This window comes from Triturus cristatus, chromosome 3_2 (genome assembly GCF_964204655.1).
Source record: "Triturus cristatus chromosome 3_2, aTriCri1.1, whole genome shotgun sequence".
Lineage (NCBI taxonomy): Eukaryota > Metazoa > Chordata > Amphibia > Caudata > Salamandridae > Triturus > Triturus cristatus.
The window spans coordinates 897,569,788-898,723,220 of NC_140584.1; the positions used below are offsets into that span (position 1 = coordinate 897,569,788).

Below are 1,153,433 nucleotides of genomic sequence, written 5' to 3' on the forward strand. Positions count from 1 at the left end.
CAGGGGACTTTAACTGCACATTTGAACCTCTTGCTGTAGATGATGTGTTGGGCACTAGTGATGATGACGCAAGGAGAGGTATTCCTTTGCTGTCAATTGCTCCAATTAAAAAGTGGACCCAAAACGCAATTGAACTTAATGCCCTTTGTCTGGAGTATGGTCTTAGAGCAACCAATGGTAGATCCAAATCAGATCAAATGGGGGCCCATACGTTTAATAGAATTGGCCATTCCTCCAGGATTGATTACATTATGTTGAACTTTCGGTTGTGGTCTTTCCTGATGGATATGGAGGTCCGGCCGTCCATCGACAGTGACCATAACCCTTTAGCTCTGTCCTTGTCCCCTCTGTGGAAGGCCAGTTACCCCCTCTCAATCCCCCATGTGTGGAAATCAACACACGAAGTGTGCCCCTCCAATTGTGGCAGGCGCCTGAGATGGAAGAATATCATCGGTAACGAGGGTAAGATGCGGGAGGTACATTCTATAATGGCTAAGCTTACACCCCGCTTAGTTTCTCCCTCTTCAAGTTCGCTGGAGATATCCGCAATTTTTGTACAAACCACAAAGGCCATAGGAGAGTTATTTATAGCCAATAATGCGGGAAAGGGGGCTAACAAGAGAGGTGGTAGGAAGGTTCCTGCCGGGTGGTTCTCAGCTGCATGTCGAGCTGCCAAATCGGAACTACTAAAGGCAGTAAAATCCAAGAATAGACCCCTGGTTTGTACCACAAGGGGCATCTATAGGAGGGTCTTATCAAGGGCAAAGGCAGAATGGGAAGACCAGTTCTGGCGGGACCTGATGGCTGCAAGTTTAAAGAAGGACGCAAAGGGTTTTTGGGACCTACTAAGATCTAGGGAGAAACCTGTGGACACATTGATTACGTGTAACGTACCAGAGAATGCTTGGGTTGACCACTTCTCCCAACTATATCTAATGGTACAGGATGAGGGGGAAAGTATGAGAGCTCGACATTCTCATGTCTCTATCCAGTTTGAAGACGAGTTTCTCTTTACATCTGAGGAAGTGGTGGGGGCGATTAATAGCCTGGTGCCCAACAAAGCAGCAGGTCCGGACGGTATACCTGGAGATTTGCTTCGTATTAACCCGGAAGAATGGGGAAAACTCATCTCCGCCCTATTAAATTCCAGTCTCAAAGGGGCATCATTCCCGACCTCATGGAAGGGTGCTGAGGTCGTCCCAATTTTTAAAAAAGGCTGTCGGAACGACCCAGCCAACTACCGCCCAATAAGCCTTTTTGACACTTCACAAAAGGTGGCTGGAAAAGTGATCCTGACCAGAATATTGCAATGGGTAGAGGAACAGGGCATCCTCTCAGACTTTCAGGCTGGTTTTAGATCTGGCACGGGAACAATAGAGCAATCATTTCGACTTATGATGCTATATTGGAAAGTGGTTCTACTGGGCAAGGGCAGTCTGTATCTCGCTTTTATAGATTTGCGGACTGCCTTTGACCTAGTTCCCCGCAGCCAACTATGGAGTGTGCTTGAAGAACAGGGAATTCCACCCTATTTGTTAAGCATGTTGAGAAATCTTCATGCTGACACTTTTGCACAGATCAGGTGGGGTAACCAGGGGCAAAAAACAGCACGCATACCTGTAAATAGAGGGGTACGCCAGGGATGTGTCCTTGCTCCCACCCTGTTCTCATTATATGTCAATGGAGTGGTGGAGCACCTGCTACAACATCCTGCAGATGCACCATCCCTGGCTGGTAGAAGAATACCTACCCTTCTATTTGCAGATGATACCCTCCTGATTTCTAAAACCCCGGCAGGCTTGCAGAGTCTACTAGCTAACTTTAAGTCTTTCTGTGATGCGAGAGGGTTAGTTATCAACACAGCGAAGACCAAGTATTTGGTCCTTAACCCCCCGAAAAAGTTGGCCAAACCACCGATTCTGGATTCTGTTGCCCTTGAGAGAGTCTCAGAGTTCGATTACCTCGGTATTCGTCTCTGTGACTCTATGAGCTGGAAATGCCACCACCAAAAGATGCTGTTGACACATAAGAGGGTGGTGGGTGCCCTCCTCAAGGAACATCGTGCCTCATCTTCGAAACCCATTGCTCCTGTTCTAGACATCTATAGGGCAAGGGGTGTTAGTGCTGCTCTATATGGGGCTATATGGGGCTGAACTTTGGGGGGTCTATAAGGTGGATCATTTATCCTGTTCTGAAAGTAAATTTCTGAAAGATCTAATGGGGCTCCCCTATAGTACCCCAACCCTCCCACTGCTTCTAGATACAGGAACTCGGCCAATTAGCGACCAGGCTAGGCTCCGCCCTCTTCTTTTATGGGCGAGAATTTGGAGAACACCAGAACTATCCAGTTATGCAGACGGCCTAACCGATGTGTTGGGGTCTCCAGGCTGGGCCAAGATCGTCTGGCTGAGGGAAGTCAAGCGTCTTCTCTTCAGCCTCGGTCTTGGTGAGGACTGGACCAATAGAACTGCGCCTCCTAAGTCTGAGCTGAAAGAGATTTACTGGAGCTGGGTAGCCGGCATCAGAAGTAGCAATGCTAATCTGTGTAGGTCCACTACGGATTTTCTCTCGATTAAGGATGTGCACTTCTGTGAACCTTTCCTGGATGTCATCTCAAATCGTAAGGACAGGGCTCTATACTTCCAATTCAGAATAGGCTTACTCCCTCTTGGTGAACTGACTTCCAGGTGGAAGGCACCAATTCAGACAATTTCCTCTTGCCCTTTTTGTGAAAAAAGGATTGAGTCTGTTGTTCATTTTCTGTTTGAATGTCCGGCCTATGCAGCCCCCCGGAGTAGATGGTTAAAGCCACTATGCAGAGAGCTAGGAACCAGACACTATCTAGAGGCTCTACGAATTTTAAAAAACGATCCACGGCCCCTTTATGCTTGTGGCTTGGCGTATCAGATCAACTAGGCTTTTGTATCTTGTTTAATTTGTTTTTTAACAAAATATATATGGTTTTTAGCTAATTTATTGGCACCTGTAGCAGTATGAAATGTTTGTTACTCTTCCATGCACTGGTTCCTTTTTATTATTTTATTATCTATTACTGTATTTCTGCTTTTTAAGATATATTCATATCGAAATAAAGCCTTTGACTGACAAATGAACATTGTGTACCTCAATATAACAGTTGGAAGAACAGAAAAAACTGGAAACGGTGATGGGTAAAATGCAGCCTCGGCTGGCATGACTTGCAGGTGGGGGGGTGGTTGGAGGGGTTGTGTGGGTTCACAGGGGAGGGGGGAGGTTGGGGGTTTAATAAACATTGTTAAAAAACTTACCTTACCGGGTCCCACGCCGCCTCAGCTCGTGGCCATGTCTTGCGTTTTCCCAACAGGAAGCAGCCACAGTCAGCCTCCCTCCCCTAAGCCAATCACAATGCTGCAATGGCAGCTTTGTGATTGGTGAGAACAGCGCCCCACCAGGCGCCTATGGGGAGGCTATGTTCTCTATGTAGGCAGAGAAAATGGAGAGTGCGCATGACTGGTTTGGTCGGCCCCAAAGGGCCGACCAAACAGGACCAACAGCATCGGGCAAACCACTCCTCCCAACCCACCCGCACCGAACCAGGCATTCCCCTCTGCTTTCTCACTGTGCGAGAAACAGAAACATAAAATGGTATTTAAAATACCATTTTATGTTTCTGCTTCTCGCACTGCGATAAAGCAGTGGGACGATGCTCCTCTGCCACAATGGAGGAGCCGCCCCTGGTGAAATGATGGGTGGCGAGTGGTCATGTATGTAAGGGTGTGACAACAGGATGGCAAGTGTACTTTTAAGTTGGTGTTCTTACACGTGCCACTAAAAGAAAAGGGGGAGGTGCAATATTGTGCCGCAGTATCTCCAGCTGTGTTTCCTTATGATGAAAGAGGCAAAAAGAAAAATTGATGGACAGAATGTTGAACTATGTCAAACATTCACCCCAGTACAGAGATCTGGGCTTAAATCCATCGCTTTTTTGCTCCCCATGCCATTCCAGTTTAAACCCAGCCATATGCGAATCAGTCCTGACCCTGCTCCCTATGGGAACAGTCCAGCCCGAACTGCTAGGCCAGGTCATCACTGGACTGGAAACAAGCATCCTGGGACTAGTTTCGGAGTTTTGCCCTTCATCAGCCAGCCCAGCTTCACTACAGTGGCATGGAGATCATGGGACCCACGTCTGGGCATACCTGTCCCACTTAGGATGACAAATGTAAAAAGAACAATTGATGGACAGAACGAAACTGGTCCCGGGATGCTTGTTTCAGGTCCAGGGAGAACCTGGCTTGACTGTTCTGGCCTGACTGTTCCCATGAGGAACAGGGTCAAGACTGATTTGCATATGGCTGGGTCTAAACTGGGTTGGCACGGTGAGCAAAAGAATGATCGATTTAACCCAGATCTCTTAACTGGGGGTGAATGTTTGGATTTGTTCCGTATTACGTCCATCATTTGTGTGCCTTTTGCTTATGATGAAACAGAGAAGTGTACTGGCAGCGTGGAGTCATGGGCCGAGGTCAGTGTCGTACACCTCCTGTTAAAAGTATGTTAGTATTGCAACGCATTGGGGGATATCGCAAGGTAAGGCACTATAATGAGTGTCTAATGACTGACTGTGCACAGGTAGGAGGAAGGAAAAGATGTGAAAAATACAAGACTATCAGTAGTAGGTTGGAGCATGGCTCTACGTTCAAGCCCTGATGTGCATTGCTAAAAGGCGTGTGCAGCAGGGGATAGCTCACAGTAGGGGTTTGGGCTCTGTTCCATACCCCCTTGCACATGGTCAAAGAGTGTTCACTGGAGGGACTGGATGTTTTTAAGGGGTGTGGCATACCCTCGGGCCAGCCCCCTTTGCACATGGCAAATGTCTAGCTGAGGGTCGAAGTTAGGTACAGCATAAAAACAATCACATTTTATTGAATAAGACAGTTAAAAATTGAGTTATGGTACTAGCTCAAACATGCATAACCAATTAAATTCACCAGTTATGGTTAATAATATCCCCATAACTTGCATAGGCCACCATGCCCCAAATGCTAATTTGCCAAAGCTACAGAACCAAAATAATAGTTATCAATAGAGCAACATAGCCTTTGGCGCTAGTTATGGTATGTGTTGTGTGCATTTGGTAACCATATCTGGTGAATTGCATTGATTTTGCTTGTTTGAGTCAGAACCACAGTAAAATACACAGATATATCTCTATGTATGAAATCTTTCGATAGTGCAGACCGAGCTAAAAGGCAGTGGAGTACTATACCGGGTAATAGACAAGCACAAAGTTAATGGGTAATAGTAGAGGTAGCTGGTTTGTGGACTGTTAATGTATTCTGGTGTTGTTTTCTTTTAAGAGGTATTTCTTCAACTCTTTCTTAAATTGAAGCAGTGTTGGGCAGTCCTGAGGGATATGGTGATGTTGTTCCAGTTACTGTGTGCATAGATGGAAAAGGCTTGCTGCCTTGGTTTTTAATTTTTACGCTTCTTAGTCTGTAGTCCGATGAGTTGCTGACTGTGGTTGTGCAGAGAACCTCCGGAGATGGTCAGCTGTAGATTTGACATAGTTTGTGTTGACATTTCTACTTTCAGATAATCATGTAATAGAGAACCCTTGTGCAGCACGCCAAAACTTGGCAATTGTCAGTATCATATGTCCCTAGGTAGATTTTATTTCTTTTTGACACATAAGTACTATTTACTGCCAAGAAAATGTTACAATTTTGATGAGTAGATTGGAATGTGTTATTGTTGCATCTGAGTTGAGAGCTGTGCCAGTGCTAAGAGCTATGCCAAGAGCTTACCAGAGTTTGTACATGTCAAGCAGAAGGAGTGATGTACATGCTCTCAGGCAGCATATTGCTGGATGCCACACTGAGAGTCTGGTTAAGCAGCCACTGCCAAGACATTACTGTGGGTCTCACGCTTGTGATCACCCTGAGGGCTGTTCCCTGAGCTACTTATACCAACGGGCATGAAGGGGTGTGGTGGTACTGTGGAATTCAATGCTGAGCAGAGGATATGAAACTTGGGCTTTTTCTTCATTGCAAAACAGTCACCAGTGAATTTTGTGTCTAGCAGTTGGACCTTCTGCTGAAATTACTTTAGGATGGTCTTGCTTGGCTCCCTCCTTTTCCCTGATAACTTTGTATTAATCTTCATCTTCATTAAAGAGCTACAATATTGTCAAGGCGTTTTTTAGGTCTCGCCTGCGTTGCAGCGCATGCGTTGCTCGCTGGCGAGAAATTTTGTGAGAGAGGGATTTCAGAAAAGGGCTTTAAGCCCCGCCCCTCATTTCCATTGGCTGGCGTCACCGTTTATGCTAAACGGTGGCCTGCCATTGGAAATGAGGGTTTTTTGTGGACACCCTTTTACCTCCAATCCGACTGGGTCGCCTGCTTTGCTGCTGTCGCAAAGCACTTTCTTATCTTTATGGGGCCATGTGTTTCTAATTCACGCTAATTAGAAACACATGGTCCCATAAAGCTAAGAGATTGATGCTTGTTTTTTTATACGCCATGGCGCCCACGATTCATCATTATCTCCGATGACGTCACCTGCGTGAAAGAAGTACCCTTGTAACCAAGAGCTAGCGGCAAAACAATATGTCGGCGCTATACAAAATACTGCCGGAGTATAAATGTATTAGTGAGACATGCATGCAGTGGTGTTTTTAAAGGGGCCCTAGCGGGGACAATGTGATTCGCTCTTGAGAAACAATGCCCTCTGTACGTGACTTTATTTTCCTATAGATCCTCTTACCCTGGCCTATGCGTATAAGCAGCTTTCCATGTTACCACAGTTTGAGCAGCAACATCGCTGTTCTCTGTAAATTGTAATCCCAGGTTTTCAGATCTAATCCTCTTGAGCGCCTTCCGCGTGGGCTGCGGTAACATTGCAGGACTCCACATTTCAACGGGGAGACAGTTCCAAGAATAGTACAGTGGCTTCTCTGCCTTGTCAGCCATTGAGTGACCAATTTGGGCCACATACATTCATTCATGTAACTGAGGTTGATAGGTTGCACATGAGGCTCGCTGATCAGCTCTACAACAGACTGATTCTGCAGAAAAAATAATTGCCAGCTCAGTATATTGTTTTCTGTAACGCAGTCTAATCACAGTACGGGAAACAAGCATTCATTCAATTTAAATATCAAAGTTTTGAGTCCATGGATCAGTGTCTCAGAAGTCAACCAATACCTGCAGTGTATGCCCAAGTGTACGGAATATGTAGGTCCAATACCTGCCGGTCTTGCAACAGGTCCAAGCCAGGTGCGCAAAATCTGCATGTGGGGCTTTGCATTTTAGACAACAGTGGGGTCTGTCTGGGTCTATTTTGTGTGTCATCTCAGGTGTTATGTAGAATCTGCATAGAAATTTGAAGTGGATAAGTTTATGGCGGCTGTTCAGTGAAACAACCTTAGTTTGCAGACAGCATGCAGCCCACTGGTCATCAGTAATAGGGTAACCTAGATCTGCTTCCCAAGCGGCCGTATCTTGGCATCATGGACTGGAATTATCTCTACACAGGCTCTGTACAATTTAGAAACCAGATGGTCCCCCGTGCTGCTATCTATAGCTGTGGACAGAGGGGTGAGTGGTTCCGGTTCAATAAGGAAGCCAGGAATCTTAGCTCTTAAGACTGCGCATAGTCGGGTAAGCACAAACTTGTTCATGAACGACGCCTCTTGAAACTTATTCCCGTCAGAGACAGAGAAAGCTTGTCCCTCAATATAAAGGTCACCTATAGTGGTCACGTCAAACCGAATAAGAGTGCGCTGCACTATCCTTTCCCCAGTTATAGGTATCCAGCGTTGATTCGGAAGCGGTAAACTCGTGGAATACATGATCGGAGACCCCAGCACTCTTACCAATTTTGTTAAGCCCAGCTGTAGTGGAGACTGTCTGAATGTCTAGAGGGTCGCGTGGGTAGCCCAGAGGCAACACTGTGTTTAATGAGTGCAGCAGGACCAGATCTGCCTCAGGTCGTAAATTGGGGATTCTGGCTTCGGGGTGGAACCAGGAGTGAGCATAGCTGCACTGAGCGATCAAATAATACAACTAAAAATTAGGGATTCCCAACCTTCCCCTTTGCTATGGTAGAGTCATAACCTCCCATCGGACCCTGGGTCGTGTGCCCCCCCAAGTCAGCCGAATAAGATGGGTGTGTATGGATTTGAAGAATCGATTCATAAGCGGGATAGGTATATTATTAAATAAATACAGGAATTTGGGCAGGACGATCATCTTAATCAGCGCGACACGCCCCGCGATCAAAAGTGGAAGCCTTAGCCACCTATCCACTTGCTTCTCCAACGTGTGTATCGCCGTGTATATAATTCGATAGTAAAATTTCGGTGGTGTTTAAGTGTATGTGTTAAGTGTATGTGTATCCTCAGGTATTTAACTGAGTCAGAACACCAGGTTAGTGGGTATTCACATTCCCATCTGACCGTGCCTGTGGTTAGGGGAAATATCATAGACTTATGCCAATTTATACCAAGGCCAGAGGAACTGCCAAACCGGATTATCTCTCTAATTAGGGGGGCCAAATTGTTTTGGGGGTCCCTGACATATAATATAACGTCATCTGCGTATAGTGACACCAATTTTGGCCCAGTGTTAAATTGGATCCCTCTATGTAGATGGCGCTCCTGAAAGTGTCTAACAAGTGGGTCCATTGCTAGTATAAAAAGCAGTGGGGACAAGGGGCAGCCCTATCTGATAACTCGGGATAACGTAAAGGAGCAGGAGAGCGTGCCATTTAAGCGCAGTCTGGCAGTGGGGACCGAGTACAGTGGCGCCGTTAGATTGACAAACCCAAAGGGCATGCCTGACCTGCGCATAAATGTCCATATAAATGTCCACTCCAGAGAGTCAAATGCTTTTTCCGCATCCAGCAGCTGTGGAAATGTGCCTTTTAATAAGCACACTGGTGCAGGGGTCACCCTTATCTTGTCCACTGGTCCGTAGACCAACAAAATAGAGATTGGCACTGAAGCTGGAATTCAAATAAAAAGTTTATTAATTACTCATGAGTGGGAACACCCTCAAGTGTTCCAGGAGGTAGTTCATTGAATACACAGACCATGGTGCTCAAGCAGAATAGAAGGGCAAGCAACAGTGAAGACGGAAGAATTACATAGCTAACAAAATGGATGCCACAACCAAGATGGCTTCAGCTTATGCTAACAGAAATTATTTCAGACTTCCACACAGTACTGCCGCTTCCGGATTGATTTGGTGCAGGACTGCAAAGGGAGTGCGCAGGTTTAGGGAGGCAGATATATGGGGTACAAACCCCGATTGGACTAGGGATAATATTTTGTCCAGTAGCAGGGCAAGTCGCACTGAGATCGTTTTCGCCAATATTTTATAATCGAAATTTAACAGTGACAGCGGTCTATACAATGCTCACTGTAAGGGATCCTTGCCAGGTTTGGGTAATAAGACGATCACCGCTACTCTCAAACTTGATTGTGTTCCAAAGATTCATGATAGACTTCTAGGAGTTTAGGAGCCAGTATATCTTTGTATCGTTTATAAAAGTCACCTGTGAAGCCATCAAGGCCTGGGGCGGAAGCACCGTTTAATGCATCAATTGCGTAGATTATTTTGTCCATAGAAAATGGCTCGGCAAGGAAGTCCTGCATATATTTATCCATATATACCAGCGCAATCTTCGCAAAGTATTCGTCTCGCTCCGTGGAGGTATGCACAAGTTTGAAAGTGTACAGTGTTTCATAATATGCTAAGAATGTGTCCCGGATGTCGGACGTTTCCGTTAAAGTAATCCCAGAGTCAGACCGGAGTTCTGTGATGTATGATTTGAAGTATGGGGGTCTCAGCAGTTGTGCTAACGTATGCTAACATACGCCCTGGTCATTTGCCTTCGCCATACCTGCCGCTCTCCCTCAGAAGTGTCAGGGTAACGAAGCATAGTGGCTTCTAAAGCAATCAGTTGTGGCTAGTATTTTTCTCAGATCTTTCAGATCTTTCAGTACCCCTGCGTGTTTGGAGATGGCAATACCCCTGATGTATGCCTTGAAGGCCTCCCAAAGCATTGCCATGTGTCCACGGACCCCGTGTTTAAATCAAAATAATCCTCAATTGCTTCCTTAATTTCTGTGTCAAATAGGTCATTATTTAATGCCCTGCCCGGGAATCTCCTCTGGCGATCATGACCCTCTGGTCTGGGAATGCATCGTTTAAGCAGGACGGGGGTGTGATCGGAATATGTCCGGGGGAGTATTACAATCATGTTGTACCATGTGAGTGGGTTTGGAGCGAGCAGCCAGAAATCTAGTCTGGTCCAGGTGTTGTGTTGGGCTGAGTAATGGGCATAACCCGGGTTCGCCGGGTTGCGGACTCTCCAAACATCAGAGAGCTGGAACGCCACACATGTGCCCAACAACACCTGACGAGCCAGGGGCTTGGAGTCTGCCACCCTAGAAGAGCAGTCAATAGTACGATCAAAGAGCAAGTTAAAATCCCCACCCATTAGCACACTACCAGTACCAATGTGTAAAATTATGGCGTCAAGCACATGGAAAAATTCAGGGCTGTCAATGTTTGGGGCATAAATGCATACTAGAGTAACAGGTGACCCATCAGTCTACCCACTACTATTGTGTATCGACCCTCCTGATCATTGTGGCAGCAAGTCAAGGAGAATGGGAGTCTCTTATGGATTATAATTGCTGTGCCACGGGCACAGGTACTGTAGTTGGAAAAGAAACGGTGAGCACCCCAGCCAGCTGCAAAATGTGTAGTGTCGGACCTGGGTAAGTGTGTCTCCTGCAAAAAGGCTATTATGCCATTGCAAATAGTGTAGCACGTGTTGACATTTTTTGGGGTTGTTGAGTCCCCTTACGTTCCAGGTGATAAGAGACAGATTCGAATGGTCAACTAAATCAGGGGCAGTTGTCATTTATATCGTGGAGTAGTACAATGAAAGTGTGGAGAGTGTCGCGTATCAACTGATTGTCATGCTTGAAGCTGGTAAAAAAACGACATCTAACAATTCGGGAAACTTCCCCTCCCTCCACCCCCCACCCCGCGTCCCAGTACGCAAGGCAAACACCCAAATAACCAATAACCTAATGCATCCTGGAAACATCCCACTTGGAAATACAAGGTCGTAGACTGATGCATTCTAGTCTGTGAATTCAACAGTGTTCTACGCACCTAGGCGGAAGGCAAAGCTCTGGTGGCACCCAGCATAGCTAGAACAATGTCAAAGAATGATACTTATGCTGTCTCGATTACCACATTAGCACAGTTATTACATAATATTGATGTATTTAGAATGTGAAGTCAGAAATAGATGCAGAACAGCTCGAAGGTCATACGCGAGAAAAGAGTTCAACAATGGCAACAGAACCACTGTGGGGAGGGGAAGAGTCATTTCCAACATCTCGCCTCGGTTGTCGGAGCTTTTATAGGACTTGCAAAAAGCCTCAGCTTCAGTGGAGCTGTCGAAGATGCAGGATCTCCCGTTGACGTCGATCCGCAGCCATGCCATGTGCAGCATGCCATATCAGAGGCCCAAATTCCGCAGTGCCGCCTTCACACCAGTAAACTTACGGCGGGCTTCTTGGACCATGATTGTAAAGTCCGGGAGCAGCGACACAGTGGAGCCTTGCCATGTAAGCGCACCACGCTCTACGGTCAAATGTAGCGCAGTGTCCCTATCTCATGATTCTACAAAGGTATCCATTCTTCCCGTATTTGTCAACTCCGGAACCCCAATGATACGGAGGTTGTTGTGGCGACTGCGTTCTTCTAAATCTTCTTTTTTAATTGCAATGTCTTTCAAGATTTTTTCCATGCGTGCAGTCGTTTCGTTGATTGAGCGGCTCCGTCTTCAAGGTCGGAGACACGCCCTTCTGCTGTGTCTAACCATCGGTCATGAATGTCTAATTTGGCCACAAGGAAGTCCAGGCACTTATCAAGCGTGTCTAACCTGTTATCAAGTGATTTGAACCCAGCCCTGAGTTCCACAAGTAAATCGGGGTGGGAGGAGATGGTTCCTGGCACAGCAGCCGAGCCCTAGTCACCATCCACCATAGTAGCGCTGCTGTCCTGTGCTTTGTCTGTGGCGACGGGAAATGTTAGCACCCTCTGCTTGGGGTCTTTTTTGCCCATACCTGTGTGCCCTTAGCCAGGTGAATTGTTCACCGCTATTGATAACAGCGAGTCCAAAGTGAGAAATGGACGTGTGGCAGTAATGCCAAAGTGATGTTGTAGGGGCTCCGTGGCTGTCAACTTAAGAGGTGTGGAGTACTAGCGTGTTATTAAGAAGACGTTCACAATATTGACAAATTGACACAGACGGCCCCAGACGTATCTGTGGTTTTGAAGTGTCCACGAATCTGAGGGAGAGCCTCACTGTAGAGGATGTGCCTAAATGGGAGGGTCAAACAAGAAAGCCCCAGGCAGTGCAAGGCATTAGACCTGAAGCAGTGATTACACACTGCGTGGGGAGGGACAGCGGCGTCCCGGCGATCCCTGAGGCCTCCCTCGGCGTAGTAGTGGGCGAGCTTGCCCTCTGGAGCGGATGATAACGCTCGGGTTCCCACCACTTCCATGTGACGCAGATGGAACAGTGGCTCATCTCAGCAGCGCCTCGAGTCAAAGGGCGGGTCCCCTTTGTAGCCACTATATCGCCATCTCCCTGACAGTGCACTATGCTAGCAGGAGTGGGCTCGCGGTGTTTCAAGATTTCAAACCCTCCCCCACAGCCTCCGCACACAGCCGGATGTCTGCCTCCCTGGCGGGCCCGAGGACCCTGTCTTCCCGGGGGCCTACGGGCGCATCGGCGGTGTAGTGCGCGGCCCCCACGTAAGCTGGAAAAGGGGGCCCGCTGTGACGGCCATAGAGGGTCGAGTGGTGGGGGGGATAGCACGCGATGCACTCACTGCCGCCTGGACTTAGGCCGGGAGTTCCGTAGCGGGCTCCTCCGTATGGCGCCGGCGTGCTCTTGTAGTCTTCAGCCCAGGAGCTCCAGCAGGCCGCGTCGCAGGCCGCCACAGGCTCCGCCCCCTCAGATCCCAGAGCAGTTTTCAATGGGTTGCGGGTGGATTTAGAAGATGAAAATGGCACCACTGCCACCCCATCATGAGAGGATTAAGGTCCTTATGTTGTGGTTTCGTGGCGAGCCATATTATTGGAGACAGGCGGATTGTAGCTAGGCCACCAGTCGGAGCTTCAATGCCGCGTGACCATCTTGGTCCGCGGCTTGGCCACGCCCCCAGAGACTGGTTAGTTAGAAGTGATCTTCCTTTTCATTTGTTAGTAAAAACGATTGCCACCAGTTGAGGGGCAGTCCCAGCAGTACCGGTTTCTCGGTGGCAGCATATTAAGATATCAAGGTGTATGGTATAAGACGCTGCTACTAATAGCTCTAACCGTATTACTGCAGAAACACTGCCAGGATTGGTCTGTATCATTAAGTCTCAACACTCAAAATGTGAAAAGACTCAGTAACTCAGTGCGGTCAGAAGACCACTGGGAAATCATGCAGTTATCCAAACAATTCAAGGAAAACTCAACTATACTGCTGCCATGGTTCCATGTACTTTGATCTATATATTTATTACTTCCCCCCCCCCCCCCCCAATTTTTTTTTTTAGGGCATATTTAATGCACCCTATACCTCTATCAATATCTTTAATCTACATATACTTACATCTTTTAAGCATCTATAAACTTTCCATGTATTAATGGATCCAAATATTTATTACTTTCTTCTAATTCAGAATATCCAATACACTACCCTATTTCTCACCCTATACCTCTCTCAATATATCTTCGACCTCAACTCTCTGACCCATTCCAAACCTCTTTCTACTACTCTTTCCAATGCACTACCCTATTTCTCACCCTATAGCTCTATCAATATATCCTCAACATCCACTCTCTCATTCATCTCAAACCCCATACCACAACTATGATCCTCAAAATAGCCCTTTCTAGACTCTCCCCTACTCTACCACTCCTTACACTATCTGACACCTATTTTACTATACTGATCCCCCAAAACAATCCTTTCTGCTCTTCCCTCTGACTGTTTCCCTCCGCATCCCATTTTACTCATCCCAAGCATCCCACTATTGCTATGACCTCTAAAAACAAAAGTCTAAATCCTTCACTCTTCTATCCCTCCACTATCCTTTTCAATCAAAATAACAGACTAACCTGTCCACTTCTCAAATTCCATATTTCACTATACTAATTCAACACTAATCCTTTAATGGGTTCCAGAGTAGCGTGCTACTTGCCAAAAAAGGGCTTTAACGCCCCATTGGGGGTAACAAGCACAATATAACTGCAAACCTTTTACCCTCTTCTATCCCTCCGCTATCCTTCTCAACCCAAATAACTGACTAATATCCACCACTCAAATTACTTTCATATTTCACTATACTAATTCACCATACTAATCCTTTATGGGTTCCGTAGTAGCGTGCTACTAGCTGAAAAAGCACTTTGATGCCTCGTCAGGGTTAGTAAGCGCTATATAAATGCAATTACAATACAATACAGTGATTGTATCTGTTACAGACAAGTATTGGTAATGCATCAGTTTTGCCTATGTAATGAATAGGAGCTGTTTTCTTCAATCATTGTCTGGAATAAGGAAAGAGCTCCCTGACAGATAAGACGGGAGTGGAGAGGAGATGGCACAGCGGCCAGGGCTGCTGACTCAAGAGCCAGGGATCTTTGTTGAGTCTCGAAAGCACCGCGCAACATCCTGTGATTCTTTGCAAATCACTTAATCTGTTTGGTGATACATTGGTATATAAATGTGCAGCATTAGTACAATGTTAAAGTTTATGAAAATATTGTTCCACCAAGGCGAGGGTTAACCGTATTTTGGCGGCGGGAAACTGATAAGAGAAGCGGAAGGGAACAAGCTTTGGTAAATGCAGGAAAATATGCTACAGCCAATAGAAATGGAGTAAAGGTAAGTGGCACGTACAGGAACCAATAAGAAGCCACGAAAGAGAAGAGGCAGGGTGTCAGTCCCTTTTAAGTTTATATTGAAAACAATATATTTCTCTAGGCGAAACCTAAATAAGGGAAAATAGGCAGGCATCTTGTCAGTTGATCGGGATCTCTGGATGTACTTCGGATGTTTGAATGTTGGGGAAGAGCAAGCAGGAGTCCACACCACTGACTGCATTTGCCTGATATTTCAACAAAAAATCTTAGATGATTTCATCACACGAAGTCTCTATGTAAAATACGCCATCTCATAATTCTGATGGAACTGTAAATGAGTCCTTAAATGCGTAGCCTAAAGTTTTCTTATGAAACAATATCTGCTGAATTGTTGTTGCAACTAAATTGCTTTCTGATACCTAAACATATTTAGTGGGTGCCAGTGACTCCATATCTCAAATGTAAGTAAATTTGTGACTACATTGAGTCAATAAACAAATCCAAATCTAACACAGTAAATATTACATTGCTTCATAGGTACTGCTCCTTAGAGGATGTGGCTTAATGGCTAGAGGGGCTGACATTGAAACTGGGAACCAGGTTCGAGTCTGGCAGGGTGGCTCACACATCGTGTGATTCTGGGCAAATCACTTAGGGGGCATATTATCAAGCCAGGCGATAAAATTATCTGGGCTTGATAATATGCTCTATGGAATTCCAATTGAAGCCCATGTTAGATGTCCTTCACATCTAACATGGGCTTCAATCGGAATTCTATAGAGCATATTATCAAGCCCATCATCGCCGTTTTAGCTGCAGTTTTCTGCCGCTAAAACGGCGATAATTTTATCGCCTGTCTTGATAATATGCCCCTTAATCTCCTCTGCCCTAAAAAAATGAATGTGTATGTCTGTAATGCATAAATAATCAAAAGAGGATGGATCACTTGTTGTTGGCACCAGGGTTCAGGTGGTTGTCTCCGATATAGGTAAAAAACCCTCAATCACGTCAAGATATGTATGGGCGGTATATCTTGGTTCTCCGCCTTTAGATACGTGATAGCATCATCATTGGGTTTATTCCATGCATCCTCCAACCCGGAGGGAACCACTGAATTCTCCAGTAGTGATCAGGGAAAAAAATGATAAAATAGAAAAGTGAGGAGTGCTCAAGTGTGTGATTAAAAAGAGTTGTTCCTCATGCTACCTATAAAAAAGTCTTTATTCTGATAGGTGCTGGGGAAACGTTAAAAAAGGTCAAGTTGCAGGTAGGATGTATGATGAATCCTCTGCGACATTAAACGTGGTGATTGGTCGACATGTTTCAGCTCATGTAAAGCCCATGGGAGGGTCAGGGAGCTTTCTTCAGGACCACAGGTGAATAAAGTGAATTGAAAAATTTTTTTGTCAATTACATGTAGAAGTTCCAATGTCGATTCAGATGGACTTCGTCAGGACTAGTACCTATATACAGAGAAAAACGGGGGAAACTCCTTAATGATTATAAGGGGTAGAAGGGTAAAAATGCCAAAGGAGCTGCAAATTGACGTAAAATGAACAATATGAAAGCAACTATAAATGGCAAGTCTTTATATACTTTTGGTATACATTTTGATCAGCAAGTGAAGTTTTGAACCATCGCTCTTACTTTGGAGAACTCAAAACGCAATGCCCTTAGGAGACATCGATTGGTAGAAGGATGTTCGACATACAACAGATATTTAGACATACAACGAATATTATGGCATTCAACAAAGGTATTTTTGCAGCGGAGGTGGTTAAGACTGCTCGTAATGTATAATGTTAATGGTTGCGTGTTGGTCCGCAAGGAGACTATTGTTGAGCCATTCCAAGTGCGAGTTAGGGTTAAACTGTCTGCATTAGTCTAAAGTGGCGGCTATTAATCTAAGAAAAAATCAATAGCGAAGTATAGCGCGCTTTTCAGAAGGAAACATAATCAAATGTGCCTCTCGTCCAGAATAGGCGTGCAATTTTAACTAAAGGAAAAATACCTGATAGTTTCAATGTACGAGCTCCGTACGAGGATACAGGCAGCGTTAATACTAAACAAATGAAAACAAGAAGAAACCGCACATTACAAGGGGGATTCACCCGGTTAACGTTACGTGTCTTCCAGATGGTGTTGAGGTAGAGGGCTCCGTACCGCAATGGTCTGCTACGACTTGTGCTGACTCTGGTTTCCTGTATGCACACGTAGGCTGTGGGTGTGTCTTAAATGGTGAGTTTCGTTGAAATAGAGAGGGGACTGGTGCGGGCCGTGTCAAAGCCTGGAAAACTTTATTAAATGATGTAAAGAGATAAGGTTGGGGAAGTGTAAAAGGAACCGTTATCTTGGTATGTAGAGGGTCCCGTAAACTGATTGCGAGCACTGGTTTACACGATTGTTAAATATCGTGGAGAACAGGGGGGGGGCAGCGGCAGGGTTGGAGTCTCAACCCTGGTCCTAAAAGGTGAAGTGTAGTGCCTTTGCAACTTAGATGGACACAGATGTTTAAATAGCCATTATTGTTGTAATTACTCGTAGGGTACAGAGAGTCTAATGAAGGTGGGCTCTGGGTATCATATGAAGTGCGGAATCGCCCTGATATTATAAATACCATGGAGAGTATGGGGCTAGTGAAGATTCTTTACTTAGCCTAGTTGGAGTATAAAATAAACCATATCTCTATTTAAAATGACATGCTTAGCCATGGAATATCATCATTCAGTCCTATGATGTTAGTTTGGAGGCGGTGGACCCATCTTTGTTCTTTCTGGAAGAGTAATTTCTCAGCATTGGGTGTTTTGGATACAAGTGTTTCAAGAACTATCCATCTCAGCTCGTTGACAGTGTGTGGATGTTCGATGTAATGTGAACTCAATTTGGTCGTTCCTCTTCCACATTTGACGTTGCTTCGGTGTTCACATATTCTTTGTTTAATCTTCCGGCAAGTCATTCCAATGTACCGAAGAGCACATGGGCAGGTTATCATGTAAATTACATGTGTCGTGTTGCAGTTGGTATGTTGTCTCATCGTCCAAGTCAATTTTGGTGATAAGATGACACTTTTGGTAATTTCAGTCAAGGAACACACAGAGCAATTGCCACATGGAAAGTGGCCAGTGACTGGGGGTAGGGACCACAAGGTGCTCTGGCTTGGATTCGGTTTTACGTCAGGTGGACGTGTGTGTACCAAGATGTCTTTGTAGTTTCGAGTTCGTCTATTGGCAAACATGGGTTTGGGCCAAGTGAGGTTTCCAGACGTAATGATACGCCAGTTTTTATTGATGATTTTCTTGACAGAGTTTGTAACAGTACTGTAGGTAGTGACACAGGTCAATTTTTCGGTAGATGTGATTTGCGGTGTAAGTTCTAGGAGGCTTTCTCTAGGCTGGTTACGAGCCCGCTTCTGGCATTTTTTGATTATTTTTTCAGGGTAGTTCCTTTTCTTGAGTTTGTTCGAAAGGTCTTGTGCTTGTTTTTTATACTCACTGAGTTCACTGCAATTCCTTTTGAGACGAAGGAATTGGCTGTAAGGCAGATTTTCTCGTAGTGGACGCGGGTGAAAGCTATTGAAAGAAAGCAGGCTGTTCTTAGCCGTAGTCTTGAAGAAGGTCTTAGTTTTTATGGTGTCATTTTCAACGTAGATGGTAAGGTCTAAAAAGTCCAAATGTTCCTTATCTGCGTCAAAGGTAAACTTGAGGCAAGGGTCTTGGATATATTCATCCAGTCATGAAATGCTTGTAAGTTGGTTTTGGTACCTTCCCAGAGCATGATGACATCATCTATATACCTTTTCCAGAAAAGGATTCTTGGGAGGAAGGGATTGGTGTCATTCAAAATGTATGTACTCTCAAAATTGCTCACGTAGAGCCCTGCCACGCTTGGAGCAAAGGTACTTCCCATGGAAGTACCGTGGCGTTGTTGGTAGAGAGTACCTTCGTATTCGAAAAAGTTTTCAGTCAGGGCCAGTCTGCAGCATTCTAAGACAAAGTGTCTAGGCGTATGGTATAGCCATTCTTGTTGGAACAGTAGATCTTCCAGGGTGTCTAAGGTGGCTTGTTGTGGTAGGCTCGTATAAAGACTTTCTATATCGAGTCCTACCAGAAGCATTGTTTCACTGGAGAAACTTTTGTCTGTTAGATAATTCAGAAGATCACGTGTATCTTTGAGGTAGGTTGGTGTCCGTTGGACCATAGGTTTAAGAAATTGGTCAGCAAACTGGGACAGGGGTTCCAAAACTGAGCCGATCCCAGATACTATAGGACGACCAGGTGGAGGTTTTCTTGCTTTGTGCACTTTTGGAAGAGAATAAAAGTATGGCGTACGTGGGAGAGTGGTACGTAAAAAAGAAGCTTCGTTCTTTGAGATCCACCTATTTGTCTCTGCTTCCTCAACCATTAGATTGACAGTTCGTTGTAATCTAGGTGTGGGATCTTCTGTTATTATTTTGTAGAATTTCTCATCAGATAGGAGCTCTTGACATTGTGCGTGGTAACCTTCTTTATTGAGGATGACAATGCCTCCGCCTTTATCGGCGGGTTTGATGATGATGTTAGGGTGTGATTTTAGTTCTTCCAATGCTTTTTTCTCCTTGTTTGTAGTGTTCATAAATGGTTTTCTGACTGTCTCACCAAGTTGATTGATTTCCTTCATGACTGCTTGCTCAAAAGTTTGAATCTCAACTGGGACTTGATGTTGTGCTGGACAGAAAGTTGACTTGGGTCTCAAAGAGGTGTCTCCTCTGTTGGTATTGTCTTCTTTACCCTGAAAGAAGGCTTTCAGTTTTAATGTTCTGCAAAAATGGGCCACTTCACTTTGTAGTTTGAAAATGTCCAGTGGTGGGGTGGGGACGAAGCCAAGACCTTTGTTTAGTACAGATTCTTGTTCTTCTGTAAGTAGAATATCGGAGATGTTGAAGATTAGTGAGTCGTGCTTGTGCTCGGTTTGTCTTTGTTCAAGTTGGACATGCTCCTTGTTAGTATTTGCCTTTCTTGGTCTAACCATGTCACACCTCTCCTCCTTCCTCTCTGGTTGGACCGGCCTCTCCCTAAAAAAGACGGTGGTTGTTGAGGGAAGGGTCCCATATAGGGACCTAATGGAGGTGGTACTGTTTGGTAAGGATTCATCCATCCTTGGTAGTTTTGAACAAATGGGTGAAAAAGAGGAGGTGGATGTTCACCAAAGGTTGGGTTACGCCAGGTGTTTGGTCTTCGTCTCTGTTGACGTCTGTTGGAACCTCTAAAGTTACGTTGTTGTGTGGTATCTTCTCCACTGTAATCTGAATTGTTAGAGGAGTTGGCACTGGATTCGTTGTCAGATTGGTAGTTGGGTGCTACAAAATCGTCTCTACTGTATGGATGCATTTTCTCTGTGGAAAAGCGTTTCAGATCTTTACTCAGTTTTTGAATTTTGTTTTGTGTCAGATATTCCTTCGTCTCGTTCATCTCACGGTTAATCTCTTCTAGTTTCTTTTTGTACACAGTAATATGTACCATATTTTTGAGTTTCGCCTCACTCAGTTGGATCTTGATCGTGAGGGCTTCAGTTAGTCTTGTCGCGGTCTTAATTATGAGGATGAGGTAATCTCTGGTGCACTTCCATGAGATGGCTGACCAGTCTTTTCTAAAGGCCAAATCTTGCAGAAAAATTCTTGGAGCATTGTGAACCCAGAGGCCTCTGGGTGCAGCGTTTGCGCGCAAGTACTCCGTCATGATGACACCATGGATAGCAGTTTTTACCTGTTCTTTCTTGTCTTCTGATAATGTTTCCCAGTCATTGTTTTGTGCTAGGGTTTGCGTTAGGTCTCCATCTTGTAAGAAAGATGAGGGGGCAGCAAGGATGGCGTTGATTTCATCCAGAGAGTAACTTAAGCCTAAGTTCTCTGCCATCTTCGGTGGAAGGGAGGGGTTCGGTAAGATCGAGGTGAATAGTAACCGAGATCTGGTTATTCCTTGTGAATACAGGAATAGAGGAAAGATTCCCACAGCTGTGCGCTGCTAAATATGATACAATCAAAGTGGGGAAAGAGAAGCTGTGATCCTACCGGCTTCCAGCTAGTCATAAATAATCAAAAGAGGATGGATCACTTGTTGCTGGCACCAGGGTTCAGGTGGTTGTCTCCGATATAGGTAAAAAACCCTCAATCACGTCAAGATATGTATGGGCGGTATATCTTGGTTCTCCGCCTTTAGATACGTGATAGCATCATCATTGGGTTTATTCCATGCATCCTCCAACCCGGAGGGAACCACTGAATTCTCCAGTAGTGATCAGGGAAAAAAATGATAAAATAAAAAAGTGAGGAGTGCTCAAGTGTGTGATTAAAAAGAGTTGTTCCTCATGCTACCTATAAAAAAGTCTTTATTCTGATAGGTGCTGGGGAAACGTTAAAAAAGGTCAAGTTGCAGGTAGGATGTATGATGAATCCTCTGCGACATTAAACGTGGTGATTGGTCGACATGTTTCAGCTCATGTAAAGCCCATGGGAGGGTCAGGGAGCTTTCTTCAGGACCACAGGTGAATAAAGTGAATTGAAAAAATTTTTTGTCAATTACATGTAGAAGTTCCAATGTCGATTCAGATGGACTTCGTCAGGACTAGTACCTATATACAGAGAAAAACGGGGGAAACTCCTTAATGATTATAAGGGGTAGAAGGGTAAAAATGCCAAAGGAGCTGCAAATTGACGTAAAATGAACAATATGAAAGCAACTATAAATGGCAAGTCTTTATATACTTTTGGTATACATTTTGATCAGCAAGTGAAGTTTTGAACCATCGCTCTTACTTTGGAGAACTCAAAACGCAATGCCCTTAGGAGACATCGATTGGTAGAAGGATGTTCGACATACAACAGATATTTAGACATACAACGAATATTATGGCATTCAACAAAGGTATTTTTGCAGCGGAGGTGGTTAAGACTGCTCGTAATGTATAATGTTAATGGTTGCGTGTTGGTCCGCAAGGAGACTATTGTTGAGCCATTCCAAGTGCGAGTTAGGGTTAAACTGTCTGCATTAGTCTAAAGTGGCGGCTATTAATCTAAGAAAAAATCAATAGCGAAGTATAGCGCGCTTTTCAGAAGGAAACATAATCAAATGTGCCTCTCGTCCAGAATAGGCGTGCAATTTTAACTAAAGGAAAAATACCTGATAGTTTCAATGTACGAGCTCCGTACGAGGATACAGGCAGCGTTAATACTAAACAAATGAAAACAAGAAGAAACCGCACATTACAAGGGGGATTCACCTGGTTAACGTTACGTGTCTTCCAGATGGTGTTGAGGTAGAGGGCTCCGTACCGCAATGGTCTGCTACGACTTGTGCTGACTCTGGTTTCCTGTATGCACACGTAGGCTGGGGGTGTGTCTTAAATGGTGAGTTTCGTTGAAATAGAGAGGGGACTGGTGCGGGCCGTGTCAAAGCCTGGAAAACTTTATTAAATGATGTAAAGAGATAAGGTTGGGGAAGTGTAAAAGGAACCGTTATCTTGGTATGTAGAGGGTCCCGTAAACTGATTGCGAGCACTGGTTTACACGATTGTTAAATATCGTGGAGAACAGGGGGGGGGGCAGCGGCAGGGTTGGAGTCTCAACCCTGGTCCTAAAAGGTGAAGTGTAGTGCCTTTGCAACTTAGATGGACACAGATGTTTAAATAGCCATTATTGTTGTAATTACTCGTAGGGTACAGAGAGTCTAATGAAGGTGGGCTCTGGGTATCATATGAAGTGCGGAATCGCCCTGATATTATAAACACCATGGAGAGTATGGGGCTAGTGAAGATTCTTTACTTAGCCTAGTTGGAGTATAAAATAAACCATATCTCTATTTAAAATGACATGCTTAGCCATGGAATATCATCATTCAGTCCTATGATGTTAGTTTGGAGGCGGTGGACCCATCTTTGTTCTTTCTGGAAGAGTAATTTCTCAGCATTGGGTGTTTTGGATACAAGTGTTTCAAGAACTATCCATCTCAGCTCGTTGACAGTGTGTGGATGTTCGATGTAATGTGAACTCAATTTGGTCGTTCCTCTTCCACATTTGACGTTGCTTCGGTGTTCACATATTCTTTGTTTAATCTTCCGGCAAGTCATTCCAATGTACCGAAGAGCACATGGGCAGGTTATCATGTAAATTACATGTGTCGTGTTGCAGTTGGTATGTTGTCTCATCGTCCAAGTCAATTTTGGTGATAAGATGACACTTTTGGTAATTTCAGTCAAGGAACACACAGAGCAATTGCCACATGGAAAGTGGCCAGTGACTGGGGGTAGGGACCACAAGGTGCTCTGGCTTGGATTCGGTTTTACGTCAGGTGGACGTGTGTGTACCAAGATGTCTTTGTAGTTTCGAGTTCGTCTATTGGCAAACATGGGTTTGGGCCAAGTGAGGTTTCCAGACGTAATGATACGCCAGTTTTTATTGATGATTTTCTTGACAGAGTTTGTAACAGTACTGTAGGTAGTGACACAGGTCAATTTTTCGGTAGATGTGATTTGCGGTGTAAGTTCTAGGAGGCTTTCTCTAGGCTGGTTACGAGCCCGCTTCTGGCATTTTTTGATTATTTTTTCAGGGTAGTTCCTTTTCTTGAGTTTGTTCGAAAGGTCTTGTGCTTGTTTTTTATACTGTAATGCAACTGGTGCTCATGTAAAGCGCTCAGATACCTTTGGGTCGAGTTCCCACTATAAAAAACTGAGAAAAAAGAAATAGTGAATGCTTAACTATACTGCTTTGCCTAGTGTCATATAGTGGCATGTTGTAGCCATCAGTTTGTTGCAGATTGTGTCATTTTTCTCCACTCTTGAAAGGGTATTCCTGCAGACAGTACTTCTATTTTGATATATTTTATAATTTCTATAATTCTTGATACATGGAGCATGTACATTAACCACATGTTTTCATCTAACTCTTTCCAGGTGAGGAAATATGTGGTATCCAGTTCCTTGCAATGTGTTGTTCATCTGTGTATCTAACCCAGACCCTGGCGGGATAGAAGTTGTACCTGTTAATCATCAGCAGAATAATTTGTGGTTCTGAGAACGTACCTGGCTTTCTTGTCCCATAAATAAGGCAACACAGAATGTTTTTTTAATGAATAGTATTAGTAGTTTGAATTCTAATGCAGTTGTAGAGAGCCACTCGGCCGGAAGTCCCGCTGCGTGCCGCCAGCAAGTCCCGCTGTCGCCGCGGCATCATCGGAGCCCACCCGAGACGCTCCATCGCTGCCGGCGCTCCCAGCCGGCCGCGCCCCTCTGAAGAGGCAACCCTGCCGCTCTGCCCCTCCGCGCCGCCCGCGTGTCTCTCCCTGTCGGGGACACGCTCCAGTGGCGCGTCATCGTTGGGGCCCGCGCGAGCTCCAGAAGCGCTGCCACAGCGCGCCTCCGGTTGCTGCTGCTACACTTAATTTCACCCGGAGAAGAGTGCTTCCCACGTGGCTGCCAGAGCGCCCCGCCCCCGCTGGCAACGGAGCGGAGGCTGCACTTCCCAGCGCGCTGGGGATTACCCAGAGGGGAAATAAGAAAGGCCGGACTAAGTGGTGATTGGCCCCACATAAACAAGCATTGGCAACAGCAAGCTCTCCTGCCCTCAACAAGCATTGGCAGCAACAAGTTCTTTTCGTGTGCTGTGAGGCTCCTCCGGTTGCTGAATTCCACCGGCTAGCGGCAGGAGTGCACTCTCTCCCCCCCCTGCTGCCAGGAGCCAACAGTGGAGAGCGGGTAGGAACTTCCTGCGATGGAGTGAGTACACCGGCCACGCGCTCTGCGTCCACAAGCCACTTACCCGTCCCAGCCCAGCTGCCCCACGTGTGCGGCGCCAGGCGCAGGCGTGACTGCCTGTCAACATGAGCAACCCACCACCTGCTGCCAACAACGCCCCGCCGCCCCAACAAGCGGCCCAGGGTGGAGGGGGACAGGCGGCTGACCCACGCCGCCACCACGCATCAGTTAACCCACTCCCGCCATTCAGCAAAATGGCTGATCCAGCCACTGCAGCACCCCGATGGAGGGCGTGGGTCAGTCAGCTCAACAACTATTTCACGGGGACCCGTGAAACGGACGGCACAGTGAAGCGCTCCCTGCTAATCTTCTACGGGGGACCAGAAATATATGATCTCTTTGAGACCCTTCCGAACACAGGTAACGCGGACAATTACGATGCAGCAGTGGCGGCTCTCAATCAACACTTCGATCCGCAGCTGAATCTGGACTTTGAGAGATTCAAATTTCCACGATCCCTCCAATTAGAGGATGAGTCCATTGATATGTTCCACGCGCGCCTGCGGAAGCTGGCTGCTACATGCGAGTTTGCCGAGCAAAGGGAGGAGATAAGGAGTCAGATCATACTAGGATGCAAGTCGATACTGCTCAGGAAACTGATACTGCGTCAGCCGGGCATCACGCTGGACCAGATCCTGGTGCTGGCCAGGTCACATGAACTCTCGGATGTCAGGGCAGAGGAGATGGCAGCCGCCCTACACAAACCGCACCCAGTACAGAGCACCGCACGGTCTCCTCAAATCAAAGAGGAACGCGTAGACGTGATCCGGAGGCGACCAACGCCTGCACCAGTCAGAGCAAGACCGCCACCTGGAGGACCCTGCGGAAATTGCGGGGAAGATCACCCTCCCACGGCCACGTGCGGAGCAAAAGGGCGCGAATGCTCCCGCTGCGGGAAATTGAACCACTACGCGAAAGTATGCCGCAGTGGCCAACCACGGCCTGCCCCAAGAAGACCAAGAGGGTTCACGCAGAGAGTCAGGCAACTGTCGATTGCTGAGTCAGATGGAGCAGAAAAGGGGGTAACGCACCACCAGAACCTCGACCTGGAAGATGAAGACGACGAGGTGTATTATGTGTCGTTCGTAGGCCAGTCAGGGAGCCGACGGAGGCCGCCACCCATGTGCTCAATCAGGATACTTGGCACCGATCTCCGAGCGCTCATCGACACCGGGGCAACGGTGAATGTCATGGACTCCCAACAGTTCGAAGCACTGGAACACCGACCCCCTCTGCTACCGACCAAAGCGAGGATATATGCATACGGAGGAGTCAACCCCCTTCCCTTAAGAGGTACTTTTGAGACAACGGTCGCCAGCGGTTCCCTCACCACTGCGGCCAGATTCCACGTGACGGAGGGAAGAAAAGGCACCCTCCTAAGCTGCCATACGGCCGAAGACTTAGGTCTCGTGTTCTTCACAAACGAAGTGCACGAAGCACACGCCGAGGACATGTTGAGAGAGTTCCCCGAGCTGTTCACAGGGTTAGGGAAGCTGAAAGGAAAACTATTCAGGCTCCACATAGACCCCACAATCAAACCGGTAGCCCTGCGACACCGAAGAGTACCCTACAACTTGAGACCCCAGGTTGAAGCGGAGTTGGCAAAACTCGAGGTACTGGACGTCATCGAGAAAGTCACTGGTCCCACGCCCTGGGTATCCCCGCTAGTTGTCACCCCGAAGCCAAAACTGCCAGGAGCAATCCGACTGTGTGTAGATATGAGGCTACCCAACGCAGCTGTTAAGAGAGAGCGCCATGTAACACCTACCATGGATGACATCGTAGCGGACCTTAACGGCGCTAAATGGTTTCCGAAATTAGACCTCAACGCGGGGTACCATCTGTTGGAGCTGGAACCGAGCAGCAGGTACATCACGACTTTCGCGACACATGTGGGCCTCAGAAGGTATAAGCGACTCAGTTTCGGAGTATCTTCGGCGGCGGAGGTATTTCAGAATGCCATCAAGGAAACCCTGTCAGGCCTGACAGGAGTAATCAATCTAAGCGATGATATCCTGGTATTCTCGTGTACACTTGAAGATCACCATGCCCAGTTGAGAGCAATACTCCAACGGCTCAGAGACCATGGCCTGACACTGCACAAAGAGAAGTGTGTGTTCTATCAGGAGTCGATCGATTTCTTTGGTTACACATTCATGCGAGAAGGCCTTAAGGGGGACCCAAAAAAGGCACTCGCCCTGCGGTCAGCGAGCATCCCCAAGTCGCCTACCGAAGTGAGAAGTTTCCCTGGGATGGCAACATATTGTGGGAGATTCATCCCAAACCTAGCTGCACTGTCCGAACCTCTCTGTGTCCTCACGAGAAGCGACCAGTCCTGGCTATGGATGATAGAAGCCAATGCAGCGTTCGTAAAAATCAAGGCGGCATTGCAAGATAAGACTGTCATGGCGTACTTCCGCCCAGGGAGACCGACTGAGCTCGTCGTGGACGCAAGTCCGGTGGGTCTCGGAGTAGTGCTGCTTCAGGAACACGAAAGAGGCACGTGGAAACCAGTTGCATATGCCAGTCGTGCGCTATCGGATACAGAGACGAGGTATGCACAGATTGAAAGAGAAGCTCTAGCGATAAAGTTGGCATGCCAACATTTCCATTTGTATTTGTTCGGACAAGACTTCAACGTGATCACGGACCACAAACCGTTGGTCCCACTGTTTGGAGGCACCACACGGCTAGCTCCGCCCCGGATTGAACGGTGGGCAGTACAGCTGCAACAATACCGGTTCACAGTACTTTTCCGCCCAGGAGCACACAACCCTGCCGACTACCTGTCCCGGCACCCAGAAGACCTTCCCCCGGCATGCGTCCCCGTGGACGTCAGGTACTCCGACGCCTACGTACAAATGATCGGCCGGGACGCCTGCCCGGATGCAATGACCCTGGAAGAAGTCGGCCAGGCCACGGACCAGGATGGAACTCTGACCAAAGTTAAGGAGGCCCTGGCGTTCCACAACTAGAAGAGGTTCCTGGAAGGTAACTAGGCGCTCACAGGGGAAGAGAAGCATGCGCAGCAGCAGATGTGGCAAGTCCGTCACGAGCTAAGCATCGGGGAATGCGGCTCGGTGCTAAGAGGCCATCTCTTGGTCGTCCCACGAGCTCTACAAGAGCTTTGTTTGCACCTAGCACATGAAGGCCATCAGGGGATGGCGAAAACCAAGGTACGTCTCAGGAACAAGGTCTGGTTTCCGACCATGGACACAAAAGTCGAGGAGCTAATACGGCGGTGTCGAGCTTGCACAGTTGCAGGAGGTGACCCACCATCAACGCCGGTCATCACGGAGGAGCCATGTCATCACCCGTGGTACAACGTGAGAGTGTTATTTGAACTGTGCTCCTACCCGCAGGAAGGGTGGTCTCTCTTGTACATTCATTAGTATTGACTTGTTGACGCCATTGGACAGGGCGTATTGGTAGTGGAGCACTATTGCTAAGATTATTTGCTGAAATGTTTTTACTTTAAAACATTATTGAACTTGAGTGCACGTTGGCAACTTTGTTGTCTTGAACAGAGTCTGTCTCAGGATGCCTGTGTGAGAGGACAGCTCTGATGTGGAATTATGAGGCACCGGTTTCCAAAAGGAACTTTTAATTCACACCAGGGTGTCTAGGTATTAGACCAGTCAGTCAGTCAGTAAATTCTTTATTCGGTGGTTAAAAACCATCATAAAAGAGTACACATTATATACAATTAAAATAATATTAAATCATCATACAGAAACATTGACTGAATCTATGTATATAAAAATAATTCATTATTCACAGTGAGTCCACCTTGGTAGCTTAATGGAAATAGCGGGTGAGGAATCCTGCCAAGTTCACAAATGATTCTAACCTCTGGTCACCCTTAATCTTAGTGCAAATTTCAAGAAACTTATGCCAGAACACAGTGTTAACGGGTCACTAGCCCTTTGTAGGAAGGTCAATGCCTATTTGGCTCGGGTAAACCTGGCCTTTTTTAAGATTTCCTTTAAAAATCTACGTCTTGGGGTAGCATAAAAAGGACATAGGAGTACAAAATGAAGGGTGTCCTGCGGAGACCTATTGTCGCAGCCGCAGGCACCCTTCTGCTCAATTAAATGACTAAAACCAGCTGGGTCAGCTAACAAATATGATAAAAGATTGAGCCTAAAACGTGACATTAAAAACCTTTCTTGGGCATTGTACATAACACAAAGATACGGTTCCATCCCTTCAGTGGTTTCAAGCCTGCTATAAGCACTCACTGATCGTTTGGCCCCTTCCACTGAGGTTCTAACAGACGATCTTTGGTCCAAAAAAATTCTCTTGAGTTTAAGCTTATCCTGTGGCGTAATCACTGAGGGGTTTGAGTAGAACTCCTTATAGCCCATATTTTCCAGGCTAGTTTTAACATAGTTAAGCCATGGGATGTTCAGGCTTTTATCTCTTCCGAGGCAATCTTTTAGGATCTGCCTACTCAACGCAGCTTCAGGGTTTGTCCAGGTTTTGAGCCAGGCCAAAATTGGTCTGAATTTGATCATATCCTCTATGTAAGGTCTTCCTAATTCTCTGTGTACTATGACAGCTGGAGTGCTATTAGGAACTTTCAGTGTTGAACGTAAAAATTTGTTTTCCTTCCTTTGCAGTGAATCAAGATTTATGAAATCCCACACTTCTGAGCCGTACATGGCTTTGGAGCAACACATTGAGCCATAAAGGTTCATTGTTTGTTCCGGACACCAACGGCCAACTCTCCTCCCGTAACCCGCTATAGCACCAGTTGAGGCCACCAATTTGCCACACCTTTCCTGTACCAAAGGGGCAAATTTCAGTGACTCATCAAAGAGCAAGCCTAAGTACGAGAACGATTGCACCCTTTCTAGTGTTTGATTTCCAATTCTATATGAGAAGCTGGACCGTGGATTGTGACCTGCCGTCATTACATAAGATTTTTTTAGATTGACAGACAGATCTAGCACGTCCATGAATTTGACAAACCCATCGATTAGAATCTGCAAGCTTTTGGGGGTTCGCGCCAAGAGAACCGCATCGTCTGCGTACAGCAGCACCGGGATGTTGCGTGTCCCCACCCTAGGGCAATCTGTTTTTAAATTGGTCAGGGACTGTTCTAAGTTGTTAATGTATAACGAAAATAAGAAAGGGGCAAGTATGCAACCCTGCCTCACACCACTTGTGCATCTAAAAGAATCAGTCAACCCCCCTTCCTTATTGTAGCGTACTCTGGCAGAAGTCTCTCTGTGCAGTTCCCTCAGAGTACAGATTAGACCTGGGTCAATTCCCAAATGATTCATCATGGCCCAGAGCTTGTTCCTGTTAACGTGGTCGAATGCAGCAGCCAAGTCCATAAACCCCAAATAGATGGCTTTGTTGCTGGATTTAATATACTTTGCGGCCAACATATAGAGGTTCAGGCATTGGTCGCTGGTAGACCGTCCTATCCTAAAACCGTACTGGACGTCCGAGATGATATTATTATCCTCGGCCCATTCAGTCAGGCGATTCAGTATTGCTCTTCCTAGGATTTTAGCTGTAACGTCTATCAGGGAAATTGGACGATAACATTGGGGGTTATCTCTGTTCCCCTTTTTAAAAATGGGTACTATAATAGCTAACGACCAGGAACGGGGCAGACCAACCGTAATGGCCGCATTTATAACTCTGGTTAAAATGGGGGCCCATAGCTCCACGTTACTCAGAAACAAGTCCGGTGGGGTCCCATCTGGGCCCGGGGCTTTGTTTTTGGTAAGTCCCTCAATGCCCATAACAATTTCTTCTAAGGTAAACTCCAGTACCTGTCCCTGAGTAACCAGCCCCATCTCCTCTGTCCGGTCTTCCTCCCCATGGTTGTACAGGCCCTCAAAGTGGGCTGTCCACTGCTCCGGCAAGATGTTTGTGCCAATCTCGGGGGCGTTGTTATCTTGAAAACAAGGGGTATTTATTAGTCTCCAAAATTCCGTGATATCCCTTTTTTCGGAGGCCTCCCTCAAGGCCACCCACGCTTCCCCCTGCAGTGCTACTTTCCTTCTCTTCAGCTCCTTCCTATAATTTAGTCTACCCGTTGTGACTTTCACAGTATCCCTGGGTTTACTGCTAAGGGCTTTTTTTAGCTCCCTCAAGGCTCGTGTGCAGTCCCCATCGAACCATCTCGGGGTATTCGAGTTGGTATTCTTTGGGGCCTTGGTCCACAATAGCCCCTCCACCAGGCTAGTTATTTGGCCAAATCCATTTGTTAATCGATCCCCTACCACAGAGAGATCTAAACACTCATCAATGAGTGATTTACCTTTATCCATTAAGGACCGGTAAAATCTTTCCCCGTCTAATTTCGCCCACCTCAGTCTTCTACCTTGGTCCGTCACTCTCTCGGTGATGCCCCCTACTGGATTGGACTTTTGCCAGGTACAGAAACTCCATTACCAATGGATTGTGGTCACTGAAGGGGCTCCACTCAATTCCTACTTCGGTGATCCGATTCTTTAAGCACCTGGAAGCAAGCAAGAATATAGTCTATATAGGAAGAGCACCCTCTCCCTTTAAAGGTGGGGGGGAGAGTGCCATCTGGCCCCAGTGGCATCAAATCAACCGTGTGCTCCAGGTCATAAGATTGAAGGAGCTTACCCAGGTCTATACCCCTCGATGAGTGAATAAAATGAGGACCTTTTTTCACTGGGCATTGTGACCAATTCACATCAATCGGAAATAACAGGGGGCATAAGTGGCAGTTCAAATCACCCATTACTAGTATCAATGAGGCCAAGGCCCCGTTAATAGGCGCAAGCTCATGGCTCAGTCTGGAGTCTAATTCCCCCAGGATGGGAATATCATCTCCGGAAGGACCTGTGTTATACACATTAAACAAAACGAGCCTTAACCCTTTACTCCTAAACCTCAGAGCCTGGATGTTCCATGAGAACCAGTCCGCACTGGTCCATTTGCCTTGTATTTTTAAATCTACATACATGGACAATCCTCCCTTAGCTCTACCTGAGGTGGTTTTCTGTGCTGGGATAAAAAAACATTTATACCCAGCCATGTGGAAGTGGGTGTTGTCTATTACCCAGGTTTCTTGCAAGCAAATTATGTGGAAATGGGCCACGTACTGCCGCCAGTCCTCGTTGTCAAATTTACTTGCAAGACCTGCTATGTTCCAAGAGATAGTTCTCAGGCCCTCTTCCGCTATTTTATCTTTCCCTGGCCCAGTCATACCTTGAGAGATATTAACCAGCCCATCTTGGTTCCTAGCATGTGGCCTCAGAGATTCCATACCCTGCAATGTTGAAGCTGGGGCTATAGCTCCTGACCCTGAGATTACTTGCGATTGTCCCTTAGCGATGGAGTTAGAGGCTTACGGAGTCTTTACTAGGCTCCTACACCTGTGCTCCCCTAATGTTGACTGTCTATCCTCTTTGACCAAGAAGTGTGTGAGTGGTGTCCCCCCTCGGTTTTTCGAGCCTCCCCCAATCAATGCCTCCAAGTCAAGATTCTTATATTCTATGTCGGCCTGCTTTTCCGGGGTATGTGGGGCGATTAGTCAATCAGTCTCCTCTAGAGTCCTTAGTGGGCTTAACCTGTTTACCCAGCATGGGTGTCCCCCTGCCCATATCCCTGCCGTTCCTCGTGTGCAATCTGGGGTCCTGTTTGAGTACGAGTTTGGTCCCTCCCAACTTCTCCAAGTGTTGTACTGTCCCTCCTGTATTTCATGCTGCCTTGGGTAAAAATAACTAAGTGACAAAGGCCTTATACCGCTCACACGATTAAGTGTCCCCTTCTGAGGATATGCTCACCAACCCCCCTATCCCTAAAGTTAGCGATAATACAATTGCCTACGATGTTTTTGGGTCTGGTTCCTATCCAGTTCACTCTTCTAACCAAAAGGATTTCCCCATCTTGGTTATCCGCTAATGGTCTATTTTGGGTCAGCCAATGAATGAGTTTATTTTTTAACTCCTGGTGTGTTTCTCTCTGCTCGTGTTTTAATTCTGGGACCCCAGCAAAAACTACCACCAACGGGCATGACTCAGGTGGTAGATTAACAGTTAGTAGAGCCTTAGTGGAGTTTATTGTAGTAGCCCTCTCTACATTGTGTACTGTTCTTACATTGGGATCAGCAGATAGTTGGGATCGCATGTCCAATTGTTGCACACCTGGACCATTAATTGTGTGTAATCCTCTATCATTTGGGTTAGTGAGCTTATCCGCATGTAGCTGGGGAGCTGGGACTTTGTGGGTCAGTACAATTATTGATTGTGCGTCCCCTGTATTACTAGTGTTCTTATCACTTGGGGACACTAAATTGGTGTCAGGGGTATTTATAGCGTTACTTGATTCCCCTACTGGACTGCCTTTTTTCTCCCTATTTTTTAATTCACTCAGGATTTTGTCCAACCTACTTACTAGCGGCTTCATCTGATTTACAATAAATGTTTCTAAGTGAGCTTGTAAATCTGACGTAATTTGGGTCAACCATATTGGTGGGTCTACCTGATGAGATGTCTGTACTGCTCGCTCTACCCCAGTATTGTTCCTGCTCGCAGGGTGGGAGGAGCTCTCTATGCTATTTTTGGTCCTTCGCTTCTTTAGGCAGCCTTTCTTCTTTCTTTGCATTGTGACGCTTTTGGCTGCGACTAAATCCTCCCTTTTCCTTATGGTGGTCTGTTGGGCACACGAGATATCCTGCTCGCTGGGCTCTGAAGGGCTGGGCGGTGAGATTAACACGACCTCCTGGTCCTGATCTTGGGTAGCGACAAGTGGGTCAAATACTGGGGTTAGGGACAGACGTCGCTCTGTGCGCTCGATTTCACTGGACACAGCCCCTAGCGCTCTTTTAAGCATACAGTCAATAGCTGTTGGCTGCTTAATTACAGGGAAAGGTGTACTAGTGTCAGCTTTATGCGCCTGGGGAACAGAGGGAGTGTTGAGCTTTGCTCTTGTCGAGCGTGTAACCGTTTTGCCTGCCATGCTCCCAACAACAAATAATCACTCCCCTTGAAGGTATCGTAATGGTACTTATTCACCCCACGCTAGTCCTAACCTTCACACCCAGCCTGGAATAGCTACAGTTTTATCCCCTCCTCCCCTATCACAGCATGCGCGCAATACAATACAGGCAAAATGCCGTAGCACGTGGCAGAGTCTCGCGACAGACAGATATGTATATAATTTAACAATCCCTGAGTCAAACAGTCATAACTCACTGTCAAGTCTCCAGATGTAGTAACCAAGAGGGGTGGCCCGGCCCGACCCCCTCTGGCCCCTGATGGCCACAGACGGCCCGCCCTTTGCCAGGGCTTCGCCCGGTGGCGCCCGCGCGTGTCCCGCGACGCGGAGGGAGCCTGACCATTATAAGCGCCTCCGGGCGCGGAAGCGTGTTTGGTTGGGGGCTGGGCCACGAGTAGGAATTCTGGGGCTGTAGTCTGCTGCCTGCTGCCTCCTCTCCCCGTGCTCTGCAACCAGGAAGTGAGGCGCCGGCGGGGCAAAGGAGTCACAGGGAACGCCGCAAGCGCCCAACGGACAAGTCTCTCCCCCGAAGTCCGCAGGTAACGCTGCACAATTCTAGTCACCAGAAGATAAGATAAGACCAGTCATGAAATCCTTCTTCAGAATTGTAAATGCTTCTTCTTGTTCGGAGCCTCAAACAAAAGGAGCTCCTTTCTTAGTAACTTTTGAAATAGGTAACAGAATGCTAGAAGAATCCTGTATGGAATGTCTATAACAGTTTGCAAGGCCAAGAAACCTCTGAATTTCTTTAATGGTAGAGGTTGGGCCATTTTATGCAAGCATTAATCTATTCTCTGGAAGGGGAAATCAGGAATCCCTAAAAAGGCATGTTGGATTTTTTGAAACTACATTTTTCCAGGTTAGCATACAATGAGAGGGTAAGACATTCTGTTATAATAAAAACTTTCTACATGTGTTTTCTGTGTTCCATTGGAGTCTCAGAGAAAACCAAGATATTACCCAGATAGATTAATTCATAAGTGTCAATAATATCCTCAAAGTAGTCATTGGTAAAATGTTGAAAGGCACATTGCACCAGCCAAATAGCATCAGAAAGTAGTTTAAATGTCCATAGCTTCTATTAAAATTTGTATTTCATTCATCTCCCTCTTGTATGTAAACTAATCTGTATGCATCTCTCAAATTCTACTTGGTGATTACCTAGACACTTTTCACTTGATCCATTAAGACAGAAGTCAAAGGAAGAGGATATCTGTTTCTGATAGTAATTTGATTTATTTCTGTATAATTTGTGCAAGGTTGAAAACTGCAGTCAGGTTTTTAGTATAATGAAAAATGGTGTCCCTTGAAGATGTTGAATGACAAATTAATCCTCTTTTGAAATTTTCCACAATGTATTGCTTGAGAATTTTGTCCTCCTTCACTTTTAATGGATAGCTCTTCCATAAGGATCTTTGCAAAAGGAACCAAATTGATTCGGGCTGTCATAACTCTGGTGATGGGGAAGCTTTTTAGCCTCATGGGAACTAAAAATGTAATCAAACTTTGGCACATAGGAGCTTGAGATGCTGGAGAATGGGCTAGTGGAAACTTATAAGGGTTGTAAAACTAGAGTACTAACCTCAGTTCAGACTTACGCTACCTTAAGACTCCTTCTGGGATCTATTCTTCTGCTTTCAATAAGTCACTTAGTTGCACTGGTTTCTGATTTTAACACAGTTCATACTTCTTTGGTTCTCTTTAGTGTTGTTTTCCTCCCTCTTGGTTCCCTAGTTACTACTTTCAAACATAGTCGTTTGTTGTGCTGTCACTTGTATTGTTAATTTTTTTGACAAGTGAGGTTGCTGCCACACCCTGGGGCCTTCCTTGTTTTCCTGGCTGGCTTACAGCTCCTCGCAGCACTGTCTGGCATTACTTCTTTACTTCTATGTATCAGACGGTCCCTGAGCTAACCTTTTGATACACATATCTTTGTGGCTGACTTCCAGGTGTGTGAACTCTAGTTACCTGCATGGACTGTGTGGTGGGACTATCCGCTTTGGAGTGACTCCTGCTGTGACAGACTGCTTTCAAGAGCAGAGAAGTATATACTTCAAAAGTGCAGGCCCCTGACATAACCGTCAAGACTCACACTCTTTTTATATTTGGTGTCTCGAGATTGACTATAAGAAAGGGAGCTTGAGATACCAAAAATAATCATTTGCCAAGCAGACAGGCAGGTTGTGTGAGGAAGGGAAGCTCTGCAAGATTTCTGCCTGTGACCAGGACTTAGCGCCAAGGCCTGCTAGGTGAGGGAACATCACCCAGGGAGTCAAAGACCACCCGCCCTAAAGCCTGGAGCACCAGCATCTGCCTGCTTACCAAGACCAGTGTGCCCTATGAGTCAGAGAAGATCGTTATAGGGAGCGAGGTCCAGTGGGGAGCCCTGTTGGGTAGACTCCTTTTGCGAGGTGTGAGGAGATGGCTGCTGCACCAATTGGTACACTAGCCATGGGCACGACGAAGTACAAATCCCTCATATGCCAGAGGAGGGCCGCCGTGAATTGAGCCATGTGCATTGTTGCACTGATTGGATTGGAGCCTGTGTGTAGTGAGGAGCCGGTGACCCCGTATGCCAGGAGGGGCTGCCGCAAAAAGATTGTCATGTTGTGAGGGACTTAACTCTTGTGCCATGGTGAACCTCCCTCCTTATGTCAGGAGGGGCCGCAGCTGAGGACTTTGCTGTGTCAACCAGATCAGAGCCCAGGTACAGAGACGATACAGTGACCCCATATGCCAGAGGGTTGTCACCGGGAGCAACAAGACATGCAACCTGATCCACACCCTTGCAGGAGCAGTGAGGCCACCGTGGGAGCACCTGTGCACCGCCATTAGAGCAAGGGACCCGCTTCAGGAGCATCATATCAAACCTCCCCTTCCCCTCATCAGGGAGCGGATGTAACATAAACATAACATAACATTTGCATTTGTAAAGCACACGTCCACCCCCAATGGGGCATCTTGGTGCTGAAAAACATATGTTTATGGTTACCCTACTCAACGGTACTCATTTTATCGACCTGAGAAAGGATGAGAGGGTGAGTGGACCCACCGGGATTTGAACCCGTGACAATGAGGTCGAACACAGGCCCCTGCAGTAAATGCATTAGTCCACTGAGCCACCAGACACGGATATCAGACACTCACTCTACAAGGAGGAGCTGCAGGGTGCAGTCCTTCTGGGCCATGTGTGGTGAAACTCACCTGATTCAGCTGCCGCCCCTCTGAGCGCCTGCGGATGGGGCATGCTCAGGAACTCCGGACGCTTCAAACCTGCAGGTGCAGGCAAGACTGATTTCAAGCCAGTCGGCCCTTGGAGAACTTGCTTACAGTTAGTGCTGCGGCACCGCAACACTGTTGATTTTGAAATAGACTCAGAGTGGACTCTTGGGACTCGGACTATTAGTGGGGCTTTAGTGAATGGGGAACAACCACTATAACTAGGGGCGAGGGGGGAGTGGGCCCCGGGGACCACTTGAAGAAACGCTAGAGCCCTGACCTTTAGGGGACTGAGCAGTTGTTTGTGAATGTTGTAGTTTTCCTTTGTGTTGTTAGCAATAGAAATAAAATACACTTTTTTTCATAAAACTGCATATTTTGTTGGACAATGATTTAGTGCTACTGCTGCACGCGTGTTTAGTTGTGAGCCTGCCTTCATTTCCCTGTATCCACCTGACCCCCGAGGGAGCCTTGGACTGCTCGGAGCATAAAAGTCAAGTGCTGAAGGTGTACTTGGGCCAGTTGTTCAGGATCCATAGTAGGTTGGGCCAGAGACATCAAGAGTAAAAGGCCTCAACCCCTATGGTTGGGCCCAGCAACCCCTGCTTGCTCTGTGGCCATCTGAAAAGGGTTCTGATAGGTACTCTGTTATAAACTTGACAGAGTATCCTGTACACCAAACCCTCTACACACCTCAGTTAGGGACAGACCAATCTTAAGTTCCATCAATGAAAAACTTCCACTGAGGGCCTCACAGAGTAGGGGCTTATGGAGGAAGGGCATTGCACTGCCCACCCTTTTTATGGTGATGTATGTTTTTCCCTGGAGAAACCTGGTGGTGAGGGGCAGAGAAAAAATGAATGAGCCCCTCACCCTAGATGAAATCGTCCAGGTTGTGGGGGGTCTTTAATTTTTATTTTTTCTGAATCCAACTCCTGCTTTGGGAATTTGTTTCAGAAAGCCAAAGCTTTTGAAAAGTTTAATCAACGGCCATTAAAACCAACTGTGGCGTCCACCAAAATATTTGTACTTTGAAAGGAAACGCCATCGCAGCAGTTCCTTTTTACTTAGAGAGATGACTGCTCGGCCACAAATTATCCCTACATTTTGGGGATGGAAATTCATGAGGATGGTGAAGGTAAATCTCTCGCCACAAAATGGACAGAGTACCGTCTAACAAAAGCGAAATCAGACCCTCTGTTTATATTGCAGAAAAGTGGGACATTTGGTGAGAGCTTTCCCGCAGCTTCAGGGAAATAAGCCAGCTTGTATGACACTAACAGATGCAGGGAAAGATCACGGAATACTCAAGTGTGCATTGCAAACCTACCTCATTATTTTCTACAAGTACTGATAACTTCTCAAGGCCCGATCATAGTATCTGCGTTGTTAGATATTAGAACATCCCGAATGTGGTTGGATATCCGTTTCAAGCCATACAACAAATTACAGTCACTGAGAAAGTACCCGTGAAGGAAGAGATTCAAAGAAATGATGGAACTGCACTAACATTTGGAACAGTGTGTTATGACTCTTTCTGGGACAACCCAGCTTGGACATGTGGAAAAAATCACTGCAATATTGTTTCCAGTCTCAGTGCAGAGGATGAAGTTGATGTGGCATCACAGAGACAAAACAACACCTTTCTTCCCCATAACATTTATGATTCACGCTGATAAACAATACAAGATAACACCACACGTCGAACAGAAACAATTTATTGATAAGGTACAGCCACTTCTCAAAAGGTCTGCTAAATGTTTTTGATGGGCCACTACTAGTACTTCTCAGCTGTTCTCACATATCTTTTTAATAATTCCATGGCAGTTATTGGCATCGCCAACAGAGAGACCACAGATTAAACTGGTATAATTCTAAACTCTCCTCCTACCCTCCTGAGTAGGTATGAAGAATACAGACATGTTTCACGAACAGCACATTTCACAATCGAATCTTCTCCTATACCTGAGAAGTGTGGGACACTTGTGCAACCTTCCCCACATTGCAACATAGGCGCAGTAAATAGGGATATGGGTGCTGCAGCACCCCCAAAAGAACCATGCTGAAGTTACAAGGTGGATGAGCAATACAAATGCCTTTACAGTTTGTTTTTATCTTCTGACACTTGCTCTGCGTTTGTCTATACTACAGTATGTCACCCTTATTGGGACGGGTATGCCCAGATGTAGGTCCTGTGCACACAGTGCCATTAGAACCAAGCTATACCTGGCAGATGAGTCCTAATTAGGGTCAAAACGGTCCTTCCTGGGTTGCTTGTATTCAGGCTGAACTGTTTCCATTGGAGCAGGGTCAAGACTGAATTGCATGTGGCTGGGTTCAAACTGAGGTGCCATGAAAGCAAAATAAGAATGTATTGGGATGCAGGCCAGAGTGATTACCAATGGCTGATATTAATTAAACCATTACATCTTCACTTTTTTGTATACTACAGTGAATCTAACTGAGTCAACCCAGACTGGACATGTGGTAAAAATCAGTTTTTACCTTATTTGTGCTCCATATTTTCCATTGTTCTGGGCACTCCATGGTTGCGGCATCACAACCCTCAAATAATATGGAAATTCCAGAATTTAATTTATTATACTGGGCTGGGTATTGCTTTCTAAAACTAACAGCGAAGACTCAACCCTTGACTTGTTCTGCTCTTAAACACAACCGGTTGGCAGCTACTGACAAGACCAGGACTGAAGAATTTACTATTCCACACTAGTATAGAGCATTTACAGATGTCTTCAGTGAAAAGGGGGCTGCTTCCCTTCCTCCACTTCAGGAGAATGACTGCCAGATTGACCTGAAGTCTCGGTATACCATTCTCCAATGCAAGATCAACCCCTGACTGTGAAGAGGCCAATGCTCTTCTACAGTATTGACAGAAAAACGTAGAAATGGGCTTTATTAATCATTCAACATTACAATTTTCTTAGTGACGATAGCAAATGGAGAACACAGACCATGCATTGATTATAGAGAGCTGAGTACCGTTGCCAAACAAAACCAATATCAAACCTCTTCTCATCATCGTACTATTTGACCAACTAAAATCAGCAAAAATCTTAGCGGGACCTAAAATTTAGTATGGATTTGTCAGGGGGATGCATAGGAAATAGCTTTACTCCCATTATGGACACTTTGAGGAGCTGGTTATGCCATTTGGCTCTGCAATATCCCCTGCCTTCCAGCATTTTGTGAAAGGATATCTTCAACCTGTTTATAGTGGTATAATTGGACACTATCCCAGTCTACGCCTTTACTCTGTAAGAAAATCAATGTCAAGTATCAGAGGCACCCACAGGCCTAAGGGGACACTCTTTGCATACCAAAGTAGAAAATTATCTTTTTGAAGTAACTTCCATTTGCTTTCTATGTTTTGAAATCTCTGGGCAGGGTATTGGTATGGCTTCCGACAGAGCCAAAGCAGTTGTAAAATGGTCATCTCCACAGAATGTGAAGGAAGTATAGAGATTCGTTGAATTTGCCAAGTTCTATTGGCAATTTAAACAGTTTTTCAAACATCCATCTAACGTCTCGTCGTACAGTTGACTAAGAAGGGTGTGGAATTTGTATGGTGTAACGAACTGAAACAAGCATTTAAAAGACTTAAGAGAACTTAAATATCTGCTCTGTTCTTACAACATTACCATGATTTGTTTCTTTTGTGGTAGAGACAGATGTCTTCTCCTTTGCCATGGGGCATTATTATCGTAGGGAGATTCTAAAATCATTGAGCTTCATATGGTGGTCTACTACTCCCGAATTTTAACAGACACTGAGAAGAACTACACTATACACAATAGGGAACTCCTAGCTATCAAAGAGGTATTTTCTCATTGGAGACACCATCTGGAAGGCGCTCAGAATCAGATTACGGCATGCATATAGCATAAGAACTTGCTATAACTAATGTCAATGAAATGTTCTGATGCCTGCCATGCAAGGTGGAGCCTGTTCTTTTCTCATTTTGATTGTGACCGACCAGGAAATCAGCATGGAAAGGCAGACGCTCTCTCACGACAGAAGGATTTGATCCTGAGACTCAAGATGATGCACCATATATTCTGTCTCTTTTCGTAACACCCTCTAAGTACATATTTGATCTCATCAGGCAGGTACAAAAAGACGCACCATTGCAACAATGGACTGAACAAGGACCTTAGAGATGATTCCTTCCGAATGGCCTATTTTATCAAACTGAAGCCTTGTACCTTCCATATAAGTTAACGCAGTTCAACATTCTAAAGTGGCACCATAACTTCCCCGCAACAGGACATCCAGACCAGAGGAGAATGTTGCAAATAATCACAAGAGACTTTTGGTGGCCTGGGATAAAATCAATAGTCAAAGAATATGTCGAGACATGTACAATATGTGCTAAGGCCAAAGTATCAGATATGCTGGCAGCTGGAGTCCTGCATCCTCTCCCAGCCCCTTATCATCAATGGAACATGATCACTAATGTCTTTAAAGTTAATTTACCTTCCTGTCAGTGATATATTCCAGTGTTTGTAGGAATAGACTACTTTAAGAATATGGTCTATGTTATTCCATGAAAAGACTTGCAACAGCAGTTCTTATCTAAATTTTCCACCTCCATGGTCAACTTGAGGTCATCATCAGAGACGCAGAAACACAATTTGCATCTTTATTTTGGACAGATTCGATGGAAAGGATTGGTTGCAGACACTTTAAGTCAACCAGTTATCACTTGCAAACCGATGGAACAACATCTGGGATGTTTTCGCTTGGATCATGCATGTGCCTGGTACTGATGGATTGTACTAGCTGACTTTGCATACAATAACTCTTTGCACCTGTCTTTGAGAAGATACCTTTTGTTATGTTCCTATGTTTACCATGCACACATGATTCCTCAAAATGTGTCCACTTTAACAGTTCCCTTTGTGGCCAGACTATCATGTAGACTAGGGGGCCGATTCACAAACTGCATTTTGTTGTACATGAAGCAATATTACTCAAGTAGCACAAAATGCTAGGCACTATCTTACATTCAGCGACCTCTGCCTCTATCACTAGCTGCGGCCACTGCAGGTAAGAGCGGTGGGGCGGTGGGGATGTCTGGGGGGGCTTTCGAGAGACAACCACAAGGGATAATTAAATAAATAATTAATTTTCCCTCATGGTCGTCTCTCGAAATCCCCCCTAGCTGGCCCAAAGTCGAGCTCTACTACAGATGTGCAGGCACCATAGCCACCTGACTGTCAGAAAAAAACTGGCTTTGCTATACTTGATGATTCCTGCGTCTCACAATAAGTTTCCACCTCAATGTGTGGTGCCGATTACGATCACAGGGAAAGTAGGAAAATCTATCTTCTAGTTAGCACTACCTTTCCATTGGCACATGCATCCTCTTTTGAAGTGTCCCTAGTTAAGTCTAAGATTGCTGACACAATCAATAAAACCACCACCAGTGCTAGTCGATTGGTCACCAGAATATGAGGTCGAAGAGATTATTGATTCTTGTCTCTTCCGAGGCCAGTTAAGAGCATATGGTGGTCTGAAAGGGATATGATGTATCTTTTTAAATATATTCGTTGTTAAACCTGTTTCTAATGCTCAGGGTCCCCTTGATTTTCCATCTCTCTAGTTTTTTCAAAAAATGCTTATTTGAGTTGCATATTCGATTTATTTCTTTATGAGTTTTTTTTAAGTGGCTCATCATTGTGCAAGCCATCCAGATTTTGGTGGAAGCTTAAACTAGATGGCTGGAAAGGAATTAACTATTAGCATTTCCAGTTGATGTTGTGGGCCAAGCATCCATGAATAAGTCAATGACAGCATGATAAAGGGGGAAAACAGTAGCACTAGCTTCTCTTTACAGCAGTGTTAGCGTCTTTCTTATTTAGCTTTTATTAATTTAGTTGGAAGTATGTTTTGCTGTTGGTTAAATTCCATTGTATCCTAAGGGTAACTGCCTTCAAATGAATGCTACATATTTCACAATGTCAATAATGGTGAAGAGAAATGTTAAACATTCTTACTAAATTTCGAATTTGATTTGTTATAACGTATAAAATGATTAAATAATAGTGATTTACTTCTTTTGAAATATATTCAAAATGCCGCCTTCAACATCAGAATAAATTACGGACAGAAAGACCTGTTTCAAAGATAATCTGAGCGTTTTATTATTTTAAAAGAGAAACATGTTCTGACATATTAGCCAGCTGAACCTTAAACCTGATCAGTGTTTTCTTTAAGGCAAATGGTGCGTTTTTGTGAAATGTTGGCGCCAATGTAGTTACCATTAACATAGTTCTATGACTGGAGTTTACAAATGTCACAAAAAGCATCACATTCATGTTAACATATTACTACAAGAGAGATTTCTAGTTTTGTGGACACTTTTGATGTATTACATATGAGGAAGATGGGCCATGTATATTATTAACAAATAGGTGTTTAAGAAAGGGTTTACTATTCTGAAATAGGAAACGAAACAATAATGTGTACATAATTAAAAAACATCAAAAAGTGCTCTGCTTAATCAGCTGTAAATTACAATTTTTTTTATCAATATCCTTACATTGAAAAACATGTTCGAAATGTTTGGGTGTCTATATACAAACGTGTAGCAGTTGGCAGTTCCTACTCACTTTTTCGGCACTGATGAAGGGAATGGCTGAGGGTCACAAAACGTAAAACCAACATCATCATCAGAAGTAAAATTATAAGTAAATATAAGTGACGAGACACATTTTACAGGTGTAGATATTGCTTATAGCAAATTGTTCCAAAAGGTGATGTAGGGTACTGCTATTGTTCAGTTATATCACAGCACATTATCATAAATATTCTCATTTATTGTGACAAGTTTTTTAAATCACTATTTCATAAATATATATGGCTCAAGTCAACATTATTGAATGTTATCAATTGGCAGCTCGGCTAGCAGCCTCTTCAGAGGGGGGCTTGATTTAATGCCTTTGGAACCGTTTTTTCCAAGCCAGCGTATTAGTCCTTCTATGTGACTTATGGCCATGCTCCTTCCCCACCATGATACCAAACCTGCAAGTTCAACAATTCTGCAATTTAGGAATGTAGTTGTAGATTATTTCAAGGCTTTGAAGAAAAAAAATTCACATGTTTATTAGTACAGTCATATTGGATAGTGAATCAAAATAGAACCAAATCTTGTAAAATCTGTTCCTTTTTTTAATCAACTGGGGGTCTATGTAGGAGGTAGAGAGATGCCTCAAGCAGAAACCAATACTGAACAAAGCCACTGAAAGGCAGTAGTTTTTCAAATCACTGTTAGAGCTAGCTCTGCAATCCGCATCCTAAGTCATCAGCTTGCCATGCACAAGGAAGACTATGAGTGCACTTGCAGCCTTTGTGAGATTGGTTGTTCTGTTCAGAAGTGCAGTCAAAAGTACAGAATTCCAATGCTGCGCGTCCATTGCATTAAGACAAAAAAGTTTGTGAATTAAACATTAAGAGCAGACTATAGAATGGTAGGTATTGCCGTTGGAGATGTGTGCTCTCTGGGTGCATATTTTGCAAAGAATGGCAAAAAAACAGCCAGCATGACTCCAACGATCGCCAGCATGTAACCCCATCCAATCTGACAGTCTCCGGCATAATAGATGCTTGAATTTTCACAGTACTCTTTCACGGTAGCAGAGTTGAGACCAAAAGGATAAACCAGAAGTCCGGAAGCCATGATGAACACTGAGGAGGGGAAAAAACGTTTATTAGACATTCACTTTAAGGGACATCATTTAAAATGTAGCTTATGTATGGAGTTTATTGTAAAAAGTGCTTTTGAACAATGCATGAATCATCTTTAATCAAATGGTTCAATTTAGTCAGTCAGTCAAAATAACTTTATTTCGCCGATACATATCGGCATAAAAAGTATTCTACAAACACATATGCATCATTAGTTAAAACAATCATTAACATTTGAACTAACATGCAATAAAACATGATTTAAGAGAAGATGCTAAACAATTTGTGTTTAAAAAATAGTAACAAGTAAAAGAAACAGTAATTCATACATATCTGCACAAATATTATCCAAACCAACGTCTTGAATTACATTTTAAATATCAGGATAATGATTTATTCTGGTTTTACTTAGTGCAGATAGAAAAAACGAGGCCATAGAGAAACATGTAAAAGGATCAGACAGTGACTGAAGATAATGTAGAGCTAAACAACATTATCTATAATTCATTTTCCGGATAAGCGGGATAGTGTATCTTTTTCTTTCATTAATATAACATTTACAAAAGAATACAAATTGCAGGTCATTCTGAGTGGATCGCTTGTCACAGAGACAAGGTGGAAGTGCAGTAATCGCATAGTTTTTAGACGGGTGGCCTAACATGAGAGGAATATAATTTAGACGAAATCTCAATAAAATATACCTGTGCTTTAGATTCGTGACAAATGACAACTGATAGATTTTCATGTTAATTATTATAGGTGCAGCATGGTACAGTCTGACTGTGGGCAGTTTAAAACTAGAGTCATACCTCCTTGCATGTAAATGGGCCAATAAGCGAGTTTTCAGCTCCTTCTTAGATATTGAGAGGCACAGCTTCGGATCCTGGGTGAGGTTAACTAGCCCAACAGCCTGAAGGTTAGACTCAATATATCTTAGTCATCTTATTTTACATACACCATCTAGTTTCAAGGCGCCGTCTATAATATCTCTAGTTAGTGAGAGGGTTTCTTTCCGCCAAACTGAATGTAACATCAAGATCAGTGCAATACGAATCTTATCAGTAATATAAGGAACTCTCAGCTCAATGTGGCAGTTATAATTAGAGCATGATTGGGGAAGGGAAGACACATTTTTTAAGAAACCATCCTCTATGCGCTGGAGTTTAGAGGTATCAGAAATGCCTAGACAGCTGCGCCATAAAGGCTGCAGATATTGTTTTTGCCTCGTAAACCTTTTTTATCACTTCAATTGGCTTGCAACCATTTTTTTTCACGAATCTAAAAAGGTCTCCAATATTTTTCTCCATCGTAATCCTCTGTTGGCAACCATATTTCTCCAATTAATATCGCTATCAAACAGGATCCCTAGATAGTTACAAGAATCTACAACATCTAGCTTTATCCCTTCAAGGTACATTTGAAGCTGTTTCTGTTGCTTTGTACCTGCCACAAGGATATAGGACTTAGCATAATTAATTTTCATGTCCAAAATATTCCTAAATATTGCATACTACTCTATGAGCCGTCGCAGTGCGTTGCCTGTACATGCAAGGATCACCGCGTAGTCAGCACAGAGGAGTATTGGGACAGGAGAGGAATTAAGAAGCGGAATGTCTGTGGTAGACCCTAGCATAGTGGATTCTACGGCATTCGTATATAAAGCAAATAAAAAGGGGGCGAGCACGCACTCGTCTCACGCCCCTAATGATTTTAAAGTGTCTTGTGCACTCTCGTCCCTTCCAAAATAGAACACAGGCCGTGGCATCAGCGTACAGTTCTCGAATTACATTAATTATCTGGATCTCAATTCCCATTGCCTCTATGATCAGCCACAGCTTAGATTGTACCACGCAATCAAAGGCTGCTGACATATCCATGAAGGTAAGGTATAAGTGGGCATTCTTAGCCGCCGTATATTTGTCTATTATTACATTTAAGTTCAAACACTGATCCACTGTTCCCTTTCCTTTTCTAAAGCCAAATTGACATGGAATAATCATATTCTTTTTGTGAGCCCATTCCTCAAGCCTGTTTAAAAGTAACCAGCCCGTTAGTTTGTCTGTAGAGTCTAGTAAGGATATGGGCCTATCATTTTTTGGAACTGCTTATCCCCCTTTTTGTAGATAGGTACAATCACTGTTGTCTTCCATGTAGACAGCGCACCTATTCGGACCATATTATTGAAAACGTTGGTAAGGAGTGGCGCCCAGAGATCTTGGTTGTCTAAAAAGAAATCAATCAGGGTGTCATTGGGTCCAGGTGCCTTCGATCTTTTACACTGGCTAAGTGCATTTCTTGTTTCTTCCAGAGTAAAGAGCAACCTGTCTCCTAAGCTAGATGAGGACAGAGAGGGAGGTTGGACAGTTGCCTCCTGTGAGCTACCAAACAGTCCTTCAAAATGTGTAACCCACGCCTCCTCATCCACATGGGTATCAGTAGTCATCATTTTTTCGTCTCTCAGAAAAGGAGCATTGATTAAGGACCAGAAATCCTAAGAACTGTTTAATACAGCAGCCCTTTGCAACATTTCCCACATCTCCTCCTTTAAAAACTTTAACCTTGCTCTTTTATAAAACTGTTGCAAGGACTTCACCATGGTCTCTGGGTTTTGACTTCAAGGCAGCATGAAGGTTTTTAAGTGTTTTTGCACACTCATCATCAAAGCAAGAGGGACCCGTGCAATGCCTGTTAGATATAGAAGCTCAATATAGTCATCCATTCTTAACCCACATCTCTACATTTTGGCGTTGTGGTGGTTCAGAGTATCTCTTAAGAATTGGATCACAAAGTGCGAAGTAGTTGGATCCTTTATATATCTTTATCAGTTCCAGCCCATAATGTGAATGCGCAGAGGGACGTGTATACATGCGCACACTCACTTCCAATCATCGTCTTACAAGCACACACATACTCACACCCACCCATCCACATGCACACTTACTCACACCCATCCATTCCCAAGTGCACACACATACACCCACCATTCACAAGCACATAAAGTTGTGCATACTCATTTTACGGCATACATGCACAAATACACATACAGTCATTCATGCACATATGTACCTAACATTCAACAAACATGTCCCTGGCTGCAGGTGGAGAAGCAGAAAGGCCTCAGTCGTTCCTGGAGGCTTCAAGGAAAGGACTGATGGAAGATCCCTCTGCCTCCTCCCATTGTCTGAACTTGTAATAGGGCAGATGATGAGAGCAGGGCCAAACTGGGAACCCAAAGCAGCCCTGGCAATTTTCTCGGTGTAGCCCAAGGGGAGGCACAGCCTGGCTCCGGGAGGCTGAACCTTGCTTGTTGCTTTTGTTACTGGTGGCTGATATTGCAGCACCGCTGCAAAACCAGCCCCCACTGCTGCAAAACCAGCCCCACCGCTGTAAAAACAACTGATGTGGCCAGTCCAGCCCTGAATGAGAGGAGGACCATCTTCCCTAAATCATCACAGACTGGGATGGTGTCAGTGAGATTTGCTGACCCCTTCCGGCTCTGCTAACAAGTGGTAAAGTGCCTGTGCTCCCCTTTTAAACATGGTTGATTTGGCATATTCCTAATTGGTATATTTAACTTGTCTATAAGTCGCTGGCATGTGGTACAAAGTGCAACCAGGGCCTTGGAGTTAAAAGCCACTGGTGGACTGCAGCACCTACTGTGCCATACACTATAGGGGCAGTGCAAACATCGCTTCAGGCCTACCATTGTAGCCTGACTGTAGCTGTGTAATACCTGCAATTCGACCTGGCATAATAAGGCAGAGAAATAAGAGATACACAGCAATTCTGAAAATAAAAATCATAAGACGTTGCACAGCTGAATTATATTTACATCTGTTGAACCTTATTAATCTGATTGATTAATCACAAGGATCGCAAAGCAATCCACCTAAAATGTAAGCGAGACCACATACTAAGCATCTGAAACCCTGGAGATACATATCCCTGATGTGTAGCAACTACTTGGCAAGACATTTACGGCATGGCCAATCTGCAGTAACCTTCTGATTCTCCTGTGTACAACTTTCCAACTTACCTGGGCTGGTGCCCTTGCCATGTCCTGTCTCAATGAGGCAGGCCTGATGGGCTAAGAATGTACTGTGTACAGAGTGTTTCCTCTGTCCAAGCCTGCATTGAGCAGATTAGGCGGGTGAGAGTTTAGTTATTTTTTTTTTTATTTTTTTTTAAATGAAAAGTTATAGAAGATCAACATCCTTCTGGTAGCTAAAACCCCAGGAGTGTGACACGTTAGGCTCCAAGATGTGACAAGTACACTCAAAAGTATTTTTTAATAACAATAGGTCAGACATATCGTTGGCCAAGTTGCAGCATAGACTGAGTTTGTATAGCATCTGTGACTTGGTCTAGTCTTCTTTATGTGCTTGATGCTCCTCAAACCTGCAAACGTGTATAAAAGTGATGGAAGAAATGCTTGAATTAATCTCAGCCACTGGTAATTACTTTGGGCCCAGTTCATCGTTCTTTTGCACACTCTGCTACCTCAGTTAGGACCCAGCCATATGCAAATTATTCTTGACCTTGCTCCAATGACTACTTCTTCCATGTACTAAACACCCTTTGTATTTACAATTATATAATTTGTGCTGGCGCTGACAAGGCATTGAAATGCTTCACAGCAGGTAGCATGCTATTCCGGGACCCAGGGATAGGGTTTAGTGCAGTGTTGTGATATTATTTTTGAATTAAATCTTCTACTACCAAGGAAACCAGGTGTGGACAATTTGCGGACAAGTCTGCCCAGTACACAGGCACACAGTCATGCAATTTAGAGCACGCTTTAATCAGAGAAATGAGACATGAAGAGTAAGTAGTGGTTAATACAATAGAAGGAAAGGTGAGAGAACTATCAATAGTTTTAAATCAAGGTTGATCTTTCATGCACAATTTTGTGAATGTAGAGGGAGAAGTCTTTTTTTGATAGCATACAATCACATGGTGTAAAGCCGTCCAGGGAAACATTATGTGCATGTGAAAAAGTGTTTTGTAACATTTGTACACCGCCCACTACCCATATGATAGACAATCAAATCCCTATACAAGCAAATAGCACACCACTATTAGTTATATAAACTTTTGTAGACGAAAGCCTGCCCTGTAATGAACATTGAAATGTAAACCTGCTCAAGGCACTTACTTAGACTTAGAAATAATGAAAACACAATGTATGACTATATAAAGAGGATGTGGGTTTGGTACTGTCTGCTACATGTTCAAAAGTAAAGTTTTATAAATAGCATGAAGATAGCAAAATGTTTATGGGTTTTTTCCCCGAGCACATAATAAGCCTAGTTACATAAGAGAGCAGGTCCGGAAAGGCATTTATTTCACTTGCATTTCCCTGTTGGGCTTTGGCCCTTGGAGGCTAGTTTGGAAAGCTGAGGGTCACTCCTGGTACCTCTATCACTGCCCTAGCTCCCCAAGGGGAAGTGTCATAAAAACACTTCTCTTGCTTCTTCAAAATGCCATGCAAGGCCCCTCCACAGCCTGACAGACATGGATTGGAAGGATGATAAAGGCAATGCTGTACTAGCATTTGTCTGAGTGCTCATGCTCCTGAATATTTGTAGCGACTGCCACGCCCAGCTTAGGGCTATATGCATGTGTTTTGCATATGACGTAAGTGCTTAGTAACACACTAGAGGCACCAAAAGGCACATGATTAGTGGAAACCCTTACCAGCAAACAAGTAGCGCATCCTCTGAGAAGTCCTATGGTAAGAGATATGTCACCTGGCTGACACACAAATTATCCTCTCCCTCTCCTAAGATACCACAAATACCCAGACCAACTTCCATAATTGCATGACGGACGTCATCAACTGAATGAAGGACAACTGCCTGAAGCTCAACACGGGCAAGACAGAGGAACTGATTTTCAGAAACAAAAGTGCCCCAAGAAGCGCATCCTAGCGGCCCTCAGAACTCGTACGTACTCCTACCCCTGAAGACCACGCTAGAACCTAGGCATCATTCTGGACAACAAGCTAGACATGACAACCCAGGTTAACTCTGTCTCCTCCTCCTCCTCCTGCCTCTTCATCTACTGCATTCTTCATAAGATATTCAAATGCCTAGCCCAAAGCTCAAGATGCATCTTCACCCAGGCTATCATCTCCAGCCGACTGGACTATGACAACGCCCTCTATGCAAGGACCGCAGCCCACCTCCTACAACTATAGACCATACAGACTGCCGCAGCCAGACTCGTCGTGGATCTCCCAAAACAATCCCACATCACCCCATACCTCAGGGAACTCCACTGGCTCCCTACACAGAAAATATGCCAGTTCCATCTCCTGACCCAAGCATACAAGGCCCTACACTACTGCGGACCCACCTACTTGAACCATCGCCGAACTTCCATCAGCCCATCAGACGCCTCCACTCTATGCCCCTTTCTCTAACCCTCACCCCCCCTCATCCAACATAGCAGATGCGGAGGTTACTCCTTCACCTACCTAGCAGCGAAGACATGGAACAAACTACCCTTTTATCTACGGACCTCCCCATCTCTTTCAGAGTTCCGAAAGTCCCTGAAGGCCTGGCTATTTGGCTAACCAACTGTAACCTGCCAGCACCTGGATACCCTCACAGGTGACAAGTAGCACTCTGCAAATGTGCTGCTTGATTGATTGCCCTGGCTTTAAACTTTCAGCATATTCTGTTTTTGCCCATCAGTGAGTTGTAAATAGTCACGCTTACATATATTTGTATTGCCCACTGCACTTATCTTAATTTTTTTTACTTTTGGTCTCCAGGTAGCCGCTCTGCCAAATCGGTCTCCCATTGAGACAAGCTACCCATTCTCGAACGTCCTTTTTAACACATACCATAATGTAAAACGTGTCTGGATTTTGAACGTCTGCAGAATTATGGGTGTCTTGAAGAGTAAAGTTCTGAAATATAGGCAATGCGTGTTAAGAGATTTTTCCTCTGGCCCGTGACTGTCGCTTTCTGCTACAATCAGTGTTTGTCAGCTTCAAAATGACATGGATTGGTACCGCCCTGTACTCGCATACAGACTTGGCCATCTCACCTACCCTCATGTCTGACACAAGACTGTCAGAAGATTCAAACTTTAGTTTGTGTAGAAATGTCGACAGCAACTTCTTTAATATATTCACTGGAGCATCTCGGGTTTGGGTATGCTTATTTAAATACAGGCTAGAGATATCCAGTTTCATGTTTTATTTTTTAAATAGACTTATTTAAATAGACTTATTTAACTTAGTTAAATAATGCAAAAAAAATCACGAGACAAAGTTGTACTTCACAATAACAATGTCGGGGACAAATGATAAAAGATTTGTAATAATTACTGCTCCTAAGCATTGCAGCTGATTATGGCACTAAGTGATTACGAATTCAGTACAGAATGTATCCTTCCATGAGAAGAAATCAGATTAAAATCCAGTTTCCATTTAACAAGGAATCATTTACATGTAAGTGTATGGACGTGTTAAGGGGCTAGAATGGGACACAGGAAATATTTACTCTGTTTACATTGGTATCATGCGTCATCTAAACAAAATGACCTGATGATATTGCTTGCAAGAATAAGTCCATCAGGTAATGATTAGCGGGTTAAGAGACAATACTTAGAGTAATTGAATTTGTAGTTTTGTTGTATAATGTAACATAGTATGACTGCAGCAATTAGGTTATTGCAGCAAATAAAATAGGATTTTTCTTTGTTTTCAGAAACATGTTTGACAGCAATAATTTGATCAGCCAGTCAGCTGAGGTCCAAAACTGCAGTCGTTATAGATTCCTAGATTACGTACTGGTACTCTTCATTACTTCATCGCCTGGCCTTGTAAGGCACAGGCCTTGGTATAAGATAGATACACCGGCACACTGAAACCACTTGATTTTTCTTTTGTAAAACAAACATCTCTTTACTCCAACCTCTCTCCCTAGAAATCGTTACAATCTTCGCTTTTACCATGATTCTTTTTCCTCTTTCTTGTGTGTCGGAATCTGGTTGCAGAGGTTCTTTCTGAGCTTGAACCTCTAGTCTTTCCTGAAGTCCCTCTCACCCGCTTCACACCCTGGGCAGGGAGATAATACCTCTGTCTCACCCATGAGCATTTTGGTCTTAATCATGCCCTATGTGACCAAAGACCTTATATGAGGCAAGGGCTGGTACATGGGACCTAAAGACTATGACAAGAAAGTACTAGACTAAGAGTAATTATTATTATTAGGTAGTCTGGGTATTACCCCTACAAACTTCTTCCTACCAAAACCATACCAAGAGGAATACCAAAAGGGTTGGAGTCCACTGTTGAAGAACGATATCGTCAGTTCAACAGATGCTACACGCAAAATGACTTCATTACATAGCTCTGCAAAATTCATAACATCTTCTCCCACAAAAAATGAGAAACGTGTTTTTTCAACAGTCAAAATAAAATATTTGCCAATTGCCAGGGGCGTAACACAGGTCCCTGCATCCCCCGCAGTGCGGGGGGGGGGGGGGCTGAGCTGCAGGGGGGCCCTCAGCACTGTACACACGCCGGAGAGCTCCGGATTAAATCCGGAGTTGGGGCCCCTCCTTGTACCTTGCAGAGGGGCCACTTCAACTTTCATTACGCCAATGCCAATTGCAAGGGGAATAGGTCATGCAGCTGACCTGCATATGTCTTCCAGCTGACGTGGCCGATCTTCCTTTAATTCCCGAGTACCTTTGAAAAGTGGTGCTTCAGTCTACAAATAGGCCAAGGAAATAATAGAATTAAAACACCTGCTGATGGCATGAGGGAAATCATAAAAACCTTTTATGAAATCCCAAATAAATAAATAGACTGTCAGAAAGCCCTCGACCTTTCCAGAAAGACCAGCTATGTTCTTTCTAAACAGTACAACTATTACTCATAGGGCGAAGCATGAATTTGAAAAAGAGAAGAACTATCTCCTGGGAGAATCACTCACAAAATATCGAGTACCACAATATCGAGGTACAAAAATATTGTGACAAAAATATCGAAGTCAAGAATATCGACATCCTATCTACATCATAGTAAGTACAAAAATGTCGGAAAAAAATATCGATGTCTAAAATATCGTTGTTAAAAATATCGTTTTTAAATACTGTAAAATAATGTAAAATAAAGTAAATAATAAATTAAATTAAAAGAAACATACTTAAAAATATTTTAAAATGTTTAAAAATCATACCTAATACATATAATTCTAAAATAAATTAAACATATACATATAAAATATAATATATATACTTGCTTAATAATATTCATAAATAATTAATTTAATTTATAAATTGTTTAAAACATTTTATAAATTATAAATACATATATACACATACAAAAATACAACACAATGGTCCAGCACTCCACTCAAAGTAAGCAATAATCAAGTTCAAAAGAATTGAGATCCCAGCAGGTCTTTGTATAGAGGTTCTTTATTCTGAATCTTCTTAAAAAGCATACGACCGAAGCCAACGCGTTTTGTCCCTGAAGACTTCTTCAGAGCAGATATAGTATCAGTAAATTTTTCGAAAAGTTCCTCAGGATAGTGCTGGCGATCAATTGCTCTCTCTTCTAACAGCCACCTAGTACCTAAGTCATTTTAAATATCGTTCTCCCTACAAGTAGGGGATCCAATTCAAGTCAATGCTCACCACGAGTGTTAGCGGCATAAGCCAGTCACAATTATTAGTGCGGAATCAGTCTGTTCCCATCACTGCACATCCGTTTATAAGGATAGTATTGCGGAGTCGGTAAGCACTCGTCCTGCAGTTCTTCGAAAGTGTTGTCCAAAAAATAATATAAATGCAAAATTTAAAAAATATATATAACAAAATAAAAAACGACAATATTTGTAATATTTTTTAAATAAATTATACACAACATTAACTAAAATAATACAGAAAAATATTGGATAGCGGAGGGAATAAAATTACTATTCCAACTCCAGAGAGTGCAATAGTAGGGAAAGTGTTGGATAGCGTAGGGATAAAAATGACTATTCCCACACCAGTGAGTGCAACAGTAGGGAAAGTGTTTGATAGTGTAGAGCTAAACATTACTATTCCTACTCCAGAGAGTGCAACAGTAGGGAAATTGTTAGATAGCGTAGGGGTAAAAATTACTATTCCCACTTCAGAGAGTGCAACAGTAGGAAAAGTGTTGGATAACGAAAGGGTTAAAATTTCTATTCCCACTCCAGTGAAACATCAATTACCAATTAATAATAATTAACAATAAATTGATTAGCAATACCAATAAATATTAATTAATAATTAATTAATCATAATAAATTACTTCCCACCCTATTACCCTATAAAAACACAACTAGCTCCTGAACTAAATTAACACAATTAATATATTTAGCAATTAATCAAAATTATTTACCAATTAACAATTAATAAACAATAAATTAACTATCAATACCAAAAAATAAAAAATATTTATTAATTTATTATAATTAATTTACTTCCCACCCTATACCCCTATAAACCCACAACCCACTCCAATAATAAATTAACACAATTAATATAAGTATCAAGTAATCAATTAATAAAAATTAATTACCAATTAATAATTATTTAACAATAAATTAATTATCAATCCCAATAAATAAAAATTATTCATTACTTAATTACAATTAAATTACTTCCCACCCTATTCCCCTATAAACCCACAACCCGCCACAGAACTAAAATGCAAAATTGAATTAAAAATAATTAGCAATTTCTAAAAATTATGATTTAATTTACTATAATTAAATGACTTCCCACCCTATTCCCCTATAAACCCACTACCCACTACGGTACTAAAACACAAAATTAACTTTTAAAAAAATGATTAACTTCTAAACATTTAATACATATATTTTTTTTTAAATACAAAACATAACAAAACATGTGAAACACATACATATAAAATACATAAGACTAACATAAACTTCGATATTGTTAACATCGATATTTTTGCTATCGATATTACTAACTTTGATATTAAAAAAACAATACTTCTTACCATCAGGTCGATATTCTGGTCTTCGATATTCTTGATGTCGATATTCTGTCCCTACGATACTTAAAACTCGATATTTATGTAGGTCGAAATAAAAAACTCGATATTATGTCTGTGCACCCTCCTGGGAGCAATGTGTTGTGGAAAGCACCTCCAGTCCGAAGCAGGGATTGGAGTGCAACAACACAGATTCCAATACTACAGCCAGGCAAAACAGCCTCTCTACAAAGAATGACAGAATTTTTCACAATCTTTTTGCTGAAGTTAATGCACTTAAAATGCTGCTTTCATTGGAAGAAATTTGATGTTAATACTAGTGGTCGAAGGGGATGCATATGCAAAATCAAATGTACTAAGAATGTGACCAAGAGCTTTAGCGTCCTGACCCACATTGATTGCTGGAATGTCATAGAAGAGGAAGACCCCCCTTTCACTTATGTTGCCTAAAGGGCACACAATGTCTTCCTGTCCTGTGTCACTTCTCAGTTAGAACCAGTGGTGAGTTATTATAGGTGATAAAACTGGTAGGCCAGGACCATCCACTATAACAAAGCATCCTGGGAGCTTGGGAGCCTGTGTACATGGACATAGCCATCTGATGGAGACAAGCACAACCATGGCACACAAACACACTGCCCCCATGATACTCAGGAACTCTAGCAGCTGTCTTGCTAGAACCTAATGAGAGACGGGTGATACAGACTGAAAGCCCCATTTATCTGGAAGAAACCCTTCACCCAAGTTTAGATACAGCCTTGCCCCAAAGAAGGTTATGTGATGAGAAATGTCCCAGCTGATCAGCAATCCAATGCTTTGCATGGTTTTGCAAAATCCGCAGCCTCAGATCCGTGTATGCGGGGATAGTTGTCACTGATGCTGAGCAGTTTTGTCCTTTTAAAATGATACGTAAATTGATGCACAGCTTTGTGTTACTTTGCGTCACGTGAGCACCCAAACAAAGCTTTAGTAAATGACATGCTACTAATCTCAGTTGTCCTACCCTTTAGATGCTATATACAGTAATCCAAAGAATAAATAGTTCATCATGAAAGCATACATTATTTGCAATTCTTTTGGATTTTATGATGGTTTTTGTATTTTTTTATAATGTTTGGGTTTTAATGTAAGTGTTATTTGTTGAGCAATTAAGAGTATTCATATGCAGAGGAAACTACTACTATCTTTTACCTATACAGTATTATGAAATATAACATATTTAATATATAGTAAGCTGTATTATTTTATATATATTTATAAAATTCAGCTTATCTATATTTCTCAGTCACAGAGTGGCGGTAGGCACTTTATAGTTAGGATTCCGAGAGATAGGAATTCATCAGATTTGTGATTGGTGATTACTTTGCCACTGTTTGACGAATTTCCAAGGAGCTATGCCGACCCATTCCTTTTTCTACATTGGCCGATGATGCAAATTTTTGTGATAATTAGTTAAGGAGGTGCAAATGAAAAAGGGTGGTCCCAAAACACGTTTTGCCATCAATGGATTTTAGATAGACTTTTTGCACAGATGTATCGACAAACTGACTGAACGGATTTACATGAAATTTGGCAGAGTAGAGAGATTATGTTGTGGAAAGGTTTATTTTCAATTTTATATAGTAGAGTAAAAAGGACAAAAACTGAGCTCAGTGATATACTGGCCATGGTATATCATGGTACCTTTGCAGCATACCGCTGTACCTGGTGCTGATTGGTTAATGGAAACTCTTGCAAAATGAGAAAGGCAGCCATATTGTTTAGACCACACTTGGTCTTTGCTCTATGTTTAATTTGAAATATAAGTTATTGTTTTAATGTAGAGGAAGAAATTATGAAGTTTTGCAAACTCTGTAGAGGTAGCCTAAAGTTCTTTTATTGATTTATATATTTTTTAAACCGTTTCCGGTGTATCAAACTACTGTTTTGATAGTATCTAGAAATTAATGCAGTACTTACTGAACTGTAAAAAAATGACATGACAAAATACAATTGCACATATTATAGCATGGCTCTTATAAGAGCCTTTGTTGTTTTTTAACTAAACTTATTTAAGTTTGTTTGTCAAGGCATGTTTTTAGGTTTAAAATTAAAAGATAGTTTCCATAGGTTGTAAAATGTACACCATAATGGTGATACAGAACTGCATTGGAATATTTATATTCAAATGAAAAACGGAGCACATTTCATGATCTCAAAGGAGTGCTGAGATTGCTTTTTTGAGTCTTTCCAAACTTATAATATATATTTGAAAACACAAAATGTGTTTTTGGAAACAGACATCAAGATGGAAAATGTCTCCTTAATCTCAATTTCCAATCTAACTCTAGTTAAATGTCTTATATCATTGCCACTCAATCACAGAATCTAAAATGCACAGGACCCCATTCTCAAAGGGCCCGATTCAAAGAACTAACTTAAGACAAAATCCTAAACTTACTACCATTTTGGAATTCACAGAAGGCACTTACTCATTTCGGTATTCACAGAAGTTAGTAGTCCTAACTTTTGGACTCCTAAATGCCTTCTGTGAATACCGAAAGTCTTAAAGTTAGGATTTTTCTCAGTTTAGGAGTAGTAAAGTTAGGACTCCAGAACTCAACTTTAGTAGCTTATTACAGGATGAGTGTTCTGGTGTGCCCACCACTCTAGTTTGGAACTCTCTGTTGTCATGCTTTCTTCATTCTTTAGTCATGCCTATGTCACATTGGAATGTTACATATGTCACAGTGATTGATGTATTAACCTGTTGACACTTGAGGTGGTGTGTCAGTTGATGCTGTTGCTGCCATGGCTGTTGGATGGGATCTTCTATAAGGAATAAACCTGCAATTAACTGCTTTCCTGAATCCAGCGTCTTACTTCAGGAATGCTACAATGGCGTAGTCTGCAGGATAAGAAGATCTCAACACAACGAGGTTCCTTCATTGGAAATCCGGTGAGAGATAACCATCTAGTGTTTGTCTTTGCGCACTAGGAGAAGTCTTAATCTAAGACTATAATTTATGACTTCTCTTCGAATTTAATTTTACTTTGGCGGTGGCATGCTTCGTTAAATTCAATTCTCCACTCTTTGACTTTCACTGGGATTGGGAGATTTTGCCGCTAACCAACCCCTTTCATTCTAATTTGGGATTGGGAGGTACCGATGCGGGCTCATCCCTTATCTTATTGGAATTTCAGCTCAATTTAAGTACTTGGCTGGGATTAAGTGTGTTATTTCAGGAGCGAGCGTTTGAAAATAAATGTGGCTGGTACAGCGCGTGTGATCTCACGAGCAACTTCACGAGCTAGCGCTTTAAAAATAAACTCTTCAGCAGCCTACTGCTCCATTGTTTCATGCGCAAATGCTTACCTTTAATGAGTGTGCTCGCGTTTTCGCTTCACATGCCATAACACTCCAGTTCCAATGTTCTCTACATGCGTGACATTGACGTCAAGTCACCTACGCTTTCACGCTGCGTAAGTCTGCGTGGTGGTCATCTTGAAGGAATTGTTTTCGTTTTGTTTCGTCTTTGCCTGGAGACAAGTGTAGACACGCACACTTTTTCAATTCTTCCTGTGCATTTATCTATTTTGGTCTATTATATTTTCAACTTCCACTGCATGTCTTCCGTGACAAGCACACGATAAAAGAGGAAAGTGATCGGTCAGAATACCGTTCAGTGACACACACATTTTAATATCCCTTGTGCATTTATCTAATTGTGGAGTGTTGTATCGTCAATAAACACATTTATCCAATTGTGGTGTTTTATATCTTCCACTTCTACTGCGTGTCTTCCATGACACGCACACGAGAAAAAAAAACATACCTACTTGGTTGTGTGCTACTTTTCAGACATATACAAATGTACTCATAATTTGTATGTAATTCACACATTTGTCAGTTTATCCTCAAGTTGTGCAGGGTGGTGTTATTTTTCGCCATTCACTGATGAGTTGATTTCCACATTCTTAGGTACATGTGTTTCATAACAGAGTACTGCAACTGATATAATACTCAACATTATTATTTCATTCAATTGGGTGATTTATCAGAGGCTGCAATATGCAAAAAGTTACTGCAGCCCTTTTTTTCTTGTCGAGTCCTCGGATACCACCCATAAAATGGCAAAAATAGAAGATATTATTTGAGAGATATGCCAGGGTATGTGGGGCTTCGCTTAGTGCTGAGAGGAAGTCCTCTCTACTACTTCATTGTTTGGGCCCAGAGGGCCAAGATGTGTTTGATCATCTTCCTGATCTTTCTCCTGCAGAAGTTAGAGACTTAAATGATTATTAGATTTGTGTAAAAAACTTGATGAGCACTATTTGCCTAAGGTTAGTACTATCTTGGAAAGATACCAATTTGCAAAAAGAACACAAAAGGATGAAGAAACTGTAGAAGGATACGTGACTGATCAGAGAAAACTTGCCTCATCTTGCAAATTTGAAAATCTAATGGATGAACGCATTCGTGATCAGTTTATGTTTGGATGCAATGTGGAAAAAGTGAGGAAGGAACTTTGGTTGCGAGATGAACCGACTTTAGATGAAGTTCTCACTGTAGCTAAAAGAATTGAACATTCATTGGAATGTGTTTCAGTGTTAAAAAAGGATAGTGGAAAAGATGCCAAGGTAAATGTAGTTAAAGAGAAAAATCAGAAGTGGGTTGAAAAAGGTAAATATTAATCTTACTTTGAGAAGGAAGGGCTTAAAGGAAAAGTGGAAGAGCACAGATGCTACAGATGTGGTAGAATTGGTCATCTCGCTAATGATAAAAGATGTCCTGCATTGAGTCAAACATGCACCAAATGTAAAAGGAAAGGTCCTTCTGCAACAATGTGAAAAACTAAACCAGAACCAAGGGTCAAAAGAGTAGAGGTTTATGAGGGAGATAGTACTGAAAATTATTTTGATGATTTTGAATGTGGGCAAACTGTCATACAAGTAAGAAATGCAACTAGCAAAACATCTTGTCCCTTTGATAGTATTACTGTTGAAGGGGAAACCACTTTTGTCTTATTTGATTCGCGTGCGAAGATCACCATTGTCTCCAATGAATTTTATCACTCAAAATGGAAAGACAAAGGGGTCTATTAGGATGGCAACTGCCGGGCCTGCGGCGGACATCCGCCCGCCATCGCAACCCTGAAAACTGCCGGCCCCATTAGCATGGCGGTGACTACCGTGCTGGTGAGAATCTCTGCCCGTCACTTTTCCTCCGGTACCAGTCTGCACGCATGCCTAGCGGGCGGAACTGGACTGCTACAATGATGTTGGTGCAGGGCCAGGCTCCGCCGGCATGATTATGATGCCGGCGGTAGCCAGACTTTCCGCAGTGGTGGAACCCCCATGGAAAGGCATGCGGAGAATGTCTCCTGGGGCTCATTGAGGGCCCCCAATGTGTTGGGGGGGTGTGGGTGCACTAAATGTCCATGTACCAGGTGGCAGGCACTGTGCAGTGCCTGCCATGCAGTGCAGTGACATGCATGACATGCTCCCTTTCACACCGTGGCGGGGCTGCTGGCAGCAGCAACCGCTGCAATGTTAATCACCAGAATCCGCCCGCAGTGGTCGAATTTCGACTGCGGAGCATCCTAATTGGACCGGCGGTTATGCCGCGGTCCTTGCGGGTGGTATTTTCCCGCTACCATCGCAGTCGGGAAGAGTTTCCGACCGCCATCCTAATAGGCCCCAAAGTCTCACTCTTAAAACCTGACATTGTTCCTTTAGCTTATGGGGGTGAGCCTATCAAGTTACATGGTTATTTCATTAGTCTGATTGAGTACAAAAACATACTGGTGTCCGGGAAAATTTACGTATCCAAGAAGGGAGATAGTATTATTAGTTGACTTCACCAGGGTGACTTAGGTGTATTTCTTGATCCTAATTCTGATCCTCCCATCCAGATTAAGGAAAGTGTGTACTCTGTGATGAAATCTGGAGAGAATGAGTTTCTACAGGATCTCAAAAAAAAAATTCCTGGAGTTTTCAAACAAGAGTTGGGATGTTTGGTATGGTATCAACATAAGACTAAATTAAAGAATGATGCTGTGCCTGTTTGTTGCAAGGTAAGAAATATACCTCAATCAGTAGGGATGATATGCAAAAAGAAATCTCAAAACTCAAAAGCAGTGGAATTATTGAAGAAGTGGAAGGAACAGACTAGTTGGCTCCAGTAGTCGCTGCCAGAAAACCTAATGGAGACCTACATCTTTGTATAGACTGGAGACAGTTAAATAAGTGCGTAATTGTAGATAGATATCCACTGCCAAATATTACAGAATTGTTGGTTTTACTTGGTGAGGGCGAAAGTGTTTAGCACTATCGACCTCACTTCTGCTTACTATCAGATTGAGTTAGAAGAATCGTGTAGAGATCTTACACGATTTATAACACCCTTTGGCACGTTTCAGTTCATTAGAATGCCATTTGGCTTAGTTTCAGCTGTGTATGTTTCACAGCGTGCCATGGAGAATGTCTTAAAAGATCAGGCAGGAGTGTGTATTTATCAGGATGACATTCTTGAATTTTGTGATAAATAATGTGGGTGAACATGATGCTCGATTGAAGTTGGTTTTAAAGAAACTGTGTGACTGCAATCTTACGATAAAAATGGAAAAGTTTAAATTTAGATCTGATTCAATAAATTATTTAGGGCACAACATAACCGGTGATGGGGTTTAACCAAAGTGTGATCTAGTTAGTACTATTCAAAATATGAGTTCTCCTACCAACAAGAATGAATTGATGAAATTCTTGGGTATGGTAGAATATTATGCTAAATTTGTAAGAAATTTTGCTGATTCTACTACAAGCATGAGGTGCCTGTTGCATAAGGGTGTTGACTTTGAATGGTCGGAACTTTGTGAGAGAGCATTTACCAGTGTCAAAGAAAAATTAAGTGCTGCTCCCTCTCTTAAGAATTTTGACCCCAAAATTAAACCAGTTCTAACCACTGATGCGAGTGAAAGAGGATTGGGTGCAGTTCTACAGCACCATGGTCCCTCCAGTATGCAAACTGTCATGTTTTTATCTCGTAGCTTAAGAGATCCTGAAACAAGTTATTCTGTTGTGAAAAGGGAATCCCTTGCAGTTTTTTGGGCCATAAAGAAGTTAAAGAAATTTCTTTGGGGAATTGATTTTGAGGTCTGTACTGATCGCAAACCTTTAGTTGAAATCTTTAAAAAGAAAGGGTTGGATTTGATTTCCAGCAAGATCACTAAATGGGTCATTGGCTTGCAGGAATATAATTTTTCACTCAAGTATATTCCCAGTTTGAAAAACGGAGTTGCAGATGTGTTATCACGTCTCATCCCTAGAGAATCTTTGGAGGATGAAGACTAGATGGAAATAATGAATGGGTGTGAGTGGTGGATCATGATATCATCTCTGAAAAGAGGTGGAGTGAGGAGTTAGTCATTGACTCTACCCTTAAAGAGGTAAAGTCGTTTGTTTAAAAGGGTTGGACTAGCAGTAAGGAGGGATCTGAACTCACAAGACCTTTTTGGTACCTACTGGATGAACTGTCAGTGGAGAATGGTTTGTTGTTTTGGGGTACGAGATTGATTCCACCCAGTAGTCTCAGAAAAGAATTAGTGGACATAGCTCATTCTACCCATGCGGGTCTTACGAAATGCAAGGAAAGATTGCGTATGTCTTATTGGTGGCCCGGCATGGACAAGCTGGTGGAGCGTGTAGTGCATGACTGTGTCCCTTGCACCTTAAGTGATCAATCTAAATGTTCTCGGGTACAACCCATGATTGTGAGAATGCGCCCTTCAAGTCCTTGGCAGGATATCTCTTTAGATATTCTAAGACCTGTACATTGTGGTGGTTTACAAATCTTTCTGTTGGTCATAATTGATATGTACTCTCATTGGCCTGAAGGTTTTTTTTGTCAGTGATTGATTCTGCACATGTCATCAAGGGTATCATTAGGATGGCAGGCTGACTTTGCCCACCCGCCATCCCAACGGAAAATGGGACCGCCCGCCATTAGTGCGGCAGTCCCGTGGGGGAAATCAGGATGCGCCCGCCACACTGGCGGGCGCATTAAGCATTTTTAACATTGCGGCGGGCGGTGCTTTCAGCAGCACCCGCCGCAATGCCAAAAGTGCATGCTGTGCATATGCATGTACAACGTGGCAGGCACCGCTGCCATGTTGTGCATGCACATGCTGGGGGGTACCATGCACACCCCATGCCCCCTCAACATCTTGGGGGCCCGCAACGGGCCCCCAACTTGAAGATCCGCATGCCTTTCCGTGGTCTTCCCGTCCACGGCGGTCCCCCTGCCATACTGATATGGCGGGGGAAATGGGTGGCGGGCGGGGAAGGATATAGGGTGGATCGCCACCGCCAAGCGAGCGGTGGCGATCCGCCCTACATCCTAATGGGCCCCCAAGTGTCTTAAAGAATTATTTTCGAAGGAAGGTGTTCCTGAGTCTATTGTAACTGACAATGGGGTCCAACTGACTTCAATAGAAATGGAAGAGTTTTTATCTTCTAGAGGTATAGTTCATAAAACATGTTCTCTCTATCATCCCAAATCCAATGGGATGGTTGAGAGATTCATCAATCAATCAATCAATCAAGCCATTTATAAAGCGCACTACTCACCCGGAGGGTCTCAAGGTGCTGGGGGGGGGGGGGTGCCGCTACTGCTCGAACAGCCAGGTCTTGAGCTTCTTCCTGAAGGAGAGGTGGTCTTGGGTCAGGCGCAGGTCGGTCGGGAGGGAGATCCAGGACTTGGCGGCCAGGTAGGAGAAGGACCTTCCTCCTGTTGTCGTTCTTCGGATGCGGGGGACGGCGGCGAGGGCGTGGCTGGCTGATCGGAGATGGCGTTTGGGAGCGTAGAAGTTGAGGCGGTTGTTGAGGTAGCTCGGGCCTTGGTCGTGTAGGGCTTTGTGTGCGTGGGTGAGGAGGCGGAAGGTGATTCTCTTGTTGACGGGGAGCCAGTGCAGGTCTCTCAGGTGTCCGGAGATGTGGCTGCTTCGGGGGATGTCGAGGATGAGTCTGGCTGAGGCGTTCTGTATCCGCTGGAGTCTCTTCTGGAGCTTGGCGGTGGTTCCGGCGTAGAGGGCGTTGCCGTAGTCCAGTCGGCTGGTGACAAGGGCCTGGGTGACCGTCTTCCTGGTCTCGGTGGGGATCCACCGGAAGATCTTCCGTAGCATGCGCAGGATGTTGAAACAGGACGAGGAGACGGCGTTGACTTGTCTGGTCATGGAGAGGGAGGAGTCCAGGATGAAGCCCAGGTTTCGTGCGTGGTCTGTCGGTTTGGGTGCGGTGCCCAGGGCGGGGGGCCACCAGGAGTCGTCCCAGGCGGAGGACGAGGAGCCCAGGATGAGGACTTCCGTCTTGTCTGAGTTCAGTTTCAGGCGGCTGGTCATCATCCACTCGGCTACGTCTTTCATCCCTTCGTGGAGGTTGGCTTTGGCGGTGGCGGGGTCGTTGGTCAGGGAGAGGATCAGCTGGGTGTCGTCGGCGTAGGAGATGATGTTGAGGTTGTGTTGGCGTGCGATGGCCGCAAGGGGGCTCATGTAGATGTTGAAGAGGGTGGGGCTGAGTGAGGATCCTTGGGGGACGCCGCAGATGACTTCGGTGGCCTCTGACTTGTACGGTGGTAGGCGGACTCTCTGTGTCCTTCCGTCAAGGAAGGAGATGATCCATTCCAGTGCCTTCTCCTGGATTCCGACGTTGCTGAGGCGCTGCACTAGGGTGCGGTGGCAGACAGTGTCGAATGCCGCGGAGAGGTCTAGGAGGATGAGGGCCGCTGTTTCTCCGTTGTCCAGCAGGGCTCGGATGTCATCGGTGGCAGCGATGAGGGCGGTCTCGGTGCTGTGGTTGGCTCGGAAGCCAGACTGTGAAGGGTCGAGGGATCCATTCGTCTCGAGGAAGGCGGCCAGCTGCTTGTTGACGGTCTTCTCGATGACTTTGGCTGGAAACGGGAGGAGCGAGATGGGCCGGTAATTCTTGAGTTCGGTGGGATCCGCTGTTGGTTTCTTTAGTAGAGCGCTGAGTTTGGCGTGCTTCCAGCTCTCAGGGAAGGTGGCGGTGTCGAAGGAGGTGTTGATGATGTCTCGCAGGTGGGGTGCGATGACAGCGTCGGCCTTGTTGAATACGTGGTGAGGGCAGGGGTCGGTCGGAGATCCGGAGTGGATAGAGTTCATCGTGTGGATGGTGTCTTCTGTGTTGATCGGGGTCCAGGCGCTGAGGGTGGTGGTGGGGGGCGTTGGTGCGGTCGTGGGGGGCGTTGTTTGTGGGGTGAAGCTGTTGTGTATGTCAGCGATCTTGTTGTGGAAGTAGGAGGCGAGGGAGTTGCAGAGGTCTTGCGATGGGGTGATGTCGTTGTTTCCGGCGTTGGGGTTGGAGAGCTCTTTCACGATGTTGAAGAGTTCCTTGCAGTTGTGTGCGTTGTTGTCCAGCCGGTCCTTGAATGCAGTTTTCTTGGTGGCGTGGATTAGTTGATGGTGCTTCCGGGTGGCGAGCTTGAGGGTGGTCATGTTGTCCGGTGTTGGCTCCCTTCTCCAGGCTTTCTCGAGGGCTCGGCAGTTCTTTTTGGAGCTCTTGAGTTCGTCGGTGAACCATGGGGCCTTCTTGCTGCCGGGTCTGTTGGGCGGGGTCCTCAGTGGGGCGAGTTCGTCCGCGCAGGTGCTGATCCACTTCGTGAGGTTGTCGGCGGCCTGGCTAGGGTTCGCTGAGCTGGCTGGAGGGTGCTGTCTCAGGGAGGCGGCGAGCTGGTCGGCTGAGATCTTGTTCCAGCTTCTACGAGCCTCTTGTTGCTGGTGGATCGTGGTTCTTCTGAAGGTGAAGTGGACGCAGCTGTGGTCCGTCCAGTGGAGTCCAGTGGCGTGGCTGAAGGCGATGTCTTTGCTGGATGAGAAGATGGCGTCGAGTGTGTGTCCGGCGAGGTGGGTGGGGGTGGACACCAGCTGCTTGAGTCCGAGGTTGGCGAGGTTGTCAAGCAGGGTGGTGGTGTTGCGGTCGTTGTTGTTCTCCAGGTGGAAGTTGATGTCCCCCAGGAGGATGTAGTCAGCGGAGGGGAGGGCGTGCGGGCTGATGAAGTCGGCGATGTCTTCGCTGAAAGTTGTGCGTGGTCCCGGGGGTCGGTAGATCAGGGTGCCTCTGAGGGTGGTCTTGGGGTCGGTGTGGATCTGGAAGTGTAGGTGTTCGGCGGTAGTCAGGGTGTCGTCGGTGTTGGTCGTGATGCGGATGGTGTTCTTGTGGACGATGGCGATGCCTCCTCCAGTCTGGTTGTTGCGGTCTCTCCGGGTGATCTTGTATCCCTCTGGGATGGCGATGGCGATGTCGGGCGCTGAGGAGTCGTTCATCCAGGTTTCCGTGAGGAAGGCAACGTCTGGAGATGTGGTGTCGAGGAGGTTCCAGAGTTCGATGGCGTGTCTGTGGACGGAGCGGGTGTTGAGCAGGATGCACTGGAGGTGGTTGCTGCTGGTGTTCGGCTTGGCGGGTGCTGGTACGGGGCAGGTCCGGATGCAGGTGAACTTGCAGGCGAGGCAGCTGAAGGGTCCGTGGGTGCGTCTCGGGGTGGCTTGGTGGCATCCCGGGGTTCGGCCGGTGTTGAGTGCGTTGAGGGTGGCAGCGTCGTACGTCCGGCGGGTGGGGTGGGGTCCTCTGGGGCCAGGGGTTCGGGCGCTGGGCGCGGGCCAGGCACGGACGGGCGCAGATGGGCTTACCTTCGGCGCACAATCGGCGCGCCCGCTGCGCGTTGGCCACTCTGCCATATGAGGAGAGTGGGGGGGCGGAGCGAGGGAGGGGCAGCTGGGAGGGGGAGCGGGGTGGCGAATGGGGAGTGCGTGCGAGGGGAGGGGGCGGGGCTGCAGGGGGGCAGCGGCAGGGAGGTGGCGGGAAACGCGGCCGGGGCTGGGCGAGGGGGGGGATCCCAGGGGCTGGGAACACGGGAGGAACGATCGGCGGCGAAGCAAGCAGGGGGCACAGACAGGAGATCCGCAAGCCAAGCGGAACCGGCGGTCAGGGCACGGCAGAGGGTGCAGGGCCCAGCACAGGGCAGAGGTGGCACCAGGGGACGGGCTCACTCGCGGGGAGTGTGCTCGGGGGGTGACCTGTCATCAGAGTGCTTAAGGAGACTATCACCTTGGCAAAGTCATTATCACTGGAGTGGAAAAGTGAAGTTGTTAAGAAAGTAAAGGAGTACAGGTTTACTCCTCATGGCACCACTGGGAAAACCCGATTTGTATTATTTCGCGGTAGAGTGCCTAATACTTGTTTAGAAACTTCTTGGGTTAACAAGTATGAATTAGCCAAGGGAAAGTAATGTGTATGTGATGGTAGTGATGTGCATCGGAGGGAAGAGAGGAAAGCCACTGAAAGGAAAAGTTATTTTGATACAAGGAAAGCTGTAAAAAAAACTGTGGTGAATGTAGGAGATTGGGTTATGATTAAACGTCCTGGTCTTGTTGGTAATTCTCTCTCTAAGTTCATGAAGCCTTAATGGTTATTAAAGTTTTCAATAATGCTATTAAAACTCAAGACCATCGCATTTGGAATCTTAACAGAGTTGTGGTTGTGAAGGGGAAACCCGATGGGAGGTTTAATGCATCTCCATGTAACGACACTTCTCCTCGTGTTTGTCCCTCTCAAAAAATGGATAAAAACACCAAGTTGATGGGTGATACTCGTCATTCCTTTAGGGTTTGCAAACGTCCTAGTTATCTTGATGATTCTGCTTAATTTTCTTGTTTGTTTATAGTTTGTTAAGGAAGGGAAGTGTGTGGTGTGCCCACCACTCTAGTTTGGAACTCTCTGTTTTCATGCTTTCTTCATTCTTTATTCATGCATATGTCACATTGGAATGTTACATATGTCGCAGTGATTGATGTATTAACCTGTTGACACTTGAGGTGGTGTGTCAGTTGAGGCTGCCTCTGGCTTGGCTGTTCGATGAGAACTTCTATAAGGAATAAACCTGCAATTACCTGCTTTCCTGTTTCCAGCAGTCTTACTTCAGGAATGCTACAGAGTGCTTACGTCACCATGCCCGTTGTTATAGCCAGTGGTCTAGGGGAAATTCGGGTGGTCATGAAGCATAATTAAAGCAGCAGTTAAAAGGACAAAACAGAAACATGGTTTTTCTTTCTCCTGCTCTGTGTTCCTAGCTGTACATTACCAAGAAGAAATTAAATATTTATGGCAACATATTTATTGTTTGCTCTCCTTTGGTAATTATAGAACAGTTCGTTTTTTTTTTTTTTTTTAAACCGTTTATTGCAGTTTATAAAAGTTACAGGTATGGGCCTACAACCACACGGCCGGCCGCTAGAGCATCAAAAGCATATTACATACATACAGCAAAAAGTCTCTCAGCGGTGCGCAGTAGGAAAACAGGAGTAATCAATGGTGCAGGCCTCATAGCTCCATGCCCACAGTACGGTTCCATTTTCTTAAAACAAAACAACATCAACAAACCACAACCGCAAGGCAACCCGCGATCCAAGTGACAACACGTGCTCCATAAGTGGGGGATCCAAACCAGCAGCAAAACTCTGAAGAGGGGGCCGGGAGTAGATCAGGGACTGGGGGACCGCGCGCCCGCGGCCGAGGGAGGGGGGCCATCTAGGGAGACGGAGCAGGCGAGGCAGCCGGTAGTAGTGGCGGCTCACAAATACCCCCGCGGTAGGCGTTCCAGGGGCCCCAGAGTTTCATCCACGCCCCAGGCTTACCCCTCGCTACATACACCACCTTTTCACGAAACATACACCAATCCATATGCTCTTTCCAGGCCGACACCGCAGGGGGCCTCTGGGATCCCCACAATTGAGCAATATCACGCTTAGCTACCATGTATCCCAGAGTCACCCACCGCGTCTGCGGGACCGAATAGTCATTAGGTTCCCAGACATTCAGCAAGCATCTCCTCGCTTCAGGCAGCAGCGCGACACGCGTAACCACTCGTAGAACCTCATGCACACCACGCCAGAATCGCTCCACCTTCGGGCACTCCCACAGTATATGCATGAAAGTCGCCAACGCACCACAGCCACGCTTACACATTCCATCACCGGCAAAACCCATACGTAGAAGCCTTGGCCCCGTCACGTAGACCCGGTGAAGGATCTTGAGCTGGACGAAACGAAGGCGAGCCGGGATGGCCACCTCTTTCGGAGAGGCCACCGCGGAAATCCAATCCTCGTCGTCCAGCTCCAGCCCGTCGGCAACCCAAGCCTCGCGGAGACTAGTCAGCAGGCACGATCTATCGTTAATCAATTTTTTGTATATGAGGGAGATCGTGCTGTCCGGGACATGGCCATCTAGCACTCTATCCTCCAGGGGGGAAGACTCCGGAATGGATGCAACATCCGGGAAGACGGAGCCCAGCGCATGGCGGACCTGTAGGTACCGAAAGTACTCACTGCCCTGCAGCTGAAACTCCGCCTGCAGCGTCTCAAAAGTTTTGAATCCCCCCCTCGTCCAGAGATCTCCCACCGTGCTGATTCCGATCGTGTCCCACTTCTCGAAGCCCTTCGACGTCCACAGGAAGCCCAACCTCTCAGATGCATACAGCGGAGACGCTCGGGTCAAACGGTCCTTCCACCCCATAGCTGCATTAGCCGCGTGCCAGACACGCACCATGACACGCGTCGGTCCCGTCAGACGGGAGTCGGGCGCGCCAGAGTAGAGCGCTCGATTATAATCGCCACCGGGCAGGAGCATCTTGTCCATCTCAAATGCCGGGTTCAAGGCGGGCCCGTAAAGGCCATGATTAATTGCAGCTAGTTGGGAGGCCCAGTAATACCGTTTAATGTCCGGGAGGGCGACCCCTCCATCGTACCACGGGAGCGTCAATTTAGCCAGAGCAATACGCGGCCTCCCGTCCCAGAACAGGCGCCGCTGGAGGCCCTCCACCTCACGAAAGTAGCGTGCCGGGACCAAGTCCATGGTATTCTGGAGGGCGTAGAGGAAGCGCGGCAGGGACATCATTTTAAATAAGGCCGCTCGGCCGAGCGGCGAGAGCGGCAGACGCCGCCAGCGCACCACGTCCTCCTTCAAACGCTGGAGGGGGGGCAGCAAGTTCCGCTCATAGCGGGCCTCCGGGTCAAGAGTGATATATATACCCAGGTACCGGAAACCCTGGGAGGCAATCTGGATCGGACAGTCCCGTGGCAGGACCGGAGCCTCCCCGGAAAGCACATAGACACAGGATTTCGCCCAGTTGATGACCAGGCCTCAGTTGCGACCGAAGGAGCGCAAGACATCAACCAGGACGATCAGTGATTTGCGTGGGGAGGCGAGATACAAAAGGATATCGTCAGCATAGAGGGACACGCGGTCCTCATGCTCGGGGGTCCAGCGGAGACCACGGATAGAAGGGTGCCACCGCAGCCACTCCGCCAGGGGCTCCAGGGCCAGGGCGAACAGGAGAGGCGACAGGGGACAACCCTGTCGCGTGCCCCGCCCCAGCGCGAATGGGGCCGATACTCGCCCATTCACCACCACCTGCGCCAACGGGCCCGAATATAGCAATTTGACCCAGCTGACGAAACCCGGGCCGAACCCAAACTTCGCCAGCATCGCCCAGATATATGGCCATTCGAGCGTATCAAACGCCATGGTGGCGTCCAAGGACGCCAAGATGGCCGGCTCCCGCACAAATGGAACACGCGCGAGCACCCCGTGTAAGCGCCGCAGATTAAGCGCCGTGTTGCGGTGTGGTATAAAGCCCGATTGGTCTTGGTGGACCAAATCGCCCACCACGCCAACCAACCGGTTGGCCAACACCTTGGCGAGGATTTTGGGCTCCGCGTTCAAAAGCGAAATCGGCCTATAGGATGTGACCCGTTCACGGGGCTTCCCCTCCTTGTGGATCACCACAATTGTAGCCAGACGCTGGTCCGGCGGGAGGGAGCCCTGCGAGTGGGCCGCAAGGAACATCGCGCACAGGTGGGGCGCCAACACATCCGGGCGTAGCTTGTATAGCTCAATGGGAATACCATTGGGGCCCATGGCCTTGCCGGATGCAACCGAGCGAATAGCCGAGGCAATTTCGTCCGAGGTGGGAGGGGCGTCCAGCGAATCCCTGTCCTCCACCGTAAGGGAGGGCAGTGCGATGTCCCGAAGCAAGGCATGGGAATCTTCCTCCGAGCAGGGAGAAACCGGGGAGTAGACTTCGCGGAAATAGTCCGCGAAGCAGGAGACAATGGCTTCCGGCTCGGTGACACACACACCATCCACGCTCTCAATCAAAGGCACCACGCGGCTCGCTCTCTCCCTCTTATCCAACCACGCAATCAATTTGCCAGCCTTGTCACCCACATCATACAATCGCCCCTGCTGCTCTCTACCGAGGCCCCTGGCCGCCTCCGTGACGAGGGCCCGATAGGCCGCCTGCTTTAAATGCAAAACATGCAACTTGGCGTCTGTTACCCCGCTCCCCAGGTCACCCTCCAGTTCTGCAATCTCGGCCTCAACCCGGGTCACCTCCTCCCGCTCACGCCGCCGGGCATTGGAAATAAGGGAGAGGGCCTCCCCTCTAAGAACCACCTTGAAAGCCTCCCACAGGGAGATGGCAGACGGGACCGACCCCACATTCTCATCGAAATAGCGCTGTAAGGATTTGATCAAGTCGGCACGAATGGTGGGGTCGCGCAAATACCATGCATTAATCGGGGCCACCCTGCCATCCCCCCTCGGGAAGACATCGAAATGCAGCAACAATGGGGAGTGGTCTGAGATACCCCGTGCCAAATGGCGCACCTCCCCCACCCTCCCTGCATGGGCCGCCGGGACAAGGATGTAATCAAGCCGCGAGAGGCTACCATGGGCCCCCGAGTGGAAGGTGTACTGTTGCAAAACAGGATGCTTTAAGCGCCAGCAATCCACCAGGCCCAGCGTGTCTAAAAGGCCGGGCAGCCACGCCTGTGCCCGGGGGAGGTCCCTAGGGGGATGGCGATCCATAGACCCAGAGGCAACCGCATTAAAGTCCCCTCCAACCACCAACAGGCCACTCGGAAGGTCCAGAAGGAGGCGCCCCAGGTCCGCAAATGTAGTGGCTTGTAACCCAGGCGGGACGTACACTGATATAAAGATAAACACTCTACCCTCCATTCGTCCCACCAGAACAGTGTAGCGTCCCCTCTCATCATGGCGCACCTCGTCAATCTCCAACGGGAGCGAGTTCTTGACCATAATACCCACCCCCCGCGAGCCCGAAGTGAAGCCGGAGTGGGCCGCCAAACGATATCCCCGCCGATTCATTGCATGAAAGGTGTTACCTATAAGGTGCGTCTCCTGCAGGAAGACAACATCTGGTGAAATACGTTTTAAATACTGCAGGACCACACCACGCTTAATCCTATCCCCCAGGCCGTTAACATTCCATGACAACACAGTCAAATCCCTACCCCCCATCATACGTCGAAACAATCAGTCGTCCCCCACCGAGCATCTTAAAAACAACAAAACAGTTGCGGGTTTGCCTTGCGGTGCTAACAAACAACACACCCCCCCCACCCCCCGGTCCCAACAGAACTCCCCCCTCCCTGCACCCCTGCATGAGCCCAGACAGCCCCCCCAAAGTGCAGTGTGCCTGTCGCCCCATAGCTAAATAGTAACTAGTCCCCCAGAGGAGGAGGGAAGCCCCCAGCAGACCCCACCCGACCTCCATGGGAGGGGAACATACGAAAGCAAGATGTGGTAAAGGAACAACATCCAGAGCAAGGCCTATACAGTCACCCCTCAATTCTGATCCGGCGGGCCCTCCTCGCCAGCCGCGCCCCCCCCGCCCCGATCTCCAGGCAAAGTGTCTAACCAGTCCCCAGCCGCCTCGGGCCGGTCGAAGAAGTGCGTACGGCCATCCACCTCCACCCTCAGCTTAGCCGGAAAGAGCATTGAGTACTTGAGGTTTAGGTCCCTTAGGCGACGTTTAATACCAAGAAAGCTCTGTCGCTGCTTCTGGACCGCCGGAGTAAAGTCTGGGTAGAAGTGTACATCCATGTTGTCCAGCCTGACCGGTCCCTGTTGCCTGGAGGTCTGGAGGATGGCATCTCTGTCCCGAAAATTAAAAATCCGGGCAATAAGAGGCCGCGGCGGGGCACCGGTCTTAGGGCGGCCCCCGGGGACCCGGTGGGCACGCTCCACCGCAAAAAGCTTACTCAGCCCCCGGGGCTGGAGATGGGTCAGGATCAATTCTTCCACGAAGAGATCCGCCGCCTCCGCCTCTCGGCCCTCCGGCACACCAATAATACGGACATTATTCCTCCGGGCCCGACCCTCGGAATCCTCTAGTCGCCGGTCCATCAGGGCGCTCACCTGGCCAAGCCGGCGCACCTCCTTCTGGAGGGCCACCACGTCCGTCGTGAGGCTCGTTGTGGTGTGGGCCAGGGAGTCGACTCGGTCGTTTGTTTTTGACAAGTCTGCCCTCACAAGGCCCACATCCACCAGGACCGAGTCAATTTTTTGCGCCAAGGTATCGAAGCGCTGGTCCACTGAGGCCTTCATCTCCGCGATGGCGCCCATGACGTCCCAGAGGGTCAGATCCACCGGATGGGCAGGTGCCTCCGTCGGGCCCACCGGGGATGTCCGCGATGTCTCCGGAGAACCCTTCTGGAGCGTGTAGCGATCCATACTATTGGCCTGGTGCGCCGTGCCACGGCGGGTTTTCTTCATCTTCGCCCGGTCGCCATCTTGTTTGGTGGACATGCTGGCCCTTCCACCGTCGTGCCAAGATCTCCAAACGGGCCGCCACACCAAATCACGGGTGTCAGGGGGGGGGGCGGGAGCGACCACCGGGCCGCGGGTCAACCCACCGCCGGCGGGTCAGCCGGGCACCTGGACAAGGCCACACCACCGCACCCCGCTCCGCAGCCCGACCCCGCTTGAAGCAAGGAGGGCGCAAAAGCGAAAGTGAAAGTGCGGGGTACGCGAGTCGCCCAGCCCCGCTCGCCGCTGTTATTCACTTTGTCCCCGGATCGCCCCACCACTCCAATCCGGGGGGCCGGCGAGGAGAAGGCCGCAACCTTCGATCGATGCTCCCACCGGTGTTCGGGGTCCGATTCGAGCCCAAAAAACGGGTGGCGCCTCAGCTCGGGTTCCCCGACACAGTCCCCTCAACAAGGACAGGATATCGCCAGGATTAATTCAGGAGGTCGCGGAGGTCCTCGGGAGCCTCGCACCTACGCGGCCATCTTGGTTGCGCGCTAGGCTCCTCCACAGTTCGGTTTTTTGCATGTTTCTACTGCACCCTTTTTCTAAAAACCAACGTGTATTAAATTGTTTCTGATTTCTTTTTGCAACACATTTGTAACAGCTTTTTTCATGTGTTTACTTTTGCACTAGAGATTCTATTTTTATTATTTATGTTAGCAAACATACTCTCTCTATCATATGAAAGAGCTACACACCAAGGATTTAAGTGGTTTGTGGGAAAGGTGATGATGTGACCATGTATTATGAGAAATAAAATACCCTATGCCGTACACGACAAGGATATTTCAAGTCACCATGGAGTTCCATAAACTTATAAAGGAAATTGGTCTTTTGTCTTGTCACTCTATATAGTCATGGGTTCCTTGGTGACTTACAGTATCCGTAACATGTATGGAAGGGGCTACTTTATCCCATATTTACAATACTTTGAATAATCCCTTCTTCTCTACCAAAGGCGCTGACAGAATTTTACCTAAATCAGGAAATTATTCTATTTGACCTCAGGTCAAAATCTCATGCTTCCTTGGATGGTTCATTTGCATTAAATTTTCCTCTAGATAAAAAAATCTAATTTCAGTCTTCTGGCTGTTTGTTCATCCTAATAGTGGACTACAGTAAGTATAAAGCAAAACTCATGATTGCCTGGTGGACAGCTCCTCCATTCTAAAATCATCCAAAATTTGAACTCATGGGGGGCGGAGCTTGGCTCTCGACGAACATGGCCGCCTGAGCCCGGAGCTCCTCCACACTGGCCTTTAATCCTTCATTTATCCGATCACCCTTCAACAAACACTGACTTCTGGACGGCTAATTCTGGGTCCGAAAGCCTCGGCGTCCGGGATCTGGAGCTCTGGGCTCCCGAGACCCCCCCATTCCGGAGCTGCGGGGCGGAGGTGTGAGCGGAGGGCTGGGCCTCGCATCCCCGAGGTGTGTTGGACAAGAGGCGTGGCTGCGTCGCCTTGCGTGCGGCGGAGCTCCGTCGGGACGGGACGGTCCCCGGAGCGGTCGCAGCGGGACTCGTCTGGCCCTCGGCCGACTCGCACCAGGGCGTAGACGGAGCATTGGCAGGTCTGGTGAGAGTGCGAGACTGCCCCACGGAGCGGGCGGGAGACCGGAGCCTTCAGACAAGCATCGTGGAGAGGGGGCCTCCGTGTCCATCCGCCCACCCCCCAGCCTGAGTTGGGATCCGCGCCGCGCAGCAGCCTGCAGCGTGGAAGAGGAGCGGTAGCTGCGCCTTCGATGCAGAGGTCAGTGGGGGATGGGACAGCGCATTGATCTGGACGGCTCGGGCAGTGCCTGGGTGAGGTTCGCTGCGGCCTTTCTGCGGCCTACTGAAGAGAGTGTGTGCGCCTGACCAGGTGGGGGACCTCACGCAGGAACCCCCGGATAACACTCCCTGTGGACTGACGGCCGGGGCCTGGAGCTTTGATATACGGGGCATCGCCTTGGGAACTGGTGCTACTTCACCCTGACTCCTGTGCTGCCGAGTTAGGAGAGGCGCTCTCACGGAGGTACGGCCGAGGCTGTGTTTCCCCTGGGACGATGGGCCCTTGGACGCCACGAGCAGCGGCTGTCGCACCATGGGGGCGTTTTGAGCATCTGGTGACCTGGTAGGGGGCGGCTTCGCGGCCTTGGTGCTTTGGGGACTCTGAACTCGGTGCTACCTTCAACCTCTGGTGCTTCCTAGCGACGAGGTGTCGGTGCCCCTGGGTCTAGCAGCGGCATCTCTGGGCCCACCCTACACGCAGGTCTGACACTCCTGCGATAGACTGGTACCTTGATCGACCGGGCGCAGCCGCGGTGACGGCCTGGCACCATGGGAGGGAAGGGCCACCGTGGTGGGGCACAGGCAAAGCTGGAAAAATTCGCATTCCTTCAAGATCGGAAACAGTCCCCCCCCTCTGACAAGCCGGCGGAGTTTACCCTGGCAGACGTCATGGCCACGTTGACGCAGATGCAGGCCTCAATCGGCACGATCTCCACTGATGTGGCGCTCCTCCGGGCGGATGTCGCTAAAATTAATTCTAGACTAACTGAGGTCGAGGCCACCGCGGCGACCCTCACGCAGGGCACGGCAGACCATCACAAACGCATACAAACTCTCGAACTGATGCAAAAGCAACTGCTGGCCAAGTTGGAGGACCAGGAAGGCCGGTCCCGACGCAACAACGTGCGGGTCGTTGGTGTGCCGGAGAGTGAACGCGGCCCGGCATTAGACCTCTTTGTTGAAAAACTGATTACCGACCAGCTCAAGCCTCGTGGGCTCTCCAAGTTCTTCTCGGTGGAAAGGGCACACCGGGTACCGGGTGGGAGGCCTCGGCCTGGGGCCCCCCCGCGCCCGATCCTGGCCCGCATTTTCAACTTCCGTGACCGGGATGCAATCCTCCAGGCGGCGCGTACCGCCCCCCCACTGAGGGTGGACAACAGTACAGTCACCCTATATCCGGACTACACAGCGACTGTGGTGCGACAACGGAGAGACTTTATGGCGGTTAAGGCGGACCTCCGCTCTCGAGAGCTTAAATACTCAATGTTATTTCCTGCGAAGCTGCGAGTGGAAGCGGAGGGGCGCACATGGTTCTTTACATCGCCGGCGGAGGCCTCGGAGTGGCTTGAGGGATGGCGTCCGGCTAGATCGAAGGGCAGGGGGGAGCGTGCCCCGGGCGGCCTTTCCGCCTCCCCCGGGGACCTAGATGTCGAGGAGTCGAGAGCAGGCGATGGAACGCCGTGAGGCATGGCGGTATGGAGACGATCGGACTTGCGGACACTCGGCGATCTGAGGCCTTGATGCGCCAGACGGCCCAGTGGGGCCTTGAATTTGCAGGAGGCTGAGGACTTGGGGCCTTTTACTCGTATCGGACATTTGGCTACTTGAAGGGACAAGCCTATGGTGTGGGGATTGGCGGCTGAACAGTGAGCGGCTTCCCCCCACACGCATGTTACAAGTTTATGGGAACTAAGCACTCTGCTGAGTTGGGGTGGCGGGTAGTTTTAAATCCGCAGGGCAGGGAGGCAGGGAGGGGGGTGGGGGGATGGGGATATTGTTGTTACGTTGTTTTGTGTTTTGTTTCAGGTTCACCCACCACTCACAGGCGTTTCAGGCTGACTAGGCAGGTACAGGTGCACAGGGGTGGCATACTACAGTGCGCATTTCACGTATCCTTCCCTGAAGATGGCATCACGTAGCACGACCCACGCGACCACTGACACATTACCCAGCGTCCATACACAGCAGCGGTGTCCTTCATTTGCAGTCCTATCCTGGAACGTTAATGGTTTAGGAGACAAGATCAAGCGGGGGCTAGTGCTGCAATACCTCAGGCGTAGGGGGCCCGCGGTGGCACTCTTGCAAGAAACGCACCTAGTGGGTACTACCACCAAGGCCCTAGATAGGTGGGGGTTTAAGATGGCGACCCACTCAGAGTTCACGACAGGGTCCCGAGGGGTGGGCATACTGGTCAACAAACGTTTCCCCCTGATTCTTCTTGACTCCCGCAGGGACGAATATGGCCGCTTTGCGGCACTCACCTGCCAATGGGAGGGGAAGGTGTACAATCTGGTGACCGTCTACATCCCCCCGACACTACACCATGTCTCCTTTAGGGCACTGGGTGAATTCCTGTTGGCACTTCCACATGGGGAGCTCATCATGGGTGGGGACTTCAACGCAACCATGGATCCTACACTTGATAGGTCGTCACACAGGGCGCACGGAGGCGACACCTCCATTCTTGCAGAATTCACTGCCGCGCTTGGCCTGGTAGACACTTGGAGAGAGTATAGGCCCAGTGAGAGACAATACACCTTTCTTTCCGGCGCACACAATACCCTTTCACGCATAGATTATATCTTCACTTCACCTGCCGGTTTCAATGGGGTGACCGAGGTGTCGCACCTTCCGAGGGGCATCTCGGATCACTCGCCGGTGGTCATCACGTTTGCGACCAACGACCCGTGTAAACGCACTATGTTCCCGGTCCATCCCGGATATCTCAAAATCCCTAAAATCAGCAAGGCCCTTAAAACAGCAACCAAGAACTATTTCACCGACAATACTGACTCCGTCAGGAGCTCAGCAACCCTCTGGGAAGCCTTTAAAACCGTCCTCCGCGGACAGGCCATCTCCATCATCACGGATCACAAGAAAATCCAGCGGCTGGCGGTGCTGGAGCTGGAGCGGGCGGTAAATGAGGCGGAAACATCCCATACACTACAAGGGGATGAAGATTCGGCACATACACTCCGCATGGCGCAGCAGGAGTATAGGTCCCATCTGTGGGAGGGAGCACGTGCTCGGCAGGTAGCGACCCAACACACGATCTATGAACTGGGGGACAAGGCGGGCAAACTGCTGGCGTGGCTGGAGAGGGGGGACCGAGCGGACGGTGGGTGGCTCGGATTCGGCTAGGCGAGGGGGAATTTACTTCGGAGCCTCAGCGCATAGCGGGGGCTTTCGCGGCCCACTACCAATGCGTCTATACACCTGAGGCCTCCTCTACCGTGGCAGACAATGAGCTCTTCCTTCGGGACATCGCAATGCCAAGGCTGACCTCTTCGGAAACGGAGGCCCTGGAGGCGGATCTGGCGGCTGAGGAGATCACGCTGGCAATTCTGGCCCTTCGCACTGGGAAGGCGATGGGGCCTAATGGACTCCCGATCGAATACTATAAGCAAAACTCCTCTCTAGTGGTCCCGCACCTGCTGGCCATGTATAGGGACGGTCTATCGACCGGGATCCTCCCCCGCGATCAGAGGATGGCTACAATAGTGGTGATCCCGAAACCCAACAAACCGGCGCACGAGTGCTCCTCTTATCGCCCGATTTCGCTGCTTAACGCCGAGGCGAAGATTCTAGCAAAGGTACTGGCAACACGACTGCAGCCTTACCTCTCAACCCTAATTCACCCTGACCAGTCAGGATTTATGCCTCACCGGAACACCGCTCTCAACATACGGCGTCTCCATGGCATCATTGCTTGCCGCTCCTCGATAGAAGAAGATGCGGCCATACTGTCATTGGATGCTCGGATGGCGTTTGATAGGGTGGAGTGGCCTTTCCTGTTCGCCGTTCTCCGCCACATGGGGCTTGGCCCCAAGATTTGCGCGTGGATTCAGCTTCTGTACACCCAGCCGCTTGCGCAGGTGGTGGTAAATGGCCGTGTCTCTGACGCCTTTCCTCTGGGCCGAGGGACGAGGCAGGGCTGCCCCCTCTCCCCGCTCCTCTTTGCCATGGCTCTGGAGCCCTTGGCAGCATGGGTGCGGCAGGACCCGGTGATCCGTGGCCTCAAGTGGACGCTGGACTGGGAGGATCGTATCTCCCTTTATGCGGACGATGTTCTGCTTTATCTTGCCTCGCCGGCGCGTTCTATCGCCTGTCTCCTCGACATATGTGAGTCGTACGGGCGGCGGTCAGGATATGAAATCAATTGGGAGAAATCCATTTTGTATATGCTCCGAGGCTCCCCGCCTCGGCCTCCGAGGGGCTGTAATATTCTAGTGGCCCAGGACGGATTCAAATATCTTGGGGTGTATGTCACTGCAGATCGGGATAAATTTGTGGCTGAAAATCTAATGAAGCCCCTCCAACGGCTTCGCACCGATGTCAAACACTGGCGCGCCTTGCCCCTGACTTTGCTTGGAAGGGCCTCGCTCTTTAAGATGCTCGCCCTCCCTAGATTCCTCTATGCGCTACAGAATACCCCCTTCCCGGTTGCGCCCTCTTATTTCTCGGCTGTCAATGCTGAGATCACCCGTCTCCTCTGGGAGGACAAGGCGCCTCGGATTGCTCTCCACAAGCTTACCAGTGGCTGGTACGACTGAGGTATAGCCCTCCCAGATATCAAAACCTATTACTGGGCGTCGCACCTCATGATTATAAATCAGTGGCTCCATGTGCCGGGGGATGACCCTGCATACCGTATGGATAGACAACTGCTTGCTCCTGGAGGGGTGATGGGAGCCCTTAATAACCCAAAAAGAGGTCGCGTCCAGGCGGGGCCCGCAGCACATACCCTCCAGATATGGTTTGCGGCACAGCGTACGATGGGATGGACGGGGAGGATTACCCAGGCAACGCCGCTATAGGACGCTAAACAGCTTGGGGTACTGCGCACTACCAAGGGATTCCACCAGTGGGATCTTATCGGCATTTCTAGGGTAGGGGACCTCTGGCAGCGGGGAGAGGTGATCACTTTTCCCCAATTGCAGGCAGAGTACGACTTGGCCGACACCGAACATTTCCGCTATTTACAAATCCATCATGCACTTCGGACGGCGATTCCACTTGGGACTCGGCTCCCTGAGTCATCGTCCTTGGAGGACCGGCTCCTCGCGGAACATCTGATTCAAAGAGCGACGTCCCTAACGTACCGGAAAATAATAAATAATCGCCCTGACCCCTTTTCGGTCCTTAAGGGGAAATGGGAGGCAGAACTTGGGGACTTCGATGAGACGGAGTGGCAGGCCGCGCTATCGTCCCCCAGGGAAGTGGGCATATCGTCCAAATTAAGGCTTGTCCAACTTAAAATTCTGCACCGCACATACTATACCCGTACACTTCTATTCAAATTGCAAAGGGCGGAGTCCCCGCTGTGCCTCAGGAACTGTGGCCTCGAGGGAACCTTCCTACACACCCTTTGGGACTGCCCTGTCATAGCGCTTTATTGGAATGGGGTGTTGCATATTCTTTCCCAGGTAACCAAAATCCTCACGCTGCCGGAACCTCGGCTCTGTCTCCTCAATATCTGGGAGCAGACGGACCACGTGAGGGTAGCCCAGCTTTGGGTGACATTGGGGCTCATGCTCGCAAAACGTAATATAGCCCAGCGATGGGGATCGGGGCAGGCACCTACCCTGGCACAGTGGATCCGAGACATGGACCTTGTAATGGTGACTGAAAAAGCTGTATATGTACATAGAGGATGCCCCAAGAAATGGTCCCAGGTGTGGGGTGGCTGGAATGTGTACAGAGGGAACATCTGTGAGCCCCCACCCGATGCATCAGAATCTGACCTCAGCGACCATGACTAGTTGCCCTGCCGCTCATAATGGTTGGGGATGGGAACGACTGTATTGTACCTTTTGCCTGCCTCTCTGTCTCTGTGATGCCTGTGCTGAATTGTTGAGATACCTTCGAATCTTATGTGTCCTAAGCCCTGCACTGAAAGAGTGGTTTTTACTTTCTGTTTTGTTGATAAACTTAATAAAAATATTTCAAAATTTGAACTCATGAACTTCATGTTTGCTTCACCAAATTGGGCAACCCCTCATTCTTTATGAAAGCACTGGACCTTTAGTTCTCTTGATCAATATTTATAGAAAAGATGCAGGTTTTGGGTAGAAAGGTCTAGACATGAAGCTTGATCAAGTTACCCCCTGTCAGCCACTTCATGTTGTGCAGTCAGACCCCTCACTAATTGGAAAGAAACGAGAACAGGGTGACAGAATGTGATTCCTGTACTCTTGGGGCCAGATGTGGGTAAATTTGAAATACCGATTTCTTAATAGCGAATTTTACCGATTCGCTATTAAGAAATCGGTATTTCCTATGTAGGTAAAGATTCTGTAAAAAAATACTGAATCCTTAATATTCCTTATTACTGAATCGGTAATTGAGATTCGGTAATAAGGAATACCGACCCATTCATTTCTATGGGCTTGGAGGCCCATAGGAATGAATGTGAAGACATTCACTATTAGCGATTCGGTATTATCGAATCGCTAATAGTGGGAGCACTTTCAAGGGTGCCAGGGTGTCAAAAGGACACCCTGTTGCACCCCTGAAATGTGCATTTGTGCACATGTGGCGCACATACATGCCCTAAGGGCATGAATGTGTGCCACATGGCACTTAACAAAAAAGGTATTTTTTAAAGGAAATCGGTAATTACCACCAACTTGAAGTTGGTGGTAATTACCGATTTCTTAAGGCTCAAAAGCACTCTTTAATGTGCTTCCTACATTGCATTTAAGGAATCGGTATTAGCGATTCCTTGAATGCAAGAGCAATAAGGAATCGGTATTTACCGATTCCTTATTTACCGATTCCTTACCTACATTACGAATGGCTAAATACTGGTCGGTAATGCTGAAATTTACCGAAGTTTGGTGTTACCGACCGGTATTTAACTACCTACATCTGGCTCTTAGTTCTTGCTCACCCCTTCATATAATACATCTTGCCGTCTGCTTGAAACACATGCTCTAATTTTGTGTGGCAGGAACACAATCTGGCACATGCATCAATATTGGCTGTTGCGATTCCTTAATTGCGATTTTTAAGGAATCGCAATTAAGGAATCGCAAAAGCCTATGCATGTAGAAATCGCTTGAAAAATAGCGATTTCTAAACATTCCTTAACCCCTTGCGTGCGCATGACGGAACCACGCCGTCATGAGCCACGGGCGGCGTGTGCTCATGACGGCGTGGTTCCGTCATGCTGCGGCCGCTCCGCCCATGCGTCGCTGATTCCCCGCCTGTACGGGCGAAATAAAGAGTGGGCGGAGTCGTGACGGAACCACGCCGTCATGAGCACAGCTCGCCCGTGACTCATGACGGCGTGGACAATACTTTCCATGATGGTCACCTGATTAAGAGGATGTGGCCACCTGGCTTGTGACACGGTGCAGATAAAAAGAAGAGCAAGCAAGTGGTGAGCTGTATTATTCTCTAAAAAATGAAAATAAAATAGAAGCAAATAAATGAAAGACGACCTATAGAAGGAGAAAATGGGAAACTAAAGGACTGGCCCACCGACTGGCACATAGTTTTAGGTGGATGTGCACCTATGATCAGACAAATGCTGTTACTTACAGGGCCAGAGACCTGAAGTGGGCTCCAGGATGTAAGCATAGTGTAAAAACAGACCAATGGCAGAAGAGAGATGACCTAAACACCCCATATGTATTTATATGTATTTATATGTATCTGTATTTATACATATGTATGTATTTTTGTATTAATTTCTTTGAGTGTCACATCTTGGGTGATGCCTAAGCATGTCAGACCTTCTAAACGGATTCTAGATATTTATTGGTTTTCAAAGTGGTGTTCAACACCAAAATCCTTGCCCTCAATGGTAATCTGTGCATTACATTCAACAAACTACAAACTACATGGCTGGGGGCATTTTTTATGTTTCTTTTTTCATATAAACATACAAAACTCCATTTGCAGAGGGAGCATACAATTGTGTATATCAACAGTACAGTATATAACCATGTGGCGACAGTGATAGGGACATAATACAGTAATAGCTCGGTGTAGGATGATGCCACACACTCGGACGAGTAAGCAATCCAGAACGTGAATTATAGGGACTACAGTACACAGCAAATAATGTTCCAAACATAAACTAAAAGAGGGTAACGATCCTGGTGTGTATCTGATTACCAACGTTTCCCAAGTGGGTTGTATCAAACCTTTGCTATGAATGACCTAAGTGAAGATGTGGTGTAGGGACGCCGGTGCATTTACGTATCATGAGTATGCCTTGAGTGGAGAGGTGATGCTGAGAAGTGTAGGGGTGAAAAGTATGATAGGACGACAGGGTGGTTCTCGGTAGCTCATGTTGGCGGCCCCTCTCTAGTCCTGTGGCAGCACCTAATAATTTTGTCTCAAACAATGTAAGGTAGGTCTGCCAATCGGGGGATTCGGTGCGATCGGGCACCTGATATATTCCCCTAGGCGATTACAAGTTCGGCTATAAGGACATTGAGCAGGTCAGAGAGCCATAATGATATGTGAGGGGCCAAGTGTGATTTCTAGCACATGGCTATCCTCTGCTTAGCTGTCACCAGTGCCAGATCTAAGAAGCTGTTTAAGGTCTTGCGTTTCGCCGTTCGTGAGATGATCCCCAACAAGAAGTGTGGGCCATCCAGTGCGACCACTTTGCCCCTGGCCTCCATGAGTGTGTTGGTTACAGCCGCCCAGTATGTTGCCAACCGCAGGCATGTCCACACGATGTGTAGAAATGTGGCCTTTGTGTTGTTGCAGCAGGGGCAAATGTCTGGTGAACCAGGGTACATCCATGCAAGTCTATGGGTAGTAAGATATATATGATGGAGGAAATTGAATTGTGTGTATTTGAGCCTAGCGTTTACAGAGATGATTTTTGGGACTCCCAGGCATTGCACCCATTGCTTATCAGTAACATCGATAGTGCGCCATCTCAGTAAGCTTTGAGCGCCGTGAAAGGGATTGCAGCGTCTTGATGTATTGAATTGTATAACATTGTTATGGCTCTGTGGCCAGAGCCATGTACTAGCACTGTCTGAAGGAGTCTGGCTGTTTCAGGCTATCATGTGTCTTGCCCCTTATCTTGTGCAATTGGTGTGTGAGAGATGCATACAAAAGAAAGGATCCAAGAGGGATCATGTAATCATCCATTAAGTTCACGGATGTACAGAGAATTGAGACAGCGAACAAGTCTCCTCATGTCTTGACACTTGTCCAGACTGCTCCTGTAGAAGGAGGGCCCAGTGCTGTACCACCTGGCACTACCCAAAGAGGTAGTTCAGGGGCATAAGGAGGGAATGGGTATTTTTTAAGCACGTAACGAGAACAACAGGTGCGGGCCAGAAACATTAGGATGTTCCCCAGTCTCCCGGCAATTGTGGTCGTTGAACCCATCAACCATCCCAGCACAGCATTCAAGTGTAGTCCAGTAGCCCAGCGTCCTAGTTCTGCAACATTATGACCATCTAGCCAGCACATTGGCCACTGCAACTTCGCGTCTACATAATAATATTCATAATTTAAGTCTCCTAACCCACCTTCAGACAGTGGGGCTCATAGTTTTGTGAGAGAAACTTGTTTCCTACTGTTACCCCATATGAGAGATGTCAGCAACGACCTAAGGTCTCTGAAGATTTTCTGCCATAGTACGAGACGGAGGGTGGCAAAAAAATACAGCAATCTGGGCAGAAGCAGCATTTTAGAGATGGCTATGCCCCCCTGATAGATGATAAGGATAACTCCATCCAGAATGATAAAGAGGAGCGAGTGCAGGCCATTACCTCACCTAGGTTTCTGTCTAGTAAGTCCTCAGTCGAGTGATACACTTGTACCCCCAGATATTTAAAGGTGTTTCAGGACCAGGGGAGCATTGTGCATGGTAGGTCCCTCCTCTGGTCGGGAGTCAGGGAGATCAATGGGAATAGGAGAGATTTGTTCCAGTTCACCTTCAAGCCAGATATCCACCTATACTGCTTTAACAACATCATCAATTCCGGTAGGGCCGTCGCATTCCCGCGCAAGTATATCAGCGCGTCATCTGCGTATAGGGAGACTACGTGCCATTTGTCATATGCCCTAATACCCCATTCTGCCGCCCTCCGTCGAAGCACGCAAGCAAGTGGTTCCATAGCTAGCGTGAAGATAACTAGTGACAGGGGGCATCCCTATTGGGTGCCCAGCTCTATTAGGAAGAGATCCGAGATTGTGGAGCCGGTTTTTACCCGTGTCGTTGGAGAATTATACAACAAGGAGATCCACTTTAAGAACCTGGGGCCTATCCCAAAGCTAGTGAGCACTGCTTGTAAGTAATGCCAGCTCAAGGTGGCGAATGCATTCTCAATATCTAGGGAGGCCACCCAAGACTGGTTGCCCATAATGCAAGCCCAATCCTTCAGCAGAAAGAGGCGGCGTAGATTGAGTAAGGTGTTTCTGCCGGGCATGAAGCCGTTCTGGTCACTGTGCACAAGCTTTCTGAGGTACTGCAATCAGTCTGTTGGCCCGAATTCTCCAAAGAATCTTATAATCGGAATTTGAGAGGGACAATGGGCAGTAGGACCCATGGTGTAATGGGTCTCTGCCCGGTTTGGGTAGGACCACTAGCATGGCCTCCCGGAGAGAGGAGGGTAACACCCCTTTTTTTAATGATTCTATGTACACCCGCAGACGTGGGGCCAGTTGTGTGTGGAAGGACATGTAGAACTCCAAGGGCCAACTGTCAGCCCCGGGGGTACTACTTTTCACCAACTGCTGAATGGCAATGAATGGGTTTGGCTGGAAGGTTCAACCGTACCCTTAAAGGCATGATTATGGGTAACCCCTGGCGGAGCAGGTGGAGTTGCTCCACGTGGAGCTCTATGGAGTTGGCCATAAACTCCGTGGAGCTCGGCTCCACTCCGCGCCTCGCACAATAAGTATTTTTTAAATACAATTAAAGTGAAATAAAAGCGCACTTACCTTATCACGGCGTCCCGGGCTGCCCTCCTCCTCCTCGCCAGAATCCCGGACGTCATGGTAGGACTGTGCATGAAGGAGCGTGCGCAGTCCTACCATGACGTATGTCTGACATAGGGTATTACAGCGAGGAGGAGGAGGTCAGCCGGGACGCCATGATAAGGTAAGTGGGCTTTTATTTAACTTTAATTGTAAATGTTATTTAAAAAATATTTATTGCAGGGGGTGGGAGGCGGGAGGGTCCGGGGCTGACTTCCGCTCTGCTGCGGAGTCGGATGTTTTGCAGGAACTTCACATTCTCCGCTGAACGCGGAGTATGCAAAATTCCGCAAACCCTTCCAGCGGAGTGAAGTTCATGCCCAGGGTTAATTATGGGTCTCTCAGAACCCATGCAGCGTAAATGGGACATTCTCTTGCCATGCCTTTTATTCACCTACAGGGAGGTGCCACAGAAAGCTGTTGGCTTCAGCCCTTTTGAAATTCTGTGTGGGCACCCTATGATAGAACCCCTCATTTTGGTAAAGGACGGCTGGGAGCCACCGCAGGATGTGTTCAGTTACATGCTGGCCTTCTGGAACTAGACAGCTCGCTTCTGGAAATTCACACAGGATAATCTGGAAGCTAGCCAGGAGGACATGAAATGCTGGTATGACCAGAATACCGCTCTGGTTGAGTTTCAGCCGGGTCTACAAGACCCCTGGTATGGCCCATTTGAGGTGAAGAAGCACAAGTATGACGTAACCTACCTGGTAGACTTGCAGACTGTTAGGAACCCTTTTAGGGTCCTGCACATGAACCACCTCAAGCAACATTTTGAGAGGTCTTGAGTTGACCATGCTCTAGGTCACTGATGATGGGGAGGAAGAAGAGAGTGAACCTCTCCCTGACCTCCTTTATTCCAAAGAGCTGGATGGGCCAGTGGAGGATGTCATCCTCTCCCTACACTGACTCCAGAGCACCTGAGAGACTGTCACCGGATACTGAGACACTCTGGTTCTGTGTATACTACAATGGGCTTCATGCAGTCACAAAGATTGATGCACATCCCACCCCCAGAACTGATGAGCTTGTCAATTGACTTGGAGCTGGCAAGCTCCTCAGCATGTTTGATTTAACATCAGAGTACTGTAAGATTGCCTTGACCGAGGGGGCACAAGAGAGGTTAGCATTCTCAATGCCAGAAGGGCACTTTCAGCTCCTTGTCATGAATTTTGGGTTGAAGAATGCCACTGCCACCTACCAGAGGTTGGTCAACCAGGTCCTGACTGTGTTAGAGAATTTCAGTGCCGCCTACCTTTACGACACTACAGTCTTCAGCTCCAATTGGGAGGACCATTTGTATCACCTCCAGGAAGTATCGAAGGCTCTGTAGAGTGCAGACTTCACTATCAAGGCCAGTAAGTGGCAGATCGGGCACGGCTCTGTGGTTTACTTGAGTCACAAAGTAAGGGGTGGCAAGGTGCAGCCCCTTCAGCCACAGATTGATACCATTCTGGCTTGGGCACCGCCTCAAGTCCCAGACAGAGGTGAAAGTCTTCTTAGGGCTCTGCGATTACTACTGGAGATTCATTGATGGATACGGCACCATTGTTGCCCCCTTGACAGAACTGACTTCCAAGAAGCAGCCACGCCAGATGATCTGGACAAAGGATGCCAATGTTGTGAATTACAGGTGGTCCTCGCGTGATCACTCCCACTCACAAATGCTTACTCAGCACTGCCACACAGTGTGGCAGGTATCAGCCAGTCCATACGGACATGTGCACTCAGCACCCTAATGCAGTGCCACTGGTACCCAGCAGGTCTATTGTTCATACTCTGCAGACTCAGCGTCCCAAGCCTTCCTCCACCATCTAGAATACCCCAATAGTCCTATACCCCCGGATGGAAGCTAGCCAACCCCGCTTTCCGCACACATCCAAAGTCACACTTAGGGTCTGATTGAGATGTTTGCAGGACCATGAAGGAGTTGTTTTTTTTGGCAGTCTTCCTGTCCAATGCTCTGATGGTCCGCCCACCCAGTTTAAATGCTGGCTGGCAATGGGAGAGAAGGCCAGCGTGTTCTCGCCGACTCCGCCAGGACTTTGATCCCCGCCCCTACGGTGGGATGGCCTGCAGCAGGTGGCGGCAGGACTCAAGCCAGGATTCCTGCCTTCTAGATTTTGATGTGAGCTGTTTCAAAGGGAATTCCCTGGAGAATCCCTCCTCCTTCAAGCTGGCAGAATGGGACAAAAAGGGGTGAAAACTCACCTTTTTTCGAGGTATAGCCTGTAGTTGTGTTCTTTACTCCTTTGCCCAGGGCCTCCGTTACCTGCTACACCTTGACCGTGATGCACCCCGTTTTGACAGACCCGAAGATAGGTGTTTGTGGTGTGTGCGGATACACATAGTATGGTGTGTGTAGTTTGGCGGGGTGCAATGCAGAATGTACACAATATGCTCACTACACATAACCTACATACACATATGTACACAAACACAGCATATATGCGTTTTACTTACAGAAGCATTCCTTCAACCCAGTCAATCTCTTTCTCGCTACCACCTGGCTCCAAAATGTCTTCAGGAGGTGCCAGGTGCGGAGAGGGCTGTTGGTCTGCCACGAAGAGGGTCAAACGGGAACAACCGATGAATGGGAAGTAACACAGGGCGAGCCTCTCGATAGGAGGATGCACCCCGATTGGTATACGATGATCTGGGTTGTGCCCAGGCAAACCGGGCCTAGCATCTGGTGCACATTGGGATGAGTCGCACCAGGCACTTCAGATTTCAAACACGATGAGCTGTGAGTTCTGCACCTCCCTGGAAATGAGGCACAATGACCAGTGATGTTGAGATGGGTTGAACCAGGCAATTACGGTCACACACAGTGAAGAGCTGAAATTCCGTACCTCCTGGGAGATGAGGCACAACATCCGGTGCACAATGGTACAGGTTGCACTAGACCAGTCCGGTCAACAATGCGCGCAATTTCAGCAGAGCCACATGAGGCAGAATGAGGCATTACTGCGATTACACCCCCACCTCTGAGGGCCGCATCCTGTGATTTGGACAACCCATGTAACAAGCATGCAGTCGGTGTGTCACGCGAGAGAGATGTGCCGCAATCCTTAAATGGGCCACATTGGGTCCCACAAATAGTAAATCCTCGCAACACCAACTAGAAGCTTATAAGTGTTAGGGTCCCCGCAATACAGGAACCACACGCCTTAGATGCAGGCAAGATTTCTGGGACTCCGCACTAGACAATCCAGTCTCCAGACGCAAGTCTTAGCTCCATGATCACACCACGCTACCAGTTGGGATTCAGTAGTCGATGTGGGCACTTGAAAGGGCACTGCACTCCAGACATCACAGGTAGATGGTGTAGGTCCATCAAAAGAGATCTCCGATATCCCTGAGATCTCTTGGAGAACAGGAGGCCGACAGATGGACCCTTGGAGAGCACACTTCAGGGTGCCACACTTCATTAAGTCCTCGGCCCAAACCAGCCACTATTCAGACAGTTATCCTCCATGTAAACAACAGAGTCCTCTGGCAATGTGCACCACGTAATCCAGGTGGTTTAAGGGGTTTCCTTTTGAACCAAAAATGTATCCCCTAAAATATAGACCTGTCTGCCATGGGGCCATGGAATGGAGATCTTAATCTTTAGTAGGGCTATGATCCAGCCCCTAGAGGCTAAGTGTCACAACCTCTCTCCCTAATCTATCTCACTGCAGCACACAAGACTCTTCAAGTGACATTTCTATGCGAGTTATGCCAAAACCGCGTTTACCAATGGAAAGGGTTTGGCATGGGGAATCTATTGATAGGAAACATCATGAGGCTGATCCACTGCAATCCACTGTTGCAGCCTGAAGTAATGTCAACCACTTCCCCATGTTAACTTATGTGAAGAGCAGGCCTTATAGGTAGTGAATACACACATAGGTATTCCTCACTACCTGGGCGCACGTGCCCTATTATGCACACATACCTGCATCAGCAGGTTGGACACTGAGTCCCCCGGCCTAGGGGTGCAAGTGCACCCACTAGAGTCTGCACAAGAGGTTTAACTAATACATGTGTCTGTGCTATTACAGAAGCCTGTGATGGCAGGCAACACACACAATCACGGGCACCGGAGGAGCAGGTGTGCACATACAGCGGCCATAATGGCAAGCTGCTCGTGAGTTTACTCATCATAGCTGTCAGTGAGCACACACCGGTCTACAATGGCAGACCGGGCCTTGGGCTTACCCAGGCTCTAGCCAGGTGTGAGTGCATGCTCACCAACCTGCCCAGGCCTGCCAGACTTGTGTCAACCCCCTTACAGGTACGATTGTGCATACACAGCCTGCGACGGTGGGCCAGGCAGCATGTGTGGCCTGACCCAGGTGTTAGAACACCAAGGATACAGGTATGCACTCACTGGCCCTCGTTGACAGACCTTGCATCTATATAAAATGCCATAGGTGACTGGGTGCATCCTCTACCCTGCCACGGCAGACTGGACAATGTATTCGAAACATGCAAAAACAACAGTTGATGGACAGAATGCAGAACAATGTCATACATTCACCCCAGTACAGAGATCTGGGCCTAAATTCATCGTTTTTTTTGCTCACCATGCCACCCCAGTTTAGACCTGGCCATATGCAAATCAGTCTTAACCCTGTCCCTCATGGGAACAGTCCATCCCGAATTGCCAAGCCAGGTCCTCCCTGGACCGGAAACAAGCATCCTAGGACCGGTTTCGGGGTTTCACCCCTCTTCAGCCAGGATAGCTTGATTCCAGTGGCATGGAGAGCATGGGACTCACGTCTGAGGTAGGTGTGGTATGTAGCTGGGGGTGCATTTTGCAGCACACTGTCATAAATATATTAATAAAGCATGGTGTATTAGCACACTGTCATTATAATTAAAATGGTCAATAAATTTACTCATCACATCAGTTTTACTGATCAAGCTATATACCCCACAAAAGATATTGTGTAGAAATCGGGTTTCCATAAATATTTGTCATTTGTGCTTCAATGAATAACGTGTCTTGAATTGTTTTCATCCCATTAAAACCTTTTTCCATCACACTTCAGAGTTGCAAAAAATGTGTTTAAATTGTGCTTTCCTAACTGCTGACATATTTTGAAATATTTATACAGTTAATTATAGGTATTTAAATGTTGTTGCGTTAGAAAACATTTGACTTTTTACTGCCTTTCCTTTCACAGTATACCACAGTAAGAGTGCCATATTTCACTGCATAAAATCCTCACACTTTCCAGTCAGAGAAAGAAAAGTAAACACCATTCTCCATGTTGAAACACTAAGCAGCATTGTATCAAATGACATAACCAGACATTTGACCTTTCTTTGAACACACAGCAAATGGGACAAGATAAAACATAATTTAAAGGCATCTTTATTCAACATTCTGAACTCCAGCAAGTTTATTTTGGGGGCGCTGCAGCACCCTCCACATCCCTATGTCCAGTGCCTGTGTCTTGCTCTCCTTTGATACACTGCTTATGCACTTAGTGCATCAGTACTGGCGGTAGTGAAGCATGCTCTTTATCAGGGGCAATAAAAGGATAACAAAGGGGACATTCGTATCTGAATGAAATGCTGTTTTTTCCAGAAACTAATCCAACAAGACTCTCGCCCACCAAAAACATTTTCAAATAATTGATAAACAGGCTAATGCCTCATACACTATAATAATCCCACAGGTTACACAGACGTGAGGTCTGTGGCTTTAGACAGCACAGCCATTCTTTAGGTGACACAGAATTTGCAAACTCAAGACTCATGCAGCAGGGCTGCCCACCAGCCCATAGACTTCACAGGGGTTCACTTTAGACAGAGCTACTCCTAAAGTTACAAAGGTGTTACGGACATTAACTTTTAGACAGCATAGCTCTTGCACAGGTTTCTTGGCTCATGTCTCACACAGCAGAGATATCCTTCATTTGATACAGTATTTGGCTGTTATCTCTCAGGTTAGACAGATTATAGAGGGATGTTTATGCTTATTTACCGTACCCTGGCAAACTGCTCGGCCGGCCCCCCTGTGGGGTGGGAGGGGTGTTTGCAAGGGCCGATTTCTGCCGATTTTGTTACAGGGGGCCGATATTGCCGGCCCCCGTAAAAAAACGGTCCCCAAGGGGCCGAAAACCAGCCCCCACCCTGGTAGACCACCGGGAAAACGCCCGGTGCCCGCTATGGCCCGCTATGGCCAGTCCAGCCCTGGTCAAAGGCAAACGGAGTCAATGAGTGATTAGGGGTAGCTGGGTTCTGAGAGAAGATTACTTTGTGATATGGATGTCTTTATATATGTTTGTTCTTTCAACTCTTTCCCATGTTGAAGATGGTTTGTAGGAGTCATGCTGGGTTTTAGGATATTGTTCCTGACAATGGGTGCTTCGATGGCATATGCCTGTTGCCTTATTTATTTATTGTGCTTTTCTTCATCCCCATTCTGAGAGCGTCCTATCTGCTTCTGATCCGAGAGCCACCGGAGATGGGGCTGCTTGGGGATGAGTTTTAGATAAGCCAGCTGGATTATAAGTCACAGTGAGAGTGATGTTTTCATATTTCTTCCAGTCCTTTTTGTGACATGCTTTGGGATTTAGGATGCCCTTAATATAGCCCATTAATTAAAACGAAGACTTTTTTTGACCTCAAAAAGCCAAATATACAATGAAGAGTGTAAAACTTAATGTTAAACTGACACACATTTGAAATGTGCTACTTCGCAGTAGGGAGTCATAGTTATCTGTGTAGGCCATAGAAAGGTTATAAAGTAAGCTTTCTTTAACTAGACATGGATTTAATATTGCTGAAATGTGCACAGCATGATTTAGGAGCTTCACCTTAAACAACATACTCTGAAATTATTTCATAACTTCAGAATATTCCGGTTTAACAAATGTATTACTATAGAAGCAACGTTTTATTCTTGAATGTCATTAACTTCCAATTTTCTTATGTTTTATATAGCGATTGGATAAAATAACGTATGCATTTTGAATAATAAAGTTTGATTCATATTAAGAATACATTACCTAACTGTGATTATGCTTTAAGTTAGTAGTTCATTGTTCTCGCAGTTAAACAAATTGAGATGTAGAAGGTTGATTGGTGTTTAAGGCCTATGGGAATCAAGCCTGATTTTTCCAGAATCTAACCATGCAAGACTGTCTCTAGCTAAGCTTGTAATAAAAAGTATAAGCCGCATGTATTGCCGTGAGAACGGGGAGCTGAACCTGCTTACCGAAGAGCCCGGCTATCCTATTGGTCCTTGAAGAAAGGAGCCTGTTACAATGTTTTTGACACGATTACTTGACTTTTATATTAGTGTGTGTCCCTTGGTAGAGGGGACTTGCTCACTCTCTCACCTATTGCGGATTCTTTTGAGAACTGTCCCAGACCCAGACCCTTGATGGTTGTGGCTACTGCTGCTACTGTTTTCCCTCTCTGCATTATTTTTCTATTTGACTTGACAGATTCCTACTGCAACTGTATGCTGATCTAATTGGATTTATTAAGAGTTGGCTGAGTCTTATAAACTACTCTCTATGGGGAGTTCAGCTACATTGTTTTGGCTTTGAAGCTTTATGCTCCTTTGATTACACTTGTTCCTTGAATTAGACCTCTACATGGGTTCTTGAAATCTACAGCTCTGAGTCTGATCTTCAGAATAGGGAATGCATTCTTTTATGTAATGCACATGATTCATTTTTATAGTTTGATGCTTTATTCTAACCATTTTTCTTTGATGAGGTTTCTGTAAACTTTTTGATTTTTGGACTAACTGAGCTAAAGAGAAAAATAAAGGAAAGAACTTTACTAATCTCTTAATGTGAAATAAAGCTTTGAAAATACAATACTACTCTCACCATTGACTGAACTAACTGTTAATGAAACTTAAGTTTAAAGTGTCTCTTTTGCTCCTTGACTCCTAATAAAACATTCAAAGGTCCATCACTGAGAAGAAGAAGAAGAAGAAGGATTTAGCGTGGGAAAAAGGGCTTAACCCTACAGGATGGTACATTAGGGTTTACTATTACTATTAAAATTATTAAGGGCCCAGTAGAGCCCTATCATCCTTAAAGAATCTTGGTTTTCTTGAAAGTATGTTCCTTGAATGTGAGATCTGCATCCAAGGTGAATCTAAGTGACTGATCGTAAGTGAAAGTTGGGGTTTGAAACCATCACGGTTCCTGTCATTGAGCCAGGTGTGAACTCGTTAATTGCATTACAAGAACCAAGGCTACATTATGCATAATACTTTTAATGCAGTCTCCAAGCAGCCGCATACATCACAAAGTAAAGGTTCCAGAACATTAGCAACATACAATAGGTATGAGCCAACAACTATCTTCACTAATATTTGTCTCTAACTATTACTAATATCTATTTTAAGGAAAATTTGCTTGATCTGTGGACTTTACCCCCACCCCCCTAACTCCTGCCTCAAAACCAATCTCCAATTTACGGAGATTTCCCTCTAAAACCTCTCCCTAACCCCGGAGCTCTCTCTCCCCCACATGGGCACCCCTACCCTTCTCTCTTTTCTCCATCTTTACCAAAACTAATTCTCTAATCGCCGTATTGCTTTACCTTGAAATGTCTAGCCTCGCGCTTATTGTCTAACATCGCGCTTACTTCCTAAAAACTTGCCAATTCCCAACAGCATATACATGAGGTACACTCTACCTCAACCAACGCTCGCCACGCATAAAGGTACCCGCTTCAAACCGGGAAAGCTCTCCTCTTTCAGGCGAGACACAGGCCTTCGCTCCTCCAAAGGCATTAGAGGAAAGACCCTTGGCAAGCGGGACACTAGGTCCCCCGTGTTGCCAGGGGCCATTCCTTCTGACTTTCCTTGCCTCCAGCTGATCGTTAACACGATCAAGCTTGAGGCATTTAATCTCCATGGAGAGTGGCGGCAGCTGTTCGTGGGGACAGTTGCTCGACTCCCGATCAAAATCAGCTGCTGCCAACCTCACCGGATCCGCAAGTAGCCCTCGATTTTTAAAATTTGCATTAAAAAAAAAAAAGGGGGAGATAAAAAGGCACAAATCTGTTCAACCCCACCAAGACATAAGAAGGCATAAATCGGTCTAGTACCATCAACCCTAAGCATAAATCTGTCTAGTGCCATCAAGCCTTCAAATCCGCAAATCCCCCTAGAGTGGCTTCCACATTATAAGGCTTATACCAATAAAGCCACCTTAAGTGTGTCTGCGCAATGTCTGACATTGATTCAGACGACGCTGTCGCTCCCATCCCTAATATGGATAATGAAGCGGGGGAAAAGACATAAGAAAAATAAAAACATCGAGCCTCCAACCCCCAAGAGCACAATGGGAGGTCCTAGCACCTCAATTATCCCAGGAGGTCTTAGCACCTCGACAATTAATGGAGGCCATCATGCCTCAAACTCCCTGGGTGTCCTTGGCGGCACAACTTATCTTGGTGTCCTTAGCGGCACAACACATCTTGGTGCTCATCTTGAAATGGGAGATAATGATAATGATGACTGCAATAATGATGAAGAGGCTTCCGACATACTGGACGAATATATCCTAGACTTGTACGATGACAACGACCAAGAATTTTACACACAACCCACCGATGAGGAACTCTCTTCCTCATACAAAGACAGTATCATCAATCCCTTGGGGGAAGAAATTTTCTCTCCGCTTAACATCAGACATCTGAGAAGCTCGGAATGGTGGCCACGGGAGCATGTGGCAAAATTCTTAAAGAAATGGTTGAGAAACCTTTTAGAAAGAGATACCAGAAACTTGCTCAGAGCTGATTGCTCCAGACCTTCAATCCCGGACAAAACCTGCCAAACACCTCATTTTAAACTCGGCAAAGACCCGAGAAAAGGCATGGAGAGATCCCTCAAAGGATGCCAAGATCGCCTCCTTGATATCCTGGGTCATCTAGCCAGGATCATCAACTCTACAAAGGAGAGCCATATTAATGGCACACCCCTGGACACTAATTTAATTAGGGTATAGAGCCAAAGGGTGATGATTCTACTGGTAACGCCAATGCCAGCCTTAACGCCGAACGGAGAAGGGTGGTTCTCACCAAAATTAGCCCAAAACTCTCCGATATGGCAGACAGAGAACCATCTCAGAACCCCAAAGGGTTACTTTTTGGAGAAGACCTAATTAATTCACTAGGCAAGTGCGTGTCAGCGTTCCCAGCCCTGGATAAAGCACATAAGAATATGAAGAAAGTCTTCAACCCTAGCCTTTTTGGACGGTCCGGAAGAAGGGGCTTCTTTTCCGTCCGCTTCAACCAAAGGCCCTACTCAAGATTCCGTTCGTATGGAAGAGGCTACCAACCCTCCAATCCTCCCCAGTTCTACCCCCAAAGACGGAGAGGCCCTCGCAACAGAGGCTTCAGGTCCCGTTGACCCACCAACAGCAACAACCCCCAAAGTGAGTATTCTACCCCCTCTTCCTGCTCCTTCTTTCCCCAAAAGGTGGGAGGCAGACTCAGATTCTTCTATCAGAACTGGAAGTTGATTACACAAGACCCATGGGTACTAAATACTGTGATGGGCTTCACGATAGACTTTGTAGAATCCTCTACACAAACCTTCCTTCCAAGAGATATCCCACACAATTTAGGCCAACAAAAAATAATAGAAGAAGAAATATCCTCCATGTTCCAGAAAGGAGCAATAATAGAAGTTCCTCTGGAAGCGCTGAGATTTATAAGTACATTCTTCCTCGTAGAGAAAAAGGACAAGGGCTGGAGACCTGTTATAAATTTGAGGCAACTAAACAAATATCTGGTCTACAGGCACTTCAAGATGGAAGGCATACAGCTCTTGAGGGACCTACTACTAGAGGGAGACTGGCTAGTCAAACTATACTTAGAACATGCCTATTTTACTATCCCAATGGCCAAAATCCACCAACCATTCCTTCAGTTCATGTGGAAAAACCACCTTTATCAGTTTCAAGCCCTACCTTTCGGCCTGTCCTCTGCCCCATTGTGTTTCACCAAGGTCATGAGAACTGTCGCCTCATCGTTAAGAAAAAGAGGCATTCGTCTGATTGTATACCTAGAAGACATCCTTATAATGTCCCAAGACTACTCACAGATACTCCAAGATCTGAAGACCGTAATGGATTTATTATAAACAAAGGAAAATCGATTCTGTCCCCCTCCAGAACTATGGAATTCCTAGGCTTCGCCGTAGATACAACAAAGTGTCTCCTTCTTCTCCCATCAAAGAAAATAACCAAGATCAGGAAGGAAATAAGACATGTCCTGAAACGAGAAAACCTAACTCTAAGGGAACTAGCGAGATTGCTAGGTCTACTATCCTCCTCCATCCAAGCCATCTTCCCGGGTCCCTTAAATTATCGAGCTCTTCAAAGGGTAAAAGCGAGAACTCTGAGATCTGGCCTTTGGTACGAAGATCACATTATCCTAGATCAGGAAGCCAGATCAGAACTAGCCTGGTGGCCAGAGAAACTAGACGCGTGGATTGGCAAAGCAATTTTAGGCTCAGTACCAGAGTTTGTTTTAGAATCAGATGCAAGCCTTCATGGCTGGGGATCCTTTCTCCTCGATCAGAATACGGGCGGTTTCTGGTCGCAAGAGGAGTCCTCTCACCACATAAACTACTTAGAACTGACAGCTGGTCTTTACGCATTTATGAGCTTCAGACATTCACTCCAGGGCAGATCAGTCATCCTAAAGATCGACAATACGTCCGCGGTAGCCTATATAAATTGTCTGGGAGGTACCAAATCACGGGACCTGTCAAATTTAACCAGAAAACTTTGGATGTTCTGCCTGGAACACAAGATCGCTCTGAGAGCGGAATACCTCTCAGGGAAAACGAAAATTTCTGCAGATTGGAACTCGAGGTTCCTTTTGGATCACAGCATTTGGAAACTCAATGTTTCCGTTTTCCGGTGTCTCAACAAAATTTGGGGTCCCCTAGAAATAGACCTTTTTGCGAGCAGACTGACCTTCCAGTTGAAGAATTACTTCAGTTGGATGCCCGACCTGGGTGCTCTGGCTGTGAACACCTTTCTCCAGTCTTGGAAAGGAGTCAAAGTGTACGCCTTCCCTCCATTTGCCATGATCCAGAGAGTTCTACAGAAAGTGAGACAGGACCGATGCTGCCTTGTCCTATTAACTCCCTTCTGGCCATCTCAAGCCTTGTTCCTCACCACTCTAGAACTAGCTTGCAACCCTACCTTCTTAATTCCTACCCAAGGGAATCTTCTTACAGATGTAGATGGAGGAAATCAACCCCTAATAGAGATCAGGAGTTTGAACCTTCTTGCCTGAAAAGTGTCAGGAGATCCAACGAAGTATCAGGACTTTCGTCGACAGCTGCAACTCTCCTCGGTGAGTCTTGGGCCCCAGGCACTCACTACAGATATAACAACATATGGAAACGTTGGGTACATTGGTGCCTGGAAAGGAACAAGGATTCCGTCGAGGCACCTATTGTTGACATAGCAAACTTTCTTGTAGAACAATTTGAAAGGGGTCTCACCTAAAGAACAATCAACTGTTATAGATCGGCTATCTCCGCAGGCCATACCCTTGTCAATGGTAAAACGGTAGGTAAGAATGTCATTGTTTGTAGAGTAATGAAGAATATTCGATTGAGGAGACCTCCTAAGCCCAAATATGAATCTCTCTGGGATGTTAAGCTAATTCTAGACCTTTTCTCTAATTGGCCCGTTAATTCTCAACTGAATAGGAAACTACTATCCTTAAAGCTCGCTACACTGCTATGTTTAGTTTCTTGCCAAAGGGTTTCTGATGTCAAAGCCCTTGAAATCACCAATAGATCCTACAATATGTTCGGTGTCAAATTTGAGCTAATTAGAAGAACCAAGACTATGTCTGATTCTATCTTTTATCCACGCTTTGATTTATTCCCTAAACTTTGTGTGGTAGACTGCATGAGAGAGTACGATCGCAGAATGAATGGTCTTCGTGCTGAAGGTGTGAATCAGTTACTTATTTCCTTTGTTAAACCTCATAAAGGTATAACTTCAACTTCTATTGCCAGATGGGTTCAAACAGTCATGAATTTATCAGGTATTGATTTAAAGAAATTCCAAGCCCATTCTCTCAGAGGTGCTATGGCCAGTAAATCTTTCTGGTCTGGCGGTAAATTGGATGATATTCTCAAAGCTACTGACTGGTCTAACGCCTGCACATTTGCAAGGCATTACTGCAAACTAATTAAACACATGTCTAACGTAGTCTTACAAAGCTACCATTATGCATAATGTAGCCTCCGTTCTTGTAATGAAATTGCGATTCTCCTATTACACTGACTAGAGAATCTGGATTTCATTAAAGACACGGAGGCTGACATTATCCCACCCGTCCCTTCCCTTGGATGACAAAGACTTACTTTATCTCATTCTGTAAATGTCTTTTATCTTTGATGAAAAAAGTTTTATAATGATTCTTAGATCGTTTAAGAACTGTTTTTATAATAATACTGATTAAGCTGCATCGTGCATTGCTTTTCATTCTATTCTTTCTGCAAATACTCATTTCTCTCTCTCTTTTCAGGTAACCTCTCATAATTTCATGAAGTTTGGCCTTTTGGCTCCTCCCTTGTTCTTCGTCATTCATTTTACTTTGGATTTAAGACAAACGTTTGGAAGATTTAAAGTTTGGAGTTATGCTCTTCTTCACCACATTTAAAAGAGGCAGATTGTTGTTGGCTCATGCCTAGTGTATGTTGCTAATGTTCTGGAACCTTTCCTTTGTGATGTATGCAGCTGCTTGGAGACTGCATTAAAAGTATTGTGCATAATGTCAGCCTCCTTGTCTTTAATGAAATCCAGATTCTCTAGTCATGGTAATAGGAGAATCGCAATTCTTCTTGTTTTAGGCAACTAACAGTAATTTGATTTTGGTGGGGTTAAACTTCAGGTAGACGCTGTACATCCATGCATGGATTAGGTGCAGACAGTGCTCGAGGTGTCGGTTGCCTGGAGTAGAGGAGTCTTTCAAGTAAAATTTTGTGTTATTGGTTCACTGATGAGTTTTGATGCTGTAAATGGTGAGTAGAGTCACAAGCAGCTCTATTTCAAGGTTTAAGATGACAAGAGAGGATGGAACCATGGGGAACTCCATAGGATTTTCTGGGACCTGGAGGTACTCATGTGAATAAATGTGGGACCTGGAGGTACTCATTTGAATAAATGTCCATTGGTTAGAAAGGTAGGATGAAGACCAATGAAGGAAATGTCCAGTGAATCCTGAGTGAGACTTCAGGTTGTGGATGAGGGTATAATGCTCAACGGTGTTGTAAGCAGCTCGGAGGTCGAGCAACATCAGGAGACAGGGGCATCTTTATCTGTGATCAGGAAAGTGTTGTCTACAGTCTGTTAGGTAATTGTGCCTGTGTTGCAGCACAATCTGAAACCTGAAGCTGGATTCATAGTTCTGCAGGAAATGTTAAGTATTCTTGATGTTTTGATCAGTTCTTTTTATTATCTTTCCACTCAAGGGTATCTGAGTGATGGGCCAATAGCTGGTGATGTCATCAGGGTGTAGAGTGGGTTTCTTCAGTAGTGGAAGTACTATGCTGTATTGAGAACGCCTGCGAAGATGCCTCGGGTGAAGTAGGCATTCCCAATGGTGAGTAGAGGTGAGATAGCTTCTCCAGAGTTGGCTTTGATGAATGCCTAGGATAATTCGACATTTTTATAGTATGTGGCTTCGAATAGACGTAAGAGTGTCATTGAGGCCCGCAAGAGACAATGGTCTGAAGGATGACTGTTGTGGTACCCTTTGTAGAGGGATAGGTGTAAGTAAGGAAGCAGGCTTAGTGCAGTAGGGTCTTCTGCATTTTTCAGTGAAGAGATTGATAGCATGACTGTTGTCTGTGGAATTTATGATAGAAGGGTCAAACAGTGAGCTGAAGAACATTATGTTTCTGTGGGCAACTTCAATGATAGCTGTGGTGTGGAGATCAGAGCTACTTTTAGGCTACACTGAAAATGCCAGCACATGCCTCAGAGAGTAGAGCTATCTCACAAGCTCAGGCCTCAGGCAGCTAAGTTATACCAGTCTACACAACATCCTATCATTGAATCTTCATCATTATATCATTATTTCTAAGCATTGAGCGTTTCACAACATAAAGTGGGGGCTCTGGCTAGCGGTACATTTATGCAGACAGAAACCCCTGCCTTGGGGTCCTCCTCAGACCCATGGAGGAGCTGTAATATACCCCCTCCACATGGAGGGATACAAAACTGGCCACAGATGGTTGTTCACATTGACGTACAGTCCTGTGGACTGCTGGGAGGTAACAAATGGCTCGACTGGAAAGTTGTTTATTTTTGTTGGATGGTAGAGCGTACACCAAATGAACAAACTTTGAAATCTCCTTCAGAGGTGTAGATGGCTTCTTTATTCGTTTCAGCACACAGCATCGAAACTCGTAGTGGTCAGCTCCGGAGGTCTCAGCACAACTGCCGAACCTCCGAACCTCACCGCCAGAACATAGAACACATATCCGCACAATTCTAAAGAGTAATCGAATGGGAAGGACCAAAGGTAAACACAACACATCTTCCCTCTTTAATCAAAAAGAAACAGAAGTAAAGGAAGGAGAAAAGAGAATTACAAAAGAGAGCACAGAAAAGGAAGATAAAAGAAAAGGAGGAAAGAAGGAAAAGGTGAAAATAACACCAGAAGAGAATTCAATGTAAAACGGAATCTTTCAAATAATAAGGAGCACGAGTAACTCTTGTGCTTTCTCTAGGGACAATAGTATTATTATCAGAAGAAGAAGACAATTCCGACCCCCCCCCCCTTTTTTCTGAAAAGTACAAATCAGTAGTAGTATTCACAACAGATTGATCATTATTGACAACATCCTGTGAGATAACAATATCGTCACAACCTGTATTAATAGGTACGATGGATTGATCAGAATCAGACAAATTGAGGTTGGCAGAGAAGTCTTCATCAGAATAGTTTCAAGATTAGAATTAGCATGAATACCATTGTCTACCAGAACCACATTTCTTTTGCTCCACCACTTTCCATTTTCTACTAATACTGCATGTTTGGAGTCTTTAGTAATGCGTGTCAGAGGAAAAAATTTAGATTTTCTGCTTTTTAAGCCGAGTGGTCTCCTAATCTTAACCAAATCTCCAACCAAGAATTGAAGATCTTTAACTTTCTTGTTTGCGTCATATGTCAATTTCATTTTATTTTGAGCTCTTTCTACAGAAGAACGCACTTGTTTGATGTCTGGAATGTTACTAGTAGAGTTGGTATGTTCAAGAACCCAGAAAGGTATGAGTTTAGAGGAACCATAACGCCCTTTGAGGAGAACAAAAGGTGGAATCCCTGTGACAGAATGGGGAGTGAGATGATGACTCCAAAGTCTTTCTTGCAGCGCTTCGTGAATAACCTCTCCTTGTAAGGATGCGAGTTGAATAGTTTCCTTAATCATTTTGTTGACCCTCTCTACCATGCCATTACCCTGGGCACTGTAGAGAGCAACGGTCAAATGTTTAGTCCCCAAATTTTCCAGAAAATTTAGCACAATTTGAGATTTGAATTGGACACCATTGTCCGACACTATGGTTTTGGGGACTCCTTCACGTCGGAATAAATCACGGAGCAAGTCAATCACAGCCATGGAAGAGGGTTGGGAAAGAAAGTTGCATTCTACCCATTTGGAGAAATAATCAACAACAACTAAGGCATATCTTAAATTAGAGTGAGGATTATACATGGGACCAATTAAATCAATGCCTAATTTTTCCCATGGACCATTAGGAAAGTCAACAGGATGGAGAGGTGTATTACGCACTTTCAAGGACTTCTCAGACATGGAACAACTAACACAATGACCAACAAACTTTTCCACCTCAACATCCATACCAGGCCACCAATAAAAGCGTTTTTTAGTACCTGTCATTCCAAGGTGACCCTGGTGAGCAAAATTGATAAGTCTAAGCCTGAGCTTCCCAGGTGGAATTAATAAGTTACCTCTTAAAACAATATCACCTTCAATGGTGAGATCGTCTTTTATTTTGTGAAAAGACCGTAGGCCTTCGCACAGAGTTCTTTCTTCAGGCCAGCCATTGACAATTAATTTTTTAATGATACACTGTAAGTTGTCTGCTTTAGAACATTGAATCCATTCAGGGTAAGTGATGGCCCCTTCTAGCACCACCAAACCATCCACTAAACCCACTACACATTCACTATCATCAACATAGGTAGATGGATTTTCCTCAAGTAAGGGACATCTAGAGAGAAAATCAGCACGAGTATTTTTGCCTCCAGGAATGTGCCTAATTGAAAAATTAAACTCGAACATTTTTTAGAGTAGTCTAACCAGTCTAGGGCTAAGTTTATCATGATCACTCTTTGATAAAAGAAAAACAAGAGGTTTGTGATCGGTAATTAAAAGAAACTTCCTTCCCCAAAGAAAAGTCTCAAAATGTCTGACAGCTCAAGCACAAGCCAACGCTTCTCTTTCGATTGTACTGTAATTTCGTTCAGGTTGAGAAAGTGATCTAGAAGCGAACCCTATGGTGTGTTCAGTACCTTCAATCAATTGTGTAAGGACAGCACCTAAACCAACACCACTTGCATCCACTGTAAGAATAGATTGAACATCATCCCTGAATGAATGTAAGGCAGGGGCTTTTAAAATTAGATTTTTTAACTTGGAAAAGGCTGAGGATTGGATTTCACTCCAAGTGAATTCTGCGTCTTTCCTAAGATGTTTCCTCAACGGTTCAGTTTGCAAGGAAAAACTGTCAATGAATCGCGAATAGTATACGCACAGTCCAAGGAAGGATTGAAGTTGATCCTTATTAACAGGTGCAGGGCTGTCCAGAATTGCTTTGACAAGATCAGACTTGGGTTGAATGCCACCACCTGAAATATGGTGTCCTAGATAGTCAATACTATTGAGAAGAAATTTACACTTTTCTTTTTTTACTGTAAAACCCTGATTTTCAAGAGTGTTAAGGACATTGCCACCACCTGAAATATGGTGTCCTAGATAGTCAATACTATTGAGAAGAAATTTACACTTTTCTTTTTTTACTGTAAAACCCTGATTTTCAAGAGTGTTAAGGACATTGCCACCACCTGAAATATGGTGTCCTAGATAGTCAATACTATTGAGAAGAAATTTACACTTTTCTTTTTTTACTGTAAAACCCTGATTTTCAAGAGTGTTAAGGACATCACGTAAAATTTGAATATGTTTGTCAGACGTTTTGGAAAAGATGAGGATATCGTCTTGATAAGCCAACACATTTTTGGATTCACCAAAAAGTTTGAACATCAATTTTTGAAAGACCGAAGCGGTCGAAGCAAGGTCGAAAGGCATTCTTAAAAATTGAAAAGCACCATTTGGGTTGTTGAATGCTGTGAGGGAACTTGATTCTTCAGCGAGCTCTACTTGGTGGTATGCTGATCTTAGATCAATACAGGAAAATAAATTTGCATCACCTAAGCGAGCTAACATTTCTTGTGTTTTTGGAAGAGGAAAACAGTCAATCAAAATGTTCTTATTCAGGGATCTCAAATCAATGCAGAGCCTGATGTCATTTGAATCCTTTTTCTTGGCTACGACGATAGGAGAAATCCACTCTGATGAGTCGAATGGTTCAATAACTTTCTCAGAACATAATTTCTTCAAATGTAGTTTTCGTTGGTCTCTGATTGATAGAGGAACATTTCTTACTTTATGGATGACTGGTATTGCGTCCTTTTGTAATAAAATTTTGTGTTCAGAATTATGCACCAAACCAAGTCTTTCTTCAAAAAGAGTGTGATGATCAAGTAACAGTTGTTGAAGTTCTAGATTGGAATTGGGAAGATCAACCAATGAGATCGGGCAAGTGGTGCCAGGTCTTAAGATCATGCCGAATTTTCCTTGGTCTCTCCATCCCAAAATATTATATCCTTTCTTTGCCTCATAAATTTTGGTGAAAATTACTCTGTCTCGGAATTTGATGTTATCAGAGAAAAAACCTAACATGTCGATATTATGTCCACCAAAGGCAATGGTGTGGATATCCGGAGGATTAAGATGAATATGATTCCAATGTTCATAAAACAATTAATCAGTAATGAAAGTAACAGGGGATCCAGAGTCTACAGTCAATTGTAAGTTAATATCACTAATAGAAATGTCACATAAAGGACCGCCATCAGTAACTTCAGAATCAACAGCAAGAACAATTTTTTTTGTATTTCTAATAGCACAAACGTTGGAATCGGGATCTTGTTCAACATTTTCAACAGTTGCAATTTTGCGAGGCACCTTACACATTTGAGAAAAATGGCCAACTTTGTTGCAATTTACACAACGTTTTTCCAAGGCTGGATAGTTTTTTGCATTGCCCCAATGAGAAAAAGACCCACATCTATAACAAACATTCTGTTTCTTCACATCATGAGTTTTAAAATTGTTGGTTTTAGGTTTGGTACTTATGGCAACAACAGGTTCACTGAGTGTTTCATTTTTATTTCTGTTTAACTCCTTCTGTGCAACAACTGACCTCTCAATGCCTCTGGCTAATTCAAATGTTTCTTCTAAGGAGGGATTTCTACAACAGAGGAGTCTTTCTTGTACCTTTTTATTAAAACAGTTAACCACTAATTGATCTCTTAAGTAAGAATCAATATTCCCATCAAATTCACATGTGGCTATTAAAACTCTTAATTCAGTTAAGAAGGTGTCAATTGTTTCAAATTCAAATTGGCGTCTGGTATAGAATTTGTGCCTTTCAACGACAACACTTGTTTCATCTTTGAAATGATTGGAAAGTCTACAAACAGCTTCTTTATAAACATCCCAATCACTTTCACTAGTTTGGTTAATGACTGGTAAATGGTCAAAACTGCGTCGCCCCTCGGAACCTAAATTATTGTAGAGAAGTGCTAACTTCCTTACAGGATCAAACTTTGTCCAATCTGAAGCTATGATGTAAGTAGCAAAACCTTTGAACCATTGTTTCCATTTTATCTTAATGATTCCAGGGAGGAAATGAGGAGGGCAGGAAATATTTTGCATGGTGGCCATAGTTGAAACAAGAAAGAAAAAATTAAAATGGAATAAAATGTATTGAAACAAATTGTAAAGAATGTGCAAAAAATTGTGCGCACATCACAGTGAAAAACGAACTTTAAACAGTAATGAACTTCAGAATGAATGGTTAGGGTGTGCGCATCACCGAAGCTGCTAGAAAATCGAATGCGCCAATAATGTATTGTACATGCGTTTAAAATGCTTCAAAACAGTACCTTTAAGGTGTGCGCATCACCGAGGAAGCCGGAAATCCAAATGCGCTAATTATATGCAATGCGCGAGTTTTAACGAAAGTACGGCTTTGAATAAAGTGGTGTGCGCGTCACCGCGCTGAGACTGGAATTATAGTTGGTGCCTATTGAAATGGAGGCACGTAAGGTTGCGTAAACGTGACCCCGGCGTACGTGCTTACGTTGAATCCTTGAGAAGGAAGGAGAGGAAACAGTTCCGTGGAGAAGGAAGATTCCAGTGAGAGCGCGAGCAGGGGAATTCTCACGCAGGCGCTCGCGGCGTGGCAGTTGAGGGATGAAATGAATCTCCAAAACTCATATTAAAGCAACGAGATATTCATACAACCTGCCGCAGAAATCTTCGAAGAAGGTCGGCTACATTTCCTTTATTGTTGATTTTCAGGACGTAAACTGTAGATGCCAAATCTTAGATATGGAATGGATGCTGTGAGAGTGCTGCACGAAATCCCGGTCGTCGCCAAATGTTGGAAGGTAGAGCGTACACCAAATGAACAAACTTGGAAATCTCCTTCAGAGGTGTAGATGGCTTCTTTATTCGTTTCAGCACACAGCATCGAAACTCGTAGGGGTCAGCTCCGGAGGTCTCAGCACAACTGCCGAACCTCCGAACCTCACCGCCAGAACACAGAACACATATCCGCACAATTCTAAAGAGTAATCTAATGGGAAGGACCAAAGGTAAACACAACAACTTTCATGTCAGATGGAGTGGGATTCATTTGTATAATATCCTTCTCTGTCAGTGTCAAACTAATCCGTACCTGTAGACAGTTTTACTGGCAGCCTTTGGCTCACACAGGTAATGGCATTTAGGAGATAACACTTTCACCAAGATGTGCTTTAGTATGCATGTACCAATGAGTATTGTCTGCCTGGTGCACCTGTGTGGTGTGCAATTGCTGTTAGAACAATGACTACTGCTATACATAGAGGGCTGAATCTGATTATAATGCTTCAACAGCTTTCAGTATCATGAAGCTCCTGTTTCTCATGTTCTCTCATCTTCAGCTTTAGTTATTTGCCTCCAGTCCTATGCTGCTATCCCTTCAGTGGCCTTCTTCCTTTCTATTCTTTTGCGACATCTGCTTCCAGTGTTCTGTCCTTCTAGTAGATTCTCAGTATTCAGGTCTCTGGACAATACTGCAATTCTTCCTGCTTTTCTCTTGGCTCCTTATTGGGCATTCAGTCTGCTCCAGAGTTCTTTTCCTTCTGCTTCAACTCCAAACTCAGTTTGGTTTCCAGTGAATCCCAACACCATCTTCTGAACTCTTCTCACTGGAATCCTTCCAAGTCTCTACCGGGCCTCTTCTTCCCCTTGCAGTGCTTCCCATATGGGCACTGTTAGGGACCAAAACCATTTAAAGATGACGATCTGTGCATGCACCACATTTAGATGGTTCTTGAATACTTTATTTCTGGCCAGCATCATATCTTCTCATTCTCTGTAAGAGTTCGTTCTCCCGCTCTCTTTTTTGGCATTTCCAGTCTATTTTCACAGCAAAAGTTTCTGTTCCAAGATGGCCAACAAGCTTTCAACTTTCAAATCTTAGTTGGTACAGGGATGAAAGATCTGGAGGATAGTACACCTTACAAGTAGTTACTACTATAAAACCCCTATTAGTCTAAGTTAACCTTGTAATTTGCTTAGAAGCAAATGAGATGATTAACTCATGTCTAAGACTATTGGGGCCCGATTCACAGAACTAACTTAAGACAAAATCCTAAACTTACTACCATTTTCATATTCACAGAAGGCACTTACTCATTTTGGTATTCACAGAAGACACTTAGGGGCATATCAACAACAACCGGCGATAATTATCGCTCAGCGCTCTTAGCGTGAGGATAATTATCGCCGGCTAGCGTAAATTTTTATCGCTGAGATAGCGTGCTATTAGCAACACTTATCTCAATAGCGATAAAAATCTACACGCTAACAGGCTAACGTGTGATTATCGCTGGAAACCCAGTGATAATCACACGTTACCTTGTTGATAGGGACAGGCAAACTTAGCCATGATATCCTCCTTCCATAGGATATCATGGCTAAGTCTGAAAATTAGCAGACGTAAAAAAGCAGCGTTAACCGCGGTTAGCGCTGCTTTTTTTGTCTCTAACAGGGTTAGCGACATTCTTGATAATAGGAGAAATGTCGCTTAGCGACATTTCTCCTATTATTTTACTCTGGAACGCCCCCTTTGCATCTCATTAGAGATGCAAGGGGAAGCGTAGAGTAAAAGGGTGCTAACATGCAAATTTGCGTGTTAGCACCCTGTTGTTGATAGGGCGCTAGTTTTATCTCTGCTTTTTTGGCTTTTAAAGCCAAAAAAGCAGAGATAAATCCCTTGTTGATATGCCCCTTACTCACTTCGGTATTCACAGAAGTTAGGAGTCCTAACTTTAGGACTCCTAAATGCCTTCTGTGAATACCGAAAGTCTTAAAATTAGGATTTTTCTCAGTTTAGGAGTCCTAAAGTTAGGACTTCTAACTTTACTACTACTAAACTGAGAAAAATCCTAATTTTAAGGCTTTTGGTATTCACAGAAGGCATTTAGGAGTCCTAAAGTTAGGAGTCCTAACTTTACTACTAATAAATTGAGAAAAATCCTAATTTTAAGGCTTTCGGTATTCACAGAAGGCATTTAGGAGTCCTAAAGTTAGGAGTCCTAACTATACTACTACTAAACTGAGAAAAATCATAATTTTAAGGCTTTCGGTATTCACAGAAGGCATTTAGGAGTCCTAAAGTTAGGAGTCCTAACTTCTGTGAATACCGAAATGAGTAAGTACCTTCTGTGAATACCAAAATGAGTAAGTGCCTTCTGTGAATACCAAAATTGTAGTAAGTTTAGGATTTTGTCTTAAGTTAGTTCTGTGAATCGGGCCCTTAGTTCTTAACCTTTTGAGTTCTTTGCCCCCCCCCCCTCCCCGTGTTCATTACTGGAATCCAGGGACCCCCCAATGACACATTAGTAGTACACGGGGATCCCAGCGTAACCCATTAAATGATTTCAATGGCAAAACAATGCACAACAACTATAGACATGCATTCATCAAATGCACAAATGATGAAATATTGTATAGGATAAGCAAACAAAGATTAAAAAATCTAAATATTAACTTTATAGGGCAGGTTGCAGCTTTTCTAAATTCGATTAAAGCCACCCATCGTCCATATTATATTCTGCTTGGTGCGCTTGCACTGCTCCCAGGAATCAGTCCGAGAATACCAACTTAATTGTCAACCTCCAAATTCTTTCACATTCACAGACCATTTAGAATTTAAATTTTTACATTTTGTTTCTTTATTTATATTTACTTTATAAATATGTTAATATTATTGAATTTTCTACGCAGTCATGGACCACCTGAGAGGGTGTCGCGTAACCCCAGGTGTCCCCTGAACACAAGTTAAAAACTGCTGTCAAAGGCTCTTTCGACTGATCAATATTGTATGTATTTTCTCAAAGTATCACTTTATTCATTTAGCTGTATTAATGCGCTGTTGAGGACATATTAATCAAAACTACTGCTGCTAAGGAACATATACATTAACTCTGTCTTGTAGTGACACAGTTGTGGTAAGCAGGAGCCAACGTTTAATATCAAAAAGCTATGAGATATGTATTAGGATAGAATTTTAAACCATGATTACCACTGAGGGTTTACTTTAAATCCACGACAAGAGAAGTTAAGCATATCTCATTTTTTTACTTCACTGTTCACACAGTAGCATTTACTAATTTTAATAATCACTGGTTGGTCTGTCAACGCTCTTCAACCAATAGCTCCTTCTGAAACAAACAATCCCAGTTATTCATTACAGACAACTGGGAGGCCCGGTTGTACCTATGCAAGTCTGTCAGAGCAATACTGCCATCATACACACAGCAACATAAGGTTGATCGAGAAATCCACGGAGTACCTCCATCCCCCAACAGAGTTCAAAACACTACATCAAGCCTTCTGAAAAAATCCTATGGGACCCAAAATCAGATATTTCGTATTATGTACAGGAATAACGAGAAAACCAACATTTTCAACAGCTCCATTCTGACCAAGAAGAAAAGTGGGAGCCCCCCTCCAAATCATCACCCGTATCTTAGATTTTGACAGGACCTTCAACACATTAACATTCAGAACTACATATGCCTTTTAAAAAGAACGTGCTCATGTATCAGAATCCCTCCTGGGAGATCTGCAACAGTCACTGAAATCCCAGGGCAGGAATTTAGCTGGTCAATGGATAAAGGTTTGAAGTAGAGCAAATACAATGGAAGCCTGAATTTTAGCCTTAAATCCAAAAAGTCCTTCAACCCATAATCCTACCTTATACCTCTCATCAAACGGTCTTTAGGTCAATGGGTCCATCCACGATTAGGCACAGGGGGCAGCCCTTTGGAGTAACTCTTTCCAACTTGAAGATCAGGGGAAACCCCCAATATCACCTTACTCTGACCATCAGGGATCTGCACAGCAGCATTTTCGCTGTTGTAGGGCCACACCAGCTCTTTTTCAGGACAGCAAACATAAAAAGTCAATCATTGGAACTGATTGATAAGAACACAGTTGGCTTCCTTATGGTGAAGCACGGTCCAGACAATAGTTCAGGGAGCCAATATTTAGTCTAGTGGCCGTTGCTGGCATAAAGCTTGACTGATCTGGATATATCAATTTAGCTATGATGCCATAGAATTTCTAGGGTAAAACATTTGTCAGAATCTTGGGGGCATATCATCAAGGAGGCGATATAAAATTATCGCCACTTTTGCGTCCGTTTTCGGATGAAAAGCGGCGATAATTTTATCGCCTTATCAGCAAGGTCACGCTATCGCGTGAATCCTTGCATTAGCTCCCTTTCCCGTAACGCCCACCTTTGCATCTCTAATGAGATGCAAAGTGGGCGTTCCGTTCCGTCCCAAAATAACTGGAGAAATGTCTCTAACCGACTTTTCTTCAATTATCAATGGGCACGCTAACAGGCATAGCGATAAGAAAAGTAGCGCTAACCTTGGTTATCGCTACTTTCCTTACGCCTGCTTTTAGTTTGATTTAGCCATTATATCCAATGTGAGGTGGATATCATGGCTAAGTCTGCCCTGCCCTGCCCTATCGACAAGCTATCGCCAAACTTTGTGAGATTATCACTGGATTTCCAGCAATAATCTCACATTTGGCAGTTAGCGCTTGGAATTTTATCGCTTTTGAGATAAGCGTTGCTAATAGCACGCTATCTCAGCGATAAAATTCCACATTACCCGGCAATAATTATCCTAGCGCTAAGTGCGCTTAGCGATAATTATCGCCGCTCCTTGATGATATGCCCCCAAGTCTCTATATTCAGAAGAGAAATGGGCTTTCACAAAGCACAGTCGTCTGGTGGTTTATTGGCCTTATTGATCAGGGCAAATGTAGCCCTACATATATCAGCTTGGTGAGACTTCTTATTTCTGGCACACTCAAGGATATATATGATGTGGCCAGTGACATTATTCAACAGTCTTTTTATACAGCTCTGCCAGAAAGCCCTTAAGTCACTGCCATCAACATTTCATCTTCGTTCAGTGCCTTTTCCAACAATGCTCGATCTGCTGCATCCAGGTTGGAATTTGGCAAAAACATCCCTCAGCTCAGTCGCACGATCTGTCCATCTGGAGTCTTGTAGCAGCTGAAAGTGTATGACCAAAGAGATTTCTACTGACAGAGCTCCCTCCACTGTTGTGTGTTCCACATTCTTAATTTCTTCCATCCACTTGAGCCCCTGATGCCATTTATTAAGTCAGCCCAGACGTTTCCCGGCTATAACATAAACAACATAAAGCTGTTGTTTACTAAGAACATCCACCCAAGCATTTATTCTCAACCAAAGAACTCTATCCTTCTGTTTTTAGTGTTCAAAGGTGATGGGTTGCTAGAGAAGATATATCATAAACTGACATTCTAATATAAGTTCTTCCTTCATCTCATTCACTCTCTTTGCTCTAGCTTTCCTTTCCTTGCCACTTTAGAGATCGCCTGGCCCCTTATCACAGTCTTGCATACCTCCCATAGTGTCACCAAGACCATATTGTCTTTACAATCAAGTGCTGTTGTATAAACAAAGCATGCCATTACTTGCCTATCCAAAGTTTCCAATGGTCAAGTCTCCAGTTATCGAGCCAGCATGTATGTTTGGGGCTAAGGATAGGCACCAAGCGGGAGTGAACTGATTTTCCCAGGGCCACATAGGTTGTATCACCAAATGTGGGACATCAGGCTTTTTGGTACCACTGTGTAATCCAGCCAAAAGAGTGAGCTGTGTGCATTTGAATAGGAAGAGTTTTGAGCCTCCTCTCAGCGTGCCTCCAACCATAAGTTCACTACACTCATGATGGAGTTGAAGCCAGATGATCTTGTCTGTCCATTCTTTCTATTTACATTTCACGTAGATCTATCTAAACACTCGTCTATTGCTAGAATAAAATTGTTTTCAATAACAAGGTTTTCCTTATTAAGTTGAAGGACTAGCTTGCCAAACCTTTCGTTGGTGGGACTCTAGACCTTAGATGGGAGAAACATTGATACTACAGCCACTTTCTCGCCATGCTAATCCAACAAGAAGGTGGCTGCTTGAAGGATAGCATGTCCGTCCATCCATACAAAGATTGCTCTTGTGCGTGCCTCGGGCCTTGTAGGTGCTACAGAGAGCGTGTGTGCCCTCTCCATTGAAAACATAATCATGACGGTCCTTTAGGGCGAAGTGATTATTTAGGCTTCCAAAAAAACAGTTCTGTGCGCTGTCCTTTGTCACACTCTGAGAAACCTACAGTCTGTATATTGGTGCTGTTAGGGCACCGACCTGCCTCCGCCACCCTAGCAGTGAGGCACTGTTTGTAGACTGGGAACCAAGTCGCTGGGGGTCCTCACCTCCTCTGAGTTTTTAGAGAACTTTTTCTTGACTTGCCCACTTGAGCAGATTCCTTGTTAAAGTTACCACTCAGAAGATCCAGATCTATGACTGCATTGTCAATCTTTTGTTCCAACTCTGCCCAGGAGTCTTAAACCACTGGCAAGACGTCTATCATTGTGCTTCGGCCCCAAATCCGTGCCTGGCTGAGTTGAGGAGGCAGTGTCCGGGGTTGGATTCAGCTCCACCCGTGCAGGAAAGCATACTTCTTACATGTTTACTGTCATTGGGAGCATGAAGCATGGTCACGTTGTATTCTAGCACCTTTCGGGCAAGTGGCCTAAGCACACGCGAACAGCCCCACTCAGCAGTTTTCTCAGGGGCAGGAATGAAGTTAAGAAGCAGTCATCTAGCACTCTGCAACACCACTACAAAGGAAGAGCATTCAGTATCCTGTGAATGCCTCAGGAGAAAACTAATCCTGGATGTTGCGGCACATGTAGGCTTCCCAAATGTTGTTCATGCAGGTAGATGCACCAAATGTCCAAGTATGGGCCAGTCAAGCAGTCCAGTGGTCTACAGCCCACTCCTCCCCCTCACCCCCCAGCACATTAGAAGCCGCTTAGTGCCCCAGGAAGAAATCAAAGAAACCCCACAAGTATATACATCCTCACTTGAAGTATTTACCGTCTACCTGGAGGAGGCACCTCATTGGGTAAGAAAAGTAAGCACTCAGTAGGGGTCCTTGAGCAACACCCATACCTCGCTTGCGATCCCCCTCGCGACCTACCTCGCTCACTACAGCTCACCAGAACAAAGCCCTTCTATCGCAGTAGTCCCCAGATCCTTCACCATTGCTCCATTTCTCGCAGGGGTAAAAGGAAGTGCATGTTTTGATCATGGGGGGTGGCTCCCCTAGACCACCTCCCACTCATATGAGTCTACATCACCCCCAACCAGGACGCCACAACAATTCAGTCCCAATTGCTCCCTCGTAGTGAGCTTTCTGAAGCCTGAAAACGGCAGCAGATATCACCAGCCTGCTGCCGACTACAGCCTTTTTTATCCCTCAGCTGCCCAGCACCCGACTCTCCACTCTGGGCCTCCCAGACCCCTGCCCAGCAGCGTTCAGACTATCCCGCCCTCCAGCACCGCAGCAACATGGCCTGCAGGGAAAGCACAGGGGACCCCATTGGTCCATTCTGTACACCACAGAACCAGTTGATAGCCGTCCCCGGGCCTCTTCGAACATTTCTGATCCGTACAATTAGATGTTGCATAACTTGTGTACCTTGTCAACAAGCCCTGGCATCTGAGTTTGCTAATTTAATTTTGCAACAAAACGTAATATTTAAAATATTTAAAATAAAGAATACTGAGAAAAGCGCAAGCGACAATGAAGAGTCGTAGTAACATAAACTGGAACATAGTATACTATGAATTAAAAATATATGATGGCTGCTGCAATGAAGAAGGGAGTGAGGGGCACAAACGCCCGGAAAAAACAATGCTGACAACTCTCAATCCACAAATAGTGGTCAGCAAACTGTGGATTAGGAATATAGAGTGAAGGTCAATACAGATATGTTGAAGAGGGCCAGGTGGAAGGACACCAGATGGAGGTGTAAACGAGAAGCCCGAATACACTCTTAGTACTGAGTAACATGCCACTTTCTAATGTGTGTAGGAAGGGCGCACGCACTTTCACACTGCATTTACAGTGCACAAGTGCCCAGAACCCTAAGGCCACTGAAAGAGACTCAGCAAAACCCATGACAAAAGAAAAACGTTTAGGGAAACGCTACTCCAAGCGTGTCAGGTCTAACAGCAATAAAACCTGGGATCAATTAAAGTCTGATGCTTCCTCTTGGTCAAGAGATGACTCCCATTATAAATGGTAGGTGTTGGACTAGGCCCTTTTTGCAGGGTCATCCCTAAACTTTTTGCCTTTTTTTTCTGACATTGTGTTGCAGGCCGTGATTTTTCCTTCCAGGCCGTTCCTGGCCTGCAAGGCATTATGGGGCGCTCCTTCACTTCAACAGACCTTAGTTTTATTTAATTCCTGTCCTCATATTTTCAGAATGCAAGCATTTTCAAGTCTAAGTATGTATAGTAAAATCATTGGTACTCTTTTATCTGAAACAGCTAATAAGCATTGACAAAGCCAATAAGTCTGGCTTATTTTAGGTGCATGACTGTAATGTGTTATATGTCTGGATGCAATACCAGAAAGCTTACAGAGAGGTACGAGAATACAGGTTGGGTAGCAGCGGTGCTTAATTTGAGCTTGTGGTTTCCGGTGGTCGGAACTTAATTATCAACACCAGAATTTATGACAGTCTGCTACATGGTTGCACTGTCTGTCTAATTTAATGATGAGCACAACAACAGTGCTTTAATAATGAAATATACAATAAAAATGACTGATGCCTGCCGCCCAAGCCATTTTATAGCCTTGGGGGCCTGGAATAGTCTTAATTGTGACACTTATAAGAGTGTCGCGGTTGGAAGTTGCATTAGTATTGTCGTTGGCAGGGCTGGCAGGGGCAATGGATGGTGCAAGCTGCGGTGGTCTCCTGATGACGACTCTGGCACTTAGGGGCCGATTACGATCTCGCTAGGAAAGCCCTCCGTATGACTCTGATCCGGAGGGCTTTCTGAGCGAATCATGCTCCAGGAGTCCGAACGAGCGAGTACAATGCATCTGTATGCTTACGGACTCGGTTCGCTCAGACTCCCATTGAACTCTATGGGAGCCTGTATACTGGACGTGTACACAGGCTCCCATAGCAAAAAGGGGTGGGTGGGGAAAAGCGCACATCCTGTGAAGGGCACCCCATGGTGCCCGCCACACTGTGCATGCTTGGATCGGGGGACCCATGGGCACACCCGTGACAGATTCGGAGGGCCCCGGGTGAAGGGGGGCCTGCTACAGCCCCCTGAAGTACGATTCCGACAGCCGTTTCGTCTCGCTGACACCGAGTCGATGTGGTTATCCAAATCGTGCATTGTACTCGGTCAGAATCTGGCTCCATTGCGCGGCACCATTCGCTACGAACGAGTCGTACGGAAAGGATCGGGTTCGGAAACGATTTGACCGACGCGTACTCGATCTTCGCATCGTACTTGGTTGTTCGGGGACCTGTGTACGATACGGTTGAAAAAAAGGGCTACGAATCGGATCCGGGAAAGTCAAATCTGATTCGGAGGCCTTCCTAACGACATAGTAATCGGGCCCTTAACGTTTTGCAACTTAAGCACTCGGGCATGCTATAGGAAGTGTACAATTTTGATTTAAATGTTTAAAGCCACACCATCATTAATGTAGATCATGCCTCTCCTGAAGAATTCCTAGTTACACATCTTTGGCCACACACATTTTTTATACCCCCCATCACTCTTACCATCCCATTTAATGCATTGATTATGATCAAGTAGTAGAATGTGTTGAAATCCTGTTACTGCACACTTTGTGTTGATTTGCCTGGCAACATAAATGAGTTTGTAGTAGAATCTTGATTTCTGCCTTTTTTATCTTTTTCTGTGGCCACCAAAACTCTTGATGTACACGACAAGGGATGATCGGTCAGTATCTTAAAGTGTAATGTAATCAGTTTCTTCTACACCCACACATGTGAACTTCTTAAAATGTACATATAAGATTCAAGTTTAAAAGAGTTTTTTTCATATTATATGTTTTGCATTTTATCAACAGTATGATGTAAACAAATGCTATTAACTGTGTATTATCCACATGTAGTTTTATGTTAGCTAATGTAAGTCTGTATTTAAAATGGCTAATGTTTGGGTGCCATCTTGTTTCATGTCACATGTGTATTTTATTTCTAGGCAGAGCTGTAGGGCCAATTAACAAACGAGATGCGTCTTTCTCATGTGAAATGTGTTCTTTCATGTGATAACTGTGGAATGTTCTAAATAATTGCACCAGTATACCTGCAGTGTATGGGCTGGCCCAGTGTATCTTGTCTTATTGCAGATAACTGCAAGTTTGAACTAAGAAAAGTTGTTTTCTGAAGGATCATGAGAAACTAATGGGCTGTAGATTGTGGGCCTGATTCACCAAAGGTCTCTGCACTGGTGATGGAGGCCCCGCACTCATGGGGGAGTCTCCGTATTGGGGCGCAATCTCCGCAGTGAGAATTCTCATTGTGGAGATTCCGCTTCAAGTGGGGAGACTTTCCCACGACTTCAGGATGCCTGATTCATAACTGGCTCCCCTCGCATGGTGGATGCACTCACTCGTGGGGGAGTCTCTGCACTAGGGGCACAATCTCCGCAGTGAGAATTCTCATTGCGGAGATTCCGCTTCAAGTGGGGAGACTTCCCCATGACTTCAGGATGCCTGATTCATAACTGGCTCCCCTCGCATGGTGGATGCACTCACTCGTGGGGGAGTCTCTGCACTAGGGGCACAATCTCCGCAGTGAGAATTCTCATTGCGGAGATTCCCCTTCAAGTGGGGAGACTTCCCCATGACTTCAGGATGCCTGATTCATAACTGGCTCCCCTCGCATGGTGGAGGCACTCACTCGTGGGGGAGTCTCTGCACTAGGGGCACAATCTCCGCAGTGAGAATTCTCATTGCGGAGATTCCACTTCAAGTGCAGAGACTTCCCCGTGACAGCCGGAGGCCGGATTCATAACTGACGTCCCCTCACATAGTGGAGGCACTCACTCGTGGGGGAGTCTCCGCACTCAGGCAGAATCTCCGAAATAAGAATTCTCATTGCAGAGATTAGTGCATTGACTCCCCCACATAATATAGCATGTATAAAGTGCACGTTCACCCAAGGGTATCTTGGCGCTGAATACCAGATGTTCATTGTTACCCAACTCAATGGTACTCATTTTATTGACCTCAGAAGGATGAAAGACTGAGTGAACCCGGCGGGATTTGAACCTGTGACCATTGGGTCGAACACATGCCCCTACCTCGACTGTGGGACCCCCGCCTCAAGTGCAGAGGCCCTTTGTGAATCACGCCCTGTATCTTCATACTTTGACCTGATCGCAGCGGTTTATGGGACCTGCGCATAGTTGTACCAATGTTAGAATCGTGTTCTTTTGGCCAGTGCAGAGGTGGTTACAGTACAGAATCCTTTAGAATACTTGCTGAGCACAGCAGAGTAGAAGATTGTCTTTATTGGAGAATGACTTTCCATAATTGATCCTTTTGAAGCGACTTTATGATAATTCGTCCTCCTCCTTATATGCTTTTGATTGATTTGAACTTCAGATTTACAGATACATTCATGTACTGGTTACAGATTGACACTACATTACTTACCCACTCTGCCGTCCTCGTGAGCCCGATGTGCTTCACGTTATTTAATGTATAAGTGCACGAAAAGAAGCGCTAACACTGCCAGAGGCCGAGGTCTCCCAGCCCCTTACTTTTCGCATATTTTCAAGATGTCTGATGTGAGACAAGGAGAGTCAAACACCCGCGGCACCGGTGGAAGGGTCGCGCCAACTTTCGTTCAGCACTTTCACATACACGCCAGATCCACCAGCATATTTCCACTGGCTGCGCTTCTAAAACGAATAATGCATTGAGGGCATTAGTGTGGCTCCGCCTAGACGAGGGAGCCACAATTATCGAGGCATCCACGCACCCGGCAAAGTCTCAGCACAGTCTGTGCAGGTGCAGGGAACCTGAAAAAGAACAATTCATGACTGTGATCTCCTCCTGTCTCTCTCGTGCCAAGCCTGGGTCTGGACGAGGAGCGAGAGATGTGGGGCCTCACCAGGTGCGCATCTATGGAAAGAATGCCATAGCTGCGTCCCGGGAGAGATGCTGCCTCCTCTGGTGAGAACGGGAGGCTGCACAGCCAGAGACCAGTCCTCGCCATCAGTAGGGCACACGAGAGGCGCTCACTGACAGGCCTGATGCCCAGTGGAGGTGCCCGCTGCTTCCTTTTCAGCGCTGCGTGCCCAACAAGCCGGCCTTCAAGGCTGCGCCTATGCAAATACTGTGCCAGCTTTATTGTTGACCCTTCAACCACACACCTGGCACTTGAAAATACAGGAACTGCACACTCCCTCGAGCCCACGAGTAGCTTTCCAGCAAATCATAATGGAATCTGCCACATTCTCTAAATATGTGCAGAAAGCAAAAGAGGTACCTGTCAGGGGCAGAGAATGCCTGCAGTGAGGGCATACAATTCTAGAACGAGGGTGAACGCGGTTTACGCGAAATGTAGTCTCATTTTTAAGATAACAAGCATTGGCAAAACCTATAGGCCGCGGATTGAAACGCAGAGCTATTGACTCCTCACAATGGAACTGGCTAAAAATAAAATTAATTGACTAATGCACACTCGTACGTCCAATTTAGTATAATTATCTGCACCGACTGAATGATGTGTCGGAGCGATAGCGATAGCGATGCTCTTGATAGTCCTCCTCTGGAACCTGTCCCCGTGTTCTGTATACTTTGGCAATTGGAAGCAAGTGAATGCCCGCAGCTCTTCTGTGTCTACAAAGGAAAGTGCCCCCCCCCCCCCAGCACGAGATGGGACTACATCAGTGCAGCTTTGTTGGATCGTTGCCACTGACTCGACAAGGAAGCAGGTGCCATGGAGATGTTTTTTGTTTTGTGGCAAGGCACTTTATTGCTCAGAACGGACACCCAGCCGTTGCTCCCATTGGTAGGTGGACGCAGTGATGCTGGTACTAAAGGCAAGGGAACACCCCCCCCTCACCCCATATTATGGAGATAGATACCGTGAAACTAGACAAAACGCTATATTTTAAAAATCTATGTTCAAAAAAATATCTTAAGAAATCAATTGCCAGGCATAATTAAACCTCAAATGGGGAAAATATTTTTCGAATTGCAGCTATTTTGATGTGATGATACACATTTGCGTTTGCGTCTAAGAACAATCTAAGGCTTGTGTAACTTGAAACTAATAGTACTCTGACATCTCTTCTTCTCTCGCGACTGGCCAGGATAGGAGTGTCGGGGTCGGCCTGGAATTGGCTTAGGTCCTTTTTTGAGGGTCGGGCCCAGCAGATATGGCTGCCTCCATTGGCCTCTCTCCTTCAGGCGGTTACAACGGGAGTCCTTCAGGGGTCCTCTCTTAGTCCCCTTCTTTTTAATATCTACATGACCCCCCTGGTTTATCTGACTGAGAGCTTAGGGGTAAAGGTGATGGCTTACGCCGAAGATACGCAGTTACTCTTCACCTGGGACAGGGATGATAATTCGGTCACTGTAGTCCATCACTGTCTCTCTTCCATCTTTGGGTGGCTCTCAGGAGCTCAACTAAAATGTAATGAGGAGAAATCGGAAATTTTGCTGTTTGACAAATTTCCTCCTAAGTTTAGGGAAACTTTGTGGCCTCCTGACTTTCCCCTGCCATCCTGTGATGGGAAGCCGACTAACTTGGGGGTCTGGTTTGACGAGAGTCTTTCCTTTTCTGTCCACATTTCAAAGATGGCGTGCACCTGCTTTGGCCTGCTCAAGACTCTGAGAAAAGTTTTTCCTCTCTTGCCTCAAGCAGCAAGAGAAACGGTTACCTGTGCCCTCATCCTGTCTCTGCTGGACTATGCCAATGCACTTTACATTGGTATCCCTGGCTACCTGATCAAAAAGCTGCAGGTTGTCCAGAACTCGGCAGCCAGACTTCTGTTGGGCATCTCCGCCAGACATAGCGTTCGGCACCATCTGCGCTCACTTCACTGGCTTCCCGTAGCAGAACGGATTAAGTTTAAATCACTGGTCTTAGCCCATTGTGCCCTTCATGGCACTGGCCCATCTTATCTGCAAAAGCGCTTCGCATTTCACATGCCCTCAAGACTGTTGCGATCTGCATCTCTCCGACTAGCAACGGTCCCCCGTTTTCAATTTCAGAGGCTGGGCGGCAGGTCTCTGACACAGAGGGCGGCGGTAGCATGGAACACCCTTCCCCTGGCTCTTCCCACTATTGAAGACCTGGCTGTTTTTAAGAAAAATCTCAAAACTCATCTTTTCATCTGTTAGTTTTCTGCTCCCCCTTAAGTACAATTAACATAACATAACATAACATCAGCACGTCAAAAGATGAAAGGAAAGGAATTTCAAAAGTTTCTTAAATCTCCCATATTTTTATAATATAATATAAGTCTGCTTCTTCTTTTTTAAAGTTTATACCTATTTTTTTAGACACATCTTTTTAGAAGTGCAAATAAGGCATGATACCTCTTACTAGTGAAGTGTGAGAGGACCAATATTTTTTTTTGAAAGGTCAGATGACCATTTGAGTGATGCACAAAGGTTAAAAGTACCCTGCTACCTTTTGACTAGGTTCACACTATAAAAATACCATGTACATACACATACATACATGTTGTGCTTTTTAGATCTTTCTCAGTGGAAACTGACATGATTACAGATCAATACATTAATGTGTTTTGTACCATGATATGTTGAGTCAGGCCCAATACCTTCCTTGTGTACATTATATTTTGCATCAAACATTTTTCTACTTTATCACATTTGAGTAGACTTTCAAATGTGCTGTTGCCAGTTTCCTCTATTAGAGGTTGTGGTATCTACACATCATGTGCCTGAACTAATTTAACTGCACTAAACTAGCATACCATTTAAAATATTGGTTGGCAAGTAGAATCTTTCTGGTGTAGCTATTAAAATTTAGTTTACACAAGTACTTTCCAACGCATAGGGTGTGGGAATCAAAATGCCTCTTTACTCAACATATTTGTAAGTACTTACAAATTAAGCAAAATGCTGTCTACAATCTGATAGCGAAACGTTTGGAAAATATTTTTAATAATGTGCTCTCAGGCCAGAAGCTTAATCACACAAGTACTGGGTGACTAAAAGTTTGCAATTGCATCACACATGATTAATTGTTATCGCCAGCAAAGTAACATACATGTATCATCTAGCTGGTGATACGGCTCTGTGAGTTAAGCAGTTGTCATTTGAATACAGCAGATCATGAAATATGAATCATGGCAAGGCCATCTCAGCCATTCAGCCTTCTAAGATCAATTTATTGAGAAACATTCTTTTTGGTATGAGATACACATAGTATTTCCAGAGATGAGGAGCAGCAAACATACAGTATTAAGAGATATAAAATGCTTTACTACAAACGCCTTAATATTTAACTTCTAAGCTGACGTGGGGAGATAGAAGGATATCCTGGGATGGCATGAGGCTGGCCCAGCTCAGCTCTTCTTCCCAGTAAAGGGGGCCTACCAGTGGCCTATAAACTCTCCCTCGCATAGACAGGCTCCCAATCTAGTTAAGGTGCAGATTTGAGGTCTCCGTTCGCATGAGCCCTGTGGGGTGATCAAGAGTGCCTGATAAGGGTGGTCTCTGTCTAATGTGTTACCCTGAGCTAAAAAGGATGACCTGTAATGCTGCCTCTGAATAATTACCAGTGACCAAAAGCACAAGCGTTCCATGCATCACATTTTGTATCTCACAATATTTTCAAGGCCATTAAACGATAGCTTAGCACTAATATGGGGCCCTGTTTTATAGGCAGCACCGCGTTCCTTCATGGTATGTTGTTCCTTACACAGTGTGAAGGCTTGGTATTATACCTGCAGTGGCGCAGTCTGTCACTTTGACAACTTTTCCGCTGTTGCACAAAAAAACGCATGTTTATTGTTTAGGGTTGTATTTGATCACACAATGTTTTAAACTGACATATTAACGTAAATGAGCCTACATGTCATGAAGGACAGAAGCATGGATGAATGAAGGAATCTGGCTGTTGTCAGTGACATGTCTGTGAGTTTGGGGTGTTTTCAGGGGGGACTATGAGTCAATTATGAAGATCATGCCATAGAAGCAGTGCGTGTATTGTCACTACAGTGGGACTAGCAGAGGTGGGTATTCTAAGGAGCACATTTCTGGGGGGCCAGTGTATCCCGCTGTGAAGAGCACAGCACTGCACGGACCTGTGTACCCAGGGTTTCAGCTGGGTACAGCAACTTTCAGACCTATCTTTAAATTAAGTGACTTTCAGCTGATTCATACCTTAATAAGGCTTCATGTTGGATTCCCACTGATTGCTTGTATTGATTTCACAGGATCAGCCGGCATTTACAAAACAAGCTCTATAGAAGTGCTTATCATACCATGCTGAATTCAAGTTATGGGGAAATGAACTTTTACACTGTCATTTATACTCAATTTCTTTCCAAGCATGTCAAACGGAAGATGATAAAAGAACAGCCACTCTTATTCGGAAAGGGTTTGCATTTTCTACATTTACTTGCTTGATAGCACCATCCTTGTTTAACATTCACAGTACTTGAGTGAAGTGATTCCACTGGCAGCACCCCTAATAGGTCCAGTACCACTTTATGAACAGGCCAAGAACGTATTTTATTTCGCAACACCCAGTTTTTTATCACTGCCGCCCTAGCAAGGCCCTTAACTTAGAAATAGTAAGAGATTGTATTTTTTGCCTGGATCAGAAGCAGGCAATATATGCATTTCCCAGTGGCCCTTGTATCTGAATGCTTGCACTTTGCTCTTTTTCACATTTGTCCCCTTTTCTCCATTCCTCGCTAATAATGGCTTAGAGTAAATCCTGTTGATTTTTTTTGCAAATATTTTTCTAATTTCCTATAAAAAGAACACAGCAGATTATCCTATCCGTGCTTTATTTACCATGAATGGTAGACATTATGAATATATTTAAGTGTAACAGCATGTTTATTTATTTGTTTATTTGTAGAGTTTTATATAGGGCTACCTAGGCCTGGAGGTATCAGAGCGCTTTACATAGATGTGGAGTTAATATACAGATACACTAGTTGAGTCGGTTACAAGAAAACAAAGAAAAACCACAAGAACAAGTCAAAAAGAAACATTGAAGGTGGTGGGGGAGGGGAATTGAGCCCGTAGCGGGAAATCGGAACAAGTCAGGCATACCGGCACGGAAGACGGTTAAATAATCAAAAAAAGGAAAATAAATATAATAAAAAACAGGAATAATATTTTTACATAGATGCGGTCACCACTCTGTGATTATAGTTAGGTCAGAGTTCCATTGGAAGGGTGTTTTTTGCTTTGGCAACAGCTTTGGCGCCGTTTGACGAATCTTCACCTAACTTTCCAAAAAGAAAGATCATCCACCTCAGCTCCTTCCTGGAAACATTTGGGGTGATCCATCAAACGGGGGCAGAGAAAAATGGAGAGCACAAAGTAATTTTCTCATGTATATTCCAATATGAAATTCTGGGAAACAATACAGACAAAACGGTTGAACAGAATTACGCCAAAGTTGGTAGAATGTTAGAACTTTACTCAGAGTGCATGCTTTTAATAATTTGGTGCACATTTGTGAAGCTGTTTGAGAAATTTGTGTTTAAAGTGCTGCTCATGGTGGTCATGAAGGGGTTAAAATTATAGTCATATCTGGATGGTTGCTGGGGCTGGGGGGGGGGTCGTTTCACGGTACCTTCATTTTAAAGATTAGTGTGATCTGATGCACTTCTGAAATCAGGGGAATGCAGTTCAAAACAGTTTGCACCTCTCAAACTTCTTGACCTCCACAGTGTTTGAAGCAGTGGATGTTTACCATTAACTCTACCTACATGGGCTCTTGCTGAGTGGAATAACTCAGAATAACTCACGCAAACTCACTGGGTGAAAGAACTTTCCCCAACAGAACAGCTAAAGCATCACTTAGCCCTGATTGGGCAAGGAGTGAAATCACATTTGATGAACAGATGTAATCGGCAGAATGACCTTCACCACGACACATCTTGCCTCAGACATTTGGAGTGATTATCACTCACTTATCCAAAAGGATGACTACGTACATGAAACGTCCAGGCGACCATCTTGTTCCCCCTGTAAAGTGCCCTTGAATGTGGCTGAAAAACATTCCAAACTGCAATCCTCCGTGAATATGTTACTGATCAGAATCAAATATAGACATCATAGCTCCATATGATGATTTGTACTATAAGAGTACATCTACAAATGAACGACAAGAGCCTATCACACACCACAAGCAAACATATTCAACCACGTCCATTCCAACGAATGAATCAAAAATAGTGTGCAAACAGTACCACACGGTGATAGAAAATTCATAGGGGTGATACACCTGTAATGGACCATGTACATGTGCACACAACGAGCACTAGAACCAGTTAGAACAGCTCGTGTGCCGTGTATCCCAGAGACAGAGTGCCAGTGAAGGCTAAAATGACACTCTATCACAACAAGATATACAATGTCCTGCACTTACACAGACATTTGAGCAAGTGTGGAGAAATACACTACTAGAGTGTTTCATACTGACGGAGCGCAGAAATCTGAAACTGAATCTCTTAACCTAATCATCAAATATATTTACCCATTGGTTGTATAGACCTTTATTATTCAACTTGAAGCAGTGTAAGGCAGCTAACGTCAGAAATACATTTCCAATTTTGTGAAGCCAATGTTACTCCACAATGAAGACCAAGAATCTGCTATTTTGACTGTAAAGGTTTATTTTAGGACATTAATCCAACCAGTGTATATGGAAAGCAGAAATTAATTCGAAAGATATAACTATACAGCCTGGAGACCAAAATGCGTTAGTTAGTTAAGGCATAATAAAACGAGACACACAATAGTAACAGCCACTACGCAAAGGAAACAAGTTGATGCAATCAGGTGTCCCTTTCTAATCTAAACATAGACCAAGCCAATTGTAAAGGTTATTTATAAAGGGGAGCATAGATGGTGTCAACATAAGGTCAAACTTCAGTAGAAGTACGAAGAAATAGAGTGTTCAGCATGTAGCTTTGCTCTCAGAGAAGCTCATCAGAGAGAGAGAGATCTGTTCCCTCTTGAAGTCAGGATGAAGTCTGCCTAACTAGCAAACTCGACACAAAGGTATTGGAGCACTTTTTATGAGCACCAGTTAAGGGCACATTCCTTTCTGGTAGGCATGGGAGATTAAGTGATTTGCCCGTAATCTCAGGATGTTGAGCCTATGCCGACACTCAAACCTGGCTCCCCAGCTCCAAAGTCAGCAGCTCTGGGTGTTACACCACATCCTCTCCCCACTTGTAGGGTATCATCATTAGTAGTTGGTTCTGTTATAGGTGATGCTAATGGGAGCAAGGAGCTGGTGCAAGCTGCCTCCTGAAAAGAGCCCAGCACTTATTTTTTCCCAAACTAACCACTGGTTAAGTCCTAATGTTAGGCTAAATTAACTTGAGAATCAAAATGGATGCACATTGCAACGTTATAAGTCAATGGAAATAACCAATCATCATTAAACGTAAATATGAAAAGGAACATGATTACGTCATTTTATTGCTCACTCTAATACACTTGTGTATAAATTCCTAGTGATTACAATCATTACACACTATTAATTCATTTAGATATGTCAGACATGTTAATGAGGTAAAACCACATGTTGAATATAATGTTGGATATGAGTGTATAAATGTACATACATGACGTAAATAGGGTGAAGCCTAAATTAAGCTGCTCCAATACTCACTACATGGGTGCTTGATACCTATCACTAAAGAATAAAGATGCAGAACAAAGCAGAACACAGAAAAACTAACATTGAAGGAGATACCCAGCCCCAGGAGACAATGGGCCCAACTCCAAAGCTTTATCGAGAAGTTACAGCTGACTAATTAGACCTTTGACACTAAAAACTGCAAATGGCCTAAACTTGGTGATCATTAAACTGAACTGCTAATGCTCAGACCCATCAGCCATACACCAGCATCAGCGATGAGAAAGACTTGCGAAGTGTGCCAGAAACTGTATTAGAAATGACGTGTGCGATTTGGACGCATGCACCCTGCCGAATATGCATTGATATTTGAAAGAAAAAAGACATACCTCAAAGGGGCGGAAACACACCTTCATTTTATTTTTAAAAACAAAACAGCGCAATGTTTGTTGCCTACCAATGACTGCTGCATCAAATTTCTTATGTGTATGTTTCATTTTGTTTGTATTGCAACTAGAACAAAATGAAGGCACATCCAGGGCCACTGGAATGATGGGATTCTGCCGCTGCAGCGTTGTGCCTTAAATTACAGATTTTCCACATTTGCTACATAATCCAGCATCTGCTGCAAAATCTGCAGATTTGTATTAAAAAAAGCTATTTCTAGCTGATAGAAATTGAGGTTTCTGGTTGGCAGAGTATACACCCTGTCCAAGCATAAGCCATAATCCTAGTCATGGTAAATATGCCGGGGCAGATTTACAAGCCACCTGTGCCTCTTTTGCGTCACTTTTCCCATGTTAAAAATGACGCAAAAGTGGCGCAAGAGGCTTGTAAATAAGCCCCGCCATGCTTAAAATACGGGGTACATTTTGAGCATGGTGCAATGACACATTTATCTAGCATGGAATATTTTCCTGTTTTCTGCAAATATAAATGGTGATTTAAAGTGAGCATGAATTTTGTGGTGCAGTAGGTTGCAGTATGAGTTGGTGATGGTTTTAATGTAATTACTTTATAGACTGCATATTCTGTATGGTTCTATGGTGTGTTTATGTTCATGTTTATTAGAATATTCATGGTTGCTGATGGGCCTTGATAGTCCAGGCTTTTTCAGTGGGTTTATCCCCAGACTTTTTGCATTTTGGCCTCCTATTTCTGACAGGTTTTGTTGGTTTTATGACTCTGGTCACTTTACCACTGCTAATCAGTGCTAAGTGCATATGCTCTCCCTGTAAATTGTTTTCAAGGATTGGTGTTCCCATGATTGGCCTACTCTGATTTACTAGTCAGACCCTAGTACAGTGCACTGTTTTTTGCCCAGGGCCTGTAAATCAAATGCTGCTAGTGGGCTGCAGCACTGATTGTGCCACCCACATAAGCAGCCTGTAAATGTAACTCTGGCCTGCCATTGCAGAGCCTGTGTGCAGTCTAGTACTGCCATGTCGACTTGGCAAGTGTACCCACTATCCAGGCCCTAACCTTCCCTTTTCTTACATTTTAGTCACCCCTAAGTTAGGCCCAGGGTTCCCTTGTGGGCAGGGTGCAGTGTATGTGAAAGGTAGGACATGCCCTGGTGTGTGTGGCATGTCCTGATGGGGAATTACTGCCAATTTCGTTTTTCACTACTGCAAGGCTACCTGTTCCCATAGGATGGAATGGGGAGTTGTTTATAACATCTTATAAACATAACTACCCCTGGGAGCAAGGTAGGAAAATAACGTTTGGTATGTCTGAACTCAGAATGTTAAAATGCATCTTTTAGTGAGGGTGATTTTTACATTCTGTGTTTGAAAATACCACTTTTAGAAACTAGGTATTTTCTTGCTTAGCCATCCAGTGTGACTTTGCAAGGTTTGTGTATTGCATGTCTGGTTTTGGATGACAGGGGCTGGGAGGAATTCACAAAATATTATTTTTCAGATCTAAAATAGTCCCTCAGCGTGCAGTATTTCTTCTTTACTTAATCAGTCCTCATTACATCCATGTGGATATCCCGATTTGTGTCCACACTTTTGTTTGGGCTTCAATGAAGATTGTGACTTGCACAAACACCTCCCCCTGCAGATAATTATGTGCACAATTTGCAATAGGTGAGCAGAGAGTGCAAAGTTACTAGCTGATAAGTTTGGAGGACTTCAACTTTAAGATGCTGATTAAAACAGGTAGCTAGAAATGGTCCTGCAATGGTAAAAGTCAGCAGAACCAGACAGGGGCATATTTACTAGAAAATGTCAGAGCACACTGCTGCGCCAAATTTTGCAGCGCCGCACTCCGACATTTTTACTAGCAATGGCGCTAAAATCAGCTGCCTAGTACCAATGCAGGCCCCCTTGCACAATAGTGCAAAGGGGCTTGCGTTGCAGGGAATAATTGTTTATGTGAACATAAACAATCCATAATGGCTATTTGTCACTTCTATGTGTGCTGCATTCTTCAGCACACATAGAAGTAGCATATCGTCATTATTTAATGATTGTTTATGTGCAGGAAGGGACTCCGTTTTGTTTATGTGCAGGAAGGTGTCCCTTCCTGCACATAAACAATCATTAATCGCCTTTTGCTCTTTCTATGTGTGCTGCAGAGTGCAGCACACATAGAAAAAGCAAAAACGAGGCGAAATAAAGCATTTCGCCTTGTGCGCCATTCTAACGCCTGCCTGCATGGCGTTAGTTTTTGGCACTGCCTCAGGTTTACAGATCCTTATTAACCTAGGGAAGCGTCAAAAAGCAATGGGTGTTGTGGTGGAATGCCCACAGTAACACTGATTGCATGCCCCTTTGCCGCAGAAAACTGCAGCAGAAAGGGGCATTTTTACAAGGTGGCGTTGAGCCAAGCTAAGTGGCTTACGCCACCTTGTGAATATTATAAATATGCCCCAAAGTGCTCAGGCATGAGGAAAACTAAACTGAGACTTTGCGACTAGCCTTGAAAAAGAGGTGAGCCATTTCAGTTTCCCTAAAAAGTTCCTACAGCGCCCCAAGGCCAGAGTTCTTGGATGAACAAAGCAAACAGAGGCTACATCTCTCAGAGCAGACGTGAGCTGCTGTGCCCAGCAAAGGCAATAAACCCATTTTTCGGGCTGGAACTCATTTTTCGGGCTGAAGCCGGCAATCAGAGAGGCTTGAAAAAGACATTATCTAGAACAGCAAATGGCTACTATTGTTTGCTCTAAGCCTCTTGCTAGAGGTGAGGGCAGAAGTAAACACTGTGCCTGGTAGTACCAGTGTTTGCTGAGAGCTCCATTATCACCTTGGATTGCGGGGCTGATATAATAAACTCTATTGCTTTTCTGTACATGTTACATAGATGTGTGAGTGTACTTGCACAGTAGTTATCAGGCACTATAGTAAGGCATGGCATGTGACCCTGCATTGAACCTTTGCTGAAAAAAGAAAGCAATTCCATTTCTAGTGCCATCAAGCCAGTCCCTTTCAAGAGCACTTATTATAAACAAGTGCAAAAAAGCAATTATTTATAGAATAATATTGCCTCTGCTATCCTGTAGAAGCTCCGCCCATACCCCATCAAAGGGGCGTAACTGTCAATAATGCAGCAGGTGCTGTGACACCGAGGCCCACTAAGTGCCTTTTTTTTACTGCCATATTTGTGGGTTGGGGCCCCGATTTCCTTGCTTCCATTAGGGACAATGTAACCCTTTGTTATGACACTGCTCCATCCCAATTCCTCCTCATTACGCTATCTAGCTGAGCCCGGCTTGTATCTCCTTGCAGCCAGGGCAATTGAGTCGGACTGGCTGCGCGCAGGAGGGGGGAGGAATGTGCACGTGGAAAACACTGCAACTGCCTTTGTTACAGGGGGCCGATATTGCAGCTATGCTGCAAAACCAATACCTGTAAAAAACAGCCCCCCCAGGGGTCCAAAACCGGCCCCCATCCTGACGGCCCACCAGGAACACGCCCAGTACCCACTCCGGCCAGCCCGGCCCTGCTTGCGGCCATGTAGGCCGGAGAGGCCATCGCGTCAGTGGATGGAGAGGAGATGGCACCTTAATTCTAGTTGCTCAATGAGGCGGTGCTCCTTTCGGTGTTGTCAGGACTGTGGTAGATTGCAGAGGCAATGACCGGTGTCAGGTAGGCTTAACGGTGAGGAATGAAGCCCTGATCTGCTTGGATGTCTCTGTCGCATCGCGCTGATTTTCATTCCAACCATTTACAACCCAAGGATTATTACCTCCTCTGCCCTTTCTGGAAATCACATATTTTACATAAATGGCTGAAGGTGATTAAAGTCCATGACGGAATTGCTTTTTTTTTATCAAGAATGCAGCCATAAAAACAAGTGGCTATGAAGCTCGAATGATCATACATCCTTTCCGAAGTGCTCAGATTAAACCATCCATCTTCCCCAATCGTCTGACCGCCTCTCCTCCCTCCTGCTGCCGCCAGTGGCGCAGGTTTAACTGGAAGCGGTCGAATAGCAAGGAATCCCGCCTTCTGATAAACCCCTGATGGGGTCAAGGCCAGGGTTTCTATCCTTCACGTGGCCAGCCTCACTCAAAGACCCCTTCAGCAAAGACTAGAGTGCAGCCTTCCAGCTTGTAAGAAAAGGCGTCTAACAGCGCTCACCCCCCTCCGCGTGCCCAGATGAGCCATGCATCAGACACTCACTCCAAAGGTGATGAGAGAGAACAAATCCGTACCGCCCCTGAAACATATCCATACCATGCACACACTTTCACTTTTCGATGTGTAACACACATGGTGCCTGTACAATGCGAGGTAAGCTAGGTGGCATGTGCTAGTGCTTTTTGTGTGCACATTTCTGGGCCTATAAAGCGCTATCTGATAAATCGAAATTCACAACTGAGGCTAGTAGACAACATTAGGCTACAACTACACAACGTTCTCACAAGACGGTCCGATTAGTTAAATCAGAATGATACAGTGATGTGCGTATTAGCTTCTCAGGACTTTTCACAATAAAGCTTCTCTCTATGGTCTTCAAACCTACACAATTTGCAGCAAGATGAGATACAGTGACCAGCCTCTACCCTGCAGATGTCTGCATCATTGTGTTACTCATTAAAGCATTCCATGATTATTGCAAATAGAAAAACACATTTCACATGGGAAAGAAAGCAAAAGCACATTCCGGAATTAGGATACTGGCTTCAACTGGAAATTAAAAGTTAATGTGTCACAAAGCGAGATGGCAACCAACATTAGCCATTTTCACATGCAGGCGGCGTACGTTAACTATCATGGATCTAAATGTGGACAAACATCGTTAATATTATTCATGTGCTCATGAGCTGATCTTGTTTAATCCAAAACATTTAATAATAAAAACGTCACTACCATTGACCAGCATCGTTATGCTGTCATTGTAAAGTGCATTATAAAATGTAACACTTTAGAAACCATTCACTAATTTACTTATCTGAAACCAGATTTTGATCTAATTGAACATGACAGATTATGGGGCTTCTTTCTAAAGGAGCCTCCAAGGTCGCGCAAAGGTGCACACCTTTAGGCGCTTACACATCAACATTGATTCATCAAAATATTAGGGCTAGGGGAAGTGACATCATATGCCCTTTGACCCCAGATGACACCACAGGGAGTGACTTCACATGACCTTTGAACATGGTGACATCACAGGACCATGATGACATAACTAGAGCTGCCTTCACTGGAGTTAAAAAGCTACAATATGAGATAATGACCTAGTCCCGTGAACCATATGGACCTCAATGTTTAATGCGCGGCTAGCCCCATCTCGTCTACGTGCATGTAGCGTGGTGACATTCCATGTGTGGGCACACACATAGTTGCTGTGATCCTTCTCTCACCCTTATGAACTGATTACTCCCACACTTATTTGCCCACCCCCTTACCTCTTTATATCTCGACTCCACTAACATTGAACCCTCTGCCACCTCTCAGAACACTACACACAACACACACACGTTTTCCTAACATGGTTACAGCCACTATTCTTTACACACACAGGCACACATTCTTGACACAACACATGTAACACTTCAAAGAAGATTCCTAACACTGGCACAGTCAGACACACATTTCTAAAAAACACATTCAAAGATGAACATACTTTAAACAGACAACTAGACACACTGGTCTACTCACACATTGTGAAGACTCACAGCATGGCACACTTTCCAAATAAACACACATTTGTTACACACTCGGAGCAGCCAAACATAAATTCTTAATACAAAAAGGCACATGAAAACACAGATCTAATATGTACATATTCTTGACACACACACACACAGTCATTAATATGACCCTAACCCACACACATTTCCTGCACTGTCAATATGAAATATTACTTTCATACAGCTCTGTGCACCCATAGAATAAAAGTCAAAAATACATTCTGTCTCTTTATTTCTCTCATTCGCACACACATACACACGCACTCTTTCTCTATCAGCCTTCAAGTTTCCCTATTCCATGTGTGAATAGTTCATTCATTCCAAGTTTTTTACTCTTTTCATCCTGTAATTGTACTCATGGATGTCGACAGGAGAAGCTGGGTGTGTGCCGGAATGTCAATAATAAATCCTGGTCTGTATCTGACACACACACCTTTTTCACAGCCATACACAATAAACCTATAGACATGCCAGACATACACACTTTGACACACACACAAAGCTAACACATTACCTACAAACACTACTAAACATGTTACCTACACTCACTGTCAGACGCATATGAAACGTATATACACAGACACTCCCTCTCTCTCACACACATTCAGACACACAAACAGAAAGGAATTACTTGTATCAGGGCCGTAGCCAGGAACATGTTTTTGATGGGGCGTGGCCCGAGTAATGGTCGCAGTATGAAAGAAGAGTCTGGAGGTCTGTCTAGCTCCAGGAAATATTGAGCAACATATTGATATTTTCAAGCACACAATGCATTTTTTTAATGAATTCTTCGATAAGGAATAACAGAACGTATGTATTACAGAAGGTGCATTTAAAAGCATATTGGACAAGTATCATTGGCAAAGCTGAATGCAATGTAAATTGTGTATTTCATCGGATTAGTTGCATTTGTCAAATATACCTGCGTTTTTAATATGACTCACTTAGGCTCTAGCTTTAAATTAGACTTCTCAAAGAAAATCAAAACTATTTGCAATCATCTGAAATAAACTTTAATCACTGAGGTGGAAGTGTTCGGGATTCAAGTATAGGAAAGGCCTTTTCTCCTGTCTCTCTGTATCACTCTTGCCCTCTCCTTTTTCATGTTTCACTTCTGTGGAGTGCATTTATTTATTTGTGCCTCGGGGATATTGTTGGTTCCTAGACAACAGGCAGCATCTTCTAGCTGAGCAGGAGATCAGCCGCCAGTGTCTCGCTGCACACCCTTTAGGTCTTCCTTGGCTCGCAGATAAACTCACCTTCAAAGTTACTACACGACATTTGAGGGCCTTGCCACACTTGGAGGTGGGCTTCGGCAGGTTGCCTTTGCTTTCTCTTTGCTTTGCTGTGCCACATGCTTTGTGACTGACTACACATGAAAGATGCTCACCACTTCCTATTCCCCTGTACATCTGCATCAAATAGGAGGCCCACCCGATGGAAACCCTGGAAAACAGGCAGGACTTTTCAAAAGGGACATTTGCCCACTGTTTCCAGTTTGTCTTGCGATCTCTGAGTCAGAGGTCACAAGGATGGCACCAGGGGTCACAAAGCGGAAGCCAGGGTTCACAGGTGCGACTTGCAACCCCTAAATGACGTAGATGCTCCTAGACTCTAGCAATAGCTTGCTTAATCGCTTAGTCGAGCTCAGAGAATGGGCCACGGACCGGTAAGCAGACAGGGGTGTAGGGAAAAGTTAACTGCTCTTTTCTTGAATTAACAATACCATCCTGGAGGTTATCAATTGTGTTAATTACTGTGACATATGGTATTGTGGACATTTAAAGCGAGGCCTGCTGCTGGAGAAATCTCAACTCATGTTCAAGAGTTAGGTGGAACTAAGTGCTAGGGACTAGAATTGTGGAGCGTGTGCCAACGCAGCATGTTTTAGCATTTCTTGGTGGCCCGATGTTTGTGACTTTAGTCCTCGCTCTTCACCAGAGATGTTCGGGATAGCCAGGCCGCTCTACAGCGGCCTCTGCCTCACCGAATGAGACGTTTCCAGTATTGTGATCATTGAACCACCTGCTGGATAACACACAGCAGGAATCAACACCAACATTGCCATGAGACCTAACCCGGTGTGTGCGTTATCATGGAGTTAAAGCAGAGAAGATGCATGGGACCTCCAGGAGTGACCAGGGTGGGAGCAGAATAGAGCATGGGGAGAGGGTTAAAGGTAGACACACATCCCTGCGATCGCAGAGTGACTAACAGAGCCACTGACGCTTTTGTAACATCATATGAAGAATCTCATAAAGTTGTATTCTTGTAAATGTGTTGTACGAGGCAATTAACAGTAACTTCTCCACGCCCTCTGCCCTCGGTAGAGGCTTTACGAGGTATTCCCTCCTTACAGTAGGAGTCACTGAACGAGAGAACAAATGGGGCTGTGAGTGAGTCTGACCCTCACTCTTCCTCCTCCCATGTCTGTCTCTGTCCATGTCCCTCTGACTCTGTATGTGTATCACTCTGCCAGTATGTCTGTCTTTCATTATATATCTAGGGTCCTCTGCCATCTTTTTGCCTGTTCCTCTCTCTGGGTCTGTCTTTCTGTGTTAATCCCAGTTCTGTCCCTCTGACTATTCATGCCCCTGTTTTTCTCCCGGCCCCTTCCTGCCTGTGCCTTTATCTCCATGGCACCCTCTACTTCTACAAATCCTAGAATCTTTGCCTCTTGCAGCAGCAGGGCACCCTGTAGCAACTTTACACTCTTAATCAGGAGCTACCTCGGAGCACCCCCAGCAGCTGGCGAAACTGGAGCACCCTCGGCATCTGGTGAACTTACCACCCAGGAGCTCCCACAGTCTTTTATGTAAAGTTAATCTTTCACTCAGCAAGAGTTCAGATGTGTTTGTAGAATCGAAGATCAGAGCCAACTGCACTCACTTCGAGAGTCAGGATTCAGCAGTTAAGACAGCTGAGTTGTACAAAGTTAAACCAGAAAACCTGGGCACATTGTGGCTTCCTCGCTTAAATTGTATTACTAAGTAAATTATTAATTTACTAAAATCTTTTTTCCTTCATTATTGCATATGAAAGCACTACCAAATATGTGAGTTCAGGCTACCAGTTGTACAAAAATAACATTTTAAGTACTTCTCAATGCAGAGGCATAATGTACCTTTTAGTGTCAAAGCTTACACGTTAAAGAACAGTAGATGTTGTAGCATCTAGTATAAAGTGCTGCATGGCTAAATACTTGCAAGGTCCCAAAGGCAAGACCTATTGGATTTAACAAGGCTTGATTTTTTTCTCCACGGGGACAACATCTTCCCTGTGGAGATACCCCTTCTGCTACACCCCGTTAAATTTGAAGGTGATTTGTTCCAGAGTGGAAATGGCTTGGATTTAAATAAGTTGACTGTGTGGTCCAAAACTGGTTTAAGGTGTCATCCAGAGACAACATATATTATATATATAAATAAGTCCAAAAGGGATTTATGGTGCGTTCCTGGAGGTAAGTGGCAGACACAGAACATTTTTGGCTATTATGTGAATACTTTGGATCTTCTTAAATACTTGAATGTAGTATGGCACTCTCGGATCTAGGAGAAGGAGAATATTACAAGACCACCACAAATGAAGACATCACCCCAGTCATGGAACACCTCAATTTCTGACTCCAAGCAGACAGCATAGCAACCATCACGGGCACCCTAGCCTACCGTCCTCCAGGACCATTTACAGCCTTCTACAACTTCATAGCTGACTTCATGGCCCTCTTCCCCACAGACTCCAACAGCTAATTTTCTTCAACAACCTCAACTTCCATTTTGACGACCGCAATGACATCAACGCTACCACCCTCCTTGACTGACTGATCAACATCGGACTCATCCAACTCATCCACGACTCCATGTACACCTTGGGACACATGCTAGACCCCATCTTCACCTCCAGTGACCACATCAGATAGAGCTGCACCACGGAACTCAACTGGACTGACCACACTTTTGTCCACTTCAACATCACCAGCTCACCGACCTCCACCCTCAGTTTGCCCAATGCACCCCACTGCAGCTGGAGAAAAGTCTTAAAGGACACATGGATCAATGCCCTAAACACCACCCTCCCAATCCCCTCAAACAACCTTGACCAAAACATCAGAAACTTCTACAATTGTATCACCAACTGCACTGACAGAGTCTCTACCATCGGCAACAACACTCACAGAAGGTCCACCAGGCAGGCTAGCTGAAGACCTCAGAACTGCTAAACGACACTGTAAACAACTGGAAACGAGATGGAGCACCAGCAAGGACCCTGTCAACAATACCACCTTCAAGACAGACTCAGCCTCTACCACAGACTGTTGGGAGAATCAAAGAAAAAGGCCTTAGCCATGTGCATTGAATCAAGGTCCAATAACAGCAAAGAACCTTTCAACATCGTTAAAGAATTTCCCAAACCACTCATCTGCAATTAACAACATTACCCACTCACAGGAACTCTGCTACAACCTTACAAACTACTTCCTCGACAAGACCGCCAACATCTACAAAAACTTCAAACCCCAGCCCAAGGTCACCGACTTCGTCAAGCAAGACAATGACCCCACTACCACAACAGACACCCGGCTAACCGAATGGAGCCACCTTGCCCCAGAGGACACTGCCTTCATCATAAACTTGGCCCACTCAGGGGCCTCAACCGACCCATGCCGTCACCACATCTTCAGCCTAGTCAAAGTCAGAATTAGCCACATACTCACCACCTTGTTCAACACCTCAAGTGCCGCGGCCACCTTCCCCGAGCACTGGAAACACACAGAAATCAACGCTCTACTAAAAAAAAATCTGCAGACCCCAGTGAACTCAATAACTATCGACCGATCTCACCACCAAAGTATTAGAAAAAGTCATAAACCAACAACTCTCCTCACATCTATAGCAGGACCTCCTACTTGTCTCCTCCCAATCCAGTTTCCGCAGCCACCACAGCACCCAGACAGCCCTCATTGCAGACAACCGATGACATCCAAGACCTACTCGACCAAGTACATACTGCGGCTCTGATCCTCCTAAACCTCTTGGCAGCCTTGGTAGTCTCCCCCCACACACACATCACAAGCTTGCCCAACATAGGCATCCAAATAGTAGCTCTCAAGTGAATCACCTCCTTTCTCACTGGAAGAAAGCAAAAGGTCCACCTTCCCCCTTTCACCTCGGAACACAAGGAAATCATCTGTTGAGTACCCCGAGGATCCTCACTCAGCCCCTCCCTCTTCAACACTCATATGACGCCTCTGGCCACCATTGCCAAAACCCACAGACTCAACATCATATCCTACACCGACGACACACAACTCATTCTCCCTCTCTCAGAAGACACCACCAAGACCAACTTCCACAACTGCATGACAGAATCACCAACTGGATGAAGGACAACTGCCTGCAGGTCAACACGGACAAGGCAGAGGTTCTGAAATTTGGAAACAAAAGCTCCCCTTGGTATGCATCCTGGTGACCCCCAGAACTCCGACCTACTTCTACCCCCTCTAACCACACTAGGAACCTAGACATCATTCTGGACAGCAAACTACCATGACAACTCAGGTCAACCCCGTCCCCTCCTGCTTCTTCATCCTCCGTATGCTTTGTAAGATATTCAAATGGCTACCCCAAAGCTTGCGATGCACCGTCACCTAGGCACTCATCTCGAGCCGACTGAACTATGGCTATGCAGTGATCGCAGCTCACCTCTGATGACGATTACAGACCATATGGAACACCTGGGCCTGACTCGTCCTGGATCTACCTAGATGTACCCACATCATCCCCTACCTCACGGAACTCCACTGGCTCCCTGTACACAGAAGATGCCAATTCAAGCTCCCGACCCATGCATTCAAGGCCCTACACAACTGTGGACCTGCCTCATTGAACCACTGCCTGAACTTCCATCAGCCCACCAGACACCTCTGCGTCCCTTTCTCTAACCCTCACCCCCTGCATCCGACGTAGCAGATGCAGAGGTCGCTCCTTCTCCTACCTAGCAGTGAAGACATGGAATGAGGTAACCTTTCATCTACGGACCTTCCCCTCTCTTTCAGAGTACTGAAATTCCCTGAAGACCTGGCTATCAACTGGACCCTTCCTGCACCTGGATACCCTCACGGGTGACAAGACGTTCACCACAAATCTACTGATTGATTGATTGAATGTCACAGCAAAATAAAATATTGCTCACAATAATGCTGTTCTGTACAAGGGTCGATATTCCTGACTACGGATTCCTGCTAAATATCCCACCACAAATAATGCCCTCTTCCCAGTTGTGGCTGCAAGACACCCTTCTACTGGTTTAGGCAGCAAGTTTGCCTCATGCAGTTTGCCACATGAATTTCATAGGGACACCGGGCGACCTTTCACTTTATGTTCAGTGTAGGTTGACTTCTTTTAGGTGCTCCACACACCTGGAACTAGGCAGGTCTTCTCCTCCTGGACAGTCTATTCTCTTGCTGGGCCAGGCACGCTCTTTCTCTCTCAGAGCAGGCAGGCTTCTAGGTGCTGGGAAAATGTTCAGCTTCTCCAACACGATGCTCAGACTTAACATGATGTCCCCTGAATTCTAGGAGACTAGCTTTTGAATGTAAACACTAGCCCTAGTCTCACAGTAGCATAACAGTACTCTGCAGTGTTCCCTTTCTTGGTCAGGGAAGCTGCTGAGAAATGGAGCAAAATGGGATGGTTTGGATCCCAACTTCATACTTGTTTTCCAAATGTTGTCCAGATGTTGTTCTGGAACAGGTTTGATGTGGTTCCCTTTCAAATATAAGTTTCTGGCTGCAATGTAGACACAGCCTACGGAGAAGGAGATGGATCTTACAACAGGTAGTGATGATGCTGTCTCTAAGTATGGGTATCCAAAACATGGGCACAATAAAGCATGAAGATTCTGCCCCTGGCTGTCATCAGCCTTCCTGAAGTAGCAATCAGGGACAGACCATGACTAGGAACTGCCTCTCCCTGAACAACAGAATTGGCTGACTCACCTCACCATCGCTACCAGTCACAAAATGGGGCGCTCAGAAAAATCTAATCAGCAATCCCTTGCTAAAAGGTCTTTATTGAATTTCTAAGGGCAGCCCTTTCTCCTTCCCCCCTCACTTCAATGTCTGGATTTGCAAACTGTAGCTGCAAGAATACATATATATACACTTCCGAGGTCTGGGGAACCTGTACCCCATCCTCAATTTTGTGCCATGCTAAACTATCAGCCATTCAAAATGGATTCCACAGTTCCACGTCGTCAGACTCTCATCACACACTCAGGGTCATATTCACAAGCCCCTAGTGCCACCGGATCATCACTTTTTTTGACACTCTGGTGGCACTCTATGCAAACCCATATTTACAAGCAGTGCTAACCCACTGTGCATGGCTTAACACAGTCTTGTAAATATGGCCCTCTGCAACACAGTTTTCTGTGGCAAAAGGGCATGCAATGGGTGTTGCTGTCGGCATTCCCAGCAGCACACATGGTAGTTTGACACTACTTCAGAATTAGAAGGCGGCGTTAATGTGGCACAACGAGGATATATATTTTTTATTTCTCCTTGTTTTTTTCTCTTTCCAATGTGTGCTCCATTCTGCAGCACACATAGAAGGAGAACAATGTCATTAATGATTGTTTTTGTGCAGAAAGGTGTCCCTTCCTGCACAAACACAATCATCCCTGCAACTCAGGCACCCTTGCACCATGGTGCAAAGGTACATGTGTTGGTGCTAGGCAGGTTTTGAAGCACCAGTGATGGGGGAAACACAGGGATGACTTGTTACTACGGCACATCCCTGCGTTTTGAAAATGACACAGCTCGGTGCAGAAAAATTGCTTACAGCACTTTTTCATGTATGTATGCCCCTGAATCTTGCCACCATACATGTCACTCATGTACTTAACACACCCGGAATGTCAGTGCTAAGGTCTGGAAGTTACATCTCAGAGGAACTTTACATGAGTTGGGTTGGTAAGTCACACTCTCACAGACACCTCCCTCAAACAGAAAAAAGATCAGCTTAGGATCATTAATTTGCAAAAAAAAGCGATACGCTGCCACCGCTGCGTTATGTCAGCCCACGACATAGATAGTAGTCCAGAGTAATAAAAGGGGGCATATTTGGCACCCTCTTCCAGGTCTCAAAACAGGTTTTGAACCATCACTTTGCCATGGACAAGCCTAGGTTTGAACACACACATTAAATTAACCTGTAATCTAGGCCAACAAAAAGTCAGTGTACCAGTTTCACATGCAGTCTGGTAGCTCAAGGCAGGGGCGCACACTTGTATGACAATTCTATTCCCTGGGCCGTATGTACACCCCAATCCGGATGCACAGCCATATGCATGACAAAAATGCCTGAAGTTGTTCCATTTCATCAAGAGATTTATTCACGTTTATCACTTGTTATACGTTTCACTCATATTCCTCAGTCACATGTAAACCGCTTATGAATACATACATTTCTGACAAGAAAAAGCGCGAAATGCCTCCTTTAAGGTACAGAGTTATGTTTAAGTTTAGAAGATGTTATTCACATTCTGGGGAACGGAAAATGTGGGTGGTAAAGTCGTGTTACTCTAAATTTATAAGAATGAGAAAATTGGGATATATCGGACTCAGCATTTATTTAGTGTTATTTGAATTCAGTGGGCTAAACGTTGAAGGCGGGAAGAGGGGAAGCTGCTTGGATATATCAATTGCATTTGTTTTTTAGAACATAGTTAAACTGGTAAATATCTGTGAAAGTACAGTCTAACGCACATGTTTTACATTTGTAGATTTACCCCTGACGAAGAGCAGAGTGGCTCGAAATGCATTGGGTGACACAGGTTATCTTTGGAGAAATACTTGTTACATTCCATGCTTTAGGAATAAGCTACGTGCATACCTACAGCAGTTAAAGGAAATTATGTATTCATAAGCGGTTTACATGTGACTGAGTAATATGAGTGAAACGTATAACAAGTGATAAACGTGAATAAATCTCTTGATGAAATGGAACAACTTCAGGCATTTTTGTCATGCATATGGCTGTGCATCCGGATTGGGGTGTGTATACGCCCCAGTGAATAGAATGGTCTTACTTGTACGTGATGGGCAGTGCACGATTCCGGGCTTGCACCCAAACAGGTTAAAAATGAATCCACAGCGGATAAACTGGATCAAAAGGAGTGTACTCTGTCATTCATTTTTGGCGCACACTTGTATGTCATGCAAGGGATATTCCTATCCCAACTCAGGTCACAACTTAAGGTAGCATTAGCAGAGGTGGTTGTGAATTGGCGCATGTTATAGCTGTGTTGAATTTGATGACAATGTCAGGGAGAATAGACAAAAATCCTTCTAGAAAAAACAAGACTCCACCACATACTCCCCAGGCCATCTCCCTACTCCCTATCCAGCTTTTATCCCCGAGTGAGGAGAGTCCCCCATGACTGCGGGGCCTCCCCCACCGGAGCGGAGGCCCTTTGTGAATCAGGCCTGAGTATGTGAGCAGTAGATATGCTGCCTACAAGCAGATCAGTAGCCAGTCTTGCTACTTCCTTCTGCAGGGCTAATTTTGCTAAAGGCATGGTGTCCCAATCATCAGCAAAACAGCATTTACATTTCAAAAAGAGCCCAAATGATACTTGCCTGACCATTGTCTGGAGTGCAATTTCTCCAACTTCTGATGGTTGCAAAACTGAATGGAGATAGTTGTGAATGCAGTCAGATGAATTCAGGAGCAGACTGCTTTTACGTGTTGTTTTTAGCTTTGATGTGTTTGCCAGCATCTCGAGGGCTAATTAACAATTACACCCCTAGATCGCTTAACTTAGTTAAATAAAGAGTGTATTTAGAAAAGGCTTTTGCGTCCGGGCATCACCAGTCACAGGATCAGCACGAGTAAAAAGAAGAACATAGCTGAGCATCAAGGAAATTATTTTAATGGTTGGAGAACAGGGCTCACAAATGTGCTAATAATATACACAAAGTAGATACTGGAGTCTTATGACGCTTCTGTGCCAGACTGATGCCATGCAGTGGCAGCTAGGTCCAAGCAAGGGCTAGTTATCCTATCTATCCAAGCCAGCAGGGTCTGGCTGGTTACAAATAGTTATGAATTGGGGTTAGACAAAGGTGACACATCCAGTTCTCAAAGGTGGGAGAAGCTTTTAGATGATGGACATGGCAAGTAATAGTTCAGTCCGGTTTTTGCCAGGGCATTTTTTCATGTGTACTTGCTTTCTCAAAAGATATTTAGCTGAAACCAGGATGCACGGTGTTGCATTTGTGCAGTATGGTTAAAGAGACCTCATGACTATTAGTAGGGTTGTTTTGCTGTGTAAAGTAATTGTTACAAGCAGTCTTTAAGGCAGAAAAAGTAATTTTGGTTGCGTTCATTTTGCTGTGCTTTGGTAATAAACTCGATTTTGATCTTTGCATTGTTACAATACATTTATAAATGTTAGTTTATTAGTACATTTACTCGAAATAATAAGTGCTGTTGGGGCACATTTATTTTCACCCGCAATGGACTTATATTACACAGTGGCTGTCGTCACTGTGTTTATAGTTAGGTCAGAATTTCCATAGGAAAGGTGTCTTTTGTTTTGGTAAAAACTTTGGTGCAGTTTGAGGAATCTGCGTGAAATTTTCTGAAAAATGCATCCTTCCTGGAAAAGTTTGGGATGATGCATCAAGAGGAAAAAGGGAGGGGATACCAAAAATGAATTTCTCATATTAATTCCCATTGGAAACTAATGTTACTGTTAATGTTAGATTATATTTATAGAGCACCAATCGCTAAAGGTCTCTAGGCGCTAGTAGCATGGACCGGAGTCCCCTGGTCCCAAGTGTACTCAGCGCACTGTAGGTGGATTTTACTGAATGCCTCAGTAAACAGTATGGTTTTGAGTTTTTCCCTAAACGGAAGTAGCATGGGTTCCCTACGCATATTTTCCGGAAACTTGTTCCAGATCTGGGGGATCACGACTGAGAAAGCCCGTCCCCCCAAAGTAGTTCTGGTAAAGCGCGGGCAGACCAGCAGGCTGGCCTCAGATGACCGGAGGTGGCGTCTAGGCACATAGGGCTTAAGGCGATCTTTGATGTATTTGGGCGCCACTCCATGTTTAGCTTTATGTGCGATGTACAGACCCTTGAACCTGACCCTCTGCTTGATAGGGTGCCAGTGTAACTGTTTTAGCAGGGGGGGTAGCATGTGCTCTTCTTGGTAATTTAAAAATCAGCCTTGCGCTTTCATTTAAAACCACCTGGAGTTTCCCCAGGAGTTTGTCAGGGAGCCCTGTGTATACTGCGTTGCCATAGTCCAATCGTGACAGTATTAGGGCCGTCACAACGGTGCGCATGGTAGAGAATGACAGCAGGGTACCGAGCTTTCGGAGCTGCCGCAACAGACCTGTGCAGCTCCCCACTACCACTGACACCTGATTGTTTAAAGTTAGTTTGGTGTCTAGTTTGATGCCAAGGCTCTTTACAACTGGTACTGGTGTCGGGGTGGTACTGAGCTCTTGGGGCCAGAAAAGATTTGACCACGGTGAGGCCTCTATGGTTAGAGCCAGCACCTCTGTCTTATCCGGGTTCACTTTCAGTGAATTAGAGGTCATCCAGTTCATAGTGAGCCGGAGGATGTTCTGGACGTTGAGCTGTGCTTGGGGACAGTTATTAACTTGGACAATTAGCTGGGTGTCATCAGCGTAGTTGAACACCAGGCAGTGTGATTTTGCCAGTGCTTCAACCAGCGGCTGGAGATAAATATTGAATAGCAAGGGGGACAGTGCTCTTCAACAGTGCCTCTCAAGTCTCCATAATCACTGTGTCTCGGATTCATTTCGTTTTATAGCAACATTCATACCAGTGTAAGGTGTCTGAACACTTTACATCACACACACATTGCACACACACAATCAATCATGCATGTGTAAATCACTGTATAGGAAATGTAACATCAGACAGGACTACAAGGTGTAGTGTAGGAGTGACATGTCATCGATTCTGGTAGGCAATATAGTTTGCGTCCTTAATCTGAAAAAGCACATTCAGAACTTAAAACGTAACATCTTTGTTAGGGGATCTCTTTAATAATAAGAATTGTTTTCTACCCAAATGAACCCTTTTCACAAGATTAGGATGATGAAAGACTAGGCAAAAAATCGTATAGCTCTAACATATACCTTGCAGTTTGCAGCAGCTCTTTGATGACAGTTAATAGCTCAATGTTCTATATTAGGATTTTGACTTATAAACGACAACTAACAAAAAGAGCTCTCTTACAGAGACAGTAACCTACTGACCTATTTACATTATTTTTTAATTTTTTTGTATTGATTTTTAAACATATTCGATACAGTTAAACATCGGCAATGGTTTCAATCTTGAGGTACATTCGTAGGTATACAAAGGTATTGTAGGCTTGTCCGATGTACATTTATAGTTGCAGTCTCTCACAGTTGTGGGTCAGTATAGTCCCTGCGTTGTGCATAGGCGATGATGTTCTATGTGAGACTTGTGTGTTCTTAGTTCGGTTTGGTCATCAGAACCTTGGTGACGGGGCTTTGTCTACTCTTTGTTACCATGAGTACTTAGAGCTTATTGTTCTAATGTGTGGCCGTGTGCTCAGTCCCTCTCTGGTGTTGGTTAGGTAACTGATTTGTATCCGGACTTAAACCTGGGGGGTGAACTGGGGTATTGATGTGGGATCAATAGGGGAAATGATGGGGGGAATGAGTGCAGACGGGAGGGGGTCAGTGACCTATTTACATTATATGCATTTCATTATCCGCATGGTGCACGTTCTTAGCAGCAGGTATTTTAACCCTCTGCATTAGCTTAGTGAAGAGGGTTAAAACTTCCACTAGACAAACCTCCGGTCTCTTTGCAGGAAGACAATTAATCACGGGAGTTATCTTGACATTTTAATTGATGCCTGATAATTGCTGAAGGCCAGGAATGTGGCAGCAGGTGCTTTTATAATGATAAGATACTTTCAGAAATGACGCCTCCACCCCAAGTCAACGCCCGGTGCGGTCACACCGATCGCACCGCCCTAGAGCCGGCCCTGAAACTGAAACAGAGTTAAAGATCTAAAAAGGCATGCAAATAATGGTCGTGAGGAACTAAAACAAATGATGAAAAACCAGGTAAGAGCATTTGGTGATTACAAAATTATCATGCCAGGCCTGATAACGCCTAATGTCCACAAGTCCTTTAGTTTTGCACTCTAATAGCATTTCCTGTAAGTTCTTCAGCCTGCTTGTGCGATAATCAGTGGTGGCTCGCAGAGGAAGTGCTGCGGGGCGGTGGGGCGGGGCGAGGATGGGCAGGGTGAGGGTGCAGTGGACTCTGACATATGGCAGAACGGAGTAAAGTAAGTAAATAAATAAATAAAACAATTTACCTTGCGCGAGCCACCACTGACGATAATGCACATCAATTCATTAGTCGTGTGTGCTATTCCCGCTATGCAAGGATGTTCTGACATTTTCCAGTGGTATTACCAACGTTTCCCAGCTTCTCATCTATCCGTGCTAAAACTTTTATTAGCGCACAGTTCATCTGAGGATTGTCTGATTTAAAACAGGCTATTACAGCTTGCCTCCAAGTTCGGATCCCTCACTGGTTGAAGTAATACTTGAGCAGGCTCGATCTTTCTCTTGTTAGACTGTTGCTTGTGCATATCAGGTGAGCCATGTCCTCGACTCCGTTGTTGCACGGACGGCAATCTGGAGACATTTGCCGCCGCAGCCATGTTGGTAAGTGCTGAATGGCTGGCAATATTCCTAATCGATGTTTCAGGAAATTCTCCTCGATGGTCCTGGAGTGAAGTATGGTTGTGGACAGAGACATGCATAACTGACAATTGTCATCCAGGCGTGTTTTCTCTGTGCAAAGGTAGCTGTATCTTCTACCAATGACATGCTCCTTAGTGCCTTCCGCATGAGTTTCTTCATGCCGGCATGTGTTATCGGGACTTTCCAGGCCAGGCTGAGACCGGTGTTGATATAGATGTTTACTTGCCGGAGCCGCTGTTCTCTGTTGAAGCTCTTGCCAGAGTAGATGGCTTAAACTTTCACGGTGGCGTTCTTGATCTTATGTCCGCAGGTTATATACGACCCCTGCCTTGCCAGCTGTTGTTTGATCAAATCAAATCAAATCAAATCAGGGGCCTTTATTTAGCGCACAAATCACCCGAAGGTCTCATGACGCTAGCGGACAAAACTCCAGGGTCGGCTCAGGTAAGGGGAGGCAGTTAGTTATCGAACAATCATATCTTTAGATTCTTGCGAAAACAATTGTGGTCAGTGATGGTGCGTAAATGTAGAGGTAGTTTGTTCCAGAGAGCTCGTGCACGGAAAGAGAAGGACCTCCCTCCGTTTCTAGTAGTGCAGATTCTGAGGGGTATGAGATGTCGTTCATTACTGGATCGCAGGGTCCTGCGAGGCTGGTATCAGGTTAGCTTATTTACCCAGTACCCTGGACCTCTTCTGTACATACTTTTATGTGTTAGACAGAGAGTCTTAAAACGAATTCGCTTCCTCACAGGAAGCCAGTGAAGAAGTCTCAGATTAGGGGCCGAAGGAGATCTTTGCGGGAGGTTGAGTATCAACCTAGCCGCCATGTTTTGTAGACCTGAAGCCTAGACAGGAGGTCTTCATTTATTGAAGACAGCAGGGCATTTCCATAGTTTGATGAGGCCAAATTCCAGCTGGATCTGGGCAGCGGATGCAGATGTTAAACCTAATTCTGCAGGCTCTGATTAGGGTGCTGTCCACGGTATGTGCGTCTCTTCCTTTTAGTGCTTCGCTGCCGTATATAATCGTGGACAGGATTTTGACTTGCGCAATCTGAAGGAGTGGAGAGAGCCTCAGGCCCGTAAGCTGGTATTTTATTGGCCTCAGAGTTGTCGCAAGGGCGGCTCCTTTCCTTTTTATCATCTCTAGATGGCTTGTGAACTGGCCTCTGTTGTCAAAAATTACCACTAGGTATTTTTAATTTGTTGTATTTTGTATATGGGTGTTCCCTAAGTGCCAGTGGTGGGGTTTTTCCCCTCGTCTTTTGATCGATATTGACTTCGTTTTTTCCAGGTTTACTTCCAGAAGGTTGCCATTAGAGAATTTTTGAAGAGAGTTTAAGAGGCATTGCATGCCCACGTGTGTGTGGCTAATTAGGACTACGTCATCGGTGTACATGATGCTGGTTAGAGCCTTGCCTCCTAACCTTGGAGTGTGTGTGTTGCATTGGTGTAGAGTGTTCGTCAGGTCTGCCATATAAAAGTTAAACAGTTTAGGAGAAAGCACGCAGCCCTGTTTGAGTCCTTTGGTTGTTGGGATATGCCTTGACAGGCGTATGCCGTCGCCCAGCAGTGCCTGCGGGATCTTCTAATTGGCTAGCTTTTCCCAGAGATTGGCTCTCTCGATGTAATCAAAGGCAGCTTTGAAGTCTACAAAGCACAGGTGAAGTGACTGTTTTGATTATGTTGCCTTGTCCATGAGTAATGACAGTATTCAGATATTGGTGAAGGTCGCTGTGTTTGTGGAGAAATCGGTTTGGTTGAGTGGTATAATTCCTTGTTCTGCTGCCCATAACTGAAGTTCTTCAAGTAAGGTGCCCACAAAGAATTTGGCTTCATTGTCTAGTAATGCGACTAGACAATAGTTTTTAGGAGCCTTTCCAAGAGGCCGGTAGTTGCCCCAATTGGCTGTCGGCCTGGAATAGTGGGTCTAAGGCTACTACCCAAAAGTCAGCGTCCTGCTTAAAAAGGGCTGGGGGGATCCCGTTCGCACCTGGAGCTCCTTCTCTCCAGCATTTGGCTATCTGGCGTTTGATTGTAGTGATGTCAGATGGCTCTTCCATTTGCTAGTATAATGTATCCATTTTAGAGATGTCATTTGACTTGGTGGCTTCTTTGACCTTTGGGACCCATATTTCAGTGCACCGCCTGTGCGCGTACTGATGGTTGAAGTGAGATGTCAAAAACTCTGACCATGCCTCTTCTGTGATGTATGAGGTTAAGCCACCATGCTAGGGATGCTTTATTTTATTCACTGTGGATCAAATGCGTGCGCTGTTATGAGGTTTGGAGTCATGTAATAGTTTCGCCCATAGTTTATCGGCAGGATCCGCGCAAGCCTAGGGGATCAGGGTGTTTCTACCCTGCCCCCTTTTTGCGTTCTGTGCGTTTTTTGCTTCTCTTTTCTTGTGCCTCGGTTCTACCGAGGCACAAGATGGCTGCCAACACTTCCTGGTTTGGAGCCTCAAAAGTCTCAGCGTTTTGTTTAAACCTTTTTTTATTTCCTTTAGTTGCTTGTTTTGGGCTCCAGAGAGCCCGCCAATTTCCATGGGGTTGTTTGACGGCTGGTATTTAGCTACTGTTGAGAAGGTACTTGATAAACTGGAAGTTAGTTGTTTCCAATTGGCAATTGGACATTTTGTATGAGCATTTGGGTTCTCTAATAAATCTTTTGTGACCTGGAGCACCTCCCTAGTATTTATAAGGGATGATTTAATTCTTTTGAGATTGATTGTATGTGTACCCTGTGCACAAGTTATCACAGAGAGTAGACCCTCTTCATGCAACCACCCCCAGTAGGTGGCCACAACACTAGAACACACAGCTGTCACTCTGTGCGGAACTCTTAAAAGAAATTCCGCACTCAGCAATCATCCAACCCTCTTTAGGAGGCCAAAAATGTTGCAAAAAATTACACTGATTAGCACAACAAAAGGTATAGAAACTTTGCTATAGATCAAGCTCAATAAATACTTTTCAGTGTGATAAATGTATAGCAAGCTCTCATACTCATTGGCTGAAGTCAGTGATGTCATCAATGATGTCATCAATTATATAATTTAAGATGTCATCACTGATGTCATAAATGATAACATTTACCATGAAGTGATGTAATATGTGAAGTCATAAGCAACGCATGGCTGGAGCACAAGTTCTAGTTAGCTCGCTGAACTATAACTGGCTAATTCCAGTGTTTTTTGGGGTTTTCAAGCATTACTCCCTTAGAACTGAGGACTGCAGAAAGAACAGCATTGCCCATTCATCAAATGAAACGGCTCTACGTGTTTCGGACTTGCGTCCTTGGTCACGAGCCTCACCAGGAAAGACAGCAACCAGTATGTAAGACTTCTGCCACATTTAATAAAACGCGCCCAGGTGGGCGTGTGCCCCGCCCTCAGGAGCGAAGCACTATGGTATTCGCAGTTCTTACAAAAACTGTATACCCCAGTGGCTGTTTGTCCATCTGCTAAGTTCAGTGCAAATAAAGTCCCCAGTGGGTTGATAAAAAGACACGCGCTGTACTTGCTGCAAATAAAACGTCACTCCGTTTGAGCCCTCCGCTCCAAACAACAGCCAGACCTCCAGCTGCTTAGGATCTGCTGCGACGCGGCAGGTCGTCCCCGCGACTGGCAAGGCCGCTAAAATACCACCAAAACGAGTTGCCTCTGTGGGGACATCCTCCCGGAAGGTGACTCTCTTAGAACTGAGGACTGCATAAAAAACAGCACTGCCCATTCATCAAATGAAACGGCTCTACGCGTTTCAGACTTGCGTCCTTGGTCACGAGCCTCACCAGGAAAGACTGCAAACAGGATGTAAGACTTCTGCCACATTTATTTAAACGCGCCCAGGTGGGCGTGTGCCCCGCCCTCAGGAGCGAAGCACTCTGGTATTCGCAGGTCTTACAAAAAGTGTATACCCCAGTGGCTGTTTGTCCATCTCCTAAGTTCAGTGCAAATAATGTCCCCAGTGGGTTGATAAAAAGACACGCACTGTACTGCAAATAAAATGTCACTCCGTTTGAGCCCTCTGCCCTGTGGTATATATATATATATTACCTACTGGCGGTCGCCAGTAGGTAGTTATAGTTAGGACCCTGTTTCCATAGGAAAACCGCAACATTCTATATTTGGAATAACTTTGGCGCCGGTCGACGAATCCTCGCGAAATTTTCAAAACTAATGGGGCGCTCTGCTCCGCTCCTACCCTGAAAGTCTCGGGGGGATTCGTCAAGCGGGGGCTGAGATAAAAGGGGGGTCCCAAAACGCGTTTTTCCCATGCATTTTTCCATAGGACCTTTAGACACAGCTACAGCCCGAACGGCTGAACAGAGTTCCTTGAAATTTGGCAGAGAGGTAGTCTACAGGTCAAGGAAGTGCCTTTTGTAGGTTTGGTGTAAATCTGTTCAGTAGATTCTGAGAAAATAGCCTTTAAATCAATATATATATCTGAGCCAGCTTACGGTGCGCTTACGGGGCGCTTACCGTACGCGCACGCCGCCGTGCGCGAGCGCGATTCTGATTGGCTGTTAGATCTTAGTAAACATTCGAATCGGTCGAAACCAGGAAGCGGCGGCCGCCATTTTCTCTCTCGCAGTCTGAGAGGGGGTTAAAAAACAAAGGCCAAAAACATGTAAAGGGGCTGTTTAGACAGCTCCTAAGCACCCAGCCATGTTGAGGGAGTCCTCAAAGACCCCCCAAGGCCAAAAACGGAATTTTAAGTTTTTCGATAATTTCGCCGATTACGCTTACCGTACGCGTACGGTAAAAATTAATAAAAAAAAAAAAATTATCCATACTCTCCCCACCCCATGTGCAAATGGTGCCCAAAGGGCACCATTAGTGTATGGCATATAACAGATGTGAAAAAATAAAATATTACCTTTCACAACGAAGCGCATCATATGTCCTCCATGTGCGCACGGTGCGCGAAGCGCATCGTGCGTACATGTCCCATCTAGCGTAACGTGGGCACGCGGTGCGCGTAGCGCACCGCGTGCCCACCGTGCGTGCACGGCACTAACTGCGTAAAGTGGGCGCGCGGTGCGCGAAGCGCACCGCGTGCTCACTGTGCGCGCACGGTGTGCGAAGCGCACCGTGCGCGCACGGACCGAACTGCGTTAAGTGGGCGCGCACGCCACGAATGGCGTAAAGTAACTTAGCATTTAAAAAACCGTACAAATTCACTGAAAAAACCATAGGTTTCACACACGTTATAGTTAGGAATTAGCATTTAAAAAACCTTGCAAATTCAGTGAAAAAACCATAGGTTTCACACATGTTATAGTTAGCTGGAAATTTTACTGATAAAAAACCAATGAAATTCCCCCGTTATAGTTAGTGCAGGCAACTATAACTCTTTATATATTAACGGTGTAGTTGAGCATCTATTGAAAGACCCCTCAGATGAACCATCCCTGGCGGGGGAACGTATCCCCACCCCCCTCTTCGCGGATGATACACTCTTGCTCTCCAAAACCCCAATGGGCCTCCAAAAACTCTTAAATAATTTCCAGCTCTTCTGTACAGAGCGGGGCCTGGTAATCAATAGAGACAAAACAAAGTATCTTGTGTTGAATCCCCCTAAAAAATCTATACGCCCCCCAAAATTGAATGACGAACCTCTGGGGAGGGTGGATGTGTTTGATTACCTAGGGATTCGTTTATCCCATAATATGCAGTGGGGCCCCCATCTATGCAAGATGCTGTTATCCCACAAAAGAGTTACAGGGGCTCTTGTGAAGGAGCAGCGCTCCTGTGCTATAAGACCTATAGCCCCCGTTATTGATATTTATGCAGCAAGAGGAGTTAGCTCTGCCCTTTATGGAGCCGAGCTTTGGGGCTCTTGTGATATTGGTGACTTGTCAAGAGTAGAGAGGAAGTTCTTTAGGGCCATTTGTCACTTCCCCAAGGTACCCCCACGATTCCATTAATGCTCGATCTTGGTTGTCGCCCCATCAGTGATTTGGCGAAATTTCGCCCTCTATTGTTATGGGCCCGTTTGTGGCGGGTCCCGGAATTAGCCAAATATGCCAAAGGTCTCTCAGAAATCATGTCTCTTCCAGGTTGGCATAGAATAAAATGGTTGCGTGACATGAAAGCCCTTTTGTATAATCTGGGGCTTAATGCAGCATGGGAAAATAGATCTTCCCCTCCGAAAGCCACGCTTAAGCTCCTATATTGGAACTGGATTGCGACCCAACGGATCACGAACACGTCATTGGGGAGACTTACAGAGGACTTCCTGAATTTTAAGGATCATCCAATCCGGGAACTATATCTCGATATCATCGAGAGCCCTTTTGACAGAGCTTTGTATTTTAAGTTTAGGACCGGGACTCTCCTACTCTATAGTTTTACATCACGTTGGAATTCCTTTCCTCAGACCTCTGATCTTTGCCCCTTTTGCACATCCAGACGTGAGTCTGTGGCTCACTTTTTATTTGAATGCCATGAGTACGCTCTCCCAAGGAAAAGATGGCTTAAGCAACTTTGCCGCTCCTTGGGAACTAGACACCATATTGTGGCACTCCGCATTTTAATGTCAGACGCTCGCCCATTGTACGTTTGTTCCCTTGCAAAATTCTTATCTTGGGCATGGCGTATTAGAAGTAAAAGGCTCAAGGAAATTGTTTAATTCACTCTTAACAATTATTTATGACCTGTTTTGCTCTTTATTGTAAAAATAGTTTTTTTCTTTTTAAATGAAATTAACTTATTCCATTTTTAACTGTTATGCTTTTATGATATGTTTTTATCGAAATAAAGCCTTTGACTGACTGACTGACTTAGCATTTAAAAAACCGTACAAATTCACTGAAAAAACCATAGGTTTCACACACGTTATAGTTAGGAATTAGCATTTAAAAAACCTTGCAAATTCAGTGAAAAAAACATAGGTTTCACACATGTTATAGTTAGCTGGAAATTTTACTGATAAAAAACCAATGAAATTCCCCCGTTATAGTTAGTGCAGGCAACTATAACTCACGCGACCGCAATCTTCTGCTGATGCTAATACTGTATTTAGACACTTATTTGCCCATGTCTTCTTCCATTAAATTTTAGCTATACATATATTACAAATATTTTTTTTTCATAAAGACACATATGTCATCAGCAGAGGATTGCGGTCGCGTGAGTTATAGTTGCCTGCACTAACTATAACGGGGGAATTTCATTGGTTTTTTATCAGTAAAATTTCCAGCTAACTATAACATATGTGAAACCTATGGTTTTTTCACTGAATATATATATATATGTATATATATATATATATGTATAGATATTCACTTAAAAAACCATAGGTTTCAGGCATGTTATAGTTAGGAATTAGCATTTAAAAAATCTTATAAATTCACTATTTATTGTTTTAAGAATACACAAGCCCCGGGGAAGGTGGAGGTCCCCGGGGCAAATTTTTTCACAAAGCCCCGGGAGAGGCGGGGGGGGGGGGGGTTGGGGGGTGGTGGTCTCCAGGGCTTTGGGGGGCCTTTGAGCCCCCCCGCCATTAATTTTTAATCCCTGGGGGGTGGCGGTCCCTGAGGCTGGGGGGGCAGTGAGCCCCCCCACATATTTACATAAAGCCCCAGGGGTGTCGGACCCCGGGGCTCGGGGGCCCCCCAAGCCAATACATGCATAGCCCCAGGGATTTGTCCCCCCCGGGAGCAAATTAGCAACGAAGCGCGGGAGCCCGCTTTTTTTTTTTTTTTTATCGCCAGGATCTGCGCAGGCCCAGGGGGTCAGGGCGTTTCTACCCTGCCCCCTTTTTGTGTTTTGCATGTTTTTTGCTTCTCTTTTCTTGTGTCTCTGTTCTACCGAGGCACAAGATGGCTGCCAACACTTCCTGGTTTGGAGTGTTGACAGCCAATTAGCATACATCTCGTGCTCGGCAGGGTGCGCAGATCCACCGCGCCCATAGATAGATATATCTATGATTTTACTTTTGATTTTCTCAGGAACTACTGAACGGATTTACACCATTTAAGCAAAAGGCACGAGTGTGAACCAAGCTTTACCTTTCTGCCAAATGTGGTGTAATTCCGTTCAGCAGTTCGGGCTGTAGCTGTGACTAACGGTCCCTATGGAAAACTGCATGGGGAAAACACGTTTTGGGACCCCCCTTTTTTCTCGGCTCTCGCTTGACGAATCACTCCGAGACTTTCAGGATAGGAGCGAACCAGAGAGGGCCACAGGTTTTGAAAATTTCGCGAAGATACGTCAATCGGCGCCAAAGTTATTCCAAATAGAATGTTGCGGATTTACTATGAATAATAGGTCCTAACTGTAACTACCTACTGGCGACCGCCAGTAGGTGATATATATATATATTTGAAATTGGTACACAATAACGAGCTTAAAGATCTGAAGTATTTTGTTATCTGCTCAGTGCCCAAAAATTTCAGGGGAGGCAACAGAGAAAAAAGACTACGACAAGTAGAATCTGAATTTATTATGCTACTTGATTCGAAAATGCCTAATGGACTTAATAACAGTGATGATTTGCACAATTTTTTATAAGATAATGAGTTTTATAAAATGGTCTCATCATTGACAAGTAGCCGGTAATTTTAGTCTAAATTTTATCTATATAGACTGGGAATATTGCCGAAAACTCAAATCTAGAGACTTGTCTAGTACAACTTCAATAATTGGTTTTATGATCTATAGTTAACATATTTATTTATTTATGTATTTTAATGAGTAAATGTTTCACAGACAACATTATGACAGGATCGGTGATAGTCCCATTGTACTTGGTTTTATCTGATATCGGATTTTATTAGGTTTTATGGGATATAGTTACCGGCTAATTGTACTAAACTATAGATAAACTATTTATTATTTAATTCAATTATTGTATTGGCCAGATTTTTAGGTTTGAATGTCTTGACATATTAAGTTATATTCTATGATATCCTCCTGTCTTTCTTTATTAGATTTACCCGATGACTCATTCTTGGAACATAACAAAGGAACGCGATATTAGAAAAATGCTTGAAACTATTGATTTGAAACAAAGGAAAAATAATTTTTTTCGAGGGAACTTTACAAATACGCTGCTACCCTTTGTATTTATACTGTTATCCAATGTGTAAATAGATTTTTGGAATGTCTTGGCACTTGCACATATGCACTTTATTCTTTAATTATTGGGCACTATTTAATGTACTGTCAAAATCTTATTATGAGATAAAAAAATATATTTTCAATGCTCAGAATTTTAATGAGGGTAAAAACCACAAAAAGATTACATTATGTATTTATATAGATATAAACGAATGAAGATTGATTTTAGAACACTTTATTTGTAATAGGAGCACTATGCTCTGATTCTGTATTCCATTGTGGATTATTTATATTCTTTTATGTGGTATATGTTCAACACAATTGCATTTGAGCATTTTGGCCCTTTAAATAATTTTTGAGCATTAGGTTTATTTAAACCAATGAGAAGAGCAGTAATATGTGCCTATTTTGTCTTTCACACTATATATTTGCACTGATAGGTCCTGCGCGTCATGTGATCAAGGCTGCCGTGGGGCAGTCGAAACGCGTCAGGCTGGGCACTTGCTTTGAATAGCTACGCTTTTTATCTGCAAAAAATAAAGGAAAAACTTGTTCTCCTCGATTGTGGTCCGTACCTGTTTCTTGCGCCCGTGACTGGGGTAGCTCAGGATTGTGGATTCTATATATATATATATATATATATGTATATATATATATATATCGGGAAGATTCGTCAAACGGAGCCAAAGTTTTAAGCTAGTCAAAAAACGCTTTTCCTGTGCAAACCAAGTCCTAACTATAACTACCTAGTCGCTATTAGGTAATGTTTACATATATCACCGACAGGTGGTTGCCAGTAGGTAGTTATAGTTAGCACCTACTCTCCATAGGAAAATCGTTTGTTTACTTGCGTATAACTTTAGAGCCGTTTGACTAATCTTCACGAAATTTTCCAAAATAAGTGGCCCAGTTTGTCTAGTTCTACATGAAAAGTTTCTGAGTGATCCGTCAAGTGGGGGCTGAGAAGAAGGGGGGGGGTCAAAAAATGTGCATAGCTCATGGTCCAAAAAGAGCCCTTTTGTAATTTGGTGCACAGTTATCAAAGGAAAAACTAAATTGTATATCAAGGAAAGCGGACTCTCCGCATATCACCCGTAGAGGATCTGTGAAGTCATATATCACCATCAATGCCGTGATTGCCTGACTAAAACCTGACCGGGAGATTGCGGCCTCCATTTTAAGTATTGGGGAACGTTCCTGGGGCCTTAAAATGTATCTGCAAAATTAGGGTAGAGGTATCCTGACCCCAAGGGACCTAAGTTTGGCACTAAATTGAGTTGAAACATTTCTTGTTTCCACTTTGGGAATCTGTAGATTCAGCGCAGGGTTCAGCGCAGTGCCCCATGTAAATCTGTGATGGATTTGCAACTCTTAGATCACATTGGGGGGAAACACACTTGAAGACCCACTCAAACACTCACAAAGGCACTCTCACACCCATTTACAGACCCTCACAAGCAGTTGCACACCAACTCACGGACCCACACAGCCACTCACACAGCCACTTAACAGCCCACACAGGTGCTCACAGACCTACATAGTCACTCACGCAACCACTGACATACCCAAGCAGGCACTCACACACCCACTCATAGACCCACACAGGCACTGACAGACCCACGCATCCACTTACACACCCACTCACAGACCCATGCATGCACTCACACACCCACTCACAGACAAATGCAGGCTCTCAACCACTCACTCACAGACCTATTGTTATGTTTTACGTTGTGTTTATAGATCGTGCTCCCTCGAGACGCTGTAACATAATATTGAGAACTTTCAAGAGTCAGTGTTCCTTGATGGATCTTCCAAACCTTGGAGGTAGATACAGAGGTCTGGAACTGTCAACAGGCTCGCCTGTGCACTGTCTTGCTGTCTCATAAGAAAGAGAAGACATTTCCTCTTTGGTGTGTCTTCTTTCTGTCAGCTTACTACACCTATGCAGGTACTCACAGAGCCACTCAGAGTCCCACAGAGGTACTTTCACACCCCCTCACAGACCCACACAGGCACTATTACACCCACTCACAGACCCCCACAGCCACTCACGCACCCACTCACGGACCCACACAGGCATACAGACCCACTTCAGGCCCATACATCCACTCACACACCCACTCACAGACCCACACAGGCACTCACACACCCATTCAGAGAGCTATAGAACCACTCAGAGTCCCACAGAGGCACTTTCACACCCACTGACAGAACCACACAGACACTCACAGACCCACTCACATACACACCCACTCACAGATCCACACAGACATTCACACATCCTCTCACAGACCCATATAGACACGTACACACCAACTCAAATACCCTTATAACTACTCACACACCCACACAGGTACTCACACTGCCACTGACACACTGAGAGAAGCTCTCACATACCCACTCGCACACCCATACAGCTACTCACACAGTTACTCACACACCTACTACCACACCCATTCAACCAGTCACACCCCCACTCATATACCTGCAGAGTTACTCACACTCACTCACACATGCATACAATGACTGACACAGCCACTCACACCCATACAACTACTGCATACCCACTCACACACCCATACAACCACTCACACAGTGAATCACATGCCCATATTGCCACTCACACAGCCATTAACATAGCCACTCTCACACCTATCTAGTCTGTGACACACCTACTCACACACCTACACAGCCAGTCAAACACCTACTCACTCACCCAGTCACACACTCACAAACTCACTCAGCGGCCCATGCCACAAATCACACCCCAAATAGAGACCAATATAGCCTCTTATACACATACTCACAAAACATAAAACACACTGATACACCTACTCGCATACCTATATAGGCCCTCCCACACTCTCTTATATACCCATGTAGCCAGTTACACGACTACTATATTAAATTTGTTGTTGGTATACATAAATGGTTTTGGTTGAGGAAAACCCGTTGATATAATATGTTGAATGTGTGCTTTTAGCTTGGGATCTGCAATGCTCAAAACACTAAAATATGACCCACAATCTGCACTATGACCATTTTGGAGGGAATGAGGAGTAGCACAGAGGAGAAGGCTGCAATAGAATGCAGCAGGTTTAAAGATGAAAGGGAGCTAAAATGGAGGACAGCAAGTAGAATATAAAAGAACATATTGGATTGGATGGTGGAGATGTGCTTGGAATAAAAATTAGGTGGTGATTTGGAGGGAAAAAATAACTACATCTGTGATTGGTTTTGAAAAATAAAGTATGCTGTTAGGGATGTGCTTGAAATTGCAACCAGTAAACCACACGTGCTACACTTTAATTTGAAGCTAGTAGGCTGCTTACAGAAAGTAATATGTACTTTTGACCTAGTGGTAGGTAGGGAATGCTGCCAACATGGTTACAATGGGCATGGAGATAAAAGAATATGGGGGAAAGGAACAAAAACTACTGCACTGTGAAACTGAAGTGGTGTGGAAGCATTTGTAATTAGGGAGTGTTTGGCTTTAAGTAAGTCGTTTTTACAAAGTAAAACATAAATGGAAACTATTATTAGTAGATTTTAAATGCTTCTATGGTCTTCCGTGTGGATTTATGGATCCACAGCAAAGTTACACAGGGCCACAGTAAGCGTCGAGGTGGATCCGCAGGGAAAAAAAAAAAACAATTTGGGCTTTTTCCCAGAAAACATGGAAAGGGTTTAATAATTATCATTTGAAAGTGGTATAACAAAAATAAAAGATGAAAGGAAGCGTATGATTTGTTAACTATAGGAGAATAAGTAAGAGCACATGGTGATGGGTTGCCATTTTAGCTGCTTTTGTACTGAGAGTGGAGGAGGATTACCATAGTTGTGACTTGAGATTTCCAATGAAAACAGATGTTAACAGAAATAGAAATTTAAGTTGCAGAACAGCAAACAGCTTTTACAGGTATATTAATTAGTTTGTAGTACAAAAAAGTATATTTAGATAAACAAATGTGAGTGCATATAAGGTGAAAGAAAATGTGTAGCTTGTAAACACTATAAGGCAAAACAGAAGGGATCTTAGATGAGAACATTAACTAAAAAATAGAGCGAGCAGGAAAGGAGAAAGAGGAATTGGTACACTGAAAATATAGTAATATTATTAAGCCAGTTTGAATTAATGTGTTTGAAATTAGATGTGGGTGTTTGCTTATAGTATGTAATTTAATAGTATGTAATTTCCACCCACACACACAGTCAGGCAGGCACTTACACACCCAGTTACACTCTCATAAAAACACGTATGTGACCACCACTCATATAGCCAGATAGTGACTGCCATACTAAGTCACACACCCATAAAACCATTCACACACCCATCTACTCACCTATACAAACACCTACCTAATTATTTACACACTCATGCAGGAACTAGCACACCCACTCACATACCTGTGCAGCCATTCATGTACCCAGTACTTGGGAAGTCAGTTACCCATGCACTTACACACCTATACACCTTATTAAACACCAAGTCACCCATCCATATAGCTACTCACACGCCCAGTGAGAGAGCAACAGTGGCATTTACACATACATTCATACGCTCACATAGCACTTATGTATTCACGGCTAACAGAGCCACTTTAACACACAGTTACAGAGCCAAACACTGACTAACACAACCAGTTAGTAATCCATACATATTACATATCCATTTGAACGCCCATACAGTCACTAAGACACCCAGTCACATGCTGAGACACCCAGTTTGCCTTAGGACTCTGAACAGTTTACCACTGCTAGGTAGCGGTAATGTGCTTGTGCTTCTCCACTAAAATGGTTTGATTGACTTAATCACAATTAGGATATTAATTTATCTGTAAGTCTCTAGTAGAGTGCACTACCTGGCCCATGGACTGTAAATTAAAGGTAGTAGTGGACCTGCAGCACTAATTATGCCATGCATACAAGTAGCCCTTTAAACCTGTCTGAGGCATACCACTGCTGAGACTGTGTGTGCAGTTTTACTGTCATGTTGATTTGGCATATAAAACCCCTTGCCAAGTCTTAAACTATCCTTTTATTACTCATAAGTCACCACTAAGGTAGGTCTTGCATAACGCAAAGGGAGGAGTGCTGTGATTAATCCAAGTTTTCTGATTCCACTTTGTACAAATCAGCCACTAAATGGCTATCTATTTGTCTCTCCTTTGTAGGTTTCGTCTCTCTTTCCCGGCTTTTCACTGGTTCCTGTTTGTGCCACTTACTTTTCCTCCATTTCAATTGGCTGCAGCATATTCTCCTGCATTAGCCAATGTTTGTTACTCGTCTGCTTCTCTTATCAGTTTCCTGTAGCCAAACTACTGTTAACATCTGCTTTGCTGGAACTATTTTTTAATAAAGCTTTCCCTCTTTTTGCTTTTTCCTCTTGCAGCAGATTTATATAGCAACTTAGAGAGAGATTAAGTGATTTGCCCAGAATCACAGGATTTTGCGCTACAGAGACTCGTACCGGGATCCCCACCTCTCGAGTCAGCAGCCCTGGTCGCTGCACCACATCCTCTCCACTACTGTGTTACTTGTCAGGGAGCTCTTTCCTTGAAAACAGCTTTTTATTCATCACATAGCAGGAACCGATGCTTTACCAATGTTTGGTACTTCAATTGTTTATGCTTTGTTTTTTGTTAATGCTTTGTTTTTACCTCTTTGTGCCTGAAGGTAGGCGAGAGTGGCAGGCAGAAGCCGTATGAAAGCTCTTTATGGTCTCAACATTCCACCGGGGGGCTCGAGCTGAGACAGACTTCAGGCTTAATACTGGCTCGAGCTTTCAGCAGCATACCTACCTCTTGTGCAAACACAGCAGAAAGGACACACATCACCTCAAATCCAGCACCTCACAGACTGGTGTTGGTACTGTCTGTATCGTATTTTCTTTCTGCTACAAGGTGAGCCCCCAAAGTCCAGCAGGACAGTCTTGGGGTGACCGCATGTGAGTGTAAAATGGTGCTTCGGCTTACTCTGAAAACCCAACCAACCCCGCCCAGGCCCAACCTTCCACGTGCATAGATGAATTCAAGTGGCTCCTCCTAGAGCACATGTACTGCACAGTGTAGCCCTCCTACTGCCCAGCACAATTCTGTTTTGAGGTGAAATCTATTATTTTAAGTCTATCCTTATTCTGAGGCATTATGTCATGTCAAATGTGACCAATGACGACCACGGTGTAACAAAGTGGCAGGGGTAGCAACAGGTTGCCTATGGGGTTTTTGCGGTTATGACCACTGGCGATCAAAATTGATCGTCCATGGATATTTAGTAGCTACTTATTTTTTAACCTAGTTCATGACCTCCCCCCAATCTTTACTCACTGACTTAATTGTCTTAATTATTTATTAACGTCTGAAAGGTTTATATATTGCACATCACTGCCAGTCCCTTGCATCAGACTGCTGAGCAACACGAACTGTTTGCATAGCTAAAGGGGAGAAACAGGCCACCCTTAATGCAACAATATTAATGTATAATTGAGAGAGGGGACGAGACATTGTACGAATAGAAACTAAGACAAGCATTTCACTTGGAGCACACAAGGTCAGTATTGGTGAGAGTGTGTCTAGAAATTGGATGGTGCTGTGGGTTAGGTAAAGTGGAAAGCAGGGCTTTTAACAGGGATTACATTTCGGAGCTTCAAGGCACACTTTCCTCTGGTATGAATGGCAAAGCCTTTTCTTCATGTCTCCTCACCATATGCAGATGAAGTGAGCTGTAAAGAAGATCCTGCTTAAGCAATTCCACCGCAATCATATCCTACCCAGACACATTATGTGTAGTGTTTTGAGAAGCTGAGATCCGATATGTGTTGATAGATGGTTGTAGTCAATGTGCCTGCCTCATTTTCCCCTTTCAGCAGTCCTGAATAGGTGTGGTAATGGCTTCTCCTTACGATACACCCGCTTATCATCAGAGACCTCAATGCTCATCAGACAAAGGTGAAGAGATTGGCAGCATTGACTAGATATTGAATATACCACACACTCCGTAGATGCAGAATTTCCTCCTTGTCGTTGGGCCTTAGAGGCCCACAATTCTAATTGGTCTGAGCACAATCAATCTCATGGAAATGCCTCTTTCTTTCTCATTCGAAAAAGACCCTGATGGTTGGCTGTTGGTTTGATAATGGAAACTACAGTTTGGCATTCCTGTTTACGCATGCTGAAATAAATGATGTTGCCAGCCTCCCACATCCCAGGCTGATTTTAAGATCAGACTCTCCTGCCAAAGGCATTCTGTACCTCTCCTCTCATTGACCTGCATCCTTTAATTCAGATATGTATCACAGACACTAGGAAATGAAGCAGGTCAATCACTGTCGCAATGCATCCCTTGTACAGTTCGGTCTTCTGAGCTAAGGACTATTATTATTTGAGGATCAACACCTTCAACTTGCAAGGTCTTAAAAATACCTCCACATATGCAGGCCTTGTTTTCCTCTCTGTTCTTTTTTCTTCCATGTTAAGGGATTCCTCTGTTGAGAAGGCTGCACTGGCCTTTACTCAACTCTTTCCTGGAACCTTTACTTTTGCATCAACTAACCAGGATACTAAGGGGCATATTTTGACACTGCCCCCTATTTACTAGGGTGGCGTAAATAGGAGGCAACACCAAAATTGAAACCAGGGAAAATGTGGTCTTAAACAGGCAAAACAAAGACAAATGCTTTATTTCTCCTCATTTTTGCTGTTTCCATGTGTAATGCGTTGTGCAGCACACATCGAAACAGCAAATTGCCATTGATTGTTTATGTGCAGGAAGGTGACCCTTCCTGCACATAAACAATACAAAAAAAATGTTTTGCAACTTCTATGGGTGCTGCATCATTTAAAGATTGTTTATGTGCAGGAAGCGATACCTTCCTGCACATAAACTATCTTCCCCTCAACGCAGACACCCTTGCGCTATGGTCACCCTTGCACTATGGTGCAAGGGTGCCTGCGTTGGCGCTAGGCTGCTAAGCTTAGCGCCAGGGCAGGGGGAAATGCAGGACTGCACCATATTGTTGTAAATATGGTGCAGCCCTGCGATTCTGAAGTGGCGGCGTGCAGCGTTAAACCAGGAAGGCTAACGCCGCACTCTGTCACTTCGTTGTAAATATGCCCCTCAATTCACCCTCCACTATTCAGTCAAAATATTGTGACTCGCCTATGACTAGAAGAGCTCTAGCTTTTCTCCATGAATTTCTAAGTCCTTCAATTTGATATACATATAGCCCAATATTTCTTCTCCTTGGGTCACCACCGGTGTCTCCAACAGCTGAATTGCCTATAAAAGAGGAAAAGGTTCAAAGTTATGCCTGCAGGAGAGCAAAAGCTGCTTCTCTGTAATCTGGTACTGTGCTTATTTTAAGATAGAGGGCCGGAGGGAGTGGAGGGGGCCCTGCTAGGGACCCCAGTGTCACTTTCCAACAGCCTTTTCATGTCAGAAAGGCTGACATGGAATGGCTGTCGTAAACCGACATCATAATCTAATCCCGACAGCGGAACTGCCGTCATTAAGGAAATATGCTGTCTTTACGATGCACCAACGGGCCTCCTTGAGCCCATTTTAACCACTGCGGAATCCCCGCCCAGGTTTAGCTCCGACCGCTGTCATTCTAATATGGTGGTTGGACGGTAAACCTACCATATCGGGTGGAAAGTCTCCGACCGCTTGTAGGAGGCTTTCCACCCGACATAGGGGCATATTATCAAGCCAGGCGATAAAAGTATCGCTGCTTTAGCGGCAGAAAACTGCCGCTAAAACTGCGATAATGGGCTTGATAATATGCTCTATGGAATTCCAATTGAAGCCCATGTTAGATGTCCTTCACATTTAACATGGGCTTCAATTGGAATTAATTCCATAGAGCATATTATCAAGCCCATTATCGCCATTTTAGCGGCAGTTTTCTGCCGCTAAACCGGCGGTAATTTTATCGCCTGGCTTGATAATATGCCCCATTGTTAGGAGGCCCTAAAAGTGCAAGTTTAGCCGCCTACAAGTGATTTAGTTGTTAGATGCATTTTTACAAAAACACACATGAAGACCAGGAAAATTAGTCAAATACTGGCATTGAGTACTAATCGACGTGCAGTGTCCTGGAGGGTCTCCAGTGCATATCCACAATGGCTAGAATATTTGCGACGGTGGAGTGAGCACGCAGGCGCAGAATTCAAACTAGGGGGCAGATTTATGTTTCCTGGCGCATCCCTGCAAATCAGCAGGGATGCGCCAGGAAAGATGCGTCACGCAAGTTTACCCTTGCGCCACCACAGATGCGCCGCATTTACAATGCAGCGCATCATGGCCCAAGGATAAACAGATGCGTGACGCATCTGATGGCATAAGGGCGGCGCATTGCTGGAGTCGTGTCGCAAGCACAACGCAACTCCAGCAATGCTCAGGGGCTGCCCATGCCTAACATGCTGCGTCGTGCCTCACGCCTGCTTCAAGCAGGCGCAGGGTTTTGACGCAGCAGCGTCGGAAAAGTGAATCTTGTAGATTCACTGCGTCACTTTTCCGAGGCTTTTCCCGACGGAACGCCCACCCTGCATACATTAAACCTGACACAGGTTTGATGTAGCGCAGGGCTTTACAACGTGACGCATCTCCCTAGATGCATCACGTTGTAAATAAGGCGCAACATGGCGCATGGTTTACGCCGCCGCTGCGTCACAGAAGTGACGCAACGGCGGTGTAAAGGTCTCGCAAGGGGCTTGTAAATCTGCCCCTCGGGTTCTCTCAGTGGGGTAGGATAGGACCCTAGTTCCAGGAGAGTCTTATATCTCATGATAGGTTTGAAGAATTCTAAAGTCCTTGTTTGTTTTAGAGGTGAGAAGCCTGCGTGACATTTGAGGAGCCTACACGAAATTCTGCAGCGAATGCCATCCTTTTGCGTTGCACTACTGTTTTTTGTTTTTTGTCAACTGTCGTGGACACTGGACAGACATAACGTTCATGCGGTCTCTGACACAGTGGCCAGAAGCTTCTCTAGTGAGACATCTATTGACCTGTCGTTTGACAAGGTTGTAAATATCATCACGACAGTGACGCCTTACGAGCACAGCTGTTCTGGGTGACGTGCCCTGCTGATTGCGCGCATCCTACACATTCCACTTCCAGTAATAAAGCTCTGCCTCTTTACTGCTGAGAGAGGCATGTCCGTGCATTCACTCACTTGAAAGCCACCTCTGGCGTGGCTCAATTAATCACTCCTTATCTCTGAAGAAGCCCCTAGCTTTCAAGGACATCTGCAATTGAACCTCTGTCTTATTAATGCTGCTGGCCTACCCGTGACATGTGTCTCTGGTGCAGGACTTTTTTTTTATTTGACCCCTTTTCCTCGGAAATTAAACGACACTGAAGCCAACATTGTACGAGTGGCTGTATGCTGGAATATCATTAACAAAAGCACAGTCCGCCAAAAATAGTGTGTCCTAAATATTGTTTGCAAAAATAGGATCCCATTGGGTGTAGGTTTTATATTATTAACTCGAGTGGGGCAGTATTTTTGTAAACAATATTTTGGGAACAACATTTTTGGCAGGCGATATTTAGTGCACGATATGTTACCGGCGGCAGCTATCGCCACTGATAAGTGGTTGGACTAAGATGCTGGGCTTAAGGCCATTGTGTCAGCATTTCTTTCGACCAATACCTGACTTTCACTTGTGTTGTGATGCACCATCTGCGTCATAATAATACATGCATTGCGAATTGCCTTTGTACTTAAGGATGTCCGTCATTTTCAGTTCCTTGCATTTCCCTATTTCTTTGAAAAGTGTCCCTTTTTCTTTCACCCTCTGACGTGCCAGCATTCCATTCTCCGTTTTTTATTTTCTATGGTATGTCTTGACTTCAGCTTTCTTAGAAACCATGGGGCAGATTTACAAGCCCCGTACGCCACATTTGCGCCGCCGTTGCGTCACTTTTGTGACGCAGCGGCGGCACAAAGCCAGCGCCATGCTGCGGGGTATTTACAACATGACGCATCTAGGGAGATGCGTTACGTTGTAAAGCCCTGCGCCACATGTGGGCGTTCCGGTGCAGGGGGGGGCGTTCCGGCGCAGGAACACCTCCTAAAAGTGGCTGGGTGAAATCTACAAGATTTCACTCAGTCACTTTTACGGCCATGCTGCGTCAAAACCCTGCGCCTGTTTGAAGCAGGCGTAAGGATTGACGCAACATGTTAGGCATAGGGGCACCCCGAGCCTTGCTTGAGCTGCGTCGCGCTTGCGATGTAACTCCAGCAATGCGTCACCTTTACGGCAGCAGATGCGTCACGCATCTGTCTATTCTTGCCCCATGGTTGCGGCGCATCAATGGTGGCGCAAGAGGTGTCTGCCGTGATGCAAAATAACTGGCGCATCCCTGCTGATATGCAGGGATGCGCCAGTTATTGTAAATCTGCCCCCCAGTTTCTGCCCCCTCTTACCAGCACTACCACCTGCGGTTGAGTTTTTCATTAGCTGCTTTCTTTTCCTGCTTGCTCTGTTTTTAATCTATGTCTTTCTCCTGGTTTACCTTCTTTTTCTTCATAAGTGGATCCTTCATAGGCACACTTGTTCTGCTGTATCCAGCACTACAGCAATTATGCGGTAATGGAGGGCCAAATTATGCAGCAGGGTTGAATGAATTATGTGGCAAGAAAATGCAAATCATGCTATGTAATACAGCACATTCTGTGACACTATTATTTTACTATTTTGTCATTTTAACACATATTAACATTACTGGGCAAGGTTTCACCTTATTAATACTAGTTTAACATCTGGTGGCTATAGCAACTAAATGAGTCCATTAAAAGTTTGCAAAGTGTCTGCCAATGCGCAGCTCAACATGTGGTGCTTTTGTGTTTTTGGTAACTATTCGTCAGTTTGAGCTAAGAACAACGGGGCTTATTTACAAGCCCCTTGCGCCACTTTTGTGTCATTTTTAACATGGGAAAAGTCACGTACGGGTGGCGCAAGGGGCTTGTAAGTAAGCCCCAAAATGTTTTGTTGGAATCTGCAAATTGTGTATTACGTGGCAAGAACAGTAAATTCATATTTTTTTTGTTAAATGTTCCACAGCAGCAGAATTACGAGATTCCAGCGGCTCTGGCTCTTTCTTCATTCATCGGCTCAATTGGTGGGTCTTCAGCAGGACTCAGCGGTTTCTTTGGTTTTTATACAACAATAAAACCTCAACCTTAAAACCTTTAAAGGCATCTCAGTCTTTTTGTAAAAACCCAGCTTGTGTTTTCAGTATTGATTTATATTATGCCTGTTTTGCAGATATCAGTTGTCTCACTAACATGCTGGCCAGTCTTCTTAACCAGGACTTGTCTTACTACTAGTCAAGAGGCAGCAGCATCACTCTGTTTACCCTCTGACTATAATTTACATTGAGTCAACAAACGTTAGGAACGAAATTGGGAGATGAGAATACATTGTGTTTTACACTCCTGTATCCTTACTCAGTCAGAGAGGAAGGCCACATGCATTTAATTCCTTCCACCCAAAGAAGAGCATGCTCAGAGACAGCTGCCTGGAGGCATGTTACCCGTTGGGTAGAAGTGATTACCTGCTGACCAAGGGATAAGATCTTCACAGCTCTGTAGAGGCTGCCAAGATCTACCCTCTTCTCTACACACATCCAGTGATGTATGCTAAGCAACGCGGCACCATGCCTGGTGTGCCAGCACCCCTAATGGGATTTCTCTGGGTTTTTAAAACAAGGCAGTAGTGTTGAGCGATAGATTCCTAGTGCTCTTTGAAGTGGGGCCCAAGTCTTCCGGGTCGAACATCTGGCAAAGAGTTGACATGTTCATGTGTGCCAGGCATCCTCTCATAGGTCCAGTCAAGCAGGAATCTCCAACCAGTAGCTTGTGAGTTAATGTAGCTCTCCAGCTACCTCTGAGTAGCTCACCTTTGTGCAGCCCAGCGTATTAAATTCGAAAGCTTTTGCTTGGTTGAATTAAAATAAATATAACAAAATTGAGATTATACAACACTATTAATATAAGTAGTGCACAATGGGTTTCATTGAGCATAAGTAGCTCTCAGTACGGAAAAGGTTGGAGACCCATGGCCCAGCGCAACACGGTTTTAGACTGCAGCACAGTACTGAGTCTGCAGTGAATGCCGCCACAGAAGACATACATGTCCAACTTGACCGGGGGGGGGGGAAGCCCTACTGATTCTACTTGACTTACCGGCCGCTTTCGATACAGTTGATCACCAGATACTTATCCAGCGACAGGCCGAAATAGGGATCGTAGACAAAGCCTCAGACATTCTTCGGTTGACTTAACCAATAGAGAACAATCTACAATGATGGAAGAGCACAAATCGCACCCCTATGCTTTGCCTTGTGGGGTGCCCCAGGGATCATCACTTTCCCCAACCCTGTTTAATGTGTATGTCACCCTGTTGACCAAACTCATACGCTCTCATGGCTTCACTGCCATTTGCTACGCTGACGATAGGCAAATAGTCATTTCCTTATCCTCCAAACCGGAGATTGTGGCAGCAAGTTTTAATGTTTGCATAATCTATATTATCAGATGGATGCAAGATAACTGCTTGAATTGAACACCGGTAAAACAGAAGTGGTTATGTTAGGAACATCTCCCCAGACAGAACTCCACCTCCCCAGATGTCGCCTTCCTGGCGGAGACCTGGATGAACCCCTCCTCGGCACCCGATATTGCCATAGCCATCCCGGATGTCTACAAGATCACCCGCAGGGACCGCACCGACGGAACAGGAGGAGGAATCGCCATCGTCCACAGAAACACCCTCAGAATCTCGACCAGCACTGATGACACACTTATCACCGTCGAACACATGCACTTCCAGATCCACACCGACCCCAACACCACCCTCAGAGGAACCCTCATCTACAGACCTCCAGGCCCCTGACCGCAGTTCAGCGACTCCATTGCCGACTTCGTCAGCGCGCACGCCCTTGCGTCCACGGACTACATCCTCCTCGGAGACCTGAACTTCCACCCCGAGGACAACAACGACAGCAACTCCACCACCCTGCTCAACAACCTCGCCAACCTCTGACTCAAACAGCTCGTCATGACTCCCACCCACTCTGCTGGACACACGCTCGACCCCATCTTCTTAGCCAGCAAACACGTCACCTTCAACCACACCACCGAACTCCACTGGACCGACCACCGCTGCATCCACTTCTCCTTCGAGAAGCCTACCACGCACCACTGCACACAATGGGCCCTCCGTCGCAGCTGGAGCAAAGTCACCAAAAACCAGCTAGTCACCACCCTCGCCCAAAACCCACCAACAGACACTACCAACACAGACTCCGGCGCCCTCAACCTCAGGCAATGGACTGCGCCAACACTCTCGCCCCGATCAAGAAACCCTCGAACGGACGCACCAACAGAAAAGCCATCTGGTTCACCGCCTACCTCCAAGCAGGCCTGCCGCAGGCTTGAGAAGAAGTAGCACCATGAACAGACACCGGACAGCAACGCAGCCTACAAGAGCGCCATCCGCAGAAACCACCAACTCATCTGAACCGCCAAAAGGACCCCCTTCAAAGAATGAACACAACAGCAAAGAGCTCTTCAATATCGTAAAGGAAGTCTCCAACCCCACCTCCAACTCCAACGACATCCCGCCATCACAAGACCTCTGCAACTCCCTAGCTACCTTCTTCCATTGCAAGATCGCAGACATCCACGACAGCATCAACAACCAGGCACAGAGACCTCAGACACCTCAGACTCACAGCCCCCCAGCCACATCGACTCCCTGCTCTCCTGGACCCACATCAACAACGAAGACACCATCAAAATCATGAACACCATCCACTCCAGTTCTCCATCTGACCCCTGCCCGCACCACATCTTCAACAAAGCAAGCTCCACCATCTCACCCCATCTCCGCAAGATCATCAACAGCTCCTTCGAGACCATGACCTTCCCGGAGAGCTGGAAGCACGCCGAGATCAACGCCCTAATCAAGAAACCCAAAGCTGGCCCCAAGCTCCTCAAGAACTTCCGGTCCATCTCCCTCCTCCCGTTCCCGGCGAAAGTCATCGAGAAGATCGTCAACAGGCAACTGACCTCCTTCCTCGAAAAGAACAACATCCTGGACACATCCCAATCCGAATTTCGTAGCTACCACAGCACCGAAACAGCGCTCATCGCTGCCACCAACGACATCAGGGCCATGATGGACAACGGAGAAACCGCGGCCCTGGACCTCTCGGCCGCCTTTGAAACTGTCTACCACCACACCCTCCGCACACGCCTCCACAACGCAGGGATCTGAGACAAAGCACTGGACTGGACCACCTCCTTCCTTACCGGCAGAACCCAGAGTGTCCGCCTCCCCCTTTCCGCTCCGAAGTCACCAAGATCATCTGCGGCGTCCCTTAGCCCAACAGTCTTTAACATCTACATGGCACCGCTCGCCAACATCGCCAGATCACACGACCTCTATATCGTCTCATATGCCGACGACACCCAGCTGATCCTCTCCCTCACCAAGCCTCCACCACTACCAAATCCAACCTCCATGAAGGAATGAAGGCCATCGCCGAATGGATGACGAACAGCCGCCTGAAACTGAACTCGGACAGGATGGAGGTCCTTATCATCGGCTCCACCCCCTCCGCCTGGGACAAATCATGGTGGCCAGCCGCACCGGGAGCTGCACCGACGCCCAATAACCACGCACTTAACCTGGGAGTCATCCTGGACTCCGCGTTGTCAATGACCCAGCAAGTGAACGCCATCTCCTCCTTCTGCTTCAACACCCTCCGCATGCTCCGCAAGATCTACAGATGGATCCCCAACGGTACCAGAAAGACAGTCACCCAGGCCCTCGTCAGCAGCAGATTGGACTATGGCAACACCCTCCATGCAGGAACCTCAGCCAAACTCCAGAAACAACTACAACGCATACAGAACGCCTCTGCACGCCTCATCCTTGACATCCCCCGCCACAGCCACATCTCGGCCCACCTGAAAGACCTGCACTGGCTCCCCGTCAACAAGAGGATCACCTTCAAGCTCCTCACCCATGCTCACAAAGCTCTTCACAACAGCGGACCAGCGTACCTCAACGAACGACTCAGTCAGTCAGTCAAAATTAACTTAATTCGGCTAATTAAAGCCATAAAAGTACAACAACAAAAAGGAAAGCGGGACATTCTGCAAACATTATAATACATGGATATATGGTCCATAGTCAGATAAGGTCCCACCGTTTTAACAACCATAAAACAAACATATAAAATAAATAAGTAAACAATAAAACCAAAAAACAATTTACAATCATCATAAAATCCTACTCAACACAAAATTCATGGTCTGCCGCCCCCTTGGGGAACAACAAAATAGGATACACACCATCGTATAATGTGACAATTCATACAGAATTAGAACACACATAATAAAAACCATGACAAGAAAAAAGAATACATAAGTAAGAGATCAGCCCACCATGACATAATTAGACCTAAGAGTAAAAAATAAAATTGGCCCAGAATACACTTGCTCGTATTTACAATTAAAAATAAGAAGAATTCATATTAAACAAGACTGCAACATACAGAAAATAAAAACATGATTAGGAACAGTATCCGCAGGCTGACTCAATGGCAGCCTATTCCTATGTCTAATCAACCCCATTAGGAAACTAGCTACCCCAAAGCAGACCATAGGTGACGCTATTGTTTGTAAGTAGACCAACGCCGGCCTAACCTGTACAAAATTGCAACCTCTAAGCAAAGGGGGGATAAACTTTCTGCACAATAGATTGTAATAAGCGCAGAAAAACGTTATATGAAGAGTATCTTGATCCGAGAAGTTGTCACAGGGGCAGGGATTTAATGTGCCCTCTTTAAAGTAACCTTTAGGAAGACAAGTAACCAAAGAACCATATTCAATCTAAATCTTGTCAAAACAAAAAGATGATAAGGTTTATTTATATAAGATAGATATGGTTGCATCTGTTGGCCCGAGCTCATTGTGAGAAATCTTCTCACCATAGGTTTTTTCAATTTGTTCTCCTCCCTTAATCCTTTTCGTCTATCTAAAAACTGCTGCTTGAGGTCTCTAATGGCTAGTTTACCCAATGCTATAGGACTCAAGAATAAGTCAGGGCAGCCAAGAATTTCCATCTGATCCTTAATATATTTCATCCAAGGAATGTCTAACACCTTTTCTAAGGTAAGACAGTCTCGGATGATCAGTTGATTTGAGTTTGGGGTCGATTGGGCCCAGATTCTCAGCCAACGTAATAGAGGCGCAGCCGCAATCTGATCAGAAATAAAAACCGCTCCCAGTTCCTCATATATGTTTAAGATTGGGGTGGATGCGGGGACCGAGAGCAGTTTACGCATAAAAATATTCTGAGCCCCTTGAATTTCTTTCACATCTGTATAACCCCAGATGTCACTCCCGTAGGTCGCCATGGGAACACACTTATCATTATAAATCTTCATAAGTGCAGGGAGTGGTTTTGATCCTATTCTTTTTGCAAAGTCTAGAGTAGCCCCCGATGCTCTAGCTAACACGTTCTTTTTATGTGCACGCTGCGTGCACCATGAGCGTTGATCATCAAAAAGAACCCCTAAATAGGGAAATGCGGGGACTTTTACTATCTCAACTCCCTTGCAATAGAATTTAGCCTTCGCTGCCCTCCTTGAGCTTATGGTCATGGCAAGCGTTTTTTTAAAATTAGTAATTAAATCCAGCAACTCCATAAAATCTATAAAACAATTTAAAAGCAGTTGCAGCCCCCTTGCAGTTCTGGCCACCAAGACCGCGTCATCGGCATATAGAAGCGCCGGAATCATTTTGATGCTGGCTCTAGGTATATCTTTACAACAGGAAGCCAGAGAGTCCCCTAATTTATTAATATAGAGGGTGAACAGCAAGGGGGCCAATATGCACCCCTGCCAAACCCCTCTTTTCACTGCCCAAGAATCAGTCAGGGTGCCGTCTTCATTAAAACGTACTGCCGCTGTAGTGTTTTCGTGGATGGCAGCCAGAAATGAAATCAGGTCAGCATCTAGCCCTATATCTCGAAGAATCAACCACAGCTTTGACTTATTAACAAGGTCAAAGGCCGAGGTTAAATCCATAAAGGCCAAGTAGAGATCCCCGCGCTTTGCGACTGTATACTTCCCTATCACCAAATGGAGATTAAGGCATTGGTCCAGAGTGCCATTCCTCTGCCTAAAACCATACTGGAGATCGGAGACTATGCTTGCTTGGTCAAGCCACTCTGTTAGACGTGCCAAAACAACTTTCCCCATGATTTTGGCCGCGGAATCAAGGAGCGAAATGGGCCTGTAACAAGCCGGATCATCCCTTGCCTCCTTTTTAAAAATTGGTATAATAACCGCCTTTGCCCATGATGGGGGAAAACCAGACACACAAGCTGCATTAAAAAGCTGCATTAAAAACATGAGTTAAGATCTTAACCCAAAGCTTAGGGTCTGCCTTGTAGAGATCAGCCGGTACTCCATCAGGATCTGGAGCTTTCCCCCCAAGAGTTGATGTAATCGCTTTATGAACTTTATCAGTTGTAAAAACAAGAGGGGAGCCTACTAGACCAAGAACTATACATTTTTCCAAAATGTTGCACCCACATCTCAGCGGAAACTAGTGAGTCTTTACTGGAGTTTGGTGTATTGTCAAACAAAGGACTGTTTACAACAGACCAGAATCTAGAACTGTTGGCCAGCACACTGGCTTGGCTAAGCTCCTCCCAAGCCATCTCCCTTAGTTGCCTTTTCCTACTTTCTACTGCAGGTTTATAAGCCTTCCTTACATTTTTGACCCGTGATGCGACCCTTGGTTTTTGCTTAAGCTCTTGCATGAGTTCCTTATGGGTGGTCATACAGGTTTCGTCAAACCATTTTTTAAATTTTGGGCACCTTGGTCTACTGGTTATAGTTAAATTAGTGACAACTTGCTTTACGATTAGGTCAAAGGCATTAAGAACGGATCTTGGTTGGGAATCCTGGTCTGAGCAGATCCTAAATTCCTGGGTGCAATTAGTGAACACGCTATCAATAAAACTTTCAGGGGTAATCCTTTCCCACCTCACTCCATGAGCTTGATCTTTAGGAGCAATATTAGCGTTAGTGAGCTGAGTCATGATCCTTCCCATATTGACAGCATTTATGTTAAGGTCCAATATTAGTGGGTTATGATCACTAACTCAATTTTTTGTTACACTTAGTCTACCTATTACCGACAACAACGGAGATGACACCAAAATATGGTTGATTATACTTTGACGACCATGACCAACATACGTAGGTATGGGAACTGTCCTGTCCGATTGTTCGAGGCAAGTCAAGTTATAAGCTGCTAAAAGACTTTCTAAGAAAATACCAGACGAGGTATGTTCAAAATGGTTTAGCCCCTGAGGGCCATATTCCTCCTCCAGCCTGGCTGAACAGTTAATGGGGCAAGTATGAATGTTAAAATCTCCCAAAACTAATATGTCATAGTGTGCTTCTGAGCTATCTCCATAGTTTTCCAAAAAGGCCGTAAGAGCCCTAAGATGCTCTGTCTCTTGAGTTCTAGTAAAAGAATTGTAAAAATTAACCACTAGGAGGGTTAGTAAATTCTTCCCTGACAATTCTACTGCTAACATGTAAGGAGAACAGGAATCAATCAACTTTGCATTATGAGAGAGCTTAAGATTGATCATCAATAATAGCCCCCCCTTGCTCTGCCCATGCTGGAAGGTATAGCAAATTTACAAAAAGATATAAACCCATCCAGGTTTCCTGTAGGGCTATAATGTGGTGTGTAGCAAGAAAAAGTTCCCAAGAGACATCACCCTTTTTTGCCCTTAGGCCGGCAATATTCCATGTTAAAACTCTCATTATGTCATCACCAGTTATAATCGGGATAAAACCGGAATTTACTGTATTAGCTGGGATAGCATGAGGTTGTTAATTCAAGGAGCAAGGAATAGTGGAATTTGGCAAACTGACCATGGGAACAAGAATTTCTTTGTCTGGTGTTTCAGAAAAACTATCTACGATAACAGGTGCTACATCAGGAAGAGGTAGTCAGTCTTGGGCATCCATACCAGAAAAGGCCTGAAACCTATTAAACAAAGAAATAGGGGAATCAACCAACGACGAGAATCTTGAAGAAGGCTTATAAAAATATCCCAATGGCAAGGCCCAGATACAGGTAGAATTCTTAAAACAGGAATCCTGGGCCCTCAAAATCTATTTAACAACCAATGCGTTACAGAAATTGATGACCACACAATCCCCATCGATATTCTTTGGAGATTGTCCCACCCACCCAATTCTGAGAACCATAATGATGTTGTTACTTATAGGTACCCTAAACCCTTTGGGCCCGATTCACAGAGCTAACTTAAGACAAAACCCTAAACTTACTACCATTTTCGTATTCACAGAAGGCACTTACTCATTTTGGTATTCACAGAAGACACTTACTCACTTCGGTATTCACAGAAGTTAAGAGTCCTAACTTTAGGACTCCTAAATGCCTTCTGTGAATACTGAAAGTCTTAAAATTAGGATTTATCTCAGTTTAGGAGTTCTAAAGTTAGGACTCCTAACTTTACTACTAGTAAACTGAGAAAAATCCTAACTTTAAGGCTTTCGGTATTCACAGAAGGCATTTAGGAGTCCTAAAGTTAGGAGTCCTAACTTTACTACTACTAAATTGAGAAAAATCCTAATTTTAAGACTTTCGGTATTCACAGAAGGCATTTAGGAGTCCTAAAGTTAGGAGTCCTAACTATACTACTACTAAACAGAGAAAAATCCTAATTTTAAAGCTTTCGGTATTCACAGAAGGCATTTAGGAGTCCTAAAGTTAGGAGTCCTAACTTTACTACTACTAAATAGAGAAAAATCCTAATTTTAAGACTTTCGGTATTCACAGAAGGCATTTAGGAGTCCTAAAGTTAGGACTCCTAACTTCTGTGAATACCGAAATGAGTAAGTGCCTTCTGTGAATACCAAAATGAGTAAGTGCCTTCTGTGAATATCAAAATGGTAGTAAGTTTAGGATTTTGTCTTAAGTTAGTTCTGTGAATCGGGCCCTTTATGTTTAGATAACCAGTCTACAGTTTTGTTACGCAGTTGGGTCCAAGATTCAGTTCGATCTTGCCTAAGAGGGGGCACACCAGCCAAGACCAACACATAAGGACATGCAGCTGGGGGTAAGTCTAATATATCTCCAGAACACTTAACATTCTGAGGATTCATCACATTGGGACCACCCCTGCGGATATTACTGTCTCTGGTAATGGGATTGGCCTGAGCAGTGGGTAATAATCTCGGAGGTCCCGCAAACTGGGACAATATCTGATCAGATGGATTGAAGGAATTAACCATCCGCCAGTCCCCAATTTTCCCGGGCCCAGATTTGTGAAATTCCCCCCGGGACCAGATGCCACAGGTAATGAGTGAGATGTGGCAGGAACCCCATTACCAATGCTAGCTTTGCCTGCTATGTGGGCCAATTCCCTGTTGTTACCCCCCACAGACCCATTCACTTCAGGTATTGCCGGAGCCATAGGTGCTTTGGCTGCCCCTGTACTACACATTGACACCCACATACCTCCTGATTAACTGACGCATTGCTAAACATTTGAAGGTGCAGCAATTGTTCCTCAATCGCCCCTAATTTACATAACAGTGGCGCTAAGAGAACAGTTATTAAAGTCTTAAGCGTTTCCAATGATCAGGGTCACTCCCAATGTCCGCCATGGTATGGAGGTCACTATATGGAAGATGGGCCATACCGCCATCGGCTTCTAGGATCTGATTCTCATGTAGCCCTGTGTCTTGGTGCATAGATTTAGGTTTATGCTTATTCCTCTGTGCCACACTTCCCCTTGTGTGTTTCGCAGGCGGCTCACCATTGCCTCCCACCAAGGATTTAAAGGAGCGTACCGTGCTTTCCCTAACAGCGCTTTTGGGTCTGGTAGCAGGGTCACCTTGGGCTGAACAGGTTGTGGTTAAAGTATGGGCTAGAGATGTAATCGGGGGTGCAGGGGATCTACTATCTCCGAGGATAAATTAACTATTGACTCCTGAACTTGACTCATTACCGGATTTTGGGCAAGATCCAGATTACTTGAGTGGCCCACCTCCGGTACCCCCAATATAGCAACTGAACAGTCAACTAACTCCCCATCAGAACTTGTAACTGGAATATCAGAGCTTAGACGGTCCAGAATTTGCAGTGCGCCCAAGGGAGATTTAGCAATGATTATATCTCCCATAGATGACCTTTTTTTGTCCTGAATATGTTTCCAGGGAGAGTCGTTTTTCAGTGATCTGAATTTCATGTGTTAAAACTGACTCTGCCCTTGTAAAAAATGCATCCAGTGTTCCCACAACCCCCCCACCCGTGCTCCTGTAGCCTTACGTTTAGTCGTCATGGCCTTTGCCTGGGAATGTATAGCACAAACTTCTGGGCAGCCAAACGTATTAGAAGAATATATAACAACCTTATGTGGCAGCTAATGTCCAATTTGCCTCGGATGACTAAGAGCGGTGGCCCAGCCCCGCCTCCTCCTGACTCGGACGGACTCAGACGGGCCCGCCCTTGGTCCGGGCTTCGTCCGCACGCGTCCCGTGTTGCGGGAGCCGGTGGGCAGTTTTGAAGCGCCCCTGGCGCTGCAGACTGACGTTGTGGCCGTGCGCGGCCGATGAGAGGTCTGGAGGCTGTAGTCCCAGGGCGGTCACAACAAAAGCAGTCTTACGGCCAGGAAATAATCAGGAACCCGCGCTGCGGGAGTCGTCGGGCAGTTTTGAAGCGCCCCTGGCGCTGCAGAATGATGTTGGGGCCGTGCGCGGCCGATGAGAGGTCTGAAGGCTGTAGTCCTAGGGTGGTCACAACAAAAGCAGTCTTACGGCCAGGAAATAATCAGGAATCTTCTTCACAATACTTCATTCATTTCGATCCATGTCAATCCGCACTTCACTCCTGGACTTCTTTATGGTCCCTCATATCTGCTTGACGTTAAATGATGATACTGTAAATAAAACTTTCCATGCTTATCTGATAGAATGGCTTTTTGTGTTGCTCCTGATGCTGTGATAGAAGCGGACGTAGTGTTTCCGACCTCCTGTACCCAGTCTGTTTCAACTAACGACTCACCTTCTACACCCCGAACCGCCAGCTTCGCTCCGCTGACCTTGCCCTCGCCACCGTCCCCCGCATCCATCGAGCAACCACCGGTAGCAGATCATTCTCCCACTTCGCCGCTAAAACCTGGAACACCCTCCCCATCCGCCTACGACAGACCCAGGACCTGCTGGCCTTCAGGAGACTCCTCAAGACCTGGCTGTTCGAGCAGTAGCAGCACCCCCGCCCCCCCAGCGCCTTGAGACCCTCACGGGTAAGTAGTGCGCTCTCCAAATGTATTGATTGATTGATAGGAAGGGATACCTGCCTTTGGAATTCTACTTGGTGGCCGGAAATAGCAGGGCTCTGCCCTCAGCCGGTAACATTTTTTAAAAACCTTGGAATAATGATAGATGACCATCTTTCACTATCAGATCAGGTCAATAGCATTACTTCCTTGTGCTTTCACACTTTAAAAATCCTTCGAAAGATTGTACTTTTCATTCCCATGCGCCTCAGAAAAACTGTTATCATTACTTTGATACTAACCAAAATTGACTACTGTAACTCACTCACTGGGAGCAAAAAATAGTATAATACGTAAGCTGCTGACTTTACAGGATGCTGCTGCCTGTCTACTACTTAAGATTCCAAAATGTAGCCCAATAAGTCAAGCCATTCGGGATCTGCATTGGCTACCAGTCCAGGCAAGGATCCAATTCAAATCTATGTGTATTGTGCATAAGACTTTGTACGGGGTTGGACCTGTCCACCTTAGTCAACATATCAAGCGCTACTCTCCACAGAGAAGCCTTAGATCGTCATCGGTCTCTCTACTTGTAGTTCCTAGGGTAAAGACTTTGAAATGGGGTGGCAGAAGTTTTTGCTACCTGGCCCCTGAGTTATGGAACTCTTCGCCCATCCGTCTCAGAAATCAAACCAATCTACTGTTGTTCAGAAAAGAATTGAAAACATGGCTATTTGTCCCTAAACCATAGCCGCTCCAAACCCTGTTGCAAAATCAATGGCAGTTAGTGCTAAGACGCCACGGCAAACACGCGCTCTACAAAAACCCTCATTTCATTTCATTTCCTTTGTATGTGTCCCAGAACCCCCTAATGCATTTTAAGTGCCAAAATATTTCATTTTATTTTTTTCCAGTAAGGACATGATAAACCCATGTGACTGTATATGTGTTTGTGTTAGAGTCTAATCACTTTCTAACCCAGTCCTTCATTGTCAACTCCATTGAAAGCATGCCTGCTCTGGTATAGGGTGTTAAGGTAAGCTTTGTATACTGCACATCGGTTGCTGTCTTTCAGAGAATAGACCCCTACCGCAGCGATATTGCGCAGCTCGCTTGAATGAGTAGTCGGATGTTACCTGCTCCAAAGGCGGTAGATGCCCCACTGGTCATTTGGCACATGCTTCCATAATGTACACGGTTTCATAGCAGAAAAACTATGTGCTATTACCAAGTGTCTGTGCTGGACTAAACACAATTTAAAAAGAACACCTGCCTATGAGGCACGCTTGAGAAAAGCGATTACTGCAGCAGCAGGACCCGGGTAAACATCACCACATGACGCTCAAGCATTACAGAAGCCCTTAGCATGAAAAGAGAAACACAGAGGAATTTTGCTTCTTTTTAGTTTCAAAAATATGTTTTATGTGTTTAGAGAATACCTTACATATTTACCATACAGCTATATGGTGTGACCCCTGAGCATTGAATCAACAATGTTGATGGTACAGAATACTGAGGACACAATATAGAAAATAAAATATCGACAGGTAAGTAAGTCTAGGTTTTCTATACCTAACCCCACATAAATGTACCTATGCGGTACATACATCTTCAAGGTGCGTAGGAATAGTAAATCTATACTTCCCTAAATGCACATACATTTAGATATTTTGTCCCTGGATATTCTGTGTTTGATAGTAGTATACCAATGTTGGTGTTGATGTTCAGTAGTACAAAGCATCACTATTTAATACATCTTGTGATAACTGAAGGATTGTGTCAAAGTACACAGGAAAGACATAGGCAGCCAAAATATTGCCACAGGTTATTCCCCATCTTTTCTGGAAGTCTACAACATTTTTCTAATGCCCCCTTAAAATGGTATTACCACCGCTGTATATTACCGCTGAATTTACCACCACGCCCCTTGATATAACCATCCTTTAATATTGCATGGCCTGTCTATAAGTTGTTGGGCTTTTCCTCACCAATGCATACTATTAGAAACAGCATGAGCAGAGTCTGCAATGAGTGACTGAGATGTGTGGTGCATGTTCCCGATGGGTCCATGCACATCTTTACAGGTAGGCAATGCAGGCGCGGGAGAATTACTGAAGATGGCTGATCACTGTGTGGCTTTACTTTAAAGACACACAGTTATTGGCTATGTTTTTCTGTTGGTTTGGCTCAATTTGTATGCAGCACCAGCGAGGGCACTGTGCTGGAGGCAGTACAGGCAGTTGTAGGCAGTCTGCAGTGTCTTGTCTTCTCTTCCTCCCTCACCTGCGACACTAGAAGTGGGCAAGCCACTGAAAGCTCACGCCAGAAACCTGGCTCTGGCTCAGCTTGAGGTCCTGATGGAACCTCGAGCCTATAATGAGCAGATCTTTCATGTGACTTCTGCCTGTCTCCCTGTACCCAGGATGTGCCGTCATGGTCAGCGCTGCAGACTGTGGGTCTAAGGAACCAGGGAGTCTTGGGATCGAATTAACATCCTGTGATTCTGGTCAAATCACTTAATCTTGTGTGTGACCTTGTGCAATGTAACCAGTGCTCATGTGAAGTGGTCCAATTCCTTCGGGTCGGGTTTGCGCTATATGTACACAAAAAATACACTAAGAGGTAAAAACAAAGCCTTAATATAAAGAGAAATAGACATCCATCTACTGGCTGATTTGTACAAAGTGAACCCAAAAACCTGGATATATCAGGATTACTCCCCTAAATTGTGTGATCTTAGGAAATTATTTTATTTCAGCAAAACTCTTTATTCTTCATTATCATGTGTGAAAGCACTTTAAAGTATTGAATCGAGACTACTAGATGTATAAAACTATCACTTTTAATTAGTACTTCTCAGAATAGTGCCTTAGTAAGCGCTATTAATGTCAAAGCAGCCACAAGATACAGAAATACACTTTTTTGAATCTGAAAAGAGCCTCTATCATATTTTACATGGTTTATTTTATGATTAACTTAGCAAATACTTTCAAGGGCTTGGCTTGTGCATGGGCTCTAAGACATGAGCTAGACCCTTGGCTTGGCTCTGGCTTGGCTCTCCCTATTAATTTGTTGGCTTGCCCAACCTCTACGCACCACTGACACTTGTGTGCTTTCCCTGCCCGAGGCAGTCCCTGGTCTTGGCCAAAACTTTGGTTGGAGTTTGAGTGGCAAGAAAACATCCTGCACCCCAGACACAGCAGTGCAAGCTCCTATTAAATTCAAAAGAGGCTCATCACTGGTTTCAGTGCAAGAGCACTGGAAGCAATGCCAGTCTCCTACACCGATGACACCCAGCTGATCCTCTCCCTCACCAACAACCCCACAGTTGCCAAAAACAACATCCACGAAGGGATGAAGTCTGTCGCAACCTGGATGAAGGACAGCTGCCTCAAGCCCAACTTAGAGAAGACCGAATTCCTCGTGCTAGGCTCCACCCCCTCCGCCTGACACGACTCCTGGTGGCCCACAGATCTTGGATCCCCCCACAGACCACGCACAAAACTTTGGCATCATCCTGGACTCCTCGCTTACCATGAGCCGCCAGATCAACGCCGTCTCATCATCCTGCATCCACATGCTACACCTGCTTCGAAAGTTCATCTAGTGGAGCCACACCAAGTTCAGAAAAACAGTCACCCATGCTCTCATCAGCAGCAGACTCGACTAGGGCAACGCACTCAATGCCGACATCACCCAGAAACTCCTCAAGAAACTGCAGAACATTCAGAACGCCTCTGCCAGACTGATTCTCAATATCCCCTGCCACAGTCACATCACCAGCCACCTGAGAGACCTCCACTGGCTTCTAGTCAACAAAAGGATCACCTTCAAGCTCCTCACACATGCCTATAAAGCCCTACATGACGCAGGACCTGCATACCTCAACCACTGCTTAGCATTCCATGCACCCACCAGAGACCTCCGCTCCGTCCAACTGGCCCTGGCCACTGTCCCACGTAGCCGCAAGACCACGGCTGGAGGAAAACACTTCTTCTACCGTGCATCAAAGACCTGGAACACCCTGCCTCCCCACCTTAAGCAGGCACTGTCACTGCCTCAATTCAGGAAGGACCTCAAGACCTAGCTCTTCGACTGAACCACAGGGCCTTTGATGGATCAGCAGCCCCCTCTGTCCCCCGCCAGCGCCTGGACACCCTTACGGGTGAGTGGTCATGCTTTAAAAGTCACTTGATTGATTGAGGGAAGCCCAGCCTTCCACGGGTTCTCTTTGACTGAATCTGAGAGGATGGGATGGATTGGTGCGGTGGGTTACTCCAGGGCCTTAGTGGCTCTCCAGGTGAGGTCTCCTGTAGAAAATACCTTTGTATATAGGTTCCAACCTTTGCTTATAAAACAAATTCTTTATTAAATTTGCTTTAAAATTCACCACTTGGCCCACTTGTCTAAATATTTTCTTGGGTGACATCCGCCTTTATGTCACTCGAGTTCGCTCACAAAGTCAAATATGTCACCAGGTTTTAGTCCCCACTACTTTCAGAAGTTTACCAGCTGCCACCGGTAAATATACACTTGATGGAAGTTAATTGCTTGTCCCAGTAAAGGTAGACAGGGGGTGTTGGTGAGTGAGTCTCCTTCCTCCTGTCTTCCTGTCACTGCCTGAATGCATAAATTCAGGTCCTTCTGGTGAAACCGACCTAACCCCAGCAACGATTCTATTCATCGCAGCACTTACTGCAGTGTTAGGGCACTAGCTATTAGGAAACTAACAAACCTAGGCCAAAAAAACATCATATCGTGGCACAAAGCAGTGCACAGTTGTCTGGTGGGCCAGCCCTTGCAACATTACTGATTGTCAGATTGGACTGTCCAGGCCTGCAGCTTAGATTGAATGGGTGCTCAAAAGTGAACATGGTTTAGAAGACCGAAGGGATGCTGAGCAATCATATCAAGCATGATGTGGGTGTCAAAGCACCTTTTAAAACCTTGAGGTGCATTTGATGGCATTAATAGTTGCTTCTCGCTTTCTGATATTCCATTGCATTGTGGATCTTGCGGTTAGATCTTTAAACTACCACATCATTTTTGTATCTGTTCTTTAGCATCAAAACCATTTACTCCAGCCCCAGAGTATTTTCGCCACTATATTTACTGAAAAGGTGAAACATTTCCTTACAGTTTTGTCAATGCAACTCTTTACTGTTATTATACATATGATAATATATTTTATCTCCTTTGTTCATCAACACAACCCCTGATGCATATTTTACTCTATTTTTGTAAAAGCGTCAGTTTAAAAGTAGTATAGAGGTCCCAATAAAAACACTTAGGGCTCGATTACGACTTTGGCGGTGCTGCACCGGCTCTCTGCTGGCACAGCAAGCCAAAGCTTCAGAAGAACCGCCTTCCTGATTATGAGTTCAACTCGTGGAGGTGGACAGTCCTTTTGCCTTTCCCACGGCGGTGCCCTGAAAAAAGTCACCGCAATGGGAACGGCAAAAATGTTCCAGCACGGCATGGACTGTGAATTCCATGTAATGATGGAAATGGGGGTGCAAGCAGACAGGGGAGCACACGTTGGTCCCCCCTGAATGCACCCCCCATGGCGGGGTGAATGGTGGCCCAAATTTGTTTCCCTACCGCCAGCCTTTTCATGGCGGGCTAACCACCATGAAAAGGCTGGTGGTGAGAGGAACCCGTAATAGGCTCGGCGGGACTACGCCAGTCCTGCTCAGCATATTGCATTGCCCCTTTGCCGTGCCACCACCAGGGAATAATGGTTCCCTGGCGGGCCAGTGGTCCACCGCCGGAACAACTCTGAGAGTCTTAATCCGGCAGATGGAACACCGCCACAGCGAGTCTGGCGGTCCATGGACCGCCAGACTTGTAATCAGGCCCTTAGATTTTTACAGTATGCCTCAGGGAATATATTATTTTTTCTTTGCTAAAGGCCTTTAATAAATCAAAATTGAGATGCCAAAACACATAACTAGACAGGCGGTGCGATCGGTGCCACCGCACCAGGCGCTGACTTGGGGTGGGGGCGCCAAGTTCATCCTTTTAAAAGCACCTGATGCCACGTACATTGTCCCAGAACGTTTCAGGCATCAATAAAAATGATAACTCTGGTGATTAATGTTCTTCCTGGAGAAAGACCGGAGCGTTGTCTAGTGAAAGTTTTGACTCATTATAGGGCAGAGGGTTCATTTGCTTGCTACAAAGAACGTGTCCCATTCACATCACAAAGTGCATCTAATATAAATAGGTCAATGGGTTACCGCTTTTGTCAGAGATCCTTTTGTTACTTGCAGTTTAAAAGTTAAAATCCTAATATAGAGCAGTGAACTATTAACTGCCACCAAAGGGCTGCATGCAAACTGCAAGGAAAATATTAGAGCTATATATTTTTTGCCCAGCCTTCGTTGTCCTAATATTGCAAAAGTGGTTCATTTGGGAAGAAATCAATTTTTATTACTAAACAAAAACCCCTACATTTTAAGTTTTGAATTTATGCTTTTCTAGACCAAGGACTCTTAAACTATACTGCCTATAAGTATGGATGAAATGTGACTCCTACTCCTTGTAGGCCTCTGTTTTATGTAACATTTCCTGTATACTGCAATTGCGTGTGAGATGTAAAGTGTTCTGGCATCTTAAACTGGTATGAGTGGCGCTGTAATACCAACTGAATCTAAGAAACAGTGGTTATGGAGACCTGGGGGGCACTATCAAATGGTGGTAGTGAGGGAATGCGTGGCAGAGGTGGTCATGGTGGGGGGCGCCTACAAACATTGTTGCACAGGGCGCCACCAGTGCTAAAGCCAGCCCTGTAACTAGAGAAAACAAAACTAAATCTAGCCAGTCACCACCTGCCCCCAGGAAGTAAAAATCTTTTGCATAAGATTCAGGGATGGGTCAATGATAATGAAATTGTAACTCCCTACCATGCAGGTTTTAGAGAAAAGACTGGGACAATTGGGCAGGTGTTCTGCCTTTTTCTATTGATTTGGAAAACTGTGATCATCGGCCAGGGAAGTCTCTATGTCGCTTTCATTTATCTAAAGACAGCCTTTGTTCTTGTCCCTATAAAGAAACTGTGGCAAACTCTCAAAGATATGGGTCTGCCAAATCTAATCCCGGTCATTGACTCCACTCTGCCAGGGTACGGTGGGGCACCCAGAGGCAACTCACTGACCCAATCCAGGTTACCAGGCGAGTACGCCAAGGGTGCACATTGGTACTCACCCTTTTTTCTCTTTATATGAGTAGTGTTGTCCAATTTCTATCTTTTAAACCGCGGATGCTCCCTCCCTAGGAGGGGAGGAAGTAGTGACCCTCCTTTTTGCAGATGACACCTTATTGGTGTCCAAAACTCTGGGGGGTGCTCCAGTTGCTCCTTAATCGACTCAAAGACTTCTCTGACATGAGGGGTCTAGTGATAAATACGTCAAAAACTACATTCATGAAGGAGGAGCCTAGCGCGCATCCAAGATGGTCGCGTGAGCACAGGGCTCCCCGGACCCTTTCTGCTCCTCGGAATATATCCTGAGACTATCCTGATTTGGTTTATGGAATCTGGGAGATGAAGACCAGCTGATCATATATCTCTTTTCAAAACTCTAATCGGACCTGGGAATCCTGAGTTGTCGTCGTCGGAACTTTTGGGACCCACCCGACGGAGGTGGCCGGGGTGAAGGTGACCCGTGGGGCCGGGCTGCAATTGAACAACAGCGGCCTCAGCGCGGTGCCAGTTGCCGATTCAGCACTTTTGGTTTCGGTTTTGGCCTTCAGGAGATCAGCTGGCGTGCGTGCTCAGGGTGGCGAGGTGCCTCCTGGGCCTCTGCCCGAGGCTTGCTTCCATCTGCTACTGGTGGGCCTAACGCCTCCGACCCCTACACCGACACTTTGTGGTCCTTTCGCTGGCGCCCGGCACACCTCTTGATCGGAGGTCCCATTGAGAGACTGCGCTCACATGGCGGGCAAAGGGGGTCCGGAGGGGCGCAAGACCAAGGCTTCACTGCGCGGGGGAGCGGTCCAGAGCAACAACATGGACCGCTATACCCAGGGCAGGGGGTCCACTGGCGCTGCTGGCCTCTCCCTGGATGCTGCAGGGGGAGGCACGACCGTCTCTGCGGAACCTTCCCTACAGGACATTATGGGCGCCATCGAGGGCATCAGGGAAACCATCGCGACGCAATATGAGGCCCTGGCCCGTAAGATCGACACTGTCGCGATCGACGTCACCCTGATTCGGGCCGACCTCTCTAAAACCAACGAGAGGGTCCAGGCCCTTGATACACGGACCTCCACCCTGGGTGCGGAGGTGTCGGATCTGAGGGCCGCGCTCGGGGACATCAGAGTGGTCAACGACCATATGGCCCGGCGGCTTGAGGACTTCGAGGGACGGGCCCGACGCAACAATATCCGTATCATTGGGGTACCGGAGTCCTCCGACGGCCGCCCGGTGGACCTCGTGGTCGAGGAACTTATCCTGCAACAGCTGTCCCCGGTTGGCCTAAGCAAATTCTTCGCTGTGGAGCGGGCCCATCGAGTTCCGGGCGGCCGGCCGCGGCCGGGGGCCCCCCCGAGGCCTATCGTGGCTAAACTGTTCCACTACAGGGACCGCGATGCTATTCTGCAGGCTTCACGGACCCGTGGCCCGGTCCGCTACGAGAACTCGACCATCAACTTTTATCCGGACTTCACACAACTGGTCCAGAAACAGCGGATGGGATTCCAAGGGGTGAAGCGCCGTCTCCGCGAGCTAGGCCTGAAGTATTCGATGATCTACCCGGCGAAACTTCGAGTGGAGCAAGGAGAGCGGACAGCCTTTTTTGACTCTCCTGTGGCCGCAAGTGACTGGCTGGACTCGCTGCCGGACGGGGGCGGCCGGCCCGGGCCCTCTGGGGGCACCGCAGGTGACGGGTCCCCTTAGACTGACCTTTGGTCCTTGCTTCTGCGGTTTTGCACTGTACAGTTGGGTCTTACTTCTTTTGCATACTGTGTCTTACCAGGACCCGTGAGGGGTGCGGGCGGGTTTGGGTCCCTTTCCTCCTCCGGGGTCTTTTTGTAGAATGGGGTTAGTGGGGCGACAGGCACACTGCAAGTTGGGGGGGGTCTTTGGCCCGCAGGGGTGCAGGGTGGGGGGCGTTGGACTTGGGGGGGGGTCGGGGGGGAAGAGGGGTTGTTTTGTTGTGTGTTTTTTGTTTACAGGGCGAGGTATTGATTTTTATCCATATTTGGGAACAGTGCTGCGGGCTGGGGGCCTCTTGATCTATTGGAGGGGATGGGGGGAGACGGGTTGAGGCTTATGTCGTGGAACGTCAATGGGTTGGGGGACCGTATTAAGCGGGGTGTTGTACTGCAATATTTGCGTCGTTTGACTCCTGATGTGGTGTTTCTCCAGGAGACGCATTTGGTCGGCAATGTCTGCCATGCGATGAACAGGGGGGGATACCGCCTCGTAGCCCATTCTGGTTTCACAACTGGCTCCAGGGGGGTGGGCATTCTCCTGCGAACCTCCCTTCCGGTGGAGATCACGAGGATAGTCTCGGATGACAGAGGGCGCTATGTGTGTTTGATTGGGAGGTGGGAGGGGCAGCCCCTTACCCTGGTTTCAGTCTACGTCCCCCCGGGCCTCCAGAACTCCACCTTTACTGACTTGGGTCGAATGCTGCTTGACCTTCCGGACTGCCTCCTGCTCATGGGCGGGGACTTTAATTCTGTTGTTTCGGGTGAACTGGATCGTCACCCACCGAGGACCCTCCCCGCTGCCCAGTCATGGCTGGGTGGGATGTTGGAGACCTTCGGCTTGGTGGATAGTTGGAGACTAATGCATCCGACCCAGTGTCAGTTCACCTTTCATTCGGGGGCGCATGGGAGTCTTTCCAGGTTAGACTACTTCCTTATGCCCGCGGCGCAGACTGGTCGGATTCGAGAGGTCAGACACCTGGCGCGTGGTATCTCCGACCATTCTCCGCTGTGGCTTCTCTTTGACACCGGGTCGCGGTCCGCAGGGCGGATAGCTCCCATTAACCCCTGGTACCTGCGGGACCCTGTGACTCGTGACAGCCTGGTTAAGGCCATGGACCAATACTTCAGTGAAAACGAGGGGTCGGTGTCGTCTGCGTTGTCCCTCTGGGAAGCCTTTAAAACTGTGATACGCGGACACGCCCTCGCCCAGATAGTGGTGGCCAAGAAGGTTAGGAGCGAGGCGGTGGTGAAGCTGGAGACTGACATCTCGGGGCTGGAGTCGGCCTTGGAGGCGAATGTTACTCCGGACGGGCTACATGCCCTTAGCCTGAAACAGTTCGAATATAGGTCCCTGGTCACTGACGCGGCCAAAACTATGTATAGGGAGCAGCAGGGCCGATTGTATGACGCGGGGGACAAGGCGGGAAAGTTGATTGCGTGGCTGGACAAAAAGGAGAGAGTGAATCGTGTGGTCCCCGAGTTGCGTGCTGCGGATGGTGTGTGTGTGACTGAGCCGGATGAGATTGTGGAATGCTTCGCTGACCACCTCCGGGCGGTGTACTCCCCGGTGACCGACAGGGATGAGGATGACTCTCGCCTCCTACTGAGAGATATTGCTCTGCCCGGCCTGTCCGTTGAGGACCGGGAGCGGCTGGACGCCCCCTTATCGTCGGATGAAATAGCGACCGCGATTCGTTCCCTTCGTTCGGGCAAGGCTATGGGTCCTAACGGTCTGCCCATTGAGCTATACAAATTGCGTCCTGATAAGCTTGCGCCCTTCCTCAGCCGCATGTTCCGCGACTCTCTTGCGGCGGGTTCCCTTCCGGCCGACCAGCGCTTGGCCACTATAGTCGTTATCCCCAAGGAGGGCAAGCCGCGTGACCGCTGTACTTCTTACCGGCCTATTTCACTGCTCAATGCGGAGCCCAAAATCCTGGCGAAAGTCCTGGCCAATCGATTGTTGAGTGTCGTGTGCGACCTTATTCATCCGGACCAATGCGGCTTTATCCCGCACCGCAACACCGCTCTTAACTTGCGGCGTCTGCACGGTGCCCTTGCCAGGGCGGAGTTCCTCTCCGAACCGGCCGTGCTGGTTTCTTTGGATGCCACGATGGCATTTGACACTATTGAGTGGCCATTCCTCTGGGCCGTCTTGGATAAATTCGGCTTTGGAGAGGGATTTATTGGCTGGGTGAGGCTCCTTTACACGGGACCCATGGCTCAAGTGGTGGTGAATGGGCGGGTCTCTCGGCCCTTTGCCCTTGGCAGGGGCACGAGGCAGGGGTGCCCGTTGTCCCCGTTGCTTTTTGCTCTCGCCCTGGAGCCACTCGCTGCCTGGCTCCGTTGGGAGCCCTCGCTTAGAGGGATCCGGTGGGGCCCGGGCTTCGAAGATCGGGTCTCGCTTTATGCGGACGACATTCTCCTGTATCTCACCTCACCGCGGCAGTCACTCAACGTCCTCTTTGACGTTCTGACCTCCTTTGGGAACAATTCGGGTCTCACGATCAATTGGTCCAAATCCTGCGTTTATCCCATCTCTGGTGGTCTTCCTCTCCTGCCGCCTCGGCTCCCGATTCAAATATCTCTGAGCGGCTTTAAGTACCTGGGGATATACGTTTCGCTGGACCCGGTGGCTCGCTATGAGCAGAATCTCCTGCGTCCACTTCGGCGACTGCGGGAGGACACGGCCCGGTGGTGCAGGCTGCCCCTGTCCCCGCTGGGTCGGGCCGCGCTGTTTAAAATGATGTCCCTTCCCAGGTTCCTCTATGCACTCCAGAACTCCTTCGACGTTATCCCAGTGGCCTACTTTCGAGAGGTGGAGAGCCTGCAGAGGAGACTGGTGTGGAACGGGCGGGCGCGTATTGCTCTTGCCAAGCTCACTCTCCCCTGGTATGACGGGGGCATCGCGCTTCCTGACATTCGCAGGTACTATTGGGCCTCGCAGCTATCTGCCATTAACCACGCCACTTATGCGCCCGGCCTGAATCCGGCGTATGAGATGGACAAGTTCCTGCTTCCCGGCGGGAACTACAACAGGGCACTTTATTCTCGCCTGGCTGGCCGGACCCTTACGGGTCCTACTAAGATTGCTGTGCGGACCTGGAGGGCTGCCACTGCGGCCATGGGCTGGAGTGAGCGATTAACATGTGCTACTCCCTTGTTTGCCTCCGACCGCCTGGGCAGCTTGTGGACCACCAAGGGGTTTGACCAGTGGGACACGATTGGTATCAGCAAAGTGGGAGACCTGTGGCACAAGGGCGCGGTCAAGACTTTCGCGGTGCTCCGGGCCGAATACGAGCTGACCGACAGGGAGCTCTTCCGCTACGCCCAGGTTCGACACGCCCTGCTCTCGGTCTTCGGGGAGGGGACCATGATCCCTGTTTCTTCGCCCCTCGAGGACCGCATACTCGACGGACATGTCCCTGATAGTACTATTTCTTTAATTTATAAAAAATTGATTAATCACCGGGCGGACCTCCTGGTGCGCCTTCGGGAGGCTTGGACTGGGGATGGGGTCGAATTGGACGACGAAGATTGGCAGTCTGCACTGTCGTCCCCCAAGGAGGTTGCCATTCCGGCTCGTCTCCGGTTGGTACAGCTCAAGATTCTCCACCGGGTGTATGTGACGGGTCCGCGCTTGGTCTCGATGGGATTTTCCGACGACGGGCTCTGTAAGCGAGGCTGTGGGCTCAGCGCCACCTTTCTTCATATCCTTTGGGAGTGCCGCGAGGTGGCGGACTACTGGCGCCGGGTCCACACGGTTATGGGACAGGTCACTGGGGTTGTGCTGCTGCCGGAGGTGCGTCGCTGTGTCCTGAATGTGTGGGAGCCCAATGACTACAGCGCGGCTCAGACTCGGTGGGCGGCCCTAGGGAACATGATTGCCAAGAGGGATATAGCGCAACTTTGGGGCGCTCAACGGCCGCCCACCGTGTCAGTATGGAAGGAGAATATGGACTGGTGTATGTTTAGGGAGAAGACAGTGTATGTGGCCCGTGGCAAGCCGGGGGCATGGGGTAGAATTTGGGGGCAATGGAACGCATATCGCGGAGGCATCTGTACGCCCCCCCTGGTAGACACTGATATCGCCATGTCCCCCTGACCCTTGATGGCTCCTGGCGCTTTTTGTAACAACTACATTTGGACGTTCATCTCCCTTGACCCCCTGCCCCCCCCCCTCCGTCCCCGGCCTCCCGGTACTCCTCTCTTTAGCGGATTGCTCAATTGTCCTGACTGGAGTCTCCCGGGGGGAGCCTGACCCGCACTGGTTTCCCTCATAACTCGCCTTTTGTTTTTATTGTCTTTCCCTTTGTTTTTGTTATTGTTGGACTGACGCTTGCTGTTCTTCGAGAACTATCTTGAGCCACTGCGGGGCAGTGCCCTGGGAACTGATTGTAGCCTTGATATGTGTGTATTTCCTTATGTACCTAGCGGCCGGCCCGGGTGGTTGTAGGCCCATACTTGTAACCGAATTATTGTTCAATAAAAACTTTTTCAAAAAAAAAAAAAAAAAAAAAAAAAAACTACATTCATGACACTGAACCCACAAAAGACCCACAGGGGAAGGCCCACCCTTGGAGGAATACCGCTTGAGAGGGTCAGCACTTTTGACTATCTAAACCTTAAACAATCTGAGAATATGTCATGTAAACCCCACGTGTTTAAGATGACTTTGAAGCACAAGCAGTTGGTCGGGCCCTGGGAAAAGACCATCGATCCTCATTTAGTAAACTGGTTTCCACTGCTTTGCAGGTTTGCGATCTTAAAGCGGTGAGCTCTGCCCTGTATGGGTCCGAGTGGTGGAGACAGAATGGAAGAGGCCACTTATTTCAAGCAGAAATTTCTAGGAAGTCTAGTGATGTGATGTTTCCCCAAAGCGCCACTCTTCATCCCCTAATGTTGGACATGGGAAGGCATTCTATTGCTGGCAAAGCTAAGCTTTGCCCTCTGCTGTTCTGCTTGAGGATCAGGTCCACACCTGAATTACTCCCATATGCAAATGCACAGCTGCTTGGATAAATTCAACAAAATCAGCTGGTTCGGTAATGTGAGGGGGCTTTTATCCGATATTGGGCTAGGAGACCCCCAAAAAGCCAAGTCAACGCACTTTACTGGGACTGGGCCGCACAAGCTGAGTTATGCTGTGTGTCTTGGGGTAAGTTAACTTTAGAATTCATGGCCCATAAATTGCATAGGTCCTTGGAGGCCTACTTGCATTTTATACAAACACCAAAGGACAGGAAACTATACATCCAGTGTAGGTTTGGCACTCCTTCCCTGAATGAATTTATAGGTGGATGGAACAGCAACCCATTGCCATCACAGTGCTGTCCTGGCTGCAAAGCCCCCACACAATCCATCATCCGTGTAATGTTTGCTTGCCCAATTTATACAATCCCAAGAACTAACTGGTTAAGCCCCATTTGTAAACAGCTGGGAACTTGCAACCACACGGAAGCTCTATGTATACTAGGATCGGACGGCAGACCATTGCTCGTGTGTGCGGTTGCCAAATTCCTCAGCCATATGTGGGGCAGAAGGAAAAGAGCTCAGAGGGTGAGAGAAAAGTGATTTCCAAATATGTGTTTATTCATAATCTTGCGTTGACTGGATATTTGAATAAGGCTGAGACACATGTACCCGCTCTGACACTTCTTAAACCATTACATTATTTTACTAACTGCACTTGGATGCTCTTCAAACCTTCTAGATAGCTAATCTCCCTTCCTAACTCTTGCATTTACCTTGCAGGTTTTTTTTCTCTGATTTGAAACCTTTTAGAATACTTTTTATTTTGGGTTTAAATTATGAAATAAGTCATTGTATTATAATGATTAATTTTGCATGCTTACTTTTGGTGTGGAACTTTTATGGCATATATGCTGAAATAAAGTATTTACATTTAGTTAAAATGTATAAACTCACACTCCATCAAATCAGCCTTGGAATGTTTGTTTCTAGACTAACGAGCTAGGTGTGATTTTATGTTTTAAAATAGGTCTAAGGATATTTGTAAAAGTAAAAGTATAGTCATCATTTCTGAATATGCGTTTGTAAAATATTTTCTTAATGTATTGAACAGATTTAAACCAAACAACAACAAAAACAACATATTCAGGTACAAACTCGCTTTTCATGCTAACCTTTGGTTAAACTTTTCAGTAGTTCTTGCTGTTGCACAGAAGAAGCAGTAACGGGGGGATTTCATACCCACACACACCCACAACAGACCTTGGACCCATTGAACAATGTGTCAGATTTGGAACACACAAAAAGTGAATCAGATCCCTCCCATTCTTGGTGCCAATGTGTCAAATGAGTGCAAGGAAACGCTACAAAATAAAGACTGAAAATCCCAATATAAAAAAACCCCTTCTCACTAAAAACCTGTTGCGCAACCAGGATCCTCAAGCATGAATGTTCACTCCAGGGATCTATTCTATGCCTTTCGCTTTAGTAAATACAAGCACCAGGTAAAGCCATATGGTCCGTATTTCACCTGCTTTTAATAAGTTGTCTATGTTTTTGTTTACCCAGAGTTACGGATAAAAAAATGGGAGTTACCAAAGGAAAGCAGAAGGAGAGTAATGAGTGAATATCTTTGGAATCTCTAAATCAAATTGACCAAAACAAGTTTGGAAGTTCATTAATGATGTTGATAATCCAGTTTCAATTGTGTGTCCATAAATTGCTGGGTTCAGCATATTCAATCCTTATATGTCATGAAAATTCAGGTGGCCGGTAACCCCTCAGGACACATTTCCATTGTCAATATATAGGCACTAGGTCCAGCTTAGGATGGCGGTCAGACGTAAGTCCTATAGGTAATGCACCGTTACTACGCGGGCATTACTACGATGTGCTTTTTCTCCTCATTTTTTAGTGCGCATTTACCATTACCACGCATGCTGCTACATACCATGCTTTTATTTCGCAAATGCTTTTAGTACGCATTACTTTACTACAAGCTGAGGGAGTAACAATGAGACGGGACGTGCAAAGAGGAGAGAGAGGTAAGAGGGACTATGTATTTTTTAAGGGTTGTTGTTTGAGGAGTAGTTTTTTTTAGTTTTAGGGTAGTGCAGGGGGTAGTGTTTTAGGGTTTAGGGTAGTGTTGTAGTGTTTGTGTAGTGTAGGGTAGTGTTTTAGGGTTTAGGGTAGTGACAGAGGGTCGTGTAGGGTAGTGTTAAAGTATAGGGGATGGAGTGGGAGTAGGGGTAGGGAAGTGCTGGCAGTAGTGTTTTAGGGTTTAGGATAGTGTTGTATGTTTGTGTAGTGTACGGTAGTGTTTTAGGGTTTAGGGTAGTGTTGGTGGTTTCTGCAGGGTAGTGTTACAGTGTAGGGGACGGACTCGTAGTAGGGGTAGGGACGTGCTGGGGGTAGTGATTTAGGGTTTAGGGTAGTGTTGTAGTGTTTGTGTAGAGTAGGTTAGTGATTTAGGGTTTAGGGTAGTGTCGGAGGGTTATGCAGGGTAGTGTTTCAGTGTAGGGGACGGACGGGTAGTAGGGGTAGGGTTGTGCGGGGGGTAGTGTTTTATGGTTTAGGGTAGTGTTGTAGTGTTTGTGTAGTGTTGGATAGTGTTTTAGGGTTTAGGGTAGTGTCAGGGAGTTGTGTGGGGTAGCGTTTCAGTGTAGGGGACGGACTGGGTGTAGGGGTAGGGTCAGAATGGGGGTAGTGTTTTAGGGTTTAGGGTAGTGTTGTAGTGTTTGTGTAGTGTAGGGTAGTATTACAGGGTTTATGGTTGTGTCAGGGGGTCGTGTAGGGTAGTGTTTATACCAGGGGGGGTACGGACTGGGAGTAGGGGTAGGGTCGTGATGGGGTTAGTGTTTTAGGGTTTAGGGTAGTGTTGTAGTGTTTGTGTAGTGTAGGGTAATGTTTTAGGGTTTAGGGTAGTGTGAGGGAGACGTGTTAGGAAGTGTTTGAGTGTAGGGGCAGGACTGTGGCACAGGGTATTTTTGTGCTAAAGGTAGTGTTGAAGGGATTAGAGTAGTGTTGAGAAGTTTGTGGTGTGTATGGTAGGGTATTGGCATTTACTATTTTGCGTAGTGATGGGGAGTTTATTTATTTATTAATTGAATACAAAAAATACCTTTCTAGGTGTTTGGGTGTTAATTAAAAGAAAAAAAGTGATGTAAAACTATGCGGTGCATTAAATTATATACACGAGTATTAATTTTCTAAATATATTTTAAATTACTCTCCCAACCAAAACCCCTATTTCAGTGCAATCCCGTCCCAGCGTTTAGGTAACTTTAAAAAATGTTTTATTAAAAATGGCGCATCTTTGCGTAGTAGTGGTATGCAAAGTAATTAACAGTGCATTAAAAGCATATTATTATATTTTAAATGCTTTTGCGTAGTACTGGTTTGCGCATTAATAATATGCGGAGTAATGGTAGTTGCGATGTAAAAACATTGCACTAAAAGCATGCATAGTAATAGCATGCTAATTAGCGTCATATATTCGTCCTACCGTCATCCCTTCGGAAACGGTGCCTGCCCGACAAGCTGCCAGCGGCCCCTTCAAGGCGGTCGCAGAGTGTATATTTTATATTGCGGCGGGTGCCACGGGCTGCAGCATACACCGCAGTACAAAATGTGCACTGATAGGTTGGGGTCACCATAGGTGCCCCCCAGGGGCCGTGTCAGAGGAGCAGGGAAAAAGGGGGGCCCGCTATGGACCCCCAATGTCCATTTACGCCTGCCTTTTCATGACACGGCTGGCGGGAAGGGACATTGTGATCCCTATGGCAGAGCCTGGCAGGCACCGCCACTGTTGTAGGGATACAAGTCCCTCCGCCCGTCGGATCCGTGGACGTCGGTCTCTCTGACTGCCAACCATACGCCCGCCATCCTAATGTGGCGGGCAGTAATCAGTATTACGCTGGCGGTGGGACCACCGTCCTCGTAATCAGACCCTAGGTTCTTTAGAACCTAGGCACTAAGATTTTTTTGAAGACTGCAAGTCCTCGTCTCATCTTGCCCTAACGGGGTTCTGATGCCTCCCTTTAAACGTTACCTGTGATGCTGAGCATACTTCATAACAATCCTGTATAAGATTCTGTGGGACACATCAAATATCCTTGACTCTTGGCTTCGCTTCATTCTAACCTAGTGTAACTATAGTATTATAGCTTGGACAATGAGGAAAAAACCTGTGTCCTCTTGAAAGATCAGCACGGTTGAGCATGAAGTCAAGCATTCGGCCAATCTATCAACTTGGGTTTAGAGTGGAAGTGAGACTACAGGAAATTTTCCTGCCCTCCTGCAGACTGCATGACAGGCCTCAGTCAGTATGGGTACACAATTTAGTGCCTGCTTTATCGGTTTTATGGGGGCCTTCAATGCATAATGCTCTCTTCCCTATCTTTTATAAGCATATGACTTTCCTACATTAAAACTGGGAATATTTCAATTACTCTGGTAGTAGTGTTATAGTCTGGAAGGATTGAAAACTGAGTTGGATTTCGTAGCATTCAAAACTTTGAACATGCCTTTTCAGTAAACCTCTGCAGCCCATCTGCAAACTCTAGGAACGGGAAATAGCCAATTTAGTGAAGGAAACTGAAATTCTACAATGGAAATGTGTGTGAGGCGGAGGTATGTGGTGGTTTTAATAGGGAAGAAGGGGAAATGAAAATAGGTGAATAAATTAGCCTGTTTGCACATGTAAAGTCAAAATGAAAATGGCTATGCACAAGCTTCAAAAATGAGGTTGACCATCCAGAAAAAAAAGCATTCCATTAATTTCTCCTCATCTTAACCCGCCACTTAACAACTCCTAGCCCTACTCCTAAGGTCCAAGACCTGCTGCTTAAGGCAGTCCCACCCTGGTCAGGCGATGGAGAATCTGAAGCGCCTGCCGGACAAAGTGCTCCACCTTCAGTTCCTCTCACGACCTCCACTGGTTGAACAGAGGACCCTCTGTCCTCCTCCTGCTTGAGGGAAGCCACTCGCACACCCACCATTGTTTGCCCAATCACAGCCACCTCTGAATCAATGCTGTGCGACTTCAGTGTTCTACTCGTCATATGGGAAGGGTCAGTTCTCTTTCCTGGTATTCAGGCCATCAGCTGAAAACTAGACGGAATCCCCTGTTGCTGAGTGGAGCTCCACCGACGAACTTACTCTTCTACTAAATAAGAGAAATGCATGTCTGCTTAGAAAGCTCTACTGGTCCGTTACCCTGCAGAGCACGTGGAGTGAGAACAGTGAGAGCGGCTCCTGCATTGGAGGGTGTGAGCCTCGTGGGCCCTTGGAGTGACTCGTGGCCTTTTTGTAGCCTGCCATGCAGCAGGTACACACCTGTGTCCAACTGTTTTTAATGGTGGCTGTGCCCTTTCTTTTTCCTATTGGCACCGTGCTGTGGCTGGGGCCTGCACATTAGAAAGAACCCATATGAGCGTTCCACCGCCTGGTGTTGTATGCCATGTGTCTGTACCATGGGAGAGGACCTACAAATTATCTGTGCCTTTGTGTATACCTCCAGTAGAACCAGGGTTGGATTGGTAAGATGGGCACTCAGGCAATGGGTGAAGGGCCAATATCAGTGTTGCAGCTGTGGGCTGCTTTTTTGGCCAGCATGGTGGCCGATTTAGGCTATATCTGTGCTGTTCAGACGCCACCAGCAACTCAGTTGGAGCCCGAGCTTCCTTTTGGAAGGCACATGGGTCCCTCTTATGTCCCTTTCACCAGCGGGCGGAGGTGTCATTCCCAGTCTCTCTCTGGGTTGGCCCATTCATGTATGCAGATTGAGCAGGGGCAAGGGGCCTGAGCAGAAGTAGCCTCACTTATATTCTGATGCGGTTCACCAGTGTGAACTAATCCAAACTAGTCCTGGCAACAGTTGCATTTTTTTTTTATCTCAGTGAAGTTAAGAATGTCTCTTTTAGAGAAACTTTTATAACACTTAAAACACTGAAGCAGTGTTTTGCAAAAAGTCGCAGTCCACAAATGTGAGCCACTTAATTTTAGGGTGCCCAGGCTTATTTTTTATCTCAATCCAACCCTGAGTAGAACCAGTGACGCCGCCACAATGAAGAGGTGGTGGGGCAGGTGAAGAGGGCATGGGGAGCATGCAGGAGGGGTAATATGTAAAAAACAAACACTTACCTAGAGCTGCCGCCCACCTGCCACGCCGCGCCTCGTCCTTCCTGGTCTCTGCAAGCCCCGGGGCAGCGTCACGGACTCCTTGTGTAATTCCTGCGCTGCTCCCATACTATGAGAGCATTGCAGGGTATGGTCTGAGCGGGCTGGAAAGACACTCTGCTCAGGTCACGGAGCCTGTGGGGGTTTTCCAGCCCAGCTGGTCAATGCACCTGGGCTGGAGACACCTTAATGCGCATGTGTGTTTTGGTCGGCCTGAGACAGCCGGCCAAACACATGTGCGCAATTAGGGAGTGCACATAGGACTCCTCCTCCCACTGCCCCGCCCCTCCCTGCACAAGCCGGCTCAGAGCTGGCAAATAAAAAATAAAAGGATGCTAGTAGATTGTTTTATTTTTAATTTGCTGACTCTGAGCCAGGCAGTGGGGTGACGCTCCTCCGCCATTGCGAAGGAGCCGCCGCTGAGTAAAACACCTTCCAGAGGCCTCATATTTTTGATAGGAGAGTGCAAATCACCTATTCTCATGCTTGTTTTGAACCAAACTAAACAAATTAGCCTGCGGCTGTCACCGAGCCTGATGGATGACATGGAAAAGCAATATCAACCAAGTGCCCACAATGAGACAGTGTCAAAAAGTGGGGCACGCCTGGGGAAATATGGCTCAGCTCTGACAGTTCAAGTACACAGCTGCAATACAGCAGGCCTGGAGACTGACATGCACTCAGTGAAATCACAGAGAGGGACATTTACCAAGAGTTCCAGCTGTCACTATGCAAGAGTAGTGACCCATGTGAACAGATCAGCATGGGCAGGGCATCTACACCTGAACAAAATGGAGGCTACTTTCCACAGCCACGCACTGCAGGATGGGCGTTGACTTCCAGGGCATCAAAAGGCCTATATTAACTCAAGCTTGTGCGCAGGCGATTCCACAGTTTAAAATGATGAGTAAATTAAACTGTGCTTTACGTCGTGCGATCACCAGCATACGACTTTAGCAAATACATGTTTTAGTTGGGTGCAGTAGTAAAACTGTTAGCAATCATGCATTGTCTATATTTCTATTGCTATGCCTGAGAGGCGTGCCGCAGAGTTATCTCGATTGGATTTAGAGATCTGTTTTACCATCCGCTGTTACTGGGCGGTAAAAATAGAGGGGAAAACAGGAAAAAAGGGTCCATTACCAACCTGTGCCCATTTGTTGTATTGCATGGTAGCATTTCTATAGTGCTTACTATAGCTATGGGGGCACTGAAGCACTTGCCAACTTAGATCAGCATGCTACACTGCATTATGTTGAGTTGAAAGAGTGTATCTTTGATTTGAATCCATGTAGGAAGTGTTTCCATGTTATGTGTGATTATTGACAAAGTGCGGTTATCGTGTTAAAGTGCAGAGTGGTTAGCAGTGTGATGGATGAGAAAGTGTGAGAGATAGGCACCAGAGTTTATGTTTTTCAGTAAGCTGGCAGCTTTGAGCAGCTCAGTAGTTATTTCTCATGGTCACAGGGCACTAAGCTGCTTCCTGCACAGGGTGGTCCGGTCTGAGATTTTGTTTATGAAGAAGGCCAGGCATATGTTGGAGGGAGAGATGGCCAAGAGATCTGCAGGGATGGACTTCATTACAATAATTCCTTATATGCTTGTCAGTAGGAGATGCCAATAAACAGTCATAGTGTGTATTTAGCAGGGACCTGCAGTGGTGGACTGAATTAGAGTGCTCGGTTCCCGCAGTATAAGGCAGATCTCTTCAGTTACCCCATGTCTGATCAGATGGTGATGTGTGGTTTGTTTGCTGAGGACCGTTACTGTACTGGGCGATAAACATGACCTGTAGTAGTTCTCTTTTATGAGAGTGTAAGAGATCCACGCAGGACAAGGGAATTATCGTGCAGCCTGCTTAAACTACAATTGAATGCACAATCGCTGAGTGTTATAGTATTAGCGAGGGCCAAAGGGGTTACGTACGAGTTTACATTAGTATATGATACACAGGCTAGCCATAAATAAGCCATTGACAAATTACCTGGACATAGAAAGTTCTTATAGTGTTTACAAGTGTGAATAACGGGTGCTGGTTGGGGTGTTAAATATCTATGGACAGTAGCTAAATTTGAAGAGGTGGTATTGTTCTGGGGTTCATCCCTGGGCTGTGGGTTGATGTAGTTATATTGGAAACAAGCAAACATGAAAATTTCCCTTAGATATCACAATAACCACAGCAAATTATTCATACACTGTATTTACTCACCCAAATCGCAGATATGAAAAAGAAAAGAATAGAAAAATAGAAGCCCAAACAATGAACTCAGCAAAATAGTCACCAAAGTAGATCAATACAAAATGTATTAAAAGTATCACAATAGAAAATAATTCTTGCATAAAATCATTTGCATAAATGCACAGTGAACATAGACAATAGATTAAAAAGATGTCCCTATTAAAAAACAATCAAATACATACACAGGAATGCTATTTCTATATAAACCAATTGCCAAAAAATGTAAATGCACCAAACCGCAGAGAGAGAATACACTAGACATTGAAATTTGTCATAGTTTTAAACACATTCAGGGCTTCAACGGGGTGACCCAGCTTTTGGTCACCCTTGATATTGAAGCCCTGTACACCAATATTCCCCAGAATGACACCATTAGGGTCATCTCAACCATTTTAGAAAATTAATATCTTAATGGGGGCAACAAAGATTTTATTCTTTCATGCGTCTCTATAGTACTTAAGAACAACATTTTTCTTGTCAGAGATGAGTTCTTTCAACAGGTGACGGGCACCAGTATAGGGGCCCCCTGTGCACCGAGCTTGGCATGTCTATATGTCAATACTTTTGAGGAAAGGCACATCTTTAATGAACTGGCACCCTTTTACGAAAATGTTGCATGCTGGCACCGTTTTATAGATGACATTATTTTTTTATGGAACGGTGACAGTATTGGGATTGTAGAGTTTCTTGAATGGCTTAACTTAGGAGACTCGAATTTCAAATTCACGACCCAATGGAGTGACACTAGTGTTCATTTTTTGAACATTTGTGTTAAAAATACAGAGGGTACATTGCAGATAGAATTATTTACCAAACCTACAGACAAGAACACGCTACTGCAATTACGATAGCAATCACCCTAAATCTCAGAAAGACAATATTCCCTTTGGGGAATTTCTAGGACTCCGACGTAACTGCACCACGTTTACTGACTTTCACATCATTCAGAAAATGTAAAGAAAAAATTCAGAGGATACCCGAAAAAGCTCATTAAACATTCATTTAAAAGTGCACATTTTTACGACCGAGATCATTTATTGGATACGTCCAAAGAGAAAAGCCATATAAAAACAGATCGGATAGTATTTGTTAGCCAATTCTCCGATACTAGCAATAAAATCAAAAATATTATCAATAGGAATTGGGAAATTCTGAATGATGGACGCACAAACTAAATTGAAAAACCTCTATTTTCCTTTAGACAGAATAAAAATCTCTGTAATTCTTTATTCAAGACCTATAAAAATATTAACGAGAGCAGTCAGAGAACACTTGATAATAAGAAAGTGACAGGAAATTATAAATGTGGGACATGCTCAATATGTCCTCTATGTATTGAGTCCAAGAGCTTGGAATTTAATGGTAAAAAACTGATACCTACTACTTTTAATAACTGTCATAGTAAAAATCTGATATACCTCTTGATCTACCCATGCGGTCTTGGTTATGTCGGGGAAACTAGTAGAGAACTTAGAACACGTTTAGTAGAACATAAGTCTGATTTAAGAAATAAGAAAGAGAATGCGCCCTTGACAGAACACTTTATGGCGGTGAACCACGACTGTACGCAGTTTCAGTGGTTTATCTTAGAGAAGATCAGAGTTGACATGAGAGTAGGTGATACGGACCTCAAAAGGAAAAGGAGAGAACAGTGGTTCATGTGTTTCCTTGGAACTATTGAAAATGAACTTAATTCAAGGGAAGAATATATTAAACTAATAACGTGATCTATTTCATCCATATTAAAATAAATCCCCAGTATTCTGTCCTTAGGTTATGTATTCATTGTCCAAAACAGCAGACTATGTTGATATAAATTTGAAATTTGATATCCCTGATACTATGAATAAAATAATCGGAATTATGGATTTATAAGAGTGAGCAGTAGATCTCAGATTTAGTGCGGTTAATTTGTGGTTGGAATAACAATTGGAGATTTGGATGATATATCTCCCAGTATAGATGAAATTTCCAATACCATTCATCTCTATACAATACCCATGATTGGTAGGGATGGTTTAGATTGAATATATAAAAAGGCGCGAGCATATTAGGGATACACTTTTGGGTAAGTCGAGGCAGTACAGCGCTAGACAATGAATCTGGTAGTATATACTTCCGGGGGGCTATGTGAGAAGAGCCAGCACCCTAAGGGATCAGATTAGATGGGAAGCGTGGCATTGTGGGTACGTCTGGTGCTCATTTAGTCTTGAGTCCTGAGTGGGATCCAGCAGAGCATGGTCTGTTGAGGGGCGGCCTGGCTGTCTGTGATGATGGCAGGTGTGGCGGCCGGGTCTAGGGTGTTTGAAGCTGTTGTAGATCTTTTTGATCTTTTGGTGGGAGTAGGTGCCAAGTTTGTTGCAGAGGTCTTGGTAGGGGAGAACATCTGAGGTCTCGCTGTTGGGCTTGGTGAACTCCTTGATGATGGTGAAAAGTTCTTTGCTGTTGTGTGCGTTTGTGATGATTCTGGCCCAGATGGCCGTTTTCTTAGTGGTTTTGAGGAGGAGTTGGTGTGTGTTGACGACAGATTTCAAAGTTGCGTGAGTCTCTGGAGTTTTGTTGCACCTCCATTTCTTCTTGAGACGTCTGCAGGTGCGTCTGGACTCGTGGAGGGTGGGAGTGAATTAGCTGGCCCCTTGGATCGTTGTTTGGCTGGTCTTCTCTTGGGTGCCAGGGTGTCGGTGCAGTTGGAGATCTATTGGTGGTGGTTGCGTGCTGCGGTGTTGGCGTCCATGGTCATTGGTGGAGTGGCTGTGCTGAGGGAGTTGACAACAAGTTCTTCAGTGGCCCTGGTCCTGCTGTGTTTGGGCGGGTGATGGTGGTGTGCAGTGGGCGTGTCGAAGGTGAGATGTACGCAGTGATGGCCGGTCTAGGAGAGTTCGGTGGTTTGGCTGAAGCTGGTGTTCCCGCTGACAGAGAAGATGGGGTCGAAAGTGTGTCCGGCTGTGTGGGTTGGTGCAGTGACTAGCTGCTTAAGTCCGATGTTGGCGAGTTTCTCCAGGAGGGAGGCGGTATTCTGATCGCTGGGGTTGTCCAGGTGGAAGTTGAGGTCTCCGAGCAGGATGTGGTATGAATGAATGCCAGAGCCTGGGGTGCGATGAGGTATACGATGGAGTCGGTGAAAGGGGGTCGGGCGGGGGGCCTGTAGACAAGGGTGCTGCAGAGGGTGGTGTTGGGTTTGGTCTGGATCCAGAAGTGGAGGTGTTCCATGTTTTTCGTGGGGTCGTTAGAGTGCGTGGTTAGTTGGAGCGTGTTTTTGTGGGCGATGGTGATACCTCCTCCAAGGCGGTCGGGTTGGTCCTTGCGGGTGATCTTGTAGCTTTTGGGGATGGCGATAACAATGTCCGGTCCGTAGTAGGGGTTGGTCCAGGTTTCCGTGAAGAAGATGATGTCGGCAGCGGTGGTGTCAAGGAGGTCCCAGATTTCCATTGTGTGTTTGTGGAGGGATTGCACGTTTAGGAGGATGCAGTTAAGGTGGACGGGTGCACTGCCGGTTGGCACGATGGCATGGCTGAAGGTGTGGTTGCAGTTCCGGCAGGCGAATGGTCCGAGGGTCTTCTTTAGTGAATCTAGCTGGCAGGCGGTGTGTCATCTTGGGTAGAGGGTGAGGAGGGTTGTGGCATCATAGCAGTCCAAGAGGCAGGGTCCCTGGCGCTGGGCGCTGTACAGATACGGACGGGCACAGATTGGCTTGCTTTTCGTGAGCCAGCAGCGCGCCCGCTGCATGCGGCCGCACAGTGGCCACCATTAAGTAGTGCTGCGGGGCTCTGGACAGCTGGGAGGCAGGAAATGGGGGAGCCGGAAAAGGACACTGAAGGGGGTGGGCCGCAGGAAATCTCAGCAGCAATGGGGGAGAGGGCAGAAAACTGAATAAACAAGGGAAAAGTAAAAGCAAAAAAGCCTGAGGAATAGAAAAACAAAAGCAGAGGCAAAAAAAGAGAATTAACAGAGAGAGGTACAGATGCAGCGAAGAGAGGGACAGGAGGGCAATCAAGTAGCAGAGCTGTGATGCTCTACTACTCGACCACCAGAGATGAGGCGCAGGCAGGAGTCTGAGGGTGGAGGAGGGCCTCGAACTTCTGACCTAAGGTTAGTGGCGCTAGCAGCAGCTAGAGGGAACCGCTGCAGCAGCTACCAGACGGTGATGCGTTGTGAAAGGAGCAAGTCCACTAAGGATAGTGGTCAGTCCCCTAGTGAAGGGCTCAGGTATTTATCAGTCACATGCCAGAATAATCTCTAAAGACATATTTGGCTCTAAAATGACTTGTAGGGCTGGTTCATATTAAGTGAAATGTTAGACTAGTTACTGAAAGATAAATAGTGTGTTCATAGTCAGCCCCATGTCATTATCACTTATTATATGCCAGCTGGACAGACATAAAGTCAGTTATTTTCACTTTGGAATCTGAAAGGAAATTAAATCATGGCAATATTAGTCACAGTCTTTGCAACCCTTAATCTGCCTGATTCTGCTTCAGCTCTCCTGATCAAAAGTCCATATAAATAAAAGTACCTATGATTAAAAATATTAATAAATTGCCTAAAATATATTGTACTCTTACTGTAAGAAAAAAAGGTAAATGTTTTGGGGCTAGTACTGAGATGCTCAGCGTGTGAAGCTAGTGATAAGATATTGATTCTACAATCCCTCTATCTAGAAAGGCACAGTGATCAAAAATATAATGAAATGTTATGCAACCCATAGTAATGATCAGGGATTCTAATCAATTTAAACCTTTCAGTCATCACTTTTTGTTTTCCCCACTAATGTTATAATCTCCCAGAATGGATATACAGCAATATAAATATAATTGACATATTTGTCTAGCATAATTGCTTCATTTTCCTATGATTTGAGGGAAATGAATCTATAATGTATTGAAGAATGCTCCTTGATCTACTCATACAGGCTACGTTACGTGCTATTTAGTCTCCAAATTCATATTTGTTCTTAAATACATCATTTTGTCTTAATGTTTCTGACTCTGAGGCCTAGATTCACAAAGGTTTGGCATTAGGTTTGCATTACTTTTCTAATGCTAACCTGATGCTAAACCTATTTGGGGATTAACAAGCCAACTCTAATTGGTATTAGCATTGGTTTGTATGGAAAAGTAATGCAAAGCAGGCCCAAAACGCTGCTTTGTGTTACTGTGCATTAAGCAGGTGTTATATTGGTGGTACATGGCATTCCCATGCAGCCACCCATGCTTTTTTGACGCTAAACCATATCTACTACCATTAGTAGACAGGATTTATCACAAAAAAATAACACAGCTGGAAAGCAGGCATTAAAAGGAGAAATGTTTTCATTTCTCTTTTCTTTTCCTACTTTGCATGCATCCTGCACTGTCCGGCACCCATACAAAGTAGGAAAATGTTTTAAATTTGTCTGGGGGGGCCCACAACAGCATTGGTTGCAGCAATGCTAGACAGGGGTGACAAAGAGGAGCAGGATGACAGGGACACAGAGGGGGATATGAGGCGGGGGAGAGGCACAGAGTTGCAGTAAGGCCGCCTCATAGGATATATATGCGACAGGGTACAGTTAGGGTGCAGATCTGGCGCTGCAAGAGGGGCACTCGTGGGAGTCGGTCACGCCAGGGCAGAGGCAATTTCTGCAGCAGGGCGCCAAGCACAGAAGGGCGAGGTAAATGTGGTATGTCAGCAGGTACAGGGCAGTAGGGGGCATTGACTTTGTGAGCCGGAACAGGTAGATATGGACACCAACCTCAGCATGCAAAACTTTCCTTTTATATTCCAGGCTCAGCACCACAGCTGAGGTCGATGTCCCTATCTACCTACTCGTCACTCTGTTTCAGCACCCAAAGTCAACGCCCCCGACTGCCCTGTCCCTGCAGACCTACCACATTTACCTCTCCCAAGCTTAACGTGGCTCACAGACCCCGAGGGGAAGAGATGTCAGGGTCTCGTGCAGGGAGCCGGATGCCGACGTGGGACAGTAGATTATGAGATCAAGTGGAGGAGGAAAACAGGTGGTGGCAAAGCAGGGGGCAGGTGGGGGGAGGTTCAGATAATATGGTTGTTCATAGTATTTTACAGCAGTGTTATGCCGGACGTACAGCACCTCGGACATTAGTGGTTGGCGGTACCCCTTCTCAGCTGATTAGGCAGGTGGATCCAGATCAGAGGCCGACATTGACACCAGGTATGGGTACTGAAGGATACAGAGCTAAAGCAGTAGATACAAAGAAGGTGTCCAATGGGGTGAACACAGGAGGAGGAAGGGGCAGCGGGTAACTACGTTTATGGAAAGGTTTGTATGTCATGGATGCCGGAATAGGTACAGAGGCATATCCTCCTCAGAGTAAGTTTGGGGTCGGCCACGTGCAGACAGACGGGGTAGTTAGGCAGGCACCACAAGCAGAGACGCCTGAAGCAGGAACAAAAGGAGAACAGGGCACACCACAGGCAAACGGAGAAGGGGCGGATGGACATGGTAAGGCAGGAGCACAGGACATGGTAGTGAAAGAGAGTATGGAAATCAAGTTGCCTTTTATGGGGGTGACTAAGCCCCTTGGTGCTTATTTAATGTTTGCAACCAAGGAAAATATATGGAAAGGGGAGTACATAGAGATGCTGAACTCCCCCATAAAGATCTTAGGGGCATATTAACAAGGGCCAGCGATAATTATCGCTGGCCCCACATAACGGTAGACATATTATCGCCGGCTATTGCTGAAAATTATTGCCATGATAACGCTATATTAACAATACATAGCGCTATGGCGATAATATTTCAGTGATAGCGGTGTTTACCATGGAACATCGCTGGTTTTCCAGCGATGTTCCATGGAAAACAGCGATAACATTGCTGATACGACCTGTGGTCGTATCAGCATAATCCACCTACCATTATTAGTATGCCTTAGTCTGGAATTTAACAGACGTTAAATCACAGCGTTAAGGCCGAAGTAGCGCGATTTTTTTTATCGCTGCACCTCCTTGTTAATACCGCAAAGCTGCCGTCCCGATATTTTCATGTGTTGTTTTCACAGCTACGCCTTCTTTGCATCTCATTAGCGATGCGAGCCGAGGCTGTGAAAAAACGGGCTCTACAGCAAAGAAACACGCGCTAGCGTGTCCTTGATGATATTACGATATAATTATCGCCGCTTATCGCCCGAAAACGGACGCTAAAGCGGCGATAATTATATCGCCAGCCCTTGCTAATATGCCCCTCAGGGCAAGAGACAGCTCCAACGAGGAGGAATTGGAGTTGTCGAAATGGTCTAAGATGCCTAAGACTATGCAAAAACTAGATGGGGGTATTCTTAATTTTGCAAGCGTATACTGCAGAAAAAACCCTGACTGGTGTGTCCCTTTTTAAATACATGGATGTGATCAGAAGAGTACAGATCTCATATGGTGGGGTGGATGACCGGGCACATTATAATGAGGAGTTTCGCGCACGGCTGGCATGGGATCCGGCGGCAAAATGGGGAGAGGTTGACACTGATCTTACCAGCTGGCGATGGGTTCAGTTAAAGTTGGTAAAACCGCATTTACAGCAAGTGGTCTAACATTGGTATACCGGCCCTTTCAGCCCCGCTCAACCCAAGGATGGGTGAGGACAGTGGCCAACATGCAGGGAGGAGCGCTTAGGACATGCTGGGATTTTAACAAAGGCTTATTTACAAGGGAGTGCTGTAAATTCCAGCACGAATGCTCCAAGTGCGCAGGCAGACACGCCCTCGTGCAGTGCTATTGGTCAAGGGGCTCAAGCAGGCCAATGGAACCAACATCAGCGGTCGTACATTGGCCAGCAGGGTAATCAGGCGACAGGAAACAGGTGGACGCGGTAAACATGCAAATCTGGGCAAGGGCTCATATGCCAATTGACACGGAATTCTTGGAATTTTGTCTGGCACAATACCATGGCAAAACCAAAGGGAATGATGAACATTGCAAGCACTCACCCCCAGTCAACTGATCTGGGTTTAATCCATCATCATTCTTTGGCTCACTCCGACCCCCCAGTTCAGGAGCTGGCATGCAAGAAGGTGTTGTTCTGAGTTGACAGTATGGCAGTAGTACATGTGCTGAATAGACAGTCTGCAAGGGATGAGCAGGTGCTCAAGCTGCTGTGCTTCTTTGTGATGGGTTGTTTGAGACATGATGTAGCGTTCAAGGTAAGACATGTGCTGGGGTGGACAAGACATTGCAGATGCTCTGTCTTGTTCTCAGGGAAGAGGTTCCATGAGTTGGCCACAGAGGCAGACAAGGACAAGACAGCTGTGCCGGCGGACCTGTGGGCCATAGGCCAGGAAATCTTATTCGCAGGCTTGGAAGGATTTTCTATTGGGGGTCAAATGGAGGTCATAGATTAAGAGTAGGGAGAAAGACGTAGTACAGTTCACCCTGACATAGATTGACAAAGGTTTATCTTGAATCACAATAGCAAGGAAACTGGCTGGAATTGCCTTCATTAGTAAAGCTTTTCTGGGGCAACGTGCCATCAGCCGGGGAGCTGCGAAGGAGGATGCTGGAGGGGTGGGCGAGGGAACGGGATCACTGGCTATGGGTGAGGAGGCCTTTATCACAGCATTTGCTCGGCAAGCTATTGGGGGTGCTGGCAATGTTATGCAATGTGGAGGAGGAGATGGTTTTATTCTCAACATTGATATCGTTAATGTTTTTCGGGGCTTCCACGGTGTTAAAACTACAAGGGAGGAAAAGGGTCCCTGGGTTGGACTGGGCGGACATGGGGGACATGAGTGGCAGTATAGAATGGGCATTTGTCAATCTAAGACAGATCAATGGACCCCGGACAAGACGGCGGTGTTACAGGCATTCCCCGTTACGGAATTGTACCCGGTACATTGGAGCACAATGCTGAGAATTTTAACGGGGTCTATCAGTGAGCAGTTGTTAGCTGCCCTAAAGGGGCGCAGGTTACTTCGTACCAGCTGTTGTGGGTGCTGCGAAAGGCATTGTCGAGTCTGGGGTAAGCCCCAGGGGATTATGGAACACATTCTTTCAGGATTGGTGTGGCCACGGAGCCAGCACCTTGGGGATGGGGCAGGGTAGGTTTATGCAATTAGGGCATTGATCGTCAGGAGTGCTTTCGTCGGTATGTACGGTTGGGGAAAGGGGGTGGTAGATGACACGAGACATTTTGGTTATATCTCACAAATATTGTTCTTTTCCGAGTCAGTTGCTAGGCAGGAGACAATCGATTTGTCAATTTGGATCATAGGACATTCCTTTATTAAATGGGTGTAAAGGCACGACCTCCAGAACGGCCGAGACACTAATTTCTGGCCTGACGAATGCTTCTTTAAAGTTACTTGGCATGGGAAAGGTGGTATGAGATCGCAAGAACTGCTACGATTCATGAATAAGTTATTGAAGAGGCATAGATGTCCAGATGTTTAAGTCCTGCACCTGGGTGAAAATGATTTGGTAGTATGCAAAGGAATGGCTTTGTTAAGAGATGTAGAGGGATATGTTGGAAATTAAGAGACGGTGGTCAGGAAACTTCGTCCTGTGGATGGAATTCCTTCAGAGGATACAGTGGAGGGGGAAGACGAAGCCTGCTGCCATTTATAAAGCCAGGCTCAAAATAAATAGGGACATGCAAGTGTCCTGTAGGGATTTTGGGCGGGTAGAGCATTTGGAGTTGAGATGATTCCCCGGAATTTTTTAGGGGGTGTGGGGTTCATTTCTCTTGTTAGAAGATGGAGCTCAGAGGTACGACAGAGGTTCCTGGAGGGGGTGGGGGTCAGAAAAGTCTGGGGAAGGCCTTTTCTCAGTGGTAGTTGGCAGTTTCAGTTGCCACAGTTCTATATTAAGAGTATTGTTGTGAACATATGTGAACAATGGTGGGTGGCAATAAAGTTACACTTGGCGGAAGCAACAAATTAAAAGTTAAGATTTAGGATACTTAGTTAGATGTTAATAGATGTAGGTTCAAGTGTTAAGGAATTTAAAGGTCAACAGATCAATAACAGGGTAAGAGTCACACAGTTGCAAGATAAAAATGTAAAGGGGGCTGGAGTTTTAGGGGTGGGGTAAGTGAAAGGAAGTGAATTATTGAATAGTAAGGTTTAGTTTTGTGAGGACGAAGGCCTAGCGTTTTTATTGCTCTGATATGCAAATACCTTCAATAAAGTGACTCTTTTCAAACAAGAAGCGAGTATGTGGTCTCTGCTGCTCTCCTTTGGTCCAATCATGTGTTTGTCTGCAGATCGACTCTTATGTCATACTTTTTGGCATCATGGTTTCCTGTATCTTCCTGGATTTGGATTTGAAATATCAGTAGAACCATTCTGGGGATACTATCAAATTGATTCCTAGTCATTACTAGTCTCAGTCAAGTCCTACTGGTTTAAGCATTTACCAAGAAATTGCTCCAGGTTGAGCTCTTTTATCAATCTTACATTAAGTCAATCTTGCAATCGATATGTTTCTGTATGGCGGGATTCTAACCTGTGTAAGCTGTCTATGAGCATACATTCAAACTCCACAAAGACCCTTTAAGCTAAGCAGAGGCTGCTTCGTTTCTGCTGATCCATGTGATGCATGGTTGAGATCTTAATTGCCATCACAGCCAAATCCGCCTGGAGTGTGCTCAATTTCCCGGTACAATGATGCCATGTGAAACTGCTTCTCGGGTTTGCATCAGAATGTCTTTATTAAGGTTTCACATCTGGTAGGCAACTGACAGCAGGCAGTCTCCTGCAAGTGGTTTTAAATGAAATTTTCTGTGGGATGTCCCACAGATGGATCTTTTTGCCATATGCGTAAAGATGACCTGAAATTTGTTCTAATTGAAAGGGTCTGCCCCTAAAGGTGATTTAGAAAATGTAGTTACCTCCAGCTATGATGTCCTTTGCATTATGCCTTCCTCCTGCCAGTCCCCCAATTCATTTGATCCTGAGGAAGTTGAAAGTAAAAAGAACAATCGAGGTCTTTGTTGGTGCAGTTGGGCGAGGAGGAGAAGAAAGTGTGAAGCATTACTGAATCTTATACTCTTTTCACTTTACCACTGCTCGAAGGAGGACTTTTTTCTTGCACATGGGTCAGATTCTCCATCCAAGGCTGGTTGGTCTGTATACAAATGCTTAGATGTTGCATTAATATGGAGTCCAGACTGCCATAAAACGTTGGACACGGGTTGCTGGAAGAAGCTAACAAGTTGTTGCCAGATAAAGGGGACATCCCATTGTGTTTAATTTCTGGCCACAGTTCAGATTCTCATAAATGTTGCCACATGATAACACAAATGTTGTTAATATTGAAAGCTACATAGCAACTGGTGATTTACTTAGAACAACAACACAAAAGATTATTTTATTTCTTTATCTGGACTGTGTTTCAAGTTCTCAAAGATCTTGTAAATTATGTTTCCTCCAAAAGCATTTGTGATTCAAGCACGGGATATGAACTTAAATGTGATATTTATGATCGCGGTTAAGTCCAGGCACTCTGGTACCCTGACATTAGCCCCCTGTAGTCAGTGTTCTTGCCTCAGCGAGTGAAATGAAGGACTTCTGTACTGAAACCTCTTTCTTGGTGTTCTCAAGGATAAGGGGAGTCTGTACCTAAAACCTTTCATTTTATGTGATGTTCATATTCCATCTTAATCATGCTATTATCCTTCTGATTTCTTTTCACCTCCTCACCCGTCCAAAATGGTGAAAAAGTTTCATTGACAAGGCATAACAACGCAGTTTAGAATGGGCAACCAGCCCTTTGTGGGTTTTGTTGATGTCAAGAGCGAGCGGCCATAGGAAGCAGGGCGTCTCCGAATGGATCATGTGCATCGTCAACACCCGCTGCGAACCAATAATGAGGCTGACCCAGACGCTATCAGGGCTTACCCGACCAGAGGCAAAGTGCCAACCTCTGGACTCTAGAGAGGTGTTTCTGTTTTTGTACATATGCTTAGCTGTCTTGTATTCTGACAAACCCATAGTGTTGGGGAGAACAGCGAGTTTGGAGGCTCGGATTAGTCGGTGAGTCTGCAGAATAATCTGATTTATGATAGCGAAATTCATTGCTTCTTTTACCTATTTTCTGTCTAGATTGTATTGCTTTAGGAGTAAGGCAAACAAACAGCAGGAGGACGGTATCCATTAGAAGAAATAAGTGACTTGCCTGTGGCAATGGTCTTTATGGTGGACGGATATATATATAATTCCCAGCTCAGATTCCTCATCAACCTTCTCCCTTCACTCTGGGGTGCTACTGAATTGGTTTATGCCCTAAATCTGTCACATTTGTCAGTTCCACCTTTATCTGACCTTCATGGTGTGAGGAAATTGCGTTGGATTGTATGTGAGGCACAAAGGCAGCTCTGTTTATTTATCAAGAATTTCAGGTGCCTGTATGTACTGTTTCCATGGAGATAAAATCGCAGGGGCAGTTTTGATGCTCCATGGTGCAAAGCTTTCTGCTTGCCAGCCTCTGCCTGGAGCTATTTGCAAAGCCGAGGAAAGTGCAGGTGAAGAATGTATCCATCAGCCTGGACATTACCAATGGAAAGTCATCGTTTTTCGGTTCCTCCAAACTATAAAAAGGAAAGATGTCCGAACTATTATAACATTTTATCAGAATACTGTAAAACTGCATGTGCATAGTTACGAAGGTAATGTCAAAAACCTTTAGGTGCATGCAAGAGTTCATAGCACAAGAAAATAAATATTTCCCAATCCTAACCATCCCTATCTACAAGATACGACAGTTTATCAACTGTCTTACTAGCTTTGTGATCTACGTCCTTATATGTGGGTGCAACAAGATCTACGCGGGTAGCACCCCAAGGCAGCTCAAAACACGCATTCAAGAACATTGCAGGGCAGTACTCAAAGGCGACACAACATATGCACTAGTTTCTCACGAGTGCAGGAGTGGAGTAGACAGAACGAAGTTCCGTTTCCATGGCACAGAAGATGCCCTTAATAACAGGAGGTGGGGACAGAGTACTTGCACTTAGACAACTTGAAGCAAGATGGATCTGTTCTAAACGCTCCTCCACGCTGGGTCTTAACACTGATAGGGAAAGGCATTATTTCCTTCAATGATCTACCCTATCTGGAGTCAGCCTGCCACTGTACCAGTCTACCGGTCATTGACTGGGTTCCTTGACATCGTTAGGACCATCCTTAACCACATAGTCCATAACTGAACTTGATTCACATACATACTTCCTAAACACCCCCACACCTCCAACACTCCCAATGTATTTGCTTTCTAAAATTGGATTTGGTAGCAATGTAACTCTATTGCCAGCCTAGTCTGAATGCTGACATCAGCCAATAGTTGCAAAATGTTAACCAAGTGATGTTGTTTTGGAATCATATTCACCTATGTTAGTTGGCACAGCACTTTACTACCTGTTGAGCTGCGCTGCGATGCTATTACTCGTGCCACAGAACTGCTGGGTGCGTGACACTGTAACCTTCTGTCCGCAACAGACAGTTCTTGTAAGAAATATGTTTTTTAATTATGTTTTTTAATTATGTTAGATTCGCCTGTTTGATGCTATAAGAAAAAGCTGAGCAAATTCAAAAACGAAGTGAATACGTTTGCCCAGTTATATGGAAAGCCTTGCTATCCACCAGCCTCAGAGTCACTCAGACCAGGCACAATAGAATATTTATAATTTGAAGAATGCGTGAGCTCAGCTGAGCAAATTAATTCTCATCTCACATAATAACTCCTTCGAACAGAAAACAAATTGCTTAAAAATCAACAAAACTTCACTTAATGTTGCAGGAGTCGCACTAAGCCTAACACCACTGATGAACTTGAAGAAAAAAGAAGTAACAAGAATATTCAAAGTGGAGAGAAGGTTCTTCAGGGAATAGAACCAAACATGAATTAGTGTATTAGAAGCAATTTATTTTTTGTTGTTTTACAGAACCGAACCAGTCAGAGTTCGAAACACATCGATGGACATACTTGGGGAGCATTAAATTAGAACTAAAATCCTTACAGCAGGCAATTATATAGCATTAGAAGGACTACTTTCATAAGGAGATCCCTCAACCCCCAAGAGACATTCAAAGCAAGAGGTTCATTTCTCAAGCAATATTAATGATCATAACCTCTGCATAACGTTATTATATGACTGATTTTAAGAGAAAAGCACTTTTAGAGCACTTTGGAGTTTTGAATCTAATGGTTTAATGTATTTTAAGTTTGTAATGTTGTGCTTATTCATGTTTGTCTAATGCAATAATGTGCTTGATGTTTGAATTGTGGTCTGAAAGATATGTCAAAGACCACATGAAATATTTGCAGAATAAGAAGAAATATATGTGAATAAAATCACACAGGCCAAGGAAATGTCCCTGAATACAAAATGCTGCTTTAATAATTTCTGCTTGGGTAATTTGTTCATTCATACTTAAAAGAGGCCTACACCAGATAGTATGAAAAGGGTCAACCCCTTACTACGTACACTTTTTAAAAGTTGGCATTTTCTTGTCTCAGCCATTTGGTGTCTGCAGCCTGTCTATGGGTCACAAGACTGGGTAAGGGTGACAATTGGGCTTTGTGCATTCCTCCTAGACAGCCACACCCCCTGGGGATCTTAGGTGTGACTGGATAAGCCATCACTGGCAGAATTGGTGGGAGGAGCTGGGCCCAGCCCCACAAATACTTGAATATGCTGTGTCCTGCCTCCACTCAAAGGGCTGCATACCCCCTGTAGTTGGTCTAGAGCCAAGACCAGTATGGCAGGGTGATGGACCTCATACCAAAAATACTGTGGGTCTAAAGTTCTGTGTGAAAACCTGATATATTCAGTTGAGTGAAACAAAAACCATCTGGGGCTTACCCAAAAAGGTTAAGTTCCCATCACCCACCAGAGGTGGCTATTCATCATCTGGGAACTATGGACTTAACCATAAAGACCAACCACCTAGGTGATTGTGGTGGTTATGTGGTAGTCCCAGTCGTGGGTGCCAAAGATGGGGTGATGGTTTGCAGTGCCAAGAATATAAAAGGAAAAAGTGCTATTAAAAATGGCTATCAAGACACAATCAATTTTATTCTGGTGCTGTCTTGATGCCACTTTAAAAACAGTGCGTGGACAGCTTAACCCGAAAATTGACGGGTAAGTGCACAAGCTGTTTGTTGATATGATTATCACTCTGTTTAAACAATACATCAAGTAGTATTGTGTTAATGGTCGCTAGCACATCATATCTAGCCTTGTTCTGTGATTAACACTGATATTTTTTATAAATGAGTTGATTTTCTTTTCTCCATTGTAACTAGGTCTCTTTCCCTTAAAAACCCTTGGGGAACGTACTTGAACAATCAGGTTGTATTGGGTATTCACCCCAATCTTTAGTGTACATAAGTTTCCTTTCTTCACACGTTTTTGCAGTAGCGCAATATGGTCCTGATGAGAGCTTGGACTTCCTAGTCCAGTAGCCGAAACATGTAGACCGACACCCTGACAGTTATTTGTTAAGCTGTCCACGCACTGTTTTTAAAGTGGCATCAAGACAGCACCAGAATAAAATTGATTGTGTCTTGATAGCCATTTTTAATAGCACTTTTTCCTTTTATATTCTTGGCACTGCAAACCATCACCCCATCTTTGCCACCCACGACTGGGACTACCACATAACCACCACAATCACCTAGGTGGTTGGTCTTTATGGTTAAGTCCATAGTTCCCAGATGATGAATAGCCACCTCTGGTGGGTGATGGGAACTTAACCTTTTTGGGTAAGCCCCAGATGGTTTTTGTTTCACTCAACTGAATATATCAGGTTTTTACACAGAACTTTAGACCCACAGTATTTTTGGTATGATGTTTGTTGATTGGGGATTTATACTGTAGTTGGTCTTTAAACCTATCCCTCGGACCCCCCCACCCACACCCTCCCTTCATGTGTAGGGTCTTTTTGTACTGAGGGTGATGGACCTGTCATCTTTAGGGTGTTCTTCCCCCAAATGTTTTGCCTGCTTATCTCCTGTATTGCCTATTCTTTTTGATGGCCTCAGGACTCTGAGCACTTTACCACTGCTGACCAGTGCTAAAATGCATGTTCCTCTCTCCTAAACATGGTAACATTGGTGTATACACAATTAGCATGTTTAGCTTACTTATAAGTCCCCTGGAAAGTAGAATACCCTATACCCAGGGCCTATAACTTAAATGCAACTAGTGGGCCTACAGAACTGATTGTACCACCCACACAAGTAGCCTTCCAAACCTGTATCAGACCTGCCATTGATGGGCCTGTGTGTGCAGTTTACTGCCATTTCGACCTCGTATTTAAAGCTACTTTCCGAGCCTTAAACCCCCCTTTTATTACCTATAAGTCACCTCTAAGCAGACCCCCCAGGATATTGTGGACTGGATTAGGAAATGTTGCATCACAAAAATTGACATTTTGTAGCGCACTATTGCATTTTTTGCTGCATATTTGCAGCGCATTATTTTAGTGACATTTAATAGTTATGTCCTAACAAAAATGGAATCTGCAGGAAAAAGCTGTGGTGTATGCCCTCCTAATCACAACAGTATTCTGCCTGTCATCAGTGCTCTGCTTTCATCCTCCAAGACTTAAAGACAAAGCAGTATCGGGCAGTATCTGCCCATTTAAAGCACTGAATACCCATCAAGTTGTTGAATTGCACAGCATGAAACTAAAAAAATGAGGGATCAGTCCCAGATTCCTGCTTAACCAAATTGTGCGAACTTAGACCAATAGATTATTTCACTGATCCTCCTTTTTGTTCATTAGTACATGTGAGAGAGCTTTGAAATGTGTGAGCACATCCTGAGCTAACGTATTGTCAGGCGCTCCCATGTGTGTTAATGTCCTCATCAGCACATATGAGAGCACCTAGAAATATGTGCGCTCTGGAGTACGCTGTATTACACCGTAAGGTGATATGACACGTGTGTCAAATTATTTAAGGATGCAAGTTCACTTTTTGCCAACACCATCCATGTGTTTGCCAAACTATTTGCAGGTGCAAGTCAAACTTAGGTGCACAAATGGGTCTGAGAATTGACGGATATTAACCAGTTTAGAATTTAGCGTGATAGCTTAACAAGCAAAGTTCACACCCATGTCTTTGTAGAAAGAAATGCATTAGCCGCAGGGAAGGAATACTAGGCAAGTATCGACTTTTTTGGGGGGAACTTTCTCCCAATATTTTTGTTCCAGTGAAGCATGTTGAAATGCAGTGCTACTTTTGATAGGAAAGCTAACTCAGTATCATTGTAAAAACTGCTGTGTTCTGAATTGAATTGAGTTTACTAATCTAACCCCCAAACAGTCTGGCGAGTCACACCCAATGTCTCCCTTCAGTTCACGTCAGACCCCCACAGCTGCTTGAGCACTTAGCAGCAGGGACAAACAAAGAGAATGGCAGGGCCGGCATCCGCCACGCCAAAAGTATGGCGGTCGTGCTGGCCCCCTCCTGACATGGAGGCAAGCCTGTCATGCACCTTGGTGACGCGACAGGCGCGCCTCCCCAAACAATTGGTCTCGGGCCCTGGGCGTGACTCGGAAGTGATTGGAATCACTTCGGGTCACACGATGGGCTAATGCCAGGCTGGTTAGAACCGGTCTGGCATGGAAACCCCTGATAAAAGGCTGGGGAGTGCAGGTGTCTGTCTCTTCGCTCCTCGCTCCCCAGCCTGCCACACCAGCCTCGCTAGGAGGCTGTAATTTGATTTTCTTTTGTTTTACAGGTATTCTTCAGACTCTGACATTGGAGGAAGTTCGCAGGCAGAAAAGATTACAAGGGCTCGGCGGGCGTCGGACCGCACGGACTGCCGCGGATTAGCTTGGAGTGAAGCATCAGTTGATCGTTTTTTTCAGCGCGGCGCTCAAACGAGGTTTCGGCGGTGGTGGCGCATTGGTCAGGTATCGCTCACCGTGTGCTGTTGTTTAAATATATTTTGGCAGCGCTTCAATAGGGGGTAGCTCTCACCGCATGCTGCTTGCAGAAGGCGTGTACGGCTATCGGAAGCGCGATCGGCGCTCCGGTAAGGTGCTCTGTAGTCAGCTATTGTGTTCGAGTGGGTTGAAAGATCTCGTCACCCTGGGTGCGTGTGTTCAAATCCAACTGCTGCAGTGATATATTTTTTAGCGCATTTAATAGCGAGCGCTCAAGGCTTACGGTAATCAGTCTCTGCTCTGTGCAAGCGCGTGCTGCACGGTAGGGGGAGTCACTGTGGCCTAATGGTTAGAGTCTGAGGCTCTTGCTCTCAAAGTTAAGGGTTCAATCCCCAATGTTTCTGTTCTGTTAGACTTCTTTTGGTCGGCTTTCTGGCAATTATACCATTTTAGGTTTTGTGGGACAAATTAAGGGCAGCGCTGTTTGTGTTGGTTCCTTTGCCACCAGTCGCATTAGGAGTACTGAGGGGTGCCAACAACATATTTTGGGGGTCCAATTGTTTGTCTTTGTTTTCCACGATGTAAATTGAAACAACAGGTACTCAAAGACAACGTGTTTGCTCAGCCTCATTCAGAGACATCACTTGATTATCTTTAGTCTGTTACAGTTTACAAGAAGCGGTGACTCCAGCCTTACGTGATTGCAGGAGGCCCACAAGGATTTGGTGCGGACGGTTGGCAGCTCACGGGATCTTTCTGGGACACGGACAGGCCCACATTCCAGCGCTTACGGGAGCCGCACAGATTCAAGTTTACTCACCTGACACACTGGATTAGCTGGTGGTGGGCTCTGGTTGCGCGGATGCTTACGGCCGTTTGTGTACCTCCAGCGTGGTAAGGTAAGGGCCTGGACTGTGATCCAAGTCATTCCCATACGTGGGAGTGTTTAAGTTAGGCTATTACACGGTTCCCCATTTTTGCTTGTTATATGAAGCCATTGTATGTGCTTGGGGTAATAGCCTGCACATTACATTGGTTTTAGAGTAATGGCTGGAAAAGCGAAGACGGGTGATCCGTGCACTCGTATGGAGAAGCTGATGGAGGCAATGCTGAAGAAGGTGGACGAGTTAGGGCATGGTCTAGCTGATCTCAGGGAGAGGGTAGATGGGCAGGAGGGGACAGAGGAGAGGGCTAGACGTAGCATGGTGCCCCCAGGGCGGCATTTCCTCCCCTCCCCAAAACGGTTAGGGCAAAGAAGAGGGGGCAGAATGAACCAGTTACGCCAGTGCCCCCTTCCCTTTAGGGGAAGTCCCACCTGTGGCACCTGTACCTCTGGGGGATGTCCCACCTGCCCCAGTACCAGTCCCACCTGTTACACTAGTTGCCCCTGTGCCACCTCCCCAGCCCAGGGAGGAACCCGTGCCCGCAGGGGTGGTACCTGTAGGGGTTGTCCCGCCGGGTATACCAGGGGTCCCTGTGCCAGTTCCCCAGCCCAGGGAGGAGCCCGGCCCTTCAGGGGTGGCTCCTTTAGGGGGAAGCCCACAGCTTCCGGTAGTCCCTTCGGCGGGGGGAAATGCGATCCCACAGGATATAGTGTCCCATTTGGCATCAATCCTTCCATGGTTGGGGAAGGCAGGCATCTTGTCATCAACAGTGGGGGCAAAAGACATCGGTAATGATGCACTCGCAGAGACAAAGCGAATTGTTGCTCAGTTTCATGGTGCACCAGTTGAAAAAACGGTTGAGGGCCCGGGTGCACCTTTCCCTGTCATTGCAGTGGGTGGTGTCAACACAATTGAAACCAGCAAGGGATTACCGGGGAGCAGCCTGACAAAAGAGAAGCCGACGGAGTCAGCTGTGGCCGCCCCAGTAGGTAAGCAGCAGACATTGCCAATGTTGGATGTAGGGGAGTCCCGCACAGAGCGGGAGCATTTGGCGAGGCATGTTACACAAGAGGTAAAGGGCAGGATTTGGTCTGGGGAGTTCATTAATATGTTCTCCTTGCTTATTTGTGAAAAGGATAGGGAGGATGCCAGGAGGAACAAAGACTGGATGCACCCTAGGGAATGGCAAATGAACTTATGAAGTACATGGTGGAAGAAAACTTGATTAATTGGATCAGAGGTTTTTCCACATTCATGGCAGTTATGGCTGAGCGTTTCCCTATTATACAGGCAGGGATGGCGTGTTACCAGAACAGGATTGTTCAGGCACATGATAAATTTGGGGGGGGGGGGGGGGGGTTGGATGGAGTATGACAAAAGTTTCAGGAGACCTAAGGCATCTGACCCATCCCTATCTTGGGATCGTATTGACACGATCGCATGGTTAGATCAATTTGGCGGGGGAGCACAAAACAGTGCCAAGAATCAGTCCCCTCAGTCCTTTCAGTCCTTTCGATCACAGGCAAACACAGGTTCCGCCAATAATACAAATCACGGTGGAGGAAGGAAGGGGACATGTTGGGATTTCAATAGACGTACATGCACTAGACCCCAAGGCATGTTCAGGTTCAAACATGTGTGTTCCATCTGTGCCAACCCGTCTCAACCTGAGTCAAAATGTCTCAAGAAATCAAGGGATAAGGGTAAGAAGGAGCAGGAGTGAAGCGAATGCACCTCACAAGGCACGGTCACCCATTGATGTAACGGCTCTGACACCCTGGCTCAACAAATATCCTTGCCATTCCATCGCTAAAACCCTACTAGATGGTTTCAGGTACGGTTTTAGGATACCAGCACCTGATTATGTGAGAACACCAGAGTGCAAGAACCAACTCTCGGTGCGGGCCAATCCCAGTGTAGCAGCAACAACAATTGACAAAGAATTGCGCCTAGGCAGAGTAGCTGGCCCATTTGATTCCATCCCTGTGGAGAATTTTGTCTGCTCCCCTTTGGGGGTGGTCCCCAAGAAAGAAGATGGTGAATTCAGACTCATCCATAACCTGTCAGCGCCCAAGGGAAATTCATTAAATGATGCAATTAATGATGAGATTTGTAGTGTGAAATATGCTTTCTTTGGTCAAGCAGTAAAGATGCTCAGGGGTGTGGGCCCAGGAGCCCTGCTGGCTAAATCAGACATAGAGTCCGCTTTTCGTTTGTTGCCAGTCCACCCATCTGATTTTCATCTACTTGGCTTTCAGTTTCAAGGGAAATTCTATATGGACATGTGTAGTAGGGGTGGGCGGAATTTGCATTGTCGCGCTACACAATGCTCTGCGAAACAGTAAAAACTCTCCCCGAGCACGCAGAAATTCCGCGAACACACAGAATTGCTTGTTTGCAATGTTTTTTTCCTGTTCACGAACACTGTTTGCGTGCTCAGGGGGAAATATCTCGCGAACACGCATTTTGAGAATGCAAACAAGCAAAATATTCCGCGAAGCCATGGAACGCAGAATTTTGGCCAATTACGCGTTCTCCGCTGAACGCAAAATTACACAAATTCCGCAAATTCCGCATGCGGAACGGAATTTACCACCCAGGCCTAATGTGTATGCCAATGGGCTGCTCGTCCTGCGCGTATTTTGAAAAATTCAGTTCATTTTTGGAATGGGTTTTTAGACAGGTGACAGGGCATCAATTTGTCATGCACTACCTTGATGACTTTCTTATCTTGGGGTCACCGGGCTCCCGGGAGTGTGTGTGGGCGCTGCAGGAATTTTGCGCGCTCATGCGGGCTATTGGGGTTCCCTTGGCCCTGGGAAAGATGGTTGGACCAGCAACAACGATAGAGTTCCTAGGGATTGAGTTAGATTCCATTCAGGGGTGTTTCAGGTTGCCTGCGGACAAGATCACCAAGTTTAGGGCGGCATTACAGCAATGCTTGGGTATGGAGAAAGTCACATTGTACCAGTTACAACAGACAGTAGGACAGTTGAATTTTGCTCTGAGGGTCATACCTATGGCAAGGCCATTTTCCCGATCCATCTTACAGGCCATGGCTGGTCTCAGGGAGAGACACCACCACACCAGGCTGTCAGCTGAGGTTAGGCAGGACAAGCGGATCAGGATGGCAATCCTGCAGGACTTCAATGGCAAGGTAGTGTGGCCCGGTCCACCCACTACTTCCGCGGAGTTAGGCTTAATGACTGACGCTGCGGGTAGTGAGGGATTTGGTGCCATACTCGGTACCGAGTGGGTGGCACAGCGGTGACCAGCATGGGCGGTGGAGACTGGCTTGACGTGTAACATCGGTTTCCTCGAACTGTTCCCCATCTGGGTAGCATTGACGGTATGGCCAGAACAACTGCGTAATCAATCAGTGGTGTTCTGGTCAGACAACATGACTGTGGTTGAATGCATCAATCAACAAGCTGCACGGTGTAAAATTATTCTCCGTCTATTGAAAGAAATTGTCCTTTTATGCATGAAGCTAAATATGCAATTTAGAGCTAAACATGTGCCAGGTGTTTTAAACCATGCTGCTGATGCACTTTCTCGCTTTAAGATGCAGGTTTTCAGGGCACACCTATGCCACCCCCTTCCCAGAACTACTTTGGCAGATTGGTGCCTCCAACTACCGGACCTTGTGGCAGCTAGCCTAGCACCCAGGACCAGGAAAGCATATGGAGGGGCGTTTTGGGCATATTGTTCCTTCTTGGGAAGGGAGTGGGCTGAGAAGTGGCATGACACAGGAGCACTCCTTCATTACCTGGGTTTTTGGGGTTTTTTAAGGGGGAAGCACGTTCAGCAGCAGCAGCCAAACGGCATGTGGTGGCAATCTCTTTCTTTGCCCAAACTAGAAATAGAGGGGATCCTACCAACAGTTTTACAGTTAGGAAGGCATTGAAAAATTGAAAGCGCCTCCAAGGGTCTGCCCCAGATACGAGACAGCCAATCGGGGTGGAGCTGTTGACATCCTTACTAGGGACCCTCCCCTTGATTTGCACCATCTCAGGGGAGGTTCTGTTGTTCACCGCCACCTTTTCGTTGGCCTTTTATGGTGCTTTTAGGATTGGGGAATTGGTGGCCCAAAACAAACAGGATGTACATGGCGGCCTGCAGTTTGACCGGTTCAAGGGGATGCTCCATTGATATCAATTAGGAAGTCCAAGACGGACCAAGAAGCACGTAGGGATGGGGTAGTACTGCATCAGGTACATGGTAATCCTTGCTGCCACCTCTCACATGTGGAAGCGTACCTACAGTGTAGACCCAGTAAAAAAGGGGGGTCTTTACTAGTACATGCAGATGGTATTCCATTCACACGTTTTCAGTCTAAGAGGATCCTGGACATGGGACATTCAGAGGGCAGGTGTGAACCCAAGCTGTTTTGGTACTCACTCTTTTAGGATAGGGGCTGCCACTGAAGCAACGGCTAGGGGTTTACCTAGCAACAACGTCCAAAGGATTGGGAGGTGGTCCTCCAATTATTATAAGCGCTACGTGCGGCTACATATGTTGTGAGTGGGATATTTGCCAGATGCTGATGCATGTGTCCTTCTCTGCTTTCATTTACAGTTTCTCAAACCTATCACGCAGGGGGGAAACTGGAAACGCCACGACAACAAAATCAGGCAACTCAAGGACTGTCATCGCCAAATAAAGGATCACATGTTGTATGGATTATTGGCCATTCGTATGTAAGGCGTTTGTCTAACTTTTTTCTTACAGGAAATTATAAATCTAGGGCACAGCAGGCAGGTTTTCAGGTATTATTTCATGGGAAGGAGGGGCCTCCGCTTTAGTCAGTTTAGGGGTTTCATACTAGACCTATTGAATAGGGGTGGGGCTCTTCCCAGTATTATTATTCTGCACCTGGGAGTGAACGATCTGGCAAGTCTGGGTAGAAGGGGCTTAGTGGAAACCATAATCTCAGAAGTAGGTTGGTTAGCCAAGACATGCCAGGGGTGTACTATTGTGTGGTCTCAGATGATACCACGATTCCAATGGAGGGGAGGGGAATCTGTAAGAGCACTGCATCACTTGGTGAGGAGAATAAATAATAAAACAGAGAGGCTCTTCAGGGCTCCTCATCTGCAGACCATCGCCCACGGGTGCATCAGGGAGAGCCGTGCTTCTTAAAAGACGGTGTCCACTTGTCATGGGTAGGCAATGAGTTGTTCCTAGAGAATCTGCTAGCTTGGTTTGGTGGCTTCAGAAGCAGGGCATGACCTCCTAGGCAGCGCGGGGGGGTGCAGATAGTCGGTTAACTATGCTAGCCTGTGGCGGTAAGGTCATGATTGGTGAGCAGTAAATTTAAGCTCCTTAGAGGGCGGCGCCATTCTTGAATGGGGTCGCCCAAGTAGGAGGGACAAGTGGTCTCTCCTAGAACTCCAGGGGCAGTTGGATGCGGGGGAGGGGAGAGTCACGCTTTCTCTAGGCTGGTTGGCCATCCCGCACGTGCACAATGGCGCCAGTAAACGGCGCAGAACTGCAAGGACCCCTTTTATGGAGATAATATACAGAGCGTACGGGGGTAACCGGGGGGGGGGAAGTACCCTCACGGTAAACGGGCCCTCTGCGCATGCGCACTCCGGCAGGAGGGCGTGGTTAAATCGATAAGGACCTGACACCAGTTAGTGACCTTGCCGTAGGCCCAAATAGGATACGCAGAAAAGTAAATGCTGTGATGATTATTAAAGATATGTTAGATTTGGGTAGGAAACCTTTGTATTAGAGTTATGTTAAGGTTAGCCATCTGACATCTGTACTTATCAATTGTAATCAATGTAATGTATAATTTTCTGCGTAATTTTTGTAAATATTGTATATATTAATAAGGGTTACTAATTTTGTTTAATAAATACGGTCGGGGTTTTTTACGCCCCCCACATCCAAAACTCCTATCATGTCATTATCTGGGTCAGGTTAAGTGAGGAGGTGGTGTAGGTAGTACCTGGCCATACAAACAGTGTTGTGGGAGGGACTGCAGGCCACATGATATGGCCATGTCCCGCCCTCCTCACCTACTGGAAAGGAGTACACGATATGCTACGTGAGATCACCAAACTCCCAGATATATCTGCCTGGGACGCCTGCGTGCTTGGTATTTTTAAGCGCAAGAAGAAACCTTCAGTGTGCCCTTGTTTTACTGGGTTAGCCTTGTTACTGGCCAAACAGACACTTACACTACAACGAAAGGACTCCACTAGATGCATGGCAGGGAGCAGTGCATGAATGGGGGCGGTGGAGGGACTGCCCTCCGTTATAAAGTAGCACAACAGCTTTGTATTTTTCAATCTATTATTGTTTTTATATATATCACAACACTTTAATAAAACATTTATGAATAAAAACAAAAAACTTGAATAATTGGGCTTGTTTATGTTTACACTTTGTTTTCAAGTTCTTGGCTGAGGGGATTAGTCTTAGCTGGTCTTTTTTGTTTTCTCTATTCTCTGGGATATTCTCCTGTCAACACTCTCCTGACTCTCTCTCACCCCTGTGTGGAAAAGTGACAATGTCACACACTTTGCTTGGTAGAAATGCCAAGCGCTTTCTCCTTGGTGCCCCTCCAGCAGCCGCAGCGTGTCAAAGTAGAGCAAAGTCCATCTGGTGAGTCAACGGCATGCGTCAGTGATGAGGTCAGACAGCGTTTGGGAAACAGATCATCTTGGTAGGTACCACATTGGCTCAGGGAAATGCATCCTAAGGAAATAATTATACTATCTGAAAATAAGATTTTCAGAAATTATGCTTTTTTTTTCATGTCACTATTTTTTTTTTTATTTCAACAATACTTGTAAGGAAAACATCCTTCATGTTTTGTTTCTGAAATACAGCTAAAAAGATAAATCAGTTTGAAGTGATGTTTGGGTTGCACTAGCTCTACACAAACGCAATAAATACATTAAGAATTGAGGGGTATATTATAAAGAAACGGGGTTAGAATTCTCGCCGCTTTAGCGGCAGAAAACTGCCGCTAAAGCGGCGATAATGGGCTTGATAATATGCCCTTGGGAATTCCCATAGAAGCCCATGTTATAGTGTCAACATGGGCTTCTATGGGAATATTATCAATCCCATTATCGCCGCTTTAGCGGCAGTTTTCTGCCGCTAAAGCAGCGATAATTTTAACGCCGTGCTTGATAATATGCCCCAAAGCAATTTATTTGTATTTCCATATTTAGTTAAACAAAAGTACTATTTGTTTCAGTGTTCCTTTTTAACTGGTTTCCCTTTGAAGAAAACATACTTTGTTTGAAAAAATGGATCGAGTGCTTGTCATATGGTGCAAATTTTTTAGTCATCTCACAAAATGCATTCTTATATTGATATCTGTGGCCAGCAATTACCTCTTTAGACTTAGCGGCATTAACCTCTATCCTTCCACTAATAGAATCATCTTCAAAAGCTGCTTGACATTGATACAGAGCGTTTTCGGCAAAGACAATTAAAAAGTGAATTGTTTGCACAAAGCAGACATGGGGTGGATTTTCCAATAATTATTAGGGATTCCACACCACACTTGTGTAGGCAGTATGACAGGTTGTTAAAAAATATATCATATCTCAATAGGGCTTAAAGATAGCTCTGTCTGACCCCCTTATTTATTAGAAACTATTCTGTTTGTTCACTTCCTGAGCCATTTTGCACCTATGCTTTATTATCTTTGTATAATAAAAAGATAAGTTCTGTTGTGGCCAGCTTAATCTGGTGATGCACTGATGCACTGCTGAGTGGGAAGAAACACTTTCGTTTTCTTTGCGGCACACAGGCATTTAATTGCGGCCATCACGCTTCTTGCCTAATTTCGCTGTAAAATTGCAATTCACAAAATTGCTAAAAGCTAGGAAGTCTGCCTAAGGTAGGTCCTAGGTAGCCCATAGGGCAGGGTGCGGTGTAAATAAAAGGTAGGGCATATAGTGTTAATTTTGCATGTCCTGGAAGTGACAAACACCCAAATTCGCTTTTTACTACTGTGTGGCCTATTACTCTCATAGGTTAACATTGGGAACTCCTTAATAAACTTTTTCATTGTAATTGGTGATTGTAAAGTATTAGATGCATCATGTGGTACATTTTTGGAATGATAATGATAAATCCTTTTTACTAGTAAAGTTGAATTCAACAATACTATTTTAGAAATGCCACTTTTAGAAAGTGGACATTTCTCTGCTCTTACTGCTCAGTGTGCCTGCAGCTTGCCCCCAGTACACGTCTGGGGTTGGTGATAGCTACACTTTGTGCATTCCCTCTAGACAGCCACAAACAGAAGAAGGTTAGGTTTGTGTGCATACACATCTGCATTCCAATGTCTCTTCCTGAGCAGGAAGGGAGGGGGGAGCTGTCACAACTGAATAGGCAGTGTCCTATTTCCCATACAACAGGCTGATTACCCCCCTAGTCTTAAGCCAGGGCTGGGAAGAAAGGACCTGTGTGCAATTCAAAGACCCTTTTTTGAAGTCACCCCCTCTTCAAAGACACATTTGGGTATACGTACTGGGTCTCTGACCCCACCAAATCAGACACTTCTAGACCTACAACTGGACTCTGTTCGAAGAATTGCTGTGCTGCATCAAGGACTACCAGTCTGCTGGACTGCTGACCTGGAAGGCCTGTTTTGTCTTCTGCTGCCCTGCTGCCTGCTGCTCTCTGACTCTGCTGAAGAGAGCTGGACTCTGCCTTGCACTAATGTGATCTCCAAGGGATCATTGGCTTGTCACCTGTTGCTTGAGACTCAGGGATATCAAAGCCTCTACTCCTGCTCCTGTGCCTGGTCCATAGGAAGTGGACCGAGATACTTGCATCACGGAAACCAACACATCTCCGGTCTGCATGTAGCAGAACTGGCGCATCAAACTGGTTGCAGAAGTATGATCAGCGAGTTGCTTTCTAAACCAACGCATTGCCTTGAGAGTCTGGAAGCATTGGAACCACTCATCTCCGCCACAGCAGTGTGAAGAGATCAACACACCCTTCAACTGCTTGGAGAAACCTAGCGCATTGTACTTCAGAACCATTGCATCTTGGCGCTTCGTCTATGGCACCGTTGAATCACCACCCCAGCGGGATCGACATTGACGCATTGCTCGACACATCGCACGACTGCGCCTTGCATCTCACTGTTGCAACCAGGATCAGGTACTTTGTTCACCAGAGCCTGGGTGGGTCATGTAGCCGGCCTGCGCTCCATTGCGGTTGGCCCAAACTATTGACTTTGCCCTGGTCCAGTGCGACTAGATAACCCCATAGGCACTTATTGCTTCTAAGCACTAGAACTCTTTTTAATCTTAAAAAATTCATAGGTCGACTTCAATGCACTGGATTTTGGTTGTTTTGGTCTTGATTTATTTATAACATTATTGTCTATTTTCTAACCTATGTGGAGTCTTTTTGTGGTGCTTTCATTGTGTTACTGTGTGTGTGTGTGTTGCACAAATACTTTACACATTGCCTTTTTAGATAAGCCTGACTGCTCTGTACCAGGTTACCAAAGGGTGAGCACAGGTAATATTTTAGTGTGTATTTGACTTACCCTGACTAGAGTGGTGTGTAGGAGAGTAGGGTATGCAATCCTATGATCACCCAGATTTTTTGCTTTTGCTTCATTGGTTTATGTCTTTCCCCGGCTGTGGGCCTGCCAATCAGACCCACAGCCTAGCTGTTCTCTCTCGAAATTAAACACATGTACATTAGGTGCATCCACCAATTGGAACTGGGCCGCCTTGTCAGTCCCTGTCTCAGCATACCACAGGTATCCAGGGCATCGGTGGACCCAGGGCCTACCAGGGGCTGCAGCATGTATTATGCCACCCCTGGAATGGCCGCCCAAATCTGACACAACTGGCTGCATGACAGCTGGGGCAACGTGGTGTAATCACCCGTTGCTGTAGGTGTAGTATTCCTACACCTAACCCTAAAATGGACACATGGATTCCTATCGGTCACTCCTATTGCAGGCCTTATCAATCCTGAAGGCAGAGTGCAGGGAATCATGTGGGACGGTGCTCTGGCGCGAGCTGAGCCCGTCGACGGCTTGCGGAACCAAGTCCCAATAGCCGTTCCATGGTGACGTGGGCCAACTACTTTTAAATGCATTATAATCCTCGCGGTTATTTGCTAACTTTGGCATCGCATCACCTACACATGTCGAGTAAGGTGTCATACGAATCGGAAGACGAACCCCTCGCCAGTTCTGGCGACGGGGTTAGCATTCCCCCCTTTTAGAGGGGCACGACATGGAAGTAACCTTGAACCCCGGTTAAAGTTGACTCAAGCCTCAGCATCACAAAATGGATGCTGCCACCAGACACAAGTCTGGCCTCCTGCTGCTGGGAGACCTTCCAGCGAGGGGAGCTTGGACAAAGGGTTTCCTGTCGAGGGCGGTGTTAGCACCATCCCAGACAGGGTTTGTGTATCCCAGGTAGGCAGGGCTGAAAGGAAGGTGATTGCCAGTGGCACCCCGGTGCTCACTGCGCATAGCCCGGCTCAAACCAGTTTCGGGGGCACACCAGCCCCTGAGCTGGGGCGAAGCCGGACAAAGGATAGGGGTGTAACCACCCCCCTCCTGGCTCCACCCATAGGTAGAACCTAGTCACGGGCCAGCCCCTTTTTCTTAGAATAAAGGTAGGAGCGAGTCCCCTTCCCAAATTGGATAATTCTGAATCTTGAACTACTTTCCACGAAAGGAACTCTTGACTATTTCTGAAGACTCTCCCTTGTGGCTAAGGAGTAGCCACCCTGCACCAGCAGGCACCACCTAAGCGCTTGCGGTTTGCTGTAAGTCTCTCCCACGGATCAAGACTGCCCAGCTCGACGAGACCCGAGTTCCCTGCCATCTCTGACCTTTTACCTCCCTCATCAGCCCAGCTGAGAGTCGTAGGTGTGACGAGACCTGCGGGACCGGCCATCTTCAGAACCTGCACGACGCTTATCTAGCACACCTACCGAGGGACCCTCGAGTGAGTGCACCTAGGGTTTGAGAAGCCCTAACCCTGAGCAGCTCCAGCACCGAAATCCGCCTCCCCAGCATCCCCGAGATCTGCGTGGGGGCCCTTCCGCTCCTTGCTGTTCACCGCGTTGTTCGACCACTTGCCGACCGGCTTGTGGCCCTCTTCACGACGCACCACGTTTGTTTCATCACTAGTCTGGTTGCTCCAGACTGACTCTTGCTCCCCTTCAACAGAGGAGTACCACGGACCCTCCTGGTCCACTCCAGACGCCATCTTGACTCCACCGCGTGGGCTTGCCACTGCCAAGATCCGCTGCCCCATTCCTGGGCCCAGCATCATCGACAGCAGACACCTGCGTGGGACAGCTCGCCCTCCATCCTGGTCGCCGCCGCGCCTCCTGGTCCGAGGAACAGCCGAGTCCGACGTCATCCACTCACCTGGTCGAGGTGACTTCAGCCGGTACCCTCCTGGTGCCCACACGATCGCTGGCTAGCGGTTGAGAACTGAGTCCCCTCTGCTTTCAGGTTTCCTTCATCACCGATCCAGGTTTGGATCTCGCTGAACCTCGACACTGGTCGCCTGCCAGCAACTCTTCTTTCAGGCTCCTGAGACTACAACGAGGACTTCCGACATCTGGTCGAACCTTCCACAGCCGCAGCCTCTGGGCTAGGTAACTCGAGCATTTCGGTGCTCCATCGCAGGTTCGCTTTACAAGTGTCCAGTTCCTTTTTCGTTTAGTCCCACTGATCGGATCACTCCGGAATCAGTAACTTTAGACTTTCTAACTTCTCCCCTTCCACTTGCAGTGTAATGGTTTCGTGCCCTCGGGCATTTGTGTAAATTGTGCAACCCGAAGTATTTTCCTAAGAGTTTTGTATTGTGCTTAGCTCCCTGACTCATAAAGAGCCAGGGTAGTCTTGTTATAAATAAATATCCTTTATTTTCATAACAACTTGTGTGGTGTCCTTTCACTTGGTGTTCAAGGGGTATATGTGATGGTAAACAGCTGGCTTAACACGCCCTCTAGAGTTTAGCCTAAGACTGCTCGTATCCACGCTACTAGGATAGCTGGTCTATAAGGTTGACTTACAACCAATCATCAATAAGGGTTGTTTGGAATGATACACAGTGATCACTAGAATAGTGAGCACTACATATCAGGCCAACTTCTCACATTGGTGAGCAGCGGTTGGGATTTGAGCTTGCTGTTGTTTTACCACACACGTATCCTAAGAATATCACAGTGAAAGATCACATAAGTACCCAGGTACATATAACTTAACTTAGAATACTCCGAGTTCTACTGAACCGGCTGTTGTAGTGTAACAGGGCTTAGCACACCCTGACTACAACTCTTAGCAAGGGATCAGTAGGTAAACACATAGTGTAGGTAGGTGCATCACTTACACCGCACTAGAAAAGCATGTCGGTCCACGGCGAGTCCTCGCAGACTCCCTTAGTGGTCAGTGACCCTCCACAGGTCGTGTCACGATATGCAACTCTTAGCTTCAAGGAGATGAGACAACTGTGTGCCTCCAGGAAGCTAAACCAGGGTTCTAACCCTACCATCGCAATTCTGATAGGTCTCTTAGAGGCGTACGATGCTAGGAGGTCCTCTAATACAGGTCCCCCCAGTGCAGATGGGAACATGCCTCCCTTAGAGGGAACCCTCGGTGACCCTGACCTCGACCTCCACACAGAGGAGGAGGACGAGGAGGAGTTATCAGGAGACGAGGCAGACAAAGGTCCAGTGGTAGTCGGCAGGCTTACAAGGACCAACTTAAGCAGGCATGAGAATGGAACTGGGGGAGCCCCGGGCCCACGCTCAAGCAGGCCTAACCTTGGGAACGGACGAGCTAGGTCTCTCTCCAGAGGCTCTGGCAGATCGGTTCACACACATGTCTCTCAGGCATCTTCTCAGAGAGGAATGACGTCCCCTCAGAGAAGGGAGCATGAAGCGAAGATGAGGGAAGTCAATCTGAGGATCGAGCGGGAAGAACTTGCCCTCGCCAAAGAAAGACTTGCCCTGGCCCGAGAGCAGAAATTAAGTGGGTTAGATCCCACTGGTGGCAGCATTCTCAATAGAGAGAAAGACAGGGGTATAGACACTAGACACCTGAGTAAAATAGTGCCCCCCTTTAAACAAGGGGACGACATCCACAAGTGGATAACTGCCTTGGAGAGGGCCTGCACTGTCCAGTGCGTCCCCCCAAGTCAGTGGGCAGCTATACTGTGGCTTTCCTTTGAAGGTAAAGGAAGAGACAAGCTCCTCACTACTAGAGCTGAGGATGCTAACAACTACCAAGTCCTGAAGAACACACTGATTGATGGGTTCGGCTTAACCACGGAACAGTACCGGGTGCTGTTCCGGGACACCCAGAAGATTCAGTCTCAGGATTGGACTGACTTTGTCGATTGTGCCACTAAGGCTTTGGAAGGCTGGTTGCTGGGTAGCAAGGTTACTGATTACACAGGATTGTACAATCTTATCATGCGAGAACAGATTTTAAACAACTGTCAGAACCAATTGTTGCATCAGCACCTTGTCGACTCGGATCTGACCTCTCCCCAAGAATTGGGAAAGAAGGCAGACAGATGGGTCAGAACAAGGGTCAAGCAGAACCAGAACCAGAACCAGGGTGGTCAGAAGAAAGCAGACCAGAAGGGTAGTAACAAAAACGAACAAAATGACCAGAAGTCTTCGACAGGTCCCCAACAAACCAAAGAGGGTGGGGGTCAGGCTTCACAGAAGAAGAAGACTCAAGAAGGCCAGTCAAAAAGGTGGTGCCAATACTGTAAAAGTAAGACTCACTGGTTTAGTGAGTGCACCAAGAAAGGAGGGCAAACTCCTGCCACTGCAGCCCCTAAGGCACCTGCACCCCCTAGTACAGTCAGCAGTGGTAGTGCGCCTCCCAAGGCATTAGTTGGGTTAACCTTGGGAACCGAGGGAGGTGACGACTTAGTCGGCACACTCACTCAGGCCGTCCTTGTCTGTACAGGGGATATGGATATGTCCCCTGATGCCAGTCCCAATACTTTGGGCAAATACAGACAGACACCTTTGATTAATGGAAAAGTGGCTCAGGCCTACAGGGACACTTGTGCCAGTGTCACCATGGTGACGCCTAACTTTGTGGACCCTGGACAGATCATGCTAGGTACCAGTTACCTAGTGACCAATGCCAGCAACGTCACTACCAATCACAGTATGGCAGTTGTTGATTTCTCCTGGGGAGGGGTAAGTGGCCCGAAAAAGGTTGTGGTTAGTTCAGACCTCCCCGTAGAATGTCTGTGGGGCAATGATTTGGAAACGTCACAATGGTCAGAAGTGGAGCAGAGGACTCACATGGAAATGTTAGGCTTGCCAGCACATGTCCTTGCTGTGACCAGGTCACAGGCCAAAAGGTGCCCCACTGAACAGGTGCTGGATCCTGGAAGAACGGACCAGACACCTTCCAAGAAGAGGAGCAGTAAGGGTAAGGCTTCGCCTTCCCCCTTGCCCCAGGTCGTGGATCAAGTCTCCGAGGAGGCTGACCTTGAAGAACTGAGGGAAACTGAGCCGAAAGAGCTTGAACCTGGTCAGGTTGAGTTTCTGGGCTCAGGGGGACCCTCCAGGGAAGACCTGGGGAAGGCACAGTTAGACTGCCCCTCCCTTGAACCCCTCAGACAGCAGGCTGCTGCTGAGGCTGCAGGGAACGCCACAGGTACCCACAAAGTGTACTGGGACGATGGACTCCTGTACTCCGAGGCAAGAGACCCCAAACCTGGTGCGACCAGGAGGCTGGTCATCCCCTTGTCTCTGAGAGGTTTCCTTCTTACCTTGGCCCACGAGATTCCCCTTGCAGGTCACTTAGGCCAGAATAAGACTTGGGACAGAATTGTTCCACACTTTCACTGGCCCCACATGTCCGAAGATCCGAAGGAGTTTTGCCGCTCCTGTGTCACTTGCCAAGCCAGCGGTAAGTCAGGTGGCACGACAAAGGCCCCCCTCATACCACTACCGGTGGTGGGGGTACCCTTTGAACGGGTGGGGATCGACATTGTCGGACCAATGGAACCCCAGACAGCATCAGGGCACAAGTTTATACTGGTGGTGGTGGACCACGCCACTAGGTATCCTGAAGCTATTCCACTTAGGACCACTACAGCACCTGTGGTGGCACGGGCCCTACTTGGAGTGTTCTCCAGAGTGGGCTTCCCTAAGGAGGTCGTCTCAGACAGAGGTGCAAACTTCATGTCGGGATATCTGACTGCAATGTGGAAGGAGTGTGGTGTCAACTACAAGTTCACCACACCCTATCACCCACAATGCAATGGGCTTGTTGAGAGATTCAACAGGACCCTAAAAGGGATGATTCCCGGACTACCTGAAAAGCTTCGGCGGAGATGGGATGTCCTGATACCCTGCCTCTTGTTCGCCTACAGAGAAGTCCCGCAGAAGGGGGTTGGCTACAGTCCTTTTGAGCTTCTGTTCGGACATCCTGTAAGGGGACCCCTTTGTTTGGTAAAGGAAGGATGGGAGAGACCTCTCAGAAAGCCGGCATCGAACATTGTGGACTATGTACTCGGTCTCCGCTCGCGGATGGCGGAGTACATGGAAAAGGCGTCTAAAAACCTTGAGGCGAGCCAAGAATTACAGAAAGCTTGGCACGACCAAAAGGCTGTCCTGACTGTGTACCAGCCTGGACAGAAGGTGTGGGTGTTGGAGCCAGTGGCCCCAGCAGCACTCAAAGACAAATGGTCTGGGCCCCACACGATCATTGAGCAAAAGGGAGAGGCCACCTACTTGGTAGACCTGGGAACTCCCCGGAGCCCCCACCGGGTGCTCCATGTAAACAGGCTCAAGGCATATGTCGACAGGGAGGGCATGGGCTTGCTCATGGCCACAGACGAGGGACAGGAGGAGGAGAGTGACCCTCTCCCGGACCTGCTCTCTCAGAACCCTGACGATGGGTCAGTAGATGGTGTTGTCTTTTGTGGCAGCCTCTCTGGACATCAACAAAAGGATTGTAAACAGGTTCTTCAATCCTTTCGACATATGTTCTCTCTGACGCCCAGTCAGACCAATTGGTGTACCCATGAGGTCGACACTGGGGACAGTCTGCCCGTAAAGAGTAAAATCTATCGGCAACCTGATCATGTCAGAGACTGCATCAAGACGGAGGTGCAGAAAATGTTGGAGCTGGGAGTTATTGAACCCTCGGACAGCCCCTGGGCTAGTCCCGTAGTTCTCGTGCCGAAACCTCACACCCAGGGCGGTAAGAAAGAGATGAGGTTTTGCGTGGACTACAGAGGTCTCAATGCAGTCACTAAGACTGACGCCCACCCAATACCAAGAGCAGACGAACTTATCGACCGGTTGGCTTCGGCCAGCTACTTAAGTACGTTTGACCTGACAGCTGGGTATTGGCAAATCAGGTTAGCTGAGGAGGCCAAGCCCAAAACAGCATTTTCTACCCCGGGTGGGCATTATCAGTTCGTGGTAATGCCCTTTGGTTTGAAAAATGCACCTGCCACCTTCCAAAGGCTGGTGAATCGAGTTCTCACTGGGTTGGACGACTTCTGCGCGGCGTATCTGGACGATATCGCTGTCTTTAGCTCCACCTGGGAGGATCACCTGGTCCACCTGAGGAAAGTGTTAGAGGCCCTGCAAAAGGCAGGCCTCACTATCAAGGGCACTAAGTGCCAGATAGGGCAGACACAGGTTGTATACCTGGGCCACCTTGTAGGTGGAGGCCAGGTTCAACCATTGGAGAGCAAAATACAGGCCATCCAGGACTGGGCTCCTCCAACCACCCAGACTCAGGTTCGAGCTTTCTTGGGCCTGACTGGTTATTACCGGAAGTTTGTCAGAAATTATGGATCCATTGTGACCCCGCTAAACGACCTGACAAGTAAAAAGATGCCAAAAAAAGTTCAGTGGACAGCAAGCTGTCAGAAGGCATTCGATGACCTAAAGCAGGCCATGTGCACAGCACCTATCCTAAAGAGTCCAGACTACTCCAGACCATTCATTGTCCAAACAGACGCTTCGGAGCTGGGTGTGGGAGCTGTTCTATCTCAACTGAATTTTGATGGTCATGACCAGCCCCTAGCTTTTATTAGCAGGAGGCTGACCCCCAGAGAGAAGAATTGGTCAGCTATTGAGAGGGAGGCCTTTGCTGTGGTTTGGGCCCTGAAGAAGTTGAGGCCATACTTGTTTGGCACTCACTTCAAGATTCAGACCGACCATAAGCCCCTCTTGTGGCTAAATCAAATGAAGGGTGAAAACCCCAAACTACTTAGGTGGTCCATTTCCCTACAGGGGATGGACTTCACAGTGGAGCATAGACCTGGCACTGATCATGGCAATGCAGATGGGCTCTCCAGGTATTTCCACTTAGAGCAAGAAGACTCACCTGGTCAAGGTTAGCTTATTGTCCCAAAGTTTGGGGGGGGGTCATGTAGGAGAGTAGGGTCTGCAATCCTATGATCACCCAGATTTTTTGCTTTTGCTTCATTGGTTTATGACTTTCCCCGGCTGTGGGCCTGCCAATCAGACCCACAGCCTAGCTGTTCTCTCTCGAAATTAAACACATGTACATTAGGTGCATCCACCAATTGGAACTGGGCCGCCTTGTCAGTCCCTGTCTCAGCATACCACAGGTATCCAGGGCATCGGTGGACCCAGGGCCTACCAGGGGCTGCAGCATGTATTATGCCACCCCTGGAATGGCCGCCCAAATCTGACACAACTGGCTGCATGACAGCTGGGGCAACGTGGTGTAATCACCCGTTGCTGTAGGTGTAGTATTCCTACACCTAACCCTAAAATGGACACATGGATTCCTATCGGTCACTCCTATGGCAGGCCTTATCAATCCTGAAGGCAGAGTGCAGGGAATCATGTGGGACGGTGCTCTGGCGCGAGCTGAGCCCGTCGACGGCTTGCGGAACCAAGTCCCAATAGCCGTTCCATGGTGACGTGGGCCAACTACTTTTAAATGCATTATAATCCTCGCGGTTATTTGCTAACTTTGGCATCGCATCACCTACACATGTCGAGTAAGGTGTCATACGAATCGGAAGACGAACCCCTTGCCAGTTCTGGCGACGGGGTTAGCATTCCCCCCTTTTAGAGGGGCACGACATGGAAGTAACCTTGAACCCCGGTTAAAGTTGACTCAAGCCTCAGCATCACAAAATGGATGCTGCCACCAGACACAAGTCTGGCCTCCTGCTGCTGGGAGACCTTCCAGCGAGGGGAGCTTGGACAAAGGGTTTCCTGTCGAGGGCGGTGTTAGCACCATCCCAGACAGGGTTTGTGTATCCCAGGTAGGCAGGGCTGAAAGGAAGGTGATTGCCAGTGGCACCCCGGTGCTCACTGCGCATAGCCCGGCTCAAACCAGTTTCGGGGGCACACCAGCCCCTGAGCTGGGGCGAAGCCGGACAAAGGATAGGGGTGTAACCACCCCCCTCCTGGCTCCACCCATAGGTAGAACCTAGTCACGGGCCAGCCCCTTTTTCTTAGAATAAAGGTAGGAGCGAGTCCCCTTCCCAAATTGGATAATTCTGAATCTTGAACTACTTTCCACGAAAGGAACTCTTGACTATTTCTGAAGACTCTCCCTTGTGGCTAAGGAGTAGCCACCCTGCACCAGCAGGCACCACCTAAGCGCTTGCGGTTTGCTGTAAGTCTCTCCCACGGATCAAGACTGCCCAGCTCGACGAGACCCGAGTTCCCTGCCATCTCTGACCTTTTACCTCCCTCATCAGCCCAGCTGAGAGTCGTAGGTGTGACGAGACCTGCGGGACCGGCCATCTTCAGAACCTGCACGACGCTTATCTAGCACGCCCACCGAGGGACCCTCGAGTGAGTGCACCTAGGGTTTGAGAAGCCCTAACCCTGAGCAGCTCCAGCACCGAAGTCTGCCTCCCCAGCATCCCCGAGATCTGCGTGGGGGCCCTTCCGCTCCTTGCTGTTCACCGCGTTGTTCGACCACTTGCCGACCGGCTTGTGGCCCTCTTCACGACGCACCACGTTTGTTTCATCACTAGTCTGGTTGCTCCAGACTGACTCTTGCTCCCCTTCAACAGAGGAGTACCACGGACCCTCCTGGTCCACTCCAGACGCCATCTTGACTCCACCGCGTGGGCTTGCCACTGCCAAGATCCGCTGCCCCATTCCTGGGCCCAGCATCATCGACAGCAGACACCTGCGTGGGACAGCTCGCCCTCCATCCTGGTCGCCGCCGCGCCTCCTGGTCCGAGGAACAGCCGAGTCCGACGTCATCCACTCACCTGGTCGAGGTGACTTCAGCCGGTACCCTCCTGGTGCCCACACGATCGCTGGCTAGCGGTTGAGAACTGAGTCCCCTCTGCTTTCAGGTTTCCTTCATCACCGATCCAGGTTTGGATCTCGCTGAACCTCGACACTGGTCGCCTGCCAGCAACTCTTCTTTCAGGCTCCTGAGACTACAACGAGGACTTCCGACATCTGGTCGAACCTTCCACAGCCGCAGCCTCTGGGCTAGGTAACTCGAGCATTTCGGTGCTCCATCGCAGGTTCGCTTTACAAGTGTCCAGTTCCTTTTTCGTTTAGTCCCACTGATCGGATCACTCCGGAATCAGTAACTTTAGACTTTCTAACTTCTCCCCTTCCACTTGCAGTGTAATGGTGTCGTGCCCTCGGGCATTTGTGTAAATTGTGCAACCCGAAGTATTTTCCTAAGAGTTTTGTATTGTGCTTAGCTCCCTGACTCATAAAGAGCCAGGGTAGTCTTGTTATAAATAAATATCCTTTATTTTCATAACAACTTGTGTGGTGTCCTTTCACTTGGTGTTCAAGGGGTATATCTGATGGTAAACAGCTGGCTTAACACGCCCTCTAGAGTTTAGCCTAAGACTGCTCGTATCCACGCTACTAGGATAGCTGGTCTATAAGGTTGACTTACAACCAATCATCAATAAGGGTTGTTTGGAATGATACACAGTGATCACTAGAATAGTGAGCACTACATATCAGGCCAACTTCTCACATGGTGGTCCCTACTTTGACAGGGTACATACCTCTGCCAGCTATAAACTCTGGGGGATATGTACAAGGAAGTGGAGGAGAGAGGCGTTAGCCTTCATGGCTTAACGCCTCTCGCCTCCACTTCTGAAACACAAGGCTGCACCATATTTACAAGAATGTGGTGCAGCCTTGCATTTCCCCCTGCGATGGCGCTAAGTTTAGCAACTTAGCGCCAATGCAGGCACCCTTGCACCAATGTGCAAGGGTGTCTGTGTGCAGGGGAGGATTGCTTATGTGAAGGAAGGTGTCCCTTCCTGCACATAAACAATCCTAGAAATGCCATTCTGTCACTTTCATGTGTGCTGCTTCATGCAGCACACACAAAAGTGAAAAAATTGCATTTTTTTAAAAGTTTTTTTATGTACAGGGAGGGACACCTCCCTATATATAAACAAACCAAAATGAGGCAAAATAATGCATTTCTCGTCGTTACGCCAACTTAAGACCAGTTGTTACTTGGTCCTAATTTTGGCGCTGCCTCCTACCTATGAAACCCTTTTACATAGGGGGCAGCATCAAAATGAATGGGTGTTGCGGTGAACGCCCAGCACAACACCCAATGCCCATCCCTGTCATGCTAACCATAGCGTGAAAGGGGGCCTTATGTACAAGACAGCATTAAGCCACGTTAAGTGGCCTAACACTGCCTTGTACATAAGGCAAAGCCCCTATTGCCAACACAACGCCAATATAGGTGACGTTGTGGTGGTGATAGGGGCTTGTACATATACCCATACATTTCTAACACAGAACATCTGTGCACTTCAAAGGCCTGCCTCTAGAAATTTCTCCCCACTTCAAACGCACAACAAATACTGGACCTCAGACACCACCACTTCAGTACAATTCTGGACATGTAGATACTCTGCCAGGAAGAAGGACTGCCGTGCTGCTACAAGGACTGCCACTCTGCCAGGAAGAAGGACTGCCGTGCTGCTACAAGGACTGCCACTCTGCTGGACTGCTGCTCTAAAGGAACTACTGCCCTGCTGTGCTGACCTGCTGCCTACTGCCCTCTTGTCTGGGGAAGGAAAACTGGACCGGCAACCTCATCTTGAACCTAGGGCCCCAGATTGACTCCAAGGGTTAGTCTGCTGGTCTGCTTATCTGAGCCTCAGGTACATAAAAGGCTCCCAACCAGCCCCAGGGCCCAACTGCAGAAAATTATTGACCCCAAGTAGTACCTCTCGGGTCATGGACCATTGATGAGGCTCACTGGCTCCTAAATCAAGCTTTTGGGCTCTCCGCATTGGTGAACAGACCCGTTCGCACCAAGACTGCGTTGCTCGCACCGAAAACCAGCGCAAGCTGCCTGCCAGCCCATCTCTTTGCACAACAGTATCGACCGCCCGCTGGGCACCGTTAATTCCAAGCAATATCCCGCCTGTCTTCAACAGCCAGCCTACCCTTTCATTTGCACGATGCCGATAGCCTCCTGTGATGCTCTTCATGCTCCTCGCAATCCTCTCCAACACTAACTGTACTCTTGCCATAAAACTTGAGAAGGTAAGGTTCAGCGGGACTAACCTTGGACTTTATCCGACCTGCTCTCCATCGAGGTCGGCAACCTTTTGATTTTGATCTGGTCCAGAGCTGCCAGACAGCTGTGTGTGATGCTTTGTGCTTTTTAGGTGCTATTTTGCACTTTATTGGTGCTGAGTTTACTCTGAATGTCATTTCAGTCTCACCAGCATTACACATTGGACCTCTACTCTATCATGGATATAGTTTTGGGATGATTGACAAAGTGCTTCCCCTTTGAGAAAGATTAACGCTAGACCACATACAAATTGTGTCACTTCACTAGATACTGTTTTCTCTTGGTGCGTTTGGATATAGAAGATAAAATAATAGGTTAATGGGGTTAATAGTCTATTCTGTAATTTCGCATCCAAGTTGCATGTGTCTACTCCATTTTCCTCCTCAACCATGAGAAATTTAGAATGAAGTAGCTGTACTCCATAGAGACTCCGTTCACTTCAAGAATATTTAGAGTAACTGCTACTACACCTTTTTATTGATAGGCAGAGGACCTCACATTAAACCCATCTCATTCCACCAGACTTACATATTTCTCTTACGTTGACAACATGCAGCTCATGCTAACACTGAATGGTGGCATTCTTTCTTTGATATCTCTGTATTAGGTTTGCATGACTGCGATTGCCAATCGGATGAACCTCAGTCCCCTATGTCTTAATTCATCCAAGACCGAAATCTAGGTTTTTAGTCTATCTTCTCTGTGGAATACTGACTGGTGGACAGCAGAATTTGGCTCCCCTCTACTCCCAGTCTCTTATATAAGGAATGTAGGCGTCATCTTTGACTCCAAAGTAACTTTTGAGCTTCATATTTCAAAACTTTTCTCCTTTTGTTTCTTCTATCTTGAAAAGTATTGAAAAAAAGGTTCTTCCTTTTCTCCCTTTGGCTTGACTGAAATGCATTGCTTATCACCTTACCTAATATACCTACTTAATCACCTCCAGATTATGCAGAATGCAGCACCTATCTCATTTCAAATATTCAGAAACACTGCCACATCTCCCCTAATAATGGTTCATTCCATTGGCTACCCATGCATAAACAATGCATCTTTAAGGCTTTTTGCAGATTCCATTGCGCCTTTAATCAATTTGGCCCAGTCTATTTCCAAAAAACTCCTTTCCAAATATGCCCCCTCAAGAAGGCTAAGTTCCACCCCAACCAACCTCTTGGTCATACCCAAATCCAGGAAAGGTGCTTGTTCCTTCCAGTTTGTTACAGCCCAAGCTTGGAACAATTTCCTACCATCGCTGCGGGCCACTATTACACAGACCGCCTTCAGAAAGCTACTTTAGGCTCATTTGTTTGTTAAGTAATCTTGCCCTTCCCTCACACCCCCACCTCTGCATCCATTTGCTTAGCAGTAGGACACTTATTTTTCGGAGGCAGTGCATTCTATAAATCTGAAATTCATTAATTCATTCATGGTCATTTAGATCACGACAGGCGGCCCACAATCCTGCCATGATAGCAGAGATCTCTGCCACTGCTGGCCTGGTATAAGACCCTCTGCCATTAATAGAGGTCCCAAACATCTTCATGTGGATCTTTTTATTTTTAAAGTGCTCCCACCAATATGGCATGAGCTCTTTTCCTGTAAATGCATGTTTGGTTGCCCCCCTCGGCATCTTTTTTGCTCTTCAGATATTGAAAACCATATAATCTCGACTGCTTTTGGTGCAGATGAAACTGTATCCTTTCTGGTATTCAGGGGCTTCAATAAAAATGACTGATATGTTATGTATTTGTGATCCCCATGGGATTGTGCCAGCTTTTAAATTTTCCAGGAGAAAATGGCCATGTAACTTAGTTCTGATGTGTTTCTCTTTTAGACGTAACCACCTCTCAGATTTGTTTTACTTATTGGCCGAAGAGCTTAAAGTAAATGAGAACAGATTAAAGAAGGGGTGGAGATAAGTCTTTGTATGTACTCTTTCGTGTATGTCAGTGTGTCTTTTTCAGATAGTGTTTTTGTTTGTGTGTGGCATAAATACTGACCACATTATCTCTATGATAAGCCTGACTGCTTTGTGCCAAGCTGCCAGAGGGGTAAGCACAGGTTAATTTAGTACCTTTTGTGGCTCTCACTGATAAGGATTGTGGTTGTGGCCTGAATGGGGCTTACACCCCCGTCAACCAATAACCCAGTTTCTTACAATATATGTGTCACTCTTTTTTTTATAAATCTATAGTTGATGCTGATTAATATGACTAACTGTGGCAGTTAATTGGGTGACTATCCTTTCCACCATCATTAGGAAAAATCATAGAACCGGAGATCAAGGCTCAGCACAAGTTACTGGGCATGCTCCAGAGGAAATGTAATCTGTAACAACACATCCTAATTTGTGGGTTGAAAAATGTAAAGGCCATCTTGTAGTGGCATCTCTGAAGTGTTTTGTGGTACAGGTTCTAGGTTCCCCAAAAATCAAACATAAAAAAGAAGGCAAACATACTCTTCATTGATAAGCATATATTTTAAAATGGGAGCCTCCATCACGCCCTCTTTTTTTGTGAGTCTCCAGTTGTACTCCGGTCAGTATAATTATTTTGCTTTAATTGCTTAAAATGTATAATTTATAGTCGCGTATTTCTTAAATAACAGTCTTTTTTACTTTGGTAGACACACCTTCTGACGTGTTTCACTCTTATTAGAGCACAACAGAGTAGTAGTACAATTTCTAACTTTTATGCAATTCTTCACATTCAATATCACATGAACAAGTAAATGAATATTGAATGTTGTAAGAAACAGAAACTAGGATGAAACATGATGTGGTCAATCAAGATGCTTCAGACAGGAACCAATGTTCTTCCAGATTTTTTAGTCAGATCCCATTCCATCCTCGTCGCCAAAACCTTGCTGTGGTTAATGAAGAAATACCAGATAGGAACTAATCTTCATTCTGATCTTTCACACAGGTCACAGCAACCACCAAAGTGACTCAACACTTCAGACACCAAACTGGCAATGATCACATTACATTTCAACTCGGTGATATTATAACTTATATGTGATGTAGCATCATCTGTAGGAATTTCTTCGCTACCATTATTAAGAAGCAAATCCCTGTGCTCAGATCTCGGCAAGGGATATCTGCCTTTCTGCATCACAGTCTAGATTGTGGTCTTCTCCAAATTTAAATGTAAATTTGAAAGTAACAGACACACTATATCATTGTTTACAGGGGCGCAACTAGACCCAAACTTCGGGGGGAGGGGCTAACACTCCCAGCCATGGCTGGCCCTAGCACTAGTCGCACATGGTGCAAAAGTCTTTTTTGGCGCTCCCTCCCCCATTTCCTCCTTCTCCATGAATTCCCTCGCTGCCATCCAAAACAATGCACCTCGTCTTTCTATAGCACAGTAGGAGAGTAGGATCTGCTTTCATGGTCACCCCAACCTTTTGCTGGTGTCATTATGTTTTTCTGACTAATCTGACAGGGAACCTGCTAAACAGGACCCCGGTCTCTGTGCTTCCTCCCTAAATTGGACATGGTGAGTATTTAGGTACCCCCTAGATTGGCTACTTGTAAGTCCCTAGTATATGGTACTATGGTACCCAGGGCATAGATACACAATGGGTCCCCCAAGCATGGACCACACAAATTGTAACTACAGGCCTGACATTGCAGCCTGTGTAAGTTGGTGATTGCACCACTTACGACAGATATAGTTTTACCTATATCTGAGGTCACTGCACCCAAAAACTATAAGTCACCCCTAAGGCAAGCCTTTCAATCCTGAAGGCAGGGTGCTCGGTTCTAAGTGTGAGGGTACCCCTACATGAGCAGGGCACCCCTACAACCTGCGGAGTCTATTCTACTGGGTTGTGAGTGCATCAGCCATTACGATACATAGAGTGGCCATGCGTCATTACGCGATGGCCATCTCTAAACTTACTGTAATGAGCCCTGTTGTGTTTGGTATCAAACATGTTGGAATCATGGTGTTGGGGGTAGGATTCCATGCACTGTGGGGCTCCTCTGGGAGGCCCTCAGTGCTCCCGGCACCAGTCTTCTAGACCCGGACAGCAAGCTATGGCTGCTGCCGACCAGAGGCACGATTCTGCCTCCCTGCTGCCAGGCTCGGGCAGGGGAAGGTAGGAAAATAGGTTTCTTGTCACAAGGAGGAGTAACAACCTCCCAGACAGGATTTAGTGTATTGGTACAGGGTGGGGGCGCTTGCCAGCGCCACTGAGACTGCTTCAAGGGCACATTTGGTGCCCTCCTTGCATACTCCAGTTCAAATCAACTCAGGGAGCTGTTGGCTCCCGCTCTGGCGTGAAACTGGACAAAGGACATGGGAGTATCCTTCCCACTGTCCAGCCCCTCCCCTGGGAGTGGATCCCTGAATCGTCCAAACCCTCTCGTTAGGGTACTTAAGTGCTTACCTGTGGGTGGGCCCCTAGATTCGTCGTGGGACAAGATTCAGATCCAAATCCACTTCATCTTCGACTCTCTGGGCACTCTGGACTTAGCTGGACTTCGCGTTGGGAGCCGAGACTGCAACTGGGCAGACTCCTGCTGCTCCTGGTCTCGTTCTGCAAGTCTTCTTCAATGTCTGTGCCCGTGTTCTATACAGGTTCTTCACAGGGCCTGAGGACATCCATGACACCCAAAGGAATCTCCCTTGGAGTGAAGGAGTCACTCCCCTGCATCCGCAGGCACTGCAACACAGCTGACTGGTCTGCTTCTCCTGGGCTCCCACGGACTCCGAACTCCCTTAAGGACTGACCTGTCTTCACAGAAAGTTTGAAGCTAGTATCCCACGTCGGAACCGCTGGAGCAGTACCCCTGTGCACCTTGTCAACTTGCCGTTGCCAAGGCTTGTTGACTCTCTCCTCCAGAGATCTGCGGGCTCCAAGAAGCTCCAGTCTCAAGCATCCCCTGCAGCCAAGATCTTCCTCCTCACCACATCCTCTGCACCGTGGGCCTTCATCCCTGACGAGCTGTTCGAGGTCCACTTGTGGCTAATGTGCCTCCGGCCTGTGGGTCTTCTTGAGGGTCTTCTTTGGCTCCAGTGGGCTCCCATGCTTTCTCGGGTTCTGTTCTGACTTACCTGATCGTGGTGAGACACTTGGACCTTGCTGGTTCCAACATTGCACCTTTTTCCGAATACTGCGCCTGTTGCCAAGGATTGTTGGTGCCCCCGGTGGACACTGAACTCCTGGCTCTCGACACCCAAAGTGGGACAGCTTGTAACCGGATCCTGGTTGTCCTCAGCATTGCCTGGTCCCCACAGCTGCAATTTCAAGGGCACCGTCAACTCTCCTGCATCTATTGACATTGGTGGGCATTCGTCTTCCGTGCCTCCTGGTCACTCCTGAGTGGCATTGACTCTGTCCCTTATGTTTGCAGGTTCTTCTCACCTTGAATCCACCTTTGGGTTCCACCGGACTCTTTCACCTTCTTCGCCAGCAGCATCTTTACTGAGGTCCTCCATTGTGGTCTACGATGGTTTACGTTATCAGTTCACACCTATGCACCTGGCTTCCCTGATGTAAGTATCCTGGTTCCTGGGGTATCAACAGGAGGGGTGACTCTCCAACCTTCCATCTTCCACAGGGTTTCTTCAGGGTCCACTGGGAAGGGTCCTTCTTCTTTCAAACTGCAACCGCAAGTTACCCATTGACTTGTATTGAGCACGTGGTCGTGTTCCTAATCTGCACATGACCACCGTGGGGTTCCTAGATACTCTTCTACGTCCTGGGTCTCAACTTAGGTCGTGGTTCGCATTCCACTATTTTAGTATAAGATTTGGTCGTACCCCCGGGGACCATTGTGTATTTGGGCTACTTACCTGTTGTATTACTGAAGTCTTGTGTGTATTGTGGTTATATTTCCAGGCAGAAGATATTGCAATGTGTCAGTGAAGTATTATAATAAATACCTATTTTTGTAAGTACACTGTGTGGTTCTTTTTCACTTAACTAACATCATAAGATTACGGACTGGTAAAACAAGCTGCTTTACACTTCTTCTGGACTAAGCCCGAAGGCTGCCCTCCACAGCTACCATTTAGAGAGCTTTCTTTGGTTGTCTAAGACCATTTTTATCCCCAGAAGGGTTGTCTGGATTAGTGCAGGGTGCTACACTTACATAAGTGAGCACCATATACTAAGCTAGCCCCCTACAAGCACATTTCTGACAAACATTTCATTTTTTATAGCGCTACTCATAGTTTACTCACACTCAGTTCTGCGATCTGCATGGTACACGTTTTTTGTAGTGGGCACATTAACCCTCTGCGCTGTGTGGGTGACAGGAGTGACCATGTGAGTGAACGGTGAGTGATGCAACAGTGTGAGAATAGGGTAAGAGGAGTGACTGCAGGGTGAGTGAGGTGACCATTTTAATTTGGGTGCGGATGTAAGTACAGAATGGGACGATTGAGTGCATGGTTAGTATTGGGCTTGTTTGCGTGAGATTGCAGATTTAGCAGTGAGGGGGGCAGGTGAGTGAAGTGTCACATCAGTGCAGGGTGAGTAGTGTGCTCGTGTGACTGTAGGGTGAGGTACATGGTAAACAGCGCAAGTGCATTGTGAGTGCAGAGTGATTACTGTGATTGTAGGGTGAGCGGGTGAATGATGTGAGTGTATGGTGATTAGTGTGAGTGCATTGTGATCACAGTGAGTGCAGGGTGAGCGTGAAAGTGAAGGGCGAGAATGAGGAGTGAGTTATCTGAATGCAGATTACTTGAAGTAACTCAGCATGTTATTGATGGCGGTGTAGGGTTTCAAATGTAAATTAAACTATTGCTACTACGGCATTAATTAGGAATCGAGGTGGAGGAAATAAATAATGTGCTGATCCCGCAACAAACTTTCAGTCTTATGATTGGTGTTGCCAGCTCATTATTTTGATGTCCCAGACTGTACAAATACAAGCAGTCACCTAAAGCTGTATTTTCAGCACGTATCTGTGCATACTTCAAACAGCAAATAGAAACAGAAAGCACTTTTAATTGTGCTCTAAGGCTGCCTGAATGATCCATGACTGATTATTAAAGGGAGAAAAGACAAAAAAGGCACATTACAAATGAATACAAACTTTGTTATTTTTAACCCTATTTAGTGTCAAGACGAGGTCTTTGCAAGCTCTTTAAATTACACATGGCTGGCATTTTTCTTTTGGTAACCCTACTTTATATTCCTTTTCATGAAATGCATTCTCAAACTACGGCAGTAAATATAAAATGCAAATCTAAGGAATAGGCAGAGTGGGGGTCAAGGGGGTACTGGAACCAGAAAAAAATCGAATTCTCCGTAACCGGTTTACAAAGGTGTGTAAATATGCAAATGGTCTTTAAAGACCTGTGAAAAACTCGGGTGTGCCGGAGATAAGACTCCAGACACTGCCCAGCGGAGCCCACAGCAGCTCGACCTGCAGCAGCCCGGGCTAAGACACACGAGGTGGGGGAGCCTTTCAGCCCTATGGGCGTTGCCCGCCTGGTCGCTCATTTAAATGGCCCAGAAAAGAGCGTACATTGAGTGCCAGCAGAAAAATAACTAGAAATAATGCTGTAAACTATAAGGATCCAAAGAATTATCCACTGTCTGTGTGACAGTAGACATTCCCTCAGTTTGCCTGAGGACACAATATAACCTCATGGTTTATTGCAGTACAAATGAAGGATCCGCAGAAATAGCAAAACAAAAGGATTGAAGAGTGGAGACACCGAAAGAGAAGCGAGGAAAAGAGAACCGATGGAGAGAAGGAGGAAAACACGCAGATAAATGATGGAAATGTTTGGCCAGTCACAGATCTGTAAGCCCCTGCACGCCTCCCTCGGGTCACATTGACACCTGCTTTAACATGCAGCCCCAGTCGTGTTTTTACTGCCTTTCCAATCTGCGCAGTAGATATGCCAGACTAATCACACAAGCTGTCATTGCAGCCACGGGTTTCAAGGACTTGTCCCAGAAAGAGCTACTCCAGTGAAGGCGCCTGTTGGAATGCCACTATCCCGACTGTCATGATAAGGAGCATCGACGTGCACTTTGTGGGCACAGCAGGAAAGAGCGGGGATGGACGGGACAGAAAAAAGGAGCGCGTCAGCTCTGCATCCCACATCTCATCAGGGACATCACCACTGAGGATTGTCCTCACTCTCAGAATGTGCAACAGCTCTCATGTAGTCTATGAGAGCTGCAGCAAATCCAAGCCTACACTACACAAACATCAGTCTTACATGCCCCACAGTGATGGTTCCAGGGACAACGAAGGCTGCAGGGACATCTACTTTATAATGGCAGATCCGAAGGAATCTACTGCAGTAATCTTCATATGCACTCAGTGTTTTCACACCATGATATTGTAGTATTAACAATGCCTGCATGGCAGCACTTCTAGAGATGGGTTTACTTTTATTAAGAATCTAGAAAACATACATTACGTATACATTTCATATAAATATTGAAGTGAGTTACTTAATATTAGGTGCACGCAAGGATTAAGGAACAAGAAAATAAACAATTCGCAATCCTAATCATCCCCATATTATACCTTTGAAGGAACAATTATGAATTCCATACCTAACAGCACCTACTTGGTAGGGACTTACTCAGCAAATCAAACACCTGTTGCACATTTTTGTGGTCCTGTAGGTCACAGGTATGAAACCCATATTTGCCGGTGTGCACCCTGAATATCGAACCCACAATATATTTGTGGGACAGGATATTGAGGACAAAATATTGAGAAAAAATATTGACAGGTAATTAAGTCTAGATTTTATATATAATCAAACTATATCTGCACTGATAGTGATCTCACACCGATATCTGCAGTGATGGTGATCTCACACCTATATCTGCAGTGATAGTGATCTCACACCTATAGCTGAAGTAATGGTGATCTCACGTCGATATCTGCAGTGATGGTGATCTCAAACCTATATCTGCAGTGATAGTGATCTCACACCGATATCTGCAGTGATGGTGATCTCAAACCTATATCTGCAGTGATACTGATCTCACACCTATAGCTGAAGTAATGGTGATCTCACACCGATATCTGCAGTGATGGTGATCTCAAACCTATATCTGCAGTGATAGTGATCTCACACCAATATCTGCAGTGATGGTGATCTCAAACCTATATCTGCAGTGATACTGATCTCACACCTATAGCTGAAGTAATGGTGATCTCACACCGATATCTGCAGTGATGGTGATCTCAAACCTATATCTGCAGTGATAGTGATCTCACACCAATATCTGCAGTGATGGTGATCTCAAACCTATATCTGCAGTGATACTGATCTCACACCTATAGCTGAAGTAATGGTGATCTCACACCGATATCTGCAGTGATGGTGATCTCAAACCTATATCTGCAGTGATAGTGATCTCACACCGATATCTGCAGTGATGGTGATCTCAAACCTATATCTGCAGTGATACTGATCTCACACCTATAGCTGAAGTAATGGTGATCTCACACCGATATCTGCAGTGATGTTGATCTCACACCTATATCTGCAGTGATAGTGATCTCACACCAATATCTGCAGTGATAGTGATCTCACACCAATATCTGCAGTGACGGTGATCTCACACCTATATCTGCAGTGATATTGATCTCACACCTAAATCTGCAGTGATAGTGATCTCACACCTATAGCTGAAGTAATAGTGATCTCACACCTATATCTGCAGTAATGGTGATCTCACACCTTTTTACTGTTAGCACATCACTACAGCAAGGCCAAGCGAAAGGAGCCCCTTTGGCATGACGGGGCGTCTTGAGACCTCAATAAACAACAAAGGAAGGCTGGACTCTGGTGTTGAGCAATGACTGAAGAGTTGAAGGGAGCCTCGGCGGCTGACAGAGGCGGGAGATGGTGCACAGGTGTGCTCTGGAGGCAGAGGGGGAAGATGGTGTATGTATATCAGCACAGAAATCTGTTTAAACTAAACATTAGATTTAGGGTGAGGAAAAATACAGTAGCGTGAACGTTTATTTCGGTGTAGAATGTGCACGGTGCTGTTTTGTAATGTCGTCCCTGGCAGACATAACCACATTTAGAAAAAAAAACAGACTTCGGAAACATGATCCGTCACTACATGCCTCCTTTAGAGAAGAAATACCTTCATGACAGCCGTTAAGCAAACGATCCAGTCTGGATGGGCCGTCCCAAAAGGAGACAGGGCGGTAACAAAGAAGCTTCATTTTCAATCGGAGGCCACCGTTTAGCATAAACGATGATGCCAGCGAATGAAAATGATGGGCGGGGCTTCAAGTCCCCTTTTGAAATCTCCTGCACCACAATATGTCTCGCAGAGCACGGAGCGCATTCGCGCTGCAACGCTAGGTGAGACCTAAAAAGGATGTTTTCCAACATGGTGCAGGGATGTTTAGAGGAGCACCATAGGTGCCCACAGACCCAATAGGTGAGGTCCAGGTGGGAATGGGCCCCTGCTAGGGGCCCCCAAATCACTTTCCACCTGCATTTTCATGGCAGGTGGACCGCCGTGAAAGAGCAGGCGGAAAGCAACATTGTAATCTTGATGGCTGTCTCTGCTATCATTTTGGGATTACAATTCTGGCTGCCTCCCCGACGGGCTTTGTGAGCCGGTTGGAAGCAGAGCGGAATACCCCCACGGTTTTCCCTTTGACCCCCAGTGACATAATACGGCGTTCGGGCAGAAACCTATGTAGTCGGGCGGAAAGCCTCTTGCGAGCTATCAGATGGCTTTCGGCCTAACATCCTAATAAGGGCCTTAGTTCTGACAATACAATTTCTTAATTTCTAAACTTTATTATTTGGCTAATAGTGCTGTCATACCATAAGCATAATGCCATACTTCTTGCGCCAACCTAAGCAGACTGATCTAAGAAATCCTCCCCAGAAACCAGTTTATTTTTGTGGGTTAAATTGTTTGGGCCACTTGCAAGTGTAAACACAGCCCACATTAAGACTGAGATCTCCCTTCTCCATAACCCAACACTCCAGTTCCCTAAACAAAACACCTGCCTCAACTTTAATCAGAATCTTCATATGACATTCTCTATTACTTTATTAGGACAGTACCATCTGAGGCTGGTACCAGCGCTTATGTTAGCTGTGGTGATTAGCCTTCAGCCTCTTTCTTGTACAGGAGTGCCTTTTGCCTCAGCTTCTGCCAGTCCTTGCAGCACTTCAGATAATGGGGACATGTGCAGATAACGAAGTAAAGAAGATCCATTAGTCTTGGAATACATGTTTGGATATTAATGGAGTCAGAGCTTTCGATTTGAGAGGAAAAGTATTTGACGAGGGAGAACGGTATTTATTGAAACTTTTGGGGAGATTTCTGGACATGAACACAAGATGGATTGCATATCATATTAGGGGAAAGTTGTTTAAGCAGTGTCTCCTCATAAACCTCACTGTTACTTCCTCAAACACCTGATAGCTGGTAAGATCTTTAAAAAATTCTCACCGCTTGCAAATTACCAAGCATATGCATAAGTGTGGGCCAACTATGGCTCTTGACCATGGCTTTATCAACACTGTATCGGATTAAGGACTTTGGGAACCCCGGGCAAGACACATTTTAGGGGCTCCTGCATGGAATAAATTTGCATTTTCTTTACCCATTTCCTGCTAGTTCATGCTGTTAAATAATACTAAAACATATGTTAAACTTTAACAGAGTCACACAAAACAGTTGAAAAAGGTCTTGTCCGGGACCCCAACAAATATTTAAGATGACACTTGATAGGGAGAGAAAGTCGGAGGTAAATGTTGGTGAAGAGAGAGAGAAATCTATATCACCAAATAGAATAGACAAGGTTCAACTATAGATAACGTGGGGGCTGCAGGCAGTTGCCAATTTTGCCCATGCCTTTTAACATCTCCTTGCTTACTGTAACAAAGATGTACTCCAGAAATAGGAAAACACTGCCCTACTACCTCTTCGTTCCCGATCACCACAAGTGCTTTAAAGCAGCACAGAAAATTGGCAGAGCACACTTATTATAAACATTGTAAGTGAATAACATTACATATTACAACACAAACTTACATTTATGCCATGCAAGTGAAAATAAATGTGGCCTAATACAACAGAATATTTGGAACAAGAATACTATTAAATGCACATTAGCCCATATATTACTATGGTGCAAAGATCAACTCACATCTCAGTACCATTCTGAAGGTTCATTCATGCGAGAAAACATGATGTCTCACACAGTGAGCGTTCCTATCATTTTAAAGAGAAAAGCAATTTTGCAAACACTCATAAGGGCTTTGTAATGTGGTTTTGTCTTGCTGCAATAGTTTAACGACTTGTGCCCTGGTTCTGGGTAAATGATTTTGTTTATACTACTACACGCATGATAAAAACAGCACGGTATGAACAGCAAGGGCAGATCAGCAGAGAGTACTATGCCATTACAGCTTCATCAATATCCTTGTCTCAATCTTTACTAAATTTAAGGTGACTGTCTCAGGAGGATCCCAACTACCAGTATGCATCCCAAGCAGCTCCTGTTTTTCTGCAATACATGGAATAGTAATTAGTTGAGTTCAATGTTTTTCCCAGAGGATTCCTACCTATCTTGCTTTAAAGCAGAATTAATCTGGGCATGAACTGTGTGATGTTTGAGTGATTCTCCAATTGTCTTGTGGGTTGAGATGTCCAATGGCACCAGAGGCCATTGGACGAAGACATATGGGCAGGTAAGTGTTCTTGTATATGTTGGTGATGGCAAAAAATGTCTTTGTAAGGAGATGGATTGACATAATGGTTTGTATGCTCGACTTATGGTCCATCTGCAGGTAAACATCTCCTCCAATTCTAATTTTATGACTCAGGATCTGTCATTTGCGCCTGAGACGGCATGTTTTGTACACCTAAGATGTAGTTTGGTGTGCAAAACATTTTCTGTATCAGTATCTTGGAAATAAATTGTAGAACTACTGGAAAATATTTGTATTTGAGTCTCTGCCTGAGTGTACTTTCATAAGTTTTTCCTTTTCGCTTACATTCCTAGAAGTATGCCTAGAAAGCTGTGATAGGTGCAGTTATCTAGGTATATTTCTGGGAATGTCATCTTACTTCTTCCTCCTGCATACAGTTTACAATAGTGGAGAAGACTGCATAAGGGAAATGGAACCTCCTGTGTAAATGCACATTTAACATGCCTCATGTTTTACAAATTGAATCAGAATAAAAATCCATCCATGTATATACACACAGTGGGGCTTTCGATCTACCCTCTTCAGCCATTGTTCTGTTCAAGTGCCAATTAAATGTTGCTTCCATCCACCACAGCCAATAGCATGGGGCAATGTTTTAGGACACTTCAGCAACTGGTTTCCTTCACTTTGAGTGACAACATTTATTTTTGGCATGGGTGCACATCCAGAAAGAAAGTAGTTGTTGCAAAGTCATCCTGTGCCCTGGGCAACCCCATTTTTTGCTGACTGGTATTGGTGGTAACTGACTCTGACTGTCACTGGGCTCTGCCTAGCCAGGCCCAGGGCCAGTGCTATGCTGAAAACACACTTAGAGTAGTGACAACACTTACATACACCATGGTACACTATGGTTAGGGTACCTCTATGATTGGCATGACCTCCCCTATAAGGCTGTAGTACATAATATGGCAGGGGATCAACACTACCTTTAAGTCCCTATTATGTAATAGGGCATGGCAGTTTAGAGTCCAGCAGCCCTTTCTGCACTTGCATGTGCACACTGCTGAGTGCTGAGGTCAGTTTAAAGCAGCCCTCTGTTGCAGCATTGCTTTTAACATATACATTGTGCCCAAACTCGACTTTGGTGTTTGGGGCACTTACAAATTAATCAACTACAATTTTTTGGCATATTTGGTACCGCCAGGGTCTCCCCTATGTGTCACAGTGGTGGGGGATCAGGTGGGGGATAACCCTCATAAAATCGGTTTTATATGCCTTGGGTTTAATGGAATTGCCCATTTCACTTCTGACATTGTAGTAAAGGGCTTCCCAAAAACAACTTTTGTGCTAGGAGCACTGTGGAGTGAAATTCTGCAATATTTTTACATATTCAGAACCCCTAAAATCTCCCCTAAGTTTTCCGGGGTGGCGGGTCCTGTAGATATAGACAGGGTCCTTTTAACAAAAGTTTTATAAGCCCTGGTGCTGGAGAAATGGCCCAGTTCATTTTCCACATTTCAGATCCCTAGCCACATACGTTAACATGGCAAGAAGTTATTAATTAACAACTCCCACCAGGAAACCCCAAAAAATATAATTCAAGGACTTATTAGAATGGTATTGATAAATCCAACAATATGCTATTGTTGAACTTATCCTAAAATGTACAGACAGGAAGTTATGAGACTTTCTTGTCTGTAAGCCAAAATTCATCCTTCCAGTGATCTGCCCTAATTGGTCAGAGTTAAGTGGATTAGTCAGGCTGCTTTCTTGAGGTGATAAGTAACCCCTGGGGTGAAAGAGTCGTTCTGGGAGGAGAGGGTTCTGCTGCATAGGAATGCCAGAGCAAGGGGAAGGGGTCGTAAACAATTATCTACAAAGGAAGGTGGGGACTGGCAGAAGAACTCAATTTCATTTACACCCCTACCCTTTTAACCCAGCCAGATGGCAGGCTTAAGGAAAGAATTGTGGGTGCAAGGGGAAGAGGGAATATGGAGATGAGCCATCCTAGAGGTTTGTTTAACCAGCTCTTGTCTCTCTGCTGAGACTTCAGCCATATTGAATTTTGGAGAAATAGTGTTTTCTGGGAGACCATTGTGCCACGCTCTGGGGTGTAGCCCTGCACCTCATAGGACAGGAGTGCCCTACTGTGTGACCCCAAAGAACTCTGAAGAAGTATCTGAGAGGGACAGTGGCTCTCGGATCCTCTGCTTGAAACTAAAGGAAGAAGAGGGATCCATGCTGAGAAGTTTGATTTGCACCAACTAGGCCCTGCACTCTGATTGACTGCACCTGCTTCTCAATCTGGAACTACAGCCCTGTGGACCAAACCTGCTTCAAAAGGACTAAAGAGTGGACTCCCTGCCAGCTGCAGGTTAACTGAGTTCACCTGGACAATCACCACCAAGAATCCCCAGCCTGGAGTACTACCAGTGTATTTGTTAGGGTTTTGTCAAAGTGGTTGTGGGAATTGAAGTCCCAAAGTTTCAAGAACCATATTAGAGCTTCCAGACCCTAGGAGTACGTTTTGGACTCTTTGGGACCCTCAAAGGAACTTCAGGAAGAAGTTCTAGAACTTTGAAGAACTGTGGAGAAACTTTGGAAAAAAGCTCCATAAGTGGACTGACTCGACCATGCCAGCCAAGCTGCCGACCCTCAAATGCGCGATGGCCTGCCGTCCAGGTTTGTCCTGCTGAAAAGCTCCGGAGGTCAAACTTCCAGAGAGGGGCGTGGCCGACCGGCAACTGAGATGATGGCGCTCGAGTAGAGCTCTGCATCCAGCCGGCCTAAAAGCCCTGAGAATATCCACCATACCATCCTGAACAACCCCAGGATTGTTGTACTTGCGCTCTCCGAGACCCTGAGATACCCAGAGCGGGAAGCGCCAATCCGGTGACTGCTCAATGTTTGTAATTGGCACATAGGCGGAGCCGATGGTGAGAGGCCCATGAAGCCGGGGCCTCGATTGAATCTGCGTTGCAGAACGACCGGGTGAGAAATCAGCCAAGCATGACTGGAGGGCGCCCGAGGCATTCTCCATGCAGATGCCTCATAGCAGTGACTGGCAGTGCTATGGAGGGCCCCCAATAACATCGGGGACGGAAAAGACTTTGGCGTGAAGAACAGGGAGGCAGCGACGGGTGTTGAGCGGCAGCTGACGTAGCACCATTACTTTTGGAGCGCAGCCTTCGCGTTGCGCTGCCTGACACACCTCTCCCCCCCTTTCTATTCTCCTGCGATGCCCTCATGAGGTGGTGGAGTGGGTGCTGGCACTGCCTCTGAAGAATTAGGTATGAGTCCTCCTTTATCATCTTCCCCCGAGATCAGTGCACTGTGATGCGCGTTTGTGGGCTGCATTGTTAGTGAATGGCGGTGCTGAACAAACTGACCTGTGGTGTGCTGCTGTGACCGGCAGTGCCTGCCTGTGCCTGACTGCAGACCCCTTGTCCAGCACTAGATGTTGAGATAGGGAAGAGCCTTTCTTCGTGTTGTCTCCCTCGCAGCGGACCTTTTTGGGCCTGAAATTTTTTCAACACCTTCTTTGACCGTGCCGACGCCCCTCTCGGAACTAGTCCGCGGAGAGAGCCCACTATATTGGTGCCATAACCTTGAGAATTACATGGGCCCATATTGCTTTTGAACAACACGTGAGGAGGAAGGGGGCGCAATCTTCATAGGTGCGGAAAAGTTGCAACCTACATCTCAGTTGCGGCCTGGTCGAAGGAGGTCAGGGGTGACCTTGCGTGGAGTCAGTACCGAAGACTGCGATATGGCGGCTGCCAAGGGATCGTGGCAGTTGTATCGAACTAAGCTCAACAAATTCACGCTATCCAAGACGGAGTGCCTGGAGGACCAAAATGTGGACCCAGGTGCAAAGAAGCAGGCAGATGGTGGTGCCTCTACCCTCCAAGACATCATGGAAGCCATACAAGGGGTCGGCACAGCCTTGGAACTTAAAATAGATCCAGTTACTTCTGAGGTGAGCCTAATGCACGCTGATCTACAGTCGTTGGGAGAAAGGATGAAAACTGCAGACGGACTTGGAATCCTCCACGAAAGTTTTGGAACAAGAGGTCAAGCAACTTCAAGCCGCAACAAGAGAGATGGAAGCTTGGCTGAAGGATCAGGAAGGGAGGGCACGCAGGAACAATGTCCGCATCCTGGGGGTGCTGGAACGGGCAGAGGGCCCGGCTGTTGACCTCTTTGTTGAGGATTTGATTCTTAACCACCTGCAGCCACGCTCGCTGTCCTGCTATTTTTCTGTGGAAAGGGCCCATAGGGTGCCAGGTGGCCCCCCCAAACCCCGGTGCCCCACCGCGCCCTCTTATAGCTAGAATTTTCAACTATAGCGATCGGGATGTAATCCTGCAAGCTGCACGGACCTCCCCCCCTACGAAATTCGAAAACTCTACAATTACCTTCTTCCCGGACTTTACTGTTAAGGTCCAGAAAATGAGGAGATCCTTTTTGGAGGTTAAGAGGGCGCTTTGTGAAAAGAACATTAAATACGCCATGCTCTTTCCAGCAAAACGTAGGGTGACGGCGGGAGGGAAGGTCTGGTTCTTCTCATCTCCGGAGGACATGTGGGACTGGTTTGAACAGTGGCAGACACGTGGCCCCTTGCAGCAGGACTCGAGGCGTAGGGAACGTGAGCAAGGTGGTCTTCGTGAGGCATTTGATTCGGCGGAGGGCCCCCGATAGAACCACTGTGGCACTCATGGATCTGCTTGTATGGAGGCCTCCTCATCGAATGTTATTTCCTGAGGCCATGATGGGACACTGTTCAAGACTGTAGACCACTCGGAGCTGATACTGTACTTCATCAAGTAATTTTGTTTTGAAAAGGGTGGTGCGTTGTTGACTGTTGGGTCCGTGTATATTTTGGCTTCTATTATGTTACAGGTTGCAGCCTTTCACCACGAGTTCCGGACTGCTTCCCGGCAGGAGTGGTCGGAAGTTATCCTATATGGGGATCATATTCAGAACTGGGGTAGTTTAAGACCATTGGCCGGGGTTGGCGCGGCCACATTCCCTCTACAATAGTTTTATGGGGTGGAGTAAACAAAGGCTCTGCATTTCTGGGGGGGGGCAGTTTGGAGTCCACATTGCAGGGAGGTAGGGAGGGGGGAGGGGGTGGTTGATCTCTTAGGGGGTTGTTGTTTTGTTGTTGCATGTTTAAATTCTTTTGCAATATTGTTCTTTGACAGTGCAAGAAAGGTACCTACTTTGCTAATAGAATGTCCGACACTAGAATATGTGCCTTTTTTGCCGATGTTGCGGCTTTTCTTACTTGCTAGAAAGGGCACTATATTACTGTGTCAGTCCCTGATCTTGAGTCTCAACACCCCTCCCCCTCCCCGAGGTGTCACATAAATGGCTAGTCAACTGAAACAACCAGGGCAACCAGACCGGCTTAAATTGCTTTCATGGAATGTTAATGGGCTCGGGAATAGAATAAAGAGAGGGATCGTCTTGCAATACTTAAAGAGGCAGGCCCCTGACGTGGTCCTGCTGCAGGAAACGCACATACAAGGCACTGTGTACTGCGCTTTAAATAGGAGGGTGTGTAAGTTGGTGGCACATGCAGGCTACACCAGGGCTACAGCGGGGTAGGATTTCTTCTCCGTAAGTCCTCCCCTTTTCAGGTCCAAACTGTTACACGCGACCACTTGAGTAGATTTGTGACGCTGACGGATACCTGGGAGGGATGACTAATTAACATCACTTCATTGTACATTCCACCCTGACTTCACCTCCCAACACTTTCTGATCAGGGTACACATCTGCTCAATTTGCGGGAGGGTGAATTGCTACATTGGGGGTGATTGTAATGCCGCACTAAATGGTGAAATAGACAGAAGACCTGCCAGGCTGGATGAGCCGGAGGGACGTGCGCTTGGAGCCTGTCCCGCATAGATGATATATTTTGCAAAACTGACCAACTTTCCCTGTTTAGCGTGGTGGGCCATCTCTCAAGAGGCATTTCTGACCACTCCCCGGTGATAGCTATCTATGGGGACTGCCCCTCTGAACGTTGTAGTGAGATGCAGCTTAACCCCTGGTATTTGTGGCTCCCTGCCGTTTGTGAGGGCCTAATTGATGCAACAGAAAAATACTTCATAGAGAATGTGGGCTCAGTGGATTCTGCCTCCATGCTGTGGGAGGCATACAAAACTGTGATCAGAGGTCCGGGTGTATCTATTATAGCGGGGCATAAGAAAGAAAAGCATAAACAACTGTTGGATCTAGAATTTAAAATAACCCAACTGGAAGAGAATTTAGTGATTGTAGGGACACCTGAAAGTAAACACAAGTTGCTTCTTAAACAGAAGCAATATAGAGACGTCGCCGAAGAGGGTTTACCATCGGGCCACGCAGTGTTGAGTATATGAAATAGGAGACAAGGCAAGCAAGCTTTTGGCATGGCTGGACTGACGTGAACAGGCCTCCAGGTGGGTGTCTGAGATTGTCACGGAGGGCGGGGTTCGCCTCACGGACAGCAGCAGTATAGCAGGGGCGTTTGTGGAGTATTTTAAAACAGTATACACCTCTGAGAGTGCATACTCAGGGGTTGAAGTGGGGGAACTGTTGTCTACCCTACGACTCCCAGTGTTGGCAGACACAGAGGTGGAGGAGCTTGAGTTGGACTTGACTAGATAAGATATTACCAAAGCAATCGGTGCCTTACAATCCGGAAAGGCGATGGGACCGTGTGGTCTCCCAATCGAACTGTTTAAACTCAACGCGTCTACTATCGCCCCCTATTTAATAGATATGTACGAAGAGAGTGTGGCTACCGGCTGCCTTCCTGAGGCCCAAAGATTAGCAGATGGTGGTTGTGATTCACAAACAGGGCAAGCCTCCAAACCAGTGTGGGTCGTACCGGCCAATATCATTATCAAATCCGGAAGTTAAAATACTAGCAAAGATTCTGGCCACACGTTTGTCACCCTTGCTCCATAAATTAATTAATCCCGATCAGTCCGGAGTTATGCCGGGCAGGAACACGGAGCTCAATCTGCGGAGGCTTCATGGAGTCTTAGGTAGAGCCCAGACTATACAAGAGGACGCTGTAATTATGTCACTGGATGCCAAAATGGCCCTTTCTCTTTGCGGTGTTAGAGCACTACGGTTTTGGCACAAAATTCTTGTCTTGGGTGTGACTGCTTTATTCGGGACCCTTGACAAGAGTGATGGTCAATGGGGGTCACTCTACGCCCTTAACCCTGCATAGGGGGATGCAGCAGGGGTGTCCGCTCTCACCTTTGATATTTGCTTTGGTCCTTGAGCCATTGGCACTCTGGATTAGAAAGGACCCTCTCATTAGAGGCTTAAACTTGTAGCCGGATTGGGAAGATAGAATTTCCCTTTACGCAGATGATATCTTATTGTATCTGGACCGGCCTTATCACTCCATTCACAGAATACCTCACATATTTACCCTGTTCCAGAAATATTCGGGGTACACCATAAATTGGGACAAGTCCTCAATCTATTTTCTAGCTGAGAGTGATATCAGGCTACCCACACATTGCGGTGCCAAAATGGTTACGGAAGGCTTTAGCTACTTAGGGATCTTTGCCACGACGGATCTGAGGGTCTTTTACGATAATAATCTGATCCCACCTCCACGCCATCCGCAGGCAAACGTACAGCACTGAAATTCGTTGCCCCTCATGCTCTTGGGCAGGGCGGCTCTTTCTAAATTGATGGTGCTGCCTCACTTTGTTTACACGTTACAAAATACGCCTTTTCTTGTCCTTTCTCAATACTTTCAGACTGTAGAATCGGAGGTCAGGACCCTGCTCTGGAATGCTGGAAACACTTGTATCTCTTTGAATAAGCTCACGAAGAGCTGGTATGATGGGGGGATCGCTCTTCCGGCACTCAGGAGTTATTATTGGGCATCACAATTAGCAGTCATTAATCATTGGGTGCACTGACCGATTGACGAGCCTGCATATAGGATATATAGGAACAATATGGCAAATGGCTCTTACCAGCGAGCTCTCTATGGGGGGGCGAAGGAATACCCCGGTATTCACACCGACTGCTACCACTGTGGCGCTGTGGCACGGGGCGACCGCTGCCTTGTGCTTGAAAAATAAGATTACCCTTGTCACCCCTCTCTTCGACCGATTAGGAATTTTGGCTCATGGTCCTGAGTTTTGTAAGTGGGATCTCATAGGGCTCTCAATGGTAGGTGACATGTGAGCCAAGCGTAGAGTGATCCCATTCAGCGACCTACAACGTCAGTATGAACTTAACCCAGGGGAAACCTTCTGATATTTACAGGTGCGTAGCGCATTAATAAGGCCGTCCTTAAGGGATCGGACCTACCAGCAGCCTCGCCCCTAGAGGATAGGCTGTTGGATGATTTCTTAAAGGAGAAAGTGATCTCCTGGACCTACAGGAAAATTTTAAACAACACTCCTGATGCTTTGGGGAAGGTCCGAGCAAAATGGGTGGAGGATGTGGGAGATCTAGATGATGAAGAATGGCAAGAGGCGTTGGCATCTCCACGAGAGGTCGGGGTGCACTCCAAGTTTAAATCGGTCCTCCTTAAACTCCTCCACAGAGTCTATTACACAAGCGTTGCTTTAGCTAGGATGGGCATTGTGGGTTCCCCCAATGCCCCCGGGGTTGTGGGCAAACCAGCATGTACCTCCATCAGTTGTGGGAGTGCCCAAATATACGGTGGTATTGGAATAAAGTGACCGCAAAAATGTGGGAAGTTTGCCGGAAAAGTATGGAGGTCACCCCCCGAATTTGCCTTTTTAATGTATGAGACGCAACTGACCTGATGGCTAAGGGAAGGATCTGAGTAACACTGTAGCAAAACGGAATATAGCCGGGACCTGGAAGGGCGACGCGATACCCAAACTCTGTGATTGGAAAACGAATATGGACTGGTGTATGGTGATAGAAAGGGTGGTCTATGAAGGGAGGGGTTGCCCCCAGAAATGTACCAAGATCTTGGGTGAATGGAATAAAGCGAGGGGAATGTTATGTGAACCATTTCCAGGTCCCTCTGCACACGAAGATATGGCTTAGTAATATTATTGGTCAGGATGTTATGATTGAAGGACTGTATTGTGATAGAGATGTTGGGCTGCAAAGATGGTTCAATGTTGTTATGGTACTTATGAACTATGTCACTTTATTATAGAGTGTTTCATGTTGCTTTTTCTTGTCAATAAAAATATTTATAAAAAGAAAAAAAGAAAAAACTTCCAGAGTTTGACCGGAAGTTGGTGAAAACCCAAGCCGGGCGAACCCTCACCCAATCCTGCTTGGTGAAGAGCATCGAAGGACCTCGGTAGAAAAAGCATCATAAAAGTATCTACGTCCGATTGTAGAAAAGTGACCGGGACCAACCGCGAGAGTCAAGTCACCCACATTCAACCGCGAGCCGGCCTGGATCTCTAGTTCGTCCCCCTGGAAAGCTTCCATTGGTTTGACCAGGAGCTTGTCACAAGATAATCCGGTGAACCCTCACTGTATCCGGACTGGCTGAGAGCTTCGAGGGACCCCAGGAAGAAAAGCTCCAGAAAACTGTGTAAGTCAGAAGGCACAAACTTTGACCGAGACCTACCACGAGGAGTAGTCACGCAGGGCTCCATCGTGGTCGACCTGAAACTTTGGCTTTGTCCCGGTCTAGCACAACCAGATGTCCCAATAGGTGCTGTAGGTTTCTATGTGCTATAAAGGGCTATATCTTTAAAACAATCATATCTTCAGGTTCCTTCTTTGGATTTTTTTCATGTTAGTGTCATTTTAAAGATAAAAATATGTCCTATTTGTATAAATTGGTGTTGGATTTTTATTGTGTGTTGTGTTTTAATTATTTACTGAATTGGTGTTTTTAAATACTTTGCATACCTGTCTATGAAGTTAAGCCTGCCTGTCGCAGTCTAGCTAACAAGGGTTGAGCATGGGAATTATTTCTGAGACCTATTCTGGGCCTTAAACTGGGTTAGTGGCCTTATTTCCAGTGGAAGATGCATATTTGCCACTCCTAATAATCCACTTTCCAACAGTTGTGCACTTCAGTTTAAGGGCTGGTAGGTCAGTCTGTGATTTTACGTCTCCTTTCATTTCATGTTTCTTGTTTACTTTTTAATTTTTTACTTACTTTTTTTGTATACCATCATATCATATGCACACTACCTTTAGACGGTGGCATTTTTAGTTCTGGCATCAGCCAAGATCTTTTGATTTTACTAAAATTATATTCATGATACTTATAATATTCTTATATACAGGGGCTTTTAGCCATCTCTCTTCATCCGCTGATCTAATGTTGAGCCATCTACATATTTATTCCACCCACTACAGCATATAGCATGAGGCAATGTGTCAACCTACTTCAGCTACTGGTTAATTTACAGGTGGCAGTCGTCCCTTTCAGAAGGAGGACGTCTGCACGTAAAGTTGTTCCCTTCTGTGTCGCAAACTACTATAGCAATATGTGATTTTTGACAACCAAAAGCATATTTTTGTTCTCAGCGTACTTTTATATATATATTTATATAAATATGAATAAAATACAAAACATTTGGTGTTGCCAATTGCGAGAAATTGGGTTATTGGTTGAGAGGAGCGAAACCCTAGTCAAGGAACAGCCACAATCCTTGCCAGGGTGAACCACAAAAAGTCACTAAATTAATCTATGCTATTCCCCTCTGGTAGCTTGACACAAAGTTAGTCCCGCTCAATTCACAGGCAATGCGCAAAGTATTTTTGCATCACTCAAGCAGTAATAAAGTGATAACAAAACACAAGAAAAATCCCACACTCATTCTGAGAAATAGAGTAAAATGTAATAAATGATTTGGCACTAAAATGACACAAATCCAATCAGAAGAACCGGAGTTTTTGAATTTTTAAAGTGAAGAATAGCATGTAAAAGATCAAAGTGCCAACTGCGGTCATCCAATCTTGTGACACCAGGGCAAAGTTGAATGTTACTGCATATGCAGCGCGGTTCAGATACACGAAGGCCCGGTCTCCGCTTACCTTCAGACTTAGAAGACTTTCTGAAGAAAAATGTCTGAGAGGGTAAAGTTCAGTGGGGTAAGGCAGCCTGCGGTGTCCGAAGAGGAGGCATCATCATCGGGGAGCCACTAGACGAAGTCACAGTGAAGATTTCTATATTAAGACTTAGGGCCTTGATAGGATCTTGGCAGATGAGATACTCTGTCACATATTCTGTCCACCATAGTACCATGCATGGGATATAATGGAATTGAAATTTGGCAAACTGTATATCTGTCATGTTTGTGGCAGAGTAACCCTGTCTGCCAAACTCGTAATATGGCCCTTAGTCTCTTTATTGTAAGTCGAACATCTCCAGTAGGACAAAGCTTCAGGCTGCAGCAGACGAGGGCTCCATGAGGCCGGATGCCCCTAGCTGAGAAAAGCCACTGAACAGGATTTGCTGGTGCGGAGAAGAACGTGTCATGCCACAGCAAAGTCTGGCTCAGTGCACTTTTTGGATGAAATGTTTCTAAGTCCCACGTTTTGGATTTGAGATATCCAGTCACCTTTAGCACAACTTCCAATGGAAGGAACGGGCACCATTTGGTGGGACAGAACTAACTCAGGCTGGGAATAGGTGCGTGTTCAAGATGGTTGGAGCTTTCTGTGTCCTGTAACTTTGATCAAGAGGCCCTTGGAGTCACTTCTTGAAGTTTGGGGTGCAATCAGAAAAGCAGGTCTCAAGCAGCAGAGAAATCCTCTGAGGGGAACAGTGCAGGCTTCAGGCAACAGGGCAGTCCTCTTGATGCAGCAGGGCATTCTTCTGAAGTTCAAAGCAGGCCACAGGCACCAGGGCCATCCTCTAAGAGTCCCCCACAGGTCCAGTAGTGAACTGACGATGTGAGTCTGAACGCCCTAATTTCCCCCCTAGTTTTCCCCCCACAGATGTGTATGGAATTTCCTGCCTCATCACCCTGGTCCCAGGATGTCTTGGGACGCAAACATCTAGTGTGGTGCTCTTTGTGCTGGGGCTGAAACATCTGCTTTGAAGTGCAAGTGAGGTTGTGCACAGCTCCACCCTCACATCCTGCCAGGATGGCCCATCCTGCCAACACTCAGTCCCCCTTTTGTGCGGCTTTCTGGGAGCAATACACAAAGTTCAACTGCCAACTACACCTAGAATGTGACCCAGGAAACAGGCTGCAGGCACCATATAGTTAGGAGAAGAAAATGCCAGCTTTAAAAAAGTAATCCAAAAGGGCACTTTCCTCGCGCTCCAAACTGTCACACTGCAATGTGGGAAATAATCCCTTGAATATAACGATTCATCCAGGTAATCCATAGTACACACACAATACCACGTGTTAAACAGTTCCTTCTTCCAAATTTTTACTCTACTCTTTTCAACACTGCGGAGACAACGTGATTGCACTCAAATTCTTTACTCAAATCTTCTCATGCGCTGTATGCCCGTCCAGGCTTCAAACAACAACACGTTAAGGTCACTCATATCGTGGAATAGACACGTGTATTCATACCCAATGCATTTCGAGCCTGTGTGGCTCTTCGTCAGGTGTCTCAACAATAAATAAAAGAAACCACTCAGCCAACTGCCCATTGGACACCCACTGTATTTAAACAGTTCTGCAATTCCCCAAATCATCCCCCTAATCAGAACACCGCCATTGTCCCCCCTGTCCCAGAAACAAATAATATACTGTGAACCAAATACAAAACCCAAAACCTCTACCAATTTAACCCCTAACACTCCCCTAGAAAACGTAATCTGTAAAGAAGCTGCTGCACCAACAAGTAAAAACCTATAACTTCTCCCAATATACCTAAGTTCGTTTTTCCACCCACAGACCTCCCATATTACCTGAAGTTTTACATCATTCACCCCCTCCCTGTGTCCCATTTTATTCTTAGCTTAAAAAAAGTGGCATTTTCTGAATTGTGACTTAAAATCCGACTTTACCATTAAAAAGTATTACATATTGCAATTCTTTAGACACCAAACATGATGTTTCCACCTGCTCCCAAATAAACTTTATCACTTATGATATGCAATAAAGTAACCCAATGTTATCCTATTGAAATGGTAGACCTCACAGTAGTGAAAAAATGAATTTGTGAGTTTTTCACCAGCAGAACATGTAAAACATAAACGTTTTCGGCATGACAAAAGGTAAGTCAATTTTGCCCATGTTTTAGAGAGTGAGCATGTTAGATCCCTGGTTGGCTGAGGTAGGTACCTTAGGCCAAATAGGGCCCCACGTTTCCACGGCAGGGAAAGGAAGGACACCTTCTGAGATAGCCCCCGCTCACCCCCTGGTAGCTTGGCACGAGCAGTCAGGCTTATCTTCAAGGCAAATGTGTAAAGTATTTGCAACCATGCTCACAGCAACCCAATGATGACACCACAAATGGACTCCACACGAGTTTTATAAAAACAAGTACAAATTTTATATAAAAAGATATACGATAAGACCACGCGATATAAATCCAACATATGAGTATGTGTAATATTCCTCCTGGCTGGTTGTTAGGCCAACCAGCCCTTGTAAGTTCTGGTGATATTAATGAGCACTTCTAAACATTCCACTGTAGTCCTAATAAAATGTTATGCAGTTCGTAATGCTAAAATCAGGCACTTTGCAATGGCAAAGTAATGCAATGCGTAACGCAACAATCAGGCACTGTGCAATGTAAAAATAATGCAATGCGTAACGCAACAATCAGGCACTTTGCAATGTAAAAATAATGCAATGCGTCATGCAACAATCAGGCACTTTGCAATGCAGAAATAATGCAATGCGTAACGCAACAACCAGGTACTTCGTTATGCAGAAATAATGCAATGAGTAATACACTAATCAGGTAGTTCGTTATGCAGGAATAATGCAATGCGTAATACGCTAATCAGGTAGTTCGTTATGCATAAACTGCAATGCGTCATACGACAATCAGGTAGTTCACTATGCAGAAATAATGCCATGCATAGTACACTAATCAGGTAGTTCGTTATGCAGGAATAATGCAATGCGTAATACACTAACCAGGTAGTTCGTTATGCAGAAATGATGCAATGTGTAATACAACAATCAGGTACTCCGTTATGCAGAAATAAGGTAATGTGTAATACACTCCAGCACTGATCACGGTGCCTTAGGCGGTCTCTTCGCCACTCGTGCTGACTCGCAGTCAGCCTCTGTCAACAGTTGCCCCTAACACGTTTATGGTATAACAAAAAGTGCAGTTCCGCACTCTGGACCCGGTACTGCCACTACCTTGGTACGGGCATGGATATGAACCGAAGCAGAGGCTCATGCTGCCAGAATGGGAGAGGCCGAGAGCGTCTCCCTCCGAGCCCGCACCCCGCCCCAGGCGTCGACACACGTTACCTGGAGGGTGCGAACTCACTCTCCTTTTCCAGCGACTTGGGCCTCCGATGCAATCTTTGTGAATTGGCAAAGGCAGACTCGGGCCGACGGCTCAGCTCCTCCGGGTCTGCTGGTCCGGGCCGCTACTGCTTCGAAGATCTCAGGCTGCCACAGGGCACACGCACACAGCGTCGCTGAGACTCACTTGAGCTTCGGGTGCATGATCACCAGGAACTCCTCACGAAGGTCTCAGGCTGCACGAAGAACACGCACACAGCATCTGTTAGATCTGGGGGTCCCTAGTTGGCAGAGGTAAGTACCTTAGTCCAAATAGGGACCCTTACTTCTAGTCAGAGCAAAGGGGACACACACTGTTGATAACCCCTGTTCACCCCCTTGGTAGCTTGGCACGAGCAGACAGGCTATCCCCAAAGCAATGTGTAAAGTATTTGTACCAACACTCACAGTAATATAGTGAAACACTACAAATGGACGCTACACAAGTTGTTTATAAAAATATAAATCACTTTGTATAGATTAGGCAGATCAAAACGGCATAAAAATCCCCTACACAATTAATCTTTTCTTAGAAATGTTCTCTTGTGGAAAAAGTTAACTTTAGTAATGTTCTCTTTGTCAATATTCTCCTTAGAAAACGTATTGGGAATAATAAAGACACTCGTAGGCTCAGTATGTCTGTGAGCCCTTTTTTCTAGTGTGTGGAAATTCACCAAAGGCAAATAAAATGCTCCTTAACAAGGACGCTCCTGGCGTAGGGAATATTGCAGGAAGAACGGTGCCCTTACCGAAAAGAATGCACCCGCTGTAGCACGGAATGTGCTATACGTGTGTTCTCAATTTAGGATCAGGAGGTCACGCCCTCCGTTCATGCGCAGGCATGCGCTAATCACAAAAAAGGACGCTGTCCTTAACTATTGCCTTCGCTACTTGAAATCGCTGAAAGGACGCTGTCCTTGAACCATGCTTTCGCAACTTGAAATCACTGAAAGGACGTTGTCCTTGAATCTCGCCTTCGCAACATGAAATCACTGAAAGGACGCTGTCCTTGAATCTTGCCTTTGCAACTTGAAATCACTCCCTTCGTTTAATGCGCGGGCGCGTGCCAGCTACCAGCGGATTTACACGCTGTTCAGGCAAGCCACCAGCAGCGCGTTAATACACGGTTTCCCCCCTTTTGCAACCTCCGGTTACCTTGTGAATGCGCAGGAGGCTTGGTAGTTCGTGCAGATCCTCAGCGGGGCAGCTCTTTCCACGGCGGCACTCCCTGGCTTCCAGGATGGCTCCGCCCTTGATGACAAGTGTGGGGAGGCCCCGGTTGCTTGGGGACGCCTCGCGCTGCCCTCTCCGTAACGCAGCTCAGCCGGGATCAGCTTCCTTGTTATCAAGGATAACCCTCGATGCTGGAACCAATCCCTGCGCGGCTTCTCCTTCACATAGGCGGGGAAATGGAAGTGATGCCGGCGAGGCCCCCGGGACAGCGGTGGTGATTCTCCCTCGCACAGCACTTCTCTCCTCCATCGTACCGGGCTGGCGGCGGTGATTTCGGCCGCTTGTTGACGGCCTCAGGTAGTGCACTGGCACGCACTCTTGAGCACCGAGACAGTAGTTCAGGAGGCATGGCAGACCTCATGCAGAACCCCACTGTATGCCGACAAGTACACCGAGTCAGATAACACCCGGGCAGGCAGTCTTCACAAAGGGCACAGGCTGTGCGCAGAGACACGCACACAGCAGCTTGAAGGATGTTATTCTGAGAACTTTTGTATCCCTGAGTTCCCAACAGGAGGCCAGCTCTGCTCAGGTCTTTGGAGATAGGTAGGCTTCAGAGGGGGGGCAAAGCACACAGCACAGCTCCTCTTCAAGCAAGGGGGATACAGCACACAGCAGTCCCTTGGTCTTCTTCCTCAGCAATCACAGCAACTGCAGGTCAGCTCCCAGACACTCAGCAAGGCAGACCTTTTCCTCAGTCTTCCTGGCTGTTCTTCTTTGGGATTCCTTCTTGATCACGAAGTCTTTCCTAATCTAATTTTGCAGGGGTCTCAGCTCTACTTTTATACCCCAAAAGTCTTTGTTCTTCTTGTGTGAGGGGTCCTGGACCCAGTCCAAACCAGTTCTGGGTGCACTCGGCCAGTGCACATCTTCTTCCATTGTGAGTGTGGGCCAGGGCCATCAGACGCACCGCAGGTGGTGGAGCCAGCATTGTGGAAGGCAGGCACAACCCTATTGAGACCCAGGTGCTACTCCTCCCACCCCTCTACATCCAGATAGGTATATTCAGCCTAGTGCTGACTCACCCAGTCTCCTGGAGCCACCCCAGTCCCTGTTACTCACAAACCAGACAGTCAATCCACAAACAGGCAGAGGCACACAGAAAGGCTGACACGAAAATAGCCACTTTCTAAAATTGCTATTTCCAAACTTAGAATTTAAAAACCATCTTGCCTAAAAGATGTGTTATTACATTCTGAGTTCAGGGACACCAGATTCCATATGTCTATCTTGCCGCTATGGGAAGATATGCAGGTAACATGTTACACAGCATTGCCCATGTTATCCTATGGGCAAGATAGCCTTTCAATAGTGAAAAAACTAAATTGGCAGTATTTCACTCTCAGGACATGTTACCCACACTAGAACATGTCCTACCTTTCATACACACTGCACCCTGTCTAGGAATGTACCTTGGGCCTACCATAGGGCTGTCCAATGTGTAAGAAAAGGGAAGGGTCGGGGGAGGAGCCTAGCGCGCAACCAAGATGGCCGCGTAGGTGCGAAGCTCCCGAGGACCTCCGCGACCTCCTGAATTAATCCTGATTATATCCTGTCTTTGATGAGGGGACTGTGTCTGTGTACCCGAGCTGAGGCGGCACCCATTTTCCGTTTTCGAATCGGACCCCGGACACTGGTGGGAGCACCGATCGAAGATTGCGGCCTTCTCCGCGCCGGCCCCCCGGATTGGAGTTGTGGGGCGATCCGGGGACAAAGCGAACAACAGCGGCGGGCAGGGCTGGGCGACTCGCGTACCCCGCGCTTTCACTTTCGCTTTTGCGCCCTCCTTGCCCTCAAGCGAGGTAGGGTTGCGGAGCGGGGTGCGGTGGTGTGGCCTTGTCCCGGTGCCCGGCTGACCCGCCGGCTGTGAGTTGTCCTGCGGTCCAGTGGTCACCCCCCCCCCGGAACCCGTGAACTGGTCTATCGGCCCTTTCGAGGAGATTGGCACGACTTTGGGAGTGCGACATGTCCACAAAGCAAGATGGCGACCGGGCAAAGGTGAAATCGACCCGCCGTGGCCCGGCACATCAGTCAAACAGCATGGACCGCTACACCCTCCAGAAGGGATCCCCAGAGGCACAGCGTACATCCCCCGCGGGCCTGACTGAGGCGTCTGCTCAGCCCGCGGATCTGACCCTCCGGGACGTCATGGGCGCCATTGCCGAGATGAAGGCCTCGGTGGACCAGCGCTTTGATACTCTGGCGCAGAAGATAGACTCGGCCCTGGTGGATGTGGGCCTGGTGAGAGCCGACTTGTCTAAAACAAATGACCGGGTCGATTCCCTGGCCCACACCACCTCGAGTCTCACTACAGACGTGGCGGCCCTTCAAAAGGAGGTGCACCGGCTTGGCCAGGCGAGCGCCCTGATGGACCGTCGATTGGAGGACGCCGAGGGTCGGGCCCGGAGGAACAACGTTCGCATTGTCGGGGTGCCGGAGGGACGGGAGGAGGAGGCGGCAGATTTGTTTGTGGAAGACCTGATCCTCACCCGTCTCCAGCCCCGGGGGCTGAGTAAACTTTTTGCGGTGGAACGTGCTCACAGGGTCCCCGGAGGAAGACCTAAGGCCGGAGCCCCGCCGCGGCCTCTCATTGCCCGGATTTTTAACTTTCGGGACAGAGACGCTATCCTGCAGACTTCCAGGCTACAGGGACCGGTCAAGCTCGATAATATGGACGTGAACTTCTACCCTGACTTTACTCCGACGGTCCAAAAGCAGAGACTGAGTTTTCTCGGAGTTAAACATCGCCTACGGGACCTGAACCTTAAGTACTCAATGCTTTTTCCAGCTAAGCTGAGGGTGGAGGTGGATGGTCGCACGCACTTTTTTGACCGTCCCGAGGCGGCTGGGGACTGGTTGGATACTCTGCCTGGGGATCGGGGCCGGGGGGGTGGGGGGGGTGCGGTTGGCGGGGAGGGCTCGCCGGATCAGAACTGAGGGGTGAATAGTAGGCCTTGCTCTGGACAACATTCCGGTTACCATTCACTGATCGTGTATGTTCCCCTCCCATGGAGGTCGTACGGGGTCCATTGGGGGCTTTCCCTCCTCCTCTGGGGGACTAGTTAGTTTTTCATCTATGGGGCGACAGGCACACTGCACTTTGGGGGGGCTGTCTGGGCTCATGCAGGGGTGCAGGGAGGGGGGAGTTCTGTTGGGATGGGTGGGCGGGGGTGGAGTGTTGTTTGTTTGCACCGCAAGGCGAACCCTTTACTGTATTGTTGTTTTTGAGATGCTCTGTGGGGGACGACTGATGGCTTCCATGTACGATGGGGGGTAGGGATTTGACTGTGTTATCATGGAACGTTAACGGACTGGGGGATAGGATTAAGCGTGGTGTGGTCCTGCAGTATCTGAAACGAATTTCACCAGATGTGGTCTTCCTGCAGGAGACACACCTTATAGGTAATTCCTTTCATGCCATGAATCGGCGAGGCTATCGCTTGGTGGCCCATTCGGGCTTCACCTCGGGCTCGCGGGGGGTGGGCATCATGATTAAGAATTCGCTCCCATTGGAGATTGATGAGGTGCGCCATGATGAGAGGGGACGTTACACTGTCTTGGTGGCTAGAATGGAGGGCAGAGTGGTCGTTTTTGTATCAGTGTACGTTCCGCCGGGGTTGCAATCTACCACGTTTGCGGACCTGGGGCGCCTCCTCCTTGACCTCCCGGGTGGGCTTCTGGTAGTTGGGGGGGACTTCAATGCGGTGGCTTCTGGGTCTATGGATCGTCATCCCCCCAGGGACCTCCCCCGGGCACAGGCGTGGCTGTCCGGCCTTTTAGATACACTAGGATTGGTGGATTGCTGGCGACTAAAGCATCCCGCGCAGCTGCAATACACCTTCCACTCGGGTGCCCATGGTAGCCTCTCGCGGCTTGATTATGTCCTTGTCCCTGCGGCCTATGCTGGGAGAGTGGGAGAGGTGCGCCATTTGGCGCGGGGTATTTCAGATCACTCCCCACTACTGTTGCACTTTGATGTCTTCCCGAGGGGGGAGGGCAGGGTAGCCCCAATCAATGCCTGGTACCTGCGCGACCCCACTATTCGAGCCGAATTGATCAAATCCTTGCAGCGGTACTTTGAGGAGAATGTGGGGTCTGTCCCTTCGGCTATCTCCCTTTGGGAGGCTTTTAAGGTAGTTCTCAGGGGGGAGGCCCTCTCCTTTATCTCTCATGCCCGGAGGCGCGAGCGGGAGGAGGTAACCCGGGTGGAGGCCGAAATTACTGAACTAGAGGGTGACCTGGGGAGCGGGGTGACGGATGCCACGTTGCATGTTCTACACCTCAAGCAGGCGGCCTATAGGGCCCTCGTCACGGAGGCGGCCAGGGGCCTCAGTAGAGAGCAACAGGGGCGACTGTATGATGTGGGTGATAAGGCTGGTAAATTGATTGCGTGGTTGGACAAAAGGGAGAGAGCGAGTCGTGTGGTTCCGTTGATCGAGAGGATGGATGGTGTGTGTGTCACCGAGCCGGACGCCATTGTCTCCTGCTTCGCGGATTATTTCCGCGAGGTGTATTCCCCGGTTTCTCCCTGCTCGGAGGAGGATTCCCATGCCCTGCTTCGAGACATCGCGCTGCCCTCCCTTTCGGTGGAGGACAGGGATTCGCTGGACGCTCCTCCCACCTCGGACGAAATTGCCCTTGCTATCCGCTCGGTCGCATCTGGCAAGGCCATGGGCCCCAATGGCATCCCTATCGAGCTGTATAAACTGCGACCGGATGTACTGGCGCCCCACCTGCGCGCGATGTTCCTGGCGGCCCGCTCGCGGGGTTCCCTTCCGCCGGACCAGCGTCTGGCTACGATCGTGGTGATCCACAAGGAGGGGAGACCCCGTGAGCGGGTCACATCCTATAGGCCTATCTCGCTCTTGAACGCGGAGCCCAAAATCCTCGCCAAGGTGCTGGCCAACCGGCTGGTCGGCGTGGTGGGCGATTTGGTCCACCAAGACCAGTCCGGCTTCATACCCCATCGTAACACGGCCCTTAATCTGCGACGCTTGCACGGGGTGCTCGCGCGTGTCCCGTTCGTGCGGGAGCCGGCCATCTTGGCGTCCTTGGACGCCACCATGGCGTTTGATACGCTCGAGTGGCCATACATTTGGGCGATGCTGGCGAAGTTTGGCTTCGGACCGGGCTTCATCAGCTGGGTCAAGTTGTTGTATTCCGGCCCATTGGCGCAGGTGGTGGTGAATGGACGAGTTTCGGCTCCATTCGCACTGGGACGGGGCACGCGACAGGGTTGCCCCCTGTCGCCTCTCCTGTTTGCACTGGCCCTGGAGCCCCTGGCGGAGTGGCTGCGGTGGCACCCTTCCATCCGTGGTCTCCGCTGGACCCCCGAGCATGAGGACCGTGTGTCCCTCTACGCTGATGATATCCTTCTATATCTCGCCTCCCCGCGTAAATCACTGATCGTCCTAGTTGATGTCTTGCGCTCATTCGGTCGCAACTCAGGCCTCGTCATCAACTGGGCGAAATCCTGTGTATATGTGCTTGCCGGGGAGGCTCCGGTCCTTCCACGGGACTGTCCGATCCAGATTGCCTCCCAGGGGTTTCGGTACCTGGGTATATATATTACTCTGGACCCGGAGGCCCGCTACGAGCGGAATTTGCTGCCCCCCCTCCAGCGCTTGAAGGAGGACGTGGTGCGTTGGCGGCGTCTGCCGCTTTCGCCGCTCGGCCGAGCGGCCTTGTTTAAGATGATGTCGTTGCCGCGCTTTCTGTACGCTCTCCAGAACACTATGGACTTGGTCCCGGCGCGCTACTTCCGGGAGGTGGAGAGTTTGCAGCGTCGCCTGTTCTGGGACGGGAGGCCACGTATTGCCTTGGCTAAATTGACGCTCCCGTGGTACGATGGGGGGGTTGCCCTCCCGGATATTAAACGGTATTACTGGGCCTCCCAGCTGGCTGCGATTAATCATGGCCTTTACGGGCCCGCCCTGAACCCGGCATTTGAAATGGACAGGACGCTCCTGCCCGGTGGCGACTACAATCGAGCGCTCTACTCTGGCGCGCCGGACCCTCGTCTGACGGGACCGACGCGTGTCATGGTGCGTGTATGGCACGCGGCTAACGCAGCTATGGGGTGGAAGGACCGTTTGACCCGGGCGTCACCGCTATATGCGTCCGCGAGGTTGGGCTCCCTGTGGACCTCGAAGGGCTTCGAGAAGTGGGACACGATCGGCATCAGCACAGTGGGAGATCTCTGGACGAGGGGGGGATTCAAAACTTTCGAGACGCTGCAGACGGAGTTTCAGCTGCAAGGCAGTGAGTACTTTCGGTACTTACAAGTCCGCCACGCGCTGGGCTCCGTCTTCCCGGATGTCGCGTCCATTCCGGAGTCTTCCCCCCTGGAGGACAGAGTGCTGGATGGCCATGTCCCAGACAGCACGATCTCCCTTATATATAAAAAACTGATCAACGACCGATCGGGCCTGCTGACTGGCCTCCGCGAGGCCTGGGTTGCCGATGGGCTGGAGTTGGACGACGAGGACTGGATTTCCGCGGTGGCCTCTCCGAAGGAGGTGGCCATCCCGGCTCGCCTTCGCTTCGTCCAGCTTAAGATCCTCCACCGGGTTTACGTGACGGGGCCAAGGCTTCTACGTATGGGCTTTGCTGAGGATGGACTGTGTAAGCGTGGCTGTGGTGCTTTGGCAACTTTCTTGCATATTCTGTGGGAATGCCCAAAGGTGGAGCGATTCTGGCGTGGTGTGCACGAGGTCCTGCGCGTGGTTACGCGTGTCGCGCTGTTGCCTGAAGCGAGGAGATGCTTGCTGAATGTGTGGGAGCCGACTGACTACTCGGTTCCGCAGACGCGGTGGGTGACTCTGGGATACATGATAGCCAAGCGTGACATTGCTCAATTGTGGGGATCCCAGAGGCCCCCGGCGGTGTCGGCCTGGAAAGAACACATGGATTGGTGTATGTTTCGTGAAAAGGTGGTGTATGTTGCGAGGGGTAAGCCTGGGGCGTGGGTGAAAATCTGGGGCCCCTGGAACGCCTATCGCGGGGGTATTTGCAAGCCGCCACTGCTGCCGGCTGCCTCACCAGCTCCGTCCCCCTAGCCGCCCCCTCCCCCAGCCATGGGCACGTGGTTCCCCAGTCCCTGATCTGTTCTCATTCCCCTCTTCAGAGTTTGGCGATTGGTTGGGGTCCCCCACTTAAGGAGCGCGTGCTGTCACTTGGGATTGCGGGTTGCCTTGCGGGTGTGGTTTTTTGTGTTGTTGTGTTTCGACAAAAGGAAACCGTATTGTGGGTTTGGAGTTATGTGGCCTGCACTACTGATATCTCCTGATATACCCCTTTTGCACCGCCAAGAGATTTTTCTGTATGTATGTCATATGCTTCTGCCACTCTAGCGGCCGGCCAGACGGTTGTAGGCCCATACCTGTAACTATTTGAGATTGCAATAAACGGTTTCAAAAAAAAAAAAAAAAAAAAAAAGAAAAGGGAAGGGTCAGGCCTGGCAAGTGTGTGCACTGGCCACGACAACATGGCAGTTAACAAACTGCGCACAGGCACTGCAGTGGCAGGCCTGAGACACCATTTTAGGGCTACTCATGTGGGTGGCACAATCAGTGCTGCAGGCCCACTAGTAGCATTTGAATCACCAGCCCATTAGGGACCTACTAATTTAACTAGAGAGCACTTGCACTTTGGCACTGATCAGCAGTGGTGAAGTGCCCAAAGCATCTAAACCAGCAAAAATGAATTCCAGCACAGTGTCAAAAATATAGGAGGCAGAGGCAAAAAGTCTGGGGAAACCACGCCAAGGATGCCAGGTCTAACACGGTCGCTGAGACTCACTTTAACTCCGGGTGCACGATAACAAGGCAATCCTCACAAAGGTCTCAGGTTGCACAAAGCACACACTCACAGCGTCGCTGAGACTCACTTGGATTCCGGGTGCACGATGACAAGGCAATCCTCATGAAGGTCTCAGGCTGCACAAAGCACATGCACACCACACAGCGTCGCTGAGACTCACTTGGATTCCAGTGCACACAATAACAGGACGATCCTCACGAAGGGCTAAGGCTGCAAAAAGCACACAGCGTCGCTGATACTCGCTTGGACTCCAGGTGCCCACGATCACAGGGGTCTCAGGCTGCAAAAAGCACACGCACACAGCATCGCTGAGACTCTCCTGGAAACTTTTGTGTTCCTGAGTTTCCACAACAGGGAGCCAGTTCACCTCGGGCCCTTGGGAATAAGTTACTTCCGGACACAGCACACAGCAAAGTCCTTTCAAGCAGGGGGACACAGCACACAGTAAAGTCCCTTTAGTCTCTCGTTGGTTAAAACAGCAAACTGCAGGCCAGCCCCAGAACACACAGCAAGGGTCAGTCCTTTACTTCAGTCTCTTCAGTTGTTTCTTCCTTGGCAAAGGTTCCTCTTGACCACGAAGGAGCTCCAGTCTTGTTCAATCTTGATCAAGCCATTCTCCAAAGTTCAGGGGCTTTAGCTCCCATAGTTATACCTCTAAATGTCTTTGAAGTCTTTGTGTTCAGGGGGGCACTTACCCCTGTTCGAACCAGTTCTGGGTGCCTCTCTGCCAGTGACACCTTCTTCCTTTGATTAGTGGGGGTCTGGATTCTCAATGACTCAGCAGGAGATGGGACCATTGTTGTATGGCAGCAACCTAGGCCTCTTCACCTCTAGGGGCTACTCCTCCCCCTACACTCCAGATGCAGGTCAGTCTGTTGCTATCCCACCTCCTCCCCTACGGAGATTCATTCATTACCTAATAGGATGTGTAACCTATGACAAAGTGCACTGTCTTTTATTGTTCTCTGTTATGCGGGCTCATAACAGGTGGTGAAATGTACTTGAATTAATGTTTGTTAAATTGTGTATGATGTGAATTATTGTGCTTTTTAAACATTCATGCAAATGTCGAATTGATTTTAGGAAATACATGTATAAATAATTTTTTATATAATAAATGTGATTAACATTTGATGGCTTATTGAGTGGAATAGAATTGATTGTTGTGTGATGTTATATTAGCATTGTACCATCGTGTCCCAGCTGAGGGATTGCATTTTATTTGGAAGAAATATTACACAGTCTCCCCATTCTGTCCTACGGGCAAGATGGACTTTCCACAGTGAAAAACAAAATGGAGATTATTTAACTGTCAGGACACGGTACAAACCTTAGTACATGTCCTACCTTTCACATGCACTGCACCCTGCCCAGGGGGTACCTTGGACATACCATAGGGATGTCTGATGTGCATAGAAAGGGAAGGGTAAGATCTGGCGAGTGGGTGCACTTATCAGAACAACATGGCAGTTTAAAAAACTGTGCGCAGGCACGGCAAGGGCAGGCCTAAGTTCCCTCTTTAAGGCTACTGGTGTGGGTGGCACAATTAGTGCTGCAGGTCCACTAGTAGCATTTGCATTACCAGCCCTAGCACACATAGTGCACTTTACTAGTAAGGCAAACATACCACTCATGGACAACAAATTACAATTATACTTTATACAGGGAGCACTTGCACTTTGACACTGATCAGCAGTGGCAAAGTGCCCAAAGCATCTAAGTTGGCAACACCATGTCAGAAAAAAGGTCCAGGCGGAAAGCAAAAAGTTTAGGGAACTTTAGCCAAAAAGGGCCAAGTCCAACAGAGCACAAAAGCTTTAGCACTAATTAGCAGTGGTAAAGTGCACAGGGTCCTAAGGCTAACTAAAGCAAATTCACCACAACTGGAGGGGAGAATGCAAATGGATTAGGGGAAGAGCACCCTAAGGCTGTCAGATCTAACACCAGTGCTTTGTTTTTCTCTGCAGGGAAATCATTTTTCTCCCAAAGGTCTTTAATTCACACCAGCAGCAGGTCTGGGGGTGATTGATTTCCCTTTCCATCCAGCTCCTGAGCTGCTGAAAATATCTAGGCTGGACAGGGGGTAAGAGAATGTCCACAAACATACATGTTATAGGGCGTTCTCAAACTCAAAGACAAACCACACCTTGGAATGCCCACTTCCACCACTTGTGTAGTATTTACTAATGTAGATTTCTCTGTACTAGTGGCAAAAAAATCCTCAATAGTTATTGAGCTTAAGGGCACCAGGAAGCTATTTATGGATTCCTAGCAGGCATAAAAAAGGTAATTTCAGCCATAAACCTATGATTATGACAGAGATTATATTTGTAAATAGTGGCCAAAGTATTTTACTTTCTTTCTATTTATTTAAGGATTCATAAACAAACATGAAAAGAGATATTTTGCACTTTTCCACTCTATGGATTCAAGACCGTTTTCCATTTACACATAATTTCTTTATGTATTTCAACTAATCTGTAAGGGGTATTTTTGCCTGTTTGGAATCTAGAAAAGACCAGACAAGGATTACATTTCCCACAAAGCAACTACAGGGGAAAAATCTGAATTTCAGAAAGAAAAAAACTTTCGTTTTTTAATAAGGGCTTTGCAAGTGAAATTCGTCTGCCCCTTAATGTCTGCTAGCGCAGCAGGAGTGACAGCTTCTCACTTTGCATATGATATCCTTAATCCTGGATAGCCAATTCATTTCCCTTCGGCTTTGTGTATGGGATTTTGTGGGGTTACAGAAGATGCACAGACGAAACCCTGCACCGATTTAATTTGAAACCGTTCAGCAGCAGAAAGGACAACCCGATTTGGAGTCAAATACGGGGGCAGGGAGAGGTTGTTTGTCTACATATACTCAGTTCATGTTCTGTCCCTTTTTTATGTTCATTAACATACCATAGTCATTCGTAGCGAGCTTCGGATGGCCATAGTTTTTCAGGCAGCGTTTTAGGGTTAATACAGAACTAGGAGCGGAGCTCGCAAAGCAAAGATTTAACCGGAGCAAAACTCCCCACCGAGCGAAGAAAGCGAAACGGATAAAATGGATTACGGGCGCACCGGGTGATGTCGGCTGCATATCAATGACGTGTATCCGTGCAGAATAGTAAGACCAGCTTTTGAGACAGACATGTGAGGACAAAGACATCCATCTGAGCAGCTCTGTTTGCAAGTAGTTCTGGGTTTTATCATTATTAACTAAGTACCAGCTGTTTCTTGTGTGCGTTTTATTATTACATGATAGGATTTTAGTAATTTCGGATATACCTGTATTTAACTCTGTCTAGGACGTAATCATGCTCAGTGTGGTAGCCAGGGTGCCATGGTCCCCAATGCAGTCACCGTAATTGCCCCCTCCCAGTTAAGTAGCAGTAGCCACAATAGGGTGCAGTGGGGCCCAAATCCATCTGGGCCCTGGTGTCACTGCAACTGCTGCACTTAAAATAGCTGTGCGCGTGCATGCCTTTGCTCTAAATAAAACGCATATTGATCTCTCTCCAATGTGGCTGTCAAGACAAGTGAGCCAGACATTATTAAATGAGACAGGGCTAGACTGGGAACCCAAAGCTGCCCTTGCAATTTTGACGGACCATCTCCCTGCTGCTTTTGTTACCTGGGGTAGATATAGCAGCACAGCTGCAAAACCGGCCCCCAGTAAAAAATAAAAACAGCCCCCACTGCTGCAAAATGGGCTCACACCCTTCCAGGCTCCTAGGGAAATGCCGATGCCTGCTACGGCCAGAGTTGGGCAGAGTCGGTCACATGTCAGGCCCTGCCTGACTGTGCCCCGCCATGGCGTCCTTTCATATGTACCCAGTAATCATTTTTGCTGGTTGTGGGTAGCACCAGTAATGGGGATATTTCAGCCGAAGTCTAAAGAGGGAAAAACCATGTTCACCATTCAATTAAAACCTGTCTCTTAACCTCAAGCTCTCATTATTAATATGGATTCGACGATTGGCAAGTGCCAAGAAACATTTGGGCATACATATATGTATTCACTGAAGAAGGTTAATGTAGAGTTATATGTAAGTAAGGTTGTAAGATTTTAACATACCTTAAAATTTTACTGAAAAAACACTACCTCTTAAAAACCAAAATAACACTGAAATTCACCTGCTATACTGTATAACTTGCACCGCCATACAATTCAGATGTCATCAGTGGAGTAATATGTAATGCCATAAGCAGTGCATTATAGTGGTACAAGTTATATGTAGGTCATTTACATATAACTGGTGAAATTCAGTGGTTCATTTTGGATTAAAAACTGTTGCGCTTTTTCAGTGAATTTCTAAGGCTTTTTACTTAATGTAAGTTAAAAATCTTACTACCTTACATACGTATAACTCCACTTTAACCTTTGTTTTGGCAGCCAGGCTCTGCGCACAAACCATGGCCAGCCCTCCATTTCGCACGGCCTTCTTTTTATATCATTTATCCCTGCTATTTTCTAATCTTTGATTTCTCAAAAACGACTGAAGAGATTTGCTTGGAGCGATCAGTGGTGGGTCCCATGGAGCCAAGAGGTTTTCAGATCCCACTGCATAGGGTTTGGAATAATACATTCAAGCAGGCATGAGCTTTATATCCCACGCCTATAGGCTCTTTTTTAACTTCTAGTAGGAATGGAAACATAATAGGAAAATTATTCTAAGCTACACACAATTTTAGCAAGATTAAAACCCCCAAAGACATAATACTAGCACCTACTATTACCTACTATTCCAGTCACTGTAGAACACTTCTGTCGGGGTGCAAACCTGTGTCTCATTTACTCGCCCAATGCCCCAACGGCTTGGACCAGGAGCAGTTTAGTCCCTATATGGATTTTGGTGATCCTTGATGGACCTCTCTCAATGAAATTAATCAATACATTTGAATAAGGCTATCAAAATTCTCAATAAAAATGACAGACAAAGAGTAAAGTTTAAAAGTTTACTTAAAGAGTATTAGTACAGGAATACATAAGCTGTTAAGCATATAATTGAAAATACATGGAAAACTCAGTAAAGTTCCACAGAAAATCCAGCATAGATTCGCCTGCTAAGAAAAGTGGACACTACAGTAGAGGAAAAGCATTTCCTTTATAGGACTTTAATCAAAGGACTTCATACATTCACTATACAAGTACGTGGTTCACAGAGTATGCACCAATAAAGAACAAGCAAGGAGAAACTATTTACTACAGAATACATTCACAGATTCTCTCATAATTCTACTACATTAGACTCAAGCATTCCCAGAGTCTGTTCAGGTGTCATGACTGGTTACATAGGGCCCAATGAGGATGTTGGGAGGGCCACCTCCGACAGGTCGTCAGTGGCAGTCTGCCCAACAGCCAGGATAGCGGTCCGACTGCTGCATTTTAGTCAATATCTACAGGGGATTAAATACAAGACAGGGCCAATCAGGCCACTGTCAGAACCATCACAAATCACAAGTAGTAAATATAAAACAACCAGTCATGACTGGCACAGACACTTTGCATCAATCACATCAGGCATAAGCAGTAGCACAAACACATTATGCATCATCCTAAAACACATAAGAATAAACACATTATGCAGTAACACAGCAGTGCATCCTAGTAACACTGCCACTGGTGCCCTTTAACCATCACACAAAAGGGGCCCCCAGCCAACTGGCCTTTCACTGGGGCTCAATTCCCTATAGCTAGAAAGTCAAGGCTCCTACAGGACCGTCTACTTGGCCCCCATGTTGCAGCTGCCCACGTTCTCGCGGTGCAGCTGGGAAGATAAATGAGGCACTGTCACTCACTGTGCCGGGAGAGCCCCACTTGGGACTCTGAACACAAAGGTGCCCCTCCGTTGCAGGGAAGGCACCGACAATGTGCCTCGAGAAGGGCCCCACTCACCGGGCTCTTTCCTTGCCTCCTCCAGATCGCATTCAGGCCAGCTCACAAGACCTCTTAGCTCCACCCGGTCCACATTCTGGGACACGGGACTTCTCTGGGGACCCTGCGAGGCTCCGGACGGTCTCGGCTGCGCGCGGGGCTCTTCACATCAACACGGCAGGCCCGCCTCCAATCCGGCAGCCTTCTCCTATGTCCCGCTTGGCCACGCTACCACCGCTCGTGTCTCTGCATAAGCGGGACTCCCACCAGCTCATGGGAGCCCCGCTCGGGTCAGCCACGACTTCCTGGTTTCGGTCCCGGTCCACTGACGGCAGGCCCCCCCCCACATTCAGGCGCGGGCACCGGTCTTCCGGTTTTGGTGCTCTCGGCGGCGGCTTCACTCGGGGGCAGAGTGCAGGGTAGGCTCCTGGCTGGAAACGATGCCAACGCGGGGTGGGCACTCGCCAGAAAGGCACAAATGCGGGTTAGGCTCCAGCTTCAGGAAAGAGCACAGATGCGGGGTGGGCACCCGCTCTTGCTGGCAAAACGCGGGGGAATCTCACATGCCAGGATTCCCTTGCAGCCCATCTGCAGCCCGTGCTGCAGGATCTATGCTCTCCTCTTCTCCTGGGCAACAAAGATATAGCGCTTACGAGGTGCTAAGCCCCCCCCCCAAAGTTCCTGGGGCCAACCTGGCTAAAGAATCCAGCAGGCAGGAATTAGAAGTCCTTGGGGCCCAGCTGGGTCCAGGCAGGCCAGCACACAGGGCCCTCCAGCAGGAGGCAGTCCCTCGTGGCAGTCTCCTGCTGGGGCCCAGCAGCAGTAATTCTCCTCTAGACGAACAGCGGCCCAAACACATGGGGCTCTAATACCCCTCCAAGCCTTTGAAGTCTTTGTGTCCAGGGGGCACTGACCCCTGTCTAAATCAGTTCTGGGAGTCTCCCTGCCAGTGGCATCTTCTTCCTTTGATAGTGGGGGTCTGGCTCCTCAATCACTCAGCAGGAGATGCAGCCATTGTTTTATTGCAGTAGCCCAGGCCTCTTCACCTCCAGGGGCTACTCCTCCCCCCTACACTCCAGATGCAGGTCAGCCGTGGCTGTCTCACCTCCTCCAGTGGGTCAAGACATTCCCCAGAGCCTATCACATTCAAATTCAGACAGTCAATCCACAACCAGGCAGAGACACACAGAAATGTTAGAACACAAAAACCCAGCCAATTCTAAAAGAGTGGTTTGTAAACACACAATGCAAAAACCACCTTCACAAAAAGATGTGTTATTAAATTGTGAGTTCAGGCAAACTAAACTTCACCTCTCCTTCTTAAGCCTATGGGAAGAGATAGGCTGGAAAAATATTACACAGCCTCCCCCATTCTGTCCTATGGGCAAGATGGCCTTTAAACAATGAAACACGAAATGGAGAGTATTTCACTGTCAGGACATGGTACACACCTCTGTACATGTCCTACCTTTCACATACACTCCACCCTGCTCAGGGGGGTACCTTGGTCCTACCATAGGGGTGTCTGATGTGCATAGAAAGGGAAGGGTAAGGTCTGGCAAGTGGGTGCACTTGTCAGGACAACATGGCAGTTTAACAAACTACACGCAGGCACTGCAGTGTCAGGCCTGAGTTCTCTCTTTAGGGCTACTTGTGTGGGTGGCACAATTAGTGCTGCAGGCCCACTAGTAGCATTTGCATTACCAGCCTTGGCACACATAGTGCACTTTACTAGGGACTTTACTAGTAAGGCAAACATACCAGTTATGGACAACCAATTATCATTACACTTTATACAGGGAGCACTTGCACTTTGACACTGATCAGCAGTGGCAAAGTGCCCAAAGCATCTAAGTTGGCAACACCATGTCAGAAAAAAGGTCTAGGGGGAAGGCAAAAAGTTTAGGGAACTTTAGCCAAAAAGGGCCAAGTCCAACAGTGCCTGGCACACGGTGCATTAATGTTTGCAAAAATCCTTTTTCTATTGCAGCTTGTGCAGCGGACCTTTTCCGGGCGTCAGCACAAGCCGCAATGGAAAAAGGCATTTTCCTGACCATCTACACAGCAGTCGCATCGAAATTAGGTGGGTGAAACTGCCGACTACATGTCGGGCGGTTCCATTCTAGCCGCATTGTCATATGTCAGTAGAAGCTGGATATTAACTACGTAAGAAACCACTTGGATACCAAAAGATTCAATCAGATATGCAAGCAGGGTCATGTAAATATAAAAAAGTATGGGGCTCAGGGCCAAGCCCTAAGGTACCCCACACTAGTTTTCACTTCCAAAAGGAATGGCTTAAGTCACACAGCCTTTTCACTATGGTACAAAAATGAACCTATCCATGCTAAAGCTGACCCCTCCACCCCAATCGAGGCCAGGTGCTTCAACAGGATCTCATGTGAGACCATGTCAAACGCCATGGAGATGTCTAATAAAATCAGGGCGGCATTATTGCCAGCATCCAAAGTTAGCTTAATAGAGTCAATTATTTCCATAAGAGCTGTCTCCATGCTATGGTGAGCTCTGAAGCCTGATTGTGATGGATGAAGATTAAAAGGAATACAAAAATATAGGTAATTATGTGTTCCCAATCTTCTCAAGTAGCTTTGAGATCCCTGGGAGCAAGGAGATGGGTTTAAAGTTAGACAGGATTTCCAGATCAGCATTCGGTTTTTTGAGGAGATGGATAACATTCACCCTTTTCCAAGAGTTGGGGACTATCCCTGATTGCAATGAAGCAGCAAAGAGATCCAGATATATTGGACTTAAACTGTCCCCTAGCTGTCTCAAAATATGGGGAGGAAACTGATCCAACGGGGAGCCAGATTTGCATTTGTATAGACAATACTTCAGTCCCCCTTCGATGGATGGAATAAAGTGCACCAGTTAACCCTGTATACAGGGCATGATTTGATTTGAAGCTACACTTATAGACTCATTACCATTCAGCCTCAAAAGGTTAGACTGATTCTTTAAAATGTTGTCCTCGAAGAACACGCTCAAACTCGCGCATACATTTGCATTAATCTCAAATTGGGGGAAGTTACTTACGACTGGTAAAATCAGACACAATTTTGAATATTTCTTTGGCCTTATTATTAGCTTCACTAATTATATTGGAATAAAAAATGAGTCATGCAAGATTTAAGTGTTTGTGTTATGTGCTCAGGGCTGCTTTGTACTGGGTTTTGTCTTTTTCAGAGTAGTTTTGTCTCCACAGACGTTCTAATTTCTTACAATATTTCCTTTCTCCTGCTACTTTGTAAGTAAAAGTAAACCAGCAGGCAGAACGATGGCGTCTCGTGGTCCTAGAGCTAGATTACGGAGCGACTGTGTTGGAGTCGGCTGTAAGCCATTTGTTAACTGCCACATCATCTGGCAGAACGTCGATGGTTAGGATAGGTGTGGAAGATCCTAGACTCTCTTACAATATGGGGATATCTACCTTATTCCAAGCACGGTTCCTAAGGGTCAGGCCAGCTCTCATCTTACCTTCGGGAGCAGACAAGGGTAAGGAGAAAGGTAATAGGAAGTGGTCTGACCAAATGACTTCCCTAGAGCTTTCAAGACTAATCGAATTGTTGGAAAATATAGCATCAATTATATGACCAGCTCTGTGCGTAGGTCCCACTGGGGTCAAGAGAGGATAAAAGCCACAAGTGCATCAGACAAATTCAGGACTAAGCTATTTGTAGAATTGTTCATCTGAATATTGAAATCACCCAGAATCGTAAAAGTTTGCATCGTTAACAAACTTATGTGCAAGTGCCTGGGTGATGGAATGAATAAAGTCTCCCGCATAATCAGAGGGTGGAGGGTAAAATAAAACTCCAGCGAAAGAACATTGAACGGAAGGTGAGATGCAAAAAGTGGTAAGTTACAATGTCGCGTCTAAATGGAACAGAGTACAAAATCGACCTAAGTTAGCGTTAGCTTAATTTCTCGCACATTAAACACTATAGTTCAAGAAAACACATCCCACACTTCCAAAATCAAAATGAACCTTAGAGCTCGTGGACAGCTACCTAGCAGCAATAAATATTGGTGAGGGGCGCCCAGATAATGAAGGGTTTGCATCCCTTCTTTAGGAAACCAAAACACTTTTCTAGTACTTTTAGACATCACAAAATTACTAAATACAAGACAAGTAATACAACTTTCAAGGGTTTAGGCCAAACTAGATATTGTTGTTTATTGCAATGCATTTAGAGTCAACAAGAAAGTTGCCCCCTTCCACGATGGAAAGGAGGTAAGACTCACACTCATAGGTTTTAGTGGAATGAAGGGAAGTCTTGGAGGCACTGCAGAAAGTGCAAAGATTAATTAGACTGGCAGTGTCAAAGGCAAAGAGCACGCATGGACTCAAATGAAATTTCAACCTTCCATGTTTTAGTGCGGGCTTCATAAAACAGCTTGCCTCGTTTACTGTAAATGCAAAGCAATCTGAGGGGACCCGTAACACTGCTCAACTGCACAGATTCTGCATTCCTATGCACGTGCCAATATGCTTCATTTGAACAGATTACCTTAATGATATTCTTTTCCCGGTCTGGCGGGAGAACTTTAATTGTGTGTAACACATGCCGAACTATTGGAAGCGTTACACAATTAGCATAAATATCCCCTCTGGTAACACCTCCTACCTCCCCTTTGCGTTTCTCTCTCCCTTGCCTCGGGCAGTAGAGATAATAGGTAAAAAAGCCTTATGGTCTGTTCTAAGGCAATCCCTTCCGAGTCTGGAAAGTCAAAATGAACTTGCTGCGAAACGTGTCAGTCAAAGCTGTCACTGAGCCCAAAAACCTCCTGTGTCCTGGTAAGCTAGAAATATACTCCTTTTGCGAAAGATTACTTCCATGCAGTGCCAACTTCAGGAGGCCACGGCAGTTTGCTCAACCCATTGCCCTACCAGCACTGCCCATAACAGTACCTGCACAACTAAAAACTGTGAGACCTGGCATCCTTGGTGTGGTTTCCCATGTCTTTTTGCCTGTACCACCTGTATTTTTCACTGTGTCGTGGACTTCGTTTTTGCTGGTTTATGTACTCTGGGGACTTTACCGCAGCTGATAAGTGCTGAAGTGCAAGCGCTCCTTTTGTAAATTGTGATTACAATTGGTTCTCCCTGATTAGCATATTTGATTTACTGGTAAGTTCCTAGTACAGTGCACTTTGTGTGCTCAGAGCCTGTAAATGAAATGCTACTAGTAGGCCTGCAGCACAGATTATGCCACCCTCATGAGTAGCCCTACAAACGTGTCTCAGGCCTGCCGTTTCAGTGTCTGTGATTGCAGTTTTTAATTGCCATGTCAACCTGGCAAGCGCACCCACTTATCAGGCTCAAACCTTCCCTTTCTCTACATGTAAGGCACCCCTAAGGCAGCCCCTGGGCAGGGTGCAGTGTGTGTGAAAGGTAGGACATATACTGGTGTGTTAGGTCTCGCCTGACCCAGCGCATGCGCTGGTCTGGCAGACTTATTGAGAGGGCTCCAAAAAGTGCTACCAGGCCAGCCTAGTGCTAATGCGGGCGCGCGCGACGCTTTTACCGCAATTACTTTTACTTTGGCCGCTTTGATGTTTGATCACGATCGCGATCACTTTCACTTTCACGGCCGCTTGGCATAGCCAATAGGTCTCGCTTTTGGGACCTTATAAGTATTTAGTTATGCAACTGTTCCATGGCTAAACACTTATCAGGTCCCAAAGGCGAGACCTATTGGCTATGCCAATGCTTGTTTTACATGTCCTGATAGTGAAATACTGCCATTTTCAATTTTCACTATTGTATGGACTATCTCTCCCAAAGGTTATCATTGGAACTGCCTTGTCACATCTTTCTTACAAGTGTAACTTTCAATTGGGAAAAGATATAGATTTGAAGTTAGGGTTCCCTGAACTCAGGATTTATAAATACATCTTTTAGTGAAGTAGGTTTTCTAATTGTGTGTTTGGAAATGGCACTTTTAGAAAGTGGGCATTTGCTTGCTTTACAATTCTGTATTTCTGCCTGGCTGTGTAATCAACGTCTCGTTTAGACTGCCAGCTGGGTTGTTTGTGCATTCACTCTAGGCAGTCACACAAAGGGAGCTGAGGTGTGCCCTGCATATCCTGATGGCCCTTCACCAGGCTGATGGGCCTTCCTGAGCTAGAGTGGTGGGAGGAATTGTCACTGAAACCTGAATATGGATATGCCTGGCCTCTAACATTGCTGTTTCCACCCCTCTTAAGTGTGTCTGGAGATTTTGTAGACAACAAAGACTCTCTTTTGAAGTATGCCTTCCTCAAAGGCCCAATGGGTTATAAGTATTGGACCTATAACCACACATCTTTAGAGCATTTCTGACCTCAGGACCCTGCCAAAAAGAAGAGCTGAAGAGCTGTCAGAAGGAGTACTGCCCCTTTGCTGTGTTTTGAATGCTGAGATTGCCTACAGTTGCCGCTTCTGTCCGTGGGCAGTGAAAGAACTGGACTTTGCTTTATTGTATCCTGCTTTACCAACGTATTCCAAGGGCTTGTGCGTGCTTACCTCCTGTTGGAAGTCTCAGGGACATCAAAGACTTAATTTGCAGTATCTGTGAAATCCACTGCTGGGAGTTCTGACATGCCAACCGGTGCCAATTCCAGTCCTGGGCCGCTGGAGGTGGTTCTGCTGCTTCAAGACTTGAAAATTCACACATTGCACTTCCACCACCATTTTTCCCACCGCAAGCTTGCCATATGGTTAAAAAACGAATGCACTGTCACAGCTGAAAAATCGATGCAGCGCCTGCTCTCAGCCTGAAGAACCTTCGCAGCCCAAGTCCAGGGCACCGAGAGTCCGACGTCTGAGACCCCCACTCCGACATTGACGCAGGGTCTGCTGTGCTGTGGAAGAAATCTACGCATCACCTGTCTGCGGCGGTGGAAATCGACACAGTGCCTTGATTTTCTCAGGCATCACACCTATGCACCAAGTTTCCAAGGCATTGTCCCGCCAAAAGTAGTCGCCTTCGGAAATCGACGCAGTGCTTCTCCTCTCCTAGCAGTAAGAAATCAATGCAACACTTCTCCTGCGTGCAGCAGAACTGACGCCTCCATTCCCCTGAGACTCAAGAATCAACGCATCGCTATATTTTCTGACACTTTCCTCCTATGCGGCAGTATTCGAGTTGGGTTTTGATGCATCAAAGTTACTTTGTGCTAAAATCAATGCATTCATAGTGTGCTATGGACAGAATTGCGTAAACCTTTTAACCCCTTCCATGCGCATGACGGAACCACACAGTCATGAGCCACGGGCGGCGTGTGCTCATGACGTCGTGGTTCCGTCATGCTGTGGCAGCTCCGCCCACTCGGCACTGATTCCCCGCTTGTGCGGGCAAAATAATGAGTGGGCGGAGTCGTGACGGAACCACGCCGTCATGAGCACAGCTCGCCCGTGATTCATGACGGCGTGGTTCCGTCACGAGCATGGCGGCAATTAGCGCCACGGTAAAGGAGTTGATCACCTACGTAAACTACTCAGCCCCAACAGTGCAAACCACCAATCTTTCTATGTGAAGATGCATTTCATTGTTAAAACTCTCACTGGTATCATCAACATTCAGAAGAAGCTCGAGTCATAAGAAACACATGCCCACCAAATATATTCAGCCATAGTGGTTGACATGGCTGTGGCATTGGAGCAAGGCTATACACAAGACCCAATGATCACCAGTCTATTGCAAATGTTACCACCCAAAAAAGCAAATGCCCTAACAAAAGAGATGATTACTTTCAAAGATGCACTGAAAAACAAGTGGGATGCTGTACTAGCTCGTAACATAACTGGGCAAATGAGTTACAGCTCTTTTTGGAAACGGGTTACAATCCTGGACCCATTCAAGCAAGTTCAGTTTAGTCAGGATTTCAAGGATTACAAAGATTTATTTATATTGGTTGGAGCTTCTAATGATGTAATGAATGTTGTAGAAGAAGAGTTCAAGAAATATGTAATGCACCCTATCCCACAAAAAGACATCAGTGCAATGACATACTGGCGTTCTCAGAAGCAAGAATGGCCAACACTGTGTAATCTTTCTTTGAATCTTTTGGCCATTCCGGTATCATCAGCAAATATTGAACGGGTTTTAAGTGGTCTTCACTTCATTAACAAACCAGAAAGAGCCTCAATGTCCTCAAAGTCTCTTTAAATGCACATGTGCTTGTACTACAATGGCAAAGTTTTCAGCTGAATGTATTGTGTTGACCAATAACAACCGGGCGCAGGTGTGCCTTGTCAATGTGAATAAATGTGGAAAAATACTAGCTGTAGCGTTGCCTTTTGCTTGTGGCAAAAATAAATATGGATAAATACAGAAAAAAAGCCCAAAAAATAAATATGGATAAATACAGACGGAAATGGCAAAAAAATAAATACCATAAAACCGGGAGCCCTATTTATAATGGTGCTTCCCAAAAACGTATGCGACCCACTTAGCTTTAAGGGACAGAAGGCAGGTGATTTTTTAATGTAACTTAACCATGGTGTGGAAGGGCACTGACATCTGCAGCACTTTTTCTATTGAAATGACCATTAAATGTGTACAGACATGCAGTGTTACTGATAAAACTATGGGGCATATTATCAAGACAGGCGATAAAATTATCGCCGCTTTAGCGGCAGAAAACTGCCGCTAAAACAGCGATAATGGGCTTGATAATATGCTCTATGGAATGCCAATTGAAGCCCATGTTAGACGTGAAGGACATCTAACATGAGCTTCAATTGGAATTCCATAGAGCATATTATCAAGCCCATTATCGCCGTTTTAGCGGCAGTTTTCTGCTGCTAAAGCAGCGATAATTGTATCGCCTGTTTTGATAATATGCCCCTATATTTCACTAAAATGATAATGTGTGGATATCGGGTCTCAGTGAATATTTATAATTTGTGCATCATTTCCTATTCACCTATTAAAATCTTTGTTTCAATCACTCTTCAGAATTACACACAATGTACTTCATTTTTGCATTCTTAACTGATAAATGTGTACAGTTTATTTACAGGTATTTACAGTTTGCTGTATGTTACAAAAAATGACATCCTGCAATCTTTCCTTGCACACTTCCTGTACCCCAGTAAGACTATCACATTAATCACTTTACATCTCTTTCTCCAACTGCAAAGCGATAGGAGTTTGTAAACACCAATCCCCATACTAAAAAAACAAGCAGCAATTTGTCCTAAGACATATCCTGATATTAGACCTCTGGGAAGGGCAGCAAATGTGACAAGATAAATACAGATTTTAAAGGCCTCTTAATTCATTCTTTGAACTTTCGACAACCCATCAAACATCGGCTTGCAACCCGCTAGTGGGTCGCAACCCGCAGTTTGAAAAACACTGATTTATAACACAAAAAGAAAATTAATCTCAACAATACAATATATAAAACAATATTATATACAACTATACTAAAAAAAAGATATTAAACTCTTAAACACGATATTCTTTACCTGCAATATTCTGTCCCACAATATTCTTGACATCACAATATATTTGGCATGATATACGTTTCCAACAATATTTTTGCAACAATATTAAGGTTGTGGGATCATCAGGTTGCACTAAGTGTGATTTAAAGTGTGGGAAATTGTCTTTTTTAGGTTTGGCACATTTGTTACCGTTTTTCCAAGGCTTCCTGAGTTATTTAAGCACTGAATTTTATTTTTGGTTTAGTATTGTCAGTTTCAGAGTTGACTGTGACATTTTAGCTTCTGTAATTATGTGTTGTTTAATAAATCAGGGTGGATGCATACTGTATAACTCTTTAATAGAAATGATGAGGCAGAAGAGCACTTTGGGGGGTTTCTAGAACAAGGCACCAGTCTGGATTGCCAGCTTCAGGATTTTATTAGGAGATGACCTGGAAGCTCTTTAACAAAGAAGCTGCCAATTTTGGAGTCGGGACACAATAAGCAGAAAGCATTCTTAGAAAAAAAATTATGCACCAAGAGTGTGCATTGTTCAGCATACTCACACAAATACACCAAAACCCCATTTTAAACAAGCAAAGGCAAAGACAGTAAATCTGACTATAATGTGCTAACGAATGCAAAGAGTATTTGTAGATGTCTGAGTTTGCATGTGTTAGTATATTAAAGCCAGATCAATTGCTTTTGCCAATGCTTTTCTATGATATAAATTCCGCTTACATTCACAAATGTTATTAGATTATGGGCCAGATGTACAAAACACTGGTCAGAAAATAGTGGTCCAAATTGCGACCAGTAATTTTGCAACAAGTGTAGAACAGTGTGAACCAACCTAAGTAATAATAGGTCGGTTCCCAAAATTACGAATTGAGTGAGTCTCAATCTGAACTACATCATCAATATTCATGAGTTAGGTCGATTGCGACTCACTAAGATTGGTAGTTATCAGCAACCTACCATGTCAGTGATGGCTTTGTAAATATATGTTTTTGAATTGCAGCTTAAAGGAAATGGCAGTGTTGAAAAAATGTTTAAAACGTTTATAAAGTATGTTTGAGAGTAGACAGTAGGTCCCTGCATCTCTGCCTACTACCTAACACACAACAAACAAGATCCCTTCCCCATTGAGAATGGCCTACCACCCAATGTTGGTAGTCTGTAAAATGTCAATGTTTTGCTATTGGATTTCATCACAGAACAATCATACATGCCATAAAGAATAGCTATCGGTAACAGATGCCCTAAACAATTTCCTTCTAAACAGTGATTTGTTATGCCGTTCTAAACCTATTTTGCGATTTGTTAACCTGTTACCAAATCTCAAAATGGATTTAGTACATCCTAAAAGCCATTTAGCAGTCTCAAATCTTGTGATTTAGCTAATAGTGGGTTTGCAACCTCTAAATGCTTCATGCATCTGGCCCAATGCTCTTTGCAGTTTAGGCAGACTCGTGAGAGTACAGTGCAAATGCCATTGATGACAGTGGTGAAGTAGGTACCAGAATTGTAAAATTTAAATTTCAGGGTAGGATACTATGGCCCTGAATATATGAGTTCAGCATAGCGGTAATTACCATATGCCAGTGTAAATATTGCATGATTTTACTGATTTGTCTGATTACGAGTTTAAAAATTCTTGTAATATTTATCACATTTGTTAAGTGCTGCATGTCTGTTGTCCACATGCACTATTTATAGCAAGTACTATGTTCCTCATGTGAAATTTACAGCATGTAAAAAATAACACGTCTAGTAAATAACACCCACTTGCAAGTATGAAAAGTCAGTGAAAAGAAACCAGTGGAAAATACCACAGTAAAATACCTACAGTCAAAGGAAGGTGGTAATAATTCTTGGAGGTTTATGGAATGTAAGAAAAGCTTGGATACTCACACTGCCAATAACAGCAAAGCAGACATCTATGCTGCTAGAGGATCCCCGGACACCCTCAGGCTTATTGCCTGAACTCATGTGAACCGAGTGGCCCCATGTAGACAGGAACAAGCATGTTGCAACCGTAAAATGAAGCACATTATTAGTTTGCAAATTGTGTGTGATGTGGACCTGTGCATACTGAATTAATGTGTTAAGTGACCTGGATCAAATAACAATTTCTTGCTCTTGCAGAGAAGCAAAATTAGTCATACTGTGGTCCCCCCTCACCCTTAACATACTGGGCATAAAGGTAAACCCTTCATCATCAAAATCCATCATCAATATTACAATCCAGAATTTGGGGTAGGGGTTCATCGCGGGTGGCCCTGAGGTCCTACTTCCAATTTACCTACTCCAGCGGTGTGGCCACTCCCAACGTTCAGGCATACTACATGGCCTCCCACTTACTTGTCCTCAATGATTGGTGGTATGGCAGCCGCGAGGAGCCGGCCTATGCTGTGGAACGCTGGCTGCTGGGAGATAATGCTCTCCACATAGTTCTGTACTCAATGACGCTGCTTTGAGACCTACCGCCCGCTACAGTTGCGGTCTTCAGGAATTGGAAATCGGTGCTCGGTCAGATGGGTTGGTGGGGGAGACTCACTAGAGAAACTCCACTATGGAGTAATGGACAATTGCCACAGCTGACACATTTGTCCGGCTTTCAGGGCTGGGAGGCCATTAGGATAGATACGGTGGGGGCAGTAGTGCGTGGATGCACTCTCAAGTCCTTTCTTGATCTGCAAACAGAAAACAGCATGCCTGGCACACAATTCTACCGCTATCTCCAGTTCTGACATGCCTTTAGCCCATATATATCCCATCTAACCACATTCCTGAATTCAATCCCATTGAGGCTAAAGTCTTCATGGGCGACTTGGTGGACCATAAAATAACTAAAATATATTGCACCCTTATCAACAACACCCCTACTACCATATACAGAACTAGAGAGACATGGCAACAAGACCTAGGTCCTTTAGAGGAAGATGACTGGGTGGAGACATTTGAAGTCCCTGCGCAGCGCAGCAATCGCAGCTCGTCTGCGTCTTATTCAGTTCAAATATGTACACCAACCTTATTTTACAAGGCACAGGCTGTGGCATGCTGGACTCATAGAATCCCTGCATTGCTTTCATTGTAAATCCATGGAGGGTACCTTCCTGCATACTGTCGGGTCCTGTCACACGTTGTCGAGATTCTGGAGAGGAGTGTTCACGTGCCTATCGGAGGTTTTGGGGTGGGACATCACACCCTCACCGTGGTGAGCCATGTTGCACATTACAGAAGACATTGGGGGGAATAGATACAAGTGTCACCTCCTCTTTCTGGGTCTTACACTGGCAAAGCAAGATATTGCCCGGTTCTGGAAAGACGAGTCTCCACCGTAGCTTGGGGTGTGGAAAAGGGGTCTGGACTTCTGCATGGGCCTGGAACTCTCGGCCTTTGAAGCAAGGGGCTGCCCCCGAAAACACTACACAATTTGGAAAAGGTGGGATGACTACAGGGGATTATATTTGGAACCTCCTCCCCCGTCTCACACTGGCGAACAGTTGTTATGATATTAGTCATTTGGCATCTGTGTAGTGCCCCTATTCAATGTGACTGTGAGTGGAAGAAAATCTCTCTGTATTCAAGAATGTTGCATTTATTAACCAAAGGCAATATGACACAGTTGTTTTTCATTTTCCCTTTCTTTTTTTTAATCTATGATTTTCCTTGTACTTTATTTTTTGTGCAACAAATACTATATTATTGTTGAAAATGTTGACTCTCATATGTATCACCCTGTCTACATACATTGGATGCTTTGTATTTTTCGTGTACTGTGGTGGCTGTCAACAATAAAAATATGATGTGAAAAAAAAAAGAAAATCCTGAGGATTGTTGTAGTACAATCTCCATACATGTCTGCGCACCAGAACGTTGTAAGCCCCTATTGAAGCACATACATGGATCAATGTGAACATGTGTGACAAATTACATCAGTCGCAATGTTTATGATAATTCTCCTCTAAGTCAACTTTTTAACTACCAACTTTCATGGCTCTTACCTTCAACCATGAGACCTTCTTTTACGTCTTTCACTCTAGACATGTTGAGCATGGTTATAGTTTTGTTTCACCTTAGCTTTAGGCACAGCTGAGGTGGAGAACCATCACCAGTTGCCATGTTTTAGTGTTTGAGCAAGGCACCTCATTTAAGTACCTTAGTAGGCTATTACTTATGATGATTGAATGATATCAGAGGATGGCAATGGATTTTGTTTCTCTTGTTTCAAAGTGCCTTGTCCACAAACAATAATTATACACTCCCACACAGAAATGAGTTGTTGGTATACTTTGGGGTGTCTTAACATAAATCAGTGTGCTGTTATGGCTGTTTGTGTTCTCTAGGGATTCATTTTTTCACTCAAGAAACGTCTAGTGCCTGAAAATGACCACATCCTGAAGTTTTGTGCATGTGCTATTTATCAGGTGGGGTATTTATCACATTTGTTAAATGTTATGTTATTTTTGTTAAATTAATTTTATACAGTGCACAGCTACCCAACAAGGGTTTCCCAGCGCTAAACCTGACAGAGGACAAAAGAAATAAAGGAAATCAGAAATGCAATTCAAGATGAATTATTGGTTAAATAACCAAGTTTTTAAAAGTTTACGAAAATTCATATATGAAGTTTCATTACGAATTGCAATAGGAAGGGAATTCCAAATAGATGGACCAAGACAGGCAAACGAACGACCTCCCATTCTTTTTAGTTCAACTCTGGGCACCAAGAATTTACCCTGAGTGGCTGAGCGAAGTAAACGAGGGGTCTGGTAAGGGTGAACTAAAGTTTGCAAATATTTAGGAGCAGAGCCAGCTTTGATTTTATACATATAACTCATGGCCTTAAACTTTACACGGTTTTCAACCTTAAGCCAATGAAGATTGTGCAAGGCACTGGAAGTCGAAGAAGTTTTAGAGAGCTGGCATAGCAGCCTGGCAGCAGAGTTTTGGACCACCTGTAGTTTCCATGTGACATCCTTATTTGATCCCAAATAAAGGATGTTTCTATAGTCCATTCTAGATGTCACAAGCGCCGGACTACGGTTTTCTGAGTGGAAACCAGAAGCATCCAAATCATTTTCTTCAACCATTTTAAGATGGTGAAACAGGTGGTTGCCACCTTTACTGCCTGCTGCTTCATAGATCATTTATCGTCAATGAGGACTCCCAAATTGCGAACATAAGCGGAGGGCTGAGGAAGATCACCCATTTCACACGGCCAATGCTGGGGGCCCCAAAGATTTTTATTTTTACCCAAAATAAGGACCTCAGTTTTTTCGCCGTTAAGCTTAAAAAGATTAGCTTGGATCCAAGATGCAATATTCCTCAGACCAGTCTGAAGAACTGAAGGTCTAAGCGTCTTTTCCGTAGAAAGGGAAAAGATGATCTGGATGTCATCAGCATAAGAGAACAGGCACAGCCCCGCCTCCTCTGCTATTGTCGCCAGAGGTTTGACATACAGATTAAATAAAAGAGGACTTAGAATAGAGCCTTGGGGTACCCCATAAGAAAAAGAGTACATTTTAGAAGTGTCTCTGGATGAAAAGACTTGAAAGGTCCGTTTAGCAAGAAAAGATGAAAGCCTACCAAGTACTGAGCCAGTAATGGCAAAGGATTGCAAAGATTTAATTAACACAGTATGGGACACCGTGTCAAATGCAGCGCTCAGGTCGAGCAATATAAGGGCCACGGTGTCCCCAGAATCCAATCGCTGACGTAACATTTCTGACACTCCAAGCAGAGTTGTCTCAGTAGAATAACCGGCCCTAAAACCGGACTGAGAGGAGGTTAGTAGATTCACAAATTGAGTTAATTGCTGGTTAACATGCTTTCCCAAGATTTTGGAATAAGTAGGAGGCACAGAAATAGGCCTAAAGTTAGATGACTGAGATGGATCAGCATTGGCCTTTTTTAAAAGAGGAAGAACCATTGCATGCTTCCAGTCTGAAGGGACAACGGCTTCTTGAATAGAGGCATTACGCAGCTGCATAATTAACATCAAAGAGGATGAGTCCAACTGCTGCAGCACAGATACAGGGATGAGATCACAAGGAGAACCAGATTTGATACTATTTAGAATCTTTTTTAAAGAATTGCTATCAAAAAGTGTCCAGATTTCAAGTCTAGTGGAGTCTTTTGCCCTGTAATCAGACTCGGTCGTAGGGGGTGACATAGCAAATGCCACAGTCTGAGTATTTTGTAATACAGAGTATATTTGCTCTACTGTATCCACAAAGTAGTTAGCGAGGTTGTCGCATTGTTGTTCATTTAAGATAGGTGGCATTGACTGTGTATCAGAGCCAGCAAGTTTTTTTACCATAGTAAACAGGGTACGCGAACATTTCTGGGCATTGGAAATAGCGGAGGAAACATATTCCTTCCTTGCTAATTTACAAAGGGCTTGGTAATGTTTTAAAGCTTGTTTATAATTAAATTTAGAATCCTGCGTGTAGTTCCTCCTCCAGCTCCTTTCCAGAGCTTTACATTTGTTTTTTTCAGTTTTTAATTTCTCTGTAAACCAAGGGGCAGGAGGACGGTGATTATGTTTTTTTTTTATAGATAGTGGAAGACAGTACTCAACTGCATCAGAAATCCACTCATGTATTGTACTCAATGAATTAGTTGACATATGCTCAATAGTAGGGGCATTATCAACGAGAGTCTTATTAAAGATTTCCATATCCAATTTACTCCAGTTCCGAAAGCTTTGTGGACTACTAATAGAGGTAACAGTTGAAGTCAGTGAAAAAATACACTGAAATGTAACTGCAAAATGATCTGACCAGCATAAAGGAAGAGCAGGATCACACCGAAGACAAGTTAAATTGGAAAAATGGGATCCAACAAATGCCCAGCAATATCTGTAGGGCCAATATTACAGAGTAAAAGATTTAATGCTGCTAAATCAGCAATCAGTGTACTACTGACCATACATTCAGATTTATCAAGATGTAAGTTAAAATCACACAATATAGTGAAGTTCGACGCTTTAAGAAAATGTGGCGTAACCAGATCTGGCAGTGAAGAAGCCCAGGAACTAGAAGGTCCAGGGGGACGATAGACAAGAATGCCTGAAAAAGTAGTTTGCGGTGTCATTGTGATTTTAAATAATCCATTCCTTATTTAACACATGTGGTCAATACCAATTCTGCAGTACACAGTAAAAACTCATAATCAGTGTTGTTTAACACATGCTGAACCAAGTGGAATCAGTATTTCATGCAGGTAGGTGCATGCAGGGGGGCACATGCCGTGCTGGAACGTGATGTGGTGGTCCCACGGTGGGGTAGTATTAAAGGCTCATTGAGCCTTTTTACTGCACCACTGCGGGACCGCCACACTGTCTGCCCAACATGGAACAATGATTTGTATCGTAATCTATTGGCAGGCAGCATTCGGGTTTAGCAGTGTGGGAGCGGGCGGTGGTGAACTGCCCCTCCCGCACCGCCAAACTCATAATGAGGCCTTTAGTCCATAACACTTGACATACATGGGCTTTCACAGGGTAGGAATACATGACAAATAAACATAGTTGTAGTGTACATATAATCAAACATAATGCCACAAACAGGTCCATGATATGGTTTTGAAGATATCAGAACTAAAAACTCTAGTCCAAGAGAGCTGTGCTAAAAGAGACAGAGAAACCCCTACTTGTCAAGAGAGCAGGGCTTACAAATACAAGCCTGTAATTCACAAGAGCAAACTTTAAGTAAGAAGTAGGGGGGAAAAATCCTTGCCTTAAGGGCAAAGAAGTCCATGTTGGGAACCAATAACAAGGTAAATAAGTGGACCTGCAAGTGGTGATAGGTGATCTGAAGCTGGATTTAAGCAATGTAGTCGCATTTTGATAAGCTTAACACTTTGTTTAGTGATTTACCTATTTGTCCTACTTTTGAAAGCAGTCTTTTTTAAATTTCAAATCTGGTTATAGGATGACCTATCCCCAGCAGCAGATTCACAGATCAAGTCTGTAAATTGCTGCCCAAATATTGCCACAATTCTATTTTGAGAAATTAGGATTAACAAGCGTTTCAACTGTACGATCTCAATGTAAGAAGTTTTAGAAGATTTTTTTTTTACCATTCAACCATTTGACCTTTTTTTTTACATAAAAAAGGAACAGTGAATAAGAAAAAAGGGGACAAGCAGATACACAAAATGATCACATCATTAAAGTGATTTTACAATTATAATCAAAATGGTCATCGTAAGGATGGGCAAACGCATTGTAGGACAGAATAGAGAAAAGGGAGTATTGACAAGGAAGGGAGGATTACTTTAAAGAAAGTCTCACATTATATTTGATTATTAGCTCATTCTCCATTTGAACATGCCGTTGCTAATAGGGACTTCTTAGTCTTTACTGCTCCGTCTGTCTCATTTCAGGCTTTTTCCCTCTGCTGACAATAAGACTCTTTAAACTCTCCCATATTCTCGTATCCAAAAATAACCCTTTTTGCAAATAGATGGCAAATTTCCATGTGGTTTCGTCTTATTTTTCCACCAATGGGTAACTTTAGATATTCTCAGTTTTGCATTATTCCCCTTAGTGAGGATGAAAATCATGTCTAGAAATGTTATATATGTAGCATTTAACGTAGTACATGTTCAAGTTCTCCAACCGAATGCCTAATTTGCAAGAAAGCGAATGAGGCTGGGAGGTTTTCAGCATTACTTCCTCGACATGCTCTGATGTTCTAGGACACCTTAAGTAAAAGGGAATTTCTCACAGAGCAGGGCTGTCTTCTTGCTACAAGATCTGCTTTTAGCTCATCATTGCTGATGCTGAGACACATTATCTTCTACTAAGAGATAAGGACATAGTGGCCAATTACGATGCGGCTCGTAAAGGCTCCGACCTATGGTCAGAGCCTTTATGAGCTGCATCGTAATGGGCCGTTCGGTTTCCTTTCCGACCGCCTCATTACGATGGTGGCAGTCAGAAAGGAAACAGGCGGTTCATTCCGGCTGACTTCCGAGGGGCTCAGAGAGCCTATCCGCCAGTCGGAAACTGGCAAGTAATATCAAGGGCGAGCTTTCACGCCCTTGAGATTACAATGACGGTGTAAACCATCTCAGAAAGCGTCTTTGGGGGCCCCAGCAGGGCCCCCTTGGGTGCACGGCCCCGGTTGGAGAACAAGGGGGCACCGTAGTGCCCCCCTGTTGATGCTTGTACCTTGTGGCCAGCACCTTGAGGTCCTGCCACGTGGTGCAGGGATGAACCACACATCCCATTTTACTATGGGAGCATGCATTAAGGCCAGTTTACGGCCAGAATGCATGCTTTCCTAGTAAAATGTAAGCATGCGACCGAACAGTGTTCGGTGGCATCCCAATGAGGCGGTCAGGAATACCGACTGGGCGTCACTTGGTCCCATGACCGATGCGGTGTCGGCCGTAAATGATTCCGCCCAACATCATAATGAGGGCCTTAGTCTGATATGCCCAATTGCAGATCTCAGGAGCAGCACTACTGGCCTGTCTGGGCAGCTGATGCAAAAAAAAGCTAACATTATATTTTGTCACAATTTACTTGATTTTATCTTCAACATGTCTAAAACTACTAGCTATACCAAAATGTCTCTCTTAAGTGTTGTTAGACTACTGGGACCAAGAGGATTTTTTAGATGATCTGTATGCACTACATTTCATGCCACACAAATGTATCATCTGTAAAAACGTGAAGCACAGAGAGAGATGTTGGATGTTTTCCTTGAAAGGGACACATTCTGCAGAGGGGAAATCAGTATGCAGAGTACTACCTCCTGCACTGGCACAAACACTCGAAATGAAGAAACACATCGATGTGGAAAGGACAGGTTGATAAAGTGGAGGTATCAGAGGAAAGATAGCCATGGTACCAATAAAGCATGTCCCATAGCCACCTTGACGATGAGGATGAAAATCACCTCATCATGAACAAAGGAATCATTGACAGTCTTGTTATCGAGCACTGAGTCCACAAGATCTTCCTCAATGGTAAATGAAATCGTCAATGCCTACAACATGTATGACCAAAACTACTGCATGATCAGCAGCACATACTACACATTCTCCACTTTTTTATTTTTTCTTCTTTTACTGGGAGCACCTGGAGCCAAATTACGAGTCTGGTATTCCGAGGACCGCCAGACTTGCGGGGGTGTGGCAGTGGCAGGCCAGCCACCGCCACATTGGCAGTCCAACTATCCTATTGTGACTTTGGCGGTAACTGCCATTGCATCGCTGCCACCAGGGAACTGCCATTCCCTGGTGGTGGCATGGCGGTCAGGGTCTAAGTAATATGCTGGTGCCACTTCTATGCATATTACGTGTTACAGGACCACCAGGGGCGTCATGGAGGTCTTTCTTCCATGAAAAGGATAGGAGTCCTGAAACAAAGATGGCCCTACATGGCCCCCTGTTGCCCATGGGGATACATGGAGGGGGCCCCTTGTGTACATGCAGCTCAGTTTCTGCACAGCCACTAGACCCGGCTTGATTATGTCAGCAGGGCTACATTTGTCATTTCTTGTTCTCTGGATTTTTTCCAAGATAGATATAAACTGACACGTAACTGCATTGCCGCATGAGCCTGTGCCGTCATTTGTTGCGTGACTTTTTTTATGTCCTGGGCCATGCCCTGCTGGTACTTGCCAAGTGCTTTTCTTTCTCGCACGCACACATTGGTGACCATGAAGTGTGCCTCTCCCATTTTCTCTGGGCAGGTGCCCAGTCCGAAGGCCTCAATATCAGTCTTATCCTGTTTGGGATTACATTGCACTCTAGCAGACGTCGTAACTGGTCAGCTTCATCTTCTGTGTTGCTGCTGGGTAACTTAACCCCTGATACTAGTTGCTATGCTCAGTGTCGGACGGTCCTATAGGGCAATCAGGCAGTGCCCAATAGAAGAACAGTGTGAGGGCTGCTTTGTAGTAGTGTGTGAGCCTGTTTTTGGCCAGGTGGGCCAGTTTTACTGTTGATTTCTACCGCACCATTTCCTGCAGCAAGTACAAACGCATGCAGTTTATCACACCTTGCAAAATACCCATACAGTGAGTCTTACCAAGTTCAAAACTGGCCTGATTTGCAAATATCTGCCACTTTTTTAGCTATCTGGTTCGCTAATGGGGGCCAATTTTATTTTGGTGCTGGGTCTATTATTTGTACCAGTCTGACCCTAGCTGTGCTCACTGATGGATTATTTTTTTGAACTGATTACCAAAAGGAGTGTCTGCCGATAATCCATGCTCTTAGATTAGCCATGAGAGCAGAGAACACATATGGAATGTCTGCGTGGGATTTGGGGGCTTTTCCTATCCCTCTTCTGCTAGTCTGGTGTAGCCTGGCATTGTTCATGCCATTAGCAAAAATTGCTGGCTTGCGTTAGTGAACGGTCTCTCAACTTTCCTGCTCAGTGTCGCATGCCACTCATCCACTCCCCCAGTTCTCCCTGCAACACGAGAAGCACAGAACACAACATAAAATGTATGGTAATAATATACTGTGCATGGAAAATAAATTCATGCCAACACCAGAGGGCCCAACATACTGAGTATCAAATTACACTGTGCACGCTGAAGCGAGGAACAGGCCGGTTCCACGCCTCGTCTGCCACTTTTCTTCTTTTCTCTCACCCTCACACCAATGCCAACTTCTCTGCAACTAGAAGGATTTACCAATTGTTGAATTTGTGCCTGTGTTTTCCGGTGTTTGGCACTAGCACTTAATTGTCAACACCGGCACTTAGGGCTGTCTGCCACATGATGTCGCTGTTTGCATAATTTAGAGATGGGCACAACAATAGTTGTTTATTAATTGAAAATACATTACAAATGACTAATCCCTTGTGTCCAAGCTAGTCCTATGGATTTGGGCCTGGAAGAGTCGTCAGTGTCAGGAGTACGATTGTTAACCCTTTCTGTGCTTATGACGAGCCCAGCTCGTCATGAGGCACAGTGGAGCTGTGCTCATGACGAGCTGGGCTCGTTAGAACGGTCGCGCTCCGCCCACGCGCGATTGATTCCCCACCTGTGCGGGAGAATCAATTAGTGGGCGGAGTCGTGACGAGCTCAGCTCGTCATGAGCACAGCTCCACTGTGCCTCATGACAAGCTGGGCTCGTCACGAGCACAGCGCCGCCGCCCCCTCCCCCCCGTGCCGTGGGGGAATTACCCCCGCGGGGAAGGGGTTAATTGTGTTGGTACTGTAAATTACAGCACTGGCAGGGGCAATGGGTAGTGCGACCTGCGGTACCCTTCTGACGAGGGCCCTGGCACTTATTGTTTTACAAATTAAGCACTGGATTTGCCAATAATGGAATGGAAAGCAAGGCTTGTTTCAACCCCAGACTAGGGGTGCACAGCTATCTATGGTGCAGTGGCACTGGGCCCTGTGGTCTGAGTGGCGTTCTGATTCAATATTATTGATATATTTTACTACTGAATTAGCTGTCAGGCGTCCCATTTTCCCAGCTTGCATATTGTCCCAAAGCACCCTTGCTGCGTCACTGCCAAGACCTAGCCCAAAACTGGTCTGAGCACGGAGTGGACGCCTAGGGGAAGATGGGAGGGGACAAGCACAGGGGTGCTGAACTAAAGATTGTGAGGTGCTGCAGCACCCCCAAAATAATCCCGCAGGAGAATGATGAATAAAGAGGCTTATCAAATTTGTTTGTATCTTGAAGCATTTGTTGTACATTCAAATATAGAGGTCAAATACCAGGCAATGTCTTCCGTAAAAATGACTCCTTATTCTTTTTTAAGATGAGATTGGCATCTACTTGTTCCTTCTCTTATTGCTGCGGGGATTTTGCAGCTAAATGACAATCCTCCTGGGTACTCGAGCGAGACAGGAGAAGGCTGCAGGGTGTCAAAATTGAACTACTTCTAAATGAACTTTGCTAATATTTCAAAATATATCAGCAGCAGATATGGTGTATTGTTTTTTTCTAATTCTGAATTGTGATGGGGACAACATTTTAATAGGATCAAAACAAACCAAGAAACTTGTGTGAAAAATCTGCACAAAAACGAATTTGCATATTATATCACGTTAGCACAAAATTGACGAGAACAACAGCAGAGAAAGTTCATTCACTTTATTCCCATGCCGCAGGGGATAGGATTTTTGCCTGAATTAAATCTCAGTTATAGAATGTAGCGTAATCTCGTACATTTCGCATAACAAGAGTAATGCGAAATGCTAGAAATTAAACCATAATATGCTTGTATAAATGAAATTTTATGCTGGCTGAGTTTTAAGCCAGACCTCTTGGTACTGTCAATGCTTGTTGTTTTTATGTTTTTTTTATGACCAAGCAGTGTGTGTACAACTCAGATATTCCAAACTCAAAGAAAGGATTGTGCTTTGTGGATATACATTGTACAATTACTGTGACTTAAACAACACAAGCACAGGGCTCAGCCTTAGTTGCAGAACATACGGGTGTGTGTGCGTGTGTATGTGTGTGTGTGCGTGTGTGTTTCTGTGTACCACTCACTACAATAATGCAACCAGCAGCATTTTGTATAGTGTGTACCATTTAGATTCAGCAAACTCTTGCAGATTCCATGTCTTTCCATTCAGATACACGAAAAAAAAACTACTACCTTCGACACATTGAACATAGCCCATTCTTTGGCTGTGGTTTGTGTTTGGTGCATGTGTGTATAGTCAACGTTATGCAGGCTCTGACCTGCAGATGGTGCTTTGTACACTTTGTAGGTCTTAATCCTAACACAGCCAGCTGCCTTCCACTGTTAACTGTCTTTGTTCATGATTGTAACACACCAAGCGCCTGACTCACAAAGGTAACCTACGCTTTTGAGTACATTTACTCTTTTAAGTAATATTACTACTTCTCAGGATTCACAAAGGGAACTTTTGTAGTAACTTACACTTTTGTAGTAATTTACATGAGAAACTTACACTTTTGTAGTAACTTAAACTTTTATAGAATTTACACGTTTGTAGTTAGTCCAGCACTACACTAGCCAATAGCTGGTACTGCAACACCTGCCCATAGAAAATAATGGACTTAGGGAATCCAACTAAACCCACATAGAAAAATATTTTAAATTAAATTATATTATTTAAAATAGTAAAATATATAATTAAATATAAATTAATATAAAAAATAGATAGCACATATTTCTTATTTAATTATAAAATACACAATAACCTATTTTTAATTTCAAACATATTATACCATAACATTTTATAAAATATTATTAAATTAATGTTAAGTAATTATATACATCCCTTTTACTAAATATGATTGCATGAATAAAAAAATAAAAAATCTTCAGGTAGGTATTTTTTTTAATGTAAACTTCAGAAAAATAATCGTAATTTAATATATTTCAATTCATTAAAGTTTTAAGTTAGAATTAAGTTAATGGAGCAATAGCATATTTCTATTTTAGTAAAGTATATAAAAAATGACTTACTATAAACGTAATAATTTAACTAAAAAATAAATATTAAAAATATCTTTATGGTAAATATTCACTTTAAATAATTGTATATGTTTACTTTCAATGCAGAACAAAATAGAGATATAAATACGGACTATTTATATATATTTTTTAACATTAATTTATATTTATTTATATTTTAACTATTTGAAATAATCTAATTTAATTTAACTTTATTTCCTAGGGTCTTATTGATTATTGTCATTAATTCTCTATCTCCATTATTTTCTAAGTGAGGTAGTTGCAGTACCAGTAGTTGATCATGTATAGTGCTGGACTTACTACAACAGTTACAAATTCCTGCAAAAGTGTAAGTGCACGTGTATGCTACTACAAAAGTGTAAGTTACACATATAAGTTACTACAAAAGTGTTAGTTACAAGTGTAAATTGATACAAAAGTGTAAATTACTACAAAAGTGCAGTTTGTGAATAGCTCCGTAGTATTTTTTGTCTAGAACTACTAGATTAGATGGCATGATCCTTGACTGGGCACCAGAGTTCGATGGGGGAGCAGGCACTGGTCACTTGCCTAGAGAGAATGGTGAAATGGTGAAATTGATGAGGACATATCAGAGTACCTAAGGAGGGACATTTGGGTCCTAATTTAAGAGAACAAATGTGATGTTTGGGGGGTTATCGGCATGCTGACACTGAGTGCACATGTCACATGTCTGCCACTTCTGTGTTACATTTATATCACTAACTATTACAAGAACCGTTTTAATGCTAACAGTAAGGTTCTCTCTCTTGTATATGCTATGGCCTGTCAAATCCTGAATGTTCTTTCACTTAAGGAAGAGTTTCCATTAATCATTGCACCTATTTATTGTGGATTTAATTATTTCTTCTGATCATCTGCATGATTGTAAATAGTCCTGGATGAACGAAACACTTCAAACTCGCCACAGTTTCAGGTGACTTAAAGTCTGTGAAACTAGAAAACTTTTTCACAGATAATCTGGGGTTCATGGGTGAAGGGGGTGTTGCAGGATCGTGGCCCTTTTTTAAACCCCTTGGGGTAGGCCAGGCTCCAGTAAGGCAGAACAGCTTTATAAAAATAAAAGATTGTTTCTCAGGTTGTGTTGCTAATTCTTAGTTTTCTGATTGGGTCACAGTTTGAGGAGGGGCAGCTTCTGCAGGCGTCTGTGCCTTTAATATTGAAGAAGTGCGGCTGGTACAGGTAAGAGTGGTGGGGCAGGGCAGGGGTGGGGCGGCGGGAGAAGTCAACATACGACGGGATAGGGAAACTCGCGCATTGCCGACTCAACAAGCGAAAGGTAAGTGGTTTTATTTATTTATTTTCCCTATCCTGTGTATATGTCAACCTACCCCCTGCTCCTGCCCCACTGCCTCCTACCAAACTCTTACGTGTACCGGCCGCGCCTGAAGTACTCCCGGTGTTATTAAAAGGGACTTTCTAGGCTGCCATTCTTTGTTTTTCAGTTTTAAAATTATTAAATTCAGGGTAAAGCTGTGTTATTAAACCTGTAAGACTTCAGTTTATTTGTCAGTTGTTTTGCGGGATCACTGTAGAGTGTGATGCAACAGTGATGGTGTGCCATGATTCCAGAGTAGTGCCTACAAGTATATCAAGGGTAGAATATTATTCTACAATAATATTGTGGCCTAAATATTGAGACGATAGGTACATGAATAGGTAAGTATACATTTACTATATTTAATTCCACATATGTGTATCCTGTTGATATATTTCTTCAAGGTATGTAGATGTGTAGTTAAGAATATAAATCTGTATTTATCTGTATATACTTGCCTTCACAATAGTTGTGTATTGGATATTTAAGCTATGATATATGTAGAACATTCTCTCCCTTGATATTCTGACGTACCACCCTCAGGAGATAAGGTATTCAAAATGGTATTCTACCTTTACTACGTGGTCATTACTTCGTATTACCATTACTACGCATATTTTAGTTCGCAGATGCCATTACTTAGCATGCATTTACTTAGCATGCATTTATTTCGCATGTTCCATTACTTAGCATGCACTTACTACGCATAATGGAGTTACTGTGAAAATTAAAGTTTTGGGGTACAGGGGTATTTTTAGGGGTCAGGGTGGGTTAGGGTTTTGGGGTGTAGGTGGTATTTTTAGGGTTCACGTGCATTTAATTATTTGGGGTGCTGGGGTATTTTTGGGGTTCAGGGTGCATTTAGGTATTGGTGTGCTGGGGTAATTTTAGGGGTCAGGGTTGGTTAGGGTTTTGGGGTGTAGGGGTATAATTTTAGGGTTCATGGTGCATTTGAGGCTTTGGGGTGCTGGGGTATTTTTGGGGTTCAGGGTGCGTTTAGGTTTTGGGGCGCTGGGATAATTTTAGGGGTCAGGGTTGGTTAGGGTTTTGGGGTGCATGGAGTATTTTGAGGGTTCAGGGTGCATTTAAGGTTTTGGGGTGCTGGGGTATTTTTGGGGTTCAGGGTGCGTTTAGGTTTTGGGGTGCTGGGGTAATTTTAGGTGTCAGGGTGGGTTAGGGTTTTGTAGTGTAGGTGGTCATTTTAGGGTTAAGGGTGCTTTTAGGTTTTGGGGTACTGGGATATTCTTAGGGGTCAGGGTGAGATAGGGTTTTGGGGTGTAGGGAGTATTTTTAGGGTTCAGGGTGCGTGCCAGGGGATAGGTTACTATTACGATTAATTTTTTGTTTTAAAGTACCAATAACGCATTGTAACGGTATGCGTAATAATTAACTGCAAAGTAAAAGCATTTTTAATGTATTTGTATATATTTGCGAAGTAAATGCATGCGCACTAAAATCATGCGTAGTAAAGGTAATTGCGAAGTAAAATCTTTGGAGTAAATACCTGCGGAGTAACGGTATGCTAAGTAACATCATATATTCACTGGTAGGATGAGCAGGCATGTTGAGGGGGCATAACTCCTAATCGTTGAGTATGGTGTGTGAATTTTTGCTGTTTTTGTATTTTCGACCCATTTCCCAAGGTCCCAAAATGTCACTCTCCTTGTGTAGCGTTGTGCTTCCACACCGCATCGTTGCCATGGTTCCCTCTAGGGTCGATGTTTAAAGTAAGACATCTGAATGCTTTGTTGCACTTCAAATGCTTAAAAAAAACGAATTTTGGAAATTGTTTCAAGTTCCCACTGCAGTGTGAGCCAGCGGTTCTCACTCACAACCGAGAAAATGCCCTGAACTAATGCGTGTTATTGTAATACTGCCTGAATGTTAAAATGTCAAAAGAAATCTCCAATCCGATCCTTTCCTGCTCCATTTACAATTTTATCAAGTGCGAAAATTCGGAAGGGTCACTTAGCAAAAGCATCGCTGGAGAAAGGTGGCTTTCGAGCTCTGTGGGGGGATTGGCAGAGCCGGCTTGGCTTTACCCTGCATCCGGCATGTTTTGCTTGTCAGAGAGGGAAACCCATGGAGACATGAGAATGAGTCTTTGAATTGTTCGAGCCTTCTGCCGCCTCACCTCTTGACCCCGCTGACTCTCCCTTTCACCAAAAACCGTCAATTTCAGAATTCACACAAAGGACTAAGAAGTATCCAAGACACTTCCAAAACAAGCATTGACAAAGCCAATAGTTATGTCTTTTGTATGATGCTCTGGTTTTCTCAAGCTCTTCAAAGAAATTGAACGTTTACTGAGAAAGCGGCGGCGCAAGCCTCCCTGACATGTATAATAGACAGCAGCAGTGCAGATTTCCACCCCCAGACGGCAAAAGTAGAACAGAAGCTTAACGTCCTTACACACAGAACAGCTAGAGCACAGGCAACCACAATGCAAGCTTCTTCCTTACAACACATAGAGCAGCAGTGCAAACTTTACTCATGGTTCTGGGAGAGAAGCTGAAAAGGGAAGTCTACACAGGCATGTGAAAGTGCAACACAAGACTGATAGGTGGTCATGGACACAGAAAAGGGGCATGTCTAACAGTGGTCTAAAGGAATGGAAACAAAAGTTAGAAAAGACAATACATTTGACCTCTGTATGGTGCACGCACAAAGACAAACACAGCAGTCACACATGCATACATATATGAAGGCAGAGCACGTTCCATGTATACACAGACCAAAACACCTGGGACAATCCGGACACATAGATCAGCAGATTAAACAGGCATCCTTACACACAGGCTTACAGGCACGCACACAGTCACCCATATAGATTGAGACATTTTGATTGTTTGTATAGCGTTTTATAGTGTACCTGAATTCTAGACATGATCAGAAAGTATAGAGGAAATGACAATAAATAGGGTTTAAAGAAGCAACCTTGTGAATGGAAAGAACAAAGGAAAAACAATTCTTCCTATTGGAGAAGGCCAATACTGATTTGCATTGGGCTAGCCTTTGCCTAGATTGCAATGGTGAGCAAAAAAACAAATGTTCTGGAATGCTGCTTAGAGTAAGTAGATGAAATACAGGCTGGGAATTAATTAAGCTTTCCACCCAGCACTTATTTGCTTTTTTAAACTGAGATGCTGTAATTGTAACAGCTAGCTATGCCTAGATGTGGATCATCTGCACATTGTGCCCTTTGACTTCCCCTACACCTCACTGATGGTATCCAAAAGGCAGCACCCGGTCTGTGGTTGATTGTATTTATGTCTGGAGGAGACCTGGTGTGGCAGTTCAGATTCAATGTAACTATTAGAGTAGGACCAAGACTGATTGACATATGACTGGTTTTTGCCTAGACTGGCATTTTGGGCATAGCAATGCTGGACTAGAATAGGTCTAGCTATCCGTAGATAATGTCGGAAAAATGTGGTGTTACCTACAACTTCACCACCCCATATCATCCCCAGACTAATGGTCTGGTGGAAAGATTCAATAAGACGCAGAAGGCAATGATCATGGGTTTGTCTGACAACCTCAAGAGGAGATGGGATATTCTCCTCCCATTCCTACTGTTTGCCTACAGGGAGGTCCCACAAAAAGGTTTTGGCATTAGACCCCTTGAACCATTGTTTGGGCACCCTGTAAGAGGGCAATTGCATTTGGTGAGAGTCTTGGGAAAAGCCTCTCAAGGAAGCCAATGACAATATGCTGGACTGTGTGCTAGGCCTGAGACCTTGCAGGGCAGAGTATATGTACAAGGCAAGCACAAACCTGGAGGCAAGCGAAGAGCTCGTATAGCATTGGTATTACCAGAAGGCTACCATTCCTGAGTACAAACCAGGACAATTGCTGTAGGTTTTGGAGGCTGTAGCTCCCTGGGCCCTCCAGGACAATTGGACGGGACCCTATCCAATCCTAGAAAAAAAAGTGTGAGGTTACCTACCTGGAATACCTTAACACCCCAGGGAACCTCCACAGAGTCCTGCATGTCAATGGGTTGAACCCCCTGCAAGAGATGATGACAGGCCCATGTTGATGGTCACAGATGAAGGAGGAGAGGAGGAGACTGAGCCATTGCCAGATCTCCTCTCCACCAGTGTGAAAGATGGGTCAGTGAAGTGAGGTGTACTATCTCCCAAACTGGCAGGCCAGCAGCACAGAAACTGCAAGCAGGTGCTGGAGCAGTTTGCTGATCTGTTCTTCTTGACCAAGGTATCACCGATTGGGGCATACATTATGTGGACACTGGCAACAACCTACCTGTCAAAAATAAGTTGTACAGGTTTTCTGACCAGGTGTTTTTTTTAGAGCAACCGTTCGTCAACTGCAGTTCGTATAAATAGAGTCATCCCGCATTGTCTATATCACAAGGTCTTGAGATATGTCCAGATACAGGATTCCCATTGACTATAAAGGGACACGTTGAGTGTTTTTCTTTTTCATTTTTAATTTTTAATTCTTTGTGCAATCCATTTTGATCAGTGTTGGCCACGGGATCTACTGGTGGCTGGTATCTTGCATTCCACATACACTACCAATCACAGAGTCTAGCAGTCAGGTTTTATGGAGGTTTTTTCTCCCTGAAACACGACATTGACAAATGTACTATTACAATCGGTTATTTCACAACACGGTGGTTGTTGGTTGTATAAATACTACATGTTAAAATGTCAAAATGCTTTACCTATTGTAATTTTGCTTGGTTACAGACATGCCCCTGCGGAAGGGACCTTGCAGTCCCGAAATGCACCGGGCACGGAATGAATAGCACGAGCAACTTTCTATATATAGCATCAAAGATTGTGTTTTTCTAACGTTCATGTTCTTTTCTACTGTTCATGTTTTTGTTGGAGCTCCTGTTAAAATGTATATTGGGTTGTATGTTTTTTTAAAAACAACTGATGTTTAGAAGTTTATGCTCGGTACAAAAGGTACCCCATATGTAATGCAATATAATTACAGAAATAAACAGCAAAGAAAAGAATACATTATGTTAAGTGTTGATTACATCATGCATAATTCAGTTTAGGACTTCTTTTGTCCAAAGTGGACAGTGCTCACCGCATCCAGGTTTGTGTACCTGTTAGAGTTACTAGTTTTTGTAGGGGCGTGTCGACAGCACGTGCAGCGGTGAAGTACCATTAGATAATTTAGGTTAATTCTGTGGTAAACAAAAGCCGAATAATTTGTTAAAGGTGTGCACCTCCACTCCCATATAAAATTTACTTAATCCCCTGACAGAACTCACTTTTAAAAAGCAACCCAAGAAAGTCAATTGGACTCCAGAGTGTCAGAATGCCTTTGACACTCTCAAGGGTGCTATTGAGCTTATTTACAAGCCCCTTGCGCCGCGGTACATCACTTTTTGTGACGCACCTGCGGCGCATTTTGCTGCCCCATATTTACAAGGACACGTAAAGTCACCCTGTGTGGCTTTTCGTGTCCTTGTAAATACGGCCGCTTTTCACGCAGCACTTTGTGTGAAAGGGGTGTTCCATGGGTGTTGCTGTGAGTGTTCCCACGCAACACCAATGGATTTGGCCACATTCCCAGATTTACAACTTTCCGTAAACTTGGGGATACGTAAGAAACCTACTTAAATGTTTTCATTTCTCCTCGCAATGAGGAGAAATGTTTTCATTTCTCCTTGTTTTCTCCTCTTTCTATGCGCATAGCAAGAGGAAAACACCTCTCTTGATTGTTTTGTGTAGGAAGGTGTCCCTTCATGCACAACTATGTCGTCACAACGCAGGCACCCTTGCACCATGGTGCAAGACTGCCTGCATTGGCGCATGGCATTCAATTGTGCACCAGCACAGGGGAAAGCACATGAATGAAACATATTATTGAAAATATGACTCATAACTGTGCTTTGAAAGTGACTCAGTGGGGCGCAGTCAAATGGCTTGTAATGCCAGGCTTTCTTGTAAATTTGGCCCTATGTATTCAGCACCAGTGTTACTGGTCCCTGACTACTCAAAGGAATTTGTGGTTTGGAGAGATGCTTCAGAACAAGGAATTTGGGCAATGTTGGATAAAGTAAATGAAGAGGGTCTTGATCAGCCAGCTGCCTTCATCAAAAGGTGACTTCTTCCCAGAGAGCAAAGATGGAGTGTCATTGAGAGGAGAGCCTTTGCTGTGGTTTGGTTCCTGAAGAAGTTGAGGCCATACCTGTTTGCCTCTCACTTCAATGTGGAAACTGGCCACAGACCTCTCAGATGGCTTATGCCAATGAGGGCGGAAAATTCTGAACTTTTGAGGTGGTCCATTTCCCTGCAGGGGATAGACTTCACAGTGGAACACTGACTTGGGACTGCCCATGCCAATGTAGATGGACTTTCCAGGTTTTATCTCTTAGCTGATGAGGGTGTAGGTTAGTTACCCATTACCTTCCGTTTGGAGCGACTGTGTGAGAAAGTCATCTTTTTGACCTGTTCACCCCACTTTTTTAGATTGATACTGGTGGTGACTGACTCTGATTGTGCCCTGGGCTCTGCTACCCAGACCCAGGGCCAGTGCTCTGTTTAAAAGGTACATGGTAATTAGGTGTAATTACAATTGGCATGACAACCTACCTGTAAGCTACTAGTATATGGTAGGGCTTGTAGGTCTAGAGGCCCAGTAGATTTAATGTACTTAGATGTGCACTACTGCAGTGCCTGCTGTCATTTTAAAAGCCAGCCCTGCCTTGCAGGCTGCTTTTAAAATAAATATATATGCAGATTCGACTTTGGAATTAAAGATACTTCCAAAGTCTCAAACTACCTTATTTTTACTTACGTCACACCTGAGGTCTCCCCTAGGTGCCCAGGGATATAGTGCCTTGTAACTATAAGCAGGGTCAATATAGAGGATGTTTTATAAGCCCTGGTGAGGGAAGAACAGCTAATTCTGTTTTTCCTCATGGAAGCACAGTGGCTCCATAGGCTAACATGAGAATACTTTTATAAATTATAACTATTGGAAGAAAGGAGCTAAAATATACTTCAAAGTATCAAAATGATAGAACAAATCCAACGATGTTCCATTGTTAGATTTATTATAACTGTCACAGAAATAAAGTTATAGAACTTTCTTTCCTGTGAGCCAATATCCAGCCTTCCAGCAGCCCTCGCTTGATTGGCCAGCCTCTGCCAGGCTGAGCCAAACTCTCTTAATGAGGTGTGAAGTGGCCTGACTAGAGACAAAGGACATCCTGTGGGAGAAGAACTGCAGCTGCAGAGCAAAAGGCAGGATAGGAGTGGAGTAGCCAAATTGGCCTTCAAAGAGGGAAAGACAGTTTAGCAGCACAGGCGCACCCCCTCATCCTGCACCCCCAGCCAGGCAGGAGCCCCTGTAATTAGATTTGCAGAGGGGCTAGAAGGGGGGTGTTAGGGAATCTTAGCCACACCGGTGGGATAGCTTAGCCAGAAGAATCCTCCTGAAGAAAGTTCCTTCACTATGGATTTTGGAAGAATATTGCTTTCTGGGTCAAGAATAAGCCACGTTTTGGATGAAGTGGTCATACACCTAGATGGCACCCTGAACCCCAGGGGTAATGTTTGCCCCCCTGCTTGATGTCCAGGAACTCTGAATAAATATGGGAGAGCTACCAAGCAACTCAGATCTCTGCCTGAAAAACAGGGAGAAGAAGGACTGCCCTGCTGGAACCCTGATATGCACCACAAGGATTGCACTCCGAAGGACTACACCCACTTCACAATCTTGAACTACAGCCCTAGGACTGTACCTGACTTCACAAGGTATAAGGATTAAGGAGTGAATGTCTTGGAAGCAACAGGTTAACAGAGCTCCACCTCCATTATCTCCACCAAGAAGGACCCATCTGGAATTCGTCCAATGGACTTTTAAGGATTTGGCCAGGTGCAATATGGAAAACGTAGTCCCAACATCCCAAAGATCATCTCAGAGCTTCTAGACCCTTGGTTTGGTGTTTGGACACTTTGAACTCACAAGAGGAACTTCAGGAAGAAGTTCCAGAAGTTTGGAGACTTTTAGAGCAACTTTGGTAAAAAGCTCCATAAGTGGACTTACCCTTCGTCGAGACTCAAGTCACCGACGTCGAACCGCAACCCAGCCTGGATTTCAGGTCCATTCTGCTGAAAGCTCCAGAGCTCAAGACTTCCAGGAGTTGACTGAGGGCTCACACTGGACCAAGTCAACGACGTTGACGTGAATCAGGCCTGTTGGAGTGCCTTGCTCAACGTCGAGAGAAAAAGCACAGAAAAAGTGCAAAGGTAAAATTTTGACCGAGGCCTCCCTGCTTAATGTATCTGACCAGCGCTCCTTCGCGGTTGGCCTCAAACTTTGAATTTGTCAGAGTCAAACACGACCAGAGTTTGCGCTTTTGTTTTTTAAGCACTATAAAGTGTTTATTCTTTAAAAGTTCATATCTCTGGTTCCCTACATTTTTGTCACTTTGGTATCTATTTGTACATAAAAATATAACCTATGTTTATAAATTGGTATTGAATTTTTATTGTGTGTTGTGTCTTGCATTATCTAATGTATTAGTGTTTTTAAAAGCTTTACACACTTGTCTCCTTAGTTAAGCCTGCCTGCTCGAAGCCAGTTATTAAGGGTTGAGTGAACCTTTCATTGTGTTTGTGGTCTATCACTAGAGGTAGGTTCCTACTTATCACTACTAATAAACCAATTTCCAACACGGCCCTTTTCAGCCTGCGGTTCTGAACAGCGTGAATCAGTGGTCACTGCTGACCTGTGATAGGTAGTATGTTACTTTTGGAATGCCATTCCTCCTTTTATTCGGACTCGTTTGACCATTTAATTTTTCGGCTGGCTGTACAGACCCATTAATTCCAGTAATTGCCGGGTTGAGATTATGATTTGTCCATTAGAAAAGTTAAAAACATAACAGCGTCATTCAAGACGTCTTCAGTCAGTACTTTTTAGCCAACTGCAGTTTCCATATATAGAGATGTTGGCCCATAGCTGGCAAGTCTGAGAATATGACGTAATTTTTACAAAAAAGTTAGAAGTACCTGAAGATGTAATAAATGATGTGGGACCGAGTTGCAGCTAGAAAACAGTTTCTTAGTTTCTAGTGCTTTCAATCTGGCGTGCTGTGTTATCACAAAACTTGTACAAAATTAAATAGTCATCATGAAAGCATTCCAACAGGCAATTACACTTAGAAGAGGCACATAAACACTTTTTAGTTACTCATCACAAGGAAATATAATAGAAACTCACTGGTGGTCCTCAACATTTTGATCAGGTGAATCTTGAAGGTTGGGATTGCAAAGCACCTGGTGCATGCTTATGGAAAACCTTTTTGAAGAGGTTGCCTCCTGTGTTTCTGTATAGAGCATAGTTACTTAGGTTATGGGTGGGCTGTTCCAAATAACATTGACCTACAATTTAAATCTACTTCTCAAAATGTACAAACTTGGGACTTTCAGGATGTTGATGTGGATTATAAACTAAGTGTAAATGGTGTCAGAGCTCGCATGTTCACTGACTCATCCACCAGCTCCAGAGATCACTCTGTAGCCTCCATGTCCCTCATGCCTTAGCTGTACATTCTTTGAGCCTCGAAACTGTGTACTTATCTGCCCTGCTAGATCTGTTCTGCTGGGAATAGAAGATTGTACCTGATGACGCCTGTGAGAGTGGGTAGGTTGCTTTGCTACCGCCATCCTGTGCCAGTTCTGTGAGGAAGTAAAACCTGCTCTTCTGCTGCTTGGCTTGTGTGTGTCCTGCTGATGTGCAGGATTTTCCCTGCTGCTGCCCTACCTATATCTGTCCTCTGCAAGAGCAATGCTTAAATATTTCTGCCCAAGGTGCACCTGTTCTATGAAGAAGTGATGTTTCCACTGCTGAATGAAGGCATCTCCACTGCTTATGAAATAAAAGAGGAGATGTAGAATGCACTTGCAAAGCATGCCCTATGAACATGGACTTTTTTCACAATGTTTGATGTGAGGTGCCTGTAGTCTTAAATAAGTTCCTATCCTCAAAAGGGCAATATTCGATCACAAAAAACGTGTTGACGGAAAAGAGAAGCAGGATCTATTGCTTTACTCTCTATTTTTAATCTTGTGGCTGGGAGACACCAATCACACAAAAATAGTATAGGTCTGAGAGTTTAACAAAGGGGGAACATAAATGTTAACATAAGGGACATACCCTTATGAAAACTAGGAAACCCATAAGGAGGAGATGAGGCAGCTAATGAACAGTAGTACTCTTGGATGATACTAGTTGTGGAACCCACTGATGAACCATACCACGGTAGGTAGGTGGGTTTCATCATCTTAAATGAGTAGATGAATTTATGGAAATTCTGTTGATGGTTTGGCTCTTTCTTTCTGATGTTTTGCTTCTTGCATGTTTAGGTGTGATTACGGAGAAACGGAGATCGTACAACGGTCCTTTAACTCATCTCACTGCCTCTTTAGAATATTAGTTACCTCTGTTGTACATGTCCATTTTTTGAATGAGAAAATCATATGATGTTCTTCCTGACACAACCACCTGCCCTTTATGTATTCTGTACATTAGTTAAAGCTGCACTGCTACAGATCATTTTGTACCTTTGTTATGTTGTGAATCTCAGCAGAAAACTTTTGACTGCGCCAAGTTAAAACAATACCAGGTGGCAATGCTTGTTTTAAAGCATGATGTGAATAAGAGTGACTCCTCACAAAATATATGAGCAGAGTTTACTTTAGTTTTATATGTGAAACAAGAAGTGGACTTTGTAACATTTTAAAACATACCCAAAAGTGGCTCCATGTCATGTATAACACCTTCAGGCAGTTTTAGCATTTTAGTCACTGTTACTTTGCATTCTGGGACTTTGCACCCATAAAAAAAGTGTTAAGGCAAAAATTCAAGCCTCATATTGCAATATGATCTGTCATATAGTGCACTTTACAGACTAGTGAAATGCTAAATAAAATTTTGTTCCAGACTTTCTGCTTTTTTGAGGGTTAAAGATCCCAGTAGGTGCAGCAGTTAATTTGTAAACGAATGAGTGCCGGTGCCCAAAGCTCTACTCAGAAGCCCGTGGCCGGTGAAATTGAATGTCAGCGCGCCGAATACCAAAGCTGTGTAGGCTTCAACTCACCTCAGGCCTCTTTGATCTACTACCAGACACTCTTTGCCACTGTTCCTGGTTTCTCCCTTTGTGAAGGTTTTTCGGTCTTTCTCTTCCTCCATCTTTCAGCTTTGTGTGTTTTTCCTTCTCTTGCTCTCGGGAAATATCTGATGCAGAACAATAAGTGCTAATCTATACTTATATGCGGTTGGCCCCCCTCCAGCAACCACCAGCTCAAATTAAGCACTGAGTAGGTGAGAGGACTGAGATAGCCTTTCATATGGAAATAGGAACATACCACTGCTAACAGCATGGGAGTGCAAAAGGCATGCTAAAAAGACATAGGGGCATATCAACAACGAGGCGATAGAAAATTATCGCCGCTTTTGCGGCCGTTTTCGGACGAAAAGCGGCGATAATTTTATCGCCTAATTAGCAAGGTCACGGTAACGTGTGAAACCTTGCTTTAGCGTACGAAATCTTAACGCCCAGCTTTGCCTCTCTAATGAGATGCAAAGTGGGCGTTCCTGACCTGACATGACAGGAGAAATGTCGCTAAGCGACATTTCTCCTATCATCAAACCCCACGCTATGAAGCATAGTGGCAGGAAAAGTAGCGTTAACCCATGTTATCGCTACTTTCCTTACGCCTGCTTCAGGACTGGCTTAGCCATGATATCCTATGGATGGACGATATCATGGATAAGTTTGTGAGTCCCTATCAACAAGCTAACGCCACATTTCGTGAGATATCTCACGTTAGGCAGTTAGCGCTAGGATTTTTATCGCTTTTGAGATAAGCGTTACTAATAGCACGCTATCTCAGCGATAAAAATCCACACTAGCCGGCGATAATTATCCTAGCGCTAACTGCGCTTAGCGATAATTATCGACAGTTGTTGTTGATATGCCCCATTATTCTTCAGAACAATGCAAGTAGCACAGACGCTATGAAAGAAAAATAAATTTCCTGCTACCTCTCTTTCTGAGCACCTGCCTTCAAATGGTACACCCCATGATGCAGTTGCTGCCCTGTAAAGGCCACCAGTGTCCCTAATGTCACAAATAACAAGCATTTACAATGCAACGGTCTCGGCATTGTTAAAGTTAGAGCTATTGGCATTGCTCATGACAATGCCGTTTCTTTAAATGGTTTAAAAACAAACACATAAACAAAAATAATGTCATGAGCAATGCCAATAGCTCCAACTTTACCAATGCCGAGACCATTGCATTGTAAATGCTTGTTTATTGCTACTTTGGCGCATTGAGAGCTAGTCACCAGTGAGCAGAACGGCCATACCGGCTTGGAAACACTGAATTCCAATGTTGCTCACATATTTTCCCAGGGCACTTCTGTGTCCTAATTCACGCCTTCCGCCGTCTTTCCTTCTCCCCCACCTCCTGTTCCTCTTTGCCTCCCCTCCCGCCCCCCACAAACAGTGAAACAGGAAGCGGCGCAGCGGAGCTCTCGTGGAATTGAATAGGAGGAAGTGAGCACGTTCAGGCAGAAAGAAATCTGGCAGAAGTCAGCTGGAGAGGGGACAGGCCGGAGCCCTCTGCCGAGGCTGCGAGGGGCCGGCCGTGCTTGGGCTCATTTCATGGACTGAGCGCCCAGAGGCGACCCGCGCCATGCAGGCGCTGTACCCGGGCACAGCGCGGTGGGGGTGCACCTGCTCGGGCGCATCCAGTGATGCTTTGGGGTGCAGGTGACGTCCGTTGCTGGCCGTCGGAGCGTGTCCCCGGAGGAGAGCTGAGGTTTGGAAACAGTATTTACTTCCGGCTTTGGCTGGTCTGATGCCCTCTGTTGAGACGGGGTTATCCTGTGCCCAGCTTTGCGGGGAAACAGCAGAGTGGAAATCAGAGGATGTGTTTGTGTGGCTCCACAGTATGGAGGACACTGATGCTTGGAGCTGCCAGTGCTTGGTGCCAGGTACCCTGTCTGTGCCCGTGGACAGTTCTTGGGCTCCAAGGAGCGGGTTCAAAAACAGATCTGCGCCCTTGCCCCACGGTAATATCGCGTCTCTTTCTTTAAGCGTTGACACTTCGAGGCGCTGCACCTTTGGGCCTCTAGGCCCCCTTCTGCTGGAAGGCCAGGCGCCAAGTATTGATCCTTTCACAGTCACACGCATGCTCCACCTCAGATCCTGTGTAAACTCACAGGATCCATGTGCATTCCGTCCAGTGCTTTCCACGTGCTTCGAGGCGCTGCGTCTACCTGTGAGCTGTCACAGCTGTGTCCGAGCATCAGACTAGGCTGGTTTGTTTCCAGGTACTCAGTGGGGGCCGGGAGTCCGGATCCTGTCTCCGGGACCGGCTGGGGTGCGGTAATAGGCTGGCTGGAGTCTTAGGTCCATGCTGCCCTGCAGACCACATGGCCCTTCTCTGCCCATAGCGGGTTGCACCAAGGCACATTTCATGGGCCTTGCCAGGGTGTGGGGTTTACAGTACCGCAAGACCAGTGGGTATTAGGCACACGTACACCGTCAGACTTTTCCCCTTCTACACATTCAAGGAACCGTTAAGTGTATAGCATTAAACGCCTTTACGGTGTTTTGATGAAACGCATGCCAAAGCCTTTTCGGGTACGATAGACGGGTGTTGTTTCTAGCCCTCCCTCCAAATGAAATTTGACTCGTTGCACCTGTGCCTTCTTCCAGCAAAGTGCAATTTAAGGTCTTCTAAATAATTATTGGGCTGTGCAAAGATGCTTGGTCATTGCGAAGGTCCGGATGTTTGTAAAATATCGAACATCAACGTCCAAAAGGGTTAACAGGGAAGCTAATTCTGTTGGCGCCGGGGGGCCCTTTGTTTGCTCATGTGTCACTTTGTTATTTCCAGAGAACTGTATGTGGCCAGTGCGGAATGCAGACGTTTTGTAAAATGTCATGTGCCCTTGTGTTAGTGTGCAGAACGAAATGCTGCGTGGGTTTTGCAGTTAGCTGTGTGATATTCCATGTTTGAACACAAGAGGGGGCTTTTCTTCTGTGTGCGTACATTGTTTTCAAGATAGTTGAAATTAATCTGGTATTGACATTCGTGTAGCGCTTTTCTAATCTTTTCGATGCCAATTATTTTACAGTGCAGCGATCGCCGATTTACATGCCCACATCTTCAACATTTCTGAAACTTCCACTTTGCAAACAATGTGATGAAAGCGATGCCAATTATTTTACAGTGCAGCGATCGCCGATTTACATGCCCACATCTTCAACATTTCTGAAACTTCCACTTTGCAAACAATGTGATGAAAGCGTGAGAGGCAAGCACAAACGCAGCGTCCTTTTCGGATTCGGGGGCGTGTTTTGCTGTTGTCTCCTCCTTGAGACTTCTCGCAAAAAACACGCCCCCCGATCCGAAAAGGACGGGGCCTAATCGGAGTGACTGACCTCTTCTCCAGTGGCTGGCCAGCATTTACGAGGCCAGCCAATGGAGAACAGGGGAGAAGAGGGGCGGCTTCAAGCCCCTCTTCTCCAAGTCATTAAATCTCCGACTTCCGGTTCTGCCTTTCGGCAGACCGGTAGTCCTCGACCTAAAAAGCCCTTTTTGGCTTACAATTACTTCAACCTAAAGACATAGCTGAAACTCAAAAAAATGTCTTAAAACATACAAAGAAAAAAGTGTAAAGAAAGAAGCATTGGCATTGGCTCAGCAGCCTTGACTCTTCACTTTAGGTAGATGTGCACGAGTGAGCTGGAAAATGCCATCACACATAGAGGAAGAGAAAGAATGGCTGAAGTGCACTGACACATTGCCCCATCCCTCATGGTTGAAGAGAACCAGTGGCTAAAATGGGCTGACACATTGCACCATGCTCATTGTTGTGGTGGGCAGAAGCAAGATATGAATGACAGTTGAACCAATGGATGAAGAGGGCAGGACTAAAGCCCCTCTATGTATTGTGTAGGTATTTTTATTCATGAATTTTTTATTGCGTGAGTCTGCAAAAAAGAAAACCTGTCTCTATGCCACATCTAAAAGTAAATACATCTTTTGGGAGGCGACAATTCTTTCATAACTATGGCCTATTTCATGGTTAGACAATGCGCTGTATTAACCTACATTTGAAGCATGGATATATAGGACTATGTAGAGTATTTCTTTTCCATCTAATTTGATTAATATGTGTAACCTGCTGAATGAAAAGGGGGGTTTGTATCCGTGCATAATTGTGACAATAAGAATTATAAAAAGCATGTTTGAAGGGCGGGGAGTGTAGGAGCAGGTCTTACTTAACACGTCCTCTGCCTCGCAATGTTTGCATGTCAGGAGCCTCTTCTTGGCTGTCGGGTCCTCTGGCCTTCTTTGGTACTACGTTATAATCGCAACCTGCAGGGAGACTTTGCAATGAAAGAAGGCACTTTTCTGTGCTGGTAATTACAAAAAAGTCCTATTCTCTTTTTTTAGTTTGGCCAAATATGCTACTAGCGTGTACCCAAAACATTGGCTTACACGTGTACCATGTAGACACACTGCCCGAAGGATGATGGGAAGGGTGGCCTGAAAATCAATTGAACCAAAACTAAACTTCTCCTCCTTTGCCACTGCTCACATCTGCTCTCTGCATTGATGCCTTTCATGCACCACCCAACTGTCTTCACCTTGTTAGATAAGAGTATTGGAGTCTACTTTCTCTCATCATAAACATCATTTGATGACACCCCCTATAGTGCCTTTTTCAGACACGGACACTGAGAAAGACTCTCCATACTACCACTGAATGACATCTAGTGGTCGCTGGCACCCTCCGCACCATCAATGTAGGATGGTATCCCAAAGTACCAAATAAAAAGATTCCAGAAAGTCAAGAACATTGCAGCAAGCCTTGACACGGGGTGTAAGCCATGACACCTTATTTTGCCAAATCTCAGCTCCTTCCACTGGTTACCATTCAGGAGGTTTGTCAACGTCAAGGTTCTTTGGTTGACCGACTGGTACCTTGAGACCGTTGCCCCCGATTGCATATGTAAAAATCTGTTACATACACCCACAACTAAAAGAGATTGAAATGTAAGTTTTCCAACTATGGACTTTGCAAATGTTGCAAAGTTTTCTAGACTTCGCAAAATATCACTTTTAGGTGATAATTATTATTTAAAAAATGATGGAGAATTTTTCTGCAAAAATATTATTGGGAGAGAACTTGGACACTAAAAGTAGGTGTTTATGGGAATTCGTTTGCAAAAACTGCTTTTGCAGATTATTTTGACAGGCACCCATTATATTTTGGGATTAGGTCACTGCAGCAGTGCCTTGCCACATAAAAGTACTCTGTGGTACTGCCACTTGGTCTGAAGCAAGAAAACAGTTGGTCCTAGACTTATTTATCATGCAAATAAGTCAAAAGATATTTATGACTTGAAATACAATTTAGGCATGCATACGATCAGCATAAGGTATCAAATACATACAAAGTTCTCAAGTCTGAAGCAGCATGCTGCCAGCAAAAACCAAAGGCAGAATCTATCTTACTGCTCCGTTTAACCAGACCCATTCTGTGCATGACCTAAGACACGAGTCATCCATTCAATTCAGTACCATTCCATAGACAAAAGACAAAGCTACCCCACTTCCTAGACATACCTTCCATGAGGGATGAGGGGACTATTGTGGAGAGAAAAATGGTTACTTAGACAAAAGTATAGAAAGTATAGAAAGCAAGTGAAATGTGTTGCAGAGCAGAACGAAAAGCCATATTAACTCTACAACAAATATTGTCCCTGTGGAATGATGCAAAATGGATTTGCCTAAGGCATGAATAAATCATCCTAGAAGTATAGCTGGACATAAGTCATGTAATTTGCTATATCGTAATAACGCGAAAGAACAGCAAAATTACACAAGATTAAGCAAAATTACACAAGGAGCATACTCCAGCATTTAGCGCTATTTTCTTAGTGGTAAATGCACCAAAATGGACCAGAGGATGTATTTTGCACTAATAAAATAGCTCTAAATGCAACAGAACACAGCGATAGCTAAAAGCGCTTTGGGGCATATCAACAAGGGCTTTATCTCTGCTTTTTTGGCTTTAAAAGCCAAAAAAGGAGAGATAAAACTAGCGCCCTATCAACAACAGGGTGCTAACATGCAAATTTGCATGTTAGCACCCTTTTACTCTACGCTTCCCCTTGCATCTCTAATGAGATGCAAAGGGGGCGTTCCAGAGTAAAATAATAGGAGAAATGTCGCTAAGCGACATTTCTCCTATTATCAAGAATGTCGCTAACACTGTTAGAGACAAAAAAAGCAGCGCTAACCGCGGTTAACGCTGCTTTTTTACATCTGGTATTTTTCTGACTTAGCCATGATATCCTATGGAAGGAGGATATCATGGCTAAGTTTGCCTGTCCCTATCAACAAGGTAACGTGAGATTATCGCTGGGTTTCCAGCGATAATCTCACGTTAGCCTATTAGCGTGAGGATTTTTATCGCTATTGAGATAAGCGTTGCTAATAGCACGCTATCTCAGCGATAAAAATTCACGCTAGCCGGCGATAATTATCCTAGCGCTAAGTGCGCTTAGAGATAATTATCGCCGGTTGTTGTTGATATGCCCCTTTGTTCTTGTCCTCTTGCTGTAGGCATTTTATAGTATTTCACGTCACAAAAGTAATGTAAAATTGATTAAATTAATCCGATCCGGTGGTCGCTCTTCGGATGTGGGGGACGGTGGCGAGGTCGAGGTCTGCGGAGCAGAGCTGGCGGTTCAGGGTGTAGAAGGTGCGTCATCTGTTGAGGTATGCCGGTCCAGTGTTGTGGAGTGCCTTGTGTGCGTGGGTGAGGAGCTTGAAGGTGATCCTCTTGTTGACGGGAAGCCAGTGCAGATCTCTCAGGTGGGGTATGATGTGGCTATGGCGAGGGATGGTGAGGATCAAGCGTGCCGAGGCGTTCTGTATGCGTTGTAGTCGTTTCAGGAGTTTGGCCGAGGCTTCTGCGTAGAGGGCATTTCCGTAGTCCAGCCTGCTGCTGACGAGGGCCTGGGTAACCGTTCTTCTTGTTTCGGTGGGGATCCACCTGTAGATCTTGCGGAGCATGCGGAGGGTGTTGAAGCAGGAGGATGAGATGGCGTTGATTTGCTTGGTCATGGAGAGTGTTGAGTCGAGGATGAACCCCAGGTTGCGTGCGTGGTCAGTGGGTGTTGGTGCTGCTCCCAGTGCTGTCGGTCACCAGGAGTCATTCCAGGCTGAGGGGGTGGAGCCGAGGATGAGGACCTCCGTCTTGTCCGAGTTCAGCTTCAGGCGGCTGTTCTTCATCCACTCGGCGACAGCTTTCATTCCTTTATGGAGGTTGGTTTTGGCGGTGAGGGGGTCCTTGGTGAGGGAGAGGATCAGCTGGGTGTCGTTGGCATAGGAGATGGTGTTGAGGTTGTGCAGTCGGGCGATGTGGGCAAGCGGTGCCATGTAGACGTTGAACAATGTCGGGCTGAGGGATGATCCTTGGGGTACGCCGCAGATGATTGGTGGCTTCGGAACGGAAAGGGGGGAGGCGGACGATCTGGGTTCTGACGGAGAGGAAGGAGGTGGTCCATTCCAGAGCCTTGTCTCGAATCCCTGCGTTGTGGAGGCGCGTGCGTAGTGTGTGATGGCAGACAGTGTTGAAGGCGGCTGATAGGTCCAGGAGGATACGGGCCGTGGTTTCGCCATGTGCCAGCAGGGCCCTGATGTCATCAGTGCCGGCGATGAGGGCAGTTTCGGTACTGTGGTTTCTGCGGAACCCAGACTGGGACGGGTCCAGGATGCTGTTCTCGACGAGGTAGCGGGTCAGTTGTCTGTTGAAGGTCTTCTCGATGACCTTTGCCAGGAACGGGAGCAGGGAGACGGGCCGGAGGTTCTTGAGGTCCCTTGGATCCGCCTTGGGTTTTTTGAGTAAGGCGTTGATCTCGGCGTGGTTCCAGCTTTCCGGGAAGGTCACGGTCTCGAAGGAGATGTTGATGACCTTGCGGAGATGGGGTGCGATGGTGGTGGTGGCTTTGTTGAAGATGTGGTGTGGGCATGGGTCTGACGGAGAGCCGGAGTGGACATCAACACTGATTACAAAGTGGCACAAACCGCAACACGTCCACAACAGAACACAGGACACAACTGGTGCCCACTGGGTGTAGACACTGGCCAATCACAAGTGGAATTGCAGGGAAATGTGGTTAGACAATGCACAAGTTCAAACACACATCTGTGATGTTGTCGTAATGTCCACTGTCCCGCAGCAACTAGGCATCCCCTCCAAAACAGCCACGATGTACACAGTCATGCAGTCTGTATGTGAACATGTACAATCCAACAACACACATGTGAACACATTGTCAAACTGCATATCCCCTTCGCATTGCAGAGGGAAAAGTCAACACCTCCTGCAGAGCAGCCCGAACCTCTCATTTCTGATGACGAAGAGGACCACCACAGCTTCGACTCCGACGCCCTCCAAAAGTTCATTAACAGTCTCCACAGCCCAACTCCAGGAGCAGGTCAGCCCAGCTGCAACGGGGACACCCCACCCCCTGCACAGACCACACAGTAGGCAGCACCCACCACCACGGCTGCCTCCCAGGACCCCCACAAAGAACACATGGCCTTCCAATGCTGTGTGTTGGGAAGCCAGGAGCAGCTGGCTGAACAGGTGCGGGTGGGCTTCAACCGCATGGCAGACAAATTAGATGCCATACGTGGGTGTCTAAGTCCCATCAAGGACCACTCACATTCCCTAACGGACACCCACAGTCCGCTCCATGCACTCCAATGAACCATGGCTGACATCGCCAGAGTCCTGACTCGGAGACAAGAACGACTGTCTAGTCAGAGTGGCTCCAGCGAGCTTGCCCAGGAGAACATGGAGTGGGCCAATGCGGAAAGAGCGGCTGCCATGGCTGCATACCAGCGAGAGGTAGCTGGATTCCACAGTGACCTCAAAACCATCCTCATGGCATTGCTGCCACCAGGCCTGATGCTGATGCATGCTGCTCCTACCACTACATCCACATCTCCGCCCCCTGAAGTGTCAGGGCCACACAGTGCAGAAGACATTCCACCTCCGGCCCCTGAGGTGTCACTGCCACAAAGTGCTGGATAAAGGCCAGCACCACCCACACATGAGGCACATGAAACAGCAGAGGACGAAGATGTGGATGAAACAGCCTTACTGGTATGGAGAAAACTGTAGCATTCATCTCCGCCACATGGCCAGTTTCAGCTTGGTTCTGCCCTCTGCATCATCACCTTCCACTGTCCCCCGATACACTCTGAGACACTCACCTTGGACCTCGCAATGGACTGCCATTTTCTGTATGATCGCCAATGACACAGCTATCAGACTGCGAACTGAACTCTTCCTCTTCCTTTGGACTTGTCATACCCTAAAGGACTCTGGCTGGCCCTCCACGGGCCAACATTTTAAAGTGGGGTTTGCATGGCCCTGTACTGCTCCAGATGCAACACTCCACTGAATGTGCATTAAACATTCCGAATCACACAGATGTGTTGTGTCTATGGTCTTTCAAGTGTGGTGGTATGGATGAATGTAGGGTCATTGATTTCCTCTTACGTCCATGTGGCTCATGTCGTTGATCTTGGGTCAAAGGGTGACACATTGCAGAATGTTGTCCGGGTGACGCCGACGCAACAACAGTGACACACGCATTTGTTACTTCCTTGTCCAGCCCCGTACAGAACAACGCCTAGAGCCCCAGGGTCATTGTTCAAACCCTTACGCTGGACAGGCATACGCCAGGCCAGCCCACTCCGCTTACGATCAAACGGGGGGACGACAACGCTACATGTCCCAGGTCTTCCCTGTAGGGATCTGCTGGTCACAGGTCTAGTTGTCAGCATGCCACAGCCACTCCCTCACAGCTGGTGTACACCCACACCACACCCATCCAGCACATGTGTCACAGCACATGTGACCCTGCCAATAAAAAAGGGCCGGGCGCACGTGCTCGACGCCATTTCCAACCTCTCTCGGGGTGTATTCGTGTGGTGTGCATGTAGGCATGGGGGCTCAGGGGCCTGCAACATCACATTCCGCAGGAGGTCCATGACTTGCGGAGCACAAACTTGGCGGCAGGCACAGGCACACCGCCACGGGACGGTGACTTTCGGTGCACTGAGGTAGGGGCACCGTAAGTGCTCAGCAGGTGTGCAGCCTGCGACGATGCCCCGTCCCGGCGGTCCGGGCTGCTCAGGTTTTGTGTGCCCTGCTGGACCGCAGTATAGGTGTGAGCCAACAGACAGCGGGGGCCTACTGCCACGTGGTGTGGCCTCGTGGGTCACAGAGTTAGTGGCACCTCAAGGGCTGAGCGGGTGTGCAGCATGCGATGAGGGCGGGTGCACTGGTATGTTCTCTGCCATGGCGAAATCAAGACCCAGCACCAAACGTGAGACCTGGTGGCCTGTGGAGTGGGGCTGCATGATGTGGAGGGTGCCATGTCCGCAGGCCCCGGGCTTGTGGCTTGCAGCGGCATGTGGTGGGCCCTCATTGCTACACGCCAAGGGTGGAAGGTTAGCAGTACGGCCTGGATGCGCAGGGGCGGGCATGCACCGCTGGGCAGCGGAAGGGACTGGGGTGCAGCTGCCTGGGTGTGCACTGGCTGGCATGCACCACTGGGTGGTGGGAGGGGTAGGGGTGCAGCTGCCTGGGTGCGCAGGGGCAGGCATGCACCGCTGGGCGGCATGAGGTGCTGGGGTGCAGCTGCCTGGGTGCGAACAGGCGATGATGTCATGTGTAATTGTATGTACTATGCCATTCATGTAGCTGGACTCTGTTACAGATGACTGGTCTGTCTCAGATATGGAGAACTGCACTACATACCGGCACGTGGTTGGAGACACACCGGTGGCAGCAGGTCAGCAGTGTGGCCTGGATGCACTCTCTCCCTGTCCCTCTCTTCTTTTCTCTATCTCTCTCCCCCTCTCTGTCCGTCTATCCCTCTCTCCCTCTCTGTCCATCTATCTCTCTCTCCACCTCTCTGTCTGTCTATCTCTCTCTCCCCCTCTCTGTTTGTATATCTCTCTCTGTCCGTCTATCTCTCTCTCTCTCTCCCTCTCTTTCTCTCTCTCCCTCCTCTGCTCTCTCTCTGTCCCTTGATGTGCGCAGGACACACCTTCTCATCATGGTTTTTGTCTTGCAGGCTGTGACCTACGGAATATCCCGAGGGTAGCCGCCATGTATCTTCATTTCTGTTCTGTGTTCATTTTAATACATTTTCATTTGTTTTTTTGAAGGTGAATGTGTGATGCTCATTTTTGTGACAACACATGCATGCCACCAGATGTGATTGTGCGACATCATGCGGATTATTTGGTACATGATTCCATGTAGTTGATGTGGCATGTCTTTGGCCAGGGTGGGTGCTGGGGAGGGGGGGTCCTGGGGGTGGTGGTGGTGGGTGTAGTGGACCTCTTGGGTGTCTGGCACGCATGTTCAGTGGCTCCATGGCATCTGTTGTTCTTCAGGTGTGGCTCTGGGCTCCCTTTTCTGTTGCAGGCCGCTGTCCGACTTTGCACCAGGTCAGAGCAGGTGTTCATTTTCTGCTGCTAACGCGCCTTATCGCATGTTTTGTGGTCTTTTCATCGATCTGGCTGGTCATTGAGAATGTTGTGGCGTGGTGTTGTCGCGGCTTTTTGCACGGGAACGCATACTCTGCATCTCATTAGCGATAGTTGCCGGGGTCATCTGTGGCGATGTTTTTTGCGGCTGCTATCGCAGGTAAACTGGTGCTATGGGCTGTTAGCACCAGCTTGTGAATGGGGTGATAATTTTATCACGTGTTTGGCTGCGCTAAAGTGCCGTTAACTCAGTGATAGCTCCTTGAGAATATGGCCCATAAAGTAGTATAGAATGTTAATGTGCCTGCTGAAAAACAAATCACGTTGTTGTATGACTTATACTTTCTCAAGTAAAACTGCGCATTTGTTGGACAACATAAACATCAGGATGGTGCAAGACTGATTCCACGCACCCCCTCATGATATGTTGGTCCTAAGTCCTGCTAGTTCATAGTGCACCATCTATACCCATAACCGACCTCGCAGTGTCAGCAAAATGCTCCTCTAACCAAACAAGCTGGAGACGCTGTTTATATAATAAACAACCCCCATGCTGCCATGCCGAAGCCCCAGTCATGCTGCAATTGTTTATTCTATTATGATAGCTCTGTCACATAACATACGTTAACAAAACAACAACATTTGAGCTTTGAATGTTATTCCTTGTACTGAATGTTCAAGTATTGTGATAGTGGAAGTGGAAATCTAAGCAATGCAGTGCCAGAGATTATTATCCTGCATAGATACACAAGTGTGTGAACTGTCACTTTGTGTCGAGAATGTACAATGTTGGTGCTTCTAACCGGGCTGATGCTGACCACTTGACAGTGTAACATGCAGGTCACAAATCTGAATTTTATGTAGATAGGTAAGTGGGCTATTGCTTTAGACACTGAGATCATTTTGTCACTTCCAGTTCATAAATTGCAATCCTTCTAATTGCACACAGTGATCTATTTACCAGCAATCAAGGAGCTGCCTGGAAACTGAAAGTAATGGGTTTAGGTCATTATAATGTGTTTTTTCAATCTGTTGTTATACTAAGATTTCAAAGTCTGCATTGGAAATAATAAAGTAATTTTAGTACAGATAACCCCAATCACTGTGTTATGTTTTTTAACCTGACTTTGTGTTTCTCCAGACTCTTCACTCTTAACATATAATGTCTACAAGTTTGAACAATATGTTGTCCGCACTCCTTCTAACCCTCATAGTCTTAAGTAACATTTCCTATACATTGATGTATAATGTATTATGTCCCTGTATGTGATATAAAGTGCCCTGTGACCCTATACTAGGATGAGTAGCTAAATAAAAAATAAATGAGTAGGTTCTATTTATAACTTTATTTGCGTAATTACTCATACACACAGATACATTTTGCAACAGTGCATGCACATCTCTTACATGGGGAACAACCTTTACAACGCAACTTTTACAATGCACTACACTTACAACGCATTTTTTACAACGCAAAATCCATTACAACGCATTCCATTACAACGCATGACACTACAACGCATTTTTAAAAACTACCTTTACAACGCATTCCATTACAACGCATACTACCTTTACAACGCATACCATTACAACGCATAATATTACACTACACTATCCAACACTTACCCTACTGTTGCACCCCCTGGAGTTATAATAGTAATTTTTACCCCTATACTATCCAACACTTACCCTACTGTTGCACCCCCTGGAGTTAGAATAGTAACTTTTACCCCTATACTATCCAACACTTACCCTACTGTTGCACCCCCTGGAGTTAGAATAGTAATTTTTATCCCTATACTATCCAACACTTACCCTACTGTTGCACCCCCTGGAGTTAGAATAGTAATTTTTACCTCTATACTATCCAACACTTACCCTACTGTTGCACCCCCTGGAGTTAGAATAGTAATTTTTACCCCTACACTATCCAACACTTACCCTACTGTTGCACCCCCTGGAGTTAGAATAGTAATTTTTACCCCTATACTATCCAACACTTACCCTACTGTTGCACCCCCTGGAGTTAGAATAGTAATTTTTACCCCTATACTATCCAACACTTACCCTACTGTTGCACCCCCTGGAGTTAGAATAGTAATTTTTATCCCTATACTATCCAACACTTCCCCAACTGTTGCACCCCCTGGAGTTAGAATAGTAATTTTTACCTCTATACTATCCAACACTTACCCTACTGTTGCACCCCCTGGAGTTAGAATAGTAATTTTTACCCCTATACTATCCAACACTTACCCTACTGTTGCACCCCCTGGAGTTAGAATAGTAATTTTTACCCCTATACTATCCAACACTTACCCTACTGTTGCACCCCCTGGAGTTAGAATAGCAATTTTTACCCCTATACTATCCAACACTTTCCCTACTGTTGCACCCCCTGGAGTTAGAATAGCAATTTTTACTCCTATACTATCCAACACTTACCCTACTGTTGCACCCCCTGGAGTTAGAATAGTAATTTTTACCCCTATACTATCCAACACTTACCCCACTGTTGCACCCCCTGGAGTTAGAATAGTAATTTTAACCCCTATACTATCCAACACTTTCCCTACTGTTCCACCCCCTGGAGTTAGAATAGTAATTTTTACCCCTATACTATCCAACACTTACCCTACTGTTGCACCCCCTGGAGTTAGAAAAGTAATGTTTACCCCTATACTATCTAATACTTACCTTAAATGCAATTTAATATTATGCGTTGTAATGGTATGCGTTGTAAAGGTAGTATGCGTTGTAATGGAATGCGTTGTAAAGGTAGTTTTTAAAAATGCGTTGTAGTGTCATGCGTTGTAATGGAATGCGTTGTAATGGATTTTGCGTTGTAAAAAATGCGTTGTAAGTGCATCCGTTGTAAAAGTGTGCGTTGTAACGACATACATCCCTCTTACATAGGGGAGTTGAATAAGTTCAAACATCTGCCTCCAAAAAATAGTTTATCTAAAGTACTTGTGAAATGATAAGCTATCTGCCTAAGTTTCCTTCCATTGCATTGGCATCTAGGTGTTAAGCTCAATATGGTTACCAGCAAGGCTGATACTTGAAGAAATGAAGGGCTGATGACCCTTTAGATCAGGCCTTTGTTTATGCCTGCCTGGAAGTGAAATTAAGAAAGACCCCTCACTGCCTGTAGGTTGCTGCAGTGAACGGAATACAGACAATGTGCCGGTGCTGCTTAATGGTGCCCCGGTGTTGAAAAATTACATCAGGACATAGTCAGCATTTTTGCCTGGGTCAGCCAGATCCGGCTCAGAAATAGCTGATCCGACGCATTCCTCCAACTCCCCTACTTTCCAGCACTAGTGCCGATAGAATAGGCAGATCATACGCCTATGACCGGTAGTCTTAACGGACATATGGAAACAGTGATGGGGCTGGTCTCCTTCTGACATATCCTTTTCTTTACTTGTTCACAATGAACAATAAAATGTATTAGGTCTGAGGGAGCTCAGGGAATCATATCTCCACAGCAACCCGTTATCAGCCTCAGAATTATATGGAAAATGATAAAATGTAATCCGGTACAATTTTCCTAAAGCCTTCTTCTAAATTGCTTGCTCCAGTTTTTTAAAAGTACAGTAATCTAATGAAATGGCCCCTTGCATCAGTGACCGAGCTCTTGATTGAAAGCCAAGAGAACAATTTTGCCAATTATGTTTTTTTTCCAGAAGGACTGCTGTGGCCTGGCAGATCCCAGCCTCTTTGCCGCACGCTTGGACATTGTAAGAAATGTTATAATGTGAATAACCCACACAGAGCAACAAACAGCAAAATATTGGCATAAAAGCCATTACATATAGTAGAACAGTTATTATCCCAAGAAACAACATGTCCACTCAGTAGTTGTCGCCTAAATAATAAGAACAGCTACAGTGGATTAGTGTTCCTCTCAGACCCCCAATGTGGAAAAAATACTAATATAGCGTACCCCCCAAAATAAAAAGAGAGCACTAAGAGAAAAAAAGCCTGCTTTGCTGGGAAAAAGAGAAAAAACAAGTTTTCTCCATGACTGAAAGCTCCATGCTGCAAAGGTGTCCACTCTGGAGTGGTGAAAACAGTGAGATACTCTTCTGCACCACTGCCCAGAGACGCATAGTTATGTCTCCATCCGTAAACAGGCAATATTCTCCCCATAGACTATTGCGTGACTTGATGGAGAGGTGCAAATGGGGCGGCTTTAAAAGATGTTACCTCATACCCTTACATTTTTCCAGGTACAGAACATTTTATACTATGAGGGCAAGTGGAAGACAACCGTTGGCCGGTGTTAGTCAGGGATGTGCACATGTCATTGACATCTCTAAATCTAGTTCCACCCTTGTGTTTGCAGGCTGCCTGCCAGGCTGGCATACAGGGCAGAAAGTCCAATGAGGGCATGGTACCTGTGGGTGTGTATGTTTCAGAGCATTCATGAGGTGCATGGACAAAGGTTATGAATCCTGCTTTGATATGATAAAGCAGGAGACAAAGTAGGGCATTGCTATTCCATGATAGGAGGAGAAAGGTGCAGACATGTTGTACTTTGTGGTCTTTTTCAGCTACTACTTTTGTAAGGCGACGACAGCAAGGTTATGGATGGAATACTTGAATTAATCTCTGCCACTGGCAATCGCTCAGGGCTGCTTCCCAGTCCATCATTTTTCTCCCATCATACAACCTCAGCTTGGACCTAGTCATAGATAGGCAAATCAGTCTTGAGCCGGCTCCAATAGAAACAGTTCAGGCCAGGCCAGGCTCTCCTGCAACCGGAACACAAACAAACCAAGACTGGTTTCCCCTGACTATGGTTCATCAGCTGGGTATCGCTTGGTTCCTGTGGCACAGTGAGCATGGGACCCACGTATGTGCATACCCGTTGCACCTAGGGCATCAACTACAATAACAAGTTGATGGATGACATGCTGAATTAATCGGAGCCACAGGAAATCGCGCAGGCTGCATCCCAGTCCATCCTGATTCGCCCACCATGCCATATATGAACACGCATATAGATTTAAGTGTAAGCTACCAACATTGCTCTGTAGTGAAATGTTGTTAGATAAAATTAATATGCAGTAAGGTGCCTTAAGTTTGTTTAACTGTGTCCCTCTTGGCACATTAAGAAACGTCTCCGGTGGGGCCCAAGAGTATCCAGGACAAATAGAGCTGTGGCATGGGCCCCATCTTGGCCCCCCTTCTAGACAATCCAGTGTTTAGCCGTAGCTCTCATGCTGATGAGCTCTGTGTCGTTCCTGTTCCCTCAAAAGTCTACATAAAAATGAATTGGTAAAAATTACAAACTAAATACACATTTGTTCACCACCGCATATCTACGAGTTTTCTGCCACTCGTCTAATCAGCACTAATATCCCCTGCCGAGGCCTCTACTTTATCCAGTCTCAGGTGAATTCTGACGCTTCAATTCACGAGGGAAGAATTTCCTTCAGGAATCCTTTTAGTCCTGCAGGAGGCGCACAACCACCCTTGTCCCATTTACTTCCGACGCAGCTCACAGATAATAGGGCATGAGAAGACGGGCCCCAAAGCCTTATTGTTGGACGGAGGGAGAGTAAGTGTTGTGCTGAAGCACCAGAAGTATTCGGCGGCTCGACAACAGAGCGAGTTCCGCGCTGCGTCCTCATGAATAAAGATGGCGGCCGCCACGTGCTCTTTCAAGCTGAGAGTTTCAGATAAATCATGCAAACTGAGTCTGAATAGCGCAGGGGCCTGTTTGTCGTGACAGTACTGGTCCCTTGACTGTTAACTAGAGGGGGGATAACAGACCTGGGTTTCTTTGTGCTTCCTGTATTTTAAGAGAGAAACCAATGAGGTGGGCAAGAGGCAGACTGAGCCCCCCAAGAAAGTAGCTTGATCCCAACATTGAGCCCTTGAATGAAGGAGCTAGCCTGGCTCAGCCGGTTGTGCGACGGCTGCAGCCCTTGCCTGAATGGCATTGCATTGGGCATAATGTTACTGGCAGGGCTGCGTACAACCAAGAGCTAGCCCATCACTCCGTGGGTTCACTTGGCCTTTGTTGGCACATGTGCTCCTTACTTGCTTCTCCTTGCATGGAATAGCTTTGAGAAGGCAACATTTACCTACTTTCATTTTGATTGAGAGAAATGCGTAGTATGGCATGAAATTCATAATGTACACATATGCAAATGAGTGTTGCGCCGGGGTATTCAACCAAACGATCGCTATGATCATTCAAATGAATCAAGAAAATGTTGCCAAACTTAAGATTTTTTACTTGTACCTTCCCTAAATCCATACAGAAAAACAATTTTATTTTAATTTGATGCATCTTTAACCAGTGCTCAAAGGATGGCACCTATGATTATGATCATAGCACCCACGTAGCTGCAAAAATAAATGTCCTTGCTGTCCAACGTAGCCCTATTTATTTGTAAAGTCCATCCCAGCAAAGGTACTGAATGACAAGGTTCAAAAGGCTTGAAGTCGAAGATTGTCCTCTAGTACTCTCCTAAAGTTTGCCAACTCCAAGCCGTAGACGGCACTCTCCAATGCTCCCAATCCTGGCATCTGGGACAATGATACAAGATGCTTGCCAATTGCTTTGTGCCACCACTTTGAGGTACAATACACCATTAAATTTAGATTATAAATACATCTGTCTGAAGTTGGATCCCTGAACAGATTCAGTATTAAATGTATTTTTTAAATTTTACTTTATGTATTTTTATTTTGTTTGTATTATGATATAACATCAATCAGTATCCACTATATATATATATATATATATATATATATATATATTATTTTTTTTGTCATCAATAAAATATTGATGACCTCTGTAGAAGTTTCAACTCCATCCTCCACACTGGCGCTAAAAATACCTTTAATCTGCTTATAGGAAAGTCAATTTCAACTTTTATTCTTGGTATGCAAAGGATTGAGTTGTAGCCAGGTTTTCCAACCACTGATGACACGAAAATCAGTCACTACTTCCGTCTACTTTTTTCCATCTCTAATGAACTGTCCATCTAGTGAAGGGGGTAACCTTTTACAATCCTCTAAGGTAGTTTTTATCTGAGTAACGGAAAGTGAATTACTAAAAATATACAACTCTCCTATTTACTAAAGAAGCGGTAGATTTTAACCAGACTTTCTTTAGAAAACAGATGCCTGGGTAAATCAAGGTAAGACTAAATAACACAAATGCATTCCAACATGAGGTTATCATAACCATATGCCCCATTAGAAAAAATATTACCAAATACAGCACAATAATACAGCCTGAACGTCACCATGCAAGAACATAATTTGGTCTGATTTATATCAGGAACTACAATTCTTTCCCATCCTTTGACATGGCCAGACATACATTTGCCCATTATTAACATAACAATTCATTCTCTGACTTCTCCAACCCAGATGGTGCTTATGATCATATCTGCCAGTCCTCATGATTGATCTTTCAAATCATCTTAGGTTGAAACATTGCTGACAACTCTGGAAATTGGATTCCTGAATTGGATTCCTATTTAAATGTGGACATTTTGGATATATTTGTACGAACATTTGCAATTCATTGTAAAGTCCATTGCCATTTTACAACATACACTCTGTGGGAATGTTTTTATTTATATGCTATGTAAGCAATTGAGCACTGAGTATAGAATTTGATTCATTTAATATATGCTTTGTTTGCATCAGATGTATACAGTTTTTTCTGTTGATAAGATGCTTTTGATGAAACACAATTCATGAAATGATCCTTTTATGATTATTATTTCCATAAGATGTCTCTGTTCTTCATTGTGTTTTTCTGCATGCAGTATAATAACTGTAGCTTGACCCTGTGTCTTGGAAAAAATATTGTGCATCAGTGGCATAAGTAGTTTTTATGGCAAGATTGTGTAACAGAATCAGTGCTTAATTTGAGCTGGTGTTTGCAGGTGGGAACCAGCAGATATTGTTCTGTATCAGCCATTTACTGGGAAGATGGAGGAACAGAAAGACAGAAAACCATCATAAAGGAAGAAAGAAGGAGTCTGCAACAGTGGAATATAGGAGCAGGGATTACTGGATTAAAGAGGCGTGAGGTCGATTCAAAACAATGCAGCCTTGATATTAGATGTGCTGACATTTAATTGTACTGACCACCGGCTTCTGAGCAGAGCTTTGGACACCGACACTCAGGGGGATATGTACAACGAAGTGGCGGAGCGTGTTGTTAGCCTCCTGGGCTTAAAGATACACTTTGCCACTTTAGAAACGCAAGGCTGCACCATATTTACAAGAATGTGGTGCAGCCTTGCGTTTCCCCCAGCGATGGCGCTAAGTTTAACAACTTAGCGCCAACGCAGGGACCCTTGCACCAGAGTGCAAGGGTGTCTGCGTGCAGGGGAGAATTGGTTATGTGTAGGAAGGTGTCTCTTCCTCCATATAAACAATCCTAAAATGCAATTTTGTAACTTTCATGTGTTCTGCTTCATGCAGCACACATGAAAGTTACAAAATGGCATTTTTTAAAAAGGTTTGTTTAAGTACTGAAAGGGACACCTTCCTGTACACAAACAAACATTGGACATTTTGCTTTTTCCATGTGTGCTGCATAAGGCAGCACACATGGAAAAAGCAAGAACGAGGAGAAATAATGCATTGCTCCTTGTTTTGCCAATTTAAGACTAGGAGTTTCCTGGTCTTAATTTTGGCGCTACCTCCTATATACACCACCCTTGTACATAGGGGGCAGCGTCAAATACAATGGGTGTTGCGGTGGAACGCCCACCACAACACCCACTGCAAGCCCCTTTCACGCTAAACATAGCGTGAAAGGGTGCCTTATGTACAAGGCAGCGTTAAGCCACATTAAGTGGCTCAACACTGCCTTGTACATAAGGCAAGACCCCTATCGCCCCGGGCCGCGGGCTTGTACATATGACCCTCAGTCTTTTACAAATTAAGTAGTGCCCAGAATCAACCCATTTTGGGTACTGTGTATCAAATCTCAGTCTGAATCCATAACCTATTACCTGCAATTGTATCAGTTTGTAAACCTGTATTGGGAAGGACTATCAGTCTAAATGAGCTCAGGTCCACTGCCTTTTAACGGGTTTCGAAAAGACCACCAGTATGTCCTGGTGTAAAGAGAATGGACTAGCGCCTCCTTCCAAAATATGATTAAAACCATTTACTAAGTATTTTTTCCAGTTCTCACATAATTTCCCAATAAATGTTCTTGAAAATTCAGGGCAGATTCTGCCTTCACCACTTTCTTTACCATTTGCCACACTCGCCGATAATATTTCAGCTAATTCTTCTTCAGTAACACTGCTGATTGTATTCGGACTCTGTTCCTTTGATAGATTTCCTAAACAAAAGTCCACTAACTTCCACAATTGATCACTTATCTATTACATTCATTTTTTGTCTGATATACTACCCTGTATTCCTTTATGAAAATCTGTTGTATTCTCTTCAAGTCCTCTTAATTTGATTCCTCATCATAAATCGTCTCTATTCTACTTTTACTCTTTGGCTTTTTCAGACTAAGGGCTGGATTACGATCTCGCTAGTAAAGCCCTCCATACGACTCGGATCTGGAGGGCTTTCCAAGCGAATCGCGATGTGCGAGTCCGACTGAACGAGTACGATGCAGTCGTATGCTAATGGACTCGGTTCGCTCGGACTCCCTTTAAACTCTATGGGAGCCTGTGTACCGACGCGTACACAGGCTCCCATAGCAAAAAGGGGTGGGTGGGGAAAAGTGTACACCCTGTGGTGGGCACCCCATGCTGCCTGCCACACTGTGCATGCTTGGATCGGGGGGACCCATGCGCACCCCCCTGCGACCGATTCGAAGGGCTCTGGGTGAAGGGGGCCTGCTATGCCCCCCAAAGTCCGATTCCGACAGCTGTCTCGTCTCGCTGAGACCAAGGTGATACAGCTGACCGAATCGTGCATCGTCCTCGCTCCGAATCCAGCTCCATTGCACGGCATGATACGTCTGCGAGTGAGTCGGTCAGACAGGATTGGGTTCCGGAAACAATTCGGTCAACGTGGACGAGACCTTCGCATCGTACTTGGTCGTTCGGAGCGGGTGATGACTCGGTCGGAAACATAGGCTCCAAATCGGATTTGCACATTCCGGTACCCGTCTGGAGGCCTTCCTAACAAGATCGTAATCAGGCCCAAAGTGAGTAGCTTCTTGTATTTGATCTAGTTGTAGCTTTGTTGGACTGTGGTGGTTTGGTTTGCCTTCTGATTTTTGTATTTGAAAACTTTCAGAGTACTTCTCTCCTTATCCCCTGTTTTTCTACTCTCCTGACAGCGAGGGAAAGCCATACCCTGTTCTGGTGATCTTTATCTCCATATCAAAAATCTAAGGGACATTTTTGCAACAGGCAGCGATAATTATCACTGACCTTGTATACCGTATTTTTTTCTATTGCTGAAATATTGGCTAGCGTTGTATTAACAACGCTTAGCACCATGGCGATGTATATTCCAGCTATAGTGCCCTTTTCCATGGAACATCGCTGGTTTTCCAGCGATGTTCCATGTAAAACGGCCATATGCTTGATGATACGGCCCTGTGGTCGTATCACATGAATCCACCTCCCATGTTAGGTATGCCTTAGTCAGGAATTTAACAGACGTTAAATTCCTGCGTTACGGCATACTTAGCGCGATTAAAATAATCGCTTCCCCGCATTGTAAATATCGCGATATTTACCCATGTTGTTTCCACAGACACGCCTACTTTGCATCTCATTAGCGATGCAAAGTTATGCGTGCTGGAAACGGGAGCAAAATCAGCAAAACACGCAATAGCGTGTCTTTGCTGATAAGGCGATAAAATTATTACCGCTTTTCGGCCGAAAACAGCCGCAAAAGCGGCGATAATTGTTTATCGACCCATTGTTAATATGCCCCTTAGACCTCACTTTTGATATTGCTATACTATAATAAGTAATATTTCACTGTTATGTAGGTTTTAACACATCAGAAACCATTGAAAAGTTGGCTGAGCTTACATTTTGCTAAAACATTCTCTGATAAACTCCCTCACTGTGTTTACCCGTTGCTTATTGTAAAGTAAGGTTTTAAAGAGTTACCTTATTTTAGAGAATCACAACAGACTTTCTAGATTTATCTCATGCTGAATAGCTGTGTGATCTGAAAAACATTTTAGAATTGTAATTACCTTGCTCCTCCTCGATGTGACGCTCACAATGAAAAAATCCAATAATGCAGCCAAACCTCGTAGAAAAATGGGTTACCTATCTAAATGAGAGGTTGCAATCCTTCCAATGGTTAATTAATAAAAACGAAGGTTTATGGTTTCATGTTTGGAATCATGTTAGCTATTTTTGGTTTATTCTGTTTCATATCTTCTCTACATGAGCCCAGGCAAACAGACTGTATATAAATGTAATTGCCCCCAAAAAAGTAAATCCCCCTTGAAAGTAACCAATGAAATAACTAACTCCTCTAAAAATAGAGAGATACCTTCTACTGGGCCACTGTAGTTCACTAAAGGTAGGAGCTTGCAATTAATTCAGAATGTAACCCATACCCAAAGGTCATTAAAGAAAATTTAAGAACTCTTATCACCAAACTCTTCCTAACTTAGTGGCCGATTACGATGGCGGAATGATCGCCACCGCCGGAGCGGGGGTGAAGTCCGCCGGCCCTGCGGACAGCGATTCTCCCACTGCCAGATTACGATGGTGGTGGGATCCAGACTGCGGCCGCAGCGGAGGCAAAGCCCGTCTGCCACGGAACCACCACAGGCAATCATTACGATTGCCCGGCGGAGCGGTCTGCATCCATAAAATGATGGCAGTGTCTAGCAAGTACCATCCGCCAAATTAGGATGAGGTCTCCAGCCAGCCTTACTGCGGCAGTGCAACTGCCGTTGAAAGGCATGCGGAGTTTGGTTTTGGGGGCCAGTTGCGGGCCCCCCTTGTGTTGGGGGGAGGTGTGGGTGCACTGGGGAATGAGTTGGCAACACGTTGGCAACACGTATATGAGTAACGTGTGCTGAAAATACATATGAAAAGCCAACCCAATAGGCATTGTCCCAGTTTAGTTTTTGTTCTGTCTCAATATGTTAGTATTCTAGAAGGGAACTATATGTGGGTTATGAGATCCCAGTTGGTTGGGTAGTTCTCCCAACTTTAAGCTGGGGGAGATGTTGTACATGTTAGACTTGTCAGCCTTAGGATGGTCTTCCCCCTAACATTTTGCCTTTTCCCTTCAGTTTTTCTGAATTCGTTTTGGTTGGCTTTAGGACTCTCTGCACGTTACAATTGCTAGCCAGAGCATACCTGCATTATGTTTTTGAGAATTATTGATTCCATTAATATTATTACAATTCTTAAAACTCTCATCTTTTTTTATAGACAGAGAGATATTTTACCAGACCCCTTGTGTCTCCTAGCTAATGCCTACCTGGCACTCCTTTCTGCTCTTGAGGGCCCTCCCCTCTGTAGTCCGCAGAAGGCCTTTCCCTTCCCCCTTTTGGCGCCACATTTGAGCACCTAGCCTATCCGTCCACATACCTTCCCTGTGTCGCAATGTGCTGCTTACTAAGGAAATGTTTGGACTTCATCCAAGCATGGTTCTAAGGGATGCCTTCAGACAATTTACTGAAGGGAAATTCTGCAGATTGGAGACAAAATTACTTCTTCGAATCCTTCGATTTTCCCAAAATATTTACACAGCTTCTACCTTCTATTTCTTGTATTTACCAATTGTCTCATATTAGCCTCCTGACGGTGAAGGCTAGGCACCCACTGACGAAAATGAAGGGAATTATCTACTTAAAACGGTTTCATCTTTTTGCAGTCTTGACTGTCATGTCAAAATACAGGTTCAAATTAAATTGATTATACACTTTATGTACCTTTGCCACTATGGCTGTTCATAATCGGATCAGTGGACCTGAAAGTAAAACAGACTTTAGGGAGATATACCTGCCCCGCTTGACCCCCAACACAGTTTCCCTGATGTCAGAGAATGCTCTCCTAGTCACTTTACACTCACTCTCACTTTTTTCCAGGATGCAGGTTTAGGTGCCTGCCATTCTATAATGGCCACCATGACAAATATTCACAGATGATACCAGCCAATCAGATCATCTGGATCATTGAATCATCCAAGACCCGCAAATCGTGCATTGGGCAAAGGAAAAAGAAGATACATCTTTCAACCAGGTTAATTAATTTTACAAATGTATTAACCTTAGAGGATATAAGGAGTCAGATCCACGACGGATCATTGAACCAGTGGTCCAGATGACCGTCTGCACCTTTTTAGTAACACATATTTCTCAAAAACTACTGAACAGATTTAAATGAAGTTGAGCATTGACCCCACTCATCTGAGTAACCTTCCAGTTTCTCAGACAAGTTTGGTTTAATTTTACTCATCTGTTTTTACTGCAGAAGTGAACTTGATGTGCTGAAGCTTATTCACTTATACTATTTGATTGGGAATTTTAAAGCAGATTCATCAAAAAGCACCAAAATGTTCGTGTTTTATAAAATAACAACTCACATGCTGGACATTTTTTAATTGTTGAATTAGTGTGCACCTGTCCTGTGCTAAAGGTCACTAGAAGGAAATGTGTTGGTGACTTTGAAGTAAGGAACCGCGTTAAGGTTCCATCAATCACCTACAGAGATGCAACTTGAGGATGCTTCAAGCTTGGGCAATTATTTTGCTGTAAAAAAACTCTTGCGGAAGCAACATGACTGTAGGGGACATTGAATAGCTGTAGCACAGGTTAGTGAGTGAGTTTCCTGACTGACACACTCGGACCTGGGACACCTTTTGGCTCTTGGGTGACTATTGTGTGTAGATCTGATGATCATTAAAGGTGCTCCAGAGCTGCAGTCCTCCATGGCAGTATCAGCCTCGGACACCAGGTCCACCAATGCACCCGATGCCTGCCCAGATGGGTCAAAGTTCAGACTCTTACATATTCAGCCCAGTTATCAAACTATGAAGATGCTGCCCATAGTGATGGTGATTTCATTTGTAGGAAATAGATCTGGATAGGAGATACATACCACTGACAGACGAACAGTGAATCAGGAACCAGAGACGTATGAAAAATGCCTAAAATGTCCATGAACTGTACAGGGAAATGTATCCCTGAGATGTATAGTGATAGAAAAAAGAAAGAAACACAAGGGGTAAGAAAAAGATTCAACCAATGAGTCCAGTAAGAGGAGGCAGGTACACAAAAATATCACCCCCACTCAATATATTTGCAACCACCATTGCCTCCCCACTCAACCCTTTCTTGTATGTTTTTGAGTAGGGGTGTACAAAATGTACTTTTGCATAATTATGCAAAATTCCACAAAACGTATGTAGAAACATGCACAAATACATGAAATTCTTAACCAACTTTTTCTGAAAAAAATATAGTGCAAAAAACACAAGTGCTACGAATAACAGCCACTCTCCTTCTACACAATTGTGTTGCTTCCGTGCTCCCATGCAGAAATGTTGACAAAAGGCATGTGGTGGAATTTCATGTAACAGGCGTAACACAAAATTATTCTGTTTAACGAAAATTTCACCTGGCCCTATTTGAAGGATTCAATTTGTCTCACCCAAAGGTAAGAAGGTTAATCTAAACAAACCCTCTCAAAAAGGGTGCAGCCCTTTAATACACCCCTTAGCACCCCTGAACAGCTGAAGTTGGTCCTGGAAGGTCTGTCCCAGCTCCACTACACTTGGTTGTTCCCTGAGGCAAAGACGCCTCTGCACCTCCAGGGAGTCCTCATGCATAAACATTGGCTAAGAAGAGCAACCATTTATTTCCCTTGCTTTTTGCATGTCAAAAGAAGGCGACACACAACTGAGCACTTCTGCATCCATCCGCTTTCCTCTCGAGGCAGAGATGGCAGCCTGTTGGCCGTGAACTCTGCGGCCCTGCACCTCAGAACACTGCGTGTCTCTGTACGGGAGAGGCTGCCCCATGAAGCGGCCTGGAGGTGTAGCAAGAAGTGCAGTGTGTGCGCCGTAAACAGCAGGGGCGTAGCTCCAGAGGGGCTGTTTGGGGTGTTCTACCTGCCTAAAAAATGTATTCTGTAGTAAATAGTTGCGTACAAACAGGTGCTTTCAATCAGGTAATGTGTCTGTCGGATTTCACTTGGGACTTGTGCATGCTCACACTGACAAAAACACACGCACACTCTCCTATGTTTTGAGTATATTGTGTACCACTAACAATCCACACTCCTTTCTCTTTCCACTGCCCCTGAAGCCCCTCTCAAGTCCTGCTTCTTATATAAAGATGTCCCAGTGTGATTGTTGGGGAATCTGAACCTCACACCCCCCCCCAAATCATACTGACCGAGCTCCGCCGCAGGTAAGCAGTCCCAGGGGTCTGGATCCCCCCGACACACTCTCGGGGCACAACATAAGCAGCGTTTTTCAGTAATACTTTCAAGGATACAAAGGCCATGGGCACGAGCGCTGTACATTAATAGGCACAAGGTGGCATGCCAAAGTCAGCAGGACTATGCATTTTATGTTTGCCATAAACCCTTCCTTTAGTTTGAGCTCTTAGGACATGTGCTGCTGAAGAAATACTACTCAGCATAGCAACTACTGAGGTGGAAAACCTCTGGACTTCTTTTCGCACAGTCAGGTAGAGACCTTGTGGGATTTCAACAGGAAGCTGTTCTAGGGTTGAGAACCTTTGCCATGCTCAACCCCTCCTCAGACTCAAACCACTCTCCAATCTGCTACAGGCATAATGTCTTCCATGGCAGGTAAATTACCTGAGTGGTTCGAACACACACCTGGGAAGCACCCTTTGGTGTTGTCTCTATAGTCAGTCTGGTGGGGGTTATTCTGGGGAATTGTGGGAAAGCGTGGCAGCATTGTGCCCTCAATGTCCCATGGGTTCTCGTCTTCAGGTGAAGCGTTCTTGAAAAGTAGTAGGAGCTTATTTACAAGCCCTGTGCGCCCTGGGTACTTCTCGCTTTCCTATATTAAAAGTGACGCACCGGCGGCGCAAGGGGCTTGTAAATACGCCCGTAGTTTGTAACTCTTGTAATTGTTTCACCTTCGGCGCTTACAGTGATTACTCTCCGTCAGCACGTCGCCCTCCCTGCCTACGACCACCCTGCAGTCCCTGGAGACCTTGTTCCAATCGTTTTTGCTACTGTAAAGACAGTCTCCATCAATCTTGCATCAGGCGCGAGGCTGGAACTGGCGTCGAATAATAATCTCTGCGCCTAATGAGGTCCTTAATAGGGCCCAGGATTCAAAACGACTCCCAGCGCAGCCTCTGATTCTATGTGTGTATCCGCATTCACAGCACGTTCTTTGGTTGTGTTTGTTCTTGTCAAACAGAAAAAACCTGTGCTTGAGCGGAGTACACCGGAGAGATCACAGTATGAGTACCTACTCCTGTGACTAAGTGGAACATTTACAAAAACACCAGGGTTACAGACCTCACTGCTTGTTGCCTTGACATGTTTTTCAGAAAAGGGCCGGATGAGGAGGGAACTAAGCAAGAGATTGAGGGGACAAACAAGAAAGGGTGAACTAACAAGAAAGGAGTGAGAAACGAGCATAACTGAGTGGGAGACAAAACAGGATGAGTGAGGTGACAATCAGAAAAGGAGTGAGGAGTGAGTCACAAAGGGATGCAGCAATAACTGATGAAGTTTTGAAGTGGCAGTCAAGGAAGAGTTGTATGATGTAAATACAACGTGACGGCTGGCAGGGAACGGGGGTGGCAAGGGGCTGAGGGGAGAACAAAACATGTTAAAAAACAACAACAAAAACACTAACCTCCTCACTGCTGCCTCTGCCTCTCCTCCGTTGTTGCTTCCTGACGAGTCCCGGAAGAACACAGGCTCCCCTAAGCCAATCACAACACTACAATGGAGCGTTGTGATTGGTCTGAGCGCCGTGGTTCGATGCTCAGATGGCAACAGGGAGTCAGTGCATGTTCCCCACCAAGCTGTGTATTACAGCCTAGTGGGGAACATGCAAAAGTGTGCAGGGCTGTTTGGCCAGGCCAAGACGGACGGCCAAACAGTCATACACACTTAGGGGCCTATTACGAATCTGGCCGTCCAAGGACCGCCAGACTCATGGTGGCACGGTGGTGGTGGTCTTGCTACCAGCTCATTACGACCCTAGTGGTTGTGCCTCTCTGAGATTGCCGACTCTGCCAGAGAACTGCCGTTCCCTGGCAGTGGTGTGGCGGTCCAGAGGCACCTATATACTCGGCCTGCCAAGCATATTACGACTTTCAACACCGCCTCTGTTTTCATGGAGGCCTTTCCTCCCTAAAAACAGTGGCGGTGAGGAAAGATAGGTGGGGCTGCAGGGCCCCCTCATGCCTTACGCCTTGTGGATGCAAACAAGGGGACATAACATGTTTCCTCCTATGTGAATGCACAGAGGATCCAGCACGGCATTGACTTATCAGTCCTTGCCGTGCTAGAACTTCCTTTGATGTTCCCATTGCGGTGCCTATTTTTTAGGCACTGCTGTGGGAACGCCAAAGGAAAAGCCCACTAATGATTTAAAAAGTGCTGCAGCAGGGCAGTCTCGCTGCTCCACTGTCTGACTTAGAGTGTGCAGGAACCAACCCTCCCAGGTCTCACACCAGCCCTGCCCGCCCTAACCCAGCCTTGTAGTGAAGAAAAATAAAATGATAATAACATAATATTATCATTGTATTTTTATTTTTTCCTGCTCTGAGAGCAGAAGCCGCTCCTTCAATAGAGGGGCAAGGGAAAATTGAAGGAAACTATGGGGTCAATTACGATGTCCGCCCGCCATCGCAACGGCAAAAGGGACCGCCCAACATACGTGCAGCGGTCCCGCCATCAACATTATGATGCTCCCGCCACACTGGCGGGCGCATCCCGCATTTTTCACATTACGGCTGGCGGTGCTGTAAGCAGCACCTACTGCAATGTGAAAAATGCATGTTGTGCATTTGCATGAACAACGTGGCAGGCACCGCGCGGTGCCTGCCACCTTGTGCATGCAAATGCATGGGGGCCATGTGCACCCCCCCAACATCCTGGGGGACCGCAACAGGCCCCCAACTGCAAAGACCACATGCCTTTCCATGGCGGCATCGCCGCCATGGAAAGGACTATTTCCGCTGCCATCATAATATGAATGGCAGTGTCTGCAAGACAACGCCACCATATTGTGTCCTTTTTCCGCTGGTCGACAAATCGACCGGAGAAAAAGCGGCAGACGGACTTTCCGTCCACCGCGGTACCCCTGCCATAATCATATGGCGGGGGTAAATGGCATGCGGGCGGTGTATTATAGCGGGCGGATCGCCACCGCCGGTCGGGATGTGGCGATCCGCCCGCCATTGTAATGACCCTCTATGAGGCTACTGCTTAAGTCAGGCTTGCATGGCAAAAAAGGAATTCCTTGAAATATTAGGAATCTTTCTGTGGAACCACCTTTAAATACTGTTGATTTTTGGTGAATTTGTTGTAGAAATAATGCTGCAAAATGAACAGCTTATCCCATTAAAAAAAAAAAGAAAATCTCAGTGTGAGCGCTTTTCAAATCTACTTCAGAATGTTGGTGCTTCCTGTGCTCGCTCGCGCATGCACATTTAATATTTGGTTTAATTCCTCACCACATTTACAGTTCACCGGCCACTACTGACCTAGGACCTATGTGCCTTTTGCCCTAATGCATTTTTGAGTCTACAGTCTTGAACACTTGCTGACCTGCCGCATGTTCTAGGTTATAAGCCTCCCAGATTGTTGCCCTAATGTATGTTACATGCTACAGTCCTCACTGCTTGGTGCCTAGATGGCTGTTTAAGGCTTCAGGCCACACTTGTTGTCTTGATATATCTCTCAGACAACAAGCCTTGACGCTTCATTTGGTGATGTATTTCTCAGTGGGTCTCACTGCACCTTTCTTATATTTGGCAAAATCAGATAGTTAAAACGTGTTACAAATGCATTCTCTCCCGCCTAATCATATCTGCTGGAGAAAAACTTTGAACTACACCTCCGTATTAAAAATGTTTAATTTGCTTTTAAGTGCTTGAGTTTAAGTGATTCCCTTTGACTTCATATATTTAAATATTAAATAGGCACATCATTTCCTGGTTATCTGTAAATGTCAGGCTAGCAACAATAAAGCTAACTTTTTTAAAGAGCCTCTTGTGATGCACCGACAATCATTCTACGGGGCATATTATCAAAGCAGGCGATAAAATTATCGCCGCTAAAACGGCGATAATGGGCTTGATAATATGCTCTATGGAATTCCAATTGAAGCCCATGTTAGATGTGAAGGACGTCTAACATGGGCTTCGATTGGAATTCCATAGAGCATATTATCAAGCCCATTATCGCCGTTTTAGCTGCAGTTTTCTGCCGCTAAAGCGGCGATAATTTTATCGCCTGTCTTGATAATATGCCCCTATATTCGTTTGTATTAAGTTATAAAACAAACATTGTGACACGTCGGAGAGTATTAGGCGATGTGACCCGTAAAGGCGAACTCACTTCGCTGTCACACATTTTCTGGTCATTAAAATTTTGTAAGTTTAACATTCCTCGTCCACCACTGCGATTACCCCACCTTCTACAATGTTGTTTCCTTCTTCGAGCATTATAGCTTGAATACAATATTTCTAAAGGCGATTACTGCAATAAGTTGGAATTGTTCTAGACTGCGCTTTGTCTTGTGACTTTTACTTTCCAACATACTTCTTTCATGGATGTGGTTATATGTTTTTTTTTTTTAATTTTGTTTCATACCTACACAGGCCCACTTGATTTCAGTTTAGTTTCCATTTTTTGGTCTGTTAACAAAAATGGCCTATTTTATTCAACATAAACGCAGAGTGGGCTTTGGTATGCCCATGCTCCTGATTTGATGGCTTTCCTCCCTATTCCTGTGTTTGCCTACACAAGTAGCATTTCAGTCTCACCATGCTCTGATTGGATGAGTGGTATCCCTCCACTGCTGATGTCAGAACTTTGCACTGCTGCTCACGAGGCACTGTTTCTCACCCCCAGAGTCTCTCTCCTTGCTCCTCTCTCACCTATCTTTATACATTTTTAGCCCCCCCCCCCCAATCCTTTGTGCTCTTACCACTGCCCACTTATGTATCTGTGGGCAGACATATGTAAATGGATTTAAAATCATTCCAAGATCAAATCACACTGTCCTATTACATAATTTGTCACATAACACACCTAACTTAGAACAAAATATAAAACAGCAAACTGACTTGGAGAGCGAGGCAAATCCACGCTTCTAAATTCAACAGCTGACAAAAGTGATGGACTGAAACAAAGGCCAAGTTTTACACAGCGCTCAATAACGCGAATAACTGCTTCAAAGAGCTTCTGGATGAAGCAGATAGGGGGCCGTAAACATGGCCGGACTGGCCGTAGCGGGCACCAGGCGTTTCCTCCCCGGTGGGCCTCAAGGGCGGGGGCCAGTTTTGGGCCCCTGGGGGAGGGGGGGCGTTTTTGTTGTTACCGGGGGCACCAATATCAGCCCCTTGTAACAAAACAGGTCGAAACCGGCTATAGCCAACAGCTCGGCCACACCCTCCTGGCAGTTTGCCAGGGCCGGCTTCGGTTCCCAGTCTGGCCCTGGCCGTAAGCAAGGAGGGTCACACAGGTTGCTACACTGGGTGAGCAGAGATGGGGTTCATCACTGAGATCTTGCCACTGACACATATTCTGCACGAGTGCAAAACGAATTAGAGTGCAAAACGAAGTAAAGAGCACACATTCATTTTCTTAAGCCACAGATGTCACCACAAACAGGGCCTGTGCCTTCCAGGGTGGGCTGCAAACAAACTGATGCTGCAAGTGGCAGTTTTCCTCCACATTTCCCGCAGCCACTGGTGTCTCAATAGGATTTTATCTTTAAGAAAAATATAACAAACAGGAACCCTTGCACGCTGGTGATTTGAATCAATTTGTAAATACGAAAACAAAAAAAAACATCCTCGATTAAATGGCTGCAAAAGATTGGGCACAACTCCCACTGTCTCCGTCGTGCATTATAAATATTTCCCCATAAAACCCCAGATAGAGCTCTTTACCCGTGTCTATACAGCGAGAAAGCTCAAATAAAAAAAAGTTTTTTATTGTCCGAAGTACAACGTTTAACATTCGCTGAAACCCGAAAGGCCAGCTGCCTGCTGCACCCGGACCCACCAACAAAGCACAAAGGGTCTTAAAACAGATATCAGCAACCTCGGCTGGCAAAAACAATGAAAACATAAGAGAAAGAAAACTAAGCACGGCTGGGAGAAGCATACAAGCGAAACCGCTGCATACAACATGCACCCTCATGGACTGCTTCAGAAGAAAGACAAAACAAGAAAAACAGTTCAACGATGCATTCTGCCTAGCAAGACACATTGTGAGCTTACCGATATAAGTGGCACAATTATAAGTGCACATAGAGTCCTTGCGTTTTGCTCACTCCGCTAGATGTTTGAATAGTTCCTCACTTTCTACAAACATTTATTCCCATGCAGGGGCGGCTCCTCCATGTGGGCGGAGGAGCATTGCCCCATTGCTTCTCGCAGTGCGAGAAGCAGACACATAAAATGGTATCATAAATACCATTTTATGTTTCTGCTTCTCGCCCTGCGAGAAAGCAGAAGGGTTTGGTTGGGGGCGGGCAGACGGCCCTGCCCTAGGGCAGGGGAAGAGTGGCTTGCCCACTGTTGTGGGCGCTGACTGTTCGGTCAGCCCCAGGGCCCACTAAACCAGGCAGTCATGTGCACTTTGTCCTTCTCTCCATGTAGGCTGCATGCAGCCTTCATGGAGAAAATGGCCTCTCCATAGGTGCCTGTGCGTTCGGCGTCCCAGCCAATCACAACGCTGCCATATTGCAGCATTCTGATTTGCTTAGGGGAGGGGAGTTAGGCTGCCTGCTTCTTGTGTGGAGGAGAGGAGATGGGACCGGACCTAACTGGACCACGAAGGTAAGTTAACATTTTGTTTAATCTATTTAAAATTAAACCCCCGCGTGACTGCCTCCCTGCGCAATCCCCCACCCCTCCACCCACAAGTCATGCCAGCTGCGACTGTTCCCATGTTTTCTTCTATTGGCATGTGCAGCAGACAGGGGAAGGGGGGGAGAAATAGTGCCTCGGTCAGGTCAGGAGCAGAGGACGGGAACAGATTAATTTGAATCAATCTGTGCTTACTTCCTACTTCACAGAGAGGAACAGATATGACGTTTCCAGTGCGCTGGCCAATTAGAAGGCTACAAAGAAGAATGGAACTGATGCCAACAATTTCTAAGCAGCGGGCGGGCTCTTTTTTGTAAACAACAGAGCAAGCGAGACTCATGCGCTAGCACATGCACTCGCAGGCTCGACCCTAAAAATCTGGGAGACATCCTGCAAAAAGGGCCGGGTCCAAAAATGTCACTTCCTGTAATGTCAGTAACATCAAAGGTTGCATGATGTCTCTACTCTGGCATTTTGTTGAATCAAAGTCCATGGATGGATGGAAATGCTTCAACTCATCTCATCCACTCGTACCTACTTTCTGTACACTCTATTCGTCATTTTTTGACTGTTGGCACCTAGAATAATTGGCGGCTGTTCTCCAGGGAGTCATGGGTGGGTAATGTCTTAGAGCCCTCAGATCCTCTTCTGAAAACACCGAATGCCTCTTAACTCCTTTAGAAGAGTCTGATGCTCCATTTGATCAACTTTTTAGAATCTGTCCTTATTCATCAAGGATGTCAGCTTTTTAATTCTGAGAAATGTACCCGCACTAAACAAGCAGGTGGTTTACATTCCATTCTCCATCTGTTCACTGCAACATTATTTTCCTGTATGCAATTTGAAAATGGAGAACCTAGCCTTGTTCTGGGTTCCCTCCAGACGGGAGATTGATTGAGCTGTGTGAATCTCCAGGAAAGAAACTGCCTACGTAAGCAGAAGGCTCAGCAGAGGTATTTTAATGCAGAGGATGGGGCACACATTACTAATGCACAGCAGAACCAGTCTGCCTGAATGCACCTGTACAGGAGAGAAGGCAAGTGCCCTCTTTAGGAATGCACGCGCCCCTGTGTGAATAAATGTGTGATTAGAGCTCTTTCTCCTCTTATCCACCTCTCAAGTCTGTAGCTGCATGAACTAATGAATTAATCAATGAGATATTTAATAGAGTGTTCTCTTACTTGGAGGTTGTGCTGGTGCTAGTTCAGACGGCTGGGGTAATGGTAAGGTTTTGGCATGTGTGCAAAAGAGAGAAAGATTAATTGAGTGAGGTGGGTATCTTGCTGGACATTCTAATGGTTATTCTAAAAAAAAGGAAATTGTATACCTCCAGGCAGGGGCGGCTCCGCCGCTCAGGCAGAGGAGCATCGCCCCACTACCTTTCAGCATGGCAAAAAATTAAAAATAAAATGATAATTATGCAATGTTATTATCATTTCATTTCTCCGTGCTCAGGCACTTTTGTGGGGTGTGGCTGGGCAGCGCAGTGGGGAGGAGTGGTAGCACCCTCGTAAGTGCGCATGAATGTTTGGTCAGTCCAAGAGGGCCGACCAAACATTCATGCACACTTTGCATCGGGGGTTGCTCCACCGCTAAGGCGGAGGAGCGTCACCCCACTGCCTTGCAGCACGGCAAAAAAGGACAAATAAAATGATAATTATTCAATGTTATTATCATTTCATTTTTCCAGGCTGAGGCGGTTTTGTGGGGCCGGGCAGCACAGGGGGTAGGAGTGGTGGCACCCTCCCAAGTGCGCATGAATGTTTGGCCGGCCCTCTTGGGCCAGCCAAATTCATGTGCCCTTTGCATGTTCTCCACCCAGACTGCATTACCGCCCGGGCGGTGAACATGCCCAGGCTCTCATTTGCCATCGAGGGCCGAATCACGGTTCTCAGACCAACCACAACATTGCATTGCAGCATTGTGATTGGCTTAGGAGAGCCTGGGTGCTTCCTGCTTCCTGTTCGAACAGAAGCCTGGAAGCGGACAGTGAGGACAGAAGAGAGGCAGCAGCCGGCCCGGCCGGCAGCTAAGTGATCTTTTTAATTATTATTTTTTAAACCTCCATCTTCCCGCCCCACTAACTGCTTCCAGGAGCAGCCACGACTGCCTCCTAGAAAACATGACCTCTACTATAAAGCACAAGTTGAGGTTCTAAGGCTCCCAAAAACATTAAGACCCTTCCCATGACTTGTAGAATGGCTAATGCAACATGCTTTGAAGAAGATGTATCCACTGGGAGTCAAGGCAACTTCTCCAAACTGGTGGAAATGGAAGTGCTGTGACTTTGACTAAAAATATGATGTGCCACCTCGTTTTGATGGGCGTCGCATTATCAAGACAAGCGGATCTGTCGGGTCATACGATTAACAGGATTATTTTCTTCAATGCCATTGAAGAAGGTAGATAGAGGCAACCTTTGTGACTTGGGGGCCCGGGATAAAGGATCATCAAAGACGAATCCCAAGCTGCAAACCCTGGGGACTGGTGTAAGTGGTGTGTCAAACGAAGAGGACCACCATACTGACTTCTAGGCTCTTCAGCTGTCACCCAAACCAGCACATGAGTTTTACTGGAATTTAACTTCAGGGTATTCTCAGTCATCCAGGTGGCGATAGAAAGCAGGAAGACTTGGAATTTGGTGATCATCTCCGCCACATTGCCAACCATTCGAGTAATAAATTGGATGCCATGAGAGTACGCAAAAAAAGAAACCAAGAGAACTAATAAGACCAACTAGAGATGCCACGCAACTGTCAAACTGACAGCGACTAAGGCAAGTACCTGAAGTACACTGCAAGTAAAGGAGTGAAAAACATCTGAAGGGAGTTACGAACAAGGGGTCCTGGACTTCACCGCCAGGGCACTTGTTCACAGCCATATTCAGAAACAACGACGTTCATCTAAGTCTCCTTTATGGTAAGTGGCATAATTCTGTAGGCACAGACACCTAATATATTCCTATATGCAGATACATTTAAGTTTGTAAGTGTGTGCGCAAGTCTGTGTGAGGGTGTGTGTATGTGAGTACATCTAGAAGCATTTGTGTTCCCACCATTAACTACTTTGTACATTGCATATTCTCATATCTGTTATTAGTGTCTGTGGCCCTCTCTTGAAGCATTTTGCAAATAATTGCACTTCCAAGGTGAACATGTAAGGTTTTTCACATTTGAATATGGTGCAATTTTCAAGTGTCAAAGGCACGGGAAGGATGCTTTTGCATTGGTGCCTACACCACCCGTTTTTCAGTAGATCTGTTGTCCACCATTGAGAGTCCCTCAGTGGTTCATTTGTAAAAAACATAAGTGCTGGGGCTCTCCTCAGGAGGCAGCTTGCACCAGCCCATTTCTCTTGTTAGTGCCGCCTAAAACAGAACCAATTACTAACAATGAAAGTGAGAGAGGATGTGGCGTAATGGCTTCAGAGATGGGGAACCAGGTTCGAGTCTCCGCTCAACATCCTGTGATTCTGGGCAAATCACTTAATCTCCCCGTGCCTACCAGAAGTGAATGTGTCCTCAACTGGTGCTCATGAAAAGCGCTGGTGTTGATGATGAAGTGCCAGTGCTGATCACCGGAAACCACCTGTTCAAATTAAGCCCTGGCGTCTCTGAAAAATACAGTAAAGGGTTGGACATTGAGCACAGGGGAGAGTGCCATCCCAAAATAACAGGAGTGTAACGTTGCAATGACTGCTGTTCTGTAAACAGGCTTCATTTTATCATCCTGAAGGGCTCTCTTCCCAACGCACACATCCTCTCCGCTCTGCAAAATCCAATTTCCGCTGGGTGAAGAGAAGAAAGGCTTCCCAGAAAGACAGCAATAAAAAAGTCCCTGGACTGAGTCCTTGTTCGCTGACATTCAAGTGAGGAATGGCTTCTGACTGCCACCGACACTGACACTTACCATTAACAATCTGATTACATGCTATTTTTTTCAACTCAGGAAACCATTTGCTGCTCTGTCTTGAGAGTTCCCATCAGATCTCTGCATTTCCTTCTGCAGACCTTGACTAATAGACCTCAGATATTAATGCTCCAAGTTGGGAGGAACTTTAGCTCAGTAGGCACCATGTCCCATATGAGATTGCTTGGCCTTATTTATTTTATTTGTTATTTATTTACAGTGTGATCGCTTACGCAGGGGGTGCCCTGTCGTTGGGAATCGCTGTAGAGCTTGACACTGATGAAAAACACAGGGATCCAAGAGGTATGAAGGGGTGAATCTTCCTTGTATCTGTCCTGACTGAGTAGTAGGGTGGAGCCTGAGTAAAGGCAGAGCAGACGTTCCCCGCGGCGCCGCTGCGCCTGGAGATAGCGATTCATGGACAGGGATGGCCCAGTCCCCTGTGGGAGCCATAGCTTACAAAACGAGAGCTTGTTGGAGCTAAACATTTTGAACCAAGCAAGGGAGAGTTGGCAGGCAAGATTCAGTGCAGCTTATTTCAAAATGCTCAAAGAGATAATGACTTAAGAGAAATAAAATGATAAACCTAATAAAAATGTGGTAATAAGCATTACTTTTTAATTAATAATAATTGGCTTGTCGCATCCCTAAGACAAGCAGGTCTAATTCATTGTTGGCTTCAGGTGCTTTAAGACCGTGTCACCCTCTGGACTACATTCAGTGTATGCCTCCACTCCTGATGGACTATTTGATTCTTTGCCGCCAGGTTCTGCAACAGATTGTCTTGCTGCACGCCATTATTGCATGCATCAAAACTCCAAATCACACTGAGGCCACCGCAGGATGGCAAGCAGCGCTTACAATACACGTTAGTGAAATAAATTGTGCAATAAATTGGTCATGCAAAAAAATACATTATCCCAAGTGGGATGTAGTATAGGTCACTGGCCAATATGAATTGAGTATTTTACCTTGTTTTTGTAGGAGTCTTAGTGGAGCGAGGTGCCAGGAAGGATAGGATCAGGCTGGACGGCAGCAGATGTTGGTTCCTCGACTAACAATACTGTGGTCCTTGGTCATTGGAGCTTGTTGAAGTTTCTGAGTGGGCTCCGTGATCTTCCAGGGATCTGATGAATGCCTTTTTTTGGTCTGCTCCCGGTTCATTTCTGTATACAGACTTATGTCAGGGATTGTTTTGTAAAGCACTCATAAAGTATTTTTTTATTGATATTTGTGAACTTTGGTCAAACTCTTTAGTTTTTGTCTCTTGCTTGACCACTCAGTTTTTGCACATCAAGGGCCTGATTTACTATTTGGCGGATGGCCTTCGTTCCGCCAGGGGGACGGAGTCATTAGCTAAATGTATACATGACCGCCAAGAGGGCATACATTTATAATGCATTGACAGGAACCGCCCTAATGGCAGCTCCTTCCGATGCATTTCAGTGGTTGGTGCGTCAAAGAGTTGTCTTAAAAAAAAAAAAAGTAAAATCAGAAATTGGATTTTCTGTTTGAAAATAAAAAATGTTGCGACAGAATCAGCAACATGTAAATAGGACAATTCGCCCGTAGTAAAATGGACACTGCCTGTTTTTCTTTTTACATGAACAGCCAGGTATAGTGGTTAATCTTTCTTTTAGGTGGATAATAATGTATTTCAGAGATGAAATTGTTATTATTTGTAATTCGTATTTTTATTTATTCAAAATGAACATTTTATTATCCAGAATGAAAAACGAATAGTTGGATTTGTTTGCACCGGATTCCAAATCACCCTTCTAGTGTGAACATTTCTCACACACAATAATTTGCAGTGTTCTTGTGCCGGGATATCTGCCTTTGAAAATGGCTCACGGAGCTGTGAGAATCAAATCACAATTCACCCAGCAGAGTGAGGCTCAGTCCTCAATTTGAGCTGGTGGTTTCCAGTACTCGGCACCGGCACTTCATTGTCAACACTGGGCATTGTAACAGTCTGCCACATGGTGGTGCTGTCGATCTAATGAAAAGATGAGCACAACAACAGTTGTTTATTAGTTCAATATACATTAAAAATTACTACTGACTGCCGCCCAAGCCAATCTTATAGCTTTGAGGGACTTAAATGGGCTGAACTATCATGCTTGTAGGAGTGTGATGGTTAGTAGTTGTATTGGTACTGTCATTGGTAGGGCTGACAGGGGCAATTGGTGGCACAAGCTTCAGTGGTCTCTTGACGAGAGCCCTGGCGCTTACGTTTTTTCAAATTAAGCACTTGGAGGCTAGCTTTTTTCCACCTATTGACACCTGTCCTGCACCAGAGTTTGCTTAGAGCAAGCCATGGTAAGTAAAAGCGGACCCAAAGTAGACATCTACCCAGAGCTTGACGCTAAGGGACTGAGTACTTTAGGGAGCTGTTGAGAGGAACATCTATGGATGACACATCTCAGAATGGTGAGCTGTTCTCTTCCTCCTGTCTCTAAAATAACATAGAACTACGCCTACAAACTTCTCCTGACATTTTTCCTAAGATGAAGCAGAAAATCACACTGGAGACAGGACTGTTAGCTTTATTGGTCTAAAGTAACCCTGTGTGCCCTTGGAGGGGCAGAAGTGTTCAGCCGGCATCTCGGTCAGTCTGGCACTCTGGCACTGCCCAATGGGCCAGCTTGAATGGGTTAGTGTGTGTTTGACGCGCTCACTTTCCCTTTGTTCCTCTGCTTCATGTGGGACTCCAGAGACCCGGTCATAGTTGCAGAATTACATTTTCACCCACCTTCTTCTGCTTCTCATGAATCTGAGAAAGGCAGGAGAAAAAGGCAGTACTGTGCCTGCAGTAAGCACCCTCCCCATCAGGGTCAGCTGTAGGGCAGTGCGACTGGTGCGTCCGCACTGGGCGCTGACCTGTGAAGGGGGCACTGAACATAGAGGGGGGGTGGGCGCTGTGTTTAGCAATAACTTATGATTGGAGAGATATGGGGCACATTTGGCTGGTGGTAGTGCGAGAATACGAGGAGGTGGTCATGGGATGTGGGGCACCAAAAAGGATTGTCACACTGGGCGCCACCAGCACCAAAGCCGGCCCTGCTCCCCAGCACGGGCTTCTACAGACCCTGACCTGTGGCTCAGACAGCATGGAGCTGGATCCTCTGGACTGGGTGAGGAAGGAAGGAGGTAGCAGGATAAGGCATATGCTGATGGGGGCAGGTGGTGGGAGACCAGGTATTCTTCCTTTTATTTGGATTTGGGCAAAGGAGGGCTGTTTTTAGAGGGCGGTGTGAATGTGTAGCAGGAGCCAGGTATTCATTTTTAAATTTGAGTGAGAAGGCTGTGGGTTTGTATCTGTTGGGAGTGGTGGTTTGCAGGAGGCCAGGTATTCCTATTTTGATTTGCCAATGGGTATTTTCAGTGGATGCGGGGATGAGTGGCAGGATGCCAGATTTTGTTCTCAGTGTGTGTGGGCAGGTGGTTGGAGGGTGTATGTTGATGGTTATGGGGTGGGTGGCAGGAAGGGTATTTTTTATATTTTGGACGGCATGCCAAGTTAAAAATGGCTCCCCCACTACTCCCCTGCCCCTGCTTATATGTTGGAAGCAGGGGCAAATGATCTGGAAGGCATATATAACATAAAACGATAGATGGCTAAAGTGTGACAACAGGAACGTTTTTCAACTCAACACATTGAGCTTGATTCTCTATAGGACTGAATGAGGCCACTCCGAGCCTCTCCGAGGCCATTGGTGATAAACAGCCCAGTTAGTCAAAGTTAGTATCAGTAATTGTATATCTTGTGCATTGCAGTACGGCTCTCACAGAGAGGCAGGAGCATGACGCCGGATTCGTCACATGTTTATTCACAGCGCAGTGGGAAACAAAGGTTGTTGCCCTTGTTCACCCGGTATCCTTCTGCCTCTCAAGGGTCTCCAGAAACCCAGGCCAAGCAACTGAATAGCAGCGGCAATCTCACTCACCTTCCCCTCTGTCTCCACAACCCAAGGGAGGCGGGAGAACACGGGTAGCGCTCTGCCTCTTCCAAGCACTACTTATCCCTGTCAGCTTGGGTGCCTGGCAGCGGAGTTTCATGGTCGCACTGTAATCACTGTGCCTGTGTTGCTGTCTGCCCCATGGAGAGCAGAGAGCACTGCTGGGAGGTGGGGGCATGGGGGGGGGGGGGGGGAGAGAAAAAGGAGGAGGGCGCGATTTAAGTGACGTGGAGATTATCGTTCCATAATCAGGTCACGTTTAATTAAACTCTATCCTCACCACAGTCCTTAGTATTAGGAGGAAACTGTAAACAGCACATCCTGTTTTAAGCTCAGGGTACAACCGCACCTTGTTAATTGCTTTAATCAAAACAGATGTCATGATTTTCCCCAAAATGTGGAATTTAATAAGGGATGACTTGTGGAAATGGTGTTTCTCTGTTTTTTCACATTTAAAAGCGTAGAGGTAGCATCACATCTTTTTAAGCTCCCCGACATGTATTCCAGGTGCAGTGACAAGCTATTACCACATTCTTTGATGTGGTAATGCCAATGAACTCTAAATAGAAAATCACGCTAAACCCAATTATTGTAAATTTTTAAAAGCACTGTTTCACAGTATATCATCGTCTAAATGAGAGCCTTAGTGAGATACAGCAGGGGCAAGGCTGATTTGCATGAGACTGGGTGTAATCGGAGATGGCATGGTGGGCAAAAGACCAATGGGTTGGAATGATACCCAGAACCATTGCAGGTGGTTAGACTTATTGCAAGCATCCTCCTGTCACCTTGTGTGCTTAATGTAACACCCTAAGTGACCAAGGGTATGCCAAGACGTGGGTCCCATGCTCACTGTGCCACTGGAACCAAGCTACACCCAGCTGACAAGCCTCAATCAGGGTGAACACAGTCTTGAGCTCCTTGAGTTCTGGTTCAGGGAGGACGTGACCTGGCAGTTTGGACTGGGCTGTTTCTATTGGCTCAAGGTCAGGACTGATTTGCATATGGCTCAGTCCAAACTGAGGTAGCATGGTGGGCAAATGAACAATGGGTTGGAACGCTACCCCGAGAGAATGCCAGTGGTTGACAAATTGCAAGTGTTCCTCCCATCACCTTTCATGTGCTTGAAGCATAGAGATATTGCCACAGGTTTGCTGTGTGATGCTTATCACGGCTCAGGCTCACAGGTCCTGAACCAGATGCATATCAAAGATAATGAATCTGCCTTTCACTGGAAATTCTCTGTTTGGTTTATGTGCTCATGATGAGATGCATGGGATGAAAGTTGAAAAACAAAATCTTCTCACTAAAAAGGAAGAAAAATGCTCCAGGTCTCACTTAAGACCTTTAGAATGATGCTACAGCCATCTGCCCTACTGGCGTAATTGTCTTACTGGTATCATCACCAGATGAGACCTTCATGGGCACTGGAGACCAGCAGCCATCTTCCTCAGCAGAGCAGAGTTACAGCAAAACAAGGTGCACTTCTAGTTAAAGGTCCCACCCTTCAGCCTTGACTCGGCCCCTTTCCCAGGTGCTTGGAAGTAGTAGCATTCTATCTCTAAGGGAAAGATTGAGTCATGGAGTGAATCCTCTACATTGAGGAAGCTGTTTACCTGTCTAAGTGGGTGGGTAGCCCTACTTTTCAAACGTTTGCTAATGACAAGGACAGCTGATAACTATGTTTGCTGTTGTTTTTCGAAGATTTCGAAAAATAATTTTGGTCTAAGTTAAGAAAGTAATAGGATGCTCCATAAAGAGCCCAACGGGTTTGTTTATTTGAACATCAATACTATAATCCTAATTGAAGCTCACCAATGGTGTACAGCAGTCTGTGTCCAATGCACTTTGTCAATCCTGAGATGGGCCAGTAGCAAACAGAAAGCAGCACATTTATATTTTAGTTTATTCTTCTGAGGCCTCCTATGACGTTTCATGAGGCAATGCTCTGCCCTCTTGTCAATCAGACTACCAGCCACAACATTCTGCTTGTTTAACATCAATCTCCTGTTAGAGAATCTTAATCTTCATTTCCATGATCTTTCGGACAAAATGGAAGGTACTTTAACTGAAACCATGCCATTACTTAATATGTCTCAGTTTGTAACTCCCCCCTACTCACTCTGCAGGTCATGTTATTGACTTGTTTTTTTCAAATTGTTTTCCCCCGGAAGAATTTCCATGACCAGATCATTTTCAAATTCCATTCAAATGGAGGTCTGACAATTTCATCCAACACGCTAGCCATGTTGCACGTGTAGGTTTCCGTGTGTGGAATAAATGCCAGGCCACTGACTGGTCAGAGTACTTAGCTAGAACTGGCCCTCCCCTTACTAATGATGTAGATGTAAGTGTGGAGGCTATCACTTCTTGACTGGACCGAGCAGCAGTTGAAGAAGGGAAGGGAGGGAAGGGTATCTGCCCTTGGTTCTCCTCCTGTCTGGCCGCTGAAAGAAGAGCATGTAAGACATAAGAAAGAACCTGGCATAAGGACTACTCTTTGGACAGTAAGAAAAGATATCGATCTGCCCCTAGGATCTATCTTGCCTCAATCAAACGGGCACAGATTCCATATTTTGAGGAAATACTTAGGGCTGCTTCTTGTAGGTTTCACACAATTTTTCGGGCCCGTAAATCATTTTCTTCCCCAAAGGCATGTAATATGGCGATTGTTCCTTCTCATGAATTGGGCAATGGGTTTGCAGATTTCTATGATGCTAAGATTGTTGATATCCAAAAGACTCTTCCTGCTTCGAATGCTGGTCTGCTCCTTGTGAGGCAGATGATACTGACAGGAATTTCGCTCAGTTCTAGGTAATTTCGCTGGAGCAATCTGAAATGCTGGAAAACCGATCAATATACAACTCTCAGACTGCTTAGAGCAGGATAAGCTGCTCCATCCTAGTCTTTATGTCTCAGCTGACTATAATGCTGGAGTCATTTGACTGCAAAAGTTTTCCTATGTAGACGATACCCAGGTGCTCTTCACCTTGGAGGGTGAAAAGTCTTTTAAGGATTGCATGTTGGTGGTCTTTGACTGGATGCAGAGTAGACAGTTAAAATGTAATTTGGAGAAAACCGATATTCTTCTCTGTGGCTCCCATTTGGACAACTAGTGGGAAGCTGTCTAGTCGTCTTCTTTGCTGGCACCCCGTCTCCAGCTTTAGTGGAAAAAAAATTGGGAGTAAAATTAGATAACCAAACTTCTATGCAACCTCAGATTTCTGCTGTGTTTGGCACGTGTTTTGGGCTACTTCACACCCTTAAAATATTATTGTATCTCTATTGTAGAAAGATGGTGATCCATGCTATGGTCACTTTTCAATTAGATTATGCTAAAGTTCTTTCCCTAGGGGTGTCCGAGGCTTTGCTAAGACGTCTGCAGGTGCTGCAAAATGTTGCTGCCCGGCTCATCATGATGCTTCCTAGATGGACATCGATCTATCCTTTTCTAAAATCTTTGCGTGAGCTGCCTATCACGAAGCGTATCCTTTTAAAATCTTTACCTTTGGTGCATTGAGCATTGTTCCAGTCTAGCCTAGGTTATCTCGTCAACAGATTCCACCCTTACCATCCCACCAGAGCTTTGTGGTTAGCATCTGCCACTTTGCTGATGGTGCCTCGGATTAAGCGTGCAAGGAAGGGAGGCAAAGAGGTAAAGCATTTTCATTTCTGGCAGCCAAAGCCTGGAATCAGCATACTCTGGACCTCCAGTTGCTCTCGTCAGAGGAGGTCTTTTGAAGGAAGCTTAAAACTTTTCTCTTCTGATCACTAGTGGGTTCTCTTGTGTAATGTGTGTAACTTTAGCTCAAGCTCCAGGACACTCTTTGAGTAGCTGTGCGTCTACAACTCATTCATTCATAATCTTCTGGGGTCACAACTGACCTCCACAGTATGTGCATAAAAGTAGGCATTGCCTCGCTACACCTGGGACAAACATATGAATGGTTGGGCAAGATCTTATGAAGCACCACAGGGTCTGTTTGCATGCTGTTTAAAAGTGCGCTTGATTAAATCTTGCTTTTCATCTGAACCAGCGTTAATAACGAAAAAACAATACCTCTTTGTACCGTAGAATAGGCCAAAAATATAGTCCAACTTAAAAGAATTTGAGAAAGGCTATTAATACTGTGAGTGGTTTTGTACTTATGTGTTGGTACAACTACTATCTGGAAATGCATGTCATTTCTCTCTTTACATTTGAAAACAAGAAGTGAGGTAATCAAAGGTAAGCTTAGCTCTACTACTGTGTACTTGGTGGAAGGCATTTACAGAACACAGGAGGTAAAAACAAGGGTTTGAAAGTATGTGAGTGGTGGGAGAGAAAACATCTTTTTTTCAGTGAATTACTTCTTTGCAAGAGCTAAAACAGGTTGCATAATTCTGTAGTGTTATTAGTGAAATATTAATATAATGAAAGACTGTGCCCTTCTGATCAGTATACAACAGTACCACATCTAAACTCCTAACCTTCCAGAGTTATAGATGTTGTCGGTAACCTCGAGCATGACTGTTGAACTTGGCCCTTTTTGGCAGGTTCATCCCTAAACTTTTTTGCCTTAGTTCTGACATGGTGTTGGTGGTTTTAGGCCTCTGAGCACTTTAGCTTTGTGGTCCAGTGTAAAGTGCGTGCGCTCTCTGTGAACATTTAGTAAGGTTGGCCTGACCTCCCATACGAATGCATGGGGGATTCCCTGATCAGTGTGTGTCAGTAGTAATTCCTGTTATGGGACGAGCAGAGTGGTCAAGTTTAGTATGTATGAAATTGTGAGAATAAATGCTGCGCAATGGTGTGCGCAGATTTATTGTGACTGTTGGAGAAATGCCCGTTTTAGAAGTTGGCATTTCTGTGTCATATGTGTCTGCCTGCCGGATGAGAATTGCATGTCTGGCCTGTGAGTGATAGGGGCTGGGAGGTGTGTGTGGCTCCAGGAGGGGCAGGGTGAGTCAGCACTAGGCTGAATAGGACATCTGTGCTGGGAGTAGTGGGAGGAGCAATCCCCTGACTCTGAATAGGAGTGTACCTGCCCTGTACAATGCTGGCTTCCCCCTTGTGGTGTGTCTGATCACCTAGCCCCCACCTGACAAAGGAGAAGCGGAGCTTGCAAAACAAAGTGTTCCAAATCCCCCCAGAACCAGTTGCATCTGGTTCCCCCATGCCCTGCACTACAGACAAAGGATTAGGTGGTATAAGTAGAGGGGCTGTGACCCCATGAAAGTGCTCAATTCTGTACCTGTTCCTGAACCTGCAGGGGCGTGCTGCTGCTGGGGCCCAGGAGGACCTGCCAGGAGGGCTGCCTCCCTGGGCCCAGCATTGCCCCCTTGATTCCGAAGGATCTTCAGGACTTCTTTTTGCCTTGGCGCCCTGTGAGCGCTATGCTTTATTTCCTGATTTTTCCCCGAGGAAGAGAGGAAAAGCATGGGCTATGCAGCGCTGAAGCTGCAGCTCCCTGTGTGAGGGAATCCCCAGTGTAGGGATTCCCCCCGTGATGCTGAGATCAAGCGGGAGCCCACCTCGCTTTATGCTGAGAAGGATAGTGGGTGCCCTCCCCGCTTCCGTGAGTTATTACTGAGCGGGTGCCCACCCCAAAATTACTATGGTTATGGCGGGTGCCCACCCCGCTTTAGGGAGAGCGAGTATTGCGGGTGCCCACCGCGCGTTTGCAGAGGAAATCACCGCCGCTGGCCCGGGCAGGAAGTCAGGCAGGGTGATGCCTGACGTGGGGCGGGACTACCGCCTCCCCGAGGGAAGCCCCGCTCCCATGGAATCGCCGGAAGAGAGGAGAAGTGACAAGGGGCAAGGGGAGAGCCCCGTGTGGTGCCGCATTTGAGAATACGGAGCCTCCACGTGTGGAAAGGAGAGCCCCGCGCGCAGCTGCCCTCGCCACACTGAAGAAGAGTCGGCGAGAGAAGGGAGACGGAGCTTGAACCCCGGTGAGTGGAGCTGCTGCTGGCCGGTGCCAATTTCTAGTCCTGAGCGACCCGCGAGAGAGAGCGGGTCGCTCCTACGATTGGGGGCCATTTTGTCTGCACAGTCCCAGAGTGGGGCTTGGGGGCATTTCGTGGCACAGTTTGTTGGTGCCAGTCCAGGCATAGTGCCAGTGCCATCTATGCATCGAGGGGGCAGTTTATTTAGAGAGCCCTGAGTGCGGCCCCAAGGGAACAGTCGTGTCAGGGCCCATGTGACATTTTCCTCAGTTGTGCTGCCGTAGCGGGTAACTGCAACGTTTGGCATATTTGCTACAGAGTCCCTGAGTGGGACCAGAGAGGGCACAGATGTGCCAGGGCCCCTTCACTTGGTGTTCTCAGCTGCGCTGCACCAGCGCGGGCAGCTGCCACGTTTTGCATATTGCTCAGAGGGCATAGTGAGTGCTCAGGCCCACGTTTGACATCACAGCTGCATGGCAAGTAGCGTCAGCTGCTACGTTTAGGCCAACAATTCTTTGGGAGCATGGGTTATGAGAATAGGAGTGAGGTACATTCCTCTGCCCCAGCGCAATGGCACACTTTGGATTCCGCTGCCTTGGCAGCCGCCCTGACATTTGGGACATAGGGCATTTGAGCCCCTTTGAGAAGGCCGGTTGGCCAGGGGGACTGTGAGGTTTGTAGGGCGCCAGGCCCTAATGTGATTTATGTGGTGCTAGAAAATGTGATTCATGTACTATGATTTACGCACCCTGTTTTATGCCTCTAACTGTGGTTTATGTTTATGAGGTAATTTGCATTCTATGATTTATGTTTAGGAGGTTATTCCTTAATCTAAGAGTTCTGTTTAGGTGCTGCTGCATAATGTATTTTTGCTGGTGAGGTTACTGTCTAATGCGTTTAGACTTATGAGAAGATTGCATAATGTGTTTATGCTGGTGAGGTTGGCGCAGAATGTATTTCACGCCTAAATGTGAGACTGTGCATAATATGGTTTATGTTGCAGGATAATGCTGAGTACAGTGTTTGCCAGTACTTACTGGTCGTGTTCTACGCTTATGATATGTTCTACATTTACTATGTTCACTAAGTGATGGTTCTGACAGTGGTCCAATTGGCCCTGTTATGTGTAAATAATCTCTTGTAGATATTACCTAGTGCCAGGTGGCACAATGTATATTATGTGATCACGATTCTAATGCGTTATGAGAATACAAAGGCTATTTTTGATATAACCTTGTGTAGAGTTCCTTTTGTGGTGTGCCTGGTATGTTGTTGCTGTGTGTGTGCGCAAACGCTTTACACATTGCCTCTGGGATAAGCCTGACTGCTCGTGCCAAGCTACCAAGGGGGTGAGCAGGGGTGAGCTTTGGCGTGTAACTCCTGTGCCCTGACTAGAGTGGTGGTCTCTGCCTGGCTTTGGCGCAAGCCTTAGCCAACAAGAGATCCCATTTCTAACAATGACCACTCTGATTCCCAAGGAATTAGTGGTAACAGATCTAACCCTTTCATTTTTCACCTTTGCATGCTCAAAGTTTTATAAAGAAAAGAAGCGATAATGCACTTTGAAATGTTTATTGAAAAGGTCTTATCCTTGTAAATAAAATCTGAACTTCGATTATCAAACAGATAAAACGCATCATTCTTATAAGCATTATTAAAAATGGTGAAAAACACAAACAATTCAACCATGTTAGTTGTTTGCAGTGTTAATCCTACCTATCAATGATACTTCTACTTTTGATTGAGAACGTAATATCCTTCTGCCAGACCAAGTTGGAATGATCTAACCCCATACTTTGGTGTAATAGATCAGGAAGCTGGCCGCAGTGCATTAAATGAATGCACGCAATCTGCATGTAAAAGCCTGCACACATTTCTGCATGTGCGCTTATCTTCATTCTGAGGATGAATGTCAGGGCCTGCAGGGCTGAATCTCCTTCACAGCTCTCTGAGCATTCATGGTAACTCCGGTGTGAAGTGCCTCTCACCGACTTCAACACAGGCATGGTTTAAATAATAAAACGCCGGTCTTATCACATTCTGCTAGAGATGCAGAATAACTGAGTTACTTAGTCTGAAGGGAAAAAGTTGCCTTTTACGACCATATAATAAATAACAAGGACATCTTGTTCTGATATGTGTGTTCCTGGTGCTAACAGAACAGACTATAGAACAATAATGTCTACTAAAAATAAATGCATACATGGCACATTATTGTGTTAGTAAAAAACACTTACAAACCACTAACTCAAAAAAAATGGAGACCACATGTAATCCCTACAACAGTCTCAGTAGAAGAACTGCTTTCAAATGTTTGCAATAGTGAATGCCTTGTAGGCTGATTTAGAGTTTTGCTGGTTAGATTTGTGACTGTCATTTTAGTGGATCTATATTGCCACTATGCTAGTCATGGGGAATGTGTTGCTTTTTGCTTCCTCGCTCCAATGAACGTCTCTCTGCCTTGAAGGAAGTCACTTTGGAAGAGGAATGTGTGGTAGAACTTCAAGGTGTATGATTATGGAATTTCATCTGCATGATAAGTGAAGCAATGGCTTCAAAACTAATAATATCGTCAGTATAAGTCCCCTGAAGGTGTGGGTGGTGTAAAGAAGTTGAACAGTCCACAGATGAAGGGGAGATTTCTAATAAATAAACCTGGAGAAGTTAATTATAAGTGTGATGGGCTATTAATTTGACATTTTTGCTTACTTGTCTGCACGGATGGTTTACAGGTGCCAAATGCTGGAGAAATACGATTTCTCCAGTCTTTGAATCCACAGATAGAGTTGAGATGGTGGACCAGGTACCGGTGGGTTCTTGGTAGTCCTTGCCATTGTAAAGAAATGTAAAACTCCCCAGATGAAGAGGAGATTCCTTTAAATGAGTATCACATATACACCTCAGCATCCATACACTTGAGTTCCTGCTTCTGCCTTCTCCAACTCCTCTTATTCAATGGCAACACTCTCTAACATTGGAATGTCACCTGACTAGCATTCCAAGAACCTTACATGAGGAAGATACTACAGGTGGGCAGCAGCCTACCAGCTTTATCAGCAGTGTAGCCTGTAACCAGCCGCTCGGCGAGGAAGCAGTGTAGAAGCGCCCTGGATCATAAACCATGAGCCACCCACTGCCAGCACCATTGCCATGCACAGCCATGGCCGCCACGTCGACGTGACGCCAATACCACACCAGGCTTTATTGACACTCTGGAGATGGATAGATCCGCCGGGAAGAAAAGTGAGGCGGCTGCAGCGTCCATGCGAGACAAGGTCAAGGGAACGAGCATCTGTGCCCGCGCGCCATCACTTCCCTTCGAAGCCCGCTGCATTCATTCACAGGGACAAGCCCTGCAGTCACCGCTGCAGGCACGCGCAAGCCTCACTGAAGGCATCACGGGAGAAACTTATGGGAAGTCTGGAATACCTTTTCCTCGAGCTGTCCTGCAAAATGTGCTTTAATTGTTTACTAATTTGTTATGTACTGACAAGACCACTGGCAGTGTGCACAGCTGAAAGGGTGCAAACTCAACAACTATACAAAATGCTTGGCTGAATTTAAAATTAGAGCCAGAAATCTGAGTATTTTGGTTTTGACTTGTATCCAGACGGTCATGAGGGTTGGATGCTACAGCATCAGGTGGAATCTCACGCGCTTCACCTGAGTGGGTTTTTGGGGCATCAGGTGTGGCCTGAACGCTGGCACAGACCATGAATACCATATTAGGTCAAGGTGATCTGGGAGGTTAGAGCACACCTGCGCCCCTGCGCTTGGCATGCTGAGTCAAACACGTCAACACTAGTTTACTGCCTTCGCGCTGTGTGTTACTGTTACAAGGGTCTAACATTTAACCACATCCATGCTCAGGACGGCAAATTCCCCGCCTGTGCGGGCAAATTAATTAGTGGGCGGAGTTCGGACGGCTCCCGGCCGTCATGAGCACATGCCCACCGTGATTTATGAAGGCCGGGAGCCGTCCTGAGTACCTGAGCGCCACGCCCAGCCCCGCACCCCCTCGCACCGCGGCGGAATTTGCCACGCGTGGAAGGGGTTAACCTTCCTCATGCAGACATGCAGATGATGCAGGGATCACTTTTGTCAAAAATGTAATACTGGGCGGGTCACCATGTTATATCAGCCGCTCAGCATTATTATTTTTTTAATTCCAATAGTGGGGTTTCCTCCTGAAGATCAAAAACTGATGACTCTGCCATGTAGGAAGTTTCCTGCTGAGCAATGGGCCATTTGTAATTTCTCCAGCACAGGTGTGCCATGCCTCACATGGCAGTCTCTGGCAGGAAATATTTACTCCAGAAGGCCAGCCCTCAACGGGGCGAACCTTCCAACTCATTAAACCAGAGGCCCGATCGCCGGTGGGCCACAGAGTTATAGGCTTAAAACACTTTGGGCCGGCTGAGGCTCTCATTGCCAGAAATATAGAGGTAATTTCACAATTTATATTTATTCAACTAAAGTGACTGTTGTCATGCACTGCATTTCTCACAATGCATCTGGGTGAATTGTGTGCTGGTATGCAGGCAGTGTGCTCCCTCCTCCCTTTTGTGATTGGCTCCTTGTTGAGTTGGTGAGCTGACGAGCTCTCGGGTGTACCTGTGCTCTGGGAGTAGTACAGAAACCTGAGAAGACTGTGAGCAGCATTGCCAGCACCCCCAAGTTGTTGCCCTCTACTGAAGAAGGACAAATATCCTGAAACACATTATTATTGACTTTATTTTGGGCATTGTACACCGATGATTCAGCCGTCATCCATGTCTAAAAATGAGTCATATCAGTTAACTGATAATATACATGATGTAATGTGCTAGTGTGTATGTGCGATAATATTTGAGGTTACAAAGATGGTAAGGCAGAAGTAGGGATTACAGTGAAGGTACCCCCTTCACTGTTTCATTTTCATGCCTTATTAGGTTTTTTAAATTTTGACACTGTTCACCTCTGTTCACCTTAAATAAACCTTAGCTATAGTTGTTTCCATTGCGAATATAGGCCACGGATGTCTTTTATAAGAGCCTTTGGGGGAAACAGAAAAGAAAGTGTACACTTGCCCTATCTCTCTTGAGGCCTGAGATTGACACACCTCCTGTATTGGCCCACTTCAGCCTGGGAATGAGGATTATGGGTTTAAACCTCACTAGTAGGCTTGGACTGGGGAATGAAAAGCAGCCTGGGCAAAAATGCTCAAACCAGCCTGCTCCCTTCATCTCCTCACTCTGCCTCTCTCTCATTCCATCTATCCCTTTTCTGTCTCTCTTTCTCCTCTCACTCTGTTTCCTCTCTGATCTCTTTCTGTCTATCTTCCCCCTATGTCCCTCTCTCAATCTCTCTCTCTCTCTCTCTTTCTCTTTCTCTCTCTGTCTCTCTCTCTCTCTCTCTGTCTCTCTCAAGAAACCTCCACGTACCAGGTGTGTTTAACTGTAGGAGCCTGGGGAAATCGACAGAGGCACCAGGAGCAGCTCTTGTCTTTCAGAACCAGCCCCCAGGGGCTCCAGCCCACTGGGGAAATGCCAGGAGGAGTGAGGCCTGTCCAGCCATGGTCACTATCAAATAACTGGATCCAGCCCCTGTTCACGTACACTCCATGGGTGACCATAGTAGAAAATCAAGAAGATGCCACCTTCGTTCAAGTGTACCAACACTTAAATAGGGGGTGGGAAGAGACTCATTGTTGACAGAAAGTTACCAGGGAGAGCCCTTCACTCACTGACTCCTGGATAGAGACAACATGAGCAGGACAGGTGCAGGATCATTTTAGCCCCATACAAATGCATTATTAATATAACTTCCCTGTACAGCAATATAGTATCAGTAACCCCCCAAAAAATTACAAACTCAAATATTAAAAGTAGTTACTGTTGTCTCAGGAAGTAAATAAGATACTTACCTTTGTCTGAACCTTGTTTTATTTCCAGCTGTCCACTCAGTGTCACTGAGAATATCTCTTTAAAAAAGTCCTCTGGGGCTTGTGTTAACCTTCCTTTTTACCTTCTCCTACACGAATGGCGACTGTCACTATCTGCTTCCTGCACAATTACATTTTCCATCAAAACTGCAATCCCTTCTTATTGTGCACAGACAGTGAGTAGCACAGGTACATAGGGTGAACATACTTGTACGAACATGGGGCCTGATGTACTAATATTCAAAATAGGTAATTGTAATTTCAGAATAATAACGATTCACAATTTGCAATTTCTTATTTGAAATATTCTGAAATGTATTCAGTAGAAGTGGTCACAATTCGCACTCCGTCTGCTGAATGCATTTCTTTTTTGCGAACCAACCTATTAATAGAATGGCTGACAAAATACTAAATAGTAATGGGTTGACTTACCTCATTAATATGGACAAGGTAAGTCGCAAATTGCTTGGCTAGAGTCACAGGCATAGCAATGTTTTAAAAAATGCAGCCCAATTGAATAAAAGGGAAGCAGAATGCTTTTAAAAAAAAAGAAAACTTTTAAAACTATTTATTAGGAGCAGACACTGGGCTTGCTTCTAAAAAAGATTTTTGGCAATATAGTCCCGAGGACCAAAATAAAAGTGGCGTCCATTAGTGAATTGGACTGCTAAAAAGGAGGCCCATGTTTGCAAACTGGGACTGTTTTGAACTTGTATAGACATGCTGTATAAGTGTTTTGCAAGCTATGGAATACTGCATGGTTTTGCGCTTGAACTGTTTCAAATGGTTACCACCTCCTTTGAATTTGTGGTAAAAAAATAAATGTTTTTGTGATATGCTGCCTTCTTTGCCCTCCGCGAGGCAGGCACATGCGGTCTCCATGAGACATATAAACATGTTGTTTAAGCTATGTTCCATGCTCAGAGGCAGACGAGTCAGTTGCGGCAGAGATCTGCAGGAGTCAGACGTTTTCGGTCACGGGTGCTTTGTACCTCACTAAATAAACCACTTTCACTCACCGTTCCTGCCACGGATTACACAGCACTTTTAATAGGGTCAAACTCATCATTGAGCAGGCTCCCGCATTACAACCTTTTCAAGATGCATGTAAATGTTTTTTAATGATGATGCAAGTTTGTCAGGGCTGGGTGCTGTACTTGGGCAATAGGTTGGTGGAAAGGAACACATCATTGCATTTGCTTCCACAGCATTACAACCTGCAGAAACATGATACAGCACTATCGAAAGAGAAGCACTTGCATGGGTCTGGGCAATACACAAGTTCAGATCATACATTGGGGTCGTGAATTTGATGTTTATACAGATCACAAACCACTAATGTACATCCTCAATGGTGGTGGAACAAATAAAGCGTCTGCCAGGTTAGTATGTTTACTTTCAACATTGCAAGAGTATCATTTTCTCATCAAACATCTGCCTGGTGGGAAGAACTTTGGTGCAGACTGTTTATCTCGCATGTCTCTGGAGTGTGAAGAAAATGATACAGAAGATACTGAATGTGTGGTGGCAGCAGTGGATGTTGTAATGGAATGTGGCCCCATTTCTGAATGTAAAGGCGAGAGGAGTATGCCGAAGACCACAATCTCAATAAAATCAAAGAATTTATTGTCAAAGGTTGGCCAAAGAGTAGAACGCTTTCAGGTGAAATAAAAAAAAATGATTTTGTGGGATCTGAACTTTCGGTTGTTGATGAGATAGTGATGCGTCATGACCTGTTCATTGCTCCAGAAGGTTTGCGCAAGGAAATCCTCCAGACAGCCCATCGTGGTCACTTGGGTATCAACAAAACATGTCAGCGCCCTAAACATTATTATTGGTGGCCTTCTCTAGAGAGTCAGATTAGATCAACCAATGAGAGTTGTGTAGAATGCTTACTCTCTGACAAAAGGTGGAAAACCATTAACAACCCTCTACATCCTGTACCCTTTCTAATGGGCCCCTGGGATAAAGTTGGGCTTGACTTTTCTCGTCCTTATGAGGTGTTGCCTGTGATGGTCCCACTACCGATAATGCCATAAAATGCTTAGAACATATCTTTAAATTGGAGAGACCACTGAAATCAATTGTCACAGACAATGGGACCCACTTAATTTCTCAATGGATGTGCAAGATTTTAGAGCACAATATTATTCAACATCTCAAAGTAGCTCTTTGCTCACCTTCTTCCAATGGCCTAGTCGAAAGGGGGGAACAGAATGACCAGAGAGGGTGTGCAAACATCTATATCGTCAGATTTGGATACTCAAGAGTTCTTAAAGAACAAGATTTGGTCATATAATATCACACCTGCTGCTTCTTTTTAAAATATCCCGTTTTTGTATTTTGTTTGTTTTAAATTGTGTTTGCCCTTGCTTTTAGTCCTCCTTTGTGCGCCCACATACCTGCACCTTAAATTGGGCCCCCACCGCGCTTTTTGCGGACCAGCTTCATCTTTCCTTGCGCCTTCGTGTTTGGCGCCGGTCGCCATCTTGGGGGTGGCGAGTAGCGAGTGTGCCACTTGTTTGAGCGCTCTAGCGCTCACTAGGACCACAGGTGAGCCCTACTTAAGGTGAGCTTGGTAGTAGCTCGTCCTTGGAGAAGGCAATAGCACGCACGCGCGCTAGGCTGCTGAATTGTAATATACAGAGCTGCTTCTTTTTAAAATATCCCGTTTTTGTATTTTGTTTGTTTTAAATTGTGTTTGCCCTTGCTTTTAGTCCTCCTTTGTGCACCCACATACCTGCACCTTAAATTGGGCCCCTCACCGCGCTTTTTGCGGAGCAGCTTCATCTTTCCTTGCGCCTTCGTGTTTGGCGCCGGTCGCCATCTTGGGGGTGGCGAGTAGCGAGTGTGCCACTTGTTTGAGCGCTCTAGCGCTCACTAGGACCACAGGTGAGCCCTACTTAATGCTCGCCTTCTGCGCGCAGCGGTGACGCGCAGCGGTAGCGCCGGACTCGCGCCGGAGTCAAGCCAGAGTCCTGCCCGTCTGCGCCCGTCAGCGTCCCGGAGGCGATCGGAGCGGCGGGTAGGATTCTATACACCAGGGATGTGTCCCCCTGGGACACCAGTGCTGCATTATTCCCCTGGGGAACTGCGCTCCTTTGACACCCTGGTCACAGGTTGTCGCACTGTTTTTCCCGGACGCCATCGCGGGGAACTCTGCTGCCCTGGCTGTGGCTGGCGCCCTAACCGCGCTCAGTTATCGCGCCCCAACAATAACATCCTCAATGTGGGTTATCGCTGCATGCTTTTAAACACCAGGTCGGCGTGTAAACATGCGCAAGACATATTTGAGCTTCTAGATACAGTGAAGCCACTATGTCTTATGCTCACTGAGACGTGGTGGGGTGAATTTTCCAATCCAGATGTCGCCATGGCAATCCCGCCTGATTATAACATCTTCAGGAAGGATAGAGCCGAGGGGAGGGGCGGTGGAGTGGCATTGGTGGTCAAGAAAGGCACGCCCTGTGCGATTCTGCCAGGGAAGGACATCCGAGGCTCGGAGACTCTCGCTTTTTCTATCACTCTGTCTCCACATCAATCTGTCAAGGGTTTACTTGTGTATAGACCGCCTGGTTCACCCGGTACGTTCTTTGAAGATCTGGACTCCGTGTTGTTGGGGCTGGCCCTGAAAGCGGAACACTGCATCGTGGCAGGGGATTTCAACTTTCGGTTGGATGATCCGTCTGACCCTGCTGCCATTAAACTTTCTGAGGCTATGGCCCCGCTGGGACTGATCCCTCATTTGCAGGAGCCTACGCACGAGAAGGGGCACACTCTTGACCAGGTGTTCTCGTCTTCCCCTCTTGAGATGATTGAGATTATACCAGTACTATGGTCTGACCACTTGCTTGCCAAATTTACGATCAAAGGCACTGTCAAATCGGTGGCTGCCTTGGCACTGCAACAGGGTCGTGTCCATAGGGCATATCATCGTGTGACCCCAGAGATGCTGGCCCAGGCTGCTGTGGATTACCCATGTTCCCTCTCTGGAGATCTGGATAGGGACTTGGAGACCCTGCAAGCTTGGCTTCTAGACAGGCTGAATGACCTTGCCCCGGATCTGACACCCCGTCTGACACCGAAACGGGTCTCTGCGCCTTGGTTTACCGCTGCACTGTCGGCTACGCGGCAGCAGTGTAAGGTGGCCGAGAGAGCGTGGCGGGCTCATTATGATACTGCAGCCAAGCTGACCTATAAAACGGTGGTCAAGGCCTATCACCGGGACATCCGCCTGGAAAAAAAGCATATCTAGCCAGGAGAATAGATGCGGCTCCTAACTCCTGCAAGGAGATTTTCTCCATTGTGAGAGAATTTATTTCCCCATGGTCTAACATCCTGGACGAAAAACCGTCTGGTACCTGGGCTTCGGACCTTGCTGACTTTTTTACGAGCAAGATCCAACGCATACAGGATTCTTTTCCATCGCCTGGGCTTTTGGCCCAGACTAATCCTGAGGCCACTTTATCCCCGCGGGCAGGGCCTGGTGTGACGCTGAGTGTGTTTCCTCCGCTCTCTGCCCCTGACTCTTTAGCGCTAATGGGCAATCTTAAATCGGGTTCGCCCCTCGACCCTTGCCCTGCTAAATTTTTAGCGAAAGTTGCGGAGGTGATTAATCCACTGGCAAACCCGCTGTTAAATCTTTCGCTGAGTCAGGGAGTGGTCCCGTACGCCTGGAAGCAGGCGATGGTGATTCCATTGCTCAAAAAGCCAGGCCTGGATCCGAAGGCCCCGGTCAATTATAGGCCTATCTCTTTGCTGCCGGCTCTCACGAAGATTTTGGAAAAGCACGTTCAGGTTGTGCTTTCCAATTTTCTTGAGACCAATGAGATTTTGCACGCCACCCAGTCAGGTTTTCGTTCCCATCTCAGCACTGAGACGGCGCTCCTTGAGGTCTCAGAAACCATTAAAGGGGTTCTGGACTCTGGGGGCAAAGCCATGTTGGTGTTGTTGGACTTGTCGGCGGCGTTCGACACCGTCCCCCACGATGGCCTTCTCGCAAGACTCTCTGAGATAGGTCTGCGGTGGACGGTGTTCGGCTGGTTTTCCTCCTTTCTAGCCGGACGCCGGCAAACGGTCTGGGCCTCGCCAGATTCCGCCGTGATGCCGCCTCTGGGAGTCGGGGTCCCACAGGGCTCTATCTTGAGCCCGACCCTATTTAACATCTTCATGACCCCGTTGGCGGCATTGGTGGAGTTGTATGGGGCCCGGATCGTATCCTATGCCGACGACACTCAGCTCCTCTTCTCATGTTTGAGAGGTGGAGACTTTAATGGGGAGAGCATTCGGGATTGCCTTGGGGCTGTTTTTCAATGGTTCCAACGGAACAGCCTCAAGTGCAATTCCGATAAATCGGAGGTTCTCTTCTTTGGGTGTGACACAGAGCCAGACTGGCAGGCCTGGTGGCCGATTAATATGTATCCCCCGTCTTGCTCCTCCCAAGTAGCCAAGAACTTGGGGGTCAAGATGGATAAGGGGTTAACATTGAAATCCCAGATCCTGGGGGTGTCGGGCATTTGCTTCGGCATCCTTAGGATGCTGCGGAGATTCCTTCCCCTGCTGTCGGAGGAGCATAGAAAGCTGACAGTGCAGGCTTTGATCGGGTCCAGGTTGGATTATTCGAACATTCTTTACCTGGGCCTGCCGGAGTATTTGCTGCAGCGGCTCCAAGTGGTGCAGAACGCTGCTGCGAGAGCTATCTTCGGATTAAATAGACGGGCCAGTGTATCGGGCCTGTTGAAAATTTTGCATTGGCTCCCGATCCGGAAACGGATTGTTTTTAAGGCTTTGACTCTGGCCTACAAAGCTCTCCACGCGGTGGGAGCAAAGTACCTTCAAAAGAGACTGGTCTTCTATCATCCGACCCGGTCTTTGAGGTCGGAATCCCTGTTCTTGGCGGTTGTTCCGCGTGTGAAGAGAGCTCGTCTGGGAGGCCGCTCTTTTGGACTACTGGCGCCACAGTTGTGGAACTCTCTGCCACTCACTCTGCGGGGAGCTACCAGCCTACTAGCGTTTAGGAAAGGCCTTAAAACCTGGCTGTTCACCCAGTAGCCTGTTTTTCTTGCACGTATTTGTCTGGCATTCGGTCTTTTTCTCTTCTTCTAACGTTGTTATGTTATTATGTTGCAGCCCTCCTTCTCCTAAAGCGCCGGGACACTCTTTTTGAGTAGCCGTGCGCTATACAAAAGAATAAATAACATAACATAAATAACATAACACCTCAAAGTACCACTGGGGTTGCTCCTTTCACATTGCTCAGAAGAAGAAAGGTGCACTCCAATTTGTGTCCCACTTGGCTTTCTAGCAAGGGTGGCCACGATATGGAATCTCTGAATTCAATTAGATCCAGGGTTGAGGCTAATCAAGATGCTATGAAACTTCGTTTTGATTCTGGCAAAAAATGTAAAAATGAACCTTACAAGGGTTTGGGTTCTAATAAAAAAAAAACGAAAAGTAATGAAAGGTATGTCTAGGTACTCTTCACCTGCGCTTGTCAGTCAGGTGAGCAAAGGTTCTGCCCTTTTAGAAAACAGAGGTTGGTGGAACAAGAGGAATTTGTCCTTCTCACCGATTCACAAGCAGACATCATTAAGAAACGTTCTGCTTCTAATGCGGATCGTATTCAATCTTATAGTTGGTTACATGATACTGTTGTTTCGAACTCACTTGCTGGCCCTATGATGTCTAAAAAAAATTCTGGTTCTCTCCAAGAAGTCTCGTCCCATGAGACTTCCTTGAATGAAATGACAGCCAACAGAGAGAATGTTTGCTCTAGGAAATTACCTTGTAAACTTAAAGATTATGTACTGGACTAACTATGTGAACTTACATTCTAGGCTGCAAAACATTGTTGTTACTTTTGTGTCCTCATTGTTGTACTCTGCAAATTTCTATATTGCATGACAAGTTATATAATTAACTATATTTTTGTCTTTCTGTTGTCTGTTGTAGGGGGAAATGTTGTGATATACTGCCTTCTTCGCCCTTCGCGAGGCAGCCGCATGCAGTCTCCTCAAGACTTATAAACATGTTATTATTTAAGCCATGTTCTATTCTCGGTGGCGGATCGGCTACTGTGGGTCTCCCGGCACCAAGTCAGTTTCAGCGGAAATCTGCAAGGCTGGGACGTCTCCAGTCGTGGGTGCTTTGTACCTTGACCACTTTAACTCACCATTCCTTCTTCGGAGCTATTTATTTCATCTTTACTACCAGATTGCGGTACATAACTTAAGCATCATTATTTAGAAGGATTTCCCGTTTACACGCCCCTTCCAAATACTGATTCAGTATTTACTCGCAAACTCAAATTGCAATTCGCTCCAATTTGACCTTTGCAACTGTAAAATGGCTTTACACATGAAGCCCATGTTTACAACTGGATCCCTCACCGTAGGATAGTCTCCAGCTTGTCGTACCTCCAACACAACATAAGGCTCCTACATGAGCAGCAGTGGAAATCTAGCACCTGACCAACGCTACGCTAAGAACACGTTCCCTGAGATTGTAAATGTACCGCCACCATTATCATTGCCACCACCTCTAGGTTTCAGCTTCCTTCAGGATTTTCTGAACTATTGCAAGGTTTTATAACGCCAATACAAAAGAAAAAAACAAAAACCACATTACAGAACATATCATAACACATTACAAAAACTAACAAGTCATAATAGAAATGCTTTTCCCCACTAAGTATACCTTAAGCTTTTGCAGAAATGGATCAGTGACACAACCCGAAGACATCTACTTATTCTATCATAGGCAGCCGGTCTAGGACCTTTTTAGCAGATCTTCCTGGCCGTCGCCTGTGGGAGAGCCCAAAAGACTCCTGGTACCCAAAACAAAGTGGCAGTATGGCCCACCAGCATTCACTGGCACATATTAAGCACTCGGTAAATCAACTCCCTTAGAGCAGAAGAACCAATATTATGCACACTCCTGTGATGTTCTCCTTCTCTCCCATGCAAGGTTCAACAGCAATACCTCCAAACTGTCAGTCACATGGAGATCTTTGGAAAGGGAGGAGTTGGTCTTAATGGTCACCCCCTCATGAAAGGTTTTTTTTTTTTTAAATATTTTTATTAAATTTTTCCATCAGTGCAGTGAAACCAACAACAGAGAAAAATAAAGGACTCAATCCTCAATGTATATATCAGGAGAAATCCGAACTTCCCGTGTTTCCCCCCTAATGCCCCAACCCTCCGCCCTCTCTACCCCCACCCCCCTCTGTCAGTGTGCCCGCGTCAACCCCTCCTTCACTGCTGCTGGGAGGGACCCGGGGTCCAGGAAATCTGAGCCCAGGGCAATCAAACGAGCCTGTCCACTGTTCTCAAGAGACCGGAGACCCCCCCCCGCCCCCCATCCAGATCCCAGCCGCCCACCACGACTATTCAACAGTTACCAATACATTGTGCAAACGCTGAGTCCTCCACAGGTGTACCTAAATGGCCCTATTCAGGGCGGTCTCCCCAGTCGCCCCAGGGGGCCCCACCCCGGGTTCCACACTCCCATCCCCGTCCACAGGATCCCTATCCTTCTCATTCAACTCCTCCAAGGATCTAAGCCCGTCCACTAGAGCTCCCCACGCCCGCGCCGCCTCCAGCGCTTTGTCATTAGACGTGCTCCCCGCCCAGGACAAGAAGCTCGCCTTCCATCTCCGAAAGCTCGGCCCAGATCTAGCCTTCCAGTGCATAGTGAGCTCCCTCTTCGCCATTATCAATCCTAGATCGTAAAACTTGCTTGTAATTTTGGTTTTGAGGGTGTGCGGAAACCACAACAGGCAAGTCCCCATCTCCGCCTCCAGCTCTCGCTCCGTCACTTGATTCAGGCACGCCACCACATCTACCCAATAAGAGCCCAGTCCCACACAGGACCAAAACATGTGACCAAAATCAGAACCCTCAACTCTGCACCGAGGACACGGCGATTGGGAGCCTCCGAAGTACTGAAGGAGTTTAACCGGAGTTAAGTAAGCCCTGTGTAAGGTATAGAATTGGACCAGTTGGAATCTGGCATTGCGCGTGCCCTTCCAGGCCCGCCGCACCAGCTGCGCCCACGTCGTCTCAGGAATGGGCCTACCCAGATCCCCTTCCCATTTACCCCTCAGGGCATCCATAGGCGGCACTTTCTCCGTGGACAGCCTTGAACGTACCCGCCGCCATAGTGACATACTGACACCCCAAAGAAGTCGGGGGCTCCGAAAGCCCCATCCTCCACTGTTTCTGGATCGCCGCCACCAAGGCGGTGTGCAGAAGATAATCCCCCCTCGGTAAATCATACGCCCCTTGCAAGTCCTGGAACGGCAACAATACGCCATCCCTATATAAATCCCCAATCATGTGCACCCCCCGCTCTTCCCAACCAGCCAACGCCGACCAATCCCGCCATGAGGGAGGGCCGTACACATGCCCAGTGGAATCTCCGGGGCATACGGGGCTGCGAAGCCTGCTCGCTTCTGACTCCGAATCCAGCACAAGCGGAGTGTACGCTCCTCGAGGGTAAGCTGATCCAGCCGGAGGCTCTGCCGAAGCACAATAAAGGACAGCACATGCCGCGGAATGAGCCTACCCCCCGGGCCCTCTGGGCCCTGAAACTCGCGCGCCACGGCCTGTGTCAGCCACTACAGCTGCGCCGCCAGATAGTACCATTCAAAGTCCGGGGCCGCCAGTCCCCCCTCCTCCCTCTGCCTCATCAGAGTGGACAGGGCCACCCGCCGCCTCCCAGTTCCCCATATAAATCCTGTCAGCAAAGTCCGAAGCGTCTTAAAAAAGGTGATCGGGATCCATACCGGCAGGGTACGGAAAAAGTACAGTAATCTCGGCAGCGCTATCATCTTCAGCAGCGCGACCCGCCCAGCTACCGATAGAGGAAGAGTGCGCCAGAACGCCATGCTACTCTTGAGCCCCCTCAGCGCAGCGCCCACATTCCCCTCGAAAAGGTTAGCTGGGGCATGGAATATACGGACGCCCAGGTACGGCAAGCAGGCAGGCTCCCACCTCAAGTCCGTGGGCTCCAAAGTCAGCCGGGCGCCAGGGGACAGAGGAAACAGGCAGGTCTTAGCCCAATTCACCTGTAACCCCGACAATCGACCAAACTCCCTAAGTAGGGTTCTGGTGCCCTGCATAGAGCCCCCAGCATCGGCCAGAAACATCAAGAGGTCATCCGCATATAGCGATATGTGATGTAGCTCGTCCCGCAGCCAGACGCCCCCGTAACACTGCCCCTGTCGGGCATGAGTCGCCAGGGGTTCAATCGCCAGCACGAACAACAGCGGGGACAATGAACAGCCCTGACGAGTGCCCCTCGTCACCCAACAGGCCGCCGAAATAGTGCGCGCCGTACGAACCCTAGCTGTGGCGGAGCTATATAACAGTCTGGTCCACTGCACGAAGTTATCGCCCAGTCCGAACTCCTTCAGCACCCGGAACAGATACGGCCACTCCACACTATCGAATGCTTTTTCAATGTCCACTGATAGCACCACTGCCTCCGGCATATCCTCCCGGTCTTCCCCCATTATCCGCTCCAACCGCCGGATGCACGTCGCTGTATTCCTAGTGGGGACGAACCCTGACTGGTCCGGATGCACCAGGAAGCACATGTGACCCAGGAGTCGCGTGGCCAGGATTTTGCTAAAGATCTTATAGTCAACCGAGAGCATGGAGAGTGGTCGGTACGCCGTCCTAGAGGTGGGGTCCCCGCCCTTCTTCAGCAACGGCACTATGATTGCCTCCCTCATGGAGGCCGGCAGCCTGCCCAGCACCCACGCCTCGCTATAAACTGCCTGCAACTGCGGCGCCAGCACATCCAAATAAGCGGCATAGAACTCCACCGGGAGTCCATCAGCCCCCGGAGTCTTTCCTCTGGCCATGTGTTTAACCGCTGCCCTAATCTCCCCCAAAGATATAGCTGCTCCCAACGCAGAACCCTGTTCCGGGTCCAGGTGGGGCAACCCCGCAGCGTCTAAATAGGCGTCCAGACCGTCAGGGAGGCCCCTCATTCTGCTCCGGTACAGCGACGAATAATAACCCAAAAACTGGTCATTAATCTCCTTTTGTGAGTAAACCAGACTCCCCGTCGTCGCAGCCAAGGACACCACCTGGGATCCCCGCGCAGCAGGGTTAGCCAGCCACGCCAAGAGTGTCCCCACTTTGTCCCGCTCAGCATGGGCCCGGACCATGTATTCTTTATAGTCATAGCAGCGAAGCCGCTCAACCTGAGAAGCCACCTCCTCACGCGCCGCCAGCAACTCCTCCCGCACGCCCCCAGCCACATGACCCTCCAACTCCGCTTGGCGCAGCCGTGCCTCAGCCCGGTCAACATCCCGTAGCAGCACCCTACGCGTCCCAACGACGGACGAAATGCAAATCCCTCTCACCACCGCCTTAAGCGCATCCCACTCCTGTGCTCTACTCGCCGCCGTCCCCGAGTTGCCCAGGAAGTAGCGCTCCACGCCCTCCCCCAACTCCGCATTAAACACAGGGTCCTCCAGCGTCACCGGATTCAAAACCCCCTCATGAAAGGTTGACGTTGGATAAAGTGTTGCAATTGTTTTTTCATGAAAGCACCCAACATATATACAGCACTATCCAACCTAAGGTGGGTATCCCAGTGTTGTGAACACCATGATTGGGCCCAATAAAGCCTCTACTGTTTTTATCAGTTGCTTGCCTGTAGACTCTTTTATCTCTATTAGTCAGTATGAAGTTTTAAACACACGCAGAAGTGTTAGCGTAATGTCTGCCTCCTACCTAGGATGACATATTTCTGTTGTTTATATTAAGGTCGCTGCTATAACATTATGGACTCACAGTGAGCTGACATGTTCCAATTGTTTTAGTTTTAGGGGCAAATTATCTACATGTAAATTGAGATGACATGCATTGACATTCTTATTTTGTCTTGTTGGGACTTTACTGTCTCCAAATCTATAAACATGAGGTAAAATCTGACTATTAATTGGACAGGCTACACGACTCAGGCAAGGGTTGTCAATAAGAATAGCTAAACAGCTATTTTTTACCAACAGAAGGTATGCTGTGCGATCCAACTTAAACGCAATTTACAGGCTTGCCATTTTCTACTTTTGTTAAAATTTACGAAAATGTTTGAAAGTAGTGATAGGGTGTTGGGATGCTGGGAACTTGCTAATCATGTTATGAATGTTCATCTTTCTTTCACTGTCCAAACATAGGAGTGAGAACTGACGTGTTTCAAATATGTTAGCTATAAACGCAAACTATCTATATGTGAATTGAGTAGGCGTGTTTATAGCCATACCTCTTTTGTCTTGTTGAGACATTAGTGGTGCCACATTTATAAACATGAGGTAAAGTTATTGACCAGCTACTACAAAAGCTCAGGTATCTGATCATCAACTGGAGAGGCTCCCCAACAGAACCTTCAAGGTCGAGGTCATGCTGGTGAGCAGCAACAAACCAGTTCCAGTCAAAGATGGCTCCAGGGCTCTGGGAGCGGTGCAGAGAAAGGGCCTTCTGCCTGGCACCGCTTATCATACATCGAAAGGGCTGTGATAGAGAAGACCTAGCCAGCTTTTTTAGTGAGAGAACATATGCTGTGTGATGCATCTTTAGAAACCTGATTTATAGGCTTGCTCTTTTCTACTTTTGCTGAAAATGTAGCATAGCGCTTAGGAGTAGTGATAGGGTGTTAGGATGCTAGGAACTTGCTAACCATCTGAGGAATGTTCATATTGTTTTCGCTGTATTTATTTTCACGTTCTCTGTGGGTACCGTTCATATTTTATGCACTATACTTGGGTTTTAGACATAACCATTTTGAAGTTGTATCCCTTGTTTCTTAATGCTATTTTGAGTGTTATTAATTTTTGAAAGAGGGATAGGAGTTCCATTGTGTCCCTGAATTCATCTAATGGGACTAACCGTGAACAAAAAACATCATCGGCAGAGTATGACTTAGTGGCTTGTGTATGGGTCGCAGTCCAACTGGATTTCTAATTTGTGTTGGTGCATTGAACTAGGGTCCTTGCACCAGGGGGTTAGAAATGCGAGACCTGGTGAAGCTTTAGAACAATTCAACCATTAAACGCCAGAGCAGAGCAGGTCGTGTGGTCTATGGTCGACTGTCTAGCGACACTGCTGCAGCATCAATCAGTCCAGGAAATTAGACTAGAGGCAGCTTATCAAGCGAACTCATAGGCCACTCTCCCTGCCATGTGAGCATCCTAGACTGTACAGCAGACTTCTAAGCTGATGGTCGTCACCGGGGTCAGTGACTCCAGAGCACCCCCTTTTGGCATGACAGGTCAGATAGAATAGATAAGAAAACCAGAAAAGAGGTGGCAAGCCGGACAGTGATTCTTGAGTGATCGCTGCATTCAGAGAACAAGTATATTCTTCTCGGGTCTTAGAGCATGGCAATTGATGATAGTCCACTGGCACAGAGATGCTTTTTACTTGGGATGTCAGACTGCACGTAAGGATATGTGTAAAGCATATATGCGGAAATGCAGAGTGTAAGGCACTATTTATTACCATTGTTGAGTGTGCAGAGAGGCCAGGATTCACAACCGGCGAAGTCGCGACAGGGTCATGCTGCCCCTCCACTCCTTCAACAATTGTAGTAAATAGAATATACACTAAGAGGATGCACAAGTATAATGCTGCTTTCTCAAGTGCAGGAGTTATTAAGAAAGGAATATAATCATGCCAAGAGCACAAGGGTTTTAACAGCACACAGAGACAGACTTAAACTAACTAAGCTTTGTGAGTATGGCTCCAGTTGGTTTCATCCACCAACTGATTCTGGGAAGGAATCTGTGAGACATAATCATTGTTTTATCATGTCATCCAAGCTGTGCTGTAGTATTAAATGAGTGAAAGTGTATTTATTAGCACACTTGATTGCCACTCATATGTTATTGGGAGATACTTATTTCCAGTGACACTGCATATGAGTGGGGTAAATTATGTGGCAAATGAACTATAGCCATAAGCGTGAAGTAAAAGCTGCAGCCACAGAACCTCATGCATGCACTAGCCATCACCAGTTTTCACTGCTCTATCAACAATTTATTTATGAAAGGTAAAGAAAACCTAAACATTCTAATTCCAATCTGTTACCATTCATAGCAGACTTTGTAAAGGACAGCTTTTTCAAGATAACTTTCTGAAAATAAACATGCAACATAGAAAATACATAATGGTTAACATGTAATATTGCCATGTCAGGATTCTGTTGACGTTCATAAACCACTTGGCCTTCGGTCTTTTGGTTTCTGACATCATCAGAATCAATAGATGCACCATGTAAGTTTGTGGCTACAGATGTTATTGCACAATTATGGATGTACCACATTTTTCACTTAATTGTTTGACTAATTTGCAGATATCAACACAAAATGTTGATTCTAACCGGGATGAAAATAATACTCGCAGTGCCTCATAATTAGTCTTTTTTCTCCAGCATAAGTTAGTACCTAGTATCCCTGACAATGGTGAGGTTGTGCAGAGTGATTTGAAGGCTGTCTTTATGATGAGGAAACCGAACTTTCATAAAGAACCATGACATATTTTCCACATTTCACAATGTCCTTTAGTGCTGTATTTTGTGCCTTAATAGCACCCCAACATATAGTGTGTGCGTGCGTGTGTGTGTGTGTGGGCCCAAATACATATGTACGAGAAACACACACTAAAAGATAGTATTCTGTTGTGATCATACACAAATTACACGTCTGACATTATTCCGAAGCTGTCAAGTTTTCCTATCTGTAACTGATTCTAACAAATAATTGTGCCACATGGAAAGCTTTGTCGATACAATTTATTAAAGCCATTACACCACCAATCAATAGTTCTTTATTATTCATCCTTAAAGAAGTAATGGTTGTTGTGTCCCATTAAATAGATTCTTTATGGCTGCCAATTTGTAGTGTTGAAAAATACTGCCCAAGAAAAGGAGAGTGAAAGAGGGGCTAGTCCTTGGGAATGACAGTCTTCAGCTGCTGTCTTCTGTCCTGGTGTCCTAATAATTCAAGTGTCCATTGGCAGGCTGCTACACCCTGGCCATGCTCTCCACAGCGCATACAGAACGCGCTCCCTGGGGAGGTCTCAATCCTCACACCACATCCCATGCATTAGGCCTGCCGGCTCATAAAGCTCCCTAGAAAAGTCAAGGAGGCTTCTAGGGCCAACGTGTACCATCTCAGACCAAGTAGTCGGTATCTAATGTCTCTACGATTACATTTAAGCTAACCTTTTATACTGCTAGGTAGTCTCTAGAGCATCTAAGGCCCTTGTTAGAAATGGCGATTTCTGGTTGGCTAGGGCTTGCGCCAAAGCCAGGCAGAAACCACCACTCTAGTCAGGGCTGGGGAGTTACACGCCAAAGATAACCCCTGCTCACCCCCTTGGTAGCTTGGCACGAGCAGACAGGCTTATCCCTGAGGCGATGTGTAAAGCGTTTGCGCGCGCACCCAGCAACAACACCCAAGGCCCACCACAAAGGAAACTCCACACAAGGTATTCTATAAAAATAGCCTTTGTATTATACACAACACATTAGATAAAAACACACACTCTACAATGTGCCAACAGGCACGGGCAGAATTTACAAGGGATTATATAGACAGGGGACAGGGCCACGTGGACCACTGTCAGGAATTAGCACTTAGAACATAGCACAAATCACCAATAGTAAACGTAGAACATAACACAAAGTAACTGTAGAGCACAACCAGTCTCTACTGGCGCACTAATGACCTCAGCGTCATCACACTAGCATCAGGTATAAAACCTATCCTGCATCTATCACAGGGGCATAAATCACATTATGCAATTCTCGCAAGTCTAACGCCTTAGACCTAGCCACCTAAGTATACCTACACTAGGGGCGTACATAACACAGGGAAGTACATTCTCCCTACCATCAACCTAAACAAGGTAAAACAACCTCCTAGGCAGAACTAACCACATTTAGAGGTACACAACACAGGGTGCGCAAAACATACTATACACAGTACATTTCCTAGCACCAAAAGCATGAACACAGGGTGCGCCAAACATACTACACAGTACATTTCCTGGCACCCAAAATCACATTATAGAGTCCAGGTTGCGCCAGAACCTAAACGTAGCAGCTGCCCACTACTTGCTGGGCAGCTGGGGACAAAGCAGGGCCTAAACGCTGCAGCTGGCACTAAGTGCTGCGCAGCTGTGGAAGGCAAATAGGGGCCTGGGCTCTCAAATGGCCCATGACACAATGTCACAACGTGGGAGCCCTCTAGGCTCTAGAAACAACATGTCCCCAAGTCCCCCTGGGACTTCTAAATATCAAATGGCCCCCTGAAACGTAGAGCGCACGGGCGCTTTAAACTAAGCATGTCCCCAAATAGCGTAGGAGCCTCGTGGGCTCAGAGAAAATAATGCCCCCGAAGTCGGAGCCATGCTAGGGCTCTAAACAATGTGTCACTGTTGGAGCCATCTGGGGCTCAAGAATGACCCGGCCCGCCTCGTTGGGCCTCTCACAACAATTGTGCCCCCCTCGTTGGAGCAGCTGGCTCTGGGAATACTTGGCCCCCAAGTCCCCCTGGGACTTCTAACTATCGAATGGCCCCCAAAGCTGGAGCCCCTTAGGCTCATAGAATACTGTTGCCCAGCGTTGGAGCCACTTAGGCTCATAAACAATAATGCCCCCTTGTTGGCCGGGGCGCGTGATCATGTCCCGGTTCTGCCTCATAACCCGGACTGCCTGGAGGCCTCGTGGGTACCCTGAACAGAGGAGGCAGCCTCCCCCTCTACTCACCGGGTCCGGTGACCTCGCCGTTCTGGATCTCCTCTGGGATCGGCGGCTTGCATGCTAGAGCCCCTACTCACCGGGCTCTGTCGGGGACTTCGCTTCTTCTCACCCAGTTGGCGCAGGGAATCCGCGGGGCACTCGGCGGTCCAGGCTGCATGCGTGCAGCACCGCCACGGCCCCCTCGATGTAGAGGGCCGACATCTCTGCTCTACTCGTGGCACCGGGGCTCCCCCTTCACCACAGGAGCCCCGGAGGAGAGGATGGACAGGCACTGCCTGCACCGGCCGCCTTTCTTCACCGGGCCCCCTCCGATTCTACTTTTCCTCCCGGAGCCTGCGAGGCTCCAGACGGCATCCCTTCTGTGCGGCGCGCGGGGCTTCCCTTTCTGCACGGAAGCCCCGCCCACAGGGACGCAGTCTCTCCTGCCTTCCGGGTCGCGTTGGGCAGCGGCCCGGAAGTGATTTCATTGCAGCTCGGGCCGCGGCGGCGATCCTTCACCTGGCAAAGTGCGGGGTGGGCACCCGCTCCCAAACAAAGCAGTCGGCGGCATTTTCAGCGGGGTGGGCACCCGCCAAGACATAAACTAAGGCCGCAATGCGGGGTGGGCACCCGCGCATAATTACAACAAGCCGCCAGGCGGCGGGGTAGGCTCCCACACGGTGCAGCCTTTACGGGGGAATCCCCACGCTGGGGGTCCCCTCTGGGGTCAAGGAGGGCAGCTGAGCGCTGCAGAGCTCCAGTGCTCCGTCAGGAGCCCGATTTCAGCGCTCCCAGGCGCTAGAAGGCTGTATCAAGCCTGGGCAGTGTAAAAGGACCAGCAAAAGGTCCAAAAAGGTCCTGAAGGCGTCCAGGGGGCAAAGCAGGGCCCAGGGGCCAGCACACAGGGCCCTCCAGCAGGAAGGTAGCCCCCATGGCGGTCCCTCCTGGGCCCCAGCAGCAGCGCGCCCCTGGCAGATTCAAGTCAGAACAAGAACATTTTGTAAGGGGACACAGCCCCTTTTTATACACCAAATCCCTTTGTTCTGGGTTCAGGGTGAGGGGGAAAACCAGTCGCAGCTGGCTGGGGAGCACCCTAGATGTGCTCAGCCCCTCACTCTATTCATTGGCAGGGCTAGGGTCGTCAGTCGCACCGCAGGGGGCGGGGCCAGCATTGTGTGTGGAAAACCCTGTCCTATTCAGGACCCAGGTGTACTCCTCCCACCCATCTAGCTGCTGATCTCCCCATTCACCACTGGGTGACTCATCCTGACTCTGGGGAATCCCTAGCCCGTCACATGACACGACCAGCCAATCACGCGACAGACACACTGCACACAGAAGTGCCCACTTCTAGAAGTGGCATTTCCACACTAGGTACATGCACGCCGCACACATCATCGCGCAGCATTCACTCCCACGAGTCCGCACATACCAAACTCGGGCCTGCACACCCCACGCATCAGGAACTACTAGGGACACATACATTCCCCATGCATTCCTATGGGAGGGCAGGCCTATCTCACCACATGCACTCAGAGCACGCACGCACTTTACCCTGGGACACAGGGAAAGTGCGCAGAGACCAAACAATTACCACACCAAGTCACCAATAAAGAGCAAAAAGTTCAGGGGTGAACCTGCCAGAAGGGCCAAGTCCAACACAACCCCCTTCCAGCCAAAACGCAGGGCAGACCAATCACCACCGTGATGGTCTTCCCTGCTTGGGGCGATAGAACACGGACGCAGGCCCGCACTGCAGGGACACTCTCCGGTTCTACGCCATTCTCAATCAACATGGTTCCATCTGAAAAAAACACAACCGAAAAGAACTCAGGCCCAACTAGGCTACCCCACTGGTACTACCTAGTTGTCCACGGCCAGGACCAGGCCCTAGGCCACCCAGATACCACTGGTCCTTGCCAAACCCAGAGTGGGGGGTAGTAACCCCTGGCATACAAGCCATTCTCCACTCTCCCTCTCAGTGTAGTTCCCAACTACCACTGATCCTTCAACCTAGGGTCCGCACCCTCAGGCTGACCAGAGGTCACGGGCAAGAATGCCCCACCCTACCTCTACTTCTGGGGTTCCGCACCCTCCCAGGGAAGCACCCACCAGAACACAACTCTCCCACCAGTTTAGGACCTCTCTCCACCAACTGGTCTACCACCTGGGATCCAAGGGGTCAGAGGCGAGGACTCCCTCCCTCTGCACCCCCTTCCACTGTAGAGCAGGGTCTCTTCACTTAAGATGAGCCCCACCTGCCCTCAGGACTACAGCCGCCCTTACGTCCAGATCCGGAAACACCGACTACTGGCTCCCCAACCGAGGGACATACCCTTTGGTCAGATGCCTGGCGAACCAGGACTTAACGAGGGTGACCCATAACTAATGGGTCGTGTGACAGTCTGCCTGGCGCTGATCTCACGACCTCCTGTCCATCTGACAGTGCGTGCAGACCCCCCAGGACAGAAGTGGCGACACCACGGTCACTCAGTGGCGACACAGCCCTCCCGGCTGGTCCCTGACCTACTGGTTCCCACTGGGGAATCCCTCCCCCTCTCACCCCTCCCTCTGGACTTCTGCACCCTCCCAACTGGAGCGGTACCGCCAGACACCAGGACTACTGGAGCTCTGATTACAGACGCTCCACGTCCTCTAGACACTGGGAGATCCTCCTCAAGTGACCTATTGGTACAGCCTAGGCCCCCGACCTGATGTTCCCTAAAGAAACCATCCAGGCCCTGACACTGGGTTTCGGGCACCTGGAGACACGCAGTCCCACCCACTCCTTCTCCGCAGAGACAGGCCGTGAGCCCCTACACCGAGACCTAGCTGGGCTACTCTGAACCTCTTCCACCACGCTGGGCTGGAAGACACCTCAGCCACTACTTTTGGAATCACTCCCCAATGCAAGTTCCCTATCCCAGAGAACTCACACCCAATCAACCAGCAAGCTCCTTATTTCAGAGAACTCACACCATTCATCCACACACACACCCCCCAGACTAGTAAGACAGTTTCTACCGCCCCTGATTTCTCAACCTGACCACCACGTGACACAGGTACTATTACTCTGGGAACTGGGAATGGGACATTCACATTCATCCAGCGCATTACACATTCATCCCCAAACCCCTCCCAAGACTGGTAAGACAGTTTCTACCGCCCCTGATTTCTCAACCTGACCACCACGTGACACAGGTACCACTACCCCTGGAACTGGGAATGGGAATACATGCACTGGACACACATCTGCTGCCACCACTGGATCCCACCCTCTGGTGAATCCAGAAAACACAATGCACTAAGGGGGATGATCTACCCTCCCGAGCTAGGGACACCTAACTCACAGTGCACAAAAACACATTTCCAAAGAAATGACAAAAACAAACTTAAAACAATAATCCCTATACCATGTGATTTATCTAAATGCAGAGTTTTGTAGTGCGGCCAGTTGCCGCTGCGGTACAGCGCAAACGCAAGTCCAAATCCCACCGCTGATCACCAATGTTAGAAATGGCGATTTCTGGTTGGCTAGGGCTTGCGCCAAAGCCAGGCAGAAACCACCACTCTAGTCAGGGCTGGGGAGTTACACGCCAAAGATAACCCCTGCTCACCCCCTTGGTAGCTTGGCACGAGCAGACAGGCTTATCCCTGAGGCGATGTGTAAAGCGTTTGCGCGCGCACCCAGCAACAACACCCAAGGCCCACCACAAAGGAAACTCCACACAAGGTATTCTATAAAAATAGCCTTTGTATTATACACAACACATTAGATAAAAACACACACTCTACAATGTGCCAACAGGCACGGGCAGAATTTACAAGGGATTATATATACAGGGGACAGGGCCACGTGGACCACTGTCAGGAATTAGCACTTAGAACATAGCACAAATCACCAATAGTAAACGTAGAACATAACACAAAGTAACTGTAGAGCACAACCAGTCTCTACTGGCGCACTAATGACCTCAGCGTCATCACACTAGCATCAGGTATAAAACCTATCCTGCATCTATCACAGGGGCATAAATCACATTATGCAATTCTCGCAAGTCTAACGCCTTAGACCTAGCCACCTAAGTATACCTACACTAGGGGCGTACATAACACAGGGAAGTACATTCTCCCTACCATCAACCTAAACAAGGTAAAACAACCTCCTAGGCAGAACTAACCACATTTAGAGGTACACAACACAGGGTGCGCAAAACATACTATACACAGTACATTTCCTAGCACCAAAAGCATGAACACAGGGTGCGCCAAACATACTACACAGTACATTTCCTGGCACCCAAAATCACATTATAGAGTCCAGGTTGCGCCAGAACCTAAACGTAGCAGCTGCCCACTACTTGCTGGGCAGCTGGGGACAAAGCAGGGCCTAAACGCTGCAGCTGGCACTAAGTGCTGCGCAGCTGTGGAAGGCAAATAGGGGCCTGGGCTCTCAAATGGCCCATGACACAATGTCACAACGTGGGAGCCCTCTAGGCTCTAGAAACAACATGTCCCCAAGTCCCCCTGGGACTTCTAAATATCAAATGGCCCCCTGAAACGTAGAGCGCACGGGCGCTTTAAACTAAGCATGTCCCCAAATAGCGTAGGAGCCTCGTGGGCTCAGAGAAAATAATGCCCCCGAAGTCGGAGCCATGCTAGGGCTCTAAACAATGTGTCACTGTTGGAGCCATCTGGGGCTCAAGAATGACCCGGCCCGCCTCGTTGGGCCTCTCACAACAATTGTGCCCCCCTCGTTGGAGCAGCTGGCTCTGGGAATACTTGGCCCCCAAGTCCCCCTGGGACTTCTAACTATCGAATGGCCCCCAAAGCTGGAGCCCCTTAGGCTCATAGAATACTGTTGCCCAGCGTTGGAGCCACTTAGGCTCATAAACAATAATGCCCCCTTGTTGGCCGGGGCGCGTGATCATGTCCCGGTTCTGCCTCATAACCCGGACTGCCTGGAGGCCTCGTGGGTACCCTGAACAGAGGAGGCAGCCTCCCCCTCTACTCACCGGGTCCGGTGACCTCGCCGTTCTGGATCTCCTCTGGGATCGGCGGCTTGCATGCTAGAGCCCCTACTCACCGGGCTCTGTCGGGGACTTCGCTTCTTCTCACCCAGTTGGCGCAGGGAATCCGCGGGGCACTCGGCGGTCCAGGCTGCATGCGTGCAGCACCGCCACGGCCCCCTCGATGTAGAGGGCCGACATCTCTGCTCTACTCGTGGCACCGGGGCTCCCCCTTCACCACAGGAGCCCCGGAGGAGAGGATGGACAGGCACTGCCTGCACCGGCCGCCTTTCTTCACCGGGCCCCCTCCGATTCTACTTTTCCTCCCGGAGCCTGCGAGGCTCCAGACGGCATCCCTTCTGTGCGGCGCGCGGGGCTTCCCTTTCTGCACGGAAGCCCCGCCCACAGGGACGCAGTCTCTCCTGCCTTCCGGGTCGCGTTGGGCAGCGGCCCGGAAGTGATTTCATTGCAGCTCGGGCCGCGGCGGCGATCCTTCACCTGGCAAAGTGCGGGGTGGGCACCCGCTCCCAAACAAAGCAGTCGGCGGCATTTTCAGCTGGGTGGGCACCCGCCAAGACATAAACTAAGGCCGCAATGCGGGGTGGGCACCCGCGCATAATTACAACAAGCCGCCAGGCGGCGGGGTAGGCTCCCACACGGTGCAGCCTTTACGGGGGAATCCCCACGCTGGGGGTCCCCTCTGGGGTCAAGGACGGCAGCTGAGCGCTGCAGAGCTCCAGTGCTCCGTCAGGAGCCCGATTTCAGCGCTCCCAGGCGCTAGAAGGCTGTATCAAGCCTGGGCAGTGTAAAAGGACCAGCAAAAGGTCCAAAAAGGTCCTGAAGGCGTCCAGGGGGCAAAGCAGGGCCCAGGGGCCAGCACACAGGGCCCTCCAGCAGGAAGGTAGCCCCCATGGCGGTCCCTCCTGGGCCCCAGCAGCAGCGCGCCCCTGGCAGATTCAAGTCAGAACAAGAACATTTTGTAAGGGGACACAGCCCCTTTTTATACACCAAATCCCTTTGTTCTGGGTTCAGGGTGAGGGGGAAAACCAGTCGCAGCTGGCTGGGGAGCACCCTTGATGTGCTCAGCCCCTCACTCTATTCATTGGCAGGGCTAGGGTCGTCAGTCGCACCGCAGGGGGCGGGGCCAGCATTGTGTGTGGAAAACCCTGTCCTATTCAGGACCCAGGTGTACTCCTCCCACCCATCTAGCTGCTGATCTCCCCATTCACCACTGGGTGACTCATCCTGACTCTGGGGAATCCCTAGCCCGTCACATGACACGACCAGCCAATCACGCGACAGACACACTGCACACAGAAGTGCCCACTTCTAGAAGTGGCATTTCCACACTAGGTACATGCACGCCGCACACATCATCGCGCAGCATTCACTCCCACGAGTCCGCACATACCAAACTCGGGCCTGCACACCCCACGCATCAGGAACTACTAGGGACACATACTTTCCCCATGCATTCCTATGGGAGGGCAGGCCTATCTCACCACATGCACTCAGAGCACGCACGCACTTTACCCTGGGACACAGGGAAAGTGCGCAGAGACCAAACAATTACCACACCAAGTCACCAATAAAGAGCAAAAAGTTCAGGGGTGAACCTGCCAGAAGGGCCAAGTCCAACAGCCCTTAAGAATTCCCATAGAAGCCCATGTTCTGGTGTCAACATGGGCTTCTATTGGAATTCTCTGCGGCATATTATCAAGCCCATTTTCGCCGCTTTAGCGGTAGTTTTCTGCCGCTAAAACGGCGATAATTTTAACTCCGTGCTTGATAATATGCCCCTGAGTTAGATCTTAGTGGATGGGATACTATGTCACTGTATTACAAGTACATCAAATCCTATGGGACATGTAATATGGTAGATGGGACATCTGCCACAGAGTTTTTGATCCTACAAATTCTAAATTAGGCCCTTGGTTTGCAGGCACAGGAACCCAACACTACTTTTCAAACATATTTAGACCACAAATCGAGCAATTTGGTACATTACAGAAAACAATTCCCAAAGTAGAATCTTGATTCATATGGGTGATCACAGCAAAAAAGCATAGTTTGCCACTCCCAGCCTCATCCTTAAAAATCATTTTATCCGCGGAGAAATGAGTCATCCTGACTGTAACCACGTAACAAACTGTATTCTGCTTGGTTGCTAGTAAGTAGCTCAGAGTGATGGAATGTCATGTACTAGTAAGGAAAATGTAGCCAAGGTTAAGAAAGTTAACTTAAAGATGTAAAAGGATTGGTTGGAACCAAAAGAAACCCAGTTGTTTTGATGCGCTGTTTATGATGCAAAAACCTAAAATTAATTGAAATTCACAAGTTAAGAAAGCTATGCAACCTTAACTCTCACCCCTGTGTGGTAAACAATTTAATTACCGGGACTTAATTTGATACAGAAAAATAATAAAAATAGCTCAATAAAATAAGAGGCAAAATCCGTGATATTAGAGGTTCAGAATGGGCTTTATTCCAATGGACGATTCAAATCGTGGACTCCAGGTTCCATCACCACGGAGGTTCAGGAAGTGAAGTACATACTTTATTGATAAGTAATCACTTTTATACAATAGGCATTACAGTGAAGCAAATGCAGGAGGCGTAACAATTGATAGTAGAGATAAAACATACATGCGTAGCAAAAGTGGGCGTAACTGGGTGTAACTAAAGAACGTCATCAGGTATGATGTCATAATAGGGTGGTTCCATGAAAGAATTTCGCAATGTCAGCAGAAATACTTGGCAGAAATGCGCGCGCAGCAGCATGACGTATGATTGACGTGCGACTAGGGGGTGAAGGGGATTTGACATTTAGCTCTACATGTGGCGACAGATGTCTGGAGGGTCGAGTCAACCTAATCCCAAATCATATCTAACATCCTATGTTTAAAGAACTATGGTATCACAAAAGAGAGGTCTCTTAGAGTAGAATCTTATTCTATACTGACTATACTGACTGTTAGTGCGTGTACAAGCGTCTAAGTGTCTACACTAGATGCGAGGGCAGAAGTCTTCCATAATAATAGGGCTATGAATTACTTGCATAAAGACAGAGAAGCCGGGCCTCTGCTCGGTAGCTGGAAGAATGTTTACTTAAACTACTAGACAGGAATGCATTGGGCAGGGAGCGGAGCAGATAATTTCGAAGGTGAAATGCAGTTTTTGGCAGGCAACAGGCTGATGTCAGGCACCGTGAGCCGCGCAGGGAATGAGACAAAGTTCATGGTCACAGATGCAGGCTCAGACTGGAGCTTTCAGAGGCAGAAGGCAAGAAAAGCTTGATGGCAGAATCAGGGCCTACTTGTCTGGACTGTAAAATGGCATAAGTGAACCATATAAAGCCGGTGGCCTTTCATACTTAGGAATGGAATATCCGGCCTATTCATGGCGGATCTGAAAGAGGACATGTTGACGGTGGACGCACATGTGTTTGCGTCTTCATAACTGGAACTGGAGGGAACATACATGTACTTGTGATTCATACATGAAACCGTTGGGGTCCAAGATAGGGGACATAACTGATCAAAAAAATCCATATTTCCACATTCCCTCCTTGTCCCCTACTTGCCCGTTAAGAGATATCAATCTTCATCAATCCGTTGATCTGTTCATATAGCATCATTTGTTCTTCTTTTCTCTTCTGGGATGAATGAAATCTTGGTGGTGGAATACACGATGTGGCACACAGACCACAAATCGCTGGTCCACATTGTAGGCATAAACAGCAACTGAATAGTATGAGAAAGCCAATACCTAGGAAGGATAGGACCTTCCATCCAAAGGTAGATAATACACTCCAAAACCAACCGGACCAAGTCCAGGTGCCTGGATTCTGATGTATCTGGCTTACAATCTTATGAAGGCGAGTTATGGCTTTATATACAGATGGCGAATTTTCTGGTATGAAAATGCAACAACTTGATCCGATGACCCTACAAGCTCCGCCCCTATCGGCCAGGATGACGTCAAGGACAAGACGATTTTGAAGCACAACAATCCGCATAGCAGACTGCTCTTCTGTTAAATTGCCTAAGGCGGAAATAGTTTCGTTCACTACTGCTTCAAGGGTTCTAGTTAATCTACGTATCAGGTTACTATTAGTAACGGTACCTATATAGGGAAAGAGACCTTTATTGAAATCTGTGTATTTTTCCCATGCTGTTTCAGTGTAATCGACTATTGGGAGATCTCTCCTTTCTCTATTGTGTACTAAATGAGTATTTCTGTGATAATCAGGAGGAGCTAGGAAAACAGGTGGCAAAAGGAATCCGATGTAGCAGGTACCATCCCAATCTAGAGGCAGACGTATATATGCCGTCCGACCACATATAAAATAGGAATGGCGGGAAGCTCTAAATGTCGACTTGCCTTGATCACTAAATTCTATTACAGTGGTGCATCTACTATGGCCCATATGTATGGAACCATTCTTTCTTACACATAATTCACCTTCTACTGGAAATATTGACATAGCGGGCAAAATTGGAGTAGCTTCGGATTCGACATTTAGGATCATAAGATTAAGCGTAAAATTACCTAATCCATACACTTCGTTTTCCAGATCAGTTCCTGTTCTTTTGGGAAGTCCCTCCTTGTTAGGGTAGCAGACTTTAAGTAAAACTAAGTTCAAATTTCCCCATACCCAGTTGTCTTGATAAACTGCATGTTAGAAAGGATAGACGGACCGGGAGGGTCGGCCGGGGTCAGGGGGAGAGGTCTCCGGGGAGAGCCGTCTCCAGCGATCGTACAGAACAGTAACTTCCCCCCCCACAGACAGATACCACACACGGATAAGGTTCAGTGTTCTTTATAAGCACTTCTTAAGGTACGGTTGAATGGTACAAGGAGGTCTGGACTCAGGGGTCCCCTCGATTCAAGTCTCTCAAAGCAGGGTAAGGGGTAGCGGGACAGTCTGTCTACCAGTCAGGTAGTTTGGATGAGATGATGATTAGCTCACAATCCTCGAGCTTAGTTGGTGCGGGCCGCGGCAGCGCCAGCAGGTCCCGGAACGATGGTCGATGTACGGTCCGCGGCAGCGCCAGCAGGTCCCGGTGAGGATGGTCGTTACAACGGGCCGCGGTGGCGCCAGCAGGTCCCGACGAGGATGGTCGTTACAACGGGCCGCGGCAGCACCAGCAGGTCCCGACGAGGATGGTCGTTACAACGGGCCGCGGCAGCGCCAGCAGGTCCCGACGAGGATGGATGTTGTAGAAGGCCGCGGCAGCGCCAGCAGGCAGGACGATGATTCACAAGAGCGGGCTACGGCAGCGCCAGTAGTCCGTCAAGGCTGAGTTCTCTCGGTGTCTCTCGACTCCAGGATACAACTGCCTTCCTGCTCCGGAGTTGCCCCAGTTATAGGGCAGGCGCTCTTTGATGTCCGGACCCTCGCACTTGGAGGTCGGAGGGCCCGGGATGAAGGTGTCCAGACACCCAGCAGGGGGTGGAGCCAGCGCCTGGGGGAGCTGGGGGCGATCGGCACCTGGCGGGGGAAGAGCTCTTGACACTTCGTCCTCCCATTGACCTGCCAAGTGGTCCGCTCACCTCCTGGGTGGATGGTGGTGCCGGGATGTCGGGGCCGGTCAGGCCCGGGGTTAGGGTCGGGGCGAGGCCACGCGGCCTCGTGGTGCAGGGCCCAAGATGGCGGCTTGAACCGGCCGGGGAAGCCGGTGGGGCTGGGCCCCGTGAGGAGTAGAGGTCCGAGGGCAGAAGATCCGTCGGGAGACGGGGTACGGGTGCTTTTCGTGGGTTATGCCTGGTGGGCCGGAGCTCGGGCCCTGTCGTGCGGGGAGGGAGCAAGCCCTTCGTGTGGCCTGTCCAACATGCGTCCCCCCCAGCTGAAGACGGGGAGAGTCACCCATCTCCTTGGGGACTCTCCTCGTCGAGGCGGAAAAAGCGGGACAGGCCATCCGCGTTGGCGTGGTCTTGGCCTGGTCGGTGCTCCACAGTGAAGTCCATTCCCTGCAGGGAAATGGACCAGCGCAAGAGTTTTGGGTTCTCCCCCCGCATCTGCATCAGCCACTGCAGGGGTCGATGGTCGGTTTGTACCCGGAAGTGGGTACCGAAGAGATAGGGCCGGAGCTTTTTGAGGGCCCACACCACTGCGAAGTCCTCCCTCTCGATGGTGCTCCAGCGCTGTTCTCGGGCCAGGAGACGTCGACTGATGAAGGCCACCGGCTGGTCATGACCTTCGGGGTTTAACTGAGAAAGGACGGCTCCGATGCCGTGGTCGGAGGCGTCGGTCTGTACCATGAATTCCCGACTGTAATCGGGGGCCTGGAGCACAGGGGCGGTGCATAGAGCGGCCTTCAGCTTCTCGAAGGCCGCTTGACAATCGGGGGTCCAGTTAATCCGCTTCGGCTGGTTCTTGGACGTGAGACCCGTGAGGGGCCCCACGATGCTGCCGTAGTCTTTCACGAACCGCCGGTAGTAGCCGGTGATCCCCAAGAAGGCTCGGACCTCGGTCTGGGTGACGGGGGGCTGCCAGGACTGGATGGCAGCAATCTTAAGTTGTAGCGGGGCCACCAGCCCGCTTCCCACTTGGTGCCCAAGGTAGGTCACAGACCCTTGGCCAATTTGGCACTTGCCGGCCTTAATTGTGAGGCCGGCCCGCTGGAGGGCCTGTAGGACCTCTTGGAGGTGACGGAGGTGGTCGGGCCAGTGGTGGCTGTACACAGCGATATCGTCCAGGTAGGCAGCGCTGAACTCTTCGAGCCCCGCCAAGACCTGGTTCACGAGGCGTTGAAACGTGGCGGGGGCATTCTTCATGCCGAAGGGCATGACCTTGAATTGGTAGTGGCCATCGGGGGTAGAGAAGGCTGACCGTTCCTGAGCCCTGGGTGTGAGGCCGATCTGCCAGTAGCCCGCTGTTAGGTCGAAGATACTGAGGTAGCGGGCGGCCCCCAGCCGGTCGATCAGCTCGTCTGCTCGGGGGATCGGATGAGCGTCGGTCCGGGTGACAGCGTTCAAGCCCCGGTAGTCGACGCAGAATCTCAGTTCAGGTGCGGTGCCGGGGGCAGCGGCTTTGGGGACCAATACAACCGGACTGGCCCAGGGACTGTCCGAGGGCTCGATGACTCCGATTGTGAGCATCATGGCCACCTCCTCCTGTATGCAGGCCCGTACCCGATCTGGTACGCGGTAGGCCCGGTGTCGGACAGGGGGACTGTCCCCGGTGTCCACGTCGTGCAAACACCAAGGGGTGACCCCGGGGGTGAGGGAGAACAGGGTAGCGAACTGCAGCAGGAGGTTCCGGCAGCCCTGGCGTTGCTCCGAAGTGAGGGTGTCAGAGAGCCGGACCCCGTCCACGGAGCCGTCCTTCTCCTGAGTCTTCAGAAGATCCGGGAGGGGTTCGGAGTCTTCCTCTGCCCCACTGTCCGTAGCCATCAGGAGGCTGAGTTCTGAGCGCACAAAGTGTGGTTTGAGTCGGTTGGTGTGGAGGACCCGAAGGGGGTTCCGGGAGGTCCCCAGGTCGATGAGGTAAGTACGGGGCTTTTGCGCTCGACCACTTTGAAGGGCCCCGTCCACTTATCTTGCAAGGCACATGGTTCGGTGGGGGACATCACCCATACTTGTTGTCCAGGCTCGAACTCAACGGCGGAGGCATTGTGATCATACCACCTCTTCATGTCCTCCTGGCTGGCCTCGAGGTTCGCCTTGGCCATCTTTCTGAAGCGCCGGGTCTGATTGCGTAGGGCCAGGAGGTATTTGAAGACGTCGGGAGGGGTCTTTAGGGGGGCCATCTCCCAACCTTCTTTTACTAGGCTGAGGGGCCCTCGCACAGGGTGTCCGTACAGGAGTTCGAAAGGGCTAAAACCGAGGGACTTCTGGGGAACTTCGCGGTAGGCGAAGAGGAGGCACGGGAGTAGTACATCCCACTGGCGACGGAGGGGCTCTTCCAATCCCCCAATCATCCCCTTGAGGGTGCGGTTAAAACGCTCCACTAGTCCGTTCCCTTGGGGGTGATAGGGGGTCGTGAATCTGTAGGTGACCCCGCATTGTTGCCAGAGGAACTTCATGTATTTGGATATAAAGTTCGTGCCTCGTTCGCTGACGACTTCTCGGGGGAAGCCTACCCGGGAGAAGATCCCCATCAGGGCCCGGCCAACCACCGGAGCTGTCACGGTCCGTAGGGGCACCGCCTCGGGGTAGCGGGTGGCATGGTCCACCAGTACTAAGATGAACCTGTGTCCTTGTGCCGTGCGGGGGTCCAGAGGCCCCACGATGTCTATCCCCACCCTCTCGAACGGGGTGGTGACCACAGGGAAGGGTTGCAGAGGGGCTTTCAGCTTCCGACCACTCTTCCCGCTGGCTTGGCATGTGGGGCAAGATCGGCAGTGGTTCAGGACGTCATTCCTCATCTTCGGCCAGAAAAAGTGGGTCACTAGGCGGCTGTACGTTTTATCTTGGCCCAGGTGTCCAGCCAGGGGGACATCGTGGGCCAGGTTGAGCAGAAAGTCTCTGAAGCGGAGAGGTACCACCAGTACTCGACCGGCCCCCAGCTCGGCGATTCTTTGCTCGCTGTATAGCAGGTCGTTATCCCAGTAGACCCAGTGAGTTCCGGTGGAGTCCCCTGCGTTCTGGGCGCTGGCTTGTTGGCGGAGTCCCTCGAGGGAGGGACAGGTCTTTTGTTCCTGGCGGAACTGTGCTTGGGTGGGCCCCCCCTCTTGACGCCACTGAGCCAGGTCAGGAAGGTCCTGGGGTTGCGCGTCCCCTTCGGCCGTCGGGTCTGGGAGGCTGGCCTCGTCGGTGTCTTCTACTGGGGCGACTGGGGGCGGAGGTGCTGGCCATTCTGGTTCTTCTGATCGAGGGACGGCACGGGCGGCCATGGACCGGGTGGTTATGCAGGCCCAGTCCGGGAGGCCCAGCATCCCCAGGTGCTCTCTTCTCTCAACGGTGGCCCACGGGGAACTCTCGAGGTCATTTCCCAGGAGGCAGTCCACGGGGGCATCGTCCCGGACCGTCACCTTCAACAGGCCGGAGACCCCTCCCCATTCGAATGGAACGCAGGCCATTTGACACATACTTTCAGAGTTGTCTGCCGAGCGGACGGGGCAGAGAATGTTCGGCAGGATCTGCTCGGGCTTCACCAGGTGACAGCGGACGGCCGTCACACTGGCGCCTGTGTCACGCAAGGCCTCGGCTCGCTGTCCATTAATGGTCACCCACTGACCGTATTTCCTGGTGTTAGCGGGTAGGGGAGCCCGCGGGACCATGTCTCTTCCCCCTAAGCACGCCAGGACCATGGCGGCCGGTTCCCACTCTTGCTGGGCCGGCTCATACTCCTCTGGTTCCTCCAATGATCGCTCTTCCCCCAGGGCGGCGGCAGCTACCTGGCGGGGCTTGGGTGTTTGGTTCTGCGGGCAGCTCGGGTCATTGGCGTAGTGGCCGACTCGCTGGCATCGGTGGCACGTGACGTTGGCTCGGACCCCAGGACGCCACGGGGGGTTGCCCCGACCGGCCGGAGCCGGGGTGCTGGCCACGGGTGTTGCGGGCAAGGCGTCTCTCCCTCGCCCCTGGCCCCCTCCTCCTCCCCGAGGACGGTGCTGGCCTTGGTTGTTTCTGTTCTGTTCGTGTGGCCCCCTCCGGCCCACTCGGGTGCTTTCCCATCGGTCAGCTTCGGCGGCGAGCTGCCGGGGGTCAGTCAGCTTACTGTCGAGGAGGTGCTGCCTGAGCTCGACGAAGCAGTTGTTCGACAGGTGCTCCCATACCATCAGGTTAAAGAGTTGTTCGTAGGTGGTGACCTGGCTCCCCTTTATCCAACCCTCGAAGGCACGGCTGAAATAGTTCACGTATTCTACCCAAGTTGTACCTGGGATCCGGGTGCAATCTCTGAACCTCTGGCGGTACATCTCGGGTGTGAGGCCGTAGCGGGTGAGGAGGGCAGCCTTCATGTGGTCGTAGGACGACATTTGGTGATCTGGGAGCTGCAGTAGGGCATCGCGCCCCTCGTTGATAAACCTCCCCCAGAGTCCGGCTCCCCAATCACTCCGGTCGATCCGGTGGGAGGTCATGGCGATCTCGTAGGCTTTAAACCACTGTTGTATGTCGTCTTCTCGGACATACTCGCGGACAACATCCTTGGGGATGTGGACTTTTTTCTCGATTGGCCCCGGGGTGTGTGGTCGCTCAGGCACCCCCAGTTCTTTATTCTGTTTCCGAAGTTCTATTTCCGCCAGTTTGCGCTCGTGCTCGAGCGTTATTTTTTTCTCCTCCAGCTCTCTCTGTCTCTGCTTCTCTTCTCGTTCATCTCGGAGCCGCATGTGCTCGAGGTTGAGTTTCTGTTCAGCTAACTTGAGTTCCCCATCCATCTTGAGTCGTGCCATTTCCAACTCGTGCAATCTGGTTCTTTCTCTTTCCCGGATCTCCTCCTGCGAGAGGCCCGTTCCCCGCTCCTCGGGAGCCGTGGCGTTCCCCTCTGGTGTGATGCTGCTTTGGTCGGAGGGTCCGGCGACCCCAGTTTCTGCCCACGACTCTAGGGCGTGCTTTAGATCCTCTTTGGTACTCAGGCCGGTGGTAGCAATGCCAAGTTCTATGCAGAATTGTCTCAGTTCGCGGTGGTTGTATTCTTCTAATTTCTCCATTTGGAATTTCTCGGTGGAGTTGCTATCTTTGGCTGACATCGTGTTGTTGTCGTGGGGTGAGCTACTCTCTGTACGATTACGCGTTGATTCGGATCGCGCCGCTGGCCACCAATGTTAGAAAGGATAGACGGACCGGGAGGGTCGGCCGGGGTCAGGGGGAGAGGTCTCCGGGGAGAGCCGTCTCCAGCGATCGTACAGAACAGTAGCTTCCCCCCCCACAGACAGATACCACACACGGATAAGGTTCAGTGTTCTTTATAAGCACTTCTTAAGGTACGGTTGAATGGTACAAGGAGGTCTGGACTCAGGAGTCCCCTCGATTCAAGTCTCTCAAAGCAGGGTAAGGGGTAGCGGGACAGTCTGTCTACCAGTCAGGTAGTTTGGATGAGATGATGATTAGCTCACAATCCTCGAGCTTAGTTGGTGCGGGCCGCGGCAGCGCCAGCAGGTCCCGGAACGATGGTCGATGTACGGTCCGCGGCAGCGCCAGCAGGTCCCGGTGAGGATGGTCGTTACAACGGGCCGCGGCGGCGCCAGCAGGTCCCGACGAGGATGGTCGTTACAACGGGCCGCGGCAGCGCCAGCAGGTCCCGACGAGGATGGTCGTTACAACGGGCCGCGGCAGCGCCAGCAGGTCCCGACGAGGATGGATGTTGTAGAAGGCCGCGGCAGCGCCAGCAGGCAGGACGATGATTCACAAGAGCGGGCTACGGCAGCGCCAGTAGTCCGTCAAGGCTGAGTTCTCTCGGTGTCTCTCGACTCCAGGATACAACTGCCTTCCTGCTCCGGAGTTGCCCCAGTTATAGGGCAGGCGCTCTTTGATGTCCGGACCCTCGCACTTGGAGGTCGGAGGGCCCGGGATGAAGGTGTCCAGACACCCAGCAGGGGGTGGAGCCAGCGCCTGGGGGAGCTGGGGGCGATCGGCACCTGGCGGGGGAAGAGCTCTTGACACTTCGTCCTCCCATTGACCTGCCAAGTGGTCCGCTCACCTCCTGGGTGGATGGTGGTGCCGGGATGTCGGGGCCGGTCAGGCCCGGGGTTAGGGTCGGGGCGAGGCCACGCGGCCTCGTGGTGCAGGGCCCAAGATGGCGGCTTGAACCGGCCGGGGAAGCCGGTGGGGCTGGGCCCCGTGAGGAGTAGAGGTCCGAGGGCAGAAGATCCGTCGGGAGACGGGGTACGGGTGCTTTTCGTGGGTTATGCCTGGTGGGCCGGAGCTCGGGCCCTGTCGTGCGGGGAGGGAGCAAGCCCTTCGTGTGGCCTGTCCAACACTGCAGAATTCGAATCTAGGGAATTGATTAAACTAAACCATGCTCCACAGGAGCCGTTGTGTGTGAACGGGTATGGAAAGAGAGGTAAAATTCCTTTATAATTCTGATAGGGAGGGAGTCGGCCACATATCCAACAATTTGTAGCATTGCTAACCTGATGGGAATGATGTAACATACTAATAAACGTGTTATTGCGCAGCGCAAATCTATAAGACAACTCATGCAGAGGTAATTCACTAAAAGAATGTTCAGCAGTAACCTTATAAACATGTCTAGAAATAGGATAATATATGTGCAACAATATACTTGCAGTAATTATTAAAAGACTTAAGAAAAACAAAATTAATAACGTCACTGTGCAATGACTACGCAGTGATTTACAGTACACCTGTCGTTTCAGTTTTATCCTTCTGTTTCTTTCTCTATACAGGTCTAAGTGATACATGTCAGAGACAAATTCGACCGATTCACCTTGGAGAGGACTTAAACAATCAAATTGCCTGACTGGTTAGACCTAAGTTTTAGTTTGTACTGTTCGTGGTTACTCAGTTCAACCAAAGGAAGTTTTGAGTCAATCGAGGAAGACACGCAAGGTGTGTCGTTTACGTCTGACGACAGTCCATGAAATTTCTTGATATGACTTGAATGTATTCAGCCTTTTCGACCTTCGATCTTTACGGCTGTCCTCGTCGTTAGCAATACGAGCTGAGGCGACCTCCACCTAGGATCCAGCTGAGACTTCCGATCAAAGTTCCTCACTAAGACCAAATCTCCTGGAATTACGTCATGGGGTTTCACCTCAGTGTTGTCGGGAAAAGCTGCAGCTACCTGTGAACGACAAGATTGTAGTGCAGACATCAAGGAAGCCAAGTAATCTGTCAGCATATTACAGTCAATATCAGTTATTTTGCGTGGTATAGGCGTCCCCCACATATTTGGTGGTCTACCGAAGATCACCTCATAAGGGGATAGCCCTGTTCGAGAGTGTGCTACCATTCTCATGTAAAAGAGTGCAACGGGTAAAGCTACTACCCAGTCGACACCTTTCTCTCTACAAATTTTGGACAATCTAATTTTCAGGGTCTGATTATGTCTTTCCACGAGACCTGCTGCCTCGGGGTGTCGGACACAGTGAAACTTCCACTGATAACCTAACAGAAGTGAAACGTGTTTCATTAGTTCGGATGAGAACGGCTGGCCGTTATCTGAGTAGACAACACGTGGTAAACCGTACCGTGGGAAGAATTCTCGAACTAACTGTTTGGCAGTAGTCGGGGCAGTGTAATCTGAAACTGGGTATGCCTCTGTCCAACGGGAAAGAGCACAGACAACTACGAGGACATATTTGAATCCTCGACATCGTTCCATCTGGATATAATCCATCTGGAGGACTTCAAAAGGGTGATCAGGAGGCTGAAATCCACCCTGTTCTACGGGAATGCTTTTTCCTGGGTTAAACTGACAACAGATCATACAGGTACGAACTTTTTGTTTAGCTGCTGCTCGTAAATGTTTGTTGAACCAAATGTGTTGGATGCTGTCTAGCATAGCTTTTTCTCCTAGATGTGCTGGACTATGTACAGTGTTAATAACGACTTGGACCATTGAATCAGGAAGGAACCACACAGATTTTTCCTTCGTCATCCATCCTTGATCCGTTTGGATCCCTCCTAATTCAGTCCATTTCTTTATTTCGTCTGGAGTAGCATGTGTCTGTATGTCAATTACGTCAAGAGCGGGATCCTTAACCATCATGCAATGTGTTGGTGTCGGGACTATTGTCTTTGTCATGTCGGATGTTTGAGTTTGAGCAGTCTGTTTAGCTGTTCTGTCAGCTAGATCATTGCCTTGAGAAATGATATCAGTAACTTTCGTATGAGCTTTACATTTCATAATTGATATTGCAGTGGGTAGATGTATTGCATCTAATAAGGCATGAATGAGGGGTCCGTGCTGAATGTGGGCACCGTGAGAAGTTAAATAACCTCTCTCTCGCCACAGCACGCCGAAGTCATGTACAACTCCGAATGCATAACGTGAATCAGTGTATATGTTGACTTTTTTATTTGTGGCTTGAATACAGGCTTGTGTCAGAGCCATGAGCTCTGCTGCTTGAGCGGACAAGGTATTTATACAATTTGTTTAAATGATTTCAGTGTCTGTTGTGACTGCATAAGCGGCCACTAACTCTCCTGTACCTGTTCTCATACATGAACCATCTACATACAATGTCAGGTCTGGGTCTGACAATGGGACGTCTGTCAAATCTTGTCTGGGTTTCGTCGTGATAGTGATAACTTCAATACAATCATGTGCAAGTGGGTCTGTTCCATTTACAGGTAACAGTGTGGCAGGATTCAATGTACTACAACGTCTGATTTCTATATGTGGCTGGAACAATGTTAATTCGTAACCAGTGAGTCGTGCTATAGTCAAGTGTTGTGTTTGTGTGCGGTTCAAGAGAACCTCTACTGCATGTGGTACTTGAACTGTCAATGGATGTCCTAATACTATGGCATCGCTTTGTCTGATTGCTAAAGCTGTTGCTGCCACTGATTTTAGGCATGCAGGCAAAGCCTGAGCTACGGGATCTAATGTACTAGAAAAATAAGCACACGGTTTGTGTGATCCTGCTTGTTCCTGAGTGAGTACTGACAAAGCAGTACCTTCGCGTTCTGTAACAAAGAGTGTAAAATGTTTATAGTAACATGGTGTTGCTAAAACGGGTGCTTGACATAAAGCTTTCTTTAGGCTTTCAAAAGCTTGTGCATGTTCCTGAGTCCAAGGGAGAACAGTCGATGTGGCTGTCTCCTGTGTTGTCAATTGAATGAGTGGTTTTGCTAGAAATGCATACTGAGGGATCCACTGCCTACAATATAAAGTGAGGCCTATGAACGCCCGCACCTCCTTTTGTGTCTTGGGTATTGGCATGTTAGCTATTAGCTGAATGCGGTCGGGTGTAAGCTGCCTTCCCTCCTTGGACAGCGAGTGTCCAAGATAAACAACTCGCTGGACACAGAATTGCAGCTTGGAAGGGGACACCTTGTGCCCCTTTTCGGCTAGACCTTGTAAAACTGTCAGTGATGCTTTCTCACATTCAGGTTCGCTTCTAGCGGTGATCAGCAGATCATCGACATATTGAAGCAGGGCAGTGTTGACTGGCATGTGGATACTGTCGAGTTCTCGTTTCAGTGCTTGGCTATAGATGCTGGGGCTTTCTGTAAATCCTTGAGGTGCGCGTGTGAATTTAAAGCTACGTCCATTTAAACTAAATCCGAACAAGTATTGGCTTTCCGGATCTATTGGGACGCTGAAAAAGGCATTCTTGAGATCAATTACAGTAAAGAATGTTGCTCCGGAATCAATAGCTGTCAGTAATGACGAGATATCTGGGACCACAGGGAATTGTGGCACAATGCATTTGTTCAATTCGCGCAGATCAATAACCAATCGATACACTGGCGGGGCCTTTGGATCTGTTCGTTTAAGAATCGGAATTATCGGGGAATTACATACATTGGAGTCTGTTTCCACAACCACTCCTTGGGCAATGAGCTCGTCAATGATTTGTAGTAAAGCCACTACAGCATCTGGTGGTAACTTGTATTGTCGCATTCGTGGTAGTACCACTCCTGCCTTTAGTGTAACTCGGTATGGTGTAATATTCATGCAACCAACATCAGTAGGGCCTTGTGCCCATAAATGTGTAGGTAAAGTCTGCAGTCGGGGATCCATGTCTCGAGACACATAGTGACCTTTGAAATCACGTAAAAACAATCTTACTCCTTCCGGAGAACAACATATTATAGCTCCTAGAGCTTTCAGTGTTTTTATACCTAACAAGTTTTCTGGACATGATTTAGTAAGCAATAAATCTGTAGTTCGGGTCAAAGGTCCTATCGTAAGTGGAAGAGGCTGTGATACTTCATTAACAATAGGTTTTCCTGAGAAACCAAGGGAAATATTCTGTGAGCCTGAGAGGGGTGCCCCTGGAACTTCACTACGTTTTATAGTTGTTCGACTTGCCCCTGTATCAAGTAAAAATTTTCTATCCTGGCCTAATAGTTCACTATGTACATAAGGTCCTTCTTGGTCTACAGGGACCTCGATAAGGGGTAAGTCAACTTCCCTCTCTAGGCTGGTTCATGCGTATCGTTGATAATCAGGATAGTCATACTGTGCGGTCTGGTACAGCTGTCGTGTCGTGGTTTGTGTGGCAGCAACAGGCAGCGCTGGTGCGGCTGGCACAAGCTGTATAGACTGTTGTGGAGCTGGCATGGACTGTGCATGCTGCGGGGCTCCTTGTTCATTCTGATCCTGTCTAGGTGGCCGTGGTCTTTCTTGTGTTTTACCTGTGGCGATATTACGCTTCAGGACTGGGCAATCGTGTATGTAATGACCTGGTTGTTTACAATAGTTGCATGTCCCTTTTACAGGTCCTGCTGAATCACCGGACTGTGTCGTACCCTTTTTATGACCTTTAGCTGGAACTGTCTGGGAGACTAGCATTTTCATTTTTGTGTCTTTCATGCGTCTCTGTTCATGTTCTTGTTCCTCTCTAATTCTATTGTAATGGTACTGTAACATTTGTAACATTTGTGATGGGGTATTACCTTGCCAGGTACTCTCGAATTTTAATACTCTATTCTTCACTTGAGGCAAGGAATTTTCAACTAATTTTGTCACAAACAGATGTGGGTATGACTCGCTACTTGCTTTTATGCCACTATTTATACCAAAACATTTTTCGAATCGGGCATAGAAATCACTAGTGTCTTCATCTTGCTTTTGTTTACAGGCTGAGATTGCACCCCAGTCTTCCTTTTTCGTGGTTAATAAACGTGGCAATACCTGTACTAGTAGACCTGGTAGTGCTTTAGGTTTATCCCCAAGCCCCGAACCTGGACCTCGGGCCTTTTCTTCATTTTCTAATGCTGTCCAGTCTATCTTTTGGTCTCCCACCTCCCACTCTTTTTCCTTGAGTTTTTCATAAATGCCAGCAGGCATTAATACCTTTAATATTGTCATAATGTCGGGATAGGTATACTCTCCCATGAGTAACATGTCTTTAATTTCTCGGTGAAAACCCGCTGGGTCTTTGTCATGACTGGGTACCACTTTCTTCATTTCTAACAATTCTATTTTCGATATGGGCGTATATACAAATACACGCTTAAACTGATTGTCCTCGCCCTTTATTGGGTGTACTTCTCGTAAGGGATTCTGTCTGTCCATGTAATACGTCGTTCTTTCCTTGATGGGCAGTGAGACATGTTCTGGGCATACAAAAAGAATGTACTGCTTTCTTGATTCTAGTATATCTCTAATTAACTTAGTACCTGAACCTCTCCATCTATTCGTGAGTAATTCAGTCAATATATTAGGTAAAGGACCAGGATCGGAATGTTGGCTTTTATAAAGTATAAGAAGTTGTTGAATCATATAAATCCCAGCTAGACGCTGTTCATCTGGGGTGAGGTTCAAAAATGTGTGTGCTACTGTATCATCACCATATTTTCCGGGACTGTCAACCCAATGAACGGCTGACCTGGCTAATTCTTGTTCATCCATAGAATCGAGTAAATGATAACCCCTTCGTTCTCGGAGTAATTTGTCAGCGGCTTGGAACGAATGCTCGGGGGACCTTATATTTATTATAGGTGTTTGGAAATTCCTGTTATTATCTGGACATATCGGACGTATCGGGTCAGTGAAACATCTAGTACTATTACAAGATCTTCCTCTACCTACATAGGCTACGGTTTCTGACTGTCCTGTGGGCAGTCCTGATCCTTCCTCCTCCTCGTTTTGTTCAAACTGGTCTACCGCTAATCTCTCTTCGTGTAGGCGTTCTATTTCTTTACGGATCTTTCGGCACATGGCTATTATACATTTTTGCCTATCATGTCTCCCCTCTGATATATTCTGGCTCCATCTGGTAAGAGTTTGCATTATTTCCGGATCAACCCCCGGTCGGTCTTGATTTCTGATCACACAGTTTATGAGGAAACGTAACAGTTCCCCCTGTATCTCCACTTTCTGGTATTCCATAGCTCTGTTAATACATTCAGAATCTCGCCCTGTTTGGACAAAATGATATATATTATCTAGATGCATAGTCATTCCTGGTAGCTTCCCTAAATACACCGCAGCTCGTCTGATACGTAATGATGCCAGGATCATTTCGTCCTCTTTGCCGGGCACAGGGTCATATCTACAATCTACAAGAAGTTCCTTAAGCGTGCGGGAATTTATGAGTTTGGGCGTACGTGGATGCGCTGATTCTTGAAAAGTAAGTTTATTTATTCTGGGTGGCGTAGAAAAAATGTTGGTAGCACCTCCGGTAGCCCCGTCTGGGCTATCGGGCGTGAAAGGATTCGTTGAACGCGATACAGCAACTATAGGTGTGGACACAGCTGTAGAAGCAGCTGTAGGAACAGATGTGGAAACAAATGTGCTTGCCGGAACTTGTGTCAGGATTTGATGCTGTAGGGATACAGATACAGGATCTTGGCGTTGAACCTCCCCGGCAGACGGTCTATGTGGGGCGGAGTTAGCATACTCGGGAGCTGCGTCATCTAAATATGAGGAAAGGAAAACATCTTCTGCTGTTCTAGGATGCCCCTTAGGATGCATTTTTATTGGGAACAATGGGGGTGGCAAGTCTTTTGGTATCTCCGGAGTAGCCTTAGGTAATCCCTCGGCCAGAAGGGGATACATACCATTCATAAGGGCATTTCTTTGTCTGTCTACTTGTTCTGATTTCACTCGTGTACCTTCTTCAATTAATATATTTTCTCGGACTTTATTTGAATTCTCCTTATTTTTCTCCTCCTGTCTGAGTGCTTTTTCTGTACGTCTATGAGATTCTTTACGCCATAACTCAACGGCGTCTTTCTGTGACTGTCTGGCTTTCCTTTTCCATAACTCTTCCTCTACTTTCATGATGCACTCTGCATCCCAGGTCCCAGCTGCGGGCCACCTCTGACTTTCTGGTAATTCCTTGGTGTAGTCTACCCATAAATCAAGAAATAATATAGCGTCTAAGCCGTGTTTATGATACATGAAGTACCCTGGAGTGTCCCTAGGAGGAATAGGAACAGCTTCTTCGAGTACCCCTTTTCTAGTTGTGATCTGTCTTAGTTTCGAAAAGAGCGGCATATTGAGAACTGATCTGATACTGGATCTTGAACAAACTTAATACAATAAACACAATAATGAACAGTCATTCACACCACAATATGCAGGACGTATTAACACATTTAACATTTAACGTTCAAATGAGCAACAATGATGATGACGATCTGAGAAAACTTAATCACTAAACATAATCCTCAGCATTAACTGAATTATTCTGAATTTATATACTTGATATACTAGATATACTGCTAAACAGTACAGATACACTGCTAAAACAGTGCAGACCGGATTTGTGTACCCAAACCCGTCTGGACCGGCACAACCTATGTGCACGTCAGAACGCCTCCCCAGTAATGGTACTCACCGGGTAGCTCGGAACGGAAGGCCTCGGAACGGAACTGAACTGAACTGGACTGGACTCGACTCGAAAACTTCGGAAACTTCGGAACATCGGAAACCTCGGAACTTCGGAACTTCGGAACTTGGTGGGCCTCTGTATACCTCGGATCTTGCTCTCTCAGCTAGGCTCTGGTCGGGATACTTCGCACTTCTCACCGCCTCGTCTGGGTGTTGATCGCAGCCTCAGTCGCCCCCGCTTGACCGGAGGGAGATACAGGAAATCCTGCTGGTACGCGTTGTTGTCCGTCCAGCTGTGGCAGGAGACCGGGCCTGCAACGCACCGCCGGCGCGTGAGATGAGAAAGTGTCCCTGTTCGGGCGCCATTCATGTGGTAAACAATTTAATTACCGGGACTTAATTTGATACAGAAAAATAATAAAAATAGCTCAATAAAATAAGAGGCAAAATCCGTGATATTAGAGGTTCAGAATGGGCTTTATTCCAATGGACGATTCAAATCGTGGACTCCAGGTTCCATCACCACGGAGGTTCAGGAAGTGAAGTACATACTTTATTGATAAGTAATCACTTTTATACAATAGGCATTACAGTGAAGCAAATGCAGGAGGCGTAACAATTGATAGTAGAGATAAAACATACATGCGTAGCAAAAGTGGGCGTAACTGGGTGTAACTAAAGAACGTCATCAGGTATGATGTCATAATAGGGTGGTTCCATGAAAGAATTTCGCAATGTCAGCAGAAATACTTGGCAGAAATGCGCGCGCAGCAGCATGACGTATGATTGACGTGCGACTAGGGGGTGAAGGGGATTTGACATTTAGCTCTACATGTGGCGACAGATGTCTGGAGGGTCGAGTCAACCTAATCCCAAATCATATCTAACATCCTATGTTTAAAGAACTATGGTATCACAAAAGAGAGGTCTCTTAGAGTAGAATCTTATTCTATACTGACTATACTGACTGTTAGTGCGTGTACAAGCGTCTAAGTGTCTACACTAGATGCGAGGGCAGAAGTCTTCCATAATAATAGGGCTATGAATTACTTGCATAAAGACAGAGAAGCCGGGCCTCTGCTCTGTAGCTGGAAGAATGTTTACTTAAACTACTAGACAGGAATGCATTGGGCAGGGAGCGGAGCAGATAATTTCGAAGGTGAAATGCAGTTTTTGGCAGGCAACAGGCTGATGTCAGGCACCGTGAGCCGCGCAGGGAATGAGACAAAGTTCATGGTCACAGATGCAGGCTCAGACTGGAGCTTTCAGAGGCAGAAGGCAAGAAAAGCTTGATGGCAGAATCAGGGCCTACTTGTCTGGACTGTAAAATGGCATAAGTGAACCATATAAAGCCGGTGGCCTTTCATACTTAGGAATGGAATATCCGGCCTATTCATGGCGGATCTGAAAGAGGACATGTTGACGGTGGACGCACATGTGTTTGCGTCTTCATAACTGGAACTGGAGGGAACATACATGTACTTGTGATTCATACATGAAACCGTTGGGGTCCAAGATAGGGGACATAACTGATCAAAAAAATCCATATTTCCACACCTGCCTTACACTGCTCATGACCTTACGCTATATACTAAAGAAATGACATCACAAAGAACACCATGATTGACATCATTAGTAGCATCTCATATGCGGGCACAACCTCCACCCACTCAGCCATTGACCTTGACTGTGTGCATCGTCCACATGGCCCAGGGTGTGACTTAAAGCAACAACCTTCTGTCTGGAACCTTTGCCTACAGTCTTCAGCCGAGGGCAGCACTGAGGGTGTGGCCCTGCCCATGCCCTGTACCCACGTGATCTCCTGGCCCTAAATCCACGGCACACATCCTCTGTCTGTTTACAATGGCCACAGGGTCAGAGTGTGGGTTATGTTCATACCAAGCACTCACTCCTGCAACCTGACTCAGTTGGGAATATTCCTTTGGCCATGCTCATTGGCCAATGATTGGAAGGTGTGGCCTTTGGCTTGGTTCTAAAATCATGTATGAGGAATCACTGTGCTCAGAGTTTGGCTGTGCTTACTTGTCAATGGGAGTAGGGTGTGGCCTTTCAACACATCATAGGTTTAAAGTGTGTATGTATGGCTTGCCATCCCAAGATGGCAGGCCAAAGAGACATGCACACTACAAACAGTGCACAGGCAGCCCTGTGCCCACCACTCCTCCCTGCTGCCACTCAGCAGGCCCCGCCCCATCCTGACACTCAGTTCAGGATGGGATGATGAAAAATAAAATTTTCCGGTTCAGGTAAGACCTGGCTTGGCAGTTTAGACTCGACTGTTCCAGGTAGAGCAGGGTCAAGACTGGTTCGCATATAGTTGAGTCCAAACTGAGGTGGCATGATGTGCAAAATAACGATGACTCGGATGTGACCTAGCGATTGCCAGTGGGTGAGATTAAATCAGGCATTCCATCCATCACCTTGCTGTTTCTGAAGTTGTCACCCTAAGTGCAATGGGTATTCCCAGACGTGGGTCCCGTACTCACTGTGCCGCTGGAATCAAGCTATACCTGGCTGGTGAGCTCATATTAAGGGTGAAACCAGTCCTGGGTTGCTCGTTCTCCCGGTGCAGGGAGCTCTAGCCTGGTAGTTCAGTGTAGACTTATTACCATATGGCTGGTACCAAACTGAGGTGGCATGGTGGGCAAAACAATGGATTGGGATGCATCCCGAGCGATTGCCAGTGGCTGATATTAATTCAAATATTCCATCCAGCACCTTGCTGTTATTGACCCCCAAGTGCAACAAGTTTGCCCAGACATCGGTTCCGTGCTTACTGTGCCACTGTAATCAAGCTATACCTGGCAGATGAGCCCATAATAAGGGCAAACCCGGTCCTGGATTGCTCGTGTTTCAGTTCAAGGAGGGCCTGAACTGGCAGTTCAGGCTAAACTGCTCCGACTGGAGCAGGGTCAAGGCTGATTAGCATATGGCTGGGTCCAAACTGACATGGATGGTGGGACAAAAAATGATAGATTGGTATTCAGCCCTGAGCGATTGCAAGTAGCCAGTCAAGCATTAAATCAATCACCTTGTTGTTGTTACTTTTAGAATGTTAGCATTTTCTTGCCCCAACCATTTTGGTGTCTGCTGCCTGTATCCTGGGTCACATGACTAGGTGTGGCTGGCAGTTGGTCTTTCATGATTGAACCCAGACAGTGAGACAAAGGGAGGATAGGTGTTAGCCGGATGGCCATCTCTGACTTGATGAGGGGGAGGAGCTGTCACCTACCACACATGCACCACATAGGCTCTTCTCGAGCACACTCACAAAGGGTTTGACAGTAGTCTATTGTGACCTCAGACAATCTGGAGCCAGGGCAGGGAGGTAGGAAATTTCAAGCACCTCTGGGGGTGGAAACCTCCAGAACCTTCTCCTTTTTCAAAGTGGGCACCAGGTATAAATATTGGACCCTCAGACCCAGCTCTTTAGGACACTTCTGGACACTTCTGGACACAGGAAGACTCAGAAGAACTACTGTGCTGCTCTGCAAGAAGGACTGCTACCCTGTTGCCCAGCTGCCAGCTGCCTGAGTGAAAAGGACTGGACCTGCATCTTGAATCCAGGACCACCAGAGTGACTCCAGGGGCCAGTTGGCTGGTCTCTTGATCAGAAACCTAGGGACAGAACAGGTTCTAACAACCTTGACCCCTGCACCTGGACTCTGCCAGCTGTGAGTCCTGTCACCCCAAGTGGTACCACCTCAGTCATGGACTATTGGAAGAGGGCCTTAAGATGCTCTGCCAGCCCATCTCTGGCCCCAGCAGAACCAACACAACGTGAAACATTGCTTCACAAGACTCCACATCAGAACCTCTGCACAAAGCAGCCCCCACACAGGACTTATATCGCAGGACACTATCTCCCCAAACCACCACTGTACGGCTCATCCCAAATGCAGGCTTTCACTTCGCAAGCCCCTCATCAATGGTACTCTCAACAGCGACACAGGGCCTCGCATTGCAACCTCACATATTCTCGGAGCAGCCACTGAACCAGTGGTGTAACGAAAGTTGATGGGACCCCCCTGCCACATACACGGAGGGGCCCCCGCTCCGGATTTATTACAGAGCTATTGGGCCTTAGTTGTGTGCTGAGGGGGACCCCTGCAGCTCGGGGGCCCTCCCACATTGCAGGGGCTTCGTGGGCATGTGTTATGCCCCTGCACTGAACTATGCATCCTTGACGCAGGATCTCGCAACATACCGCAACCAGGATTTAAGGTACTCTTCTTCAGCAGACCTAACTGGGTTCCTGTATCCAGCCCGCACTCCATCGCAGTCAACCTGAACTTGTGACTTTATCCCAGTCCAGTGCGACCAGATAACCCCAGTTGGGGTTTTGTGCTTCTAGGCACTGTTTTCACTGAAATCTTTAAAACTGCCTATCTCCAGTTCTACTGATTAGAATTTTGTTGTTTTTGTCTCAAATAATGTAATACATTTTACTCTATTTGTCTAATTTCTTGTGTTGTGTTTTAACTTTATTACTGTTTGAAGTGCTGCATAAATACTTTACACATAGCTTTGACAGGAGTAAAGGTTGGAAGACGTTGGTATTACTTCCCAACAGCTTTCGTACGGTGTCCTTAGATTGTAATGCAGTGAGGGCCAATGTCCATGAAGGCAGTAGGGACCACCACACTGCAACAGGAAGAGGTATGAGCCATAAACAAGGCATTTTGTGGGCACAGCTTGGTAGGAACGCACGTCAATGAACTATAAAGAGAAACATAGTGTAGAGGCTCTGAAATGCTTGGAATCCGAGGACATCTGTAGACACTGGAAGGCAGATGTTGATCACCTTTGCTTTCCAAGAACCTGACTCTCCTGAAGGCAATGCATATGAAAAATTACTGGATGCATAGGATTGAGGCGCTATGTTAAATAAGCTACATTTTGAGAACTGATAATTGTTGGGCAGACCTCGGTTGCAGCCATATTTCAGTTTTTTTGTGAGTCGTCAAGAAAGAAGTCTGCTTGCCCTGGAAAGAGATGATACTTTACAACTAGGAGCACAAGTGGCATAAAGAAACGTTATGCGACTTCACGGCCGCCTTGTCTGTGCTTTTAGCGCCGAAGATCAACAGCATTTTCTGCTCATGTGCCCGGCTTATAAATGTATTCAAAAAAGGAGGCCAGCAGATATGTATTTAAAGCTGGCATCCGGAACAGAGAGAAGAGCTCGGCTTTTCTTTTTGCTGACATGGAACATACATGATCCTGTGATGGGCGAAGCATGAGATATGAGAAGGAATACAGGTGGTTTCCCTGACATTCTCTCATGCAGATGTGTAGGACAGCTGTTGGCTTGCAGGATTGTTGATGAGTAAGCCTGAGCAAAGCACTACGCTACGCTCGCGTAGTTTGCGAAGTTTGCGCTACTTCGCACTACGCGAATTGCACGTAGCACAGTGCAAACATGCGTAGCGTAGCATTGCGTAGTGCAGCGGTCATTTTTTGCTAGCTCGCGGTCCTCAACATCAAGTTGGCGACCGCGAGCAAGCAAAATGACATCCCGGCGAGACTTTTTCCTTGTTCGCGATCAGCAACATCAAGTTGCCGATCGCGAGCATGGAAAATGAACATCCCGGCAAGATTCTCAACGCGAGGAGGTCAGGTTTCTCAATGCGAGTGGTCGCGTATGCTCGCGACCGCTCGCGATGAGAAACTACCAGTCCGCGTTGAGAAATCTGAAGCTCGAGTAAAAATCTACTCGAGCAGCTGAAAAATACAGCTCGCACTGCGCAAGATGCCGTTTTCAATGATTGCACAGTGCTGGATGCTTGTCCGCACTGTGCAATCGTTGAAAACGGCATCTTGCACAGTGCGAACAGGGTACTACGCAGTTCGCGAAGTGCTACGCGTAGCTCGCGTAGTGCGAAGTGCACTTTGCGTAGCTTCGCGTAGTGCAACTTCGCGAACTACGCCCAGGGTTATTGATGAGCTGCAGTGTTTTCCGGCTAAAAAAGCTGAAAAAGAGTAGGTGGTGTTTTGGTCCACTTGTGAGCTCAAACATGTTGTCCTTGACCACCTCATGCCTATCGTACGTCTTTCCAATTATCTCTGCAGAATGTTATACAATTAGTAATAATGTCCCCTACACCTCTCAATGGGCAAAGACTTTTATTGAGATATAAGATCAAATTACAGAAGTAACTGGAATCCCCAGCCACGAAGGGTATGTTTTTTCCCCAATCTATATCCAAAAGCAGCTGCGTTCTGGTGGTGAGGCGTCTTGGTGTGATGTTCTCTCACGTCCTTTTTAAGGCACATAGAACTCTTCATTCACTGTTTTAGAAAAACTGACCCTCTAAATGTGTACTCTATGGTGCTGAGTCCCTGTGTTTTGTGTCTCCCGTTTCAAGTCCTGGGTCCAAATGGCCTCCCCCACCCCCTCCTCGACTCACCCTCCCTTTTGGAATTCAGGAAGGGACTCAAGACCTGGCTGTTCAACTGAAGCCACCCATAACAGCAAAGCTCTCCATGCCTGGATAACCTCGTGGGTGAGTAGCCGAGCTTTATAAACCGTGTTTGATCGATTGATCAGACTCCCACATCTAATACATCCCCTGAAAAAGCAGACACAGTGTGTTATGTTCTACAAGTTTAGAGTCTACCTACCCCTTAGCAAAGGCAGCTGCTGTGAAATCACAAGCCATCAAAACTGAGTTCCTCAAAGAGAATCAGTGTAAAAATATGTTAGCTTACTTATGTCTGTGTTGTAATAGGCTGAGGCTGCCATGACACAGTGATGTTCTAAACGGCATGTTAACCGTTGGAAGCAGATTGTAACTGCGCCTGGCTGTGATGGTTGGGTGGTTCCTGTCTCTCATCAATAAAGCTTAAGAGAAGAAAGTGAAGGTTGTGACCCCAATATCTTTATGTCATTTTTGCGACGAGAATGGGACAGTTACAGGATAGCTCAACTGCTTGTCCAAACCCTTTCAGAATCAACTAGAATCCATAACAAGCTCAATTTAAACAGAGCAACCACCGCCCTGTCACTCTCTTCTCTTTATTGACCTCAGCTCAGCGATTAACCTTTACCCCGGAACAGATAGAATAGTTGGCAGCACCATCAGGAAATGAAAGGTGACAACTTCCGACCTGGAGCTAGCTTTGGCCTTCTCTCCCTCGTGTCCCTTCCTCCAGCCTCTCTGCCTGTCCCCTCCCTGTGCCGAGTTTGGTACAGATGGATGAGTCAATAAAGAGCAAAGTAACTGTAGACAATTGCTTCAGGAGGCATGAAATTCACTTAAGATCTTCGCTCCACTTAGCAGCAGCGGATAATCAGGTGCCCCCGGAGGACTGGCGGGAAGGCGAGGCGGACACATTTCTGCCAGCCTCCGTCGAAAACCAGCGTAAAGGGAATACAGACGACCCGCAGGAGCCAGTGAATGGAAGAACAGCCCTTGTGCAGCACTTAAAGGCAATCTGTTGCAAGTTTTTGGTTAAATGTGGGTATTTTTTTCTATTTGTTTAGCTACTGAAAACGAACAGCCATGCGTCCCCACCGACCCAGGCGTCTTTATTATCACTGGCACCATACTCTACTGTTGCCTTACTGCATCAGTGCATTATTACACAGGCTTGAGGAAATCCCTCAAGACCCACCACTTTTAATGAGAGTCAAAAAGTGCACAGCCGCCACATGCGGGCTTAAAGCTGTACAGAATTCACAAATGCTCATATTGTTACTTATGTCATGGTTATATCTTGATTTTCAACTTATATGCAGTGTTGACTGCTTTTACTTCCTTATTAAAGCAGTAAAGTTCTTCACAATGATATCTAACAGAGAATTTGACTTTGGACACGATGGAGCGGGATTTCGAGTTTATGTAGGCACATGTTTCCAACAAGCAGAGACATACAGGCAGACACTGGCAATGGGCAGATGTTGCAAGGAGCTTGTGATATATGGACAGATAGGCTGAGGAACTTGGGAAACATGTGCAGACAGTGTGAGGGCCTTGGTGTATGGTCAGACAGTGTGAGGAACTTGCGATTCCTGGCCAGCGAGTGTAAGAAGTTTAGGGGCATATTATCAAGACAGGCGATAAAATTATCGCCGCTTTAGCGGCAGAAAACGGCCGCTAAAATGGCGATAATGGGCTTGATAATATGCTCTATGGAATTCCAATTGAAGCCCATGTTAGATGTGAAGGACGTCTAACATGGGCTTCAATTGGAATTCCATAGAGCATATTATCAAGCCCATTATCGCCATTTTAGCGGCAGTTTTCTGCCGCTAAAGCGGCGATAATTTTATCGCCGGTCTTGATAATATGCCCCTTAGTGTGGCTGGACGAGCAGTGTGGGGAGATGAGTGAGTGAAGGGGCTTATATGGCTTACTTAGAGAGCCAGCCAATCACTAAGCATTGATACCCTATCTCAATTAGCCCCCCTGTCAAGTGCAGGGCAAAGAGGATGAGACAGACATCAGTTGCTTCCCGGAAGACAGAGTGACTCCTTCATGTAGCCACTTTGTCTCACCACTAATATTTTACATGGCAAAAACAAGTGTCTTCAAGAAAGAATCACTTTCTAGCGAGAACGCCAATATCAAAAACCCATAAGTGGCAAACGTCAATCTGGCATTAAGTAATTTGGGTAGAAGGTTAGATAAGGCAAGGCACTGAATAGCTTAACCATAAGTTAATCTGGTTCCTTAACCTTGAAAGTAGATCTTCAGAAAGTTCGAGAAAACTTCCTTAATCATGCAAAAATGGAAATGACCCCGCCGAAAAAATAATTCTCAATTGCGTTGAGTAGTATAGCATATAGATTTACTGCTCCTTTTGTGGTATCCTCCAGAGACGTGACTCCAACAGAAAAAGTAAGAGGTGGAATAGGAAGCATAGCGGCCATCTTGGATTGGGAAGTTTGAGCCATAAAAACATTTATTGACCATCTTGCAATAGTCTGATAAGGCATGTTTGCAGAACGCTCACTCAAAACATGGTATCAGGGAGGGGACAGTGTCTGAAAAGTAAATGGCATAACAGACCCAGAGCGCGCCAGGCTGAGGACTATGTCCCACCCAGCAAGTCATTGAGCAAAGCCAGCACAGGAGACATGGATTGTGAGCTCTTGCCAGCAGGAGCCACCTTGGAGCACAGCTGAGCAGGGGCTTGAGACAGGTCTGACTGCAGCTGGTAAGTGAATTCTCCCAGCTGTGCTGGTCAGACGTTGACCAGACAGTCGAGAAGGACCAGGAACTGGGTTGCATGCAAGTTGAGGCCAAACACCCCCTGGCTCACTGCAAGGAATGAGGTTCTTAGTTTCTTGTGAAACAACAGGTTATTGGTATTGCTGGATGTGCAATCACTTGTTTAGCCTTAGCCAGGCCTCAAAAGATGGAAATTCCAAGGAGTGATTGTGAGGCGCTTGAAGCACATGGTAGTGTGCCCATGAAACTAAACGAGGAACGTTAGGTACAGAGATAGCCATTATGAGTTGAAACTTGGGGCATATTGAAAGAGATTGCTGGTGCACTTTGAAGCAGGACGGAGTGCTTGGTGCGATCATATATCTGAATATAGGTAACAAAAATATTGAGGTACATTCAGAAGGAAATGGCGCAGCACTGCTGGAACTTTTGCAGTGTCATGCAGTGTCATTTAAAAAACGCAGGGATGCGCCGTATTCACATGAATAGGGCGCACCCCTGTGTTTTCCTTTGCGCTGGCGGTAAAATAGCTGCCTAACATCAACACAGACACCCTTGCGCCATAGTGCAAGGGTGCCTGCGCTGCCGGGATTGATTGTTTATGTGCAGAAAGGGACAGCTTCCTGCACATAAACAATCTTTAAAGGTGAATTGCTTTTTCTATGTGTGCTGCAGAATGCAGCACACAGAAAGAGCAAAAATGAGGAGAAATAAAAGTATTTCTACTCGTTGCAGCAATCTAACACCTGCTTTTGCATGGCATTCGTTTTTGCTGTTGCCTCAGATTCACACATCCTTCTAAATCCGGGGCAGTGTCAAAGAACAATGGGGCATATTCTCAAGAACGTGTGATAACCATCAGCAAAAGTTACTTAACCCAACCTACAACATCGCAGTCTATCGCGGAAAATGTATGCTGTGTTAACCAAGTATTCACAACACGACGGTACCATGCGATAGTCACCAGATAATGCGCCACATGGCCGCATTAAAATTAACGCCACGCTGCCAAAATGCGAAACACGAACGCCTAAAAAGCTGCGATGAGGCCAAGCGCGATACAAAAAGCTGCGAAAACCCAGCCAGAGGCCTGCAAATCCCACGCGTCTGTCGGGAAAATGCACTATAAAAGCAGAACAAGAAAAACACACCAGAAATAATCCAAAGTGCGCATCACCATGGACGTACCCTGACCCAGCGCAGAGGCCAACACGAACCCCACAGCCCCTACAGACCACCAGCAAGGAACAACGGGGAGGGCCGAGGAGAAGAGGGAGAGGAAGACTGGGTGCAGTCCGCAGCAAAACCAAATCAGTGTCACAGAGGTGACAGAACACTACCATCAACTGACCCACAAGTATACCACCTGGAATGCATTAGGAGTGCCGAGGAGGCCAATTGAGGAGGCCAAGAGGCGCTGTCATGATTTGACAACCTAAATCAGGCACAAACCCGCTGCAAACAGGAAAGCTGCAACGGTGACAGGAGGTGGCAGTCCTGCACCACAGGAGGAGCTGGAGGAAAGCTAGGCCACAGTCATCAGTGTGGAGATGGTACAAGGAGTAGGGAGTACGGACATAGCCCGAGAGGACCGGACACAACATCAACAGGGTGAGTAATGACCAGGGGCTGTGGGGACGGGGAGAGATGGGCACAATGGCACTCATGCCCAACGAGGTGTAGCACACTACACACTCACAATTACCATGGATCATGACCCTGATCCCCTTGGCACACTGCAGCACACACACATAGCAAGAACAGCACGCCCACATTGACAACAATGTGGTACACTGCAGAACAGAGGACACAACTGGCTCCGCACACACACAGAAACATGCCTACTACATCTGACAGAGCAGGAAACTGTGCAATGGAAAAGTACGCGTATGACCTCACATCCGTCATGTACTTCAAATGTACACTGTCCCGCAGCAGTACTCAGCACCTCCCAAACAGTCACAATGTACATTGTCAAACAGTTTTCATGTAAACCAGAACTATGCACCAACATACATGTCAACACAATGTCAACATGCATCTCCCCTTCACATTGCAGAGGGGCACACAACACCTCCAGGAGAGCACAGAAGACAACACGTCTGTGATCCCGGAGAGGAACACCACACCTTCAACACTGACGCAACAGCCCATGGATATCCCACGCATTCCACCACCAGGACCCGGGCAGCCAAGCTACTCAGAGGAGAACACAGAGCCTGCAACGGACCACACAGCAGGAAGCACCCGCAAGCACAGCTGGCTCACGACACTTCACCCACCCATGGCACCCCAATGCCATGTGTCAGCACGCCAAAAGGAGGAGGCCGAACAGGTGTGTGTGGGGTCCGAACCCATGGAAGGCGAACTAGACCACATACGCTGGTGTCTATTACCCTTCAGGGACCACCTACACCCCACAAAGGACACCCACACTGCCATAGACACATGCAGATGCACATTCACAGTACAGAACCACGCCCAGGGGCACGCAAATAGTAGTCACACACCCACGTTTGCTCTGCGTACGACGGCCCAGGCCACTTCCCTTACGAATTGAGTGGGTGACGACAAAGCTACATGTCCAAGCTCTAACCCTCTGCCTGCAGTGACATGTCTGCGTCCGCTGTACACAGCACAATGTAATGTTGTAGGGCCCGGGGCCCTCTTGCGTACAACAAGACCACAGGGACACACGCATATATCATGTTGAACTGGCTACGGGCACGTGCGCCCGGGCCCTTTATTGGCAGGGCCACATGTACAGTTATGCCTGTGCTGGATGTGTGTGGGGTGAGTGTAAGCCAGCATGCACGGAATGCTTGGTGCTGGCAACCACTTGAACAGTGGACTCCAGTGCAACGGAAACTGAAAGCGCCTGCATAACAGAGTCAACTGCTGAGCAGCATGGAGGGAGCCGGAGAAAGTCCAGAGGACACCCAACATGCCAACAGAAGTGTCCGTGAATTGCAGTGCACTGTGGTTGGGGCACTAGAGATGAGCGCGCTCATGTGAGAAAAAGTCTTGGATTGTGTCCCTTCGAGATATTCCTGATGCAGATGCAGTGGGGTGTGTTAGACCTGCCTCATCTTCCTCATATACATCCCAGGTCTCCCACACTGCTTGAGATGACATTGCTGCACAACCTCTCCACAGCACAAAACTCAATCAGTAACGGACGATGGCTTGTGGTGCACTGAGTTAGTGGCACCTGAAGTGCTGAGCAGGGTATCAGTCAGATGATGGCATCCACGACAGGTGTGAGCAACTCCGTAAGTCTGTCAGGACCACCGTTTCGACTCTGGCAGATGGCGGTTGGAGGTGGTCCTTGCGGTGGTGGCACGGGCCGCTCAGGACTCGATTTGATGTGTGAGCCCTGGTGGGCCGCAGTTGAGTCCGGAGGCAGTGGACAGCGCAGGGCCACAGACACATGGAGTTGATGACCCCAAGGCCATCGCCTCAGAGGCCATACAATATCTCAGAAGAAGGGGTCCTGGACCTGACCGGCACAGAGTTAGTGGCCCCGGATGCACAGCGGCCGGCACAGGCACCCTGCCACGGAACGGTGACTTGCGGTGCACTGAGTTAGGGCCTGGTGCAGTGAGCTGGTCCTCATCGATGTCGACGGTGAATGTGGCGGAGGCTTGGGGGGGACAGAGGAAGGTGTCCTCTAGGGCATGATGCGGAAGGTCTGATGTTATCCGGAAGCAGCAAATGGTGGAGAGGAAAGCGACAGCCCCTTTTTCACCACCAATTCTGTAATAGCTACATGAGGATGAAAACTACCCCCTAGTCCATAGGCTCAGACGCTACCAATGTACGACCAGAGAGTGTCCACGAATGTCGGGGAACAGACTTAGTGGCACCGGGGCTGAGAGGGGATGCAGTCCGCGATGATGCTGGTACACTGAAATGAACTCTGCCATCGCTAAATCAAGACTCTGTGACCTACTGAACCGCAGTGTAGGCCGGAGGCAGCGGTCAGCATTGGCCCACAGCCTTGTGTCATTGGCTCACGATGCACAGAGTTAGTGACACCAGGGCAGTTGTCGGTCGTGTTCGATCACCTCCGTAACGATGATCCTATTTCCTCTGGACTGCAACACGTCATCCCCTTACGCCTCTCCTTGCGTGCAATGATATGTATTCTGCCTTTGAATAATCGATGTTCAGTTCCAATTCTGTGACCTACTCGTGTGCAGCGTAGGCTGAGGGCAGTAGTCGGCGTAGGCATAGGCCCACAGGCATGTGTGGTTGTTATGCTATGCACAGGCTTGGTGGCACCACATCGATATAAAATCTGCCATGAACATATGTACTCTGCCATCGTGTAATCAAGACTCAGTTCCAAATGTGTGACCTACTTGACCATAGTGTAGGCCGGGTGCAGCAGTAGAGTACGTCAACGAGAAAGGAGTAAAGCGGACCTGTGTCGTGGAGGCCGTGATGGTCTGAGAGGCAGCCAGAGTCGCGGACCTTGGGCTTGGGCTTGGAGCTTGCGCCTGCACATGGTGGGCCCTCTGTGACACACGTTGGTGTCAGCAGGTGATCAGTGTGGCCTGGCTGTGCAGGGGCGGGCCTGACGGGTTTGGGGTCCAGCGGGCCGGGGAATGGCAGGCGCACAGGATCGCAGGCAACTCCGCTCACAAGGACGTCATCTGCCTCTTGGCGGGGTGAGAGGCGTCGCTCTGGCAGAGACGTTGGGCATTCCGGAAGAGGACCACGCCCAGGGCTACGTGCTTTTTATTCACTCCCCTACGCTGACCTGGCGTATGCCAGGCCATCCCACTCCGCTCACGCTTATGGGGGGGACGTAACAGGCAACATTTCCGCATACACCCCCACTGGCTGGGGTGACATGGTTGCGTCCACTGTCCACTACACTCCATATACCAGCGGTGTATGTCGCCATGGATATGGGTGTGTTCTGCATACTGCGGTCTGTCCAGCTTATCGCCGCCACTCTTGGCATTGTGTACTTTCCCATTCATGGTTCTCCTGCCTCCTTCACACATGCCTGGTTCCCACCTCTCCTCACATTCCGCTATTGTGTGGCTGGGGTGCCATGCCGTTGATGGCTCATGTTCACGGCTTGCCCAGGTTAACATTGTAAGTTGTTCTGTCGTGTCTGCTGGGTGGGCATGTTATTTTGCATGTTGTATGTGATTTTGTGATGTGTGTATTGCCAGAGTTGTGAGTTGCATGATTGTGGAGTTGAGGTGTGTGGGGTATTCATTTGGAACTTGCCAAGGGGTTGTGCATTTACCTTGGTGCCATCCAGGTAGCGCTGGTTGATGATGGACTGTCGGAGGATGAAGGAATCATGCACACTGGCTGGGTAGTTGGCGACGACATTGGTGAAGAGTCCCTGGTGGCCCACTATTGCCTGCACATTGATGGAATGCGTATGCTTTCTGTTGCGGCGATTGTGTGCTGTGTCACCAGGGGGCACAAGTCAGACATATGTGCTGTGGATTGCCCCCAACATGTGCGTGCATCCAGGTATGGCGTATGGTCCTTGCTTGGTCTCCAGCGGATCCTGCGCATTTTGGTGGACGTATAGATACTGGGGTACCAAGCTGATGATGACATCCAGGACAGGTGTGAGGGACTTGGATGCGGCTGGCTGTGAGACTCCTCAGACTCTTGCGGGTGTTGGTTCCCACAACCAACACCCGCCAGAGTCTGAGAAGTCTCACAGCCAGCTGCATTCAAGTCCCTCACACCTGTCCTGGATGCCATCATCAGCCTGGTACCCCGGTGCCAGATGCACCTGTTGGCCTCTGGTACCCCCCGTACCAGAGGCCAACAGGTGCAGCACAGCCAGCAGCTTTGTGTGGGGTGGGATGTTGGTTGTCCGCTGTGTTGGTGCCATCGGCCTGTTGGGCGATGATGGTAAGGATGCGGAGGATGGTTGTCCTTTTGAGCCAATAGTGGGCAATGGCATCTTCTGGTGTTGAGTTCGTGAGGCTGGTGGGTTTCCTGTGGGTCTGCTGTCTTTGTCCGTGCTGCCTCTGTGGTGGTCTGGAGGGGAGGGTCTGGGGGAACGGGTCCTGGGTGTGGTGGCGGTGGGTGTTGTGACCTATTGGGGCTCAGGGCTGCATGTTCAGTTGCCCGGGTGCATCTGTTGTTCTTCATGTTTGGCTTTGGGCTGTGCTCCCTTGTCTGGTGCCGGTTGTCGTCCGACTTTACACCACGTCAGAGCAGGTGTTAGTTTCCTGGTGCTACCGCGCCTTATAGCCTGTTTTGGGATCTTATCGCCGATGTGTATGGTCTTTGAGAATGTTGTGGAGTGGTGTTGTCGCAGCCTTTTGCTCTGGAACGCCTGCTCTGCATCTCATTAGCGATAGTTGCCGGGGTCGTCTGTGGTGATGTTTTTTGCAGATGCTATCGCCGGAAAACTGGTGATATAGGTTGTTTGCACCAGCTTGTGAATGTGGCGATGAATTTATCGCGACTTTGGAAGCAATAAAGTGCTGATAACTTGGCGATAGCTCCTTGAGTATGTGGTCCAATGGGTGTTGCGGTGGGATACTCATAGCAACACCCATTGCACACCCCTTTCATGCAGAAAACGGCATGAAAGAGTACCACATTAACAAAGCGGAATTAAGCCTTACCACTGCTTTGTAAATATGGTGCAGGGCATTGCGCCACAGGAACATAGAAACGTAAATTGAATATGCCCCATTGTATTTCAGAAATATCATGACCATAACATCATTTACAAAAGTATCATTGTGTTGCGTATATATTTTCTATTAATAACTCCAAAGGAGGCTCTTTTTTAAAAAGTTCTTTAGGACACAATAATTCTGTCGGACGATGTTTTGATTAAAATAATCTGGTGCCACTCCACTTGGTGCATGTGGAACAACAGTGTGGGGAGCTAGTGGCACATAACCAGACAATGTGAGGTGCTTGAGGGGCATGGACGGGTAGCTTGAGGAGCATGCACTGCCAAAGAGAACCTGAGCATCCTTAATCCTTCACCTTCAATAAGCCTTGAAGGCCACGCTTCTAGGACTGATTAGATTCACAGTGCGTGCTGGATGAAAAATTTCCTGTCGACCCCGGGATTTGGAATTGTACGCCATGCATTGCAGTCACACCGTTAGTTGGTAGTAGCACTATATAATCATAAAAAGCAGATCCATCACAAAATGGAAAGTCAGAAGCAGCTGCGAGGGGTGCACACCTTGTCAGACACTGGTTGGGGAGAGGCAGTAATTGGGGGAGAAAGCTTGGAAGCTGAGGATAGCTCACAGAAGACTGGCGAGGGGGCAGATGAAATGAATGGAACTAGGAGGCATAATGAAAAGGTGAGATCAGTGCTTAATTTGAGCCAGTGATTTCTGGTGCCTTGCACCGGCACTTAATCATCAACATGGGCGCTTTTCATGAGAACCCGTTAAGGACATTCATTTATGGTAGGCGGGGAGATTAGGTGATTTGCCCAGAATCACAGGATGTTGAGCTGACAGGGAGACTCGAAGTTGGTTTCCCAGCTCCAAAGTCGGCAGCTCTGGCCCTTACACCATATCCATTCCCCACTTTCATGGTTAGTAGTTGGTTCTGTTTTAGGCGGCGCTAACAGGAGAAATGGGCTGGTGCAAGCTGCCTCCCGAGGAGAGCCCCGGCACTTATTATTTTACAAATTCACCACTGGGTGAGATAGCGCTCGGGCACAAAGACCCCCAAATTGAATTAATGTTATTATTAGTCTTTATATTCCTTGAGCATAAGCTTGAGCAATCGGAGCACTCTACACAGGACATACATTGGCCTGTCATCTAAAAAACCAAGACGAAATAAAAAATATAAAAAACATAAAGGGTTTTAGTTGTTTTCCCAACAGAATCAGTGACATTCACTGAACATGTAGAAACAGTGGACCCAGTTAATATAAAAGTATCATTCCTAAAGGGCAGAAAGGATGGAGAGGCGAGCAATTACTTTAACAAAGCAGGTGATGTTGAGCAAGTAGAATGTAGTCACTTTTGTAACCCTGTAAATCAAGCCAGAGAGAATGTGCTCTGAAACATTACTGAGTCCAGGAACAGACACATTCATGGTTAAGTCCCTGCCCAATTATAGGCTGAGCATAGGAGGCGATTGAGAGGAATAACAATAGGTACTTACTCCATGACAAACAGGAAGTCATTACAAAAATAGATCTTTTGCCTATATGAGCAAACGTTTCAAACTGAGTCCTCGGGGTGGAGCAGCCCATGTGGAAAATGGAATAATTCCTGAAATGCCAAGACCTCTGAAAGGACGTCCGGGCTTTGGTAAAGTCAGTTGTATGTCCAACCCCTTTCACAACGGTTTACTCCACTAACGAGTTGGAATCAACCAAGGGTTATTCTAGGAACACAGGGAGGATACCCGACTGCGAGGAAAGACGCACATATCCAATCTCAAAACCACACAGAATCAATAAGAAGGCTCGCGGGGAGCCTCGAGGCACTGGCAGGCGCCTCACACCCCAGCAATAAACCAAAGACGTCATATCCCAGCATGCACCCCTCTCTCCCTGCTCGCGCAGGCTGGGGATTAGTCACGAGGCCAGCGCCCTTCTAGAGGACTGTGGGACAAGATGTCAGCGGGACCTGGAGCACACGAGTGACGAAGAACAGAAGAGCAAGACAACACGACAGTCAATGAACCACAACGATGACATCAGCAGGCACAAGTGCCCTCAGGATCAGGGTGATATTTCTTAATTAACTCCATATCTCAACATTTGCTTGGGATATACTGCTAGAACTTTCCCGTTGGCGTATTTAGCTTATTATATGTGGCTCCTGACAGAGGCAAAACACAACAGCTCTTCAAATTATAAGCGCCCATTTTTCTGGTAAACAAGTGTGGAAATATACGAGATACGGCTTCACTTATTCTCAAAACACAAAATAATTATGGAAAAACACTGATGAGATAAAAACAAATATGGATATATACAGACATAAATGCTAACAAAATAAATGCCATAAACCAGGAGCCCTCTTCATAAAGCACAACCCTACAGAGTACCCTGGTTCCAAGCACTGCCCTTCCTCACAGTCATCTGGAGAGGTGTTGAAGTAGTGAAGTGAGTGCAGAGACACAAGTGTTCACCTAGCACCCCTTGATAAGCAATCCACGGATGTCTCTTCTACAGGAACCACATGAAAAAATACAAGCAGATCCTGTTTGCAGTTTTGTGCATAGCTCCCTCCCCTCCTTAGTGCTGTTGGCGATCGTGAGGAAGGGCCCAAGAAATGTGTCTCCTTTCCAGAGCACTGCCCCTGACTGCCGTTGGCCTATCTCGGTTTGGCAATTTTGTCAGGAATTGGTAGCGGCCTTATTTGTTCCCACACATTGGAGCCTATTTACTAAGATTTAACGCCATGTTTGCTTAACGATGCTAAACTTTTTTTACTAATTTACTTTCTAGCACTGGAAAACATTCGAAAGTAGTACATAGCGCTGCTTTGCATTACTTAGCGTCAAGGGGGCGTACCATTGGGGGTGAATGGGTGTTTCCTTGCAACCACCCAAGGTTTTTGACGTTAAACCCGATTTACTTTAAAAAGTAGACAGGATTTAGCGTGAGAAAATTGCGCCCATTTCAAATCTGCTCTCATTTCTCCTTTCTTTTGCGACTTTGTATGTGTGCTGCACTGCACAGCACACATACAAAGTGGGAAAAGGTTTCAAGTTAGTCTAAGCATGGTATTTTGAACTGTAAGGGTTAACTTCCAGTGCAAAACCTATGCTAGACTCACAGAGACACTTTTGCACTAGCATATTTCTGCACCGATGCTAGGGAGAGGAGAGTGACATATTTCTGTAAATATGTCTCTCCCCTTCTCGCACAGCACAGTATTTGCGGCTGCTGCACTACACTGTGTGAGTAAGCTAGTAAATCTGTGCCAATGTCTTTTGTTAAGTGAAATGGTGCTGAGAAGTCTAGGGTGCGCTTCATTTGTGTGGCCTTGTCATGGGACATCAAGTGCGTGGGGATGAGAGGCACACTGACCTCTCCTGAACATTTATAAAACACACCGCCCCTACGTAAGCCACACACAAAAGACAGGCAGTTATTATACGCATAAATATTGGAATGTTACAAACAGCATCTAATTTTGAGTGAAAGACTGTGAGACGAGAGTGTGAGAAAAGGCAGCGGGGTATCTGTGTATGTGAGGAAAGCTTTTACTGTTTCTGCCTGTATTGTGCATGGGAAGCGTGCACTGCTGAGGCCCATTCAGTCCCTAGTTTTGTGCGTGCGGGGAAGCTTGCACGGCTGATGCTCATGTGGTACCTGTTCTGTGAGTGTGAAGGAAGCTTGCACTACTGATGGACAGTTTCTGTTCTGGGAGTGTGTGCAGATCTTATATTGCTGATGCCTATTAGGTTCCTGTTCATTGTGTGATATGGAAGCTTGCACCTCTATTGCCTATTCAATTCCTTTTCTGTGTGTACAAGGGAAGTTTGCACTCCTGATGCCCACTCAGTTCCAGATTGGTGTGTGTGTGTGTTTAGGGGGGGGGCAACACTACTGAAGCCCCTTTGTTACCTGTTTTATATGTCTGAATGAAACTTGCACCACTGATGCTTAGCACCTTGTCTGACAGTGTGAGGAAAGCTTGCTTTGCTGATGCCATTTTAGTTCCTGTTCTTTGCATGTGTGTGAAGCTTGTACCACCGTTGCCTCGTTGGTTCCTGTTCCGTTTTTAGGAATGCTGATGCCCACACGGTTCCTGCTCTGTGAGTATGAAGGAATCTTGCACTGCTGATGCCCATTCAGTTCCAGATTGGTGTGTGTTGGGGGGCAGAGGTGGCCTGCAATGTTGAAGCCCCTTTGTTACCTGTTGTATATATCTAAAGGAAGCTTGCACCGCTGATGGTCAGCACCTCTCCTGATGGTGCGAGGAAAGCTTGCATTACTGATGCCAGTATAGTTCCTGTTCCTTGCATACGTGGGAAGCTGGTACCACCGATGCCTATTTGGCTCCTGTCCCGTGTGCAGGAGAAACTTGCACTGTTGATGCCCACATAGTTCCTGCTCTGTGAGTGTGAAAGAAGCTTGCACTGCTGATGCCCACATGGTTCCTGCTCTGTGAGTGTGAAGGAAGCTTGCAATGCTGATGCTCACACAGTTCCTGCTCTGTGAGTGGAGAAGTGTGGCTCAATGATTAGAGCGGCAGACCCTGATGCAGAGGTCTAGCCCGGGACCAGGGTTCAATTCCCCGCCTCGGCGGGTCTTGGGCTAAAAAATTCCACGGACCTGATAATTCTCGCCTCGGTGCCATTCCAATCATGGAGTCCCACTCTGCAACTCTGGGCAATAGCTTGCTTAATCTCCACAACGGCCCCCACAACGCTAAGGATGCCTGGCCTCCACCTTGGGGGTGCCCAGGAGTGGACGCCTCACAGGGAAAGCCAGGATGGGTTCCACAGCGGTATTCGTACAAGCGCCTTGAGACCCTTGCGGGTGAGTAGTGCGCTATACATGTATTTACATTACATTTACATTACATTTACATTTACAAGGAAGCTTGCACTTCTGATGCTCACACAGTTCCTGCTTTGTGAGTGTGAAGGAAGCTTGCACTGCTGATGCCCACATGGTTCCTGCTCTCTGAGTGCATATTCATATGAAACACACCATAATTTAAAATGCAAACAAAATGCAGAGAAGCTGAAAACACAGAGAAACCTCTGTAGCATGCACACCCAATGGGAACGCCCTTAAAAATCAGCACTTTCAGGATTAACGAAGGGAAGAAGTGGCTTTCTGACAAAAGAGATTGCCATTTCTTACTCACACACTTCGCAGTGTGGAGTGTCCGCTGTCAAAGCCAAGTTTAAATACCACCAAAGGCTAATGCACACTTAACCTATGGCAGACAGCCCGGCCATTAGGACAGCTGCCAACCCCTCTCCTTTTACGATCAGGTTTAATGGCTGTCTCTGGCTGATGAGTTTAGCTTTACGAATAAAACTGTGCCACCATTATCTGACAATAGCATCCGTCACCATGATGGAAGCGCGAGCTGCACCCTGAAGACATTACCACCTTGGCAGAAGAGGAAACAACAACTCGGCGAGCTTAGAGTAGAGACATCGCTCATCTGCTGCCTTTACCTGGCTTTAGACGGATCAGACTCTACAGGTCGAAGACCTGCCCACACACACGTGCGTGGATCTGTGAGTGGCGCTGGGCGTATTTTTGTAAATGATATCTAGGACATGATATCTCTATCAGACGATATTCTGGTACCCTACACTTTCTGCAGGATGGTGGCATCTATTCCAGAGGCCCTGTTGACCAATCTTGCTTTGAGAAAATGGAGAACACACTGCAGGTCTCAAAGATGATCATGAATCCGAACATCTAGCAGACATGGTCAGGTCCACGCGAGGGATCGAGCTCCAAGCAGAGGGACGTAAATTGAATTTTTCCAACAATAGAGGCCTTAAGATCAGCGTGGTAAGAAATCTGACATTGACCAATATTATTAGGCAGACAGCAGAGTGTGGCATGGGCTGTTGGCATTTTAAAAGGTGTTTGGTCAAACCTAGGTGCAGACTATTTCGGGGAGCTAAAATAGAAGCCACTGTAATATTGGTAAATGTAGCGTTCTAAAGGAACGAACATCAGAACTTTCTATTGTACATTAAAATGGAAGCCTCAGGAGTTTGCTGTAGAGGTACTGCTCTGTTGTTGCACTACAGGAAACCATAAGGAAATGTCATGCAACCTTCGGTCGTTGTGGAAGCTGTGCCAGGGACCCCTGCCATGGCCGAACTGGCCATACCAGGCATCGGGCATTTCCCCAAGAGGCTGAAAGGATGGGGGCTGGTTTTGCAGCTGTAGGGACCGGTTTTGTTAATGGGTCAGTAACAAAAGCAGCAGTGCTTCACACTTGCACCTCCAAAGTGGGAGTAGGGTTGGCTTGTCTGACAAAATAGCCAGGGCTGCTTTGGGTTCCCAGTCCGAACCTGGGCCCTGCGGTGCAGAAGGTCCCCAACCCTTCAGGAGGCCCTCATTCAGCCTAAGAACAATTCATATTTGTGAGATACAAGAGACTCAGGGGCCCCTCTTGATATCCTGAAGGGAGGGCATCATTTGGCATTACCCCACTGTGCTGTGCCGCATATGTGTCTTTACTGTTTGGGAGTTTAGCGCTGACCTTTCGCTGAGGTCCACTGCAGGTGGCCATGCTGTGTGTGGCGTACTAGTCAGTGGATTCAGTGAAGCAGGTATGCAGGCACCCAGATTTTGCATTTGCAGTAGGTGGGGTTGTTATGTAGGTCAGTGTACTCCACAACTTCGGGGAGTCCGCACGTGCAGAGCTGTGGTGTGTGAGGGCCGTGCATGTTTCAGGATGGACGCTGACTCAAGGGTGCACACTTCCACACTGAGGCAGTCACCATTGTGTTACCGAAGTTTGGAGCATGCATTCTAAGGGGCTAATTTACAAGCGCCTTGCGCCGCGGTGCGTCACTTTCAATATGCGAAAAAGAGACGTCCTAACTACGCAAGGGGCTTGTGAATAAGCTCCTTCGACTTAACCTGCAGGCCTGCTACGATCCTACATGTCCCTTTCACTGTGCATGTAACTGAGCACTGGGCATGAAGGAAGTCCGGCTGCCTCGGAGTTCACTTTTTGTGCTTTCTTCTGCCCTCAGTTGGGCCAGTGAGAGTTGACATGGAGACTGATGGAGGAACTGATTGTAGGTTCTGGTGGGGCAGCTTCCAATGTATCTCCTTACATATTACGCTACCTTGCAAGTGAGAAAAGCAACCAAAGATGACTTCTATGAGCTGTGACTTATAGATGTATGGTTGCTCTTTTGTGCACACTGTACACCACACACAAAATTAACGTTGTACTGTAGCGCGGCCTGACCTATAGTCTTTGGGAGGCCTAGGGCTAAATCGTCACCACTTGGTCACGTGCAGGGTTGGAATGGCCATTAGGAACTCCGGGAAATTGGATGGTATGTTGGGGAAGGCAGGTGAATACAATGCGATGACCCAGCACAGCCTGCTTTTTTATGGTTACATTTATCACTTGATGTGGAGGAGAAGTGTTCCTGTGTACTGTTCTATACCCTGCTTTCAGTGCTTAATTTGAGCTGGTGGTTTCCGGTGCTCAGCACCAGCACTTAATTGTCAACACAGGCGCTGATGACAGTCTGCCACATGGTGGTGTTCTCTGGCTAATTTAGAGATGATCGCAACAACAATTAATTATCAATTGAATATACATTAAAAATTATTATGCCCTGCCACCTGATCCATTCTTATAGCTTTGGGGGCCTGAAATACTCCGAATTGTCACACTTGTAGGTAGTGGTTAGTAATTGTGTTGTTACTATCATTGGCAGCATGGCAGGGGCAATATGTGGTGCTAGCTGCTTTGGTACTTTATTGGGTCAAATTAGGCGCCGCCTGCTTTTTGGAATATTTCATGTAGTGGTCAATGGTCCCACAGCATTTACTGACAGGCCCTACTTGTAAAACAAATGGATTTGGCCGAGATACGCAGCCCTTGTGCTGCACTGACTGCAGTCGGGGGCTGGTGTTTCCCATGTTTTCCAGCGCTGCTCTCAGCTCCCAGCCCAGGTGGGAGCCTCCAGCACTCAGCAGGTTACACACACAGCAGCCAACAACTCAGAATCTATATATAGCAGCAGCGGGAATCCAGAGGCTAAATAAATAATGTGCTAAAAATGGCTCTGTGTTCTGCTAACCTGAGCAAGGATTCCCTGGGAGGGGCCTCAGGAAGAGGCCCCTATGGAGCTGTCTGCAGGCATCATCCGGGCTAAGAAAAGGCCAATAAAACAAAGAAAGTTCCACTTCGCACGAACCACCAAACCTCAGCCGAATCACATTGCCAACAAGCGCTGGCAAAGCCAACAGACCCGGGTTTAATAAATGTATTTTGTGTATACAAGAGCCAAATTGTATCTGACTGCTTTATATGAGAACAGTGACTACTGCATTGAAGTAGTTTACAAGAGAACACCTAAAAACAAAAGCAAAGTATTGCAGAGGGATTCAGATTGTACCAACGAAATATGCAGTAGGCAAGACAAGCGGGCGGACGTTTTTCCTACCAACATCATTGATGCATTAAAGATAGTGAGTTGCATGGTGAATTCCACTTGTCATTCTGTTCTTTTGTAATAAACTTTGACACCAATGCTGCTGTCATCTTAGGAGGAGCTACATAGGCAGTTATCCATCTAGCCATTAATATTCAGTGGTCATATTTTGGCGGCCTCCATGCGTTACCCCATTGTCCGAGACCAGATTTCAGGGCCTCTATTCTCTGGTGTCTTTACATCAACTCTCCTTGGCTTGGAAATCATCCACACCGCCATACTGCAGCCCAGCAAAAGGTGGGCCACCTCTCTAGACACAGCGCGGGTCGCCAGCAGGAGAGCGGGCCCACCGTCCCTTAGACCACCAACCATCGAATCACCACTATCCACGTCCGACAAGGGGTCCAGCAGAAAGAATCATGGTTAGAAGTCCCACCAGCGGGTCCAGCAGAAAGAATCGTGGTTAGAAGTCTCACCAGCGGGTCCAGCAGAAAGAATCATGATTAGAAGTCCCACCAGCGGGTCCAGCAGAAAGAATCATGGTTAGAAGTCCCACCAGCAGGTCCATCAGCTTTCACCACAATCTGTGCCCCAAAGAAAGCTATTGCCCCGGGAGAGTGCACAGGGCCACACAACACATGACTGAAGAGTGAGGGAGGGAGGAAATCATCCCACTTGCGGCCAGAGGCAGCACCAAACCTGCAATGTGGCAGCCCAGTCAAACCGGGGCTGCGGGCTCTCCTACAGAGCCTCTTCATCTTATAGTGGAGGAGCGAGTGGGGGTGGATGAAGGAGGGTCCCAGATGCAGTTCAGGATCAGAGGGCATGAAGTCACTCCCTCCTCAGCGCCACTCAATTAAGTGTTGGTTTAGTGGGAAAATGCATGCAAATGCAGGCAACAGAAATAATCTTCCCATGTGATAGTGCACTAAAATCAGACCTATTCGTTATGCCAATGCTTGGTAGTGGCAGTAGTAGTGGTTGTAGAGGTGTTGGTGTTGTAGTGTTGGTGTAGGAGGTGTTGGTATTGGTGGTGGTAGTATTGGTAGTGGTATTAGTGGTGGAATAGGTGGTGTGGTATTGGTAGTGGTCATATTGCGAATGGTACTGGAGGTGCTTGTGGTATTGTTGGAGTTATGCTAATGTCTGGTGGTGGTGGTGGTTTTAGTGTTAGTGGTGGAGGTTTTGGTTGGTTTTATTGTTAGTGTTATTGGTGGTGGTATTGGTTTTGCAATTGTGTTATTGTGGTGATGATGTTAGTGGTATTGGTATCGGTGCTATTGCTGGTGCTATTGTTGGTGGTGTTATTATTGATGTGGTATTTGTAGCGTGAGGTATGGTGGTAAACTCGCTGGTGGTTACACTGATGGGTGATATTGATGGCGGTATGGGGGTGGTGGCATTGCTGGTATTGGTGGTGGCAGTATTGAAATAGGTAGTGTTAACACTGGTTGTTTTAGAAAGAAAAGAAGGCCTTCATTATAGTCTTCTGTCTGGCTTCATAATATTCTAATCAACTGCCCACATAATAGAGTACAAGTATACATTTTATGCAGATCTTAATTCATCTTTGTTTATTACTTCGAGACAGCCTGACCCCAAAATGGTTGTTTGATGTAATAAACAAAATGCAATTACAAAGCTTTGTTAGTGTCATGCCTCCACTTGAGTCATGACTAAAACATTCAATAAAAGCCTGTTATCGTTTTTTAAAAAAAATGCATGTTTGAAACAAAGAGATGATGGGGACAAAACATGCGACTCTTATATGTACCTTTAAAATGTTCATTAGTCTCTTGTGCCTTGCAATGCAGGCACTTCATTACAGATGAAATGACACACCAGATAGCAACAATCCCCTGCTCAATTTAAGCTGGTGGTTTCCGGTGCTCAGAACCACCACTTAATTCTCAACACTGGCACTAATGACAATCAACCACATAGTGGCACTGTCTGTCTAATTTTGAGATGAACACAACACCAGTGTATATGTTTTGAAAAAATGATAATATCTTCTGCCTACGTTATTCTTTTAGCTTTGGGTGGCCTGGAATAGTCTGAATTGTCACACTTGTCCGACTGCGATGGTTTGTTGTTGCGTTGGTGCTGAAATTGGGAGCGCTGGCAGCAGCAACTGGTAATGCAAGTTGCATTGTCCTCCTGAGAAGCGCCATGGCATTTTTTATTTTTCTTTTCTTTTAACAAATGAAGCGTGCAACAGTCAATAGCTTGGCTGATCTAGGATGTGACTGACAAGTCTCAAGTAAATGGGTTAAAGAGGCTGACCCAAATTAGGCAGTGGTTGGAGGGGACTGACACAAACCCCATGCTATAAACATTGTAAACAATCGGTCTGACAGCCAGCTCCGATATCAACCAGAATCTTAGAAGGCTGCCTGATGCTGGTATCCACCCACTTGTTATGTTATGTTAAAAAGTTTATAAAGCGCATGGTTACTCCATTCGCAGTGTCCCAGCGCTAAGATTTCAAGGAACCACAAAATTCCAGCTGCTCGTCCCAGCATCTATTAACACTTGTCTAAAGAGTCTAGTCCTGTCTTGTTGATCATTCATCATCCTGAGTATAATTAGGCCCTCCTCAATCTATCCTTTGCAATCATCAACTTTAATGCTTCTATCTCTTTCACTTCTGAACCTTGGCAAACCCCCAGTTATTTGCTCAGTGGTGTAATGCACATTCAGGAGGAGTCTGTATTTCACCTGCAGGCCCAGGTCAGTCTCTTGCCCCTTCGAAATGAAAAGACATTTCACAAAGCACTAAGGGGCATATCAGCAACAACCGGCAATAATTATCGCCGGCTAGCGTGGAGTTTTATTGCTGAGATAGCGTGCTATTAGCAACGCTTATCTCAAAAGCGATAAAAATCCTCACGCTAACTGCCTAACGAAGTGATTATCGCTGGAAACCCAGCGATAATCTGATGCAATGTGGCGTTAGCTTAATGATAGGGACTCACAAACTTAGCCATGATATCCACCGTCCATAGGATATCATGGCTAAGTCAGTCCTGAAGCAGGCGTAAGGAAAGTAGCAATAACAGGGGTTATCGCTACTTTTCTTGCCGCTATGCTGCATAGCGCGAGGCTTGATGATAGGAGAAATGTCGCTTAGCGACATTTCTCCTGTCATGTCAGGTCAGGAACGCCCACTTTGCATCTCATTGGAGATGCAAAGCTGGGCGTTAGGAATTCCTACGCTAACGCAAGTTTTCACGCGTCAGCGTGAGCTTGCTAATTAGGCGATAAAATTATCGCCGCTTTTCAGCCGAAAACGGCCGCAAAAGCGCCGATAATTATATTGCCTCACCTTGTTGATATGCCCCTAAATGTGTACATGTGGCAGCAGTGCTGAGGATATCTGGTGAGTACAGTAGTTTACCACTGAAGTTGTAGGGCCGAAAATGTTACTGCAACGGTCTCCATGGCCAATTATATCCCATATGACAGTATTCACCTCTCCCCAGAGAGGGAGGGAGAAAAATTAATAAAATCACTTACCTTGCTGCCGCCAGATCCCACGTCTGTGCTCCTGCTCTCCTGCCTCCGACTTCAGGAACAGGAAGGAGGCAGCCAGGCTACCTCCCCAAAGCCAATCACAATGCGCCAAACACGGCGCTCAGCCAGGGGTTGGAGGGGTGGGGATGTTCTCCATGCAGGCTGTAATGCAGCCTCCATGGAGAAGTTGGAAAGTGAGCGTGATAGGTTTGGGCAGCCCGAGAGGGCCGATCAAGCAGTCACTGCGCACTTAGGAGTGGGCAAACCACTCCTCCACTGCCCTGCAGGGCGGTTTCTACCATTAGGCAAGACTAGGCGGCCCTAACTGGAAGTTATTACCATTTTATGTTTTTGCTTCTGCACTGCTTGAAAGCAGTGGGCGACGCTCCTCCGCCATAGGAGCCACCACTGATGAATTATTCTGCCAGTGAAAAAGGTAAGTCAGCCTGATCAGGCTGTGTTTTAATTTCCACAGAAGGAGCGGTGAGTACTGGGCTCTCCCGGCCACCGTTGACTTCTCTCACTTCATCCTCTCAGCTCTCCAACATAGGACACATTTCTCTAAACTAAGACTAGTGGGACACGCGCCAGTGAACGGATAACATTGGTGAACGCCAGTCAGTCTCAGCTAAAGTCTACGGTACGCTTCTTATCCTAGGAATCACTGTAGCTTTTAATGGTGTGGTCGGGCATGCACTGAACCCACAAGTGACCCTGCCATATCCAGTGGAAAACTGGTAACGTCATAGTCATGCAGATACTTTATACCACCAAAATTAACCCTTAGGCAATTGGAAGCGCAACTCCTACTTGACAATGTGAACATTTTACTTCTCATTGATTTTACTTGTCACGTTTATTTCTAGCAACTTTTAGCCCCTACTTACACTCCCTGTCTTTTACTCTTTATCCAATGACACGAGCTCACTGTGTAATACCTTGGAGAAGAGCCCGTCAAGCAGATCCTTGGCTGTCTGAAGATCTGATGGGTCTCAGAAAGAGGGAAATATTGCTCTGTTTTGAGAAATAATGCATAGGTTTATATTGATGACGTTCTCTGCCTGGCAAACCTCACTAGCACATGTATTTACATATCAGTCTTGGCACGCATCGCATGGTAATGTTATGCCCAGTCCTCCACTGAATGGCTCGTAGAAGCTTTGGAGGCCTGGTGCAGTTGCACGTGGTTTCATGGGTGGCATTCAGACCGAAGTCTGATTCAGGTTCTGATGATGTGTTGCAGATAGGGAACCAGATTTACTAAGATTTTACACCATGTTTGCTTCACAAAAGTGACAGAAATCGGTGCAAAATCTTTTTGTCCGATTTTGTTTCCAGCACTAAACTTGTTTAGCGCTGGAGAATAACGTGAAAGTAACACGTAGCTGCATATGCGCTGCTTTGCACTACTTAGCGCCAAGGGGACGTACCATGGGTGCTGCATGGGGATTCCCATGCAACCACCCAAGGTTTCTGATGCTAAACCCAATTTACTAAATAAAGTAGACAGGGTTTAACATCAGAAAATAGCGCACTCTTCAACCAGGCGCTATCAAGGAGAAATGCTTTTTTTCTCCTTTCTTTTCTGACTTCGCATGTGTGCTGCACTGTAAAGCGCACATACAAAGTGGGGAACATGTTAAAATTAATCTAAGCATAGTATTTTGTACTGGAAGAGTTCCTTCCAGTACAAAACCTATGCTTGACTCACGGAGACACCCTTGCACTATGGCGCAAAGGTGTCTCCGTGGCGCATTTCAGCTAATTCAGCGCTGGTGCTGGGGAGAGGTGTGGAGAGGGCCATATTTCAGTGAATTTGATGCTCTCGCGCAGCACAGCATTTGCGGCTGCTACACTGCGCTGCGTGAGAAATTGGTAAATCCGGCCCAGGGTGTTCTAGACATTTCCCTATACCTTAGTGATTGAGGCGTGACAGTAAGCTTGGGCACTAGATAAAAATGTGCACTTAGTCGAATGAGCGCAAGAACAATTGCAACACCAGTGAAAGATAGCGATAGGGCCAGAACCGAAGCAGCATTTGAAAGGCCGAGAATTCACTAAATCCTCTGAGGTTAAAAGAAGCCATTTTTAAAAAGGAGTTCACACCCCAAACTCTTCCCATGCCTCCATAGGCAGAAGCATTTTAGTCATGAGAACCATAGTTGGGTAATGACTAGTCAAATTTGCACCTTACACGTTTAAAGACTAGACTAGACAAGGTTGGCAGCTTACTGCCCTAGCAGCACATGGCTGACCAGCTCTGCCCCACATCACCCTCCCGTCCTCAGGCTTGAAGAAAACCCAGAACATCATGTGTCAATGAAGTGGTAGCTTTTCTACCTGCCAATTTTCATCCCAAACGTAACTTTTTTTTTGGTCATGACACCAGCCTGGCATAGATTTGGTAGAAGGCTTGTTTTATCAAACTTACCTAACCTGTTCTCTGGAACATTTAAGCTATGAGCCTTGTAATAAAGAAGTTTTATATTTTGAGGGAATAGCAGTGGCAGCTACCTTGACCACAGCGACTGACCCTCCCTTCCGCCCCTCATAACCTTCCTCACATACCACCCGGATGACTCTGGTCCCAATTCTATCTAGTAGCCTTGATCCAGACCACAGCAGCCATCTACCCACTGGGTGCTGCAGCTTCCCATTCCTGCTCTGAGTTATTTGTGTCTGCATCAACATGGCTCCAGCAAGCTGCATTCCAGCTGCTACAGTGAGCCCAGAGCAGGTGTCTACAACCTTTTCTGACATAAGAGCTACCCCATGTAAGATTACCCACAGTGACCACCTCAGTACATCAGGCTGGGTTGCCATCAATAATGTGAAAAAGGCTGCTTCATTTTGGACCGTCTACATGGGTAATACATGACAGCCAAAGCTGCGGTTACCCTGGCATCAGGGTAATAAGTCTCCCCAGTGCCTCATGAATCATCACTCAATATATATTAAATATATTTTAGAAATTCAACCATTTTTCTCCAAACTTCAGGATATGAGCTCTGTAAATACCCACATTTTCGAGAGAGAAAAAGGCACTGATTGAATTCCTTTAAATACAGAGTGGCAGCATGCAGTGTTCAATTAGGCCTATGAACAATCTTATTGACAATTATATAGCGCCTAGTTTGCCATTGGTATGGCCTGATCTGCAGTCCAGTGTCTTTCCCCATGGCTACCGTCACAGACCAGTATCCGAGTCAGCCTGTGATATTATCTCAGGGATGTTGTGTTTTGGTCGCATTCTCGGTTAGGCGGCAATGTCTAAGTCATTATGCTATGGGTGCATGATTTCGATGCTAAAGGCCGCATGGCTTTGCAAATGGTTTACGCATCTTCTGGTTTGAGTGACATGCCCATTGCTTAGAGTGTGGATATGCATGTGTGGTTCTTCTTGCTGGGAAGTGGTGTTGGGAAAAATAATAGCTATGTGGTGCATCTGTGCCCAAGTTGGATCAACCTCCCACTGGGCCCGATTCACAGAACTAACTTAAGACAAAATCCTAAACTTACCACCATTTTGGTATTCACAGAAGGCACTTACTCATTTCGGTATTCACAGAAGTTAGGAGTCCAAACGTTAGGACTCCTAAATGCCTTCTGTGAATACCGAAAGTCTTAAAGTTTGGATTTTTCTCAGTGTAGGAGTAGTAAAGTTAGGACTCCTAACTTCTGTGAATACCGACATGAGTAAGTGCCTTCTGTGAATACCAAAATGAGTAAGTGCCTTCTGTGAATACCAAAATGGTAGTAAGTTTAGGATTTTGTCTCAAGTTAGTTCTGTGAATCGGGCCCACTGTTTGTATGGCAATGTGCATGTGGCCCTCACAGGTGGATTTGGGCTGTAGTATCAGGAAGCAGCAGCAATTCTAGCCTAGCCATGCTGTGCTTGCACAGGTCACACTGACATCATGGGACATGCACAGCATAGAGTGTCTTCAATCCTCTTCTGAGCGGGGGGTTACTGAACGATGATGGCTGCGTTAATGGCGTGCACCGTTATAGCTGTGGCCAATAATGTGGCTCCCTTTCAGGAGCTAGTAAATGTAGGAGAACCATGTAGTGTGAAACTATTTAGAAATGATTCATGTAAATCGTTGCCTCTCACATTCCAGCCACCCCCAGTCTTCCTCCTTGCTGCTCTTCCCCTCTCCTTTCCTTAGCACCCTAGACATGCACAGACTCAATTTCAGTAAAAAGGTCATTGTAAAACCCTATTGATGGTCCCATGACAGCACCCAGAGGAGAAAAGAGTTCATAGCCATAAAAGCTGCAGGGCTGAAACTGTGCACTCGGCATAAGAAAGGCAAGAGGAGCTAATGCTGTGTTGCTTTCAGTGCACACCATCAGCGAGGCACGCTGAAACTCAGAAATAACACAATTACCATAATCCCATAATGATGTATGCAAAAAAAGGCACTAAGCCCCTGGGCTAATGTTCTCCCACAGTGCAGACGCATCTTACTTGTTCATTTGCTATCTAGCTTTTCCTGACAAATTGCTGTGTGTTCCTCCCCCCCACCCCTCTTTTAAGGTCTCGGTGACAGACAGCTTTAGCTATCTGTTTGTTGGTAAGACCTATTGTTTTTAATACAGAACATATGCTAAGTGGGGGTTTGAGCCTTGCTCGTGATTTGATAGCTTTGTTGTCAATCGCACGTCTTTGCTCCTGAATCAAACGCTTTTCTCCATATACCTGTGTTTGTCCTACCCAGGAGGATTTACATTTCACGGTTTTCTGATAGGAAGGAACTGTGGGGCATATCTGCAACAACCGGCGATAATTATCGCTAAGCGCACTTAGCGCTAGGATAATTATCGCCGGTTAGCGTGGATTTTTATCGCTGAGATAGCGTGCTATTAGCAACGCTTATCTCAAAAGCAATAAAAATCCTATCACTAACTGCCTAACGTGAGATTATCGCTGGAAACCCAGCGATAATCTCATGAAATGTGGCGTTAGCTTGTTGATAGGGCCTCCCAAACTAGCCATGATATCCACCGTCCATAGGATATCATGGCTAAATCAGTCCTGAAGCAGGCGTAAGGAAAGTAGCGATAACAGGGGTTATCGCTACTTTTCTTGCCACTATGCTTCATAGCGTGGGGCTTGATGATAGGAGAAATGTCGCTTAGCGACATTTCTCCTGTCATGTTAGGTCAGGAACGCCCACTTTGCATCTCATTAGAGATGCAAAGCTGGGCGTAAAGAATCCCCATGCTAAAGCAAGGTTTCACGCGTTAGCGTGACCTTGCTAATTAGGCGATAAAATTATCGCTGCTTTTCGGCCGAAAACGGCCGCAAAAGCGGTGATAATTTTCTATCGCCGCCTTGCTGATATGCCCCTGTATTCTTCCATGGCTTACTTGGCTCATTACTTTTTAATTTAGTGTTCTAACATGACTATCCCAGTGTTATCCCAATGCATCGTTCTATATTTGTGCGCATCGGTAGCCATCTTGGAATGGCTTCTCATAATTGGAACACTCATTCCCATATTGTCGGTCATTTGTGAGCATGCGAATTGAGGTTAGCGAGCCACTCAAACCTAGAGCCAGGCTTGAGCCAGCTGCCTGGCTCTGACGTAGTTTGATGTCCTCTTGGACACTTGAGCCTAAAACGAGCAGACCATTGATGTGGCTTTTCCAGACACCCACGCTCTGATCTAATGCACCGAGAATTAAAAAAAGATTTTGATGTAAAAAAGAGGAGGGAAATAGATACCCATCTAGTGGCTGAGTGGTGCAATGTGAAATCAGAAAACCTAGGCATTTTCCTGGCTTGTCTGCTTCACTAAACTGTGTGATCCTAGGCAAATATTTTATTTCACCGGACGTCATTTTTTTTCGTTATTGCATCGGAGAGCACTTTGAAATGTGTGAGCTATGGATGTGTGCTTTACAAACACCTCTCTAGTTTATGATTTAAAAAGACTAGAAGGTTGCTCCATGTGAGAATCTAGGCCACTTACAGGATATATATGACAAGTGATGGCTCTTTATTCACTAATGGCAGGTCAGGACTGGTGAATGTGAATATTTTTTTAGGTTCAGGTTAAAAAAAAAATCACTTTTAATAAATGCCTGTCAATGCAGTGATATAATCTAATGTACTATGTTGAAATGCTTCTGTATATTAATGAAACTCACTTTATTTTAATTTTGAAGAGTTTTTATCATATTACTATATGTGTTTATTGCACAGTCTACATGCCAAACATTTTCAGGGCTCAGCTAGTGCATGGACGCGACCCACCTCTAATGCCTTTTGATGAGTACGGTCCCAAAAAGCATCAGCCTCATAACGCCTATACTTATTGGCTTTGCCAATGCTTGTTCTAACTCATCTCTAAAAGCCCCTGCTTTGTTGCTTGTCTCTGCCTTCTTATTTACTTCCTTCTTAAATAAATATACTCTGTGGCCTTGTCAGGGGTAAGAAGTGCTATGTAAATGCATTTACAATATAATACACCACAAATTTGCACAGAGACGTTGGCTCCTCCAAGAGCATGTCCTTCCACCTTAGGCTTCCACTATTTTAGGCACCTATCCACAACCTCCACTTCTGCCTCCTACATATTGTAAGAAAGAGACAGTAGTGCACAGAAACATGGGAGGCAACTCACAACTGCACTCCACCCACCCCCATTTTTGTCCGCAGCTTTAATACCCTCATTATTTTGTGGGTCTTGAAACACAGACACCATCAAACCCTGTGGACCCAGTACTAGGTCACGTTTTGTAATTCATACTATTTAATTTAGATAACTGTTATGCAATTTGTATGGTACTCACTTCAGAGCATTAACAGTTTCTCACCCTCACAAAGCCTACAGTGAACTAAGAGGTGAAAACCCAAAATTTTTTTTTTGCAGTGTTATATGGCACAAACTCGACTTGAAGGTATTAAAGCGCTTTACATGAGCACCAGTTACGTTACACAAGAACACATTCATTTTTAGGTCGAGCCTGGGCAGTGCATGTGCTGCTCTGCGAGCCATGCTGTATTGGAGTATGTACTTGAAGCCCCGCCCACTCTCCGCCCATATTTGTCATTGGCTTGTGTCATTGTCCTTTGTAAATGCTGGCGTCTGATTCGTTATTAGGCTTGTTCGTCCATCCTTAGTACCGCCTTGTCTTCATTTGTAACCACCCGTGAGGACTGGCCCTTTTTCTTCGGTTGTTACACGGTACGTCTTCTTTAGTCTGTAAGCACTATTTCTTATGAGTTCCTCATACTGCAGGAGGGCAAGAGGGTCTCTTGTGCGCAGTTGTGACCACCGGCTTGTTTATTTAACTCGCGGCAAATGGGGAGCTCTTCAGAGGCCATTGGAGACAGAAGGGGGTAACTCAGCGAAGCAATATGTCTCGCATTTGCAAGAGTTTAAGCTATTGGCATTGTAAATAACAATGCCTTTTATTTATGTTTTAAAAACCAAAACAGAAATAAAAGTCATTGTCATTTACAATGCCAATAACTCAAACTTTAGTAAATGTGAGACCTATTGCATTGCAGATGCTTGTTTTGGTAGGCACGGGGAGATTACGTGATTTGCCCAGAATCACAGGAAGCTGAGCCACCGCCGAGGTTCGAACCTGGTTCCCCAGCTCCAAAGTCGACAGCTCTGGCCGTAGTTCATTCAAGCAACACTGTGAGTCACTAATGTCTTTGAAACTTGCAAAGTCAATGCTGAGATTCTTTGCCAATGGCAAGGGAAAGGGGTTGGCAAAAGGTTTTCTCCTCTTCCATGTGATTATCAAGGAAAGTAATTGACTGAATGTACTCTAATGATTGCAAAGCATAGAAAGGTTGCAGACTGCCCTTGTAAATCACTAGTCATTCTCACACTCAGTGCTCATGGGGGAAGATTCTTCTGTGCAAATGGGCTCTGTAGTCATCTAGGGTTCCACCATAAGTCCCAAGGATCACTGCTGGGTTATAATACCCACATGTTGTGGTTGCTGATGAGGAGATGGAGGCCTGCTCTCATTTTCAGCCCTCCATGTGTACGTTTTCAGGTGGTCACAAGGATTCACAGAAGCGGTCCTGCCTTATGAATATGGAAGAAACAAACTTTCATTAAATCCTTGAACCAAGACTCTGCGTTGTGTGCGATTCTTAAATCAGCACAACAAAAAGAATGGGCCATGGTGCAGCACTGCGAGGCAACCTGGGATGTGGTACACCTGGCATAAAGTGACGTACCTACAATTGTTAGGGCTTAGCTACAGACAGCCTCAGCTGTCTCCAGGCTGACCTATTGTTTCCAATATACTTAGAATGGGTTTGGGTCAGTCCATTGCTCATGATTGGATAGCTTTGTAGCCAAACTCAGTTATTCTGGTATTGTTTTGATAGTGTCCACCCTATTCCTGTTTATCCTGCTCAGGAGCATTTAGGTCTCTCAGTGTTCTGATAGGATTAGTTGTATCCTTCCAGTCCTACCTTTAAGGGACTTTTTTTGTTACCATTAAGCACTCCATGGGGGTGCATCTACAGTTGTTCAAATGTCTCCCCTGCTCTCTACACATTCTTGTTTTTGCTCTGTTCTCACTCTGCACCCCAAGTTTGAATTATTTTTGTTTGACAACATCACAAAACAAAATGATGGACTGAGTGTTGAAACTTTTCCAACACTCACCACCATTCACAGATCTAGGTTTAATCCATCGTTATTTTACTCATCCCGTCACCCCAGTTTGGACCCAGCCATATGCAAATCAGTCTTAACGCAGCTCCTCATGGGAACAGTTCAGCCCCAATCGCCAAGCCAGGTCCTCCCTGGACCGGAAACAAGCATCCTGGGACCGGTTTCAGGGTATCATCCCTCATCAGCAAGGCTAGCTTGAATCCAGTTTCGCAATGAGCAAAGCACCAACGTCTGGGCATACCCTTAGCCACTTAGGGCGCACATAGCAACATTACAAAACAAAATGATGGACGGAGTCTTGAAACTTTTCAAACACTCACCCAGTGTATGGCTGGGTCCAAACTGGGGTGGCTTAGTGAGCAGACGAACGATGATGGATTCAACTCAGATCTGTGACTCGGGGTGATGTCTGAAAAGTTTCAGCAATCCGTCCGTCATCTTATTGTGTTTGCTTTTTTTTAACAAGCTTATTTACCATTTTGGTAGAGACAAACAGGACACACATTTAAGCATCATTATAAGTATTGGAGAAGACAAAAGAACAGGAGGATTAGGCACTCGCGACTTCCCAGAATTCTACAAAGAGATGAAGCAGGGGAAGACCAACATCGCTCTTAAAGACACAACAGCCCCTATGCCCCACCTCAAGTTGCACATATGTTAAAAAAAAAAAGAAAAACGCATGCCATTCAGCAGTACAAGTGAAACAAAATTCTAGGATGGAGTCATTTAGCATCGTATTGAGGATAGTCCCAAGAGAAATTTAGGTCATGGTGGGTCACTCTCTGATTCTGAGACCCTCAATGTTTTAGACATGTAAGACGTATGCCCCCTATTCTTTTTTGTCAACATATGTGCGTGGTGGAAGGACGCAGTGTTGCGTCAAATTTAGCCACCGTGTCCCAGGGTATAGCTGTAAGCTTCTCCATGGCGTATAGGTTCCATACTTTTCCCCACCATAAGTTCAGCATAGGGGCTTGAGGCTGTTTCCACATTTGTGCTTTTGAATTGTTTTTAATATTTCTTATTTTTGCAAAGGTAGCTGCAAAGTTCTACCAGGCTACTTGTTTCAATTTTTTGTGCTCCCCAACTTTTCGTTTTTTTAAATTTAATATTTGTTTTTCTTATGTTCAACAGTTCCAGAATATTGTACATACATAATGTAAGCATCAGTACATGGAAACGATGTTTAACACTTTTTAATCTACATTTACAGATCAAATAGAGCAGGTGTGGCAGGCGAGACCAGTTTCTCCCCTTGTCAGTTTTCGTGTGTTTGCGCTGCTTGGAGTTGATTGCCCCCTTCCCCAAGTTCAATCCCATAGTGACGCATCCAGGAACCCCATATCTTAACAAATTTCCTCGGGCACCCTCGAGCCTTATGTCACTTTTTCAGCTGCCATGTAGAGGTCCATCCCCCTTTCAATCCTGCAGTGTGGGTGGGTCTAGTGCTCCCCAGAGTTTGGGCGTCTGAACTTTTTGATTTTTAATTTTCCATTCTAACATGGCCATACTGCATGTTAAAATGGTACATTAAAAATACATGAATGTCCACTGTGGGTCGTGATTCATGTGTGCCCATGTGTGCATCATGACGCATGTGCCCGCTTTGGTGGCCATCTTGGAACGGGCACAGCCTGTCCAGGTATCATCACGCATGCTCATATCAATCCAAAAAGCATTGGCAAAGACTATAGTGCAGCCTGGTAGAGCCAAGACCTATTGGCTTTGCTTATGTTTGTTCTGATTTATTTGGTTTGCAAATATGTTTTAGTGTTGAGTGGAACAGCGTTGTTGGAAGGAAGCAAGTAAGCCTGCAGACAGCAAACTGATTCTTCCCCATCTGTTCATCTCAATAACTATTGCAGTGTGAACGCTGGCGTCCATTTTGTTTCATTCACGGATAGGAGCGGCACAGAGACATCTTGTCTGGCAGTGACATTGGCCGCGAGCGTGCAGAGAGCATTGTGGATGCTGCATTTTCACTTTAGATATCATTTAAAACATTCTTTCAGTAAAATTATGTGCTTTTTATTCTGATTCAAAGCAGGAAGCTGAGGAGGAGAGGGATGGAAATTACTGGGAAGGCTCCACAGCCCTGTCTCAAGTTATCAAGTGCATCCTTTGTTGGAACACTCATGGCCGGCATTACAGGAAAGGAGGAAAGCAGCTGCTCTGGGCAGATAACCCTGGCCTATCATATATGATTACTGTACAACCACTAAGAAGTGAGGTCTCGTTCACTTGTGCTGCAGTTACCTTTGTGTGCTTCCTTCTGGATAACCAGGGGCAAATGAGCTTCATAGGCAGCTACAATATCCATAACTGAAGTATAACCATATCCTAGTGAAGGAAAATAGAGAGCCGGAAAGGAAAATATGTGCATGGCGTGTCATCGACATGCCCAACCTTTCTCTTCTTCAAGTACATGCTGTATAATAAGGTTTCTCTTCTTGGGGTCCCTGTCTCCATGCTGCCTCCCATTCACAATGCTCCTGGTATTGTTCCCGAACCTGGGGATGTTGGTGAGGTTACCAGGACACTGCCCTCCTCTGGAAGAAGCAATAAGAGATCACTCAGGGAGGCCAAAAAGTCTTGATAGTACGCAGAGATCTGTGCTCCAAGATGGCCGCAGGGCACGGGTCGTGACCCTGTTGCAGGGGACAGGAAGTCAGGATAGTCTGGGCATTGCTCCATTTCAACAACACAGAAACATAACAGTTGTATGTATATGAAACCCACAGATGCCTTTAGTCATCCGCCCCTTTCCCCACTATAGTTGTGGTGTGTTTCATGTCCGGGTCATAGAAGGTCATAGTGAAGGAGAAAGAGAGCTGAGACAGAGAGCCAGGAGGTGAAGTTAGGCATCACTACATCACAGTACATTACCCATCCTCAGCCCAGCTCCATCTCCTCTTACCTGTTGGTTTTACACTCGTCTTTGACTATGTACATTGCTCTGCTGCCTTTTGGCTGGGTTCACGCAATAGAAATATCATATACGTACATATGCACATACACCACCTATCCTGGGCATCTGGTGGCAGAGTGTGACCATCTGACTTTTATGCTCCCATTTTGTCAAGTTCCACATTTTTGCTTCCAAAAAGGGTTACAAATGTGTATGAAGGCGTAGTGGACTAATGCGTCTACTGCAGGAACCTGAGTTCGACCTCATGATCACAGGTTTAAAACAGGGCAGGTCCCCGCAGCCTTTCATCCTTCTGAGGTCGATAAAATGAGCACCAGTGAGTTGGGTAACAAAAACACATCTGTTATTCAGCACCAAGATACCCTTGGGTGAACTTGGGCTTTTCAAATATACACGTTATGTTATGTAAAGGTGCAGACTTTGGTGTAAGAAATGTATTGGAGACTTTCCAGCAACAAAGAATGAACCTAAACTTGAGAGATTCAAAAAGAGAAACCTGAACCACCATGTTGAATGCTGGCTCACGTGTCATAGGTTCACTCCTTATAGAGGAAAGATTAATTAAAACAATCATAATTGCTTTAAGGGAATTTTGAGGGATACAGTTATGTGTATGTGACTTTTTATCCTGAGTGTGTAGGTGTTTCGGTAATGGTTGTCCAGTTTAGGTAGAAGACGGCAAGATTCGCACAGATTTCCAGGATAACCACTGATATGCAAGGGAGTTACAACTAGAGTCATTGTATGTGTATTTAGCTGATATGGAAATCGCGGAAATCCAGGCTAGATGTGGCCTTCCTAGACAGAGCATATCTCAGGCACACTTGGTTTAGCCGTACAGACGGAGTATGGACTATAGGCCTTTGGTTTCAAAACTTTCGCTCCGTATTCGAAATCTCCTTAAAGAGCAGCCGCTGTTTGGTGAGGAACAGTGTAGAGAACGGCCATGCGTGTTGGTGCATTCTCTATCTAGATCTTCATTCAAAGGATTCCTCACCCCTTACAGGTATCGGTGCCATCCTCTCAAGTTTATAACTGGATGGGGGCTTAACTGAGGATCTTGTGTTGGGTTTCCAAGTGGTTCTCCGGTATCATTCACCGTGTAAAACCTAGGTCCTGATTTATTGTTGGGTGGGACCCGTCCGTCACGGTGGTGGAAGACAGTCCCTGGTGGTCCACAACAGAAAAAAGAGAGAATTTCAGACCGTCCACTCTAAATAGGGTGGTCTAATGTTCTGACACCAACAGCCCCTGCTCCATCAAGCAGTCTGTGTAGGTGCTCTTCAAATCAGGATAAGATGACAATGGGTTTTTGTAATTGTGTGAATGACGCGCCACCTCACTTCTGAGTGTGTCCACTTTGTATCCTTATTCTGTGTTATAAACCCCAGCCAACTCAATCTGGGAGTTTGTGCCTCCACTAAATTCACAAAAGCAGGTGTTAGACAAATGAATGTGACAGGGACGTAGCTTGGTCAGTAAGATTGGGGAGGTGAGGTTCAGAATTTCCAACAATTGCTCTGTCATATAATATTAAAACACATTATAGGACGAGCAGGGTGCATGAGAGGGGCTAAAGGGACAGTGCAAAGGGACACAAATGTCGATTGGTAGGGGTACGAAGTGAGAGAAAATACAATCATTTGTAAAATAACCAACATTCTGAAGACTTTTTGAACAGAGGGAGAATGTGTGGTCCTTTTTTAGGTCTCGCCTGACCCAGCGCATGCGCTGGACTGGCGAGACTTTTTGTGAGGGCTCAAAAAAGTGCTAGCACTGTAGCCTAGAGCTACAGTGCATGTGCGCAGGCGCGCGCGCCTCACTTTCACGGCCGCATGGCCACTTTTGATGTTTGATCGCGATCACTTTCACTTTCGCGGCCGCTTTGATGTTCTCCATGAGACAGTTTTATTTTTTTCCTGTTTATTACTTCTATGTAGTAATGGTGGCACCCGTGCACCGCCATTACTACAGAGCAGTAATAAACAGAAACAAGCATTGGCATAGCCAATAGGTCTCGCTTTTGGGACCTTATAAGTATTTAGCTATGCAACTGTTGCATAGCTAAACACTTATAAGGTCCCAAAAGCGAGACCTATTGGCTATGCCAATGCTTGTTATCAGTGTGTATGGAACATTTCCTGGTGAAATCCGACAGAAACCTCACCATTCCTGACTGAAAACACCTACACCAAACTATTTACCAGAAAATACATTCACACGGGGGTGTAACACCCCCTGAAGCTGCGCCCCTGGAATAGGCTCAGAATAATCTGTGGAATAAATGGAAAGTTTAATTGGATTCCATGTGTTAGTTTTTAGACTGCTTTAGGTCTAAAGCTGTTATCACTATCCTTTCTGAGGTGGTCTCGAGAGCATCCCCTGCCGTAAAAAAGGAACATCCAGGGTTTTAAGTGGGCCAGGTCTCACCGGGTCTGAGCACCGGCAGTTGTTTTAAGGGGGCCTCGAAACGGGTCTCTATCGGGCTCTGTTTTGTACCCTGGCACAGACGGTCCGTTTTTTTCCGGACTGCAGGGACAGCAGGCACATCCATGTGCGGGTGCTCACACTGCTCTCGTCTCATTAGTGGAGAAGTTACAGCACGACGTCATGCCAGGTGAGCGTTGTAGGGGAAGGGAAATCCTTTAAAGAGAGTCATTTTCTCTAAGGATTTACCTTCTCTTTTTGAATCTCAGAAGCAGCAACATTGTCGTGGTGTCACCACCAGCGCTTTAAGTGTAAGTGTTTTCAATATTCTATACACGCCATAGTTGCTGCTTATTTATCTTATGCAACTAGCAGCCATTGACAAAGCCAATAGTCCTGACTTGTAGGTATGATGTGACTTGTTGTATCATATATCTGGACGCAATGACAGGAACAGCAAAATACAAGTCGGGCGGCACACTGTGATAAACACAGATTTTTAGCTTACGTGTTTTAAGCCACGCTCTTAATTACATTGACCACGCCCTTTTGAGAGACCCTCAGTTTTTTCATCCCACTTAAAGCCCTGGGAACATCCACTTCCGGCATGCGAAGGGACATGAAGACAAACCTCATGTGCATAAAGGAGCATATCACCAACAACCAGCGATAATTATGGCTAAGCGCACTTAGCGCTAGGATAATTATCGCTGGCTATCGCTGGTTTCTAATGCTGAGATAGTGCGCCATCATCGACGCTTATCTCAAAAGCGATAGAAATACCAGCGATAGCTACATATTGTACGCTTTTCGCTGGAAAACCAGCAATAATCGCACAATGATTGCCAAATGTTTGTGATAGGGCAGGACAGACTTAACCATTATATCCACCTTCCGTGGGATATAATGGCTAAGTCAGATTAAAAGCAGGCGTAAGAAAAGTAGCGATAACCACGGTTAGCGGTACTTTTCTTATTGCTCTGCAGGTTAGCGTGAAACTAGATAATAAGAGAAATGTCGCTTAGCGACATTTCTCCCGTTATTTGGGGGAAGAACGCCCACTTTGCATCTCATTAGAGATGCTCAGCTGGGCGTTCAGGGAAATGGCGAAAATGCATGGAAACACGCGGTAACTTGTCCATGCTGATAGGGCGTTAAGAAAAAGTGCCGCTAAAGCGCCGATAATGCCCTTGCTGATATGCCCCAAGATATCATACTTCAAAGCATGTTTATTATCTCCTCTTGCTTCCAGGGGCCGAGTTACACATGATAATCATAAAATATCATATCGTGGTGATTGTTTCCTTGTTTGCCTCTTTATTGCATCTAGCCCTCGCGCCTGTGCTCGAGAGCACAGCAGGAAGGATGCAAGTGCCCGTTTCATGCATCACAATGAGGAAGAGAGGGCAGCGATAAATGTATCTTACGACTGAGTCCGGGTGCAGAATACAGCCATAGGACACAGCGTGGCTGGCAGTGGGTGGGGCTAGGGGGGGCTGGCATCTCAGATCCTCTGGGGAGACACGAGAGAGAGCTCTTTGAAGCAATACTTGCTTGTGCTTGCATTTTCAGGGATATGGTCTGAGGGTTAAAACAAATGCTCCATGAGGGGAATAAAGGCACAGAAAGTTCTGGCACAGTCCAGAGCCTGGTGATAATGCATGCAGGGGGTGAATACCAACACTCATTTTTGGCGAACGTGAGATTTCTTTTATCAGATTTTCACTCCGAGAAAGAGAGGGGAAGGAAGAAAATGGAGACCGAATGAGGAAAAGAAAGACAAGAAAACAGTGAGAAGGGGAGAAAGCAGGGGTGAAAAAGAATCTGCAAGAGTGAGTTTAAGAGACAGGAAGCATAGGGCGGTGGGAGACAAGTGAGGTGTGATAAAAACTAGGCAGCCTGGGCATTATAGGCAACGCTAGCGTTTGGCAGCGCTGACGGCAGGATCCCAAGAAAACATATCCTCTATACTTATTTTTTTAATTTTTTTATGTTTAAACAAATGACTCACCTGCAGGGTAATGTAAGTTCTCTAAACCGCAGCAGGTCAGCCATCTGGACATCTTCCTTGAAGATTTCAGCAAGACCTTCGGAGACCTTTTCAAGCCTGGAGAAGAGGAGAGTCCAGTGCTCGCTGGGGGACGACACCCCACAGGAGAAACATGAGCTTTCTTCCCGACAGCTCCAGCCACGGTATTTTCTGTCCCTTTGAATTAAGCAGTAAGGGCCTTAAGTAGAGGTAGGTGGACACAGCACATCCAACAAAAACTGGTGGCGGCGCCATCTGCTCACCTCACACATCCCCCAACTCAGTTAGAGGTCAAACACGGTGGTATTCCCGCCCGAAGACCGGTTTGGAAACATGAAAACAACCAACCGAGTGTTCTGCAGGGCTGGCCCGGCCCACGAAGGGGGCCCTCCTAAGAGGGCGGCCCCCCCTTATTGCCACAGGATGGCACACGAGTCAGCCTCCCAGTGTTTGGGACCCTCGAGGGTCCCCCATGCCCGCATCACTTCCTGGCAGGAGGGGGCGGGGGAGAGGTACATATACCTCTCCCGCCCACTGTTCGCCCTCTTTTTATGCTGCCTTGACGCCGTTTCCCTCCCTACCGCTTACCCGGCGTACAGGCGGGACAGGGGGGGCGTGTGTTTATCTAACTTATTATTTTGTGTTGCAGGCGGAGTTACAGGGCGATCCAGAGGCTGTAAGGTACAGAAGGGTACCCTCTGCAGGAGCACAGTAAGGGTGCTAAAGCCAAATAGTCCTAGGGAGGTCCTCGTGTTGGACCCTGGAGGAGCGACGGCGCCCCGTTAGTCCTACGGGCGGTTGTGGACCTGAGCAACCGGGGGTTGCCTGCAACGCTGCGCCCCCCTTAGCTGGGTGGGGCGTGAGTAAGGGGCTTGGACTGGCGGTCCACCGGTGGGAGGGGCTATCCCCTCCCCCAAATCTAACAAACACCGGTTGGCTAGGGCCACGGTGTAATTTGGCTCATCAGCCGGTCAGGCGGCGAGGGGCTGCCTGCACTGGGATCGCCCGTAAGATGATCCACCATTTTGGCATATTTGTTATGCAAATAAACCTGCAGCAATTTTCTCCACTAAGAATGTGTCTTGTGTGATCATTTCTCAAAGTTATTGCTGTGGGAGGGATGGGGAGTGTTGCCGATATTGGCACTAAAGATTGCTGCAGAGATCAGTGTGTAAACTGCATTTCTAGTGAGCACCTTCCAGCTGAGAGTCAGCGAGGGGACCCTCTAACATCCCGCCTTCAGCTCCGGGCTAGTAGCCCCAGCGCCTTAAGACCCTTACAGGTGAGTAGTCACGCTTTATAAAAAACTGATTGATTGATTGGTTACAACAACCCAAAAATGTTGTAAGAGTGTGGCAGAATGCCTAATATGAAACGCGATGGGCTATATTTTTTATTAATAGCAAAGACCGCTCTAGGCCGAGTGTTAGTAATCCTCTGTTGCCGGAGAAGGATCACTAAAAATAGTGCCATCTGTGAGGCAACAATGCCGAGCCCTTCCTGCACACACGCAAGCCCTTCCTCTCTTGGGGTTTCCACAAGGCGCAGTCCTCTTTCCCACATACTGTCCCAAGACAGCGCCAGCTGACCTCATTGTGTTTCCAGAGCCACAATGCTGTTAATAATAGGTGCCCAGACAGTATCTACACTGAGGAATTCCCGTTTGACAACAAGAAGGAATGAGGCGTTCCCACAATGGAGATAGAAAAAGGGCCTTGAAGCGAGGGACCGGCACCTACTACTCAAGAAGGGGCTCTGTCAAATAAAAGTAGAAGTTTGTAGACCCGCTGGTTTTTATTTAGCGCTATAGCTAGGCCCGGGTGAAATTTTAATCAAGCTGATGCAATTCATGTAAATTCAGGAATTTTGTGTTACGCTTGTTATGCAAAATTCTCAAAATGACACCATTAACATAAAAAATGTAGCACATGAACAACACGAACAACCAGAATGCTAGTAGATGTTGTTTGCGGCAATAAGGTTTTTTGCACTATTTTTAGCTCAAAATGCGTCCCCACGCAACAGATCGAGGCAGATTTGTGCGAAAGTATAGCGTTAAATAACGGAATTGTATTTTGCATTATCACACGTAATTGTAGGCAATTTTCCCAAAATTTTGAGTTATTACGCAAAAGCAAATAAAATTAATTCTGCTTACCCCAGCTATCACCACATGGGTGTTGTTACTTTTACAAAGACACATCACGAGCGAGTAGAGTGGAGCAGGTCATACCTGTCTGAATTCACAGCACTTTCACAATGTGTGTTAGAATCGTTGGGCTTTCCGTGGGAGAGCCTGCAGATTTGTGATGGTTCTGGAGAGGCTGGTCAATGTAGTTGGAGCATTAGCGTTTGGTGAATGAAGGAGGATTGTAGTATAACAAGGAAAAGATGTGTGTTTTTGCCACAATTCGAGCAATCAAATTCAGATTCACGAGGGCCACCTTGTAACTTACACCCCCGTTCAACCCACATGAAAACGCTCTAACTAAGAATGCGCATCTTCAACTAGGCATGTGTTCAGCAAATTCGCACTCATACTGAGGCTCCACCACAAGGCAGGCCCTAGATCAATTGGCATAAGAAGGTTCAGGAGAACAACTTCTACTGGATCAGAACTGTGTGCCTGGGTTATTATTTGACCATTGGAGAGCAGAGCACATGACACTTGCATTTCAATCTTTGCATTGGCTGCCACTGGGACAAAGGATGACCTTCAAGATGCTCTAGATGACCCTCAAAGCCTACTGCTGTCGGAGTCCCGGGCTCCTGGAAGTATGATTTGCTAAATGTAAATTTATAAACCAATCTGTAGGAAGGTGGATATCTGACTATGGTTACCCCCAACTTTTTGCCTAGTGTCTAGCTGGTTTTTCGACTTAGTTGGCCTGAGATCCTGCCATTCAGGGTCTCAGGCTGTCTGCTCTCTCTTTAAAATGGACTCCATGTACCCTAGGTACATAACCAATTGGTAAGGATCACCTTATTGGACCCTGTACAGTGTACCCTAGGTACCCAGGGCATAGGTGTACCCTAGGCCTACCAGGGGCTGCAGCATGTATTATGCCACCCCTGGCCTGGCCTTCCAATCAGACACAACTGGCTGATCACTCAGCTGGGGCAAGGTCGTGTAATCACCCCTTGCTTAGATATAGTATGCCTATATCTACCCTTATATATAGACACATGTGTACCTATCAGTCACTCCTATGGCAGGCCTTAACAATCCTGGAGGCAGAGTGCTTGGTAACATGTGAGATGGTGCTCTAGCATGAGCTGAGCCTGTCTGCAGCTTTCGGAACCATGTCCTTATAGCTGTTCTATGATATAGCCTACCATATACTCTGAAAGTGCCTTATAATCTTAAACGGTTATGGTAACTATGGTTTGGCTTTATCAAAACATGTCGTGTAAGGTGTCTAACACTTTGGAATAATACCCCCATACCATTTCTGGTGATGAGGATATTATTCCTCCCTTCTAGAGGGAGAGACATGTTAAAATCCTACTTTGCTGATTAACTCTAACCAAAGCCTCAGCATCACAAAATGGATGCTGCTGCCACAGACACGAGTCTGACCCCCTGCTGCTGGGAGTGATCCTGGCAAGGGAGGCTTGGACAATAGGTTTCCTGCATGGGGAGGTGCTAGCACCTCCCCAGACAGACTTTAGTGTATTGGGGCAGGGAGGGCTGAAAGGAATGAGACATGCCTGGGGCACACAAGGTGTCCCATGCATAGTCCAGTTCAAACCGGTGCTGGGGCACTCCAGCCCCAGTCCTGGCGCGAAACTGGACAAAGGGAAGGGGGTGTAACCACCCCTCTCCCAGGTCCCACCCAGAAGGCGTGACCTAGCAGGTATCCCAGCCCCCCAGATTAGTATAAGAGTGGGAGTTGGGCCTCAAGACTTTAGATTATCCTGAACCTGCAAACTTGAACAGAAACTCTGGACCTTCGACATTCGACGAAAGAAGAAGACTGAAGAATCTCCCTTGTAGCCAAGGAGTGGCTACCCTGTGCAAACAGGCACCATCAAGAGACTACCTTTGCTTTGCCCACGTTCTACGAGGAACCGACTGCAGAGCCCGACCAGAGCCTTGACTTCCAGACTTCTCCGACCCTGATCCACATCCACAGCAAAGCCGAGATCCGTGGAGGCGACGAGCGACGTGGGACCGGCTACCTGGGAAAAGTGGCTAGTAACTTAAAGCGCAGCTTCTGAGGCACCCTCGAAGTTGTGCACCGGGGATTGAGAAGCCCCAACCCCAAGCACCATCTGCACCGAAGATCAGCCCCCCACACTCCACGAGTCCTGCGTGGGGCCCTTCTGCATTTTCCTGCTTGCCGCGTCTGTCCGGTTGCTTGCCCGCTGGCTAGTGGCCTTTGTGACGACGCACCCTGAAATCTTCTGCGCTGGTTTGGCTCCTCCAGACTGGCTCCCGCTTCTCTGCAAAGAAGAAGCACCCCAGACCTTCCTGGTCTGCACCAGAAGCAAGTCCTCCGTTCTTCGTGGGTTCCGCTTGCCAAGGCTTGGTGAGTCCTAGTCCAACCTCGACGCCGCCGACAGCAAGAGCCTTCGTGGGACAGCTCGCCTCCTGGTCCTGGTGTCAGGCGCTGATCAAGAGCGCCTACCGAATGTACAGCCGGTTGAGGACTACGACACCCAGAATCCTCGGCTGTACGGAGGAGGGGCCAAACACCGAGTAAATACGCGGCTCGAGAGCCAATCGAGGCGCGTAATACTGGATAGTGATTCAAGCTGGTGCCGACGCCCAGCGCACAGCACGGAAGACGCGTGCAATAGCGTCTACGACTTACGGAGCATTGGGAGCTCGATTGCCAGGAGGATTGGGATCTTCGTAGGAAGAAGAAGACGCCGAAAACTATACAGCGGATGCTGTGGTTCCCTCATACAGGAACTTTAACGTGGGACGCTGACGTAAGCGTCGCCACGTCTTTCAGGATCTAAGGATTACCAGGGGGTGCCGTGAGAGACCGGAATGAAGCAGAGGATTTCGCGACTGGTTCCGTGAGAACTCACCAAGACCTCCGATTAGAGCAGAGAGATAGTTCAGCAGCCCGTGAGTAAGAGCGTGCGCTCAAAAGCTTGCAAGACTTTGTTGTGAGTACCCGTTAAGGCAGCGCTCAGGACGAGCGTGGTGCTTCTTTTAGGATGTACGAGACATTTTGTTACTAACGCTCTCGTTGTATTCAGGGGAAAGAGCGTGGGGGCTTCATTTGGAATTACGAGACAATTGGATGCCAGCGCTCTCGTTGTACTCAGGAGAAAGAGCGTTGTGCGTTATATTGATTTACAAGACATTTGGTTACCAGCGCTCGTTAGACTCAAGGGAGGTGGAGTTCACTTCAAACAGCGCTTAGTGATATAATTTGCAAAGAAGGGGCAAGGTGAACCGGGGGAGTGTTAGCTCATGTTGTGCTTAAATGCTGATGGTGCAGCGGTATGCCTGAATGGACACATTTAGTGAGACCTAAATGAGAGTAGCTTGGTTAACTACCTTTTGTCATTCCTGATATACCTGTCCCTGCTTTCCCTTCCCTGTCCCTAGTCCCTCGCCTGATTACTCTGGTACTCTGTGTTTCTATAACCAGAGCCGGGGGCATCGGGAGGTGGACCCCTTGTGCTTCACTCGAATCTACAGGAACGACGGCGGACGTGACAGAATTACACGCCCACGAAATATTCCCTGGGGATTCGAGTGACACACAGAAATGGCCTCATTAGACGAGGTGTTGCAGGCTCTCCTGGTGGTGCAACGGGAATTGGAGGCCTCAAGGGCAGAAACAGCCGCCCTGAAAGAAAGGTTTGACCGACAGAATAGGAATCCGTTTGACGCCACCTTATCTTCGTCACCCATACAGGTGAATGTGTCTCCACCCATTCCCCTGGCTAGCCCGGAGAGATTCTCAGGGGATCCTCTAAAAATCCAAAACTTTTTAACGCAAATTGCCTTGCACTTTTCATGTAAACCCGCTTCCTTTCCGTCCAACCATTCACGAGTGGCTTTTACAATTTCGTATATGACGGGAGACGCTGCCAATTGGGCGGTGCCCTTGGTCAAATACGACGATCCCCTACTGTCAGATTGGAATGCCTTTCGGACAGAGTTCGAGAGAGTGTTCGATAGAAGGGCTACCACCTTCTCGGCAGATAGAGAATTATTGAAGCTTCGACAGGGGAAGCAGGACCTCGTGACGTATCTGAACCAATTTAATCGGCTCGTTGGGGAAACCGCCTGGCCAGAGGAAAAAAGAATGTCCCTTTATTACCAGGGTTTAAGTGACGACATGAAGGACGTGCTGGCCCAAATTGACCCACAGCCCACCACCTACACGGATCTAATGAACCTCACATTAAGGCTAGATCATAGATTAGCGGAACGCAAGGGCGAAAGGGTGTATTCTCCTGTCGAGAAAACGGAGAGAGAATCCCGACGGGTCGGGGCCTCTTCAGATGGCCAAGCCGAACCCATGGAGGTGGGTGCAATCCGAGCCCCGTTGTCTAGGGCCGAAAGGGAAAGCCGTAGGATAGCAGGCTTATGCATGTACTGCGGAAAAAAGGGGCACTACGTGAGGGAGTGTCCCGTAAAGCCAAAAAAGAGTGGGTATGCCGGAATGAAGAGGGTGGCGGTAGCCGCGTTGCAGGAGTCTCCCCCAGAGGCTCCGATCCGAAGAGAGGGAAGCCAGAGGCCCGCTGATCATACGTTACAGCTGCCATCTTTGGCGATTATAGATTCAATAGCTTCGGAGTCACACGTTGTGATAAATATGCTCTTAAAGGTGGGTTCCTCGGAACACATGGTCAGGGTGATGATCGATTCCGGAGCCACCGGGAATTTCGTGGATAGTGGGTTAGTGCGGATGCTGGGGTTAAGGCGCTGCCCGAGACAGAGTCCGGAAAAGGTATGGGCGGTAGATGGGAAGCCTCTTAAATCAGGACCCATTACAGAAGTCACGGAATCTTTGACCCTAACGAAAACAGGGTGTCTTTGGGATCACGTGGAGGAGGTCGCATTCAACATCATAGAAGCTCCTCAGTATGAGGTAATACTGGGAATGCCTTGGTTAACCACACATAATCCCACGATAGATTGGAAGAGTAAAACAGTGGAATTCGAAACCACCTTCTGTAAAGAGGAGTGCGCGAACGCCCACCGAGCACACCTTCTGGCGCTTTCCCAGGGGTATCATGTTCTCACGGCAGCCGAGAAAGAAACTGTCCTCCCCGCAGCGTATGAAGAATATAGGGACGTGTTTAGCGAAAGCGAAGCAGAAGTCCTACCACCCCATCGCGTATATGACTGCCAAATAGACTTGATCCCAGGGGCACAAATGCCGGCGTGTCGAGTGTACGCACTCTCGGATCTGGAGACGGAACATCTGCGACACTATTTGGAGCACTATGTGGACATAGGGTTCATCAGGCCTTCTCGTTCTCCGGCCGCTTCTCCCCTGTTCTTCATCAAGAAGGCTAATGGCGATTTAAGAACATGCATCGATTATCGCGTTCTGAATAAAAACACCGTGAGGAACAGGTACCCTCTTCCACTCATCCCGGTCTTGCTGGACCAGGTGAAGGAGGCAGCCATCTACACTAGACTAGATTTGAGGGGGGCCTATCACCTGGTTCGGATAAGAGAGGGAGATGAGTGGAAGACGGCGTTCAAAACGCGATATGGTCTTTTTGAGTATAGGGTGATGCCGTTTGGGCTGTGTAACGCCCCGGCAGCGTTCCAATACTTCCTAGATGACGTGCTCAAGGAGTATATCGATAAAACAGCGGTGGTATACATAGATGATATCCTAATTTACTCCACGAACCCTAGCGCACACCACACTCATGTGGCCCAAATCCTGCAGAAATTAAGAGAGCACAAACTGTTTTGTAAGTTGAGCAAATGCGAGTTTGATGTGGAGAGGGTGGAATTCCTGGGGGTGGTACTGAGTCCAGCAGGGTTGAGTATGGCGGAGAGGAAAGTGACAGCCGTACAGGAGTGGCCAATCCCAAAGACAGTAAGAGACGTTCAGTGTTTTTTGGGTTTCTCAAATTATTACCGGAGATTCATTTCTCACTTCTCGCAGTTGGTCTCTCCTCTCACTCGGTTGCTGAGAAAAGGACACCCGTTTTCTTGGACTCCAGAAGCGATGCAGGCCTTCAACGAGTTAAAACAGGCGTTCACTACAGCCCCGATCTTGCAACATCCACGCTCCGAAGCGCCTTTCATCGTGGAAGCCGATGCTTCCGACATAGCAGTGGGGGCGGTACTCTCGCAGAGAGAGGCGCAATCAGGACAACTGCATCCCATCGCCTTTCTCTCTAGGAAACTGACACCCGCGGAAGCAAATTACACCATCGCGGAGAAAGAGTTGCTCGCCGTCCGAAAAGCATTTCAGGAATGGAGGCATTACCTGTGGGGAGCCAGACATCCGGTAACTGTGTATACGGATCACCGGAATCTGCAATTCCTAAAGACTGCCCGACACCTTACGCAACGACAGATGCGCTGGATGCTGTTTTTTGCAGGATACGACTTCGTCATTACCTTTCGACCAGGGTCGGAAAACAAGAAAGCTGATTCGCTATCTCGACAAGGCGGAGAACGCCTGTCTCCCAGGGAAGTCCCCGAGGCAATCATATCCCCGGCCAAAGTAATATGTGTCATCAGGGCGGATACGTATTTACAGGCAATCAGGACACATTACACCATTGAGCAGTGGCTTCAATGGGAAGACCAGGGGGTAGATCGGCGGATTGAGGGAGGTTTGCCGTTTTTCCGCAACCGATTGTTTGTGCCGTCAGGAGCGCTCCAGCGGCAAGCCTTCAAGTGGTGTCATGAATCTCTGATGGTAGGTCATCCGGGGTGCGCAAAAACCCTTCAGCTTCTGCAACGACACTTCTGGTGGGATCACATGAAGGAGGATGTCAGAAAATGGATAAAACAGTGCGACGTGTGCGCCCGAGCCAAGGGAGACCGCTCGAAAACGAAGGGCAAGTTGGTACCGCTACCTACTCCCGCTGGGCCCTGGCAAAACATCAGCGTCGACTTCGTGGTGGGCCTGCCAATGGACCAAGGATACGACGCGATCATGGTCGTAGTGGACAGCCTCACGAAGATGGGCCATTTTATACCATGCAAGAATCTTCCCTCAGCCAGCCAGACCGCTCAGCTGTTGTTATCTCACGTGGTACGACTGCATGGTTTTCCGAGAGTAATCGTGTCGGACAGAGGCCCGCAGTCTATTGCTCGATTCTGGAAATCCTGGTGTTCGGCTCTGCAAGTGGAGGTGGCCACGTCCACCAGTTTCCACCCTCAGACGGATGGGCAGACGGAGCGTCTTAATCAGACACTGAAGACGTATCTACGCTGTTACTCCAAGGAAGCAAGCGCCTCGTGGGTGTCGCTGCTTTGGTTGGCGGAGATCTCCTACAACAACGCGTGGCATTGTTCCATCAAGGAGGCGCCCTTTCGGGCTAACTACGGCTATCATGCCAAGGTTCTTCCTTTGTCCTTCTCGGCGGAGGTCCAGAATCAGCCGGCGTTGGCAGCCCAGTTGCAGATACTGGGGAGATTACATAAACGCCTACGGATGACTCTGGAGCATGCAAAAGCCGTATACAAATCCTGGGCAGACCGCCACCGGCAGGACGGCCCTTCCTACCAACCGGGCGAGCGTGTATGGTTGTCTACGAGATATCTCCGTTTCAAGTTACGCAGTATTTTCCATCCTCGATTCATTGGTCCATTCCTCGTGGTTCGCCGAGTGGGCGCGGTAGCGTATCGATTGGCGTTACCCGCCTCACTACGTATCCATCCGGTGTTCCATTGCAGTTTGTTGAAACCGGCGGCCGGGGCCCGGAGGATGGCGGCTCCGCCGATATGCCGCGACGGCCATCTGGAGTACGAGGTGGGGAAGATATTGGATTCCCGGTTTCGGAGGGGGCGACTGTGGTACTTGCTGGCCTGGAAGGGCTATTCGGCGGAGGAGGATTCCTGGGTGCCTGCCGCGGATGTCCACGCACCGGAGGCTGTGCGTACCTTTCACGCCCGCTTCCCGGCCAAGCCTGGTCCTAGGAGGCGCTCGGACGGGGGGCATACTGTCAGGCGCTGATCAAGAGCGCCTACCGAATGTACAGCCGGTTGAGGACTACGACACCCAGAATCCTCGGCTGTACGGAGGAGGGGCCAAACACCGAGTAAATACGCGGCTCGAGAGCCAATCGAGGCGCGTAATACTGGATAGTGATTCAAGCTGGTGCCGACGCCCAGCGCACAGCACGGAAGACGCGTGCAATAGCGTCTACGACTTACGGAGCATTGGGAGCTCGATTGCCAGGAGGATTGGGATCTTCGTAGGAAGAAGAAGACGCCGAAAACTATACAGCGGATGCTGTGGTTCCCTCATACAGGAACTTTAACGTGGGACGCTGACGTAAGCGTCGCCACGTCTTTCAGGATCTAAGGATTACCAGGGGGTGCCGTGAGAGACCGGAATGAAGCAGAGGATTTCGCGACTGGTTCCGTGAGAACTCACCAAGACCTCCGATTAGAGCAGAGAGATAGTTCAGCAGCCCGTGAGTAAGAGCGTGCGCTCAAAAGCTTGCAAGACTTTGTTGTGAGTACCCGTTAAGGCAGCGCTCAGGACGAGCGTGGTGCTTCTTTTAGGATGTACGAGACATTTTGTTACTAACGCTCTCGTTGTATTCAGGGGAACGAGCGTGGGGGCTTCATTTGGAATTACGAGACAATTGGATGCCAGCGCTCTCGTTGTACTCAGGAGAAAGAGCGTTGTGCGTTATATTGATTTACAAGACATTTGGTTACCAGCGCTCGTTAGACTCAAGGGAGGTGGAGTTCACTTCAAACAGCGCTTAGTGATATAATTTGCAAAGAAGGGGCAAGGTGAACCGGGGGAGTGTTAGCTCATGTTGTGCTTAAATGCTGATGGTGCAGCGGTATGCCTGAATGGACACATTTAGTGAGACCTAAATGAGAGTAGCTTGGTTAACTACCTTTTGTCATTCCTGATATACCTGTCTCTGCTTTCCCTTCCCTGTCCCTAGTCCCTCGCCTGATTACTCTGGTACTCTGTGTTTCTATAACCAGAGCCGGGGGCATCGGGAGGTGGACCCCTTGTGCTTCACTCGAATCTACAGGAACGACGGCGGACGTGACACCTGGTTGTCCTCGACGCTTCCTGGTCCTCCTGGCTGCAGCGACAAGCTTCACCTTCACCTGCAATCTTCACGACATCGCCTGGTTCCTTCCTGGTTCCACGTGGTCACTGGCTAGTGACCTTGACTGTGTCCCTTCTGCTTGCAGGTTTCCTCTCTTCTTGATCCCAGCCTTGGGATCCACTGGACACTCTTCACTGACTGCCTGTCAGCATCTTTCTTCAGGCATCCATAGGAGTCGACGACGAAAACCGACGCATCTTCACCCCTATGCACCCACAGCCTGTGGGCTAGGTAACTTGGGTACTCCGGTGCTCATCAGGATAGTGACTATCCTAGTGTCTAGTTTTCCAGTCTCAACTTCCTAGCTACTCCGGAAGTGTCCTAAATCTACCATTTTCTAAACTGTACTATTGCTAGTGACTTTTACGCATTACGCGTGAGTGTTTCCACTCTGCACACGAATCCCGTGGGCCTCCCACTTCCTAACTAACGCTAGTGTAGTGTAGCCCCAGCGATTCCCTAGGCCTAGGCCTATTCTATTTCCGTGACAGTGGTCCTTATACCACTTACTTAGTATATGGTTTGCGTGGCCCCTAGGGCCTAACTGTATTACTTACCTGTGTGATTTAATGTATGCTTAAATAAGACTGTGTTGTACTTACCTCTAATCTCATAAAGAGTGCTGAGGGTTTGACTAGAATAAATACACTTTATTTTATATATATATCTGTTGTGGTGTCCTTTCATTTGGTATTCCAGGGATTATATATGGTATCACAGCTGGCTTCACATGCCATTCAGAGTTTAGCCTAAGACTGCTCTTGTCCATGCTACCACTAGGATAGCTGGTCTATAAGGTTGACTTTACAACCAATCACCATAAGGGTATTTGGACTGATATAAGGTGTACACTAGAACTAGTGACATCATACATCAGGCCAACTTCTCACATTGGTGAGCAGCGGTTGGGATCTGTGCTTGCTGTTGTAATACCATTGTAATCTTGAGATACTAAATTGAAAGATCACACAGATATTGTCTAGGTACATATAACATAGATTATAATACTTAAGTCCTACTGGACTTAGTAGTTGTAGGTTGAAGGGAGTAACACACCCTGACTACAACTACTAGAGAGGTTTAGTAGAAACAACTAGTGTAGGTAGGTGCACACACCACACCCTCACTAGATCATGTCTCTGAGAGGAGATCAAGTAGATGCTCTCTCAGGAGGATCAGGTCTGCAAAAGACCCCCTCTAGATATGATACCTTAACATTCCAGGAGATGAGACACTTGTGTACCTCCAGAGGAATAAAACAGGGTGCAAACCCTACCCTCCTTCAGTTAAGACAACTCCTAGAGGAGTATGATACTCTTAGGGCATCTCAGGCAGGTACCCTAGGTACAGAGGAGGGTCTACCCACCACAGAGGAGTCAGATGGGGCTTCAGATGGAGAGGTAGACAGCCAGGGCCAAGTAGGAAGACTTAGCCAGGCTAACCTAAGTTTACATGGGAGTTTGCATGGGGTCCCCCCATACAGACCCCCAAGTGGGCTTAACCAGAGAAACAGGAGGGACAGATCCCCTTCAAGGGAATCCATCCACTCCCATGTCTCTAGCATCTCTAGTGTTTCCTCTCACAGGGGAATGACTTCCCCTGAGAGAAAGGAACATGAAGCCAGAATGAGGGAAGCTAATCTGAGGATTCAGAGGGAAGAACTTTTGCCAAAGAGAAGCTTGCTCTGGCTAGAGAGCAAAAATTGTGTGGGTCAGAACCCACTGGTGGCAGCAACATTCCTAGAGATAGGGATAGGTCTTATGACCATAGAAACCTAAGCAAGATAGTCCCCCCATATCAGAATGGGGATGACATCCACAAATGGATGACTGCTTTGGAGAGGGCCTGCAAAGTACAGCAGGTACCCCAGAGTCAGTGGGCAGCTATCTTGTGGCTCTCCTTTTCTGACAAAGGTAGAGACAAGCTCCTCACAGTCAGTGATGAGGATGCTAACAATTACAAAGTCCTGAAGAGTGCTCTGATAGATGGGTTTGGCTTAACCACTGAGCAATATAGGTTGTTGTTCAGAGACACCCAGAAGACACAGACACAGGACTGGTCTGATTTTGTGGATTGTGCCACTAAGGCTTTGGAAGGTTGGTTAACTGGCAGCAAGGTGCAGGACTATACAGGATTGTACAACTTGATTATGAGGGAGCAGATCCTTAGTAATTGTCAGAACCAGCTTCTCCATCAACACCTGGTAGACTCAGATTTGACCTCTCCCCAAGAATTGGGAAAGAGGGCAGATAAATGGGTCAGGACCAGGATTAGGCCTAAAAATCAGGGTGGTGACCAAAAGAAAGATACCACCAAGCCTCAAGAGAAGGGTGGGATAAAGCAAAAGAGAATTCTTCCTCAGGGCCCCAAAACGCCACACAGGGTGGTGGGTCCCAAGCTCCCTCCTCTACCACAGTTAAAAAGCCTTACTGCCATGAGTGTAAAACTCCTGGGCATTGGAAAACTGACAGCAGTTACCCAAGGGCTAAAAACAAAACTGTTCCTCCAACTACTCCTGTCACACCACCTATTACTGTCAGCAGTAATCCCCCAGGTGGTGGGAGTGCCCCCAAAAATTTGGTTGGGTTGTCTTGGGGAACACAGGGGGATCCTGGCTTAGCCAATTCCCCTACAGCAGCTACTCTTGTCTGTGATGGTGGCATGGGGTTTGCCAACTTCACTGCCTGTCCCAACACTTTGGGTAGGTACAGACAGGAACCCTACATCAATGGTAGAAAAGCTGAGGCCTACAGAGACACTGGAGCTAGCATCACTATGGTGGCCCATAGGCTAGTTGCCTCTGAGCAGCTTTTGCCTGGTTTCTCATACCAGGTAACTAACATTGATGGCAAACAGAACAGTCATCCCATGGCAGAGGTATGTCTCAGCTGGGGAGGGGTCACTGGCCCTAAAAGGGTGGCAGTGTCTCCAACCTTGCCTGTGGACTGCTTACTGGGGAATGACTTAGAACTCTCAGCTTGGGCTGAAGTTGAACAAGACACCCATTCTAAAATGGTAGGCCTTTCACAAAAGGGTAGTGGGGTTGTGCCAGCCACAACCCCTGTCCAAGTAGATTTCCTCCCTGAAAAGGTTGGAAGGGCAGTGGTAGCCACAGCCCAGGCACAGACAGACTTCCCTGTAGAGACTGGCAGAGCTGTGACAGTCACAGCTCAAACCCAAACTGAGTGCCTCCCTGAAAAGGTTGGCAAGGCTGTAATGGTTTCAGCCCATACTCAGACTGACATAGGTGTAGTGAAGCCTGAAACTATGGATCACTCCACACAAACAGAGAGTAGTGGGGAGGAAGAAAAGTCTCCCTCTCCCCAGACATTAGGAAAAGGTCAGCCTCCTCAGGGATCTGACCTCACCCCTTGTGAAGGAACTGCCCCAGAGGTAGCCAGGCCTGGCCTGGCAGAGCCTCTGATGTCAGTGGCCCCTTCCAAGGTGGGACCCAGTCGGGTGCAGGTAGCCTGCCTCTCTCTACCCTGCCTCAGTCAGCCCAGGGCTGCAGAGGTCAGGGAGGCCAGTGGACCCCAAGAGGGCCCCTGTCCACAAGAACCCCCCAATCAAAAGAATGAGGATTGCCTGGCTAGTAGCCCTAGCCAGGTGATGGGTAAAAACATTCCTGAGGGATCCCCTTTACAGGTAGTTAGGGACCTCCCCCAGAGGGATTCTGTTGGGCACAGGCAAACCTGGGACCTTAGGGCCCCAAACCTGACCTGTCCCTCCAGTAAGCCCACAAAAGGGACCCAGCCTCCAGCTTTAGGTAGCCAGAGGCTGACCCTGAGAGCACAGTGCAACTCAGTTAAAGAAAGAAAGGCATCCATGGTTGCGGATGATTGGAGGAAGCTGAGGCCTCACTTTGAGGACACTCACTTCAGTACTCCATCTCAACACCAGCCTTTTCCTTTGCAAAGACACACCCAAGGTAGAGATTCCCTATGGTGGAGACCCTATGATACCTTTAGGATGAGGGATTGCTTAGTGGACCATGAGACAGGGGGTAACCATGCCAGTGCTGGTTCGTCCTTATATGGCCACTTAGGCAATAGAGGCTTACATTGTCAAGGCCAGCCTTATCTCCTTTCGTTTGGGGGGGGGGTTGTGTAGGAAGGTGGATATCTGACTATGGTTACCCCCAACTTTTTGCCTAGTGTCTAGCTGGTTTTTCGACTTAGTTGGCCTGAGATCCTGCCATTCAGGGTCTCAGGCTGTCTGCTCTCTCTTTAAAATGGACTCCATGTACCCTAGGTACATAACCAATTGGTAAAGATCACCTTATTGGACCCTGTACAGTGTACCCTAGGTACCCAGGGCATAGGTGTACCCGAGGCCTACCAGGGGCTGCAGCATGTATTATGCCACCCCTGCCCTGGCCTTCCAATCAGACACAACTGGCTGATCACTCAGCTGGGGCAAGGTCGTGTAATCACCCCTTGCTTAGATATAGTATGCCTATATCTACCCTTATATATAGACACATGTGTACCTATCAGTCACTCCTATGGCAGGCCTTAACAATCCTGGAGGCAGAGTGCTTGGTAACATGTGAGATGGTGCTCTAGCATGAGCTGAGCCTGTCTGCAGCTTTCGGAACCATGTCCTTATAGCTGTTCTATGATATAGCCTACCATATACTCTGAAAGTGCCTTATAATCTTAAACGGTTATGGTAACTATGGTTTGGCTTTATCAAAACATGTCGTGTAAGGTGTCTAACACTTTGGAATAATACCCCCATACCATTTCTGGTGATGAGGATATTATTCCTCCCTTCTAGAGGGAGAGACATGTTAAAATCCTACTTTGCTGTTTAACTCTAACCAAAGCCTCAGCATCACAAAATGGATGCTGCTGCCACAGACACGAGTCTGACCCCCTGCTGCTGGGAGTGATCCTGGCAAGGGAGGCTTGGACAATAGGTTTCCTGCTTGGGGAGGTGCTAGCACCTCCCCAGACAGACTTTAGTGTATTGGGGCAGGGAGGGCTGAAAGGAATGAGACATGCCTGGGGCACACAAGGTGTCCCATGCATAGTCCAGTTCAAACCGGTGCTGGGGCACTCCAGCCCCAGTCCTGGCGCGAAACTGGACAAAGGGAAGGGGGTGTAACCACCCCCCTCCCAGGTCCCACCCATAAGGCGTGACCTAGCAGGTATCCCAGCCCCCCAGATTAGTATAAGAGTGGGAGTTGGGCCTCAAGACTTTAGATTATCCTGAACCTGCAAACTTGAACAGAAACTCTGGACCTTCGACATTCGACGAAAGAAGAAGACTGAAGAATCTCCCTTGTAGCCAAGGAGTGGCTACCCTGTGCAAACAGGCACCATCAAGAGACTACCCTTTGCTTTGCCCACGTTCTACAAGGAACCGACTGCAGAGCCCGACCAGAGCCTTGACTTCCAGACTTCTCCGACCCTGATCCACATCCACAGCAAAGCTGAGATCCGTGGAGGCGACGAGCGACGTGGGACCGGCTACCTGGGAAAAGTGGCTAGTAACTTAAAGCGCAGCTTCTGAGGCACCCTCGAAGTTGTGCACCGGGGATTGAGAAGCCCCAACCCCAAGCACCATCTGCACCGAAGATCAGCCCCCCACACTCCACGAGTCCTGCGTGGGGCCCTTCTGCATTTTTCTGCTTGCCGCGTCTGTCCGGTTGCTTGCCCGCTGGCTAGTGGCCTTTGTGACGACGCACCCTGAAATCTTCTGCGCTGGTTTGGCTCCTCCAGACTGGCTCCCGCTTCTCTGCAAAGAAGAAGCACCCCAGACCTTCCTGGTCTGCACCAGAAGCAAGTCCTCCGTTCTTCGTGGGTTCCGCTTGCCAAGGCTTGGTGAGTCCTAGTCCAACCTCGACGCCGCCGACAGCAAGAGCCTTCATGGGACAGCTCGCCTCCTGGTCCTGGTCATCCTCGACGCTTCCTGGTCCTCCTGGCTGCAGCGACAAGCTTCACCTTCACCTGCAATCTTCACGACATCGCCTGGTTCCTTCCAGGTTCCACGTGGTCACTGGCTAGTGACCTTGACTCTGTCCCTTCTGCTTGCAGGTTTCCTCTCTTCTTGATCCCAGCCTTGGGATCCACCGGACACTCTTCACTGACTGCCTGTCAGCATCTTTCTTCAGGCATCCATAGGAGTCGACGACGAAAACCGACGCATCTTTACCCCTATGCACCCACAGCCTGTGGGCTAGGTAACTTGGATACTCCGGTGCTCATCAGGATAGTGACTATCCTAGTGTCTAGTATTCCAGTCTCAACTTCCTAGCTACTCCGGAAGTGTCCTAAATCTACCGTTTTCTAAACTGTACTATTGCTAGTGACTTTTACGCATTACGCGTGAGTGTTTCCACTCTGCACACGAATCCCGTGGGCCTCCCACTTCCTAACTAACGCTAGTGTAGTGTAGCCCCAGCGATTCCCTAGGCCTAGGCCTATTCTATTTCCGTGACAGTGGTCCTTATACCACTTACTTAGTATATGGTTTGCGTGGCCCCTAGGGCCTAACTGTATTACTTACCTGTGTGATTTAATGTATGCTTAAATAAGACTGTGTTGTACTTACCTCTAATCTCATAAAGAGTGCTGAGGGTTTGACTAGAATAAATACACTTTATTTTATATATATATCTGTTGTGGTGTCCTTTCATTTGGTATTCAAGGGATTATATATGGTATCACAGCTGGCTTCACATGCCATTCAGAGTTTAGCCTAAGACTGCTCTTGTCCATGCTACCACTAGGATAGCTGGTCTATAAGGTTGACTTTACAACCAATCACCATAAGGGTATTTGGACTGATATAAGGTGTACACTAGAACTAGTGACATCATACATCAGGCCAACTTCTCACACAATCCACGACCTGAGATCAGCAACAGACTTTGCGATATCCTCCATAAACTTTGAAAAAAGAGAGATGCAAAACCTGAGGGTGTATGTCTGAGAAGAATTGAACAAAGGATTCCCAATACTGATGCAACAACAGGAAAATGACAGATCTTGGCAGAAACAAACCCAGCATCTGCTACCAGGTGTTGACGGCCCAGTACACAGGAGCTAGATTGCAAGAAATGCAAATAGGAATTCAGTGACCGACTTCGCTTCTAGAGTCAGTACTGTGACTTCGTGTCTCTCCAGTGGGATGTAAATCTCACTAAGGCAGTACTCTACATAATGACACTGTTTACGCCTACAAATGTGTAGTTTGCTCAGACATCTGAACCACTAGTGTCACTGTAGCATTCTTACTTCCAAGTCACTCCTCTCCCTGCACTTTCCTCGCGTGCGAGTCGCTCCTGTACCCTTATTAAACCATCTTGCGGCTGCTTATGATCCCATGCTTTATACGAGGGAAGTTTGTCCTGCTGCTGACCACCTAGTACCTGTTCTGTAAGTTAGAGAAGCTTGAGAGAATCTTTCCAAAACAATTGGCTTTGTCAATGCTGGGCGTACACACCCCGCGACGACCCTGAATACAGGCAAGTTCAGAAGGCATTGGGTCAACGAGGCTATTTACAAGTGTTGCATGGTGGTGCGGTGGAGACTGCTGTCCGCCAGCAACCGCAATAGAGATCGCTGCTCGGCGCTGACTCAGTAGAGAGATGGGCTGGGGTAAGAGATTGACACCAAAAATATCCCTATGGATGGGTGCGAAACTTGGCCCGGTGCCAAGGCTACCAGGGTTGAAATGAATGGATGGCATAGGACTCTCCTTGTTGGGGGGCGTCTGAGATGCACATAGTATTATCACATCTGAGCGCCTCAGAGCAGAATATGTAATGGCGTCCACACAAATATTTAAGTATCCTCAATTATGTCATGCGCTAGAGACTACGGTCCCACTGGATTGGAGAGGCCCTGCAATGCCCAAGCGAGGTAGCAATAAAAGCGAGATATCGCCTCATCTAAATAAAATACTGCACAGAATATACTACACTAGATTCCTGTTGCATAAAAATAGACAACGCTGGTGATAAGACATGCCTGCTTGCTTGTGGGCAAAGGGGTACGTTTCTGCATACGCTATGGGCTGGCCCAGCACTGCAACCATTCTGAGAGAAAGTAATACAAAGAATACAAGAATATTAATAGAGGCACAGGCCCCCCTGGTGTTACTAGGTATGTGGAGAGAGTGAGATGAAACCTCCTACCAGAAACTCCTCATTAACCTGGGTTTCCTGCTAGCATAAAGAGAAATGGCACTGCACTGGGGGACAGAATAAGGCCAAAAATGAACGAGTGGGAGCGAGAAATTAATATTTGTTATGCCAGGGAAAAGGTGATTTACAGTGGATAGATGGTGCCCCAGAAAGTTTGAAAAATGTGGGGGGCTGGTACGAAGAGGATTAAGGATAATGGAGGCGAGTGTATGGGTTACAGAGGTCAGTGATGGGAGGAACATGAGCTAACCTGTGGCTGTGATGGACAACCTTAAAGATACTGAGCCGGGAACAGGGACTTCCTGTTTCCCATTCTTTTCTAAACACATTTCTCCGTACAACTGCATGATTAGAATATAGAGGTGTCCCCGAGGGAGGGTGTGAAGAGGAGAGGGGTGGGGTGGATGTATTTTATAATTAGGAAACACTGTGGTTGTCTTTATTGCAAACAAACTAAAAATGTTAATTAACAAAGAGATGTTATGGATTGTGGAAAAGGCCAACATTGGCTCCGAGTATCTACAGAAGAGGGCCAGCCTACTTCAAACCCTCCTGTATCCTGCACTCCAGTAGCCCCTGGGTGATCTGTCAAGGCAAACTGAGAAGGATGGAACAAGCACCAAGGCAATGCTGTTTGGACATTGCTTCTTCCTTCGCAAATCTCTTGAAGCCCACAGAAGTCTGTGAATCCCCAATATCCTTTCCTCACTCGCCTTTGAGAAAAGCCTGAAAATGCCCGGTTCAAATCACTTGGTGATGATCATGTGTTATTTAGCTGTGTGAATGATGCTCATGCAATTCGGCTGTACAGAGGAGCTATTCGCGAGCCAATGGATGCGGATGAAGATGGAGCAGATGTGATCCCAGTATCAAAGGGCAAGAACTAGCCTGACAGCTGCACTTTGGAGTACCTACAGAGTATCTATGGAGCATGAATAACCAATGCTCGTAGGCGCTTAAACAAAGTTGCAGTAGATGTGCTGTAATATAGTAGGATTTTGTATGACTGCATGATTTTTTTTGTGCACTGAGAGGAGAGTTGAAGTCAAAACGAATACCCAGTTATTTCACTTGTGAGCAAATTTCTGAGATGGGTGATTATTGGGGCAATCATAAATTAAATTAGGGGTTTGGTCACATGTAAAGTTATAGAGTTTGTACTGGTCGCTTGTTGAGGCCATATCTACATTTAAAGTGATATGCTTAACTAACAACGAGGCCTGATCAATCTATCACAATTTGACCTCAGATAAAGATGACCCCTGGTTGAAGATACTGAAGGATCTCTTAGCCACCTTCAAAACCTCCAACCACCCCACTCACGTGTACGCTTCAGTACGATTTCAGCCTACATAGAGAAACTGACCTCCCTACAGGCACCCGGCTGGGCGTCGTCTGCACCAATCACAAAGCTGCCATTGCAATGTTGTGATTGGCTTAGGGGAGGGGAGAGATGATGCCTGCTTCCTGTTCCTGAGCAGGATAGCAGCAGGAAAACGTGGGCGCGGGACCCGTCAAGGAGCGGAGGCCGCACGGGACCCTGTAAGATTTTATTTTCTATTTTTTAAAACCCTCCCCTTCTCCGCTCGAACCCCCGCATGGCCCCCCCACATTCCCCTCCACCCACGAGTCATGCGAGCCGCGACTGCTCTCTTGGGGTCTCAATAGGTCTCATTCCTATTTTCTACGGACTGTACCAAGGCAGTATCTCTAAGGGTTCCAACTTGTCTTCTGTCATCTTTAATCTCTACAAGCTCTTCAAGCTCTACATGGATCCCTTCGAGCTTCTTTAGCATCAACATTAATTAATAAGCAAATGACACACAACTCTACTTGAAAGTTTACTCCTCTCCAGACATCGAATGCCTCAAACTCTGCATACACCTATTTCCGATCCGGAAGATCAGCACGTACCTGAAGCTCAACCCCACTGAAACAGAATGCATGCTCTTCAAGAAGAAGCAACAACTAGTCCGAACTTGGCTCAATCACATGAACCTGGACAGTGACGAACCCCAGCTTTTACCCTATGAGAAGTCACTTGGATTTACCCTGGACACCAACTTCACCCTCAAGGAACACATCAAGAAGAAAATGAGGAATGCCTAGTACCAACTCTCTTTAAAGAAGAAAGCAAAATTGTTCCTCCCAAAAAGTGACTTTTGAACTGCTATTCTAGCCCTTGTCTTGCATCTGGATGGTGGTAATTCCCTGTTCCATGGCCTCCCAGACTCCACACTGGCACCCCATCTAAGGCATCCCACATGCCACAGCACACCTCATTAAAGGTCATTAAAGGTCTGAAGAAATATGAGTACATCACCCTCACCCTAATGGAACTACACTTGCATACCACAACATCTTTCAAACCAGCTGCATAATTTCTAACACCATCACGACAAACACCCTGCTTATCTTACAAAGTCAATATTTTTGGTGGCACTTGGCACACGCATAGCGGGGATTCCACCAGACAGAAAACGAAGAAATGCAAAAAAAAATCAAGACAACAGGCTTCTTCATCTAGGTAACCATGTACTGAAACATTCTTGTAGCCACCAAGAAGGCTCCAACGCTGGCCAAATGTAACAAAGAGCTGAAGAATTGCCCACTTCAAAGAACACTACATTATGACGTAGCAATTGAACCCTTCTGCTTTCGGAACCCAGCAACCTCTCTAATCCCTCGCTGACTGTTTCTTTGAGAGTGATCCGCTACTGAGATCCACAGCCTCTTGGCTAGGTTCACGCAATAGAAATACTGCATACCAAGTACAGCAAGTAAGCTTCCAGTGATGGAGCAGGTCAGAATGATGAGAAATGCAGCATCTGCCAATGCAGGATTAGGGTCTGAATGCATTAGAAACAAGAAAGGATGGACATTGGAGCGTCACTCTGTCACTCTAACATGTCTGAAAGCCTCTGGGTCAGCAGAGCGCAGAGGAAGGTTTGGCGGTGCGCCTCGCGCCAGCGGAGCTCGGCAAGGCAGGGGACAGAGGTTGGATTGTCCCCCTTTCTGCCCCTGGCACTTCTCTCCACATCAGTCATTCTTAGCCTGTGCTGATTTATCCTGAGCCCTGCTTCCTTGGGAGCCAGCACACATCCAACATGTCAGTCAGCGGCAAGACATGGAGTGCGGCCAAGGGAATTTTCACCCCTTAACAGCACACAGGTCAGCTTTTGTCAGAGAATTTAAGTGACAGGCAAGACGAGGAGGGGGAAGCATTCTCCTTTCCTCCTCAAAAGAAAGGCTAGTGTTATTTAAGTTGTGGTTACGTTTCTCTGTGTGTGCCTGTCCGTTTGTGCGTGGAGGGGCATCTCACTGTTGGCGTGTGACTTAGTACACAGGAACATGGAGACATTGACACAGTGACAATCACACGTGTTAAATATTGCATTGCATTCTGGATTTAAAAAAATACACCATGTGGGTCTGTAAGGATGTGAGTATGCACACCTACTATTAAAAGTGGCCAGTTGCTGTAATACTAAGACAAGCATTGGCAAAGCCAATAGGTCTCGCCTATAGAAGAGCTATTGGCTTTGGCAATGTGTTTTTACCTAGTTGTACACCAGTGTGTCTGCTGTTCAGCGTGGCTAAAAGTTAGTGGTGTCGAGTGCTCTAGAGTTGATTGTGGGAAGTTGAGTATTGTAGACTTGATTTCTTGGAGTAGAGTGTCCTAGCGTGGAGTAGGGGGAGTAGAGTGTTGTAGAGTTGAGGAGACGGGGTAGAGTTCAGTGGCTGAATTAGAGTTAGGCAGATTGTTTTGGATTGAAGTGGGGCAGGTTGGAGTGGCGCACACTGGAGTGGGCAGATTGTTTTGGATTGGAATGGGGCAGATTGTTTTGGATTGAGTGGGAAACATTGGGGTGGGGCAGACTGTTTTGGATTGGTTGGAGTGGGGCAGATGGGAGTGGGGCAGGTAGTTTTGGATTGAGTGGAGCAGATTGTTTCTAATTGGAGTGGGGCAGATTGGAGTGTGGCATATTGTTTTGGATTGGAGTGGGGCAGACGGTTTTGAATTGGAGTGGGCCAGATTGTTATAGATTGAAGTGGGGCGGATTGTTTTGGAGCTGGGCAGATTGTTTTGAACTGGAGTGGGGCAGACTATTTTGGATTGGAATAGGGCAATTTTTTGTTTTTTGAGTGGCGAAGATTGTTTTGGATTGGGGTGGGGTGAATTGTAGTGAGGCAGATTGGAGTAGGCTGATTGGAGTGGTGCAGATTCGAGTGGGTGGGTTGGGAAGATTGGAGTATGGTGGAATGGAGTGGGTGGATAGGATTGGTCTGGGTGCACTAGATTTAGTGTGGCAGATTGGTGTGTAGTGAGGTGGGGTGCATTGGAGTGGGGTGGACAGGGGTGGACTGCATGATTATTAGGTAAAGGATCATTTCAGAAATTACACATAAGAAAGAAACAATGTCTATTTGCAATAAAACAATCCTCAACTTTTGAGAACCGTGCCCACGAGCAAAAACAAAAGTAAACATGAGTGAGAGGTGAGAAATGAAAACTTGGCAAAATAAAAAAAAAAAAACTATAGAAAATAAATCTTTGCAATGTTGTTTGTCCGCTGGGCATGTTTTAGCCACACACATGCCTTTTGTTTGCATGGCACTAAAACATACATGCTAACATTTTAGAGGAGGAAAGTGGGAGAATGAAAAACAAATCTGGAGAATGTTTTCCCCCATTGACTGTTATTGAAACAGAACCAATTTCATTTGGAAGACATCCAAAATTAAGCTATATTTGGATTTAAAAATCAGAACAGAAGTCTCCTGCCTGAACCGGGTCTACTGGCATGTATTCTAAAAGGTAAAGAGAACAAAATAGTACCTCAATCACGTCTGGAGCAGCAGGCGGGCACTGATTAAGTTGAATCAATCAGTGCTTTGTCCCTGCTCCACAGAGAGGAATGGAAATTATGTTAGGCCTGACTTTATGAATTAGAGGCTCTAAAGAAGAGTGCCACGAAAGCAAATGGTAAGCAACAGGCAGTCTCCAAGCCCATTTTGTAACAACAGTGTCTCACAAGCAAAATGCATGTGCTAGACAATGGTCTCGCAGGCTCGACCCTAAAAAGAACCTGCAAGAGTTTGTTAACAAGCATTGAAAATGCAATAGGTCTCGCCTTTTATTAAGTTAAAGCCATTTGCTTTGCTAATGGTATTGTTTAGCAAATTAAATGGCTTTAACTTAATTAAAGGCGAGACCGATTGCATTTTTAATGCTTGTTTTTGGAGGTTAGGGGGTTGGAAGGGGTGGAGGGGACTTGGGGGCGGGTTGGGCTTCAAAAGGGCCTCGTAGGTACTTCTCGTCACGAGGCCCCACCTCCTCCTCACACGGTGAGATTGTTCTTTAAGTTGGCATGTATGCATGCTTTATCAACAAGGGCAGTGCACACTGCTGAAAGCTTAGAATGCGGATACTGTTTTATGCAAATATTGCTTAACAAGGAAAGAAAACCTTTCTCGGGAAGTCTTGTAGAATAAAAACACATTCCGCAACAGAAGTAGCAGTACATACAGATAATTCTCACCAAAAACTAATATGTATAGAAGCAAAGTGGGGCTTGTCGATGTAAAATGAAGCAAAAAATAAATAACCCAAACCAAAAAAAAGCCACACATAAAAAAGCCACACATAAGCAGGCGAGCGGAGCTGTTTGTATTGTGCCGATTTATCTTCATAGCCAAAAGAAAAGAGGGCACTGAAGCTGGAGTGAATACATAACTGCACAGGTCAAAAGCAAGAACAGTAAACAAACGCTGGCAAAGCCAATTGGTCTCTCCTTTGGAATCCAAAGGATAAGACATCCGTGATGCTGTGCAAGACGGTTAATAGAAAAAAAAAGCATTTACGGCCGACTGCGTCACATTAAAGGTGAGGTATTCAGGTCATTATGGTATGATTAGCGCAGTATACCTAATGACGGTATGCTTAGCCACGGTGCATTGGAAGGATCGAAATCCCCGTTACGTTTAGCATGACAAAAGGGCCGAGAACCAAACTGCCTCCATCTTGGATTGCGGCTCTGGCTCTTAGGAGTCACGTGGTCCTCTTACACACCATCTGCCTTCCCTTTTCACGGTAATAATTAGGAGACAGACAGAGTTGCTGAGAAGCAAGGTCACATCTGCTAAAAGGGAGTATCAAGCGAATTCCTCTAGACCTGGGACGAGAAGGGAGTCACCCTTCCGACCTTCTCTGTAAAGATAGTAACCCTTTGTATGTGTAACCGAAACTAGAAATAGGCATGAGCTCATTAGGGGCACCAGGACTAACTGGTACTTTTCCACATATAAGGTTTTGTATGCTGTGCTGATAAATGTATAAAAGTGTGTTACTGTAAAGGAGCCAGCAGTCTTCCTCGGCGCACCTGATGGGTGAGGATCGACGAGGCTCCTCTATATAGAGATCTATGATGACAATAAACGTTTGAACCTTCCACGTTGCCAACTGCTCCTTATTTAATGGATATTGCGGGTCAATGGTAAGTGTGGCCCTTGGAATAATTATTATAACACAACAGTTGGCGACCGCGAAGGGACCCCGTGACAGGGTCAACCCCCCCCGTATTCGGGTGGTGGGATTGGGGGCGTCCTGATCGGTCGACGGGAGAAGGAGCCTGAGGATTTCTCCCACCCTGCGCGACTTTTCGGTACGTCCCCTGCTGCTAGTCACCCTTCACCGGGGTCCTACGGGCTTAACCCAGAAAATGGACTAAGTTGGTCAGGAGGAGTTGGCAGCGGAGAATGAACATTCGTATCTGGGTGCACCCGGTGAGTATAGATTAATTTGATTTGATTTGAAGCACGCGTTGAGGACGGTGTGCTGTTTGATCGATTTTAAGAGCATTCGTTGAGAACGATGCATTTGTCTTGACTTGAGCACTGGTTGCATTTGTTTGAAGCTCGCGCTGGACAGCGGTTCGTTGATTCGAAGACACGCACCGGAGAGTGGTGTCTTGTTTGATTAGGTTCACATTACAGTGATCTGATTCGAAGTACGTACAGATGATATTGGATTGATTAGAAATAGCGCGCCGGAGGAATATAGACGGATTGCACGTGGAAGGACCTGTGACCTGGACTGGGTAGCCACAGGCCATACTACCGACGGGGCAAGTCCTTGTTGGAGAGGGGTCGGTCTTAGTGGTGAGCCAGGAGGGTGACCGGAATCCCCGCGTGCAGTTTGAAACCTGGATCGTGAACCAGAGTCGACGGGCTTGGTTCTCGGATATTGATTGTATGTTGTGTCTGATTGTTGTTTTATGTGTACATGTCTAAAAACTAACCAAAATGTCCTGTTTCAGTAAATTGAATTGTTTTGGCTGCTGCTGCCGCACAAGTGACTCCAGGTTAGCTGAGAGCCAACCCGCCCCACCGGAAGGCAGTCCGAGCCATTTTATGTATGTCAAGCATGGAATCTCTCCTTTATTGTTTTGCACTCTGTGGCATAAGTATACTAAGGGTAATGAAGAATTACGGTGGCCCAAGACTGGTTCGTTTGATGAAAAGAAAATTGCGTTCCTACAGGAACAATTGTTTTCTAGGCGGAGAAGGCAAGGCATGTTCGATGCTCTAATTGCATGGCAGAAGGAGGCTAAACAGCGGCGAATAAGGGAAGAGAAAGTAGCTAGAGCCAAGGCAGGACAGAATGTTACTCAGAAGGCTATGGCCTATGACCGAGAAAGAGTAGAGAAAGGATTGGATTGCATGAATCGCGAATTCAGACTAAAAGTTGATAAAAGTTATGTGACCCGCCCGAATGCGGAAGATGAAATAGAGGATCTGTTGGACACCAGGCCACCGCCCCCTTATGTGCCCCAGAGACTATACCCCGAGGTATCAAGAGCCTCGGCCCCGACCCCAGATACGTCCCTGGGGGCCTCGGCTTCAGCTCCCCCGGCCAATACTACCTCTCCCTCCCTGCCAAACCTCTCCCAGTTGTCGGCATCTGTGTCCGACGTTATAGCCCTGTTACCTAATTTATTCTCGACAGCTGCAGCCGGGACCCCTCAGCTGCCGACGGGGTCAATGTCTTCCCCTTCTGTTCTACCCTCCTCCTCCGCTAGCACAACACCAGTAGCAGCTGTGACTACTTCGGTACATCCGACCAGTCTGGCGGAGGGGAGGAGGTTGTTCACTCGTTCTGCTTTGGGGACAGAAGAAAGGGCAGCTATTGCCACACAAGCATCCCAGTGGATGCGACATTCTATTTATACCCTTGCTGATATCTGGAGTACCATGAGAGACTACGAACCGGTAATGCAACAGCATGCCCTGGAACATATGGCTAACCGTCTCATCTCTGTATGGGAACAGGTACACCAGGAAGGGAAAGCTCCGGCCATATTGTATGATATTCTTGATCAGATTCACAAATCCCGACTGACACCTGAAGACGTGTATGGGAAGGTGCAGACTTTGGTTTCTTATAGAACTCGTCTGCAGTCCGCCCTTCCCGCCGGATCCTCCCAATTCCCTATGCGGGAGGTACACCCTATCTTCCATCCGGAAGTTGCCGCAGTGGTGGATGACCACGGTGTCATTACCCGTCCGGGAATAGATGCCCGGTTCCAGGAACAATGGGTCTATACCCCTTGGAAGCGGAGTGAGGTATTATCCTTGAAAAGCCAGTTGCCTGATCCTAGGAAAAACCCCACTGCCTATTATAAAGAACTGACCGAAGCCGCCTCGTCAGCAGTGATGACGTTGGCGGATATTGAATTATTCTTCGCCCTACTAGTACCGGTGGATATTTGGCGCCAGGTACATGACCAGGACCATGTCACGGAGTTTGGTGGGACATGGGACCAACTGAGAAACTGGGATAGAGATCGCAAGCCGGGGAATAAGCCCCGACCTGAAATATTGGCTCTACCTGAAAAAATAATAACATATATGCATTCCTTGATCCCGCCCAGAAAGGTAGATTGGGACAAGCTGACGGCCTGTAAACAAAAGAAGGATGAGAGTGTATCTGATTTCTTCACAAGGTTTGAGGGAGTATTCATTGATTTCAGCGGGCAGGACCTGGCTACGGAGGGGGGTGTACGTTTATTTGTTAATAGATTTGTAACAAATTTGCTACCCGAGGTATCAGCTAGGCTACAGGCAGCCGAGAGTACCTGGACGACCACCACGCCTTCCACGATATTAAGCATGGCTCAGTATTATGAACATCGGGAAAATGAGAGCAAGGATAAGACAGAAAGAAAGTCAAAGGATCTGAAAACACGAGTATTGTTACAGCAGGTGGAGAGGGGTAGAGGAAGAGGGAGAGGGGTACAGAATTTCGTTCCGAGAGGGGCGGGGCCCGTGCACCCGACTGGGCGAACGGATCTCGGCATAAATCAATATGCTTTCTGCAAGGAGGAGGGGCATTGGAGAGCTCAATGCCCGTTATTGCATGAACAGAACGCTGCTCCGAGGGGACGTGGAAGGGGTAGAGTAAGTGGACATCGAGGTGGATACACGAGACAAGAACAGGCGGTACGAGGTGAGAACAGTCAGAATTATTTCGATCAGAGTCAGGGTAAACAATACTACCATGACGGACGTGTGACGGAGGGAGACATTGGGTACACTCAAGCATAGGATAGCCAAGGGCAGAGTAAGGGGCATGTGTCAATCCCGATAGATCAGGCTGGACCTTATGTCCATGCACAATTGCTGGAGGCATCAGGTAAGTTTTTGGTTGACACAGGGGCTATGAACAGTTCTGTTTCACGTGCCTTGGTCCCGGGGGCTGCTCTGTCTGGCCAGACTAATGTGTCCGTGGGGTTCTCTGGAACTCCTGTGGTAAGCCCCATTTCAAAACCACTTTCCCTTACTGTGGGACCAGTAACTATTGAATCACCTTTCCTCCTCACCTCCCAGTGTGGGGAGAATCTCCTGGGTATGGATATACTAAAAAGATTACATGCACGCATCTTTTGCTCCCCCGATGGAGTTTACCTAACCATTAGGAATCCCTCTGTCCCCTCCATTCAATGTTTTGCAAAAACTGACTCCTTACCCCCTGAGCTTGCGACACTCCCGAGGGACCTTTGGGCCCTGGGGGACACTGATGTGGGGTACTTACCAATTCCACCGGTGTCCATCACTTTAAAACAGAATGCTCAATTGCCAAGGATTCCGCAATACAAAATAGCCCCCGAAGGTGAACGTGCCTTACTGGCCATTATTTCCGACCTGATTAAAACAGGGGTGGTGGAAGAAACGGCGTCCAATACCTGCAACAGTCCGATTCTCCCGATTCTTAAACGAGCCCCTGTACCCCAGTCCCCTGATTATGCTAATACCTATCGATTTGTGATTGACCTACGAGAAATTAATAAAATTATGGTACCCCAGTATCCTGTGGTGCCGGACATTAATTCCATCTTGACGATGATTCCTCCCACTGCCACATTTTTTTCGGTGGTTGATTTAAAGAATGCGTTTTTTAGTATTCCCATTCATCCAGATAGTAGACATTTGTTCGGTTTCTCATTAGGAGGCCGCAGCTTTAGATTCTGTCGCGCCCCCCAGGGGTACACCGAAAGTCCTAGCATATATAGCCAAGCCCTGAAAAAGGTATTGGACTCTTTGCAATTGCCGCCAGGTAATGTCTTATTGCAGTATGTTGACGACCTCCTTGTGGCTTCTGATACAGAACAGGGTTGTCGCGACGCCACGGTAACCCTGCTGCGACATCTGGCCACCCACGGTAACAAGGTGTCACTTTCTAAATTTCAATATTGTCGACCGGAGGTGACCTATCTCGGTCATCTCCTGTCGAAGGAGGGAAGGCGGTTGACTTCTGAGCGTATCGCAACCATAACTAACATGCCTGTCCCTCGCACGCAACGTGATGTCCGCGCTTTGCTTGGCATAACCTCCTACTGTCGCCAATGGATTGCTAACTATTCTCTCTTGTCTAAGCCTTTCCTGTATCTAACTACGAAGGATGTGCATGAACCCTTACCGTGGACTGACGAATGCCAGAATGCTTTTTCCGCTCTGAAAACTGCTCTTTGCTCTGCTCCTGTGCTTGGCACCCCTGACTACCGGAAGCCTTTTGTGCTCTACGTGCATGAGGTGGACGGTTGTTCTCTTTCAGTGTTGACACAAGCCTTTGGTGGTAAGCAAAGGCCTTGTGCATATTTCTCGGCGGTTTTGGACAATGTCGCAAGAGCACTTCCCAGTTGTCTGAGGGCTGTAGCGGCAGTTGCCATAGCAATCAGACAATCGGAAGGGCTAGTCCTGAATACGGACCTGACAGTGATGGTGCCTCATGCTGTGGACGTATTATTAAACAGGACGCAGACGCAGCACTTAACTAGTGCACGTCTTACAGGGTACGAATTGACCCTGTTTGCACCACACATAACGATCAAACGATGTGTTAATTTGAATCCTGCCACGTTGTTACCCCTCCCTTCGGAAGGCGGTGGACAAGACACACATGATTGTATCTTTCGAACTGAAGAAGAAACCAAGGGTCGGATAGACCTGACTGACACCCCACTATCTGATGCCCAAGGGGAGTTGTATGTAGATGGGTCATGCTTCAGATTACCGGATGGTAAGACAGCTGCGGCTTATGCGATCACTACTCTACAAACGGTAGTTGAGGCGGCGAAGATACCATACCGGTCGGCCCAGGCAGCCGAATTGGTTGCATTATTCAGGGCTTGCGAACTAGGGAAAGGCATCAGGCTGAACGTCTACACCGACAGTCAGTACGCGTTCGGTGTAGCGCACAGCTTTGGGAGGTTGTGGGCGGAAAGAGGATTCCTGACATCCCATGGTGAGAGAATAAAGAATGGACCACTAGTTGAACGGTTACTAGCCGCATTAACATTGCCCAAGACCCTGGCTATAGTCAAATGCAGTGCACACAAAGTTATCACTGATGACGTGGGGAGGGGAAATTTCTTTGCAGACCAGATCGCGAAGGAAACGGCCCGGTCTGACACCACTTCCATGCTTGTAGTGACAAGAATGATAGAAGCAGAGGTTTTTAATAACACCATAGATAGCGTGAAAGAGCTGCAGAAAGATGTGACCCCGGAAGAACTGACATACTGGCAGGAGCAAGTGGGGAGGCTTGATGAGAATGGGTGTTGGACCGATCTGTCAGAGAGGTGTAGATGGTTGCTGCCGAACGCTTTTGTAAATGCGGTGGTAACTATGGCACACGGACCTTCGCATGTAGGAGTTCGGGCCATCTGTGCCATATTGGATTCTGTTTGGTATAATGTCAATATCCCCAAGACAGCTAGGAACTTGGTCCAGCATTGTATAATTTGTCTCCAACATAATCCTGGGGTTAGTATCCCCGTCCTAGCAGGTAGTTTTGCACCGCCCACCTTGCCTTTCGAAGTACTCCAAATGGATTACATACAGCTAGAGCGAGTTAACAATCTGAAATACGTGCTGGTGGTGATTTGTACCTTTAGCAAATGGGTAGAGGCGTACCCCACGAAGGAGAACACTGCCTTGGCAACTGCGAAAGCTCTGGTAAAAGAGTTCTTTCCTCGATATGGGTTGCCACGGGTAATTTGGAGTGACAATAGGACCCAATTTAATGCTAACTTAGTTAAGTATGTATGCAAGGGCCTGTCCATCCGGCAGAAGTTTCATGCCGCTCGACATCCCCAGTCAGCGGGTCTAGTTGAAAAATATAATGGAATTTTAAAACTGCGATTGGCTAAGCTTCAGGACACGACGGGATTAAAATGGCCCGATCTCCTCCCCCTGGCCCTGTTGTCTGTAAGAACTACTCCCCATTCACGGAGCGGTATCTCCCCTTACGAAGTCATTTTTGGCCGACCTGCCAACGTATGGGGAGTACCCCGGCCCAAATCTTTCAGGGACATTGAATATCCTATGTTGACTGATTATTTGTATGCTCTGACTAAAGATCTTCGTTCCATTCATCAACAGATATCTGCCACACTGCAGCCCCTGCCGGAGGGTCCTGGACACGGCGTAGAACCAGGACAGTGGGTCCTGGTCCGAAACTACCAACGGAAATCGAGTTTGGATCCGCGCTGGTCCCGGCCTTACCAGGTGCTCCTGGCCACGCGAACAGCGGTGAAAGTCGAAGGGAAGCAGCACTGGATCCATATCTCCCATCTTAAGCGAGTTCCTCTCCCATTGCCAAGGGAGCAACTGGACCAGGAGGAAGGTCAGCCGACTCAAGGTGAGCCCAGCACAGGAGAGTCACTTTCCCTGGACACCCGCAGAGAGGTTGACGGGCGAGGGGAGAGTGCTGTGGGCGTTGAAACCCCTTTCTGTCGCCACCCAATCGTCCAAAGTGAAGCATCTGTTTGGGAGCCCAGCTCCTCATCTGACCCCACTGTGCCCACCTTGTTCACGAATCCTGAAACCCCTGGTCAGGATCGATATCACCTGCGGCCCCGGAAATAGACGAATCCCAGGTCTAGCCCCGGCAAGTGCAGCTGGAGGCCGCCGCAGAGACCTGAGGATTGTCGGAACACTGGACTGAACTCGTTGAGAGCATGGAACTTTAAGTAAAGCTCTGTTCAGAACGAAGATAGAGACATTGATTAGACGAATAGGGGCCCAGGTGGAGGTCTCTTTTCAACACGAGTTGCGTCAAGTGTGACTCCAACGCGAGAAGTTTTTACCCTTTTTTCTTTTTGTTTTTCTTGAACAATAGGAGTCTGCCTGTGAGGCTCTAAACGGACACAGGAAAGAAGCACCCTCCGGCAGGACGGACTGCTTGTAGACCTTTTTTTGCCCGAGATTATATTGGACTTTTAGTGAGGAAAATGTACCCTTTTGCTCGTTTTGTCCCCGAAGACGGGCGTCCCATAGTACCCCGTGCTGTTCCCCCGCATTTGCCAATGTTCTCTTCATGGAGCTTGCGTGTTAAAATTGTTTTCATTTCTATACTGATGGTATCATTTGTACTATGCTTAGGTTTGTTCATATATTTAGAGTTTCGTCATCCTGTGCACACCCTGATAATGTCTACTCCTGCCCCTAAGGAACATCATTTCCAGACTTTTACTCCTCATAAAGAAAGACACCGACAGACATATGTACATAATGCTTTTATCGAAATGCTGCACCAGACTCATAGCTCCACAAACGTTACTGATTGTTGGGTCTGTGGGCTTCTCCCGTCAGTGATGCATAAGCAAGATTTGTTTATATCAGTGCCTCTGTCTTACTTAGGTAGTTGCGAAGCTTGGTTTAAAATGTTATCCATGTTGTACGAACACTACACTATAGATGAACGTCGATTCTCAGAGAAGGATTACGCCTTGATTTTAGCATATATAGAGACACACCAAGGTTTTACCCCTAATGCTGAGGGAACGGATGGTACCCTTGACCCCACCGCCTGCATGAATGTATATACCGATCATGAAAATGATACCTGGCTGAGGGATGAAGTACTGGATTTCATGACCTTCAACTTTACTGAATATTTCAAATACTTCCAAGAGCGAAATGTCTCAAATGAGAAAATCATTCCGGTCCCGGTATTGAATACATCCTCCTCTTTCTGTGTGCAGGGGATGGGGCATTTGTTCGTAGGATATAGCAGATGTAATTACACTTATAGGTTGCAGACATACAGTAGCCCCCCTACACTCACCCCTCCCAATGTCTATTTTGTGTCTGGTGAAAACGCCTACACCTGGTTACCCAGGGGGTAGATGGGTAGGTGTTACTTGTCTTTCCTTTACCCACCGGTGTACATAGCTCCTTCCGATTATCATAAGTCTCATTCCTTAAATCGGCGGAGCCTAACAGCTGAAGTCGCCCGTAATGATGCCACTGATCAAACTGACACTCCAGCACAACATTTCGTTGATATTATAAAAGGGGCGTTGCCCATATGGGGACCCATCCTCAATAGTAAGGAAGTTAGGAGGTTATCCAGAGTGGTGGAAGGGGTGGTTAACACTACTGCAGGGATATTAACTAATATCACAGTAGAGCTCCAGGCGACCCGGCTCGTGACCCTTCAAAATCGTCTTGTTTTAGACGTTATCCTAGCAGATCGTGGTGGAGCCTGTAGGGTCATCGGCAGTTCCTGTTGTGTATATATACCTGACTCCGCCCCTTCCGTCCATCTAGCTATCCAGAAACTGCATCGACTAGCCTCTGAAATTCACACTGACACTGGTACTTGGTCCTTGTCCGGGTGGTTCTGGGATTTGGTGACCGCCTGGGGATGGAAGTTATTTATGATTCTCTTGGGGGTGGTAGGATTCCTTTTCACCTGTTGCATTTGTCTACAATGCGGGCCGGCCTATTGTGCATATTGTGCTACTCAGGTTCGCCGATCCATCCCTAAGCCCCCGTCCAACCAAACCAGGATCGATGCTCAGCGGACTCAGAAGGAGACGCATGATTTAATGCAGATTGATGAGGGTATTTTTGAAGACTGACTTCGTTATTAGTTATACTGCACTAAAAGGGCCGTTCTGAGGTATTCAGGTCATTATGGTATGATTAGCGCAGTATACCTAATGACGGTATGCTTAGCCACGGTGCATTGGAAGGATCGAAATCCCCGTTACGTTTAGCATGACAAAAGGGCCGAGAACCAAACTGCCTCCATCTTGGATTGCGGCTCTGGCTCTTAGGAGTCACGTGGTCCTCTTACACACCATCTGCCTTCCCTTTTCACAGTAATAATTAGGAGACAGACAGAGTTGCTGAGAAGCAATGTCACATCTGCTAAAAGGGAGTATCAAGCGAATTCCTCTAGACCTGGGACGAGAAGGGAGTCACCCTTCCGACCTTCTCTGTAAAGATAGTAACCCTTTGTATGTGTAACCGAAACTAGAAATAGGCATGAGCTCATTAGGGGCGCCAGGACTAACTGGTACTTTTCCACATATAAGGTTTTGTATGCTGTGCTGATAAATGTATAAAAGTGTGTTACTGTCAAGGAGCCAGCAGTCTTCCTCGGCGCACCTGATGGGTGAGGATCGACGAGGCTCCTCTATATAGAGATCTATGATGACAATAAACGTTTGAACCTTCCACGTTGCCAACTGCTCCTTATTTAATGGATATTGCGGGTCAATGGTAAGTGTGGCCCTTGGAATAATTATTATAACACAACAAAGGCATGTGGGCCAAGTATGTGCATGTCTGCCAAACCTACCAAATAACAGCGTTTTTTAAAATCATTTTAGTTTACCCATCCGAGTTGGCTCAGTAGAGACAAAGAAAGTAACCTGGGTGGAAAAAGAACGTAAAGAGGAGGAAGTAGGAATGCAACATGAGGGCAAGGGTGAAACGGGAATGGCAGGTGATGCAAAATGGGTGAGAGGGGTGGGGGGAGCAACACAGAGGGTGCGGTGGGGGAAGCAACATGGAGAAAGAACAAAGGAATGGTGGAGGCGAACGTACAAGAGAGCGCGACGTGGAGTTTAAATGCACAGGAAAGCGGTCTGAAGGGTGAAGCTTTATAAAAGTGAAATCGCACTGCACCTCGAAGGGCAAAGTTGAGGAAAATGTTTTTTTAAAAACGTTATGAAAATAAATATACTTGGAGAAGTGAGAAAAAAACGGGGAAAGCACATTCACTGATGCTTTAAAAAACAAGATGGGTGTGGGCGGACCGAATAGAAACAAGCGCGGCCCGTCATGGTGTGCACGCGGGGACTGCCTTTACTGGCGGCGAAAAAAAAGTCCCCAGTGTATCACGCCGCCAGTAAAGCATCCAATCCCCTCGTGCACATCTTCTGTCTCGTTTGTCTCCCCGCGTACTCCTTGGAATCGTATCAATTCCAAAAGGCCTCTGCATGGCAGAGCTGCGCATGCGCTGCTTTCGCCAGGCCGAGACCTAAAAAGGCATGGAGCATCTAATGGTGGATTAATGAAGCATCAGGTGGACTCAAGACTACATGGCCTTGGTATTCGCCACCCCGACTTTCTACAGCACCTGCTGTGAGTCTCTACACAACGCTTTGGGCCCCGGCACTTATTCTCTTACAAGTTAAACAGAAGATCTGCTCTTACCCCCTTATGAAGTTCACCTTGTTCCAGTCCTAAGCTATGAGGCGGTACACCTCCCTGACAGCCCATACACATGTTTGCCATAAAAAAAAACAAAGAGAAACTATTGCAAAGATTCACCATTTAGGTTTCTAATGACCAACCCTACAAAAGTACGTTTTTAACTTGAAAAAAAGGGCTTTGAGTGCAAGAATTCTCTTCTAAATACCTTACAAAATCTGTAATCTTTTTAAAACTTCGCATACGAAAAATATATTCCCACCCAGCTTTTGGGAAGGGCCCTAAGTAAATTTACCATTGGTGGCTGAAAAACAGCTTTGTGGATGATAAGGTGCTGTTATAAAACACTTTATCCTTCAGCCGGGATCGGAAAGCTTTGCTGTTTGTAAGAATTAGCAATAGTCCACAGAGGAGTTAAAAAAATTGACAAAAAAGCTGGCAGGGCTGGTTCAACATTCTACAGCGAAAATGGACATTGAATTGCAGATTGGACTGTGACTGCTGGGCGATGACAGATGCCGTGCAGATCTTTGGCCAGGACCGCATGAAACAACCTTTGGAGAGAAAACCTCTTCAAAATTCAAACAAGATCTTTTGTTTACCATCGTTACATCAGAGGTACGGTTTACTTACGGTTCACATGAGCTCCCTAACTTCTGAAATCAGCTGTCTATACTATAGCCTCACAAAAATGTCACCACCGGGGGGCATGGCCAAGATGGCCGGCGAGTAAGACATTTTATTTTTCATCTCCTCTGCCCCATCGCCTGCTGACGCCGTAACCACTACCCAACTTGGCCAGTGAAGCCAGCGATCATTCCAGCTGAAAGCGTTGACTGCCGGAGGCCAAACATAAAGCTTTTAGATCCGCCGGAACTGCTGCAACCCGAGAGTCGGCTGCCAGCGCTGCTTACGGGTGGCTACGGCATAGCCAGCCACACGGACCCCAGGAGGAGACCCGGCGCAACAGGTATACACTGCTGGTCGTGGAGGCGGCCCTCTGGAGAGAAGCAACCAAGCATGCGACGGAGTCACTCAGAGGGTGTCCTGGAGCCCCGAAAGGCCCCCGGTGTGACGGGAGGGGGGCTTGCTGGGAGACAGCGAGAGAAGGGCCAGGAACGGCAGCCCTGTTGGAGAGGGCTAGCCACCGCGCTGGAATGCTCTTACCACCGTCAACACCACGGAGGACCGGTGCTCACACAGGACCCAGCGGCCTGCAGAGAAGCCCCTAAAAGGGAAGTACGGCCACATACGAGAGTCCCGGAGGCGGCTGAGATTCTGGGGGCCCACGCGTTGAGGTCGCACAGCTGGAACACACAGGAATGTATGGACTCAGGGAGGTATGGTGAGCCAGCGCTGCTCCGCAATGACCCGATTGCTGCCCTGTCCTGAGTAGTCATAGCGCGAGGTACTGGACAAAGCTGCTGGACTTGGAGGGCCCACGCTGTACTCATCTAAGACCACCTGAAGCTAAGCTGCAGCTCAGCCATAGAGTGGGGGCCTGCTGTCGAACTTCACATCACTGGTGATCCGTCTTGGCACAACAAGGCCCTGTTTGAGGATTGCGGAGGCAGGAGGGAGTGTGCCGGAGCCCCTCCTCAGCACTGCTAAGCTGGCACCCTGGCGTTCTCCCTGGAGCACTAGGAACTCCAAGAGGTGGCCACCTCCCTTCTCATTGCTACTGGGCGGTCAAGACTTCAGGAGCACCCCCAGAGGTGAGAAACAGGACAGGACGGACCAGATCCAGGGTGCCAGTCCCCTCTGCACCCAGATGGCGGCTGCCAGAGCTAAATAGGAGCACATTCGGAAAGAAATGCTCTCGAGACCCCTAGGGGGCCAGGTGGGTGAGCTTCCCTCAGCACCACTTACACAACCCACATAGGAGAAAGAGGGCCCAGAATAGCCAGTCACCAAGTCGTTCCTGGAGTCCCTTTTCACTGCTATGAGGGATGACCAGCAAGAGGTCAAACGAGACCTTTCCGTGGATATCCGGTAGATCAGGAGAGATGTGGACTCTCTGGGGGACCGGGTTGTGGCACTGGAGGACCAAGGCAAAGGATACGCAGAAGATGTGGAAGCGCTACAGCAAGAAATCTTGTGGCTCCAGGACCAACAGTTGGACCTTCAGGCACACGCAGAAGACCTGGAGAACAGGTCCTGGCGGAATAACAGCAGAGGGGTACCACCCAAAACAGAAGGTACCGATCTCAGGGGCTAAGTCTTGGAACTCTTCCGCTTTGTGCTGGGTGACCCTCTGACTCTTGAGGTAAAAATCAACCAGATGCACAGAGTTGGCCCCAAGCCTGCGGGCTCTGGTCCACCAGAAGACATCCTGGTCTGCTTGCAGGATTTCCAGCTGAAAGAGGACATCCTACAGAAGGCACGGGAGAAGCAGCCTATCTCTTTCCGTGACCAGGGGCTCACTCTCTACCAGGACTTGGCGGCATCTACCTTGCCAAAGAAATGGGCCATCCGACCAGCAACTTCTCATCTCCGGAATCAGAGGGTGCCCTATGCCTGGGGCCATCCCTTTCAATTTGATCTTTCGACTGGAGGGGAGGCTCCACCAACTCTGCTCCTTCGAAGAATCGTGCAAGATACTAGGCATCGACCCAACACCTACTGACTCTGGCTCCCAACATTCTTCAACACACCTGACCGCTGGGCGCCTGTGCTGGCGCACCCGCAGACCAGGGAACCGGATCACTAGACCGGATCGCAAAGGTCCAGCAGGCCACCATCGATTCCATCCCTGACGAAAAAGACATCTCTTAACGTAGAAGGGCAAGTGTATATGCATTTAGCAATGCTGGCGGGCGGGCGTTGGCCACAACACGACCCCAAACTCGATTCTTGGTCTGTAGACTTTACGTTTTTACTATTTGTCTCAATGTTTTTCTGCTTCTGTTGGGTTAACACAGTTGGGGGTGGGTTTGTTTGTTTCGGGGTTCCACTCACGCTCACCACTCACGCAGTTCTTCACACACACATGGCCAACGTGACCCTGGGCTGCCATGGCAAGCCCTGGAGGCGACTTCTCTCACATGCCTTCATCGAGTCCCCTGAATGACTCATTCACTGAAGGTCATCACCCTAGATGTTAAGGGCCTCAATAGCCCAACCAAATGCAGGGCGGTCTTGTCCTACCTGGAGAGCACGGGGGCTGAAGTGTGCTTGCTCCAAGAGACGCATGTCCTTCCGCAGGACTACCAAAGGCTCAGAACCTGCTCTTTCCCACACCTATACTTCTCCTCTACATGCACTACAACAGCAGGAGTTGCAATTCTATTCTCACACACCTTCCGAAGGACTATAGGAACTAAAGCGACTGAGGTAAAAGGCCGCCTCCTCGCATGCCACGTTACCCTTGGGCATTGGTCCCTAGTAGGTGCATCAATCTATACCCCAAACTAGGGCCAAGAAACATTCATACAAGCTGGACTCATAGAGGTCCTCTCCTCCTTTGACCGATCTGTTCTCATGGGCGGAGATTTTAATTTAGTACTAGATAATGTCCTTGACAGGCCCACATCCAGATTTGGGCAGACAGGAGCACTCTCTAAGGAGGGATATCGGGAACTTAGGGAAATGGACCTTCACGATATTCAGAGAGAACTCCACCGACAAACTCGGGAATATTACTACCTATCACATGCACACAACACATATGCGAGACTGGATCTCTTCCTGGGTACAAAGGACATCCTCGGCCTCCCTTCTGATGTTGAGATGCTCCCGGCAGCCCTATCAGACCACTCTACAGTCTCATTGACACTCAACTGCCCACCCATTCGCTGTCCCACACGTTTGTGGCAGTTACAGATCACTCTGTTCCTGCGTCCCGAAGTAGTGAAACACATGGGGCAAGCCATCTCCACTTGTTTAGAGTTGATGACTCCCCTGAGGTATCCACTGCAACACTCTGGGAGGCCTTAAAAGCGGTAATCCGCGGGCAATGCATGGCTATCTCAGCTGTGGATAGCAAAATCTGTAAAGAGAAGAGAGTCGCCCCGACGAGGCGAGAGAAGGGACTTGAGGGCATTCACCAAGGCACAGGGGCGCCAAGAATCAGGCTGCAATTGACAAGCACACGCACACAGCTAGCAAACATCGATCTAGATAAAGCAGAATACGCTGCACTCCGACTACGTCACAATTACTACATGGTAGAGGACAAATGAGGCCGCCTCTTGGTTCCCAAACTGTGCGTTAGATAGCAAAATACAGGGGTCTGCTCACTTCGAGACACAAATGGGACCAATATCACAGAGGATGCCCTGATTGCTGAATACTTCCCAGACTTCCACGCTGACCTTTATACAGATCAGCAGCTGGACCCGGCGGTCGGCTCATCCTATCTTGAAGGAGCTCAAATTACACCGCTCACCTCAGAGCAGTCTGGGGCCCTGGAACAAGATATCAGAGTAAAGGCGGTCATCACAGTTTTAATTACAGAAACAGTTGAAATCCGGGGTCCCGATGGGTTCTGACCCCTTTTCTATAAAACACTTTGCCCCCTATTGGCTCTGAATCTGACCTGATTATTTGACTCCTTCTCGACCCAAGGCGCCATTCCCGCTTCGATGCTGACCACCCTCTTGACAGCCCTCCCCAAACCCGGAAAGGACTGGCAGCGGTGCAGCTCATATCGCCCAATTTCGCTTTTGAACGTGGATCTCAAACTATTCACCGGCATTCTCGCGGCTAGATCAGGCCCACGTGCCAGCTATCATAGACCCAGACCAAACCAGATTTATTCCTGAACACCAAACAGGCAATAATACAAAAAGGGTCTTGCACATCACAGAGAAAGCCTCACACACAGAAGACGAGTTCATGCTCCTGACGGTCGATGCCGAGAAGGCGTTCCGTAGGGTCCATTGGCCCTTTTTAGAACAATTGCTGACGCGCTTCCAGGGTCGCTGAAAGATTCCATACATGGATACTTAACTGCTACCAACTCACCTCAGCATCGTTAAGAGAACAGACACACATCCACACCCTTCTCCATCAACAGGGGCACACTGGAGGGGTGCCCTCTTTCTCCCCTGCTTTTTGCTCTTAATATAGAGCCTCTGGGCCAGAGGGTTCGCAAAACCCCGCAATTACTGGCACAACATTCGGAGGCGAACAACATAAAATCAGCCTTAATGCCGACGATGTGTTGGCGACCCTAGACAGACCAGCAATGGCCCTACCTGCATACCTCACTGAACTTGAAATGTTTGGTCTTCCTCGGGCTTCCGAGTCAATGTCGCAAAGTTCCAGGCCTGAGTCTCTCCTTATCTCACAAGACAGAATCCCGACTCGCAGCTTAGTTTCCTATACAGTGGACTATGTCCTTGATCCCCTATCTAGGCATCCATTTAGTGCAATTATGCCAGAAAACTATAGATAATACCCATCGATCTCTACATAAACATAAAAAAATAAGAACTAGCTTGACGGGGCCGCCTCCAGACATCATGGCATAGAAGAATTAAAATGACTATCCTCCCCAAAATTCTCCATGTGTTCCAAACACTCCCCTTACCGCCTCTGACCAGAATGCTACATAAGCTACAAGATAAATTCCACCACAACGTTTGAGCAGGAAACAAGCTCCGGATACGTAAGGAGGTCAGCTACCTCTCCCCACACGATGGGGGTCTGGGCATACCTAACCTCCAACTGTATTTCCATGCTGCCCTACTACGACACCTGGTTGAATGGAACAGGTATTAATCTGAGTGCCACTGGCTAATTCAAGACAGGGCAGTGGCCGGAACCTCCTTGTGGAAGATCTCTTTCCTGAAGAAATCTCACCACCCCCGGAACCTATATCTGTCACCCATCACTAAGGTGACTATGGACACCTGGGATTGGTGTGGTACATGCTATGGTCTGTCATCCTTCCCCTCTCTGCTGTCCCCCTTATTTAATAACCCTGATTTTTCCCCCGGGAATAACCTTGGTGCGTTCACGGCTTGGCGGCAGACCAGTTGCTGCTCCATGGAGCACATGATAGACGAAGAAGGGGTGATTCCCTTCCCCCAGCTACGCTCAGACTTCAATCTTCCAGAGACGGAAACGCTTGCACTACTTGCAACTCCGTCACTGGCTTCTATATCCCGATAATAAGGCTGCTACCCAGAGGCACCTTATGGTCTATGAAAAATGGTTGATCACGAAAACCTCAGACAATTTCTGACTTGTACGCTTTTCTACTCCACCCCTCGAGGCACACATACAAACCCAATCAAATGCAGCGGGAGAGCGAGATCGGGCAACAACTGTTCGAAACAGATTGGGGGCAGATTTATCAAAGAGCCCGTCACATGGCTCACTATACCGCCCTCATCGAAACATTTACTAAAGTAGTGAAATACTTGTACCTCACCCCGAGAGATTACATAGGATTGATCCATCCAGGCCAAAGAATTACTGGAGGGGATGCGGGACGGTGGGCTCTTTGACACACCTCTCTCCGGATTGCCCGCAGATTCAGACACATTGGGCACAAATTCTTAACGATACCGATCGTCATCTAGTCACCCAGCTTCCCAGATTCCCCTCTTATATACTGTTAAGCCTCCCTAATCCTCTCACTTACCCCTTGAAATCATTGCGAGGCACCAAATTGGACTTGCGCTGGGAGCTGCCATACAAAAGATTCTTTCGCACTGGGGAACAAATAACACACCCACCCACCCACTTAGGATGGATTCACCGCCTATGGTACATCCTTGGAATGGAAAGAAACAAACACACCACCACAAACTGCGAGGCATCCTATGGTGACCTATGGCAACCATTCCTTTCTCTTATGTCCCAAGATTTTCAGGAGATCATATGCCCTATATGCCTTCACATTCTGCGGCTTTCAAAACTTTCTGAAATTTCTGCTCAGGGACAAACCCAAGATGCCAATTAAAAACTGTATCAAACATGCCATGACGTGCAATGAGCGTCTTGGGGAGTGGGGGGTGGGTTAGGGATTTTTATTTGTTTACCTTTTGATTATCACACGCAGGGCTCCAGCCTGGCAGACCAGATGTATAAGTTGTATACTGCTTGATATTTACCCTGCTGGTTGGCTTATAAGAATAAAAAGATTTGAACCATAAACATTTCTCCTCCCCACATTTATTTTGTTTTGAACAGTGCCACACATCACCTGGGCCACTTCAGAGCGCTGGCATCAGTTATGGTGTCTGAAAGTGATTGGTACATTGGATCAATATGTGAAGTCCAACTGTAGTCTGAAAACTATTACCATCAAAATTCATGCCTCTTTATTTTTGAATTGCCATTATTTTTTAATGACCAAAAAGAAATGGTTTAAATTAATTGAAATAAAATACTATAAACTTCAACTTGTTTGATACCTTAGCGCTTTTGAAATCTGGCCGCCTCTTTCATGACGAGTGTTTGTCAGAGTGGTCTCTAGACATTTTATTTAGTTGTGGATCGTATTGTTTTCTTACAACATTATGGAGGGAAAAATAAAACAGGTACACCTTTCTTCATAAAACCTTGCTTTCAATTCAATGACTCTGGGTCAATTTAGAGCATATCCACATATTTCCTCATCTCTCTTTGACTGAGATATAGACTGTAAATAGTAGGTTTTAAAAGTCTTCAGATTTTAAGATTAAATTAACTGATTTTGGAAGGATCGAAGGTGGGTTTTGGATTGGATTTAAAAATCAGAAGCCATGACTTCCAGATCAGAGCAGATTTCAGCAGTGAGAATTTACCTCACTGGGCCTTTGTGCATATTAAGGTCCATCAACGGCACTGATGACAGACAATGATTTATAGCAGGGCTGGTCCTAGAACTTCTGGGGCCCCGGGCGAAAGGGAAGATGTGAGGCCCCTCTCATTTGCATGAAACATCACAAGAAGTGACATCAGAGAAAGTGACATCGCAGGACAATTGGTCTTATTTGGCATCACTTAAGAGACTTTGGGGTTCATTAGGATGTAGGGTTGGTCGCCACCGCCCGCATGGCGGTGGCGATCCGCCCTACATCCTTCCCCCCGCCATATTAGTATGGCGGGGGGGACCCCGGCGAACAGACAGACCGTCCGCCGGTCGACTAGTCGACTGGGCGGAAAAGGTGCTCAATATGGTGGCGGTGTCTGCATGACACCGCCATCTATATTTGGATGCAGGCGGAGACGTGCCTTTCCGTGGCACTGCCACGGAAAGGCATGCGAGGATTGCTGTCGGGGGCCCGTTGCGGGCCCCCAGGGTGTAGGGGGTGGGGGGTGCACATCGGGGGTACCTATGGTACTCTCCTGCATTGTCATGGACATGGTGGCAGGCACCTTGCGGTGCCTGTCACCTTGTGCATGACAATGCACACAGTGCATTCCCAGCCTTGTGGAGGGCGGTGCTGTGAGCACCGCCCGCCACAATGCTGGGAATGGAGGATGCCACCACCACTGTGGCGGTGGCATCCTAATTGCAGGTGTGGGGCCGCCGCACCACTGGCGGCCGGTCCCAGCACCGCTAGGGTGGCTAATGGGGCCCCTAATGTGAATATCAGTAACATGGACAAAAGATAAATATACAAATGAAATAAGTCCATATATGTTGGTCAGGAATGAATGTCTATTATACAACATGCATTTACTCCAAGTATTGCTATGGTGACGACATATACGAGAACCCATTGCGCAGCAAGTGGAGCTTCCTACATGTTTGATGTCATGTAATGTTTTTTTATGTATGACAAAATCATAAATAATTTTTTTTTTTTTTAAAGTTCCATATATTTTAAAACTGAATTAAATGGATTATATTTGTCACATTGAATGTAAAAGCTAGGTGCAGGTCTCAAAAAGATGGATATTTTTTCTCCATATTAACTGATTGTTTCCAGATGAGTGCATGATAAACATTCCAGAGCATCGCAGGACAAAAATTGAATGGCATCACTGGGAAAAGTATGCAACAGGAAATATAGCAAGATGAATTTGAGTTAAGATACATGTATTTTTCATTTTCATTTGAAAGCTACGAAACTTACTGACCAGAACAAAAATGGGCAGCGGAGAACCAAGAACCAACGCTTTTGTATTTAGAATACAGAATGAATACATTTTCCTCACAAGGCGATGAGGTGATGGAAAATAGGTAAGAAAATATAAATTTCTTATAAAAAACAGATAAAAGGAAAGATTGCAATCAAATAATGAGGAGAGAATGAAAACATAAAAATACAATTCCAGTGAAACATAAATAGAGTAACTCCAATGTTCTAGATTATTCTCGTTGAGTGGCTCCCTAGTATTGATTCATTAGGGAAGGTCAAGTATATGGGTGTGTTTAAAGTGAAAGTATGCTGCAGATTCTGGCAGTTTTCAAATCGTTTTTGATTTGGTGTTAGTACTGTAGGAAATGGAGGTGGCCAGCTTTAGCGCTGGTGGAGTCCTGTGCGACAATGTTTGTTGGTGCCCCCCAATGACTCCCTCCGCCACTGATTACCCTCACTACCTACCACCCTTTAACAGTGCCCCTCAAGTCTCCATAACCACACTCTCGCTCAGATGCATTTAATTTGATTTACAGCACCACTGATACCAGTGTAGGGTGTCAGAGCACTTTACATCAGACACATTACACAGAGACAATCAATCATACGTGTGTAAATCACTGTATAGGAAATGTTACAAAAGACAAAGGACTACAAGGTGCAGGAGTCACATGACATAATACTCAAATGGAGACACTGTTCCTGAGGAGGGAAAGGGCAAAAGAGGCCAGTTCGGAAAGAGATAAAAGAGACGAAAGGCCTAGGCTAGTATTAGGCCCAAATAAGTTTAGATCAGGTGGGGGGGCATACCTTAGTTTCTCTTGTTGCCCTCACACACCCCGAAGGATGTCATGCTTCATCATTGGGCGTTTGCTCCTCGTCGGGCCGGCGCTGCAATGCCCTACGGGTCCCCCGAAGGGTCACTTTAGCGGAGATCTTTTAGAGAAAACGCCGTTTGGTGCATGCGGGTGTGTGGTTTGGGTCCTAATAAAAAGATGTGTGGTGATGGGGTGTGTTAGTGACGTGGTAGCCTAAAAATGTCTAAGGGTTACTGGAATAAGGTTTAATGTAAATAGCACCCTTGACATACTAAAAAACCCGTAGGTTGGGTGTTACCTTATTGGAAATGATGTGCCGTTAGGTAACTGGTGTGTGGTCATGTGGTCGACATGTTTCGCGCCCCAATGGTCCAAAAAAGGATCCTTGGCGCTTCCTCAGGACCAAAAAAGAGTGAAAGTGAATGTGGAATGAGGGGTACTACCCTCAGTTACTATCCGGGCGTACAATTCGAGATAGTACTGCTCTCTGTGTGAGAGTCAGGTCGCTCCAGGATAAAAAGCCTAAAAACGGGGAGAATAATGCTCCATAGGTTAGGGGACGAGCGTACACACCTTCTAGTGAGTTTTGCTCCGGCGTGGCCTCTTCACCACCTACCCCAGTCGTCCTCCTACCTGGAATGGCCCTACATCCTTCCCCCCGCCATATTAGTATGGCGGGGGGGACCCCGGCGAACAGACAGACCGTCCGCCGGTCGACTAGTCGACTGGGCGGAAAAGGTGCTCAATATGGTGGCGGTGTCTGCATGACACCGCCATCTATATTTGGATGCAGGCGGAGACGTGCCTTTCCGTGGCACTGCCACGGAAAGGCATGCGAGGATTGCTGTCGGGGGCCCGTTGCGGGCCCCCAGGGTGTAGGGGGTGGGGGGTGCACATCGGGGGTACCTATGGTACTCTCCTGCATTGTCATGGACATGGTGGCAGGCACCTTGCGGTGCCTGTCACCTTGTGCATGACAATGCACACAGTGCATTCCCAGCCTTGTGGAGGGCGGTGCTGTGAGCACCGCCCGCCACAATGCTGGGAATGGAGGATGCCACCACCACTGTGGCGGTGGCATCCTAATTGCAGGTGTGGGGCCGCCGCACCACTGGCGGCCGGTCCCAGCACCGCTAGGGTGGCTAATGGGGCCCCTAATGTGAATATCAGTAACATGGACAAAAGATAAATATACAAATGAAATAAGTCCATATATGTTGGTCAGGAATGAATGTCTATTATACAACATGCATTTACTCCAAGTATTGCTATGGTGACGACATATACGAGAACCCATTGCGCAGCAAGTGGAGCTTCCTACATGTTTGATGTCATGTAATGTTTTTTTATGTATGACAAAATCATAAATAATTTTTTTTTTTTTTTAAAGTTCCATATATTTTAAAACTGAATTAAATGGATTATATTTGTCACATTGAATGTAAAAGCTAGGTGCAGGTCTCAAAAAGATGGATATTTTTTCTCCATATTAACTGATTGTTTCCAGATGAGTGCATGATAAACATTCCAGAGCATCGCAGGACAAAAATTGAATGGCATCACTGGGAAAAGTATGCAACAGGAAATATAGCAAGATGAATTTGAGTTAAGATACATGTATTTTTCATTTTCATTTGAAAGCTACGAAACTTACTGACCAGAACAAAAATGGGCAGCGGAGAACCAAGAACCAACGCTTTTGTATTTAGAATACAGAATGAATACATTTTCCTCACAAGGCGATGAGGTGATGGAAAATAGGTAAGAAAATATAAATTTCTTATAAAAAACAGATAAAAGGAAAGATTGCAATCAAATAATGAGGAGAGAATGAAAACATAAAAATACAATTCCAGTGAAACATAAATAGAGTAACTCCAATGTTCTAGATTATTCTCGTTGAGTGGCTCCCTAGTATTGATTCATTAGGGAAGGTCAAGTATATGGGTGTGTTTAAAGTGAAAGTATGCTGCAGATTCTGGCAGTTTTCAAATCGTTTTTGATTTGGTGTTAGTACTGTAGGAGATGGAGGTGGCCAGCTTTAGCGCTGGTGGAGTCCTGTGCGACAATGTTTGTTGGTGCCCCCCAATGACTCCCTCCGCCACTGATTACCCTCACTACCTACCACCCTTTAACAGTGCCCCTCAAGTCTCCATAACCACACTCTCGCTCAGATGCATTTAATTTGATTTACAGCACCACTGATACCAGTGTAGGGTGTCAGAGCACTTTACATCAGACACATTACACAGAGACAATCAATCATACGTGTGTAAATCACTGTATAGGAAATGTTACAAAAGACAAAGGACTACAAGGTGCAGGAGTCACATGACAACCATAGTAGTAGGCAGTATAGTTTAATAGTGATTGATCTGGAGAAACACAAACTCTGAATTTAGAATGTAATACCACAGTCGGGGGTTCTCTTTAATAACCAGAATTGATTTCTAACCAAATGAACCCTTTTTGCAATATTAAAATAATCAAAGACTGGGAAATTAAACCATAACCCTCCAATTCATACCTTGCAGTTTGCATGCAGCTCTAAGATGACAGTTAACAGCTCACTGTTGTATGTTAGGATTTTGACTTATAAACTGCAAGTAACAAAAGGATCTCACTGACCTATTTACATTATATGCATTTTGTGTTCTGCTAGATACATGTTCTTTGCAACAGGCACATTAATCCTCTGTGCTACCTTTCCATGAGGCAGAACTTCCACTTGACAAAACTTCACCTCTCTCTGGAAGGAACATTAATCACTGGAGCTATCATGACATTTTTATTGTTGCCGAAAATTGCTGGAGGCAGCAAGTGTTTTTAAAAACATAATATACTTGCAAACATAACGACCCACCCGAAGTCAGCACCCGGTGCGATCACACCAGTTGCACCGCCCTAGAGCCTCGCTGCTCAAGGGTCCTGTGACCGCAGTGACACAGTCATTGTTGTTCTGCTGCACAGACAGAATATCGAGTTTTTTATTTCGACCTACCATAGTATCGAGTTTTAAATATAGTGAGGTCAAGAATATCGACATCAAGAATATCGTGGTACAGAATATCGACAGTAAGGTAAGAAATAATGTTTTATTTAATATCAAAGCAATACCAAAGGAAATGATGAACGGAGTGTTGAACATTGCAAGCACTCACCCCCAGTCAACTGATCTGGGTTTAATCCACCACCGTTCTTTAGCCCACTCTGCCACCCCAGTTCAGACATGGCCATATGCAAATCAGTCTGACCCTGTGCCTCATGGGAACAGTCCAGCCCGAACTGCCAAGCCATGTCTTCCCTGGACCGGAAACAAGCTTCCTAGGACCGGTTTCTGGCATTTCAGCCGTCTTCAGCCAGGCTTGCTTGAATCCAGTGGCAAAGTGAGCAAGGGACTCACGTCTGAGCATACCCTGCCAACTTATGGCGAACAAAGCAATACCAAAGGAAATGATGAACGGAGTGTTGAACATTGCAAGCACTCACCCCCAGTCAACTGATCTGGGTTTAATCCACCACCGTTCTTTAGCCCACTCTGCCACCCCAGTTCAGACATGGCCATATGCAAATCAGTCTGACCCTGTGCCTCATGGGAACAGTCCAGCCCGAACTGCCAAGCCATGTCTTCCCTGGACCGGAAACAAGCTTCCTAGGACCGGTTTCTGGTATTTCAGCCGTCTTCAGCCAGGCTTGCTTGAATCCAGTGGCAAAGTGAGCAAGGGACTCACGTCTGAGCATACCCTGCCAACTTATGGCGAACAAAGCAAAAACCAAAGGAAATGATGGACAGAGTGTTGAACATTGCAAGCACTCACCCCCAGTCAACTGATCTGGGTTTAATCCATCACCGTTCTTTAGCCCACTCTGCCACCCCAGTTCAGACATGGCCATATGCAAATCAGTCTGACCCTGTGCCTCATGGGAACAGTCCAGCCCGAACTGCCAAACCATGTCTTCCCACCATGTCTTCCCTGGACCGGAAACAAGCTTCCTAGGACCGGTTTCTAGCATTTCAGCCGTCTTCAGCCAGGCTTGCTTGAATCCAGTGGCAAAGTGAGCAAGGGACTCACGTCTGAGCATACCCTGCCAACTTATGGCGAACAAAGCAAAAACCAAAGGAAATGATGGACAGAGTGTTGAACATTGCAAGCACTCACCCCCAGTCAACTGATCTGGGTTTAATCCATCACCGTTCTTTAGCCCACTCTGCCACCCCAGTTCAGACATGGCCATATGCAAATCAGTCTGACCCTGTGCCTCATGGGAACAGTCCAGCCCGAACTGCCAAGCCTATGCTCAGACGTGAGTCCCTTGCTCACTTTGCCACTGGATTCAAGCAAGCCTGGCTGAAGACGGCTGAAATGCCAGAAACCGGTCCTAGGAAGCTTGTTTCCAGTCCAGGGAAGATATGGCTTGGCAGTTCGGGATGAAGTGTTCCCATGAGGCACAGGGTCAGACTGATTTGCATATGGCCATGTCTGAACTGGGGTGGTAGAGTGGGCTAAAGAACGGTGATGGATTAAACCCAGATCAGTTGACTGGGGGTGACTGCTTGCAATGTTCAACACTCTGTCCTTCATTTCCTTTGGTTTTTGCTTTGTTCGCCATAAGTTGGCAGGGTATGCTCAGACGTGAGTCCCTTGTTCACTTTGCCACTGGATTCAAGCAAGCCTGGCTGAAGATGGTTGAAATGCCAGAAACCGGTCCTAGGAAGCTTGTTTCCGGTCCAGGGAAGACATGACTTGGCAGTTCGGGCTGGACTGTTCCCATGAGGCACAGGGTCAGACTGATTTGCATATGGCCATGTCTGAACTGGGGTGGCAGAGTGGGCTAAAGAACGGTGATGGATTAAACCCAGATCAATTGACTGGGGGTGAGTGCTTGCAATGTTCAACACTCTGTCCATCATTTACTTTGGTTTTTGCTTTATTTAATATCAAAGACATTAATATTGTTTGTAAAAATATTGTTTTTAATAATATCAATGTTTATATTAGTGTTATGTATTTTAGTATGTGTGTAAAAAGTATGTGAGGTAATTTTTCGGTATAAGTGTAGCTTTTTTTTAATGTATGTGTTGAATTTTTAGCAGTAAATATTTTTATGTAAAATAATTTTTTCGCGTAATTTAGTTCTGTTGTGAGTTTATAGGGGAATAGGGTGGGAAGTAATTTAATAGAAATAAAGTAATTATTAATGTTTATTTATTAGTATTTATAATTAATTTATTATTAATTGTATATTAATTAATATTCATTAATTAATAAACAATTATATAAATTGTGTAATTTGTTTTAGGAGTGGCTTGTGGGTTTATTGGGGAATAGGGTGGCCAGTAATTTAATAATAATAAACTGATTAATAATGTTTATTTATTAGTATTAATAATGAATGTATTAGTAATTAATTATAAATTGGTTATTAATTGTCATTAATTAATTATTAGACAATTATATAAATTGTCTCGTGGTTTAGGAGCAGGTTTTGGGTTTATAGGGGAATAGGGTAGGAAGTAATTTAATTATAATAAAGTAATTATTAATATGTATTTATTAGTATTTATAAATAATTTATAAATAATTTATTATTATTAGGTTATTTATGTTTAATAATTGTTTCATTGATAAGTATGTAAATTGTAACCCTCTGGTATCCAACACTTTCCCTACTGTTGCACTCACTGGAGTGAGAATAGTAATTTTTTCCCCTACGCTATCCAACACTTTCCCTACTGTTGCACTCACTGGAGTGGGAATAGTCATTTTTACCCCTACGCTATCCAACAGTTTCCCTACTGTTGCACTCACTGGAGTGGGAATAGTAATTTTTACACCTACGCTATCCAACACTTTCCCTACTGTTGCACTCACTGGAGTGGGAATAGTAATTTTTACCCCTATGCTATCCAACACTTTCCCTACTTTAACACTCACTGGAGTGGGAATAGCAATTTGTACCCCTGTGCTATCCAAAACTTTCCCTACTGTTGCACTCACTGGAGTGGGAATAGTACTTTTTACCCCTACGCTATCCAACACTTTCCATACTGTTCCACCATTTGGAGTGGCAATAGTAAATTTCACCTCTACGCTATACATCTCTTTCCGTACTCTTGCACTCTCTGGAGTGGGAATAATAATTTGTATATCTCCGCTATCCAATAGTATCCCTACTGTTGCACTCACTGGAGTGGGAATAGTAATTTTCACCCCTCCGCTTTCCAACACTTTCCCTACTGTTGCACTCACTGGAGAGGGAATAGTAAGTTTTACCCAGCGGCTATCCAACACTTTCCTTTCTGTCACACTCACTGGAGTGGGAATTGTAATTTGTACCCCTCCACTAACCAAAACTTTCCCTACTGTTGCAGTCACTGTAGTGGGAATAGTTATTTTTTACCCCTACGCTATCCAACACTTTCCCTAATGTTGCACTCTCTGGAGTAGGAATAGTAATTTTAACCCCTACGCTATCCAACACTTTCCCTACTGTTGCACTCACTGGAGTGGGAATAGTCATTTTTACCCCTTCTGTATCCAACACTTTCCTAACTGTTGCACTCTCTGGAGTGGAAATAGTCATTTTTACCACACCGCTATCCACCACTTTCCCTACTGTTGCACTCTCTGGAGTGGGAATAGTAATTTTTACCCCTACGTTATCCAACACTTTCCCTACTGTAGCACTCACTGGAGTAGGAATAGTAATTTTTACCCTTACACTAGCCAACACTTTCCCTACTGTTGCACTCTCTGGAGTAGGAATAGTAATTTTATTGCCTCCGCTATCCAATATTTTCTCTACTGGTTTAGTTAATGTAGTGTAAAATGTATTAAAAATATTGTAATAATTTATATATATTTTTTTATTTTAATTTATATTATTGCTGTATGTGTATATATGTATTTATAATTTTTAATATGTTTTAAAACAATTTATACGTTATTAAAATAATTATTTAGAATTATTGTTAAGTAAGTATATATTATTATACCTTATAGATATATATGTTTAATTGGTTTTTATATTATATGTATTACTTATAATCTTAAACATGTTTTAATATTTGTAACTATGTTTATTTTAGTTATATGTGTAATCAACTTTATTTTACATTATTTTTTATACATAAAAAAATGATATTTTTAACAATTATATTTTTAACAACGATATTTTTTATCAATATTTTTGTACTTACCATTATGTCCATATTGTTGCGTCGATATTTCTATAGGTCGATATTCTGACTCTTGATATTCCGTCAGTGATCCTGTTGCTCTAGGGAGTGCTTCTTTGTAGGCCTGCTCAAAAGACTGGAGATGAGCTTCAGTATGGGTTGTGGTGGACAGGCATTCAAGGTTTACCCCATACTTGTCACCGCTAAGGTCCACCTGCTGGTGCTAAGACACCAGGGCTTCTAATGTCTTGTGGGGCCCTTCTAAAATCTAGCACAGGAATGTTCTCCCTCAGGAAAATGGTCTGGTTGACTGGTCATAAAGGCTGAACCTGGTTCCTCAGTTCCGAATTCGGCAGCCCTGACTATAGTGCCACATCCTCTACCCCACCGAACACTATACTGCCTCACTGAAAGAAACTCGCTCTGCCTTCAGCTACAACCCAATTGTGCCCCGCTATAAACACCTCGTTGTGACTCAATTCAAACTACCCACTAGACAAGAGTAATATGCTGCCTAAAAACCCCCAAAAAAACAACATCCAGGACAAAGCAAACACTCAAGGGAATGCAAATTAAGTAGCGCATGTGAAATGTAGGAAGGAACAACATGGTTACCTTAACGCTTTTGATCATTTTATTCAGAAATCAGTGAATGCTTTTACCTGAAAAGTTAAGGACATGACTACAGGGCCCAGAAGGGACCCGTTTTAATGTCCATTGCTTATATCCTTAAAAAACGTAAGGAGTATGGTTTAAAAAGGCCAAATCCCTGAACACAGACCACCGGTACACATTTTGTTTTTCAATCCACCCATCAAGCAGGTATGGCAGTACCTCCAGGAATGGTGCACTTCCCCACCTGGGAAAAACAATGCTGTTCAAAGAAAGATGAAAAAACAAAAGTAGCGCTTCACTGGCAAACTCTGTGAAGTGGCGCTAATGTGTTTGAGTGAGAATAAAATCAATCTGGCCACTTTGCAACCCACTCTGTCTTGCTTTATTTAGTTATTTTTCACATTTTGAACCTTTTATTTCTCTCCATCACGAGGCTGCACTTTGGAATAGAAAAACTCCAGAAAAAGACGACATTTCCAGCAAAAGTGTTTTTCTTTTTTAGATCTATTTCACAGAGGAACAACTAAACGAAAGGAGAGAAAAGAGGGTATAATAACCGTTTCTTGAAATCACGATTTCAGTAAGTGAGGAGGAGCAAGACAGAAAGAGAGGGAGGAAGAGTAAGAATGAGAGGGGAAGGGGCAGCTGCCAGCAGCGGAGCAGGAGAAATGGACTCTGTCCTTGTCTTCTCTGGGCAAGGCGGCAAAGACAGTAATTTTCCTTCTCTGCCCGCCCACGAACAGCTAAACCATATCTATAGGCCCTGGCTATTTCTGCCCTCCTGGGATGCATGGGACGGAATCTAATACATTTTAAAAGTAGGTACACGCCCCAAAGACTCTAGACATGAGACCTTCTAAAGACAGGCCAAATATTTCTTAAGTAAATCTATAAGCCATCTTGACATAACTGGGGCCCACCTGCCTTGGGCTTCATAGCACTCATAATAGCTGCAAGGCCCAGGGTAGGGGGCTCCCATACCTGGACCTTGAAGCTTGCTCCAGTGCTTTGAGGCCCAGGGAAGGGGGGCCCCTCCTGTGGGCCTCGAAGCAGTAACGAGGCACTTCACAAAACACTATCCTTCCACAGCACATACATTTTAAATTTGCATTCCCGTAAAAAGAATCTTTGCTATGGGTGATGCAAAGGTTGACATAAAGCAAGTTTATCTGGCTGTACCCTCCTCCCCTCACCCATCTCTCCTTACCTGTATCTGGGAGGTCCTGGAAACAAATGGGCCTTTTGTCGCCTAGAAACAATATGCAGAAAGGGCACCTAGAATGCCCGGTACTTAACAGTAACAGAGGTGCTGCCCGTAGCTGACACTGTGAGCCAACATAATTGCTGGCCCAGCTGCTGTGCCCTCCCCATTCAGCTTGTCCCTTTCCCTCACCCCTGCACCCATAGGAATGCCACCACACCCTGACCAGCAAGGTCAAGACCTCTTTCATTTGTAATCTGATTGCGTGGGGCAGGGGGACTTGGAGAAGCAGGTGAACTAACGGTGAAAACGTGGCCTTTCACAGTGAAGAGGGCCCCCTGTGTTTTAGCTGAGCGCAAGTCCCTGGGCAGCTGACTGCCCATGCCTACGCCAGCCCTGGTTTATAGAATCACCACTCATTAACACCTATAGATAGAAAATGCGAATTTGAGCTATGGTGGTTTAGCTGCGGATTGAGGGGTAGAGAAAAGATGAAAGGGATTTCGACCACTTGGAAAAATGTTTTCCAGGCGGAGAAGAAAAAAGGAACTAGATTAAACAATCAGGGCTGGGTGCCCCACTTGAGGCTTCGTTTAAAATTACACTTTAGTTCCTGTCCCAACCAGTCACTTAAAGCTTTAAATAAAAAACAATAAAAAGACAAGCAACAGAGTAAGGGGGTGGGTGCAAGCAGTAAGGGACACAACTGCATGCAACGATGAAGAGGAACTGAAAACGAGGGGAAGCAAGCAAAAACCACTGTTGAGCAGGCAAATGGCAAAGGCAGAGGGAGGGGTTAAGAAATACATTTTAACAAGCATTTGCAATGCAATAGGTCTCGCATTTATAAGAGTTAGAGCTATTGGCATTGTAAAATTACAATGCCTTTTATTTATGTTTTGGTTTTAAAACAAATAAAAGGCATTGTCATTTACAATGTCAGTAGCATAAACTCGCATAAAAGCAGTGTGTGGAGTGCAGCAGTGTACGGCGTGCAGCAGTGTACGGCGTGCAGCAGTGTGAGGCGTGCAGCAGTGTGAGGCTTGCAGCAGTGTGAGGTGTGCAGCAGTGTGCGGCGTGCATCAGTGTGCGGCGTGCAGCAGTGTGAGGCATGCAGCACTGTGTGGCGTGCAGCGGCGTGCAGCAGTGTGCGGCGTGCAGCAGTGTGCTGCGTGCAGCAGTGTCGTGCAGCATGCAGCAGTGAGTAATGCAGCAGTGTGTGGCGTGCAGCAGTGTGCGGCGTGCAGCAGTGTGTGCCGTGCAGCAGTGTTTCGTGTAGCATTGTGCAGCGTGCAGCAGTGTGTGGCATGCAGCACTGTGTGGCGTGCAGCAGTGTTTCGTGTAGCAGTGTGCGGCGTGCAGCAGTGTGCGGCGTGCAGCAGTGTGAGGCGTGCAGCAGTGTGAGGCGTGCAGCAGTGTGAGGCGTGCAGCAGTGTGTGGCGTGCAGCAGTGAGAGGCGTGCGGCAGTGTTTCATGTAGCAGTGTGAGGCGTGCAGCAGTGTGCGGCGTGCAGCAGTGTGTAATGCAGCAGTGTGCGCAGCAGTGTGTGGCGTGCGGTAGTGTGCGGCGTGCAGCAGTGTGTGGAGTGCAGCAGTGTGTGGCGTGGTTTGTAAACAACAAGAAAAGCGGACATCAAAGGAAGGGTGGGAGGGAACGAGCATATGGGGTGTGAGTTATAACGAAAGTTAATTGTTGTAAGAGGGGATGCAGGAAGTGAGGCCGAGCGCCCGCTGGCGAAAGCAGTCTGCTGCTTTCAAGTCCGATGCCAGATGCCACCTTCGCGCTTGAATGCCTCACATGCACTGGCCATAAACCGCATTCCTAAGGTCTTGTGCCCCTTACTAAATCTCTCTGAATGCGTGAGGCGGCGCAGGAAGTAGCTGGTGGCAAATGGAATGCGCGTGGTTGTGTGCGTAACCGCCACCCGATCTGCCTGGGAAGCCTTTGGGAGCATTTTCTGAAGCCCCTACACATAAGTCTCGCTGAGCGATCGCTTACGTGATAGCCAGGAGAGACCTAAAAAGCCCGCTGAGTTAAAGAGGCATTTGCCCCAGATTATCCCACACAATACTGTCAGAGATCCTGACCGAGACTTCTGGGCTGGTGTGCTGCCACAACATTGATTCCTGCGCTGGAAGCCAAAGCCGAGCCAATTGCGAGAGGAGGAGGCCAGCCCAGTTGATGTGTGTTTTCCTTTCGAGGGACACTCTTTCCTGATTATCATTACAGCTTCTTGCTGCAAGCCGGTATGCAGAGCACAGAATCCCAAGAAACTCTGGATGCAAGCTAAACTACTCCATGCTCTCATAATATGGTACATAGAAGTAGTCTTCAGAGTATTAAACCTCCAAAAACATTCCAAGCAGGTTAGAAATGTTAATATTATTCCGGTTGTTAGTGTCATGCATCAGGTTATAATCTGTGTGCTTATTATTTATATGCTAAGCAACAGGATGAGTCTGTTGAAATAAACACTTTTACATATAAATCATCTTTTTTTTCAGTGCAGTACTTGTGTGTGAAATTTTAAAGAATGAAATTGGGTCTTAATTTCCACTGCAGCCCTGACCCCTTTTTTTGGGACTGTTGATAACCCATAAGGCATGGACAGCACATCAACAAGTATGGCAAGTGGGGTTGTTTGGGGCTACAACAACCTGGAATTTTCACACTCAAGCGTTAGTGCTCTAAACCAAGTTCAGGAGTCGGTGGGTGGGAAAAGTCGAACCTTGTAGAACTAAGGCAAAGCCTTAGTAAATGCAACACACTGGTGGTTGCCTCAGACCTAGGCATATTTTTACTATTGTTTTTTTACGAATTGTATCCGAGCACATAAATAATCACAGTATTACTTATGCTACTACAGTGCATATGTACGTGATAAACTGGTGGCACTTGTCTCATTCTTCCTATGTGTCATTGTCTGTACAGCTGGGAAGTCTGAAGACACCCCCACCGCACAAAGAATTTTAAGTCATGGGCAAAGTGGGCAAATGCCCCAGGCCCCCATCTTCTAAGGGCCCTCCTCTGAAAGTAAACTGTTTTTCACCGTTGCTCAACTCTGTCTATTTCTGTAACTCAGCCTCTCTCTTTATCTCTGCCTATCTCTTCTTTTGACTTTTTCTCTCTTTGTCCAGCGTAATGTTAATGATTTTTGAACCCCTGAAAAGGCATTTCAGCTGTTTTTGTGTAAACCAGGTTTCCAAAAGTTTGCCATCATGTGTACTTTAATTGCAGATAATGGGTAATAAAATTCAAAGTTATTTCAAATGGGGGTCCCAAAATATGTCTTGCCCAGGGGCCCTAAAAATCCTGAAGACAGCACTGCTACCACATCAATTGGCTGGACCCCTACTGCAAAATCCTAACACCAAACTTTGTGCTCAGTTGAACTCGTTCGCCAGATCCAGAAAGCTGGTACATCATTGGCACTTGAAGACTATCCTAAACTCTGTAAAGTCAGCAGAGGTGGTGAGTGTGTGGGCTTGAGAATACCCTTCCACTGCCCAGATTCACCACTCGCCTCTGGGATAATCCTAAAACTAATCTTGGTGCTTACCTGAACACATGCGCTTGATATGAAGCATCAGCAGTCGCAGCACATCGGCAAGCCAGCAGGTGGGGGTTAGAAATCTGGTCTGCCTTAGTACTTTCTTTTTCGTGTTTTATCGTACATACAGTAGACACTTTTAAATATGGATGAATCTGCTTCTAACTATGGACTCTGCAGCATAGAGTCTCTGTTCATAAAGACCCAGCAAGTGACCATTCAGCTACCATTGACACTTTCCGTAACCGCGTCCCACTAAGACAATATTTAGAGAAAATTCATCTAACAAGTATACTATTCCTGATTACTTGTCAAGGAGAATTAGTGAGCCGCTTGACACACAAAAAGAGCATTGTAAAACATCGCTTGTCTCGTTTAATGAGAAGGAAACTGTAGGTGTTTCATAATTGGGTAACACCTATTTTGGCTCTGATGCAAGACATTCAATATATATTAGCCTTAGTGTTACAATTATTGTCTAAAAAAAGGCAACACGTTTGACCACTTGTTACTAAAAGGGTTCTTGACGGGACTGCTCGCAAGACTTACATCCCTCAGACTGATCTTCCTTGTGTAGGCAAAGATTGAAAACGTGGTCTTTTTGGGCAAATGTATTGGTGAACTTCCAGCAAAATTTAAAGAGGATACCTTCCATCTCTACGAAAACCACCCACCCCAACCACACGTTCTCCGACTCACATGGTCAAAGCCCAAATTAAAGCCTGTCTTCAGTTTTCTTTGACGTCAGATGTTCACTTCGATGATTTTATGACTTTTGGTGCTGTCCCATTATTTTAGGTGATTGCAACCTAAAGCGGTGGACCACGCTTCTGAACCCAACAGCGGAAAAAAGAATCTGAAGATGGCAACTACACACTGTGGGCCTATTTCTAACATCATAGGGAGACAGCACTAGCCACCTAGCCGTTGACATCCAAACAGAAATAAAAATAGAGAAAATTGAAACATTCCCAGACCTAACTACTAGATGATGAAATAGTGTACAGCATGTGAATCCAGAAAAGATTCATGCTGCAACTATTGTCACAGCTGAGGCCAAAGAGGGTGAAAATTGTAATGTCTGCAGAGTGTTCGGTGTTCAAAGGGGCACAATACCCATAACTTCAAAATATTAGGTGAAACCTGTTCTGAAACAGCACGTGAAAGTTTACACAACTTCTGAGCAGCTTCTTAAGCAAACAAGCACCATGCACCAGGCATCAGAATGGTATTGTCCCAACAATTTTAGAAACATACATTCCTCTACTGTTAGTTTTACCCGTCAGTCACGTTTCGATCAGATTACCCATTTTCAAGTCTTTAGCCTTGGTCACACTTTACAAAAGCATGCTCTTCATTCTTTCCCAAAAGTAGTAAAAGCACCATTTCTCAGGCTAAATTATAATATTGTTTCATCTACCAGTTGGTTTCCTTCTCTCGCCCTCCCTACTAGCCACTTGTGCTCAATTTGCTTTAAGCCCAGTATGTGGCTGCCAGTTGTGAATCCTTCACCTCCACGATCAATCATACATTTTCTCCATCAAACACCCTTTTCTCATTCAATCAGTCTACGCTTTTAATCACTGTAGAGTGGAACAGAGGGCAGAAAAAACGAGAGGAGCAGAGGGCAGAAAGGCACAAAAAAAGAGGGAAACGAGTGGAACAGAGGACAGAAAGGTACAAAAAAAAAGTGGAAAACGAGTGGCACAGAGGGCAGAAAGGCACAAATACGAGTGGCACAGAGGGCAGAAGGGCCCAAAAGACGAGAGGAGCAGAGGGCAGAAAGGCACAAAAAAAGAGTGGAACAGAGGGCAGAAGGGCACAAAAACGAGAGGGGCAGAAAGGAACAAAAAAAGAGGGAAAACGAGTGGAACAGAGGACAGAAAGGAACAAAAAAAGAGGGAAAACGAGTGGAACAGAGGGCAGAAAGGAACAAAAAAGAGGGAAAACGAGTGGAACAGAGGACAGAAAGGCACACAAAAAAGAGGGAAAAACGAGTGGCACAGAGGGCAGAAAGGCACAAAAACGAGTGGCACAGAGGGCAGAAGGGCACAAAAACGAGAGGAGCAGAGGGCAGAAAGGAACAAAAAAAGAGGGAAAACGAGTGGAACAGAGGACAGAAATGCACAAAAAAGAGGGAAAAACGAGTGGCACAGAGGGCAGAAAGGCACAAAAACGAGTGGCACAGAGGGCAGAAGGTCACAAAAGAGCCGCACACCGAGCCACACACACACAATCCTTTGGTGAATATGTAGTGTTGGAAGGGGTCCACAGCGGCGGGGAAACCAGTGGGACAGAGGGCAAAAGGGGCACAAAAGGGGGAAAAAACGAGGGGCACAAAAAAAACGAGAGGAACAGAGGGCAGAAAGGCACAAAACACGACGGAAAAACGAGTGGCGCAGAAGGGCACAAAAAAACGAGTGGAACAGAGGGCAGAAAAAACGAGAGGAGCAGAGGGCAGAAAGGCACAAAAACGAGTGGCGCAGAAGGGCACAAAAGACGAGAGGAGCAGAGGGCAGAAAGGCACAAATAACCTGCCTCGGTGAGGAATCTAGCTGGGCGTGCGGGGGATGGTCCTCTCGTTCTCCGGATGAAGCTGAAGCGCCAGTTACAGGACATGCAGCCGGACCCCTACTCCGCGGCCCTGTAGAACACAGCGTGTGCAAGAGATGCCATGAGCGAAAGACTCGCCACGGCGTGTGCGCAACACTCAGGCGGCTAGTGATTGGCCCACGCCTGCTGCCGGGGTCTTGCAATTGGACTGTAGAGTCACACGTGACCAGGGGGAGTCACGCGCTTTCCGGGAACCCGCAGGTAGCAGGAAAGAAGCATGGAGGGTCCGGGGCAGCGGAAGCAGCAGCGGAGGGGGTGAAGAGCATCACCGAGAAGGGCAGACCAACAGCAAGTGAGTGCAAGGGAAACAGAAAATTATATTTTGGGAGGGTGCCGCCAACTAGACTATTGTTGCCGGGAGACAGACCTGGGCACGAGCCGATTCTGGTCCGGGCACACTGTGAAGCGCGTTCACACACCAGAATCGGCTCGTGCCCGGACCAGAATCGGCTCGTGCCCAAGTCTGTCTCCCTTGAGAGGCATCACGGCAACAATAGTTTCTCGTTGGCGGCAGCGCTTCGCCCTGCAACGCCAGCGAGACCTAAAAAGGGCCATCGAGGGAGCAGGAGAGTGGGAGGGTGCAAAAAATAGAACCTGAATCACTCCGGGAGCAGCGGACGAGCACAGATTAAGTTGAATGAATCTGTGCTTGGTCCCTGCTCCACAGCAATCATCGGAAGTGATGTTTTGGCTGCAGCTTCCAATGAAGACGGCTGCAAAGAAGAGTGATGCTGCAGAAGAAAAATGGTAAGCCAGAGGCGGGCTCCCAGTCCTTATATGTATACAGCAGTGTCTCACAAGCGAGACGCATGCGCTAATGAATGCTTTCGCAGGCTCAACCCTAAAAAGGACACAGTGAAGGATTTTATTATTAAAGTGAAGAACTTTCCAGTGTAATATAAATATTTTTCTTGGGTTTCAGAGGCTGTGCCCCCTGAATTTCGAAACCACAATATCAATGAAGACACAATATCGAGGACAGAATTTTGAAAATAAAGTCTTGAGAGGTAAGTGAGTCTAGATTTTCTATACATAACTCCACATATATGTACCTACGCAGTACATATATCTTCAAGGTATATAGATGGCGAGTTAGGAATAGTAAATCTATACTTCCCTACATGCACTTATTTTTCAATGTTCCGTCCTCGATAATCTTGTACCATGATATTTTTGCTGTTGATATTTAATAGACCAGTCGTCGCAGACATGTAATGTGTGCATTGTGGGGCCCCTCATTTTAACACAGCAACTTAAAAACAAGCCTTCTTCCGTGCTGCATAACAGTATTAGGGGCAAATTATCAAGAAACAGCGTTAAGATTATCGCCGCTTTAGGGGCAGAAAACTGCCGCTAAAGCGGCAATAATGGGCTTGATAATATGCCCTTGAGAATTCCCATTGAAGCCCATGTTCTGGTGTCAACATAGGCTTCTATTGGAATTCTCTGCGGCATATTATCAAGCCCATTATCGCCGATTTAGCGGCAGAACTGCCGCTAAAGCAGCAATAATTTTAACGCAGTGCTTGATAATATGCATTCACGTACTTCATCCCTCGAGGTTAGCACCCGAGGCGACCTTCTCTCTCTGGCACCTTTAATAACCCGAAGTGTATCCAAATGACCACATTCTTGTGATGCTCTTCTCTCCCTTTTTAAGATATTGAATGAATAAATTATTGGGACTGAATCTAGAAAGCACTTAATACTGTATACTGCTAATGTTAAAGAGGAAAGCCTCCCAGAGCCGACTTGACGTTGTTAATAAGAAGCCTAAGCTTCTCAAAGCTGGATGAGCTATGCATGCATAAAGGCTGCACTGCTGCAAAATGACTGCCAGGTGCAGAAGAGTACCTACCTCTCTGGTCCAATACCATTGATCATGAACCAGGGAGAGCAGAGTCACCATTTGGAATTCTGCTATGCCTGATCCAGAGTAAGCTGCTGATTCTGCACCCAGTTATCCAGGGTGTGGGAACACCGGACCCCATATTTCCAGGCAGTTGTTTTGCCCAGAAAACTCAGCTGGGATTTTAGACGTTGCCTGATTTCCTTTTTATTTTCCTGGTAGGGAAAGCATTTCTTCCCCTGCCAGAACTTACCCTTCCCTTCCCTCCCGTAAAGCCCACACCTCCCTCTCCACCTCACCCTTTGGCAAAAGCATATATTTACCACTGGGTCAGAGGAGGTGGTAAATGTGTGTTAAAACCCAAGGAATTGGAAATTGCATGTGGTTTACGACTGATAAATTCAATCCCAAACAGTAATTTACCATTCCATGGAATTCATTTGTAATTGAACAGTACACATCATATCAGGTTCCCCACTCCATCCTCTTCCCCCAGCCAAGCTGAGCACTTTGAGTCCTCATTGCATGTCTCTCCTGGTTGAACTGCTAAACTCTTGCCTATACGAGGGTCTTATACGCAAAGCCTGCCATAGTGCTCCCTCTGTTACAAAAAACCCATCTTGACCAATCATACTGGTCCAACTTTAGACCAATCTCTCTGCTCCCCTTCCTCTCCAAGATACTGGGGAAGCATGTCAACATCCAACTCACCTTATTTGTGGAAGCCCAGAATGCCCTTCCCCCCTCTCAGCTGAGCATAGCACTGGATCCGGCTTTCAAGGAGTCCCAGAACACCTCAGATGGCTCCTGGACATGGACGGCACAGCCACACTGATCTTACTAGACCTCAGCGTGCTTTCAACACTGTGTCTCACAACATTCTTGTCAAAAGGTTGGCACAATTGCGTCTCGAGGGCACTGCATTGGCCTGATTATCCTGTTTCTTGGTGGATAGCACGTTTCAGGTCTCTTTGACAAGTGTGGAGTCTGGTGCACACTTGCTTATTTCCAGAGTTCCACAAGGACCTTTCCTCAGCCCTAAGCTTTTCTACATTTATGTCTGCCCTTTGGCTGACATAACTTGGGGCCTAGAGACAAGAAGGAAAAGCTGCCCATCTGAGTGCGCCTAACTCTGTGAACTGTACACAGAGATCCGTTTCTTGAACTCAGACTGCTGAGAGAGGGGGAGGAGGGTGGTAGGGAGTGGCTAGATTTTCCAAGTTCTGAGGTTCCGAGTGCGAGTTGATTCTATACATGTAGCAAAATACCTTAAAATGATCAGACGCCTTCAGGTGATTCTTAACTCTGCCGCCAGGCTCCTGTTCCAGCTACCCAAACATTCTTGTGTCTGACCTTCTCCATGACCTTCATTGGCTCACAGTGGATAAGAGTATCAATTTTAAGGTATTTTGTTACAAGTATTGTATCAACTTGTAGTCGGTTGTCTTTTTCTCTCATATTCTGAGTGAAAGTCTGAAAAAAAAAAAAAAAGTACAGGATCCCAAAAAGGAGTGTTGATGCCCACCACCTTCAGCCATCATCACAAATTAAGCAAAGGGGACATGGTTTAATTCTGCCTCTTGCTGTCATTGACAGCCAATGGAAGAAGCACATATGTATTTCCAGGTCGTCTTTGCATGCCGCTGTGAAAGCATGAGTGTCACAGGATACACTCCACACTGCACTGTGCACCGCAGTTACCGCCTAAAGAAGCAGCCATGTTTTTTATTCCCATTAGAAAGGACCGCACATTCACATTTTGGACATTCGGTCTCGTTATCATACCTTTTTTACCTCAAACACCAATATAATGCCACCGGTGTGGTGTGGCCTGTTTAGCGCAGGGCAACCCCCTTGAGATATCTTCTCAGAACGTTCCATAACAAGGTCAATGGTGGAACAGCAATTGCCACATAAAGACGTATGTCCCTGCGGATATGTCCAGCTAGACGCAATCCTCATTTTATTTACACAGATTGCACCAGGGTCCGCGGGCAATTAGTCTCCTATTCTTCGTCTGGACTCGTCAGGTGACCATCCTGTTGCTTCAAGATTGTGATTGTCACTAATTGCATGCTCCCTAAATGTCACAGTAGCGATCAATATTAGACCGAAGAAAATCAATGTCCTCACTAAAGGGTATATTTACCCCCGCTGGACACGGCAATCTGGACGGAGCAGTGATCTGTAAGCTAATGTATCATTGGAACAGGACCGCCTACTGCTGAGAGCTCTAAGCACTTCATCAAGTAGGAGGGCAGAGGCAGGGTGATTGGCCACATTCATTCATCTCACAGACTTTGCGGTAGTGTCTGCTTGTCCATGCGAAAGGCATAACTCTGCCAACATGACTTTCCATACCATAGACCACACAAATCAACTTTCATCTTCCTTGAAGTCTAGACTTGTGTGCATATGGAGTCGTATTAACCACTCGCTCCAATGAGGCTTCAGTGGCCACCTCTTTTCTTGCACACTTCACCACCCATCGTCTTAGCCACTTACCGGCTGGAAAGGGACCTACAGGACATAATGCCTGTGCCAATGAAGGGCATATGATTAACTTCTGTCACCCTCTTGTGAATAGCCTGATCCTGTGTGCCTGCAAAGATGCAGTGTTTATAAGGCCGTGGAATATTCTGTGCCCACTGCTCAGTAGTGGCCTGGGGTCGGCATTGCGGAGTGTTCGGCCAGTGCTCTGTAATGACGATATCCACAAGTACACAGCTATATGTCATCTGTTTTTGTGTCTCCAACCAGCTCTTAGCTGAGGTTCACCAAGCTTTGACTGGTGAAATTATTAAAGATGTAGACATGAGAAATGGCTGGTTTATTTCAGCCTCGGGGTATATCACTCTCCTGGAGAGACAGATAGCAGTTCTCTCACTCCAAGAATTGCTGCAAACTGTTCTGTCTCGACTCCAAACATTGAGAGACCACCACCATTCTGACAGATCACAAAACACTCCCAATAATTTCAACTTTACTACATGTGTACCCTCTCCTGCACAGCCTCCCAGGCACACACATGTACGCGCACACACTCATACACTCACGCACGCACTCAGTATATCGCAAGATCCAGTTTCTAGCAGCTCCTATAGCACAACATTCAGAAATGTGTGGTAGGCAATGAGACAAGAGACTGCTAGGATGAACATTCCCAATAGACAGCTAATCATGCCCTGATGCAGGTGCTTGGCACGCATTCTTCGAAAGAGGGTCAGCGGTTCTCTGTTCTGTCTCCACTGATGGAATACATGTCCTCCCCTGTAGGCTCCTGCACGTCTCATTCTATGTTTAAGGATAGACCGAAATGATTTCTGCTCTAGGGTGTGTTTGTTCATAGACTGAGCTATGTATGCTAAAGAGCCTACAGACATTCAGGGGCAGATTTACAACCCCCTTGCGCCACTTTTGCGTCACTTTTAACATGGGGAAAGTGACGCAAAAGTGGCGCAAGGGGCTTGTAAATCTGCCCACAGTCCGCTGCATGATATGTACAATTCCCCATTCATCCCTTTTCCTACAATATTCATTTCTCGGGTTATGCCATTGCACGATGTAAGTCAAAACTCTGAGTTTGTTTCAGTGAAAAAGTTGTTCGAGCATGTTATGGAGCCTGGTCATGTCTGTGGTCACTGTAAAACGTGCAGCTAGCATTGACTCAAAAAATGCATCTCTTGCTCTGACTGTACGGGGCTCTTACATAAAGTCGTATTTTCTCATTTTTGTTGTCTAGCCATTCCCAACAAACAGAACCCCTTTATTTCCTCTTCACTCTGTAGCCGCCAGCCCTCTCAGCAAAAAAGACATCAGTGTGCAGCATCTCTGCTCCTGTGGGCAGATCAAATGGTGTCATGCGAAGAAGGCGCCTTGGGGGATACCCAGGGCTGACAGCCGGCGTGGCCCGCGCGGCCCGCGAGCTTCACGCACTGACAACTTATTCCAATCCCTGCGAGCCACGAAGGAGGCCTTCGTCGGATCCCTGAGCATCCCTGACAAACAAGTCAGGATACAGTACATTGCTTTTGCCTTTGAGGGACGAAAAGCCCAAATTAGTTTGGTCTGTCCGACAGCATTCGTCGAGCTTTCCCGCCTTCTTATGCTTATCCCGGAAGCAGGTTTGGCGGGAGCTTGAGGCTGTCAGACATCAGCTCTCGTCACTATCTCCTTTCTCAAATGCCCCTTTGATCCAGCACATTTTTGCCTTATCCTGGTTCTTAGACCCGACCTTTCCCATCAGTTTTTATCCTTCATCTGTTCTCAATTGCTCATTTTGTTTTCATTCCCCAGTAGAAAAGCCAGTTACAATTGGTTGCTAACAGATGCAGTTGCTGGTATGTAGGATTAAGTAGCCCCACGACGCATGCAACAAACATATTGTAACCAATAAATCAAAATTAAGATTGCATGGACACAAACCGGAAACTCGTCCATCCTTGTTACTTTGCACCTCTGAAGGCGGAAGCAATGACCAAGGAGACATACAACTTCGACTCCCCTAATGCTCCTTTCAACATGGCAGAGTTGCCTCCATAGCTGGTCCCATTTTTGCATCCGACTACATTTTGAGGTTCACTGAGTCTGGGAAACCATGTTACTGGCCACCAATTAATGAGTGGGCAAACTTCAACGCTTAGGAGAGCCCCGTGCCTGACTCACGGAGCACTTCACGAGCTGATGGCGAACTATCTCACGAGGGTTTTCCACCCTTGCCAGCCTCCAGATGCCGAAAGATGCTTGCCTGGGTGGCTCTGCTCTCCCTCCACAAGAGGAAAGGCAAGGAGTACGAAGGAACACCCTTCACACCTAAGACTCCACATAGTCTCCCTCTCTGACACCATAAGACTGTATCCCAAACTCCATGACACTGCATGCGCAGTCTGTAATGGTAACCTTGGACCATGGGGTAAGTCAGTAGACTGCCGGAAATGCTACAAGGCAGTACAGATGGAAAAACGTGCACTGTGCATGTCCTCGTAGCATAAGATAACACTAGGGGCTTTTTACAATCCCCTTGGCTGTTGGAACATCCCCTTTTCCCATTTAAAAGTGACTCATCGTCGGCGCAAGGGGCTTGCAAATAAGCCACCGAGTTTCCCTAACCCAACTTGCTTCAGTTGGTGTACTTGAATCCAGTCCCACCTGCCCTAGGCGCCCTGATACCGCCTCACACGAGTGTGGGCACTTCATAAATCGTATGTAGAAATACAAATTGTAGGCTTACCTTTTAAACGTATCTTTTGTAGTATTAGATGAACCTAATGTAAAAATATTTACAGAATATTAGTAGACTGTGTTGCTAAATTTCATTCAGATTTTTTTCAAAGAAAATATTTAAAGAAATTCTATCATTACAAATGGGCTGGTAATCATGAATCGGGCTCAAACAAGAGTTTGCAACTAAACTGAGATCAAAGCTGGGTCTGGTGGCTTAGTGGACTAATGCACCCCCTAGAGGAGCCTGTGTTTGACTGCATGGTTACAAGTTCAAATCCCAGTGGGTCCACTCAGCCTATCATCCTTCTGAGGTCAATAAAATGAGTACCACAGAGTTGGGTAACAATGAACGTCTGTTTTTCAGTGCCAAGATATCCTTCGCGGTGAACGCGCGCTTTACAAATATTATGTTAAAGCTGGTGGGTTAATGCCACACCTTTTACCTGCACAAAGTTTGTCTAGAGAAATATGTGCGGGGAAAGTGATGCGCACTCTGAGAGCAACGTCTTAAAATAGAGTAAAACCTGTACTATTACCTGGGTAGCCACATTCTAAGGTGTAGAACAAGGAATGGGAACGTAATGCCGCAAGAGTAATTTCCACACTGCGGCTTTATCTGCGACTGTGTTGTTACCACCTCAAATACTGCAGCCCGTTGAATGAGCACCAAAGGGTTTTATTATAGTCTGCCACAGAACAGTCAGAATAGTGCAATAAAAACCTTGAACTACTAAATCTCAATACACACACATCACTTTGGCAAACATGCCTTTGCACTGAATTTCCCTCTTTGATTGGGTGAACAATGCACCCCCTTTGTCTTCTGCCTGAGATTTTAAAGCTTTCAACTCAACATGAATGTTTCTGCTGCATACATTGTTCCTCCTCTGGGGATTTTCTGAGTCACGTGGTATCAGGGCAGATAATGGGTATTGTATAGCTTAACAGAAATAAAGCCTTTCCTTTGGTTTGGTTATCTGCCTCTGTTCAGCTAGTCCGCCACAAAGAAGGCTTCTAGGAAGTGATGTCACCCCTGATCCAAGTCACATGTCAAAGCTGTGGGTCTATAAAACAAAGGCCAGGTCTCTTTCAACTGAGCCTAAAACAGGCATTGCTCAAATGTGTCCAACAATCACGGATACATAGCAGCCTAACTGGGTCTTACAGTGTGATCCAGTGGATCCCATTTTGAGAGTTATGAAGGTCTAGGCTGGTTAATATCAAGCATCATAAAAGGAATAACGAGTTCTCCAAAACGGGGAAAATATCCGATGGAAAATGCGCGACATTTACAATGGCTGCGCCATAAATGTTGACAGCAGGCCCATCATTGGCCTGCTAGCAGACGGGGAGGAGTCTGAGTATGACGTTACATTTGAAAGGCTGTAGACTGGACGCATCACATTCTGCAGGAGGCCCCATCATTTTGCGTTACGTCACTGCCTTTGTCCAGGGCAGAGATGCCTCATATTTTTGTCTCTGCAGGTATTTTTAACCTGTCATGCTTCTGAGGTCGATGAAATGAGGCGGGAGCAAAGAACTTTGGGGCATATTATCAAGACAGGCGATAAAATTATCGCCGCTTTAGCGGCAGAAAACTGCCGCTAAAACGGCGATAATGGGCTTGATAATATGCTCTATGGAATTCCAATTGAAGCCCATGTTAGATATGAAGGACATCTTGATAATATGCCCCTTTATGTTATTTTTAAATGTACCTTATTAATAAGATGAGACAGACACCCAAGTCTTCTTAAACTCAATGAACCCTTTCTAGCTACCTTGTAAATCCTGATTCGAGGTGGGCAGGCAGGAAATTTGCAGGGAGAGCAGACCAAGAGGAGCTGAGTCAGAGATTTGGGGTGCTCTAAGAGCCGAAGAATGAACCAGGTGACAAAAGATGCATCATAAAAATGACTCCTGCATGTATCAAGTAAACTTATAGCAAATACCCTTAGAAATTACAAACAGGTTATGTCTTGAAACGTGTGCTACAGTGCAATGCAATGGATTTGCCCTCTGTGTTGACATTAGTTAAAAGCAGAAGTGGGCAAACCAGAAAATTACTGTGAGGAGCTGAGCCTGGGTTCCAACCTTGCTCTTTGAGTCTAAGGGGCATATTATAAAGCACGGCGTTAAAATTATCGCCGCAGTTTTCTGCCGCTAAAGCGGCGATAATGGGCTTGATAATATGCCGCAGAGAATTCCAATAAAAGCTCATGTTGACACCAGAACATGGGCTGCTATTGGAATTCTCTGCGGCATATTATCAAGCCCATTATCGCCGCTTTAGCGGCAGTTTTCTGCCACTAAAGTGGCGATAATTTTAACGCCGTTTCTTGATAATATGCCCCTTTATACGCGCCGACTCTGCAGTAAAAAATCAGCAAAAGAATCATATTTTTTTTTGTAAATCCCAGAAAAGACATACATTGTGCTAAATAGATGTAAATGAAGATCGGGATTCCTTACCTTTAAAAATAAATGTTTATTTACTGAGCATTTGTGTTCCAACTTTTTTTTTAGATTGTTCCTATCAAAGTCAAACATTTAGCATGTGAAGATTTTGGGCATGGTGTCTACTCTGCCCGCAACCACCCACATGTCCCAGTTGGCAATAATAATAAACATTGCATTCAGAGTGCTCCTTTCCACTGGCCTCTCAGAGAGTGTGTGAGAGTAGTTGTGCTTGCAAGGGATATTAGGCCTTGGTTTACAACTGTTTCCTTTTTTTTAAAGGTTTCATACAGCGTAAACAAGGCCTGAGAGCTTTAGAACACTGTACAGGGCACCAAAATATGCTACACATTTGTTTTTGTAAGCACAGGGAAATTAAATGAATTGTCCAGGATCACAGGATGCAGAGGGGAGGCTGAGATTTGAACCCGGAGCCGCACTTCCCAAGTCGGCGGCGCTAGCATGTATCTTCTCCAAATCTCCTTCTTCCTGTGATCCAAGACATGTGACTTGGCATTACCACTACCATGATCGTTAACTTCAAAACCATAACACACTAGGGGCAGATTTACAAGAACTGGCGTATCTCTGCATATTAGCAGAGATGCGTCAGTGAAATAGTGTGACGGAAAAAAGCCTTGCGCCACCATGGATGCATCGCATTTACAATGCGGCACACCGTGGCGCAAGGATAGAGAGATGCGTGATGCATCTTTTGACGGAAAGGCAGCGCATTTCTGGAGTCGTGTCGTAAGCACGACACAACTCCAGCAAAGGTCAGGAATGCCTATTCCTATCATGCTGCGTCATTCCTTACGTCTCTTTCAAGCAGGTGCAAGGTTTTGACGCTGTGGCATCGTAAAAGTGACTCTGTGAAATCTTGTAGATTTCACGGAGTCCCTTTTATGAGGCTTTCTTACGTGGAAATGCCCACCCTGCACACATTATACCTGACGCAGGTATAATGTTGCGCAGGGCTTTACAACGTGACGCATCTCTCTAGATCCATTGCTTTGTATATATGTCACAACGTGGCGCATTGTTTACGACGCCGCTGCGTCACAGAAGTGACGCAACAGTGGGTTTGCAAATCTGCCCCATAATGTTCAACCCACTGCACTTCGACGCACCGCAAAGTCACGGTGTAGACTGGAAGGGATGAAGGGTTGCTGCCTTTCTGCTTATTTTTCCATCAGGAAGGACCTAGACTTGGTTCATTTAGGGCTCGAGGGTCCAAGAGAACCCCAAGTTGATCCAGAGCCAGGCATATGACTCGAGCCAACTTCAAGCCTACGAGGGCTCTTCCACCTCTAGTTAAAAGTAAGGTTTTAAGCCTTAACTGTGCCCTACCTATGATTCCCCTGACAACACTGCCATGTGTGAACCAAGAGCTGCCAGTTTACCACGTGCACTATTAATGTGGCTACCTTACCTAACCGTGTTTTTTGAATAGCCCACATCCTTAAATGAATTTCTTCAAGGCGGTCTCAGATTTGACGCTCAATTGAATTGAGGTACAGTGAAGTAATTTGCATAGGATCGAGTTGTCTGGTCACGTGGGAAAGCCTCGAGTCCAGTACATTGGGCAGATTTAGAAAATTGTCTCACAATGCAGCAACCAAATGTGCTGGTCTGCTTTGCGTGAGAGAGAGAGAGCAGGACAGAACCATATATAATAATATATGGCACTGTTCTGCTCTCTCCATAGCTCTCGTGCACAAACAGGCTGACTATCGCCATGCATGGAACGTTGCATTATAGTGCAAAGGTGCCTGCGTCATGTGTAGCATAGGTTTTGTATTGGAAGGGTTCCTTTCCAGTACAAAACACTATTCCTAGACAAACTTTAAAGCTTTTAACACTTTGGATGTGTACTGTACCGTACAGCCTACATGCAAAGTCATAAACATTTGGAGAACTAAGTGCCTTTCTCCAAGGTAACTCCAACCTAAAAGAAGCATCATTGTTTGCCACAAAACACTCACTACTATTGTGAGTAGATAGGACTGAGCATGAAAAACAATGACTGGTTACGTGGAAACACCCATGTCCCTCCCATGATATGCCCACTGACCCAAAGTAATGCAAAGCAGTGCAGAACGCTGCTTTCAGTGACTTTCAGGCAACATTCCAGCTCAAAAGTAGGAAAGTAAATTCCCAGTGAACTTTTAGTTCTGGTTTGCATCAATATTGTGCTGCAAACCTTGTGCAAAATGTCAGTGCTGTAAGGAAACTTGAGGGGGCCACTCTACAAGGTACATGGAGGGACCCCCGCTCCGGATTTAATCAGGAGTTCTCAGTCCAGAGTACTGTGCTGAGGGGGCTCCCTGCAACTCAGCCTTCCCCCCGCACTGCGGGGGCTGCGAGGGCCCGTGTTACTTCAGTGCAAAATCTTAATAAATCTGCCCTTTGTGTTTATTTCAGGAACTAAATTCGTACAGTGTGTTAAACACAACCATTACAGTTTAAATCGAACTGGCACAAGAATTATTTCTATAAAAAGTATACTAAGTTAAGGAGAGCCTGGGCAATCATTAATTTTTTTATTTTGGTGTTCCTGGATTCCTAGGGTTTAACAAAGATGCCAATACCAGTACTTCTACGTACTAAAATTCTAGGGGGTATATTCACAAGAACGCGTGATAACTACCACATGAGTAGCGTAACACAACTTTCAATATCGCGGGAAAATAACCCCGTGACAATGTGGAATTCCCAACACGGCGATACCATTCGATAGTCAGCCGAAACCGCGGACAATGTCTGCGATAAAACCACCTTGATGGAGATAAAAACACAAACCACAACACCAAAAAACCTGCGATGGGCCAAAGCGCGATGAGGAAATCAGCGATAAGCAGCGCCAGGCCTGCAAAACACACGTGGCAGGTGGGAAAAATCTCCACAAAAGCAGAAAAAACACCCACACACAAACTGACCTACACCCACGCACCATGGAGGCTGCCGGAGCAGGCGCAGAGGACGAGCGCAACTCCACAAGCACCACAGATGACCAGCCTGGGACCACGGGGACAGGGAAGGCAAAGGACAAGAAGATGAGGAAGACGAAGTTCAGTCCGCAGGCGAATGGGATCATAACCATGGAGGTGATGGAACACCATCAACAAATCTTTGTCACCGCCAACGTGTCACTGGGCACCAAAACTGTAATATGGCGGAACATTGTCGACAAGGTAATTGCCGTCGGAGAGCACAAGAGGACAATGGACCAGGTCAAGAGGTGATGGAACGACATCAAGTGGAAGACCAAGGAGAAACTCTCAGCCAACCAGAAGGCAACATCGCAGACTGGAGGTGGGGGCCCAGCGTCCCAGCTGGAGCTGGATGACATGGAGGAGCTGATGTCGACGGTCATCAGCGTGGAGACTGTGGCCGGAGTCGGGGGAATGTACACTGCTCGACAGGACACAACACAATTGCAACAGGGTGAGTGACCACCAGGTACTGGGGGGACAGGTGGAGATGACCACGATGGCACACATGCACAATCAAGCACAGCACGTTGCACACCCAAAATTACTCGGGTCATCGCCCAGATCTACAGACTGTCACAATGTACAATGCCATGCTGCCTGAATGTCAACCTATACCATGCGTCCACACACATGTGGACACATAGTAATACACCATTTCCCCTTCACGTCGCAGGGGAACCGTCAACACCTCCTGCAGAGCAGTCCCAGCCACACTTCACCAATGAGACCCCACTCACCACCCAAACCACCCAGAAGGAGGCACCCACAGCCCCGGCACCCTCCCAAGACCTCCAGGAACAACACATGGCCTTCCAACGCCGTGTGCTGGAGTGCCAGATGGAGACGGCTGAGAAGGTGCAGGTGGGCTTTGGCATCATGGCTGCCAAACTGGACGCCATCCTTGGTTGACTATGTCCTCCCCATGGGCTCCAACGAGCCCTCACTGAAAACGCTGGAGTCATGCCGCGGAGAGTAGAACAGCTGTCTGCTCAGAGTGGCTCCAGCAATACCAGCCGTGAGCTGGCACACATACGGAGGCTCATGCAGGATATGGTGCGGATGGAGGCGGAAAGGATGGCAGCCACCGCTGCACATCATCGAATGCTGCTGCCCCCACACCATCCACATCCCTGCCCCCTGGTGTGTCAGTGCCTCCCAGTGCGGCAGCCAAATCCACTCAGGCCCCTGCTGTGTCAGTGGCACACAGTGTGGCAGCCGGTTCTGAAACACCCACAGGTGGGGCAGGGCACCCACCCGGGAACGAGGATGTGGATGGGACTGTGGTCAGAAGGACCAGGCACTAGCATTTATTACCGCCACCTGGCCTGTGTCTGCTTTGTTCCGCACATGGCCTCATGACCTTCACACTGACCCACGATACACTCCGATGCACTCACCTTGGACAGCGACATGGACTGCCACTTCCGGATTGGTGACCAATGACATTGCGACCAGACTGCGGATTGTACCCTTCCCTTCAGCAGGACGTGTCATTTACGGATGGACTCTGGCTGGCTCTCCACAGGCCCATAGTGTTTAGTGTGCTGGGCATTGCCCTAAACTGCTCTGGCTGCATAACTACACTGGATGTGCAATAAACATCCATTGACGCACTGCTGTGTCATGTCTATCATCAGTCATGTATGCATGTGTGGATGAATGTAGGGACAGTGATTTCCCTTGCATCAATGATGCTCATCCTGTGGGATGCCAGTCCGAGGGTGTTACATTGCATTTTGTGTCCCGTGTCCCGTGGACACTACTACTGGAACACACGCATCACTTACTTCCTTGTCCGGGCATGGACTGAACCACGCCCAGAGCCCACGTGTCATTGTGTCAAGCCCTGCGCTGGTCCGGCATACGGCAGGCCAGACCACTCCGCTTACGCTCCGAGGGGGGGTCCTCATTGCTCCCCGTCGCAGGCGAACTCGCTTGTGGTGTGCAGGTCACTGGTCTAGTTGTCAGCATGTCACAGCCACTCCCTGAGGTCAGGTTTGCACGCACACCACACCCATCCGGCACATGCGTCACAGGCCATGTGACTCTGCCAAAATAAGGGGCCGACGACGTCACATTCTCCTCTGCCCGTGGTGACTGGATGACGGACGCCACGGTTCCCAATCATGAAGGGCACATGAGTTTGGTTGCGCACAGGGTTAGTGGCAACCCAGGCCTGCCTATGGCACGGGCCGACCACCACGTGGCACTGACTGGGGTTGCACAGGGTTAGTGGCAACCCAGGCCTGCGTACGGCACAGGCCGACCACCACGGGGCACTGACTGGGGTTGCACAGGGTTAGTCGCACCCGGCACATTGCGGCAGACACAGGCACCCCGCCACGGGACGGTGACTTTGGGTGCACTGAGTCAGTGGTACCGTAAGCTGCAGAGTGGGTGGGCAGCCTGCAATGCTGCCCGGTGTACTGGTATGTCCTCAACCATGGAGTATTCAAGACCCTGCAACACACGTGGGACCTGGTGGCCTGCGGAGCATGGCTGCATGGTGTGGAGGGTGCCATGTCCGCGGGGCTTGTGGCTTGCAGCGGCACGTGGTGGGACATCCAGTCTACACGCCGGTGGCAGAAGGTGAGCAGTGAAGGCTGGGTGTGCATGGGCGAGCATGCTTCGTGGGCGGCGGGGCCCTTTGTGATGCCTCTGCCTCGGTGTGCATGGGCGGGCAGGCGCTGTTGTCTTGTGCGAGTGTGTGTACTGTGCCAGTCATGTATCTGGACTCTGTTTCAGATGACGGCTCTGACTCATATGTGTGACCTAATGGACTGCACTACATGCCAGCAAGTGGTTGAAAACACACCGGTGGCAGCGGTTGAGCAGTGTGGCCTGGGTGCACAGGGCCAGCTCTCTCTCTTCTTCTCTCACTCTCTCTCCCCCTCTCTTCTTCTCTCTCTCTCTCCCTCTCTCTTCTTCTCTCTCTCGCTCTCTCCCTCTCTCTTCTTCTCTCTCTCACTCTCCCCCGCTCTTCTTCTCTCTCTCCCCCCCCCTCTCTTCTTCTCTCTCTCTCTCCCTCTCTCTTCTTCTCTCTCTCCCTCTCTCCCTCTCTCTTCTTCTCTCTCTCACTCTCCCCCGCTCTTCTTCTCTCTCTCTCTCCCCTTCTCTTCTTCTGTCTCTCTCTCTCCCTCTCTTCTTCTCTCTCTCTCCCCCTCTCTTCTTCTCTCTCTCTCCCCCTCTCTTTTTCTCTCTCCCCTTCTCTTCTTCTCTCTTTCTCTCTCCCCCTCTTCTTCTCTCTCTCCCCCTCTCTTTTTCTCTCTCCCCTTCTCTTCTTCTCTCTTTCTCTCTCCCCCTCTTCTTCTCTCTCTCTCCCCCTCTTTTTTTCTCTCTCCCCTTCTCTTCTTCTCTCTTTCTCTCTCCCCCTCTTCTTCTCTCTCTCCCCCTCTCTTCTTCTACTCTCTCTCTCCCTCTCTCCCTCTCTCTCTCTCTCTCCTTCACTCTCTGTCCTTTGATGTGCGCAGGACACACCTTCTCATCATGTTTTTTGTCTTGCAGGCTGTGACCTACAGACTGTCCCGCGGGGAGCCGCCATGTGTCTCCATTTAATTTCGGTGTTTATTTTAATAAAGTTTTCTTTGTTGCTTCGAAAGTGAATGTATGATGCTCATTTCTGTGACCACACATGCATTCCAACTGTTGTGATTGTACGACGTCATGCAGAATGTTTTGTACATGTCTTTGTGTGGCTGATGTCTTGGGGGGGGGGGGGGTGCCAGGGAGGTGTGGTCCGGGAGGTGGTGTGGGTGGGTGTTGTGACCCTCTTGTGTGTCCGGGGCGCATGATGTGTGGCTCCATGGCATCTGTTGCCCTTCCGATGTGGCCCTGGGCTGGTCTCCCTTTTGTGGTGCTGGCTGCCGTCCAACTTAACACTAGGTCAGAGCAGGTGTAGATTTCCTGGTGCTAACGCACCTTATAGCCGGTTTTGTGTTCTTATCGCCGATCTGTCTGGTCGTTGAGAATGTTGAGGAGTGGTGTGGTCGCGGCTGTTGACACAGGAACGCCCACTCTGCATCTCATTAGCGATAGTTGCGGGGATCCTCTGTGGCGATGTTTTATGCGGCTGCTATCGCGGGTAAACTGGTGCTGTGGGCTGTTAGCACCAGCTTGTGATTGGGAAGGCATCTCCCGATCAGCTCATATGAATCCTGAGGGCATAATTAAAAATGCAGAAAGAGGTTAGCGCACCGCTGCTGGACAGCAGCTCATCGGCTGCACAGTTGGAAGGGGAACTTTTGTAGGCTTTGAGAATGAGGTGCGAGTACAGAAGGCTCAGCTAGTTTTGGACTCAAGATTTCATGAGGACCTCAATCTGAACCAGAGCCAGCTATATTGCTCGAGAGTGTCTCGAACTTTCAGTAGATTGCCCTCCTCTACTCTATTTAAATGTTTGGACATGCTTGGAACATAACATTGAAGGATTGGGTGCATTATTTGGTACGGCTGTGTGGCCTTACCGTGTAACACACTTGCAAAAACTGCCTTAGGTCCAGTTAGGTTTGTTTGTAAAACCTTAAGCTCAAGCCTGGGTAGCTATGGCTTCGAGGAGCAAGGCTTGGACAAAGGAACTCTTGTAAAGCATTTAACAGTACGAAACAATGAAAAAGAAATCCATGCAACATGAAAGAAGGACACCAATTTATAAAAATAAAATATATTTTTATGATTTTTTAAGTTCAAGATGAGCAAAATCCACTAAAGAGCTAAGGAGATACAGACTTTTAAAGAAAACTTAAATCTCAGTTTAACCACAAATAAGCATTGGCAACCATAAAATTTGTAAACTTTTGAAAAGTTTGTAAGACCTGAGTCTGACTAATCCAGCCCAGATTTGAGACCAAATCCAACAGACAGAAGGTGTGGGGGGCCAATAAGGAGTATTTGGATGGTTACCTGGCCCCCAAAGTGTTTTCTAGTCCAGTTCCAAGCTTTACAGCAGGACCTCCATAGGCGTCAATGGAGTGGTCCACTCCTGATGCTGCAGATGCAGGAGATCAAAGATACTCAAGAATGCTCTGGGTGCAGTGCGGTCAAAAGGGGTGCCTTTGCAGTTATTTCTCGGTCCGCGGTTCAGGTGGGGAACCTTTGGCCACAGAGGTAGGGGTCCCTCAAAGTACTCCTTGAGACAGTAGAAAACCAGTTACAGTTGGGCTACTGGTCTCTGTCCACAGCAGTTCCATCAATATCCCTTGGTAGAGGCTTGTGTTCCTTTTGGGCACCAATCTGGACTCAGAGGACACTCCCCGGCCCGAATGACTCAGGTGTAACTTTTGGCCATCTATTGGGGCACCCTGCAGCAGTCAGTACAGATTCTTCCAGGGTGGCCACTAACTTGCCGAGTTGGGCTACTTCAGTTTTCTTGGCCCTGGTGCAGTGCGGTCAACAGGGGTGCCTTTGCAGTTATTTCTCGGTCCGCGGTTCAGGTGGGGAACCTTTGGCCACAGACGTAGGGGTCCCTCAAAGTACTCCTTGAGACAGTAGAAAACCAGTTACAGTTGGGCTACTGGTCTCTGTCCACAGCAAAGCCGGAGTCCAGCAGACCGCAGTCCAGCAGAGTGACAGCCCTTCAGCAGCTTAGCACTCCTTCTTCCTGGCAGGGAATACACAGGTCCGGAAGTGTACTCAAGTGGTGGTGCCTGAGGTCCAGTATTTATACCCAGTAGTGTCTGTGAAGTGGGGGAGACTTCAGAGACATGCCTTTCAAATAAACCTGGGCAGAGTTCACGGAGAAGTGGCAAAAAAACTCTGCCGTGCTACGCGGAGCTCTGCAAGCGGCGGAGTTCCATAGAAAAATCCTGATCGCGGTGATTGCACAGTGCGGATGCTTGTCCGCACTGTGCAGTCATCGCGAACGGCACCTTGCACAGCGCAAGCGGTCCCTTCTTTCCCTTTGATGCCGCTTGAGTAGATTATTACTCAAGCAGCAGATTTCTCAACACAAACAAGCAGTTTCTCATACGTGACCACTCGCATTGAGAAACCTGATCACCCCGCGTTGAGAAATCTCACCGGGATGTTTATTTTCCACGCTTCCGCTCGCCAACTTGATGTTGACGAACGCGAACGAGGAAAAATCTCACCTGGAGTTTGATTTTCCTCGCTCGCGATCGCCAACTTGGTGTTGACGATCGCGAGCGGGGAAAAAAACTCCGCTCCGCTATGCGAAGCGAAGGTTTTTGGAACTCGGCGAGCTCCACGTAATGCGGAGTGTGGGAAACTCCACAAGCGGAGCGTAGTTCACTGCCCAGGGTTACTTTCAAAGTGCACAGAGGTCCTCCTTATGTACCCTGGCTCCAGACTCCCTACAGGGGAGGGTATGCAGCCCTTTGTGTGTGGACAGGACACAGCCTACTCAGGTCTAAGTGAGGCTCTGCCCAGCTCTTCCCTCCCATACTGCCAGAAGTGGCCCATTGAGACATACCTAAGCTCCCATTGTATCTGGCTGTCAAGGAGGAATACACAAAGGCTAACTGCCAACTACATCCAGTCATGTGATCAGAGACAGGCTACAGACACCAAATGGCTAAAACAAAACAAGAAAATGCCAACTTTCTAGTGGCATTAAGCAAATTGTAATTTAAAATTTGACTATACTATACGTTTGCATTTAAATTGTAATTCCAGAGACACCAAACTTGAACCAGTCATATCTTCCCATTTGGAAATTACACTTATAAAATGTAATAAGGTAACCCTAATGTTATCCTATGGTAGATAGAGGGCTTGCAGTAGTGAAAAATGAATTTAGGAGCTTTTTACTACCAAGACATGTAACATTTAAAAGTGCATGTCTTACCTTTTTTAATGCATTGAACCCTGCCCTCTGGGCTGTCCAGGGCCTACCCTAGGGGTGACTCATACGTATTAAAAAGGAAGGTTTAGGCCTTGAAAAAGGGTTATTTGCCAGGTCAAAATGACAGTTTAAAACTGCACACACTGGATCTGCAATGGTAGGCCTGAGCCATGTTTAAGGGACTACTTAAGTGGGTGGCATAATCAATGCTGCATGCCCACTAGTAGCATTTAATTTACAGGGCCTGGGCACATATAGTGCAGTGTACTATGGACTGATAAGTAAATTAAATATGCCAACTGGGTATGAGCCAATATTACTATGATTTAAGTAGAGAGCACAAGCACTTTAGCACTGGTTATCAGTGGTAAAGTGCCCAGAGTCCTAAAGCCAACAAAAACTAATTCAGCAAAAAGGGGAGAAGGAAGGCAAAATGTTTGGTGGTGATCCTGCAGAGAGGGCCATTTCCAACATAGTGCGACGGATTTTTTTCGCTGTACAGCCACTGCGCCTTTTATGGTATTCGTGAGCATGAAAAATGGATATTGGAAGGTTAGCCGTAAATGGGATGGGGCTTTTGATGCTCTGAAACTGCTGGCTCTAGGGCAGACAGGCATGTAGAGAAGTGTTTCCCATAACTTAGTAGTCTCAGGTTTCTATAGTGCCAAAATAAGACAAAGTATCTTCGAGTTTAGCAGTGTGGTGGAAGAGCTGCCAATTGATTGCTGTTCCCCCACCATGCTCTAAATGACCTCCAAGTCTTTGAAAAAATTAACAAAACAAGTTCATTGATTTTGGCCATTAAATTGGTATTTGAATTGGAATGACTGACCCTAAAAAGTCAATTTTAGAATGAAAGACAGAAGAGCTTACAGCTGAGATAATAATGTTTGGACTCTGATGGCAGGGCCTTTATTACATTTGGGTTAGCAAAATATTTTGTTTTGTACACAATTTCTTTGCACTTCAGCTACATTCATCCTGTGATGGTAATGGTTTCTGAAACACTCAGGATGGCAAGACTGTTAGAAGAATGAAGATGACATTTGTATGGTTAGACTTTCTGATATCTGAACAGGGTAGTAGTATATAATAAGACAACTCTCGGTTTGGGGTGAAAGTAATTGATTTGACATTGGAGACATTGTCATATTTTATCAGATTCAAGATGCTGATGCCAGATATGGACAACACAAGTCTCAGATCTGATGTCCGGAGGTAACTCCTTTGAGCCGTAAATCGACATATGTGTGGGATACAGTGTGGTCACTGGAATCAGTGATGTCAGTGGACTGATTGCCTACAGATATCGTTGAAACAGATAGATGGAAGACAGTGGACGAAGAAGAACAGTGCACTTTTAGCAATAGCACAGTAGCAAAGCGGTTCTGAGAGTACATGATACAATTGCTCTTTACCCATTATGGGATGCCATGATCCTGGTAGAGAAAGATATTTCCCCCACTAGAAGAAGTAAAATGATAAAACTGAAATGTAGTCGTTGCAATTGATGACAGGAGGTCCCACCACTGCACTTGCCAGAGTCTAATGCAAAAGCCAAGAGTAACCCAGGGTCACATGCCTTAAAATGGGAGACTAGAGACGTGACCCAACTCGGAAAGAAGATGGACCAAACAGCATGGTGAGCGATCTCCACTTCTGCTAACATAACATAAACCCTGGGTTTGCCAGTGTTTCATTTGTTTAAAAAAATACATAAATGAAAGGCCCAAAGTTTTTCTTAGAGGTATGCTGTCGGGGCTGCCGGATGCTGGAGTTGCAGAAAACCAAGGCTTCTAGTGTTGGTACCAGCTTATACCTCTTTCTTCCACTGCCCGGCACTTCCTGTCTCGTTATCGCTCACTGGTAGGTTCTTTTTCATCCCTGCTTTCTCCCTTTGTCAATGTTTTCCTATAATTATTTACTACCTTCTTTCTCCCTTCTCTGTTTTTCTCTTTCTTGTTCTGGGTCAAAAGTTTAGGTTGAACAATACGTTCTGGCTCCAAAAATGGGTGCCCTTCACATGCTCAACTTAAGCACTGGCGCTGTGTAATGTCCGAAAATCATACTTTTCACTTTAACAAATTTATCATTTCTTCCCTGATAATCAAACATGTATGCATACACAAACTTATAATAAAAACACTGGGGCATATTTATGAGTTTGTCACACAGTGCAGCGCAGCAAGTCTCCTTACTGCGCTACACTGTGCAACAGGTAGAGGGCAGGAATGTGCCATATTTCAAAGAATACGGTGCATTTCTGCCTTTTCCCCTGCTCTGGAGCCATTTTGTCTGGCTAGAGCCAATGCAGGAAACCTTGCACCGTGGTACAAGGGTGCCTGCATAGAAATGTTTTTGTACAGGAAGGGGCATCTTCCAGCACAAAAACATTCCCATGAGGCATTTTTTTTTTAGAGAGTTTTATATAGCGCAAACTTGACCCAAATTGGGTATCAGAGCGCTTTACATAGCACCAGTTGAGTTATATTAGGACACATTCATTTTTGTTAGGCAAAGGGAGATTAAGTGATTTGCCCAGAATCACAGGATGTTCAGCGTCTTTGCCAAGACTCGAACCCAGTTCCCCAGATTCGAGGTTGACCACCCTAGCCGTTAGGCCAACTCCTATCCTATCCTTTTTCTATGTGTGCTGCAAAATGCAACACACATAGAGAGGGGAAACAACAAGGAGGAAAAAGAACATATTTCTTTGTTGCACCTCACCTGGGGAGGAGTAGGGTTTTGGCATAATCCTAGGTCTACCACATCTTGTAAATCTGGGAATGAGTCAAAATCCATGGATGATGTGTGGGAATACCTATGCAAAACCCAAGGAACACAGAGTAAGGTGCAGAGTAAGACAACTCAGCCATTTGTGCTGCATTGCTTTACTCGAAATTTATGAAGCTACTAAGGGCCGCACAAGCTGGCCTTGTGTGGCTTCATAAATCTCATTTTTGTGTTGCGTCGCTCTTGCACCACATTGCGTGATGCACGTGCAACGCAACAGGGCTCATAAATATATCCCACAGTTTCCTGAGTATTCCTCACTCCACAAGCAAGAAACCAACCTTTTCCACCATTGGCTGGAGGCCAGAGACCCCATTCCTTCCACTGTTTGCTGGATAGGGCTCCGTTGTTGGTTTGTGGCTCAGTTCTCACTATAAACCCACGTACCGGTCCCATGGCCCTTGTTTTTCCCTATTCCTTAGAACTATGTGCCCCAGTTCACGCTCTCAAAACCTTAAAGCCAGTAAGCTGCCAATTTAATGTTACATTTACTATGTTTTGTATAGGAAAGGTAATGTCCTATCCTCAAACTTTTGTTGGTTGTCACTTCTTTAGGAGGACAAATCGGTGGATATGTGTGGAAAATGTTTCTGTTCTTACTGGTTTAATTCTATCCCTAGTGTTTTTGTGCTCAATGCTGGCGCCAAGGACGCAGTCTCAGCCACACTCCCCGCTTTGGCGCCTTGAGAGCCATGCGGGGTTCAGTAGGACCAGACTGTGCAGACAGAGGCCGAACAGTCGGGCCAGTCTGCATGAAAATGAATTCACCCACCCTGGATTCTGTTGACTCAGGCCATCTGAGGGTAAATGGCACTGACGGCAGAGCGAGCTGGAATTAAAAGGCAGCACGCAAAACGCTTACCGCGGCACAGCGGAACTGTAAGTGGCCCATTAGTTTGATCAAGTGAACCTACTAAATTTTAATTTGTCAATACTGCTTAGGCTCAGGATTATTTACAGCCTGCTCAATATCACTAAAGCCTCCCTGGATTCCCATTTTTATTCCGGTGTCATAACGTGGGTGATCCTCGCACATCTTTCCCGCGCTTGCTGACGGGTGCATGGAGGTTGCAGGTCCATCTGGTTCTCATTTAAGTATTTTGTCCCCAGCAGGCATGTAGCAGGTATTTCTCAATCACCTTGAAGCACCTGTATTAAGGGCGCCTCCTGTCTGCCTGACTTCCTCTCTGTGCTCAGCTATCTGTTGTGTCTACCAACATATCTACTTAAAATCTCACATATGGGACAAACCACCAGAATTATCCCTTTAACCCGGGCACCCTGGAGCCTCTGCAGGGTAAGAAGCACTATGTAAACTCAACAACAAAATATTTATTTAGCCATCTACCCCTTCAAAGGTCACCTCACCTCAATGTAACTCACTTCTTCCTTCTTCACACGTTGTTTTTCCCTGCAACTAATGTTAGGGTGTCTTGAACCACCTTCACTGTTCATGTCGCCAAGGTCCAAACTATAAGAGTACCCAGGGAAAAGAAAACATCCATCCATTCATTTATCCATCCATCCACAGATATCGTGTGATTCTGAACTTGTGTGATCATAGCGGTTGCGTAGGTGTGCCCCAGTTTATACCATCAGCTGCTGTAAATAATCACATGTTCCGTTTTTTCTTGGGGTTCCATCCATTGGTCTTCTCTCTTATACTTAGAGATCCATTTCATGGGACCGAGCACAGCAAGCAGCCTATGCGATCAAGGCTAGTCTGGGAAGCTCGCTGAGAGGGATAGATTTAAAGGAAAGGGTCACGGAGGCGCTAATGAAAGAGGGCCCTGGATGTGGGCAGGATATGGGCCGAAAGAAGACAGAGACAAGGACCTGTGACCACATGCAGCTCTCTGCAGCTGGACATTAAACTCCAGAGCGTCCTCACTGTTAATTTAACTTGTAGCTTGGGGTCGGGGTTACCTTCAGCATAAAGTACCTTTACCCATTGGACTATCTTACTTGAGGTTTACCCAGTGGTCACAGTAGATACATTAAGTAACTGAGGCATGATGCACATTTTCATCTAGTATTTAGAGCTTGTCACAGGCTTTCAGGAATGCCCTCCCTCGCTCTTACAGACTGCCCGGTCCAGTTTGGACTTTGTATCCACTGTTTGACAGACAGAGGTCAGGAGGAAGCTAAGCCAGTCTGGCCACTGTTATTGTGCCACGTCCCCTTCGCCCACAACCTGTCCCACACAAGACCAAGTCCTGCCCTCCTCCCCGGCAGAGCTGGACAGAGGCTTGAAGGAAGGGCTCTGCATGGATTCCGCGGTTCTACCACCCCTGTCTTCCTACAACACCACGACTGGGTCCTCGGCCTTGGGCTAGACCCCTGATGTAACCCCAGAGAAGACAGCAGAGGAAAAGCAGTGCTTAATTTTCGAAAAAATCAATAAAAAATAAGTGCAGAGACCAAAAGGTTTCTTAGGAGCATAGTGCTGCAGAAGGCCACGGTTACAAACCCAAGGCTTCTGACTCCTAATTCCGCCTCATGCCTCTTTTCTCAACCACCCTAGAGGTCCTGATTCTTTATCTCACTCTTGCAGGTTCTTCTTCATCCCTCCTTTCTCCTTTTATCAGTATGTTCCGATTTATCTTCTCCTCTTTCCTTCTCACTTTCCTTTTTCTGACTTTCCCTCTCATGCTACGAATCTGACAATAAAAAATTAACTCCAGGTTATTGCTGAACCCCTTATTGACTCCTTCCTTGTGGATATCCCTCCTTGCCGCCTCTCGGAGGAGCAGCGTGCCGTCTTGAATGAGCCCATCACTTTGGATGAGCTACGGGCCGCCCTTTCCAACATACATCCGGGACGTGCGCCCGGCCCAAATGGGTTCCTGTGCAATTTCCTGCAGCCCCACCTGGAGATGTTGGGACCTCATCTTTTGGATGCGCTCCACGATGCCTCAGAGCGGTGCATCCTGCCCCCTGGACGGGAGGCATGCGGAGATTGTTGTCTCACTTAAGCCGGGTCGCCCACCGGAGGAGCCGGGTTCGTACCGCCCCATTTCTCTGTTGAATTTTGAGCATAAGCTGCTGGGGAAGGTTCTGGCGGACCGACTCCGTACGTGCATACAAGATCTGGTACATCCAGATCAAGCAGGCTTTATGCCTCACAGGTCTACTTGACACAATATTAGGCGTGCCCACAATGCCGTGGCGGAGGCACACTGTTTGGAGCGCCCCGCAGCTGTCTTGCTTGCGGATATCGACAAGGCATTCTACTCTTTGAGTTGGAAATACCTTTTTTAAGCTCTTGGAGGCAGTAAATCTGGGCCCCTGCTCCAGGGCGTATGTACAGTTACTAAATACACGCCGCACCGCCTCGGTCCGTGTGGCTGGTCATTGGTCGGCCCCCTTTCCCATCCATAGGGACACGCGGCAGGGGTGCCCACTCTACCTGCTACTGTTCGCGTTGACCATCGAGCCCCTGGCTACCTGGGTTTGCATAGACGCTGTCGGGGTCTAGTCTGGTCGCCGGAGTGCTCCGACAAGATTGCGCTATATGCCGATGAAGCCTTGTTTTTTATGTCTGATCCCTGGGTCTCCAGGCCTAGGGTGCTCGAGATTCTGAACATTTTTGGAGAGACCTTGGGGCTCTATGCCAATCCCTCTAAGTCTATTTTGCTCCCTATCACCAGGGGTCAGCGGTCTCAGGCCTGGGCCTCGCAGTTGATTGTCGCAGATGAGGGCTTTCGATACCTGGGGGGTGTAACGCGCGGTGCCCGACAGTTGCGTGGTCATGTAACATCGTGCCATTGCGCCCCGTGGTGCGGGACGAGACGACGGTATGGTCTAAACTACCCCTCTCGCTCTATGGTAGATCTGCCACATTCAAAATGGTGTCTCTGCCACGTTTGCCATATCGGCTGCAAAACTACCCCTTTCCTATTCCTCCGTCTTCGTTCCGTCAAATCAACGCTCTCCTGAACAGGTTCCTCTGGGGGGATGTGGTTCGTGTGGCGCTAGCAACAATCTACTTACTGCGGTGGGATTGCGGCGGCTGACGTTCTGGCATACTATTGGGCTTCGAAGTGATAAACGACTGGTGGTATAGCTCTCAGGCAGATCCAGCTTATGCGGTGGAGAGACTTTCATGGGAGAAACCCCGCTGCTCCACCTCCTCTATAGTTCTTCGCCTTTGACGGAGCTCCCCCGGCCTGTCAGACTGTCATTCAGATATGGAGGTGTGTAGTCCGCCAGATGGATTGGTGGTGTAAGTTGACATGCGCAACTCCTCTTTGTCGGGGTTCCCATCTCCGGCCGGTCTCGTCCCTGTCCATGGTGGGGTTCTGTTGGTGGGATGACATAGGGATCTCCACGTTGGGGGGCATAATGCAGGGGTCTACTCTCAAGTCGTTTCAGAAGCTGCAAGACGACTTCCAGCTTCATAAGACACAATTTCATAGATATCTGCAGCTCCGTCAAGCAGTGTCTACCCTCATCAGGGATCTCACCACTGTTTCACCCGCTGGAAGGCCGGTTGCTTATGGGGGATTTGGGTGCCCATAAAATTAGGCAAGTATATCAAACAATCACTACACACTCCACTACCACTATTCACAGGACTCGGGCGGCGTGGGAGGCGGATGTGCCCACATTGACCGATGATGACTGTGCCGAGGCCTTGGCCAGCCCTCGGTACTCCGCTGTCTCCACTGGTTGATCCAATTTAAATACCTCCAAGGGGCTTACTATGCAAGTTTACGCCTCTACAAGATGGGGGCTATCCAGTCTCCCATGTGCCTTCGCTGTGGCTTGGAGGAAGGGTCGTTTTTACACACGGTATGGAGCTGCGGCGCGCTGCAACATTTCTGGTCTGGTTTTAGGTCTTGCGTGGGGCGGGTCCTTGCGTGGAACATCCCTGCCGATCCACGACTGATTCTTCTCCATGGGACTGAGGACATTGGTGGGAACAGATACAAAAGACACTTGCTATTCTTGAGTCTCACACTTGCCAAGCGAGACATTGCACAACACTGGAAGGCGGCGTCTCCACCTGGTATAGGTAATTGGAAGAAAGCAATGGATAGATGCCTGTCGGCTGAAGTGGCGGTGTTTCAGGCACGGGGTTTTCCACAAAAGCATGGGAAAATTTGGGCGGGCTGGGCCACATACAGAGGCATTGACCTGTCGCTCTTTGGGCCTCCGGTCTCCCGGGACCCAGTAGACAGACTTGTAGTGAGCAATTCAGCAGTTTAATGCCACGGGTTGGCGTGTGTGCATGGAGCATGTTTATGTAATGTTACTCTATGATGACTGCAGGGTGCGTGGTGCGGGGTTGGGGGTAGTGGTGGGGGGTTCTGGTCTGATGTTTTGCAGACCTTCCGGGGGTTACTATTGGGTGCCGAGAATTTCTACATTATGCCTGGCACATGTATAATGCTTGCTGGTTTTGCTCCTTTGGTAACTTTGAAAACCAATAAAATGTGTTGTTAAAAATAAATAAACTCCAGTTCCCGTAAATGAGTGCAGGTGCCCAGCACCTGCAATCACCTGCAGAAATTAAGCAATGAGGAACACCAATGGGCAAGGAGCTAAGAAACAGGCAAGACCTAGGGTCTGTCTGTCTACATTTGCTGACCTTGCCCAGTGGTGTGAGTCCTTGTCCAGGGGAGTGGATGTGCCTTAACGGCCACAGCTGCCGACTTTGGTGCTGGGGAACCAGGTTCGAGTCTCAGCGTCAGCTCAACATCCTGTGATTCTGGGCAAATCATTTCATCTCCCTGTACCTACCAAAAAGGAATGTGTCCTTGTGTAATGTAAGTGGTGCTCATGTAAAGAGCTCCAATACCTTAGGGTCAAGTTTGCCTTATATAAAACTACAAAAAAGTGGTCCATCAGATAAAGTTCAGAGACTTTTTCATGCTGCTCATCGGACCATGCAGCTGGTTCTTAAGTGACAGCATTGTCCATCCCAGAGAGGACTCTTGACATTATAGGAGGGCTGAGATATTGTAAATGACAGAAATCTCCATTCATTTAAGTGAGAACCCTAGTCTAGGTCACGTGACCATGTTTTAGGATGGGTTCTTAAACACAGTGACTGTAAGTCAGTCTGAGAGAGTCTGGCAGTCTGTTTCACAGCGTGGTGCCCTTCCATCTTTGCTTTCTGAACTTGGGACATCTGGCAAGCTGTGTGAAGCAGAGTACAGAACACTCTCTGGAGGGTATTTGGAAAAGCAGTTCCTAGGAAAACCACTCCAACGTGTCCGATGCGCAAAGAATTGTAGATTCAAATTGATTTCATCTCTAAATGGGAGCTATGGAGTTAGCAAAGTTTGGAGGAAATATAGTCAAATTTCTTCAACTCAGTGATTGCTCTTGCGGCCGCATTCTGAATGCGCTAAAGTTTTAGTAGGGACTTTTGATGCAGCCCATAGTACGCTCAATCCCCAAAGTCTAATGTTGACTGCAGTAGTACATTGTTGAGCATCACTCTTCGAAAGAGAGCGAGAGAGAGAGAGAGGGAGAAAATGGAGAACTCTGCTCAGCGCTACCAAGTGATCTTTCCATCAGTTTTACAATATTGGGAAACCTTAGAAAGACTCTGGGTAGAAAGTAAGAGCCATAGCTTCCCCTCTGACACTAAGGAACCACCAGCAGCAGTATGTCTTCAAATGATGTCTCTATTATCATCTTTAATCATATTTTGGAACTGTAATCATTTTATTCCCAAACATTACCTTACCAGTTTCAAAAAATATACACATTTTGCAGCTATCAAAAACAAGCTCTTCGTGTTGGATAAATAAACTCAATTCACCTCAAATAAAAGCTTATCATTTTTGTGAAATAAAATTATTTGTCCCAAAATATCAGCTTTGTATTTTTGTTGGATACATTTTTTGTCATTAAACATTAGCATGTATCACCTTCAAATACCACAGATTTCCATAATGTGCCAGGGATTTCTACCCAAATCGTGCCTGTGAAGGTGGCAGTTATGAGTAGGAATGTGTCAGTGTTAAAAAAAACTAGGCCCAGGCGAAACTTAATTACGCCAGGATAGTTCGCGTAACTGCAGGAATCTCACATTACACTTATTATTTGAAATTCCTGAAATTACACCATTATGCTGTATAATTACTTCTGTTCGCAGTAAAACTGTGGGGCAACTGTGCAGGATGCACTTCTTGTTTTTTACAGCCAATTGTGTCGTAGTGTCAAAAATTGAATCAAGGACACATTTCACACTAAAATATAGAACTAAACAAATAATTTGCATAATTACATGCAAATACACGTAATGTTGCATTCTTTTCCTAAACTTTTGTGCAATTCTGCAAAAACAAATTATGTGAATTTCGAACACCCCTACTTAAAACACTGTTTACCTTGAAAAAATAATCATTCTGAGGTAGTGATTGTGAGGTTTATACTGCTGTGAACTCAGTCCTGTCTCCAATAAAATATATCATTCTTCACAAATGCCATCTTCCTCCTGCTGCCCCAGTGAAGATGAAAGAAACCTTTCTCCATTAACCAGAAGTGAAAACACACGAAGCCACCCTGCGAGACAGAGGCGCTCTTCTCACCCACCCCGGGGACATCCATGGGGAGAGAGTGCTGAAGAGGGGGGGACAGGTGAAAGCTGGGGTAAGGCTGCTGGATCCCCCCGCATCCCTTACACGGCTCTAATTGCTCCGCGAGACAAAGCCCGCTTGTCCCTCGCGGATCCTTAAACAGCGCGGCGCGTGACAGACCCCCGGGCGCAGAGCTGTGGAGGTGATTACCCGCCTCTGCTGCTGCAGCTGACTGCCTGGCTCGTCTGTGGGGCCTATGGCTCCCATCTTGAAGCGGCAGGCCAATCAGCAGCCTTCCTTTCAGCCCTTTCTTTATGCAAGTGCGGAGAGCCAGGGTTCAAGCGCTATTTTTGCATGTTTTGAATACAGATTCGTCTCGGAGTGTAGAAATGCGTGTTTGTTGCTGCCAACTACAACCTTAAGGCATACCTGCGCTGTTTCATCCATTTATGTTTCGAAGGTGCCTGCTACCACATCCTCGGGGCTTCGTAGCGCTTTAAGCATGAAGTTGGATTACATATATGATACAGGAGCCCGAGTAGTTGTGCACATGGATTTGCGTATTACATAGATTGCACTGGTGTGGTTCGGCATTTCTGCTGCTATTTGCAAAACGAATCAGCAGAAAAACGAAGTGAGTGACTGCACCAACCTTCGGAAGTCTCCTGGACCCCTGTGCCAACCCCAATGTCGTGCACAGTCAGTGCACCTCCTGACAGCCTCTTTACCTCTGCACTCTGCATGTCGCTAATAGGTGGAAAGACAAGCTGCGGTCTGACCCTCGCTAGAGGCCGCGGCTTGGCCACTATTCTTTAGAGGGGGTAAAATTCCCCTGCAGTGAGTGGCCGCACCATCATTCGGGGAGATGCCTGGGAGTCTCTCGGACCCCTGTGCCAACCACAATGTGATGCACAGCCAGTACACATCATGACTGCCTCCTTGCTTCTGTGCCCATGTCACTAATATGGTGGAAAGACAAAGGATGCTATTCATCATGCAAATAAGCATATGCCCCCTTCCCTTGGGATCACGCTAGCTGACATTTAGCACCGGGTCACTTCATATAACAGAAGGGACCGCACAAGCATCTGTGGCCCCTGTAATTATGTAGTGCCTCGGGACACAAAAGGAGACACAAATCAACATTGCGCCCTGGGGCACTATGTATATGAGTGGCTCAGTTGGTCAGTGCAACATTACACTTGCAACAGTGCAGTCTATTTCATCTCCCCTGGATATCACAAATATCCGTCTCAGTGGTAAACTCTGATGAGCTTTCGGGGGACACAAGACTCATTCAACCTTCAACGTGTCATCTGCAAACGGTATACTGATCTTTGCACCAGGTGCACTGACACACTGATCCTCATGACGAGGCACTTAAGTAGAACCCTGTGCCAGTAAACCAATAGAGAAACGTGTCTTCTGGGCAAAAAAGCAAAGTTTAAAATAAACTATGATCCCCAAAAATACATTATAGTGAAGGAAGGTTGCTTAGAGTGCACCGTGCCACAGCAAGCGGCGTCAGTGCGCCTGAATCTGGGGAGGATGGGGCTGATTTACTAACTTATGATGCATCTGAAGCAACTAGCAGCACTGCATGAGGGGAGAGAGCAGAACATTGCCCAGGTATGGCCTTGTTTCCTCTTACCCTGCAGTGCACACCTTTGGTTGCCTTGCTCAAACAGACATATCCTTGCACGTGTGTGCGTTCTGGCAAGCACTGCTTTTGAACTGGAAGGGTCCCACTGTGCAAAATGTTTGCTTTGGACATGTACTGTACAATGCAGCACAGATGCCAGGTTGGAAAAATGTGGAGAATTTTAAAGCGTGCGCCACAATTCCACCTGCCTCAAGGAGGTGGGCGTTTTTGCCACAAATCCCTTGCTGCCAGTGTTAGTAGATAGGGATTTGTGTCAGAATCATCCAGGGGTGGTTACAGGGGAATGTCCGTCTGCCACTCATGGAACGCTACCCAGATGTAAAGTATCACAAAGCGATTCTTGGCTCTGTCTTTGGCCAATTTTCCAAGGCAAATCCGGATTTGCCTTGGAAAGTTCATCACACCACAACAGCTTGAGCCGGTTGAGCTAGCTTGTGTGTGCTACATAAGTAATGTAAGGTCGACGGAAAGGGTTAATCTGGGACGATATTTCAGAAAGGTCTAATCCTGACGGCAAGTAAAGACTTACAGGGAGTGAACAGCACAGCCCAAAGTAAGCATAGGGAAGCATAGGTCCATTAATGAATACATAATGGGAAAGGAACATTTCCTTGGACCAACAAAAGTCCTCACAGCCCACCTGCAGCATAGTACTAAGGACTTCAACCTGCATCTGGCCACCGGCACATCTGTGGCCATGCAGGGCTCCTCTCTTGGTTTCCAAAGACCTTAATTTGTCCCAAGACAGATCTGAAGAACTTATGCAATCCTGTTTTTAATTTGCATTTCGTAATATAGCTCCAAATTCACATTCAGAAGGGCAGAGTGTGAGATGTACTATTCTGTAGCACAGTCTTCTAAAACCCAAATACACACAAATGCAGCGGTGATCAGCATCCCAGCACAAAATATACTGTTCCCTGGAAAGGAGGTGCCGCAGAGCACAGCACGGCTTCGGGTCACACAGCACTAACTCCCTTCCTTGTCTTTGCAGAGGCAGCGTAACCAGACAGGAGCAGCACACCACCAGGTTTCTGGCACCCTCAGATCTACTCAAATAGTGTGACACTAGATGTGTGAATGCTTAACACTGTATTACACCAAACACAAGCAAGGGGTAAGTAAATATCGTGAGATAGACCTAATAATAAAAGGTGTGATTCTTGTGAAATGACACATTTTTCATGGCTTGCCCTTGGACGTTTATCCTCGCGTTGAAGTTGTGTGTTGGAGGGTGTATTCAAGTACACATCTCATGCAGGGCAGCGCTGGTTCCAGCTTGCGCGGTTGTAACATGGCACAAAAGCAGCTTTGAAACTCGAGTGTGGCAGACTGCACCATTGGCACGCACGGTGAATCTTAATTAACATGGCTCTGCTCAATCGTTGACCATAAACACAACTCAGGACTCCTGCTTTCACAAAGCACTACACGAAGTTTAGCAACTTTAGGTCCGGCCACCGTGACCAGTCTGAGATTCAAAGAAATATTCAAGGTTTCATAAGGTACTCACTTCTGACATGGGACAACTTCGTCCTGTGAGTTGTGCCCAAAGAAGCCAGAGCCCACATTTACTAAACTTGGTGCGGGGCAGCCCTTTACTGCACGAAAATCAACAGTGCTGTATTGCGTGAATAGTTGAAAATTGCGGAGCGCCGTGTTTATTGGAAGCTGCACGACAATGATGTCATCAGCTCTGCTCGCGCTAAAATCCTGTTGGCCTGATGCTGAGAATTGCTGTGTGGCACGTGGGGCTCCATCGGCCCTTGCATGAAATGTGTACTTGAGGCGCATTCAGGGACAACTTAAGGATTTTGGGGGCCCTGGGTCAAACGTATTTTCTGGGGCCCCTGTATGGAACCGCTTTGAGTTTATGATTCAATTTCAGCTCTTTCATGCCCTCTTTGGCCAAGTCTCTGCACAGTCACACTGGCCCAAATTCGAAAAGTGTTTGCATCTAATATTGGCATATAGTGACGTGTTTTCAATATTGTAACACAGCAGCAGCCCATTAATATTACTGCAAATAATTTATGTGACACCCTCCCATTTCCCATATGTTAAGTCCTATTGTGAGCTAAAAGAAACTATTTTTTATAGATTTTGCATGAAAAATAAACAACATTTCTCAGCAAAATATCTGTGATAGACTATCACACATCACCCACGTTACAAATAATTTAAAAGAAAATGGTAATTAAAATAATCTGTTTAAGATTTATTCAAGTCCATTAGGGCAAGATTCTGCAAAACAGAGCTGGCTCTACCAGGGGGCCCCCTGAAAGTCTGGGACCCTGGGCCAGAGCCCACTTTGCCCATGCCTTAAAACGTATCTGGGCGCACCCTGCCACACAAATTTCAATACAACCACAACTATCCACAGGTAACGCATTGAAAATCTGTAACTTCGTAGTAATTACAAATTTACACCTAAAAATGCTTGGTTTCACCGTATTTCATGTAAAGCCAGGTCACGCTTTTTCAATAGATTTGTCTTTCTGCGAAAACCTCCGCTATTCCCACCTCAATACACTCTCTTTCCATATGTAACAAGCTGGATTGGTGTTCTATGATGCACAGGCATTTGTGCTGCGCTTGCATCAATTTTTCCGCACAAATTAGACTGTTGCACCAGAAAGTTGATCATTGCTGCTCTTTGAGTCACATTGGTTTGTGAAGTGTCACAAGTGTCCGCGCTAATTAATAGTAAATTTGGGCCAACGCTTTTATAGAAGATGTGAAAGAATGGTGTATGAATTGTAATTATTATTTATATAATGCTTACTACCCCTGACGAGACATTGAAGCACTTTTCGGCGAGTAGCACGCTACTCCGGGACCCGAGGTGGATTAGTGGAGGGTTAATGGAGGAAAATATAAGTGGATGTATGTCGTTACAACGCACACTTTTACAACACATGCACTTACAACGCATTTTTTACACCGCAACATCCACTACAACGCATTCCAATACATAGCATGACACTACAACGCATTTTTAAAAACTACCTTTACAACGCATTCCATTACATCGCATACTACCTTTACAACGCATACCATTACAACGCATAGTATTAAATTGCATTTAAGGTAAGTATTGGATAGTATAGGGGTAAAAATTACTATTCTAACTCCAGGGGGTGCAACAGTAGGGTAAGTGTTGGATTGCGTTGTAATGGTATGCGTTGTAAAGGTAGTATGTGATGTAATGGAATGCGTTGTAAAGGTAGTTTTTAAACATGCGTTGTAGTGTCATGCGATGTAATGCAATGCGTTGTAGTGGATGTTGCGTTGTAAAAATGTTGTTGTTAGTGTAGTGCGTTGTAATAGTTGCGTTGTAAAGGTTGTTCACCATATAAGTTGTTAATTGGAGTGGTGGGCATGTGAGTCTGCTAGTTGGTTTGAAGAGGATAAAGGAGGGAAGAGCTTAGAAAGGGTTATTTGGGAGATCATAGTAGTAAAATGTGGTCTGGGATGAGTCTAATGAGTGATAGCGAAGGGAAGAATCCAAAAACGGCCACCCAGGAGACCATAGCAATAAAATTAGGCTTGGGGTGAGTAAAAGAGGGGTAGAGGAGGGAAGACCCCAGAAATGGTTGTTTGGGAGATCATAGTAGTAAAATGAGGCCTGGGGTGAGTGAGGGAGTAGAGGTTGAGGCTGCATTGAAAGCGGTAGAGGCTGAGATACAGATCAGTGATTTGGAGAGCGTCGATTTTTTTCCTTACAAACCAAAAGTTGTCCTACCTGCTGCTGTCTGCATGTATCCTGCCAGGGTGCAAGTCCTTCTCTCGCAGAGCCCGCTGGGCAGGAAGATGGTGATGATTGCCAGCAGGGAGCTGATGGCCAAAAGCAGGCACCCTCCGGAGCACAGGACAGCACTGGTCTGCAAGAGCACAGAGAGAGAGAGCACAGTCACCATCACAGTCTGCTCAGGTAACCAGGCACCGGGTCGCAAGGGAAGCGCAGCCATGTATACTATAAAACTCAATAAAAACTCTTCATGCATAAAACGCATTGATATAAAAAAAAACAGGCCTGGCCTACTCCTTCACAATGCAGGTAGCGTGGCCACACCACTAGGTGGTGGCCAATACTGTGTTTCTTTCACCCCCAGCGAACACTTTTTTTGCCCTCTAATTATGAGAGACCCTTGACTAACAAACCAGAGCGCCCTAAACGTGTTTGCTTCAGGCTCCGACACACCTGGCTGATAGCCCGATTCGAGGTTTGCCATAAGAAAAGAAACAGGGAAATTGACATAGGAATAGGGTGTGAGGCAACAAACCTTCCTTGAGCATCCATTAGTTCCTCACTATGGAGGCTACATCATGTCAGTTCTGCACTTGCTGTTAACACTACTGTGGATATTTACACCAATCCTGTTGGAGATCTTTACATTTAAAACCTCATTCTTTCAACAAACTCTTCCTTCTGTCAGTCCTTACCACTGACCCTGGCTCCCCAAGCAATCTTAAAATGATTGCACTTCCTAAAGGTATGGGGGTGAAATCATCACTAAATGCATGACAAAGCAGACTGCACCCTAAAGTTGTAAGTTTTCTCTTCTTGGTGGTTGTCTTTGAGGTGGGAGCACCCACCTCTTCCTAGCAGAAGGCCTCCCTGTGGCTGAGGTAAAGGGAAGTGGGAAGGTTATCTGGCAGGCAGTGAGGTGCCGGGCAGTGTGGGTCACATGGCACGGAATAGCATGCCTATGGTCAGCCCTCCCACAGATGCTGAGGTGACAGCCTATATCAGACACTGCTTAATTTGAGCCTGTGGTTTCCTGTGCTGACACTGGCACTTAATTGTCAACACCTGCACTAATGACAGTCTGCCACATGGTGGCGCTGTTTGTCTGATTTAGAGTGAGCACAACAACCATTGTTTACTAATTCAATATTCATTAACCCCTTCTGTACCACGCCCTTTCCCCCTCCTGTGCCGGGCGTTACATTAGTGGGCGGGTTTCATGACGAGATAGTCTTGTCATGGGCACAGCGCGACCGTGCTCCATGATGAGACTATCTCGTCATGGGCACAGAAGAGGTTAAAAATGACTAATACCTGCCTCCTAAGCTATTTTTATGCCTTTGTGGTTCTGGAACAGTCTGAATTACCACACTTGTAGATGTTTGATGGTTAGCAGTTGTATTGGTGCTGTCATTGGCAGTGCTGGCAAGGGCAATGGGTAGTGCAAGCTGAGGTGGCCTCCTGATGAGGGTCCTGGCACTTCTTTTTTGTTTTTTTTACAAATTAAGTACTGCTATCACAACATCTTCCAATATTGTGCCGGGTCAGTCTGCACCATGCCTGCGCCCTTATGTAGACTGCATATCAGGGGCGGCTCCTCTGCAATGATAGAGGAGCATCGCCGCACTGGCTCAGAGCCAGCACCTGAAAAATAAAACGATAGACTATCATCGTTTTATTTTTCAGTTGCTGGCTGAGCCAGCGTGTGTAGGGAGGGGCAGGGCCGGGGCCATGGGAGGTGGGTGTAGGACTGACTGTGAACTTCTAAGTGCGCATGTGTGTGTTGTCCGGCTGTCTTATGCCACCCAAATACACATTCCCAATTAGGTTTCTCCAACCCAGGTGCATTGAACAGCCGGGTTGGAGAAACAGCACAGACTCCTGTGCCTGAGCGGAGTGTCAAACCAGCCCGCTCAGGCCAATCCCCGCGCTGCTCTCATAGCATGAGAGCAGCGCGGGGATTGCACAGGGAGTCTGTGATGCTGTCCCAGTGTCTTCTGGGACCAGGAAGAAAACAGAGGCGCGATGTGGGAGGCGGCCAGCAGCTTCAGGTAAGTTTTCCTTTCTTTAAAAAAAATATAATTAAACCCTCCCTGCTATCCCACCCGCCTCACCACATTTTGTTTGTGGCAGCCGCCACTAATGCATATCAAGATTGGATATTGACCCACGCACTGGTGAGCATATGTGTGCCAGTGATTTCACCTCCACAGGTAATTGTCGTGAACGGGACGTCCAATACACATATTCTTCTCGTCAGCTACCTTTCTGTCATCTAATGTTCAATGCTCGCCTCTCACACTTAGAATGCACCATGATGAATCCTGGCTGGCTCTCTCCCATTTCCCTCCCACCCTTCCTGCCCAAAGCTAAGTCTGGACATTCCCAAGAGTTTCACTCTGAGATTTGTCTCTCTGGGAAACAGATGGTAGGTGGGCGATCAACGTAGAATTATTATCAGCAAACATCAAAAACATTAAGCCAGAAATACGTATCTGTCGATGCCAATTGAGTACCTACATATTGGTTGTGTCTAAAAAATAACAGACAATCAGTATGTTGTACTAGTTTACCTTAAATATATAAAAATCCAGTGGGTGCTAACATGTTCTGATCTTGTGTGTTAGAGTGGGATCAACCACGGAATAACATACTTACATAGCTGTATTTAAACTGTGCTTCATACACATGATTAGTGCAGAAGTTTATTTGCTGAAGGGTGGCACGCTACTTTCTTGTTGTGCTCAGAAGAAACAGTGTGGGTCTCTGGTGTGGCAAAGTATGAAGGGGCATATCTACAATGTGGCGATAGCAAATTATCGCCACTTTTGCAGCTGTTTTCGGCCGAAAAGCGGCGATAATTTTATCGCCTAATTTGCAAGGTCACGCTAACGCGTGAAACCTTGCATTAGCGCACAAATTCCTAACGCCCAGCTTTGCATCTCTAATGAGATGCAAAGTGGGTGTTCCTGACCTGACATGACAGGAGAAATGTCGCTAAGCGACATTTCTCATATCATCAAGCCCCACGCTATGAAGCATAGCGGCAAAAAAAGTAGCGATAACCCCTGTTATCACTACTTTCCTTACCCCTGCTTCAGGACTGACTTAGCCATGATATCCTATGGAAGATGGATATCATGGCTAAGTTTGTGAGGCCCTATCAACAAGCTAACGCCACACTTCCGGTGTTGACCAACTGCAGGACCCGGCCCACTTAAAGCCCCGAGGTTCTGCCTCAGCAGTCAATTGCATGGGGCACAGGTAGTGTGACCAGGCGCGCAATGCCCATTGGGATCAAAGGACTTCAGCCCCCCACCCCGTCGTGCGTGTCAGCTTCCCGGGCACACACACAGCCACACCCGAGTACTTCACAGGTCTTTAAAAGACCATTTGCTTGTAAATGAGGCTTTGTTGTTTTTTCACCCCTTCTAGAGCCCCTGCATCTCCACTCTAACTATTGCTGGAAGAGTCAGCCCCCCCCCCCGCAAATTTTTCTTATCCCCCCCCCCCTCTAAATTTGGCTCCAGCTGTGCCCCTGAGTGTGGCCCATCCCTCAAAGTGCTTTGAAACGTAGCGCATTGTGAAACAGACATAGGAGAGAAGGCTGCATCCATGGCGCCACCACTTACTCCTCCTAATGGCGGAGCCCATAGGTAACGAGGAAGCTGGCACAGACTGGCAGAATACCCTTTGGTAATCATTCCATGGCTGTAGTGGTCACAAAATAGTTGAGCTCCTTTACGGATCACATTAACTCCCAACCTCTTCTTGTGTCTCCGCCGTGAACACTTTGGGGAGAGTGGGCCCTTATTGGTCCATGAGTCTTCACCCCTGGTGGCTTCTGCTTGGGTGTTGTCGCGGGTGGACTGCCCTAACATTCACTAACCTGGCTTGCTGGGATCTGCTCTTAAGAGCTCCGCTAGTCTCAGCTCAACCATCACACATCAGCTGCCTGCATCAGCCCCACTGGCTGCCAGGGGGCAACTTTAAAGCTGGTTCTTAATACACAGAATTGTTTATGGCACCGAGGGTTCATATTTATAGGATCGTTTCATATTTTGGGAGCTGTTATTGAGTGTCCCCCGCTTCAGCCATTGTGATGTGCACCACGATTGTGTTGCAAGTTTGTCAAATGGGTGACAATTCTTGCTTCGCCTGAGTCCTGCCTGTATGTGCAGGTGACGTTGGCTGTTGTGGCTCCTGTATAATGTGCCAGGAAGTTGGGGTGGAGGTCCTAAGGCGCTTGCATCCATTTTTCTAAACATTTTTCTGGATACGCTTTGATTGTTAATGTGTGTGCTGTGTAAGATGGATGAATGGTCTTGACTGATTGGTCATGTAAATGAAGCCAGGCTCAGCTGGCATAATGTTTGTTTGGCTCTTGCCATGTGTGTCTGTCTGCTTGAGGGTGTGGGGAGACGTTGATGAGTCTTCGATCTGGGCCATTGTGGCGGTGCCAGAGGGCATCATTTTAATTATGTCAGTATTATTGGTTTTAGTGCAGCGTGCACCTGCGCGTTGCATTGTTTCAGCACTAGTCCCTTTTTCCTTTCTAACTGTACGTGGTCACGTTAGTGCGCCAATTATATATTAGATGATGTTATTTGGATCTCACATCCGGAACTGATAGCACCTTCTTTAGCTTTTCTTATCTTTACTTGAATCCCCCAAGGACTTCGACATTTTGTTCACTACTTTGTTGCTGACGTCAGCTTTTGGACTTTAGTGTATATTTGGTGAAGATCATCTTTAAGACTTCCCAATAAAATGCAATTTTTTGGCTTCTGTGTCTGGGCCACGGTTTTCAAGACAACTTAGCGTTTGGTCTGCTCTTCAGTCAGAGGCAACTCTCTTGTGTCCCCTCTTCTGTCAGCCCTCCCCTCCTTCCGCCCAGGGCCCCCACCTCTACCGCGCAGATCCGCTGTATCATCGGTTCCCTGTCACTTGGTCGCGCGCTCCCCAGGGTGATTAGCATGCAGGCTATGCTGATCATCACAAATGTATTACATGCATGGCGGCATTATGTAACCAACACAAAACCCATTAAAGGCCTCTGCCGTGTTCCAGTGCCTTGGCAGGCAGATAAAATGGTTCTGCTTACTGGTCACATGCCTGAGAGTTGCTTAATTGAAATGTAGTCGAGGAAGATATTGCTCAGTATTCAAAAACACGCGGCACGGGGAATAACCCGCTGATGGGATCAGGTGGTGCGTGCAGAGGCGATACATTGCATCTCTGAGGGGAGGAATAGTGGATTGTGGGAAACTCCCTCCAGAATTCACCTCCATGAGGCAACCACGTGCCACTGAGGTGGATGTAGCTTTTTTTCATGAAAAGATTGGCTGTTTGCCAGGCACTGCCACAGCTGATACGGTGAACAAAACACAGTTACATAGTAACAGAGCATCAACTAGAATGACAAGAGACAGGAAAAATCATAATTTGTCCACATGGGATTACTCCTAGGACTAGTCCTAAATGTGGAACATATCAAAACATTTTTCATGCATTTGAAGTGGATCGCTGGAGTAATCCTTCAAAAGCGAGACACTTATGGAATTTCAGGAGTACTCACGTGCCTTAAATGTATACAACTATGTTGGACCTGGTCCTTTTTCCAGGGTTATCCCCAAACTTTTTGCCTCCTTCCTCTTATTTTTTCCGACCTGTTTGTGTTGGTTTTAGGACTCTGGGCACAAGTGCATATGCTCTCTATCTAAATTGTATTGGTAATTTGTTTATCTATGACTGGCCTATTTGATTTACTAGTAAGCCCCTAGTAAAGTGCACCAGGCTCACCCAGGATCTGTAAATTAAATGTTACTAGTGGCCCTGCAGCACTGATTGTGCCTACCACATGAGTAGCCCTGCAAACATATCTCAGACCTCCTAACACAGTGCACCCACTTGCCAGGCCCAAACCTTCTCTTTCACTACATGTAAGTCACCCCCCAAAGTAGGCCTATGCAGCCCCATGGGCAGGGTGCGGTGTATTTTCAAGGTAGGATATGTACTGATGTGTTTTACATGTCCTAATAGTGAAATATTGCTCCTTTCATTTTTCACTTTTGCAAGGACTATATCTCCCCTAGGGTAACATGGGGATTGCCTTGGAATATTGTTTATGTCTAATTTCCGATTGGGAGCAGATAGAGATTTAACGTTTGTAGTCTCTAAACTCACAATTTAAAAATACATCTTTTGGTGAAGTTGGTTTTTAAATTGCATGTTTGAAAATGCCATTTTTAGAAAGTGGGCTTTTTTCCCCTTAACCATTCTGTGCCTCTGCCTATCTACAGAATCCACGTCTGGGCTGGCTGACAGTTGGGCTCTTGTGCATTCACTCTAGACAGACGCACAAGGGGAGCTGAGGTGTGCCTTGCATATCCTGATTAGTTACATACAACAGGGGCAGCCCTAAGACCTGAACCAGGGGCAAAGTAACACTGGAATCCAAACATGGGTTCGAGTATAACATTAAAAAAATTAAACCACCCAAAAAGGAAACTTATAAGAGAAAATGAGAGGAGAGAAGAAAAAGCCCAATATTATTTGGGCACAGGATACCCATGTACAGACTGTTTCAGTGAGATAAAAAATTTAGATTTTATTTTTATTAGTACCATAGTTAGACAATCAAAAACAATTGTAAGACAATAATGGCGCTCATGGGTTTACACAGACAATACAGAAAGTGCAATTAATACAATGTGTAATCAGACAAAGTGGCTGAGGGGCAGAAACAGCACCCAGCAAAAAAAAAGTCCTCTTCATTTACGGCCACATTAGAGTGTCGACGGCGTTTCGACCAAAAATGCACTTAGAAGGTCATCATCAGGACATGACAATAAACTTAGGAGCGTAAAAGCATTTTTCAAAAAAATATCTGACGAAAGAATCTCCAACAGAGACAGTGGAAACTGAATACACAGTAAAGTATTGAACTTCACTTCACGAGGGGGAAGTCACCCCTAAATGATTAGTCCAGAAACTAGTACAAATGCAAAATCACATGGAGAAACAAGACTCCGTACGGTCACAAATTGGACCGTTCCGTCAGAAGGATTAAAAAGCCTCACAGATTTATGACAATTCATGGGGCCAGAAATGATGAAATAGACCGAGGGACTTCAAAGAGCATTCAAGGAGACAGGGTTGGTTAGACTGTTCTCCAATTACCCAAAATTACGAAGAAGGAATATGAATAATTAAACAACCAAGCTGCTGTTTGAGAACACAGTCGATGGGCTCACCTAGATGCCCCTCTTGGATTTGCCCGGTTCCATCAGCATGATGGGCAAAAGCACCTCTGGACGATGTCCCATCATGAGGCTGATGGATTTTCCTGAGCTAGAGTGGTAGGAAGCGCTGCCAATGACACCTAAAAAGGCTGTGCCTGTCCTCACACAAAGCTGTCTCCACCCACCTGTAATGCGTCTGGAGCCAGGTCAGGGAATGGCAGGGTCTTGTGCACTACAACGACTTTCCTATGAAGTTTGCCTACTTCAAAGGCAGAAACGGGTATAAGTGTTGGACCTCTGACACCCCAATATCAGAGCACCTCCGGACTAAGGATATTCTGCCAGGAAGAAGAGCTAGATGCTGTAGGGGGGACTACTACTCTGCCTGTTGCTGTTTTTGGGCTCTTCGGCTCAGAGCCCTGAGTTACCAAGTGGTTCCAAATCCAATTCCTTGGCCCTTGGAAGTGTAATCTGGTGAGAAAATCCACACATTGATTCTCAGCGCCCGTTTTGTTGATTAGGCATCTGTAGTGCGGCTTAAGCATCAACGCAGCACCTACTTTGTGGCTGAAAAATCACCGCAGTGTGAGTCCCGAGCACTGTGTCACTGATGTCTGTGGCACATGCTCCAAATTCGACGCTACACCTGCTTCACCACTGGAGAATAAACGCAGCGCCTGCTTCATAGCTGTGATTTCGCCGCAGCACCTTCCTTGCCGCAGCATGGCTGGAATTTCAATGCATCATCCCTCAATGCAGACTCTTCATCGAAGCCGGGCCTCAGTAAGAAATGAGGCCGCATGCACAAAATTCAATGCATCACCTACCCTTCCAGTAAGGAACCGACTCATCACCTTCCCTGCCTAGCAGTAATGAACCGACGCATCACCTCTCCTGTAGAGTAAGGAACCAATGCTTTAGTTTGCTTTTCCAGTGCCTCATCTCCCCTGCAACTGTCTCATCTTTGATTTTTGATGCATCTAAGGTACTTTGTGCTAAAAAGAGCACATCCATTGATTTCTATAGACTACACTATATTTAACCTTTTAAAAGTGATATCTTGACTTGTGTGTGTTAGATTTTTGTCATTTTGGTCTTGTTTTACTCAGATAAATATTGGCTATTTATTTAAACTGGTGTGGAGTCCATTTGTAGTGTTTTCACTGTATTACACATTGCTTTACACATTGCCTCTTAGATAAGCCTGACCATTCGTGCCGAGGTACCAATGGGGTGAGCTGGTGTTATCTTAGCTGTGTCACTCCCTTACACTGACTAGAGCAAGGGTCCCTACTGGGACAGGGTTTAAACCACTGCCAACTAGAAACTTCTAACATAACCGAGAATTGTCACTAATTGGAAAATTCTGCATACATTATCAAGAAAAGATGGCCTCGCATTCCCATTCAAGATAGCGATGTTTCCTTCCAAAGCCCATACTGAAAACACATTTACTCTTTCTTCCCTTGGCAGGCATATATTTGAGTGATCCCAGGCCAGGACACTACCTTTAAGGGGTATCAGACTATCCCCAAATTCACAAGTCTGTAGGAATTCACATACCTTTGCCACCACCCATTATGGCCCAGAGTCCCCTCCTCAGCCCTAATTTTACAACTGTGGAAATTCCACGACGACTTGAAAATATCGATTTTTTCATAAACCTCATCAGTGAGGGTAAAATTGCAAAAATAATTATTGTTTTTAAAGGTTTGGGATATTACTTTCCCAAATTAAGTTTCTTGCATCTACGTAAACTTAGTTTCATAGTATGATGCATGCCTATAGTACACTACAGTAGGGTATGATTACAGTATGTTTGTTGTTGAATTGTTACATAGTTACTTTTGCAGTATAATTGCATATGCAAATAGTTTTAATAGTTCTATATTGCAATACTTAATGTACATGTAAAGTTCATGTGCTCACCGACCTACCCCTCGTCCTGCCGATACGTGAAGTGAGTAGTCCCAGGGCGGATGGGAGTTCTTATCGGGTTTCCTGAATGTAGACAGTCGGGGACTAAAACAAAAACGCTGTGCGGGGGAGTCACTGTTTGGGCGCCATATTGTGTATAGCGAGGTGCCGTGGTTCTATACTTATTAACAGTGAACTAGTGAGTAGTGGTTAGTTACAAAAGAGGAGTAGCTAATTACAACAGAGGGTATTACCCTGACTATTGTGGCATCAACCATGGTGGAGGAGCTAGGAACCTCAGGACAAGGGGAAAACCAAAATGGTTTCAAGAGATGGAGCTATCTTAGGCTGGTGATGGTAGTTGAACTAGGTGTGTGCTGGGCGCGGCAATAGTATATCAGGGTTATAACATATATAGGCTTTTTATAGGTCAGAAGTCACTAGGAAGGGTTCAGCAGGGTATATCGGAGTAGTACCGGCTCCTTCAGGATAAAAACCTGGGTAGGGGTCTGGTGAGACTGGTCACGGTACTCAGTATTCCAGGTGAGGACAGGAATCCTCCCTCTAGTAGACAGCTCTAAACCTAAGCCAAATATCAGGAAGGCATGCACTGCATGGGAGTAAACATTGGTGGTGAGATGGACTGGTCTAGTGAGTCTGGCTCTTGCCAAACTATTAAAGAGATACCTCACCCCATGGTATATCATCGTTTAGCCCATTGTGGTGTGTGGACAGATGGAAAAACCATTGTTGTACTTTACAGAAGAGGACATCCTTGTGCAGGTGTGTATGGGCCTCTAGGACTGTCCAATGCAGGTCACCCGGGGTATAGCCTGATTCTATGTAGTGGATACTCATCTTTGTTGTTGCTCTACTACACTTTACGTTGCAACAGTGTTCTATGATCCTAGTTTTCACAGCCCTAGTCATCATTCCTTTGTAACATTTTTGACACAGGCAGGAGATCATATGAATGCAGTTTTTGGTGTTATAATTTGTGTGAGACTTTTGGGTCAAGGTGCAATTGGGGCCAAGCTGAATTTCTTTGGAGGGTCGTGTCAATGGGCATACACTACAAGAGCCACAGGGCAAGTGACCTATCACTGGTGGGAGGTCCCAAAGAGATGGTTGGGGTGCAGGTCTATTGAATGTTGTTGGTACATTTGAATGCAAAGTGCGATATGGCTTGTTACAGAGACCCTGTGTGTAGTATCGGCCAATGTCCCTGAATGATCTTCTGTATTTGGTTTGACTGTGGTATGAAAGATGTGACACAGGTTAGGACAGCGTTTACATGGCGCCTCTGAGTTTCCAGTTGTCCTTCTCTATTGTTGTTTTTTGCTCTTTGTACCACGTGTGGAGGGTATTGTCGTGCTACCAGGTCAGTAGTTAGGATTCTCTGCTGGGTGTTTGTAGTCATCTGTGGCGCTTCAGTTGCGACTTAGTTGCAACAATTGTTCAATTGGCAGGTTAGTCGTAGGTGTTTAGGGTGTTGACTATCATACCTCAGTAAGTTGTTGCTATTGGTAGGTTTCTTGTATGTTCTAGTATATAGGTGACCTCTCTAAGGGAAATCAGCAGGTCTAAGAACTGTAACTTCATGGCTGAGATGTTCATCGTGAATCTCAGATATGGATTTAGAGTATTAATCCAATTGCAGAAATTTTGGCTTGTCTCTAGGGTGCCTTGCCATAGGACGAGAATGAAACGACACCAGAATAAGATGTTGGGAAGGATGGGGTTATTGTCCATAAAGACGTGGCGTTTTTTAAAGTAAGTCATGTACAGGCAGGCCAGACTAGGGGCAGAGATCCTGCCCATTGAAGTACCCTGTGTTTGGTGATATAGCTGGTCCTGAAATTGAAACAAATTTTCCTTTAGAGCAAGATTGGCGCACTCAATGATGAAACTCACTGGGGTCGAGAAAGTCCATTCCTCATCTATGGCTTCCAGTAGATTCAGTACATCTGTGGTGTCTTTTAGAAAGGACGGGGTCTTGGTCACCTGAGGCTGTAGGAATTGGTCGCAAAATTTCAACAGTGGCTCCAGGAGAGACCCTATTCCTAACACAACGGATCTGCCTGGTGGGGTTAGGGTACCTTGTCGATTTTGGGGCAGGTGTAAAAATATGGTATTCTGGGGTGGCTGTTAATAAGGAATTCAGATTCCTTCTTGCTTATTCAGCCCTGTGACTCTGCCGACAAAACCAGTGAGGTTATCTGCACACTACGTCATTTAGTGGGGTCTTCCATGATGGGGGTATAGTAGATATGGTTGGCCGATTGTCTTTGAAATTCCAAGATATAGTCTTTTGTGTTCATGATCACTATTGCACCTCCTTTGTCTGCGGGTTTAATTGTTATCATGGTGTCATTGCCAAGGGTCTGCATTGCGGTTGTTTCGAGTTTGGATATGTTGTGGAAGGTGGATTTTTTGGGCACCTCTCCACGTCCCTTAGAACTGCCTGCTCAAAGGTTAGGACCTCATGGGGAACCATTACTGCTGAATGGGTAAAGGTGGAAAGATTGTGTTGGTCTGAGTCCAGATTCTCAATACATGGTTTATCTTGGAAATAAGCGTATAGGCGGATTTTCCAAAAGAATTGTTAGAGCTCATGTGCGGTGCAGAATTTGTTGTCTTTAGGGGTTGGGACAAATCCCAAGCCTTTTGTAGGACATCCATTTCTACTCTTGACAAGGGTCTTTCAGGCTGGTTGACAATCAGTTTATCTTGGATGTTTGGCTCCTTGTCTGCCGGGAAGTTTACACCGGTGTTTCTTGCCATTGTACGCGTTTCTGTTGAGTGCCTCTTTTTCCTTTCCCTCTGCCCCAGCCTCTGCCTAAAAAAGGAGGGTAATAGGGCTGGGGAAATGTATGAGGTGGTCCTTGTGGATACATCTGGTAAGGGTGCCAGCCAATTGGGGGGCCTTGGTATGGAAGCATGCCATAGCCTATTAGGGGAGGAGGTTGTTGTCTACGCCAGGTCTTGTCACTCCCGCGGCTACTTGCACTGGAGTTTCTACTTGATGAGGAGTACTGTATTATGAGATGTATTATTTTCATCCGACGAAGAATTGTCCCCACCCAAGTAGTCCTCTCTTAGGTAGGGGTTGACTTTCACCTTCTCGAATTTCTTGATGTGTTTAGGGAGTTTGTTGATTTTCTGTTTCAGTAGATATTCTCTGCTTTCGTTGATCTCATTGTTAACCTCCATTAACTTTGTTTTGTTGACAGAGATTAGGATCCCTGTCTTAAGTGCATTTTCTGCTATGTTGATTTTGATGGTGAGGTCATCCACCAAACGTTTAGCAGTGTTGATTATTAGGACGTGCCAGTCCCTGGTGCATTTCCATGTTATCAGGGACCATTCTTTTTTGCAGATAGGATCTTCCAGTTAAATTTGTGGCATGTTAGTCACAATTAGGCCATTGGGCGCAATGTTGGCCCGTAGATATTCTGTCATCAGTATCCCATGTAGGGTAATCTTCACAAGTAGTCTTTTTATGGACAGTAGTGAGGTCCAGGCCTCATGATGACTGCCTAGAGAGGGAGTGTCATCCGCCCCTAAAAGCGGCTGAGCTTTTAGAATCTCTGAGACCATGTCCTCATCAAATGAAAGGCCTTGGTGTCCTTCCATGGTGCAAGAGGGCTGAGGGTATAGTGGCTCTGTGGTCAACTCGCAAGTAGTAGAAATTGCTGGGAAATAGGGTGGGGGCATGGGTAGAGAGATGGCAGGCAGACGTCCTACTGGTCTCAGCAGAGTCAAACAGCTGCCCTTAATTAACTTCTCACGGTTGAGCAACCGTACTAAATCAAGACAAAGAAACTAGAGGGACCGGGGCTTGAGGTAGGTGCTGCATACGTGCCCCTGGGTAAAACTGGTAAAACAAGAAGTATGCAGTTCCTAAGGGGGGAAAGGCTCTAGGTTTGTACAGAAGGGGGTCTCCTTTTAGGAGCAAGGGCCCCACACACCCCGGCGCTGCAATGCCCAACGGGCCCCACAGGGGGGCTCTTTGGCAGAGGTCTTTTCTTTTTACAGTGTGAGTTGAGTGGAGTCGTGGGGCGTGTGCTAAAGGAGTCTGAGTAGAAGTGGAGGGAGGGTATGTCAATAAAAATAACTAAAGGAATCCCAAAGTGCACAGACACATTCCAAATACTAAATGTGTTTACACCTAATATTTTGGGATAGTGATGTGTGTTTTCAATACAGTAACAAAGCAGTAGTTCACTAATATTACTGTAAATAATCTCTGTGACACTCTCCCATTTCTCATGTATGAGGTGGTCCTGCTTTGATCTAAAAGGAACTTTTCTCTGCGAAATGTCTGTAATAGAGTCGCACACATCACTCACATAAAAAAAAAGTTAAAGGAAAACGGTATTTAAAATAATCCATTTCAGAATCATTAAAGGTCATCAGGGAAAGACTCTGCAGAACAGAGCGGGCTCTATCAGGGGACCCCTGAAAGGATGGGGTCCTACGCCACAGCCCACTTTGGCCATGCCATAAAACGTCCCTGTACAGATTAGTTGTTGAACTGGAAAATGGAAACGCAGAATCTTGAGGGGTTAAGGGTGACCATTGATAATTACATGTGGATAAAATTGTGAGTTAAAATAATGCCTCAAAATATCTTGCATCAAACCAAAAGCTAAAATATCTTGCATTTTGAATAAGTGAATGTAATATTTAACTCACTTTGGGATTGTGATGCCAGAAGATTCAATTGTGGTTCTGATAGGGTAGTGAAGGTGCCCCAATGCTGTCACCTAAGGATGCCTGTCTTCACCTGTGGCTGCTGATCCAATATATTGCTGTCATGTGAGGCTGGGGCATAGGGGTTATATTTATGGATTTTTTCTTCTAACCTTCTAGTTACAGTTGGAGAGACTTGGTTGTATAATTGTTTTTTAATGCTCTGGAACACGAGAGAAAAGATGTTATCACAAATAACTCTTTCTGAAGTACTGCAGATGGATGTAAATTGATATGATCAACAGCACTGAAGACCTTCAGGAGGCTCAAGACAAATCCCACACCTCATTCTCTTCCAACCTCAAGTCATCAAAAAGTGATATTATGACATGGTAAGTCCCCGAAGAATTTCTATTATCTGCCCCTGCTGTATTTATGAGACTATTTAACTAAACAAATGACAAAAGCTGCATGGGTACCACTTTCCCCATCGATTTAGCAAAAGTTATATGTGTTCTTATTTTATCAGTTCCTATGGTTTTCTGGTAATAGTGAACATACCGTCCCCCAGGCGCGCAACGTCCATTGGGCTGAAAGGGCTTCAGCACCCCCATCGTGTGTGGCAGCTCGGGCTGAGACAGCTTCCCGGGCACACACACACAGCCGCACCCGAGTACTTCACAGGTCTTTAAAAGACCATTTACTTGCTAACGGGGCTTTGTTGTTTTTTCACCCCTTCTTAGTTCCCTTGCATCTCCACTCTGACTATCGCTGGAAGAATTAGCCCCCCCCCCCCGATATTTTGTAGTGCCCTATCCCGAAATGTGGCTCTTGTTGCGCCTCTGCCGTCCCCTAAAGCCATTTACAGCAGTGCAAAAAGAAATGTGTAACAGTTCATACATTTAGTTCTCAATGGTTTGAGGAGGATTGTTGGCAATACGTCAATATTAAAAGTTTTAAAATGCCATTATATCAAACCATGGGGCATATTATCAAGCCAGGCGATAAAATTATCGCCGCTTTAGCGGCAGAAACCTGCTGTTAAAACGGCGATAATGAGTTTGATAATATGCTCTATGGAATTCCAATTGAAGCCCATGTTAAATGTGAAGGACGTCTAACATGGGCTTCAATTGGAATTCCATAGAGCATATTATCAAGCCATTATCGCCGTTTTAGCGGCAGTTTTCTGGTGCTAAAGCGGCGATAATTTTATCGCCTGGCTTGATAATATGCCCCCATGAGTTAGATCAACACACAGAAAAGTTAAGGCAGTTTTGAAGGGATTTGAAAAAGCATATTCAAAATAATGTTCAGAAAAATAGAACGATACTAGAGCAAGTTGCACTCATCTATAGTGACATTACCAATCTCTTACCTCCCTCCTAAACCATTGCCTACCTGCTGTGTTGTAATAGACCCTATCCAATGTCTGAGATGTACTGTAAAAAAATGCAACTTTACAGGTGTCTGCTCCATTGCCATCTTCTCAGGGACCCTATTCAATCTCTGCTCTGTCACGGTCACCTCATGGATCATCTCTGACCTCAACTCCATTGCAATCATCCCATTGCCCCTTTGAAGTTTCGTCTGTGCTGCTGTTATCTTATAAGCTATTCCTGATGTATGCTTCATTGCATCAACTCATTGACTCTCTCCAGATGATTCTCTGCTGCTGTCATGTATGGACCCATTTCTGATTTCTGCGGAATCGCCATTTTGAGGCCTGATTACTGGACAATTAATTGACTTTGGTGTTAGGAACCCTGAGATGAACATTCACCTTCGCCGGTATTAACATTTGAGATTTTGGGCATGTTTTATCTCCTTGTTTCTCAGTGTTATACTGTACATTGGCAGTGTTTGGACACCAGATATGTCTGGCATGAGGTTGTTTCTCGCAATGGGTCAGACGTACTAAATGCTGGTCACAAAGAAAAGATTGTAATGTGCAACCAGTATTTTGGCACCCACTACAGAATTTTACAAACTGACCTGTGTACTATTAGATTGTTTCATAAAATTCCAATACAGAGTAGATCGTAATCTAACCTACCTCAGGAATATTAATAAGGTAGGTCGCAATTTGTGACCACTCCGATTGGTGGCAATCACAGGGGTGGTGGCCTGCGAGGATCAGCAGATCACCATATCTGATCATCTTTAAATAATGAAAAGCTTTTTTTAATTCAGCCCATTTGTCTTAAAGGAAAAGGCACAGGCCTAAGTTTGTTTGAGAGTTGGCAGTGGTCCCCTGGGTTGGGCCTACTCCCCAACAAACCTTTTCTTGACATTCTCAAAGGACTGGAAATTAAAGGCTGTGTCTTACCTGCAAGGTGCGTGATATGGTGTCTACTCAGGAGCAACAGAGGCACAACAAAAGAACAACCCACTGGCAGCACTATGAAACCACCAAAGAGTCTTCATTGGGGCAACAGCACAGGACAACCCATTGAGGCACTATTAAACCACTAATGAGTATCATATGGAGTCTACCTATAAGCGACAGAAGAGCAATCCACTGGAAGCACTGTTAAACCACCAAAAGAGAGGTCCATGGCATTCACCCAGGATCAAGCAAGGAGAAGTTAAGAGAAGGACATGTAGGGAAAAATGTAGTTGTTGTGGTTTTAGGGCATTTCTGAGCCCAAACACGGAAGCCCCACAGGAAGACACCCTTCTGCCTTCTCCTAGATGCCCGGGCGATGGTACTCTGAAGGAGGAGTTAAATGAGTGAGGTGTAATGAGGTGCCAAGGGAGGCAGTGGTGATGCCCTTTAGGAAAAAGCATGAAACAATACATAAAATAGACAAAACAGCTTACAATGTGACTCCCTAAACTAACTACGCATGTAACATACTGATACCAGCTTACACCATGCGCTGCAAGAACATTTCCTGGCTTACTAATAGGCACTCTTAAATCCAAAACATATCAGCATGGGAAGCAGTCTGCATGATTTAAGAAAACCACTGTAAGTGTTTACTGTTTACACATGAGGTGCACTAACAACTACTGTGATGAGTTAATGTGTGCTGATCTGATTAGAGATCCAGGTCAGGTCAGTGGGGACAAGAACCAGTGGCAGCTGGCATGTATGGAGAGTGGTGGGGCGGGAGGGAGAAAAATTAAATAAGCAAAAAAATAACCACACTCAACTTCCTGGCGTAACGTCCTCTTCGCTCCAGTCTTCTCCAGGCAGGCAGGCTCCAGCAGGACCCAGGAAACTGCACTAACCAATCCAGGCGCTGCTCTCATGCAGCATGAAAGCAGCACTAGGATTTGAGGGAGCAGCCTCATTTGGCACTACCGAGAACACTGGAGCCCTATGCTTTCTCTAACCCAGCTGTCTAAGACAGAGCTGGGTTAGAGAGGTTTAAAATGCGTATGTTTGGCTGCCCATCACACGACGGCCGGCCAAAGCGACATGCACACTTTAAACTTAAAGTGCCCTACCCCATCACTGCTTTCTGCTTCTGCCTGACTGGCAGCAGCAGTAACCAAAAAGCCCGCAATGCCCCCCCCCCTTTCCCGTCCTGATGCTCGGCTCGGGACGGTGTTTTGAAAAATAAAATGGTAATGCATAAATGTTATTAACATTTTATTTTTCATCTCTGGGGGCAATTTGATTGGTGGGGCGATGCTCCTCCGCCTTAATGGAGGATCTGACACGAACAGTCTAAAAATAAACGTGTTGGACCCTTAAAGGGTGGTACTCCCAAGCCTCCATTTCACAGAATGGCATGTCAATCCACATATGCACCTCAGGCACACTTATCAGCCGGGTGCTATAAAAAGGCACTTCTAGCACCCTGCTAGCGACGCTCCTACCGTCCATGTGTCATGATGATACACACTGCTAGCACCTATGTACATTGATAAACAATCCTAGCACCCATGTAGCATTGATATACACTCTTGACACTCACATATCCACATCAGACACTACCATCACCCATGTACCATTGTCAGATGCTAACAGCACTCATCTACCATTGATAGATACTGTTCATGCTCACATATTCACTACAGATATTACTATCACCCAGTACCAGTAATAGCCACTCCTAGCACTCCTCTACCGTTGAGACTCACATAGAGCCCATGCATCATTGATAAACAATCCTAGCCCCTATGTACTATTGATAAACTGTAATACAATCCATCTTCTATTGATTGGCACTCTTCACCCCAGGCATTCACCCCAGGCACTATTATCAGCCTAGTGGCAGATGCTCTTAGCAATCAAGTACCATTGAAAACATTGCATGCACTTACATATACACACCAGACTATACCATCAACCATTGCAGACACTTCTAACATCCATGTACCACTGATTGATAGACACTGTAATCGCTTAACTACCATTGGTCAGTGGTGCTGAAACAATTTTCAGAGTGTGGGGGCTGCCATCACTGTTACATCACCGAAGGCATAGAGATTGTGAAAAATACTAGTGTCACATAAAAAACAAGTGTAGCAAATGAGCCACACCCATCCAGCAGGAAAGTAGTACCGGTGTGGTATGGAGCCAGTGGTGCATTGTAGAGCTCACTGTTAGAAATATATTAACATAGTATTTGTACGGTAGCATGCTGTCTTTTACAGACAGCACATTTTCCATTGAAATGGCCACTACATTTTCACAGAAGGAAGATTTACTAATAAAACTATATAGCGCACCAACGATAATGTGTGGAAATAGGGTTTCAGTGACAAATTATCATTTGCACATTACTAAGCAGAATATCTTGATTTGTTTGAATCCGATTCAAAATATTTGCTTTCACCACACTTCCAAATGACAAATACAGTGCTTATTTGTGCTTTCTTAACTCCTGGTATATTTTGAAATATTTCTACAATACATGTATCTGTATTTAAATGTTAGAGTGGTAAAAAAAAACATTCTACAGCCTTTCCTTTCACTCTCCTTGTAATCATGCAAGTTCACTTTACAAAATCTACTCACTTTGCAGTCACACAATGAAAAGTAAAGACCACTCTCCATGTTCAAGGAATAAGTAGCAATATGTCAGAAGTTATAGCCTGAAATGTTACCTCTGGCCTAAACCGCACGGCAAATGTAACAAGATAAAGACACAATTGCAAGGCATCTTTATTGCTCGATCACCTTCCGAACGCCAGCATGGTCATTTCAGTGATGGCTGCAGCACCCCCCGCGCCCTGTACCTCTGATATCCTCTCTTCAAGCTCACTTATTTGTCTTAGATACTCCCATGTTAGACACTCCTATCACCCACTTACCATTGATGGACTCTCCTTACACACGTGCTGTTTATAGACACACCTAGCAGCCACTTACCATTGATAGACGCTCCTTGCACATGCGCTGTTTGTAGACACTCCTATCACCCACTTACCATTGATGGACTCTCCTTGCACTTGCGTCATTTATAGACACTTCTATCACCCACTTACCATTGAGAGACGCTCCTTGCACATGCGCTGTTTATAGACAGTCCTATCACCCATTTTCCATTGATAAACATTCCTTGCATATGCGCTGTTTATAGACACTCCTATCACCCACTTACCATTGATCGACGCTCCTTGCACATGCGCCGTTTATAGACACTCCTATCACTCACTTACCATTGATCAACACTCCTTGCACATGCGCTGTTTAGAGATACTTCTATTACCCACTTACCACTGATAGACGCTCCTTGTACATGCACCGTTTATAGACACTCCTATCGCCCACTTACCATTGATAGACATTCCTTGCACAGGCGCCTTTTATAGACACTTATCACCCACTTACCACTGATAGACATTCCTTGCACTTGCACCATTTATAGACACTCCTATCACCCACTTACCATTGAGAGACGTTCCTTGCACATGCGCCGTTTATAGACACTCCTATTACCCACTTACCATTGATAGACCCTCCTTGCACAAGCACCGTTTATAGACACTCTTATCACTCACTAACCATTGATAGACGTTCCTTGCACATGCGCCGTATATAGACACTCCTATCACCCACTTACCATTGATAGACGCTCCTTGCACATATACCATTTATAGACACTCCTATCACCCACTTACCATTGATAGACGCTCCTTGCACATATACCATTTATAGTCACTCCTATCACCCACTTACCATTGATAGACGCTCCTTGCACATGCGCCGTTTATAGACACTCCTAACACCCACTTACCATTGATAGACGCTCCTTGTGCATGCACCCTTTATAGACACTCCTATCACCCACTTACCATTGATAGACGCTCCTTGCACATGCTCCGTTTATTGACACTCCTATCACCCACTTACCATTGATAGACCCTCCTTGCACATGCACCGTTTATAGACACTCTTATCACTCACTAACCATTGATAGACGTTCCTTGAACATGCGCCGTATATAGACACTCCTATCACCCACTTACCATTGATAGACGCTCCTTGCACATATACCATTTATAGACACTCCTATCACCCACTTACCATTGATAGACGCTCCTTGCACATATACCATTTATAGTCACTCCTATCACCCACTTACCATTGATAGACGCTCCTTGCACATGCGCCGTTTATAGACACTCCTAACACCCACTTACCATTGATAGACGCTCCTTGCGCATGCGACCTTTATAGACACTCCTATCACCCACTTACCATTGATAGACGCTCCTTGCACATGCTCCGTTTATTGACACTCCTATCACCCACTTACCATTGATAGACGCACCTTGCACATGCGCCGTTTATAGACACACCTAGCAGCCACTTACCATTGATAGATGCTCCTTGCACATACACAGTTTATAGACACTCCAATTACCCACTTACCATTGATGAACCCTCCGAGCACACATGTACCATTAATAAACATGCCAATCAATCATTTATGATTGATATGCACTCTAACACACATGTACCTTCCATAGACATGCTTAGCACCCATTAAACATTGATAAACGCTCCTTGGAGACATTAAACAACTGGAGAGAAACAGAGGCTCCTCAAGACTTGGACACATCCTCAATATAACTGCAGGACCACACCCTCAGGCCCCTCAGGAAAATACAGAAAAGGAGACTCGAATTTTGAGGTTTTACAGTCAATGAAATTATATTACTGATTCAAATGTTCTTTATTTACTCTTTAAAAGTTAATCATCAAGAAGGCCAGCACGTGTTTCATGGCACACAAGTCGCTTCTTCAGGGCCAATTCGCAGTTACATCCTTTACACCTTATAACATTGGGGCATATGTATCAAAAACCGTATTTGCGATTCTCAAATAGCGATTTTTTGAGAATCACTATTTGAGAATTGCAAAACGGGATGTATTTAAAATTTCGCACATATTTTGCGAATTCTTAATATTCCTTAATTGCGATTAGCAAATTGCGAAATCGCAATTAAGGAATACCTTCCCATTCATTCTTATGGGCCAGGAGGCCCATACGAATGAATGGGAAGTAATTCTCAAATTGCAAATTGCAATTTGCTAATCGCATGATGACACCCTGATGCACCTCTGAAATGAACATGTGTGCGCATATGGCGCACATACATGCCCTAAGAAAAATGCCAAAAATTGCATTTTTCAAAGAAATCGCAAGTTACCACCAACTTGAAGTTGGTGGTAATTTGCGATTTCTTAAGGAGAATTCGCACAACTTGGGTGCGTGTTACATAGCTTTTAAGGAATCGCAATTTGCGATTCCTTAAATGCTTACGCAAAATTAAGGAATCGCAAAATTAGCGATTCCTTAATAATGCGATGCGAAAATGTCACATACATCGCGTTTTGCGATTTTGTATTCGCAAATGCTGTTTTTTTGCGATTCGCAGCATTTGCGAATACAAAATCGTTTGATACATATGCCCCCTAATTACTAGAATAGCACTAGTTACTGCTTCTAAAGACCAGTTAATTGGTGATGATCCAAAAGACAGATAATGCAATTATTTTTACAGCATAGTAGCCTAGGATGATTCTAAAAATGTATTCTGTACACGTCTCAGAAATTTCAATTTGATGGCATAGTAACCGCAGAGTAACGGCTCTCCGGTTTGTAAACTGGAACGCCATTACTCTGCAGTTACTATGCTGTTAACTAATGTTATCAGCTGTAGAGGATGTAACTGTGAAGAAGAAGCAACTTGTGTGTCGTAAAGCCTCAAAATCGTAAAACCTCAAAATCGTAGATTCTCAAAATCGAATCTCCACTCCGTTGAGACATTTGCCAATGCCCGGTTATCACAGGTAATATTCATTACTCCGAGTCCTGGTCTTCCAGTCCCATTCCTGAACAGGGAGCAGCTAGTTTGCTCCCCAGAAACCTAAAACCTAGCAGAGCTTTCAGCACTTCCCCAAATATGGTGCCACCAATCCGGTGAGGATAAAGGGGGAAGTGCGTAACATCACATCCTAAGAATACCAAAGAAACCCAGAAACCAAAAAACAATTACCACAAACAAAACTCCAGGGAGGGAGGAAAGGGCACAGGAATGGGACGGGAAGACCACGACTCGGAGTAATGAATATTACCAGTGAGTAACCGGGCATTACTTCCTCGTCCTGTCTTCCCGTCCCATTCCTGAACAGTGAGCCCATACCCAAGCACACAGTGATTGCAAGAAAAAAAGACCAGAGAATGCGGCATACAGGTCAATTTAATCAAAAGAAAGCAGTATAAATCACAAACCATGTACAGAAGTCAAAACTTGAGCGCCAAAAGCAGCCGAGGCTGCCATCCCCAACTGAAGGCGATAATGAGAAACAAAAGTATGGGGAGAAGCCCACATGGCAGCATTACATATGTCATGCAAGGAGGCACCCTTGAACAAGGCTCAGGAGAAGGAGACACCCCGGGTGGACCTACCCTGGATCGAAGAAGGGAGAGGACAGTGAGCAGACTCGTAAGCCGGCACAACAGCACCCTTAACCCAACGAGACAAGGTGGACAAGGAAGGCCGAAGACCCTTCCCAGAGAGGCTGTAGGTGACAAACAAAGAATCGACAGTCCTAAAACCACTGGTCCGGTCCAAATAGATGCGGAGAGCCCTCAGCACATCCAAAGAATGGAGAACCATTTCCTCCGGGAAAGAGGGGGCCGGAAAAAGACAGGGAGGACAATATCCTCCTGACAGTGGAAAGAAGACAAAACCTTTTTGCAGAAAAAAACTGATTAGGATGAAGAACAACCTTGTCAGAGCAGAAACGCAAAAAGGGGGGGGGGGACTCATCAAAGCACCAAGCTCACCAACCCTCCGCCCAGAAGTAATGGCCACGAGAAAAAGAACCTTAGCAGCAAGGAACTTAAGGTCCACCGAGAGCAGAGGCTCAAAAGGGGCCCCGTCTAGGCCTGAAGAGCCAGGGGAAGATCCAAGGCCAACAAAGGAGAGTGAGAGACAGGCCACTGAATCAAAAAATTCCGCAAGAGGTGAGCCCCCAAAGTGGAGACAGAAGACACAGAAGAACCCTGAAAAGCCAGAATGGCAGCCCACTCTGCCCGGAGCGTGGACACAGCCAGCCCCAGAACAAACCCATCCAGCAAGAAGTCCAGCACCCGTACAGCCGCACAGGAGGAGGAAGACAGACCCTTACCAAGGCACCAGGAGGAGAAGTTCTTCCAATGACAGTCGTAGGACTTCAAGGTGGAAGGGCACCTAGACAACTGGACCTGACCCGAGAAACTTAGCCTTATAAGTGCAAAACCCCCAGCCGGAGGTGGCACAGGGAGGACAGGCAGAGAAGAGGAGCCCTCAGAGGGGAGGGACACAGGGAAAACAGCCAATGGAGGCACACAGACAAAGTTAGAAGAAGGGCAAACCAAGCCAGACGAGACCAAACCGGCACCACCAGAAGAACCTCCGCCCGGTCCAACCGAATCTTCCGGAGGACCCGGGGGATTAAGGAACACAGCGGGAAGGCAAACAGGAGACTTTGTGACCACGCAACAGAGAAAGCGTCAATCGCCCAGGCCAGCCGAGACGGAACAAGGCTGCAAAAATGAGGAAGAAGGGCCGACTCCTCCGAGGCAAACAGATCCAACCAGGGAAGGCGGAACCGGAGGACAATCTGATCGAACAGAACAGGGGACAGACACATGGTCACAGAGGAAGGGAACACCCTGCTCAGGGAGTTCGCAGGCCCATTCTCCCTCTCCGGAAGATAGACAGCCATCAGAGACAAGAGACTCCGCTCGGCCCAAAGACCGATTTTCCTGGAAAGGAGTAACAGAGACCAGCACATGCCCCCTTGATGATTCACATACGCCCGAACAACCTGGTTGTCGGTCTGAGCAGAGACAGCATGGCCCAGAAGGAGAGAAGCAAACCACAGCAGAGCCAATCACAACGCTCGCAGCTCCTTCCAGTTCGAGGACTGGAGAGACTCGAACAGGGACCAATGACCCTGAGCCTTGGAAGCACCCAGGACCGCACCCCAACCCACGACATTGGCATCGGTGGACAACACTACCACAGCCAGAGGGGGAAGAAGGACGAACCCCCCGGGAAAGAGCCTTAGGGGACAACCACCATTGGAGAGCAGCCCAAATCCCCGGTGTGACGGGAATAGGAGCGTCGTAATCCTGAAAGGCAGGATCCCAGTGGGCCAGGACATGATGCAGGAGGGGATACAAATGCAGACGGACCCAAGGAAGGAGATGCAGAGTGGAAGCCATCTCCCCTTGACTCCGCAACCAGAGCCGGGCAGACACATGGGACTGGGACAGAACCCATGAAAGGCGACGGAACAAATTCAACTGCCTCTCCTGGGAGAGGAACACCATCCCCAGATCCATGCGGAAGAGAGCCCCCAGGAACTTCAGAGTCTGGGAGGGCAGCAGGGAGGACTTTCGGTGATTGATGAGGAACCCAAAGGAATCCAGAAGATGACACACCTGGTCCACATCTGACAGAGCCTGAGAGAAAGAAGGAGAGACAATCAACCAATCATCCAGGTAGGTGAAAACATGAAGACCCCTGGAGTTCAGAATACCCACCAGAGGGGCCAAGAGTTTCGTGAAAACCCTTGGCGCGGATGAAAGGCCGAAAGGAAGCACTTGGAACTGAAAATGCCAGGAGCCCACAGCAAAGCGGAGATACTGCTGATCCACAGGATGGACAGGGACGTGAAGATAAGCGTCCATGAGATCCAGGGAAGCAAGGAAACACCCTGGCAGCACCAGATGCAGGACAGACAGCAAAGTCACCATCTTGAAAGTACTCTTGGCAATGTAGAGATTGACCCTCTTCAGTTCCAAGACAGGGCGCAGATCTGCCGTATCCTTCTTGGAGACCAGGAAGAGGATGGAATAACAACCCCTGCCCTGCTTCAGAGGAGGAACCTCCATGATAGCCGCTTTTTCCAAAAGAAGGGGCACACCCTCCAGCAAGTCCTCCCGCCTCACAGGGTGACGGGTCAGGGGAATCTTCCGGAAGACTAAAGGGGGAGGAGAGGAGAACTCGATCGGATAACCTGCCAACACAGTCTGCACTGCCCAGGCATCCGGAAGAGTCAACCAGTGATGCAGAAAAAAGCAAAGGCGACCCCCAACCGGAAAAGGCAGACAGTCATTGCACAGGAGAAGGGGTGGGGACAGCATCACCGGCAGGGGCCCTGTACTTGGCACCGCCAGGAGCCCCCTGGCCACGACCCCTGCCATGAAAAGGCTGCAGAGAACCCCATGTAGAAGAAAAACCAAAGGCACAGCAATAGCCGAACCCCCGCCCCCGAGAAGGAGGGTGAACAGGAGCCACAAGCTTGCGGTTCTCCGCCGACTACTTGACCAAATCCTCCAGCTGGGGCCTGAACACCCTGGACCCCACAAATGGCAATTTAAGCAGGACCGACTTCTGAGAGGACTCAGCCTTCCAAGAACGCATCCAGATATGACACCTAGCAGCAATCGAAGCCCCAGAAGCAGCCACTGCGGCACCCAAATTATCAAAAGAAATGTCTGACAAATAGCGCACCTGGAACTCCCTGAGGGCAAAGAGAGAGGAGGCATCTTCCCCGTCCTGCAAAAGAAGAGCCAGGGCCTGGAAATCTTTCAGCAGGGACTGGACCACTTAGTTGGAGTTGGTCGTCGCCCTGACTGCAAATTTGGATGCAGCCTAGGAACGCTTCACCGCCCCCTCCACCCGCTTATCCACAGCTTCAGAAGGAAGAGCATCATCAGACAGAACCAAACCCTGCGTGGAAAGACCAGCCATCAAATTGTCCCCCTTGACAGACTGAGGGAACTCAGCAGCAAACCCCTCCAATGGATATCGCTTACCCAAAAAGTTAGGGAAGACGTACTTATCCACATCCTTCCACTCATGGGCAAGAACCTTGCGCACAGCGCCATGCAAGGGTATGGACTCAGGATTCGGTTGGCGATATTGAGTAAAAAAGTCATCCTCCAGGACATCTGGCACAGGAGGAGCGAAACCCAAATTGCCACGCAAATGGTCAAACAAGTCAGAGAGCTCCGCACCTTGAACAAAGCGACCACGCACACAATCATCCTCCTCGGTCCCCACACAGTCAGCTGAAGGGTCAAGCTGAACAAGAGTCCCGCGAGGCTCCTTGGCCGGAGGGCCGGCCGCTTCCCGAGCCCGGAAAGCATTAGCAACCGCCTCATTAATCAGGAGGCGCAGGGCATCCAGAGAAGGAGCGGCAGCACCAGAAGCACCCTGGTCCATGGCGGCGCAGGCAAAGTAAAAGGTGCACCAAACACAACCAGCAGAGGCATGAACCAACAGAAAACGGACCAGTTTTCAAAGAAACGAAGTCCCGAGGCTCCCGACCTCTCGCGCTATCACGCAAGGGAGCAAACGCATAAAAAAGCGACCGGCTGCCCAAAAAAAAACCAGAGGAGGCAGGAAACCCAAATGACGCTCCGCGCCGCAAGGAAAACACAGAGGACCCCTGCTCGCTAAATCAGGGTGAGACAGGACCCCCCAGGAGGGGAGCGGCACCAAAGCAGGCCGTACAAGCAGGTGAGGAACCGGGAAAAGAACAGGCACAAGCGGCAGCTAGAGCAGGCCGCGAGGAGGCACAAATCAGAAATGCACAGTAGCAACATTAGCCCAGCACCCACACCAAACACAAGAAAAAAGAACGCCCACTACAGCAGGCCACCAAAACACATTACAATAAAACAGAAGGTACACTTACCCAACCAGCACCTCCACTAGGCCTAAAGTAAAAATGACAGGATGTAATGTTACGCACGTCCCCCTTTATTCTCACTGGATTGGCGGTGCCATATTGGGGGAAGTGCTGAAAGCTCTGCTAGGTTTTAGTTTTCTGGGGAGCAGACTAGCTGCTCACTGTTCAGGAATGGGAAGACAGGACGAGGAGGTAATGATAGGCACTCCTATTAGGGTCGAACTAGGGCAGAAAATAGGCTCGGGCAACAAAATAAAAGAGGTCCCAATTAGTGAATCAGATAGCTAAAAATAAAGTGTCCCACATTTGCAACTCGACCCAGTTTTAAACTTGAGAAGACATGCTGTATAGGTGTTTACATGGTATGAGAGACTGTATGCATGTGTACTAGCTACAGGCAATCAGTGCTTTAAATGGGCCGGTACTCACCGGTACTGAGTACCAGCACTTCTGTTTTTTTCCCCCCAAGAGTACCAACACTTCTTTGTTACCAAATAGAGTACCAGTACTCACTGTATCAGGGTGGCATTTAAGGTCAAACATAGTCATGTGAGCATGCATCGCATTTCTACACTGCGGAGCATGCTCACATGATTGTGATTTCACAAGGAGGACAGAGACGCCACGGCGCCATGGTAGAGCAGCGTGTGACGTCACCCGCCAGGTAACTCTGCTGCGGGAAGAAAGCACTGTTTGCTCTGGCTTTCCCTCTCTTCTTTGCCAGAACAGCAGAAAGGGAAACAGCCATAAAATTCGACCTACGAGCAGGAAGCAGGTTTCCCACCAGTGCCAGTCCCGTTGTGGACCTAGGGTGACCAACCGTCCGTAAATTTCACGGACAGTCCGTAATTTCGGCCGTCTGTCCGTTGTCCGTGAAGGATTCTTTAACGGACGCCATTTGTCCGTAATTTTAACCGGGCACCGGTCGCACCACCCTAAAGCCGGCACAGCTTCCACCCACCTCCCTTCTTGACTCCGATGCTGTACCAAAGCTCAGATACCCAGCAGCATTGGAGAGGCACAGCGGGATGGCCACCCTCACACCTTCCGCGCTTGATGAGCTGTTAAGAGGTGCTTGAAGGTGACTAAGGGAGGGGCTGCAGCTTCAGGAGCAAGGGGCATCTATTCAGATGCAAACAGCCCTGAAGTCATGTCTCTGCAATTTAGAGGGGCCTCGCACATTCCCTTCCTGCCCAGGGCCCCAAACATCCTAGAACCGGCCCTGGTTACCCGAGGCAGCAACTGGTTCTCTTCACAAAGCTTAATTACTGTCACTAAATTGTAAGCAAACCTCGGTTCTTCAAACATGCGGTCTATAATGTAATAAAATAAAGAAATGGGACAATCGCACCCACACTGATTAACAAAGTATGGAGGACAATCAGTTAAATCAGTTCTCTTGGAGTATCTCCTTTAAGTACTGTACATCACAGTAGGGGAGGGCAAAACTAACATTTTGGAAAGAGAGCCTGTCTTCTCCTTGTCTTGTCCAGGAGGGGGGTGAGGAGCCCTACCCCACCCTGGAAGAGACCAAGATGATACTAGAATACTGCATGCCCACTCCTGTGCCCACCCTTGTGGATCCTGTTCCCCCTCCTGTGATGGCTCCTGCCCTCCCCCCGCCAGTGATGGCTCCTGTCCCCCATGTGGTGGCTCCTGTCCCCCCTGTGGTGCATCCTGTCTCCACCCTGGGTGGCTTCTGCTCCAGTCCTGGAATGGCTCCTGCAGCGAGGGTGAAGTTCTCAAAAAGGCTCAGCTCAAAATTAATATGAAAAGGTGGGCGAGTGAGTAAGTGAAGGGATGGGTGGATGGCTGGGTGAATTAGTGAATGGATGAATGAACGATTGAATAGATGGACAACTAGAGAGGTTGGATGGATTGATGAGTGAGTGGAAAAATGAGAGAAAAGGTAAATAGCTGGATGTATGGGTGGAAGGGTAGCTGGATGGGTAAAAGGGTGGATGGATGAGTGAAAGGATGGATGAGTGAAATGATGGATAGATTGATGAATTGATAAGTGCAAGGGTGAATGAATGGATGGACGGATGAGTAAAAGGGTGGATGTAAGGATGGATGAGTGAGTGAAAGGGAGGGTAGATGGACAAAAGGATGAATAGATGAGTGAAGGAGAAAAAGGATAGATGGATGAGAGAAAGGATGGATGAGTTATAGGGTCAATGGATGGTTTCATGAGTGGATGTGTAGATGGGTGGATGGATGGAAGGAAGGATGGCTAAGTGAAAGGGTCGATGGAGAGAGAAAGGGAGGATGGATGGATGACTGAAAGGGTGGATGGGTGTAAGGACGAGTGACTGGGTGGATGGATGAGTAAGTCCGAGTGACTGGGTGGATGGATGAGTAAGTGAAAGGATGGCTGGATGGGTGAAAGGGTAAATGGTTGGATGGATGAGTGAATGGATGGATGGGTGGAAGAGTGGATGGATGAGTGTACAGATGGATAGGGTGAAAGGGTGGATGGATGGATAATGGATGGATGAGTGAAAGGATGGATGAAGGCAAGGATGGATGAAGGCAAGGATGGATGAAGGCAAGGATGGATGAAGGCTAAAAGGCTGGATGGATGAGTGAATGGATGGATGGGTGCAAGAGTGGATAGATGAGTGTACCGATGGATAGGGTGAAAGGGTGGATGGATGGATACTGAATGGATGAGTGAAAGGATGGATGAATGGATGGAGGGATGGATGAGTAAAATGATAGATGGAAGGATACATGATGGATAAGTTTGCAAATGGTTGAATATATTTGGATATGGCTGGGCTTACTTATATACTATTGTGCTACATCCTCTGATGTGTCTGTAAAACTTACCTATTGTCCTGAAGTTTTGTCCTGAATTTTGACCTCCTGTCCTGAATTTGTGTCCTGAATTTTGACCCTTTGTCCTGAATTTTTACACTCACCGTCCTGAATTTGCATGAATGCCAGTTGGTCACCCTATGTGGACCCAGTGACAAGGAATCTTCTGCCACTCCATAGGTGAGTGCCCTGTGCGCAGCCCCAATCTCCTTGTGCCTAAAATAATTAACGTGTCCGTGTGCACCACGTGGCTGCACTGCAGCGCTTCACCACGGTGCCCTACCTTCCAGGCTTCCACTCGAAGAGGGATGCTGAAGCTGGGGCTAGAGGGGAGAAGAGCAGGTGGCTGGCTGCCTGGCGTCCTTTACTTGATCAAGTGTTTTTAATTAAAAAGTGCTATTAACTAATTGTGTTTACTTTCACTGCTGCAACTTCCGTGCAGTCCAGAAAGAAGCTGTGTATCTGGTCTGTGCAAATCGAAATGCTGAACTCTGTGCAAGTTCCCTGGGTTATGTTTCAATATCAGGCATATGACAAGTGCATTTATCTTAGGAAGGGAGATAGTGATCCTTTTAGAAATGCATTTCCACTTCCTTTCTGATTAGCATGACAATTGAAGCAATTTGGTATACGTTGTTCCAGATTGTGGATTTGGAAATTGAGAATGTTTTCCTTCTTGCTGTTCTCCATTGCTGGTCTGCCAGGGTCCTGACTCCTAAGCTTATGTTATGTTATCAGGGGAATTTATAGAGTGCACGTTCACCATAAGGTCTCTTGGCACTAAGGTAGAGGAAGTGGAGCTGTCCACCTGAAGTGGATTTTTGCTTTTTCTGGCATGTAAGTGTTATGTTTCTGATGACTACATAGGTGATGCAGCTGGTCGTGGAGATGACTTGAGCCTTGGTGGTGAGCCAGCGTAGTTTCTACCTCCAGTGTGGGTAAATTTGGCCAACTTCTACAAGCCCATGGTGGGAAGTGTTACAGTGGTTAAGGTGCTTTCATGGGTATCTGAATATTGTTAAGGAGGCTAATTGGCAGAGAGTTGCCTCCATTCAGGTGGGTGAGGACCAGGGCTGGACTGAAACTGACATCTGAAAGGAAGAATGTCTAGAGGCAGAGCTCGTACCATACTGGAACAGGGCCATATCTAGTTACCTGCCACAGATGCAGAAATGACTAGATTCCCCAAACAGTGAATGTTACTGACATCCTACAATAATCACAAACAGGTAAATTCTGTTTTATTTCTGCATGTAAAAGACTGCCTTGGGGAAGGGACACTTACAGCCAGCCCTTCACCTCCTATTATAGCAAATTGATGCAAATTCAAGTAACTTTCTGGGGAAAATAACTGCAGTTTTGAGCTAAATAAAGTAAAACCATCTATTTTAGGTGTGGTGTATCCTTCATTTGCTGCCTTCTTCTGGATGCCCACCGAACACTCCAACTTGGGATTTCTGCACCCACAGAGTGCCACTACTGTGTTGTGACAAAAGCATAATATAAAAATGGATTTCCATCCATGTAAAATTGGTGAATTGGCAAAGTGGTACACAGACTACTGTAAATATTGTCCCAAGAATTTAGATGTCATTTCAGATGTGGCTAGAGAGGCTAGACCCCTCAGGCCAGGCAGGCCAGGCAGGGAGCTTAAGAACCACATATCCCCGCACTGGAAGGAGGGAGCAGGCAGAGAAGTCAAAAGAAGGAAGGATCATGGTTAGCCGGGGATTCGCAGGCTTGCATTTCTGCTACAATGCTCCGTAGGCGTCCATAAGTGTGAGGTTGTGAGCAGTACAGAGATATGAACGAGAAATGCCAAATGTCTGCCCCTCCCAATTTCCACTACAGCAGCTTAGAAATCTGTAGGGTTCTACTTCACAATGAGGTGCATCAGACTGGTCATCACCAGTTGACACAACAGCTGGCAGTATCTGGTATTCATGACAAAAGTGAGCCACACAGTAGGAGTGGGAGCACCAGGAAACCCAAACCACCCAAGGGAGGAAACCAAGCCTTGGACTTGAGGAGAAGGAGCAGGCCTAAGGGAAGCTTTGAGCATCAAACACATGTGTGTACAGGGTGCCTCCCATATCAGAAACAGTGGCTACAGCAGGCCTGCTGACCACCATCATCTACAGCGACACCGTGCTCATATGTACATGGATATATGTGCCTCCATCCCTTCATTAGCCCCTAAGAATTTTGGACTAGGTTTTGCTGGGTGGCACAGTATCTGAAAGTGAATGAAAGGGTGAAATATTATTGCTCTGTTGTGAAACCCCAGATAACTTTCTTCTCCCAGGATCTCTGGCATGACAACTGATGGCTTCCTTCCACCCGATGCGGGTCAGAGTTGCATTTTAGGAGGTAGTCTTTTTTCTGTAATTAATTTTCAGTAAAACAAGTTTCTGCACCTTTTAATGTTTTGCTTAATATACAGGTGCCTTTGACAAAAAGGGAAACCTGATAGTTACCTTTCAACAGTCTGTCAACTAATACAACTTAATATATGCAAGGACATCAACAATAAATTGCAGAGTGAAGCAATTTGGCATCATTCGCAACCGAAAAAAATTTCTTGAGCCCTTCACATGTTTTTCATTAGCCCCACCCTTAGTCCCGCCTCTAGCCCCACCCCCTTGCCACGCCCCCAGCTCGATTTGATGTGTACCAGCAGTTTTTTCCCCATTTAAAGCACTGCAGGCAATGTTCCTGTTAATATCGGGGAAATCAATAGTAAAAACTGCCCATGAGACCACAAAACAGGCTGATAAACAGCCCAAAAATGGCCCACACACTGACCTTACAGAGCAAACCTTCGGGCACTGACAGATTGCCCTGTACGCTAGTCCAATCCTGACTCCAAGCATCCTTTTACCATTAGAATCTCCTAGCACAGATGTACCATTGGCAGACGTGACTATCACACATTTACATCTGACACTCCTATTACACTGGTACCATGCATGGACGTTCCTGACACACATATACCATTGATAGATACTCCTATCACTCTTTTACCACTGATAGACTTGTCGCGCGATTGTTTGTTTACTCTCCAGTGCCAGGTTCTTTAGCCTGCGGGAGCTTTAGACACCAACGGTGTGATGCCAAAATAGAATGTCGTGTTTTTTCCCCCTTACAGTACAGTGCTGAACTGGAGGTACAAGCTCGGAAGATGCATTTCTTAAACATGCGAAAGACCTTCAGAGAGGTCAGTGGAGTGTGATGCACTTGCTTAAAACCTTCCAGGTGATTTCATGCCGGATGTCAGGACTGTTTAAAACCCACCACTCACGTACAATTTTCTTCTTTTTTAACATACACTTTATGGGCAACTACCGTTACCATAGAAACCAACCATCCCAATAAAACCTTTTCCTAGGAACGGGTGATAAATCAGGATTGGATGAAATATCATCATCAGTGCACACGAGCTAGGAAAGCGGCAATAAAGCTAAGGACCGGTGAGGAACAGGGCAAAGCACCTAGCAGAGAGAGTACCGGTTACTATCTGTACGGAGCGCATTGCCTGTCACGTGGTGGTGCTAAAGCGTCTACTGCCTTCCGCGCCTGAAAAGAGTACAGCAGAAACTTGGCGCTCACCTCCTCTGGTTGGTCATTCCATATGATGGGCGTGCGTGCCAGTCACGTGGTGGCACTAAAACGTTTTCTGCCTCCCAAACCTTAGTAGGGGCCCAGCAGAAACTTGGTGCGCGCCTCCTCTACTTGGACATTACCCCCTCATGGGTCCTCTCCGTCCCAGTCCTTACAACGTGAGGCAGTCCTACCTCCACCCAGCCAATCACAACGCCAGTATTCAAAAGCTTACATAAGTTCCTCTCACCTTCCGCCATGCCTGGTTTTTTTCTGCCCCGACGGCGGTCGGAACACTTGTGCTCCCGGTTCCTGTTTCGGATTTTCTTCAGGACGGTGCCGTGAGTGTTTTGTTTGCAGTTTTTTACTTCCACATTGTTTACTGTGTGTTTTTCTTTCGGCGCAGCCGCTCCGGATCCCCGGTTGGCCGTGCTCCTGTTCTGTGGTCAGGGACTCTGCCCATTCATGTTCTGGGCTGGGGCGGGGAGTTTTCGTGGTGTTCTGGCCCCGGGTCGTTCCGGCTCTGTGGCTCTAGTGCAGTGTCCAGCCCCCACGGCCATGGTCTTTTGACCTGGGGCTGTGGGTGGAGACTACAGGGCTGCCCTAATATTTTTTCTTTAATTTCACCGGTCTCACATTGCGTGCTTTGGTGATTGGGGGCAGTGTAACTTGGAGGTTGCTGGGCACTTCCTTTGTTGTGTGGTGAGTTCCTGTTTGGTTTGATCGGGTTAGCTCACCATGTGTGAAGGGGCATCTTCATCTGTGCCTGCTTGGGCTGTTTCCATGCGGCATAGTTTCCTGGTTCGGCAGGTTGATGACGTTTTTGCAGATTCTGGGGCTGCGCTGGATACTGTGAAGGGTTCGACACCTGCCAATGCTATCAAATTGCCCTGAGGTGGTAAAGTTTTAATTTGTGCTTTTACAGAGTTGATGATTTCGGCTGTCCAGTCTGCGCTGCCGGGGCCTACGGTGCGTTGTCCTGAGGATGAGGTCTTTATTCAGGTAATGCTGGGTTTTGGCCCTAAATCCCTGGCTGTTGTGGGGTTTTTCCACACTGTATGGTTCCTCTGTGGTGGTTGACCTTCCCTTCCATGATGTCCTGTTGGATATCTTGACTGATGCATGGCTTACGGCCAGATACGCAGGGTATTCCACGTCGTCTGGGACTTTGGGTATTGTTGTGCCCTGGAGGCGTCTCCGTGACCTGGTGGTTGCGGTTGCATCTCTTCTTCTTTGAGTCTGTGTTCCACTCCTGGTGTTCATCTGGTAGTGGGTTCCCTGTCTCTGTTGCTGTTGTTGTTGCGGTTTTGGGGGCTCGGATCTGTTGTTCCTGGCTTGTTGGTCTGGTCTGCTTTCCGAATGGTGGGTCCTGTCGGTCTTCGCTCTTGGTTGCCGGATTCCTTTACTGGGCCGTCCCCCTTTTTGGGCTGTTTTCACGATTGCTCCGTTGTTCTTTGGCCCGTGTTGCGTTTTTCCTTCTTCTTTGGGAGTCGGCCTGTTTTTGTCTCTGGGCACTGTTGTGCTGGTTCCGGTGGTAGAGCGGGCCAGGGTTCCTCTTCCTCTTTGTTCCTAGTCTTGGTGCCTGTGGGTTCCTTTCTGCACGGTTCTGTGTCCTGGGGCTTTGTACCGGTTGGTGCCACTGGGCGGTTGTTCCCCTTGCTGTCTGTCGTTCTCCTCTTCCTGATGGGTGCCTTCCCTTGATGTGGGAGTTGACTGTTTTTCACGTTCCATCCATCCGGCTGGTCCGCGGTTCCTGTGGTTTGCTGTGGATGGGTTCCTTTCTCTTTTTCGTGTGTTGCCTTTTGGCCTCTCTCCTGCTCTCCAGGTTTTTCTGTGGTGCTGGCTCCTGCTGTGCGGGTTTTTTGCTGCATGGCGATTCCACCCTGCTAGCACCTGTACTTCTGTTCTTAGAAGTTATGCTGGGTCAGGCCTGGTCAATACCTGGATGGGAATCCGCCTGAGATGTGGCTTTTGTCCGGTTTCTGCTTCCACCCTCCTTGTGGCTATTCTGGCGATGGTGGCGTTGATGGCCTTGTTCCGGTTTCTGGGGTTTGTATTGGTTCTGGCCATTTTTCATCTGGTTCCTGTTCTGGGCCTTCGGTTTCTCTGGGCCTGTTCGTCACTTTGCAGGGGGCTGTTTTCTCCCTCCGGCTCGGTTCTCTTCCCCGTTGACTCTTTTGCGGGTCCTGCTGGGTTGCCCTTCTGCCCTCCAGGGTTGATTGTGGATCCAGGGCTGTGGTTCCTTGGGCTTGCCTTCTCCTTCTGTCCTTGGTGTTTCTTCTGATTGACTCCTTGGGTCCTTTTCCATGCAGGTTACGTGGTTCTGGTTCATCTCTCCCCTGTTCTGGTTCCTACTTTGGCCTGGTGGCTTTGCTCTCCCAACCTGGTGTTTGGGGTGCGTTTTCAGCTCCCTTCTCTCCTCTTGTTGTCCTCGGACGCCTGTCCTTGGGGTTGGGGGCCACGTTGGGGTCCTTGGTGGCCGACGGGTCTTTTGATTCGTGCTGGCATTCCGGTGGCTCATTGTTGCTTGGACCTTCTTGGGGGGACCAGTTGCATGTCTCTGTTCCTGCTGGCTTCCGTGTTTTTTTCCCACAACGCTATGGCTCATTGGTATGTCTTGTGCCAATGGTGGCACAGGCTCCCACGGCTCACTCTGGGCGGTGTCTCCTCTGTTGGCTTTGAGTTTCTGTTCGGGAACATCTACGTTTTCGTTCATGGACACAGCTTGGGCCGTTTTCCTCCTGTCCTCTGTTTTGTGCCATCTGGTGCTCGCTTCAGCGGCGCATTTTCTTTGTTTGGTTCTATTTGCATGGCCCCTGCACATTTCCTTGGCCTTCGGGCTTTCAGTGTGCCTTCACTCCTATTTTGTCCTCCCGAATAGTCGGGGGATGTAGGGGGTGTGTGTAGGTGTCTGTTTTGTTGACCTTGCTGTCTATGGCTTCCGCTCCAGCTGCTGCTGGCGGGGGTCGGGTTTGGCTGGACTCCCTTGACTCCGGCTCCGCTTTTGGGTCCGCAGCTGGTTTTTGCCCTGTCTTTGTCGCTGGCTTCTGATGGCCTGGCTCTTGTGCAGCTGTCGTTGGCGTCTTTGGGCTGTTCCTCTGTGGTGGCTCGTGTCATCCGGTTATCGCGTCGGCCTTCGACCCTTGGGTGCTGTGGTCGTCATTGGGGTTCTTTTTTCTCTTGGTGTTCTCCCCGTTGGGTAGTTCCTGTGCTGGAGGATCTTGCTTCTGTGTTGGATTTTCTCAGGGATGTTTTTCTTACAGGGCCTTGCCCCTTCCACTTTGTCTGCTCTGTGGGCGGCGGTTCGTTCTTGTCGGGGTCCTGGGGCCTCCTATGGTTTTTGCCCCTTTGGTGAGTCGGTTTCTTCTGAGCTTTCGGCTTCGTCAGCCTGTCTCTCCTGTGCTCGTGCCTTCTTGGGTTTTGCCTGCTGTTTTGGGGGGGGGGTCTGCTGTTGCCCCCTTTTCAGCCCTTGCTGGTAGCGGACTTATTCTGGTTGTTCGCTATGGTGGCTTTTTTGCGGGCCATCACCTCCGCTCGTCGGTTGGGTGTGTTGGGTGCTTTGCTCGTTTCTTTTCCCTATTCCTGCCGGATCAGGTTGTTTTGTGGCTTGTTCCGGCCTTTCTGCCTGTGGTTTCTTCCCGTTTCCTTTGGCAGCTGGAGGTGATTCTTCCTGATTTGCCTACTGGGGGGTCCCTTGTTCCCCCTTCCTTGGTTGTTCTTTGGACTCTACGGTTTTGCCTTCCATCATTCACTGGAGTTTTCGGTTTTCTCCTGCCCTGTTTGTCTCCTGTGGGGGTGTGACTCGGGGGATGTGGGTTTCTGATTCTACGGTTGGTCAGTGGGCGCGTTTGGCAGCCTGCTTGCCTGCCTTTTCATTCCTTTGGATCTGCCTCCTCCGTCTCTGGTGTTGGGTGGGTCGACACGCTCTGTGTCTGCTTCCTGGGCTGGGGCGGCGGGGGTTTCTATCCGGGTGTTTGTTGGGCGACCCCCTGGCTGTCCCGTCACATATTTGTGCTACATTCTCGGCTTGATGTTTTACATGCCTCTGCTGGCTGTTTTTCTGTTGGCGTCTTCAACGCTGCTGTTCGTTGATCTTTACAGATTTGTGCTTTGCATGGATCCCTGGTGTTCTGCATTTTTTGTTGGTTTTCTGCTTGTGAGTTCCACACGTTGTAAGGACTAGGACGGGGAGGACCCATGAGGGGGTAATGGCTTGTTACTTACCGGTGATCTTCATTACCCCGATTAGGGTCTTCCCCGTCCCAGTCCTCTACGCTTCCGCCCGCCCGCTGTGTTTGTGTCGGAGTCTTGTTGATAACAGGCATGGCGGTAGGTGGTAGGGGCTTATGTAAGCTTTTGAATACTGGCGTTGTGATTGGCTGGGTGGAGGCAGGACTGCCTCACGTTGTAAGGACTGGGACGGGGAGGATCCTAATCGGGGTAATGAAGATTACCGGTAAGTAACAAGACATTCCATATGATTGGCTCGCAGCAGAATAAAAGTCCCATTGTGCAAAGGGCGTGTCTTATATAGCGCCTTTCACAGAACTGGTCTTGGTTCTTAGAGTGATCACAGATCTCCATTTAGCTTCTTCCCTTTAAATGCCAAGCCAGATGTTCTTAGAAATAGAGAAGGGTAACTAACATAAGAATTAAGCAATAAATAAACCAGTATAATGCCAGCAAAGGCATTCCAAGGAATGGTAAGCTTGATGAACTATTCTTTGAAAGATGCTACTGTGCTCTTGGTTGCTACAATATATGAGACTGAGGTAGGAGTGTGGTGGAGTGCTCTGTCCGCCATACTGCCATACCGCCGCCCCATTTAGGGGTAGGCGGACCTTCATGTTTGCGACGGCAATGCAACCTGCAGTTCCACTGGCAGAAATCCAACACAGACAGCATGACTGAGATGGGGCATAGTTTAGGTGCATCCAGGGCACAAGTCCTAAAAAAAGAAGTGGGGGGACGCTCCAAGTTAGGTGGTATCACCGGAAGTGACGTCACGACAGGAAGTGACATCACGAAATGTAGTCCCCTCTAATTAACAAAGGTTACAAGGTGATGGGGGCAGGTTCAAAGGGCAAAGCAGAATGTTTACGTTGGAATTGGTCACCATATTGACACTCAAAGGAGCGGGGAAATTAAAGCTGCTCTTGTTCGGTGCGTATTTATTGCCCACAGTAAATTTGCCGGTCTCCGTCTGAAATGCATGTATACATACTGACCTTTTCTAATATACGGCCACGAGCGCCCGTCTGTCATACTGAACAGCTCCATCAACGTGAAACAACTTAAAGAGCTCTGTTCGCCCTCTCTCAACAATAGGAGGTGAGGTTTGGTGAGTGCTGAGCACGCGCGCAGGTGCAGACTCGGGTACCGACTCCATCTTTTGGGCAGGGGGGACAGCGTCCACCTGGGAAAATAAGTGGGGGGATGCTGTCCACCCGCGAAGTACCCCGACTCAAGCCTTGGGTGCATCAGACCGTCCGCCCTGTGTACAGCAGATGGCCTGAGGTATGTTTTTTCAGTTTAGGACTATAAGGGAAATCCTGGTAGTCCCAACCAGAATTTTTGTTTTTTTAATTGAATTTACCCCCCCCCCAACCACCACTCTGAGAAAAAAACGTTGTTAGTTTTTTTGTTTTTCAAAAGCAAATTCCTCTTTGGGAATATATATAGATATAGTGATCAAGGTGGATCGCCGTGGAAACGCGTCTAGGTCGTTGTTGGGTTAAACTTCTCTTTGCCATCATCTCACGGAGTCGGTGCCTGTCTTTCGCCGTTGCCAGGATTGGTAAAAAAAAAAAAAATACACACACACATATATATATATATATATATTACCTACTGGCGGTCGCCAGTAGGTAGTTATAGTTAGGACCACGTTTCCATAGGAAAACCTCAACATTCTATTTTGAATAACTTTGGCGCCGGTCGACGAATCCTCGCGAATTTCTCAAAATAGGTGGGGCGCTACGCTCCGCTCCTACCCTGAAAGTCTCGGGGGGATCCGTCAAGCGGGGGCTGAGATAAAAGGGGGGTCCCAAAACGCGTTTTTCCCATGCATTTTTCCATAGGACCTTTAGAACGAGCTACAGCCCGAACGGCTGAACAGAATTACTCAAAATTTGGCAGAGAGGTAGTCCCTAGGTCAAGGAAGTGCCTTTTGTAGGTTTGGTGTAAATCTGTTCAGTAGATTCTGAGAAAATAGCCTTTAAATCAATATATATATCTGAGCCCGCTTACGGTACGCTTACCGTACGCTTACGGTAAGCGTACGGCGGCGTGCGCGAGCGCGATTCTGATTGGCTGTTAGATCTTAGTAAACATTCGAATCGGCCGAAACCAGGAAGCGGCGGCCGCCATTTTGTGTATTTCACTCTGAAAAAAAAGAGTGAAAACAAGGAAAGGGGGCAATGAGGAGAGTTACAGACCCCCTAACATTTGTAAGGGGGTCAAAGAAGGACAGAAAAGTACAAAAAAAAATGTATTGATTTTAAAAAAAATCACGGGGTACGCGTACGGTAAGCTTACGGTAAGCGTACGGTAAAAAAATAAAAATAGATAAATGAAAAGCAGATTTAAGAGTTTAGAAATTAGGGAGCTCTAAAAAGAGCTGTTGTGTTTATGAAGTCATTTTTTTAGTGGTACCTACAAGTAAGTACCGATGCAGAGTCTAAGGTTCAAGAGGAAGACTCTGTTCCCTTCATCATTGAAGTGCACACCATCTCCTCTATAAATGTCTTGCATGTCATAACGCAAGTTGTTGTGGTAAATGGCACCCATACCATAGTCACGGAGGAAAGCAGAAACAGATTTGTTGACGTGCTTTCTTGCTTTGTCAATCTGTGGACAGAAATGATTGGACCAGTTCCATTTTTGCCTTTGGCATATGTTGGAAAACACAAAGGCAGTTTTAGGGAAAAGTGTAAACAGTTGTGCAAAGGTGTCCTTCATAAGCATTTCCAGACCTACCCCAGTCAAAGTGCCTAGGTCATTGCCACCACAGTGCACTATTATGAGGTCAGGGTGTTGGATTTGAATGAAGGATTTCACCAATGGCATCAATTGGTGCCACTTTAACCCTCTCTGACCAATCCATTTAATGTCTACATTTGGCAAAGCAAGGTCTCTCACCATATCTGTTTTCTCTGCAAACTTTTCACTCCAGAAGACATAGCTGTGCCCTACAATCCACACTGTGAACATCTTCAAAGGAGAACTGGATGCACTCAGGAGGTGTCTTTCAGTAGAATGGCAATATGAAAAGAAAGACAGTTTGGAAATGGAGGCATACATATTTTTTTAAAACAAAAAGAACTGATTGGCTGTTTCATACCATTCTAGAATAAAAACTAGGCTGTATGTGAAAATTAATAGAAGCATGTTTTGTATTGGTACAAAAAAATGTGTAACCAAAGAACAGTACTATGGATTTGCTGTAAGGTTTGAAAAGTCAAGCACTCTTGCTCTGTGGAATTGAAACATTGTGTGTCGAACTTCTGACCTAACTGCACACAGCAGTGTTCCATGAGCTGTTGCTATGGTAGCAGGCAGAAGTCAAGTTGGGGGAAGGGTACTAGGCAGAAGTCAAGTTGGGGGCAGGGTACTTTTGGAAAAGGGTTGGTTTTCAACCAATAGAAATGTGTGATTACATTTGAAAAAAAGGGGGAAGCACTGAGATTTGAAACTTACATGTATATGTGTGGAAAAATAGAGGGAAAGTTTGCCATTATCTGGTTCTGCTGAGAGGAGAGAGGTGAACACAACAGAGATCCTGGCTCTGATAATCTGCTGTTTGAGTGTCACATTTCTTTCACAACTAACTAATTTTAAAGGTGAGTTTAGAGTTTGAGAGGGGATGTATGTGGTAACTTAAGAAATGAATAATAGAAATGGGAATTGTTTTTGTTGTAGTTACACATGGTGGTTTCATAATGTGACAGTGTGTAAAAGTGATTTACACTTGCCCCGAAAAAAAAAAGAGCAGTAAGTGTGCTTTCAAATTGGCAAAGAAATTTCGTTTTGGGACTAATGTGAAAACATGACTCTGTGTGCATAGAAGAATTATAGGCAGAGATTTATTGCGTCTTGCTCTGGTGATTTCACAGTTGCATTAGATGGAAAGGGGGAGCGAATTTTTTGGGGAAGAAGCAGAGGCTTAGCACACACCCATGTGCTTGCCATGTATAGTCATGCACAGTATTTAGAAGCCAGTGGGGTTTTCAGGTTTAAGTCTGTAATGCAAATACATTCAGCATCACTAAGGCTGGTTGCCCTTGGTGGAGTGTAGGCAGTCACAGAGAATGCACATGGTGGTGGTCTGAAAAAAAAACAGCTTGGACACGTGCAATTAAATAAATCAAAAATAGTGGTTTCATAATGTGTCAGTCTGTAAAAGTGATTTCAAATTGTAAAAAGAGATTTTCACTTGGCCCGAAAAAAAAAGAGCAGTAAGTGTGCTTTCAAATTGGCAAAGAAATTTCGTTTTGGGACTAATGTGAAAACATGACTCTGTGTGCATAGAAGAATTATAGGCAGAGATTTATTGCGTCTTGCTCTGGTGATTTCACAGTTGCATTAGATGGAAAGGGGGAGCGAATTTTTTGGGGAAGAAGCAGAGGCTTAGCACACACCCATGTGCTTGCCATGTATAGTCATGCACAGTATTTAGAAGCCACTGGGGTTTTCAGGTTTAAGTCTGTAATGCAAATACATTCAGCATCACTAAGGCTGGTTGCCCTTGCTGGAGTGTAGGCAGACACAGAGAATACACATGGTGTTGGTCTGAAAAAAAAACAGCTTGGACACGTGCAATTAAATAAATCAAAAATAGTGGTTTCATAATGTGTCAGTCTGTAAAAGTGATTTCAAATTGTAAAAAGAGATTTTCACTTGGCCCTAAAAAAAAAGAGCAGTAAGTGTGCTTTCAAATTGGCAAAGAAATTTCGTTTTAGGACTAATGTGAAAACATGACTCTGTGTGCATAGAGGAATTATAGGCAGAGATTTATTGCGTCTTGCTCTGGTGATTTCACAGTTGCATTAGATGGAAAGGGGGAGCGAATTTTTTGGGGAAGAAGCAGAGGCTTAGCACACACCCATGTGCTTGCCATGTATAGTCATGCACAGTATTTAGAAGCCAGTGGGGTTTTCAGGTTTAAGTCTGTAATGCAAATACATTCAGCATCACTAAGGCTGGTTGCCCTTGGTGGAGTGTAGGCAGTCACAGAGAATGCACATGGTGGTGGTCTGAAAAAAAAACAGTTTGTACACGTGCAATTAAATAAATCAAAAATAGTGGTTTCATAATGTGTCAGTCTGTAAAAGTGATTTCAAATTGTAAAAAGAGATTTTCACTTGGCCCTAAAAAAAAAGAGCAGTAAGTGTGCTTTCAAATTGGCAAAGAAATTTCGTTTTAGGACTAATGTGAAAACATGACTCTGTGTGCATAGAGGAATTATAGGCAGAGATTTATTGCGTCTTGCTCTGGTGATTTCACAGTTGCATTAGATGGAAAGGGGGAGCGAATTTTTGGGGGAAGAAGCAGAGGCTTAGCACACACCCATGTGCTTGCCATGTATAGTCATGCACAGTATTTAGAAGCCAGTGGGGTTTTCAGGTTTAAGTCTGTAATGCAAATACATTCAGCATCACTAAGGCTGGTTGCCCTTGGTGGAGTGTAGGCAGTCACAGAGAATGCACATGGTGGTGGTCTGAAAAAACAGCTTGGACATGTGCATTTAAATAAAAGAAAAAAAAGTGGTTTCATAATGTGTCAGTCTGTAAAAGTGATTTCAAATTGTAAAAAGAGATTTTCACTTGGCCCGAAAAAAAAAGAGCAGTAAGTGTGCTTTCAAATTGGCAAAGAAATTTCGTTTTAGGACTAATGTGAAAACATGACTCTGTGTGCATAGAGGAATTATAGGCAGAGATTTATTGCGTCTTGCTCTGGTGATTTCACAGTTGCATTAGATGGAAAGGGGGAGCGAATTTTTGGGGGAAGAAGCAGAGGCTTAGCACACACCCATGTGCTTGCCGTGTATAGTCATGCACAGTATTTAGAAGCCAGTGGGGTTTTCAGGTTTAAGTCTGTAATGCAAATACATTCAGCATCACTAAGGCTGGTTGCCCTTGCTGGAGTGTAGGCAGACACAGAGAATACACATGGTGGTGGTCTGAAAAAAAAACAGCTTGGACATGTGCAATTAAATAAATTTTTAAAAAAGGTTTCATAATGTGTCAGTCTGTAAAAGTGATTTTCACTCGGCCCGAAAAAAAAAGAGCAGTAAGTGTGCTTTCAAAATGGCAAAGAAATTTCGTTTTGGGACTAATGTGAAAACATGACTCTGTGTGCATAGAGGAATTATAGGCAGAGATTTATTGCGTCTTGCTCTGGTGATTTCACAGTTGCATTAGATGGAAAGGGGGAGCGAATTTTTTGGGGAAGAAGCAGAGGCTTAGCACACACCCATGTGCTTGCCATGTATAGTCATGCACAGTATTTAGAAGCCAGTGAGGTTTTCAGGTTTAAGTCTGTAATGCAAATACATTCAGCATCACTAAGGCTGGTTGCCCTTGCTGGAGTGTAGGCAGACACAGAGAATACACATGGTGGTGGTCTGAAAAAAAAACAGCTTGGACATGTGCAATTAAATAAATTTTTAAAATAGGTTTCATAATGTGTCAGTCTGTAAAAGTGATTTTCACTCGGCCCGAAAAAAAAAGAGCAGTAAGTGTGCTTTCAAAATGGCAAAGAAATTTCGTTTTGGGACTAATGTGAAAACATGACTCTGTGTGCATAGAGGAATTATAGGCAGAGATTTATTGCGTCTTGCTCTGGTGATTTCACAGTTGCATTAGATGGAAAGGGGGAGCGAATGTTTTGGGGAAGAAGCAGAGGCTTAGCACACACCCATGTGCTTGCCATGTATAGTCATGCACAGTATTTAGAAGCCACTGGGGTTTTCAGGTTTAAGTCTGTTATGCAAATACATTCAGCATCACTAAGACTGGTTGCCCTTGCTGGAGTGTAGGCAGACACAGAGAATACACATGGTGTTGGTCTGAAAAAAAAACAGCTTGGACACGTGCAATTAAATAAATCAAAAATAGTGGTTTCATAATGTGTCAGTCTGTAAAAGTGATTTCAAATTGTAAAAAGAGATTTTCACTTGGCCCTAAAAAAAAAGAGCAGTAAGTGTGCTTTCAAATTGGCAAAGAAATTTCGTTTTAGGACTAATGTGAAAACATGACTCTGTGTGCATAGAGGAATTATAGGCAGAGATTTATTGCGTCTTGCTCTGGTGATTTCACAGTTGCATTAGATGGAAAGGGGGAGCGAATTTTTTGGGGAAGAAGCAGAGGCTTAGCACACACCCATGTGCTTGCCATGTATAGTCATGCACAGTATTTAGAAGCCAGTGGGGTTTTCAGGTTTAAGTCTGTAATGCAAATACATTCAGCATCACTAAGGCTGGTTGCCCTTGGTGGAGTGTAGGCAGTCACAGAGAATGCACATGGTGGTGGTCTGAAAAAAAAACAGTTTGTACACGTGCAATTAAATAAATCAAAAATAGTGGTTTCATAATGTGTCAGTCTGTAAAAGTGATTTCAAATTGTAAAAAGAGATTTTCACTTGGCCCTAAAAAAAAAGAGCAGTAAGTGTGCTTTCAAATTGGCAAAGAAATTTCGTTTTAGGACTAATGTGAAAACATGACTCTGTGTGCATAGAGGAATTATAGGCAGAGATTTATTGCGTCTTGCTCTGGTGATTTCACAGTTGCATTAGATGGAAAGGGGGAGCGAATTTTTGGGGGAAGAAGCAGAGGCTTAGCACACACCCATGTGCTTGCCATGTATAGTCATGCACAGTATTTAGAAGCCAGTGGGGTTTTCAGGTTTAAGTCTGTAATGCAAATACATTCAGCATCACTAAGGCTGGTTGCCCTTGGTGGAGTGTAGGCAGTCACAGAGAATGCACATGGTGGTGGTCTGAAAAAAAAACAGTTTGTACACGTGCAATTAAATAAATCAAAAATAGTGGTTTCATAATGTGTCAGTCTGTAAAAGTGATTTCAAATTGTAAAAAGAGATTTTCACTTGGCCCTAAAAAAAAAGAGCAGTAAGTGTGCTTTCAAATTGGCAAAGAAATTTCGTTTTAGGACTAATGTGAAAACATGACTCTGTGTGCATAGAGGAATTATAGGCAGAGATTTATTGCGTCTTGCTCTGGTGATTTCACAGTTGCATTAGATGGAAAGGGGGAGCGAATTTTTGGGGGAAGAAGCAGAGGCTTAGCACACACCCATGTGCTTGCCATGTATAGTCATGCACAGTATTTAGAAGCCAGTGGGGTTTTCAGGTTTAAGTCTGTAATGCAAATACATTCAGCATCACTAAGGCTGGTTGCCCTTGGTGGAGTGTAGGCAGTCACAGAGAATGCACATGGTGGTGGTCTGAAAAAACAGCTTGGACATGTGCATTTAAATAAAAGAAAAAAAAGTGGTTTCATAATGTGTCAGTCTGTAAAAGTGATTTCAAATTGTAAAAAGAGATTTTCACTTGGCCCGAAAAAAAAAGAGCAGTAAGTGTGCTTTCAAATTGGCAAAGAAATTTCGTTTTAGGACTAATGTGAAAACATGACTCTGTGTGCATAGAGGAATTATAGGCAGAGATTTATTGCGTCTTGCTCTGGTGATTTCACAGTTGCATTAGATGGAAAGGGGGAGCGAATTTTTGGGGGAAGAAGCAGAGGCTTAGCACACACCCATGTGCTTGCCGTGTATAGTCATGCACAGTATTTAGAAGCCAGTGGGGTTTTCAGGTTTAAGTCTGTAATGCAAATACATTCAGCATCACTAAGGCTGGTTGCCCTTGCTGGAGTGTAGGCAGACACAGAGAATACACATGGTGGTGGTCTGAAAAAAAAACAGCTTGGACATGTGCAATTAAATAAATTTTTAAAAAAGGTTTCATAATGTGTCAGTCTGTAAAAGTGATTTTCACTCGGCCCGAAAAAAAAAGAGCAGTAAGTGTGCTTTCAAAATGGCAAAGAAATTTCGTTTTGGGACTAATGTGAAAACATGACTCTGTGTGCATAGAGGAATTATAGGCAGAGATTTATTGCGTCTTGCTCTGGTGATTTCACAGTTGCATTAGATGGAAAGGGGGAGCGAATTTTTTGGGGAAGAAGCAGAGGCTTAGCACACACCCATGTGCTTGCCATGTATAGTCATGCACAGTATTTAGAAGCCAGTGAGGTTTTCAGGTTTAAGTCTGTAATGCAAATACATTCAGCATCACTAAGGCTGGTTGCCCTTGCTGGAGTGTAGGCAGACACAGAGAATACACATGGTGGTGGTCTGAAAAAAAAACAGCTTGGACATGTGCAATTAAATAAATTTTTAAAATAGGTTTCATAATGTGTCAGTCTGTAAAAGTGATTTTCACTCGGCCCGAAAAAAAAAGAGCAGTAAGTGTGCTTTCAAAATGGCAAAGAAATTTCGTTTTGGGACTAATGTGAAAACATGACTCTGTGTGCATAGAGGAATTATAGGCAGAGATTTATTGCGTCTTGCTCTGGTGATTTCACAGTTGCATTAGATGGAAAGGGGGAGCGAATGTTTTGGGGAAGAAGCAGAGGCTTAGCACACACCCATGTGCTTGCCATGTATAGTCATGCACAGTATTTAGAAGCCACTGGGGTTTTCAGGTTTAAGTCTGTTATGCAAATACATTCAGCATCACTAAGACTGGTTGCCCTTGCTGGAGTGTAGGCAGACACAGAGAATACACATGGTGTTGGTCTGAAAAAAAAACAGCTTGGACACGTGCAATTAAATAAATCAAAAATAGTGGTTTCATAATGTGTCAGTCTGTAAAAGTGATTTCAAATTGTAAAAAGAGATTTTCACTTGGCCCTAAAAAAAAAGAGCAGTAAGTGTGCTTTCAAATTGGCAAAGAAATTTCGTTTTAGGACTAATGTGAAAACATGACTCTGTGTGCATAGAGGAATTATAGGCAGAGATTTATTGCGTCTTGCTCTGGTGATTTCACAGTTGCATTAGATGGAAAGGGGGAGCGAATTTTTTGGGGAAGAAGCAGAGGCTTAGCACACACCCATGTGCTTGCCATGTATAGTCATGCACAGTATTTAGAAGCCAGTGGGGTTTTCAGGTTTAAGTCTGTAATGCAAATACATTCAGCATCACTAAGGCTGGTTGCCCTTGGTGGAGTGTAGGCAGTCACAGAGAATGCACATGGTGGTGGTCTGAAAAAAAAACAGTTTGTACACGTGCAATTAAATAAATCAAAAATAGTGGTTTCATAATGTGTCAGTCTGTAAAAGTGATTTCAAATTGTAAAAAGAGATTTTCACTTGGCCCTAAAAAAAAAGAGCAGTAAGTGTGCTTTCAAATTGGCAAAGAAATTTCGTTTTAGGACTAATGTGAAAACATGACTCTGTGTGCATAGAGGAATTATAGGCAGAGATTTATTGCGTCTTGCTCTGGTGATTTCACAGTTGCATTAGATGGAAAGGGGGAGCGAATTTTTGGGGGAAGAAGCAGAGGCTTAGCACACACCCATGTGCTTGCCATGTATAGTCATGCACAGTATTTAGAAGCCAGTGGGGTTTTCAGGTTTAAGTCTGTAATGCAAATACATTCAGCATCACTAAGGCTGGTTGCCCTTGGTGGAGTGTAGGCAGTCACAGAGAATGCACATGGTGGTGGTCTGAAAAAACAGCTTGGACATGTGCATTTAAATAAAAGAAAAAAAAGTGGTTTCATAATGTGTCAGTCTGTAAAAGTGATTTCAAATTGTAAAAAGAGATTTTCACTTGGCCCGAAAAAAAAAGAGCAGTAAGTGTGCTTTCAAATTGGCAAAGAAATTTCGTTTTGGGACTAATGTGAAAACATGACTCTGTGTGCATAGAGGAATTATAGGCAGAGATTTATTGCGTCTTGCTCTGGTGATTTCACAGTTGCATTAGATGGAAAGGGGGAGCGAATTTTTGGGGGAAGAAGCAGAGGCTTAGCACACACCCATGTGCTTGCCGTGTATAGTCATGCACAGTATTTAGAAGCCAGTGGGGTTTTCAGGTTTAAGTCTGTAATGCAAATACATTCAGCATCACTAAGGCTGGTTGCCCTTGCTGGAGTGTAGGCAGACACAGAGAATACACATGGTGGTGGTCTGAAAAAAAAACAGCTTGGACATGTGCAATTAAATAAATTTTAAAAAAAGGTTTCATAATGTGTCAGTCTGTAAAAGTGATTTTCACTCGGCCCGAAAAAAAAAGAGCAGTAAGTGTGCTTTCAAAATGGCAAAGAAATTTCGTTTTGGGACTAATGTGAAAACATGACTCTGTGTGCATAGAGGAATTATAGGCAGAGATTTATTGCGTCTTGCTCTGGTGATTTCACAGTTGCATTAGATGGAAAGGGGGAGCGAATTTTTTGGGGAAGAAGCAGAGGCTTAGCACACACCCATGTGCTTGCCATGTATAGTCATGCACAGTATTTAGAAGCCAGTGAGGTTTTCAGGTTTAAGTCTGTAATGCAAATACATTCAGCATCACTAAGGCTGGTTGCCCTTGCTGGAGTGTAGGCAGACACAGAGAATACACATGGTGGTGGTCTGAAAAAAAAACAGCTTGGACATGTGCAATTAAATAAATTTTTAAAAAAGGTTTCATAATGTGTCAGTCTGTAAAAGTGATTTTCACTCGGCCCGAAAAAAAAAGAGCAGTAAGTGTGCTTTCAAAATGGCAAAGAAATTTCGTTTTGGGACTAATGTGAAAACATGACTCTGTGTGCATAGAGGAATTATAGGCAGAGATTTATTGCGTCTTGCTCTGGTGATTTCACAGTTGCATTAGATGGAAAGGGGGAGCGAATTTTTGGGGGAAGAAGCAGAGTCTTAGCACACACCCATGTGCTTGCCGTGTATAGTCATGCAAAGTATTTACAAGCGAGTGGGGTTTTCAGGTTTCAGTCTGTAATGCAAATACATTGAGCTTCACTAAGGCTGGTTGCCCTTGCTGGAGTGTAGCACTGTGGACATGGGCTTTTTAAAAAATCTGAAAAGTGGTTTCATAATGTGACAGTTTGTAAAAGAGATTTTCACTTGCCCAAAAAAAAGAGCAGTTTGTGTGCAATCAAATTGGCAAAGAAATTTTGTTTTATGACTATTGTGAAAACAAATGTAGTAATATATTTAAATACAATAAAGGATTTTTTTTTTAGTTTTTTTCAGGTATTGCTGAAGAACAGTGAACAAAATTTAAGATGCCTACAAAATCTCGAGCTCAAAAAACGCTAAAAAAAAACTATATTTGAAGACAACTGGAGGACCAAAGTTAGTAGAAGATGCTCATGTTGGGAAAAAGAAAAAATCTTCTGGTAAGCAGAAAAAACAATTTCTTAACAAAATATTCAAAACAAAGAAAAATGTACAAAATGTCTGTCCTCGGAAAAATGTAACAAAACATAGAGAACAGCAAAAAATTGAGAATTTAGTTAATGCAAATATACCTTCTGCAATTGAAAAGTTTAACATAAACAGAAAAACAGCGTTTAAAGAGATACGTAGAAAAATGTTTCAGAGAAGAGTTATGTCCAATTTGATAAAGGATGTAAAGAAATATAAGCAAAAGGCAAAATATTACAAGAGAAAAAAAGAAATTGAAGCCATTGCAGCAAAAGCATTAGAATTAAAAAGGAAACTATTCATATTAATTTTGAATAGGATGCGTACATTAGATAAAATGGTTAATGTACTGAAATCACAAAGCAAAAGCAAAAGAGTAGTGAACAGAACAAACTTTTGTAAAGTGTTTTTAGGAAAGTGGATGCATAGTTCAAGTAGTGAACCTTTTTTTAATGAAGAGAGCTATTTTCAAAGTAATAGTTTGCTGCATGCAGTTGACACCAGAGGTCGTTCATACGAAGTAAAAAATGGTTGCATAATGGAGAAGGAGATAATGGTTCCAAGAGATGAGGTACAAGTGATGGCAGATGAGGCAATGGGGAGACGTCCTAAAGCCCCAGTGTACACTTGGAATTGTAGTAGTATTTGCACTGTGCGTCAGGAATCTATTGACAGATTTCGAGAGTTTCTAAGAGAATATAGTAAAAAAAGTGTAAAACAAAAGATTAAGGTGCTTCAAAGTCTGGATCCATGCAGAGTGAGAGAGAATACTGGTTTGCAGGGTCATTCTCTTGCTTGTCTATCTAGAAAAGTGTGCAATAGTGTTTTCCATCATTTTAGGATGCTGGCTGTTCATCATACTGAAATGAGAAAGTTTGTGAGACGGTTGTATTTTGCCAAAAGTCCAGCAATAAAGTTAAATGAATTGAATAGGGCTCTGTTCCGAGGAACGGTATCAGATGTAGAGAAGGTTGTTGATGAAATTCAGTTTTGTTACTTTGGTCCTGAACAAAACAGTGCAGAGAAGGACACAGTAAATGAGGCAGAAGTGGAAGAGAATGTAGAACCCTCTGTAAGTAACACATTTAATGATCACATAACAAAATTTGCAATAGTCTCTAATGAAAGACCAAATGTTACTTGTATTTGTTGCCGCAGAACTCATTATAGAAAACAAACTAGGAATGTTGATCTCTACAGAAAGAGTGAAAATGAAGATAATTATAAGTGGATGGATTTTGCCACATATATATTTCTTGAAAATTGTTTTGAATTGGGTGAAGATCAGCGTATTTGTAAATACTGTTACAACAAGTTAGAGGAAAATAGAATGCCGACCAGAGCTGTACATAATAATTTAGAATTGGATGCTATTCCTGCTGAACTTTCTGAATTAAATACATATGAGTCTATACTCATTCAATGTGTTCATCCGTTCCAGACCATAGTACGTATGGAGCCCAAAACTGGTAAATTACCTCCTTCAGATTTACTGAGAGGTTTAAAAGGTAGAGTGGTGTATTTGCCCTTGGATTTGAAAAAAAATATGGAAACTATTGATGCGGATACTTTGGAAACTGAACCATTAATTATTCTGGTTAATGGTGTACCTACAAAGAATAAGAAGATTTGGCAGGAGCTGGTAGATGTGCGGAAAGTACAAAGAGCAAATTTGTATTTGAAAAAAAATAACAAATGGTATGAATCAATTTATATAGAAGAAGAAGAAGAAGAAGAAGATTTTCAAGAACACACAGAAACACCAACTGGACAAATTGAAAAAGTGGACAAGTCAAAGGAAGAAGAAATTTATGAACATTTTAGCATACATCCTCTCCATTCGAAAGAAGTTATGGGAGACAATATTGATCTCTTTCAGATGAAGAAAGCAAAAGGAAATCCCGTGAGTGTATGGGAGGAGAGCTTGGAAGCTCGATGTTTTCCCCAGCTGTTTCCTAAAGGAAAAGGAGGACGATACGATGAACGTCCAGAACAGATTCCAGCTTCAGAGTATCGGACTACAAGACTATATGCTGAAGATCCCAGATTTCGACAAAGTAGTCCTTATTTGTTCCATCTTTTATTTGAAAGCGACTTGTCTGCACTGTCTTATGCAGTAAATCACATTTTAAAAAGTGGAGTACATTTACAAAATGTGTCTGCTAAGGATTTTATGGAGAAAGTGCAGCACCGAGATGATCATTTGGAAACACAACTGATCAATCTGATGGCTTGTCAGCGTGGGACAAATGAATATTGGTACCGAAGCCATGGTGAACTAAAATGCATGTTACGCAATTTAGGAACACCAACATGGTTCCTTACCCTAAGCTGTGCCGAGTACGCTTGGGATGATTTACTGGATTTTCTACGAGAGGCCAATTCAAACATTAAAAACATCGAATACAAGACAGCAGGAGAACTGTGCTCATTGGATCCGGTTAATGTTTGCAGATATTTCAATCATAGATTTGAGGCTATGATGTCCTTCATCTGCAATAAAAAAAATCCACCCCTTGGAGAAGTAGTGGATTTCTTTTGGAGAAAAGAGTACCAGGCAAGAGGTGCTCCTCATATTCATATGCTGCTGTGGATCAAGGATGCCCCAAAGTTTGGAACAGATACTGATGAAGCAGTGTTATCTTACATTGAAGAATATGCAACATGTGGTATACCAAAAAGCAAAGAAGAGAACAAGTTAAAGGAGCAAGTTCTACGTTTCCAAAGTCATCGGTGTGGAAAATACTGTCGACGGAAATACAAGAGCAAAGAAAAATACTACACTAAATGTCGATTTGGATTTCCTAGACCTGTTCTTTCAAATGGAAGAGTCAACAGTTTTATGTCAGCTGTGAGACATACTATCACAAGAAAATCACCTAAGAATACCTACAACCTTAAAAGAAAAGAAGAATCAAAAAATATAAATGACTACAACCCAGTCATTTTATCCATGTGGAACGCTAACATGGATATACAGTATGTAGCTGACAATTCCATTGCTGTTGCACGATATGTAACGTCTTACATTACGAAATCAGAAAAAACAGAATTGAAGGAAATGTGGGAAGAGATTTCTCACGAGAAGACTGTCAGTAAGAAGCTGTACAGTTTCAGTTTGAAGATGTTATCGCATCGAGAAATTGGATCCTACGAATGTTCAGATAGGTTATCTTCTGCAAGTCTCTACTCGAAGTCAAGAAGAATAATTTGGGCAAGTTTAGGCCTTGCAGCAATGAGAAATCGGGTACTGAAATCTGTTGGAGAAATTGAATATTTGGCCGAGAATGACCCAGAAAGTACAGATATATTGAAAACAAACATGTTGGACACATATTATCCCAAGAGAAGTCATCATCTGGAGAACATGTGTCTCTATGAAGTGCTGCAGAACTACATTTATTCACGGAAAGCTGCAGAAGACATCAACAGTGGAAAATATAAAGTTGTTGGTGAAGAAGGATGTTTGGTGAAGCAAACCAAAGGAAGTTTGATAAATCACCGGAAGCTGAGTTGCGACACAACCGACAAGAAAGAATTTTACTACTTGGCTCTTTTACAGTTGTTTAAACCATGGCGTACAGAGGATGAACTACTGGGAGAATTCCAGAGCTATGAAGATTCTTTTAATGCTTGCAAAGACAGCATACAATGCAGTACATTCTCAACTTATCTGCAAATGTTAAATGAAGAAATTGAACAGGAAACTACAATTGCAGCAGAAATAGCTAGAGACAGTTCTCAGGACAGCCAAAGTTCAGGAACATACAGTCAAGATCCCCTAGGACAACCAATCGTTGAAAATGAAGCATCAATAGCCATGAATGAAGTGGAAACGGCTATGAATCAAGCTCAAGAAGAATTTATAGACTTACAAAATTTGGAAAGACAACTGAATCAAGAGCAGCAACACATTTATGAAGAGATCAAAAACAAAATTGATCACGGATTTCTACATATAAAAAAAGAGTGCTCATGCACATCATTTCATCCAATCAGGATGTATGTAAGCGGACAAGCTGGCACTGGAAAAAGTTTCCTAATTAAAGTCATCAGAAGCTACCTAAAGCAAAAAACGGATTCTACTTTGTCTTGTGTGGTTACTGCTCCAACTGGGTTAGCAGCATATAACATAAAAGGAATCACCTTACATCGTTTGCTAATGTTACCAGTGGAGCATGAGAACAAAATACAATTCAACAAGCTAACTGGAGAAGCATCCTTGGAAGTTTCAAGAGTATTGAAGAAGATGCAAGTTCTCATTATTGATGAGGTGAGCATGGTATCAAACTTAATGCTTGCCTTTGTGCATTTAAGAATGCAGCAAATTTTGAAGACAGACTATGACGTGTTATTTGGTGGAAAACACGTCATAGTTTTTGGGGATCTTTTGCAACTTACTCCAGTTAAAGGACAACCAGTGTTTAATACTGTGACACATGAAGACACGAAGAAGTCATTGGGAAGCATTGGAAATACAAATATTTGGTCCTTCTTTGAGTACAAGGAACTTACAACTAATATGAGGCAAGCAAACGATGAAGAATATGGAAGTATTCTGAAAGATATCAGAATTGGACTACTCACAGAAGTTGGGAAAAAAGCATTACAGAGTCGGCTGCTACATAATTTATTTCCAAAGGAAGAAATAGTTGCAGAGAAAATATACAAGAATATTGCAGAAAACAAAAGTGTCATCTGCTTAATGCCAACTCTACGTGAATGCTCAATATTTAATGAGGAGCTTTTGAAATTGGAAAAGGAAGAGATCGGGAAATTGGAAGCAGTGGACAAAATTGAGGATGGAAGAATTACTGTCACAGTAACAGGCAAACTGAAAAATAAATTGGACTCACTAGAGAAGAACATCTCCAAAACAGCAGGATTAGAAAAAAATCTATATGTTTGCATGAACTGTAGAGTATTTTTAAGGAGAAATTTGGATGTTGAGAAAGGCTTAGTGAATGGAGCGATGGGAAGAGTTGTGGGTTTTATTAATTATCAGAAAAAAGAAGGAATTGAATGTTTACAGATAAAATTTGATCAGATAGATGAAGTTAAAGATATTTGTCGTTGTACAGTTCGTTTTATGCTTGTGAAAGACTTATATGTACGTAGGAAGCAGTTTCCGTTTTCTCTAGCATATGCTGTAACTATCCACAAGTCTCAAGGATTGACTGTAGATTGTGCATTTGTGAACATTGGTTCAACTGTGTTCAAAGAAGGTATGGCATATGTAGCTTTGTCACGAGTCAAAACATTATCAGGTTTATTCATGATAGACTTTGATGACTCAAAAGTTAGTGCTGATACAAACTGTGTAAAGGAGTATAATAGATTAAGAAGAAGCTATGCTCCTCATTTAGGTCAGTATCCTGTGTTGGAGAAACGTGTAGTTTCTCGTAAAAGGAGAAATGAGAATATCTGTAATGAAGATATAGAGAAGAGGAAAAAAAAGAGGAGTGATGTAATTGCAAGCAAAAAGAAAAAGGACAATGAAGAACAGGTTGTAGGATGTCATTTTGAAAATAGCTCTGGTGTCAACTGCTACGCTAATGTAGTGCTGAATGTTGCATTTTATCTGGAAAGTTTGCAAGAGCAGATAATAGTAAATCAGGGAAAAAGATTCTGTTCAGAGCTGAGTCTCCTTTTTCAAAAGCTGAGTAAAGATAAAACTCAAATAGAAAGTGCTACTGATATTAGAAAACTTTTAGATGTATGTTCAGGACGAACACAGTTTTCTCAAAATGAACAGCAAGATGCACACGAATTTTTGATGTATTTTCTTCAGGTAGTGGAAGAAGAAGGAGTTCCCATTGACATTTTTTTTGGTCTCTCTTATAAATGGGAACATAGTTGTGATAATTGTTATAATATATGTGGCTCTATTGTTGATAATGAAAGGTTTATTTATTTGACATTGCCAGAGAGTAAAACAGTCACTTTTGCAAAATTAGTTAAAGATGCTAATCATAGCATGAAATGTGGTGAGTGTAATTCTGACATGTTTTCAACATTAATTTTAAGGGAATACGGACAGTATGTAATTTTAATGATGCAACGATGTAGAGCTGATGGTTCAAAATTGGATACTTTAATAAAGAAGTTTACAGGACAGCAATTATCAATTTCAGGAAAAACTTTTGTAACTGTTGCAATAATTTTCCATGATGGACCTACTGTTACTTCTGGACATTACACAGTTTATCTAAAATGTGAAAAAGGCTGGACACTGTGTAATGATTCCCAATTGATTTTCAAACAACGTTTGCCTTTTGATTTAGCAAATTCCTATCTAATCTTCCTGAAACCTACATTTTAGAGAGACTTGGCAAGATCTGGACAAAATAATTTTACCATTTTACTGGATTACCATTGCAATTTTGTAGAAAAAATATTTTTAAAATTATCATTTGGCCTAAAGGAAAGATAACCAATTGTAATGTGGACTTTTTTAATTTTTAATGCAATTTTGAAAAACCAATAATTTATAGATAATCGGTAACTTCTGCACATTTTAAATTTTGGAATGCTATTGGACTGCCATTGGAAATTTTTTCAAAAATGATTTAAAAAATTACTATTTGGCCATGTGGAAAAGTAAGCAATTCTATTGTGGACTAAATAAATTATTCAAAAAATTTTCGTGAACCAAAATGTTACAGAGAATCGGTGAGATCTGGACAGATTAAACTTTAGAATTTTAATGGATTTCCCTTGGAAATTTATTCCAAAAAAAAAAAAAAAAATACTATTTGGCCTAAAGGAAATGAAATCAGATGTATTTTGGAGTTATTTGAGATATAATATTGTGATTATACTTCTGAAACAAACATATCAGACGGTATTTTAAAGAAATAAGTATTGTTTTTAGATGATATTTTTTTAGAATAATATGCATTTCTGTAATGATAAGTTTAAGTGAGAAGAGATTCTGGGCTTTTTTAATACAATCTTTGAGATTGTTATTTTTTTTTGCCCGCTGTAAAATGATGAATGCAATTGCTTTCACAATTTATAGTGAAATGCAATATATTCTGAAAACAGCAAAAATAAGGCAAAAATATTTTTTTGAAAAAAATGTAAATATGTATACTGTATTATAAATTGTTAAAAAAATATTAATACTTTTTTCTTTTTTTTCAGATCGATATAGAAAATTTTCGAAAACTACAACCATTTTTAAAACTATTTTTTAAAAAAACAAATGAATAAATATTTTTTTGAGTGAGTATGGTAAGTCAATAATAATAATTGTAGTCTCTCAAGGACCTTGTAATGTGATAATTGATTTTTAGTGTTTTTTTTAAAAAATAAAAAAAAGGTACGCGCACCGTACGCGTACGGTAAAAAAAAAAAAAAAAAGGTTTTAAAAAACATATGTAAAAAAAAGATGAAAGATAAGGTTGGCTCTTAAAAGAACCGTTGTGTTCATGCAGGGACAGAGGAAAGGAAGCATGGGAAAATCATTCAAAGCTACAAATGTGCTGATCTATTTTGTTGTTCACTAGGGAAACACTGGTCTCCCTATGACAAATTAGACCTTTACAAAATGTGCAATGAATATCAACCTTCCGAAATCGAAGGTTCATTTCCAGAGGGCCAGCAAAAGGAGATTCTCCCCCCACAGATGAAGGGCTCACCTGACCTGCAGAAGAAGGAGTCAGCCCTGCAGATGATGGTCCAGGCTGAGCTGCTGTGGATGTACTGGCTCGTCTTTCTGAAGAGTTACCTCCAAAAAGATGACCATGTGTCCTTCTGTGTACATCCTGGAGGTGTCTCTTCATGGTGTGATTCCCAAAGGAATACTTCCTGTTAGGATTACCTCTAGAAAGTACACGCTTACACAGCTTGCAAGTAACTAAGGGTGCATTCACCTTTTGCTGGCCTTCTGGAAAAGTAAAATAATCCCAAACATAAGAAGGCTTTTGTTTCCTCGATCTCTGCCTCAAGACAGTGCTGCTGGTGCTAGCCTCACTCTCAGAAGAGCTCTGCTGTTCTGCCATCGTATCCCAAAGACAAACCAGCTCCTTCTCCCAAGGGATCACAAGCAGAAATGAGGGGAATGGGTGTGGTGTAGGAGAGTTCTAGAACTGAAAGTAGTTTCAACCAATCAAAAGTTGTGTTTCAAGATCACATGACCTACCGTACGCTTACGGTACGCTTACGGTGCGCTTACGGCAAAAAGTACGCGTGCGCGTAAAAAAGACACGCGCTTGCGCGCATGCGCATAACAGTCACTCCCCGGCACTTCCACGTAACGTGCGCGTGTGGCGTAAGCGCGCACGCGTCCCACGCGCAGTACGCGCGGCTACGCAAAGTGCGTAACTATACGCAAGCAGCGTAGATAGATTACGGACGTTGCGTAAACCGTACGCTTACCGTGAGCTTACGGTACGCGTACTATAAAAAAAAAAAGAAAAAAAAAAAAAAAAAAATCTGGTAATAAATTTTACATGTTTATTTTAAAAAATATATTAAAAAAAATATTTAAGGATTTTAAAAATTTAAGCATAGTCTTTATAAAATGAAAGAAAATTAAATTAAAAATATGTTTGAAAAAAATGAATAAAAAAAAAAATTAGCATTTAAAAAACCTTGCAAATTCACTGAAAAAACCATGGGTTACACACACGTTATAGTTAGGAATTAGCATTTAAAAAACCTTGCAAATTCACTGAAAAAACCATGGGTTTCACACACGTTATAGTTAGGAATTAGCATTTAAAAAACCTTAGAAATTCACTGAAAAAACCATAGGTTTCACACACGTTATAGTTAGGAATTAGCATTTAAAAAACCTTAGAAATTCAGTGAAAAAACCATAGGTTTCACACATGTTATAGTTAGCTGGACATTTTACTCGTAAAAAACCAATGAAATTGCCCCGTTATAGTTAGTTCAGCTAACTATAACTCACGCGCCCGCAATGCACTGCTGAGGACGTCACATATTACATCACTCATGACATGGTCAGTGACATCACTCATGACATCACTGATGACATCTCAAATGACATCACTGATGACATCACTGATGACATCATCCTTGTGATAGAGTGGCAGACCTCCTCTCACCTTAATATAAGCTTTGATACACACATTCAAAAATAGAGACTAAAATTTTCAAAACAATGGACATACCAATACCAGTTACAACAACCTCTTCAGTAATTCTAAGATCCACATACACATCCACTCATTCACCAACAGTCCTATACAGTCACTCATACATGTACTCACTCATCATATGTACTCATACACCTATACATCCTGTTACATAATGCCACTCATCCATAGAGTTACTCACACACATAGTCACTCATGCTAATAAAGAATCAAACATACATTCACCTGCATATACAGTTATACACACACCACCACACTTACTTCTACGGAAACTTACACATACTTAGTCTTTTAAACAATCACTTATAGAAACACATACTTATTCATACAGGAACTCTTTCAATCTCTCCCTCTCACATATACTCACATATATACACCAATAGTCACATATACTAGTTTAAAACATATGTAGTTACTCCTGAAGACACTATTGGGACAGTCATTCACTCACTAACACACCCATACACACACTCATCCACCCATACAGTCCTGCACACATGCTGTCTTCAACACATACAAACAGTGAGTCACTCATTCATGCACCTATGCACTACGTAATACCCCCCACCGAACCATACAGACACTCAGACTGATACTCAAAAAAACAACTACTAACCTATATAGACACCCATGTAGCTACTCACCAACCCATGCAGCCACTTATACACAAAGTGAGAGATACACTTAATCAGTCAGTTACACAATCAATTTTTTAAAAACAAATCATCCATTTAGACACTTATATACCCATTTATTCTTCCATCGACCTTGAGATATACATATATAAAACATATTTAATTTTCAGAAAAACACACATTCACTGGATGATGTCATCAGTGATGTCATCAGTGATGTCATTTGAGATGTCATCAGTGATGTCATGAGTGATGTCACTGACCATGTCATGAGTGATGTAATATGTGACGTCCTCAGCAGTGCATTGCGGGCGCGTGAGTTATAGTTAGCTGAACTAACTATAACGGGGCAATTTCATTGGTTTTTTACGAGTAAAATGTCCAGCTAACTATAACATGTGTGAAACCTATGGTTTTTTCACTGAATTTCTAAGGTTTTTTAAATGCTAATTCCTAACTATAACGTGTGTGAAACCTATGGTTTTTTCAGTGAATTTCTAAGGTTTTTTAAATGCTAATTCCTAACTATAACGTGTGTGAAACCCATGGTTTTTTCAGTGAATATATATATACATATATATACATATATATACATATATATATATAAACTCGTTTGACAAAGTGCTTTACTCAGTGCTTCAAACTGACCGTCATTTAAAAACTGATTCAGCTGAGCTGAATGTAAACCAGTAATCCGGCTGCCTTGTACTCTATATTCAATCCAGCGCCTAAAAACAGCGATGCATATCTTCCTGTTACGTTTTCTTCCTATCACCTTCTGGTTTCCTTTGTTCACCTCTCAGTGCCATGCACTCCGCTACTGAAGGACTGATTGATATATATTAAAACACAGCATTCTCTGCCTCTGCTCAAACGCTGAGCTGGGCTCTCGCTGTGGAATGTCTTCTTCATGTGGGAGCTTCGCTGTCGCCAAGTGCATCCCCTGTCAGCGCCTGAAGCAGAGGGTGCATTTACTCATGTCAATCTGTGCTTTGCTTTCAATGGAAGAAACATGCTATTTCCAGGAACCTGCAATGAGTAAGTCATCAGCACTCTTAACTCTCTGCCTTCCCTTCTTCAATTGCGGGCTCTCTTCCTCTCTTTTTCTCTCTGGTTCTCCCTCACCGCTGAGTCACTCTGGCACTGGTTTACTAAAAAGTAATGCAATGCAGCACCGTTGCTTCACTGCCCTATGCGCAAGGGGGAGGGCAGGACAGTGCCATATCTACCAAGATGTGAAGTTGTTTTCCTCTCTCCCTGCACTGGCGCACATTAAGGCTGCCGTGAGCCAATGCACACTCTTGCGCCACAGAGCAAGGGTGGGTGCCTTCTGTAAGGAATAGTTGTTGGACTGGAAGGGGACCCCAATATTGCATTTGTTCTGGTTCCTTTTCTTCATGCTAAAATAATTGTGAATTCTCCAAGTTTTGTATTTTTATTTGTTTATTCTACATTAAGAGCACCCTCTATTATTCATCCTTTTAAGAGCATAAAGTACTATAAGGGACCCCAGATATTGCATTTATTCTAGTTCCTCTTCTTCATGGGACCGGCTGCTAAAATAATCGTGAAATCTCCAAGTTTTTTATTTTATTTTGTATTCTACATTAAGAGCACCCTCCATTATTCATCCTTTTCAGGACGTAACTTGCATTGTATTAAACGGTCCTACTGCTAACAGCAAATATTATAGTCTCAGAATATGTGACATGTTACTGGTGCATGCAAGACAGACTCTGCCAAGCGTGGCATTAATACTTGCAAGTATAGGTGCCAGCTAATTAGGGTCAGTGGGGCTTAGAACTCACAAATAATTTATGACAAATACCACCCCCTTTTTTATTTAAATTGTTATTTTTAGTTATGTATTAAATCTACCACCCCTTAATATGTGGAAAATACAAATTGGATTTAGAATAAGTAAAAGAACTTCTAAATGTTCATTCCACATGCCCATTTGTCATATACATATTATATTATGTTTTATAGTGTTCACACATTCAAAAGTTCTCTTTATAACACTAATGAAAATATAACATAATCACAAACATCTGGCACCCCCCTTGTGGTTTGAAAATTAAAATATACATTGCAGATCACAGATTTACAGGCATACATAATATACATTGCAAACGTTTTTACATCCCCTATGATTGAAATAGGAGGTGATAATGTTGTGACAGGCTTTTGCATGATAAAATTACACTGGTGCACATTCTCACACCTATTTTTTAAATACTTATTCTCCGCTTTTGGGGTTCAAGGGAAGGCAGTCTGCTTGTCCAGTGCGGGTTACAGAATCTTTGTAAGGAGAAATGTGTCCATTCCTGTATCATTTCCACAGACTATTGGGTGTATGAGTTAGTGCATTTAATGGAACACATTTGGCAGCTCACCTCGATGGAGAACTTGATTAAAATGACAAACTAAAAAGGCATTTATTTTAAAAACAAGAAACTGCTTTTTCAGCACAAAATAGTGCTTCTCCTCTCGTAAAGCTGACGAATTTTGTTTGGTAGAAGGGAGTTATTTCTTCAAAATAAAAAAACTTGAATTTGACAGCAAAATGTGTGTGTTTAGAAACTAACAAGCTGATGCTCGAAGACACAATTATTGCATTTCCAAAACATATTTAAAGCTGACATTTTGTTTGTATTTGAATTCGTTTTACCTCTTACCAGAAGGGACCACAGACTAACTGGAGGCCTAACCCCAACGGGCCAGTAGTCATGAGTGGGCCATGACTGTGAGGAAATTATCAGATCCCAGAACACAAGACCACTGAGAGGGTCTAATTGTGGGGATGGCAGTAAACTCCTCTCTGTTCGCACCCCCCGGAGCACGCGGAGTTCTGAAAAACTTCACTCCACGTAGCTGAGTTTGTTCCACGCTTGTGATCGCCAACGTCAAGTTGGCGAGCAAGGAAAATCCACCTCCTGGTGAGATTTCTCAATGGAGACAGTCAGATTTCACAATGCGGGCAGTCCGGGATGGTCACGACCGCTTGCATTGAGAAAGCTGCCGCTCGAGAAAAAAAATCTACTTGAGCGGCATAAAAGAAGTAGCGCCCTCTTGCATTGTGCATGCTGCCATTCGCACAGATTTTACAGCATGGGACAAACACCCGGCGTTGAAAATCAACGTGAACGGCATGTCCAAATGCACGCCGCCACTTGCGGAACCCCGCATAGCGCAGCGGAGTTTTTTTGTCACTTTGTGAAGTTTGATGTTGAGGTACATGGGAGCAGGGGGTAGGAATGCAGGTCTGGGAGAAGGATCACTATGTGGAATGAGCAAAGTGATACCTTACTACCTTGGAAGCACGTCCAGAATAGGAGGTGCAAAGAGTGACCCTTGCGTTCAATGGATTGAAAACAGATCTATGTAAGGGAGATGCAAACACATAATGACAATTCCCTCACTGAGGGTGGTGTCTGCGTGCGCTCTGAACTTTACTTTTTCTTATCATAGTGTCTACGAAATATGCCTGTGCATTGAGTTGTTCATGGCATCATGCATTTTAATGACAAAATGAAAAATAAAGATGCTAATAATGCTTAATGAGGTCTGAGCCTTTGGAAGTGATGAAACCTGTTTTGCTGTTTGAACCAATGTTCTCTTGGGCTTGAGCACCTGCGCTGCTTTACAAGCCTGCAAGATCAGACCGCGTTGCCGTTTACGGCTTGAAATTATGAGATCTGGATCCCTTTCATTTTCCCACCTCACCACTTCCAAGTAGTCTTAAGATATGGCGGAAGAGGCAGGATGGAAAAACGAAAGTACTGGAATCTAGAGGTGAAGAACGAAGCTATGTTTATTTTGACAATTGATAGACCATGTCAAATTGCATATTAGATGGTCTGCCAATAAAATCTATGGCTTTTTTGTCAAAGGAAAATATTCGGATGGAAAAACAAATTTTAGTGTTCACTTTCTGGGGTAAAACTCATTGGAGTTTGCTTAGCCAAACATAAAAGTATTGTATTATTTCGGACCCTTTTGTTTTTTAGCAGATTTTTAGTCAGTGTTGGCTGGTATCATGCACTAATTGAGCCCCCATCCTTAAATGTCTTGCCAGCTAAGGACCCCTAGACTCTCCTGCAGGAAGCTGGGCTCTTTCAAAGATTAGCAGCTGCCACTGAGCCTCAGGGTCCCCTCATCACCAATTAGTTCCAACAACCTCTAATCCCTTCAGCATCACAATATAACAAGATCTTTGTCTCCTTCACTCCATGACAGGCCAGTGGTTTTTAAACAATCTGTATAGAAAGGTTGAGAATCCGACATGTAAACAATGATTGGCAATAGACGCAAACCACCAGATACAAAATTAGCTCTTATTTATTTATTTGAAAAGCACAAAGGACTTGCAGAGTGGCACAGAGGGTTGTTTGCAGGTAGAAACATTATAAGAACCATGTGCTGCACCTAAATGATGCGCTAGCCCTATCAGTCCTCTTGCGTACTACTTTACATTTTTTTCTGTTGTGTCATTTCTTCTGAATGTCTTTCCCAACAAAAGGTACAGCTATCTCCTTAACACATATGGACAAAGCCAGCTCCATTTTGACAGGGTTGTCACTCTGCTACAGAAACACCCTCACAGTCTTCCGACCAGCAACTGCTCTCCCCTGGCCTGTGCTTTTCACACAGCAGCCCCTTCATCCTCCAGTCAATAATACCCCGTCCCATGTGTCCCATGTGTCCCATGTTAACCTCTGCGACCTGAACCAGGTTTTTTCAGGAGGCAGCACACTCGCATTTCTCTCCCAAGCATGTTGGCATTGGCAGGACGAATGTCAATGGCATAAAGGCCTTTTATTATGTTCCTTATAGCAAGAATGTTATCGTCCTTTACTCTTAAGAAAAAATCTCTATTTGGCTTGCCAAGTTCTTAAGGCAGGTCTACACCCGTCTCAAGAAGCAATAGGAAAATGGAAAAAATAAACTACAAGGCGCAAACATATCTCAAAGACCAGTGGTCGCAAGTTTAGTTTGCTGCACATGGTTAAAGCTCTCTGTAGTAGGCTCTGGGGCTAAAATCGCCAAAGGCCACTCCTTGCTCCCAGAGTCCACTGCGCATGGCAAGAGGCCAGAGACTCTAGGTCTACAGGAAACATGAACTCAGTGCTGGGCATGGCCCAGGGATCTAGTGGAACAGGGACAGGGCGCAGGACACAACCACTGGCCTCAAATTGTGGCCAAAGAAATGGTCAGTTGTGGAAGATTGTCTATGTACATACCATCTCTGCAAGTAGTGGTTGTGTGTGAGTCATTACACTCCAGATACCCACCCGATTTAGATTTTTAACCATACATAGTGTCCCATTGAGTAAAGGTAATTCCCCGGGTACACTAACGTATTTTTAAGTACACATCTGGCTCCCCATCCCTTTGGTGTTGTCCACAAAGATTTATGAAAGAACTCCCTCCTATTTAGTCAGTCTTCGAGGAGGTTAAATCCGCCCTGGTGGCACTGTCCTACCAGGGTGGGGAGAGGATTCCTATGATGAAGCATGACACTATTAGTGTGGGAGGTTTCCTTTTCCATTAAGGATGACTTCTTATAGATAGGAAGCTAACTTCTGGGCAGTCTATGTACGTGTAAAAGCCAATATTCTTGGAGTATCTATTTACACCGCTTATCATTCTTTGATAATTGTCATCGTGCTACTTTGTAGTGTTTCCATCTATATATACTTAGGTAAGGCAGCTGCATCAGTGTGCAGTGTGAAAACCACTCGCCTTAAATATCTCTAGAAAGGCCCTCTGTGTCCTGATGAGGACCAATCCAGTACAGTGGGAAGCAAAAGTGGAAGCCAGGCGCGTGGAAGCCACCTTCTAGGCGATTTCTCGAAGGCCTCACAGCATAAGCCGTCATTTTTTATAAGGCTGCCTGGAAAGTATTTCAGATTGGAGGGGACAGGGTGTATTCTTGTGATATTGTTGAGTGCTGAATTACAGTTTTTACAGAAACGCATTTGGGGTTACCATCGACGTGCCATTCTGTCATGAAGGTGGAACAAGCAGGGTTTCAACCACAGCTCCTGACCAGATCCGCTTACGACTGAAAGCTGGCACAGCGGGATGAAGCTGGTCCCTGCATCTCACTTTCCACTCCATTACTGTTTGGGTACTGCATAAGCACTTTACATATTACACATTGGCTTCAAAATTAAATCCGACTGCTTTTGCCAAGCTATATGAGGATTAACCACAGATTTATTTAGTGACTTTTGTGGTTCACCCTGACAAAGATTGTGTTTGTTACATGAGTGGGGCTCTCATTCCTCTCAACTAATAACGCAATTTCTTATATTGGTGCTCAGTGCTAGGATTCAGTACCTTTGTCTGTGCAGTGACACGCAGTGATTTGTGTAAAATTAAAAATCCCATGATATGATCTGCCATCAAAATGTAATTTCTCCCTCACACTTTGCACCTGTGATATTTCTTTTTGCAAAAATGGAAGGTGACTTCAGCAACATTGAAGGCTACACTGTGGCAGAGCTTCAAAAGATGTGCAAGAAGATTGCATCAAACCTAGCCAAAGGCTCAAGGAAACTGGAGGACAGTATACCTCGTAGAGCCTGGGAGGAAGCCCGCCTGCTGCAATTTAGATTAAAGAAGCAGGAGAATGATTATGATGTGGAATGTGGTGAGGAAATGCAGGAAGAGGGAGAGAAGCTCCTGACCATGGTCCTAGAGCTAGAGAAGAGATGGGAAGACCCTTGGCTGGTGTCATAGTGCACTTCTCCTGGCCTAACTTTAAGACTTCTCCGGACTCAACGCCAAACAACACTGACCAGCAGCCGATTGATGCCCTACCAACCTTCACGCTCGCTAAGCGGCACCTGATCACCGATTTCAATGCCGAACCTCACCAAGCAGCCTCTGGGTGACTAGTGTAGCGGCTCCTGTCATCGTCATCAGCTCTTCGGACCCATCCTGCTGTCCATCTACACAGGGGACCTGAGCTCAACACCAATGCCGAAGTCAGAATATTGTACCTTCCACAGGAACAATCTGGTCCCTGCATCCACACTGCTGCTCCATCATGAGAAGCCTGAACTTTTGAATTTAACCCAGTCTAGTGCAACCAGATACCCACTGTTGACTATTGGTGTTTCTTGGCGCCGAACCCTGCCGAGCAGCCTAGCCTCCTCTGCAGAGTTTCTCTTTGGTTCTTTGGATCTGATTTCCTTGGCTCGCGTTTCTTCCAAAGTTTTGCCTGGATCAGCAGGTGGATTTGTCAGCTGTTTGAGGGTGGAGTTGTCCCTTAGCCTGTAAGTAATGGGCATTTCTTGGCTGTTCTACCATTACTGGAGCACTCTGCTGCCTTTCAGGCCTCTGTGACCTTGTTTGTTGCTTTTGGCCCTGGTCATTTTGGATGCTGTTTGGCTTAAACTGCCTTGTGCAGATTTCTGACTCGTAGTTTTTTATTTGGTTGCTGCCTGTTATACCGCTGCTTGGACTTTGCATTCAACTTGGGAGATTCATGTTGATTTTCGCATAGTGCTAGGAGCACGAGGGTTTTGGACAGTATTGTGTGGTCTGCTTCACGAGACTGAACTTTATTTTGTTGCTCAACAAAGTTTGTGTGAATCGTATCGGGTTTGGTGTTGGTGTCTGTTGCTTGCTATGGAACTCAGCTGTTATTATGATTCCAAGGTCTAACCTCAATCTGTAAGAACGAAGAGAAAAGTGGCAATATCTGGATTGCTTGGGGTAATCCTCAGTAATCCAAGCCTCCTCTCCATTACATCCCAACTTTCTTACTCTGCCTCCTGGGGCAGTGTGAAATGTTCTTAGACATGTTCTCCTTTGCTCCTCAGATGTTATGCAATGTGATGGGGCCAGAGCCACGCCTAATGGAGGCAGGCAGGGGAAGTGTAGTGGAGAGTAAGAAGAGAAACAACATGCACTGGCAATACCAATAGGTCTGGCTTCATAGGAATGTTGTATGGTAATGTGAAGTATTAAAATAGCATGGGAATATATATGTATATGTGTTGGAAGAATGAACTGTAGAATATGTAGAACTGTTCTTTTGGCAACCCTACTTTATATTCCTTTTCATGCGATGCATTCGCACACTATAGCAGTAAATGTAAAATACAAATGTAAGGCAGAGTGGGGGATCCGGAGGTGGGTGCTGGAACCAGAAACAAAACTAAGCCTCTGTAATCAGTTTACAAAGGTATGTAAATATGCAAATGGTCTTTAAAGACAATGCCCAGCAGAGCCCAGAGCAGCTCCAGCTTCACCAGCCCGGGCTGAGACACACAACGGGGGTTGGGGACCTGGAGTCCTTTTCGCCCTATGGTCATTGTGCGACTGCTACCCACGCTATTATAAAATATATGGATCTTAAAATGCATAGGAGAGGAGATGCAGCCCCTGGCAGTGGGAATTAAGTGTACAAAAATTACCCTGAACTGCCTCAAATACTGTGTGTTTGTAAGTGAGTGAGTGTGTGCATATACACAATTGCATGTCTATGAAAGTGGGTGTGTGTGTGTGTGCATGCTTGTGTGTGTGTGTACATGAGTGTTCATGAGCGTTTTGCCCATTGCCCTCCATGGTGCAATAAATAATTCTGAATGCATTAAAGTCAAAGTAGGTGCAGTGATGAGAGGAACCAATGTAAGTGAATACGTGCAACATTACGCTACAGTACAGACTTAACCAATCCTCTTGCCTCCTCCTTGTAGCTTTACAGTTACATCTGCTTTGAAATACAGCACTGTCAAGTAATGTTTTGAAAAGGTGGGGATTTTTTTTACTCTAGTAGTCCCGCCGACACCGGCCCCGCCCCACCTAACCCCGTCCCCACCTGCCGGCCCATCGGTGCGGCCCTCGGCCACAAACCAGATTGTATTTTTGGCCCGCGGTAAAGTTTGTGAGTACCCATGGTGTAGTTTAAAAGATCAGATTACAGTTGCACTGTCAAGCCAGACCTAAATATGCATGTGGGTTAATCCAAGTAGACACCATTTCAAAGCAGTAAGGAGGATCTCGGAAGGAATGAAGCAGGAGAAAAGGGAGCCACAACATAATTTATATTCACTTCCTCTTGGTTTCGTCACTTCCTCTAAGCTTTGTGTCTGCTGCCCATCCTGTTAGAACAAAAGCATTGGTCTCCAAAATGATTGAAAAATAAACTCTTCTCTCTTGTTACCCTGTCCAGTCTGTTTTTTAGCATGAACCAGGAGCCACGTTGGCTTGCATTTGCCTCACATTTTCTTTTGCCACCAGCGGAGTTGTTTACAAAGTTTGCCTACTTAAAACGTCCCATGGCGGTCGGGCTGTGAAGCTCATCAACGGGCTTGTATGGCAGAAGTCCCGCCACAGGACTGACTGCCAGAGAGCCGTCATGGACTGCACCTGTCGAGATTGCAATACAGGTGTCCAAACAGGTGGTGGCAGTATTTCGGTTTGGTCGCACCAGCGAAGGGTGCTCTGAAGATTTAAATATGGAAAATCAATGGCTCCTGCAATGATATTCCTCATCAATAAACATAATCCGAGCAACACGCCCACGCCAGCCTCTCAGGAGCTAGAGATGCAATCGGAGAGCGCCTTCAGCATGCTTTGGAATGTAGTTCGGAAAACACCCCGGGGAGCGGAGCAAACACATCATCATGACACAGAAATAAGGGAAACTAGGATAAACATGAATATGTCATGAGCGAACCAGGCCCGGCAGGGGAGGCTGACCCAGATACAGGGGAAACCAGCTAAGAATAGACATCGCAGGGGATGCCAAGGCCTGCCAGAGATGAACCAGATATACACGGGACATGAATATATGATGAGCGAACCAGGGCTCTGGGCGAAGCTGAACTTTTAATGAGAGTGTCAAAGAAACCAGGCTAAACGTGGATGTGTCACCACGAGTGAGCCAGGCGAGGCAGAGTTGACTCGGAGATCAGGGAAACCAGGCCTGGTGTTAATATGTCATGACCATGCCTGGCCCGGGCAGAACTAAATCAGATACAAACGAGAAGGGTCAGAGAACGAATATGGCACGAGCGCATGGGATTCTTGTAAAGCGGAACTAGGTACGAGGGAACCAGGTAAGAATTAATATGGTATGCCAAGACCTTGCAGTGATGAACCAGATATAAGATAACCTGGGCTAAGTATGATCATGTTAAAAGTAGCCAGAGAAACCTGGCCAGGCATCACTGTGCCTTGAGTGACCAGTCCCTGGAAGAACTGAACTAGGTACAAGGGAAACTTGCCGAAGCATGAACATGTCATGAGTGAGCCAGTTCCTGGCAGAGTTCATCCAGAAATCAGCAAAACCAGGCTTGGTGTCAATGCGGCATGACTGTGCCGGGCACGGGCAGAGCTGAACCAGATACAAGGGCAACTGTCTTTGTTTTATATGAATATGCCATGTGTGCCCCAGGCCCTGGCAGAGCTCACCCTGGGATAACAAGGAACAGGAAACAATGAAATGGTGTGTGGCCAGTTCTAAGAGAAACTGGTCCAAGCAGGAATCTGTCACGTGTAGGCAATAAAGCCCAGGCTAAGCATGACTCTGCCTAGAGTGCTGTAAAGACTGGTCCAACACGGGATGAGTAGGTTCAAGTATCTTTATTCAGGATGGTTCATACACCGCAGCCTGCTAGGCCCAGCTCCAATCAGCTCACCAACAGTTCTCCTTTTCAAAGAAATACATTCCCACCGTGGAGCTTAGACGCACAGGGTTCCATCACCAAGGAATGGCAATAACACAGGGGTTCTTTCCAAGATCCTTTACAATGGCTTAAAGACATGAGCACCGGATACCACACATGCACCAGGTCTTGTCAGTGCCAGGAATCCAGACTTGGTATGACTGTGCCAGACCCTAGAGAGCTCAGCCAGGAACAATGAAATCTAGGATAAGTATGAATACGTCACAAGTGTGAAAGTCTTTGACAGAGTGGAAATAAATAGAGCAAACCAGGCTGAGTATAAAAGCTATGAACCAGATCCTGTCAGAGCCTGGGGACCAGACCGTGTATTATATAACAGGTGTAAACAGGTGCGCCGGGCGTACACATAAACAGCGCGTCGGTTTGCTATGAATGTGCTGCCCCCAGGGCAGCCATGAACTCGGTGCTGCCCTGTGGGCAGCGCAATCAGTGAAATATGGAGCGACTGCTTTAATCAGCCACTCCCTGTCTCTGTGCAGGCAGCACCCATCTGCACTTTAGAGAGGGGACAGAGATCCCCTTGCAGGTTGGTGCAGTGAGTGACTGCACTCTCTAAAAGGGGGGTGCTTGTGGTGGTCCTTGGGACCCCCTTTGTCCCCTCCAGATGGATGCCTTCAAGAGGCACTCTAACAGTGCCACCTTTTTGTGGCACACTGTCAGTGTGCCTCCTGATGACTTTTCTCTTTTGTACCCACCTCCTCTATTTGGTATGGGAACAAAGACAAAGAGATTTCCTCATTTGCATGAGGCCCCTCATGCAAATGAGAGAACGCCCCCTCGAGATAGCGCTGGCGCTACATGTGCACCAAGCTATCTGTATTACAGAAGGAGTTGCACAAGCATCTGTGGCCCCTTCTGTAATACCAAAGTGCCCTGGGTGCACACAAAGCGGGCGCCCATGCCAGTTGAGCCACCATGACATTTATGCAATACGGCCCCAGTTAGGTATGGGTATGTCATGAGTGTACCCACACAATGGAGTCAGGAAGAAAGAAAATCAGGCAGAGTACGTACCTCTGTAGAGAACACTATAGCATCATGCAGTAACTGGACACTTCTGCCGTCAGAACCCAGTTACTTCTCCAATCGCTGGTTGCCTCCATCCTTGCCTCCGCTCTGTTGGCTTTTGGCTAGGTTTGCGCAAAACAAATTACAGATCCATGCGTACATTCGTACATACACACATACATACTTGTATCACACCGATTTGTCATCAGTGCACCAGGCCCTGGCAGAGCTGGTCAACCAGCCTGAGATGGACCGTGTCATGAATGAGCAAGACTCTGGCAGATCTCACCCCGGGCTAAGTTCACCAATCGGACATGTGGTGATCTGCAAGTAATCACATTTCTTTATTTCGGTTAACAAAGAACCATAAAAGAACAACCTCATAAGGAACAGATGACGGACAATAAAATAAAATAAACGATCAACAAAAGTGAAAAGTGCGCAAACTAAAAGAGCCTATGCTATAGGAATACAAACAAATCATATTGGCCAAACGTGACTAATAAGATAGACCCTCGTGTACAAAATTAATTAGCCCATATTACCTGCAAATGCTCTCAGACAATGTAAAATGTATGTATAAATATGTTTGAATACAATCTTAAAAAAAAAAAAATATATATATATATATATATATATATATATATATATTACCTACTGGCGGTCGCCAGTAGGTAGTTATAGTTAGGACCCTGTTTCCATAGGAAATCCGCAACATTCTATTTTGAATAACTTTGGCGCCGGTCGACGAATCCTCGCGAATTTCTCAAAATAGGTGGGGCGCTACGCTCCGCTCCTACCCTGAAAGTCTCGGGGGGATTCGTCAAGCGGGGGCTGAGATAAAAGGGGGGTCCCAAAACGCGTTTTTCCCATGCATTTTTCCATAGGACCTTTAGACAGGGCTACAGCCCGAACGGCTGAACAGAATTACTAGAAATTTGGCAGAGAGGTAGTCCTCAGGTCAAGGAAGTGCCTTTTGTAGGTTTGGTGTAAATCTGTTCAGTAGATTCAGAGAAAATAGCCTTTAAATCAATATATATATCTGAGCCAGCTTACGGTACGCTTACCGTAAGCTTACCGTACGCGTACGGTGGCGTGCGCGAGCGCGATTCTGATTGGCTGTTACATCTAAGTAAACATTCGAATCGGTCGAAACCAGGAAGCGGCGGCCGCCATTTTCTCTCTCGCACTCTGAGGGGGGGGCTGTAAACAAAGGCAAAAAACATATAAAGGGGCTGTTTAGACAGCGCCCATGCACATAGCCATGTTAGTTGAGTCCTCAAAGATCCCCCAAGGCCAAAAACGGTAAATTTTTATTTTTTGAAAATTTCGCCGATTACGCTTACCGTACGCGTACGGTGCGCTTACGCTAAAAATTTTAATAAAAAAAAAAAAAACACTCTCTGTGCATGGCATATTATTGTCATCACTTACAAATTAAATTTAACAGATTACCTATCACAAGGAAGCGCATAATATGTCCTCCATGTGCGCACGGTGCGTAACGTGGGCACGCGGTGCGCGTAGCGCACTGCGTGCCCACCTTGCGTGTACGGCACTAACTGCGTAAAGTGGGCGCGCGGTGCGCGAAGCGCACCGCGTGCTCACTGTGCGCGCACGGTGCGCGAAGCGCACCGTGCGCGCACGGAACGAACTGCGTTAAGTGGGCGTGCACGCCACGAATGGCGTAAAGTAACTTAGCATTTAAAAAACCGTACAAATTCACTGAAAAAACCATAGGTTTCACACACGTTATAGTTAGGAATTAGCATTTAAAAAACCTTGCAAATTCACTGAAAAAACCATAGGTTTCAGACATGTTATAGTTAGCGGAAATTTTACTGATAAAAAACCAATGAAATTCCCCCGTTATAGTTAGTGCAGGCAACTATAACTCACGCGACCGCAATCTTCTGCTGATGACATATGTGTCTTTATGAAAAAAAAATATTTGTAATATATGTATAGCTAAAAATTTATGGAAGAAGACATGGGCAAATAAGTGTCTAAATACAGTATTAGCATCAGCAGAGGATTGCGGTCGCGTGAGTTATAGTTGCCTGCACTAACTATAACGGGGGAATTTCATTGGTTTTTTATCAGTAAAATTTCCGCTAACTATAACATGTCTGAAACCTATGGTTTTTTCAGTGAATATATATATATATATATATATATATATATATATATATATATATATATATATATAAATATATATCAAAACAAGAAGGGTGCCCCAGTGAGGAGGTCACACCCGAAGAGGTTTCAGCACACCACCGCCGGCAGCAGCACTGACAGGATGCTCACATGTCTCCAAGGCCAAACGCGTTTCGAGCAATCATCCGCTCTTCATCAGTGGCAAGAAATGTAGATGCAGCCATTTTTTGAATCCATGATTTTTATTGCAAAAGTCCCGCCCCAATGGGCGCAAGGCATTCTGGTTGTGATAGTCCATAAATGATTGCCAGGACTCAGGATTCTGTAAACCCCAGTGGGTGCCACATACTGCATTGAAGTCAAACCTAGTGGAAAAATAAAAAACTAATAAAATAGTATCCCATGTGGGTGGAAGTACATGTACAGGAAACACTGCAATGCTGCCAATTACAATCCGGAGAGCGAGGCCCCCTTCGGTCCAGGCGGTGCCGCGATTGCGAGCACCAAGGATCTGCTCCAGATGCAGCGGGACCTCCTCGCGGCCGGACCAGCTGCATTACATCAAAACAAGAAGGGTGCCCTAGTGAGGAGGTCACACCCCAAGAGGATTCAGCACCCCACTGCCGGCAGCAGCACTGACAGGATGCTCACATGTCTCCAAGGCCAAACGCGTTTCGAGCAATCATCCGCTCTTCATCAGTGGCAAGACATGTAGATGCAGCCATTTTTTGAATCCATGATTTTTATTGCAAAAGTCCCGCCCCAATGGGCGCAAGGCATTCTGGTTGTGATAGTCCATAAATGATTGCCAGGACTCAGGATTCTGTAAACCCCAGTGGGTGCCACATACTGCATTGAAGTCAAACCTAGTGGAAAAATAAAAAATAATAAAATAGTATCCCAAGTGGGTGGAAGTACATGTACAGGAAACACTGCAATGCTGCCAATTACAATCCGGAGAGCGAGTCCCCCTTCGGTCCAGGCGGTGCCGCGATTGCGAGCACCAAGGATCTGCTCCAGATGCAGCGGGACCTCCTCGCGGCCGGACCAGCCGCATTACATCAAAACAAGTAGGGTGCCCCAGTGAGGACGTCACACCCGAAGAGGTTTCAGCACACCACCGCCGGAAGCAGCACTAACAGGATGCTCACATGTCTCCAAGGCCAAACGCGTTTCGAGCAATCATCCGCTCTTCATCAGTGGCAAGAAAGTCCCACACCAATGGGCGCAAGGCATTCTGGTTGTGATAGTCCATAAATGATTGCCAGGACCCAGGATTCTGTAAACCCCAGTGGGTGCCACATACTTCATTGAAGTGAAACCTAGTGGAAAAATAAAAAATAATAAAATAGTATCCCAAGTGGGTGGAAGTACATGTACAGGAAACACTGCAATGCTGCCAATTACAATCCGGAGAGCGAGGCCCCCTTCGGTCCAGGCGGTACCGCGATTGCGAGCACCAAGGATCTGCTCCAGATGCAGCGGGACCTCCTCGCGGCCGGACCAGCCGCATTACATCAAAACAAGAAGGGTGCCCCAGTGAGGAGGTCACACCACAAGAGGTTTCAGCACACCACCGCCAGCAGCAGCACTGACAGGATGCTAACATGTCTCCAAGGCCAAACGCGTTTCGAGCAATCATCCGCTCTTCATCAGTGGCAAGAAATGTAGATGCAGCCATTTTTTGAATCCATGATTTTTATTGCAAAAGTCCCGCCCCAATGGGCGCAAGGCATTCTGGTTGTGATAGTCCATAAATGATTGCCAGGACTCAGGATTCTGTAAACCCCAGTGGGTGCCCATACTGCATTGAAGTCAAACCTAGTGGAAAAATAAAAAATAATAAAATAGTATCCCAAGTGGGTAGAAGTACATGTACAGGAAACACTGCAATGCTGCCAATTACAACCCGGAGAGCGAGGCCCCCTTCGGTCCAGGCGGTGCCGCGATTGCGAGCACCAAGGATCTGCTCCAGATGCAGTGGGACCTCCTCGCGGCCGGACCAGGCGCATTACATCAAAACAAGAAGGGTGCCCCAGTGAGGAGGTCACACCCGAAGAGGTTTCGCACACCACCGCCGGCAGCAGCACTGACAGGATGCTCACATGTCTCCAAGGCCAAACGCGTTTCGAGCAATCATCCGCTCTTCATCAGTGGCAAGAAATGTAGATGCAGCCATTTTTTGAATCCATGATTTTTATTGCAAAAGTCCCGCCCCAATGGGCGCAAGGCATTCTGGTTGTGATAGTCCATAAATGATTGCCATTGTATTATTGAGGACACGACGGGACCCACTTGGGTTTTTTATTTTCAAGAGGACCACATCTACCAGCATGCAACCGCGCATACGCCCACTGGGGCGGGATATTTAACAATGCGCAGGTGGTTCTGTTGCCTTCGTATCCTGTTGCCAGTGATCAAGGGCGGTAGTTACGCCCGAAACGCGTTTGGCTCTGTATTTGTGCCGGAGGTGTTAAACTGACTGCAATCCCTGGATTAAATGGTTCAAGCTCATCTGGTGTGGCTTCCTCATTGTGGGCAATTATTTTGTTTTTGTATAGCGGCCTGCCCGGGCCGCGAGGGAGGCCCGCCGCGTACAAAGCGGATCAGTAGTGACAGTGATAAGAGACACTGCACGAGAGATGAGTCTGATCCGAGGATGTGGCTAAATGAGTCAGCTTTCACTTCGGGCATACCCACTGGGGTGAGACTGTATTATTGAGGACACGACGGGACCCACTTGCGTTTTTTATTTTCAAGAGGACCACATCTACCAGCATGCAACCGCGCATACGCCCACTGGGGCGGGATATTTAACAATGCGCAGGTGGTTCTGTTGCCTTCGTATCCTGTTGCCAGTGATCAAGGGCGGTGGTTACGCCCGAAACGCGTTTGGCTCTGTATTTGTGCCGGAGGTGTTAAACTGACTGCAATCCCTGGATTAAATGGTTCAAGCTCATCTGGTGTGGCTTCCTCATTGTGGGCAATTATTTCGTTTATATATAAATATATATATATATATATATATATATATATATATATATATATATATATTCACTGAAAAAACCATAGGTTTCACACATTTTATAGTTAGCTGGACATTTCACTCATACAAAACCATTGAAATTCCCCCGTTATAGTTCGTTCAGCTAACTATAATTTGCGCGACCGCAATCCACTGCTGATGACGTCACATATTACATCACTGTATTCACTAAGGTACTGTTAATAAGTCAGTTATACAATTAATTTTACCAAATAAAACATCCATTTAGACACGTATTTACCCATTTATTCTTCCATTAACCTTTAGATATACATATATAAAAAAATAAATATTTTTCAGAAAGACACATAGTCACTGGATGATGTCATCAGTGATGGCATCAGTGATGTCATCAGTGATGTCATTTGAGATGTCATCAGTGATGTCATGAGTGATGTCACTGACCATGTCATGAGTGATGTAATATGTGACGTCATCAGCAGTGGATTGCGGTCGCGCGAGTTGTAGTTAGCTGAACTAACTATAACGGGGGAATTTCAATGGTTTCGTACGAGTGAAATGTCCATCTAACTATAACATGTGTGAAACCTATGGTTTTTTCTGTGAATTTGCAAGGTTTTTTAAATGCTCATTCCTAACTATAACGTGTGTGAAACCTATGGTTTTTTAAGTGAATTTGCTAGGTTTTTTAAATGCTAATTTCTAACTATAACGTGTGTGAAACCTATGGTTTTTTTAGTGAATTTGTAAGGTTTTTTAAATGCTAATTTATGTATGTATTATTATATTTTTTAATATTTATTTTACAATAAACTACCTATGTATATAGTTATAGATTGACTGTATCCTTTAATATGGAATGGCTCAGCTCTTTTATTTTGAATTTGGATAAAGTTGAACAGCATAGTTAATATCTTCTATAAACTTATAAACAGTTTAAAATGTTTTTATCTTTTTTAGGGGTTTTTCACCGTGCGCGCACCCCGCGATTTTTTGAAAAAAAATAAAATGCTTTTTTCACCCTTCAGGGTCCTTCAGGGACCCCCTGACAAAGGCTAGGGGGTCAGGAACTCTCTACCCTGCCCCCTTTTCACGTTCTCCACCTTTCTTTTTCACTGTCACACACAAAATGGCGTCCGACACTTCCTGATTTCGACCGATTGGAATGTTGACTGACATCTAACCACCAATCAGAATTACGCTCGCGGACATTTGGTGCGCGCATATAGATATTTATGTACTTTTAACTGCAATTTTCTCAGGAACTACTGAACAGATTGACACCATATATGCAAAAGGCACATGCCTGACCTGAGGACTACCTCTTTGCCAAATTTCATGTAATTTTGTTCAGCCATTCGGGCTATACCTTCGACTAAAGGTCCTATGGGAAAATGCATGGGGAAAACGCATTTTGGGACCCCCCTTTTTTCTCAGCCCCCGCTTGACGAATCACCCCGAGACTTTCAGGGTAGGAGCTGAGCGGAGCGCCCCATTAGTTTTGAAAATTTCACGAAGATAAGTCAACCGGCGGCAAAGTTATTCAAAATAGAATTTTCAGATTTCCTATGGGAACTCGGTCCTATGGGAACTATAACTATCTACTGGCGACCGCCAGTAGATAATATATATATATATATATATTACAAAAACCGCAGCGTCTCTGCTTTGTTTAGCCACACACGGACACGGACCGCATATTTAGTGCAAATTAGATATTTATTTTGTGGATGTCTCCGCCATTACGCGTTTCAACTCCTCAGAGTCTTGGTCACATAGTAACGTTCTCAACATCATTTGCGTTATTTAAAGTGACATTGTGCTTTGTGATAGGTACAAGGTTTGCACGTGTTCATAGACATAGAGGAAACATATATATATACATATGCATGATGACTCAGATACTTTTCGATAATAATTTTTTGCTTAAATGCATATTTTATCTTTTAGAACCAAACAATCATTAATACCAATATGTTAATGAGTCATAAATGTTTTCCTCATTATCCCAGCAATTTGTAGTTGTTTTCCCCACCCATATGTCACAATAGAAGTTATATAAGAATTGCAGATTTCAATTTCTTATTGCCTTTTCATTATTTATTTTGATTATTGATCTAAATGTAGAGTTTTAATATTTGCTTAAATGCAAGGAGGACTAGTGCATGGCTTTGCTAAATAAGACTATTGATTCATAGTACTTAAGTAGGTCATTATTTCACTTTTTTTACTTCTCTGACATAGTGTATGGTCATGCTGTGGATATTCGGTTTGTGCCTTGTGACCTTGATGTGCAAATAGTGCTAAAATGTGCAACAATGTGCAAGAAAATAATATATAAATAAAATACTGTTATTGTGATACCCGTTATTTTATGTATCATTATCTTGTAGTTATCACAGCTATTTTGTGTCTGTATTGTTACTTGGATCTCCCTTATGTTCATTTGTGACGATCGAAATAACTGGGTGAGACTTATTAAGTTTGAAGTCATTTCATATGTGAATTGCAGTTAAATATATGTCCTTGAACATAGATCTTAATTAAGTTGTCCTGTGGAACACATGTCCTTCAGATGTGGTGCAATAAATATATTAATATATAAATACATGAAGATATCTTTTAATGTGCTGTTATTTTTATTAGGTTCCTCACTAGATTGCTGTGTTGTCAAATTAGTAACGGGTAAATCACTGAACATTTCTAAAGCTGCCGCTTCTCGATCTCTTAACGTATCGCCAGACATCATTATTAATATCAAAAGTTGCTTACGCGTCTTGTTGGTTCAGTTATTTTTCTTCACTTTGCCATGCGTGATATGCACAACCGTTACCCCTGGTGCGCTGTTGCCCGCCTACGTTGCGTGTTGTCAGTTTCAACCATGTCCTCCGACCCATATATATATATTTTTTATATATATTTTTTTTTAACGTAAAAATAGTATAAAACAGGTCTTTTTTGGGCATAATTAAGTAATTAAGAGACACTTTACTAATCAGGGCCAACTCCACTTTTCAAACGGGGTGATGACAACATTGCTGACTGTGCTCTCCTCCTTATTGACCAGAATTGGCCCAAGAATTTAGCTGTTGCACAGGCAAAGACGGGTCTAGCATCTGATTTAAAACTTCGTAGATCTTCTAGGGAGTTTTGTGTGCCTAGTTGCCTGCACACAGGTGTTAACCATTTTCTCCTGGGTTTAGCGTAGGCTGGGCAGGCAAAAAGGACATGGCCAATAGTTTCCTGTGGGCTTGGGCAGGAAGGACACCCCATAGGTATGGTATTAATATTCTGCCAATAATTGGTGAAAGAATTAATAAGTAAAGTGCCATATCTAAACTGCATATATAGTTACCTATCAGCTGGCACTTTGATAATGTCCAAATAGCTCTCCAGGTGGCAGATGCTTTTCAAAATAATAAAAGCATCTGTTAACCTACCATGGTGTTTATTCAAGACTGTGTTCTCTTCCACCCAAGCCCAATGCCTAGCTTTCAATTGCCCCCTGGAAAAAGATGGCGATTCCCCATAACCTGCCCCTTTAACCCAATGCTAGACAGTAAGTCAGCCACCTGTTTTATCCAGCCAATTTTCCTTGAAGTATCAAGATTTATAATCTCATTCAAAGCTGCGGTGTAGGATGCCAGTTCGGGTGTAATTGTCAATCTATGCCAGAACAGCAAGGGACGGAGCTTCGCAAGGTCATTAATTGACTTAATACCCATATCAAGCCTGAGGGGAAGTAAGGGAGTGCTTTGAGGAAGGGATATTAGACTCCTGAGAAACTTATTTTCCACAGCTGCAAGGTCGCCAACAGATACAGTGCCCCACAGTTCAGCCCCGTATAGGGCACTGCTCACGGCCTTGCTGCTGTATAGTTTAAGGACAGGAACCACTGGTTTGGTATAGGATTGACAGTGCTCTTGCTTCAGTGCTCCCGTAAGCTGTGAGAGTTTCAGCAGTACCCTTCCTAGATGATTCTTCCAGACCATGCCCTCGGACAACTTAATACCCAAGTAATCAAATGAGCTGATCCTCTCTAGCTGAGCGTTGTCCAGCATTAAAAAACCATTAAAAGATTTGTGAGGGTTCAGCATCATTAACTTGGTTTTGTTCTTGTTAATAACCAGGCCCCTCTCATCACAGAAGGCCTTGAATTGGTTTAGCAATCTCTGAAGACCCATGGGAGTTTTAGATATCAGTAAAGTGTCATTGGCGAATAACAAGATTAGAACCTTGCTATTCGCCAGGGTTAGGGCATCGGCAGGTGTAGAGCACAGAAGGTCGGCAACCTGATTAACATACAAAGAAAAAAGTGTGGGAGCTAAAACGCAACCCTGACGAACCCCCCGCTGGATCATAAAGGGCTCTGTAGACTGTCCCTGGTCCCCCCATCTGGCTCGGGCAAAGTTTCCCTCGTGCATCCGAATTACAATATCTAAAATTGCTAGTGGCATTCCCATGTTCTTGAGTACCCGCCAGAGCGAATTCCTAGGGACGAGGTCGAAGGCTGTTTTTAGGTCAATAAAGGCGAGATATAAACTACCTTTGCTCAACACAACAACTTTGCAATATAATGTAAAGAGCCAAAACACCTGATCAATTGTGCCAGTCCTCCACCGAAATCCTGCCTGGAGATGGGAGAGAATGTTGTTCTCATCCATCCAGTCCTGGATTTTAGCCAGGAGTGAACGGCAGAAGACTTTTTGGGCACAATCGATCAGACTAATTGGTCGGTAGTTGGAGGGTATTGACCTATCCCCTTTCTTAAAGATTGGTATAACTTCGGCCTCTCTCCATGAATCAGGGATTCTCCCCCCACCAGCAATATCATTGGCCAGTGCCAAAAAGATCTGCAAGTCATCCAAGCACCAACTAATCCTTCTATTCTTCTGAGGTTGGTAAATTGAGTACTGTTAAACTGGTACGTACAGCACTCAGAAAATGTCACGAATTAAACGACAATTTATTATGTCAAGATGTTAAATGGTAGCGGCAGTCGCAGTCGATAACCTTTCAAGTATTGCTCGGCGGTAATCGCCTCTTATACCATTCGATGCTAAACCAACAAAGAGGCAGGCGCCGGAGACTGGAAGGCAGGAAACAAAGTTTTATTCCGTCGGAGTGGAACACATCAGATCAGACAGCGAGGTATCGTCACGAGGTGCTCTAACTGCATCTCAGAGACCTGGTCTCTTATACACACGTTTATGACTTTATTGCAGGGTTATCATACATGGCACATTCTTGAGATCACTTTGATACATGAAAGAACATCCTCAGAATCCCCGGCTCAGATCCGATCCCACACATAGATACAGTAGAAGTCCCCCACCCCACCCGCAGTAGGAGATGGATATCACACAGCAGGATATTCCGCCAGTTCCCGGGGGTGTGTGCAACCGGTCGGGTCCCAGGGGGTGGGGGCCTTGATCTGCTGTAATCCCTTTGATGTGGGGTGTTTCCCTTACAGTAGGGGCAATAAACTGCATCCGCAGGGCTAGGTGATGGCCTGGGATCGGTTTGGACAATCGGGCGCGGAGGAAGGGGGTTATCAGAAAGGATGTATGACCATGTATGGGATGAAAAGGAGGTGTTGGTCAGGCACGGGGTGCGATTCCATGGCAGGGTCGCGCAGAAGGAGAGGTTTTACGGCCCATGTATGAGAGAGCGGGGGTGGCCAGCGCGCGGGGGATGTTCGCAGCGCCTGAGGGGCGCGCTGGTGATCGGCAATGAGCGGGGAGAGAGAGAGAGTGGGGCGCCTAAAATGGCGGCCGTGCGTTCGCTGTGCGTGGCGCTGGGGAGAGGCAAGATGGCACAGATAATGTTCAGTTACAAGCTAATTTTCCACAGTCCTCCCTTTTAACATATCTCGCCAGCTTGTTTAGTTCGGATCTATCCCCATAATACTACGAACTTCCACCTCATACAAAGCTTTCATTCGTTCCGCTTCAAAGTTCAAAGTCTTAGGGCAGATGCAGTTCATAAAAAGCGAACATAAAGGTGGCAGACACTGAATCCCCAAGCAACATCCACATAGTATCACAATCGGTATTAGGATAAATGAAAACAGCCTCCATCCCCAACTTCTAATAGTGTCCCAAAACCAACTTCCAAGTGACCATCCTTCTTGCTCCTGATGAACCTCTGCGGAAAGTCTGTGGAGGTGTTCAATTGCTTTGTAGACTGAGGGTGAGTTATCCGGTACGTAGGTACAACAGCTGGACCCAATGATGCGGCATGCTCCTCCACGATCAGCCAGAACCACATCTAGAACGAGGCGGTTCTGAAGAGCCACCAGGCGGACGGCCTGAAGCTCGGCGGTGTTCTTGGCGAGGATGCCAGCCGTGATGTTCATCGCCGTTTCGACTGCCTGAGTTAAGTGGCGGATGGCACGGCTGTTTGCCATTGGACCCCAGAGTGGAACAAGTCCCTTTACTGCATCCAGGAACTGTGCTCCGGTGGAGTCGGCTTGTACAATGTCTTTGGCACGTTTCTGTCGGTGATGGTTTGCTGGAGCCACATATGTCGGAGGAAGGACAAAAGCGATGTAGCAGGTGCCTCCCCAACCTTTCGGAAGCCAGGTGTAGGCCTTAGTACCACAGACGAAGTACATATTTGGGGAGGTAACAAAGGAGGGTGGATCAACTGAGTCCAATGTTCGGGTGATGAGGCAGGAGCTGTGGCCCACCAGCTGCGCCCCCAGGCCTTCGAGGCACACAAGTCCAGTGATGTTGATGACGGATAGGGCCACTGTTAGGGTGGCGGCCGTCCGTTTCCGGAGGTAAGAGAAGGTGGGTCTGGCTGGGTTGTTGAATACCTGCATTTCAACTCGTTCTTTGGCAGGGATGTCCATGTGAAAGGAAGTGTTTGATCTCAGAGGACAGAAGGGAGCAGAAGTTTTTCCAGTTTTGTTCAGCCAGAACCCATGGTAGAAGTGTGACACAGTTTTGCCGGAAGTGGCATTATCCTTGTAGCTTTCTTACAGGAGGATTAGCCAAGCGAGGCAGGAGCCATGGACAGAAAAAGGTGAAGGGATGAAAGGGATAGAGTGTCCGGTGGCATGTGGTAGCAATCCACAGATCCAGCAATTAGTGGCATTGGCGGCAAGATTGTGTTGGTGGAGCAACTGCACAAAAGAGTTATTCCAGAACTCCTTACGCCTTTCTCGGAGTTTGGGTGAAAGTGAGATCAGATGGTGTTCTCTCATGGTGGTAGGTTGAACGGTGGTCAGCAATGTCCTGTGAGCAGGTGCGCTCTCCTCTACGATCCAGAAGGTGACCACGAGGAGAAGGCAAAAGAGAAGGGTAATGAAAAGTGCAATAGTCTTTGAGCTGTGCATTTTGTCAGTCTTTGGGATTTTGTAGTGGATCTTCGGACGTCCGGTTGCTTCCATCATCTTCATGTCGGGTGCTTCCATCACCTTCAAGGGACTCGGTAGCGGGCAGAACCACAGACTTTGTTTAGTTTCTCTCCTGGTGGCCTTTGAGGTGGCTAGGCAACCGCTCTGAGATTTCAACTTAGTTTGTGGTCTGCTTAGCCGAAGTTCCCTCCTTTCGTCGTAGGTTATACCCTTCCTTGGATGGCACAGTGGGATCGGGATATTTCGTTAATTCAAGTGTCTCTGTATCCGGGCAGCGGCTCAGGGATGGTCGGTCTTTGTCCAGAAGTTCCTCTTGGGCGGTGATGTTGTCCGTGGTCGTCAGGGTCGATGATACCTTCTTGCAGTGGTGTGCATGCAGCCAATTGCGCTTCCCCTCCACTCGAAGAGCTGTTCGGGTGGTGATCAGGACTTGCAGGGGGCCCGTCCACCGGGGCTCCAGACTCTTGGTGTGCTGGAAGTTACGCACTAAGACAAAGTCACCGGGTTGGATGTCGTGCCCGGGGCCCCTGGAAACGTCAGGAATGGCTTGCAGCACCTGCTGATGGATAACAGACAACGTTTTAGTTAGGTTGTACAAATAGTCAGACATGAGGACGTCCAGGACGTCGTGGATGGATGTTGGTTTCGGTGCAGTCCAAACGTTCATGGGCCGCCCGAAGACGACCTCGTAGGGGGTTAAGTGGTGTTTGGTGGGGGTGGAACGCATTGATAGCAATGCTAGCGGGAGAGCGTCTGGCCATTTCAGTCCTGTGGTGGCAACTATTTTGGCTATCTTAAGCTTCAATGTGGCATTATGTCGATAACCAAGCCTGCAGATTGGGGATGGAAGACCGCATGGAACTTCTGTTTTACACCCAGCCCCTTTAAGATGAGTTGGATAACCTCGGCTACAAAGTGGGGGCCGTTGTCGCTCCACAAAATTCGACAAAGGCCGTACCGGGGGAAGAATTCTTTCAGTAGTACTTTTGCGGTAGTCATAGCGGTGTTGTCGCGGGTTGGGTAGGCTTCCACCCACTTGCTGAAGGCACACACAACGACAAGTACGTACTTCAAACCTTGGCACCTTTCTAACTGGATGTAGTCCATTTGTAGGACTTCAAAGGGGTGATTGGGAACCCCAAACCCTCCCCGGGGTACAGCAGTTCCTTTCCCAGGGTTGTGTTGGAGGCATACCAGGCATTGTTGGACCAGACGTTTGGCTGAGTCTGGGATTTTGTCGTTGTGCCAGACTTTGGAGATGAGTTCGATCATGGGGGCAGACCCTATGTGTGTGGGGGAGTGTGCCATGGTCAGCATGGGGATCAAGTATGAGTCAGGTAGCAACCATTTGTTCGAGTCTTTAGTTCGCCAGCAACCGTCATCGTCCTTCAATCCCACCCGTGCCCATTCAGTTAATTCGTGTGGTGAGCTGGCTAATTGGATGTCCCTAATCGTTTCCCTAGCATCCTTCCATTTCTCAGTTTGTGACCTGGTCACGTACATACGGGTCGTGGACCTATTCTCGGCTGTGGTTCGGGCAGTAATGTCAGCTAGTGCATTTCCCTGTCCTATAATGTCTGTCACCTTTTTGTGTGCCTGGCATTTGATCACAGCCAGCCGTGTGGGGAGGAGGACTGCTTCGGTCAGGGCAGAGACTAGATCTCCATGCAGGATGGGTGTGCCATGGGAAGTCAAGAATCCCCTCTCTTTCCAAAGGAGCCCAAAGTGGTGAACTACCCCGAAGGCGTATTGACTGTCTGTGTAAAGGTTTGCGGTTGTCCCTGCTGCCAGGATGCATGCTCGTGTGAGAGCAATCAGTTCAGCCGCCTGTGTGGATCGCTGTGTGATGCGGGCTGTCTCAACAACTGTTCGGGCTGTGGTGACTGCATAGGCAGCTGAAGTGGTGCCATCGGGGAGCTTGATGCATGAGCCATCCACCCACAGTTCTCCGTCAGGGTCCGGGAAGGCAGTATCTCGAAGGTCAACCCTACTCTTGGTCTGTTCGTCGGTGAGAGTCACGCAGTCATGTATAGGTGACGCATTGGGGTCAGTGTCAGGGAGAGGTAGTAGAGTGGCTGGATTCAGAGTGGTGCATCGTTTCAATGTGATGTGGGGTGCAAGCAGAGTCAGTTCATAACCAGTCAGTCGTGCGCTAGTCAGGTGTTGAGTCTTGGTCTGGTTCAGGAGGGTGTCAACCGCATGGGGTACCAATACAGTGAGGGGGTTCGAGAGCACGATCCCCTCACTTTGCCGGATAGAGACAGCAGCGGCGGCTACTGCTCGAAGGCAGGCGGGCAAAGCTCTGGCTACAGGGTCAAGAGTGGCAGAGAAGGGAGGAGCCTAGCGCTCAACCAAGATGGCCGCGTAGGTGCGAGGCTCCCGAGGACCTCCGCAACCTCCTACGTTTATCCTGTCTTCATCCTGCATCGGTTGAGGGGACTGTGTCGGTGAGCCTGAGCCGAGGTGGTACCCGTTTCCCGTTTTCGAATCGGACCTCGGGTGCCGGAGTGAGCACCGACTGAAGTTTGCGGCCTACTTCTCTCCTGACCCCGGACTCGCGTTTGGGGGCGACCCAGTGGCAAAGTGAACAACAACGGCGGGCTGGGCCTGGCGAGTCGCGTACCCCACACTTTCACTTTCACTTTTGAGTCCCCTTGCCGTTATCGCAAGTGGGATCACGGCGCTCTTTGTGTTGGGGTGGCCTCGCTGGGAGACCCTGCCTGCCTGCCTGCTGTGGCCCGCTCTGCCATCCTGGGGTGGCCCCCGGGGCTCGCGGCCTTGATTGCTTGCTCTCCACTGCGTGGCTGGTGCGGGTGCGAGACACGCGACGATGGCCACGAAGCAGGATGGGGATCGGTTGAAGGCCAAGTCGACCCGGCGTGGCACCGCACATCAGGCCAACATCATGGACCGCTACACCCTCCCGAAGGGGTCTCCCGGCGGATCGCACAAGTCCTCTGAGTGCCCCCCGGATGCCCCGGATTTGCCTACGGATCTGTCTCTGCAAGACGTCATGGGCGCCATCGCTGAGATGAAGGCCTCAGTGGGCCAGCAGTTTGACACTTTAGCACACAAAATCGACGCGGTCCTCATTGATGTCAACCTTGTGAGAGCTGATCTCTCTAAGACTAACGACCGGGTCGACTCTTTGGCCCACACCGCGTCGGGCCTCACGACTGAGGTGGCGGCCCTTCAAACGGAGGTGCACCGGGTCCGTCAGGCAAGTGCGCTCATGGATCGGCGCCTGGAGGATTCCGAGAGCCGGGCCCGGAGGAATAATATCCGTATCATCGGAGTACCCGAGGGACGGGAGGAGTCGGCGGCGGATCTCTTTGTGGAGGACCTGATCACTACCCATCTCCAGCCTCGAGGACTGAGTAAATTCTTTGCTGTGGAGAGGGCCCATAGAGTTCCCGGGGGCAGACCGAAGGTCGGAGCCCCTCCGCGGCCTCTTATTGCCCGTATTTTTAACTTTCGGGACAGGGATGCGATTTTGCAAGCTTCCAGACTGCATGGGCCGATAAAGCTGGAGAACATGGAGGTGAACTTTTATCCCGACTTCACCCAAGCGATCCAGAAGCAGAGACTGAGTTTCCTGGGCGTCAAGCGGCGGCTTCGAGGCATGAACTTAAAATACGCCATGCTCTTCCCGGCCAGGCTGCGGGTGGAGGTGGATGGTCGCACTCACTTTTTTGACCGTCCTGAAACGGCCGGGGACTGGCTGGACACTTTGTCTGGGGGTCATGGTCAGGATGGCGGGGGGGGCGGCGGGAGGAGAGTGCCCACCGGACCGGGTCTGAGGTACTGATGCGGGGGCTCACTCCGGATGCTGCCACTTTCGGCCAAGCTTAGGGTCTTTTGTCTGTCGTGTCTTGTCTCCCCTCCATTGGAGGTGGTGCGGGGTCTCGAGGGGGTGCTCTTTCCTCCTCTAGGGGGTCTTAGTAGTTTAAATTACATAGGGGCGACAGGCACACTGCAAGTTGGGGGGGGCTGTCTGGGCTCATGCAGGGGTGCAGGGAGGGGGGAGTTTTGTTGGGGCGGTTGGGTTGGGGTGGGGTATTGTTCATTTGTACCACAAGGCAAAAATATTGTTGTGCTATTCCTAAAGTGCTCTCTGGGGGGCGATTGATCGCTTTCGGCTATGATGGGGGGTAGGGGACTGAGTCTTTTGTCCTGGAATGTTAATGGACTGGGGGACAGGATAAAACGGGGGGTGGTCCTGCAGTTCCTAAAACAAATTTCACCTGATATAGTCTTTCTGCAGGAAACACACCTCATTGGAAACTCCTTTCGTGCTATGAATAGACGGAGCTACCGCCTTATGGCCCACTCGGGCTTCACGTCTGGTTCAAGGGGTGTGGGCATTATGGCTAAGACCTCGCTCCCGTTGGAAGTTGATGAGGTGCTCCATGATGACAGGGGACGGTACACGGTTCTGGTGGGTAGATTGGAGGGCAGAGTGATTGTTTTTGTTTCTGTTTATGTCCCGCCAGGGTTGCAAACGAATACTTTTGCGGATCTGGGGCGCCTCCTCCTTGGCCTTCTGGAGGGGATTCTAGTGGTTGGGGGGGATTTTAACGCTGTGGTTTCCGGGACTGAGGATCGTCACCCCCCTAGGGATCTCCCCCGTGCCCAAGCGTGGTTGTCCGGCCTCTTGGATACCTTGGGGCTGGTGGATTGCTGGCGTTTGAAACACCCTACGCAGATACAGTACACCTTTCATTCCGGGGCCCATGGCAGTCTTTCGAGGCTAGATTATGCGCGGGGTATTTCAGACCACTCCCCGCTCCTGTTGCACTTCGACATTGTCCCGAGGGGGGAGGGGAGGATGGTCCCGATTAATCCCTGGTACCTGCGTGACCCCACCATTCGCACAGAGTTGGTTAAATCCCTTAAGCGATATTTTGAAGATAATGTGGGGTCTGTGTCCTCGGCGGTCTCTCTGTGGGAGGCGTTCAAGACGGTACTCCGGGGGGAGGCCCTGTCCCTTATTTCCCATTCCCGGATGCGTGAGCGGGAGGAGGTGACCCGTATTGAAACTGAGATAACTGAGTTGGAGGGTGATTTGGAGTGTGGGGTGACGGAGGACAAATTGCATGCTCTCCGACTCAAGCAGGCGGACTACAAGGCCCTCGTCACGGAGGCAGCCAGGGGCCTCAGTAGGGAGCAACAGGGGAGACTGTATGATGTGGGTGATAAGGCTGGTAAACTGATTGCGTGGCTGGATAAAAAGGAGAGAGCGAGTCGAGTTGTCCCGTCGATTGAGCAATTGGATGGTGTGTGTGTCACTGACCCAGGAGAAATTGTCGATTGCTTTGCAGAATACTTCCGTGGGGTGTACTCCCCGGTATCTTCCCGCTCGGAAGAGGACTCCCATGCTTTACTTAAAGACATTGCGTTGCCTTCCCTTTCGGAGGAGGATAAAGCGTTGTTGGACGCGACCCCAACATCTGAGGAGATTGCCCTCGTCATACGCTCAGTCGCCTCCGGCAAGGCCATGGGTCCTAATGGCCTTCCCACCGAACTGTATAAACTACGACCGGATACGCTGGCGCCACATCTCCGTGCTATGTTCCTCGCGACCCGCTCGGCGGGTTCCCTCCCGCTGGACCAGCGTCTGGCCACTATCGTGGTTATTCATAAGGAGGGGAGGCCGCGGGATCGGGTCACGTCCTACAGGCCCATTTCGCTGCTGAATGCGGAACCCAAAATTCTCGCCAAGGTGTTGGCTAATCGGCTGGTTGGCGTGGTGTGCGATCTGATTCACCAGGATCAGTCCAGCTTTATCCCTCATCGCAACACTGCGCTCAACCTGCGGCGTTTGCATGGGGTGCTCGCGCGGGTCCCGTTCATACGAGAGCCGGCCATTTTGGCGTCCCTGGACGCCACTATGGCGTTCGACACGCTTGAGTGGCCATATATTTGGGCGACACTGGCGAAGTTTGGTTTTGGCCCGGGATTCATCGGTTGGGTGAAATTGTTGTATTCCGGACCGCTGGCGCAGGTGGCGGTGAACGGTAGAGTGTCGGCTCCGTTTGAGCTGGGTAGGGGCACGCGGCAGGGCTGCCGGTTATCACCGCTCCTCTTCGCGCTTGCCTTGGAGCCCCTGGCGGAGTGGCTGCGGTGGCATCCTTCTATCCGTGGTCTCCGATGGACCCCCGAGTATGAGGATCGCGTATCCCTTTACGCTGATGATATTCTTTTATACCTTGCTTCCCCGCGTAAATCACTGATTGTACTAGTTGATGTTTTGCACTCATTTGGCCGCAACTCCGGCTTAGTCTTCAATTGGGCTAAGTCTTGTGTGTATGTCCTTTCCGGGGAGGCTCCTATCCTTCCGCGGGGTTGTCCTATCCAGATCGCTCCGCAGGGATTTAAGTACCTGGGTATCTTCATTACCCTGGACGCGGAGGCCCGATATAAACAGAACTTTCTCCCCCCCCTCCAGCGCCTGAAGGATGACGTGGCGCGTTGGAGGCGCTTGCCGCTCTCGCCGCTCGGCCGTGCGGCATTGTTTAAGATGATGTCGCTGCCACGTTTCCTGTACGCTTTACAGAATACGATGGACGTTGTCCCGGCGCGCTACTTTCGCGAGGTGGAGAGTCTGCAGCGACGCCTGTTCTGGGAGGGTAGGCCGTGTATCTGACGCTCCCGTGGTACGACGGGGGGTCGCCCTCCCAGACATCAAACGGTATTACTGGGCCTCCCAGCTGGCTGCGATAAACCACGGCCTTTATGGGCCCGCTCTTAACCCGGCCTTTGAAATGGATAAACTATTACTGCCGGGTGGCGACTATAATCGGGCGCTGTATTCTAGATCGCTTGACGCGCGTCTGACGGGCCCTACGCGGGTCGCGGTACGGGTGTGGCACGCGGCTAACTTGGCGATGGGGTGGAAGGACCGGTTGACCCGGGCGACGCCACTGTATGCATCGGAGCGGCTGGGCTCCCTGTGGACCTCGAAGGGCTTTGAGAAGTGGGACATGATAGGCATCAGCAAGGTGGGCGATCTCTGGACGAGGGGGGGATTTAAGAAGTTCGAGGTGCTGCAGACGGAATTCCAGTTGCAGGACAGGGAGTACTTTCGATATATGCAGGTCCGTCACGCGCTGTGCTCCGTATTCCCGGATGTTGCCTCCATCCCGGAGTACTCCCCTCTGGAAGATAGAGTGCTAGATGGGCATGTACCGGACGGCACGATTTCATTAATTTACAAAAAACTCATCAATGATCGCTCGGGACTGCTGACTAGCCTTCGTGAGGCGTGGGGGGGCTGATGGACTGGAGCTGGATGACGAGGACTGGGTGTCTGCGGTGGCCTCCCCGAAAGAGGTGGCCATACCGGCTCGCCTTCGCTTCGTCCAGCTAAAGATACTCCATAGGGTCTATGTTACGGGGCCGGGTCTGATGCGTATGGGCTATGCCGTGGACGGGTTGTGTAAGCGTGGGTGTGGTTCTTTGGGGACCTTTCTCCATATTTTGTGGGAATGCCCGGAGGTGGCGCGATTCTGGCGTGGTGTGCATGCGGTTTTGCAGGCAGTCACGCATGTGACGCTGCTGCCCGAGGCGAGGAGATGTCTCCTAAATGTGTGGGAGCCAACCGACTACTCAGTGCCGCAGACGTGGTGGGTGACTCTGGGATATATGGTGGCCAAGCTTGATATTGCGCAATTGTGGGGTTCCCAGAGGTTGCCAACTGTCTCGGCGTGGAAGGACAACATGGATTGGTGTATGTTTCGGGAAAAGGTAGTGTATGTTGCGAGAGGTAAGCCTGGGAAATGGGTGAAAGTGTGGGGCCCCTGGAACACCTACCGTGGGGGAATCTGTACCCCGCCGCTGACGCCTGATCTATCACCGGCCCCGTCTCCTTAGCCTGCTTGTCTCCCTGGTTCTGGGCATTGAGTTCACTTTGTCTCAGTCCCGACCTATCCCCCCCCTGCTATTCCTGTGGATCGGTAGGGTCCCCCCCAGGGGAGCTCATGCTGCTGCTTCGACTGTTGGTTGCCTTGTGGATTTGTTTTTTCGTTTCTTATATAAAAATGAAACCGTTGTGTGGGGTCCGGATGGTGTGACTGCCGACGCTTCTTTCAACTCCTGTGACCTCTCTTCTGCCGCAGCGTGTGTTTTACTGCTTGTATTATATGCTCTTCCTGTTTGCTAGCGGCCGGCCTGAAGGTTGTAGGCCCATCTTTGTACATCTTTTGGATTCTGTAATAAACGGTTTAAAAAAATAAATAAAAAAAAAAGAGTGGCAGAGAAGTAGGCACAAGGGCGTTGTTTAGGACCTATGGACTGGGTTAGGACAGACAACGCGCATCCCTCCCTTTCGTGGGTGTAGAGGGAGAAAGGTTTAGTGTAGTCTGGGGTTCCTAGGACTGGTGCTGAGCAAAGGGCATCTCGTAATTCTTTGAAGGAGGATTGGCATTCGGGTGTCCAGGGGAGAGGGAAGGGGGCATCTTTAGCCAACAGGGAAAGCAGAGGTTTTACAATAAGACTGAAGTTTGGCAACCACTGTCGACAGAAGGAGGTGAGGCCTACTAGAGACCGCACTTGCTTCTGAGTTTTGGGAACAGGGGTTTCTAGGATGGTCTGAATTCGGTCAGGTGTAAGTTTCCTCCCGTCCTTGGATAGGAGGTGGCCTAGGTATGTCTTTTGGGGTTGGCAGAACTGTAACTTCTTCCTGGAGACCTTGTGACCGTTCTCCGCGAGGAAGTGGAGGAGGTGAATGGTGGCTGTGACAGCAAGTGGGGTGGTGTCGGCCGCCAAAAGAATGTCGTCGACGTACTGTATTAACACCACTCCATCAGGTAATTGGACTGCATCTAGTTGTCTCTTGAGGGCTTGGCTATAAATGCTGGGACTCTCAGTGTAGTCTTGGGGTGCCCTACAGAATCTGTACGAACGGGCTTTTAAAGTGAACCCGAACAGGTAGCGGCTGTCTGGGTGGATGGGGATGGAAAAGAATGCGTTCTTGAGATCAATAACAGTAAAGGTGGTGGCAGTGGGCGGAATCAGGGTGAGGATGGTGGTGATGTCTGAGACCACGGGGTACTGAGGTATGACTACTTTGTTAACTTCTCGTAAGTCAACAATGAAGCGGTATGCTTTCTCATCTCCCTCGCCTTGCTTCTTTACAATGGGTAGGATAGGGCTGTTGCAAACATTACTGACTACTTCTTCTACTACTCCTGCATCGACTAGGGACTGGATGATTTCCACCAATGCCTTCTCGCCTTCGGGCGATATTCGATACTGTGGAAGCTTTGGGAGCACTGCGTCCGGTCGGACGGTTATGTGTACTGGGTCGATCACCATGCACCCTACATCTGAGTCGGTTTTAGCCCATAGATGTGAGGGTAACGTGTCGAGTAGGGACAGGTCAGCATCGGTTATAGAGAGCATACGTCGTGTGCGACAAGGTCTGAACAGATCTGGGTTATCGTGCAGGATGACTCGAACTCCGTCTGGGGAACATCTGATGGTAGCTCGGAAATGTTTTAGCAAATCGAGTCCCATAATAGCATCGGGGGTGTTGGAGGAGAGCAGAAAGGTCGTGTCAGTGGCGTTATCTTCTAAGTCAAAGGAGATTGGTGCTGACAAGGGGTTAGTGGAGGGCGTTCAATCGAAGCCTATTGAGGTTACGTGTGAGCCAGACAAGGGTGCCCTAGGAATCAGTCGTTTAGATAACGCACTACGTGTCGCCCCAGTATCTACTAGAAATGGAGACTTTGTGCCCAAGACCTTAGCAGTAACGTAAGGACCTTGCTGGTCAACACGGAGTTCGACTGGATCCCTCCCTTGCCCCTGGCGGTCCTATGCAAAGTCATGGGTGCTTTCGTAGTCGGACTGCTGACACTGGTTTTGTCGGGGGCGATCAAAGGTGTTTGGTCTCTAGAGGGTAGCTTTCTAGAGGCGGTTGGTTGGTAATTCCCTTTAGGGGGCTCCCTTCCTATGGTCACCCCTTGCAACTGTGCTATCATTACCCTCTCCTTCAGTTCCTTTTTCTTTCTCTCGGACGCCCTATCGTTCTCATTCTTTTGGTGTTCGTAGTATTGGGCCATCTGGAGGATTGCTGTGGGTTTGGAGGCTGCCCAACTACTCTCGCTGGTCTGTAGCTTCTGGGAGACTTCTTGTGACAGACCCTTCACATAATTCTGGACAAAGAGGTGATGTCCGGTTGCAGTGGTCATGTCCTGGCCACTATAATCGGAAAACACGGTCTCGAATCGAGAGAAGTATTCAGACACATCCTCCTGGGGTTTCTGGCGACAAGCCGTCACTATCGACCAGTCTACCTTTCTTTCTGGGATTAGAGTCTTCAATTTCTGTACAATCTTGTCTGGGAGCTCCAATATGGCTTTCGGGGTTTCTGTCCCGGTTCTCGCTGTTTGTCTATGGTATCAAGTTGTACCCAGGTATATCCGAAAGGCTCAGCGTGGTCGACTTTCCAGGTTTGCTTCCACACATCAGCCGGCAGACATAACCCGAAGAACAAGTCGATATCTGCTAAGGTCATTATTGTTGAACCTAAGGCTGTACCTAGTTCGGTGTAGAAGGCAGTCGGGTTCTTTCTTAAGTCGGGTAGGGTTTTTCTAAAGGTCAAAATGTCTTGTCGGTCCCATGGCTGGTAGACCCAGTTATATACAACCCTTCCCTTCGCATCTTGGTGGTTGATGTCGTCATGTGTTCCCTGACCTCGTGGGGGGACCCAGTAGGGGGCGGCTTCTTTGATGGGCATCATGGTATCAGCCCTTCCTGCCTGGGGTTCAGTCGCTATGGGGGTTTCTGCTTTGGTTGTCTGTCTGTGCTCTTTAAGGTGCCGGAAGACCTCGAGTGTACGAGTGAAGAGGTCCGTCACATCGCCCTCTCCTTCTTCCCCAATGTCTACCTTCCTATATAGGACCGCTAAGCCTTCGGGACCTTTATCGTGGTACCTATCCTCATATGTATTTAGGGCGTGATAACAAAGTCGTACGACAAAGTGTCGTCTGCGGTTGTCGGCATACGAGTTATACACGTCTGTTATATACTACTCACTTTCCTTTCGCTCTACCAGTGTCCTTACTATCTTATCGATTCCGGCTCGTTCATCCTTTGTTAGTCGATTCATTCTGGTGGAATCTTTATTTCTCATCTCAGGGTCATCTAACGTTATCGCCAACGTTGTGTTCAGTACAAGAGGCTCGGCCGGCGCGGAGGCTGTGAGGACCGAGGCCCTGGTACTGCTTTCGCTTGTGTTTGGGGGTTGTGGGTGTTGCACTACCGGTTGGGAGGGTGCGTATGGAGGGGGCATGTAGATGATCGGGGGACCTAATAGCAATTCGTCATTCATTCGTTGCTTGGAAGGCAACTCAGGGTAGAGCATAGAGGGGGTCCTAACAGGGTACTGGCCTGATGTTTCAGGCTCTTGTTTTAGTTTAGCTTCCCTTCTCTCCTTTATTTCTTCCTCTAACTTTCTAGCGGCAAGGTGAGCTGCCTTTCGTAATTCCTTTTCTGCTTTCACTTCTTCCCTCTTTTTCCGTTGCGTTGCTTCTTTGCGCCACATGCCGATACTGTCAAGCATAGTAGGCGTCGTTTTATTACTACGTAGAGCTATTTCTAGCGTTTCTATTTTATGGTCATCGAAGGATCCCATCAGTGGCCACTGACTCTCGGGGTCCTTCTTTGTATATTTATGCCATAGCTTGCTATAAGCTACGGCGACTAGTCCATATTTAGTGAACATGTCCTTATTAGGGGTGCCCTCCAGTGGAGCCAGATGGTTCACCTCTAATAAGCGGTCCGGGCAGAACCAACTACCAATCAGTGGGGAGAAGATAGGCATGACGGGTTACAACGGGGACAAAAGTCAGCACTACCTATCTTTTCACTGCTTGCAAAGACTAGATAGAATATCTCTATTCCACGTTATTTGTAAGCAGAGAATACCTCCAAAGAACCAATATCGAACAACTAGTGTTCGGACAATCAATCAATCAATGGTGAGAAAGAGATAGGCACGACGGGTTACAATGGGGACAAAAGTCTGCGTTACCTACCCTTCACTATTTGCAAAGACTAGACAGAATATTTCTATTCTACGTTATTTGCAAACAGAGAATATCTCAAAGAGCACTATCCTTCAAAACAATCAATATTCGGACAATCAATCAGTGGGGAGATAAAAATAGGCACGACGGGTTACAATGGGGACAAAAGTCTGCGTTACCTACCCTTCACTATCTGCAAAGGAAGAGAGAGTATTTCTACTCCTCCCCGTTTGTAGACAGCGAATATCTCAAAGAGAACAATCAATAAGCAAATACTAGTATTTCAATCAATCGTTTCGCAATTTGTCGTGTTTCACGACCTTACCCGGACCGCGTGGACAGTTTCTCGTCTTCCGCCTCCAGCGCCCGATCGTCCTCTACTCTCCGTTATTGCCGTGGCACTCCTGATGGTTCCCAGTCAGGACCGTAGATCACTCGAGAGAGGTCTGCTCGGAACCAGTGAAGTTCGTATGATCGGCTGCCAGACGAGGGTCTATCGGGCAGGAGCTCTCCCGATCGTTGCAGTCGTTCACTCTGTCGTCGGGACCTCTCCCACTGGATCCACGTGTCGCTGATGGGCCCCACGCTTGGGACGCCAATTGTTAAATGGTAGCGGCAGTCGCAGTCGATAACCTTTCAAGTATTGCCCGGCGGTAATCGCCTCTTATACCATTCGATGATAAACCAACAAAGAGGCAGGCGCCGGAGACTGGAAGGCAGTAAACAAAGTTTTATTCCGTCGGAGTGGAACACATCAGATCAGACAGCGAGGTATCGTCACGAGGTGCTCTAACTGCATCTCAGAGACCTGGTCTCTTATACACACGTTTATGACTTTATTGCAGGGTTATCATACATGGCACATTCTTGAGATCACTTTGATACATGAAAGAAGATCCTCAGAATCCCCGGCTCCGATCCGATCCCACACATAGATACAGTAGAAGTCCCCCACCCCACCCGCAGTAGGAGATGGATATCACACAGCAGGATATTCCGCCAGTTCCCGGGGGTGTGTTCAACCGGTCGGGTCCCAGGGGGTGGGGGCCTTGATCTGCTGTAATCCCTTTGATGTGGGGTGTTTCCCTTACAGTAGGGGCAATAAACTGCATCCGCAGGGCTAGGTGATGGCCTGGGATCGGTTCGGACAATCGGGCGCGGAGGAAGGGGGTTATCAGAAAGGATGTATGACCATGTATGGGATGAAAAGGAGGTGTTGGTCAGGCACGGGGTGCGATTCCATGGCAGGGTCGCGCAGAAGGAGAGGTTTTACGGCCCATGTATGAGAGAGCGGGGGTGGCCAGCGCGCGGGGGATGTTCGCAGCGCCTGAGGGGCGCGCTGGTGATCGGCAATGAGCGGGGTGAGAGAGAGAGTGGGGCGCCTAAAATGGCGGCCGTGCGTTCGCTGTGCGTGGCGCTGGGGAGAGGCAAGATGGCGCAGATAATGTTCAGTTACAAGCTAAATTTCCACAAAGAGTGCACCAGGACCTGGAAAAGCATGGAAACCTGGCCAGGCACTAGAATTTCACCAGTCTGCAGTGCCCCATGTACCTGGCTGGATAAAGGCATAACAAAACTTGAGGGGGTCCTTCTGCAGGTTACATGGAGGGGTCCACAACGCTCCGCACCCCTTCAAGCTAGGCATCCGTGCACATTGCACAATGCCCGAGGGGAGCCCCTGGAGCTCGGGCCCTCGCTCACACCTCCCCCAAACACTGCCCGCATAGCGGGGGCTGTTTTTATGCCACTACTGCGCATTCACATCCATGGATCCTGCCCATGGCAGATTTGGGAGTTGTGGACCCTACACAAGAATCGAGTGATTTTTCACTCCACGCCTTACAATTGGTGACGCAGGTGATAGAGCGCTTACAGCACTCTAAATTGTATGGGTGCACTATACTCATGATTGAAACGCACTCACTTGTATTTTGTCGTTTACAGTGCTTTATAATTATTAAGATGCATTTATTTACATCCTAGTAGCATTGAAATTGTAGTGCGGACATTCAAGTAGGATTTTACATGTATTAGAGACATTTATAATTCCTGTAGGTGTAATGTGCAGGATGAAATTATAATGTAATTGTGTTTAGTTTAAGTTGCCTGAATTGTAGGCCCAACTGTTGTTGTTAATATCTTCTCTCCTTGGTTGCTCAAGAAATAATTAAATGAATCCTTTTTGTGCTCGAAGACAGTGTGTTCTTATCCTACAGCAGGTGCAGGAATTTGGTTTTGTTATTCTTAGATTTAAGGAGATACTCGGAATGTCTTTGAAGAAGTCTAGAGGACTCTGAAACCCAAGGCCACTGGTAGACGAAGAAAAATTAATTAAAGCTTCTGTGGAAAGCTACCGAAAACATTGTAATGGAAAGTTTTATCATATGACGTATTAGGACTGAACTTGGTCTTTTTGTATGATGTGTAGGGACAGATTCAAAAGACTTCTGCTAACTTTCAGAGGAGGAGGAGCATCTTAGAACGAGCTCCATAGCTTTAAGCTATTAGACCCATTTGACGTGAGTACTTCTTAGGAAGTCACACGTGCTGACACCTTTGGGATATGACAAAAGAGAGATTGGTAGGATACTCGTTTAGAGTAGTGTAGGGAAAGATATTTTTGTTTTTGTGTTCCTCCCAGATGAAAAGAGAATTGGACTCAGCTTCTATTCTATGCTGTATTCTGATTTTGGAGTTCATCACTTTATGCCTTTTATGCCGAATGAATTATATTCGTAGACTCAGCTCAGTATTGATTTTCACGTATCTATATACTCTGATATTGAGGTGTGTTTATATTCAATTATTTTTGGCCTTATAATAAACCCACAAAATTGAAATTCGGAGTCTGTGGTCCTTTAGAGTAGGAATGAAATAAATTGACAGTATAACCGTGAATTGTTTTACTCCCCTCCACCACTTTTAGCAAGCAAATAAAAGACCATCAGTCCCAACTTTAGCAGAGAAAACAGGGAATACAAGTTGGCGTAATCACAGGCACCACAACAGTGGCGTGACGCGGGCCCTTAACCCTTCAGGAGCCCACCCAAATTATTGAGGGGGTCCCTTTCAGCCCAAGGCTAGTGAATATGTGTGAGATATGGGAGGCTCAGGGACCCCTCACCATGTTCTGCTTTGGGTGGGCATTATTTTGCGCTACGCCGCCCACTGCGCCATAGAAAGGCTGCTCGCTCACGTGGAAGGAACCATCAGCCTTGTTAGCAATCTGCTGCCAGACCTGCCAAGGTGGCCTGTGCATCAAATATTCACGGCGATAAATATTTAATCGCAGAGGATCTTCCCTGGGCATTTCTCTTGCCTTTTTTCTCCCTTTGAGGTACCCACAGTATTGCTTTTAATGATGTATTCGTTTTGTTAGCACCGGGTCTCCGGAATCTCTCCCCCTCCTGTCCTGCTGTCTTTCAGGTACCCTGGGGTACACACCTCTGGGGGAGGGGGATGGGGGACGAGCATCATGTGGAAGTGTTGTACCAGTGATAAAGGACTCTATTTGTATTCCCATAGATACAGGGCTTGTGGGATGGATGGCCGAGTGATAAAGGGCTTTATTCAAACAAATACGTGGCTCCCATGGTGGTGCTGCTAAAGGGAGAGACCTGGGGTCATATTACGGGCACTTTACACTGGTGAAAGAATAAACTGATTTTCCTGCAGGTCACATCCAAGATTTTTGCATGAGGGCAAAAATAGAGGAACAAATTAGAAAAAAATCTGTGTTTTGCTTGCAAATGATTTGAAACGATAATTTCACCTAATCAGTAATTAGTTGAATATTTCCTAAAAAATAAAGTTGTGGGAATTGTGCTTCATCCACAATCTTCAAAAACGGGGTTCCCTTCGTGTACACATACTTTTTGCCCGACTCTGTATTACATGCGCAGAGTATGGGTTACCCAGGGCCTAATAAGGCTCAGTGAGAGGCAGGCCTGGCTCCAGGAATTTTTATTTGGGAGGGACAAGGGTGCATTCGGGTGGGCCACTGCGGGCCCGATGTGTCGCTTATATGACTAGCCAGGCCTGCTTCTGGGCCCTCCTTTAGCTCTCCTTAGTCTTACAAGGGCCAGTAAAAAGCACTCTTTTCCAAATCTCATTCTAAATGTTATCACTTTCAAAAAGTGTTTTTTCCCATGTAATGTCCCTTTGATGGGAAGAGTAGGTTTCTGAGGTGAGAGTATGAGGCAAGTGACACTACTCGGGCTCCCTCTGTGCGAGCCTTCATAGAGAATTCCTCTTCATTAATACCTCCACCTGTCCCTGGACTCTGCAGCGCACTCCCTTCCAGGCCTGATTATCCACTTTTCAACCACCCCTCTCCAGCGCACCTTCTCTCACAGCTGACCTTGGGCCCCAGACCCATATCAGCCACCACCCAGCTCCACTTTCATTATTCCTGGAAAAAACTGTAGAAACATCACCTTCAAAGTTAAAACATTGAATGTAGCAGTAAATATAATTAGCACACACTTTGAAATATGTTCCACAGTTTCCCTAATGACTGACTGCTGATTAAATAAACAAAAACAGAAAGGCCTTGACAAAGCCGGCTATAGTGCTGGTGCAAAAGTCTATTTTGGCGCCCCACCAATAACCACTTTCTCCGTACATACCTTTACTACCACCCTCCAACAGTGCCCTTCATCTCTCCGTATCCTCTCCCTCTCATTACCTCCTCCTCAGACTCCCTCACTGCCACCCTCCAACAGTGCCCCTCATCTCTCCGTAGCCCCTCTGTCATATGAATTTCATTTGTTGTGTAGCGATACTCATGTCAGTGTAGGGAGTCATAGTACTTTACATCACGCACACATTATACACAGCCAATAAATCATACAAGTATGTAAATCAGTCTATAGGGAATGTCAGGTAAGCAAGCCAATGAGGATTACAAGGTGTAGGAATCAAGTCATCCATACTGGTGGGCAGTATATTTTAAGAGGGTTTGGTCTAGAGAAGCACAAACTCAGGATTTAAAGAGTACTCCAGTGGTTGGGGGTTGGCTTTACTGATAACAATGTATATCTGCCCAAACAAACTCTTTTTAGCAACATTAGAATAATGAAAGACTGGGAAAGTTCTAACTATATCATAACACAAATAGAAAAAAAAACTAAGTTCCAGCTGTCCTATGGTAGGGCTGTAACTTCTGAACTGCAAGAAACACAAGGATATCTGTGACAAAGGCAGTAACCCACTGAGCTATTCACATAAAATACAGTTGATCTGCATTTCAAAACTACCAACAGAAAAAGGATTGCTCTCCAGAGGGATCATAAATCACCAGAGTTATCGGGACATTTTTATTGTTGTCTTGCATCCATGACAGAGTCGGCCATGATAATTATAAAAATTGTTTAAATGAAGCATACACGACGTATGTGTCTTGCTGGGCCTTCGCTGATTTTAAAAATAGGAATAAATAGCCACACATTCTCTTACCTGCTCTGAAAGTTGAATCAGGATAAACAGACTTATTTTCTCAAGCTTTGAACATAAAAGGAAATATTCAAATCAGCAGGACAGTAGGCAAAGTTTACCGGTGCCAAAGAAAGGATTTGTCCCCTTTGCCATGCACCTATTGTACTAGCACGAGTGGGAAGGGACACAGCCCACCTTTCTGAAAGGAGATGCATGATTGGGGGTGCCTGTGAGAAAGAGCCCAGGCCCAATCACGCAACTCCTAGAGCATAAAGAAAAACAATGTTCGGAGGAACGTTTTAAATTAAAGTGGCATTTTCTATTGGCCTTCCAGCCGTCCCTGTGAGGGCCAAGGCTCATGCTTGGGTGGGCCAGGCTCATGTTTGGGTGGGCCTGGCCCACCTGGCCCATCTGCTAGAACTGGGCCTGGTGAGAGGGTGCAGGGGCGCGTTGTCCCTTCTCTTTTTATTGTATTTTGCCCTGAGGTATGGGATCGCCAAGGCTTATTAGGGCTCGGGTTTTTTTGCATGTCCCCCTCTTACATTTTGGCCATGAGGGATGGGGTCCCCAGGCCCAAAGCCTTTCAATGTATTTGTTCCTGGGAGATGGGGTCTCCACGATCTTTAATACATGGGGAGAGTGTCTGCATGTGCCCCTCCCCTTCGATTTTGGCCCCTTGGTGGGGTCCCAGGGACCCAAGAAGGCTCAGGAAGGGGTGCCGCTCGGCTCCTCTCTTCTCCTCTTTATTAATGCATTAGGCCCCAGGGAGGGTCCCCTCAACAGCAGCGTGTCCCTACTCTGCCCCCTTATGCTATTTTTTTTTTAACTTTAGGACAGGGGACTAAGTCCCCGAGTTCTTTAATGGCTGCCAACAGAAATTTTTCTCAGTTGCTAGCAGCCAGTCAGAGTGCTCGCTCCCACAGGGGTGTTTCTCCTGTGGGAGTGAAGTTGCCCAAGGGGAAAAATTCCTGGGCCAATCAGAATGCTATATATTTTAAAATTGGGTTTGAGGGACTCTCGCAAAAGTCCCTCGAACCCAACAGTTCAAATAGACTCATGTTTTTGGAGCTTAAATTCTCAAAAACTATTGAACAGATTTACACCAAATCACAACAAGCACGATCTGTGAACCAGGATGCAGCTTCCTGCCAAATTAGGTTTAATTCCATTCATCAGTTTTTGTGAAAAATATGGAAAATGCATGGGGTTTTAGTGTTTTACAAACCCCCTTTTTTCTTGGCCACCCCAAAGCTTTCCATATGCAAACTAGGCAAAAAGAGCACTTTCTTGGAACATTTCGTGGAGATTCATCAAACGATGCCAAAGTTATAAAAAATGCTATGTAGAAATGCTCATCTAAGTATAACTACCCAGTATATATAGTGAACTTATTTTTAGGAGTTTTAACAAAAACAAACGATGGCTGCTTGCTGTATTTGAAAAATCACTTAAACGTAGAATAGAAGAAATATTGAGGAAAGATACAAGAAGAAGTCACTGTTGTTTATATATTGTAAATACAATACTGGTGGGGACCAGTAACTGAGATAACCAGTGCAGTGTGTTATTCCTATTTTCATAATAGGAATATACATATGCACATCTGTCTCTTTATGATTTAGATATACATGTATATGTATGTAATATGTATGCATTATATATTATGTATGACACACACATATATATGAAGCAACACGTGTGTATGTAATGCATATATATTGCATGCATAATGTATATATTATTTATATAATGTATAAATAATACATATCGATCATCAAGGTACATAGATGCAGAGTTAAGAATATGAAACATATACTTGCCTATATGCCTATATCTTGTCGATATTGTGGTTGTTGATATTTTTGCTATGCTATTTTTGAAGCTCAATATTTCAAATTCAGTATTCCAGTACATACCACCGGCAAGCACATTGATAATCCCAGCTGCGGCCATGACCTGTGAACACCTAAAACTCACATCACAAAGTGGAGGTCGATATAGGGGCGAATTACAGGGATGTTCCAAATGGAGAGCAGAGATGAAGAAGGCTACACCCTTAAATATGAGTACAGCGCCCCCTCACATTTGGGCACTAACATGGCTCGTCCCTTTTGAAGACGATATGCAACACCAACTACAGCCTTTGGTGAATCAGATGGGATGCAGTCAGGTTTTAATATCTTTGTTGCAGTGGACCTGGCACGGGGTATAGTAGTCAGAAGTAACAATACCTTTAGGCCTGAACACTGTGCTGGACATGTGGGAAGATCAAAAGAGCAGAGTGTTGCTTCTAAAATTTCAGGATATTATCCTGGCTTTTCCAACACATGAAGGAGGTTCATGCCCATAATCTCATGAGTTCAAGCGTACTCAAGTTGAAAACACTGACACTAACTACCCATCACTAGCCTCTTTGAAATACTGCCAGCATTCAAAGTTTAACCCCAAGAGCGTCACAAAAACGGGGAGTCACCACAGGAATCAGAAATAGTGCATTAATTCTTCTGGTAGTCTCTGTAGCATATTGATGTTATGTGCTCTAGGACCCTCATGGTTCTGGGTAGACTTTTGAGAGGAAGCACATGGGATGCGGGGGTGTGGTTAAATTTGAGTATAAAATAATGTGCAGTGGGTGAGAGTATGCTGAGGAATAAAGAAGTACTTAACTGCAGTTCACGTGTGGTGTATTTTCATTTTTATACTCCACGGACGGGGAAGACGCTACATCTGGCGACAAGTAGTGGATACATTCCCCGAAGAAAACAAGGTTGCTCTCCCTGAGAGTTTACAACGGTGCGGTAAACTGCTCGTGCAATTCACATGTGCCTCAAATTGATGCAAAGCAGTCTGTGACTGGTACATGTGGAATCAAAGCCCTGCTCCAGCCCAAAGGAGAGAGTGGAGGCCCTACAGAGGAGCACATTCAAAACGCCCACCAAAACCGCCAATGAAGCGGTCAATGGAAACGTTGTGCTACACCCCACATACAGAGTAATTACTCAAATGAAGTATTAAGATAACCACAGTGACAACCAGGTATGAGAAACAGAGAATTTACTGACTGTCAAAGACAAGTGAAGCATTCTATAACTTCAGATCGGGCGTGATGACCCAGGTCCAAGCACATGGGTTGTGTTTGAAGAAGTTGCAGAGGCAGGTGCATACAGTAAAAGCTGTCTGAACAGCACATGCTCTCAATGGCAGAAAAATAAAGCGCAAAATACAATGCAGCCGTGTTCCTAAAGCCACCTGTCTGAATAACACGTGCTCTCAATGGCAGAAAAAGAAAGCGCAAAATACAATGCAGCCGTGTTCCTAAAGCCACCACTGCCTTTCGACACTTCTAAGACGCAGAACATCGGTACCAGTTGGGCTACGTGGATTGAAACATTATAGGACTTTATACATGGACTAGATGAAGAAGATGAAAAGAAGACCATCAAATACTGAAAAAGAGTGCAGGCGTTGGAGTGAAAGAAGTGCTATGGAAAGTTTCACAGACTGATGCAAAATCATACCAGAAGGTAAAAAACTGTTGGAGGCCAAGTTCAACCCAATGCAGAATGTCGACTATGAAAGGTATATCTTCAACTAAGCACAACAACAGGTTGGTAAATCAATGGACAAATTTGTTGAAAGACTCGATACCCTCATTAAACATTGCAAATTCTGTAATTTCACCGACGAAGAAGTCTTGCGCATCAGAGTCATTGATGGTTGACTTTCAGATTCATTTAGAAGGTTCATGTTGAGAGAAACACACAGCTTAGAGAAAGTTCTGATGTCTGCGGGAGCAGAAGAACGAGCAGACTGACAAAATGCTGATATGGAAGCAGGAATAGGCCACAATAAATCGACCTTGGCTGTGAAAAGAAAGATGCACGTAAGTTGACGTTTTCAAAGCAATCAGTTATGCTTCTGATGTGGATTTTCATTTCCCCATGAAAGTAAATGTCCATCCATCAGGCAGGTTTGCAATGGCTGTGGAAGAAAGAATGATTTCATAACTGTGAGGCGAGCTAAAAAAAGTAAAGTGCGTCATAATGGAAAGAAAAGTTGGACGCGAGAACGCTCCAGAAGCACTCTCGCCACGCCCACAAAACCAAAAAGTAGCATCAGCTTTGACAAGTAGAAAGCAGGCAAGAAAAAATGTCATCAAGCTCATCATACAAAGGCTCTTTGACGTCAGTGTTGAGTACCAGCAAAGAAGATGGGGGTGCACTACTGATGTCTACCAAAGAATGACATGCACCTGTGGGATTAGCTGCCTGTAAAGTAAATCACAGCTCAAAGACAGCTTAACATATGAAGCGACAAACATTATTTGAACACTGTCCCAAAATCACATTGAAAGTGAACGATTACCCCATAACTTTTATCATAGACAGTGGTGCGTCAATAAAAATCCCCTGTGCCTCGCCTCACTCCACCAGGCACAAAGGTATATACTTAGGTCGCTTCTGAGCCACTACAAAGCCAAGGATCATTCACAGCGACAATGAAACACAAAAAGTCATTGGTGCGAGCCACCATTCATATTCTACAGGGGACTTCGTCTAGTGCCTGTTTGCTCAGTTTTGTCACCGCTGCGGACATGGTGTTGATTTCCCTCAATTACAATCTCTGTGCTCACTCTGAGATCATAAGCCGGTTCCCATCATTGTTACATGGCCTGGAAAACTCAAGAAAATGAAAGTACAGCTTCACATCGGTGAAGACATTTGCCCTGTGGCTCTGCGACACCACAGAGTTGCCTTCTATTTAAAAGATTGTGTAGAGAAAGAGTTGGAAGCGCTTTTGAAGCATGATATAATTGAACGTTCCACAGGTCCCACAGCATGGGTCTAACCCATTGTAGTAGTACAGAAAAAGGACAGTAGCGCCAGATATGCATCAGACAAACAAAGCCATTAAGAGGGAGAGACAACCTAGTCCACACAGCATGGACATGATCAGGCAATTGAGCTAAGCCAAAGTGTTTTGCCGTCTTGATCTAAACAAAGGATACCATCAACTCAGGCTGTAGGAGAACTACAGGCACATTACTACCTTTTTCGACTCATGTTGGTTTGTTCAGCTATAAAAGACTGCGTTTTGGTGTATCTTCGGTTGTGGAGATATTTCAGGACGTTATTCCCTGAGTAATCCAACCTGTTACTCATGCTTTCAATTACAGTGATAACATACTGGTTTTTGGGAGAACACAAGAAGAACACAACAAACCCCCTAACCAAGTGTGTCAGTTGCTTGCTGATGAAGGACTCATTCTGAACTCTGAAAGGTGCGGGTTTCACAAAACCAAACTCAAGGTTTTTGGGCACATATTCTCCGATGGGGGAATGGCTCCAGACCCAGACAAGGTGCAAGCACTGTCATCCACTTGCCCGCTCCCCCCCAAGATATTACCATGCTGTGATCCTTTCTCTGCATGGCCAGTTATTGCTCAAGATATATTCATAGCTTTGCTACAGTGATTGTCCCATTAAATGATTTAACAAAGCGAAATGTATCGTTTGAGTGGTCTCCGGAATGCAATCACAGTTTCAAAGTCATCAAACATGCAATTGAGAATTCAACTGAATTGACCCCAAGTTTCACATCGAAATAACAGTTGATGCGAGCCTGGTAAGGCCAGTGGCAATCCTTGATCAATACAGTGGCCATCTGAATGCTCAGAGACACATTGTGGCTAATGCCAGTCTATGCCTGTCTGAAAAAGAATGTGCCTACTTTCAGCCACAAAAGGAGAGTCTGCATGTGGTGTGGGCCTGCGAATATTTTCATATATTTCTCTACGGAAAATGATTCAGTCAGCACAGATCACCAGGCATTGCTTGCAATTTTTAGAAACCTGAAGGCTAAGTTGCCCACTTGCATCAAAAGGTGGGGGTTTAGACTGCAAGAGTACAACTATGAGATCGTGCACTAACCAGAGAAGGATCAAAATCTAGCAGATTACTTTTCAAGAGTGGCGCTACATCATCACAGTTCGACATCCAAAATAGCTGAAGCTGTCTCAATGTTATTGTGAGATCCAGCACACCAGCGGCTCTGTCTGTGGAACAATTCATGGCTGCCACCAATGCAGATAAAGACATGGCCATAATCGAAGAACTTATTCACACGCAATAATGGAAGAGAAGTAACCTGCCCCTTGCTGATGATGTTAAATTCCAAAAGTTCAAAAAAGTACAGGATGAGTTAGCAATCACCCAAGAAGGTGATATACTGCGAGGCTCAAGAATCGTCATACCTGGAAACCTATCGAGCTGGCCCATGATGGGCGCAGTGGTATTGTGGCCTCAAAGAGAGATTTAAGAGATCAAGTGCGGTTCCCTCACCTAGACGAGCAAGTTGAGAAGGAACTGAAGACATGTCACCGTTGCAATTGTCTGTCTCCCAAGGTGATGCTGCACCCAGTGACAATGTCTGACCTTCCTGGCTATGCTTGGGAGAGGCTTGCAGTTTACTTTTTTGGGTCTTTAGGTAATGGACATCATCTCATGGCAGTCATAGACGAGTATTCATGAAGACCTATCCTGACAACCCACGACAAAGTCATAGAATGGCTTGATGACATCTTTGCGATGTGGGGCATCCCCGAAATCCTTAAATCTGATAATGGCCCGCCCTTTAACAGCAAAGTGTTCAAAGAATTTCTTGTCCGACTCAACATCAAACACCAAAAGATTACACCCCTCTGACTCCAGGCCAGTGGTGTACTTGAACGATTCATGGGCAACCTCAAGTGGGTCATTCAGCGATCATCCGTGGAGGAAATCGACCTAAGCCAAGCTCTGTGCCAAGCCCCCCAGGCCCATCAATCAACACCTCACTCCACAAGAGCCCAGCCACTTTGCTGTTTGGGAGAGCCATCAGAACAAAACTACCCCAATGGACCTCTGATCAATCAGTCAACGATGACAAAGATTGAGACATCGACGCCCAAGGGACTGCCTTTGACAAAGGAGAGACGAAAACGGAAAATAGATACTCTTTTTACCACTGATCCTTTACAGGTTGTAGGGTGCAAGGGACATATGGTGACAAAACATTGTCCTGTACAATCCATCACTCGGAACACATCATACTTTAAAAACCTGCCTCAATACTTATCTAGTCCTGAAACCATGCGTTAGTCGACCCATTCTGCAGTTCTGGCTCAAGCACCCGACCCTGTTGTCCGATCAGCATGGACCTCAATCATTTTGGATTACCCAAGGCGAGCCGGCAGAGAAGGGCGAGTGCCTCATTGACTAATCGAGAAAATGTAATTTGACGTGATGTCTGCCACCCCTTATTTAAGAAAGGGGGAGATGTAGCATATTGATTTTATAAGCTCTAGGACCCTCATGGTTCTTGAAGGACTTTGGAGAGGAAACATGTGATATGCGGGAGGTGTTAGGGCGTGGTTAATGTTGAGTATGAGATAATATGCAGTGCGTGAGTGTATGCTGAGGAATAAAGAAATACTTGACTGCAGCTCCTGTGTAGCGTATTTTCAGTTGCATGCTCCAGGGCGTGGGAAGACATTAAAGTAACACATTTTGAGCCCTTTTTAGGTCTCGCCTACGCAGCGTGCATGCGCTGCGTAGGCAAAAGACCTTTAGCAATCGCTTCGGCTTTTCAGCCTAAAACGTGCATGCGTTCCATTGCCTTCAATGGTAACGCGTGGACGTGTTGCGATTCACTTGCGGAAGCGAGCGGCTGGCGCCATATATTATCAATTATTGTAGTGCTAGCCGCTCGCTCCCGCAAGTGAATCACGCAGGCCTCCTCCTCTCTCCCCTCCCCCTGATGCTGCGCGAGGCGCGCGCTTGGTCAAAAGCTGAGGCCGTTGAACCCTCCCCCCTCAGGAAGGGCAGCTTGGAGACAATCTGTTCAGAGTTTAAGAAACTTGACTGCTCCCTGAACCCGCCATTCAGAAGACTTCTCCCAGCTGTGGTGTTGGCGTCTCGCTGCGTTCTGCAGTCGAGGAAGATCCTTCAGAGCGTGAGCAAGGTGACTGGAATGATGTGACAATGGAGCACCGAATTACGCTGCGAGATGAATGAATTATGTGGCAAGAAAAAGCAAGTTGTGCGGCATCACTTATTTTACTGTTTTGTCATTATAATAAATATTAACACTTTCTGGGCAAAAATGTCATGTCACTATGGCAGATTACAATCGACTAGACAAATCAGAAACTGAAAGGTGGCCAGTTAACCTCAAAGGTTCTGCCCTTGAGAAGTGCCTCAAAATGAAATGTTTTGAAATGTTGCATGCTTCACCTAATTGGTGCTTTATTCAATGGTTTGATCCTATGTGAGCAACATTAACTCTCATTTTAGTGTTTTCAGAGCTGGTGAATCTGAATTCAGTTTTATTTCAGGAATTCATTCATCAGATCATAAGCGCCTGGATACCGGCCTCACCCGCGATTAGTGCACTACACAAACAGACAACAAATAACATGACATGTGAAGCATTTTTTTAAAGTAACATTTCATTCTTATGAGCTAAAAGGGCTTTTCTTTGTTTCAAACTAAGTATGCAGCAGGTGGGGGCGCTAGGTGGCGCAAGTACGGAATGGCCGCTATAGTGTGAGGTTCCCGTTGCCCGGTGACATAATCCGGCAGCAGATCCTCCTCTCCCGCCCGTAGCCGCCTACGGGTGACGGATTTGGGTTCCTGATCTACAGCAGCTGACTCGGTGAAAGTTTCAGTCGGCACCTGGCAGCGAACGGTGGCGGCCGGCGCAAAGCCTGGATCGGCCGGAGCAGGGACCCGGCAGAAGTGCCCTACGCGAGACCGCGGAGCCCACGAGGCACACAGGCCTCGCATCATAGGGTGAGCGCTACTAAGCTGAGGCGCAGGATTCGGGCAGCGGAGGCGCCCGCGATCCAGTGGGACAAGTATATAGAGGGCGGTTCGGGTGGCAGAGCGGCCATCAACACCCAGAAACAACACCAGGGTGGGCAAAAACGTAAAACAGAAAACACCCTACAAAAGTGAACAACAACAAAAAAAAAAAAAAAGAAGAGAAACAACACAAAGAGAAAGAGGAGGAGACTTGCCGAAATTCCCTGCTAAGCGGATAATTGGTGTTGTGCGCTGCTGATTGATGTTCTCCTGCCCTGGCGCCCGTGGTGATCCCCAGCCAGTGGGCCTGCTGATCTGCAACCTTTAGAGAATACCCCACAGGCTGGCTAAAACATACTGCACACTGCAGCGCTGAGGGTCTAAGGAGCGGAGGAGAGAGATACGGACGCCTTGTGCGGAGGATTACCTGGCGGCGAGTGTTGGTGAGGGCTGCGAGGCCCCGCCGCGGCAGGACCTGCCGCAATTGGAAATACCACTGGACTGGCGTTGTCGCCAATAGTGGCGGAGGCGGAACGCGCGAAGCCGGATGGCAGGACGGTGTCTTTGAGCCCCCCTGTTCACTGTGGACGCGTCTTTGCTGTCATTGGCGGCCTGCGGTGGCGGTGCTGAAAGGGTCATTGCCTACTGTGGATGGAGGGTTGCACGCTGCTGGCCCTATAGACTGGCACTCAATGAGCGGCGCGAGAATAGTGGAGGGCGCAGAGAACTCATCTATGAGTGCTCGTTGATGGTATGGGCATGATACTCTGACTGAAATAAAGGCATATGTAAGGTGCAAGTTACTAGCGACATGAGTTGCGAAGAGGCTGCGGGATTGCACTGTGGACTCTGTGCAGTGAAGACGCGGGGAGGCTTATGCACCGAAATCGAAGTCGCCTTGGGTGCTGTGGTCGGTAATGTGTATGCCGGGTCTGACATTCTGAAGGGGAGACGTGCTGCATAGACACTGAGGTAGGGTCGGTGTCGGACGTGACACACTGCCCTGAGTGGGGTACTGTTGCCCCACCCGGCTACAGTACTGAATACACAAAGCTTACCGGGCGCAACACATTGCTGCGCTGTGCGCTTTGACAGTGCCTGAAGATATCCCACTGCTGCGCCGCCATCATGGGGAAACCGGATGCCAGGCAGCCTCGAATCCACTTTGAAGCTAAAAAGAATGTCAAAACTAATCTGGAGGGGGATGAGGCTGGCGCAGCAGGGACCACTCGGGAGCCCCCCGCTGCACCAGAGGTTGATATGAAAGCCATTTTGCTTGAGGTTCGACAGGGCATTACAACGCTGGCCGACAAGATGGATGGGATGAATGCACGCATGGACAGCATCGTCCGCAAGCTTGATGGTCATGAGGAACGGAATAAGGAAACTGAACGCCGTATTTCGGACGCAGAAGACACCAACACGCACATGCAGAGTACAGTGTCCCAAATGGACAAGCTCTTGAAGGTCATAGCTGCCAAAAATGAGGACATCGAAGCGAGGAGCCGACGGAATAACATAAGGGTCTTGGGTATTCCGTAAACCACCAACACAGGCAAGATGGAGTTATACATTGAGAAACTGCTGCTAGCGGTGGTGGGAGCTGAGGCCCTTTCCTCTCAATTCGTGGTGGAGCGGGCGCACCGCTCACTGGGCCCCAGACCCCCTGTGGGGAGTCCTCCGCGCCCTATTATAGCTCGTCTCCTCAACTACAGAGACCGTGACATGGCCCTCCGCGTGGCACGGGAACAAAAGCAGCTGCACTATGAAGGGGTACCGTTTACCATTTACCCGGATTTCACCGCTGCTGTGCAGGACTGGCATAAATTTCACCCGGTAAAACAGAAGTTGAGACAAGCCCAAATAGATTATGCCCTGTTATACCCTGCCCGTCTTTGCATCACCTATCAAGGTAAACAAACTTTTTGTACGAAACCCCAAAAGGCCGAGGTTTTTTTGAAGCAATTAAGGAGGTGAAATAAAGGATCACATTCTCCGGATGACTCATCGACGTTAGCCACCTCTGACATTGATTAACTAACCTCATCGGAGGATGCTGATATGCCCGTGGTGGCCGGGGTTATACTCCTTGAAGTGGACCCTAGAGACATGGCTGCACTATCTAGCAGATCTTTAATCAGACCATTTTTCTATTTCAGAACTGGCGTTGGAGATGAGAAGTACTGTTTCACCGGGCACCCTCGCTCCCTTACTGGGGCTGGTGGTATCATTCCGCGTGGTCCGGAGAGAGTGAGTGCCACTTGTGAGCCACCTAGATAACGTCCTCACTTGGGAGAGCCCCCTTTGTTGTTTTGCATATACCCGGAAAGGGTTGATGGCCCTGGTAACTCGGGGTGGTATGGGATGGGGAGGGGGAGGGAAAAAAAATTCTGGCATGTTTGGGATGCTGCAGTGGGAGGGGGAGGTAGGGGAGGGTAATGTTCAGAGTTTAGTATGGTATTTCATAATTACAGACATACAGTGTAACATTGTTGTATTTGCATCTAACATGGTAGGCATACTCTTGCAGGCTGCACATGTTATCACCGACGGGGACTATGGCTGAGTCGACCCCTAATGCTAGCCTAGGAATCCTGTCATGGAATGTGCGAGGGTTGGGAGATCCCAGGAAGCGAAGGCAGATACTCACCTACCTAGATCGCCATAACATTAGTATAGCATTTATACAGGAAACGCATTTTAGCCCACAGGGCCACATCTCCTATGCGGGCAAATGGGCGGAGCACAGGCTGTTCTCCTCGTATTCCTCTTACGCAAGAGGTGTAGCGATACTCATCAAGAGACGCACACCATTTGTCCCCCAGGGGGAGATTGTAGACCGGCAGGGACGATTTGTTATCTTATGGGGACGCTTGGGGGCTGATATGGTCACGCTGGTGTGCTGCTATGGCCCGAATACCGACGCACCAAACTTCTTCACTGTACTTTGGGGGAAAATAATGAATGTAGGTACCACGCACGTGATCTGGGGAGGAGACTTTAATGTGGCCTTAAATCCACTCCATGATAGGTCCAATGTAGCACCACATCACTATAATAGGTCACAAGCCGAGATGTAGGGGATTTTGGAAGAAGGGAGCCTCATCGATACTTGGCGTCACATGCACCCCACCGCCAGAGAGGGTACACACTATGTGTCCGTGCCGCCTCTTGGGCCCGTATAGATTACTGCCTTGTGTCGAGAGGGCTGGGGCCGGCCCTTATGGGGGTGACCCACCTGCCTCGCACTTACTCTGATCACTCACCCGTGCGGTTGCTACTGGCGGTGCCCGGGTGGGAGATACCTTGTTGCCGCTGGAGGTTGCAGCTCACTGCCCTGTTGGACACAGTGTTCCATGCTGAAATGTCGGAGGAGATACAGGACTTTTTCCGGCGAAACAAGGGGTCTGTTGACTCGGTGGAAATCATATGGGAGGCATTCAAGGTTACGGTCAGGGGCATATGTATTTCTAAGAGCTTTGGCGTGTTATGAGATATTCGCGGTACTCTCCACAAATTGGAGAGAGACCTTAAAACATTGGAGACCCGTATGGCTGGGGGGGAGGGGGAGCAGACACAATTAGAATTTCGTACTAAACTATCGGAGTACACAGAGACTGCACTTCGTGAATCCAAATTTATGGGGAAATATTGGAAGGCCCGGAGATATGGGGAGGGGGAACACCCGGGGAAGGCACTAGCTGAAGTTCTACAGAAACCCTGATTCTCCAGCTATATTTTAGAAATAACTGACCCTCATGGAGAGACGCACAGGGATACGGAAGGTATATTAGCTACATTCACATCACACTACTCCACGTTGTACACCTCGCAACGCCTGGATCATTTTGAACTTGATACTTTCTTAGGGGATGTCGCACTGTGCTGGCTGGAGGACCATCATAGAGAGTTCCTCTGCGCCCCATTCGAGCTGGATGAAGTACGCGAAGCAATTATGCAGCAAAAGTCTGGTAGGTCTCCGGGGTCGGATGGCATTCCCACTGAATTTTACAAAACCTACATAGACATACTAGCCCCTATACTGAAGGAATTATATGAAGAGTCTCTGGAATGTGGCGTACTTCCCTCCTCCATGAGAGAGGCTCTGATAACTTCCCTCCTGAAACCAGGCAAGGTGGCCTCCTCCTGTGACTCCTACAGACCGTTGTCACTCCTTAATTGTGACACTAAAATATTAGCAAAACTCATCGCGAATCGGGTGCTTCACTTGATGGGGAATCTGGTTCTACCGGACCAGGCGGGCTTCATCCCGGGGCGCGCTACTGCACATAATCTTCGAGCGCTGTTCTCAATAGTACAAAACGTGTCGCCCGAACTCCCCTTGGCCGCTATCTTTTTGGATGCCACTAAGGCGTTCGATTCCGTCGAGTGGGACTATCTATTTGGCATACTGCTCCGTATGAGCTTCCCCCCTTTTTTTGTGTCCTGGATACAATTACTGTATCACCAACCCACTACCAGGGTGCTGATAAATGGTCGCCGGTCTTTGCCGATTCACATCACTAGAGGGACTACACAGGGATGCCCATTATCCCCCTTATTGTTCGCCCTCGCGATTGAACCCCTGGCATGCAAACTGCGTCAGCACCATAAGGACAGAGCGCTTCGTTGCCCTCTGCAACAAATATTGATTTCGCTATATGCAGATGATCTGAAGCTATATGTCCGTGATCCCCAGCATAACCTCAATCCTCTATTGCGTGAGTTACTTGTCTACGGGAAACTTTCCGGGGTTCATTTTAATTGGGCAAAGTCGCAGTTGTTACCTTTGATGGCGGCAGTGCCCAAATTTCCCCTGGACTACCTGCCAGAATGGTGTGATACCAATTTGCGGTATTTGGGGATTCAAGTTTCCGGGGACAGAGATGAAATGATCCGCCTCAACTACGGAATTGCTTTGGATCGTCTTACTACTAATATCACGAGGTGGATATCTCTTCCCCTGTCAATGGCAGGGAGAGCATCCTTGATTAAGATGGTGATCCTCCCTCAATTCTTATACCTTTTCTTGAACCTTCCCTATAACCCAGGTCGTAATTTTTTCAAAATGCTTCTATCCGAGCTGATACGATTGTACTGGGGGGGGAGGGGCAAACAGCCACGGGTGCAATGGGCGATACTTACACGACCTTATGAGCAAGGCGGGTTCGATATCCCGGACTTTGAACTATACTACGCTTGTGCTCAGGCCCACTATGCATATTTCTGAATTCACCCGCCGCGTGCATGCCGCAGGTCGCGGCGGAACACTGGCTAGCAGATCCTATCCCGCTTGACGGGTTGATACACGCCCCACCTCGCTCGCGCGACACTGCACCAACCACAAGCACGGTGGACGCTTGGCACTATATTATGCGTGCCCTGGGGGACTCATCCTTATATTCCTCGCTATTACCCCTATCGTATCATCCCACAGCTATCCCTGCTGCAGGAGATGGGATTTCAACAATTATGTAAGCGGGTGCGTGTTGAGACCTGGGGCGATCTGTTTCGCAGTGGTATCTTCTGCACGCCAGAACAGTTTTTTGGGAATTTAGGTCCCACATCTTTGGATCTATTCTTGTATGGGCGTCTAAGACAGGGCATGCGTGCCATTCTCCCGCACTTTCCACAGGAGCCCGCAAACTTCAAACCACTTCATCAGTTGGTACAGGCGGCCAGCCCGGGACATTTGGTGTCCAACCTATATCGGACGATTCGAACTGAGCGCACGCAACCACGGAGTACTGCCCGAGCACACTGGTCCACGGATCTGGGCGCTGCCATAACGGATGAACAGTGGCAATATTGTTGCTCACAAACTGCTCATATATCTGCTAGTTGCCGTCCACGCATAATTCACTACAAATTCTTGCAACGTATGTACTGTACCCCTGCAAAGATGTTTCGCTTTGGGTTAAGGGACTCGGACCGGTGTGACAGATGTGGTACCACCGGGGCGGGGTTCCTGCATTTGGCCTGGGAATGTCCGCGGGTGAGAGACTATTGGGTGCAGGTGGTTGGGGCTCTGTCTGACATGACGTCCATGGCATTGGATTGTGATCCCTTGATTGCTCTCCTAGGCAACACTAAACAAATCCCTAAAGCATATCGCCGCTACACCACCCTTTCCCTTTTGTTAGCAAAACGCAGAATAACCTGTAGGTGGGAGAGGTAGCGAGCCCCTACATTTAAAGAATGGATGAATGACATGATTTATTGTCAGGAACAACTGACAATTCACGCGGAAACGCTCCCCTGCGCTTCAAGGCCTAGTAATATTTGGGGCCCCCTCACGAACTACAAGGTGGGTGCCCCGCCTGACACATCTGGTTCTACCGCGGAGGACGGTGGTCCCTGTACCACAGTGTAGTTTTAAGGGATGAGGAATGGAGAAGTCTCTAGGCCATGCTGCTCTGGGAAGGATGTGGCCACGTTGTTGGGACGACGTGAACAACGCAGCTTAAAGCAGACATCTGCTGACCGTGTTGTCGAATCTTTGATCTCCAGTGAAGTATTATGTAGAGTTATGATATCTGTGGACTGTGACAACAGAGACCAAAAACTGTAAAGTGATGGCACACCTGTGGCCGAGGAGGGGAGCAGTATTGGGTATCTGCGAGTAACGTATGCCAATAAGAGCATTGTGTACTTAATGCCTGCTTTCTTTTCCGTTTTTCTGTATGTCTGGGAATGATATCCTTCTGTAGAGATATGTTTTATATGTTACAAAATCATAAATAAAGTTTCAACAAAAAAAAAAAAAAGGATGCAGCAGGTGGATAATTAGGCGGCAAATTCATGAATTCATAACTATGCAGAGAATGTGGTGGGTCCCAGGTAGCATACTTGCAGAGACCGAAGCCCTGTATATAGGATGCAAAACTGTCTTCATGGCCCAGTGTCTCTGGAATTCCTATTGGACTAGAACAGTGTCAATTGCTTCGGAGAAACCGGACACAAAAATGTCCGTAAATTTCCCAAAAAATGACTGACTCGTTCCCAGCCCTGGTGTACTTTCCGAGGCAATAGTCTCTCACAAAATATCCCTGTTTCCCAACAGGCTAGTGGGTTACTAGCCTTTTGTAAGTCAGTGTCTTAGACGAAAACGACCTATAAAGCAACAGATGCCCTCAGGCCCCTAAGAGGTAAAGGGCCTTGCCTCGGGTTCCATGGCCTACAGAGAGTTGGGGCCAGGGACGGTAATGACCCACTATGTACACAGGGGCATATGTATCAAGCTAATTTTTACTCGCAAACGCTGCGAATCGCAAAATACAGCGTTTGCGATTAAAAATTCACAAAACGGGATGTATTAGGCAAAATCCCATCGCAAAATTAAGGAATTGCTAATTTAGCGATTTCTTAATTTTGCGTAAGCATTTAAGAAATCGCAAATTGCGATTTCTTAAATGATATGTAAAAAGCACCCAAGTTGTGCGAATTATCCTTAAGAAATCGCAAATTACCACCAACTTCCAGTTGGTGGTAATTTGCGATTTCCTTTCAAAATGCACTATTTTTAATTTTGCAAAGTGCCACGTGACGCTCATACATGCCCTTAGGGCATGTATGTGCGCCATATGCACACACATGCTCATTTCAGGGGTGCATCAGGGTGTCATCATGACACCCTTGCACCTTTGAAATTATTCTCAAATAGCGATTAGCAAATTGCGAATTCGCTATTTGAGAATTACTTCCCATTCATTCCTATGGGTCTCCTGGCCCATAGAAATGAATGGCCAGGTATTCCTTAATTGCGATTTCGCAATATGCTAATCGCAATTAAGGAATTTTAAGAAATCGCAAAAAGTTTGCGATTTTTTAAATACATCCCGTTTTGCAATTCTCAAATAGCGATTCTTTAACAATCGCTATTTGAGAATCGCAAATGGTGATGTTGATACATATGCCCCACAGTCCCTTGTGAGCATGGTCACCGGGCGCGCGCAGCCCTCCGAGACGTGTGACGTCGCGCCTTCATCTCGAGACGCGTAGCGCTCACATTCTATCTGGCTACCTCTGATGGTCGTGAACGGTGCATGAAGATATGGGTTACAGGGAACTTGGAACGGGAGGGTGCACGGAGATGCTTTCTATAAGGCACCGGGAGCAGTAACTTTCCCACCAGCAGTAGCCTGGACCATCTATGGTAATAGACAGGCACGGTCTTACTTGGATGGGAGCATCGCTGTACAAATAAGTGAACACCTAACATCAGCAACGAGCCTCTTTCCATGAGATGGCATCCCGCAGCCGCCCATGACTTAGAGAGGGATTCCCCTCGGGTGGCCCTATGTTCTCCTGGATGGAAAAGGCCAGGATGGCAGGAAGAGTCCACCTGCATGGTTAGAGTGAGACGTACAGGTCATCCCTCTCCACCATGGCTTCACCGCTGTGTTGGGAATCCACTGCCCACCCAAGGGAGCATTGAATGTTAGGAAATATTAGACACTCAATCCCAGTAAATTGCATTATCTTCCTGCAGCTCAGATGCCTACAAAATTAAGAATGCTAAGAGACGGGTTAACAGAAAGTTAAGTGCTATACAGAAAAAGCATTGGCATAGCCAATAGGTCTTGCCTTTGGGACTTTATAAGTGTTTAGTTATCCAGCACAATATCCTTGGTGCAACAACATCAACTGTTGCATGGCTAAACACCTATAAGGTCCCAAAGGCGAGACCTATTGGCTATGCCAATGCTTGTTCCATTTGGAGATGATGCAATGACTAGAAGAGTGAGAAATTCATAGGAAAGTGGTAGTGCTGCATTTTTTGTAATTCTCAATTTGACCGGAAACACCTTTCTGGCAGAAGCAAAAGTTACACAGAGCCCTTGTGGAATGGGGCCACATAGGCAATTCAACGTGAAAACAAGGAATGCAAAAACATATTTTGTGAAACATAAGACTCGAAAATATAGCCTGACAAAGTTTGGACCTTGCATAAGTATCACCCTACAAAATTATGGATCTGGCCTTACCTCCTAAATCCAGCCAAGCTCACTGCTCTGAGTTAATTTACTATTCTAACATAAGTCTGAGTTTATTTGGGAGCAATTGCTTGATCGTGGGATAAGCTGCAGGTCGGAAGTTTATGGAAGGTCATGATTTTGGTAATATATGTTTTTTCTGCCTATTTTCAACTGCTACCCATATAGACACGTTCTAGAGTCTTTCCTAAAGTTTCTAATACTGAGCAGCCCCTCGCTGGGTCCCCTGCTGACCCTCAGCGGAAGCATGGCCTGCATGAGAATTAAAGAGAGTCTCTCTAGGGTTTGTGCCAAGATGCATTTTCATCACCGCGACGTAATCTCGCATGATTTCTAGCATTTTTCACCTTGGCTTGTTATGTAAAATTCCCCAAATTACGCATTTATGCCCGGTTGTGTATTTAAAGACTGGTTGGGTAAAAAAACTTATTGTGGGGGTATGGGAACAACACAAATGACCATAACGTGAGCAGTTGTGTGCAGCATTTGCGTTCTTTGTGCTATTTATTGATTGCACAAAATGTGTCCCTGTGTCCTGCGCACACAAGGACGCATTTTGCACTAAAATATACCAGTAAATACCGGATTTCCTATTCACATAATTTCACACAATTTTTCTGAGCCTTCACAAAATTACACCAAAGAAAATTACGCGAATTTCTCGCCCCATCCGTGGATTCGAGGACTGGGCCGGACTCCGTGTCAGGCTCACCCGCTGATAAACGTCCACGTTTCCAGGTCCACATCTCACGTCCTATATTCAGCAACTCTCGGGAGCAAAGAAGGCATCCCGGGATTAAAGCGAGGAAGACTTTCTCACTTCTTTCCAGTAAATAATACATCAGGGTGGCAGATCAGAAATGAGATGATCAGTCGAAGAGCATGGATGCTCCTGCCGATTTATTAATAATAAGACGCTGCCTGTCAGGGGCCTCTGCCCATAAGATTAATTACCGAGCATGGACCACAAAGGTGAGAGCCAGGCTTTTTTTCATTTCAAATTAGTAAGTGCAGAAGCATCGCTGTCAGTTCAAACAAACGAGACTAAATTATGTAGCGTGATGGATGCAGTCTGATCAGCGAGTGCATGGCTGCTTGAGAGCCTAGAAGGCCTGCTGCCTGGGGAGAGGCGCTGCAGTGAGGTGGAGGCGCTGCAGTCAGGTGAATGAGGGATTGCAGGAAAGAAAGTGTGAAAGGATGGAGCCACTGCAAGGCGTGCCCACTGAATAGGTACCAGAAATATCGAAAATAAAATACTGGCAGGTAAGTAAGTCTAGAATTTCTATACCTGACCCCGTATATATGTACTATCACAATCCATACATCTTCAAGGTACATAGATGTGGAGTTAGAAACAGTAAATCTATACATCCCTATATGCACATACCTTTAGAATTTTTCTACCTCAATGTTCTGTCCTTAATATTATCATCATAATACATATATCTTCAAGGTACGTAGATGTGGAGTTAGAGTCATGCCGTTTGCGCTGTAGATGTAGGGTATAGGACGACGCTATAATTCCATATATGCACTTACCTTTCGATATTTTCTACCTCAGTATTCTCTATACTGGTGGAGTCGATATTCAGTAGTACAATCCACTGCAAAGATGAAGCAGGCTAAGAAGAATGTCTATTTACACAGCATGCACAGCCAACTGACTTGTATCTTGGGGCTTGAATCTTGTTGGGTTAGATTAAAACTATGCCCAATGGTACCTGAAGGATGAAATGTTGAGTCATTCTTTTCTGCAGATTTAAGCTAGTGACCTGCAGGTTTTCTGAGTAAGAGCTCAATTGACTGAACTACATTCCCTTACTAGCTCTAGGCACAAGAGAGTGGAATGATGCTTGGAAACTGGAGTGTAGAGTTAAAAACTAGAGATATTGATATAGAGTGCAATACCCCAGGAAAAATACTGGTCCGATGTGTGAGCGACATTACACTGAGGTGTGCTGGATTTGAGGGGTGAAGGTATGTGAGGCACAGCTATTGTAATACATACTTGGATGGTCCTATTGGTTCACATTAGAAAAGTACTCATGGTTACCCATCCAACGTTGTTCAGGTTTTACAAATGGTATGATAGGCATTGGAGTATCCCTTGGGTGTCGGGCACAGGTTGGAGCTGTTGACCCACATTCTTTAGATTTTAAAGAAGCAGGGATCATGTAGTCTGGTGATCTTGATTATAACTAATTTCCAAGAACCACATATAAGTGGTAAATGGACTGACTGTGGGTCTGGTGATTTTGATCGTGAATGTCCCGGAAGTTTATTAATCTCCCCAGATGCACTTATAAGTGGTGAATGGGCTGACTGTGAGTCAGGTGGCCCTCTCTTTTAATCTGTGGAAAGCGAATATAAGTGGTGATGGACTCACTGTGGGTTTGGGGATCTTCTTTATGAATCCGTATGAAGTGCATATGAGTGGTGAATGCACCTGAATGCTGGTCTGATGATCTTCTTTGTGGATCGGAGGAAAGCACGTTTTAGGGGTGAAAGGACTGATTATGGGTCTGGTGATCTTTATGAATCAGTGGCTAGTGCATATAAGTGGTGAACGGACTGACTGCGGGTCTGGTGATCTTCTATATGAATCCGAGGAAGCACAAATAAGTGGTAAATGGACTGAATGTTGTTCTGTTGATCTTCTTTATGAATATCGGATGTGCATATAAGTGGTGAATGGACTGACTGTGGGTCTGGTGATCTTTACGAATATGTAGGAAGTTCATATAAGAGGTGAATTGACTTGACTGTTGGTTCGGTGAGATGCTCTATAAATGTGTAGGAAGTATATATGAGTAGTGAATGGACTGACTGTGGATCTGATGAGCTTCACTTTTAATCTGTGGGAGGTCCACATAAGTGGTGGATGGACTGACTGTGGGTCTGGTGAACTCTATGAACCTGTGGGAAGCGCGCATTAGTGATGAAGGGAATGACTGTGGGTCTGATGATCTTCATAAAAAAGCAGGAAGGACATATACATGGAAAATGGACTGACTGTGGGTCTGGTGATCTTTATGAATAAGCGGAAAGGATATGTAAGTGGGGAATGCACTGACTGTGAGTTTGGTTATCTTTATGATTTAGAGGAAGGATCATTTAAGTGGAGAATGGACTGACTGAGGGTCTGGTGATCTATATGAATCTCAGGAAATACAAATAAGTGGTAAATGGACTGAATTTTGTTCTGTTGATCTTCTTTATGAATACGTGGGACGTGCATATATGTGGTGAATGGACTGACTGCGGGCCTGTTGATCCTCTTTATGAAGTACCTGTAGTGCACCTAAGCAGTCAATGGACTGACTGGGGGTCTGAGCTATATGAATTTTCAGGAAGCACAAGTAAGCAGTGAATGGACTTAGTGTTGGTCTAGTGAACTTCTTGCTGAATAAACAGAATGTGCATATAAGTGCTGAAAGAACTAACTATGGGTCTGGAGATCTTTATGAATCTATGAGAAGTGCATAGAGGTGGTGAATAAACTTGATTGTTGTTCTGGTGATCTTTATGATACTGCGTGTAGAACATATAAGTGGTGAATGGACTTACTGTGGGTCTGGTGATCTTTATGAAAATGTGGGAAGGACATATAGGTGGAGAATGGACTGACTGTGGGTCTGGTGATCTTTATGAAAATGTGGGAAGGACATATAGGTGGAGAATGGACTGACTGTGGGTCTGGTGATCTTCTTTATAAATAAGCGGGAAGGACATATAAGGGGTGAATGGACCGACTGCATGTCTGGGATCTTCTTTAGGAATCTGTGAGAAGTACATATAAGCAGTGCAATAGACCAACAGTCAGTTGGTCTATTGTCCCTGTAATGTGTGAGCAAGCGTGCGCGTGCAGACTTGTCTGTTCTGCCATGCACAGGGACTATAGAGCCGCGCAAACATACCGCCTACCAAATCTAAGAAACGATGTCCAGACTCCGGTAAGAGCGTGGAGTACCTGCTGTGCTGTTGTGTTTGTATGCTGCGGTATTAAAAGATCTAAGTGCACTTCTAAACTGATGTGTGCAAGAAGCCTCGCTCTGCTCTACCAGGCTTACAGCTGTGTCAAACTTGTCCAAAGTTAGTCCACAGATGTCTCTCAGCAATCAATGTGCCTATTGCCGAGTTTCCATCCTTCAGCAAAGACACTTCAAAAATCTGTGGACTTTGGGGACTACAGTCTTATTTTTTGTTTAATATTGTTTACAAAAAGGGGGCGTGGCTTGTCCACAGGCCAAGAAGGCCGCAGTGTAGTGAAGTTCTGGTCCGAACTCGTTAGTTTGTGCACAATCCTGGTCCCGAGGGGGCACAAAATGCTTTGAAGGTGGAGGAAGAAGTGGGGAGGAAGGTTGTTAGTGCCTCTTCCCCCAAAATCCAATCTTATAGTGCCCCAGAATGGCGACACCCGGCGTAAACCAGTGAAGGAGACATTATGCCTCGTGGGCCCGGCTCGGTTGGAGCCTGGGCGCGGGCTGGCTGACTGGGATCGCGAGGAGTGGAGCGGGCAGTGTGCTGAGCAGCCGTGGATCCTGGGGTCTGTGGTCGAATCCCCAGGGAGCAGAAGATCCGGAGACTGGCCTGCAGGAGGGAGTGGTGATCGTGGCCGAGGAACGACGCCGCTCGGGCGGATCAGTGGATGAGCTACCCCAGACAGCCGGCTGGCTTTGAGATCTCTGGGAATGGTAGAGTTGCTGATGGAGCCACAAGATTGCTGGCTGGGGCCAAGGTTCAGCCAGGGCAGAGGGGCGAGACGACTGTATCAGCTTGTCGTGTGGGGCCAGCCTCCCCAGTGCTCAATTGTGGCAAGGCCACCTGGAAAATGAAAGTGTGGAGCGGAGGGGGTGCTGAGCAGCCGCGGCGACTGTGCCTCTTACCTGGCCTCCTTAGAAGATTTGGGACGTCAGAGCAAGAGATCTGCCATGCTTGGGCTTGCAGGGTCAGGCAGAGGCCCAGGGCCCGGCCCAAGACGCTGACGGAAGAGGGGCCTGCTGGCGCAGAGATACTGGAGGCTGGGTGAGGCAGCGGAATAGCCGCAGTACAGTCAGCAGGAGGGGAACTGCCTGCTGGGGAAGGAGAGACCCCCAGCCACCAGATACCACGGACTACGAGACGATCTAATCCAAGGGGATAACCAGGGCCTTGGCTGAGATGCCGAATTAGCAGAGCGGTGAGGCCATGAGGGAAGAGGGGCATGCTGGTGCAGAGATCCTGGAGATAAGGTGAGGCGGCAGAACAGCAGCAGAACAATCGGCTGGAGAAGAACTGCCTGCCAGGGAAGGAGCGACCCCCAACCGCCGGATGCCACTGACTACAAGTAGATCTAAACTGAGGGGATGGCCCTGGCCCTGTGAACATTCCGGGCCAGGTCTCAGAGACTGTGCAGGGGTGCTGAGGCGATAACACCAAAGTACGGGAACCGAGCATAACCAGGGTTCTACACGGCCAGCGGGAGAGTCCAGGGACAAGGTGGCATCTCCCGGACCCTAGGAGCTCTCCGGGCCAGGACACAAGGGCCATGCAGGTGTGATGAAATGGCCTAGAAGGAGTGCCCAGCCGACAAGACCAGGGTACGAGAACAGCTGGCAGCTTGGGTCTGGCAGGGCCAGCACGGAATCGGGTGGCAGGGTTACAATAATACCAGTATCACGCAGTGAGGGGGAAAAGGGCTGAAAACCCAAGTGTTGACATAGGACTCTCTGACTGTGAGGGTGGTGGCCCCCATACCCATTCAGGTACAAAGTCAAGTCTTTAAAGGTCGGACGAAAAGATGGTGAAGCCTAAGACCGGGGGCCCACACAAGCTAACAAGTTGGACAATTACACCATCTCAAAACCCGCAACGCCTAGTGAGGAAGGAAAGGTTGAGGAGCCCTCACTGGCTGCGATAATGGCACAATCAGAGACGTCAATGGCTCCCTAGATCCGAAAATAGACTTAGTTTTGACTGAGGTTACGCTAATCAGAGCGGACCTCTCCAAGCTAAGTAAGAATGTGTCCACTGCTGGGAGCCAGATTGCCCAACTCCAGTCCATGTCGAAACATCTGGAGGCCCAGGTATGCACGCTAACACAGCAGGCCACGCAAATGGAAGCAAAGCTGAAGGACCAGGAAGGGAGAGCCCGCAGGAACAATACAAGGGTGGTTGGGTTCCCTGAGGAGGCCGAGGGCCCCAGCACTGAGCTGCACCTGGAGGATTTCCTGGTGAAGAATCTGCAGTCCTTAAGAGTGTCACAGTTCTTTTTCATTGAAAGGGCCCATAGGGCTCCAGGGCCAACTCCCAAACGGGGAATTATTGCAAGGATCTTCTACTATCGTGACAGGGATGCCATCCTCCAGGCATCCAGGACGAAGAGGGATATTCACAATGAAAATACATTGATCAGGATCTTCCTGGATTTCACCCTGCAAGTGCAACGACAAAAAAGCCAGAGAAAAGAGAACTTCAGGCCAGAGACTTGAAGTATGCGATGCATTTTCCAGCACGCCTCCGAGTCGTGTCAGAGGGGAAAACGTGTCACTTTACATCCCCTGAGGAGGCCTTAAATTAGATGGAGGGCTGGCGCACTGTCAGCTGAAGGACAAGATCCAGGGAAAAGATCCACACTGTGGACAAGGAGGGAGCGTGGGTGGTAAAGAGAGTGATGCTGGGGAAGTCGGTCCCAGAGAGTCAAGAGTTCTCCCACAAAAGAGGGGACCTAAGGAATATAGAGGGTCGAGATTACTACTGAGGTAAGACGGAGTATCTCTGGTGGCCACCGCACAGGCAGTGCTGGTGAAAGGAGATGTAATAAAGCCACTGAGACAGACACTGCCTGGGACAATGGGTCAGAGGGATTCCTCTCTCTCTCCCCTCCATTTTTCCCTTTTTACCCCCCGAAGGGACTCAAAGGGACTGTTACTCATTGCAGGGCTCGGACAGGATGGTGAGAAATTGTGTGTTTTTTACTGCCTGTCCCTCCCCGGTTGAAGTTCTGAAATGTTAGATGTGGAGCAACAGACATGCTGTAAGATGGGTAGTTGGGGGTATTAGCATCCAGATTAGCAGGGTAGCAGGGCAGTGGGAGGTGGGGATGGGCGGGGTTGTTGTGGGTCAGGTTTTAAGCAGTCGATACAGTGTGCAATCAGCCGGTGATAATGGGGACTGGGTTGGATTAGGAGGGGGGAGAGCGATTCACGCCATCGCACAGCCAAATCAATCCACTAGAAAGGAGGTGCCAAACAATACCACCAATGACCACTACTATAGCTAATTACATGAAGATATGGTCTTGGGATGTCAATGGATTAAATAGCCGGTTGAAAGGCACGATCACCCTACAATTCATTAAGCGGCATGCTTCCAATATTGTCCTACTCCAGGAATTGCATCTTAAGGGAAACCAATGTAAAGCACAGGATAGATTTGGTTATGCCCTATTGGCGCATGCAGGATTTGCTACGGGCTCGAGGGGTGTTGGGATACTATGTAACAAAACATTTCATCCCTCGGAACACATGTGCTGACCCCCTGGGCAGATACGTGGTACTTAGCGGGCAATGGGAGGGCCAAACCATTAACTTATGCTCGGTATACGCTCCGCCCAGACTTCAGCCCGCCACTCTGGGTAAGTTGGGATCACTCATGTTAGAGCTTCAGCAGGGGATACTGGCCCTTGGGAGGGATATGAATGACATACTCTTGTTGGAGCTGGATGTCCTGGAAGGTGCGTCCTTGGGGAGAAAGGTCCAGGCCTTGGGGGATTTCCTTGAGACGATGGGGCTGGGCGACGTTTGGCATCATCATCACCCAGGGCTGTGACAATATACGCATCAGTCTGCAGCACATGCAGTTTTGCATGATTAGATTATCTTATAACACACGTGAATGCCATGGGCCGGTTTAAAGACACTAGTCATGTGGCTTGGGGGATTTCCGATCACTCTCCGGTGATGGCTGTATTGGAGAGAAAATGTTATGCCCCGCGGATTGACCCTTGGCATCTCAGGGACTCACAATTTAGGGACGGTGCTAGGGAATGCGCTGACCGTTTCTTCACAGAGAACCAGGATTCAGTAGATTCCAAGGTGACAATGTGGGAGGCATTTAAAATAGTCCTCAGAGTGCACGCCAAGTACAAATTGGGGCATCCAATAAGGAACAGGAACTATAATGTCCACAGCTTGAAAAGGAGATCCTGGACTCGGAGACCAGAGTTATAGTGCATAAAGGGACGTTGAGTGAGTTGAAGCACAGCCTCTCCCTTAGACAAAAAGAGCTCAGAGACTTGCTGGAAGGGAAAGCTAGGGCTCAGGCGAAAGCTTCGAGATTCAGGGTCTACGAAAAAGGTGACAATGCCAGCAAGTAGTTGGCCTGGCTCGAGCAGCGTGAAACTTCAGTGAGGTGGGTTCCAGAAATCCTGGAAGAAAAGGGGGATGGATTTGTGACGGGATGGGAAGTCGCAGAGGCGTTTGCCTCATACTACGAAGTTATGTATATGGGGTATCCCAGTAGGTGACAAGTTGGAAGGCTGCATATCCCTGTATGCTGACGACATCCTGCTATATGTACAGCGACCTCAGCAATCAATAGGCAGAATTCTACAGAATTTCCGCATTTGCGCGGATTTCTCAGGATACCGTATCAATTGGGATAAGTCCCTACTATTTCCACAGGCGGGGGGTGTCATTAAACTAACATCTAGATGTGAAGTCCCGGTGGAGCTAGTGGGGTTCAAGTACCTGGGGATGCATATAACGAGAAATCCACAAGTTTTCTATGACCAGAACCTTTTGCCCCAGTTGACCAGATTTCAAGAGGATGCCCAGAGATGGAAGATGTTACCGCTGACTTTGATAGGTCGAGCGGCACTATTCAAAATGTTGACACTCCCAAGGTTGTTATATGCCCTGCAGAATCCCCCCTATTGGATTCCAATGAAATTCTCCAACCTAATGTAGGCGGAACTGCGGCTATTGCTGTGGAATGGAGGGGCATCACGAATAGCGCTCCATTAATTGCAAAGGTGCCTAAATGGCAATCCCAGATGTGAAATTATACTACTGGGCATCCCAGCTGGTCATGGTGAATGGCTGGACGTTCTGCGACCAGATGGAGCCAGCGTACAGCAGTGACAGATTATATATGGGAAACAGGGTATATAGCTCTCTGCTTTACGAGAAGAAGGAAACTAGGGGCCTGCCGGCACACACACAAACAGTGATCAAAATATGGTGGGAAGGGGCGAAATACCTGGTCTGGAGCGACAGACTGACAGAGATGACCTCTCTGTGGATGGGTGACCAATTGACGGAAGTGTGCAAGTTGAGTGATTTCCCCAAATGGGAACTACTGGGGCTGGAAAAATTGGGAGATGTCTGGATAGGCCGGGCCTTCGTAACATTCCAGGTCCTCCACAAGAGTACGAAATGGGCCCAGGAGAGTGGCTACACTACCTGCAGCCTTGTGTTACGTACACATATCAGGGAAGGGGAGGAACTGGCGGAAGCAGTCGCATTGGAGGACAGATTGTTGTTAGATCCCCTAGTAGAACAGATAGATCCCCTAGTAGAACAGGCTATCTCGTTAATATATAAAAAAAACTAGTGACTAATGCACCAGACCCCCTGGAACCACTGCGAACAGCCTGATAAGGGGACGTAGGTACACTGGAAGATTCAGATTGGGTGGAGGCCCTGCAAATCCCCAGAGAAGTTGCAATAAGCTCCTGTTTCCGCCTAATTCAATTGAAGGTTTGCCACGAAGTATACTGCTCCCGGGGACTGCTGAACCAATTGGGAACGGCAGACTCAGCTCAACGCTACAGGGGGTGCGGCCAAGAGGGCACATTCTATCATCTCAACTGGGCGTGTCATGAAACTCAGAAATATTGGGGCAGAGTTAGAGATATCATGTCACAAGTGTTTGGGCTGTCGATCCCGCTGATGCCGCTATGGTTCTTACTGGGTATAGTTGGGGAAGAGAACTGGCCTAGATACACTAAACAATTGCTGGCTTTGGGAAGTGTGGTGGCTAAGCGTAACCTGGCCAGGTGCTGGGGGTAAGGGCCCTACCACGAGTCAGGGACTGGAAAACAGATATGGAATGATGCTGGCTAGCGGAGCGTTCAATCTACCAAAGTGAAGGTTTTCCTAAACAAATGGGAGAAAATCTGGGATCAATGAGGGGCTTCCGAGGGCTGTGATGGGGTTTGGCACTTGTGTATTGAGCATTGACTCTCTAAAGTAATACCCTCTGAGATAACAAAAAGATAAGAATGTAAACAGCTGGTCAACAAATCACTATTGTAACCTGTATCACTGATGTACTGCTGGTTTTGTGTTGTGCAATAAAAAGAGTTAAATATATATATATATATTGTTTACAAAAAGACATACTGCTGGAGAATAGTAATTCAAGAGTGTTTGCGCTTGTAAATTACTAGACATGGAAAATGCTAATTTAAGGGCTGCTCCCAAGAAAGTGCATAGCTTTCTTTTAGAAAACATGTGTGATATACTGTTTTGCAGGGCGATGTTGTTTTGAAAATACCTTTCAGTTGTGTTCAGTTATCTTTCCTGTAAAATGATGCAGAACTTTCACTCTGGGGTTTGTATTCCTGATTTTCTAATGTGATACATTGGACTACAGGCCCCAGAAAGCATAGCAAAACCTGGCCTGGATGAGCTATTCACACTTGGAACCGGGAAACTTGAGAGCTGAGAAGTATCATTACCATTTTGTCATGTTTGGGATGTCCTTGCTTTTTTCTAGAGGGAATGCCTGGCTTTGCAATTTCAGCACTCTTCTTTCAAAAAGGTTTTGTTGAGAAGTGTACCTACCCCTGTCACACGTAATACCATGAGCCATTTGCAGCTTTTTAAAGAATAGCATATTGCATTCTGCGCTTTGTAGTTTTGCTTTGAACAATCACAAGCATGTGCCCAATAATTCCATCATACAAAGATCTAAAAATAAGCCAGGACTAACAGAAAGTGTCATTTATGACAAGAGACACTCTGTATTGTAAGTAGAACAGGAGGGCCGGGAACCCGAACACAGAGAAAGCCAGAAACCAGATCAACATTACTAGGACCAGAGGGAGCAAGAGAAGGACCAGAAAGAAGATGACCAGAAGGAGGAAGAAACAGAACAACAGAACCACCAAAAGGTCCAGGGCCAGGAGGACCAGGCAATTAGGAGCATGGCTATGATGACAAGGATCAGCAAGTCCAAAATCAGGGAGAGCAGAGGGACCTAGAGCAGAAGGGCCAAGGAAGGAAGAAGGAACTGAACCGAGAGATGGGGGGGCCATGAAGAAGAGGTCTCGGAGGCCCAGGACCACGATCAGCAACAGGAACAGGAAAACGATGATAACAACCAGGACTACAAAGATCAAGAAGACCACAAACAGTATGACAAGAACTAGGATAGCAAGGACCAGGAGAAGCACGGCCAGGAAGACAATGAGCAAGAAGACTAAGGACCAAGAGGGCCAGAAAGAGAAGGAATTCATCAATGTGATTCTAGGCCGTATGTACTTATACTTAGTGACAAAAGCCACACTTCATCTAAATGGCTATTTCACAGACTTCTCAAACGTTTTGACCTCACTTAAAGCACTGGGTATATCAGTCATTTAAACAGACTATTGGAAAGGAAATCCCAGCCATAAAAAGTTTGACGGGACAAGTGAAAAGTATTCAGAAAACTTTAGGAAATACCCATTTTGCACTAGTTATTATGAAACAAATGAGGACATTTCAAAACCCTCCCTTGAAGTTAGTAGCTTCCTCACTCCATCACTTGGTTTTTCAAGACTGTGACTGGGAAAAGTGCACACATAAAGTTCCAGTTTCCATACAAATGGAAAAATAATTAGGGAACATTGCAGTAGGTCTTGTGATCTTCTTCATGAATCTGCAGGTAGTGCATCTGTTAATATCAGTGAATATGATGTGATTACACACTATGATATATGCAGGCCCGACCACAGCAATACCAATAAATGCAATGTCGATACACGTCATAAAATGTGCTCGCATTACAATGTTGATACCAATAGAAACAATGTCAATGTATGCCATAAAACATGAAAGCATAATAATGTGATACCACTAGAAATAATGTCTCTGTATGGCATAATCTATGCACACATAACAATGTCAATATCAGTAAAGACAATATCGATGTACGCTATGACAACTGTATACACAATACTGAGGATGATGAGAAAAATTATATCAATGACCGCCTTGTTAATTGTACACAATTTAGTGAACTCATATAATATCTATCGGATTCACTCAAAGTGACCTCCCCATCAACCCTGAGTCAGAGATGCGTGGTCAGAAATGCCCTGCGACCCAAACCCAAGCCTACCAATTGACAGGTAACAGGTGGGGTTACACTTAGCCCAAAGACAAACATACACCCAGGGAAAACCCTAATCGATCCCACAGACAGGCAGCCGCACCACAAACAGGCACGAGGAAATTGTCCAATAAAACACATTTGGCCGAATACCGGAAAGATAGATTCCACATGCAGTAAGAAACAGTCTGCCAATCAGGACACAGCATGCACACCACACATAGTGATGATGTACACCCCACGCTGAACATCTGGACACATACACACTGGCCCACACTTGCTCTCTCCTGCTTATCCTCTTGATTCTATGACGCCCTCCAGATGTTAAGCAAGATGAAGCTATGTAAATGAGCCACCTGGCTCACTCTGCCCATCGTAGCTGGCTGGTACAGATGACGGGAGGAGGGGGAACATGAGGTGCCTCGGCCTTGTAATACATGCACAGTCTCTGGGGTAAGGATCACCGTCGTAGTACTCGACGATCTTACTGCTTCATCAACGTGAGATTTATGGGTTCTGGGGTGAGGCAGGCAGACAAATTAGAACTTCAGTAATGGCGTGGTTTATGCTGCTCAGCCTGTGACTGCGATAGGGTGGTGAGTGGGGGGAAGAGAGGGGCATACACTGTGAAGGGGGCAGCAAGGACGAGCAGAGACACACTAGGTAAGTCTTCCTTAACTCAAAGGTTATTCAAACTGCCACTAGTGCTGTGTCTGTCATTGTCATTGGAATACATTATCTGGGTGAAAATATTCCCTTTCAGAAACTCAGATTGCCTGCAGACCTATTGACATGTGAACCTTTATTGTGTCTGGATTTAGAAAATGTTTTAGTGTTATCACAGCACAGGGAGGACATTACCATGGTTTATCTTTCAGAATGTTATGTCATGTTGTGTTAAGTTTCAATTATTTTTAATATAGTCCAGTATTTGCTGTTTCCATACTGTTGACTGTTGTCTTCTGCTTGTGGTTTATCCCAATAGCGTTGGTTGGTCTCTTAAGGAGGATGGGTTTTGCAACTCAAGTGGCTGTGCTTGTCTGCTCTATCTCAACTTTAGTGCATTCCCTTTCCAAAGTTGCAGTGCTTAATTTGAGCAGGTGTTTGCCAGTGCTCACCCTGCTAAACTCATTTTAAAGAACTAAGGCTTAAACTAGACTCTTGTATTCAAGAATGCAGTCACTGCACAATGACCAGCTAGCTGTATTAGTAGCAAGTCAGAACTGCTTGTTCTGCATCAGCCTTACTATTTGTGAGAGAGACACATATTTTTATTTTAAGAATGGCAGTGACACAAAATACCTCAGGCAGCCGCACCACATCTCCAATCTTGAGATCCACAGGCTCAACTCCCATTGGCTTCCTTGAGCTAGGTTGGGACAAGCCTTAAGAATGCTTTTCACATGTCTCCTGTTAAAGCTTTCAGCAAAGTGAAATTAAAACAAGCATTGACATAGCCATTCGGTCTCACCTTTTGTCCCTTATAAGTGTTTAGCCAGAGGTATTGGCTTTGCCAATGTCTTTAACCTATGTTGTAGAGCAGTGTGGCTGCTGTGCAGCATATTGAAAAGTTACAGTAAAAAAGTGTTAATCATTTTGTTACCTTATATATAACCAAGAACACAATATGAACAACTGAATGACCCTATTAAAAAGGAATTAACACAAAAAATGTTTTCTAGTTTTTTTGTTCTTGTATTTCTGGCAACGTCTTTCTGCCTGTTCTAATGCTTGTTTGTTATAGCTTTATTTTTGTTATTGGGGGATATAAACAACGGGAGACTGAATTACAACACAAGCAACAGACGAATAGTAAAGGAGAATCAACAGATGGCAGACAGAGGTGGTGCTGAGATGGTGGTGTGCTGGTACGGAGGTGATGCTGAATGATACTCAGGTAGTTCTGAGGGATGCTGAGGTGGTGGTGTGCTGGTGCAGGGGTGATGCTGAGGTGATGCTGAGATGGTGCTGTGCTGATGTTGAGGTGGTGCTGAGCTGATGCTGGGTGGTGCTGAGCTGATGCTTACCATGTAACAAAAAGTGCATTTGTCTCAATAATTAAAATAAAATGATAGCACTCACGGTCTGGTAAGGATCCGTAACCAATGCTATAAAAGACAATGGCTTTATAAACATTTGTAATGGGTGGAGTTGAAGGGTGTTTTGAAAAATATTCCTTGAGATGAAAATTGAATGGGGAGGCAGTTTTAACTGTGCATATGATAGACAGCTGGCAGCATGTGCATGACACTCGCTGTGTCAGTGCCATTGTGCCAGGCAGCTCCCAAGAGGGTACAGGGGCAGCACAGTGCACCTCACACAGATTCCTATTCTTTATATGAAGGTCAAACGCTGCCGGAGCTGTTAGCTGCTGCTGCAGAGACAGGAGCGCCGAGGGCAGGCATGCAGGGGGGACGGGCCAGCGGCTGCCAACCTCGGTAGGGCAGCAGGGGCATGCCATGTAGAAATCTGGGGCCTCGAGCCCAGACTACAGCAACCTTGAGGGGTGTCAGGAACACAGGTTAGGACTGCAGAAGTCCCTTGGCATGCTTAAGAGCACCTGTGGATTTAAAATGGTGGAAGAGGCCTAGGCCACGTACGTGCGCCTCCCGCCTCCTTTGCAGGGCAGCAAGCCATTGGGCCTTTCGTGTATGTTCTACACATAAAAGATGCCACCAACAACAATAATAACTTGGAATGTCAGGGGTATGCTCACGCCAGCGCACCGATATAACACATATGCATACTTAAAGAGGCAGTGTACACATCGCATTATTACAAGAAACGCATATATCGCAGCCCAAGATACATAGATTACAGCGTACATGGAAAGGGCAGATATTTGCCACAGGCTACTCATCTTATGCAATGGGAGCACTAATATGGGTTTGACCAGGTACGCACTATATCTCGGAAGCAACGGAAATAGATGTTCATGATCGATTTGCGCTGACGAAGGGTAGGCTCAATGGCAGACAGATAGTGCCAGGATCAATATATGCCCCGAACACCGACCTGGCCCCTTTCTGGCGAACATAGTCAGTGAGGCTATCCCAGTGGTGTGATATCCCTTGGTTGTTAGGGGGAGATTATAACACAGTATTGGATACAGAGTTAGATAGGTCCTTCCCGCCGTTGCAGCAGACTACTGCTGCATCTAACGCTAAAGGCTTGAATGAGTGGCTCTGTAGTTGGGGTCTTGCAGACCTATGGAGAACATTAAATCCTCACACATGACTTTACTCGTACTACTCACACCCCCATGACCTACACGTGCGACTAATCAGATCCGTTAGAAACGTAGCACTGATACCAGACTGTGTGACTGCGGATTACCTAGTGCGCACACATTCTGATCATTGTCCGCACACAGTACAGCTAGGAGGAGCCGATGTGACGCCAGCCACTAAACTTTGGCGTCTACAGGCAGTAGCACTGGAGGACCCCCTTTCGAGACTCGGTGGGGTTGGCCATAGCCGCATACTTTGACACAAACGAAGGGTCAGTGGCAGATCACGGGACATTATGGGACGCTCACAAAGCGGTAGTACGAGGACAATGTCTGAGTTTGATTTGGAGTATACGTCGGCAGTTGGACCGTGAAGCTAAACGCATAGAGGACACTCTTATCAATTTCGAAACTGACTCGGCATGGGGTGTAAATGTGCAAAAGGCGCTAGACAATCAAAGGCAAAAGCATGCAGAAGTAATGGAGAGGCTGGGCTGTCTGAACTATGTGGCGCACTTGGCCCGTACTCATGCTTCTGCTGATAGAGCAGGGAGACTATTGTCACATCTCATCCAACAAGATTGTGCGCAACAACCGACATTGAGCTTAAGGTCCGGAACACGTCAACTGCTGATGTGACAATGCGACATACATGACGAATATACGACCCATTACACCAACATATATATATAAACCCGTGGTACGGGTAACTCCGGTGGAACTGGAAGAGTATCTGTCTCAACTACCCATGTCAACGGTAGATGACTCTCAGAGAGCTGAGCTGAATGAGCCACTAACGCTATTAGAAGTGCAGTTAGCAATCCAGTCATGGGCCACAGGTATGGTGCCTGGCCCGAATTTTGCAAGGCGTATCAAGACACACTTGCCTCGAAACTGCTAGCACTATATATCAGTGCACAAGAGACATCCATTTTACCTAGGTCAGTGTGTGAGTCCCTGCTTGTCTCGCTGCCTAAGCCGTATAGAGATGCAGAGCTTCTGGTCTCCTACCGTCCGTTGGCATTGTTAAATTCGGATTATAAAATACTTGCCAAACTATTGGCTAGCAGACTGGCCCCAGTGGTCCTACGACTGGTACAAGAGGATCAAAATGGGTTCTACCAGCGCGCTACACATCCCTCAACCTACGGCTGTTTTTAAGAATTCAAAAACATGGAGCACTATTACCTGGCAGCTCAACTGCAGTGGGTAGCCCGCTGGCTTAGTGGGAGACAACTCGCTGACACCGCTACACAACAACCGGGCAATACCCAGGTGAAAATAATGTCTCTATTTCATCCGGGTAGGAGGGGACAAGGTCCTACTCAGCAACTGGTGAAAGTAGCGTATGCCTGCTTCCGGCGAGTCCTACGACTTACTAAAGAGGTTGTCACATACATACCCTCTCTTCCGCTATTGGGTACACCAGGGCAGCAACAAGTAACCACAGCGGTGGAATTGCGCTCATAGGAGGAAGCGGGATTGCAGACGTGGGGGACCTATATCAAGATGGTCAGCTACTCCCATTTCACACGCTTATGCACGAATATGACCGCCACAGGGCCAGTTTTTACTACACGCAGCACTCATTAGAACACTGCGGTTGTCTGAAGTGACATGACAGTAGAGCCACCAGCACACTTAACACTTCAATATCGGCATATAATGAGGGAGGGTCTGCATCTTGTCAGATGGTTAGCAGAGTCACTTCGGACCCATGGAGCAGCCCCACTAGTCAAATTGAAAGGCTGCTGGGATGCAGATCTACAGAGACAAAGCACGGACCGGGAATGGGCAACATTATTAGAGAGCCCTACGTACATACCAAGGAACGCCAGGTTTAGGCTCATACAATATTATATAACACAAAGGGCTTATCTAACACCGGCCTCAATCTACAGAATATTTAATTGAGTAGATGCGCGGTGCCCACTTTGTGAATTGGTGGGAGGAAACTTGTTACACATGTTGAGGGCAGGCAGTAAGCTGACAACCTACAGGGAGATTATCACAACACACTTAGCAGGCTGCACAGACTGCACACTGGAATGGAACTGGGAAGTGTGACTATTGGGGATGTACCAGAGACGAAAGAAACATAAGGTGACAACCCGCTTTAAAGACCTGGGACTTATGGTGGCAAAGCGCCTCATAACCAAGCGCTGGAAATCTTCTGACCCCCCATCAGTGAAGGCATGTTATCACTTCATGATATGCTGAGCACAGGCGGAAAGTGTGGCGCTTCTGCAAGAGGATGCTACTGGCATACAAAAGACACCCCTAGCCGTACCTTGGGACACAATACTTCTGGAGCTCCGAAGTGCGTGGCAGGAAAACTCGGAGACATATAGTTATTCCCAGGCAACAAGCGGGACACAAGAACACGCAGAGGGATCCCAACAATAGCTGGAGCTCTTTACCCCTCCCCTCCTTCCTCCCCTCTAACGTGCACTGATCCAGGCGTGGAACACAGATAGTGCACTTGCAGTAACCCCTGACACGTATCCAAGGTAACAGGCATTGTCAATGGGACATACGTAAACGAAATGGCGACAACGTACAAGGCATCGAGGCCTAGGCCATACACAACGATAGCAATACCATCTTTGCTTAATGTATCAATTTAGTGAGAAGCGATTCACCATCCCTTTAACCCCCACCCTACTGTTATCCCCTTATAAGACAATATGGTATTACAAGCAATGCTGAGTACATTCTAGTGGAATGTTTGTAGACGCACTACAATGTCGCTATAACAAGTGCTGTGCCCTGTTCGCATTCAGGTTTAGGTAAAAGCCTAGCAGTACAAAGGGCCAACATTTATGATAAGTAGTGCTTGTGAATGAAGCAACTATAGAATTTCAGTTATTTGTACCTGCTGTAATACATGAAAATCTGTAAAATCAATAATAAACAAAAAAAAAAAAGAGCTCCTGGGGGTTTAGAGGTCCTAAAACCGCGGGACTCTAGAAGAGGGCCATGTGGTGGGAGCATGTGGAGGAAGGACCTGGAGGAGCCTAGCGTAGGGCGCAGGACTATGGACAGGGTTACAGCAGTCTCTGGGCAAGTGCCTGCCGGGTAGGGTCAAGCAGTAGGTAGGACTCTTGAGGAGACTAAGAAACAGGGGTCCAGAAACTGGACTATACAGGATATGAGGTTGAAGCAGGGACCCCGGGCAGGAGGACAGAGTCCTTCGGCAAGTTCCAGAGGGATAGGTCCGGCAATAGGACCGCAGGACTGTGGCATGCCCTGGGCACGGGAGTTGGACCACAGGACTCTTGGAGGGAGGCAATGGCAGACAAATATTTCAGGGCAGGATTGAGAAGACTGGGTGGCAGAGGTCTTGGGTGGTGGTGGGAACCCTGGAAGGACTGGAGGAGGCGGGTCACCAACTATGCCTATTTGAACTAATACATTAAATTGCATTGTATTTTTCATTTTTTTGTTAGTTGTCAGCGCAACAAAGAGGCTGCGATACTCCCCTGCTGTGGGATTCCAGCTGCCTCCTTGGTGTGACTTACCAGGAATGGCCTCAGGTGCAGAGAGACAACGGGGTCACCAAGGCAGCGGGAAGAGAGGCGACACAGTGGCCTGCCTGAGGTTTTCGTTTTGCAGTCGGAGGACCACTACTTGTGATGCAATGCAACTCTGGGTGATGGAATGAGACTCCCACGGGAACGCTAAGGTGGCAAGCATTAAGCTGCCTCCATTATGGCTGGAGTATAGAGGAGCCCAGCACCAGATAAGCACAGAGTGAGCACACCCTAGGACGGACAGCAAGCCCTGTGGGCCCCAGTGCTATCAGCTACTGGAAGGGACACAGGAGTTTGCTGTAGCCCTGGGGAGCAGGTTTAGATGCCGACAAAGCACCTGGGTGGCAGCCGCAAAGGACGGGTCACCAACACCAGCAAGTCAAACACACAGAGTGTGTCCGAGTCCAGAGATGCCAACCGCTCCTGCTGAGGATATTGATACTCCTCCAAGAAAGAGGACAAGAGAACAGTCATATGGACGACAAACAGCCACGGCTGGGGAGCAGCAGTCATACCGACGATGAGCAGCCAAGCCTGGAGGGGACATTAAGGGAATGGGTCTGGAGGCAGCCCTGTGCACCCACAAGTGGCGAGGTCCAGCAGAAAGAAAAACAAGCATTGGCATAGCCAATAGGTCTCGCCTTTGGAACCTTATAAGTGTTTAGCCATGCAACAGTTGCATAACTAAATACTTATAAGGTCCCAAAAGGGAGACGATCAAACACCAAAGCGGCCGTGCGGCCGCAAAAGTGAAAGTAATCGCGGTAAAGCGCGGCACGCGCGCCCGCGCACATTCACTGTAGCTCTAGGCTGGCCTGGTAGCACTTTTTGGAGCCCTCTCAATAAGTCTCGCCAGACCAGCGCATGTGCTGGGTCAGGCGAGACCTAAAAAGTAGTGCAGTAAAAGAAAACTTACAGCTACTAGGAAATGGATCCATGCAGCAGGACCGGTTGCCAGGGCGGTAACTAAACAGACACAAGGCGGGACAAAAGTACATTGTTCACCAACCAAAGCAATGCAATTTGGTAAGGCTGATCAAGCAACCAATAATAAAGCGGGGGCGTGTTTAAAACGCACAGAGGGATCACAGCATGCCTCACAGAACAGAGCATGAGCGCTGCCTCTAGGCTCAACCTAAAACACGTGACACCAACTGGCAGAAGCATGGCAGGATTCACATTTAGATTTAGGGCCTGATTTAGATCTTGGCGGGACGCGTTCTGACAAAATATAAATCCCATTATATCCTATATATTTTAATATATTACGGCAGATGGGATATCCATCACCGTTGTGACAGACTAATTCATCCACCAAGATCTAAATCCGGCCCTTAGTATCCAAACCAAAAGAAATAGGAACTCCGAACATGACCCATGGCAGGCACATTACCTGTCAAGCCCTGTTTATTCCATGGAATGCTGGTACTTGTAGTTTGCATTTCCACTGTAACTGTTGAACTACAAGGACAGACTGCAAAGAAAACAAGCATTGGTATAGCCAATAGGTCTCACCTTTGGGACCTTATAAGTGTTTAGCCATGCAACAGTTGCATAACTAAACACTTATAAGGTCCCAAAAGCGAGACCTATTGGCTATGCCAATGCTTGTTTTAACTGCTGCAATCTATTGAAGCCTCACGGAGAACATCAAAGGAGAACATCAAAGCGGCCGTGCGGCTTCGAAAGTGATCGCGATCGATCAAACATCAAAGCGGAAAGCGAAAGTGAAAGTAATAGCGGTAAAGCGCGACGCGCGCGAGCCTGAGCACATGCACTGTAGGTCTAGGCTGGCCTGGTAGCACTTTTTGGAGCCCTCACAAAATGTCTCGCCAGACCAGCGCATGCGCTGGGTTAGGCGAGACCTAAAAATCACCACTGGCGAGGTGCTCACACCAGAATGCAACAGCTCCAGGATCAAAGTGGCACTTTTCACAGAAAGATGGCTGACATAGGAAATACGTAATAGAAAAGAACAAAATGATAAGGGCTGCCTGGGCAGAGTGAATGGGAAGCGCTGGCGGTAGACGACCCCGAGAGACCTCCTAATAAGGTCCTTGGACCCTGGAGAGTGGCTGTATAATTTACAGGTTAAAGGTTTGAATTTCAGTGGGGGGGTGTCAGCCGATCTCTCTTCCAAAGACAATTTTATTAGTATGTTTAATTTGTAAAATACCACATATTACTAAGCGTCAATACACAATTCTGCTCGTGGCGCGTGCTCTATAAATTGTCAATTTCATGAGCGAATTGACAGTAAGATCCAGTAGAAAGCTCCAAGAGTAGCTGTACCTTCTTCCTTCCTGGGTCGTTATCGATCTCGGTTGCTCAGCTCGCCTGTAACTTAGAATTATTTCACTCCCACTGGCAGGCCATTCCAGGAAAAAAGACATAAAATGTGTCGTATTTTCTGTTCCCACTCCCAGGGAGATTAATTGTTTACCCTAAAACAAATTAATAGCCTCACTGCAGAGCAGTAAATATCGTTTTATGCTGCACTATAAATTCGGATTAACAACAATCCTATATCAATTATTTTATTAGCTGGGTGGTCTGACAGCAAGGCAGGAGCCTTCTTTATCCCTTCACTCATGAGGTGATAAATCCGTGGGCAGCTGTGATCACCGTGCTCTCACAGGTCCAAACTCACAGGTTTATGGACTGGAGGAGCAGGAGTCGTGAGGGTTTAAGATAAAACTTTACAAGATGCAGTGCTTCTGGTAGAGAGCGAGAGAAGTGAGGAGAAAGAAAAACAAAACTTGAGGCATGCAAGCCTGAAGGACAGTGTTAGACCTGGCACCTTGGCGTGAGTCTCCCTTCCACTTTTTGTCGCTGTGCCTCATGTGTTTTGCTGGTGTTAGCTGCTCAGAGCACTGTGCCACTGCCAACCAGTGCCACAGTGCAAGTGCTCCCTATTTAAAATGTATATGTTGGTTGGATTCCATGATTGGCTTATTTGGTTTACTGTCAGGCCCCAGTAAAGTGCACCAGGAGTGCCAGGGCTTGTAAATACAAATGCTGCTGGTGGGCTTGCAGCACTGGTTGTGCCACCCACAGAAGCAGCCTGGTAAAATGTATCTAAGGTCTGCCATTGCAGAGCCTGCGTGCAGTCTGGTACTGTCATGCTGACTGGGCAAGTGCACACACTTGCCAGTCCCTAAACCTTCCCTTAACTTCATATCAGTCACCCCTATGGTAGGCCCTGATGTGTGTGGCATGACCTAATAGTGAATTACAGCCATTTTCGTTTTTCACTATTGTAAGGCTACCTGTTCTCCATAGGCCAGAATGGGCTGTTAGAATTGTTACACTCTATGATCCTAACAGGCCCAGGGAACATGCTAGAAATTCGAGTTTAGTATGCCTGAACTCAGAATAATAAAATACATCTTTTATTAAAGTTTATTTTAATATTCTGGGTTTGCAGATACCACTTTTAGGAAGTTGGTATTTGCTTGCTTGACCATTTCAGCCCGCCTCTGCTGTGATGTGTATCTTCCTGTCTGGTTGTGTGAGTGACAGGGCTGGGGAAACCCAGAGGGGCAGGGCTAGGTAGCCTGGTGGTGAATAGGAAAATTGGCAGTCAGATGGGTGGGAGGAGTACACCTGGGCTCTGAATAGGGTTGTGCTGTGCTACCACAATGCTGGCTCCACCTCCTGCGGAGCGGCTGATGTCTCTGCCCTGCACCCTGAATAGAAAGGCAGAGTCATGTCAACAGAGTGCTCAAGAACTGGTTTGGACTGGGCAAAGGTCCATCAACCCCAGAGGAACAAAGGAATTAGGGGTATAAGTATTGGGACCCTGCTCCCAAGAAATTAGATCCTGCTGAAACAAGAAGAACCTCTGCCAGAGGAGAAGGAACTGGGAAAGCTGTAGGAGGAGTAACTGTCCCTGACCTAGGGGATTGGCCTGCAGTGGTTGCCTTGCTGCTGAAGGAGAGGAGAAAGACTACTAAAGATTTTGCTTCAACTTGTGCTTGAAAAAGATCTCCAAGGGCTTGAACTGAGCTTGCCCCCTGAACGAAGTCCCAGGACCAGTGGACTTCACCCCCAGCTCCCCAGAGTCTTTTGGAAGTGCCTGCTGCTGTTGTTGGGCCTTCTGAAGGACTGCGTGTCGCAAGGAGCTGGAAGCGCGATGCAAGGAAGAGAAGCGTGCCGCCGTCGGAGCCGCTGTCGTCGCATCTCGCAGAGAGTGTCGCCGCTGCAGCCTCGCATCGAGCGGAAGCGTCTCGCATCATTCCGGAAGTGTCTCGCAACGCCGAAGAAGCGTGTCGCCATCGCAGCCATCGTAGCTGTCGCATTGCACCGCATCGAGAGAAGAGTCTCGCATCGAGGAGGAAGCGTGTCGCCATCGCAGCCATCGTAGTTGTCGCATTGCACCGCATCCAGAAAAGCGCCTCGCATCCACGGAGAAGCGTGCCGCCGTCGGAGCCACTGTCGTCGCATCTCGCAGAAGGGGTGTCGCCGCTGCAGCATCGCATTGAGCGGAAGCGTCTCGCAACGTCGGAGAAGAGTGCCGCTGCCAAGGCCGCTGTCGTCGCATCTCGTCAAGGGTGACGCCGCTGTAGCTGATGCATCGAGTCGAGCCTTCTCGCAACATCGGAGAAGCGTAACGCATCTGGAAGATCCCGTCTTTATTTCTTTTGCACCAAGAACTTCGACGCATCTGCATCGCTGCAACACTTTCGTTGCCCTGCGTGTCGCATCTAAGGTACATTGACTTAAAGTGTCGCATTTAAGAACTTAAGAGAAACTAAGCAATCTTCTACCAACTACGCAACCGTATTGTGTATTTTTAATCGTTTAATGGTCTTGTGATAATCCTATATAAAGAATCCTTATTTTTAATATAAATACCTGTCTGGTGTCCATTTGTAATGTTGTCACTTGGTTACTGTATGTGTTCACAAATGCTTAACCTATAACGCTCTGAGATAAGCCTTGTCTGCTCGCGCTAAGCTACCTAGAGGGTGAGCAAGGGGTTGTTTTAGTAGTGTAACCCCTTACCCTGACTAGAGGAAAGGTTCCGTGCTTGTCACAAGTACCTACCTGTGCCAACCAGAGAACCCGGATTCTAACAGACAGCAACTGATTTTATTTATGTATAATTAAGGATGTCACAAAACTCTCCAGCACATATAAGCAATGTTTTTTTTAAAACTAATCCAAATGAAACTCGTTTTTGTAGACTTAAAAGGATGTCATGCACATTCAGCTCTGTCAGGATTCAAGCCTGTGACAATAAGGTTCACAGTTCAACATTCCATTTTTAATGTATGGTATGTTATTGGCATTCATATGGCGATAAATCGGCATTTGGTATGGTGCCTTTGTCAGCCCAAAAGTCACTTTTCCTAGCAGTTCTGCAGCCTTCAACATAGACCAGAATCTGATTCGGCTTGAGATGATGTGTTGTCTTGTTTATTGGTACATCTCTTGGTTTAGTGGCTAAGTCCTATTTATTGATGTGGGTGTATCATTTGGTATCTAAGAGGTGAAGATGGGGGAATTTACCAGTTGTGTATGCATCTTTCAAGTTGGTAATTGATATAGCAAAAACTTCTAGAGAAAACCTTTTTTATTAGGTCTGGCATTAGCCAAGGTCTTTTGATTTTACTATATTTATACATATAATATACTTACTAAAAAGGGGCTATCATCATCCATTACTCTGCTGTTGTGTCATTCACATCTTGCTTCCTCCCATTACAGTAAACAACATAGGGAAGTGGGTCAGCCTACTTCAGCCACTGGCGAACTTAACTTTAAGGGCTGCATTTAGTTCTCTCACAAAGAGCACATCCCCATGCAAGTTATTTCCCATCAATGATAGTGCTTTTGTTTTTACTTTATCATTACTTTAGTGTGTCCTTTGTTTTTACAGCCTGATGTGATACCAGGACACTTTTGTTGCTTTTGATTTGAGCATAGGGTACTTACCATCTTTATCAGTTCCTGTTTTCTCCTAATAGTGTTGTAAATTCCTTTTGGAGGGGCCTTTATTTATTTGACTGCTGGTATTTCAGAGCATACCAGATTGTGCCCATTTGAAACTGCTCTTTATAAAGTTACCCTCATTTTACCACGCACGCAATGAAGTGCATTTATAACAGCATTCTTTATGCCATGCTGGTATGTATGTTATTGAAGACTAAGTTATGTTTGTAAACCAGTGTAATCTGTATGTTCTGCTTGTGTGGCTTTCTAGTTTGCTTTCAGTAATCATGTATGTTGTACCTACATAGTCATTTAACTGTTATATTACTAATGGCTAGCTAGCATTTCCTGCTGGTTTTGTCAACTATTGTTTTGTTTTTTCATAGCAGTCTCTGACACTGAAAGGACCTACTTTGTGTGTGTATGTGTTCCTTCTGAAAGAGCAGAATGCCATTACTCACAGTGAAGTTAGCCAATGGCTGAAGTGGATTCAACCATTGCCCTGTGCTGAAGTGGGCAGTAGAACAATGTGAATGATACAGCAATAGATGATGCAGGCTACATGAAAAACACTATAAGTAATATTTTATATATATCTATATTTATATACATTATCCATTGGCGGTCACCTGTAGGTAGTTATAGTTAGGATCTAGTTTACATAGGAAAAGCATTTTTTGGTTTGCTAATAACTTTAGAGCAGTTTGACAAATCGTCCGGAAAGTTTGAAAACTAGTTTGCCAGTCACTGCTTTCTGGAAAGTTTCAGGGTGATTCATCCAGTTTGCGGGAAAAATGGGGGCTCCCAAAATGCGTTTTCCCCATGCAAATTCTCATAGGGAATTCAGAGACAACTAAAGCCCAAACCGCTTAACGGAATTACACAAAATATGGCAGAAAGCTAGATCTGGTCTAGAAAGAATGCTTTTTATAATTTAGTGTAAATCTGTTCAGTAGTTTGGGAGTTATTAAAGAAAAAAGATTTATGTCTATCTAGAGACGCGGAACGACCTCAGCGGATCTGTGGAACGACCTCAGCGGATCCGCGGATCCACTCACCAATAGCAATGTTGTGATTGGCTGGCCGCAACCTGAGAGAAAAGTTGCCACTGCCATTTTGTGAATCTGGACCCGGTTCCCGGAAGAGGTGGGGAATAAAGTAGGAATAGGATATAAGGGCCCAGGATAGAGATATCCTGACCCCATTGGGCTGATGGAGGGGTCTGTGAGGGAAATCATGGCAAAATGTTTTTTGCACACATGAGAATCTGTGGATCCACTGTGATGCTCACTACAGCCCCCATGTGAATCCGCAGTGGATCTGTTGATCCAGACCCCAATTATTAAAACACATACACCCACTCACATGCTCTCTCACACACCCACACAACCACTCACATACCATACACCCACTCACACAATCATACAGGCACTCACAGACCCATAGAACCACTCACATACCCACTCATAGACCTACACAGGCACTCCCTTACCCACTCACACAGCCATGTACACCCCCATACAGCTACTTACACACCCACTCGCACACCCATACAGCCACTCACATGTCACTCAGAGACTCACATAGCCACTTACACACCCACTCATGCATCCACCACACACTCTCATGTCCACTTACATACAGAAAACCACTCACACGCCCATACAGCCACTTACACACCCACTCAGAGACCTAAACACCACCATGCAGACACTCACATACCCTCTCATGCACCCATACAGTCCCTGTTACATCCACTCACAGATGCAGAGAACCACTCACACACCCACACAGGCACTCACTCACCAAGAGACCTGGAAAACCACTCACATACCCATTTACACACTCATGCAGCCACTCACACACCCTACTTACAGACTCAAAGAACCATTCATACATCCAGTCACAAACCCACATAGGCACTGACACACCCACTTAAAGACTCAGGCAGCTAGTGACGCATGCACTCACAGACCCACACAACCACTTAAACTCCATGGGACCCGTGGGTTGGCTGCCTTTGGGGATCTTTCCACAAGCTAGGCCTTGTGGCCAACCCCCCACTGCACACGGCCAAAGGCATGGGGTTGGTTGCATTTGGGGGTTGACCACAGGTCCAAATGCCGTGCATGGCGGTGGCTGGATTAACATATGGGAATTAAATATTACTTCACGTTAGAAAAACCTTGAAATTCATCAAAAAAACAAAGGTTACAATCAGGAAATAGCATTAAAAACCATAGAAATTTACTAAATAACCCACAGGTTACTGGGACTTTATAGTTAGAAAAATGAATTTTCAAAAACGTACAAGTTCACTAAAAACACAAAGGCTACAGGGACGTTATAGTTAGGTTCAGATTTACACATATAAAATCACAGAATTTCGGAAGTTATAGTTATCTTAAGTACCCATAACTCGTCCCCTAAGATAACTGCAACACTCGCACTCGCCATGTACTGCACCCCACTTATTACATCAGTCATGACATCTTCTATGACATGATTGATAATATCACTGCAACATTTGCAATACAATTATTGATGAGAAAATTGTGCATGGTGGGGGTGCGAGTTATAGGTACCTTAGGGCACGAGTGACTATATATATATATATATATATATATATATATATATATATATATATATATATATATATATATGTATATATATATATATTACCTACTGGCGGTCGCCAGTAGGTAGTTATAGTTAGGACCACGTTTCCATAGGAATACCTCAACATTCTATTTTGAATAACTTTGGCGCCGGTCGACGAATCCTCGCGAATTTCTCAAAATAGGTGGGGCGCTACGCTCCGCTCCTACCCTGAAAGTCTCGGGGGGATCCGTCAAGCGGGGGCTGAGATAAAAGGGGGGTCCCAAAACGCGTTTTTCCCATGCATTTTTCCATAGGACCTTTAGAACGAGCTACAGCCCGAACGGCTGAACAGAATTACTCAAAATTTGGCAGAGAGGTAGTCCCTAGGTCAAGGAAGTGCCTTTTGTAGGTTTGGTGTAAATCTGTTCAGTAGATTCTGAGAAAATAGCCTTTAAATCAATATATATATCTGAGCCCGCTTACGGTACGCTTACCGTACGCTTACGGTAAGCGTACGGTGGCGTGCGCGAGCGCGATTCTGATTGGCTCTTAGATCTTAGTAAACATTCGAATCGGTCGAAACCAGGAAGCGGCGGCCGCCATTTTGTGTATTTCACTCTGAAAAAAAAGAGTGAAAACAAGGAAAGGGGGCAATGAGGAGAGTTACAGACCCCCTAACATTTGTAAGGGGGTCAAAGAAGGACAGAAAAGTACAAAGAAAACATTTATTGATTTTTAAAAAAATCACGGGGTACGCGTACGGTAAGCTTACGGTAAGCGTACGGTAGAAAAAAAAAAAAAAAAAAATGAAAATCAGATTTAAGTGTTTAGATATTAGGGGGCTCTAAAAAGAGCCGTTGTGTTTATGAAATGATTTTTTAGTGGTACCTACAAGTAAGTACCGATGCAGAGTCTAAGGTTCAAGAGGAAGACTCTGTTCCCTTCATCATTGAAGTGCACACCATCTCCTCTATAAATGTCTTGCATGCGTAAAGTGGGCGCGCGGTGCGCGAAGCGCACCGCGTGCTCACTGTGCGCGCACGGTGCGCGAAGCGCACCGTGCGCGCACGGAACGAACTGCGTTAAGTGGGCGCGCACGCCACGAATGGCGTAAAGTAACTTAGCATTTTAAAAACCGTACAAATTCACTGAAAAAACCATAGGTTTCACACACGTTATAGTTAGGAATTAGCATTTAAAAAACCTTGCAAATTCACTGAAAAAACCATAGGTTTCACACATGTTATAGTTAGCGGAAATTTTAATGATAAAAAACCAATGAAATTCCCCCGTTATAGTTAGTGCAGGCAACTATAACTCACGCGACCGCAATCTTCTGCTGATGACATATGTGTCTTTATGAAAAAAAAATATTTGTAATATATGTATAGCTAAAAATGTACGGAAGAAGACATGGGCAAATAAGTGTCTAAATACAGTATTAGCATCAGCAGAGGATTGCGGTCGCGTGAGTTATAGTTGCCTGCACTAACTATAACGGGGGAATTTCATTGGTTTTTTATCATTAAAATTTCCGCTAACTATAACATGTGTGAAACCTATGGTTTTTTCAGTGAATATATATATATATATACATATATATACAAAAAGAAGTTGACCCCTACGAGAACGCACTTGAAAAACAGGTGAATCCTGTCACTTTCCACAGCATTCTTTATTTTTTTCAGCCAGACATCATAGTGTTCAGTAAACTCAACAGCCCTACGCGTTTCAGCGCTCCTGCGCCTTGCTCATGGGCATTTTTTTTTTTTTTGAAGTAATGACAATTATAGAAATGTTTATTCATGATGAAGGACACTCAGTGTAGGAGGAAAGTATTCATTTAAATGTAAAACCTCTGACTACAAAGTTTTTTTTTTTTTTGAAACCGTTTATTACAAAACTCAAAAAATATACAGAGATGGGCCTACAACCTTCCGGCCGGCCGCTAGTAAACAAAAGGAGCATATGATACACATTGTAGAGCGCGCGTTGCGGCTAAGGAAGATGCACAGGAGTTAGCAGCGTTGATAGCCACACCATCCGGACCCCACTGTACGGTTTCATTTTAAACTGAAATAACAACCAGAAAAAACAAAAACCACAAGGCAATCTACAATCAGAAATAGCAGTATGTTCTCCCCTGAGAGGGGGGCCCTACCAATCCATAGGAGTATCAAGAAGGGGAAGAGATCAGGATTAGGGCTGGGTAAAACTCAATGCCCGGAACAGGGAAGATGGGTCGGCTATGGGGATGGGGCAGGCGACGGATCAGGCAATAACGGTGGAGTACAGATTCCCCCGCGGTAGGCGTTCCAGGGGCCCCAGACTTTCACCCATGTCCCAGGCTTACCTCTCGCAACATACACCACCTTTTCCCGAAACATGCACCAATCCATATGTTCCTTCCAGGCCGAGACAGTCGGGGACCTCTGAGATCCCCACAGTTGAGCAATATCACGCTTGGCCACCATATATCCCAGAGTCACCCACCGCGTCTGTGGTGCCGAGTAGTCGGTAGGTTCCCACACATTCAACAGGCATCTCCTCGCTTCGGGTAGCAGCACAACATGCGTAACCACACGTAGGACCTCATGCACACCACGCCAGAATCGCTCCACCTCCGGGCATTCCCACAATATATGCAGAAAGGTCCCCAAAGCGCCACACCCACGCTTACACAACCCGTCCACAGCATAGCCCATACGCAGAAGCCTCGGCCCCGTCATGTAGACTCTGTGGAGTATCTTGAGCTGGACGAAGCGAAGGCGGGCCGGTATGGCCACCTCTTTCGGGGAGGCCACCGCAAGGGCCCAGTCCTCGTCGTCCAGCTCCAGTCCATCGGCAACCCAAGCCTCACGAAGGGCAGTCAGCAATCCCGTGCGGTCATTGATCAGTTTTTTGTAGATCAGTGAGATCGTGCTGTCCGGAACGTGTCCATCCAGCACTCTATCCTCAAGGGGGGAACACTCCGGGATGGATGCAACGTCCGGGAAGACGGAGCCCAGTGCATGACGGATCTGCAAATACCGAAAGTACTCCCTGCCATGCAAGTGGAATTCCGTCTGCAGCATCTCGAACGTTTTAAATCCTCCCCTCGTCCAGAGATCCCCCACCTTGCTAATGCCTATCATGTCCCACTTCTCGAAGCCCTTCGAGGTCCACAGGGAGCCCAACTGCTCGGACGCGTATACTGGTGACGCCCGGGTCAGACGATCCTTCCACCCCATCGCCACATTAGCCGCGTGCCACACTCGCACCATGACACGCGTGGGGCCAGTCAGCCGAGCGTCGGGCGTGCTGGAGTAGAGCGCTCGATTATAGTCCCCACCCGGGAGTATCATCTTATCCATTTCGAATGCCGGGTTTAAAGCGGGCCCATACAGGCCGTGATTAATCGCAGCCAGCTGGGAGGCCCAATAGTATCGTTTGATATCCGGGAGGGCAATCCCGCCATCATACCATGGGAGAGTCAGCTTCGCCAGGGCGATACGCGGCCTCCCGTCCCAGAACAGGCGGCGCTGCAAACTCTCCACCTCACGGAAGTAGCGCGCTGGGACGGGGTCCATAGTATTCTGCAAAGCGTAGAGGAAGCGCGGCAGAGACATCATCTTAAACAATGCCGCCCGGCCGAGCGGCGAGAGCAGCAAGCGCCGCCAGCGCGTGACATCTTCCTTCAGGCGCTGGAGGGGGGGAAGCAAGTTCCGATCATACCGGGCCTCCGGGTCCAGAGTAATGAAGACACCCAGGTACCGAAATCCCTGCGGGGCGATCTGGATCGGACAGCCCCGCGGGAGAATGGGCGCCTCCCCAGAGAGAACATACACGCACGATTTAGCCCAGTTGATGACAAGGCCAGAGTTACGACCGAATGAATGCAAAACATCAACCAGTACTATAAGTGAGTTACGTGGGGAAGCTAGGTACAAGAGGATGTCATCAGCGTATAGGGATACGCGGTCCTCATGCTCGGGGGTCCAACGGAGACCACGGATGGAAGGCTCCCACCGCAGCCACTCTGCCAGGGGCTCCAAGGCAAGCGCAAAAAGGAGCGGCGATAAGGGGCAACCCTGCCGCGTGCCCCGGCCCAGCTCGAACAGAGCCGATACTCTACCGTTCACCACCACCTGCGCCAATGGGCCCGAATACAGCAATTTGACCCAACTGATGAACCCTGCGCCAAAGCCAAACTTCGCAAGCATCGCCCAGATGTATGGCCATTCAAGCGTATCAAACGCCATGGTGGCGTCCAGGGATGCCAAAATGGCCGGCTCCCGTATGTACTGAACACGTGCAAGCACCCCATGCAAACGCCGCAAGTTAAGAGCTGTGTTACGATGGGGAATAAAGCCGGACTGATCCTGGTGAACCAGTCCGCCCACCACGCCGACCAGCCGATTGGCCAGGACCTTGGCGAGAATTTTAGGCTCCGCGTTCAGTAGCGAAATGGGCCGATAGGATGTAACCCGGTCCCGAGGTCTCCCCTCCTTGTGGATAACCACGATTGTAGCCAGACGCTGGTCCAGCGGGAGGGAGCCCACCGAATGGGCCTCCAGGAACATCGATCGGAGATGTGGTGCCAGCGTATCCGGTCTCAATTTGTACAACTCGATGGGGAGACCATTAGGACCCATGGCCTTGCCGGAAGCGATCGAACGTATGGCGAGGGCGATTTCGTCGGAGGTTGAGGCGGCGTCCAACGACACTCTGTCCTCCTCCGAAAGGGAAGGCAGGGCGATATCCCTGAGCAGGGTACGGGAATCCTCTTCAGAGCAGGAAGACACCGGGGAATACACCCCACGGAAATAGTCCGCGAAGCAGGAGACAATTTCTTCCGGCTCAGTAACACACACACCGTCTGTTTTTTCAATCAGCGGGACTACACGACTCGCTCTCTCCTTTTTGTCCAGCCACGCAATCAATTTACCAGCCTTATCACCCACATCATACAATCTCCCCTGTTGCTCTCTACTGAGGCCCCTGGCTGCCTCCGTGACGAGGGCCCTATAGGCCGCTTGCTTGAGTTGGAGGACATGCAATACGGCATCCGTCACCCCACTTTCTAGATTACCCTCCAACTCGGCTATCTCAGCTTCCACCCGGGTCACTTCCTCCCGCTCGCGCCTCCGGGTGTGGGAAATGAGGGACAGGGCCTCTCCTCGTAGTACTGTCTTGAATGCCTCCCACAGTGAGACAGCCGAAGGCACGGACCCCACATTCTCGTCAAAGTAGCGCTGGAGGGATTTAATCAATTCAGCGCGAATAGTGGGGTCGCGCAAGTACCAGGGATTGATCGGGACCACCCTACCCTCACCCCTCGGAAAAAGGTCCAGGTGTAACAGGAGCGGGGAATGGTCTGAGATACCCCGTGCCAAATGGCGCACCTCTCCCACCCTCCCAACATAGGCCGCCGGGACCAGGACATAATCTAGTCGTGAGAGACTACCATGGGCCCCCGAATGGAAGGTATACTGTAACTGCGTGGGATGTTTTAAACGCCAGCAATCCACCAATCCCAAAGTGTCCAATAGACCAGAGAGCCACGCTTGGGCCCGGGGGAGGTCCCTAGGGGGGTGACGATCCACAGTCCCGGAAACCACCGCATTGAAATCCCCCCCCACCACCAGAATCCCCCCCGGAAGGTCAAGGAGGAGGCGCCCCAGGTCCGCAAAGGTAGTCGACTGCAGCCCCGGTGGGACGTATACTGACACAAAAACCACCACTTTGCCTTCCATCCTTCCCACCAAGACCGCGTAACGTCCCCTGTCGTCATGGAGCACCTCATCAATCTCCAGCGGAAGCGAGTTCTTAACCATGATGCCCACACCCCTTGAGCCAGACGTAAAGCCCGAATGGGCCACTAGGCGATAGCCACGCCGATTCATGGCGCAGAAGGAGTTGCCAATGAGGTGTGTCTCCTGCAGAAAAACTACATCGGGCGAGATTCGCTTCAAGAACTGCAGGACCACCCCACGTTTAATCCTGTCCCCCAGTCCATTCACGTTCCAGGACAACAGAGTTAGTTCCCTACCCCCCATCATAGACAAGAGCCACCATTCGTCCCCCCGAGAGCACTATAGAGCTAGCGCAATGATACTTTTGCCTTGTGGTGAAAACGAACAACACCCCCCCCATCCCTACCCACCCACCCCAACAAAACTCCCCCCTCTCTGCACCCCTGCATGAGCCCGAACAGCCCCCCCAACGTGCAGTGTGCCTGTCGCCCCATATATATAATAAAAACTAGCTAAGCCCCCTAGAGGAGGAGGGAGAACCCCCAAGAGACCCCACACAACCTCCATAGGAGGGGAAATTATACAGACAGATGCTTAATCGAGAGTGGCAACATTTTTGTCCAGAGTGAAGCCCAACATCACCCCCTCAGTCCCGATCCAGTGTGCCGTCTCCCCCCGCCCCCCAGGTCACGATCCCCAGACAGAGTGTCCAGCCAGTCTCCGGCCGCTTCAGGGCGATCAAAAAAGTGCGTGCGACCCTCTACCTCCACTCGCAGCTTGGCTGGGAAGAGCATTGCGTATTTAAGGTTCAAGTCCCGAAGACGGCGCTTGACGCCTTGGAAGCTCAGTCTCTGCTTCTGGACCGCTGGGGTGAAATCCGGATAAAAGTTCACCTCCATGTTGTCAAGCTTAACCGGCCCCAACAGTCTGGAGGCTTGCAGGATAGCGTCTCTGTCCCGAAAGTTGAAAATCCGGGCAATGAGGGGCCGCGGACGGGCTCCGACCTTCGGCCTTCCCCCGGGAACTCTGTGGGCCCGCTCCACCGCGAAGAATTTACTCAGCCCCCGTGGCTGGAGATGGGTAGCGATCAGGTCCTCCACAAATAGGTCCGCCGCCGCTTCCTCCCGTCCCTCGGGTACTCCGATGATGCGGATGTTGTTTCTCCGGGCCCGACTCTCGGAGTCCTCCAGGCGCCGATCCATAAGCGCGCTCGCCTGACTAAGCCGGCGCACCTCCGTTTGTAGCGCCGCCACATCAGTAGTAAGGCCCGATGCGGTGTGGGCCAAAGAATCAACTCGGTCGTTGGTCTTGGAAAGATCGGCCCTCACCAGGCCAACATCCACGAGGACCGAGTCGATCTTCTGTGCCAGTGTGTCGAACCGCTGGCCTACCGAGGCCTTCATCTCGGCAATGGCGCCCATGACATCCCGCAGAGTCAGATCCGTGGGCAGGTCCGGGGCATCAGGAGGGTCCTCAGGGGATTTGTGCGGTCCGCCGGGAGATCCCTTCTGGAGAGTATAGCGGTCCATACTGTTGGCCTGATGGGTGGTGCCACGCCGGGTCGGCTTGGTCTTTGCCCGGTCTCCATCTTGTTTGGTGGCCATGGCCACTAGTCTCCTGGTCGCACCAGTCACGTCGTGAAGGGCAGGCAATCAGGGCCACAAGCTCCGGGGGGGGCCACCCCCGATCGGCGGGGTGGGTCACAGCCGACGGGCAGGCCAAGTCTCCCAGCGAGACCACACCAACACAAAGAGCCCCGCGACCCAACCCTGCAGTGATTGCAAGGGGGTGCGAAAGCGCGGGGTGCGCGACTCGCCAGGCCCGGCCCGCCGCTGTTGTTCACTTTGTCACTGGGTCACCCCTCAGCGCAAATCCGCGGTCTGGCGAGGAGAAGGCCGCAGACTTCAATCGGTGCTCACTCCGGTGTCCGAGGTCCGATTTGACAACGGGAAACGGGTGCCACCTCAGCTCAGGCTCACCAACACATTCCCCTCATCCGAGACAGGATAAATTCAGGATAGTCGTGGGAGGTTGCGGAGGTCCTCGGGAGCCTCGCACCTACGCGGCCATCTTGGTTGCGCGCTAGGCTCCTCCGCTCACGGGCATTTAACAAAGTCAGCTGACGGAGACAAAGAGGGAAACAAGTCACTTCATTTGTATTCACAGGTGAATTGTACCCTCTGGTGGGCGTTTCCTTTAACAGAATTCTGGGACTCGTAGTTAACCCTGGGCGTAGTTCGTGAAGTAGCACTGTGCCAGATGTCGTTTTCAATGATTGCACAGTGCGGACAAGCAACCGGCACTGTGCAATCATTGAAAATGGCATCTTGCACAGTGCGAGCTGTAGTTTTCTGCTGCTCGAGTAGATTTTTACTCGAGCGAAAGCTTTCTCAACGCGAACTAGTAGTTTCTCATCGCGAGCGGTCGCGAGCATACGCGACCACTCGCAATGAGAAACCTGACCTCCTCGCGTTGGGAATCTCGCCGGGAGGTTTATTTTCCATGCTCGCGATCGCCAACTTGATGTTGCTGATCGCGAACAAGGAAAAAGTCTTGCTGGGATGTCATTTTGCTTGCTCACGGTTGCCAACTTGACGTTGAGGATCGCGAGCGAGCAAAAAATGACCGCAGCACTACGCAACACTACGCTACGCGTGTTCGCACTGTGCTACATGCAATTCGCGTAGTGCGAAGTAGTGCGAACTTCGCAAACTTCGCGAGCGTAGCGTAGCGTAGTGCTTTGCCCAGGCTTACTCGTAGTACTCCCTCCTTGAAATAAAATCCTTTGGTGGATTTCCGCTCAGACAACTTAAATATGTAGAATTAAAGCTCTCCAGTGAGCTACGAACAACCGACTCAAGATGATTTTAGCAAACTGTTTGACCTGCAAAACTCGAACGCATATATATATATATATATATATATATATATATATATATATATATATATATATATATATATATATATATATATATATATATATATATCCAAACACACCTGGTCCTCAGCTAGTGAGCAACGTCCGTTACATCCACCTTCACACCAAGGAACCACGAACCACCGATTAGAAGCAACAAGATGTTTATTGAAGCTGTTAGTTCTCTAGAAGACGCGTTTATATATATATATAACTTCCTGGCAGTCACTAGTATTTATAATTAGGGCCATCTTTCCATAGGAAAAGCGTTTTCTGACTTGCAAATATCTTTGGTGTCGTATGACGAATCATCATGAATATTTTCCCAAAAAAGTGCACTGGTGATTCTAGTTGTGCATGTAAAGTTTCGAGGTGATCCACCAAGCGGGTGTTGAGAAAAAGGGGGTAAAAAAGTGTGATTGCCATGTTAAGTCTCGTTTTAGACACTTCTACAGCCCGAACTGCTGAACGGAATTACATCAAATCTGGCAGAATGGAATTACACCAAATTTGGCAGAAAGGGAGTAACTCCGTTCAGTAGCTTTAGAGTTATTAAAAGAAAAATAAATTTGTATATATAGGGAAGTGACCCCTCCGTGAATCCTCCTGATGTTGTGTGGGGATCTGATTAGCTACCAACACTTCAACCAGGAAGTGTTGACAGCCATCTTGGGATTCAGCTTCAGCTGAGTCCCTAAAATCACCTTATACAAAAGAAAAGGGGGCTGGTCAGGAATACCCTGACCCCTTAGACCTGATCCATGGGGTACCCCTGGGACCCTGCCAAGGCAAAAAAGCATTTTCGTTTTTTATTTTTTGCAACTTAACCGCAATGAAGTCACAAATCTGTGGCAAAAACAAAAAAGCCTGTGTTTCTTTGAAGATTTGCCCCCAGGTGGGCCAGGTCCTGAGGGGTTGTTTTTATCTTAAATAAGGGGAGGGGGGTCCACAAGGCCCACTCCTTATGGCCAGTTTTGTGGTGGGGGTACCCTTTGAAAGGGTAGGGATTGACATTGTTGGTCCCCTTGACCCTCCAACAGCATCTGGGCACAGGTTTATCCTGGTAGTAGTGGATCATGCCACCAGGTACCCAAAAGAAATTCACCTGAGGACCACCACAGCCCCTGTGGTGGCAAGAGCCCTCATTGGAGTTTTCTCCAGAGTGGGTTTCCCAAAGGAGGTTATATCTGACAGAGGTACCAACTTCATGTCAGGGTATCTAAAAGTAATGTGGAAGGAGTGTGGTGTAAACTATAAATTCACTACTCCCTATCACCCACAATGCAATGGGTTAGTTGAAAGGTTCAACAAAACCCTAAAGGGAATGATTAAAGGCCTCTCAGAAAAGCGTAGGCGAAAATGGGACCTTTTACTTCCCTGCCTTCTGTTTGCATACAGAGAGGTTCCACAGAAGGGGGTTGGCTACAGCCCATTTGAACTTCTGTTTGGGCATCCTGTAAGAGGTCCCTTATGTTTGGTGAAGGAGGGCTGGGAGTTACCTCTCAAACCTCTCAAACAGGATGTGATGGATTATGTACTTGGTCTCCGGTCCAGGATGGCTGAATACATGAAGAAGGCAACCAAAAACCTGGAGGCCAGCCAAGAACTACAAAAAACTTGGCATGACCAAAAGGCTGTGCTGACTGTATACCAGCCAAGACAGAAAGGGTGGGTGTTGGAGCCAGTGGCCCCAGCAGCTCTCCAAGACAAGTGGAGTGGCCCCCATACAATTGTTGAACAAAAGGGAGAAGTCACCTACTTGGTGAATCTTGGAACTCCCAGGAGCCCCCTTAGGGTGCTCCATGTCAACAGATTGAAACCATATGTTGACAGGGCTGACATGGGCTTGTTCATGGCAACTGATGAGGAACAGGAGGAGGAGAGTGACCCTCTCCCTGACCTGCTGTCACAGAACCCTGATGATTGGTCAGTAGATGGGGTTGCTTTGGCAAGCAGCCTCACTGATCATCAGCAAACTGAATGCAGACAAGTTTTGCAACAGTTTAGACATATGTTTAGCCTGACCCCTAGTCAGACTTCCTGGTGCACCCATGAAGTGGACACTGGAGACAGTCTGCCTGTCAAGAGTAAAATCTACAGGCAACCTGACCATGTCAGGGACTGTATCAGGACTGAAGTCCATAAAATGTTGGAGTTAGGTGTAATTGAACCTTCAGATAGCCCTTGGGCTAGTCCAGTAGTCCTAGTGCCCAAACCTCATACCCAGGGTGGTAAGAAAGAAATGAGGTTTTGTGTAGACTACAGAGGCCTCAATGCAGTCACCAAGACTGATGGCTATCCCATACCAAGGGCAGATGAGCTAATTGATACTTTGGCCTCAGCCAAGTATCTTAGTATATTTGACCTAACAGCTGGCTACTGGCAGATCAGGTTAGCCGACGATGCAAAAGCCAAAACAGCATTTTCAACCCCTAGTGGGCACTACCACTTTGTGGTAATGCCCTTTGGTTTGAACAATGCACCTGCCACTTTCAAGAGGTTGGTGAACAAAGTTCTGACAGGTATGGAAACTTATTGCTCAGCTTATCTAGATGATATTGTTGTCTTTAGTTCCTCCTGGCAGAATCACCTGGTGCACCTCAGAAATGTTTTGGAGGCCCTGCAGAAAGCAGGTCTCACTATCAAGGCAACTAAGTGCCAGATAGGGCAGAGTCAGGTTGTGTACCTGGGCCACCTTGTCGGTGGAGGCCAGGTTCAGCCTTTACAGAGCAAAATCCAAACCATCATGGAATGGGTTGTTCCAACCACCCAGACACAGGTGAGAGCCTTTTTGGGCCTGACTGGGTACTATAGGAGGTTTGTTAAGGGATATGCATCTATAGTGACCCCTTAAATGATCTTACCTCAAAGAAAATGCCAAAAAAGGTTCAGTGGACAGCTAGCTGTCAAAAGGCATCTGAAGACCTAAAGCAGCCCATGTGCACTGCCCCCATCTTACAGAGTCCAGACTACACCAAAAAGTTCATTGTCCAAACAGATGCTTCTGAGCTGGGTTTGGGAGCTGTACTGTCTCAACTGAATAATGAAGGTCTAGACCAGCCAGTAGCTTTTATAAGCAGAAGGCTGACCCCTAGAGAGAAACGTTGGTCAGCTATAGAGAGGGAGGCCTTTGCTGTGGTGTGGGCCCTGAAGAAGCTGAGGCCATACTTGTTTGGCACTCACTTCATAGTTCAGACTGACCACAAGCCCCTCCTATGGCTCAAACAGATGAAAGGTGAAAACCCAAAACTTTTAAGGTGGTCCATTTCCCTACAAGGGATGGATTATACAGTGGAACATAGACCTGGGACCCAACATACCAGTGCAGATAGATTCTCAAGGTATTCCCACTTATAACACGGAGACTCAACTGGTCAAGGTAGTTTATTGTCCCTGCGTTTGGGGGGGTTGTGTAGGAGAGTAGAATCTGCACTTATGTTGCCCTCACTTTTTTCTGATGTATACACTGGTTTCTGGCTATAGTCTGGCTGGGACCCTGCTAATCAGGGCCCCAGCCTCTCTGTTCTCTCTAAACAACTTGGAGTGCATATTAGATGCACTAGTGATTAGATACTGTGGTACCTTATGAGCCCCTAGTATATGGTACCTTAGGTACCAAGGGCATAGGTACTTCACAGGCCTACCAGGGGCTGAAGCATGTATTATGCCACCCCTGGGAAGCAGACTAAATCTGACACCACAGGCCTGCTACTTCAGCCTGGGTGAGGTAGTGTTAGCACTCCTCACTGAGATATAGATCCCCTATATCTCACCATACACACATATATGAACCTATCGGTCACCCCTAAAGCAGGCCCTATCAATCCTGAGGGCAGGGTGCTTGGTTTCCATGTGAGGGGGTGCCTCTGCCTGAGCAGGGCCCCTCTGCAGCCTTCAGAGTCTATTCTCTGTGGCTGTTTGTGGATGCGGTTAAACCATATACTCTAAAGTGCATTATAACCTCGCGGTAAATGCAAACTCTGGGATAACTGCATCAAACCATGTCGTGTTTGGTGTCAAACGCTTTGGAATCATACCCTCACACCAGTAACTGGTGGGGGAGTATGATCCCACCCTTCTAGAGAGATAGACATGTACCTACTGTGGAAACACAGTAGAATCCTGAAAGAGCCCTGGCATCACAAAATAGATGCCATCAGCACAGACACTGGGCTGCCCTCCTGCTGCTGACCGAAACTCTCAGTGGAGGTGGCCCAACAATAGGCATCCTGTCACAGGGAGGTGTCACCACCTTCCAGATAGGATTTAGTGTATTGGGGCTGGGTGGGTGCACTCCTAGAGTGCTTTGAAGTACTGCACTGGGGGATCAGTAGGTTCCTCTGTGCATATGCCAGCTCAAACTGGTTCAGGGGCTACATGCCCCTGCTCTGGTGCAAAACTGGACAAAGGGAAGTGGGTGTAACTACCCACTCCCCTGACCCTCCCATAGGAGTGGTCATAGAGCTAGTCCCTCCCTTCCTTTTAGTATAAGGTAGGGGACCCTTGCCATTGCAAACTAGATATCCCTGGATGACGCTCTGAAGAAGAATCCCGGACCTTTGATGTTCCACTGCCTTTGGAAGACTGAAGAATCTCCCTTGCAGTCAAGGAGTGACTCCCCTGCTTGACAGGCACCAAAACTTTGAATCAACGGTCGCAAACTTTCCCGCTCCCACCAGAGTCCGAAGTCCCTGCAGCCCCAGAAGTGGATTTCCTGACTTCTCAATGGCCATCGTGAGTCCCCAGCAGAGCTTAGGCAAGTGGACCCCACGAGTGACGAGGAACAGCAATACCCAGGTACCGTGCACTATTTTCGAGTGCAATCCCTTCACGATGTTCTACAAACTTGTGCATTGGAACACGTATGGTCCAAGCCTCCAGCAGGATTTCCACAGAAGATCAGAGGCCTACCTCGTCCCGAGTGACCATGGGCTCCTGTGAAGTGAATCCTCCCGAGGCGTCTTTGCAATCCCTTGCCGGTTGGCTTGTGGGTCCTCTGAAGACTTTTCTACAGCACCAAAGGGCTCCCCTGGTTGCTCCAGGCCTGCCCTGACTTACCCTTGCTGGATGAGTCCTTCAGACCTTGCTGCTCTGCACCGCTGACTTTCTTCACTTTCCACAAGACTTGCTGTTACCAAGGCTTGTTGGCTCCAATCCGGTTGCCGATACCTCAGTAAGCTGCAGACTTTGTGGGACACTCCGAATCCAGCTCCTGGTCATTGTTGACACCTCTTGGACCTCGTGGCTGAAGAATAAAGACACCCGTGATCACCTGAAATCACCCGATGACTGTGGGCATCCATCTTCCTGGGCCCGGGTCACTGGCAAGTAACTTTGAACACTGTCTCCTCTGCTTTCAGATCTTCTTTCTTCAGAATCCATCCTTGGATTCCACCGGACACTTCTTCTGGCTTCACAAGCAGCAAGTCCTATTGAAAACTACTCTGCGACCCGACACCAAAAGAAACCTATGCACCCGGCTTCCCTGGGTGAGGTAACTTGTGTACTCCGGTGCTCCTGTGTGTGTTGGCTCTAGAACTACTTACCCTGTAAGTGACTTGCTTGTAGACTCTCCCGAAGTATCCTAAAACTTTAAAATTCCAAGCGCGACTTGCTCCATTGAAGTCTATTGGGATCCACGGCTGTGTTCTCACACTGCATGGGTCTCCTGTGGGTCCTTTACTTAACTGCCTTGGGTGGATTAGTGAGGCCCCAGCGCTTCTGAAGACCTTAGGCCTTCTCCCTTCTCAAGTCAATATTCTTATACCTCTTTTTTAGTATATGGTCTGGTATGCCCCTAGGGCCCCAGCCATATAAGTACTTAATTTGTTGTGAAACGTTGATTTGTGCATATGTTCCTGACTTCTAATCTCATAAAGAGATTAGTAGAGTGTGTCTAGAAATAAATACATATATATTTTATATATATACCTGTGTGGTGTCTTTTCATTTGGTAATTCAAGAGATTATAAGGTAAAACAAGCAGCTTTACATTCCTTAGAGACTTAGCCTGAAGGCTGCTCTCCACAGCTACCACTAGGATAGCTTTCTTTAAAAGGTTGTCTTAAACCTATCTACCATAAGAGTCGAATTGGACTGTTGCAAAGTGGCTACTTTAACTAGTGACCAGCATATGCCAGGCCAACTTCTCACACAAAATTACACTCTAAACCACTCAACTCTGCTCTACTGTATGCTGTTCCACTGTATGCCACTCCACTCGAATCCTTTTCGCTGTACACCACTCAACTGCATGATATTTCATTGTACAGCACTCCACTTTACCCCACTCTACTCCACTCTATGCCAATCCACTATACGCCACTCCCCTGTACACAACTCCCCTGTACACTATTCCACTGTACACCACTGCACTCTACCCCACTCCACTCTATGCAACTCCACTCTACAGCACTCCACTGTGCACTATTCCTTTGTATGCCACTGCACTGTACACCACTCCAGTCAGCGCCACCTCACTTGACACCACTCTACTCTACGCTATCCCACTGTATGTACCTCCACTGTACCCCACTCTCTTCTATGCTATTCCATTCTATGCCACTCCACACAACTCCACTGTACTCTACTCAACAACACTATACTCTACTCAACAACAGTCTATGCCCCTCCACACTACCACACTACACTCTACTCTATAGCACTACACTGTACAACAATGTACTCCTGTCACTGCCAGTGTACTGCACTATACTCTATACCCCTTTAAGTCACTCTACTCCACTCTACGTGGGAAAGAGCCATTACCATGCGGTCAGAACCACGCATGCCTTTACCAAGCTAACATTTACAATGAATATGCTGTTACAACAATAAAGTATATAAAGTATTTCGCAAGTAAGTGTAAAAGTATATATATATATATATATATTCACTTAAAAAACCATAGGTTTCACACAAGTTATAGTTAGCTGTACATTTCACTCGTAAAAAACCAATGAAATTCCACGTTATAGTTAGATCAGGTAACTATAACTTGCGCGCCCACAATAAACTGCTGATGACGTCACATATTACATCACTCATGACATGGTCAGTGACATCACTCATGACATCAATGATGACATCTGAAATGACACATTGTGGATTGCGGTCGCGCAAGTTATAGTTACCTGATCTAACTATAACGTGGAATTTCATTGGTTTTTTACGAGTGAAATGTACAGCTAACTATAACTTGTGTGAAACCAATGGTTTTTTAAGTGAATTTGCAAGGTTTTTTAAATGCTAATTCCTAACTATAACGTGTGTGAAACCTATGGTTTTTTCAGTGAATTTGTACGGTTTTTTAAATGCTAAGTTATGTATTTATTTTTAATTTTTTTTTCTGGTTTTTCACCGTGCACACACCCTGCGCGCACGGTGCGCTTCGCGCACGGTGCGCGCGCTGTGGGCACGGAGCGCGCTTACAGATATTTATATTGATTTAAATGCTATTTTCTCAGGACCTACTGAACAGATTTACACCAGACCTGCAAAAGGCACATCCCTGACCTGAGGACTACCTCTCTGCCCAATTTCAAGTAATTCTGTTCAGCCGTTCGGGCTGTAGCTCGGACTAAAGGTCCTATGGGAAAATGCATGGGGAAAACGCGTTTTGGGACCCCCCTTTTTTCTCAGCCCCCGCTTGACGAATCCCCCCGAGACTTTTAGGGTAGGAGCGGAGCGTAGCGCCCCACCTATTTTGAAAAATTCGCGAGGATTCGTCAACCGGCGCCAAAGTTATTCCAAATAGAATGTTGCGGATTTCCTATGGAAACACGGTCCTAACTATAACTATCTACTGGCGACCGCCAGTAGATAATATATATATATATTATCTACTGGCGGTCTCCAGTAGGTAGTTATAGTCAGGACCTATTATCCGCAACATTCTATTTGGAATAACTTTAGCGCCGGTTGACAAATCTTCGCGAAATTTTCAAAACTGGTGGGGCGTGCCGGTCCGCTCCTATCCTGAAAGTCTCGGGGTGATTCGTCAAGCGGGGGCCGAGAAAGAAGGGGGTCCCAAAACGTGTTTTCCCCATGCAATTTTCCATAGGAAACCGTTAATCGCAGCTGCAGCCAAACTGCTGAACGGAATTACACGAAATTTGGCAAAGCGGTAACCCTTGGTTCACAAATGGTGTAAGTCCGTTCAGTAGTTGCTGAGAGAATCAAAAGTAAAATCATAGATATATCTGGGCGGAGCCTAACCACACATCTCACTGTGAGATCTGATTGGCTGTCAGCACTTCATCCAAGAAGTGTTGGCAGCCATCTTGGGACCAATATACATAATAGCACCTCATTAAAAAGCATTGCAGTTAATAGAAGGTTTTAAGACTTTAGTTACATTATAAATCATTTGTTGATGGTACCATACTCATTTTAGGAATTGTGGTGTGTTCTAAGGTGATTTTACCATGTGAAAAAGCCTTCTCCTGGGATATCATGAATCATGTTTGAGAGAAAACTATTTTCTCATGCTTTTCCTACAGAGGTATGGAAGGTGATCTATAAGCTAAACTGAGAGCATATTTTCTGTAAATTCACATTATCTTTCTCAGTCATGTGAGAATGAAGTCTGACATTCTCAGTAGCACATGCACATCCAACAAGGGCAGAGACTGTCAGTTGATTCCTTTGTGTTCTACTGCAGCTTCCCAGAGTATTCTAAAGAACAACTAGAGCGCTAACAGTCCTACTTATGACAAACGTATTGCACACCTGAAGCCATCCTGATTGGAATAAAGTGGTAACTGACTTAAAAGATTTAATTTAAAAAGGAACAAAATGAGGGGGTTCATTTTGCCATAGAAATTATGATTAGTGCTGAAAAAAAAAATAGGGCACATATTGAGTGACTTCTCAAATCCTCTTGTATTTCAATAAAAAATTCTGACATGCAGACTGAAACATGCACTTTCAATACCAGCAGCAGACTTCCCTGGTGAGCAGTAGATTTACTACAGTGATCTAATAAGCAACTAGAGTGCTAACATTCCGAATTTATGGCAAATGTGTGACATATCTGAATGCCTTCTTGATGGAATCGAAGTAAAACATTGAAAGTATTTCCTACTGAGGAGACTGAAGTAAATGAGGAACTTAGGAAACTTCATAACAAATAAGTCTCGCAAGATGGCCACCAGAGACAAAAGAGCCCAGATGTAGTACAAATATCACCCAGATGTAGCCCAAGTATAGCCCAATGGCAGAATGTCCCAGAGTGTTCTAAAGAACAACTAGAGCGCCAACAGTCTTACTTATTACAAAAGTATGGCACACCTGAAGCCATCTTGATTGGAATAAAGTGGTAACACTTAAAACATTTCATTTGCAAAGGAACAAAATGAGGGGGTCATTTTGCCATAGAAATTGTGCTTAGTGCTGCAGAAACATTAGGGCACATTTTGACTTCTCAAATCCTCTTCTATTTCCTTAAAAAATTCTGACATGCAGACTGAAACATGCACTTTGAATACCAGCAGCAGACTTCCCTGGTGTCAGCAGTAGCTTTACTACAGTGATCTAATGAGCAACTAGAGTGCTAACATTCAGAATTTATGGCAAATGTGTGACACATCTGAATGCCTTCTTGAGGGAACCAAAGTAGACAAGCATTGAAAATGCAATAGGTCTCGCCCTCGTTTAAGTTAAAGCAATTCTGTTTGTAATTAGGTGGCTCTTTAACTTTCCTTGCATTAGTGTTTTTCAAACTTTCATGTACATAACATGCATATGTATGTATATATGTATGCATGCATTTATATTTGTATTTATATAGATATGGAGATTATATATATGTTTATATATGTATGTATATATATATATACACATACATATATATAAATGCATATGCATATATATGCATATATATATGTGCATATGTGTGTGTGTAGAAAGAGGTAGAGAGAGGTAGAGAGGTAGAGGTATAGAGGTAGAGGTGTAGAGGTAGAGAGGTAGAGAGGTAGAGGTAGAGGGGTAGAGGTAGAGAGGTAGAGGTGTAGAGAGGTAGAAGTATAGACAGGTTGAGAGTAGTAGAGAGAGAGGTAGAGAGAGGTAGAGAGGTAGAGAGTAGAGAGTGAGCAGTAGAGAGTAGTAGAGAGTAGTAGAGAGAGTAGCAGAGAGTGAGTAGTAGAGTAGTAGAGTGAGTAGTAGAGAGTGAGTAGTAGAGAGTGAGTTGTAGAGAGTATTAGAGAGTGAGTAGTAGAGAGTGAGTAGTAGAGTGAGTATGAGAGAGTGAGTAGTAGAGAGTGAGTAGCAGAGAGAGAGTAGTAGAGAGTAGTAGAGAGTGAGTAGTAGAGAGTGAGTAGTAGAGTGAGAAGTAGAGAGTGAGTAGTAGAGAGTAGTAGAGAGTAGTAGAGAGTGAGTAGTAGAGAGTAGTAGAGAGCGAGTAGTAGGGAGTGAGTAGTAGAGAGAGAGTAGTAGAGAGAAGTAGAGTAGTAGGGAGTGAGTAGGAGAGAGTAGTGGAGTAGTAGAGAGTAGTAGAGAGTGAGTAGTAGAGCGTAGTAGAGAGTGAGTAGTAGAGAGCAAGTAGTAGAGAGTTGTAGATAGTGAGTTGTAGAGCGTGAGTAGTAGAGTAGTAGAGAGTGAGTAGTAGAGAGTGAGTAGTAGGGAGTGAGTAGTAGAGAGAGAGTAGTAGAGAGAAGTAGAGTAGTAGGGAGTGAGTAGGAGAGAGTAGTGGAGTAGTAGAGAGTGAGTAGTAGAGAGTAGTAGAGAGTGAGTAGTAGAGAGTAATAGAGAGCGAGTAGTAGAGAGCAAGTAGTAGAGAGTGTGTAGTAGAGAGTGAGTAGTAGAGAGTAGTAGAGAGTGAGTAGAAAAGAGAGTAGTAGAGAGTGAGTAGAGAGTAGTAGAGAGTAGTAGAGTAGTAAAGAGTGAGTAGTAGAGTGAGTAGTAGAGAGTGAGTAGTGGAGAGTAGTAGAGAGTAGTAGAGAGTGAGTAGTAGAGAGTAATAGAGAGCGAGTAGTAGGGAGTGAGTAGTAGAGAGAGAGTAGTAGAGAGAAGTAGAGTAGTAGGGAGTGAGTAGGAGAGAGTAGTGGAGTAGTAGAGAGTGAGTAGTAGAGAGTGAGTAGTAGAGAGCAAGTAGTAGAGAGTTGTAGATAGTGAGTTGTAGAGCGTGAGTAGTAGAGTAGTAGAGAGTGAGTAGTAGGGAGTGAGTAGTAGAGAGAGAGTAGTAGAGAGAAGTAGAGTAGTAGGGAGTGAGTAGGAGAGAGTAGTGGAGTAGTAGAGAGTGAGTAGTAGAGAGTAGTAGAGAGTGAGTAGTAGAGAGTAATAGAGAGCGAGTAGTAGAGAGCAAGTAGTAGAGAGTGTGTAGTAGAGAGTGAGTAGTAGAGAGTAGTAGAGAGTGAGTAGTAAAGAGAGTAGTAGAGAGTGAGTAGAGAGAGTAGTAGAGAGTAGTAGAGTAGTAGAGAGTGAGTAGTAGAGTGAGTAGTAGAGAGTAAGTAGTGGAGAGTGAGTATTAGAGAGTAGTAGAGAGTGAGTAATAGAGAGTGCGTAGTAGAGAGTAGTAGAGAGAGAGTAATAGATAGTGTTTAGTAGAGTAGTAGAAAGTGAGTGGTAGAGAGAAGTAGAGAGTAGTATAGTGAGTAGTAGAGAGTAGTAGAGAGTGAGTAGTAGCGAGAGTAGCAGAGAGGAGTAGAGTAGTAGAGAGTGAGTAGTAGAGAGTGAGTAGTAGCGAGAGTAGTAGAGTAGTAGAGAGTGAGTAGTAGAGTGAGTAGTAGAGAATACTAGAGAGCGAGTAGTAGCGAGAGTAGTAGAGAGTGAGTAGTAGAGAGTGAGTAGTAGAGAGTGAATAGTGAAGAGTGAGTAGTAGAGAGAGAGTAGTAGAGAGTGAGTAGTAGAGAGTAGTAGAGAGTGGGTAGTAGAGAGTGAGTAGTAGAGAGAGAGTAGTAGAGAGTGACTTGTAGAGTAGTAGAGAGTGAGTGGTAGGGAGTAGTAGAGAGTGAGTAGTAGACAGTGAATAGTAGAGAGTAGTAGTAGAGAGTAGTAGAGAGTATTAGAGAGTGAGTAGTAGAGAGTGAGTAGTAGAGAGTAGTAGCGAGTGAGTAGAAGAGAGTGAGTAGTAGAGAGAGAGTAGTAGAGAGTAGTAGAGAGTGAGTAGTAGAGAGTTAATAGTGGAGAGTAGTAGAGAGTGAGTAGTAGAGCATAGTAGAGAGTAGTAGAGAGTGAGTATTAGAGAGTGAGTAGTAGAGAGTAGTAGTAGAGAGTAGTAGAGAGTGGTAGAGAGTAGTAGAGAGTAGTAGAGTGAGTAGTAGAGAGTAGTAGAGAGTGAGTAGTAGAGAGTGAGTAGTAGAGAGTAGTAGTAGAGAGTAGTAGAGAGTGAGTAGTAGAGAGTGAGTAGTAGAGAGTAGTAGCGAGTGAGTAGTAGAGAGTGAGTAGTAGAGAGAGAGTAGTAGAGAGTGAGTAGTAGAGAGTGAATAGTGGAGAGTAGTAGAGAGTGAGTAGTAGAGAGTGAGTAGTAGAAAGTAGTAGTAGAGAGTAGTAGAGAGTAGTAGAGAGTGAGTAGTAGAAAGTGAGTAGTAGAGAGTAGTAGCGAGTGAGTAGTAGAGAGAGAGTAGTAGAGAGTAGTAGCGAGTGAGTAGTAGAGAGTGAGTAGTAGAGAGAGAGTAGTAGAGAGCAGTAGAGAGTGAGTAGTAGAGAGTGAATAGTGGAGAGCAGTAGAGAGTGAGTAGAAGAGAGTGAGTAGTAGAGAGTAGTAGAGTAGTAGAGAGTGAGTAGTAGCGAGTAGTAGAGAGTGAGCAGTAGAGAGTAGTATAGAGAGAGTAGTAGAGAGTAGTAGAGAGTGAGTAGTAGAGTAGTAGAGAGTAGTCAGTCAGTGTCAGTCTGTGTTAGTCAGTGTCAGTCAGTCAGTCAGTTTTGTAAGGAACAATGGTCCCATTCAAGCAGAATAAATTGACATACCACAATTAGTACAATGAAAAATTGGGTTTTATGTTTAAGAAAAATGGAAAGAATAATAGTAAATTACAATAAAATAGAAAGGAAAAAATTGAACAGTGAGTGAGTTGGTGGCAAGGTAAAGGGAAATCAGCCGATTTCCGGTACCCAGGCAAGTGATTAAAGGGTGACTTTTTGGTGCACGAAGGTAAGTATTAACAAAAAGTCAGTAAAGCATTTCATACTCCAACATTACAAATAATAATACAGCGGAGTTTAGAAATGGTTGTCAACGACGTTTCGATCCCTGTGCGAATAATGGGATCTCTTCAGGACAGGAGGATTTCAAGATTACCTGGGGGTTGCCTAGTAGGGAGGGGAGAGAAGGGAAGGAATTACAGATGCAGAATTTAAGAGAGAGAAAGGGTTAAAATTAACAATAAAAAGGCGCGGGGGAGGGTGAGTTGGGTAGAAGGAGGAGAGTGAGAAAATTACGAGTAGTGAATCCTAAGATAAGAAGTAAAATGAGGAAGGAAGGGAGAGGGGTAAACCTATAGTGGTCAAGAGACCCGTGAATGGGAAGGGGAAGTGACACAGAGAACAGAAAGTGAAAACTTACGTAATCAGAAAGGAGGGGATCTAATAGTTGCCACGCGAGGTGGAGAGATAAGGGGCGAATTATGCCCAATCAATTTAGAGTAAGCGGTGTCAAGGCCTGACTTGTTGAGGGTAATTAGTCCAGGGAATAATTCATGACGGATCTGCGGGGAAGCGGAGGAAGAATGAATAGTGGAACAGAAGTGTGGAGCTAATTAAATGAGGCGGGGGGTACTACGATGGCTTACCCGGTATAATGCAGGGGACCCGGAGTACAGCGTGGGTAGCGCTCGTCAGGGTCCGGCGAAGGCGGGGGGTACTGCGATGGCTTACCCGGTAGGATGCAGGGGATGCAGTGTGGGTAGCGCTCGTCAGGCTCCGGCGAAGGCGGGTTCAATGTCCCGGTAATTGTTTAGGGAAGTCCCGATAGTGTTGGGTGTTCCGGGGTTGCGGCGTGTAATACGCGGAAAACCTGCGGGAGGGAAAAGGGTAATGAGCCGAGAAGGGGAGGTAGGGAGCCAGTGGGACACGATCTTTGGAGGGCGGCGAGGACTCACCAATTGTAGACGGACGATTCCGGGAAGAGCAATCGAGCAGTGTGGTCGAATGCAATGGAAGTGAGGGCTCGTGGAGTGCGAGCGCTGGGAGGGCCTAATTCAGCCAATGGTAGAAATAGTAAGAGTACCGCCCAGTGGTAGAGAGAGAAGAGGGACAGAAGGGGGAGGCAAAAACGGTGGCCATGATGGGAGGATAGGTATTATCCAAGTGGGATGTGTTAAGGGGAGTGGTGAAACAGGGTGAAGTGATACAAGGGGAGAAAGGAGAGGAATGAGGGATCAGAAAGGGAAATAATTATAGAATAAGGAAATTGGAAAGGAAAGGGAGTTGGGTATAAAAGGCATGGAAAATTAAAAAAGGGGGCTCAGTATATACAGGTGGGTAAGTTGGACATTACATTATATCCAAAAGGTACAATATTCAGCAGAGTAGAGAAATAACAGGGAATTAAAGTAAGTTGGACCAATCTTCAAGTCGGTTCAGTCCTGTGTGATGACTATCAGAGCAAATTATCCATTTTAGTTCCTCCTTGTTGAGGACAGCTGCAATGTTCATATTCCTTGTAGATTGTACGACCACGGTGATGATCTGCCATGTCAAGTCGTCCTCAGTGTGATTGAGTTGCGAAAAATGTTCAACAAGAGGTGCATTAGCGGTCTTACAGCGGATTCTGCTTCTATGCTGGCAAATCCGGACTCTGATTTTTTGCGTTGTTTGACCGACATAGATCAGGTTGCAAGGGCAGGTTATGGCATAAATAACATTATTAGTGTTACAATTGGAGAAGTTATTCAAGGTGATGTTAATATTGCCATGCACAAATGTTTTAGTATCCAATGTGAGACAACAAACGCTGCAGTTAGTACATTTGAAATGGCCTACTAGTGGTGGTAGATTACAGAAGGTTCTAAGGGTAGGATCCCTTTTGGGTTCTGGAAGTGCGGCCCTGACTAGGTGGTCCTTAATGCTCTTGTTCTTTTTGAAAGCAAAAAGGGGGCGTTCTATTTTTAGATTGCCAGCATTGAGTGTGGGCCAATGTCTGTTGATACATTTTTTCACCACGTTTGAAATAGGTGTGAATGTGGTAACACATACAAGTTTGTCGTTATTTTTCTTATCCTTGGGAGTGAGGAGAATCTCCCTGGGGCAGTACCAGGCTCTCTTGAGCGATCTCTTCACTAGTTTGCGTGGGTAGCCTCTATCGGTCAGTTTCTTCGATAACAGTTTAGCTTCAGAAAAATAATCTTGTTTGAAGAAGCAGTTACGCCGTATACGCAAAAATTGTGAGTAGGGAAGTGAATCACGGAGGGCTCTGGGATGGTGACTGTTATATGACAAAAGAGTGTTTTTTTCGGTAGGTTTTCGATAAAGGGTGGTGTATAGACCGCCATTATTGGCAATGATAGATAGATCCAAAAATGCTATTTGTTCTTTGCTACTGTTGACAGTAAAATTGAGGCCATTGCTGTGATGATTAAGCCAGATATGGAATTGGGCGAGATTGTCTGTATTACTGTTCCAAATAAGGAAAATGTCATCGATGTAGCGTTTCCATTCTACAATGTGGGGTCTGAATGGGTTGTGGGGGGATAGTATTATGTTTGTTTCTAGCCAATCCATGTAGAGTATTGCAAAATTTGGCGCGAAAACTGCTCCCATACTGGTGCCTTTCACTTGTAGGTAAAAGGTTCCGTCAAAAAGGAAGAAATTCTTAGTCAGGCAAATCTTGAGGAGGTGAATAATGAAGGAGGTGGGAACAGAATGGGGTTGCGGCCTAGTGTTAAGGGTAGAACGGATGACGTCAATACCTTCATCATGGGGAATATTGGTGTAGAGTGACTCCACATCAAGGGTACAGAGCAGATTAGTGAGGGGATTGAAGGGAAGCTCCTCTATAAGGTTAACCAGAGCCATGGTGTCCTTAATGTAACATTGTGTGGACGGGACAAAATCTCTGATAAAGTGGTCAATGTATCTGCCTAGTGGTTCCAAAATTGAGCCACAACCGGATACAATAGGGCGTCCCGGGGGGATGGTGGGGTTCTTATGTATCTTGGGTAAAGTGTAAATGACCGGTGTGCGGGGGCATTTAGTGTTGGGAAACTGGAATTCATTTTTGGTAAGAAACCCTTGAGCCAGGCCCTCTTCGGTGATATCCAGGATAAGTTTTTGAATTTCTTTGATAGGGTCAGAGGGTAGTCTGAGATAATGATCTGTTCTGGAGAGTTGTGCCAGTATACCCTGTTTATACGAGTCTGTGTTTTGGATGACAATCCCACCACCCTTGTCTGCTGGTTTGATGGTCAAATTATTCATTTGCTTGAGTCCCTTCATTGCATTTTTTTCGGACAGTGATAGGTTGTAAGGAATGTAAGTACGTTGATGTTCAAGTATAGCAATGTCCTTGAGAATCAGTTTTTCAAAAGTAAGAATTTCTGCCGGAATACTGTGAAGCGGCGGGGAGAAAGTAGAGGGGGGACGAAATGTTGTGAATGCTGTCTGTTATGATCTGTTCTGAAAGAAGGCATGAAGGCGTATCTTTCTAAAAAAGCGTAAAAGCTCAATTTGGAGTTGTAGGTAATCAGGTTTACTAGTAGGGACAAAGGAAAGCCCTTTGCTAAGTAATGTGATTTCTTTATCAGAAAGTAAATGAGTCGAGAGATTGAAGATGGGAATAGTTTCGTGTTCACCCATGGTGACTGCGGGATCACAGTTGGAGGAATCAGGGTGGAGAGCAGTGTTGTTTACCATTGGTAATACCTTTTGCGTGTTTGTCTGTCTCCAGGGGTGCTGTGCCAACGGGGAAGGCGAGGTGTTCCGCGGGTGGGTGGGCGCCCCTGGTCTTGCCCTAAAAAATTAGGATTAGTTCTGGTTCTGGATGTACTAGGGCCTTCAGTGGATACAGAATTATCTGAGGACTCAGCTGAGGTGTCAGAAAAGCCAACCATGTGTTGCTGTTTGTTAAATCTGCCCCAGGGTCGTTGTGTTCTAGGGCCCAAGTATGCTCTGTTGGTGTAAAAGTCCTCGAGTAGGTATGGGTAGGTCCTCTCTATTTTATAATTCTTGACGTCTCGCTTAACTTTGATTATCTTTTTGTTTTGTTCAATGCAATGAAATTCAGATAGGGTTTTCTCAACTTTGTCAAGTAAGTTCTTAGCATGAGTGAGTGTACTGTTCTCTTTGATCTGTTTTTCAATATCCTTAATTTCTATTTCTAGTTTTTTTGCTTCCTCGTTGGCCATATCTATGCCCAAGACCATTCAGTGTCTTGAGCATGTGGTACCAATATGGCTGAAACCAGTGATATATTTCTTAATGTCAGTGAAGACTCCTGGGATATTGCGGACTTGGAGCCCTGCGGGAATTGTGTCTGATTTGAGGTATTCAGTAAGCATGCGGACCATTAGTTGGAGTCTGATGAATTTTTGGGTGGATTTCTCGAGTTGCTCAAAAATAGTGTTTTGAGTGGGGCCTGTACTTTCTGTAGTCTCAGTAAAGAGAGAGGGACCTTCTAATATTCTTTTGATATAATCATCCGAATATAGGGGAGCGTGCTGTGCCATGCCCAGGGGTGGGGGGAGGGGGGTAGGCAAAAAACCAGGAGTTGATAATCTATAGGTAATTAGTAAAATACACTGTAATAGAAAATAAAAAGGTAAAAAGTTAAACCCACTGAGGAACACGGTGGGGGTAAATTCTAGCTAATCCTTGCAATCCAGCGATTGCGCAAGGTACGAGTTAAAGAAACAAGGAGACCCTAGGAGTAAGACGGGACCGAGGGTAGGTACATTTTTGTAAGGAACAATGGTCCCATTCAAGCAGAATAAATTGACATACCACAATTAGTACAATGAAAAATTGGGGTTTTATGTTTAAGAAAAATGCAAAGAATAATAGTAAATTACAATAAAATAGTAAGGAAAAAATTGAACAGTGAGTGAGTTGGTGGCAAGGTAAAGGGAAATCAGCCGATTTCCGGTACCCAGGCAAGTGATTAAAGGGTGACTTTTTGGTGCACGAAGGTAAGTATTAACAAAAAGTCAGTAAAGCATTTCATACTCCAACATTACAAATAATAATACAGCGGAGTTTAGAAATGGTTGTCGACGACGTTTCGATCCCTGTGCGAATAATGGGATCTCTTCAGGACAGGAGGATTTCAAGATTACCTGGGGGTTGCCTAGTAGGGAGGGGAGGGAAGGGAAGGAATTACAGATGCAGAATTTAAGAGAGAGAAAGGGTTAAAATTAACAATAAAAAGGCACGGGGGAGGGTGAGTTGGGTAGAAGGAGGAGAGTGAGAAAATAACGAGTAGTGAATCCTAAGATAAGAAGTAAAATGAGGAAGGAAGGGAGAGGGGTAAACCTATAGTGGTCAAGAGACCCGTGAATGGGAAGGGGAAGTGACACAGAGAACAGAAAGTGAAAACTTACGTAATCAGAAAGGAGGGGATCCAATAGTTGCCACGCGAGGTGGAGAGATAAGGGGCGAATTATGCCCAATCAATTTAGAGTAAGCGGTGTCAAGGCCTGACTTGTTGAGGGTAATTAGTCCAGGGAATAATTCATGATGGATCTGCGGGGAAGCGGAGGAAGAATGAATAGTGGAACAGAAGTGTGGAGCTAATTAAATGAGGCGGGGGGTACTACGATGGCTTACCCGGTATAATGCAGGGGACCCGGAGTACAGCGTGGGTAGCGCTCGTCAGGGTCCGGCGAAGGCGTGGGGTACTGCGATGGCTTACCCGGTAGGATGCAGGGAATGCAGTGTGGGTAGCGCTCGTCAGGGTCCGGCGAAGGCGGGTTCAATGTCCCGGTAATTGTTTAGGGAAGTCCCGATAGTGTCGGGTGTTCCGGGGTTGCGGCGTGTAATACGCGGAAAACCTGCGGGAGGGAAAAGGGTAATGAGCCGAGAAGGGGAGGTAGGGAGCCAGTGGGACACGATCTGTGGAGGGCGGCGAGGACTCACCAATTGTAGACGGACGGTTCCGGGAAGAGCGATCCAGCAGTGTGGTTGAATGCAACGGAAGTGAGGGCTCGTGGAGTGCGAGCGCTGGGAGGGCCTAATTCAGCCAATGGTAGAAATAGTAAGAGTACCGCCCAGTGGTAGAGAGAGAAGAGGGACAGAAGGGGGAGGCAAAAACGGTGGCCATGATGGGAGGATAGGTATTATCCAAGTGGGATGTGTTAAGGGGAGTGGTGAAACAGGGTGAAGTGATACAAGGGGAGAAAGGAGAGGAATGAGGAATCAGAAAGGGAAATAAATATAGAATAAGGAAATTGGAAAGGAAAGGGAGTTGGGAATAAAAGGCATGGAAAATTAAAAAAGGGGGCTCAGTATGTACAGGTGGGTAAGTTGGACATTACATTATATCCAAAAGGTACAATATTCAGCAGAGTAGAGAAATAACAGGGAATTAAAGTAGGTTGGACCAATCTTCAAGTCGGTTCAGTCAGTCAGTGTCAGTCAGTGTCAGTCGGTCAGTGTCAGTCTGTCAGTGTCAGTCAGTCAGTGTCAGTCAGTCAGTGTCAGTCAATCAGTGTTAGTCAGTGTCAGTCAATCAGTGTCAGTCAGTGTCAGTTAGTCAGTGTCAGTCAGTCAGTGTCAGTCAATCAGTGTCAGTCAGTGTCCGTGTCAGTCAGTGTCAGTGTCAGTCAATCAGTGTCAGTCAGTGTCAATCAGTCAGTGTCAGTCAGTCAGTGTCAGTCAGTCAGTGTTAGCTAGAGCAGCTCTGCTGACCTGGTTCTCTGGCTCTAAAACAGGTCAGCTGACCTGGTTCTTTGGCTCTAAAGCAGCTCTGCTGACCTGGTTCTCTAGCTCTAAAGCAGCTCTGCTGACTTGGTTTCTCTGGCTTTACAGCAGGTCTGCTGACCTGGTTCTTTGGCTCTAAAGCAGCTTTGCTGACCCGGTTCTATGGCTCTAAAGCAGTTCTGCTGTCATGGTTCTCTGGCTCTAGAGCAGCTCTGCAGACCTGGTTTTCTCCCTCTAGAGCAGCTCTGCTGACCTGGTTCTCTCCCTCTAAAGCAGCTCTACTGACATGGTTTCTCTGGCTCTACAGCAGCTCTGCTGACCTGGTTCTTAGGCTCTAGAGCAGCTCTGCTGACCTGGTTCTCTGCCTCTAGAGCAGCTCTGCTGACCTGGTTCTCTGGCTCTACAGCAGCTCTGCTGACCTGGTTCTCTGGCTCTAAAGCAGCTCTGCTGACCTGGTTCTCTGGCTCTAAAGCAGCTCTGCTGACCTGGTTCTCACCCTCTAAAGCAGCTCTGCCTACCTGGTTTCTCTGGCTCTAGAGCAGCTCTGCTGACCTGGTTCTCTGGCTCTAAAGCAGCTCTGCTGACCTGGTTCTCTGGCTCTAAAGCAGCTCTGCTGACCTGGTTCTCTGGCTCTAAAGCAGCTTTGCTGACCTGGTTCTATGGCTCTAAAGCAACTCTGCTGACCTGGTTCTCTGGCTCTAGAGCAGCTCTGCTGACCTGGTTCTCTGGCCCTAAAGCAGCTCTGCTGACCTGGTTCTCTCCCTCTAAAGAGCTCTGCTGACCTGGTTCTCTGGCTCTAAAGCAGTTCTGCTGACCTGGTTCTCTGCCTCTAGAGCAGCTCTGCTGACCTGGTTCTATGGCTCTAAAGCAGCTCTGCTGACCTGGTTCTCTGGCTCTAGAGCAGCTCTGCTGACCTGGTTCTCTGGCTCTAAAGCAGTTCTGCTGACCTGGTTCTCTCCCTCTAAAGCAGCTCTGCTGACCTGGTTTGTCTGGTTCTACAGCAGCTCTGCTGACCTGGTTCTCAGCCTCTAGAGCAGCTCTGCTGACCTGGGTCTCTGGCTCTAGAGCAGCTCCGCTGACCTGGATCTCTGGTTCTAGAGCAGCTCTGCTGACCTGCTTCTTAGGCTCTAGAGTAGCTATGCTGACCTGGTTCTCTGGCTCTAGAATGGCTCTGCTGACCTGGTTTCTCTCCCTCTAAAGCAGCTCTGCTGACCTGGTTCCCTCGCTCTCAAACAGCTCTACTGATCTGGTTTCTCTGGCTCTACAGCAGCTCTGCTGACCTGGTTCTCTGGCTCTTGAGCAGCTCTGCTGACCTGGTTCTTAGGCTCTGGAGCAGCTCTGCTGACCTGGTTCTCTGGGTCTAAAGCAGCTCTGCTGACCTGGTTCTCTGGCACTAAAGCAGCTCTGCTGCCCTGGTTCTCTGGCTCTAAAGCAGTTCTGCTGACGTGGTTCTCTGCCTCTAGAGCAGCTCTGCTGACCTGGTTTCTCTGGCTCTACAGCAGCTCTGCTGACCTGGTTCTCTGGCTCTAGAGCAGCTCTGCTGACCTGGTTCTTAGGCACTAGAGCAGCTCTGCTGACCTGGTTCTCTGGCTCTAAAGCAGCTCTGCTGACCTGGTTCTATGGCCCTAAAGCAGCTCTGCTGACCTGGTTCTCTGGCCCTAGAGCAGCTCTGCTGACCTGGTTCTCTGGCTCTAAAGCAGCTCTGCTGACCTGGTTCTCTCCCTCTAAATCAGCTCTGCTGACCTGGTTCTCTGCCTCTAGAGCAGCTCTGCTGACCTGGTTCTATGGCACTAAAGCAGCTCTGCTGACCTGGTTCTCTGGCTCTACAGCAGCTCTGCTGACCTGGTTCTCTGGCTCTAAAGCAGCTCTGCTGACCTGGTTCTCTCCCTCTAAAGCAGCTCTGCTGACCTGGTTCTCTGGCTCTAAAGCAACTCTGCTGACCTGGTTCTCTGGCTCTAGAGAAGCTCTGCTGACCTGGTTCTCTGGCTCTAAAGCAGCTCTGCTGACCTGGTTCTCTCCCTCTAAAGAGCTCTGTTGACCTGGTTCTCTGGCTCTAAAGCAGTTCTGCTGACCTGGTTCTCTCCCTGTAGAGCAGCTCTGCTGACCTGGTTCTATGGCTATAAAGCAGCTCTGCTGACCTGGTTCTCTGGCTCTAGAGCAGCTCTGCTGACCTGGTTCTCTGGCTCTAAAGCAGTTCTGCTGACCTGGTTCTCTCCCTCTAAAGCAGCTCTGCTGACCTGGTTTGTCTGGTTCTACAGCAGCTCTGCTGACCTGGTTCTCAGCCTCTAGAGCAGCTCTGCTGACCTGGGTCTCTGGCTCTAGAGCAGCTCCGCTGACCTGGATCTCTGGTTCTAGAGCAGCTCTGCTGACCTGCTTCTTAGGCTCTAGAGTAGCTATGCTGACCTGGTTCTCTGGCTCTAGAACGGCTCTTCTGACCTGGTTTCTCTCCCTCTAAAGCAGCTCTGCTGACCTGGTTCCCTCGCTCTAAAACAGCTCTACTGATCTGGTTTCTCTGGCTCTACAGCAGCTCTGCTGACCTGGTTCTCTGGCTCTTGAGCAGCTCTGCTGACCTGGTTCTTAGGCTCTGGAGCAGCTCTGCTGACCTGGTTCTCTGGGTCTAAAGCAGCTCTGCTGACCTGGTTCTCTGGCTCTAAAGCAGCTCTGCTGCCCTGGTTCTCTGGCTCTAAAGCAGTTCTGCTGACGTGGGTCTCTGCCTCTAGAGCAGCTCTGCTGACCTGGTTTCTCTGGCTCTACAGCAGCTCTGCTGACCTGGTTCTCTGGCTCTAGAGCAGCTCTGCTGACCTGGTTCTTAGGCACTAGAGCAGCTCTGCTGACCTGCTTCTCTGGCTCTAAAGCAGCTCTGCTGACCTGGTTCTATGGCCCTAAAGCAGCTCTGCTGACCTGGTTCTCTGGCCCTAGAGCAGCTCTGCTGACCTGGTTCTCTGGCTCTAAAGCAGCTCTGCTGACCTGGTTCTCTCCCTCTAAATCAGCTCTGCTGACCTGGTTCTCTGCCTCTAGAGCAGCTCTGATGACCTGGTTCTATGGCACTAAATGCAGCTCTGCTGACCTGGTTCTCTGGCTCTACAGCAGCTCTGCTGACCTGGTTCTCTGGCTCTAAAGCAGCTCTGCTGACCTGGTTCTCTCCCTCTAAAGCAGCTCTGCTGACCTGGTTCTCTGGCTCTAAAGCAACTCTGCTGACCTGCTTCTCTGGCTCTAAAGCAGCTCTGCTGACCTGGTTCTCTCCCTCTAAAGAGCTCTGTTGACCTGGTTCTCTGGCTCTAAAGCAGTTCTGCTGACCTGGTTCTCTGCCTCTAGAGCAGCTCTGCTGACCTGGTTCTATGGCTCTAAAGCAGCTCTGCTGACCTGGTTCTCTGGCTCTAGAGCAGCTCTGCTGACCTGGTTCTCTGGCTCTAAAGCAGTTCTGTTGACCTGGTTCTCTGGCTCTAAAGCAGTTCTGCTGACCTGGTTCTCTGCCTCTAGAGCAGCTCTGCTGACCTGGTTCTATGGCTCTAAAGCAGCTCTGCTGACCTGGTTCTCTGGCTCTAGAGCAGCTCTGCTGACCTGGTTCTCTGGCTCTAAAGCAGTTCTGCTGACCTGGTTCTCTCCCTCTAAAGCAGCTCTGCTGACCTGGTTTGTCTGGTTCTACAGCAGCTCTGCTGACCTGGTTCTCAGCCTCTAGAACAGCTCTGCTGACCTGGGTCTCTGGCTCTAGAGCAGCTCCGCTGACCTGGATCTCTGGTTCTAGAGCAGCTCTGCTGACCTGCTTCTTAGGCTCTAGAGCAGCTATGCTGACCTCGTTCTCTGGCTCTACAACGGCTCTGCTGACCTGGTTTCTCTCCCTCTAAAGCAGCTCTGCTGACCTGGTTCCCTCGCTCTAAAACAGCTCTACTGACCTGGTTTCTCTGGCTCTACAGCAGCTCTGCTGACCTGGTTCTCTGGCTCTAGAGCAGCTCTGCTGACCTGGTTCTTAGTCTCTGGAGCAGCTCTGCTGACCTGGTTCTCTGGCTCTAAAGCAGCTCTGCTGACCTGGTTCTCTGGCTCTAAATTAGCTCTGCTGACCTGGTTCTCTGGCTCTAAAGTAGTTCTGCTGACGTGGTTCTCTGCCTCTAGAGCAGCTCTGCTGACCTGGTTCTCTGGCTCTAGAGCAGCTCTACTGACCTGGTTTCTCTGGCTCTACAGCAGCTCTGCTAACCTGGTTCTCTGGCCCTAAAGCAGCACTGCTGACCTGGTTCTATGGCCCTAAAGCAGCTCTGCTGACCTGGTTCTCTGGCTCTAAAGTAGTTCTGCTGACGTGGTTCTCTGCCTCTAAAGCAGCTCTGCTGACCTGGATCTATGGCTCTAAAGCAACTCTGCTGACCTGGTTCTCTGGCTCCAGAGCAGCTCTGCTGACCTGGTTCTATGGCTCTAAAGCAGCTCTGCTGACCTGGTTCTCTCCCTCTAAAGTGCTCTGCTGACCTGGTTCTCTGCCTCTAGAGCAGCTCTGCTGACCTGGTTCTATGGCTCTAAAGCAGCTCTGCTGACCTGGTTCTCTGGCTCTAAATTAGCTCTGCTGACCTGGTTCTCTGGCTCTAAAGTAGTTCTGCTGACGTGGTTCTCTGCCTCTAGAGCAGCTCTGCTGACCTGGTTCTCTGGCTCTAGAGCAGCTCTACTGACCTGGTTTCTCTGGCTCTACAGCAGCTCTGCTGACCTGGTTCTCTGGCCCTAAAGCAGCACTGCTGACCTGGTTCTATGGCCCTAAAGCAGCTCTGCTGACCTGGTTCTCTGGCTCTAGAGCCGCTCTGCTGACCTGGTTCTCTGGCTCTAAAGCAGCTCTGCTGACCTGGTTCTCTCCCTCTAAATCAGCTCTGCTGACCTGGTTCTCTGCCTCTAGAGCAGCTCTGCTGACCTGGTTCTCTGGCTCTAAAGCAGCTCTGCTGACCTGGATCTATGGCTCTAAAGCAACTCTGCTGACCTGGTTCTCTGGCTCCAGAGCAGCTCTGCTGACCTGGTTCTATGGCTCTAAAGCAGCTCTGCTGACCTGGTTCTCTCTCTCTAAAGTGCTCTGCTGACCTGGTTCTCTGCCTCTAGAGCAGCTCTGCTGACCTGGTTCTATGGCTCTAAAGCAGCTCTGCTGACCTGGTTCTCTGGCTCTAAAGCAGCTCTGCTGACCTGGTTTGTCTGGTTCTACAGCAGCTCTGCTGACCTGGTTCTCAGCCTTTAGAGCAGCTCTGCTGACCTGGGTCTCTGGCTCTAGAGCAGCTCCGCTGACCTGGATCTCTGGTTCTAGAGCAGCTCTGCTGACCAGCTTCTTAGGTTCTAGAGCAGCTATGCTGACCTGGTTCTCTGGCTCTACAACGGCTCTGCTGACCTGGTTTCTCTCCCTCTAAAGCAGCTCTGCTGACCTGGTTCCCTCGCTCTAAAACAGCTCTACTGACCTTATTTCTCTGGCTCTACAGCAGCTCTGCTGACCTGGTTTCTCTAGCTCTACAGCAGCTCTGCTGACCTGGTTCTCTGGCTCTAGAGCAGCTCCGCTGACCTGGTTCTTAGTCTCTGGAGCAGCTCTGCTGACCTGGTTCTCTGGCTCTAAAGCAGCTCTGCTGACCTGGTTCTCTGGCTCTAAATCAGCTCTGCTGACCTGGTTCTCTGGCTCTAAAGTAGTTCTGCTGACGTGGTTCTCTCCCTCTAAAGCCGATCTGCTGACCTGGTTCTCTGGCTCTAGAGCAGCTCTACTGACCTGGTTTCTCTGGCTCTACAGCAGCTCTGCTGACCTGGTTCTCTGGCTCTAAAGCAGCTCTGCTGACCTGGTTCTATGGCCCTAAAGCAGCTCTGCTGACCTGGTTCTCTGGCTCTAGAGCAGCTCTGCTGACCTGGTTCTCTGGCTCTAAAGCAGCTCTGCTGACCTGGTTCTCTCCCTCTAAATCAGCTCTGCTGACCTGGTTCTCTGCCTCTAGAGCAGCTCTGCTGACCTGGTTCTATGGCCCTAAAGCAGCTCTGCTGACCTTGCTCTCTGGCTCTACAGCAGCTCTGCTGACCTGGTTCTCTGGCTCTAAAGCAGCTCTGTTGACCTGGTTCTCTCCCTCTAAAGCAGCTCTGCTGACCTGGTTTCTCTGGCTCTAGAGCAGCTCTGCTGACCTGGTTCTCTGGCTCTACAGCAGCTCTGCTGACCTGGTTCTCTCACTCTAAAGCAGATCTGCTGACCTGGTTCTCTGCCTCTAGAGCAGCTCTGCTAACCTGGTTCTCTGGCTCTAAAGCAGCTCTGCTGACCTGGTTCTATGGCTCTAAAGCAACACTGCTGACCTGGTTTTCTGGCTCCAGAGCAGCTCTGCTGACCTGGTTCTCTGGCTCTAAAGCAGCTCTGCTGACCTGGTTCTCTCCCTCTAAAGAGCTCTGCTGACCTGGTTCTCTGGCTCTAAAGCAGTTCTGCTGACCTGGTTCTCTGCCTCTAGAGCAGCTCTGCTGACCTGGTTCTCTGGCTCTAAAGCAGCTCTGCTGACCTGGTTCTCTCCCTCTAAATCAGCTCTGCTGACCTGGTTCTCTGCCTCTAGAGCAGCTCTGCTGACCTGGTTCTCTGCCTCTAGAGCAGCTCTGCTGACCTGGTTCTCTGCCTCTAGAGCAGCTCTGCTGACCTGGTTCTCTGGCTCTACAGCAGCTCTGCTGACCTGGTTCTCTGGCTCTAAAGCAGCTCTGCTGACCTGGTTCTCACCCTCTAAAGCAGCTCTGCCTACCTGGTTTCTCTGGCTCTAGAGCAGCTCTGCTGACCTGGTTCTCTGGCTCTAAAGCAGCTCTGCTGACCTGGTTCTCTGGCTCTAAAGCAGCTCTGCTGACCTGGATCTCTGGCTCTAAAGCAGCTTTGCTGACCTGGTTCTATGGCTCTAAAGCAACTCTGCTGACCTGGTTCTCTGGCTCTAGAGCAGCTCTGCTGACCTGGTTCTCTGGCCCTAAAGCAGCTCTGCTGACCTGGTTCTCTCCCTCTAAAGAGCTCTGCTGACCTGGTTCTCTGGCTCTAAAGCAGTTCTGCTGACCTGGTTCTCTGCCTCTAGAGCAGCTCTGCTGACCTGGTTCTATGGCTCTAAAGCAGCTCTGCTGACCTGGTTCTCTGGCTCTAGAGCAGCTCTGCTGACCTGGTTCTCTGGCTCTAAAGCAGTCCTGCTGACCTGGTTCTCTCCCTCTAAAGCAGCTCTGCTGACCTGGTTTGTCTGGTTCTACAGCAGCTCTGCTGACCTGGTTCCCAGCCTCTAGAGCAGCTCTGCTGACCTGGGTCTCTGGCTCTAGAGCAGCTCCGCTGACCTGGATCTCTGGTTCTAGAGCAGCTCTGCTGACCTGCTTCTTAGGCTCTAGAGTAGCTATGCTGACCTGGTTCTCTGGCTCTAGAATGGCTCTGCTGACCTGGTTTCTCTCCCTCTAAAGCAGCTCTGCTGACCTGGTTACCTCGCTCTCAAACAGCTCTACTGATCTGGTTTCTCTGGCTCTACAGCAGCTCTGCTGACCTGGTTCTCTGGCTCTTGAGCAGCTCTGCTGACCTGGTTCTTAGGCTCTGGAGCAGCTCTGCTGACCTGGTTCTCTGGGTCTAAAGCAGCTCTGCTGACCTGGTTCTCTGGCTCTAAAGCAGCTCTGCTGCCCTGGTTCTCTGGCTCTAAAGCAGTTCTGCTGACGTGGTTCTCTGCCTCTAGAGCAGCTCTGCTGACCTGGTTTCTCTGGCTCTACAGCAGCTCTGCTGACCTGGTTCTCTGGCTCTAGAGCAGCTCTGCTGACCTGGTTCTTAGGCACTAGAGCAGCTCTGCTGACCTGGTTCTCTGGCTCTAAAGCAGCTCTGCTGACCTGGTTCTATGGCCCTAAAGCAGCTCTGCTGACCTGGTTCTCTGGCCCTAGAGCAGCTCTGCTGACCTGGTTCTCTGGCTCTAAAGCAGCTCTGCTGACCTGGTTCTCTCCCTCTAAATCAGCTCTGCTGACCTGGTTCTCTGCCTCTAGAGCAGCTCTGCTGACCTGGTTCTATGGCACTAAAGCAGCTCTGCTGACCTGGTTCTCTGGCTCTACAGCAGCTCTGCTGACCTGGTTCTCTGGCTCTAAAGCAGCTCTGCTGACCTGGTTCTCTCCCTCTAAAGCAGCTCTGCTGACCTGGTTCTCTGGCTCTAAAGCAACTCTGCTGACCTGGTTCTCTGGCTCTAGAGAAGCTCTGCTGACCTGGTTCTCTGGCTCTAAAGCAGCTCTGCTGACCTGGTTCTCTCCCTCTAAAGAGCTCTGTTGACCTGGTTCTCTGGCTCTAAAGCAGTTCTGCTGACCTGGTTCTCTCCCTGTAGAGCAGCTCTGCTGACCTGGTTCTATGGCTCTAAAGCAGCTCTGCTGACCTGGTTCTCTGGCTCTAGAGCAGCTCTGCTGACCTGGTTCTCTGGCTCTAAAGCAGTTCTGCTGACCTGGTTCTCTCCCTCTAAAGCAGCTCTGCTGACCTGGTTTGTCTGGTTCTACAGCAGCTCTGCTGACCTGGTTCTCAGCCTCTAGAGCAGCTCTGCTGACCTGGGTCTCTGGCTCTAGAGTAGCTCCGCTGACCTGGATCTCTGGTTCTAGAGCAGCTCTGCTGACCTGCTTCTTAGGCTCTAGAGTAGCTATGCTGACCTGGTTCTCTGGCTCTAGAACGGCTCTTCTGACCTGGTTTCTCTCCCTCTAAAGCAGCTCTGCTGACCTGGTTCCCTCGCTCTAAAACAGCTCTACTGATCTGGTTTCTCTGGCTCTACAGCAGCTTTGCTGACCTGGTTCTCTGGCTCTTGAGCAGCTCTGCTGACCTGGTTCTTAGGCTCTGGAGCAGCTCTGCTGACCTGGTTCTCTGGGTCTAAAGCAGCTCTGCTGACCTGGTTCTCTGGCTCTAAAGCAGCTCTGCTGCCCTGGTTCTCTGGCTCTAAAGCAGTTCTGCTGACGTGGGTCTCTGCCTCTAGAGCAGCTCTGCTGACCTGGTTTCTCTGGCTCTACAGCAGCTCTGCTGATCTGGTTCTCTGGCTCTAGAGCAGCTCTGCTGACCTGGTTCTTAGGCACTAGAGCAGCTCTGCTGACCTGGTTCTCTGGCTCTAAAGCAGCTCTGCTGACCTGGTTCTATGGCCCTAAAGCAGCTCTGCTGACCTGGTTCTCTGGCCCTAGAGCAGCTCTGCTGACCTGGTTCTCTGGCTCTAAAGCAGCTCTGCTGACCTGGTTCTCTCCCTCTAAATCAGCTCTGCTGACCTGGTTCTCTGCCTCTAGAGCAGCTCTGCTGACCTGGTTCTATGGCACTAAAGCAGCTCTGCTGACCTGGTTCTCTGGCTCTACAGCAGCTCTGCTGACCTGGTTCTCTGGCTCTAAAGCAGCTCTGCTGACCTGGTTCTCTCCCTCTAAAGCAGCTCTGCTGACCTGGTTCTCTGGCTCTAAAGCAACTCTGCTGACCTGGTTCTCTGGCTCTAAAGCAGCTCTGCTGACCTGGTTCTCTCCCTCTAAAGAGCTCTGTTGACCTGGTTCTCTGGCTCTAAAGCAGTTCTGCTGACCTGGTTCTCTGCCTCTAGAGCAGCTCTGCTGACCTGGTTCTATGGCTCTAAAGCAGCTCTGCTGACCTGGTTCTCTGGCTCTAGAGCAGCTCTGCTAACCTGGTTCTCTGGCTCTAAAGCAGTTCTGTTGACCTGGTTCTCTGGCTCTAAAGCAGTTCTGCTGACCTGGTTCTCTGCCTCTAGAGCAGCTCTGCTGACCTGGTTCTATGGCTCTAAAGCAGCTCTGCTGACCTGGTTCTCTGGCTCTAGAGCAGCTCTGCTGACCTGGTTCTCTGGCTCTAAAGCAGTTCTGCTGACCTGGTTCTCTCCCTCTAAAGCAGCTCTGCTGACCTGGTTTGTCTGGTTCTACAGCAGCTCTGCTGACCTGGTTCTCAGCCTCTAGAGCAGCTCTGCTGACCTGGGTCTCTGGCTCTAGAGCAGCTCCGCTGACCTGGATCTCTGGTTCTAGAGCAGCTCTGCTGACCTGCTTCTTAGGCTCTAGAGCAGCTATGCTGACCTGGTTCTCTGGCTCTACAACGGCTCTGCTGACCTGGTTTCTCTCCCTCTAAAGCAGCTCTGCTGACCTGGTTCCCTCGCTCTAAAACAGCTCTACTGACCTGGTTTCTCTGGCTCTACAGCAGCTCTGCTGACCTGGTTCTCTGGCTCTAGAGCAGCTCTGCTGACCTGGTTCTTAGTCTCTGGAGCAGCTCTGCTGACCTGGTTCTCTGGCTCTAAAGCAGCTCTGCTGACCTGGTTCTCTGGCTCTAAATTAGCTTTGCTGACCTGGTTCTCTGGCTCTAAAGTAGTTCTGCTGACGTGGTTCTCTGCCTCTAGAGCAGCTCTGCTGACCTGGTTCTCTGGCTCTAGAGCAGCTCTACTGACCTGGTTTCTCTGGCTCTACAGCAGCTCTGCTGACCTGGTTCTCTGGCCCTAAAGCAGCTCTGCTGACCTGGTTCTATGGCCCTAAAGCAGCTCTGCTGACCTGGTTCTCTGGCTCTAGAGCAGCTCTGCTGACCTGGTTCTCTGGCTCTAAAGCAGCTCTGCTGACCTGGTTCTCTCCCTCTAAATCAGCTCTGCTGACCTGGTTCTCTGCCTCTAGAGCAGCTCTGCTGACCTGGTTCTCTGGCTCTAAAGCAGCTCTGCTGACCTGGATCTATGGCTCTAAAGCAACTCTGCTGACCTGGTTCTCTGGCTCCAGAGCAGCTCTGCTGACCTGGTTCTATGGCTCTAAAGCAGCTCTGCTGACCTGGTTTCTCTGGCTCTAGAGCAGCTCTGCTGACCTGGTTCTCTGGCTCTACAGCAGCTCTGCTGACCTGGTTCTCTCACTCTAAAGCAGTTCTGCTGACCTGGTTCTCTGCCTCTAGAGCAGCTCTGCTAACCTGGTTCTCTGGCTCTAAAGCAGCTCTGCTGACCTGGTTCTATGGCTCTAAAGCAACACTGCTGACCTGGTTCTCTGGCTCCAGAGCAGCTCTGCTGACCTGGTTCTCTGGCTCTAAAGCAGCTCTGCTGACCTGGTTCTCTCCCACTAAAGAGCTCTGCTGACCTGGTTCTCTGGCTCTAAAGCAGTTCTGCTGACCTGGTTCTCTGCCTCTAGAGCAGCTCTGCTGACCTGGTTCTATGGCTCTAAAGCAGCTCTGCTGACCTGGTTCTCTGGCTCTAGAGCAGCTCTGCTGACCTGGTTCTCTGGCTCTAAAGCAGTTCTGCTGACCTAGTTCTCTCCCTCTAAACAGCTCTGCTGACCTGGTTCTCGGCCTCTAGAGCAGCTCTGCTGACCTGGGTCTCTGGCTCTAGAGCAGCTCTGCTGACCTGGATGTCTGGTTCTAGAGCAGCTCTGCTGACCTGCTTCTTAGGCTCTAGGGCAGCTATGCTGACCTGGTTCTCTGGCTCTACAACGGCTCTGCTGACCTGGTTTCTCTGGCTCTACAGCAGCTCTGCTGACCTGGTTCTCTGCGCTCACGATGCACGCACCCGACATCGCGAAAATATATTTAAAAATGATCTAAGTTTATTAGAAGTACAAATATATTATTTTTATGAATATTTTAGATAATCTCTTGCCCTAATATGAATATGTATATTAAAGACACATACATATCATTTTGGAACCTAATTTTTTTTTGCGGGAGTCGTGCACCCAGTGCGCCCCAGCATGTATATGACGTCACGTGGGACCCGCCACCGCCAAGCATCTCGTACCGCAATGCGCATGTGTCACGAATGCGCGGGTGCAGGAGTCGCGGACTGGTCACATACCAATCGCGCACATCACGTAATATTAAATGTATATGATGTAACTGTAAAACACGCAGCCGTCGCACACCGTACGTGGATCCTTCATAACTTTTCTAAAATGGCGGCTAGAATCCGCGCACCCACCGTGATGTGTACGCTTTGAGTGCACTACTCTGAAAAACATTAGGAAAAAATTTTTTGAAAAGAAAATAATATAAATATATTAAAATAAAAAATGAAAACAAAATAAATAATCAATATTTCAGTTTGAATGCTTTTTAAAAAATTTGTTTTGCAATTTTGAGAAAAATATATTGTTATTTAATGAATAAAATATTTATAAATAAACAGTTAAAAAACTGTAAAAAATCAGTACAAAAAAATAGGTATAACTACTATCACACTTAAAAATTAGCATTTAAAAAACCTTTGAAATTCACTGAAAAAAACCATAGGTTTTAGAGACGTTATAGTTAGAAATTAGCATTTAAAAAAGCTTTGAAATTCACAGAAAAAACCATAGGTTTCAGAGACGTTATAGTTAGAAATTAGCATTTAAAAAAAAGCTTAGAAATTCACAGAAATTCACAGAAAAAACCATAGGTTTCAGGGGTGTTATATTTAGCTGGCCATTTCACTCGTACAAAACCATAGAAATTCCTCTGTTATAGTTAGTTCTACTAACTATAACTCGCACGCCCGCAATGCACTGCTGATGATGTCACATATTGCATCATTCATGACATGTTCAGTTCCGCTTACAACCAGCAACCCCACAGAATTCAATTGCCAATGTTCATATCCTTACGCGTTTCGGGCGTCATACGCCCTTGATCACAGGTGCTGGCAAAATGCGGGAAGGCAGCATCCCGCCGCTTTTAAATAGCAGTTAGTGAAAAGCCCGCTGGGCGTGTCCGCAAGGTGCATTCTGGTATTTAAAGTACATGTTCTCAGCGGCTGCCACTCCCACATGGTAAGTATTCAATACCTTGGTAGGTTTCCGTGATGGTAACTGGTTACTGCAGGACTGTATTGCTCCTTCAAATGCAGAAACGACAAAGCTCCATACTGCAATGTTTGATAACATGCTGGACACCACTTTGTGCGTGGGGGACCTCTCCGTGACCTTGGACGGGCCACAATTTAATGCAAACGAGAGAAACCAAACTTTGGAGAGGCACACACCTTGTTTCATCCTTTATTCCTGCAAGGCAGTTCCGCTTACAACCAGCAACCCCACAGAATTCAATTGCCAATGTTCATATCCTTACGCGTTTCGGGCGTCATACGCCCTTGATCACAGGTGCTGGCAAAATGCGGGAAGGCAGCATCCCGCCGCTTTTAAATAGCGGTTAGTGAAAAGCCCGCTGGGCGTGTCCGCAAAGTGCATCCTGGTATTTAAAGTACATGTTCTCAGCGGCTGCCACTCCCACATGGTAAGTATTCAATACCTTGGTAGGTTTCCGTGATGGTAACTGGTTACTGCAGGACTGTATTGCTCCTTCAAATGCAGAAACGACAAAGCTCCATACTGCAATGTTTGATAACATGCTGGACACCACTTTGTGCGTGGGGGACCTCTCCGTGACCTTGGACGGGCCACAATTTAATGCAAACGAGAGAAACCAAACTTTGGAGAGGCACACACCTTGTTTCATCCTTTATTCCTGCAAGGCAGTTCCGCTTACAACCAGCAACCCCACAGAATTCAATTGCCAATGTTCATATCCTTACGTGTTTCGGGCGTCATACGCCCTTGATCACAGGTGCTGGCAAAATGCGGGAAGGCAGCATCCCGCCGCTTTTAAATAGCAGTTAGTGAAAAGCCCGCTGGGCGTGTCCGCAAAGTGCATCCTGGTATTTAAAGTACATGTTCTCAGCGGCTGCCACTCCCACATGGTAAGTATTCAATACCTTGGTAGGTTTCCGTGATGGTAACTGGTTACTGCAGGACTGTATTGCTCCTTCAAATGCAGAAACGACAAAGCTCCATACTGCAATGTTTGATAACATGCTGGACACCACTTTGTGCGTGGGGGACCTCTCCGTGACCTTGGACGGGCCACAATTTAATGCAAACGAGAGAAACCAAACTTTGGAGAGGCACACACCTTGTTTCATCCTTTATTCCTGCAAGGCAGTTCCGCTTACAACCAGCAACCCCACAGAATTCAATTGCCAATGTTCATATCCTTACGCGTTTCGGGCGTCATACGCCCTTGATCACAGGTGCTGGCAAAATGCGGGAAGGCTGCATCCCGCCGCTTTTAAATAGCAGTTAGTAAAAAGCCCGCTGGGCGTGTCCGCAAAGTGCATCCTGGTATTTAAAGTACATGTTCTCAGCGGCTGCCACTCCCACATGGTAAGTATTCAATACCTTGGTAGGTTTCCGTGATGGTAACTGGTTACTGCAGGACTGTATTGCTCCTTCAAATGCAGAAACGACAAAGCTCCATACTGCAATGTTTGATAACATGCTGGACACCACTTTGTGCGTGGGGGACCTCTCCGTGACCTTGGACGGGTCACAATTTAATGCAAACGAGAGAAACCAAACTTTGGAGAGGCACACACCTTGTTTCATCCTTTATTCCTGCAAGGCAGTTCCGCTTACAACCAGCAACCCCACAGAATTCAATTGCCAATGTTCATATCCTTACGCGTTTCGGGCGTCATACGCCCTTGATCACAGGTGCTGGCAAAATGCGGGAAGGCAGCATCCCGCCGCTTTTAAATAGCAGTTAGTGAAAAGCCTGCTGGGCGTGTCCGCAAAGTGCACCCTGGTATTTAAAGTACATGTTCTCAGCGGCTGCCACTCCCACATGGTAAGTATTCAATACCTTGGTAGGTTTCCGTGATGGTAACTGGTTACTGCAGGACTGTATTGCTCCTTCAAATGCAGAAACGACAAAGCTCCATACTGCAATGTTTGATAACATGCTGGACACCACTTTGTGCGTGGGGGACCTCTCCGTGACCTTGGACGGGCCACAATTTAATGCAAACGAGAGAAACCAACCTTTGGAGAGGCACACACCTTGTTTCATCCTCTATTCCTGCAAGGCAGTTCCGCTTACAACCAGCAACCCCACAGAATTCAATTGCCAATGTTCATATCCTTACGCGTTTCGGGCATCATACGCCCTTGATCACAGGTGCTGGCAAAATGCGGGAAGGCAGCATCCCGCCGCTTTTAAATAGCAGTTAGTGAAAAGCCCGCTGGGCGTGTCCGCAAAGTGCATCCTGGTATTTAAAGTACATGTTCTCAGCGGCTGCCACTCCCACATGGTAAGTATTCAATACCTTGGTAGGTTTCCGTGATGGTAACTGGTTACTGCAGGACTGTATTGCTCCTTCAAATGCAGAAACGACAAAGCTCCATACTGCAATGTTTGATAACATGCTGGACACCACTTTGTGCATGGGGGACCTCTCCGTGACCTTGGACGGGCCACAATTTAATGCAAACGAGAGAAACCAAACTTTGGAGAGGCACACACCTTGTTTCATCCTTTATTCCTGCAAGGCAGTTCCGCTTACAACCAGCAACCCCACAGAATTCAATTGCCAATGTTCATATCCTTACTCGTTTCGGGCGTCATACGCCCTTGATCACAGGTGCTGGCAAAATGCCGGAAGGCAGCATCCCGACGCTTTTAAATAGCAGTTAGTGAAAAGCCCGCTGGGCGTGTCCGCAAAGTGCATCCTGGTATTTAAAGTACATGTTCTCAGCGGCTGCCACTCCCACATGGTAAGTATTCAATACCTTGGTAGGTTTCCGTGATGGTAACTGGTTACTGCAGGACTGTATTGCTCCTTCAAATGCAGAAACGACAAAGCTCCATACTGCAATGTTTGATAACATGCTGGACACCACTTTGTGCGTGGGGGACCTCTCCGTGACCTTGGACGGGCCACAATTTAATGCAAACGAGAGAAACCAAACTTTGGAGAGGCACACACCTTGTTTCATCCTTTATTCATGCAAGGCAGTTCCGCTTACAACCAGCAACCCCACAGAATTCAATTGCCAATGTTCATATCCTTACGCGTTTCGGGCGTCATACGCCCTTGATCACAGGTACTGGCAAAATGCGGGAAGGCAGCATCCCGCCGCTTTTAAATAGCAGTTAGTGAAAAGCCCGCTGGGCGTGTCCGCAAAGTGCATCCTGGTATTTAAAGTACATGTTCTCAGCGGCTGCCACTCCCACATGGTAAGTATTCAATACCTTGGTAGGTTTCCGTGATGGTAACTGGTTACTGCAGGACTGTATTGCTCCTTCAAATGCAGAAACAACAAAGCTCCATACTGCAATGTTTGATAACATGCTGGACACCACTTTGTGCATGGGGGACCTCTCCGTGACCTTGGACGGGCCACAATTTAATGCAAACGAGAGAAACCAAACTTTGGAGAGGCACACACCTTGTTTCATCCTTTATTCCTGCAAGGCAGTTCCGCTTACAACCAGCAACCCCACAGAATTCAATTGCCAATGTTCATATCCTTACGCGTTTCGGGCGTCATACGCCCTTGATCACAGGTGCTGGCAAAATGCGGGAAGGCAGCATCCCGCCACTTTTAAATAGCAGTTAGTGAAAAGCCCGCTGGGCGTGTCCGCAAAGTGCACCCTGGTATTTAAAGTACATGTTCTCAGCGGCTGCCACTCCCACATGGTAAGTATTCAATACCTTGGTAGGTTTCCGTGATGGTAACTGGTTACTGCAGGACTGTATTGCTCCTTCAAATGCAGAAACGACAAAGCTCCATACTGCAATGTTTGATAACATGCTGGACACCACTTTGTGCGTGGGGGACCTCTCCGTGACCTTGGACGGGCCACAATTTAATGCAAACGAGAGAAACCAAACTTTGGAGAGGCACACACCTTGTTTCATCCTTTATTCCTGCAAGGCAGTTCCGCTTACAACCAGCAACCCCACAGAATTCAATTGCCAATGTTCATATCCTTACGCGTTTCGGGCGTCATACGCCCTTGATCACAGGTGCTGGCAAAATGCGGAAAGGCAGCATCCCGCCGCTTTTAAATAGCAGTTAGTGAAAAGCCCGCTGGGCGTGTCCGCAAAGTGCATCCTGGTATTTAAAGTACATGTTCTCAGCGGCTGCCACTCCCACATGGTAAGTATTCAATACCTTGGTAGGTTTCCGTGATGGTAACTGGTTACTGCAGGACTGTATTGCTCCTTCAAATGCAGAAACGACAAAGCTCCATACTGCAATGTTTGATAACATGCTGGGCACCACTTTGTGCGTGGGGGACCTCTCCGTGACCTTGGGCGGGCCACAATTTAATGCAAACGAGAGAAACCAAACTTTGGAGAGGCACACACCTTGTTTCATCCTTTATTCCTGCAAGGCAGTTCCGCTTACAACCAGCAACCCCACAGAATTCAATTGCCAATGTTCATATCCTTACGCGTTTCGGGCGTCATACGCCCTTGATCACAGGTGCTGGCAAAATGCGGGCAGGCAGCATCCCGCCGCTTTTAAATAGCAGTTAGTGAAAAGCCCGCTGGGCGTGTCCGCAAAGTGCATCCTGGTATTTAAAGTACATGTTCTCAGCGGCTGCCACTCCCACATGGTAAGTATTCAATACCTTGGTAGGTTTCCGTGATGGTAACTGGTTACTGCAGGACTGTATTGCTCCTTCAAATGCAGAAACAACAAAGCTCCATACTGCAATGTTTGATAACATGCTGGACACCACTTTGTGCATGGGGGACCTCTCCGTGACCTTGGACGGGCCACAATTTAATGCAAACGAGAGAAACCAAACTTTGGAGAGGCACACACCTTGTTTCATCCTTTATTCCTGCAAGGCAGTTCCGCTTACAACCAGCAACCCCACAGAATTCAATTGCCAATGTTCATATCCTTACGCGTTTCGGGCGTCATACGCCCTTGATCACAGGTACTGGCAAAATGCGGGAAGGCAGCATCCCGCCGCTTTTAAATAGCAGTTAGTGAAAAGCCCGCTGGGCGTGTCCGCAAAGTGCATCCTGGTATTTAAAGTACATGTTCTCAGCGGCTGCCACTCCCACATGGTAAGTATTCAATACCTTGGTAGGTTTCCGTGATGGTAACTGGTTACTGCAGGACTGTATTGCTCCTTCAAATGCAGAAACAACAAAGCTCCATACTGCAATGTTTGATAACATGCTGGACACCACTTTGTGCATGGGGGACCTCTCCGTGACCTTGGACGGGCCACAATTTAATGCAAACGAGAGAAACCAAACTTTGGAGAGGCACACACCTTGTTTCATCCTTTATTCCTGCAAGGCAGTTCCGCTTACAACCAGCAACCCCACAGAATTCAATTGCCAATGTTCATATCCTTACGCGTTTCGGGCGTCATACGCCCTTGATCACAGGTGCTGGCAAAATGCGGGAAGGCAGCATCCCGACGCTTTTAAATAGCAGTTAGTGAAAAGCCCGCTGGGCGTGTCCGCAAAGTGCATCCTGGTATTTAAAGCACATGTTCTCAGCGGCTGCCACTCCCACATGGTAAGTATTCAATACCTTGGTAGGTTTCCGTGATGGTAACTGGTTACTGCAGGACTGTATTGCTCCTTCAAATGCAGAAACGACAAAGCTCCATACTGCAATTTTGCCAGCACCTGTGATCAAGGGCGTATGACGCCCGAAACGCGTAAGGATATGAACATTGGCAATTGAATTCTGTGGGGTTGCTGGGTGTAAGCGGAACTGCCTTGCAGGAATAAAGGATGAAACAAGGTGTGTGCCTCTCCAAAGTTTGGTTTCTCTCATTTGCATTAAATTGTGGCCCGTCCAAGGTCACGGAGAGGTCCCCCACGCACAAAGTGGTGTCCAGCATGTTATAAAACATTGCAGTATGGAGCTTTGTCATTTCTGCATGTGAAGGAGCAATACAGTCCTGCAGTAACCAGTTACCATCACGGAAACCTACCAAGGTATTGAATACTTACCATGTGGGAGTGGCAGCCGCTGAGAACATGTACTTTAAATACCAGGATGCACTTTGCGAACACGCCCAGCGGGCTTTTCACTAACTGCTATTTAAAAGCGGCGGGATGCTGCCTTCCCGCATTTTGCCAGCACCTGTGATCAAGGGCGTATGACGCCCGAAACGCGTAAGGATATGAACATTGGCAATTGAATTCTGTGGGGTTGCTGGTTGTAAGCGGAACTGCCTTGCAGGAATAAAGGATGAAACAAGGTGTGTGCCTCTCCAAAGTTTGGTTTCTCTCGTTTGCATATATATATATATATATATATATATATATATATATATATATATATATATACCATTAGCACAGATAATATGATCCAGCACACCATAGAATTTATATACAGTACAATTCAGTGGATTCCAACAATAGTAAGTCCAATCAGCAGGTTCCGTTTAAAAGTCCTTTATTCAATTTTCTTCTTTAAAATCTGCGTAGCCAACGCGTTTCGTCCTTACGGACTTCTTCAGGGCAAAATTCTTATTTCATCAAATTCTTCTTTATATGTTCCACAAGTCTTTAGTCAAGGTAAGTTCTTTCTTATATGGACCTGAATGGTTTGTAATCGTTTTATGTGTCCTTTTATGATATTCTCAACATGATTCATTAATCCATTGGTTAATTTCAATATCAAAGTGCAGCATACCGTGTTGAATGTCCTTTTGTGGAATTCTCAATTCTCAATATGACATAACCCATGTAGGTGCAGATACAATATTTCCAAATTTCTAGTTCATGGAGCAGTCCTTCCTCGTCAAGGTCCTCGTACGGAACCTGCTGATTGGACTTACTATTGTTGGAATCCACTAAATTGTACTGTATATAAATTCTATGGTGTGCTGGATCATATTATCTTTGTTCATGATTTCATTGGAGAGTTAGGGGTATTGAGTCTCAGATCCCTAGCACCCCAAACAAGCTTAAACCTCTGACCAAATTTAATAATAAGGTGCAGATAGAATTGCCTCATACCTCACTTTTGTGTGCCTGTTCAGATATATATATACCATAACCTCCCTGCCAGAGAAAAGAATGAGCCGCACTCCTTCCGGTGATTGAAAGAATTTATTTCCAAAGTGGCATTTCCTGATGCATTTCGGTCACATCTTGACCTTTGTCAGAGGGGAGACACAGCAACTCGATGTAACGGCAGCACACCAACACGGCAATTGCCATTTAAATGTACACTGTTTGCCCCCTGGTGGGCGCCTCGTTAGGCTAATTTGTGGCATGCTCGACCATGTAGTGCACAGTAAACCTAATTTTTACCCTCCAGTGGGCGCTGCTGTTAATGTTCGTCAGAGGGGAGCCACAGCAGCTCGAGGTAACAGCAGTACACCAACACGGCAATTTACTTGCTTATTTGAGCCTTCTGTGTCCATGTAGCTATACGAGAGGAACGAGCTGAAAAGCCAAAAGGATTCACCAAATACCTATACCTCCATCTAAAAAAAGGTACAAATGAAAACCTTGCAGCCCATGCTCATGTCTTAGTTCAATGCCAGAGACTGCACAGAGAGCATTCATCAAACTGGCAGCATTGTGCCCACTCCTGCCTTGACATGCCTTCATGACCGGGACCTATCCATCACTGATAGGGCCAGTGAGACTGCTGGGGCCCACCCCACTCTGTGACGAGGCGTCACTGATTGACACTCCGCCCTGGGCACTACCAGGTTTAATACTGAAGCGCCCATGTCTGAGAAAATAAGTGATGCTCCCCCTCATCAAAAGTGGGACAGTTTTGACGCACTTTTGCTAGGCTGAAGAGGTCACGTCCACAGGGCTGTGAAATCCTCAGCCTGGCCAAGTCCAGCTCAGGCAGCCAGGAGCCTGTGCATTTAGCACATGTCTAGCTCCTGGCAGCCTGACTTGAACAAGAAGTGTGTCTGTCAGGCTACCTTTGTCCAGCCTGACAGACACTGTTCTTGCCAGGAAAAAGTGGGGGCATGGCCCTTCAGCTCATATGGACGGGCTGTGGCTGGCCTACAATCTGCCATTGGAATGGCCTTTGTAGCTGATACCTTTTAAGTCATGCTCACCCGCTTCTCTACCTCCACTCAGACGACATTTGTCCCGCAGCAAGCATTTCTGATCCTCTGAGGCTATTGGCTCACACCCTTGCCTGTCCATATTAATCCTCTGGACTCCCTACTGTCCCAGCAGAGGATGGATTTAAGTAGGCTGCCAAAGGGAGCAGCCGTGCAAGCGCCCCAGCGTTTTATTCTCGGGTTGTCAGGTAATAATAAACATTATTAAGCAGATCAAGAGTACGGGTGAGGAGGGAGAGCAGCGATACAACAGAGATATTGGGTCGGATTTGCATTGCCGCCTGAATGTACTTTTACAGTTTTTCCTAGTTCACAAACTTTGCCAGTAGCAGCCATACAAAGCTCACATTTCCAGGCAAACTACTGAGAAAGTTATGAAACAGTTCCCATGAGTTCCTCTTCCCCCATGCGGAAATCTGGAGAGCTTAGGAGCATATTTACAAGGCGGCGATAGAAAATTATCACCGCTTTTGCGGCCGCTTTCGGCCGAAAAGCGGCGATAATTTTATCACCTAGTTAGCAAGGTCACGCTAACGCATGAAACCTTGTATTAGCGCACGAGTTCTTAACGCCCAGCTTTGCATCTGTAATGAGATGCAAAGTGGGCGTTCCTGACCTGACATGACAGGAGAAATTAGCGACATTTCTCTTTATCATCAAGCCCCACGCTATGAAGCATAGCGGCAAGAAAAGTAGCGATATCGCTACTTTCCTTACGCCCGCTTCAGGACTGACTTAGCCATGATATCCTATGGAAGGTGGATATCATGGCTAAATTTGTGGGGCCCTATCAACAAGCTAACGCCTCATTTCGTGATATTATCGCTGGGTTTCCAGCTATAATCTCACGTTAGGCAGTTAGCACTAGGATTTTGATCGCTTTTGAGATAAGCGTTGCTAATAGCACGCTATCTCAGCGATAAAAATCCACGTTAGCCGGCGATAATTATCCTAGCGCTAAGTGCGCTTAGCGATAATTATCGCCGGTTGTTGCTGATATGCCCCCACGATTTTAGCCGAGTGGGAAGGACACATTGCATCCTGAGGAGAAAGCAATTTTCCTACGCCCCACCATCTATGGGGTGATACATTCCCTTTCCCATTGTGGAAGGGCAGTTGGCTTGATTGGAATAAATATACAACCATTTTTAAGGTGGAACTTAAATGCAGAGATTTTTGTAATTGCAGGAGCGGCCCATGCAGGTAAGAGGATCAGGGTCAGAGGGGTCGGCAGACGTGGTAAAGTTAAATTTTAAAAAATAAGCCACTTACCTTGCGCTCGCTGTATCGCCGACTCTCCCCCCCACCCCACCGCTCTTACCTGCACGTGCCGCTTCTGTGTAAATACCCACATATGTACATGTTTGTGGCCATTCCCAGACTTCCACCGCAAATCACGCCTTGGAACACCCACTTTCTATCCCTTGAGTGGGATTTATTACTGCAGAGAGATCCTTTCTCAAGGCTGAGAAATGTGCAGCAGCAAACCCATTTATGCCTGCCAAGAATCCTTTTGTATAAATTCCAGGCAGGCGTAAGTGCAGGCATTTTCAGCCATAAACACATGTTTACGAGGGAAAATACCTTTGGGAATTGGGCCCAATGTAGCAAAATACATAAGCAGTAAAAATATAGCAATAGAGGGAAAGGGGAGATATGAAAGAGGCATTTATATACCTCATTGAGGTAAATACAGCATAAAGAAAAACACTGGAATACTTATTTATTGTACATGCAGATGGAAGAAGAGGTCGATACACCGGAGCAACCCAAATGTTAATCTTGGCTTTTAACAAGACCCTCTACTCTCAATGACCTCAAATACATACGTCAAGTCACGCAACGCACACACGACCCTTTCAGACGCTTACATCTCAAAGACCCCAGACACATGCACCAATCATCCCTAGCCACTACAATACACGAATCACAAAACTTACAAAAGAACGAAGAAAATAAACCAAGCTTATGCGAGTGATGATTCTATTGAGTAATGGCAACATGTGTGCTAGCAACTACTCACAACATAATATCTTAACACCCCAGCAGGGCACAGTGTAAGAGCAAGGGCAAAGCTGGAATTTAATGGGTAACCACAGGATAACAGCATATGTAAATCCGGCAGACTGCTTGGATAGATGGGCCTTGTTCACTCTGAATATTTAACTAAATACATAGTTAACATCATTTAGTCGTTTACATTGCCTGCTTCTGAGGCCTGCCTGTGTAACCATGCACGCGTGTGTGTATTCCTCCGACTGGACATAGGACCAAATTCTGAATCAGGTTTCATCCTTTTGAGATTGATAACATTCCTACAAATTCTGCGGTAAATCGCAGTTGCCCTACAACTTTTGTAAGGCACATAGACTCTGCAGAGGGACTACTGCTTGCCATAAAAGTGCATACAATATCATAACTTCAACAGAAATGTCTTAAACTTCAGGGAAGTTTTGTTACTTTTACTTAATATTTCAGTGAAGCTCCACCAGCAGGCAAGGTCGCTTGTGAACGCTTAACAAGGGAAACTGGAGGGGATTAATAGGAGATTCTTTCAATACAACAAGCTAATATGCAAACTAGATACCTGATAACTAGTCCAAAAGTATGTTTCGTAACCTTTCCGATATTGTCAAAAGCCCAGAAAGCTCAGGGAGGAAGTTTCGCAGGGAGGTGCCTTGAGAATGCAGAGTTCTCCCTCCAAATCATCATTATCCTATAGAGAAGCACAAGAAACTGCTTCTGGTGCCAGCCTCAGTCATTGGGTAGGTGCTACTGGGACATATGTTTCAGAGGTTTCTCTGGAGCATGGCTGTGAACAGGGCAAGAAGAGTCACACTACCACTCTGGCATGCTCCTGGTGGACTGCAGACTAGGGGGCCGCTTTCAGAGCAGGATGGACACCCATGATGTAACTACACCCCAGTGGACTCCTTCTAGTCTCCGCCCACTGCACTGTGGGGCTGGTTTGAACATGTTTGATATCCAGGCTCACCCTGTTTGTGAACAGGGCAAATATGCTTCCAATCTAATCCACTGCATGACTTACGGACAGGGAGAGAATGTGGCCCTAACGGCTAGGGCGGTCAGCCTCGGAGCTGGGGAACCGGGTTCGAGTCTCAGCAGAGACGCTAAACATTCTGTGATTCTGGGCAACTCACTTCCTCTCCCCATGCCTAACGAAAATGAAGGTGTCCATCTCCAAAGTAACTGGTGCTCATGTAAAGTGCTCTGATACCTTCGGGTCTAGCTCACGCTATATAAAACTCCACAAAAAAAGTATATCCGAACATAATGATGATGACAACATGTGGGTGGTTCTTTTAGGTCATGGATGGGGTGCGCTGCAGAGCTATGCACAATTTAGAGCTTCTGCTTCATCTTTACCAATTGAACTGACTAGAAAACATTTCAGTAGTTGATCTGGGACAGGGAAACGGAAAAAGCAAATGTGATGATTTGGTAAGCCATCAAAAGAAGATAGAAGTACCGGTTGCAGTGCAGCTCTGGGAAGTGCGCGTGCTTGCGCGTGTTCTTTACTGTGGAATGTGCTGTTGTGAACTCCTTGACACTTGGTATCCAATAGCATGGTTGATAACTAAGAACGGCCACAAGAGCAGCAGCGGCTGCTCCTCTGCTAAGGAGGAAGAGCGTCGCCCCACTGCTTCAACTGCAAGCTGAATACAAAAACTAAAATGACAATAACGTTTGTTGTTATAATTTTACTTTCTGTATTCAGCTTGCAGCTGAAGCCAGGCGGGCAGAGCTGGGCTCCCCGCGTCACAGGGGGAGGAGTGGTGGCAGCACCTAAAGTGCGCATGATGCATTGGCCGGTCATCTCCGTCCGCCAAACCGTCATGCGCACTCTTAATGTACTCCACCCAGGCTGCATTACAGCCTGGGTGGAGTACATGCACCGCCTGGCAGCCCCTGCCTGAACGCCAAACCACGGAGCCCAGACTAATCACAACGCAGTTGTAATGCAGCATTGTGATTGGTCAGGGGATTCTGGGAGGCTGTGTGCTTCACTGCCGAGTGCAGACAGGAGGATGGAGAAAGAAAATGGGTCAGCCGGCAGTCGGCGGTATAGGTACGTGCTTTTAAAAAAAATTAGTCTGAGCATCTGAACAAATGAGACTTTGAATTAAGGTGAGTGACTGACACCAGATAATCAAAGCTGGATTCCATGTTATGACACTCACATCCAATCAATAAGACCATTCTCCAGTGTTTTGAACCACACCTAAGCAAAGAGACTGTGCTCCCAATTGTTAAACGTGCACCTAATGATTGAGACTTTGTGTCAAGGTGTAAGACTCACACTCGAAGAGCAGGACTGAACTCTAAAGAATGCTTACTAAGATTGCATTATGGTGGTTTGTAAATATTGTAGGCACCACAATGACATGATCATCCTGTGATGGTGGTACTGGTTGATGGTTAGTTCTCCCCAGTTTCTGGCCAGGCTCTACACCCAAACTCCAATGAGCATGTGAGCAGTGAAAGGTAGGCTGTGAGACACTGTGTCCAAATGCCCGCAGGTACGTCCTCCACCTCTGTGAACAGCCTTTCCACCGTGGAGAAGTGTGGTGCAGCGGCCAGAGCGGCTGACTCTGAAGCGCAGGGCCCACAGTTAGATTGCCAGGGGCAGCTCAGCAGCCTGTGACTCTGGGCAGTAGCTTACTTAATCTCCTGATGGACCCCAGTGCCTTGAGACCCCTAGGGGTGATTAGTTTGCGCTTTACAAATACTGGATACATACATACACCTTGTGCAGCAGCAGGGGGTTGGACGAAAAGTCTGGCCTCCAGCAACACCCTGCATCCAACCCCTCACCGACCCCATCACTGCATGCAGGCCCAAACCCTAAGGGTGTAGAACTCACATATTATTTTCTTTTTTTTCGGGTACCTTGGTACTCCCAGGGTAACCGTGCTTAAGCTTCACCCTTATGGTCAGTGAGACTGCGCTACAAGATAGGTGTTAGGTTCTATCTCAGTGAGTGAAACTATACTCCTAGGTGTGAGACTCACACATAATGAATCGAAGAATGGCTCAAAGCAATTGACGCCCTCAATGGTAACCTCACCTTAGCGGATTCAGTAAATTCCCTTGGGATCACCCTTGACCCGAAACTGGACATGAAGAGACACATTTCAAAAACCGCTAAAAGTGCCTTTCTCAACCTGAAACTACTATATAAAATAAAACCCTTCCTCCCACCCAAGGACCTTCAACAAGCCACACAAGCACTAGTGCTCTTCAGAATAGACTATGGGATTGCGACCCTGACAGGGACAGCAAAATCTCTCCTCGCCCCCCTGAGGACAACCTTCAATGCAGCTGCCAGAATGGTTACGGGTACTAAGAAATTCGAACACATCTCTCCAGCTCTCCAAGAACTTAAATGGCTCCCAGTTGAGTTGCGAGCCAGCTTTAGAACAGCCTGCATCACACACAAAGCGCTACACACAGGCAAACCGGAATACCTGGCCACCAAACTTAAAAGGGCCGGCCAGGCCAGAAACCTCAGGAGCTCCAACTCTTTACTACTCATCCTGCCAAAAACTCGCAGGCAGAAAACCGCAGCCAAATCATTTGCTGGAAACGCACCTAAAATCTGGAACTCCATCCCCCCCACATCAGAACAACCCCCTTGTTTCCAAAATTCAAGACACTACTCAAAGCCCTCTTCCTTGACCGCTCTCGAACAAACCGATAGAACATAGGATGTTCCTCAGCCAACGCCCCACCCTACCTTAATGTGGGACCGATGCCACTGTCACGGATCATGAAAACTCTCTTTGGACGATCCAATTGAACAAGGAATACGCTACGATGATCGTCTGGTTTATATTGCATCCCACTCCCCTCTGCTTATGTACATGTTCCCCACCCTGCACGTTCCCTCTTGCTCTACCTATTACCTGTACCGTCTACTCGCTCATAATTGTATATGCTGTAAAGCGCTCTGATACCCTCGGGTCCAGCCAGCGCTATATAAAACTCCTAAATAAATAAATAAATAATACAACTGTAACATTAGGAGTAAGACACAAAAGTAATAAGTCAGAATTGCATGGGTCTGTTCTTACCATTTTCTTTGCAGTACTACAAAACAGAGCAATTACATTTTCCGCCCATATCACAAAAAAATATTTACCGCTGTGAAAAAGTACAGAAAATAGATTGTGAAACCACTGAACACCATGGGTTGCTTATAATTCATCTGTAGCAACTCACATAGATTTTAGCAATATTTATTTTTATGCTTATAGTTTTGCTATCCTGAAAACCTAGCAGGGCCAAATTTAAAGTAAAAAATAAAGACGCATTTTGCACAACCTTTTACACATATTAAGAAACGAACATGTTGATTTTGCCAGTGATGTATTTCAGACCTGTATTTAACTTTTAAAAAGTGGAAAGATAATTGTTATCCAGTGATTAGAATGTAAACTGGAAACATTGTGCAAAATCAAATAGATGTCAGGGTTATCCTTGTAAAAATATCATGTTCTTTATAAACAAGCAACAAAAATGGTTAAATGGATCTGCAGTCTTTTTAGGTCTGGGTTTGACAGCATGGCTGAAAACAGACCTATTACTAACAATACATATAGAGTCCACTTTGTAATTGCCACTTTCAACCATGGGCCACTTTCAATCATTGGCTTTGTTCAACCTGATTCTTTCAGTCATTGGCTTGAGACTTTGCCAATCATGCTGTGGCTCACCACTAGAGTATTCATCTTTTACATAATTTTATTAGCTGTTTGTGTAAAGGTCAGTTGTTACCTCAATGTGATTTACATTGTGGTACATTACATCACTGTAATCACATTGTGACTACTATTAGATCACAATGTAATACTTTGTGGATACTTTACAACACAGTTTAGGTGATAAATAGTATTTCCATACACACATAAATAGCTATATATACACACAAACACACACTAACAAAAATTAATATATATCCCCTAAAAGACCCTTAGAACTCCTTAACAATACCATCGCTTAGCTTTAAAAAACTCTTCCTACTCCTCTATACTACCCATTAATAAACCCTAAAACCTATTTACTGTCCCTAATACACCGATCCCTGAACCCCTAAAGCTTTTAACTACTCCTATTAAAACATACAAAATTTAAATCAGTATGCATACATGTTTTTTTTATTTAATTACTTATCATTTATTAATTACCTAAAAGGAATTACTTTGAAAATTCTATTTAATAAAAATTACTTAATTGTCATATAGATTTGAGTTTCTCAAAAGTAACTTACATTGAAATTAGATTTAGTATTAATTATTTTTATATGTTACGTGTATTAACCAAGAAGTGTGTTTAGCATCTGTGTGTGTGTGTGTGTGTGTGTGTGTGTGTGTGTGTGTGTGTACGTGTGCGTGCATGTGTGTTTGTCTGTGTGTATAGTTTTTGGAAGGGTTATGTCACTGAACAATATAAAAATCTTACTTACCTCAGAGGTAAAGTTCTACGATGTGAAGCTACTGAATTCCTACCCTCAATAGGTACTTACCAGCAATTGATGCAGCATCCCTGTAATACTGACTGCAAAGTAACAATAGCACACCGTTTGTGCTAAACAAAAACAACGGTTACAGGTGCGTTATAGTTTGGCTCTTATTTTACCCATACAAAATCATTCAATTCCGCTGTTATAGTTACCAGAGATAACTATAACTTACGCCCCAGCAATGCACTGCTCATGACCTCTCATATTACATCACTCATGACATGGTCAGTGATGTAAATGATGACATCTCAAATAACTGCTGAATTTCACTGGTTTTGTGCGAGTGAAATCAGAGCCTAACTATAACGTCCCTGTAACCTTTGTTCTTTTCAGTAAATTGCTAAGCCTTTTTTAATTCTATGTTTGTATGTTTTTTTAAAATTGTAATCCTAACTCTAATTGTCACCACTGAGAGTGGGTGTGTGAGTGGCTATGTGTGTGTGAGTGGGTGTGTGAGAGTCTCTGTGGGTCTGTGAGTGGGTGTGTGAGTACCTGTGTGTGAGTGGGTGTGTGAGTGTTTGTGTGTGTCTGTGAGTGGGTGTGTGAGTTCCTGTGTAAATGTGTGAATGGATGTCAGAGTGCCTGTGTGTGTCTGTGAGTGGGTCTGTGAGCGCCTGTGTGGATGTGTGAGTGCCTGTGTGGGTCTGTGAATGAATCTGTGAGTGCCTGTGTGAGTGTGTGAGTCGTTGTGTGAGTGCCTGTGTGGCTCTGTGAGTGGGTGTGTGAATGCCTGTGTATGTCTGTGAGTGGGTATGTGAGTAGTGCTGTGCATTTTGGGCATTTGCATACTTAGAGAATTTAAAAGGACGAGCCATAGACTCTGTTCTTACCAGGACACAACAAGAAAGAAACAATTCGTCACAGTCACTGCCCATCATATTGTGCTCTGATAGGTCAATGATGAATTTACCTCCATTAAGTATTTCATATTGTTTTTCAAAGTGGAATACAAGAGAAAACACACTTGCTTTGCCTTTGCCAACCCCAAGAAGTTAGGATCACTTGTGCTTTACTGAAGTGAAGCTTCAACTGGGGCACCTACTATGTTTGTATTTGTAAGTGCTTCCAGTTGAGGTTTCATTTCTGTGAAATCAGTACCAGGGCCAGAATCAAACCTAATTTTTTCAAAGAAAAGCCCCCAGTTTCGCCGAAAATGTCTACACAACTGGAATACTTTCATCTGATTAATGAGTAAGTGCTACCTCGCAGGGTAAATATCTTGTACATATTCTGCACTACAGCTGCGCAAAGGACCACAAGGTAATGTTTCCAGTCACCTTTTGTGCGTGTAATTTTGGCAATGTGATTGTTCATTGAGCTTCCGTATCCACAAATCTTTGATAATGTGAATCGTCTTCAAGAGGAGTGAACGAGATTACAAAGAGGTGAATCGCCACCAAACAAGGGTACATCCTCTTAACTAAATGAAGCAAGTGCTTCGTTGTTTGGTGGAGATGTCCTCATATTCCTCTGCATCAATAATGCATCATCAAAATCGCTGAAAACGTGCTCCTTTTGTTAAGCTGTCCATCAACGTGGGAAAAGGCGGGAAGACCTCTGCATACTACTAAGAAAAACGTTACATGGCCAAACAGGTGGAGCTTGCAGATGATTTTGGGCATTTCTGTATTCAGGGTAATTAAAAGGGAGAATCATGGCTCTGCTCTCACAAGAAGATGGCGAGAAATAAATCACTTGTCACAGTCACCCCAGATCAGATTGTGCACCAAAAGTTATTTTTTTTAAACAAAGGGAGGGGGGCTGCTTGGCCTCCTTCCCTGGACTGATTTTAGCCCCAGGGATCCCAACCCCAGGGCCCCGGCCACGACACCCTGGAGCCCACCCAGGGCACCCAGCTTTTATCGGGAGATCCGGAATACCCCATGGTCCCTGCCGGCACCCCACTATCTGCTTGAGTAGGCATTGCTCCTGCAGGCAGGGAGCTGCTAAATATGCATCTCCCTGCATGCGGGAGCAATCTTTCATTTGTTTCCCTACCCACCTGACAGTGAGCGGGAGCTGTTTTACAGCTCCTGCTTGCTGGAAGCTAGAGTTATTATGTTTACAAACAGATATGTCCCGGGGTGGGCACCCATGACACAGCAGGTGCCGGCCCTTGGGGGTGGCGGTCCCCAGGCCCATAATTGGCTCCAGAAAGGGGACTGCGTAGCCCCAATCCTTTGTTTGCATGCAGAGGTGGTGGTCCCTGGGGTGGGGAGTCCACATGGACCCCACCATATTGTTTAATTTAGCCCAATGGAGGTGGTGGTCCCTGGGGCTTCAACCTACCACGAGAATGGGGTCCGTGCGGCCCCTCCACTTTAAAAAATAATTTCCCGGGAAGGTGGGGGTCCTCGGTGCTACAGTTAGCTCATGGAGGGTGCCTTGTGCACCCCCTACTTTGAAAAAAAATCTGCCCACATGCCCCGGGACATGTCCCACCCGTGGGCTATAGTGTACACGTACGGGAAACAGCGCTTGTTTTTTTTTGTTTCAGTTTTGTCACAAATTTATGAATCCACTCACAATTTTGCTGCAAAATTAGAAAAAGAAAATTATTTTAGCCCAAAGCAGGGTCTCTGTGGGACCCTACCAACACATCTAGGGGGTCAGGGTATTCCTACCCTGCCCCCTTTTATTTATCTTTAGTGTTTTTCTGAGACTTGACTGAAGCCGAGTCTCAAAATGGCTGCCAACGCCACTTCTTAGTTGAAGTGTTGGCAGCCAATCATATTTCTGTATGGGGAACCCCTACAGATACAAGTTTGCTTTTTAGTTAATACCTCTAAAACTACTGAACATACTTACACCAAATCACAAAAAGCACACTTTCTTGAATAATGCGCCAAATTTGGTGTACTTGCGTTCAGTGGTTCAGGCTGCATTTGTGTTCAAATTCACTATGGGAATTAAAATTTGGGAAAGCTTGTTTTGGGACCCACTCCTTTTTCTCAGCCCCTGCTTAACAGATCACCGCAAAACTTTCCAGACAACAGCTAAAGCAAGCATCTGAACTTTTTGGGAACAATGATGTAGGCAAGTCAAAAAACGATGTTCCTATGGTAACATGGTCCTACCTATAATTACCTACTGGCGACTACCAATGGGTCAAATATATATATTCACTGAAAAAACCATAGGTTTCAGGCCTGATATAGTTAGGAATTAGCATTTAAAAAACTTTAGAAATTCACTGAAAAAACAATAGGTTTTAGGGGTGTTATAGTTAGCTGGACATTTCACCAAAACCATTGAAATCCCTACCATATAGTTAGTTGTACTAACTACATCTCGCGCGTCCGCAATCCACTGCTGATGATGTCACATATTACATAATTCTTGACATGGTCAGTGACATCACTGATGACATCTCAAACGTGCCACTGGCGCGTTTGCAGAGTGGTGTAAGGAGGGGGCGTGGCCTCCGGCCCGATTACGTGTTTTTTTAATTAATTTTTTTAGAAGGGGGGCTATGTAACCCCTCTTCTTTTTCTAATGTAGTGGCCCTGGGGACCCCATCCCCCAGGGCCTGCCCCCAATTTTTATTTTTTTTAAATCGGGAAGGGTCCGCATGGCCCCCCTCCCGAGGCCCTAATTTGCCCCGGGGACCCCATCCCCCGGGGCATGGCCCACTTTTAAAATCTTTTTATGGAGGGGGCATGCGTAGTCCCCCTCCTCTGGCCACTTTAAGGCCCCGGGGACCCCATCCCCCAGGGCCTGGCTCTCTTTGGAGACCGTGGGGGGGGGTCCCAATCCCTCCACGGTCCCATGCGGGAGCCGGCATTGCTTTTCCACATGTGGAGCAGCTAACATGCTGCTCCCCATGTGGAAAAGCAATCTGCTTTGCTTCATTGAAGAGAGAGCAGGTTTCCCTGCTCTCGCTTCATTGAAGCAAAGCACTCCCGCCCTGCCATTGAAAACAGCAGTGTCCTGGGGGTGGAAGCCCCGGGACACTGCAGGAGCCGGCCCTGGGGGGTGGCGGTCCCCAGGGCCTGTACAAGGCAAATTACCATATGTAGCGCGAGATTTTTTTTTGTATCAGCAGGATGCGCGCATCCAGCGTGTATCCTCCTGTTTTTTAATTTTTGGGCCTTGGGAGTCCTTGTGGGACCCCCTGAGCAGGCCTAGGGGGTCAGGGTGTTTCTACCCTTCCCCCTTTTCGCGTTTTGCACCATTTTTTTTGGTTTTCTTGTGCCTCGGTTCTACCGAGGCACAAGATGGCTGCCAACACTTCCTGATTCAGAGTGTTGGCAGCCAATTAAAATTCAGCTCGTCATCAGGAGGGTGCGCGGATCCTCTGAGGCCATAGATATATATGTACTTTTATCTCTAATTTTCTCATGAACTACTGAACGGACTTACACCATTTAAGCAAAAGGCACGAGTCTGAACTAATTACCATATGTAGCGCGGGAGCCCGCGCTGATTTTTTTTGTATCGGCAGGATGCACGCATCCAGCGTGCATCCTCCCGTTTAAAAAAAAATATTTTTTTTTTTTGGGGCCTTGGGGGTCCTTGTGGGACCCCCTGAGCAGGCCTAGGGGGTCAGGGTGTTTCTACCCTGCCCCCTTTTCGCGTTTTGTGCCTTTTTTGGGGGGTTTTCTTGTACCTCGGTTCTACCGAGGCACAAGATGGCTGCCAACACTTCCTGATTCAGAGTGTTGACAGCCAATTAAAATTCAGCTCGTGATCGGGCGGGTGCGCGGATCCTCCGAGGCCATAGATATATATGTACTTTTATCTCTAATTTTCTCAGGAACTACTGAACGGACTTACACCATTTAAGCAAAAGTCACGAGTCTGAACTGAGGACTACCTCTTTGCCAAATTTGGTGTAATTCCGTTCATCGGTTCGGACTGTAGCTGCAGCTAAATGTCCTATGGGAAAATGCATGGGCAAAACACGTTTTGGGACCCCCTTTTTCTCAGCCCCACTTGTCGAATCACCGTGAAACTTTCAGGATAGGAGCGAACCGGAGCTGGCCAAAAGTTTGGAAAATTTCGCGAAGATACGTCAATCGGCACCAAAGTTATTTCAAATAGAATGTTGCCCATTTCCTATGGAAAATAGGTCCTAACTATATCTACCTACTGGCGACCGCCATAATATATATATATTTATATATATATATGTATGATATATCTATGATTAATCTGTGATGCAATTCCTCAGTGACTAAATGTGCTAAATGGAAAGGTAAGGTGCTGTTCTCCAATGTCTCAAGGTCCTGTGCTTTCAAGGGTTGGCAGTGGAATCTCTCCGTGGCTGATGGTGCTGTTCCTTTATAGAGGACGGTACGGCTCAACAGAAGACTATCTTTCAGTGTGAAATCCTGGGGCCTATTAAGGGCTGACTAATGCCAGCCGCGGTCTGTGCAGGTAGCAGCGGTGGGGCGGAGGAGCCAGGTGAGGGGGGATTTCGAGGGACGATGCCGAGGGAAAATTAATTATTTATTTAATTTTCCCTCTGCATCGTCCCTCAAATTCCCCCCTCACCCGGTCCCACTGCTTCTAACTGCTTCTACCTGCTTGGACCGCGGCTGATATAATGCTCAGATATTATTATTCGGAGACCGGTAATAGATCCGCACCTACTGCAAGATTCATTAAGATCTTACACTAACAGAAACTATTGAAACAAGGTCTCCAGGGGCTGCAGGATGGTCTTAGGAAGGGAAGGAGATGTCCTGACTTCCGGCTGATTTAGCCGATTTGGCTATCCAGTCTGGATTTGTCCTTTCGCGCTGCAACGCTGTGAATTTTACATAATCTGCATATTTATTAGGCTCTCAATTACTCTCTGCAGATGCCCAACAACTTTTTTTTATTTCTGCCAGAGACATTGCCTCCAGTGTCCTGCTGGACATGAGTCGTATAGTGCAAGAGCCTAGTTACATTAGTCCCGCACTCCCATGCACACACCATACCCGCACAAGAAGACTTTTTATGACTCTATTCCAGGTCTGTACCGCCGCTCAGTAGTGCTCACTGTACAGTGCTCCAATGCCTGTCACGCACTTCCTTAGGGGGCAGTCAAAGTGCAAGTGTACAAACGTGGGGCCATCCAAAGTTGCCCTATGTCATCTGAGGGCAGCTCATCCCTTCTATATTTCACTTTCATCTTGATACCTGTGGTTTTTGTTTAACCACTATAGGGATGCAAAGTAAAAGACAGAATTGGGTGTGCTTCCACATCTGGCATGGGGCAACTGAAGAGCTCAATGTTTATTGGTGTTGTTCCCCAAACGTAGTAGGTGATATCGGCCAAAGATTGTTGCGGATGCTGTTTGGTTTTCATCAGTAAGGTCCTGCAGTCATTGTAGATAATGTCTTGCCACGCTTGTAGGTGTTGCATTTCGGTGCTTGTAGGTTATGATTGTGGGTGATATTTTGTAGTGGTTGAAAGTGACTTCTTACAAAGGTTGTGTGTGGTTTCCTCCTTTGGTTGTAGATATTTTTTTGTGGTGGTTGGAGGTGATGTACTCCATTAATTGTGTGTGGTGCCTTTCTATGGCTGCCTATAATGTCTTTCAGTGATAGTAGGTGATCTTCCCATTGATAGAAGGTGTTGTCTATGCGTAGATGCAGGTGGTGTATTTCAGTGACGTCTCAGTACAATGCTAGTAGGCGTCTCCAAGACTGATCTTTGAATGCTTGTTGCGATGTCTTTGAGAAGTTGTGGGTGGTAATACCCAGTGATTGGAGTTGATGTCTTTGCTTGGTTGTAGGCGGTTCATTTCCATAATGTTAGGCAGGATAATCCAATGCTTGAAGGCGAAACCTTTTAATGGCGCAGATGACGATTTCGAATAATTGTAGCTAATGTATCTCAATGATTGAATGTGATGTATTTGCATGGTTGTTGTAATGTATTCGAGTGATTGTTGCTGAAATTGTGCGTTGAAAGAAGTTGATGTCTTCACTTGCTTGCATTTGGTGTCTCTCAAAAATTGTGGATGATGTTTCCAATCGCTTCATGATGATTTTGTTCACATGTGCAGCTGGCATTTTCTGCTATAGTTCACTGTGTGCTCTTTTAGGTGGTGCTTTCTTTGAGTTGTCTGTCATTTCCGTTGGTTGTCTTTAAAAAGGGCGTGGGGAAAAGCAGTCGCCAGGGCCTTTAGCCACACAACCCCAAAGACAGAAACATAAGCCGGCGCTCTCATTACTTTTCTTTACCCTTGGTTGATTGTCTCACACATGTTTTCACATTGAAGAACAATACGAGAACGGATTTTCTCTGAGGATTATAGCAAATATTACTTTGAACTATAAAATGTTAGCAGATTATACAGCCCATTTAACCGAGTAAGCCAGATTTGCATAAATATAATTTGCATATGTATGTGGTTGTTTCAGTTTATGATCAAATACTGCAGCTACCTCGGAGCGTGGAGAAGGTTTCTGAGAAGAACGGCAGGTGGGGCCTTCGGGTCTGATTTAGATCTTGGCGGAGGGGAATGCTCCGCCACAAACATGACAGATATCCAGTCCCCCGTATTATGGTCCCATTATATCCTATGGAGATTGTAATACGGCAGACGGTATATTCGTCATGGGTGTGATGGAGTATTCCATCCGCCGAGATCTAAATAAGGCCCTACACACACATGAGATCTATGTGCACTCTGCGTGTACAGTATGAGCGCTGTGTCCGGATGCACGGTTAGTGCCCTCGGGGTTCATATAACTCTTATGAGTTGCAGGTACCTGTTTACATGCAACCCAAGCTGGATTTAATAGAATCAGTCTAAAAGGTGATCAAGTGGGGAAATTCGAATTCCAACTCCTGGGTACAGACTTGATTCCATGAAAAGGTTGAAGAGGGCAGGAACTGAGTTTCACTGCTTTTCTGAGGTCTGGGTCTTCACAGCCCAGTAGTTAACCAGCCTATTGTTAGCAATAGTCATAGGCTTGGCTGGGGCGGCCTCTTTCAACCATTGCTTTTCTTTAAACGACCTCTTTTAGCCATTTGCAGGAGACTTTCTTATTCACGTCTTGGCTCAGCTCAGTGGAGCATCCATCTCTCACCTCATGCTATTGGCTGTGTGGGTGTATCCTTCTGTCTCCACTCCAGGGCTTGCATTGACCAGCATGAGGGACCACTTTACAATCACAGCGCTCTCTGCCCATCCCTCCCGGCTTCCTCTCGAGTGTCCCGCTCTCAAGTACCACAACTATATGCATCAGCACACTAAATCCAGATTCATTGACAATGCTTGTTCTAGTAGGTAGCTCTACCACTTTTCAAAAGCATTTTCACTGTTCCTGTACTTTTCATTTTCCAATTAACAGTCTTGTACTTATTTTACAATTGTACTATACTGTCTTTAAAGCCAGTTGTTTCACATGTGCTCCTGACCAAGCTGGGAGGCGTATAACTCTGACCTATTTACACTAATGTCCGGGATCCGTCCAGGTTCTCCCATGCAATACCCAAACCTATCCTACTATGGTTACACTACTGTTTTTTTTGTTAAACTTTGATTCCATATTCAATGCAATAAATGTTTTTATGTCTACCACAACACCCGATGAATAGGGATTCCCATCCCATATGGTGCTGGTGGTAATGGATGTCCACCCAGGGCCAGTACACTTACAGAATGCTACTCGTACATTGTGTTTAATCTCACCAGACTTGATGTCAAACAGAAAGTTACAGATTAGCACTGATCATGAATTATGGTCAGCGATTCCATATAAAAATGAATGCATTAGATGAATAGCCCACTCACATGATGGCGAGACTGTCTGTGGACAGGATGGGATAGGTGGGCATTGCAGATTGTATATTGCTTATAAGATCCTTAATTGCATATGCATGTCCCTGGTACCTGATGCAGTGGATGCGGTTTTCAATTAAAACAAGTTTAAAAAAAAAATGTATGCATAATTTGAAGCTTCCTATTATTTATCCGTCCATTGTATCTGAAAAACAAACGGATGTTGAATGAACGGGTAGGTGACACTGCAGCCTCTATGGTAATACGCAAGTGTGGTATTTCTGCCTGTGCGAATCTGTGACATGGATTCATTATAGCGATGAATATATCTTGGTGCCTTGAATGAAGATGCATTTTACAGCACACTGGCCTGCCACTGGGTACATATTTGATGCTTGAATTCTCAATCATGTGGTCTCTGCTGGTGGCACTTTATTTTTATAAATATTTTATTGATTTTGCAATTTGCAGAACAACAACATGAACAGGAACATAAAAGCGTTTCAAACAATGCAGTTTCATTAAGGGACGCGTTTATGGCTTTTGAAGATACGTCTAATAAATTAACAGGAAGCTGTGAGTTCAAATTTTCATGCTTTTATAAGAAGTTTGCATAAACCTGGCTCCATGGCAGCAGCTGTGAGTACATCTTTTGTTTTATCTTTTCGAATGCTCCACATTGTTTCATGGTTAGTGACAGCATGGTGCAAAGGAGCAGGGCCTCCCTATATTTCTTCTTGTAGGTATCTCAGGTGACTTTCTCATCAGACTTTAGGGATTTTGGGATAAATCTAGTAGGAAGGAGCACCAGCTCACTGTTACAGTTGTTTCCCTATTCTCATTCCGAATTCTTGTGTCTGTGTCGCCTTCTGCTTAACTTGCCGCCGGTCCACCACTTCAGGAGCCGCTGGAAGGGACAAAAAGGATTTCCCTGTTCCTTCCCGCCACTTATATCTTCACCGGAGACTCCTTGCGCCCTAGGATGACGTCACCCGACCGCCCCGTGCTTCCATTGCTTCCGGGGCATTGAAGGAGGAGAGAAGAAATGGCTCCCAGCCGAGATGCAACTAAGGGCGCTACGCCTCGAAGCGCAGGTGGCGCCAAACATTCTCCGTGCTACTTTGTGTGGGGCCTCTGTCGATTTCCAATTGGCGATAATATACCTTTTTGCGATTAACTTGGCCAGATCTGTGCATCTACGGCTGGGATTCTCTAGTGTGGGTTTTGTCATGAGACCCAACAGGCACAACACACATTTCTATATATTCAGTTTCGAGTTAGTTGAGCAGTTGGTTCAGTTCTACATTTCCAATACATTTGTATTATTGGGCAAGACCATATCATGCGGTGAAGAGTATCGTCTACAGCCTTGCATCTAAGGCATTCAAGCAGGACACAAGGGTACATGTTATATGTGCGTGTGGATGTTAGATATACTCAGTGAAGGTAATTGAAATGAATTACCTGAAACCATGCATTTTTAGAGCTCATAGGTATGTGTTTATGGACTGCAAGCCATTTACAATGCATTTAAATGCAAGCACTCTGTGGGAAGCGGAATAATACACCAAACAGCCAATAGCTTGAGTGAACAACACTCATCTGGGTGGAGCCAAAGCTCACTTTAGGTGCAGTGTTTTATTTGTGATAGAATGAGGGCCTAGTGTTATTAAACATTGGCGCACTGAATACCAAGGTTGCGTATGTTATGTCAAAGATACTTATCAAGCGCACATATACCTGTAGGTTTCTTGGCACTGCTTCACAGGTCAAAGGGAAAAGAGGTTAGTCTTGGTTGTTAAAAAGCCAGATTTTCAGAACCTTCCTGAAGAGCGGGGGGTCAGATATAGGTTTCATATTTAAAGGAAGAGCATTCTGTGTTTTTGTGGCATTGACCAAAAAGCTTCTTCCACCCCAAGAGGAAAGTCTGAATTTGGGATCAGGCACGTTTTTTGCCTTAAAGGATCGCAGCTGTCTAACTAGAAGATACCATTTAAATCCTTTCTGCAGGTGATCTGGACCTCCATTGTGGAGTGCTTTGTGGATAATGTCCAGAACCTTAAAACTGATTCTCTGTTTGACAGGTAGCCAGTGGATATTACGTAGTGTCTGTCTAACAGACTAGTATTTGGGAATGCTTCGTAGTGTGCGTGCATGGTCTGGAATACATCTCATGCCTCTTTATTCGACGACAGTCCCGCCCCTATATCTCACACTTGCAGGCTCCTGCTTTCTCCCTTTGTGATGGTTTTCCCGTATTTCTCTTTCTCCCTCCTTCATCTTTCTTTGTGTTTCCCTGCCTTCCTCTTGAGAAATGCCCTATGAGGAAAAATAAGTGTCAGTCCCCAAAGATGAGTGCCAGTGGGCCCCACTAGCAACCACCTGCTCAAATGAAGCACGTTTTATGTATTATTCTAAAGAATTGTTAACAATAGGTAAGCAAACAGCTGTGCTCTCAAGCCAGACCTAAGAAAGAGAGCATTGCCTACTGGTAGGTGACTCTGAAAGCCAGTGGAGCAGAGACAGCCCTACTGGATACCTTTCAGGGCACCCAGCTGAGGGGAGTGCTCCTAGTTTCACTATAAGACATGGCTCTCCTGTCTCCTGCCGATTGCTGATCGATGTTTACCCTCCTCGCCTTCATGTTCTGTGGCCCCTCCCTTCCCTGACACTGATTAAAGGGACCTCATTGGCCTTGGGGATCAATGCGTCATAAATCACCAAGAGGCATGAGCTCCTGAAGTCCACATGGCCCAAATCCTTCCTCCGCCCCCACAGAAACCATTCAGGGTGCAATATCCGCGAGCTCGGCCTGACAGGCAGTCAGGGCTACAGCTGTATTAAGCAGGAATGAACCCAGCGCGAGCCTTCCAAGCCCGATACCGGAGGGGGAGGTCCCGGGCTGGACGGCTCACAAAGCCCCGGAGCGCTTGATGACGTCTGCAACTTGTGCATTGGATCACAAAAGGAAAGTGGAAGTCCTGGTGGTGTACACCGCAATGCTATCCCAGGCTTCGTTCATTCTGCTCATGTTTACTAAAAGAATTGAAAACAGCGCAAACTTCAGAAACAAATCTACTGATCTTTCTCTTTCCTAAATACTCAAGAAATTAGACTTAATTCAAAACCTATTTGTGCACGTGAGTTTGACTTGTGCACATTGCTTCATTTATTAGGGCAAATCACAAAAGCGGGTGTTCCGCCTGTTTATTCATGTACCCACACAGAAGCATCTCTGTGAATACATCTCGTCCTGAAGAGGGGATTGACATATTTGACAGCTCACCCCATCCAGGCTCACCTCGGAGTCCCTCCAGTGGTGGTGTGAGGTGTGAGGTGATCGTCCCTCAGAAACGAGTAGCTGACCAACTCTAATGATTGACGGCTACACTGGGCAATGCTGGCTACTTTGTTCATTATACCTTCAAAACGTTCCACCTCGCCACTAGCTTCTGGCTATTTTTGTGTGAACTATGGGGTCGATTAGGATGCGAGGCGGACTTCAGTCCGCCCGCCATCCTTGTGGTGCTGGGACCAGCCGCCAGACGTGTGGTGGTCCCGCACCACTGATTAGGATGCGACCGCCACCCTGGCAGTCGCATCCTACATATTTGACATTGCGCTTACAGCAGCACCCGCCGCAATGCCAAAATTGCATGGTGTGCATTGCCAGGCACAATGTGACAGGTACCGCGCGGTGCCTGCCACCTTGTGCATGGCAATGAAGGGGGGCAGCCACCCACCCACCCGCCCCCCCACCAAAACTCTGCATGCCTTTCCATAGCGGCATTGCCGCCATGGAATGGCTGCTTTTTACAGGTTTCCTAATCTGGTGGACGGTGCCTGTTAGGCACCGCCACCATTTTAGGCACCCTGCACCGTCCGCCAGACAATCACAACAATTGCTGGCGGCAGACGGTCTTTGTGTCCGCTGCGGACGCAGTCATGTTCCCACCGCCATTCTAATCTGGCGGTGGGAGAAATCTGTTGGATGGAGGAAGGACCGCCACCGCAGAGCCGTCGGTTGCCACCGCCGGCCCCACGGTGGCGGTCCTTCCGCCATGCTAATCACCCCCTATGTTCCATGATTTCAGGTGCTCAGCCGTTTCCTGACCCTGAAATGGGGATACATTCTCAGTCCTCAGCTCTTGTTACAGGCCATGAGTGGCCATCACTTTTTCCAACTTGGGTAAGTCTTCACTTCAGGATATTTTGAGTAGTTGTCCATGATGACTATCATGTGCCGTCCATCGGGGAGTGTACCAAAATCCATGTTGGCTCAGACCCATGGTTTCCAAGGCACGACTTCCGTGATTATGGCGCCTTCGGATCAGATCAGCCAGTACCTTAGCAAGGAACACGATTTCTGACTTATCTCAACCAACTCTTTCAGTGAAAGAAACCACACTATGCTCCTTAAACAACTCTTAGTCTTCATCAGGCCTTCGTGACCTGCTTGGGCCAGTTCTATCACCTGCAGCACCAGGCCGCTTGGAATCACCAGGCAGTGACTATGAAGTAGGCAGTTCTCCACATCTGCAATCAGTGCATGGTGCAAATTGTACAGCACTTATAACACCTTGTGGCCTTCCAGGGTTCTTGTAGGGGCTATTTGTAAGCAGTCCTGCTGGTTGGCCATCGCAATAGCACTCAGCATTATAGGAAGTGGTCAGGATCTTTCGCTAACGTACATGATATCCTCTTCCATTTCTTGCACCTCTTGCTCTTCCAGCCATGTTGCTGTCCAGGGATGCTTGGACAAATAGTCTGTTGAGTGGGTTTTGAGAACCGGGATTGTACTCCAAGTTAAGTGAGTAGCCCTGCAGCTGGAGGACCCATTTTCCTATGTGCGGCGGAGGTTTCAATAATGATCCCTGACAGAGGGGGATCAGGGGCTTGTGGTTGTTACATACCAGAAGTATGTGCCCCTACACATAGAGATGAAGATGGCAGCATCCCAGTTGATGACAATCACCTCTCGCTCTATTGGTAGGTAATGCTGCTCAGTGGGAGTGAGCACTCAACTTGCATATACAACAGGGGCCCATGGCCCACTGTCCTGTTTTTGCGACAGTAGTGCCCCATGGAGCTGGCATCAGCCTACAGCTCGGTGGCTTTGAGGGGATTGAAACACACTAACATGGCTTTTTTGGTCTGTTGGAAGGCATCTTCCTGGAGAGCTTTCCACCTCTAGATCATAGCAGCTTTGGTCAGCTCTCTCAAGGATAGTGTTTGGGATGTGAGGACTTTGCTGAATTGTCCACAGTAATCCATGATCCCTGGGAAGTTGTGAACTTCTGATACTTAGGATGGGGCCGGAGTGCCTCAATTTACCATTTCTTGGCAGGGTCGGGACCTTGAGAATTGGCAATAAAGAAACTGATGGTATCTCAGAGAGACTCACTCTTTTCTCTGTGTAAAGTAAGTCAGTTCTCACAGAGTCTCCGGAGTACCTGCCTCAGCCTATCATTGAGTTCCTCGATGGAGGTGACATACCTTCATGACTCCATGGAGTCCAGTAAGCTCATCTTGGATCATTTTCTGCTGTATTTCGCCTGCGCTCAATATTCCAAAGTTAAGGTGTTTGTAGTGGTGGGGGCCATGTGTGTGGAGAAGGTCTTGATGTCCCGTGATGCTGGGTGCAACAGATGGTATCCAGAGCGGAAATCCATTTTTGAAAGCCAACCTGCTTGTTTCACTGGGTTCTGCCTCAGCAGTACGTCTGTATTTTTTGCTTTTCTGATCATCCAGTTTTTGGACTTTTTGTTGTGGTTGAGTCTCACTACCAGTGTCTTACCCAAGGTAATCACATGGTAAATGGACAGCACATGTTTACCACCAGCGTCCGTCTTTTACATTAAGGCTGCTGCGATGCAGCATGGGTAAGGGGCACTTGGCTGGTTGCACGGGAACATGTGTGCACATGCGACATGCGTGTGCACCCGTGTGTGGGCTGCACATGTGAGACTATTGTCGTACAAACCCAGGTAACAGCGCACAGGTAGCTTGGTGCAATGGAGACTCTGCAGGGTTAGGTTTTCACCTGGGATAGGCCTCATGAGGGCAGTGTACACTGTTAGGAAAAATCAGTGTGCTTTACTGTTCAAATACAGGGACACTCCATTATACACATAGGGAGGGAACTGCCTTAGAATTTAGCTTCACTTCCCCAGGGCCAACATAGAACATTAACAACTAGAATCAGAGTGTAAACTGCGCAGGAAAATCAGATTTGTAACTTCCAAAATGATAATAGTACATCTTGTGCGTCATTCAGAGTATCCATATTTTCCTGGCTCAGTTCAGGATTAGAGTCCAGGCCTTATGTTGCCCTGCTGTGCCCAGTAATTGCAGTTTCTCCAGCAGCAGGGACCAAGACTGCCCCCTTATACAAAGAGCAATTAGCAGTATGTCTCCCTGCTCCTGAGAAGGAAAGGGGTGGGGCGGAATCATCTGCATCAATCACCCAGCTGTCAAACTGCACCAGGGAAAGGCCTGCCCAAGCCCACTGAACAAAGGAGAGTGCCCAGACTACTGGAGTCAATATAGAGTGGGGCCACCTTTGAAATTCTAGTGTGAAATTCTGGCAGTGATGTCAACGAGGGGTGGAGCTGAGACTCCAGGAGCTGATGTGCCTTGTGGCTCCTTGATGACTCCATTTTGGATTGTCACACCATACTGTGCGGGAGGGTTGGGATAGGGGTGGACAGGATATGTGACACCCTAGGATTGGTTAGGGGAACCTTCCTGTCTCCTTCAGAAACTCTTGCACAAGGGGAAGATTTCTTCTTGCATTCAAATGTTCAACCTGCTTCGCTGCTGAATCCTGGGACTGCCATGGGGGACTGAAAGAAGGAATCCCATGACCCCCCACTCAGAACCCATGACTCTGTCCAGTTAACCCCAGGACCAGTGGGTCTTCTCAAGGGCCAGTGAGGCTGGCCCCTTATTCCCCGTGAAGACCAGTTGGGGGAAGCCCTGGACTTTTCTGCGCCTACCAACCAAGCCACAAAGGAGAACTGGTACAGGGAGCCAGTGGGACCCCCTTTTTGGAGGACTGCACTGCTCTGGAGGTGTGGTTGTTGCAACTGCCCCTGTGGACGGAGCTCACCACCAATAGTAAAAGGAGCCCGGGATTGTCCAAATCGGCCTAACGAGGCCCGAGTTATGCTCTTTTAAAGTTTGGCAACATTTGACCTTTCCTCCGCTGCCATTTGATAAGATTCCCTCAGGGAGGACTAGGGCCTGTTTAATGCATTTTCATGGGTCTTATAGCTAGAGCTTTTGCTCTAAGGCTGGGAGTTGGTTGGTTTCTAAGAGATTTGTGTATGGTAACATTTTGAAGGTATGGAGATCCTGCAAATTTTGTAATGCATTGTTGAGGGAGTGATGCTCTCTAGGGCCTGATTGTATGGTTACATTGCAATGTTTTTGTCCATTATGTGTGTTGATTGCTATGCCCTCTAGGAGATGTTCTAACCCACAGTTTATTACAAAAAATATAGAGAACAAATGCACAAACACAAACGTTATTCCTGATAAAGGTTTTTATGGGGTTTTCATGATGACTGCAAATGTTTTATTGAGCCATCATTATTGCAATTATCACAATGATTCCTACCAACGTATTATCTTGTGATAGGTAATGACTGTTGAAACTCACTTATTATATTGGTGTGACACCCCATAGGGGGTCACCAGTGATTACACAATGTCATCTATGGTATGTTCCATCTGCCAATGTACATTTGTAAATTGTTGCATGGTAAAAATGTACTTCTCCTTTTACTAAAGAAACAGTACTGACTGAACACTCATTTATCGAGTGTTATTAATGCGTGCCAATGATTGGTGATTCCTAGCCCACACCACCTCCCTTGAGTAGGCCTTAGACTGCTCTGCCTTGCTACTCTGTGTGAGTGAAGCACTACGATGGGGTGTTTGGTTCCCACTGAGGACAATTGAGGAACTATTGCTTATGCTGGCCACACAACTAATAAACCAAAGTGATCGGGTTTTCTGCAGGAAGAGCAAGTCTTACCCTATGCGGGGCCCTTGTCCGGTCAATTAACTAGACATCCTTCGTTTACCACAGGATCCTTTCACCAACTGGCAATTTCTGCTGTTATCAGTGGGGTTACTTGGCATGACCATATTGACAGGGTCAGCTTTTAGGGGTTTGTGCAACATAAATGTGAGGCTGAAGGTTTCGACAATTCCTTGGACCAACCCAATGTCAGGATGTCTTTGAGTGACATCCCTGGCACCTGTAGAATGTGCTCCTTTAGCTTGGAGGATGCACACCCCTGGAAGACCTGCACGCATATCTCCTCAAGCTCATTCATGATGTGCAGGTACTGGCAAGGCCTTTCATAATTATTATTCGCAATTGGCTCAAAGTAGGAGATGAACACTGTGACAATTGTGGTGTAGGTATGTGGGAGCTTGGCCTCTTGCACAGTATGGCACAGTTTCTAGATGTCTTCTGCAGCCAGGTGAAGAGGTAGTGCTCTGTTCCACTCCTCCTCAATCTCAGTGGCAGTGAATTATAGGTTTAATCTCAGTACCCACAGCATCCGTTTGGGTGCTTGTGTTGAAGGGAGCCCACGGATGGTAAATGGTTCGGTAGCCAGTGTGCCAGCCATGGTTCCCTAGCAGTGCACCCTTTTTGTCCTCTGAGGCGGTGATCAAGTGCTTCCCTTCTGCAAATGCCTGGTAGCGTTGTGTAGCAATACATAGAACAACTTTTTACCACAAATTGCTCTGTGGATGTTGTGTAACTTGACGACTCTCAAACGTCCCAGTGGGCTCACTGCAAAGTGCCCACCCTAAACACCTGCCAGTGGTATATGCAGGGGTGTGGTGCCAGCCAGCAGGCCTCAACCAATGTTCTGTACTGGGATACGCCAGTGCACAGGTGCAGAATGGAGTCACGCAGCTGTTGCTGTCTCCACTGTATTCTGGAAATGCGTGCTAGCAACACAGACAGTACTGCTCAGAAACAGGGAATGCTGGTCACAGCTCTGTGTTTCCAAACAGCACCGTCCTGGGAGATGCACTAACCTGCAGACAGGAACAGACTGGAAACCAAATGTAGCCCTGGCAAAAATGTTTAAACCAGCCCCACTTGCCTTTCGTCTCTGCGCTCTCTTTTTCTATCACTCTCATTTAAAGCACCTCCTGTGTATGCTAGAATTTCCTGAGGGACTTGGAGAAAGTGTCAGAGGCGCCAGCGGCCTTCTGCTTTCAAAAAGCATCCTCTAATGGCTCCTGCCCACTGGGGAAATGCCCGATGGAATAAGGAGACAGACCAGGCCTGCCTTCAGGGCCCCTGAGTTAGTGCATTTGCTGCACACAGCTGGATTTCATGAAAAATGGGAGCTCAGCTCTAGTCTGCGCCTGTCTGCGGCAAAGAACGTATTCATAATATGGCCCCAGTGGCGCTTAGTGTCAAAACCAATGTCCGCAATTCGCTTGAACCACGTGCAATTGAACTATTCATCCCACAAATTCATAATAATGGTCTCAAATTAACTTCCTTTAAAAACAAAATTTGTCGAATCAAGTAGTTCAAATGCAGTTGCTTCGAAAAACCTGGTGTCCTATTCTCTGTCCGCCCCTTCTACTTCTCCATTTTGCATGCACCTTATTTCTGATATTTCCGAATGCATTTAATAACCAGAACGGGCATACGCACCCCCACTTTTTTTTTTGCCTTGAAATAAGTCGTGATAGAACCTGCTCTCCGGTTGCCTTGTAGGGTGACCACCTGGTATAGAGCCAAGAGCTAGATGTACGAACATTAGTAATAACGATTATCAAATAGAGATTTTTTGCAAATTGTTATTTGGTATTGGCTATTGCTAATGCACTAATGTGGAATCTAGCCCTGATTTCCAAAATAGCGATTTCTAGCGGATCACAAATAGACCTACCCCTTGAATTTTAATGAGGTAGGTTGCAGTTTGTGACCTACTGGGATTAGCTACCATGACAGGGATGGTGGCCTGCTGGGGTCAGTAGTTCTCAAAGTAAAATGTTATGCGTTTAAAAAAAAAAAAATTAATGTTTCTTTTTTATTTTTTAAGAGTAGACAATGGTCGGTAGGACCATTGTCTACCGTTAAAAAATATGTTTTTAAACATTCTGAAAAGGGAAAGGGTCTCAAGGAGATTCCTTCCCATTTGCGAATGGGTTAGCACCAATTTTTAATTGGTGGTAAAGTGTGAAAGTTTTGCAACTACTTTTCCGTCGCAAAACATTAGTACATACCATTCAGATTCCCTATTTGGAAGGGGTGCCCTGAACATGCCCCTTCCAAATAGAGATTCTGTTTTTGTTCACAAACCCAAACTGCGATGGGGTAACAAGTTACTGAATCACAATTTGGTGCTTGTACATTACAAAATGTATTTTTGCAGTCACAAACGCCCTGATACTGCGAATCGCTCTGTTTGCCACGGTAAAAATGTTTCATACGTTGAGCCCCAAATTCTGGCTAGTGACTGCCAAAATTCAGGACAAAAGGTCAATTGTGTAGACCCATCTGTGACAGTCAAGCAATAATATAAAAGTAAATAAATAGACGTCTACACCGGTAAAAGTCAAAAAAGGTTTATTTATGTGAGTCTGAATAATATATAGCAGTACTGAGCATTCATGTGCATCTGGACTTCCTTAAATATTAAAAAAAACTTAGCGAACATATCCACATACCCTTAGCCTGCTTACGCCTCTTTTATCTGTTTTATAGAACACATTACACTTTAACATTGGAATACATTCTCCTGGTATAGGCTTGGGGCTGTGGCTGAGCAGGGTCTCTCGTTCCCCAAGGCAATCTGAATCTGAACAGACTTCTAGTAAACAGGGAAATGATCAGGTAGCCCAAGCAGTGGTAAAATGCCATTCGGGAAACCGGAGCCAGATAACCAACTAACAGAAAACAGTGGCTCACCAACAGCTGAAAGCATCTAGTTAACTGGGATATGCCTACCAGCCCCTGGCCTATGGTAGAATTCAATGTTGGGAAACCATATATGGGAAAATGCATACCAGATATCCCACCAAACGAGAAGCACATCCCAGGGAACCGACCAATAGTGAGATACATTCCAGAGAACAGGAAAATACATGCGAGGAAACCACCTAAAGAAAAACACTGAAGGTAACCAGCCGAGAAGGACAGGTGTGCTAGGAAGCCCGCCAGAAGGGACACTTTTGGTAGGTAATAGCCAAAGGGGATAATAGTCCACCAAAAGGTAATCAGGGAAATATGCACCAGGAAAAAGGCCAACAAGAAAGTGTGCTTCAGGTCACCTACAAATAAGGAACCATGTCCTGCAAACCCACTAATGTGTAAAAATGCCCTGTGGGACTCCGCAGTGTGTAGATCACACAAAGCGAAATGTGACTCATCATCACACTGCCTAGTATCAGAATGTCATCACTCACTGAGGGGACGAGGTGCAGACCAGACATCTGGAGATGTCTCCTTTGATTGGCTGTTACTCTCATTGAAGTAAGCTTCCAGCCAATTTTCTCCACCTACATCGTTGTTGCCATGGATGGTGAAGGGCTAGGACACAGGTTGCTGTCTCTAGATATACAACTTGCAGTAAAACGCATTGGAACAGGTCACTCTTGTTTGCCTGCTGATTTATTTACTCACTCCACTGCTAATGATGTCCAGTTCACGAGGAAGCAAAACCGATGACATGCCCAGGAAACCGGCCTGACGCCATTAGCCCTAGCTTAATTGGGAGTTTCCTGAAAGTCATTACAAACATGGTGGAATGTCTGCAGCTTCACACCAAGCAAACCACCACCCCCCAACCAACTCAACCCCCTGCAGTCAACCTCAATCAGTCACCAAAGCCACTCACCAAGCAGCAAAGCCCTTCACCAAGCACCAAAGACCACCCTACACCAGCGTTCACAACCTCTCACTAAGGTCAAGAGCTTCATCCTCTTTGAGAAAGATGATCAAAACTTGTTTTTAGACCCATTTTTTCCAATCACAGTTCTAGGAACATAGTGAGTAGTTCAATTCACAGTGCCAAACTATATCAGTGTTATCATTCATTCAGCTATTGCTTATTCATCCTCTATGCCACTTTGTCTGCAAAATAACTTTTGAATCCACGTGCCCAGCTATCAAACTTCATCACGGCTGCCATGAGAGAGAATCAAGAGAAGGGAAATGATAGAAAAACAGGGTGCGTTTGTGTAGCATGGAAAGAGATGAACGACCCAGTGCAGTGTGAGGACAATGGCTGGTACTGGAGAGATCCGCCTAAAACTGGAACTGCAAGGTGAGAGTCCAGCGGGGCCCACTGAATGCTGAGGGTTCTAAGCCAGTACTGCAGCATGTGGGCACTGAGATGTGAGGAGTAAACACAATGTAGGTCCCTAGGGGCCTTGTGTGATGTGAAAAGCTGAACCAGTGCAGTAGGAGGGCCATGGCTTGTGGGTATGGACGGTGGAGATCCAGTTGTGGCACTTCATGCTGTGGGCTCCGGTCTGGAGCGGCATGCTGAGGGCACTGGGCTGACACTGCAGGGTAGGGGCACTGTTCTAACCCACCATGCTGAGTGCCCAGTGCTGGCACACCCTGGTGCTGCTCTAGTGCCAGCACTCGATTGTAAGCATCCTGTGCTGGTAATGCATGCTGGGGTTCCCCTTGAGGCGGTGGTGCCGTCACCCCATTAGCTGTGCGTGTGGTGAAGTGGCATGGGTCAGTCACATCGCTTCTTCATTTGTATAGACACATGCAGGACTGGTGCCAGACTGGTGCCAGTCCATCACCCAATAAACAGAGGCTGAAAAGGGGCTCAGAAGCTGCAAAGTCATTCTAAGCTTGCCATCAAATGAGCACAGGGCAAGCTATGTGGCGAGTGCTAGGGTTGACTGGGTAACCTATCAGCCAATCATAAGTCAGCTCACACAGTGTGGCCTCCGGTGAGTGTGGCAATTGGATGATTTATACAGCCACATGATTGGCTGTAGTTCTGAAAATGAAAACAATGTACTCCGGGAGAACATAAACTGGGGGTCCAGCCTTGGTTTGTCTGGTCAACGTTTGACACACCATGAAGTAACATAAGGGAAATGTACCTGCTGCAAAATGTTCTCAGTTCAGGTCAACAACTCTAAAAGTATGGACAAATTCTGTCTGTAGTGTGATCATGTATGGACAACAGACACGTGTCCGAAATCATGGACAGTCTGTGTAAATCATGGACAGGTGAGGTGATAATCCTATTGCTCTGCCACCCAGGTCCCTTCCGACCCCTGTGCAGATTGCAAACGCACTGTCAAAGCACTGATATGTAAAGCATCAGGACCTCTCCACCACATTCAGTTTCGCCCCTGAACAGTATAGAAATAATGCAAACTCTGTGCCATGCACAACAGGAAGGGAAGCCTGCTGACTCCAGCAATCAAGACGAGGGAGTCCGAATGGCAATGGGGAAACTGGCTGTGTGGCATCTGCATATTAATTAGGAGGCATTGCATATCTAGGATGTGCATCAGAGTCTGCCCCCTGAACATGGGCAAGTCTCTCAAGGAAATAAGGGACTTGTGCATGTTTCGAATATGCGTGCCAAGATCTACACACAATTATTACAGACGTGTGCTTTATGCCAGACAGCACACTGCTTCGGAACCCAAAGTTAGTGGTGAATTCAGTGCTATTGGGATTCGTTTTGTGATTTTGAGGCTTTATTCCCTGCATTTACTTCAGTTTCTTTTTATTAGATTACATTAATAGGATTTGTGGGAAAACCCTTCTGATGTAAAGCATAAAAGAAAATATATAACTGGCGGGGCTGCACCCAAAAACACCTGAAGGTCTGGGGTCTGTGCGTTCGGGCTCCCTATATAACGATTACTAATACGTCTCTGTTATGGCTACAATGTTGTTTTTTCTTCTTCAATAGCGTCTTGGCGATGTCGGGTCCAATGATCGCTGTATTTGTTTATGTCACCAACAAATGCCTTTATATGACCTTATGTGGTTGGTACATAGCTATTGCACAAAAATCACTAAACAGATTTATTTAAAAAAACATAAGTTAGGTGTGATCATTGGTGAAGGGTATATGCCCTCATGCAGATGGTTGGTGGGATTAATAGATGAATGATAGGAATTTAGGTATTCTTAGGTGCAAGGGTATGACATTCAGAGGTAATGTCGTGACCTTTGAAATGAGGTGTGGCAATTTCCCCAATACAACAAATTAAGGAAATCGTGCACGAGGCTTATGGTAGGCTGTGCTCAGAAAGAGGAGGCGTGCAGAGGATGGAAATGGAAAGAAAGTGGCATTTGAAAGCAAAAAGGAGGGGCAACAATTGGTAGTTTAACCCCTTCCATGCGGGGCGGATTCCCCCGCTGTGCTGAGCGCTGCTTGCGCGGGCGTGGTCATGACGGAACGGTTCCGTAAGTGCAAATCAATTTTCTATGCAAGTTTTAAGAACATAGAGGGGGCTTTATGGAATAGAATGAAATCTAAGGATGCAAAACTGTAGAAAGAAAAAACATTATTTGCATATGAGGTAATGTTCCTTAAGGTACTTTTGATAGGCAGTAGAGTCAGGCAATCAGTGTGTCTGCTGCTAGGCTGCCTCTAAACCACCACTTCAGCAAGGACAGCTAGTCAGCTGAGGGGATGAAAGCATATAGTAATAGCTGGACACATATGTAGTAAAATATCGAGAGCATTAGCCTGCGCTCGAAGGAAACCGTATCCTCATAAACGTAGGCGTGAGACAAATGTGGGGTAAGTAATGCAAAGGAGGCTCTGCAAATGCTATAGCGGGCTCGCAGTATCAATTACAAAAGCAAAGAGGGACCCACTTGGATGCCACTGGTCTCGCATGGCACCAGCTGGGGGTGAGGATAGCCTCACCAGGCGGTGGAATGTGTTTGCCTGCATTCTATGACAGGAGGGTGGAAACCCAGACACTGAAGTTAAGATAATCGAGAAACCGCCATCCTTAGAAATTCCATGAAGACTTTGGACACATTGCGTGGCAGTGTGCTTAGTATTTTCAAAAGTCTAACAGTGAGTTCCGCTGTTCACTCTTACCGGATACAGTTTCCAAGGTTAGAGCACACCCAACGTTGCTTGCAGCCGTGGCCGCTGCAGGTAAGAGTGGTGAGGCGGTGGGGCTGGCTGGGGAAATTTTGAGAGACAACCACAAGGGAAAATTAAATAGATAATAAATTTTCCTTCGTGGTCGTCTCTCGGAATCCTTCTCAGCCGGCCCCACCGCCCCACAGCTCTTCCCTGCAGCGGCTGGTTGTTTGCCTGTGGTTAGCGTGTTGGAGTACTATAGCATTAGATGTTACTGCCCAGTTTGGTCCAGTATGAGTTGTTTTTCAAACGGTATACAGAGGTCAGCCATCAGCCCCCCAAGACATGTCCCTAACATGCTGGAGTGTTTCCTAAGCGTTGCCTCCTGCACACACACCAACTTTTGGGCCATTTAGGCATCTTAATAGAGCTACCCATAGGGCCCTGCGTCTATGCTGGGATCTCTTGCTTCATCTTCAGGAGTAAACAGAACTGCAGAAACTATCCCCTCGGATGTGACGTAACGGCCAGAGCTGCAGACCTTGAAACTGGGAAACCAGGTGTGAGTCTCTATGTCGGCTCAACATCCTGCAATTCTGGGTAAAGCACTTAATATGTGCTTACAAAAAAAATGCATCCTTGTGTAATGTAAGTGGTGCTCGTGTAAAGTGCTCCAATACCTTCCGTGCTTTATAAAACTCACAACAACAAAAAAAATAGCAAATCCACTGCTCACTTCTTGGAGGCCAGCAGGCCAGGGAGCTCTGTTTCCAACCTGACTAGAGCTAATTAAGCACTTAGGAAGCAGTCTGTAAGCAAGATGTGAAAAATGTTATTTAACCAGCATATCTAAGTGATTTGCGAGGGTCTGAACACCATGCCGGCCCCTCCGTAGCACCTTACTTAAAGATCTTCACTTTTTCGGTGACTCCTTTCCACAGTCTTGAAAAATGGGTCCTTCCAATTTACACCTTCAGAAATTCAATTCCAATCTAGACCTGTTGCTATGGTATTCTGTAGACGAACTGTACCTGTGTGACTTTAACACAATTACCCAGGATCGCATAATTTAAATGTAACACTATTTAAATCAGCGTTCTTTCCCACACTTCTTGATTTTGAATCTGAAAAAGTAATTATTGAAGCAAAAAACTCCAGATGGGCGAAGACCACATATATTTATATATATGTATGTTTTTTGCACAGAGCGCATAGGTGGGTGGAAAAAAGCTTCATCTTCTCCGAGATGCTAACTGCAAAGCGACATGAGCCATCTGGGGCTGCCGGCACTAGGCGCCTTTCCTACAGAGCGCCTGGCTGCCCCATCTGTTCCCGCCTGTCCCAAGGCACTGGTGTTTTCACTCCTTGTTGGGCTTGTTTTATTCCCTCCAGATAACTCAAGTCAATGGGTCATGACTTTCTTGTAGTCCAGAGTCCAGCTGTAACTAGGGGCTGAGACCGGTTGGGTGGCCATCGTAGATCATGGCACCATTCGGTGTTCGTTACGTCATTGAACTTTTCCATAAAATTGTATGTCAGAATATCATTAGCAAAACTATTGACTGACAAAAATACCGTGCCGGAAATATCGTTTTCCAAGCTATAGTTCCATTGGGTGTGGATTTTATATTATTTACTTCAGTGGGGGGATATTTTTGTAAAACATATCTAGGGCGCAATGTGTTTGCAGATGAGGTTTAGTGCAAAAGATATGGTATGGTATGATTCCTTTCATTAATCACCATGAGTCCTAACTGGAATATTTATAGCACAATCTGTCTGCCCGTTGGCCAGGGTACCTGTGCTGCGAGCTGCATCTATTATTGTCCATGTCGCATCCCAGTGATGGGTGTGTGCAGTGTCTGCGATGCAACCTGGCCAATTCTTTGTGCTGGCCCATATGCATCGTTTCACTTTAAACAACAACTTACTAGTGCACTTTTCCCAGCCTCCTCTTCAAAACCCGGCCAGTGGCAGAGATGCCTCTGTCCTTGGTTTTGAAGAGAGGGTCAGCTACTCATGTGCATTAGCTGGCACATTGTATATGTTCACTTTCACCGGATCTGCTCTTTGCTGAGCCTGCTTGATCTTTATTTATTTTTTTCTTCAATATCTTTTATTAATTTTTTATGTAATTAAGCATACAGTTTCACATGTATCATACATGGTAGATATAATGCTTTTACAATCTTGTATACATAAAGATGGACGTTCCCATCATGTGATCTTACCAGTATATACAGCAGTAGCATGTGTATTTGTATACATGTACAGAATATTACTGTCTCCTGTTTCATGTGCATGTTGTTACCTCCATTGACAAACTGCATTACATCCTATGAGTGCATTTTTCTGCCCATTACTTCAAGTCTTCGAGTTCACCCGTTAACTGACAGGCATTTTCCACGTATATAACACATGCCGGAACATTGCTGATATTAACACATAGTTGATATTTATGAACATCATCGAAAGTGATAGATATTATTATTTTAGTGTGAAAACCAAATACTAAAAGCGAGAGAAAAAAATAAAAAATATATAAGAAGAAAGAACAAAAAAATGATACCAATGGTGAAAACATTATGGAGGGCGCCGTCTAGAGAGTGCTGTAGCTAAGTCTCATTATCGGAAGTTAGTTTGAGTTGCGTTTCATGTTCTGTCTATGACCGAGTGGATGTCAGGGCAGGGTATGTCAAAGTTCGCTTTCACGGAATGTTTCTTAGGTCAGCCTGCTTTATCTTTAATGTATTCAAATGTCTGTACATTTGTGCCTTGGTATCTTAGTACCATGGATGCCAGGAATTACCGTCATCAATCCAGAGCCAGCATCATGCTAGGTGTGGCACCATTATGCCATGCATGCTCACAATATATATCATGAATTGCCACCACAGTGCAATGGATGGCCACAGTACAGCAAGACTTTCGACCGTACTACCAAAAACATCACGGTGCCATTGCTGCCCGCAATATGCGAGACATTTTCCCCGTTGTGCTGGGGTGAGTGCCCAGAGCTCTTCAGGTAACTCCTATTGCAGTGACTACTTCCACCACATAGATGTGTCTACATCCTCAGACTGCTCTGCACCCGTTTAGCGCCTTGCTCTTCCCGCAGAGGCGCCTCCTGGAGTATTGGTTTGCCACAATATGTTAGTAGATCTGTAGTGCCTCGGGTAAGCCCTGGCATCTTAAAAATACTTAGGGATTGGCAGTGGTGGCTGCCGCTAATAAAATCTGCTAAGGCAGCAGGGGCAGGGGGACTAGTGGGCATGGGGGATACAAAATAAAAAATCACTTTCCTGAACAGCCGCCGACTCTCCTCCGTCCTCTTCTGTTCCTGACTCCCGGCAGCTCCCAGGCTCCCAGACTCCCCTAAGCCAATCACGACGCTGCTGACTGGCCTGAGAGGCTTGGTTTGCTGCTCATTTAGTACTTGGGAGCTTGGGACTGTTGTCCACCTGGTGGTGCAACACAGCCGGGTGGAGAAATGCTAAGTGCTCATGACGGTATGCCCGTCCTAAGGCGGCAGGACAAACCGTAATGCGCACTTATGATGCCCACCACTCCTCATCCCTGCTAACGACAGCCCAGCCCCACCCTGCTCTCAACTGGAGCAGTAGTGAAAAGTAAAATGATAATAACGTTGTGTTCTCATGTTATTTTTCCTTTTTGTACTGGTCAGAGTGCAGTAGGGTGACGACACTCCGCCTTAACGAAGGAGCCGCTGCCTGGTATTGGGATGAATGTGTTGTGGCTTCATCATGTGTGCAGGTTTCAGTATGTTCCATGTAGGAACTGTCTCCTGCCCTTCAACTCGCTCTGGTCAAGGCCTAATATCACTAGAAGGGGGTGGTGGCACGCAGGCTTGTGATGATGTGGAGGCAAGCCAGAGTGCCTCCGGCAGAGGAGGCGAGAGACAGTGCAGAGGAGGTCTGCTTGCTGTAATGCTGCTGAATGCTACTGAGCATTGAGGCCTCCCAGGCTATGGTTTCCTTCTGGAATGCCAGTACAGGGGACTTTCATTTTCTCTTTTCAATGCAGGTGGAAGAGTCTGGCTTGAAAGCAGAGGATGTAGGGGGATTCCAATGGACTTGATTCCCTGGCTGAGACATAAGTACCTCGATAAAGCACCAATGCGCCTCCTAATTTAGAAAGTTCCATGTGAGAACACAGTGCCATCAATAAATTAAAAAAAGAAAGGACCTTCAACAAGTTTGACTGCAGATCGCCTTTGAATGGTGGAAAGAAAAGCAAGCAACAGCTGTCTGGGCTCATGTCAAAGTGTATCAGTACAAGAAGCTTCTGAATGCTAATTGTTGGGGTGAGATATGAAATAAGTGTACATTATGTTCTGGTATGGAATTATTTTTATATAGTCCACATATAACATTTTCATGCCTTTCTGTGTGAGACTGGGTGTTTGTGAGCATGCACGATTCTTGATTATGCCAAAGGAGAGTTCTGTTGAGTCCAGTCTTTTGACTTTACTCTATGTGAGTCCGTCTTCAGTGTCAGAACTCTGTCACTGTAAGTAATCTTCCCTGTCCCCATGTCGCTGCATTCTTGCTCCGAACACCTGACTACTCTGAGGGAAACCGTATATTTCCACTGTTGTTACCCATGTGATGCTTGCCCACATAATTGGAGTCTGCAGCTTGTGCATAGTCCTTAGGGTTGTGTCAACATGAGATTCAGGCCTTGTTATTGCTTCTTTTGTTGGACCCTGAACCACTCTATCTGGGGGATGCTTCATCATTAAATCTCATCCTGGCCCCTAAAAACAAGGATGGGCTCGACCATTTTCCAGGGACCACTTGGGATAATTATCTACGGGTTCTTCTAGAACAATAAAGTACCTTGGAACACCTAGGTATCCCATTATTGATCGTGTTCCTGTTGTGATTAATAAAGATGCAATTAGTGTTTTTTTATGGGAATTAATGGCCCTACTCCATTTGTAACATCGACATCTCTCACCCCTAACTCAATGGCCCACAGGGTCTCAGGCTTTCATCGGGCTACGTGTTTGGTGCCCCGCAAATTCTAAATTTAAAGTCAGTCAGTTTGCTAACTAAGTCATTTAGGACATAAACACACACATGTAACACTTAAAAAATAAAAAATGCAACAAAAAAAGGGATGACAAGCCCTGATCCAGAAACTTTTTTGTCCAAGTTCCCTATTATGGGAATGCTTTTTGTCACATAGAAGGGGGGAACAAGTCCCTGTAGTCACACACAAGTCAAGAGTGCCATGTCATCTATAGTACCTAATCATGCCCTGACTTCTCCTGACTGATGCTGGATTAGGGTGAGTCAGCCCTTTTTTGTGGCATATTTTAAGTGTTACATGTGTGTGTGTGTTTCCTAATTGACTTAAGTGAACTGACTGACCTTAGAATATAGAATTTCCAGGGCATAAAAAATGCAATTTTTTAGGGCTGGAGCCGCTTTTAGGGCTCAGAGCGGGGAGCCTGGGATCGTTTTTAGGGCTGGCTTTTAGGGCTAAGGGCAGGGGGTCTACGTAGTTTTTACGGCTGTGGCGGGGTCGTTTGCAGGTCTTGGGGCCATGTTATAGGGCTCAAGACGCGGGACTGGGTGTAAACTTTACCACACATATGCCTTTAACAATCATGCCTTTACAATGAAATTTGTTGTAAAGGAATGCTTGGTAAATGCATGCATGGTAAAGACACGGTCGTAGTAAAGACTGCGTTGTTAAGGTTTGCAATATAATCACATGCGTAAGTGTGTCACACAACCGATACAGGGATGTTGAAATCAGTAATGAAAGCTAAGGAAAAGGAGGGGGCAATAGATAGAGCACATGACTAACAGCAGTGTGACTGGACTAGAAAGAGTGGGAGACAAAAGAAGGGGATCAATTTGAGAATGAAGGTGGAGCGGGATAATGTAGCCATCTCTGGCGGTAAATGAACATAGGTAAACCAAGTGTGGTTTTGCTCTCTTATGGCATTGGAAGAGGTCTTTTGAGTGTCTTATGTCCACTGCTAGAGAGTGCCACTCCAGAGAAAGATTGCATGGGAGCTTTGCAGGATCTGAATTTGTTGGTTTCTATTCTGACTTTTTCATGGCTTCTATTCGAAAGGCAACGGTGGCCTTTTTGTATTGGAAAGATGCTGTCATACGTCAGCCTAATGCTGACAGTAGAATTGTTTCCATAGGTACTAATGAGAAACTTTGAATGCCTGAGAGTGAGAGAACAGAGTTGCGATATTTCAAGTGAGAGAGGACAGTGGCGAACAGTGGCGAAGGCCTCAAGATGCGGGAGAGGTTTACGTGTTCAGTTAGTGAAGGGAAGTTCTCGCAGCTTGATCAGTGTTTGTGATTTGTGAGCTCATGGTCAGATGGTTGTCGATTCACAACACAATGATTTTGCTTCATCAGCCAGGATGAGTGTGAAGCTGCCACTGCAGAACTGAGATACCCTTTCATATTAAAGTTGGAATCAAGAAGTCTTCTAATGAAGTTCACTGTTTTTCTGAGGGTGCAGTTTAGGGAAGTTCACAGACATTCATTTCAAAAGGTTTGCTAAACCATAGTGTTGATGTTCTATGGAGATGACATTTGTAAATAAACTTGGATTTTATCAGCATGCTGGTGATACCCCACCTTCCTAAACAAAGATTCTTAGTGCTTCCTTGCACATCTTGACCAGCATAGATGCAAGATGGATTCCTGGGTGGACGCGACCTGACTGGAACAGATTCTAAGGCAGTTTTAGCCCAAATACACTATAGTAGGAATGAGGAGAGTCATTTGTGGCATCCCCTTTTATAGCACATGTGTGATTTCAGGCCTGGGATGAGCTTCTGATGTTCATACATGTGAAGAAGGTTAAAAAGATAGGCATCACCATGTCCAGTAAGAGTTAATGTCATCCAAGATTAGAAGTGTGGCAGTTGTGGTACTGACCCCTTCTGAAAGCTGGTTTGCTAAAGGGTCAGCAGTTTCTCTTGTTTAATGTATATGTTTTTTTTGTTGCCAATGTATTTTTCTAACACAGTGCCCAACCATCCCAAAGTTGCCGTGAGGAGGTAGTTGAAAAGTTGGCAGGGGTTTTACTGGGGTTTCTTTAACAGTGGTTTGATTCAACCAGCCTTGACTAACCTTCCACCAACCTCACATGGGTGAATACTGACAGCACTGGGTGAGATAGTTACCACGTCCAGTAAGTACCTCCTATTGCAAGTTCAAACTCGAAACATGGCACAAAACACAGAGTTTGAAGCCAACAATGGATGCCCCAGGTGCAGGTAATTACCGTTTCTTTCCCCTGGAAAATGTTGACAGACATAACCTGCCAGAATTGACCTAGGGAAAATTGTAGGTGTGTCTAGTTTATTGCACTCGACAATTATCAGGTGCAGTAAACTACTTGAAATTCCGATCTCTGCGGAAAATTAAGTTGGGGCTTTAATGTGTGTCCTTCCTTGTCCAAATTCCTTGTGACTTCTTGCTGCTTAATCTGTTTTTCTTGGCCCATAGTTAATATTTGCATATTCTGTGTATGCACCCATGTAGGTAACCGTATTCATCACCCAGAAGCGGCAGAGAACCCAACGCCTTTACCAGAACAGCTTTGGCAGCTTGGTGCCCCCAGTTATTGGAACTCGTGGCAGCTAGCCTAGCACCCAGGACCAGGAGGGCATACGAAGGGGTGTTTGGGGCTTACTGCTATTTCTTGGGGGGTGGTTGGGAGAAAATATGACACGACACTGGGTCCGTCATTTCCTATTTGAGAACCATGAGAGATGAGGAGCGCTCAGTAGCACCAGCAAGGCGACACATTGCAGCCATTTCATTCTTCGCAAAAATTAGGGATAAGGGGGATCCCACTGGCAATTTTATAGTGCGCAAAGCTTTGAGAGGGTGGCAACGCCTACAGGGAGGGCAGCCGGACGTAAGGAGACCCATAGGAATACAGACATTGGCCACACTGATGGATGCGTTGCACCAAGTGTGTACTTCAGCTGGGGAAGCGCTTTTGTTCCATAATGAGCTGACGGTTGGTTTTCTTTCATGGTTTAAATTGTAGTTTCTACATCCTGTGACAAAGGGGGGAACCCTGCATCGGTCCACCGTTCAACAAAGACCACGATATCCTGTCAGGCAGGAGGACGACAATCAACAACATACCGAAGCACAGCACACGTTACAGACCAGGTGCCCGCCTGGGAACACGCTGAATGGGATGTGTGGATAATCGGCCACTCATATGTAAGGAGGTTACAAAAAATGTGTTTTTTGTTACAGGTTCCTATGAGGGCAGCGCACGGCAGGCAGGTGCAAAAATCTCTTTTTACGGGCAAGGCGATCTGAGACTGAGTCAATTCAGGGACCTGGTGACACGCGCGCTGAATAAAAGTCAGGTACCTCCCGCGGTCTGTATTTTGCATTTAAGGGGAAACGACCTGGTCACCTGGGGTGAAGGGGCATAGTGGAGACCCTGCTGACTGAAGTGGGATGGTTGGCAAAGACATGCCCCGGGGCAACGATAGTATGGTCACACATGATTCCTAGATTCGAGTGGAGAGGCGGGGAGTCAGTGTGGGCCTTGAATCCTTCGGTTAAGAGGGTTAACAACAAAAACACCAAAGCATAGATCTATCAGTCATGGGTGCATCCGAGGGGAACATTGTCAAATGGGGACGCCAGAGGGGGAGACAGAGGGTCTCTCATGTAACTCCAGGGGCAGTTACAGCCGGTAGGCTGGAGGGGTGCGGGGGGAAGGGAAGTCTCGCTTCCAGTAGGCTGGTTGGCCAATCCCTGCACGTGCATGCGCTCAAGGGCGCAAGGATGCATAACTGCAGCGCCCCTTTATGGAGTTTAACTTTAAGGGCGTAGGGGGTCCCGGGGGAGGTATCCATCCGGTAAGCTGGGCCCCTTACGCAAGGTCACTCCAGTAGGGGTTTGGGACCTAGCTTGATCAGGATCTGGGGCCGCCAGTCATTGCTTGCCGTAGGCTCTAACAGGGATACGCAGAAAAATAATATCTTCATCGCTTAGATTATAATAGGAATGGCTCTGTATTAGAAGCATGTTAAGGTTAGCCAATTGACACCTTGTACCTAGCAATGTATTGGACTTTCCACATATTGTACATAATGTAATAATAATATTAATGTTTCTTGATGAGTTTATGTAATAAAATACGGCCGGGGTTACTACGACCCCTAATCCAAACAGTTGTGGTGTTTGCATTGTTTGCCTTGGGGGAAAGGGGGGCAGCGAGCCTCCACGGGAGGCTCCCTATTTCCCAAGAGTATTTGGCCTATGAATGGGAGGGGGTCTTAGGCAGTACCAGACCATATGATACAAGTTGATTCACGGACTTTGGTGCAAATGGAAAAAAGCTGCTTTGTTTGTCGAATTTCTGCTCTTTTTTTCTGATAAAAATATATTAGAAAAACAGGAAATCCCAAATGTTCCTCCTCTCAGCCTTTCAGCCTCCAGCCTCCTGCTCCACACCCACACTCTACCGCCTCACACACACACAATCCATGTGACTCTCCTTGCTCAGTTTCCCGACAAGGTTTTCAATAATGTATCCACTGAAGAAATAAAAGTCAGAGATTAAGAAGTCTGTATTTTCCCTAAAGAAATACCCTGTAAGTAGCAGTACCACCGGGACTCGCCTACACGCTGTGTGGAAAGCATGCGAGACTTGCACTTATTTGTGCTGTACGTGGTGTGGTTTCTCCGGGAGTGTTTGGGGCGGAATGTTTTTGAGTGGTTTGCAATTATTTTAAATGTGTGCTGTGCATGATCTGTGTTAGTCCTATAGTGTGCTGTGTGTTTATGTGCAGTGTGTGTGTGTGTGTGTGTGTGTGCGTGTGTGTGTTCACGCTGTGTGTGTGTGCGTGTGTGTGTCTGTCCCATACGACTCTTCGTATCTTTACATATGTCTTTCTTTATGTGCTGTGCTTTCTGTTTTGTGTCTCTGTCTGTATGGTAGTGTGTTTATAAGTGAGCCATTGTGTTGTATGGACATCTGGAATGGTTTTGAATGCGTGGTATGCTTCTGTGTGACATTTGTCTGTGTGTACGAGGGTGTTTGAGTGTGCGTGTACGTGAGAGAGAAAAAGAGAGACAGACAGACAGAGATATGCATATAGTGTTTACATGCTTGGAGTATGGGTGTGATTTGCCTGCGTATGTTTTGCAGCAGTTTTAGTTATTATTTGGTGCATATCTGTGTGGTATGTGTGGTTGCATGTTTCTTTATATATGGTTTGACCACAGTTATAGTACCCTAGAACAAGAATGAATGAACAATATTTAGTGTACAGCCTAATGCCACTAAAAGACTTAGGCCCTCATTACAATGTTGGGCGGATACCGTTTCGGTGAGGGAACAGCCCGACCATAGGTCGGGGGTTCCGCACACCGAATTAGGATCGCAAACTTCTATTTTTCAATGGGATCTTGTGTGGTAGGCCAAAACCGCCCGCAGCATAAGCTCCCAATGAAAATTGAAGCGTTTGTACATCCCTGCACCGTGTGGCAGGCGCCATAGGTGCCCCCCAGGGTCCCAATCAAGGGGCCAGGGGCGAAGAGGGCCCTGCTAGGGGCCCCCAAAAGCACTTTTTGACAGCAGTTCCATGTCGGAAAGGCCGACATAGAACTGCTGTCGGAAATTGACATCATAATCCCAATGGCAGAAACACCATCCATTTGGGATTATGAGGCCCTTTCGACTGGCCGACGGGCTCCTGTCTTTGTAATACAGCAGTTGGAGTTTGACCTTAGATGTCAGTCGGAAAGCCTCCGACCTGTGTTCGGAGGCTTTCCAACCGACATCCAAATCAGGCCTTTAATTTGCCCATAGTGTATTAACTACATACTTGTATCAACAACAATTGTGAGCTGGTACAACCACAGCCCAAAATGTAATAGATTAGGAGGTCTATCTATTGTATGCAACATTTCAGGTAATTTACTATTCAGTGCCTCTCTTGGCTGGATATGTAGCACCAGTCATTGAAATCCCCAAAATAATTACAAATTACAACTAAACACAACAAAATGACATAACACAAACCAGAATACCAACACAACAAAAGCATAGCATGGCAAAACACAACAGTCAAAATAGAACCTAATGCAACAACCAGAATACAACACAACAAATAACAGGAGGCAAAATGCAGCAAAAACAATATCATGAAAAACAAACATATCATCCCCCAAAACAAAAAGCAATACCAAAAATCAGCATAAATATTCTTACCACACTTGATACTTGCACCAAGCCCTACGTTACTTTCACTAAGGACATGTAATGCACCAGTCAAAAATGTTTTGTGATGCTGATGCCAATATGATAAACAACAAACAATTGATTGTGGAAGACAGCCTTGAAGATTACTAAATTATATATCAAGAGCAAGATTAAAATAAGCATTTGTAGTGCACCAGGACTCATATTTGTGAGAGTTAGAGCTATTGGCATTGTAAATGAAAATGTTGTTTACCAATGTGTTTTGGTTTGGAGTGGAGTGGGTGTATCTAGTGTGGAGTGGAATTATGTGGGTTGAATTGGAATTGTTAGTTGTGCAATTGTGTGTGGTGGAATTGTGTGGTGTGGAGTGGATTTGTGTAGTGGAATTATGCGGCATGATGTGCAGTGGAATTATGTGGATAGTAATTATGTGGTATTGAGTGAACTGGAATTATGTGGAGTGGGATTGTGTGTCATGAAGTGTAATTATGTGGAATGGTATTTTTCATTGTGGGGTGTTATGTAGTGGAGTTTAATTGTGTGGTGCGTTGTTGAATATTGTGGCATGATGTGGAATTCTGTGTTGTGGATTGGATGTATGTGGTGTATTGTGGAATTGTGCTGTTGAATTGAAATATGTGCTTGGATTGCAAATTATGTGGTGTGGAATGGAAATATGTAGAGTTGGGTTGTGTGGCGTGGAAGTGAGTGGCATTAATTAACATTATGGTGATTGGAATTATGTGGCATGGTTTGAAGTGTATTTGGGTGGCTTGTGATACCAAGTTTAAAAATGAAGAAACATAATTACAAAGAAAGGCGGCATTTCATTGCATACAAATTCACAAAATTAAAATACGTTACTTCCACCCAAAAATGTCAGAAACGCACAAACGTCTTTTCAATTCCTGACCCAAGCAGGAAGGAGCTGCAAACAGACCATACACATTCAATCTGAGCAGGGGAAAAGAAAATAGTCCCTAGAGCAAACACTCCAACACACTGGTGGATACTTATTAGAAATTTGAAATGTGGTGGCTTTAAAGGTATGAAATTAGCACGTTTTATAAAACTTGTATGAGTAGGTCAGCAAGAAGAACCAACAGAGGTTTTAACATAGAGGTTGATGTTTACTTTTCTTTCTCTGACCACAAAGTAAGAGGATTTTGTAGGGTGAACGATGTGACAATCTTGCTGGGGGACAGGAAGTGTGAAAGAAAGGGCTGTAGGATGTGTTTCTGACATGTTTTGGTGGCAGCATTGTGTGTTAATTTTGCGAATTTGTGCGCAATGAAAGGACGCCTTTCTTTGTAATTATGTCTCTTCATTTTTAAACTGGTTTAAAGAATGAGCACAATTTGTCAGAAAATAGCCTGATTTTTTGCCTCTATATTTGAGCGTACAGCAAATGTGACAAAATAAAAATAAAATGTAAAGGCATCTTTAGCGATCATTCACCTTTGAGGTGCTGTTACACCCCCAAACCCCTACTTCCAGCACTTATGAAGAATGGCAGCATAGTGCCTTTTGCAAGGATCTGCGTGTAACTGGCAAGACACTGCACTGAATCCCTGCAGGGACAACATTACATGTCATATTTCTAAAATTGATAAAATGGGTATCACTGAGCTAACAGGATGCCTTTTTATTTACAGTGGTACAAGACAAGAATATGTGCTGTAACATGTGCTACTTAAAACACAGGTTATGTAATTGTTTAATGAATAATCAAAGGTTTCAATGGCAGTTGACAAAATGGTAAAAACACGTTTGAGGATTAGTCACATACATTGCTTAAAGTGCTTTTAAAGAACATCAAAGTGCTATATCAAAAATCATGTTTTAAACTAGGAGTTCCTGATCAATATTCACCAAACTTCATAGACATAAGTAATCACATGTGCATTTCAAATTTGGTGGACGTTAGTCAAAGACTTTAGTAGATTGACCAAAAAGGCATTTGAATTCCTTACGGAAAGCGGGTCATATTCTCGGCCATGCTTGTGATACTGCAATGCTGCAATACATGCTTGTGTGTGGGTAGTGGGCAACCATGTTGTGAGGCGCAGTGCTAGAGGTGGGCAAGCCAGAGAATTCCCACCATTTATGTTTACCTATGATACCCCTGATTTTACAGCTCATGCCCTCCAGAAATGCCCTGTATAGAAAATGTTCTTGCCTGCGGACAGCTCTGGATATGGCCGTACATAGCAGGGACTGGGCAGAGGGCGTGACCTGAGCCCCAAACCCCTATGAACATTATACACTGGTCGCTGGGCACATGGCCTGGCCAATGGGCCTATCTATTAGTGCAGGGATCTTTAAACAAGGGGGCGGGCCCTCCCAGGGGTTCCTCAAGTGATCCCAGGGGGGGCGCAGGCTCTGGCCAAAAGATACATTGTGCTGATAACAGTACTTTGTTTAAGACGAAAGAAATGAGCGTCAGTAAGCCGCTCTGTAATGGGCCGTCACTAATGTATTTTGCTACTTATATCCTAGTTGGGAGAAGGTGTAAAAATGGAAGGGACTCCAAATATTCTTCATACCTCCCACCTCCGCTTCTAATAGTCACTCTGTGGATACTTGTAAGTGTTAGTAAGGTCTGCCTGACCAGAATAGTATGTTTGGCAATCATGTATTTAATTGCATTTTAAAACAGTAACAGAACTTAACAGCCATGTTTAAAAAATATGTATAGACATATTTAAACATTGACAATTTAATAAAATATTTGTGAAAACTTCTGAGTGGGGCCTGATTTTTTTTCCACTGGAGGGGGTGCTGCATTAAAAAGTTTAAAGACCACTGTATTAGAGCTATCTTTACTGCCTAAATCAACCGTTTGTTGATTTTTTCTTTTTCCCCCATGCGTCTTGATGATCCATTTGTGGCACTTCATGGCCCTCCTAAACCCTGGAGCCGGCCGGACAGCTGCCGACAAATATCTCACAATAAGGTACATTTGTGGCGTAAAGGTCTGAACTGTCAACTTTGGAACTGGGGAACCATGCTCGAGTCTCGGCGTCGTCTCAACATCCTGTGATTCTGGGCAAATCACTTAGGGGCATATTATCAAGCCAGGCGATAAAATTATCGCAGCTTTAGCGACAGGAAACTGCCGCTAAAACGGCGATAATGGGCTTGATAATATGCTCTATGGAATTCCAATTGAAGCCCATGTTAGACCTCCTTCACATTTAACATGGGCTTCAATTGGAATTCCACAGAGCATATTATCAAGCCCATTATCGCCGTTTTAGCGGCAGTTTTCTGCCGCTAAAGCGGCGATAATTTTATCGCCTGGCTTGTTAATATGCCCCTTAATCTCCCCGTGCCTACCATAAAATGAATGTGCCCATGTGTAACTTAACTGGTACTCATGTAAAGTGCTCCAATACCTTCGAGTGTGCGCTGTATAAAACGGCAACAAAAATCCCAAAAAAATTGTGCGCATGGAATCTACACACCAGCCACTACGAACTATTGTCTTTATGAACCCATCCCCTAGTGGTGTTTCCTGTCCCTCCACTGATTGCTATATTCAGCATTAATAGGGAAATAGAGACATCCTCAGGGGGATGTGCAGTGATTGGGGACACATGGCAGCTGCTCCCCCAAAAGGGACATACATCAGCGTCCGCTACGCGTTCCCTGCTTCACCAACTTGAATTATTGTAATAAAACGAAGAGCTAAACACCTCTGCAGAAAGGATGCGGAGGGCAAAGGGCCCGCTGCCTCGGAATGAGGGGGAGTGTCAGCGGTGAGGGGGGAGCCGCTAATGATGCTGTTTTATGTAGGGGGCGATGGATGGAGAGGAAAGAGAGAGAAAATGGTAGGAAGAGGGGAATTAGCACATCAATGGCGCGAGCTTGGCCTCCATCAGGAGATGTAAACCCCTAGTTAATGAAATGTTAATTAGATGCCGCGCTGCACGCCGTCCGAGCTGCTGGACGGTCTGCGATCACCGCCTCTTAACGAGAAGTGCCCGGCCCGGGGTGCTGCAAAGCCGCACTGCGTGCTGTGACGCAGCTCGACATCAAAACCGCGGCACGCGGCCTCAACCCAGGCCCGGGTTGGCCATCTGACTCCATTTAAATGTTTGCCAAAATCTCTTCATGCACCTGCGATACGTACGAGTCGCCTTTGTAATTGTGTTTCTCTCTAAATCGTAACTACTAGTGCTTAATTTGAACCGGCGTTTGCAGGCGGGGCCCAACAGCAATATTTGCGGGGAGCTAGAATTACGTTTTTTTTCATCACCAGACTTCGTCCCACAACAAGAGAGAGAAGGAGGCATAGGGGGAAGAAAGTGAAAAGAGACACGGGGAAACACTGCCAAAGGTAGACAGGCCGCAGGGGTGAAAAGCGAGCCGGCAGGAATGAAATAAAAGAACAAGGTGTGCCTGGTGATGGATGAGAGAGACACGAGGGGAAATCAGGACTAGGCAGCCTTGGTACAGGGAAACCGCGGCATTCAGCGGCGCTGACGGGGTTCTGAGGAAAGCACTGGGCACCTCCAATCATTCTTTTATTTAAAAGCATCGTCAGAGTGAGTGATACTGGTAGGCACCCAGCTGGCACCTGGGTCTGAGCTGCGGGGTGAAGGTGTGAACTTGGAGGAGATTGTAAAAGGTAAGAAATACCATATTCACTCGAAGACATTTCACTTTGAAGGACACAACACAAGTGGGGGGGTTAATGCGCCTTCGTCGTGTTTGGCGTTGCCATACGTTGGGAGACATATTTGTTGGTCATCGACTGAATTTAATTAAGTACGTGTTTGCTGTCACACACAGAACTTGACACACCCAAATGGATGGCACGGTATGACTCTCACCGATAGACAAACGTACAGTCACAACATGCACACAAAAAATACAGACAAAAGGACGCACAAACAAAGAGTTGGTAGACACATGCATGCTCTCAGAGAGAGAGACAGAGAAACACACAAAAACCAACAGACCACGCAAACAGAAGCGCAGCAGGAGAGGCCCATGCTGAGACACAAATACACCCGAACAGCCACACATACAGAAGCACAGCAGGAGAGGCCCATGCTGAGACACACATACACCCGAACAGCCACACATACTCATGCAGAAAAAGGTCTTGTTTTGAAGACTGGGCGTGGCTTATTTCTACATGAAATCAAGGACCTGGGACATTCACGTTTGTTATCCCAAAGAGTGACAAGCTTTGTTTATTTTTCCACAAAAGACCGCGCGGACTCTCTTGAAGTGTGGGTTTTCCGCATCAGTGGTTGTTAAACCTCTTTGAGAGGTGGCTGTCTTGCAGACCACGTCACCCTAGAGATGACACGGGCTTCAGAGAATGACATTCTTCTCGGCTTCTGCTTGGTGCAACCAAGTGGCTGGAAAGTAGGTGCTTTTATTTATCTTTGTAATTTTATATAGCGCTGACATGGCCCAAAGGCATCACAGCGCTGTACAGCAGTAGCAGGATACAGGGTGAAGCAAATTACAGTTACATTAGTTACATTCAGACATTAGCACCAGTAGCTGCGACCAGGACAGATGCAGCCGATTAGTCAATGGTCGAACACAGTTCAAGGACCGATTAAGATGGTGGTGTCAGTGTCACAATATGAGGGCAGTTCGTATCCTGGTGGAGAGAGTTAAGTCTGGTCAAGGGTGATTAACCCAGGTGTCTGTCAAATAGGAGGAGCTTGAGGTACTTTTTAGGTCTCGGCTAACGAAGGCTGCGCTTGCGCAGTCTCGTTGGCGAGATTTTGTGTTTTCCAGTAGTGGGGCTTGAATCCGACTTTTCACTTAATATGAAGGGTTTTGATAGGGTTGCCACCTTTCCCTGGGTTAATACCTGCCATCTATTTACATTTCAAAATTTTGCTAAGTCCTGGGCATGATTCTTAACTTTTTGACTGTTAGGGCTTTCCCCCTGTTTTTTGGATGTAAGGGGTACCTCGTGGACGTGGTTAAACCTTCATAACTTATTTTCACAAAAGGTTTTGTTGCCAAATTTGTGTCCCTTTTCCCCAACATCCTGGATAATCTAACGGTGTTCAGGGTTGTAGAGTTTCCTGGAGGGAATCGATAAAATAGCCACTATATAGCTACATTTTAGAGTTTGTGGGAAGTAAAGGAAACATTGCTGGGTTTCTGTGCTAATTGCAAAAACAACAGTTGATGGACAGAATGCAGTACAGGCTGATCATCTTCCCGGCTTTTGGGAACAAGAAGAGTTACATAAAAGAAAAACAAGTGCTCTCAAAACACTGGGGGGTAGATTTACAAGCACCTTGTGCCACTTCTGCGTCACTTTTAACATGGAAAAAGTGACGCAAAAGTGGCGCAAGTGTCTTGTAAATCTGCCCCCGGGTCTGGCTGAAAAAGATCATCTGGCTAATTCCTCAAGTGGTTCAAAGGACTGTAACTCAGTCTTTAAGATTGTGTGGGTGGCTCTGTGTGTGTGGGTGGCTTTGTGTGTGTGGCTCTGTGTGGGTGCAAATGTAATAGGTCTCGCATTTGTGAGAGATTAAGCTATTGACATTGTAAATAACAATGCCGTTTCTTTAAATGTTTTAAAAACAAAAACATAAACAAAAATAATGTCATGAGCAATGCCAATAGCTCTAACTTTAACAATGCCGAGACCATTGCATGGAAATGCTTGTTGAAGATGGCTATGCAGGTTGTTCGGCAAAGGGAGGGAGGTAAGGGTTTCCAGATTCTATGCGGCACTACCAGAGAATGACTGGCTCATGGACCGTTCTCGACTGAAGGTTGGGGGTTCCAGGCGCACAGAGTGGGCCGTTCGCTTCGAAAATGTAGATCCAGGCTTCTGCTTTGTGCCTTTATTCAGAGGTGAAAGCTCTTTGCAACGAGTGTCCCAAGAGACTGTTTTTTGACTCTATTCAAAACACCTAAATTAAGAAAGGAATCAATTCACTCGTACATGGCGCAGCTGAAATCTCACGGGGTGAACCGTTGTAATTCACATTGCAGTTGGTTGAGTTAGTCCCACTGCAGTTGGTTGGATTTTTTAACTCGTTTTAACATAAAACTGTTTGGAGAGAAGTTAGGCTGTTGTGTCAGATTGCACGCTTTGCACCACTGACGGAGGAATATTGCACTGTACACCGGACAAGTTTCCATCAGTGAACATATCCCAGTGCCTGCAGACCCGACCTTCTCCAACCTTACCCACAATGCTTCTCGTGATGTCTCTCAGTCTATTGGAAAACCTGGAACTCTCCAGGGGTTGGGCCAACTCCTCCTCAGAGTACATTTGTATTTTTATAAACTGTCCCATTTTCCTGATTCCTGTTGCCTTTGGTCTAAATACCAAATTTGGATGCCACGATAGAAAGAAAAAGTCCTTTAGACTGTGGATGTTGTTGAGTATGTCCTTTTATTTGATATTTGCAGGTTATACTGCAAACTGGGCTCTCGTCTTTTTTGCCAACCAACACGTGTTTCACCCTTTGCAATGTCTATGCGGCAGGGCTTTCTCAAGGCTTTTTATGAAAGGCAGTTTAGTTCTAATCAGTCCTTGGGTGTTGGATCAATATGTAACATCAGTCCTTGGGCATTAGATCAATAAGTAATGTCATCCAAAATTTAGTTCCCACTGTAAGAACACATTTCTGTGTAAGGAAATCAACCCTTGAGGAAACTCCGGCCCAGAGATCCTCGTGCCAGGTTCCAAACCGGCGTCCCGGTAGCGAAAAACACATCTTCTTGAACTCAATGAAACACAACTACCAGTGAAATGATCAACCAACAGCACCAAAGCAACCTCCCCGAAGACTATACATGATTAGGGAAGACGCAAAGTGTATTCATAATCTTTTATATGTCAGACAACTAAAACATGCACATTATGAATGGAGACTGCAGAGTTTTTCTACTGTACACAAAGGAGTGTCCTTCTACATGTGAGGGTGGAAATAATTCCCTTCAATGGGTGATGGGCAGTCATGTCGCAGACGTAGGCTCTAGTGGCGGCTTCTTCTGAGTGCTGGTGACAGGGATTACACCTATCGGCATAACGGATCACCGCTTCTAGAGGAGGAGGAGAGGGAGCAGGAGCGAGACTGCTGCGGAGCAAGGACTCGCGCCTTCAAACATTGGCTTTGGACACTTCTTTGGCTGTGTAACACTCCACCACCAGTGTCGCGTCTGGCCTCTAGAACTCCCTCCCGTTGTCACTCACCACCCATCCGGATCTGCTCACCTTTAGTAAGCAACCGAAATCCAGCTCTACCATAACTGGCCTCTTTGTATCATCTGCCTCGGTGCCTTATCTCCACATTTCCTTTTATTTTATTTGCTATTGTTTCTCCTTCCTTAATTGAATTGTATTTCTCTGGTTATTTGTAAAGTGCACTTACACCTTAGGTTCAGTATTGCAATAGAAAATGGAGAATAAATAGTAATATGGTACTTCTGACCGGAGAGCCAGATGAGGGAAGGACACGTTTCATCACCAGCAATGGAGGAACAAAGCTTAAAACAAAGTCCCTCCTTGTGCCGGTTACACCGCTCATTGGATTTAGAACTCCCTGCAGAGGTCGGGTTATTCACGGTTTCATCCTTCCAAGGCTGATGAAATGAGTTACATCAAGAGACAAACTGTTTGTAGCGAATGATGTAGGGCCCGATTCACAGAACTAACTTAAGACAAAATCCTAAACTTACTACCATTTTGGTATTCACAGAAGGCACTTACTCATTTTGGTATTCACAGAAGGCACTTACTCATTTCGGTATTCACAGAAGTTAGGAGTCCTAACTTTAGGACTCCTAGATGCCTTCTGTGAATACCGAAAGTTTTAAAATTAGGATTTTTCTCAATTTAGTAGTAGTAAAGTTAGGACTCCTAACTTTAGGACTCCTAAATGCCTTCTGTGAATACCGAAAGGCTTAAAATTAGGATTTTTCTCAGTTTAGTAGTAGTAAAGTTAGGAGTCCTTACTTTAGGACTCCTAAACTGAGAGAAATCCTAATTTTAAGACTTTCGGTATTCACAGAAGGCATTTAGGAGTCCTAAAGTTAGGGCTCCTAACTTCTGTGAATACCGAAGTGAGTAAGTGCCTTCTGTGAATACGAAAATGGTAGTAAGTTTAGGATTTTGTCTTAAGTTTGTCCTGTGAATCGGGCCCATACTCTATATCAGGGATACTCATTGTACGGTCGGAGGGCCGCTTGTGGCCATCCTGACCTCCACATGCTGCACTCGGCTGCTGTTTACTTGACTGAGCATTAACATTCAGAAAGCTGTTAAACAGGGAAGTATTTTATTTCCATCTCAACTGCAGGACAGGAAAAGAAGTACAGAAGGAGTCCTGCACCACATATCTTTAGGAACACTTTTATGTTTAAAGGCATTGTGCAACAAACATGAGAAAATATGATGAAGTTTCTTCAAAATTCAACATTCAGAAGCTTTTTACCTCAATACATCAGACGCATTGCATTGAGAGGTATTGATTAAACGTGATAATTTTCAAACAGGAATAGAAACATTCAAGCCTCCCTCTGCCTCGATGACAATGCCAGTAGTCAACCAAAAGGTAAGTCTGTTGTCATGTGCGCCCTCTTTGTAGGTGAGGTTATTATTGTACATGGAACAATGTTATAGATTTTGAAAGAGAAGGTTTTGTACAGTGCACATCCTGTACTCATGTATTTAAAGGTGCTCTCATTTGTGATAATGAAGAAAAAGGAGGCAAAGTAAAATAAAATAATTGCCTAGGATCACACAATTTGGTCAAATGGGGAAGCCAGAATTGATACCAGGATTTCTAGTTGTCACATTGCGCACTTCAACTAACAGAGGGGTATCTCTTTCTCCCTCTTGCTTTACATCAAAAGCGAATCCTTTGTCTTTAATTCTTGGCATGTGAAGATTAACAATGGGTGAAAGTCAGTAGCCACATAAAAGCTCAGTTTGTTTGCACTCGAGGGTCCAAGAGAATCGAGTTGAGAAAAAGCAAGGTATCTGGCTCAAGCTTGGCTCGAGCCGTCAGTGGCCCATCCATCTCTACCACATAAAGCAATTAAGCGGACAAAGGCATAGGAAGGATCTGATTTATTTGTCCATTATCTATTTGGTGAAGCAGGAGTACGAACATGACACTACACTACTCCTTTTTTAAGGGTCCATAACTTTTTCACAACAACACATTTCAGTGAATGGACTAGGAACCGAGTGTTCCAGTAGTGGCTGGTGACATTTGAAAGTAGTGAGGCGTAAAAGTTGGGTATGACTTTCTTGTAGCGAGTGATGCGAGCAAGCTTAATGGACAAACATGGGGTCCTGAGTGGGTCCTCCTCCCGAGAGTTTTTTAAAAAGAAAGACTGGCAAATGTTGCATTTTAAAGCAAACAAAAGTAGTGATAAAGCAAGGTTTATAAAGCAGTGGGAAAGTATAGTCTAGAAATATTAAGCACATTAAAAACTGCCCCATATCTTACTGCATTCTTATGTTCAACGGATACTGACATGTGCAAATGATATGGCGCAACAAATTTGGCCCTTTAAAATGTGTGCTTGCCCAGTGTCTTGCACTACATGCAGGATCAACATTGGAAGAAAATGCTCTAACCAGGCTTTGGGAAGCGCCCACAACAGCTGCATGGAACCAGTCATATAGAAATATGTGCAGACAGGTCTTTAAGTGGGATGAAAAAAAAGTGGGGCTCATTAAAAGATAACATGTAAAATACATTTCTGTGATTGCCACAGTGTGCCACTCAAATGCATTTTGGTTTCTCTCTGAGATGTAATTACATCCAGATATATAACACAACAACTGACATGTATCTAATACATGTCAATAAGTTTTGCTTTGTCAATGGTTGTCAGCTGTTTAAGATTAGTAACAACAATGATTTGCTATGAATAATTAACATTGGAAAAGTTTCAGTTCTGAAATTGTGAGTCTATGAATTAAATAGTACTGAGGCCTGTGGGAGGAGTTTTGGCCTTCAGTTGTGTGTGCTTTATGTTAGATATGCATGCCCTTTTTCTCTGCACATCTTGTCTATCTGCAGATCTTCAACCACCTCTCTTTCCTCTTCAGCACCCTCTTTTCACTCTTCCCCAAATGCACTTCCTTGCATTTCCCTCACTTCACTACTTCCAAACATACACTGCACTCACTCACATTTAAGCAATGTATTTCCTTTTGCATTTGATTTCGATATCTGTGTACCTCTTTCGCACCCATTCCCACAGAATTTCAATTGCAACTGGAATACATGACCATTGTTCTGTGTGCTCTGCAGCGAGGCCAACCCACTGACAGGCACTTTGCTTTGGCTTCAGCCTCAGCGTCAGAGCTCTCAATCAAAGCCTCTCATAAATACTTGTCATGGCTCAAAGTATGCACTATGCAAGAGTAAGTCAATGCAGTGAAGAAAATACAGAAACACAACATTATAAAATGGCTAACACTCTTGGGAAATGCAAGATTGCGTAAAACCAGAAATAAGAGAGGAACTAAATCGCTGGCATGCATTGCCTTAATGTTTTAACATTCATTGTTCGTAAATCAGTCCATGTTTTTGGCATTAATGTTAAGGGCATTAAGATAGGGCCAGCGTTATCACCATGCAGCTGATCACTATCTTTACTATAAGCACATATTTTTCCCTTTACGCTTTCCTCGGATATATGGATCAATTTTGCAAGGAAACAAAAACCCTGGCTCGTCTTTTGGATCAATTTCACAGGGGAACAAATAGAGCTGTTATACTTCTAAAGGAGCCTGCGAGAGGCTTCCAGCGCCTGGGGTGTCACAGTGGGGAAGGTTAGCATGACCAGGGGTCTCAGTACAATATACTTAACACAAGGTTAGCATTATAACACTTACCATTAGGGAGGACAAGGGACCAAATCACACGTGCTTGTATCCACTCGTACGTTGCCTGTGAATGACGGACAGCTGCCCTCATGCAATGATGGAGACTCCAATGCCCAAAACCGGGATGCTGAAAGCATCACTGGCCTATAGTGGATATTACAATAGACTACAATGGCAACAAAGGTCTTTATAACGGTAAGCCTTGTGCCGTGCGTCACAGTTCAGAGAGTTGATATACTGCTTGGCGTCCATGTCCTGTCCTGTTTCAGGACGAGACGGGCAAGCAGTCTGGGACGGACAGCCCAAACTTAAATACATTGATTTGGTCAGAGATAAGATCATATCTCTAAATAAATTGATCTATTTAATATTTGTGCCGCAATGTGTAGGGATTTTAGTGGGGTGCAGCCCCAGATTGCTAATAGAGAAACCACCCCTGAAATGTTCTCTTCTCTATGGGTAAAATCAAATGATAGTTTGGTTACAGTCCTGTTTTCCTATCATATACCTACTAGAAGTGTTTACGTTGCTTTAAGCTTGTCCTATATTTGTTTAAAAAAGGAGCAAAGAAATAGGTTTAAAACGTAATTACCTATTTGTCACAAGGGAAGGCAAAGATTAATGAAAACAGTGCCTTCTGGTTCCATAGTTTTCATCTTGCTCATTATACAACTGGGGTGTGAGTGGATTGATGGTGACACTCGAGGACAACATTGACCTAAGAAGTGACACTCTGTTGTGAAAACTACCCAGAGTTTAAATGCAGAGTTCACAACCACCATATTTTAACCAGGATTAAACATCAATGGCCAAATTTATCAAAGTGTCACCCAACGCAGCGCTGCGTGACTGGGAGACAGCAGGAGTGTGCTATATCTACAGAGATATAGCCCTCCCCTCCCCTCTCCCTAACACAGAAATTTGTTGCAGAACGCCAAACCTTTATGCCTAGACAACTTTTACAAATAGTGATACTTTGTATGATTGCTGTGCAGTGCAGCACACATGCAAAGTTGGAAAAGAAAGGAGAAATTAAAACATTTCTCCTTTTAACGCCTGATTTCAAGTGGTGTTAATGTTTGATTCAAAACCATGTCTCAAATTTTAGGTAGATAGGATTTTGTGTCAAAAACCATGGGTGTTTGCATGGTACCATCCATGGAACAGCTCCTTGATGCTAAGTAGCACAAAGCAGTGCTTCAGGCTGGTTTGCAATACTTTCAGACTACATTCCAAGTTTTGCACTGGAAGTAAATTACTAAACAAACATTTTCTGCTTGTTTGCTTCACCTCTGTGACGCAAACCCAGTGCAAAATGTTAGTAAAACTGGCCCCATGTTTCCAAATTCCATGGTTAAAACTTTCCCACTGACCCATGTCTAGCAGGGAAGGTTGAGTGTTTCATGGCTGTCCACCTCAGTGAATTGCACACCTGTGTCTTTGTCAAGGATTTGTTACAGTACTTGCAACCACAAATTATCATATTCCTAAGCACGCCTAATGTTTACAGATAAGAGACTAAAGGCATAACGAGCTTGTGAGGCCTAAGATTCTATATCATTCCAATTCAATAGTCAAGTTACTTCCTTTGTACACATGACTCATCAAAGTTAGTGTTAGCAAGCAGACAAGGCTTACTCCAGTGTGCGAAAGAAATATAGCAACTTAGATATAGCATAAAACAGTATTGGGAAATCTATGACTCTCCTTGAGGCCACGGGCTTACATTAGAGGGCAGTGTGGAATGAAACTCTCAAAACAACTCAGTGAATGACTCACAGATCACACCATGTACATGCCTTGCTCCACTACGCACACCTTACACCCCCGTCACCACCCTACTGCCACTAACGTGGCCCTCAGTCACACCACAGACCATAACGTTTGGCCCAGGGAAAATGTTTGTGAGTACATATATTCTATATCAACAGCAATTTTACACCTTTGAGTAGAAAGACTTTTACCTGGTATTGCACTGTGAGTTTTAACTGGCCCACACTAAATTTGTAAGGGTGCCAGGCACTATTGGCTTGGACTGATGATCCTACAGAGGATAGAACGGCGGGGCCGGCATCGGCCACACCAAAAGTATGGCGGTCGAGCCGGCCCCCTCCGCTACAGCCGGGGGCATGCCTCTCGCGCACCTGGCGCCCCCTACCCCCATTGGATCAAGCGCGACCCGGAAGTGATTGGAATCACTTCCGGATCGCGACGATGGCCAAACGTCCGGCAGTAGGACTGGCCGGCCCATCATCGGGTAGAAAGGGCTGGGGAGCCAATGAACCGGCCTCTTGGTTTCTGACTCCCCAGCTTGCCCCCCACGCCTCGCTAGGAGGCGGTAACTTTTATTACCCATGGTCTATTCATTTGAGGTATACTAATGATGTTGTGATAAACAACAGAAAATTTCATAGTAGTAACATAAATACCCATAGTAGTTCAGAATAGAATTTAGCTCAACTGTCACCAGCTCAAGAATCAATGCACATTCACTTAGTGAAACATTTGAAAAGCAAACACTGCAAAAATAAAGAGCTATAAAATACAAAGCATGATTGACTCTCATCCTACTCAACAATTAGGACAGGAATAGTAGAACTGGATTCTGTCACAAGCAGTTCTGGCGACTCTAGCTACTAGGTCTCAAATAGATGCAAAAAAAGCAGGACTATACAAAACATCAGAGACCAACACACAGGAGATACCTGCAAGGACTGCACTGTCATACAAAGGGGCTTTCCAATGTTCTGCTGTATGTGAACAGTCAACAAGCGCTAAACGAAACTCCCAACATTAAATAGCTAGAGAGGCTACCACTAAATGTAACCCAGAAACATTATCTAGACAGTCAGCTATCCCAGCTAACACTGAGCCTCCACTAGAATTGTTTCTTGAAGCAACAAGAGAAACCAGTCTAAAAGGTTAACACAAAGTATTTTATGTTCGCAAAAATATAGTTACATGATTAAATCGCTGACATACTGTTTGGGAAACTTTGCAACTGGTGCCGCTATCACAGAGTAAGGGAAGGAGGGCGTAAATAAATAAGTCTGGTAAGCAGTGTTGCAAATTAAATGATCACAAAGCAAAAGCAAAGTGGCAAATTGGCCTTGAGGAAAAAAATCCATATACGTCTTGGTGCAAAAAAGGAATCAACTGATACCCAATCAATTACCCTGTACCAGAAAATTCTTCACATGAGAAGGCCATCTCTGGTCAGTGGAGTTATGTGTATTTGTATAGCGCGCTAATCACCCGTAAGGGTATCCAGGGGCTTTCCAGGTGGGTCAGACAGCTATCTCCTTGGTGACGTTATTCGAAGAGCCAGGCTTTGCAGAATTTGGGAAGCATTGAGGAGGCTCTGATGTGGTGAGGGAAATTGTTCTATTCTTTGGGGAGATATAGGAGAAGGCATGACTCCGTCTGTGGCTTTGTTGCTGTGGGGAATGTGTCCCAGTGAGAGTCTGGCTGAGCAGAAGTGCCTGGGAGGAGTGTGAAAATGTATGCAGCTGTTAAGGTAGGGAGGGTCAATGTTGTGTAGTGCCTTGTATGTGTGTGTGTGTGATCAGTTTGAACTGTGTGTGTTTGTGGATTGGGAGCCAGTGCAGTTCTCTGAGATGTGGAGTGATGTAAGTGCGATGAGGTTGGATGAGGATAAATCTTGCTGCTGTTTTTTGAATGGTTTGGAGCCTGTTCAAGAGCTTCTTGGCGATTCCTGCATTGAGTGTGTTGACGTAGTCAAGTCTGCTGGTAATCAGGGTCTGTGTAACCATTTTCCTAGTGTTCTCTGGTAGATATTTGAAGACTTTACGCAGCATCCTATGGATGTGGACATAAGTAGAGGTTACTTTGTTTATTTGGGCTGTCATGTCAAGCTTACCGTCCAGAATGATTCCAAGGCTTCTTGCATGAGTAGGGGGTCGGTGAGGGGCTAACGTTAGTTGGCCCCAAAGATCCGATCATCACCACTTCATTTTCGTCTGTGTTTAGCTTGAGGCAGATGGATTTCATCCAAGTGGTTTCCGCAGTCCTGCAGGTGGCAAAGTTATTTTTTGTAGCGGGGGCTTGTGTTGCAGGGAGAGTATCAGTTGGGTGTTGTCATCTACGTAGAAGAATATGTTGTTGTTTTGTGATCTCATGAAGTCCTCCAGCCGACACATGTATATATTAAATAATGCTGGACTGAGATATGATCTTTGGGGAACTCTGCAGGCTGACTCTTTGTGTTCTTCCTGTGAGGTTAGCTGTCTTGTATGTCATTTTGTCGTTTTCTAGGTGGTTCGTTCTCCATCTTCTTTCAAGTTGTTTCCAGTGTTGCTTTTGTTGTGCGTAGTTCCTCAGTACACCAGCTGGACTGCTTCCATGTTCTCCTCCGTGTGCTGTGTTTCCAAAGTGCCAGGGAGTCAGCTCATTTTTTGATCCACTTGTCAACATCTCTGATGTTGCTTTCGAGATCTTCGGTAGAAGCTGTTTGATTCAGAAACAGGGTGTATACCCAGATATTGCTCCACCTGAGTCTGGCCATGCTTGTGGTTTGGGTTTGGTTAGGTGGGGGATGTCGCTTTAGAATTGGATGATGTCATGGTTGGGCAAGGTGAGTGGCGTGGTTGCAGTGATTTAAATACCATTAAAGGTGCTGAAAACATGGTTGAGGTTGTGTCCATTGAAGTGTGTTGGTCTGGTGACATGCTGTGTCATTTTCAGGTTCCTTAGGCTCTCAAGGAGTCTTGTGGTGTTGGTGTCGTTCTTGTCTTCTAGGTGGAAGTTGATGCCACCTAGTAGAATGTAATAGTTGGAATCAATGCTGAGGGGGCCGTTGAAGTTAGGGATGTTATCGGCGAAGGTGTCTCGAGGTCCTGGTGGTCAGTAGATAAGGGTGTATGTTGCTGATGCTTTTGGCTTCAAATGTAGGTGTACCAAGTAGGGGTTTGTGGTCTCTGTGGTTGTAGTGTAGCTGAAGGAGTCTTTGAATATTATTGTAATTCCTCTTCCAGGATTGTGTTGACAGTCCTAACATGCATGCTTGTATCCTGCTGGGATAGCCATGGAGAAGTTGGGTGTCGACTCGGAGGTCAGCCATGTTTCTGTAAAGACAAGGAGATCCAGGGAATCATTGTCCAGGATATCCCAGACAGATTTCCGTGTTGAATGAGCGGGTGTTAAGTTACATGCATGATACTTTGTCTTGCGGTGCATGTTTTTGGGTTGGTGAGGGATGTGCACTGTTTGTGGGTTAAGTGGGTGGTGTGGGTGATGTGTTACAAGTGAAGCAGTAATGGGTGCAAGCGAACTCTCTCTCTGTGTGGCATGGTGCGGCATAGCAGCAGCGAGTAGATTGGCGCCCTGGGATCAGTGACCGGAGAAACTCTGCGGAATAGCGTGGGTGGGTGGAAGGAATAGGGTTTGTGGTGCTTGGCATGGTCCAGGAGCAGAGGGGCACAGAGATGGGCTTGCCTGTGGTGCACCTGAGAGGGTATTGACCATTCGCAGGACTGATCTAAAGTAAGTCAGGTTACAGGGGCCTGGACGCCCCCTTAATGGCTTGTCCTTGCTGCAGCTGCCAGGCAGGTGGGAGGAGCACAGGGGTGGTGGGTTGAGCTTGTCAAGCACGCAGAGAGAAGTGGCAGTGCGAGACGGAACAGGTAAGAAGTGGGTAGGAAGCGCAGCACAGAGGCAGAAAAGGCAATGAAGGGTGAAAAAGAAAGGGTGACAAAAAGGCACATGAGAATGACAAGAGAACCATAAGTCAAAAAAGCAACAGAATGCTGAAAAAGAGCAAGAAATATCAAAAAAGGTAAAAAGGCAACAAGAGTGAGGGAGAGTAGAGAGGTAACAAAAGTAGCAAATAGGAACGAAAGGGTGAGAGAGGGGAAAAAAGAACAAAAGAAGCGAAAAGGCACAAAAGAGAAAAGAGCGAAAAACACAAAAGGAGAGAGAAGGCATGCAAGGGTGAAATAGAGCACAAAAGTGCTATGGGCCCTGGAGCAAGCAAGTAAATGGGCTCCCATCCACCCGCTAAACAGAAAAATACAGTCATGATTTAGGTGCATTGGGCCCCCAATGGCCTGAGGCCCCGGTGCCACAGTACCCACTCCACCGTTGATAGCTATGCCCCTGCAGCTGCTCTCTCCTCACAGTGCAGGTCCCCACCTCATTCTCGTGGTCTGCCAGAACGCCACAGATGACCCACACTTAGTATTCTAGGGGTGGAAGCATCGACAGGGTTTTTTACAGTCCTTATCAACTTGGCTGTACTAGATTGCAAACTGAATTATGCTTCCGCTAGGCATTTTATGGCAAGGCCAGAGGCTCAAACTTTGTACAATAACTCTTGGTTTACTTCGCCTCAGCAGAACACACAAACATTAAGAATCTTTAGCACAGAATTAAATAATTCAGATTACAGAATCTCAGGAATACATTCCTCCTCTGGCATAAATAAATCTTCCAACCACGGATGTGCTATTCAGAAATAAAGTAGTCAATTCTCATCGTCTCTTCTCAGTACTTTCGGATCACTTTCATGTAGACGAGGTCGTTCAAGTTGGCAGATACCTGGGATGCTAGTGACTAAACCCCGACCGATGTCATCAAGCACTGCTCAACTGCTGTGTTTTAAGGAAGTCCTTTACATTGTTGATGTGCCCAGAACAATGGAAACGTATTCTTCCAAGCGCAAGAGAAGATCTTTTTTGTGATGGTGCCAAAATGTGCTTTTCTTGGCTCTGATGCTTGAAGAGACTCTAGGCAGGGGCATAGCTTCAGGGGGGAAGGGGTTTGGGGTGTTACACCCCTCTAAAAAAAATATTCTGTGTAAATAGTTGGGTACAAAGGGTTTCGGTTGGTTATGATGAATTTTCTGTTGTATTTTACCAGGGGTTTTTCATGCCCGCACTGACAAAACACACGCACATGCACTCACTCTCGTCTCTGTTTTGAAGGCCTTAAATATAATGTTTTTTAAATGCCCCAACAATCTGCCCGCCTCTCACTTTCCACTGCCCCTTAAGCCCCCTTCATGCCCTGCTTCTCATATAATGTGTTTGAACAAGATATCCCAGCATGACTGTTGGGAAATCAGAAGCGCCCCCCCCCCAATTTCTTTGGCCAAGCTATGCCCCTGACTGTAGGGATGGCACAGTGCCAGGATCGCGGGTTGTTATACCAGCAGGAGAGGGCCAGCTGTTGATCCACCTGGGACAGCTACAGTAGGTGACTACTCTGATGAGTAAAGGTGGTGTCATGAGTCCGGTCGGTCACACGTCTGCTATGAACAATTAGGTCATAGCAGATACGGAAGGCACTTCCATCAAGCAGGTTCCAATGCACGAAAGGGTCCTGCGCAGGCACGCGTTTATCTGTAGTCCATCGATGTCACGTATCTCCACTAGGTGACAGGGTGCACATGGTTAGAACAGGTGAAAATCGTAAACAGGAGCAACAGGGTAACATGAAGTTGACTACATCCATTCCGACCAAACGTAAAAATGCATCACCTATGGCCGGTGATTTGCTGGCTATGGTAGGATCCTGTTTTGCCACACTGGTGCTGCAACACGAAACATAAAAGCCTGACCCTCATCCTTATGAAGGTAGGTGGTGTAAATACACTCATCCATAGGGCTGTATCAAGGACTACCTGAACTACTGGTTCTGCACTATGACATTCAACAAACCCTTCAAATGAAGAACATGGGTACCATTTTTCTCCATATTTGGATTCTTGCAGGCACTTAAGGTACTCTCATCAGTGATACATACACATGCATCGTTAATTACGTATCGTGCATGGACATATAATACAAATCCTACGCTTCAATATTGGGCAATGAGATGCACAATTTCTTCTAATGAATGAAATATTGTACTTACTTTTGTGTGTGAACAATTGGTTCATAGTTCCGTACTTTCAAACTAAAGGGAACTTCATGGAGCCCTTCCCTATTATTTGCATCAGTCTACGTTAAACACTGTCGCCAACGAGTGACAGCAGAGGAACCGCTTCATTCTTTCTAGACGTAATGAAGCATTATGGCTTGTCATGAATGTCAGCAATTCTGAAACGTCTATGACATGTGTCCGGTCTACCTCCATATACTGAATAAGTGGAACCTTATCAGGAGGTGACACCTATGTACCTCGTCAGTGTGGTGACACATATGCACCACCTCAGTGTCGTGTCACATATGCACCTCCTCGGTGTGGTGACACCTATGCACCTCCTCAGTGGGGTCACACCTTGGCACCTACTCACTGTGGTGACACCTATGTATCTCCTCAGTGGGGTTACACCTATGCACTTTGTCAGTGTAGTGGCACCTATTCACCTCCTCATTGTGGTGACACCTATGCACCTCCTCATTGTGGTGACACCTATACCCCTCCTCAGTGTGATGACACCTATGTACTTCCTTAATGGGGTTACACCTATGTACCTTCTCAGTGGGGTTACACCTATGCACCTTTTCAGTGTGATGACACCTTTGCACCTCCTCAGTGTTGTGACACCCATGTACCTCATCAGTGGGCTTATGCCGATGTACCTTCTCAGTAGGGTTATGACTATGCACTTCCTCAGTGTGGTGGCACCTATGCACCTCCTCAGTGTGGTGACACCTATGCACCTCCTCAGTGTGGTTACACATATGTATCTCCACAGTGTAGTGACACTTATGTACCTCCTCTGTGTGGTTACATCAAATACCTCCTCAGTGTGGTGACACTTATGTACCTCTTCCGTGTGGTTACACCTGTGTACCTCCTCAGTCTGGTGACACCTACGCACCTCCTCAGTGTGGTGACACGTTGGCACCTCCTCAGTGGGATTACACCTATGTATCTCCTCAGTGGAGTTACACCTATGCACCTCCTCAGAGTGGTGACACCTATGCACCTTCTCAGTGTGGTGACACCTATGCACCTCCTCAGTGTGGTGACACCTATGCACCACCTCAGTGTGGTCACACCTATATACCTTCCCTATTATTTGCATCAGTCCACGTTAAACACTGACGCCAACGAGTAACAGCAGAGGAACCGCTTCATTCTTCCTAGATGTAATGAAGCATTATGGCTGGTCATGAATGTCAACAATTCTGAAACGTCTATGACATGTGTACCGGTCTACCTCCATATACTGAATAAGTGGAACCTTATCAGCAGGTGACACCTATGTACCTCCTCAGTGTGGTGACACCTTGGCACCTCCTCAGTGGGGTTACACTTATGCACCTCCTCAGTGTGGTGACACCTATGCACCTCCTCAGTGTGGTGACACCTATGCACCACCTCAATGTGGTCACACCTATGTACCTCCTCAGTGGGGTTACACCTATGTACGTCCTCATAGGGTTACATCTATGCACCTCCTCAGTGTGGTGGCACCTATGCACCTCCTCAGTGTGGTCGCAACTATGTACCACCTTAGTGTGTTTACACCTATGTACCTCCTCAGTGGGGTTACACCTATGTACCTCCTTGTAGAGTAACACCTATGCACCTACTCGTTGTGGTGACACCCATGCACATCCTCAGTGTGGTGGCACCTATGCACCTCCTCAGTGTGGTGGCACCTATGTACCTCCTCAGTGTGATGGCACCTACGCGCCTCCTCGGTGTGGTGACACCTATGCACCTCCTCAGTGTGGTGGCACCTATGCACCTCCTCAGTGTGGTGGCACCTATGCACCTCCTCAGTGTGGTGGCACCTATGCACCTCCTCAGTGTGGTGACACCCATGCACCTCCTCAGTGTGGTGGAACCTACGCACCTCCTCGTAGTGGTGACACCTATGCACCTCCTCAGTGTGGCTATGTGTGTGGTAACACCCCATGGTCAGTAATAGCCCTCTTGCACCATTACTTGCACTGCCTCTTGCATGTGCACTGCTACCTCACCACCAGGCTGGGAATCCACCGCAATTCACATACTTAGGCTGAGCAAGCTACAGTCCCAGGTGATAAATCACTGTGGAAATGAGCCATTCTAGAGCAATGTGAACCCCCAGCAAGCAGGGGTTAACTGCATGACCTTCACACTTTCAGCCAACACATGAATCCATCCAGGTTGATCACCTATCGGCAGCACTCCACTTCACCCTTTCATCTCTCTGAGGGATTGCTCCAACAACCTCTGCAACACAAACATGCACAATCAATCTCCTCCATCACGAGACACAATCTCAGAGATCTACAGGTCCCATGGGAGCCAGGACCGGTCCTCCCTCCCCACTGCCCACGGGTCCTTCCTACCGATCCCTGCGGCAATCAGTTCCCATTAGAATCGCTGGACACACAGTGGAAGCTGGAGACGAGTTCCAGCAAATTACTTTTATTAAGTTTCACCAACACTCCCATCCGTCTGCGCTGCCAAATGACCACTCTGCAGTGGATAATATACTCAGAATTCCAACCGCGGTGCGGGTGAGGGGTATGGTAATAGGTAACCATATACTTCAATCTCTTCACACGCCAGACCTCGGGTGGTAATGTCTTTCACCGCACACAATCCACCGAAAATCAGTTCACTTGTTGGTGGTTTGAAAAAAGCATTTTTTATATTTTATTAGTCCATGGTACAAAAACATATGGTCGACAGCATTCCGATTTAAAAGTCCATTCCATCAAAGCAGCTTCATCAACATGGACCCCATGTTATATGGATGGCAGCTGTAGCCACGAGGCCACATTGTCTCTGTAAAAACTTGCCTCGTTTTGGGCTCGAGGTTCCAAGAGGACCTTGAGATGAGCCGGAGCCAGGCATCTGGTTCAAGCCTGGCTCGAAATATCAGCAGCTTGGCCACCTGTACTGAAATCCCTTTTCACTAAAAAATACTCTGCTCCAAAAAATAAGGTGTATTACCAACAAAGAATGTCTTAAAAAAATATATATTTTTTTTATTTTATTTATCTCCCTGCATCTTATATTAAATTGTCTCTGGCAAGGAACAGTGCCACATAGGCATTGTTGTGTTGTCCTCCTGGTAGCCACGAAACCCAAAGTGTCATGCAGTAGTATATTTCCTCACAGTATTTTACCCCAGGCTAGTTGTTTCTAAACTGACCATGGTCTATAACGTTCAAATAGTATATTTTTCTATACATTTAGTTGAAACATTTGCATGTATGTTATTTGCTCCCTCTGTTTTGATCCAATGGCTCGGAGATTCGACTGTAGTGCAATAGAAATAAATGCAACAGTAATTGTGTCTTCTTTCCAGCACAGATGGTCAGGAACAATGGGCAAACAGATCAAGCTGGCCGGCTTGCATTAGCCACGCTATCTGATCTCCTAATGTCTTTCTTTTGTTTGTAATCTTCAATGCTACCCAAAGTTAAACAAATACTCTCAATTGTCAGCTGACAAAGATGTTAATCCCAGGACAAACGAACCCCTCAGGATTGGCATGAAGAAAGGTAAATATACCTCGGTGCAGAGCTTCTGCTCAAATAAGTTGGACAAAATTGGCATTTAGAGGCCCTGATTATTAAGCTTTGTGCTGAAGCTAGCATGATGCAAAACGGTGCACGCAATCTACTATCCAGTCCCAAATATGGTATGCACTGGAACGAGGACCTTTTCATGGAGCAAAAACTTTTTTGTTACTTTGCATCAAGGGGGTGTTACAGGGCAGATCCGCGCAACACCCATATCCAGATAGCCAGACCGGGCTTTGCAAACTTCCACCTACCACTAAGCAGCTGCAAACAATAGGACACGGACCCCCCAGGTTGTCCCCGGCCCGCCCCCATCAGAACCCACAAATCAAGACTTGACGATCAGTGCTGTGGGTAAAAGAGGCCATGTTTATTATACACGAACACATATAAACATGACAATATATCATCAATAATATTCAAATTTCATTCAACGTATATTTATCAACTTTGATCACTGAACGATATTTTATTTATGTTGATCATAACTTCATAATCTATCAGCAGAAATGACAGAACTTAATTTATCGACAAAGAATGTTCTCTATCGCTCCAGCACTTAGCGGCCTTCTGGCTCGCGTCTCCCAACCAACTGAGAACCACGCAAGGCGCAACTCACCTGCGTCCTTGAGAGGTGAGCCCCTGCCATCTAGTCCTTGGCCGACACCTGAGGGGCCCACCCCTCCACAACCAGGCTGCCCATCGGGGCTCATAGGGAATAACCAGGGGTGGATGCCCCATGCCCTAGTTTGTAAACTGGCGCCCTTGCCCCCAGCCGGTGTCTCCATTCTCTCTGGGGTGAGCTTACCCCGTATCTCCCCCTCAGTGCTGGCCTAGGGAGTATGCAGGAGGACTCCCCTTAACAATGTAAGGCAATTAATGTGGCCTCTTTACCGCCACTCTTAAATCAACTTCCAACACCTTCCCAAGCTCTACCTCTAGGGATGGGTGGGTGGGGGATTCACGAAGTCTCCTGCACATGGGGCCGGCACTGTAAAGGAAGAGAGGACAAGGGCCTGGGCAACGTGCCCTAAGTAGGCCTCCAGCCCTCTCCTTCTCCCCTCATTACAGGCCCCGGCCGGAAGTGACATCACTTTGCCCCGGAAGTACTTCCCGCCATCCACGGCGACCCATGCTTCAGCCAGGAGCTACGAGGGCATGGCCGGGGATCCCGGGGTCCCGCGTCCTAATGGCGCGCTGCCTTATAGTACACGCTTTTCATAAGAAACGGACCCCCCAGGTTGTCCCCGGCCCGCCCCCATCAGAATCCGCAAATCAAGACTTGACGACCAGTGGTGTGGGTAAAAGAGGCCATGTTTATTATACACGAACACATATAAACATGACAATATATCATCAATAATCTTAAAATTTCATACAACATATATTTATCAACTTTGATCACTGAACGATATTTTATTTATGTTGATCATAACTTCATAATCTATCAGCAGAAATGACAGAACCTAATTTATTTACAAAGAATATTCTCCATCACTCCAGCACTAAGGGGCATTCTGGCTCGCGTCTCCCAACCAACTAGGAACCACGCAAGGCGCAACCCACCTGCGTCCTTGAGAGGTGAGCCCCTGCCATCTGGTCCTTGTCCGATACCTGAGGAGCCCACCCCTCCACCACCAGGCTGCCCATCGGGGCTCGTAGGGAATAACCAGGGGCGGATGCCCCATGCCCTAGTTTGTAAACTGGCGCCCTTGTACCCAGCCGGTGTCTCCATTCTCTCTGGGGTGAGCTTACTGTATCTCCCCTCAGTGCTGGCCTAAGGTTTATGCAGGAGGACTCCCCTTAACAATATAAGGCAATTTATGTGGCCTCCTTACTGCCACAAGGGCGACCAGGGCCAACCGCCCTTCGCCCTCCCCGCCAGAAGGCAATTCCTGAACCATCAAGTTCCCTCAATCCCCAGGCTCAGAGCCCTGTCGGATTCAGATGCCCGGATCCACCAGTCTGGGTCCCAGGTACACATGTGCCCACCATTGCAGTGCACCATACGATCCCCATGCCTAATTTGTGGTGCATAACCAAGAAGGCCACTGCCCTAGATACTGCTAGGCCATACTGGTCTTCAAGGCACTTGGCCAAACCATTAAAAGGCACTTGAACATAGTTCTGGCCCTGAATTTTTGCCACGGCACTATGAGACCACGCTATCTTGGGAACGTCCTATCCCGAGCAGGTGAATCCAGACAACAGAGCCTCCCCCGCGGCCCTGTATCCCAGCCCAAACATATTACCTCCTAAATATAGGATAACCAACTCTGGGGACTGCAGTCCCCCATGACACATGGAATCCTCCACTAGCTGTGAATGTGTGCGATCTGCAGGTCCCCTACGTCACTCACATGAACGGGAGACATTCTCCCTGTCCCCTGCTTCACTCACACCACAGCTGCCAACAAGCGATAAGTGGCCCATCGCACTGGCAAGTGACCCAGCAGCCACACAACTTCGGAAGACATACTACCTTACTCTCATCTGGTGAACTATCCGGCTTGCTGCGCTTGTCGCCGTCCCAATTCTGATTTGAGTGACCAACTACATCAATCCCCCCGGTCGCGATAGGTCTTCCCTTTCCCAGTAGGATCAGGCTAGAACTCCCCCTAGGGAATGAGCCTGTCTGTGTCAGAACCCAGTGCCCCCGGAACTGCAGACCTCTCCAGTGCACCGAGTCGCAATGCCCCTGCACCTTCTGCATGCAATAAAAGAACTTCGTCGAAGTACTACCCCCTACATGGGGTCACCCAACATGTATCCTGCTACGGTCTTACTCCTTCAGAAGGAATCATCCCCATTCTGTTTCCCCTAAACTTTGCGAAGAAAACGATCACTGTTCATTGGGTTCTTGCGTAAGATACCAGCCCGCTTTTGTGATACCAATAACTGCAAGCTGCCCCACGTGGGCCTCCAGTGAAAAAAGGCGGGGGGGGCTTTTATCCCCCGCAGACACGCAAAGGCCCTGCAAGCCCTAAGCACTTTCAGTCCTGACTTCTGAGTGCGCTCGCAGAGCAAGGCCGCTACCACTGTGATTGGGCCGGACTCCCATCCACCGAAGAGACTGTCAAGAACCTAGCTATCTGAGCCGCTGCGTGCATGGGGGCCTGATAGCCCCTTAATTTCGGCTTATGTTATGCGCGCAGCTGGAATCATCTCAGCTTCTTCCCTGGCCGACATTGCTGCCCAGAACAAAGCCAGAAAAACTGCCGGTGTAGCTGAAAGCGTCCCAGTGTTCAATACTTATAGCAGGACAAGTATGCTGGCCCATCCATGTGGGGACCCCCTCTCTTGGCCGGGTGGACAGGGTCCACCCTTCAAAAAGAATGGTAAGGCGCCATCTACTCGCGTGTTCCCGACTTGTGCCCTGGAACTGGCTAGCTACAGCAAATCTATCTTATTGGCTGAACAAGAGACTAAAACCGTAGTAAGGACGGGCTGCATACAAGTGTATCAAGAGCCCTGTTAAACTAAGGGGAGAAGAGCCCCCTGCACGCATAACACAAGGTTATTTTTAACCTATTTGTTGGAAAACGAGGCAGCATCTGTGAGGCCTGCACAAATAACATGACTACATTTGTCCTTTACTGGGAACCAAACACCCAATTGTAGCACCTGACTCTCAGAGGGTAGCGTTGCAGAGCAGTCTGAGGCTTACTCAAGGGAGGTGGTGTGGGCTAGTAATCGCCATTTGCAGGTGCACAAAAATAACACTCAATAATTGATTGTCCAGTCTGTACTTTGCTTTATAAAAGTAAGAGTACATTTATTAAACACACACACTACTCAATACTATGCACCAATTTACAAATATACATAAGCTGTTGGAATTACTTTGTGACATTGCATAACATCTCCACCCCTCCCGCAAAGGGGGGGTGGGGTCTAGTACCACCACTCCCATGTCTGCACATCAACTTGCCCCCAATGCAGATAGTTGAACATAACCTGGAGCGAGGGCCCTGCGCACTGGCACCCTCCCAGTGACGACCCCCCACATTACCTCAACAAGCATTAAAAAGGGGTAAACCTGCCTTGGTGACACATAACCCTGACTGAGCATCTCCTACTGACCATAAAGTATGCACCTCTATATCTTAAGGGCTAGCAGTCTGGGGACTTCACCTAAGCGCAGCAGCAAGAATCCCTGTTTACGCACACTTTAGACAGTACTCATCACCTTGGTCGATCATTTGAATGCATTGCAATTACAGCCCCTAAAGGCATCACAGAAGAAATCACAGGATTGCGCATATACAGCCAGACACCCTAGCAGGACTGTCTGGCAACATAGCCCCACTTGACTTATGACATCTCCTTACACATGTGACTTACAGTCCCTTCAAAAGAAGTACTCCTGGCAACTGCACTTCTTCTGCAGTGCGCCTCTTCACTTTAAAAGGAATCACAGGTAAAAGCATGGGATTACGTAAATACAGCCAGACCCCCTAGCAGGAAGGTCCAGCAACATAACTCCATTTAGCTTAACATCACCTTACACAGGTACTTCACTTTACACATGTGACTTTCAGTCCACCTAAAAAGAAACAACCAATAGTAAATGCATTTCGGTGCAATTACACCACTTCACCTCCAGGGGATGCACTTCTCCAGACATCCCCAACTCAGCCCTTCACTCCATGATGCACTTCATAGTACACCCTCAGCTGTAGAACATAAGTTCCAACCTAGAAGGTGTTAAAGGCTGGCTGAGCCCTTGAGGGGTTATTCTTTCAGATGCCCCTTGAAACTTATGGGTGGACTGTTCTTCTTTATGCTGGGGGAGGCTGCGGTGCTCCTGCAGCCCCCCTGCACCCCTTTTCACACATGAGTGTGACCCCCTCCTCTGGGGGCCACCAGGCACCAAAACGGCAGATTTCTTCGTGCTGGGGGGGGGGGGGAAGACTGCGCTTCTCCAGCAGCTCCCCCAGCACCTTTTCACAAGTGAGGGTGACCCTCCTCCTCTGTGGGCCACAAAGCACCAAAATGACAGATTTCCAAATGCCTGGCGAGGCATTATGGGGCGCTTCATGCTCCTCTTTACCAGCCCCAGCCACTGGGAACACTCTCCTCCGCCCACGGGGTCTCTGATTCAGCAGGGTGCTGTCTTCACTGGCTCCCTGCGCCAGCCTTTTGCCTGGCTCTCCTCCGTGGCCTCTCTTCTCCCTGCGCAGAGGCCACTGCTCCTGCGCACCGGTCCTGGGCTCTTCTTCTGGTGCTGTTAGGGTCCTGGGGGCATTCAGGGGGTCTCTCCTTCCAACTGCCCATTGCGCCAAGCTCCAGCACCTTCAGCCTCAGCAGACCACACCCCAGAGAGAGCTTCTCTTCCTGTGCAGGCACTTTTTAAATGTTGAGTAGGGGGCTGGCAGGAAGTCTCTGTTGGTCCTATCAAACAGCGACACATCACGTCCCTGCCCCTGCTCCCTCCTTCTTGTCCAGCCTCTGGGTTTGTTAAAAATGGTGTCGTCCAATGTCTCTGACCAAATGGCCTCTGAAACCTAACTCCTTCCCTCCTTGGTGCAGCCTGGTGCCTGGCACCTAGTGATGGATGAGCCTGTAGCCCCACCCATCATCTCTTCATGGAGAGGAGGCCCTCGCTTGTGGAAGAAAGGTTATCAATCCATCCAGCTGAGGTCAGCCCTCAGCCTGGGTCTGGTCATGGCTGGCTCAGAGAAATATGACAGTTCTTGATGACCCAAAAGCAGTACAAATATGACTTTGGACTCTGCAGAATACTTCTTTTCACATTTGCTACATTGGACTTAAGTGCGTGTCTGGAATCTGTAGGCCTAATGGAAGTTAATCTTGCCCCTGGCTCCACATTCCCATAGGGGAATAATGAAGTGAAAAAACAGTAAGACACACTGACTTTCCCTGGCATGTTTCTTTCCAGTGTATAAAGCCTATTCCATGTCACCACCCAATACTGCATAAGTCCTGCCACACCATTCACTTTGTAGCTGCTCCTGGACTGTGCACGCTAGGAATCTCCCCTGCGCAGCCCGTACACATGTGCACACGCATGTACACATTTGTCTGCATGTAACCAGCCCGGTGTCCCTTACTCCAGCTGCTGCGCAGTGGCCTGGTCCATCCAGGGGAACACCAGTAAAATCCCCATGCAGTCTCTTACAGCCTGAGCTCACTGTGGGTGAGTCCCAATTTATGAGACTCCCCCACAGTATAAGCTCAACAATTAGGTTCTCAAAAAACGAAAAATCCAGGAGGCCCATAGTGTCAGAACCACCTTCTAACACTATTCTATTAATTGTTTGTAGCGTGACCCAACGGTATTGGACCGCCTTGCATGAGCACCAGTTACATGACAAAAGACATTCATTTTTGGTAGGCATGAGGAGATTAAGTGATTTACCCAGAATCACAAGATGTTGAACGGACGCAGAGACTCGACCCTGTTTCCCCAGGTCCAACGTCTGCATAATAACCAACCTTTTCCAGTGGCGCTGTTATGGTGTCTAGCCATGCAGGAGGTCACTCTATTTTGTATCAACGAGATGTGCCACTATGAACCAGACTGTAGAGTCTCACATTGGTTTGATATGCGTCAAACATGCGCACCATGTTACTGAGAATTTCGGTAATGTTTCATGTGCAGCGGATGGTGAGCCACTGGCCCAAATGCCTTTAAGATTTCCAAGAGACAGTCACCAGTAAGTTGACAACACATCAGTTCTGTGCACCACCACATTTCATGGAAACACTAATCTAATTAGTCCAAATATTCACCACAAAGATATCAGCCACAGCATGAACTGCAGAACCACTGAAAGCTATTGTTGACTCCAAACCAATTAGACCTTGAAGCTGTGTTGGTATGGTACCTATAAGTGAAGCTAGGTATAATAACCCTATAATCTATTGATTAAATTTTTGTAGCACATATTTGCAGTCCACCATACAACGTTAGGCATTAAACTGAATTCCTATCCGCTTGCGACCCTAGCACCGAAATACTGTACTTTCTCCTTTCTAAGCGCTATAATTTAAATAACAAACATTGGCCATTTGATGGTGGTTACCCCCACAGAAGGGTGGAAGGCTTGGGATGAGATCAAGAGCCTAACATTTGACAGTCGCTAGCGTTTGGCTCACTGAGCTATCCTTCAGCCTAGCCGTTTGACATAGCCCATCTAGTCTGTCAACACCCATTCCCATTTTCCATTGGCTCTGTGCAGCAGTCAAACCCCCCAGCGACACGAGACGTTAATACCGCAAATCGAAAAACGACTGCATGCGAAACATACGAACTTCATAGTAGAACATCTAAACAAACTAAAAAAATTGTCAATCTAACACTCAGACCAACAACCATGTTAAAAGCACACAATTTGGCGCCAGTAGCAGGCCCGGGCTCAACACGGTACCCCCAATATAGTACCCAAGATCAGCCACTAGCTTAAAAGCCAAAATACGTAAAGCCATTGTATAGAGAGATTGAGGGACTGTGGCTTCCTTAGCAAAAATGGGTACAATACTGCGCCAATAGCCTTTGTACTTAAACACCGACCAAACGCCGCCATGCATTGAAAATTTGGTGTCCACTAGTGTAAAGGAAATACCCCTACTGCCAGACTAGCTGCTCTCTGTACCCATAGGCAGCCTATTCCTTAACCAGCGCTATGAATTAATACTGACTAAATTTGTGAGGGAGCGTCCGAAACTTCTCTCAGTTTTACCTTTTCCAAAAACGCCCGATATTTAGAGGAGGGAAGGGGCCGACTGTAATTAACACGCTCTATTCCTTCCCGCGCGTTCTCCAATTATGTGCCCCTGGCAGCCGCAGGGACCGGAGGCGTGAGGGTCACCAGATACAGTCTACCCCCCACTCGACTATAAACCAACAAAATGACACAGCCAGGGACGTCTTTAGCGCTGGTGGCGCCCTGTGCGACAATGTTTGTTGGCGCCCCCCCCCAATGTCCACCTCCACCACGGATTCTCTCACTAGCACCCTTTAACAGTCTCCATAACCACACTCTCTCAGATACATTGAATTAGTTATATAGCGCCACTCATACCAGTGTAGGGTGTCAGGGCACTTTGCATCACACACACATTACACAGAGACAATCAATCATACATGTTTTAAATCAGAATATAGGAAATGTTTACATAAGCCAAAGGACTAAGGGGCATATTTACAATAACTGGCGCATCCCTGCATATCAGCAGGGATGCGCCAGTTATTGTGCGCCAAAGCTCCGCCAATGCGGCGCACCAAGGGGCAAAAACGGCACAGATGCGTGACGCATCTGTGCTGTAAAAGTGGCGCATTGCTGGAGTTGCGTCGCAAGCGCGACGCAGCTCCAGTTATGCTCTGGGGGGCCCTATCTTGTTAATGCTGCGTCAATCCTTACGCCTGCTTCAGGCAGGCGCAGGGTTTTGATGCAGCATGGGCCTAAAAGTGACTGAGTGAAATCTTGTAGATTTCACTCAGCCACTTTTAGGAGGCGTTCCTGTGCCGTAAACGACACCCCCCCCCGCGCAGGAACTCCTACATGTGGCGCAGGGCTTTACAATATGACGCATCTCCCAGATGCGTCACGTTGTAAGTACACTGCACCATGGCGCAGGATTTGCGCCGCTGCTGCGTCACAAAAGTGACGCAACCGCAGCGTAAATGAGGCGCAAGGGGCTTGTAAATCTGCCCCTAGAAGTGTAGGAGTCGCATGTCATCCATACTGATAGGCAGGATAGTTTAGGAGTGTTTGGTGTGGAGAAGCACAAACTCAGAGTTGAAGAAACAACATAGTTGGGAGTTTTCATTAATAATAAGAATCGATTTCTAATTAACCCTTTATGCAACATTAATCAATGTTCTAATGTATGCTTTGCAGTGTGTATGCAGTTCTTTGATGAAAGTTAATAACTCACTGTTGAATATTAGGACTTTAAGTTATAAATTGCAATTAACAAAAGGATGTCTCTTTTAAAAGCAGTAACCTGCTGATGTGTTCACATTATATGCACTCTGAAATCAACTTGGTCCACGTTCTTTGCAGCAGGCATATTTATCCTCTGCACCAACTTCACAGAGGTCAAAACCTCAACTATACAAAACACTGATCTCTCTCCAGGCTGCTTCAAAAACATAATAAACTTGCAAACACAGCGCCCCCAGGAAGCCAGCAGCCGGTGCGGTTGCACCGGTCGCACCGCCCTAAAGCCGGCTCTGGACACAACCTCCACCCGCGACTGCCCCGTGCAACAATAAAAGCCCTTCACCACTGTGTACCGCGAGTACACTCTACTGCTCGCTACCTGCTTCCTAACGCTGCACCGCACTCCTCCTAGGCTGCTCCCCGCTCCTCCTCCAGAACAATAACGACTTCCTCCAACTTCCGGCACTGCTGCGATGTGCGCTCACGGCGGCCACACCACGAAGAGCTGGCTCACCAATGTTGCCTCGACCTGCAGAAGAAGGAGAAAGAAAAGGGGTCCCAGAGATTCACGAAGTCTCCTGCACACGGGGCCGGTGCTGTAAAGTAAGAGAGGACGAGGGCCTGGGCAACGTGCCCTAAATAGGCCCCCAGCCCTCTCCTCCCCCCTAATTACCGGCCCCAGCCAGAAAGGACGTCACTTCGCCCCAGAAGTACTTCCCGCCGTCCGCGACAACCCATGCTTCAGCCAGGAGCCACGAGGGCGTGGCCAGGCTCCCGGGGGCCCGCGTACTAATGGCGCGCTACCTTATAGTACGCGCTTTTCAGAGAAAATGTCTTCATTTTCAAAAAAAGCCTTGCTTGGGTTCCAGCAGCAACGGCTCTCTGCTATGTCGAAGGAGCATTGCCCCACCTCCCAGCGGCCCACAAAATGAAAATCAAAACGATAATATACACTTGTTTATTATCGTCTTCTTTTTTCTCTTGGAGTCGGGGCTTGTGGGTGGGGCCTGAGTGATGACAAGGTGGAGGGGGAGTGTTGGCCACTGCTATTCCGTGCTCATGACAGTCTGGCCGTCCGTCTCAGGCCTGCCAAACGGTCATGCACACTGAAGCTCTCTCCAGCCTCAGCTGCATTGCCGGGTTGGAGAGAGCAGGCCCAGGCTCCCAATCTAAGTGGGAACGCAAATCATCGGCACCCAGGCCAATCCTGGCACTGCTTTCAGCAGCATGAAAGTAGCGTCGGGATTGGCTGCAGTGCATGCTGGGACCCTCTGCCTGCAGAAGCGAAGGACGAGATGCGCCGATGCACATTTTTAAAAACATTATTCTATTATTCGTCCATCCCACCAATTTGTAAACACACCAGCCACTACTGAGTGCTGGTGCAGGGGGAGATACCAGCAGCAGGCCAATATTTGTAGATATTTCACTTCTCTGTTTTTTCCCCGGGTGTAAAGTAGTGCAGCAAATGTGGATAGTGAGCTGCCCTGCGTGAAAAATGTGTAAATCTGAGCACAGATGTCTTCCCGAAGTGGTGACATACCAGTGAAGGAGGAGAGGTTATGCCTGGTGCCAGGGGCGTAACATAGGCCCCCGCAGCGCTACGTTGGAGTAATGTAAATGCAAGCCAAGCTGTGACCAACTAAACTGCGTCAGTTTGGTTTGTTTGCATGACTAGGAGTTGGGTGCTTTGTACTTTTCCTGCACAAGCGCCAATTTCCTCCGGTGTTTCTTAGACATTGTAATGTCACCCTCCATGGAAACGGTTCGCCCTTTTTGCAGACTCGCCCTTGGCTTTGTATGTGCCGAATGTGCAGATTGATGGAGAATGAAAGTGCCAGTCCCTAGAATGCGTTCATCTGGACAGTTATCGGGCAGCAACTGTCTCAAAGACGGCGCTGTCTGAAGAAATCCCAGGCTATGAATCCTGTTAGAGTGAAATTCCCTTCCACCAACCCCAGCTGCTCCGAGCTTCGGCTCCTCGTGGAAAGTCAAACCTCCGCCGAAGAGCGTCCGTGGAGGCATGTGTGCACACGTGAGCGTTCGGAGAGATGTGACTGTGAGTGCAGGGTGAGAGGTGTGACTGACTGGAGGGTGAGAGGAGTGACTGCGAGTGCCAGGTGAGAGTGCTGGGTGAGTGGTGGGTCTGTGAGTGGAGGCTGTGAGAGATGTGGCTGGGAATGCAGTGTGAGAGGTGACTGAGCGGAGGGTGACTGATGTACCTGTCAGTGCCGAGTGAAGTTTGAGCCCATGTGAGTGCAGAGTGACAGCTGAACCGTGTGAATGCAGTGTGAAAATGGGGCCTCTGTGAATTCACTTCAGACCTTGTGAATGCAGGGTGTGTCTCTGTGAGTGCCGGTTGAGACGTGTGCTGATGTCCATGCAGGGTGAGTGGTGTGCCTATGTGAGAGAGGAGTCTGTGTGGATGAAGGGTGAGAGGCGAACCTATGTTAGTGCATGGTGAAAGATGTGTGTGCGACAGTGCATGGTGAGAGGTGAGACTATGTGAGTGCATGGTGAGATCTGAGCTCTTATAAATGCATGATGAGAGATAAATCTTGGTGAGTGCATGTGGGAGGATGTTCCCATGTGAGTGCACATGGAGAGGTGTGCCTCTGTGAGTAAGTAGCGGTCTACCCATGTGACTGCAGGGTGAGAGGGGTGCCTATGTGAGCAGCGAGTGAGTGGTGTCAGTGTGTGTGTGCAGGGTGAGTGGTGTGCCTGTGTGAGAACTGTGTGGGTGGATGGTGTGCCAACGCGAGTGCAAAGTGGGAGCCGTGCTCACTTAAGTAGAGGGTGAGTCATGTGAGTTCAGGGGGAGTGTGTGACTTTGTGAATGCAGGGTGAGAGGCACGTCTGCCTGAATGCATGGAAAGAGGAGGGGCTGGATGAATGCAGAGTGAAGAGACATGCCTGTGTGTAACAGACTAGCCAGAACATTTAAATATCCTACCACTTCGAACCAAAGCTCTGATGGCACCAAGCAAGAGCAGCAAGTGAGTCCAAAACACCCTAGAAGTGCTCCTCTGTCTCTTCCATCCAAGCATCTATTCATTCATCCTGTCACCCTCCCATCCACTTTCTGCTATCAATCATTTCACCTCTACATTGTTATCCATTCATTATTTCATCCAACTTTCAATTGTTCACCATTCCATCCATTTGCCATTTTATCCATCCTCTAAGATTTTCATTTACTCTACCATCTTTTCACCCTTTCTCAGATTTCCATTAACTCTGCCATCCATCCATCCATCCTCTAAAATGTCCCTTTACTCTGTCATCCTTTCATCCACCCATGTATCTATCCTCTCACTTACTTATGCTCTCACATAACATATGTATTTGTAAAGCACACGTTCATGCAGAAGGGTATCTTGGCGTTGACTAACAGATGTTTATTGTTACCCAACTCAATGGTATTCATTTTATTGACCCCAGAAGGATGAAAGTCTGACTGGACCCACCGGGAGTTGAATACGTGACTATGAGGTCAAACACAAGCCCCTACAGTTGATGCTTTAGTCCACTGAGCTACCAGACCCACTCATTCACCTATCCTCTCACCAGTAACATCACAATAGTCCCCGCATACCCAGTGGTGCGGGGGGGGGGCCCAAGCTCCAGAGGGCCCCCCTCCGCATTGTGCATGAGTGGCTGGTCCCTGGCCTGAGAGCTCCTGAATACGGCCAGAGGGTGGGGGCCCCCTCCATGTACATTGCAGGAGGGGTGGGGGGGGGCTCAAGTTTCGTTACAACACTGCCAGGTGCATGTGCCATGACTTCAATAGTCTGGATTCCACCAAAGTAACTTGAAGTAGTTGAAAGGGTGGAAAGCGTTACTTTAGCATGACAGCGTTTTAGGGTCTCCGTATGTTTACCGTTCACATTGTTTGCTAGTTACTATCAGTAATCAGAACATCTATGAGAGAAGGGTAAAACAGCGTAGTCATATAATGAATACCACCAGAAACGGGTGCAAGTTACACCCACATAAGATCATCTGTGTGCTGGTTTAAAAACAGGCGAAATCAGCTCTTATTACCTAAACTGTAAGTGAGCTGTAACACACATGTAAAGACGGGTATTTTTCCTTCAGGGTCCCTAGAACTGCCCCCAAAAATGAATATATGATTTCTAGGCAGAGGTGGGTTTTTTGCCACTGGAAGTAAATGTTACTCCAACACAAGGCAGTATTTGTTTAATTGTAATAAATGATGCCAGTGACATGAAAAGATGTGCTGCGGCAGTGAATATTACCGGGTAATACCCAGTAGTTAATATGTAAAAAGAAAGAGTGCTGGTACCCAAACCCTGCTCAGGTGGTGCTAGTAAAAATCGGCGCGCCGAATACAAAGGGAAGGCTCCATAGTGTTGAATACACCTCATGCTTTGTTATTATTTGCATGATAAGAGTTAAGTCAGAGCGTGGTGCAGTGGACTTGTCATCAATGGAGGGCGGGAAGAGACAAGAATAATAATAAAAGAGGGGCTAGATTTTCTTTAGTTATGTTATTGGCACTTTTGTAGCGCTAACTACATAGCCTCAAAGCGCTTTCTTAATGTGGGTACCCTTTCGAATGGATCCGAGAGATCCATCATCTATTGTGAATGTTGCTGTCATGTTCGGTTTTGTGGCGGGTACCACAAAGTGTGGTACTGTCTGGTACACGCAGGTGCCCGGATAAGGGTAAATAAGATGATTATTGAAAAGGCGGGAGGGGTCTGACATGACTTTTGGTCCGGAGTAGGGGGTTGAATCTGAGATCTCGGTATCGGTGCTACTTCAGAGGATGTTTTTACTTCCGAGCTCGACGCACGGTTGATGCTGAATACGTGACGTCACCTCCAGAGCTTCCTGCTCTCAGAGGAAGGAGCAGCGCGAGCTGGAATTGGTAAATAGAGCGTGAGGCTGGTAAAGGAGGGCTCGCGCAGGGCTGAATGCCTCGCTTTCAGAAGACGCCATGCGGGGAAAAGCCAGCCGTGGACGGACAATACTGTACATCACTTGCTGTCCAGCCGGCGGGTGAGCTCATGGTTTGCACGTCTTGCATGATAACTATGGCCTGACTGGAACTGCAGCCTTACCAAGGCCAGGCGTCCCCGCAACAAGGCATCAGAATCTGACAGGGCAGACAACCGACGCCCACCCCGGTGACTTCCAGCAGAAAGCATGGCCTGCACAGTAAGGCAAGGAGCAAGTTAAAAACAGCATTGACAAAACCAATAATCCATGGATCCGTGTTGCATCACCTAACAAAATGAAAAAAAAGAATAGTAAAGGTTGAGAGGAATGTAGGTGGTGGTTTGAATTCCGGTTGTGGGAAAGCAACAAGGAGGGTGCAATGAGGGAAGCAAATGTAGAGAGAGGAACATGTAGCAAGGGACTCAACCAGACAAGAGAGAGCGCAACGTGGATCATGGGTGGAAGCCCACGGGCAGAAAAAGAGCAATATGAGTGCGGTGGAGGGGGACATATACAAGGGAGAGAAATGGAAAACACGTACTTTCCTGGAGTGCTTAAAAAAAGTAGCACCTGAAAAGTAAGCAGTGGAAGGGCACAAGTAATGCGTCTATGCTCCAGGGGAAGGAACATTTAACAAAGAGAAAGTAGAGCCCACACAAGCTAACAAATAAGAAGCAAGCAAATGAGAGTTGCAATGGAGTCAACCAATGGTACGATAATGGTGGGCCCTAAGCCTAATGTAAGCTGACAATACATCTCGCAATACACAGCACATGTGCTATTAGGCAAGAAGTAACAAGTATTGGCAAAGCAAACAGGTCTGGCATTGGCTGTTCTATTTTGCTATGGTTTTTGTAATAATTTGCTGTTGGGGAGCTGCTATGCTTTCTACAAAATAGAAAATTATTGGCTAAAAACTAAAATTCTCTTGGGTCTCACAAAATACACCTCGCGATGGGAGTCCGTGGCATTAAAAGGAACTAGTGTCTGTGGATGTTTTCCTTATGAAAAAGCAGAATGTCATGATTCACAGTAAAGTTAGCCAGTGACTGAAGTGGGCTGATCCACTGCACTAAGCTGTTTGCTGTAGAGTGTGGAAGTGGTATTTGAATGCTGAGGGCTGACTGAAAGCCTCTACAAGAATATATATCTATATATATATTCACTTAAAAAACCATAGGTTTCACACATGTTATAGTTAGCTGGACATTTCCCTCGTAAAAAACCAATGAAATTCCCCCGTTATAGTTAGTAAAGGGAACTATAACTCACGCGACCGCAATCCACTGCTGATGACGTCAGATATTACATCACTGTATTTATTCACTTATTTACCCATTTTTCTTTCCTTTAACCTTTAGCTATACATATTTAATAAATATTTATTTTACAGAAAGACACATATGTCATCAGTGATGTAATATCTGACGTCATCAGCAGTGGATTGCGGTCGCGTGAGTTATAGTTCCCTTTACTAACTATAACGGGGGAATTTCATTGGTTTTTTACGAGGGAAATGTCCAGCTAACTATAACATGTGTGAAACCTATGGTTTTTTAAGTGAATTTGCAAGGTTTTTTAAATGCTAATTCCTAACTATAACGTGTGTGAAACCTATGGTTTTTTCAGTGAATTTGTACGTTTTTTTAAATGCAATTTTTTTTGTTGAGATTTTTGGTAAACCTATGTATAAAATAATATATGTACTATATCCTGCATTATGGAATGGTTCATTTTTTTTTTATTCATTTTTTTCCGTGCGCGTACGGTAAGCTGACGCTACGCGCTCCGTACGTCATAAGTACGGTGCGCTTACGTGATACGATGCGCGTACGGTAAGCTGACGCTACGAGCTCCGTACGTCATAAGTACAGTGCGCTTACGTGATACGTACGTGACGTACGCGTACACGCATGCGCGTTGCGCGGAAGCAACGTCGGGGTTACGCAGGGGCGTGTAATGCGCATGCGCGAGTGCGTCTTACGTACGCGCTCCGTAAGCGCTCCGTAAGCGTCACGTTTGCGCATGCGTACTTGTTTACGAGCGCGTACCGTAAGCTTACGGAGCGCGCATGGTGGGTCATGTGATCCACAAAGAACACTTTTCATTGGTTGAAACTACTTTCAGTTCCAGAAACTTCCCACACCACACCCATTCCCCTCATTACTGCTTGAGATCCCCTAGGAGAAGGAGCTGAATTGACATTGAGATACAATGGCAGAGCAGCAGACCTCTTCTGAGAGTGAGCCTAGCAGCACCATCATCAGACAGAGAAGGAGGAAACAAAAGGATTCTTTTGTGTGGGAGTATTTTACTTTTCCAGAGGGGCAGAAAAAGGTCAATGCTCCATTGGTCACTTGCACACTTTGTGACCGTGTTTTATCTAGAGGAGATCCAAGGAAGAAGTATTCCTTTGGAAATCACTCTATGAAGAGACACCTTAGGGATAGACATCCCAGGACCTTTGCTCGACATACTGGAGAAAACTCTTCAGTAATTCACCTGAGCCCAACCTCAGAAGCTCAGCCGAGTACATCATCGGCAGCTCAGCTGAGCCCTTCCTCTGAGGTGGGAGCATCACCTTCTTCTGCTCCTCTGGACATTAACCCTCGATTTGGGAGGGTTGCAATGAGGTGTACAACGTGTTGTGGTCTTATTGTTTTTGGGGAGACCAGTGTTTCCCTTATTAACAATAAGATAGACCAGCATGTTTGTAGACGCTCATAATATTCCCATTCTTTCTTTCCTCCATCCCTGTATTAACCCAACGGCTCTTTTAAGAGCCAACCTTACCTCACAATTTTTTTTATTTTTTTTTAAGCTTTCCTTTTTGAAAAATGTTTTTTTGCCGTGCGCGCACGGTACGCGTAATAGTTACGCGAAGTTCGCGGAATTTCTCCTCGCGGAATTTCTCCATTTACGCCGGTGCGCGTACGCTACGCGCATTCGGCGATTTTTTGAAAAAAAATTAAAATTAATTTTTGCCCTTGGGGGTCCTTCTGGGACCCCCTGACAAAGGCTAGGGGGTCAGGAACTGTCCAGCCTGCCCCCTTTTCACGTTATCCACCTTTGTTTTTCACCCCCTCAGACTGCGAGAGACAAAATGGCGGCCGACACTTCCTTGTTTCGACCGATTCGAATGTTTACTGAGATCTAACAACCAATCAGAATCGCGCTCGTGCACGGCGGCGTGCGCGTACGGTAAGCTTACGGTACGCGCTCGGAGCGCGCCCATAGATATATATATTGATTTAAATGCTATTTTCTCAGGAAATACTGAACAGATTTACACGAGACCTTCAAAAGGCACATCCCTGACCTGAGGGCTACCTCTCTGCCAAATTTCAAGTTATTCTGTTCAGCCGTTCGGGCTGTAGCTCGGACTAAAGGTCCTATGGAAAAATGCATGGGGAAAACGTGTTTTGGGACCCCCCCTTTTTCTCAGCCCCCGCTTGACGAATCCCCCCGAGACTTTCAGAGTAGGAGCGGAGCGGAGCGCCCCACCTATTTTGAGAATTTCGCGAGGATTCGTCAATCGGCCCCAAAGTTATTCCAAATAGAATGTTGCGGATTTCCTACGGAAACACGGTCCTAACTATAACTATCTACTGGCGACCGCCAGTAGATAATATATATTATCTACTGGCGGTCGCCAGTAGATAGTTATAGTTAGGACCGTGTTTCCATAGGAAATCCGCAACATTCTATTTGGAATAACTTTTGCGTCGATTGACGAATCCTCGCGAAATTTTCAAAATAGGTGGGGCGCTCCGCTCCGCTCCTTCCCTGAAAGTCTCGGGGGGATTCGTCAAGCGGGGGCTGAGAAAAAGGGGGGGTCCCAAAACGCGTTTTCCCCATGCATTTTCCCATAGGACCTTTAGTCCGCGCTACAGCCCGAATGGCTGAACAGAAAACCTTGAAATTTGTCAGAGAGGTAGTCCTCAGGTCAGGGATGTGCCTTTTGCAGGTCTGGTGTAAATCTGTTCAGTATTTTCTGAGAAAATAGCATTTAAAAGCATATATATATCTATAGGCGCGCACCGTGCGCGTACGGTAAGCGCACCCTGCCGTGCACGAGCGCAATTCTGATTGGTTGTTAGATCTTAGTAAACATTCGAATCGGCCGAAACCAGGAAGTGTCGGCCGCCATTTTGTCTCTCGCAGTCCGAGGGAGGTGAAAAATAAAGGTGGAGAACATGAAAAGGGGGCAGGGTGGACAGTTCCTGACCCCCTAGCCATTGTCAGGGGGTCCCCAAAGGACCCCCAAGGGCCATAAATGTTTTTAATATTTTTACGAAAAATCGCGGAGTGCGCTTACCGTGCGCGCACGGTAGAAACGTGAAAATTACGCGAACGGCGTAACGTCGGTGCGCGAAGCGCACCGCGCGCCCACAGAGAGCGCACGGTGCGCGAAGCGCACCGTGCGCGCACGGTACGCGCACGGTGAAAAACCTTAAAAAAAAAATAATTAAAATAATAATTACTTAACTTAGCATTTAAAAAACCGTACAAATTCACTGAAAAAACCATAGGTTTCACACACGTTATAGTTAGGAATTAGCATTTAAAAAACCTTGCAAATTCACTTAAAAAACCATAGGTTTCACACATGTTATAGTTAGCTGGACATTTCCCTCGTAAAAAAACAATGAAATTCCCCCGTTATAGTTAGTAAAGGGAACTATAACTCACGCGACCGCAATCCACTGCTGATGACGTCAGATATTACATCACTGATGACATATGTGTCTTTCTGTAAAATAAATATTTATTAAATATGTATAGCTAAAGGTTAAAGAAAAGAAAAATGGGTAAATACAGTGATGTAATATCTGACGTCACCAGCAGTGGATTGCGGTCGCGTGAGTTATAGTTCCCTTTACTAACTATAACGGGGGAATTTCATTGGTTTTTTACGAGGGAAATGTCCAGCTAACTATAACATGTGTGAAACCTATGGTTTTTTAAGTGAATATATATATATATATATATATATATATATATCAACCAAGAGTTCCCAAAAGAGATTGGAACGCACTCCACAGCAGCTGTTCAACAGAACTTTTATTCGGAGGGACACAACTTGCGGACATAGTCTTTTCACGCCGACCGGTTTCGGAGCCTCCCGCTCCTTCTTCACTGCACCGCCGTCCAAATTGAAAAGGACGAGACTGTTAGAGCAAGAACTTTCAGCCCATGAGCGGCACAGCAACTTTTGAAATTAATACCAACATTGTGGACATGGAGCCCACCAGAGGGTCTTTATCAGTTTTATTATGCATGGAACAATGCAGCACCCACCAGAGGGTCGAAATTTCAAAGCACACTACAAAATCCAGCATGCAACCCACCAGAGGGACTAACTACCTATTAGAAAATGTCCAACCAGGACACAGGTTTTAAATGCTTGCTAAGTGACGCTTTGACGCTGCAAAGATTCAGGCAACGCCCGTGAAGAAGGAGCGGGAGGCTCCGAAACCGGTCGGCGTGAAAAGACTATGTCCGCAAGTTGTGTCCCTCCGAATAAAAGTTCTGTTGAACAGCTGCTGTGGAGTGCGTTCCAATCTCTTTTGGGAACTCTATTGTTGATATATATATATATATATATATACATATATATATATATATATATATATATATATATATATATATATATATATATATATATATATATATATATATATATATATATATTATCTACCGGCAGTCGCCAGTAGATAGTTATAGTTAGGACCTATTTTCCATAGGAAATCCACAACATTCTATTGGGAATATCTTTGGTGCCGGTTGACGAATCTTCGCGAAATTCTCCAAACTTTTGGCCAGCTCCACTCCGCTCCTACCCTGAAAGTTTCGCGGTGATTCGTCAAGCGGGGGCCGAGAAAAAAGGGGGGTCCCAAAACGCGTTTTCTCCATGCAATTTCCCATAGGATCTGTTGTCGCAGCTACAGCCCAAACCGCTGAACGTAATGACACCAAATTTGGCAAAGAGGTAGTCCTCAGTTCGGACTCGTGCCTTTTGCATATATGGTGTGAATCTGTTCAGTAGTTCCTGAGAAAATTAGGGTCAAAAAGTTAGTGATATCTATGGCTAGGGAGGATCCGCGGACCCTACCCGCACCGTAAGCGCACCCTCCCCGAACTGAGCGTGCGCCCTCCCGATCGCGCGCTGGATGCTAATTGGCTGTCGAGCGTCTCTGTACATTCGAAACCAGGAACTGTTGGCGGCCATTTCTGCTTCGGTAGAAGCGAGGCTGAAGAAGCAAGGGGAATAAGTGTGTAAAATATATAAAGGGGGCAGAGTGGAAATACTCTGACCTTCTAGAGGTGCTTAGGGGGTCCCAGAAGGACCCCCCGGGGCCCCCCTTTTTAGAAAAAAAAAGCAGCGAAATGCGCGCACGGTGCGCGCATCCTATCGCGTTGGATGCACGAATTCTCTCGCGGTGGGTGCGAGGATCCACGGAAATTTTGGGGGAAAAAAGAGAAGAAATGAGTACTTTGTACACTGTAAGGTAGGGTGTATATTTTTGTTTTTAAAAGTTATGATTCTTATTGGTTAACAAAAACAGATTGTAAGGAACTTTATATATGATTAGGTGATATGTTGAAAAGTGAAGCACAGTTCCTCTCTTGTGTAGGAACATTTTGTGCTGAACTTCTGACCTGTGTGCTTAGTGCAGTGTTCCATGACCTGTTTCTATGGTAACAGGCAGAAGGCAGATTGGGGGAAGGGTTGAAATGTATTTCAGTTGGAAAGGTTTGAAATGTTTAACCAATAGAACTGTGTGTTTGCTTTTGAGTTTATGCGTGAAGGATTGTGATTTGATGTTTACATGTATATGTGTGGAAAATGAAAGGGAAACTTTTCCATTCTTTGCTTTTGCCGAGAGGTGCACAGTGCAGAGATTCTGTAAAAGAAAATATGGTGAGTGACTGATAGAACTTGAAAGATTAGTTATTTAATTGTGAGGGGATGTATGTAGACTTTTTTTATTTTAATCAGACTAATGTATTTCGCCTGTTAAAGTGCAGGGGGTACTTTTTTTCTCTACAATCTTATTGACAGTTTGTGTGCATGTAGAAACCATTCTGTGATAAGCATTTGTGTTTTTCATGTGTTTGCAGACAGATAACTGTGCTGTTTTTATATTTTGGTAGGATTAGAAACCAGTCATTGAGTGAATTTGTGAAATGAGTTATGTTAGTTTACTATACTAAAATGTAGTACTTCTTCTAGATGAAGAAATGTGTATTGGTATAGTGTTGTTTGTCCAGAATCACACAGTGAGTATGTGTGCATTTGGGAACCACTGTGAGAGAAGCATTTGGTAACTTCGTTTTTTTGCTGACAGATAAGTGTTTTAACCTGTTATATTGTGAAGTTTTAGTAGCATTAGAAGACAGATATGGCTTATGATTTTATTAAATGAGTCAGGCTTTGAGAGAAAAGTCCAGTCCTGAAATATGTAGATTGTGTGCAGTTCCCTTACTACTTGCACTGTAGTGAATGAGTTTTGGTAAGCTCCTAGAGATAGTGGTGCTTGTGTAGAATCACAGTGTGAGTTAGTGTGTATTTGGGATTACTGTGAGAGACGTATTTGGTGACATCATGTATTTGCTGACAGATAACTCTTTTAAAACCTGTCATGTTGTCAAGTTTTAGTAGCATTAAAAGCCAGTGTTTGTTTATGCCTTGATTAAATGAGTCAGGCTTTGACACAAAAGTGCAGTCCTGAAATATGAAGATTGTGTGCAGTTCCCTTACCACTTCCACAGTAGTGAATGATTTTTGGAAAAGTTCTAGGTATAGTGGTTGTTGTCTAGAATCACACTGTGAGTCTGTGTGCATTTGGGAACCACTGTGAGAGAAGAATTTGGTAATATTGTGTATTTTTTAGCAGATAGCTCTTTTAAAACCTGTCATGTTGTCAAGTTTTAGTAGTATTAGAAGCCAGTCTTTGCTTATGCGTTGATTAAATGAGTCATGTTTTGACAGTAATGTGCTGTATTTTAATATGTAGATTGTGTGCAGTCCATTTACCCTTTGCACATGGACTGTTTCAAACTGTAAACAACTATGCATGAAGTCTTTAAACCACCTTTACATTTGTTTTTCACACCTTCAATTCTCCACTCATTATACATACTCTTCCAGCAAACACCCTGTCACTCCTGTAGTGATCCATTCAGAACCTTGTACTAATCCATAGAGTGCGCCAAAACCCAACCATTTATAAATTCACCTAGGCACTCTCCTTGCAGTTCTCTAATCATTCCGTCAGTACCCAATTACTGATGCACTGAGCCAGGCCTTAGCACATGGAGTGCTTTAAACGCCTATCCACTATGCATGCAGTTGTCTAACCACCTACACAATTGTCTTTCGCACCTTGAATTCCCCAGTCAGTAAATATACACTCCAGCAAACATCCTATCACTCCCCTTGCACTCTTTGAAATATGTAAATTGTGTGCAGTCCCCTTACCCCTTTCAGACTAGTGAATGAGTTTTGGTAAACTCCTAGGGATAGTGTTGTTTGTCTAGAATCACACAGTGAGTCTGTGTGAATTTGGGTAACCATTGTGAGAGAAGTATTTGGTAACATCATATATTTGTTGACAGATAACTCTTTAGAAACCTATCATGTTGTGAAGTTTTAGTAGCATTAGAAGGCAGTTTTTGCTTATGCTTTGATAAGATGAGTCAGGCTTTGACATTAAAGTGCAGTTCTGAAATATGTACATTGTGTGCAGTGTCCTTACCCTTTCCACTGTAGTGAATGAGTTTTGTTAAACTCCAAGGGATAGTGGTGCTTGTCTAAAATCACACTGTGAGTCTGTGTGCATTTGGGAACCACTGTGAGAGAAGCATTTGGTAACATTGTGTATTTGCTGACAGATAACTGTTATAAAATCTGTCATGTTGTTATGTTTTAGTAGCATTAGAAGCCAGTGTTTGCTCATGCATTGATAAAATGAGTCATGTTTTGACACTAAAGTGCAGTACCATGTAGTATTGTGTTTACTGTACCAGAACTGAGAATTTAAAATGTTTACACAGGCACTGTCCTAGAAGTAGTCTGATGATTTAGTCAGTTTCTAAGTAGTTATGTTGTGAACCATTTATTATTAAATAGAGTGCTTCAAATGTCTATGCAGTATGCATGTAGTTCTCTAAGCACCTATACAATTGTCTTTCACACCTTCAATTCTCTAGTCAGTATCCATACACTTCCAGGAAACACCCTGTCACTCCCTTTGCAGTGTTCCAGTGACCCATTCAGCATCATGTACTAATCCATTCATTATGCGAAAACTCAAACAGTTGTAAATTCTGCAAGACACTATCTTTGCAGTACCCTAATCATTCAGTCAGTGCCTAAGTGTTCATGCAGTGAGCCATGGCTTAGCACATGGTTTGCTTCAAACCCCTATCCACTATGCATGTAGTCTTCTAACCACCTAGATACTTGTATTTTACACTTTCAATTTCCTAGTCAGTATTCATACAGTCCAGCAAACATCTTGTCACTGCCTTTGCACTCCTCTAGTGACCTATTTATTACCAAGTACTAATCCATTCTCTGTGCGAAAAGCCTAGTACTTATAAATTCACCTAGGCACTCTCCTTGCTGTACTCTAATCATTCAGTCAGTACGCAAGTAGACATGCAGTGACCAGGCCTTAGCACATGGAGTGCTTTAAATGGCTATGCAGTATGGATGCAGTCCTCTAATCACCTACACAGTTGTGTTTTACATCTTCAATTCCCTAGCTAGTATTCATACTCTTCTAGCAAACACCCTGTCAATCATCCAGTGTGTCTCTTTATAGTACTGTAATCATTTAGTCAGTTAGCATGTAGAGTATTAGAGAGGTAGGGTTTAGGGCATGAACTGCTTCAAAGTAGTATGCACTATGCATGTAGTGTTTTAACCATCATCACACTTGTGGTTCAGGGACATAGTTTATTAGTCAGTATTTATATAAAATGTGTTTGTACAGTAATGGAATAGTATAATTTAGAAAGTTATTAATATACATTTATTTGTGATTCTTTTTTACAGATACAGAATTGGAGTGTTTATCATCTGTTTGCACTCTTCTTGTGCAACATTGTTCGGATGAAGGGTGCTTAACTGTTTCATCATACTTGCTGTGCCGTTCGAGGATTTGTTGTTAGGATCCCCCTGAAAAAGAATTTTGCACGTGACCAAGGTGGCATTGGACTTTGTTTGCCCTTAAAGAAAAGTACCAAATTTCATCACCACTGAGGAAAAACGTTGTGGGCGTGGTGCCTTCTGCAAAAAAAATTCCACAGATTTGGTAAATATTTTAAAGTGGCAATATTTACAGTTTTTGTAAGTTAAACTTCTAAAATTGTGTTAGCTGTATGCATTTTATATATGTGTGATTTGTTTCTTGTGTTATTTTGTTGAGAATAGTATGTTGGTTTTTTTTAAACAATCTTTTTGATTTTCTAGGTCTGTCGTCGACGTTCATGGTCCCCATTGGAGTGTTCTGTTTTGTTGTTTGTTATTATGTTTGATATATTTTGTTTATTTGTTTATTGTTAATACATTTGTTAATTCAAGAATAAAGTTTGAAAATAGTTTGTTTATATATTTATGATTATAAAAAATAAAGTTAGAAAAAAAAATAATAACGTTTTAGGTTGATCTCTTAAGTGATGTGTGAATGTTTCTTGTTCTTATTACTGTTTTTTGATGGAGTGCAACATGCTTTTAAATTTTGGGGCACTTATCGCTGGAATAGTGGTAATATCTGCAGTTTGCACCAACTTCTGAATAGTGTGTTAGATTTATCTCAACTTTACTTTCGTTAAAGTGCTGATAATAAAATGGAGACTAGACGTTCTTGTGCAAAAAGACAAGAGGTGACCTTTCTGATTTTTTCTAAATACTAAAATCCTGTATTGAATTGCACTGAGGTATTGGCTGCACTTACAGTGTACATACAAAATCGATTAAGAAATCTCATTGTATTTATATTGATTGGGAATAGTGCGTCAGGTGCTGGATCTTCACGAGATACACTGCTCAGTTCGTATATTGTTCTGCAGATGAAAAAAATCACATCACAACTTTCACACCAATTGAAATGCGAAACAAATTCCGGCGAAAAGACACGTTAGCACTAGGGATTTTACACCTGCTTTCTGATGGTGTTAAGCAGGACAAGTACCTGCACCATGAATGGGAACACAGACAAGAGCCACACCAGAACACCCACAGGTGCCATAGAGTCAATGAGCATGATACAGGGATACCCATGAGGGACAGAAGACTCATTTTAACAACTCCAGGACCGCCAATGCCTCCCAAACCCACATCTTAGCAAGTGAGTCCCTGTGGTCATTGTCTTAGCATGATAGGCACGAGCCTTGCAACATCTCAGTGTGCTGTCACCTCAGCGTTGACAGTGAGCCTGGACATGTAGCTATGCACGCATCCTCCTCCATGCACAACTGGTGTGTGTTGGTCTCGGGTTCACAGGTCAGTGCAGGTGGTGTGCCTATCTGGCAAGGGGAATGGGGTATCTCGGACATGTCCTTGTACAGGAAGTGCGGTAAGTGTGTCTGTGTTCTGGTGTGGCCTGCGACAAGAGGCGCAGGAGTCGATGTTGTAAAGTAACATGCACCACCTCCAAATGGTAAAGGGATGGTGTAGTTGGAATGTAGCAGGACATGCGCAAATAAGCATTACAATGGTGTGCTGTACGAGTGTACGACATACAACAGTGCACCGTAGATAAGTGTAGAGGCTCGTGGAAGGGAGGAGCAGCCGTTTGGCAACATAACACAGAGTGAACTGGACCATGTGCCATATGCTGGGCATCTCATCCATGATGACCACGGTCGCAGACATCCTACAACACCAATGACTGGCCTTTGTACACATCCTGTATGAATGCAGCGTGTTTTTCACTTCTATGCTCGTTCGGTGGTGTGATGTTGGCGGGTTGTGTGACTTGTGCTCCTTGTTGGTGTGTTTCATTTTGGCCATTGTTAGTGTATATGTGTGTTGTACTTAATTGTGCATGTGTGCCACTCTGCCCATCTCCACCCCTCCCCCCACTCCCTGCTTCTTCCTCTTCCTGGTACTGTTCTGTCTATAATTTTGTTGCTCCACACATAAATACATGTAAAGAATAAATTAGAATAGTTCCTTGATTCTTTTAGGTTTCAAAACTTCTCTCTATTGGTTTCTTTTTAATTTTCCATATAAACCGTTTTTTAAATATTCAACAACACATAGAAGTCAGAAGTGCAACGTATTCTATCAACACACTTTATAGAATATTCTACAACACGTGAAGGTTAAAAGTTCATTAATTTTTTTAAACTTAACGATATTTTTTTGCAACATTTTCTTGAACATTTAACGACACGTGCAGGTTAAAAGTTCACGATTGATTTAAGTTCGAACAGTGCCTTCCAAATACAAGTAGCAGGTGTGGTTGAGCTGAGCAAATTTTATCCTATGATGTACTCCACGTTGAAACAGCTTTTTCTTAACCAATCACAAAGATGCTTTTCCACAAAAATGTGCACCCTACTTTTAAAAAATAATGCTTTTCATGATATCTTTAGACATAAGTTATAGATAAGAATTAGCATTTAAAAGACCTTTGAAATTCACTGAAAAAACCATAGGTTTCAGGCACGTTATAGTTAGGAATTAGCATTTAGAAAACCTTTGAAATTCACTGAAAAAACCATAGGTTTCATGCACGTTATAGTTAGGAATTGGCATTTAAAAAACCTTTGAAATTCACTGAAAAAGCCATAGGTTTCAGGGGCGTTATAGTTAGCTGGACATTTCCCTCATACATAACCCTAGAAATTCCCCTGTTATAGTTAGTTCAGCTAACTATAACTCGCGCCCCCGCAATGCACTGCTGATGACGTCACATATTACATCACTCATGACATGGTCAGTGACATCACTGATGACATCACTAAGGACATCTCAAATGACATCACTGATGACATCACTAATGACGTCATCCAGTGAGTACGTGTTTCTGTACAGTTTTAATATGTTTAATATATATAGGGAAAGGCCTGTTGAACAATAAGTGGGTGTACAAGTGTGTGAATGGATGATTTTCTAGGTGCGTAACTGACTCTATAAGTGAGTCATTAAATGTATGTTACTGCAGACTAGTGACTAAACTGTGTGAATGTCTGTATGTGTCTGTGTGTTGGTGTATAAGTGGCTGCATGGTTTTGTGAATAGCTATATGAGTGTCTATATGGGTTATTGATTGGTTGTCTGAGTATCTGTATGGGTGCCTGAGTGTTTGTGTGGGTAGGGTGTGTGTGACTATGCATAGATGTGTGAGTGGGAGATTCTATGGGTGCATGGTTTTAAGAGTGCATCTCTGATGGACTGTATGGTTGGGTGAGTGTATGTATGGGTGTGTTAGGGATCGAATGTATATCTCAGTGGTACATGTGTGACTAACTACATATGTGAAAGACAGTATATATGTGTGTAAGAGTAAATAAGTGGGTATATATGAGAGTGTGTGATTGTGAGAGTGGCTGTATGGATGAGAGTGTGCTTGTATCAATGATTGTATAAGAGCGTAAGAATGTGGTACTATTTTTATGAGTAAGTGAACTTGAGTGTGTTTAACTGTATAGGTGAGTAAATTGGACTGTGTTTAATTACTTGCACGACTGACTAGGTGTGTCAGTACCTCAATGGATGATTGGCGGTGTATGAGTGTCTATATAGGTATATAAATGCATATGATAGTCTTGTAAGGAGTGACTGTAAGTATGAGTGACTGTACAGGTGAGTGAGTGGAGGTGTATGTAGACCTAAGAGTTAATGAGTGGGTATGTAGTTATTGGTATTGGAGTATCAATGGTTCTCAAAATGGCTGTCTGAAATTTTGAGTCGGTGTATCAAAGGTTATATTAGGGTGTGAGAAGATGCACTAATTTATCACATGGATGACGTCATCCGTGATGTCATCAGTGATGTCATTTGAGATGTCATCAGTGATGTCATCAGTGATGTCACTGACCATATCATGAGTGATGTAATATGTGACGTCATAAGCAGTGCATTGCGGGGGCGCGAGTTATAGTTAGCTGAACTAACTATAACAGGGGAATTTCTAGGGTTATGTATGAGGGAAATGTCCAGCTAACTATAACGCCCCTGAAACCTATAGTTTTTTCAGTGAAAATATATATATATATATATATATATATATATATATATATATATATATATATATATATATATATATATATATAATCTTATATATATAATCTACTGGCGGTCGCCAGTAGATAGGTATAGTTAGGACCTATTTTCCATAGGAAATCTGCAACATTCTATTCCCAATAAGTCTGGCGCCGATTGACGAATCTTCGCGAAATTTTCCAAGCTTTTGGCCAGATCCGCTCCTACCCTGAAAGTTTTGCGGTGATTCGTCAAGCGGGGGCCGAGAAAAAGGGGGGTCCCAAAACGCGTTTTCCCTATGCAATTTCCCATAGGACCTGTTGTCGCAGCTACAGCCCGAACTGCTGAACGGAATTACACCAAATTTGGCAAAGAGGTAGTCCTCAGTTCAGACAGTTCCCAGTGTGCATTACACTTGAATTCCACAAGGAGGGCACACCGGAGGCCCATAAAGGTAATAGCACGGAGGGAACTATGGGAGTCAGAAATCACGGTGCGCTGAGCATGCCTTTGAAAAAGGAGCGAGAACGCTCTGAAACGTGTCAGGCACGGACTGAAAATGATCGGTATGAAATGCCGGTTTCTTCTAAATAAATGATTGTATTAATCACTTGCTGAGTGAGTCGCGTCCTCAATGCTGAGGCATTTTTGGAGAAATGTAACACACGGGTGGCCCACCCGTGGAGGATTGCACCGTCCTGGAAACAGATATGGGATCGTCAGATTTTGAACTGTTCAGAATTGTACACGACACAGCAAGGAAAGAAAAGTGAAACCGGACTTTCCTTCCGAGACCCACTGGAGGGTTGTGAAACTGAGTCCGTTTTAATTTGTGAAATGCACCAACCCTCTTGAACGGTAAAAAGCAGACGTAAATGGACCACAGTTCCCAGTGTGCATTACACTTGAATTCCACAAGGAGGGCACACCGGAGGCCCATAAAGGTAATAGCACGGAGGGAACTATGGGAGTCAGAAATCACGGTGCGCTGAGCATGCCTTTGAAAAAGGAGCGAGAACGCTCTGAAACGCGTCAGGCACGGACTGAAAATGATCGGTATGAAATGCCGGTTTCTTCTAAATAAATGATTGTATTAATCACTTGCTGAGTGAGTCGCGTCCTCAATGCTGGGGCATTTTTGGAGAAATGTAACACACGGGTGGCCCACCCGTGGAGGATTGCACCGTCCTGGAAACAGATATGGGATCGTCAGATTTTGAACTGTTCAGAATTGTACACGACACAGCAAGGAAAGAAAAGTGAAACCGGACTTTCATTCCGAGACCCACTGGAGGGTTGTGAAACTGAGTCCGTTTTAATTTGTGAAATGCACCAACCCTATTGAAGGGTAAAAAGCAGACGTAAATGGACCACAGTTCCCAGTGTGCATTACACTTGAATTCCACAAGGAGGGCACACCGGAGGCCCATAAAGGTAATAGCACGGAGGGAACTATGGGAGTCAGAAATCACGGTGCGCTGAGCATGCCTTTGAAAAAGGAGCGAGAACGCTCTGAAACGCGTCAGGCACGGACTGAAAATGATCGGTATGAAATGCCGGTTTCTTCTAAATAAATGATTGTATTAATCACTTGCTGAGTGAGTCGCGTCCTCAATGCTGGGGCACTTTTGGAGAAATATATATATATATATATATATATATATATATATATATATATATTATCTACTAGCGGTCGCCAGTAGATAGTTATAGTTGGGACCTATTTTCCATAGGAAATCTGCAACATTCTATCCCCAATAAGTCTGGCGCCGATTGACGAATCTTCGCGAAATTTTCCAAGCTTTTGGCCAGCTCCGCTCCTACCCTGAAAGTTTTGCGGTGATTCGTCAAGCGGGGGCCGAGAAAAAGGGGGGTCCCAAAACGCGTTTTCCCTATGCAATTCCCCATTGGACCTGTTGTCGCAGCTACAGCCCGAACTGCTGAACGGAATTACACCAAATTTGGCAAAGAGGTAGTCCTCAGTTCAGACTCGTGCCTTTTGCTTAAATGGTGTAAATCCGTTCAGTAGTTCCTGAGAAAATTAGAGTTAAATGTTAGTGATATCTATGGCCGGGGAGGATCCGAGCACCCTCACCGCACCCTCCCCGAACCCTCCCGAGCACGAGCTGATTGCTAATTGGCTGCCAACACTCTGAATCAGGAAGTGTTGGCACAAGAAAACCGAAAAAAAGGCGCAAAACGCGACAAGGGGGCAGGGTAGAAACACCCTGACCCCCTAGGCCTGCTCAGGGGGTCCCACAAGGACCCCCAAGGCCCAATTTTTTTTTCTTTAAAAATCGCGGGATGCGCGTAGGGTCCGTTCATCCCGCTAACAAAAAAAAAACGAAGCGCGGACTACCGCGCTTCGTTTTGATTTAGCCCCCGGGGGGGCCAAGTCCCAGGGGCAATATGGTATTATAATGGGGGGCCCAGAGGGGTCCCCCAGCCCCGGGGCCCCCCACCCCCGGGGCTTTTGTAAAATACGTGGGGGGGCTCTCAGCCCCCCCAGCCCTGGGGACCGCCACCCCCGGGGCTTCAAATTCTTTGTTGGGGGGGCTCATGGCCCACTCCGCTGCCCCAGGGACCGCCACCTCCCGGGGCTTTTAAAAAAAAATATACCCTGCGTGGGGGGGGCTCTAGCCACCTCACACGCCCCGGCGACCGCCACCTCCCCGAGGCTCTAAATATGTAAAATGGGGGGACTAGCCCACCAGGTACCTCCACTAAGCGCCACGGAGCAGCGTTGCAGAGTGTTGTAAAAAGGAGTGTGGCCTCTTAACACCTCTCTGCAAGGCAGCTCCCTGGTGCATACTGGAGGTACCTGGTGGGCTAGTTGGCCGCCAGGGAAACTCAGGATTCAAGGAGACTTAATCCCCCAACTTAAAACACCCCACGGGGTGCGTTTGCACAGTGGTGAAGGTAGGGGGCGGGGCCTGACAGTGACGTAGCTAGAGCATGTGGCGCCCGGGGCTATCCCTCAGATTGCCGCCCCCCCCCCCGGGGGGTGTGGGGGAGGGCATGCACTTCAAAGAGGTCCGAGAGGCACGTAGTATCGCCGCTAATAGTTACCTTGATCATGCAACTTACATGCACGTACATGACACGGTCCAAGGCTACACAGTTGAATACAGCGGTGACTGGCAGTACAAAAGAGAACCCACAGACTGCATAATCTATCTGGGGACTCAGAAAAGCCGCATGTGACATCCATCAGAGAGCTGCGTGAACAATTACCTGGTAATCCCCTCAACACAATGCAAACATGCACATACATGACACTGTTCATGTAACCTTCATCTACAGCTGACATTAAATGACCATACATCATGGTCCCCCCCATTAAAGCAGTGGGGACCTGCACAAACGTGATGTGCTCTGTGGACCCAAAACCAACTTAACAGTGTCGAAGCCTGTGATTCTTTATCTTTCAAAAACAGCAAATTAATTATTCACAGGGAATGACTCACTGTGTGCCCTTAAAACTAAACGCAGCACATAGGGGTCAGTCAGCTCCACCTTGCCAACACAGACCGGATACAAAGCCCACTCTGGTGGCCCAAAGGCAACAACCAGGGGTCGCTCCCTGTCATTACTTCCAAGCAGCAGCAACCAACTCCCTTGGAATGAAAAGACATGTGCTCTTGGTACCCAAAACCAGCTTGTAATAGTGCATCTCTCCTTCACAGCAGCCTCAGCACACACATGGTGCACAGCCTGCCTGGGGGCCCAAAGCTAAAATACAGGGAAGGGTGAAACATTATGATCACAATCCTTAAACACAGTTGTGGGGGCCATTGGAACTTGTTCAACTCTATCCAAGACCCGGGACAAACTGTTCCGGCGCTGCGGCACTCCTTGAATATTCAGAAGAAACAAGAAAAATAGGACCAGTAAAACTCACTCTTTTCCAAATCTCTTTCTAAATATTATCACTTTCCATGTAATGTTCCTTTGATGGGAAGAGGAGGTTTCTGAGGTGGGAGTATCAGGCAAGTGATACTACTCAGGCTCCACCTGTTCGAGCCTTCATGGAGAATCCCTCTTCATTACTACATCCACCTGACCCCGGACTCTGCAACGCACTCCCTTACAGGCTCCCTCTGTGCGAACCTTCAGGGAGAATCCCTCTTCATTACTACCTCCACCTGACCCCGGACTCGGCAACGCTCTCCCTTACAGGCTTGATTATCCACTACTCCTCTCTCCAGTGCACCTTATCTCACAGCTGACCTTGGGCCCCATCCCCATATCAGGCACTATCGGGCTCCACTTTGCTTTTTCCCGGTAAAAACATTAGTAAAATCACCTTCAAACTTAAAACATTGAATATAGCAGTAAATATAATTAGCATGCACTTTAAAGTATGTTCCACAGTAGCCCTTATGACCCAACTGCTAATTAAATAAACAAAAACAGAAAGGCCATGACAGGGCCGTCTTTAGCGCTGATGCGAAAGTCTTTTTTGGCGCCACACTAATAACCTCTTTCTCCGTAAATACCTTTACTACCACCTTCCAACAGTGCCCCTCATCCCTCCATGGCCCCCCTAGTGATCTCCTCCTCAGATTGCCTCACGCCACAAGTGCCCCTCATCTCCCCATAGCCCCTCCCCCTCATGACCTCCTCCTTGGACTCCCTCACTGCCACCATCCACCAGTGCCCCTTATCTCTCTGTAGCCTCTCCCCCTCATGACCTCCTCCTCAGACTCCCTCACTACCACCCTCCACCAGTGCTCCTCATCTCACCCTAGCTCCCCCTCCACACCATGACCTCTTCCTCGGATTCCCTCACTGTCACCCAGGGCACAAGTCCTAAAAAAAGAAGTGGGGGGACGCTGACGTCACAACAGCAAGTGATGTCACGAAAGGTGGCTTGCGCCATCAGACTCACTGCCTCCCCTCGCTCACCCCTCAGATGCCATTGCATCACAGAAGCCAGCGCGTGAGCAGCGTTCTGAATGAGCTCCAATCTCGCCCCAGAGAGGCCAAAGAGTAAATGTGTGGCTCCATTTGCTCCAGTAATCGAGCTCCCGTTAAAATAAGTGAGGGGACGCCATCCACCCGCCTGGTACCCCGACTCGAGCCATGCAGTCACCCTCCACCAGTGCCCCTCATCGCTCCACAGCCCCTCCAACTACCTCCTCCTCAGATTCCCTCACTGCCACCCTCCACCAGTGCCCCTCATCGCTCCGTAGCCCCTCTCTCATATGCATTTGTTGTTTAGCGCTACTCATATCAGTGTAGTGTGTCAGCACTTTACACCACGAACACATTATACAGAGACAATGAATCATACAAGTATGTAAATCAGTCGACAGGGAATGTCACATAAGCCAATGAAGATTACAAGGTGTAGGAATCACATGTCATCCATACTGGTGGGCAGTATATTTTGAGAGGGTTTGGTCTGGGGAAACACAACCTTAGGATTTAAAAGAGTATTCCATGGGGGTCAGCTTTACTGATAAAAATGTATCTCTGCCCAAACATACTCATTTTAGCAACATTAGAATGATGAAAGACCGAGGAAGTTCTAACTATGTCAAAAAACAAATCTATACCATTCATGCTTGTATGCAGCTCTTTGGTGACAGTTAATTGGTCACTGTCCTATGTTAGGATTGTAACTTCTGAACTGCAAGTAACACAAGGATCTCTGTGGCAAAGGCAGCAACCCACTGAGCTTCCACACAAAATACAGTTCATCTGCATTTAAAAACTAATAACAGACAAATAATTGCTCTCCAGCGGATCATAATCTTCCACAGCGTTAGATGACTCTTTGGGGGTTGTTTGATGTGCATATTGCATCTATTTGTTTATGGTCTTATATAGTGCGAACATGGCTTATGGGCATCTTGGGAGGATTTACAATTGAATGACAAAGTTACAGGAGAACAGTTGATGGGAAATATACAGGGGGTATTGCAAATAGACATTTATAATCACCAGTGTGGAGGGGATGGGAAACATACTTGGGACAATGCCAATAGGGAACTAAGAGATAAGACAGTTGCCACGTATACCCTAAATTCGGCATAGACCCTTATTATAGATGGAGCTGCAGTATACTCTGTTAAATCAAAGACAGAAGGAGCTTTTTATAGCGCACATCCAGCACTCGTGTACTTTAAGGTGCTCTTTATTCAAGCAAAAATTAGGGAAAAAGAGACTGCGTGAAATACAATATTTGACAAGGATCGCACAGTGTGCCTGCTGGGGAGCTAGGATTGATCACAGGTTTTCTTGTTTCTCATTGTACAATTCAGCCACTAGATGGGTATTTTTTCTGTCGCTCTTTTTCGCATCAAAGATTAATTCTTTATCTACAATTCTTGGTGAATATGATTAGAGCGTGTTGTTGACAGGCAAAAGCCACATGCAAGCTGAGCTCGTTTTTTGCTCCAGTGTCTAAGGCTCCATCTGACCCTTTCAATGACTCCTCCACTTTTAGGTAGTACTGGTACATGATTGGCACACATTCAGTCGACCACCTTGGCAGGATGAAGGGGTGAGCTGGCTTACCCTACTATTGCAGGCAGAGTTGTAATGAGCACTGAACCCACAAACGTATTGTAGCAGAGCCAGTTTAATAAAATTGTCCACGCTCAGAGCTCGTTTCTGGCTTCCTTACTAGGTGTTCTGGGAAATAGTTAAATCTCTTTGAAAGGAGCCAGGCGTCAGCGTTCAATAGAAGAACTTGTTCTTGAATGGAAGTTAATGTATTTTATTTTACTGTCTCATAAATGCATTCGTCTCCATGTTATTTAGGGAAAGATGTCGAGTTGAATTTAGGTTTGTTTGGAGAATCCCCAACAGACTTGGAGCTCACGAAGAGTCAGCCACATGTTAAGGGAAGCATGATGCGTGCGTGACTCGGTTCCAGTCCTACCATCCTTACAGACTTCAAGGACTGTGGGGCGCTGGACAGGTCACTAGGGCTCATGCAAACCCAACTACATGTTAAGGAATGTCTGACGTGTGACTGAACCAGCCCCAGACCCACCGGCTTTACAGAGACGTTCAACTGAGGGAAATCGACCCTTTTGCTAAAAGTTTGACCTGTCTTTTGTTGCGATGTGGCCCCCGCCGTTTTTGGACCCGAAATATCTGTTTTTCCGACTTCCTATTGTTGGGAGGTTTGCACCCCTTTGCCCCGGCACGAGCCCTTCCTGCAGGTTGCGGCCTCCGATGGGTCATAGAGAGACCTTATCACCAGCGTTATTGGGGCATCTTTTATTGTTTGTCTTATTGTGTTGTCCTGCATCGGCCATAATGATAAAAACTATTTAATTGAAGCGCACACGAAGTATGTGTCCTGCTGGGCCTGCGCATCTTTTTAAAAAGAAAAGAAAGAAACACATTCTTTATTCTTAGTCTTACCTACTAGTACCGCATTATCCACGGGGCACGGAGTACGGACGCAGCAGAGCAGACTGCCCCAGGCCACAAGGTCCTCATGACTCGAGAGTGCGTAGTGGTGAAGCGCGTGACGCGTCACCGCTACGTTCCCATTGCGAGACGCGAGGGCCGGGCAAAAATGTAGCCCAGGGCCGTCATTGGTAGCGCTGGCGCGTGCTCTCCAAGATTGACGGCCCTGGAGCAGGCTGCAGGCTGCAGGCTGGGATGGGACCAGTATACGCGGGCGGCGCCGCGCGGGCAGATTAACGATGATGCATCAATCATCATCAATTGCAGCAGCAGGCGCTGACGCACTGGAGCACATTACAACCAAGTAGGTCAGTGCGTGCAGTGCGCAGCGCGCTGCTTGCCTTGCAGTGTTGCACTCAAAACTGTGCCGCCCGGCCGCGCGCGCCGTTGCGGCCGCGGCGTACTTTATCATTTATTTAGTGACACTGTGCAGTGTCCCTAAATAAATTATAAAGGCCGCCGCAGCCGCCCTAAATATAGTGCCGCCTGGGGCGGTCCGCCCCCACCGCCCCCCCCTAGCTACGCGCCGGGGGCCTGAGGTGATGTGCGTGCAAGCACAACCTGTGGCACGTTTTAAGTTGGGGAATTAATTCCTCTTCAATCCTGAGGGTCCCTGGGGACCAACTAGCCCACCAGGTACCTCCAGTAAGCGCCACGGAGCTGCGTTGCAGAGTGTTGTAAAAAGGGGCGTGGCCTCTGAACACCTCTCTGCAATGGCGCATACTGGAGGTACCTGGTGGGCTAGTTGGCCCCCAGGGGACCTCAGGATTGAAGAGGAATTAATTCCCCAACTTAAAACGCGCCACAGGGCGTGTTTGCACACGTCACCTCAGGACCCGCCCCCTTCCTTCACCATTGTACAAATATTCCTGTAAAGTCAGCCGAACTACGAGTTCCGATTTACTCACCTGTTATCAGGAGAGAACCCAGGGCTGCATCTTTTAGCCCAGCACTGACTCTGAAAAGTAATTCTAAGCATACTTACCAGTAACTTGTATTTCATTCCATAGGAATCCATTGTGTGGTTTTCAGCCGAAAATTTTCTGTGTCCAATTTTGAAACGTACAAATATTCCTCTAAAATCAGCCGAACTATGAATTCCGATTTACTCACCTGTTATCAGGAGAGAACCCAGGGCTGCATCTTTTAGCCCAGCACTGACCCAGAAAAGTAATTCTAAGCGTACTTACCAGTAACTTGTATTTCCTTCCATAGGAATCCATTGTGTGGTTTTCACCAGAACATTTTCTAAGTGTCCATTTTTGAAACGTACAAATATTCCTCTAAAATCAGCCGAACTACGAATTCCGATTTACTCACCTGTTATCAGGCGAGAACCCAGGGCTGCATCTTTTAGTCCAGCACTGACCCAGAAAAGTAATTCTAAGCGTACTTATCAGTAACTTGTATTTCCTTCCATAGGAATCCATTGTGTGGTTTTCACCAGAAAATATTCAAAGTGTCTATTTTCACAAACTAAAAATATTCCTAAAAAATCGTCTGTATGACTTAAACACATTCATTCAACTGTTTACAGGAGGTTGGCCAGTGCTGGATCCAGGATCCACCACTGAGTAAGAAAAAGTAACGATAACACTACTTACCTGCTAAGTGAATTTTCTGCCATAGGATAACATTGGTGATTCTATGGGAAAAAGTTTCTAAGTGTCAACTTTTAAAATACAATAATATTCCTTAAAAATTACTACTGTAACCAAAGTGCTTTTACTCAACTGTTTGCAGGAGATGTCCAAGGACTGAATCTAGGATCCAGTCCTGTGGTTAGAAAAGTAATCCATAAAGTAACTAATTGCATTTAATTAGAAATTCACATTGAGCTCAATGTTGCTTTGTGTTTGAAATTGTGTTGCCCATTGCAACAACTGTAACAACTGTACTTAAAAGTCTGTTGCCTATTTGCCAAGTATTTAAACTAAAGTAATTCATTCTGAGAAAGTATATTTTGTATTGTAATGTATAATGTAATTTAAAAAAATATATCTAATATTAAATAGTTTAAAAAATGTAGTAAATCAGTATCAAAAAAATCAGTATAACAATTAATACATTAAAAATTGTCATTTACAAAACATTTGAAATTCACTGAAAAAACATAGGTTTCAGGCTGGATATAGTTAGGAATTAGCATTTAAAAAACCTTTGAAATTCACTGAAAAAACCATAGGTTTCAGGGGCGTTATAGTTAGGAATTGGCATTTAAAAAACCTTAGAAATTCACTGAAAAAACCATAGGTTTCAGGGGCGTTATAGTTAGCTGGATATTTCCCTCGTACAAAACCCTAGAAATTCCCCCGTTATAGTTAGTTCAGCTAACTATAACTCGCGCCCCCGCAATGCACTGCTGATGACGTCACATATTACATCACTCATGACATGGTCAGTGACATCACTGATGACATCACTGTTGACATCTCAAATGACATCACTGATGACATCACTGATGACGTCATCCAGTGAGTCTGTGTTTCTGTAAAGGTTTAATATGTTTAATATATATAGGGAAAGGCCTGTTGAAGAATGAGTGGGTGTACACGTGTGTGAATGGATGAATTTCTAGGTGCGTAACTGACTCTATAAGTGAGTCATTAAATGTATCTTACTGCAGACTAGTGACTAAACTGTGTGAATGTCTGTATGTGTCTGTGTGTTGGTGCATAAGTGGCTGCATGGTTTTGTGAATAGCTATATGAGTGTCTATATGGGTTATTGATTGGTTGTCTGAGTATTTGTATGGGTGCCTGAGTGTTTGTGTGGGTAGGGTGTGTGTGACTCTGTGCATAGATGTGTGAGTGGGTGTTTCTATGGGTGCATGGTTTTAAGAGTGCAACTGTGATGGACCGTATGGTTGGGTGAGTGTATGTATGGGTGTGTTAGTGATTGAATGTATATCTCAATTGTACATGTGTCAGTAACTACATATGTGAAACGCAGTGTATATGTGTGTAAGAGTATATAACTATCTATATGTGAGAGTGTGTGATTGCGGGAGTGGCTGTATGGATGAGTGTGTGCTTGTATCAGTAATTCTATAAGAGCGTCAGAATTTGTTAGTATTTTTATGAGTAAGTGAACTTGAGTGTGTTTAACTGTATAGGTGAGTAAATTGGACTGTGTTTAATTACTTGCACGACTGACTAGGTGTGTCAGTACCTCAATGGATGATTGGCGGTGTGTGAGTGTCTATAAAGGTGTGTAAATGCATATGATAGTCCTGTACGCAGTGACTGTAAGTATGAGTCACTGTATAGGTGAGTGAGTGGAGATGTATGTAGACCTAAGAGTCAATGAGTGGGTATGTAGTTATTGGTATTGGAGTATCCATGGTTTTCAAAATGGCCATCTGAAATTGTGTATCAAAGGTTATATTAGGGTGTCAGAAGATGCACTAATTTATCACATGGATGACGTCATCAGTGATGTCATCAGTGATGTCATTTGAGATATCATCAGTGATGTCATCAGTGATGTCACTGACCATGTCATGAGTGATGTAATATGTGACGTCATAAGCAGTGCATTGCGGGGGCGCGAGTTATAGTTAGCTGAACTAACTATAACGGGGGAATTTCTAGGGTTTTGTACGAGGGAAATGTCCAGCTAGCTATAACGCCCCTGAAACCTATGTTTTTTTCAGTGAATATATATATATATATATATATATATATATATATATATATATATATATATATATATAACTAGTGTATAATCAAAAGGTCATGGCTAACTCCAGATCTAAAAAAGAAAAGTGGAAATACATTCACTCTAAAGTTCAATAGAACAAAGCATTCTCCATGAATATGTACAGAACTTCCCTATGAACTTTCTGCTGAAAATAAAACACAATTGCAGTTTTTCACAAACTGCATTTGTACAGTTCCTCAAGGTGTAAATAGGAAGTGGACAGTGTGCACTGTCTAGCGAAGTCCAAATTCATGTCCCGATCAGGGCCTGATGTCTGTCTGCTGGTATCACGTGCACCATCACTGTACACCATCCTGCCCCATGCAGAGCGAGGCATGTTTAAGATATGAGATACTCCTACTACAATCAAATGTTGTTTGTTGGAGTGTGGAATGAAATCGACTCTGTATACCCAATACCGATCAAAACAATGAACATCTTTGAGAGCTGTCCGCCTTTGTTGTCAATGTGTTTAAAGTGATACTGTCTGTTGAGCCGGACACTAGTCTGATGCCAGAATAGGACACTGATGCCAGAATAGGAAACTGATGCCAGAAAAGGCTTATGTTTCAGTGAAAGATTACACATTGCTGCTTCAGTATTAATACAGGACAAAATCCTTTATAAATGCATGTGAATAAAATGAGAAATGAGATTGTTTTTGAGTAATGACTTCCAGGCCAGTAACTGTGCAGAATCATATGGAAGGCAGCTAAAAAGAGAGAAAATAACCTAATGCGGCTTAAACAGCAGTATATGTGGTCAAAGTTGATACTAAAATGTGCATGGCTTTATGAGAATATACTGATATATCTTCTATGGGTATTCATATTACTGAAACCTGACAAGCATTCAATTATAGGCGTACATTCATTGACTAAATTAATGTGGAAATATACTAATCTCATCATAAATTTTTCACAAACTTAAAAAAAACATGGATAAACAGGGATAAAATAAATGTCTATAAAATAAATACTATAAATCGGGAGCCCTAGCTATAAGCAGCTTAAAAGTAACTGCGCCAGGAACGCAAAGTTCAGCAGTTTACTGGCAGGGGTCAGGTCATAGTACTAGAGCAGGTCTGTTCAGACAAGATGAAGAGCATGGACGTGTGATGTTTTTATTAGTGCTCTGAACCGACCTTCTCACCATGTGGGCACTATAAAAATAAACATTAATCTGGAATTTACCAAAAATGTAAATGAGTAAATAACATTTAAACGTTGTTTTCCTTACTGCAAATTCTTTTCATATATTAAGGGGGAGCTCATCTTAAAAAATACGCAAAATGGCGGCCTTTTATAATAAAGGCGCGAAAAGCTTAGATGGTTCATTAAACGGCCGTTATTAAGCAGTAAAACAAATGTTCTGCATTTCATGTTACAATGCGTCGGTGCTTACGGTTTGATAAGTGAGCAGAGGATGCCAATTTCCCCCGCACATGTGACTCCAATCGCAGCCACACATGCGTCCCCGGCCCCGCGGGCTCTGTATATGCTAATCTCCATTGTTCACCTATTCTCCCCAGAAGAGGCTCCTGTCAACGCATCAAGGCTCCAGCAGGCCCAAGGAGGATAAACAGTGTCAAAGGTCCTCGTCTCCCCTTGGGCTCTCAACATAAATTATTGCTTTAGCCCTTGTCGCACGCGCCTTCATAACTTGGCACCTCATAACACAACTCTACCAGACCAACGCGGCCCAACACCTCCGCTCCTATCTCCCGCCACGCGCTCTCACATCATTGTATCTCCATCTTTTAATTCGGCGTTGAACTGTAAGTGACCGGTATACACGTACATGACTCACTAATTGCACGTGCAAAGGTAAGTCCCAATAGCCCATCTCGCCTCTTTGGCGCACCTTCCATTTTGTCTGCTTACAACGCGCACTTACGGATCACGTGAGCCTTGTTGAGGGAAAAAGCCACCTACAAAGCCCTACAGAAATGGGTTCTACGGAAGGCACTTGTCCCACTTCCCTTTCATAGCTCCCCCCCTAGAATAAACCACAGCAAACATGCTACCATAAAGTACAACACAGAGACTTTACGAACACTTATCTATGAGACCCACATGACACACACAAACCAATGTACAAGCTCAACACTTCAACCGCTGATGGTTGACCCTGGTTCAGAGGAGGCTCACAAGGCCCTCTCCCTTTTCCTGTTGTACAACTCATTAGCTTGGGTCAGAACAGGTTTGGCTCATGCTCACTTGAAAATCCACATTTTTTCAAAAAAGTATTCCATCTTTCCCACCATCAATCCTGCTCTTTTTCAGTCTGTGTGACTCATGTTTCAGGCCATGCATGCTGTTCATTACAGCAGCACAGCTGTGTGACTTCTGTATCCCCTCTTTGGGGAACAGTCATTCGGTGCCCCCAGTGCTCTGCGTGCTGTCATTAGCATGACGTCAGCTGGTAGGGTCTGACATTCATGCTGAGTAAGGGATGCTCTATCCAACAAGAACCTTTAGAAGACAATTCATGAGGTGAAAATGGGGCTTAGAACTAGATGACGTACTGAGAGTGTTTTCTGTCAGTGAATCATCCCATCAAGGGCCTCCCCCCTGCCATGCAGTGGCCGTGCCCTCTGGCCCTCCCCAAGTGGCACAATCAACGCTAGAAAGGAGTCAAGGTCCATACGGGTCCAAGCTCTCTCTTGCCTCAGTTGCACTGTTGGTCACGTCTCAACCTTGGTCTAGAGTGAGACCTGACCAACTCACTCCAGACAAGGATTTGCACATTGTGTCCACGCCCCCTCTTGACCCAGTTACGAATATGCATTGTCTTGTCAGTCAGGACTCAGTCCCTGTCAGGGCCTATGCGTCCCACGCTGCTGTTGCACATTGGATCCTAGCTATCCTCTTGTCCTAGTTACTCAGTTGCACTGTCAGTCCGGTCTCCCTCTGTCTGGGCCTGGCTGTCCCACTCTGCTGTTGTGCATTGGGTTCAAGTTCCTTCTTGCCCCAGTTCCTCAGTTGTGCTGTGGGTCAGGTCTCACTCCCTGTCTTGGTGTGGGTTTCCCACGCTGCTGTTGCACATTGGATCCTAGCTATCATCTTGTCCTAGTTACTCAGTTGCACTGTCAGTCAGGTCTCACTCTGTCTGGGCCTGGCTGTCCCACTCTGCTGTTGTGCATTGGGTTCAAGTTCCTTCTTGCCCCAGTTCCTCAGTTGTGCTGTGGGTCAGGTCTCACTCCCTGTCTTGGTGTGGGTTTCCCACGCTGCTGTTGCACATTGGATCCTAGCTATCCTCTTGTCCTAGTTACTCAGTTGCACTGTCTGTGAGGTCTCACTCTGTCTGGGCCTGGGTGTCCCACTCTGCTGTTGTGCATTGGGTTCAAGTTCCTTCTTGCCCCAGTTCCGCAGTTGTGCTGTGGGTCAGGTCTCACTCCCTGTCTTGGTGTGGGTTTCCCACGCTGCTGTTGCACATTGGATCCTAGCTATCCTCTTGTCCTAGTTACTCAGTTGCACTGTCAGTCAGGTCTCACTCTGTCTGGGCCTGGCTGTCCCACTCTGCTGTTGTGCATTGGGTTCAAGTTCCTTCTTGCCCCAGTTCCTCAGTTGTGCTGTGGGTCAGGTCTCACTCCCTGTCTTGGTGTGGGTTTCCCACGCTGCTGTTGCACATTGGATCCTAGCTATCCTCTTGTCCTAGTTACTCAGTTGCACTGTCTGTGAGGTCTCACTCTGTCTGGGCCTGGGTGTCCCACTCTGCTGTTGTGCATTGGGTCCAAGTTCCTTCTTGCCCCAGTTCCTCAGTTGTGCTGTGGGTCAGGTCTCACTCCCTGTCTTGGTGTGGGTTTCCCACGCTGCTGTTGCACATTGGATCCTAGCTATCCTCTTGTCCTAGTTACTCAGTTGCACTGCCTGTGAGGTCTCACTCCCTGCCTGAGTGTGGGTGTCCCACACTGCCGTTGCACATTGGATCTAGGCTCCCTCTTGCCCTAGTTATTCAGTTGCTTTGTGGGACAGGTCTCACTCCCTGCCTGAGTGTGGGTGCCCCACGCTGATGTCACGCATTGGGACTGAGAACGTTCTAATTCTGGCCTCTGTGCTGCAGACTCGCTGCTGAAAGTGGCTACGCATGCCTGTGTCCGGAAGCCAGCCCGAGGGTTCGTTCTCATTCGCTCTGTTGCCTCCCATGGTTGCACTGAAGATTGGATACCAGCTCATGTGAGTGCCCTCCATTGCATTTCGAGTCTGAAAGGCCCTCAAACTCTTCTCCTCTGTGATTGAAACTAGCCGTGACTCACTGCAAAAGACTATGAGGAGGATGCCAAGGGGCCAGATGAGAAGCCTCATTACAAGCTTAGGCCAAAGAGGCAATGCTTAATTTGAGAAGGTGGTTCATGGTGCTTGGCGTCGGCACCTAATTGTCAACACCTGCACTTATGACAGTCTGCCGCATGGTGGCACTGTTTGCCAAATTCAGAGATGAGCACAACACTACTTAATTAATATTTCAATACACATTAAAATGACAAAAACCTGCGCCCAAGCTATTGTTATATAACGTTGGGTCAGGGAGGACTGAAATATTCTGTATTGTCACACTGGTAGGAGTGTGATGGTTGGTACTTTTGTGGGTACTGTCATCGGCAGAGCTGGCAGGGGCAATAGGTGGTGGGAGCTGCAGTGGACTCCTGACGAGGGCCCTGCGACTTATTGTTTACAAATTAAGCACTGGAAAGAGGCCGCTTTCTTCAGCGCTGCGGCTGGGTTTTACTCCTTCCAGAGATATAAACATTATACTCACTAGACTCCTACCTACATCATGTGCATTTCAGCCGCAAGGCCTGATGGGACTTGTTTGAACAGGTGTAATATGTACAGTGCCCGCTGCCTTCTCCGTTCTCTCTGTTGTGGAAGCTACCAACAGAATGGCCATGAGAGATCCAGGGCGCGAGAGTAGAATAAAGTCACATCTGTGTTTATTATGCAACTCCTAATGTGGCGGCTTCCTTTCTTTCACTTATCAACACCCTTCCAACAAATCGCCACTCATCAAATTAGCCCCTCTTTTCAGAAAGGACCTGTCAGGAACGCAGCCCCCTCCACCCACCACACACACACAGAGGAAGTAGTCTGTAGGAGGAACATATACCTAGATGGACCTGGGCATGCCGACCTCTATCGAACACTGATAAAAGCACTTTCCAGCCCCATCGCTAGGTGGCGCTAGTACCCACATGCTGATAATGGAAGCGCCCCTGGAGACGAGGACTAATTTAGTTACTACAAAGGGAACCGAATCCCTGTGTGACAAAAGACTTCGATTAGAATCCTCCACCTACTGCCATCTCATACGGATTCTTGCAGTGGTGAACATACCATTTAATGGCTAAATGAAGTAAATACACTTCATAGACTTCATTCACTCATATCCGTGTGCACTTGTGAATGCACTACCTCAGAACTTATGCAGCAGTGCATATTGTTGGTTTCTCACCCACAGCTGCGATTAAACATACAGATTTGCAAAGACTGTGTTGGCACCAAGACGCACAAAACGACACAAACTCCACTTACTTTTCAGAGGAAAACATATTATGCACTGGAAATGTGCCCCTTTCTCAGTACAATAGCGCTCTGAGCTTCTTTGTGCCTCCTTGAACCACTTTGACTCAAGGGGGCATTACTTGGGTGTTACTTGGTCGGGTTTGTGCAGGCACCTATAGTTTTTGACACAGCTCGATCTACAAAGACAGCCGGACCGGACTTTGCATCAAAAACTAATGCCTCCTTGAAGCAGGCGCTCACTAGGCAAAATGCTTTCATTTCTTCAAACATTCCACACATTGTATGTGTACTGCACTGCATAGTGCAAATCCTGTGCTAGACAGCAGTCCCACATCTCTGCACAGTGGTGCAAAGGTTTTGCATGGCCCCAGGTAGCCTGTTTGTGAACCAGCTTAGCGGCAGTGAGCAGCACCAGCCATTTATATTAAATAAGGCTGTGCACTTCTTACGCCCCCTTGCACAACACAGCCTAGCAACTTTGAGTGCTGCACCTCGTTGAGCCAAAAAATAATATATCTGCCCCCTAATTCAGTGTGATATTTGAAACACCCCTACCATAAAGTGATGTTTCACTAGTCCAATAGCAGCTATTGTTATTAGACGAGCTTTACGACTTCATATACAATAAAGAAGTCTAATGACTTACAGCTCCCATACATTGTAGCTGCATGCCCAAGTTTCATTTATATTTGTTCTGTTATGCATACTTGACTGCTCTGACACATTAGGGGGCATATTTATCAAAGTTTTGCATCACCCTTGCGCCATGCAGTGTAAGACAAGGGCGACGCAAAACCTAGATGAGATTTACCAAGCCACTCAAGGCCCCCTTGCATGGCCGTGCGGTGCTTAGTAAATCTGGAGGAATGCAAGGCAGCGCAAGTCTCTGCCCTGTGTTACTCTTCCCCAGGGAGGTGTTCCATGGGTGGAGTGTGGGTATTCCCACGCATCCACCCTTGTAGTTTGGCGCACTCCCAGATTTACCAAGAGGGGTAGAAGACCTGCGATTGCATCAAAATGCTACGACTTCCCAGGGGAGGCGTAACGAGGAGAGGCCTCGTTTTTTCTTCTGCAGCACACATAGAGAGAGAAAAAAGCCTCAAAGGATTGTTTATTGTGCCGAAAGGTGCCCCTTCCTAGACAAAAACAATCCTGCCTGCATTGGCGATAGGCAGTCAAAAGTGTACAAGTGCAAGGAGAGAGCAGGTGTGTGCCATATCTTGATAGATACGGCACATTCCTGATCGCTCCCTTTCACGCAGCGTGGCGGCGTTGCATTAAAATATAATAAATATGGCCTAGGTGTCCTGTAATTCGATAATGACATGCAGAAATCGGTGCATAGACACAGATTTCTAATGGAAGCCATAGGGAACAATACATAATACAATAGTAATTTCACCATCCAAGAATTACCTATGCCATTGGTCATTTTGGATATCAAATGACTGCACAAGAACTGCAGATGCAGTTGTGATGGATGCCCAAAGAAATAAATGTTAAGAATCCAGAGTGCTCGAGAAGGCCTGGCCTCCCTGTGCTTTGTTTCAGCATGGACGGTTTGCTGCTGCTCTGGACGGCTCTCTACAGCTCACCTCGCACTAGTTTACTCGGCTGCAGCTTTCCAAGATTAGAAGAAATCTGCTCATTACTCAATAAAACGCCTCTATGCTGGGGCTGCCAATCTGCAATGATGAACGGTCTGTGGCGTGGCAATCAGGCTCCCTTGTTACAATATCAATCTTCTCCACAATACCCCTGCACTGCAAGGGGTCCGACGCAGAGCCCCGGGATCCACCGTCTGATTAACTCGTGGAGCCCTGAGCTCATCTATCACAGGTTTCATTTTCATAATTACGGAAGTGAGCTAGGATGTCTGATGCCGCATAACAAGCGGGGACAGTAATGAATGTTGTGTACTTGACGTAGATGAATAATGCGCGAGGAGTTCACAATGTCAATAACAGCCGGAGAGCGGCTATAATAAATAAAAGTATTTCATTTTTCGCCCTCGTTCAAGGCAATAAAGGGATGGATAATTCACCTTAGAATACTGCCCCCTGGCCTCAGCTGCGAGTGATATCAGGGACCCTCGTGCTGCTCCTGTACTTCAGTCCGAGGTTTGGATGCAGACCCCTCACCCACAATACATAGCATGCTTCATCATAGGGCTCCCTCCTCACCAGCAACAAATGCTGCTATGTGGGCTCTCAGCGGGCCCTTTTGCTGGTATTGTTTGCTGGAGCGTTTGGGTTTGATTGTATCCAAGGTAATTGGTTTTACCTGTGGAGCAGGGCTGCATGAGGTTTACAGCTGTGAAGTGGTTGGCTATGTGATTCTTTATTCCTGCCTCCCTAACACACGGTTAAAAAGAAACAAGCATTGGCATAGCCAATAGATCTCGCCTTTGGGACCTTATAAGTGTTTGGCCATGCAACGGTTGACGTTGTTGCACCAAGGATATTGTGCTGCATAACTAAATACTTATAAGGTCCCAAAAGCGAGACCTATTGGCAATGCCAATGCTTGTTGCAATTTGTCATGCCATACATCACACAATACCATGCATGCATCTTATGGTGAAAATCATAACCAATGGTCTTTCAACCATAAATGACAAATAGAGCAGTTACTTAATTGTCTACCTTAAACACACTTTGGGCACCACAAGGGACTCTAAAGTGCTATGTAAATGCAAAGTCTATACAATAACACTAACATCACAAATTGAATCCAGATATATGCAAATCAGTCCTGAAACTGCTCCAATCTGAACAGTCCAGCCCAAACTGCCAATCCAGGTCCTCCCTGAAAGAGAACACAAGCAACCCAGTACAGGTTTCGACCTAGTATGGGCTTGTCAGTTCAGGCTGGACAGTTCCCACTGGAGCAGGTTCAAGACTAATTTGCACATAGCTGGGTCCAAACTGATAGTGGCAAGATGTGTAAAATAACAATGGAATGGGATGTGACCCTGAGAAATTACCAGTGGCTGAAATTGATTCAAGCATTCCATCCATCAATTTTTGCATACTTTAATATTTTAAAATTAGCATTGGCAAATCCAATAGGTCTTGCCTTTGAGGCCTATTGGTAAAACCAATTTGCCTAAGCACAAAAAAAAACTGAAGTGTAGGAAAACTACATAGCAATGGGGGGTAGGTGGGCGGGCAGATGAAGAAGCAATGGAGGGTGGGAGGGTAGGAGGTTCAGCAAAGGCAAGGTGGGCACAAAGCAGCAACAGAAGGAGGATAGGCGGGAAAAGCAAAATGAGTGAGGGTGGGCAAGCAGGCACTAAACCACAACAGATGAATAGTGAGGTGGCACGAAGCGGCAAAAGAGGAAGGCTGGGCTGGTACTAAGCAGCAACAGATTATGAAGCACCAACTGATGGAGGGTGGAAGTCTACTACTACGTGAGGGTGGGCAGGCACTAAGCACCAGCGGCAACAGAGGAAAGGTAGGCAGGGAAAAAGCAACAATGGCAGTGCAGGGAAAGAGAGAGGGTCTGAAGACACTATGTAATAGTGGCAGCTGAGGGAAGGTCGGTAGGTAAAAAAGCACCAGCAGAAACAGAGGGAGTGTGGGTAAACACTAAGCAAACAAAGAAAACCCAAGGTATTGGGTTTTGAGACCTAGTCCAAGAATGTGGCTGCTAACCAGTGTGATCAGGAAAAACCAGAAAGAAAGAAAAAAAAATCTTTCTTGAGTCCCCTCAGTCACTAGGGTTTCCCCACAGTGACATGCTTCATCATTGGGGCCATCCCAGTTCTCTACGAACTAGTGTGTGCTACGACTTGCGGAATTACGTAGGAGCACCTTTAGTGGAAGACTATTTGTGGTGCAGTGTGTGGTGGAGTGGTTGGAAAGTGGTTAAAAATACCTTGCTGGTGGGCCTAAACAACTTTTATTCTTGCTCCTAGGGTGGTATGTCTAAAAGGGGGGTTGCACTGGGAAACCTGACTGTGATGAGTAGGAATTCAGTGTATGATCAACATGTTTCGAGCTTCCCCTAGCTCTTCATCAGGACCACACAGGGACCAGCCCTGTGTTTGCCACTCCTAATAAACCTTAATAGGAAAAAATAGAGATAGTGAAAAAATAAAGTGAACGCTGCTACTAATAAAGCATGCGTAATTAATACATACGTTCCCTAAGTCACGTTGTATATTTTGTTATGTGCGAGGTTGTGCTCCATGGACTCGGGGTGGCCGGTGTCTCCCTATGAAACAATCTTCAATGTTTGAGACGCCGCGTCTGGGCACCTAGACCTCTCCCCTCCGGACCGCATCTTGGGTTTTCTTTGTTTGTATACGTAAGGAGGCCGACATAGTCTTACACCCTCCACCTCCCCCTACCTTGTGTACCGGTAAACACTAAGCAACAGCTGCAAGGAAGGGAGGGTGTGTGGGGGAAAAGCAGCAGAGGTAAGGGGGCAGTTAGAAGCTTCAGGGAAGGGAGGGGGGCAGCACAGCAGCAAAAGACATGAATGTGGAACGTGTACTTAAAACACATGGGTGGGGAGCACGCAGACCACAGGAGAGGAAAGAACTTGGAGCACTGTGGGTGGGAAGAGAAGCACACAATGGAAACAGCTGAAAAACACATGCACTCTCATGGAGTGCTTCACGACAAGGAAAAAGTAAGTTCCTGAAAAGTGGACACTAGTAAAGGCATCAAAGGAGCCAACTAGAGAGATGGTAAACAGGTTATGCTCCATGGAAGGGACAATTACAAGCTGCATAAGCTAAACCAAATACAGTCAACACATAGAAAGCAAGCAAATGTGAATGGCAATACGGAAAACCTATGGTAAGCAATGAATGGAATGCATTCCTAGGTAACTTTTTGCATGTCCCCAATTTGTCTTCGCTACCAAAGAGTGCATGTTAGGCTAGGATCTAAAAATTAATAATGGAAAATCAGCATTAAACCATTATAAGCTACAAAAAAAAAATAATCAAGATAGTGTCCCCATATGTAAAACAAAACACAAAACTGAACCTGCAAGTCTATGACACAGAATGAGTTCAGATTTGGGAGGAATTGACGAGTTTACAGAAATAGGCTTGGAAACCTATGATAGTTACAAGTCGCTAAGCGGTTTGTGAATTCCATTTTTACATTAGCAAATATGTAAGTGCATATTTGTTTATGTGAAACTGTGTTCAGGAAGGGCAAATTAACTTAATAAAATGGATTTCATGTTCATGAGAGAGAGAGAGCAAGCAAGAGTTTTTCTTCCTTTTCTTCAAAAGGAGAGTTCCATTTTCCCTCGGAGGGGCTGCGCTTTTGAGGCATCCATTTCTAACCTTGTCCAGGGTGGAAAGGGGTTGGCGAGGAGGTGATGAATTAAACACGGTTGGCTGTTCACAAACTGACAGGGCATTTCAGCTCTAGAACTACCACTTCCTGCCTACCTCCAGCTCTGTGAGTAGATTTGCTTAAACAAAATCTTAATATAAGTAAAACCTTTTGAGTACAAACCCACCTTTTGCGCAAGTAAACCTTGCCTGTATGAATAAATAGCTTCATTTTGATCTTGACAAGACTACCAAGTTCATCTAGTTGTGAAAGGTAAAGAAAGGTTCAGTCACCGGAATAGCGCTTGTTAAATGATCACCCCTGAGGCAAACAAAGCAATGAGTGGGACGTGGAGAAGGTCGCCCCTAGCGTGGTCTCGTTGCCACTCTGTGGGGCGCTCATGCACTGGAATGCTAGCAGCGTGGGGCTTACTTAACATACTGAGAAACGGAGTGGATGTTTAGAGGTGAATGTGTCTGAGAAACTCACAAGCTGCTTCTTTAGAAACCAAAGTAGGAAAGAGCGCTTTGGTACAATCTCTACAATGATGCATTCTGAACTCTGCTATAAATCAGAACTCCAGCACAACAAATGTGCTGAAATATGCAGAGCCATATCCTGGTAAGAAAACGATCCTAAACCAAGTCACTTTATAAACAATGCCTGTGCCAATTGTTTTTTTTTTAATATGTAGTCTATGTTTGTATATGAACCTTTGGCTTTAAGTTTTCATGTATTTAAAAGTACCAGTACTATGTATGTTAAAAGATTATGTATGCAATGTATAGGGATTGTCAATTTGTTCTGGATTGAGCAATAAAAAAAATTAAAAAAAAATAAACAATGCCTGTGCCTAGAAGGAGCATGGGAATATTAAAAAAATGACTGATAAACTCTTGCACGCTCACAGTCTAGTACAATCATACATGTGTGTAGTATTTCGCGCTGACACGGTTTAAGAAAGCAACAACAAAAAACAGTGGTAACATTTCATAGGAAAGAAGTGCGGCCACGAATGTAGCTGCAGCGTCCCGCGAGTGGTGAGGGCGCGTTCGCGAGCCGCTGCTCGTAACAGCAAGCCATAGGCCGTAAGTCAGTCCAGAGCGATTCCAAGAGGTCCTTTTTCCTAGAGCAGCGCATGCGCGCTGCCTAGGCGAGACCTAAAAAGGACTGTGGACTATTAGGGCCCTGTAGTCAGCGCGTTTAATTGTAGTCGCTTCATCATTGAAAATGTACAACTAATGGATCTTGCGGTATGTAGTTCAAAGACACTTATTATGAGGAATATTAGCCCTGCAATATGTCAGTGAGGTCGAATTCCATGCATACTTTCAATAAGTATATGTCCTGTAGGGGAATCAACCATCTTGAGTTCATGCTGGGAAAAGGCAGAGAATATCTTTCCTTCCCTCCTAAACGTTTTCACATCCTTACATACTGAAAGAGTTTCTTTAGGACATAATCTGAGGTCGGCACAGTTGTTAGGGCCCCCCTTATTCCTGACGAATGTTCTTAACCACCAGAGCCCTTAGAGAGAGCAGACACTTGTTGACCTATAAAATTGAGGCACAATCCCTATTATTAATATGATTACCATAATAATTATAGGATTATTATTATTGGATAGTAAAGTGCCATCTCTTCATGTCAGTGTGCTCAACTCAAATAACCTCCGATCATCTTCAATAAGGGTTGGTGTTCACACAAGCACTCCCTTGGTGTCACTAACAACCTATTGAAAACTGTACGCCTCCACTTAGGTACTTTACTTATCAGCAAAACAAAGGCCTCTGAGTGGCTAGGACCACCATCTCCCATAGAAAAGCAGGCGACGTCTTGTCTGGACTCCCATCAGCATAGCCAACACCCAGAAAACACACAGGCAAAAAATTCTACCTTCTTAATAAGGGGTTCTTTTACATATATGAAGATAGCAAGTCTGAAAAATGCTGTGGAATCTGACCCGTGTAAACTCCTACTTCTGACACCCAGGGTAAAGGTTTGGTGTTACAGTCGCTTCCAGTCAATCAAGTAATTTTGGTCCCATTTAGGAAAATGATAATCGAGAATATCCTTAACTTTATATTGAAAGGCACCTTCCTCTGTACTTGCACTTGTGGGTTCTACTCAATCAATAATTCCCCTACTTGGCTTCAATAAAAATAGATGGAATAAGAGCTGGATCTCCCAAAATGAAGAAATTCTGGTTCACAGGGAAGGGAATCTCCAAGTTCGGCAATGGTCCTCAGACTCCTGGGGTCCGCAATGTCTACTCAGGTGGTCCATGACTATTTCGAAAATTAAATACTATTAACAAATTAATAAAGTAAAAGGAAGCACAATTGGAAATTTGAAAACATTCTGAAATTAGAAATTGGAGGATACAAATGAAGTTGTTCTCTTCAGATTGATTCATGGGAGCATGCAAGTACATCAGGCAGAATATGCTGTGAACAATGGATGGCCTCAACTGAATTTAGAAAAGCTCCACCCTCCCCATTAAAATTACTATTTCGATTTTCAAATATTTGGTTGTGAATTGAATAAAATATTACTAATTTGTGCATTTGTTAATAAATGCTTGTTTCTACATGTTTGTGTATTGTTTTGAGGTTCAAATCATGGGAATTGAATAGGCCACACTCCCTGGCCTGCAGTTATGTCTCATTGGGGGTCCCCTGATCCCGAGATTCTGGTAATGATTAAGTGGGGGTTCACAAAACCTTATACACAACCTGGTAGTCTCGAGCCTGTTTCATCCTAACATCTATGTACGTAATGTAACTCGCTGTAGCCTTTGTTAAACGTGCCACTGACTTGCCATGTACATTTTTTATTTGAGTCTTCGTATTTTTAGGTTCTGGAAATCAGCTCATAGGCAAAATAATTGGTGCAACTGCTGTACACAGAAAAATGGCGAAAGTTCCTACAGAAGAATTATTTGCATTACTGTGTGTTATTCTGCAAAGGCAAAAAACCCTGTATCCGATTATGTTGATGGGCATTAATAAAACATGTCCTTAATCTGGCCAGATGACTGGGGATACAATACAAATGCTACCAGCCTTAGCACGCTAAACTCTATCGCTTCTGTTGATATGTACGCATTTGCACTTTTCTGCCCTCCGCATCAAGGGTTGCATTTCATCTCGTGACTCAACTCTCAGTACTATGCAGCTATTAATTGCCGACCTTGGATACTTAGCTGACTAGAGTTAGATTTTAACCATCAGCTCTATCAAGCGGCTCCATCTTTTTATTGTACTCATTTTTCTGCTCAAATTACATAAGTCTTTGGCTGTTATAATGTAGATTTGACTAACCTCCAGTTATTGATTTTATATCTCTAATTTTATCACTATTGTACTGTATGCGTTGCACTTTTATGGTCGTAATGACCGAAATAAAGTATATATAGACTGAAATTCAAATGAATTTTCAACAACTGACTTAAAGCTTTCTTAAATTTTGAGGTAAATCGCCACTCGTTAAAAGTGATGGAGTTCCACGCCAATATTGTACTTTTAAAATAAATTCTTGTAGCAGTTTCAATGATGACGATACTACAGAAAATATCTTCCGGACACCATATTGGGTGTGCTGTTTTCAAAAATAGAGTGACGATCTCTAAAGTATATGTTGCAAAAGCTACGCCGTAGGCCATGGTTCTTTTGGTAGCGGGCTATCTCTGCCTGCTCCCAGCATGAACTCAAGGTGCTGATTCACATACAGGACATAAGTGTTCAAAGTATGCATGGAATTCGACCTCACTGACATCTTGTAGGGCTAATATTCCTCACAATAAGCGTCTTTGAACTACATACCGCAGGATCCATTCGCTGTACAATTTCAATCATTAAGTGACAACAATTAGATGCGCTGCCCACAGGGCCCTAATAGTCCAGAGTCCATTTTTTTGTACCTTGTCTTAGGGAGGCAGAAATAAAGAATCACATAGCCAGCCACTTCACTGCTGTAAACCTCATGCAGCCCTGCTCCACAGGTAAAACCAATTACCTTGGATACAATCAAACCCAAACGCTCCAGCAAACAACACCAGCAAAAGGGCCCGCTGAGAGCCCACATAGCAGCATTTGTTGCTGGTGAGGAGGGAACCCTATGATGAAGCATGCTATGTATTGTGGGTGAGGGTGGCATACGTCTCCTTACTTATCTCTTCCATTATCTCACTCCATACCAGTCCGCCTTGTGTCTTTTTCGAACAATCCACCACAATAGTTGTTTCAAACACTCAGTGGAAAGGGGCCATTTGTAGGGACTTAGGGGCAGATTTATGTTTGACTTGCGCCTTATTTACGCCGCCGTTGCATCACTTTCGTGACGCAGCAGCGGCGCAAATCCTGCACCATGGTGCGGGGTATTTACAACGTGACGCATCTGGCAGATGCGTCACGTTGTAAAGCCCTGCGCCACATGTAGGCGTTCCAGGGCAGGTGGGGGCGTTCCGGCGCAGGAACGCCTCCTAAAAGTGGCTGAGTGAAATCTACAAGATTTCACTCAGTCACTTTTGAGCCCATTCTGCGTCAAAACCCTGCGCCTGCTTGAAGCAGGCGTAAGGATTGACGCAGCATTGTGAAGATAGGGCCCCCCAGAGCATTGCTGGAGCTGCGTCGCGCTTGCGACGCAACTCCAGCAATGCGCCACTTTTACGGCACAGATGCGTGACGCATCTGTGCCATTTTTGCCCCATGGTGCGCCGCATTATAAATGCGCCGCATCCATGGTGGCGGAGCTGGGGCGCAAAATAACTAGCGCATCCCTGCTGATATGCAGAGATGCGTCAGTTATTATAAATATGCCCCTTAATGTTCAGGGCACTTTGACACTTTTTACTTTTCTTTTATAATAAATGAGCATTTTCATTTCTAGAAGCAAGTTTGAATGCAATTATAGAATTCAGTCTGTACTTCCTTCCTGACTGGCAATGGGACTGATGCCTGGGAGAGGCGATTAGAGATCACCCACCCTCCATTAAGAAAAAATTCTTTAGGAAGTGGTGACCAAAAAGCGTTTAGAATATGTGGAGGCAAATGACATTCTTGACAACTATCAGTGCGGTTTTCAGTCTAATTGAGGAACAGAATCTGCCCTGCTTGTAGCAACGTGGGAAATAAGAGAGACACTAGATCAGAGCCATACCGCAGTAGTGATCCTTGTGGATCTCTCTGCAGCCTCTGATACAGCTGATTATAAGATCCGCATCAAAGGACCTGCTGAAATAGGCATGAGGGGAAAGGTGTGTGGGTAGTTAAACTCCTTTTATTCAGAGGAAGTGACAATTAATTCTGGGGTAGGATTCTGGGGTAGGACAGAGATTTTCCATTTCACCACTTCTTTTCTATCCAGTATATATTATCTACTGGCGGTCGCCAGTAGATAGTTATAGTTAGGACCGAGTTCCCATAGGAAATCTGAAAATTCTATTTTGAATAACTTTGGAACCGGTTGACTTATCTTCGTGAAATATTCAAAACTAATGGGGCGCTCCGCTCAGATCCTACCCTGAGAGTCTCGGGGTGATTCGTCAAGCGGGGGCTGAGAAAAAAGGGGGGTCCCAAAACGCGTTTTCCCCATGCATTTTCCCATAGGACCTTTAGTCGAAGGTACAGCCCGAACGGCTGAACAGAATTACTTGAAATTTGGCAAAGAGGTAGTCCTCAGGTCAAGCATGTGCCTTTTGCATATATGGTGTCAATCTGTTCAGTAGTTCCTGAGAAAATTGCAGTTAAAAGTACATAAATATCTATATGCGCACACCGTGCGCGCACGGTGCGTGCACGGTGCGCGCACCAAATGTCCGCGAGCGTAATTCTGATTGGTGGTTAGATGTCAGTCAACATTCCAATCGGTCGAAATCAGGAAGTGTCGGATGCCATTTTGTGGGTGACAGTGAAAAAGAAAGGTGGAGAACGTGAAAAGGGGGCAGGGTAGAGAGTTCCTGACCCCCTAGCCTTTGTCAGGGGGTCCCTGAAGGACCCCGAAGGGTGAAAAAACCTTCTTTTTTTTCAAGAAATCGCGGGGTGCGCGCACGGTGCGCGCACCGTGAAAAAACCTTAAAAAAAAATAAACATTTTAAACTGTTTATAAGTTTATAGAAGATATTAACTATGCTGTTCAACTTTATCCAAATTAAAAAAAAAGAGCTGAGCCATTCCATATTACAGGATACAGTCAATCTATAACTATATACATAGGCAGTTTATTGTAAAATAAATATATAAAAAATATAATAATACATACATAAATTAGCATTTAAAAAACCTTACAAATTCACTTGAAAAACCATAGGTTTCACACACGTTATAGTTAGAAATTAGCATTTAAAAAACCTTGCAAATTCACTTAAAAAACCATAGGTTTCACACACATTATAGTTAGGAATTAGCATTTAAAAAACCTTGCAAATTCACTGAAAAAACCATAGGTTTCACACATGTTATAGTTAGCTGGACATTTCACTCGTAAAAAAACATTGAAATTCCCCCGTTATAGTTAGTTCAGCTAACTATAACTCGCGCGACCGCAATCCACTGCTGATGACGTCACATATTACATCACTCATGACATGGTCAGTGACATCACTCATGACATCACTGATGACATCTCAAATGACTCACTTATAGAGTCAGTTACGCACCTAGAAAATCATCCATTTCACACTTGTACAGCCACTCATTGTTCCACAGGCCTTTCCCTATATATATTATACATATTTGAACTTTACAGAAACACACACTCACTGGATGACGTCATCAGTGATGTAATATGTGCCGTCATCAGCAGTGGATTGCGGTCGCGCGAGTTATAGTTAGCTGAACTAACTATAACAGGGGAATTTCAATGGTTTTTTACGAGTGAAATGTCCAGCTAACTATAACATGTGTGAAACCTATGGTTTTTTCAGTGAATTTGCAAGGTTTTTTAAATGCTAATTCCTAACTATAACGTGTGTGAAACCTATGGTTTTTTAAGTGAATATATATATATATATATGCCTATATATATATATATATCCATTCATTGATAGTGTCAATCCACTGTTTAGCTGATAAGTATTTTCACATGCAGGTGACACCCAAATCTTAGTATACCCGGATCAATAGTCAAAAACTTTACTCATGTCTCTTCAAGATTTTTTGAAGTCGGTTCAGTGCTGGGTGACCTCAAACTTTAAAATAGACTTTTTTTTAAATGTAATGCTAATAAGTTAATTATCCTTGGGAAAAACATAGACCTTTGGAAATCCGGAGGCTGGCCGTGAGCATGGGCCACCATCTCTCTACAGCATCAATGGTGAAATCCTTTGGAATCATGATTGACACAGATCTCTACCTCCACCCTCAAGTAAATGCCCTGCAGTTTTAGCTACCTCACCGCCTCTCCCCCCAAAGAAGTGGAATCCTTTAGCTATTTCAGCTTGCATGCCATGAAAACCTGATTACGATAACACCCTATTCATAGGCTTTTCAGCTGATCTCCTGCAGAAATGTAAACGCATGCAGAACTCAGCTGTTCACACAGTACGCTCCTTGCAGAAATATGATCATGTGTTCCAGGCCTACAGGGGGCTCAGTTGGATGCATATAAGGCATTTAATTCATTTTAAATGCCTCTGACATACACAGAAATCTTTCCATTCTGTCAAAACGTCATGCATAACAAAATTAATCCATTAATACAATTCAGACACAGTTTAAAGTCGGAGGGTCACATGCTGCGTCAAAGTCCCTCTTTTGTATTTGTAGGAGCCTAACCTCAATGTAGCCTTAAGACAAATTCAATGACACCTTTCTTTGAGCAAGGCCCTCAAACGCACCTGTTCTTGTAAGCCCTCCTTGATTTATTGCATGGTATAACTTCAGAACCAGGAAGACATTTTGGTATCAGAGCGCTTGATAGGTGTTTCAATCAATTAACCAATTATTCAATCAACCAGTCAGTCATGGGAGCAACATCCTCCTTGTTTGATGGATGGTTATTTACACCCTTTACAGTTTTCAGATAAAGCCCATTCTTATAAGTTATTGTATTTTCCCTGTGCTATAGTTCTCTTATCTAGGAAAATTTAGAACACGAATAAGAAAAGAGTAACGCCCTGTCAGTGCTTAATTTGAGCTGGTGGTTTCCCGTGCTCTGCACTTGTAATAGCATGTAATTGTCAACACCGGCACTTATAAGAGCTGCCACAAGGTGGCGCTGTTTGTGCAATTAAACGATAAGCAGAACAACAGTTGTGCATAAATTCAATATACATTAAAACAACTAATACAAACTGCCCAAGGCATTCTGATAGATTTTGGGCCTCGAACAAACTGGAATTTCACACTTGTAGCAGTGTGATGGTTCGTAGTTGTGTAGGTACGGTCATTGGCAGCGGTAGCAGTGTGATGGTTGGTAGTTGTGTAGGTACGGTCATTGGCAGCGCTGGCAGTGTGATGGTTCGTAGTTGTGTAGGTGCGGTCATTGGCAGCGGTAGCAGTGTGATGGTTCGTGGTTGTGTAGGTGCGGTCATTGGCAGCGGTAGCAGTGTGAGGGTTCGTAGTTGTGTAGGTGCGGTCATTGGCGGCGGTAGCAGTGTGATGGTTAGTAGTTGTGTAGGTGCGGTCATTGGCAGCGCTGGCAGTGTGATGGTTAGTAGTTGTGTAGGTGTGGTCATTGGCAGTGCTGGCAGTGTGATGGTTCGTAGATGTCTAGGTGCAGTCATTGGCAGCCGTAGCAGGGTGATGGTTCGTAGTTGTGTAGGTGCGGTCATTGGCAGCGGTAGCAGTGTGATGGTGAGTAGTTGTGTAGGTGCGGTCATTGGCAGCGGTGGCAGTGTGATGGTGAGTAGTTGTGTAGGTACGGTCATTGGCAGCGCTGGCAGTGTGATGGTTCGTAGTTGTGTAGGTACGGTCATTGGCAGCGGTAGCAGTGTGAGGGTTCGTAGTTGTGTAGGTGCGGTCATTGGCGGCGGTAGCAGTGTGATGGTTAGTAGTTGTGTAGGTGCGGTCATTGGCAGCGCTGGCAGTGTGATGGTTAGTAGTTGTGTAGGTGTGGTCATTGGCAGTGCTGGCAGTGTGATGGTTCGTAGCTGTCTAGGTGCAGTCATTGGCAGCCGTAGCAGGGTGATGGTTCGTAGTTGTGTAGGTGCGGTCATTGGCAGCGGTAGCAGTGTGATGGTGAGTAGTTGTGTAGGTGCGGTCATTGGCAGCGGTGGCAGTGTGATGGTGAGTAGTTGTGTAGGTACGGTCATTGGCAGCGCTGGCAGTGTGATGGTGAGTAGTTGTGTAGGTGCAGTCATTGGCAGCCGTAGCAGGGTGATGGTTCGTAGTTGTGTAGGTACGGTCATTGGCAGCGGTAGCAGTGTGATGGTGAGTAGTTGTGTAGGTGCGGTCATTGGCAGCGCTGGCAGTGTGATGGTGAGTAGTTGTGTAGGTGCGGTCATTGGCAGCGCTGGCAGTGTGATGGTTAGTAGTTGTGTAGGTGTGGTCATTGGCAGTGCTGGCAGTGTGATGGTTTGTAGATGTCTAGGTGCAATCATTGGCAGCCGTAGCAGGGTGATGGTTCGTAGTTGTGTAGGTGTGGTCATTGGCAGTGCTGGCAGTGTGATGGTTTGTAGATGTCTAGGTGCAATCATTGGCAGCCGTAGCAGGGTGATGGTTCGTAGTTGTGTAGGTGCGGTCATTGGCAGCGGTGGCAGTGTGATGGTGAGTAGTTGTGTAGGTACGGTCATTGGCAGCGCTGGCAGTGTGATGGTGAGTAGTTGTGTAGGTGCAGTCATTGGCAGCCGTAGCAGGGTGATGGTTCGTAGTTGTGTAGGTGCGGTCATTGGCAGCGGTAGCAGTGTGATGGTGAGTAGTTGTGTAGGTGCGGTCATTGGTAGCAGTGTGATGGTTAGTAGTTTTGTAGGTGCGGTCATTGGCAGCGCTGGCAGGGTCGATGGGTGGTGCAGGCTGTGGTGGCCTCCCGGCGAGGGCCCTGGCACCTCTGTTTTACAAATTAAACACTGCGCCCTGTACTAAGCACTATGCTAAACCTGGGCATACCCGAGGAGGGTTAACCTGGGCATACCCTAGGAGGGTTAAGCAGTGGGGCTTTTGTGCTGCTGCTGTTAGAAATAATCGGGAAGGAATTATAAGGCAGAGTTAAAAAAGAAAAGAAAGTGTGTCGTCATATGGAGGACCGAAGGCCCTGCTTGGAGAACATGAAAAATGCTAATTAAACTCTAGATGGGTTTCAAAGAGTAATTTGTGAGGAGATTAACCCCGCTCTGGGATGAAGGGAGAGCATGATCGTTGTTTACTGCGGCTTTGCGGCCCCTCTCTCTCCGGATCCCTGGCGCGCCTTTGTGCGGCTCCTTTGCATAATCCGCAAGCGCGAAGGTGCGATAAAATATGAATGAGACCTGTGTGCGTTCGAGTGGGCATGGGGGGCGCGCGGGCCTGGGGGACTTCTGAGGCCATACCTTCGCAGCAAGTGCCCCAAGGTGGTCGGAGCCTTCTTGGCACACTTGACCTGACCCCAGCCCTACCAGCCTTCCAGAATTAACGGTCTGTCTAAAGACTCCAGAGCTGTCCTGTAGCTTGTGATGCTGCAACAGGCTTTAGCCTGTGTCATACACAGGAAAGAGAGCTGAGGGGGGATTCCTTAACATCAGACGGTATCCCAAACAAACATATGGGGTTGGGATGCCCACGTAATTACTTGTGGCAGCACCAATTCAACATGAAACCTAACACCACAGACTTGCAAAGCCAATTGCTGGCGCTATTTTTATTATACTTTGCATTTCTTAAAAATGAACAAAACACAACGACCAACATTTAACAATGTCATAAATATACATACACAAATAGTAACAACACAGAGTATAGTCAAACTCGATTTGGTCTCTTCGACTCATATTTTTCACGACAGCTGTAGCAAGTGCAGTGGTGGTTCTATTAGTCGTCTTGGAAAAGTCTCACTGCCAGCCAAAGACAGTCTGGGAACACGCGGTGATGTCTTTATGTCTCTTGTGGCATTCTCCCATCCCAGATCGGTGAACTCTTCATGTACGTGTGAGAACACACTCTTGAAAGAAAAAGAATGGTCGAGGGAGAGCAGGCCTGTTACATACTCTACCCTGCAGCCCCCAAAAGTCACATATTCTGAGCCCGGCATCCCTGAAAGACAAAAGGATGCTAATAATGCAGCGCCTCTTGGCAGACCTCCATGCATGAAGTCTCATAGCAGCAGTCATATAAGAGAGGAGTGTAATCCAGCCGGATCTCTTTCACCTTCACTCGTTCTCTACGCCTGTTACTTCCCACTGATCCAAAGAATGTGGGAGTGGACCCCCCCCCCCCCCCCCGCCCCCCCCCCACACACACACACACAGCCAGTCTCGGAAATCGGATTGAGAAAGTAAAAGAAAAAAAAATACTGACAAACTAAAGCGACCCGCAGAGCTCCTCGGAGCTGCCAGCATAACACAAACTATACAAGCATTGGCATAGCCAATAGGTCTCGCCTTTGGGACCTTATAAGTGTTTAGCCATGCAACAGTTGCAGAACTAAATACTTATAAGGTCCCAAAAGCGAGACCTATTGGCTATGCAAAGCGAAAGTGAAAGTGATCACGATCAACCATCAAAGCGGCAGCGCGGCCGCTAATGTAATCGCGGTAAAGCGCGGCGCGCGCGCACATGCACTGTAGCTCTAGGCTGGCCTGGTAGCACTTTTTGGAGCCCTCTCAATAAGTCTCGCCAGACCAGCGCATGCGCTGGGTCAGGCGAGACCTAAAAAACGTGTCTATCTGCCACACGTGCTCGTCCATCACACCGCCGACCACTGTGCCCCCTACCGTGACAACCGAACCTCGATGGTCATCGTGCACCATATGCAAACACTTCCCACACAGGCGCAAACCAAAGCAAAACACTACCAATCACACCCTCACACGGCCTAGTGTTTTATGTGTAGATTAGCATTATGCAAATGCTGCAATGCATAAAACATCATACTGTGGACGGTGTTAGATATGCATTTAAGGTATTTGTAGCCCTGTTATCTATTGTGGGCAAATAAAATAAAAAGAACCGGAATGCCATCTTAGGCCTGGTGTGACAGTATACCTATCTTTCAGATGTAGAGTTATCAATTCTTTAAAATATACATAGAGTGGGTTTTATCTCCTACCAGAGGAGTATTACTCTCTCCTCATGCTATTGGCTATTTGCTGCATTATACCACCTCCTAGGAAGCGCTTCTGTTAGAATGTATGAGGCACTATTTTATATCTGTAAAGTGTACTCAATCTTCACACTGTTTGTCATATTCAATGATTTACCCTTTATAGCCATCCTATAAAGAAAACATTATTTTTTTGCCTTTTTACCAATATTAGTAAAGTCAGTAGGGCACTGCTAATGGGGGCAATGGGTGGTGCAAGATGCAGGGACTTCCTGACAAGGGCCCTGGGACTTATTATTTTACAAATTAAGCACTGCAGTTGGTCCTCATGGATGTGAAGCCATCAGGTCACTCTCTAACATACTAAGAACACATTTTCATTTCACAAACTGGATGTAACAGTTGTAGGACTGTAGACACCTTCGATGGGGACTTGGAGGTGGAAGACATGGAGACACCGAGGCAGAAGGTCCCTTAGACCAGAGGCAAACAGTCAGGGGCAGATTTACAAGCCCCATGCGCCACTTTTGCACCGCCGTTGCATCACTTCTGTGACGCAGCGGCGGTGTAAAGCTAGCGCCATGCTGAGACGGAATTACAATGTGACGCATCTAGGGAGATGCGTCACGCTGTAAAGCCCTGCGCCACATTAAACCTGCATCAGGTTTCAGGTGCGTGTTCCGGTGTAGGAACACCTTGGAAAAGTGCCTGAGTGAAATCTACAAGATTTCACTCAGTCACTTTTCTGACGCCGCTGCGTAAAAACTTTACGCCTGCTAGAAGCAGGCGTAAGGCTTGACGCACCATGTTGCAGATTGCCTGGGTTGGAACAGTGCTGGGGCTGCTTCGCGCCCGCGACATGACTCCAGCACTGTGCCAACCGTACGCCGGCAGATTCGACACGCATCTGCATTTCTGTGCACCATGGCACGCCGCATTGTAAATGCGGCGCATCCGTGGTGGTGCAAGGATTGTAATGCGTGTCGCAAGTTTCCTGGCGCATCCTTACTGATTTGCAGGGATGCGCCAGGAATTGTAAATCTGCCCCTCAGTCCTTAATTTGAGCCAGTGGTTTACGGTGCTCGGCACCGGCACCAAATTGTCAACACCGGCACTTATGACAGTCTGCCACATGGTGGCGCTGTCTGTCTAATTAAAAAATGAGCTCATCAACAGTAGTATATTCATTCAATGTATCTTAAAAGGGACTTATACCTGCCGCCCAAGCCATTCGTTAAGTGTTGAGCATCTGGAATAGTCAGAATTGTCACACTTGTAACCAACGCATTCACCACCCGAGAGATGATGCACTGGTGGACCCCTATCAAGCCTGGGAGTGGGCAGGACAATGCAGTGAAAGGTCTGTCGTTAACCAATACCTTCACCACGCTGAGCACATCTAGATTATGTCTGCAAATAACCAAAATATGTATATGACAGCTGTATAGTTATATACGTGTAATGCAGAGAAAGTTATGTATTACAGCAGGTAAATGACCAAAGCATTCACCATCCTGATCGCTACATGCCTGTGCTGCTATGATGCCTCAGAAGACATCTATTTTAGGATTGGTAAGTAAATAAACAAAGCAGTCGCCTCTAAAGCAGCATAGTTGTAACTTTATAAGGCAGTGTATTATTCCGGGCATAACCAATGCATGCATCACCCTGTCAGCCGCATGTCTAGACTACTTCTATGATGGCAGGTAGCAAGCAATGTATTGACTCGTGGTAGGCCTGTAAACAAGGCATGCACGTGCTTGAAAGCTGCCTGTTATGCACCTGTAATGTCTGAGAAGAGGATGCATAATTGCATAATATCCCAGTGGAGGGCTGTGAATAACCCAAGCGTCTGAGAGATGCGTGAGCGGAACTCTTTAATGCCTCTGAACATCTCATTTATTACCTTAGGGCAGGGGTTTTCAAGCTTTTTAATGCCACTCCCTGCTAGTAAAAAAATATTATTCGGGCCTGCAGTATAAAAAAAACATTTTTTCATATTATTTTATTTTATAAAATTGGCAATGTTTAAATATGTCTAAACACAGTTAAACATTGCAGCCATGTTCAATTATCCTTTTAAAAATGCAATCAAATACATGATTTCCAATAGACTTTTCGAATCAGCCAGGCCTTCTAAAGTGTAAAAGTATCCACAGTGTGATTCTTTACATACAGTGGGGAATATTTACCAGGGTTTTGCGTCACCCTTGCACCATGCAAGGGGGTGTAAGGGAGACACAAAACCTAAGTGTTATTTATGAAGCCACACAAGGCCACCTTGTGCGGCCTGCATGGTTTGATACATCTAGAATATTGCAAGACAGGGCAACTTGCTATGTTACTCTGCGGCAGGTAGGCATTGCATTGGTGGAGCATGGGTGTTCCCACGCATCCACCCATCAATTTTTGCACATTCCCAGATTTACCATTAGAGGTAGACCTGGAAATGCAGTAAAATGCTACGCCTCACCAGGTGAGGCGTAACGAGGAGAAATATCCTAATTACTCCTCATTTGTTCCTCTTTCTACGCGGGCTGTATTCTGCAGCACACATAGAAAAATGGAAATGCCTCTCAGGATTGTTTTTGTGCAGGAAGGTTTCACAATGCAGTCACCCTTGCAACATGACGCAAGGATGCCTGCGTTGGCGCTAGGCAGTCAAAAGTGCGCAAGTGCTAGGAAAGGACAGGAATGTGCAAATACGGCACAATCTTGTCCTTTCCTTTTTACGCAGCATGACGCAATAAGGTGACTCGCAGCCTTCTGCTGCGTGAAAGATTGACAAATATGCCCCTGAGTTTAAGGCCCTCCCTCTCTTTGATGACTACTCCCAGCCGGAATATCAAATCAATGACAAAAGATGTTAGCAATCGCCCATTACAGAGTGATCGGCTGCTTTATTGTTCACCAGAACTAAGGTCTGTTATCAGCTCTTCTTGGCCAGTGCCCGATCAGTTAAGCCACGAAGCGGTCCCGCCCCCAGTTTGAAGACCTTTGCCTTTGGGTATGCCCCTTAATACTTTAAGCACTCACTACCCTGAAAGCTGCACGTTTATTTATACCTTTACAGTACCTGAAGCTGTATATTATATCAAGCAAATGACATTCTCTACTCGAGAGCTTTATACTGATAACTCGAACTTCCTTAGCCCAAGCTCTATATTAGGTCTGGCTTTAGCCACGCCCTTTTGATACTACAGCCATTGGCTAACATCACTGTAAGTAATGGCATTCTGCCCTTTCACAAGGAGCGCATCCACACACAAAGTAATTCCATTTATTGCCAGGCGCTACTATGGAAATGTACTTTTAAAGACCGCAGCAATATTTTGCTTCTATCCAATTTTGTTTTTGTTGGTGAGAACCTGGCAGCTCCCTCAACAATAAAGTTTTACAAACAATATGTAAAAATAAAAAAAGCATTGACAAAGCCAAAAGACTGGTAGCCAATATAAGCCAGAATGGCTTTCTAAGGGTAGACCTGCAAATTCCCCAAAGATTCCCCACCCTGAAAGCTGCATGTTTATACTCCATCACGTCGCAGGAGCAGGCTATATATTATATCAGATTACTTTTGCAAAAACTGTCCAGAGATGATTAAGACTCATGAAACTTTCAGACATAACTCAGTGTGGAGATTGGCAGCGCGAGCGCCGACGGGCAGCTACTTTAATCATATTAACAATTTTAATGAAAGGCGAGGAAGTAAAACTGATGAAATCACTCACTCTGAATTACAAGCAACTTCAAAACTAATTTTGCTTTCCGCGTGGCTCGGGTCCAAGGTCTATTTTATTGCAGTGATTGGTGCCAGCTTGACGGTAGCCCTCCTCTCCTCATAATAAAGTTTAAATGCACGTATTTTATATAGCGCTTCATATCGTACGTGCTGCATTTAAGCTGGTCTCCTGATGTTCTGGTACCTTTTGGTCTTGTTCAGCGCCCAATGCCCCTGTAATCTTCTATAAGCTATTTAAAATTATACAAACAAATAATATATAGCAAAAGATACCCCCTGCCATGCGTTATAAAGATAACACAAGTTACTAAGGAGTTCCATGACCATATAGAGGAATAAGGCCAAAGGTCCAGTTCCTTTGTATCGGTGTTGACCATAAAATTATAGCTTTCATTCTGGTGCCATCTAATGTGGGCCTTTAACATCTCACAACATCCCGATAAATGATTCTTTCTTTTTTAGTATTGACCTGCAATTCTTTGCTCCTCCTCCGTTTCTGGTACATGCCTGCGAGGGAGAAGGCCCTGATCCAGCAAACCAATCTCATGTCATCACCCCAGAAGTCCTAAAGTGAAATGATCAGGGTGAAGTGTCCAGAGGGCAAACCAATCTCATGTCATCACCCCAGAAGTCCTGAAGTGAAATGATCAGGGTGAAGTGTCCAGAGGGCAAACCAATCTCATGTCATCACCCCAGAAGTCCTGAAGTGAAATGATCAGGGTGAAGTGTCCAAAGGGCAAACCCCAGCCCAACTCAGACTTTGTCAGAGATGACCACATCATCGAGCAGCCAGTTGGGCAACCTAGACTGATGTTTTCAGAGCCAAGACCTCAGCACCCTGTCCTGGGCTCCTCCTCGAATCCCCTATCCCAACCCCCATGCTCTTGGAAGCCCGAGCACAGAGGATAATATTTATCTCTCCCCGACTAAGACACAGGTGGGTAATCCATTGACACCCACTACCTAAATTTCCCGCTTCGAATTCTGGGCAGGGACAGATTTCCCCTTTTTTACCTTTCACACTATACTCGTTCCTGATGAAACGCCAAGGATCCCTTCTGGACCAATTGGGCGTGAAGTATGTCGACCCAATCCACTTCACCGGCACTCTTGACCAAACTGCATTTCCTCATTACTGGAAAGAGTTTGGCTTCTGTTTTTACTTTATCCGGTGGACCCCAGAATAAGAACCTTCTTTTATTGGGTACCACGGTGGTATTTTTAACCCACTTACTCACTAGCGCCACACAGTTGCACTCACCATTATGGTGTTTTTTACCTTAAAAGATCTCTGCTAAAGTGCCCTCTTGCTGGGCCTGTGAGGTATTGCAGCGTCGACCCCACACGGAGTAAAAACACCTAATGATGAAGCATGACACCTTCACAGGTGTGTGAGGGCAACACTTCCAAATAAGGGAAATCCCCCCTTACTTGTAAATCCATCCTGAAACAACTTTCTCTTACCCCCTCAACTTGGCTGGAGTCTTTTTAGGAACAGCTACCCAATTGTGTTTCACATACTTGTTCTTGGGAGCTAGGGTACGGGACCTCTTTTTCTGCTCCAGATCACTATCTTTTGTGACTTGTGAACTGCCACAGTAAACATCTAGAACTCAACAAACAAAAGCAGCAGAACTGACATAAACAGATACCCTGAAACTCACCACCTAAAAATAGCAGCACTACTTTAATCAACAGTGATGGCCTGATTTAGAGTTTGATGCACAGGGTAGTCCATGGAAAGTGTGCCGGAGGATCCTGCCACCCAAACCCTTTGCCCACCTGCCTCATTCAGAGATGGGCAGACTTAGGTATACTGCGATTCAGCTCCTGTTGGCTCTGTCGATGGAATTCTACCTTTGATGGCCCTTATACCATTGGGTATTAGATCACCCGCCCTATTTAGGGTAGACGGTGTAAATCTTTTTTTCTGTTGGGGAGACTGGCATACACAGCAGAGAAAGTGATGTATAGAATGCGTAAATACCCTCAGTCCTTACCTTGGCTGCATTACTCTGCGCCCCTACAGTCAGGGACACAAACAAACAGAATTCAGATCAGTCTTGCCACTCTGCCAAGAGGGACACTCCAGCATGCTGAGCACAGATGGGCCCTGCCAAGCAGGAACACTAACAGACTGGCATCTCCCTTGTTGGGTCTCATCCATGAGGTGCCTCTGGAGTCCTATGGAACAACAAGCTTGGGACCAATGTCTTCTATTTAGTGAGACTTGAGTAGTCCAAAAGGGATGGGTGCAATGTTTGAACTGATCTCAGCCATTAGTAATTATTGCAGGCTTCTGTCCAATTCATTGTTTTAGATCACCTGTGCCATTAACAGACAGGGGTCAACCTCATAGAATAAAATTATGTTTGGCCCCAGAACTTTTTTGCTTCTCACACCGAGTTTCTCTAATTTCAATACATATGTCCAGACGTGGTACCTTGTTCGCAATGCCACAGGACTCGTGACTCGTGCAGAGCATTACTTATGTTTTCTTTTGTTCCCATTCAGAGGGGGCATTGCCAGGCAGCTCAGGCTGACGGTTTCTGTTGGTGCAGGACCAAAATAGGCTTGCTTAAGGTTGGTCCCTGCCTGCAGTGGCCCAGTGCGCAATGAATGATGGATTGGTAAGTGGTACATAGTAATTACAAGCAGCTGGGTTTAGTTCAAGTATTACACTCTTCACTTTTATGCCTTCACGTTGTTTTTCCTAATCAGTAGTAAAACTGCACCTCTCACTTAAACGCAGTAGGACCTGTCCTTATCAATTGTAGGACAGGCTCTACAGTGTTAAAGTAGCAGCATTGGCTTGGATAATACAGACTGCACCCATCATGTAAAAGGAACAGGACTGGTCTGGGGTATTTAGACAGTAGTACTGGCGTGGGGTTTATAGACTGCATCTAATATGTAGAAGTAGCAGTACCTCCCTGGGATTTATTCACCACACGCACAATGGAAAAGTAGCAGTACTGCCCTGGGACTTACAGACTAGACCCACAGCAGAAAAGTAGCAGTCCTACCCTGGGACTTATACACTACACTCACAGAGGTAAAGTATCAGTACTTCCCTGGGACGTATACACTACACCCACAGTAAGAAAGTAACAGTACTACCATGGGACGTAAAAATGACATCCACAGTGGAAAAGTAGCAATACTTCCTTGGGACGTATAGACTGCACCCACAGTGGGAAAGTAGCAGTCCTACCCTGGGACTTATAGACTACACCCACAGCGGAAAAGTAGCAATACTTCCTTGGGACATATAGACTACACCCACAGCGGAAAAGTAGCAATACTTCCTTGGGACATATAGACTACACCCACAGCGGAAAGTTAGCAGTACTACCCTAGGACTTAGACTACATGCACATTGGAAAAGTAGCAATACTTCCCTGAGGCATATAGACTTCACCCACAGCGGAAAAGTAGCAATACTACCCTGAGGCATATAGACTTCACCCACAGCGGAAAAGTAGCAATACTACCCTGGGACTTATAGAATACACCCACACTGGGAAAGTAGCAGTACTTCCCTGGGACTTATAGACTACACCCACAGTCGAAAAGTAGCAATACTTCCCTGGGACATATAGACTACACCCACAGTGGAAATGAAGTAATACTCCCCTGAGCCCTATAGACCACAACCACAATTGAAAAGTAGTAGTACTTCTGTGGGACTAATAGACCACACCCACCTTGGAAAAGTACCTGAACTCCCCTGAGATGCATAGACCACACCCACAATGGAAAAGTATTACTTGCTTATTATTTATTGACTGCACCCACTTAGTAAAAGTAACAGAGCAGTATTACTAGACTTCACTTACCATTTAAAATTATCATTGTTTCCTTTTATTTATAAACTGCACCAGTTTTGCACAGCAGTACCCTTGGATTTATAGACTGCACACACCATGTAGAATCCCCATCTAGTAAAAGTAATAGTACCGCCCTCCAATACCTAAACTACATTCACCATTTAAATGTAGGAGATGGTTTTTTTGTCCTCATATAACCACAGCTGCTGCAATCCCATGTGACACCGTGGAAATGACCTCACACCTGATGCACAAGCAGTGGCCGATCCAGCAGCCAATCTGGGGTGCCCGGAGAATCCCAAACTGGGGAGAAATCGGATAGTACCTAATGCCCAGGATCTTCCTGACCCTGTACCAAAGATTAAGCGCAGTCTTTAAAACTTTCAGGCAGATTTTCTTTCTTTAAACCTCGCGTACCACAAATTTATATAGAAAGCCCTTGGTCCGAGCCCTATCACCATTTCTGATAGCGTCCGACCCCATGTTTAACTATCTAGTGTACAAGAAGCATCCTAAACTTCTTAAGTTGGAAGGCCGTACAATAACGATTTAAGTCCGGTAATGCCAGACCCCCTTTCTTCAAACTCCTCCTCATTTTTTCCAAGAGAGGCTAGCTCCCCCAGAAGCCCAGATAAAACCAGTTATTTTCCCCTGTATTTTTTCTATCTCTTTTTTAGGAAACGTGACGGGAATACAATTAAAAAGATAGGTCAATTTAGGTAAAATCAACATTTTAATCAAATTCACTGATGTACTGGGACCACCCCCAATTAATCAACTATTGAGATGCCCAGAAACTTAGACTCAGTCACCCTTCCGATCCCAGTTGGTAATGTTCCGGCACATAATCGCTGACTTAGTTGTATTCACAGAATAACTTAACAGTGCCCCAAACTCTTCCACTAATTTTTCTACCCTAGGGAGGGTTTGAAGAGTGTCTGATGTATAAATTATTAAATCTCCTGCATAAAGTCCTATCTTGTTACTTAATTGTTCTGCGGAGAATGGGATTACCTTGGGGGTCTCTTCTAATTAACTGGGCAAATGGTTCGATATAAATATCAAACAAAAGAGGAGAGAGAGGGTACCCCTGCCTCGTACCTTAGGAGTAGTACTATATTATTAATACAATCCCCCGTCTAGCAAAAGGAATAGTACAGCCCTAATATACCTAGACTACATCCACCACTTAAATATAGAAGTAGCGCTTTATTACTTATACAATCCCCCACCCAGTAAGAGCAAAAGTAATGCCCTACTATACTTAGACTAAACCACCATTTAAATATAGAAGTAGCGCTATATTATTTATACAATCCCCCACCTAGTAAATGTAATAGTACAGCCCTGCTATACTCAGATTAAACCACTATTTAAATATAGAAGTAGTGCAATATTATTTATACAATCCCCTACCTAGTAAAGGTAATAGTACAGCTATACTATACCTAGACTAAATCAGAATGTAAATATAGAAGTAATGCTATGTCATTTATACAATCCTGATCTAGTAACATTACCCTTGGTACACCCCACCCACTGTCTAATGTAGCAGTACTGCTGTGTTGTGTATATGCTGCCCTATCTAGTAAAAGTAATATGCCCTAGCAATCATAGATTGCATCTGAGAAGTGAATGTGAGATTGCTGTCACAGGGTACCTGTAGGACTGTAAGAGTGCTGCCCGAGTGCTGCTGCCTCAGGTTTATTGCCTAGAGCCACCATGTAAGAGTATGAGTAGTGTACAAAAAGCATGACTCTGTTTTCAGGCCGCTTGCACCATGGAAAAGTCTCACTCCTCCGCCAGCAGCCATGCTTCCTAGTATTGGGTCGGATACACCATGGACAAGTAACTGTTTGTTGCGAGTAGCAGTGTTTCCCTTTTATCGGGCTGCAGTCGTGGCAAAGTGACAGTGCTGCACTATTACTGCACCGCAAGCGCCGTGGAATAGCAGCAGTGCTGTAGAAGTAGCAGTAGTTTGATGAACTACTGTAACAATACATGTTACACATTGGTTAGTATATAAAAGGAAAATGTAATAATGCTGTTTCAATTAAATAACAATTACATGTATTTGTAAACATCTCAATACAATATTAATTTCATTAGTTCTTCGTGCTTATTTTGCAACTTCATATCTTCACGTAGTACATAACATTGCTTACAAATGTCAATGTTGCTAGTTTAATTGTTATTGATGTAGTACAGTCAAATATTTTCGAATTTCAGTAATCACTTTCTATTCATATTAAGTGCAATAAATGGTTTATTTGATATTGTACAGCCTACAAATGTGTCTCTGCTTAAAGTGAACTGCGGCTTCTTCAGGGCTTAATCAAGTCTCTTTACGAACTAATACTATAGGAATATCCTTCAAAAAACTGCAAATGTTCTCTTATGGTTCCACCATCACATTAATCCTTCCAAAACATGCCTATTATAAACAAAATCAGTAATTACGGCCCTAGACATTTGGATTGTTTGTATTCTTTTTTATCTTTGTATCTATTCCTTAATTTTTAACTTGCTTTACTGATAATATCTCCTGATGACATTAGTTTTAAACCTCTGACTGCACTGTATTATACATGTTCCTAAAATTGAGATATGATTTGCCTAGACTCATCCCATGGATGATTCTAAAATGCCCTTTGTTATCGTCAAATGTCTCAGAGTGTATAATTTTGTATTGGGTCACTTTTTTAGTATATTTTCTTTTATATGAATTAACTGTATGGTTATACATTATGTATGGTTCATTTGTGTATACCCCCTCTGGAGAAATGTTATGAATATGTACTTTTATGGTCCATGTAACCGAAATAAAGTTAAGGAATGGAATAAAAAAAAAGAACTCTATATACCACTTGTAAGCGAATCCAGTGCTTTTTCAAATCTTTTGTCACCAATTATTTTGAAGATCCATAATTCACCCTATTGTGATCCAGAATTTCACTATCAGGTTAAAAGCCCAATGCCTCTTCATTAACTAATAATTCATTGTATTGATCTTTCTGATCTCCACTTTTTCATGAGTGGCTGGTGGAACAATGACTATGTGGTGGAAATCAGAAAGATCAATAGAATTAGTTATTAGTTAATGAAAGGATCCCATTATTGAATCAAGTGCAGCACAGAAAACCAGTGGCACTGTGAAAGGAGCAGTACTCCCCTATTATTGGACCGCATGCAGTATGGAAAGCAGCATTACTGAACAAGTAGTAGTACTCCCCTATTATAGGACAGCTTGCACATGGAAAAGTAGCATTATTGTACAAGTAGCAGTACTCCCCTATTATTGGACCGCATACAGCATGAAAAAGAAGCATTACTGTACAAGTAGTAGTAAAACCCTATTATTGGACCGCATGCACATGGAAAAGTAGCATTACTGTACAATTAGCAGTACTCCTCTATTATTGGACCAAATGCACATGGAAAAGTAGCATTACTGTAGAAGTAACAGTACTCTCCTATTAGTGGACCGCATGCACTATGGAAAAGTAACATTACTGTGCAAGTACTAGGACTCCCCTTTTATTGCACCTCATGCACATGGAAAAGTAGCATTACAGTACAAGTAGCAGTACTCCCCTATTATCGGACCACATACAGCATGAAAAAGTAGTATTTCTGTACAAGTAGCAGTACTCCCCTATTATTGGACCATATACAGCATGAAAAAGTAGCATTACTGTACAAGTAGCAGTACTCCCCTATTATTAAATTGCATGTAGTATGGAAATGTCGCATTATTGTACAAGTAGCAGTACTCCCCTATTATTGGACCGCATACAGCATGTAAGAGAAGCATTACTTACTGTACAAGTAGCAGTACTCCCCTATTATTGGACTGCATGCACATGGAAAAGTAGCATTACTGTACAAGTAACAGTACTCCCCTATTAGTGGACCGCATGCACTATGGAAAACTAACATTACTGTGCAAGTACTAGGACTCCCCTTTTATTGGACCACATGCACATGGAAAAGTAGCATTATTCTACAAATAGCAGTACTCCCCTATTATTTGACCGCATACAGCATGAAAAAGTAGCATTTCTGTACATGTAGCAGTACTCCCCTATTATTGGACCGCATACAGCATGAAAAAGTAGCATTACTGAACAAGTAGCAGTACTCCCCTATTATTTGATTGCATGCATTACGGAAAAGTAACATTATTGTATATGTAGCAGTCCTCCCCTATTATTAGATTGCATGTAGTACGGAAAAGTACCATTATTGCACACTTAGCAGCACTCCCCTATTATTGGACCGCATGCAGTATGGAAAGTAGCATTACTGTACAAGTAGCAGTACTCCCCTATTATTGGACCGCATGCAGCATGGAAAAGTAGCATTACTGAAGAAGTAGCAGTACTCCCCTATTATTGGACCGCATACAGCATGAAAAAGTAGCATTACTGAACAAGTAGCAGTACTCCCCTATTATTTGATTGCATGCATTACGGAAAAGTACCATTATTGTATATGTAGCAGTACTCCCCTATTATTAGATTGCATGTAGTACGGAAAAGTACCATTATTGCACACTTAGCAGCACTCCCCTATTATTGGACCGCATGCAGTATGGAAAGTAGCATTACTGTACAAGTAGCAGTACTCCCCTATTATTGGACCGCATGCAGCATGGAAAAGTAGCATTACTGTACAAGTAGCAGTACTCCCCTATAATTGGATTGCATATAGCATGGAAAAGTAGCATTACTGAATAAGTAGCAGTACGCCCCTATTATTTGATTGCATGCATTATGGAAAAGTACCATTACTGTACACGTAGCAGTACTCCCCTATTATTGGATTGCATGTAGTACGGAAAAGTACCATTATTGTACATGTTGCAGCACTCCCCTATTGTTGGACCGCATGCAGTATGGAAAATAGCATTACTGAAGAAGTAGCGATACTCCCCTAATGTTGGACCACGTGCACCATGAAAAAGTAGCATTATTGCACAAGTAGCAGTACTCCCTTATTATTGTATTGCATGTAGTATGGAAAAGTAGCATTGCTGTACAAGTAGCAGTACTCCCCTATTATTGGACCGCATGTAGTAAGGTAAAGTAGCATTACTGTAAAGTAGCAGTACTCCCCTAATGTTGGACCACGTGCGCCATGAAAAAGTAGCATTATTGTACAAGTAGCAGTACTACTTTATTATTGAACCGCATGCACTATGGAAAAGTAACATTACTGTACAAGTAGCAGTACTCCCCTATTATTGGACAACATGTAGTATGGAAAAGTAGCATTACTATACAGGTAGCAGTACTTCCTTATTATTGGACCGCATACAGCATGGAAAAGTAGCATTATTGCTCAAGTAACAGTAATCCCCTATTATTGGACCGCATACTGTTACAGCATGGAAAAGTAGCATTACTGTACAAGTAGCAGTACTCCCCTATTATTAGACAGCATGCAGCACGGAAAACTAACATTACTGTGCAAGTACTAGGACTCCCCTTTTATTGGACCACATGCACATGGAAAAGTAGCACTATTCTACAAATAGCAGTACTCCCCTATTATTGGACCGCATACAGCATGAAAAAGTAGCATTTCTGTACATGTAGCAGTACTCCCCTATTATTGGACCGCATACAGCATGAAAAAGTAGCATTACTGAACAAGTAGCAGTACTCCCCTATTATTGGACCGCATACAGCATGAAAAAGTAGCATTACTGAACAAGTAGCAGTACTCCCCTATTATTTGATTGCATGCATTACGGAAAAGTACCATTATTGTATATGTAGCAGTACTCCCCTATTATTAGATTGCATGTAGTACGGAAAAGTACCATTATTGCACACTTAGCAGCACTCCCCTATTATTGGACCGCATGCAGTATGGAAAGTAGCATTACTGTACAAGTAGCAGTACTCCCCTATTATTGGACCGCATGCAGCATGGAAAAGTAGCATTACTGAACAAGTAGCAGTACTCCCCTATTATTGGACCGCATACAGCATGAAAAAGTAGCATTACTGAACAAGTAGCAGTACTCCCCTATTATTTGATTGCATGCATTACGGAAAAGTACCATTATTGTATATGTAGCAGTACTCCCCTATTATTAGATTGCATGTAGTACGGAAAAGTACCATTATTGCACACTTAGCAGCACTCCCCTATTATTGGACCGCATGCAGTATGGAAAGTAGCATTACTGTACAAGTAGCAGTACTCCCCTATTATTGGACCGCATGCAGCATGGAAAAGTAGCATTACTGTACAAGTAGCAGTACTCCCCTATAATTGGATTGCATATAGCATGGAAAAGTAGCATTACTGAATAAGTAGCAGTACGCCCCTATTATTTGATTGCATGCATTATGGAAAAGTACCATTACTGTACACGTAGCAGTACTCCCCTATTATTGGATTGCATGTAGTACGGAAAAGTACCATTATTGTACATGTTGCAGCACTCCCCTATTGTTGGACCGCATGCAGTATGGAAAATAGCATTACTGAAGAAGTAGCGATACTCCCCTAATGTTGGACCACGTGCACCATGAAAAAGTAGCATTATTGCACAAGTAGCAGTACTCCCTTATTATTGTATTGCATGTAGTATGGAAAAGTAGCATTGCTGTACAAGTAGCAGTACTCCCCTATTATTGGACCGCATGTAGTAAGGTAAAGTAGCATTACTGTAAAGTAGCAGTACTCCCCTAATGTTGGACCACGTGCGCCATGAAAAAGTAGCATTATTGTACAAGTAGCAGTACTCCTTTATTATTGAACCGCATGCACTATGGAAAAGTAACATTACTGTACAAGTAGCAGTACTCCCCTATTATTGGATTGCATGTAGTACGGAAAAGTAGCATTATTGTACAAGTAGCAGTACTCACCTATTATTGGACAACATGTAGTATGGAAAAGTAGCATTATTGTACAAGTAGCAGCACTCCCCTATTATTGGACGGCATACAGCATAGAAAAGTAGCATTACTATACAGGTAGCAGTACTCCCCTATTATTGGACAACATGTAGTATGGAAAAGTAGCATTACTATACAGGTGGCAGTACTTCCTTATTATTGGACCGCATACAGCATGGAAAAGTAGCATTATTGCTCAAGTAACAGTAATCCCCTATTATTGGACCGCATACTGTTACAGCATGGAAAAGTAGCATTACTGTACAAGTAGCAGTACTCCCCTATTATTAGACAGCATGCAGCACGGAAAACTAGGGGTACTGTACACATAGCAGTACTGCCCTCGTCCAATGCTGCACCACCGTCAGGCATTCATAACTCACTGCGGCCTCCATATGTGTATTTCAGTTCCAGTGAAAGCAATTGGGTTTTCTTTTCTAAACATTTCTCCATTCGCTTCCCCTGCAGCAGAGTGGCTGCTTTGTGAAACCCTCGGCCCCCTTTCCATTTAATTCTCAAAAGTCAAAGTCCTAAAGAGCATCTCGAAGAAGAACACGTTCCTTTAACATACAGCTGCGAAATCCGGAATTAAAGATGTGAACCTGTTACCCACAACACTCTGCACAATAGGAATGTAAACAAATACACCTGACGTTGAGGGGAGTGCTGGTGCCACACACTTTACAGGTACCAAATCCAGCCAATCAGATGAAGGGCAAAGCATCACTTATAACATGAGGTGCTGTCCATTCACTCGGTTCTGCACCAGAAGCATATGCAGAGGCGCTGGATAATCAGTGGGGACATTCGTGGCGCTGCAGAGGGCTCCTCGTGAGTAGCCGTGCGCTGAGCGCTGCGCATGTCCCCGCTGGACACTGGACAGCTCACGGGAGGCGCAGCGCAGGGTGGGCAGTACTACCTCTCAGCGCTGTTGAACACTGTGCGTGTGCCAAGCACTGTACGCCCATTAGCAGTGGCATGCACTTAGTAGTGAAGACACATTCACAGCACTGTACATAGGCTGGGCACTGTATATTTACCACACACTGAAAAGGCGATTGACACGGCACATGCTCGCGGTACTGTGTATATGCCCGCGCTGCACAAGCAAGTAGCAGTGCACATGCACTCGGTACCGTACACGCGCTTAGCAACGTATGTGCATCCGGAAATGAAAATGCACTTGGCGCTCTACACGCACCCAGCACCCTAATGTATCCGGCCGGCGCCGCACACGCACTTAGCAGCGCACGTGCACATTGCCCTGAAAATGCGCCTGGCAGTGTGATTACACTGGGCGCTGCACGTCGCTCTGTACATACACACACATAGGGCCCTGTATTGTATATGCCCGGGGCAGCGCGCAGACCCTCGGCAGTGTATCCAGGCTCGGTACACTACGCGCACTACACTCCGTCCCGCACGCACACAGCATAGGGGGTGCCCCGCTCTCTGCCTACCTGCCAGGAGCTGGACGGGATCCGGTTGAAGCTGGCCAGCCCGCCGAAGGTGTAGCACTTGTACATCTGGACCACGGGGGTGTGCGGGCAGTGCCAGAGCAGTCCAAAGCTCACCGGCTCCCGGCTGTGGAGGCTGCTGCCCCCCTTCACGATCCAGGCAGGGGACAGGAAGCTGAAGCTGCAGACCGCCACCAGGCAGGAGGACAGCAGCACCCAGAAGCACCCCACGCAGCCCAGCATCCTGGACCAAGGGGTCGGCGCGCGCCGCCTCGGGGTGCGGGCTGATCACTGCCACAGGAGCGGGCACGGAACCCCCGGACGGACCAGCATCCCCATCAGCACTGGCAGGGTCACACCAGGAGGGCGCAGACTGGGGAACTGCACTCAAGGGGGCACACGGGAGGACTGTGCACACAGAGTCAATACACAGAGCCGCGGGGTGCAGCAGGCTGCGCTCACTGCCAGCACCCCTCGCGCACCATAGCGCCCACGTGAGCTCAGCCGCGGGTCAGAGCAGGAATGCGCGCAGAAAGGAAATGAGCAGGCGATGCTGGGAGCGGGGAGAGCCGAGGCAGTGACACCCTGTCACAACGGGAGCCGAGCGGAGAGAGGAGAGGCTCCTCGGAGCTGGAAGCACGGATACAGGGTCACGCCACGGGACACGGCAGAGACTGCTCGGAGACAGGCAGGGCTGCAAATACAGATACAGGGTCACACCAGGAGACACGGCAGAGACTGCCCAAAGACAGGCAGGGCTGCAAATACAGATACAGGGTCACACCAGGAGACACGGCAGAGACTGCTCGGAGACAGGCAGGGCTGCAAATACAGATACAGGGTCACACCAGGAGACACGGCAGAGACTGCCCAAAGACAGGCAGGGCTGCAAATATAGATACAGGGTCACACCAGGAGACAGGGCAGAGACTGCTCGGACACAGGCAGGGCTGCAAATACAGATACAGGGTCACACCAGGAGACACGGCAGAGACTGCCCAAAGACAGGCAGGGCTGCAAATATAGATACAGGGTCACACCAGGAGACAGGGCAGAGACTGCTCGGACACAGGCAGGACCGCAAATACAGATACAGGGTCACACCAGGAGACACGGCAGTCGGAGACAGGCAGGACCGCAAATACAGATACAGGGTCACACCAGGAGACACGGCAGAGACTGCTCGGAGACAGGCAGGACCAAAAATACAGATACAGGGTCACACCAGGAGACACGGCAGAGACTGCCCAAAGACAGGCAGGACTGCAAATACAGATACAGGGTCACACCACGAGAGACGGCAGAGAATGCTCGGAGACAGGCAGGACTGCAAATACAGATACAGGGTCACACCACGAGAGACGGCAGAGACTGCTCGGAGACAGGCAGGGCTGCAAATGCAAATACAGGGTCACACCACGGGACACGGCAGAGACTGCTCGGAGACAGGCAGGGCTGCAAATACAGATACAGGGTCACACCAGGAGACACGGCAGAGACTGCTCGGAGACAGGCAGGACCAAAAATACAGATACAGGGTCACACCAGGAGACACGGCAGAGACTGCCCAAAGACAGGCAGGGCTGCAAATACAGATACAGGGTCACACCACGGGACACGGCAGAGACTGAAGACAGGCAGGACTGCAAATACAGATACAGGGTCACACCAGGAGACACGGCAGAGACTGCCCAAAGACAGGCAGGACTGCAAACACAGATACAGGGTCACACCACGAGAGACGGCAGAGACTGCTCGGAGACAGGTAGGACTGCAAATACAGATACAGGGTCACACCAGGAGACACGGCAGAGACTGCTCGGAGACAGGCAGGACTGCAAATACAGATACAGGGTCACACCAGGAGATACTACAGAGACTGCCCAAAGACAGGCAGGACTGCAAATACAAATACAGGGTCACACCACGGGACACGGCAGAGACTGCTCGGAGACAGGCAGGGCTGCAAATACAGATACAGGGTCACACCACGGGACACGGCAGAGACTGCTCGGAGACAGGCAGGGCTGCAAATACAGATACAGGGTCACACCAGGAGACACGGCAGAGACTGAAGAGAGGCAGGGCTGCAAATACAGATACAGAGTCACACCAGGAGACACGGCAGAGACTGCTCGGAGACAGGTAGGACTGCAAATACAGATACAGGGTCACACCACGAGAGACGGCAGAGACTGCTCGGAGACAGGCAGGACTGCAAATACAGATACAGGGTCACACCAGGAGACACGGCAGAGACTGCTCGGAGACAGGCAGGACTGCAAATACAAATACAGGGTCACACCACGGGACACGGCAGAGACTGCTCGGAGACAGGCAGGGCTGCAAATACAGATGCAGGGTCACACCAGGAGACACGGCAGAGACTGCTCGGAGACACTAAGACAGGCAGGGCTGCAAATACAGATACAGGGTCACACCAGGAGACATGACAGAGACTGCTCGGAGACAGACAGAACTGCAAATACAGATGCAGGGTCACACCAGGAGACACGGCAGAGACTGCTCGGAGACAGGCAGGGCTGCAAATACAGATACAGGGTCACACCAGGAGACATGACAGAGACTGCTCGGAGACAGGCAGAACTGCAAATACAGATGCAGGGACACACTAGGAGACACGACAGAGACTGCTCGGAGACAGGCAGGGCTGCAAATACAGATACAGGGTCACACCAGGAGACACGACAGAGACTGCTCGGAGACAGGCAGGACTGCAAATACAGATACAGGGTTTCACCACGAGAGACGGCAGAGACTGCTCGGAGACAGGCAGGGCTGCAAATACAGATACAGGGTCACACCAGGAGACACGACAGAGACTGCTCGGAGACAGGCAGGACTGCAAATACAGATACAGGGTCACACCACGAGAGACGGCAGAGACTGCTCGGAGACAGGCAGGGCTGCAAATACAGATACAGTGTCACACCAGGAGACACGGCAGAGACTGCTCGGAGACAGGCAGGGCTGCAAATACAGATACAGGGTCACACCAGGAGACACGACAGAGACTGCTCGGAGACAGGCAGGACTGCAAATACAGATACAGGGTCACACCACGAGAGACGGCAGAGACTGCTCGGAGACAGGCAGGACTGCAAATACAGATACAGGGTCACACCAGGAGACACGGCAGAGACTGCTCGGAGACAGACAGGACTGCAAATAAAGATACAGGGTCACACCAGGAGACACGGCAGAGACTGCCCAAAGACAGGCAGGGCTGCAAATACAGATACAGGGTCACACCAGGAGATACTACAGAGACTGCTCGGAGACAGGCAGGACTGCAAATACAAATACAGGGTCACACCACGGGACACGGCAGAGACTGCTCGGAGACAGGCAGGGCTGCAAATACAGATACAGGGTCACACCAGGAGACACGGCAGAGACTGCTCGGAGACACTAAGACAGGCAGGGCTGCAAATACAGATACAGGGTCACACCAGGAGACATGACAGAGACTGCTCGGAGACAGACAGAACTGCAAATACAGATGCAGGGTCACACTAGGAGACACGGCAGAGACTGCTCGGAGACAGGCAGGGCTGCAAATACAGATACATGGTCACACCAGGAGACACGGCAGAGACTGCTCGGAGACACTAAGACAGGCAGGGCTGCAAATACAGATACAGGGTCACACCAGGAGACATGACAGAGACTGCTCGGAGACAGACAGAACTGCAAATACAGATACAGGGTCACACCAGGAGACATGACAGAGACTGCTCGGAGACAGGCAGAACTGCAAATACAGATGCAGGGTCACACCAGGAGACACGACAGAGACTGCTCGGAGACAGGCAGGGCTGCAAATACAGATACAGGGTCACACCAGGAGACACGACAGAGACTGCTCGGAGACAGGCAGGACTGCAAATACAGATACAGGGTCACACCACGAGAGATGGCAGAGACTGCTCGGAGACAGGCAGGGCTGCAAATACAGATACAGTGTCACACCAGGAGACACGGCAGAGACTGCTCGGAGACAGGCAGGGCTGCAAATACAGATGCAGGGTCACACCAGGAGACACGACAAAGACTGCTGGGAGACAGGCAGGACTGCAAATACAGATACAGGGTCACACCACGAGAGACGGCAGAGACTGCTCGGAGACAGGCAGGGCTGCAAATACAGATACAGTGTCACACCAGGAGACAGGTCAGAGACTGCTCGGAGACAGGCAGGACTGCAAATACAGATACAGGGTCACACCAGGAGACAGGGCAGGGGTGCTCAGAGACAGGCAGGATGGCAATTAGAGACAGGGTCACACCACGAGACACAACAGAGACTGCTCGGAGACAGGTAGGACTGCAAATACAGATACAGGGTCACACCAGGAGACACGGGAAGGCGAGAGGCTGCTCGGAGATAGGCAGGGCTGCAAATAGAGGCAGGGTCACAATGTGCTGGGCGCAGGGAGGAACAGCACCTCAGAGACAGGCAGAGCTGCAAGCACAGATATACACGGTTACAACCAGGACACAGGGCAGGGATGAGGGGCAGCTCAGAGATAGACAGGGCTGCAAGCACAGATACAGGCACACCAGGAGACAGGGTAGGATGACAGGCTCCTCGCAGACAGTAGGACTGTAAGCACATATACAGGGTCACACCAGGGTTATAAGCAGAGATGCAGTGTCATGCAAGGAGATAGGACAGGATGAGAGGCTATTCAGAGACAGGCAGAGATGTAAGCACATATACTGGTCACACCAGGAGACAGGACAGGGATGACAGACTTTTCGGAAACAGGCAGAAGTGCAATCACAGATAAAGGGTTACACCAGGAGACCGGGCAGGGTGAGAGGCTGTTCGCAGATGGGCAGAGCTGCAAGCACAGATACACAGTTACACCAGGAAGACAGGGCAGGGTGAGAGGCTGCTCACAGACAGGCAGGGACGCAGACACTTATATAGGGTTAGACAGGTAGGGATGCAAGCACAGATGCAGTCACACAGGAGGCAGCCATAGGACAGGGGTGGCTGGTGGTCGAGACAGGGAGGGTGGAAAACGCAGAGACAGTGTCCCGCCAGGTGCCGCACACAGGACAGGGAAGAACGGCTAGCCAGAAACCGCCACGGACGCAAGCAACACAGATATAGAGTGACATCAAGGTGTTAGGGCGGGGATGACCGGTTGCCACACCCGGGGCAAGAGCGTGACGTCTGCTAGCAGTTATATATCCACGAGCCAGGCGGAGGGCAGGGCTGGAAGGCTGTTCACACCCGGCTGCCAGCTGGGTGACGACCCCGACTCACACGAGGGTCTGTGCAAAGGGCAGCGCGGGCAGGCTGTGCACACAGGTATCTGTGCACACAAACAAGGCGCTGCCAACCTGAGCTGAAAACACACAGATGGCCATTGGTGACTGCACTCCCGTGCTTAGGGTGGAGGGTGGAAATAGAGCTGAACTTCTAGATCAGGGGTCTCCAGCCTTTCCTGTAATGAGAGCTACTTCTGAACATTGTAAATCATTGTGAGCTGCTGAAATCCAAGGAGCTCGCGCATTATTACCAGACACCCCTTTGCTCAGCTTCATTGACTTCAAACCTAATGTCCATGGAGCCTGATACTATGGTTTGCACAAAATAAAGTGACTAGGGGTACTATGGTACGGCTGTCATGTGTGTCAGTGAGTGCATGCTCTGTGGGTATGTAGGAACATGTGTATGGATGAATGGGATTTATGTGTATGGGTGACTGAGAGTCTGTGTCTTATGTACTTGTGGCCCAGGACATACCTTTCGCCATATGTGGCACTGTTACATGTACAACACACGCATGCAGCCATTTCTTTTTAAACGGGAGAAATTTAAAGTGCAGAAAAATGTTCTGCAAAATGTTCATAAAAGAGGGAAAAAATTTCTGCACATGATGGAACATTTTTCTGCACTTAAAATTTCTCTCATCAAAAATAAATGGCTGGGGGTGTGGCCAAGATGGCGACCTGGTAGAGAGCATTTCGTTGGCTCTCTCTTCCTGCCCGGCATAGCTCAACAGATTTGGAGATGGGGGAGGGGGCTTCAGAGCCTGCCGAACCTTCCCTTGGGGCCGCTCCAGCGACGGGGTTGCCCCGGAGAGCAAAAAACTCCGGAATTGGTGGGCGATACTGAGGCTGCACGGAGCAGATTCAGGTGAGGAGACAGCCGGCTGGAGGTCGTCCGGAGAGGCCGGTGCGGTACTGCCATTGGCGCTGAGGTCGGCGGCCCCTAGGCCCTGAGGTGGGAGCTGTTGCCAAAACCATACAACGAGCAGCAATACCGGCCGCACCCAGAGCGGGACCTTTCTACATGGGCCCGGTGGTGGTGGAGCCGGACCGCGTGGGTCTACGTGAGTTCCTGGCTGTAAGGGCTTCGGCGGGTCTTGCCCACCAGCAATCTCCGCTGCCTGCAACATACAAGGAGCGGTCCTGTGAGGTGAGGTCTCCGACTGGAGGACGCCGGAGAGGCCGGCTGGGTGCGGCCATCGGCACTGCGGGCAGCGGCCCGAGCCCAGAGGGGGGACTGCTAAGGAAACAGGGGACTGAGCGGCAGATTGGCCGCACCCGGTGGGAGGCCTTGCTGGTCGGCCCCTGAAGCGGAGACACCTGGACACAGGTGCACATTTGAGGCCTCGGCTGCAGAGGCCTAAGCGGGTCCCGCACATCTGTGGCCCCGACTGTCTGATTTTACGCCGCGGAAGCAGGCTTTGCAGAGACATCAGCCCAGGCCAAAAGACAGAGTGAGGAGGAGAGCGGCTGAATCACAGGGGCAGGAGAAACTATCACAGAGGTGACCTAGCTGCTGTTACCTTGGTGAGTGTGAGGCCTCCCCCCGCGACCCACCCGGGGCCCAGGTCATTGGGAAGCACCGAAGGCGAGAAGATACCACCCCTCCTCTGCGTGCCTTCTTACAAGTATCTGGGGCAACTTAGAGGGATAGAGCCAGGGCGCACGTGGACTCCGAAGCCTGGATCAATTGCCAATCACCCTCATGCTGTGAGGAGCCCCTCAACACTAAGGCGAACTAGCGGAGGCGTCTGTGCTTGGCCCCTAGTTGGGTGGACTCCATCCTGGCCGGATCCACGGCACAAGGGCCACCCCTGCGGACCACTTCCACGGAGGTCCGAGCTTGGGCTCAAGAGCTGCTCTGACCGGAGGGGAGAGTCCAACGGGGTAGGGAGCCGCTTCCACAGGTGGGTGTCCAGCAGCTATAGCCATCTTTCTGCTACTGTCCGAGTAAATGGATTTACGTCAGAAACCTTCCTGCTAACAAGAGGAAATAGACAGGGCTGTCCGCTATCCCCACTGTTTTTTGCCCTATATATGGAGCCGCTAGCACAGAGGGTGTGGGAGAACCAAGAGATTATAGGGGTCCACTTTGGGGAGAGCGGCATACCATTAGCGTGTACACGGGAGACATATTCGCTTCGCTTGAGGCCTCTGCGACGTCGATACCGGCCTTCCCCACTGAACTAGAGACGTTCGCGGCCGCATCAGGAATTCGAGTCAACTTGTCAAAATCACAAGCCCTGGGGTTCTCTTCACAGCCGCCTACTATTGCCATACTTAAACAGGCTTGCCCCATCGGTGGGATCAGAAAGCCTTACCTTACCTAGGCATCAAATTGACGGTATCCACTAAAGAAACAGTTTCCTTAAACTATTCTCATCTGTTAAAACAGATCCGACAAGACTTGCTCCGCTGGCGACAGTTTGGCCTTTCCTGGTTGGGCTGGGTGGCAGCCCTTAAAATGAGCGTTCTCCCCAGAATCCTATACCTTTTTCAGACATTGCCCATAGAACCCTCCCCCAGGCATGCTGTAACAGTTGCAAAATTAGTTCCTTTCCTTTGTCTGGGTGGATAAGAAACCAAGGACGAGTAAAGACATGAGCTTTAGACACCCCGGTGAAGGGGGCCTGGGGATCCCAATCTGGATCGCTATTATAAGGCTACTAAGCTACGACCCTTGTTAGAGTGGTCTCAGAAGGAATCCGAGTAACACTGGCTATTCATGGAGCAAGCATGGGCTGGCCAGTCCCTCCGGAAGATTCCTTCCCTCCCGAAAGCCTCTTGCCTCCCTAGGCTATATGGATCGCCGATCACACGGGCCACCTTAAAGGCTTGGGACGCAACAGCTACACACAGCGGCCTCACTACTTTTGCATCGCCACTCACCCCCATAACCAATAACCCTGACTTTACCCCGGGCCTCGACCTGGTAGTTTTTAGAAACCGGGCCGGGGAGGGGCACAGATCAATAGGTCACTTTTTGATACTGGGGGCCCCCTGTCTTTCGAAGACTTCTGATCTGACTTTGCAATGCCCGAAACCAAACAATACCATTACCAGCAGATACGCCACTGGATAATGCATCCCCAGATGCGCCAAGGAGCGTAGAGAAGGCTCACCCCTTAGCAGTCAAATAAACAGCGTGTTACAGAGGTTTATCATATGCTACGGCCCCCGGAACAGGCAACCAAATCTGCAGGTCAGAAGAGATGGAACTGGGGAGGACACTATCTCTGAAGGAATGGGGGTATAACTTTACAGGGTCAGACATTCGGCGTCAATATCTCTAGTATAGAGTGTGCCACTAAGATAACGACGTACTGGTATCTCACCCCTCCTAGACTGCACAGAAGCGACCCCAGCAGCTCCTCGGGAGGCTGGAGGGGATGCGGGGCAGAGGGCACCCTGATTCACCTGCTATGGGAATGCTTCACCCTCAGGAAGTACTGGGAACAGATTTTAGACGAGATCGACAAAACACTTCGACACTACCATACTACGCTTCCAGGTATATGTCATCCTGGGCTTGCCTGATAGACTCACATTTCCTCTCAAGTCCTGCAAGGATAGGCAGATGGGAATAGCTTTGGGAGTGGCACTACAGAACATACTGTCCCATTGGAGTACGAACAGAGTCTCCATGCTACAGGGTTGCGTGCACAGGCTATGGTATGTGCTAGGCATAGAATGCATCTCTTTTTCACTCCAGGGGGATGGGGCTACCTTTGCTGAATTGTGGCATCCTTTTGTAGCCCTGCCATGCTCTGAATTCTAAACTAACAAACTAACTTGCCCCAAATACCTGTGACTGCTACGACTCACCGCGCTGCTGCACGACCCAGCCCAACCTCCAACACACTGAAATACCTTGCGCCATTTACGCTCCTCTTCGCTTGAGGCTGACGGAATAGGGGCGGGGGAATCCAGGGTGGGCGAGGAGGAAAGTAGGGTTGTTGTTTCTTGTTCTTTTTATGATGCGCTATTTAGCACTGCAAACACCTCTGGACCCCAAATGGGGCTATGTATTACTCACTGTATCTTGTTATGTCTTCTAAATGAACAAATGAATGAAATTAATAAAAAGATTTAAACCTAAAAAATAAATGGCTGTATTTTTCAATTATAAATATGGCAACGTGGCCACCAGCCACTGGGAGCAAGATGCCTCCTGTGTGTAAATGTGACACTTTGAAATTGGAGAAAATTCAACTGAAGAGTTAACTTTATGTTTATATGCATTGCATAAAACTCATCATTTTAATTTTCTCACATGTCAAAGTGTCTTCAAACAAAAGGCAAACTACTCGCACTAGCCTGTAGACATAGTACCATGTTTATAACAGGACAATACAGTCATTAGTTTAAATGTGAAGGAATTTAAAGTAAAGAAACATGCTTCATAAAACATTAGGATGTAATTTGCTTACATTCACATAGAGAAAAACTTTAAGACAATGTTTTGTACAAACATTTTCTTCATTTTAAATTTTTCTCCTTTAAAAGAAAATGACTGTATTATTCTGTTATAAATATGGCTGTGTCTACCAGTCACTGGGAGAGAGAGGCCTGCTTTTTGGAAATGTAACACTATGAAAAGGGGGAAAATTAAAATGAAGAGTTAACTTAATCACTTAGGGGCATATTATCAAGACAGGCGATAACATTATCGCCGCTTTAGCGGCAGAAAACTGCCGCTAAAACGGCGATAATGGGCTTGATAATATGCTCCATAGAATTCCAATTGAAGCCCATGTTGGATGTGAAGGACAGCTAACCTGAGCTTCAATTGGAATTCCATAGAGCATATTATCAAGCCCATTATCGCCGTTTTAGCGGCAGTTTTCTGCCGCTAAAGCGGCGATAATTTTATCGCCTGTCTTGATAATATGCCCCTAAGTTAACTATTCATTTGAATTTTCTCTCATTTAAAATAATTCATCATTATCATTTTGCTCTCATGCTCCAATATTGAGTTGAGAACAACCTTTATTTAAGAGTTAAATACCTCAATGCTTCAGTTTTGAACCTCTGTGACCCAGATGGTCCATACATCCAAGTGGAGCACTGCTCATTATGAGGCTCTGCTATTCTGATAATATTATAAAAGACATGTAGCCTTTCCTTAACTTTAAAAGGAAAACGCAACACTTATTTATTGCAGTTCTTAGATAAAAAGGAACTCAAGGCTGGGAGCTACTCTGAAGCTTTCTGCAAGCTACTGGTAGCTCATGATCGCCTGGGGGAGACACTTGTCCTAGATATTAGCACTAGCTGCAAGGTCGAGGGGTGCTATTGTAGTATGAGCTCCCCCTCTCCAAACAATCCCACCATTATCCCGGGCAGGCAAGCAATCAAAGAAGCAAGAGATAAAATGGCCAGTAAGCAGCCAGAAGCCACCCCTAGCCCCATAGCTGGTAGCGAGAATGAAATATCATCTTATATATATCGCTCACCACCCCTGGGTAGACGAGAGTAGATGAGGAGGGGAGCCAGAGCATACCACTCAGGATCGCCACATGGTGACCAGGAAGACTGTAGGGAGCAGCGGAGAGGCTGAGGTGGCAGCATTATTTTTAAAACCCGCCCCCGATACCCCCTAATACACAGGGCACGCACTGTGTGTCATTCCTGAATCCACAGTACAAGTACATCATAAGAGAGAGAAAGAGAGAGAGAGAGAGAGAGAGCGTAAGTATGTTTGTGTGTGAGTACACGCTCAGTACATGGTGCAAACACCATACACATTAGTCTCCAGTATAAAGCATAAAAGGAATCAATGCTTCGAGGTGACTCAAGGCGGCATAAAGTGCTAAAATATAATCAGTATTACATAACATCCCCCAGTCCATAGTGCAAGCACTTTCTTTATACATAGCTTTCCAAGAGTAAGTACAACATTATAACGGTGAGGAGAGATACAAAAGAGAGTAACAAAGAGCGAGAGAGAAACTGCGTGTGTGCTTTGTGTGTGTTCAGAACACCCACATACAAACATTCCTTTTATCAGGTGGTGCTTACATGAAGTTTTAAGTAGTTACAGTGAAATACCAATCAAAGCAAAGGTACACCCAGGGCCGGCTTTAGGCATGGGAGAGCCGGGCCCAGCCCAGGGGGCCTTGGTTCAGATGGGTGCATGGAGCTTACCTACCAAATTACTTTTAATCACAATCATCTTCTCGTTGTCTTCTGGCCTCTCTATAAATCTTTTTTGTTCTCTTCCTACAGTACCTTATTTTCCATCAGTTTCCCTTTCTCCACCTGTTCCTTCTTTCTCCCAAGGGTCGCCACCTCCAATTTGGCGTAGATGATAAGGAAGGGCATAATTCTGCATTTGTCCAGTGTGCTATAGAGAAAAGACCGGCCCTGAACACAGGGCCTCATTATGATGGATGTCAGACTTTCATCCGACCGCCATCATATCGGGAATGGTACCTCCCGACTTGCTGTCGGCGGTCCTGCCTTGGGAATTACAATGCAACCCCCTTCAAGGTGGTCGCAAAGTGTATTTTTTTTATTGCACTGCAGTACAAAAAATACACATTTTGCAAGTCCCGGCACTATGTGGCAGGCACCACATGTTACAGGGATATGTAGGGGGGCACCGTAGGAGCGGTCCCATGTCTGAGGGCCAGTGGGAAGGGGGCCCGCTACGTCCCTTTCCACCTGCCTTTTCATGGTTAGTAAACCGCCATGAAATGGCTAGCGGGAAGGGACATCTTAATCCCTACGGCAGTGCCACCACTGTAGGGATTGCGGTTCCCTCCTACGGTCAGACGGGCTCAGATCCAAGGTGGCCGGTCTCTCTGACTGCCAACCATCCACGCGCCATCAAAATGCGGCGGGCGGTGAGGCAGGGTCCGATGGCAGTGCGACTGCCACAGAAGGGCTGACGGTGGGAGAGAACACAAAACTGAAAGCCTCTGTACTTTCCACACAGCTGAAAGTACAATACATTGCAAAGAATATGCCTCCTTATCCCGCATTCTTTTCTTCCGCAGGGAATCACAACGCGATCGTTACAACGACCGCGTGGTGATCCCGCATACCATTACTCCGCAAGCCAGGGGGGGCGCTGGATGTTGGAATAGTATAATTTACTATTCCAACTCCAGTCTGTGCGGACAGTAGGGAAGGTGTTGGATTTTAAATCCAACACCTTCCCCCCCCTTCCACGACTTGCGGAGTAATGGTTTGCGGAATCACAACGCGGTCGTTGTAACGACCGCATGGTGATTCCCTGCGGGAAAAAAAGTTTCGTTGTAAACGTCGTTTACCCATTGCACATCATGTTAATATTAGGGAGTGTGGGCCTGAACAGGGACAAAATAAATAACCCTGAGTGTTGGAGCGAGGGGTCTCTGTTAACTGGGCCCCAGATCCGAAGCAGAACTCGGTGTAAGCTGAGACTGGAGAAAAAGGCAGGACTGGATGGCGCCGCCAAAGTCCTCTCGGGGAGAGACCCACCCACTGGGCCTGCCTGTACTTTGATTGTGGCTGCCTCGCCCTCATCCACTCCAGAACACTGATGCCAGCCCCCAGCCTGGACTACATAAGGAGTTCGGCAGATGCATTTAAAGAGGTGAAATGAATATGCATTTTAAGCAGCCAGCATAATGAGTACAGCCTGTCCCGCGGTATTAATGCACGGAGTCTGAGAAACCGTATGATTTTCAGGGATGTCTCGGGGGTGGAATAGTCTTGAACTGGTGCATCGAGCCTGGAGGTTGCGGCCTTAAGTCGGTACTAGCTGTTTTGAGGCACCAAAAAGGATTTTCTTTTCATAAGTAAGGTATATTTTGTACTTAATTGGACTTTGAAAATTGTTCGGGGCACTGCAGTTTTCCCCAGTAGTTTATAATGTCATTGTAAATTGCTGCACACTTCTCTGTGTGTTTTTTAGGCTTGGATTTCGTTTGGTTGTCTTATTCTAGCCCACTCTCCACATGTAGTTGTATTTTCTTTTTTTAAAAGAATTATTGTGTCCCTGGAGACAGGGTCCTCTGCTCTCCTTTCTGCTTTCCATCCTTCTGCCCTGTTATTGATCTAGGTTTTCCAAGCTACTGTTTGGCCGCACTCCCTCCTAGGCTCCTACCCCAGCTCTTCTAAACTTTCCTCCCCTCATAAGGCGTCCAGGCAAAGGGCGGAAGGTTAAAGGCCTGTGTGCTAACAAGCTCTGACCCAGTTGTATGGGTAGCAATACACCACACCTGGGGCAACACCTCACCAGGGGGTCCCCATACATCTACACCTCTCGGTATACAGCCTATCTCCTAGTTAGCAAATTACCACACCAGGATGGGCCCAAATGCATACTATTGTATGGGCATGTCCCATCCCCTGGGTAGTAATGCACTATGCCAGAGTAGGTCAAGCTACTTACTACTGATGGTACACAGACTGTCACAAGCTTCTGTAGGGATACAGCCAACCCCCTAGTATTGACACACCACACCTGGATGGGTCTATACACATACTACTGTAGGTATAAAATCTATCATCAAATGTTTACGAAGATATCGAAAGAAGGTTGTCCGACATCTGTGATTCGGACCAGATGGTCCTGGAGCTGCCGGCAATGGAGCCAGAATCACCAGCTCCTGCATGTGAGCCCAAGATACCACAAGAGGGGCCGCAAGGCCATTGTGGTACATGGTAGTGGTTCCAATGGGGGCCTGGGCGCTACTGGCTGCACAGACCATCCTGTGACTGATTCTGTGCCGGGTGGACAGTAGACCTGCCAACTTGAACATAAATCTCACTGTGTGAGGAGGGGCCGGGCCTAGGAGGGGGTGGGCCTCATGCTAAGAAGTACCTACAAGGCACTTTTGCCCCCACCATGCCCCCAAACACCCTCCTCCAACAACAAAATAAAGGCTTACTGAGGCTGGTGCCTATGTCCGTTGATGTTGTCACACCCTCTTAATGGACGTCAGCAGCTCAAAGCCTCTGAAAACGAGCTGGAAATCCAATCTTGACAGTGGTTTTCAGCTTGTTTCCCTGCCACTATGTGACATCGGCTCTTTACTGGGTAATCGGAGCCGATATTGTGCGTCACACGTTGGCATTGTGAGTTGGCATGTCTGGGACGGGATCCCCTCAGCAGCATCGGGTATGAGGGCCTAATCAGTGCCTGCCACTAAGGCCCCTGGTGCTGGGGCCCCTTGCAGCCTACTAGTTGCTATTCTAGTGCAAGCTCTACCTCAGTCACGCCAAGCTCAAGGCATCTACTCACCTCAGCACTGCTCTCCGACTTTGTGATGGTGAGGGAGGTAATAGGAAATATTGGGAAGAGGTCGCTTCCGTTCGTCTCTCCCTTCCATGTTTCAGGAGAGTTGTCATCTCTCTGAGATAACAATTCTTTACAGTGGACAATGGGATCGTAGAAGGGTATTCAGGCCCTGCTCCCCCTTGGTTCCATACCAAGCCTTGCACTTCACGGTAGTTTACCAGCCCCTGTTCCCTTTGATACCATACAAGGGCGTTACCTGCCTAGCTCTTCTAGGTACTCTCCCAGGTCCTACTCACTTCTGTTCCATACCACGCCCTCCTCCCTTTGGTACCATGCCTGTCCATAGTCTTCGGTACTCTGTTGGGCATTGTGCGTCTTTGGTACCCTACAAGGCCACTCTCCCTTCAGTTCTACAGCAAACATTGTTCACCCTCATACTATGCAAGGCCTCTTCCCTTCGGTTCCCTATCAGGCCTTTTTCTCCTCGGTACTCTACCAGGCCTTGTTCCCCTTCCATTGGTACTCTCATAGGCTATGCTTATCTCACTTCCGGACCATGTTTTGTTACCCCAGCACACTAGCAGGCCCTGCTCCCATCAGTACAGAGGAAGACTTAGCTGCCGCAGTACCATTCCAAAAACAACAATTGATGGACAGAATGCAGAACAATGTCATACATTCACCCCAGTACAGAGATCTGGGCCTAAATCCATCGTTTTTTTCCTCACCATGCCATTCCAGTTTGAACCCAGCCATATGCAAATCAGTCTTGACCCTGTGCCCCATGGGAACAGTCCAGCCCGAACTGCCAAGCCAGGTCCTCCCTGGACTGGAAACAAGCATCCTAGGACCGGTTTCGGGCTTTCAGCCCTCGTCAGCCAGGATAGCTTGATTCCAGTGGCATGGAGAGCAAGGGACTCACGTCTGAGCATACCCTTCCCACTCGGGGTGACAAATGCAAAAACAACAATTGATGGACAGAATGCAGAACAATGTGATACATTCACCCCAGTACAGAGATCTGGGCCTAAATCCATCGTTTTTTTGCTCACCATGCCATTCCAGTTTGAACCCAGCCATATGCAAATCAGTCTTGACCCTGTGCCCCATGGGAACAGTCCAGCCCGAACTGCCAAGCCAGGTCCTCCCTGGACTGGAAACAAGCATCCTAGGACCGGTTTCGGGCTTTCAGCCCTCGTCAGCCAGGATAGCTTGATTCCAGTGGCATGGAGAGCAAGGGACTCACGTCTGAGCATACCCTTCCCACTCGGGGTGACAAATGCAAAAACAACAATTGATGGACAGAATGCAGAACAATGTCATACATTCACCCCAGTACAGAGATCTGGGCCTAAATCCATTGTTTTTTTGCTCACCATGCCATTCCAGTTTGAACCCAGCCATATGCAAATCAGTCTTGACCCTGTGCCCCATGGGAACAGTCCAGCCCGAACTGCCAAGCCAGGTCCTCCCTGGACTGGAAACAAGCATCCTAGGACCGGTTTCGGGCTTTCAGCCCTCGTCAGCCAGGATAGCTTGATTCCAGTGGCATGGAGAGCAAGGGACTCACGTCTGAGCATACCCTTCCCACTCGGGGTGACAAATGCAAAAACAACAATTGATGGACAGAATGCAGAACAATGTCATACATTCACCCCAGTACAGAGATCTGGGCCTAAATCCATCGTTTTTTTGCTCACCATGCCATTCCAGTTTGAACCCAGCCATATGCAAATCAGTCTTGACCCTGTGCCCCATGGGAACAGTCCAGCCCGAACTGCCAAGCCAGGTCCTCCCTGGACTGGAAACAAGCATCATAGGACCGGTTTCGGGCTTTCAGCCCTCGTCAGCCAGGATAGCTTGATTCCAGTGGCATGGAGAGCAAGGGACTCACGTCTGAGCATACCCTTCCCACTCGGGGTGACAAATGCAAAAACAACAATTGATGGACAGAATGCAGAACAATGTCATACATTCACCCCAGTACAGAGATCTGGGCCTAAATCCATCGTTTTTTTGCTCACCATGCCATTCCAGTTTGAACCCAGCCATATGCAAATCAGTCTTGACCCTGTGCCCCATGGGAACAGTCCAGCCCGAACTGCCAAGCCAGGTCCTCCCTGGACTGGAAACAAGCATCCTAGGACCAGATCTCTTGACTGGGGGAGAATGTCTGCATTGTCAGCATTCCGTCCATTACTTGTTTGTTTTAACGCTTTTCGCCCTAAGTGGGATGGGTATTCCCAGACGTGGGACCCGTGCTCACTACGCCACTGGAGTCAAGCTATCCTGGCTGATGATGGCTGATAGCCAGAAACCGGTCCTAGGATGCTTGATTCCGGTCCAGGGAAGACATGGCTTGGCAGTTCGGGCTGGACTGTTCCCATGAGGCACAGGGTCAAGACTGATTTGCATATGGCCATGTCTAAACTGGGGTGGTGTAGTGGGCAAAAGAACGATGGATTTACCCAGATCTCTTGACTGGGGGAGAATGTCTGCATTGTCAGCATTCCGTCCATTACTTGTTTGTTTTAACGCTTTTCGCCCTAAGTGGGATGGGTATTCCCAGACGTGGGACCCGTGCTCACTACGCCACTGGAGTCAAGCTATCCTGGCTGATGATGGCTGATAGCCAGAAACCGGTCCTAGGATGCTTGATTCCGGTCCAGGGAAAACATGGCTTGGCAGTTCGGGCTGGACTGTTCCCATGAGGCACAGGGTCAAGACTGATTTGCATATGGCCATGTCTAAACTGGGGTGGTGTAGTGGGCAAAAGAACGATGGATTTAACCCAGATCTCTTGACTTGGGGAGAATGTCTGCATTGTCAGCATTCCGTCCATTACTTGTTTGTTTTACCGCTTTTTGCCCTAAGTGGGATGGGTATTCCCAGACGTGGGACCCGTGCTCACTACGCCACTGGAGTCAAGCTATCCTGGCTGATGACGGCTGATAGCCAGAAACCGGTCCTAGGATGCTTGATTCCGGTCCAGGGAAGACATGGCTTGGCAGTTCGGGCTGGACTGTTCCCATGAGGCACAGGGTCAAGACTGATTTGCATATGGCCATGTCTAAACTGGGGTGGTGTAGTGGGCAAAAGAACGATGGATTTAACCCAGATCTCTTGACTGGGGGAGAATGTCTGCATTGTCAGCATTCCGTCCATTACTTGTTTGTTTTAACGCTTTTCGCCCTAAGTGGGATGGGTATTCCCAGACGTGGGACCCGTGCTCACTACGCCACTGGAGTCAAGCTATCCTGGCTGATGACGGCTGATAGCCAGAAACCGGTCCTAGGATGCTTGATTCCGGTCCAGGGAAGACATGGCTTGGCAGTTCGGGCTGGACTGTTCCCATGAAGCACAGGGTCAAGACTGATTTGCATATGGCCATGTCTAAACTGGGGTGGTGTAGTGGGCAAAAGAACGATGGATTTAACCCAGATCTCTTGACTGGGGGAGAATGTCTGCATTGTCAGCATTCTGTCCATTACTTGTTTGTTTTAACGCTTTTCACCCTAAGTGGGATGGGTATTCCCAGACGTGGGACCCGTGCTCACTACGCCACTGGAGTCAAGCTATTCTGGCTGATGACGGCTGATAGCCAGAAACCGGTCCTAGGATGCTTGATTCCGGTCCCGGGAAGACATGGCTTGGCAGTTCGGGCTGGACTGTTCCCATGAGGCACAGGGTCAAGACTGATTTGCATATGGCCATGTCTAAACTGGGGTGGTGTAGTGGGCAAAAGAACAATGGATTTAACCCAGATCTCTTGACTGGGGGAGAATGTCTGCATTGTCAGCATTCCATCCATTACTTGTTTGTTTTAACGCTTTTCGCCCTAAGTGGGATGGGTATTCCCAGACGTGGGACCCGTGCTCACTACGCCACTGGAGTCAAGCTATTCTGGCTGATGACGGCTGATAGCCAGAAACCGGTCCTAGGATGCTTGATTCCGGTCCAGGGAAGACATGGCTTGGCAGTTCGGGCTGGACTGTTCCCATGAGGCACAGGGTCAAGACTGATTTGCATATGGCCATGTCTAAACTGGGGTGGTGTAGTGGGCAAAAGAACGATGGATTTAACCCAGATCTCTTGACTGGGGGAGAATGTCTGCATTGTCAGCATTCCATCCATTACTTGTTTGTTTTAACGCTTTTCGCCCTAAGTGGGATGGGTATTCCCAGACGTGGGACCCGTGCTCACTACGCCACTGGAGTCAAGCTATCCTGGCTGATGACGGCTGATAGCCAGAAACCGGTCCTAGGATGCTTGATTCCGGTCCAGGGAAGACATGGCTTGGCAGTTCGGGCTGGACTGTTCCCATGAGGCACAGGGTCAAGACTGATTTGCATATGGCCATGTCTAAACTGGGGTGGTGTAGTGGGCAAAAGAACGATGGATTTAACCCAGATCTCTTGACTGGGGGAGAATGTCTGCATTGTCAGCATTCCGTCCATTACTTGTTTGTTTTAACGCTTTTCGCACTAAGTGGGATGGGTATTCCCAGACGTGGGACCCGTGCTCACTACGCCACTGGAGTCAAGCTATCCTGGCTGATGACGGCTGATAGCCAGAAACCGGTCCTAGGATGCTTGATTCCGGTCCAGGGAAGACATGGCTTGGCAGTTCGGGCTGGACTGTTCCCATGAGGCACAGGGTCAAGACTGATTTGCATATGGCCATGTCTAAACTGGGGTGGTGTAGTGGGCAAAAGAACGATGGATTTAACCCAGATCTCTTGACTGGGGGAGAATGTCTGCATTGTCAGCATTCCGTCCATTACTTGTTTGTTTTAACGCTTTTCGCCCTAAGTGGGATGGGTATTCCCAGACGTGGGACCCGTGCTCACTACGCCACTGGAGTCAAGCTATCCTGGCTGATGACGGCTGATAGCCAGAAACCGGTCCTAGGATGCTTGATTCCGGTCCAGGGAAGACATGGCTTGGCAGTTCGGGCTGGACTGTTCCCATGAGGCACAGGGTCAAGACTGATTTGCATATGGCCATGTCTAAACTGGGGTGGTGTAGTGGGCAAAAGAACGATGGATTTAACCCAGATCTCTTGACTGGGGGAGAATGTCTGCATTGTCAGCATTCCGTCCATTACTTGTTTGTTTTAACGCAGTACCATTCCAGGCTCTGCACACTTCTGTACTCTGCGCTCTTCAATAATTAAAATTAACGAGTCCGTGCTGGTCTCTGTACCCTTCCTGGCCATGCACTGTCCTGTAGCACACCCTGTTTCTCTCACACTCCTAGACAACGATTATACAGTACTTGGAGATTTTAATTTCCACTTAGACTGTAAGGAGGATAAAGATACAGAAGCTATTTTGGAGATTCCTTTAGTCTCCCTCAACTAGTCCATCAGCCTACTCATAATGGAGGACATACGTTGGATGCAATTTTTTCTAACAGTAATTCTATTTTGGTCAAAGATATTCTGCCCCTCACATGGTCTGACCATAAAGCGGTACTATTCCAACTGACTGTCCAGCCTCCCTTTCAAAATAGGGAATGTGACATTAGCCAGTTACCTTCGTATCAGTGGTCCAAAACCAATTTCGACACCTTAGAACACCATCTATGACAAGCCACATGTACTCTGCAATCAGACCCAAATGAAGCCTCAGAGGCGTACTCCAATTGGCTAAACATGGCCATCTCAAAAGCGGTCCCAAAAAAGGTACCAACAGAAATAAAGTAAAAAAATCTGCACCGTGGTATTCGGATGCTCTGCGGCTCCAAAAACAAAATTGCAGGAAACTAGAAAGGGCTTGGAGGCTAAAATACAGCACCGCTGATAAAATAATATATAAAAAGGCCATGGCCGATTACACAAAGTAGCCATTATCCAAAACAAATCATCTTTTTTCACTGAGCAAATAGAAGCTTCAAAAAATTCGGCCAAAGAACTCTTCCTGGTCATAAACAAATTGACTAAGCACTCTGAGACGAAAAGTAATAACATCAGTAAATTTTTTTGTGAGGAAATTGCCTCATACTTATGCCACAAAGTGGAATTAATATATAACAAATTTTCTATCTCCAGTGACCTCCAGTGACCGCCGTTGTTCTCAATGGAAGTCTTCACAGCAATGCCACTGCTGGAAAGAAGAAAAGTGTCCGGTGGAATCCACAGGTTGATTCCTGATGGAAGGAACCTGAAAGCAGAGGGGACAGAGTCTGGGTCATTCAAGAGTGACCAGAGGCTCGGTAGACGAATGCCCACCGACGTCGGGTGCCTCAGGTGCGAAGAAGGAGACCTTGACTCTACAGCTGCAGGGACCAGGAGATGTCGAGGACATCCAGGAGCTGGATACGAGCTGTCCCACAAAGGATGTCGAGTGCTGAGGGGTCGGTGTCCAACAGGAGCATCAACAAGCCTTGACAACGGCAACCCATGAAGAAGGTCAAGAAAGGTTACGGTCTGGCCCAGCAAGGACCAGAGGACTCAGCACAGCAAGGGGAGTCAGGGCAGGCCTGGAGCAACCAGGGGAGCTCAAGAAATTCTGGATTGTCCATTAAATGGCCCCACAGGCCGAAGGCACAGGAGTCGCGAGGGGACCTCTACCAGTTTCACCAAAAAACAGCTTGCAGGGCACAGAGTGTGAAGAGGCCAAAGTCCTTGGTATGAAATGTGTGCAGAGGTTGGGGTTATCGACAGCCTGATTCAACAAGCATATGCATTTGCAAATGTATGCAGGGCACAGGGGTTCGGGTTATGCAGTCCCCACAAATAATACTAGCCTAAAACTTGGTGATGGGAGCTGCTCAACCCGAAGGAGCATAGGAACTTACCTCCTGTGTTGCTGAGGCCTTCGGAGTCCACAGGAGCTCAGGATCAGCAGAGTGGTGAGTTGCGTTACAGTGCCTGAGAATGCAGGGGAGTGACTCCTTCACCCCAAAGAGGGATACTTCAATTGTCCTTGATGCTCCACAGGTCCTGCATTAAGCCTGTATGGTGCATGGGCACAGACAATGCTTTGGACGGAGAGGAAGACGAAGTCGGGCCCAGTCGAAGTCCAGAGTGTCCAGACTGTTGAAGGTCAGTGGTTTCTTGTTCAGAATCTTGTCCGTGTCGAATCTAGGGTCCTACAGCCAGGTAAGACCTTGCGTACCCACGGGAGAGGGTTGGACAGATTCAGGGGATCCTCCAAGGGGAGGGCCAGGACAGGGGGTTGGTTACAACCATGTCCTTGTCCAGTTTCGCGACACAGCAGGAGTCAATGGGTTCCAGAACTGGTATGAGCTGGACTATGCACAGGGACACCAAATGTGCCTCTCGTGCAGACTTTCAGGCACTTTGGAAGTGCAACCACCCAGCTCCAATACACAAAATCCTGTCCAGGAGGTGGTCACACCTCCCTGTGACAGGATGCCTATTGTGCGGCCTTCCTCTGCTCGAGCTTGGCTCAGCAGCAGGAGGGCAAACATGTGTCTCTGGTCGGCAGCATCCATTTTGTGCTATACGGGTCGAGAAGGCTGGTACCGTGAAGACCAGGGGCCCACAAAGCTTGCTTCTGAGGGGTGGAATCATACCTCCTACACCGGTTACCAGTGTGGAGATATAATTCCAAGGTGTTTGATATCAAACACGACATGTTATGTTTCAGCCGTTTTCAAGATAGCATTTACAGCGAGGTTATAATTCACCTCTACCTATATGTCTGGCTGTGACACAGACAACCCGGGAGAATGGTTTCTGAAGGCTGCAGACCGGCTCTGCTCATGCAGGGGCACCCTCTCACATAAAACCCAGCACCCTGCCTTCAGGATTGTCAAGGCCTGCTATAGGTGTGACTTATAGGTTTTAAGTGTAGTGACCTATAGATATAGTAATCCTATATCTATCGTAAGTGGTGCAGGCACCAACTTACACAGGCTGCAATGGCAGACCTGTAGTTCCATTTTGCATGGCCTCTCATGGGTGGTATAATACATGCTTCAGCCCATGGGAGACCTCTGGGGTACAGATGCCCTGGGTACATGTGTACCATATACTATGGATTTTTAAGGGTACCCCAGTATTCAATCTGGAGTGTACCTAAGTACATGTAAATACATGTTGGGGAGAAATCAGATAGACTGGGGTCCTGATTAGCAGGATCCCAGTCAGACTAGTCAAAAACTTTGTAACATCAAGCAAAAAGTGGGGGTAACCATAAGAATCAGATCCTACTTTCCTACAAGCAATCTCTTTTAAACCACGCTTTGCCTCGATTTCCATCAACGTCTTCTCCTTTGTTGTTATTTTTAGGTCTTGCCTAGGCAGCACTTGCGCTGTCTCTTCAAGACATGCTGTATCTAGGATATGGGTTTGAAAAAACACCCATCTTTTTCATTGGTTCCTGTTGCTGTCCTTTAGAAATACTGGCTTTTCATTGACGAATACACTTAGTAGTCCCTCCATTTGGAATTTTGCATCCTCCCATGAGGACTGGCCCTCTTACATGTGTTCTTACTGTTCAGGTTATTTATACTCAGAGAGAACTCTTTTTTGTTTGTGCTATATCTATGCTCCTTAAGTGTTCTGTTGACTTGTGCAATGAAACTACCATCGGTTCATTTGCTTGCCATCTGGTCCTTTCATTTTCTTGCCCTTACTTAATCTCCTGGTGCCTCCTGCTGTTTTGCTAATGGCACTGTTTGTTTTTGTTAGGCACTGGAAGATGTGTCGATTTGCCCAGAATCACAGGATATTGATTCGGCACTGTGGCCCGAAACTGGCTCTCCAGCTCCGAAGTCAGCATAAATATCCTTAAAGCCACATCCTCTCTGAAAAGGAAAAGAAAACAAATAGGAGTGAATGAACTATTCAAGCATTACATGGGACTTAAATGCTCCAATCATGAAGTTCTTTTCCCTTGTTTAACTCCTGTCCCTGTTTGGCTTCCAATATTTTCCCATTCTTCTTTCCTGATTTAGCACCTGTGACCTGGTTGCTTGCAAGCGCATTGCCTGACCTTAACATGTCCACCTATTTCATGATGTAGCACCTCCCATACTTGTAAGAAACTGGCTACACAAGTCGCACAGACCATTGCGCATGTACGCAGGATCAGAGGTTACAATAGTGTCTTTATGCAAGCAGCATGGCATCCTCCGTGGATCTCGAGAGTGAGAATGGCAAAGGTAAGAGTAAGCGAAAACAAAGAAAAAAGCAGGAGAATGCATCACGTACCGACATAATACTGCAAGGGGCCCACCTAAATTGACTGCCCCACAGGCATTGTGTCAGAATGCCTTATTTGGTGCAGTGTATAAAAAGGTGCAGAGTTGGAATCGGAGTGGCCAGTGTACTTTTATGACATATCGGTAAACAAATTCTTCTTTGCATAATACCACACTGTCATGTGTTATGAATCACAGCTAGTAGTGTAGTTATGTTAAAAAATGTGTGCCTCTCATCTTGCACAGTGTGTCTTGCTGCCACTCATTGAAGCATTGTATGTGGTCTTAGCCCAGGCTAGCCGAAACCCGGATACTGGTGGTCAGTATTGTATGTTAATAGCAACAAATTATATAGCGCCAACTAGCCCCATGGGCGTTGAACTAATTTATCAGCGAGTGCAACACTACTGATGGAAACAAGAGGCGTCATGTGCGAGATGCTCAAGAATGTATTACTACTGCTTCAGCTCTGCGTGAGTGGAGAGATCTGTGAAGAAATAATCGAATGGGCTTGTTTAAAGCAGCAAAAGAGGTATTTGGCGATCATTTGGATAAGACGATGGTATTGAGGGAGTGGAATCTAAAAGTTTCAGAGTTTGAATGTGCTTTGCAGTTAGAGATTGCAGAGTGTCCCAGGGTGATAGGAACACTAGCCTGAGAGTTGTGCTCCCCTTGTTTCCCTTGCCCATCCTCCACTTTCTTCTTCTCGAGTGTCGGGAACATGCACTAACCTGTCCAGAAATACTTCTGAAAAAAACGCATGGTAGTGCCCCTACGTTCTCCCTTCCTCTGATCCCAGCTTTCTCAACCTCCCGTGGTGCACTCCACTTTATTGCCTGTGGTGTCCCTTTGCCAATTTTTTTTATTCAGATTATTCTGAAATAAATGGGAATAAATGAAATAAATAAAATAAATGAAAAAGAAATCAAATGAAAAATAAATAAAATGAATGAAATAAATGGGAATAAATGAAATAAATGGGAATCAGAATAATCTGAATAGTTTAAGAATTTAAGTAATGCAGACTAGAGAGAGACTTCTTTCCTTTGTTCTGTCACTATGATAGTGTGAGTTAGTGTTAGTAATTTAGCGGTGCGCATCCTCTCACTTCAGTTCTCAGAACCTTTTTTGTAGCTGGTACAGTGACAAGCAACCAACCAATTGGTGTATGCATGCATGTCTCCATCTATGCATTTTAAAGACAAAATGCAGACTTAGTGAATTGGCCCTTCAAGGGGGGTTGAGAATGATTATGAATGAGATTGGAACTTAGAATCAAACATCATTTGTTGCAATTTATTAGTAATTCGAAAGTCTTTGGAATAGGCTGGCTAGGTGGGTTTAGGAAATATGGAATGAATAGATAGTACGGTCCGCGATACTCATCTACTACTAGTCGATCTGATTTAGGAAAGTTCAATGTTATTGCAATTGCTGTTTCCTGTCAAAATATCTTTTGGGAGAGATCATTTATTTACCACCAATAATTATTTGTCTCTTTAATTATTTATTACATCAGCATCCAAGGGCTAGAGGTAATCCGGGGCGGGTGCAGGAGCTGGAGGTGCCTCCTAGAGTGAAGAACGCTCCTTGTCTGAGGGCTCTGCTCGTCCCGAACATTTACCGCTCCTTATTTTGAACTATTTATTTTCTACCCGTTTCCTAATTAAATTTTTTCCCCAAATCCTCTTCAGTGCATCCATTTCTAAATTCTTTTTATCCCTGCATTATCCTATTTACTTATTTTCAATATTCCTAGTGTCTGTATTTTACCTCAAACTGTCTCTGTTCTGTACTAGTCTGTCTGTAGCTTCCTTTCTTCTGTTTTTTTCAGTCAGCTTTCCTTTTCCCCTTTTACATTTTGTGGACTGCCTAGTGGTGGTGCTATTAGACTGAGAGAACCCATTGGTCATAGTCATGTACTACTGATAGTACTACTACTCTGCTGTGCAGATTGCATGCCAAAGTAAGGTATTCTATGCATGTTCATTGAGAAGAGAAGGCTTTCTTTTACTTTCTAATGTCATTGCTCAATCAGTAAAATGAGAGAGTGGCCATGGTCACGTTGGACACCCCAAAGTTTTGTCTTCTTCTTCTTACCTAGGCCTAGTATTATTGGCAGTAGTTGATGCTGAACTGATTACCATGCACCATGGCTGGAAGGAAGTATGAGGAGGAAGACGGCCCTATTACATTTGCCAGCCAAGACCTTATGTCCAGTTGACCACTCATTACTTTTTAAAAACTCAGATTCATCAATATCTTCAGCCACTCCAGTCCTTTCCAGGTTGTCATCTTGAGAGGCTTTTCAAAATTGCCACCAACAAAGTGCCCAACCTGAAATTTTTGATAGAAGATACTGTCTGTATCCGAACTGTAGTGAGGTGTGTGGTGTATTTAAAATTTTGCTATAAAAATAAATAAATAGTGGGAGGAGTTTCTGGCATCTAAAAAATGTGTAATGTTTTTTCTAGTCGCACTGACCACCAGTGCCGGGGCCAGCAGTGACGGCGGCTCTAGCCAGGCACTAGATGCGGCAGCTGTAGTGGGTGCGCCAGCGGCGGGCAGTGGTGAGCCTTATTGTTTGCTTATTGACAATTAAATATATATATATATATATAAACGCGTCATGGCGGACTGGTACAGAGAAATATGAAATAAAAACTCAGTGATTGGCACCGAAGGTTTGGGTTCTTTCGTCTTCCTAACCAAGGCAGCAGCATTAGAGACGAATTTACATTTATATATATATATATATATATATATATATATATATATATATATATATATATATATATATATATATATATATTACCTACTGGCGGTCGCCAGTAGGTAGTTATAGTTAGGACCCTGTTTCCATAGGAAAACCGCAACATTCTATTTTGAATAACTTTGGCGCCGGTCGACGAATCCTCGCCAAATTTTTAAAATAGGTGGGGCGCTGCGCTCCGCTCCTACCCTGAAAGTCTCGGGGGGATTCGTCAAGCGGGGGCTGAGATAAAAGGGGGGTCCCAAAACGCGTTTTTCCCATGCATTTTTCCATAGGACCTTTAGACACAGCCACAGCCCGAACGGCTGAACAGAGTTCCTTGAAATTTGGCAGAGAGGTAGTCTACAGGTCAAGGAATTGCCTTTTGTAGGTTTGGTGTAAATCTGTTCAGTAGATTCTGAGAAAATAGCCTTTAAATCAATATATATATCTGAGCCAGCTTACGGTGCGCTTACGGTGCGCTTACCGTACGCGTACGGTGACGTGCGCGAGCGCGATTCTGATTGGCTGTTCGATCTAAGTAAACATTCGAATCGGTCGAAACCAGGAAGCGGCGGCCGCCATTTTCTCTCTCGCACTCTGAGGGGGGCTGCAAAAACCAAGACAAAAACATCCACAGGGGGAGTATATTCAGTTCTTAAACACCCAGCATCCATATATGTGTCCCCAAACAACCACCAAGGCCAAAAAAACAATTTTTTTTTTTTCGAAAAATCGCCGATTACGCTTACCGTACGCGTACGGTAAAAAATTTATAAAAAAAAAAAATTATCCACACTTTCCCCACCCCGTGTGCAAATGGTGCCCGTAGGGCACCATTTGTGCATGGCATATGTAATTAAATGGAAAGTACAAATGAATAACGTTCACAACGAAGCGCATAATATGTCCCCCATGTGCGCACGGTGCGCGAAGCGCATGTTGCGTACATGGCCCATCCCGCGTAACATGGGCACGCGGTGCGCGCAGCGCACCGCGTGACCACCGTGCGTGCACAGCACTAACTGCGTAAAGTGGGCGCTGCTTTTCAATCCAGTCTCTCACGCAGCATGCCTGACGCGTTTTGGAAAATGTACTTCCTTCTTCTGAGGCTATGAGATGTTGCAGGTAAGATGTGTGCTCACCGAGGGGGCCACGCGTCCGGAGATATGCCGAATCGCCTTGTGGGACACTGGCTTGCGATTAGCGCTGACACTGCTGGTTGGGGGCCCATTTGAGGGCGCGGACTGTGTTTTCCCCAGTAATAAGTGCGTCCATCTATGGATTTTATTTCAGGACCATGTAGACTACAATGCCATGCTCTGGTTATGGAACCCGCCCATCTGGGGGTGTGTCAAGTAGCATTGAATGAGAAGAAACGTGGTTCGGTGAGCACACATCTTACCTGCAACATCTCATAGCCTCAGAAGAAGGAAGTAAATTTTCCGAAACGCGTCAGGCATGCTGCGGAAGAGACTGGATTGAAAAGCAGCAGGCAGCTGTCAGCACGTACTGAAAATAAAGGCTTGCCACCTTTCGCCGGTGTCCGAGTGCAACTCAATCGTGTGGGCAAATCAGAGCTTGAATATTAGGCGGCGGCCCAGTCGCCGAGTTTGCACCACCCCAAGAACTGAGGGGGCCACGCGTCTGGAGATATGCCGAATCGCCTTGTAGGACACTGGCTTGGGATTAGCGCTGACACTGCTGGTTGGGGGCCCATTTGAGGGCGCGGACTGTGTTTTCCCCAGTAATAAGTGCGTCCATCTATGGATTTTATTTCAGGACCATGTAGACCACAATGCCATGCTCTGGTTATGGAACCCGCCCATCTGGGGGCGTGTCAAGTAGCATTGAATAAGAAGAAAACGTGGTTCGGTGAGCACACATCTTACCTGCAACATCTCATAGCCTCAGAAGAAGGAAGTAAATTTTCCGAAACGCGTCAGGCATGCTGCGGGAGAGACTGGATTGAAAAGCAGCAGGCAGCTGTCAGCACGTACTGAAAATAAAGGCTTGCCACCTTTCGCCGGTGTCCGAGTGCAACTCAATCGTGTGGGCAAATCAGAGCTTGAATATTAGGCGGCGGCCCAGTCGCCGAGTTTGCACCACCCCAAGAACTGAGGGGGCCACGCGTCCGGAGATATGCCGAATCGCCTTGTGGGACACTGGCTTGGGATTAGCGCTGACACTGCTGGTTGGGGGCCCATTTGAGGGCGCGGACTGTGTTTTCCCCAGTAATAAGTGCGTCCATCTATGGATTTTATTTCAGGACCATGTAGACCACAATGCCATGCTCTGGTTATGGAACCCGCCCATCTGGGGGCGTGTCAAGTAGCATTGAATAAGAAGAAACGTGGTTCGGTGAGCACACATCTTACCTGCAACATCTCATAGCCTCAGAAGAAGGAAGTACATTTTCCGAAACGCGTCAGGCATGCTGCGGGAGAGACTGGATTGAAAAGCAGCAGGCAGCTGTCAGCACGTACTGAAAATAAAGGCTTGCCACCTTTCGCCGGTGTCCGAGTGCAACTCAATCGTGTGGGCAAATCAGAGCTTGAATATTAGGCGGCGGCCCAGTCGCTGAGTTTGCACCACCCCAAGAACTGAGGGGACCACGCGTCCGGAGATATGCCGAATCGCCTTGTGGGACACTGGCTTGGGATTAGCGCTGACACTGCTGGTTGGGGGCCCATTTGAGGGCGCGGACTGTGTTTTCCCCAGTAATAAGTGCGTCCATCTATGGATTTTATTTCAGGACCATGTAGACCACAATGCCATGCTCTGGTTATGGAACCCGCCCATCTGGGGGCGTGTCAAGTAGCATTGAATAAGAAGAAACGTGGTTCGGTGAGCACACATCTTACCTGCAACATCTCATAGCCTCAGAAGAAGGAAGTACATTTTCCGAAACGCGTCAGGCATGCTGCGGGAGAGACTGGATTGAAAAGCAGCAGGCAGCTGTCAGCACGTACTGAAAATAAAGGCTTGCCACCTTTCGCCGGTGTCCGAGTGCAACTCAATCGTGTGGGCAAATCAGAGCTTGAATGTATATATATATATATATTCACTGAAAAAACCATAGGTTTCAGGGGCGTTATAGTTAGCTGGACTTTTCACTCATACAAAACCATTGAAATTCCCCCGTTATAGTTAGTTCAGCTAACTATAACTCACGCGCCCGCAATGCACTGCTGATGACATCACATATTACATCACTCATGACATGGTCAGTGACATCACTCATGACATCACTGATGACATCTCAAATGACATCACTGATGACATCATCCAGTGAATGTCTGTTTTTCTGAAAATGACATATGTTTTATATATGTATATCTCAAGGTCGATGGAAGAATAAATGGGTATATAAGTGTCTAAATTGATGATTTGTTTTTGAAAAATTGATTGTATAACTGACTGATTAAGTGTATCTTAGTGAATACATGGCTTAGTGAGTAGTGTTTAAATATGTAAATATCTGTATCAGTCTCTCACTTTGTGTATAAGTGGCTGCATGGGTTGGTGAGTAGCTACATGAGTGTCTATATAGGTTATTAGTTGGTTTTTTGAGTATCAGTATGAGTGTCTGTATGGTTCGGTGGGGGTATTATGTAGTGTATAGGTGCATCAATGAGTGACTCACTGTTTGTATGTGTTGAAGACAGCATGTGTGCAGGACTGTATGGGTGGATGAGTGTGTGCATGGGTGTGTTAGTGAGTGAATGACTGTCTCAATAGTATCTTTATGAGTAACTACATATGTTTTAAACTAGTATATGTGACTATTGGTGTATATTAGTGAGTATATGTGAGAGTGAGAGATTGAAAGAGTTCATGTGTCAATAAGTATGTGTTTCTATAAGTGATTGTTTAAAAGACTAAGTATGTTTACGTTTCTGTAGAAGTAAGTGTGGTGGTGTGTGTGTATAACTGTATATGCAAGTAAATGGATGTTTGATTCTTTATTAGCATGAGTGACTATGTGTGTGAGTAACTCTATGGATGAGTGGCGTTGTGTAACAGGATGTATAGGTGTATGAGTACATATGAGTGAGTACATGTATGAGTGACTATAGGACTGTTGGTGAATGAGTGGATGTGTATGTGGATCTTAGAATTACTGAATAGGTTGTTGTAACTGATAAGTGCGCCGGGACGCTCCTTCGCTGGAGCAGCCGTGCGCAGTACAAATAGCACTAACATAACATAACATAACATAACATAACATATTGGTATGTCCATTGTTTTTTGTAAATTTTAGTTTCTATTTTTGAATGTGTGTATCAAAGGTTATATTAGGGGGAGAGGAGGCCTGCCACTCTATCACAAGGATGATGTCATCAGTGATGTCATTTGAGATGTCATCAGTGATTTCATGAGTGATGTCACTGACCATGCCATGAGTGATGTAATATGTGACGTCATCAGCAGTGCATCGCGAGTTATAGTTAGCTGAACTAACTATAACGGGGGAATTTCAATGGTTTTGTACGAGTGAAAAGTCCAGCTAACTATAACGCCCCTGAAACCTATGTTTTTTTCAGTGAATTTCTAAGGTTTTTTAAATGCTAATTCCTAACTATGCCTACAGAGATAGGACATGTAAAGAAAGAAGAAAAAACGCACAGAAAGAAAAAAAAGAAATGCAGAAAGAAGCAACAGAAGTCCTCAAAGACGAAGAAAAGTGCAGGAAGAAGGATAACGTGCAGAAAGAACAAACAGAAGAGCAGAAAGAAGCCTTGTTGCAAAATCATCCTGTACCCTCAACTTTTTCAGACGGACTGGTGGTAACTGAGTCTGACTAACCAGTCCTAGAGCCAGCGCTATGTTAAAAGACACTCAGAATACAGTGAAAACACCTATATACACTAGGGAACACTGCATTGGGGTCCCCCTGTGATCAGCATGACCTCCTCTGTAAGCCCCTAGTATGTAATAGGGCAGGGGATTAAAACTACCTCTTAAAATGCACCACAGGGCGTGTTTGCACATGTCACCTCAGGCCCTGTCCCCTCACTTCCCCACTGTGTAAACACGCCCTGTGGCCGTTTTAAGTTGGGAGATTAAGTCCCCTTGTATCTTGAGGGTCCCTAGGGTCCAACTAGCCCACTAGGTACCTCCAGTAAGCGCCACAGAGCTGCGTTGCAGAGAGGTGTAAAAAGTGGCACGGCCTGGACCACCTCTCTGCAACGCAGCTCAGTGGCGCTAACTGGAAGCACCTGGTGGGCTAGTTAGCCCCCAGGGGCCCTCAAGATACAAGGGGACTTAATCTCCCAACTTAAAACGGCCACAGGGCGTGTTTACACAGTGGGGAAGTCCCACATGCGCTGTGTGGTGTATTGTGCTGCTGCAAACCCTGATGCCTGCCCTGTAGGGTCAGTTTGGTGCACCTCTCCATGTCCCTCCTGTCCTCTGTTATCCGAGTCCATGTCCCTACCCCAATTGCTCCTACCTACCATGATCCAATGTACCATACTTGCGAACATTTTGAACTTGGTAAGAGGGAGATTTTGAAAAAAACTGGGGTATTGATTTTCCCCTTTGAGTTACATTGAAAAAGAAGAGATTGTAGACAGGAGACAGATCAAATAAAGCCCATTTGAGCTTAAAAACATTGGACGTTTCCTGGCTGAAACGGGTCTGTTGGCATGTATGGTTGTATTACCACTGCCTCTTCCTTCTGCCCACAATGGTCTATTATATTGCCACAGCCTCTCTTGCCAGTCCTGTATTGTTGGTTTGTTGCCCCTGCCCCCCTTTCCAATGCCCTCCATAGTCTGTTGTGCTGCCACGGCCCTTCCTGCATGCCCAGTGTTGTCAAATTGTTGCCTCTGCACTCTCCTACCTGCCTTCAATATTCAGAGTCCGTGCCCCTGGCCTCTGCCTCTCAACAGTATCCCAATGAACAACTAGCTTGCTAACATTCTATATTTATTACAAAAGTGTGTAACGCCTGACATCATCTTGATGTAATCAAAACTGTAATACCTAGAGTATTTCCTTTCGAAATTACATATAGGAGAGGGTCTTATTTGCATCAAAATTATGGTTAGTGCTCTAAAAATCTAAAATGAGGACATATTTTCTTTGTTTTCAAATAGCGACAAAGAACTTTTAAATTATTTGTAATCTTTATGTTTTTTTATCCAGTTGACCACTTGATTAAATGTTACACCTAGGGGAGAGGATGTGGTGTTACTTCCAGAGCTGCAGACTTTGCAACTGGGGAACCAGGTTGGAGTTTCTGCTTCAGCTCAACATTCTGTAATTATGGTCAAATCACTTTATCTCCCCATGTCTACAACCAAAATTAATTTGATCTTGTGTGATGTAACCAATGCTCATGTAAAGCACTCCAATACCCGACAAGTCTGCACTATATAAAACTGGAAATACACTAAAAATAAGTGTTTCGCACACTTCTGTCATTGGGCTACATGTGGGCTACATCTGGGTGATATTTGTGCTGCATTTCGGCTCTTTTGTCTCTGTTGGCCATCTTGGGAGATTTATTTGTTATGAAGTTTCCTAATTTCCTCATTTACTGCAGTCTCCTCAGTAGGAAATGCTTTCAGTTTTTTACTTTGATTCCATCAAGAAGGTATTCAGATATGTCACACATTTGCCATAAAATCTGAATGTTAGCACTCTAGTTGCTCATTAGATCACTGTAGTAAAGCTACTGCTCACCACGGAAGTCTGCTGCTGGTATTAAAAGTGCATGTTTCAGTCTGCATATCAGAATTTTTTAATGAAATAGAAGAGGATTTGAGAAGTCACTCAAAATGTGCCCTAATTTTTCTTTCTACAGCACTAATCATAATTTCTATGGCAAAATTAACCCCCTCATTGTGTTCCTTTTTAAATTAAATGTTTTAAGTGTTACCAGTTTATTCCAATCAAGATGGCTTCATGTGTGCCATACTTTTGTCATAAGTAAGACAGTAAGTGCTCTAGTTGTTCTTAAGAACACTCTGGGACATTCTGTCATTGGGCTATACTTGGGCTACATCTGGGTGATATTTGGGCTCTTTTGCCTCTGGTGGCCATCTTGGGAGATTTATTTGTTATGAAGTTTCCTAATTTCCTCATTTACTGCAGTCTCCTCAGTGGGAATGCTTTCAGTTTTTTATTTTGGTTCCATCAAGAAGGCATTCAGATGTGTCCCACATTTGCCATAAATTCTGAATGTTAGCACTCTAGTTGCTCATTAGATCACTGTAGTAAAACTACTGCTCACCAGGGAAGTCTGCTGCTGGTATTCAAAGTGCATGTTTCAGTCTGCATGTCAGAATTTGTTTATGAAATAGAAGAGGATTTGAGAAGTCAAAATGTGCCCTAATTTTTCTTTCGGCAGAACTAATCATAATTTCTATGGCAAAATGAACCCCCTCATTTTGTTCCTTTGTAAATTAAATGTTTTAAGTGTTACCACTTTATTCCAATCAAGATGGCTTCAGGTGTGCCATACTTTTGTCATAAGTAAGACTGTTAGCGCTCTAGTTGTTCGTTAGAACACTCTGGGACATTCTGTCATTGGGCTTTACTTGGGCTACATCTGGGTGATATTTGGGTTACATTTGGGCTCTTTTGTCTCTGGTGGCCATCTTGGGAGATTTATTTGTTATGAAGTTTCTTAATTTCCTCATTTACTGCAGTCTCCTCAGTAGGAAAAACTTTCAGTTTTTTACTTTGGTTCCATCAAGAAAGCATTCAGATGTGTCACACATTTGCCATATATTCTGAATGTTAGCACTCTAGTTGCTCATTAGATCACTGTAGTAAAGCTAGTGCTCACCAGGGAAGTCTGCTGCTGGTATTCAAAGTGCATGTTTCAGTCTGCATGTCAGAATTTTTTTATGAAATAGAAGAGGATTTGAGAAGTCAAAATGTGCCCTAATTTTTCTTTCTACAGCACTAATCATAATTTCTATGGCAAAATGAACCCCCTCATTTTGTTCCTTTGTAAATTAAATGTTTTAAGTGTTACCACTTTATTCCAATCAAGATGGCTTCAGGTGTGCCATACTTTTGTCATAAGTAAGACTGTTAGCACTCTAGTTGTTCGTTAGAACACTTTGGGACATTCTGTCATTGGGCTATACTTGGGCTACATCTGGGTGATATTTGGGCTACATGTGGGCTCTTTTGTCTCTGGTGGCCATTTTGGGAGACTTATTTGTTATGAGGTTTCCCAATTTCCTCATTTACTACAGTCTCCTCAATAGGAAATACTTTCAGTTTTTTACTTTGATTCCATCAAGAAGGCATTCAGATGTGTCACACATTTTCCATAAATTCAGAATGTTAGCACTCTAGTTGCTTATTAGATCACTGTAGTAAAGCTACTGCTCACCAGGGAAGTCTGCTGTGGGTATTGAAAGTGCATGTTTCAGTCTGCATGTCAGAATTTTTTAATGAAATAGAAGAGGATTTGAGAAGTCACTCAAAATGTGCCCTAATTTTTCTTTCTGCCGCACTAATCATACTTTCTATGGCAAAATGAACCCCCTCATTTTGTTCCTTTTTAAATGAAATGTTTAAAGATGTACAACTTTATTCCAACCAAGATGGCTTCAGGTGTACCATACGTTTGGCATAAGTAGGACTGTTAGCGCTCTAGTTGTTCTTTAGAACACTCTGGGAAGCTGCAGTAGAACACAAAGGAATCAACTGACAGTCTCTGCCCTTGTTGGATGTACATGTTTTACTGAGAATGTCAGACTTCATTCTCACATGACTGAGAAAGATAATGTGAATTTACAGAAAATATGCTCTCAGTTTAGCTTATAGATCACCTTCCAAACCTCTGTGGGAAAAGCATGAGAAAATAGTCTTGTCTCAAACATGATTCATGATATCACAGCATTAGGCTTTTTCACATGGTAAAATCACCTTAGAACACACCACAATTCCTAAAATGAGTATGGTACCATCAACAAATGATTTATAATGTAACTAAAGTCTTAAAACCTTCTATTAACTGCAATGCTTTTTAATGAGGTGCTATCATGTATATTGGTCCCAAGATGGCTGCCAACACTTCTTGGATGAAGTGCTGACAGCCAATCAGATCTCACGATGAGATGTGTGGTTAGGCTCCGCCCAGATATGTATGTGATTTTACTTTTGATTTTCTCAGGAACAACTGAACGGATTTACACCATTTAAGCAAAAGGCACATGCCTGACCTGAGGACTACCTCTTTGCCAAATTTCATGTAATTCTGTTCAGCCGTTCGGGCTGTACCTTCGACTAAAGGTCCTATGGAAAAATGCATGGGGAAAACGCGTTTTGGGACCCCCCTTTTTTCTCAGCCCCCGCTTGACGAATCACCCCGAGACTTTCAGGGTAGGAGCTGAGCGGAGCGCCCCATTAGTTTTGAAAATTTCAGGAAGATAAGTCAACCGGCGCCAAAGTTATTCAAAATAGAATTTTCAGATTTCGTATGGGAACTAGGTCCTAACTATAACTATCTACTGGCGATCGCCAGTAGATAATATATATATATATATATGCTGCAAGGGTGTACACTGTACTGTTGAGACTTGTGAACAGTTGAACACACCCCTCTTTACTTAGCATAGACAGCAGGAGCCGAGTAACTAATGGCCTCTTTTATCTTGAACTCAGCTGAGAAATTTTCATGAAGAGTCATACCTTGATGGGTTGATGGAAAAGGGAAAGTACTAGGATGTAAGAAGAAAGGACGGGTGAAATGTAATATGACTGGAAGAGAAGGATGCGTGGGTGAAAGGATGCATATATTATAGGTTACTGATAGGATGCATGGGTGAGTGAAGGATGGATGAAAGGTGAAAGGACGCCTGTCTGAGTAGGTGGGTAAAAGGAATCCTCTTGTGGGTTTGATAGGTCAAAGGACACATCGGTAGTTAAATGACAAATGTATGTTGGTGAAAGATTTGTTGGGAATGATAGCCATGTTTGGATGGATGGATATATGGGTGGATGGATGGTATTCATAGGTGAAGACTGGATGGAGAGAGGGTAAACTTAAACAGTGACTGAGAAGCGAAGTCAAGGGTGAAGAACAAAAATACTAGAAGAACAATGCAATGATGAATGGAAATATCGCTGGGAAGAAGAATACACATGAATGTTTTTTTATCAAGGTTTTTGATTCAAACGGTTGAAGTGGTATTTCAGACTTCTCGCTTGACTCACATTAGTTTTCAAGCACAACATATATTATGTGTGCTTCTAGTACCTGTAATGTCGCGATCAACATTACAGTACCCACCCATCACCATTAATCAGCTCCCTCTGAGTACCTACTAATGGCATTTCGCCAGTGCCAGCCATGGGTGAGCTTTGGCTGCATGGTTACATCGGCAAAACTGCATTGTTGGCTGGCAAATGTGCGTCCGCCTCAGTTAATGTGTAGACCCCTTTACAAATGCCAGTGAAATGTCTACCTATCCGGCCTATTCCCTCTAACTGCAGTCGACTGCATTAATAAATATTTTCTTTACTGCCAAGCAAATCTATTTTGTTGGGAACAAGTAATGTCAAATGTGGTGACAGAGGGTGAGGCCAGGGAGTAAAGTGCAGCTTTTTGTCAGGACAAAATACAATTGATCCTCTAATGCCACTCCTAAATGATGGCTGATATTTTCCTCAGTGCATATTCAAGGTATATTATTGTGCATTATACGATACCCAACTGGTATGTTGCTTCAATGTTTACCAACAGGCAGGCACAGTATGCTTGGCGAGGGAGTAGCCTTGATGCAAGTCTGACTACAAGCGTCCCTCCCCTCCTGTGCGGAGCTCATGGGGCAAAGTTAGAATAATAATAAAATGAATTAGGACATCATACCAATTTGGTAAACATTGACGCAACATACCAATTGGTAATGCACAACAATATACCTTGAATATGCACTGAAGAGTATAACAGCCATCATTTAGGTGTGGCCTTAGGGGATCACTTGTATTTGGTCCTGACGAAAAGCCGCAGGGGAAGGATTGAAACATGTAGACCAGGAGTTACACATACATGATATTGTGTACCTCCAAACCCCCCTTTTTTAACAATACCAGCCACAGGATTTATTAAAGTTTAGGTCCGTAGCGGGAAGGTATTTTAAAAATGTTTTGCTCCTTAACTCACTGACCTTCCCACTCCTATTTTTCTAGCAATATAGCCCACACCTTCCAGTAAGTGCTCCCACATCGCTGTCGGTCGTAGCACACCCCGTCCCACAGCGGGGCGGGAAGAACCCGATGATGAAGCATGCCACCAAGAGGCCTCTTGGTGGGTAAGGGTTATTTTAAGAAAAAGTTAATTTAATTTAGTCACACCTCAATAAATCACACTGCCTGGGGGACAAGGGTTTTGGGTTCGATGAATGGATGAGAAGGGGGATTTGAGGGAAAGGTTTGACCAAGACAAACACTACAGAAGGAAAACATTCATCTTGGCAGCCGACCATCATAAGTATGTTATGGGAGAAAAAGGAAATGGAGGACTGATGATGAGTAGTACAGGTAAACCAAATCAAAGTATCCGTCTGTCTCCAGAGAGGCCCAGGTTACATTATGTTCTGTGTTACCGAGCTTTGAAAGATAGCAAATACAATTTTAATATCTGTAGGAGTCAAGTAAACATAAACAACGCACAAAGTTCAAATGATTAAAGAGAAAAAACTATACTGTATTGCCAAATTGTATCTGCATTCCTCTTGGACTGACTGTCAATCTGGGGTGCCTGGCGGATGTGAATCGGAAAGGTAAGTGTTAGTATGTTATATTGTTTTTGCAGTATGGCGCAGGGTAAGAGGGCCTGGAGATTGAAAAACACAATGAAATTGAAGAATCAAGGAGAAAAAAGTTGAACTGCATAATGTGTGCTCCGAGAAGAATCAGAGGCAGCATGGCTTAATGTCTGTTTCCAGTTACCTTCAACAATGGGCCCCCCACCCAACCACCACATAGCTTCGATTTTGAGCCAACAGCACTCAGCAAACACACACCCAGCAACATAGCATTTTCCCAATCAAGTAAAAATCAACGTACCGCTGTCACTCACCACCACTACACAGTTGTGTAGGTCTGTTGACTACCTTTAGGCCACTTCAAAGTCACTACCAAATCGGTTGGTTTCAGTGAATTTGAAAACTTCCATCTTCTTCTGCTGGCAGTTCCCAAAGTAGTCACGCCCACGCCCTAAGTCAGTCCATCATTTCTGATCCTCCTGAGTCTGACTCTGAGTATGGTGTCCAACTCCATACCAACTGTGTCCCTAGTTCCGACTCAAATGCAATAGATAGGCCTGTAGCACAACAAGAAGGGAAAGATTGAGTCATTTTTTGTGTAGACTAGATTTGTGTTTGCGTTATCTAAGGGACTAGTCGGGTCTGACTCTTTGAGGAGTATAAAGCATAAAACAAAGCAGTAAGTACTGTGGAGAAGACCCTGTGAAGGAATCTCGCTATCCCTCAAAGGGGAAGAAAAAAAATAACGTTAAGGAAAAAATTATCAGCTCTCGGTAGGCCACTAACATTGTAAATCGTCATGAACATATTTTAAGCATAGCAGTTACAGATAAACAAACACCCAGTGTACACTGCCTGCCACCACATAAATCAGGTCTTAGTCTCAACACACATCACAAGTTCACAACAAACAACAATCACTCAGTGTGCAATGCATGCAATTTACCTCTTCTTCTGGTGTGCTCACTGTGATCGATTCGTTGCAGAATGTAGGTCCATTTGTTCACGAAGCAGAGAATGGGCAGTGTGAATCGAATTATATCACATGTAGGGCAGTACCTCTAGGGTAGGAAAGGGTGGTTTGTCATGGCCCAGGGTTGGAGACAGGCCCACATTTTTTTGTGTTCTCCATCCAGTGCCCTTGAGAGAAATGGGTGTGGGGGGTGAGTCGGGACTTCTTCACAGCACACAGTTGCAACTCCAATCTGGCAATAAAATGTGTCTAAGAGTAAGACGTGGGGATGAATTAGTCAACAGACACAAACAAATAATAAAGCAAATAATGACGTTCCCTAGTAGCTATATCTTTTATTTTTTGGTATCAAAGAAAGAAAGAAAACAGATGAGCAATAGACTAGAGATTGAGAGAGAAAGTTCTATGGATGAAAAATGAAATGCAAAGAAATCACTAGGCCCCTACTGAAACAATAGACCACCCACCACAATACATTTTAAAAATCCATTAAACGTACAACTAAATCCAGATGCATGGCCCCAACAAACAAACAACTCCAGTTTTTCAACTTACTTGTGAAATCTCAAATACAAAGTCTTTAAATCCATTGGCATATGCAGCAGACACAAAGAGTGATCCAAATCCAACTGAAAAGTCACCAGGAGATGGAGAAAAAACTGGGAGGAGCATGCTGGACAGGAACAGGAAGTTGGAGACTCTGAGGCACCTTCTTCCAGTCACACAAAAAAGGACTCTTCGCACAAAACAAATACCAAATGTCAATTTGAGTAGTTTTTTTTACTCCAAATAGTAATTTCGGGAAGATTTTTATGCTTCTTGAGGAGAAAATCTTCTCCAGATTGGAGCCACTATAGATCTTGCGTACGGCGGAAAACATCTGCCGGAAGTCATTGACTCGCCCGAATGACGTGTTGGCGACAGCAAAATCTTGTGGGAACATGCAGCCGGCTAGCAAATCTTGTGCTGCCTGCGAACGACCCTGAAAATCTCATGGGCAATCGCAATTGCCCAGCAAGTCACTCCCATGCATGCACAAGGATATTTTGGGATCCCTGACAAAAAAAACTCCACTCTGTTGTGGACTGTGGATTTTTATGGTAAATCCCCATTCTCTGTGGAACGCAGAGTTGTCGATTTCTGCAAACTCTGCAAATGGAGCAGAGTTTTACGCCGAGGCTTAGTACTGTCTTGGAAGCTTTTGACTTATTGGGTGATTCGGACATTTGCACACACAATGGTCCCATTATGTGGTACCCGTCTTAGGAATTGTATTTAAGACACAGCCATATATATAAGGTTTGCAATTATGAGAGACCTGTATCCCAGTTTATAGCTTACTGGGAATTTCCAGAGGGGTTTCAGGGATTCTGACAAAAAGACACCCACCCAGATCATGTACAACCAGTATGGTAAAAGTAAGTGCAAATCTATAGGGAATTGGGTTAAGTGCACTAACAGTGATAATAATATATTTTTCCCTAAAAAAGGCACCTTTGTATTGAACGGCTAAATAATCTTAAAAGAATGCTAGAGTACCCCGAAAATGAAACAACCCAAGAGCAATGACTGTAGGAAAGTAGGATCTGCTTTCATGGTTACCCTTACTTTTTGCTGGTGTCAGTATGTTTTATTTACTAGTCTGACTGGAATCCTGCTAATCAGGGCCACAGTCACTGTGCGTCCTCCCTAAATTGACCATGCTTAAGTACTTCTGTACCTCCACAATTGTCAGTCAGTCAGAAATACGTTTATTTAGACTGTAGGTCTTTAAACAACATAAAAACATGGCACACTAAATAAATATTTTAAAAGCATTACATTACAAAATTTCAACAACACCATTGAAATATTCTGATTTCCACCTACTTCCTTTAATTTACACAGTACTTCAAATATAATTCATAGACGTACCTATAAGTAAACATAGTATTTTAAAATCGATACAATTCTATTCTAAGATGTATTTCTAAAGATAAGTATCAGATAAAAAAAGTTTTAATATCAATAACCATCCTAACTTCTGGCCTATCTTTTAACCATCCATTTCTTTTTCCAAGAGAGAACTTTTTACCGCCTTCATATACTTTGCAATGGCTATTGCTATATCAAGGTTCGGCCTATCAATAAGAAGTTCAATCTCTTGAGAGCACAAAGGGACACCATATTTTAAAAAGATGGGGCGTAGAAACAACTTCCCCACTGGTAGAAATGTTTGACAGTCCATTATAATATGTGAATTATAACATTTTGTGCCCAGTCTACATGAGCATTTGCCATCGGGTCGTAGCATTACAGATTTTATCCTCCCATTCAATACACAATGATGAATGCCTATTCTCCATCTTAGAACTTCAGCCCTGAGGCATTGGTTGGGTAGTGTGTCCAGATATGGGTACTAGTTTTCTTTCTCCCAACTGTTCATCATAAATTTCACAGATTATTTCTTTCTCAGGTACCCCATACCTTCCAACCTAGATGCTTCCTTCCCTAATGTTCTAAGTTCACCCTTTTTTTTCTTCTAATAGAAGAGTCTGCTGATCAATTCTCACTTATAGATTTTAACTGATATTGAGCACTTTCTTTCTAACCTCTTTGGCCCATTTTAGGTCACTATGCTGGGACACATTCTTACACTATTGTGACACTTTCATATCTTCTCCTGGGCCAAATCTTTTCCAGAATCTTAAAAGGGCCACTTGCACCTGTACATTCCATGATGTCATACCCAGCTCCAATCTAATTATCTGGATCATAGAGGAGCCCAGTAATGAGATTAGAGGTTTTATAAATTTCCCTTCCTTGATATCCTAACTGGTTTTACCACTTAAGCACAGAACCTCTTCTCCATATTGTAATTGAGGTGGTATCATTGCATTATACGCTTTCAACAATGGTCTGTGGGACATATCCCCATAGATGCGGTTACATTTTTTCAGCCCATACACCGATGTGAGAGCTTTAGCTTTCTGTGCCTCCAAATGCATGTCCCATTTTAGAGACTTGTCAAACCAGACACCGAGATATTTACACTCATTCACATTTTCCAATTTGGTTGGGCCCAGGTACCAATTAAACATCTGGTCTCTCTTTCCAAAACACAGAATTGAGGTTTTATCCATATTTACAGTTAATTGCATAGCCGCACAGTATTCACTAAAACCATTTAACTTCCTCTGTAGGCCCATCTCTGTCTGGTCGAGAATTACTAAATCATTGCATACAGTAGGCAGGAAAGTTGTTTCTCATTCATTTTTGGGCTAGCACTTCTATCCACCGCCAAGATAGTAGGCAAATCAGCCAAGAATATGGCAAAGAGTAGGGGAGCGATACACAGCCCTGCCATAGGCCATTATTAATCGTTATTTTCGGAGTCAGGGCCCCCGCCGTGTCCTTAATGATTTGGGCCCAGTTCTTGCTATGTAACTCCTCGATTATAGCCAGGAGCCCTTATGGGATATTATGTTTCCTTAGGGTCTCCCAGAGGCATCTCCTGTCAACCATGTCAAATGACGCGCGGAAGTCTACAAAGCAGCAGCACAACTTTCCTCGCTGCTTCATAGACTTCCGCGTCACCACCCATAGGGCGAAACAGTTGTAAACCATAGAGTGTACCTCCTTAAAACCCCCTTGTTCTACTGGCATGATCGACCGCTGTTCCACCCAATCCCTTAGGCTGCCCAGGATTATTTTGGCGAATACTTTTTCATCGATGTACAGCATGTCGATCAATCTGTAATTCTTGGGGCTTTCCTATCTCCCTTCTTGGAGCGGTTTTTAATTGGACCTTTCTTTTTCCCACTTCGACATTCGCCACCTGTGGAGCGTTCTCAAATTCCTCCATTATCCTACTACTTCCTAATATGGTTCTACACTCTCGAGGGGTTACTCCCTCAAAACCCCCATTACCCCTTCTTTTCTTTGGACCTCCTTTACCCCTTCCTTACATCACAACCTTTGGTTTCCTCTTTTGTAGCACCAATCTTCTTGTATTTCTCCGTGGGTTATGGCACCTATACCTCGTATGATCCCTCCATCTTTTAAGAAACATCGGGCATTTAGAAATATATACCTCCTGTGGGTTGTCATTTGCTCAGAGTCCCTGGCACAGCCCTGAATCGGGGAGTCTGGGACCGGTCTAACTACTGATGGCATTAGGCCCCTAATCTCTTGCAATTCCCCCACAATTTTCTGAAATTGGGTTCCAAGGGTTTTTAATATGTTGTTATTTAACACAGTCACTTCTAATAACCCTTGCAAGGTTTTTTGTAACATCAGCATTATGTCCAGCATTGAGGCCGAAGGTGTTGCTGATATGTCTATGCCCAATGTAATGTTGCGCGCTGACATTTCTATGGGCTCAGCTCCTTCGTTGACAGATTGCCCCATGCTCTTGGAGGTCGTAGACGTTATAGCCTGGGAAGAGTCATTTCTCTGATCACTCCATTTACGGCACCCCCTTCACAAACCGGGTCCTCGCCCTCAGACATGGAGAAAATCAGTGGAGAAGAAGACAATCTGGGTTCCAAGTTGGTATCAATTTGGCTAAAGTTAATTTGATACAGAATTATACATCCAGGTTAGAGGCGCAGTGTCCCAATACCTCTAGTTCGTTTAACGGTTCTTTATGTGAGTCCGGAGTTCTGGGTTTGCATTCCCTTAAAGTGCTTTCCTACGAAGTCCTTTATTGATTTTGACACTGGCGCCCCCCCTTTCACTCCTAATTGGGTATCATCCACTGTACGTTTCTTCCTTGTATTTCTCTTTGTGGACTTCTTTACAATATGGGGGAATCCATATTCTCTGCTAAAGTCCCATTTTCGATTGAAGACTCATTAATAAAGATATCGGGGTCTTTTCGTGCTTTACATATTTTTGGCTTCCTTGGTGCCATCTTTCGGGGGCCCCGTCTGTAACACCGTGTCATATTAAAGTTAAAGAGTTATAAGTTGATTATGTAGGTGGTGTGAAGCTCAGGCTTCTTTCCTGCCAATGTGTTGCTCCACTGTTTTAACTCCACCACCCTTTTCAAACTATTACCTGGCATAAAATATTTCTATGCCATTCATTAAAGCATATCTTATACTCGGATACAAAACACACTTACCTCCACTGTGCAATAGCTGGCTGATCGTGTCTCTTACAATAATGCTATAAAATGCTATAAAAGCCTCACACTTCTTTGTGTATTAAAACTTTTTCAAACTTTCCAAGCGTTCCCAACTTTCCAGCTTTCCTGAGCCGGATTTTTACCTAACTACTAGCCACCTGCTGCAGCAACCTGAGTACAGTTTGGCCCCCCACTAAGGCTGGAACAAGTAGAGCTAGGACAAGTGGGGCAAGTAGCATTGGGCTCGGGGGGGGGAGTGCCAGAGGCTATGGCCGCTGCACCTCCCTTTTCCCGGTAGCACACCTTCCTGCCCCCACTCTATCTTGGGTCTTCTTCACACTTGGACACCCTGCTCATGTGCCCTCTACCTCTCTCGCCTGCCGGCTGCGGACCTGCCAAGCAGCAACGTAAGGGGATGTTTTGAGCTCACTTCAGGGCGCAGGGTGAGGGGAATTCAAAGTCCCGTAGCAGTGTCGCAGCTCCTGGCTAGATTTCACCAGGGTGCAGTGCAGGATTCCAAAACAATTCCGATTCCAATTCCAAATCAATTTGTCATGCCGCAATACCACAGCTCCTTGCTCAATTTTGCGATGCAATGTTCTGGCTTTTCCAGCTGTCAGAATCACATCACTTTCCCGGAAGTGTGATAGTCGACGTAAGCGTAAGCGCCACGGTCAGCCGCACAGGAACCTCCACAATTGGCACAATTTACCATTCAAAAGTAAGGAATTTAGAAAGGCACCCGGAGCAACCAATGACAAGTGATGGGCTAGCTTGAAGCCCATGTACTGAATATTCTTAATTTTTTCTTTTTTTTTATATGAATGGGTTTTTTTAGGTCCTGCCTAGCAGCGCACATGCGCTGATCTGTGAGGCATGGCTTATTCAGTATACTTAAATTATTACATAATCAGCCCAAGCGCTTGCGTTGGCTGCCTGGCAACTGCGTCTTCTCTAACCTGGTGAGAGGCAGAACGCACTAGGTTAGCCAATCCTTTGCAATAGTCCAATACCAGATCATCAGTTATATTCATCAATTTATGTCCAGGAATAAATGCTTGTCTCATTGCCCTTCCCATGAGAATTTCATGTGGACTCAATCCTGTTTTTCTGTCAGGAATACTTCGGAGTCCCATCAGCTCAAGAGGAAATGCATCTGGCCATTTCAGTGATGTGGATGCACACACTTTCCCTAACCTTGACATGATTGTGCCATTTAGTTGCTCAACCACTCCAGAAGCCTCTGGACGGTATGCACAGTGCAGTTTTTGTTCAATATTGAACACTTCACAGATTAATCATATTATTTCATTCTTAAAATGAGGTCCTCTATCTGATTCCAAAGTGACTGGGAAAACGAAACGAGGAATCAACTCTCTTAACAGCAATTTAGTAACTGTTAAGACTGTCATTTCTCCTAGTGGGATATGCCTCCACCCATTGTGAAAACAAACACACTATGACAAGGACGTACTTCATTCCGTTGCTTGGAGGCAACTCTATGAAGTCAAGCTGCAATCTCGTGAATGGTCCTTCTGACTTTTCCAATTTTTCCCCAACTGACCACTGTCATCCTGCCTGGGGAAGAGATACGGCCCTTCCAGATAGCGGTTGCGGTGATTAACGAGCTAGCAATAGTGCAGCCATAAAAACCGGGGAAAGAGTATTCAATACAACCCCGTGCGGCATAGTGGAGGCAGGTACGAATGCCCTCCGCCTCTACATGCCCTCCCACAACATAAAAACTTACGTCCAGTGAGGTGCTTGATTGAAACCCTTGCCCTGATGAATTTGCCAGAACAAAGTTGAGTGGCAATGAAACATGTTGGCCTTCTTTACAAAGGTTAGCAACATCGAGTGCTTTTAGTTTGAGTAAGACTCACCGGTTTGAATAAAGAGGGTTATTGCAAGTGAGTCTTTAACTCAATTTTAATATTGCTTGGGACATCTGGTTCTTCGCAATACACGGGTTTCTTTTTCCTTTTCTTTGTTGGGAACAGTAAATATCTCTCTTTCTTGATCTGTTCCCTCTTTTTCTTTACTGGACTCTAATTTTCTTGACTCTTGTGAGTGGGTAACCGATGATGAGAAAACGTGTGCATACTGGCGAGAACCGGCTGGTAGCCTCCCTGGTGTTGCGTACGTGAGGTGCCCACTCACTTTTCACCTTCATTTTTCTTGAGTATTCTTTACTTCTTTCTGTGAAGGTGTTGGATAACGGTGGGCTGTTATTTAGTTTGTTTTCAACGTTTGAGGGGATTAGGACTACATTTATCTGGATACAATACCAGTAGCCAAAGAGAAATAACAATTTTCATGAGCTTTGCAGGTCCTAAAGCAACAATAAAAGTCATATCCCTCCCTAGTGCTAAGCCTTGTTTGATTTAATAATCCTGCCTGGATTTACCTGCTGACAGATCAAGCATCTTTGGCAAAGGCTTTCTGTGACTACCCTGAACTTTGGATTGTACCAAGTCTGTCTGAATAGTCTAATCATTGCGTCCCTACCAATATGTGTCCCCATGATACATTCTTGCCATTTGAGAGAGTAAGCAGTCTGGCATGACTGTTCTGCCATCGGTGTACACCCATACATCATCTTCTGTCCTTTTTTCACAACCCGACTTCATCCAGATTTCCTTCTCATTTGCCTCAACTTCATCCTGCAACTTTCTAACCTCATCCCATGTTTCTAGAGCTGAGAAAAACATAAGTTGGCAGCTGATTTCACTTGTTTCAATTTTTCTGTTAAGTGCCATGTTATTTCTTGCACAATATTGAGCAATTTGGTCACCATATCTGTTACCTGCCACCACATAGTCATTTCCTGACTGGTGAGCAGCATACTTGACCACAGCTATTTCTTTTGGCAATTGTATAGCTTCCAACAATTCCTTTAAATTTTTGACGTTTCTTATAGGAGATCCTGAAGAAGTCAGAAATCCCATCTACATCCAGAGCTGGCCAAAGTCATGCACAACCCTGAAACCATATTGACTATGCGTAAATATGGTTACTCTCTACTTTTTCCCAATTTTGCATGCCTTTGTTAAGGCCACCAATTCGGCTACTTGTGCAGACTTGACTCCTGGTAACCAGGATGCTTCAATGCCCTCTGATATCTCACATACAGCGTAAGCTGCACTAAGTCCTCCTCCCTCTGTTCTCAAACATGACTCATCTACAAATAGCTCATGATCTGGCTCCTTCAAAGGTACTTCATTTATATCAGGACAGGGCTTGGTACACATTTCAGTTACATCCAGATAATCATGATCCACTTCATCTTTCACTTCTTCACAGCATGGGTCTGGCAGTAAAGTGGCAGGATTAATTATTGTACATCTTATTGCTGTCACATTTTCCGCTCCCAGAATCACTCTTTCGTACTTAGTCATCCGACTAGGGGTAAGGTGCTGTGTTCAAGTTCTTGTTAAAAGAATCCCAACTGAATGTGGGACGTAAACTTTGACTGGATGTCCCATCACAATAGACTCACTTTTCTCCAGACTAATACAAGTAGCAGCCAGGTAAAGCTGAAGCCACAGGATCCAGAGTAGCAGAGAAATATGTTACTGGACGTCGGCTTAATCCATGCCTTTGAGTCCAAACTGAAAGTGCACAACTCTCTCTCTCACAACAGAACAGTGCAAATTCTTTCGTATAATCAGGCATGCCTAAGGCAGGGGCCTTACACAGACAATTTCATAATTTCACAAACGCTTCCATGCACTCATCATTCCAGACTATCGGATCTTTTTCTCTTTTCCGTGTTAACTGAATCAATGGTTTTGCCAGCAGGGAAAACCCAACTATCCACTGCCTACAGTGCCCTATTACTCCGAGAAACATCCTCATCTCCCTTTGTGTCTGAGGTAGTTGCATTTGCTTGATTATCTTTATTCTCTCTGGGGTAACTTTTCTAACTCCTCTTTCTATTTTGTGGCCTAAATATTTAACTTCTTGCTGACAAAACTGCAATTTCTCTGGAGACACCTTGTGTCCTCCTTCGGCCAAATGGTTTAGTAATGCAGCTGTGTCAGTGACACAATCTTCTCGTGATTTAGATGCCCCCAGTAGGTCAACAATGTACTGAACCAGGACTGAATTTCTGGGCATGACCAATGTTTCCAGACACTTTTTCAACATCGGATTAAAAATTGAGGGACTCTTTGTATACCCTTGAGAAACTCGGTATCATGCTAAGACACGGTCTTTGAACCTAAAGGCGAATAAATATTGGCTGTCTGGGTGCAAAGCAATAGAGAAAAAGCCTTGGCATAAATCAATTACTGTAAACCAGCCCGCATTCCAGGGTATCTGATAAAGGATCACTGCTGGATTTGGCACTACTGGACAACAAGGCACTACAATTTTGTTAATCTTTCTCAAATCTTGTACAATCCTATATTTTCCACTAGCCTTTTTAAGTCCCATTATTGGCGAATTACGAGGACTACCCATTATTTCCTTTGAGATGCCTTGCTTATTCATTTGGTCAATTTCTGGAGCAACTCCTGCTTTCACTTCTGGACTCATTTTATATTGTCGGGTGTTTGGATAAACTGCACCTTCTTTCACTGCTACTTTCACTGGATCTAAATTTGACATCAGCCCTATATCTTTTCCTGTAAAGTACCACACTTCTGGATTTACTATGGATCTTAACTCTTCTGGCAAATCATTTTCAGTCATTAATGAAAACATCTCATCTACTTCTGTACCTTTCTTAGCAAGCATCATTTTGTATACGTCTTCATCAGGGGTTTGGAAAGCACCACCATCTGGTGTACAGTAGATTGTGCAGTTCATCTTGCACAATAGATCTCTTCCCAACAGATTTACTGGACTGGAATCGCAAACCACAAACTGATGCATGTCTTTAAAATTTCCAATAGTCACCTTCATCGGTTTTGTGATTGGGGCTCTAATCTGTTGATTTGACACTCTTACAACTTTGGATAGATTCTCCCGAGAGGGGTAGGTTTGGGATGTCTGCTGTTCTCACAGTAGACCTGGTAGCACCAGTATCCAACAGAAAAGTGATATCACTACCTTCCACTTTCCCATCAATAAATGGACCTGACTGATCTACCAACAAGGATGCGCCAAGCACGCACTCCTCTTCCTCCCCCCCTCAGGCATCGTTATTGCACATAGTCCATCTCGTCATTATCATTCTGTAAAAAATATTGTGTAACCACAGAATTTTTCTTACCACTTCCTCTGTGAAATCCGGCGTCCGCACTGTATTTTTGAGTGTTCACAAAATTTGGCATAGGAGCTGGTGGCGTCTGATACTGTGGAGTAACTACCTGCTGCGGCTGATTCATAATCACCTCATTCTGCGTCTGTGGATTTAAATTTTGATTTGGCTCATTATTATTCTGAATATTCTTACACTTGTTCTTCTAATGTCCAAGCTTTCCGCACGCATGACAAGGAAAATTCTTCTTCGCTTCCTCTCTATTCATTCGTCTTCTTACTTTACCACCACTCACCGCTTGATCATTCTGATTCTGCTCTTTCACCTGATTATCAGTCTAGGTATTTAATTTATTTTACTGCTGTTCTGCCAATTTCACTTGTGCCCATATCATTTTCTCTTTTAGTTTGATACGCCTTGCCTCAATATCATCCCCGCAATACTTGGCATACTTCAAAATCTCATCAATTGACGTGCTCCGCCACCACAACATGTGCTGTTGAATCATCTGACTAATCTCTGGTTTCAGACCATACACAAACCGATACACAAAATGTCCCATATCCTTATCACCAATATTGTCAAAACCACTATACTGTTTAAACACTTGCAGTAACCGCTCATAATATGCATGTACAGACTCATTTGGCTCTTGAGTTGCTCTATCTATCTTTACCCAATCTGTTTCTTTAGGAGGGATTTTCCCTTTCAGAAAAGTAGTTATTTGGTGATATTTCTTCATCACCTCCTCTGATGGTGCTCCTGTTTTGGAATCTCTCGGATATTCCTCATTTGGCCAATCAACTGTAATCTTACACTCTGTCCATAAATCAGCAGGTACCACAATATCAAACAGACCATCCAGATCCTTCAACAGAACCTTCAAAACTTTTACAAATCTTTCAAACTGTTTATACCATACAACGGGTTTCTCTCTCAACCTAGGGAAATCATTTGTAAATGACAAAATATCCTATCTGCTCCACAGAACATGAACATATCCACCACCAGGAACCTCTCTCATGGGACACAATCTTTCTGCCCTTTCTGATTCTTTTAATAAGAATGCAGATGATGCTTCTTTTGCATGTGCTTACTCCTTCTTTCTTGTCCACCTAGTCCTCCACTTGTCAATGTCTCCCCATTTCTGCAAAATATTCATTAACTCTTTTATCTGTAGCTTTTTACCAGACACATTCATATTCTCCAAATCCTTGTCAGTAATCTCAGCTCAATATGGTTTCTGTAATAATTTTGATCTCCTTGTATCTACTCAAATCTCTGAAGCAACCTCTGTCAATCTCTCATGAAACAATTTTGCATTTCTGGTTATACTCCTACATATAAACCACAACTCTTCATCATCGGACTGAAACAGCTCGTCACAACGCCGACCCACAACACTGGCCACACACTAGATGTCATCTTCTCCTCAAGCCCCCACATCACCTTCAGCCACGCCTCCGAAATCACCTGGACAGACCACCACTGCATCCACTTCTCCTTCTGAAAACCACCCACACACCACCGCACCCTACAGACCCCCCGCCGCCGCTGGGGCAAAATCACTGAAGAACAACTACAGACAAACCTCGCACTCACCCCCCGATGACCCCAACCAACCCGGATGAAGGGGCACTCGCCCTCGAACGCTGGATGAACGACTGCGCCAACACCATCGCTCCTCTGAAAAGCCCCGCCAACGCAGACACCAGCAGAAGAGTCAGCTAGTTCACCCCGGAACTCCTCAACTCCAAACGCACCTGCAGAAAACTGGAAAACATATGGCACTACGGAAAGACACCAGGCAGCCGCACCACCCACAAAGACGCCATCCGCAACCACCACCACCTCATCAGGTCCGCCAAAAGAACCTCCTTCACAGACCACCTTGACAACAATGCACACAACAGCAAGAAGCTCTTCACCATCGTGAAGGAACTCTCCAACCCCAGCTCCAACGCAAACGACATCCCACCATCGCAAGCCCTGTGTGACTCCCTTGCCACCTTCTTTCACCGGAAAATCACCAACATCCATGACAGCTTCAGACCCCGGACGACCCCTACTGACCACACCACACCGAACCCACCGCACCCCACCGCCCATGACACCCTGACAACCTGGGCCAACGTGAGTATCGAGGACACAATCAAGACCATTGGAACAGTCCACTCCGGATCCCCATCCGACCCTCTCCCGCACCACATCTTCAACAAAGCCAGCAAGTCCATCGCTCCCCACCTGCACAAAATCATCAACCTCTCCTTCGAGACCGCCACCTTGCCTGAGATCTGGAAGCACGCAGAGATCAACGCCCTACTCAAGAAACCCAAGGCGGACCTGAGCGACCTCAAGAACTTCCGGCCCATCTCCCTGCTTCCGTTCCCAGCTAAGGTCATCAAGAAGATAGTAAACACCCAGCTCACCCGGCACCTCGAAGACAACAACATCCTTGACCCGTCCCAATCAGGATTCTGCAGCAACCACAGCACCGAGACGGCCCTCATCGCTGCCACAGATGACATCAGGATCCTGCTAGACAATGGCGAGACGGTGGCCCTCATCCTCTTGGACCTCTCCGCCGCCTTCGACACTATCTGCCACCTCACACTACGCACACGCCTTCACGACGCAGGGATCCGTAACAAGGCCCTGGACTGGACCACCTCCTTCCTCTCCGGCAGAACGCAGAGAGTCCGTCTCCTCCCGTTTTGATCCAAGGGCTCCGAGATCATCTGTGGCGTCCCTCAAGGATCCTCCCTCAGCCCGACACTGTTCAACGTCTACATGGCACCACTAGCACGTATCGCCCGACAGCACAACCTCAACATAATCTCCTACGCCGACGACACTCAGTTGATGCTCTCCCTCACTAAGGACCCCCTCACCGCCAAATCCAACTTCCACCAGGGAATGAAGGCCGGTGCCGACTGGATGGAGGACAGCCGCCTCAAACTGAACACAGACAAAACGGAAATCCTCATCCTCGGATCCAACCCCTCCGCATGGGACGACTCCTGGTGGCCCACATCACTGGGGTCCCCCCCGGCCCCCACCGACCACGCACGCAACCTGGGAGTCATCCTCGACTCAAAACTCTCCATGACCAAACAAGTCAACGCAGTCTCCTCTACCTGTTTCAACACCCTCCGCATGCTCCGCAAGATCTACAAATGGATCCCGACCAACACGAGGAAAACAGTCACCCAGGCCCTTGTGAGCAGCAGACTCGACTACGGAAACGCCCTCTATACAGGAGCCTCGTCCAAGCTCATCAGCAGACTACAGAGAATCCAGAATGCCTCCGCATGCCTGATCCTCGACGTCCCATGCCGCGACCACATCACCCCCCACCTGAGGAACCTGCACTGGCTCCCCGTCTACAAAAGAATCCCGTTCAAACTCCTGATCCATGCACACAAAGCACTCTACAAAACCGGCCCAGCCTATCTCAACAGTCGACTCTCCTTCTACGTACCCAACAGGAATCCCTGCTCCGCTGACCACGCCCTGGCCACAGTCCCACGCACCTGGAGAACCACTGCCGGAGGCAGGTCCTTCTCCCATCGCGCCGCCAAGACCTGGAACACCCTTCCCCTCTACCTGCGACAGACCGAAGACCTGCTGACCTTCAGGAGACAACTCAAGACCTGGCTCTTCGACCAATAGCAGCAGCAACCCCCACCCCTCCCCCCCAGCACCTTGAAACCCCCACGGGTATGTAGCGTGCTTTACAAATTATGTGATTGGTTGATTGATCATTGTACAGGTTCAACCTTTCTATACCCACATTTCCAGCTATCATCTCTTCCAACTCCACTTTCAATCCGTAAATATCTAACATCTTTGGTGTTGAGCTTTGTTTTTCTATTCCCTGTGCCTATCTTTCTAAATCTTCTGGAGTGACCGCTGTTGAGCTTCTAGTTCCTAAAGATACCATAGACCCTATTTCTTTTGAACTTCCGGGTGTAACTCTTTTCGCAGTTCCTTTATTGGAAGGTCCATTAATAAAATGACTGACCTGATCATCAGATATTACTACTTCTTTTCTGGGATTACTCAAAGGAGTTGTTACAACTTGGGGTTTTGGGCTATTCAATTTATCTCCATATAGTGGGATAACAGGACCTATAGTCACTGGTACTGTCAATGCTTTAGTATTTAAATTCAATTGACTTATTGTCTGTACTACTTCCTCCCTAGTTCTATTCAAGGCTTCTCTCTCATTATCTTGAAGCACCCTATTAACTGATGTATCATGTCAAATTTGAGGAATTAAGGGTGTTCCCATTACTGGTGCACTTGGGGTGACTCTACTGGGTCCTTCTTGATAATGTGGAGGATTTTTTGTTAGAATTTCCTCCAACAATTCGTCATCTGATTCACCATATCCTGTCACATTCATGTGTTTTGTTTTCTCCTTACACTTGCTTCCTGACTGTTCCTCAACCATTAACACTGGGTATAAACCTTCTGATACCATAGCTCTTCTCCATTGCTTCATCTGACCTTCACGTGACTCATGCAAATGTCTTGGGAAAAAATCCTCTATATCTCTTACCACCTCTACATTTCTCTTGTTCATATGACTCAGTCCCCCATGCTTCCAAAGCCCCATACTGAGTTAACCTAGGTCTTGGTTCTAAATCATTCATTCTCATTCTTAAATTCTGAGAATTCTCCCATTAAACGTACCATGTTCTGGAAAAGCTAGAACTCCATCACCTTTTGTGTATTCTATCCAATTCTCCAACCATACACAAGTATGATATCCTCTTTCCATCATCATAAAGGAAGCGGTGTTTTTGGTGGCGGAGTAGGAATTCCCTCTCTAGTCAACACAGGCATATTTTCTTAATGAAATTCTTAATTTTCTTTATTAACAACATTTTTCTTTTCTCCATACATTCTGGAAGAACGATAAATGAAAGAATATTCCTCAAACCCTTGAACTCTTCTATCGGTGCGACTCACACCAGCAGTCAAATCAGAATCCAACATATAAATCTTTTTCGACCAATTCTAGCATGACTCAGGCTCACGCTCATGGTCTGACCAATGCCAGCGCGGCCTTTTGTGACATCAGTATTACTCCTTACTACTGACTCCTCCTTTACAATCTGCTTCTGTCTCATGCCGCTGTTTCAACCAATCCCAGCGCGGCTCTCTGTGACGTCAGCACAACTCCGGCGACTGACAATCCCTTCACAAGGTAATATGAAAACTTATTTCTTTACTTTTCGTAAAATAAAATCCGTTAGTGACAACAAAAAACATTCGCTACTCTGCCTGTTCCACTAAACAAAGGACAGATTTTCGACTTATTCTGGAGTCTCAGAATTGCTCCTCTTCTACTGCGAGTAAAAACCCCTGTTTACCCTTCATTTAAGCTTGGGAGAACCTGTTACTCCTTCAGTGTTACCCCTACTGGGAAATAAGACCAAAGTTTCACCAGCGAACCCACTGCTATCACTCACACTCAACTTTCATATGAAATGGTCCATAGTTTAATACTGCCAGCCCTCCGTAGCTTCTCAGTATTATTCCAACAGATGAGTAACCTTACTGCAGTGTGACTTCTGTCACCACCCGCTATTCATTTTCCCGGGAATTCCAGACAACAAAAAACAAGATGCTAACTCTTTTGTTAAAAAAAAAATCAATAATCAATATTCATCACCAAAATAGTCAATAATAACCAGCCTCTGCTACCAGAAAACTGATCCAGTGGCATACCAACAACAGATACTCCACTACCATATACTCACTTGGGCCCATAAACACACACAATTGAGTAAACAGCTGGAGTCAAAGTTTCATGATTTCCACAATATTAGGATTAGTTATTTCTTACTCCTAACCTTTCACTGATCAAAAAGTTCTTTCCTCCGATCGATTAGTTGAACTAGTTGATGGTGAAATTTAACACTAACTCTATCTTATTCATTTAAAGTAAATAACCACGGACTCTGGAAGTTTTAAAACCTTTATCTAAATCAAATGCCTGTGAACCACTTCAAAAATACAGGACAGTCACCATCATTCATAGGAGAGAAAATTCAATTAGCTAATCATCAAAACACATACTTCGGACTCATGCAATATGATGCAGCGGAGTTTACCAGCTCTACACATTCATACACACAACACTCATTTGGGCCCATATACATTCATACACACTATGAGCTGGCAAATATCCACTGGTCATCAATTTTATCTTACCCTAGGAAACCTTTACATCAGTATTCTTAACATTCCTGTCTCCTGAGTAAATGGACAGATCTGGTAGTAGATTAGAATAGGGAGGAAAGACAATAATGCATTTAACTTAATATTAAAGAACCACAGACTTAGAAGGAGTTTTAAAAGTTTATCTGAATTGTGAGTCAAATCAAAATACACATGAATATACCAGAAATCTCCATCAGGAAAATAGTACAGTTAGCTTAAAATCAGTTTGCATTAATAAATTCTTGCACTGACAGCACCTGAGGAGAGAACGGACAGAGAGCAAGTACGGAGCATTTACCCTACAGATATATTTACCCAGAATGGTGTGAGGACCACAACATCAAAGAGTCAAGGACTCAGGACAGGTTCGGGACAGGGAAAAGTGACCTCTTCTAGTGCAACGCCAGTTTTACAGCCCTCTCTGGTGCTACTCTCTCTGGCTCGGGCACGTCCGGACCCCTTCCTAGATATGCCTCCTCGGTTGTTCCGCGAATTTTCCCTAGTGTTGGATTCTTCAGACAGATTGCAGCAAAATCAGGCAGCATCTCAGCATGACATCAGCATCTCTGCATCAAGTGTGTCTAACTATCTAGAACTTACCTCTGTTATACCAAATTCAAGTGTATGATCCACCCCCAAATGTTTCAATTCCATGTTCACCCGCAATTTAGATTGGGCCAAACAGTGGGGTGAGAACATCACACCATACCAAGTGCAATCCTTTTCTTTAGTCGTTTGTCTAATTCCCCGCCCCTTAATTTTAATACCCACAAGCTTTAATCCCACAGATATTTCATATGTGGATCGGTAAGTCTAATTTACATTGTTGCATCTCTTTCCTCTTGTAGGGTCAAAATGTTGGGTTCCCATGTCCTTGCTGGGCTTGAGTTTGGCAGTCATTCAATTTCAGTCCACTTGTTCAGAGCAAGTAGGTATTCTGCGCATGTATAGAAGTCACATGGAAACAGAGACGCAGTCCCCCTCCAAGGCCCAAATGGAAACTATTAATAAAGTCAAAGAAGGACACGTTAGAATACAAACCTAAATGAATTCACTCTATACCACTTACTTCTACTCCAACCCCATTTACTTAATAAATGTTTTGCATTAATAGCTTAGTAGAACTTGCATGGGATATTTTCAGCTCGGCATATGCGTTAGTGCATTACTTTAAAGCGGCCATTTAAGATGCTATTGCGCAGCTGCAAAAGTTTTCCCCCCTAAGCGACAGAAAACGTCATACTACGTAGATGTAGTAGACGCATGTGCAGAAGAATTCCTGTGTTTTCGGCGGCCATTTAAGGACACTCAGGTTACTTCTTAGGACAGCACATATAAAAGCTTCCCCTAGATAGGATTATGTAAAATGTGGTGCAAAATTAGTATTTACGGACAGGTTGATTATAGTATTACAAGTTATTCGAGAGGATTGCATACAAGCAAGTTTCTTTTATACGAAACCTTGCTCCATCAATCCCCTCTGTGATGGCATTTTATGCCATCACTAAATTCTATTAAACCAGATGCCAACTTTAGCATTCTACCATTTCGATGTCTTCAAATCTTTTATTCTTTCCCTTATCTTTCTTAAATTGTGATCCATTCATTCTTTTATAGATATTTCCCTTCTTCAAGTCGTATTTCTTCTAATTTTCTTTTCCTACCTTTCTCATTCACTTCATACTTCTTTCTTTTCCCACTGCATTTGCAGCAACACATTATCATTAAAACTAGCAAAGTTATGCCCATGATTGGCAATAATATTTAACCTAAGATACCTTTACCTATATTAGAAAACCAACTAATTATGGTAGAAAAACTATTTGTTATTTTCTTCTATACACTGTCAACCTCCAGTGGTTTCAGTTCTTCTTCCAAATGTGTAATATTTTTAATATATCTCCCAATCTCTACACTTTTGTCAGGTATAAAACTTGGTACTTGTATAGCGCACGACTCACCCCTGAGGCATCTCGGCGCTGTACTCATACCGCTGTAGGAACCCTTCCTGGCTTTCCCTGTGAAGTGTCCACTCCTGGGCACCCCCATGGTGAAGCCAGGTATCCCAGCGCTGTTGGGGCCGTTGTGGAGATTAAGCAAGCTATTGCCCAGAGTTGCAGCGTGGGACCCATGATTAGAAAAGGCACTGAGGCGAGAATATCAGGTCCGAGGAATTATTTAGCCCGAGACCCCGCCGAGGCAGGAATCGAACCCTGGTCCCAGGCCAGAGCTCTGCATCAAGGTCTGCCGCTCTAACCATTGAGACACACTTCTCCACAGGTATATACATGCAACAATGATGCGCTTTCAGCATTTTACAGACTCCACCCTCTTTTGCCAATAAGATATCAAGGGCAAGTCGATTTTGCAAAACCATAGATCTGACAGCAACTAATTCTGTATTGATCAGTAGAAATCCTCCAGCAGTGTCAGTAGATAACCGATCAACTACTGTTGACAATTGGCAAATTTTCCAAGAATTTAGCAGAACCCCCACTGAAGGTATCAATGCACCGAATATATCACCTACTATTTTTGAAAAACTAGCTCTTTTATATCTTGTTAGTCCACTACTGTCATTATTGCTTCCAGTAATTCTTTGAACATGATACACTTTAGGGAATACTATTCTGAAATAGCAACTCCCATACCAGTGATCAGGTAACCTAAAATAGGCTTTGTTTCCATAAATATAATAAATTCCAGGAAATACTGGATGAGTTCCTCCTTTTAGTCCCCAACCCCCAATTACTAAAAAGTTATGTTCACATTCCCTGAAACCAATAAATACGTTGTTATATTCTGTTTTAAGTCTATGGAGACAGATCTTCCCTTTCTTTTCAAAGTCCAGAGACATAGCAGCACGAGTCTAGCCAGTTACCAAAAGGTCTTCCCTTTCAGCCAATTTAGGTATCTGAGGTTTCGGTTCAGAGGCTCTTCTATGGAAATCCTGTCTCCTATTTTCTACTAAATTCAAAAATCTCTTTTCTTCTTCATGCAATATACAGGTTAAGTTGCGTTTATGTGCATCAGCTATATCTATTGTCTTCATTGTTAGAAAATATTCACCCATGAATTGTGAGTCTCTATTACTAAGGACAGGGTTCATGCTCTTTCTGAAAATATTACATCCACGTTTGAATAATAATATTGCAGCTTTCCAGTTCTATAGAATAAAATAGCTAATACACTACATGATATACCATATGTCAAGGGTAAATGGTGATAAGTTACCCCTTCAGCTACTGAGCTTGGCAATTTCATGCAAACGTAATGATCACTAACTTCCATAGTTTCTACATAATGTACTAAAAGATTTGCAAATACATTTAAATTAGTTTCATTCTTATCTACAGTGTGATGTAAATTTAGCTCATCTGGGGTATCTAAGTCTACTCCATCTCCTTTAAGGTTTGCAACTTCTGTATGTGCATTAGTATTATTTTGTTTGCCAGTAACCATCAGATAGGGAATAGCTATTGCTAAAACCACCCATATTATGAGGACTAATATTAAACTACAAAAACAGATTCTACAACACTTCTTATAACTACTTTGTTTTGGTTTTCCAGCAACATTATCATCAGACATCTTGGGCAAGAAGATTATATCTACTTAACTTCAGAACTTTGTATGAGATAACACCTTGGGCGTCTTTTCTCTTTCAGGTCGGTCTCACTTCTTCTTTAACTTGTTCAACATTCAGTTCTTCATCACTTTCTTCATTTAAATAGAGATTTTAAAAATCTTCAAGAATAACATTTGTCCATTCAGGACCCTTGAACTTGTTATTCAATTTCTTCAATCTTTGACTCCTTCGCTTTGGTATTACTCTAGAAGGTCCAGATTGACTAGTTACTTCATTTACTTGATCAGGTTCTTCATTGATTGTCTTAAGTCGATATCTCAGTCTCTTGATAATTCTTGGCCAATTATCACCTTTTCGACTCTTCTTAAACTTCACTGCACTGCCAGGTTCTTCAAGACTCCTTTTATTTTCTTTAGATTTTGGCACCACTTGATCAGCTTCATCTCCAGATTTCCTCACTATCTGACCTTGTCCAGGGCTTATTATTTCGGCCTGTTCTGCCTGGATGGGTTCATCTACCTTAATCTGACCCTGTTCAGGATTAATAATGTCTGGTTTTTCTTCAGTATCCTGAACCAGCGTTTCTATGCCTATCTGGTCCTGTTCAGGTCTTTTTACCTCTTTACCTTCTTCTGCCTGAACTTTTTCTCTAAGTTAACTGTCCCTCCTCAGACTCCGGAACAGAGCTTTGAGTTTCTTCTGTCTAAGTATATTGTTCTCTCCTTATCTGTTCCTGCTCAGGCTCCCTAACAATCGTGTCCCTACTTTCCTGAGCAACTTCTTCTATACTTGTCTGGTCCTCACTCTCTTCCTGTCTATCTAACTGTGTTTGACTTCTAGTTCTTATAAGTACTTCAGGTATGTCCACCACTGGGTTCCAGTCGTCCTGATAAGTGCTCGGTTGATCTTGGGCAGTTACTTCAGGATCTTCTACAGGAAGTTCTTCAGCTGCACAACCTTCAGCACCACCGATTTCTGGTTTCAATTGTAACTCTTCTTCTTCAGGAGCTGGTACCCTTTTGGTATGGCTTGCATGAATCCAATTAGGCAACCCTCACACTTTACAGCTGTTGAGGTAGTCAGAATAACTTGATGTGGTTTATCCCACCTTGGTGCTAGGCACGATTCTCGAGTGTGATTCTTCACAACTACCGAATTACCGGGATTCAGATCATGTGAGTGGCTCAGCTGTCTGTTGAAAGCGTCTTCCCTAACCTGATGAGAGATAGAAACGCACTCTGTCAGGCAACTCTTTGCAATACTCCAAAACCAAGTCATCAGTTATATTCAACAGCTTGTGTCCTGGTACACATGCTTGTCTCATTGCTCTTCCCATGATTATTTCATGGGGACTCAATCCAGTATTTCTGTCTGGAATACTTCTGAGTCTCATCAGAACAAGAGGCAAAGCATCAGGCCATTCCAGTGGGGTGGATGCCCACACCTTTCCGAGTATTGACTTGATTGTGCCATTCAATTGTTCTACCACTCCAAAAGCCTCTGGTCGGTAAGCACAGTGCAATTTCTGTTCGACTTTGAATGCTTCACAGATTAGTCGAATTATTTCATTATTAAAATGTGACCCTCTATCTGATTCAATCATTACCGGAAAACCAAATCTAGGAATGAGTTCTCTTAATAAAAGTTTGGCCACTGTCAAGCTGTCATTTCTTCGGGTCGGGTATGCTTCCACCCACTTTGAAAATAAACAAACTGTGACAAGTACATATTTCAACCCTCGACAAACAGGCAGTTGAATGAAATCTAACTGGAGTCTCACAAAAGGTCCCTCTGCCTTCCCAATCTTTCCCATGCAGACCACAGTTTTCCTGCCAGGGTTCATTTGTTGACATATTAAACATCTCTAGCAAAGGCTCTCTGCTACATTCCTGAACTTCGCGTTAAATCAATCTTGTCTAAAGAACCGAATCATTGCATCCCTGCCCACATGTGTGTCTCCATGATACATTCTAGCCATTGCCGCAAGCATGCTGTCTGGCATGACTGGTCTACCATCATAACAAACCCATAACACCATCTTCTGCTCTTCTTTGACATCCTATTTTCACCCACTCTTCCTTTACTCTCATGTCTACTGCATCCTGCAGACCTTTCATCTCCTCCCAGGTCCCCACTCCTGCAAGTAGCATAAGTTGGCAGCTGATTCCACAAGTTTCGATTTTCTGGGTTAAGGCAATCTTATGCCTTGCACAGTGTTGGGCAACCTGGTCAGCATATCGGTTACCTGCTGTCACATAGTCATTTCCTGATTGGTGAGCAGCACACTTAACCAAGGCTACCTTTGGTAATTGAATTACCTCTAATAATTCTTTTAAAAAAATTCAATTTTTAATAGGAGTCCCTGAAGAAGTCAGGAAATCCCCCTGCATCCACAGTTGGCCAAAATCATGCACAACCCCATAACCATATTGACTATCATTAAATATGGTTACTCTCCAATTTTTCCCAATTTTGCATGCTTTAATTAAAGCTATTAATTCAGCGACTTGTGCAGATCTGACCTCTGGTAAATAGGATGCTTCGACTATTCTAGTTAATGTACATACAGCGTAAGTAGCACGTAATCCTCCCTCCTCGTGTCTCATGCATGAGCCATCTACAAACAGCTCATGTTCTGCATTTTTCAAAGGTTCTTCTTGTATGTCCGGACGAGGTTTGGTGCTAAGTTCAGTCACGTCAATACATTCATGCTCAACTTCATCTCTCACTTCTTCTGCATATGGATCAGGTAGTAAGGTAGCTGGATTAAGAATAGTGCACCTCACTATTGTCACATTTTCAGCTCCAAGTATTATTCTTTCATATTTTGTCAACCTACTGGGAGTTAGGTACTGTGTTCGGGTCCTGGTCAGTAAAATGAGCACTGCATGAGGAACGTACACCTTGACAGGTTGTCCCATCACAATTGACTCACTCTGTTCAGTGCTTACGCAAGTTGCAGCCACAGCTTTCAGGCAACCTGGTAATGCACAGGCCACAGGATCCAAGGTAGCAGAAAAATAGGCCACTGGCCTTCTCATTAATCCGTGTCTCTGTGTTAAGACTGAAAGCGCACAATTAACCCGCTCATAGCAGAATAATGCAAATTCTTTTGAATAGTCGGGCATGCCCAAAGCACATGCTTCACACAGACATTCACACAACTTCCTAAAAGATTCTATACTTTCTTCATCCCATTCTATAGGATCCTTTGCTCTTTTTCTGGTCATTTGTATTAGAGGTTTGGCTAGTAAAGCAAACCCTACAATCCACTGTCTACAGTATCCTACAACTCCGAGGAACATTCCTATTTCTTTTTGGGTTTGTGGCAACTGCATTTGTCTTATTATTCTGATTCTTTCAGAGGTCACCCTTCTAACTCCTCTTTCTATTTGATGTCCCAAGTATTTAACAGAATTTTTATAAAATTGGAGCTTTTCAGGGGACACTCTGGGCCCGATTCACAGAACTAACTTAAGACAAAATCCTAAACTTACTACCATTTTGATATTCACAGAAGGCACTTACTCATTTTGGTATTCACAGAAGGCACTTACTCATTTCGGTATTCACAGAAGTTAGGAGTCCTAACTTTAGGACTCCTAAATGCCTTCTGTGAAAACTGAAAGCCTTAAAATTAGGATTTTTCTCAGTTTGGTTGTAGTATAGTTAGGACTCCTAACTTTAGGACTCCTAAATGCCTTCTATGAATACCGAAAGTCTTAAAATTAGGATTTTTCTCAATTTAGTAGTAGTAAAGTTAGGACTCCTAATTTTAGGACTCCTAAATGCCTTCTGTGAATACCGAAAGCCTTAAAATTAGGATTTTTCTCAGTTTAGTAGTAGTAAAGTTAGGAGTCCTAATTTTAGGACTCCTAAAGTGAGAAACATCCTAATTTTAAGACTTTCGGTATTCACAGAAGGCATTTAGGAGTCCTAAAGTTAGGACTCCTAACTTCTGTGAATACCGAAGTGAGTAAGTGTCTTCTGTGAATACCAAAATGAGTAAGTGCCTTCTGTGAATACGAAAATGGTAGTAAGTTTAGGATTTTGTCTTAAGTTAGTTCTGTGAATCGGGCCCTTTATGTCCACCTCTTGCTAAATGACTTAACAATGCAATGGAATCAGTAACACAGTCCTCTCGTGTGTTTGACGCCACCAATAGGTCGTCGATATACTGCACCAGGACTGACTCTCTGGGCAATACAAGAGATTCAAGGCTTCTTTTGAGAATCTGATTAAAGATTGAAGGGCTTTCTGTGTACCCTTGAGGCACAAAATTCCAAACATTAACATGCTCTTCAAATTTGAACAAAAATAAGAACTTGCTTTCTGGATGCAATGGAATGGAAAAGAATGCATGACATAAATCGATCACTGTGAACCATCCTGCTTTCCATGGTATCTGATAAAGAATCACAGCTGGATTAGGCACTACTGGGCAGCATGGTACAACAATCATGTTCATTTTCCTGAGGTCTTGAACCACCCTATATTTCCCGTTAGGTTTCTTAATGCCAGTTATGGGTGAGTTACAAGGGCTACTCATTATTTCTTCCAGGATACCTTGCTCGACCAATCGCTCTATCTCTGTTGCAACACCTGCCTTTACTTCTGGTCTCATCTTGTATTGTCGGATGTTCGGGTAAACAGCACCTTCTTTCACAGTCACTTTTACGGGATCTACATTTGCCATTAATCCTATTTCTTATCCAGTAAAATCCCATATTTCTGCATTTACAGTTAGCTTGACTTCTGCGGGTAATTCACTTTGTGTCAACATTGAATATAGTTCATTTACTTCTGTTCCCTGCTTAGCTAACATTAATTTGTAAACTCCATCTTCATCTGGGGTTTGTATTGCAACACCATCCGGTGTGCAAAATATAGTGCAATTCATTTTGAACAACAGGTCTCTTCCAAGCAAGTTTACAGGGCTTGAGTCGCAGACCACAAATTTATGCATTTCTTTGAAATTACCAATTTGCACCTCCATGGGTTCTGTGATTGGAGTGCTAATCCGCTTGTTTGAGACACCTATAACTTGAATCTCTCTCCCGAGAGGGGCAGGTTAGGAATGTCTACTGTTCTCACAGTAGACCTGGTAGCGCCAGTATCTAACAAGAAGGTAATATCATTTCCCTTTACTTTACCTTCTATGTAAGGCCCTGACTGATCTACCGGTAGGGATGCGCCAAGTACGCACTCCCCTTCCTCCCCCCTCAGGCACCGTCATTCCTGGTCATAATCAATCAGTGGCTCCTGCAAAAGAAACTGAGATGTTACAACATTTTTCTTACCACTTCCTTCTGGAAATCCGGCGTCCACTCTGTACTTGGCTTGACTCACAAAATTTGATTTAGGGGCAGGTGGCAATTGACTCTGAAGATCTATACCCTGTTGCTGATGACTCATTAACACCTCATTCTGTGTCTGTGGATTTAAATTTTGATTCGGGGCGTAATTAACTTGTATGGCTGTACACTCGTTCTTCCAATGCCCCAACTTCCCGCACCAGGGACAAGGGAATTTTTTCTTTGCCTCTTCCCGATTTAATCTTCTCCGTGGCTTTCCCCCATTATTGTCACTCTGACCTTGTGCTCTTCCTTGATTTTCTGATTGTTTACTAAATTGGAGCTCTTGCTGTTCAGCTAATTTTACTTGAACCCACATTACTTTTTCTTCTAAAGCTTTTCGTTTGCTATCAATTTCGTCCCCACAATATTTTGCATATTTTAGAATCTCATCAATCGGCTTTGACTGCCAGCACAGCATGTGCTGCTTAATCATTTGAGATACATCCAATCTCAGCCCAGACACAAATCGATACACAAAATGAGTGATGTCTTTATTTTCTAAACTTTCAAACCCACTATACTGTTAGAACACCTGTAAAAGACGTTCGTAGTAGGCATGTACAGACTCATCCGTTTCTTGAGTTGTTCTATCTATCTTTACCCAATCGGTCTCTTTCGGGGGAATTTTACTCTTTAGAAAGGTGATTACCTGATGATACTTTTTCATGACATCCTCTGACGGCGCTCCTGTTTTTGCGTCACTTGGCTATTCCTCACTAGGCCAATCCACTGTAATCTTTACATTCTGTCCACAAATCTGCAGGTACTACTATGTCAAACAGACCATCCAGATCCTTCAATAAAACCTTTGAAACTTTCACAAACCTCTCAACTTGTCTGTACCACTCTACTGGTTTTTCTCTCAATTTTGGGAAATCATTTGTAAAAGACAAAATATCCTGTCTAGTCCATGGCACATGTACGTACCCCCTCCGGGTACTTCTCTCATCGGATACAACCTCTCAGCTTTTTCTGTTTCTCTCATGACACATTCAGATGCCATTCGATTTACCTGTGCTTCTTCCTTTTTCTTTGCCCATCTAACTTTCCATCTTTCAAGATCTCCCCACTTTTGTAACAGAAATAACAATTACCTGATCTGCAACTTTCTTCCAGACACATTCATGTTTTCCAAATCCTTATCTGAGAATTCTGCTCTATATGGTTTCTGCAACACCTTTGATTTCCCTATGTCAATTCCCATTTCCGATGCCAAATTTGTCAGCTTTTCATGGAATGCCTTTGTATTTCGTGCAATGCTTCTACAAATAAACAGTAATTCTAATTCACTGTGTGTGTTTAGCCTGTCTAGACCCACATTTCCAGCAACCATTTCTTCCAATTCTACTCTCAATTTAAAAATGTCTAGTATCTTTGGCTGAGACTTTGGCTTCTCTATTTCTTGAGATCATCTATCTATATCTTTTGGGGTTACTATTGTGGCACTTCTAGTTCCTGATGATGTTTCTAGTCTAACTTCCTTTGAACAACTTGGCAAATTTCTTTTCGGGGTTTCCATTATTGGCTCTCTTATAGGCAAATCCATCAATGATATTACTGATTCACATTCACTGGCTTGATCATCTATTATTACCTTTTCTTTTCTAGGTTCTATGCTTAGAGTAGGCATTACTGGAACTTTAGGACAATTTGATTTCTCTCCATATAATGGAACTACCGGACCTATTGTAACTGGTATGGTCAATGCTTCAGGATGTGCGTTTAGCTGAGCTATCCTCTGAATCAATTCATCTCTGTTTTTATTTATTGCTTCCCTTTCTTTTTCTTGAAGTACCCTATCTGCGGTGTCATGTACTATATGTGGAACCAAAGGTGTTCCTATCATTGGGACACTAGGGGTCATTCTAAGGTGGAGGACTTTTCATCAATACGTCCTCTAAATACCCTTCTTCTGCTTCTCCTCTATCTATCATGGTCAAATGCTTGGTCTTCTCTGTACATTTGCCTCCCATCTTCTCTTCTGATGTTAACACAGGATATAAACATTCTGCCACCATGGCCTGTCTCCATTGTTTCATCTGACTATCTCTAGTCTCTCAGGGAAATTTCGGGTAATATTTGCTTAGTGTCCTGTTGCTTCGGGGTCTGTCACGTTCAAAGGCTTCCATTTCCCATTCTTCTAAAGCCTCATATTGAGTCAATCTAGGTCTGGGTTCTAATTCATTCATTCGTGTTCTTAAATTGTACAATATTCTTCCATTAAAACTTCCGTACTCAGGAAATGCTAATATACCATCATCCTTTGTGTATTCTACCTAATTTTCTAACCATACCCAGGTATGATAGCCTCTCTCCACCATCATGTGTGATGCAGGCGTATTTGGAGGAGGAATAAGAATCCCCTCTCTACTCTTAATGGGTTTGTGTTTTTTGAAACAATTCTTAACTTTTTGCATAAAAGTCATTTTTCTCTTTTCTGCATACATTGCGTGCTTGTGCTGATTAAGGTACTGCTCGTAAGCAAACCCTACAAATCTTCTATCTGGTTGAGTCCCTGTTAAGGTTGGATTGTACATGCAAATTCCACTATCTATTATTATTCTCGGGATCTCTATTTTGATGACCAATCAAATGCTTGCTTTAATTCTAATAATTCTCCAATGCCAGCGCGTTTTCTAGTCCGCCGACCAATCAACTTTTACTCTACTGCTCACTCAGCCAATGCTTGCGCAGCTTTTCTGTGACGTCAGTATCACTCCTTACAACTGACCCCTCCTTTACAATTTCGCATCAACTATACGCCCGCTGTTCCAACCAATCCCAGCGCGGCTCTCAGTGACGTCAGTACAGCACCCGCAACTGACCCCTCCTTCACAAGGTAATGCGAAAACTTATTTTCCCACAAACTTTTCACACAATTTCGTTAATTCACAACGTATAAACATTTGCTATTTTGTCTGACCCACTAATTTCAAAGAATAGTAAGATCTTTCACTGCGAGTAAAACCCTTCCGCTTACTCTTCACACACTACGAGTAAAACCTTTCCACTTACTCTTCACACAAGCATCAGGGAACCTGCTACTCCTTCCCTTCAGTATTACCCTTTCTAGGTGATGTAATACCAAAATTTCACAAGCGAACTCCTTGCTATCAATTATTCTCACTAACATACAAGAAATTTTCCCTAACTTAGTTTTTCTAGTCCCGTGTAACGTTCAGCACTTTCTCGATCCAGACCAATAACCTCACTGCAGTGTGGCTTCCATTCACCACCCGCTATTCAATATTCCCGTGAATTTCCAGACAACGTAAAACAATACATAACGGGTTTTGGTTAAAACATAAATCAATAATTCAAAATTTCAAACAATCCTCACCTAACTAACTATACTAACCATGCCTCTGCAACCGAGTAAAACTGCTGCAGCGGAGTTTACCAGCTCTACACATTCATACAGACAACACTCATTTGGGCCCATATACATTCATACACACAAGGAGCTGGCAAATATCCACTGGTCATCAATTTTATCTTACCCTAGGAAACCTTTACACCAGTATTCTTACCATTCCTGTCTCCTGAGTAAATGGACATTCAATAAGATCTAGTAATAGATTAGAATAGGGAGGAAAGACAATAATGCATTTAACTTAATTTTAAAGAACCACAGACTCAGAAGGAGTTTTAAAAGTTCATCTGAATGAATGATTTTGTGAGTCAAATCAAAATACACATGAATATACCAGAAATCTCCATCAGGAAAATAGTACAGTTAGCTTATAATCAGTTTGCATTAATACATTCTAGCAATAACAGCACCTGAGGAGAGAACGGACAGAGAGCAAGTACGGAGCATTTACCCTACAGCTATATTTACCTAGAATGGTGTGAGGACCCCAACATCAAAAATCAAGGACTCAGGACAGGTTCGGGACAGGGAAAGGTGACTTCTTCTAGTGCAACACCAGTGTTACACCCCTCTCTGGTGCTACTCTCTCCGGCTCGGGCACGTTCGGACCCCATCCTAGATGTGCCTCCTCGGTTTTTCCACAAATTTTCCCTAGTGTTGGATTCTTCAGTCAGATTGCAGCAAAATCGGGTAGCACCCCAGCATAGCATCAGCATCTCTGCATCAAGTGTGTCTAACTATCTAGAACTTACCTCTGTTATACCAAATTCAAGTGTATGATCCACCCCCAAATGTTTTAATTCCATGTTCACCCGCAATTTTGATTGGACCAAGCAGTGGGGTGAGGACATCACACCATTCTAAGTGCAATACTTTTCTTTAGTATATTGTTTAATTCCCCGCCCTTAATTTTAATACCCACAAGCTTTATTCCCACAGATATTTCATATGTGGATCGGTAAGTCTAATTTACATTGTTGCAGCTCTTTCCTCTTGTAGGGTCAAAATGTTGTGTTCCCATGTCCATGCTGGGCTTGAGTTTGGCAGTCATTCAATTTCAGTTCACTTGTTCAGAGCAAGTAGGTATTCTGCGCATGTGTAGAAGTCACATGGAAACAGAGACGCGGTCCCCCTCCAAGGCCCAAATGGGAACTATTAATAAAGTCACAGAAGAACACATTAGAATACAAACTTAAATGAATTCACTATATACCACTTACTTCTACTCTAACCCCATTTACTTAATAAATCTTTTGCGTTAATAGCTAAGTAGAACTTGCATGTGTTAGTTTCAGCTCGGCATATGCGTTAGTGCATTACTTTAAAGCGGCCATTTTAGAAGCTATTACACAGCTGCAAAGTTTTCCCCCCAAGCGACAGAAAACGTCATACTACGTAGATGTAGTGGACGCATGCGCAGAAGAATTCCCGCGTTTTCGGTGGCCATTTTAGGACACTCAGGTTACTTATTAGGACAGCACATAGAAAAGCTTCCCCTAGATACGATTATGTAAAATGTGGTGCAAAATTAGTATTTACGGACAGGTTGATTATAGTATTACAAGTTATTCGAGATGATTGCATACGAGCAAGTTTCTTTTATACGAAACCTTGCTCCATCAATTGATCAATGCTCAGAAAGGGAGAGGACAGAGAGAAAAGAACATCTGCTGATAACACAAAATTATAATTACCAAGAATGGTGTGAAGACCAACCCCCTGGCCAAAGGGCTGGTAAAGGTCCCCCGGGAGAGATCAGGTGACAACGACTTCAGGACAGGATTCAGGACAGGATAGTGGACCTCTCTAGAATACTGACGATTGTGCCGCACCCCTCTCCGACACTCTCTTCCTCCTCGAGATTTTTCTGCGATCTTCTTATCTAACCCAATTAAATTAGGATAGAAGGTTCTGCATTCAGCTTCTTCATCAGCATCTCACAGCATCTCTCCCAACATCAGCATCTCCCGCTTCACAGACAGCATCCCGAGCTCTGCTAACTAACTAAAGCTATCCCAATTATACCTTTCGTTCTTCATGTACCACCCATTAATGTTTCAATATCGTAAAAATACGAAATCTAATTGGTCAGGCAAGGGGGAAGATCATCACACCATGCTTACGTGTCATCTAAATCAGTCTGACCATTGTTCACAAACCCATCCCCTTTATTTTTATTCATAATTTTCTGTTCACACACGTATTCACATTTTATTTGCAACATTATTATTACAGTTTGAATGTACGTCCACTTCATTGAACTTTTCACCATCCAAGGTAGAAAACCTTGTGACTTAGGCTTCTGTTCAACATCCATGTCATCAGTCCGTATTTAACTTTCAGCGGACATGCACAGTCGTTACGTGACTCAGTTTACTTCAGTTATACATGAGAAGGTGCCACAGGTTTAGAGAGAACTCAAAACCTGGGTGATCCCGCTACTTAAAGTGGAAACAGCCAAGTCTTAAGCTGCTTGCTAAACAGCTGCAGTGCTGACTGTGAATGGAGAGCCAGGGTAAGGGAGTTCCATACATTTCCCCCATGATATGCTAGCGTTCTACCACTCCAATTTACTATTTTGATTCTTGGGCCATGGCCATGAACAAAGAACTAGATCTGAAACTACTGCTGGGCCTGTACCAGGAGAACTGTTCTTAAAAATAAGACGGGCCTGTCTTGTGAAGAGCCTTGTGCATAAGGCACAGTGCCTTAAAAGAGACCCTCTTCTCCAGTGGCAGCCAGTGCAGTCCATGCAGTAAATGAGACACTGGCTTGAACTTGGGCATTTTCAAAAGTGTGCGTGCTACGGCAGTCTGAAGAGTCTGCAATTATTTTACCAAGTATTTGGAGATGTCGAGATATAGTGAGTTGCAGTAATCCATTTTAGATGTGATGAGGGCCATCATCACAATATTCTGCAAGTGTACTGGCGAGGGCCATTCACGCACTCCTAACCCACCCCTTTAGATACGAGTGCACAGCCCTTTTGGTAGAGGAGATAACTTTATTTCGTATCTTTCTCGCTCCAAGGGTTTATACTGGATTCCTAGCATTCATTCTGGGTGTAGATTCAGTTCCCACTCTGCTTCACAGCTTGACGTTTGGATCTCTTGCTCCTTGGCCCTTTGTTCACCATGGGGTTGTGGTCCTCAGGAGGGATTTAGAAACCCAAAAGACAAAACAAAAGAAAGGATTCATGCTATTGTGTCCCTGACTCACGTGGGTCTGGGGTAATGTGTTCCTCCACCAGTGCCCTCTGCGTGCAGTGCCTAGGTGCGGGGAGTAATAGTGCTCAAGGGTTTGTGGTCCTCAACCCTGCCCACTAACCCTTTAAAGAAAAAAAACATGCAGTCGGCACTTGCCTGAGTCGACGACCCTCATAGGCCGTGGTGATGGGAGACCCAGCCTCCTTGTCCTTCCTGGGAGTACTGGTCTCTGAAACGGTTCTCTTTAAGCGTTCTCCAGGTCTGGGGTCCACTCCCTCCTCTCGCAGGTCATCTGCAACCTCTGGGGGTTCTTCTGCTGTGTCGATGTTGGTTCCTCTGTTCCCGTTCTCCTCGGCTCCGGTCTTCTCCTTTCGTGCCTCTTCTCCCTCGCCTGTTGTCAGAAAAAAGCCTGACTCGTCTGTCTTCCTTCCTTTACTTCCGCGTTTCTCCCGACACATGTTCGGACGTCTAGAGTGCATCCCTCACTTCCAGGTTGGACCAACACCGCCGCCATGTTGGATTCCTCGCTCAGCTCATGAGAGCCCTGGCTGGGCTCCTCACAGCAATTCAAATGGAATGTACAGGAAGACTTTTTGGAGAACTCGCAGCATTAAAAAAGAAAACTGAAGTTATTGCATTAATTTGAGCAGAGAAGCACAATTTAGTGTCAAAAACAACTTCCAGGTTTCTTGCCTTCTCCATAGGCTTCGGAAGGTTGGCCAGCTCTGCCGGCCACCAGGACGCAATCCAAAAGGAGGTCTCTATCTCAAAGAGTAATACCTCCGTTTTATCTGAGTTTAACTTGAGGCAGTTGCTCCGCATCCAACGCGCCACTGCCGTCATACATCTGCAAAAATTGTCTGCATCTTTTCCAACCTGTGATGAGATGGATACCACTATCTGTGTATTGTCCGCATAGAACAGTACGGTCTGACCAAAACTGTGGATGAGCTGCACCAGAGGGGTAACGTACACGTTAAAAAGAGTGGGACTGATTGCCGAGCCCTGCGGCACCCCACAGGGGAGTGAGAAAGGGTTTGACTTTGCGTCCCCCATCTCCACCCACTGTGTTCTGTCTGCCAGAAAGTACCTCAGCAATGTTAGTGCAGTATTCCTGTAACCTAATGTGTGCAGACGCTTAATAAGGAACGCATGGTGGAAAGTATCAAAAGCGGCGGAGAGATCCAGTAGGATTAATGCAGCTCTGACGCCTTTATCCACCCTAAATCTTACTTCCTCAGCAGCAGCTACCAGAGATGATTCCGTACAATGGCATATTCGGCAGAATCTAGCAGTTGATGTGTGTCCAGAAAAGCTAGAATTTCTTCGTTCATGGCCTTTTCTAGTAGCTTGGCAGGGAAAGGAAGTCAGGAGATTGGTCTGTAGCTTTCCACAAACTTAGGGTCCAAGGAGGTTTCTTCACGAAGGGAAGAATTGAAGCTTTTTCCAGATATTTGGATAGTAACCGGAGGTAAGCTCCTCATTTAATAGAACTCTCAATGGTCCTTCCACCATGCTGGCCACCTTATTGAAAATCAAAGGGGGGTAAGGGTCCGATGGGGCACCGGATTTGGTGAAGCTCATGAGACTGATTGTTTTATCCCATGAGAGAGGAGAGAACTCCACAATGATGAAGAGAGAGGTTAGAGCTACAAGCATTTAAAGAAAAAGCTTGAAAGATAGATTTAAACTTAGATTGAAAGAACGCCGCCAACTTGTTGCAGAACGATACATCCGGTACAAAGATATTACTGTTCTTCCAATTATTTTTGACCGTTTTAAAAAGTTCCCTAGTGCAGTTTGCAGCTAAGCAAATTTTTTCTGAAAAATATTTAGTTTTTTCTGCTTTAATTAGCTTTTTATATTCCAGAAGACATTTTTTATATTACATTTTTTCCTTCGACCCGTATTCTCTCCTCCAAATGCGCTCCTGCAGCCTACATTTAAGCTGTACTTCTTTTAATGCTGGTGAGAACCAAGGGGCCGAAGGATTTTTCCTGTGGCTCTTTAGCATTTTTTCAGGCACCACTTTAGAACAGACGATGTCCAGCCAGCGCTTGAAGCTGATAGTTGCACAATCTTAGTTGATCTCAGGCGTTGGAGCTGATTGAGAGAGAGCCTCACATAAGGCTGCCACTTTGGTATGCTTCCAGGGCTTGCATTTAATAGTTCTGATTGCACTAATTCTATCCACTTTGTTACACGGAGCTGTAAGTGAGAGGAGAATGGCCTTGTGATCTGACCATAGGAGTGGCAGGATCTTGTCTATGACTAAGTCTGCATTGTTGGTGAAGGCTCCATCCAACGTATGACTCGCCGTGTGGGTAGGCGCATCTATTAGTTGATGTAGGTTAAACCTATTAAGCATGTCAACCAAATGCCCCATATCCGTGTTGGAGGACAGTTCTAGATGAAAGTTGAAGTACCCTACCAGCGTAAAGCCGGTGTGCGTCTCGCAGGATTCCATGAAGGACTGGATTTTGTCAATGAAACCTGTACCTGGGCCTGGAGGTCGATAGATTAGCATTCCATGAAACGTATACAATTCATTCAGTTTAATGCTAAACTTAAGCGCTTCGCAGTCAAGATGAAAGATTGGGGTAAAACTTGCCTCCAGCGAGTTGTGATACACAATTGCCAGCCCCCCCTCTCTTCCCTGTTCTGTCCAGCCTTTCAATGTTGAAGCCATCCGGGATAGCAGTCTTGATGTCTGGATCAGACCAGCTATTAGCCCAAGTCTCCGTAAGAAAGGAAATGTCAGGATTATGCTGGCTCATAAAATCTTCAGATTTGTATTTACTCTTGATGAGTGACCTGGTATTAAGGAGCAAACAGTAATGTGTCTTAGCCCCCCTCTGCCCATTTGCTGTTTCACTAATGGGGTCTCTCGGGGCACCAAGCCCTGGCCCACCCCCACATAGGGGGAGAAATTACACGTATGACAACTATACTCCTTAAATCCACCACACAAATCATGGGGGAGACAATGACTATTAGGTCCAGTGTAGCGAAGGGCAAAGAGTTCCTCTCCCGTATAGAGGATTGGCGTGACAGGGGTCCTTGACGGGCGCAGACGGGCTTGCCTTCGGCGCACCCGCTGCACGCGTCCGCTGCGCGCCCGGTCCCTCTCCCACATTCATGGCAGGAAAAGGAGAGGGACTAGAGCGCCAACCCTGAAGATGGCGGTCGGCGCTGTCAAACCGGAAGTAGGACTAATTGCGGAAAACGTAGCCACCTCCCCTTAGCTCTCTCCACACAATCCGGAACAGACCGGTGGTGGACCGGAGAACCAGGGGAGCACCCACCGGCAAACAGAACAGGGGAGAACGGGTGATTCAAATTGATAGTTCTTCCATGGTGTCCCCCTAAAGCGTTATCCCCCCACCAGTTGGTAGTGACAGGTTTGCCACACTAAAAAAGGTTACAAAAGTTAAAACAACATGCGTGATTAAAAAGAACGTTAAAATGAGTAACAGGCACCATTCGCCTCAGAACGGACTGGATCCGCTAATATCAAGATATCAAACTATTAGTTCACTCAGGGATATCTGAGGAAAGGAGGAGCAGGATAGATAAGCCACACAGTAATAAATACAATAGGTAAATAAGTAGTTGCACACAGAGGTTGATTTAAAAAAAGTATCTAAATGCAATCTACAATCAAATACAGTGATAAAGTGAAAAAAGTATTAGATGTCACAGCAAAAAGTTTGTAAAATTCAGGTGTAATCATTGATCATATAAAATTGTGGATAGGCTGTACTTAATAAACAAGAGTGAAAAACAGTCACTAAATTGAAAATATTCCCGTATCAAAGAAATATTTTTCATCAAATACTGCAATCCATATTATAATATAGAATAGAATATGTTGATGTTTCAGCCCTTAAGGTTAAATTGACCAGGTCCACCATCATCTGGACAGATTGTCAAAAGAGATTTGAAAAAGATCAACATAAAGAGTTCAGCTAAAATGCACAAAGAGATTCAAAAGGAAGTACGTTTAGGCCAAAATAGACCTGGAGCCAAGGCGAAATGCCACTGTCCAAGGCAGAGGTATTCAACACAGGTTGGTGCTCCAATTACAATATTTATTATGAACCGGGATTCAATAAACAGCTTTAGGAAAGAAAAACAGCAGTTGAGAGGAACAAAACTCTCCACAATCGACAACGCATGTCAGAAGTTAGATCACCTCCTACTTAATTGATTACATTCTATCCCCTCTGCCCGACAAAAACAGGGCTAAAATGAATCATTCAAGGAAGCGTGCAGGAAGGGATACAGCACATGGGAGTTGAAGCCGTCTATTTCGGGCTGTCTCTGGCACCCAAGATGGGTGCAGGCTGGGGAGCTGGCAGGAGCTCCAATGATTGGCCATGTCGTGAGTGCCAAATGTGCACACTTTAAAATAATGGCGGCTCAAGCCAGCACCCACTGGGTGCTCTCTGGAGAGCTGGCAGAGGCCAAGAAGGCCTTGGGGCTCTGCCCACAACCCCAAAGTTAATACAAAGTTGGGGTTTCCCAGATAGAACCAGGGCACCTGTAAAAAAAAATAATAATAGCTAAACAATATAAAGAATAACAAAATTGCATTAGCATCAGCTCATTTATTTTATGCTGTTCCAAGCATTTTTAGGTCTCGTCTACGCAACGCCCATGCGCTGCATAGGAAAAAGACCTGTAGCAATCGCTTCGGCTTTTGTCACAAAACGTGCACGCGTTGCATTGCCTTCAATGGCAACGCAAGCACTGTTGGCGATTCCCTTGCGGGAGCGAGCTTGACACCATATGTTTGTAATTAGCTTGCAAACACATGGTGCCCGTGGCTCGCTCCCGCAAGGGAAACGCTTTGTGTGCTGCGAGCGGTGTCTGCTCATCAGCCCCGGGCAGGAATACACAGTAATTTCCTGGCTGCAGATCCGGATTTCAAAATGAAACAATGTATCACTCACTTTCCAATCTGCATTGTTCCGCCGAATGATGAGGCCACGGTTTGTTGGTGTGAGCTTTTCAGAATGTATGTTTTTAATTATCTCTCACTAAAGAGGTGTACGGTTCTTGTAATTAAAAAGAGATAACCACACGGTGCGCTGTCAGCGGATATCCTGGACTCAGCTGGCCTCAGTACGCTGTGGCACCACCCGATGGCTGTGGAACCCAATCTCAGATCCCGGCTTCTTACCTTGACCACTGTGAACTTCGGCAGATTAGTGTATCTCTGTGTAACCTTAAGTGCTAAGACTCGGTGGGCTTAGAAATATGAAACATTCGTCTTCGGCACTACATACCAACCTGGGCATTTGAATCTATGTCTGCCGGGTGCCAAGGCTTCTCCCCCTATAGATGCTGCCAACAGTCATAAGTGTGGGCAGCGCGCGAGATGAATTGGAAGGGGGTGCAGGTCGTCAGCGATGAGGTCACTATCTGGAACCCCTTTAAATGAATCCTACCCTGCAGGACCGCTTCACCCTCAGCACTCCCTTCTTAAACACGGCGTGTGTAACACTGACTCACACCCGAAGAGCAGTAACCATCGAACGCCAATACATATCCGCTCGCAGTGGTCGTGTTAGCGCTGCAAATTCATGTTCTTCTGTTTAAGCGCTGTGTAAGCAGCTGAAACCACATTCTGCATGCAGACGGGAGCGCATATATTAAATTATGACTCTGTTTGGAAGTGATGCTCTTTGTTACGTTGTATGTTAGGCACAACTTTGATGTTAGCGCGTGGACTGTGTAAATCTGCACATTCAAAATTTTACATGTCTTTTCCCGGAATGATAGTGCACGGAAAAAAGCATTGTGGGAGACGTAGTCCTTACATTTCTCATTTCAGTCTTCAGTAATCGGTGAATACCAGCCGATACAGTGGTGTTCTGCTTTCATTAAGTCGTTAGTAAAGTTCAAGATACTGATGTTTCACTTTCATTACAGCTCTCCAGAGGAGCCAAACAGTGTTTGGTGGCATGGATTTTAAAAACCTGCAGGGATTTACATTTGTAAATGCTCGGATAAAAAAAAAATGGAAGGGCACACAGAAAATGGCTGCCACTTTTCAGGCACGTTATCCAACTCCGAGGGCTGCAGAAAGTTGGTAAACATTCGGATTTAGGGGGGGGGGCCTTTTAGAAAGAACTTTTTATAAAAATATACAAATAACGCAATTGTCTCAATAAAACCTCCCTCTCTCACTAACTAACTCTCTTTAACTCACACACTTATTAACAAGCTCCCTCTCACTAGCTCGCTCACACTAACGTACAATCTATCTCAATAACTCACTCTATCATGGACACATTCACTAACAAAATAACTATATCACTCCCTTACTATAACTCTCAATAACTAACTCTCTTTCAACACTAAATATACAAAAATATCTCTCACACACAGTAGTTCTCACAACACAAAATCTAAAAAAAACGATCTTGCATTAACTCTCAAAAAACAACTCTATAACAATCTCTCTCACGAAATAGCTCAATCTATCTAAAAAATCAATCTGTCTCAATAACTAACACGCTCTTTCACTCAAAAACTCACTCTAAGCCTATCACTCACTAACTAACTCCATTTCTCAAGCTACCCCTCACTAAATCACAAACTCTCTCACTTTATATCTCACAAACTCACTCTCTCATAAAGTAACTAACTCAGTGAATTGCTAAATAACTATATTGGTTAACGGCAAATATCCTTTTTTTTAAATTACACTGTACTGAATGCAACATAAACTACACATAATACCACTCAAAAACACATAATTACATGCCACATATTTGCACTCTACTCAATGCAACATAAATACACTTCACATAATAGCACTCCATACCACATAAGTACATAACACATATTTACACTCTAGACATAACACTCTAAATACACTCAACTTTAAACCACTCCAAAACACATAATTACATCAAATTATTACACATTGCTATATGCAACGTACGCTGCACATAATACCAATCACTGCCACATAATTACATAACACATACATTCACAATACTCAATGCAACACAATAAACTCCATATAAAACCACTCAGTATTACATCATTACACTGCACATAATTACGATGTACTCAATACTACACAATATACCACAACCATATAATTACATAACACTTATAGCCGCGTGATACAGCATCAATACAATACACATAATATAACTCTATGACACATATGAACACGCCACATAATTACACTCTACTCAATACAATATAAATACACTACACACAACAACACTCAAAAACACCTAATTATACCACATCATTAAACTATACTAAATGCAACATACACCACGCCTAATAACACTTAATAACATATATTTACATGCCACATACTTACATAATTACATTATACTAAATCCAACACACACCACTCATAAAACCACCCAATGTCACATAATTAACTCTCACATTTTTACAATCTACTCGATACAGCATTATTACAATCAACATACTATCACTAAGTGTGATGTATTAACACGCCACATATTATACACTAAACATTACAGCACTCAAAAACACATAATTACATCACATAATTACACGGTCTAAATGCAATTTACACTCCACATAATACCACTCACTGCCACATAGTTACATAACACATAAATGCACTATACTCAATGCAACAAAAACACTACATGTAATACCACTCAGTGACACATAATTACACTCCACATAATTACACTGTACTTAATGCAACACAAAATACCACTCCCATTTAATTACATAACACATAATAACACTATACTAAATGCAAAATACATTACACATAATACCACTGACTGCGACATGTTTACATAATACATTATTACTCTCCAAGAAATGCACTCCATATTATAGCACAAGATGCCACATAATTCCATAACACATAAATACATTTTACTAAATACAACACACACCACACAGAATAACACTCACTGCCAAATAATTACATATCACATTAGTACACTCTACTTAATACAGCATCAATACAATCCACATAATATAACTCAATACAAAATATTAACACGCAACATAATTACAATACTCAACAACATAGCAAACAATTGTAAATAAACACTTAAAGTCCCAAAAGCGAGATCTATTGGCGATGCCAATGCTTGTTTTATGTTATGGAGGGCTATAGGGAATGCTGCAGCCCCTCAGCAATATTTTAAAAAACATATTAAGTCTCCTGGGTCATTGAATCCATGGCCCCAGGAGAGTTTACCATTTTTTTAAAGCACTCCAAGCTGGAGCTCTATACTGTAATGGAGGGACCCATTGTGGTTTGTTTTATGCTGCACTTTGTGTCCTGAAAAAAATGTTTACAACATTCTCAAAGCCATATTTAATATTCTTTTGAATGCTTGATTGAATCTGTTTTTTGACCATCACAATTATTCAACATTGCAGTGTCTGAATTTATAAAATATACATATGAATGAAGTTTTTGGTAAAATTTTGACAAACATCAATAAACCGGTGAACAAACAGGGTCCAAGGGAAACTATATTTAATGACCAGCCTGAGTCCTAATCCCCTACTGCAAACTCATTCAACATATAAAAACGAACTGGGGGTCAATAAAGAAGCACAATGGGAAATATACACACTAATTGAAGGATATCAATTCTATCACCCTAGGCATTCAGAGCAGAGCAAGGATTACCATCAAAACGCTTTAGGTGGTAGAGCTAAAGTGTCAAGCTCAGATGATCAATGTTATCATTTGGTCATCCGCCAAACCCAGAAGAACAATCCTTTGATCATAAGGAATTGCTTCTATGGCAAGCTCTTGGGCTCTCAAAAAATGCCTTACCAACCCGAGGCAGACAATAGATGCGGAGAAAAGTGTATTTAGTGATGAAAAAATCTAATGTGATGCAGTGCAAAGAAAAACAAAGTTAAAAAGGTTATGTGGAAAGACTAGAAACTCTAGGCAGTATATCTCTCCTCACACCTAGTAAAAATGAAAAACAAATAATGCAGTAATCCTTAGTAGCTGCTATTAAATCATAGCAGTAAACACAGTGACTACTAACAAAGGGTCGACATGTTTCAGCCTAACTGGTAATTGCCCACTGCTTTCTTCAGGACCTATACTCTTGTAGCTACTGCATATCCATAAAACTCTTCTTACATAAGAGCATAAAGTTAATTAAAACAATAAAACCTCGCTTGATGCGAAACCTTCAATCACGGGGTGCAATCATCATCTATGGAGATATAAATCAATTACCATACTCTGTGCTTGAAAAATAGTGAAACACACAAACAACGAGGTATGCCCACTCAAACAGCAAATCTTTGCTTACCCTGCATGATCAAGGTTCAAACCTCACCTCCTTGATAGCCTGGCGGTGCACGAGAGATTGGCTGATTTTAATTATTAGCACAGCCAAAAGAGTTGCTGACTCCATCCTGGTAGAGATACAGGGTTTAGAGTCACAAATAAAAACTACTATAACAGCAACCTTATTCAAGAAAAATCTGGAGGAATCTAATAAGAGTAACAAAGAGTTCAAAGACTCAATTTTATTGACTAAAATTGAGAAATTCAAAAAAGACCTGGCCAAATTCAAACACGATAGAGTCTATCCCTATACTAGTGATGACTATTCACCACCAGAGTTCAAAAGTAATGGCAAAAGATTCGGATCTACTTATTCTGGTTCTAGTTCTGACGACACCTCCAGTGATACTGACGAATCAAACAACCAACGTCCTCGATATAGGGGCAGAGGGAGGGGGATGAGACCTTATAATCCAAGAGCCCTCTACACCCCACATTTTCAACAATGGTGGCAACCACCCCCATGGGGTTTCCCACCCCAACCCTTTCAAACCCCTATGACCCCTTACCAACCGACATATGACGACCAGTCTTTTTTAGGCTATGGCCCACCAAGACCCAGAGGCAGAAGAAGAAATCTGCAGGCCCAGGTTCACTGGGACCAGTCCACCGGTCCACATGCAGGGACCAGGGGCAATACAAGGAAGAACTCTGCCCAGTTAGGGACAAACCTAAATCCAACTTAGTAGTGAATTTGAGTAAACGGACCCTATCTAAGGATGAGGAGCTTGTACTGAATAGAGGCCTTGGTTTTGTCACTACTTCGGAGGGTGATCCTTTTCAAATACAGTGCAAGCTTGCCAAATTCTTTAGAAAAATAAGACTTCACTATTTTTTTAAGGATAAGGAACATACTACAGATGTGGACACTGAACTCAACACAGGTATGAGAATAAAATCTACGTTTAACCCTCCTGGTCATGTGGTTCCACCCCAGGTCCTGACCTTTGAGAATGCAGTAAGGAGCGAGATCACTGATCTGTGTAACCAGCAGCATACCAGCTATAAGAATTTACCGCGCCCTGAACACCTGGCTCTACAAGCCTTAGCCAAATATGATGATATTATCATCAAACCAGCTGATAAGGGTGGCGCTATAGTCATCTTAAATTCTAATGACTATAGGACTGAATGTCTACGTCAGCTTCATGATGAGAAATCCTACAGAGCTCTGAATGAGGACCCTACCCAGAGACTCCAACAAACAATTTTGGAACACAGTGAAGAGGCACTAAATGAGGGATGGATTACAGCGCAGGAAGCTCAGTTCTTACGAACTAAATTCCCCATTTTTACATACTTCCAAAGGTACATAAAGATCAAAGACCTCCCCCTGGAAGACCCATCATTTCCGGACAGGGTTCTATTTTGGAACCTTTGTCTACTTTTGTAGACTTCTTCTTAAGACCCATAGTACAACAAATGCCCACGTATTTGCAAGATACAAAGGATGTATTAAGATTACTACCCTCAATTGAATTCGACATGGAGAGAGACTATTTGGTTTCTTTCGATGTTGAATCTCTTCATACTTCAATTCCCCAAGATGGAACCTTGGAGACCGTTATGTCAATTTTGGAGGCTACTGATTTGCATTCCATCACGCCTGTTCATTTCATCATGGCACCTGCACGGTTGGCAATGAAAGAATTTTTTTTCAAATATGAAGACTCCCTATACTTGCAAACATCAGGAACAAGCATGGGAAGTGTCTTCGCGCCTAGCCTGGCGAATTTATATGTCAATGTATTTGAACAGGAACATGTCTTAGCTTCCACTAATCCCGTTTTTGCATCTATCCGCTTGTGGAAGCGATACATCGACGATGTGCTGGTCATTTGGCGGGGTGATCAAGATTCCATCGTTGCTTTCCATCACTGGCTGAATGCACAGAATGATTTTTTGAAGTTCACAGTTGAGATGAGTAAGACCAGACTGGCATTTCTCGATCTGTCCATTTTTGCCACACAACAGGGCCTTGAAAGTGAGATTTACAGAAAACCTATGGCGAGAAACTCACTACTCAGATATGACAGCCAGCATCCAAAAGCGCTCAGAGACAATTTACCCTACGGACAATTCCTCCGTGTCCGGAGAAATTGTTCTACCTCAGAGTGCTTTGATATACGTACAAAGATGCTGACTACACACCTTTTGGAGAGACACTATCCCCGCAGACTAGTGAGGCGCGCTCTAAAGAGAGCCACTAATAATCACAGAGAGGCTCTTCTTGAGCCACCAGTGCAGAAACCACCCTTGGACAGGTTGACTTTTGTACATACATTTAGTACATTATCCAACCAGATACAGAAGAGCATTCAACACCACTGGCGTCTGTTAAATTGCTGCAAAGAGAAGATTGCTTTGCCATTATTTGCATTCAAAAGAGGCAGCAATATTAAGGATAGATTGGTTCATACACGCCCCAAGACACCATTGCCGAGACAGTGAGGCACACTATGGGGGCTACCAGCAGCCACAGGTCATCATCCCTGTGGTGAGTGTTCCATTTGTCCACAGACTTCACACACTACGTCTATTGAGATAGGAACCTACAAACCATGGGTACAATATCAGTGCACCAACTGCAACAGTAGTAACTTGATTTATCTAATCACCTGCCCGTTCCAGATAAATGATGTGGGGATGACAACTCGCAAAGTCAAGGCACGGATGCTAGAACACAAAAGCACTTTTAGGTGCAAAAAGTTAACTACGAGACTCATGAGACATTTCTCTGAACACCATGGACCAGAGGATTTCAAATGGACAGTTCTGGAAAAACCCAACATACCCCTACATGTTAGTGATATCTCTAGATACTTGTTTATAAAAGAGCAAAGATGGGTATATAAGCTCCATAGTGATACTCTGGGTCTGAATGACGACATACCTTGGGTGAGTCTATAGCTGGCGGTTTTCCATTCCCTAACTGATCTGCACCTCCCTACCAGACATTCACTGTTTTTGATATTTGCGGTGGAAACCACGCCCTTTGTACCTAGAGTGATCTTAATCCTAGCTCGCATATAGGTTCTGAGGGCTTGAACGATTGTCGGGTCTTTTATTCGGGTGGTTATCAATAGATGCATCCTGTTGTGCATTTTGAGCATACTATATTAATAGTTAAGCCTGCAATTTGCAAACATCTGGAAGCCCAATTGCCAGGGGCATTCCATACGATTGAACCTGATCAGGCTCTTTGAATGTCTGAAGCGAGCTACAGCTCTACCGTATTAGCAGCCATGACATTTATTGATGCTATTGAAAACACTTGCAGTGTGACTTTCTTATTACAACTAGTGAGTGAGCTACGTCATGCTGCAGGTCTATGCACTTACTGGTTTTAACATAGTCATAGTGTTCCTAGTGTCTGGTGCCGTCTTGTTTACTATGTGTTGACTTTGTGCAGTAACGCATTTTGGGACACCTCAGATCGCTATAGGACCCTTTAGAGGAGTTTCTGTACTCGGACTTTTGTAGAGGTTGTACACTTGCGCACTGCATTCATTGATTATTGCAGCGGCCCTTCGTAGTTCAGCATTTGTATTTTGGAACTACAAAACACGAGCGCATGACGTCATGCGGTAGTTCGACCTGATTACCGCGGCTCTGTCAGTGCTTCGCATTTTGCGCTTGACGCTAGAATCCCGCGCCGGAAGTACAAGGACTAACACTAGGCGTTCTTACGTATTTAAACCCATGTAGATGGTCTCTCTGTGCCTCCTTCCCTGACTCGGCTACACGCAGAGGTACCGACGGACAGGTCAGTTGGTGTGAGACGATCTCCTGTGTTATTTGGTGGTATTCTTTTGCGCTGGCATTGCAAACCAAAAAACGCACGCTACTAACTCCACTAGGAGCTATGCCATGCAAATGCTTGCTTTTGGTGCAGGGATTTTCTCCCTTGAAATTCGGCGACATTTTCTATGCCATTATTTACAAGCTAATGCAGCACACTTTCCGTGTACCCACGCCGCTTGTTGTCTGATGACATTCACTCATGCTGGCAATTGCAACCATTGTGCCTTGTTACTACATGAGGAGGTTTTCGTGGCAGGTCTATCCCCTCCTGTTATGTGGAGATAGCTTTCACTCTGCCATTTACAAACTGTAGCAGCTAACTCTCCTAGTAGTTGTGCCCGGGTAGCACAATAGGCAGCGGTTCTCTTGATAATGCACCAGTCAGTGCTTTTCTAGATAACGCTTCTCTGGTTCTCCTTGATTGACACTCCGATTGGGGCAATATGCACATAAAAATTTGAGTCTGTGCCATTGCCTGTATACAACGATGTGGATTGATTATCACCCTGTCTACATTGATTCACATTATATATCCTAGCTACGAATACTGCCAGCTTTTTAGCTTTTTAGACTTTCCTGACCGAGAACTAGCGCTTTCTTTTTTTCTTTTTTAAGAGTTGAGATATATGTCAGTATGCATTCTGAGTAGACATACTGGATACATTTGTCTATGCTAAACGAATAAGCACTTGGGGCATTGTCGTTAGCATTGTTTCTGCGTGATTCATGCTCTGCCTTCTTTCTTTTTTCCCGCAGAGCGGGCCCCATCTTTACCTGAGAAAGGTTCCAGGGAGGTGAGGTTTGAACCTTGATCATGCAGGGTAAGCAAAGATTTGCTGTTTGAGTGGGCATACCTCGTTGTTTGTGTGTTTCAGTATTTTTCAAGCACTGAGTATGGTAATTGATTTATATCTCCATAGGTGATGATTGCACCCCGTGATTGAAGGTTTCGCATCAAGCGAGGTTGTATGGTTTTAATTAACTTTTTGCTCTTATGTAATAAGAGTTTTATGGATATGCAGTAGCTACAAGAGTATAGGTCCTGAAGAAAGCCGTGGGCAATTACCAGTTAGGCTGAAACATGTCGACCCTTTGTTAGCAGTCACTGTGTTTACTGCTATAATTTAATAGCAGCTACTTAGGATTACTGCATTATTTGTTTTTCATTTTTACTAGGTGTGAGGAGAGATATACTGCCTAGAGTTTCTAGTCTTTCCACATAACCTTTTTAACTTTGTTTTTCTTTGCACTGCATCACATTAGATTTTGTCATCACTAAATACACTTTTCTGTATCTATTGTCTGCCTCGGGTTGGTAAGGCATTTTTTGAGAGCACAAGAGCTTGCCATAGAAGCAATTCCTTATGATCAAAGGATTGTTCTTCTGGGTTTGGCAGATGACCAAATGATAACATTGATCATCTGAGCTTGACACTTTAGCTCTACCACCTAAAGCGTTTTGATGGTAATCCTTGCTCTGCTCTGAATGCCTAGGGTGATAGAATTGATATCCTTCAATTAGTGTGTATATTTCCCATTGTGCTTCTTTATTGACCCCCAGTTCGTTTTTGTATGTTGAAAAAATGTTGACAAAGCCAATAGGTCTGCTTTATATATGTTGATGTGCTGATCTCGTTGATAAAGCCAATAGGACCGCTGTTTTTATATTTTTTTGTGCTGACCCTTTGCCTAAACCAGTAGTTTTGCCTTACTTAACATGACGTCCTTTATATTGTTACACGACATAGCCAACTGCACATACCCGGGGGGAGTTGGGTGCCCCTGGAAGGTTATGTGCAGGGTAGAGCCCTGCCCCCAGTCCCATGCCACGCATAGCAGAAGGCCATGCATGGCTGTGGGTTGGGTGCTCGCAGGTTTGGTGCCACATGAGGCGAAGGACATCATACTTTATGGTAAAAGTTAAAGTGACATTATAGTGAGGAATTGTAATAATATCTTACTTTACATTAAAAAACCTTCAGGTAAAACATACCATTGTATGCCATGCACTGCTAATTACCTCACATATTACATCACTAATGACATATTATATGACATCATTGGGAACATCACTGAAACATCCGAAAGGACATCATTGAAAACACCACTGTGCATGGTAGGGGTGCGAGTTATAGTTTATTTAGACCACGAGTTACAGTTACTTGAGATACCCATAACTGTTGAATTACAGTTGTTTTGTTAGCTTAAAATGTTACATTTAAACTGGCATTTCCAACTAATTATAACGTTTCTTTATATGTTAATGTACATTATTCTTATATTCTTATTTAAAATGTAGAACCAGAGGAAAAAATGCTACAACCTTATTTATATTTGAAAAAAAAAAAAATGATTTAAAATACATTAAGTTACGTTAAAATAATTTTTCTCAAGGTTCAATTAAAAAGAAAAATCATGCATTAATAATTATGAATAGTGAAGTATAGAATTAATTAAAATGAATGTACTTATATTTATTAAAATGTATTGCTATTTTCATTTTTAAATGCAAAATATATACATTAAAAATAAGTACTATTTTTATATATTTTTTATCATTAACCCAATCGTGCAGAGGACAGCTCTAAGCCGTTCTCCGCACTGGTCCTCATGAGCTGAGGAGGGCTCTAGCCGTCTTTGCACCCGAGGCAGGAAATCCCTCTGGGGCAAGCACCAGAGGGATTTCCTTTCATTTAAAATAGCCCCAGGAGCTGGTAAAGAGTTTCCCCAGCTCCCAAAGTTAGGTTTTTTTTCTTTCTGAAATGACAATCCCGCACGTATCACACTGACAGCATTTTAGACAAGGTGAAAGTGAAAGGAGCCAACTGTTTTATTTCACTTTTATTGCTTAGGTTTTTGGGGGCATATCTCAGCTTCCTGCGCATCGAAGCACACAGGAGAGGCATTGTTGGAAAGGGGAGAATCTCCCTTTTTTAGTGGTACTTTTCCCAAGTGGATCCCTGGTTGGGCAATCCCCACAGGAGGGTGATTCCCAAGCAGGGATCAACCCAGTAGACACCAGTGAGAGAGGGAGTGGGGTTTGGCAAGGGCTTCCCTCCCCAGAAAATGTTTATATTGCAATCTTTCTGCCCCGCAGGAAGGCAGCTGGGGTAATTACTCACACCTGCCCTTAGGTTGGGCAAAAAAACAACAAGAAACCAGTGATTACTTTTTTACTTGTAAGGGTGGGGCTGCACAAAATGGGCATGGCCATGCTCCTAACCCCATAAAATAGGGAAACAGTCTTTCTGCCCCCCTGGGGGGCTGGTGGGGCCAATTATCCTCACCTGCCGCCCCGGGAGGGCAGAAGCCCACTAGACACAAGGGATTCTTTAAATTGTAGAGGTGGGGGTTGCCCAGCATTGGCATGGCCATGCTCCCAACCCCATACAAATTTGGAAGCAGTCTTTCTGCTCCTGAGGGGGCAGAACGCCCAGTAGACACCAGGGATTACTTTTTTTAATTTTAGGGGTGGGAGCTGCACCGCATGGTCATGGCAATGCCCCTAACCCCACAAACATAGGAAAACAGTTTTCTGCCCCCCTGGGGGTCACATGGGTGCAATTACACTCATCTGCCAACCCAGGGGGGCACAAAGCTCACTAGACACCAGGGATTACTTTTTATTTTAATTGTAGGGTTGGGGGATGCCCAGCATTGGCATGGCCATGCTCCCAACACCATAAAAATAGGGAAACAGTCTTTCTGCCCCGCCTGGGGGCAGCTGGGCCAATTATTCCCATCTGACCCCTCGGGGACAGAAAGCCTACTAGACATCGAGGATTCGTTTTATACTTATTTTAATTGTAGGGGGCAGGGCTGCCCAGTTCCGAAGCACACGAGAGAGGTATCGTTTGAAAGGGGAAAATCTACCCTTTCCAGTGGTACCTACCATAGTGGATCCCTGCTTGGGGAATTACCACAGGAGGGCAATCCACAAGCAGGGGTCAACCTACTAGACACCAGGAAGATGGGGAATGGTGCTTGGGCAAGGGCTTTTGCTCCCCCCCGAAAATGTTAATATTACAGTCTTTCTGCCTCTCCGTCTGGAATGTAGATAGGGCAATTACCAGCATCTGCCCCTCGGGAAGCAGAAAGCCCACTAGACACCAGGGATTAAATATTTTTATTTTAGTGGTAGGGCCTGCACAGCATGGGCATGGCCATGCCCCCACCAGCATAAAAATAGGAAAACAGTCTTTCTGGCCCCCAGGAAGGCAGATGGCGCAATTACCCCTAATAATCCCTGGGAGACTAGACACCAGGGATTACTTATTTTATCGTATGGGAGGGGGCTGCCCAGTATGGGCATGTCCATGCCCCCACCCCCATAAAAATGGGGAAACACTCTTTCTAATCCCCGAGGGGCAGATGGGATAATTACACCCGATCTGCCCCAGGGGACAGAAAGCCCACTGAATGGCAGCAACATATATTTTTAATAAAATAATGGAGTGGGTCTTTTCCAGTCTAACATCAGCCCCACCTTCACCCCTAAAACCTCAACAATCTGGCTGTTCCCCTGCGGACTAAAGCATCCCATCCCAATGGAAAGCAAGAGGAATTTGATTCTTTAAGGTGTTGTTTTTCAAATGGGCCAGAAGAGTTTGGGTATCATCCCAATTGCAATGGTGAACGACTGCACTTTTTGAGATTGGGTAGGCTGCAAACCGTATAAACTTACCAGACTCAGACAGTTCTGGAAACTAGACATCTCGGAGGGTCCAAGGTAGTGTTCTTCATATGCATTCCACACTATTTTCTTACCCACTATGCCCTGCAAGCCTCAAACATTGACTGAAAACACAAAAGGCCCTAAAGTGCTACATCAAGAGATCAGCAACACTGGTAAATGTGAGATTTGGGACCATGCTCGGCTGCCACCTATGGAAACCTACCAACCGCAGCCATTTTGGAAAATTAGACAACCATGGGATTCCAGGATGGTGTGCCTTATATGAATCCCATGAGGTTTTCACAGTGCCCTTCAAACCTCAAACTTTGCATGAAATCACACATTTTGCCTGTAGTTCTGTGATGGAAACTTTCAGAATACACAGGAATCCCAAAACTTCCTACCACCCAACTTTGCGCCACTTGTGTCGTTGGGACTTATGCCAGCAACAGGAATGGATCCAACCGAGGTCAATAAGATTCCCCATGCAAGGGCTCACATTGTACTTGGTTTGATCCATTCCTGTCACGGGCAGTAGGCCGAAACACACAAGTGGGTCAGCACATAAGAGGCTCTCTTTAGGCAATTTTAAAGTGATTATAAGGATCCTTCAATGTTGATATTAAAGTTCTCCCTCTATAATTGAAGTTGAGTCTGCCCATAGGTATTAGACTTCCCTAGCGAGAGCTGTGGGTGATAGTACTTTGAAAATATATTATATCCGTCCCACGTGGGTAGAGGTACCTATGTGCTTGAGGGATTAGTAGGCAACTTCTTGGTTCAGGGTGAGTATTAGGAAATTGCTCAAGTGAATTAAAAAAACATGCAAGAGAGAGGGTAAAAAGATTACAAAACCATAAATATCCTATGACTGAGATCAAAGATCCTATGACTGAGATCAATGGAGAGTAAAGAGACCTCAGGAGAAAGAGAGTATTGAACCATCAATTAGCAAGCTGCATCCATGACCCTTCCCCACCCACACCAATAGTAAATAATTCGAATATTTATTTTTGTGCATCTGCATATAAACCCTCTCTCTGTCACTCTATTTTGCTCTCTCTTGTTCCCTCTTTCTCCCACTCTCTCTCCCTCTTTCACACACTGTTTTTCAGTCAGCGATATGTAGATCTATATTACAAAGGCACAGTCTCTAAACTTAACACCTCATTTTTTATTTTTTTTAAACAGACTGTTGGAAGTGGGGGTCCTAGTCACTCACCCCCGATAGCAAATGCTGGAGGCAGGAGTCCTTGTCCCACACCACTGTTGCCTGGTTTGAAATCCGGACCCCTCGTTTCAACATTAGACTAAGTAAGGACACCGTCTGAGATAGCCCTGCTCACCCCCTTAGTAGCTTGGCATTTGCAGCCAGGGTTATCTCCAAGGCACGAGTGTACAGTATGTGCAACCACACTCACAGCAACCCACTGATGTCACCACAAATAGACTCCACACGAGTTTTCATAAAACAAGTATAATCTTTATATAAGAAGATATATGATATGACCAAACGATACAAAACCAACATATAATAACGGGTAGTATTCCTTCCGGTGGGTTAGTAGGTTCTAATCCCAACCACCGCTTCTAACCAACAGTTAAGTTTACTTCTAACCGTTCCCAAAAGGTTAGGCAGGTCGTATTGCTAGAATCACACACGTTGCAAAAGAAAAGAAATACTGCAATGCGTAACGATATACCCCCGTACTGTGCACTAGAGAAACAATTCCATACGTAGAGCCACAATCATGTACTTTGCAACAGAAGGAATAATGCAATGCGTATCACTACCAGCATGCCCTATGCAAGGAAGAAACAAAGCAATGCGTCACGCTAAAATCATGTACTTGTGCAATGGAAAAACAATGTAAGGCACCACGTAATAATCCTGGACTGTGCGATGAAGAAATAATGCAAAGCATCACGTTACAATCATGTACTCAGCAAGTGAAAAATAACGCAGTGCGTAGCGCACCCAGCATGTAGTTCGTCAGGCACAAATAAGGCATCATACAACAGTTCGATTGTTTGTTAGCAGCAGTAATGCAAAGTGTAATACGACAGTTTAGGTGCTCCGTTAACAGTTGCCCCCAATCATAGATCAATGATGACACAAAAGTACAGCTTCTCACTCCGGCCCCAGTACTGCCCCTCCTTGGGCCAGCACGGGCCTAGATCCGAGCCGAAGCAACAGGCTCACACAGCTGACAGAAGCGAGAGGCCAAGAGAGTGTCCATCCGGGCCCGCACCCCACCCAGGTGGTGATCCACGTTACCTGGGGGAGCGCAACCTCTCTCTCCTCTCCTCTTTCAGAGACTTGGGCCTTGATCCAGAACTCTGTCATATGGGCATGCCGAGCTCGGGCCGGCGGCTCAGCTCCTCCGGGACTGCCAGTCCGGGCCGCTACTGTTTCACTCCGAGGGCCTGATGACCTGGCCCTCTTTTCGGCAGTCTCAGTAGACACCGAGACCCGCCCAGCACTGTGGAGACCTACTTCAATTTCAGTGCACACACCACCCAGGCACTTCTCACCAGTGCCTGTGGTTGCATCGCAACATGCACTCTGCGCATCCGAGACTCGCCTCTTCTCCGGTGCACACGATGACCAGGCGCTCTTCACCAATGCCTCGGCTTGCACCACGACACACACCATGCACGACCAAGACTCACTTCTTCTCCTGGTGCACACAACGACCAGGCGCTCTTCACCAACGCCTCGGCTGCACCACGACACGTACCCTGCGCGTCTGAGTCTCCTCTCTTCTTCTGGTGCACACAACGACCAGGCGCTCTTCACCAACGCCTCGGCTGCACCACGACACGCTCCTTGCACGTCCGAATTTCACTTCCTCACTCGGTGCACACAACGACCAGGCACTCTTCACCAACGCCCTGGCTGCACCCCGACACACTCCTTGCGCGCCCGCGGCTCAGTTTACTCCTGTGTGCCCACGATCACAAGGCACAACTTCTGAGGGTCTCAAGCTGCAAAAGCACACGCACACCGCGTTGCTTGGGGCTTCTCCGGAAACTTTTATGTTCCTGTGTTTCCAAACAGGGAGCCAGCTCACCTTAGGCCCTTGGGGTTCAGGACAAAGCACAGTCCTGTTCAAGAAGGGGGGGACACCACCCACTGCAATGTCCCTTCAGTCTCTTCCATAGTAAAAGCTACAAACTGCAGGCCAGCCCCAGATCAAGAAGCAAGGGTCAGTTCTATCCAGCAGTCTCTTCAGCAACTCCTTGGCAGAGGTTCTTCTTGATCACGAAAGAGGCCAAAGCCTTTGCAGACTCGACCTGTCCATTTCGCCATTCAAAACTACACCAAATTCTAGGGGTTCCAGTTCTTTTAATTATATCCCTTCATGTCTTTGAAGTTCTTTGTGCTCAGGGGTCCCTAACCCCTCCCTAAATTAGTTCTGGGTGTCTCCCTCCCAGTGTCACCTTTCTCCCTTTGATACTGGGGGTCTGGATCCTCAATCACTCAGCTGGAGATGGGTCAATTGGTTTATAGCACCAGCCCAGGCCTTTTAACCTCCCGGCCTTCTCCTCCCCCTACTCTCCAGATACAGGGCAGCCTGGTGCCATCTCAACCCCTCCCTGGGTCAAGACCTCTCCCAGCTCCTCTCACCTCACAGATCCGGACAGTCAATCCACATTCATCAGAGACACACAGAAATGCTTTAATGCTCAAAACTCAGCCACTTTCTAAAAGAGTGGTTTCTGAACACACAGTGACAAAACCACTTTCACAGAAATATGTGTTATGACACTGTGAGCTCATACATACTAAACTTCACCTCTCCATTATAAACTTACAGGAAACTATGCTACCAAAACACAATACCCAGCCTCCCTCATTCTGTCCTATGGGCAGAATGGCCTTTCACCAGTAAAAAACAAAATTTCACTGTCAGGACATAACACACACCTCAGTAGATGTCCTGCCTTTTACCTACACTGCACTGCACCCTGCCCAGGGGTTAGCTGGGACCTACCACAGGGGTGCCCCATGTGTATGCAAAAGGGAAAGTAAGGCCTGACAAGTGGTTGCACTTGTCAGGACAACATGCTAACTTAGCACTGAAGGCCTGAGTTCCCTTCTCTGCGCGCCTTTGCATTACTAGCCCCTGCACACATAGTGCACATCACTCTGGACTTTACTGGTAAGGCCAACATACTAATCATGGCCACCCAATTACCACAACACTTTACATAGGGAACCCTTGTAGTTTTACACTGATTAGCAGTGGCAAAGTACCCAAAGCATCTAAATTGGCAACTCTATGTCAGAAAAACGGTCTAGGGGAAAAGCAAAAAGTTTAGGGAACTTTAGCCAAAAAGGCCAAGTCCTACACAGACATTATTGAGTTTCATACAAGGTGTATAGGCCGTGATTTCACGACCTTGTCAAACAGAAATTTTGCAATCAAGCTATTTAAATTACAAGTAGGGCAGTACATAACACACAAGGTAATAGTTAGTTTGAAATGCTGGATTAACACAATGAATACTCAGCTCTGCATAAGTGCTTGTAGTCAGTTCCCGCTGCAACTGCAGCCACACATCTCCTAACTACCCCCTCCACTAACTATCCTCCTCCCGTCCCTACCCCCAGGCGTGTCACTTAGATGCAGGTAAACAATGTGTGGCATACCCTCATACCAAGTAGGGCAGCAACACTGATTGTGGTATTACTGTAAGGGATCCCGTCACAGGGAGGTGTCTCAATCCATTCTCCAGTAGTGGGAGCCCAGGCCCCAGGAGACCTGCTTCTGCCTGTAGGTCTAAACTTAACATCTCATTCCATAGAAATGTATAAGAGAAAATCGTTCAGCATTCCCTATTTAAGGCAAATCAGCCAAACATTAAAACATTTTTAATGGGGATAACATACTTATTTTTCACTCACCTTTAAAAATTGATTTTCTGCTAGAAATAATTTTATAAGCATGTAACTCTGAAATCGCTGAACCAAAGGTCACTAAATATGTATGACACTGCGGTCTATCAGTCATACAATGCCTTTTTCTGGTTTGGTTAAAATCCATTCAGCCATTTTGAAGATAAAGGGCACAATGTGAAATTCCTCTACATATGTCAAAGCATGTATGCCGCTTGATCAGCCTAGAATGGAGCACACTCCACGAGGAGGAAAACCCAACAGGCTCACTGTTCATGAGCTGGACTGAAGGGTCCAAGTGGATGCAGTTCATGAAGAGGATCCCCGCAGACATGTTAGGTACCTGAGTCACATAAGGATGGAAGCCCTGGCATACCTATTTCTATCATATGTATGGATCAACTGAAAAGATGGCTAGAAAATTATTCCTGAGAACACAGGGGAAAAGCGGAATTGTGAAAGAGATTGGCAAACGCCTGGTATCCTTTCTTGGACCTGAGCCCAAATTTATACAGCCCTTGCGTTGCCATTGAGTCACTCTTGATGGCACAAGGCAACACAAGGGCTTCAGTGAGATTTACTCAGCCAAGCAAAGCCACCATGCGTGGTTCTGCGTGGCTTAGTAATTCTGGAGTAACACAAGGTAGTGCAAGTCACTGCCTTGCGTTGCTCTGCCCAAGGAAGGCGTTACTTGGGTGGAGCGTGGGTGTTCCCACGCATCCACCATTGGATTTTGGCATATTCCCAAATGTACTAGGACTAGCAAACCTGGGAATGTGTCAAAATGCTACGCTATCCCATCAGAGGGGTAACAAGGAGAAATATGTTTATTTCTCTTCTTTCGTTCCTCTTTCTATATGTGTGTTTTGCAAAATACCCCCAGAATGGTAGGATAACTGAGATGCTTGATCAGAAATTCTTATTGAGGATATTTAGTGAAGATGCACAATATTTTATAGAAACAACTCACAAGCTTCTGCTGCTGTAGGATTGCCTTTGACTTGAATAAAATGTGACATCTTTGCAAACCACCATAATAGTAGTGAATCCATTGTCAGCGGGTAGTTCAACTATGAAATCTAGGTATACATGGATGTTGTGGATTAGGATGAGGGTGCAAATAAACTGTTGACTTCCTTCTGTCATTCTTTATTCTACTGTAAGTCCTACAAGTAGATTCATATTTTTAAAATGTCCTTTAATTAAATCTTCAGTCTTAGTTATACCAAACTGACCAGAAGAAGGGGAAATCATGGGTTTCAATTGTTGTCATAACTCAGCAGTAGGTACATAAATGCTCCATCTGTACCACAGTAGGCATCTTTGAATTTTCTGTTTTCATCTTTTACACCCATAATCATTAAAGTCAGAAGTCAATTTCTCCTTTATTAATGTACGTTTGTATTTATATACATATGGTCTTTCTATAGCACAAACCTAGCCAAACGGCAATAGAGCACTGTACACGGTCAAAGACAAGCATGAAGTCATTCAGTAAGAGGGGAGGAAGCTGGGTTGTGGATGGTTAATGCATTGTGATGTAATGTTCTTTAAAGAGATGAGTCTTCAACTCTTTTCTAAACTGAAGCATCGTTGGGTTAGTCCTGATAGATAATGGGATATTGTTCCAGATCCTAGGTGAATGGATGGAAAACTCCTCCTGTCTTATTTATACATTTTTACACTACTTTAGTCAACAGTCTGATGGTGTATTGGTTGTGAATGTGCTGAGAAGCCCCAGAGAAGATGAGCTTGTCTGCAATACAAGCAGGGGTGCTGATCGTTATAGTTTTGTAAATGATGCAGCTGTTACCTTAAGATGGTGCAGAATGGCAAGGGGAGCTAATGATGTTCAGTATGGGAGTGATGTGATCATATTTCTTCAAGACCCGGATGAGAGGTGCTGCAGCATGGAGGATGCCCCTAAGGGGTACAAGTGCCGAGCGTGGGAGGTCATGGGAGGTCATGGAGTAGGGCATTATTAGCATCCAGATGCAAGATTATAAGGCATTTAACCTTTGTACTCTTGCATTTGGATACGAGAGCCAAAGGGTGACCTTAAGTACTTCAAAGTTCCAAATGGAGTGATAAACATGGTTAATATTTGAGATTCCTCTATTGATTGCACCTGATGAAAAGCAGCCTTGATGGCAAAGACTTTAGCAGAATTCAATTGTGTCAGAATCTCCTGATTTATAGGAAGGAGATGGCAATCTCTATCAGTGTTTCTGTTGAACATTATTAGGTCAGCACCCATTCGTATTTAGCGTTTGTGTTTTTATGTGTAAATATGATGTTTGAAATCCACTCAGAGGCATCCACTGATGTTAAAATGCCACCTTTGCACATGCTGTCCTAAAGAGCTTTCAAATTATTGCAGACGTTTAAGGGAACTGACCTTACCTTGTGTTCCACAGGTATTTCATTATCCTTTAACAAGATATTCGGTAGGAAGCCTTTTACACAACCAACCGCATCATAAAACAGATCTTTGAAATTATTCAAAATGAGTTCTAACCCTTCACCAAGCACAGTAGCAATGGGGTGTTACTCAATATTTCATCAACCCAATCAGGATCCAAAGCAATTGGTTACCTTGAGCCAGGCCTTAAAATGTCTCCATTTTGATATGATCTTTCCAACGAGATATATCCTTGCCATTCACAACAACACATTTTTGGTTTAGATTTACCAATATTTAAATATTAACTTATCCTCAAACAACCCTGGCATTTGAATGGCAAATTCCCCAAAGCATTGACATGGACAAGTAAAAGTGTGGTCAGCCAATATACTAATAGCAATACCTGAGTCCACCATGACCTCTAACTCAACATTATCAATCGTCACTCTGTAAATTGGTCCAGTACTTGTACAGTCATCAGACACCATCAAAATGACATTATATATTTTTTATACAAATGTTATCCTCAAACTGTGAAGAGCTATCCTCAAAACAGTGGAAATATTATCTCCTCTGTGTATGTAATCGCTGCATACACCTTCTACCTTCAACACCTTGGAAATGTGGCCAAGTTTACCACACTTCAAATATTTTATTATGAGCAGGACTGTTGATGAGGTCTTAAACAACATTTATAGCAAGAGTCTTCCATTTAGTAAAATCGGAGATATGCAATTTGTAAGATTTATGACAAATTAGTGCTAAAAAGCACAAAGTGCCAACTGTGGTTATCTGGTCGTGCCTGACTGGGACAAAGTCACAAGTTCAATGTGGGGTGTTTAACTGTGCAACAGAGGAACCGAAGTGCAATGTTGGTTCCCACATTGACTTACATCACGCTGCATCAGTTCCAAAGAGGAACGCTGAGGGCCACGATGCGAGGTCCTACATTGCGTTCCTTCACACTGCATTGACTCTGATGAGGACCTCAGTTTTGGTTGGCCTTTAGTCCCACTTCCATGGTTCCAGGACTGGTGAAACACCACTTGGGGGCTGGGGCCAGAACTCACAGCAAGTAGAGTCCAGGTGAAGGGCTCCTGGGTGTTGGAGCCTTGTTGTGTCCACGTAAGCCCAGATCAGAAGGCCAGCCACCTAGCCCTTGGATTCACTCCAGTGGTCCTTACTCTGGCAGTAGGGCAGCAGAGCAGTTCTTCTTGCAGCAGAGCAGCAGGGTAACAGAGCAGCCCGGCAGTCCTTCTTGCAGCAGGGCAGCTGAGCAGTCCTCATTCTGAGTCTCCCACAGGTTCCGAAGTGATCGGAAGTGTGGATCTGAGGGTCCAAAATGTATACCTGGAGCCCACTTTAAAGTGGAAGAAGCTATTGGAGTTTACCCCTACAGAGGTGTCTGGAATTGCCTGCCTGCCTTCCGTGGTCCAAGTCTGTCTGGGGGCACAGTCGGCTGATGTGAAGTCCTTTGTGTGTGAGCTGAGCCAGTGCCTTTGAAGTACAAGGGTGGTAGGTGACTCTCCTACCTCCACCTCAGGACTGCTCATAGTGTTGTCCAAATGAGAGTTACCCCCATATTTATAGCAAGAGACTTAGCCTTGTAATAATAATCTAAGAATATTAATGTATACTCAGCCATAGTTCCTTGACTGGTTTGTTTATTTCAAAATAAATTGGAGCATTCAACAGCAACGTTAGGTTCTTCTTCCTTGTACTTATCCCATACTCCGAAACTGTTTTGAGTAGCCACAGTCTCAGAAAGATGGTCAAACATGTACTGACCAGCTGCTCCCTGACAACTGAATTGTAAAGCTATCTTACGTTCTACATCATATATTTTAGTATCAATTGCTTAAAAACAAATTCAGAATTGTGATACCATATTTTCCAAAGAACAGGTGGTTTGCCAGGATATTGTAAACACTGTGCAGGTTGAGGTGCATGCTGCATTGCACACATATTAACCGATAATCTACATGAAAATCCAGGAGGAGAAAACAGTGAGAAATTGGGTTGTTGAGAGGGATGTGAGCCTCTCTCAATCAACAACCACAGTCTTTGTTAGGGTTAACCACAAAAGTCACTAAGTTGACCTTTGTTCAACCCTCTGGTACCTTGGCACAAAAGCAGTCAAGCTTAACTTAGAGGCAATGTGCAAAGTATTTATGTAGCACACAAACAGTAATAAAGTGAAAACACAACACAAGAAAAATCCCACCCAATATCAGAGATATGCAATTCAAGCCATCCACGATGGAGCACGGGCTGGATACAGAAACCAGGATAGGCCCACTGAGAATGGTACCTATGTCTTTGATGTGGGGTGTTTAACAGCGCAGCAGAGGAACTGAAGTGCAATGTGGGTTCCCACATTGACTTACATCATGCTGCGTTAGTTCTGATGAGGAACTCTGAGAGCCACAATGCGAGGTCCTACATCGGGTTGCTTCACACTGCGTTGGCTCTGATGAGGATCTCAATTTTGGTTGGCCTTTAGTCCCACATCCACAGTTCCACCTCTTGGGTGGAGGGGGTCAGAACTCACAGCAAGTAGAGTCCAGGTGAAGGGTTCATTGGTGTTGGAGCTTTGTTGTGTCCATGTAAGCCCAGATCAGAAGGCCAGCTGCCTAGCCCTTGGAGTCACTCCAGTGGTCCTTCCTCTTGCAGTAGGGCAGCAGAGCAGTTTTTCTTGCAGCAAGCAGAGTAGCAGGGTAACGCACAGCCGGACAGTCCTTCTTGCATTAGGGTAGTAGAGCAGTCCTTCTTCTGAGTCTCCCATAGGTACCGAAGAGATCTTAAGAGTGGGTCTGAGGGTCCAATACTTATACCATGAGCCCACTTTAAAGTGGGAGAAGCTTCTGGAGTTTCCCCCTACAGCAGTATCTGGAACTTTCTGCCTCCCTTCCTGGTCCCAGTCTGTCTGGGGGTCCAATCGGCTAGTGTGAAGTCCTTTGTGTGTGAGCTGAGCCAGTGCCTTTGAAGTACAAGTGTGGTAGGTGACTCTCCACCTCCTATCAAGTAAGAGATGGCCAATCTGGACTACATCCAGACCCTCTATTGTGATGCTGCCTGTGAGGAATACACAAAGGTCAACTGCCAACTACACCTAGTCATAGGACCCAGAAACAGGTTGCAGGCATCAAATGGTTAGGACCAGAAAATGCCAACTTTCTAAAAGTGGCACTGTCAGAATCATGACTTAAAATCTGACTTTACCATTAAAGAGGACTTTAAATTAAAATTCCTCATACACCAAACTTGACTTCCTACCTGCTCCCAATCAAATGTTAGCACTTATTAAATGTAGCAAGGTAATCCAATGTTATCCTATGAGAGATGGAAGGCTCACAGTAGTGAAAAGCTAATTTGTGAGTTTGTCACTACCAAGACATGCAAAACTTGAAGATATATGTCCAGCTTTTTAACTACAATGCACCCTTGCCTATCAGCTTTTTAGCGCCTACCTTAGGGGTGACTAATATATAATAAAATGGGAGTTTTAGAATTGGCAAGAGCGTCATGATGCCAAGTCGAACTGGCAGTTTATAACTGCTGCCAGGCTGCAATGGCAGGCCTGAGCCTTATTTTAAAGGGCTATGTAAGTGGGTGGCACAACAAGTCCTGCAGGCCCACTACTAGTATTTAACTTACAGGGCCTGGGTATATGGTATACCACTTTACTAAGTACTAAAATAAATATGCCAAGCAGGCCAATTTTACCATGGTTTAAGGAATGAGCACAAGCACCTTTTCACTGTTTAGTGGTGGTAGAATGCACAGAGTCCTAAAAGCCAACGAAAATGGATTCAGAAAACAAGAGGGGTGAAGGCAAAACGTTTAGTGGTGATCCTGCAGGGAGGGCCAGGTCCAACAAAAGTAAATGATTTTTTGCACACCAAAGCAAAGTTAGCATTAGCATCTGTAATCCCTGATGACTCCTCTGTGATAGCTCTTCAAACGGTGCATACATAACAGTTACAATTGCGCAGGTGAAAGAGTTTCAATAAAAACATATATTTACTGTCAACGGCACCAGAAGAACTGAGCATATTGGCTTAAAATTCACTTCCTTTGTCACATGCGATATCATTCTGTGCAGTGAGAGATGCTGTTGCTATAAACAATAACCACAAAATGGCTACTGTGAGAGGACACACCCTATGGGTTGCATAGGGAGCTGCAGGGTGCCTGTCTTGCAAAGGTATGGTTAATAGTCTATTGTTGTTTTAAAGTTCAAGCATGAAAGACACATTTAGAACCAATGTGTTGGCGATCTTGGAATCGTCAAACAATGATACACTATGGACAAAATCCTTTTGTATCAGTCTCCGTGTTTAGAGGAAGTGGACACATGGGATGCAGCGCATTGCAGATGAAATGAGTGGCAAGCAGGAGTGCTATCCTGTTAAGAAACATTACAATTAAAAGAGGAGAAGGAAAGAAGGAGGAATCATTATCATCTACAAGGAATCCATCAAATGGACAACGTCTACAGACAATGCCACCCCATTCATGGAACACCAGCACTTCAAGCTGCATATCTCAAAAACTTCATCCTGATTAGAACTCTCTTCCACCGACCACCTGGACCACAAGTCACTTTTACCAACGTCATCACAGACTTCGTTGCTTCGCTCACCATCGACTCCAGAGCCTACGTTTTCCTCAGTGACCTAAACTTTCACCTGGAAAACCGAAACGACCCCTGCTCCACAGTACTGCTCGAAAGCTTTAGCAAAATCAGGCTCACCCCGATCGTCTTAGAACCAAGATACACACGTAGGTCGCACACTGGACCCCATCTTTACCACAAGCAGCAGCATCAAATACAACTCCACCACACCGCTCACATTGAGTGACCACTCCATCATCCACCTCCAAATCAACACACCTCAAACCAACACCCCTCCCAGGTTCAGCATTCCAAGCCGCAGCTGGGACAATATCACAGAAGCAGACTGGCTCAGCGTCTCAAAATGGATCAACCTAGCCCCAAAGGCAAACTTGACAAGGACATCAACAATTTTAACAACTGGATCAAGAACTGCATGGACTCCCTCGCACCCATCAAAACCAACAAGCATAGTAGATCAAACAAGCAGGCCAGCTGATACACAGAAGACCTCCGATACATGAAAAAACACTGTAAACACTAGAATGAAATGGAGTGCCAACCATGACACCACCTACAGAACTACCTACAAGACTGCACTAAGACACTATCACCAGAAAATAAAAAAACACTTTAAAATCTGTGTGTTCTGCTTATCCTAAATTGTCGCTATGCAAGAGATGAGAGATGAAGAACAGTTAAACATCCTACATTAAGGAATGCCTTTCACAGAGAGGCACCACAATCACTTGATTATGCCAGTGATACCTTTGGCTAAGAGACTGATGCTAACCTGGTTACATAAATGGGCACAGTTTTAAGCATCAGCTGATCTGTTCTGATTTGTATTGTAAGTGAGCAAGGGACCCACGTCTGGGCATACCTTGCCAACTTAGGGCAAACTGTCAAGCCATGTCTTCCCTGGCCGGGAAACAAGCATCCTAGGACCTGTTTTGGGTTCATAACCCTCATCAGCCAGGCTATCTTGAATCCAGTGGCAAAGTGAGCAAGGGACCCACGTCTGGGTGATTGTATTGTAGGTAATCACAGTGACAGACTGTTGGATAGAAAGGCTCGAGTCTTGGTGAAAACTCTGAAAGAGCTCCCACATTTCCTGAACACAAGGATCCACACGGGTACACTGTCTCTAAGTAAATCTTTTTTTTAATAATTCTTTTTATTAACATAACATAAAAAACAAAATTCAGCACTTTACACAAAGCATAGTCACAAATAATAAATGGGAGGAGTTCATACAAATAAATTTTGAAACATCTGAGTAGTGGTCAATACAACGTCCCAGGGCACGGTTTTAACAAATCAAGGTGTGGCCAGGTCATCCGGGTCAATGCTACGAGGCAGACTACAAATCTCACTGCGGTATGTATTCCAAGCCCCCCAAATTAACGACCACTTCTTCGGGCACCCCCTTGCAACATAGACATGCACCAGTCCATGTTCTTCTTCCATTCTCCAAGCGTGGGGGGGCATCTGGCGTCCCATTGTTGATCTATATTTCTTTTCGCCACCATCAGCCCCAGTGTCACCCAGGTCTTACCCATCCTTCCCAAGCCTGTAGGTTCCCACACATTCAACAAACACCTCTTTGCCTCGAGCCGGATATCTAATCTCATTACTTCGCTCAGTACAGTGTGAATTTGTCGCCAGTATCTCTGAATGAGGTCACACTCCCATATTATGTGCATGAACGTTCCCTCCGAGCCGCACTGACGTCTACATTCACTCTCCTCAGCCCTCCCTATTCGGATAGACAGGGTCCGGCGACATACACTCTGTGGAGGATCTTAAGCTGGACTAGTCTCAACCTGGCAGATATGGCCACTTCCTTTGGAGAAGATAAGGCCTACTGCCACTCCTCGTCATCTAGCTCTAGACCATCCCTCTCCCACTTTGCCCTGAGTCCCTGCAGGGGTTCAGCTACATTGTTGATGAGTTTTTTATAGGTGAGGGATATCGTTTTAAATGGTAGCTAGCCATCGAGCAGTCTGTCCTCGAGAGGGAGGAGCTTGTGGGTATGTGTGTCAGTAGTGCGAGGCGAATCTGGAGATATCGGAAATATTCTGTGTTGGCAAGTTCATACTTCTGCTGGAGATAGGTAAAAGGTACCACCGTCCCTTTAATCCACACATCCCCAATGGTTGAGATTCCAATAAGGTCCCACTTATCGAATCCCTTTGACTTCCAAAGATTACCGAGGATCTCGGAGTCCCAGAGAGGCGTGGCTGCTGTCAGTTTCCGTTCCCAACCCAAACTTTTGGTAGCAGTGTGCCAGACTTGCACTGAGTGCTTCTTCGGCCCAGTCAGGGGAAAGCGCTTTGGTCTAGAGTACAGTGCTCTATAGTAATTCCCACCAGGGAGCAACCACCGGTCCATTGATAGCCCGGGTCGTCCATCCTTCGGTATGTACAGTGGTTTATAGCTGCTAGGTGGGCTGCCCAATAGTATTTCTTGAGGTCAGGGAGACTAATACCGCCATTTACCAATTAAGGGTGAGTTTGTGGAGTGCTATCCTAGGCTTCCCGCCCCATAATAAGTCTCTCTGCATACCCTCAATTTCTTTAAAATAGCTAGCAGGTACCGGGTCTCTGAAATTTTGTAGTACATACAAGAAGCGGGGCAGAGACATCATCTTGAAGCCACTCTTCCCAGCAGTGGGAGAGGAAGCGCCCTCCACGCTGCCGTATCTCGTTTCAATCTTTGTAGTGGCGGAAGTAGGTTACAGTTATAATGGGTCTGGGGATCGGACGTCACATAAATACCCAAGTATGTAAAGCCCTCCGTAGCAATTTGGATTGGGCAGCCCTTTGGAACAGCGGGGTAGTCCACATTCAGTACATATAGAAGGGATTTGCTCCAGTAGATGGAGTAGCCAGAGAATCTCCCAAAAAGTGCAAATATATCCAACACTGCGATCAGCGACTTCGCAGGGGGGCGAGGAACAATAAAATATCGTCAGCATACAGTGAGATGCGGTCTTCTCATGACGGGGCCCATCTCAATCCACATATAACCGGGTCCCTCTGGATCCATGCCGCTAAAGTTTCAAGCGCTAGGGCAAAAAGGAGAGGGGAGAGGGGACATCCCTGTCTGGTACCACGCCCCAACTCAAAAAGCGTAGTCCTTTTATTGTTTACCACAACCTGTGCTAATGGCTTGGAATAAAGGAGCCTGATCCACCGGATAAATCCCTCCCCGAATCCCATCTTGGTTAACACAGCAAAAAGGTAGGGCCACTCTATGGTGTCAAACGCCATTGTGGCGTCAAGGGAGACTACAATTGCTGGCTCCCGTAACGTATCCAACCGCCTCATCACGCCGTGCAATCTCCTGAGGTTGAAGGCGGTATTACGGTGTGGCATGAAGCCCGATTGGTCTGGGTGTACTAAGTCACATATCATTTTGACCAGGCGGTTGGCTAGCAGTTTAGCAAGAATTTTGGGCTCTGCGTTTAGGAGGGAGATGGGTCTATAAGGGGGAACAACCTTTACAACGCAACTTTTACAACGCACTACACTTACAACGCATTTTTTACAACGCAAAATCCATTACAACGCACTACACTTACAACGCATGACACTACAACGCATTTTTAAAAACTACCTTTACAACGCATTCCATTACAACGCCTACCATTAAAACGCATAATATTACACTACACTATCCAACACTTACCCTACTGTTGCACCCCCTGGAGTTAGAATAGTAATTTTTACCCCTATACTATCCAACACTTACCCTACTGTTGCACCCCCTGGAGTTAGAATAGTAATTTTTACCCCTATACTATCCAACACTTACCCTACTGTTGCACCCCCTGGAGTTAGAATAGTAATTTTTACCCCTATACTATCCAACACTTACCCTACTGTTGTACCCCCTGGAGTTAGAATAGTAATTTTTACCCCTATACTATCCAACACTTACCCTACTGTTGCACCCCCTGGAGTTAGAATAGTAATTTTTACCCCTATACTATCCAACACTTACCCTACTGTTGCACCCCCTGGAGTTAGAATAGTAATTTTTACCCCTATACTATCCAACGCTTACCCTACTGTTGCACCCCCTGGAGTTAGAATAGCAATTTTTACCCCTATACTATCCAACACTTACTCTACTGTTGCACCACCTGGAGTTAGAAAAGTAATTTTTACCCCTATACTATCTAATACTTACCTTAAATGCAATTTACTATTATGCGTTGTAATGGTATGCGTTATAAAGGTAGTTTTTAAAAATGCGTTGTAGTGTCATGCGTTGTAAGTGTAGTGCGTTGTAATGGATTTTGCGTTGTAAAAAATGCGTTGTAAGTGCATGCGTTGTAAAAGTGTGCGTTGTAACGACATACATCCGTCTATAAGACGTACAGTTCGATCTGGGTTTGCCCTCCTTGTGAATTGTAACAATGGTGGCAATACGCTGATCTAGCGGTAGCTCCCCTCGCTGCCTGCTCTGAGAGAACATAGCCCTCAGTCGAGGGGACAGTTTGTCCGGCGCCAGTTTGTAAAGTTCAATTGAGAGGCCGTTAGGGCCTGACGCTTTCCCTGCCTGGAGGCATCGAATGTCCGCTGCAATTTCATCACTGTCTAAGAGCGCTCGCTCCTCGGGTGACAGGAGGAGAAGGGCAATATCTCTGAGCAATGATTGGGAGTCCTCTTCCGAGTATTGAGTGTGCGTGTCGTATATATTACTATAATGAGCTACAAAGGTGTTGGCTATTGCTTGTGGGTCAGTGAGTGGGTGCCCGTCTTTATCGATTATTTCCGGCACCAATCTAGATGCCCTCTCTTTTCTGTCTAACCACGCCAAGAGTTTCCCGGCCTTATCACCCAGGCCATACACCCTGCCCGCAGATTCCCTCGCTAAGAATTTCGTCCTCTCCGTGGCTATCGCCTTGTATTCCTCTCTTTTGAGCTGCAAGGCGTGTGTCTTTTCCGGTGTCACCCCCCCTTCCAATTCCTTTTCTAGACTGAGGATTGCTCTTTCGACTTCCACTAGGTCTTTCATTCTATCTTTCCGCTTACCCGCTATGAGGGACAGCGTCTGCCCTTGGATCACTGTTTTAAATGCTTCCCACAACGTCTGAGGGGAGTCAACAGTGCCTTTGTTTTCCTTGAAATATTGATCCATAGCCAACATTAAGGCCTAGCGTATTGCAGGGTCTCGGAAATGCCACGGGTTGATGGGAGCTACTCTACCTCCCACCCCGCACCCCAGCGCCACATGGGTCCATACAGGGGAATGGTTGGTTATACTCTAAGTAAATCTTTGAACCACGTTTAGTAGGTTAGCCAAGGGAGCCTGCCAGTTTTCAAAGAAAAGTATATGCAGTATAATCAGTAACAAATAAACCAAACAACAATACAGTTAAAGAGGATGGATTATCAGAATACCATTGTCGTAATATCAACTGATTTTTATACAGTAAATATCGTAATGTTACACACTTGGAGTTAACAGTATAAAATCCACACCCAATGGGACAATACTTTCACATTATACTTAGGCCCCAATATTTATACCAGATGCTATTTACAACTTACAACTGTTAAAAAAATCTAAATAGATTGAAAGTGAAGCCTGCAAAATCCTAGCAGAGTCATTGCGGATGTTATATATAGTCAACAAAATAAGCCAGAATACTTGAAATTATAGTCTCAAGATTCTGTTTCAGCCTAAGGTCCTATGAATGGCCTTCTGATATCCAAAAGCTTCTTTCCACAGGAAGTCCTCAACTGAAATCCAGGGCAGAGTACAGTTTAGCCCACCAGAGAAGAGCACTGCATGTTAGAAGAGGGGAATCAGCAGGCAAGTTTTAATTGTTGAAGAAAAAGATCTCAATACTTCGAGGCACTTGAGCAGTCTCATAATCTGGTTCACTTCAAACTTCATCTCCAGAGATTGAATTTTGCATATTAGTCGATCATCAAATCTTACCCTAAACACCTATTGCTGCAAACTAATTTTAAATGGTTGCCGTCAAGCTCTCCTCTTTTCTAACAGCAGGCATTTATTGCATTTTATTCCAAATCTAAATCTAAATCATCCAAATATAAAGAAAATAACAGATCTACCAGAAATACAAAATTGATTGACATCATCAACCTGTCTGCCACAAAGAAATGCCTATTCATGTAATCGTGTTTTTCGACAAAAAAGAGTAATAAGATGTTCTAATATTTTTATTGTTTTTAAAAATTCAAAAGCATATTATTATATGTTTTTTAATATGTCATTTAATGAATGTTTTTAATCTTCGATAAGTGTGTGGTTTTATAAGTGTTACACTCAGTTTGTTTGGAATCAAAATTGCTCTAAATAGGCATTTATATTGTAAGATTATACACGTTTTGATCATATTGCCTAGGGATATACATTTTACTTGCATAGTACCCTGCCCTAGGAATTATTATTTTCTATTGACAGGGGGCCCTTGTTACGTTTTGTGAAAGTTGACATCATTAGAGGCCATTATCTTTCTGTCAAAACGATTATAGTTCCAAATGACACCCAGGAGTTTGTGCACAACACATGGATTGCAGCAACGTTCTAGCAATCAGTCGTCATTGCCGTCAACGTACTCCACAATTCCTATCTCTGTAGTATGTTAAATGTGGGCTGCAAGTCCAAATATTGTGCATGATGGAAATACCTGATCAAAAGTCAGTCTGAGCTACCGATACTATCTTGCCAGCTCCACAGATGATTATTTGACTCCTTAGGCAATACTTCGGCACTGATGGAGAATCTCTGATCTACCTCATGCGTGGACAGTTTCCCTGAGAGCAAAGGGCACCAGATATCTGCCCACAAAAGGAGTCAGGTTGAAATGGCAGCCAAGCCAGAGGGATAAGCAGAGTTGCTGTATGGAGCTGGAGAACTAACCCAGAGGTTGTGATGGCCAAGCACGCCTGCACTGGAGAGTTTGGTGGGAGACCTTGCACTGAAAAATGAGGTTCAAACCCTCGCAGGGAGGCGGGTGCTGATGCCAAACGGTACATGATCAATGATCGAAGTGATGCCTGCCAGGGAAAGGTGAGCCAAGGGAAATGACACCAGGGTGGCCCAAGGTAGGTGCATTTAATCAATTAAGAAATTTAGATAAAGGGCTGTGTACACATCTAAGATAACTGTGGTGCTGGTGAACCACTCGGTTCTGAGTGGGTTATTTACAATATTGCTTAGACTGCCGGCAAGATAGTAGCTTAGATTGCTGGCAGACTCTGCCAGAGTGGTCCAAATGAAGGACAGGATCTGGGCACAGGGCACTGAATGAACGCAAACCTAATACAGTGCTGCATGTTTGAAGAGGAGACGCAGTGTATGGCACAGAGAGTGATGGAACACAACAAAAGGTCCTACACAAATGAACTCCAGCAGGGACACTATGATCAGTCTAGCTTTACAAACCCCGAAACACAAGTGGGAACCTCAAGATGTGCCTTCAGTACATTGGAGAGTCACGCCTGAAGCTGCAGAGATGAATATATGTTGACTTTTGGGATCTGATAGTGACCCGACAACACCTTTGGGGGCTGCCTTTAGATACTGTTAAAATTAAACAACACAATGCCCCTAGATGGACCTCCATGGCACCTGAGAATAACGGTGGGCTGTGCTGTCATGAAAACAATGTATGAGTGGTTCACATCAGCTGAATGTGTACTGTAGAACTTGGAAGATATGGCAAATAACCTTTATACATGGTGGCAGGTGCTTCAGGTGGTTTTAGAGCTCCTGGTTACTGGGCACAGTGTCTGTGGAGTCTGAGTGGTGTTTGTCAAAAGACATCCACTGCTAACATAGCACAGAAGAAAGGGATATTGACATTTTTCTGCTGGGCTGGACAGCAGAACAAAGGTTCAAGACCCACTGGTTGCACAAATCAGTGAATACCCTCACTAACAAGTATCTGAGATCTTGTTCAGGAGAGTTAAAGTCAGACTTTGAGAAACCCATGAGAGATAACCTCACAAGACATGGAGGTAACATTGGTAAGGGCATTGCAGATGTGAAGGTTGATATACACATATATTTGTCTGAGACTGACTTGTCAGCCACAGACCTAGATTTGTGATGTACCAACCTTGAAAAGAGGTCACGCTGTAATAAGAGCAACATCAGAAATCTCAACTAAGACATCAATGGAGATGTGTGAAGGAGGTCTCCTGAGGCATACTCCACCCCCTAGATACATCTCCAACAGCCCGATGGAGTAAGGGCCATCAGAGGTTTGGCCTTGTGTTCCCCCGCCCGATTCAGAGTGGGCTAACACATGGCTAGTTTTCACTGTAAGCCACTGCCAGGTAAAGCAAGAAAAACATGCTCCCTTCTCCTTTTAAAGGGACCCGTTGGCTAATCTGCAACCCTGAAAAGCACAGACAAGGCAAGAATGAACTGAAGAAGTATCTGCAAGGGCACATAACACCACTTTCACCACTGAAGGGCAATAAAAAGTACTATTTATCAGAGCAGGCGGAAAGGGATACTCTTGGCTGGGAAAGGAGACCTTAGTGATTTGGAGAGTGACACATTAATTGTGCTTTAGGGGTGAAACCAGCATTACTGGGTCTGTTTTTTAATGCAAGGGAAATCCAGTAATCACCACGGAACTAGGGCAATAGGTAGAACAAGGAACAAAGGTAACTAGTAATAGAAATATACAGCAATGTTGTGCAGTGAAATAACAATTTTATCAATTAAACAATTAAAATCACAAAAACAGCTCAGTGACTGCCAGTACAGAACAACATGTTCAGTGCGCCTACATAAGTGACACATGCATGTGACAAATGTGGTCATCTTGTGTGTCGAAATAACAAGAACAACACAGCCTGTCAAAAATAATCATATTTTCAAAAGTGGGTCTGCAGTATTGTTATTGTAACTGAATTTATATAGCACTTACAACCCCTGAGAGGCGTTGTAGTGCTTTTTCGGCAAATAGCATGCTACTCCAGAACACAAAAAGGATTAGCGGTGAATTAGTATAGGGAAATATGAAATTCATTTGAGCGGTGGACATGTTAATCTGTTATTTGGATTGAAAAGTATAGTGGAGGGAAAGAGCGAAGGTTTTGCATTTAGTTAGCGCTTACTACCCCTGGTGAGGTGTTGAAGCGCTTTTCGTCGGTTAGCACACTAACCCAAACAGGATTAGTGGGGAATTAGTATAGGGGAATATGAAATTAATTTGAGCGGTGGACATGTTAGTCTGTTATTCGGACTGAAAAAGATTGTGCAGGAATAGAAGAGAAAATGGTCTAGGAAGTTTGCGGGTAATTTTTGGAGCTCAAAGCAGTAGCAGGAGTAAAGTGAGTAAAGGGGAGGTGCAGGTGGAAGAGTCAGAGGGAAGGTTTTAAATAGGCTTGTTTTGGAGATCTGAATAGTAAAAGAGGTATGAGATTATGCAAGGAGGCGTAGAGGAGGGAAGAGTCTAGAAAGGGTTATTTTGGGGCTCACAGTAGTAGAATGGGGTTTGAGATGAATGAGAGAGCGTAGGTAGAGGATATATTGAGAGAGGTATAAGACGAGAAATAGGGTTAGTGCATTGGAGAGAGTAGTAGAATGAGGTTTAAGATTAGTCACAGTGGAGGTAGAGGAGATATTTCCAGACTTATAGGTGAGATATAGGGTAGTGCATTGGAGATGCTGAATAAGAAGCAAAGTAATAAATATAAAGATACATAAGTACATGTAAATTATACATGTATAAGAAAAGTAATGTATATAGATTTAAGTTGTGTTTAATAAACTCAGACTTTCAAGTGTTGCTGTACTTTAACTTAATGTATTTGTTTTTATTAATTGTTTTTGTAATTCAATAGTGAAGCATTTGTAGATAAATAGTTAGGATTAAAGATTTACCTATTTATGCAGTCACCTATATACATGTTAAATATAGAATAATATAACCATAAGTAATATGTACGTTTGCTAAGCAGTACTAATGAATATCTATATATTTAAAAACATAATTATTATACTTGTTTATACAAATACACATATGTAGGTACACATCTTAAGTCTAAATAAATGCCTGTATACAGAGGGATATGTTGTATATTCATGTGTGAGTATGGTGGATAAGTGGGGAAGAGCCAACTCTTGAGTAGCCTTTTGAAGATAAGTTATCTGTGGATCTTATGTTTGGGTTAAAGAGTTCCATAGTTTGGCTGCTTGAACAGAGAATGATGTGCCACCTATGGGTTTTTTCTTGTATGGTGGAATTTTGAGGTGAGAAGCCAATCTTGAGCGGATGTTCCTTTGTTGAATGTATTTGGTTATTTTATTCCTGATGAAGAGCAATCCTGTTCCATGTATCGCTTTGTGTGTGATACAAAGCAGCTTGAATGTGGATCTTCTGCCAAGGCAGGGGAGATGTGGGTGTGTGGCTTTATATGTAAGAGTAGTCTGGCAGAGTTCTGAATCCATTGTAGTCTTTTCATAGTTGTTAAAGATGATCCCTGGTAGAGGCTATTGGTGTAATCGAGTTTAGACAGAACAAGAGGGATAGTAGCCTGGACCTTGTGTGGAAATCCCAGGTTGGGGGAAGATGCATCACAGAGTTTTATAGTAACAAAGCTTAATCATGCTAGTTTGTCCACTTGGGCATTCATTGATAGCTTGGAGTCTATTGTAATTCAGAGGTTTCCACTTCCTTTGATACTTTAGGTGGTGTTCCCAGATCATCAGGCCAGTTGGCGAGTGGGTCATAATTTTTCCAATGGCCTCATGTGAGTATTTCCATTTTGAAGCATTCAATTTGAGATGGCTCCATGTCAACCATTGATCCACAGCTCTGAGACAACTGACAATTTGTGAGTTTCCAATGTCTTTGAGGCTTTCCAGTTTAAGGAGTATTTGTGTGTCATCTGAATAGTTGTAGCATGTGAGGTGAAATTGATTGATCAGTGCCAGTAATGATTTAATGTAAATGTTGAAGAGCATGGGTGAGATGATAGAGCCTTGAGGGACCCCTGCTTTTGTAAAGTAAGGTTTGGATGAGAAAGGGGGATATGGATGACATTAGTTCTGTTGTGAAAGTAGTATGTGATCCCATCGAGAGCAGTCATCTCTATGCAGGCTTCGTAGAGTCTTTGTATTAGAGTGTCAACCTTTCCAAAGGCAGCTAAGAGGTGCAAGAGAAGTAGTGCAGCAACTCTGTTCCGGTTTACTGTGTTCTTAAGGTCATTGCAGATGGCAATGAGGGCAGGTTCTGTGGAATTGTTAATGATTCTTCTTACTGGTTTGGCAGCAGAGGTAGTTAGAAGACTTTTCTTGAAAGTTTGTGGTGGACACGGGTGAGAAGATCAGACCTGCTTGCTTTGACAAGGTACATACATTTATTGCGGGAAATTTGTTGAAGGAATGAAGAGGATGGGTTAGTACTCTTGGATTGTTGTTTTGAAAAAGGGTCGGTGCTGGTTTTAAATAGGAGTCTAACTTGTCTGCTTTGTTCTTGTAGTGATTTGCCAGTTTGTCTGTGAATACTTGAGTAATGGGATGAGCTCCTTCTAGGCAATTTGGTTTATGAACTTCAGTGAGAATTTTATAGAATTCTTTATTTGAACATTTAGTATTTTGAATTCTGTCTGAATAGTATCTTTTTTTAAGCTTTTTTGATTGCCCACTTGTGTAATCTGTTAAGTTTCTGTAAGTGAAGTTTGTCTTGGTTGGTGTTTGTTTTGAGCCAGGTACGTTATAGCTTTCTAATTTGCTGCTTCATCTCTTTTAGCTCTGTATTCCTTAAAGGTGCCTGTTTTCTTTTGTTCTGTTGTGTCGTTCTTAGTGGTATTAGGACATCAAAAGCTTCCTTTAGCCTCTAATAGTTTTTGGACGGAATTTATTGTCTAGATCTGTACTGGATGATAGTTGTGTTTCTAAGTGTTCAAAATTGACTTTGTTCCATGGTCGATAGGTGGTTTTAGGTGTGTCACTTTGTGTTGTTTTATGTTGGAAAGCAAGGAAATGGTAGTCTAACCATGTGAATGGAGTCATCGTTTGAAGGGTATCTAGCTCTGTATTTGCAAAAATGACATCTAGGATGTGTCCATGTGTGGGTTTGTGGACCATCTGATGTAGGTTCAGTTGGTCTAGGCCAGTGATGATTATTTTTGGATGGGAATGGGACATATTAGGTTTATCAAACCAAATGTTTAGGTCACCCAGAATGCGTAGGTTGGAGTGTAGTGTTATAATGTTTGAAACTGTGTCTAGAAGTGTGTCTGGGAATGTTTCATTGCTAGGTTCCAGTCTGTAAAGAAGTAGGAATTTATAGGAGAAGGATGGTGTAGGGTTGCATCTGGTGAAGAGGGCCTCACAACCTTGTATGGACACGATGTCAGCGTTAGTGATACTTAATGTTTGCTTGATCGCAACAGCTAAGCCGCCTCCTCTTTTGCCTATACGATTGTGTGTGCTAGTTTAATAGCCTAGAGGAATGGCTTCATGCAAGACTGGAGCTATATCATCTCCCAAACATGATTCAGTTATGAAGAGTAAGTCAGGTTGTTTCACAGTGAGAAGGTCGTAGATGTGATGCTTGCTTTTAGAGAGTGATTGAGCATTTATTAGTAGGCAGTTTAGAGAATGTGCTTTGGTGATGGTGTGACTTTGTTTTGTAGAAGACTGAGCAGTATTTTGTGGGCTTGTAGTAGGTGTGTCCTTAGTGCTGGTATTAGCTGTACGAGGATAGCAATAGTGTAGCTGTTCTGTATTGTCTTCCTCATCCAGCACGCTAAGAAGGCATTTTGATGGGTCTGCGTGTGTACGTGCTGGAGATGGTGGGTGAGGGTGATCTGGTGAGCTGTGTTGTTTTTGTTGAGTAGTCTTGTTGTGCAACAGACATGGAGATGAAAAATCGTGAAGAGTGGAATGTTACCTATTTTGTTTTGTCTGTTTAGGGTTGAAGGTGTATGAGTTTGGGGTGGTGGTGCAGCACGTGGGTCATGTTGTAAGGTTCTAACTTGTCCAATGGATGAGAGATTCTGTGTTGCTGTATATTTCCTAGGTGTGGGGGAAGAGAGAAAGTTTGGTATTGGATTTGGTTTATGGTGTGTTTTATCTGTGTAGTTTGTAATGTGGGAGTGGGTGTCTGTTTCTAGTTTGTGACGGAAAGTATTATGAAGTGTTGTGTGTGAAATATTTTGTTGTGCTGGTGTGTGTGTTATGTTTTGTTTTTGAGGAGTAGTGAAAGGAGGCAATGATATATTTGTTTTCCAAGAAGAATTAGTATGTAAAGTATTGTTGGTGAGTAGAAGCTGCAAGGTAAAGGGGGTGGTGATGTGTTTTAGAAAAAGGTTGTATGTGGTGGGTGAGAGGGGATGAACAAGAGTTAAGAGTGTTTGTGTTCGATTTTATTGATAAAAGAGGTAACATGTGTGGTTCATCGGAGTGTAAGTATTGTGTGGTTGTGCTATTGTGGTAAAAAGAAGAGGAGGGTGTTGGTGGATGAAAAGATGGAAGGCTGAGTATAGATTTGTTGGTGACAAAAAGGGGTCTCTTAGGAGTAATTAGAGCAGAGAGTGTGTGTCTGGATGGGATATAGTTAGGTATGGTGTGGATTTGGGTTATGTTTGTGATGAATGGACTGGTCAGTGGTAAAAGATAGAGTAGTGTTTTGTGTGTGAGTGAAGGTACATATGTGTGGTAGTTGGGGTAGAAGGGAGTAAAGGTGTGGTTTGTGGGGGTTTGTAGTGGGTGCTGAGACATTGAAATTTAAGTATGGTTAGTTTGTATTAAATGAGTAGAGTACATTTGATGTGAGTGTGTTAATCTGGTTGTGGGTGTAGATGGGGTAGGGTGCTAGTGAATGGGAAAATGGGCAGCATCTCTGACCCTAGGCCCTACCAGTGCCAAACAGACCCAAACAGACAGCTACCCTTGTACTTTCCGCCCTTAGCCTCGATACTCAGCCTGAGACACCCTGAACCCTGACCATAAATAGCCCTAGTAATCAGGTGACCCTTTCAGCCAATGGAAACCCTAGCCCTAACCCTAACCAATCACACCACTAGCCCTAAGCTCTAGGACCAATAGGAGACCAAGCCCTTGCAGCCAATCAGAAACCAAACCATAAGCACCAGGTCCAATAGAGACTCTAGCCCCAGAAACCAAACAAAACCCCTAACCTATCCACCAATCAGACCTATAACCCTAAGCCCTACGTCCAATAGACTCACTGACCCAGGAACCAATCAGAACCCTAGACTTATCATCCAATCAGAACACTAACCCTAAGCCCAACAGAATCACTGGATACAGCCACCAATCAGTGCACAGATGTAACAGCCAATATAAGCTTATATAAGTTATGTGTGACCTCAAGCACAGGCTGCTGAGCTGGGGGCTGGGAGCTGCACCTCAATTCAGAATCTCCTTGGAGAAAGACATGCTCAATCCACACTCTGGAGTTCTGCAGGTAAGGGCCTCAACTAGTCGACGGCGATTAGATCCTTAGCAAATACAAGGATCAGCACAAGGACTATAATATCTATCGTTAAGGTGAGACCATATTAGCAGGCACTGAGAAGTGCAATAACTCCCCAGCAGACATCCATGGAGAAAGAATTTGTCATAATATCCTTAAGTTCCAAAATGGCAAACACAACAAGATGATGGACGGAGTCCTGAAACTTTTCTACAACTCACCCCCAGTCCATCGCTCTTTTACTCACTATGCCACACCAGTTTGGACCCAGCCATATGCAAATCAGTCTTGACCCAGCTCCTCATGGGAACAGTCCAACCTGAACTGCCAAGCCAGGTCTTTGCTGGACCGGAAACAAGCATTCTGAGACCGGTTTCGGGGTATTACCCCTCATCAGTCAGGCTAGCTTAAATCCAGTGGCACAGCGAGCAAAAGACCCACGTCTGGGCATACCCTTGGCCACTTAGGGCACACAAAACAAACACAACAGCATGATGGACAGAGTGCTGAAACTGTTCAACCACCCACCCCCGTCAAGAGTTCTGGTTGTAATCCATCATACGTTTGCTCAGTATGCCACCCCAGTTTGGACCCAACCATATGCAAATCAGTCTTGACTCTGCTCCTCATGGGAACAGCCCAGCCCAAACTGCCGGGCCAGGTCGACCCTGGACCAGGCACAAGCAGCCTGGGTCCCGTGCTCTCCATGCCACTGGAGTCAAGTTAGCCTGGCTGATGACGGGTAATACCCCGAAACCGGTCCCAGGATGCTTGTTTCAGGTCCAGGGTGGACCTGGCCTGGCAGTTCGGGCTGCACTGTTCCTATGGGGAGCAGGGTCAAGACTGATCTTTATATTGCTGGGTCTGAACTGGAATGGCATGGGGAGCAAAAAACGATGGATTTAGGCCCAGATCGCTGTACTGGGGTGAAGGTTTGACATTTTTCAGCATTCTGTCCATCAATTGTTCTTTTTGCACTAAGTTCCAAAATGGTTGGCGGAAGCCAAGGGCTGATCACGTGAGGCCAGGGCAGATTGAAACAGGCTGCAGGAGCATGAGCAATGAAGCCCTGTTAGCCAAAGCAGGGGCAATGTCCAATGACTACAGTTATTTTATTGGATCTGAGACATCACTGATACCAAAACCATACATCAGGTATATTTTCTTATTATGGTATGCACTACTATAGGGGAGCACCTTACATGGAACACCTTACTACACAGTATCACATTTTATAAACCAACAATTCATTGTAATTCTTATTCAAACACCGTTTACAACATCTCTTTTTGAAAATTGGTCTTCATTACTTTCATGTAGAATCCTTCTACAACCACAAAAAATAATATTAAACATTTAATTTACAACTGTTTTATAAGCATCACAATAATGACACAAAATTAATTTCAGTCTCAATTCCAAGTTTGTTTTTTTACTCAAAAAAATCTAAATCAAGAGATCCAACCTCAACGATATTATTATTGCCCCAAAATAAGATTTAGTGGAAGAGTCAAAGTAATCAGAAAAGGAGCCAAAATAATTAAAAAGTACATGGTTTGAGGCATGCTACCACATCCTCAGGCTCACATTTTATCTATTAAACAGAAAATATCTAATGACAACCAAGTTCAAACCCAATTGTATCACATAACAATTATTCATATTTCTATGGCAATTGGAGAACCAGCTGGAGGAGGCGAGACACATCATTCCTTTGATGCTGCATCATAACCTTTTTATTCCTTTGCTCATTGGAATTTAATTGGTCAGTGTAACTTCCACTTGCAGGGATGTGGAATTCCTATACCAGGACATATTGTTTGGGTCAAGGTGAGCATGTTTTCATGTGTATTTTGTCCTTGGGAAAAGTAGGCCCAACCCCCTACATCACAAACACTTTAGCTGCCAGTTTACAGTACCACTTATTACGGATCAGAGAAGGGCATTGTCTGCAGTTAAGGTAATATTGTGTCCATGTGTTAATGCTGTTCAATTTGTTATTTATAGTTCATTAATGCAAAGCCTTTATTTTTTGGGTGAGCGCTCTAAGTAAATGTTGTAAGCTCAGACTGCACTATTGACAGTGGTTCCAGTGTAAAATGTGTACACACTTTTTCAAAGTTTAGCAATATGGGGATATGTATAATGCTCCCAGAATCCTCTCTGATTAGACGCAAATATTTGCAGAAACCTGAAAGCAAGAATGATCATTCTTTGCTTTCAATATAAAATGTTGACAAAAAAATGCAAAAAGGAAAAAAAACATTTTGCTAAACTACTGTAACATTATAGGTACCATTTCTTTGCAGTATCATTTAGTCAAATGTGTTGATGTATGATAGCATTTCCAAACAATATTCATAATAGAAAATCAAGGTAACCATTTTCAATAAGATTAAGGGAAACAAAAAAAAAACAGCACTGGCAAAGCCAGTAGGTCTGAAGTTGGTTGTCAGCCTTTTGGTTTTGTCAATGTGTGCCTTGTTTTGGTATGGTTTTTGTAAAATATGATTGGTGTAGGAGCTGCTGGGCCCTCACCATTATAAAAAATATTAGCACAAGCAAAAAATATTGTTGGTCTCAAAAAGCACACATTGCCACAATAGTCCCTGGCAATGAACAAAACTACTTTGTGTGCCAACATTCTCCTTGTGATGAGCAGAATACTGTCACTCACAATGAAGCCAGTCAATAGACAGAGAGAGAGAGACAGAATTTTAATAAACACAAAAGGTCATTATTCAAGCCGGACCTAATTAGGGGGCAAATTATTAAAGTCTCAAAAGTGCACCCATGGTATATGTACTTGCATTAAGTGCAGATTTAGAGCTTTCATGAATTCACAAGAATTTACAGAAGTAGGTCAGGAAATAGTACAGCCAGAAAAAATGTGTCAATTGCCTTGAAGCATGAGCAAATATGCATGTGTAGATTTGCTCATGCGAAAATCTGTTGAGTGTTTGCAAGTCCACTTTCGCTCCAACCAAGTTTTTCCCAGCCCTGGAAGACGTTTTACATCTGTCATTGTCAGGAGTAAACTTTCAACTTTTCTCAGTATGGGAAAAGATTAAAAAAGAGTTGGTGAAAACACTTAAAACATACAAGTTAGTAGGTTTGCATAAACTCAAAAGGGCATTCCAACCACGTCACTATTGCTTACCACTATCTTCAGCCCCAGTATGTAGATCTATGGAAACGTGGCAAAATAAGGGTATTGCGGGGGGGCGGAGCTTGGCTCGCGACGAACATGGCCGCCTGAGCCCGGAGCTCCTCCGCACCGGCCTACTATCCTGCATTTATCCGACACCCCCTCAGGCATAAATCATCTTTGGACGGCTGCTGTTGGGTCCGGGGGCCTCGGCGTCCCAGATCTGGCCTTTCGACTCTCGGCGGCCCCCCCGTTCCGGAGCTGTGAGGCGGGGGCTCTGGCGCGCTGCTGGGCCTCGCATCCCCGGGGCCTGGTAGACAGGGGGCGTGGCTGCGTCGCCTTGCGTGCGGCCGGGCTCTGTTGGGACGGGCCGGTCCCCGGAGCGACCTGCGGCAGGATTCGAGGGCCCTCGGCTGACTCGCGCCGGGGCGAAGGCGGGATGCTGATCCGGCCACGGCGGGGTCGGGACGGCCCCGCGGAACGATCGTGTGAGCTGAGCCACCTGCAACGCCTCCTGGAGTGGGAACCCTTGTCCCGCCGTCCGTCCATCTCTGTGCCCAGAGGGGCCTGGGCAGCGGCCCGCGCCTCGAGGCGACCAGCATTGAAGAGGAGCAGAGGTGGACTCGCCGGCCAAAGGGAGGTTAGTGGAGATCGGAATTTGATTTGACCTATGCGGTGCTGGCGGCGCCCTGCCGCCTTTGATTGCGGCCTCCCTGCGGCCTTCTGAGGGAACTGTGAGCGCCTGACCCGGGTGGAGCCCCCACGGAGACTGCCGGCCACCACGTGTAGTCCTGGGATACAGTGCATCGCCCTAGTGCCTGCTGCCTATACTCTGACCTTTTGCTGTGGGGACCGTCGCTTTGCCAGTGGCTGGCCGGCGCTGGGGCGCCTCGGACATCGGCGGCCGCGCCGTGGGGGCGACCTGGAGATATCTCGGCCCACTGCGGCTCTCGTGGTCTGGCGGCGCCGCCCTCGGGCCTGCCCTGCACGTGGGTCGGACGCTCCTGCGGTAGCCCTGTGCCTGCATCGGCCGGGAGTGGCCGCGGAGACGGCCTGGCACCATGGGAGGGAAGGGCCACCGCAGTGGGGCACAGGCGAAGCTTGAAAAGTACGCGTTCTGTCAGGACCAGAAACGGTCCCCCCCGGACGGGCCTGCGGAGTACACGCTGGCGGACGTCATGGCCACGCTGACACAGATGCAGGCCTCGATCGGCACTATCTCCACAGATGTCGCGCTCCTCCGGGCGGATGTCGCCAAAATTAACTCCAGACTGACTGAGGTCGAGGCCACCACGGAGACCCTCACGCGGGGCACGGCAGACCACCACAAACGCATACAAGCCCTTGAACTGGTGCAAAAGCAGCTGCTGGCCAAGTTGGACGACCAGGAAGGCCGGTCCCGACGCAATAACGTGCGGGTCGTGGGTGTGCCTGAGAGTGAACGCGGCCTGGCCTTAGACCTTTTTGTTGAAAAACTGATCACTGAACAGCTGCAGCCCCCGGGCTCTCCAAGTTCTTCTCGGTCGAGAGGGCGCACCGGGTGCCGGATGGGAGGCCTAAGCCTGGGGCCCCCCCGCGCCCGATCCTGGCCCGCATTTTCAACTTCCGCGACCGTGATGCGATCCTCCAGGCGGCGCGTGCCGCCCCCCCGCTGCGGGTGGACAACGCTAAGGTCACCCTCTATCCGGACTACACCGCTACAGTAGTGCGGCAACGTAAGGACTTCATGGCAGTTAAGGCAGACCTCCGCTCTCGAGAGCTAAAGTATTCAATGTTGTACCCAGCAAAGCTGCGAGTGGAGGCGGAGGGGCGCACATGGTTCTTCACATCGCCGGCGGAGGCCTCGGAATGGCTCGAGGGGTGGCGTCCGGCAAGAGTGAGGGGCAGGGGAGAGCGCGCCCTGGGCGGCCTTCCCGACTCTCACCAAACCCTGAACGTTGAGGACTCAGGCGCAGGTGACGAAGTGCCCTGAGGCATGGTGCTGTGATGTGACCGGACTATTGGACGCTTGGCGACCTGGGGCCTTGCTGTGGCTGTCGGCCCTTGGGGCCTTGAACCTACAGGGGGCTGACGACCCCGGGCCCCCTTTTTCCCTTTCTCTCATCTGACAGTCTGCTGCTTGAGGGGACACGCTCACGGTGTGGGGAGTGGCGGCTGTGTGCTGAGCGGCTTTCCCCCGTACGCACGTACCAAGTTTATGGGAACTAAGCACTCTGCTGAGTTGGGGTGGCGGGTAGTTGTGAATCCGCTGGGCAGGGAGGCAGGGAGGGGGGTGGGGGGATGGGGAGTTCGTTTAAATGTTGATTTGTGTTTTGTTTTAGGTTCACCAACCACTCAGGGGTGCATACGGCTGATTGGGCAGGTACAGGTACACAGGGGTGGCACACGGCAGGACGCGACTCACACACCCTCCCCTGGAGATGGCGTCACATAGCCTGACTCGGGCGACCACTGACTCACTGCCAGGTGCCCCTGCTCAGCAGCGTTCTCCTTCTTTTGCGGTCCTCTCCTGGAACGTTAATGGCCTGGGAGACAAGATTAAGAGGGGGCTAGTGCTTCAATATCTCAAGCGCAGGGGGCCCGCGGTGGCGCTCTTGCAAGAAACACACCTAGTGGGTACGTCCACCAAAGCCCTGGATAGGTGGGGGTTTAAGATGGCGACACATTCAGAGTTTACGACAGGGTCACGGGGGGTGGGCATACTGGTGAACAAGCGTGTCCCCCTGATTCTTCTTGATTCCCGTAGAGACGACTATGGCCGCTTCGCGGCACTCACCTGTCAATGGGAGGGGAGGGTTTATAATCTGGTTTCTGTCTACATCCCCCCGACACTACACCAAGCCTCCCTCAGGGCACTGGGCGAATTCCTTTTGGCGCTCCCGCCTGGGGAGCTCATCATGGGCGGGGACTTCAATGCAGCCATGGACCCTGCACTGGACAGGTCTGCACACAGGGCTCTCGGGGCCGAAGCCTCCACGCTCGCAGACTTTGCTACCGCGCTTGGCTTAGTAGACGCGTGGAGGGCATACTGGCCTGATGAGAGACAATACACCTTCCTCTCCGGGGTACACCACACCCTCTCACGTATCGATTACATCTTCACCTCACCGGCCGGGTGCAAAGGGGTGACTGAGGTGTCGCACCTCCCTAGGGGCATCTCGGATCACTCGCCGGTGGTCATCACGTTTGCGTCCGGTGACCCAGGTCGGCGCACATTGTTCCCGATCCGCCCCGGATATCTTAAAATCCCTAAAATTGCTAAGACCCTCAAAAAGGCGACCAAGAACTATTTCACCGAGAATGCTGAGTCTGTCGGGAGCGCAGCAACCCTCTGGGAGGCCTTTAAAACCGTCCTCCGTGGCCAGGCCATCTCCATCATTACGGACCACACTAAGACCCAGCGGCTCGCTGTACTGGAGCTGGAGCAGGCGATAGTGGAGGCGGAAGCATCCCATACACTGCAAGGGGACGGAGATTCGGCGCATACCCTCCATATGGCGCAGCAAGAATATAGGTCCCATCTTTGGGAGGGGGCCCGAGCTCGACAAGTAGCCACCCAGCACACCATCTACGAACTCGGTGATAAGGCTGGCAAACTCCTGGCGTGGTTGTAGAAGGGGGACGGAGCGTCGCGGTGGGTGGCGCGGATTCGCCTGGGCGAAGGGGACTTTACCTCGGAGCCCCAGCGCATAGCCGGGGCCTTCGCGGCCCATTATCAACGCATCTATACCCCTGAGGCCTCTGCCACCGTGGCAGACAATGAGCTCTTCCTCAGGGACATCGCAATGCCTCGGCTGACCGCTTCGGGGGCTGAGGCCTTGGAGGCGGATCTGACGGCGGAGGAGATCACGCTGGCGATTTTGGCCCTCCGCAGTGGTAAGGCAATGGGGCCCAACGGAATCCCAATCGAATACTACAAGCAAAATTCCGCTCTTGTGGTCCCTCACCTATTAGCCATGTATAGGGACGGTCTATCGACGGGGATTCTCCCCCGTGATCAGAGGATGGCTACAATAGTGGTGATCCCGAAACCAAACAAGCCGTCCCACGAGTGCTCCTCTTATCGCCCGATCTCGCTGCTTAATGCCGAGGCGAAGATTCTGGCCAAGGTGCTTGCAACACGGCTGCAGCCTTACCTTTCGACCCTAATACACCCGGACCAGTCGGGATTTATGCCCCACCGGAACACCGCTTTGAATCTGCGGCGTCTCCATGGCATCATAGCTTGCCGCTCCTCGATCGAGGAAGATGCGGCCATACTGTCGTTAGATGCGCGGATGGCGTTTGACAGAGTGGAGTGGCCTTTCCTCTTCGCCGTCCTCCGCCACATGGGGCTTGGCCCCAGGATTTGCGCGTGGATCCAGCTGCTTTACACTAAGCCACTTGCACAGGTGGTGGTAAATGGCCGCGTCTCTGACGCCTTTCCGCTGGGTCGAGGGACTAGGCAGGGTTGCCCCCTCTCCCCGCTCCTATTTGCTATGGCTCTTGAGCCATTGGCGGCGTGGGTGCGACAGGATCCGATGATCCGTGGCCTTAGGTGGACGTTGGACTGGGAGGATCGCATATCCCTTTATGCGGATGATGTGCTCCTCTATCTCGCCTCGCCGGCGCGCTCTATCGCCTGTCTCCTCAACGTATGTGAATCATATGGTAGTAGGTCCGGATACGAAATAAACTGGGAGAAATCCATTTTATATATGCTCCGAGGCTCCCCGCTGCGGCTTCCGCGAGGCTGTAACATTCTAGTAGCTCACGACGGGTTCAAATATCTTGGCGTGTACGTCACGGCCGATCGAGACAAATTTGTCGCGGAAAATCTAATGAGGCCCCTCCAACGGCTTCGCACCGACGTTAAACACTGGCGCGCATTGCCACTGACATTGCTTGGACGGGCTTCGCTCTTTAAGATGCTCGCCCTCCCGAGATTCCTCTATGCGTTGCAAAATACCCCCTTCCCGATTGCACCCTCTTACTTCACGGCGGTCAACGCTGAGATCACTCGTCTTCTTTGGGAGGACAAGTCGCCTCGTATTGCCCTTCATAAGCCCACCAGTGGCTGGTATGATGGAGGTATAGCCCTCCCAGACATTAAGACCTATTACTGGGCGTCGCACCTCATGGTTATTAACCAGTAGCTCCATGTGCCGGGGGATGACCCCGCATACCGTATGGATCGACAACTACTCGGCCCCGGAGGGGTGATGGGAGCCCTTTACAACCCAAAAAGGGGTCGCGTTCCGGCGGGGCCCGCAGCCCATACCCTCCGGATATGGCACGCGGCGCAACGGGCGATGGGCTGGGCTGGAAAGATTACCCAGGCAACGCCGCTTTGGGACACTAGGCAGCTCGGGGTACTTCGCACTACCAAGGGGTTCCACCAGTGGGATCTTATTGGTATCTCCAGGGTGGGAGACCTCTGGCGCAAGGGAGAGGTGATCACTTTTGCCCAACTGCAGGCGGATTATGACTTGGCGGACACCGAACACTTCCGATATTTACAAGTTCAGCACGCTCTTCAGGCGGCAATTCCACGTGGGACTCGGCTCCCTGAGTCATCGCCCTTGGAGGACCGGCTCCTCATGGAGCATCTGCTCCAGAGAGCGACGTCCCTAACGTACCGGAAGGTAATAAATAACCGCCCCGACCCTTTTTCCGCCCTCAAGGGGAAGTGGGAGGAAGAACTTGGAGAATTTGATGAGACGGACTGGAATTCCGCGCTCTCATCCCCCAGGGAGGTGGGCATATCTTCCAAGCTCAGACTGGTCCAACTCAAAATTTTGCACCGCACATACTACACCCGTACCCTCCTATTCAGACTCCACCGGGTGGAGTCCCCGCTGTGTCTCAGGAACTGTGGCCACGAGGGGACCTTCTTGCATACCCTCTGGGAGTGCCCTGTCGTGGCGACTTATTGGAAAGGGGTGTTGCGTATCCTCTCCCAGGTAACCAAAATTCCCACGCTGCCGGAACCTCGGCTGTGTCTCCTCAATGTCTGGGAACAGACGGACCACAAGAGGGTGACCCAGCTTTGGGTGACTTTGGGGCTCATGCTTGCGAAACGTAATATAGCCCAGAAGTGGGGATCGGGGCAGGGGCCTACCCTGACGCATTGGATCCGAGATATGGACCTTGTAATGGTGACCGAAAAAACTGTGTATGTTCATAGAGGGTGCCCTAAGAAATGGTCCCAGGTCTGGGGTGGATGGAATGTCTACAGGGGAAATATCTGTGAGCCCCCACCGGATGCAGCGGACTCCGATCTCAGTGACCAGGACTAATGGCTCCACTGCTGGAGATGGGTAGGGAAGGAAACGATGGTGTGATGTCACTGGGCTGTTTATTCCTCTCTGTGACACCTGTATTGTCATTGCCCCGGTACCTCGTAACCTTTGTATGCCATGCCTTGCACTAAACGAGTGGTGTTTGTTTTATGTGTTGTTGATAAACCCAATAAAAATATTTCAAAAAAAAAAAAATAAGGGTATTGCTAGTTTTCAATCCCTACTCTGGTATGAGCCCTGGCATAATCAGAGAGGCTATACCTGATCTCTTATATAATCAGATTGCTGCCATACTATATTGTCGCATTACATGGCACAAAAGGGACAAGTGGATTTTGTAACAGGACAAGTAGATTTCTGAAGCAACTTGCCCCAGGGACAAGAAGCGATTTTAATAAATTCCACATCCCTGACTTGTAACTGTCGTTTGTTTGAATGTCTTATTTATGTTGTATCACCGGTGACAAGGATCTCACTCTCGCATGCCAGCTCTCCATAGCCTTCCCTTGTAACGTCCATTCCTTTGGCCAATCTGGGATAATTTATTTATTGGCTTCTCTTAGAATAAGATCAGTCGAGGAGGCTCGAGCCCACTCATACTCCATACAAGCTTGATTGGATAAGGGCTGGTTTGAAAACAGAACATATTAGACACAAAAAACAACCTCACTCTAAGGCACTTTTACGGATGTTGTGGTGGTGGCAGTAGGGGTTGCGCCTTATGTGGCTTAATGTGGCTTAACGCTGCCTTGTACATAAGGCACCCTTTCACGCTATGGTTAGCATGAAAGGGGCGTGCAGTGGGTGTAGTGGGGGGAGTTCCACCGCAACACCCATTGTATTCGACGCTGCTCCCTATGTACAAGGGTGGCGTGCATAGGAGGCATCGCCAAAATTAAGACCAGAAAATCCTGGTCTTAAGTTGGCGAAACGTGGAGAAATGCATTATTTCTCCTCGTTTTTGATTTTTCCATGTATGCTGCCTTGTGCAGCACACATGGAAAAAGCAAAATGCCAGGAAGGTGTGCCTTCCTGTACATAAACAAACCTTTTAAAAGATGCCATTTTGTAACTTTCAGGTGTGCTGTATGAGACAGCACACATGAAAGTTACAAAATGGCATTTTAGGATTGTTTATTTGCAGGAAGAGACACCTTCCTACACATAACCAATCTTCCCCTGCACACAGACACCCTTGCACTCTGGTCGTTGGCGCTAAATTGATAAATTTAGCGCCATCACAGGGGAAACGCAAGGCTGCACCACATTCTTGTAAATATGGTGCAGCCTTGCGTTTCAGAAGTGGCGGAGCGTGTCGTTAAGCCAAGGAGGCTAACAACACGCTTCACCACTTACTAGTACATATCCCCATCTGACTTTACTCTTTGCCCAGTTCTTCTCAAGCAATGGGCAGTTGGGACATGCAATCAGCATCCTGATTTCTCTTTCCTGATACATGTTTGATTTCAAACTGATACACCCGATGCTGTGCTACTAACCTGGCTAATCTAGCAGCTATAAGTCTCTCACCCTCAGCTCGAGCATCTATCTTGCTAACAAATTTGGTACCCCCCAATAACATACAGAAATGCTGTGCAACCCTTGTGCATATGAAAAGTTCTCTTTCGGTAATGGAGTAATGTTCTCTGTTTCACATAATGCACACGATCCATAAACCACAATCCACTCACCCTGCAGTTGTGCTGTTCCAAAAAGGCAAGAGATTGGGGGGAAAAAGGGAATAATTACTAAACAAAATGGAGTTAAAGGAAAATTAAATATGACTTTCGGATGGATATGCTAATACTAAGTACACATCCACCAAAGATTAAGACCATTGCAATTTACAAAATGCACTTCTAAAATTACTATAGCCCTAAACATGTCAAAATAGTCTTAAATGTACTCCAGCCCAGTATTAGAAACGTCAAACACTACACATGTCCAATCATTGGTACTAAAACACACTCCCATTGAAAGAAATTGAGGCAGGGAATTAAAACAAAACCCATAGGAAGTAACATTGAATTAATTAAAATAGATTGATATTTAAATTTTAGTGATAAAAAAGATGATTGTTGATTTTGTAAATTATTTTTAGATTTAATAATAAACTTAATATAAAAAACGATATTACCTTTAAAAAAAAATTGTACAGTTACAAAGCATTTAGATTAATTAAATATGCAACTTTTAATCAAGTTTGCTGAAAAATTAATTAAAATAAGAATGTTAGTGAGAGTTGGTAATTGTCTTAAATTGTTGTTTAAAATACGTATAAATTGAACTAATGTATTTTCATTATTTTATTATTTAATACACATTTAATCTGATGAATTAATGTACTGCAACATTTTATTTTATCAGTCCCAGTAATAAATATTTTAAATGATTCAACATGTATATATTTTGAAAATAACAAAATGTATTTAATTTCCCCATAATATTTCTATCCTAGTGTGTAGATCTAGACCAACAGTAGAAAATTTACAAGTAGTGTTTCTACATTTGTAAATCCTTTGTAAGAGACTCCATCCCTTTAGTTACAACTAGTTGTAAATCTCTACTCAAAAATGGTGACCAGCAAAACATTTGCACCTAGGCATACAAGTAGATCTACTTGTGAGTATATCTACACATGGTAAATGTATCTCTTCGTTTTTGCTGTTTTCATGTTTACTGCATTGTGCAGCACACATAGAAACAGCAAATTGCAATTGATTGTTTATGTGCGGGAAGGTGACCCTTCCTGCACATAAACAATCAAAATAAAAAAATGACGTTTTGCAACATCTATGTGTGCTGCATTAAGCAGTACACATTAAAGTTACAAAACGTCATTTAAAGATTGTTTATGTGCCGAAAGGGAGACCTTCCTGCAGATAAACAATCTTCCCCTCAATGCAGACACCCTTGCGCAATGGTGCAAGGGTGCCTGTGTTGGTGCTAGGCTGCTAAGTTTAGTGCCAGTGCAGGGGGAGACACAGGGCTGCAATTATTGTTGTAAATACAGTGCAGCCCTGCGTTTCTGAAGCAGCGGAGTGCAGCGTTAAGTCAGGAAGGCTAACGCCACACTCTGTCACTTCATTAATAAATATGTCCCTTGCTCTGTACTAACTAGTAACTACCCTGTTTGTGAGAGTGCAGAACATGCTTACATTGCCCCGGCCGTGAATGAACTGACCCTTACACACTGTCTCTGCAGGCCTGCACACTCTGACCCAGCCCCAATACTGTCAGTGTTTCTAATAGGATGTCCCAACTACACACAAAATGCACCTGCCACCCTCACAATGCCCACACTGTCCACAAAGCTCACACACAATGTCCCTCGCATACAGAACCTGCCATTAACATATTGCCTATCATTCATAGCCACAACCGTGCCACACCACCTATTAGTGTACAATTTGTGCCCTGCTTAAAACTTGTCCAGCACACATGCTGCCATCCACCACAGACAACCTTGCCACCCAGTACAATGTCCCCGCCTCCCCACACCACCCATGTCCCCTCACTCTGACACTATCCCCTCATAACACACGGTCCTCTCCTCATTCATTGTCCTCCTCACACACTGTCATTTCCCCTCACACTACCCTTTCATTTCACATCTCCCAGGCCCCGCGATTGCAACTAAACCACACTGACCACACTCCTGGCACTTCAGTTACTCTACACACTGTCCTTGCCCGCTTCATCTATCGAAGCACTCACTCATCCATTCATCCAGGCAGTCCATTCATACAAAATCTATTCTTCCATCAATTCTTGCACCCAATCGCTCATGCATCCATGCATTCATTTAGTCTCTAGCCCATGACACCATTCATGCACTCATTCTTCATTCAACTAAAGACTCACATAACCTCACAGATACTCAATGAAGATTCACATTTAGTTACACAACGGTCACGCCTATTGGTCTTGTCAATATTGTTATGAATGAGGAATGCTTTGCGTATATGCATAGAGGTGAAATCGTCAGATCCCCTGGGGGTGTTGTCGAGCAGCCAGCGGGGGAACCAAGGCAAGCCACAAATCACACCCTTCAATGTACCTTAAAGGGCAGAATCTCTCCGTCTGCGCCAAGGAAGGAAGAACACAAGCACCGAGCCTGTCACATAAATCTCACCGAAGTAGTAGATTGTTTTGTGTTGTGAAAAACAGCCCTGAGAAAAAAATGTTGCCAATGCAGAGCCAAGTTAATAATTACGGACAATTCCGGGCTCAATATCTGCCCAAGGACAGTTTTCATTTCAAATGCCTGAAACTCCCCGTAAATCGCTGAAACACCTCGATGATTGATCTGGGGAAGGCCGCCTCCATCTTTGTTTGGGACAGCCCACGTCAGCCACGCAGCTATTTACATGACTAATGGCCTGAATACTTGGCACCCGAGAGGCGTCGACAGTGGTCGTCCATTACGTGCCCGTGAAGTTATCAGCCAGTCCCCGGGAGAGGCCGAGTTGACGCTCCCCCACACAGGCTCGTGACTTACCTCATCACACAGGTCTTCATTATGGGAGGCCCATTAAAATCTCTGATATTTCTTTGCCACAGAATTAACATTATAGCTCACAAGGATTAAAAGTTGCAAAAAAAGCAGCGATACATGTTGCCATGCAATGGAAGGCCTTTTGCAAAAGTTGACTGGTCACTTTTCAGTTGCTTATTGGTGTATTTCCAGTGGCGGCTCCTCCGCTATGGCGGAGGAGCGCCACCCACTGCTTTCTCGCAGTGCGAGAAGCAAAGACATAAAATGGCAATAACTTTTAGCTATTACCATTTTATGTTTCTTTTGCAGTCGGGCGGGTTGGCGGGACTGCTCGGCTCTGCTTATGGAGCAAGGCAGGGGAGGCGTGGTTTCCCCACGCCTGACTGTCCTCTTGGGCTGCCTAAAACAGTCATGCGCACTTTCCCCTGCCCACACCTCCAGCCCCTGGCTGAGCGCCGTGTCAAGGTCCCCAGACCAATCACAACCACATGAATCCAGTGGCCCTAGCTAAATCCGAATAGTAACATACTCAAGGATTACATCAATGTTAACATACTTTAATTCTGCACATCACTAGCAAACTTGGAGTAAGATCTTGGCTGCGAGAAAAAAAAATCCCGTTATTTTTTTTCTCCAGGAAATTACGGCAGATCAAGCATGTCAAAGTTTACTAGGGGATACATCCCTGATAAAGAGCAGGACATTCAGATTTCCAAAATCCGCTTGTTATGCTCTGTTTTTAGGTCAAATGCATAATTAGTGCTATTGATCAAGCCTAATTAATTCTGATCCCCAAGTATTGAACTTTATGTGATGTGATGAATATTGCACCTTCATTTGGGGGACTCCTATTTGAGGTCAAAGTCTCAATCTTCAACTCACCAAGAACCAGGGCATTAAGTGGGTCAAGTCTCTCTGCGTCTCAGACCCGTCAGTAGTTAAACAAGCATTGGCAAAGCCAACAGGTCTCAGCAATGCCCGAGCTATTGTCCTTGTCAATGTGAATGTCTTTTAGCCATGTTGTCTAGCAGCACATCTGCTGTTCAGCATGGCTGAAAGTCAATGAAAGCCCAGAATCACAATATGTTGAGCCGACGCCATGTCTCTTCGCCCCACATCTTGAGTTCATTCTCAGGACCCTCCTAACACAAACAAGCATTGGCATAGCCAAAAGGTCTCGCTTTTGGGACCTTATAAGTATCTAGTTATGCAACAAAATATCCTTGGTGCAACAACATTAGCTGTTGCATGGTTAAACACTTATAAGGTTCCAAAGGTGAGACCTATTGGCTATGCCAATGCTTGTTGTTAAAACTATGAGATGTACATAATATCTTTTGAAGTAAGCAGCTCGTTTCGATCATGACAAGTGGTGCTGAAAACCCAGGTACAATGTGCTGTTTTGAAGTCAGGTGGGAAGTTCAGGCACGAAAATGCATTAAAAAAATATAATTGGAACTCTGAAATGAAGGGCGAATGGAAGAGGGAGGAAGGCAGGGCTAGGAACGAGAGAGGAAAATTAACACTGGGGTGGGTACAGGAAGAAGGCGGTACGGGCCGCTGATAACGAGAGGTAGTGAGAGAAAAGAGGAGACATAAAAAAGAGAGAGAAGCAAAGGGGGAAGTAGAGAAAGAGTGAGCGGCGGATAGGGGAGGGGTGGAAAGCAGGGTTGTGGCGTAGAGGGCAGGTGGAGAAGACAAGATGAAGGGGGGGGTGGATACAGTAAATATGAGAGAGTCAAGATGAGAGGAAGGTGGATAGGGTGGGGAGAGGTGGCATGATCGCAGAAGGGAGAGGGCAAAGCAGACGAGGGACGAGAGAAGATAGGTGTAGAAGAGAGGGGGGCTAGTCGGAAATAAGGGGCTTGAGGGAGAGGGCGAGGTGAAAGAGTGGAAACTTCAGTTGATAGACAGGGCGGAGGGCAGCTGAGTTTGGGAGTGAGAGTGGTGGAGCGGAGGAGGAGAGGGAGGTCCAGCCAGGACACAGGAGGAGTGGAGGAGAGCAACCAGAGAGGAGTAAAGAAGGGAAGTATGCTGACGAGGGAGAGTGCAGGTCAGTGAGGCTTATGGAAGGAAGGAGATGAAGAGGGAAGAGATGAAGAGGAGGGCTGAGGGTAGTGGTGATGAAAAGGAAGATGAAAACATTGGAACTCTCCGAAGAGGGGACAGCAGGGGAAGGAGAGAGCGTCGATGGGTATGGAGGGGACGGGCCAATGCAGGGGGAGAGTGGTGGAGGAGAAGAAGGTGGGATGGTAAGTGAGGTGGGAAAAAGAGGAGTGCGGGGAGAGGGAACAGACCTGGTGGAGGTCACGGGAAGGGAAGGGGGAGAGGAAAGGAAGGAGAAGAGCTCGGTACAGGAGATGAAAGGACAGGGAGAGAAACATATGAAATCACAGTAAGGGTGTCTAGTCAGGAAAAGGCACGAGGGCGCTAGTAGAGGAGTAGGGAGACACGTCATAGAGGAGGCAGAGAAGTAATAAACACTGCCACTGTGACTAAAGAATGTTTGGTATGGTGAAGGAGACAAGTATATAAGATGCTGCCCCTCAGGAATCAGCAGTCTCCTCCCTGCCTGAAAGCAGTAAACAACTTGGACATGTCCAGAAGGACCAGCAGAATTTCAGAACATTTTGACTGTTTTAGAGCCTGTGGTGGGATAAAGTTCTCAACTTCCCAAACTGACTGCTTCCCAAAGCATAGCCAACTAATGATTAAAATTAGTTCTGAACTGGTGCTTGATAATTTAAAAACATTTACCGCTCATACAAGTTGCAGTAATACAAACTTCATTTCTACCGGGAACGTTATATCAGTTGCAAAATGTATACACATCTTCAGAAAGATAAAATTACTTAAATGTTGAAAAATTCCATGTAAATGCATATTTAAACAAATACGACAATCAGCTCAATTTTTCAACTGATCAATATATTCCCAATCGTAGTATCTCAATAACTTAAAATGAGATTCCCTCCGCCTGAGAAACGTCTCAGGAACAAAGTTTAAAGTTGCTCTCCCTACATTATTGTCGACACCGGAGTGCCATGGTTTGGGTGCAGCCCATATTGTAGATGGGCCGGTTTACACTACAGATCGTGGGCGGTGAGGTCACAGCCAGATCTGCATAGCTCCCACAAAGAAGAGTGGGAGCTCAGGCCATTACCGTGAGCAACTGTAGAACGACTGAACCGATACTGCACACAAACATTAACACTCATCGGCCCAGCCATATTAGAGTCAGGCTGAATGTCCACGTGCTCTCATTGTTAAGTGACGTGTTCTCGAGGACGTTGCCAGAGCATGGAATGTTTTTCCTGCCCCTAATATGGCTGGCGCTTTGGACTTCACCACTGCCTCTTGTTGCCGCCAGCACGTAGCAAGAGAGTAGCATTTGAAATAAAGCCCCTTAGACTCTCAGACACGCTTAATGTTTTGATAGAGGATAAGTTGTGAACAAGCGTTGACTTGCCAGGCAGAGGTTATTTATCTACATCTACTCTCCCGGTGTCTGCTCAGTCACCAAATCGCTATTATTGTGTTTTTGTCTCCGGGTTTAAATGTGAACTGTATTCGTTACTCATTCCAGGAAACCGCAGCGGTTCTTACACCACTTCCAAAGACCTGCGTGTGAAGGTACATGTATTCTGGGTGTGGTGCATGGCACGTTCAATGGTGTACTACTTTTTCATACAACCCAGCATGTCACCCGCGACCATTTGTTTTCTGCTGCGTGGTACAGCGTCAGACGTGCACAGTGGCGCACAGAGCGCACTCGAATTATTGTTTGGTAACCCTCAGGAAATTTTGGACACATGCCGACCTCTTACGGAAATGTTTACAGGGGATGTTAGAAGACTACTGAAGTGCTAATCGCACATGCCGGGTAAACTAATATTATTGCATGTAGAGACTGGAGGCTTTGCCAGCCACAGGTAGTCGTCCCCGCGGTTAGTATTCCTCTCCTTATTTAACCTTTCTATCTAAGGTTCCCCTTTAAGCTTAGTTGGGATGCGATCTCTACTTTATGTAGTAGCTGAGCAATAAAAATGAAACACGGGCATGGTGTTTACACAGTTTGGTAATATGAAGAGTTACGCCTCACTACAGTACCGATATTTACAGTGCGAAACATATGGCCCCTGCGTGCCTGTAGACGCTGAGGGGAGAGGGGTAGAGGGAGTGCGGCCGGGAGCACACACAGCGTTTCCCTTGCGGGAGCGAGCAAGGGCACCATTTGTTTGAAAGTTAATTACAAACAGATGGTTTCAAAGCTCGCTCCCGCAAGGGAATCACCAAACGTGCAGGCGTTGCCATTAAAAGCAATGCTATGCATGCACGTTTTTGGCCTAAAAAGCGAATCGATTCCAAGAGGTCTCCTCCTATGCAGTGCATGCGCGCTGCTTAGGTGAGACCTAAAAAGCACCATGATGTGACCTCCGCTGGTCACATCATAGCGCTTTTTCAGCGACTTTCAACAATTCTATTGGCTTTGCAAATGTTTGTACGGTGATGACGGTGTCTTGCTGAGCAAATGTAGAAGTGATAGTGAGAAACAGTTGAGGAGCTTTGAAGTGAAGCATGGATATGGCGTAACAGCCAGAGCTGCCAACAGGGAAACTGGGGAACCATGTTTGAATCTTGGGGTCGGCTGAACAGTTTGTGATTCTGGGCAAATCACTTACACTTCCCCCTGCATACGCCAATGAATGTGCCATTGTGTAATGTAACTGGTGAGCACTGACAGCGCTCCAATACCTTTGGCTAGTTTTAACACTATGGCAAGATGGAGGAACAAGTGCTCCAATACAATTGGATCGTGCAAAAAGAGTTAAAATAACGCAGCATCAACGAGGGAGGTGGTGGAGGGCCAAACACAAGAAGAGGGCATGATGCCCACATGCTTTGAAGAATGGCATCAAAGAAAATGAGAGTGACGCTGAAGATTCTCAATAGAAGGAGATGGGCAGCATGTAAGTCCACAGATAGAACACAACACATCTCCTCAAGACAGCACATGCTCTGTCTAGCTACTGCCGGCGCCAATGCTTGTTGTGTTTAGAAACGGGGAGATTAAGTGATTTATCCATAATCACAAAATGTGGAACTGAGGCCAAGCCTATGAAGATAGTATGGCGTCCTTTCAGGAGATGATGTGGCGTAAGAGCCGTGGCTGACGTCTATGGAGCTGGTAAACCTGGTTTGAGTTTCGGCATTGGCTTAACATCCTATATTTTGGGCAAATCACTTAATCTTACTGTGCCTATAAAAATGAATGTGTCCTTGTGTAAAGTAACTGATGCTAATGTAAAGCACTTCAATAATCTGTGGGTGGTGTTGGTGCTATGCAAAACTGCACAAAAAGTGACTGATGCTAATGTATAGTGCTCCGATATCTTGGGGTGGTGTTGGCGCTATATAAAAATGCATACAAAAAAAGTAACTAGTGCTTATGTAAAGCACTCCAATACCTTCAGGTGGTATTGGCGCTACATAAAACTGCACAATAAAAAATTGGAAAACAGAGTCGGTGGAGGAGGGTATCTGTGCAACGGAGTTTAGTGGGGGCAAGCAGTGCCAGGTGGGAGGTGGACAGGCAACCAACAGCTTATGCGTACAGCCACGGGGAGATTAAGTGATTTTCCCATAATCGCAAAATTTGCAACTGAGGCTGAGGCTAGGGAGATGATGTGGTGTCCTTATGGAAGAGGATGTGGCATAAGGGCTAGAGCTGCCGACTATGGAGCTGGGAACCCAGGTTCGAGTTTCGGCATCGGCTTAACATCCTTGATTCTGAGCAAATTACTTAATCTCACGCAACTGGTGCTAATGTAAAGCGCTCCAAACCCACTGGGTGGTGTTTGGTGCTACATAAAACTGCACAAAAAGTAACTGGTGCTTATGCAAAGCATTTCAATACCTTCAGGTGATGTTTATGCTACATAGAACTGCACACACAAAAAACAAATGTGAAAATCAGAGTCGGGGGAGGAGGGGATCTGGGGGAAGAGGGTATCTGTGCACCAGGAGTTCAGTGTGGGCAAGCAGTCAAGGGCAGGAGATTAATGGGCAGCCAACACCAAATGTGGGCTACCACGGGGAGATTAAGTGGTTTGCCTAAGTTTATGGTGTCCTTGTGAAAAGTAACTGGTATTAATGTAAAGCACTCCAATCCCTTCAGGTGGTGTTGGCGCTATATAAAACTGCACAAAAGAAATGTGAAAAGCAGAGTTGGTAGAGGAGGGGATCTGTGCAACAGAGTTTAACGGGGACAAGCAGCAATGGGCGGGAGGTGGACGGGCGACCAACAGCAAATATGGGATGCCACAGGGAGATTATGTGATTTGGCCGTAATCACAAAATGTGGAACTGTGGCCAAGGTTAGGGAGACGATGTGGCATCCTCTTGGGAGAGTATGTGATGTAAGGGACACAGCTGCCGACTATGGAGCTGGGAACCCAGGTTCAACTTTCGGCATCAGCTTAACATCCTTGATTCTGGGGAAATTACTTAATCTCCCTGTGCCTACAAAAATGAACGCCCTTGTGTAAAGGAACTGGTGCCAATGTAAAACGCTCCAATACCTTCGGGTGGTGTTGGTGCTATATGAAACTGCACAAAAAAAGCAGAAAGAATCACAGTGTTAAACTGGTTTACAGTAGTGAACATGAAAAAATACATCGCATTGGAAACCACATTAAAAGGGCTACTTTTGCCATGGACACTGAGGGGCAGGCACAGCGTTGTGACATCAAGACTCAGCCTAGCTCCTTTGAAGATAATTCAAGGTATGCAACAATGGCACACAGAAACACTTCACCCGTGAATGCAGAAAAAGTAAAAAAGTGTCCCGACAGGAAACATTTGAAGAAATAGAGTCCTACCCTATGAAGCAACAAAGTGAGACACGAACAGTTCAATCATTTTGCACAGAAGAAACATGACTATGCAATTACAGATGAAGACACAGATACTTTAGAAGCTCTGACATGCCTTGTGATAGTGCATACCTGATTCACTTGAGGCCTGATTTTCCAGCTATGAACACCATTGCTGAACGCCCACACATGGTGTAAACATGTACACACTTAGTACCCACACGTATGGAAAATAAACTACACTTGTGCTAAATAATAGCAGTTGTGCGCACATGCTCCAATCAGTATGTCAGCTACACACCAAAAGGACATTATAAGGCAGAACACCACCACTCACTAGAACGAAACAGACTACAATGGGGGTTCAAAGTAGTATTGGGGTTGGGGGAGAGGGTGGTTTGTGGACTGGGCAAGCACTGGGAGGTCGGAGGGATCAAGCAGACATGGGACGGAGGAGGTGGGGTAAACAGAAAGCAGCAACAAAGGGAAAAGCAGTGATGGGGGAGAGGATTATTTGTGGATGGGGCAAGCACCGGTAGGTGAGAGGGAGCAAGGAGCGATGGGAGGGAAACGAAAAGCAGCAACAATAGGAAAAGCTGTGACAGGTGAGGGAGTGATCAATGGACCGGGCATGACGGTGGATGGCAGGAGACACAGTTGGTAAAAGCATGAGCACTGTGTAGGGTACTAAAAAAGAAAGAAAAAAGTAGGTCCTAAAATGGTTGCAAAAACGGGAGCAGTGAATGTTTACAAGTACTTAGTCCATGCTCTGGGGGAGGGCTAAACACAGGAAAAGGCATGACTATGTATGCCAGGGACAAATGGTGGCAAAGAATATGAGATAGACAATGGAGTGAGCAAATAGGATGCCTGTGGACGGGCTGAAGCCCACAGATTAAACACAACGGGCCTGATTCACAAAGGTAAACTTACACTTTTGTGTAAGTTTACAATTGTTTGCTATTCACAAAGGGATTTCCGAGTAATATCTTTACAAATGTGGAGTCTCCAAACATAAAAACATAGGTCTTTTTTATGTGCAGATACTCCGCACTCTCAAAGATACTACTCGTAAGAACGTTTGTGAACAGCAAACAACAGCAAATTTAAAAAAAGTGTAAATTTACCTATGTGAATCACGTCCAACATGTCTCTTCGAGGCATTGTATGCACTGTCTAGCCGAGACCTATTAAGGACATTGAAACTGGTCCCTTTCGGGCCCTATATGTCCTTAACTTTCCAGTAAAAGAAAACATGGATTGGTGAGCAATGACTGTAATAACTGTAAAGGTAATCCATATCTGTGTTGTAGTCAATGTTTACATTTCACACGTAGTCCTTAATCTTGCATTCCCTAAAGGTGTTTGCTCTTACAACAATGTTGAGGTGTTTTTCATGCATATTTATCTTATGTGGTGCTTACTGTTCACGGAGCCTTCTCTAGTTGTCTGTTTGTTTATAATGATCTCACAGACCGGTGGTCATGTGTGCCAATTGAAATAGTAATTCTAGGCAAAAGTGTGTGAAGGAGGTACACAGCTGTCGACATATTGACAGTGCAAAAGTAAAAGAAAAGGCAGTACTTACTGATGAGAGGGTGCATCGTGTGTAGGGTCATTCAAGTAAAGGAAATGCAAGGAAGTACATGCAGGAGAAAGTAAACAGAGGGTGCTGAAGAAGAAAGAGATGAGGGGTGGGATGTGCTAGAGATGTGGGAAGAAAGGGGCATAGGTGTCTAACAAGGAGATTACAGAGGAAAGTGGTGTGACTGAAAGAATGGAGTGCTTGAGGCATTCCGATTACTACTTTCCCTTTCACAGACCTTCTAATTCACTCATGCAAACACTAATTTACTTGATACTAGTAACAAGCATAGGCAAAGTCAATACGTTTGGCTTGATTTAGGTGCATGTGCATTACTTTCTGATATGTCATTGATGAAAGGTCACAGAGAGGTGCCAAAATACTTATTAAGTGGTACTATGGGAAACACAGGATTTTACTTTACATGTTTAAGCCATGCCCTTTGGAAAGGATTCCAAGTTAGGAGTTTTAGGCCATGCATCTCTTAGAGACCCTCCCACCTTTTTCAGCCCTCTGAAAGCTCTTCCAAGAACAGATTGAAATTGTACAACACCTATAGCAGAGTTACTGCACTACTAAAAGTGATGTTTTACCTTACTAATGTTAGAAAAACGATTTGCATTATGGAGGGTGGTAATGGCGAATTTGCCACAAGATGGCAGAACCAGTCACCTCAAGTCCTATTGTTGAACCACGCTATTAGGATTTGCCCGTATGATAGACTTCCTGGATGTTCTATCAGCCATGATGCAGTCATTACTCCACAGAAATAGAGTCGGACCAGCCTTCAATCTAGAGTCACTTATTATGAGTTCGGTGCTAATGCCGATGATGAAGTTAGTAGTCCTATTAGAATTACGAGATTTGTAGTAATTCTATGGATCTGGTGTGTTTCACTCAAACACCTCAACACAGTGCTTAATTTATAAAAGAATAAGTGCCAGGGCCCAATGTTTTGCTCAGAGGCCTGCAGCCTGCATATCAAATGTCAGCGCACCAAATATCAAATATCATGCCTCTTTCATCTACAGTCAGACGTTCTTTTAATCCTGTTGGAAATGGCCCTTTCTGCGGGGTCACCCCCCAAACATTTTCCTTCCTCCTTCCCTTTTTGCTGAATTCATTTATGTTGGCTTTAGGACCTTGGGCACTTTACCACTGCTAACTAGTGCTAAAGTGCATGTGCTCTCTGCTTAAAACATGGTAACATTGGCTTATCCACAATTGGCATATTAATTATACTCCCCTACTAAAGTGCACTACATGTGCCCAGGGCCTGTAAATTAAATGCTACTAGTGGGCCTGAAGCACTTATTGTGCCACTCGCTTAAGTAGTCCTTTAAACATGTCTCAGGCCTGCCATTGCAGAGCAGTTGCGGCTGCTGCCAGAAAGCAGCAGTGACAGGGGCGGGGGGATCAGTATTAAAAAAATATTACATACCTACCGGACGGTCGGCTGACTAGCCGCTGCTACCTCTCCTGTGTCCTCTTCCTGGCTTCTTGTAAAAAACAGGAAGCAGGAAGCACCAGGGCTCCTACGCTCCCCACAGCCAATCACAATGCTGCAATACAGTGTTGTGATTGGTCTGAGCTCTGTAGGGATGGGAATGTTCTCCATGCAGGCTGTAATGCAGCCTACAGGGAGAAGGGGGAAAGTGTGCAATGGCTGGTCTGGGCAGCTCGGGAAGCTGACCAAACAGTCATTGCGCACTTAGGAGGGTTGCACCCTCCTCCCCTGCTCTTCAGCCCAGCCTGCCCCCTCACGCAAGCTGCCGCAGCAGGAGGACAAAGTAAAATGATAATAACATTATGTTATTATCATTTTATTCTTGCCTTTCTTTTGCTGCTCCGAGGCAGTGGGGTGACACTCCTCTGCCTTAAAGGAGGAGCCACCACTGTTGCAGAGCCTGTGTGTGCAGTTTTAAACTGTCATGTCGATCTGCCAAGTTAAACCTCTTGGCAGATCCAGACCTTCCTTTTTTAATACATCCAAGTCATCCCTAAGTTAGGCCCTGGATAGCCCAAGGGCTGGGTGCAGTGTATTCAAAAAGTAGGACATGTACTTTTAAGTTTTACATGTCCTGGTAGTGAAAAACCCTTAAATTCTTTTTCCACTACTGCAAGGACTATCTTTCCTGTAGGATCATATTTTGATTACCTTATTACATTTTATAAGTGTACTTTTCCAATTGGGAAGAGATTTGACCCGCAAGTTTGGTGTCTCTGTAATCACAATTTAAAATTACAACTTATGGTGAAGTCAGATTTTAAATTGCAATTCTGAAAATAACACTTTTAGAAACTTGGTATTTTCTTACTTTTGCCATTTGGTGTCTGCTGCCTACCTATGATTGCATGCCTTGGTTGGGTTACAGCTGTATTTTTTGTATTCCCACTAGATAGCCACACACAAAGGAAGCTTAGGTGTGACTTGAAAGGCCATCCTGGCAGGATGAGAGGGAGGATGTGGGCACATCTGAATAGGTTGTGTCCTGTCCACACACAAAAGGCTGCATACACCCTGCAGTGAGTCTGGAGCCAGGGCAGGAAGGGAGGGCCTGTGTGCACTTTAAATGCCTGTCTTTGAAGTCTCTCCTACTTCAAAGGCACAACTGGGTATAAGAACTGGACCTCAGACACCACCCGTTCAGTACACTTCTGGGCCTATGGATACTACTGTGCTGCTAAAGGACTGTCACTCTGCTGGATTCCTGCTCTTGAAGAACTGCTGCCTTGCTATGCTGACCCGCTGCCTGATACTCTTTTGCCTAGACCTGGAACCCATCTAGAACCCAGGACCCCAGAGTGACTCAAAAGGTTAGTCTGCTGGCCTCCTGATCTGCGTCTCAGGGACATAAAAGGCTCCCAACAGCCCCTGGACCCATCTCCAACAAGCTCATGAACCCCAAGAGGCGCCTCTCACGTCCTGAGCCCTTGGAAGTGGTCTTTATGCTCTTCAAGTCAAACATTTGGCGGGTTTCTCTGCTCTGATTAGATTGCCCTCTACAAATACTATTGGTGGTTGACTATCTGTTGCTCTGGGAACCCCATATGTTCAAGTACTTGGGGATTTCGTTTCTAGAACGATATGCAAGACCTAATAGACGGCAACTTCACGAGAGCCATATCCTCACTTCACCCGCAGATGGTGTTCTGGAGCACCTTAGCACTTACGGTGCAGGGGCAAATCTCATTCTCAAAAATGTTGATGCTCCCCGGAATCTTAGACTTCTTTTACAACCTTACTGTGCCTATTCCAAAGGCCACTTTCCACACCCTACATGCTATGCTAGGTAGCTTTATATGGGACAGAGGTAGAAGGCAAGTGGTGCTCCGATAGTTGCAGCTACTGGTAGATAAGGGAGGCTTAGGGGGTACTGATTTTTTAGCATTATTATTTAGAAGCACAGTTACAGTGTCCCACAAGATGGTTGACAGGAGGCAGGCCGACAAGATGGGAGGGCTGCCAGCGGCCAAGGAGCAGGCAATAATTGGGGCAGCACTGATCCCATGAGCGGGGCTCCCCCAGGAGAGTAATGGTTTAGTGCACATAGCCTGTGAATGTTACAGAAGAAGTCTGCATCTGATGCCACGTGTTGGAGCGCAGAAACCTAGGTAACAGGGAACAGGACAAACCCCGTACCAAATATCCTCCTTTCGTCACAGACCAGATATCACATTAACACATTCACACATTCAGTCAATTGGTGGGGCCCATAACACCATCATTCACACGTCAAGTTTACACTGGTCTGCTCTTACAGGAGAGATGAGCGGTTCAGGAGCTGACATGAAAGGAATACCTTATAACTTATAGAAGATATTATATTTCATAACCATACATTAAAGTCCTTACACCTACAGATCCCAATCCTAAACATCAAGATACTCCTCTCACGTGATCAATGGATCAATTAGTTTGATTAGTTATAGGTGATTTTTAAACCAGCTAAACACATTTAAGATTTTGATCTTTTCCTCCCTTAATAAATGACAAAACGCATTTACTTGTTAATCAATAATTGTTTATCTAATTATCGCAAAAATGTAGTTCCATCTAGTAAGTTTATTAAATCTTATGTAAATCACAGAACACCATATTTACCTAATCTGGCTATTGGTCGTCCTCTAAGTCATCAAATTAGCCGTCAATCAGTCGGAATTTAAAAGTTCTTTATGCAGCACGCTACAGTCCCAAAGATGGGGCAAGGACCAAAGACGTGCTAGCATCAATCAGTGCCCATAAATTTATAAAGTTCTCAGTTCATCAGGAAATTGGGCAGCATTCAGTCTGTCAAGGATTCAGGAACGCAGCAGTCTTGTAGCACCACCGTCATCTTCGTCAGCAAAAGGAAAAAGGAAAAGTATACGCTATCTCTCTATTCTACCATCATTTTTATAATAAAGTAAAGTCAAGATGTAACATTTTGCAGGATTTGGGCTTCTCCCATTGGTCGGTTGGGATCGTCCGGTGAGGTTTCACACAGTTCAAGAGGTTAGGTAATGTTTTGGGATTTTTCCGGTTTCTTGTAAATGTCCATTGTGTGGCACTTGGCTGACTTCCCACCGTGGCCTTGCTTGCGCACAGTGTGACAAGTGTCAGGACGAGGCCACAGGAACAAACTGTAGCGCAGTCGCACTTCGCCCGAAACCTCGTGGAATGGTGGCCATCACGTCGTGTTACGTTGGCGGCCATCTTGTTTTTAGGCCCAAAAGACAACTTAAGCGAAACAAACACAAAAAGTAATTAATACATAGAAATAATGAATAAAATGTTAACCCCTTACTAATCCCTCTATGTGCTTGTAATTATCTAGCATATAGCGACATTTAAAGCGTTCATATTCACCAATTTGATGTCATCTGGTGCGACATTACGAAAACGTCACAACATCAACATATATCATGCAATATTCTATTTACTACATATACTACTGTTAGTATGCGTACGTATTTTAATAATAACAATTACTCAGCCATGCAAAATGCAAATCCCACGTATATTTCGTATATTAGTAATGTTGATTAAATAATCGTGCAAACACATTTAATAATATTACAATTAATAGATTATTCAATTAGTATATGAATGCAAAATAGGGGGGTATACAAAATGTTGTACTACCCGCTCCATCAATCCCCCCTTTGGTGATTTTATCACCACACCATTAATATTTTGTATTAATTTACATGGAGTTGAAATGAATTCTTGCTTTAATTTACATCTCTGTCTCCCCAATTTATTCCCTTCTAGCTGTTTTATACATGTTTTCCTTTACTTCTTCTAATTCTACTTCTTCAAATTCCCTCTCTTGTCTCTTATCCTGTCTTCTTAAATTCTCTCTTTTTAACTTTTTCTGGATTTTCTTTCTTTTGCGACATAGACAACCTAATCTTAATATTAATACTATAAAAATCACGCACGTTAATGGAAATAAGATTTTACCTAAAAAGGTACTACCTAGGTCTACTAAGAAATTTTTAATAGAAGATATTTTCTTTCCAACCTTTTCCCAAACACTTTCAACCTCCAGTGGTGCAATTTCATCATACAGATCAGTTATATTTTTAATATAAATTTTCAAATCTTTACTTTCGTCTGGAATGTAAGTACAACAATGTTGAACTTTCAGCATTCCACAGACTCCACCCTCTTTTGCCAATAATATATCAAGGGCAAGTCAATTTTGCATTACCATGGCACGCATGGCAACCATTTCAGTATTTACCAATAAAAATCCTCCAGCGGTGCTTGTTGACAAGCGATCCACTACTGTTGATAACCTTCTAATTTTGTTTGTATTCAGAGATATTCCCACTGCTGGTATCAATGCTCCAAAGATGTCACCTACAATTTCTGACCAAGATTCTGTCTTTCTACGTGCTAAATAACTACCTAACTTATGTACACCATCTTCTCCTCTTCCCATGTGAAAAATCTTTGGGAAAACCAGGCCTACATAACATGTGCCATACCAATGGTCTGGCAAACGATAATATGCCTTGCTCCCACAGATAAAATATAACCCAGGAAAAACTGGATCATTTCCTCCTTTAAATCCCCATCCACCCATGATTCGGTATGTATCATGGCACTCACTGTTACCTACAAAGTAATTATCATATGCAGTCTGATTCCTTCTAATACACAATTTTCCTTTCTGAGGCCAATCTAAAGACATAGTTGGACTAGCTTCTCCCGTCAAGTGTTTTTCCGTTTCTACATCCCAAACTGTCTTTTCCACTTTTCCCTCAGATGCCCCCCTTTGCATTTTCAATCTCGTCTCTTCAACCATATCCAAAAAAGTCTTTTCTTCTTTCTTTAAACTGCAAGTCAAATTATTTCTAAAAATATATTCTAATGTTAGTTCTTTAGTCTCTAAGAAAAAATCACCTAATACCTTTGCAGGTTTTACCTTGTTTAGCTTGTTGATTGATGGTATTTGTGAAAATACGTTATCTACATCTGAGAAATAATGTTCTAACTTCCCTGTTTGATAAAATAAACTAGCTAGTACACTACATGTTATTCCATAGGTTACTGGAAGGTGGTGATAAGTCACTCCCTCCGATACAGATGCAGGTAACTGCATACAAACGTAGCAATCCCTTACGTCCATTGTCTTTACATATTCATACAGTAATTTTGAAAAAACATTGTTAGAAAAATCAGTTATAGACCTATCTTTATGCAAATAATTTCTATCTATTTTAGTTGGAACTACCTTTTGTATCTTTTCTATATTAGTTTTGTTCTCACTATGTCCTTCTATTGTGTCTATTGTAACCTTAAATGAGATCATCAGAGCTAGTATGCTCCACAGAAGCATTAGTAATCCTGTACAACAACAACACATTTTACACCATCGCTTCATAAATATACATCTATCTTTTCTACTATCTGTGTTTGCCATTTTTGAAAAAATGAACAATGTCTTTTGACATAGCCTCTTCTACTTCACAACTAGTTTGTCTAACCCAAGGCTCTAAGCACCTACTTGGTTCTACCAGTTTTTGTCTTTTCTCGTATTTTATTGTCTTTCCATTAGCAGCATTCTTGTCTTATTCAGTTTGGCATCTCTTCGTCTTTCCCCTTCCCTTCGTGATCTGAATACAGAATTTCCTGAACATCCATTTCTTCTCCAATGTCGGACAAGATAACTCTCAGGATTTCCTCTATTACAATTATTTCTTCATCTTTTGATTTCTCTTGACTAGTTAATTCATTCACCTGTTCAGCTCTTGGTGAATTTACTCGTGTCAGTCGATATCTCAGTCTCTTTATTTTGTCTGGCCAAACCTCATCTCTTGCTGATCTTTTCAGTTTACTTCCTTTATCATTCTTTTCAGTTCTCCATGCTCTCTTTCTTAAGACTCGACCTTCTGGTACTTCGTCTTCGCTTTCCTCCGACTCTGTTTCAACTTGCTTCTTACTTTCAACAGCTTTTCTTTCCACCGCATCTTTCGTTTTCCCTACTTCTGTCCCTCCTCGAGTCTCCTGCACGCAATCTTCCTGCTGACTACTTGTCCCTTCCCTCTAACTGGGTGTTGGACTTCCCTACACCTCCTCGGGGGTCTTCCGCAAGAATCTTTCCCTCTCTCTCTGTAACTGGCACGTGTCCATCTAATTTTGTTATTTCAGGTGGAATTTCTCTCAATTTTTCATCTGGAACTTCTTTATCAGCAATTTCCTTAATAGTCTTTTCACTGTCTTTTTCTTTTCTAGACCGTAGAGTTATTTGTTCAGTCTCTGAATCTGAGCTGGTATCAGAAATCTGTAACCTTCTTCTCAAGGAAATACTTCTTGGGATAAAAGTTAGATCTGACTTTGTTTCCCCCCTTTCAGAGTTTTCTCTTGTTCTTGCTTCTTCATCATCTGATTCAGAACTTGATTCTGATTCATCGAAATATTCTTTTTCTTTGTTATCCACTGGATTTGGAATCCTCAATGTGTGACTTGCATGAATCCAGTTCTTGATTCCAGCACACTTCACAGCTGTTGTTGTTGTCAAAATCACCTGTCGTGGTTTTCCCCACCTTGGGACCAAACAGTTTCTCCTTCTGTGTACCTTGATTCTCACCCAGTCCCCTGGGCTCAGATCATGAGCTTGCTTCGTTTCAAGGGTGGTGGCATCCGCTCCAACCTTATGAAACCCAGAATGAACTGCGTCAGCCAGGCCCTTACTGTAATCCAACACCATGTAATCAGTTATAGACAATAGCTTGTTGACTGGTATGGACACATGACGTTTGGTCTGCCCATGATAATTTCATGGGGACTCAACCCTGTAGTTCTATCTGGAATTGATCTGATAGTCATGAGTACTAGAGGCAAGACATCAGGCCATTTCATACCAGTAGCTAAACACATTTTCCCTATTCTGTTTTTGATAGTACCATTCACTTGTTCTACCACACCAGAAGCCTCTGGGCGATAGGCACAATGTAGTTTTTGCTGTACATTCAATGCTTCACAAATCAATTTTACAATCTCATTATGAAAATGTTTTCCTCTGTCTGATTCAATTGTTACTGGAAACCCGAATCTGGGTATGAATTCCCTCAAAAGCTGTTTTGCCACTGTGATCCCATCACTTCTTCTTGTTGGGTATGCTTCTACCCATCTTGAAAACAAACAGACCATGACTATAACATACCTCAACCTGTTGCAGGGAGGCATCTCAATGAAATCTACTTGCATTCTGGTGAAAGGCCCTCCTTCTCGACCTATTGTTCCTAGGCTCACCACTGTTTTTCTTCCAGGGTTGTACTGCTGACATATAAGGCATCTTTGACAAAGACTTTCTGCTACAAGTCTGAATTTTGCATTGTACCAGGTCTGTTTAAATGACCTTATCATGGCATCTCTCCCTATGTGTCCCTGTCCATGATACATCCGTGCCATGGCAGTCACCATGCTATCAGGCATAACTGGTCTTCCATCTCGATAGACCCACACATGGTCCTTCTCTCTTGGTGCAAATCCTGCTTTTACCCACTGCTTCATTTCCTTATCTCCTGCTTCTTCCTGCACATCCTCCCAGGTACCCACAATGTTAGTAAACATTAGGGTGCAAGAATTCAAATCTCTCTCCTTCGCCCGATTCACAGAATTCTGATTACGTGCACAGTATTGGGCCATATCGTTGGCGTATTTGTTGCCGATGGCAGTATAATCACCAGATTGACTATGTGCAGCACACTTTACAACAGCCAATTGCTTAGGCAGCTGTATCGCCTCAAGCAACTTCCCAACCACTTCAGCAGTCTTGATGGGAGTTCCACTTGATGTCAAAAATCCTCTCTGTAGCCATATTTGGCCAAAGTCATGCACCACACCAAAACCGTATTGACTATCGGTTATCACAGTCACTCTCACGTTCTTTCCAATCTTGCATGCTCTAGTCAAAGCAACAAGTTCAGCTACTTGGGCTGATCTTACTCCTTTCAGGTAGGATGCTTCCATTACTGCTGCAACTTTGCATACTGCATATGCTGCACTCAGCATTCCGTCATCTGTCCTCAAGCAAGACCCATCTACAAACATCACAAAATCACGTTCTGGCAAGGGTACATCTTTTATATCAGGACGTGGTTTGGTACAAAAGTCGAGTACATCCAGACAATCATGAACTGCTTCTTCTCTGACTTCCACATTCTCAGCATCAGGCAGCAACGTTGAAGGATTCACATTCAAGCATCTCTCAAGGCTCACATTCGTTGCTCCTAAAATGACTTTTTCATATTTAGTCAGCCGACTATGTGTCATGAAATGAGTGCGACTCCTGGTTAAAAGGATTGCCACATCATGAGGTACAAACACTTTCACAGGATATCCCATCACAATTCCTTCACTCTGCTCCAAACTCTTACAGGTAGCAGCCACTGCTTTCAGACACCTAGGTAGAGCTACAGCTACTGGGTCTAGCATAGATGAAAAGTATGCAATTGGTCTCCTCAGTTTTCCATGCTTCTGTATTAAAACAGAAAGTGCACGTCCATTCCTCTCACTGCAGTACAACTCAAACTCATCCTCGTAATCAGGCATTCCTAATGCTGGCGCTTCACACAAACCATCTCTCAATCATTTAAAAGCTGCCAATTCCTCTTTATTCAAATCAATGGGATCTTTCACATCGCTTCTTGTCAAACGTACCAAAGGCTTTGCAATCAGGGAGAAATTGCTTATCCACTGACGACAATATCCAACCATTCCAAGAAACATTCTCACCTCTCTTTGCGTCATGGGAGCTCTCATTCCTTTTATGATCCTGATTCTGTCTATTGTTATTTTTCACGGTCCCTTTTCGATATTATGGCCTAAATAATGTACTTCTGTTTTGCAAAATTGTAACTTTGATGGTGACACTTTTAGTCCTCCATTTGCCAGATGATTCAGCATGGCTATAGTGTCCATTACACAAGCTTCACGAGTCTTCGACGCCACAAGAAGGTCGTCGATGTATTGCACTAACACTGAATTTTCAGGCATTTCTAGGCTTTCTAAAGACTTTTTCAATATCTGATTAAATATTGAGGGGCTTTCTGTATACCCTTGTGGAATTCGGCACCAAGCAAAAATACGTTCGCCAAAACGAAACGCAAAAATTTGCTGGCTGTCATGGTGCAATGGGATGGAAAAGAAAGCATGGCATAAGTCAATTACAGTATACCATTCTGCATCATGGGGAATCTGATACAAAATCACAGATGGATTTGGTACAATAGGACAACATGACACAACGATTTTGTTTAACTTTCTCAAATCTTGCACTATCCTGAACTTCCCACTAGGCTTTTTCAGTCCCATAATTGGGGAATTACATGGACTACTCATTATTTCTCTCAAAATGCCTTGTTTTATCATTTTCTCAATTATGGGAGTAATTCCTTCAATTATCTCAGGTGTCAGTTTATACTGGGGGACATTTGGATAGCTTACTCCTTCTTTCACTGTTATTTTTACTGGGTCCACATTTCTCATTAGTCCCACATCTTCTCCCGTGAAATCCCAGACTTCTGCCTTTACAGTCTGTTTCAATTATTTAGGTAATTCATCAGGGTTAAATACAGCATGGGCTTCAGTAACCTCAGTTTCCCTGTTTGCCATAGTCATCTTATACAGCACATCTTCATCAGGGGTCTCAAATGCTATACCATCAGGGGTACAGAATATAGTGTAATTTATTTTGCACAACAAATCCCTACCTAGCAAATTCACAGGACTCGTATCGCACACAACAAAGCGGTGCATTCCAGAGAATTTCCCTATGCTAACTTTCACTGGTTCTGTAAGATAAGTTTTAATCTGTCTGTTGGATACACCAACTACTTGGATTGTTTCATCCGAGAGAAGAAGTTTCTTAACATCAGCTGACCTAACAGTTGATCGAGTAGCACCAGTATCTACTAGGAAAGTAATATTCTCCTCATTTATCTTTCCGTCCACAAATGGGCCTGTCTGGTCTACTTCTAGAGTTGCGCCAAGTACGCACTCTTCTTCCTCCCCTCGACACCGTCAATATCCTTCTTCTGACTCACTCTCATCGCGTTGCAGCCAATACTGCTAAACAGCGCTAGCACGCGGTAGCTTAGTTACCTGTTCTTCATTGTAGAATCCTGTCTCAGTACTGTATTTCTGTGAGTTTTTGCTTTGTGGAAAAGGCGGTTTTGGCACCTGATTCTGTTGGGTAACAACCTGCTGCTGTCACTGCAATTGACCACTCACCTCATTCAGCACCTGTGGATTCAATGATGCATTTTCATTATTAGTACTTGGGGGAAATTTACACTCGGATTTCCAATGCCCTACTCTTCCGCAATTATGACATGGGAGTTTCTTTTTAGCTTCTTCTATATTAAAATTTCCCTTACCTTTCCCAGGAACGAATTTTGATATGGGTCCTGTATTATTCGCTTGTTCCACTAACTAAGCTTCCTGCCTTTCTGCCATCTTTACTTGTGCCCACATAGCTTTTTCTTTTAATTTACGCTGTTTGGCTTCAATCTCATCACTAAAATATTTTGCATATCTCAATACTTCATCTATGTTCTTGTTTTGCCAATCTACAGTATGTTGCTTGATCATTTCACTAATTTCTGGACGTAAACCATATACAAATCTGTATACAAAATGGCTCAAATCCTTTTCACTCAGATTTTCATCACCACTAAACTGTTTATAGGCCAGGATTAACCTCTCGTAATATGCGTGTACTGACTCCTTACTTTCCTGATGAGTTCTGTCAATTTTTACCCAATCAGTTTCTTTGGGAGGTACTTTATTTTTCAGAAAGGCAATAACCTGTTCATATTTCTTCATAACTTCTGGGTCAGGGGCTCCTGTCTTTGGATCCCTAGGCCCTAGGATACTCTTGTGTAGGCCAATTTATCATTAGCTTGCACTCTGTCCATAAGTCTGTTGGTACCATTATGTCAAATAGACTGTTTAGGTCAATCCATAATACTTTAGATAATTTCACAAATCTGTCCACTTGCCTATACCACTCGACAGGCGTAATCGAGGGAAATCATTGGTAAATGACAAAATATCTTGCCTAGTCCATGGAACATGTACATATCCTCCTCCTGGAATTTCTCTCATGGGGCATTCTGTTACTACCTTTTCTTTTCCTCTTACTGGGAAAGCTGCAAAAGTTTTATCGGAGGCATCATCTCGTTTTCAATACCACCTGCTTCTCCATTTATCCACATCTCCCCATTTTCTCAACAGGATAATTATTTCCTTAATCTGACTTATTCTTCCTGTGGTATTCAAATTTTCAATGTCTTTTTCAGTAAAATCTATTCGATATGGTTTCTATAGAGCCTTTGCCTTTCAATATCTATACCCATTTCATTTGCTACTTCTTCTAATCTTTCATGCAGATATTTTGCTCTCCAAGTTATACTTTTACACAGAAATAGTAACTACTCATCTTGATAAGTTTTTAACTTCTCTGTGGGGATAGTCCCTACTATTAATTCTTCCAGAACCATTCGTAGCTTGGCCACATCTGTTGATTGGGATTCTTTGTCTATTCTCTGCAAGCTTCTCAACCATTCACTTAATTCCTCTGAAGTAGGGCCTACTGGTTTCTCTACATTACTTCGTTCTAAGTCTTTTTGAGTTTCTAATACTGATTCCATTGTCTTTGTATGTCTTTCTGTTATATTTGGACTTAATATCAGGTTTCTAGGAACATTTGGCTCGATCGTACTCACTGTTTGTCTCTATGGATTTTCATCTATACTTTGCTTTGGCCCCTCATTCTGTTTTTGACTGTTATAAGGAACCGTCAAACAATGTTCACTATCTTTCTGTTTATAAAAAATAGGCATTACATGGCCTATAGTCACTGGAACAGTCACAGCTTCTAGATTTTTAGTCAATTCTCTTAACTTTTCAGTTAATTCCAAAGTTGTTTTTGCTAATTCTGCTGAATTTTCACCACTCATTTTATCATCTGATGTTCTCTCTATCTCTCTGAGGGAATACTTTTTTCCTAATTCTTGGGGTACTGGTTCAGTCTTAATTATTCGCAAAGTTTCTCTCATTGGGACACTCTGTGTCATAATTTCAGATTCTGGTTGATATGGGGGTGGATGTTTATAAAACATGTCATCAAGAACATCATCCTCTGATTCATTCACTCCATACCCTCTTGATTCTATATTATGTATCTTTTCCGTACATTTTTTACCTCCAATTTCTTCAACATTTCTTACAGGAAACAACCCATCAGTCATACTTGCATTTCTCCACCTACTCATTCTGTCATCATGATTTTCATGCCCATATCTACCAAACATGTATCTGTATCTTCCGCCACTCCTCTGTCTCTCTCTGTCATGCATCTCATCTTCCCATTCTGTCAATGCTTCAAACTGTGTTGGTCTAGGTCTTGGTTCTAAATTCATCATTTTCTCTCTCAAATTTCTCAAAACCGCTAAATTAAACGAACCTTGCTCTGGAAATGCCAAAACTCCATCATTCTTTGTGTATTATACCCAGTTATCTAACCAAATACAAGTATGATATCCTTATTTCGCAACCATAAAGGATGCGGGGGTTTTCGGTGGGGGAAGCAACTGTCCCTCCCTAGTCACAATTGGTTTGTCCCTTTTAAACAATTTCTTGATTTTCCCAAACCAGGACTTTTTCTCCTTTTCAGGTGGATCGTAATACATAATTTTGTCTTTCGTGTATCGCTAGTCTTTTTCTTACGACAGCTCCATTATTTTAACCAATCGTAGCGCAACTCACACCAACGCACCAATCCGGAGCATCTATGTCACTTTTGCAATTCTCCAATCCCTGCGCGTCTCACACTTAGGCACCAATCAGCTGCGTCTACGTCACCTTGTAATTCTCCACTCCTAGCACAATATACACTAGTACATCAATCAGTACATCAATCAGGGGCGTCTACGTTTCTTACTGACTAGCCAATCCCAGCGCGGCTTTTCTGACGTCAGCTCTTCTCACTATTGCATCTCCTGCTGACCCCTCCTTTACAAAAAAAAAAAATCGGTAATTTTCTTACGTTCTTTTTATTTACAAATCTGTTAGTAACGACATAAAAACGCCACCTTTGTCCGCTTCGCTAACCAAAGAATAGATGACCTTTCTCACAAGAATTCCGCCTTTCCCGAGAGCAGCGCTTACCTCTGCCCTACTACGGAATCGTTACTTCCGTTGATAAAGTAGCACATCCCTCTACCTTACCCTTCTAGCAAGCATTAGCTAACTGTTTCTCCAGAATTAAGACACCTAGTTGGAGACCCAATGCTCCTGAGAAATAAAACCAGAGTTTCGCAATTAACCCAAATGCCTTTTTATTCACGCACTTTCACACAGAAAATGTAGTTCATTCACACAGAATTCTGTCTTTCCCAAGAACAGCGAACAGTCTGTCCTACTACAGAATTATGACATGCGTTAATAAAGTAGCACTTCCCTCTACTTTATCCTTCTAGCAAGCTTGGGGAACACCTATTACCTTTCCAGTGATAAGCGTTATCAGAGCTCCTTCTGGACTCCTGGTACTTAAGACCAAACTTTCACAGGTGACCTTCACTACCATATACTTCTTTCATACAGGAGATATTTTCTAATGGCAACACACGACGATGTCACCGAATCGAACCCAGACAATGCGTCGTGCAACTTCAATCGTTACACGTTTCCCCTGTGTACCTACAGGGCAACAACAATTCCGTCTTTCCCGAGAGCAGCGCTTACCTCTGCTCTACTATGGAACCGTTACAAACTTCCGACTTCCTACCTCCCAGAAGCCGTGCAAACAACATAGAACCTGACGCGACACAACATAGAGTGTTAATACATAAACCAATATCAACAAATAATCAATAATCGGTAAACAATTTACAAGCAATAATCACCAAACCAAAACAATAATAACCATCATCCTGCTACCAGAAAAACTGTTTGAGCGCAGAAACCTAGGTATCCTCCTTTCGTCACAGACCAGATATCACATTAACACATTCAGTCAATTGGTGGGGCCCATAACACCATCATTCACGCGTCACGTTTACACTGGTCTGCACTTACAGGAGAGATGAGCGGTTCAGGCGCTGACATGAAAGGAATACCTTATAACTTATAGAAGATATTATATAGCTTAACCATACATTAAAGTCCTTACACCTACAGATCCCAATCCTAAACATTAAGATACTCCTCTCACGTGGTCAATGGATCATTTAGTTGGATTAGTTATAGGTGATTTTTAAACCAGTTAAACACATTTAAGATTTTGATCTTTTCCTCCCTTAATAAATGACAAAACGCATTTACTTGTTAATCAATAATTGTTTATCTAATTATCGCAAAAATGTAGTTCCATCTAGTAAGTTTGTTAAATCTTATGTAAATCACAGAACACCATATTTACCTAATCTGGCTATTGGTCGTCCTCTAAGTCATCAAATTAGCCGTCAATCAGTCGGAATTTAAAAGTTCTTCATGCAGCACGCTACAGTCGCAAAGATTGGGCAAGGACCAGAGACGTGCTAGCATCAATCAGGGCCCATAAATTTACAAAGTTCTCAGTTCATCAGGAAATTGGGCAGCATTCAGTCTGTCAAGGATTCAGGAACGCAGCAGTCTCGTAGCGTCACCGTCGTGTTCGTCAGCAAAAGGAAGAAGGAAAAGTATGCGCTATCTCTCTATTCTACCATCATTTTTATAATAAAGTAAAGTCAAGATGTAACATTTTGCAGGATTTGGGCTTCTCCCATTGGTCAGTTGGGATCATCCGGTGAGGTTTCACACAGTTCAAGAGGTTAGGTAATGTTTTCGGATTTTTCCGGTTTCTTGTAAATGTCCATTGTGTGGCACTTGGCTGACTTCCAACCGTGGCCTTGCTTGGGCACAGTGTGACAAGGGTCAGGACGAGGCCACAGGAACAAACTGTAGTGCAGTCGCACTTCGCCCAAAACCTTGTGGAATGGTGGCCATCACGTCGTGTTACGTTGGCGGCCATCTTGTTTTTAGGCCCAAAAGACAACTTAAGCGAAACAAACACAAAAGGTAATTAATACATAGAAATAATGAATAAAATGTTAACCCCTTACTAATCCCTCTATGTGCTTGTAATTATCTAGCATATAGCGACATTTAAAGCGTTCCTATTCACCAATTTGATGTCATCTGGTGCGACATTATGAAAACGTCACAAAAGCAACATATATCATGCAGTATTCTATTTACTACATATACTACTGTTAGTATGCGTACGTATTTTAATAATAACAATTATTCATCCATGTAAAATGCAAATCCCACGTATATTTCGTATATTAGTAATGTTGATTAATTCATCGTGCAAACACATTTAATAATATTACAATTAATAGATTATTCAATTAGTATATGCATGCAGAATAGGGGGGTATACAAAAGTTTGTACTACACGCTCCATCACACGCATGGTGCCGTATCCTCCAACAATAAGTGTCTGGTAATTTGTAGGGAGGCTGGAGTGGGAACCATTGGAGATTTGTTCAGGGATGGAGTGCGCACCCCTTTTGACCATCTGCAGGAGGAGTATGAACAGCCACTGGGGCATTTCCTGGCCCATGGTATGCAAGTGGCATTGCTAGTGTGATTATGGAATGTCACTGATGTTGAACCTAGAGCAACACCCGCTGGTACATACCCTTCACATTATGGGTGACAGACGTAGACACGTTACCTGGTTTACAAAAGCCCTGGCACACATGACTGCTGACCCCTGCTAGCAGTGCGCAGATGCTGGGAAAGAGATATAGGCCGAGACCTGCCAACTAAGGAATGGGAGAGGGCTATCATTTATCCGTGGAAGCCATCCCATAATGCTGAATTCCAGTACATCCAGCACAAAAATTCTACATCGAGCCTACCTAACTCCTGCAAGCTTACACAAAATGTTTAACTCTCCCTCTCTCTGTCCTAGAAGCTGCGCGCCAGATCCGATCTGGCACATATGTCCTGGAGCTGTCCTGTGGCCGAGACACTATCAATCAAGGCATCAAAGGTCTTTAGTGAGGGAGAGGATTAGCTGTGTGTCGTCGGCGTAGGAGATGATGTTGAGGTCGTGCAGTCTGGCGACGCGGGCGAGCGGGGCCATGTAGATGTGAACAGGGTCGGGCTGAGGAATGATTCTTGGGGTTTGGAGAGCAGTGGTGGGAATACTGACAGAAGTGACAGGTCCCATGGACCTGTACACCATAGAGGGGGCAATGTTGGGACTGTACAAGAGGACAAAGGCCCAAGAGGTGACTGATTGATTCATAGGCTTGGCGATGCTCATCACTCATCAATCCATAGCAATGCACTGGAAGGCGAATATACTTCCAGACATGCCATACTGGTGTACAGCGATGCTGAAGTGGGGGCAGGTGGAGACAGTGGCGCTGAGAAAAAGGAGGCTCATGGACTGCATAGGGTCCCCATAGTGGCGTATGGAATGCCATGCTACAGGAGTTGGAAAACATCCGGGACGCTATCCCGGAAAACTGAAGGTAATGTAGGATAAACCACACCTAAAGCAGAATGACGTTGCACCTAGGCTCATGGATGGCCACCTCTGTTATTTTTTTCCTGGTTCTAGGCGTCCCCTGAAGTACGCCTTACTTCCCAACACCAGTTGGGGCCACACACAGCGAGGCGAGAGGGTGCATATGTTCGCATACATAGGGCTAGAGAGGTAGTTGGTATATGGACATGAGGAAAGGTGGTGTGTGTGAAGGCATCGTACCAGCATTATGACTATGCAAAAGGGAATTCAGTTGTTGTGATTTTAAGTTTAAAACAGTTTCCATGTTATGTATTTTCTCTTTGTACTGAACCAGTCACTCCTGACAAGATCTTGCAATTGGCACAGTCGATCAGTTCTTTCTGATGACAGATGTGAAGTAATATAAGCTGTACTGTACCTTGATACTCATCAATAAAAATGTTTTTTTTTTTCAAGTCAAACTTTTGGGCTCTTTGCGAACCTTGTCTCTCGCTCGGAAATCCAGAATGAGTGGCTGTAAGTTCGTCCCTTTGCATAGCAGGTATCGCTGCTCGTGACCGGGAGGCTCCAACCTGTCCGTTCGTGACACCCAGTGGCTCTTCGTGCCCTGCGGACCACAGCCAACGACGCTCTCGTTGCCTTTGGCAAACTTCTTCCCTGCGAATGGGATTCTTGGCACAATTCTTGAAAAGGTAAAACAGGACTTATCCAAGACGGTATTCGACCTGAGCTCTATCGCAGTCGGCTTGAACTTTTTGATTTGATCAGTTCTAGCACAACCAGATATCCCCGGTTGGCGCTTTATGCTTTTAAGCACTATTTTACAGTGTATTTATTTATTTAAGAGTCTTATATAGTGCTAGCCAGACCCGAAGGTATCAGAGCGCTTTACAATATTTATCATTATGCAATCGGACACATATTATTTCAATAAGTAACATCGTCTCGTGACAACTCCTGTTAAGGCTTGAAGGGGATCGTAGGAGCGAATCAAAAGGCTGGCGATGAAAATGCCTTCTTATTGAAGTGTCTATTTTCTTCACTGGGTGAGATTCCTGTGGCAGAGGAGCTATGTCTCATCGGGTGGAAGCTATCGATTCGGAAGAGTTCGGTTGAGGAAGAGGTCTTTGAGTTGTTTTTTGAAGTTTATAAAGGAGGGGTTAGTCCTGATATGGAGTGGGATGGAGTTCCAGATTTTAGGCGCATTTCCAGAGAAGGAGCGTGTTAGCAGTTTTATTTGTGCGAGTTTTGGGAGGAATGAGAAGTAGAGTGTTAGTACTCCTGAGATTCCTCGTCTGGCCTGCCTTTTTGAGTTTGAAGGTTAGGTAGGCAGGTTTACCGGTATGAAGAGTTTTGTGTGTGAGACATGCAGTTCTGAAGTTATTTTTTTAAATATTCGTTCCTCTGGTTCTACTGATTAGATTTGTGTTGTTTTGGTCTTGTTTCGTTCATTACATTAAGCTCTATTGTTCTAACCTGGTGTGGAATCTTTTTGTGAGGGTTTGTCACTGTTTTCCTGTTTGAAGTGTTGCACAAATACTTTACACATTGCCTCTTAGCTTAAGCCTGACTGCTCTGTGCCCAGCTACCAGAGAGTGAGCACAGGTTAATTTAGGGTGTGTTTGAACCCTGACTAGGATTGTGGTTACAGCTTGACCAGGGCTTCCACCCCAGTCAACCAGGAACCCAATTTTTAACATGCACTTGTCACATTCCTCCTAGTTCTTTTAATCCCTATTTTCTCATGTTATCACTATTTTTCTGGCTTTTACGTTCTCCTTCTTTCTTTCTTTTGTGTTTTCACTCTCTCTTGCCCTGCGTTGAAGAAAAATAAGTGCTGGTTCCCAAACATTTGTGCAGGTGGGTGTTATACCTGCTGCTCAGCCAGAATGAGCGTGCTGTGTGGAATGCTAGTGCATCGTGATACGTTGGAATGTTAGGGTGCCTCTAAGTGTCAGTTGGAGTATGAGCTGGGCAGCAGGGAGGCTGCTCCTGGTGGGGCTTACTTTAAAGCTTATTATTGGAGCTTATCACTTACCAGCAACTAAGATAAATACACCATCATACATCCAGACTTTGTTTGTTTACAACACTTTGGGAACAACTTTAAAGAACCTAAGTGTGTAAGCTGAATTAAAGAAGATTTCTTACAGAGAGAAACTGAGAAACCAGGATAAGAAGAAATTGTAGCTTCAAAAGAAACTGCTGTGAAATTAATTACTCTAGCTATTGGCAACTACAGAGGAAGAAACTAAAAGAGGAACCTCAAAGTACAGAAGTTGTGACCTTGATGTACAAGGACTTGAGTATGCAGATCGCCCTGCAGCCCCACCAGTGTCCATGTCATCGGACGGCCTAGCTAGGGCGTGCTTCTGCTTTTACATGGTGTGGTTTCCATGTGCTAAGCATCCCCAGTCATGTTGTTTCATTTATGGAAGCAGAGTAGACTGACAAGTAAAGGTATCCTGGCTCATCTCGGCAGAAGAGGAACATGCGGGGTGTTGGTGTAAGGTCTTTACACCAGTTGTCAATGTCAAATAACCGACAGCGTTCTTAGTAAAAACACTGTTTCTTTCAAGGGAACTGTCAGGTGCTTGGTTTTTGTACAATTCAAATTAGGTGTGGATTGACACGGCGTGACACCAGCAGCATTAAACATTCAGGGTTGATGCTGCATGTTGAACTGACATACATTAGCTGCTAGGTTGTTTGAGTCTGGTAAGGTACGCTATTTAAGGGGCCATCTCCAGTCTGCATGTTTTTTGCCATCACGATGTTGTGCTAGATATCACCACCTACCTTTCTCTTTCTCACTCTATCCCTATTCCTTATCTCTCACTCTCTTGCCCTATCACTTTCCTTCTCTTCTGTGACATATCCTCCTCTTCACCCCACTATAAATATGATGTAATGGAATGTTCATGCATTCCAACCTTTGAGACACTCCTTATCAGTGTCGTTCTTCCCACCTGCATGTGGGCCTTATTGATGTTATCGGGAAATAAACCTACTCTTCATTTTACTCTGTCTCCGTGTTTCAACAATTTGGGGACGAGGGAAGCTGAGGCCCACCGCGATTTATATGGAAAACATTCTCAACAAAGAATATTCAACGAGGCAAGTTACGTTGAAAATTAACCTTTCTACGAAGGATTCGTGAAGCTTGACACGATCATCTAAATAAGGTATTTCACTACTGAGTGTAAATGTGTAACATTCTGCGCAATGTTGTATCTTTGTTTCACGTCGTGTCAGTTGAAAGTTCACCGTTGGGAATACCGTTGAACTGTTGAGCGCAAGAGCAGCTGTTTGCTTCACACGCGCACAGCTGAAAGTGTGACGTAACGCTTCTCATGTCACCAGCTGATTCCATTTGATTCCTTTCAGGCACCGTATTGACGCCACACGCAGCACGCACTACGCGCAGCCATTTTTGATGTTCATTCTCACAGGAAAGGATCGTACTTCACGGAACGTTTTTCTTTTGCCCCTGATAAGGAATGAAAAGTAAAACATTGAGCATCTAAAGAAAAACTTTGATTATTACAATAATTCAGTCATATTGCATACTTCCTCATGAGTGACTGTAAAATTAAAAGTGAAAGTGCAGAAAGCAGTTCAAAAGTGGCACAAAGCAGTACCATTTGTGTTCCAGCATTTTTTCTGAATGAAGCAGGAAAACCACCCATGCGCTGGAAAAGTTGGCTTTGAAAATAAACGCATGGAGAAGCAGTTTTCGAAAGAGCCAAATATTATGGTAGGCAGACTTAAATTTGCCATGCGCAAACAATTGGAAGGAGAGTCTGTGGAAGAGTGCATTGCAGCGTTAAGACTTCTTGCTACTAAATGAGAGTTCAATGAAATGGTGGATATATATATTAGAGACCAGTTTGTTTTCCATTGCTACACAAAAAAAATCCAGGAACGATTACTGGCTTGCAGGAATCCAACCTTGCAAGAGATTATTGACATTGTTAAGGGAATCGAGCGCTCGTTAATTGCATCCATTGAATTATCTAGAGAAAGTACAAATACTACTAATGTTTTTGCTTTACAGGAAAAGAAAAGGTACGAACTAAAATATGAGTTTAAGAACAAAGGAGGCAGGAACAAAGTAGGTAAAATTTACAGTTGTTATAGATGTGGTTCTAAAGATCATTTAGCTGATTTCCAAGGATGTCCAGGACTTGGGAAGAGATGTGCCAAGTGTAAAAAAGTTGGACATTTTACATCTTCTTGTAAATATTTAAAAAGCAATTTCAAAAGCAATATAAAAGTTAATGCACTAGAGGAATTTGATGAAGAGATGTGTTCTAACATTGTTCTTTCTATTGATGCACCTGAGGATAGAATTAGAGCACCCTTAGGTAGTGTGCTGATTGGTGATGTAGAGTTACAAGACATGGCTGACTCTGGATCACCAATTACCATAATATCAGACAAAACTTTTGATAATCTCTGGAAAAATTGTAATTTAAAAGAGACTGATGTTAATCCCAAAGCCTTTGGCGAATTTGAAATTGGAATGGTTGGATTTTTTAAAGATAATTTAAACTTCAAAGGTAGAGAAATATATACAAAAATGTATGTAGACAGGAAAGGACGCAATATTGTAGGCTGGAAAGACTAGGTGTAATACTTAAACCTGGTTAAGATGAACATGTAGTCTTAGATGACAATTATTGTAACAGCATAAGAATTAAAGAAAAACCACTCACACTTGAAGCTGTTCTAGAAATGAACTAAGACGTTTTTGGAGACCATATTGGTGGTGCCAATGGATTTGAGCACAAAATCAAATTAAAAGAAAGTTCTATTCCCACTTCGCACAAAGTTAAACCAGTACCTTTGTCTGTTAGGAAAGAGCTAAAGGTATTACTCAATAAACTTTGCGATGAAGGGGTAATAGAAGAAACTGATTCATCTGAATGTGTTTCGGCCATTGTCGTAACTAAAAAAAAAATATTGAGATCAGATTGTGTGCCGACTTGAGGTCTCTCAACAAGAATATCATTGTGGATTGCCATCTCTTACCTAAAACTCAGGAGATTTTGGCATCCACAACTGGTTCTAAAATATTTTCTTTGATTGACCTTAGTTCGGCATCCCATCAAGTCAAGCTAGCGGAGGAGTCAAAGGATCTCACTACGTTTGTGACTCCTTTTGGAGCATACAGATTTGTGAGACTTCCTTTCGGACTCACTTCAGCCGCGAGTATCTTTCAAAAAATGATGGACATAATTTTTAAAGATATAAAGGTTGTTGAAAAGTTCAAGGACTACATATTAGTGCATGCTCCTACCATGAATGAACATAACAACATTTTGTGTGAAGTTTTTAAAATACTAAAAGAAAAAGGTATGACAGTTACTAAAAAGAAATGTAAATTTGCACAGGATAAAATTGATTATCTAGGACACCAATTTACTGCGGAAGGAATTAGACCCAAAAATGATTTGGTTCAAGCTATAAGAGAAGCACCATGCCCTGTTGATAAAGAGACATTAAAATCATTTATGGGTCGTTGTATTACTCGAGATTCATTGAGGGGTATGCTGAAAAGGTTGAACCATTAAGAAAACTATTGCATAAGGGAGAAAAGTTTGTGTGGGAAAAAGATCAGATTTGTGCATTTGAACAGATAAAAAAGTCTATATTGTGTGCTCCAACTTTATTTCCTTATGACCCTAACAAGAAAAGCATCATAACTGTTGATGCCAGTGCCGTGGGTATTGGAGCTGTTTTTAGTCAAAAGGAAAAGAATGAGGAATATACTATTGGCTTCATTTCTAGACGACTTAAACAAGCTGAACTAGCCTATAGCACTATCGAGAGGGAGACTCTTGCATGCGTTTGAGCCGTTGAAAAACTCAAAACTTTTTTGTGGGGTAAGGAATTTGAGATCATAACTGACCATAAACCCCTAACATTTATGATGGATGGCTGTGGGAGAGGCAACAATAAAGCATCTTCTAGACTTGTTAAATTGATCGCAAAATTACAGGAATATAATTTCAAGGTATAGTACATTCCTGGGAGATTAAATTCAAGACCAGACTTCCTCTCAAGAATGCCAATTGCCAACAATGAAGAGGAAGTTATCGAGGATGTTGAGTGCGTAGTTGCTCCCATTGATGTTACGGTTATAAGTTCTGGAGTCATTACTGAAACTGAATGGATTGAAAATCTAAAAAATGACTGTACATTGCATAAAGTGATGAAATTTGTTATTACCAAATGGCCTCCATTACGTAATCTAGACAGTGACTTGAAAAATTATCACCAAGTTTCTGATGAAATAATAATTGAAAATGGTTTACTGATGAGACATGATTTATTTATTCCACCACACAAGCTTAGGAAAAGACTGATCTGCATTGCTCACAAGGGTCATCCTGGATCAACAGCCACTAAGAGCATTCTCAAAGAATATTATTGGTGGCCCGGAATTAATTCTGATGTCAACAACCATGTTGATTTTTTTGAAGAGTGCTTGAGAGCAGATAAGCATTGGAAAGTTGGCTAAAATGAAATGTCATTTATTGAAATACCCAAATGTCCATGGTCAAAAGTTGCTATTGATTTTTCAGGACCATTTAAATGTTTGAAAGATAACTGTAAATTTCTTGTAGTGTTATCTGATTATTACTCCAGGTGGATTCTCTATGAATTTGTTCCTACTATAACTACTGATATGGTCATCGAAAGTTTGAACAAAACTTTTGCTATTGAGGGCCAACCTAAAATTTTAGTGTCTGATAATGGGACCCAATTGGTCTCGTTAAAAATGTGCAATTATTTAAAGAAGTTAGGCATTAAGCAAGAAAAAACACCTTTGTACAGCCCATCTTCTAATGGTCAAGTAGAAAGTGTAAATAGATTTCTTAAAGAGGGTGTACAACTAGCCATTGCATCACATTTACCTATAAAAAAATATATTCAAGAAAAAGTTTTTAGTTACAACAACACAGTAAATGAAGTTACCGGACACACACCATTTTCTCTCATGAGAGGAAGGAAAAGTAATACCATGTTGACACCAAAATGTATGAATTGGTATCAAGAAAAGATTGAAAGTACTAGAATTGATGATACTGAAGTTAATGTGCATCAGAAAATTGTTGATAGTCAAATCTTGACTAAGGCATATCATGATGTAGCCAACAAAACTAAGTCCAAGATTTTCAAAAAGGGAGACTTAGTCATAATTTAAAAAAAACATTAAAGTACAGAAAGGTGAATCCACCTTCACCATACCATACAGAATTGAAAATGTGTCCAAAGGTTCTGTTTACCTTGGTGCAAAGGGTTGGTGGAGTAAGAGTGATGTGGTAGGTCTCAAGCCAGGTCAAGAAGAGATTCTTCTAAAAAATTTAGATTCTGATTCTGTTACTGATTTTGAATCCTGGAACAATATTGATAGCGATGTAGCTTCCAGTTCTACCAAGGATTTCAGTGACAATATTCAAGAAATTGTTTCACCCATATCACATTCTACATCAGTATCAGAAAATTTTGAAAACATTAATAATACTAGTGAACATGTTGTTCCTTCAAGAAGTCAGAGACACTCTAAAGGTTCCATATCTATGGATGAACCAGGTATCAATTCTTGCAGTGACGATGTTTTACCTAGTACTTCTCATTGTGACCTGAATGTACTTAATAGAAGAATAATCAAACAACCCAAACACTTTGACGAATTTGTGTTGTATTAAATGTACTGTTTTTCCTTTTGTGATTAGGGCGATGTTGTGCTAGATATCACCACCTATCTTTCTCTTTCTCACTCTATCCCTTATCTCTCACTCTCTTGCCCTATCACTTTCCTTCTCTTCTGTGACGTATCCCCCCCCTTCACCCCACTATAAATATGATGTAATGGAATGTTCGTGCCTTTCAACCTTTGAGATGCTCCTTATCAGTGTCGTCTTCCCACCTGCGTGTGGGCCTAATTGTTGTTATCTGGAAATAACCTACTCTTCATTATACTCCGACTCTGTGTCTCAACACACAATTATACAGCATTTGAATGGGCAGCAAGACGTTGCACACATTCCCTTACCTTTGTCTTAGGGTCACGCTGTGGTGCTGCGGGACGACATGCAGCTCTTCCCTGATGATGTCCAGGAACGTGGGATACTCATGAACGTTTGGCACATGCACGTGCCTAGGCCTACTAGGCACAGATCATTTGTTTGGGCCGTCATCTTCCTATTCCGACATATTTCTACTTTATCGGGAACTGCGCAGTCGGATATTATGTTGGGTGCTACCACTTCTCTTCGAGGATTCGCTGTAAAAATGTACTTACATGTGCACATTGTGTAGATGTAGTGGCATCTTGGGCTGGTACAACATCATCATGTTCTGTGACTGAATCTTTGCACGGACAGCAAGACACAGTGGGTTAGGATCCTCAAAGTCTTCGGAGTAGCAGTTACCTTTACTGAGTTGTATTTGGGACCTGACAAAAGCTTAGTTTTTAAGGATGATACGATGTGGAGCCCTCAAGCTGGCTCTCATGGCTCTGTGTTTGGGGCTCCGTTATTCTTGGTGAATGGTCAGTTTGGGCAGTTTTTCTTTATTTCCAGGATATTACTTTTAAGTTGTTCCATCTGAATGTGCTCCTCACTTTTCTTAAAATGGTTACCCTTACAGGTGTTCAGTTGCTCACATTCCTCTGGTGATGTACATGTGGGTTTAAAAATATCCTGTGGTATTCCACGTGTGTAATGTCTTTGTGATTTTCGGTGCTGCTCATGTGCATATTGCTGATTGAAACTTATGTATGTGTTTGTTTTTAGTTGAGCTGCGTTTATACTGTTCATGTCTGTTAGTTTGATGTAATGTGTTGATGACAAAGAGTATAGTTGTTCCTTGTTGTACAATGGTCGCTTTGTTATAGGGATGGCTGTGAGTGAGTAAGTCACCCATTTCTTGTTGTGTGGGGTGATTATGAGGGGTTAAGTCACCCGTTACTTACCCTATACTAGTTACCCTTTCTTTTAGGGATGAGGTGTGGGGTGTTTTTCACCTGTTGGTGTGGGATGACTGTTAGAGGGCAAGTCACCCGTTGGGATGACTGCTAGGGCGTAAGTCACCAGCTGCTTGCTGTATTTTGTGACATTTTGTGAGTGGGATGACTGTTAGGAAGTAAATCACCCATTTCTTGCCGTACTTGTGATGTTTTGGTGGTGGGATGCCTGTGAGGGTTAGTCATCCAGGGTTTTTTTTTATTTAGGAGTGTGAGAGTTATTTATTGGGTGATTGAGTTTGTAAGTGCTTTGAAGGTGTTTTTAGGGCTTTGATGGGGTGTGGGTGCATGCTCTGTGTGGTTGTCTGCCGCGCTACTTATGTGTTGGTATTCTATGTTGTGCTGCCTTTCATGCTAGTCTGGCCAGATGGTGTGTTTTGTAGTGTAACATCGGCTGTTTAATACTTACTGCAGGGTTCGGTATGAGATGCTGTGTGTGGTAGAGTGTGTGTTTACTCTTTTGGTCCTTTATTCTCTTTATTATTAGTATGCATGGTTTTCTATTTTTGTTTCTGAAAAGGGGGAAGATGTGGGTTACATCTTTTATTTCTTGTTTGGGTTACAGCTTTCATTTCTTGCTTTCACATGCATGGTCTTAAATGTATTTGTGTTATCATATTTTTACATCTAATTTGTTTTCATGCATGTTTCTTTTGTCTCTTTATGTAATTGTGATATGCTCATCTGATATTGACCATATTGTTATGTTGTTTTGTAAAAGGGGGAGATGTGTTATACCTGTTGCTCAGCCACTATGAGTGTGTTGTGTGAAATGTTAGTGCATGGTGATGCTTTGGAATGTTAGGGTGCCTGCGAGTGTCAGTTGGAGTATGGGCTGGTCAGCAGGGAGGCTGCTCCTGTTAAATGGTAGCGGCAGTCGCAGTCGATAACCTTTCAAGTATTGCCCGGCGGTAATCGCCTCTTATACCATTCGATGCTAAACCAACAAAGAGGCAGGCGCCGGAGACTGGAAGGCAGGAAACAAAGTTTTATTCCATCGGAGTGGAACACATCAGATCAGACAGCGAGGTATCGTCACGAGGTGCTCTAACTGCATCTCAGAGACCTGGTCTCTTATACACACGTTTATGACTTTATTGCAGGGTTATCATACATGGCACATTCTTGAGATCACTTTGATACATGAAAGAACATCCTCAGAATCCCCGGCTCAGATCCGATCCCACACATAGATACAGTAGAAGTCCCCCACCCCACCCGCAGTAGGAGATGGATATCACACAGCAGGATATTCCGCCAGTTCCCGGGGGTGTGTGCAACCGGTCGGGTCCCAGGGGGTGGGGGGCCTTGATCTGCTGTAATCCCTTTGATGTGGGGTGTTTCCCTTACAGTAGGGGCAATAAACTGCATCCGCAGGGCTAGGTGATGGCCTGGGATCGGTTCGGACAATCGGGCGCGGAGGAAGGGGGTTATCAGAAAGGATGTATGACCATGTATGGGATGAAAAGGAGGTGTTGGTCAGGCACGGGGTGCGATTCCATGGCAGGGTCGCGCAGAAGGAGAGGTTTTACGGCCCATGTACGAGAGAGCGGGGGTGGCCAGCGCGCGGGGGATGTTCGCAGCGCCTGAGGGGCGCGCTGGTGATCGGCAATGAGCGGGGAGAGAGAGAGAGTGGGGCGCCTAAAATGGCGGCCGTGCGTTCCCTGTGCGTGGTGCTGAGGAGAGGCAAGATGGCGCAGATAATGTTCAGTTACAAGCTAAATTTCCACAGTCCTCCCTTTTAACATATCTCGCCAGCTTGTTTAGTTCGGATCTATCCCCATAATACTACAAACTTCCACCTCATACAAAGCTTTCATTTGTTCCGCTTAAAAGTTCAAAGTCTTAGGGCAGATGCAGTTCATAAAAAGCGAACATAAAGGTGGCAGACACTGAATCCCCAAGCAACATCCACATAGTATCACAATCGGTATTAGGATAAATTAAAACAGCCTCCATCCCCAACTTCTAATAGTGTCCCAAAACCAACTTCCAAGTGACCATCCTTCTTGCTCCTGATGAACCTCTGCGGAAAGTCTGTGGAGGTGTTCAATTGCTTTGTAGACTGAGGGTGAGTTATCCGGTACGTAGGTACAACAGCTGGACCCAATGATGCGGCATGCTCCTCCACGATCAGCCAGAACCACATCTAGAACGAGGCGGTTCTGAAGAGCCACCAGGCGGACGGCCTGAAGCTCGGCGGTGTTGTTGGCGAGGATGCCAGCCGTAATGTTCATCGCCGTTTCGACTGCCTGAGTTAAGTTGCGGATGGCACGGCTGTTTGCCATTGGACCCCAGAGTGGAACAAGTCCCTTTACTGCATCCAGGAACTGTGCTCCGGTGGAGTCGGCTTGTACAATGTCTTTGGCACGTTTCTGTCGGTGATGGTTTGCTGGAGCCACATATGTCGGAGGAAGGACAAAAGCGATGTAGCAGGTGCCTCCCCAACCTTTCGGAAGCCAGGTGTAGGCCTTAGTACCACAGACGAAGTACATATTTGGGGAGGTAACAAAGGAGGGTGGATCAACTGAGTCCAATGTTCGGGTGATGAGGCAGGAGCTGTGGCCCACCAGCTGCGCCCCCAGGCCTTCGAGGCACACAAGTCCAGTGATGTTGATGACGGATAGGGCCACTGTTAGGGTGGCGGCCGTCCGTTTCCGGAGGTAAGAGAAGGTGGGTCTGGCTGGGTTGTTGAATACCTGCATTTCAACTCGTTCTTTGGCAGGGATGTCCATGTGAAAGGAAGTGTTTGATCTCAGAGGACAGAAGGGAGCAGAAGTTTTTCCAGTTTTGTTCAGCCAGAACCCATGGTAGAAGTGTGACACAGTTTTGCCGGAAGTGGCATTATCCTTTCTTGCAGGAGGATTAGCCAAGCGAGGCAGGAGCCATGGACAGAAAAAGGTGAAGGGATGAAAGGGATAGAGTGTCCGGTGGCATGTGGTAGCAATCCACAGATCCAGCAATTAGTGGCATTGGCGGCAAGATTGTGTTGGTGGAGCAACTGCACAAAAGAGTTATTCCAGAACTCCTTACGCCTTTCTCGGAGTTGGGGTGAAAGTGAGATCAGATGGTGTTCTCTCATGGTGGTAGGTTGAACGGTGGTCAGCAATGTCCTGTGAGCAGGTGCGCTCTCCTCTACGATCCAGAAGGTGACCACGAGGAGAAGGCAAAAGAGAAGGGTAATGAAAAGTGTAATAGTCTTTGAGCTGTGCATTTTGTCAGTCTTTGGGATTTTGTAGTGGATCTTCGGACGTCCGGTTGCTTCCATCATCTTCATGTCGGGTGCTTCCATCACCTTCAAGGTGGTCTGCTTAGCCGAAGTTCCCTCCTTTCGTCGTAGGTTATACCCTTCCTTGGATGGCACAGTGGGATCGGGATATTTTGTTAATTCAAGTGTCTCTGTATCCGGGCAGTGGCTCAGGGATGGTCGGTCTTTGTCCAGAAGTTCCTCTTGGGCGGTGATGTTGTCCGTGGTCGTCAGGGTCGATGATACCTTCTTGCAGTGGTGTGCATGCAGCCAATTGCGCTTCCCCTCCACTCGAAGAGCTGTTCGGGTGGTGATCAGGACTTGCAGGGGGCCCGTCCACCGGGGCTCCAGACTCTTGGTGCGCTGGAAGTTACGCACTAAGACAAAGTCACCGGGTTGGATGTCGTGCCCGGGGCCCCTGGAAACGTCGGGAATGGCTTGCAGCACCTGCTGATGGATAACAGACAACGTTTTAGTTAGGTTGTACAAATAGTCAGACATGAGGACGTCCGGGACGTCGTGGATGGATGTTGCTTTCGGTGCAGTCCAAAGGTTCATGGGCCGCCCGAAGACGACCTCGTAGGGGGTTAAGTGGTGTTTGGTGGGGGTGGAACGCATTGATAGCAATGCTAGCGGGAGAGCGTCTGGCCATTTCAGTCCTGTGGTGGCAACTATTTTTGCTATCTTAAGCTTCAATGTGGCATTATGTCGCTCAACCAAGCCTGCAGATTGGGGATGGAAGACCGCATGGAACTTCTGTTTTACACCCAGCCCCTTTAAGATGAGTTGGATAACCTCGGCTACAAAGTGGGGGCCGTTGTCGCTCCACAAAATTCGACAAAGGCCGTACCGGGGGAAGAATTCTTTCAGTAGTGCTTTTGCGGTAGTCATAGCGGTGTTGTCGCGAGTTGGGTAGGCTTCCACCCACTTGCTGAAGGCACACACAACGACAAGTACGTACTTCAAACCTTGGCACTTTTCTAACTGGATGTAGTCCATTTGTAGGACTTCAAAGGGGTGATTGGGAACCCCAAACCCTCCCCGGGGTACAGCAGTTCCTTTCCCAGGGTTGTGTTGGAGGCATACCAGGCATTGTTGGACCAGACGTTTGGCTGAGTCTGGGATTTTGTCGTTGTGCCAGACTTTGGAGATGAGTTCGATCATGGGGGCAGACCCTATGTGTGCGGGGGAGTGTGCCATGGTCAGCATGGGGATCAAGTATGAGTCAGGTAGCAACCATTTGTTCGAGTCTTTAGTTCGCCAGCAACCGTCATCGTCCTTCAATCCCACCCGTGCCCATTCAGTTAATTCGTGTGGTGAGCTGGCTAATTGGATGTCCCTAATCGTTTCCCTAGCATCCTTCCATTTCTCAGTTTGTGACCTGGTCACGTACATACGAGTCGTGGACCTATTCTCGGCTGTGGTTCGGGCAGTAATGTCAGCTAGTGCATTTCCCTGTCCTATAATGTCTGTCACCTTCTTGTGTGCCTGGCATTTGATCACAGCCAGCCGTGTGGGGAGGAGGACTGCTTCGGTCAGGGCAGAGACTAGATCTCCATGCAGGATGGGTGTGCCATGGGAAGTCAAGAACCCCCTCTCCTTCCAAAGGAGCCCAAAGTGGTGAACTACCCCGAAGACGTATTGACTGTCTGTGTAAATGTTTGCGGTTGTCCCTGCTGCCAGGATGCATGCTCGTGTGAGAGCAATCAGTTCAGCCGCCTGTGCGGATCGCTGTGTGATGCGGGCTGTCTCAACAACTGTTCGGGCTGTGGTGACTGCATAGGCAGCTGAAGTGGTGCCATCGGGGAGCTTGATGCATGAGCCATCCACCCACAGTTCTCCGTCAGGGTCCGGGAAGGCAGTATCTCGAAGGTCAACCCTACTCTTGGTCTGTTCGTCGGTGAGAGTCACGCAGTCATGTATAGGGGACGCATTGGGGTCAGTGTCAGGGAGAGGTAGTAGAGTGGCTGGATTCAGAGTGGTGCATCGTTTCAATGTGATGTGGGGTGCAAGCAGAGTCAGTTCATAACCAGTCAGTCGTGCGCTAGTCAGGTGTTGAGTCTTGGTCTGGTTCAGGAGGGTGTCAACCGCATGGGGTACCAATACAGTGAGGGGGTTCGAGAGCACGATCCCCTCACTTTGCCGGATAGAGACAGCAGCGGCGGCTACTGCTCGAAGGCAGGCGGGCAAAGCTCTGGCTACAGGGTCAAGAGTGGCAGAGAAGTAGGCACAAGGGCGTTGTTTAGGACCTATGGACTGGGTTAGGACAGACAACGCGCATCCCTCCCTTTCGTGGGTGTAGAGGGAGAAAGGTTTAGTGTAGTCTGGGGTTCCTAGGACTGGTGCTGAGCAAAGGGCATCTCGTAATTCTTTGAAGGAGGATTGGCATTCGGGTGTCCAGGGGAGAGGGAAGGGGGCATCTTTAGCCAACAGGGAAAGCAGAGGTTTTACAATAAAACTGAAGTTTGGCAACCACTGTCGACAGAAGGAGGTGAGGCCTACTAGAGACCGCACTTGCTTCTGAGTTTTGGGAACAGGGGTTTCTAGGATGGTCTGAATTCGGTCAGGGGTAAGTTTCCTCCCGTCCTTGGATAGGAGGTGGCCTAGGTATGTCACTTGGAGTTGGCAGAACTGTAACTTCTTCCTGGAGACCTTGTGACCGTTCTCCGCGAGGAAGTGGAGGAGGTGAATGGTGGCTGTGACAGCAAGTGGGGTGGTGTCGGCCGCCAAAAGAATGTCGTCGACGTACTGTATTAACACCACTCCATCGGGTAATTGGACTGCATCTAGTTGTCTCTTGAGGGCTTGGCTATAAATGCTGGGACTCTCAGTGTAGCCTTGGGGTGCCCTACAGAATCTGTACGAACGGGCTTTTAAAGTGAAGCCGAACAGGTAGCGGCTGTCTGGGTGGATGGGGATGGAAAAGAATGCGTTCTTGAGATCAATAACAGTAAAGGTGGTGGCAGTGGACGGAATCAGGGTGAGGATGGTGGTGATGTCTGAGACCACGGGGTACTGAGGTATGACTACTTTGTTAACTTCTCGTAAGTCAACAATGAAGCGGTATGCTTTCTCATCTCCCTCGCCTTGCTTCTTTACAATGGGTAGGATAGGGCTGTTGCAAACATTACTGACTACTTCTTCTACTACTCCTGCATCGACTAGGGACTGGATGATTTCCACCAATGCCTTCTCGCCTTCGGGCGATATTCGATACTGTGGAAGCTTTGGGAGCACTGCGTCCGGTCGGACGGTTATGTGTACTGGGTCGATCACCATGCGCCCTACATCTGAGTCGTTTTTAGCCCATAGATGTGAGGGTAACGTGTCGAGTAGGGACAGGTCAGCATCGGTTATAGAGAGCATACGTTGTGTGCGACAAGGTCTGAACAGATCTGGGTTATCGTGCAGGATGACTCAAACTCCGTCTGGGGAACATCTGATGGTAGCTCGGAAATGTTTTAGCAAATCGAGTCCCATAATAGCATCGGGGGTGTTGGAGGAGAGCAGAAAGGTCGTGTCAGTGGCGTTATCTTCTAAGTCAAAGGAGATTGGTGCTGACAAGGGGTTAGTGGAGGGCGTTCCATCGAAGCCTATTGAGGTTACGTGTGAGCCAGACAAGGGTGCCCTAGGAATCAGTCGTTTAGATAACGCACTACGTGTCGCCCCAGTATCTACCAGGAATGGAGACTTTGTGCCCAAGACCTTAGCAGTGACGTAAGGACCTTGCTGGTCAACACGGAGTTCGACTGGATCCCTCCCTTGCCCCTGGCGGTCCTATGCGAAGTCATGGGTGCTTTCGTAGTCGGACTGCTGACACTGGTTTTGTCGGGTCGATCAAAGGTGTTTGGTCTGCCTGGCCTGTCGTTGATGGCGTCGTTCGTGTACCCTCGTCCCTGTCCTCTACTTCTGGGGTCATATGCTATGTCTCTGGGGTCCCTATTTTTGTTCATTTCCAGAAGGACCGGGCACTGGGATTTCCAGTGTCCGAACCCTCTACAGAACGCACATTGGTTCCCATCTAAATCTCTTCGTCCGGTGTAGGGTGCAGGTGTATGGTCTCTAGGGGGTAGCTTTCTAGAGGCGGTTGGTTGGTAATTCCCTTTAGGGGGCTCCCTTCCTATGGTCACCCCTTGCAACTGTGCTATCATTACCCTCTCCTTCAGTTCCTTTTTCTTTGTCTCGGACGCCCTATCGTTCTCATTCTTTTGGTGTTCGTAGTATTGGGCCATCTGGAGGATTGCTGCGGGTTTGGAGGCTGCCCAACTACTCTCACTGGTCTGTAGCTTCTGGGAGACTTCTTGTGACAGACCCTTCACATAATTCTGGACAAAGAGGTGATGTCCGGTTGCAGTGGTCATGTCCTGGCCACTATAATCGGAAAACACGGTCTCGAATCGAGAGAAGTATTCAGACACATCCTCCTGGGGTTTCTGGCGACAAGCCGTCACTATCGACCAGTCTACCTTTCTTTCTGGGATTAGAGTCTTCAATTTCTGTACAATCTTGTCTGGGAGCTCCAATATGGCTTTCGGGGGTTTCTGTCCCGGTTCTCGCTGTTTGTCTATGGTATCAAGTTGTACCCAGGTATATCCGAACGGCTCAGCGTGGTCGACTTTCCGGATTTGCTTCCACACATCAGCCGGAAGACATAACCCGAAGAACAAGTCGATATCTGCTAAGGTCATTATCGTTGAACCTAAGGCTGTACCTAGTTCGGTGTAGAAGGCAGTCGGTTTCTTTCTTAAGTCGGGTAGGGTTTTTCTAAAGGTCAAAATGTCTTGTCGGTCCCATGGCTGGTAGACCCAGTTATATACAACCCTTTCCTTCGCATCTTGGTGGTTGATGTCGTCATGTGTTCCCTGACCTCGTGGGGGGACCCAGTAGGGGGCGGCTTCTTTGATGGGCATCATGGTATCAGCCCTTCCTGACTAGGGTTTAGTCGCTATGGGGGTTTCTGCTTTGGTTGTCTGTCTGTGCTCTTTAAGGTGCCGGAAGACCTCGAGTGTACGAGTGAAGAGGTCCGTCACATCGCCCTCTCCTTCTTCCCCAATGTCTACCTTCCTATATAGGACCGCTAAGCCTTCGGGACCTTTATCGTGGTACCTATCCTCATATGTATTCAGGGCGTGATAACAAAGTCGTACGACAAAGTGTCGTCTGCGGTTGTCGGCATACGAGTTATACATGTCTGTTATATACTCCTCACTTTCCTTTCGCTCTACCAGTGTCCTTACTATCTTATCGATTCCGGCTCGTTCATCCTTTGTTAGTCGATTCATTCTGGTGGAATCTTTCTTTCTCATCTCAGGGTCATCTAACGTTATCGCCAACGTTGTGTTCAGTACAAGAGGCTCGGCCGGCGCGGAGGCCATGAGGACCGAGGCCCTGGTACTGCTTTCGCTTGTGTTTGGGGGTTGTGGGTGTTGCACTACCGGTTGGGAGGGTGCGTATGGAGGGGGAATGTAGATGATCGGGGGACCTAATAGCAATTCGTCATTCGTTCGTTGCTTGGAAGGCAACTCAGGGTAGAGCATAGAGGGGGTCCTAACAGGGTACTGGCCTGATGTTTCAGGCTCTTGTTTTAGTTTAGCTTCCCTTCTCTCCTTTATTTCTTCCTCTAACTTTCTAGCGGCAAGGTGAGCTGCCTTTCGTAATTCCTTTTCTGCTTTCACTTCTTCCCTCTTTTTCTATTGCGTTGCTTCTTTGCGCCACATGCCGATACTGTCAAGCATAGTAGGCGTCGTTTTATTACTACGTAGAGCTATTTCTAGCGTTTCTATTTTATGGTCATCGAAGGATCCCATCAGTGGCCACTGACTCTCGGGGTCCTTCTTTGTATATTTATGCCATAGCTTGCTATAAGCTACGGCGACTAGTCCATATTTAGTGAACATGTCCTTATTAGGGGTGCCCTCCAGTGGAGCCGGATGGTTCACCTCTAATAAGCGGTCCGGGCAGAACCAACTACCAATCAGTGGGGAGAAGATAGGCATGACGGGTTACAACGGGGACAAAAGTCAGCACTACCTATCTTTTCACTGCTTGCAAAGACTAGATAGAATATCTCTATTCCACGTTATTTGTAAGCAGAGAATACCTCCAAAGAACCAATATCGAACAACTAGTGTTCGGACAATCAATCAATCAATGGTGAGAAAGAGATAGGCACGACGGGTTACAATGGGGACAAAAGTCTGCGTTACCTACCCTTCACTATTTGCAAAGACTAGACAGAATATTTCTATTCTACGTTATTTGCAAACAGAGAATATCTCAAAGAGCACTATCCTTCAAAACAATCAATATTCGGACAATCAATCAGTGGGGAGATAAAAATAGGCACGACGGGTTACAATGGGGACAAAAGTCTGCGTTACCTACCCTTCACTATCTGCAAAGGAAGAGAGAGTATTTCTACTCCTCCCCGTTTGTAGACAGCGAATATCTCAAAAGAGAACAATCAATAAGCAAATACTAGTATTTCAATCAATCAATCAATCGTTTCGCAATTTGTCGTGTTTCACGACCTTACCCGGACCGCGTGGACAGTTTCTCGTCTTCCGCCTCTAGCGCCCGATCGTCCTCTACTCTCCGTTATTGCCGCGGCACTCCTGATGGTTCCCAGTCAGGACCGTAGATCACTCGAGAGAGGTCTGCTCGGAACCAGTGAAGTTCGGATGATCGGCTGCCAGACGAGGGTCTATCGGGCAGGAGCTCTCCCGATCGTTGCAGTCGTTCACTCTGTCGTCGGGACCTCTCCCACTGGATCCACGTGTCGCTGATGGGCCCCACGCTTGGGACGCCAATTGTTAAACGGTAGGGGCAGTCGCAGTCGATAACCTTTCAAGTATTGCCCGGCGGTAATCGCCTCTTATACCATTCGATGCTAAACCAACAAAGAGGCAGGCGCCGGAGATTGGAAGGCAACAAACAAAGTTTTATTCCGTCGGAGTGGAACACATCAGATCAGACAGCGAGGTATCGTCACGAGGTGCTCTAACTGCATCTCAGAGACCTGATCTCTTATACACACGTTTATGACTTTATTGCAGGGTTATCATACATGGCACATTCTTGAGATCACTTTGATACATGAAAGAACATCCTCAGAATCCCCGGCTCAGATCCGATCCCACACATAGATACAGTAGAAGTCCCCCACCCCACCCGCAGTTGGAGATGGATATCACACAGCAGGATATTCCGCCAGTTCCCGGGGGTGTGTGCAACCGGTCGGGTCCCAGGGGGTGGGGGGCCTTGATCTGCTGTAATCCCTTTGATGTGGGGTGTTTCCCTTACAGTAGGGGCAATAAACTGCATCCGCAGGGCTAGGTGATGGCCTGTGATCGGTTCGGACAATCGGGCGCGGAGGAAGGGGGTTATCAGAAAGGATGTATGACCATGTATGGGATGAAAAGGAGGTGTTGGTCAGGCACGGGGTGCGATTCCATGGCAGGGTCGCGCAGAAGGAGAGGTTTTATGGCCCATGTACGAGAGAGCGGGGGTGGCCAGCGCGCGGGGGATGTTCGCAGCGCCCGAGGGGCGCGCTGGTGATCGGCAATGAGCGGGGAGAGAGAGAGAGTGGGGCGCCTAAAATGGCGGCCGTGCGTTCGCTGTGCGTGGCGCTGGGGAGAGGCAAGATGGCGCAGATAATGTTCAGTTACAAGCTAAATTTCCACACTCCTGGTGGGGCTTACTTTAGAGCTTATTATTGGAGATTATCACTTACCTGCAACTGAGATAAATAAACCATCATGGAGAACTTACACCTTGGCTTCCAGACTTCGCTTATTTAGAACAGTGGGCACAGCCCGCAACCACTGGCTTAAATTAAGCACTGCCTCCACAGCTAGAATGCCAGATGAAATGCATGGGGAAATGGCCAATTGCTGAGGAAATTGAGTGTGGATTCTATGACTCGCTGATAATTGCCCTGGCTGAAGGTAACCTCATGGTACATTTTGCAGTCTCTAGTGTTTCTCAATTCCCCCTTCCAGAATCACCAGGGTCCCCAAAATGGTAATTCCAATTTCTGGATGGGTGTGATAGCGAGGTGCATTTGGGGTTGTTAACTCAATGAATTTAAGCTAGGCATGTGAGTACTGATAACGGGCCCTTACATTAAGTCTACGTTGCCAGAGCTCACAGTTGTAGATGGAAATTCTATCTGCCACTGGTGGTGTCAGAATTTTCGCCTGCCTTTTTCACCTCCTGTAAGGCGGAGGAATCACCATAGCCCTGCAAGAGAACTCAAAATGCACGGAAGTTTCCACTGCCAAGGGGGCTGAGGATGCAGATCTGGCACACGGCAGGATGGAGAGATTCTACCATGAGATGCCTGGAGTTGTTTCAAAACTCAGCCATCACTCTCAGGCACACTGTTTTTTTACTCCTCTTAAACCAGGGGTGTAATACAAATCCCCACTGCCCCAACGGCGCAGGGTAACCCCCGATCATCAGGAAGCCCCCAAATATTCTGTGAGATATGGGAGACTGGGGGGAGGGGCGCTTCATCACATTCTACAATTATGGGCCAAATCATTATGCGTTACGCCACAGCCTCAAACGGTCTCAAATATTTCTACACCAGGACTGGCTGAAGTTTTAGCCCTTGTATCCCTGCACCAGAATCCATTCGGAAATATGGCGTTCTTTTTCTTGGGAATCTACCGGAACATAGATAAAAAGCTTCAACAACGGGCACTCGGTGGGGTTTATACCTTTCTAGTACACTAGAGGGCGCTTCCGGTAAAGAACAGACATTGTTATGTATTGTGAAGTGCAGCCCTGTTCAGGCTTTGAAAGCAATGTCCTTCATAGCGTAATTAATTAGATGCTTCCTGAAAAAAACTCGTATTAGCAAAATAATTAACAAAGTTAAGTCTAAAACGGTTATGGTTTACCGTGACGTGTTTGCTCGTAACTCATTCCATATTTTAGGTGTACTTCATAGTTTGACGGGCGGCTAAATTTAAATGTATGCAAGGGCGTAGCACAAGGAGGGGGTTAGGGGGAGTGTTTGCGGTGTTACACCCCCCTAAAAATATATTCTGTAGCAAATAGTTGGGCACAAATGCTTTCTGTTGGATAATGTGAAGGGTCTGTTGGATTTCACCTGGGAGGTTTTTTTACAAGCCCACACTGGTGTCAGAAACACACACCCTCTCGTCTACGTTTTGAAGGCCTTAACAATGTTGATTAGTTTGAAAAATACTGCAATACTAACAATCAGCACGCCTCCCTCTTTCCCTCATGTTCTGCTTTTCATATAATGTATTTTACCAAGATGTGCTAGTGTGATTGTTGGGAAATCTGAAGCTCACCCCCCCTAATCATACTGACCAAGGTACACCCATGAACATATGCAGCCGGGAAACAATTTTTGTTTTTTACGGAGTTTTATCAAGCGCGTATTTGACCCGGCATCAGGTATCAGAGCGCTTTACGTAGCACCACTTACATTACAGATAGGCAAATTCATTTTTGTTAGGCACAGGGAGATTTGCCCAGAATCACAGGATGTTTAGCTTCGTTGCCTAGACTCAAACCCGGCTCCCCAGATTCGAGGTCGACCGCCCTAGGCGTTAGGCCAACTCCTCTCCCCAAAAGAAGGAGGACAAGCTTTCATTGTAGCAGAAACTGCGGATGTAAAATGACACAGCAAAGGCAGGTCTGCTGTGCCATGAAGAAATGGTGTCCTGCTGTCACTTTTTGTGCTTAAACTGTTGGAGTTCTACAAAGCCTACTTAGGGGGTCCGTGACTGCTTAAAAAATATAATAATATTAGCAGATGGATAAAGTGTATATACATAAAGAATCAAACTGTAAACATGAACATTTTAAAACGTTCTTTAGATGTGAAGAAATTTGAAATTAGAGGCTAAAAAAGAAGTTAGTATCCTCAGATTGATTTATGGGAGCAGTGCAAGCGCGTCAAACAGATGACAGTATGGACACTGAGTGGCCTCAAATTGATTTAGAAAAACTCTAGCCTTCCCATTAAAATTAAAAATATTTTTTTTTTATATTTGTTTGTGAATTAAATAAAAAATATATAATTTGTGTATTTGTTTGATGAACGATTGTTTCTGTACTTTTTGTGTATTATTTTATGGTTGAGCTCATCGAAACTGCTTAGGCTGAGGTCCCTGGCTTCCAGTAATGACTCAGTATGAATTCCAAAAATGACACGGGGGTGTCTCCGGATGCCAGTAATGATTAAGTGGTAATGCACAGAATTCAAAAGGTTAAGAGACACTGCACTAGAATGTTACTTTGCATTGTCTAGATTTGAATCAGAAAGTCTCAAGAGTTTTGTGTTCAGAGAAATAGCCAGCCAATCCCGAAGGGTCGTAAATCTTTGTGTGCATTTCTGCACCACATTCTTAAAGATAGTGAACTGTAATTATGCTTTCAACAGGCCCTTGTGTTGCAATGTTCAACACCAAAATACAAAGTAGGCAAACCTTCTCTTTCTTTTCTCTTATAGCTGCCTACCATCCTTTATGCTTGAAAAGTTCCTTTAGACAATATTGTACCTCCTTTGGATAAGAAAATCCCTTCTACTATGACAATGCTATGACTATGAGCTCAGTGTTTATATGGCTTAGATTCGTGGGTATTCACACCCTCTGGGCTATGGACTATCTATAGTGGACCTTCCAGCCCAGGTGGGCTACAGTAGCTGAAACAACATGTGCTAATCTATCCCAGACCCCACCTAAACCCAGCCGCAGCCTGTGAAGGTAAGAGCGGTGGGGCTGGGTGGAGGAGGGAGTACGACAGACAACGACAAGGGAAAATTGAATAAATAATTAATTTTCCCTCGTTGTCGTCTGTCGGAATCCCCCCTGCCCCACCGCTCTTACCTGCACGGGCCGCGGATGCCTAAACCTCATCGCAGATATGTTGTAAAATCCAATGCCTGTACTTCTCCCTGGGGTGGATAATTACACAAAGTGTTACAATGTTATCAACCCAAATCGTACCTCCATCTAAACTGTTGTCTGGCAACCCTTAGGTTATAATTACACTATCCTGGATAGAATACAATACTAACATTGGTTTTACACCTCCAATTCACTGCAAAACAATATTATAATGTTACTTTTCAGCATACAATCTGATTTATCCCCTCCCCTCGGATGAGATGAATCATCTGTGACCATGTACCAGTACCAATAATCGTTGATTATGCATTATATCAATGGCAGTTGGCGATACTCTAGCATCTTAAATCGACCACTGTATGTGGTATTATTTACAATTTATTCATATCATTCGCACATGAGTAATCGCCTGCAAGTTTTGTGTACTGTATTTTTTTCTTTTCTTTCTTTGTTGAAACATAAAAATCTTTGAAAAGGCATTTCCAAAAAAGAATGATACTCTTCAATCCGTGGGCAGAGAGCCCAGACAGAAAATATCCTATATAATTGATAATAAATATGAATGTAGATGGATAGGTTTGAGTCAATAAAGTTGGTCCAAGTTGGTGGTTGGCTCACATTCACACAGCTTGCTACACGCCAGATCTGGTATTCCTTCATATTACTGCATCTGAGCAGTTAAATGTGTAACTCCAAACATGGTCTTGCTATTCACTAATCGTCCTACTTCTCTAGAACCTCATATACATGCATCACCCTCACATCAACCCATATCGGAGTCCTATCCCAAACAGGCTGTGGAATAATGTAAGCAAATAGGAATTTAACAAAGTAATACAGCAGCTCACATAAATAAAATCTATTCAATCCCATTCAGAGATCCTGCGTGACATCCTACATTACATGCACAATAAGTCTGGACATAATGGCTCTCATCTGTCTGAGGAATAGGAAACCTGGGTTAAATCTCCGTTATGTGAGCCGTGCAAAATTAAAAGAAAATGCCATAATCTAGGAAGTTAAAAGAAGCACCTCTAAGTCAGAAACAGACCAGACCAAGTGTAGGATTCAGAGGAGAGGATGCCACAAAGCAACGACACGTATAAAAAACGTTTTATCTTGTCCAACCTATCCTGAAGGCCCCAAATGAAAAAGAAAAAAAATTCTTCAGTATCTTCTAAGAATTGACTAGCCATGAAGGGCCATATGTAGAAAGCAAAATTGCCATCGCAAACGCCGAAATTCGCCGAATTTCGGCGTTTGCGATCGCAATTTTGCTAAGTGGTATGTAGGAAGGCAAATCTGCGTGCAAAATAAGGAATCGCTAAATTTGCGATTCCTTATTTTGCAATTGCATTTAAGGAATCGCAAATTTAGAGATTCCTTAAATGCAATGTAAGAAGCACCAAAAAAGTGCAATTTGGCCTTAAGGAATCGCAAATTACCACCAACTACAGGTTGGTGGTAATTTGCGATTTCTTTCAAAAATGCATATTTTTGCATTTTTCAAAGTGGCATGTGGTGCACACACATGTCCTTAGGGCATGTATGTGTGCCACATATGCACCCATGCTCATTTCAGGGGTGCAACAGGGTGTCCTTTTGACACCCTGGAACACTTGAAATTGCATTCTCAATTTGCGATTCTCTAATTGAGAATCGCAAATTGAGAATGTCTTCCCATTCATTCCTATGGGCCTGTAGGCCCATAGGAATGAATGGGGAGGTATTCCTTAATTGCGAATCGCAATTTGCAATTCGCAATTAAGGAATATGTAGGATTCGCAAAATCATTTGCTAATCCTACCTACATTCCGTTTTGCAATTCTCTAATTGCGATTCCCTAAAAATTGCAATTAGAGAATCGCAAAACACGTTCTACCTACATATGGCCCGAAGTCCTGAATAACTCACCTAGTACATCCTAGCAACACGATGAAGATTTGTGTAATTTTTCTTCCACCAACTATAGCATACAGCGTAGAGCAGTGGTTAACCCACTTCAATTGTTGGCAAACGTCTTTGAGAGTGAGGGCCTTCTGCCCTTTCAAAACGGACACATCCACACACAAAGTAGTTTACTGTAGTGCCAGGGACAACAATGGCAATGAATGCTGCTTGAGCCCCAAAAATATGTTTGCTTTTAGCTACTGTTTGTTTTAGATTGATGAGGCCCAGTAGTCTCTCCTAACAATAAAGTTTTGCAAAAACCATAACAAAATAAAACAAGCATTGACACAGCTGAATACTGACAACGAGTGTCAGACCTATTGACTTTGCCAAAGTTTGTTGGTGCTGAACTCAAGTTCATTCCTCAAATCAATCCAGTTGTCAAAGCAACACACTTTCAAAGATCTTGCTTATATTTTGCACAACCTTACCGATCTTTGCGAATTTTAAAAATGAGTAACCATACAGCTATGCAAATTTGTAAACCTACCTTTTTTTGTGCTCCATTGTGTTGTCCACTAGCATCATTTTGCAGATGGCATAGGGATGTGTATTGAAGGAGATGAGTTGTGCGCAGAAGAAAGACTAAAAGACTGAGCATGGATATGTACTAGTCTGTGCACAGCAGAAGTATGTATTGGATTTGATGTACGGCGTGTGTGTTCATGATTGTTTAGGTGCCATACGGAAGTATGTTTGGTTGAGGTGCAACAATGAGGCGCTCACATGCATATATTTCTGAATACTTTGCTGATGTGTAGACTGTCTGTAGAAGAGTGTTTATTGTGTTGGATGCTGTTAGACCTGGCACCATTGGCGTGGGTCTCCCCTGCATTTTGTGCCTTTGCCACCTGTGTTTTTGCAGTGTGTTTGACTCCATTTTGCTGGTCTAGATGCTTTGAGCACTTTCCCTCTACTGTTCAGTGCCAAAGTGCAAGTGCTCCCTTTGTAAATTGTTGTTATGGATTAGTGATCCCATGATTTTCATATTTGATTTACAAGTCAGACCCTAGTACAGGCACTGTGTGTGCAAGGGCCTGTAAATCAAATGCTGCTAGAGGGCTGCAGCCCTGATTGTGCGACCCACAGAAACAGCCTGTAAAATGTAACTCTGGCCTGCCATTGCAGAGCCTGTGTGCAGTCTAGTGCTGCGATGTCCACTTGGCAAGTGCACCCACTTGCCAGGCCCTAACCTTCCCTTTTCTTACATGTCAATCACCCCTAAGGTAGGCCCAAGGTACCCCTGTGGGCAGGGTGCAATGTATGTGAAAGGTAGGACATGCCCTGGTGTGTGTGGCATGTCCTGATAGTGAATTACTGCCAATTTAGTATTTTGCTATTGCAATGCTACCTGTACCCATAGGACAGAATGGGGAGTTTGTTTATAACATCTTACAAACATAACTACCCCTGGGAACAAGGTAGGAAAATAAAGTTTAGTATGCCTGAACTCAGAATGTTAAAATGCATCTTTAAGTGAGGGGGATTTTTACATTTACATACCACTTTTAGAAAGTAGGGATTTTCTTGCCTAACCATCCAGTGTGACTCTGCTAGGTTTGTGTATTGCATGTCTGGCTGTGGGGTGACAGTGGCTGGAGAGGGGCAGTGGCTCCAGAGAACCTGATGAATCAGGGCTTGGCTGAATAGACCTGGGCTGCATTCAGAGTAGGGGAAGGAGATTTCACCTGAATTGGCCTGGTCTGCCTTCCACAATGCTGGCTCCACCTCCTGCCAGGAAGCTGCACCAATGAGGACAGAACTGGTTCTGGCTGGGTACAGACACTCTCTGCCTTCAGAGAACAAAGGATTTTTGTGTATAAAAAGAGGAGCCCAGACCCCAGACTTTTAGATCACTTCTGGGAATCAAGAGGAACTTTTGCCGAAAAGAGCTGGAGAAACTGAGGAGCAATACTGCCCCTGTGCTGTTTGCTGTCTGGGGTTGGCCTGCAGTGGCTACTTGATGCCAAGGAAAGGAGAAAAGGACGTTGCTGTTTGCTTTGTCACCTGCTTGAGGCAAATATCTCCAAGGGCTTCAAATTGAGCTTGCCTCCTGTTCTGAAGTCTCAGGAACACAAAGACTTAATTTCTTCTGTCTCTCTGCATCTGGAATTGCTGTTTCAGCTGCTACAGAAGTAAATTGCAACACCAACGCTGGCGAGTGACGCCGTAACCTGCACCGAAGCCGTGGGCACCACTCGTGAAGAGCCCGATGCACCGCCCCGACTTGCACCGTAGGCCCGATGGCTGCTGACATCGTGCCCTATCGATTCCGAAGACGTTACTGAGGCCACTGCCTGCACCAGAGCCAAGGACACTGCTCGTGACATCCACGACGCACCATCCCGACTCACACCGCAGCCCCGACTTCACCGATGCCGGCGCTAAATCAACGCGGAGCCGATACTCGACGTGAGTGAATCCCAAATCCGTCGACATCGCACCGTCATAAGGAACCGACTCCTCACCGCTACCGTGATGTCACGTCCTCAACACAGTAAGGAACCGACATCTCACCTCCCCTGCAACATTGTGGCCTCGGTGTCATATTTGACACACATCCACACAAACTCTACATAGCAAGCAACCTTGCTACACTGCAGGAATGGGTAAGGGCAAGTATATACCATACTTTACTTAATTGTGTGGAATCCAGTAGTGTCCTAGTACACAGTGGTCTCTGGAATCTACAACAGTACACATTGAGAACCATCTCTGAGAGGGATAGCCACCATCACACATATGCAACAGTTGAAGCTAACTCCATTTCCTCAGAACCCAAGATGGTAATCTGCAGAATCCCACAAATCTCTTCACTCAGCCCCACTCACTTGTACTTGCGCATGCCTCCTCTGGAAATCATCATTTAGACCCAGGGACTCTACTTAATCTCACACACTGATGGCATGCAGATCATACATTGACTCTCAGGAGACACCAACACCACCACCATTTGTTCCATTATGCAATTGGCAAACTTGCCTACCTCTGTGTGAGAGTAATGGCTCATACTGAACCTCACAATATACTAGTAAGGATATTCTGCAACATGAACCTACCCTGGTTGCACACCAACTAGGCTCAAACACCTCACACTCCAACCATCCCAGAAACCTGTGTCTCATCCTGGACACCTATCCCACCCTGACACCTCACAATTCCCTGTTTCACCTCCATCTACTTTCACACATTTTGCATAGTCAGACGTTTCTTCTTATAGTTCCCTCCTGACACCTGTGAGACCATCAACCAGACCCTCATCACATTTACACTCTAGTACACCAATGCCCTCTACCACAATATCCCTGCAGAGCTGCTACACAAGTGGCAAACCATCAAACACTGCAGTGCCAGACTATTACTCAGCCTACATTGCAGCACACGTCACACCTCACCTCCCTAAGATAAAATGGCTCCGAATTCAGCACACTTCTAGTTCAATATGATCAGGCGCACCTACAAGGTGCTACATTACCAGGGGCCCAGCTAGCTCACACAACTTCTATGCTTCCAACAAACAATCATGGACCTCTGCTGTGTATCTCTTGCCTTCACTCCAACCTCCAATATCTATTTAAGCAAGTCAGGAGGTAGGGTGGTTTCTAACATAACAGACAACACCTGTAAAAAAACTCACCCAGCAGATCAGGACAGCTGCATGCAATATGGCTTAGTGCTACTGACTGTACACCTGACTCTTCACTTGATCCTCCTTGCAGAGCCTGCACATACTGAGCACATGGATACCCTCTCGGGTGAGAAGTTAACCCTCTGACAAACCACATTACTTTACAATATATTACATTCCACTGTTGGCTGCCTAGTCCCAAGACAAGCACGTTTGCGTTATGGTGCAAGGGGGCCTGCATTGACACTGAGATATCTACAAAGTTTCCAAGGTCCAATTATGATGTGCTGCTGCAGTCCAGGTCTTTTTCTTTGTATTGTGGGACTCGTTGCCCTGGTCAATCATGTTGTAGATTACACTAGAGAGAATGAACAGGATGGCATTCTTTCCAAGCCCCTTTACCTTAGGAAAACCAAACCATTGCAGCTTCAAGAAATATTTAATACATGACAATTCACTGCTTAGTTATCTCTATTCTTAAATCCTTCCCCTCCTGTGATGGCATTGTGCAAGTACCTTGTGTCTATATTTCAGTGCTGGAAAGCCCTGTTGCTGGGGCAGCTATGGGCTCTCCAAGTCCTTTTAACATAACATAACATAACATATCTCTACAAGTCTCAAAATTCAAATAACAACCTGGACTAGGGCCACACATCACACATACACCAGATAAACTTGGCAGAGGTGGACAGACAGAAATGTGACTGGACAATAAAATCAAAATGATGTGATGGGTGAGTTAATATGTGAGACATTTCTGCCCTCTCACTTGCACACAGCGCAGTGCAGAGCAACAAAGTTTCTTGCTGTCATGCATGACCATTTTAACCATATGGTCCCTTGTTTTCATCCTCTTCCTCAACTGCAGCGCTGCCCTGTCCGGTAACTCCTGCCACCAACTATGTTGGGATGAGTGATGCACCTGTTCCTTCCAATGGGACCACCACCTCCTGGACATCCGGTCCTCATGGCTGCCCTAAGGTTGCTGGCCAGTTTGTCTTTGGTCCTGCGCTTGTAGTTGTGCCACCTCTCTTGCAATCCAGCACTGTCCTTTTTGCTTGCCCTACACTGTGGATTTTATTCAAAAAGGCTTCCTTTTTCAGAATGGAAATTTGGAGGTGACAGAGAAGGTGTTCATTCTTTGTCACCTCAGATATTAATATTTGGTTCTCCTCACTGAAATTGCTCTTCCTCTTCCCCTGGAAATCTGTCTTGTCTGCTTGGTAAGGGTTCAGGTATTTGCCCTCAATGCTTGTTAATGGTGCTACCTCCATTTTCTTGATCTTCTTGTTGTGCAAATGTTCTTTAGAGATGCGTTGCTTTTTTAAAGTTCCTGCCACACAACACACTCCAGCGTGGCACAATGCTGATTTGCGGCACATAAAGGTGCTTTACGACATGCAAATCAGCTTGCGTCACATAGGTAGCAGTTGCGTTGTGACACTTTGCGTCATCCTTCACACCGATGCATTGGAATTTTTGACGCACCTTTGAACCTTGTGCCGTGGTGCGTGCACCATAATACGGCACATCCACCTCGCGTGGAACGTTTCTTGACGCAATGCTGCTGTAACGCAGTGTTATGTCAAAAGTCATAAATACGGCTTCTAGTTTGCTTATGGCCAGTGCAAAGATTAATGTTCTTGTGGAGTGGAATCAGTTGCACAGGCAGGGCTTGGCAGGGGTGCCGTTTGAGGTGATGAAGATGGCTAGGCACGTACAGCATGGATGCAGTCTTCTGTAGGCCACATGTACTGTTATTAGGCAGTGCTTGGCTCTTCGCTCAACATTACTGAGGGAATCCCAGTTTGTTTATTTTCCTCTGTTTTTTTAAAGTGCGAGAAAGTAGCTTTATGTGAGGTCGATGAACTAAGAACAATGTACCCAGCGCTTTGAAACCCTCTTGGTCTGCTATATACAGTGAACTGCTCTTGACACCTTTGCCATTAAAACATATTTAAACAAATGAGAGGTTAATGAAGATTGTGTTTCAATATTCTACTTTACTTACACAGGACCATTAATCATGGGCCTGTTTGAGTGAAATCAGATGTTGGGTCAATTCTAATTGATGTTGCATAGTTAGAGATGAGCAGATGGGGCATCTGATGTGATGAAATTGGCCCGTTCCAAACAGCTTTCCAAGTGAGCCCCAAGTTTCAAGGTTGTGGCCAGCTTCTAGCCAACAGCGTAGAGTCAACAATGCTGTTTCGAATAGAAGAGAGGCAGATGTAGGAAGAGTACAGTCAGCTGGTTGTGTGGCACACAAAGGGTACATCACACCTTTCTGACTTCCTGTTCTTTAAGCTTGTTTTTGCCCATTGCCAAATTCATTTGGTTAAGATGGGCAGGGTCTAGTGCTGCAGTGGGTCATTTTAAGGTGCGTTGCCCATTGTGCTTTGGTGAGCTGAGTGTGGTGTGGTTTGTTTGTAATGTGTTGTATTCAAGCAATAATGGTTTACGTACTTAGATCTTCGTCATAAGTTAAGTCCTTTTTAAATAAAGAAGTACAGCAATGCACTTGTAATTACTGACACCACAGTGGCTAATGGCCTCAGGTCTTTGCCAAATGCATGAATATTCCCGCCTTCCACATTATAAATGCTGAGTAAGTGCCCCAGGCTCTTTATCCCGCATTAAATATGCATGCCTGTTTGTCCTGTATTACAATTACAGGGGTCCAGCAGGGGCGCCCAAGCGCTGGCTCAGAACAATACGTTTCTAAAGGAAATAAAACGATGGGCTGTCTTCCATTTTATCCAACGATACTGTCTAGAAAATATTCTCTTTGCAGATCCAGTAGATTATTGACAATTCTGTGCCCATGATATCATCCAAGTGTTTGCATATTGGTCGCATATGAATAACCTTTTAAGAGGGTTCAGAGAAACAGTTGGTTTGTTGACATAGTGAGAGCATTGGGTCATACAGTGCCCCAAAGGAAGTGCTGCATAGGAGGGCAAAGTGACAGTCTCCTGCCCAATTAAATGCACTGATGAAGCTACTGGAAAATATACGTGCCCGTTTCATCTGTGATCTCTGACGTGGAGTTTAAATACTAGTATTTAATCAATGGGGAATGAACCACGTGTCTTGGAATGCCAGGGTCTATTGGTGTTGTACAAAGGCCCTCATACACTCTAACTGTTTGATAGTGGTATATCTTCATTCTCCGCTAGAAGAAGTTAGTTGAGTACTTTGATCATTGGGTCCTATTCCACCTGAGTTTCCCGTTCTCCAGGCAGTCAACTTTCCTCCTCCTGGAGGGAGACCATCTGGTTCTTTGACAGCCGTGAATATTACGTAAAAATTAGCGAAAAAAAGTGTAGAGATAAAAATACCTCCTATTGTGTAAAGAGTATTTTAATGATCAGAAAGGGGTAAGATGGGGCGTGGCCTAGCGATCCAACATGGCGGACGCGCTTTAGGCGAGCTCCCACACCCCACAATAAAAATGCTGTATTAATCCTACCCCATCAGCCATATTAAGATAGCGTGGCCCCTCCTGACAGCACCGTGCAACTGAAGGGAAGCACCAGAGGTGAGCCAGCTGGCGAGCCGGCCGAAAGCCTACGAGCAGAGACACACTGGGCGGCAGCAGTCAAACACGAGCAGTGCGATGGAGGCCCAGCGGTTGGAAACACGTGGAAGAGCATCGCATCGCAGCAGCACCGGACTATCGATGGATCCCCTGGGGTCAGCCCGGCAGTAGCACCAGCCCGAACACAGTGGCTGGAGCAGCGGAGCAACGCCCGGTAGGAGATATCCGGCAGAGGGAATGGCGAGGGGGTCTGATTACCGGCTGCTGACTGCATCGCGGGAACAGGGAGACGGAGCACTGGGAGGCTACGCCTAGCGAGGAGAGAGGCAGGGGACCCTCAGACTTGGGCTAGAGACCTGGGGACCGACGGCAAGGGGGCCTAGGAGCCGGTAGCCAGACAGAGGGCAGCCTGTAACCGGCGGGCATTATTTTAAGCCGGGCCTCCTGGGTGGAGGGCCCAATAGGGCTGGGAGCAGTGGCAACACCGGCCGCATTGAGTGGGGCGAGTACCCAGGGCCCAGCAGGTGTGCCTCATTCATAAGGTGATCACTGCTCAGCCGGTAGCGGACTACAAACTGGATGGGGCCCTTGTGCCGAAGAATCCGGCCCTGAAATACATCGGTGAGCGGGGCACCCACTGGTCAGGGGGCGGGTAGCAACTGCTCACGGAAGCGGCTGGGCTAGGTCCCGGTGCGGTTTGTTAGGGGGAGCCCCCACTTCCGGCCCATGGCCTCCTGCGACAGAGCTTTGTAGCCAGCGAGGGACCCCAACGTGGAAGAAGTGGAGAAGTAAGATCTCTGGCGGCCAGAGCCGGGTGCAGCTACCCACGACAGTATCGTGCCATGACAAAGGACAAGGTGTCTGGAGGGGCTTTCAAGCAGAGTACAATGGATTGATACACAGGCGCGGGGGCACCAACGCCGGATCAGGGCAGTTTATCAGGCACCATGCCAGACAACCCAGCATTAATGGCGGCTATTACACAAGCCCAGGACAGCCTAGACGCGAAGATAGGTGGAGTGGGCTCAGATGTAATGCTTATCAGACAGGACTTGCGCAATGCCGTGGAGCGCATTACTGAAACTGAGACCACGCTAGAAAACTTGATGAGAGGCCTGGCATCCCGGGTCGAGGAGGGTGAAAGCAGGGCCCGGAGAAATGACCTGCGTTTTGTGGGCTTCCCTGAAGGATGCGAGGGCAACGACATGGAGCTGTTTTTAACTAAGTGGCTCACGGACTGGCTTCCATCAGATGAGCTCTCCCGCTGCTTCGTAATAGAGAGGGTGCACAGGGCGCAAACTCAAAAGCCCCCTCCGGGTGCAAGGACCAGACCAATTATTGAGAAAATCCTGAACTATCACAACCGGGATGTGATACTGAAACAAGCCAGACTCAAGGGGTCCCTCACGTATGCGTCCAATAACATAATCATTTTCCCATACTACACAATGCTGGTCCAACAGAGGGTACAATCGTTCACAACGCCAAAGCCCACCTAAGGGATATGAAGCTTCCCTATGCCCTGCTCTATCCAGCTAGGTATCGCACACTATTCTTTGAGTCACCGGAGGAAGTCTTCGCATGGACAGATGAAACCGTCAAAATCCGGCTCAACACACCGCCCTGTCAGGAATCAGACTCATCCTCAAGTGAAGTAATCAACAAGCAACTAAAGCCAAAGAGAAAAGGAGACAATAGATCGAGATCGTGCAGGTGCTCCAAATCACACAGCGACATTAACAGAGACGCCTCGGTACCCCTAGTAGAGACAGAGGCTGTGTAGTGACATCGGAAGGGGTCATGGTTTGAGTAAATTCTAATTGTGGGGACACACGATAAGGCGCTAGTACCATAACTGGACTGTATATAGTCAACGGGAATGCCTGATGTTTGTAGGATAGATATTGGGGATTCATTGGCTGGGAGGGGTAGCGTGCTCCCGTTGGGGCCCGCTCCTTATGCCGACCACGACAGGTACTTCATCAGTTATGAGGTATAGGGGTGGCGGGTGAGGGGAGTTGGGAAGGGGTTAACTGTTTTATGTGCTGCAACGATCATTCTTTTTACGGCTGCCCAATTAGTGGTTGCTACCCGCCTTAACATATGTCATCAGACCGCACATGGCAACCCTGGTACCTAGATCACCATCCCAAGGGGACGGACTCCGATTGGTCAGTTGGAATGTAAGGGGGGCATCAGATAAGATTAAATGTGGTGCATTACCCCAACAAGCCAAAAGATACAAGATGGACATCCTGATGCTGCAGGAGACCCATCTCTTGGGTAGTAAAGTAAAATGTCTACTTAGATATGGCTTCGCCCAGGTCTATCACTTCGGATTTACTAGTGGGTCCAGGGGGGTTGACATTTTGGTTCACCGTAGGGTCCCATATCAGCATGATAAAATGTGGACAGACACACAGGGGATGTAAATTGTATCTCAGGGATTCTTTATGGGGAGCGAGTACTCCTCAGCAGTGTATATGTCCCCCCGCCCCTATCGTGGTCATTAATTGAGCGTATAATGTCTCTCGTCTGATTTGCCGGAGGGGGTAGCGGTAGTGGGCGGAGACTGGAATGATGTTCTGGATCACACTAAGGATAGATGGCGAGCATCTGGGCAACCATATAGTTATCAAGCTTCAAAGCTGAACTCCCTGGTGGAGGGTTTGTCCTGGGCAGATACATGGAGGAGATTAAACCCGAGGGCACAAGGCTATAGTTATCATTCGGGGACACGACTCCTTTTCACGCCTCGATTATATTTTTGTCCCATCTAGGGCGGCCCACAGAGTGACCAGTGTGGAGATTCTCCCAAGGAGCCTATCGGATCACTCTCCAGTTGTGCTGGGATTGCTGATTGGCCAGAGCGGCAGCCCTGCCGTTGGCGCCTCTCCCCCTGGCACCTACAAGATGATCAGTACCAGATCCATATATGCATACATGGATTATTGATTTCTCCAAGAACTCATATAATGTGTATGAACTACTATTCCTTAGGGGTTCATCCATGACGTCTTCCTCTGCCTGACTTTACGTCAATGCTAGCATTCCTAAGCACCTTCCAGGTATAAATATGCCTTCCCTTAGCATGGCAAACCGCGGCACGACTCAGCACGACTTGACTGCACGGTTCGCCACGGCAGGTTCGGAAGAGACCATATCCCTGCCTGACGCACTGACCAGATGCCATCATCCCTGCTCGGAGAGAATCCAGCTTCCAGTGTTCTGACTCCCTTCACGGGGTGTTTGAATTTGAGACCCGGATAGAGATTCCCACCGCGCTCATTCTAAAGGTATGGAGCCGACTAGAACCTAGAGGGACTTTTGGCATACTAAACTTAGTATATACCATACTATAGAAAACAGTACCTACTTCTTACCTCGTGCTACACTTAGGTTAGGTATACTGGGGTAGGACTATTTTAGAAGCATCAGATGAGTATTCACTTTTTAGCCTGTGTTATTTATGTATGTATATATGATTACATGTCATAGCTAAAAGACAATGCTATTGCAGTATTATTTCTTCTTACTGCTTACGCTGTGCGTATTATATCTTGCTTACTGTCTAACAATTGTAACAGCTTGTATCTCTTACACGACAAACAAGACTGTTCAATAAACCCTTTTATTGAAACCCTCATCTATATATTCCTGTGTAACTCTGAAGAAACTAAGCATGCACGATTGACTGAGTGAAACTGTTATCTATTGTTTCCACGATTCTGAGACGTGTACCGATTTTAAGGGAAACAAAGTTGTCATGTTTATGCGCTTGTCAGAAACTACTCCCTTCTTGTTGATTCGAGAAGTTTCTAGTGACCTCTGAGTTAGCTGGCACACACAAGTAATTAAGTTTAATGTACTCAATGGGAGCATACTGACTTTAGTCCTATGCAAAAACTATAGTGTATATTATTCCAATTCGCAGAGCCTATAAGGGAAATAGGAACTACAATACATGGCGCCGAACGGTTTGGTAAGGCACTAATTTAACGCTAGATACTGAAGTAACTCAGTCATGCTTTTCTCAGAGACCCCTACTCATAACACTCCATAAGACGTCTGGAGTGGGTAGGGATAATATCCGCCATAGCTGAGTAGAACGAAAATCCTATGTATTAGCTGTTTGGTTTGTTCAACGTTGAAGGATACAGTGTTCCAAAATATTGTGCACCTTATCTTTGTTTCCTTGAAACTTGTTCTGCATTTTTCATTAAACAAAATGTCTGCTACAGAGGCTACGGCTGATCCAGTCGTAACAGGTTTAAATACTACAGGTTTAAATGAAACCGATGAGGGTGTTATAAACATCCATCCAAATTTAAGGAGAGCCATCACTCTAAAACTTATAAAACATGGCCTAACACCAAGAGGTGGTCGAGCGGTTTTTGTGATAGAGGCACATGAATCTTTTCAGACAGAGGTATTCTATTCATGGATTACATTCCCAGAATCAAATTCAGTCACAAAAATGTTTCACTTCTTCAAAGAAGATGAACCACCTGAGGAATACATCCCTCCGAGGATGTTGAAATTCTACTCACATACCAGGAGCATCAGCTCTGGTTTTAAGGCGCCCTAAAACATTACAATCACATTACCAGGCTCGTCCACTAGGTAGACAAAGAGCAACATGGCCGATTTTAGCCGGCTACACAACTCATCCTGAAATTGAAGGAATATCAGATGATGAATTACTCACTCAACTAAAACCGTTAATACAAATCTACAGACAGTTAGTACAATATGTCATGTGGACTTTAACAGTCCAACCACCAATAACCATTCCAAATCAAACCCCTCATAAGGGGAATACACAAAAAATTACTCCACAGACTTTACACGCAGTCATGGGTAAAATGCCCACAAAACGTGAACAAATTCCATTCTGGATAGCTCAAAACATTACTCAAATCAAAGCAGTATTTCCTAATACTAACCCTTATGAGAAACAATCTGTTTAACAATGGGGACCACACCACATCTGGAAGACTGCACCACTTGGGGCACAGTCTTTGCTGCCATCTATACTAAAACACATGGTGTTCCGTCTATTGCGGTAATACCTGATGTCCTCAAACAAATTCAAAATGAACACGAGGCAGAGACTGCTCTGAATTTAGGTATGAAATTACTAAAAAAACTTCGACCAAGTCTCAACAATAATATTATCTAATATTAAAGGGGAGGCAGCATCAGTGGCGATCCACCAGAAATTAAGGGAATTTGATGTAACAGAACATCAACATGAACTACCCAGAATAATAGAAAAATCCTATGAAAAATTAGGCAGAGACAGTTTAGGTGGAAAACCAGTTAAACCACAACTGTCTGAGGGTCCTGAAAAAGACTCAATTAAACATAATCCTACATCTTCTAAAAAGAAGTGGAAAAACAAAAAACAACATTCAAAAGAGAAACGTTGTCAATTCAGAGGTAGGACTCCTCAAAAGGAGCCCTCTGAAAGGAGGTATAACCTTAGGAATAGTGAAAATTTGAAAAAACCTGACAGGTATCAAGATACTGATTCGCGTTCCTCTCGTACCTTCTCTGACATCTTCAAAGACATCCGAAAGAAGAGGACGGTCGGATCACAAAGAAGAACGCGTGAAGTCCAGAGTGGACCAACACATTCAGAAAAACAAACCAAAACGTCAATTCAACAAGAAAAAGGTAGCAGGTCTGAAGATTAGACATGTCGAAAATCCTGAGGACACAACTCAAGAACGGAGAATGGGCTCAGACAATGCTGGACAGTACAGCAGAAGTAACAATAGCTCGCCAGAACCTGAAGGGACTTCTGGAGACAGTGGACTTGAATGAGTACATAACAGTTGAAACTGTAGACACCAAGGTTAGTTCTCCACAAAAGTTATATGAGATAACACTCCGGATGAGGGAGACATAACAAGAAAAGTCAAAGCACTCTTTTGGAAAAAGCTTTCAAGGGGTTATGATATACTTCTAGCAGAAAAAGTCTGGCCACCAGAATTTGTCAGGGAGTGCCCACATGGTGAAGACATCATTATGCCAGCCTTCTCCAACCATATTCCTATACATTTAAAATGTACTTATGCCAGGAAATGGGCAGTAGCCCAGGCCCCAGCATTATACATCAATCATGTAGGATGGGATGAGGACTCACCTCACCACAAGATCCAATTAAAATATCAACCTACTGCACAAAGGCAGTACCCAATTAAGCAAGAAGCTAAAAAACAGGTCAGGGAGATCTTAGATCAACTTGGATACCAAGGGGTGATTGAAACATGCACCTCATCAATGAACAATCCTTTGTTTCCTGTTTCCAAACAAGACAACACATATCGTCTAGTTTTGGATTACAGACACCTGAACACTTGTTCTAAAACATTTGCTGTGCAAAATGCACACAGTACAGCATTAATGAATAATATTGTGCGTAAAAAATATGAAACCACATTGGATATTTCAAATGGTTTCTTTTGTCAAAACATGGCACCTGAAAGTAGGTACTTGACAGCTTTCTCAATAATGGGGACCCAGCTTCACTTCTGTCGACTCCCACAAGGGTTCAAGAACAGCCCGGGGTTATTCTCAGCAAGAGTAACAGAGTTACTACAAATTTATGATGACGAGGCATTGTCATATGTCGATGATATCTATCTGACAGACGATGACCTGGATAGGCACTTGAACAGGGTGAACACCATTATACTGGGCTTCGCCTCTGAGGGCTATAAATTCAACTTTAAAAAATCTAGAATTTCCCATATCAATGTCCTTTTCCTAGGGTATGAACTTTCAAGTGAAGGCAAAAGCCTGGCAGCAAACTTTTTAGAAAAGTGTGCGCTGCTCCAACCTCCAAAAACGCTGAAAAACTTACAGTCGATTCTAGGTTTCCTGAATTTTGGAAGAACTTACATTCTAAATTACGCAGAAAGGGTTAAACCTCTCTACGAACTAATCAAACCTGATTTCAAAATCAAAGATTGGACACAGGAACACACAGAAATCCTGCGTTCACTACAAGCTGACTTTTTAGCAACAAATCACTTACAAACATGTGTAAATACACGTAATTTAGTGATCCGAATAATTTTGGGTTAATGCGGATTCACCTACTTAACTTTTAATGAAGGTGAAAAAGTACCAATTGCATACAAATCACATTTGTATACACAAGTGGAAATGTGCTTCACTTCAACAGAAAAAATTCTGACAGCAGTTCAAACCGCTGTAGCAAAAGAAAGAGCTCTAGCTCAGGGGAAACTCATTATTGTCATGACTCCAGTACCAGCCTTAGAGCCGGCTACAAAAGCGAGCATTCCGAATCCAAGATGGATACAATGGGTTGATTCTCTTGCTGCAACAGATGGTGAATATGTTTTTGATCCTTATTTAAAAACACAAGCATTCCTGCAATCGGAACACGAATGTCCTCTGCCTATTGAGATTCTCCCTCTTGACCAGTATGAAGTCCTAATTTATACTGACGGATCAGCACAACCAGCTACGGAAAGTAAGCAAGCTTACAGTGCAGTCTGCGCGATCGTTAAAGGTTGTATGCGCAATGGTAAATTACGACCGATGGTCACTAAAACACAATCTCAAGGAGATTGTACAGCTCAGCGAGCTGAACTACAAGCATTCAAATTGGCACTTGAAAATACGGATCGTGAATTCCCCACACTCGTAGTGTGCGATTCTTTTTACTATGTACAATCATACAATGAATGTTTACAGACTTGGCTTCAAAATGGTTTCAAAGATGCAAAAGGTGGCACAATCAAGCATAAAACGCTTTGGGAACAGGTAGTTAAGTTGCGAAACGGACTACAAAACACTCAGGTGATACACACGCTGAGTCATCAACGTGATGGCGTTCAAGTTGCAGGGAATTCATTAGCTGACAAAGGAGCAAAGGGGGCTGTGCAAACGGCTTCCGTAGCTGCAATCACTCGTTCAAAAACGATATTGACAGTGAGATATTGTTGGCTGTCAATGCTTGAAGCAAAGGAAGTGGTGCAGCATTACCTAAAAAAATGTCCACTCAAATACTCGTATAAAATTGATGCGAACAACGTTCCGTTTGCTCGAATCCCTGGAGTGGGGGATAGGGTAATTCCAAACATGGAACGAAGATTAGGACTAATCCTAGCAGCACATGAAGGGATAGCCTCCGCCCATGTAGGTGTTTCCGCCACAGTATCGTTTTTAAAACAGAGATATTGGTGGCCTGGCATTAGGAAACAGACCAAGAACTATGTTTTGGAATGTGAAATATGCCAAAAGATGAAAGTTTCTACAGTCAAACGTCCTGCACAGACACCCCTGTTAATTTCAGATAAACCATTAGCGTGTGTTTATCTGGATCACTACGGTCCCTTGCAAAGGGATGGTAACTATAAATATATCATTGTCGCAGTGGATTCATGCTCAAGGTTCCTATGGATGTGGCCTCAGTGCTCGGCTAACACTCGAACTGTTAAAAAAGATTTGCGAGTCTTTATTGGCACATACGCAATTGGCACACTACATTCTGACCAGGGCCCAGCGTTTAGCTCTCGGGCTTACAAAGAATCCATGGCCAGTTTGGGCGTTGCATTGCGGTACTCCTCTCTATTCCATCCTGAGGGAAATTTGGTTGTGGAAAGGAAAAACCAGGACATAAAGTGATCTATAACAGCTAGGGTATTAGGTTCGGGTGATGGGTGGGTTAAACATCTTTATGGGGTCCAACGCTCATTAAACAATTTGCCAAGAAGTTCTCTAGGAGGGGTCACTCCATATGAGGTCCTATTTGGGACAAGAATGTGGGTTCCTGATCTCGAATGTAAAGGCACAGTGGTGGAAAATAAACACTTTGATATCAAAGATCGTTTGGCTGTTTTACAGGACTTAAATGAACTAAGATCGAAACAAAGCAACGTTTTCCTGAAGCCAACCACCACTGGGGATAATCCAGCCATCCCAGCAAGGCCTGTCTGGATTCCAAAGCTTGGGGATCTAGTCAGAGAAAAGATCGCGGACAAGAAGGAATTTGGGCCTTCTTACAGACAACCAGTACCTGTCCTAGCAATCCACAGATCAAGAACAGTATTTCTGCCGCCCCATGCTGGAAAAAAGGAGAAAAGATTTGTGTCCATCGACCTCATCAAACTACACTATGTGGCCGATACTAAACAGTAGGCCATGTGGACTCCGACCAAGTAGCAGACGCACTCCTCTAGCTACTATTCAAGAGGTTCAAACTAAAAGACTCATCACCATTGAGAATCCCACAGTAAGAAATGAATGACTAAGCAACAATGCTATGGAACTCATCCCTCTCGAAAGCCAAATAACAATTCGTCCTGATACACCTGTTTACACCAATGTAACAAGTGATCCACTGGTTCCAGCGTTTTCAACTAATCCCGATGTAATTTTAACCATTGACAGAACTGCTTCTGGCTATTTCATTAACTTTGATACGTTTTGGGAGGATCCCAGCGAGCCTGAAATTTGGCCAGCAAAAAGAACTTTCAAAGAACAAGCACAAGACTTTTTTCAACACGTGAAAAAGACTTATCTGGTTTCACCATGGATTGAATTATGGATTATTTCTGGCATATTTTTCTTTCTGCTTTGGCTAGCTTTAGTAATAACTCTGATCATGTTGATAGATGGAAGATATATTCATTTGGACACAGGAAGTAAAAATGTGAACTTACTTTTGAAACCACACAAATCATCCCATTGTGAAGTAATAGACTTGTCAGCAGTGAACATCACAGCCGTTCCTATAGAAGATAGTATAGTTTGGGACAATACAGATTATGATATATTCAGTCCGTCGGAACTTTTGAAGATTCCACACTTATTTAAAATATCATTAAGTGACTTTATTACCTCCAGTTCCTATTCTGATGATTGGGACTTTGAGACTGTTAATAACATGATGTCTGATCTCGAAAGATCTGCTGCATTCTCTAACCATGAATTCTTAGAGGGTTCAACAGACTATGAACAGCTTTTTTGTTACAACCACTATGGTCGTCATTTCTTGAATAAATCTGCAACATCTAGAAGTGTATTTATGTATAACCAATGGGAACATTGTCCTACACCACCAAGGGGTAGCTCAAAAATGTTTGAAATGAAGTTTCCATATTTTTCAGGGTACAATATATCCAATCCAGAAACGTTTTACTTTAAAAATGTGAACAAAACAGGAACGAAAAATATGTTAACGAATACGAAACAGATTTATTCTGCAGCCTTTCTTGCACAACTGTCTGGACAGAGTTTCGACTTTTGGAAAAAGACAATTGACACGAAATCTCTCTGGGGTACAAAAGATTGGCAAGTACAGGGGATAGAAGCTTTGTTTAGAGCCTGCATCATCCCACAGCAGATAATGTTTTTGAATGACACTGTCCAACAAACGTCTTGCCTTGGGTTAGCCAAGATCAAAGACATGAACAAACTGTCCATACCTACACCTGCAAGTAATAGCACTACATAGGGGGTGGTCGACGTACATACTATCTTACAATACAACAGATCAGATTCCGAATGGAAAAAATGGTTGCTCTGGCCCACAGACACAAACATCTGTCATGAAAGATTCTTGAACAAAACATAAGGTTTAACAATCAATAGGCGAGACCCATGCTATGTTCAAAGACAGCATCCAGGGGTAGTAACAACATACAGTGTAGGAAAACTATGCCTTGATTGGCTGCATACATCTACACTAGAGGATGTGAAACAACACTTATCTTTACTTAAAGAAGATACAAACCTTAGGGAATTTGTGCTAAGTTCAAGAAAACCGCGTCAAAAACGTTTCATATATGCCGGCATCTATGCTGCTTAAAATGAAATATGGAAGGTTACCCAAGCAGACGCTGCAGAAAGAATATGAGAAATTGATCGTATTAATTTGGGAAATCTCTCGCTGTGGTCGACAATGGGTATGTTTTTTAACACTGTAGACCAGAGTTGCCGGTTACCTCCCAAACGGCTCAGACCTACTCCGAGGTACCGACGGAGAGGTAAGGAATCATATTGCCTTAATACTATACCTAGACTGGTGAAACCGCTTATCGCAAGTTCCATCTACACTGGAACACCTGCGTATTCGCCAGTATACTAGAAATCGATAGTTTACCTTCAGGGTTGTTATACCTACCAGGGGAAGTCACAATAGAGGTCACAACAGAGCGTATATAGGACATTCTGATTAGTTCCTATTTTTTAATCATGAACTCACTACTTCTGGGTTCACAGTTTTTCAATTTCCCCGCACTTTCTCTATTTCTTCAGGGCGGGGCCTCCTTCAAACCTGAGTCGATTCAGGGTGAGGTGAGGTTTACTTCTCGTGCCAACTAGGTAAGCACTTGAGATTTGGCTATACACCGGGCTAACAAAGCAACTAGTTCTTCGTGAGAGAGTATGTTCAATGCTATTACCTTACTCTGTTGTCCTTGGTTTTTTCCGTATTTCCACAGATTTACTTTTATAGACTGAGTGCACGAAGGAGTTGTACACCGCAAAAGGTCGTATTTTTAAGATACTCACTGTTCCTTTTTTCACATTTCACTGTTGCAGTAGCAATAAATAAGTTCAAGGTCCTGACGAAAGCCATTTGACCATGGGGTCAAGCAGGCTGAAACATGTCGACCACGTTGTTAAACAGCCTATTTGTTAAAAGCTGTTTCTGCACCATTTTTAAATAAGGATTGGTAGGAATATTTTCCATTAAACTATCTTCTTCCTCCAACTCCTTTTTTACATTTTCACTTCACTGCACTGCACTGTTTATATATCATTTCGGTATATACCTGCACATCTTGCCTTAGCTAGTGGCTTGGCTGTCTTCTTTTCTTCCCCCTTCCGCGCCTTATTCAGGTGCTTTGGTTAACACCGTACCACGAATAATACTCCAGGATGGAGTGATTTAAAGTGGTGGGAAGGTTGGATATCCAGATGATGACACCTACCAATCACTGGTTATTGATGGAAATCCTATATAACCATTCAGCACTCTAAGGTTTTCTCTCATACTCCACGTCTATTTCTATCTCTTTGTTGACCGTGCCCAACTTTCAGAATGAAAGATTCTTGAACAAAACATAAGGTTTAACAATCAATAGGCGAGACCCATGCTATGTTCAAAGACAGCATCCAGGGGTAGTAACAACATACAGTGTAGGAAAACTATGCCTTGATTGGCTGCATACATCTACACTAGAGGATGTGAAACAACACTTATCTTTACTTAAAGAAGATACAAACCTTAGGGAATTTGTGCTAAGTTCAAGAAAACCGCGTCAAAAACGTTTCATATATGCCGGCATCTATGCTGCTTAAAATGAAATATGGAAGGTTACCCAAGCAGACGCTGCAGAAAGAATATGAGAAATTGATCGTATTAATTTGGGAAATCTCTCACTGTGGTCGACAATGGGTTAACGACTCTGTCATCCAGGATATATTCATTGGGCAACATTGTATCCTCTGCTATAGACAATGTGGAACAAGATTTGGTCCTGCTGCGTCAAGGCCAGTCTCAATTACGTTCTATTCTGTCATTAGGCTGGACGCTACAAAACTTGCGTGCAGGCTATGTGCCTTGGTGTTTCATTAACACGTCTTCTCTGTTTTCTGATTACAATCTCACTGAAAAACAGATCGAGCTGGCACAAAGGGGAGCAAGTTATACAGTGCTGAGCATTGAAAAACTGGAAAAATTGCCATTTCCGGTAGCAGAAAAACCAGCTACAGAATGGATCATTCATGGCAAAATATCTCTGCCTGTTACAACTTTCCATTTTCAGTATTGCCTTAAATACATGCCAGTAGGCAAATATGAAAGGATGGGTAAAGAATACATCAGGACATCCTGGGATTTACCTTACACACACAGATGTTGGAGTGGGGGGCGTGAAGTGTTTATTAGCAGCACACACTGTGAAAAAGCACTGAGCGGTTCACTCATATGTCGGGATATTAGCTTACACGGGGCCTGTAGTGCTTCTACTGCAAACTTAACCTGCCACCTGCAAGGTTCACCAGCCGCTGTGATTAATCCAACGTTTGGACAACTTTCAAATGGGAGTTACCTCATGTTGAATGATCAGAGCTGTTGTGGCATGTTGCCAGGTATCCTATATCTAGTAACGGTTACTTCCAGGGTCACTTGCTGTATGCAAGTCTTGTTCTCCCAAATAGACACAGTCAGGGAGTCGCCTTTATGGCCTTCACTGAACATCTCGTCTATACGAATTGATACTTTAAGCAGAATAAAAGCCATTATTTTTCAACAAACCATGCCTTTGACCTCAGCCAAAAAAACCTATGATCTACAAGTTGCAAGGGCTTCAGCTGAGATACAGGCTCTGTTAAGGACAAATTGCCCTACACATTTCACAGAAATGTTGGGACATCTCTTAAACATGTCTGATACGAGCGGTATTATGAATGTATTTAAGACCGTATGTTCGGGACTGTTAACACCTTTTCAAGCAGTCCTCGGAGTCATTCAAAACTTCATGCACTTGGTGTTTAGTGGTCTGCCGCTAATTCTAGCACTTGTTGCAGGAATCCTATTTTTATTCCTACTGCTACGCTATGGCAAGCCAATCCACCAGCGTACCTCCTAGCACCTTGGAGAATGCTCTCCTGGAAAGGAAGTGTCGTGAGCGCATAATACAGCTATTGGGTTTACCTCGTCTATGAGAACTAAATACCACATGGTTTCTGTCGTTCAGACCAATCTAGCAAGATTGCATCTTACCTGTTCTACGCTGCCTGCTTTGCGGTGAAGAATGTGTGCTAGACATCTGTCAAACACTCCCATCAGTCATGCCAACGGATATCGATACTCTGCTGGACCCGATAATGGCCCATGCTCTGTGTTGTCCCCAGAGGCTACCGATCCTGATGACGGCATTCATTGAGATCTCACACCGCAACATGCTACTGCTGAGGTACGAGATGGATCAACAGGCACACAGGTATCAATGAACACTGCTACTGACGATGCATCACATCTATGTGCAGTTAGTCCTCTAAATGAGGTAATCGACCTATCACCGACAACAATAGACGACTTTTTGTCAACAGGATTAGAGGATTTCATGTTTTCCCCAGCATCTTCAAATAACTTTTGATTTGGCTCACAGTGTACCATATAATCTATGAATTTGGCCTTCATTTTTTCAAAACAAAAAGACTAACTTTGAAACTTTCCTAAGTTTGCACTTTTTGAATATTGACTTTTTCTTTTATGGCTGAAAGCTCTGCTTACAGTAGAACTATTTATAAAGAACAGACTTCTTTGAAACACTTCCAGGGACACATTGTCACCTTTTTCCACATTTATGTAATCATGACATGAAATGGCTCTGAACTTTTTTCCTTTCTGTAAAACTGGACCATTTCATTACATATGTGTATATATATTTCTGTTCATTCTCTTAGCATTCACTGTAAATATATGCTTAGAATGCAACATTGCTTTGATATGTACAGCACCTGTATTTCATGTGTAGCAAACTTTTAACGAAGAATTTTAGTATGCTTTTACAAATGTTTTTAGTGAACATGTGATACTCAATTTTATGTGTTTAGCATTTAGTAATATTGATCATACGTCAATGGAGTGGGTATTGTGCTTCAATTTAGATACCCATATATAGGTTTCCCTGAATCATGTCCTAATATAGGCAAAATTCACATTGCCCTTATTTAGGCACAGAATCCCAGTCTTTATTTAGGTATTAGCCATGCTCGCCAAGTACTGACATGGTCACCTACATCCGTCCATCCCACGTCACAACGAGTTCTTAGAAACCAGACCCTTAAGCCGAACGGGACTTTCCCTAGCTAGGATTATTGATTTTTCCAAGAACTCATATATCATGCATGAACTACTATTCCTTAGGGGTTCATCCATGACGTCTTCCTCTGCCCGACTTTACGTCAATGCTAGCATTCCTAAGCACCTTCCATGTATAAATATGCCTTCCCTTACCTTGGCAAACCACGGCACGACTCAGCACGACTTGACTGCACGGTTCGCCACGGCAAGTTCGGAAGAGACCATATCCCGGCCTGACGCACTGACCAGACGCCAACATCCCTGCTCGCAGAGAATCCAGCTTCCAGTGTTCTGACTCCCTTTGCGGGGTGTTAGAGTTTGAGACCCGGATAGAGATTCCCACCTCGCTCATTCTAAAGGTATGGAGCCGACTAGAACCTAGAGGGACTCTTGGCATACTAAACTTAGTATATACCATACTATAGAAAACAGCACCTACTTCTTACCTCCTACTACACTTAGGTTAGGTGCACTGGGGTAGGACTATTTTAGAAGAATCAGACGAGTATTCACTTTTTAGCCTGTGTTATTTATGTATGTATATGTGATTACATCTCATTGCTAAAAGACAAAGCTATTGCAGTATTATTTCTTCTTGCTGCTTACGCGGTGTGTATTATATCTTGCTTGCTGTCTAACGATCGTAACAGCTCATATCACTTACACAAGAAACAAGACTGTTCAATAAACCCTTTTATTGAAACGCCCGTCTATCTATTTCTATGTAACTCTGAAGAAACTAAGCATGCACGATTGACTGAGTGAAACTGTTATCTATTGTTTCTACGATTCTGAGACGCATACCGATTCTAAGGGAAACAAAGTTGTCATGTTTATGCAGTTGTCAGAAACTACTCCCTTCTTGTGCATTCGAGAAGTTTCTAGTGACCTCTGAGTTAGCTGGCACACACAAGTAATTAAGTTTAATGTACTCGATAGGAGCATACTGACCTTAGCCCTATGCCAAAACTATAGTGTATATTATTCCAATGCGCAGAGCCTATATGGGAAATAGGAACTACACTACAGTAGGATCGGTAAAGGTGGCTGAAACACTTTGGGAGGCCATGAACCTCTGATTCTGGGAGTTGATATCTCCTAATGTGCGGCCTCACGTAAGATATTCCGAGAGTCGCTCCTGAGGTCAGAAGCTCAGTTGATAGAGCTGGAACAGCGCTGTCGGGACGGGGGTGGGAGACTTGTGCACCGCCGACTACTACACCTGCAGCAGTTGCATGCGAGTGAACTACTGGAGGAGCCCCGACTAGTTAGGCTGGCGACCCATAGTCGGATCTATCAACGGGCGATAAGTTCAGTTACTTACTGCATCGATTATGTCAGGGGGTGCAGCAGCCCCATTCCACTCCCGGTATAGTTGGCCCAGATGTACAGGTGCTCAGTGACCCAGCGTTGATCGCCACGAGCTTTGCGGACTATTTTGTGGAGCTTTATGCCCCTAAGGAATATCTGTCGGCAGACACAGTTCAGCGTTTTATAGATGACCTACTGCTGCGAGCTCTGACTGACGACGCAAGGGAAGTGCTGAACGGACCCCTTACAGTGAAATAATTATCTGCTGTGCTAGGGGACCTGAATACGGGCAAGGCACCTGGCCCGAATGGATTTCAATGTGAATTCTTCGAGAAATATTTTTCCAAGTTAGAACCCCAATTTCTAAAAGTTGTGGAGGAGGCACGAGAGCGAGGCAGCTTCCCAGGGGACTGGCGGCATACAGAGGTGGTGGTGTTTCACAAGCCGGGGCGGCCTCCAGACTAACATGCTTCATATCGCCCCATTTCCCTATTGAATGTAGAGGCCAAAATATTGGCCAGGGCAATGGCTAATCGCCTGCAGCCGCATATAGCGAAGTTGGTGCACCCGTATCAGGCTGGGTTTATGCCCCGGAGAGCATCAATGCACTATAGCAACAATGCTATAGTGGCTATCGCAGCGTATGAGGGATCGGCTACTGTGCTCTTAGCGGACATGTATAGGGCATTCGATTCCCTGAGTTGGGTGTACTTTTTCGCTCTCCTTAGCAGATTGAATCTGGGACCTAGGTTCCTTTCATATGTGAAACTGCTCTACACAGACCTTACGGCCTCGGTGAGGGTGGCGGGATGTGTGTCTGACATCTTCCCAATCAGTACGGGAACTAGGCAGGGGTGCCCCCTGTCCCCTTACTTATTTGCTCTGGCAATGGAGCCCCTGATGGCATGGCTGAGGATAGGCACCCAAATACGGGGGGTTTGAATGGTCCAGCGGGTGTCAGACCGCATTGCTTCCTACGCAGATGACGTCCTATTTTTCCTGACGGATCCCTATAGGACGGGTCCGAGACTGCTCTGAATCATGCAGGTATTTAGCGAATCATCGGGCCTCTTCATGAATCCCTGAAAATCCACCCTCTGGCTGCTGAAAGGTGCGGCCGAATTAGGCTCCTGGACATCGGAGGTGGTGGCCGTAACAAAGGGCGTGAAATATCTGGGGGTCTTTTGTCAGTTTCGCAACCCATTGCCTGGGAGAAGAATATCGCCCCAGTGTGGGCATTAGTGAAGGAGGAATTGAGGACGTGGTCGCACATGCCCCAGTCTATATATGGGAGATTAGCCATATTTAAAATGATCTCCCTTCCTCGATTGCTTTATCAGTTACAAAATCATCTGTACCTGGTCCTGCAAACATGATTCAGACAGGTGAATGCGGCATTAGGACAATTCTTATGGGAGGAGGGTGCGGCCTGGGTGGCCCTGCGGACATGCTACCAAGCGACGTACTGTGGGGTACTGGCCACAGCGGACATTCAATCCTACTATATAGCATCACACCTTCTGGTACTCAACAAGTGGTGGTGTGGAGACAGAGGGGACCTGGCATACTCAGTGGAGCGGTGGCTGATGGGGGATTCGACCTTGCACACTATTCTGTACTCAAGTCCGAAGCTCCAAACTCTACCACCCACATCCCAGGTGGTGCTTAGGTTGTTGAAACAATCTCTCCATAGGATAGGATGGTGGTGCAGGCTAACTGTGGAGACCCCGCTGTAGCACAATGGGAGACTGCCACAGTTGACTAAACTGGTGGGTTTTCAAGGCTGGGATAACATAGGAATCTCGACTCCCAGGGATGTCATGAGAGACTCATCACTGAAATTGTTTCAGGACCTCCAAAAATAATTTGATATGCCTGGAACCCAGTTATTTAGGTATCTCCAGTTTAGACATGCTATCTTCCCGAGTATTGCCGAGGTAGACACCCTCCCTGAATACAGTCCAATTGAAGCAAAGGTGTTTATGGGGTACCTAGGGGAGCACAAAACAGCCAAAATGTATCAGTCTCTGGTGACGCACAGCCCCACCACGCTGGATACATTGAGAGAGGTGTGAACGCGAGACCTGGGTCAGCTAGATGGGGAGGATTGGACATTGGCCTCCCCGCGTGAAGCGGCGATAGCCTCAGTTACGCCTGATACAGTTCAATTACCTGCTCTGGGTCTATTATACAAGGCAGAGACTTTGGAAGGCGGGACTGGTGGCGTCACTGGAGTGCCTGTGTTGTGGTCACGCAGAGGGCTCCTTTATGCACACAATATGGCACTGTCTGGTACTCACTGCCTTTTGGGAGGGGTCAGGGCGTGCTTAGCGGAGGTGCTGGGCTGGGATATCCCTGTATCACCAAGATTAAGTATATTACACATTATGGAGGGAATTGAGGGAAACCTGTATAAACGCCACCTCTGATTGTTAGGACTTACCTTAGCCATTGCAAAAATGTGGAAAGCAATGGCCGCACCTAAAATATGTACCTGGAGAAAGAGGCTGGACTTTTGTATGGGCATGGAGCAACCAGTGTTCAAAGCTAGAGGGTGCCCGCAGAAACATGTGAAAATGTGGAAGAAATGGGCTGAATACCGGGGCTTATGGTTGGAGCCAACGGGCCAAGGGGGAAATGATGTGTTAACATGGATATCGGAGGATGCTGGGCAGAAGGTTGTGTGAAGAGTCACTATGTGGTTTTTATGGGGTGGTTGGGTAGCTTAAGAGATTTGGGGCATGAGTCCGTTGCAGCACAATGGGAGAGAGGTTACAATGGGAAAGTTTATTGCTTTAGACTTGTTTCATATACCAATATTGTAAACAAAATGTCAGTTTCAATGCATTGCGATCTGATGTATGTCAACGGCTTCCTGAGATAGGGAGCACCGTATGGTATGTAACAATTGACACAATTACATATGTTTTAAAAAAAAAGAAAGGGGTAAGATTAAAAACAGTGCCAGGTGCAATAGTGGATGAGAAAAGAGGTCCACTGAACCTATATAGTATTGATATTGGTGGTCGACATGTTTCAGTCCTTAGGTGTCGGCGGACTTTCATAAGGACCGAGGAAGGATGGTCTAATTCTACACATCTCCTTCCTCGGTCCTGATGAAAGTCGCCCAATCCTCTTGGACACTTAAGGACTGAAACATGTCAACCACCGATATCAATACTATATAGGTTCAGTAGACCACTTACTCATCCACTATAGCACCTGCCACTGTATTTAATCGGGGGTATTTTTAACTCTACACTTTTTTTTGCTAACTTTCACGTAATAATCACGCCCGTCAAAGAACCAGATGGTTTCCCTCCAGGAGGAGGAAAGTTGACTGCCTGGATAATGGGAAACTCAGGTGGAAAAGGACCCAATGATCAAACTACTCAACTAACTTCTTCAAGCAGAGAATCAAGATATACCACTATCAAACAGTTAGAGTGTATGAGGGCCTTTGTACAACACCAGTAGACCCTGGCACTCCAAGACACGTGTAGTTTGAATACCCACCTTTGGGTTCTGTGCTATTTGGCAAATGGTGGATTATGTTGGTGCAGGTGTTTTCACTTTTGCAGTCAACTGGATTGATAGCCCCAATTCACCTGAGAAGGGGTCTGAAATGGATCACGCAGCACTGGAAGCCAGTATCGGCCGCTACTAAGCTCGGGTGTGGGGCAGGGGGGGAGCGAATCAGGGGAATACAAAAAAAAAAGTGAAACAGACATACCTGGGTGCTGCTACCTCCTCACCCCAACAGGACGCTCCCAGCCTCCCAGAATACCCTGTCAAGTCATAACGCTGCCTTAAGCAGCATTGTAATTAGTTTGAGCACCGTCGATCTGCATTCAGACAGGGGCTTGGAGGCTTTGCATGTTTCTCACGAGGCTGTGTAATGCAGCCTGGTGGGGAAGATGCAAAGTCCCTCTTGGGAGGGCCATACTGTCATGCCCACTTTAGAGTGTGTTTTACCCTCCTACCCCTGCCCCCTGCACTGGCCAGCCCGGCCCACCGACCACGCACCTGAGCAGGGAGGAAAACTAAAACGATGATAACATTAATTATTATTGTTTTAGTGTTCCTTTTTACATTGCTCGCCGAGCAGTGAGGTGATGTTCCTCCACCTTAGCGGAGGAGCCACCGCTGCTGGAAGCGGCCCCCTACAGTTGGGGATTACTATCTTACTTTCACTGCTACAGGCAGCTTTTACAGCCCGTGCAAACATGCCCAGCCCACTCTATTGCGTTAGTGACCCTTTTAGTGTAGACCAAGCATGTACACCGAACTGCCAATGAACACCTCCATTTCCAGATCCAGACTAGCCCCAGAATGACCCTACGAGGCAGCCTCGCCACAGACCTCCCCGACCACGAACTGCGTTCACCACTACCATCGCCAACCTCATCGCACCCCACGTCATCGCCTCCATGGACTGCATGCTCATTGGAGACCTCAACTTCCTCCTCGACAACCTCAGCGACCCCAACTCCGCCACCATTCTGGACAACCTCAGACTGAAACAACTCATCACCAACCCCACCCACTAGGCAGGACACACCCTCGACCCCATCTTCGCAGGAGGTAACAACACCCACTTCAGCCACACCATGCAACCCCCCATGGAGAGACCACCACTGCTTACACTTCCATGTTGACAAACCCACTGCACCCAAACCTGCACCCCACTCTCCATAAAGGGACTGGAGCAAGATCACCGAGGAGCAGCTCAACTTCACCCTCAACTGCGCTGTCCCCTCCAACGCCACCGACGTCAACCTCGCAGCCTAAGAACTCCACAGATGGATCACCAACTGCACAGACGAGCTCACACCCCTACGTAACCCCAACAGACAGCGCCCCAGTAAGGCCACCTGATTCAACACGACCTCCAAGAATCCAGACGCACCTGTAGATGTCTCGAGAAGAACTGGAGAAACAGCAAATCCTCGGAAGACCGCACCGCCTACAAGAACGCCATGACAGAATACCACCAACGCATCAGATACACCAAAAGGACATTCATCCAGAACAAGATCCTCGCCAACTCCAGCAATGCTAAGGAACTCTTTGCCATCATCCAGGAATTCACCAACCCCCCACAGGGAAACAACAGACACCACCCTTCCCAGGACCTCTGCAACAAGCTTGGCCCCTACTTCCATCTAAAAATCAAGGGCCTCTATGACAACTTCTACGACCAGATACCTGACTCCAAAACCACTCTCTCCTCCAGCAATGCCAGCCAGCCCACCATCTTCTCCTGGACCCCAATCACCACCAAAGACACCACATCGACCATGAATGGCATCCACTCAGGAGCCCCCATGGACCCCTGCCCGCACATGTTCCACAGAGCCACCGCCACCATCGCCCCAGAACTACGACACACCATCAACGCCACCTTCAAAACCAGCATCTTTCCTAATAATTGGAAATGCGCAGAAGTCAGACCCCTACTCAAGAAGCCCTCGGCAGATCCCATGGACCTCAAGAACTACCGACCCATCTCCCTCCTCCCCTTTGTGGCCAAAGTCACTGAGAAGACCGTCAACATCCAACTAACGAAATTCACCAAAGAAAACTCTATCCTCGACCACTCCCAATCCGTATTACGAAGCAACCACAGCACTGAGACCGCTCTACTCGCCGCCACAGATGATATCCGCAGCCCTGATCCTTCTCGACCTCTCTGCAGCCTTGGACACTGTCTCCCACCGCACTCTCACTGCCAGACTCCACAATGCCGGCATACAGGGAACCGCCCTCAACTAGCTCAACCCCTTCCTCACCGGCAGAACCCAAAGAATCAGACTTCCACCCTTCCTCTCTGGACCCACAGAGATCAACTGCAGAGTACCCCAAGGATCATCACTCAGCCCCACGCTCTTCAACATCTAAATGGCCCCCCTCACCGCCATCATCAGACAGCACGGCCTCAGCATAGTATCCTACGCCGACGACGCCCAGGTCATCCTATCCCTCATAAAGGACCCCCTCACAACCAGACTCAACTTCCAGAAAGGAATGAAGGACGTTGCATCCTGGATGAGCAGCAACAACCTGAAGCCCAACTCAGAGAAGACAGAGGTCCTCGTACTCTGACCCTCCCCCTCTGCATGGGAAAACACCTGGTGGCCCAGCCCACTGCCCTTGGCAGCCCCCATGGACCAGGCCTGAAACCTCGGCATCGTACTCAACTCCTCCCTCTCCATGACCCAACAGGTCAACGCCGTTGTCTCCACCTGCTTCAACACCCTCTGCATCCTTCAAAAGACCTTCAAATGGATCCCCCGGAATCAAGGAAGACAGCCACCCACGCACTCATAACCAGCAGACTGAACTACAGAAATGCCCTCTACGCCGGGATCAACAAGTCTCTGCTGCACAAACTCCAGACCATACAGAACACCGTAGCCAGACTCGTCCTCGGCATCCCTCAACACAAACACATCTCCCAACACCCTCGTAACCCCCACTGGCTCCCTGTCGAGAAGAGAGTCACTTTCAAGATACTCACTGATGCCTACAAATACCTCCACAACACCGGACCCCAATATCTCAACAATAGAATCTCCTTCCACGTACCCAAGAGGAACCTCCGATCCGACCAACTCATCAGATCCACCATAAGGACCTTCATACGGAACAAAATCCTCGCCAACTCCAGCAACTCAAAGGGACTTTACAGCATCATCCAGCAATTCACCAAACCCCCCAGCGAAGCCACAGATGTCACACCCTCCCAGGACCTCTGCAACAAGCTAGGCTCTTACTTCCATCTGAAAATCAAGGCCGTCTACTATAACTTCAGCAAACAGAGTTCACAAACCACCCCTTCCTCCAGCAACCATAGCCAGCCCAGCATCACCGCCTGGACCCCGGTCCCCACTGAAGATACTGCCATGACCATGAAGAGCAGTCACTCAGGAGCTCCCACGGATCCCTGCCCCCCGCACATCTTCCACAGAGCCGCCACCACCAAAGCACCCAAGCTACGACGCACCATCAACGCCACCTTCGAAACCGGCACATTCCCCAAAGACTGGAAACGCGCCGAAGTAAAGCCCCTGCTCAAGAAACCCTCTGCAGACCCAACAGACCTGAAAAACTACCTACCCATCCCTCTTCTTCCATTCACGGACAATGTCACCAAGAAGATCATCAACGCCCAGCTGACTAACTTCATCGAGGAGAACGCCATCCTCGACCCTTCCCAATCCAGATTCCGCAGCAACCACAGCACCGAGACCGCCCACCTAACCGCCACAGACGACATCCACATGCTCCTCGACCAAGGCCACACCACGGCCCTCATCCTAGTGGACCTCTCCTCAGCCTTCGACACTGTCTCCCACCACACTCTCGCAGTCAGACTCCATGACGCCGGCATACAGGGAAATGCCCTTGAATGGCTCCACTCCTTCCTCGCCAGCAGAACCCAAAGCATCAGACTCCAGCCCTTCCTCTCCGAACCTACAGAGATCCACTGCGGAGTACCCCAAGGATCATCGCTCAATCCCACGCTCTTCAACATCTACATGGCCCTCCTCGCCGCCATCGTCAGACTGCATGGACTTAGCATAGTATCCAACGACGACAATACCCAGCTCATCCTCTCCCTCATGAAGGAACCCAACGTCACCAGACTCAGCTTCCAGGGAGGAATGAAATACGCTGCATCCTGGATGAGCAACAGCTGTCTGAAGCTCAGCTTCGAGAAGATAGAGGTCCTCGTTCTCAGACCCACCCCCTCAGTCTGGTACAACACTTGGTGGCCCACCGCCCTTGGCAAACCCCCACCCCAACGGACCATGCTCAGAGCTTCTGCATCATACTTGACTCCTCCCTCTCCATGACCCACCAGAACAATGCCGTCACCTCCACCTGCTTCAACACCCTCTGCATCCTGCGCAAGACCTTGTTCTGCTCGATTTTCCCGGCCTTCTTGTGAGGAACAATGATGGAATGTGACTTCAGTCTCTTATCATTCAAGTCTAAGGGTTAGAGTAGTGAATGGAGCCTATTTACTAGGCACTTCGACATGATTCTGTGCTCTTCCCCATAGATCAGGGCTTGCACACATAGCCTAGGGGATAGATTCGTTAGTATTAGGGATAACCTGTCCTGTAGTGAGGGTATTTCATGGAGCTGTGCTGAATTCAGGCCTGGTAGGCCTCAAACGGGAGAGACTCCATCTTTCTTTCTGCTCCGGCAGCTTGGGATGCTTCTAGGTCAAATGTAATGTTTTAGTTATGAGGTGTTATTCGCTTGGAGAGAACCGGTTCAGGCCGGCCCTTATCGAAGGATTGTATTTTTCTTCATGCCGAAGACACTACATCAGGCCGGCCGGCTGGGAACGTGTCCTTGGTACGGGGAGGTACAAGAATTTGGTGGGTGGCAGGTTACGGGCCGGAATTTTCCATGAAGAAACGCACCTCTATATTAGTGAAAGTCTGAGGCAGTTACATGTTCAGTCCGTAGGCGGCATCTAGCCGTTAGCAGTAAAGCTACTACTTATTCCAGGGAAGACAGACGCCATCTTGAAGGCGGAAAAGAACCGAGAGACAGATACTCTCCTAGCAGAATAGCCAGAGAGGCGAGAGTAGCCGAGAAGGAAGAGGTCCCAGTGACTTGGAGAAGGGTGAAGAGAACAGCGCATAGTGGTGCAGACATGTATCCGTGACTGCGGAGGTGTGACTTCCAGGCGAGCCGAGGCACAGACGAGAAGGGAACCTAGATGACCACTGAGTGCAGGCTACATACTACTAAGGTGATGTCGACCCTTTCTTATTAGAGTGTACAACTTAATCTTTCACTTTTCTTTGCAGGTTATGTGTTATATCGTAATGTTATGTGATTGTGTATGTAATGAGTAATAAAGTACCCAGTTTGTAGTGAACCAACATGTGCTGCGTGTTCTTGTATGAGAGGGTAGCCTATTCTTCTAGTCAGCTGCGGCTACATGAACAGATGTTAACCCTGATCAGGTAAGTGGATAACTGAATAAGGGAAAGAGGAGCCCCTCGAACCTGAGAACAGGCTATGCTCGAACTGGCAATCCTTGTGTGATCTGATGAATAGTGAGACTGATTCCCTTTTTGTATGTTATGGTGATCATAGGATGAACTGTCGTATGAGACTGTCGTCTAGGTAGAGAGGTCTGGATTCGTATAGGATCGCGAGGCCGCCACTTGTGATACTGTCGTATGGGCAGAGAGGTCTGGATTCGTAGGGGATCGCGAGGCCGCCGATTGTGCTGAGACTGCCGTCTGGGTAGAGAGGTCTGGATTCGTATGGGATCGCGAGGCCGCCACTTGTGATACTGTCGTATGGGCAGAGAGGTCTGGATTCGTATGGGATCGCGAGGCCGCCGATTGTGCTGAGACTGCCGTCTGGGTAGAGAGGTCTGGATTCGTATGGGATCGCGAGGCCGCCACTTGTGATACTGTCGTATGGGCAGAGAGGTCTGGATTCGTATGGGATCGCGAGGCCGCCGATTGTGCTGAGACTGCCGTCTGGGTAGAGAGGTCTGGATTCGTATGGGATCGCGAGGCCGCCACTTGTGATACTGTCGTATGGGCAGAGAGGTCTGGATTCGTATGGGATCGCGAGGCCGCCGATTGTGCTGAGACTGCCGTCTAGGTAGAGAGGTTTGGATTCGTATGGGATCGCGAGGCCGCCACTTGTGATACTGTCGTATGGGCAGAGAGGTCTGGATTCGTATGGGATCGCGAGGCCGCCACTTGTGATACTGTCGTATGGGCAGAGAGGTCTGGATTCGTATGGGATCGCGAGGCCGCCACTTGTGATACTGTCGTATGGGCAGAGAGGTCTGGATCCGTATGGGATCGCGAGGCCGCCGATTATAAGAGGTCTTGGTATGTATAGTAGGAAGTCCCTGTCCTTAGGTGGTAAGATATATGTGGTTACCTATTGTAGATAGGCCCTAGGGAGAGGGAGGGGGTAACGTTCTGACTGGGTTAGTGAGGCTCTGATGAGCGGGTTCTATCTGATCCGAAAACCCAAGCAGAACATTTGGCGTCACGAACCGTTTACGAAACCTGTGTGCGTTGTGGTTGTATCGTGTTTGCTTTCGGCGCGTGCGTGGTTTCGTTTGTATATTATTTGTATATAATTGTGTGTAGTTTTCTTTTCTCTTTCTTCTTTTTCTTTTTCTCTTTTTCTTTCTTTTCCGAGATGTTTTCTAGAAAGTCGAAATCTACTTTTAAGTTGCCCGTTGATATTCCCGGCTGGGATTCAACGCCTTATGAAGCCTTAGCCCGTGAGTGGGCTGATTCTACTGGTTTGAGTGAGAATTGGAATTCTTTTTTGGAGCTGGCGGAGCCGGCTAATGTGATTACTTGTTTACAGAAGGCGCCGGTATCTAAGGGGGATGAGCTTCCCGTTTTGGGGCGCAGAGGTTGGATTGTTCTGTCTGCGTACAGGATTCTGCATGAGAGGTTGTTGAAGTTACAGAACTTGCATAAGGATTTGGAAGCGAACTTTGTTGAGATTCAGAATGCTCATACTTTGTTGCGATGTCAAAATAAGTTGCTTGCTGATAAACTTGAGACTAACCAAACTATTGCCGAGAGGGCGGCTGTGCGAATTGCTCGTTATAAATACAAGAATCGGCGTGGTCGGGTTTCGACGCGAAAGGTGCGTCTGGTCGTGGCGAAAGCCGGACTGGATTGGAATCCTGATGAATGGGATGGTAATATCTGGAACTCGAGTGATTCTCCTTCCTCGGGTGAGGAGTCTGCCAAGCGCGAGTCCTCTCGCTCCGGCCGTGATTGTAAGCCTGCTTCTTGCCCCTCTGATGGTGCACCCCGTGATTGCGCTCGTCCTTCGAGCGGGGTCGATGCTTCTTACACTGATTGTTCCTCTACGTGTACTGGTCGAGCTCCTTGTGATGCTCGTCCCGCGGTCTCGGTGCATCCAGTTTTTCGGCGGAAGTTGCAGCAGGCTCCCGGTGCTCCGAATGGTATTGCTTTAGACTCTTTGGAGGATTTTACTCAACAAGAAATTAGTGATATTTTGCAGCGATTTCGGCAGCGAGCTGGTGAGACCTTACTCACATGGATGGTGCGCCTTTATGAACTGGGCGCTGCTGGCATTATGTTGGATGCTGGCGATTGTTTGAAGTTTTGTTCCTTGAGTTCGGATTCTACTGTACAGGATCATTTTCGTAACTTTAATGTTGGTGGTCAAATTTCTTTGCTTCAATTGGCGACTGAGGGTTGTAATCAAAAATATCCTACTGAGTCTGACTGGCCTGTGAATGACAAACCGTGGTATACTTTGCGTGATGCTGCGCAACGTCTCAAAGAGGAGGTGATGAAAACGGCAATTTTTCTAAATACTGCTGACAGGTTGCTTGATGGTTTCTTGACATCTTCTGTGCGGAATCGTATTATTCGTTCTTCCCCTGTTGCTTATAAGCAGGTCATGATGACTTTATTGATTAATCAGACTGGTAACATGTTATCTGTGGTGCTGGAATCGGTACGCCAACTCGGTGAGTTGGGTGAGTGGTTTAAACCTGAACGGCAGTCCCGGCCTGACACTCGTACTCCTGGTGACAATAAACTTACTAGACGTGATATGTTTTTTGGTCTTATGGCCGATGGTGTGCGGAAGGAGGACATTGATGGTGAGACTACTTCTCGTTTGTGGGAAATGTTTCGCAAACGTGGCTTGGATCGAAAGGAGGGTGCCCGCCGTGTTCGGACAACTGAGTGTGATCGTGGTTTTTCTGACGGTAGCGGTGATGACGACCGCCGTGGGCGCTCTGATCGTCGTGATGATCGACGTTATGTACGTGATTTGTCCCCCCGTCGTGAGAGAGACAGGGAGAGAGAGGGGGAAAGAGAGAGGGGGAGAGATGATTATGTTAACAGCAGACGTAGAGATGATAGGGATCAATCCCCTGAGTTGAGAAGGAGAGAGGATCGACACATATTGGCCGATCGAAACCCGCAGTACAATGCAGAGAACAGGAATCCATTTCGTAATGGAGATGGATATGAACAGGAGGTATCGATACCTGGGAAACGTGAGAGTCTTTATCCTGATTTATCCTGGTACACAGAACGCAGTAAAAATGACTAGGAAATAGGTCAAGCTCCAATACACAGATGGGCTCACAGAGATAATAGACCCTATGTAGATATTGATATTTATTGGAGACATCGTAATATCCAAAGGGCCCGAGCATTGGTAGATACAGGAGCGGAGGCCACTCTTATTCATGGAAAATCAAAGAAGTTTAAAGGTCAGCCTTTTACAATTACCGGATTAGGTGGAAAGGAAACTCCCGCAGTTCAAACTTTACTTGAAATGAGAATAGGTAGAATTCCTAGAAAAGAATACTCTGTATTAGTGGTGCCACTCTTAGAATTCATAATTGGAATTGATATTTTGAAAGGAATGACTTTGCACTTAGATGATGGATGTTACCAATTTGGAACTAAACATTATATATCGTCCAGGCCTGTACGGGTTGGTCGTTTAAGAATGCCCCCCATAAAAGTTCCCCAGGCGACAAAAGTGGTTCGTCAGAAGCAGTATCGTATTCCAGGTGGTCATGAAGAGATTAGTACCACTATTCAGGAGTTGGTGGATGCAGGAGTTATAACCCCAGTTACTTCTGCTTGGAATAATCCTGTTTGGCCTGTACGTAAGAGTGATAATTCTTGGCGCATGACTGTTGATTATCGAGAATTGAATAGACACACACCCTCTTTGACTGTTGCAGTACCGGATGTTATTACCCTAATTGAAAGAATCCAAAAACATCCAGGTACATGGTATGCGTCCATTGATATTGCTAATGCTTTCTTTTCGATTCCAATTGCCCCTGAGTGTCAGGAACAATTCAGTTTTACGTGGAACGGGCGTCAGATGACGTTTAGAAGTCTTCCCCAGGGCTATGTGCATAGTCCTACGATATGTCACCGGCTGGTGGCAGAGCATTTGGCTGAGGTACCGGTTCATCCGCAAATTCAGATATGTCACTATATTGATGATATTTTGATCCAAGGCGAAACACAAGAGGAAGTTCAGACCCAATTGGATAGAGTCATTGAGTGCTTGCGTGAGAAAGGTTGGGAAATCAACCCGGATAAATTACAAGGTCCGTCCCAGGCTGTGAAATTTTTGGGCATTAATTGGCATGAGGGGCACCGAGAAGTGATCCCTCAGGTTAAACAGAAAATTCTTGATTTTGCAGTTCCGAGGAACAGGAAAGAAGCCCAAAGCTTCATTGGTTTGTTTGGTTTTTGGCGCCAGCATATTCCTCATTTGAGTCAAATATTGGCCCCTTTGTACCGTGTCACTCGTAAAAAGAATGCATTTGAATGGGATAAACCACAGCAAGATGCGTTCAGTCTGGCAAAAGAAGCAATTCAGCATGCTCTGGATTTATGGCCTGTATGTGATGGTGATGTGGATTTGAATGTGTTTGTACAAGGCCTTTATGCGAATCGGAGTTTGTGGCAGAAACAAGGCAAGAGTAGAGTACCGTTAGGTTTCTGGACCAAAAAGTTACCTGATGCTGGTGAGCGTTATACACCTTTTGAGAAACAGTTACTTGCATGTTATTGGGCTCTGGTGGATACCGAGCAATTAACTTTGGGACATGATATAGTTTTGCGATCTGAAATTCCTATCATGCAGTGGGTTATGAGTTCGCCGAAAACTCACCGAATTGGACACGCTCAAGAGGCGAGTGTGATTAAATGGAAATGGTATATACAAGACAGGGCACGTGTGGGACAAAAAGGAGTTGCATCTTTGCATGAGCAGGTGGCACGGGCGCCATCGACTGAGACTGAGAGTGAATGTTCCGTACCTTTAGTACAGGAGTCTCCTGTTCAGTGGGGTAGACCTTTTGATGATTTGTCCGCAGAGGACAGAAACCATGTCTGGTTTACGGATGGTTCAGCAAGGTTCATAGGGACGAAACGGCATTGGAAGGCGGTGTCCTATAATCCGATCACACAAAGATTGCTGAGTACAACTGGTGAGGGTAAGAGCAGTCAATTTGCTGAACTCTATGCTGTTTATCAAGTTCTGAAACAAGAGTTACCTGGCACATGTCATATTTTCACCGATTCTTGGTCTACTGCCAATGGACTGGCAGTTTGGTTACCGACTTGGCATTCCCATAGTTGGAAAATCCATTCAAAAGAACTGTGGGGAAAAGAATTATGGCAGGAGATTTGGGAAATGCTCCCACAGAGTACTGTTACAATCTTCCATGTGGATGCTCATACCCCGATAGACTCTCTTGACAAATTCTTTCATAACATTGCAGATGAGAAATCTAAAATTGCTGAGGCAGTGGTGGACAGGCAAGATTCTGATATTGCGGGATTGGCGAAATGGGCCCACCAGAAAGCAGGACACTTTGGAGAGAAAGCCACTAGCAGGTGGGCTGCTGATCGAGGAATTTATATTCCCCTAGATTTAATCAAAAATGTTATTCTACATTGTCCCATTTGTCAGCATATCAGGCAGCGCAAAGTGCCCCAAACTGTTAAAGGTCATTTACATCGCGGGAAATTGCCCGCTCAAATTTGGCAGATTGATTACATCGGTCCACTTCCTATGAGTAGGAATTGTCAATATGTTTGCACTATTGTTGATACATACAGTGGCCTGTTGGTGGCCCTTCCCTGTAAGCAAGCTACCCAATTGAATACTATTAAAACATTGGAATTGATTATGATGTATTATGGTGTGCCATTCCAAATTCAATCTGATAATGCATTCCATTTTCGTGGAAGATTGGTACAGGAATTCTGTGTGGAAAACAATATTGAATGGGTGTTTCATATACCATATTATCCACAGGCCTCGGGTCTTGTGGAGAGGTTGAATGGCCTGCTGAAAGACCAGTTACGTAAATTAACAGATGACAAGTATAAGAATTGGCGAGACTTTTTGCCTCAAGCGTTATTGATTTTGAATAACCGTCCTTTTCTAAATGCTGAATCCCCACTTATGCGTTTGTTTCCTCCGAATGTTGATGCTAAGCCCAATGAAATCAGAGAGACTGTGATGTACTGGGAGATTACTCCCAGAGCTTTGGCTCCATGTAGAGCGACCCCAGGGTCGGCAGGTTTAGACTTGCATGCCATGGATGACACCGTTATAAAAAGTAAGGATCGAGTCATCATTGAAACTGGTGTTGGTGTTCATATACCAACTGGAAATTTCGGATTAATCGCCCCTAGATCGGGGCTGGCTGTAAAAGGCATTCAGGTGCTTGGAGGAATCATTGATAGTGATTATCAGGGAGAGATTAAGGTGCTCCTGCTGAATAGCAGTGAGGTTGACTTACTGATACATCAAACTGACCGAGTGGCTCAATTGCTAATAATGCCTGTTTTCAGTGGTGAGATCACAAAAGGCACTGCCCCAACGTTGCTAACTGTACGAGGCCAGAAAGGTTTTGGCTCCACAGATAATCCTGGGGCCAGAGTTTGGGTGCAGTCGCCTAAGAATCCCCCTGAACAAGCAGAAGTCATTGCAACCGGTCAAGACAACACCATTTTAGTTATGAGACCAGGGAAAGATAGCTGGGAAGCAGTCCCGGCTGACAAATGTTACTTACGAGAATGAATAATGCCTGTATTTGATTCTCTTTCAGATCATTCTTTGGACTGTTGCTGCAGGATGTGTCGGCGTTGGACTCCTTTTGGGCTGGTACGACGAGAGAGGAGGGATCCCATCAACCCGGGCTGAGTTGAGAACCCGAGTGTCGCGTTCCTTCGCTGCGTGGGATTCGTCGTCGAACTTTTGGATTACATTAGCCAAACAAGTGACTAAAGCCCCTCATTTCTGCTTGACACCGATGAGATCGGTGACGGACATTCTAGCGACTTGTTTAGTTGCTGTCCCTGCTTCATTGGAGACTTTGACTCATATTTTTAATATATCAAATGCTCGCCCCAATGTTCTTCTGGGCGATTTTGCTGCCCATGAGTATTGCCCCTTGTGTACTGTACTGTCAGACCCGATACCCCCATCCAGTCCCAAATAGTTACCTATAATATCACACAGGGTGATTTGTGTTTTTTCCTTACTTGTGATCCTAGTGCGATTTCTGAATGTATGCGTTTAAAATTGAAAGGTGCCACTTCATTCACCGCTCATGAACGAACTTTGTGCCTTCAAAGGACACCGAAAACATGTACTTCTGTTCAGAATAACATGACTTGCAAGAGTTTGGTAGTTACCCCCAGTCATTATCGCACGATGTTACTACCTGCCGGATGGCTTTTCTCATGTGGTAATACTTCCTGGCCATATATTCCCGCAAATATTTCTGGAGGCCCTTGTGCCATTACTAGACTGAGCTTGTTAATGTTTTCATCACATCCGAATGCCAACTCTCGTGTGATTCGAGATACAGTGAGGTTACAGGAGGATTGTGACTCATCTTTGCATTTATATTCCAAGTCTGAATACCTTAGCCTGGCTATTTCAATTGTTGGTGTTCCTGCTTTGGCAGTTTATAATGCCAAATCTATTGGGAAAATGGCCTGCTGGATGGTAAAATCCATCAATCATACTTCTACAGTCCTGTCTGACATGCTATTAGACGCCCAGGGTGAACGTAGGGCTATCTTGCAAAATCGAGCGGCCATTGATTATCTTTTGCTTAAACATGGACACGATTGTTCTGATTTTGAGGGTCTTTGTTGTTTTAACTTGTCGGATCATACAAAATCCATTCAAGCTCACATTGATAAACTACATGACTTGACAGAAGAAGTTAGAAAACACATTGACCAGGGCTGGTTTGACTAGCTCTTTAATTGGTTACCTGATTTGCATATGTTACGTCAGATATTAGGAGGTATTCTGATTACTATCGGCATTTTGATTTCTATCTGTTGCTTTATTCAGTGTATTCCTTCACTACTTCAATTCTGCACACCTGGTACTAGACATAGATCAGTTAGTCTTGTTTCATATTATTCTTCCACAGATATTAGTTCTGTTTAATGAATGTATAATAGACTGAAGTCAAGGGTGAAATGTTCTGCTCGATTTTCCCGGCCTTCTTGTGAGGAACAATGATGGAATGTGACTTCAGTCTCTTATTATTCAAGTCTAAGGGTTAGAGTAGTGAATGGAGCCTATTTACTAGGCACTTCGACATGATTCTGTGCTCTTCCCCATAGATCAGGGCTTGCACACATAGCCTAGGGGATAGATTCGTTAGTATTAGGGATAACCTGTCCTGTAGTGAGGGTATTTCATGGAGCTGTGCTGAATTCAGGCCTGGTAGGCCTCAAACGGGAGAGACTCCATCTTTCTTTCTGCTCCGGCAGCTTGGGATGCTTCTAGGTCAAATGTAATGTTTTAGTTATGAGGTGTTATTCGCTTGGAGAGAACCGGTTCAGGCCGGCCCTTATCGAAGGATTGTATTTTTCTTCATGCCGAAGACACTACATCAGGCCGGCCGGCTGGGAACGTGTCCTTGGTACGGGGAGGTACAAGAATTTGGTGGGCGGCAGGTTACGGGCCGGAATTTTCCATGAAGAAACGCACCTCTATATTAGTGAAAGTCTGAGGCAGTTACATGTTCAGTCCGTAGGCGGCATCTAGCCGTTAGCAGTAAAGCTACTACTTATTCCAGGGAAGACAGACGCCATCTTGAAGGCGGAAAAGAACCGAGAGACAGATACTCTCCTAGCAGAATAGCCAGAGAGGAGAGAGTAGCCGAGAAGGAAGAGGTCCCAGTGACTTGGAGAAGGGTGAAGAGAACAGCGCATAGTGGTGCAGACATGTATCCGTGACTGCAGAGGTGTGACTTCCAGGCGAGCCGAGGCACAGACGAGAAGGGAACCTAGATGACCACTGAGTGCAGGCTACATACTACTAAGGTGATGTTGACCCTTTCTTATTAGAGTGTACAACTTAATCTTTCACTTTTCTTTGCAGGTTATGTGTTATATCGTAATGTTATGTGATTGTGTATGTAATGAGTAATAAAGTACCCAGTTTGTAGTGAACCAACATGTGCTGCGTGTTCTTGTATGAGAGGGTAGCCTATTCTTCTAGTCAGCTGCGGCTACATGAACAGATGTTAACCCTGATCAGGTAAGTGGTAACTGAATAAGGGAAAGAGGAGCCCCTCGAACCTGAGAACAGGCTATGCTCGAACTGGCAATCCTTGTGTGATCTGATGAATAGTGAGACTGATTCCCTTTTTGTATGTTATGGTGATCATAGGATGAACTGTCGTATGAGACTGCCGTCTAGGTAGAGAGGTCTGGATTCGTATAGGATCGCGAGGCCGCCACTTGTGATACTGTCGTATGGGCAGAGAGGTCTGGATTCGTAGGGGATCGCGAGGCCGCCGATTGTGCTGAGACTGCCGTCTGGGTAGAGAGGTCTGGATTCGTATGGGATCGCGAGGCCGCCACTTGTGATACTGTCGTATGGGCAGAGAGGTCTGGATTCGTATGGGATCGCGAGGCCGCCGATTGTGCTGAGACTGCCGTCTGGGTAGAGAGGTCTGGATTCGTATGGGATCGCGAGGCCGCCACTTGTGATACTGTCGTATGGGCAGAGAGGTCTGGATTCGTATGGGATCGCGAGGCCGCCGATTGTGCTGAGACTGCCGTCTGGGTAGAGAGGTCTGGATTCGTATGGGATCGCGAGGCCGCCACTTGTGATACTGTCGTATGGGCAGAGAGGTCTGGATTCGTATGGGATCGCGAGGCCGCCGATTGTGCTGAGACTGCCGTCTAGGTAGAGAGGTCTGGATTCGTATGGGATCGCGAGGCCGCCACTTGTGATACTGTCGTATGGGCAGAGAGGTCTGGATTCGTATGGGATCGCGAGGCCGCCACTTGTGATACTGTCGTATGGGCAGAGAGGTCTGGATTCGTATGGGATCGCGAGGCCGCCACTTGTGATACTGTCGTATGGGCAGAGAGGTCTGGATCCATATGGGATCGCGAGGCCGCCGATTATAAGAGGTCTTGGTATGTATAGTAGGAAGTCCCTGTCCTTAGGTGGTAAGATATATGTGGTTACCTATTGTAGATAGGCCCTAGGGAGAGGGAGGGGGTAACGTTCTGACTGGGTTAGTGAGGCTCTGATGAGCGGGTTCTATCTGATCCGAAAACCCAAGCAGAACAGACCTTCAAATGGATCCCCCCGAATTCAGAAACACTGTCACCCACGCACTCATAACAAGCAGACTGGACTACACTGGAATCAACAAAACCCTGCAATGCAAACTCCAGACCATCCAGAACACTGCAGCTAGACTTGTCCTAGGCATCCCACGACACAATCACATCACCCAACACCTGCAAGACCTCCACTGGCTCCCCGTTGAGAAGAGAGTAATGTTCAAGCTACTCACCCACGTCTACAAATCCCTCCACAACACCGGACCCAAATACCTAAACGAAAGAGTCTCCTTCCACGTACCGAGAAGAAACCTCTGCTTCACCAACCTCGCCCTAGCAGACTCCCTGCGCATCCGCAGAACCAGAGGGGGTGGAAGAGCCTTCTCCTATGTTGCAGAAAAGGCCTGGAACGAGCTCCCGGCCAACATCAGATGCTCCCCCACTCTACACACCTTCAAGAAGAGCCACAAGACCTGGCTCTTCAGCGAACTCAGAGTTGCCCCCCCCCCAGCGCCTTGAGACCCTCACGGGGGAGTAGCGCACCTCACAATTACCTGATTGATTGATTGATTGATTGATTGATTGATCCTGACATTCTCTTTGAATGAAACCTCGACCAGCGGGAACTCACTTGGATTGATATAGTTGTTTCTCGTGCACTGAGATCAACTATACTAACCACATCTCACAATCATACAAAGTCTCTATCTCAATACCGCTGTCAACGACGTCTCACGATCAGCACCACAACACAGCAGACAACTACACCCAGTGTCTTCTGCACTGTAAGTTGACTTTTGTCTATTGATCCCATTATCTTAGGCCATGATGAACCTGATAACCACTTCAACTTCTCTGCAATAACCGCCACATTCAGACATCATCTTTGCAGAACACCACACAGCCACTGCAAAATTCCATAATCTAAGGATAGCAATTGCAATGCATAGCCCTTTTAAAACTCACACTCCTCCGCTGCTATAATTTGTTTGTGAACCACCGGAACTCCCTCAGTTCTTTGACCCAACCATGGGTTTTTGAGATTTGGACTGGGCAATTTCTAAATAGGACTCCCTAACTCCCTTACGTCAGTGGTAAACCAATCGACCTGCTGCCAGATTTGATATTGCATTTTCTGGGCCCACTCCCTTACCATTGGTCCTTCGATGGACCATTTTACCCGACTGAGTGATGGGAGTTAACATTTTCATCAATCATAGTGCAACCAATGAGGACCAGGAATCGGTAGCTAGCATTAAGAAGGTTTATTATAAATTCAGAATCAAGTTAGGATGCACGACTGTTAACACCATGCATTAAAAGTACAAAATAGAAACCAGCAGGCCTAAACCTACGGAAAGAAACTAGGCGGACCAATATTAGAAAAAAACTGTTTGGTCACAGCAATATAAAAGACCAGTAAGAGTATCTGATGTGCTGAGAAAAAGCTCAGATTTGGCGGTCTAAACATGGGTAAATCTAAGCCCCTATAGTAAGTCCCAGCTATAAGGATGGTTCTAAAATCTAAAGTACCTCAAAAATCAGGAATTTCGATAAAGGAAATAAAAACTAGGCAGGGAAAAGTAAGTAGGAAAGATGTAAGCATTTCAGAATCTCAGTCAAGAGTCTTCGTGGGTCATGCAAGTAAGTGTTAGCCTAAGTCAGCCTAAGTCACACTCAGCAAAGAATCAAAGAAAGCATAGAAGTCTGTACCTCTCAACGTCCAGGGAAAAGTGTGCTAAGCAATTAGGGGAAAGTCTCTGAAGGGACTCCAAGAAATGTAAAAGGCATCTAAGAGGCATCTGAACAGTGGCAGCTGGTATTTAATGTTGGTGGGGGGAAAGAGGGAGAGAGAACGAAGAAAAAAATAATAAACACTTACCTGTCTGCTTTTGCCGCCACCGCCTCCTCTCTCTCTTCATCCGCTCCTAGGGCAGGAAGCAGGTAGCAGGCAGCACCAGGCTTCCAACCTCCTGATAGCCATTACAATGCTGCAACTTAGCGTTGAGATTCGTCTGAGCGCCGTGGATCGGTGCTCATCCGAAAATGGGAGGCTTTGCATGTTCTCCATGCAGGCTGGGTAGGGGAGCAGAGAGATGAGACAGACATTGCTCAGTTCGCTTGGGTCCGCCAATGGTTTTTTGAGAAGGGCGTTGACTACAGCATGTTTTTAGTCATGTGGGAAGGTGATTTGATGGAGGTGTTTATGATGTGGGTGAGAATATTGCGAATTGGTGAACTTCCTATGTTGTATATATGGTGGGGGCATGGGTCCATATTCATGATTGCTGCTATCTTTAGCAGAAGTTTCTATATTACACTCCAGTTCATAGGATGTACTCTTCTGACACTTTCTTAGTTGTCGTCCCAAAAGCCTAGGTGTAAACAGCTGGGAGGCAGATCTTTTTCTGTGCATGCTGTATGCCTCTCGAAATTCTCTTCCCCTTTCTTTGCATAAAACACAACATCTTCTATCCATTAGAAAAGGCTTAAAAACCCGGCTCCATACCTAATAGGTCTGGCTTTCTCTCCCTCTCAGTATAACCATCTGCATTACCTAATGCCGGGACACCTGTTCAGGTCACAGGACACTCTGCGAGTTTATGTTACATAACAGTTTACTTAGCATAACAATGATATACCTAGTTTTCTGAAGTTCTGCATTGTAAGTGACCTCTGCTGCATTACTTTGACATGCAAAATGGTGTCAAATCGATGGTCAAAGGGCATTTCCCTGGCTACTGTAGCATCCTGCCAGCCTACGTACTCGCCTATAAGTACACCACACACAGAGAGTAGTTTTACACTTCTTTATTTTGCTACGTTTAAGTCAGAATTCAACATTCTGGACTTGCCTTCAACTCATTCTTCCAACGCGTATGTCACAGGCTTACGGTAAACATTAGAATGCAAAAGAGTTCCCATGTACTTTTATTACAATACATTTATCTTTAAAAAAAAATTAAAAAATACAAATCAATTTAAATAATATTTTTTTTGTTTTGAATTCACATATTTTCTGAAATATAAATTAAAATGTAATTTTAAAAACAAGCCATAAAAAATGTTGTCTCCTTAGTCAGTTATCATAGGCAGATGTCAGATGTACTGAAATATAGACAGAAATATTGACTTACATATGGAAGCACAACAGATCTATTTTGGGCCAGGTGTGATGTTGGCAACATCAGACTAGGGAAGAAGCATATGGGGGTGCTTGCAAGAGTAATATATTATCAGCATAAATTATTATCTTTTAATCTCCTGCAACAGTGGTGATACCTCTAATGTTTGGGTTTGGACGTATAGTATTTGTTAGATGGTTCAGGGCTTAAAAAAAAAAAAAGGTGACACCAGGCAACTTTACTTAGTGCTGTTCTTGAATTTCAATATGAAAGACAGACATCTGCTGCAATTGATCTGAGCTTATAGATCAGAATACAACCACATGGCTATTGAGATTACACGGAGGCCTATTATTAGCCTGTTCAAGTGTTCAGAACAAGTGCCCCCATTCTACTTGATTGAATGCTTTTTTAGCATCCATGGAAAATGTCATCTTTTCTGCACTGTGGTTCTTTACCACTGACAGCAGGGGGAGGAGTGTGTGGATGTTGTTTCAGGACACACTTTCAGGTATGAAGCCCAATTGTGCATCATGTAAAAGACCAGAAATAACTGTAGTGAACACCTTGTCCAGGATCCTCATATCAGTATTGACAAAAGAGCTAGGGTGTTAGAAATGCAGTATCTGGTTGGCAGAGGTGTACACTTTGTCCAAGCAGGAACCACCACTCTTGTCAGGATAAGCTAGATACACACTAAAAGATAGCTTGTGACCACCCTCTGGTATCTTGGCATAGAACAGTCAGGTTTATCTAAAGAGGCAATGTTTAAAGTATTTGTGCAACATACACACACATGCACACACAGTAACACAATAAAAAAAAAAAAATACTCCACACCGGGTTAGAAAAATTGAATATATTTGTAGTACAGCAGTCTTTACTCCTGGCAGAGGTCTTCACAAGCCCAGTAGTGTACTATCTTGGTAGGGTCAGAGTCCCAGTACTTATGCCCAGTTGTACCTTTGAAGTAGAGGTGACCTCAAAGCAGGCCCTTGACGTGCACAGGTCCCCCTTTTCTCCCAGCCCTGGCTCATGGCTATCAGTAGGGAGTAATAAGCCCCTTGTGTGGGAAATGGGACACTGCTTATTCAGGTGTAAGTGTAAGCTCCCCCTCTCTCTTCCTGCTGAGAAAGAGCTATCAGAATGCAGATGAATGCAGATGGGTTCTCTGTCACACCCACCCTTCCTGTGTTTGTGGCTATCTAGAGAGAATGCACAAAGTGTAACTGTAACCAACCCCAGGTATGTATTGGAAACAGGATGCAGGGGACTTACAAGTAAATTAAATATGTCAATTGCTTATACACCGATTTTACGATATTTAGGGGAGAAGCACAGGCACTTTAGCACCGGTCAGCAGTGCAATCAATCAATCATAATACTTTACTCGGTATGAAAAAATACCATAAAAGTACAGATAAAATACATCATGATATAAAAACAAGACAGCTTAAAATAGTACATATTCAGCTCATCCGCGATTAAAAGCCCCCCCTCACCAAATTCATTCTTAGGGCCATTAGAGGATTAACATCACGGGCCACGTATATTCACATAATACCCCTTGTTGTTCTGAGCCTGACAGCTGCCCATAAAAAATGTACAGTGCAGAACAGGGTTAATGCATCTGTGGACAATTTTAAAAATAACAGGGCCACCCTTGCATGTTTGAATCTAGCATGCTTTTTAAAAAGAAACTCCTAGGTTGTGAGAAAAAAGGACATAATAAGACAAAGTGAAGGGAATCCTGTGGAGACCGATGGTCGCAGCCACACGGACCCTTCAACTCTATAGATGAAGTATATCCTGCCGGGTCAGCTAGTATGTGGTGTAGAAGATTAAGCCTAAACGGTGTCATAATAAATCTGTCGTGGGTCCCCACAGAAAGGGATGAGATCTTGGAGGCATTAGCCAGAATAAAGGCGAACAGTGTCCCTGGATTAGATGGCCTTACAGTGAATTTTTACAAGACCTTCATAGATCTTCTGCTCCCACACATAGTGGAGTTGTTTACCGATATGTGTGTAATCGGACAGATGCCACAATCAATGCGAAAGCCATTTTGGTGGCCATCCCCAAACCCGGTAAACCCCCGGAGGAATGTGGCTCTTACCATCCACTCTCCTTGCTAAACGTGGACACTACGCTGTTTGCAAAAGTCTTGGCCACGCGCCTGGCCCTATTAACCCGCGAACTAGATGCCCCAGAGCAGGCAGGGTTTGTACCCGGTAGAAACCTCACTTATAATTTGCGTACGTTATTTGGTACAATGCAACATGTCCGGCAGGATTCTAGGGCGCTCGCTGTCTTCTTGGACATGGAGAAGGCGTTTGACTTGGGAGAGTGGCCCTTTATGCGGCAGGTTTTGACTAGAATGGGACTTGGTCCTGTCTTTTTGCAAATGATTGGGGTACTATACAATACGCCTTCCATACGGATCCGGCTGGGGGACTCTCCAGGGGAACACGTCAGGGCTGCCCTTTATCACCGATACTATATGCATTGTTCGCCGAGCCCTTAGCGTGTGCTCTCTGGGAATACCATAGCCTCAAGGGCGTAAGATTTCCTACCTACAAGATAGTGGTCTCCACGTACGCAGATGACACCCTGCTTTATGTGAGAGACCCTGAAAACAATCTATCCCCGGTCTTAAGAGAGGTGGTACACTTTGGGGCTCTTTCGGGATTGAAGGTCAATTGGTCTAAGTCCATTGCTTTTCCGCTCACCCGTACACTTCCCAATTTGAGATGGAATACCCGTTGCAGTGGTCAGATGATTCCGTCAGATACCTTGGGATAAGATAACATATGGACTCCAAAACGGTTTTCAGAGAGAATTAAGGGATGGCGGTTGACAAACTAGAGGATGATGTAGAAACTTGGATCGGGCTCCCCCTATCACTGATCGGTAGGATATCTATCATGAAGATGGTAGTGCTACTTAGATTCCTATTTTTGTTTACTAATGTCCCGATAGTGTTGCCCTGCTCCTTTTTCGCCAGGCTCAATAAATCCCTAGTGCGGCTGGCATGGGCGAGCAAACAGGCTTGTGTCAACTGGCGAGTGCTTACTTTGCCTCACCATCTAGGAGGGTTGGGTGCGCCTGACTTGGAGCTGTATTATAGGGTGGCGCAGGGGGTGCAGGCACATAGCTGGATTCACGGCACGGACTCAGTACCATATCTCAAGCTTGAGAGATTGTTTGCTGACCCTCTCCCCCTCCCGGCAGTCATCTTTGAGCCGGTAGACCGCAGAACTGGGTTTCTGGACTCCTTAAATTCGACTCGCCATGCCTGGAATGGCATACTGCAGCAGACGGCGGGGGCCCTATTATACTCCCCGGAGATGCCTCTGGACTGGGCGGTTTGGCTGTCCCCCTGCAGAGATAGGGGGGTAGTACGAGCCCTCCGAGCGCTGGGCATCCACAAAGTAGGGGAACTGTTTGCAGATGGTGTCGCCAAAACATGGGATGCAGTTGCGGCCACTGCCGAAACTCCCACTGTGCTACAGCGTTTTCAGTTTTATAGGGTGAGTGGGGCACTGCGGCGACACCTTGGGGATGACATGGTCGAGCCACCTGAGGACCTAGAACTAACATATCTCATCAAAACTAAATCTCCCCGTAAACTAATTTCCAAATTATATAAAATGGCGATGTCCGAGAGAGCCAATCAGTACACCAAAGCCAGACTTGCCTGGCAGAGAGATTTGGAAATCACAATTGACGATGCCATGTGGTCATATTGCTGCACCAACACGCGACGAATATCTCTGCATGGCAAACACAGACTGATACACTTTAAATACATTAAAAGAGTCTACTATACACCAGAGAGATTGCACAGGTATGGCCTACGAGAGGGCGAGGCTTGTGAAAGATGTCGCTTCCCAACGGCGGACTTTATTCACTTAGCGTGGAATCGCCCCGGTGTTTCTAAATTCTGGGAAGACATATTCCGGGAGATAAGCACTGTGGAGGAGTTGGAGATCCCCCCTGACCCTGTGGTGGCACTGCTGGGCTATTCTAGAAAATTGCCGAAGGCTGCATGCAAACTGGTAGACTTAGGACTACTGATGGCGAAGCGTAGGGCAGCAATGTGCTGGCTGCGGGGACCCTTACCCACGGTGGCGCAATGGTCACGGGACGTTCTCTACTGCTGCATGCAATCAGAAAATTGTAGCGAACTCCTCCCACCGCGGAGCAGGCCAAAGAACTTCTGGGGGCTATGCACTAAATATCTAAGAGGGGGTGGAGTGGACATAGCGACAGAGACAAGAACGGGAGACGAGGCTGGCACTAGCAATACTACGCCCTGAGGTGTTTGTAATTTCTGAAGGGCAGGATGGGTTCCACTGCCAGGGGATTTGGTCGTGAACAGGTTGAGAGTTGGGCTGGAATGGAAAGTGGACATAGATTGAGTGAAGCAAGAATAACAGGAGGGATCTGGAATGTATTGGCTTCTGACTTAGAACCTAATAACTGGGTAGTGTATAAGTCTAGTGTCCTGTGGGCAAACGACTGGCCAGACACCTCAGTGTTTGTTGGAGGGGGGGATATCGGTTCCTTTTTTGTTTCAACAAAAAAACTTTGTATTCCTTTTTGGGAATTATATAATAGTACTGACACACAATTAAATAATTTTTGTAGAATGATTGGCACTGCAATTTTTTAGCACAGCGCTAACCGGCCTCCGGGATGTGGGATACGCTGTAATGAGACGTGCCTTAAGTGCGAGCGCAGCCGGCCTCAGGGTTGTAGACGTATTGCTGTGTATGTCAAAGTGTGCTTTCAGTTAAAAAATAAATAAATTAATAAATCTGTCGTAGGCATTATGGAAATATGATAAGAAGGGCTCAATACCCACGCATGTTTTGGTCAGAAGATATTCTCTCACTGTTGGCTTAATCATCTCCCTATCTTCCCTGAGTGTTATGACATGCTTGAGGAACCGGTCCTTAACCAGGGCCTTATCCTGCATAGATATTTTTGTAGGATTGTCAAAAAGATCTACGCATCCTATACCTTCTAGAGTCTCCTTCACATACTTGAGCCATGGAATGTTCAACCCCCGGTCGCGGGCGAGGCAGTCTTCTATGATCTGCCTACTAAATGTGGCCTCCGGGTCTGTCCAGATTTTGACTAGGGGTTTAACTTCCAGCCTGTCCCTGATGTAACTGATGCCAATTTCTTCGTGGATGATGTGAGTATGTGTACTCTGAGGCACTTTAAGTAAGCGCCGAAGATACTTATTTTCCTCTATTTGTAAATGCTGTGCATCAATGAATCCCCATACCTCGCTTCCGTAGAGAACTTTGGCACAACATATAGAGCTGTATAATCTCAGAATTTGCTCTGGTGACCAATGGCCTAGCCTTCGTGCAAAATTCATGATCGACCCAGAGCAACTAGCTAATGTACGGCATTTCTCCTCTAAAAGATCTTTCAAATTTAAACGTCCATCAAATAAAATCCCCAGGTACGAGAAGGAGTGCACCTTTCCCAGGCGATGAGAGCCAATCGTATAATTATACTTTTTGCTTGTTTTTTTGCCAACTTCCATAATGTACGACTTGGATAGATTGGGGGACAGGTCTAAGTTCTCCATAAAGGAGACAAAGCCGTCTATCAGACCCTGAAGCCCTTTGGGTGTACGGGCAAGGAGGACCGCGTCGTCCGCATAAAGCAGGATAGGGATCCCTCTTGAACCCATCCTCGGTGTGTCAACCTTTAAAGTGGTAAGTGCCTGATCCAAGCTATTTATGTACAAAGTAAATAAAAAAGGGTCCAGGATACAACCCTGTCTGACCCCGCTTCGGCATGGGAAAGGGTTGGTGGTACTTCCCTCCTGGTTGTATCTAACTGTGGTGGTAGTGTTCTGATGCAAAGCTTTTAAAATGTTAATAAGTCCGGGGTCCACACCAAGGCCACCCATGATTGTCCATAATTTCCTATGGTTAACTCGGTCAAAAGCTGCCGTCAAGTACATGAATGCCAGGTACACTGTTTCTTGACTAGCAATGGTGTACTTGGCTACCAATAAATATAGGTTAAGACATTGATCGGTGGTTGACTTTCCTGGCCTAAAGCCATATTGGGTGTGAGTTATGATGTGCTGATCCTCAGCCCAGTCCATTAGCCGGCTGAGGATAACCCGTACTAAAACTTTTGCTGACATGTCAATTAAGAAGATGGGACGATAACAAAGTGGGCTATCCTTGTTAACTTTTTTAAAAATAGGAACATTCGTGGCTGTGGACCAGGATGGCGGCATGCCTATGTCTACTGCTGCATTGAGGACTCTGGTCAGGATTGGTGCCCAAAGATCAACTTTGCTCAAAAAAAGATCAGGTGGGATCCCGTCAGGACCCGGAGCCTTTTTGAATTGAATTGAAAAGCATTTATAAAGCGCCTGGTTACCAGAAGGCATCCCCGCGCTAAGTACCTTGTTTCGGGTCAGGTCTTCAATCCCTGCTTTGATCTCGCCCAGAGAGTAAATTATCGGATTGATGGTCTGTTCCCCCCCCATCATCCTCCAACTGGGCCTCAGCCAAGCAGTGATTATAGAGCCCATAAAAATGCTCATGCCATGACTCCGGTAGGATGTTGTTTGCTACCCTGGGCTTGTTTGCCTCTTGGAAGGAAGGTATGTTTACAACTTTCCAAAAGGCATTTGTGTCCTTTAGCTCTATTGCTTCCCCTAGGTCCTCCCAAGCCTGCTTTTGTAATTTAAATTTATGGCCTTTTACTGCCAATTTGTAGTTTATCCTGCAAAGGGTAACCCTGCTCTTATCTCTTGGGGAGAATTTTAGAGCAACTTTCAGCTCTTTCAGGGCACAGGAGCACTGTTGGTCAAACCACCTTGGGTCATTCGATCTAGCTTTATGTGTTGTGGTCCTAAGCAGACCATCAATTAGTTGGGCAACACCCTCGAATGCCCTGACTAGTTCAGCCCCCACCACATTTGGGTCTAAACATTCCCCAATGAGCTGTTCACCATCTTTCGCTAGAGCTTTATAAAAGGCTTCGTCATTACCCTGTGACCATCTCAACCTCCTGCCTTGGTCTGTAGCACATGCCACCCTCCACCCCCCACCTCCCACTCTAGGTGGGTTCTTGCAGGGATTTAACTCCGCAAGGGACATGACTAGGGGATTGTGGTCACTGAAAATACTCAAACATATTTTAAAACCTGTGACCCAATTTTTAAGTGTTTTGGAAACAAAAATGAAATCAATAAAGGAAACACTTCCACAGCCTTTAAATGTAGGGTGTACCGTTTTATCCTTCCCAACTTCAGCCCGATCCATGGTGTGAGTAAGGGCATGTGTGTTTAGTAACTTGCATAGCACCCTTCCCTCCTTTGTGTGTTCTATATGCGGGCCCTCTTCCAGAGTACACAATGATCAATCACCCATCAACTTTCAGATTTGGACACAAATGGCAATTGAAATCGCCCACTAAAACCAAACGAGGCATCGACGCCCCTTGCTCCTGTATGCAAGCAAGCCTACTCTCCAGCTCATCCACTCTTGCCGTACTCTGGCCCGGTAAGATCACGCTATAAAAATTATTAAAAATTAGCTTGTGGCCCTTGTTATAAAACCTAACCCCCAACATGAAGTCTGAGTTCAATCTTAAATCAGACCACCTGCCCTGTAGCCTGAGATCGACATATATAATCAATCCTCCCCTTGCTCTTCCTGACACTGCCTTGCACGCTGGTACAAAATAGGTTTTGTAGGCCTCAAGGTGGAATGTACTATTTTCTACTTCCCATGTTTCCTGTAAACAGATGACTTGGAATTTCCTAATATAAACTAGCCAGTCATCATTTTTGAATTTGGCAGATAAACCTGCTTTGTTCCAGGAAACTATTTTAAAGTCTCGCTGGTTGTGTCTGTCTAGGCTATCTAATATGGGATAGGATTGAGATCCATGAGGTTCCATGTTTGGGTGATTATGCTCTTGCATGCAGTGTGCCAAAGGCTCTGAGTGGGTTGGGTTTGCAACTTCCTCATTTAAACTCGCCATGACTATTCCTCCCAGGTCTATATTAATGTCGTTATTCTCATGTACATAAACACCCTTAGTTGCCCCCGACAGGCCCAGTCAGTCAATATCATTTAAATCCCTTGCTTTATTGAGGGGGGCATACCGGTTATATACTGGGACTGTGGGGTCACCCCCATACGTTCCCACCACGTGCCCCCTGTGTTTATCACGGATGTTCGAGTTCATCATGTGGCTGTAAAAGAAGCCTAAAGGGAGCATTTTAATACTTGATCCCCCCTCATCTTGGTGAAACTCCTTACTCTGCATGAGCAGATTGTGTACGAGCTCGGGGTATCTTAAGTTCACAATCACGCAGTCCCTTGGGAAAACTTTCCTGGAATTGACAATCCAGGACACCCTTCTAGCCATTAAAATGTACCTGTGATTGGTGATGTTAAATCCTACATTCCTACTCAACCAGTGCGCTGCTTTATTGATCAACATTAAGGGGGATTCTTCACCATCGCTCAGAAAAGGCCGGAACACCTGTCAGGACCACTGTGTATGGACATGATGCAGGTGGTAAATCTAGAAACTGCAAGTCTGGGGTACCCCAAGCACTGTAACCTGGCATCTCCCCAGAGTTTTGGTTTGTGGAGGCTCTGCCCCCTGTGGTAGTGGGGGTTGAAAGTTGGATTGTGATGTTACCTTCGGTCCCTGCCCTCAAGTGCCTGTGACCCCTTGGGATAGTCTTTGTGCTATTTGGATTTCCTTCCAGGGGACCTGGGGGTGGCACCCTACTCGTCCCATCCTGTATGCCCGAGGTCTGTTCATTAGCATTATTCCCCCCCCCCACCCTTTCCCCTCAACTCTGGTGGGTACGACTGATAAATTGGGACCCTCCTGTGCCCCAGACAGGCTAGATGCACACCCGTTGAGCTCAATGGTTGGTACACTATTCTGTGTCAAAAACAGTGACAGTTTTTCTTCTATAGACCTGATTTTGACTAGTAAGGGCCACAAAAGAGCAGTTAACGTAGTTTCCATCCTCTTCCATAGCTCAGTGTCCGCTCCCTGCCCCACATTTTCATCTTCAATGTTATTGGTTGTTTGATTATCTACAGTACCTGCTGTGTCAAGGAGCATAGTTACTTTGGACGCTGGTCTAGGCTTTTGTTTCTGTTTTTGTTTGGAGTTAGTGGACCGCTTTATTGGAGCCGGATCGCTATTTGGTGGCTTTATGGAGCTATTTAGTTTGGAGGCCCTTTTTGAGCGAGTGATAACCTCCCCACCTGAACCTGAGGTAGTTACATTACTTGCAGTCGATGTAATCAGTGCAATAGCCCCGGCCCCCTGTCCAAACAGTAAACCAGAGTCAGTGTCCCCTACAGTGACCCTTGCAACATTCTCTGCGAGGCCACTATCAACAGTCTGTATCTCGATGGGGACTTGCGACAGTGGGAATGACAGGGAAGATAACAGCGCAGGCGGGACGCTAGAGGTGGCTCTTTCTGCGTTAGTACTACCTCCCGACATAGCTGGACATGAAAGAACCCCGTCATTGGGGGATTTGGTCATAGCTAGACCGCCCATAGACGAACGTTTTTGAGCCACAATAGAGTCCAGGGAAAGTCCCTTCTCTGTGAGCTGGATTTGGTGAACCAGTACTGATTCCGCTCTACTTAAAAAGGCATCTAGAGTCCCAGTGACCCCGCCACCCACCAGAGAACCCATTGCCTTGCGCTTGCTCATTCTGGGTACAGAAAACGCTTTAACACAGGATACACAGGATACAAACGACAGTACCTTTTATGTCCTTGTTTGGCCACCTTAGAGTCCGCTCTGCAGTCAAAGGGCCCGATTCACAGAACTAACTTAAGACAAAATCCGAAATTTACTACCATTTTGGTATTCACAGAAGGCACTTACTCATTTTGGTATTCACAGAAGGCACTTACTCATTTCGGTATTCACAGAAGTTAGGAGTCCTAACTTTAGGACTCCTAAATGCCTTCTGTGAATACCGAAAGCCATAAAATTACGATTTTTCTCAGTTTAGTAATAGTATAGTTAGGACTCCTCACTTTAGGACTCCTAAATACCTTCTGTGAATACCGAAAGACTTAAAATTAGGATTTTACTCAATTTAGTAGTCCTAAAGTTAGGACTCCTAACTTTAGGACTCCTAAATGCCTTCTGTGAATACCGAAAGCCATAAAATTACGATTTTTCTCAGTTTAGTAATAGTATAGTTAGGACTCCTCACTTTAGGACTCCTAAATACCTTCTGTGAATACCGAAAGACTTAAAATTAGGATTTTACTCAATTTAGTAGTCCTAAAGTTAGGACTCCTAACTTTAGGACTCCTAAATGCCTTCTGTGAATACCGAAAGCCATAAAATTTAGATTTTTCTCAGTTTAGTAATAGTATAGTTAGGACTCCTCACTTTAGGACTCCTAAATACCTTCTGTGAATACCGAAAGTCTTAAAATTAGGATTTTACTGAATTTAGTAGTCCTAAAGTTAGGACTCCTAACTTTAGGACTCCTAAATACCTTCTGTGAATACCGAAAGCCATAAAATTACGATTTTTCTTAGTTTAGTAGTAGTAAAGTTAGGAGTCCTAACTTTAGGACTCCTAAACTGAGAAAAATCCTAATTGTAAGGCTTTCGGTATTCACAGAAGGCATTTAGGAGTCCTAAACTTAGGACTCCTAACTTCTGTGAATACCGAAGTGAGTAAGTGTCTTCTGTGAATACCAAAATGAGTAAGTGCCTTCTGTGAATACGAAAATGGTAGTAAGTTTAGGATTTTGTCTTAAGTTAGTTCTGTGAATCGGGCCCAAAGACTTTATCTTAGTGCCTGGATGCCAGGGGGGTAGCCCAGCCCTGCCTCGTCCTGTCGCGGATGGGCCCGCCCTTGGCCCGGGCACGCACACGCATGTCCCGCGCTGCGGGAGCCCTTTGGTGTTCTTAAGCGCCACCGTGCGCTTTGCGGCATGCGTGGGCGGCGTTCTCGCCACTGAGAAAGCTGGGGCTTGTAGTCCCGGCCAGCGACCTCCGCTCTCAGCCAGAACCGGGACTGTGGGCTGCCCAAATGACCCTTCTGGCAGCGGCAGCAGGGATACAGGCGGCAGGTAAGTGGCACGAAATGGAAAAGAAAAGACTCCCGCGCTGTGGGAGCCCTTCGGTGTTCTTAAGCGCCTCTGTGCGCTTTGCAGCGTGCGTGGGCGGCGTTTGCGCCGCTAAGAATGCTGGGGCTTGTAGTCTCGGCCGGCGACCTCCGCTCTCAGCCGGAACCGGGACTGTGGTTTGCCCAAATGGCACCAAATGGAAAAGAAAAGACTCCCACGCTGCGGGAGCCCTTCGTCGTTCTTAAGCGCCTCCGTGCGCTTTGCGGCGTACGTTGGCGGCGTTCACACCGCTAAGAATGCTGGGGCTTGTAGTCCCGGCCGGTGACCTCCGCTCTCAGCCAGAACTAGGACTGTGGGCTGCCCAAATGACTCTTTCGGCAGTGGTGGCAGGGATACAGGAGGCAGGTAAGTGGCACCAAATGGAAAAGAAAAGACTCCCACGCTGCAGGAGCCCTTCGGTGTTCTTAAGTGCCTCCGTGCACTTTGCGTTGTGCGTCGTACGCGCAGCTAAGAATGCTGGGGCTTGTAGTCCCAGCCGGCAACCTCCGCACTCGGCCGGAACCGGGACTGTAGGCTGCCCAAATGAGTCTTCTGGCGGTGGCGGCAGCGATACAGGCGGCAGGTAAGTGGCACCAAATGGAAAAGAAAAGACTCCCCAGTCAGCCAGCAGTGATAAAGTGCTCAGAGTCCTAAAGCCAATAAAAAGAGGAGGAAAGCAGGCTAAAGGTTTGGGAGAAGACCACCCGAAGGATGACAGGTCTAACATAGGCTATTAACTGGAATGAATCAGCAGATCTTTTCCAGGCTTAGGACTAGTAAACTAGATGGTAGTGCTACTGCATACATTAAGGTCTGATGGTTTCTGTAGATTGTGCCTCTTGCAATACATTATGCAGCACAGTGGACATGTATACTCCATCAATTTGATACCTTTCAGTGGGAAACCCATATTCACCTGGAATATTAGTCTTGGCCATGGTTTTGATCATCCCTACAAGCTCCTCTGATCTGCCTGATACTAATGGCAATAAATGCCATACTTCTGGTATGGGTATGCTCAGACGTGGGTCCCTTGCTCACTTTGCCACTGGATTCAAGATAGCCTGGCTGATGAGGGTTATGAACCTGAAACCGGTCCCAGGATGCTTGTTTCCGGTCCAAGGAAGACATGACTTGGCAGTTCGGGCTGAACTGTTCCCATGAGGCACAGAGTCAGACTGATTTGCATATGGCCATGTCTGAGCTGGGGTGGTGGAGTGAGCTAAAGAATGATGATGGATTAAATCCAGATCAGTTGACTGGGGGTGAGTGTTTGATTTGCTCAAACGCTCCGTCCATCATCCCCTTTGGTATTGCTTTGTTTGCCCTAAGTTGGCAGGGTATGCTCAGACGTGGGTCCCTTGCTCACTTTGCCACTGGATTCAAGATAGCCTGGCTGATGAGGGTTATGAACCTGAAACCGGTCCCAGGATGCTTGTTTCTGGTCCAGGGAAGACATGGCTTGGCAATTCGGGCTGGACTGTTCCCATGAGGCACAGGGTCAGACTGATTTGCATATGGCCATGTCTGAACTGGGATGGTGGAGTGAGCTAAAGAATGATGATGGATTAAATCCAGATCAGTTGACTGGGGGTGAGTGTTTGATTTGCTCAAACTCTCCGTCCATCATCCCCTTTGGTATCGCTTTGTTCGCCCTAAGTTGGCAGGGTATGCTCAGACGTGGGTCCCTTGCTCACTTTGCCACTGGATTCAAGATAGCCTGGCTGATGAGGGTTATGAACTTGAAACCCGTCCCAGGATGCTTGTTTGCGGTCCAGGGAAGACATGGCTTTGCAGTTCGGGCTGGACTGTTCCCATGAGGCACAGGGCCAGCCTGATTTGCATATGGCCATGTCTGAACTGGGGTGGTGGAGTGAGCTAAAGAATGATGATGGATTAAATCCATATCAGTTGACTGGGGGTGAGTGTTTGATTTGCTCAAACGCTCCGTCCATCTTCCCCTTTAGTATCGCATACCTCTGTCGATATCATTGGCATCACAATGTATGTAATGAATTAAGCTTCTGATTCCATAGTGTAAATGGTTTCTAAGCAGTACAGAGCTCAGAAGAGACTCACAAATGCCTCTGTAATCTCCCTAAAATGTGCAAGTAAATGGAGATTGCCCTCGTATATTTCTTGAATAAACTACATGACTTTGCACATCTTCTTTTTTTTACTGAAAATTTTTATTTTGCAGTTAGTAAAAGCAGACATAAATAAATAATGCATCAGAATAGAATCATCATTAATATACACGATAATTACTCATCAGTTTACATAAATGCAAAATCTACATTTGAGTATATGAAAGCTTCCTTTTCGCGGATATAAGCAAGTGCAGGCCTAATTCCTACCCCATACTTTAGAAAATTTCTTAAGGCTCCTACTCTTTGCGAATATAGCTTTTCTTTCACCTCAATTCGAGACATCTTAAATAGCCATTCCGAGAATGTTGGAGCCTCAGCCTCCTTCCATCTTTGCAAGATCAGAGATTTAGCAACAAGCGATGCAATAAAAACATAATGTTGTTGTTGGATAGGTATGCCAAGTGTATTGGTCATTCCAAGAAGAACCGAACTTGGCTCAGGCGCTAAATTTATTTTGAGCTTTTTGCTAAGCCACCAATGTATTTGGTTCCAAAATTTAATTAGAGCCGGTCCCCAATATGATGATTGCATCTGAAACATGCTCCCGAAATAGAGGGGTACATTTTGGAGAGACGAGATGGAGTAATAAAGTTGCCATTTGGCAAGGAAAGCCATATGTTTGAAATTGGCTCCCCTTATGGCTCTATACACAGATGTTATAAGCTCTCCATGTTTGCATATCCAGCCTACAACCAGTAGAGTTTTGGATCTTATGGGGAGCTTGCACAGCCTTAGCCTGAAGTTGGCTAAGTAAGATTTTGTACCAATTACCTGTCCCACCGCTCTCTTTCACATAACAGTTAAGACTAATCAGATTTGCTTGAGGAACTGGGGGAGACTTGTGAACTAATTAGAAAGTTCTGAAATCGAAAAATTGAAAAAAGTAGTGAAGATGGGAGTCCTGGATTGGACTGTTTAATTTGATTCCAGGATTTTATTTTGTGTCCTACGAGGAAGCCCCTAAAGGAGAGTACCCACGATCTTTCCCAAGCTGTTATGCTTTTTCGACTTATTTGAAGGCCTATCCCCCTACTGAGGGAAATTAGTATTTCTGGTGGAAAGCGATAAACTGATGTTCCTTGTTCAATTGAATAAACCTATCAGAAATGATTTGGGGTGTCTTATATTGACTGCGCTTTGGGAGCCTCGGAATTTTGATGAAAAGAACAAGCTGGGAACCGAATTCCAAGAGCATTTGCTTCAAATAGAAATTGCTACCCAGATCACGTCTGGTAAGTGATCTTGTGCACCAATCGAAAAAATGCTGCTTGGTAATGTTTTTTAAAGTGAGGGAGTGCGAGTCCACTGTCTACTATTGGTAGTTGTAGAGTCTCTAGTTTTGTGCAAGGTTTCCTATCAGACCAAACAAAATGGCGAAGCATTTGGTCTACATCGTTGAAATATTTTGAGAGGACTTTAATAATAGATTTGAAAAAATAAAGAGAAATTAAGGCAGAGTCATAATTTTATCAACAGCAATTCTGCCTATCAACGAGAGTGGTAAGGCCTGCCACTGCTTTAAAATATTTCTAGCCTTCATAATTGTACTTACATAATTGAGCTGGTATAGCTGTGCAGGATCATGTGACGCATATATCCCTAAATATCTGATTGCGCCGATAGAACTAACCTGAATATGCATATCTAGGGGAAGGACCTGGTCAGAGCAGTTGAAAAGCAAAATTTCAGATTTAGAATCCGAAAAGAATTTAAAAAAATTTAAAGACATTTAAAATATTATGTTTTTTGGCTGACAAATATAGAATTATGTCATCTGCAAAAAGTTTTAGTTTTGGTGCTCCCAGCAGGGGTGCTCTCATTTGTGGATCCTGTCGTAGTAGGGATGCTAGAGGCTCTATAAAGCAAAGAGGATTGGTGACATTGGGCACCCTTGCGGAGTACCTCGTTTGATTTGTAGTGATCCAACGGTTTAAGAATTTATTATGATCCTTGCTTCAGCGTTGCTATAAAGGCTGTTTAGTAAATTTACGAGCTGTGAGGGAAAATTAAATTTAGTTAGAATTGCAAACAGAATCTCCCAAAGAACTAACGCAAAAGCTTTTTTTCAGCATCTATCATGATTATAGTAGCTTCTAAGTTTTTATGTATATAATAATCAATTGCCTGGACTAGAAAGTTGGTATTGCTTGCCATCGTTCTCCCAGGCAAAATCCCTGACTGATCTCTATGAACCACTATTTGAGCAGAAGTAGTTATTCTTGCTAGCATGATTTTGATAAACAATTTGTAGTCAGCGTTAAGTAGGCAGATTGGCTGATACGAGCCCGGATTATCAGGGGGTTTGCCTTTTTTGATGAAACTTATTATAACTGCCTCGGAGAAAGATTTGGGGAGATGACTTCCTTCTAATATTGCGTTGAATAGCTTGACTAGAATTTCAGTTAATTGGGGCAAAAAAAAATTATAAAATTTGTCTGGAAAGCCGTCACAGCCACATGCTTGCCCATTAGGGGCCCTCTTAGAGGCCTTCTGAACTGCTTCGATTGCAATTGGGGCCACTATAAGAGCTTGCTGAGAATCATTGAGTTTGGGTAGCTCTATAGATTAAAAAACTCATCTATGGAGGTAGAAGAAGTCAAAGATAAGGATGACTATATTTTCTTATAGTGTGAAAGAAAAACAGCTCCAATATCAGCCGTTTGATCTACTACTTGATTTCTATTTTCATCGAAGATAGTTTTAATAGTAGCTTTATTAGCTCTCTTTTTTAAAGACCACGCCAAGAGCTTACCAGCATATTTGCTTTCCTCATAGAGTTTCTGAAAGCATGTATTTTGGTTCACAATGGTAGTAGGAACGAATAAGGCTTTTAAATCGTATCAAGCTTTTTCCAAATTATTTTTCGTACTTGGGGAATAGTCGATTATGTCTCTGTGGACTGCTAGATCTAAGTTGCGCTGTAGTGCCAAAGCTGTAGTCCTTCATATTTTTGATACGTTGGCCTGATATTATTTCGCCCCTAATATAAGCTTTGCATGCTTCCCAAACAGACATAAAGGGAACGAACTCCTTGTTTATTTCTAAAAAATCTATGATTATTGTTTGCATGTTTGTGACCCATTCTTCCTCGGTTAATAGGGTCTTATCTAAAGTCCAGTGAGGATGTTTCTCTGTAACAGGATTAACCTTAATTTATATCACTGGAAGCGAATGATACGAAAATGGGTTTGCAAGAATATGAGTCTTGCCCCGTTTCCAGTGTTGTGAAATTCAGAAAAAAATAGATTCTCTGGGCAAAGTTAAATCTTTTAAAAAACAAGTATATTCACGTGCCTGGGGATGCTGGATTCGCCAGGGATCTATTAGAGCAAATTCCTGTATTAGGGTGATGAAGTTTCTTGCTACTCTAGGTTTATTTTGAGCCTTGTTCTTAAGTGAGGAGTCGAGCTGAAAGTTCTGTATTAGATTAAAATCTCCCCCTATGATAATGTAGCCAGGAAGTTGGGAAAGAATGTCTTTAATATCCTCCAGAGCAGTTGTATCATCGGAAATTGGACCGCAAAAGCTAACTATCTGGAAGATCTGGTTGCCCATCTTCCAGTTTATGATAATCCATCTGGCATTGGGGTCTTTGTTAATCTGTAAAACATCTACATCAAAGTGATGTTTAACTTACTACGGCCCCTGCTGAGGCAAAAAAAGCTTGAGAATTACAACTTGATAGCCTGCATGGGGTTGAATCCCCTCTTAGGTGTGTCTCCTGAAGTAAAATTATCTGCGTTTGTACAGACACCAGCCACTGCAGCGTGGATTTGAAATTAATATGGTTATTGGCCCCATTGATGTTACATGAGGCCAATCTAATTATTTGTTGTGTAGCCATTGGAATTTGAAGTTGCACCAAGATGATAGAACTATATTGAAATTCAAAAATCTTTTTTGTCTTGCTACCTTCAATATCTCAAAAAGATTTTTTTTTTACTAACTTGAATTTTTTTCTTTTAGCCCCACGCCCCCATACCCAGGTGAAGGGCCCAGCCTCCCAAACCTCCCTTAGAGGGCCTTACCCGTCACGGGCCCAAAAGTCTGTCCCACCCCTCCCCATATGCCCTTCTTCTCCTTAGAATATGTACTTTAGTATGTTACTCAAAAACTCATTTCCTGGAGGAGCAGTGAATAGATTGGAATTGTTAATGACTGCATTACTTGAACCATAAAGTTATGTCCTTTTCTCCTTACATCTCCTTATATCTCTGGGTGCCCTCTAAAAAGAGAAAGGAGAAAGAAAAAAAAAACTGGAAAAACCTCTCTGTCCCTTCTTACCCATCACCCTGCTTCGCTATACGCAAACATTCTTTAACTTGATCTACAGACTGAAAAACATGAGCACGTCCTTTATGTAGCACTCTTAGTTTCGAATTGTTGCATAATCCCAGCAGGTGCCCCTGAGTTCTTGAATTCATTAACTAACCCCACAAACTCTTTTCGTGCCACTAGTATCGACATATCCGAGAAGAATAGAAATGAGAAGTTCATAGTTGTAGTGAAGGACGTTTTGGATATTGCATGAGATATGATCTGTTATTTTATACGCAGCTCCCCAAAACTGGCCACTATAGTTTGAGGATATCTAGCGTTTGAAAGACGAGTTGGAGGAACGCGATGAGCCCGAACGATGGTAAGATCTGCACCTATGGCTGTCTTGTCCACCAATACATACTTGTGAATTAAATCAGAGATCAGTTTTAAAGAAGATGAACAAGCTTCGGAGTCTTCCGGTATCCCTACAAATCGGAGGTTGGTACGTCGTGCCCTATTTTCCACATCATCAATTTTGAGTTGGAGATCCTCGAGTTCCAACCGCATCTTGAGCATTGTTGTGTCTTGATTCTTGGAAGAGTCCTCTAAAGAGTAGATTCATAACTCAGCCTGGGTCACGCGAGAAGATAATTGCAGGAGACTATTGTTGATCTGTTCAAGTTGTTCATTAGTTTTCGTATGAGCTCTCGCTTGTGAGATATTGATGTCGCGCAGCTCACTTAAAATTTGTTGCAGAGTTGCCTCGATTGGAAGAGGCTGAGAAGGCAATACAGGCGATGCTGATAGTGCTAGAAGTGTATGTTCGATAGTCAAAGTGGTTGTGGTAGTTGCAATTACTTCATCTTGTGGAGTAGTCAAATTCTGATTTAAAGATTGATAGGATTCAAATGTCTGAGTTGATAATAGTTCGGTGGCTGGTTGAGTCAAATGAGGAGGGGTGTAGGTACCTGTTTGAACCTCTTTTGTGCTGGCCCAGAAAATAGAGGGTAAGGTTGCTTCCTTCTCTCTGAATTTGTAGGTGCAGGTGGGGGGCTCTTGCCGAAGCTGAAGATGCCGATTGCTGCTGTAGTTAATACTGTTGAGCTGGTATAGTTGATGTAGTTCCTGAGGGAGGAGATATGGTGCCCGTGCTCTAACTGAATTCTAATCTAGTATTGGGTTCCTGAGACATGTTAAGCCAACACTCTTCCAGATACCGAGATTATTTATCTGAAGTCGAAAGCTGTTTCTTGCATGTTTGTTGTGCTGCTGCACAGCTATCTCTCTTGACTGTTTTGCCGGTTTTGCCGCCATTAAGGTTTCGTTGAGCAGAGCTCGGTTTCATAGAGGAATCCCTTGAGATGCGCTTCATTGAAAATAGCAGGTTCAGATAATGGCTGACGGGTGGGCAATCACTTGTAGCTCCTAGCTTCTAGCTATGAAGTTGGAGGTGATCCTTTTATAAATAGAATGTATACTTTCATCCCTCCTGCAACACTCTGGTATTCCTCTTTTCAGATCCTCTTAGTCTCTTGATCCCTTGATCTCCTCATAGTCTCTTGGATCCAAGAGTGAAATCAACCAATATCAACTGATGTCAGATTATGTCGAATTGTGCAGAATCCAGCAGTAGGTTAGATGGGATGGCCACAATCCACATCCGTACTACACAGACCTCTTCCGCTGCACACAGAATCAACTCCCAGCCAAAGGTTTGACCTATTGTCACGCCTTGGGTCGCATGGAATTTAGGTACGACTCTGGCTCCGTTTTCCTCTCTCTCCTAACCTCACTCCTCCTCTTTCTTTTTTAGCTCTTATTTCCTTCTTAATAAAGGTGGATTCAACTCCACTCAAAGGTCTCCTTTTCCCAGGATTCTTCCTGTATTTCTTGCTTTCCTTCTTTTTTTCCTCCCCATCTCACTTTCTTTCCTCTCCCTTCCTTCTAAGATGTTTGCTAGGGAGGACAATAAAGGAAAATAGGGCAGCTAATCATAGGCTAGAGTTCGACAGGTGGGCAGGCAGGGCTAAAAGAGCTAGAATACAGCAGCAGAAATGAGCATTTCCTTAAAGATAAAACATGCGTAGAAGAAATAAGCAGCTGACTTAGATAATGAGCAGAAATATTAGTGTAAGTATCACAAGCACTGGAATGAAATGCCTGGAGCTTACCGGACTTTGCACATCTTCACATGGGCTGGCAGAGGCCAAACCGTCTTCTTAATGTGTGCCTAATGTCTTAATGTCAAGTAGGGCAATACAAATTTAGCTTGCAAATGAAAAAGGAATTTAAATTGTAGTTTGCTGTTTACAGAATATTTACACTGACCAAGGCTACCTTATAGCCAAGCTGAACCTGGGTATATAATTCTACAAGACCAGGGGATCATCTGTCTGGCCTACTGCAAGTTCATTAACATCCAAACAGTATCTGGAATACAGGAATAGTCGTCAATATTGTAATCTTGTGGGACAAATCAAATGGTCAAAGAACATATCTCACATAGGGCTGCGACAAGTTGCTATTGTAGCATGAGAATAGCAACCCAGATTATCAATCCAGGTTTTTAACAACCTGACAGATATTTGTGTAACATAACAGCATTTCCTTGTACCTGGTGTGAGGGTCAGAATTGGGATGTGGAGGGGACTTGCAGTCACATAGTGAGGGTCTTTTCCTTCGTAATGTGATGAGTCAAGCCATTGATCTTCAGAAAACTAATCAGTAGGGCCCTGCAAGTTTTCTGGGCTACACAGGTATGTCTAGTGTACTGATTCAGGATGGCCAACCTAATATCCCAGACTTTCAACACTGTTGACCATCCAAGGATAATAAACAGACTTAGGAAGATGGGAGTTGCCTCTCTTACCTTGGGCTGGCTCAAGTCGTTTCTCCAAGACACAGGTTATAAATCACCAGCCTGTGCAATTCCACAGGTCAGTGGTGGGGAAGCATCACCCCACTACCTGGCAGCAGAGGACGAAAGGAAAAATAAAATTATAATAACAATATTATCATTTTATTTGTTCCTTCCTGCTGCAGCAGCATGGGGCCGGGGCGGCTGCTCTGCTCATAGAGCAGGACAGGGGAGGAGTGGTGGGCACACTGAAGTGCGCATGACGCTTTGGCCGGCTGTCTTGGGCTGACCAAACAGTCATGCTCACTTAGCATGTTCTTCAACCAGCCTGCAATACATCCTGGGTGGAAAAAATGCCCTGGCCCCTAGTCCCCATCTGAGCATCGAATTACGGCGCTCAGACCAATCACAACACTGCATTGCAATGTTGTGATATGCTCAGGGGAACCTGGCTGCTTCCTAGGCGGCAGACTGAGGAGAGTCGATGAGGGAGAGGAGCAGCGAGGAAAGTATGTCTATTTTCTTTATTTACATCTCTTTTTCCCCTCGACCCCCGCCTCGCCACCCCAGATCTGTGCCCGGCCGCCACTGCCACAGGTTTCTACCCAGATCCCAACTCTCATTAACAGATCTAAACTCTACTAAAGCAAGCTTTGGCATAGCCAATAGGTCTCGCATTTGGAACCTTATAAGTATTTAGCCATGCAACAGTTGATGGTGTTGCACCAAGGATATTGTGCTGCATAACTAAATACTTATAAGGTCCCAAAAGCAAGACCTATTGGCTATGCCAATGTTTGTTCTCTAAGGCTCACATCCAAAGTTTTTTTCAACTCCTTTTATTTCTGCCTCTATTCCTCTCTTGCGGTGTCCCAAGGGCTCAGATCCTTCCATTCATCTCTGTAATAACTTTGGCAAAGTTCTTCCGCTCTCCTGGATTTGGCTTCTACGTGTACATTAACAATTACCAGCTGTGAAGCAAGGGACCATCAGCAGATTTTGAACTCTGCATAAACTATGTCTCAAATGGATGAGCGGCCATGGGCTTGGACTAAACACAGACGAAACCAAGTGGTACGAGAATCGACTGACCTCAGGTGGGATCCTTACTGGTCCACTGCTAGGGGTCTCCCCATGCCCTTAGTGCCTGTGAAAGCAGTAAAAAATCTTGAGTTCAAATCTTATCAGGAACTTTTTGATCTCTCATACAGTCTCAGTTATTTTCCCTTCCATCTGCGTCACCGGAAGAAATTAGGCTTTTCCTCACCAACTGCACTAAGCATCTAGTCAACTAAGTCATCATTTGGCCCATTCTTGAGTAAGCCAATGACAGGCATTTAGGCCTTCAACCATTGCTACAAGTTCAAAGCCTTCAAAATCAGGCTGTCCGGAAGATTCTTGGAACTCATACATTTTGTCATGCCACACCACTTTTGCGTCATCTCTACTGACTTCCCACCCAAGCACAGCTTTTATTTAAAGTCCTCTGAACTACACAAGTCCACCCACAGCATTGTCCTGCCATTCTACAACATCACCTTCTGCTCAACCAACCTTTTTGCCCCTGCCATTCTACAACATCACCTTCTGCTCAATCAACCTTTTCAGATCGTCCAAACACCTACTCCTTACTGAAAAGAGAACATGGTGGCTTTAAAGAAAACAAGGCAGAAGTAGGTGTATTTCAGTCAATACTGGAAGTGTCCTTCTTAGTACCCTTTGTGTCACATGTATCACTGCTCCCTCGGGCAGTTCAATGGACGCATGTCTTCTTGCCACTCATATATAAAGATATTCGTTATATTCAGCTCTGATCCACCCAAGTATCTTGGAGGGGTGCCTTTCCACTTCTTGGAGATCCTACCTGGCTTGCCTGACTTTGGATCAATGGGAAGTGGTGTGGACACAACAGGCACACTCACCACCAAAGCTGCATCAGGTGCAGACGCTGGCACTCCCTCTGGTGATATGCTGGATCCAGCGGAACGCTTTGCCTGGCTTCACCTTTTTTCCCTCCATCCCCTATTTACTAGGTGTTACCCCTTTAGTGCCCTCCTTCCCCTGCTTCACTGGGCTTGGAATGGGAGTCGAGGTGGTGGGTGAATCTGCCTTGGAGCCCTTCCTAGGCATACCCTTGGCATGCACCACCTTCTCGATGGGCACCAAAACTGTATGCTTCTCTTTGCGAGATGCTTTAGGGACAGGACAGTCCTTGGCTGGGTATGCCTCTGAGGCATGTGAGCCTGAGGTCTGTTTCTTTGCATTTTGGCCCCTGGTGTCGCCTGACGGGCTTTTGTCTTTGCGCTCTGGGGTGGCTTTGGTCTTCTGTGGGGATGGTGTCTGCACCCGTGACCGCTTGGGTTGTTGCTGTGGTGTGCTTCGTGTGCTGTATCATGACTTTGAGGTATGTGGACCGTGGTCACTATCGTCAGACGTGGCCAATGCCAGGGGGGTGGACCAAGGGACCGGAGCTGGACTGTATGTGCCTGTTGAAGGGCTGCCGTCACTGTGGAGGACAAAGACTGGACAGTCCGGTGCAGCCCACCCACGTCTGAATGTATGCCCTCCATGAAAGCAACCACCTGTGCCAATTTTCTGTCGTGGTCAATGAAGGCATTGAGGAGAGCTGTCTGGCCTACACACAGCTGGTGCAAAAGGTCCACAGACTCAGCACTGATGGCAGCAGGGGTGCAGGGGCAGGGGTGCCCGGGGTGAAGGACACTCTTCCCCTCTTACTGGGGTGGACACGGGCGCGCACCAGAGGAAGTTGCTGGGAGGGTGGGCACTGGCCGCTGGGTGGTGGAAGATGATGCAGAGTCTCTGTTCCCTGTGCCCGCCAACATGGATGCATCCCCGCTGGCATCAGATGATGTGGAACTTTGCGTCTCATGCTGGGATTCCTCCAGCAGACTCCTGTCCCCTCTGAGGCGCTGGTGACATCTGTGTCACCTGGCTCCTGTGCAGCTGTTGTGCTTGTTTAACCTCCACTGGTGTCCGTCCCCTGTCCCTCCGTGACCACAGGAGATGCTGCATGGGAGAGAGAGATGTAGGGTCAGTTCAGTGGCAGTAACAGAACAAACATATGCAAGCAAAGCATCACAAAAGATGACTAAATCTACATTTTGCACACAACCCTGTGCAATCGCATTGTACTAACTCACTATATTGACTCAAACAGTGCGTGGAAACTGGAAATTCAGGCATAAGTGAGCCATGTGATGACCACACAGCACAACACCCTGCTAGTGGCTCCGTTCAACCAGACACACAAATAGATCTGAGGACACCTAGGGCCATGATGGTGGCACACTACTTGTTGCCACTGACAGATCTGGATTGAACAGGAGTGGACAACACAGACACAGACTACAACATGACATTCCACAATGGCCATGAGCCCATGCCACCCACCATGTTGTACTTTGGGGCCCAATGACTGGTGCACATTGTTGTCAGATGTCTAGACCTCCCAAAGTGAGTGCAGGCAATGGGCGCATTGATGAAGGCACACTCAGATCTGGCACACTGCCGTTCCCTCCCATGGGATTCCCCAGACTACCACAATGCAGATGATGCCTGAAGAGCATGACTCAGAATTCAATGGGAATGCACAGTACTCAAATTACCTTTGTAAGTACAGGTAGGGTAAATGCATAACACCTGCACCCAGCCCAGCAGCCACTTACAAGCCACTGCATCACACTACCAACATCACATAGGTCAGCGCTGGCACTGGCTCTGTACACATGCAGCCATTCCCAGCCAAAGTCACCCTCCCAATGATGCTCACCCCTGGCTTGCTGCTGATGCTCCTTCAAACGTGCATCCAGCTCAGGCTGTGTCATGGCCAAGATGCGGCCCATGAGTGGTGTCATGCTGCAACGTGCCAAACGCCCAGTGCGAGGAAGCATTCCCAAGATCATCTCCACCACGTTCTTTGCCAGCTGGCTGATGTCGTCCCACCTTTTGTGGCAGTGGGTACGTCGACTGTTTGAGACACCCAGAGCCCGCACCCTGGCTGCAATGGCCCTCCACATGGCCTTACGCTGGTGTACCTTGAGCTGCAGGCATGGGAGACAAGAGGGGGAAATGATCAGTGACAGTGTTATGTTCCTACATCTCTCAGTACAGTAGCATCATACCAACTCATCCCAAATCCACAGATATGTCTAACAGAGACAAGAATACATCTCACATGGTACATCTGCATGGGAAAAGCAGATGTAAATGCATGCAGGTGTGAGGGGTGACACAGTCCCTGCACATCTCACACACATGCAGGATGCCCGCATTGAAACCCCTGTGTAGCCTGCCCACATTTCCAGTTCATTTTTAGGTTGAGCAACACATACATCACATATCAACCTGTCTTTGGGGGTAGACTCACTGTGTCCAAGACTGCGCAGCCCTCAATGTCCCTGCCCTGTGAATAGATAACTGTGTCATGGATGTCACATTGAGGGACATGATCTCACAAATCCAAAATCCTCTTCACAAGGCCGGTCGTGTGCAATCTACAGTGCTGAGATGGCTCATAGCTGGAGTGCAATGAGAAAAGACTGATGTAATACTCTGTAAGTGAAGTGATGTGTCCTTGTCTTGTTGGGTGGGGACTGTGCAGGCCAGCTGGGCTCACACTGAGATGGACAACAGGGGCACACACAGCCATTCAGCCAAGCAATCACTGTCCTGACTCCTGCATGAACAACTTTCTGCGTCACTGTATGGCTGACAACACAACACAGGTCACTCAAACATACATGTACAGGCAGGGAAACCTGTGGCATTGGGTACACACACCTTCCCCTGGAGACAGCATGTTAGGCAGTGCATGACACAACCCCACACTCTCAGGCACATACTGCATCAGTCCAACTACATGTGTGCCCCCCCCCTGCCCCCACCCACACTGTTGAAGACTTACCATGACATTTGGGGCACCATATAGCCTTGGGTACTGTGTGAGCACCTCATCCACCAGGACCTGCAGCTCCTCGCTTGTGAAGGGGCTGGCACGGATCTTCTCTGTCCTTGCCATCACTGTGGAGATGAGACAACAGTGGCGGAATTGGGTGGTGAGGGGTCTCTGGCAGCAGTCCCTGGAGGCAGCAGCAGGTGAGGGGTCTCTGGCAGCAGTCCCTGGAGGCAGCAGCAGGTGAGGGGTCTCTGGCTGCAGTCCCTGGAGGCAGTAGCAGGCGGGGGTTCTCTGGCAGCAGTCCCTGGAGGCAGCAGCAGGTGGAGGGGTCTCTGGCAGCAGTCCCTGGAGGCAGCAGCAGGTGAGGGGTCTCTGGAATCAGTCCCTGGAGGCTGCAGCAGGTGAGAGGTCTCTGGCAGCAGGCTCTGGGAGCAGTGGAAATGTGAGGCTCCCTCCCACACAAATATAGCCCCCTGGGGTCATTTCAAAGGTGCCAAGCTGCAGCAATTGGTGTTCCTGGTCTGCCTTTTTCAAATGCATCCAATGACCGGCTCTGCGTTGGCGGAGCACGCCTACAGCGATTTTCAAAATTGACACTGCAATCAAGGTTCCCATTGGCTGTAAGGGCATGCTCCATGGCGGTGACACAGCGCAGGGGCCAGGCGGGTGCTACCGTAATGGTGCATCTAGCAATTGCATCCAATGACCGGCTCCGCGGTGGCGGAGCACGCATACCGCGATTTTCAAAATTGCATCATGCTACCGCAATTAAGGTTCCCATTGGCTGTAAGGGCATGCTCCATGGTGGTAACACACCGCAGGGGCCAGGCGGTAGCTACCGCGATTTGTGTGCCATACATTCACATGAGGCACCGCGATTTGGGTGGTGGGGCATGCCAACCGCCATTTGAGCATGTCTCGATGGCTATTACTACCGCACTTGTGTCTATGGGGATTGCTGGTGACACACTGCTGGGTACAGGCGGTAGCTACCGCGATTTGTGTGCCATACAATAACAATGGCCATCTGGCAAACATCAATAGTGAACAGTGGCCACATGGTCAATGGGTAGCAGAACGCGTCTAAAGGATAAGACGTCCTCACTATAGCACTCGCAATGCGGCGATCCGCATATGTAATAAAGGTACTGACAATGTAATTCGATTATATCGTGTTTAATCCATAGGAATTTTCGTATGTATGATGCTCCTCATACATTATCTGTTAATTTCAAATATAGATGTGGTTCACAAGTAGATGTTCATGCTTTAAACAAGACAGTTAGATGTCCCCGATGCATTTCGGGACTGGCCCTTCATCAGGGGGATATTCCTGTTAACACCGGAACGATGTGCACGGAACCACCGTTCCGTGCACATCGTTCCGGTGTTAACAGGAATATCCCCCTGATGAAGGGCCAGTCCCGAAATGCATCGGGGACATCTAACTGTCTTGTTTAAAGCATGAACATCTACTTGTGAACCACATCTATATTTGAAATTAACAGATAATGTAGGAGGAGCATCATACATACGAAATACTATGGATTAAACACGATATAATCGAATTACATTGTCAGTACCTTTATTACATATGCGGATCGCTGCATTGTGAGTGCTGTAGTGAGGACGTCTTTTCCTTTAGACGCGTTCTGCTACTCATCGACTTACACCTCAGTGATTAGGAGGTGGTACTCACCAACACCATTCAACATTTTACAAGGATCACCTCGAAACCAAATTCGTACTACCAGGGAGTGCAACCGTTTCTCCAAACTTCATCACATGGTCAATGGCACATCATTGTGCACACAATGCCAATGTTCAATTTACTCCACTGGTGGCTACACATGCCATGTTTGTGTATGTGATTTCGTAGATTTGCATGTACTCCCTCACATGTCACTTGTGATATTGATGGTCCTGTACACAGGACAGTGTTCTTATGTACTCTACAATGTGTACACATGTCAATGTTTGTCTCAATGAATGATGTTCTTTTTTGCATGTCCTCTTATGTCTGATCATGCACACAATCGTCATTTCTGCTCAGACTGTGGTCATTGTGTTGTTGATGTGTGCCAGGTTCAAATGAAGCATGAAGGTGTGTCAGGTACAGCAGCTAGGTATGAGACAGTGGGGTTGATTTGTTACACATATGCTGGATGCTATACTCCCAGGCGTGCCCATGGTAAATGTGGCCATATCCCTATGTGCATTCACATTGACCGAGGTGGTGTTTGAGGTACTTGCTTTGTGTAAGTTGACAAGTGTGCCATTTGTGTAGCTGAAGGTGTCCCTACATGTAGGCTGGTCTGTAACTCGATTTTGATGACAGTCATTGTTGGCGTTGTGTCATCCAGGACGTGAGATGCTGTGCACATCTCATGATGTATTGCATTGACATGTGTCCACTTTCATCTCAACTAGGAGGAGACCAAATCTGCTTCGTCACTTGACAGTGCTGGAAGACATGGAGGATGAGGCGATCATCCGGAAATGCCGTCTGGATAGAGCCACCCTGAAAACCCTTCGTGATATGTTGGAGCCCCACCTGCAGCCTCGCAGAACATATCCAACAGCTTTCACACCAACGTATAAGGTGATGGCGGCCCTGCATTTTTTTGCCACTGGATCATTCCAGCACACGGTGGCCAGTGCAGGTGGGATGTCACAACTGATGTTCAGCATGGTGCTGCGTGATGTACTGTCCGCCATGATGATCTACAAGGACAGATATATCCATTTCCCCAGGGGGCCTGAATTGGCAGCTGTGAAGGGAGATTTCTATCCCCTCAGACACATCCCCCATGTTGTTAGTGCCATTGATTGCACCCATGTTGGGCTTGTGTCACCACAGACATGGGAGCACATCTACAGGAATCGTAAACATTACCACTCCATAAATGTGCAAGTGGTGTGCCTGGCAGATATGATCATCTCCCACGTGTGTGTCAAATTCCCAGGCTCAGCCCATGACTCCTACATCCTGCGTAACAGCATTGTACCCCAGCTGATGGCTAATCTGCTACCCGAGCATGCTGTGATTGTGGGTAAGTATGCCTAGTGATATGGCGTGCTGTGTGTTTGACCTGCTGCCCTCTGCCTCAGCGACATAGCAATGTTTATTTGTGTTTGTCACACCTAGGTGACTCTGCATATCCCAACTGTCCCTGGTTGCTGAGCCCACTGCAGAATCCCAGGACCCCGGCTGTAGTCTGCTACAATGATGCCCATGGGAGGACACGTTGTGTGGTGGAGCGTACTTTTGGTCTGCTGAAGTCACGTTTCCGCTGCCTGGACAAGACCGAAGGTGCACTGATGTACTCGCCCGGGAAGGTGTGTCAGATTGTAGTGGCATGCTTCATGCTCCACAACCTAGCCATTCGCAAGGAGATTCCCCTGCTCCTGGATGATGATGAGGACCCAAGGCCCCCGCCTGCAAACCAACCCGTGTCCAGTGATGAGGACGGTGGAGAGGAGGAAGGTGTTGACCTGCGTCAACAGCTGATCACCCGCTACTTCACTGGAAGGTGGGTGACAAGGTACAATGTACCCATTGTCTGATGATGTTGCTGTTGTTGTGAAGGTGTATATGAGATTTGTGACAGCAACCGGTTGTAGACTCAGTGGTGGCTGACAATGTTTCTGGGACAGTTTGTTTAGGGACATCTACAGGATGTGTATGTTGACACTTGTTGCCCATTGTGATGTGTGCATGTGGGATTCTCTTGTTGTGAAGTGTTGTGTGATGTCTTTGATGCTACACCCAGACTAGTGAATGTTGTTCTGTTGTGTTTTCCTAGGTGCCTTCAACCTCTCCTTGCCTACATACACTCCAGTCTCCTGGTACTTTGTAATCATGGTGAAGACTGCACATCCTGGAATAAAGACGGAGCAGACACAACAACTTGTGTGTAAGGATTTTTTATTTACAATTGTGACATGTGAGGGGGTGAACATTTACATTGAGGTGATTAGTGGAGCAGTGAGTTGACAGTTGTGGTAAATGAGATAGTCGAGTAGTCACAACATTGATGTGGTGACCCAGTCCAACAGACAGATGCCATTCACAAGGCAGTGTGGGGGAGGACAGTCTATAAAGTCAATGCAGTGGTGAAGAGGGTTGCCATCATGGCTGGCTCCGTGACTGGTGTTTGGCAGGTGCTTTGCTTCCTATTACTCCCAGGGTTTTCTTCGGATGGCCCCTTCGTCGCTTGGCAGAGGGGGACCTGCTGTAGGGCTAGTGGGGTCTGAGGACTCACCCCTCTCTGTGGCCGCAAGGAAGGATGGTGAATTGTCATCCTGCAGACCACCAGAGGGGGTGGAGGTGTTGGTTGTGGTGCAGGCCTGTCCCTCAGTACCGCCACTTGCTGGCTCAAGAGGTCCACAATTTGTCCCATGCGGGTGTCGATGGACCTCATCAGCAGGATGAGCTCGCAGAACAGTTCGTCCGACCGACCAGTTTGTCCCTGGGCCCGTTCATATGCCCCAAGGACTCTGGTGATGTGGTCCAGGGATTGGGTCCCAGTCTCTTGTTGTCTGTGGGTGACCCTGCCCCTCCCACCTTCCCTGCTGCCACGGACCTGTTGCCTCACCACTGTAGGCACCCGCATCCTCTCCCTGCCCTCCTCAGTCGGTGGTGTGGGGTGGTCATCCTCAGGGACAGGGAGGGTGTTGCAGGCAGCACTGGTGGACACACAGGCTGTAACAGGAGGGCTCTGCAGTGACGTTGTTAGTGCAGCAGATGTGGTGGGGGAACGATGGGGTCCTGGGACCTGCTGCACCCTGGCACACCAGATGGACCGGCATTGAGCTCATCGTCCAGAGAATCTCGGGAGTCAACATCCAAGAGTCCATGTACCGGGGGAGGGGAACTGGCTGTGCAGGTTGCTGGTGTTGTCCTCTGCAGTGAGTCCTTGGTCACCTGTGGGTCAGGTGGGAGATGGTTATTGTAGTGCACACCAAAAGCTTTGTGTTAGCTGTATATCATTCACTATTTGTACACCACACAGTTGACTAATCATCACATGTTGTTGTATGTGCACTACTGTGCCTACTGACATGGTGCTGTGGTACATGCATTACTTGTCCATGGTGTGAGTTGTCAATACCTACCATGGGCAACATGCATTATTTCTGAGTTCAGGGACATGTTGCCATCCCCTAGATGGGAAACATATCTGTGAGGACTCTTTTTTGCTCACTCAGCCCTGTCAGAGGTTACATCTGGCCATGAAAAAGCCATTGTCATCTCCTGTATACCTTTGTCTTGTCATGTGCATATCTGGATTCGTACCACCAACCATGCTTTCTAGTTTCTCATGTGTTCCTTGCTGCTCTGGCCCCATGGCACTTACACATGGAATTCAGTGCTGTGCATGATTGTGCCCAGACGTCCTCCTACATGTGCATTGGTGTGTCACACTTTGGTTGCTGTGTGCACACTGTGAGTGGCAATAGGATCTGTGTGTATGTGTGTGCAATGAGGGTGCTGGTGTTGTCATGTGGCACCATGCTTTTTGCGGACACTGGCTGTGTGCAAATACTGGCTACTTACCAGTTCTGTTTTCCCATTTGGCTTTGACACATCTGTGTGTGTGTGGTGGAGGCTTGCATCCTGCTCAGGGGTGTGACTAGCAAGCATGATATGTCTACCTACCTGTTATTTTGTTTTTGGTGATACAATGG

General features: G+C 46.1%; 1 protein-coding gene across 1 annotated transcript; it reads right to left on the reverse strand.

Moving 5' to 3' along the window:
• Positions 1-43,068: 43,068 nt before the first annotated feature.
• Positions 43,069-896,154, reverse strand: LOC146858414 (LHFPL tetraspan subfamily member 7 protein-like). Its single transcript, XM_085646917.1, has 3 exons — positions 895,772-896,154; positions 555,656-555,794; positions 43,069-44,633 (listed from the first exon to the last, which is right to left on the reverse strand). The coding sequence occupies exons 1-3, from the start codon at positions 896,009-896,011 to the stop codon at positions 44,407-44,409; spliced, it is 606 nt and encodes a 201-aa protein (XP_085503043.1). The 5' UTR covers positions 896,012-896,154; the 3' UTR covers positions 43,069-44,406.
• Between the last annotated feature and the right edge of the window lie 257,279 nt (positions 896,155-1,153,433).

What these genes read in the sequence shown, in the direction of transcription:
- LOC146858414 (XM_085646917.1), bottom strand. Translation starts at nt 896,011, where the DNA reads ATGCTGGGCTGCGTGGGGTGCTTCTGGGTGCTGCTGTCCTCCTGCCTG. An exon ending in TCCCGTCCAGCTCCTGGCAG is followed by an intron (nt 555,795 to 895,771) that starts GTAGGCAGAGAG and finishes GTGCTCTTGCAG; the next exon opens with ACCAGTGCTGTCCTGTGCTC. An exon ending in ATACATGCAGACAGCAGCAG is followed by an intron (nt 44,634 to 555,655) that starts GTAGGACAACTT and finishes TCCCCTCCTCAG; the next exon opens with TGTTCATCATGGCTTCCGGA.